Below are 1,153,433 nucleotides of genomic sequence, written 5' to 3'. Positions count from 1 at the left end.
TCAAGAGGGTTCTCTGCTTTCTCTTACATATATAAACGTGTCTATGCAGTTGTCACAGCCTGTTCATGGAGGTTTTAGATTTGATACTGAGTTGGTACAGCTTTCTTTCTCAATACCTTTATTTGATCCATTGCAAGACTTAATCATAAATCTCTTAAAACCTCTAGAATTCACCCACCTCAATCCCTCACACCATCATCCTAATCCAAGCTACCATCATCTCCTCAATACTCTGCCTTTCTGTCCCCATTCTTATCTGCATCCACTCATTAGTAGCCGGATGCCATTTTTGAAATGTAAATGCAATTATGTCGGTCTTCCTCCCCTCCTACCACATTCATTCACACTCAAATCATTCCATGGGCTCTACACAGTGCTTAGTCTTTCATGCTTTCAGCACCTGGTGCTCTCTATAATTTTTCACTCTGATAGCTCTTCTATTTACAATGCTTTCCCCCACTCTCCACTTGTAATTACCTTCTATTTATGTACAGGTCTCAGTCGATTGTCAAACACACAAGCAAGCCTTCTCTGCAGTGCCCACTCATGCTACCGTAGCTCTGTGGCTTTATTTATTTTATTTTATTTTATTTTTGTATGATTGTTTACCTCTCAGTTCTGTGTGCTTAAAGGCTAGGTTCAACATTGTATTGCCAGCACTTTCCACATTTATTCAACAAAATATTCCATATTTATTCAACAAAAGTTTCTTCAATACACTTTTGTTGAATAAATACATTGCCTACTAAATACTAAGTTCCATCTTGGAATGGCAGATATAAATATATACTCTTACTTCTATACTTCGCTTAAACTTTGAAAGCAAGATTGAGAATTTTTCTCCCTTTGTTTCCTCCACACTTATCAGGAAGTAGTAAGGTAGGTTTTCAGAGTATTGTAACCACAGGTCTCTGGAACTTGAAACAGGGCTCAAGTGGCTCTGGGTTTTAGAGGATGTGAGAGGCTAGAATAAGGATATTAAATCTGAAGAATAAAGGAATGTGATATCTCATAAGCAATCATCAATATGGTGGCCCATGGAGTTAATAAAAGAAAGTAATATGATGGTGTTTAGTCTCATTTTTTTTCTCTCCTTAATCTTACCACTCTTCTGCTACCAACAATTAGTTGTTAACTCCTCTCAGAGATTGTGAAAATCAGGCAGAAGTGATTGGTCTGCACTGAGGACCTGGATATTTCTTATAACATTGATTCTACAGGAGCATACATTTCAGACTTTAAATTGAATAAATTGACTAACCAAGAACTCCTGGTACACAATTCATTCACAACCTGAAGACTACGTATATCAAAGACAAGTTACTTGACAACAGTTTTCAGTATTATATCTCAAAAACATCTGTTTTTGAACGAGCAAAGAAAATATATTACTTCTGAAGAAGAGGCACTATAAAATAGTGCTTTATATACATTACTGAAAGTTGTTGGATTTATTCCATATAAATTATTCATCACTTTTCCTGGGCAATGTTAAAATTTTAAAATAATGGCTATGTTTTTGCTTCATCTCCATAATGTAACTTTTAAAATACTTCCAGTTATGCTTTTTAAAATTTATTTCAGCATTAATGAGTCAGCAATAACAGCAATTCAGATAGCTATTGGACTACCAAAATATATTTTGACAACAAGTCATCCATTCTTTTACAATTATAATTTTATTATCTAGTTGCAAAAAATATTATTTAAAAAAAGTTACCTACACATACCCTGAATTTGCCCAGATCTCAACTGCCTGCAGTTTCATTAGCAATTTTATCACAAAACCATGGGCATTTACTTACACCTTATCATGGAGGCCTTTAGAATCATATCTATTTTTGCCCAAATATTCTTTTATTATTCTTGCTCAAAAATTTTTTGGAGGCCCCAGGATCTGTCCTATTTGTCTTTTATAAGGGTGTTCATTCTGCTTGGTGCTATTGTTCCAGTTCCTTGGTAGTTTCACCATCTTCAGCAGGTACTACAGTGTTCTATCTGGCCAAAGTGGGCCCCTTTGAAGTATTTCCATCCTTCTCAGCATTCCCCCGTATTGCCAGCCACTACTATGCTCCTGTAGGAAGTGTGGACTCTTAACAGGTGATGCCACTGCTCCCCTGAATACTCTGGCCTCTCTGCAGCCATTGCTTCTTTTTTATGCTCCCAGAAATGCCTGGAATTAGTAGTGGTTCCAAAGCTGCTTCACTAACTGCTGGTAAAGTACAGAACAATGCATGGCTCTTTTTGGTGATACTTCTCTTAGACTTAGAGAGATACACATGCAGAACTCCTTGTGCCCCGTCTTGCACAGTTTTAGGCAAATATTGTTTTTCCTGTGTTTATTTTTTTCATAGTCATTCCTCGGTGTCCATGCGGGATTGGTTCCAGGACCCCCCATGAATACCAAAATTCACAGATGTTCTTACATAAAATGGAGGATGCCGTTGTATAAAATGGCAGAGTATTTACACATTACCTAGCACATCCTCTAGTATACTTTAAATCAACTCTAGATTCTCAAGATGACTTATAATACCTAATACAATGTAATTGTTATGTAAATAGTTGTTATACTATAATGTTTAGGAAATATTGACAAGAAAAAATGTCTATATTTGTTCAGTACAGACGCAATCATCCTTTTTTTTTCCTCAAGTATTTTAATCTGAAGTTGGTTGAATCCACAGATGTGGAATCCACAAATTTGGAGGAATGAATATACTTTATTTATCATCTACTTATTTTCTATAGTTCTCAGCCACAAATCCATTAGAAATTATGCTGTGACATAAATCTTGGCATTTCTGGAAAGCAATGCTTCCCTATGATTGTGCTTTTAATGCAAAAAGCTTTTGGTCTTAGCAGATCATAGCAAAGTTCAAATTCTACTTTGAGTCAATCATTGGATTCCTCTAACCCCAATTACTATTAGTTTGCAGCAAGAACAAATTTTAGAACATTCTCTTACTTCCAAATTCTGATGATAAGGGTACTGGACTGAAATGTCCTCTTCCAAAATATACCATATTGATTTTTAAAAAGGATATAATATAATATAAAATATCATTCAAAATAAATAGATAAAAATGAAATCAATAGCTCATATGTCTTATAATGCAATTTATTTTACATAAACAAGTCTTGAAAATCAAATGAAGACTGCTTTGTCTATTGTCCATTTGCCACCATTAAAAACCCTGGCTTACTTGAACACAGAAAAATAACATGTTATATAAATTACAGAATATAATAATTGCAACAATGCAACAAATGCAATTTATTCATTGATTGTTCTATTGACAATCAGCATTTTAAAGTCATATACATTTCCTTAAAAATATAAAAAGCACCACACTATAATGTAAAATAAATTTTAAAAATCTAATTACTAAAAGATCCTTCTGGACTTGCAGATAGTATGGAAAAAAATAACCTCAGGATTTATTTTAATAGCATTGACCAAAATAGCATCAACCAAAGCACTTTTAGAAATGCAATGACTTTGGATGCTGCCTACTTGGAGTTAGGCCAAACTTCACAAGTTAAGGGCACTTTCTTCTTCAAGACTCCTGTCACTTCAGACAATAGCTTCATGCTCAGGGATTCTGGGGTACTCACGCTGCTGATCTTCTGGCTACAAATTTCAGGGCTCCCACTACCGGTTTTAGTTTAATTATTTGCTAGAAAGACTCACAGAGGTCACTGAAAATATTATACTTATGAATGCAGTTTCATTATAACAAAAGGTTACAAATTAGAATAAGTCAAAAGAAGAGGCAGAGAGGGAGAGGTCTAGGAGGGTCCCAATATGAAACTTACATGTCTTCAAGAACCTGTCACCTTTCTTGCGCATCAATGTGCCAGAAAGGTGACATGTGCCAATACCCACAAAATATTATTTCCAGCAAAGCTCACCCAAGTTTCAGTGTCCAGAGATTTTGTTGGGGTTTCATCATGTAGACTTGATTGATTGAGTTATTGGCCACAAGATTTAACTCAGTCTGCAGCCTTCTTCACTCCCAGGAGGTCAGACTGATAATTTCATGTCTGAAAGCCCCAGCTGTCTAATCATTTGGTTGGTCTTTCTGACATGGTCAGCCCCAATCCTGAGTCTTATTAGCATAAACTACCTACGGGCCCACCAGGAGTCATTTTATTAGCATAAACTATAAGGTCACATTATGACTAACAAAGACAGTACTAATAATTTTAAAACCCCAAAGATTTAGAGGCTTTCTTCCCAAGAACCAGGGAGGATCACTAACCAACTTGTTTATTATAGGAGAGAAAAATCTGTCCATGCCATCTATTTCTTTTGTTTAGACCTTCCTTTTCACATTTCTCTTTTAGCCAGTAATTTTGAAGTGCCCCTTGCTCTGTGTTGAACTATTTTATTCATATAAAGTTTGTTACGGTTTTAATATATTAAATTGCCTCTTGAAGACCCTTTTTGATCTTTCTACTACCATTTTCGTTTACCTTTTCCTATCAAACCAATTGTGCTACCATATCAAATTAGTAGTTCCCTAGACAATAACATCTTCATCACTTATGCAACAAACAGGATAAGCCCCCAAAGTCCATGCCAAAATACATCATAATTACATTTTTGAAAACTAAAGACAAAAAATAAAATCTTGCAAGCAATTGAGGAGAAATGACAAATTACCTGCAGGGAAACACCAATTCAAATGAAATCTGATTTCTCATCTAAAACTATGGAGGTCAGAAGAAAGTGGTATGATACATTTTTTAAGTGTCAAAATAAAAGATTTGTCAACCATGAATTTTATATCTGGTGAGATTATCTTTAAGGAATGAAAAGTAAAGAACATTCACACACAAAGGAAAATTAAGATAATTTTGTAATTAATGAAACTACTCTTAAAAATTGACTAAAGGAAGTTCTTCAAACAGAAATGAAATTATAAAAGAATAAATCTTGGAGCATCAGGAAGAAAGAATGAACAATTGAAAGAGCAGAAATATGGATACATACAATACACTATTCTTTTCCATATGAGTTTTTACATGAGTATTTACATAATGTAATCCTGAGTTTATGTACAAGTGTGTAAATATATTGGCCAGGTGCTCACACCTATAATCCCAACATCTTATGAGGCCAAGGAAGAAGGATCGCTTGAGCCCAGGAGTTCGAGACCAGCCTGGGCAACACAGTGAAACCCCTTCTCTACAAAGAAAACAAAAATTAGCCAGGCATGGTGGCATGTGCCTGTGGTCTATGCTACTTGGGAGGCTGAGGCCAGAGGATCGTTTGAGCCCAGGAGGCAGAGGTTACAGTGAGTTGAGATTGCACCACTGCACTCCAGCCTCGGTGACAGAACAAGACCCTGTCTCAAAGAAAAAATAAATAAAAAATAAATATATTATTTATAAATAATATTTAATGGCTGAAATAAAAGTTAGATCATGTGATCCTCAAGCCAGCGATATTTAAAATTTGATAAAGTGTAGGCACCTAAATGGAGATCAGGTTTCCACACTTCACTTGAAGTGGTAAAATATTGGTACTAATAGACTGTTAAAAATCAGATATATACATTATAATATACTGAATGAGATGGAAAATAATTGGAGAGTTTTGTCAGAGAAGGGATATATTATGGCTTACATTAAAAAAATAAAACATTCATGCTACTGGATGGAGAACTATTTCCATGAGGATAAGGATGACTAGTTAGGAAGTTATTACATTAATTCAAGTGAAAGGCTTGGCATAGAGTAATAATGTTAAAGATAATGAAAATTGTTGATTCTGAATGTATTTTTTCTTATTAATTTATTTTTAATTGATATATAATAATTATACATATTATAGGATACATAGTAATGTTTGATACATACAATGCATAGTGATCAAATCAGAGTAATTAACATATCCATTAACTCAAATATTTATCAGTTCTCATAACAGAAACATTCAAAATTCTCCCTTCTAGCTACTTGATAATTTATAATAAATTATTGTTAACTATAGTTACCCTACAGTGCTATATAATGCTTGAACTAATACCTCCTACTTACCTGTAGTTTTGTATTCTTTAACCGGTTTCTCCCTATTTCTCCCCACTACTTTCCTAGTCTCTAGTAACCACTATTCTATTCTCTACTTCTCTATGGGATCAGCATTTTTAGCTTCTGCATATAAGTGAGAACATATGGTATTTGTCTTTCTGTAACATAATCTCCTTCAGGCTCATCCATGTTGCTATGAATGACAGCATTGCATTTTTTTATGGCTGAATAGCATTCTATTGTGTATACTGTCACATTTTCTTTAAATTCTGGATATATCTTGAAGGTAAAACTGTCAATGTTTGTTAACTTATTGGATGGTGGTGTGACTTTATAAAAAGGGATAAGGATGAACCAAAATATGCAATTGGCTTCATTCAAATAGAGCAACTCCATGAAAAAAATCAGGACAAAATTATTTTACATTGGAAATAACTACCAGATGTCTCTTTTGAATTAAACTCGTCAAGTCTTTTCAACTTAGCTGATAGCTACTTCCTTCAGCAGCCACTAGAAGCTGAAGGAAGCACCAGTGAGGCATCCACCTGCCTGGGTGCCCTCATGGTAGCCTCACCAGCTGGAGTCAAACTGGGGACAAGACTTCAATGACACCACCATAGTGTGAATGTTTAAGAGTTTTTAGTACATACAGACCATGGAGGGTGCATAGTGTTCCTGGAGGCCACAAATGAGGAGTTCATAGGGCCTTGCTTCTCAGAGAGAGAGAGAGAAGAGGCCACTCTCAGCATATGCTGTGAAATAAAGTATGAGTCATTTTAAATTTGTGGACAAATGCCTGAATGATCCTATTAAAGGCAGTGGTGAGAAAGCTAAACCTGCACTCAAAATGGATGCTGAAGCAAAATAAAGTTAAAAGCATTCAATGCAATGTTATTTAAAGCTTTTGTGTAGAAATGTATGTGTGTGTGTATATATATGTAACATATGTATATATAAAAGTAAGAGTTCAGAGTAGAAAATATGTATGTGTGTATATATATGCAACATATATATAATGTAAAGAGTTTAGGGTAGAAAATATGTATGTGTGTACATATATGAAACATATATATACACATATATATAAAGAATTTAGGATAGAAAATAGGACTAGAGCTATATACAGGGAGTTGTAAGTGTATGGATACTATTAAAGTCATTAGACAGGACAAAATCACATTAAGATTTAAGGTACAGAGAGAAGAGGAATGGCATGTGAACTAATCCTGGTGAAATTCAAAATTAAGAAGTCATGAATATGAGGGTAAACCAGCAAAACACACTGAGAAGGAACAACAAATTAGGCAGAAAAACTGAAAAACAGGTGTCTGGAATCTTAGCTTGGAAAAAAAAGCTCTAGAGGTAAGTGGTTAACTCACTGTGACAAACGCTGCTGAAAACTCAAATCAGATCATGACTGAGACTTGGCAATTATATTGGTCATGCATCTTTGTCAGGATCTAAGAGTAATTCCAGTGCCCATAAATCTCATGAGATGTCAGTAAAGATTAAATGTTAGTTTCTATCTTGATAAAGACATATGAAACACCACACACCTGAAAGGAGATAAAGGAGGTAAAGATATTTTCTATCCACATCCCCACATTCACTTCATACATACTCTGTTTCTAGGCTCTCAAATCTTGCGTGTAATCAATCAGAAAAGCACAAAACATCTCCTTAATTCATAGGTGTTGCATCTGAAGTAAATATAATCATGTCAGCTGTGCTATGTTAAGAAATTTGTGAAGATCAAACTTCACAAACCAATAGTGCAATAAACAAGAGCAAGGAGTATCAAGGGCACAGTGCTTTCCATTTGATATTCCACATTCCTTCCACCTAACTGAAATGTTGGAAGCAAGCTTTAAAGAAAAAAAAAACATAAATATCCATAAAACTCGGCGTTTTAAAATCCACATAAAATCTATCACTTCTCTCTGACAGAGATCCAAATATTGTGAAGATGCAAAGATCCCAGGAATGTCAGTAAAATCAGGCAGTGCTTGATAAATGGTGACTGGTTAATGAGAATTGTACTGAGAATTGTATCGATCAAACTTTAAGAAGTGAATTAAAACATCACTCAAGCAGATAGGTAATGAAGCCAAGGAAAGTCCACATTCCCTTTCAGTTGAAACACTGATTCTGGGTAGATTGCCTCCAAGCATGTGGTTTACGGGAAAAAATGCTGCAGAAATGGGATCAGCAAGTCATTCTGAAGGCACAATGGACTCAATGAGAAAAACGTAGTTCTGGAAATGGTCAACAGTAGGAATCAAAAAGAAAATGACTTAATCTTTGTTTTAAATAAAAGCAGAAAATTATAAGGATAGTGAAAGCTCAAGATTATATGTAAAGATAAAATGATAGCATGGTTACAAACAGAAGATTTGAATAAACAATACAAATGTAAATGGGAAATGTATATTAATAGTGCTAAAAGGAAAATGGGGTAAATAGCAAAAGAAGGTCAGCATGTTACAGAAAAAATAAATGGAAAGGTGGTTGCAATCAGAACTGTCCTATGAAGAAAACTTTCAAAATTAATAATAAATAACAAATTATATAATCACTAAGCTCTCAAAAGAACAGCTGCTAAATAGACATATAATAAAATTAGAGAAGTCTTTCTATGTTATCAAAATCATAACAGACTTTTAAAGGAAATAAATTTGAGTCAGAGAATTTTGTATAACTAAATAGTTTTCATAGAATGTAAATACAGACTCAGATGTTTAATGGCTCAGAAATTCTACCATACATGTCTTAATTATTATTTTAAAAAGCAGGCATATAAAGCAATTATATATATATATATATATGTGTGTGTGTGTGTGTAGACACACACACACATCCTAGGTGGCTGAGAGTTGGATTGAAATTTACACTTTAAGATTGGCGGGTTCACTGCAAAGAAAATAATAATAATAATAAATTGATAGTGAGCAATATAGCTCAGTTAATTCTCAATATGTTTTACAACTAAATACAAATATCAAAATAATCTTTGAAATAAAGCATAAAACATAAGTTATGAGAGTGTGATAACAATGACCTCTTCTCTAAACTTAGCACAGATATAGTTTTGGTACAATGATAATAATAAAAGATCTCAAGTGAGACAAAACTGTTTGAAATTCCAACTCTACCACCTACTATATATGTACTATAAAATATCATGTAAACTTAGTCATTCAATTCTTTTTTTTAACTTTTATTTTAAGTTCAGGGGTACATATGCAGATTTGTTGCATACATAAACTTGTGTCATGGGTATTTATTGTACCGATTATTTCATCATCCAGATATTAAGCCTAGTACCCATTCATTATTTTTCCTGATCCTTTCCCTTCTCCAACCCTCCATCCTCCGATAGGCCCCAGTGTGTGTTGTTCCCCTCTATGTGTCCATGTGTTCTCATCATTTAGCTCCCACTTATAAGTGAGACCATGAGTTACTTAGTTTCCTGTTCCCACATTAGTTTGCTAATGATAATGGCTTCCAACTGAATCCATGTCCCTGCAAAGGACATGATCTCATTCTGTTGTAGTAAATTATCACAAAATATCATAATCGCTACCACCAATATCAAAATCAAATATATGATTTTTTTTGGTCTAGGAGGCATCTCTTACCTGTTGAATCTCCTCTGTGTCACTTGGTCATGAAACACATTTATTTAGGACGTACTTGATGCCATTCTCATATATCTACATCAATTTAATAATGGTATGCTGTGATGTATGTCCAGATTTATGGCTTGGTAGGTAAGATATCACTCAATTAATGATGGCCAACTCAGGTTGCATAGTGGTCTGTTGTCACCTGGCCATGTCTTCAGTCTCTGCCAAGGTGTTAAGCCTTTTCAAAAGGCGAAGAGTTAACTGCAGAAGATAGAATCGCCTTATTCCAAAACCTTAAGAAGTTGTGCTGAGCTGTGATTCATTACAGTGTATTCTAAAGCCTCCACGGCATTCTTATTTGCTGTGTAAACTTTAGGCAGCATTGAATCTACTGGGTCACATGGTCCAAGTGGCCAAGCAGCTTTCATGGCAGTGTGGAACCAAAGCAAAACTCTCTTACTGTGTTCCTACTCAAAACTAGCTTCTCAGATTACTCAACAAAATGGTTATGGAAATTTGCCCAAATAAGTCGAGGCTTGGCCCCCAAAATTGCAAAGAGGCCATATGTCCTTGTACTTCTTTCTTAGATGTAGGAAGGACAAGATTTAGCAACTTTTCCTTTAATTTAGAAAGGCTATGACAACATGCCCTATACCAAGTCTCAGTAAACTATAGCCTGTGGGCCAAACCCACTTCACTGCCTATTTTATAGATAAAGTTTTACTGCAAAACAGCCACATGTATTTGTTTACATGTTGACTGTGCTTATTTCATGTTGCAATGACACAGTTGAGTAGTTGTGATAGAGATGTACGATACAACTTAAAATGTTTACTACCTATCTCTTTAAAAATTGTTTGCCAAACCCTGCCCTAGACCACTGGACAACTGGAAATTTCACCCAGTGACAAGCCATTGAATTTTGTGGGATTTATTTTATACCTTCTGACATCCACATGTCTTACCAATATATCTGTGTAGTTGCTACTTTTTGCTCACCAGATGAATAAGCATGTCATTAATTTAATGAAGAAATTTGATATCTTCTAGAACAGAGATATAATATTTATTCTTATGACTAAATTGCGTCAATGGCCTGGGCTGTTGACACAACCCTGAGACAGAATAGTGAAGGTGTATTGCTGATCACATCAGCTGAAAGAAAATTGTCTCATGACCTTTACTTACAGCTATAGGAAAAAATGTTTTTCTATTTAGCAGTTGTATATATTTGCAAAATAATGTATTTATTTGTTCCAGCAATGAAACTCTGTGTGGCACAACAACTGCGATTGAAGTCATCACCTATTTAAGTTTACAATAATTCACTCTCATTATGCAAGATACATCTCTCTTTTTCATTGTTCAAAAAGGTATGTTAAGTGTGAATGTAGTAGGAATCACTATCACCTGCTTCTTTTAAGTTTTCATAATAGCACCAATATCTACATTGTTTCCCAGAAGTGCAAGTGCTAAGATTTACTATTTTGGTAGATTAAGGAAGATCTTATGGTTTCCTTTTGTTTTTTGCTACAATATTAATCCTCATGCTATACATCGAGGCACAAATATAAGAATCTAGACAGTTAATGTGTATGTCTATTTCTATTGAGCATTTCATAACTGATAATCACAGGATAGATCAAGCGGTACAAGGGAGAGAAATCTTAACTAAAACTCAATTGATCTCTTAAATGTCATCTTCCCCTTTTCCGACAAGTACACCAAGGTAGTGTTTTGGTCTTCCAAAATTAGTGTAGATATACAGAAAATATACAACAACTCCCAAAAAGTCTAATTATTTTTCATTACTCAATTTTCAGTGCCATGGACCGAATTGTCTCACACCAAAATTCATATATTGAAGACCTAACCCCCAATGTGATGGTATTTGGAGATGGAGAATAATTATCTCAACAGGAGATAATTATGTTTAGCTGAGAATCCTACTCTCATAAAAGACATCAGTAGAGCTTGAGGGTGCTCTCTCTCTCTCTCTCTCTCTCTCTGTCTCTGTCAAATGAGGACACAGTGAGAAGGCCATTGTCTACAAGCCAGGAAGACAGCTCTTGCCAGAACCTTCCAGCCTGTGAGGAAATGAATGTATCTTGTTTAAGTCACCCAGTCTACGGTGTTTTGTTGTGGCAGTTTGAGCTGACTAAACAGAATTTGGTACTGAGAAATGGAGTGCCGCTCTAACAAATACCTAAAAATGCACAAGTGGCTTTGGAGCTTTTCTGAAAGGTAGAACAGTGAAATTGACTATTTAGCTGAGGAAATTTCTAAGCAAAGTGATAAAGGAGTATGTTAGTTCTGAGCATACATTTTGTATGATTGAATATACAGAAAAGTGGGAAAGAATGAATTAGTGCTATGTATAACAAATGGATAAATCTGAAACAATGCTTTTAAAGGAGCAAATTGTAACATAATATCACAGATACAATATATGTAAACTTTGAAAGCACACTAACAGTGACATATTCTCTTGGTGAGCCCACGCATATGTAATATAATCATAAAATACATAAATAGAAAAAAATGCACCATCTTCTGGGAAGTACTTGTTAATGGAAATAAAAATTAGCAAGAATAAGTTTGTTATGAATTATTACACAGGACTTCAACTATGTCAGTAAATTTTTTCGTGAAGGAGTTTTGATCAAATATGAGAAATTTTTAGTAAACTTGGATGTAGGTACCTGGGGCTTTGTTACTCTACCTTGTATTATGTATAGATCAAATATTTCTTTTAAAAGTATATCAGGACCAGGTGTGGTGGCCCACATCTGTAATGACAGCACTTTGGTTGGCTGAGGCAGGAGGATTACTTGAGCTCAGGAGTTTGAGATTAGCTTGGACAACACAGTGAGACTTCATCTCAGATATATATATATAAGCCAGGCATGATGCCATGTGCCTGTAGTCCCAGCTACTCAGGAGGCTGAGGCTGGAGGATCACTTGAGCAGGAAGGTGGAGGCTACAGTGATCTGTGATGATGCCACTGCACTCCAGTTTGGGTGATAGTGGGAGACACTGTCTCAAAAAGAAAAAAAAATTAGAAACAAACCACAACAAAAATTTTTAAATGCTACAACCCAATGAACATCCCATAACATTTTAATCTTCAATCTTGAATTACATTTAATGAGAAACTTGAGAATCAAATACATGCTTAGACCTTGGGCAAGCATAACAAGGACCAGAAGAACAGATACAGTCATGGGCAATAGAATGACGTTTCAGTCAATGGTGACCTACATGTAAGATGGTGATCCCGGAAGATTATAATGGAACTGAAAAATTCCTATCAGCTAGTGACATATTAGCACAACACATTACTCACATGTTTGTGGTGATGCTGGTGTAAACAAACCTACTGGGCTGCTAGTTCCATAAAAGAGTAACACATACAATTATGTACAGTACATAATACTTGATAATGAATGACTGTGTTACTGGTTTATGTATTTACTGTACTATACTTTCAAATTTTTATTTCAGGGTCTACTCCTACTACTTACAAAAACAGTTAATCATATAACAACCTCAGGCAGTTCCTTCAAGAGGTATTCCAGAAGAAGGCATTGTTATAATAAGAGATGACAGCTACATGCATGCCTTGCCCATAAAAACTTTCCAATACGACTAGACGTGGAGGTGAAAGACAGCGATATTGATAATGCTGATGCTCTATAGGCCTAGGTTAATGTGTGTGTTTGTGTCTTCATTTATAACAAAAAGTTTAAAAAGCAAAAAAATAAATTAAATAGAAAAAAGCTTATAGAATGAGGATATAAAGAAATAAAATCCTTTTGTAAAGCTGTTCAGTGTGTTTTTGTTTTAGGCTATGTGTTATTAGAGAGGAGTCGAAAAGTTTAAAAAAATAAAAATTTGTAAAGTCAAAAAGTTAGAGTAAGCTAAAGTTAACTTATTATTGAAGACAAATATTGCTTTATAAATTTAGTGTAGCCTACATGTAGAGTGTATATAAATTGTGCAGTAGTGAACAGTAATGCCCAAAGCCTTCACATTCGTTCACCGCTCACTGACTGACATCCTGAGCAACTTCCAGTCCCACAAGCTCCATTCATGGTAAGTTTTGTATACAGGTGTACCATGTTTAATCTTTTATACCATATTTTTACTGTAACTTTTCTACGTTTAGATGTGTTTAGATATGCAAATACCGTTGTGTTTCAATTGTCTGCAGTATTCAGTACAGTATAACCTGCTATACAGGTTTGTTGTCTCGAAGCAATAGGCTATGACATTTCTCCTGGGTATATAGTAGGCATCATCATCTAGGTTTGTGTAAGTGCACTCTATGATGTTTGAACAGTGATGAAATCACCTAAGTATGCATTTCTCAGAACACGTTTCCATCATTAAATAGTTGATCCAAATGGCAAAGAACATGTAGTCAATCTACATGGGCCTCCATATTTTCTTGGAGACTTCATTATAGAGGCTGGGGAAAAGAAAACTTTTAAGTTAAAAGGATATGCTTTTTTATTATTAGAACAAGATATTTTGTCTTCTTTAAATGTATCACCCTAGAATTGATAAAATTAAAGCATTATACATTTTAAAATAAAGCTTCTAAAATCATGGCAGAAAAGTTTTATAGATTTATATAATAAACCTTTTTTTTAAATAATATCACATCACATCTCATTAGGTTTTTGAATTTAACTTCATGCTTTAGATTAACTATTTCTTTTACTTTCGACATTTTAAATGAGTGAAATTTAATAAAACAGTAGCCAGTCAACACACACAATATTTTTCCCAGTCCTTACAAATGTGGTGTAATATGAGTATCAATATAAAAGTCAAATGGCATCACACTAAGTTTAAATCACATGCTTTTCTTTTGAAGATAAGACTTTCAGTGTACTTAAATTCAAGGCTGAAAATGTTGATAATTCTGAAAGTAAGATTAATAGATTAAGTGATAGCCAGACAAGAAGTCTATCAGACCACAAGTTAGGATATGATAATTACATGCCATTTTCCTTAGCAATTTCACTTTTAATGCTACTATGAAATGAATAAAATAGTGGGCTTCCATATTTAATATTATAGTTGGAAAATAATTTACAATAAATGGAAGCTATACCAGCAGTATCCACACTTGCCATTATTACTTCATAGAAGAGATTTTTCCCATCAAAATTTAAGCATGTTTTACCAAATATTTATTTTGTAATGAGTATGGAATGGTTGATGACAAAAAGATTTTGAAAATGTCTTATTCTTTCTATCATATAATACGATGTTCTACATAAAAAGGAAAGTTAAAAATTTGAGAAGGAGACAATGTGAAATACCTGACAGAGCTCAATCATCTGTTTAAGAGCATGTTTAGTGCATTTTGTGCAGCTGTAAACTAAGGAGGAGTCAATTGAGATGCGTGAGGAGCAGGTGGTCAGGAGAATGTGGTGAAACAAAACCAGGAGAACCACACATGGAAGATAGATATAATTGCCATTCTGCCACTTCTTAGCTGTTGTAATTGTGCATATTGTCTATCTTCTCTCAATTTATTTTATTTAATTAATAAATGCAACAAAATATTTTTGTCTCATCTCATGAGGTTTTGTACATGGTTGCTGTATGGATTCAATAAGAAATTATATAAAAATGTTAACAAATTTTGAAAGCTACACAGTGTTTTGCACAAATAAAAATTAACATTTTAATTTTAATCTTATATAATACTGGTGACATGACAAATACACAAAAGTAAATAATATGTTTCAGCACAAAGTGGCTGGGGTTAGTAGATTAGCCGTGTAATCTATTCAGGGAGAAATTTGTTTTAATAATATCAAGGAGATTTCATTAAGCATCAAAGCATCATTAACATGACTGTATATTTTGCTATGAGGGTGCTGAAGATCTGAGATGAATGTTTCTGGATGCTATCATTTTGAACATGTATGCAGAAAGTGGCAGATTTGGTTTGGTAACACTACTAAATAGAGCAAGAAACGAATTTCCTTTCAAATTCTTCCTCAGCCATTTACCATCTGTATGACCTTAGGGGAACTTAGTTTTTTCAGTACAATGTTCTTAAATCTCTAAAATAGAGATGCTAACTACATAGCATACTAGTAGTCAGAAAATTAACCTCTGTAAGCCTCAATTTTCCCATTTCCAAAAGATGAATAACAACAGCAACTAAACATGTGGAATGAGTCTTATAATATTGCTTTTCATATTATCATAAAGACTTAAAATAACTATTTGTATGTTATACAAATTGAGGTATTGTTTGGGCTCTACACTTTGAGACAATTTGGAAAAAATCAAAGATTAATCAGTGCTGTGCTGTTGTACTAAATTTTAAGCTTGATCTGGTCATGAAAAGTTATACAATATAATTTTTTAATGTGATAGATTGTTTAAGACGGATGAGCAGTTTCACTTGAAATCAATAATACTTTGTTTTCATTTCATTTTTGCATATTTGACAAATTAAAATGGATTTCTTATTTGTCAGTTTATTCTTCAGTGATGTATTGAATACATTTAAATCTTTAAGATCAGGAAAAAATTACTTGGAGGAAAAAATTTAGATAATTTTCATCTTAATATTAATTCATCTGTTTTCCAACCAAAATATTACTCTCAAAAATTAGTATAGGATTATTAAAAATAAAGTGCATGATATATATCAAGGTGGTGGTGTGCAACACTCAGTCATTTGAATATCTCTGCAGCCCAGATTCAAGTGTGACTGAGAGATAAGCCCAAGCCTACTCTTCTGGTTGCAGGTTCACAATTGGAAAGCCATCTGGAGTGCTCTGAGTCCTGAACAATGATTGCTGGCCCGTGTACCCAGGTGCACTGCGCAGAGAGAGGCAGATTGACCCAGTTGGCTAATAATAGAAAATCTAGTGAGGAGTGAAATCATGTTTATTTCATTTCCTAATTTTTAAAAAAGATTTAGAACATTTGAATGTATATAAGGTGCAGAATACTCTGCTATATGTTATAAAGAAAGAAGTATTGTGAGGTAAATCAAGTAAAGACCTGATGTTTACCCTTGAGAATTTTCCTTTGTAAGAAGATAACATTTGTGCAGACACCAAAAATAAAATACTTAGAAGATGAGGACGTGTAGGCAGTCAGGCAATCCTGGAAATAATTTCAAAGACGTTTCCTCTGGCCCAAAATGTGCACCAGAGTTTAGTGATATGTCACTATTGATGTAGTAGGTTATTAGTCAAAGTGAATTGACTGAAGCATGGATCAACAAAAAGACAATTTCTAGCGGGGGAAATGCACATTGAAGGATTATCTGTTCCTTCTTTTTTTCAGTGTTGGATAGTTATACACAATTTCGAAAGCTTTATTTCTATATTTCTTTCAGTTTCAAAGTATCCTAAATTTATTTCCTGTTTTGTATGCTGGTTGACTTTTTAAATTTATCAGATCAGGGGATTTCCTGCCAACGTGCCATTCATTCACAAAACAAGTACTTGTTATTTCTTTCTCTATGTGATGCTGGGCCAGAAATATAAAGATGGTAAAATACAGTCCTTGTCTTCTGGAAATCAGCCTAAGTATGTTTACTAAAGAGCATTCAGTAAAGTTCTAGAGAAAAGAGAGAAGTCTTCAGGGAGAAGAGCCTTTTTTATCCTGTTTTGACAATTAAGTAGGACTCATTAGGAAGAGAAGGAGAAGGTATCTCTAATTAAAAAAAAAAGAAAGAAATTTGAAAAATGTATTGAGTCTTAAAAGTGTGTGATCTCTGAGGCACCTGTAAGACTGCCAGTATGTTATATAGCTGGAGCACAAGACTTTTAAGGAAAGGCAGGAAATAAAGGCTGAAAGAAGTTCAAATCATATATTAGTTTGTTATTGCTGCTGTAAAATATTATTATAAACTTAATGAAACAATACAAACTTATTATCTTAGAATTTTGTAGTTCAGAAATCCAGCAGAGTTACTACGAGGCTAACTTCACGGTTTCGGCTGGGCTACTTTCTTCTGTGGAGGCTCTAGGGGAGCTTTGTTCGTTTGGATTGCTGGCAGATAGCAGTTTCTTGCAGTTGTGGGACTGTGTTCCCTGTTTCCTGGCTGCCTGTCAGTTCTAGAGGCTACTGACAGTCCCTGACTCATGATGTTTCTCCAGCTTCAAAGCTAGCAATGGTGGGTCAAGTCCCTGTTAAATTTAGAACCTTTTCTGCCTTTTCTTTCATTGTTGTTTCTCTCTAATTAAGTCCTATTCTTCCTCTTCCACTTCCATAGGCCCATTTTATTTCACTGGATCCACTGGATGATGGAGGATAATCCCATACCTGAAGGTCAGCTGATTATTAAACAATGCTCTTTTGCAATATAAAGTAACAAATTCACAGGTTCTGGTATTTCAGACTTGGACATCTTTGGGGGGCCATTATTCTGTCTACCATGAGTTGCATGTATCAAATTAGTTTGAAGAAAATAAAGAGGGGTCTTTTATTTCATTTTATATTCCTTAGTGTACATCTGCCTATTCAAGTTTCCTAATTTTCTTCATGCTGTTTTAGCATATTATATTTTTTCTAAAAATTCTTCCATTTTCTTTATATTACAAAACTAATTAGCATGTAGACATTTATACTGTTTTGTAATTATTATTTTGAACATTTATTGTTAGTAAATGTTTAGTTCTTTCATTCACGTATTTTCCCCTTCCTTATTCTCCGTCAACAACACTAGAAGTTTACCCTTCTCATTAATCTTTTAGAAAGAGCTGCTGTTGATTCTGTCTTATTTACATATTGTTGGTTTTTATATCATTAGTATTTATAATTTTCATTATTTTATTCCTTGTTTTAGCTTTCTCCATTTTTTTCATCTTAAATGATTGCTAGTTTATTATTTTATTTCTCTAATTTGTTTTCTTACGTGTCTAAGCTACAAAATTCTATGTACTTTTTTTAATGCAGATTTTGACAGCTCATGTTTTCATTGCCATTTAGCTGTATTTTTAATTTCCCTTATAATTTGCTTTTTTAACCAAATAGTAAATTGTATTTTATTTAGTTTGCAGAAATGTTATATTCTTTGCAATATTTTAAAAACTTGTTAACGTCTATATTTATTACATTGTAAATAAAGGGCATATGCTGTATGTTGTTGATTCTTTGAGAAAAATAAGACTTGTTTTGTAGATTATTTTGTGGTAAACATTAAAATTTTCATTGGAACTTAATGCAAATGTGCATTTTCTGCTTAGATATATATATATCTTAGCAGAACTATATATATGTAGAGAGGGAACTATATATATATAATACATATATAGTTCTCTTTTTTTTTGAGATGGGGCCTTGCTCTGTTGCCCAGGCTGGAGTGCAGAGGCATGATCTCAGCTCACTGCAAGCTCCACCCCCTGAGTTCAAGCCATTCTCCTGTCTCAGCCTCCCAAGTAGCTGGGACTACAGGCGCCCGTCACTACGCCTGGCTAATTTTTGTATTTTTAGTAGAGATGGGGTTTCACCATGTTAGCCAGAATGGTCTCGATCTCCTGACTTCATGATCCGCCCGCCTCGGCCTCCCAAAGTGCTGGGATTACAGGCGTGAGCCACCGCGCCTGGCCTGATATATATATAGTTCTCTATATACCTATTGCTTAAAGTTTTATACCTGGATTATTCATTTATTTATTTTGGTTTATTTATTGTGTTCTTTACATGTCTTTTAAGAAAAGTAGTAACAAGCTCAATTTAATGTTTATTCTTGCTTTAATATTTTGAAGCTATTTTATTTCTTGTACATGACGTTAGAAGTGAACTTTATCAAATTTATAATGAACAAGTAAAGAGTATCTCAATAAGAGCTTAAGTAACTATGGGGAAAAAATAAAAAGTGGAAAACTGTTCAACTAATTTCATTAACTTGTTAAATACAATGAAATAAAAAACTACTATTTAATTTATGAATACTAGGAATATGTGGTATATAATTTTGTGAAATGTACATTACTGATAGATACAGCAAATAATATACATAATGGAAAGACTTTGGGAACATTTTTATTAATATATTTAATTTAGTACATTGTCAGTGAAATTTTACTATTCCCTCTAATGTTTAACGGATTATTGAAGGGGAAAGATAAAGCTATAACAAAAATGCATAAGAATCATGAGGATAACAAAAAAAAGTTTTAAAACTCAATATAATAATCTAAGAAGAGAACTCGAGAGAATAAGAAGATGAGAAAGTTCATGAATGTCCCTAGGTGAAACACCAGCTTATGGCCATCAATAGCATTTCGCTATAGCAGCAACAGTCAACTCATAAATGTTATAAAAAACAAATATTACTCATATTAACATCAAAAATTAAAATACTTCGGAACCAAAATAAAGAGCTAGCATTGTTATAGAGAAAATTAAGATTAAAAAAAAGTAACAAAAAATAGATTTAAGTAAATGGAAAAGCATACCATGTACAGGACGGATAGCTACATTTTATAGCCAACCTTTTTACTTTCTCCAGAATAATGCATAGAAAGTATGTTTTCCAGCTGGGTATCCTGAGACATTTGACAATCTTATGCTAACTTGGATGTGAAAGTATTCTGATGCAGGTGCTGCAGTCTTGCCAATGCACCTTAATATAGCAGTTTCTTTCTTGAAACTATATATAAATCAACTTTCATAAAGCGGCTTAGGGTAATTTCACTGACGGATACTGAAAGTACTAAGAAACCATAGTACTTGCACAGTTTAGTACTGGTGCAAGAACAAAAAATTTGACTAAGATAATGAAATAGAAGGCACAAAAATGTATGTTGTGTGTGAGAGAGAGATAATAGAAAATGGTTTATAACAAATAGGGAAAGAATGTGCCACATAGAAAGTACTGTTGAGAAAAATAGCAACTCTCTACAGAGAAGAGTACAGCTATGTTACCAATTTATTCCAAATAATGTTGCATTTGACATGTATTAATGCCACAAAGATGCAAGAAATAATAAGCATAAGATGACAGAAAACAAGAGGGAATAATTTTTTTTTGTCAACAAGGGAGAAACTTCTTAAATGAGACCTATAAAGCACAAACAAGATAATAAAAAGGCAGATTTGACTACACACACAAAAATAAAAACTATCTTTATAAACAGTCATAATGAAAGTTTACAGATAAATAAATAACCATTGAAGGATATTTCTAAATATCTAAAACTAACAAAAGATTAATGGTATAAATTTTGACACTTCCTAGTTAATGAACAATGGAAAGAAACATATTGCAATAGTAAAACTGGCAAAGAGATGAACAGGAAGTTTACAAAAGTTATAACCCAAATAGCCCTGAAAACTTTCTAAGTTCTCAGACCAAAGTGTAAGTTAACATATCAAAGTAATGTGGATACAACCTACCGATGACAAGACTGTGAAGAAAAGGAACCTTTGACAATATTTAGGGAAGCTAAGCATGTGTATACTTTACAACTCTGGGATGCTACTCCTGAGTATTGTTTCTGTTGGGTGGTGATATGGTTTGGCTGTGTCCCCACCCAAATTTCGTCTTGAATTGTAGCTCCCATAAGTCCCACATGTAGTGGGAAGGACCCAGTGGGAGATAATTGAATCACAAGGGTGGCCTCTTCCATACTGTTCTTGTGGTAGTGAATAAGTCTCAGTTTTATAACGGGAAATGCCTTTCACTTTGGTTCTCATTCTCTTTTGTCTGCCACCATGTAAGATGTGCCTTGCGCCTTCCACCGTGATTGTGGGGCCTCCTCAGCCACATGGAACTGTGAATCCATTAAACCCCTTTTTCTTTATAAATTACCCAGTCTGGGGTATGTCTTTATCAGCAACCTGAGAACAGACTAATACAGGTGGGGGTGGGGGAGTTTTCAAAGGCCCTGAGAAGACTTGAGCAGGATTTACATAAAAACTTTGTCATGGCAGTGTCTATCTCTAGATACATAGATAACTGATGGGTAAATACTATTGAAAGCTAGAAGCAGTAAGAAGCAAGGGACTAAAGTACATGCAGCACCATGGGCAGATCTAAACTTCTAATGATGAATGACAATAGCAAATAGAAAAATGGAGTAAGAAGTTTTGTATTATAGAAAAAGTTCATAAACTTTTTGCTGCTTGGTTTGATTTCAGACCCCACTAATAGTTCCATAATCTTGATGTTCATCAAATCTTTCTGAGTCTCATTTTTTTCATCTGGAAATTAGGGGTAATTATGCAGATTGCTGTGACAAGTAAGTGAAATAATGTTTGTAAAATTATCCAGCAGTGTAGCACTTTTAGAATAAACAGATACAATCTTATTGTATAAGTGATATCTACTAGAAACCTTTCAGAAATATACTTACTGATAAAACATTGCAATTTTTCTCATTAAAGGAACAAACAAGATAACATGCCACTATATACTATATTTTACATATAAAGCCTTTTTTTCTTGGCCAATAAAATAGAACAAATAGAAAATAAAAAGTAATTAGATTATACTTCTAAATTAATTATTACATCAAGGGACTAAGAAAAGCTACTCTTCTCATAAATTCCAATGGGAGTGTATAGAAGACAGATATAATTCTAGTCCAGTCACAATTCACAGTGAGCCCTGTTAGTCCTCAAAGCCATCCTCCAATTATTTCCCCACTTGAATAAGTTAGGCTCAAGAATAGTTTTCTCTCCACAAGCTGATATCTCTAAATTATCCCTAAAACAACGTATAGCCTACTTTGATCATTGTTCTTAGAAGTCATCTATTACAGAATGCTAACACCTCCAAAGTGTCCCCAAGTATAGCAGCATTGACATTGTGAGTGCTGATAGACTTCACACAATGGTAGTTGAGAAGGTAAGAATGTATTTAAGGTTATCCACTCAAGAATATTGTTTATCAATGATCACTGGCAAGCATGAGTTCTTTATTAACCTCCTTCCCTCCCACTGATATTACGCTGCCCTCTTTCTACACACAAAACTAAATAAACATGTACACTTGGGAAATATATGTATATGACAAATGTCGCCTTTGTATATACAGTCATGCACCACATAATGATGTTTGGTCAGGGATGGGCTGCATGAATGACAGTAGTCCCTTAAGATTATAATACCATACTCTTACTGTATATTTGTATGCTTAGATAAACAAATGTTTAGCATTGTGTTCCAATTTCCTACAGTGTTAAATACAGTAATCTACTGTACAGGTTTGTAGCCTAGGAGCAATAGGCTATACCATATAGGCCCAGGTGTGTAGTAGGCTCTGCCATCTAGGTTTGTGTAAATACACTCTGTGATGTTTGTACAATGATGAAGTCACCTAGATGCATTTCTCAAAACATATCCTCAACCTTAAGCAATAAACCACTGTTTATATATAAATATAAATGTATATATACATGTATATGCATATAAAATGAGTATAATCAGACATCTACAAAACCAATAGAATTCTCAATAAAGAGTATATCCAGGTCATTAAAAGCAGGCCTATGTGAAATCATTCTCATCTACACAGTAATATTTTGGCAATTATGGCACAATCTTGAGGATGATAAAACCTGCAATAAGTCTATCATTTAATTTTCCTTGTTTTGGTTTATTGACTCAATGAGGCCAAAGTTTTGTCATTTTATAAGTGTTAATTAATAAAGAACAAAAACTGTACTGATTACTGTAAAACTAGTATGCATTCTTATTTTAACAAAGCATCAACAATTTCAATTATCATGAATAATTCAGCAACATTTTAAACTAAGCATTCTCATAACACCATAAGGACTTAAAATCTTAATTTTTTCAGAAAATCTCATAAATAAGAGTATAATTTTATTATTATAACATCTTTACATCAGGGTCTTCAGATAGCATGCTGAAACACATACTGATTTTTAAAATAATAGCTTGGTTTCTTCTTTTAAATCTCATTCTACAGAATTTAATAGAAAACCAAACAGACTTCTAATATGTATTGATCTCTGTCTCAACTTCCTAATATACATTAACCTACTGAATCCTCACCAAAACCTTTTGAGGTAGGGGCTATTATTTTTCCTACTTTACAGAAGAGAAGATTAAGCCTGGGAGGATAAATAACTTGCCTGAGCTAAAGAAGCTGGTTGGCAGTGGGGAGAGAATGAACCTCAGAAATTCTAGCTCCAAGGCTTGCTCACTTAACAACTAGACAATAGTATCATCTCTCAGAGATTTTCTTTATTCTCTGCTTGAATTGTGTTTATGTCTTGACCAAATGTAGCACTTGAATATGAGACTATTAGTATATGTGCCAGTGATTGAAACCTGTGTTTAGTTCCAGAGCTTACTGCACACCATGAGTGTAAGGGCAGAGTTATATGAAAGGAATAAAACAATTGTTCACTTAGGGCACAAATAGATTGCCTTCCTTCTAGGCCCTATATAAACCTATGGAAGGATTTTTCTTCATGAGTTTAAAGGTATCTGGCTTCTTATTTATATGTGATTTATGAAAATAGGCTGAATGAATTCTGAAAAACAAGTGATTTGAAAGCTTTTTATTTGCTTCTATGGGAACATAACACAGAAGCCAGAAGCAGGCAAAATAAGTTTATTCTGTTGCTTGTATGTTGGAAATGCCCCTGAGGTGCCTTATAATAATGCACTATGTATAATTCTGTCTTAACAACCCAAGTTTAATAAGAACAAATAATTCTTTTTTCATATTGAGAATTGAAAGAATGTTCTTTGGTCTAACATTCCAAAAATGTTTTTCTATATTGAACAAGAGAGAATGATGCTAAAACTGAGTAATGTATTGATGCACTTCTTTTTCTATGGTGGGTCACCTTTTCAAAAACAATTGTTCTCTGGTAATCTTATAAAACTACAATATTTCTATCAGGTAAAGTTGTACCTTTATTAACTGTCATAATCTAGCTCTTGTTTATATTGTACTTCCTGCTATAATGTCAAATATTTGAAAACATAGCTGAGATATAAGTAATATTTAATCTTTTTCTATTATAAATTATTTTAATTATGCAGATAAAGGCAAAAGTTTTAAAGTAACAGTATATTCACATACACCTTCAATAAAATTGTTAAAATTAGACATAATGGTTAATTTTTTTTTCAGTGAATTCCAAGATTAAAATAGCTGCTGGAATCATAAAAAGTAAATAAAGCTATGCATTTAATTGCCTCCAATCCACTGTATAACATCAACTCAATATATAAATTAACTATATTTAGCATTATTTCCATTAACAAATTTTGATGAAATGGTCACATCCATATTTTTATGAAAAGCCCCAATGGGAGTGAAGCTTAGTATTTAAAGTAATTTAGGTGCTTACAATTTCCAAACAAAGTAGACCATGAAATGGAACTAAATTTCCCACAGGAATTTACCTTTCTTCACTTTCCTTCAGGCCACCACTGAACTGGGGGTTATCCTTTCTGGTTGCTGACAACCATGTGTAGGGCTGCCTGTAAACCATCACCAATTTTACTCATTTTCAGTCAACAGATCTAAAGTAATTTCTTCTAGTGAAATGAGAAGTATAGTGGTGAGGTAGGAATAGACACACTGGGAATATATGCAATTTAAGTGTTCCTTTAGGACCCATGTAAAGATAATCCTTTACCACTTCTGTTTAATAATCAAATATGTTACTGTGAAAGCCCAGCTATGTTTTTATAGTATCCTCTCTGTAGTGACACATTCTGAAGTCCTGTGGAATTATGACAGTGAGTGTCTATCTAGACTGAATTACGGTATGCAAGAGTACTGATACTTGACAAATTTGCTATCTGAAATACCACTTTATTAAGTTTATGATAATCCACTTTTATCTTTTAAGACCTATCAATCTCTTTCAGAATACAAATAGGTAGATTAAATGATGGTATTATAGACATAACCACTCTAAAACTTTTAAATCTTGGATGTGATTCTAACACTATGATTGCCCCAGGGTAGGGCAGTATGCCTGCTTACTTGTTTGATATGGAAGATAATTTCTAAGCACATATTCTTGGCTCTTTATACCAAAAGTTTCTTTATGCCAAGGATCATGGAACCAACGAATGAATTTTACATTTTTGTAAATATCTATTCCAACTACATGCTCAGTTGAAAATTAACCGTTGTATGAATTTGGGGTCCCAATGTATTGATCAAGGGGCAGATTCACGCTAAAAATCCACTTACTAGCATACCAATATTTATACATTAAACTTGATAGCAGGATCCTTCTCAGAAGTATGCAAGCTCCAATTCCCTCAAAGAACAGTGTTTGTGTTTCACAAATGGCAAAGAGAGGGTGTGAGATATGGCAAGGGTTCTCTTCAAACAGCCTGATCAACTTCTTATTCTCTAATTCCAAGTACCCGCCCCCCTGCCCGCCACCTTTCTTCTCCTTTTCTTCGGATTTTACTACATGCCCAGACATGCCACAGACCCCTCACATTCCTTTCCTTATTTGAAAATAGACTGGCTCTCTAGTCCTCTGTAGATGACCCCTTCCTCCTCTCCCCTCTCTCCCATTACGCGCCCACCTTATCTAAAAAAGTTTAAATGTTTAGCCAATTGAGTCTGCTTTAGATTGTGCAGTCCAACCCCAGCCAATGAGAAAAGGACACCGGGTCAAAAGTCGCAGTAAAAATAGAAGCTTCAGGCTGGGCGCGGTGGCTCACACCTTTAGTAATCCCAGCACTTTGGGAGACCGAGGCAAGTGGACCACCTGAGGTCGGGAGTTCAAGACCAGCCTGACCAACATGAAGAAACCCTGTCTCTACTAAAAATACAAAATTAGTCATGCATGTTGGTGCATTCCTGTAATCCCAGCTACTCAGGAGGCTGAGGCAGGAGAATCGCTTGAACACAGGAGGCGGAGGTTGCGGAGAACCGAGATCACATCATTGCACTCCAGCCTTTGCAAAAAGAGCGAAACTCTCTCAAATAAATAAATAAAAAAAGAAAAGAAAAGCTTGTACTCTCCTTTATTCAGGGTGCCTTCGTGGCAGCCAGCCCTATGAGAGGCACCCTTCTGCACAAAATTAAATTTGCTTTGCTGAGAAATCGTTTATTTAAGTGCTGTTTTTCTTTACAACTCCGAACTTTGTTTCTAACAGAGGGGCTCTAACTATTTACCATCATAGCCTTAGTCGGGTATCCAGGCCTATGATTTAAAAATCTAGTAGTAAATGTCCTATGGATCCCATCAACACTCTCTTAAAAGGTTTTATAATTAGACAATTTTTATTGCCATTTTCCATTCTACATTGCCTCTGACAGACAACTGTCATGTTTTGCCTTTGCTACCTAAGAATCTTACCAACTTCGTTGAACTCAGGAAACGGGTTCAGTGGTCTAATCTTCTATCTACATCCTCAGGCTACACATAACAACCAGTAAAAGTATGTTTTGTCATATTGCTACTTGCCTCACCAATAGGATCCTTCAAGTGGTAGTTCATGAAAATACTCAGGGGACATGGTAGGCTATGGTTGAATAAAATATAATGATACAGGATACAGTTCCTCTAACATTTTTAACTTCTTTAATTAATTCACTTAAGTAATACAAATTCATTTTTAGCATCCAAGTTCCAATTTTACCAGAGGCCACAATGAAGCTCAAGTTCAGGTCAACCAAACAAATTAATACCAGACCACTTAAGAATTCACGGTTTATTTTACTGACTACTTTATCCACAAATATGTCCTGATGTATAATACTACTCTCAGAATACATACAAAAATATATCCTTCATATATATTGTCCATATGGACTATAAAATACTTGGGGTTATTTGATATGTGTTTGAGCATTTTGAGAGGTATCAAATAAATAGCATGCCTCTTTTCTTAAATTCTGAAACTCTTGTGAATTAAAATAATGAATAAGTTAGATGGAGCAAGATGTTTTCTTTAAAATCGTGGAAGCCAATTAAGATTCTAACTATTAACTCCCATCATTAGTCAGAAACACAATCAGTTTCCCCATATCAGATGCCTTAACTTGAGGAGCAAAGGGAACTTTTACTTAGTGAAAGTAACACTACACCCTTCTATAAGGAAAATTTATGAGAAGCTGATCTAAATGTGTAAAATTCATTGTTTTTAATTTACTAATTAGAAAAACGTACACTCTGGGGACAGAGTTTTTAAATTCAGCAAACTGTAGGAATGGACTATTTTAAATTTGGCCCTGTTGGCTATATTGACCCCGAACCTGTAGGAAAATAAATGAAAAAAGATGAAAAAAAAAATGAAAGAAGCTAAAGATGCTCTCTAGTTCTGGCATATGTGTACTGAGGTTATTTTTTCTATGTATGTTTCCAAATAAAGCAACCAGGCCAGCACTCAGGCTATGTATGAGACCCAGTAGAGATTTATTTATTTATTTTATGTTTTTTGTTTGTTTGTTTGTTTTTTTGAGATGGAGTGTCTGTCGCCTAGGCTGAAGTGCAGTGGTACAATCTTGGCTCACTGCAACTTGTGTCTCCTGGATCTAAACAATCCTCCTGCCTCAGCCTCCTGAGTAGCTCAGCTAAGAAATCCCTGCCAACATGCCCAACTAATTTTTGTAATTTTTGGTAGAGATGGGGTTTCACCATGTTGGCCAGCCTGGTATCGAACTGCTGACCTCAGGTGATCTGCCCTCCTTGGCCTACCAAAGTGCTGGGATTACAGGCTTGAGCCATCATGCCTGGCCCCAGTAAGGATTTATTAGTGGCTATTAGGTAACTCACAGAAACAAGTGGAGGATTAGGCAGTGACCAAACTACATAGGAAAATTAGCATGATTACGTAACTTACTCTGAGTAAAAAAACAATAAATCACCATTCTTACCTCTTAATCCAGGGTAAGCCCAGTCTTTTAAAAGCCTTTTTCTAAACTACAGCCTAGACAAGAATGTGGTTTAATAGAGATAGTTGCAGATTTCTTAGTAATTTTTGCCATTGCTAAAATAGATTGTAGCAGAAACCATTCATGCATTTACTTTTATTGTAGCTCATTTTTATCAAAATTTGTGCAGTTGTAAAATTTTAACAGGAGAATTTCCAAGTTGAGTGCTCAAAGTGACTATATATGTACACATATACACACTGTCTTTAAAATTAAGATAACATGTGGTCCTATATTTTCCTTGTTTATTAAAAAGTGTTTTTCTTGGGTAACTGTAAAAAAAAATGAACACATCTGGGCTTTAATGAATAGGTGTTGATTTTTGGAGAAAGAATCAGCATTTCATTGAATAGGCATGGTGGCTTACTACTGTAATCCCAGCACCTTAGGAGGCCCAGGCAGGTGGATCACTTGAGGCCGGGAGTTCAAGACCACTCTGGCCAACATGATGAATCCCCGTCTCTACTAAAAATACAAAAAACAATTAGCTGAGCATAGTGGCATAAGCCTGTAATCTCAGCTACTAGCAAGGTTGAGGCAGGAGAATTGCTTGAACCTGGTAAGCAGAGGCTTCAGTGAGCCAATATCATGCCACTGAACTCCAGCCTGGGCGATAGAGATTCTGTCTAAAAAAAAAGACAAAATATATACATTTTAATTGAAATTTTTACTAAGAAAATTGTAGATTCACATACAGTTGTAAGAAGTTCAAAGTACAACAGAATTCTGTGTATGCTTTATTCAGTTTCCACCAATGAAATACGTAAAACCATTGTATATAGATCTCAAAACTGAACTGTGACTATTTTAAGTCAATTTTAAATTGAAGAGTACTTATCATAGAGAATACATAACTTGTTCTAAATAACACAGTGAGCCATACTGTGCATTCAAAGCCAGATCTGTCTATTCAGAAAACCCATACTTTTTCTAATGGCACAATTAGAATTTACAAAGATAGTGTATGATAGCCTTGCAACGAGAACTTGATGCACCCCAACAATACATCAAGTATTATATGTCAATACTAACATGGTCAAAAAGGATTTCACACAGTCCTTATGAAATGAGTTAAACAATTCAGGAACAACTTGCCTTCAGATATCAGTTGCTAAAATACCTTAGTTTAGACATTAGAATGCACAAAAATTATCTGGAAAATTTGGAAAAATGCAAAATTGAAGTAATTCTTTGTTCACAACTACTAGTCTATCATAAGAGATGATAATTGTTGCTAACCCTTGACCTGTCCTAAACCTACAAATCCCTTAAAATCTTTGCATGTAGGAGTGCTTTTCCATCCACATTGCCAGCCATCTGTCCAGATTTGACTAAACTTGGGAGAAAGCAATGAGCTCAACAAACCGAAACAGAACTTCCGTCTTCACGGTCAGGGACGAATTGCAAAACCATTGTGGAAAAAAGACAAAATCTTTAATACAGTTTGTAGGGAGGCTGCTTCTGAAAAGCATTTATCTAGGGTATTTTATACAATTCACAAATGTTAATGAAGCTCATACTGGGAGTTAGTGCCAAGTCTTTCGTCCTGAGAATTTCATAACTATCAAGAAAAATACAGTCGATCATATGCTCTTGGGTCTTTTGACGTGGCAATGAAATTACTGACCATTCTTGAAAAGAATTCACAATCTGTTCAGTCATTGCTCAACTTTTCTTTATTTTCCATAGCTTCAGGATATGTGGGTAAATAGTTATAGACTTGTCTTTTTGTTAATTAAAGGGCTTTTTTCTGTTGATAATGGCAAGAAGAAGAAAAAGAAAAAAACAACTCTGGGAATAAAAGTCCCAAAATGACTAACTGAACAGGAGGAATGTATACCCAGATAAATTGACATAGAACAATCAACTCTGTGATGTATTCTAGAAATTCTTCAGAACTTAAAGATATTAAAAAATATCTAAGAAGCCCCTGTGCAAAACCAAACCAAACCAAAACAAAAACATAAGCTGCTTACCAAGGAAAAAAGATAACACTTGTTGGAATTAGGCATCTGAAAAGTAATGAGAAACAAAACAACAATGACAACAAAAACAGTGGAGCATCGTTCAAGAAACACCAGGAAAGGAAGTTCGAATCCATAATATTACAGCTAGGCAATAAGAAGCTGTAGACAAAATTCTATACATTCGAAAACACTTTCAGTGATGTAAGCATGGAATTTCCTTCAGCAATGTACTAGAGGATGAATTTCATCTAAGAAGTAATTAGGTAAGTACTAGACAAAGGATTGCCAGTAATTTTATCCTAAGACAAAAGCCTCGGAGCCTAGCTGCCATTCAGGTGATTTGAGATGCTGAGGCAGACTGCATTTGAGCCTGGGCAACAGAGTGAGACCCTGTGTTTGAAATAAATAAATAAAGACAAAAGCAAAGCTGTGACAAGGATGGAAAAAAGCAAAATAAAAATGCCATATACTATGTCAAAAAGTGAGAACAGAAGGAAAATATTAAGTGGGAAAATGGAAAAACTTATTGAATGTCAAATAAGCCAGTCAATGAGTAAGTAAAAGCTTAGCTACAGAGAACAAAAAGGAAATTAGTGAATAGATAAGAGTTAAATCATGTTTTAAAGCTGAAAACAAATTGAAAGGAAAAAATAAGGATATTATAAAGATGTCAATAAGAAAGTAACTGCTAAAAACAATGAAACTTTTCGTTGCTTCTAAAATAAATAGCAAAAAATAGCAAAAAAGATATACCACCTAAAGAAAAACCCACCTGTATCTCTTTGTCTAACACACACACACACACGCAATAAATATAAAATAACATGCATAGTATGTAGAAAATAACAAGGACCTCAGAAGACTCTCTTGTCTTCTTTTCACCATCCGAGGATACTAAAAGTCACTGCCTGCAACTTGGAAGAGACCCCTCATCAGAACCCAACCATGCACCGTGCTGGCACCTAGATCTTGCACTTCTAGCCTCCCAGATTGTAAAAAATAAATTATTGTTGTTAAACCACCCAGTCTATGGTAATTTGTTATAGCATCCAGAACTAAGACACATGAGAAACATCTATCTAAAAAAAAAGTGATTCAGAAATGAGAGAGAGGAAGGGAAGGAAAGTAAGAGGAAAGGAGAAAGAGAGAAAGAGGAGCAACAAGCTATCAGGCAAACGGAAATACTACTAAGCAGGCCAGTTTAAAATCTTTCATCAAACAAGGAAGCCCTAGGGACTCAATACATTAGACAATAAAGTTTATTTATGATGCAAAATGATACAATTAACAATCAAAATATATTAGACATAGATAGCTTCCTACTAAGTAACATACAAATCATCCTTATACTGTAGAACCTAGAGGACACAGAAAGATACATAGAAAAAAAACTAACAAAATTTATCACTCTTTGCAAGTTTGTGTGAAAATAGCTGAAGAGGACAAATAAGTAAGCAAGCATATAGAACACATAATCAATAGCAATAAGGTAGATAATATAGAGAAATATCAAATATTACATTCCGATAATAAAGAATATTCCTTTTCAAGAGCAAATGAAACATACATGAAATGTACTATATATTAAAATGCAGCAAGAAGGCAAATAAATTTAACAAGATGGAATTTTTATAAACAATAGTCTCCAATCAGAATGTAATAAAACTAGAAATCAATAACAACGTTGAAAAGATTCTTCTCACGGAATTTAATTATTTTTATTAGGTTAGGTTTATTGTGGTATAATTAAATATAGTAGAACTGACTTATTTTAGGTGTACATTTTCATGAAATTTTTAAATTTGAATTTTGATATAAGTTAAATTTGATAAAGTCCAGTTTATTAAGTTTATCTTCTGTGATTCATATGTTTTGCATCCTAACACCTTTTTGCCAAACCAAAAACTGCAAGAGTATTCTTTTTTTTAATACTTGCAGGTCTAACATTTAGATCTATGAATTCATGTTAATTTTTTAAAGTAATATAATGTATGGGTACAGTGCTATTATTTTTCATATTAACACCCTCATATTTCAGAACCATTCTTACAAAAGTCATCCCGTTATCCGTTGACTAACCAGGACACATTTGCCAAAAATTAAAGTAATTATACGTGTGGGTATATACCTGGTGTATCTCTTTGGTTCCTGTCCTTCTTGATCTCTCTTTGATCATGCTTTATAAGCATTAAGACAAAATAGAGTGACATTTTAACAGCTTGCTAAGAAATATTTTTAGCTAGATCACTCAGATAAGTTAGTTTTCTACTTTCCACCTTACCATAGGTGACAATGTTGCCAAACATTCTTAACTATATTTTAAAAATCCCATTTCCTACAGTTTCCAGTAAGATTTTTCATACTTTCTTTAAGCCCTCATCTGTGGTATTCTCAAAGCTTATAAAATTTTCACCTTCTTCAAGGATCTTGATGCTCTCACATATACTTTCTTCAAACTCTTTTTGATTTCTAAATCCACTCCAATATTGCAGGATTTGGATTGCTTTGTTTAGGTTTGTGTTTTGCTACCCTAACACCCACTCCCAGGGTAAAAATAGCTATTATCTAAAGCTTTGTAAACAAGTGCCTTAAAACATAGTGACTTAAAATAGAAAACATGATTTTTGCATATTGGCAAGTTGAGAGCGAAATCACAAATGAACTCCCATTCACAACTGCTGTAAAAAGAATAAAGTACCTAGGAAGAAAGCTAAATAGGGAGGTGAAAAATCTCTATAAGGAGACTACAAACCGCTGCTGCAAGATATCAGAAATGACAAAAACAAATGGAAAAACATTCAATACTCATGGATAGAAGAATCAATATCATTAAAATGGCCATACTGCTCAAAGCAATTTATAGATTCAATGCTATTCCTCTTAAACTATCATTGACATTCTTCACAGAACTAGAGAAAACTACTCTAAAATTCATATGGAACAAAAAAGAGCCCGAATGGCCAAGGCCATTTTATCTAAAATTTTTCTAAGCAAAAAGAACAAAGCTGGAGGAATCATGCTACCAGACTTCATGTAGTATGGTAGCTACTATACTACATGGCTACAGTAACCAAAAAATCAGGGTACTGGTACAAAAATAGACAAATAAACCAATAGAACAGAATAGATAACCCAGAAATAAGGCCACACACCTACATCTATCTGATCTTCGACAAAGCTGACAAAAACGAGCAGTGGGAAAAGACTCCCTATTCAATAAATGGTGCTGGGATAACTGGCTAGCCATATGTGGAAGACTGAAACCGAACCCCTTCCTTACACCGTATACAAAAATTAACTCAAGGTGGATTAAAGACTTAAATGTAAAACCCAAAACTATAAAAACCTTGGAAGACAACCTAGGCAATACCATTCAGAACATAGGCATGGGCAAAGATTTTATGAAAAAATGCCAAAAACCAATTACAACGAAAGCCAAAATTGGCAAATAGAGTCTAATTAAATGAAAGAGCTTCTGCACAGCAAATGAAACTATCATCAGAGTGAACAGACAAACTACAGAATGGGAGAAAATATTTGCTAATTATGCATCTGAGAAAGGCCTAATATCCAGCATCTATAAAACAAATTATTAAACAATTCTACAATAAAAAGCAACCCCATTAGAAAGTGGGCAAAGAACATGAACAGAATCTTTTCAAAAGTTGACATATATGTGGCCAACAGTCATATGAAAAAAAGCTCAATATTACTGATCATTAGAGAAATGCAAATGAAAACTACAATTAGATACTCTCTCACGCAAGTCAGGAAGGCTACTATTAAAAAATCAAAAAACCACAGATGTTGGTGAGGTTTTGGAGATAAAAGAATGCTTATACACTGTTGCTGGGGAGTGTAAATTAGTTCAACCATTGTGGAATACAATGTGGTGACTCCTCAAAGACCTAAAGACAAAAATACCAGTGAACTCAGCAATCCCGTTACTGGGTATATATCCAAAGGAATATAAATCATTCTACCATAAAGACACACACACGCTTATGTTCACTGCAGTACTATTCATGATAGCAAGGACATAGAATCAACCTAAATGGCCATCAATGATAGACTGGATAAAGAAAATGTATACGTATACACCACAGAATACTATGCAGCCATAAAAAAAGAGTGAGATCCTGTCCTTTGCAGGGACATGGATGGAGAGTCACAACATTATCCTTAGCAAACTAACAGGAATAGAAAACTACTGCATGTTCTCACTTATATGTGGGAGCTAAATGATAAGAACACATGGGCACATGGAATGAACTCATGTTGGGCCTTACTAGAGACTGCAAGGTGAAAGGACGGAGAGGATCAGGAAAAACAACTAATGGGTACTGGGTTTAACACCTGGGGCAGGAAATAATCTATAAAACAAACCCCCATGACACAAGTTTACCTATGTAACAAACCTATACTTGTACCCCTGAACTTAAAATAAAAGTTTAAAAAAAGAATACATGAATTATGTAAGATTTCTGTAGGCCAACAATTTAGAAGAAGCTTACCTGAGCAGTTTTGGCTCAGAGTCTCACATCTAGCTGCAGCTAAGCTGTTGATCAGGGCTGCAGTCATCTGAAGGGTAGACTAGGACTGGAGGATTATCTTCCAAGTATTCAACGGTACTTGGCAGGAAACCTTAGTTTCTTTCCAGCCATATAGGACTCTCCATAGGTCTGCCTGGTTGATCTCATGACCAGACAGCTGGCTTCCCACAAAGTGAGTGATCTGAGAGAAATAAACGTGGACGCCACAGTCCCTTTCATGACTTAGTTTTGGAAGTGATACTCTATGACTTCAACCATATTTATTCATTAAAAATAAATCATTGACGAGTTAATGGGTGCAGCACATTAACATGGCACATATATACATATGTAACAAACCTGCACATTGTGCACATGTACCCTAAAACTTAAAGTATAATGATAATAAAATTAAAAAAATAGGTCATTGAGTCAAGTCCACGCTGAAGGGGAAGAAGTAAAGCTCACTTATTGATAGGCAGCATCAAAGAATTTGTGGAAATATTTAAGATAACCACAAGGCAGAAGGAATTTTTTATATATACTGGATATATTGAATGCTATGGCAGAGATTTCAGGGGTATAACTGGTTATAGTTTCATGACCATATAAACAAGAGTTAATTAGTTTAGGAGGTGTCAATATTGATGTATAGGGGCTTGGAAATTAGGAGATTTTTGTGGTAAGAAATGTAAATGGACATTAAATAAATAAATAATAAACATTATTTATTTTAATTCAAGTTCTTAAAAAGATTTCAAATCCCTAAGATCATTTCAACTTGCTTGTGTCAGGGAACACTCAGTTTGTGGCCAAGAGGAATATACATTTTCTCTGTTTCTGTATTAGATTTTTCTTAAGTTTAAATGTATTATTGAATAAAAGAGTAAAACACATAGAAAATGATATTTAAGAAACAAAATCACTTGGTATATATAAGGTGTATTTTGATATAAACTGTCTTACACTTCTTCTGTAAGTTTCCTGTGAACAGTGAAATAAATAAAATTATTATGGTTTGAGCAAAGACTACAAAGATCATCCATACACAGGGAAAATAATAATGATGATAGCATTAAAGATAGCCTAATGTACTGAACTGAATACTTATTTGTTAAGCACTCTGATAAGCAATTTATAGCATTGCCTCATTTAGTTATCTCCAAAATCACATGAGATTGATGCAATAAGGAAGTAATTATTTTCCTTAGGAGAATTACATTCTGTATCAATATACATGGATATGAATCCAACTTCTCTGAAGTTTGTGGAAGCACTGGCTTTTCTTACTTACATTGCATCTCTCTATTGAAGTATTAATTGATTCAAGGTCTGCTGATCATGATGATGATGATGATTATTATTATTACACATTATCATGCTTTTGCATTCACCAAATCTCCCATGTTTTAAAAACAAACAAACAACATGTTTTCTACAATTTTGGGCAGTTAAAACTGAAACAATTTTGCAAAATTTTTATACAATAAGAGAACAAATTTACTTTTCTAGTGCTTGAACTATGAGGTTTATTCATCTCTCTTAATTCATATCTAGTTTTCCCAATATCAATTAATTTTATTGTTCTTATTATTTTTAATTCATTGACTAAAGCTTACTGATTTATCTCAAACAATTCCAGTGCAATTTTGAAAGTAATGATTTTTTTCAATTATAGAATATATAGCATATATGAAAAAGTTCATAAACTTTAAAACAGTTCAAATATAAAGCATTATCAAGGTATTATTCTAGTCTTGCATATTCCCCACAAGTGGGGAAATATGTTTTCAATATTATTTTTCTCATGAATGGAAAATACATATTAATTATAGACTTCAGAAAGTATTTTAAAAGGGTCTCAACCATAAAATATCTACAAATTAACATGGCTAATTTTCTCCAATAACTTTCTAGTTATATCCATATCTAAACACATATTTTCAAATATATACATATACACATTCACATTGATATATAACTATTTTAAAAATAAGATCATACAATGTAAAATTATTTCACTTAAGGTTTTTATCTAAAATATTCCCCTGTACCATTAAATATTTTTTCAAAACACAATTTAATAACCTGTATGGCATTCTTAAAAACATATACTGCATTTTATTTTATTATTTTTCTATGGTTGAAATTATAAGTGATGAAACTTGATCACTTTAAGCATATTGAAAATATATTTTAAAGGAATTCAAAGTGTCGATATATGAATGTGGTGGGATGTCTTCTTAATATATTCCTCAAGAGAATTCATCAGCCTTCTTTAAGATTGGCCTTCTATGTCCCCAAGGTTCTATTTCTCACTTGGAAATGTTTTAATATCTAGCTACCAATTATAACGGCACTATCACTGTACCTGAGGCATTTAATCATACATGATTCTCCCTTCTTTGCCCAACTATATCTGAATTATCTTGGAGAGAAAAAAATCGTTATTCTCCGCATGGTTGCAGTAAAACTGGTGGAAAAAAAAAAGTAATATAAAAGATCAAGTAGAAAGGCCCTGCAAAGTGCAATAGAAATTGCACCTAGATTTAGATTGGTTTCTGCTCCCTGTTGAGCACTCATATTTTTGTGCCCTTGAGAAAGTCACTTAAATTTTCTAGACCTTTGACTCCTCAGCTGATAATTTATCTTAAATAATAATTTTTGACTGCGAAATTTTTAAATTTTTCCTTAGAGGAAATAAATGTCTCAATAGATGCAATCTAATTTCCAGGTGATATATCTGAAGTCAGATAAAAATTATACAAATTAATTCTATATACTTGGCTAAGTTTACCACTGAGGCTTTTATAATTAGAGTCTGAGTTACTTGGGATGATTTATTGTCACATGTGGTTAGAGTTCAGAGCATTTTTCTAAATGCTGTTTTTCTACAATTAACTTTTTTACCCCTCCATTCACCTCAACATATTTGTTGTAAAGTCTACAATCTTAACATTAGTTTTCACATGAACATTCCATTTCTATTTTTATCTCTAAAACAGTCCATTTTATTGGTGAAAAGTGTATTTAAATTAGAAATTACGTTGGAAAAAATGTATGTTGTTGTAATATTCAGTTTCATAAGGATGAGATTTTAAAATTGCTTTGGAAAAAAGCATCTCCTAATATCTGATATTTTCCCTTCTCACAAGATATGCTAAGCATGAAGAGGTTCATTCTGCCCGTGTGTCTTGGAAAAATAAATGGATAAAACTAGCTCAGTTTATTGTGTATGAGCAGTGAAGTGAAAGGGAGCCTCTCCTAATAGATATTAAAATATATTAAAAGGCTATATTACTAAGACTGCTATTGGCCCTGGGAAAAAACTGAAACCAAAGAAACAGAAATCAAAATCTAACAACCAATAAAAGTCCAACATTAATAGAAAAAAATTAGATATTCAAAAGTGAGATTAGGGCACTCATTAGGCATTGCATCTAAAGGTTATGTGCTTTACTTCAAAATTTAACCAAAATGAATTTGATACGAATCAAAGTTAAAACAAGGCTATTTGTGTAATTTAAAATGGAACTCCATAATTAATACAATAAAGTTTAATGTATTTTTATCACTATTACTACCATATAATTTTTTTTTAGCAAAACATTAAAAATAAAAATCTGCATAGAAAAAACAGTAAATGTGACAACAAAAGCCACTCTAACCAAAATGCAAGAAAGAAACAAAAACAACAAAAACTGAATAAAGCAACTGCATCACAGTCAGTATCACAGGTAAAGCATTACTTAATATCCTTAACAAATAAGGAGATTTTATAAGTCAATTTAAAATTGTATGTGGGATAAGAGGGAAATGACATAGGAATTGGATTAGAAAAAAAAACATGCAAAAGGCAAATAAACACATGTAATATATTTGACCACACTTGTAGATATATTTGTCCACATTTGTAAACAAAATTAAGCAAAGAAAAAACAGTTTTGCCTGCAAAGTTTCTGTTATAAATAATGTAACACACTATCATAGATTATGGTGCAGAAGTATAAACTTCCTTTAGCCTCATTTATTGTCAAAAGCTTTCAAAGTTCATGTCTTTCATTCTAGTAATTTGTTTCCAGCAATTTATCTCAAGTTAAAAATGGACAAGTGTGTAAAGGTGTTGTTAAAAGGATATATTGGAATAACTTATATCAGCGAAAAACCAGAAGCAACTTAAATGTCTTTCAATAGGAGACTTACTAAATTAATCATGGTATATTTCTAAAAGGAAAGCTGTATTGGTGAAAATAATGGCAATTAATTTATATATTAATTAACAGGCAAAGATTTATATAATATGTATTTATAGTACTTTTATTTATTGTTTATTTAAAGTATTGTCTGCACTTTATTTGTGTATGTGTGTGTTATTAAAACATTTAAAAAAACCCTTTACTCAGAATGTTGGAAAAAAATTCAATATAAGTTCCAGCTCTTAAAAGTCTTTCGGGAAAATCAGTGGGGTACATCACTGAAAAACAGACAGGTGCTGACAACTCTTTGGTGGAAAAATAAGTTGCAGACTTATACAAGTTGCCCAAATGATTATCAAGCTGAGTTTGTTTTTCAGAACTAGGTTTCAAGAAATTTCAAAGAAGCTATACAAATACCTCCTAACAATACAAAAATTTAACAACAAAGTTTAAATACATAGCAAAAGCCAAATAGGATAATAAATATGAATAATTTATGAAACAAGACTTTTAATCCTAGAAAACTGAAATGGGGAGACCACACACTTAAGGGTAACATACCTAAAATGAGGACCAATAGCAAATAAAACAACTCTAAACGTTTCCCCAATGACTAAGCCACAAAAAGACAGCTTAGGAAAATTATCCACATTTTTTCAACTTGAATGTGTGGTTTAATGCATTTCGCTTTTTCCCTAGCCAATTTGGTTCTACTTGGATAAATCTGGATATATATATACTCATATATATATACTCATATATATATACTCATATATATATACTCATATATATATATACTCATATATATATATACTCATATATATATATATATATATGAGTAATGTTTTTTCTACTCAGTTACTACCATTTTTTTTTTCTTTACACCTTTTCCCTACTTTTCTCCAGCAACATTTTTCTTTCGGTTTGAGCAGTTGAACTAACAAGGTTTGGAAACTAGAATGAGTATTAGCTCTTATTGGAATAGCACTTGAGAAATGCAGTCCTAGAAAACTCCAGTTTTTAACTGAAGTGTCTTGACAAAGTTAAGCATCCATTCTCAATGTGACAGTGACTCCCATGTTACTAACTAGGTCAATGGCTGCTCTTGACTAGATCGCATAACCCTGCGTGATCCTAGAATGTTCCCTGGTGAGGTATTGCAGAGTTATGCGTGCAAACACCCAAGCACTTAAGGTTTCAATGAATACAAAGCATCATTTTAATCTATTTCAGTATAAAAGAAACAAAAAATACTGCTGACCTGCTTTGCTTCTTGAACTGGCTTGGAGTGCTGTTCATGACATAGAAGACACAATAGTTAATGAGTAGCTACTACAAGCTCTTTAGACTTCAGCACTTACTGCTCTCCAGGCCTCAGCAATATTTTGGCAGTAATAATCATATTCTTCATTAACATCACAACTGTCCTGGGACGAACACCCCAAGGAACTGGAATGATGTAATCAGCTTTTTCGTGATCCCTTCAAAATCCACATCTCCAACCAACTTGGGTTTAGCAATTATGGGATCTTGAACTCTATGTATTCTCATGTCAATGATTGCTTCTCCTCCCTTGATATCTGCTGTGATCAGATTTGGAATGCCTGAGGCAGATAATACAATATCTGCAAGAATTATATTTTTCTTCAACTGCTCTGTGGGAGAGTACTGACGAGATATTGTAACAGTGGCATCACCTCCAGGACTTTCATGCACCCCATCTGTGTTTAATAACATTAAAATGAGCATCCCAACATTTTTTTATTTCCCAGCTGCAATTACATTCTTCTCTAGGGCTGGAATGCCAGTTCATTTCATCATTTCCCACATACCCTATGGGGGACCTGGTAGCATGGAATACTGGTGAGAACACCTTCGCCCAACATTAAGTACATGAAAGCAATCGACATCCCTGTCTGAAGAAACAGTATTACACGTCTTTCTCTCATTGATGTGATCTGGAATAGGCCCCTGAACAAGGAGGCCATCTACATTATCATCATCCTTCAGTTTATTGATTAAATTCAACAATAGCTTCTCTGAAATTGAAGCTGATTTTACAACTGTCTCAACGTCAATTTTTACATCTTCAGCTGTCCTGGTTTTGTTGAGGACATAGGAATGGCTTGCAGGATTATTATCGACCAGAACCAGGCTCAGGTGTGGCCCTTTGTTCCCAGAAGCCACACACTCTTCCACCCGCTGCACTTCCTGCTTGATTGGCGGAGCCATTTTCCTTTAAGAAATGACAACAGCTTTCTTTTATTATTATTATTATACTTTAAGTTCTAGGAGACATGTGCACAACGTGCACGTTTGTTACGTATGTATACATGTGCCATGTTGGTGTGCTGCACCCGTTAACTCGTCATTTACATTAGGTATATCTCCTAATGATATCCCTCCCCCCGTTCCCGCACCCCACAACAGGCCCTGGTGTGTGATGTTCCCCGCACTTCTCTTGGGTTTATGCAAACATACACATACACACACATCCTTGATGCATAATAAATACATTTACACATAATCATCCTTGATATACAATAGATATATTTACACATATCCATAAGGAGCTATATATATATATCTCCTTACATATGTATATATACTGTATATATATATATAAATACTCAGAGAGGACTTAACTTGCACTTAAACGTTTCCTTTGAAAGCAATACACTTGGAGAAAATGGTAGCTGCACATTCAGATAAAAATGATACAGTAATATTAAGGCATCGGGTTCTGGGAGAAGCCAGTGTTCCAAGTCTTAGTCTTTGCTTCCAAACACATGTTCTGCGTGTTAGGCCAACTTGTGAATTCCTGTGAGGTGGAAGGGAAGATGGCGCAGGTGACAGCTCTGCACTGCGTGAGCACCAGAGTGGTAGAGGAGGCAGACGTTAGAGCAGTTGCTGGGAAACTATTGTCTGTACTTTTAAAAAACCCAGTTGTATATCCTTTTTCCCCTAAATGACATTGATAAAAATGCCACTGTCAGAAACACTCAATTTATACACACACACACGTATAAAATTATAAACATATCCTGTCATTATTTTTACAATTTAAATAGCTCACAACATTTTTCTGTGAACAAGTTTCTTTTCTTAAACTTTTATTTTAGATTTGGGGGTACATGTGACGGTTTGTTACCGAGGTAAACACGTATGTATGGTGGTGATTTGTCATACATAGTATTTCCTCACCCAGGTTTTAAGCCAGTGCTAAAATGATCGGCAAAGAAGCTAGAGAAGGTTATGTTAAAAGGAAGTAATATTAACAAATGTTGTAAATCATAACTTGATATAAAATAACATAAAGTATTTTGTTATAAACTAATAAAGTCATTTATATAATTTAATAAAAATATTTACAATTTTGGCTAAAAAGTAATAACCTTGAAATGTTGATCAATATATTCTATATTCCTTACATATTTAATATGTAGGCTTATAGATGTTAACTTTTACATACTCCAGTCTGTTAACATGTGGTTCTTGAACTTGAATTAACACAAGACTTTTCTGATGTTTTTGGAACTAAGTATCTCTTAATGTTCACAGTAAGCTACCTTTGTAGTGAATTTCACAGTGTAAATTAGTTAAGTGATTGTATATCCATTTTTATGCTTTGTGACATTTCATTAGATCCTGTATGGTGATGTAAAGTTTGTATCTTTAAAAATAGTGTTTCTGAAAGAGTTTGAAATTCATTACTGCTCAGGAAAGGGAAAAAAAGGTTTGAGTTGGAGTTACTCATTCTCACATTGTTTCACAGCCTTCCTTTCACTAATATTGATATTTAAAAATATATCCACACATATCGTTGGTTTGCATGTATGTTCCATTATTAAATAGATTCTGATTAGACTTTGTATATCTAGAAGTTTTTGATATATATTTAAAATATGTATGATTTATTAACAATTAACTTTGATCATCATAGCAGATTACTGAGTAAGCTTTATAAGATAATTTGATGACAAGAAAAGTGACAAGTGTATGAGTGCATGATTAGAGACATCCAACGTTGGTTTCTTTCAAGATGCAAAAAGCAAAGTGAGGAAAAAGCCCTAGGAAAACTACATAAAAGAGGCTTTATTTCATTATTATTACTTGTTTTAAAAGTTACCAAATATTATCTAAATCCGCTGTAATTTAAGGTATTTAAATTTTTCAGTGGGACTGCAATTACCATGTCCCTTATCTTTCAATATAGTCCTTGTAGATAAAATGGAGCATTAGTGACACTGTTGCCAAAGCCACTTTGGTGAATGTTTACAAAACATCGTAATTTATATAGCACAAAGGAGGTTTTCTGCACTTAATGTCTGTCTTTATCTTCTGGATAAACACTTGTTCTCAGATTTAGCTAGATCCCCTGGTAAGTTTCTGATGATCTCAGATATTTTCATTTTGTCTACATATCCAGATGAACTTTTTGGTTTTCTTATTTAACAAAATGCTGCCAGGGGTTGCTTTACAGTCATGCAACCTGTGTAGTCAATTTCACACAACTCTACCTTTGGAATGGTCCTACACTTGGTTAAGTGCTTGCTGTTGCTATCCTTAAAATATTAATTGTTTTGTACAAGGGCCTCTGAAGTTTCATTTTTCACTGGGCTCTCAAAATTAAGTAGCCAATCTGGCTTATTCTTATAAGATATCAAATATAATGAATGATACAGAAAACTGGAATTCTGTTTGTGACTTTTCTAGACTCTGTTTTTAATTTATTATTTTGAAAACATTATTTCAGTGATTTGAGTGAGTTCCCCCAAAGTTCATGTGTTGGAAACTCAATCTCCAGCACAATATTGGGTGGTGGGGACTAATGAGAGGTAATTGGTATATTACGGCCAAGTCCTTATGATTAGATTAATGCTGTTATTGCAAGAGCAGGTTAGCTATAGCAAGAGTGAGCTCCTGGTGTCTCTCTCTTTTGCATGTGCTCACTTGTCTTTCCATCTTTCTGCCATGAGATAACACAGCAAGAAGGCCCTCACTAGATGTGACTGCCCAATCTTGGACTTCCCAGTTTTTAGAACCACGAGCCAAGTATACCTCTAATCTTTAGAGGTTATCCAGCTTATGGCAGTCTGTTGTAGCAACAAAAAGTGGACTAAGACAAATATAGACTCACAGAGGTTTACAAAATTAGTATAGAGAGGTAATGTATACTATTCACCCAACTTTCCCCAATGATAAAATCACACAACTATAGTGCAATATCAAAACAAAGAAATGGACATTGATACAATCTGTAGACATTATCCACATTTTAACAGTTTTTATATACACTCAATTGTGTGTGTGTGTGTGTGTGTAGTTTTATACAATTTTATCACTCAAGATTTATGTGGCCACCACCACAATAAAAATGCAGAACTGTTTAAGCATCAAAAAAGAGCTTCCTAGTACCCTATAAAGGGGTACCTTTATAGGAAGAGGTATTATTTTAAAGACATGACTTCATTTACCAAATCAGAACAACACACTGTGCATTACATCTGACATTAAGTATGCACTATTTGCTAAAAACCATTTAGTGCTTTCCACACATTAACTTTTTTAATACATGTAAAAACCCTATGAAGTAAATATTATTACTCACATTTAACAGTCAGTATATCAATGAGTGAATTGTCAGAATATGTAAGGTCCTGATTCCTTAACAATTGTACTATGCTGACTCTCTAATAAATATATTTTAAAAACTCACTTTTGCTATATATTTATCTTTAAAGTTGTCCAGGTGTTCTGTTAATTTTAAATTATAAGCATTATTTTTCATTATTATTGGTAAAACATTTTCTTATTTATGACCCCTGCTTCCAATCCTACATCATTTAGTAAATTTTTTACCCTAAACTCTCTCAATTTTTAAAGTAACATATACTTTAAAATGAGCAATTGTTTTGAAAAATATTAATGTATATAATAATTTTATGAATCCTAAAGGTTTTTATAATATTTTAAATTTGTGAAATCAGTTTATGAGACACTAATTTCAGGTTTTGCAGTAAAAATTTAACCATCCATTTCCAGCAAGCCAAGATTTGTAGAAATAACTATAAATCAGGCAATTAAAATAAAGTTTTAAGTTATTAAATATGTTAATTACAGAAAGTATTTGTACCTTTATATAAGGACATTAACTTATAATTTAATGTGGAGAAATTAAAACATGTAATTTCAAATGTATTACTGCCATTTATTAGAAATACCATATCTAAGTGAATTTCTATTCTAAAAAAACTATAAAATAAATGATCTCTCAAGGGCTAAACTTTAAGTTTCATTATTAGAGATCGTTTATGTTATATCTGAGCATGTACAACTGATGTAGTGTACTATGTATTTGGGTTTAAATATTTCACAAGAACTTTTCAATTAGATGTGTTTTGTGTGACCGGGAGTGATCTTTTATTTTTATTGTTTCTTTTAGGAAATGATGTATGACAGAATGATCTGGGAGTGCTGGTTTCTAATATTGTTTGCTGTAAAGTAGGGTTATTTTGTTTGAAATTCTGATTATTACCTATCAATTTTATTCATAATAAAAATATATTTTTTGCTATAAATTTGATCTGCTATAAAAAACACTTTTGTTTCTGACTAGAAACTGACTAGAAGCAGTTAATGGGCACCTTTCTCCTGGAAATGAATCGAAACAGCAAGTAAATATTAGCACTTCAAGGAGATCATCTTAAAAAGTACACTGGAATCAACTGGAGAAATGACAAGAACATGGAAAGCAGAGGAAAGTGAAGCCCAGTAGCCTGCTGGGCTGGGATCAGCATGGAGCTGGGAGAGGCTTCCTAATGTGGAGAAGGGGTGAGTGAGGGAGAGACCTCTGGGATTCCACACTTCCTCCATGGACATTTACAATCCTAGACACAGAGTAGAACCCTTGGACCTCACAGGCCTCCAGACCAACAGATAGCTGCTTGGAGACTATTCAGAGGCACTGCTAGAGCCCTTGTTGAATCCCACAGTAATCTGATTCCTGAGCAGCCTGATGCCAGCTGCTACCACCCTGCCAGGGGTGGAGCAAGGAAGCCGGACATTTTCATGTGCCACACAAACAGATACTGCAGCCATGGTATGGAAGAGTAGGCAGACTACATACCACACAATGCTCTGCCTCCCCTGCTCCTCACTAAACAGTGTCTGCCCACTTCAGCATCAGGTCCCCAGCATAGCCCCCTTGCCACATGTGAGAAGTAGTGCTGTGGGCCAACATTATTCTGAGAGCCCTGCTCCCAGAGGTTGGTGATATGCCCTTAGGCTCCCACAGTACCTGCTGCCACTGCTTCTATTGTCCCTGCCAACCATGGGCCAAGGAGGGAGTTGGTAGGCCAGGTACCTAAGTGTAGCCCTAACAGCACAGTGCATTGCTACTTATGTGCGGGGGAGTGAGTGTGAGTAATCCATTTACCTTGCAGTTTCCAGACTCCATAGTTCCAGTTGAGGTGACCCTGGATTTCCCAGTGAAAGCCCTATAATGCAGCCACCTTGCTCCTACCTGACCATTTCAGCTGTGGCACAAAGCACTTCTGAGAGCTCAGCCCACATAGGCCTGTAATCACCTGAGCGTTCTGCCATTCTGCCACCAGCTGAGCATTCTGCCTACCCCTGCCTGAGAGTTCTGCTGGTGTCTTGAGGAATAGCCCAACCCTACCTATCAAGCCAGTACCTGAATTCTGGGGCCCTGAGAACAAGTCCAGTAAACTGATATTTGTCTAATCCCTTCAGGACTTGCACATGCTGTTCAGTTGGCCATCTAGGGGCCTGAGAATTGGAGTATTACTGAGCTCAGTCCAAGGTTGCTTGCACCTGGTCAGTCCCTTGGGGCCTGAGGATGGGCCAATCCAATCAGCTGAAATCACAACACCTGACACCCACCTGCACATGCCAAAGGGTAGAGCTTCTTCCCTTCTTTATACAAAGTAGCAGTGTTACTTCATTGGAGAACAGGAAGTCACAAATATGCCTGTACGGGGCTGAGTGAAGAGGTCCTTGTCCCAAAATCGTTTCTGCGGACTGCCTCAGGGCAGTCATTTCCTATGGCTCTCATCTACACTGTAGCCTGGAAGTAGACAACAGTGTGTGTCTGAACCAAGAGCCAAAAGCCCTGGGATAAGGGTGTGTTATGAAAACAGATCATGTTCCTGACAATCTAGGATGTGGAGCTGGTGCCACCTCAACCTCCACAGAGACCTTAGCACATTTTTTCAGTAGCTTTCCCAGCTGCCCTGTCAGGGTTGGTGGCTGTGCTCATCATTTGGGTATTCATATGCAAACCAGGTGGCCCAGCTCCACAAAACCATCCCCACAACCCCATCACTGAAAATGAAGCTCAGGGCACTAGTCATTCTACTGTCCAGCCTATTATCTGAAACAGAGAGCACCTCATGACTAACAAAGATCCACTATATATTAATCTGCTTTTTCTATAGCTGGCTGTTACCCACAAGCACCACCTACTAGTTTGTAGGCTGAATAGCACAACCCAACATAAAACTGGCCAACAGACATGCACAGGGCTATAGAAGCAAAGTCAAAAGACTCTAACCAATATACTCTACTCTACAGTCACAACTTCATGGAGGGTTGAAATAAAAGAAAATAAGAAGGGAGGAACAAAACCAACCACGTGAATGTAAATTCACCAACAAGAAGTGTAAGCCAGATAAAAAGGAACCAGTGTAAGAATTTTTAGCACCATGAAAAATCTGAAAGCTGTGACCCAAATAAAGGACCACAATAGCTCTCTAATAATGAACTTTAATCAAAAAGGAAATTCAGAAATAACAGATAAGGAATTCAGAGTGTGAAATGTAAGAAAGATCAATAGGGTTCAGGAGAAGTTTCAAAATCAACACAAAGAAACCACAAAAGCAATTCAGGAAATGAAGAGAGAGAGATATCTTAAAAACAAACAAACAAACAGAACTTTTGGAAATGAAGAATTCACTTGAGAAATTTCAAGGTACAGTTGAAAGCTTTAATGATAGACCAGACTGAGCAGGAGAAAGAATTTTAGAGCTTTAAGACTGATCTCTTAAATTAACCTAGTCAGGAAAACAATAAAGAAAAAAGAATTTTAAACAGGAAACAATGCCTTCAAGAAATATGGAATTATATAAAATAAATAAACCTACGATTTATAGGCATTTCTTGGGGATAAGAAAAAGTAAGACATTCTCAGAACATATGTAAGAGTGTAATGGATGAAGTTTCCTGATCTTGCTAGAGATGTAAACATCAGATATAAGAAATTCAGAAAAAACCTGAGAGATACCATGTAATATGAACATTACCAAGGATAATAGTCATCAGACTATCTGATATGGTTTGGCTGTGTCCCCATCTAAATCTCATCTTGAATTTCCACATGTTGTAGGAGGGTCCTGGTGGGAGGCAACTGAGTCATGGGGGCAGGTCTTTCCCCTGCTGTTTTCATATGAATAAGTCTTATGAGGTCTGATGGTAATATAAGGGTTTCCCTGCACAAGCTCTCTCTCTTTGCCAGCTACCATCCATGTAAGATGTGACTTGATCCTCCTTGCCTTCTGCCATGATTGTGAGTCCTCCCCAGCCATGTGAAACTGTAAGTCCAATAAACCTCTTTCTTTTGTAAATTGCCCAGTCTCAGATATGTCTTTGTTAGAAGAATGAAAACAACCTAATACACTATCCAAGGTCTACATGAAACAAGAAGTCTTAAAAGAAGCTAGAGAGAAGAATCAATTCATCTATAAAGAGATTTCCATCAGACTAACAGTGGACTTTTCAGAAGTATCACAAACCAGAAGAGTTTGAGGGCTTATGTTTAGCTTCCTTAAAGAAAACAAAAATGCCAGATAAGAATTTTATATCCTGCCAAACTAAGCTTCATAACTGAAGATAAGTAAAGTTTTCCCCAGACAAACCAATGCTAATGGAAGTTGTCATGACTAGACCCATCCTTACAAGAAATACTCAAAGGAGTTCTAAACATAGAAACAAAAGGATAATGCTTGCTATCACAAAAGAATACACAAGTACAAAATTAACAGATCCTATGAAGCGATAACATCACTGAGACTCCAAGGCAACTAGCTAGCCAAACTATCAAAGTAACAAAACCTCAAATATCATTATTAGTCTTGAATTTAATGGTCTAAATGCTCAATGTAGTAAATATAGAGTGCCAAATTGGATTTAAAAACAAGACCTAATGATCTGTTGCCTATAAGAGACCTATCTAGTGGCTAAAAAAACTTACAGATTCAAAGGGATGAATAAGGATGTATCATGCAAAAGGAAAACAAAAGTGAGCAGAAGTAGCTATTCTTTTATAAGATAAAACAGGCTTTAAACCAACAACAGTAAAAAAAAAAAGGACCATTATGTAATGATAAAGTGTTTAATACAATATGAAGATTTAACTATTCTAAATGTGTATGAACCCAACACCAGAGCACCCGGATTTATATACTACTAGACCTATGAAAACAAATTGATAGGAATGTAAGAGTGGGAGATTTAAGCACACCACTGACAACACTAAACAGGTCATTGAGGCACAAAATCAACAAAGAAAGCCTGGAATTAAAGTGTGCTATAAAACAAATGGACCTAATAGATATTTAAAGAACATTATACCTCCAAACTGAAGCAAATACATTTTTCTCATCTGTACATGGAACATTCTCAAAAATTGACCATATGTTTGGCCACAAAGCAAGTTTTAAGAAATTTAAGAAAAAAACTTAATCATGCAGTGTCTTCTTGGACCACAGTGGGATAAATTAGAAATCAACAGTGAGATTAACTGTCAAAACAACACAAGTACATGGAAACTAAACAACTTGCTCCTGAATGACTTTTTGTTAAAAAATAAAATTAAAGCAGAAATTTAAAAAAATTAAATGAATGAAAATAGAGACACAACATACTAAAATTTCTGAGATTCAACAAAAGCATCGCTAAGAGGAAAGTTTATAGCACTAAATACCTACATCAAAATGAAAGGAAGAACTCAAATTAACAACGTTGTGTCACACCTCAACAAACTAGAAAAGCAAACAATACCCAAATTTAGAAGCAAAAAATAACAAAGATCAGAGCATAACTAAACAAAGTTAAAACAAAAAATGATATAAAGGATCAACAAATGAAACAGAAAGTCAAATACTGCACATTCTCATATGTGGGGAATTAACAATGAGTACACGTGGACATAAAGATGGAAATAATAGATGTTAAGCATTCCAAAAGAGGGAAGGATGGGAATGGGATGGTTGAAAAATTACCTGTTGAGTACCATGTTCAGTATTTGGGTGATGGGTACACTTGAAGCCAAATCCCCAACAGTATGCAATATACTCACGTAAGAAACCTTGTACAAGTACCTCCTGAAACTAATATAGAAGCAAACAAACAAAAAATACTTTCAGAATTAGATAGTCTGTGCTTGTTCAGGTAGTAAGTAAATTTTATTTAATAGTATACCTTACGTGCTTTCTATTTATATGTACATAAAAATCTGAGACAGTAAAAGTATAGTCTTAAAACATAGCAAGACGAGTAGGACTAGAAAATGGTTAAATGATAAATTGTCATCAAGGAAATATAAAATTGATTCTGAATTTGGTTATGTACCCTAGGAATATGTGAAATTTATCGAATTTTTAGTGCAAAATAATGGGCTTGGGGAAAAAAATCCTAACTTCTAAAAATCAAAAACTCAGTGATAAATGGGAAAATGACCTTATGACTCTTCAATTCACCTACTAAGAGATGTCCTATTGAGGCCATAATACTCACAATGTGTGTACCCCATATACCTTCTATGTTTGTCAGTCTCACTCATTGACAACTCATATTTTAAAATGTGACATTTTAGATGTGTTCTGTAATTCACATGCTCTCTCCCATCACTACTCTAAACAAGAAAATCAGTAGCCAGAAAAATTATCCTAGATATTGTCCAGATCCAGTAGTCACTTCTGATACCTAGTAGTCTATAGTGAACCTAGGATGTTTGAAACTAAACATCTCTACCTAGGTTTCTTACCTTGTAATCTTTTGTCAGTTCCTAAAGGCAAAGACATTAGTTTCCTCCTTTTTCTAGTTTTCTGATATGTATATCGTCTGTTTGTTGCAACTCTGTATTTTCTAATACAAATCTATTCCTTTTCTATTTACCAGTGAAACAGTAAATATGTACTAAAAGTTATTTAATAATTAATTTTATTAAAGAGCAATTTGTAGAGGATTTATACAACTTTTTTATTTTATTAAGAAATTATGTAAAGTAAAAGGTGTAGATAATAATATAGTGAATACCTGCATATTTACCAACCAAGTTAATGTTAAAATATTACAATTATTAGTTGAAGTTTTCTGAATTTTTCTTTCTCTCTCGCAAAGGACATCACAAACATTTAGTTTTTATCATAATTATACACATTTTACACTTAGGATTCCCATGCATATGAACTATGTAATATGGAATATTGTTTTGAATGCTTTTGAGATATAAGCAAAGTATGTCATACTCCACTTATAAGTTTGCGATCTTTCCCACATGTATGTTAAGGAGAGTTCAATCAAATTAATTGTTTTTTATTGTATAAATATCTCTTTTATTTATTCTTGTTTTGATGAACATATAGGTCATTTTCAAATTTTACCTATTCTGAAATAATTTTTATAATAACAATTTTTGTTCTAGCCTTACATGTAAAAAGCTAGAAATCACCATAGTGTCCTAACAGCAAACAAAAACTTGAACAAACTGAAAACTCAACAACTCTTCTTCTGTTTGACAGGTAGGGTCACAGGGCAAATGATTCCTTCCAAAATTGGAGAAGCCAACAGGCAAATGCTATTTTGTGTTCTATTTCTTCCTTTGTCAGTTTGATAAAGAGCTTTTACAGTTTTACGAATTATTTTTAAAGAAAATTATCTACTAGACTGAATGATTTTATGACCGGGCAATAAGTTTATCTTGAACCCTAGTCATATTTCTACTCACCATGGTTTTACAGTAATGGCATCTTTCCTTAATTTCTATTTATGCTTTTCCTGCTTTTATGTTTTTTCTTGATTAATGACTTACAAAGCTTATTTTTTTCATTTGTTTCCATGAAACATCTTTTGCCTTTGTTGATATTCTGTATTCTATCTAGATCTTAGGATTTACTAATTCATATTCTCAAAAATATATTTTTATGTATTTTATTTATTGGAATTTATCACATTAGTGTTTTACAAATTGATTAAGCTGTATGCTTAGCTTAGTTCATTAAACATATATATATATTTTTTTGAGATGGAGTCTTGCTCTGTTGCCCAGGCTGGAGTGCAGTGGCACAATCTCGGCTCACTGCAAGCTCTGCCTCCCGGGTTCGCGCCATTCTCCTGCCTCAGCCTCCCTAGTAGCTGGGACTACAGGCACCCGCCACCATGCCTGGCTAATTGTTTTTTTTGTATTTTTAGTAGAGATGGGGTTTCACCGTGTTAGCCAGGATGGTCTCGATCTCCTGACCTCGTGATCTGCCCACCTCAGCCTCCCAAAGTGCTGGGATTACAGGCTTGAGCCACCACGCCCGGCTGAGCACTATGCATTTTACTTTCTGTACCAAACACTTTACTAATCTTACAAATGTTTTGACATTTCATATTCTAAATATCATTCACTTCTGATTATTTTATAAGCTACATCTTTGTTACTACTTTGACTCACAAAATATTTAGATGTTTCAAAGAAAATTATAGAATTTTCTTTTCACTTGTCCTATTTTTGTCCTCAAATTCTAATTTAAAGGCATAATTGTAACAAAAATCTCAGTCTAAAAACTCCAGTTTTAATATATTTGAGTCCTAGTACATAGTATTTACTAAAGTTGCATGTGCTTGAAAAGCTTGTGTATTTTCTAATTTTGTGATTTAAATTTTTATATTTGACTTTTGGGAGATCAAGTTTGTTTAATTTTTGTTTTTAAAAATATCTAAATTTAATTTATATTTTTGCTTATTTGATCTATCACTTAAAGAGAGCAGTGTACTAATACCTTTCATTATGAAGGGAAATTTGATTTTTAGTGGTATTCTTTCCTTTGTTACTTTACCTGTTTTGAAACACAAATATTAGTTAACAATATAATTATCATGTAAAGCTTGATATACCTAAAAAGTTCACTTTTCTTTAAATCTATTTTTGCCTAATGTATCAATTCATGCTTATTTTTGGATTTTGTTTGTTCCCCAGCTAAATCTTTATTCTTTTTATGTTTTTTTGTTTGTTTGTTTGTTTTTTGAGGTGGAGTCTCACTCTGTTGCCCAGGCTGGAGTGCAGTGGCATGATCTCGGCTCACTGCAACCTCTGACTCCCAAGTTCAAACAATTCTCCCGCCTCAGCCTCCTGAGTAGCTGGGACTAAAGACACCTGCCACCACACTCAGCTAATTTTTGTATTTCTAGTAGAGACGGGTTTTCACCATGTTGGCCAGGATAGTCTCGATCTCCTGACCTCGTGATCCACCCACCTCGGCCTCCCAAAGTGCTGGGATTACAGGCATGAGCCACCGTGCCTGACCAATCTTCTTTATATTGACTGAGTGCACCTAGTAAAATGCATTGCTATTTCTCTCTCTTTTTTAATTTATTCAATTGTAATAATTTTGATCATTAAGATAGACATTTAGACCATTTCTAATATAGTTTGTCTCTTGTTATACTTAGATTTCTTTTGTGCTTTCTGTTTACCTGATTTACCTTTCTGGAACATATTCATTATCTTTTTCTTAGATTTTACAACTTAAAATATATATAAGATTTCTATACTTAAAAGTTAATCACAATTTTTTTCTTCCATCTGAGTAACATATATACCTTAGAATCATTTAAATGATATCACTCATTGCCATTCAAATGTTAGGGTTTTCAAGTATTGAATTCCAATTTTTTGAGTAATTTAGTCATTATTATTATCTTACATATTATCTGTGTTCAGTTTTCTTCTTCTAGAACATTCTTTAGAAGTTATTTGAACAAAAATACTATTTGTCCAAGCATGTCTTCAGTCCATTTCTTGTAGCTGAATGACACTTTGGCCAATTCAAAATTCCAATTTGCCAAATTTGCTCAGAACTTTGAAAAACTTTATTTACTCAACTCTAGCTTCAATATTTTCTCTTTAAAAGTTTTCTACATTGTATAATAGCAATTATTTGTGTGCCTCTAATTTTATTTTAAATATTTTATTTCTTTTGGGTGTTTAGCAGTTTCATTTCAATTTATTTAGATGTGATTTTTTTTCTTTATCATATTTGGAATTTATAAAGGTTCCTAGTATCTGGTGACACGTGCCAGTTTTCTCTTGAATATTTCCTTCCCTACACATTTTGATCTTTTTTTCCCCTAAATTTTCTATTTATTTCATTTCATATAACTTTTGTTTAAAGCTCTCTTAAATTTTTCCAGTTCTTAATTCCTTTGTTTTCTATTTTGAAAAAAAAAGCTTTTATATCTATTTTCTAATTATAGGAATAATTAAAACTAATTTCCTTAATTATATCATCAGTTATATCTAAACAGGTGCTTAATCCCTGCATTCATTTTTTGAATTTCAATGATTGTATGTTTTATAGGTACAGATTATACGCCTTTTTAATATCTATCACTTTATATGGTATTTTACTTTATCATGTTTTTTATATTACTAATGTTTAAAAATTATTTTGCATATTTATCTTTTCCATTTATAGCCAATATTTTTATTTTCTGGACTTTGACATTTACAATTCAGCTACTTCATGTTTACTCTGACTCCCTTTCATGGTGGTATGTTTTATTGTTCATTTTGTAATTCAGAACTGTGATATTATATTTTGTTGCTTTAATCTGTGGAAATCCTGTGAGATCCAGTAGAGATGTTTGCTTGCTTCTACCAAGTGATCTAGGGATTAACTGGTTTCTTTTTTTTTTTTTTTTTTTTTTTTTTTTCTTTTCTTTTCTTTTTTTTTTTTTTAATTATACTTTAGGGTTTTAGGGTACATGTGCACAATGTGCAGGTTTGTTACATATGTATCCATGTGCCATGTTGATTTCATGCACCCATTAACTCGTCATTTAGCATTAGGTGTATCTCCTAATGCTGTCCCTCCCCCCTCCCCCCACCCCACAACAGTCCCCGGAGTGTAATGTTCCCCTTCCTGTGTCCATGAGTTCTCATTGTTCAATTCCCACCTATGAGAGAGAACATGCGGTGTTTGGTTTTTTGTCCTTGCGATAGTTTACTGAGAATGATGTTTTCCAGTTTCATCCATGTCCCTACAAAGGACACAAACTCATCATTTTTTATGGCTGCATAGTATTCCATGGTGTATATGTGCCACATTTTCTTAATCCAGTCTATCGTTGTTGGACATTTGGGTTGGTTCCAACTCTTTGCTATTGTGAATAGTGCTGCAATAAACATACGTGTGCATGTGTCTTTATAGCAGCATGATTTATAGTCCTTTGGGTATATACCCAGTAATGGGATGGCTGGGTCAAATGGTATTTCTAGTTCGAGATCCCTGAGGAATCGCCACACTGACTTCCACAATGGTTGAACTAGTTTACAGTCCCACCAACAGTGTAAAAGTGTTCCTATTTCTCCACATCTTCTCCAGCACCTGTTGTTTCCTGATTTTTTAATGATGGCCATTCTAACTGGTGTGAGATGGTATCTCACTGTGGTTTTGATTTGCATTTCTCTGATGGCCATTGATGATGAGCATTTCTTCATGTGTTTTCTGGCTGCATAAATGTCTTCTTTTGAGAAGTGTCTGTTCATGTCCTCTGCCCACTTTTTGATGGGGTTGTTTGTTTTTTTCTTGTAAATTTGTTTGAGTTCATTGTAGATTCTGGATATTAGCCCTTTGTCAGATGGGTAGGTTGCAAAAATTTTCTCCCATTCTGTAGGTTGCCTGTTTATTCTGATGATAGTTTCTTTTGCTGTGCAGAAGCTCTTTAGTTTAATGAGATCCCATTTGTCGATTTTGGCTTTTGTTGCCATTGCTTTTGGTGTTTTAGACATGAAGTCCTTGCCCACGCCTATGTCCTGAATGGTATTGCCTAGGTTTTCTTGTAGGATTTTAATGGTTTTAGGTCTAACATATAAGTCTTTAATCCATCTTCAATTAATTTTTGTATAAGATGTAAGGAAGGGATCCAGTTGCAGCTTTCTACATATGGCTAGCCAGTTTTCCCAGCACCATTTATTAAATAGGGAATCCTTTCCCCATTTCTTGTTTTTGTCAGGTTTGTCAAAGATCAGATAGTTGTAGCTATGCGGCATCTCAATGAAATAAAAGAGGATACAAACAAATGGAAGAACATTCCATGCTCATGGGTTGGAAGAATCAATATCGTGAAAATGGCCATACTGCCCAAGGTAATTTATAGATTCAATGCCATCCCCATCAAGCTACCAATGACTTTCTTCATAGAATTGGAAAAAACTACTTTAAAGTTCATATGGAACCAAAAAAGAGCCCGCATCGCCAAGTCAATCCTAAGCCAAAAGAACAAAGCTGGAGGCATCACGCTACCTGACTTTAAACTATACTACAAGGCTACAGTAACCAAAACAGCATGGTACTGGTACCACAACAGAGACATAGATCAATGGAAAAGAACAGAGCCCTCAGAACTGGTTTCTTACTACATTTTAATGTTAATTTTCTAGCTTTTTATTTGATTGATGACATAGATGATATAATTTGTAATCCAAAACCCATTTGATGATAGGCTCTGTGATTTTGAATTCTTACTGAGACTTTTTTTTTTTTTTTTCTCACTAAGATCTCAGGTCAAGATAGACTTGCTTTAATTCCACTTCCTTTTTTTTTTTTTTTTTTTTTTGTAAGCAGGTTTAATTCATATTCCCTCTTTCACTTACCCAGTAGCTGTTGAGGATCCTAGCTTTGGTTCAAGTGGTTCCAAAGCATTGTCTTCCATACCTGCGTGGCCATTACATTTTCCACACAATCCCCAAGAGCCAGTTAAAATATTGTCAAGGATTCACCTCTATAATTTTAGCAGGTTTTTTATTTTTGATCTCTGGAATTTCACTTCTTTAGATTTCCTACCATCTAAAATAGTGTTTGCCATATATTTTTAATCATTTCTGAAGTGTTTGGATACATTCCTAGCTGATACCTGGATCTCTCCTAATGAGTTCACTTGCCTGCCAGCTCGCTCTAGCAGAAAATTTTATTCATTTTAACATATCTTGATTTAGAGCCACAAGAAAAATTTTCATTCATTTTTCCTTTTTAACGTTCTTCCTAATCACTACTTTTACAACTTCCTATTAAAACCCTCTGCTTGGAACCCATCCAACCCTGACAACGTAGCACTATTATTATTAATAATAATATATTCAGTCCCTAATATGAACCTAGGTGAAATTAAGTACATTGCATATACTGAGTCACTTAATCCTAGGAAATAATTACTATCATGTTCATTATAATAATAAAAATTCTGAGCTATAGAGTAGGTGATAAAATGAGTAAATGATAAATTTAATATTTGAATCTAGGAGATCTGCCTTCAGAGACCAACCTCATGATCACTATCCTACGTGATTTACTACTTCACATTCTACATTTTTTGATCTCCAATATTAATTTGATATTTAGGTTTCCAGTTAATCACTTTCCTTTTAAAACCAACTTCTACCATAATAACATAAATTTCAAAATATACAGGACAACTCATCAAAAACACTAGGATAGCGTCCATTGATATTTTTTCAATAGCAGTAATTTTTACATCTAATTCAATCTATTACATACCTCAAAAATTCTACACTGGGCCTTAATTGTTTCCTACATTTCTGTTTCTGGAATCATAAACTCTAAACATATTCCACTATTCTTTTAGTGCTTTCAATATCTCATCCACAACAAACCTCACATTTAAGATCAGAGAAACTTTCACATGCAGAAGACTCATTACCTCTCCTTGCCTCAGTTTCCTCATCTGTAAAGTAATGCTCCTTCTCCAAATGTTTTATAACCTAAAAAGGTAGTATGTGTAAAGCTGTAACAATAAGCATAGAGAATGCATCTGATTCTGATTAAAGTCCTAAAATGTATTCCATTAAAGTCCTAAAATGCACTAACTTGTCTTTCTCACACTTTAGCTATGCTTCATATTTCTTCTTTCATTGACTAATTGTGACTGCCATAATTATTTAATTTATATAATTATTTAATTTATATAATTGTAATCATTTATATAATTTACTTGTTTATATTCTGACATTGCTGGCTCTCAGAGAAGTATCACAGTGTTACTGCCTAAAAAGCAATTGTACCAAATGGTTAATGAACAGAAAATGCTTATTTGTGAAAGCGTTTTTCATACTAGCATGATAGATTTTATATTTATATGTTCTGTGTTTTACTTACTCTAGTAAATTATTTGAGGCTTTGGGGTTAAAATATAACACATTATAATTTCCTCCACTTAAAATATGATAAATAACATCTGGTTTGTATTTTTTACAGTACATTTGTTTTCAGGAGCAGAGTATTGATTTTAAAGTATTTGCCTATATTTGAGAAAATACCAGTATGGTAAAGCAAGTCTAGATTAATAAAACAAATGCCTTTGTATCTGACTCTTTGTATAATATCAAAAAAAAGACAATCATGTTTTTTATAACAAACATTTGGAAATTTGACAAGTATGAAACATTTGCCTGGCATGACGACTGTTTTTTTTTCTTGTAATCAAGTCAAATATTTATAGCAAATATACCTTATAGTTAAAAATAGTTTTAAATTCTTTATGTTCTTAGCATGGAAATACTTGTGTAACTTTAGTCCTGTAGTTATTTAAATACTTTTAAGTATTTATAAAATTTATCAAATTATACTTTTTTCTTGATTTTTTGTGGCATATTACTGACCTATTTAAAAATTTTGACTCAGATAATCTGTCAGTTTATATTAATTTTGAAAATAAGGATTAGATTTTATAACTGTCAATTACATATAGTGGGAATTATTAGAGTGTTTTGGATAACAGAAGGAATGATCAGAGGATTTAAGTCTATAACATTGATTTATTCATTTATCATGGAATTTTATTCTCATTTTTATAAAAGGATATTAGCTGGAGTGTAGTAGCATGATCTCGGCATACTGTGGCCTTGATCTCCCAGGCTCAGGTGATTCTCCAACCTCAGCCTTCCAGTAGCTAAGATTACAGACACATGCCACAACATCCGGCTAATTTTTCTATTTTCAGTAGAGACAGAGTTTTGCTATATTGCCCAGACTGGTCTCGAACTTCTAGACTTAAGCAATCTGCCCGCCTCAGCCTCCCCAAGTTCTGGGATGACAGGCATGAGCCACTGTTAGCCGTCTTTAATCCAAAAGGGAATATTAACATAATGGAAGTTTTGTGCAACATGGAGAAATTGTTTTTATCAATTATCAGGATGCATTTAAATCTACTTGTACTCATACTCCAGTTTCACAGCCTACTGAATATAACAAGTCATAACAGAAATTCATCACTTCAACTCAAATATCCTTTAGACTACTCTACTGGGGCTAGTAACATCAGCATTCCATCTGTCTATCCATTTATTTATTTATCTGTGATTCTGGGAAAACATGATTCTTCACTTTCCAGGGAGATTTATTTTGTGATATGAGATATACTTAGTTGCATATTTTACTTTTCCCCAAGGAAGAAGCTAGACTGATTAAAATCTTGCCTACAGTATTCCCAAGAATGTCATTTTTGGTTTGCTCTTCTCACAGTATTGTGCACACACCTAAAGAAATACTTGGTGATTGATTTTTTTTTTATAAAGTGTGGCTTTTCCCCCATGATTTAAATGCAATAGTTTAATTCTGGTTTGTTTCTGTTGTAACTTAAAATTGGTCCCCAAGTAATATTTCATTATTGCTGATATTGGTAACAACGATGAGGGTAGGTTCCAAACTTTTTTGTGTTGTTTTTAATACATTAAACCCAAAGTACAGGGAAGTGTATATCCTGTTGCAATACAGTAAACTGTATACAGATCAGAGTTATATAAATCTGCTAAGACTGAGTTTACATATTTCCATACATTTTATCTATTTCCATCAAAGTTAGAACAATTTCAGGCTTCCACTGATTTTCTGATAATGTGATAAAGTGATATTTAGCCTAATCAGGTCTGTGGTCAGGCAGAGACCCATATTTATAATTACATGTTGTTGTTTGTGACTTATATCTTGTGAGACATCTAACTTGTTTGAAGTCGAATACAGTTGCATTCACCTAAAGCATTAATTTTGGATTTTTATCATTTGCAAACCTACATAGTGACCTAGGTGTGCGGATATTTCTGACAGCACAAAAGCTCACCTGCAACTTCTCTTAAGTGTGATGGATACAGGTAAAATGGCAAATGCAAAATGTAATGCGAAGTGTTTCTATCAGCCTCAATTCATGTGTAATTACATATGTATGTACTGTAAATTACTGGACTACAATGTTTTGAAGGGAAGAATTGTAACTAAGTTTTAGTTCCTAGCATCAACTTCTTCAGGGCCCTGCAGATACTTGTAAGAAAATAATGGTATTTGTTATGTATTACAGGACTCATTGCTCTTCACTGGTTCCTTTCTTTAAATTCCTCTCAAGGTTTGGCTTATTTTAGAAATTGAGACAGGGTGTTGTAGATTTTATTTATAGTCACGACTTCATTTACCACCTACACATGAATGACTTTTGTATTTATAACTCCACCCCAGATACCTCTTCTGAATACAATACCTATATAGCCAATGGCTCCATTAACTTATCTCTAGAATATCTCAATGATTCTAGCCAAATTCTATGGCTTCACCATAGCCAAAACTGTACCAATGAATCAGCAACACTGAGAGGGTGCTTCTCACCTCAGTGAAGGTTTGCTTCGCCAACTGTTTTTCAAGCTAGAAACCTTATAATCCTGATGATGGTCTGCTTATAAAATGAGCTGCCCACATCATGTCCACTCTATCACATTTATTAATATCTCTGAAATTAATCAACTTCGCTCTCCTTACAGCATCACTGTGCCAGTTCAAAGTATCATCAAGGCAGATCTCCTCTTAATGCTAATAACCTCCTACCTAGTTTAAGAGGTTACAAAACATATCTTTATGTAACCTCCTAACTAGTTAGGTTACTAAATATATCATTATCTGTTTTAACCAATACCATCATTACACTCAAGCCATAGAGATCAAATGAAAATGTGAATCTGAGCATGTCAATTTTCTTCTTTTAACTCTCAAAGCTTTCTCATGACTTACAGAATAAAAATGCAAACCTTTATCTTTATTCAGAATTCTGTATCAGGTGGCCAATTTGGGTTTATTTTCCATGTGCTCTCCTTTTTATTTTTTAATTTACAAAAACCTCTTAGAAATTTCTCAAGAATGCTGTGACCAGTGCAACTTCAAGTCTTTACAAATATATTCTTTACTTCCATGGCTGTAATCTATAATTTTTCCGTTTGGTGATTTTACCTGGCCTTCAGTTCACAGCTCAAGTGTAACATCCTCAAATGGGCCTTCATTAAGCTTAGGACTGAAGCAGGTGCTCTAGTCACATGGCTTCATAGTTTCCTATGGTTTTTCTTCATAGCTCTCATCACAGTTTGCAATTTAAACTTGGCATTTTTAAACAACTCTGTTTATTATATGTGGCTTTAAATTTCCTGTGGCCTGGGACTCTATCTGTTGTATCCACCATCGAATTTTTGGCTCCAATTAATTACCTGGAATCGACAAATATGTGTTCACTGGTAAATATTTTGCCTGAAAAAAATTCTTGGACTGTTATTGGCTTGGAACATGTTCACAGCTACCTACATGCCATATATCCGTAAAATTAATGACTGCGGTCCTGAAATTCGGCGTGTGGACTCTCAAATGACCTACAAAATGATGATTATTATATTGTGCCAGGTCAGAATGTAATAAAGTGATTTTCTCTTTTCTCTCGTATTGTTTCTTCCTAAAATCACTGCTTTATCTCTTTTTATATCAGCATAGAACCATATGTGCTTATATGGTTCTGTAAAAGTTATCATTTTATATCTGATCTATTTCTATTTAATTTTCAAAAGGGAAATATTTTGTTTAAAAAAGAAGAGGGAAAGAAGATGGGGAGTTGAGAAGGAATTTTTTAAATGCACGCTACAAGTTTTGTATGCTATTACTTGATTAATATTCTTGTGAGATATTCTCCTTGATAATCAGATCCCAAACCAATTTTCTACATGAACTACGCAGCAAAGGTCATAAATGTCCTCAAAGCTCTACTTCTATCTCACAGTAGTAAAAGAAGGGCAGTGCATTGTGATGCAGATTTGCTGCAATGTTCACCCTAGTTCTCTAGCAGACAGTTTCCAATGAATATCATTATCCTGCTCGTAAAAAGAAGCACACCTAGTAATGGGCGAAAAACTACCTACAGTAAGATGAAAAGCCCTCCCAGCTAGGAAACCCAACCACCTGACGTCTGAATGTTTGGAAATTACCAACAGGTGCAAGGAAGCAAGACAATAAGGATATTAAATTACAGTAAGGAATCAGGCAGAGAGAGAGTTTCGTATTACCACTGCGAGATGTTGAACTGAGCTTGGTATTTAACAAATATTATATATTTCAGAGCAATAATAAAATATGGAAGGCTATGGAAATGAGTATACTTTCTAGAAACATTATCAAGAAAAAATCTTCAGGGTAGCTCTCTAAAAAGAATACAGTAAATGAGGCAGTTTCATATTATTATGGGCTTTCAAAAAAAGTATTGAAGTGAAAATGTATGTATTTTATACCATTTGATGTATATTAGATATTTTGCTAATTATTTTACTTACTAAGACATTTTTCTGATATGAAGTCGAGAGTCTCAAAGATAGATTCAAGTTTAATTTATAAGTGATCCTCAATTAGATACATTTGTATAATCTAATGTGTACTAAATAATAAACCTCAAGGATTTTTAAGGAGTAACTTTTGACATCTCAAGGATAATACAATTTAGACTTAAAAATCTAGGATAATATAACGTTCTGAAGGATCTTGGTAATCTATTTGACTTTTGAATGAACAATAAACATACAAGAGGCAGACTTACCTTGTTTCCATATGATTTCAAGAGGTATATCAAGATGGGCAGTCCGTATGTAATATTTTGTTATTGCCAGCATTCATTAGGTTTCTATCGTTACATAAGAATATTAATTTTGAAGTCAATGTCCTTTATTGATTTTTAAGAAATCAGTGATCACTTATTACTTATTTTAAACTGAAACTCTATTCCTGTCTAAAATAATAGCGTATTATTCTGATATTTAAAATGTTACAATCGTTTTGGATGACGATACAAATTATAAACTCTGGACAAAATGTAAAATAAAACTACTTGAGGGCTCTGAAGAGGGAATAAACACAGATTCTGGAGAAGAGTTAAACCTTAAATAAAATGAATCACGTGAATATGTTTCCCGTTTTAGGACACCGGTGACTGGGTAGCCAAAATAACAATAGAATCAAGCTGTATTTCTGGCTGGAAGAACCAGAGAAAGGAGCCTGGAGAACCAAGGTCACTGAAACTATCAAGAAACCTTGGAAAGGAGAAAGCACCAAGGAAGAAACTCCAATAGTTTGCTCAGATTGTATGCATGTGTAGGGTAAACAGAAAGTCTGATTTGAGATCTGAGTTCCTACTTACCAAAGGTATGGCAGGATTTTTGCTCTACTGTAGATTTCGCTAGACAAAAACATCAACTTCCTTCAGAAAAACATAAAACAATTCAGAATACCCACAATGCAACATTTACAAAGTTGAGGATATAATCCCAAATTACCCAACATAAGAAAAGCCAAGTAAGTAGAATCATTATCAAGGAAAAAAAAAAATCAACAGACTTCGAAATGACCTATGTTGATATTATCCAGATGAGGAATTTAAAGGAGATCCTAGTATTTGTCATCAAGGAAAATGAATTAAATATTGAAAAATATTATCAAAGAAATAGAAACAATTTAAAATATTTTAAAATGGAAAATTTTAAATGGAAAAATGAAATTTCTGAAATAAAATATTTAGAGCCAGAGTGTAATGGGAGAAACATATGTCAGACAAAAGTTTCAGTAAGTTTGAACATAGATTATTTGTGATAATATCATCCAATCTAAAAACAAGGGAGAAAAATTAATAAAATCGTTGGAGCCCCTAGAACCTGTGAATATTTTGTCTCCTGTAGGTTTTGATTGTTTTATTCATTCATTTATCTATAAATAGGCCATTGAAGGGCCAAAAAAGAAAAATGAGAGAATTGAACAAATTAAATGTTTCTATAAACAATTGATGATATTCCAATATATGAACAAAAACAGACTTACAGCTTCAAGAATCTCAAGTCTAAACTGAAATAATTAGGAACACACACACACACCTACACACACATACACACCCCTACACACACACACACACACACACACACCCCAAGCACATAAGGTTAAACTACTAAAAACCAACAACTCTTGAAATCAATTGGAGAAAACAATACATGTTAAATATATAGAAGCAATGATTCTATTGATCTCTGAGTTACCTGAAGAAACTATGTAGGCCAAAAGAGAGGGGAAAAACATTTGATGTTTTTAAAAAAATAAATAAAATGGAGGCTGGGCACGGTGGCTCCACGCCTGTAATCCCAGCACTTTGGGAGGCAGAGATGGGCAGATCATGAGGTCAGGTGATTGAGACCATCCTGGTGAACACGGTGAAACCCCATCTCTACTGAAAATACAAAAAAGCCAGGTGTGACGGCGGGCACCTGTAGTCCCAGCTACTCAGGAGGCTGAGGTAGGAGAATGGCGTGAACCCAGGAGGCGGAGCTTGCAGTGAGCCGAGATGGCGCCACTGAACTCCAGCCTGGGCTACAGAGCTAGACTCCGTCTCAAAAAAAAAAAAAATATATATATATATATATATATAAAATAAATATAAATAAATAAAATAATAAATATAAATAAATAAAATAATAAATATAAATAAATAAAATGAAATAGGCAAATTTGAATAAAGAATGTCTAAGATAACTTCTTGCTACCATAAATACACTATGAGAAAAAAGGTTAAACTTCTTGACACTGAATTAATTATAAATAATTTCAGAGGAAAATTATTATCTTCAGGAATGACTAATGAACATGACTGGTTACATATACATATTATATATATAATCTTACGAAATGAAACTGTAATAAGACCTAAAGCACTCCAGATGAGATGGACTACCTGTCATTGGTGAAGCCACTGAAATTTATGGAACAGAACCAAGTGGACATGGGGGTGGTGTGTTGAGACAAGAGCAGTTGAGCAGTTGCATGACCTTTGTTCTCAGAAAGACAGCTCTGGACAAACTTTCTGCTTTATGCTCCTGGGCCAGAACAGTTCTTGTAACCAAAGCTAAGATAAACCAGCAAGAAATCCCCACTCCCCATAGCAAGTTGTTTGAAAGAAACATCTGACAGCGACTTCTGGTTTGGGACTTGGAAACCACCCAATCAGGGCTCAACTACTGTGACTAATTTGAATCTTTTATTTGCATAAACAGACCTGATTAAGAACAGTGGCAGAAACTTTCTCTATTTAGGCCAGACTCTTTGTTCTTTGGAGAGCACACTTTCACTTGTCCTCGCCCTCTTCAATCTGCAGATTTTTTTTTTTTTATAGAAAATATATCTCTTCCTTTTTCCTCCAAAAACCTCAGAATTTTTCTTAACAATCCCAATCAGAATAAAACACACTTTTTAAAAACTGATAGGTAAATTTGAAAATTGATATGGAAACACATAGACTTACAACTTAAAATCAAGAAAGTGAATTTAGAATAGAAGAACGAAGTTGGAGAAAAAAACACTACATATGAGTTTAAGATAGAAAGTTACAGTAATCAAAGCTCTAGGTTCACAGACGTTTTCTGAAAGGAAGCATATAATAAATACTTTAGATTTTGCATGTCATCTGTACTCTTCACAGTTACTCCACTCTGTCATTGTAGCAGGAAAGCAACATGGACAAATGCATAAACAAATAAGCTTATTTGATGATACAACCTTATTTACAAAAATTGGCAGCAGACCCAATTTGCTTATGGGCCATAGTTTGCTGCTATTGATTAAGACTGTGGAATTGACAAAAGAATAGACTACAGGTTGGTGAAAAATGTACAGACTCCAGAATAGACCCACTCATATATAGTCAGCTAATTTTCAACACAGATGCTAAAGCAATTTATTGGTAAACATTTGGTAGTAGTGTTTCTATGTAGTTACATTTGCTTTTCCTAAGTAATGGTGTTGAATATCACTTGTCTTTCAAGGACTTTATTGAAATATCTGGTCAGATCTACTTTTTGGTGAAAATTTAAAGAGACTGACAAGGCAAATATTTGATGTAGATATGGAGCAACTGGAACTCTACACATTGATGGTAGGAATGTAAACTATTCACTGTTTTAAAAAATGTTTAGGCAATTTCTTAAAATATTAAATAAACACCTACTGTATAAGCTAGCAATTCTACACCTAGCTACTTACCCAAGGGACATAGACAAGCTCTGAAACAAGCACAATAGGGATGAATGTCAAAACCATTACACTGACTGAAAGAAGCCAGATGCATATAAATTTCTAGAAAATGTGATGTGATCTATAGTGACAGAAGGACAAGCAGTTGCTTACGACTCAGGCTAGAAGGAGGGTGGTTTGTAATGAGAAATAAGGGATTTTTTAGGGGCACAGGACATGTTCTACATCTTGTGTGGTGGTGGTTTTATAGTAGTAAACAAAAATAAAATTCCTAACATTTTTCATTTTAAATGGATGTAGCTTCCATAATAAATATATTATTTCTATGCAAATATAGTTTAGGAAGATGGTAATAACGTAATTTGATGCAACATAGATAAACATTTTTGCAGTTATTTCTAAGGTAGTATTTGAAAGAACTCTTGAGTAGCAATCCAACAACTCATAGTGGAATAAAATTTGTTGTTCTAAAATTGTGAGTCTGGACTTTATTGATTTCATTGGTAATAAAGAAGGTCCATTTGTGTAACAGTATGTATCCAGGAAACAAATTCAGGAAACAAATCACGGTATAGTCTTTCCACGGTATTCACAGGGGATTGGTTCTAGGACACCTCATGAATACCAAAATCCATGGATCCTCAGTGCCTTATATAAAATAGTGTAGTATTCGCATATAATCTATGCACATTCTCCTATATATTTTAAATCACTTCTACATTACTTATACTACCTAATACAATGTATGTGCTATGTAAATAGTTGTTACACTATATTGTTTAGGAAATAATGGCAAGAGAAATAAAGTTTGTCCATGTTTAGTATATATACAACTATCCACATTTTTTCTGAATACTTTTGACACATAGTTGAATTTATAGATTCAGAACCTAGAAAGAGAGGTGGTTGACTATAATTTGGAAAAGGAACATTCAATGTAAAGAATATTTAGCTTGTAACAGGAAATTGGACTATTATTAACTAGTAATGTAATTGGTTACAAGGACAAAGAAACTCAAAGTAATACAGCAGAAGCAGTTATACAGAAAGAGCAGTGGGATCTTATAGAACAAGATCTTACAGAACAACAATCTGATGGCAAGAATTTTCTGACCTAGAATGGCAGATAAAGACAATAGAGTATTATGACAATTGTGTGATTAAAAAAAACACAGTTCAATTTTATCTTACATGAGAACTTTATCTTAATTGATTAACAGCCAGTCTTAGTTCTTGATATAGTTTGAATATTTATCCCTTTCATATCTCATGTTAAAGGAAAACAGACTGTTAATACAGTTATTTATTTATAGTACTGCCATAAGCAGAACAGATAGACATTTAATAGCACAACATCTGATTTACAAATTTATGTGCAAATGCCTTGCTTTCTAGTTGTCCTTACTTACAGCTGGTTCTATTCTTATAGGCAGCCTTATATTTCTAGTTTTTTATATTAGTTTACTCAGACCAAAAATATTTATCACTCTGTTACATGTTATTTTATGTACTGAAGTAGATAAATTGTTTGCTATTCTGGAGTAACAAAATCCTAACTGTCCTCAAGAAATCATCCAATGTAATCTGACATCTTTATGTTATACACCTGATTCTATGACATTTTTCACACACAACTCTAAACTTATTCTATAATAGTCAAGTCTCCTAAAAGGGCTCCCTATTTCCATTACTGTGTTTTATTTTAAACCTATCCTCTCCTTTTCTACCTTACGTATGTTTTAGAAATTGTCACTTCATGTGCATCGATATTAATATTTGTCTGAAACATTTGTTAGAGCAGTGAATCATTAACAATATTATGCCATATACTGTAAATATTGTTTTTAATTCAAACGTTAAAAGTTCAATCATTCAATAATCTTTTATATAGAGCTAATTTTCACTTAGATCTGGCCTTAATAATAGCTATTATTCTTCATCTTTAATTTATAAAGTACACCTCTGAAATGCCATCTATAATATCAAGGTGAGTTCTTTAAGAATGATTTAAAAAATAATACTAAAGTAACCTGATTAAACAAAATTGAATCATGTATTTCATTAGACAGATAGAGCACTTGTTCATGAGTATACTAGAGAATCACCTTGTATGACCTAGAGAATGTCAACAGTAAATATCAGTCAAATAGTAAATAGAGAATTAGTGGTAAATATGGGAATGTCTTTTGAGTTGAAATAGTTTTTGAGAGTTTCTAAGACTTTTCCAATTCCACTACACCATTAACTAAATTGACCACTTATACATTTAATGAATCTCTGAAAATATATACACTTATTAGATTAATGACCTAGAAAAAATCACTTTTTTTTTTAACAATCTTCAATGTTTTCTTCTCCAGGATAAAAAGGTATAGATAGATGTGATGAAAATGAAACAGGTTAGTGTAGGGATGAATCACTCACAAATATTAATTTAAATAATTGCTAACAATTACCTGTTTTTAATAACACACTAACGTGGTTTTTTGTTTTTTGTTTTGAGATGGAGTCTTGCTCTGTCGTCCAGGCTGGAGTGCAGTGGCGCGATCTGGGCTCACTGCAACATCTGCCCCCAGGGTTCAAGCAATTCTCCTGCCTCGGCCTCCCGAGTAGCTGGGATTACAGGCACGTGACACCATGCTCAGCTAATTTGTGTGTGTGTGTGTGTGTGTTTCTACTAATTAGTACAAACGGGGTTTCACCATGTTGGCCAGGCTGGTCTCGAACTCCTAACCTTGAGAGCCACCTGCCTCAGCCTCCCAAAGTGCTGGGATTACAGGCGTGAACCACCAGGCCCGGACAGGATTTTTTTTTTGGTGATTATTGCAGGTAAGGCAGAGAGATAAATGGTAAATGAGAGATAAATAAGGGCAATTGTAAACATATCCAAGATTGGTAGAGGTGCAAATAAGAGGAAGGGGGAAAACAATTGGTCTTTAAGAATATATTTTTGACAGTTCTGAGGGAACTGTGGGAGTCAGCTTGAATTGCTCTGGTATTTTGTTAGTTTGTTTTGTGTATTTTCTCTGATTTGGAAATAATTATGATTAAAGTCATAGGCATTGAGGAGTTAGAAAAATTCCCTAGATATATAAAATGAGAGCCTTATTAAGTTGAGCTAAGAAAACTTTACTTAAGTTTAACCAGGGTATGTCAAAACTTTCAAGTCATTGTGAGCTCCATTATCTTAAATATATAGAGTTAAATATCATAGACCTCTTTTTAGATACTTTTCTCTGGAAAACACCCTTCTCCCCTTTTAAAACACGTTATCAATATCATAAGTGATGTGGAAAAGATGAATAGTTAAAAATCCACGGATAAGTCATAATTGTGTTTTTAGAGAAAAGCATTTCCACATTTATTTCAGTTCGTGTCATATTAAATTGAATTGTTTTTATTTTCAAATTAATGCATTCATACTCCTTGCTAGAGCTAAATACCTTAACTCTTAGTCAGAAATTGCTCTTGGGTGATTTGTTTTATTTTCTTCACTTATTAGTTTGACAGTCAAAGTTTGGAAATTTTATTGTCTTTCATACTTCTTAAACTAATAGTCACCCCCTAGAAAATAATTTTCTCCCACTTTCTCCATATCAGATGGCATGGGACTACTAGGTGGGTCAGACCAAGTGTAATTGAGGCAAGAAAGAAATATTATTGGGTAAATCTTGCACATATCATGCTGGATAGGTATGTATTCATCTGTGGGCAGTAATTAAATCTAGAAAATGATTAATGCATTTACTAAACAACTATTTATAGACAGGCATCCATGTATCAGGTATCAGACATTGCTAAGTCTTCAAATCCACTGTGTTTTTAACACTTACAGAATATCTCAATTCAGAGCAGCATCATTTCAACTATTTAATAGCCACATGTGGTTTGAGACTACCATATTAGATAGCACAGCTGCAAAGGTATATGGATCTGAATTTCCTGTTATGATCAAATACTTATTTTTTGAATCAGATCACTAAAATGCTGTATCTTTTCAAATGACTCCTATCACCCTGAGGTGAAAGTGTAAGAATTATATCATTGCATTCAAAGTTTTACATTGACTAACTCCTGTTAATTTCTTGACTCTAATCATCTGTCACTTTCCTTTTTATCTGTATTTCTCCAGGCACACTGCCTTTCTTCCTTCTTTTCAAATACGTTACATTTTTACCATCTCATGACCTTAACCTGCTATTTCCTCTGTTTAGCATACTCTTTCTTCAGATTTTTCTTTACATAAGTTGCTATTCACATCATTCACATCTTTGCTAAAACGTCCAATCATTACAGAAGATTTTCACAAATTACTTCATCTGTATTACCAAACATCTCTCAATCCGTATCCAATATTCTGTCCTTTCCCACTACTCCCATTAACGTTACACTGCACCATTTTTCTTCTTTGTACTGTAATCATCACTGATTTCCATTTTTAAAAAATTATTTTTGTATTTCAGTAGGTTTTTGGGGAACAAGTGGTGTTTGATTGCATGAATAAGTTCCTCAGTGGTGATTTCTGAGATTTTGGTGCACTCATCACCCAAGAAGTGCACACTGTATCCAATGCAGTCTTTTATCCCTCACCACCCCCACCCTTTCCCCCAGTCCCCAAAGTTCAATGTATCATTCTTATACTTTTGCATCCTCATAGCTTAACTCTCACATATAAGTGAGAACATATAATGTTTGGCTTTCCTTTCCTGAGTTACTTCACTTAGAATAATAGCCTCCAATTCCATCCAGGTTGCTGAGAACGCCATTTTTTCATTCCTTTTAATGGTTGAGTCGTATTCCATGGCGTGTGTGTGTGTGTGTGTACATATACACACACACATATACAAAAATGTGTATATATGTATATACACGCATATACAAATATACCTGTATACACATATATACACATATACATATATGTGTATATATGTAATAATAATAAAAACATGTACATAAGTAGGTGAAATCCATTTAATGATCTATTTTTCCTAACTAAATACAGTATATGTGTATATACATGCGTATACACATGTATATATACATGCATAAACACGTACATATATGATGTGATATATATAATATATATGATATATATATCACATTTTCACACACACATATACATATCACATTTTCTTTATCCACTCATTGATGGGCATTTGGGCTGATTCCATATTTTTGCAATTCCAAATTGTCCTACTATAAACATGCATTTGCAAGTTTCTTTTTCATATAATGACTTCTTTCCCTCTGGGTAGATATCTAGTAGTGGGATTGTTGGATCAAATCATGGATATACTTTTAGTTCTTTAAGGAATCTCCACACTGCTTTCCATAGTGGTTGTACTAGTTTACATTCCCACCAGCAGTGTAGAAGTGTTCCCTGTTCACTGTATTCCCACCAACATCTATTACTTTTTGATTTTTTGATTATGGCCTTTCTTGCAGACATGAAATGTTATCACATTGTGGTTTTGATTTGTATTTCCCTGACAATTAGTGATGTTGGGCATTTTTCCATAAGCTTGTTGGCCATTTGCACATCTTCTTTTGAGAATTGTCTATTCCTGTCCTTAGACCACTCTTTGATGAGATTGTTTATTTCTTGCTGATTTGTTTGAGTTTTTTGTAGATTCTGGATATCAGTTCTTTTTCAGATGTACAGGTTGTGAAGATTTTCTCCCACCCTCTGGGTTGTCTGTTAACTCTGCTGATTATTTCTTTTGCTATGCAGAAGCTTTTTAGTTTAATTAAGTCCCATCTATTTATCATTGTTTTTGTTGCATTTGCTTTTGGGTTCTTGGTCATGATGTCTCTGCCTAAGCCAATGTCTAGAAGGGTTTTTCCAATGCTATCTTCCATAATCTTTATGGTTTCAGGCCTTAGATTTAAGTCCTTGATCCATCTTAAGTTGATTGTTGTATAAGGTAAGAGACGAGGATTCCCATTACATTTTTCTACATGTGGCTTGCCAATTATCACAGAACCATTTCTTGAATAGGGTATCCTTTCCCCACTTTATGTTTTTGTTTGCTTTGTCAAATATCAGTTGGCTATAAGTATTTGGCTTTAGTTCTGGGTTCTCTATTCTGTTCCATTGGCCTATGTGCCTATTTCTTATACCAGTACCATCCTATTTTGGTGACTATGGCCTTATAGTATAGTTTGAAGTTGGGTAATGTGATGTCTCCAGATTTGTTCTTTTTGTTTAGTCTTGCTTTGGCTATGTGGGTTCTTTTTTTGGTTCCATATTAATTTTAGGATTGTTGTTTCTAGTTCTGGGATGAAGAATGATGGTGATATTTTGATTGGAATTGCATTAAATTTGTATATTGCTTTTGGCAGTGTGGTCATTTTAACAATATTGAATCTATCCATCTATGAGCATAGGATTTGTCTCCATTTTTTCGTGTTGTCTATGATTTCTTTCAGCAGTGTTTAGTAGTTTTCCTTGTAGAGGCCTTTCATATCCATGGCTAGGTATATTCCTAAGTATTTTATTTCATTTTTTTGCAGCTATTTAAAAAGGGGTTGTGTTCTTTATTTGATTCTCTGTTTGGTAGCTGTTGGTGTAAAACAGAGCTACTGATTTGTGTATATTAATTTTGTGTCCTAAAACTGCAGAATTCATTTACCATTTCTAGCAGCTTTTTGATTGAGTCTTTAGGGTTTTCTTGGTGTACAATAATATCATCAGCAAACAGCAACAGTTTGACTTTCTCTTTACCAATGTAGATGCCTTTTATTTATTTCTCTTGTCTAATTGCTCTGGCTAGGACTTCCAGTATTATTAATATGTTGAATAGAAGTGATAAAAGTCATTCCTTGTCTTGTTCCCCTCTCAGGGGGAATGCTTTCAACTTTTCCCTATTCAGTATAATGTTGGCTGTATGTTTGTCATAGATAGGTTTTATTATCTTAAGGTATGTCCCTTCTATGCCGATTTTGCTGAGAGTTTTAATCATAAAGGAATGCTGGATTTTGCCAAATGCTTTTTCTGTGTCTTTTGAGATGATCATGTGATTTTTGTTTTTAGTTATGTTTATGTGGTGTATCACATTTATTGACTTGTGTATGTTTAACCATTCCTGCATCCCTGATATGAAACCCACTTGATCATGGTTGATTGTCTTTTTGATATGCTATTGGATTTGCTTTACTAGTATTTTGTTGAAGATTTTTGCATCTATGTTCATCAGGGATATTGGCCTGTAGTTTTCTTTTTTGTTATGTCCTTCCCTGGTTTTCATATTAGAGTGATACTGGCTTCATAGAATGATATAGGAAGAATTCTCTCTTTTTCTGTCTTCTGGAATGGTGTCAATAGGATTGGTACCAATTCTTCTTTGAATGTCAGACAGAATTCAGCAAGTCTGCCTGGTTTTGCACTTTTTTTTGGTATTTTTTTACCATTTCAGTCTCACTGCTTGGTACTGGTCTGTTCAGAGTTTCTATATTTTCCTGGTTTAATCTAAGAGGGTTGTGTATTTCCAGAAATTTATCCATCTCCTCTGTGTTTTCAAGTTTATGTCCATAAAGATGTTCATAGAAGCCTTGAATAATCTTTTGTATCATTGTGGTATCAGTTGTAATATCTCCCATTTGTTTCTAACTAAGCTTATTTGGATCTTCTCTCTTTTCTCGGTTAATCTCACTAATGGTCCATCAATTTTATTTGTCTTTTCAAAGTACTAGCTTTTTGTTTTATTTATCTTTTGTATTTTTTTGTTTCAATTCCATTTAGTTCTGCTCTGATCTTCATTATTTCTTTTCTTCTGCTGGGTTTGGGTTTGGATTGTTCTTGTTTTTCCAGTTCCATGAAATGTGGCCTTACATTTCTATTCGTGCTCTTTCAGACTTTTTGATGTAGGCATTTATTGCTATGAAGTTTCCTCTTAGTACTGCTTTTGCTCTATCCCAGGGGTTTCAGTAGGTTGTTTCACTATTATTGTTCAGTTCAAAGAATTTTTAAACTTTCATCTTGATTTCATTGTTTACCCAATGATCATAGGAGCAGTTATTTAGTTTCCATATATTTGCATGGTTTTGAGGGTTCCTTCTGGAGTTGATTTCCAATTGTTTTCCACTGTGGTCTGAGAGAGTACTTAATATCATTTCAGTCTACTTAAATTTACTGAGACTTATTTCATGGCCTATCATATGGTCTATCTTAGAGAATGTTCCATGTGCTGATAAATAGAAGGTATATTCTGCAGTTGTTGGGCAGAATGTTCTGTAAATATATGTTAAGTCCATTTGTTGTAGGATGTAGTTTAAGTTCATTGTTTCTTTGTTGGCTTTCTGTCTTGATGACCTGTTTAGTGCTGTCAGTGAAGTATTAAAGTCCCCCACTACTATTGTGTTGCCATCTCTCTCATTTCTTAGGTCTAGTAGTAATTGTTTTATAAATTTGGGGCTCCAGTGTTAGGTACATCTATATTCTGAATTGTGATATTTTGCTGTTGAACTAGTCCTTTTACTATTATATAATGTACCTCTTTGTCTTTTTTTTAACTGCTTTTGCTTTAAAGTTTGTTTTGTCTGATATAAGAATAGCTACTCATGTTCACTTTTGGTGTCTATTTGCAGGGAATATCTTTTTCCACCCATTTACCTTAAGTTTATGTGAGTCCTTAGGTGTTAAGTGAGTATCTTGAAGACAGCAGAAACTTGGTTGGAGAATTCTTATCCATTCTGCCGTTCTATATCATTTAAGTGGAGCATTTAGGACATTTGCATTCAATGTTAGCATTGAGATGTGAGGTAGGATTCTATTCGTTATGCTATTGTATGCCTGAATACCTTTTTTTATATTTGTGTTATTGCTATATAGGTCCTGTGACATTTATGCTTTAAAGAGGTTCTATTTTTGGTATATTTTGAGGATTTGTTTCAAGATTTAGAGCTCTTTTAGCAGTTCTTGTGGTGCTGATGGGTAGTGACAATTTATCTCAGCATTTGTTTGTCTGGAAAAGACTCTTTTTTTTCACTTATGAAGCTTAGTTTCACTGGATACAAAACTCTTGGCTGATAATTGTTTTGTTTAAGGAAGCTAAAAATATGACCCTGATCCCTTCTAGCTTGTAGAGTTTCTGCTGAGAAATCTGCACTTAATTTGATAGGTTTTCCTTTATAGGTTATCTGATGCTTTTGCCTCACAGTTCTTAAGATTCTTTCCTTCATCTTGACTTTAGATAACCTGATGACTATGTGCCTAAGTGATGATGTTCTTGCAATGAATTTCTCAGGTGTTCTTTGAACTTCTTTTATTTTGTTGTCTAGATGTCTAGCAAGGGCTGGAAAGTCTCCTTCAGTTATTTCCTTGAATACGTCTTCCAAACTTTTAGATTTCTCTTCTTCTTTGGGAACACAAATTATTCTTAGGTTTGGACATTTAACATAGTCCCAAACTTCTTGGAGGCTTTGTTCATTTTTTTAAATCTATTTTTTCCCCTGTCTTTGACACATTGAGTTAATTCAAAAACCTCGTCTTTGAGCTCTGAAGTTTTCTCTTCTGCTTGTTCAATTCTATTGCTGAGACTTTTCAGTGCATTTTGCATTTCTCTAAGTGTGTCCTTCATTTTCAGAAGTGAGTTTTTTATTTATGCTATCTATTTCACTGAAGAATTTTCCTTTCATATCCTGTATCATGTTTTTGATTCCTTTAAGTTGGAATGGAATGGAATTTAATGGAATTTCTTCACATTTCTCTGGTGCCTCCTTGATTAGCTTAATAATCGACCTTCTGAATTCTTTTTCTGGTAATTCAGAGCTTTTTATCTTGGCTTGCATCCATTGCTGGTGAGCTGGTATGATCTTTTGGGGTTGTTAAAGAACCTTGTTTTCTCACATCCCTAGAATTGTTTTTCTGGTTCCTTCTCATTTGGGTAGACGAGGTCAGAGGGAAGAGCTGGAATTCAAGGGCTGCTGTTCAGGTTCTTTCATCCCATGGGGTGCTCCCTTGATGTGGTGCTTTCCTGCTTCCCCTAGAAATGGAGCTTCCTGAGAGCCAAACTGTATGACTGTTTTTGCTCTTCTGAGTCTAGCCACCCAGCAGAGCTGCTGGACTCCTGGCTGGTACTGGGGAGTGTCTGCAAAGAGTCCTGCAATGTGATCTATCTTGTGATCTTGCAGCTGTGGATACCAGCATCTTCTCTGGTGGAGGAAGCAGAAGAATGAAGGGCACTCTGTGAGGGTCCTCAGTTGTGTGTTTGTTCAGTGTACTTGTTTTGTGTTGGTTGGCCTCCAATCAGGAGGTAGTGTTTTCAAGAACGTATAAGCTGTGGTCCTATAGGCAGGATGCAAACTTGCCCTAGGAATACTTGGTTAAGTATTCAGGTTTCTAAGGCAGTGAGCAAGGCCATAGATTTCCTAAGAGATTGTGGCCTTTGTCTTCAGCTACCAGAGCAGGTAGAGAAAGACCACCAGATGAGGGCAGGGATAGGTGTGTCTGAGCTCAGCCTCTCCTTGGGCAGGGCTTTCTGCAACTGCTATGGAGGTGTTGTTCCCAGTCCAATGGAGTTATATTCCCAGGAGGATTATGGCTGCCTCTGCTGAGTTATACAGGTGGCCAGGGAAGTGGGGGAAAGCTGGCAATCATAGGCCTCACACCACTTCCAGGCAGCCCACAGTCCTAACAGCCGAACTCACTCCCACCATGCCCTCCCAACAGCACTGAGTCTATTTCCAGGAGCCAGTGACCAGGGCTGAGAACTGGCTCCAGACCACGAGCCTCTCTGTTGAGAAAGCAAGGAAACTCACAGTTTTTTGGCATCTCAGGAAGCCTGCAGTGGTGATCCAGTTCCTTCGAAGGGTCTGTGGATTCTCTTGGCTTTCCTGGTATGTTCCTGTGGTAGTTCTTGGAGCAAAGATGCATGATGTGAGTCTCCACACACTGCTCTGTCCATCCAAGCGAGAGCTGCAAGCTAGTCTTGCTTCCTATCTGCCATCTTAATCCCTCATTCCACGTTTTTCAGATTAGAATTTACATTCCATAAATAAGATTATCTATTTTGTTTACTGGTGAATCTCCAGTAGCAGGCATAGCATCTGTCTCATGGTAGGTGCTCAATAATGTTTACAGAGTTGGTGAATGAATTACCCAAACACACACATACACACACACACTCTCACACAATACCTACATATATGTAGACACACATATACATCTTTAAGTAAAACTGTAACCTTTAATACGTGAGGTATTTATCTATAATGCAGGTGAATACACACATACACACACACACACAACCACACACACAAAAATTACGCATAAATCTGTGGGGTCTGGAAAACTGTCCCAAAAGCATAATGTCCAAAGGCTAAATAAAAAATGAAAATATGCAAAATGTGTAGCTAGATACAAACTAGCTAAGTATTAACCTTCTTTCATCACACAATATTATATAGTAGTTTTTAAAAATATGAGTAAGGTTCTCTATCATCTGTACAAAGTAGTAAACAATACTTTTTTCACAGATTATTATAAATATTAGAATTTCTGAATCTGAAATGCTAGAGCATGATCTAGTTTTTAAAGAATACATCTGACTGTATTACATATTAACAACTTTTGATACCGGTGTGCTGATGCAGAGCATTTATTTACTTCTTAGGATTTTGTGTTTTCATTTTCTATTTTTCTTTAAGTGCTGAGTTCATTTTTGAAAAGTTTTCTCCGAGTTTGCTGAAGAAATTGTATTTCATCCACATTTATTAAAATAAAACGCCCTCCTGTTGTGGTGTGGATGGTGAGCACTGGATGCCATTTATTTGCCGTGAGTTTGGTTGGCACCCCAGCTGGCATATAGTGACACTGTGGAGTTTTCCATTTCTTCATTGGTACAGTGTCCAGAGCCCCAAGAAAACAACAGAATTTGACTTTCTTTCATTCATTCTTTCTTTTTTCTTTTCTTTCTTTTTTTTGAAACAAGAGTCTCACTTTGTCGCCAGGGCTGGAGTGCAGTGGTATGTTCACAGCTCACTGCAACCTCCGCCTCCCGGCCTCAAGCAATTCTCCTGCATCAGCCTCCTGAGTAGCTGGGATTACAGGCACCCACCACCACACTCAGCTAATTTTTTTGTATTTTTAGTAGAGATGGGGTTTCACCATGTTAGTTGGGCTGGCCTCGAACTCCTAACTTCGTGATTCGCCCATTTTGGCTTCCCAAAGTGCTGGGATTACAGGTGTGAGCCACCGTGCCTGGCCAGAATTCGACTTTCTAAACAATAAACAACATCAACCCTATTGACTTTATTTTCCCTTAAATTATATTGACTGTTGTGATTCCATCAGATTTATACACTCTTTTCTTTCCCTATTTTGCAGCAACAAATTGCAAAGCGCTTTTGTTTTGTTCATTTTCATTTGGTTTGGTTAAAGCTTATTGCCACACTGGTGCAGCTATGGAGACTGTCTGGATGGCTTGGAATGGTTTATTGCTTATGGTAAAATTTGCCTGATTTCTTACAGACAGCTTTTGGAAACCTTTTGTTATATAGTTGTTTACATACCTATAAATCTATAATTTAAAGACATGTACTTGAAACTTGTATTTGTTTCATAAGCGTCTTCCTGTAATCCACTATAAAATTGAAATTAACTACAGAGAATGTTTTAATAATTTTTAACTCAAAATTTGTCAAACATTTTTAATAGGTTTTTTTTTAATAAAAATAAAAAAGGAATTTAAGACCAGGCAGTAGTCTACCTCTTTTAAAATTTATTCACAAAACCCTTTAGCTGCACTGTTGCTATTAGCTGCCTGTTCTAAAATGATAGTATTTTTATTGAAACACAAGTAAACTTTTCTGTAATATTTTATGGAATATGAAGAGACTTTGTCTGACTTGTTTAACTTGGCATTGTTAGTTTTTATTAATAAAATGCGCTTGGGCCTTTAAAAAAAACAAATAACTTTTGTGCTTGAAAGACCACCAATAAGGAAATAAAAATACAAGCCATAACTGGGAGAAATATTTGCAAGTTATATATTTGAGAAAATAAGTATATCTGGATATTAATAGTGAAAAGATTAATAATACAATTAAAAATTAACCAAATATTTGAACAGGAATTTTGCCACAGAAAACATATGTATGTTTGATAAACACTTAAAAAGATGTTCAACATTATTATTCATTAGGGAAAGGCACATTATAAGGAAAATCATACCACTCAAATGGCAGTAATAAAGAGGACGAGCAATAACAGGTGTGGTGAAGAGGGGGAAAAGCTGGAACTCATCCAGTTCTTAGGAATGCAACATGGTGCAGCCATTTTGGGAAAGTATTTGACAGTTTTATAAAAAGTAAAATATGTTTATCTTACCACCTTGTGATCTCACTCCTAGGTATTTGCTCAAGGGAAAAGAAAATATAGTCTGCACAGCCACATACATGTAAATATTTACAGCCACATTGTTGATAATAGCCAAAAGCTGGAAATAATCCACTTGTATGTCAACTGGTGAATGCATAAACAAAATGTATGTACTGGGTTGAATAATATCTCCTCAAAAAATCCATGTTCATTTGGAACCTTAGAATGTGATTTCCTTTGGAAATTGGGTCTTTGCATATGTAATTACTTAAAATGAAGTCATACTCGATTAAAGTAGGCCCTAATCTAATGACTGGTCTCTTCATAAGAAGAGCAAACACAAGAGACACAGAGACAAACAGGAAGAATACCATATGATGATGGAGACAGTGATTGGAATGATGCCTTTGCAAGCCAAGAGACGCCCAAGGATTAACAGGAGCTAGAAGAAACTAGGAAGGAGTGAGGAAGGATTTTCCCCTTGGACCATCAAAGAGAGTGTGGCTCTACTGATGCTTAGATTTCAAACATCTAGCTTTCAGAAACTGTGGAGAATAAAGTTCTGTTTTCTTAAGCCACCAAGTTTTTGTACATTTTTATGGCAGCCCTAGAAAACTAATAAAATGGAATACAATGGAACACTATTGAGCATAAGAAGGAATAAACTACTGATATATAATAAACCATGGATGAATTCCAAAATATAATGCTAATAGAAGCCAGACTCAAGAGATCATATATTCTATGATTCTATTTACATGAAACATCTGCTGCTAGAGGCAGAAAGCGTAAAGATTAGTGTTTTCCTAGGGTTGCCAGTGAGAAGGATTGTCTACAAATGGTCAGCAAAAAGCTCTTTGATGTAATGGAAATGCTATCCAACTAGATTGCTCTGATGATTGTACAACTCTGTAAATTTACTAATAATTGTTGAATAGTATACTTAAATGAGTAAATTTTATTGTATGTCTATTATACTTTAATAAAATTCTTTTTAATAAAAAGAGGAAAAAAATGATGTTGCAAAGAATGGTGATGGGAGCAATTAAAGTGAAATTCTTGTAGCCCTCAAGAATGCAAACATTAGCAATGGATTCAGAAAAAAAAAAGAATATGAACATCTACACTTTTTATCGTGGACATAGTTCCAGTTTTATTCTTTATCTTTAAAAATATATTTTGTTGGCCAGGCATGGTGGCTCACGCCTGTAATCCCAACACTTTGGGAGGCCGAGGCGGGCATATTGCAAGGTCAGGAGATCGAGACCATCCTGGCTAAGACGGTGAAACCCCGTCTCTACTAAAAATACAAAATATTAGCTGGGTGTGGTGGCAGGCACCTGTTCTCCAAGCTACTTGGAAGGCTGAGGCAGGAGAATCGCTTGAACCCAGGAGGTGGAGCTTGCAGTGAGCCGAGATTATGCCACTGCACTCAAGCCTGGGTGACAGCACAAGACTCCATCTAATATATATATATATATAGTTTTTTATATGCATCCTATAATAGGTGCAATAGATTGGAGAATTATTTAAAAGCAATTACATGTCTGAATCTGCTTATGTGAGCACATAACTCTAATTCCAATGATTTCTAGCCCAGAGGCTTCAGGTTCCCATAGTGCATTGAAAAGAATAATGGATATTCTCAAAGTACTTTCATTTCAATAAGCACAACAGAAATAACAAGGTACACTTTACACTTTACTTTTACATCTTTATTTACTTTTGTTTGCAATTATATTTACTTCATGCTGAGACACATTTTCTTGGTGATCAGAGTTTCCATATGATATATGCTACGATTCATAGAAAACTATTAAATTATTACTTGACACATGCTATTGTTCAAAGATATGCTTTAGTACCTAATATCTTGTATAAAAATAATGAAACAGAGCTTATGATGGTTAATAATTTGAAATTAGTTTGTTCTCACATTGCTATAAAGAACTACCTGAGACTGGGCAATTTATAAAGAAAAGAGGTTTAATTGACTAGCAGTTCTGCAGGCTATATAGAAAGCACGACTGGGTAGCCTCAGGAAACTTAAAATCACAGCAGAATGGAAAAGGGGAAGCAAGCACATTTTCACATGGTGGCAGGAGATAGAGAGAGAGTGAAGAGGAAAGTGCTACACACTTTTAAACAACCAGATCTCCTGAGAACTCTACCACAAAAAGAGCAAGGGGGAAGTCTGCCCCCATGAGTCAGTCGCCCTTCTGCCAGGCCCCTTCTGCAACACGTGGGGCTTACAATTCAACATGAGATTTGGGTGGGGACACAGAGCCAAACTAGATCAGTAACCATTGGCTCAACTTTTATTTACGTATTCTATTTTTCAAGATTTTTCTTATGGAGAAAGAATAAATTTTTTTCATGAGAAAGAAAGATCTCCCAGAGGTCAAGAGATCTCAGAAGTTATGTGTCATTTCTAGTGAATTTCAATGTAAGGTTTATAATTTTTCTTTAATATAAATATTTGAAGTTGCTTGTTTGCTTTATTTTGTTTCTTGTATTTGATGTCTTCTTAATTTAAACAATATTCTGTATTCTTCAGAGTGTCAGTTAATAGCCACAAAAGGAATGACGGTTATCTGTAGAGGTTTTGCTTACTCATGATAATACTAAATTCAGCAATGTCACTGAATCTTTGATACATATTCACACATTATTTAATATATCAAGTGTGTTGAACATATACAGAAAAAGAAAAGAATTGATGAGCAATAAATACAGTACTGGCAACATACTTGGACCAACAAAATTATAGAAACTGTTTATTAATATATTTTAACTAATAAACATAACTAACAGCATTTATATTTAGTATATATATTTTCAAATGTATGAATGCAAGTAAGGGCCCTAATTAATCTGTATAAATAAAACGATTTATAAGCAATCTAAGCAAGACTTACATAACACAATTTTTTGGATGAAAACTTGCAGGATACAAACTAAAAATTATATGTTTTCATGTTCAGTGTTTTATCTTAAAAATGAAAAGACATTATTTTCAGGTACTACCAAATTACTATTACATATGGTTTTGTGTAGGATTTACATAAAACATGCAAATATAAGGCAATAAGTTAAACAATATTTAAATATACTTGTGAAAAAATCGTGAAATGACTTTTACAGCTTTCAATACAAAGAGAAATCAAGAGTGTGTTTTAGCCATTTTTATTATTTTGGACAGAGGCCTTCCATTTATTATATGCTTATTTGCTGGAAAATCTGGAGCATAATAAAATCTGTGAAGTGTGAGGAGACTGCTCTGAGTGGTAAAAGTAATCACACATCAAGTCAGCTAGATAAACAGAATGGGTTTCCTTCAGGTTATCAGTGTTAAATATGAAGCATGATTTACATAAAATCTCAATGTCCTTTGTCTTTGGGTCTTGTCTATATGATATGTGGCTGTTCTTCAAAATAGCTACTTGATTCTTGCTTACTTTTACCAATCATCTTCTTCCAATGCAATCTATAAATTTGACCCAAATACAAACTTCACTCTATCAAGGCATGCCCTTCTTCAACTCTACATTTTAGGTATATTAATACACAGTACATATGCCTGTATTAGGCCAGTGCAGTAAAAACTCAATTCAGTTTTATAAAGATACATATTGGCCACATAATGTTAATGTGCTGGCACTGTATATAATAATTTTTAGGAAACTCAATTGTACAACAGCATTTTAAGCATTTCAATCAGAATTCATAATATTAAATAAAATAAACAAGCTTCTATTGTTAAAAAAAGTGGTTCCTTAAAAACATAAACACAGAATTACCATATTATTCAGCAATTCTACTTCTGGGCATACAGACAAAAGAATTGAAAATAAGGACTAAAACAGATATTTGTACAACAATGTACAGAGTAGCATTATGCACAATAACCATAAGGTGGAAACAATCCAAATGTCTATTCCCAAATAAAAAGATACACAAAATATGATATGTACCTACAATTGATTATTATTCAGCCTTAGGAAGCAATACATTTCTAATACATGCTACAACACAGATAAAACTTGAGGACATTGTGATAAGTGAAATAAACAAGACACAAAAAGATATTATGTGATTCCATTTATATGAGGTACCTAGAATAGTGAAATTCATAGAGACAGAGGGAACAGTGGTTACCAGTGGCTAGAGGGAGGGAGTATGAGGAGTTATTGTTTCATGGGTACAGAGTGTTAGTGTGCAATGATGAAAAATTTCTGGACATGTATAGTGGTAATGATTGCACACCATTGAGAATGTACTGCATATCAATGAACTGTGTACTTAAAATGGATAAAATGTTACACTGTAAGTTATGAATATTTTACAATAATAAAACTTAATTTGCCAACCTGAGTTTTACTTCCTTTTCACTTCCTGCTTCTTGGATCTTCCCTAGGCTAAAATAAGGGATTTTTAAAAATGGAACTCAAATAGCATGAAGGAGAGGTTGTTTTATTATAGTTAGATGTAGGAAAGATTTAAGCTGGAGGTTTCAAGGATTTTAGACAATCTGTACTGTAACCATGGCTTTGCCCCTTCATTTCCTCCACGTGTCTCACACTATCTAGTCTAAGTAGAACACAGAGTGATCCAAAGACTACGTTCCAAGCTGGGCATGATAGAAACTGGGATCTTAAAATAGAACCCAGTCTTGCCACAAAAATTTCATAAGAAAGGCCAAACATTCATTATAATATATACTAGATTACCAAACAATTTGTATAACATTAACAAAGTGACTTTTTAAATTTGTAACTCACATTCTATTATATTTAAACTCAGAGAATATATGTTGCCAGATATCATGTTTGTAGAATTTTCAATGATTTTTTTTAAATTTATGAATTATCTCATAATGCAATTTAATGCTGCAGTAGTGAGGGCTGTTCTGCACATAATAGCAACACAATTAGAGAACATTACATACAACAGTTTCTATACACATAGGAAGGCCGTTTTGTAAAAGCATTCTATTAATAAAGTAGAAACCAGCTGCTCAGGAGACTGTGGCAGGAGAATCGGTTGAACCCGGGAGGCAGAGGTTGCGATAAGCTGAGATCGCGCCACTGCACGCCAACCTGGGTGACAGAGCTAGACTCCATCTCAAAAATGAATAAATTAAATAAATAAATAAAATAAAGTAGAAATTAGAGGTCATGTTTTACTTAGTGTAGAAAAATTTAAGGACACTAATATCCATAGAGAAAGAAAAGTTGATAAAACAACTTGGCAATGTGATTATAGTCTATAAATCGCTGATTTGATGTGAAGACAGCATCAGTGTCACTTTACTGGGGAGGTCAAGGAGCTGGACTTGTTTTTATTCTAACTGGAGAAGAAGGAGGCAAATGACCAGCTGGCATCAAAGAATTTTAACAAGCACTCTGTGTGTGTGTGTGTGTGTGTGTGTGTGTGTGTGTGTGTACAGGAATTAGAAAGAAAGAGAGATGGCATATTTCTAATTTTATGAAGTTTGGTGTATTCTATTAAAAAATATCACTTTAAAACAGACTATGACTTAGAAAGTACTTCCAGAAAAGAAAGCAATCATCATTTCATAATGTCTAAGGTTTCTTCTGGCTCAAAAAGTCTATAACTTCATGTCTTTTAATTGAACAAGCTTTATTATTACATTCTTATTTATATAAATACATATATATAAATTACAATAAACTGGATTTGAGAACAGCTTTATTAATATAATTTTCTAGGTCACTAGGTTAAATCTCTTTTCAATTAAATTATATCCCCTTCCTCAAACATGGTCAAAAGTATAGCCACTATTTTGAGGAGTTTCTCTATAATAATGAAACAAACAAAATACCATAATGAAATGGTTTAAATAAGAAATTTCATTAGACACTGTCAAGGAGACAATGAACTGAGAAAGTTTAAGTAATTAAATAATCATAAATTGTAGTTCATACAAAATAATCATTTGTATACACTTAGATTATGAAAAGAAACTTGAATTTGCATACAATGAAATAATTCATTAAAGTTCGTTATATTTAACAAGAAATACCTCATTTTACAATGCTTACACAGTACCTTATGAAGGCATTCTCTTTCTCACTTATTTTACTACTGTGTGCCTTTGCATTTATTTCAATTTTTGGAAGCTGCAATTTAGAAAATGGTTGAGACGCAGTAACACAGGATCTAAGTAAATTAATTCTGAAGATTGAATTAGTTCTGTATAAAAATCTTACCATTATTCACTCTGTTATAAATCTAAATCCTCTGCATTTCACTTTCTTAATTTTTTTCTGTTTTTGCTTATTCATGCAATGGAATAAATAAGCAAAGTTTTTTAAAATAGAGGCAACATTTCATCTATTATTGCTTTATCTTGATCATTGTCCTCCTTCTCCCAATCTCTAGTAATTACAATATAGCATGTTATTTATGTTTTGGAACAAAACATAATAGTAATAAGCTTCATATATTTTAGTTTTATTGTTAAGAACCCGAATGTTACATAGCAAAAACAAGCACAGCACGTATTCTACAACTGTGTTGTGCAACGCGTTTTCATATGCTTTCTCTTTACACTTGCAAATTATATAAATGCAGCCATAGGTATTTTGACAGCTAACTTAATGTGAAGATGTGTGATTGCATCTCAGTTAACTATTACTATTTGATGAATAGTAGTAATATGCTCTATCATCTAAAATAAGATGAGATTGGTATAATTTGCATTGAAGTACTTTAAATTCTGCCACTTACATACCTGATTTTATGATGCTTACAAAAACATTCTAATTGAAATTTCATATATATATATATATATATATGCACACACACATCGGACCCAAATACAAATGGATATATGCATGTGTGTATGTATGTACCTATGTATTCATTACTGAATTGAAGGCATCTTTTTATATATTTCACAAAATGCTGGATCTGTGAAAAGTAAATAATGTTAGTTTGGAAATAAATTTGAAGGACCTGGATTTTTTATTATTTTAGCCTTTGTCTTTTGTGAAATTATTGTAGAAAAAACATATTGTCAGACTTTTAGAATGTCTAGAGTGATGAGAAAAATCTATCATTATTGCTCATTCAGTTCAATAATCTTGGGTTAGACACAGAGCCCTTGAGTAATAGTCTAGCCTTCTGAGCTACACTGGAAGGTGAGATGCATGTGACCCAGAGTGATAGAATATTAAAATATCCCCTAAAATTAGTCCAAATTCAATAGAACATCTTATATTTCTGACAGCCTATACTTTAACTTTGTTCTTGCATCTTGCATTCCCCTATAAGGTTGATCATAAAATATTTAAAGATACAGCTAACATAAGACAATCATACAAAGAAGAGGAGGTGTTTTAAAAAGTGGGGCATCAATCAGGACAGTAACAAATGCATAATATAAATTCAGTATATAAAATGGACCACAGATTTGCCTGTAGGTTTTAGAAATCACAGCAAAATGAGAAACTGAGCAGTGATAATGTCCAACGACTGCGAAGCATAAACCAACTGCTCATTTTAAGGTGAGAAATTATTTTTTTCTCAAAGTTACCTACTAAAAAAGATGCTTTTAATTAGCAATGCCTTTAACAGCAAGATTACAATGTTGCTTTTCTTCTAACTTCTCTCAATAAGATGTTACGGAGATTTATATTTTATTCAATAAAAACGTTTCCAAAGGGCAACCATACGTGACGAAATCTGAAACTCTCTGTTAGCCTGGCTAAGTCCTGATGTAGACTTCTAGTTTATGTCCATGAAGCATTTCTTCATAACCAGGGCTATTTTTCAAAAATTTCACATCCTTTAGCCTACTTTTCTTAGTTTTCTGACTTAACATTGGTGAAGTCACTCCCAAAAATGCCTTTGGAAAGCTGTCCATATGACGCGGTGGTGTCTTCCCACTCCGCCATTTCTCTGGAGAGCAGTGATTGGTCTTAAACAGTCAATGTTCACATTCCTTTAGCTAAGAAGGGAGGTGCGGGAACAGGCGTGTTTCCACAGCAAAGCCCATGAGACTCTATGGGCTCTGAGGCAGAAAGAGTATAGGTGTTTTTATTGGAATCTCTTAATGTTTCTTAACGCTAAACAATCTTAACACTAAGTAGTAATTTTAAAAGTATTTTACACATTTATTTTATGAGTCTGTATTTTTTTTTCCAACAGAAGGGTAGACTTTTCTCCTCTTAAAAATATTCTTTCTGTTCTACACAGTAGCATGTTAAAGACTCTTTATAATGCTATTACAAATGTTTTAAAGTTATTCTTAGAAATTTTAACATTTGTTCTTGTAAATAAGCATTGTGTTAAGCAGCATTCTAAGATGATCACGATTACCTTCTACTTTGTATAATCCCTTCTCACCTCCTGTGTGGAGCATGCGAATATGATGAGTCGTTACCATCATGATTTTATTACATTATATGGCAAAAGAGAGATTAACCTAGGAGAGAAGGCCTGACTGATCAGATGAGCCCTTGAAAAGCAGGGAGTTTTCTCTAGCTGTCACAAAAGGGGAAGTCAGACATTTGAAGTATCAGGATTTGGCACTGTGTTGCTGGTTTCAAGATGAAATGGCTCATCAGGTAATGATGAGGAACTGAAAGTGGTTTCTGGCCAAAAGCCAGCAGGAGCAGAGGGACTTTTATAAGGCAGGGAATTGAACTCTGCCAATAACAGGAATAAGCTTGCACAAGGATTCTGAGCTTTAAATGAGAATGGAGACAGCTGACCCCTTGATTTTAGCCTGAGCAGGGAAGCCAGCCATGTTATGCCGGACTAACAAACAGAAGTGTGAACTAATAAGTGGATGTCATCATTAGCCATAAAGTTTGTGTTAATTTGTTATGCAGCAGTAGAAAACTAACACAGGAATGTCCATCCATTTTATCTTTGAAGAGGCTGTTATTTGTTACTTATTTCCAGGGCCCATTTTTGTGCCCAATTATTTCTCTTAATCACCTCATAATGAGCAAAAACAATTAAATTTCTTTTTCTTTAGATTTTCAGGTACACAAACATATCATCTGCAGATAAGAATGAATTTGCCACATGTTCTCACTCACATATGGGAGCTAAAAATATTTGATCCTATGAAGATGAAGAGTAGAATGATGGTTACCAAAGACTCAGGGGAAAGGGCTGAAGAGAGATTGGTTTGTGTTAAATTAAACCTTATAGTTAGATTACACATTAATCTAATGTTAGATTAAAATATACAGTTAGAAGGAATAAGTTCTAGCGTTCAATATCACAGTAGGGTGACTATAGTTTAAAACATATTGTATATCTCAAAATAGCTAGAAAAGAAGATTCAAAATATTCCCAACACAAAGCAATAATAAATGTTCGAGGTGATGGATATGCTAAATAACAAAGGTTTGATCATTATACATTTTATGCCTATATAAAAATATAATATGTATTCCATAGATATATGCATAATTATTATGTAACAGTCAAAATAAAAACTAATGAGTTTGCCTTTTTCATTATTTCCTCCTGTTTAACCATTTTAACTGTTATTACAAAATAATGTTACCTCATAAAAATAATTACAGACATTCATATTATAGCAGATACTGTTGTCACCCTATCTATGATAAGCTTTTTTTCTGGAAGGACCTGAAACTCTGCGTGAGAGCTTTCTGTGGCTGCAGAAATCAGTACAGTCATCGTGCAGAGAAGAACGTAAGTATTGGGGATTGTATTATTTTCCTATTGTTTCTATATCAAAATACTTCAAATGTAGTGACTTAAACAATACAAATATATTATTTTACACTTATGCAGGTCAGAAGCCTGACACAGTCTAACTGTGCTAAAATCAATGTGCTGGCAGTATTATGCCCTTTCTGGAGACTATGGGGCTAATCTATTTCTTTGCCTTTCCAGCTTCTGTGGGTTGCCTACATTCCTCAGCTTATGTCCTCTGTGCCTCATCTTCAAATCTAGCAAGAGTGGATTATGTCCTTCTTACATCTCATAACTCTGACCTGACTGTCTTCTTCTGCCTGCCTCTACTACTTCTAAGAGTCCTGGTAATTGATTACACTGGACACATCTGCATAATCCAAAATGATCTTCCTAATTTAAAGTAATGTGATTTAATTTCATCTGCAATTTTAATTCTTTTTCGTGTAACTTAAAATATTCACAGATTATAGGGTTACGACTTGGGCTTTTCTGGGATTGGCTGTGGGGGGAATTATTGTGCCTAGAAGAGGAATATATCCCAGCCTCCTCACCATTTAGACACACAACTCTGAGGTGTAATTTGCTGTCTTCCATAGAGTACAAGTAGGACTGAGCCTCAGTTGCACTTATTCATGTACTCAGTGTTTTCAGATAAGTGTTTAAGATCTTTCTCTTTTTTCCCTTTATTGGGATTGAAGGATTTGCCCAAGACACTTAGGAAGAGAAGTGCCTTTAGAAGCTAGACTCTTACAAAGAAATTGTAGAACTAGATTACTTACTGATCAAATGATAATAAGGAACCCATTGCCTTTTATAACTGGGGTGATGATAATCCCTAATATACATAAGCATCACCATTTATTAAGACTTTTGCTTGAGGAGAAGATTAAATACAGAAGAGGATGCATCATTTTATGCAGTAGATTGAGAACTTGACAGTTATGGGGGACTGGTAATTATAAGCATTGAGAAATTGTTTGACAGATGTTAATGGCCAGGTTTTTAAACTTCAAAGGAAGAAAGTAACAGTCTGCAGTCAGCAAACTATCAATCCAGGATGCACTGTGAAAGCTAAAAGACCATGATTGCACTGTTTAAACTGACGCTCATCTCCTGGAGGCAGGTGGGAGACTATGATGGAAATCTGGCCCAGAATTTAATAGTGAAATTTGTGGAATTATAAAGGAAGCTAAAGTCAAATCTCTGGCAAGATTTTCATGCTAACATCTCGTAGAAAAAAGGAGAACTCAGAGACCTAGAATTGGTATTTTGTGGGAAGTGCTTGAGAATCTCAAAGTCACAAATTCTCTGAATCTTCTGAATTAGCAGAAATAGCTCTTTCCCCCTTGCTAGAGGAAGGCTCTCATGGCCTGAAGACTATGCAAAGTTTTCATCTGAGAAAGATGGCTTGCATGATTATATTTATCCTCTTCAAGATTTTCCACTGCCTTCCTTATTTCTTCATTCATGAAGAATGAAGCTTCAGCATCATCAGGCCCTAAAGTGCTGTTCCAGTTATAAGAAGAGAAAACATTTAACAAAGAGCTAAGGAGTGTGGTTGATAGGTATAGACAGGAACTGCAAGATAATGCCTGGGTAAGAATCTTAATGGGACTAGACCAGAGAAGGAATAATGTAAGACTGGAAGAGAGAAAGTTTGTCAATATGGGGCCACTCTCCCATGACTCAAAATTTAACTTATTGGAAAGGCCTGAAGTATCTGGAATATGTATCTGGAATAACTATTTGAACTTTGGGCAACATGATGGTTTACGGTAAATGGGTTGGAGCTGCCAGAACAAAATAGGTGGATAATTAGGGGTTCAAATGCATTTGAGGTGTGTGCATGTGGAGTGAATTTGTTATGTAAGACTAGAGAACCCAGTGGCTGAGAATGATGTTCAAGATGACCCAGAAGGCACTCCTTCACAACAAGACAAGAAATGCACTAGCAAAGGAGGTATTGATATATCTGAGGAACTTAGTGGGAGCTGTCCTCTTGGGCAAAGACTGATGGTAAGCTATACAGCCTGAAATGTGTCTACCTAATGTCTACAAAGATATTAGGATTCTGGGAAAGCAGAATTTAGGGGTCAGTATATAAGCTCACTAGGTGTAAGATGAACTTAATAAAATAATCAGCAGCAAGACCAGAATGACAATCATGCAGACTTTAACTATAGGCGTTACTGACACAAGCTAAGAGACTATGTTGTCTCTCCTAGTGGCAAAATAGATGAGAATTCAATGAAGTTATTGCTTGACATAAACAACCATAAAAGATGACAGGTGAATGAATGTGAAGAAAGTGAATGAAGGGTGAAGGCTGATGTTTAAACATCATAATAAAAAATCACAATTTATCAAACGTTTTCCAGACTTAAACCATTTTTCAGCCTAGAGTCCACTGATTGAACTGGAACCCAGGTACTTTTGAGGAAATATTAACACAAAAATGTCACAACAAGAATATATAATCACTATTCTTCTAAAATATCCCTCAAAGGGAGATAAGCCTATTTTTAAGAGTAGGAAAATATGGGAAAAGGAAAATACTCAGAACTTTCACGGATTATTAGATGCAGAATATGCCTTGACAATGTTAACTGAGGGACAAAACACAATGCCCCTTCCCTATAAAATCCAGGCAATAGAGTCAATACACACATCTATCTCACCATAGAGCCTATGGGTTTACTGAAACACCTGGTAATTATTTCTCCAGACCCTGATTTTATAATAGAAATATTTATACTTAACAACAGATTCCTTACATGAGCTCCCTGACCTGTGAACTAAAACCTATCACAATAAAAAAGGCCAAGTGGAATGGCAATAACTGCAATTACTTTCTCACCAACCTAATATTTGGCCATAGTAGAGACTCTGACCTTCACAGGTCATTTGACTATGTACCAGAGTTGGCCATCGTGAGCTGCATATTGTAAGACACACCATTTCATAAAATAGAGTACAAATGGCATCAATTTCTTGCAAAATGGAATTGGTGTATTCAGAGTAGAAATCAAGCAGGTTCAAAGACATAATTAAGCTTCAGAAATAAGAAGCCCAGATCCCATGATGCCTATCCCTGTTGAACAAATGCCTCTATTCTGGTAGTAACTGTTGCCTTTGTAGAATTTCCTACAACCAGAAAAGGAGAAGCCTGAGGTTGGTTCTCAATATACCAAAGTGAACTGAAAATGGATTGCTGTTCCTTTACACCTTTCACTCAGTGTTTGGCCCCAAAAAGCTAAGTATGAGGGAAAACTTCTCCAAATCTTTCAGCTACACAGTTGGTCATCATCTTTACAGGGAGACAGGAGTAGTCTACAAGAAGTGTATCTGTTAGCTACTGATTAGGGGGATGTTGCCTTATTAGATTGTCAGGAAACCAAAAGCAAAGAGGTCTGGGAGGAGTTTTGAGGATGGACCCATAGAAATTAGCACAAATATAGTAAACTCCTGTGTCACTTATCAGAGTCCATGAGGCATTGCTTTTTCAGCTGTGACAGTAGCTAAGTCAGTTTTCATGCTAGAGAGCCACAGCAAATCCATCACCTTCTGTCAGGACCAGAATCTACTTCTGAGTCTTTGATGTGGTACCATTTCTTAGGAGACCAATCAGCTCTTGGTGTGAAGTTAATTTTACTATACCTTGTCTATCATGGAGAAGGCAGGGTTTCATCTTTACTGGGATATTCTAGATTTAGCTTTTCCTTTTTATCTGGCTTTAGCATTCTATGAAACTCTTAGAGTGTCTTATTTAATGACATAAAATGTTACATAAAAACACTTTGAATAAAGGAAATAAGACAGAGGAAATGTGACAATTGGCTTATGTCATCTGGATTTCTATATATATATGTATATGTGTATGTATATGTATATGTATATAATTTCAACTTTTAGATTCAGTGGGTACATGTGCAGGATGGTTACCTGGGTATATTGCATGATGCTGAGGTTTGGGGTATGATTGATCCCATCACCAAGGTACTGAGTATAGTACCCAATAGTTTTTCAATGGTATCATTGCTGGCCCACAACCCCACTACCAGTTCCCAGTTTCTATTATTTCCATCTTTAAGTTCATGAGTACCCAGTGTTTAGCTCCCAATTATAAGTGAGAACATGCTGCATTTGGTTTTCTATTCCTGTGTCAGTTCACTTAGGATAATGGCCTCCAGAAGCATCCATGTTGATGGATTATTTCATTATTTTTTTTATGGCTGCATAGTGGTCCATGGTGTATATGTACCACATTTTCTTTATCCAGTCCTCCAGTGATGGGTGCCTACATTTATTCCATATCTTTGCTATTGTAAAGCTTTCTGCAATGAATATGCAAGTGCACATGTCTTTTTGGCAGAAAAATTTATTTTCTTTTGCATATATACCCAGAAATGGGATTGATATGATAGTTCTGTTTTAGGTCCTCTGAGAAATCTTCAAACTGCTTTCCACAGTGACTGAACTAATTTACATTTCCGCCAACAGTGTCTGGTCATTCCCTTTTCTCCACACACTCGCCAGCACCTGTTGTTTTTTTCCTTTTTATAACAGCCATTCTGACTGGTGTGAGATGACATCTCATTGTGGTTTTGATTTGCCTCTCTCTGATAATTAGAAATGCTGAGCATTTTTCTTATATGTTTACTGGCTACTTGTATGATTTTTTAAATTTAATTTAAGTTCTGGGGTACATGTGCAGGATGCGCAGATTTATTACATAGGTAAATGTGTGCCATGGTGGTTTGCTGCACCTATCAGCCAGTCACCTAGGTATTAAACTTGGCATGCATTGGCTATTTTTCCTGATGCTCTCTCCCCTGCCCCCATTCTCCTCCGACAGGCTCCAGTATGTGTTGTTCCCCTCCCTGTGTGTATGTGTTCTCATTGTTCAGCTTCTGCTTATAAGTGAGAACATGCCGGCCGGGCACGGTGGCTCACGCCTGTAATCCCAGCACTTTGGGAGGCCGAGACGAGCGGATCACGAGGTCAGGAGATTGAGACCATCCTGGCTAACACGGTGTAAACCTCATCTCTACTAAAAATACAAAAAAAATTAGCCCGGCATGGTGGTGGGCGCCTGTAGTCCCAGCTACTCCGGAGGCTGAGGTGGGAGAATGGTGTGAACCTGGAAGGTGGAGCTTGCAGTGAGCCGAGATCGTGCCACTGCACTCCAGCCTGGGCTACAGAGCAAGACTCTTTCTCAAAAAAAAAAAAAAAAAGAGAGAACATGCCGTGTTTGGTTTTCTGTTTTCATGTTAGCTTGCTGAGGATAATGGCTTCCAGCTTCATCCACGGACTTTTTAACGAGAATTGTTTGTTCATGTTTTTTCCCATTTATGAATGGGGTTATTTGTTTTTTCTTGTTTAATTGTTTAGGTTCCTTATAATTTCTAGATATTAAACCTTTTTTGGATGCATGCTTTGTGAATATTTTCTCCATTTTAGAAAAGTTTGTTCTAATTCTGTGAAAAATTACATTGGTATTTTGATAGGGATTGCACTAAATCTGTAGATTGGGCATTACGGACCTTTTAATGATATTGATTTTTCCAGTCCATGAGCAGGAAATATGTTTTTTCATTTGTTTGTGTCATCTCTTATTTCTTTCAGCAGTGTTTCATATTTCTCCTTTAAAGATCTTTCACATCCTTGGTTAGATATATTTCTAATATTTTATTTTTGTAACTATTGTGAATGGGATTGCATTCTTGATTTTATTCTCAGCTTGAATGTTATTGGTGTATAGAAAGGTAAACAAGATCAATAAATTAACAAAGAAAACAAAGAGAGAAAATCCAAATAAGCATAATCAGAAATGATAAATATGACATTACAACCAATTTCACAGACATACAAAAGGTCCTCAGAAATAACTATGAACTACACAAACTAGACAATCTAGAAGAATTGAATAAATTCCTGGAAACATACGATCTTCCAGGATTGAATAAGGAATAAAGTGAAACTGAACAGACCAATATCAAGTTCAAAAACTGAAACAGTAATAGAAAACCTAACAACCAAAGAGGGCCCTAGACCAGACTAGTTCACAGCCAAATTCTATAAGATGTACAATGAAGAGCTGGTACCAATTCTACTGAAACTATTCCAAAAATCAAGGAGGGACTCCTCCCTATCTTGTTGTAAGGAACCTGTACCACCCTGATATAAAACCTGGCAATGATACAATAAAGAAAGAAGACTATAGGCCAATATTCTTTATGAGCACATACAAAGATCATCAGCAAAATACTAGCAAACAAAATCCCATAATACATCAAAAAGATAATTTACTATAATTAAGTAAGTTTTATTCCTGGGATGCAAGGTTTATTCAACATACACAGATCAATAAATGTGATTCATCACATAAATAGAATTAATAACAAAACCATATGATCATCACAATATATAAAGAAAAAGCTTTCAATAAAATCCAACATCTCTTCATGATAAAAAAAATCAACAAACCAGGCATTGAAGGAGCATACCTCAGAATAATAAAAACCTTCTATAACAAACCCATAGCCAACATCATACTCAACAGGCAAAATCTGAAAACATTCTCCTTGAGAACTGGAACAAGACAAGAATGCTCACCCTCACCACTTCTATTCAATGTATTACTGGAAGTGCTACCCAGGGAAGGAAAAGAAATAAAAAGTAAACAAATAGGAATAAAAGAAGTCAAACAATCTCTCTTTACATACAATATAATTTTATATATAGGAAACCCTAAGGATTTCACCAAAAGGCAGCTGGAACTGAGAAACAACTTCGGCAAAGGTTAAGAATATAAAATCAATGTACAAAAATTATTTTTTCATTTAAGTAGACTATAGTTTGCTTCATCTGGAAGATGAAAGCCTGGAAAACATTCTAATGGACACTTAAAGGGGCAGGCAGCTGATGTACAAGCCTGGGGGTGACACTTTGCATGATTGAGAAGGTGTGTGTATATATATATATGTGTGTATATATATGTATATATATGTGTGTATATATAGTGTATATATGCATATATATACACACATATATATACATATATATGTATATATACATATATATACATATATATGTATATATGCATATATATACACACATATATATACATATATATGTATATATGCATATATATACACACATATATACACACATATATACGCATATATACGTATATACACATATATACGTATATATGTGTATATATGTATATACATATATACGTATATATGTGTATATATATATGTATATGTGTGTGTGTGTGTGTGTGTATATATATATATAGCAAGAAAGAGAGAGACAATGTCTAGTATATGGTGCTATGACTCCGCCAACTAAAATATACTTGTCCAGAAAAAATATTAAAAGGTAGAATTTTGTGTGGCTCTCTTAAACATTAATCTCAATAACCGACTTAGACAATTTGTACTAGAATCAAGTTTATTGAATTATATGTTCTGGATCTTGGAGGGGGGATTAGGAGCTGGGGTACAGAAACTTCAACCCTGCAACAGCAGTGGTTGTAGAAGGATGGGGTAGAATGTTGGGGGAGAGTGGTAGAAGCTTTCATTCCAAAAGAAAGGAGTATTTTATTACTGATATTGCTTAGAAATGCTGGTACATTTTGATAATAAAAGTAGACTAAATATAGATAGTTTATTATTGTTTCTTAATTCTATACAATGCACCCTCTTATTGCTTCAACCCAGAAATAAACAAGAGCACTCTACATCCTTCACCTTGGTGCACCATTGGTTGGCAGTAAAGTTTCCACCAAATCTAAAGCTAGGATTACCAACTGATTATTTTGCAGTTTTTATGCCTGTGGACCAGCAAGGATTGAAACCTGTCACTGTAGGGGCAGGAAAAACCAAATGTGAGTTTCATAACGAAATAGGTAGTGAGCTCATAATGGGAGCAGAAGAGTTAACTCTAAAATTCAGGGCATTCACTAAGTACATGCCTCCTGGTGTTTTGTGTTCAAGAATAATCATTAACAGGCAAATGCAGCAGCCACATCCTGACAAGCAAACAATAGCCACAGGCCAAATTCCTCAGGGATAGAATTCTGGGTTACTTACATGAGAAGACCAATCTATACTAGAAAAAGTAGTGGTGTGAGTAGAAATCTAAAATGTGTTGTAGAGAAGGGAGGATGTTTATAAATGCTGGTTTCTGGAAACAACTAGATCAATGGTGTCTGTAGCTGTACCTTTTGTCTCTAATTCTTCTTTTGTAAGTCTTCTTTTTTCTTTTTCAACTTTTATTTTAGATTCAGAATGTACTGGTGCATGTTTGTTACCTGGGTATATTGCACGATGCTGAGGTTTGGGGTATGAATGATCCCAGCACCCAGGCCCTGAGCATAGTGTCCAACAATTAGTTTTCAACCCTTGACCCCTCCTTTCCTCACCCCCGGTAGTCTCCAGTGCCTATTATTGCCATCTTTATGTTCACAAGTACACAATATTTAGCTCCCATTTATAAGTGAGAATTTGCAGTATTTAGCTTTCTGTTCTTGCATCAATTCACTTAGAATAATGGCCTCTAGCTGCATCCATGTTGCTGAATAGGGCATGATTTTGTTATTTCTTATGGCTGCATAGTGCTCTATGGTGTATATGTACCACATTTTCTTTATCTAATTCATCTTTGATGGGGAATTACGTTGATTCCATGTCTTTGCTACTGTGAATAGTGCTGCAATGAATATGCAGGTGCATATGTCTTTTCAGTAGAATGATTTATTTTCTTTTGGATATATACCCAAGAATAGGATTTCTAGGTCAATTGGTACTTCTGTTTTAGGTTCTTTGAGATATCTCCAAAGTTTTGGACTGAACTAATTTGCATTCTCACCAAAAATGTCTAAGTGTTCTCTTTTCTCTGCAGCCTTGCCAGCATCCATTGTTTTTTGACTTTTTAACAATAGCCATTACGACTGATATGAGATGATATCTCACTGTGATTTTGATTTGCCTTTCTCTGTAATTAGTGATGTTGAGCCTTTTTTTCATGTTTGCTGGCTGCTTGCATGTCTTTTTTTGAGAAGTGTCTGTTCATGTTTTTTGCCCATTTTTAATTTTTTTACTTGTTTAATTGTTTATGTTCCTTATAGATTCTGCATATTAAACATTTTTTGGATGCATGGTTTGTAAATATTTTCTCCCATTCTGTAGGTCATTTGTTTACTCTCTTGATAGTTTATTTTCCCGTGCAGAAGCTCGTTAGTTTAATTATGTCCTACTTGTCAGTTTTTGGTTTTGTTACAATTGCTTTTGAGACCATAGGCATAAATTCTAAGATTGATGTCCAGAATGCTATTTCCCAGGTTTTCTTCTAGAATTTTTATGGTTTGAGGTCTTAAATTTAAATCTTTAATTCATCTTGAGTTATCTGTACATTGTGAACAGTAAAGTTTCAGTTTTATTCTTCTGCATATGATTAGCCAGATATCCCAGAACAATTTATGGAATAAGAAGTCCCTTCTTTGTTGCTTATTGTGTTGAGTTTTTTGAAGTTTAGATGGCTTTAAGTGTGGAGTTTTATTTCTGGGTTCTCTATTCTGTTCCATTGGTCTATATGTCTATTTTTGTACCAGTACCATGCTGTTTTGGTTACTGTAGCTTTGTAGTATAGTTTGACATCAGGTAATGTGATGCCTTTAGCTTTGTTCTTTTTGTCATAGGATTGCTGATAAATTATTACTGGATACTGACAGATCAGTGATAGAATAGAATAAACATATTGTGGGGGCACAAGGGGATCTGAGATATGCAAAGAAAGGAATGTAATGGACAATATCAGAACTAAATAGTTTCTTTCTTGCCTTTTCTTTTTAATGCAGGCGTCTGAGACTTTACACAAAATATTCATCTTGCTACAGGGTACATTTAGATACAGATGGGCCAATATAAAATTGCCAATTAGTCATTATATTTAAGAGCAATCCCCAAATAATTAACCACCAACAGCCCAAAGATGTCCATATTCTAATCCTAGGAAACTGTGAATGTGTTAAGTACATGCAGGGGGAAATTCAGGGCATCAAATTAAGTTTGCTAATTAGCTGACCTTAAAATAAGGAGATTATTCCGGATTATCCAAGTAGGCCAAGGTAATCACAAAAGTACTTTAAGGAGGGTGGCAGAAGGGTGAGTGTCAGAGTGATTAGATGTAAACAAACCATTCCTTGCTGCCTTTGAGGGTAGAAGGGGGAGAAAACAAAGAAATGGGGGCAGCCTCAGAAGCTGAAAAAGGTAAGGAATCAATTATCCCCCATAGCATCCCTAATTGGGAATACAATATCTTGATTGTTGTCCATTGAAACCCATTTTGGACATGCAACCTCCAGAACTGTAAGAGAGTACATTTGTGTCTTCTTTAATCACTAAATTCATGGTAACACATTATGGCAGCAATAAGAAACTAAAACACTTGCCCCTTTTGTAGGATGTTGACATCCTTGGAGTCCCTGTTCTGGGGCGCCACTTGTTACCGTCCTCGATCCCTGGTGGACTGAACAAACGGGGGGTGAACATGGGAATAAAGACAAAGACAAAAGAGTGTATTTGGAAGAAGGGGTCGGGGGCACCTTGCCTCTGGTGGACAAGGGCCCAGACTTTCCACAGCCCTTTTTATCTATTGGTAAAAGAGATAGCTAGAAGAGGGAGTGGAAGAAGAAATCAGCTGCTGGGTCCAGAGTAGGCTTGCAAGACTGCATTAGTCTAACAATAGGCTCTAGAGGTCTCAGTAGATAACCTCAAGGAGCCCAGCACCAGGGACTGATCGCCCTCAGCAAACCTTCTGGTGGCAGGCACAGCGTGAGTTTGCCCACATCCTGCATTCATGATGCTTCCCATTTGATTTTTTCCTTCCCAAATGGGTCTTTTCACTGCAATCATTATCTTCTCTCTTCAATACAATGAGCAGAGTGTATATTCCAGAGTTAAGAGTGGGGTGTTGATTACACTTGCCATTGATTCATTGGTTGCTATATCTAGTTATTCATCAGCAAATCTATCTATATGTTATGGTAATCATTTTCTATCTGTCAGTCCATTTCTTTTTTCTGGAAAATCCCTAAGATAGACTATTTTTAAATTTTCTTTGCCTGAAGATGTAGGCTAATATGAATGTCATCCTGTTTATATTTATAATTTTAGTTATTTCCGTGGAAGTTTCTGTAATGAATAATGATTCAATAAGAAAAAAGAAAGGTTTGAAGAAGTGGAGGAAAAAGTATGAAATAAGCAAAACTAACCTTCCCTAACTGTAATTTCTGTACCATATTTAGTAACTGTAGGAACAATACAACATTAACTCTAGAATAAGATGTCATAGAAGGACAAGAGCTTTTTTGTCAATATTACTTTAATACATATTTTATTTTACAAAAAATTTGTACCACAGAGAGTAGTTGTTCAGTGTTATTCTTCTATTCCAATAGATTACAGGATTCTTTGCTCTAGGCAATAATTATCAAAATTTGTTTCCTTCATGTCTTGTAAACATGCTTTACTTTACAAGTCTCTTAGTAATAATGAAAACTTTTCTGTTAGAAAATTGAAAAACTATAACATAAACTTTTAAATCCTATTTTTAAAAGCCTGGAAGATACATGCAGTTTTCTATAACAGATACCATTGTTTAGAATATATTTCTGTGAATTACATATTAGATCTATATGAACATAATTAATTAGCGCTATATATTTTCACATTTTATGCATTAATTGAATACTACAGGTGGCATAAAAATTAGGTTTTGTAAATAACACCTTTGTTTATCAAGAATCTAATTGTTGTCATTTACTATTAGTTTTAAAACTTGCTTGTAAAAAGCTGTTTCATTTCACTATTACTCAATTAATTAGCTCCTTTAGCTAAAAACATTTCATGTACAAATAGAACATTACATAAAGTCTACACTCCTCTTTTCATTGTTGTTCATAACACTTTCACTTTCCAAACATTTCCTATTCATGAGCTATTATAGTAATGTCCATTTCTGAAACTTGGAGGCTATAACTTTCACAAAATGATAATATATGTAGTGGTGATATTTAGATATGTATTACTTTATTGTAATAGACATCGGCTATTTTCTAATTAAAATAAGAATCTTAATTACTGTTTCACTCTGAGAATGTGAATTTGTGAGTGAGATTACTGTCTCACTCTGAAAATTCTGGGTTCTTTAAAAATCTGTTGAGGTGATGTGAAGAGACTGAGACAACTATTATCTTAGAGAGTTTTGTAGGATAGTAGGAGCCACGGCAACCAGCTGAGTGAATTTCTTAAATTTTCTGTCTTAGTTGACAGGTAGAAGAGAAATAAGAAAAACCTACCTTATGGTGATATTATAAGTATTTTTTTAAAATAGTGTATTTAAAGCTCTGAGGCATAATGCCTGGCATGAAATAAGCAGACAAAATTTGTTTATTTCTTTAAAAAAGTTTTTAATTATTATGGATAGACAATAGTTGTACATATTTATGGAGTACATGTGCTATTTTGATAGACACATGCAATGTGTAATGATCAAATCAGGGTAATTGGGATATCCAACACTTTAAGATACATTACTATTATGATTATACTATTACATATTCTATATTTTATATAGAATATATATTTACATATTTTATGTAAGTATAATTTTCTACCACTATTTATATTATATATAAAATATAGTAATATAAATAAATGTTACAGAAAATGATATTGATAAAAACCTCTTATCTTTCTCTGACAATAAATTTCTATCATGTATTTATTGTTATATAGATTATATATTTATGTCTAATATTTTATATTATATTATAATATTAAATCAGATATAAATCTGATTATATTACATAAGATTTGAGGAAAGAAATGGGTTTGGTTTAATAATATTTAATAATGATATTCCCACTTAATAATGGTCCAAACTGCACATGAAATTAAATTTCTCATATATTTTTGTAGATACCCTAAGAAGTAATTACCTAACCACAGATTGCTATGAAAAGAAAAAAAAAATCATCGTACTTTTTAAAAGACTTTTCAAACTGAAAGCTAATATTAATTTCAAGGGCAAAGAATGATAAATACAAGGAAAAATATATTTTTGCATTTCCAAAAACAAGAAATCAGAGATCTTCAGATGTCCCTGAGTGGTAAAAAATATGGTGTGTGTGGTGATGGTGTGCGGTGGAGGGTTATCTTTTTTTCAAGATGCTGTTACTTGAAATGTAAGACAGATTTTGTTATTAAAAAAAGTAGGGGAGGACAGCTGTAAAACTTAGTAATATTTTTCTTAATTTTTAAGTTTATGAAACCTTTGTGTTAATTATCATACAAAAATCATAAACATAAAATTAGATAAACTTGAGACTATAATGATTTAAGGCGGGGTTAATGTGGTTAGGGAGGAAGCTCCTCTGTCATCTTCTCATCCTTTCTGTCTCCTCTTTTTCCAACCACACATGTCTATCTGCAAACACAAAAACTGGGACTTAACTGAAATTAGCTGTTCAGAAAGTAGAATGATTCTGAATTACAGTGAACCTCAGATTAAAAAATAAATAAATTAGTATAATTTTTGATCATTTTTTCCTAAAGTTCTCTTCCAAGTATTTTTACTGTAGTCCACAGGAGAGATTCTGGTCTCTATTATTGTAAGTCTTGAATGGCTATTTACGTCTTTTCAACTTTTCAAAAACAAACACACACACACACACACACACACAGAGGAACACAAATTTTCAGACTTATGCACTCTTCAATTTCTGTCTTGGATTTCTGAGATTATTCTGGTTTGCGTGAGTTAAGAATGCTTGTTAACTAGTAAGTTTTTCATATCATTATTCTGCCTTAAAGGACAAGGCAATAAATATTGGCTTCTCATCTCATATTCCTGAAAAACAAATTATTCTCTTCCTGCGTACACTGTAAATCTCTAAGCAGGGACAAATTTTCCTTGTTTCATCTGGATGTCTTTGTAGTTCCTTGTTTAGTTTTTAATTACTTGGCGAAATTCCCTCTGAGGATTCTGAAATAGGTTTATATTTTGCATTTCTAAGGCCTACACTTAAAAAGACTAGGTGGTCTTTAAAATCTATTCTAGTACTAACATTGTATAATTCTGATTTTTAATATTATTTTATTGGAATAGAAAACAATATGTATTACTGTAAACTATACCATATTTTTTAATGGTTAAATAAATGTCTTCTTGTGAAATTATACTGTTCATTAATGTGTTTTTAAGGGGACACTATTCATTTATCTAAGCTCCAAAAGTAGAAAAATATCGCTGCTTAACATCAATGTTGTTGTTCACTATTCATCAACACCTTTTTGCTCAATCTGATACCCCTATTATAGGATTGCCAGCCTACACAGGGCAAGGAAGAGAAACTCTTTTGCCTGCCTATATTTTTCTTCATTGCTGCAGCCACATTTGTATTCTAATGAGTGAAACATTTTGGAAATCCATATTCCACATTCCCATTTGTACATAAAGGAATTAATTAAAACCCAAGAAGTTAAAACCAGATTTATTTTTTGTGCCTTATAATGTGATATTCCTATTATGTTCACTGTCTAGAGGAATGAAGTAACAGACTGAACAGGAAAGTAGGCACTCAAGCTGTTCAAATTCAAACCTTAGCTTTGCTGTTTTGCCACTCAATAGCTATCTGTGTGGACAAGTTACTTATTTCCTTTTTGCTTCAATTTTGTTATCCACAAACAGTGATAATGACAAGATCGACTTCAAAGCTTGTGGATTTCTTCCCCCTATGAGGAGTAAATTAATTAATATAATGCACTTAGGCAGTTTCCAGGACATAGGAAGCATTCAGTAAATATGCAGCATTAATATCAACCCATTTGCCCTATGGGATTATAAATGTAGATTTCACATGAAAACTGTGCAAAAAAAATTACAGCTTGTTTATTTTCTAAACCTAATCTTATTTTTCTCATATATCACCCTCACAATCCCCTATTATAATTGTAACTGTAGGAAAAACACAAATAAATATGCGAATGTGTTGTTTTTTAATTAACTGTAGATATTAATATTTTCTTAGTCTTTTATGATCTCAGATGGACTTATTTAAGTAGCTAAATATCTTTAAAATATCAGTTTCCTTTTTCTCCACAGATTATTTTCTTCTTCTTCCCTCTTCTCTCCCCTTCCCTAAATAGAAGGTGAGTATATGAAGTATTTATTCTGGTAGCAAAGGAGAGAGAGAGAGAGAGAGACATCCATTCTGATTGTGCAGGATTTTGTACTATTATCTTTTGACAAGTGTCTTATCTGTGATCATCTCTCTGAATTGTTAGCTGCTAAGGTGCTAAGGTACAATTGTTTCCATCTGGTTTTAGAGTGCTGTGTTAACGCCCATGAGAAGAGACATTGTGTCTTTCTTAGCCCCAGTGTGCCCAGCCATTTACAAGTCTACAGGCATTCAGGACATCTGAAAGGCAATCTGGAACTCCAGATCCTCTGCACATCATACACAGACTATTTAGAACTTTAATCAGTCTTATGCTTATGCTTACCTGACACATAGAGATTATTAGCACAGCCAACACCAACACTCTTGGAGAGGCTTTGCAATCATTTCTCTCTATGAGTCAGAAAGCAGAACTGTATTCTCAATATATTTTTTCTCTATTTCCAAAATCACCATTTCCAATGTTTGCACCCTAGTGGAGTGACCAAGAAGTAGGTTGTTGCTCGTGAAGAAATTGACACCTTTTATCTCTGTAATACCTTTATTTCTTCTTCATGATGTAACTCATATTTATTTTCCCCTTTTTGGAAAGTACTTCTCTGTCATCTAGTCCTTTGTTCTTGGGTTGTTAAGACATAGTTTATATTTAGTGGCAGAATGGCTAATGAACATGTAAGGACATATCTAAACATAGCTTTAACTTGGTCATAGTTGTCTCTGATACTCAAGACACCTCTGAAATAGTCTTTACTGGGCAATCCTTTTTTATACAGCAGGCACAATATCCTATTTATTCTTTATCATATATGTCTTTGCACTCCATTTGCTTCATTCTGTTCACATTTTCATTGCTATGTCACAAACCGGAGTTGGATCTTAACTATAATATTGCATTCACTCTATTGCCACCAATCCACCTTACTTCCAATGTCTCTGCCTTACTGAACAATGTGTTTATTAACCAACTTAACAGCCTATCACGTACAGCAGGGAAAACTGACACAAATGCCAATAAGTGCCAGGCTAGTAACACAAATGAGTGATAAGATCCATGTAATAGAGAGTGAGGAATGCACACTTTACCTTACAGAGTAAACATCATACAGCTCCTGCTGAAATATTATGAGAAAACAGTGTTACTAGACTTTCTGATTTTTCAAGATTAAGATTGACATTCTGATTTTTTTGAAATAATTTCCAATGCTCAAATATTTGCAATAAATTCAAAAATTGTTGGACACCTTTGTTAAGTCAATGAAGTGTCTGTAGCTAAAATTCAGCTCAAGGATAAGCAGTTGTCAAAAATCCAATATACAGAAAAAAGATTTAATCATTTAACCTGCCATTTGAGGCATTATTCCTTCAACTTTGCTTCAATCTACATTTCCCAAACCTCTTCTATCTATTCCTAATGTATATTCTACACATCGTGGTTCAACTCAATCATTTCCTGTTCTCATAATTACTTGCAGATATATGATATTTATACATATTGATCTTTTTGTCTATAATATATTACTCACTAAAGAATTTCCTCTAATATATTAAGATTGACGTCAATGATTGTCTCCTGGTAGCTGTGTTAACTAGCTATTTATCTGTGTTCCTAAGATAATTTTCTAGAAACCTCTATTATATAACAGCATTTATTTGAAGAACAATTGAATGTTAACTTCGTTGGAGGATTAATACACTGTGAAACAGAAACCTGCTGTATTCATTCATCTTTATTTTCCAACTCTCAAATAACATCATATGGAGAAGAAATGCTCATCCTGATAAAAGGAAGCAGATTCCCTATGATGCTTGAGCATGGAATAAAGGCATAGAAATGCTACCATCCTTAAGTGTCTTAGAGTTAGCCTTAACTTGCCCCACATGCAAATGCTGAGCCTAGGCTCCCCGTGTCCCCTGTGGGATTAGGTTGCAAATTTTGGTAACTTTTCATAGCATGTATGCATCCCCTTGTTCGTTCCCAATGCCAGCACCCTAGTTTAGTCCCCAACTTATCTCCCTTATTCCAGTCCGCTTTAGTTTCTAACCTCCTCCACAGTATTGTTAGACTAATTAATACTATTTGTGTCAATCTTGACTCTAAAATCATCTCTAATGAGACTTGAACTCACTGCTTTGTGACGTTGACCTTGGTCCAAGACAGTAGTGTAAAAATCTGACAGATTATGCTCTGCACAAAAGCATCTGCCTAAAGTGGAATGGGTAAAAGTGCAGCTTAGAGCGGTCATCTGAGATTGACTTTTGCTAATTAGTCTGTGCAATGGGGGTACCTTTATCTAACAACTTAGGAAAGGGTGCTAATTATGATTTATCCATGGGGTAGGACACAATTAATTAAATTTGCATAATGGCATAGCTTGTGCCAACCAGGGGGATCTAGTTTGACAGAATTCCTAGCATTTTTTTTTTACAGGCTAGTATCTAACCTGTCCCTGCCCCCCATTCTCTTTTTTGAGTTATAATTTATATATAGTTTATACATAGTGAGTGAACAATTCAGTGAGCTTGTACTCATGGATAAACAACATTTCAAGATGTGCAACATATCTGTCAACTCAGAAAGTTCTCTTTTACTTCCTTCTGGTCAATTTCTATCTTCCACAGATAATTACTGTATAAATTAGGATTCTCTAGAGGGACAGAACTAACGGAATATATTTATTTAGTTTAGCACAGGAGAAAGATGTAGGCTGGGAGGCTAGGCCAGTCTCTCTTTTCAGATTTTTCTGCCTGCTTATATTCTAGCCTTGCTGGTAGCTGATTTGATTGGGTCTACCCAGATTAAGGGTGGGTCTGCCTTTCTCAGCCCACTGACTCAAATGTTAATCTCCTTTGGCAACACCCTCACAGACACACCCAAGATCAATACTTTGCATCTTTCAATCCAATCAAGTTGACACTCAGTATTAACCATCACAATCATTATTCTGATTTCCATAGAAAACCTTTACCTGTTCTTATTCTTAAAAATCATATAATATTTATCTTTAAGCTAGCTTCTTTCATTCAGCATATTTTTGAGATTGATCCATGTGGTTTCATTTATTAGAACTCCATTTATTTTGATTGTTGTGTTGTATTTATTGTATGAATATGCTTAAATTTGTTTATCTCTTCTTCTGTCGAGAAACATTTGGGTTGTTTTCTGATTGGGGCTCTTAAAAATAAAGCTGCTATAAACATTCGTATGTGAGTCTTTTGTGGACATATATTTTCATTTCTCTTGAGTAAAAACCTGCGAGTCTAATTGCTGGAGTACAGAGTAAGTGTGTGTTTGTGTTTTACTATATAAGAATCTGCCCAACTGTTGTTAAGAGTTATGGAACCATTTTATATTCCCACCTACATTGTATCAGAATTGAAGTTCTCCACATGTTTACCAACATTTGTCCCCAGTCTTTTCAATATTAGACACACCAATGGGAGTGCCCGTGCAATTATGTTTTAGCAGTCATTTGCCTGATGATTAAAGACATTATACGTCACAATACATTATACATCACAGTAGTGTTTTGTAAATTCCAAATTACAAATAATTTATCCCATAAATGGCATGCCTGTTTTTATGTAGTAACTTTTGATGGCGAGGAGTTTTTAATTAGAATGGATTTACAAATATAAATTTTTTAAATTTATATTTTATGATTAGTGCTTTTTATGTTCACTCTAAAATATCTTGCCTACACCAAGGTTGAAAAATATTTTCTTAGGTTTTCTACTATAATTTTTATAGTTCCAGTTTTGTGTTTAGCATGATGATCCATCTTGAATAAACTTGGTATACAGCACGAAGCAGAAGTTAAGGTACATGTTTTACATATTTTTATTCAACTTCTCCAACAGTTTTTTTGTTTCTTTGATTTCCACTTTGTAGTTGTTGTTGAATGACATCTTAACCTTTGACAAAAAACCTTGGCTTTGAATGTGTAAGGCTATTTTAGACATTCTGTTTTGTTCCATTGATCTATGCCTGTTTATGCCAATAATGCACTGTTTTATCGACTGTAGATTCATGATAAGTTCAAATTTGTTACTCCTTTATGAATATGTTAGGTGTTTTTATCTCTTCATAAATTGAAGTAACTGAGGAATGAAAAATCAAACATCGTTCTCACTCACAAAGAGAGCTAAGCTATGAGGATGCAAAGGCATAAGAATGATACAATAGACCTTGGGGACTCGGGGGAAGCCGGAAAGGGGGATAAGGACTACAAGACTACACATTGGGTGCAGTATACACTATTCAGATGATGGGTGCACAAAAATCTCAGAAATCACCACTAAAGAACTTTTCCATGCAACCAAATATCCCCAATAGTATTGGAATAAAAATTAAAATTACAAAAAAATTTAGAGTCAGCTTGTTAACTTTTACAAAAATAAAACAAAACCGTAGAGATATAATTGTTATTACATTGAATCTATGCATCAATTTGAGGAAAGCTGAACTCTTAATGATGGTTCATAGTCTTTTTCAAGAAAATGGAACATTTCTTAACTTATTTAGATTTTCTTTGATGTCTCTGAGTAGTGTTCAATGATCCGTAGTTTTCAATTTTTGAATCTAACATATTTTGATATACTTATTTATAATTATGTTTCAATTCTATGGTAAAGAGTATTATAACTATATAATACTGTATAAATAGTATTATAGAAAATAGTATTTTTAATTAAATTTCAATTGTTGCTTTTTTAATAGATATCTAATTATTATTGTTGTTGTTTTCTTATTTTTATTATGTTCGTATATTGATCTTATGTGCTGCTACCCAGATAAATGAACTTAGCAAGCCAGGCATGGTGGCTTATGCCTGTAATAATACAACTTTGGGAGGCCAGTGCAGGAGGACTGCTTGAGCCCAAGAGTTTGAGATTACAGAAAGCTGTGATTGCACTATTGCACTCCAGCTTGGATGACAGAACAAGACCTTGTGTCTAAACAAACAAACAAACAAACAACTTATTAGTTCAAGTAAGTTTTTCTTAATTTTTTCAGGAGGAGTTTTATATATACTCATTATCTGTGAATGAAGACAGTCAAAATCTTTCTTCGTCTGTGTTTTTAATATGCTTATTTTTACCATATTCTACTGGTTGAATTTCACTTCAATGTGGCATGGAAATGGTGGTAACAGACATCTTTGTCTTTTTCCCCTTACAGGGGAGAAAGCATTCTGAAAGTATTCTGTATTTTATAATTAAGTAAGGTGTTGGCATTAGTTTTTGTGTTTTTTCCTTTAAATGATGCTCTTTATCAGATTGAGGATGTACAGTTCCACCTTGAATGGGTAGCAAAGATTGCATTTTCTGCAGCTATTGAAAAGATCACTTGAATTTTCTCTTATAATGGTTAATGTGATAAATTACAGTGTTTTTCAATTTTAAAACAAACTTTCACTCCAAAGTAGACTCTACTTGGTCATGATATATATCCATTTTTATATATTGCTGAATTTTGTTTTGCTATGTAATTAAGGATTTTTGCCTCCTTGTTTATAAAAAATCTTGGCCTATAATTTGTTTTCTCTGGTGTCCTGGTCAGGTTCACAATGGTGTTATATTAGCTTCTTAAAATAAGCTTGAAATTTTTCCCTCCTCCTCTATTTTTCAGAGAGTGTGTGTAGAATTAGTATTAGTTTTTCCATAAATAGTTAAAATACCACCAACGAAGCCACTTGGGCCTGAAATTTTCTTCAAGATGAATCTTTCTTTTTCTTTTGTTTTTATTTGCTTGCTTGCTTCTTTTAATTTATAAATTGAATTTATTTTATAAAGCATATCAATTTCAGTCACTTCTTGCGTTCATTTTTATAATTTTGGTTTTTACAGAAATTGCATATTTCATCTAAGTTGTTAAATATATTGGCATAAGATTGTCCTTAAGGTTCTCTTCTTATTCTTGTGTCATATACAGTGTCTCTAGAAAGATTTCTTCTTTCATTCTTAATATTAGAAAGTGATTTTATTATATTTTTCTTGAGTAGCCTTTTTTTGGGAGTATATGGGTTTTATTCCTCTTTTTAAAGAATCATCTTTTTGCTTTATTAATTTTTTCTTTGTTTTTCAGTTTTATGTTTCATCGATTTCAACCCTTATCTTCATTTTCATCCTTCTAATTTCTCTCAGTTTAATTCATTCTTCTTTTTTTCAGAATCTTAAAGTTGAGACTTAGATAATTTTAGTCTTTTACATTTTTTCTAATATAAGAATTACATTTAAAACTAAACACTTTCCTTTAAGCTCTGCCTTACTACATTCTATAAATTTTGGTGTTTTTGTTTAAATATCTGTCCACTTTGAAATAATTTCTATTTTTCCTTGTGACATTCTCCTTTGACATTTTATTTATAGAAAAGTATGTGGTTAATTTCCAAATACTTGTGGGGATTTTTTTAGATTTTTTATTGTGATTGATTTTTAATTAATTCTGTTCTGCTCAGAGAATATGCCCTGTAAGATTTCGATCTTATAAAATTTATGGAGGGTTATTAAATAGTTTACCACATGGTGTATCTTAAGGAATGCTCAGAGTGCACTTGAAAAACATGTATATTCTGTAATTATTGCATGTTATTTTCCATAAATATTAATTGGATTACATTTCAGTAGTTAATGTTGTTCAATGTGTACATCTCTACTGATTTTTTTTTCTACTCGGCCTATCAATTAATGAGAGAAGGGTGTTAAAATCTGAAATTGTAATTGTGGATTTACTTATTTCAATCTTTAAGTCTTACAGATACAAGTCTCCATTTATTTAGATTTTCTGTTATTATTGACTTTTGTATTAAGGATTATCTCTGCCCAATGACTACATTTTAATGTTATAAAATTTTCCCCTTTTTTTTTTTTTTTTGAGACGAAGTTTGGCTCTGTTGCCCAGCCTGGAGTGCAGTGGCGCCATCTTGGTTCACTGCAACCTCCACTTCCAGGGTTCAAGCGATTCTCTTGCCTCAGCCTCCCAAGTAGCTGGGACTACAGGCACATGCTACCACACCTGGCTAATTTTTTTGTATTTTTTAGTAGAGACAGGGTTTCACTGTGTTAGCCAGGATGGTCTCAATCTCCTGACCTAATGATCCACCCACCTCAGCCTCCCAAAGTGCTTGGATTACAGGCGTGAGCCACCACCTGACCCCTCTTTTTAGTCTCAATAATATGTCTTGTCTTGAAGTCTATTTTATCTGACATTCACATTATCACACCAGCCTTCTCATGTTTATTGTTAAGGAATATATTTGTCTATAATTGGAAAGTGCTTACCAAAGTGCCTGGTGTGTGGTCAATGCTATATAAGTGGATAAATAAACAAATCCATAATTTCCAATGACAACATTGTTCCATATAAAGCAATCTACATATTAGCCTCTTTATATGCTGTTCTCCCTCATAAAAACTATTGCCCTTACATGAAGTGTCCTTTTACTTGTGTTTCTTCTATTACCTATTTTTCAATATATTTTTTTTTCTGCCTGAGAAGAGCACAAAAAGTAGGCTTGCTTTGCTCTAAGTTCCTATAGCCCCTGCCATCTCTTTCTCAGGACACTTGTAAAGTGCTTCCTTATAAAGCAAGTCAGGTTTTATGTTTCTTTATACTCACCATTAGGCCATATGTTAGGCTACACCCTTATTTTACTTGTGTCCTTCTTTCCTCATAACAACTTAGGTAAATGCGTTTTGTGCTTTGGATCACTTACATTTAGGGCTTCTCCTAAGAATTGCCATTGGCATATGGAGTGGGACAGAACAGCAAGAGGGAACAATATGGCAATGAGTAACTGGATTCAAAGAGGCACCACGGGAGGAAAGGAGCTCTGACAGGACCCGCTGCATGTTGCAGAAATTATCTTAGTCTGGCTGACTTAGAATAATTTTGATGGAGTAAACAGTAAAGAATCAAGTATATGCAGAATCAGCACATGGAAATTCTGGGGCTTTCTACAACGATTCTCCTGCTTATTACTACAGCCAATATTGATGATAATAATGATAATCTCCTATGCAACATATACCATGTACTAGGCCCTTTCTAAGTGGTTCCTATGCATATTAACACTTTAATCTTCATAATGATTCCACTGTTTAGTTTTTATTATTCACTTTTTAAAGAGGCAGAAACAGAGAGACTGCAATACCAAGTAACTTGCCCAAAAACTGTTAGCTATTAAAATCAAAGTGAGATTATGAACCAAAGTAGTTACACTGTGGAGTGAATATGCATGAGTAGGAGTTATCTTTCTTGATTTGTCACAAATATAGCAGCAGCATCTCTAATCCTCTAAACCTTCATGAGTAAGGTAGAGAGAAGTTAGTATAAGAGTTCTGATTTGTCTTGGGAGGCTGAGGCAGGTGGATCATTTCAAGTCAGGTGTTTGAGACCAGCCTGGCCAACATGGTGAAATCCCATCTCTACTAAAAATACAAAAAAATTAGCCGGCCATGGTGGTGGGCACCTGTAGTCTCAGTTACTTGGGAGGCTGAGGCAGAAGAACCACTTGACCCGGGAGGCAGATGTTGCAGTGAGCCGAGATTGCATCACTGCACTCCAGCCCAGCCTGGGCAACAGAGTGAGACTCCATCTCAAAAAAAAATTAAAAATAAGAGTTCTGATTTGTCCTATTAACCTGCCAATGCCTTCCCTGTGTCTGTATAGACGAGATACAGCATTAGCCTTTGATAACTGCTATAGGCACACTTTTTAAGATGAAAGATAAATAACCAATGTAAATGCCATTTATGCATTAAAATTCTACACAGCACAGTATCTACTCATTATTACAATGACTGATATACCTCAATGTCTTCATGTACATCATAAAACACAATAAAATAGATAATAGATATATCCCCCTTAATAATATTGCTGCAATTTAAATTCCTCTTTAATGACATAAAAAGGGGCACATTTCTGTAAAAGTCAGATTATAGCTCAATAAAGGACTGCATTATTATTTAAAGAAAAATTAATGAATCATCCAATATATTATGTAATAATTTTTCTCATATCTGTTTTTATTTGAATTATTTCTTTCTACTTCAAGAACAAAACCAGTATATCCTACATGCTCTCAGAGTAGATTTCCACTAGAATGGTAACAAGATATATTTTAAAAAATTGTTACTCATAGATAATTTTTCATGATTCTGATGTAGGACTCTCCATTACATTTTAAAATGAGCTATTAATAAGAGAAAAATGTAGTATGATAAAAGCGGGAGTTTTGTGTTATCTATTATTTAACAACAAAAGGTCTTATAGTTGTATAATATCAAAATCTACCACAAAACATCTCTCCTAAAATGACAACCTAGTACAATACAACTTAGAGTTACTGCACTTCAAAAGATAAAATCAAAGAAAATGCTCACAAATTCCAAGTGTGATATCCCAGGGCAGACTTCATTCTGTTTATGTCTTAAATGGAACATTAAATGAATATCTGCAAAAGAAATCCATAGCATTCAATCTAAGTAAAGACATTTTCTGGGAAGCATTATAAAATTGAGTGAAGCCTATTGCTATGAAGTCACCCAGAATGAAATAGCAACTTTAAAAATTTTTATGAAGTTTTCTGTTGTAAAACTTGACTAATGGTATATAAGAATGTTTTACTGGTATCTCTCTTTCCTCCCTATGTTCCTGCTTATTCCAAGAAATGTTCCTAGTGCCTCATGAATTGCAGAATAAAATAGTTCACTAAATCACTGACATTTCGTTTCTAAATTTTAAGAATAGCTAAATGTTTATAAATGCATTGGTATCCATAGAAACATAGGTAGTGTAAATGTTTCTGCTTTATTTCCAAGTTCTGAAACTGAATATTATCTTTCTTAGAACTATAAATTAAGCAAAATATACAGGTAGCAGCAAAATAATATACAACCTTGAAATTATTCTTTGGAGTGTAATTGCTTGTGATTTGAAAACAAAGTAGGATTAATCATTCTCAAGGTCAAAGGCAATTTTTAGACCTGACGACTTTGTGCATATTTAGAGTCATTAAAAGGTATTTAAGATCTACTTAACTGTCAGTTATGTTCTGTTTATTTTATATGAATACATATCTGTCAGACTCAGGCCTTCAGGATTAGTTTTTAAAGACTTTGGGTAAGTAACCTTTAACTTTTATTTTAACAGTGTCTAATACATACATTTCACTGAATTTTTTTCTCCAGTGTTTCATTTTATAAATCTGATTGCATCTGCTATTGCAAAGATCAAATAGATAGAGATACAAATGGGGAGGTGTGCCCTTTCTTCCTCACACTAACAAAAACTGAACTTAAAAGAATAGTAAATATAATTTCCTAATTTCAAGCTTAGTCAATGTGTCTGTACAGATAATTAAGAAAGTGGGTTTTATAGTGATCCTGAAAATTTCTTTGTAAAAGAAACCCAAAGATGCATGTAATAAAGACTTAAGCACAAGACCTAAAACCATAAAAACCCTAGAAGAAAACCTAGGCAAAGCAAGACACAGGCATGGGTAAAGACTTCATGACTAAAACACCAAAAGCAATGGTAACAAAAGCCAAAGTTGACAACTGGGATCTAATTAAACTAAAGAGCTTCTGAACAGCAAAATAAACTATCATTAGAGTGAACAGGCAACCTACAGAATGGGAGAAAATTTTTGCATTGTATTCATCTGACAAAAGGCTAATATCCAGAATCTACAAGGAACTTAAACAAATTTACAAGAAAAAAACAAACAACCCCATCAAAAAGTAGGCAAAGGATATGAACAGACACTTCTCAAAAGAAGACATTTATGTGGCCAACAAACATATGAAAAAAAGCTCATTATCACTGGTCATTAGAGAAATGAAAATCAAAACTGCTGTGAGACATCATCTCATGCCAGTTAGAATGGCAAACATTAAAAAGTCAGGAAACAACAGAAGCTGGAGAGGATATGGAGAGATAGGAATGCTTTCATGCTGTTAGTGGGAGTGTAAATTAGTCCAAACATTGTGGAAGACAGTGTGGAGATTCCTTAAGGATCTAGAACCTGAAATACCATTTGACCCAGCAATCTCATTAATGGGTATATACCCAAAGGATTATAAATTATTCTACTGTAAAGACACATGCACATGTATGTTTATTGCAGCACTATTCATAATAGCAAAGACTTGGAACCAACTCAAATGCCCATCAATGATAGACTTCATAAAGAAAATGTGGCATATATACACCATGAAATACTATGCAGCCATGAAAAAGGATGAGTTTGTGTCCTTTGCAGGGACATGGATGAAGCTGGAATCCATCATCCTCAGCAAGCTCACACAGAAACAGAAAACCTAACACTGCATTTTCTCACTCAAAAGTGGGAGTTGAACAATCAGAACACATGGACACAGGGAGGGGAACATCACACACCAGGGCCTGTCAGGGGGTGGGGGGCTAGGGGAGGGATAGCATTAGGAGAAATACCTAATGTAGATGATGGGTTGATGGGTGCAGCAAACCACCATGGCCTGTGTATACCTATGTAACAAACCTGCACGTTCTACACATGTATCACAGAACTTAAAGTATATTTTTTAAAAAAAAACTTTAACATTTAATTCAATAGATTGTTTATTTTCCCTATTTCTCAACCATACTGTATATGTTTTGCCTACTTTCCCCAAGTGGTAAACATATATTGAAAACTGTTAGGAAAAAACTCATTTTTAAATCCCACTTTCTGTCTTTATTTTCATTATGTTGAAATAAGTGTGGTTTGTATTTTATATCAAACTAATTCACTCTTTTTTAAAAAATGTATACAAAAAGCATAACCCCTAAAATGTCATTAGAAAACTCCACTTCAATGTTTTTTTGTAAGGAGATTGCTAGAAAAAAAGCTCATTTAAATTGTACAATTTTTCTGGTTTTGTATTGAGATCTCCACCCTCTGATAGCAATGCAATAATTTGATGATTTGTCATCATCTATTCTCAATATTTAGAGTGGGTACGATATCAGTGATATTATTTCATAACACTAGTTGTGTTTTATTAAGACATGGTTGAACAAGTAAATTATAAAAGTAATGGTAGTAAACAAATTCATACCAATGTCATCTAAAATCACCCTGTTTTCTCTTAAAAGCCGTTCAGTAGTTCTATCAACGTGAAACCAACATTTATTTCTCTAGACTCCAGATCTGTTTACCAGGTTTATGTACTTGATTCTTTCTACATCTACTATGTATACATCATTTTTTCTCCCCTTCTGCCTTTCTGACCCTTACATTTACAGTAAATGACCCCATTGCTTTAGAGTCGTTGAGTCCATAGAGGTCTGCAGCAACCTCAATACTTGCCTTCTCAATTCTTGCCTTCTTTGACTGAGGGCCATAAGGCAGAGTGGGAGATGGAGGCAAGTTTTAGAGCAGGAGTGAAAGGTTAGTAAAAAGCTCGAGAGCAGGAACCAAAGGAAGTGAAATACACTTGGAAGAGGGTTAAGTGGGCGCCTTGAGAGATCAAGCACGCTATTTGACCTTTGACTTGGGGTTTTATATGTTGGCATGTAACCCCCTTTCGTGGGGGTTGCCTCCCTTCTCCCGGATTCTTCCCTGGGGTGGACTGTCTGCAAGCACATTGGTCTGCCAGCACTTGGGGGTGGTGGGGAGCTGCGTTCACAGTGTGTTTACTGAAGTTGTGCGCATACTCACTGGAGGCCATTCTTCTCTTACCAGTTGAGTGTTCCTAGGGGAATGTCATATACAAGTTAAACTCTGCCATTTTGCCTCAGAGTATGCATGCTTGAGCCTACTCGCCCAATTCCTGAGATCTTACAGCTGATCACCATCATGAGGTGTTTCTATCTATTGGGAGACTGCCTTTCCCTGGTGCCAACTGTGACCAATAATTATTTTGGAGAGGCAGTTTAACAATCACCTGACCATCCCCTAATTGTTGCCTGACATTCTTGGTGGGTGAGAGGCCCTCTCTTGCCTTGCTCATGTCTGCCTGGTTACTTACTGTAACATCAGAATTTTTTATAGTATATCTTTACTGAATTAGGGGCACCATTTCCGTTTTGTTCTCTGGTCAAGACTCCACAATAAAAATATTAACCAATCAGAATCGCTCTAAGCAATAGTGCTGGGGTCCACTCTTTTGTCAGTGAGGCCTTCACAGGGAGATACTACACCAGTCTCCCAATGTGGGGAGACCATCCGGAGGGTTTTGTTTTGTTTTGTTTTTGATTTCAACCGACCTGATCCCGAACATATTCAGGAGACTTGTAGCCTGGTATTCCCCTGGAACGTGACATAAATGGAGCAGCACTTAACAAAACAAAACATAAATCTCATTTCTGAATCCCAGAAGCTGGAATTATTTCTGTCCGATAAAGTTCAAAATGACTTAAAACAAAACAAAAAAATAAAACAATAACTATCAGAGGATCTCTTGTCAGTAAATGAATGTTACCATACCACTTTTACAGATATGGTATTGGTATTTTTAACTAATTTCCTGAAAAGTCATAGAAAATTATGACTATTACAGGTACATAATGATTATACTCATGACTATATAAATTCTTATCTGAGATGAATAATAAAATATTATGTGTATGTACAGTTACATTAAACACCAAACTATTAGTTTTCATCCAATATTTAACTGTCTAGGTGTTATGATATTGGTCTTTGAATATTTTTCTACTGACAACTTAAAATAATTTTGTAAATCTATAATAATGCCTGTCACACATTTTTAAATTGACATCTACTATTTTTCATCATAAGTTTAAATAGTTGCAACGTTTTTTCTAGCATACGTTGTGTCATATATATGCATTGAATATATTTTCCTTTAAGTTGTGAAGCTGCAAATGTATCTTATTCACCTTATAGATAATGTCACAGTGTGATTTAATTGGCAAAGCCAGTGCTTATTGTCAAACAAATCAGCCAAATCAGACTTACTTTCTGTCATGAAAAAAAAAAATCTGAACTCATTTTCAATCCAAATAATCTTGCTAATAGGCTTCCCCTTAAACAATCATCTCATTTCTGGATTACATTTCTAATGTATGCCTCATCTTACATAACTAGATTGAATGAAGTAGGTCACATACCCAGCACAAATGCTTTCTAAAACCGCAAGTACTCTTTTGCCCTGAGTTGGCTTTTGGTTTTGTATTTGTGACTGGAATTATTTTATTTTATTTTATTTTATGTTTTGTTTTATTTTATTTTATTTATTTTATTTTTTTGAGACAGAGTCTCACTCTGTCGCCCAGGCTGGAGTGTAGCGGTGCCATCTGGGCTCACCGCAAGCTCCGCCCCCCCGGGCTCGTGCCGTTTTCCTGCCTCAGCCTCCCCAGTAGCCGGCCACCACGCCTGGCTAATTTTTTTTTTTTTTTTTGTATTTTTAGTACAGACGGGGTTTCACCGTGTTAGCCAGGATGTTCTCGGTCTCCTGACCCTGTGATCCGCCCGCCTCGGCCTCGCAAAGTGCTGGGACCACAGGCGTGAGCCACAGCACCCAGCCTGTGACTGGAACTTTTGACCCGCATAATGCATTTGAGCAAGCTTCTGGATGGCTAAAAGATAAACCTCTTCTTCTGAAAAGTAGGGGAATACCTATTGTAAAAAGTGGGAGAGCAAAGAAAACACAAATAGTGGGATGGGCATATTATCAGCCAGGCAACTTTGAAAGGCAGATTTAAAGTCCAGAATCTGGAAACTGATTATCTTAAGATATGCTGCATATGATCTGGCAAGTTTGTGTGTACCTTCATGCCTTTGCAAGCCAGAAAGCAAGGATCAGTGCATATAACATATCCAACGTATGTTTTAAACTTACACTACCATGAGCAATTTTAATTCTATTTAAACTGCTTCCTTCTAAAATTGTATTTTGTTTTCCCTCTGGACTATAATTATACCTCAAATTTAGCATATTAAAATGATAACTGAGCTTTTGCTTACTAAATGACAGAGTTACGTATTTACTTGTGTAATTGCTTCGAATTATCACACCAACTCTAAGATGTAAAATATGCTGCTTTTTAGACAAGGCGTTAGTTAGAGAAGTTATGCAACTTGGCAAGTTGCCTAAATTCACAAAGAGAGCAAGGATTGAAGCTAGGATTAAAATCCGCATTTGTCTTACCTTAGCAAATATGTACAGTCTGTCCTAGTCTTGAATTGATTAACAAATAAAATTAAAGTACACCAACAATTTAATTTGAATATAATTAAAAATCTTTATATATTTACACTACCTATTTTATCAAAACTAAATTTTAATACAAATGCATATGATGTTAAATAAATTTCTGTATAAAGGTTTCTAAATCCTCAGGATTTGAAGATGAGTCATATTTTAAAGTAAAACTAAATTTGAGTTTTATCTGGATTAGAAATGTTATCTGTTTATTATTAATAGAATAACTGATTATTTTGTAGTTTTTTAAGATAATTATTACATATCCTTAATTTTCCATCTAAACCTAGGCTACATTCAACCACAGTACTGTACAAAACAGGCTACATTCAACCACAGTACTGTACGAGCTTTCTAGTTGCTGAATGGATGCAAAATTATAATACCTTGTAAAATATCTCATACTCCATGCTGAATTAATTACATTAATATCTGTATGTTGAGTGAAAACAAGGTATACTAATGAGAAGAGTTCAAGTGATTCTGGCACCTCAATGGCAGATCATTGAAGTGGTGATTTATAAGGGCTGTGAGTCTAAGACACTATGTAATTCATGTGCTCTTGCCTATGATATATCAAAGATATGTCAGAAGAAAGTTTACAGAAGGCTGCTCTGAATATATCCTAGGCTGCAGTTAACTAAGAAACCAATACGGCATCAAACCTGACCCTATGTCAATTGGTTTACACAGAATATAGAATCTGATTTCACCTTGAAATTAAAGATAATTATAAGCAAGGTATAGAAGACAAAAAAGGGAAGTGATGTGCTAGTAAATTAAAGATAATGCTCACTCCTACAAAAGAACCTATTTTCAGTGCTTTACATGGTGTAAATACTCCTATTATAACAAATTTTAAGCCACTAAATGAGAAGTTGTTAAGAAATGTAAAGCAGTTCTCCATTATATAGCACTTCACTTTACAGATAATAATGGACTTAAATGACCTCAAGAGCCTCCCAGTGATATAGTGAAATGTTACATTAAAAAGGAAGTGATGTATTTTGAGTATTTAGTTTTTGCATTTAACATCACTTATTTAGTTATAATTTTAAAATTATTTCTATTAAATTTTTTAAAAATATTTTTAAATTGAGAAATAATAATTGTGCGTATTCACGGAGTAGATAGTGATGTTTTGATACATATAATATATAGTAATTAAAATAGGATAATTAGCATAGCTATCATCAATTTTAATAACTGCTATACTTAACAACCAGCTTGCAAAATTTCTGAAAAATTGACTATCTATTCTCATGACCTGTATAACTTCAACACATCACTGCTTGGTTCATATATTGCAGCATAAGTCAGTTTGCCTCCACTTATCTGCCTAAGAAACAGAAAACTATTTTATTTATTTATTTTTGTTAAGAATAGCTCACACATTTCAATGGGCAGCCTAAAATATGGGTGGGTGGATGAGATATATAGCTTTACTTGTGAGTTGAGGCTGACAAACATGAGTGATACTGAGAGGTTCACATTGAATTGATGTGACATCTTTACCGGTAAGCCCCTTTAATCACATAGCCTTTAAATAAGTTGTTGCCAATATAAGAATGATTAACTAGCATACATTGTAAATCAAATAACCTTTCAGCTGAGATAAACAAAATTAAAATCAGTGACAAAATAAAACTATAAGTTCTGTGTCTTTACAGGTACTTAAGTACAAATTATACGATTTTTAAAATTAAGATAATGAAATGCAAATGCAGCAGAAATTTCAGGCTCCGATTGAAGAACCACCATGAAACATTTATTCAGTCAGTGCAAAATACAACCAAATAATGAAGTGAGAGAGAAAACCCCGGAGAAGTTACAAAACAGGCACCTGAAAACATGTTATTTAGCACAAGCACAAAGAGGATGTATATGTATCAAGAGAAAGATTTTGTGAAGAGAGCTTCTCTGAAGAAACTTACGCCTAGAAGAGTTTCCTTCAATAGGGAGAAATTAGAACTGCTTCTTCTGGGCCTTCCAGTTAAAGAGAAGGATTTACTGGGACTTTTGGCGAATGTAATGTGAATCTCATGAAGTTCTCATCAAAACTCATCAGAGAAATAGAACCAACAGAGAAAGAAAGAAAGACTATAGAGCAGGCCTGTAGCCTGGAGACTCAGGGGAGAATTGATGCTTCGGCATCAATTTCCAAGGTAGGTTGGAGGCAGAATGCTTTCTTCAGAGGAACTCTGACCTCAGTATTTTTCTCTTTATTTTATTTTATTTTATTTTATTATTTTCCTTATTTTTATTTTACTTTAAGTTCTGTGTACTTTAAGTTCTGATACATTTTACTTTAAGTTCTAAGTACTTTAAGTTCTGATACATGTGCAGAACGTGCAGGTTTGTTACATAGTTATACATGTGCCATGGTGGCTTGCTGCACCTATCAACTGGTCATCTAGATTTTAAGCCCCTCATGCATTAGGTATTTGTCCTAATGCTCTCTCTCTCCTTGCCCCCCATCCCCCGACAGGCCCTGGTGTGTGATGTTCCACTACTTGTGTGCATGTGTTGTCACTGTTCAACTCCCACTTACGAGTGAGAACATGTGGTGTTTGGTTTTCTGTTTCTGTGTTAGCTTGCTAGGATGATGGATTCCAGCTTCATCCATGTCCCTGCAAAGGACATGAACTCATTCTTTTTTATGCTGCATAGTATTTCATGGTGTATATGTGCCACATTTTCTTTATCCAGTCTATCATTGATGGGCTTTTGAGTTGGTTCCAAGTCTTTGCTACTGTAAATAGTGCTGCAATAAACATACATGTGTATGTGTATTTATAGTAGAATAATTTATAATCCTTTGTGTACATACCCAGTAATGGGATTGCTGGGGTATTTCTGGTTCTAGATCCTTGAGGAATCGCCACACTGCCTTCCACAAAGGTTGAACTAATTTTCACTCTCTTTAGGCCTTCAACTGATTGGATGAGGCACCCCACATTATGAAAGGTAATGCTTTCTTCAAAGCCCACTAATTTAAGTGCTCCTCTTATTTAAAAAGCAATGTCTAGACTGATGGTTTATGAAACATCTGGGTCACCTAGCTGAGTTGACACATAACATTAAACATCACAGACCTCAATCAAGAAAATCTTAAAACCAAAGTCTACTTCTTTCAGCATGTTCAAAGGAGATTTGCATGTATTGGGAAGCCTGCACTTCCAGAGTTTATCCCTGGCAGGAATTTGGCTATTTTTAAAACAGCAACAACATATAGTCTCTCATGAGTGAAAGGCTGGCTGACATTACTTGAAATTGTACCGAAGAGTATCACCTGGACTGACCATAGGACTTTAACATAATTTCTCGGTAAAGTGAATTACCAAACGAGCAATAACTGAAAAGGGGCAGGAAGCCAGATGAAAACCTGGCTGATGTTAACCAGGAATAAGCGCCTTGAGGGGAAGTGTCAGTTTTACTATTCTGTCAGATCAAAGAATAACCAAATAACCATTCAGTATGGGAAATAACTGGTTAAGAACTTCCCTATTCCTCTTACCTGTCCTTTCTCCCTTTCTCCATCCCAGAATGGTCAGAGATCATGAGAAACCAAATGAGGGAAGAGGGATGGAAGCGAGACAGCAGGGAAACTAGACTGACCAAAGCAGTCTTGTAGATTTTTCTTACCTGAAGCAAGCTCCAGTTGGGTAAGGAGTAGCTACAGCATTGTATAAGGTTGAAAATTCTTGAATAGTAAGTGCAGCTGAACTCTAAGTGATAAATCAGTTCCATTTCTTTGTCTTAAGCAGTTACAGACCACTATGTATTAAACAAATGTGACCAGAGAAGGTATGAGACTTCATCCAAGGAAAGAGGAAGAACTTGCTGCATTGAAAGTTAGAGTAGGAGACCAAAAAATGCTTTCTGATTGTATACTATAAATTGTTTGTTCAAAAAAATAGAAATTTAAGTAAGGATGTTTTCTAAAGGGTGATGATGCCATATTATGCAATTTACAGTGGCATAAAATAACTGATACCAATAAGGAACGTGAGATTGGAAAACAAAGCTCTCACAAGAAAAGTTATAGAAAGCATTCATGAGCCTCCCTCACCCACAAATAATGCTGATTCGTGAAATAATGTGTAAAACAATTCTAATATTTAACCTTTTAAATGATTATTTCTGCTGACTTAATTATACCTTAATACTAAATGTTTACCTATTTCTCAAAATATTCATTTGCCCTTTGGTATATAAAAACATAATTATTTTAAATGAAATAGTTATGTGTTCTGTACCTTTAAATAAATGAGACCAAATAATTTGACTGTAAGAATGTTAAAAAAGAAATTTTTTGGAAACAACATGGTAAATTGTACTACCTAAAATTTTACCAATACGCTGTTCTTGTGACATTGCACATTTTGCAATGAGAATTGTAATAATTTATAGACAAAATAGCAAACGTTTTTAATGAAGAAAACATGAAATAAAACAAAAATAGTATAAACTTTTAGTATAAAATACTAGTGAAAACATGGAAATATGAAGAAAGAGACCCTATACCCCACATACCTTATCTTGGAAAAACATTATTGCTTATAATATTCAATACCTCATATTATAGTTAGTTACCTTTTGTGTAATACTCTATGCCCTAACATCATTGGACACAAAGGAATGTTATATATTTCCAAAGAGGGAACATCAACTATATAGAGAAAATACATACAAGTTTGAAAACATCCCTGAGTTTGAAAATTGTTAATCTTCCTGGACTTTGTCCTTAAAATCATCTTCCAGAATCTCATATGTCCTATCAGGATGTGATTATTCTATCATGCTGGTAGGATAAATGATTCCTATCAGCTTCAGTAAGTTCCTGCCTACCATTCATCTTCTTGATTTCCACCTCCAATGCCAATGAGTGATGTACTCAACAAGCTTAAAATCGGTCAAGGTCACTAAATAAATGGTCTTTGGAGATGAGTGCTGCGATGGACAATCGGATTTTGACAGTTGGCAAATAAAGTACCTCAGACTTCCGACAAGTGACCACTGTCCAAATAAAATTTTCAGGGTGGAAATTGCTAGAAGAGCATCATCAGCTGAAAATCTAATTTTGATCTTAAGGTCATTATTATTACCTTCAGTAGACACAGTTCCTGAGGTATTAGTATGTATCCACATCACAAGTTACACAACAATATTGAACTGGAATAGAAAACCTAGCATTGTTTTTATGTTATTTCTACCAACCACCTGCTGTAATGTGCCTTCTTTTATAATTATATATGTGCCTGTTTTTCTTAATAGAGTTGGAGGACCTATTAATAGTATATTTGTTCCACTTAGCTAACAAATATTGAGGACTCAATAATTGTACCTAGAGAAAAGGGATATTTTATGTCTCTTGCCATATTGCTCCTGCATACACAAAAAAAGAGGGTTTATCGTGGATTGATTAAAGGACATTCTGTCAGGCTAAACATTAGAGTATCAAAACTTTAAACGGGGTTAGACTATCAGTGTTAATGAAATTGGTTCCTTTCACTGTCTTGTTTCTGTATGAGCAAAATTGTGAGTACCAGCACTACTCACGTGGTAGACCAGGGTGATTTCTCAATATATACATATTTTATTCTCACTCTCAGCATCAAGACATGGACACAGAATTTCTGCTGTGACCTGAGAAGGTCTAAAGTCTACAGTGTGCAGCTTCAGCCTACTCATGGTAGGCATCAAGGACAAATTGTGCTATTGTTGTTGCTTGATTTTTTTTGCCAACTATTAGAGCATGTACATTTTCATGCCACTAGAGTGTTAATTTCTATTATATGAATTTATATATTGGTGGTGGCATATAAAAACGTAATTTAGTATTTTAAATGGAATAGTTATGTGTTCTCTGCCTTTAAATAAATGGGACCAAATAATTTGACTGTAAGAATGTTAAAAAAGAAATTTTTATTGGAAATAACATGGTAAATTGTACTAAAATTTTAACAGTACGCTGTTCTTATCACATTGCATATTTTGCATTGAAAATTGTAATACTTTATAGACAAAATTGCGTGGTGGTGGTGGTGGGTTATGGATGCACAAAGGAGAGCTGACTAAATGATATACATGGGCTATCTGTTTTGGTGTTTTGGTATTGAGGTTTGGGGCTGGATCCAAAACTAACAAACTACCACCTTTTCTGCTTTTCTGTAGTTTATTCATTTGGGAACAACATTGGGTTGGGAGGTAATTGGACCAACTTAGGTTTAGGGATTCCTGAATTTTCTGGCCCTTTAATACTTCATAATATGCTCTTAATTTTATACCTTAATAACACCCTAGTATTACTTGAACAACATCTATTTTTATATTGGGACCTCTTCCTTAGCTAGTAGGAGTTCTTTAACTTCCCTAGCTTCACTATAAAGTATATCTTTTTAAGATTTTTACTTAAATTCGAAAATAACTTATCCTGTTATTTTAATTGATAAACCTCAAAGGATTTAGCACCTTTTCATCACCATAACAACCAGGAGTCTAATCAGAGGGAAGGTTAACCATCTGAAAAACTTTCACCTTTACTTAGAGATATCTGTTGCAGAAGGTTTTCTTTCTTTTCTATTTTATTTTTTCTCTTTGTGAGCAACTCATAATTCCAGCTCAACATCTTAGCACTTGTTTTCCTCCCCTGAGTCCAAGATCAATAGCTCAGAAAAATTCTCACAAATACAAATCTTTGTAACACCTAAGAAAAAGTGAAAAAATTCAAAGATACTAAGGGTACAGGTTTTCTTGGAGTGGATGTATTTATTAATTTAAGAAATCCAGATTGACAAGTATGATGCAGGAAAACAATGGGAAAAATATTTTTTATCGGGTCTTGTGTAACTTCAGTTCACGAGTATTTTATGTCACTTGAGTCAAAATTGGGCCATTTCTATCTAAACTACATTGACATCTATTTTATGCCCACGATCATGCTAAACTTGAGGAGGGAAGAGGGGAAACAGATGAATAGCTCTAATTCCTGGTATTGGTGAGAAAGATATAAACACTGACAGGCCATTTCAGTATAACAGGACACTTGCTAAGAGAAAATAGCCAGACAACAGGGCAATTGATGCAGCATGAATTATCATGAAAGGCTTCCTGTAGAAGTCATCACCTTGAGTGAGTCTATAATCATAGGAAGTAATTACCCAGCCCAAGAAAGAGAGGGTTGGGAGTGAAGGTAAAGAAGGAGGCAAAGACTGTTCAAGACATCAGCTGGCTGCCAAGTGCCTTCTTTCCTGTTGCCTGGGTTACCACAGCTCTCTCATCTCATGATGATAAGAGTCAATTTCCCCAGAAAATTTGGTGACTCCTCTTGTTACACACTGACCTCTTGGCACAAGAATCCTGGAGTGAAAAGGTGGTAGTCACAGCTTAACATTCAACATGATATTTCTGTATCTCCAGGTATAAGTAAAGTGACTCCCCTCTGGAAACCATGATTTTTAGACATAGAGAGAGTAAGTGTGTAGGAGTAGAAAGCACATGTCGCCAAGATGGGTTACTGGAGTGATGGTAATTTTGACTACTTCTACTTCCAGATCTATGTATTCTATTTATTGGAGACAAAACACTAGGTAATTATGATTAAATTAGGATGCATACCACATCTTAAAGGATAAGAATCCCATCACTAAAGAATTATATCATCTGCAGACTGGTTCCTTGGATCCACATTTATTCTCTATCAGGCTGGCAAGTTATGATGCAGTGGTGCAGAATGTGATACAATTGCCAGATTCTATTGTCTTATACTCACTCCCCTCCTTTGTTGTAGAGTGAGTATTTTGTTTCAAGTTTAGGCTATCAATTTGACCTTTACAGTGTTTTATACATCCCTTAATGCTCAGATAATATTATTGAAGGACATACAGGCAGGAAAAGGAAACTCATTTCTGCCATATATATTGATTCCAGTCAAGACAAAATGTTGGCCCTATCATGGTGTAAAAGAATCAATGTCAGTACTTGTTACAAAGAGGAAGGTGGAACTTCTCAAGGTGTGGTGCTCTATCGACTACCTAGTGTTGAATCTTCTTGCTGGTAGACTTGATATTCAACAGTGACTGTAGTTAGAGTAATGTTGCTGTGTGGGAACACAGGCTATGCACGGGCCCACCTTGTTTTTAATACCTACACCCTGTTCCCTGGCCGCTATTATTTCAGGGTGCTATCATTCCCATTGTTATGATATAACCAGTTTTATAACGTTTCCTATCATCTACATAGAACAACCATCATTGAGTTTCTTAATGATATATTTGTCCCTCTCACTAACACATTCCCCCATTGCTTTATAAATGTGGTGTAGTTAAGGTTTGGCTGTGACTCCACCCAAAATCTCATCTTGAATTGTAATCCTCATTTGTCAAGGGCAGGACAAGGTGGAGGTAATTGGATCATGGGTGCATTTTTCTTCAATCCAATATCCTAAAAATTCAGTTGTATTTATGTTTCCCTGGCTCCCGTTCCTACACTGGCTAGGTCATACAGGTCCTTTGCATAGAGTCATTTGTCTCTTAACAGAGTCAACACTTCTGTGACCAGGTTAAATTGTAAGCTGCCTTTATTGGTCTGGCAGCCAGGAATAGGAGGTAAGGGCAGATACTGAGGGGGAGATCACATATTTTCTTACAATTCATTTTCTCACATAAGGGGATCCACTAACCTGTAATGAGAATGGGTAGTCTACTTATGTAGTTCCAGAATGTTTAGGATAGTCTAAGTATTCAAGAGTTGAAGTGCATATGTCCTCGTGCAAGTTTAGAGCCCTATGCCTTATCAAACAGGAGCTCAGCCTTGATGTAACAGACTGTTTGGATGCAGAATTAAAATTTCTCTGGTAAAATGCTACCCTAATAATTAAATCTTGGGCTTAATCCACAGTTCTTGTCTTTAACCCTGCAAGGCAATATATAAGAATCTCCTTATATATCACTTAAGCACTTAAGACATCTTCTGTTTTCACTCATATTAAATTAATATTTAATTACCCTAAGCATTTAATCGTCCTTCTCCAGTGCATCACTAACACCTACTAAAAGCCATTTAATTTCATAGTCATCATAATTGCTATTTCCCTCAATCCCCTGAAAGACATGAGATATTGTACTTCTTAGGAAACTTCCTCCTTATGGCATCCTGTATACCACTACAAGTATATGGTTTATTGTGTCAAGAGTACAGCATGCCATCAGCACACACCTCCCACCAGTAAAGGGATCTTGCTTGCTGCACGCGTGGTGGATGACACAGCTACAGATCCCATTTTAGAGGCCTTCTTAGGACCTGTTTTGATACCAAGTGTTTAAAATTGTTTCCAAGAAAATTATGTTTCCAAATTTATGAAACAGTAATTTGTGTGGAAGAGAGTTCTATAACGAATAAAACTCACATAAAAATGAGAGGAAAAGGACTGTTCAGAGTAAAAAGTGTGTCTGGAAGCCTTTCACAACACAAACCAGCCAATTCCACAGGGAGTTCTGGAGCTGGGCTGACTCTCCAGAGATTTTCTGAATCAGGGCAAGTCTTTTAACCTTTGTAATAGTGATGCATTTTGACTTCCCACAGAGAGAAGTATAATCTTTGATGAGGCAGGTCTGCTTCACAAAGATAAATTTCTAGAGAATGACTAGAATGTGAGTCATCAAAAGCCAACAGTCTCAAGAATTGCAAGAAGGAAGACCTAGGTACTGAGAGGTTATAAGGGTGGCACACCATGCCATCCCTACATTGAGGGGTATAGGAAGAATAGATTTGAGGAAAAATGAACTTCTATTTCAGAGGAACATATTGCTTTTCATACTTCCTTATACTTGGCAAGTCATTTTTGGAGTTAGGATGAAAAACATTATTATAATAAACTGCAATTCATTTGTTTGAAACGTAAAGAGAAAATGATGTCTGGTCCTGAGATTGTGTGAAAATGAGTAGAAAGCAAATTGATTTGCTTAAGAAAAAAATATGGCATGCTAAGGTAGAAAACCATCACTCTTTTATTAGTTTATATTTTTATATTTTCTACTTTATACTTATGGCATATTTGAATTAAACTTATAATAGTTTTGAAATATACCTAAGGAATACAGTCAAATATTAAAAATTACCTAACCCATGGGAAGATATTTTTTATAAGAGGTTGGTTATCTACACAATTTGCAAAAATATTTTATGCATGAAACTTATTTAAACCATACTATTTATAGCTGTAAGTTATTTCCTGAACTGTAAACCCCTTCAGGACAGGATACATTTTAAAATCATCTCTATAGCTCTGCTAGCACATTCTTCAAAGGCATGTACTAAGCCATCATTCACTCTTATATTTTGAGTGAGTGAATGAATAAAATGTATCATTTTTTCCCTAAATATCAAAGATCGACATCTGTCAAACATAAAAATAGAAAAATATGAAGAATACAATAACACAACATATATGCAGCCATTGAAAAATTATCTAGCAGTACATATTTTAAAATAAATTCAGAAAATCGGTGAAAAAACTAAACTTCACGTCATTTCAAACAAATTTAATTTTTAAAAATCATGAATATTTCTTAAACAAAATATTTAAGTTGAAATTATATGTCCAGGAAACTCTCAGTTATCTGAATGAATAGAATTATTTGCAGATCAATCAGCTAGTTTATTTTAAACTTGGAGATTGGACAGTGTGCAGTAATATTTTAAAGTTTGTTTTTAGGCACTACTGTTCAGTGAATCTTTTTTATGACAAAAATTATAATAAGCTAAGTGTGATACAATATATATTTCTTTTAACAAGGCTAGAACATAGCATTAAATGTTACCATCCTCATTACCGTCCTAAGTCAGTCACTTCACGTTACTTTTTGCTCAGGTTGATGTGAGCATTCACAGTCGTTGCCACACTCCCATTACCACCTTCCCTGTCATTTATCATTAGTGTAAGATAGAAAGCCAAGAAGAAACTTAATGTGACAAGGAATACATAAAAGAAATACAGCAAATAAAGTGAAGTGGTCCAAATAATATTCTTTGCATAATCTTGTATAGTGCAAGTTAGAGAAGTAATATTATTTTTGTATTTCTTCCCTTTCTAATATTGTTATATAACACATTTGGGAAATATGCTAATGATATATGATTAAACAAAAAGTATGCAGAAATTTATAAATTAGTGAAGTAAATTAACAGTTGTCTTCTCATACCAGTTTCCTTCTCATAATTAATGAAGAAGGTGAAAAGCACAGATTTGTGATTCAAGATTTTGGTAGATTACAATATGGGGAATTTGAGGTAGACCTATGTCACTGTCCACTGATGCTACCCATGATCCCAAGAGTGAATCCTTTCTGTTTATGAACTTCCTACCTGGGTCAAAACTAATTATTGAAAAATTGAAATGTAGAAATATTTTCTGAATATATAAATATATCAAGAGTCTAGTTAACACTGTAAGCTCTTAGGAGTGGTCTATCATCATCAGGCATGTTGAACCGATCTGTCCTCCCAATGAAATGCTCTATCTTTCCATACCTTTAGCTATCAATTCACAGAACCATGCAAACAATTGCTGCAAAACCAGCAAACCGGATTTGATAGAAAAACAGTAAAGGAAGGCAATGAATCACATAGATCCTCTCCTTAGAGTTGACAAAGAAAGTCCATTAGATTATCAGAAAAAATCAATTCTACATAAATAAGAGGGGCATATAATGAAAGTAAAAAAGATTGAATTGTCTCAATTATATTTAGACTCTCAGTCATTGGTTGCTTGCATGAAGATTGTAACAGTGCTGCAGTGCTGTGTATACATCAAAACGTAAGATTGATTACAAGCTCCTGACCTGAAAGGAGTACATAGTCAATGATATTGCAACATGGATATAGCTAGAATGTACCTGACAATTAGACCAAAAGATTGTTGCCAATGTCTTTATTAGTGATTAACAAAATAAAGAGGCCGGGCGCGGTGGCTCACGCTTGTAATCCCAGCACTTTGGGAGGCCGAGGCGGGCGGATCATGAGGTCAGGAGATCGAGACCATGGTGAAACCCCGTCTCTACTAAAAGTACAAAAAATTAGCTAGGCGTGGTGGCGGGCACCTGTAGTCCCAGCTACTCGGAGAGGCTGAGGCAGGAGAACCGCGTGAACCCGGGAGGTGGAGCTTGCAGTGAGCCGAGATTGCGCCACTGCACTCCAGCCTGGGTGACAGAGAGAGACTCCGTCTCCAAAAAAAAAAAAAAAAAAAAAAAAAAAAAAGAAATCATTCTAAGTATGTTTTTCCCTCTAAAATGGAGAAAAATACTAACATTTTGCTGTTAGACTTCCTTCAATAGGATTTGTGAAAGGGAAAGAATTTTCCATTAAATTAAAATTGAGACATTTTGATCATGTTAGATAGGGTTGCTTAGTTCTTAACATCCATTTATACCTCCTGCGTGCCTTGTATGCCTTGCTATTTTGCAGTAATGGCAAAGCTGAAAACTATATTTCCAAGAATCTCTTGGTAGATGTTCTAGATGCAAATTAAGTTTTATCGATTATAGGAACTTAAAAGGTTTACAAGATAAAAGAGAAGCCAATGTCAACTTACTAGTGCTTTTTTTCTTTATTTAACAAGAAAAGCCAAGCCTGTGAGGACCTAGGTGTCTCTCTATTTCGGTCAACAGCCTCATGGATGTGTAAGGCAATATCATGGATTCAGTTGCAGCTTCCTGATCCTGGTTTTCTTATCCTTAGATCAATAGCTTCAACTGTGGCCATGTGATTCTCACTCATCTAGCCTTTCCAATACTTTATAAAATTGTTGCAGCAACTGCCTTTCTGTTTAAAATAGCTAGAGGGGTTTCAGTTGTTGGGACAAAGTGTAACTGTTGTCAGCAATAGAAAGTAGAGATGAGGAATAAAGATTAGTTTGTTTCTTACGTCCAAAGCAATAATAAGGCAGAGGTATCAGACATGTAAACACAAACACGAGGTCAGGAGATCGAGACCATCTTGGCTAACACGGTGAAAACCTGTCTCTACTAAAAATACAAAAAATTAGCCATGTGTGGTGGCGGGCGCCTGTAATTCCAGCTACTCGGGAGGCTGAGGCAGGAGAATGGTGTGAACCCCTGGAGGTGGAGCTTACAGTGAGCCGAGATCACACCACTGCATTTCAGCCTGGGAGACAGAGCAAGACTCCGTCTCAGAAAAAAAAAAAAAATTGGAAAAAGCCTTTCTTCAATGTCGTGGTCTCATCATCTTCCAAAGTGACAACCTATGATTGATTAATTCCCTATGTAAACATTAAATCTGAAATGTCAATCATTGAGTAAACATTTGGAAAATGCCTTCAACGTCACATCCCACGAGATCCATTCTCTAAGGATCAGCCAAAGAAAGGAAGTGGTTATTTAAACATTTCAGAGAAAAAATGTATGATGTATGCACCAGTGAAAAATTATTTTTAAATTGTTTATTTCTAGTGATTACAGATACATAATAGTTGCACATATTGATGGGATATATGTGACATTTTGATAGAAGCATACAATGTATAATGATAAAATCAGAATAATTGGGGCATCCATCACCTCAAGATTTATCATTTCTTTGTGTTAGGAACATTCTAATTCCACTCTTTCTGTTATTTAAAAATATAGGATATATTATTTATATCATATATTTATATGTAAATATATAACAATATTAATTATATTAACTATAGTTACCATATTGTGCTATTAAATACTAGATCTTATTTAGTCTATCTAATTGTATTTCTGTATCCATTAACCATGCCCTGTTTATAACCTCCTCCCCAGTACCCTTTCCAGCCTCTGGTAAGCACCATTCTACTCTCTATATCCATGACTTCATTTTGTTTAGCTACCACATATGAATAAGAAGTTACAGTATTTGTCCTTCTGTACCCAGCTTATCTTAGTTACAATAACTTGTATCCAAAAACCAGGCAATGACAAATGCTGACACGGGTAAGGAGAAGGGTGAACCCTGAAACACTTTAAGGGGGAATGTAAATTAGTACAGACATTATGGAGAACAGCATGGAGGTTCATCAAAAAACTAAAAGTAGAACTACTATATAATTCAAACATCCTAATTCTGGGTATGTATCCAAAAGAAAGAAAGCATTATATTGAAGAGATATGTGTATTTTCTTGTTTATTACTGCACTCCCCACAGCAGTCAAGATATGAAATCAACCTAAGTGTCCATCAACAGATGAATGAATCAAGAAAATGTAATATATATATGCACAATGGAATGTTATTCAACCATAAAGAGTGAAATTCCTTCATTTGCAGCAACATGGATGGGACTGAGGAATATAATATTAAGTGAAAAATTTGATTTTTAATTAAAGAAACAGAAAACATAACATCACTGATTTTATTCCTTACTTTATTAACATAAGAACAAATCAGCACTTGCAGGGAAATACACAGAACTGTCAAAGATACTACCCTGATTTGATTATTACACAATTTATATATGTATCAAAACATCACATTGTACCTTATAAACGTATACAATTATGTGTCAATTAAAAACAAAATAAAACCTATTTTTAAGAAAACATCATCATAGAAAGTTGTCCTCACACAAATCATTCAAGTACAAGCTGATTGATCCTCCACCATTTCATTTATTTTAATAGCTTCTAAAAAATATTATAAAATGCCATACAGGGTGTTATTAGATATCAAATAAATGCTCTGTTCAGAAAGTGACATACTTTTTTTTTTTTTTTTGAGACAGAGTCTCGCTCTGTCGCCCAGGTTGGAGTGCAGTGGCGCTATCTCGGCTCACTGCAAGCTCCGCCTCCCGGGTTCACGCCATTCTCCTGCCTCAGCCTCTCTGAGTAGCTGGGACTACAGGCGCCCGCCACCACGCCCGGCTAATTTTTTATATTTTTAGTAGAGACGGGGTTTCACCGTGGTCTCGATCTCCTGACCTCGTGATCCGCCCGCCTCGGCCTCCCAAAGTGCTAGGATTACAAGCGTGAGCCACCGCGCCCGGCCAACATACATTATTTTTGTTCACAATCCTTTGACAAAACTAGAAAAGGGTGTTACCCAAAATATTAAGAAGCCCCAAGTCCTATCCTTCCATAGGATAGACACGGGCACAACAAGAAATATTTGGAAAACATGCAACATAGAATGCATCAGGCAGTCTGTGAGGCATAGGATTTTCTGCTACTTCAAGTACTCCTTCTAGAATTTACTTTAGTGTGGATCTATTGCTGATGAATTTTCTGCTTTTGTTTGTCTCAAGGATATTTTCATTGGAACTAGAGTTCTGAGATGATCCTTCTTTCAGCATTTTAAAAATGTTACACTTTGTTTTCTTTGGTTGAGAAATCAGATTCAAGCTAATTGTTTCCAAGGAATTTTATTCTTCCAAGTTTATTTACTCCACAAATTTCAAAGGATATAAAGCATATGGATACATCTTTGACTGCAATAGAATTAAACTGGAAGGCAGTGACAAAAAGATAGCTAGAAAATATTCAATGCTTAATAACTAAGTAATATACTCCGATGGGTCAATGAACACATCACAATGGGTATTAAATAATACTTTGAAGTAAATATTAATAAAAGCGTTTCATTTCAAAACTTGGCTGTTGCAGCTGAATAATACTTAATGGAAAGATAATCTCTTTAAATGCAGGTAATAGAAAGCAAGGCTGAAAATCAATGTACTAAGCTTTCTTCTTTAGAATTTGGAAGAAAAATAGCAAATTAAAGTGTGAAACATGAAATAATAAAGAAAATAGCAGAAATTAATAAAGAAACATACCACAGTTATTAAACCAAAAAATGGTTTTGAGACTAATAAAACTGATATATCTATAGAAACAAATCAAGAAATGTACAAAGTAGTTATGCATAAACTAATACATAAACAATATTGGTATTTAAAATGTTAGCACTAATTTAGAACCTACGTTTATTGCAATGTTAATAAAATAGTTCTAAAACCAACATTATGAAATAAATTTGAGCAATATAAATACAATGAACACGTTCTAAGAAAAACAATTATAAAACTGACACAAAAATAAAGGCTGAACACACACACACACACAATATATATATAATTTCTTGCAAAGAAAACTCAAGACTTAAATGGCATCATGGTGAATGCAACTTGGCGTCATTTTATGACTTGAGATAAAGGAAGCTCACAAAAATACTTCCCAATCCCTCCCACTCCCCAGACTTTAAGAAGAAAATTCAAATTCACATAAGGATGCTCTAGGTCTAAATTAAGAAGCACAGCATGCTAGGCCAGGCTCTAATACAAGCTGGGTGTTATATTTAAATATATGTTATTTGGGAGGTATAAACGTATTTTATTACTGGCTTCACATGGAGTGAATATCATTAATAAATATAAATACCCTCTCTGAATTCAAATCCATATTACTAGATAGCAATAACAGCATAATTATAATTATAGAACATTTACAACTTGACAGGAAATATACTAAGACAAGTATGAGGTAGATATTATTATCATTTTCACTATTTAAGTTAACCTTTTCCACATTTAATTATTTCATTGATTCTGAGATTGGTACTAGTAATATCCACATTTGATGAGAAAGCTGTGTCACTAGAAGAATGATTAACACACCCAAGATTGCAAAGTTCTTTTTTTTTTTGAGATGGAGCCTCACTCTGTTGCCCAGGCTGGAGTGCAGTGGCACGATCTTGGCTCACTGCAACCTCTGCCTCCCGGGTTCAAGCCATTCTCCTGCCTCAGCCTCCTGAGTAGCTGGGACTACAGGCAACCACCACCACGCCTGGCTAATTTTTTGTATTTTTAGTAGAGACGGGGTTTCACTGTGTTAGCCAGGATGGTCTCGATCTCCTGACCTCATGATCTGCCCGCCTCGGCCTCCCAAAATGCTGGGATTACAGGCGTGAGCCACCACGACCAGCCGATTGCAAAGTTCTTAAGCGCCAAAGATATTAATCCCAGATTTCTCGGCCTCCAAAATCAGTGGTCTTATTCACCACCGAAGCATGCTAGCTTACCCACTTACATTATTGCTTTTCTCAGTTCATGATAAGTAGGTACTAGCCTCAGGGATTTTGGTCTGGTCTCTTGGTAGCCTTCTTTCTAGAGATATACACATAGCCAGGTGTGGTGCCCCACTCCTGTAATCCTAGCAATTTGGGAGTCTGAGGCGGGTGGATCACCTGAGGTCTGGAGTTCAAGACCAGCCTGCCCAACATGGCGAAACCCCATCTCTACTAAAAATACAAAATTCAGCCAGGCATGGTGGCGCACGCTTGTAATCCCAGCTACTTAGGAAGCTGAGGCAGGAGAATGGCTTAAACCCAGGAGGCCGAGGTTGCATTGAGCTGAGATTGCACCACTGCACTCCAGCCTGGGTGAAAGAGCAAGACTCCATCTAAAAAATATATCTATAAAAAAAAAAAGATATATACATAAACACACACACACTTTTTTCTTTCATATATATTTATATATACATATTTTTCCTTTATATATACATATTTTTTCTTTTCCACCTACTGTGTTATGTAGTGATCTTTGAATATAATAAAGCATACCAAATTTTGAGTGATCTATTGCCCACAGGTGACCACATGCATCCCCGTGGTTTAGGTGTAGCCACAAAGGAATCTGATATTTTTGAGGGCAAGTAAAAAACCAAGCATGATACTGTCGTTTACAAATACTCTTCATTTAAGCTAATGCAGGTATGAGGCAGGGTCATATCACCCTTGATTTATAAATAAACACATTGTGTTTGACAAAATTAGAAGAATTGACTAGGGCCATAGCCATTTATTAATAGAATTCGTATTCAAATCCTGGTTTAATCCAAGTATTTTTTCTGCTACTACTTTATGTCATATATAGAAGGAATATGTATACAAGAGTAAAAAAAATTTGCAGATTTTTAAAAAAGAATTTCCCTTGGTTTGTCTAATATTATGAATGCCTTTGAGAGAAACAAAACTTTCCCCAAGTGTTTGCAGAAAGCTATTAGTGACTTTCACAAACCCCAGCTCCTTCACTAGATCATCAGAGTCCAACAGTCCAAATTGCTTTTCATTACAAGTTTTGTCACAGCATTGTCTTTATTGTACCAATGGAATCACCTTGTGGCATATTTTCCCTGATTTTTTTTTTTCTATTTGTAGTTTACTCGAATGAAAAGAACAGCCACACAGGAGAGTGCCAATTATTTTTTATTGGTCTTTTACTCATATATCTTACTTTTAGACTAGAGGGAAAACAACTGGATCTGTAAACATCAAACTCACATTAGAGTTCTGCGTTTTCTTCCAATTAGGGTTTATTTTCCTAAAATTCTGGTGATTCATATCCCTATTATGCACTGTTTACCAGCATCCCTCTTCTCATTCTAATTTATTATCTAACCATCACCCACTGATACCATTTAATACACTACTCCAGGTGTTGGAGATTGTTCCCTTCTTTGCTTTATTGGGCATCGAATAAAACAACAAACCTAAAGATATCTCCAAATTCTCAGCTTGTTCCTTCATGTGAGAGAGGGACTCGCACATGTCTGGACTACAGGGAGAGCTAATTTGTATTCTTTTCATGCTGAGCAATTCCCTGCAGAGTCCTGAACAATCAATTGTATATCACAGCAGTGAGACTAACAATACTCCTCCCATATCTGACATTCACTTGATTATCTCAAGAATGTCCTTGTATCACTTTCTATTCTTGTTGATAAAACATTAGACAAATTGTTTCCCTGTTCCATTTGTTTCATCCTTTTTCTTCTTATTATTTTGATTAGAAACAGGAGATAACTTAAATTTGTTATGTAATTTACTCCTCTCTTGATTTTCCTCTTTAATATCAATAGCAAATGATATTTTTCCTTTTGTTTGTGAGGTTTTTTATAGATATATTTAGACTCTGTCTAAACTTGTGATAATTGTTTAATGTGATATGGAAAAAAGCATACTTGTAAATAATTTCAGTTAGGCATTTGCACTATTAATACTTTGGGTAATTCTTTCATGGAATCATTTATTCCTCCTTTAATTAGGAAAGAAAATATTTTTAGATTGGCAACAACTGCAATTATCTTTCCATGGCCTCTCTTAACATCTGTTTACAGTTGTATGTTAATGTATCCTATTTAGATTGGAAAGCTTTTTACTTCTCTTGACAATTTGAATAAGAAGTTTAATATTATTTATGCAAACATATGTCAATTCATGTTTACAATGAGAAAAATATTCAAGATTTCACTATTCAAGAACCATTAATTTTAATGAGATAGATATAGCTAATGCTGTAAATATTAAAATCAAGATGTTTTCCTACTTAATTATTAAATTACAGATTATACTATTTCATATAATTAGCCTACGAACCTTTGAACATATGTTAAAATGAATGTTTTAAAAATTATACCATGACTATTAATTTCAAAATACTACAAGTCTGTTTATGTGGTAAGTTCAAATAATGAAAACACATGAGAATTGGGAAATGACATTCATTCTGTCATTTACTAGAACTTATTGCACAGTTGTCATAAGAATATTTTCTTGATAAGATAATTTAGCAGTGAAATGTGTAAACAACTTAATATTTTTCAATTGTTTTCATAAATGATTACATATGTTTTCAAAGAAACGCATGTATGAGCAAATAATACCACCTAAGAGAGTCATGGAAATTCGGCCAGGGTTAATAGTTGAGCTATGACATAGAGAATGTGAACAATGACATTTCAAGCAGGGGGCCAGAATAAAAGACATGTAAAGCACACGGCTGGCTTAGGAGTAGGAAAAAAATCTATACTAACTTTCTAGGGTTGCCATAACAAAGCACAACAAACTGAGTGGTTTAAAACCACAGAAATTTATTTTATTTTACAGTTCTGGAATCTAGAATTCTGAAATCCAGGCATGGTCATGCCTCTACAGAAGATTCTAGGGAAGAATCCTTCCTTGCCTCTTCTAGCTTCTGAAGGTTGCTGGCAATCCTTGGCTTTCCTTGACTTCCAGCTGCATCATTTTAGTTGTTACGTTACATGTGTAATTGTACGTATGATGCATATATATGATTAAAAGCCATATGTTAATGTTAATTAAATATTATTAATTTAAATATGTAACTCGATATACATGTATATAGTTATATATATTAAATATGGGCTTTAATAAATGTATTATATTAATTAATATATCATGTAACTATATACATGTATATATAGTTACTATATATAGCTACGACTATCCCCCATCAACTTACTTGGTAGTTCAATTTCAGTATACATGTATAATGGTTTCACAATTGATAACCAATATCCCAAATATATATATAGTTGTTACATGATATATTAATTAAAGCCCAAATGTTAAATATCATTTAAAGCCCATGTATTAAATATTAAATATGGGTTTTATTAAATATTAAAGCCCATATATTAAATATTAAATATGGGCTTTAATTAACAATCATGTAACTATACATAGTTACATATATAATCATATGTACATATGATTTCCTCAGCCTTCCTCTAATATATTTTTATTGTTCCAGGGTCCCATCCATAATATTAAATAATATTTGATGGTCATGTTTCCTTGAGCTGCTCTAACTCTAACACGTTCTCAGACTTTCATTATTTTTTATTATTTTGGCCATCTTGAAGAATACTGGTAAGATAATTTATAGAATACCATCAATTAGGATTTCTCTGATGTATTTCTCATGATTAGACTGCAGTTGCAGGTTTTGGGCAGGAAGCCCTCAGAGATAAGTTGCCATTTTCATTGCGTCATATCAAAGGTCCATGCTATCAAAACGATGTTCACTGTTGTCATTGACTTTGATCACCTGTCTGTGTAGTGTCTGCAGAGTTTCAACACTGTAAAGTTACTTTTTTCCCCTGTAAAAACTTTGGAAGAAAGTCATATACACAAGCTACATTTAAGGAGTATAGAGTTCTGCTCTCCCTCCTTGAGAGCAGAATATCTATGTGAAATTTATATGTACTTCTTCCACATGGGACATTTATCTCTTCTCCCTTATACTTATTTAATCATTATTTGTATCAATACGGACTCAATTGTGGGTATTTCTGAGAACGCTCATACCTTCTAGCAGTACAAGGTGGTGCAGGTTCATCGTGTATTTCCTTCCTTAGTCCTAAAATCAACTATTTCCTAAGGAGCCTTCATTCCTATTACTTAAGAATAGTATTAGAAACCAATTCTTGTAGCTAAGTATGCTCATCACTATGAAGTGTCATTGCTTTTGGGCCCTCTCAGATGACATAGCAACAAAATATATGTGTGTGTACTAACCTGTGTATACACACACCTATAAATGTGATTTATGTAAATATTGGAATCTATATTAAGCTAAGCATGAATTTATATCCATAACCAAATATATTATTTTAGCCACCTCCCCTTGTTTTTCTGTAATCTCCCAACCTAACAGTGAGAGACCTAGCTCCCACTCTTCACCATCCACTTACTTGGTAGTTCAATTTCAGTATATATGTATCATTGTTTCAGAATTGTTAACCAATATCTAATAGAAAAGCCATGAATCAACTAGAGTACTGACTTCAATCATATTTGAAGTTACTTAGGTTAGTACCTTTTCCCCATGCCCCTTCAGTGAAGTCATTTAATACACTTGTACAGACTTTAATATTTTAACAAAAATTATCTTAAAACAAGTATTAAATTCATATACAAACGTTTTGTATTTTTACAGAAACAAAGAATTTTTTACAGAAAAAAGAAACTCTGGCCACACTTATTAATTGTCAGTAAGTTAGAATGACTGCCATAATAAAATGATCCCTTTTTTTTTTGAAGGCAAAATATACTTTTTAACTGTTCCTATAAGATGCTTATTTAGTATTATTTTGAAGTTATCTTTGGCAGGGTAAGAAATAATGTTGCAAATACTTTACTAGGTAGGATTTATCCACATTATTTTTCAAAAATTTTAGGACTCCAATAGGGATTTAATATTTATGTTACCATTTTTATACAATTATATTTCTGAAGTTTTTTACAACTGAAAATGAAATGCCATCTATCTTGAGAAAAGCAAACCAATTTGTGATGTCTCCAGGCAAATTTTACATACCCCATTTGTTTAGATTACCAGTCAACATTTTGTACAAACTAAACCAACTCAGAATCTTCTGAGATTACACTAGCAAATTTAATTAAAGAATAGCTCTATGTGTACAAAGATCTCTCCTCCTAAACTGTTAGCATAGTCCTAAAGTTGAGAGGAGCAACAATTAAATATTGTACCGTTTTATATCTTTAACCTATCTTTTAAGACTACTTTGAAACCAAGTATAATAACAATCTAGGCACCTGAACGTATCATGATATTTGTTGCCTTCAGTAGCATAACGTTCTTCCTCATCAGTGGCCATCTTTGACAAATTACGCTTTTGAAATCCTACTCATTTCCTGAAAAACAATATCTATGGTATGATACTGAGGAATCAAACCAAACTGTAGGAAGAAACATAAAACCATTTCTCTTTAGCTGAGAAGATATGTGTCCCAGACCTAGAGTTTTCATAAAATTCCTTGCGATCTTGAACGCTCCCCTTTATCTCTTTTCTCTCTGTTTCTTCATTTAAAAGTTTATTTGCTTAGATGTACTTCAATGAATCCTCTAACTTTAATGTAATATGATTTTCTATAAAAAAATCACATTTGACATTCACTATCCCTCTAGCCACATCTACAAATGTATATAACCTATAGCATGGCTTCCCAGAAACAAATAATGTAGAAAGCAACTGAAAAAAAACCTAATAATCTGTTTCATTTTAAAATTATTGTTCCTGAAATTTTATCAAAACCTACAAAGGGACTAGTAGTAATTCTGAATATGGATCTAATCATTAATCAAAACCTTATCCATAGTTGGGGCAACCCCAACAACCCAAATATATCTTACTGGGATGAATCTTCTTTCACCAGCATACATACTACTTCATAAAAGTGTTTGGAAATAATAGGCAAGAGTTTCAGAACAATTTAGTGAGAAGCATCTCAATAAATCATTGAGGATTCTGCTCCCAACACATAGGATTTGCTTTCGAGTCAGCTTTTTACAAACTGTAGTTTGAAAATATAGCATATCTCACTCTTCAACACTTAATTACATAGAAAATATTTATACCCCCTTGCTTAGCATCCGGTCCATGTCTATATCTTGAAGCTCGTGGTCCACTCTTCCTTAGAGTCATCCATGCTACAGCCCTTGCCAACTACTTGTAGATGCCCAAATGGGAGCTTCCACCTAATGCATCTAATATGTCTTCATGCATGCTATCCTTCTGAATGTAATTTCCATTTCATTCTGTTTTCTATTTCCCATTTATTTCTGAACATTTAATAGACTCACGCATTTTCTAAATCTCCCTACTTCTTTGGTGTTTAACATAGTTGTTCATTTCCTGATTCCAAAGCCAAATTTTATGCGTAGTTGTATGCATTGCATTTTGTACTGCTGAGTTACTAGGTTTCTCCCTTTTGGATTGTACTTTTAAGACCAAGGACAATGTCTTATGTTATTTGATATTAGCAACATCTAACTAAATGGGGTAGTCACTCAGTATATGCCTCCTGACTGAATCAGTGAAGTCACTCTTAATTTTCTTAAAATACATTTAAAAAAATTCATAATAGGCCTACTGGGTTTATGAATATAGCCATTTGCACTTTACCTAATCTTTTAAAGTTAAAACAGACCCCAACAAGAAAAGTAAAGGAAATTAACTTCTGATTGAGCTGAATTTGATTAATCTTGGTTATGGCCATTTACGAGTAGATTGACCTTAAATTGCTTACATTTCACGAGACTTAGTTTTTTTTTTATTTTAAATAATTGAATAAAAATAGCTATATATCCTGTATTATTAAGAGGTTTTAGTAAAATAAGAAATGACAATAGTCCTTACTATACGCAAGAAAGATGGTGAATAATAATTATATTCTTCATATGATTAATTTGAAGTTTAATTACATTCTAAAAGATTTAAATAATGATTAGATCTGTATATAAGTCCCATAACCATGGAAAACTATCAGCCAAACAGATCCTTAGATATCAATTTGGTTTTTTATCTTAAAATTTGATACATCAATATTTCTGCAAGTTACAGAAACATTATTTTTTAAAAAACTTCATTTAACCTTAAATTAGTATAAAACTATTTAAGTAAATGACCAGAAAAAATCATCAGGCACGTTGGGCATATTTGACTATCAAGAACATAATAAAGATAGTCAGTACTTGTATCAAGGGTAAATTACTGGCATTCGAATTTCTACTAGGTTCCAATTCACTCTTGTCAAAATTGTATGCAATGTATGAGTCCAAATGGGACCTAATTGTATTAAAAAGTGAAAAACTAACAAAAAAGAGATTATTTTCACCACAGTCAATATCAATATAGTGTGACAGATATCTGCAGTTAGGAGTGATAAAATTATATCATATTATTATGCCATAAAATAACCATTTAAAAGTGGTTGATTATTTTGTTAACAAAGCATTAGATTAAAATATCGATTTAAAAACTAAATTTATTTTTCTTCTATCCTAGACTTTTAAAATTATAGTCCTAGTAATAGATGGCTGAACAGTTAATGTCACAATAATTCATGCAGTTAAATACTAAGAGAAAAATAAGTGACAATTATTCTGAAATTGAACTTTGTGTTGTTGACTTTTTAAAAATTCTAAACTAATACTTTGGACATGTAAAAGTTATTTCATGACATTAGTACAATTCTAGATACTCTCAGTAAGATATCTCTTACAGAGACCATAACATCTATAGTATACAGATACAATCTAACTACAGCTATAAAATCACAGCAAATGAAGTTGGAAAATACTGATACAAGAAAAATACAGTCACTGGCTCATTGACATCTGACAGTCTCATGGCTTTAAATACCATCTATACTAGGAGAATTCATAAATGTACCTCTCCAGCTCAAACTTTCTTTTGAATTCTATACTCACATACTATATTGTCCTTCTAGCAGTTTAGGCCCACTCTTTGGACTCATCTTTGACTCTTCTTTCTGTATGTTCATACGCAATCCATTAGGAAAGGCTGACAGCCCTGCCTTTAGATCTATCCGCTTTCCAACCATTTCCCAACCCTTTGGCACTAGCACTATAGTCAAAGCCATATTATCTTTCCTCCGAATTATTGCATTAGTTTTCTAATTGGTTTGCCTTCTTCTGCCTGTATTACTACAGTCAACTCTTAGCACAATAGCCTGGATTATCCTGTTAAATGTAAATTATAGTATAACTTCTCTATTCAATACTGCCTAATCCCACTAGTAACACATTTTTAGTCAGTATTGAGTTTATCTAGTTTGTTGCAGCAAGAGAAAGTTCACATCAGAGGAAACCTAGGGAATCTCAATAAGACAGGACTTAAAGGGAGGACCTTATTATAAGATTCTAAAGAAGAATTAGAAAAAGAAAAGTCTGTTTTGGAGATATGTTGTTAGTAAGCAGGGCAGTTAGCAATTAGGCAGCTTGATATAATTGTTCAGAAGGCAAGAACAATGTGAGGCTTTAAAGGAGCAGCAGTCACAAATAAGGAAAGCTATTAGTTATGTTGTAGCTGTGAGGTAGCCTTGGCTGTGTCCTTTCAGAAACTTTGTTGATGTTGTGATAAGTAAACACAGACTGATTACCAGTAGGACTCATTTTCACCTTCTCAGAGCTCATGGATGTACCATCTACTCATTTTAGGGAAAAAAAAGAAAGAAAGAAAGAACGAAAGAACGAAAGAAAGAAAGAAAGAAAGAAAGAAAGAAAGAGTATTATCCCAGTGAACTACAAGTCCCCATTAAATTTTATTACACCTCTCCGACCTTATTTATTCATACTACTTTACTCACTGTTTTCTGTACACACTTGTTTCTCTGTGTTTTGTTTCACTTTTTGTTTTTCAACAACCAGGTACATTTCATCCAGGTACTTTACACTTGATCCTCTTCTGCCTAGAATGATTTTCTTTAAGACACATGAATAGATTCACTTATTCTCCATCTTCAGATCCTCTCAAAGGTCACATTCTTTGGGCTGCTTTCATTTTTACATTGTTTTAACATTGCAAATCCCACCCTAAATATATTCTCTATCTCACTTTTTTGCCATATTTTTTTCTTGAGAACACTACACAATCTGGATTGCTGTGTATTTTATATATTTCCTCTGTTTATTGCCTGCTCAATTGTACTGTATGCTAATTTTTGTGAAGGCAGTGATTTTTGTCTGTCTTGCTTGTTGATGAACTTAACGCTTAGAACAGTGCTAAGCACAAAGTAGGTGTTTAATAAAGATGTGTTAAAAGAAAATAGTGAGTAGGACATTTTTTTCTCTGAGACTTAATCACAATTGTAAATTTCAGGAGGCTAAGATTGTTAATTTCCTACATCACTGCCTATGTCTGTGATCATTTGAACAATGATAGGCCTTTATCAGGATTATATTAATTTTGAAATTACAGTGTCAAAAAGCCCAAAGTAAATACAAGTTTTAGTAGGTTGTTATAAATTATGCTATAATTTAGTTTTTTATAGTTTTATAGAATTATTTTGGAGACATCTCTGAAAATTTAGAATGGAAAATAGTGCAGCATCTGTGGAGGTATGACAAAGCAAATTTACCCCATAAAAATCCTGACTTAAGACATTAGAAATAAATCGAGGCCGCTATCCTTTAGGTTTGGAAGTGTTAACATACAAAATTATCAATTTAATAATCATAACAATATTTACTGTGACAATAAATATAGCATTTTAAATATCCATATTTTTATATTATAAAATAAAACATTTGTCTTCCCTTTTTCAGCATCCCTAGAATGGAGCTTCTAAATTTTTTGCATTTCTCCAGTAATAAGAGTGACTTTGTTATTGATAGTGGATGCCTAGAAATATGATTCAGTTTACGCTACTACAATGAGTCAGGGGCCCCTCAGTAGTTTCAGGATGGGGGCTAGCTATGCTGGAAAGACAAAGTGTATGATTAGTGGGTTGGAGCTTTGAGCAAGATGATATGAGCTTGACATTTGGAGAGGAAGTGAGGGCTTGGTCAATTATTTCATCAATCAAGCCTACACCAAAAAAAAAAAAACAAAAACAAAAAAAAGCCAAGAAACACAATGGAAAGTGAAGCTCCCCTGACTTGTCTGGGTGGTGAAGGCATTGATGTACCAGCAGAGCAATGCATCCTGATTCCATGAGGAGAGGACACAAAAGCTCCGTATTTGGGGCTCTCTTAGATCTCATGCCATAGGTCTCTTCTTTCAAGTCGTTCTAATTTGTATCCTTTACAGTAAAAGTGTAATAAAAAATACAGCAGTTTTCTGAATTCTGTGACTTGCTCTTGTTAATTACTGAATCTGTGGGGTAGTGAGAACCCTGGATTTGTAGCCAGTTGGTCAGGAGTGCAGGTATTTAAAAATCTCTGGAGCTTGCAGTTTGTCTGAAGTGAGGAGAATCTTATTAAGGACTGTGCCCATATGAAGTCTGCACTAACTCCATGTAGTGTCAGAAGAGTATTGTGAATATTTATTCTTCATTCAATTTAGTATTTTATAACTGCCCTATACAGGAACTATGATAGGCATAGAGGATGAAACAAAGATAAAAATACACATGATCATTGTTCTTGAAGAATTTATTCTTCAATGATGAAAACAGACTGTAAATAAGTAATTGAATTGGCAGATGCAAATCCTTCCATTTCTTTGTAAACACACAAGGGCAAGTGACTTGTCTTTTTTGAGAGGAGAAGAGAGTGAGGGCAAAGAAGCAACCTGCGGAAAATGAGGAAGAGACATTTAAGAGAAGCGATGTTTGAACTTGTTTTTGAAAGGTGTTAAAAAATTATAATCTGAAATCGGGGAAAGATCTTTTAGGTAGAGGACATCATATATGCAAAATGACTTAAGGACCTCAATATGAACTTTGTAGAAGTGAAATTCTGGAGATTAATATGCATCTGGAGACTAAAAAAAATCTTGATATGTTTTTGGTCTTTACTTAGTAGATGTAACAATGACCAGCCATTGGAGGTTGTAAGTGCAGTGATATTGTCTGGTATGCACATTGAAACTTTAAATTGGTAGCAAAATGTAAAATGACTGGAAGAGAAAAGAATGAGATAGGAGGCAAGAAAATCAGGAGGTTATAAGAAGTCAGGATAATAAAAAGTTATGAGATAATGTAGACATGATTTCAACAGCAGTGAAATGGGAGGACTTAAGAGAATTTGGAGGTAGAATTTACTTTATTGGTTTATTAAATATTAGATATGAGCAACAAGAAAGGGGGAGAAGTTTGCCAGGTTAATAGGTCAGAGTTCTTAACCTAGGTCTACATAAGGGACAAACGGAGGCACCCGGGTACCTCTATATGGGCTTAGACATGTGTACATGAATGCAAAAACTTTCTATTTTTGGAGAAATATCTGTAAGTTCCATTATTTTTTTCAAGAGCAATGATGATCCAGAAAAGATTAGAAACCATTGCAGCAACATATGTGAAGTATTATTACATGAGGGAATGAATAAACAAATGATATCTTGTTTGGAATAGGAGAGAGGGGGAACAGATAGGCAGAGATGATCCCTGCTTGTGGAGAGAAGTGTTTTAAGCTTCCTACAGAGCAAATATTTTGAGGATCATGTATATTCATCAAGGGCAAATAGAAGCATTAATCATATTAAGTGCATAAAAAGGATTAAAACTTGGCAATCATTGATGTACATGAATTTATTTATTCCCTGATATGAATTTTGATATGAATTTTATACTATCAAGTAGATTCCAAACGTTAACTTTCCTGCTTTTAACTGAAGAAGATACCTCCATTCAAGCACTGCATCACCCATTACAGTATATTAAATTTCTTTTCTTTTTTTTTTTTTTTTTTTGAGACAGAGTATTGCTCTGTCACCCAGGCTGGAGTGCAGCGGCACAATCTTGGCTCACTGCAACCTCCGCCTCCCAGGTTCAAGCGATTCTTCTGCCTCAGCCTCCAGAGTAGCTGCGATTACAGGTGTGTGCCACCATACCTGTCTAATATTTGTATATTTAGTAGACACTGGGTTTCACTATATTAGTCAGGCTGGTCTCGAACTCCTGACCTCATGATCCGCCCACCTTGACCTCCCAAAGTGCTAGGATTACAGGCATGAGCCACCGCGCCCAGCCATTAAATTTGTGAATACTTCAACATTTTTTAAATGTAATCACAAGACTTAAATGACTGCTCATGCACTTTTACGCACTGATTTAATTCCTTCAGACTTACTGTGTCTGTGTTTTTAAAACTGAATGTGTGCATTTTTAAAATTCAACAACCTCATTTTTAAATCTTCGATAAATTTGAACATGCCAAAATTTGTAGCCTAAGAATGTATACAGGTAATTCGCTAAGAAGCCTAATTCACATTATATCAAAGAAAGGGGGCAAAAAAGAGACAGATAAAAGATGCCCTGGCTTCCAAGCTTTCATTACGACAACCCTGGGAGCATGAGGAGCTGAAATAAGGCCTTTAATATGTCAAATAAAATACCATCTCAGAAAGATCAATATGAGCAAAATACTCATTAGCAGGAACAAAATCCTAGTGTAAACAGCTTTAAATAAAACAGAAAGGGGCATCAAAAAGCAAAGAAAGAAAAGTTCAATCACTGTCTTATATGGATCACTATGATTCAAATTTCTTCCTGATCAAAATGAGTGAATTCATCTTTTTATTTTTTCCTCTCTTTGAAAAATGTATTCACATAAGCAGTTAAGATATGCTTCATTTTCCAAATCCTCTTCATTTCCCAGGGTCAGCAGTTATTTGATTATAACTTCTTTTTTTCTAACAACTTATATTGAGATACCATTTATATATTAGAAAACACACTCTTTAAAGTGTACAATTCACAGAGCTGTGCAACCATCATCACCATCTAATTTTAGACATTTTCTTTACTCCAAAAAGAAACCTTTTACATAAAAGCAGTCTCTCTCCATTTTTTCCCTCTCCCAACTGCTGGCAACCACTAATCTATTTTGTCTCTATAAATTTGCCTATTCTAGATTTACCATATAATTGCACAATATGTGTTGTACATGGCTGGTTTCTTTCACTTATAACGTTTTCCAGGTTCTTCCTCATTGTAGAATGTATTAGTCCTTAATTTAGTTTTATTGTCAAATATTATTCTATCATATGGATATATCATATTTTGTTTAACCATTCATAAGTTACAAACATTTGGCTTATTCCACTTTTCAGTTACTATAAATAATAAATATGCTGATTTGAACAATTGTGTCAAATATTTTCCTGGGCATACGTTTTCAACTCTCTTGGTTACGTTCTTAGAGGCAGAATTGCTGGGTCATATGGCAATGCTATATTTAGCTTTTTGAGTAACTGACAATGTATTTTCCAAAGCGGTTGTGCACTTGACATTTCCATCAGCCATGCATGAGGATTCAAATTTTTCCACAGCAGCAACAGCACTTGTTGCCTACTAAATTCATCCTAGTGGGTGTGAAGTGGTACCTCCTTGAAGTTTTGATTTACATTTCACTAATGACTAAATATATTGAGCATCTTTTCATGTGCTTAAAGATTACTTGTATATCTACTTTGGAGGAAAGTCTATTTAAACCTTTTGCCCATGTTTGAATTGGTTTGTCTTTTCATTGTTGTGTTGCCAGTGTTCTTTAAATAATCCAGGGCTGGGTGTGGTGGCTCATGTCTCCAGGACAATATTGTCACCACCAGGACAACATTGAATAGAAATGACCAAAGGAGATATCATTGTATGATTCCTTACTTTAATAGTAATGCGTTCAATCTTTCATATTAAGTAAGATGTTATCATTTTATAGATTACAATTATCAGGTTGAAAAACCTCCCTTACATTCCTAGTTTACTGAATGTTTCTATCATAAAAAGGGTGTTGGATTTTGCCAAATGATTGTTTCTGACTCTATTGAGATGACCATGTTGTGTTTGCCTTTTGTTCTATTCGTATGATGTATTACCTTGATTGAACTTTTATACATTAAACCTGTTGCATTACTGGGATAAATCCTTCTGGCTCATGTTATATAATCCTTTTTTATAATCCTTTTATATTATGCAATCCAGTTCATTAGTATTTGGTTGTGGATGCTTGTGTCTATATTTATATTGTCTACTTGTTTTTAGATGTTGTTTGTATTTCTTGTGAAGTCTTTGTCCAGTGTAAGGATTCAGGTGAAATTGGCATCATGGAACGAGTTGGAAAGTATTCCCTTCTGTTGTATTTCTCTGTTTTTGTGCATGAGTTTGTTAAGGATTTATATTAGTCTTTAAACATTTGGTAGAAGTCACCAGTGAAGTCTTCTGTGCCTGAACTTTTATTTGTGAGAAGTTTTATTTTTTTAATTAGTGCACTCTCTTTGCTTGTAGTTGCATTCAGATTCTTTATCTCTTCTTGAGTCAGTTTTGGACTGTGTCTTTCTAGGAATTTGTTTTGTTTGTCTAGGTTATTTACTATACTGGCATACAATTGTTTATAGCCTTATCTTATTTATAATCCCTTTAATTTCAGTAAAGTCAACAGTGATGTCCTCTCTTTCATTCTTGATTTTAATAATTTAAGTCTTCTTTCTTTTCTTGGTTAGTCCAGCTAAAAGTTGGCTATTTTTTTCGGTTCAAAAAACAAACTTTGAGTTTTGTCAATTGTCTTTATTATTTTTCTTTGCTCTGTTTCATTTTTTAACTTACTCCCTTCATTCTTCTTGTTTTGAGTTTAGTGTACTCTTCCTTTTCTAGTTTCTTAAGGTTGGTTGTTACAGCTGTAAATTCCTTTATAACCCCTTCCATAACTGCAGCCTATAGGTATATCATGTTGTACTTTTCACTCATAAAAAAGTATTTCATAATATCCTTTGTAATTTTTTAAAAATCTATTGATTAAATAGGAGTGTCATATCATTTTCATAGATTTTAAGTTTCCAAAATTTACTTCTATTACTGATTTTAATTTAATTCGATTATGGTCAGAAAATAACCTTTCTGTGATTTAATACTTTCCATTTAATATGGCTTTTTAAATGCCTAACAATCTAGTCTTTCTCTGAGAATGTTTCATGTGTATTTGGGAACAATTTCTAGTCTGCTGCTTCTAGGTTAATTATTCCATAGATTTCTGTTAAATCTAGTTTTTTTATAAAGTTCCTTATGTTTTCTATTTCCTTGTTACATTTCTGTCCAGTTGTTCTATCCATTATTGAAAGTGAGGTGCTATGGTTTGAATTTGTCCCCATCAAAACTCACTTTGAAACTTGATTTCCAATGTGGTGGTGTTGGGGTTATAGGCCAAGTTGGAGGTATTTTGGTCATAAGAACAGATCTCACAAAAATGGCTTGATGCTGTTCTCACAACAGTGAGTGAGTTCTTTCTCTGGTGAGACTGGATTCGTTCTTACAGGAAAGGATTAGTTCCCATGAGAGTGGATTGTTATAAAGTGAGGCTGCTCCTCAGGGTTTGCCCTTCACATGTGTCTGCTTCCCCTTTGACATTCTCCACCATGTTATGAAGCAGCATGAAAGCCCTTACTAAAGCTAGGGCCATGATCTTGAACTTCCTAGCTTGTAGAATGCTAAGCTAAATACTCAAAATATTTAGAATACTCTGTAGGTTTCTAAACCTCTTTTCTTTGTAAATTACCCAGCCACAGGTATTCTATTATAGCAACACAAAATGGACTAAGACATGAGGTATCTAAGTTTCTATTATTACTAAATCATGTATTTCTCTCTTCAAAAAAGATTAAAGCTGAAATGACATGATACTTCATAATGAATCAGAAAAATAAGCAATCATTGATATTGAGATATTACTATACTTCTTTTGTAGGACCAAGCAACTCTTTTCAGAATATTTTCTGTATGCATTTTAAAAAGTAATTCTCTAAATAACATTTGATACACTTTGTCATTTTAACCCTATATTCATCAGTTTAACAATACACTGATCATATAAATCTATAACTGTTGTGGCATAAACCTCATTTATAAAAATTACATATCTATTTTTAATAGGGCTAATAAAAGCATGCTATCTAAGAAAACAAACAAAACCCCCAAAACATGTAACCATGTTTTTTTATTCATTTAAAAATATATTTGTAATATTTGCTAGAACCTAATAATCACTCAACAGTCATTTTTCTTTCCCAAAACAGCAACATTTTTTTTGATTCTCACAGAAGTAATTATAAACTTTCAACTCGATTTTGAAATCCTTACATTTATAACAATGTCAATTGTTCTCATGTCCTTTTTAAGAAGTTGTATTATATTTGCCTGTCATAATTTTTCTTCTACCACTCCATATTGCCTCAAAATAACAAACATGCATTAAATGATAAATATCACTTGCAACTTCTTTTTAAGAATACTACAGTACGATTTTGCAAGTCTAGAGGCTTGATCTAATTTAGGAGAATTGATTCTCTTTTACAACCCCTTTTAAATTGTCAGCTTCAGGTCCTACTAATGTATATTAATTCTACAGTTTTTGAATCTTCATATCATTCGTTGTAATTGAGAATATGGTCACGAATTGGGGTTGAGAAGTAGAAATACTAGAGTAAATACGTAGTGAGAATATTGAAAATCTTGTTCCTTAGACTTTTTCATCTGGACAGTTTAGTGGAAATATTTTCAATGACAAATTTCAGAAAAAAAGATGAATAGCTTCACTATTCTACAAAGAAATAGAGTCAAATAAAAAAAAATATCTTGCCAAACATTGAGGTCATCACCTTTTTAACTCTTCATGGTTTTAACAAGGCATAAAACTATGAGAATCACACTTAGATTTAAAATAACTAAAAAACATTTGTTTCCACGTTATTTTTTAGAGTAGAATTTGCTTAGTTCACAATCAAAAGAACAAATCTATTTTATGATATCTGTTGCATCTATAAAAATAGCTGCATCACTGTTTGGTTGATGCTTTTGATAGACAGGATTTTGTGTTGAAAAATTATTATTATCATACTTGAGAAGCCTGTCCTGAAAGCTGTTTAGAAGAATTCTCCAAACAGAAATGGTATTATTTTTTAAAGAATTACATTAAACGTTTATTTGTCTCCAGTGGCTTACTTATTATCCAGAAAGAAACACCATATACAGAATACTTTAATAATGTTCAGTGACATTTTATTTATTTACCTTTGACCTATTAATCCCACTTCTGGCAATATATATTGAAGATATGCCTCTAAAATTACAAAAATGAAGATGAACATGATTATTCTTTGGCATACTGTTTGGAATTGCAAAATATGGGAAACATTCTAAATGCCCATTCATAGGAAAATGGTTGTGTAAACTATGCAACTTTTACACAATGGAGTATTAAGCAGCTGTAAAACAGAAAGAGGAAGATTTCTGTGAACTGATATCCAGTGATTCCTAGGATACACGATACACTGTTAAGTGAAAAAGAGCAGATCATAAGAAAAATCTATAATCTATTACTCTCCATATAACAACAAAAAAAAAGGATATGAAGAAAACATGTCCATGAACAGTTAGGTGGTTTCCACGGATTGGATATTGTGAATAATTCTGCAATAAACATGGGACTATATATAATTCTTCAAGATCCTGATTTCTATTTTTTTGATATAAAACCAAGTGTGAAATTGTTTGATCATATGGTAATTCTATTTTTAATTTTTTTAAAAAAATACTGTTTTCCATAGCAAATGCACCATTTTACATTCTCACCAGCAATGTATAAAGGTTCCAATTTCTCCACAGCCTTGCTAAAACTTATCTTTTTAGATTATGCAAATTAAAAGATGTGAGGCAGTATCTCACTTGTAGATTTAATTTGCTTTTCCCATAATTAGTGATGCTGAGCATTTTTTCATGTACCTATTGGCCATTGGTATGCCTTTTACAGAAATGTCTATTCAAGTCCTTTGCCCATTAATCAGTTATTTGGGTTTTTATGCTATTGACTTATAGGACTTCCTTATATATTTTGGATATTAACCCTTTATCAAATATATTGTTTGTAAATATTTTCTACCATTCCATAGTTTGCCTGTGGACAACAGAAAACCTGTTGATTATTTCTGTTGCTGTGCAGAAGCTATTTAGTTTGATGTAGTCCCATTTTCTAATTTTGCATTTATTAGCTGTGCTTTTGGTGTCATGTCCAAGAATCGATTTCACAGTTGACAAGATATAGGAGCAACCTAAATGTCTGACAGATGAATGAATAAAGAAAATGTAGTATAAACAATTCTGCATATGTGATAACATGGATAAACTTGGAGGATATTAGGCTAAGTGAGATAAGGCAGTGTAGAAACAGTGAGTGGAGTAGTGATTTCCAAGATCCCTTGGGGGGCGGTGGGGTAGGAGACTCAGGCATGGCAGGCTGCAGGTCCCGAGCCCTGCCCCGGGGGGAGGGGGGGCAGCTGAGGCCCGGCGAGAAGTCGAGTGCAGCGCCGGTGGGCCAGCACTGCTGGGGGACCCGGCACACCCTCAGCAGCTGCTGGCCCGGGTGCTAAGCCCCTTACTGTCCCGGGCCCGCAGGGCCGGCCGGCCGCTCCCAGGGTAGGGCCCGCCAAGCCACGCCCACCCGGAACTCTAGCTGGCAGGCAAGCGCCGTGCGCTGGCCCACAAGCGCCGTGCGCAGCCCCGGTTCCCGCCCATGCCTCTTCCTCCACACCTCCCCGCAAGCTGAGGGAGCTGGCCCGGCCTTGGCCAGTGAAGAAAGGGGCTCCCACAGTGCAGCGGCAGGCTGAAGGGCTCCTCAAGCGCGGCAAGAGTGGGTGCCCAGGCCTAGGAGGCACCGAGAGCAAGCGAGGGCTGCAAGGGCTGCCAGTACGCTGTCACCTCTCAACATCACTAGTAACAACAGGTACTGACACCTTAACCCTCCACATATGATGCACAGAGGTGGTACAACATACTTTCATGGCATTCCTATAAAAATGCATAACCTTCAATGAATCATGAGAAAGTGTCAGATAAACCCAAATCAAGGACTGTCCATTACCTGAACAAAAGCTTTGAAGTATGAAAGACAAGAAAAGACTGGGGGATGCTGTGGACTGCAAGAGGTAGTCTATAAGGAATGTGGGATCCTGAGAGAATCCTACAACAGAAAAAAAAAAAACAGTGAAAAAAATGGTGAAATTTAAATCATGCTTTTGTTGGGAAATTAGCATCATTTTAATTCCTGGGTTCTGATCATTGTACTACAGTTACTTTAGATGTGAATGCTAGGGGTCGGTCAGTAAAGGGGATATGAAAATTCTGCATGATTTTCCCAGTCTTCTGTAAGTCTAAAGTTAATTCATTCAAAATGTAAACCTAAAAAAAAATCATTAAGCTAAATGACATGGCTAAGCCCTTGGTAAAATAATGGAAATCTGTGGTGGCTGGAAAGGAGTCAAAACAAATCTAGGGAGGAAACTGCCATTTGCCATGGGTATTTGTTGCTGTCTCCAGGTGGCCTAAAGCCATGCTTTAATGAGGTTTTACTTAAAAGGCACAAAATAGCCAGGTAAACCTTCAAAACAGAGAACAGATCAGATATTATATAATTAATAAAGGTCTACACCTGAAATAAGAACACTAGATAATTTTCCACAGTGCATAGGAAGATGGTGACACTTGCCTGTCTCTCTTTTGTTTTGGGGTGGATGGAAAAACGAAACGAAACAAAACAAAACAAAGAAAAAACAAAACATAGAAAAAAGGAAAAAAAGATTTCTTATTTCATGGCCACTCTCCTACTAACAGAGAAATAACAAGGCAGAAATTTAAAATAGTCTCAAGTTGACATTATCCAAAGTTTATGGTACAACCAAGTATTTAAGAAAAATAAGTCTGAAAGATGTATTACAGATAAATGTATAGCGATCACACCAAACAAAACAAAATGAAGCAAAACTCACAGATGGACTTGGAAATGAACATTCTTTAACGAAAGCCGATACACAAGTAGAATATACCTTAAAATGTATATGTATATTTAATATGTTTAAAGACTGGAAAGATAGTATGAAAAGTATTATGAAGGAGGAAATAGATATCAAAAATGACAAGAGAATTTTAAAAATAACCAAATCGAACTATATTAAATTGTAGTAGGAATGAAAATAATTACTTGAAATTGGAAACTCAACAGACTAGATAAACAGGAAGAGAAAATTAGTGAGCTGGTAGAAATTGCACAGGAGGAAGGTGATGTAATTTATGCATGTTAAAAAATAAACATTTAAGTCAAAGCCACCAAAAATTTTTCACAGTATATGAAAAATAATGCTTAAGAAACTCCAGTGTAGCTGTCATATGCGGTTGTATCGGAGGGCAAAAATAGCAGATGGAGTCCTACTTCTTGTGGTCTACCACAATAATGCAAATGGGAGGTAATGAAGGCATGCATTAGTGTAGTGACCATGGAGATGGGATGAATAAAAAGAATGCAAAGCCATTTTGAAAAAGACACATTAGTACATGATGGTTTTTTGATAAGGTTTTCAGCATTTCCTTCAGATTAATCATCTATATTAATGAAAGTAGAAAAACTTGGTGGACATTTTTTGAAACTAAAAATATTATAAATCATATTAGATTGTATTTTAACAACCAGACTTTTAAGAATATAATTTGCCTAATTTGATATGATTGCCTTGTTAAAATGCAGATGCTATGCCATTTAATTCGGTCTCTGCAGCATTTCCAGGATGCATACATAATTTTGTTGACGTTTAGAGAAATAGGAAAATCACACATTCCAACAAGGGAAGTTTAAACAATTCAACATTAAAATACAAATACTCAAATAAACAGCGCTAATACATTTTAGCTGAACAATGTACTCTACGTGGTGTTTGGAATATGGTTTGGAAACAAGTTTATTTCTCCATTTGGGAGATAAAGCAAAGCCCTATTTATAATCAAAAGTAAAAACAAGAATCAGTTTTCCAAAATCTTTCAAGTATGTATTCAGTGTAGGTTAAACATTGGTTAACTTCTTTACTGTGGAATGGAATATAATAGTTGGAAGGTACCTTTGACACAGTCTGGGTTACAGACAGTGGTGTTATGATATGTATTGATTTTCATCCAGGGTTCCTAGTTCATAACTCCCATATCCCTTTACAGTATTTTGTTATCATGTTGGATGTGTTAGGCCTCAGGAGCAGGCTTCAGGAAACAGAATCTCTCTCCTGCCATCCTTTCACCTGACCCAAGGCAGGACTTTAATAATCTTTCTCCACCTTTATGGTTGTGAGTCTTAAGACCCTTCCCAGAGAGAGTCCCACCTTATGCTCCACGGGGTGGAAGTAAGGAATGCTAATGTCATGAAGCTTCCAAAAAACCCAAATGAGGCCAGGCGCAGTGGATCACGCCTGTAATCCTAGCACTTTGGGAGGCCGAGACAGGCAGCTCACCTGAGGTCAGGAGTTTGAGATCAGCCTGGCCAACATGGCGAAATCCCATCTCTACTAAAATTACAAAAATTAGCTAGGGGTGGTGGCACATGTCTGTAATCCCAGCTATTCGGGAGCCTGAGGCGGGAGAACCCCTTGAACCCAGGAGGCAGAAATTGCAGTGAAAGAAAGAAAAACCCAAACAAACTGGGTTTGAAGAGCTTCCAGATTGCTCCTGGAGTGGAGAGAACCCAGGGAGGGCAAGGAAGCTCCCTACCCTTTCCCCCATATTTTGCCCTACACATCTCTTCATCTGTATCCTTCGCAGTATCCTTTACAATAAGCCGGTAAACGTAAGTAAGTGTTTCCCTGGGCTCTGTGAGCTGCTCCAGCAAATTAATCGAACCCAAAGAGGGGGTTGTAGGAACCTCAACCTGAAGCCAGTTGGTCAGAAGTTCCAGAAGCCTTGATTTGAGACTGGGTTGTGGGTGGGGTGGGAGTCAGTCCTGGGGACTGAGTCCCCAACCTGTGAGATCTGATGCTATCTCCAGGTCGATAGTGCCAGCATTGAATAGGAGGACAACCAGCTGGCACGCACTGCTTGGTGGTGGGGAGAAACCCTCATGGATTTGGTCATAGAAGTCTTCTGTGTAGGTGATTGTCGTGGTGTTGGTGTGAGAATAGAGGAAAACCCGGGTTAGATGGTTATTCTGCAACCACAGACCTTATATAACTTTCTTAAGATCACAAAAATAGGAAGTGGTAAAACAAGGATTTTTAAAAAATCTTTAAATGGTGTAAAACTGTACTCTTGTCACTGGATAATATTGCCTCTCTGGCAATTTGACTAAATCACAGCTAAATTTACACTTAGAGGATAAATCTACATTTCATGTTTGTTCTCATTGTGTTCTGATAGGCTTGAAATGTCAAGCACAATTTCATTTAACTTGAATTTAATTTCAAATTTACAACATAAAAAATTATATAAGCTTCAGAATAACAAAGCCTCTTTTAACACTCTTCTATTCAAAGGGGAAGCAAACTAAATGGTTACGCTTTATCAGTGAATTAATATATAGCATCCAATATATGGCCATTCAAAATCAGTTCCCACGCCTGGCACGGTTACAGGCTCATGCCTGTAATCCCATCACTTTGGGAGGCCAAAGCAGGCAGATCACCTGAGGTCAGGAGTTCAAGACCAGCCTGGCCAATATGGTGAGACCCCATCTCTACAAAATATACAAAACCTAGCCAGGCATGTTGGCGCATGCCTGTAGCCCCAGCTACTCTGGAGACTGAGGCAGGAGAATCACTTGAACCTGGGAGGCAGTAATACTGCCCAGATCACGCCATTGCACCCCAAACTGGGTGACAGAGCAAGACTCTGTCTCAAAAAACAAAAACAAAAACAAAAACAAATCATTTCCCAAACTACCTTTTTCGTTTTATCCAGGGCCAGTGACGCTCATATATTTCACAGTGAGTTCATTTGGAATACTTGAACACATCATACACTTCAAGGTTGGAAAATACTTTCACCTATTTCAGTCCTTTTTATATTTCAACTATTTTTTCCTTTATCTATTAGGTCAATTTTCTAAATTTATTCTTTTTCATGTATTTCCATGGTATTTATTAAGAACCTATCAAAAAACTATATCCCAAATTATACACTTATGTCAAGATAACTCATGAACTCATGAAAAGTAAAAACTATAAGTAGCCATAAGCATAAATAATGTTCAGTCTTATTAGTAAACAAAGGAATGAAAATTATGGCACAAAAACACCAGTTTTTACCTACACAAGTGGAAGAAAATTTTAAGTTGTTATGTTGATAAGAATGCAGAGAAACCAGTGATGATACTCTTAAATAATACTGGTCAGTGTACACTGTCATCTCTTTTTTGGAAAGCAAATAAGTAATATATGTCAAAAGCTTTAAAATAATTTGCCGTCATTCATAATTATTTTTGGAAAAATAAATAATGGGAAACCAATCATGATATATTGAAAGGTTCCAAAAAGGTTTATAAAATAGCCAAAAACAAAAACAAAAACAAAACAAAACCCAGAGAAACATTATTATCCGCCATGTTTTTATATGGTTAAGTAGTTAGAAGACAAGCACTGGCCTAGGTGCTAGGGATAAAATATGAATGAGATAAAGTTCCCATGCTCAGAGAACTAAGAGAATTAAATAGCAAAATATTGCATACAGAAAAAATAAATCACAAAAAATAAGATGTAGTTTGAAAAATACTCACCCTGGCCGGGTGCGGTGGCTCACACCTATAATCCCAGCATTTTGGGAGGCCAAGGTGAGCGGATCACCTGAGGTTGGGAGTTCTAGAGTAGCTTGACCAACATGGAGAAACTCAGCCTCTACTAAAAATACAAAATTAGCCAGGCGTGGTAGTGCATGCCTGTATTCCCAGATACTCGGGAGGCTGAGGCAGGAGAATCGCTTGAACTCGGGAGGGGGAGGTTGCGGTGAGCCAAGATCATGCCATTGTACTCTAGGATGGGCAACAAGAGGAAAACTCCATCTCAAAAAAAAAAAAAAAAAAAAAATACTGACCATCACCCTACAATGGGTTTTGTGCATGTATCCCTTACCTATGTTCCTAACATTCAGCTCTGATCAGGCCACTGATCACAACATTTTATGTGTTTGGTATGAGTGTTTCAAACACATTCACTCAAGAAGTGAGCAATCTTTAATGTTTCCTTGAAATACAGAAAATTTGTTTTGAAACTTAGTATGAAATACCTAGACATGAAAAGGCCATTCTGATGCATTTCTTTGACAATTTACATGCACATGAGGATTCTTCTTTTTTTTTTTTGCTGAGATGGAGTCTTCCTCTGTCACCCAGGCTAGAGTGCTGTGATGCCATCTCAGCTCACTGCAACCTCCACCTCCTGGGTTCAAGAGATTCTCCTGCCTCAGCCTCCCGAGTAGCTGGGATTACAGGCTCCCACCACCATGCCCAGCTTATTTTTCTATTTTTAGTAGAGTCGGTGTTTCACCATGTTGTCCAGGGTGGTCTCCAACTCCTGACCTCATGATCCACCCGCCTCGGCCTCCCAAAGTGCTGGGATTACAGTCTTGAGCCACCGTGCCCAGCCGAGGATCCTTATATAAACTACTAAAACCTGTGTTTTATTTTATGTTGCTAAATAATACTAAAAATAAACATTTTTATTTCAAGCATTCCTGAAACTCACTTCATTGTTAGTTTTACTAAGGTGAAATAGCATAGATTTTATATTGTACATATATCATACAGGTGCTATATGGGCAAAAACAGACTTTTAGAGTCTAGCCCACTTTTTATAGATTTCTTTAAAAACTCGGATTTGTTTTTCAAATAAATGCAATTTTCAAAAAATACATTAATATGTAAGATATGTTCATTACAGGCAATCTCCATTTTGCACAGTAGTAATGGACTGTGAAAGTGACCATCAAATTAAACCCATACAAAGGAATCTAAATAAACAATGGGACAAAATATGACTCTTTAATGAATCAAAATCTTCAAAATTCTTATTTTCACTAATGATAAATTAAATAAAAATAAAAAAATTATTTAATATTCTTTAAAATATTACAAACATTGAGAATTAAAGCTTTTTTGTAAAATACTTATAAAGTATAGCATCAACAGTATTTGCCTTCTTTTCATTGCAAAATGCACCATGAAGCAAGTATCCTTCATATGCCTAACTTTTTATCAGTTTTCAACACTTTATCTTTTGTGCTTTCAAAATGGTGAAATATCTTCTGGAGTTCCCTTAATGTGAAGCTTTTGCCAGGGTCACTTCCTCTGGGACATACTCATCATTTTCATCACCATCGCTTTCCTCATAATGTCAACATGATCACCTTGACTAAGTTCCTCTGGCTGCATATCTAGATTTTCTTGAAAAGTGGCACTGCCAACATCGCCACACCCAGGTCTTTATCTTTTGTAACTCCATTTAGGTTTGATTCAAATATCACTACCACTATTATCACTCTTCCAGTTTTTTTAACTGTTATTTTAAGTTCAAAGGTACATGTGTAGGTTTGTTACATAGGTACACTTGTGTCATGGGCGTTTGTTGTACAGACTGTTTCATCACCCAGGTATTAAGCCTAGTACTCATTAGTTATTTTTCCTGATTTTTTTCTCCTCTCATCCTTTATCCTACCACAGGCTCCACTGTGTATTGTTCTCCTCTATATATCCATGTATTTCCATCATTTAGCTCCCACTTATAAGTGAAAACATGCAGTATTTGGGTTTCTGTTCCTACAGCAGTTTGTTAACGACAATGGCCTCCAGCTTCTTTTATAGGATGTGATCTCATTCTTTTTTATGGTTGCATAGTATTCCATGGTATATAGGTACCACATTTTCTTTATCCAGTCTGTCATTGACAGGTGTTTAGGTTGATTTTATGTTCTTGCTGTTGTGAATAATGCTGCAATGAACATTTGTGTGCATTTGTCTTCATACTAGAATGATTTATATACCTTTTGGTATATACTCAGTATGAGATTGCTGGGTTGAATTGTGTTTCTGTCTTTAGGTCTTTGAGGAATCACCACACTGTCTTACACAAGGGCTGAACTAATTTACACTCCCAACAGCTGTGTATTAGTGTTCCTGTTTTTCCATAATCTTGCCAGCATCTGTTATTTTTTGACTTTTTAGTAATAGCCACCCTGACTAGTGTGAGATGGTATATCATCATGGTTTTGATTTGCATTTCTGTAGTAATCAATGATGTTGAGCTTTTTTTCATATGATTTTTGGCTGCATGTATGTCTTCTTTTGAAAAGTGTCTGTTCAATAATCCACAGAGTCAGAAGAAATCTTCACAAGCTATACATCTGACAGAGGACTAATATTCAGAATCTACAAAGAACTCAAATAAATTAGTAAGAAAAAAACAAACAATCCCATTAAAAAATGGGCTAAGGATATGAATAGACAATTCTCAAAACAGGATATAGAAATGGCCAATGAACAAATGAAAAATTGCTCAACATCACTAATGATCAGGGAAATACAAATCAAAACCACAATGCCATACCACCTTACTCCTGCAAGAATGGCCATAATCATAAAATCAAAAACTAATAGATGTTGGTGGGGATGCGATGGAGAGGGAACATTTTTATGCTACTGGTGGGAATGTAGACTAGTCCAACCACTATGGAAAATAGTTTGGAAATTCCTCAAAGAACTAAAAGTAGAACTACCATTTGATCCAGCAATCCAACCTCTGGGTGTCTACCCGAGGAAAAGAAGTCATTATACAAAAAAGATACTTGCACATAAATGTTTATAGCAGCACCATTTGCAATTATAGCAATATGGAACCAGTCCAAATACCCATCAGTCAATGAGTGGATAAAGAAATTGTGAGATATATATACTACTTAGCCATAAAAGGAGTAGAATAATGGTATTTACAGCAACCTGGATGGAATCAGAGATCATTATTCTAAGTAACTCAGGAATGGAAAACCAAACATCATATGTTCACACTCATAAGTGGGAGCTAAGCTGTGAGGATGCAAAGGCATAAGAATGACACAATGGACTTTGGAGACTTGGGGAAAAGGGTGGGAGGGGGTGAGGGGTAAAAGACTACAAACTGGGTACAGTGTATAATGCTTGGGTGATGGGTGCACCATAATTTTACAAGTCACCACTGAAGGACTTACTCATGTGACCAAACACCACCTGATCCCCAAAAATCTGTGGAGATAATAAAAAGGGAGAAAATGTTTGTTCATATCTTTTTCCTACTTTTTAATGGGGTTGTTTGTTTTCTTGTAAATTTGTTTAAGTTCCTTATAGATGCTGGATGCAGAGCTCTTTAGTTTAATTAGATTCCATTTGTCAAGTTTTTGCTTTTGTTGCTATTGCAATTCATATGGAACCCAAAAAGAGCCAGTAGCAAAGGCAATCCTAAGCAAAAATAACAAAGATGAAGACATCACAGTACCCAACTTTAAACTATACTACAGGGCTACAGTAACCAAAACGGCATGATACTGGTATAACGACAGATACACAGACGAATGGAACAGAATAGAGAACCCAGAAATAAGACCACCCACCTACAACTATCTGACCTTTGACAAACCTGACAAAAGCAATGGGAAAAGGATTCCCTGTTCAATTAATGGAGCTGGGATAACTGGATAGCCATATGCAGAAGAGTGAAACTGGACCCCTTCCTTACACCATATACAAAAATTAACTTAAGATGAATTAAAGACTCAAATGTAAAACTGAAAGCTATAAAAACCCTAGAAGACAACCTAGGCAATACCATTCAGGACATAGGCATGGGCAAAGATTTCATGACAAAGATGCCAGTATTATCACTTTTTATTGTTTTGCTGCACTTTCCCTCTATTGGCCAATTCCCTTTTTTATTATTCATTTTGGAAAATGTTACACGGGCTTTTCATCGGGTGGGTCGGAGACAACCCAACTAAATGCTTTGCTGTCTGAGAACTGAATAACAGATGCACAGAGAACAGTCTCAGACTTTGAAAAAAAGTGACTCAACTGGTCACAGATCATTATATACATCTATTATTTGCTTGGTGATTGTGTACTGAGGAGCTAGCAGAAAATTTTGCACTTTACTTTCTTACTCACAGTAAATAGACCATAATAACTGAAGATTGAATTATCTTGTTAGGAACTAGTATTATTTAAACAAACCATGGTAACTAAAATTCCTGCAGATCAGAATCATTTAAAGTAAGTTCTGCCTGTAATTTTTACAACAGAAAAGTATATGAGATACAATAAAAATGTTATTTTTGATGAACATTTTCTAATAGGGATTAATAAATAATATATCTATAAGCCTTGGTGAGATAGCTTTAAACATGTGAAGTTGTGTGCCTGTAGAGCTCAGAATAGTGATTTCAAAGGCTCAATATAATCAATATTATGTCTTTTGTTTACTTGACTTTTGATGTAAAAAGATTACTATGATTCCTATCAGTGAAATATTATTACAAATAATATGGTTTTGACTCCTAAAAATTAAAATTCTTGTTTTTAAATGACTTGACAAAAATGTGTAATCTGCTGCTGTTGCATGGGTGTTGGGTCCATTTGGTCTAAAGTACAGTTCAAGTCCAATTGTAGTGGTTTGAAATCCTTATTGATTTTCTGTCTGGATGATCTATCTCTTGCTGAAAGTAGGGTATTAAAATTCCCTAAAATTATTGTGTTACAGTCTATCTCTCACTTTGGATTTCTTAATGTTTGCATTATATATTTTTGTGTTCTGATGTTGCATTCATATATATTTACAATTGTTAAATCCTTTGGATGAATTGACCACTTTATCATTATGATGACCTTAAGGGTTTTTGTTTGTTTGTTTTTTGAGACGGAGTCTTGCTCTGTCACCCAGGCTGCAGTGCAGTGGCACGATCTCAGGTCACTGCAACCTCTGCCTCCCAGGTTCAAGCTATTCTCATGTCTCAGCCTCCTGAGTAGGTGGGATTACAGGTGCCTACCACCACGCCCGTCTAATTTTTATATTTTTAGTAGACATGGGGTTTCACCATGTTGGTCAGGTTGGCCTTGAACTCCTGACCAGCGCGCCTGGCTCACCTTAAGTTTTTAACCTAAACTCCATTTTGTCTGAAATACATACAGTTACCCCTATTTTATTTTGGTTTTTATTTGCATGGAATATTATTTTCCATCCACTTACTCTCATTCTATGAGTGTCCTTTGGTAAAGTGAATCTCTTATAGAAAGCATATAGTTGGGTCTTTAGAAAAAATAATTCATTCAGCCACTGTATGCATTTTTATTGGAGAACTTACTTATATTCAAATAAATTATTGATAGATAAGTACTTACTAGTGCCATTTTATTAATTGTTTTCTGATTGTTTTGTAGATCCATTGTTACTCTCTTGCCTTCACTCTTCATAGTATAATGATTTTCTGTAGTGGTAAGTTTTGTATCTTTTAATCTTTTTTGTGTTTTCTATGGGCTTTTATTTGTTGATTAGCTTGAGAATTACATAAAACATCTTAGACTTATAACAGGATAGTATAAATTGATAACAAATTAATTTTGATCACATACACAAAATTTACATTTTTACTCATTCTCTTCCCACATTTTATGACTTGATATCACAATTTACAACATATTATTACTTGTATTTTTTAATTTACCATCCAACAGCAACAAAATACACATTCTCCTCAAGTGCATGTGCAATATTCCATAAGATGGATCATATGTTAGGCCAGAAAACAAGTCTTAATAAGTTAAAGAAGACGGTAATAATATCAAGTATCTTTTCTGACTATAATAATAATGAACTAGAAGTCAATAACAAGAAAAATTATGGAATGTTAACAAATATGTGGAAATGAAACAATATGCACCTTAACAACTATTAGGTCAAAGAAGAAATTAAAAGGAAAATTTAAAAAATATTTATCTTGAGCGAATTAATATGGAAACATAGTATACACAAATTTATGTGAATCAAATAAGCAGTTCTAAGAGGGAAATTCATAACATTAAATGCCTATGATAAAAATGAAGATACCTGAAGTAAACAACCAAATACTAGAGGTCATGGAATTAAAAAGGGAACAAACTAAGCCCAAAGTTAGCAGAAGGAAGAAAATACAAATCAGAGCACAAATAAATAAAATAATGATTAGAAAACAATAGAAAAGATCAACAAAACTAAGAGTTGGCTTTTTGAAAAATCTAAAAAAACAATTGTCACGCCTGTAATCCCAGCAATTTGGGAGGTCAAGGCAGGCAGATCACTTGATGTCAGGAGTTCGAGACCAGCCTGACCAACATGGTGAAACCCTGTCTCTACTAAAAATACAAAAATTAGCTGGATGTGGTGGCGTGTGCCTGTAGTCCCAGCTACTTGGGAGGCTGAGGCCGGAGAATCGCCTGAACCAGAGAGGCAGAGGCTGCAGTGAACTGAGATCACACCATTGCACTCCAGCCTGGGTGACAAAGTAAGACTGTCTCTCAAAAACAAAAAAAATTGTTAAACCCTTACTAGATTAATTAAGGAAAAAATGAGAGTAGACTTCAAAAATACAATCAGAAGTAAAGGAGGAAAAATTACAGCTGGTAACACAGAAATTAAAAAAAATAGAATACTGTGAACAATTATTTGACAACAAATTGAACAATCTTAAAGAAATGGATAAAATTATTGAAAGCATATAATGCACCAAGACTGAATCACGAAGATATTGGAAATCTGAATAGATCAATAATAAAGAGATTAAATCAGTAATTTAGATCACTCATCAAAGAAAAGCCCAGGGCCACATGGCTTCAAGACAGAATTCAATAAAATATTTTAAAAAAAACGAATATTCATTCTTCTCAAACTCTTCCAAAAGATTGAAGATGAGAAAATAATTTCAAACAGATTTTATGAATCCAGCATTAGCCTGATGCCAAAGCCAGACAAAAGCAGTATAAGAACATAAAACTACAGGTTAATATTACTGATAACTATATATGTGAAAATCCACACAAAATAATATCAAACCATATTCAACAGAACATTCAAAGGGTTATTCAACATAATTGAGATTTATCTCTGTAATAGAAGTCTGACAGTCACAAATCAATAAACATGATTCACCATATTAAAATAAGGAAGGTCAAAACCATATGATCATCTCAGTAGGCATAGGAAAAGCATTTGACAAAATCCAACATCCTTTTATGATAAAAACTCTCAACAAATTATGTATAAAATAATGCTCCTAACCACAATAAATAGCAGATATGACAGGCCCCTAGCTAACTTTATACTCAACCATGAAAAGTTAAAAGGCTTTTCCTCTAAGATCAGGAAAAAGACAAGGATGCCCACTCTTACCATATCTGTTCAACATACTACTATAAGTTGTAGACAGAGCAATTAGGAAAAAAAAAAAAGAAATTCAAGGCATTCAATTAGGAAAGAAAGAGAAGTGACAACACGATTTGATATGTATAAAATGCTGAAAACACCATCACAAACTGTTTGAATTAATAAATTCAGTAAAGTTGCCAGATACAAAATCAACTTACAGAAATAAGTATCATTACTACACATTAACAACAAACTATCATAAAAAGCAATAGGAAAACAATCCCATTTAAAATATCATTAAAATAAATAAAATACTTGGGAGAAAATTTAACCAAAGAGGTAAAACATCTATATACTGAAATCTGTAAAACCTTGCTGATAGACATTAAAGAAGACAAGTCAATACAAAGGTATCCTATTTTCATGGATTGAAAGGATTAATATTGTTAAAATGTTCCTACTACCCAAGATGATCTATAGATTCAATGCACTCCCTATCAAATTTCCAATGTCATTTTTTAAAGAAATATAAAAAATATCCTAAAATTTTTATGGAACCACAAAAGGTCTTGAATAGCCAAAACGATTATGACCAAATAGAACAAAGCTGGAGGATTCACACTATCAGATTTCAAAATATATTACAAAGCTATAGTAATCAAAACATCATGGTACTGGCATAAAAACAGATGCATCAAGCAATAGAATAAAATAGTAAGAACACAGAAATAAACTCACATGCTATGGTCAAGTCATGTTCGACAAAAGTGCAAAGAACACGCAATGAGAAAAGGAAAGTCTCTTCAAAAAATAGTGTTGGGAAAACTGGATATCCACATACAGAACAATGATAATAAGCCCTTATCTCACCCCTTTATAAGAATCAACTGAGAATGGATTAAATATTTAAACATAAAATGTAAACCTAGAAAATGACAAGAAGAAAACATAGGAGGAAAGTTCCATGGCATTGTTCTGGGCAGTGATCCCTTGATTATGATCCCAAAGGCACAGGCAACCTAAGCAAAAATAGACAAATGGAATTGCATCCAACTAAAAGATTTTTTCACAGCAAAGAAAACAATTAATGGTGTAAAGAGATAGCCCACAGATTGAGAGAAAATATTAATAAATTATACATTGGATAAGGGGTCAAAACCCAAAATATGCAGAGAACTCAAACTACTCAATAATAGGAAAACAAATAACCCCATTAAAAATAGGCAAAGGACCTGAATAGACATTTCAAAGTGAAGACATGCAAATGGCCAATATATGACAAAAAGTTCAACATCTCTAAACATCAGAGAAATGCAAATTAAAACCATAGTGATATATAATGTAGTACCTGTTAGCATGGCTAACAAAAAATGATGAATGATAACAAGTAGAAAATAATATATTAAAATATTGTTCAATAAAGACAGTGTTTCATTTTAAATATAGTAGAATCAAGCATGTGAAAACCATGTGTTATGGATTGGGGTTTGGGTTAAAAACATAATACAAGATCGCAAATAATATTTATAGAGAAAATAAGCAAGCTGAAAGTCAATACAATAATGCATTTTTTTTACTTTTAAATTATAACACAAAAGATGTGCAGTTGTCAAGAAATGCCACTGTACACTCAATGAATTTGCAGAAATTAACCCTTTTGTTCTACCTTCTTAGAGAAGAGGAACTTTGTCAGCAGGTTATACATACACTACTGGGGCTAGGCAGTCAGAGTTTAGAAGCCACCTGTTTAGAGCATTTTCCTGGAATCACAGCTTTCCAGCACCTTTCATGTCTGGGAGAAATTACAGCCTCCAAGGCGTGTGAGAGTGAACCAGTGGCCCTATGGGATGAGTTGCCTGCATCTTATTCTGGTGGAAAATGGGTGGAGCAGGGTAGTTCCAACTGTTTTTGTAAATGGAGGCACAAAGGAGACTGCAAGGCAGAAGCAATGGAGAAGTACCTTCCTTTCTTATATTTTTTGTTTTGTATCCCTGTTAGCATCACTCCAGCATCATCATTTTACCCAGCATCCAGCTTCATTTAGAATGCCAAGAACTAGGGTTCCAATATCTTTCAGAAGGACCATGATTGGTGCTCCCTTTTCAGATGTATAAACCCCTTCTCCAAGGGGTTATGTCTTTGAAATCCTACCTTACCTCAAGAGCATTTAATCACTGAATTTTAATCCAATCAATACTATAATTAAAATATATTGAAAGCATAGAAACTTGTGTGTGTGTATCTCTTTAGGTTATAGGGTGAGGAATAGTAAGCTAAATCTTCAATGTCCAAAGGAAAAGGTAAAATTTTAAAAAACTAAAACAGAAAGAAATTCAATAAATAACAATATAAACCTATATAGAGATGTAGAAATTAATAGCAAAACATCAGATCTTTAAAAAGGAAATAAAATGTCTCTGATAAATTATAAGTAGAAGGGACACAGTGGACATACCTTACTGAATTATGTAACAGTTTATAGTAAATACATGTTACAATTTAATAAAAATAAAAACAAAACTATCAATTCAGAAAACCAGTTCTATATAATAAAGCCCATTACTCCAAATAACAAGAAACGTTATATTAAATATTATAACCCTGAATTCATTTCCATTACATTCAAGAAAAAGATACTAATAACAGTTTTCATTAATCTTTTCAGCAGTATTTTGGAGGACTTAGCTAGAACTTTATTAAAATAGTTTTGAATGTGTATGCTGTGAAACAGTAGATAAAAATCTGATTGCATATTATAATAATAGACTTTTCTAATCAGTCAGCCAAACAGCAGTCATAATGCAATTGCAAGTGCTTGTGTATACATCATGTCCAGAGCTGTTAATATTATCTTTATCTAAGTGATGCTTTTGGAACCATGCATAGTGAGTCTAATTGTCGCTTAATATACCTTATAAAAAAGAATATACTAGGATTTGACATTGACACAGAAGTTAGCTTGTACACAAAATGGTTTGGAAAAAGTAGTGATGATAGACATTTAATATAGTAAAACAAATATTTGTTATTGGAGAAATGTTACAATTTCATGTTTTTGTAAAGGAAAAACACAACGGCCTAAGGGATCTGAGAAAAAAGACACAGAAGGCTGGGTGCAGTGGCTCATGCCTGTAATCCCAGCACTCTGGGAGGCTGAAGCGGGCGGATCACAAGGTCAGGAGATCGAGACCATCCTGGCTAACCTGGTGAAACCCCGTCTCTACTAAAAAATGCAAAAAATTAGCCGGGCATGGTGGCGGGCGCCTGTAGTCCCAGCTACTCAGGAGGCTGAGGCAGGAGAATGGCATAAACCTGGGAGGCAGAGGTTGCAGTGAGCCGAGATCATGCCACTGCACTCCAGCCTGGGCGACACAGTGAGACTCAGTCTCAAAAAAAAAACAAAAAAAAGACACAAAAATACTCAAAGCTATGTTATATTTTGTCATTTACCTGTGGACAAAACATTTTCTATTACAAACCATGTAATGCCACTATGGCAGAGAAATTGCTAACTCCTTGGAATAAATGAAAATAAGTTTGAAGCAATGAAAGGCTGATTTGACCAATTTATGATTTGTGCATGACTCATCAAGGAAACAAATATCATGTTGTTAGAAATATCCTGCTCATTTTGAACAGAGACTACTTAACTTCCAGCAATACATGATCCAAATGAAGAAAAAACAAAATTATAATTTAGTCAAAGAGGAAATGCAGATAAAACTCTAGTGCACTTCAACATGCTTAAAGAGTACACCTAAAGATGTCAAAGAGGTCAAGATCATCAGCATAGGTTGCAAAAACCGTTACTTCATTGTGATTATATTGTCACATTGAACCCTGGAAAACTAATACAAATATAAGTCAAGAAAAAATAAAAATATATGTCAACAAACCAACTTGAAGAAGAATATTTATATCAGCTTTATTCATGATAACTTTCAGAGGGGAAACAATATGCAAAGGTAATGAACAGAAGAATGGAAAACAAATTAAGATAATAATCCTGCAATGGAATACTTACCCATCAACAACAAAGAATGAATTATAAAAACAGTAATCAACATGGGCTAATCTCACAAAGATGGTGATAAAAAGAAGGCAGGCAAAAAGGATTAAATGTTTTATGATCTCATTGATATGCACTTCAATACCGGGCCTAAGGGAATTGTCTCATATGGTAAAAAAAGGGAGAGCATTAGCACAAATACCTAACGCACGTGGGGCGTAAAACCTAGATGACAGGTTCGTAGGTGCAGCAAACCACCATGGCACATGGATATCTATGTAACAAACCTGTACATTCTGCACTTGTACCCCAGAACTTAAAGTAAAATTTAAAAAACATGGTTTTTGTCTTGAGTGTTTCTGCTTCATCTCCCATCCTCCCACTTCCCAATGCATCTCAGTTTTTGTCTCCTTCACTATACTCATTTCCTATACTCCCATCATACCAGCCTCTTCTGTTTCTGAAACTTACTAAGCAGACTGTTCCTCAGACCCTCTGCACTCACCATTCTTTCTGCATGGAACCCTTGCCCTCAAGAAATCATGTGGCTTTCTCATTCACAACTTTCAGGTGTCTACTGAAATGTTTAATATTCAAGACATCTTCCCTCATTACTCTGTCAAAAATAATAATTCTTATAACTCTTTCTGTTTTTCTCTGCCTGTCACACAATAAGTTGTCAATATTTATTTGAGTGACTAAACAAATGAATAAGCTCAGCTGAGTGATTAACTTCTAGAGAAACAGAAAATACGTTTAGCTTTTAGATTCATTCACTTGCTGTAAGGTAATCAGCATTTATAACTTTATAGGTTATGGTGTTTATTTAGAAACCACAAGGAATCACATGAAAATGGAACAAATAATTTTGTTTTATTCTTTTTTAAACCCAAAGTAGCACTTTCTTGAATGTAGATACATAACTTAGCTCATCAAAATTAAAAGAGCACACTTCACATGAAAATTAAATTGAATTAAAATTCATTAAATAGAGGCCTGGAAAAAAGTTTATTTGATTCCCCATACCAAAAGGAAAAAAAAAATATATATATATATATTTTTTTAAAATCACAATCAAAAATAAGCAGGAGCAGACATACTAATTATGAATAATTAATTTGATAATTTTGATTGCTTTAATACACTTATTGATAACCTTTTGAAGAAAACTATTAATGGATTTCAAAACAGTAAAATTCTACCAAGCTAAAACTTTTCATTTAATATATGATTTTATACCTTTAAAAATCATTGCTTTGAACTTGCCTATGTCATGCAATTTTAATAACATTGTTTTCAAGAGGATAGCACATTAATACTATTTACCTTATATTCTTAGAGTGTTCCAACATTGCTAATAGAAAAATTAAAGAACATGTGATTTGACATATATATATATACACACATATATATGTATATAACTACAACATAAAAGGTGCAGAAGAAGAAAATAACTTATTCCTTAAAACACATGAGTTGTTTGATAAAGTGTAACCAGTACATTCAACCTAATTAGAAATAAAGAAAAAAAAATGACCATTAAGCACAGAGTAATGAGTGATTAAATTTAAAATATATACACCTCAGGATAATATTTTCATTTTTGGCAATTCAGATTTTAATGGCAATAATATCTGGAAGAATATAGTCCACATGCTTCTCATTTCCAGATTATGTGGAGGAAACATTGTGTGTGTGTGTGTGTGTGTGTGTGTGTGTGTGTGTAAATAGACAGGAGGCTCTTAGTCTCAGGCTGCTGAAACCTTACTTAGGAGTATATATATTTTTTATAATGAATATATGGGCTTCACACAATCACAAACAGCCAAGATTCATCCAATCATAGGCAGCCAGTTAATCAAACCATACCCAAATAAAACAAATGCTTAGCTATAGCCAATCTGATGATTTCTCTACTTTGCTTCTGTGTTCACCCTATACAGGTTAACTTCTCACCTTGCTGGGTGGAGCTCTCTGAACCTTTTCTGGTTTTAAGTGCTGTCTGACTCATGAGTAGTTCTTTGATCAAATTAACTTTGCTAAATTTAATTTGCCTCAAGTTTTCATATGTGTGTGTGTATCACACACATATATACATATGTATATATGTATACACAAACACACATAGACTCAGATTTGAAGAAGTACAGTTTCCTATTAACTTTATGGGTCAAAAAATCATTTAAAGTTTGCGTTTATTTGAGTTTAAATTAATTTAGGTTAAATTTACTACCATATATAAATGAGATTTTTTTCATTACCCATGAACATGAAATTTCTTATCTGTCATAACATTGTCTTTGCCGTCTGGTTAACTGTAAGTAGCATAGTACATGGAGCCATAGTCCATGGGCTCAAATCTCAGCTCCACACTGACTGACCTTGAACAAATTAAAGGTTATCTGACCTCAATTTCTTCATCTGTGTAATTAGAATATACCATTGACCACCAAAAAAGCATTAGTTCGTTTTAGGTTTAATTGTAAACCTTTATTATTTTATTAAAATATTGCATTATTGTTATTCTTTGTTCTTTTCTTTGACTGAGGGAAAAATTATACCGTCTTAGCTTAGCACAATGCTTAGAAAATGAAATGACTTTGTTTAATGTGTGTCTAATAAATGATTTATCAATTTTTCTGGGTATATTTGTTCTTAACACAAAGAAAAATGTCATAATTTGGGCTCTGAATATTAGATACTAAGGACAGTCATAACAGCTCTAAGAAAATTTTGAATTAACATAAAGTTAATGTTTAAACGCAAGGTGTGACCTTCCTATTCAGTACTACTCTCAAGTGTGGCAGGCTTGAAAGTGTGATTCCATGCACACACCAATGTATACCTAACGTGACACATTTCTACTGTAAGTAAACATTAGCTCAAAATAAGAATATGTTAACATCAGCAAAGTGCAGACAAAGGTCATTGCCTTCACAAGTCAAAACTTTTAATAATCACCTTGCTAGATAAATCACATGGATTTCTATACATTTCAATAAAACACCATGAGATCATCAAAATTAATTAAATCTCACACAATAGACATAAAAATGAGTTGAAATATCAATAATTCTTCACACTTGAATGAAAAATCAACATATATTAATCAAATCAGTAATAGAATGGACATACTGAAAGCAAAAAGAACACTAATTTTTCTTCAATGTTGTGGCCCATTTAAAGATCTTATTTTCTTTTCAGGTAAACAACATGTGTCGTGTATAATCCTTAACATCCTGAGTTATGATTCAATGGTCTATGTATGTTTTGTGTGATGAATGCTGTCTATTGTATAAAAATTGAGAATAAAGTTAAATATGTCTTTTTATTATTTTATAAGTGAAATCAATATATGCCCATGTTCTTTGACATTCTAAATAGTCAAGCCAGGTGTTACTTTTGAGCTCCAAGTCATTTCAGTTACTTTTTCTTGTTACTTAAATAATTACATTGAGAATTATCCAACATTAAACTACCTTGTGTGACCTTGCTCCTTGGCTGTTTAAGTAGAAGTTTGGATGGCCATACCTCAAGGATGTAGTAGGAAAACTTCTTCAACAAAGCATCTTTAAGGCACCTACTAAATCTGGAATTCTACAGTTTAATTAAAATAAATTTTTAGAATGAAACTTCACATTTATGTTTTGGCCAGAAACTACATTATTATGTACACATTTATTGTAATGTTGATAAAATTCTGGTTCAGAAAGTATAAGTGTCAATAATTCTTAGTCTGAAAAGATTTGGCCGGGCATGGTGGCTCATGCCTGTAATCCCAGCACTTTGGGAAGCCGACGTGGGCAGATCATGAGGTCAGGAAATCGAGACCATCCTGGCTAACATGGTGAAACCCCGTCTCTCTTAAAAATACAAAAATTTAGCCGGGCGTGGTGGCATGAGCATGTAGTCCCAGCTACTCGGGAGGCTGAGGCAGGGGAATGGCGTGAACCCGGGAGGTGGAGCTTGCAGTGAGCAGAGATCCTGCCACTGCACTGTCGCCTGGGCGACAGAGCGAGACGACTCCGTCTCAAAAAAAAAAAAAAAAAAAAAAGAAAGAAAATATGTAAGTACAGAAATCTCATATATAATTCTAACTAATAAATTTCCAAGAAGTAAATATTTGTATTACACTAATATAGTTTTTTGTACTAAATTAGACTATGACTTAGTGAAGGTGAGGTTTCAAGTATACAGTTTGACCCAAGGGATTTTAGACTTTTTAAAAATAAGATTACAAGGATCTAATCAATATTTAAAGCATCACTAATAAAAACTTGTGATACTGCAGACAGAAGTAGGTTAAGGTTACTTAGCCAGTAAAAGAAAATTCTAAACAAATTAATAGTATTCCAAAATTACTGTGTGCAGTATTCAAATCGTTCAACTATACATGGTTAAGAACATTTTAGATTTTAAAAATATCAATATAACATTTGACAAGAATTTATAACTGATTACACTTTTCTTTGGGAAGCAAAGCACATTGTGAGTGAATTATAAAAATTAGCATTATTTTAAACAATATATACAAAATATATCTTATTTATAATTCTGAATGTATATTTGAGGGAGAATATCCATCATGGAATTAATAATAATAACTCCTACTAAATTAAAAATATTGAATAATTGCAGTTGAACCACAAAAATAAAAGAATTTAAATAATTAATGAAACATAAGAAAATCCATAAAAATCTCTTTGTTGAAAATATATAGAATGTAATATCATTGGGGATTAACGCTCTGGTAATATGTACATCATATGGCAAAAATTAAAATACTGAAAATAAGATACTAGAAGTAAAGTTTATTCTGCTAGATTAAATATTTAAAGGAAGAAACAAACATGAAAAAACTCATCACTAGTATCACGAAATTTAATTTGATAAATCATAATATAGGAAACAGATTCTTGTTAATTTTATTTTAACCTATGGAGAATGATATCCTAATATAGGCCACATTCATAATACACTGACTCAAAGTGATCAAATTTATCTCATTAAAGACCATTTTACGTATATTTATTCATGAAATAATCAATTGCTTACAGTTTATATAGAAGAATATCCTTCTGACATATGCCTGAGACATTCTTGAAGGCAGAGCTTACTTTTTACATCCTAATCGAAATATAACTTAACATTCCTGAATTGTTCAATGAAGGGGACATCAAATGTCATTTCAAATTATACAGTAATCGTTCAAAAAACTAAAATTCTAAATTGTTACAGAAAACATGATATAAAAATTTAAATGAAAAATTAGTTTTACCTTATGCATGTCTGTGTGTGTGTGTGTGTGTGTGTGTGTGTTCATTCCAAAATATAACAAACAAATCAGAATGGTTTATAATGGGATTATGTGTGCATTAACCCAAACGTTACTGCTTTATCAATCCAAATTTATATTTATCATTGCTACAGGGGAAAAGTAAATAATAAAATTTTTTTGCAGAGACTTATCCAAAAAACTATAAGAAACATTTTGATTAATTAGTGTTTAACAATGTCAACAGATGTAAAACTACCAACCTGATATTTATTGCCAGTGTTCTATGTTAAGAGTGGATATTCTGCATATATTTTAGTGACATTGATTAAAAAAGATGGTCAGAAACATTGAGTGCCCAATGTGTTCCATGTATTTATATTATCTAATTTTATCCTCAAGAAATCTGAAAGCTATGAATCCACAACTAAATAATGGAAAAACTGAAGTGAGTAGTCAAGATATATAGTAATTCAGTTTGTCTGAATAGGATTAACAAAAATTTTGGAAGAAATCAAAGAAGGGCTGCAGGAATGGATAGAAGCCAGGAGAATCCTGGTTTACACCTGTTGACTGAGAGTGATTATTAATCATGCCTCTTTCACTCTCAAATGTCTTCCAGTTTGGATGACAAATTATATGGTCACTGGAGCAATGGAAAACCATAACAGGCTGTTTAGTGGATAATGACATGATGTGGGCAATCCTTTAGAAAGATTAATCTGGAAGAAATGTGTAGAAAGGAATGAAGATAAGAAAGACCTGAAGCAGAGAAACCAATTAAGTGTCTACTTCAATCATCCCAGGAAATGTACTGAAAATCTACACTAGGACAGGGACAATGGAAAGGAAAGAAATATATATTTGACAAGCTGATCAGAGCAATGTTACAGATATGTAATAAAAAGAGCTTGGATGTTAAAAACGTTTTATTAGGAAGATTGAAGAATTTGCGCTGATTGCACGGTTTGAATCCTGAATGACCGAGAATGTCACAACGCCACTAACGTGTGGAAAGTGTTGTGATTGCGTTCTTGGCCTGGATTTTTTTTTTTGAGAAAGCTGCTTCAATTATTATGGGTTCTGTGACTTAATGCTTTTTGGGAAATTATTCCACTTCGAACACTAAGATGCCAATATACATTTGTCTGCAGAATTTCTAGCTATGTAGGTCACTTATGTGTATAGTTGATTTTAAAAACTGTTAACATAAAAACCCATCTTTTCCAAATTTTTCACAATTGATCATGCTTTCCTGTTTGTGTATATTATCCTGTATAACAACACCTCACCCTAGCAAAAGCAATATGATAGTTTTTAAAACATTAATTATTATGGTGTCTATCATATTTTCCCATACAATCAACATTCCATATAATGAAAGTTATAAGCAATGATTGTCACTTTCCAGCACTTTTTGCCCACCTTCTATGCTTAATATCCTTTTAGATAAAAATATTTTGTGGAAATCCTTCTTAGAGAAACAGAATTTGACTAGACTCCAAAGATTTTTTTTAAAAAGTATCTTTTAATTCAGATTACTCCAACTTTAAATAAACCTGTATGATAGAAATTTAGTAATCAGTTAATAAATAAATAAACACTTTAAAGGCTACTGAGAGTGTGGTGAATATTTTTTTCTGCCCCTCCAGATGCATCTCTAGCCATCTCCATGGGACTGAAACATGAGAGGATAATATCACTGGCTTTTCAGTTGAATTCATCAAGTAGGTGAATTACAGATGTCATCAGAAAAGACATCTGTAAAGATATCTGTAAATGGGAACTGGCAAAGCCAACTTAAAGTATTTTCCCCCATTCGGCTTAAGCGATTTCCTGGACCGGCTGCATCCCTCTAAGTAAAGTGTCACCTCCCTACAGTCTTTCTTTTCTGTAGGGACCAGTAACTTTTCCTCATCCCTCTGACCCTTCAGATCCATGTGTTAACAGGTGCTGGGAATCCAGGCAGCAGTGTCTCTTGTGCTTTTCCTACATTGTTTGTCTTAGTTTGCTAGGGCTGTCATAACAAAAGAAGGCACATTGGGTGTCTTAAACAACGAACATGTGTTGTGTTCGAGTTCTAGGGCTAGAAGTCTGAGATCAAGGTGTTGGCAGGGTAGGTTTCTTCTGAGGCTGTGAGGGAGAATCTGGGCCATGCTTCTGATGATTTTCCAGCAATCCCTAGCATTTGTTACCTTGCAGACAAAGCATCCTACGTTTCAGTTCATGTTCACATGACTTTCTTCCTCTTCAAACATTTTTGAATATAAGAAATATCTATTTTTAAATCTAGGACTTTAAATGCTAAATTATTTACTTCTTATGTGCAACATGAATTTAGAACACAGATCATCATATTTTACAGAAGTCCAGATATAAAATAATTTCCCTTGGTTTAAATTCCAAATTGCTTAACCAAATTTTATGAATTCCCAAAACAAAATTTATGCAATGCAGGAGTAGACAAAAAATTGTGGTTTTAGCCACACTACTAAAAATTCTTATGTCTTAAAGATATTTATATTAAATAAATTCCATTCTTCAGTTATTTTTGCATAACCATACACTCATGGACTAATGGGAAGCATCCATGTAATATCAGTTTTATAATTCTTATCACCTTTCTCATTATTAAGACATTCCTTGCAAAATACATTAAACAGAGAATCAATCATTTAGCGAACATAAAACATATGCTAACAGTTGTATAATTCAATATTAACACTGCAGTAGTCTGACAAATATGAGAAGGAGGGCAATGCCAAGGGTAAGAAATTGTTCCAGTTAGGTTAAAAACAGGAGAACTTTATCAGAGAGTAGAAGAGGTGACTTATACTGACAGAAATGTGTGTGGAGTAGAAGTTGAAGTAAAAATCATCCTAATGCAAAAAAAAAAATAAGAAATTTAACAAGCTAGCACCCCAATGCATACTCTTTTCCATTTTTTGGTAATAACATTTCTTGGGGATTAAATGTATGATAATACATTTTATATGATGTTGTTCTTCCAAGACATTCATTATCTTAAAAATAAATACTTGCATTATAGGTGTACACTTAGGAGTAATAAAAAGAAGAAAGAGGGGTTTAGCTTCAGACTCTGTTTTGCCAAAAAAATGTTGATGCTACACATCGGCTTTTGGCATTATGAAAAAGGAAGGGTGTCTGCAGCCTAAATATTTGCAATAAGAAGGAGAATGTCCTAATTCTTAGAGGAGGCCCATCATTATTTTGCCATTTCCTCTGCTTGTTTTTTTCAATGTCATGCTCAGGGAAACAGGAGAATGAGCATGTGTGAATGCAGAGGAGGAAATCTCCAGATCACAAGGCTGTGTGAGCAATAGAGGGATGCTAAAATGAAGGTCAGGAGTCCATCAAAGTCATGGTTGAATCAGGACAGACAGAGAAAGTTACAATCTTGGAGAAAAAGGAAAATATAACTTTATAACTTTATGGAGCAAAAGGAAGAGAGAAGAAATGAAAATAGGTAAGTTGGAGAATCAGAGAAATTGTATGTTAGATTGAGAAAAATTTAATGAAAAGAATAAATGTTAAATTGACAAAACAGAGTCTGATATGAGGAAGATGATGCTAAACTTTGGATACATGACTTTTTATTGCCCAATAATTTAAATTAGGAGTTGCTTTAATCTTATAGTTGCTTCTATTGTTCTTAAGTCCTCATACACAGATCCATCAAAATCTTACATCTATTTGCCTGTATTTAGGAATCAGTCTTCACCAGAGCAGAGAACATACCAATGTTATCAGCTTCTTCCACTTATGAGGTTGAAAATTACTTGTGATCCTCAAATCTATGTGCAGGTGATTCATCACTAATAAGCACATATTTGCCATCTAGAAAAGTTTCTGCTACAATACAGGTACCTATAAACCTGGACTTTTTTCTTGGAGAAAAAAGATTGAAGTTACCAGTATGGAAGGTGGAAAAATCAAGGTTGTTAGATTGTGGTAGGCGGATGTGAATCCCAGTTTTGCCCCTTCCTAGTTACTATACTTTAAAATATCAGTTTGCATCTCTAAGATGGGGATAAACTTGAGAATGAACCTCTTTAAAATTATAGGTTAAAGAAAACTACACAAAAATTACTATTTGAATCATTTTAATTTGCGATACAGTAGTCTTAACTCTATGTACATTGTTGTGCAACAGATCTTTAGAACTTTTCCATCTTGAAAATCTGAAACTGTACTCATTGAATAGCAACTCTCCATTTTCCCTTCCCCCAGCCATTGGCAACCATCATTCTACCTTCTGTTTCTCTGAGTTTAAATAGTTTAGATACCTCATATAAATGGAATCATACAGTCTATGTCTGTGAGTGGCTTATTTAACTTAGTATAATGAATTTCACTTAGTATAATGAATGTCCTCACAGTTCATCCATGCTGTAATGTTTGACAGGATTTCCTTTATTTTAAAGGCTGAATAATATTCCACTGTATGTACATGCTACTTTTTAAAAATTGATTCATCCATTGATGGAGATTGGGTTTACTTCCACCTCTAGGCTATTGTGAATAGTGCTGTAATAAACATGAGTATGCAATTATTTCTTTGAGATCTGCTTTCAATTCTTTTTAGTATATACTTTAAAATAGAATTGCTGGATCACACGGTAATTCTATTTTTAATTTTTTGAGGAATCTCCATAGTGTTTTCCATAGCAGCTGCACCATTTTACATTTCTGCCAACAGTGCACAAGGGTTCCAATTTCTCCACATTCTAGCCATCACTTGCTTTCTTTTACCTTTGTCTACTGTATTCCCAGTAACTATTAAAACGTCCAACCCAAAGGAGATTCTCGATACACATTTCTTTAATGATTAAAGTGATAAATACATGATGAAATTTCTTCTATACATTTCATATCAACCTCTTCCACTAAAATCTACAATTTGCTTATTCAGCTTCACTTATATGACTATATTAGTTCATCTAATTTATGTGTATATATATCAGGAAGATACACACATTTAATTTAGAAGGAAATCCATTGGCAATGTCTTCTTTTTGTATTTAGAAAAATGGACTTGAAACACAGTGAAAGTTGAGTTACTATCCAGTAATCAATCTTTGTCAAAGAATTTTATGAAAGTGTTAAGTTGGAGCAAATGCAATGAACATTTGTAGGAAAAAATATGAACTTCTGTAATAGATGAGGTGGAGTATGTTGAGAATCTTCAGCTCTGGTTTAATTAGGATTGATTAAATGTTAAAATGATAATGAAACAAGGGAACTGCAACCATTAATTGAAGATGAAGATAGGTAATAAGGCAGGTTATCTGTGAAGTGAAACTGAGGAAGCAGCTTTGTGAAGTCGCCTGCGATTATTCTGGGACATCTATTGTGTAGCTAAGTGAACCTTGTCACTTGATCAGAGTCAGCATAAAACAGTGTGCCAGTAGCAGGGCTTGATTTGAAGTAAAAATACTTAAATAACCAAACAAAAATTGCATTATGTGTGTACTGAATTGTTGTAAGTCTAAGGCATCTGATTATTTTAATGTTTTTCATAAATTTTCTTTACTAGTTAGTCTTGATATTTTATGCTCAAATAGTAAACATAGCCAATAGAACACATTAATCTTCAAGATGCATTTTAAAATGTGTTATTTCTCTTTGTTTATAACTTTTAATTTCTTTCTTATATTTCACTGGCTAACAAAACACTTTTATTTATTCAGTATAAAATGTCCTCATAGAACTATTTTCAGTAATTTAAGCAGCATTCTGTAAAATAAGTGATGCTATAAAACTCTTTGGGCTAAGGTTTTAGAACAGTTTAGTAACACTGTATTGTTACTCATAATTGCTATGCACCATTGAGGATAATTTAGATATGATTGTTTTTAATGTATCCCACCTATATTACATTTGTCCCAAAATCTTTTTCTACAATAATTATATTACTTTAATCTCTATTTTTAGGTGAAATGAGTGGAATTTGTACTTATGAATTAGTGAAATAGTATTTAAATCCTATAATACAAAATATTTATCCTATTTGCCGCTGGTTTACTTAGGTAAAATACTAGGTAGAAATATTAGGCAAAAACCACAATTACTTTTGCACCAACCTATCCCTAAGTTACCCTTGTTTACATCTCTCTTCTACATTTAGGAACGATAAGTACAGACTAAGAATCTATAAAGTGCTTTACAGGATAAGCTGAGACACCTAAGTCACTGTTAGAAAGTTGAAACATATAAATCAGAACGTACATTGCTTACTCTCAGATAACAAATTTTCTATCCACACTATACCTAGAACTTGACATATATATTTTCGTAAATATTTATAAAATATTAAATTAACTATTTTCAGATAAAATTAGGCATAATGAAAGTTCTAGTAATGTTAAGACATTGCTTGATAAAATAGACATTTAAATGACTAGTGAAGATATAGCAAGCTTAAAATAAATTTAACAGATGATAATACTAAGATTCTCACTGAAAAGTTTTAAGACTATTTTACGGAATGTTATATTTAGTGAAACAATATTTAGATATTCTTTCTTTCAGCAGTTATTTATTAGGTTTCTCCTACTTGCCAGTTCCTGAGTAGGAGATGAGGAAATAGGGTTGAAAAAAAAATAAGTAAAAACTCTCATTCTGAGATAGACAACAAACATAAATAAGTAGATAGAGAGCAAAGACATAAATAAGTAAATATACATGCTTCTAGATTATGTATTTACTGTGAGCCAGAAATTCATATTACATTATGGATATCAAGCTCATAAATTTTAGCTGTTTCTCTGAAGTTATCACTGTCTAGTTATTAGACAGAGGAATTGAAAAAATATTTAAAATCAGAATTAACATAATGATATAATTCTACAGTGGTTAAAAGAAAGTGTCACAATCAGTTTGCAGATAGATAAAGTTCTGTAAGAGAAATAGCATTCAATATACTCTTTAAAAAAATGAATAGAATCTTAAAAGGCTAAAAGGAATAGTAAATTAATGCATTGCCAAGTTCATTAATGTATTTATTCATTAAATATATATTGATCACTTATATTATGGACAATTCTCTAAGTATTCAGAATACAGGTGTGAAGAAGTTGGGCCTTACACTCAATGACGTAAGATTTGGGTGAGAGAAGACATGATATTGACGAATGAATAAATAATATTAAGTTGGTGCAAAAGTAATTGCAGTTTTTGCCTTTGAAAGTAATGGCAAAAACCGCAATTACTTTTGCATCAACCACATATAATTTCAGACATGCATGTATCATTAGCTGAAGAAGCAGTACGAATATAATGGTTAAGAATTTGTGGCATGGTGTATTGTTAGTCAGGAAAAGCCACTTCAGAGAACTAAATGTTATGGTGTCATCCATGGGAAAGTCTGAGGAAAATAAGTCATTATAACAAAAGGACGCTTGCACATGTATGTTTATAGCAGCACAATTCACAATTGCAAAAATGTGCAACCAACACAAATGCCTAACAATCAACTAGTGAATAGACACTGCTGTATGTATGTGTGTGTGTGTGTGTATATATATATATAGTATTCCATCATATATATGTGTGTGTGTCTGTGTGTGTGTATATACACACAGACACACACACACACACACACATATATATGATGGAATACTACTCAGCCATAAAAAGGAATGAATTAATGGCATTTGCAGCAATCTGGATGAGATTGAAGACTATTATTCTAAGTGAAGTAACTCAGGAATGGAAAACCAAACATCGTATGTTCTCACTTATAAGTAGGAGCTAAGCTAAGAGGATGCAAAGGCATAAGAATGACACCATGGACTTTGGGGATTCAGGGGGAAATGGTGGGAAGGGGGTAAGGAATAAAAGACTACAAATAGGGGGCAGTGTATACTGCTTGAGTGATGGGTGCACCAAAATTTCACATATCACCGCTAAAGAACTTACTCATGTAACCAAACACCACCTGTTCTCCAATAATCTATGGAAATAAAAATTTTTGAAGAAAAGCGATGGAGGCTAATTGCTGAAATTCAGTCATCTGGATAATCACAATATTCAAAAGAGTAGGTAATTCGGTTGTTTTTAGGTAGATAGAATAGCATAATATGCATTTAACTAGCTGTTGCTCAATCTAGTGGATGGAGGATGGAGTCTGAAAATAGGCACAGGCAATACCCTAAAATCTGTAGTCAAGTATTTGATATCTAGGAGCAATATCCATAAATAGTTTTCGTCAGTGCTTCAGAATGACTTTTAAAGGCAAAACTTTTGTCCCTGGTAGAAACAACCTCAAGGCTTATCAGACTGGGATGATTTTAGGCATATCACATTAATTGAATACTTATTACATTGTATTGTAATGGTTTGGTTGGGTCTTATTTATGGTGCTATCTATTATTTACTCTTGAAACTCTTAATTCCCAGTATATCTCTGTCACAGCGGGCACCTGATTTCTATTTGTTGAATAGATAATTGAAGGCATACTTGAAAAGAACTAAGTCGGTTCCTATTCTGGACAAATGTGGGTAGGTGGAAATGAAATTCAGATAACTGAAGGGTAGAGAGCCATTACTAAAAGTATAGAGTGAAATTCACATAATTAGTTTTAGAGTAATGCATTTGGGCCAGAATGACACAAAAGCTAAGACGGTACGGCACAATACAGAGGGATCTAGCACCAACAACTAAATTTTTAGCTCCAAAGTGACTTGTGTCACTTCCACTCCTAATTCTTTGTACAGAAGTGGGCACATAGCTCCACTCAACCATTGGAGACCACAGAATGTGATTCAAACATGCACAGGAGGAAAGAGGGTAGTTAAAAGATGAGATTCATTTTATTTGATTCCAGCTAAATATGAAATGTATAGAATAAGTAAGACTTTATCTTAGGAGATCAGTGAGATCTATCATGTAAGAAGCTAGAGAACTCAGAAAATGTAAAACTAAGGTGTTGGTGAAGGATTAGTGCATACACAACTATTTCAAAATTAGTTCAGTTGCTGAAACATATCAATGTCTTTAATCTATTTATGCTGTGGCAACAGACCAACCAACTTCAAATCTCAATGGCCTAAAACAAATTTCAAATCTCAGTGACCTAACACAATCAAGATTTATTTCTTGCTCATGCTTTGTGTTCATAATGTGTCAGCAAAAGACTCTTGGTTCATAGTTGTCCTTCAGGAGCCCATTCTGTCTAAGCCGTCACTATTTCAATTGTTGCCAGTTACTTTGACAGAGAGAAAGGAGTTGCAGGATCTTGTATCAACAGCTAAATTCTCAACCCAAAAGTGATTTGTGTCACTTCCACTCACAATTCTTTGTACGGAAGTGGGCACATGACTTACTCAACCACTGGAGACCGCAGAGCATGATTCAAATATGTGCACAGGAGTAGAGTGGCCATGATGTGGTAAGCGGCCATGATGAATACAAAAGAAGTATATTGTGAAATGCTAATCTACTACATAGAATTGTTTTCATGTTTCTTTTTCAACAGTGTTTGCCTATTTAAGTTCAAGTAATTTCTACAGAATATCAACAAACAACAGCAATCAACATTTTAAAAGTGAGACTTTAAGAAAAGTAACATAAACATTTCTGTTGGGTCCCTTACCACACTTCCTCCCAAACAGTTTTAGTGCTATTCTTGGGTTCAAAAACTGGAACAATTACTTTGGGTCATATGGTTTGGAAGGCCTTTCTGTATAGGAAAGGTTAAAAAGCATAAGGGAAAATCGGTAGTAATTTCTCCTTTGCCAAACTCTTTTCTTTACTTTACTTTGAGGACGTATCACTTCGTACCTGAGATTTTACTAATTTTGACCTGCTATACTTTCTCTATATTTCTAATACTTTTCATTTATAATTTACTTATCTTATAATAGAATTTTACTTATAGAGTTATTAATTTACGTATTATTACATGCCTACAATATTTGTATATTTTTCACGTACAGATGCAAGAATTTAAATTTCAGATTTTTCTCCATCCTTTCTCATAGCTGTGCTTTTTTTTTTTTTTTCCTAGCAAGTACTTGTGATACTTGGGGAAAAATTACCTCTCAGTCTGGACAAATATGCAGATTATTTTCATCAGTAACATTATGTTTCCTTACACATTATGATATTTCTGAACTCAAGACTTAAAGTTATATTCTCTATGTCCTTTTACATTCTGCTGTAAAGGTTATAATGTAAAACATGTTACTGTGTGTACTTCTTTTGAAAGCTGAAAGAACAATTATTTGGCTCTCCTATAAACAGAAGTGTGGCCGGGTCCAGTGGCTCACGCCTGTAATCCCAGCACTTTGGGAGGCCAAGACGGGCGGACCACGAGGTCAGGAGATCGAGACCATCCTGGCTAACATGGTGAAACCCTGTCTCTGTTAAAAATAAAAAAAAATTTGGCCAGGTGTGGTGGCAGGCGCCTGTAGTCCCAGCTACTTGGGAGGTTGAGGCAGGAGAATGGCGTGAACCCGGGAGGCGGAGCTTCCAGTGAGCCAAGATCGCGCCACTGCACTCCAGCCTGGGCGACAGAGCGAGACTCCGTTTCAAAAAAACAAAACAAAACAAAACAGAAATTCAGAAGTGTAAGTAAAATGGTGACGGCAACTAATATGAACAGTGACATACTAGATTATAAAAAATAATTAACATACATTTTTTAAATGTTGAAATAGCTGATACCGAAATGCTTGTAAGACCAACTCCCATACCATATGTGTTTTATGCATTTGCTTAATACTTTAAATTCAACAATAGATATTACAGATTTCCAACATAAATTTATTCATCAGCAGCACGTATTTTAATCATTGTGGGCAAATATATAACTCAAGTTGTGAGAACTGAAATTCTCATATGCAATACCAACATAGGCCAATAGATGCCCTAAGAGCTCTCTTAAACACAAGAACTCTAAGAATGTAAGTTGTCTGTCTGAGCATCAGCAAGTCTCATGCTTTTTTTTATAGTTGAATTAAGAAATAGCACCATAGTTTTAGATTCCAAAGACTCTTAATATTACTGAACTTTAAACTGCCTCACGAAGTACTAATTTCTATTCTATTAAAGTAATAGAAAAAAGAAAGGAAAACTCAGTGAATTGATTTGAAAATCTTTTAATACAATGAAGGTAACAATATATCTGATTCACATAATTGATTATTTCTAATTTTATAAATGCAGCCAACAATATTATTTATTACTGTGGTACATAAATGTAATTCTAGGGTTAATTTAATCACAGAAGCAGATCAGATTGTGTTGTAAAGTATTTCTTGAATTAGCTGATACTTTTAGGGTTTCCCGCTTTTACTATAATTTCAATCTTTTTTCTACAATATTGCTATTAGTAGAGGGTACTTAAAGGCTTATTAATGGATGATATTTTAATTATGGTTACTACTTCCAGATTTTTTTTAACATTGAAGTTAATTCATAGAAAATAAAGGTTACTTAAATATGTTTGTTATATAAATCTAGCAAAATAAAACTATATTCTTATCTCGCCAAGTTTAGTTTATAAGAAATTACATTCAGATGCTTTTTCTTAAGCCAAGGAACAAATGATTTACTTATAGGTTTATGTCTACATTTAACATCCCTAAGGAGGATATCTCAAATTGTGAATATATATAGCTCTATAACAATTTTTAATTCTTATTTTATACTTATTAATTTTTTAAATCAATTCATCATTTCAATCTATACTTTTACAGAGCAATATTTTTTGAATCCATTCATATGAGCTTGAAAACTCTGTGCATGGGCACGTTGATAGATGCTCGCTGTTATTGAAAGTTAATTCCCATTGTTTACTAGTGTGGGAAAAGCAAACATTTTTACCAAGCCAAAACAGAAAGGCAAAATACAGCTTTAGGAGGAAACTCATAGTAGTATTACTTGGAAAGCAGGATGAGTGTGTCTGTGAAGTTGACAACTAAATAAAAAAATATGAAAATGCATAAAAACTAGAATAGTTAACACAAACCTGAGTCTGCTAAATCTGTATGTTAATGTTCATTCCCCACGATGTGGCTATATAAAGAGTGGGTTTTAATTCTCTTCAATTGAGAAGATGAAACTTATAACATTAAGAATCTATATTTATCATGGAGAATAAAATAGGTTTATTTGTCTTTGCACCCTCAGCATTCATGGTACATCCTTTGATTATGCAGTGGTTCTTTAAATGGCCAGTTACTATAATTCTGAATTCATTTTGACCCCAAATTATTGATGACAATGAGCAAATCTTTTATTTAAGGCCAAACCTAGGTTTCTGTATTAAATGTGGTAGGTTTCAGCTTTCCAGTTAAGCAGCATTTATTAAACCATGTTGTATCTTTCTCCAATTAATATTACCTCAATAAATATTGCTATCAAACAATTTCTGAAACCTATAACTTTCATTCATACTATACATTTGTCCAGGTTCTTGTAGAATTTGAGAAGCCTGTTTACACAGTGACAATTAAAGTTTATATGTGCATTAATCTGATAATTTGAGGGGTAGAATAGCAAAAAGTTATAGTCAACTTTTAGCCAGTATTTCTGAAAAAGTCCGCCACTCCTTTATGAAATGTGCCATTTTGATGGAGGATTTATAATTACAAATGATAAAAATTGTCTCTCTTAGTGTATCTTTCTGTGTGTTAATGTAAATACTAGCAAGAAAAGACCTTTCACAGTAGTCTTGATTAAATTTAACAATCTTATCCAAAGCCACCAAAATGCCTATGCTATGATATATAATGGAGAAAATGAAAAACAACACAATCGCAATTTTAACATATATTGAGATTTCAAATAATCCCAATGAAACTAATTGAGATTTAAAATTGAACTGATATAATCTCATGAAAATTGTAATTGCTGCTTAGATCAAATATGTGTGTGTGCATAATGAAATAGTGTTCTTTAATTTGCAGCTTTATTTATTAGCAGTGAGTTTTTAATTCATATATCTTAAATTTTATTTCCATAATTTTAAGAAAACATATTTGAAAATTCACTTTAGTATAGCCTACCTACATATACACATACACACACACACACACGCACACATATAAATTTGTTTAAGGTCACAGTTTGGAATTGGCTGAGAAATTTAATATAAATGTATTGTATCAACATTTCTTTCAATAACAAAATACTATATTTAAATGTCCTTTACCACAGTAGACATATACCTAATAGATATTTTAAATAGAACATTAAAATGAAATAAAACATATGTGGAGAGCACAAAAGGGCCCAAGGGAGCAAGAGATAGAAAGTAGGAAAGTAAGAAAGTAATGGAAGTAAAGAAACACTGTATATACATATATGTGTTTTTATATATATATGTGTTTTTATATATATATGTGTTTTTATATATATATGTGTTATTTTATATATATATATGGAATCACTATAAAAAGGTTAAAAAGAAAGAGCATAAATTAGTTTTTAGCCACAATTAAATGCAGCATCTACTCTTTAAAAAACTTTATGTACATATGCATTATCAGGAGAAAGCACAATCATGTATAAGCTCACATTTCAGGGATGTTGGGATCTCCATCTTAATCACGTTACTACTTATGTCGAATCATTTCACTCCCTTTTATTTAAAAAAAGGTTATTTATAGCTATCAGTTTTTTTCTGGCCCTGCTTTATTTTGATCCCCAAAAAGTAAGCATGAAAATTACCTAGAAAAAAGTGCATCTTTGCTTTTCAAAATAAGCATGTTCTCAATTACTAGCAAACCTTCTTATAATTGATTCAAAAAGAAATATTAACAAAACATACACTGTTCTTATCATTAGAGTATTTATAATTCTAATGTACTACAAATACATTAAAATAATTATAATTTGAAAAGGAGCTTGTAAAATTTGATACTACAGAAGCCCCAAAATATCCACAGTCGCAAGAAAACATTACAATGTGCTTTATAATTTCTGTGTATTACATTCCAATACGTTCATGTAAATTACCTAAATTAAAATCCTTCGGTAGATGTTGGTCATCCAGCTTTAAATAAATTTTCCTTAAGCACATTTGCTTAATTTTTAGTCATCTTTCCAGTGCCAGTTTGCAACTAAAAATCCATCTAACCTCTTCCGCATGCCTTAAATTTTATTGTTGCTTTACAATTACTTTAAATATCCTGAACAGTAATTACATTTGTGACTATATGAGAGATTATTGCAATATGCTTATATAATAAATGAATGCTTTAACAGGCCTATTTTGCCTTTTTTTAGTTTCAGCCTGGGTGGATAAAATTTATTTTTTTGACCTCTCTTAGCCTCATAGTTGATCTTAGCCTCTCCACACCTCCCAACCTAATTACATAAAGATACTCTTTTCACAGGCTTAGTAACCAGATGCCAATTTATTTCACTTAGAGAAAAGTTCTTAAGGTTTAAATTCTAACATAAAATTTTGAATTCTAATATAAAAATTTCTGAAGTTTTGAAGTCTAATATAAAATTACAGAATGACAAGCATGTAATGAGTTTTGGAGATAACAGGATAACCTACATATTTTACAAATGATGAGTGTGATGAAAAGGTTTAAATAACTTGCCCTCAGCCACATCACATTGCCATTTAGGACAGTACAAAACCAAGAATCTGCTAGGAGAATATTCTCAATGCTTTTCTGTATGTATTCATCTTTGTTCATGCTTGCCAAAATAGCTCTTTTCTTTTCATTTTCCTTTCTTTCTTTCTTTCTTTCTTTCTTTCTTTCTTTCTTTCTTTCTTTCTTTCTTTCTCTCTTTCTTTCTTTCTTTCTTTCTTTTTCTTTCTTTCTTCTTTCTTTCTCTTTCTTTCTCTCTCTCTCTCTCTCTTCTCTCTCTCTTTTTAAAGACCGTGAAAAAATGAGAAAATGATTTGGCTTTCTTTTCCATCTTCGAAAGGAAGGTTTGTTTTCCAGTTTTATTCCCTCAGGCTTTTCAATAATATTATGACTGCTTTAATTGAATTCATAGTCCAAAACATTATGAACACTGGAGTAAACTGAAAAATAGTGTCCATTATACAAACAACATAAGTCTTGGTGGAATTTTATACGCATATATCATGTACTCTCTATATTGCTAAAGTGAACTATCAAGATTTCTCTGACATTTCGGCACATTGGCATGAAGCAGACCAAAGTGTGCTATGCGATGTTTCCAAAAGAAGCATATCACGTGCGCCATAGCCAGCCTAAGTTCAAGTTATACAGTTGGCTCCATTGTAATTGTAATTGTGCAACACCCGTCTGCCCCCACAGATCATCTTTCCTGACATATCATGGTGTCTGCCACCTTTATTAAAATGACTTTGGGAATTGAAGAACTCATAATATATGCATGTATGGGTATATCTGCGCAAAAAGTCATGGCACTTGACACTTATAAACATAAAATCAGTAGTTGTCTGAGAAAACAAAAACATTGCAGATTACCCGAAATGCAAAACTTATAGTCAAGGTGTGTTGGAGAAATAGTACCGGGGATTGTACGTTCAGAAAAGAAACGGGCAATTTCTGGAATAAAGCCATAGAGAAAGGTTTGTGTGGTGTGAATCAGAATAAAAAAAAAGTTCCTTCCCTCAAGCAAAAACACCATAGTTTTTTCCTGTTATTTTTTCTTTTTTAAGTAACTAGAAAGAATGAGTTTGGGGGTATGGGCCCACAAAGTAAATAGACTTCCTCAAATAACTTCTTAATATTAGAGAAAATAAAATGTATTATTTTTCCTGATGGGGAAATAAACAAGTGTATTCATTTGATTAGAGTCCCTGAAAAATGCTTGTGAGTGGATCCAGTGCTAGATGATATCAGACTCCTGGCATATGATGACACATATCAGTATGTATGCATTCTGATGGAAAGCAATGTGTGAAATGCTACGACATTATTTGAATAAACAACCTTTTTTATTAAACATGCTTTATCCAACTTAAGAAAATTTAAGCTTAGTTTTAGATACCCACTTCTCTGTCCAAGTAAGTCATGATAGCTCTAGGTGGGACATGTGCATGGAATGTGAATAATCACCCTTCTGGATGATTGCTTTAGTTCACTGAAAGTGTTTGTTTACAAGTTTAAGCAGTCTGTGGAATTTGGCATGACAGGCCCCCTTTCTCTTGCCTTCAAGGCCGCTAGAGCTTCACTGGGACAAGAAATATCACAAATACTGAGAGAATTGCTAAAGGCTATGTAATGCTTCCAGCATACCCCATCTTTCATAGAACAATTGATATAGTAGACATAATAAATATTGCATAACCTTCAGAATTTTGGCAGTGGAAGTTGAAGCTGAGAACTTACACTTTTTATTATTTAATTTTTTTTCCCTCTGGAATCTCCAAGTCTATACAGTTTGAGGATATATTTAAATCATGAGAATGAATAAGGAAGGTTCTGTAGGTTTTATAGGAATGCATATAAAGTAAAATATATACTATTGAGCACTCGTATTTTTTTTTTTTTAAGATTCTGTTTAGAAATGATGGTTAGCGCTGCAAGCTTTCACGTTTTCTCTCAGTGCTCAAGATTTTTTTTTTTTCTTCCAGGCAAGTTTCTGCAGCAGCGACTCCCTCCAGCGGCTCCGTGAACCGAGGGAAGGGAGTAGGAACACCAAATACGGATCCGTTCAAATAACCGAATGGCAGGGAGAGGCAGCAAAGTTTGGCCAGGAAGATCAAAAGGATCAGAGATGTTTTCAAGAATGGTTGAACAGATTCATTCTATTTCTCCGTCTCCTCCCCACCCGCCTCCCACTCGGTCCTCTCCGTGCTCCACTGCCCCCTCTCTCCGCCCCGTCTTCCTTCCAGAGCTGTGCCCGCAGCGATCTTAGAGTGCACAGAAACGGCAGTCCCAGCGAAGGCAAAGGCTCCAGCACCGCCAAAGCGTTTAGTTTCTACTGGACTGGTTGAGAATACATCTTGAAGTCCAAGGATGCCCATGCTGACGTTAAGCCTGAATTTTGTCGCCTCGATTGCCGCAGCTGACTCTAGCAGAAGCCCAGTCAAGGGGGAGGCCCCTCACCTCTCAGCGAGTTGATATGCAAAATAGTTACGTCAGATCGTGGGGGCGGGGCACCCCCGGGTTGAGTGGCAGCAGCTCCTGTAGGGAGGAGGAGCGAGAATCAGCCTGGTTCAGTGACTGAGACAAACTGGAGGTGAGAGGAGCTGGTACTGTCCACTGTGCTGTCGGTGCTGAACCTGAGACGGGAGCGGACCAGTTGCTCCAGCACCTGGAGGCAACGCCCTCTTGCACCCTCTGTGCCCTGTGGGACCCGCTTCACCAACAGGACCCATATCAACTTGACAAAGGAGTGTGGTATCGGACGTGGGAGAGAGTCCTCTGTTTGCCACCTGGGCGCTCATTCAGGCGTGACTTTGGAGATTTCTATAGTTTTAGACCAAACTATTTTTTTTTTTTCCCAGCTAAGACGATCTTTTTAGAGTTTTTTTTTTAAATTGTGATTTATATTTCCACAGCGTTTAGGAATCTTTCTGGGGGACTTTTGTGACTGTTAAAATAAGGTAAGAAAAATAATATTGTTATAAATGATTACAAGTGGGGGAGAAATACGGACTGCCATACAAAAATTTAAAAACAAGTTATGCTTATTTTTATAATTTGAAACTGGACTTTTGGCAATGATTGCAAAAATATTTTAATAATTACTATTATTATTATTACAGGATCATCTGTTAGTGATTATGCACTAAATTCTAGAGGGGAAGTTGAGAGCTTTGCTTTTTGTGAAGTTAATGTCAGTATGTTATATCTTGCTTTGTAAATATAAACATTTTAGAGCAATACTTTCAGCAGGGTTCAAAGGATAGGAACCATTCCAGGAAACCCCCCAAATATATTAGCAAATGATATTAAATAAATCAACCAACAAGTTGTTTACAACAAATATAATCAAATAATTATTTGAATGGACTAGTCTCTGGTTAATCATCAATATTATTTCCTATATCCAAAGCATAGACTTCAAAGTGCAGAGCTCTCTTAACATTTTTTGGAAGGGAGGAGGTAGGTATAGAAACATTTACATCATGCTGGGTCCATTTAGATGTGTTGTTATGCAGTAGATCCAAATAAAACTTGTGAAACTCAGTCTCTGAGCATTCCACACCCCAAGGTCATGTGTATTTCCAAGTTGGGGGCTGTTTGTTCTGCTGTTGACTAGCAAATGTCATCCCCTTGCCACCCCCTCAGGTTAGAGGTGGATATAAATGGGAAGCTCTGATTTAATAATACAGTATTCGCTTGTATTATAGTCGCTTGTGCTGTTGGTAATTGAATGGAACCGGGAAGCGTGGGCTGAGAAAATGTCTCACTATTTCAGCAATGTTTAACCTCTTGCATGCTTAACAGAGAGCTTTTCTTTACTTAGAAGATTTTCTTTTGAAGCTATGTTCCTTTTGTCAATTGGCAGTGTGTTCTGAGTGTGTACAGAGAAAGAATTCAGTGTGGAAAACGACTGAACAGTACTTCTCATAGTGAGCAATTATTAAATGATAGAAGTTATCCTGTGCTTTTTGTATTTCGTATTACTATTCACGACTTTGACAGGTGTGATGGTTTGCCTGATAAATGGAATTGTGGTCTCTCATTTATGTCATTTAGTAACATTAGATTAAGTATAAATGATGCCTGGAAAAGCACGGCGGTGGGGGATATTTCCTTTACATTACAGAGAGAGAGAGAGTTTATGTTGTAAGTAGATGTCCAATATTAATAGGAATGAGTTAAATATAAAGCTGTTTCATACTTAATAAGTATTATTCAACTGAATAGAGCTATGCTTTTCAGCAGGCGTACACTAAGTTAGGTTTAAATATTTGTATATTTTAAAATATCATAAAATTTCTACTCTAGTTGCATTAGAGTTACTAGGATGAAGTTTAGCTTTAGAATTTTATGATTTAAACTAAATATTCTAAGTAGAGATTTTTCATTGTATTTACTACACAGCCCTACATGAGAGTGATTGCTACAAGAAATGCATATTGTTGCAAATACTAAAGGTCAAATGTAAATCTTTTGAAGTTGTTTACATGTTTTACCCTAAACAGATATTCTTTGTAGGATTCATGTCAGTCATGTGATCTTAAATTAAATTTTCATGCAAATTTTGAAAGCCTGGATTGGGTAGAGGGGCAAAAAAGAATATATAAAACACTGAGCTAGGAAGTTTATACAACATAATCTCCTTTAAATACACAGAGAATCATTCCTTCCACTACAAATTTTGAAACGTTATTGTTAAAACTAATTATATTGCTATAAATATTTAGGCTGCGAAATTTCTAACAGAATTATGGCTTATTTTATTTTCAATTTTATTTATTATCTTGAAACATTAATACATATCTTAATTTTATAACTCATTTGAAAGGCATACTATATATATACATTATATTTACTCAAAATGTACCTGAGTGTGTCATTGACTTCCGTGTGCACAAAGTTTTCCAAGATGTATATGTTTATTCAAGTATAAACATCTACCTTGAACTACCAATATCTGGAATTCTTTAAGATGAAATTTAGTGTTTCATCTAACAATAACATATTTAAACACTGAAGTCAAACTATGCTACTGGCAATAATAACCAAAGGTTGACTCAATGAGATTGCAAAGGTAAAACATTAGCTGCATTTTTTTCTGATTTTTCTACACTTTTAGCTTTTGCATCTTAGTCCTGAAATAAGGTAAAATTAGATTCCCATCATAAGCCCAAATTTAGCATATAGGGACACTATTTAAATGCAGAATAACATTTCCACTGAAACTAATAAAATTGCCAACTTTGAAGACACTTATGAAAGATATTCAAATATGATGGCCCCTGATTAAGTCTTTGATCCACAAAGAAATGACCATATTTTGGAGTTATAATGAATTCATGTAAAATGTAAACGATTATTCAGTAACACAACACTGGATGGCTTGTTAAGACATTAACTCATTTCATTACAGACACACTGCAAATATATGCAGCACTGTTTTCAGAAAAGTGATGAACTTCATAAAGTCTACAGAAAATTATTAAAATAATTTAATTCTATATTACACGACATGCTCAATTTGTCTTTTTAAATTGTTTCTCAACCTCTTAAGGGTTATCGATCAAACTAAAAATTGAGTCCAAAATGAAATTTATAGATAATTTCTCCTTACAAATAAAATGCATTCCTGTTTATGTTTTGTGAGATTTAAGATAAGGGTGAATCAATTTGGAATTTTTATTATCAAGGCTGTATACTGCTTTCTTTTTTTTTTGTTTTGGTTTCTAGTTACTAACATGGACGATAGAGAAATACATGTCATAATAAATCTGAAATACTCTAAAAAGTTTGAAAAAATAAAAATACCTCTTAAAATGATATTTAAGAAGTTATTTGCCTAATAATTTATTGATAGTTTTCTTTGAATAATGACCATTTAAAAAATAATATTTAAAGCTCATTTACCAATGAGACCCAAAGGCCTTGAATGACATCTATTAGTTCTTCATATTTGCCCAAAATTGACATAGTATCTCTCGTATTTTTTACTACTTAATATATTATGAAGCTCAAAAGACTCTTGTGAACTAATAAACTAGAAAAAATACTTCCTGTTGTTAGAATCGCTCTAAGAGTCAAGTGACCAATTATCCTTTACCAAACAGAGTTAACCACCTTCTGCTTCAACACTTCCAAAGTCTTTTGGGTATAGCCTACTTAAGGTTAGCTGTAGAATTGCTTGTGTAAATATCCTAATTTTCCCATTAAATTGGTAACCATACAGTAAAGCAATTGGTCCCTCTGTGTTTTAAATCACCTTAGTACTGATGAATTGATATTATTATAATGGATGGGACCATGTTTTGATAAACTCAGAGTTCCAATGGTTTTTCTGAAAGAGGATGAATTAAATAATAGTATAAGTAATTGAGACAATTAGAATGAGTGTACGTGTGTATGAATGTATGTGTGTACATATATATTTACACATATATGTATATACACATATATATGTAAATTCTACTCTACAATAAACATGCAAGGGGATGACCTAGAACATGCAAGTTAAAGACATGCTAGCTAGTACAAAATAATTTAGATAATAAGCTGTAATACAATATATAACTTTTAGTGGCAAATTTGTCTTCTAATTATTGTTATTTTTTATTTCGGCTAGAATGCTTGTGCACACACCAGTTTTTTGGCATTAAAATGACATTTAGAACCTCTCATGCTGATTGGCAAGGCAAGGAATAATTGAAAATGAATATTTGCCGGAATAAAAAACAAAATAGATGTATGCATAATGAAGAGGTTATAGCACCACATTAGTTATGAAAAAATGTGACTTCTGATAAAGGATTTGGAAATTACAGTCTATAAAAGTAAAACATCAAGTTTACTTCCTACAGATCTTCAGATAATAAGCCATGCACCTCTGTAGAACAGAGCCTGGATATCCCTGCACATAACATATTTTTATTCCTTATGTATTAATGTTTTCACATATAAATGTGGTGAAATAAGAGAACAGCTTCACTCTGAACTTTCTTGGTTTAAAATCAAGTAATTAATATTAATTTAATGTGGCTTTTGGTATCAAATTTTATAAATCTCTAAAGCAAAGTGGTTGCTTAGTGAGTTCATTTGTGTGTCAATACATAGAATATTATTTCAACTCATAACTAGTTCATTGCACAAGTAACAATTCCAAAGCAGAAGATTTAAAAATACTTCTTCATTGAGTTGTATTTAAATATATATTGTAATAGAGAAACTTACTTTACTGATGCATTTTCTCTGTGAATATAGCACCAAGATAGCAATTAAGACATACACACGGTAGCAATTAAAACATACACACCTGAACTATATTCCCCAAAGATGATGATGAAATGGAAATAATTTACCTTTTGTAGTTGGACCACTAGATATTGTTTTATTATCTCTTGAGTTATTATTATTTTTAAAATTCCAAAACCCTAAAAGTAAATGTCCTTACATGAAAACACAAATGCCTACCTGCCCTCTGTAGATACATGTCCTTTTTCTCAAAGCCCCAGCAATTGCCGTGACTCTACTGTCAATCAGACTCTGAGCTGCCTCACTTAGGATTATGGAATCTGGCTCTTCATATTTCTAAAGAAAAAGAACCAGTGAGTTGGCACTAGTAAAGCCATTTGTTGCTTCATAATGGAGTGCCTATTGATATCATTTGGTTTTTGATCCTGAATTTGCTTTTTCATCTGGGAAAAGGAATAAGATAGACATAGATACCATTCAAAGTATTAATAGGTATTCATATATATTTTATTGATATCAGGCCATAAACCCATATTAAGTAATGTAACATTTGCATGGCTTTGTAAAGACTGATATTATTCAATTCTTAATTATTCATATTAATATAAGAAAGCAGAAACTCACATCAAATCTCCATACTACCATATCCTATGGTCACACAGCTAGGAATAGGTGAATTAGGGAAGCAAACCAAGTTTACATGTCTAGTACCTCTGTTTAGGTCAAAAGTCCAACTAGCTATGTCATTTTCAAAACTAAGCATTTTTACTATGATAATCTCTTTACTATATGTAAATGTCTCTTATTATTTCCCCAAGACTATTCCTTAATTATTAAGTCATTGAAATTATTTTATACCATATATTCTTTAGTATACACACCTTAGAATGCATAATACCAAAGACCTTAAGGGGTTTTCCCTCTGTATTTAATGTTATAAAGATGCTACATTAATTGACCTCATAGAAAATTCAAAATATTAGCAGCAGCCAATGTCCCTTGGTGCCTCAAACAGCATAGGAAACAATAGAATAGAGTAGATAATGTTTCCTAGGAGTTCAAGTTGTTTTTCTTTTTCCCTTGAAAGTCCTACTGGAGATGAAATTCAAATACTTCGTGAAATTTAGACCATTTCAAGCAATCAGCATTTGTGGTATCAACTGCTACTCACACGTAATCCTTCAGATTAGTTAGCTACTAAAGTTTTGAACAGTCTGCGAGATTAAATCAAGATTAAATAAAATAATCAAAACAAATGACTAGCTTTGAGGCACAATACCAAGGAGGTAATCTAAGGCAGGCTCTTGAAGGCTTTGGAAACATTAAATACTTTATTCTATTGTTTCTATCTAATTGTATTTGACGTAAAGGGAAATATTGGCCACTAGCTGTTGCTCTTTGTTTTCATATAGCATTTAGGGTGCCTGAGAAAGAGAAGAGGTGACTGCTGTTAGCAGTAATTATAACACAGCTCCCAGGTGTGCCAGAAAGTTGCACCAGACTCCCTACTGAATCCCCATTATACAAGTTTTTGGTCGTCTTTATTAAGTAGATCCCAAAGGAGATAGAAAAGTTTGATTTTCTTAAGAATGTTTAACTTCAAAGTGGAAAGCGTATAGGGCCTTTTATTTTATATTTTACATATTGGTTAACAATAATCAGTGTTTCACTTTTGACATGAAGTCTGGCATAAATGTTTTTAATCTTGAAATTTTTACGAGATTGTGTATACCATTCGTGTAATTCATTGTTCCTCATTCTCTGTGGAGCCCTAGGAAGTCCATTCACTCCAGCAGCTACAATTATCATCTCTTCACAGATATCCTCCAAATCTGTGGCTCTGACCCAGATTTGAAGTCCATTAATGTATTTACAAAGGTCTGCTAGACATTTTAACTCTGATTTCACGGTGACAGCACAAACCCCATGAACTCATGATCTCATCCCTAACATGATCCCCTATTCTATTTTTTTCTGGCAGTCAGTTGATGACAAATTCTCCTTCAATTTACTTTGGTCTAAAAATTCATAAATATTTAAAAATTACATTGTTCTTCCTATACAATATGCATCAGGTACGCAAGTTTTACATCCCTCACTTTATCATGTAGCTTTGTCTGATTCCCAATTCTCTATTTGTCTCTTATCATTTTTACCTTGACCCAGACTGTCCAAACTGAGACAGAATTATTTTGACATTCTTTACACTAGTATCCTTATTCTTGTTTCTTCCTGCTGTAATAATAATGAGACAAAATTTCTGACGATTCATAATATCCCGTGCATAGTCTTAAGCATTTATAAACACAGTTTCATTTTATATGCATAACACTTTACAATGTAGATATAGGGAAACCATCTTTTTTTTTAAAAAAAAGTTAAATTATTTTCAACTGTTATTTTAGATTCAGGGGATATATGTGCATGCTTGTTACCTGGATATATTCCCTGATGCTGAGGTTTGGGGTATGAGTGATCCCAACACCCAGGTACTCAGCATAATACCCAATAATTGGTTTTTCAGCCTTTGCCTCCCTCCCACCTCTCTACTCTTGTAGACTCCAGTGTTTGTTATTGTCATCCTTATGTCCATGTGTATACAATATTTAGCTCCCACTTATAACTGAGAACATGGGATACTTGGTTTTCTGTTCCCGTGTTAATTTGCTTAGGATAATGGTCTCTAGCTGCATCCACATTGCTGCACAGGACATGATCTTACTCTTTTTTATGGCTGTGTAGTATTACATAGTGTATGTGTACCACATTTTCTTCATCCAATCTACCATTGATAAACACCTAGGCTGAATCCATGTCTTTGCTATAGTGAATGGTGCTGCAATGAGCGTGCAAGTGCATGTATTTTTTTTTTGTAGAATGATTAATTTTCTTGTGGCTATCTACCCAGTAATTGCATTATTGGGTCAAATGGTATTTCAGTTTTAAATTCTTTGAGAAATCTCCAAACTGCTTTCTTCACTGGCTGAAGTAATCTATATTCCCACCAATAACATATAAGACTTCCTTTTTCTCTTCAGCCTCACCAGTATCTGTTGTTTTTTGACTTTTTAATCATAACCATTCTGACTGGTGCAAGATGGTGACTTATTGTGGTTTGACTTGCACGTTTCTGATGATTTGTGATGTGGAGCATTTTTCCACGTTTGTATGTCTTCTGAAACCAAGTCTTAAGGTATTGCCCACAGAGCTGAGACTCAGACCAAGTTTTGTCTGAAGTCAACTGCATGATCAGATCCTACTCTTTATGTCCTGCTGTTACAGATTTCATATCTTCTCTGGATTTCTCTTGACTAAAATATGCTTTAAAATGCCACTGTGTTCAGAAATCATCATTAGATCTCTAATTTTTACATTAAGTTGACACTCTCTGCTGCTTTAAAGATTCTTCTAATTGGTTCTACACCCTGCAAGTAGTCAACCTGCTTTTCCATTTTCTGATATGTGAAATGCATGCATGCAAAACAAAGATAAGTTAAAATCTAAACCATCACATAGTTCCTTACCTCTGTATAAACACAATGTCCTGTCTGGACTGTTGTACTTTCAAGAATCCCTGTTTAGGTCCCACTTTTCTGCATTCAGTCAAATGTTCTTATAGTTTAAGAGCATATTGTGCTCCCGTGTGGTTTTCAGAGTTGTTACAGTTTTTGTTGCAGTAAATGTCATGTCAATGTCACTCTGGATCTCATCAAAATGTTCATGTTTTTAAAACATATGTATGTTTTCTGTTGTGACATACAAATTATCACAGACCTAGCCACATAAACATTTATTATCTCCCAATTTCCATGAACTATGAGTCTGGGTACAGGTGAGCTGGCTCCTCTGCTCAGGACCTCACCGTCAAGGTTTCTGCCAGCCCTGGGTTTTTGTTTGAGGCTTGAGCTTCTCCAAGATCACCTAACAGTTGGCTGGATTTGTTTCTTTGTGGCTCAGAACTCATGGAAACTTGCCTCTTCAAGGCCGGCAGAAGAATTAATCTAACTGCTTCTGTTTCTGACCTCTAACCCCGCTTTTAAAGGCTCACTCATCCAGTCAGGCTCATCTAGGGTAATCTCTCTTTTGATATACATTTAATTACATCTTTAAATCCCTTCCTTTTTGCCATAAAATGTGACCACAAGAGCAATAGCACATTACCTTTGCCATGGTCTATTGGTCAAAAGCAAGTTATACGTCCTGCCTACACACAAGGTGAGGTGATTATACAAGAGTGTGTGTCACTGGGATTCAGGTAGTGTTCTGCCTACTGTACCTGGTTGAAGTTTTACTTAAACCTTAGTCTTTATTGCTTGAATGCCACTGGGCTCTTCTTTCTAACCCTAAATTTATCACCTAAACTGTGTAGTAGACAGTCTGGAGTGGCTTTTGGATTTGTTAATGTGTCGTAGGCTGTTCTTCCTAATTAATTCTTTTATAGGAAGAAGCCCAGAAACTTCTTCTGTGTGTAAAAAAAAGCCTGCATAGTTTACAATTACTTCATATATATATATAAATTAATTGATCCTTATTGGATTTTATTCTCTTTTTATGCTTGCATTTATTACATAATGCTTTGTACATTTCGGACTATAATAGATTTATGATGATGGATTTGGTTAATGTTTTTTGATATTAGAGTTTGGTCATCTGCTGTGTTTTCCTATTTTTAACTTTGGTCTCTGACTGAGAACCACACAAAGGATATTTTATTATGACCTTATTGCATGCAACATGGACTATTTTCATGCAAATCAGAAACTTGTATTTAACATTATATTTATGCTCTTTTATAGATAACATGGTAATTACATAGAAGGTGAACATGACATTTTACACTTGCTATTTAGGAAAAGTGCAAGAAATATACTTTAGATTTACTTTAAAAGAAAAACTTCAACACTTGAAAAAATGTCATGTTCAAAAGATCTTCAACAAAAGATTTATGTGCTATGGATAATTTTTTTTTTGTTTATGTAGTCTAAAGATTAGTAAATGATTGGGCAATGATTTTTACTAACATTAATTACACAGAAAAAAGCCATTGCACTTATATCTTTTATATACAATTAAAACAATTTTATTTTGACAAAAGCTAAATAAAGATAACTAATAGATAAATTCAATTCTTCATTCTTTTATAAACAATACTTTAAAAAGTATTATTAAGATTATACCTATTTTGGCTGGGTGCAGTGGCTCGAGCCTGTAATCCCAGCACTTTGGGAGGCTGAAGCGGGTGGATCACCCAAGATCAGGAGTTCAAGACCAGCCTGGCCAACATAGTGAAACCCCATCTCTACTAAAAATACAAAAAATTAGCTGGGCATGGTGGCAGGCACCTGTAATCTCAGCTACTCAGGAGGGAGGATCAGACAGGAGAATCACTTGAACCCAGGGGGCGGAGGTTGTGGTGAGCCGAGATCATGCTATTACACTCCAGCCTGGACGACAAGAGTGAAAGTCCGTCTAAAATATATATATACATATATAAAAATATAAATATATATATATACACACACACGTATACACACTCACATATATATAGTTATTTTAAGATAAATAAATTAATTCAATAAATATATTAAATACCTGCTGTTTCAGGTACCCTTTCAGGTGCTGGGGATGAGTAGCAATGAGAGAGACAGAGTACCTGCCCTACCCTCTCTGTGGCAAGATAGACAATAAGCAAACTAATAAGGCCAAAGTATAATATAATATCTGGCATTGATAAGTGTTCAGGTAAAAAGTAAAACAGGTAAAGCATTACTAAGGGATAAGAGTGCTACCTAAGATTGGAGTTATCATAGGTTCCATCTTCATGCCATTCTGAGGAACACATTAAGTAATTTCTGATTAAAGTTAAGATTCCTTATCATTCTAAAAAGGGTGAATGTTTTTATCCATAATTATAACCAAGAAAACATGATATTAGTAAGCCCCAGGGACTTTAAGAAAGAGCTTATCATCCAGTAAGAAGTCAATATGTTTAGGGTGGAGGAATGTTGAATAGTGAACATCTACTCACAAAATAGAAGTTTATGATTATCAAGTATTGATGGGATATAATACCTTAAAATCCTCTTGAATGAACTTCAATTTGTAAAATTCTATTCAGTTTTAAATGACAAATTGTTGGCAAAAACCAGAAGGCACATATCATGAAAAAAGTAATTACTTTTTGTGGTTTTCTTGTTAATGAAAATTAGCTTTCATTTTTGTTTGGCACTACAATGTATTTGAAATACATTAATTCGGTTATTTTTTTTTCCTTCCGCTTTAAACATACTATACAGAGCATGTTGCAACTAAATTCTGGGACTTAAAGCTAATTTCTGAGTATAAATTTAGACACTTTTAGCATTGTGCAGTTTGTTTGTTCAGAACTTCACATTTTTTCATAGAAAATTTAAGTTCTCTAAAATGTATGTTCCTTTAAGGCAATGATTGAGTGAGCTGGTATTTATGTCAACGATTCATTATCCCAGACACTATGGCATTATTAGGGAAAGAGAAATGCTTACAATGCTTTTTGGGTTTGCGCACATGCTTGAGAAACTACAGTGATTGTTTGTTATTATGAAATTGCATTGTTTATTCAAATAGTGTGACATCATGGGACTATGTAGGAAAAAAAGCAAAAGAAAATAATAGTAATAAAAATACATCTATACCTTTAGAAAATAAATGCAAAAATTAAATGCACAATATCTCAATCCTTTGGCAGAATATCAAGAGTTAGTGCGCTTACAAAGAAAATAAGACTTGAAAGAAGTGCATGAATTGTGCCAAAGATTTTCCTGAATTATTTCCTTGGTGAGATTTCTCATAAAGCTATAATTAATTGGAGTAAAAATCATTAAAAACTGAAGAGAAAGTTTCTAGAAAATGCTTTGCATTTAAAGTCTACTTATTTACAATTCATGACAACAACGATTTCAAATTAATACCCTCTGCAACTGTTTATTTTCTTTTAGCCAGTGCCCTGTTTCTCTACATGTCCTGAGGCCTGAGAAAGTCGAAGGGCTTTCATTCTGTTTGTTTCCCTGTCTGTGCACAAATAGTACAACTTAATTGATAATGTCTGTAGTCGGAGTGTGTGCCCAGCTGTGAAAACTGCTCCGGATGCTACTCTACTGGACTTCTAGTTAATTATACATGTTTTGCTGAACACCTCGGTTAAGTTAAAAACTGTCTAAAAATCAGTAGAGGGAGCTCAAGAAGGCATTAAGAATATTCTGATTCTGGCCTTCTAGTGCCACTTTGTTTTTCCTCAAAAATAGTCTTCGGGTAGAGCAAATAAAGGTATTTTTAAATGCAAAATAACTTTTTGAAGTTGCAAAATTCGGAATTGTTTAAACATTTGAAGAAGCCACACTGTTTGTCTTGAAATTGTTGTGTCCTATTTATTATTAGCCTTGAATGGATTTGATTTATAAATGGTTAGGACACTATGGAAACCCTGCTGTGTGACACTCAGGCTTTTACTGCCCCAGTTTTTAGATCTTAACACTGGGCTCTTGATCCAGAAAATAGAATGTGACAAGATGCCGAGTATACAAGAGACTTCTGTGAAGCACCAGCAGGCTTAAATTAATCTGTGATAGTCATTAGAATATGGCAGGTCATATCCTAAAATTTTGCTGTTAACTCAACTACAATGGATTTAAACATCATTTTTTGTTCTATTTCAGAACTTTTCAAACATTTAAAACTGGGACAAAGTTAGAGAATATCAGTCTTCAGAGACTGTTAAACACACAGTATGTTTTGAGTTAGCAACTTCATACCAAGGACCATGTCCCATATTTATACACCTTACAGATTTGAAAATAAAAACTATCTCAAGTTATTTTTGATTGGGATGTTGCTACATGATTTTTAAACATCCTGCTCAAAATGTAAAACCTGCTAATTTAAAAACTTTTTCCAATTAATTTTTTTTCTTTTTTCTTTTTATCAGAGAGAAAGAGTATCATATATGCCCTAATGATTCAGTTGAATACCTCCATTGGAGCATTCTGGAAAAAGAAAGAAAACTAATAATAATAATAATTTAACATAGCTTCATGTGATAGTGTTATTCATTCCTAATTTCATACTAAATTAATTGATTTCTGTATAATGGCATTTTTGTAATTAGTTGATTTTTCCTATATGAAATTTAAATTTAACCGCAGCACGTGTGATTTATTGAGATTACATTAATGCCAAATTTTAGTTAATATTTGCTACTATTTGGTATGCAGTTTTTATGTAAATGTCTAGTGATCTACAAACTTTTGAAACGTATATTTGAAATTCAATTATGCCTTTATTATTATAACATTTCCCCAGAAGTTGAATTACTTGGTAAAATCACATGATCACTTTTAAGTAATAGGAATAGGTATTGTCATATTATTTTCTATGATGATTACATCAATACATTCAGACTAGTAATGGTTGAGATATTATTTAACCACAGTGTTGGGTGCCATGATTTTGTTAAGAGTGAAAATGCACTCTGGATTTTTATTTACGTTTGCTTATTAGTGAATGTGATGTTTTAATGTTTTTTTCTGGTAGTAATTCTTCTGTTGTAACATTTCTTTGTCTTTGAACATTAACTTAAAAGAATCCTAATTTGATTGTACAGAATCAATGAAAATAGATGCCATAGAATAATAATAATTGTTTATTGAACAATTATTATACCTCAGACACATTTCTAGACACTATTAATTTATTTTGATAAAACTTTAGAAGAGCATTTAAGGTAGAACCGAGCTGACACCAAGGTTTCTGGGAGGTTACGGCCCATACTGCCTCAGAAAGGAAGCACACGTTTCTCTCTGGCTCAAAAGGCCCCAATGATCTCTGTCTTATATTAAGAACTCTGTGGCTTTACTGTTATATTTTCCATGTAAACTGATTTTTCTTCCATGTCTAAAAACATTAGGCCCAGTATGTCTTTCTAGGAAGCACTTGGCCTTCTCAAGTATGTAAATATTTATTCAAAATAACTTATCTCTTGAATATCTAGGATTCCAAATTCCAAACAAAATATATTATTCTGATATAATCCTGATTAGCCAGTATTCTTTAGGAAGTTCTAAACTGTTAGCAAAAACCAAAAGCACCACTAATTAAAAATTTCCTTAATTTGGAGGAAAAATAAAACGAATTTTATTAATGTGGTTATATATCTGTTTTTCATTCAAGTCTTACCACTAAATGGCGGAATAGTGAAACTTCTATTTCAGGCATACTCCACATGTTTTATCTTAGTAACAGATGTCAAACTTAACATAGTATTGAAACTGAGTTACAAATTACGTAAAATCATAAGGTAGCATTTCTACCACGAACAAAAACATTTTTCAGAAGCGTGTTATGTGTGTGTGTACACACACACATATATACATATACACACAGATACAAATATATAGACAAATTGAAACTACATTGACTTTTTTTATTTTTCATTTTTTGAGAGACAGGGTCTTGCTCTGTCATCCAGGCAGGAGTGCAGTGGCATGATCACAGCTCACTGCAGCCTCCACCTACTGGGCTCTAGCGATCCTTGGGGGGGATGATGCACATTAGCCCTTCAAGTAGCTGGAACCACAGAGATGCAACAGCACAAAGAGCTATTTTTTTTTTTAATTTTAGATTTCTTTGTAGAGATGGTGGTCTCTCTGTGTTGCCCAGGCTGTTCTTGAACTCTAGCTTGTGAGCCACCACCCCTGGCTAAATTTTTTAAAAAATATTTTTATATTTTGGAGAGATGGTTGGTGGGTGGGGTACAGTCTCTCTATGTTGCCCAGGCTGGTCTCGAACTCCTGACTCAGCCTGGATTACAGGCTTGAGCCATCAAAGTGCTGGGATTACAGGCACGAGCCACCGCACCCAGCATACATTGACTTCTAGTGGGAAGAATCTTTTGTATGGGTTTCATTTCAATTACTCAACACTTCCAGATTTGTTGATAATTCTAAACAGATAACATTCAGACACTTAGTTTTTGGGAGTGTTTTCAAAACAATTTTTGAATATTAGAACTCTGTGGGCCACAGAGCCATGATCACATGGTAAATGACACACACATACAAAAGATTTTGGTTTTGACCTTGCAGTATTTTTCCTCAAACAAGTTTGGCTAGAGTAATCTCACACTGTTTTGTTTGATTGATTGCTTGGCTTGTTTTACATATAGTCCTTTCAGGCTGCCTACTAAGTCTGGTGTTTCTGAAGAGTTTACCCACTGAAATGACTATGGCACTTAAAATTCATTTAGAATTATAGATGCTGCATTCATTGAAAAATGGTTGGATTGATCACTTCTTATTGAAATGCAGGTTAATAATGCCTGACTCAGAAAATACAAAGTACAGTAATAAATCACGTGCACTTTGGAACATTCCATATCATATTTAGAAGGCAATATAAAATAATGTTACATGTGTAAGATTAACACAATAATCTTTTTGGGGATATGAACTACAAAGATGATAATTTATTACTGACAGTGAACACACTAGTCATGTTTATTTTGAAAACCTATTTTTATAATGTATAAATGTATATATACATCATCTTTAAAACTTTTAATTAAATTAATAGGTGTTTTTAGACCTATTAATATGCAGATAAGTACATTTTCAATAAAGCATTATGTTGATATATTAAAATTTGAGGACCCACTGGAATCACAAATATATTAGATATAATGATTGAAAATGCATTAAAGGTCCAAATTCAAGACACAAAAGGAATTTAGGGTGACACAATAATTATCACACTAAAAAACACAAATAGTGCATTTTTTTCTCAGTGTATTTTGGATTGTGTTCAGCAATTTTTCAATGACAGACTAGTTGAGATATTCAGGGGAAGATTTGGTCAGCTAGCGTGGAATCGTCTAATTTATTCACCAACTCACCTAACATGGGAAGGTTCAAATAGCTTCAATATTAATGTATTTATTTATTAGTTGGAGATATCAAATTTCACTAAATATTGAATAGTGATCTGCCAGATTCAAGGTAACTCAGATTGTGGCTTAAGTAAAGGTGGGTTGGTTGGCTAGGTATAAATGTCTTTTATTTGCCTGAGTAATCTTCATATTTCAAACATTAATTGTTTTTTTGGAGGCAGAGTTTCGCTCTTGTTGCCCAGGCTGGAGTGCAATGGCGCAATCTCAGTTCACTGCAACCTCTGTCTCCTGGGTTCAAGTGATTCTCCTGCCTCACCCTCCCAAGTAGCTGGGATTACAGGCACCTGCCACCACGCCCAGCTAATTTTTTGTAGTTGTAGTAGAGATGGGGTTTCACCAACGTCTGGTTTCGAACTCCTGACCTCGTGATCTGCCCACCTCCGCCACCCAAAGCACTGGGATTACAGGCGTGAGCCACCGCTCCTGGCCCAAACATTAATTTTATAGATACAAATGAAGAAGAAGTAGAAAAACTAAGGAAACAATGCAAACAATAAAAACTGTTTCTGGAAAGCCACTTCAAAGAAAAGACAGTAAACTGATCTCAAGGAGAACTGTAACTTACAGGGTACACAAAAATGTGACTTTTATGAGGATTTATCACTTTATTCTGTATTATAGCAATAGAGCAATTGTATAATTCTGTACTACAAATAAATCTTAGTGCTTTTGCTATTGGCCATACTTTAAAAAATCAAGCATGAAAGAACAATTGTAGATTTAAAAACTACCTTTTGCCTGTTGTGAAGACAGCTTCTTGTGAAATGCTTCTTGATGTTGAACTTGTTCGACATGTTTTGAAAAGCAGTATTTTTATGTTAAGTTAGGGAATGTTAATTAAAGAGAAATAGGAGCTAAACTTAGAAACTAATTCCCAGATAAGAATATTTATAAAATTTTGAAGGAAATAAAAATAAGAAAACAAGCGAAATCATAGTTAAGAAGAGCCTACAGAAACAGGATAACTAAATTTCATGTTATGTCCTGAATGGGATCTTCAGAAAGAAAAGGATGTTAGGGCCAGGCGCGGTGGCTCACACTTGTAATCTCAGTGCTTTGGGAGGCCGAGGGGGGCAGATCACTTGAGGTCAGGAGTTCGAGACCAGCCTGGCCAACATGGTGAAACCTCATCTCTATTAAAATACAAAAATTAGCCCGGGCATGGTGGCGTGCGCCTGTAGTCCTAGCTACTTGGGAGGCTGAGGCAGGAGAATCACTCAAACCTGGGAGGTGGAGATTGCAGTGAGCCAAGATCCCACACTGCACACCTGGGCAACAGAGGAAGACTCTGTCTCATACACACACACACAAAGAAAAGAAAGAAAGAAAGAGAGAGAGAGAGAGAGAGAGGAAAGGAAGGAAGGAAGGAAGGAAGGAAGGAAGGAAGGAAGGAAGGAAGGAAAGGGAAGAGAAGGAAGGAAGGAAGGGAAGGGAAGGGAAGGGAGGAGAGGGGAGGGTAGGGGAGGGGAGAGAAGGGAAGGGAAGGGAGGGGAGGGAAGGGAAGGGAAGGGAAGGGATATTAGGTAAAAAACACAGAAACTCAGAATAAGGTGTGCCTTAGTTAATAATAAGGTATTAGCATTGGTTTATTAGTTGTGACAAATGTACCATACTAACATGAGATGTTGACAATAGGTGTTGGGTATATGATAACTGATATATAGTATATGTACCATCTTTGCAACTTTTCTATAAATCTAAAGCTATTATAAAATTTAAAAAATGAGTGAAACATAAAAATATGTTATAAAAAGGTTCTTTTATCTATAGATATAGTGATAAGTCAGTATGGTATTAAGGAATTTACTCTAGAAAGGAAATTCTATTTTTGATCCTTCTGTTGGAATAGATTCACAACAAAGTGACATGGATGTTTCAGTTACAAGGGAAATATTCTTCAGATGGATAGACAGATAGATGCATAGATTCATAGATAGATATATAAATACACAGATATTGACGTTATATTTACATAGATATCTCCATTCAAGTGTTAGAAAGAAAACAACATTGGGTGCTTAATTGGTTAAGCTTTAGGTTCCAAAAAAATCACTATTATTTCCTTATTATCATGCATATAAATAAGAAATTATCAAAACAGGAATCTTTTAGTTATAAAAAAAATCAAAATCTTAACTATTATTATGAAACTGTGAAATAGTTTTATTCTGTTTATCTCCTCCTAAGTAGAAGTATTGCATAAACTACTATTTCATGATCTGGTCACAGAGATTAAGTGAAAAACATTCCCACTTAAACAAATCACTTTTTAAAAAAAAGTTTAAGAAATTCAAAATAGTCTCTCCACTGGCCTTGGAGAATCATCATACACATCAGGACACTCTAAGCTTTACCACATTAAACTTCCTAAAGTTTGGTAGAAATTATTAATACTCACCAATGTTTTTGATTCTCTAAACTATCTGAGCATATGGAAATATTATCCTTTCTAATTCTTCCTATGTTAGGTATGGCCATGTGACTTGTTTGTTCAGTAAAATAATAGAAAAGACAGCATTATCTCCATCTGGGAGTATTTAAGAGCTGATGCATGATTCTCCGTTTTTTTCCCTTATTATGGCAAATCCTCATGTCCATGTTGAGATAGGGCTGTCATGAGATAGGCTACTCTTCATCAGTTTGTTTTTAATAACTTCATGAAAAGACTTTTCCTTGCCAAACTTCAGTGCATATGTAGGGAAAGTGAGAAATACACTTTTAGGTCCCTGAGATTTGGGAATTGCTTGTCATATAAAATAGACAATTATGACTATAAATATTGTATGGAAACTGCTTTAAACTTGCATTTTATAGATATTTTGAAAATAGAATTGTATTTCTATCATATCTATCAGTAACATCTCGCTTATGCTTTGTGTGTTTTTAGATATATATTTTGATTCTTATTTCTTAAAGCTCATCATGTTGAGATAATTTAGATATTTCCTTTTCACTACTTAAAAAATAAATCCTCATATTTTATATGTTTATGGCTATCTTTATAGGTAAAGGTAAATATGCATGCCTATAGAGATTTACATTTGTGTATGTGTGTGTGCACTGGTAATGAGTATGTGTGTATTCAGCATGCTATTGTATAATATGGAAACTTATTTTTTAAAATTTAGGGGGGAGTCTCACTTCTTAATTCACCACCTACAGGAATAATTTTGTGTGAATGTTTACCATTTAAAAGTAGTTTTACATTAGACAGCATATGTTTTTATACAAATTTTCATAAGAAAATTCCAAACAAAAAACAGATTAAAAAAATTTAATGAATCACATTATAATTATATGCATACACCATATTTCACCTAATTTTCTTTGCTTTTCTGTATTGGTATCTTACTGCAGTGTGTATTCACTTTTTTATGGATCATTATATTTGTCTACTCAATTTTTCAAAAGAACCATGATGTTCTTGATGTTTACAATCTCATCACCAAGAAGCACTGCTTTTGTATTTGGTGTCATCATGCAGAGCTGACAAGGTTGTTTAAAATATTAAGTTCAGTTTGATTCCATACTAATCACACACTTTGTATCTGAGTGATTGCATGCACCATAGCATACTCTGACATGTTTGATTGTAGTGAATGGAATGAAGCTCAAATAGTAACTTAGAAACAAATTTCCATTTGGAATAGTAGGAGAAGAGTTCAAATTAAATCCTCTTAGTGCATTAAAATGCAAATGTAAGAAGGCAATCCAATTGAGTTACATCGATAATAGAACATATAACACAAATGGAAATTCCTCCCAAATAATTAAGTTATAGCTATATAAATCACTGATGTGTGCATTTGAATTTTGTTCCTTGCGTGCATGCTTGAAAGTTCACTAACTTTGGATCACATTAGAATATGTTTTGTTTATCTCCCGCAGACCAGTCTCTAGGCAAGTTCTTTTCTCCACTGAGGCCAATGAAGGCTCGTCCCTGTTCTTCACTGCATTTGCTGTGCTATAACTAAAGCTTTCAGCTCTGCCAGCAGGTTTTGTTTTAGACATAATTATGGAAGCTCTTTAATTGGGCCATCACCCTGGGAGGTTCAATGTCTTGAGCTTTTTCAGTAAATAATTTTGACTCTAAAATATGCATTATCATGAGAATAATAATGTTTGTACTTCTGTTATATAATCTGGAAGGGAAAAAAACAAAAAGCTTGAGATAGTTCTGCTTGGAAACTCTGCAAAGGTATTTTTTTTTCCTGGTGTGTGTGTAAGTGTGTGTGTGTGTGTGTGTGTTTAAATTCAGACACAATGTAACCTTTTTTCCTGGTGTGTGTGTGTGTGTGTGTGTCTGTGTGTGTGTGTAAAGTCAGATACAATGTACCCTTAGCTTTTAGGATTTAGGATTCTAAGCCTTAGTGTTTTAAACAGTTGGTAATGATTTAAAGATCCAGATGCCCTAAAATATTCAACTTATAACAATTATGGAAGGCAATTAATATTGCAGTAAAAAGAGAAAAACAGAAAATAATATGCTTTGGACATTTAAATTGATAATGATGCTAATTTTATATGCAGTTAGCATGGAGCATTAACAATGGTGTTCACCTGTAAACGTATGAAGGATTGCTTTTGGTTTTGCAAAAAATCATTTGCTCTCAGCTTTAAATTATATAAGAAATACTTTTAAGTGATAGCATACATCCATAATTAAATATTAAAATAAAATAAAATTGAATTAAATCAAATGGAATTTATTTAAATTTAGAACACATATCCCAATGCCTAAATATAAATCAAGGTAAAGTCAATAATCTTTACAAGTTAGTTTTTATCATTGTAATTTAATATCTGTCCAAGAAACAAAATGACCTAAGTGAATAAAAATTACAGATGGCTAATTATGAAAAAAAGTAGAGGTATTGTTTGAGTTAATTTTTCTAATGTTACCTATAATCAGATATCAGCATTTTTTAGCAGGAAGTATCTCCCTTAAGATATTGCTACACAACTACAGACGTAAAATTTAAAGCTTTAAATGATGATGACAATCAGAAATATCCCAAGAACGAAGTAGTTGATTTTATCATTAAATAATAATGATAGTAACAGTTGTCATTACTTGAGAGCCTAGTGTGTGTCAAACAATGTATTAGGTACTATGCATACAAAATCTCATTTAATTGTTAAAACAGCTTCATATGAAGGAAGGATTACACAGATGAAAGCTGAAGTAGAAAGACTAAATAATTTGACTAAAGTCACATAGCTAATAACTGACAGTCAAAATAAAATTCATGCAGGTATGCCTGTTTATGACTGAAAATGCTTGTTCTTTCATCTTTTACCTTTCATAAAAATTGGAGTATATCAATAACTATATTACATCTTCTCTTAGCTACTCAAAGGCATTGCTCCAAGGGTCCCCCATTCTCTTTCTTCCTTATCAATTTGTATCACTGTCCTGGATTATTTTTATTAGCATGAAAGAATGGTGCTATTGTCACTGTCTTTAAATTCAACAAACCAGCAAAACTCTCTTGATCACAATTATTCTTCATCTGTCATTCTGTTTCTCTTCTTTACTTTATGCCAAAATTCATTGATGAGCTGTCTCTATCCACTGTCTCAAATTTCTCTCTATATATTCTTTCTCAAATCTATTAGACCATTTCTTTAATTCTATTTCCATCAAGGTCAGCAATAATTTACAGATTATTAAATACCTTGGGATAAATTATTAGCTCTCAATAATGCTTGAACTATTAGATGACTTGCCATAGCTGAGATAATATTCTCATCCTTCAAACATTTCCTTTACTTGCCTTTCAGGACACCACACTCTCACTTCCTACTGACCTTCAGGCCACATCAACTCAGTTTTCTTTGCAAGATCTTTGCCCCAACTCCAAAGCCAGGTTTCTTAACAAGGTTTCCTAAATTTGGCACCACTGAGATTCTGGGTAATTATTTATTATAGGGGTTGCCCTACACATTGTAGGATGTTAGGCAGAATTTCTGACCTCTACCCGTTAGATACAATAGCACCTTCATTTCCCATTGGAACAACCAAATATTCAGGACAAAATTACCTTTGGTGGAGAACCACTGCTCTCAATGGTGGAATACTCTCAAGCTCTTCTTTCTACCTGTGTACACTTCCTCGATACTCCCATTCATGACTTTCAATACCTGCTATTTGGGGCTTGACCTCTCTCTGCACTTCCATACTTGTATATGGAACTGCTTTCTCTACATATACATTTGAATATCTATGAAGCCCCTCAAACTTAAGTATCACAATCTGAACTGGTTATCTTCTCCTCTTCCCGCCACCGCCACCAAAAACATGCTTGTCCTGCAGAATTCTCTGCTTTTCTAAATACTTGTCTTAGTTCATTTGCATTGCTCTAAAGGAATACCCAAGTCTGGATAATAGGAAGGAATAAGGTTTATTTGGCTCACGGTTCTACAGGCTGTAAAAGAAGCATGGTGCTAGCATCTGCTTCTGGGAATTATCTAAGGAAGCTTACAATCATGGCAGAAGACAAAGACAGAGCAGATGTATCACATAGCAAAAGAGGGATCAAAAGAGAGAAGGGAGGGAAGTGCCACACTCTTAAGTAACCAACTCTTGAGTAAACTAATTAGCTAGAATTCACTCATTACTCCCATTGACTTCCAATTTGAATGGCCATTCTTAAGAGATCTACCCCCATGACCCAAACACCTCCCACCAGGCCCTACCTCCAACATTAGGGATCAAATTTCAATCTCAGATTTGAAGAGGACAAATATCGAAACTATATAAATACTTATGTTAACATCTTGGGGTCATATTAACCTCCTTTCTTTCTTTTACTCCTCATATCAGATTCTTCAGCAATTCTTTAAGGTTCACATCAGAAAACATGTCAAACCTGGACATTGTTTTATCACCTCCACTGCTGTTACCTTTGAACAAGTCAGTGCTATTTCTACATCGATTACGTTACTCTTAAGACTAATCTCCTTGCTTTCTATCTCTATCCTTAATGTATTATCAATACATCAGTCTGAATGATCTTATGAAACCTAAGTCAGGCAATTTCACTCATGTGTCAGATCCTCCAATGTCTTCCTGTTTTATTTAGAGTAAAAGCCAATGTTATTAAAATGAGCCACAATGACTTGCTCAAACTGGTCCTCACCCCTACTCTCTGACCTCACTGGATTCTTTCCTTATGATGACTCCTGTAGCTTTCATACATTAGTTTTTACTGTTGTAAAGATTCCATAGTTAAAAAAAAATCACAGTTTCCTTATCCACTAAATTAGTGATGGGCTCTTGGGTTGTTACTGGCAATTTACTATTAAAAACAATGTTACTATAAATATTTGTGCATCTATTTCCTTGAACGTATGTGAGAATTTCTCTAGGGTATTCCCACTGGAGTAGAATTGCAAAGTAGGTGAATGTTCAACCTTACTAGACATGGTAAATAGCATTTTAAAGTGATTGTGCCTATTTACATTCTCGTCAGCATTATGTAGTTTTTTGGTTGCTTCCTATTCTCACTAGTACTTGATATTATCATGCTTTTTGAAAAAAAATGCCAACTGGTTACAGTTTAACAATATATTCCTAATATTTATTGGCATTTACCTAAAAATGGTGAAAGTGAACATATTTTTAGATATCAATGAGTTTCTTTTACCATTTTCTTTTTTACAAAATTCCTACTTACGTCTGTTGTCCGTTTCTTCATGAAGCTTTTTGATCTCATGCTGTTGATACAAATTCTTTGCTGATGACAAAGATAAAACAAAGATTTTCCAGTTATACCATGTCTTTTTATTCTCTTCATGGCATCCTTTGATGTACTGACATTCTTATTTTTGTCACAATATAATTTGCAATCAATCTTTTATGATGTGTGACTTTTGTTCCTTGTTTGAGAATTCCCTCCTTACATACATTATAAGGAAATTTTGCTGCATTAAGTTTTAAAAGTTTCATAGTATAGCTTTTCATAGTTAATAGATGAAGACTAGATTTTATACCTTGTGTCAGAGAGAAATTAACTTTTTTCATATAGCTATTCAACATTCCTTGCACAATTTGTCAATCACACAATTCATCTTCTGACATTTATGTGCAAAGTCTGTTTAGGAAAAAGATAAAATTTTATGTATGCTGCCTCTAACTTTTGCCTAATGTAGTGTATATGTGTACGTGTATGTGTGTGTGTTTATGTGTGTGTGTGTGTGTGTATACTCTCATGATATTTCTTGAAATATGGTTTGAAAAATCCTCTCCCTATTCCTTCTTCAGGAATTTCTCAGATGTTCTTGGTCCTTCCAGTTGTCTTTGCAATTAAAATCTGCTTATCAAATTCTACAAATAACTCCATTAAGGTATATGTGGCCATAAAGATAGAGATAATAGATACTGGGGACTCCAAAATGGTTTCCAGGAGTTGGAAGGGAGGGGAGCGTTAAAAATTGTCACCTGGGTACAACGTTCATTCTTTTTCTGATGGGTACACTAGAAACCCAGACCTCACCATTACACAATATATTCATGTAATAAACCTGCACATGTACCCTGGAATCTAAAATTTAAAAAGCAAGTAACTGAAAAGATATGAGGAAAAAAGAAACCTATTAGGATTTTAATTGGAATTGCACTAATTCTATAACTCAGTTTGAGGAATATTGATAAATTTATTACAGAGAGTTATTTCCAAATGTCTCCATTTATTTAAGTATTATTTAATGTTTTCAATAAAATATTTAAGTTCTTACATAAAGGGCTTCTAAGTATTTTTATTGGCACTCTGCCAATTGAAAATACATGAAATACGTTTTCTGATGGAATGTGGTAGTCTAAAGATTTTAGATTTTGTGTTGCATGTCAGATTTCTCTTTCTTTTGTTTCATCAAACCTTATTTATTCTAATAACAAAAATACATTTGGGATTTTCTTTGTAAATAAGCACTTTATTAAATATAAACAGGGTTTTGTCTCAACTTTCCAGTTATTACATATTTTATTTTATTATTTTTTTAACTGCACTGATTAGGCCTTCAGTACAATCCTAAACAGTATGGGTAATATCAAGCATTTTCCTTTGCTGCTAGTCTTATTAAAATTTATGTCAGTAAGTATGAGAGTCTTGATATTTTTTCTTTTTACATTAATAAAAATAGATGTCTTTTTAAAAATTAAGCATTTTCCTTCTATTCTTAGTTTGCTAAGACTGTTTATCATACATTGACTTTAATTTCATTAAATGGGTAGTATCTGCATGCACTGAGATGTGCTCTAGTATCAGATTCACTGTACTTTAATCTGTAAATGTGGTAAATTACAATAACTACCAATCAAATTAATTAATTCTGTTAATTACCTAATAGAAGTTCTGTAACTCTGAAGAGTTTTCTCCATCACACTGTAATTTCTCCAAAACAGCTTCAAATTCAGAATAGAGCTGGATTATTGAACTTCACATAGTACTTAGTACATTGAAGAGCAAGAAGACTTCTGTAGATATAAATATAAGTAATATTACATGTATATATATTTTACGTTCTTATTTCTGCTTTCATAATGTTGCTTTTCAGCTATCAGTGACTTAAGCAAAATTTTTTAAAGCTTGCTGCAGCTCTTATCTTTTGCTTCTCTTTCTCATACCCCACTTTCCCACCAGCTCTCTGAGCATCCCTTGGAACACAGGAGTCCCCTAGCTTGCCAGGAGACTATAGTCACTGACATGTTTCACACTTCCATTACCCCTAAATGTACTTTTTATCCTCTCTAAAAGCTTAGGTTAATTGACCTTACTTCATTAACGAATGTATTAGTTTATGATATGCTAGCTATTATATTGCTTTTCGATAGAAATATAATAGTATCATACAGTTATAATTAGCAACACCTCTGGAAAACAAAAGCAATGTTTTTCTGTAAGTTGTGAACATGTTGGTAGACAGGATAAACCTTTCCCAAATGCTATTTGTTCCAACTTTTACTTTTTTGTAAATTTGTAAATAATGCAGATGTCTACTGCCAAAGAAGGACAGCTTATTCAATCCATCAGTTAATGAGCATTTGTTGTGACAAACTGAGCTAGTCATTCAGGCAAAAAAGGCAAAGAACACAGTCTCTTATAAAGAAATCCTGTAGTGAGGGGACAAATTTCAGATGTGGTTCCAAATGTTAAGACAGATTTTGGTATATATGTGTGTGTGTGTGGTATGTGGCCTCTAGCCACTTTGTTCATGTGTAGCTGAAATTCCTTGTTCCTAAAGCAAACATTACCTTCTAACTATAATCTCTGTAAATAATCCCCCAGGTCCTGGCATACTGGATGACTAGGCAGTCTTTAGACTTTTAATATGTAGACTTTGCTAAGATGTGACCTAGGAAATGGCTGATAGAGATATGACATTAATAAACTACTAAATGTGCATGTTGAGATATTTTGGTACACATTAAAAGTATTTATTTTGTGGAAAATATTTATCAGTTTTTGTTTATTTCTTGCTCAGAGAATTATGATGATGACTATTGATTTATAGCCAAGGTAGGAAAATAGCTGAGAAAAAGTTAAAGTATATTTTAAACACTTATTCTCTCTTGTTTAGTATGGTTCATTTTTTTTCAGTTTTGTTTTGCTTAATACCCATTATATGTAACTGGGTTGCCCGCATATATTTATAACAGTCTATTTCAAAGTTTATTCACAGGTCTATTTATCTCTTAAAATGTTCTTCTTTTAAAAAATAGAAATTTTTGTTAAATATGTTTAAGAAATTCTACATACTACAGCTTCCTTTTGGTGTTTCCAAAACATATTATCATACTAAAGTCTCTGAGAAATGTTTCAGCATTTTTTTTTTAATCTCAGCATTTCCAAACCTTATTTAACCATCTAAGTCTGTTTTCTTTCTATATAAATATCCAACTAATACATCACTAGTGTTCTGCAGAATACACTTTGGATAATATAGTTATGGGTAAGAGATGTATAATTTTGCAATAATACTTTAAATTGAATTACTTCCTTTTGGTATATGAATGGCTATATCTACAAGCTGGATTTTTGGCATGGATTTACAGCCTTTTTCTAAGGTTTTGGGCTCATTGATCCACTGTTGTAGAGTTCTGTCTAGGTTTCTTGGTTAATACTCCAACCAAGTCCCCATCTCTATTCCAATTAATTTTACAGGAACCCTTATATCTACAACTCCCCCCACTCTAAAGATGTAAAATCGAAATTTGACACACTCTCAGTAAGTAGTTTGGTTTTCTTGTGCATTTACCTCTAAAGTATTTATCATGACCCTGTGAATCCTTCAGATTGATCTTCAATTCATCTCCTTTTCCTCTGATAACCGGGTTCTCATCATCCCTTACAGTCTTGCCCACTTTGGTATGACTATTCCTAAAGATCTCACAGCAAGATGTTAAATATGCATGTTGAGATGTTTTGGCACATATTAAAAATTTTCATTATGTATAAAATTTTATCAATTTTTATTTATTTCTTGCTGGGGGAATTTTTGGGGTGTGGGAGAGAGTGTATTTTTTGACTTAAGACATGTTTCTGAGATATGGGTGTATCACAGTGGAAAACTACAGTACTCAGTCACATTTCTGAATCTGGAGGGAGAAGATCTGTAAAGGATTTTGATGTAGGAAAGATAATATATATGGCAAACAGAGTCACAAGAGTACATGGAAAGCCAGATAGAATGTGAAAGATGAAGATCTAAAACAGAAACTCATTAGCATAAAATGTGTACAGAGAACAAAAGAAAAATGAAAGAGATTTTTGAATATCCTTCTGAGAAGTAGTAAAAAATCCAAACATTTTAGTGCCATGAAATAAAATTCAGACATTGTTTTAAGATTAAAGGCTTGATCATTTATTCAACAAAATATCTAGAAAGCCATTTTATCTGCCAGATACTACACTGGTGCTAGACTACAAAGATAAACAATACAGTTACAATCTCTGACCTCATGGAGCTTAAAATACGTTATACCCAAATATTTGGGAAAAGCCAAGGCAGATGAGAAAGTAGTAAGAGGGGGCATTCATTAACCTTAACAACAATGAGGCTAAAAAGGACCCAGGGAGATAACTTTTTATGGAGCAGAGGTGGAATAAACCATATTGAAATTGATTGAGTGGTAAGGCATTTTTATTTTAGGTTATATGTATGAAGAAAAGACGTAAATATACCAAACTATGAGCTTTCATTGCCTCTAGGCTGTGAGATTGCAAGTTATTATAGTTTTTCTTATCTGTATTTTTCTCACATGTATTTTATAAATGCCTACAATGAAGGTATACCTTTTGTATAAAAAGAAAAATATATAATGTATTATATTAACACAAGAAAAAAGAAAAACCACTTTATTGAAATAAATTATTGTGTTTTGAGTATAAATAAAATTGAGGTATAACATCATAGACTAATAGTTTGATAAACATAATGAGTTTAACAAGAGTATTCAAACAAATGATAACAATGAGAATACTTGAGTAAACCCACTTTGAGGACCTCATTGTTCTGATTAGCTCCATAATGAGCTAATTAAGTGGATAACTGCAGAAACTCCACTTGTGCTATGCTGACAATTCACATCTACCAAACTAAGAGCTAGTAGTTTTTAAAAAGTAGTAATCAAAGCACTGATTTATGTAGTTTCCAAGTTAGCACATGCAAATGCTTTCAAAACGTAGAATAGCTTCAATTCCCACCAGTTTAGCAGCTGACATGATTATGTTCATGAATCCTCTAGGAAATTGAGGAAACAGTAATAACAACCCTAGTTAACAAGAGAAGAAAAGGACTGCCTGGCTGACTGTATAAGTTTCCTGTGTTAACACTGATTATAAACATCGGTGGTGGTAAACACAGCCATTGCATGAGATTGAGTTGTGAGCATTTATGGGAAAATGAGATCAGCAGCCATGATTCCATTCTATTAAAACAACTCCTCCGAGAACTACGTAAGATAATACCTTTGTTGTTCTCTCTTCCCTCTAGCAAGTGAATGGGACTGTGAAATTACAATCTCCATGAGCTAAATGAGAAAGGGTTAAATTGTTAATTTTTCTTCCAATGCTATTGTAGTGTTTAAAAAATATACCTTGGAAACCAATGAGTTATTAAGTTATTTTGTTTTGTTTTCCAGATATATTTCATGAACAAATGAAAATATTTTTGAAATATTCTCAGGTGGTCTCCCATGTCATTTAACAGAAAATAGTGTGTAATTGCTAGCCTGAAGCTCATCAACCAATTATACATTAATATGCAGCTTCTAATATATAAGACCGCAGGGGCAGTGAAATCACATATTTTAAAACTGATTACTTTGAGTTACTCAGTACACCTCTAGGTCCCTCTGACAAAATTTATTCTCCCCCAGTTCACTTCCACTAAGCCTCCATGGCCTGAGATACCACCGTGCTTAAAATATCCAGGATGATTCTTATTCCTCAACATTTTACAATGCAATAGCCAGAGATGGAGGTGAAAGAAAATAAACTGGATATAGTAAAAAGGAAGAATCATGGGAAGTATCAACTAGAAATTAGAGCTCTAAGAAACCATGGCGATCATCCATGTTTTAAAGTTGACAGACAAACACCAAAACAATTTCAGTGATTTACCCAGTGAGGCACAAAGTTGGGGCCAGATCACAAGTCCTTCAGTGCTAAGATTAATTGCCCTTCCAATGGGAGTATCATGACTCTAGTTGTCGAGAGAGGCAAGGTCGTCAGAGAATCTCAGAGAACAACTGGTTGGTATTGGCTATCCAGGTAAGAGAGAATTTTTACTGAGAAGAAAGGAAGTTGAATTTCTCTAAATGTATGCTAAGATCTCTATACTTTATCATTATAAAGCTGCTTTCTTAATGTTCTTTAAAAACAGAAACAGAAGAAATGAAGCATAATTTTATGGCTCCAACAATAACACATTTAGGAAGTTTTGTCATTTTATGGTAGACTTTCATTCGTTCACTTATTAAATGTATATCAAGAGTCTACCATATGACTGGCACCAGCTGAAACACTCACCTCATGTACAATAAGGGCTATATTTTAGGGTGTCTGAATGTTACCAGTATTTATATTAAACAAAAATCTTACATAGAATGCCAAAACTAAACAAAAACAAAACAAAATGAAAAACACGACTTACGTGAGAAGAGAAAGAAAGCATTGAAAGTTAAAGCCACCAATTAACAATGACTGCCTCTCCTACTTGGTGTGCTGTAAAAACATGAGTAGGAACCAAAAGAGCTGAGTTTTAGGGTGACCTTGTAACATACTGTCTGTGTGACCGTGGAGAAGGTACTCACCGACTTCAGCCTCACTCGTGCAATCATTTACTGCAGACTAGACTTTTTGTTCTTCCCTCACTTTCAATGCCATTTAGACTCAGGATACTGTTAGAAGTTTAAATGCATATGAAAATAATTGATTGCGTTCAACACTACAACCTTCTGAACAATATTAGAACCATCCTGGCTAACATGGTGAAACCCCGTCTCTACTAAAAAAATACAAAAATATTAGCCGGGCATGGCGGTGGGCGCCTGTAGTCCCAGCTACTCAGGAGGCTGAGTGAGGTAGGAGAACGGCGGGAACTCAGGAGGCTGAGTGAGGTAGGAGAACGGCGGGAACCCAGGAGGCGGAGCTTGCAGTGAGGCGAGATTGCGCCACAGCACTCCAGCCTGGGTGACAGAGCGAGACTCCGTCTCAAAAAAAAAAAGAAAAAATTACATTACTACCACTTTTTCTGCTAAACTTTGAAATTTCTAATAATTAACAAAGGTCAGACTTCTAAAAATTAGTTATAATCACCTAATACCATGTGAGAGTTTATAGTTTCCAGGCTGACAATCGGGGAGCCAACCTCTTCCTCTAGAAGATAAAATGGAGGTAGCTTCACCTGGAGAGCAGATGGTAAAAATTCAAAGAGAAATTCAAATTATCTGCAATTTTTTTGAGTGCAGCTTCTTCTTCGTGCTCTGAAGATTATTTCAAGAAGCATAGATAGTTTGCACATCTATGCAATAGGCATAGATGTCCTATTGCCAAACTCTGAGGAACAATGTGAAATGTAGGTATTTTTGTGTCCAGAATTGGTGAGTTCTTGGTCTCACTGACTTCAAGAATGAAGCCGCGGACTCTCGCGGTGAGTGTTACAGTTCTTTTTTTTTTTTTTCTTTTTTTGAGACAGAGTCTCGCCGTCGCCCAGGCCGGAGTGCAGTGGCGCGATCTCGGCTCACTGCAGGCTCCGCCCCCCGGGGTTCACGCCATTCTCCTGCCTCAGCCTCTCAAGTAGCTGGGACTACAGGCACCCGCCACCTCGCCCGGCTCTTTTTTGTTTTTTTTTTTGTATTTTTAGTAGAGACGGGATTTCACCGTGTTAGCCGGGATGGTCTCAATCTCCTGACCTCGTGATCTGCCTGCCTCGGCCTCCCAAAGTGCTGGGACTACACGCGTGAGCCACCGCGCCCGGCCGAGTGTTACAGTTCTTAAAGGCGGCGTGTCCGGAGTTTGTTCGTTCTGATATTCGGATGTGTTCGGAGTTTCTTCCTTCTGGTGGGTTCGTGGTCTCGCTGGCTCAGGAGTGAAGCTGCAGACCTTCGTGGTGAGTGTTACAGCTCACATTTTTAATGCCACTGACAATTGCATCTCAGTTTAGAAAGAATGGATTTTTAAAATTCTCAAGTGTGCAATATTTTGCCTCTGATGGAGCACTGTAGTGCCTACAATTGTTTTCTGGCCACAACCCTATAAATGAGGGTACTTATATAGGTAACAACTCTACCTGCTTCTGTTTAAGTAGAGAAGAAAACCTAAACTTAAATACTAAAATCACACTGTTTATTTCTTAATGTTCTAAGAATGCTGCATAGTCACCCACAGATAATCTGCTAGACTTTGGTTTAGAAGTTTTAATTCAAACGCTTTGAGGTTAATCTATTATTCACCTGAGTATAGCAGATATGATAGAGCAGTGTTTCACAAGTATGAGGCTTGCTCCACCTATATTGTAATCACCTGTGATCCCTGTTTAAATTGTAGATTCTTGGATCTCATCTAAGACCCCTAGAATTAGAGTATCTTTGGTCTGGCCTAGGAACTTTTATCAAACACTCTCTACCCATAATTTTCTTGCCCACCAAAATCTGATAACTGTAAGTATGGTAAAAGGTCTGCTGGTCTATGACTGCAGAAAAAGAGAAGGCAGGCTAGGGAAGTCAGTAAGGTGGAAACTAGCATCAAGCAGCGTCATTTCAGACACCAGTGGGCTCTCACTTTGTGGCTGAAGCTTCTGACTCATTCTCATGCTACTTGTCTTTCCAGCCCAGGGAATCTTCTCTCAGTGAGAAGCCCCTGCTGCAGTAGGTACGCTCCAATTGCATGGGGTAATTTTATATCATTGTGCCATTTGATTACTATAATCTCTGTAAATAGAGTTGAATCGTTTAGCCACATCCTCCAGAGATCCCAAGTATATCTTTTGGAACGTGAATGCAATTTGAAATGAAGCCACCAGATGGCCAATTTTAGAAATGATCAATGAACTTGTTCCTAAGTGGACAACAGGTCCACACATTTTAAAATTTGTTTTTTATATAAGCAACTTTGATATTTTTATACCCACAATCCATAGTTTGTCACCATGTGAGTATCAACAAATACATTCATTCATTTAATATAAAATGTGTATAGGGCTTTATTAGTGGCCCATAAGTGACAAGATATCCTCCAAGGAGAAATCAATCATGTCCTATGGGCACTCAAATTACTCAGATAATATCTGAGATTCTAATTCTATTCAATTTAACGGTGACTGTTTTAGTAAAGTATTTTTGCTTTAAATATATTCTTAAGTCTTCCAAAGGGATATTACAGCTTACAGAGCAATGATCTATAAACCCATTGGACCACCACATTTGCAATGAGCATAATTTAAGTTGTGTTCTAATTCAAATGACATGTTTACATAGGCTATAAGTATTTGGGCCAGAAAATGTGACTCTCTAAAATAATGTGATTAAAAGTAATTTTTATTTTCATTTAATATTATTCACATATCTAATATGTTCAATATGTTATTGGCCATATTTAATACCTATATTATAGAAATATTGATAAAGTTAACATTTAAAAACTATATAGCCAGTACCTATTCCATTGTGAATTGTAATTAATTAGAATCTCTTGATTTTTGGTCATCATGAATAACACTGATCCAAATCTTTTGTCAGTGTGTTCATCTTGGGCAAATCACTGCACATTCCTAAGCCTCAGCTTTTTTTGTTGCTGTTATAAGTTTAAGTTGAATTATTCATATAAGCTATGTAATATAGAGCCCCAAATAAGGTAATCACTCAGAAAATGTTTGCTATTGTCATTATTATATTTTTACTCTGTGGGGCTTGACATATCTGGAAAAGATTTTTCTAGTTTTCTTTGCCCTAATGCAGCTTGTATAAACACAAAAAAACTAGGAATAAAAAAATCACTTGTACTTGAAGTTTTTTCTTATTTAATATAGACTAATAGTCATTTGAAAAAATATGGTTGTAAGGATAATAAGCTTTTGTTCACATAGGGCATGGATATTTAGTTCTTACGCCTTTCTAATCACTTGCATAGGAAACACAACATTCTTGTTTGATTGAGCTTGTTTTAAAAGACTATATGCAATTTTCAAACTCATGAACCTCTTTATTATGCACATGATAAGGGTTAAATGTATCGTTATAATGAAACATTTAATACTGTATTACTAAACCTATGGGTTTAGGAATATTCCTCCCTCCTAAGAATGAACTCACATAGACAGTGAAAACAAAAAGAAACTTTTTCCACTTTCAGACACATGATTGTTTTCCTAAACTCTTCATCAAGTGCTCAGGGATGGCAGACTACAATCATTTTACAAGACCTTCACTTCGTTGCTTAAAATGGCAGGGTGATTTCAGAAAATGAAAAATGCTCAATATCTGTGTGGACTTCATCCCTCTAGGCTCTTTAGAATTCTATTGCTTTATATTTGTAATCTCACTGTGTTGTCTTCCTAGGATATATTTAAAGTGCTAGCATGTTGCTTCTTTAAAAAGGGCACATTTGAAATCTTGTGATGAGTAAATCTAAAAGAAATGATGCCTCTGGTTGATTAAATCTTTCCTATCCTTCCTTCATATTATAGATATTTTTGACTACTATCTCTAAAGCTATACAATTTGGAAATCTGTTTTGATTACTTATTTAAATTTAGCACCTGCATAAAATAGAACAAAATTGTTTAATTTACATTGAATTATTGTGTAAGACAAATTTGAGAGGATTATTTTTTCATTTTGTTTTGCTTTCAACATTGGAGCTGTGAGATGCCTTCTCTTGCTAATACTGCCATGATATATTTTGGTGACTATTTTGGAAAGTTTCACCATTACACAGCAAGGCTTAAGTCCCTTCTCTGGGGCAGATTGTAAACCATGTTCTCTTGATATTTTTGATTAGTATGTGTTTGTTGATTAATGTGCTTTACTTAAGAACTTCCTATGTAACATGAAGTATATTATCAAAGTTTTTTCTCACTTTATCTTTTTGTAAAGAATATCACAATTTGCAGAGATTTGTTTGGAGATATTAAATTCCAGATGAGTTTTCTGGGAGATACTGTTTTAAAAGCTTAAAATGCAAATGATATGCAGTAGGTTATCATAATATTTGAAGGATTACACTTTAGGTAAGGTGTGGATTTGAACAAAACTAATGAGTTAATTAATCATAAAAATAGAAAGTCTCGGCTGGGCGTGGTCGTTCACACCTGTAATCCCAGCACTTTGGAAGGCCGAGGCGGGTGGATCACCTGAGGTCAGGAGTTCAAGACCAGCCTGGTCAACATGGTGAAACCCCGTCTCTACTAAATATACAAAAATTAGCTGGGCGTGGTGGTGGGCACCTGTAATCCCAGCTACTTGGGAGGCTGAGGCAGGAGAACAGGAGAATCGCTTGAACCTGGGAGCCGGAGGTTGCAGTGAGCCCAGATCGCGCCACTGCGCTCCAGCCTGGGCAACAACAGCGAAACTTCGTCTCAAAAAAAAAAAAAAAGTCTCAAACAGTAAGGTATTATAGCTGAAATTAACTTGGGATAGCATACTGCCAATATGTGACCAATATTTTTTATATAAAGTCTTTTACAATGAGAGTCATTTTAAGAAAAATATTTAATTTGCAAACATCATTGTAGATATATGCATACTAAATAGTGAAATACATAGGAAGATCGGGAAAAAGAAAATACCAACAGCTTTTTTCTATTTTCTTAATCTTTCTTCTACATCTTCTATGATATTGGAATAATCAGGTGGAGTTATTCTATTAGAATCTGTCTCAGTCCATTTAAGCTGGTATAACAAAATATCATAAGCTGGGAAGGTTGTAAATGTCAAGAATTTATTTCTGGAGGTTGGGAAGCCTAATATTAATGCAGATCTGTTGTCTGGTGAGGGCCTTCTTTGTGGTTCAAAGAAGGTGCCTTCTCTCTATGTACTCACATGGTGGAAGGGGCAAGGGATCACTCTTCACCCTTTTTCATAAGGGTACTGTTCCCATTCTGAGAGCTCTGCTCTCAGGACCTAATCATCTCATCCCAAACCCACCTCCTAATATTATCACCTTGGTTGTTAGGATTTCAAAGTATGAATTTGCGTGAGACAGAAACATTCAGACCACAGCAAAACTTCTGGTGAAAACTTGAAAAGACTCTGGGCTTTAGAAAACTTTATATCTAGACATATTGCTCTACAAATATATAAAAATACTACAGACATATTACTAGAAGTAATTAGTTACGTACAATCAGAGTTTAGTTCATCATGCTGATTGCTTTTATTTATCTGTGAGAAAGGTCTTTGGACTCTATAAATTCTAAGGTGTCTTTCAAATACATATAAAATTCTAGTTTTACATGTTTCATGAATTGGATTTATGTTGACACCAAATTAAGTTTAGCATATTAATTATTTACACCATAGTTTTTGAAAATCCGTTCAACTGGTGGGATTTCTTTTAAAAAGAAATGTCTTCAATAATAATTCCCTTAGTGAATAATATGATTTATAGGCTCTGTATCCCATAAATTAATGATCTTCCAATGTTATCATCAATTTTATTCACCCAAGGGTTTCTGTTAGTGCATATATAAAATAATCACATGTCAACCCTTGTTTATAAAAGATCCCATTCAGATTGGCATTTTTTTCTTTTCTGTCTTCCAGATTTTCATAGTAATGTCTCAGTTCTATCCTTACACTGTATATATATTAGTATTTTCAGTTCAAATTTGCATGTAACAAAACTCATGAATGCACATAAAAAATTACCTACTTCACTTTTATCATAAGAAAAGTTTATGAAAATCCTATCATCTAAGTAACTTCAAAGAAACAAAGGTTGCAAGATATATGTTGTCATTAAATGCCTTACAAATGGTACTTCTGTGAAACTTAAAAAAATGCTTGAATGACTTTTAAGTTTATGTTTGGGCTCTACGCAATAAATAGTTAATATTTGATTCATCCTTGCAGGTCTAATAGATATAGATGAATTACAGTGTGAGCATGCCTCAGGTACACCAGCAATTTTAAAACAGAACAAAACATACTGGTTACCTTACTTAGACTTTGAGGCTATTACAAAGCATAAAATATAAAACAGTAATAAAATATAAAAGGGGAAATGAAAAAGGCATAGCTTCGCGGGGGTGTACGAGGCGTAACTGGCAAAAGTCAGGGGTTTCCAACTAAGTAGGAAAGGCAGCCTGGAGATTTAGCTCTTTGGGGAAAAGGGGAAAGAAAACTTTCCATTACAAGTTCTTGGAAGCTGCCACAATCAAACCAGTCCCTCAATCCAGGGACTGGGATAGTATTGATTTGAGGTGGGGTAAAAGGCTGGTCAATGGTGCGGCTTAGATAAAGCTGTGTGTTGAGAGAGGTGGATGCCTAAAATATACATGACAATCAGGCAAGCTGACCACTAGGCTGGTGACTGAATCTGCAATGCTGTCAGCATAGTCAGATGGTGTAAGACAAAAGTCGCCAGTATCAGCATGGGAGGTAGACTTAAAAACACAGACAAACACGTACCCTCTGTCAGGCACACATGCACACCCATAACCACCAAGTAAATACATAAGTGCGTAAGATTATATTCCAGAGGAAATAAAATTTTGTAAAAGCCTGAATTTTTAAAAATGCATAATGCCCAAAAATCACAATAAATTACAAAATGAAATCAGAATAAGTTAAATATAAGTTGTTACTTTTAAAAGACAAAATGATGTAAAATCTTGACAAAAAAATCTATAGACATTTAAGTAAAAGTTAATGGAGAGGCTACACATTAGATTATACACATTAGATTATAAAAGGAAAAAATGATGAATTATAAATATTACTGGAAATTTCATCGAAATAATATGCTAAACGCTGAAGAGAAAAAGTAAGTTTAATAAAAAGGGTGTTAAAAACTACCAAATAAAAGACACATTGCCTACAAAAGAATGATAATTAGATTAACAGGAGACATCTCATCATGTTGTAAATGCCACAAGACATTTGAAAGTGTTGGGAGAAAGTTCTTGAATTATTTACATAGTTAAGATTTTAATAAAGTTATTATTTCAATTAATAATTTTAATATTAAGGGCTAGTCAAAAATTTTAAGATACAAAGAACGGGACATGTTGCCTTTTATTGGCCCACATCGAAAAACTATAGAAAAGTTTATTTCAGCATAAAAGTAACCTATTAGAAATGTATGGAATACAAGGAAAAATGGCAAGCACAGCAGTTAAGTAACTGTTGACTTTAATTGTAATAAAAATTGATTTCTTATATTTTAAAGGTAGAATTATTATTCTTATTAATTTCATATGTTTGTAAAACATTTTTAAAGCTTAACATTTTGTCTTCTTCGAAAGAAAGATACATTGAATATTTTAGACTTTGTAGGCCTCTACAAAGAGAAAAAAGGAGATATACTGAAAATGTTAACAATCCAATATAAAGTATGTAAGAAAACAAAAGAATCAAAGATATACAACAGGAAACACACTCACACAGGCACAAAAGTACTTGTAGAAATATGTTCAAATATATTAGCAATCTTAATAAATGTAAATATATTAAATTTATCTCTTAAAGATAAATTTTTGTTATAGTAATAAAACTTTATACACTGCTTAAATAATAAACACCTAAAGTAAATTACGCAAAGGATTAAAAATAAATGCAAATCAAATATGAATTACAATGTCTGATGAAGACCTGTATGCCTTCATTCTAAAGTGAATATGGAAGAGAAAAGAACCAAGGATTTTCTTACTGAATATCAAGAATTATTATCAAACTCTATTAGTTAAAAGCTGTGATATCTGCATAAGAATAGATAATTTAATGGAAACAAATAAAGAACTTAAAAACATAACCACAGATACAGGTAAATCCCACATCTAACCAAAAGAGAATTATAAATCAAATAAACTTTTCAAAAACCATAGTTTACTTTCTACAAGAATAAAATAAAGTCTTGTCATTATACTGTGCCTCAAAATTAATATCAGATCAATTAAAAATTCAAATGAAAAAATTTAGTTACAAATATTCAATAACATTTTTTAAACTGCAAAGGTAGTTTTTCTCAAACATGACAGCTTTATCATAAACCATTAAATAAGTCAGTGAATTGATGCATTATAATTAAAAGTTGTATAAAGTAAAAATTAAAAATATAATTAAAATTTCATTTTTATAAGATAAAATGTTCAGAAACCAAAGTTGATAGAAAGCTGTGTCCCCTGGGCTAGCGTCCCTACTTGCTTTATATGTAATTTTACTCCTTAAGGGTTGGCCTTAGCTATTTTTGTGTTTGCTGTAGGACAATCAGTGGGCTGAATCAAACTTACAGCTTGCTTTTTAAAGAAAAGTAATGAAGGCCAGGTGTGGTGGCTCACGCCTGTAATCCCAGCACTTTGGGAGGCCAAGGCGGGCGGATCACGAGGTCAGGAGATCGAGACCATCCTGGCTAGCACGGTGAAAACCCATCTCTACTAAAAATACAAAAAACAAAATTAGCTGGACGTGGTGGCGGGCACCTGTAGTCCCAGCTACTCTGGAGACTGAGGCAGGAGAATGTCGTGAACCTGGAGGGCTGAGGTTGCAGTGAGCTGGGATTGCACCACTGCACTCCAGCCTGGGCGACAGAGCGAGACTCTGTCTCAAAAAAAAAAAAAAAAAAAGGAGTGACATAAAAGAAGCTTTTGAGTATGTTTTGATAGAGTCTCCAGCCAGCGTTCAGTATTATTTTGGCTGCTCTCTGGCTGTTCAAGGGCTCATTTTGCAATAGATTATCTCATTAAAGAGACATTTATCTCATCCTCTGCCCAGAAGAAGCCATTATGCTTTCCGGTTCTAGTTCTTTAAGAACAGAGGAAGGGAAGTACACTTCACTATCAATCTGGGCCCAACCAGTTATATTGGGAATTTTATATTCATTACCTAGAGAAGAGGAGAGAATGGAGAAAGAAAGTTGCTAAAAATTACTGGTGGTCAGGCTTACTGTGGATTTTACAGAATTACAAGGGTTCTGAAGCAGGCCATAAATAGGTTGGATGATGCTACTAAATTTTTTATACCTACCATCAGTCTAGAAACAGCATCTTGATGGAGTTGCATATAAATTCTAATTCTGTGTTTCTTAAATTCAATGTAATAGCTATCTCTAAATTTAATTAGAGGTGTCATTTCAAAAGTTCACTTGTGTAAGATTCTCAGATATCATACTAGTACCAATGTATTGTCTTTATTATCTGTTAAAAGCATTTATTTCAAAAGACAGAAGACATATAATTTTAAGTGTTGTTATGGATATATTTTCTGAACTCATCTGAGTACTCTACCTAGATTAGTGTATTTTGTGTTGACAGATTATGAAGAATTTGAAAGCTCATGGTGTAACTGCCTGGAATACATTATATATCCAATATGCACTTTTTATTGTTATATTATAAAACACCATGTTACTGCTTTCTTTTCACCTTTCTTCAGTTTTTTTTTCTTTCAAAATCTGATACGATTTAGTTAAAAAAAAAATCTTTTACCTGTTGCCTCTTTTTCAAACTTGAGACACTGGTCCAAAATAAAATGTAAGTTATATGTCTCTTGCTGAAAACAAACTCGATTTCTGCAGTGTTAATGCTCATGACTTGGGTTCTGACTACTGGCTATGATTGGCCACATAACCAGATGAAATAGTTCCAGTAGCTTTAGAGTTTTCTTGCAGGGTTTCAGCTCTTCTTGTCTGTTTTGGTTTAAACCACTAGGAATGTCCTCAAGTCTTCAGTTGAGTGAGCAAACGTTCATCTACAAGGATAGTTTACTCTCCACTTTCCATATTTTCTAAGAAAACATGGAGATTTTAATTCTGAGAAACTTTGTGAGAATCTTTATAGTGCAAGTGAGCATTAACCTATCTTCCCTCTTTCCCCTGCACACCAGGATGGCCACATCTCTCTTTCTGGGATCTCTCCGGAAAATATCTTGAGTCTCAATTACTTCTACTAACTGTGGACTATTCTCAGACTCTCCACAGTATTCTGAGAATGAACTAGAATTTCTCTGAAACTTAGCGGACCCCAATGAATGGGCAAGTTTTCCCCATGGCATTTCAGTTTTAAATACAGAGGAAATTAAGTTGTTCCCTGTGCAGCACTTCATTGTTAAACTGTGACAGATTTTTTTTCTTGTACAATAAATGTAGTTCCAGATTTAAAGAACATGGGCTGCTGGAGACCTTGGTATGGAATAGGTTGAATTTAAAATCTGTCTGACATTGACAAAATTGCAATGATTTTTTTTAATAGCAAATAAAATCTGTAACATAGTACCTCTGGGATTTTAAGCAAAGTCAGTCCTAAGAGCTGTATTCTTCCTTAATTTACATTTTAAGTGCTCATCAAGATAGAAGGCAATGAATTCAGAAGACAGAGCCTATAATAATTTTCCCTTCTCTTGAACCAGGGAGAGATCTTCAAGGTCATATAATGTATTATTATTTTCAAACTTTTAAAACATCACTTTTCCACATTACACTATGCAAACTTAGGTGTAGCTTACGTACAAAGTAGGGCAATAGGCCTTTCATGCCACACACATATGAAGTGTGCAATAAGGTACATAAAGAGTGTTTAGGAGAAAAAGTTTTAATTTGCATGATAACATCCAGTTGCTACCTACTTTGAGAAGTAATAAAATATGTTTTCTTAACTTTCAGCTTATATTACTATGACATACAGATGTTGTTCCTTAAATTTTTACTGAAGATAGTATTGAAAATAAATCTTAAAAAAAACCAAAAATTCAACATTATCCGTCTATTTCTGTTTTCAGAAATTTAACATAACAAACATGTAGTTTTAAGAGAGCAGGTGAGTAAAGGAAGGTGGAAAAAGAAACTACAAAACCATGGCTAGGAAATGAAATGAAATCATGAGAATGTTGTTTGTGTTTGAAGCTAAAGGGAGGAAAGATCAAGTACAGTAGTGACCTCCAAGCAAACAATTTAAGTGGATTAGTTAGTTGTAGAAGCAGGGAACAGTGGGTTGAGAATGTTAATGCAAGTGTTAAGAAAATCAGTTTATGAGCCCAGCCACAAGCAGAATGATGTCTTTTGACTTTTAACCTATTGTTCTTTCTACTATAGTATGTTGCTGCTGAGTATTAAAAGTACTTTTTCTGAATTGGCACAGTTTTGAGAAATAAAGTTAGCCCTTGAATGACACAGGGGATAGGGTGCCAACCCCATGCACAGTGTAAAATTCAAATATAATTTTTGACTCCCCCCAACTTAACTATTAATAGCCTACTACTGACCAGAAGCCTTACCTATAACATAAACAGTCAATTAGCATGTACTTTTTATGTTGTATTAATATATGTTATATTCTTAAAATGAAGTAAACTGGAGAAAAGAAATGTTAAGAAAACCATAAGGAAGAAAAATATATTTACTATTCATTAAGTGGAAGTCAGTCATTATAAAGGTCTTCATCTTCATCATCTTTATGTTGAGTAGGCTGAGGAGGAAGGAGAAGAAGAGAGGTTGGTTTTGCTTTCTCAAGGATAGCAGAGGTGGAAGAAAATTTGTGTATAAATGGAACCGTGCAGTTCACAACAGTTTTGTTCAAGGGTCAGTACTGAAGTCACTTTTTTTTAGATACTGTCATATATAAGCAAAGCTGATACACAGTAGAGAAGTAGCTAAGTGCAGCATACTGAGATATATCACATTATTTTGGCGATATTGGGACATCATTTTAACCAGTCTTTTTATACCATGATACAGACCTCAGCTTTCAGCAAGGTGGGAGACTGATGGTCCATTCTGTGTGTATACCAACATACGTAATCCACAGTTCTGAAGGCAGACAATTTTTTTTTAGTTTAAAAATGGACATGTAGAATTAGTTTCAATTCAGTCTATATGTAATGCACCTTTTCACTATTGAATCATGAATATATTACAATGAAGTCCAGGGACTTGATTTGAGAGGTAAAAAATGAGTCACTATATGTTGTATTGCTTTTTTGGACCTAAATTTGAGATACTAGTATATAAGATTTGAAGTCCCAGCCTACTCTAATATTATGCAACTTAAAGAAATTTCCTTGGCTAAGTTTTATTAAAGGTTTATTCTGTTTCAAAGTTGTCAAAAATGCTTTAAAGTATATATGTTATACTATATATAACCATCTCTGTATAGCTATAATTATAAACATCTATATGTTTATATATCTATATATCAATAACTAAATGTATATTTATATACAAATTCAAAGTTATATATATTTATATACAACCATAACTATAACCATCTCTATATATAACTAGAACCATAACTATATATAACCATACTCTCAGTGAACATCATTGTGAGAAACCAAATGTATGAACCAAAAACTCCAAAACTTCTACTCAAATAAATGATTCTATAAAGATGGTTACTATGATGTCCTTTCAGTTGACTTTAGAAATTCTAGTGAGTAGTAAAATCAATTTTACTATGCTTCACAGAGACATAGCTGTTAAAAAATTTCTTAGACACTAAGCACTTGTACATGTGTGTTTTTTCTTTCCATAGTGAAGAGGTTATAGTCAGGTATGCTGTAGTATTTTTTAAAATACTACGCTAGGAATAAGGACAGCTGTATTCTAGAACCACTTTTTATCATGAGCATACTGTTAACTTCACTTTTTGTGATAACTACAACTTAATTTTTTGACTCACTTCACAGTCAATTCAAATATTTTCGATTACATAAAGAATAATAAAAATCATTTAATGTATACCTACTATTTCAAATTAATTTCACTGGTTCTCATTTACTTCAAATATTAAAAGAAGGGGTTGGACTAGGTCTCTAGTATGGTTTTCAGTTCTGTTCTCTTGTGTTCTATGTTGTATTATGTTGTTCTTAAACATTTAGCTTTAAAATGTGTTTTTGTGTACCAAAGGAGTTAATATAACTACAATATAGTTTTTCAAGGCGTGGATGGTTTTGGACAACAAATATTTACCACATAACATGCTTCTAATAATGTGGGGCTTTCGTAAGTACCATTTGTTTAAAGCAGAGTATAAACATTTCTATTTGAAACAAAATAATGGAACTAAGAGTGAATACTTTCTCCTAATGCAAGCTCAAATTCCTATAAATTTTACATCTCAGTATCTCTAAAATAACAATGCAATTATTTTATCTACATTTAGCCTCAAATTAAGCTGGTGATTGAAAGGTATAATTGATTACAATTTGGTAAGTTTGTTCCTCAAATTAATGACTGAGATGTCACTGAAGAAAAGGTTTCTCCTTTTTTGAAAGGCTAAAATTAAATTAATGGTCATAATTCTTTTTATTTATGACTTAAAATTCTATTCTTATCCCACATGTTAAGAAAAAAAGTGTACTGAGTATGTTGTTATCTTTCAACATGGAGCACTGCCTTGAAAAATGTTGGATGTTTTCACAGTGTGGACCAATAAGACAAATAATTTAAAACTAAAGATGGAGGATACTAGAGCCTGGGAAGGGTAGGGATAAAGGGGGATAGGGAGAGATTTAGTAAAGCATATAAAATTAGAGCCAGATGGGAGGAATAAGTTCTAGTGTACTATAGCACTGTAAGATGATTACAGTTAACAGTAATATATTATGTAGTTTCAAACAGCTAGAAGGAAGTTATTGAATGTTCTCAACACAAGGAAATGAATGTTTAAGGTTATGGATATGCAACTTACCCTGATCTAATCATTATACATTGATATTAATATTATGAATTTAAAGCATAAAATCCTCTGTAAAAAAGAACTGAAAAAATTACCATGTTTGCTAGTGTTTTCATATAGATTTGGAAGGCCTTTCACATACAATCTGGACATAGCAGTCACATAGCTATTTGCATTCATTATTACAGCATTTGTTTAATGTGTATCTTCACTTACCTTGATCTAAAGCAAATGTAAGTGAAATGTTCCCTTTTCCAGAAGTATTCAGTATGAATAATTAGCTGTTTTTCTTTTCTGTGCAGATAGTTCTTGTACAGGAGTATCTTTTTATCTGAATCATTGTGTGCACCTTTTTTTTTTTTTAAGAGAGATAGGATCTCACTCTTGCCCTGGCTGGAGTGCAATGGTATGATCATGGCTCACTGCAGCCTCAAACTTCTGGGCTCACACAATCCACCCACCTAAGTCTCCCAAGTAGAGAGCCAGGACTATAGGTGCACACCTACATTTCTGGCCAATTTTAATGTATTTTTTTGAGAGGGAGTCTTGCTTTATTGCCCAGTCTGGTCTTTAACTTGAATTTCTGGCCTCAGGAGTTTCTCTCACCTTTTATGTGTGTCTTAAAAGTAGTATTAAATAACAATAATGAATCAGATTTTATTATAGTCAGCCTTGCTGCTAACTTTTTAAACTTGGACATTTCATCTCTATAAGCTTTTATTTTTCTTTATGGTAGTTATAGGTAATAATACCTATTGAAAATATTTTTGGAGAATTAAGTACCATCTGGTACTACCCTACTATATCTAGTAGGATGTATAGGATCTGTTTTTCCTTTCTTGCTCTTCTTTATGGATATACAACATGAAAGGCAGTAATTCCTTTTTTTTGTTGTAAATGGTGCTAGTTAGAAAAAGTATTTGCAGCTGGTACAATGACAGGGCGGCAGCCAATGCTCTGATGAGGAGAATGTGCTGCTGAATGGAGAAAATCCACTTCTCTGAAAGACGGAATCCATTGCTCTTATAAAACTGGACTCTTCTCACGCCTGTAATCCCAGCACTTTGGGAGGACGAGGGTGGCGGATCACGAGGTCAGGAGATCGAGACTATCCTGGCTAATATGGCGAAACGCTGTCTCTACTAAAAAATACAAAAAATTAGCCTGGCGTGGTGGCGGGTGCCTGTAGTCCCAGCTACTCAGGAGGCTGAGGCAGAAGAGTGGCGTGAACCCGGGAGGCGGAGCTTGTAGTGAGCCGAGATAGCGCCACTGCACCCCAGCCCGGGCGAGAGAGCGAGACTCCGTCAAAAAAAAAAAAAAAAAAAAAAAAAAAAAAACCAAAAAAAACAGAAAACAACAACAACAAAAAAAACTAGACTCTTTGGAGAATGCTTTTTCCTTAGAAAAATATTAAATTAGAATTCAGCCACAGAGTTCACAGTAGTAGGTGTGAAGTTAAAGTGTCTCAATAGGTGAAAATAACTGCTACAACAAACAAACTTGCCTGATGGATATTAGAGAAGCCCTCTGGTCCTTCCAATTCTGGTTAAGATAAGGAATAAAAAGTTTTTCTGTCCTTGACAAGGGAAGTTTTTTCCAAAAGAACTTCCCATTGAAAGCCTAGTTTTGATCCAAGTGTAAAAGAAAAGGCTTTTTGTAAAAACTGCAACTTAATTTTTTGACTCATTTCAGTCAATTCAAACAAATATTTTCAATTCCATAAAGAATAAAAATCACTTAATTTATATCTACTATTTCAAATTAATTTTTATCAATTTATTCATTATTTTATTTACCCAAAAATATTTATTGAGATTATACTGTGGGCCAAGTACCACTTTAATTTACAGAAATGATTAACACAGTTCTGTCTTTACTGAGTTAACTTTGTGGTTGGATACAGAGAATAAACAAGCCAATAGCCATGTAGCAATTCAGATGATGAGGAGAGCTGTGGCTTCCAGTCATTCCATTTGAATAAAATTTTCATCTATTATTTTTCCAAATTTACCATTTCAGTATTCTTATTTTCTAGAAATATATAATGTGTTTCAACTAAACCTGCCTGACAGCAGTCTTTGGACCTCTTCTCCTCTCTAATCACATCCTTCTCCTATCTCACACCTAGATTGGGTGATTTATAAATGTTAAGAACCCCAAACAGGTATCTCTAGCCCATATCTCTTTGCTAAACTCCGGGTTCCTATATCCCAATGCTTAGCTAATATCTCCATTTGGACTACCAAAAGGCATCTCCAAAAAGAAAATGCCATTTACTCTCTCAAACCTGTTCTTCCCCCTTTCTCTTCTCCAACTTGATAAACCTACTCAGATGGAATAATCTGGTACAGGTGCTACACTATATTGGATCATAAATCCCCTCTGACAGCTGGGGCCCACCAGGGTAATCGGTTTCGCTTAGGTTAAACAGTAAGACCCAAGGCAGTCTAGAAGTCAGTTTTCCTGTCTCACAGAATTCTAGGATACCAGAAAAGAAAAAAGGCACCAGTGAGCATTTACAGCTCTTTTCTGCTGCATAATAAAGCAAGAAGTCTGTGGAATGTAAGAAACTTGCTAGACTGTGGGTACTGGTTTAGTACATCTTAACTATTTTCTTCTACATCTTTGTAACAGTGATAGCTTTTCTAAAAGCAATAGCCACAGTGCGAGGTGAAGTCACATAAGGAAGATACAGAAAAATTGCAGCAGAGAACAGAAAGCCTGGGTAATGTTGTCAGGGAAGGTCTCACAAAGAATTGGGTTGGACTTACCTCTGGAAAGACCCATAGAACTTTTCTAGGACAGGGTGAGGAGTTTTCCATTATGGAGTTGTGGCAGGGTAAGAAAGGCTAGGAGGCCATACCGATGTCTCCCTTGTGTGAAGCCTCGCGGGCTCTTTTCCCTTGCACCTTCCTGCATCAGCCTCTAACTCTTTTACAAGGTAAGCGGTCCTACAGGATACCAGCAGACCCCCAGAAGACTACAGGTTCCCGATATCTAGCACCGCCTGGGAAAGAGAACAAAAGCCCCTTATTCCTGATTTAGCCTCCCCAACCTCCAGCTAATTAGCACCAAAAGCCCAAGAAGCTACTAGCTACAAATTCCTGCCTGGGGGTGGGAGGGTGGCAGGGGGCAGGGACTTCTCTGGGGTCTTGCATGCACAGCTAAGCTCAAGATTTAACTTATCGTAACCCTTTCCTCATTTTAGTAGTAAAAAGCCCACACCTACATGGAGATTTTATATGCTAATGGTACACGAGAAGTGTGTTAGAACATGTAGATACAGAGCGCATGAGCCAATTAGAGGTCGGCCTTGGCACACATTACTTCACTAGTATTTTATGAATATTCACATACAGCTCCCATAAAAGAAATTCCTCTTAAGGCACTAGCTGCAGCCTCACCCTTTGAGCAGCCTGCTCTGCGTCTCACAGTGCACTGCTCCTTTGCAATAAACTTCTTTGCATACTCTTACTTTGAACTTGCTCTCAAAGTCTTTTGTGCCATGAAGAACCTGAAATGGCCCACTCACAACAGAGTGAGAGGCAGGTGAGGATACTTAACCTCTCTGCAACGATTGATAATGTTGGAGATTTTGCTTCATCTTGACACTCTGTTCATTCAAAGGCATGCTACGACAGTTTTCTTCTCCATCTCAAATGCTGCATTTTATTCTTAAGGCAATGCTTCAGTGGTCTTAGTTTTCCCAAGTGATTAGAAGTGACATTCTGGAGAATATGTAAACATATCAAAATCCCTCAAATTTGAATCTACTAAATAACGTAATTACTATAAATCCTATCCCCGGCAAGCAGCATGGCATGTTTTGCCATGTGGAGAAAATAAAAATGGCTTGATTCATAGAAACATATTATCTTTTGAAGAGGGGAGATCTCTGCCCACCCCCTCACCATTTTAAAGTCTCACTTTGTTAGATCTGAAGTTAGGCAGTTACTTTTTAGATACACATGCATTTTATTTTCTTCAAGTTAATAATGAGGTTGTTTTCTGATGCTTTCCTATGAACATGGGGGTTACAAGGAAAAGTCACAGGATCATTATTGCACCATCTGTTCCAGCTGGTTTGTTTTAGTCACGTGCTTTTCAGTGTTCTCAGTGAGCTGTCAACAAACTGCCAATTAATTCTGAAAACCTAACAGGTTGTCAGAGGTTACTATACTGAGAAAGTGAGATTACGACACTGTTTATCATGGGATCGATTACTGCTGATTTACAAACAATTTCCAGAACACTTTCTGTGGATGAGTGAACTTTTAAAGATATAATAATGATATCTTCGGTTTCTGTATCTAAAGAGGAATAAGAAGATGATCATGATTCTCTGAGCATACATTGAGAAGAGCCATTTTTTTTTATTTAGGCTACTGTTTGATAAATATATAATTGGATTCAATTGTTTTTCTTAGTGATATTTCAATGAAGAAAAAAATTACAGGGTAGTTATTTACAAAAGAGGAGCGCAGAAACTAGGTTTTGTTCTTTCTCTGGTCTTTTTTGGCTATTACCTCTACACTGCTGAGCTCAAATGCCTATGTGTAACAGAAACCAGAGTTTTCCTAAGGAAAACTGACTTCTGACTATCTGACTTTTAATATTAGTTCTGTTTAGTTTTATTTGTGATACCAGTAAATCAATCCAGCCATGTCATAAATTTTGCTGAGGTAAAGTATATATGTATATTTATTTTTGTGTAACTTTGTATTACTGAGAGATTTGGGACTTAGAAATCTTAGGACTATCAATGAAAACAATTAATTATGGTTAATCATATAAGAGATGTAGATGAAAATAGCACAAATAGGTTGCCTATACGGCCTTGAAGATTTACACACTGACTTATTTTTATTGACTTTTAGTGAAATGTAAGGCAGATATTTCTAGCTTACTGCCTTTGGGTAGATAAAATATTTCAGGATAATGTTGATCTAAGTCTGAATGCATGGGATCTAACAGAAGCTTTAAAAGATTTTTAGTAACTTACTAAAATTAATTGTTAATTTGCTCTATATTTTATAATGCATGAAATGTTTGTAGTCATATAGAATGTGTGTGTGTGTGTGTGTGTGTGTGCGTCCACACACAAAGAGAAAGAGGAGAGGGAAGAAGAGAGAGAGAAAATGAGAGGGAGGGCGGAGAAAGAAAAAACTGAGCACTTTAAAGAAATTTCTGACCTCACTTGTACCCAGAGTCAGGATGGAAGGAAGTTGTTTTCATGCCTCTTTCTTGACTCTCCTGGTGGACAACAGAAGCAGCAGATGTATTCAGAACCTTGTGGAAAATATCTCTTAACTTGAGCTGGTCCTTTTTGCTTTATTTTTGGCTCTATCTTGTGTTTAATATCTTCCATCCAGATGTCTTATAAACAAATATTTACCTCTGAGAAAAGGATTAGGCTATACATCAAAATGACAAAAAAAGGTGGGGGGGATGGATTGCAAATGAAAATATTTAGTTTGCTCAGGTTAGTTTTCAGAAGCTTTGTAGCATCAGTAGAAATAGGAATTGCATTCAACATTATCAGACTGATAATGCAAGGAAACATGATCTTTATTTTATCCTTGAATACAGAATGACATTTATGCATTCATTTATTGTTCAGTAGGTGCCAGGCTATTTGCTAGGCCCAGGTGATGTAATGCTGAAGAAAACAAAAATAAAAGCAAACAATTTCCTGCATTAACAAAGTTTGGAGGAGAAAAAAGATATATAATCTAATGGAGAAGACCAACATTTTTCAAATAATCATGGTTATGATTTATAATTACATCCCTGAAATGAAGGAAAACTCATCTATGGGAATGAGTAACTAAAACAAGTAACTCATGGAAGGTATTCTTGAGAGAAATGTCTGATGTGTGAAAGTTTTTGAGTGATAAATGGGGCAGGGGGAAAGGGCCATATTTCAAGTGGAGAAAATACCTTACAAAAGTCGTATAGCAGAGACAGTCAAAATAAGTTCAAAAAACTGAATGAAGTTTAGTGTCACAGGAGGTGATATCCAGAGGGAGAGAGAAACACATAGAACCCAGACACTGGGAACTTGTCAGCTAGGTCAGGGATTTTGGTTTTTATCTTAAAAGTACATGAAAATATGCTAAAGTTATTAATGAGTGCAATAACATGATCACTCAGGCTCTCGTGTGGAGAGTTGACTTAAGATGCATATATAGAAATGTGGAAGACTAGCAAGGATGTGGTTGGGACAGTTTAGGTGAGAAGTGTCTTGACAGCTTGCAATAGAGTGGGGACCATCAATTTGGAGGGGAAGCAAAGTTTGGGAACGTATTTAGAAGGTAGATATAAAAGAATTTAGTGATGAGTTTAAAGGGTAAACAAGAGATATCAAAGATGTTTCCTTGGTTTCTGGTTTAGGTACACAGATGAATGAAAATCTGGAAAAGTGTGGTGTTATGTGAGGATGTGCATACTATGAAGGGCTGTTTTAGAAACATGAAGTTGGAACTGTTAAGTAAGCAAGCTATACCAATCTAGAGGATGGATGTGAAGCAATATATATAATTAAGATCAGAGATGATGTTGAGATAACCTGGGCTGAATGAATGAAGCAGGAATACAGGTGGCTAGCAATGAGATTTGATAAACCACAATATTTAATGGCAAAATAAAGCAGTAGGCTGAACCTACTAAAGGACTGAGGAGTTATCACAAAATCTACAGAAACAGGAGAGAGAAGTCTTATAAACACCAAAGAAAGTGACAGTTTCTTCCACAAAACAACAACAACAACAACAACAATGGAATGGCCAGCATATGTCTTGTAAGAATGGATTAGGAATGCCCACTGGGGTGTGTGTGTGTGTATGTGTGTGTGTGTGTGTCTGTGTGTGATTGTGCTGGTTAGCTTTGAGAAAGCTAAAAAGTCAGTTTAATGGCCTGATGAGGTCAGAAGCGTGACTGAGTGAACTAGGGTAAGAAAATGGAATGATATATATATAACTATTCCAGAAATTGAGAAAGTAGAGGAGAGAAGTTACCTTAAAACACAGGCCATTTCTGCCTGTCTAAAGATGGAAGAAAATAATTGAGAAAGGGTGTTTAAAATTCAGTCAAGAACCAGACTCAGTGGCTCATGCCTGTCACCCCAGTGCTTTGGGAGGCCACAGCAGGAGAAGCACTTGATACCAGGAGTTCAAGACTAGCCTGGACAAGATAGTGAGACCCTGTCTCTGAGAAGTAAAAATAAAACATTAACTCGGCCTGTTGGCACACGCTTGCCATTCTACATACTGGGGAGGCTGAGACAGGAGGGTCATTTATGGTGCCATTGCACTCCAGCCTGCATAACAAAGTGAGACCCTGTTGCTAAAACAAACCCAAAATACAGCATAGAGCAATGTTAATCAATTGATTAAGTTTCTCAATAAATCAGACATAACAGATTGGCTTTGACAGAAGAAAAAGCTCCTCTCTGTCACAGTAGGGAAGGAGGTGTGTTGGCGAAAGTGATAAAGCAGGATATACTTGAGCTCAAAGCTTAGATTTGTATGTTTGAAAAGGACTTAGTATTTATACAATAATGAGTTTATGCCATTTTACAACTTATTTATATCCAAAAACATGGAAAGGCTGAAGTAGACATAAAACTTTTAGTTTAAAGTGCTTATAAAGCAATTTTCTAGGAAATGCTTTTTAAATACTGAAAAAGTACCTTAATAACTAAATATAATCCACCTGCATAACTTCTGTTGTACTCAGTTGATTTATTAAGTACTACCTATCATAGACTATCTTATTAACTTCTCATCAATATTTACCAGTGAATTATAATAACAATAAGTCTATTAAGATTTGTTGATCAAACACACTCAAAGAGAAGTTCAATATTTATATATTAATAATTGTATTCTGTACAGATAATTAGAAAATTAAGTATAATGCAATATTTTCTCTATTTTCCCCTTTTCTTTCAACCTTTTTTATTCACTCTTTTCTTACCACATTTTTATCAGTCCCTATATTTCTTCTCATTTCATATTTTATATAGCCATCTGAATGAAAAAAAGTATTTGTTATGATCAAAGGAATAATCTGTATTTGGAGATACTTACTTCTCATTTCCCTTGGCAACTACCAGCAAGTTTTGAGTAGATTAATGGAGATTTATATGTGATATTAAATATTTCATGATACATGTTTTTCAATATGTAATTCATTTTATCTGATTCCTTGCAATTTTAATTTTGACAGGTGAAAAGCAATAAGGATGTTTAAGTGCTGGTCAGTTGTCTTGGTTCTTGGATTCATTTTTCTGGAGTTGGAAGGAAGGCCAACCAAAGAAGGAGGATATGGCCTTAAATCCTATCAGCCTCTAATGAGTTTGCGACATAAGGTACAGTCAATATTCTGAATCTGTTCATAGTGCCTGCCAATTATAAACTAAGCTATTAGTTTTCTGGTTTATTATTCACTTAGGAGCACTTATTTCAGAATATGCTTTCAGTAGTTTCCATATTATTTTTAAAACGCACATTTTAATACATGAGATAGCAGTAAATTTGGAAATATACAATTTCGAGAACTACTTCTTGGCAAAGAATAGAGATAACCCATTAAAAACATAATTATTAGAATTTACATATAGTAATACTAATAAATTTATAAAGAAGTAAATATGAAACCCAATCTACCAGATAATTTATATTACTCCCATATTAATTGTGATTTTAGAAGATTTTAAACTAAATAAGTGTTATGTCCTATGCTTAGCTTTGTTATAAAATAAACAAAAAATTATCTACACCATCAGCAGATATATAGGTTAGCAAAGGATTTGTTTCCATAGAAATTATTAGAAATTTTCACAATATGGGGTTTTCTAATGTTGGGCAAATACTCCACTTTTTATGTTAAATGTTTTGAAGTATAAAATAAAAACTGATATTTAGGCATATAATAAATTATAAACATTAAATACTTATAATAAATTAAGCTAATGTTTTATTTTAATAGCAGTCCGTGATACTGAAAATAATATTCTCAACTTTTTATTAAATCACAAAAAATTTTATAATACATTTTTTGAGTTTTAAGAAAGTAGGAAAAACATCAAAAATAACATACTAATTATGGGAGAAAACTTTATATATTTGTAAAATTTCTTATTCAACTTGTCTCTAAGAAAGACTTTTGAAATAAACAAATAGATATTTTTTTCCCTTGGAATTAATATATGCATTTACGCTGCATATATTTTTGCTGAAATTATTTTGTAAGTATCAAAGATTTTGATAAAATAGCCAATCTTGACTGGGACTTTTGTGTACCAGACATTAAGCTAAGCTCTTCAATGTATTATCTGATTTAATCTTCAAAACAATCTTATGAAGAAGTAACTATTTTCATTTTATAGACAATAAATTAAGTCATAGAAAGGTGAAGGAATTTTCTAAATGCACACATTTATTAAATATATTAATTGGGATAATATGAAGGATAGATTCAATAGCCAACAAAAAAGGAAGTAAGTAAAAATATACTTTAATGTCAAAATCATTGTAAAAATTCAGTTACATGCGAAAATAAGTAAGTTTTTAAAGTTTCTACTCTTGACATATGCAATTGGAGAATTGCCCTTGACCTACAACTTTTCAGTTATCATGCTTTCTCCTGCCTCATGGACTAGTAATCAGTTTTATCCCCAGCTGAAGTTTAGAAATAATAACTCTTAATGTTCTGAGAACACATTATTAATACAGCAATTTGGTACATATTGTTATGTACCCATTGAATATTTATTCTGTGCTGTTTGTCTGCCCTATGTGTCTTGAAATGAGGAATTATGCTTTTCTTTCACATCCTTTTATTTCTGGTGCCATGAACATAAGAGACACTGTTTAATTAAATCAATGGCAGAAAAATGACAGGTAGAAGGCATGATGATGCTTTTCTGATTGTTCCCTTGCTAAATATCATACCACCAGTTTTAACGTGTTAGTATATACCTTTATAAACAAACTATTTTCAATTAAGTTTGGATGCTAAAGAAAAACTTAGGTGTTGAGGTTTAATAAAGCTTTAAAGAAATAACACACTGAGTTAAAGTTGTTTGAGAAGCACTAATACCTACCAAAAATCATGTAAGTCACCTTCTCATCTTTTATATATCTGCATGTCTTTATGGCTAAATAGTTAGAAATAATATATGACTGTTGGTTTTAAAAGCAGAGACAGAGAATGCCTGGTCATATCTAACTTTCAAACAACTTTGAGCAGAGATGAGATTTGGTGAATGTGTGTGTGTGTGTGTTTGTGTGAGAAAGTGTATGTTTGACAGGAATGACTAGGAATCCTGGGTTGTACAAGTCCCTGTAAAAACCCCATCTTATACTTTGTACTCATTGTCAACCCTCATATTCAGCCCTCAGGAATTACCTTCTTTTCTCTGACACCTTGAAGATTGTATTAGAGCTTTTATTTCTGTTTGTGTCAGTCAAGATTAGGATCCCAGAAATTTCTGGCCTTCCTTTTCCCACTGATTCCCGTTATGAACCCATTGGGCCCATACATCACATTCTTGGTGAGACCTTACCAAACAATGATTGAAAATGGAAAGCCAAAAACATTCCCTGTCAATTTCTTTGATTTGTTTTCATCCACAAAACTCGACACCATTTGTCAAGACATATACTTATTTTTTAGTTTGTTGGATGTTTTCTTTCATTAGGATGTGAACTACTTTTCATCTTGCTCCAGATCAAGGATAGTATTGGGCACATGGTACACATTCAATAAATAATGGAGAATGAATGACTTTATCAGATGACTATAATAAGACTGAAAACAAGATAACATTTATCATATATACATATATATTTCTATTTATATAATTAGTTATTAATTAAAATAAGTAAAATTTCTTTTTATTTATCAAAATAAAGTCAACAGCACAATACTTCAAATTTTAAAAATAAATTATTTTAATAGCATCATATAAATTAATTTTCTCTTATTCATTATTTTTAACCTATATGATTTATTTAAATTGCAAAAATGTAAATATTTGTATTTTTAAGACAAATAATGCAAAATCCATTTGGATTAGATTTTGCTAATGTTAAATATTATTGACTAGAAAAGTGTAAAATAAATAATACACAAAATAGATCTTCAGGTCTGGTAAGTCACATTTTACATTTTTCCTAGAAGAATGTGAGTACTTTGAATCTGAACAAATATATAGAGCTCATTTTTACCAAATATTTGTGTGCCAGTCATATAATGAATCCAATTTTGGAATCAAAAAGGAAAATATGAGACCTGTTTGTCAGATTACATTGAAATGTTGTAGATACAAATATAAAAATATGCAGGCATATCATTTATAACTATATGTAAACATAAATGTAATTGAAAATTTGTCAGTATCTTGAGATAAAAATGAATGACACAACTATCTATCATGCTAATTATAGAAATCTTACTTATAGTCTACAGATAAGAGAGGAAGCCGATCATATGTTTTATCCCATGTGTTCACTCAACAAGCATGTATGGAACATCGTATGTAGGAATTCATTCACTCTCTAGATTTGTAAAATACAATGACCAAATCCAAATTCCAAAAGTGGATTTTATTTACCATTTTAACTTAAATATTGCATACTCATATCATGCCAGGTGGTTTCATATACATTAATTGTTGTAATTTATATAATAATCCTGGGATGTAGGGAATATTATTCCTATTTATTCACATGACATTATTAAAACCCAGAGAGGTAAAGTAACTTTCCCAAGGACGAGAGAGAATGACAGAACTAATGAGGTCCTTAAAGGCAGGTAAAAGCAAAGGTAGGGCAGACATAGGGAAGAAAAGGCCAGAAAATAAATAAAGACGATGATGATAATAAAGCAAAATGACACTGACCTCAGGAGAAATATCTTATGTTCTTTCAGTTTGTTTCTCTTGTTCCTCCACAAGCACAACCATAGAATCCCCATGTCCATTTCTGAAATGAATGTCTTCTCCTGATGGTTGTTGCAGTCCTCATTTAGGCCAACCTCCCCATGAAGACTCACTAGGAAGCAATACTTAACCATCCTAATTGCAGGTCTGTGACCCAAAATCTGTGTGTGAGCACAGTGTAGTAACTATTGACAGTCTTGTGCATTTGTGAGAAAGTTCCTTGGACACTCGCAAATTTTGAGCCGTCTTTAGAATTAGTGTACTCAGAACAGCCATGATGAACTTGACTTAACATATCACTGGGCATTGACTGTATAGCAGGTACTCTGTTAGCTATAATTCCATACATTAGGTTACTTAATTATATGAATATTCTCATGGCATAAGTGATTTTATTGCTAATTTGTAAATGGGGAAATTGGAGTTCATAGATATTTACTAATTACTTAATGTCACAGCTGGAAAGCCAGACAGCAGTATTTGGAGATACACAGTCTAAATAACTTAATAGAGGTTACAGAATGAGTACTTTTGTAGTAATTTGGCCTTTATGCAATGTATTTCCTGTTCTCCCCACATTCATGTGATAGTAACATAGGCTTACATGTCTTGGCATTTTTGTGCTTGGATAGGACCATGTGTCTAGTTCTGGCCAATGAGTTGGGAGCAGAAGTGCCATGCAATGCATCTGGGCTGAATTATATCATAATTCACATTGGATCACAATTGTAAAATCTTCTAGAACTCTCTTTTTTCTGAAGCATTGCAAACAGCATCTGTTCAAGGTGGCGGCTACTTAAGTATTCCAAACTGCCTAAATAACTATGATGAGTAAAATGTCCTGACAATTAGAGATTGTCGTGGAATAAGAACTGAAGGGTTTTAAATCACTTCATTTTGTACATCATTGAGATTTGGGAGTTGTTGGTTATTTCATTAAAACCTTAGCTTTATCTGCAATCAACACAGAAATAGAACTTAAACCCACATTACCTAATTACAAACCCCGTGATCCTTTTTCATTACCATTTTGGCTCCCTGTTTCATTTCTACTCTTGGCCTTTTCTTATTCTCATTTTCTCCATTATCCCTTTCTTCTCACTACTTGCTTGGTTGTAATTTTCTATCCCAATTTAACCCCTGGCTATATTTATACTGATGTAATATGTATGTATTAATAGTTGAGCATATTAACATGTATCTAATTGGTTGCTGGTAAATCCTTTTGGGGTCAGTTACATAGCTTACAACCTTTTTTCTTAACTACAGTGCTGATCACACTGCTACATTGTTTGCTGATGATTATAATCAAAGTCAGGCTTGAGGGAAGATCTTATGAGGACAGACAAGAATATTCTTTGAGTATACCTAGTGGGACCACTTAAAGTCCTTAAAATGCTTTTATCTCTATTTAACCAGATACTACTATGTCCAACTTTGTAGTGCAGCGCTACCTCTGCAAATCTAAATTGACTTATGGTTCTCTTACTTACTAAATCAAAATGTTTATCTGTAAGGGTAGTTACTGAGCAAATGGGGCAAAGGGGGTACATGATTTAATAATTCCTAAGAGGGTTGCTATTTTTGATAGTACAGTCTAATTCAAAGAATTCCTTTGTGGGATGTGATTTTTTCAACTTTCAATATTAAAGAGTGATAGATGTGGATTGGTGAAGAGTGGCAGTAGAGAACTCTAGGGAAAGAGACAAACATTAAAGAAAACATCAAAACTTTGACTGCTTAGAGGCTGTGAACCTTCAGGCAGACCCAGGAGCATTATTTCCTGACTGAGGAAGAAATTTGCTATCCCTTCTGAAATATGCGATTGCTGGCAGCATATTCAAGAAAGGTCCTTTAAAATGTTAATATATTTTGCAGAGGTCAGGAAGCAATTCGGACCACCATCTGAGAGCAAATATGTCCATGGTGAGAGGAGTTAAAAGAATATTAGTTAAAGAATTAATTAACTAAATAGTAAGGAATATACCAATTAATGTATTGATATGTTTATTCTGTATATGCCAAAAAGGCTGAATATCGTTGATAAATCTCATAATTTTTTCTAATAAAATAAATTATGTTTGAAAAATTTATTTTTTTCTGATAAATTGTATCTCATTATTAACTGACACCACCTTACCCCTGTTTTTGTGATTGTGCAAGAACTATTGAAGAATAATTAAAAAATCAGAGTCCTAGGTTAATAAGATCCAAGTGCACGTAATAGTTCTGTATATTTTATAAATGGGAAAAATGAATCTAAAAAATATTTGAGTTTTAGCAAAAATGCTTTCTTAGTCATTTAAGAGGCCTGGGCAAAAATCAAATCACGAAGATGTTTGTAAAAGTTTCAGTTATGCAAGATGAATAAGTTTTGGTAACTAATGTACAGTATGGAGGCTATAATTAACACTATTGTATACTCGAAATTTGTTAATAGGGTAGATCTTAAGTGTTCTCACCACACAAGCACACAGAAAGAAAATAAATGGTAAATATGTGAGGTAATGGATATGTTAATTGATGGTAATGATCATTTCAGAACGCACATGAAACATCAAGTTGTACATTTTAAATATATACAATTTTCTGTCAGTTTTACCTCAATAAATCTGGGGAGGGGAGAAAATATTAAAAGCAACTTGTTTTATTAGAAATGCTCTCTACCTGGATTACCCATACGCTAGATGCTTTTTTATTGTTAAAATTATCATGCTAATTGCCTGAAAGGAACTCTGTATTATAATGATGATTCTGTTGACAAGGGGTAGTACTGTTTTTTTCCTGAGGTCCTCTGTCCTCTTTTTACCTTCCAAGCTCTAGTCAGGCAGGGAAACATTTAAGCAAGCTTTACTTCAGTGAGTGACTCTGAATAATATCAAGAATTGTGAAATGTCAGATTTTATCCTCTTTGCAAGCTCTTAAGATAGCCTGTCACATATAGTTTCATGAGTAGTGATAGAAAACAAAAGATTCCTGGGTCGAGGACAAAGGACAGTTCATTCTTCACAGTAGTAGTGGTAGCCAGAGTGTCATCATTTGGGCTAGTTTTGTTAAGCCCAGTTTCCACAGGGCAATGCAGGTTACACTAGTGCACACCATAGAGTATGTTACACGAGAAGACCTGTGAGTTGAAGAACACTAGGTCTGTTGTATGAGCCTGTTTGTTCTTTGCTCCAGAGAAAAGCATTCTCTTTATTATAGTGTTACGAGGGTGGGGGGGTGGCTCCTTGCTCACAGAGCTCCCAAGATGGTGGCGGGCCGCTTCCAAGATGGTAGTGGGCTGCTTCCAAGATGGTGGCAAGCCTCGTGTTCTCTGACCTGGGGTTCTTGGCCTCACGGATTCCAAGGAATGGAATCTTGGGCCATGTGGTGAGTGTTATAGCTCTGTTGGAAGCCATTGGTCACGGAAGAGAACCGTAGAACCCAGTGACTAGTGTTCAGCTCGATTAGGACGAACCCAGGCACTTGGCAGTGCAGGAACAATGGCAAGCCTTTAGCCTGATTGGGAGTGGCAATAGGCGCCTCGCTGATCAGGAGCACAGCAGACACCCTGCTGGATCCGGAGGGATGGAAGTCAGTGGTGGGTCTGTGATGGTGGCAAACAGCAGTGGTGGACGGCGAGTGAAAGCTCAGCTGGAGTCATAACAAACACGGATCAGAAGAGTGCAGTTGTTAATAGAGTGAAAACAGAGCTCCCATACAAGGGGAGGGGACCCAAAGGGGGTTGCCCTTGCCAGCTCTAATGCCTGGGTTTATATCCCCATCCTTGTCTCTCCCGCTGTGCTCTCAGGCAATAGATGATTGGCTATTTCTTTACCTCCTGTTTTTGCCTAATTAGCATTTTAGTGAGCTCTCTGATTGGTCGGGTATGAGCTAAGTTGCAAGCCCCGTGTTTAAAGGTGGATGCTGTCACCTTCCCAGCTATGCTTAGGGATTCTTAGTCTGCCTAGGAAATCCAGCTAGTCCTGTCTCTCAACAGGGGACAGTAGGTGGTCATTTCCTTTGTTCCAAATGGAGATACAATTTCCATCTTACAAGCCTATGAATACAATAGCCTTTTGCTTCAGAGAGAGACATTTTCTGTATGTTCCAAGACTTTGCTATATAAGCATCCTTGAACAGAGAGATGGTTACTGTCTCTGCTCACAAGATGTGCAGAAACACTAGAGACCCATGGAGAACTGGCTACCAATACACATTGAGAGTACCATGTATTATATACCGGAGGTCACAATTGTCACTTAATACATTTGCTTAAGGCCAAAGCTAAATGCTGTGTGCAAAGAGTTAATCTGAAAACCAGGTATTTGTTTATAGCTTTATTCTGCCTTTCACCTAGTTTTGTCCTTTTAAGAGTTTTAAGAAAATACAAAGTTTTGTTGACCTTTGAATGTGTTGTTTGTATGTTTATTCCTTCAAAACAACTTTATTTCCTATTCTAGAGAAAACTGGCATTCACTGGACTGAATTGCTTTGCTTAACTGAAGCAAGAAAATAAAGGGATAGATCTGACTTCTAAAATTCTCAAGATAAAGACCTACTACAGAAAATGGTCTTTTGATCTTTGACAATGAGTTCCCAAAACAATATTATTATTATAGATCTGTAGGTGGTATGCAAAAACAGTTGCTCTTTTACACCTTTATGACCCTATGTTAAAATATTTTTCTTAAAGCTTTAAAAGTAACCATAACTTGACAAAATAGAGCCGCTTTCCTTTGCAAGTTTGAAGTTTTGAAATGCTAAAAAAGGGTTGCATCAGCATTCTGTTTACATCTATTCAACACAAATAAGACAAAGTAGGCAAATAAAGTCAAATGTGTATAGTATATTAAAGCCAAGCTTGTCAGGAGTCCAGATCACTCCATATATAAATATATATATAAATATGTTACACATATTTATATATATAATATGTTATATATATTATATATATAATAATATATGAAATATAGATCATTTTATATATATAAATATATATAATATAGATAGAGGGAGTGGTGTAAGAGAAAGTACTGTGTTTCAGGTCACTTGAAAATGTATATTTGGGTGGTAGAAAACATCATATGTGCCAAAGGCTGGCACGTAATTGGAGTGATCTGGACTCCTGACAAGCTTGGCTTTAATATACTATACACATTTGACTTTATTTGCCTACTTCGTCTTATTTGTGTTGAATAGATGTAAATAGAATGCTGATGCATATTTATATATATAATTGTTTCAATAGTTGAAAAACTACATGGATTTAACCTTGTTTCCAGGAAACCACTGATCCTTTTACAGATAAAGAAGCATCAGAATATTAGGACATAGGTGAGTTAAGCAGGCTACTGTTTATTTTTTATTTTTTTCTGTTGGACTTCCAAAGTCTTTTTACCATTAGATCTCTGTCTTTTCTCACAATTTCTGTGGAAACAGCAGTGCTAGATCATGATTAGCTAAAGAAAAACAATCAACACACCCAAATCTGCATTAATTAAGCACTTTGTGCTTCCACCTATTCGAAAAATAAAATATAGGTGTGGTTGTTTTCAAGAGGCCTCTATGTGGATGCTCCAAATATGTATATGTAGGAAAAAGGGTTATGAGTTAAAAATAGGTGAATGACTAAAGATATGTTTTCTAATCATTGATATTGATCCATTGGCAAGTTGGCATTCGCTGTCACTACTTCAATTTGTGAATTAATTACAAGTTATTTTCTGCATGTTTTATTATTAAAAATTCCATTGTGACTTCAATTAGCAAAGCTCTGTGTTACAAATGAAAAGAAATATTCTGGTTTATGAGCTTGACATTCAGCATGTTTAAGAGATTAAAAACCCTACAGTATACAAGCCTCAACTGGAAGGGTTTTATTTGTAACCAGTATTACTTATTCCATTATTTCTTGCCATAGTTCCTTCGCATATGAACTGAGTTTTATAAAATAGTAGAAATATTCTTCCATTTTTTAAATCTAATACAGATGGCAAAACCGAGAGCCTGAGAGGTAGAGATTTTTAAGTGGATGATGACACAGCCAGATACTTTTCAGCTGAGAATAGAACCCAGATTTTCCGTCTTCCAGAACAGTTGTTTTCCTTTAAAGCTCTCTCCTCAAATTAACGCTTTTCTTTAAGTTCAGCTTTTAACAATGAAAAATGCACATTCACTCATTATTTCAGCAAATATTTATTAAGTACCTACTACACATGAAGTACTGAATAAAACAGTTCAAATCAAGTTCTTAAATACACAGCTTGACTTGCCCTGACTGCTGCTGAAGCAAACATCTCCAATGAATTTACTGAAAACATACTTTAAAACCTTATTTAGATGTGCAACAGAGGGATAGTTCTTCAGGGAGAGCCAATGCAAAGTTTGCTTTATAGGAGGCAGTCTCCATGAAAATAAATGCAGGTGATAATGTATGTTTGCCGGAATAGGTACAAGAAAAGCATGCTTAGTCTAAGACGTTGAACTAGCCACCTGGCTGTCTGAAGGCGATTGTGTGTTTATCACCTGTGTGGATTAAAACCATGGCCCGTTTCAAAGGTGGGTCTGTCACTCATTATACAATCAGTAAGTAGAAACACCCAACAATAAATATCTATTTCCAACAGGCTGTCAAAATCGTGCTCTCGTATGTTATCAGAAATGCCAGCAGTGTGGTTTGTTTTCTCTTAAGGGCCTCTTTTCTCTTTCTCACTGCTTTTTTCTAAAACAAACATTATTTTTAGAGAATTTTAGGTTCACAGCTAAACTGAGCAGAGTACAGAGTCACTCTATACCCCCTCCCCCACACATGCACAGCCCTCCCTTTATTAACATCCTGTATCGGAGTGGTACATTTATAGTCAATGAATCTACATTGAATATACATTATCATCACCCAAAGTCCATAGTTTGTAATAGGCTCATTCTTTGTGTTGTATATTCTAGGGGTTTTGATAAATGTATAATGACATGTATCCACCACTATAGTATCATACAAAATAGTTTCATTGCCCTAAATATCTCTGCTTTGCCTCTTCACCTTTCATTTTCACCAAACGTCATATAGTTGGAATCATACAGTGTACACCCTTCTGAGATTGTCTTCTTTCATTTAGTAATATGCATTGAAGTTTCCTCTATGTATTTTCATAGTGCAATAAATAGCTCATTGATTTTTAGTGCTGACTAATACTCCATTTTCTGAATGTACCACAGTTTGTTTTTACATTCACTACTGAAGGACATCTTGGTTGCTTCCAAATTTTGGCAATTATGAATAAAGCTGCTATAAACATCCCCATGCAGATTTTTCTGTGGACATACGTTTTCAGCTCTTTTGGGTAAATACCAAGGAGCATGATCGCTGGATCACATGGTCAACATATGTTTAGTTTTGTAAGAAACTGCCAAACTGTATTCTACAGTGGCTGTACAATTTTTCGTTCCCACTAGCGATAAATGAGAGTTCCTATTGCTCCACTATCCTCACCAGCATTTGGTGTTGTCAGTATTTTGCATTCTGGCTGTCCAAATAGTGGATGCTGTAGTTTTAATTTGCAATTCCCTCATGACGTATGATGTTTAATATCTATGAAAACAGAAAATGTATTTTGTCAATTGTGTATCTTTGATGATAGTGTCTGTTCAGCTCTCTTGTCCATTTTATAATTGGGTTGTCAGTTTTCTTTTTGTTGTGTTTTTCATGTTCATTGTATATTTTGGATAACAGTCCTTTATCAGATATATCTTTTGTAAATATTTTTTCTCAGACTGTAGTTTGTCTTCTCATTCTTTTGACAGTGTTTATTTCTATAGCAGAAATTTTTAATTTGAATGAAGTCCAGCTTATCAATTATTTCTTTCATGGACTGTGCCTTTGTTGTTGTATTAAAAAGGTCATTACCATACCAAAGGTTATCTAGATTTGCTCCTACATTATCTTATATTTTTGTGGATCATAAATTTATTGTTAATACATTCTTGCCATGACAGGCATAACATTTTTATTGAAAAGTATTTGTATTCTTTTTTAACAATATAAACTATAAATAATTCATTTAAATTAATGCTTAGAATTTCAAATTTGATTCTGCTTGAAACAGTAGTTTTATGCAATAATTGGACATTTTATACACTTTAATATTTCAATTATTTTCCTTTTCTTAAATCCTTTGGATTTATGTTGACACTTAGTGTGCTATAGTTAACAATAACTTATTGTATGTTTCAAAATAGCTGAAAGAAAATATTTAGAATGCTACTACACAAAGAAATGATACATGTTTGAGGTGATGACTATCCCAGTTATCCTGATTTGATTATTAAGTGTTGTATGCATATATCAAACTATCACATGTACCTAAAAATTTATACAATCATGTCCTAATAAAAAAAGAGATAAAGAAGAAAAAGGTCTTCTGTTTTATCATCTTTAAGTTTTATAGTTTTGTGTTTTGCATTTAGTTCTATGATCCTTTTTGAGTTACTTTTTGTGAAGGATTTAAAGTCTGTGTGTGGATTCTTTTTGTTGCTGTTTTTGCATGTAGATGTGCAGTTGTTCCAGAAACATTTGTTGAAAATACTATCTTTGCTCGATTGTATTGCTTTTGCAACTTTTTCCAAGATAGGTTGGTTATATTTATGTGATTTTATTTCTGGACTCTGATTATGTTCTATTGATAAGTTCGTGTGTTCTTTCATCAATACCAGCCAGTCTTATTTACTATGACTTTATATAATAGTAAGTCTTGAAATTTAGTATTGCTAGTCCTCTGACCTTGTTCTTTTCCTTTAATATTGAGTTGACTATTCTGGGGGTTTTGCTTGTCTAACCTAAGAATCAGTTTATTGATATCCACAAAATAACTTTCTGGGGTTTTGACTGGGATTTCATTGAATCATTTGCATTAACTCATTGCATCCCAATCATTTTTCATACAATGGACAACCCAGATATTACATGCATATTCTCTGAGTCTTGAGCAAAAGTGTATATTTTTGCAAAATACATCAATGTATAGATGCATGAGGATATAGAATGTCATCATCCCCTCCAACGTTTCTCCCAGGCCTTTTCTCTGTCAATCTCTGCTTCCATTTCTTCTAGGGCAACCAATGTTCTGATTTTTTTTTAACCATGATATAGTTTTATCTGTTTTAAGATTTTGATGTAAATGGGATCGTACCATATAGCAGATTTATGTAATACGTTTTTCACTCAGAATAATATTGAGATTCATCTATGCTATTTTGATTATCAGTAGTGAATTCCTTTTTATATATCTAGTTAGAGGAATACTACCCAGTGTAGATAACGATGCTTTTTGTTTTTTGGTTATTGTTATCTTCAGTTCCTTTTACTATGATGGAAACCAGATTGGGATTCTTATAAATAAAGCTGCTATGGATATCCTTATGCAATCTTTTTGTGATTATTTCTGTTTCCCTTGGGTCACTACTAGGAGTGGATTGCCGGCTCATAGTGCAGGCATTTTTAAAAATTAGAAACTACCAGAACTTTTTCTATAGATGTACAATTTTACATTCCCAACAGCAGTGTATGAAATTTCCAGGTGGTCCACAGTTTTGACAGTATTTGCTGTTTTGGTCTTTTTAATTTCAGACATTCTGGAGAGTGTGTAGTGTTATCCATTGTAGTTTTAATTTAATTTTCTTGTTAACTAGTGACTTTGAGCTTTTTTCTTTTGCATTCTGGCTTTTTATGAAGTTTCTTTTGTGAAGTGTCTGCTCAAATCTTTTGCCATTGTTGTAAATTGCTTTTCTTTTTATTTTTAAGTTGTTGAAGTGCTTTTCATTTTATTGACACCACAAAGTGTATATAATTATTTTATAGGAATACTTATATCATTTATAGCTAATTAAAGCTACTGTTTTCCAGTTTAATATAATTTTAAAGAAAATGGTGTTGATTATGACAATAAAAGGTCCATACTTGGGCAGAGATTTTAAACATTTAATAATAAAATAATTGAAAGTTGTAACTTGCTACAAGTTACATATGATTAAAATAATTGTATGTTTTATTGAAATACACTTAAATATTACATATACACACAAATATATATATATACACACATATATATACACGCCATATTTATTTCACTAACATTTCATTGCTAAAAAAAATAGAAATTCCTCTCCTCTATTGCAGTCAATTTATCAGACACTAAGGATAATCAGTTACACCCAATTTAAGATTTAAAACAGTATTTCCCTGATATATTATGCCTATAACACATTTCTCTGAGAAGATTAAATATACACAAACTAGAAATGACAGAAATAACATCGAAAAGAGTAAATTAAATCTCTAGGAAAAGCAATTGTAAAAAAAGATTCAACTGTTGTAATGAGAAAGTATCTCTTGCTTTATCATCTTGTATTTTAGACTTTAACAAGTCTTAAAAACAAACTGCTATTTCATCTTAAAGAATAAAACAACAAAGGATAATCAATCCTACTGAGTTCTACATTTCTCTTAGTATGATGGGTGGCAAGTGTTAATATAGATTCAATCATGTATCACTCATTGTATCACTTTCATTTCATCAATTGAATATTGTTAACTTTAAAAATTTTTTGTATTAATCTTATAACTTTATTTTTGATTTATAGTTATATAGGAGATATATGTGAATACCTTTTATAACCTATAGTAAACTTGTTCATGCTTAAGCAATATTATTTTGGAAAAAATTAAAGCTACATTACTTGTCCACAAGAATTATTTCTTTCCTTTGAATGGAGAACACACATTAGTCGAGTTGTAGAGATACTAAGGGAAAGGGTGTGTAGGCATCTAGGAGTCACTGCACCAGATTTTTAGTTTTCATTCTGTTTTATGTTGAGCTTTAAGATTACTTGGGTATGGCCAAGAAATGATACAGCAAAATGCAAGACAAACCGAAGGTTGAGCGGCAAGCCCTTTTGATTGCCTACTCCCATTTCACTTAAAGCATTTCTGATTATATATCTATTATATAAGTAATAAATATATTATTTATATTTATATATTGTGACTCATAAATTTTGTTGGAAGAGAATGTTTTCATTGCTTAAGAAAAGTTAAATTATTGGATGATTGGTCTTAAGATTCTGCTGCAACAACCTAGTGATTTGTGAATTTTGATTTCAAATGGTTTTTAGCTAGTTCCATAAATGAGGTCTTTGAAGGATGAACACTTGCAACAAAGAAATATATATTTAAAAATTGAGGATGATTCAGAAATTTTTTTCAGGATAGCAAATTAAATATTTGGAAGCGTTATTGCATTAATTTATAAAATTACTACAAAAGCATCATTGAAAGTTAAAGTTGAAATGTAGCTTATCTGACCACAAGGGGTAATATCTTCATTTTACTAATGAAAAATTTAAGTCATTGTATGCATGTGTCTGGGTTGCTACAATCAGATAGTAGTAGACTTGGAAATAAAACTCTGGTCTTCTAACAAAGGGTAGATAGAGATTCCACACATTAAAGATATATTTTTCTAATGTATTTGTTTAAAATGCTTGATTGTTGTACTTACACATGTAACATACATTTGTATTTTAAGTACACACATTTCTACCACAAGCATATTTCTATCAATTCTACTAGAATTTCAGCTCCTATATAAACATTTTTTCAAAACTTGATGTTCTAAATAACTATGTATCCTTCAAAAGTAAGTACAATATCATTTAATTCTCCCCATGAAATTTCAGCCATTAAGTCCATCGTTATAATGAAAAACACCCTCTTTAAGAACATAAATAAAATTGGTTTATGTGCTACAGTTAAAAACCCATTTTTGTGCTCAGTGTTCCTCTCTTTGAAAAACTGTTCCTCAAAATTTCATTAATTTTTCTTTTGATTGATACAATAAAATCCCTTATTCACCTCCCAGGAGTCGACATTCATTGCTCCAGAGAACGTTATTTCTGTGAAATGTTCTACTGAAAAAGGATTCTAATGACTAAGTCATTTGGAGAAAACTGCATATTATGCTTCTGTGGAAATCCACAATGCACAAGAGCATATTAAAGTCTGAGAAACATTATAAACTTTGCTTAACCTAGAATTTGCCAACTAAATGGACTATATACATTTTTGAACACCTTCTTATATTCTGGGAAACACAATTTGGGAAAATCTGCTCTAGGCTTTAGAATTAACTGTTGCTATGCATGTCAGCAGATTTGGCCTCTCTTGAAACCCACAGTGTTAAAGATCTTATTCAATGTAATTTTTTAGTTATACATAATGAAGTATAATAAACTCATTTTTGCTTTTGTTATTAATCTATATTTTAAAATAATTTTTTCTAGTAAGAGAATGTTGATGCTGGCTTTTTTTAAGAATTGTAATAGAGAATTTAAATCACGTGCTGGCCATGTATATGAAATGCCATTTTTTAAAATATTGCCATCAGTACCCAGACTGTATGACTAAAGAAAAATGTTAAAACATACCAATTTTTAAGTTTTAATTGAATTTATTTATTTCCTGCTCCTTCCTCTGAGGCAAAATTGAAGCAATATAAAGTGCTTCATTGTATACTTCAATCCATATTTAGATTTGTGTATACTTACAGTGCTACCACTCAGATTATGACACAAAATATCTCCTGTAATTCAGAAGTTTAATCTTGCCACTTCTGACTAATTACTATATACTGTTGAAATACCATCTTCTGACGGCAACTACTCTTTTGTATATTTCACTATGAATTAGTTTTGCCTTTGAAATTTATATAAATAGAATAAATAGAATCCTACAGTAGGTATTCTTTCATGTCTGTTGGTTTTATTTTTATTTTATTTTTTGCTTAATACTATGTCTGAATGTTGCAGAAGCCTGTTGTACTTATTACTCTGCAGTGGCCCATTATACAAAATTCATTATGCAATTTATTATCCACTCTACTATTGATGGAAATTTGGGTTGTTTCTGGTTTGGCACTATTATGACATTCTCGTGTATACCTTCTGTTGGGTATTTTGTACTCATTTCTCTTGGAATATAATTTTTTGTCATAAAATTTAGGTCAAAGCTGACATGTTTAGCTTTAGCTTGCTGCAACCTCTGCCTCCCAGGTTCAAGCGATTCTCCTGCCTCAGCCTCCCAAGTAGCTGAGATTACAGGCACCTGCCACCACGCCCAGCTAATTTTTTTATTTTTAGTAGAGACAGGGTTCACCGTGTTAGCCAGGATGGTCTCGATCTCTTGACCTTGTGATCTGCCTCCCTTGGCCTCCCAAAATGCTGGAGTTACAAGCATGAGTTACCGTGCCCGGCCTTTAGCAGATAATTCTTGAGAGTTTAACAAAGTGTTTGTGCCAGCATATTTGTTTTTACAAAATATATCAAAATGGTTCTTAATAATTATTTTAATTTTAGCTTTATTTTGTCTACCTAGAAAAGATGAGATGTGAACAGATGATATATTATTGCTGCTGCGACCAAATTTTGAACAAGACACAGAATGATTCATGACTGAATGCTTATAATCCAAGTGAAAAAATACTAATACTGACTCTCTAAAATTTCCTATAAAGTTCTTTATTGAATGGTTTATAAAATGCAAATTAGTATGCAATATCTAATCTAGAACAAGAGTCATTCAATTGTGAATTTGCCTAAAATGATAAGAATGATAAAATGACAGATAAAATGATAAAATGACAGAAATTTTTGGTTTAAACTTTTCTTAAAGACATTCCCCTCTTTTGATATATGAGGAAACATAGTGATTATCAGTTTAAACTTTTTATAGCTTTTGTATAAAAATATACACACCAAAGTTCCTAACATCTAATTATTTTATATAAAAATAGTCTCTTGGGTATGGCATTTCATATTTGTATATTTTTTTTTTTTTTTTTTTTTTTTTTTTTTTTTTTTGAGACGGAGTCTCGCTCTGTCGCCCAGGCTGGAGTGCAGTGGCGCGATCTCGGCTCACTGCAAGCTCCGCCTCCCGGGTTCACGCCATTCTCCTGCCTCAGCCTCTCCGAGTAGCTGGGACTACAGGCGCCCGCCACTACGCCCGGCTAATTTTTTGTATTTTTAGTAGAGACGGGGTTTCACCGTGGTCTCGATCTCCTGACCTCGTGATCCGCCCGCCTCGGCCTCCCAAAGTGCTGGGATTACAAGCGTGAGCCACCGCGCCCGGCCTTGTATATTTTTTTAAAGACGGAATGTGAACCAGCTGTTATCTCTCCTTAATCCCAGCAGGATTGGCTCCAATACTGTGTTTTTGCAATATTTTCTGGTAATTGATAAAATGATATTTTACTGTGGAAACATTCATTCCTTCTGGTAGAGATTATGCCACTGGAAAACATAGTAACTTCATCTCAGAGAAGTGTTGGGATTTCCCAACAAACATTTGACCTATTATCTGGTATTGCTTAAGTTAGTTAAAATTTTCCAGAGGTGAAAAATTCCGAAAATTTGAGATTAGTGTAGCATTTAAGAAATAAAGAAAGCAAAACACACAAAAAATGAGCACTGCTGTACTTCAGTGGTTTTTCTTTGTATCTATTGGAACACCGAAGTCTTATGCTATCACCACGCTTCTCATTTGCCATTCTAGTTTATCTCAGTGTTTAATGACATTTGATATTCGCTTGGTCCTGTACTTTTCTTGTAATTTCATCATTATTAATTGCAGACATTTGCTGAATCTAGGAGTTTATTTCAATTACCTATGCTTATCAGGTATAAGCCCCTATACTACTGGAAGACATAGCCTCAGCTATCTTTTTTTTTTTTTTTTTTTTTTTGAGACAGAGTCTCGCTCTGTCACCCAGGCTGGAGTGCAGTGGCGTGATCTCGGCTCACTGCAACCTCTGCCTCCCAGGTACAAGTGATTCTCCTGCCTCAGCCTCCTGAGTAGCTGGGATAACAGGTGTGCACCACCATGCCTGGCTAATTTTTGCATTTTTAGTGGAGATGGGGTTTCACCATGTTGGTCAGGCTGATCTCGAACTCCTGACCTGGTAATCCACCTGCCTCAGCCACCCCAAGTGCTGGGATTACAGGCATGAGCCACCGTGCCCGGCCTCAGCTATCTTTTGAATTATGTGCCAGCTGTTAGAATTTTTGAGTTTCTAGATAAAGCTAATGTAGCTTACTTCTTCTACTTATCAAACTTTAGGAAAAGGATCTCAAAATGAGTTACTTTCAGTGTTGTATTATTGCTATTCTGAAGAATGTAAGTCAGGTGAAATAATTTCTAGCAGCAAAATGATCATCTGTTGGGAAATTTATCTCTTACCAGTTATAAATAATAACAAATACTACTGGCTCCCAACAGAAAACTTATATTTAGTATCCTCATAGTTAAACATTATGTAAACTTGTAGAAAAATATTTTTTCTGAAACTTGTTTCTTTTTAATGATTTAAGAATATTTCAAGGAAGGAATTCCAGGTGTAAAATGACTCTAAGGGCTTCTAACACAGTGGTTATCAATCTTGGCTAGACGTTAGCATCACCTGGAAACATATAAACATGCAGATACCTGGTACATTTCAATAAAAAATTATATAAGCACTTCTAAAACTGGAATCCAGCATGGATATTTATAAAAGTTCCTAGATTATTCTAAAGAGCTGTCAGAATAGACAACCATTGTATTAATGTACCTTAGGATTGAATATTAAAAAGTGATGAAAATATTGATTTGTGTTTAAGTGTTTTAAATTTGGAAATAATACAAATTTTATATGTAATATGGAATTCTGTATTTCTCTATATAGAAATTATATATATTCTGTAAGGTAATCTACATATAAATATACATATATAGTCTAAAATATAATATAAAATATACATATATTCTATAGATTACCTTATAGAGGAATAGATATAATTTCTCTCTCTATATAAATATAACTAATAAAAGTAGTTCCATATAAAAGGAAATCCACTTTGATGAGAACTTTGTGTTGATTATAATTTTTTTTATGGATGCCGTTGTTGGAAGACCAAAGAAAATAATAGTGCAACAACATTGATTAGAGAGAGAATCAACTTGTAGTGCATGAGACAGGGGTGACAACAATATGTACTTACATTTGCAGTGGACAAACAAACTTAAAACTCATCAGGCCACAAATGAAGCCTTGGAGGATGAACTCCAATAAGTAATAAGAACAGAACTTCCAGAGAGAATGTTTGGATCATGTTTCATTAGCATAACTGTTTGCCAGGTTAACTGGGGAAGGCGGGTTGGAAATTTTTAATGAAAACTTGAAGTAACCCCCCCACCCCAAAACTCCAGACACTTGTTCAGATTAAGTTGGGTATACTCCTAAGAGAATATATTAGTTTAAGTCACAACTGATAGTAGTTGAAGATTATGAAGTGAGATGCCTATCCGAGGTTTAGATATTTAAAATCTCCCAATACTAATATCATTTATTTAAGTGTGTAGTAGTACAGAGATTTCAACAGTATACAGTAATTAGTCAGGAAAATGGGTAAGCTATCAAGCAAGAATCTTGAGGTAATTGCAGAGTGCAATGGAGTGTATAGGATGATCCTCAATCTGGTCTTAGGGGGCAGGGTGGCTGAAGTGACAATTTAGCTGAACCTGAAAGAAATAATTTTGGAGTTACTAAGAAGAAGGAGTAAATGTATTCTAAGTGGAAGACAAGATTTACATTCACAAACTGGATAATCACTTCAATATCGTCAATGATTAAAAGTATTTAACATATAGAAGAAGAAGGCAGAGGCGGTGACTCAGTTTAAAAACATGAGGAGCAGAAAGGTGATGGAGGGCTCTGTAAACAAGAGTACAACTTTTAGATCTTAATCTACGATTGACAAGGAATCTATGGAAAGGTCTTAAGAAAAAGGAATGTAAAGATGTTGGTAAATGTTTTTAATACTGGTGTGAGATGGTACTTCGTGTGTGTGTGTGTGTGTGTGTGTGTGTGTGTGTTTCTGGCTCTGTTGCTCTGGTTGGAGTGCAGTGGCTCAATCTCGACTCACTGGAAACTCCACCTCCCAGGTTCAAGGAATCCGTGCCTCAGCCACCGGAGTAGTTGGGATTATAGACGTGCACCACCATGCCCAGCTAATTTTTGTATTTTCAGCAGAGATGGGATTTCACGCTGTTGGCCAGGCTAGTCTCGAACTCCTGGCCTCAAGTGATCCACCTGCCTCAACCTCCAAAAGTAATGGGATTACAGACATGAGTCACCGCGCCCAGCCTTCATTGTGGTTTTGATGGACATTCCTCTAATGCTTAGTGATTTTGAGCTTTTATTTCAGATGCTTGTTGGGTGCATCCACGTCTTTTTTTGAGAAATGTCTATTAATGTCCTTTTCCTGCTTTTTAATGGGGTTGTTTTTCTTTTGTAAATTTAAGTTCCTTATAGATGCTGTATATCAGAACTTTGTCAGATGCATAGTTTGCAGAAGTTTCCTCCCATTTTGTAGGTTGTCTATTTACTCTGTTGACAGTCTCTTTTGCTGTGCAGAAAAACAACCCCATTTTAATTGGATCCCACTTGTTAATTTTTGCTTTTGTTCTGATTGCTTTTGATATCAGTCATGAAATTTTTGCCTGTTCCTATGTGCAGGATGTTATTGCCTAGGCTATCTCCTAAGGTTTTCATAGGTTTTACATTTAAGTATTTAATCCATCTTGAGTTGACTTTTGTATATGGTGTAAGGAAGGGGTCCAGCTTTAATAATTTGCAGATGGCTAGCCAGTTATCCCAGCACCATTGACTGAAAAGAGAGTCTTTCCCCATTGCTTGTTTTTGCCAGCTTTATTGAAGATCAGATGGAAAAAAATATATAATAATAAAAATAAAATATGTATCCACAAACAAGTAACTTTAACTTAATAACTTTTGCTGATTTTTAATGAAATGTAATTTTATAAAGAAGCAAATTTTTATCAAGCATTGGTTAATAATACTTTGGAAAGACTAGCCATTTTGCACAGTAATCTGGAGTTCAAATTGTACTGTTCTGTAGGCAGAAGTTTAACTTGATTTTTAAGTATAGCAACGATACTACAAACCCAATTAACCCAATTTCTTTTTTTTCCTTTCTTTTTTTTTTTTTTTTTTTTTTTTGAGACAGAGTCTTGCTCTGTCACCCAGGCTGGAGTTCAGTGGCTTAATCTCGGCTCACTGCAACCTCCACCTCTGGGGTTCAAGTGATTCTCCTGCCTTACCCTCTTGAGTAGCTGGGATTACAGGTGCACACCACCACATCTGGCTATTTTTTATTTTTAGTAGAGATGGGGTTTCACCATGTTGGCCAGGCTAGTCTCGAATTCCTGACCTCAAGAGATCCACCCGCCTTGGCATCCCAAAGTGCTGAGATTACAGCCGTGAGCCACCGCACTCAGCCTACAAACTCAATTTCTTAAGGCAGTGGCTCAGAAAATGTGGTCACGGAAAAAACTCCATCAGCATCCCTTGGTGTCTTAGTCAGTGTTTTGCTATAACAGATTAGCAGAGACTAAGTAACTTGAAACAAATTTCTCACATTTCTAGATACTGGGAAGTACACTATTAAGGTGCCAGCAACTAGCAAGCGCCTTCTTGCTGCATCATCCCATGGAAGGCAAGAGAGCATGAGAGGGTGAGAGAGAGAGAGAGAGAGGGAAAGAGATATTCAACTATTCCCTTAATAAGAAACACAGTCTCATAATAGTGAAACTGCTCCTGTGATAACATTGATCTATTCATGAGGGCAGAGCTCTCAACGGCCTAATCATCTTTCTTAGATCCCACCTCCCAATACTGATGCATTGGGGATCAAGTGTCCTACACATGCTTTTGCAGGGATACATTCAGACCATAGCACTTGGGAAGTTGTTGGAAATGCATGTTGTGACACCCCACTTATACCTATTAAAATCAGTCTTCCTAGTAATTCTAAGTAAATCTGAGAATCACTTAAACATTTGAGAACTACTGCCTTACTGGAGAAAGCATAAGACAAAATGTTTCAGTTTTCCCTACTTAAAGATTTTAACATAACAAGTAGTTACTTTTTTTCTACAAAATTAAATCTGTTTCTAATAAATATCTAAGTGTCTAAATCATAATTCTTCCTTCTCTCTTAATTAGCTAACTTACAGTTATGTATTTTGAGTGTTAAAAATCATCTAGTCTATGAGATGATTGTTTCTATTTCGACTAAATACTCTCAAATATTCATGGAAAATAGTCAGCTTATAGTAAATTACTTTGAGTAACTTACTGAGGATGAAGTAAAAATGTGGCAGTTATGCGTCATTTTTCTGATCCTAAGTCAATGGCTCTTTTTTGAGAAATATTTAGATATATATAGATACAAAATGACATTTGAAAGAAAATTTATAATTTTCTAAGCAACTTCAAAAATCTTGAAAATTGAATACTTGAGTTATAATTCTATACATTTCTTTATAAAAAAGATGAGTGGGGCACACAAGTAACCTAATATTCTATTAGGCACCAAAAAATCTAGATTTAAAAAATTATATATTATTAATAATTCACAATTTGCCACATTTGATATATCTTGTGATTAGAATCTTATTGCTAAATTTTAACTTGCTTGTAATGGCACAAATTTTATTTAAATATCATAATTTGGGCAATTCACAGAAAATGGGGGTGGGAGAAAAAAATAATCTAGAAGTTAACCAAAAGTGCTACTCATGTCTTGAAGGCTTTTTAAAAACCAAGTATTATTTTTTGAATATTTCCCTAATCCATTCACAATAAAGAAACTGATCATTACAGTGATAAAATCTATCATAATCCATAATCCAAGAATGACTACAACAACTATGACAAAGCAATTTATTTTTTGTACTTGAAATGGCTGTAACCTCAACTGAATGTATCTCATTGATTCATACATTTAAATAGTGATTCTGTCAAGTACACAATTGATTCATAGGTAATGTGAGCTCTGGGATTGTGAGTTTGAACTGTGCAATGATATTTTGTCACCTCCAAAGCAGCACTGTGGTGGGAAGGTCCATAGTAACTCCGAAAGCTTTAGTTAGAGTATGTCAACAACTGTTTATATTTCGACTGTGGAATATTTAACTTGTGCTTATTACAGAAATACCCCAGAATTCCAGTGACTCTCATGATTTCTACAATAAGTGAGGGCAGAGGGTTAGAAGATTAATTAACTTTGTAATAAGAGTGTTAGAGAACCTCTATTGGTACTTTTCTTTCTTTTTCCGTTAAATACACTGTATTTTTGAAAATCATTTTTAAGTATAAGATATATTCACCCCTGTACATTTTCTCCTCTTTCCTCTTTATTCTCTGTCATTATACGAATTGAGAATATTTATATAACACTTCGTAACCAAAATTAAGTTTCCTGTGCTTTATAGTTTGATGCAGAAAAGTATAAACCCATAAATACTTAAACATTTCTTTGCTCAAACTAACTTTCATTAATTGAAGTAACCTATGTAAGCCCCACTCAAATAAATTGCAGTGTTTCATTTGGGTGGAATTTGAATTACTTTTTTTCATTCTCGTATTCAAAAATAATTAAAGTTTGGTTTATTTCCTTTTGGCAGAGATAAAGTGGTTGTGTTGGTGAAAAACACTGAAAATCTAGAGAAGAGTTCTGGCATCTCTCTCAGTAGCTGCATTTTATAAGAATGCTTGCATTTCTTTATAGATTTTCTCAAATTTGACTCATCAGTAAATTAAGATTTATGGCTATAAATAAAAGAAAATGTTTATCTTCAGATGAAGGTTATCTCTTTTAAATATTCAGTTAGTCATATTGATATTCACAAGATCATATGTAATTGTAAAATATTATTTACACACTTGGATTTAACCAAACTATCAGATATACTTGATTACATTTTCCTTAACTATTGAACGTTATTGAAGCATTAACTTCTTTCTAAATCTAAGATTTTGTTATTATTTTCCTAAATAGAAGTTCAATAGAAGTTTGTTGAGTATCTAGAAATGAAGTTTCAAGCTCTTTTTAAAAATATACAAATCTATAGCTCTCAGATCAATAAAGAGTATGAAAGACATGGAGAAACCAGAAGAGGAAAAATAAATTCCCCTGGCAAAGTACATTTGAAATAAACTATAAATTCGGCATTAAAAGAGTGATAAAAAAAAGGAAAAACATTTTAGATGGCATAAATTTTCCAGTGCATCCCACAGAGATGTAAGCCTTGATGATTAAAAAGTAATGGTAGCGCATCACATATTCATTATGCAAGAACTGAAGGTTTTATAAATGTCCTATATATTGTTAATGTTGCCATGGCATACTAGGTCAAGACATATTTGAGAAAATAAATTTATTATCAAAATTGAAGTTTGAGAAAGAATAGCAAAAATAAAGGAGGAAGGAAGAGAATGAAATAAAGAAAGAAAGAAAGAGGGAGAAAGGAGGAGGGGGGAATGAGCATGAGAGAGAATATAAATGCAATGGCAATAATATGTGGGGTGGAAATTACATAAATAAAGACATTCAGAGAGTGTATTTTTTCTAATCTAGGTTACAGAAATTTTGGATTTAGCCTGGTGCCTGGAGAAATTAGATACTTCAAGAATGCATTCTGATAATGGCTGATTAAAAAACACATTAAATATATAAAATAATAAGGAAGAGAGGGAAAAGAATATTAAATATTACATCTAGCTTCCACATTGACAATGCCCTGTGGCCACCAACAAATTCAACTTCAGAGACTACCTGCTTCATGTGCTGTAAATTTTTAAAACACTGACTGTATTTACATTTGTTTTACCTTGCTCAGGAGTCCCTACTTAATGTAACTGTGACAGTTTGTGATGTAAATTAAATTGTGAAATTGGTTTAGAATAAAATCACATAGCATAATAGTTGGATAACTCAAAGGTATCAGATCCAAAGCTCTGTATTTTAGTATCCGAGAGACTGAATCCTTGTAGGTATAGTGAACCACCATGCAAGTGACAGAGCTATTCAATGGCAGGGCTACCATGATGAGGAAATAAATTCTGGGTGTCCCAGTCCATACTTTGTCAAGTGTCATTATCTTTATTTTTCACATCCGTCTCAATAACATTTCTTGTTAATGAAACTGGTGATTTAACACCTGGCTAATGATTAGATATGTGTGCACCAGATACATATTGGATGCTGGAGATGTCTCCATACATATGTGTGTGTGTATATAAATATTTATATACACACACGTATATACACAGATATATTTGAAATACTGGATAATTGTAAGCAACTGATAGATATTATATATTTGATTTTTTTGAAAAATTATTATAATTAAAATTTATTTCACTCAAACTTTCTTATACTGAAATTGAAAAAAAAATCTCCTGATTGTTAAGTACTTTTTTAGTGATTTAAAGAATTTATATTTGTTGGATAATTGAATTTTCTTTGTGATTTTTCACTGTGGGAATATTATCTTTTATAAGTATATAACAGTACTTGATAATATATTGAACATATTAACATTTTAGTCTTAGTTATTAGAAAATTTGTACCAGTCTATTCAATAGCCTCAAAAGATTTTAGTAAACAGAATATTCAGGATGAAAATGTAAAATATTTGTTGGGACAGAATAAATTATTTTATGTCTTTAAAAATATTTTGTCTTATTTTTATGGGAAAGTTTCCCAATTTTTTAAACAGCTTGTAACAGCTGTTATTTAGTATATATTTTTTCCCCTCCCTATACTGGCAATGTGCTAAGTACAAAATTCCATTCTAGAATATTTATCCTAGAAGTGATATGGTTTAGTAATTTACCTTTACATTTAAAAGTTTAAATATGCATTCTATTATACTTTAAGTTCTGGGGTACATATGCAGAATGTGCAGGTTTGTTACATAGGTATACACCTGCCATGGTGGTTTGCTTCACCCATCAACACATCATCTACATTAGGTATTTCTCCTAATGCGATCCCTCCCCTAGCCACCTGCCCCCTGACAGGTGCCAGTGTGTGATGTTCCCTTCCCTGTGTCCATGTGTTCTCATTGTTCAACTCTCACTTATGAGTGACAACATGTGGTGTTTGGTTACCTGTTCTTGTGTTACTCTGCTAAGAATGATGGCTTCCTGTTTCATCCATGTCCCTGCAAAAGACATGAACTAATTCTTTTTTATGGCTGCATAGTACTCCATGGTATATGTGTGCCATATTTTCTTTATCTAGTCTATCATTGATGGGCATTTGGGTTGGTTTCAAATCTTTACTATTGTGAATAGTGCCACAATAAACATACATGTGCAGAAGTTTGTAATACATTTTGTTATTGTATTTTTATACTGATATTTGGGTCATGAATCTTTATTTCTTTTTTCCAAATGATTGACTGGTTTTCAAATGTTATTTATAAATGAGTTGTGATTTTTTTCAACCTTTTAAATCCTATTTAATCATAAATTAAATTGCAATATAAACCTGACTTCAGGTGATGATACTCTGAATATTTAACAATAAGTATAGTATAGACATTGACCAATCAGGATTATTTTGTGTTTATATCAGGTAACAATCAGCTCTGCAAAACTCTGATTCTATAATTTATAATTTACGCCACTGATGCATCTGTTCATTCTAGCATAAGGGCTACAATTTTATTTATTATAATTTTATGATATATTTTAATATTCGAATGGGCATATATCATCCCTGTTAATTATGTTCTCTAAATTCATTCTGCCTATTTGATATTCTTTTTTTCCCCACAAATACACATTAAGATAATGTCTAAATTATAGAATGATTTATTGTTGCATTGCATTAAAATTATTAATTAACTTGATCTTACATCAAATATTCATTGACAGTCATACCAGTCAATTTTACATTAAGAAGAATCATCTCATAATAATGAATTTAATTTTTCCCTTAAAAAAGTAAAATGTCTTTCAATTAATGTTTTCTTTATGTTTTTCAGTAATGTTTCATAGCTCTCCTAATATTGATCCTGCCTATTTTGTTAGGTTGATTTCTTTAAGTTTTACATGTTCTGCTATTATAAATTGATGTTTTGATAATATTTGAAATTATTCCTTGCAAGTATATTAAAAGTCCCTAGATTTTGTAACCAGCTAGTGACATGGATTTTCCTATTGAAAAATTATATATTTTCATTTGAAAATCTTGTTTTCCAGGGAGAAGATCTCTTCCAAAAGAAGTGATTTTTCTAAATTATTTCATTTTCTTTTAATAAAGCTGTGTAATTTTGCAAAAACTTTTTGAATGAAAACATATATTTATCTAACCCTAAACTCTATGTTCTTAAAGAGAGTCAGTATTTTACACCCTAAAGTTGAACTATCTAATTTTTTCATACTTTAATAAAGCCATGTACATATCATTCATCCCTGTGAGAATTAGAGCATAGCATGTGGTAACGATCATTCGTTAGTTTTTATGAATTTAACCTTGTGAATCCTTTCATTACATTTTCTTAGCCATTAAATACAAAACAATCACAAAGCGTTAGTACTTGTATGTTCTCTTCATGTTTCCAATAAAACTATGTTAAATCAATATTGTAAATGATCGTTTTCAGCCATTTTGTTCAAAGTGTAACAATGGATAAAATAGTATATTGTCTCTGGCATGAATATTCTTGTTATAAACTATTTTCCAAACAAATGTCTTTCAAAGCACTTGCCATTGAGTAAGCGCTAAATACTGGCAGCTGGTTTTGCTGATATCATTCATTTAGCAAGCTTATAAAATCTCAGTATGACGTGGCTTCAAAATTACCATTCAAATTTGTATTTGATATTGATTTACTTTACAGTGTGTATGGAAGCATTTCTTCCGTGATTAGTTTCTGAATGTGTTTGGATGCCACTTGAGATTGAACAGGTGAGAGTATTTATTTTATACCTTGTCTCCAAAAAAATAAAAGAGAGAGAAAAGAAAAAGTTTTATGTCCTTGCTTAAGTATCTGTGGGTTAAATTTAATATGATTCTGACTTCAGAAGATGTATATGTTTATAATAAATATACTGTGACCTGAGAGTTTCCACAGGTTGATGTGTTGATATTTAGAGGTTATAAATGCAATAACTTTAAGAACCAAGTAAGTAACATAAACAAATGAATTGGGCCTAGTGAATGCTGTGAGAAACTAGAAAACATAGAGAAAGAGACATACCCTTAAATATCTTCATCATCAAATGATTTGAAAAAAAAATAAGAATTTGTTTATCCTCAAATTGAACAAAGAATAAATCAAATAAAATCAGGAATAAGGAACCAATAAAGTAAAAGCAGACAATAAACATTAATTGAACAGGTAAATAAATCCCAAAACTCTTTTGTTAAATTACCAATAAAATATATAATCTTCTTTTAAGCCTAAACAATAACATACCTGAACAGCAACAGGAAATACCAGCAAAGAGGAAAATAATCATAAGCAATTCTTATAGCAATTCAATTGCAGCAATTTGAAAATTTAGACTCAATGAGTAATTTCCTAGAAAAATGCAAACTCTCAAAATCAAACCAAATGAAAGTGGGAATGTTATTCTCCAACTACTATAAAAGGGATTAGAAAGGAGATTAGAGATCAACACTGATAAAGGCACAAGAATCAGATGGCTCCACAGCTGAGTGTTATCTGTCTAAATCCTAAAAATCAGATAATGCCAATGGTCTTAAAATAATTCTATTTTTAAAAGAGAAGCCAACATTTTCATATTGGTATGAAATACCTTAATTTTTAAACGTTGGAATCAATGCACATTTAAAATCCTATGTGTTCTATATGTTTTTGAAGAATCCATTGGTCACTTGTTTAAGATGTTTTATTAGGATTAAGGGCTGATTTTTGGTTACTGAGCTCTGTTTAGAAATCATTGAAGTAAATATTCTTATAAATTTTGTCAGCTTAAGAAGGTGTGTGTGTGTGTGAGAGAGAGAGAGAGAGAGAAGTAGTTTTCTAATTTTCTTTCTGGTTCTATTTTCATATTATATATATTCTTTATTTCACAATATCTATGGACAGGGTGTCATATTATAGATGAGCCCTTGTTTGCCAAATTATTATATTAACTCTATGGTGCTGTTAAATAGTAACTGGAATACTTTTTGCAATGCCGTCTTTGGAAATAAAGGAATACACTAACCATTTTTCTATGGCTTGATTCCAATGGTAAAAGCATGAACTCTTTCTTTCTTACCTATGTCTATTTGGCCTTTGGAGGGTGAAGACAAAAGTTTGACTGTGCTTATTATTTTATGTATATATTGTTTAATTTATCAGGGCTTTGCTCACTAACAGAATCACTTTGCAAATTGGCCTTTGAGTAACCAAATGCCAGGCCAGAAATAAATGAGAATTAAATCATTCTGACGAAATTTTTGTCTTTGATCTGCTTCATTAGCAAAGGGCCCTCCCCTAGTGCCCGTTGAACTCCTAGTTTCACTGTGATCCATTATATTGTGTCAGTTCTGATCAACTCTAATGAGGACTGCTTGTTAAGAGCATTTTGGTGCTACTGACTCTGGAAAACTCTGATTTTGTATAAATCTCCATATTGCTAGCTTTTGAGAGATTGGTATTACATGAAGAGTGATTAAATATTCATCATTAAATAATTAGAATACTTCCTAGAGTTTATTTAGAGGGCGTGGATAAAAATATGCCCTAAAATAAACTTTTCTGCTTAGTTAACTGAATGGTCTATTTCAAACTTGGAAATTTCAATTATTATTTTGGAAAAAATAAATCCTTAGAGAATAATTTGCATAGAATAATACTTTTTAAACCAACACAGCTTATTAATGCTTAGTTCACAGCAATAATTTTAAACTTTAGCAATTTAAATACACTAGGATCCTTTCAGTCCATTTATTTAGGATTTGTCTGTTATGAAATTGTGCTTTGGAAGCACATGTATTTAATCTACTGCATAGTTTGTTTCTCAAACTCACATCAATAACTTCAATAAGAAAAAGAACACATGAGCAAATTTGAGGGTGTGGGGGCTTTTGTCCAGATTCAGTTTCAAAATATTGATACTCAAACTGAAAAGCAACATTTTAGAGACAAGATAATGAAATTAGAAATACATCATACAAGGAAATAGTGAAGCTTTAAAAATGGATTGCTTTATAACTAATTTTAAGGAAGATACCAATCTATGGTACATTTATAAATGGCACAGTTTATAAAACTTTACAAGTATATCTAGGACTAACCTCTCACTTAGAAATTTCCAGAGAAGATTTTATGTAAGTACCTACTGAGTAATGGACATCAGATTCATTCTTTCTTTCTCTGTGTGGGTTTTAATTTGTCATTACACAGTTTTGTGCACAGAAGGAACACACCTCCTCAAAACCCTCTAGCAATCAGCTTACGCCCTGCAGCATGAGGCTTAATTATTCATATCAGTGTTAGGGCACACATTAAATACATTAAGCCAGAATAAATCCTTACACAATTTGTCATAGAAAAGTAAATGTTATAAAAATATAAGTGAAATTATTTCCAAAGCTGATTGAAATAAATTATATTGAAAGAGGCACTAGGCATCCATCAAACATACAATAATCTCAGTACTATGTTGTTTCAAGAGACGTTGCTCAGTATGTGATAGACCAGGCAGAGTAGTTAAAGGCTCACGTGAAGTAGCACAAAAAATATCATTCTGGGGAGGCAGATACACTTTTCTTGATTGAAGTAGGTATCATATTATTTTGGAAAAATTTGTAGTACCTTCAGGCAAATACACAATTGCCTTTTCTGCCAACTAACATTAGCTTTGGCTTGCTATAATCCCTTCATTATTGTTTTCCTAAAGTGTATACTATATTCATATATATATATATATATATATATATATATATATATATATATATACAAGAAACAATAGTTTCTTGCTCCTCATCCCACATTCTAGCATTACCTTGAATCCAAATTCCACTTTATTATCCCAAAAGCTCTTTCCAGTTTGATGTGATTGAATATTCTAATTATGTAGTTTTTTTTTTTCTATTTCATTTTTCTTGAGTGAATTGAGCTTTCCTAAATCCTTCTCCTATTCTCATTATATGACTTTTTTCACTTTGGAAACTAAAGTACTTTGAAGTTGCTCTGATCCTACCCTAAAGAATTGTGTCATATTTTATCAAATTCAAGGGATTTTTACCATAATCAAATATTCACATATGCGAGTTTAAGGACAATATATAAAAATCCATCCTTATGTATTTGTTATTGAGTTTTTAAAACTTTTAACACATAAAAAATACAGAAAAATCTAATAGAAACCCACATGCTCATAACCATTTTATAGATATTAACATTTTCCCATGTCTTTCTTTTTGTAAAACATGAAAAAGAAAGAGATACAGCAAAAACCTTCCATACTTTCCTCTTCCCTTCTCTGCCCTATCTCCAGAAGTCATGTTTCCATAATGATATGCCCAGAAATAGACATGTAGACATGCTGAGCTATATTACTTACGGGATGCGTCTTGAGAGGATATTCATTGCACTAATTTTGTTATATAAATTCTACCTGATATGCTCTAACCTGAAAACTAAATTAGAAAGCGAACCACCACCCACACATCTTATGTAAACCCATAGGAGAAAAGTAGATTGATATTTTTCAAATGGTTGATATTTGCAACAGGTATAGTGTAGAGAAAAGTGGAAATCCAGGTGGTCTCCATAATTTATAACTCTCATCTGGATCATAAAACACCCTTCCTCCACTAACCATTACATATTAGACAATACCTCAACCATTGGAGTTTTCTTATTGTTGTTACTGATGTTTTCTGCAGTAGAGCATGCCCAAATTTCTTTCCTGAAATTTGTCCTGAGAGTTTAGTGATTTTGCTTATATTAAGTTTCTCTAACCTTCCATCAATATTTACCAACACATGTAAAAATATCATGAGTTAGTCCGGAGAATCTCTTCAGTTTCAGACAGATGTTTTGTGCCTGTGACTTGGTTCCCTTGACACTCATAGTCAGTTTCCTTATTTACTTCTTCTTTCAATTGCTTAAAGGTGTAAAATTGTCAAATGGCTATTTAAACATCCAGGTCAATGAAAAGTTTCTTTGATCCTTAAGTGGGAGCATTCCTCCTTTGGATACTAAAGTAACAAAACTTGAACCTGAAGGAAAAGTGAGCAAAATTTGAGAATAGTTTATTAATGTAGTAATGAGAAATACTTCCACCACTTCTACCACTTCTCTCTGTTTCCTGGCACTCTGGGAGATGGGAGAACAGCATCATGTATTGGTTACCAATTTATAATATCTATCTCATCTTGTACCATGAACTTACAAGCAATTATTTCCTTCCAAATGGCAACATAACTGAATACTAAATAAATTAAACCATTACACTTATTTGTAAAGTCAGCCACTTCTAGGTATTGGGATTCATGGTAAGACCAGTGAATTTCATTGTCATATAAACCACTTATCTTACCTAAAAATGAGTTATTTGTTCCAGAAGCAGTATTTTATGGTATGTATAGCAGTACATGAGGCACTTGGTAAATCCCAAAAAGGAGACAGCTTCAGAAATATTGCTGACAGGAAAGGTATATCCGCATCCAGATTACTGCCTATTCCAATGTGGAAAATTTCTACCAACTGCATGATGGAATGTGACCCATGTAATCAACTTGCCCTAGGAATTGGCTGGTCCATCTATATACAGGTGCTAAATCAAACATTTAGAGTTAATTCGTGCTGTTAACATAACCACCATAGTTTTCAGGGATGCTGGTGATCAACTCACCAATGCCTTTATAAAGATTTTACAGTCTAGTATTTCAAAGGACATTGTTAAAGAACTTGAGTATGTAGCTAAAGGTGAATCTATTCTAACTTGACTATCAACTTGAGTGGTTTGTTTAATATATTGCAATATATTAAGAAAGTTTAGAACTCTCAATATTAATTAATTTAGGACACTTTTGAGTTTTATTTTGGTTAATAAATCCAGTGAAAGAATTCTGAAACTAGCCTTATAAATCCAGAATGCTCATAATTACACCTATATTGATAACTATGGTCTAATCTAAAGTTATTTTTCTTCCTCTCTAGTTATTTTTTTAATTATCACCACATATGTTCTTCTGGGTTTTAATGATACAAATTATCAAAATCTTCCAAGTATTTTGGTGTGTTAGCTACCTCCTCCTTAGCCAGGATTTGTATTTTCCCCACAGGCCATGCTGGATCTGAGACTGAGGAGTAAGAATGGGGCAGAACACATATCAGCATATGGTTGGAAGATAGCTACATTAAGTGAGGTTATTACAGTGTCTTTAAGCACTAACTACAGAAGTAGTTAGTTTGATTAGACATATTACTATGGTTTGAATGTGGTCCCCAAAGTTTATGTATTGGAAACGTGATACACAATGCAGTTTTCTGAGGAGGCATTTGGGTAATGGGCGCACCACCCTCGTGAATGGATTAATACCAACATCCTGGGAGTAGGAGTGGGCTCATTGTAACAGGACCTGTTGGGCTCCCTCTTTCTTTTCCTCTCCCTCACTCTCTTGGCCTCTCGTGCTTTTCTGCCAGGGAAGACCACAGCAAGAAGGCCCTTGAAAGCTGCCAGGCCCTTGATATTGGACTTCTTTGCCTTCAGAACCATAAGCCAACAGATATATTTTGTTATAAATTACCTAGTGACAGGTATTCAGTTTTTAACAGCACAAAATGGATTAAGACACTTGTATATGCAGCTTATTCTACTGGCAGTGGAGGTTCTGTATGCTATATCTCAAGGTATCCAATTAGATCCATTCTAATATTCAGAGCTCATTTTTCCCCAAGTGGTACACTAACTCATATTTAAGAGAAATACCAATAAGTTTAATTTATATTCAATTTCAGTAACCTATATGGTTCAATTTTACAAGTGATTTTTTTGATACATCAGCCCTGTGTCTGTAGAATATAAGACATAATTTTAGGGCTGTTATAGAACCTGTTTGGGCCTCTCACCTGAGCATCTGAAGCCCTTAGCCTATAATTTTCTGTGTTACAGTGCTGATTGAAGCAGCCATTGCCCCACCCTCATATTTGTATTCTTTCTCATCACAATGTTGGATCCCAGCATCCACTTTATCCACCAAAGTCTTGCCTTCACCGGCACATTATCCCAAATAACCTCAGATGATAATCTATGTAATGATATTTCATTGAATAATTGTGGGTTTGTCTCACAGCTGAATTACCCAGAGCTTAGAAATCCCAAATCAAATTTTGAAATAAGCTGCAGCAAACCCATTGAAGCTTTACCTAAATAAATGTAATGCACAGTATCTTTATTATACAGAAAATCAAACAAACCTGCACTCTACCCCAGATGTAAATAATATCTTTATCTTCCACAACTGTGCACTATACAAAGATTCTTGACAAGATAGTTTTGGGAAAAGAAGGCAATTAATGCTTTGCTCACAAAAATGTGCAGAAACGTCAGAGACACTTGGAGAATTGTGTCCCAACAACAGACTCTGAAATTTTAGCCATAGCTATAGCGATATGATGGTTCTGAACTGGTAGTTCAGTTGTGGCCTCAGACTTTTACTCCTTTAGCCACCTCAAAGATTTTATAAGCATTGGATACCAGTATTCAAGCATTTGTGCTTGAGATTCCAAGAATCGTTTCTATTTTCTTCCATCTATAGTATATGCCTTAAATTGGTTTCCCAGAAACAGAAGCTGAGAAAGAAATTTGGATTCAGATGTCTAATTGGGAATACTCTGAGGAAATCACTTTTATATAATGAGAGAAGCAGGAGTATGCAGAGGAAGGAATTAAGTTACAATGCAGTTGAAACAGAGATTCCAGCCACCCCCACAGGGAGTTCTGAAGCTGGGATGATCTTTCCAGAATGACTCAACTGACACAATTTTGACAGCTTTTGTAACTCAGTTTTTAACTGATCACCACTTGTGGCTGTCCCTAAGGAAAGTGTGCAGCATCTATATGGGTGTCTCTTCACTGCCTTGGTGTGATAATGGGACATTATCTCAAATGAGAAAATTAAGCTTTCTGCTCCACTGTTAGTAATAAAGTCATTTGCCTATCATCCAAGAGACTGGTGTCCTGTATCAGTATCCATGAAACTGTGCAGGCTAATTTTCTAGTGTGCAAGTAGTGTAAATCCTCAGATCCTCCACTTAACATCAGGAAGCTATTGGTACTCCATCGCAGCTGACTGTCATACTCATGAACATGATGACCAGACACTGGAACATAGCGTCTGTCTTTACCCCTGCCTCAGATCCTCATGGAGCTGACACCTGGACACTGGAATGCTAATTCAAGCCACAACTATCTCTAACACTCATTTTTACTACGTAGTTTTCTGACAGCAGTAGCATCAGGAAGATGGCCTCTGTCTCAGTGACTCTAAATCTTATGCAAATTCATCTAATTGGAGAAACCCAGCTCACATCCAAACCCTTGAGGAAAAGGAAGTTTTGGAAACGTGAATTTTACCCTCTGTCTATCCAAACAACAGAATGGACAAGGGGTTGAGAAATCAGGAGGTTGAGAGATGCCGTCGATGGGACACATCCTAGGGAAAGCTCTGGCTTCGAGTCTACATGGGGCTTCAGCAGTATATCCAGTTGGCCAATTGTATATTAATAACTTCCTCTGGGTTTTCCTATGGCACAGATACTGCATATTTCACACTACCCTTGTGGGCTTGGGGTTGTGGTTATAAGTTATGTTTTTTACTTTCAGTAAAAAACAGTATTCAATAAATGACATGAGATATTTAACACTTTATTATAAAATGGGCTTTGTGTTAGATGATTTGGACCAGTTGTAGGCTAATGACAGTGTTCTTAGCACATCTAAGGTGGGCTAGGCTAAGCTGTGATGTTTAGTCGGCTAAGTGTTCGGTATTAAATACATTTTAAATTATGATATTTTCAGCATATATTTATCAGTATATAACCTCATCGTAAGGTAAGGAGCATCTGTATGTGAGGTAATGCATATGTTAATTAGCTTGATTCAACCATCCCACAGTGTATACATATATCAAAACATCATATTGTATACCCTAAATATGTATAATTTTTATTTGTAAATTGAAGTAATAGAAAAAGAAAGATCTGAGACTTGCTTACACAAAGTTCATATGATGGTGGAACACTTCCACAGTGAGTGCATAGTGGGCAGTAGGCGGAACAATTAAGTCTGTTATATTCTTGAAATTTAATATGTTAATAAGTTTGATAATGACTTATTAATGTCAATTCAAGATGATTATTAAATCCTTGATACATAGTACCACTGGTATCCCATTTTGAAACATAGTCTTCAGTGAAAAAATCCATTGATCAAAGTTATAAATTTAAAACTGATAAATTTCAGAAGAAACAAAAGACTCAATAAAAACCTGGCAAACATTACTAAGAATGTCATAATTTAAACAATAATAAATGTTCAAATAAAAATGCATATCCATGATTATACAAAAATAATAAATGTAGCTAACAGTAAAAATTTTAAGACTTTCTTTCAGAAAAGGGGAAATGATAAATCTGTAAGTTACTAAGTGGTGAGCAAAATACTTCTGTCTTGGGAATTACTAGGTCACTAAAAGCATAATTCAAAATAACCTAAAATTGGGAAGTGACTATGTATAATCCAGCTGACTTTGCGAAGGGCTAATTGTGCTGAACTAATTTAATTTCTTTTTATAGTAGAATAAGAGTTTTCATGAACCGTGGAACAACTGAGAGATGTGAAAATACAAGGAAAAAATTTCTGTTTTTACATGTATTACTTCCTCATTGCCAAGCTGAAAAGTATAAAATGCACCATATTTAATTTACTTTTAAAATATATTAGCCTGAGGATGTTAATGACAGCACTGGATTGCTGTGGGAATCAGTTGTGAATAATACAAACATTTTCTTATCAATGCTACCTTATTTCTGAAAAGGAAGAGTACTATAAGAATATGCAATTTTATATGCAATTATACCAGAATAAGTAGATATTCTGATTTAGAACTATTAATTTCCCTACAAATTAAATATTACCCTGACAAAAATTAGCCCACTGAAATGAACTATAATCATTGTACAATAGATATTTTTTATACTTTCTGTTATAGTTAAACATTATCTATGTTCTTTTTAGTCAGAAGCATATTTTCAAAATATAGCTGCTTAGAGCCTACAATTTTCTGCTTCTTGAGACATTTCTTAAAGTTTTCCTGTTTTTTGCAAAGATTAAAGGTATATCACAAAATATGTGATATTTTATGATACCTGTTTCTTATTGATTTGTGTTTGACTTTATTTAAAAAACTTAACTGTGGTGTTTGCACTTTATCAATCAGATAATTTATTGTAAGACACATATCAATAAGAAACAGATGTTTCCTAAACTGGTCAATTTAAAAGTGGTTATTTTTTAAATCAAAATAGTATTATATTGAGTTCATACCCATAAAAATATACAAACACACACACACATACATGATAGTATTAAAAACATATGGTTCTACAGTGAAACAGATATAATAAGATAATGGGATGTTAATATGTATGTATATATGTGTCTATATATATGTAGATATAAAAAAATATTTATTATAATAATTGGCTCATGCAGATTAGAGGCCAACCATCCCAAGTGCAATAAGATGAATCACCAAACTGGACACCCAGGGTTGCTGATGGTGTAGGTTTATTCTGAAGGCTGGCTTGCTTGAGACCTAAGAAGAGTCAGTGCCTCAGTTCAAGGTCAAAGGCAATAGTCAATTTCCTAGTTGAAAGGCAGTTAGGCAGGAGAAATTCTCTCACTCAGGGGAAGATCAGCCTTTTTTGTTCTATTGAGGATTTAGTGTTTGCTTGAGGTCCACCCCCATTAGGGAGAGTAATCTGCTTTACTTGGTCTACTGATTTATATGTCAATTTCATTCAAATACATCCTTACAGAAACACTACCCAGACTGATCTTTAACTAAATATTTTGGCACCATGTGACCCAGTCAGTTAGACACATAAAATTAACCATCACACATTTTAAATTTTAAAATAGTAAGTAGGCTATAATTAAATATATCTTAGATTTTAAGTGTTTGCTATTGTATTAGAATGCAACTATTTGTTAATAATGTTTTCACTGAGGGGTGCCTGTATTTGTTATCTAACTATAAAACTTTGTTCAAATAACTATTCTCATACTTAGAAACAAATTAATGTAGTATATGTATTCATTAAAGTAGTAGATAATTACTTGTGAATTCATTTGTTGATATGTTTTCCCTTATAGTATTCCTAATAGATTTCAGAACCTTGTTATCTTCCTTTAAAATTACTTTGTTTTATATTTCATTTCACCTTTATAGTTTGGAAGAATAACAAAATGTGAATTCTCTTGATATAATTTTATCTTTGTTCCGTGTGTTGGTGGTGGAAAGGAAAGATATACTTTAGTAAATAAACACATTTTGGCTTTGCAGATGTGAAGGAAAATAGTGAACTCTCATTAGATGTTCGTTTATTAACTGTGTATTATTTTGTACATTGAACTAATGTCAATTAAACTGACATTTATCAATGGATAACAGATAATTATATATGCCTGCCATTTGATTTAAAACTCCTGCATATTATCTATTAGTATCCCTTTGCATCAAACTTTCAGTGATCACTTACTGTAGATATTTATGTTATATCTCAATGACACATCTAATATATAAGCAATGATACCATTTTATCATAACTGATGCCAATTAGCACCTAACGTTTGTGTTAAAAATCTAATATTAAGGAATTTTTTATTTTCCTATTAATTTCTTCAATGACCCATTCATCATTAAGGAGCACGTTGTTTAATTTTCATGTATTTCTATATGTATTGTACAGTTTTCAAATTTTTTACTATTGATTTCTAGTTTTATTCCATTGTGGTCTGAAGATGCTTGATATAATTTTGATCTTTTAAAATGCATTGAAACTTCTGTTGTGGCCTAACATATGATCTATACTGGAGAATATTCCATGTGCTGATGAGAAGAATGTGTATTCATCAGCTGTTGGATGAAATGTTTTCTAAATGTCTGTGAGGTCTGTATGGTCTATAGTACAGTTAAGTTCAAGGTTTCTATGCTGATTATCTGGCTAGATGACCTGCCCAATGCTGAATGTAGAGTGTTGAAGTCCTAAACTCTTATTGTACTGGAGTCTATTGCTTCCTTTAGCTCTAATAACATTTGTTTTATATATCTGGGTGTTTTGGTATTGAGTGCATATATATTTGAAATTGTTATATACTCTTGCTGAATTGATTCCTATATTATTATAGAATACTTTTTTGCTCCATTTGTATTTTTTTACTTAAAGCCTATTTTTTTTTCTTATTATACTTTAGGTTTTAGGGTACATGTGCACAATGTGCAGGTTTGTTACATATGTATCCATGTACCACGTTGATTTCCTGTACCCATTAACTCGTCATTTAGCATTAGGTATATCTCCTAATGCTGTCCCTCTCCCCTCCCCCAACCCCACAACAGTCCCCGGAGTGTGATGTTCCCCTTCCTGTGTCCATGAGTTCTCATTGTTCAATTCCCACCTATGAGTGAGAACATGCGGTGTTTGGTTTTTTGTCCTTGCGATAGTTTACTGAGAATGATGTTTTCCAGTTTCATCCATGTCCCTACAAAGGATATGAACTCATCCTTTTTTATGGCTGCATAGTATTCCATGGTGTATATGTGCCACATTTTCTTAATCCAGTCTATCGTTGTTGGACATTTGGGTTGGTTCCAAGTCTTTGCTATTGTGAATAGTGCTGCAATAAACATACGTGTGCATGTGTCTTTATAGCAGCATGATTTATAGTCCTTTGGGTATATACCCAGTAATGGGATGGCTGGGTCAAATGGTATTTCTAGTTCTATATCCCTGAGGAATCGCCACACTGACTTCCACAATGGTTGAACTAGTTTACAGTCCCACCAACAGTGTAAAAGTGTTCCTATTTCTCCACATCCTCTCCAGCACCTGTTGTTTCCTGATTTTTTAATGATGGCCATTCTAACTGGTGTGAGATGGTATCTCACTGTGGTTTTGATTTGCATTTCTCTGATGGCCAGTGATGATGAGCATTTCTTCATGTGTTTTTTGGCTGCATAAATGTCTTCTTTTGAGAAGTGTCTGTTCATGTCCTTCGCCTACTTTTTGATGGGGTTGTTTGTTTTTTTCTTGTAAATATGTTTGAGTTCATTGTAGATTCTGGATATTAGCCCTTTGTCAGATGAGTAGGTTGCAAAAATTTTCTCCCATTCTGTAGGTTGCCTGTTCACTCTGATGGTAGTTTCTTTTGCTGTGCAGAAGCTCTTTAGTTTAATGAGATCCCATTTGTCAATTTTGGCTTTTGTTGCCATTGCTTTTGGTGTTTTAGACATGAAGTCCTTGCCCACGCCTATGTCCTGAATGGTACTTAAAGCCTGTTTTATGTGATATGAATATAGCTACTCCTGTTTGCTTTTGATTTTCATTTGCATGGTATGTCTTTTTTACTCTCTTTACTTTTAGTCTATGAGTGTCTTTTTGGGAAAAGAATTTCTTACAGGCAGCATACAGTTGGATCTTGTTGTATTTTATTTCAATTTTATTAATTCAGCAAGTCTACATTTTTTAATTGGAAGAATTTAAACTATTTGAATTCAAAATTTTTATTGATGGTTGAAGAGCTACATGTTTCATTCTGTTAATTGTTTTCTGGTTTTTTCATACAGCCTTTGTTTCTCTCTTTTAATTTATTTTCGTGGGTTGGTGGATTTCTGTAGTTATCAGATTCGATTCCTTTCTCTTTCTCATTTGTGTAACAGCTCTATTAGTGAGTATTATATTTTTGTATGTTTTCATGACAGTATATATTATCCTTTTTCTTCTAGATGTAAAACTCACTTAAAATTTTTTGTAGGGTTAGTCTAGGGATGTTGAATTTCCTCAGGTTTGCATGCCTGAGAAAGACTTTGTTTATTTTTTATTTCTAATGGATAGCCTTGATGGGTATAGAATTCTTGGCTAGCAGGTTCTTTTCTTTTTCTTTCAGAACATGAATACATTATCGCATTCTTTTTTGGCCTGTAAGGTTTCTGCTGAGAATCTAATATTAATCTTTCAGAGATTCCCTTATATTTGTATTTTCAGGCAGCTGATTTTCCACAAAGATGCCAAGAATATACACTGGAGAAAGAACAGCCTCTTCAGTAAATGGTCCTAGGAAAACTGGACATATATAGGTCAAAGAATAAAACTAGACTCCTATATCCCACAATATACAAAAATCAACTCAAAACGAATTAAACACTTATATGTAAAGCTCAAAACTATGTAACTTGTAGAAGAAAACAGAGAAAATTCTTCAGGACATTGGTCTGTGTGAAGATTTTATGAGTAAGACTTCAGATGAACAGGCAAAAATAGACAAAAGATATTATATCAAACTAAAAAGCTTTTACACAGAAACTATGAATTGATTAAGGAGATAACATGTAAATAGGAGAAAACACTTGCAAAGGGTTTATCTACTAACAAATTAATATCCAAAAAATCCAAGGAACTCAATGCAGCAGCAAGCAGAAACAACAAACAAACAAACAAAAATCCCATTAAAAAGTGGACAAACGATCTGCATAGTTATTTCTTAAAAGGAAACATACGAATTCCCAATGTCACTTATCATCAGGAAAACGCAAACCAAAACCACGTGAGATATTACCTCACCCAAGACGGAATGGCTATTATAAAAAAGACCAAAAATAAGAAATGCTGGTAAGGATGTGCCGAAAAGAAACTCGGTCATTGGAAATGTAAGCTAGTACAGCCATTATGGAAAATATTATGGAGTCTCCTTTAAAAATTAGTATAGGAATATGATATGATTCATCAATTCCCTATCAATCAAAGAAAAAAAATTAGTATATCAGAAGAGATATCTGCATTCCCATGTTTATTACAGCACCATCGACAAAAGCTAAGATATAGTCAACGGAAGTTGATCCAGATGAATGGATAATGAAAATGTGACATATATGCATATTGGAATACTATTTAGCCACAAACATGAGTGAAATCTTGTCATTTGTGACAACATGGTTGAGCGTGGAGGACGTTGGAGTAAGTGAAATGGGTCAGACACAGAAAGATAAATACCACTTGCTTTAACTCACGTACAGGAGCTTAAAATGTTGAGCTCATGGAAATAGCAGAATTGTGGTTATCAGAGGCTGGAAAAGGTCAGGGGAAGGGGTGGATAAAGAGAAGTTAGTTAACAAAACAAAAATTACAGCTAGATAGGAGGAATAAGTTCCAGTGTTCTTCAAAACTGTGGGTTGACTATAGTTAACAATAACTTATTGTATATTTTAAAATACCTAAAAGAGAAGATTTTAATGTTAATAATACAAAGAAATAATAAATGTTTAAAGGGAAAGATATGCTAATTACATTGGTTTGGTTATTACATGTTGTATACATATATTAAACTATCAGTGTATACTCAATAAATATGTACAATTATTATGCCAATTTAAAAATAATTAAAAGGAAATTTAAAAATAGAATATCAAGAGATGATGCTTTAATGAGTACAGTTCAGTTTAGATGTGTTATAGAAAATCAAAAGACTAATGATTCTAGGTCTTTGAGGAATTACCACACTGTCTTCCACAATGGTTAAACTAATTTGCATTCCCACCAACAGTGTAAAAGCACTCCTAGTATTCCACAGCATCACCAGCATCTGTTGTTTCTTGACCTTTTAATAATCACCATTCTGACTGGTGTGAGATGATATCTCATTGTGGTTTTGATTTCCATTTCTCTGATGATCAGTGATGTTGAGCTTTTTTTCAAATGCTTGTTGGTCACATAAATGTCTTCTTTTGAAAAGGGTATGTTCATGACTTCTGCCCACTTTTTAATGGGGTTGTTTGTTTTCCTGTAAATTTAATTAAGTTCCTTTTAGATTCTGGGTATTAGACCTTTGTCCGATGGATAGTTTGCAAAAATTTTCTCCCACTCTGTAGGTTGCCCTGATGAGGGTTTCTTTTGCTGTGCATAAGCTCTTTAGTTTAATTAAATCCCATTCGCCAATTTTTGCTTTTGTTGCAATTGCTTTTGGTGGTTTTATCATGATATCTTTGCCTGTGCCTATGTCCTGAAATGTATTGCCTAGGTTTTCATCTGGATTTTTATAGTTTTTGATTTTACATTTAAGTCTTTAATCCAGCTTGAGTTAATTTTTGTATATAATGTAAGAAAGGGGTTCAGTTTCAATTTTCTGCATATGGCTAGCCAGTTCTCACAGCAACATTTATTAAATAGGAAGCCATTCCCCCGTTGCTTGCTTTTGTTAGGTTTGTCGAAGATCAGATGGTTGTAGATGTGTGATCTTATTTCTGGGTTCTCTATTCTGTTCCATTGGTCTATGTGTCTGTTTTTGTACCAGTACCATGCTGTTTTGGTTCCTGTAGCTTGTAGTATAGTTTGAAGTCTGGTACCATAGTGTCCCCAGCTTTGTTCTTTTTGCTTAGGATTACCTTGGCTATATGGGCTCTCTTTTGGTTCCACGTAAAATTTAAAATAGTTTTTCTAATTCTGTGAAGAACATCAATGGTAGTTTAATGGGAATAGCATTGAATCTATAAACTACTTTGAGCAGTATGGTCATTTTCATGATATTGATTCTTCTTATTCATGAGCATGGAATGTTTTTCCATTTGTTTGTGTCCTTTTTTATTATTTCCTTGAGCTCTGGTTCATAGTTCTCCTTGAAGAAGTCCTTCACTTCCCTTGTTAACTGTATTCTCAGGTATTTTATTCTCTTTTAGGAATTGTGAATGGGAGTTCTTTCATGATTCAGCTCTCTGCTTGTCTGTTGTTGGTGTATAGGAATGCTTGCAATTTCCCCACATTGATTTTTTTATCCTGAGACTTTGCTGAAGTCACTTATCAGCTTAAATGCTTTTGGGCTAAGACAATGGGGTTTTCTAGATATGGGATCATGTCATCTGCAAACAGAAGCAATTTGACTTCCTCTCTTCCTATTTGAATACCCTTTATTTCTTTCTTTTGCCTGATTGCCCTGGCCAGAACTTCCGATATTATGTTGAATAGAAGTGGTAAGAGAGGTCATCTTTGTCTTGTGCTGGTTTTTAAGGGGAATGCTTCCAGCTTTTGCCATTCAGTATGATACTGGCTGTGGGTTTGTCATAAATGGCTCTTACTATTTTGAGGTATTTTCCTTAAATACTGAGTTGATTGAGAGTTGACCCAGCAATCCTATTACTGGGTATATACCCAAAGGAATATAAATCACTCTATTATAAAGATACATGCATGCATGTGTTTATTGCAGCATTATTCACAATAGCAAAATATGGAATCAACCCAAATGCCCATCTTTTAAAACTCAACAATAAGAAAACAAAGAATAGGCCAAGTGTGGTGGCTCATGCCTGTAATCCCAGCACTTTGGGAGGCCAACGCAGAAAGATCAGTTGAGCCCAGGACTCTGAGACCAGCCTCCTGAGCAACATGGTGCAACCCTCTCTACAAAAGAATACAAAAATTTGTTGGGTGTGGGGGGCGTGGCCTTGTAGTCACCTATAGGCCCAGCTATTTGGGCGGGTGAGATGAAAGGATAGCTTGAGTCTTTAGGGCAGAAAGGTGGAGGCTGCAGTGAGCCATGATCACAACAGTGTACTCTAGCCTGGGTGACAGAACAAGATCTTGTCACAAACAAACAAAAAAAGGAATTAGTTCAACCATTGTGGAAGACAGTGTGGTGATTCCTCAAGGATCTAGAACTAGAAATACCATTTGCCCCAGCAATCCCATTACTGGGTATATAACCAAAGGATTATAATTCATTCTACTATAAAGACACATGCACGTGTATGTTTATTGGAGCACGATTTACAATAGCAAAGACTTGGAACCAACCCAAATGCCCATCAATGATGGACTGGATAAAGAAAATGTGGCACATATACACCATGGAATACTCTGCAGCCATAAAATAGAATTAGTTCATGTCCTTTGCAGGGACATGGATGAAACAGGAAGCCATCATTCTTAGCAGAGTAACACAGGAAAAGAAAACCAAACACCACATGTTCTCACTCTTATGTGGGAGTTGAACACTGAGAACACATGGACACAGGGAGGGAAATATCACACATCGTGGCCTGTTGGGGGGTGGGGGGCAAGGGGAGGGAGAGCATTAGGACAAATACCTAATGCATGTGGGGCGTGAAAGCTAGATCATGGATTGATAGGTGCAGCAAACCACCATGGCACATGTATATCTATGTAGCAAACATGCTAGTTCTGCACATGTATCCCAGAACTTAAAGTAAAATTAAAAAAAAAAAGTAAAAAGGTGAAAAACTGAAAAAAAAAAGGAAAAAGAAGAAGTAGTAGTAGCAGTGGAGGAAGAAAGAAGAAGAGGAGGAGGAGGAGGAGGAGGAACCCAATTAAAAATAGGCAAAATTCTTAATAGATAGTAACCAGAGAAAGTAAACAGATGACAAATAAGCATACAAAAATATATTCAATAAATTCAGGGATAAAAAGAGTGGAAAGGAATCAAATAACAGAAAACACAAATGCAAAAAGATATCAGGTTACTACATTCAAAATAAATATGTTCATAATCACATTAATATAAATGTTCTAAATCTTGTAATTAAAAGGCAAAGATTTTGTGATTTTATAAGAATCCAAGAATAATATGCTGCCTATAAAAATGTACTTTATATGTACATATTCAAATACAAGAAAAGTTAAAGCATGGAAAAGATATAAGATGGTAACCCTAATTTTTTTATAAGTTGGATTAGCGATGTCACTATCAGACAAAGCTAATTTTAGGGTAAAGCATATTATGAAGGATAAAGACAGTCATTTCATAATGATAACATAATCAATTTTGGGTTATTTTTATACTTTGGCTGTTGTGAATAATGCTACAATGAACATAGAGTTGAAGATATCTCTTTTAGATATTGGTTTCATTTATTTTAGCTATGTACCCAGAAGTAGAGTTGCTGGATTGTATGGTAGTTCTATTTTTAATTTATTGAGGAATCTTCACATCGTTTCCTATAATGGCTATACCAACTTACATTCACATCAACAGTGTATACCTTTTCTTTACATCCTTTTCTCCATACCCTTGTAAATGTGTTACCTCTTGTCTTTTTTGTAATAGCCATGCTCGCATGTACTAGGTGATATCTCATTTTGGTTTTGAATTGTATTTATCTGATGATTAGTGATGTTGAGTACCTTTTCATATATCTATTGGCTATTTGTATGTTTTTATTGGAAAACATGTCTATTCAGGTCATTTTCCCATATTTATTTAGGTTTTGGGGGTTCTTTTTTGCTATTGAGTTTTGTGAGTTACATATACATTTCGGTTGTTCACTGTCAGATATATGGTTTATACATATTTTCACCCATTATATAGGTTGAATTTGAATGTCATTGTTTCCTTTGCTGTGCAGAAGATTTTTATGATACCGTAAAAAAATCATTGCCAAGATTAATGTCAAAGAGATTTTTTCTAAGCTTTTATTTTTCCAGGAGTTTTATAGTTTCAGATCTTACATGTAGGTCATTATTCCATGTTAAGTTAATTTTTGTATATAGTGTAAGACATGGGCCTAATTTCATTCTTTTGCATGTGGATATTCAATTTTTTCATCATCATTTATTGAAGAGATGTTCCTTTCCCAATCGTGTATTCATGGCACTCTTCCCAAAGATTAGTTGGCAATATATGCATGGGCTTATTTCTGGGATCTCTATTGTGTTTATTTAGCCTACAGCTCTGTTTTTTTATGCCATTTTATTCCATACTATTTTGATTACTATAATAACAGAGTAGAATGGTGGTTTTCAGGAGGTAGGCGGTGGGAGGTGAAGGAAATTGGAAGTGTTGGTCAAAGAGTACGTAATTTCAGTTATACGATGAACAAGTTCTTGGGATCTAAGGTACGGCATGGATGGTGTACCCATAGATACTTGTATATATATGAAATTGGCTCACACAATTATAAAGGCTGAGATTCCTTAAGATCTGTTGTTGGCAAGCTGAAAACCAGAATTGCTGGTCTGTAGTTCCAGTCTGAAAGTTGGCAGGTTCAAGACCCGAGATAAGCCAATGTTTCAGTACGAGTTTGAAGGCAGGAAAAGATCAATATCCTCATTCAAATAGTAAGGCAAAAGAAACAACTTTTTAGCTTTTTTCTTCCATTCATGTCTTCAATTATTTGGATGAGATCCATCTATGCTAGAGAGAACTATCTGCTTTGTTCAGTCTACCTGTTCTCACAGACACACAGAAAATGTTTGACTAAATATTTGGGTACTACATGGCCCAATCAAGCGGATGCATAAAATGAATCATTGCATGTATCATTTTTATAAAAAATTTCACATCCCTTCTAGCAAGTAGCCACAGATGCAATTAGCAAAATATCATGCAGGTACCAAAGGTTATTTTTGGTAAAAATTCTTATCAGTAAATATTAACACTATTCTAATAAGGTAACAAATGGTTTTGAGGATGAGCAGAAATGCATATAAGCATAGTAGAAACTGTTGAAGAAATTTAATCGGGGAGACCAAGAGAAGGTAGATGAATACACCAAATGAGAAACAGCTAAATAATTAATGGAGAGAAGATAGGAAAAAATATAATTAAGGCAACTTATGGCCAAGAGAAGAAACAGGAGTAAAGTGTATTTCTTCATATGTTTGGCTATTTTTTTAATCATCTATACCAAATAAAAGATGGATTTAGAAAATTTACATGAGCCTCTGATAGAATTACTACAGGAGAGAATGAAACACTTTTAAGGAGAGCTTACCTGTAAAAATTTGCTTTATAAATAGCAAGAACATCTTGCTAGAAAAATATTAGGAGATGGAGACCATTATTAATTCAAGGAAAATGACCTCAAGAAGCATTATTGTCATAATTCAGATCGCTCAAAATAAGGAGTTTGTTGTATGTTTTAGGGAAGCACAAAAATCGACTTTCTAAGGTAGCTTTGATCAAACAATAATAAATCAACAGGAATTCATGAAAAACAAATCAATGATTTAACTGTCCAGGTCAAATTTAAGATAGCATATTCTCATATATAATAATGTATGCTGTTTTTCTTTTAGAAATAATCACATGAATTTAGGAATTTTCACTATACAATGTAAGATTTGAAAGAATGGATTTTACCATGATCTTTCATTTCAGTACAAAGAATTTTAGTTGATACAGCATATTGATCAATAGAAGCTATCAGTAAAACTTAGGAAGTAATTAAAATAGGCCTTTTGAAATTGAAATCGAATCACTGTTTTGTATGTGGAAAATGAATATGCACATTTCTCTCGTATAAGAGAAGTTTATAAAAACTTCATTGGAAAAGGGCTTTGTTATTTAAAACTATGTATATTTTTGAATAAAAACAGATGGAAAACAAGTACTTCAACAATAGTTTAGAATTTCACAGATGAGAAAAAAAGCGGGAAGAGGAAAAATCTAATGAAACGAGACAATAACAACAAATGATAATAAACACGCAATAATTAAAAGGCTAAACCCAGAAGGGCTAGGGACGTATGAATTGATTAAATAATGTTAAGATGTCACAATAGATTGAAGAAGTGAACAGGATATTGAGATAAGGTATTCAGAAAATATCTTGAAGGACAAAGGAAAAGAGCACAATTTAAAATGGTAGCATATAATACAAATAATAAATAAATGAATTATTTGAACCTAAGGCAAGAAACCATGAATATTATTTATAAACCCTGGATATATTTCAAAAAACACAATATTTTGTTTATATAGAAATTTGATTTCAAGGCTCTTTGCAATGTCTTTGAGATTCATATGATTTATTCTGGGTTTTTTTTTTTTATAAAACATAATGAAAAAACTTGAAAGTATTTCTTAGAGTGAGCAAAAAGGTGTGTGTATATACATATATATATTTTTAACATTCTTTAAGTAAATTTTATTTTATCTTACTCTTTAATTTCAACTGGAAATATGAGAAAGATATTTAAAATATTATTAAATAATTAATTATAATAATTAAATCAATCCTAAATTGGATTCTTATCTAGAAGATGTTCTATATGGATATAAAATAAGGATGGGAAATGTCAGGCCTGTGAATGTAAATTGTTCCAAGAAGAAATGTAAGAGGGAAGAGAAGTAAAGGGTTCATTTGTTACCTTTTCTAACGCAGGAAGGCCGGTACTGTATTGGATAGGAAAGACTAGACTTATTTTAATTTATTTTCAGGAAATTCCAATAGGAATTGAACTAAGCAAAAAGCAGCATAAGTATCCTGAATCTCCCGACAAGTACACGATGTTAGGAATTTCTCTCTCTGTATATACAGATGGCCTGGCTGGTATATATTCGTATTGAAAATAACACTATTCAAATACTATTTAGAAATCTATCCCATGGAAAAGAGTAAACTCATAATAAGGTACAAACCTGGTTTTTATTTTATTAATCTATAATAGAACATCACCAACTTTGTATTAATGTTGCTAATCAGAAATATTTGTAATATATAAATTATTGTCATATAATATATGTTATATATAAATTTTGACATCATGGATACAATTCAGATCGTATGGAAAACATTTCTTGAATAAGTAGTCTTTTTGATAATGAAACTAAAGAATAAGCTCTTAAAATTATGAGTCACTTATTTAACACTTTAAAACATATATTAAGAGATGCTCTTGGTACATGCACTATTTACATTTTTTAAATAAAAGGAAGTTAAAAACAGAAAATTTAAAAAATAAACTTTCAAAAAGCTACCATACTTAATAAATATAGGAGTTACAGAAAATTGATTACATATTTAACCACAATTTCATCATGCTAGTAGTACTATATCATGTATGTCCCTGTGTGCTTAAGCATGAATCATCTTCAGGTAGGGCTGCCTTTATGCATATGTAACTCATGCGTTTGCATGGGACCCTGTGTTTAGAAGGGCTGCATGCTTTGGTTTGAAACCCTGCTGTCATCATCTTAAAATTCTTAATTTTTGAACAGAATGTGTTGCATTTTCATGCTGCACTAGGCCTTGCATATTATGTAGCTGGCCCTGTTTCCAAGCCACAAATACTGCCTTCAGTTATTTCTGAGAGTCATCAGAGTAGGAATGGTGTCTGCTGCTTTTGCTTTTGCATGAAAGCAGAAATGAAGATACTAAAAGTACTGTCACTTGATACTCCTAACACCATTTCCAACACTCTGGGTGTCTGAGGCATCTACTGACCTGGAATGGAGAGAATGAGTCATTGTACGTGCCACTTATATTCCAAAGGACATCACAGAGTCTCAGAGAGTTGCTCCTCAAAGCAGCTTCTTTAGATTCAACATTCCCTTTGTCTTCATCATTCCCTATGTCTCCACTGGCAAGGCTTGGTAGGGAAGTGACCGTCTTTACAACTCCTCCATTGTCTTAGTGACTCCTTGTTTGTCTCTCAACCTATCTCCTGTTAATGTCACATTCTGAGGTACTGGCTTAGCACTATAACTCATCTCTTTTGGGGGGCACACAATTCAATGAATAACACAGCCAACATACATAACGAAGGAAGAAAGTAAAAAAAAAAAAAGTTAAAAATACATTTTAATACCTTGTGATGATGTGGACTTGCCCTTATTTTAAAATAAATTGTGGGTAAAAAGAAGTAGAGATTTACAAATACAGCATCAAATGCTTTGTCTTTCTGGTATCTGATTCATAATTTTGATTTTAAGAAATTGAATTTGGTTATATTGAAGGAAGAATATCTCTTTCAGAAATTTTCCTATATTAAGACTGTTGTCAATAGAAGAACCTTTGGTTTTTTTCATGATGTCAAAGTGTGGTGCAATATGTTGAAAATATTTTTAAATAAATTTTTCTCAAAAATTATGTCAAAGGTTTTAAACAGGATACATGATGTATCACTTGGTAGAGTATCTCATAAATTACAAAACCAAGCAGTAAAGTGAAATAATAAAAGTTTCTGAAAATAATAAAAATCAAATAACAGTCTAGAGAAGTTCAACAATGTAGTAAGAGGAAAGCTAGATCAAAAAAGAACAAAAGTAACTGGTATCAGAATGTAATATGTAGAATATACTATATAGGAACAATATTAGAATATGAAAACTGAAGTAAATAGTAGTTTTTAAAAAGATTTAATTTTTAATTTTGAAGCTTAGACTCATACATTATTAAACTAACTTTATTCTAATCATATAAACTAAGCAAAATGCTCTAAAATTATATTAGAGAAATAGAATCACCATTTCACAACTCGAAGGAAATACTGTGATTTATAGAAGCTCTATTATGCTATGTTGGCTTTAGTTTCACCCAATGAGTCACTGATTTGAGTATAAACCTGAGACTGCTATTATTTCTAAAATTTTACAATAATATATCTCAACTATAATTTTTAAGAGAGCTACTGTATCAGATTATGGAAGATAGAAGTGTAGAGATAAGAGAAATGGCAGAACTGAAAAGATGGAACTAATTTACCCTCAAATAAACACAAACCAACTGATTATAAACTTCAATTGTGATGTGTGTTTTTGATTCCTTATTTTCTATATAATTTTGAGATCAATTGTAAGAAAGGACTCCCATGACGTGTTTATTTTTAAGATATTTCAGACAGAACATATTGAATCAATTCGTTTCTCTTCAAGTAGAATCCAAGTCAGCAGTTTAACAAGTTCCCTGGTGATTCTTATGCACACTAACATTTGAGAAATTCTCAAAGATTTTTTCCAGACCTATGACCTTTATCCAAAAGTCAGACATCTGTGTGTCAGTTTCTGATCTCATAACATTGATCTCTTTGCAGTCCATCTTTTCCCACAGAGTCCACTTAAATTTTGAGCATGATCCTGCCCTATCTCCTTCATGCTTATAAACATAACTGTTTCTCATTTGTATGAGTTATAGATTATGCTATTTATAGACTATTATTAACATTTCTATTCCAATGTGCCTTTGGACTTTTCCTGACCTTTGTGACTGTGCACTGGCTTAGCAGACTACTGTGATATTACCGTGTTCTGAAAGGAATGAAGTGGAATGTGGCTTTCATATCATCCTTGAAAATACTAATGATATTACATAGTTTTGATAAATAAACACAAATAGATATTATATTTATTTCAATTTTCTTCTCAATTCCCAATAGAATGGTGTAATTTAGAGCCTCAGACCTAACTTCTACTGCAATCTAATTTTTATTTGACTCTAAAATAAGTTTAAAATTTGAGTGCTTTAACATAACCACAATATTAACACTTAAAGAATGTATGCTTTCTACCATGCATGATGTCCTATGGCTATTATTTCAGTTTCAAGAACTGAAAATTTTTTACTATCAATAGGTATGAGAAATTAGTACATGATTGCTGTGTTTTTCTCTTGTATTGTATCAAAAATATCAGCCACTTAACACTTGTTGGAATATAAATATCACATAATTTTAGGTTATCTCAAACTTATTTTTATACATACTCAGACTTTTAGAAATTTGTATTATTGTTTAAAATATATGCCTGTGGCCCTTTAACTGTTAGTCATTTTAAATGTTGTGGGATTTCTGCCTTATTTATTAAAGTTTCTTCCATTATTTTGAAATGGTATTTCTTTTCTAAAATTTGAAATTAATTGAATTACACTAGTCCAAGGGTAAAGAATTAGTGAATTCGCATTTTCAATACAATTATGCCATTGTTTTAGCTGCAATAATGAATTATATAATTGAAAGTCTTTATTTTAGTTCATTGATTTTTTTCCTAATTGTGTGAATAATTTTAATACAGTTCAACTTTGATTCAGAACAAGTACTATATCCTCCTTGTTATAATTTTGAAATCTAACTCAATTTTAATTGCATGTCAACCATAAAAATTTCTAATTGAAGAGATCAGTTGCTGCCAGGCACAATGGCTCATGCCTGTAATCCTAACACTTTGGAAGGCTGAGGCAGACATATCACTTGAGGTCAGAAGTTTGAAACCAGCTTGGCCAACATGGTGAAACCCCGTCTCTACTAAAAATATACAAATATTAGCCAGGTGTGGTGGTGCGTGCCTGTAATCCCAGCTACTCGGGAGGCTAAGGCAGGAGAATTGCTTGAACCTGGGAGGCGGAGGTTGCAGTGAGCTGAGATCATGCCACTGCACTCTAGCCTGGGGGACAGAGCGATACCCTGTCTGAAAAAAAAAAAAAAAAAAAAAAGAGGAATTGATTAGTTGAAAGTGTAACATTGATCAGAATTATTCTCTGTTTAAAAAAATTAACATTACAGGCTAATCTATTTCTTATCATTTGATATCCTTGCTTTCCTATATGGCCAGAATACAGTGGTTTCTAGTTGAAACCTTCTATTCCCATTCTAGCCTTGTCCCTAACTCTTGGAAATTGCTTCCTCATCACTGATGTCAAAGTACAGATCATTTGGATTCCTCCTCTAATATCATATTCATCTTCAAGCATTTCATTACCCACACTCACCCTCATAACCATGTACATATATCTTACTAGCCCATAATTATAAATGGAATCATTAAATATGCACACACACGTGTAATTAGATACTAACATTTCCTTTTAACGTATTACACTATCCTTCAGAATATGTGTGTGGCATACCATCTTGCCATTGTCCAGTACCCCAGAATAATAATAATAATAATATAATTATATTATAATAATAATTATTATTATTATTTTGAGATGGAGTCTCACTCTCTCACCCAGGCTGGAGTGCAATGATGTGATCTCGGCTCAATGCAACCTCCGTCTCCCAGATTCAAGCGGTTCTCCTGCCTCAGCCTCCCAAATAGCTGGGACTACAGGCGTGTGCCACCACACCTGACTAATTTTTGTATTTTTAATAGAGATGGGGTTTCACCATGTTGGCCAGGCTGGTCTCGAACTCCTGACTTTAAGCCATCCACTCACCTCGGCCTCCCAAAGTGCTGGGATTACAGGCGTTAGCCACCATACCCGGCCGAAATATGTCTTTCAGATATAAACATACATTAAATATGTAGTAAAATTAAAACTAACTTTTAAAGAGCAATGATAGGAATGCTTGATAAATTCACAGGTGCATTTTTATTGTCTCTAAGAAAAGTAGTGAAAGCAATTGTAAATATACTAATCTTTGCATACTGTACTGCATTATGCCCAATGCAAAAACTATATAAAAACAGGAAATATTAATTCTTAAATCTGTTAAAATACCTTTAGCAGTATGAGTAATTGCTAAGTTATCCTTAGACACTGTTTTGTTTTACTTTTAGCTCAGGGGATTTTCATTTCAATGTTGTAATGGCAGGGGAGATGGAGAGTTTATCAGAATAGAGCCTTCCATGAGTAGAGCTCTTGAGGGAAACCTACATTAAAAAGGAATGAGCAGAGGGAAAGCTTTTACAATCCTACTCGAAAGCTATGATTTAGTGAAATGAGGCTCCTGGAATTTTAAGATTAGATAAAAATAGAAGCTGCTTGTCAGCTCCTTTCAGCCACGGTGCTAATCGGGCAGATGGGCCACACACTCCAGCTGGGATGTGCCGTCCCCTCAGGAACTGTTTGCAACCTGCTGCACGCAGGCCTTTCTGTGTGAAACAGCAGTTTCAATCACACTCCTGTGAAGACACACAAAATCAAATGACTCCATGTAGCAACACATTCTCCTCTGTGATAATGAAATTCACAATAGATGCCTGAAGTTAAATAATAGTATTTTTATTAGTTTAAGGTTGCAATTTGGCATTTGTATATACTTCCTTTTCCTTCCATTTACTATAAAACATTTCAGATATGCAATAATATGTATAAATAATTTAATAAAGCTTTGTGAATCCAATAGAAAAGTAAGAAATAAAATGTTGACAGTGTTGTTTAAGTCTCTACCTCTCCCCAGTTATATTCCTTACTAGACCGCTGTTTAAAAATAAAGCTTTTAAAAAAATTTTTGTTAAGGATTCCTATTATATTCTTTGTATGTTTGATATGTATGCAAATGCTGATAAACAATAAATAGTGATTTTGCATGATATAAAATGTTATATAATTGGAATGTATTTATGCGTATTGATTCCAATAGCTTTAATTCATGTATTTCCTCTATAATATCCCATTTACAAATATACCACATTCATCATATAAAGGACAGAATGTTCATACAATGCTGCTAGGAACATTCTTATACATTTTTTCAAGTGTACAGAAATTACCCTAGGACACACCCTCAAAAGTGGATTTGCTATCTCCAAGAATACCTGCATGCTAAAATATAATTAGTGCTTACAAATTACTCTAGAAATGGGTTACTGATTTTCTCCAACAAAAATATTACTCACCGTCTGATGAAAATCATCAATTGATTCTAGTTTCTTTCTTGGACCTATTCATATATGTAACTCATTTTTGTTACCATTGGATTCTTTGTTTCTAAATTGACTTTTAGTGCTTTATATATTCTGAGAATTAAAACTTTATAGTGACATTCATTGCAAATGTTTTTTTTCCAATGTATGCTTGTCTTTCACATCATTAATTCACACATATTTTTAAATTTGGTAACTATCAATATTTCTACATGGTTTCATTTTTAGTATTTGTTTACTAAATTATTTCTTACTGTTTGGTCATATAGAAGCATATATTATCTTTCAAAAAATTTAAGAGTTTTATTTTTTATATTTGGATCTTTGACCTAAATATAATTATTATTCTGTATTGTATGATGCAGAAACCTGTTTTATTTTTATCTATATGAATATATAAAAGTTCAAGTGCCATTTATTATATAATTTATCCTTCCCCGGTGACTTGCAGTGCCACATTTGTAACTTGCATATGCCATATTGTATTTCTTGTGTCTCCATTTTAGCAATCTGTCTATCTGCCTATTCATAGTAGTAAAATCTATAAGAAGTTTTGATACACAGTGAAGTAAATCTCTCCACCTTTTTTTCTTCAAAATTGTTTTATCAGTTCTTAGTCATCATACTTCCAAATGTTTCCGTGAAAAAATTAACATTCTGTTTGAAATACAGGTGGATTTAAGGAGAATTAAGATGCTTAATATATTGATTGCCTTACAATTTGTCTATCTGTCTATCTATCTATCATCCTCTATCTATCATCTGTCTATTTATATATATGGGTCAATAGACATTTTTAAATGTCTTTCATTACCATTTATTATACTTTCCGTAAGGAATATTTTCACAGAGATATTACAGATAATTTGCTAAATGTATTCCTGTATATAGTATTACTATTATAAGTGGTATTATATTTAGAGTTGTATTAAATATATACTTTGTATATAAGCATGTAATTTATTTGTGTATATTGATCAAATTGCTCTTCGAATTATAGTACTAATTATGATAATTGTTAAGGAAATATATATATTTTTAAATCTCACGACCAGGCAAAACTGTATACAAAGTAGACGAAAAAGAAGTGGTTTTATTATTAAATAAGCATTAAACAACAATTTGATGCATATCATAGGCAATCCACTAAGACATGAAAAAGCAGAAATAAAATTTACCCTTTTCTATAACCAAGTAAATACAGCCCATCTCACACATGCTCTCCACAAAAACAATAACTAGTTATCAAGTAATTGGATTTGACAGCACCATTAGTCACAGAGTTACTCCACAATTCAGTTGGTGACTACCTGTGTTAACTAATTCGCTTTATTAAAAGGAAAAATTAATTTCTTATGTCTTTATGACAAAAGGTAGTTTTACAACTTGGAGGTAGTTTTGCAACTTGTAATGAAGTTACAAGCTCCTCCTCTCCCAAAGAAACTGGGATACAGGTACACTCTCTGCCCTGACCATTAAATTTCAGACACATGTTACCCAGGTCCTTGAAAAAGATACTCTTTTGTCTTCAAGCTGGCAAATGGCTTATTTAGCTTTTAAAAAGAGTTGTATACACTTCAAAAAGCCACAAAAAGAACTTATGATTACAAATTTCTTTAAAGTAAATGCTCTAAGAAAAGAGAGTGATGGGAAATCTGTTCCCTTATTTTCAACAGGGAGAATTAAGCCTCTTGTTTTCATTTTTTTACTTGCTCTTACATTTAAAGTTTAAAGTTTAACTCTGTTTTCTATATTAACAAGTATATACTTTATCAAATAATGGTAATGTCATTCATTTTTTCTCTGTCCTTATACAATTTATTTATTAATTATCATTGTAATGTTTGAAATTGCCAGCGAGTTGTTTAGTGGAAATATGGATTGTGAATATCATGGCCAGATTCTTGATTTTAAGTGGAATGCATCTAATGTTTCATCACAAAGTGAAGTGTTTTCTGCAGGATTCTATTCACTGGTTGACAAATGTTCTCAATAGAGTGTTACTAGTTTGCTAATTTATTCATATTTTTCAGTGAGTAGATATTTACTTGTGCATATTTGGGCATATATTAATATGATCAATTTCTTTTTTACATGGTGAATAATAATACTAAATTTTTCTAATATAAATGCATCCTGAATACTTACAGTTAACCTAAGATTGGTGTAGGTGTATATGCATATTGTGCTCAAATGTGTATATTAGTGCATTCATTTTGCTAAATATTTTATCAATTTTGCATCTATTTTATAAGTAAATTGATCCATAATATTTTACCTTGGGTTTTATTACCTTAATACTAAATACTAGATTCATCAAATCAGATGAGGAAAATTTGCCCTTCTTGTTTTTTTCCTCTGGAAAAAAATTACACAGAACAGGAACTATTTTTTCAATGATTTATTGAATTATCTTGGGTATATCTTAGGTATTTTTGAATTTTTGGACAGAATTTTATAAGAATGTTCACTTTTAAAAAATAAAGGTAAAGTTATTTTGATAATCTATATCTTCTAAAGTTGGATTTGATGTTATATATATTTTTCTAGAATATATCTTTTAAAATGAATTTAAAAATTATTTTCAAACTATCCTAATCATTTATATAAAAGGATCTTATACCTTACATGTGTTAGTAATTCTCTGTATCTCCTTAAACATTTTTCATCTTGTCTATTTATATTCTATATTCAGGAATTTCAGTGTTTGAAATTTGGGAGATCATAGTCTGTTATTGAGTCCATTGCCATTCATTCTACTAACTTGTTATGCACACATGTTTTATACATTTGGACTCTGAAAATGTGTTTTGTCTATTTCTCTTTGAGAATTTTGTGAGGCATGAGTCTAGGACAGATTCTCAAAGATGAAGTGCTTCTCTGCTTATGTAAAGGACCTTCAGGCGCTACTAAAAAAAAGACCATTTTAACTTATTTCTTGAGTTTTTACGACTATATCAGCAGTATAAATTTGTACTGCAACCCTTAAGAGGACATACTGTGGTTACAGATACTCTGAAAAACACTCAGAAAATACTCAGGAAAGTATTTTTCCTTTACCTAGAGCACAAGTTGAAAATATACATTCCCATGTTGTTTCCATTGGCCAAAAAGTTATTTTTAAACAATTTTATAAATGTGTATATATATATATATATCCTGTTTGAATCCCAGACACAGACAAGTGCCTATAATTAGCCTTTCAAAATTAATTTTTTACTTTATTTGTAACTATTTATCAACCATTCCACCCATCTACTTATTACTTTTTATCACAGTTCCCTATGTAACTCTTTTTCCCCTTGTCAACTATATCAATTTGTTTCATGACTTATTTTCATTAATTTATTATAAAACATATTTTCTTGTTCTGTGTGTTGCTTTTTAACAACAATTAGGGTGAATAAATTCAAGAGATCTGTTATACAACACAATGACTGTAGTTAGAAACAATATGTTGTTTACTTGAAAACTAAGAGAGTAGATTTTAAGTGTACTCACCACAAAAAAGTGTGTGCGTTTATGCTGTTAATTCATATAATATCATGGTTTTTGTCACATGCATTTGCTTAATTTTTCACTCAGCACTGTATTCTTGGAGATCTTTCTGTGTCGTTTGATTTGTGCTTCTAATTGTTGAATTCTCCATTGTTACAAATCAATGACTACATGAATTGCCACAGAAAACTCTGATGGTCATCCTCTCTCTTGATCCCTTACGGAACTTACAAGAATTTCTAAGCTTCCATAATAATGGGTTGCAGGGGATTATTCCTACTCAAATGCTCTAGTCTCACACAAACAGCAGCATATATTTTGCTATTTTATATTTTCTTGAAATATGATATAGAAACTATTTATCTTCTGACTTTCTGGCTATATGTTATAGTATAGAAACCCTTTTGTTTTCTGAAATCATCTACAAAAGCCTTCAAAGGTAGCCATTTAAGGCATTTTTTTTTGTTATCATTGATTTTTTGTTGTTGTTTGTTTTATTTCAAATTTTACTCATTAATGTAAGTTTTATTTTTCTTCTTGTCCTATTTTGGCATTTTGTGTTTTTTCAGAAATGTATCATTTTACATGTAGAATTAGTAGACTAGACTTACTAGAATGTAATAACTACTCTTTACATCAAGTCTCTGTTGTTTGTATTTCCAGTTATATTCATTCTACATTTTGTTTATTTTAAAATTCTACTTTTATTTTTTTAATTCAGACTTGTGAAAGGTTTGGCTACGAGATTTTATTAATGTTAATGACAACAAATTCTAATTCAAATTTTGTTTATATTTTTTATTTCTTTTTCTTCACTATTTCCTTCTTGTTTTTCTTTGCTAATGTTGTTACTATCTTGCAACCTCTTACGCCAGATGAATAGTTTCTATTCTATAACCTTTCTTGTTTCGTGATAATTAAAGCTATAAGTTTCCCACAAATACTGTTTTTTTAGCACTCCATGAATTTCATCATGTGGTGCTTTCCTTTGGTTCAGTCTAAATATTTCATAATCACATTATGATTTTCTTTTAGGGTTATTGAGTAATATTATTTAGTTTCTATTTATAGTGTACTACTCTCAGCAGCCTATTGATATTTATTCTAATATTACTGAATGATATCTGATAAAATTATATGTATAATTTCTCCAAAGGTTTTTTATGAATCTCTCTTTATGGCCTAGTGGACTCATTTTTTGTTAATGTGTGTTTAAAAGAATGCTATTTTTCTGGTTATTCTTTATATGTCTAGTAGGGTTTTCTATATGATTTTTTTATATTTCAAATAGTTTGAGCTGCTTCCTTTTCATATTATTTATATCTCACGTGATTCTTCTGTTGAAGTTTTTGTTTTTTGTGAGATATCTTAGATTACAACACCATTTGTTGATCTATTTGTTTATCTACCTATTTCTCCATTAATCAATTTAATTTATATAATTAACTTATATATTAATTCAGTGTTAAATCTCTTATTAGATGATTATATGATGATGATACTTATAACTTCCTGTTCTACGATACCTGTTACAGATATATTTCCCCCATAATTCTCTACAATATTTTTAATCAACATTTTATCTGAGATTTTAGTATTGCTACACCAAATTTATTTTGTTTCCTATTTGAACCAAATACACATACACACCCTCTCCTTTAAACACATACATTTTTGTCCTTTTGTTTTAAGTGTTTCTTGAAGACAACACATTACTAGACCATATTTTTGACACATAGAAGAGGTTTAAATGGTAAATTTAAGACATTTACAATGATTATTATTACTGTTACATTAGGTTTTATTGCTCTCCTCTACCATGTATATTTTTACTGTGCTCTTATTTTTCCTATTTCCTGCTTTCATTTTATAGACCTAATTTCTTCTAGTTAATCTACAAATACAGTTTTTCTCTTTATTAATTTATTAACTTCATTAACATTTATATCTTCCCATCAAAGGACAAAGTTTTAGATAAAATTCAAATTCCTTTGTTTTCTACTCCCCCAACCCCAAACATGTCTTTCCAGTTCCCTTCTTATGGAACTAGTTTCTCTCTCTGTCTCTCTTTTTTGTTTTTATGCTTTCTATTTAAGTAAAATATATCTGAAGTCATAAAATTATTTTATTGTCAAATTCTCCTGGAGTTTTGTTTTAATAAAGTCTTTTTTTCCAAGAGTGATTTTCAAGGTGGAAAGGAAAAATGGTTATGTAATGATTAAATACTAAGTTATTTAATTTATTAATTAAATTGTTATTAAATTATTTAAATAGAAATACTTCAGAACTATCCTGAATTATTGACAATCCATAATATTGAAGCTATTTTTGTTCCTTTTATTCCTAAGAATATTTATATTATAAAATGACCTCTAAATGTTGTAACATTTAATTACTAATTTTAAAATATTCAATTGTCATTATAAGCATTTTGCTATTGAGAATCTGATGTCAATAAAATTATTTTTCCTGTATGAGTATTATTTTTTCCAGAATTAAATATACATATATATTTGTAATTAGTCTCTTTAAATTTTGTTCTATGCAAGTATTTGTGAATTTATTCTTCTACCCTAATTGCCATTTTAAAAAATCGTTCAATTCTAGATTGTGTATTCACTTGTGGAAAATTTATTTTACAACTTATTTAACTCTTTTCTACTTTCTGTTTTTATGTTTCTATTTTTCTGGAATTCTCATGAACTGTTAATGGATCTGCTACTTAAAAACCTGTATCACTTAACTTTTTTAATATATGTTCTTTCTTTCCAGAATTATTTGCCTTAATTCAATCTTCTTCTTTACTAATAATTCAGCTTCATTTATCCTGCTATTTAACTCCTATCTCATATTCATTATGTCAACTATCGTTTTCTCATGCCTGATATTTTCACTTGGGTTTTCTTTAGTCTTTCTTGTTCTTATTTCATTTTGCTAAACTCTTTTCTGAAGTATAGTCATCATGCTTATTTTAAAATTATAATTGTTTTAGATGCTTTAAGTTGTTCATGTTGCCTTTGATTTCTCTTGTATGGAAATTATACTTCTGATTGGTCTAGTTATTTTCATCTGCAAGGTCAAGTTTCACAGAAAGATTAGCTATTCTTCCTTTTTAGCGGCATGGCAGATAGTCAACCAGTGTTCCCTGTTAATCCTAACTTAATTCAAGAGAAAGGAAGAGAAGAGACTACAGGGTCGAGACCCAAAGGCACCCAAGAACCACCTCTGATCTCCCACATGATGCAACTCTCCTACTGAGAAGTTTACCTTTGAATTCTTTCAAACAAACAATATTGTGAAGATGTAATGCTTTTAGTTTGTAATCCATACGCTTTTGTTGTTTTGAAATAGAGTAGGTGGAAGAATACGTGAGCAAGTATATGTAATCAGTCAGTTCACTCCAGCTAGGGATTTGGGTTACACTAAAATTATCTTGCTAATAGTGGGCTTTCTTTTGCAAACATGTGTGTTACATTCCTGATGTAAAGAGCATCCATTGATAAAGCATTTAGAGTTAGGTAGAAGTTGAGTCAAAAGCAAATCTTCAAAGCTTTCTCACACTCTGGTGTTCAACCACTTCCCACTGGCTACCTACACTACTTGTAAAGATCTTTTATCTCCCCACAGGTTTATCACTGAATTTATGATAATCCCTTTACTTGCATGGAAACCCATGTCTATATTCTCTTTATTGATTTATTAACCTCATTAATATATATATATATTCCCCAGAGATATAAATTTGTAGATTTTCAAGGAATTACCATATGATCCAAATATACCACTTCAAGAGTTTTAGCATTATGCCAATATCTCAGTTCCAAAACTTCAATTTGCACTGTCCTAAGACCCTTTGTCTACCCTCACCTTATAGGATATACTGAGTGAAAAATGTCTACAGTTTCAGCATCAGCTGACTGCTTCAATTTTCAGCTACCTCTTTTAATTTGGAACCCCATAACTCCAAGAGGATATCTTCTTCAGAATATCTAATTTACAATATTACCATAAGCCAACAGCTCCAACACTTTCCATCATTTATTATTATTATTGGCATCTATGCATCCACTTTCTTGATGACTTTATTTTACTTGAAATCAACAAAAGCTCTGGAATAATAATATACTTATAAATTCAATCATATTTGCTCATTCGTGTGTGTGTGTGTATAATGGTATTAAATGTACATGTGCAGTAAGTCAACATTTTCCTAAAGAGGAAGAAAATAATACTGATAATAGTGAAGATCTTAGATGACTGATTTACCACCATAATTATATCTTTGTTTATCACATGTTCTTGAGTGTTACCAATTTAAATTATTCTAAGGTTTTCTTTTTTCTAAATCTTGCATATGTTTTAGTCCTTAGAGCAGAGTGTATGTTTTTCAAGGGAATAGGTGTTTTTTTGTTTGTTTGTTTCTGTTTTTGATACTGAGTCTTGCTTTGTCGCCCAGGCTGGAGGCTAGAGTGCAGTGGCACCATTGCCGCTCACTGCAACCTCCGCCTCCCAGGTTCAAGCAATTCTCCTGCCTCAGCCTCCCTAGCAGCTGAGAATACAAGCATGTGCCACCACACACAGCTAATTTTTGTATTTTTAGTAGAGATGGGTTTTCACCATGTCCACACTGGTCTCAATCTCCTGACCCCAAGTGATAGTCCTGCTTCAGCCTCCTAAACTGCTGGTATTACAGGCGTGAGCCACTGCGCCTGGCTGGGAATAGGCTTTAACATGAACAATTGTAAACATGATGCTCCAGGCTCACTCAACTTTTAGTTAAAATTGGGCTGATTTATATGATAACCTTTACTATGTACCTGCCAAAACAGGAATGAAAATCCTGTCAAATATTCTTTTACTTATTTTAAGGACATACTATATGGCGAATTCATAGTTTTTGGTTGTTGTTGTTTGCTTTTGTTTTTGTTTTTGAGACGGAGTTTCTCTCTTGTTGCCTGGGCTGGAGTGCAGTGGTGCGATCTCAGCTCACTGCAACCTCCACCTCCCAGGTTCAAGCAATTCTTCTGCCTCAGCCTCCCAAAAAGCTGGGATTACAGGCCCCCGCTACCACCTCTGGCTAATTTTTGTGCTTTTAGTAGAGATGGGGCTTCACCATGTTGGCCAGACTGGTTTCAAACTCCTGACCTTAGGTGATCCACCCGCCTCAGGCTCCCAAAGTGTTGGGATTACAGGCATGAGCCATCGCACCTTGCGGAACTCATAGTTTTTAATGGAAATTTGGCTCGTGTTTGGCTCTACTCACATGAACTCACACTTGCTTAGAAATGCTGCTCTGCATAGCACAATCGTCATCCCCTGGAGAGCTCCATGAACCCTCCAGTTGTGAAGGTGAAAGCAGGGAAAACTAGACCATGATTTTTGGGCACCTTAAAGGAGATATAGGTAAAGAACTTAAAAATTGCATGCTACATATTAAGAATGATATGTGTTTTCATCTTATCATTATTATTTTTATTATTTCCCACCCAATAAAACTAGTCCCAACACTATTTTCATAGATCTACAACCAATTCTGTGTCTCCCAGGGTGAGCACATGTTGTGTGTCTATACTGAGACTCCATGCTATTGACCTACTTCGTGTTTATCTCCTTATGAAGAAGCTTAGTTGCCTGTGCCCAGAGTGTCTTGTGTTAGTTTGGGCTTACCTGGGGGTATCTGGAAATAAGTCTTTATATTTTCTATATCACAGAGTACCGTTATTTTTGTACAAAGCATATGTTCAATAATCTTATTTGTTGTCTGTCTAAAATTTATATTACTAGATAAGGCATACTCTACTCTCAGTCACTGGGAATTCACAAACCAAATAATTAGATTCCTATGACAACTCTTACTTATGGGATATTTGCAGACTTAATAAATTAGAAACCCAAAACTATTAAGGGATAAAAATATTATAGAAGGAATTCTTACATATGTGTACATGTCTACATTTTAAATCATACAAATTCACTAATTTTCATAACCAAAGCATTAATTCATGATTTATATTTCCATTAATTACAAATCTTTTCATTAGTAAGTTATGTTTTTAAAAATCATCATTATTTATCACTCTAAAAATACACTGAAAATAATGTTATAATAATTGGCATGTTTGTTTAATTTATGTGGCTTTTTACCAACTAGCTTCAGCTGTAATATTTAGCCAGGCATAAATTTTCTCCTGGAACTAGGAGAAAACTTTCTTGAATGTATTTTTATATAATCCTCATGTCCAAAGAAGTATGCAGTTGGTTATGCTTAACTGTTCACAGTTTCTCCCAAAAGATTAAAGAGTTTACAACTCTGTGCCTTTGTGCAGCTTAATGCTCTTTTCCCCCAGTAAATTACTTTGCCATCCTTTAATTCTTAGCTCAAGTAACAGTTTCACTTGGAGACTCTCCCTTTGCCCCATAACTCAGCAAATGCAGCTGCTCCTCACATCCTTGTTTCCACATCACTCTATAAATTCTTTAACATTGTGTTGTAAGTAATAGCTATTTGTCTTTCCAGATAGAATATGAACTTCAGAGGTCAGACACCTATGTTATTTATAGTTAACCCCTATTTAATAGCACAGTGCCAGACATGTACATTCCAAATAAAAAGACCCATATTCCAATAGTGAGTGGTTATTTAGTGTGTCAATAGCCTACTAAAATGGCAAGATTATAATAAGAAACTTAATGCATTCCAATGATATTTCAAATTTCTTCAGAAAAAAATGAGATAGATAGGATATCTAAAAATGAGTTCGTTAGAATGTGTCTCATACATATGAAAAATGCTGTCTTCCTAATTATCCTCTTAAAAAACTCATAAAATACTGTAAAATTAAATAGGTACACCCTTTAAATGTTTCCAAGTTAATTCTTTCACTAGGGAATGTTGCCTAAGAATACTAACAAAAATTGTCCAGTCGTTTAAAAAATTATTTGTTTTATTTCCATTTCAGTTAATAACTGGAAAAGTGGCCTATTAGCAACAAGCACACCTCTTTATACTGTACCTTATCTGATTGCACTTTGCAGATACTGCATTTTTTACAAATGGAAGGTTCGTGGTAGCCCGGTGTTAAGCAAGTCTGTCGGTGTTATTTTTTAAAAACAGCATGTGCTTATTTTATATCACTGTGTCACATTTTGATAATTCCCACAATATTTTGAACTTTTTCATGATTATCGTATCTGTTCTAGTGATCTGTGATCAGCGATCTTTTTAAAAATTTTTAATTATTACAGGTACATAATATTTGTATATATTTATAGGGTACATGTGATATTTTGATAGAAGCATAAAATTGTGATGATCAAATCAGGAAGAGAGCTTGACGTTACCATTGTTACTGTTTTGGAGCACCATGAACTGCACCTTTATAATATATTGAAATTAATCCGTAAATGTGTGTGTTCTGACTGCTCCGCCAGACCGGCTGTTACCATATCTGTCTCCCTCTCCTCAGGCCTCCCTATTCCCTGAGACGCAATAATACTGAAATTAGACCAATTAATAACCCTACAATGGCCTCTAAGTGTTCAAATGAAAGGAAGAATTGCATGTCTCTCACTTTAAATCAAAGGCTAGAAATGATTAAGCTTACTGAGAAAGTTACAACAAAAGCCGAGGCAGGCTGAAAGCTAAGCCTCTTGCACCAAATATTTAGCCAAGTTGTGAGTACAAAGGAAACGTTCTTGAAGGAAATTAAAAGTGCTACTTTGGTGAATGTATGAATAATGAGAAAGTGAAACAGCTTTATTTCTGATATGAAGAAAGTTTCAATGGTCTGGCTAAAAAATCAAAACAAGCACAATCTCCCCCCCAAGCCAAAGCATAATTTGGAGCAAAATTCTCACTTTTCAATTCTGTGAAGGTTGAGAGAGGTGAGAAAGCTGCAGAAGAAAAGTTGGAAGCTAGCAGACGTTGGTTCACGTGGCTTAAGGAAAGAAGCTGTCTCTATAACATAAGAGTGCCAGGCGAAGCACCAAATGCTGATGCAGAAATTGCAGAAAGTTATTAAGAAAACCTAAGATAGTTACTGAAGGTGGCTACACTGAACAAGAGATTTTAATGTGGATGAAACAACCTCCTGTGAAAACAAATATGCCATTCACCACTTTCTTAGCGAGAAAGAAGTCAATATCTGACTTCAAACCTTGAAAGGACAGGTTCACTCTCTTGTTAGGGGCTATTGCTGCTGGGGAAGCAGCATTTAAGTTGAAACAAATGCTCATTTACCATTCTGAAAACCCTGAGGTCCTTAAGAATTATGCTAAATCACTCTGTGCTCTATAAATGAAAGAAGAAAGCCTGTATGATAGCACACCTGTTTACCGCATGGTTTACTGAATATTTTAAGCTCGTTACTGAGAACGATTGCTCAGAAAAAAAGGTTCCTTTTAAAATATTACTCTTCTTTCACAATGTACCTGGTCATCCCTTAAGCGCTGATATAGATTTACAAGGAGACTAATGTGCTTTCATGCCTGCTAACAAAACATTCATTCTGTAGCACATGAAGCAAGGAATAATTTTGACATTCAATTCTTATTATTTAAGAAATGTATTTTGTAAAACTTTAGCTGTCATAGACAGTGATTCCTCTGATGGATCTGGATCTGGGCAAAGTAAATTAAAAACCGTCTGGAAAGGATTCACCGTTCCAGATCTCATTAAGAACATTCATGATTCATGGAAGGAGGTAAAAATATCAACTTTAACAGGAGTTTTGGAGAAGGTGATTCCAGCCTCATAGATTACTTCCCATGATTCCACCCTTCAGTGAAGGAAGTAACTGCAGATGTTGTGGAAATAGCAAAAGAACTAGAATTAGAAGTGAAGCTGAAAATGTGACTAAATTGCCACAATCTTACCGTAAAATTTGAATAGATAAAGAGTTGCTTCTTACGAATGAGCAAAGAAAGTGGTTTCTTGAAATGGAATCTACTCCTTGTGAAGATGCTGTCAACGTTGTTGAAATGACAACAAAGTGTTTAGAATATTACATAAACTTAGTTGATAAAGCAGTGGCAGGCTTTGAGAGAACTGACTCTAATTTTGAAAGAAGTTCTACTGTAGATGAAATCCATGAAATGCATTACATGCTACAGAAAAATCTTTCATGAAAGAATTAATCAATGCAGCAAACGTCATTTTTTTTTTTAATTTTAAGAAATTGCCACATCCACCCTAACCTTCAACAACCACCACTCTGATCAGTTGACAGCTATCAACACTGAAGCAAGACCTTCCAACGGCAAAAACCTGTGACTCACTGAAGGCTGATATGATCATTAGCATTTTTTAGCAATAAAGTACTTTTGATTAAAGTATGCACATTGATTTTTACACATAATGCTCCTACACACTTAATAGACTACAGTATAGTGTAAACATAACATGCACTGGGAAACCGCAAAATTCAGGTGACTCACTTTATTGCAATATTTACTTCACGGCAGTGGTCTGGAGCTGAACCTGCAATATGTTTGAGGTATGGTTGTATATTAATTTTAGATTTTCCCCATAGTTCATCTCAAAGCTTAGTAGTACAAAACAATGATGCTGTAAGAAGGATGTATCTAACTTTTAAAATCTTATATCACACATTAGATAAAAGAACATTTTCTTTTCCATAGTATTTTTCAAATCCTCAAATTAATATACATTGAGAAATAAATGTTTCTAATTTATTATGGAGAGGAGTGCCTATATGTGTGGGTACCATGGATAGGTTTTTTTAAAAGTATGTTATATAATTTCCCTTTTCACTATTTCAATTATCTGTTATGCTTAATATGAGACTTTGTGTTATTTTCTAACATATCTCACTACCTGATCCATCCCTTATCCATGCTATATTTTCTGCCCTAAATGACCGTAATTCCTTAACCCAGTCCGTGCTTCTCACTGTGTAAAAGTCAGTGTGTTTATGTCTTTCATGAGCCCATGAACCAAAGATGTCCATTGTGACACTGGGAAAATTCTTAAAGACTGTATTTGACACCGCATGTTTTGATTGAGTGTATATGTCATATCCATTGGATTTGAACATACATGATCTTGGTGAAAAGCAAACAACAACAACAACAACAACAAACTTTCTGATGTTTACAACTACTTCTAAACCATTAGTAATATTTCCTGTAATGGGAAATATATTTTCCCATTATTTTCAATTTAGACACACATGAATGTGCTTCATATAACATCTTTTTTTTTTTTTTTTTTTTTTTTTTTTTTTTTTTTTTGAGACAGAGTTTTGCTCTTGTTGCCCAGGCTGGAGTGCAATGGCATGATCTCGGCTCACCACAACTGCCGTGTCCTGGGTTCAAGTGATTCTCCTGGCTCAGCCTCCAGAGTAGCTGGGATTACAGGCATGCGCCACCATACCAGGCTAATTTTGTATTTTTAGTAGAGATGGGGTTTCTCCATGTTGGTCAGGCTGGTCTCAAATTCCTGACTTCAGGTGATGCATCCTCCTCAGCCTCCCAAAGTGCTGGGATTACAGGCATGAGCCACCATGCCAGGCCTGCTTCATATAACTTCTAAATGTAATATGTAACATCAGAATTTGTATGCAATAAAATAACAATACAATTTTTTTTTAATTCTGGTGGTAAATTCTGTCCTAGTTCGATTTTTTTGTGTCAAGTGCATGTCATTGATATCTTGTTTATGGTCTTTATAATTTGGGGCAATACTGAGAATATCTCAACCCAGTCACAAGTTCTCTCTAGATTTTCTTACTGAAAATTACATAAACACAGCAAATACAATAATATACAATATATACAAAATCATATACAAAATATACAATAAGAAGCAACTACAATTTTAGCATTGGAATGAATAACTTCACATCAAAATATTAAACCAAAGGAGAAGTTGGTTGACTGTTGACTGACACTCTATAACTTTTCCAGGTTGTGTTTAAATATATATTCATTAGGCTACTAATAAATCTAATGACATTTCTTACCAGCATAAGAAAATTACTTTCATTTCTCCATGAATCATTGAAACATACTACTTGCCCAACCTTATTTAGTAACTTAACCATTCCAACTCTGCACTACTGCAACACTATTTGCTGTTTTGCAGTCTTATCATGCACTCTTTTGAATCTATAACTTTGTCTATGCTATGTCCCCTAGATAGAATGCACTTTTACACTTTGCTGTGGAGATAAACTACCTTTTTTTTTTTTTTTACAATCTCATCTCTCTCTGTAAATTCTTCAGTTCCCCACCTTCTCACAGCCCACCTTCAGCTGCCCAAGTTAAGAAAGACCACATTCCTCTCTGGACTGTACTACCTAGATTTGATACGTAATTCCACTATTGAATATCACATTTTATGGCATGTATCTGTGTGTGTCTCTGCCTATCCCTCCACCTGACTATTGAGTTCTGGAATTTGAAGACTCTGTTGGAAAAGTGTCCACTCTTGCAGGGGCTAAGACATTAAGGATATGTCAGTTGAGACTGCAGAATAGCTTTCGTCATGGAAGATACAATCCAGTTGGAGGAACAGACAAGGGACAAACATATATTATTCTTAGAAGTAGTGACTTTTGTGAAAAATGAAAAAAAAAAGTTAAGATAAATAATAATGGGGGTGCTGATTTAGATAGAATATTCAGCGAAGCCCTTGTTGAGGAGGTAAGACTGGATCAGGGACATGACTCAAATTCTAAGAAAAAGCATTTTAAATAAAAGATGATAAGATTTTGATTAAACAAAGTAGAACTGAAAATTTAGCTTTATAGTTTACTGATAATATATGTATGACTCCAAGTTTGAGTACACTTGATGTAGTGGATTATGAGTGACAATATCTCGATTTTTCAGGCATTTTTTTTCTATGCCCACAGTCTCCCCGCTATTTTCCAGGCATTTTTATAATTTAATTGCCACCACCAAAATAGGTGTTTTTGATAAAGTGTGTGCATGTGTGTGTGCACCTATATGTGTGTATGTATGTGGCTTTGGGGAGGGAAGCTCACATGTTCATGAGTATTCATGTGTCAGAAGAATAGCACAGAATAAATTTGTTGTGAGATTATTGGAGACTGGATCTACTGAGACATTCTCCTATTCTCAACTTCCATGAATTTCCAATCCACATTATTTAGTGGGTCTAATATATTTTAAAACACCCTAATATTTTATACTTCTCCTTTATAGCACGTGAGAACAAATATATGATGAATATGAGTATTCATGCAAATTATGAATATGAGTATTCATGCAAATTATCACTTTTAAAACCATTTTTAATTGGTAGCATTTGCCTGGGAAGTAATAATTACAATCAGAGAGAAGGGAAGAGTTCTGAGAAGGAAATTCAACTAGGCAGCCTGCTAAAATTAGTAAGATTTACCTCTATGTATATTTCCCACAAAATTTATATTTTTATATACTTTATTTTTATCCATTGACTATTTTCAGTGTTAGGATCTGTTGACTATTATTCATAAGTTTAAAACCACCTACTCACAACTGAGCACTGAAGTATATATACATAAGGACACTTTGGTGAATTATATCATCAGTTTACTGTAGGAAGAACTATGGATAATATGGATTGATAGAAAGATTACTTTAGCTAGAACACATCACTTTTGACTACTGCAGAATTTATTTCTATCTTTTGCTAATTTGTAAATTTTATGTTTATTGAATTATTTTGGGCTTTATTCGATATACCAGTGAAAGTCTCCTGTACATTTGAGTTTTCTCAAATCCCATGAGAGAAATTAACTTATTTTCAGCATTTAGCCAAGCTAAACACAGCTTGAATGTGCTTTATTGCACAAATTAGTCAAAGAAAAATCATAAGTAGTGCATTTTTTCTCCTGGACTTTATAGTTTCTCAACTTATGCCACCTATTCAACAGAGATTTTCCTTTTAATTTTGACTTATTTTTAAAAATAGTCATGTTAATTCTGTTAATTATCTAGAATAACATAGTCTTACTATATGTTTTTTATTAATGACCGAATGCAAACAAGTCACATGGGGATAAGGAAAAACAATAGCAAACTAGATTTTTTTCCTCATTACTCCCATATTAAAAGGGGAAAGAACCTTGCCTTATATCCACTTGATATCTTCTACTTCTTTTTTTATATAAACAAGTTATTTTTATGTATAGTGAAAAGGACTATGTATACTCTCTCAGAGTCAGAGAGCATCAGTTTAACTCTTTATGGGACCAACTCAATTCTATCTGCATGTGCTTCACTCTTATGTCTCTCCATGTGAAAGGAAGTCTGTAGTATTCTTGGTATTGACCAGAAAGCACATGACTAGTCTCATTCATGTAACATCATATGTATATATATTAGAGTATTTGTGGGTATTATCTGTGTGAACTTTATGTCTCTCCCTTAAAAATAGTTTAAACTTATAGTATGGAAAGGGAGGACAATTCATTGATAGTCTAATGTTTACTACCTCAATGCTGTTACTGTGGAGATGATGCACTTAGCATTTAGCATTTAGATAATTTCTTCACTTTCCAGAGAGCATTTGCTTCTCAGTGAGAAGGAAGGAAATAGGTAAATTATGTTTGAAGATATTGTAGCCAGAAATTTTTAGGGTTTCATCAGGAGAAATCCATTTTCATGTTATAACATAGCCATCATCAAATGTTAATAATCATTATGTCATAAATCCAGATACTGGATAAGAAATATCCTTAATATCTCCTAGTGTGGTCACATTCAGCCCAGTTAAAAGATTAGCAACATGGTACTTTGGTGTTATTTGCTAAACTCCAGTTTGTTTAGATGCTTTAGAACCACTTGTAGATCATTTGTACAACTACTGTGTATCCCAATTTGACTGAATTTTACATTGGTTTAGTTACGTTACATTTACTTTATTTCTGTTTAAAAATATTTAAGATACCATATTGTTGACTCTTGTATTTTTTGTAAAGCCATACTTCTTCCCAGATTGTCTTTGCTAATCTTTATCATACTGTCTGCTAGAGCTTTTAGCCGTCTTACATTACTGGACTGGATTTCATGAAGTATGCTGATGTAATTAATATACAGCACTTTGGAATTCTTCCAAGAAATAGAATAGTACAATGTAAAACATGTATAGTTTGCTATTATTTAGCTTCGACACATAACCAAATATATTTCTTATTTTAAGTCAAGTTCACTTTATTTGAAAATCTTTTGAAAGAATATTAAAATTAAGTTATACCTAGAAATATAAACATTCTGATATTATGGACAAGACTTAAGTCTTCCTAACGTAAGTATGTTTTTCAAATGAATCATGTGGACAGAATAACAAAAGTTTCTGATCACTCATGAGTTCTCACATAATTAAATAATCACAATTTTCTTTATAATGTTTTCTCATTTAAAGTAAATATTTTGAACATGAAGTTATAGTTTGTAAAATAAAATTGTGATAAATCTATATTGCCATTGTGAATAATGTAACATTAAAGTAATAAAAGCAAATTGGAACAGTTATTATTTGCAAATCCTAAATCAGTCTCTAGTGAAAGAGTTTTATACAACTTTGACAGTAATGCAGGAGTTTACCCTTAAGTTTCCTCTCACTTTGCAAATCTATTGTCATTCTTTCCAGTCCACTAATTAATTACTAGTTTCCCTTCTCCAAATTCATGCTTCTTAAATATTTCTTGTTTATAGAATATTTAGGCACATTTGCATTGGTAATTTATAATTATATAAAACTGTATGGATAGAGAACTTGATTTTAGAAAACAAATACAATGAAATATAATAACAATAAAAAGCCTAATCAACTATAGGTAAACTAAGCCTAAGATTGTTACAAATTTATGACGACAAAGCTCAACTAGGATTGGCTCAATCATACCAAGCTGTATGTGTGATTCTTCTCACCTACTCTTGCAAAAAGCCATGCACTTAAAATCTTCTCTATCTTCTCAAACTTCAGACAAAACACTCAACTTGCACAGTTAGCCAACCACCTTTCCTTCTGTTACATAAAGAGAATACATCATCAGAGACTGAATATGTTTAATTCGTCATATCAAACCTAGACACCTCCTGCATCTATGACTAAGGCTTCCTGTTCCCACCTGTTCTATTACAGAGACTGGTCTTCTATCTAAATTTTGTCCCCAGTTATATTCTATCACACCCACCCTGTCAATAACCTTATACAATCAGTCATGCTATCTCTTCTTTTTATCCCAATCCTCTCAATTGCTACTATGTATCTTCCATCATTTATATATTCTCAAATCTCAGTGATATAAATAATACTGTAATATTATAAAACTAAACAAAATAAAGCAAAAAGCCAATAAACAACAAACATAATACCTCTATGGACTTTAGTTTCCAGCTACACACCATAACAGGCTTTTTATTCCTAGTCATGTTTCCATCATGTAATTTTTCCACTTCGTACGTATCTCCATCACCCTCTTCTCCTTCCTTAGATAATTTGAATTGGACTTTTAATCCCATATGAGCACCAAAAAACGTTTTATCTAAAGTCAGTGATTCTGTCTATGTCAATATAATGAATGGGCATTTTCTTAGACATAATTGTACTTGATCTCTCAGAATAATTCTATACTATTGAAAATTTCCTTCCAAATAATATGTTCCTTGGGATTTCATAATACCTTGATCTCTTGATTTTTCTCCTATAATTTTTTTATGCTTCCATCCTCTTTTGTTGGTTAATTAAACTTTATATTTTTCTTATATGTTTTGCAATACTCAGTTATAGATCAGTGAGCTCTACTCTATGTTCTAATTTATAGAGTGATAATTTATGCATATGCTAGTGGCTTCAAACTTTATGTATCTGGTTGAAATATGTCCTATGAGTTTTATCTACCTACTTTGAATCCTTGGAATTATAGTCAAAGTAATTTCAAAGTCAACATGTTTAAAAATCATACTAATGAAAATTTGAGGTTTATTATCTCTTAAGAGGCAGAGTAACACAGGGTGACACTAAGGGTATGCACAACTAGAAGAATGGAGTTACCTGTAACTAAGATGAAAAAGATGGTCAAGGAAGTAAGGGAAGGTCAGAAATTTAGTTTGAAACATTACAGGTAGGCCATGTTATTAGAAAGCCAAGTAGGGATGTCAAAAGACAGTGAATATGTGAGTCTGAAGTTCAATGATGAGGTTGGTTTAGATATACAAATCCTTAGCAACAGAACGAGACTTAAGGCTAGGAGATTAGAAAAGATTGCTAAAAGAGTGAGCTATATGGAAGAAAGATAAGACTTTAATGCCTAGTGCACTAGTGCTTAGGAAAAGAGGAAGCAGTAAAGGAGACTCAATAGGGGTAGCCAGGGAACTAGAAGAAAATCTCAAGAGAGTGTGGCAGTGCTGCAAGACAGGTGAAGAAGGAATAAGTACATATTTCTATCCTTCTAGCAGCTCAGACCCTTGGAGTCATCCTTGTTGACTCTTTCACAGCAAAACTCTTAATCTATCAGCAAACCTTGCTCTAAGTAGATATTCTAAATACACTGCTACCACATGGTTCTATGTTTTTGTCACAGCCCACCTGAATTACTGCAATACCTTCTTTAATGGCCTCCCTGACTTTGCCCTTGCCCTTTCAACCTATTCTCAATAGACAGCGAAAATGATTCTATTTAAATGTAATCCAGATAATATTACCCCCTGAGAAGAAATGTATATGTTTTCTCAGCTATGTCAGAGTAAAAACCAAAGTCCTACTAAATGTCCCAAGTGCTAGTCTGTCTGGCTCCTATTACCGCCCAGATTGTATTTCCTACTAAATTTCCTTCCTTCAATCTCCTTAATATTTTTGACAATGCTAAGAACTCTTGTATGTAACTCAGGACATTTGAAATTTTGTTTTCCCCTAGGACATGTTTTTTCACATATATATGCTTGGATCATGCTCACCTCATTCAGAATTTTATTCAAAAATCAGTTTATCCCTGTGGCTATATGTATAATTTCAGTGACTCCACTCCAACACTGTCACCTTCTGTAGCATATCTTTTCTGAATAAAATTTGTAAAGCCTGCTCCATGAGGACACAATTTTTTTCTGTTTTGTTCATCCCGTATAGTCTCATCACTGGGAATAGTGTCTGGCACATAAAAAGTGATCCATACGTATTTGGTGAAATAATGAATGAATAAAAGACTGACTGACTGAATGAATGAATGTTAATAGAGGAGAGGGAGGGAGAAAGAGATTCTCATTAACGAATGTCCTTTCGGAAAACTTAACCCTACTAGTTATAGAATTATGAAAAACTAATGTATTTTTAATACAAGTAATGTACATTTAAATTTTAGTTCAAGTGACCAACAGATACTCTAAATTAAACAATTAATAAAGAGCAGAACAGAATTCAAACACAGAGGTTGGGCGAGTTCGGATGAGAGAATTAGAACACCAAGTTTTAAACTCTAACAGAATTATATCATTAGGTTAGCTGATTCAATAAATACACATTTGCCATTATGCATTTTATTCTCAAATTCTAAATCATGGATTAATTTTTGCAGCAAAATCAGTTCTTTACATTTTCCTACTCTTTTGCCAAAATATATTGGCATTCATACAATTCTGCAGTTTAGTTTATGTCATTGTCATTTTTTTCTTAGGAACATATTTCAAAGTTATTTTCAGTGTGAGACCCTGAAACTTTTAGACAGAGTAAACTGTGCTTGCATATTAATTGAGAAGTTAGTGCACAATATCCACTTTAAAACTTGAAAGCAAGCTAATTCTTTTGGGGTTGCCTGGTAACTAATAAGGAGAATGTCAAACTGAAAGACAAGTCTGACTGGAGCAGCCTTTGAATAAATCATAGAATTGTTGTCAACTTTAGCCTTAAAGAAGTTAGATGGGGTCCAATTCTAAGTTAAACTAAAGCAAAGACAGTTGAAAAGTCTTTTGTGTTTTCTTAGTAAAATTCTCCCCTATGTTTGTGCCTAAACTTATTCCTTCACCAACAATTTATGATTAATGTAGAGCCATTGAAAGCAAATTCCGAAGGCATTATTTAATATCTGTTAGAATTAAATGGAATGGCCTAAGGCATTTGAGAAGCATGATTATTTATTATTCATTAACCATTGGTTTATTTATTTATAAATCCATATTCATACAATTTAGTGATTCTTAGAGAATTATATGCCCACCAAGAGTTATTACTACTCCAATAAAATATTTTACATAAGGCGGGGATGGGGGCTCACTCCTCTAATCTTAGCACTTTGAGAGGCCGAAGCAGGAGGATTGCTTGAGCCCAGGAGTTCAAGACCAACCTGGGCAAAATAAAAAAGCCTCGTCTCTACAAAAAATAAAAAAGATATTAGCCTGGTATAATGTTATGTGCCTGTAGTTCCAGCTACTTGAGAGGCTGAGGCGGGAGGATCACTTGAGTCTGAGAGGTTGAGGCTGCTGTGAGCCATGTTCATGCCATTGCACTCCAGCCTGGGCAACAGGGCAAAATGCTCTCTCAAAAAAAAATTATATGTAAATATTTTTTAAAGGTGAGAATCATGTTCCTGGAAATACTTATAAAAATCATTTTGATCTTTCTATAGTGAAACTTTATATGAACAGTTGATCACATATTTACTTACATATTTTGACCTATTTTCTGTTTTATTTCCAGCAGGAAAAAAATCAAGAAAGTTCAAGAGTCAAAGGTAAGAAGTGATTGCTTTAAGATAACAATTATATAAACTCATAAAAGAAAGAAAAAGGAGATGTGATGCTACTTTGAATAAACAGTCAAAAATGAGAAAATAATGATAATTAAAAATATTCGCTGTGATTTTACAGCCATTTTGCGCCCTTTGAGGATTCTCCAGGGCCAAAGGGTATTCTCTGTTGATGTTTTCCATTTTCATACTGTGCTCTTGAAAACGTCAAGTTTGTTGTTGTTGTTGTTTTTTCCCTATATTGTGGTGGTTGAATTCCTCCACCAACCATTGTCCCTACGAGTTGGTGTGTGTCACTTCTACGTATTGGCAAATGGACTTCCTCAAAATGTGTCTCATGGAGACCCAACTATTTAGTCATTACCATCTAGTTAATTTTCTACAAAAAGGCTAGAACATATTTATGCATTAAAAGTTGGAGATAGCTCCTAGTATGGCATAGGCCACATCATTCTAATGTTAGAAGACTCTTTTCTCTATAGTCATATTCTTAAATTTTGAAGTTTACTCATTGAGATAATAAATTACTCTGTGTAGATTGTCATCCTTCAATAAAAGGCTTCCATTAACTTGTGCTTCTGCTGATCATAATGACAGCATATCACAAACTTCTCTTTGGTTGATCCCTCTGGTGTCTCCATTCATGTGTTGGCTCTTCTTAGTCTACATTTTGGGCTTCCTTGCTCACCTTTCCCTTCCCAAAGGCATCCCAGCCCCAAGCCTGTCTATGGAGTGAAGCACAATTGTCCAGTTTTTTTCCCCTCCTTTTTGAATAGAAAGATAAGTGTCCTGTTTTTACTTTTTTCAATGTTCTAAAAAAATTAAAAAATAAATATGAAGTAGTTATTAAGCTTACATGGTCTTCTGAAATGCTGAAAGGGTAGTTACACTTCAGAGGCTCTCTAGATTGTCGATACAATCTTGCTTATTTATAACAAGTCCAAATAAAATCCTCTCTGCACATTTCCCCACAACTGACTGACTTCTACAATATATTTTTTTCCATGTTGGGTCATCTGTGTGTCTATATTGCTGAAGAATAAAAAACATGCATTTGTGTTTTTAAATGATTTTGCTAGATATATTTTGTTCAAATGAATTATGTAAGACTGTTCTTCCAGGGATTCCCAAACCATTTGTGTGCATTTTCAGCAAACTGAAGTATTGCTTGTTATTTTATATGTGAAATTATTATACTTATTTATCCTCAAAGCACTCATATTAACTCCAAGTTTTATACTATTGTGTTGAAAAGGGGAATTTTTACTTCAAGATGTGCTGTATGATGTGCATTTAAGTGATATATGCATTTTAAGCTTACTGAGTATGCATCTTCCTTCTCATGAAGGGTTCCAGGGTTTCAGGTTTATCTTAAATCGTATTTGTATTCTGTTATAGTAAAAATAAGTGTAGTGTAGCTTTCTACTTGATACTTTATTGCCTTGGGGTATATAAATCATATCATCTGGAGTAGTAGAAATTATGTTTTTCCACTACTATCTAGGAATATGTTTTCTTTTATAATGCAATAACAATTTCAAGAAGATGCTTGTCACTCCTTTCACTATTATTAGGTAGCACATAGTTCAGAACTTTCACACACATTGTGGCTTTTAGACTTCTAACTTTTTTTTTTTTTTGAGACGGAATCTCGTTCTGTTGCCCAGGCTGGAGTGCAGTGGTGCTATCTCGTCTCACTGCAACCTCTGCCTCCTGGGTTCAAGCGATTCTCCTGCTTCAACCTCCCAAGTAGCTGGGATTACAGGCACTTGACACCACGACCAGCTAATTTTTTTGTATTTTTAGTAGAGACAGACTTTCACCGTGTTGGCCAGGATGGTCTTGATCTCTTGACCTCGTAATCCTCCCTCCTCGGCCTCCTAAAGTGCTGGGATTACAGGCGTGAGCCACGGCACCTGGCCCTAGACTCCTGGCTTTTAAGTAAATTAGAGATACATGTTTACATGAGGACTTGTTGCTTATCTCTACTTAGAAAAGCACTACATTTTTCTTGACTATTTATGGGAATCATCTTGAAATGTTATTTTACTAGAAATTAGGAATGACCTCTTTAAAATGTTTTCAGATGTTAATATTAAAAGATTAAAAACCCATTTTGAACCATGAAAGCTATAGCTTACTCATTGGCAGATGACAAAAATTCTGAAAATCAAATATTTTATATTCATTGATTACTAATTATTGAAATGTGAGCTATGTCCTCATTTGATATTAGTAATCAATTATCAGCTAGTAATTCTTTGAAGTTCCTGGCTATTTGTTAACTTCATTTATTCAAACACATTTATTACATTGTCAGGAGTATGTCTAGAAGTCTTATTTTCTGCATTCTGTGCCTATTTCTGCTAATGACAGCAACCCCAACGTAATGATACCAGTGCCCTGAACTTTTATTAACACATAAAACATTTGTTAAAGATAACCTTCCATAAAATTACACTGAAGATTACAACAGAAAAATGAGATAGTCCTACAGATTTGAAAGTAAGGGTCAACTACCAGGCAGCCATATTTAGTAAAGTGTTCTTCAGTAACACAACAGATAAAACATGTTAAAATATTGTACATTAAGTGCTTAAAATGCATTGAGAATTTTGTAACTATTATTAGACAATGTTTTCCTTTGAGGAACATATCTAAAATAAGAAACACAATTAGTTCACCCCTAATATTTTTTACAGAAGTATTTAAATTTATGATTTCTTTATTCACTTATATTTGAGAGCAGCTCTCTAGAGTTCTCAGAGAAAACTGTAGTAGAGTTTGAGATTTCAGTAATTATTGGTTTACAAATAACTTGCAGAGTCTGTCAACTTAATAAAGTTTTTAGTTTTTGAAATAATTTAAAAGATTTATGACAACCATAATGATAATATCCTTTGTGGAAAGTACCTGTAGTATTGCACTCTTGCATGCTCCTCAGTATCAGCCTTACCCTTGCTCTGTAAATAAAAGGATGTTGGACTGTCCATCGACCGAAAAAGTTTAGTTGCTTTTATTGCAAAATTTTCTCCTCCTGTTTTTTCAAGTGGACACTCTTGCCTTTATGCATTCAGAAGTGATAAAAATAAAGTATGTTTTTTTCATTTCCAGTTATATTTTGGTTAAGACTCTGCAATTAAGAGACACTGAGCTCTAAAGTTATTTCCCTAATGACCACTTCCATATAATGTATTTTAATACTTATGTTTTCGTAAATATCTGTTAGGTTTCAGGCATTGTATTGAGTTTTCTACATATATCATCTCATTTTAATCTTCAAATACATATTATTCAATAAGACTTAGCATTCATACATGCCAGCATTTTGAGAAATCATATCCAAAGTATGTAATTCAGACCAGGCATGGTGGTTCACACCTGTAATCTCAGCACTTTGGGAGACCAAGGTGGTTGGATCACTTGAGCTCAGGAGTTCAAGACCAGAAGACCAGCCTGGCCAACATGGTGAAATCCAATCTCTACTAAAATAAATAAAAAATCAGCCAGGTATGGTAGCGCATGCCTGTAATCAGGAGGCTAGCACAGGAGAATAGCTTGAAGCCAGAAGGAGGTTGCAGTGAGCTGAGATCATGCCCCTGCACTCCAGCCTGGGTGACAGAGCAAGAATCTGTCTCTTAAAAAAAAAAAACGAAAAAACAAAAAAGGAAATAATTTAGATCAATATTGCCATTTTTGTTCTTTCCTAAAATAGATCATGTTTTATTTAACAAGTTACCAATTGTACATTAGGTACATTTAGCATACTGTTATTAGTGATACTTTTTGTTATCATAAATTTTATAGATATGAATTTTATTATTTATCTGTTAGTTTCCTTTAATCATGTGGTTACAAATATTGACTCTCTTGCAAATTTACATAAATACTGTTCAGTGCTTCATAACTTTAAGAAAAAAAATCGATGATGATAAACACATCACGATAGTGTTCTAAGAAAGTATCTAGGACTTTTGCCAGGTTGTTTACTAATTACTTATCTTTGAGAAGTGACTCAACCTCCCTTGATATGATTAATCTTTTTTGGTAAAAATTAGCACAGCATATCCATCGTATTAAAAGTCCTTTACATATAAGATATTCTAAGGCTTATGATTTTACAAGGACATTAAACAATGGTATTATTATAAACATTTATCAGTCAAAACTCTATAATCCTCTATAAGCTCAATGAGACAAGTATTATGTCATATATATTGGTGTACATGAAAAGGGGAAGCCACACAGTTGTTCTTCCTATAAAGCAAATGTTCTTATGTATATGTAACCATAGGAAAATATTATGTTAAGACTATATCTAATCAAATTAAAAGTGTGCATTTGGGACAATAAATGTATTATGGCGCCTGCAGTCTACACTCTCTCTCTCTCTTCCTCTCTCATGTACATATTTTTATGCAACCATGTGTTCAGATTCTTCTTTATTTTCTTTATTATATATTGGCACCTCAGAGCACTGAAAATCGCCTAATGTATCCAGGGACATATATTTATATCAATCAAGTCAGAGGGGTGTTGCTGTGAGAATAGAAATAGTGCACTCCAAATCTAGAATGCCTGAATATTCAGAGCTCTTTCTAGTAGATTAATCTCACAGTTTCTGAGGTTGGCTCACTACTTCAAGGTCAGGTAGCCAGTCAGAAATGGTGAATAGATAGAAATGGGCCTTCAGATTCTTAGTACTGAAAGCCATTAGCTATATTACATTGACTGATTAAAATGTCTTGTAAAACTGAAAGATGGCAATTCATGTATTTTAGCCCTATGTGAGACTTTCCAAATTATTGCATGTCTTTATATTTACAAAATACAGTATAGCCAGTAGCATAAGTAATACCTGAAATGGAGTTTATTACAATTTCATGAAATGCATAGTCACTATATTTTTAGTGAACTGCAATACATGCTTTATTTATTTATTTATTTATTTAGACAGAGTCTCACTCTGTTGCCCACGCTAGAGTGCAGTGGCAAGATATCGGCTCACTGCAACTTCCGCCTCCTGGGTTCAAGCGATTCTCTTGCCTCAGTTTCCTGAGTAGCTGGGATTACAAATGCCATGCCAGCACCCCTGGCTAATTTTTGTATTTTTAGTAGAGACGGGGTTTTGCCATGTTGGCCAGGATGGTCTCGAACTCCTGACCTCAGGTGATCTGCTCTCCTCGCCTTCCCAAAGTGCTGGGATTACAAGCATTAGCCACTGCACCTGGCCAATACATGAATTATTATGAATGTTATGTTTGTTAATTTTGAGTCCCAAAAGTTATTTTTGAAGTTAATCACTGTTTGTAAGATTTATGAAAATTAAGTATTTTTGTCTATTATAGTCAATACTTATAATCCTCAAGTACCTAGAAGACAAGAAAACTTACTCCTTGAAAATATCAATCAAGAGATTCATGATTTATTTTCTTGGTTGTTTTTAGCAAGCAGTAGTGCTGAATAAACATCAGACAAGTTTATTTATGGTAGACTTGTAATAATAATTCTTAAAAAATAATTAACTGTTGTAAAAGAATGTGAGAGGACAACAAATGGTTTATACTATAATTTTTATGTCATAGCAATTGCATTATATGAGAACAATTCTATTTTCTTGGATTTATTTTATTAAAAATCAATTTTCAAAATTAAATAAGGGCAGAATGCATTCTCATGAGTAAGTATTGCTTACCTCACAGCAAAATATCAGTGTCACATATGCATAACTTGATAGTAGATGATTAACTGGCAACTCTTTAATTACCAATAAGAGAATCTAAAATATTTCAAAACACTTAACTTTATACTTAATGATACAAATGCAAATTGTTGACTAATAAATCAATTAAAAATGTAATTCTCAATTATAATGAGCTCATTGAAAGATTTTCTGATTTCATTAGCTGACATCTGTTCCATTTATGATCTTTACTATTTAAAAAATATGTCATGTCTTTATGTGAGTGAGATTTATGTTTTTGTGATAATGCAAGTTTTTGAAATAAAAATAGTAAAATTGAGTACAAATTCTGAAAGCCATTACATACATAAGATAATAATTGGTACTTTGACAAACATTCAAAATTATAATTTCAGTTCCAATAAACAATTCTATAAAACCATGAATAATTAACAGTTGTTCAAAATTAATAATTCTATAAAACAATAACCAATTCTATAAAAGAAAATTAAGTAAATTTTAACCTATTCACTATAATCTAAATGATGCTATCAAATACCTCTCTAAGTTGCTTTCAAGTAGTATAGATCTCAATGTAAGTAATAACTTTTTCTAGGTATAAGGGTAGTATTTAGTCTCCATCCTTTATCAGACTCATTGAAATAAGTTGTTACAATTTAAAATGATCTTGATGGATGTTCTTCTGTCACAGGAAGCAGGGAGAAGAACATCCTTCTCTATCTAATAATCCCATTTTCATCAACCAGAAGAGTTTTCAAAAAGTAACTGGTCATGTTTCTTATTTATTCTAAGAAGGGCTCAATTCATGTTATGCCAAACACATAATCTTTCTCTCCCCATTTTGCGTATATCCTCTAGTTTTCAAAAGGTTACCACCAATAAAAATTTTCTTATCCAATGGACCATTTGTCTGGGTTTCAGGGTGATTTATTTTGCAGCTCATTTTGCCCACCAGGAGACAGTGCTATTAAAAAGATATCAACACATTAGCGATGTTGGGGGAAACAACACAGAATAAATTGATTTAGGCTTTTTTCTATTAATAATAAATAATGAATTTGTTGAAATCTGCATTGGATATAAAATGAATGGTATTCAGACGCTTAAGTAGGCTTTTATTTGCATAAACCAATATTGTCTTAACTTACACATTAACATCTCAATATTGTTCTTTCTTTCAATCACCAAAACAAGATTTCTTGATTCTAGACTTAACAGAGAGCTAAATGCTTTCTAGTGGAAGTTTTGTAAAAAATACATATAAGCTCACGCCTATAATCCCAGCACTTTGGGAAGCCAAGGCAGGTGGATCACTTGAGGTCAGGAGTTTCCAAACAGCCTGGCCAACATGGTGAAACTCCGTCTCTACTAAAAATACAAAAATTAGCCAAGCGTGGTAGTGGGCGCCTGTAATTCCAGCTACTCAGAAGGCTGAGACAGTAGAATCGCTTGAACCCAGGAGAAGTAGGTTGCAGTGGCCGAGATCGCGCCACTGCACTCCAGCTTGGGCGACAAGAGGAAAACTCCGTCTCAAAAAAACAAAAACAAAAACAAAAAATAGAAAATAAGTAAGCTGTCTCCTGAAATAATTTAATGTCATGTTTGAAGAAATATCAAGTAATATTAACCAAAATGTGTTTGATGGCTTCATTTCTTTAGTTTAAAGGAATAACTTCACTTACCTAGAATGGCTGGCCTTTATGAAAGAGCAGCTTTTGAAATGTTCATATGAATATTGCATTTTTTTCTTACAAAAATCCCCGTTTTATTTGCCAATAAAAATTATACATTCTATCACATTTCCTTTTTTTTTTTTGCTTTGTCTGTCCAGACACTATAAACATGAAATTTGGCTTTATTAAAGAGTGTATTTGCTTGGATATTTTAGAATATCCTTCTTGTCTAAGAACTTAGCATTTAGCTAAGTGCATTTTAAGTATTTTTATGTTATTTGAAATATTTTTTAGAATTATTAATGTAAAAATTTCATATAAAAAGGTTTGCAATTCTGTAAGTGGTATTATACCCAATGACTTCTATGATACTAAGTAGATAGATGGGTTTTTTGTTGTTTAAATATGATACACTAGAGTTTTATCTATTATGCCAAAAAACAAATAATATCCCTTTTAAATAATTATAAGATATATTTCACAGTTGCAGCTCATTATATGGGTAATAACTTTTTTGAATTACTTAGATAATAAGTAATAATATCATTCTACTAAAATTTATGTCATTGTTTCTTAAATTATTGGTGCATGGAATCATTATCCACAGGACACTTGAAATGAGTGGAAATTCTGCTCAAATGTGCTCTGTGCTATTGAAAAATTTTTACATAATCCTTTATCCCAGAATTTAGACTCTGAACACTAGACTCAACTATTTATCCCCCACTTAAGATTTCTTAATCTCCCTTTCTAACCTGTAATATAAATATAATATGCCACAAAGTGCTGTTTGAAGTATTAAATGAAGTTAACTATATAACCCTTTTGAGTAAAATGCAAAAAATCATATTTTAAGTATATCCATGGTAGAAACATATTTATCAAAAAGCCTCAATTTCATATAATGTTAAAATTAGAGTTCAAGAAGTGTTGACTTCTATGTCGAATCATTATTTTACAAAGTTATAAGTTGCAATTCACATATTTTCCAAACTTGAAGATACCTGAGCTACTGATATTAAGTATCCTCTACTTGTCCTGTCATATTTATTTTCAGACTAACACTATTCTTATCTTGTTTTTACCATGATGCATGGAGCACCATAATGAAAAAAAATACAGTAGACAGTACTTTGACCATAAATATATATAAAAGACATTTTCCTTATTTGGGGGGAAATAAAGCATTATTCTCTCAGAGTATGAATTTGATGTTATAATAATGGCATATATTTAAATTTAGGGCCAAGTTGCAGTGGCTCATGCTTATAATCCCAGTTGTTTTGGGAGGCTGGAGGATTGTTTGAGGTCAGGAGTTCAACACCAGCCTAAAAAGCATAGTGAGACCCTGCCTGTACAAAAAAAAAAAAAAAAAAAAAAAAAAAAAAAAAAAAAAAAAAAAAAAATAGCCTAGCATGGTGGCAGGTGTGTAATTTAGTCCCTCCAGAGGCTGAGGTTGGAGGATCACTTGAGTTAAAGGCTGCAGTAACTATGATCATGCCACTGCATTCTAGCCTGGGTAATAGAATGCGACCCTGTCTCTAAAATAAATAAATGATAAATAAATAAAGGAATTTATCTGAAATTCTTAAAAAAAACAAGAAACAAACTTAATTACTGAAACTATTGATTGTAGTTAACTACTGCTACATTTAGAAACAACTGCTGTGTGCCCAAAATTTTGTGGTAATGTTAGTTTGCCAGAAGAATTCAGAAAAAGAAAAGATAATGATAAGCTCAGCTGCATCAGATAATGAAGGTTACTTAAACAAATATATATTAATTTAAATATTAGAAACAGTGTTAGGTGCCAGGGAAATAAAAAGTAAAGACAAAATATCTGTCAGGTCCTCTCCAAGTGCTTTCCAAGTTCTGTGTTATTTTATAAAACTCTCAGAAGAATTGCATATATTCACAAGAAGGTAAATATTGATCATCTATGTATCATCTAAAAATGACAATTGTACCATTTTGGTATATGTGAATTCAGAATATTTTTACATATGCAAGTATATTTGTGAAAAACTTCCAGTATTGCTTCAGAAGTGTTAGTGAATATCCTTTTTAAAATAAAGTTTGCATATGCTCTGTGGTGGATTCTGTGAAATGGTTCATTTAAAAACCATTTCAAACACAAAATGGCATGCTTTCCTTTTTATAGACTTTTGTACAGGGCCTAGCAAATCAAAAGCTACATTTCCTAGATCCCTTTGCAGTTAGCCTTCTAGATTTGCTTGATGTTTCTCCTATCAGATTCGTGCAAGCAGGGCCTTTTATGGAATGACTTACTGAAATGCCAGCCCATTTTTGTGGGATACCCATTTTCCTTTCACAGATAATGGCAAAGGCAGTGTGGCTCTGAAGCCCGAAGCCAGAAGGTAGGGGAAAGTCTTCCTCTATGGCTAATTCCGATAATGCAGAGGCAGCAAATCCTTTGATGTCCCAGTTTTATGATGGACCTTTAAAAGCTGTTTCTAACAGCTCACTACACAAACCTTTTCTTGAATCCTATCAGCTATTTTCTACATCCCTTAATCTCTTTTACTTAAATTAAGTACTGCAGATTCTATAGTCTGGGACAAAGATCTTTGATCAATGTGTCAGTTCATTCTAGAACTAAGAACAATTAGGGATCTGGTATGGAAATGTAAAGTACCAAGCTATGATCAGAGATTGATAAGACTGATAATTTGTTCTTTCAGGAAGATTCTGGGAAGCAAACTCATCTGCAAGACTGATGCAGGCAATGACAATCAGGAGGTACAAGATGTTAAGCCCAAAGGGTAGAGAAAACATGTGTATGGTTTAGGCACATAGAAAAACCAGAGGGTGCAATCTAGCTTGCAGACATAACTCTAAGTAAGAAGCTTTTAACTTAGATGTAGTAATGCTTCATACAGTCACTTTTTCAGACTTATGTGTTGAACATCAACTACATGCCATTGTTTTCAGCACTGGAGATACACTACTGAACAAAATTAAAAAATAATTTCTTCCTGAGTCTTAGATTGCAGGTCCTCGGAAATCTTACCATACCACACAGTAGTCCATGTTTTCCAGAAAGCAACTAAAATCGCCTAAAAAGATCAGGTAGCTTTTCCTGTAAATCCTGAGACCGTGAGAGGTCTCTTTAAAAAAAAAAATTGTACAAATGTATGGGATACACATGTAGTTTTGTTACAGGCACAGATTTCATAGTAGCCAAGTTGGGGCTTTTAGGGTACCCATCACTCAAATCATGTAAATTGTGCCCATTAACTAATTTCTCATCATCCTCCTGCTCCCATCTTCTAACCCTTTTGAGTCTTCATTACCTGTCAATCATTCCATTCTCTACATTCATGTGTACACATTTTTTAGCCCCTACTTAGGAGTGAGAATATGTGATATTTGACTTTCTTTGCTTGGCTTGTTTCGTTTAAGATATGATCTCCAGTTCCATCCGCCTCTTAATCTTGTGCCTAAAACTCTTTCCAGTGGTTTAGAATCATGGGGATTAAGTCATAATTGTCAAGATGTAATTTGCATGAATTCATAAAGGGAAAGGGCTCTATGTCACCTGTTGTCCTTATTTGGGGTTCATAAACATTTAATTCTCTCAGAGATATGAAGCAGCAATGACTTTAATAGGATGACTTAGAACACAAAGGAGCCTAACTTATGGTTTACCCTAGGAGGTACCATTACGTTTTATTTTTTTCTTTATATGGCAATCTTTCTAATTTGCCATACAAATTGCTATCCTTTCATGGACAGGGTAAAACATTATTATCTATTATAATTTTTAATAAATTGTGTTTTAAGTTTCTTTAAAACTCTTGGTATGGAGAATATAGGTAAATTATATACAGTGTTAAAGTAAAATATTAATATATGAAATGCAATATTATAGATTATATGATATATTATGTTTAATATATTATGTAAATAATATGTAATTAATACAATTATAATATGAAGTTATGGATGTGGTTTTTTAATTACTTGTTTAAATATAAAAGGTAGAAATGCTGTTTTGTTAGATGAATATATTGCATAGTGATGAAATCTGGGCTTTTGGTGTAACCATTATCCAATAGTCCAAATAGTCTACATTGTACCCATTAAGTAACTTTTTTTTTTTTCCCCTGAGACAGAGTCTTGCTCTGTCACCCAGGCTGGAGTGCAGTGGTGCAATCTCGGCCCACTGCAATCTCTGCCTCCCAGGTTCCAACAATTCTTCTGCCTCAGCTTCCCAAGTAGCTGGGATTACAGGCGCCCGCCACCACACCAGCTAATTTTTGTGTTTTTTAGGAGAAACAGGGGTTTCACCATATTGGCCAGGCTGATCTCGAACTCATGACCTCGTGATCCACCTGCCTTGGCCTCCCAAAGTGCTGGGATTACAGGTGTGAGCCATCGTGCCCAGCCATAACTTATCTCCTACCCAGCAAACTCCTACCTTTCAAAATCTCCAATGTCTATTATTTCACACTCTATGTCCATTATTTAGCTCCCACTTTAAGTGAGAACATGCTGCATTTGACTTTCTGTTTCTAAGTTGTTTCCCTTGAGATAATGGCCTCCCATTCCATCCATGTTGCTGTAGAAGACATGATTTCATTCTTTCATACTAAGGCTGGGTAGTATTCCATTGGTTATGATTTATTTGTGTGTGTATTTATGTTTTTGTTGTGTGTGTTATAAAGGATTTAAAGGAGTGCTAATATTTATAAATCTCTTACCATATTTCATAAGCCTATTGTTTATTTCTTCAGCTTATTAAATCTTGAAAAATATCTTTGGGAAGGAGGGATAATTTTACATATAAGGCAAATGAGTCTTGGAGATGAAATACTTGGCCAAGATTGTGCTGTTAATAAATGCTTGAAGCTAAATGTAACTAATTATAGTGCTTTTACTTGAGATTGTCATTCTTGAAATTATCCCTATGAATCCTATTCAATGCAATACAGTTAAATCTTTCTATTTTGGGATAGACCTATATGTAAAAAAATGCTTATTTGCAGTTGCCTAGTAATAGCCAATATAGACTATACTGTATCCATTGCAAGATGGGAAGTTCTGTCTTCTCAACATTTGAATAAATGGGTTAATAATTTAGATGCCAGGATTCAATTGAAAAATGTATTCATCACAGCAAATAAAAATATAAACAGCTTGAACAGTATAAAATGGGAGACAGACAAACTTTTTCTAAAATACAAGCAATAAAAATTTTCTAAAATACAAGCAATACAAGCAATAAAAAAACAAGCAAAAAAATAAAATACCAGCAATACAAGCAAAAAATTTTCTAAAATACAAGCAATAAAATAAAGCAATAAAAATAAAATTTCTAAAATACAAGCTATTTGATTTAAACAAAATATTAATTTTACTCACTTTTATAGCAATTTAAAAAATTTAAAAAGTAAAATTAAAACATGAAAGGACCTTTCATGAGGTGACTAATGATGCAATAATTATTTGGTTCACTCAACCCAAGGCACATGATATTTGCTGAAAAATCATAAATATTTGAAATACTTTTATCTTTGCTTGTTTTTGTTGTTTTCTGTTTTTTCTTTTAATTAAATAATAAGTAACTTTTTTCTGTTTTTTTTCTTTTAGTTAAATAAGAAGTAACTTAATTTTCATCTGCCTGGTAAAATAGAGTCAGATAATTCTGCCATGTGATGAACAGTCAAATGGCCTACCTTAAAGCTTGGCCTTGACATTGGCTAGCCATGTGACTACAGGCAAGATACCTAATTAGTGTAAGACTCCATTTTCTCTTCTCTAATTGAGAGTCAAACAATAGTCCCCATCTATTGAGGCTATGGTGAGGGTTAACTATGATTATCTACAGAAGTATTTGAAGCAGTTTTAATTTCATAGTTAATACTTAATAATTGCTAACTTAAATACTATTGTAATTTACTGAGTGCCTTAATATGTGAACTAAGACAGAGGGACTCGTTAAATAACTATTAGGGAATCAGTAATAACTGTGAGTTCCCATAGATGGTAGCAGACAGGTATATGTAGCAAGGAGATGAATACCTTTCAGCATGGATATCATTTGTAGCATTAAACCTAATTATCTATTTTTTTAATACTGAATTTAACTTTCACCAAACAGACTTACCTTGAATCCCTTTTGTTCAACAACTTAAGTATTTAAATTTTGTCCATAGCATAAATTTATCCATGGGGCCTGTGTCCCATGACCCTGGTTAATCAAGGAATGAAAGTGCAGTGCCATTTATTCAAATGGATAATCATGTATTTTTTCATTTGCTATAAACTTTCTCATTTATAATTTGAAGATATTTTTGGAAATTTTTTTGTGAACCTCAAATAAGATAATGAATGTAATAATATATGAGACATTATTTAGCATATTACTTGGAATCTTGTAGGTACTCAATAGATGCTCGTTAAGTCTAAATCAAATTGCAGTTTGTGAATATCTATCTTATATATATAAATTTATATGTATATATTAATATTAAATTCACAACAATGTCTCTAAAGTTTTGTAAAAATAAAATATTATAAAAATAAATGCATATATATTTATATATACTTCCATATGTAAATATATAAAATTAATTCACTTTCCATCTTTTGAAAAGCATATCATAACACATACATACACACACACACACACACACACACACAGACAGAAAGAGAGAGAGAGAAAGAGAGAGAGAGAGAGAGAACCAGTTTATTTTATGGCTAAAACCAAGAAATCCACTTTCGTATCTTTATAAACGCTCTGACAAGTGTCTGCTTCATAAAAGATATTGAGAATATATTTGTGAGTAGGTGCTGAGTGAAGGAGTAAGATGTGTTTAGGTACAAAATGCCATTATACAATCATATGAAAGTATTTAATATAATCCACCATGAATTATATAGGATATTTCTAAGTAGAAATGTGATACATTTTTAATCGAAATTAATTACATTCCACCATGTTCTATGTATAAATAATAGGAAACATATTCTCTTTCAGTCATTTTTATAAGGTATAATCCAGAAAAATAATGTAGCATAGACTAATGTTAACTTTTTACATTTATTGTCATCTATAACATTTCAAGAATTGAGGTTGCAAATCTGGAAGTACACGTTTTCATAATGAATTGAAAAATGAGTTGGTATCTAGATCATATGTTATGATTAGCTAGAGTTTTAATAGATAGCAGACATATATCGTGATTAGTGCAAATTATTTTTATTTCTTAAGCAGCTTTAGGAATTACACATGTATTACCCAAATTTCATTTCTCTCAATTGAGGAAAAAATGTGTGCCATATCAAACAAACAACCAAATTTCAGATATGGGGAGAAAAAATCTTTAGAGGTGACTGACAAAGTCAAATGTATAGTCCCAAATAACATGAATAGTATTATCAAAGGGCTACAGATCCTGCAACATGACATTAAGTATTTTATTAGGATAATATATTTAGTTATCAGTGGATTAGTTACTGCAGTGATACTACAAATAATATATGGACAATTTAGACTTCTAATATTGTTTCCAAAGTTTGTAATTAAAATGTATTCAGCATGTAATTGATGGAGACAGTGAGTGAAGAAGACAGATCTGTCTAGATTGAAATGCAAGATAGAAAAATATGTAACTCCTTTAATATAGAACTATTAACTGTGGAGTCCCAGAAGAGCAGGAACTGACTTGGGTCTTATTTAGGGCACAGTGTTTTCTCAAGTTTTCTGGAACGTGAGAAAAAATACTGAGTTAGCAGATGGCACTGATTTTTTTTTAATTAAAGAAATGTAAAGCTATTGGACACAAAACACAAATATTATGTAGGCAGACAAAAAAGTTATGACAAGTAGGCTTTACTGCCAACAATGGTGAAGGAAGAAAGAATCTAAACTAATATTACCGGTAAGCATCTGACAATTATTAAATCGTTACTCTTACACAATATGCTGCAAAATAAGGAAATAATTATTCACAAATTCAAAGTATTATCACCAATTAACTACAGTATTAGGTATCAGTAGGGTTATTGACAATTTAATGGAAAACAATATTCTAACACTGTAAAACTTATGCTGTTTGGGTGAAGTATGCTAACTTACATAATCTTGCTTAATGCATTTTTAACCAGACCCAACTCTAAAAGTGGTGAGGCCTGAACCAACAGTACAAATAAAGCACTCCACCTGCCCACACAGCTTGGTTTGCCCTACTTCTCTTCTCTTGCTCCTAACCGCATGCCCTTTCTACCATTTACCCCCTAGGAAAATTAAAAACAAGCATTATCTGAGAAGGGGCCTGTGTAGGACCTGGAAGCAGGCACAGGGCTATTGTTAGGGAATTCTGGGGTCTGATTACATTGAGCAAGACCCAGAGGAGGGCAACTGACAGAACTGGACTTAGCCCCAGGAACTGCTTGCCTTGCAAGGAGGGGAACAGACAAAGTTGGAACGGAGGGGTTCTAGCAAAGCAAGGGGCTCAAGACAGGAACCCACAGTATAATCCCGGGCAGCAATGTATTAGAAGGTATAATGAGTTGGACAATATGATCTAAGAAAGGTAAAAGGAGTAGGAAAATTTGCATTTAGGGAAGTTTAAATAAGGGACTCTGGAAGAACCATGGCTTACATGAGATAAAATTACATTTTGAAAATCTTGAGTGTGATGAACTTGTTATCAAACCTTTATATAATAGGAGAAAGTGCCGTCCATTTTGTTGTCTCACTCTCAAACATACTTTAAAGTTCTGCTGATCCCATTCTTCTCTGATTTTAATATGCTTAGTGGTCTGCTGGAAGTATGAAAATAAACGAACAACATGAAAGCCAGAAAATGATATGCCTTCCAGTTGAATATTCTGCATTGTTGTTTGAAAATTAGCCTGCTTTAAACTACTCTTCAAAATGGCAATAGAAACCCAGTACTGAAACATAGTACTTTCTGTTGTAAAATTAACACATCTGCCTCCTTATATGGTCATCTCATAGGTACCAGATAACATTTATAATAATTTTAGTGTGATGTAATAGAAATATCAAGAATCAGTTTATCAGAGAACAATGCATTTACTTTTATTTTAGGGCTCGTATTAGTCAAATAATTTATCTGAAAAAACAAAAACAACTTAGGTAGAGATGTTGTAAAGAATTTGGCTTTTCCCTGCTTATTCTGAGAACATGCTGGCAGATAATCTACATGATGATAGCATTCAGCCCATCTGTTATGTGGTCTGCACACCACAGGTCCAATGAACATAATTACAGCAGGACAAACCTGCACGGAGTAACCACAGGGGTACTTGCAAAGACTGACTCTAAGGGAAAATTGTAGAGAATAAGTGCAGAGGGAATGTCTACCACCTTTATCCATATTTTTTAAAACTTTACTTTTAAACCATTTAACTAAATTATTAGGCCTATGTTTAATCTTCAGCGTGATCAACCTCCTTGGAATTTATGAGGACAGTTGTAGGACTTCGTAAATTTACAAATCCTGTTTCAATCAAGACTACAGATATCCTGATGGTTAGTGTAGATATCTGTCTTTGAAAGATGCTGAAATAGATCAGAAAAAAAATAGCTTTAACTCTAAGACTACTGCCTCCAAATTTGACAATCTATTCTAATTCTCTTTGACTTCCCAAATTGTGTCCAGTCATGTTGTGAACTGTAATTCATCCAAAGTTCTATACTGATGTAGCATAACATTATAAAGATGCTCAAAAATGCCAGGAACATGGAGATACTCCAAATATAATTAGAAAACTCATTCTTACTTGAAGCCTGGGGAAGCCATTAGAGAAATTTAATAAGAAGACTAAATCCCCATGTAAGTTAAAATCTAGAGACACTAAAGTCCAAAGGAATTAAAACTAAAAAAGAAAATCCATTATCATGCTCCTTTAAAGAAAATCAAATTTTCTCCATTTCTTATCCTGCTCAGAATGAGCCCTAGGGAATGTCAGAGCCTGGTTGTAATGTTGCTTCCTTCAGCAGCTGCAGCCCTGCCAGCTGTTTTCCGTAGGGTTGATGTGATTCTCTTACAACCTTACAATTTGAATTACTTCAATACCAAATTTTGTGTGCCTCTTTTTTAGAGAGTCCAAAGATTATCACAGTCTATTTTTATCAAGCAAGTTCTGAAAAGAAGCTTATTTCCAAAACCTAGACAAAGTTATTCCACTCCAAAATATGCTTTTAGAACCCAGAATTTAGTTTTGGCCAAAACCATAACAGAAGCTCAGTGCTATCTGAGCAAATAAGGCTACAGAATGAGAATATACTTTATTTCAGACACTTTAGGATGCCCCTAGGTGGATGCCAGTTGCCCAAATTCATGAACTTTGAGAGTAAGTCAATCAGAAGACTCCCAACAAGAGGTTAATTATGGCAGGGTATTTACTGTATCTGTGAGAAAAGTAGTATCTAATGAACATTCCCTCCTTTCTCAGAGAATGGCTAGTGAAACATGACCACTTTTTTGAAATTGAAGAAAGTAGAGTAAAAACATCCTTGCCAAGTCTTAATTTGTATAGTTTGTCTTCTCATCCAGCATATGAAACTCCTTTTAAGCTCCTGTCTCAACTGAAGTTTCCTTAAAACCAGAGACTTTGGGAAAGCTTACGTGCTATTTTATGGCAAGTACAAACACGGAGATTGAAGAGTAAAGAAAAAAGTAGAAAGGAGGAGAATGTTGAAGAGCCATAGAGGCAGTGCTTTACCAACCTGGCCCTCACAGTTTATGACTAGTTAGTTATTTGTTTTCACAGGACATTTTTAACAAAACTGTATGAAGCTACTTGGTCAGCGAATAGTTCATCCATCATAAGAAAGGGAGAAGAATTAATCTGAAATTATCCATCACCCCCCATATCCCATTACACTGCAAGGTTGTGTCTGGGTTCAGGCTAAGTTATATCTATGCTTTAGTGGGCAGCGTGTGGTGTGGCATGACATGTTACTGGGGCATACCCATAAATATCAGAGAAGAAGTGCATATTCCAGAAACTATTTTGAAAACGATGGAAACTTTTTGATTTGGCTCCACAACTGAAGGAACAGCTAAGCTGTGATTTGAGTCAGACAGTCAGGAATCAAACCAAGTAAGCAGATCTGGAATGATAAACGAAACTAAACCCATCACACTTCCCTTTTTTCTTGAGTTTTGTGTTTCTGCTACACTAATGTTGTGACCCAGCCTCCCTTCCTTCAGTGGACTAACATTTATAGCCCCTTGCCAGAGTAGCTCATTATACTGCCTTATTGTGGTGCACTTGTTCATATCTGTAAGTTCTACCTCTGTGGGAAAGTTTTATCCCATGTTTGATTGTAAAATCACTCTAAGATTTCTAAATTTATCGAGACATTGATGCTTCTGAAAGTTTGCACTAGGAACATAGTGAGGGCAATCTATCTGCGATGGGTTCTTCAAGCCACTATCTCTCCTCAGATTTTGAATTTTTCAACCTTGATTAGCATTTCTAGCTGCTCTTTTTAATGCAGTAATGGAAAAGAACTTATCTTTTTTTCCTACTTTTAGTAACCTGTTTATAAAGTTAGTCTCTTCTCTTCTATATAAAAAGATAGCTATTTTCTGGATCTAAATGCCTTGCTTCCTTTAACCATCTTATATTTTTATCTAGACTTTAAAAAAAAGATTTTAGAGTCAATATGTTATGAGCCTATCAAATACATTCATTCAAACAAATCATGTTCACCTTCACTTTCTTGATGTGGATAATCTCACCCAGGAGAATCACAGCATGGACTCAGTCTACCATCAGCCCATCTGCCTTTCTGTCATATCTGTTTTTTGTATGCTTTCTTTTATGGTCTCAGTTCCACAAATTTATCCAACATATTCTCTCAAGGTACAGGAAATTCTTGAATAGCCAACTAACTGTAACATCATCATCTAAATTAATTTATTATTTTTCAAATCTCTGAATACAAGCTAAGTTCTTTCACCATTTCCTTTTTAGCCCTGAATGCAAAGTGGAATTTGAAACATCAGATTTAAGCTTGACAATAATAAATTTTAAGCCAGAACCTCAGTAGTATTATGAAGCATGCTTGGACTCCAGCTGCCTTGCAGTATAAAAGTCATTCCTTGTAGACAAGGCTGAAAAGCACACTGCAAATAGCAAATAACTGTTCTGTTCTTTAAAATCTAAGTGGTAGGTATATATGAAGATGCTCTTTTCCATACAAATGAATTCTTGATTCAGATAAACTTGATGACTCCAGCCTCTGCAGCTCACTGGTGGTATCTCCTGAGCCTCCCACTTGCCTCCACAGATACAGGGTGGAGCAAGTCGAGCTGCCACAGACTGCAGTGGAGAGCCAGCACACCCCAGACTTCCAGGCCTGCCCCTTTCCTCGTCTGTGAAGGCTCTGCGAGTGATGTGGCATTGGCTGCCCTTATACAGTGCATTTTGGCTTCTGAGATCCATGAGGCTCTTAGTTTGCTTAAATCCAGGATGTTCAGCACCTTTATCAAGCTCAATGCAGTTTTGCTTAAGGCTTGAGGTTTGTAGGCATTTTTTTTTTTTAATGCCTGTGGATAAGTTTTTCAAATGTCACCATTACCAACAGAAGTAAAAAGAAAGTCACCATACATGTTTGATTTCGGCTGTTGACAGCCTCAAATTTATTCACATAATTTAATCTAAACCCTTAAAAAACAAACAAAAGGACTACGTTACTAGTATTGCTTACTAATGCCTGAAGTCAAGCCATGTGCCATGATCCCAACCTGTAAAACCTAAGTCATCAAGGCAGAGAAGAATAATGTTAGAACAACAACAAAGGACCTATGGAAAATAAGCCTAGCTCCTATTTTTCCTGCCCAAATTCTACTCTCAGAGAACTCCTGCTTTTTCCTTTAGAAAGAATGTGCTCTGCCTTCCCAGGGTCATCTATAAACTATTCTAGTGTTCCTGGATTTTATTTTGCTACGTAACATTCCTCAAAAACTTTCTGTAAGGAAACAGAAAGAAACCAGGAGCGTTATATGTTACACTAATGTTGTTCCTCCATGTAGAAGGAAACATCAGGAGAGGAAGAAGGTTCCTCCATCTAATCTCCACTTCCTGATCTTCAACACTGTCATTCCCAAAGACCTGGGTGAATGGACTGAATATTGAAGTGATCTTGAGAAATGAGTTAATTGTAATTGACATTTGTGAAGGTATACTGAAAAAGGTTTTTTTTTTTTTTAAGGCGGAGTCTTGCTCTGTCGCCCAGGCTGGAATGTGCAGTACAAGATCTCGGCTGATTACAACCTTCACCTCCTGGGTTCAAGCAATTCTCCTGCCTCAGCCTCTCAAGTAGTTGGGATTACAGGTGCATGCCACCACACCTGGCTAATTTTTGTATTTTCAATTGAGATGGGGTTTCACCATATTGTGCAGACTGGTCTTGAACTCCTGACCTCATGTGATCTGCCCACCTCAGCCTCCCAAAGTGCTAGAACTACAGGAGTGAGCCACGATGCCCGGCTAAGAAGTTGTATTTTAATAAGTAAATTTCATAATGCTATAAGTTTCAAAAATTCTAATTAAATATAATGTCATATAGAGGAAGGGATGAAAAACATAATTTTGCAAAAAGAAATTTCGAATACTCCTTCAATATTATATTATTAAGCACTCAGATATTTGATTTTCTCTCAACATGTATTTCATATGTCTAAATTTCTTCCTTACATAATTTAACTAAAAGCTATAGAATAAATTAAAGCTTTCTATGAGAATTTCAAGTATTGGCAAAGGGGGATATTTTTCTACCGAGAATCATTTGGCAAGGTGGAATTAAAATTCATATGCTTAGGATTATTTACTTTTACTTAAAATTTTTCCATAGATTTTATTAATTGAAGAAATACTAGGAATGTTTTGAAATACGGTTGAATTGAGATTTGGGTTATATTATTTCATTTTCACTGTAATTTTCTGTTCAGTAATAATCCATGTTTACTTGAATAGTTTACATATTCTCTTCAGATATCTAAGGTTATATCAATGCAAAAGAATAAAATTCTAATAACCTGAACCGTTGGAATAATGATTTTTAAAATTCAGCATTTTTACTGCTGAAAAAGTATCAAGATTTCTGTGGTAGCATGTTCCTCAAAATAAGCTATATTTTTTCCTTGTCCTCACCTGAAAGGTGACATTTGACTTTATGTCTCATCTCTGTCTGTTGCCCTGTAGGGATACACACACAAAGGGTTTGCAAAAGTTGTGTTTCATTTTCAGATATAAACTAGACAGTATATTCCTGGATATTACCCTTGGAACATAGTGCATCACATGGAGATTTAGAGCTGTACGCACTTACTGAACATCAAGGCAAGTGCAAAGTACTCGCCTAGGTATAATAAGAATATACAATTATAAAATACATCACCTGCCCTCTAGAAGCTTGTGAATTGCTAGATAAGTCAAAAACACACACAGAGAGAGATGTAATGACAGAATAAACAAGACTCTAGAGAAGAATAATAAATAGCAGGTTTTAGGAGGACTTTCAAATGAATGAGATTTGATGTGGCACTTGAAAACAAATGAAACAACTGAAACCAAGTGTAAGGGTTAACACAGTAAACTGATGGCTGCGCACAGTGGCTAACACCTATAATCCCATCACTTTGGAAGGCCGAGGCAGGCAGATCACCTGCTGACAGGAGTTCAAGACCAGCCTGGCCGACATGGTGAAACCCCGTCTCTACTAAAAATACAAAAATAATTAGCTGGGCATGGTGGCAGTCGCCTGTAATTCCAGCTACTTGGGAGACTGAGGCAGGAGAGTCACTTGAACCTGGGAGGCAGAGTTTTCAGTGAGCCAAAATCGTACCACTGCATTCCATCCTGGGCGACAAGAGCAAAATTCTGTCTCAAAAAAAAAAAAAAAATGTAAAATAATGAGCACAGGTTCCTTGAGAGGGCTGGACAGAGAAGAGTCAGGAAACACAGGAAAAGTATGTCTTCCAATTTTAAGAAAAATATGATTTTTGTTACTGTTAGCCCATATGTTAAACCATATGCTCTGGTTTTTGCTTTGGGAAATCTGATCTTGGGAGTGGGGGCCAATTTGATTTCCAAGAATTCAAGTAATATCTTTTGGCATATAACTCAATATGAGCCTGGGAATGGAAATTTTAATAGTTTGATGATAAAAGGAACAATGACTCAGCAGAAAAATGCCACTGGATATTTGAGTGTTCCCCTAACTCCAAACCCCTAACCTTCCAGGCATCCTTGCACTCTAGTTTCACTGCCATGCACACTTCTCCTAACAATTAGAGGCAAATAAAAAAATCAGATGTGTTCTGCCTTCGTGGGGCATCTGTAAACTGTTCTGATGTTCCTGGATTTTATTTTGATACACAGAATTCTTCAAAAACTAATGATCCTTAACACAGAATTACCATATAGCCCAGCAATTCAACTTTTATATATATATGAGAGAAATAAAAACATACACCCACACAAAAAATTGTACATAAATGTTCATAACAGCATTTGTAATAAGAAAAAAATGAAAACAATGAAAATGTTTTTCAACTGGTGAATAGTTAAGCATATATGGCATATTAATGCAATGATATAATATTCAGTAATAAAAAATGAGGTACTGACACAGGTTACAACACAGATGAACCTTTGAAATGTACAAAGTGAAAGAAGCCAAAAGCAAGAGGCCACATTTTCTATGGTTTTGTTTATATGAAATGACCAGAATAGACAAATCTGTAAATACAGAAAATATAACAGTGGTTACTAGGCCTGGGAGTGGTGATATGAGGTGGAAGAGAGAGAGAGACTGCTAATGGGTGTAGGGTTGCTTTTGGGATTATGAAAATGTTCGAAAATCAGATTGTGGTGATGGTTGTGCAATCCTGTGAGAGTCACTGTACGCTGTAAAAGAGTGAACTACATGGTGTGTGAATTATTTCTTACATGTTCCTCCATCATTTTTTTCTTTTTAGCATGATTATTAAATTATTATTTAGGACAATATGTCCTATTAATATTTAACTTCTCTGTGATCTTTAAGAATCAAATCTATCTCTGAATTACTTTTTAGTAATTTTCTTAAGTGAGCGTGCTTTTTATTTTTATTTTCTCTGCATTTTTAAAATATTATCATCTCAGAGTGCTTTAAGAAATTTCTAATTTGGTAGGTATACCAATGCACTAGAAAATGGAAAGAAAATAGTTTGTAATATATTGCCTGATACAACCTTGTTATTTTGAAATAGTGTTGTCTCCTGAACTCCTAAGTTCAGTATGTTGAACTCTATAAAAAGCAAGTTAACCTACAAGTAGAAACAAAGCATCAAGAAATCATTCAGAATCTCTACTTATGTTCATAGTGTGTACAAGGGGATAAGGAAATTCTGTAAAGATTAATAGGTTCTTTTTTTTTTTTTTTTACAAAACAAACAAAACAAAAGCAAACAAAAAATAAACCAAGAGACTTTAGTTCAAATTGCATGCCACAACCAAACAGCAACAATTGCATGCTATATTTCATCTTTATAGCTTGGTGCTACTACACGTAATTTGTAGAAAATTGATTAGAAGTTTATTGAGTTGAAAGATTATTTACATTATGTAGGAAGAAACACAAAATACTAAATGTTGAAATCTTTATGCATTCATAGAATAATGTAGGAATGAAAAATAATAATCCTTATTTTATTTGTATAGCAGTTTTATTATTTTCATTTTATGCCACCTATTAGCTTCGAGTCTATGAGTTAATGCATTTAAGTGTTATTAATTATATATTAAGATGTATTATTTTCTCTTATATTGTCCGCTGGTAATTTAAAGGGCAATCAGAGCTCATATAACCTTGAAATATGAATCCAAGGAGTGCTTTTTGGGGTGGCATATTTTATAATTGTAGCCTTTTGCATTATGCAGGTTCCTACTGAAACAATTATTGTATTCATTTTGTGCTTTTGCCTTTTCATGGAACTTCCATGTTTCATTAACAATTAAGGTCATGTTCTGATTCTCTGTAAGACCACTCCTTTGCCCCTGCCCCAGATCCTAGCTTGCTGTTAATAGTGCCAGCTCTTGTTAACATTTATATCAAAGTTGAGAAGAGATATTACAATGAAGTGCAAATTAACACCTGCTAAAATGCTGCTGCTAACAATTATACTGGGGCACTAGTACATTTTCCATTTATTTCAATGGGTCAGATTAACAAGGCTGCATGCCACTTTATCCTAAAAGGTGGACAAGGCTGTCGGTTCTGATTATTGTTGAAAAAATGGCATTTCTAAGAAGGCTTTGCTAAAAGGAAACACAACTATTACTAACTGGTAGTTTAAACATATGTAATTATTGGACACTTTTTGTAGGACGTTAGGAACTTATGTCAATCAAAGGTTAATTTTTAAATTTCTTTTTCTGTTTTATTTATTTTTAATTTTCAACTTAATTTGTCTACACAATTAAGTATCTGTATGTAAGCGAAATAGTAAGAAGAGAAACATTCTTACATTTTAATAGCTTCTTGAGTAACTAAGCCTGTTTAATTTAAAATACCATAAAGCAAATTGCTATCCTAGAGGAGTACTATGTAAATCAAGGCCAAGTTTAGGCAATCATCCTTCATATTAAATATTTAAAAAGAATGACCTAAAGTCATTTATGCTAAAGGAGATCAGAGCCCAGCAGTTTTTTATCTAGTTCATTGTGTTTTTGATAATGGTGTCTATTTCCCATAACACAGATAAAAACTCTAGGTAGTAACTAATTCTTTATTCCTAAATAATATGAGCTCAGTGATTATGTCATTGTTTCTACAGAAAAAGAACATCAAATCAGATTTTGTCAGCTGCCTCAGGAGAATGGTGCATGAGTTATAGACCATCTCCAGATTAAAAATTAAAATAAGGTGATTTCCCTATTGCATCCTCCTTAATCAAATAAACATCCTTTATTAAATAGCAGTATTTCTTATCAACATTAGATGGGCCTAAGCAATCTGAAGTATGAAAAGGTGCTTTTGGAAATAAGTATAGTAGTAGATCTCAGCATTAGCTCCTAACATCTTCTACTATGCCTAAGTCTATGGTTCTTTGGCTTACATTGAACTATTATTATAACTATGTAGAACACCTGTATTTTCTTTATTTTATACATTATGTTTCAGTTTTTTAAAGATCAAGATGAAGACTTGTTGGCAAGACTTGTTCGCTCATTCATAGTCATTACATTAATCTGGGCAAACGGTTTAAATTTCATAATGTCTAGCAATATACATACGGCAACTTTCCGTTCATACACAATTTTCATTATTCCTTTAAAAACAAATACTTTATCATAGTATATTTTACATAACAAATTATAAGTACATATTTTGATATATCCATATCAATAAATAGAAATTTCCACACTGTCCAAAGTTCCTCTTATACTTACTAATATTATCCATTCTCCCCATCACTGGAAACTTCAAAAGTTAACTACTATCATGACTTCTGACAACTAGTTTAGTTTGACCAGTTTTCACTGTATATATATGAATAATGTAATATAGATTGTTTCATGCTCAGCTCATCATTTCATAATATTTATGCACATGTTACTTTGAGCTGTAGTTTGTTCTTTATGTTTTGCCAGACAGCACTGCATTGTATGAATGTGCCATAATACATTTACCCATTGTATGGTTGTGCAGCATTTGCCTATTATACGGCAGAGAGTCACATCAAATTTGCTAATCTTCTGACACTACTATTTCTACTATGCTTTTTTTTAATAAGTTGGATATGATGAAATATTGTGTTCTGGGTGCTGCAAAGTTAACATAATGAAAGATATGTAAACACAATACGAAATTTACCAAATGACATAAAATGTATTAGGCCTAATATTTTCTCTAAAATCCAAGTATGTAAAAAGCTGCTGTTTATACATATTTTATCATACTTTTCTCTATTACATTTTTAGTTGAAAAATACACTTACTTGATTTTAAAATATTTTTCTGTTATGCTTATCAAACCTGTAATTACTTATAGCTCCTTTATGTTAGTAACTCAACATAGAATGTTAATTACAACTCAACATCTACCTAAATAAATGCTGGACTTTGATCTCCTTTAGCATAAATAACTTTAGGTCATTCTTTAAAAATATTTAATATGAAGGATGAATTGCCTAAATTTGGGCTTGCTTAACATAGCACTCCTCTAGGACAGCAATTTGCTTTACGGTATTTTAAATTAAACAACCATCTTTTTAAAATTTTTTTTATAACAACTTATATTTTATCAACCACTGATAAATTCCTGGTAATTGTGGATCTGGCAATAAGTCACAGATTAATAGAAGCACCTTCTTAAATCTCTTAGGGCCCAACCATCTAATAAGATTTTGATTATCAGAAAGTCACAATATCTCAAGGACTAACATGGAATGTTAGCAGATGGCTTATGCATCTATTTTTTAACTTAACAAAATAATATTTTCTGATCTACCAATTTAATGACTTGAGCAATTCTTGTCCAAAACCATATGACTATTTCATTGTTTTTGCAAATATTCATTATTTGAAAATATCTACCACAAAATTAGTAAATTTGGAACTGGTTTATATTTTCTTTGTGATGTTGAATAGAGTCCATTGTAACTGATAATTGTCAAAGCAGGAGATACTACTTGGAAAACAATGCAAATAAGGCAAAATAAAAGAAATTGTGTTGCTTAATTAAATATTTAGCTATTTAGAGCAATGAGTAATACCAGAGATGTAGAAAAATTGAATTTTTTCTTGTTACTAACTGGATAATAATGCTAATTATTGAGTACTCGTTCGAATGTAGAAATGTAGGAAAGTTTTCATTAATGACAAATTTGTTTTACCTGTATAACAACATATAAAATTTCTTTACAAGAAACACGGAACACATGTATTGCCTATATTTTCAATATCACTCATTTATTTATCATTTCCCTAGTATCACAAGGCATACATATTTACCAGTTCAATTTTCAAAATGAAAGGAAGGTGATTATTTTTAAAAGCTCTAGTTTTACTCATTTTTTCTTGAATTCACAAACGATCTAGGTCACTAGGTTTAGAATTAAACAGGGAAAGTCCTTTTATACACTTACTAAAGATATAAATGTGATTAACAATAAAGTTGAATGTGTAATAAAAGGGTAAGAATCTACCCAAACAAGTATAAAGCATAAGCAAATTAAATTTTTGCTTTCATATCGAGACACTCAAGCATCTCATTATCTTTTGTACTTCTTATTTATAATATTTAAAAATAAAAGCCTATGTTATCATTTGATTTATGCAATGAAAGTTGATAACATTTAAGATGTGTGTATAGCTGTCACTAGTTAATTATAGGGTGAGGGGAGAAGGGAGGTAGTATAATGTGTGTGCATACACACAATTTGAGACCAAAACATGAAAACAGCACAACTGGTGGATTAGAATTTTGTAAATATGTGGTAGCAGAAGAGGCAGTAAACAAAGGAGTTAGAAAGTGGATTTCTGTGTTAATCAGCCACTTACTAGAGTTATTCCCTTGGAAATTTACTGAGTCTGTTTATGCCTTCGTCAAGTTGCAAAGAGTGCTTATCCCACAGTGTCCATACTGAGGATGAAGTGGAATGGTGTATAGAAAGGGGTCAGAATTCTGCTTGACACATCACCAGTATCAATGTACCTTAATTTACCAAAACAGATGGAATAAAGGAAACAAAAGAGAAAGGAGCATGGGACTTGCAGTATTCTCTTCCCATAATACCTTTGTTTTCTCCCCTTCCCCTTGATCTCTTTCAGTGGTTTTACATTCCTCTCCAACTCTGAATTTTCTTGGGAACCCATTCCCATCTCACTGGTTTTCCCATTTAACTCACATTCTCTGGCATTCTTATTCAACCACATGGTTTTCTTTACCACCATCTATTCAATAATGCATAAAATAATGCAATAATATAGGTGGGGGGCTACCAAAGACACGAGAGTAGAGAGGACATAACTCATTGAAAGTATAGTTTAGCAAGAAAGAGAGAAAATAAACATGTAAGCAGATGGTGCTATGGGAACATTAAACCTAGGGGCATAATCTAGTCAGAGAACGAAATGCTTCCAAGTGAAATTTGTATTTCAAGTTGTGTCCTAAATAATGAGCAAACAATTGCCTACAGGAACCAGAGCTGGGAGCTGGGAATAATTTTTTAGGCAGAGAGAACAACACAGGTGAAAACACAGAGGAAGGAAAAATGGGACACAATGGAGCGAGAGAAATAGGCCAAGGCAGCTAGAGCAGAGATTTCTAGCAGGGATACATTACATTATCTTAGAGAGCCAGACACAGCATCTGGCAGGCTATTTTAAGGAGTTTACAAATTTTATAATAATAATACAAAACACATAACTGACATTTCAATGGAGTGTGGAGCGTGGTTTGAAAAACTTCCCTTAGTGTGTGAATTGGAAGGGGCAGGAACAAAATCATGGGGACCAGTTGGGAGGTTGGTATGGAAATCAGTAAATATTTACCAATGTCCACTGTGTGCCAGGCACTGTTGTAGGCACTGAAGTTAGTTACATAGTGATCATTACTACTTTTATAGAGGTTATTTTATAGTGTAATGAAGCTGAAATCAATAACTAAATACCCAAATAAACAAGTTTACTTCAAGTAGTAATGTATTCAGCACAGAAAATAAAAATAATTTTATTAAAAAAAAAGTCTGGGAAAGAAAGCAAAGATGTGTGGTAATCTAAGGAATGTGGTCTGATGGTACCTACTTGACATGATAATATTTGAGTAGTTCTAAATGATAAGCATGTAGAAGGAGGTGTGGCCAGTTATAATGGCAAGAGCAAAAACCCTGAGGCAGGATGAACTTAATGTGTTCAAAAGATGAAAAGAAGACGCATGTGATTGGATCATTTTGAGTGAAGTGGAGGTTGGTATGAGGTCCAAGAAGTAAGCACAGATGATTATGCTTGAGTTGTGGCAGCAGCTATAATAGTAAATTGCAGTGGCCAGATTTGAATTTTGGAAGCAGAGCCAATGGGAGTTAGTAATGGATTGGTTATAATAAGTGAAAGAAGGTAGTTAAGAATAGCTATTATACTTTTGACTAGACAATTTTGGAGGACATTTCTACATTGGCCACACAAAAGGAGGAAAATGTTTAAAGAGAAGAGCACGAGTACAGTTTGGGGTGTTTGAAGTTGTGCTGCATGATATCCATATGAATAGGGAAATTTAATACCTGGATCTAGAGTTTAGAAAACAATAGAAATACTTATTTCTATAAAGAAAAGAACACAATATGGAGAGGTTGGTTAACTTGCCATATTATGAAGCTATTAAGTGGTAGAAAATGATGAAAACAACATTTTTCTGACTTATTAGGTCTAATGCTAGTAGTCTTGATTCTGCTACCCAGATGCTTTTGGAAGACTCCCTTCATCTACTCAGGATTATCCTCATTTGCCAGATGAGCACAATCATGCACAAACTACCTATATCTATATAATTTGTGAGGAAGTTAAAAATGAAGCAATATGGGAAAGAGCCCTGTATTCACATAAAATGTTAAGTGAATAAAATACATAACTTGCACATATATCATTGCATTCAATAGTTTATTATTTTTGTCCTTAAAGATATTACATTTATGCCACCTATTATATATACATACATATTTACAATATATATTTACACACAAAAATTACACTACATTGGCCATTCCTATGGATGATAATTATACTGTTTTTTTTTCTATTTTCATCATGTCATTCATTGTGAGTAAAACACTAACGTTTCCTCTTTACCTTCCTTTCTGCCTGGCTGCCTTGCTGTGTTCTTTCTTTCCTTCATTTCTTATTTTATTTCTTCCTTTCTGTGCTATCGTCCATTATTTATTTAAGCATTTATTTATTATTACAAACTCTGTTGAGATACCAAAATATAATGATTGAGAGTCCCAGCTTGAAAGCCAGGAGCCTAGGATACATTATGAATTGCTTTTGTTGCTATGACTTGGTTACCCATTTCTTCAATGGGAATGACACAACTAACCTCATAGCACCACTGGGTAATGGAATGAGCAAAGCGCATAGAACAGCATCTGGCACACAAAAAATGTAATGGAAATGTAAGGGTAATGCATTATTATTCTAGTCAGAAACTATGATAGGTATGAATTAAGTTGAGATAAATAAAATAATAAGTGGCCTCTGCTACTTTCTTTTTTTTTTTTTTTTTTTTTTTGAGACAGAGTCTTGCTCTGTCGCCCAGGCTGCAGTGCTGTGGTGCAATCTTGGCTCACTGCAAGCTCCGCCTCCCGGGTTCATACCATTCTCCTGCCTCAGCCTCCCGAGTAGCTGGGACTACCAGCGCCCACCACCACGCCCGGCTAATTTTTTGCATTTTTAGTAAAGCGGGGGTTTCACTGTGTTAGCCAATCCGGATGGTCTCTATCTCTTGACCTTGTGATCTGCCAGCCTCGGCCTCCCAAAGTGCTGGGATTACAGGCATGAGCCACTGCACCCGGCCACCTCTGCTAATTTCTAATAACCCAAGGTCTATGGAAGCAAAATCAGAGTCACACATGAAAACAAACAATAATAATAAATGTGGTATTTGATTACCAATGTAGCTAAAAAATGCAGTAACATAGAAGAGAGGCTGTTTAATATAATAGGAAAAAAGTTTCACAAAAATAAATATATTTGGGTCTATGTAGTAGATTGGAGCTATTGTTTTATCTGACTCTACTGGAATCTCTTTGTAAGTAGAGAACTAGAAACTAGTATTCCCCTATGTGACTACCATGAAACATAGCCTGAAGCAAACTAGTAATACATTCAATTTTGCATTGTTAGCCAATTGTTTGGTCATTAGGACTGCCAACAAGATATATATAATCGCACAGTTAAACTAAAACTAAGGACTGTAAACAAATAATAGGATAAGACAAGATATTATGGACAGCCTAAGAGGAGCTCCTATCCTATGGAGCCCCAGTGCGGTGATTAGATTTGGTTCAGAGGGAGCTTAGAAAAAGCAAGGTTAATCAGAGACCTGAAATATAAATGGAAGTTAATCATAAGATTTACAGCTGGATTTAGGGGAAGACATTTACAGATTTTAAAGTAAATCCCTTTCTCTGAATTTTTTTGGAAACTGAGTATTTTTGTGTTAGTGTGCTAATCGTAGCTATGAAACAAAGCATATACTCGCATTAGTTACAAAGGTTGTATATGAAATTATAAAATATAAATCTCTTTCAGTTTATAGTAGAGTCCATATTTATATAGTAGGTCTATATTTGAAGGTTTTTTATATAATCAATTAGGTACAATATTCCTGTGTAAAATGCTAAACTTTTAACTAAACTAACCAAACAAAATAATGATACTTAAAAAAATAAAATAAAAGTAGACAGGTTCAATCCTACCTTGCAACCTTATATCATTTAGGACTAGGTTTTCTCTGTATAACTCTTTGAACCATCATGATGCCTGAAATGAAATCCCTGATTACAAACAGAATTTTAAAGAAAAAGAAAAGAAAAGAAAAGAAAAAGGAGAAAAAATCATTTTTGTGCTCTGTGTCAAAGCAGTAAGAGAATGAGAAGCTTGTGACTTTGGCCCTAATATGGTGAGAGCACTGACTTTGGCATAAACAAAATCCTGGGCTTGAAGAGTGTCACTAACACTTAGTAATAACATTATCATTTGTTAGTGTACTAAACATGTATACCATCACTAGTTGAATGTTACACATGTATATACACTCTTACACAGACACACACACACACACACACACAATGCATGTATCCGTAGCAGAAGGCTACATATACATATACTTTATGTATATTATCCAACTGACAACCCACAACATATAAATCTGCTCACTATCAGACCCTTCATGTACAATGAGGAGAACTAGATCTCATAGAAACCATGTTATTTGTCTAACATCTAATGGCCAGAAAGTGATTGTTATTCAAATTCATGACTTTGAGACTAACTACTACTCAATGATGCTTCCTTTTCACAGTTTTTACTAGTTGCTAAATATCTCCTCAATTTTACTCTCTAGATAGACAGATATGAGGATAGATAGACAGATAGATATAGATAAATGATGTTTCTCTATCTCTACAACAGGAAATAATATCAATTACCTTATGAGAATGTCATAAAAATGGAATGTGATAAAGAGATAAAAGACAATATTCAGTTACTGGCACATAGCTGGTAGCTGCTAATTCTCATTTGTGATTATGAAACTAAATGGTATCAAAATGACAAAAACTACAGGGCTTCTTGTTGTCATTGTGCTTGTTTTTTTGAAACCGAATTAAAAACTGTTTGTGCTGGTCCACTTAGTTTAAGATGCATAGTTTTTAATAGATCTGGATCAGTGAGATATCCAATTCCATTTCATATACATAATTAGATGCTACTTTTAGTAATCCATTTCCAACACTTACAGTTTTAATACCTTGGCAGATTTTCCAGGCATTCCTTCCCTCCCTCTTTCCCTGCATCCCTTCTTCTCTCTCCCATTTGGTGCTTCCTTATTTTGTGCCAAGGGCTGTAATTCTTATTTTAAGTCTACTTCCCCAATCCATGTAAGATAGTTTATAATTATGACCTTGTTGCAGAAGATACTAGCATTTCTTTTAGTAATACAACTTCTCAATCCTCCCTTTAGTTTAAAGGTCATTGTACAGAGGTGATTTTGCACAATTATCTGAGTTTTAACCTTTTAACGTTACTTTTATCATTTTATATATATATTTTGTTGTTGTTGTTGTTGTTGTTGTTGTTTTAGACTGAGTCTCGCTCTGTCGCCCAGGCTGGAGTATCGTGGGGCAATCTCGGCTCACTGCAAACTCCACCTCCCTGGTTCAAGCGATTCCCCTGCCTCAGCTTCCCAAGTAGCTGGGATTACAGGTGCCTGCCACCACGCCCGGCTAATTTTGTTTTTTTTTGTATTTTTAGTAGAGATGGGGTTTCATCATGTTGGCCAGACTGGTCTCGAACTCCTGACCTCAGGCAATCCGCCCACCTCGGCCTCCCAAAGTGCTGGGATTACAGGTGTGAGCCACCACACCTGGCCCATTATATTTCTTAGAAGTTTAAATAAATATATTTATGTAGGAAGTCTAGCATTTTCAATTTTTAAAGAGTGTAAGTGGTTTAATAAAAAAGAAAAATATTCAACCTGCAATTTTAGAGCATAGACTATTCAACCTTATGGACACCTATGTCTTTGTGCCTAGCAGGCATGAGTGTAAGCACAGAGTTTTTGGCTGATTTTGCCAGAAGCCAAACCTCTTGACATCTTTTCTCCTGATAGCCCTTAAGCAAAATAACCTCAAATCCAATATATCAGATTAGGCCATCAAAATCAATTTCAATCTTCAATCATGTAGTACAGGCTGACCTTATGATACTTGTACAATTCACCAAAAACTTTTACTTGTGCTTAAAAATCTACTTGTATTTTACTTGGGAAATCGGAGGTGAATTTGACCTCTGAAGTCTTTTCTAACTTTTGAAGAGACTAGAGATGACTTTGATGGTTTTCATGTGAATTGTCCAAGGAAGCATGGCGGGGAGTGTGCATTATGTATCATGATTTCATGTAGTGTATTCAATTTATAAAATGTATAGATTGTACTTGAATTTTTCATTTCTAAAATTAAGAGATAATTGAAGTATAAATGAAATTTTTTGGCTATCATGGTGACAATTTAGCCACATCAAACTATCTTATTTAAATGATCATTTACATATATATAAGGTATTGCGATTTTCCAGAAGACTTTTTTTGACATTGTATTTGCTGATGAGTACAAATATGTTAGTGACACCATGAAGTGTTTATTATACATAGTTAATTAAAAAGAGATTTACTATACACGAAAGGATATTTCAAGATCAATTAATATGAATTTTTCTTATCAATATAAATGTATATTATTGGTTTGAAGTAATATTCCAGTTTCAATTTACAATACAAATTTACAAATTACGATTTACAAATTACAATACTAATTTAAAGTTTAACTTTAATTTCAGGATATTGTTGTTTATTTTCCATCAGTATTTTAAGTAGACCAGATACTTTATAACTTTTAGTTCACGTGTCATAGCATTTATCCACATAATTAGAGAATATCTATAATATATTTTTATAGTAGCATATAATATTTCTCTTAAGTAGCTAATTTCATATTTCTTTCAATGCGGAAATAAAATAAATTAATGTATTTTTTAAACTAAAAATAAAATTCTATGCTCCTCATCTGACTGAATGGATCCTACCCTTGGCCCTTGGCCTAGTTTCCCTTAGAAACCTGAAAAACTAGTTTAGAGCATGACTGGAAAGTGGGAAGGTTAGACAAGCCTTATTAGACCCTGCTTCCTTTGGAGTTTAGGCACAACTAACCAGCATTACATTGAAACAGAGATCTTGAGACTGACAAAACCGACTTTGTAGCAATAAGATACCAAATTCCAACCTGACTCGTGTGTGTTTGTGTGTGTGTGTGTGTGTGTGTGTGTATGTTGTGTGTGTGTTTAATTGCTTCACCATGCAAAGGCAAATAGATGATCAAATCTGTCTATGCAATTCCTTTTGTATAGCAGGAGACATCAATGACCTAACTAAGTTTCCATTTGCATGGTGAATATCTTAATTGAATTGATTGATTATTGAACCGAAAGCAATTCAATCAAATTCTCTTTCAGCTATGTATGTTGAATACCTATTGTAAAAGAAAAATTGTACTAGACATTTGTTAAAAATGTCAAGGAAGACTTCATTCAATATTGTTGGAATAGGAGTGATGAATATTGAAATAAGAGAGAGACTGAACTGAAGTCAAGCTGAAACAAAGGTAAAGGATTTTAAATGCTGAGATCAGTTAAAGAAAAATTACAGGAGAGTCTTCCTAAAGGAGGACATTGGTCAATATGATCAGGTCCCAGTGTTTGTTAATTGCTGTTTTTTGAAGGTAGGCTCTTACCTTCCCACAGAGACTGAGAGATAGGGGTACTATCTTTTTTGATGGTTGTATTTCAAAGGGATAGTTCCCAGCTCCTTGAGAAAACATCCCTGGCTTGTGGTGGGATTACAACTCAAAGAAAAAGAGACAGTATTTACAATAAAAGAGGAAAGAAAGAAAGAAAGTCAGGGGGTATACAATCAGGTGAAAAAACTGTTTAAAGTTTAGTCAAGCTGAGGGAGACCTTAAGGCATTCTTGGTCACTAAGATGCATAGATAGAACCTTGTAGAAATTCTAAAGCAAAGAGTAGACAGAATCTTTTCCTCCGTGTAGCTTTAGATGAAGTATTGTTACAGGCATACAATTCTATTTATTGTATTCTCCTAACTGGTGGCATCTGAGGCTATTGTGGCTTTAGTCTTGACTGTCAGAAGCTGGTACAGACATTATAATCCATCCTCACATTCACACACCTCTATATATTCATATAGATAACATGTACACACTTGGCCGGGCACAGTGGCTCACGCCTGTAATCCCAGAACTTTGGAGAGGCCGAGGTGGGTGGATCACGAGGTCAGGAGATCGAGACCCTCCTGGCTAACACAGTGAAGCCCCGTCTCTACTAAAAATATGAAAAATTAGCCAGGCGTGGTGGCGGGCGCCTGTAGTCCCAGCTACTCGGGAGGCTGAGGTAGGAGAATGGCGTGAACCCGGGAGGCGGAGCTTGCAGTGAGCAGAGATCGCGCCACTGCACTCCAGCCTGGGCAACAGAGCAAGACTCCATCTCAAAAAAAAAAAAAAACATGTACACACTTATGCACATGCATATTTCATATAAAGACTTAAAACTTGTCATCTGTAGTAAGGTATATTTGATTTGTATTCAATTGAAAGGAATGTGCACTGTAAGGTGCATATATAGAGTAAATTTATTTTAGATAGTACTGGTACATATGGAGAAGATAGTCAAGCATTATGCGTAAATTACTTAGGTTCTTTAAGGAGTGATGTTAGTTATGTGTGCATCCCATGTTTCCTCCTCAATTCTTGATGTAAGTCATTCTTTTGTCAATTATGCCCATTTTGCTATACATCTTAAGATATATTGGAAAAACAATAAAGAAAAATCTGCTAAAACATAAAATTTCTATAAGAAAAATTAAATTGTGTTTAAGTTCTGTGATGAAAATTATGTGTCTAGATGTATTTATTTGTCTAACTTTTGAGGAACTTATTAGTTCAAAATGTTGCTAAACATGTAATTTAGCTACTTCATTTGCTCCTCACCAAGGTAATAATAAAAAGTTAAATAAAATATTGTAAAACAATAAAATAAAAACAATATACATCTGTCTGACTCATTCCATGGAAGATCTAATTAGCATATGTTTTGACTATATTCACATAAATTTCATTGGAGTGGTGATTTCACGCTTCAAATATAATTGCCCACTAAAATGCAGTACATATTTTCAACTAGAAAAAAAGATTTCCCTGTCATAACATCTATCCCAAGAGAATGAATTTTGCAGCTTTAAAAATATTTTCTAATTAGCAATAGATATTATACTTAAAGTACAGATGGATTCCTTATTTGTAACCAAATATTCAAGACATGCAAAAATACAGTTACATAGAGCAATAACTGTTGGAAACAAATAAAGTTGGAAGACTTATCAAACAGTCCACTGGGCCAAGGGTTCCAAAATGGGAAAAGTGCACACCAGGTGGTGCAAAACGTGACACAACTGAAGGCAGGAAAAGTATTAGGCTGTAGGCAAAGGCTATTGAATGGTGTTAAATATGATCAGTTTTATATTTCAGAAAGAATGCATTAACTGCAATATAGAGCATGGATTGAATGAAGGAGACAAGACAGGCAAGGGGATCTTGTGAGAAATATGGATGCCTAAAATTATAGCAATGACAATGAAGTTTGAGTGCTGGGGGAGGTTTGGGATAGGTGAAGGAGTTAGAATTGATGGTGAACATTTGGTTATGAGAGGAAAGGAAGAGATGTAGATGACTCACAAGTGCCTGGATATTTGTTAAGTGTTGCTTAGAAGAATCCAGAAAGAAAAGCAAGTTCTGCCAGAGCAGAGTATTTCACTGGTGAGCAACCTTTGTTTTAGGTGCCTGCAGCCACCCACTGGAGTCAGATAGCTTATGGTTAAAATGGGGCTTTGCCATGTGCAGAGTAGACTACTTTGGGCAATTTACTTAATGTCTTTGAATTTCAGTTCTTGTTGTAGAATGGAGATTGTAATAGCTAATTCATACAATTATTCTCCAGATTGAATCCATTAACAAAAGCTATCTTTTCCTGGGAACCAGGCTTTACCTCTCTGATTTGTCTGGGCCTTAGTAAATAGTTCTGTAACTGCATTAACTCCATTGTTCTTTTATCTTGCTAATAAAGTGCTTTGTATCCTTTTAGGTGATGGCTGTTTAAGAGTATGGCCTTTTTAGGACACTGATGGTACTTTCAGGAGAGTAACAAGATTTAAGTTTCCAATGGGTGATCTGAAGAGTGTGTAGGCCCCCTGAGGGTTCTCTTAGTTAACTCAGAGAAGCAGTGTGTTTTCATTAGACATTGAAGAGAATATAAATCCAATCATTAAAAAAAAAAACAAACAACTCATTACATGTTAATAGATACTTTAGGGAAATGTTAATTTATTCAGGGGCATGTTTGGAGAACAGAAATTAATTATTTATTAACAACTGAGTGACCCATATCCTAATATATGCTTCTGATGTGATACGGTACCTATCCTAGGAAAGCACTGATGCTGAGTGCTAATTATTGCATTCCTAGGTACTGACAAATGAATAACCCTGGTCCATCTGCTTAAGGCCGATAAGAACAATCAAAATTTTTCGTTTGTGTACCTAAAGGGCATTTCTTCAGAGGAGGTCAGTCACCCAAAGGATATAGGTAATACACAGAGATTTGACATATTAATATCAAGCCAAGCACAGGCTCTTACATCAGACTGTCTGGTTTGGAATTCTGATTCCATTGCATCTTCACTGTGCAAAGTTTGGCAAGTTACTGCACTTCTCAGTTTTCTTATTTGTAAAAAGGTATAATTTCAGATTATCCAATAGCGTAGTTCTAACTAACTAATGCTATGGATGTAAAAATCTAATACAATTTGCCTAATATGTGGCATAAACACCATTATTATATTAACATTATCATTTTTTAACTACAAAATAAGTATTTCATTCCCCTCCATAAACTTGCATTCTATCAGAGTAAACCTCTATTAATAACCTGAAATCTGGCTAGCCATATGCAGAAGATTGGAGCTGGACCCTTCCTTACACCATATGCAAAAATCAACTCAAGACAGATTAAAGACTTAATGTAAAACCTAAAACTATAAAAACCCTGGAAGACAACCTAGGCAATACAATCCTGGACATGGGAATGGACAAATATTTCAAATGACAAAGTCACCGAAAGCAATCGCAACAAAAGCAAAAATTGACAAATGGGATCTAATTAAACTTAAGAGCTTCTGCAAAGCAAAAGAAACTATCAAGAGAATAAAATAGACAACCTACAGAATGGGAGAAAAACTTTTGCAAACTATGCATCTGACAAAGGTCTAATATCCAGCTTGTAGAATGAACTTAAACACATTTGGAAGAAAAAAACAAAACACCTCATTAAAAAGTAGGAAAAGCACATAACAGACACTTTTCAAAAGAAGACACACTTGCTGCCAACAAGCATGTGAACAAAAGCTCAATATCACTGATTGTTAGAGAAATGCAAACAAAACCACAGTGAGATGTCATCTCATATCAGTCAGTATGGCTATTATTAAAAAGTCAAAAAATAACAGATGCTGGCAAGGATGTGGAGAAAAAGGAACACTTATACATTGTTGGTGGGAGTGTAAATTAGTTCAACCATGTGGAAAGCAGTATGGCGATTTCTCAAAAAGCTAACAGCAGAACTGCCATTCGACCCAGCAATCCCAATATGGGGTGCATACCCAGAGGAATATAAATCATTCTACTACACATGCATGAATGTTTATTGGAGCACTATTCACGATAGCAAAGACATGGAATCAACCTAAATGCCCATCAATGACAGATTAGTTAAATAAAATTTGGTACATATACACCATGGAATACTATGCAGCCATAGAAAATGAGACCATGTCTTTGGCAGGAACATGGATGGAGTTGGAGGCCATTATCATTAGCAAACTAACATAGGAACAGAAAACCAAATACCGCATGTTCTCACTTATAAGTGGTAGCTAAATGATGAAAACTCATTCACACAAAGAAAGGAACAACAGACACTGTGGTCTACATGAGGCTGAAAGCGAGGAGGAGGGAGAGGAGCAGAAAAGATAACTATTAGGTACTAGGCTTAATACCTGGGTGATGAAAAAATCTGTACAACAAACCCCCATGACACGTTTATCTATGTAACAAACCTCCATGTGTACCCTCAAGCTCAAGATAAAAGTTAAAGAAACAAATTGAAATGTTTCTGTGAAAATTGTCAATATTTTTAGTCAATCATATATTCCACATTAGACAACTATTTTTACACACAGACACAAACACATTGACAAAAACTAAAAATCAAATAAAAATAACTTTGATGTTGCTTTCATTGTATTAACCTTCACTTCCCTCTCCCCCAAATCTACACAACAAGCATGCTAGAAACATATCTTTAATTCAAAATCAAGGTTTTTAAAAGTCTTTCTTTGTGAGCCTGTAACAAGGGATAAGTCCTACATTTACAGTTTTAAAACTTTTGATTTCAATATACACCCAAAGCACAAAAGTGTGTTATATGCATATATCAAAATATAACATGTACCCTATAAATATGTACAATTATCACATATCCACTAAAAATATATTGTTTTCCATTTACTGTTGAGTAATTTATATTATAGTTAAAAATCATACAAAAGTAAAAATCATACTTTCCAAAAGGATATGAATTTCCAGTAAACTATTAAATTCTAATTTTTCAATGGTTATACGCCCTTATTATATTTCTCATACATATTGCAAATATTTTACCTTTTTCTTTCTTAGTTAATCTTGTCATTATTCAATTACAATTCTAATTTATAAGCCTTGTCATTTTTAAAATGGAGCACAATCTATGAATAGCCTTTGAAAATGAGTTTAGTTACATGACAGTATTGTGATGTTTTTGATTTGTATATAACCATATCCCTGAATTATTAAAAAGATAAATAAATATTGACAAATAAATATATTTTTAAAAATCCTTGTTTACATTTGATATTCAGAGCCATGGAGTGACCATTCAATATCAAATAAGGCATCATGTGTTAATAAAACAAAAGGAAACAACATGTCCCTCCACACCCCTCCCCCTTGTGCAACCTATTGAAACATATCACTACTTGCATATCTTTTCTTTTTTTTTGAGATGGAGTTTCGCTCTTGTTGCCCAGGCTGAAGTTCAATGGCAGGGAGGTCTCAGCTCGCTGCAACCTCTAACTCCCGGGTTCAAGTGATTCTCGTGCCTCAGGCTCCTGAGTAGCTGGGATTGCAGGCGCGCACCACCACGCCCAGCTAATTTTTTGTATTCTTAGTAGAGATGGGGTTTCACCATGTTGATTAGGCTGGTCTCAAACTCCTGACCTCAGGTGATCCGCCTGCCTTGGCTTTCCAAAGTGCTGGGATTACAGGCATGAGCCACCGTGCCCTGCTTCCACTACTTGCATATCTAAAGACCTCTCACACCTTCCAAAACAGAAAACTTGCTCCTCCCACTGTCTTTCCCTTCTCAATTAATGGTTACTCCTTCCTTCTCTGTGCTCAGTTAATTCTTGTAATCAGCTTTGACTCCTCTCTTTCACTCATCACATTTCCAGAAAATCTTAGTCTCTACCTTCAAAATATATTCAAAGCTCTAGGTTGTCCCACAGTTGCTGCTTCTACTGCTTTAGTTCATGCTGCTTTTACCTCTGCCTAGAAGAATATCCCATGTAGTTTCCTTGTTCCTGCACTTTTCTCCCTGGAGACTCTTCTCTACCAAGCAGCCAGAGCCGTTCAGATAAAGTCACTCCTCTGCTCAAACCACTCTCTTTCATGACTCCTACTTTATCTTGCATGAAATTTGAAGATGTTAAAATCACTGGCAAGATTCTGCAGGATATGTTCCTGCCTTTTAATCTCTCTGACCTCAATCAGTACCACTTTCTTTTCATTCACTTTTTTCCTGCCACACCGCCTCCTTGATGCTTCTTGAACAGGAACACCGCAGGTGGCCTCTTCCTGGGATTTTTGCACTTGAGGCTCCTTCTGCCTGAAAGTCTCTTTGCCCAGTTGTCAGCATGGTTTATTCTCTTATATCCTTCATATCCATTCTGAAAGGCCATCTTCTTTGTAAGGTCTACCCAACTATTTAAAATGGAAATCTCTCATTCTCCTAGGACTTCCTATCCTCTACCCCTGCTTTTTCCTTCGTCATAGCCTTATCAACTTCTAACAAACTATAGGCAGTCATCCCTCCGCATTTGCAGGGGATTGGCTCCGGGACCCCTGCATGTACCAAAATCCACGCATACTCAAGTCCCACAGTTGGCCCTATGGAAATTGCATGAATGAAAACTGGCCCTCTGCATACACGGGCTTTGCATCCCACCAATACAGTATTCTTGATCTATCTTTGATTGAAAGGAATCCCTGTATAAGTCAATACAGGCAGTTGAAACTCATGAGTTTTACACCCTGTCCCTAGAATATTTTTTGGCACATAATAGATCTTTAATGCACATTTTCAAATGAGTTAGTAATATGGAGGCTTGACTTGTATTTACATCTTAAAATGTTAGATAGACTACATGAGTAAGTTCTTCCAAATCACTTCCAGCAGAAGTATTGACCTAACTGAATGAAAGGAAGAAAAAGACTAGAAAATAATTGATGCTGCAATGACCAAACAACTTTATGATTTTGATTATTTCCTAAGTCTCTAGAAGCTCAGTTATTTTTGCTTTCAAGTTCAGTCATTTCAGATATAAAATTGTGTGCATCGTATGAAATGACACCAATTATTCAGTAGGTGCTAGACAAACCAATGAGTTATGCAAATTAATTTACATTAAAATGAAATGCAAAGTTATATGAAATTAAAACATGATATTTCGAGTTTGACTATCTTAATAGTCCTTTCATTTTTATGTCGATGATATTTGGTGAATCAATGGTAGTATAATAAGTGTTAGGAAATTAGTGTTGGGATTTGGTTCATATCTAGAGAATTTTTTTTAATCCAAGTCTATTACTATTTGCTTACTTCTGGGACTCCATTGCTAACATCCTGTTAGTAGCTGCTGTGTTTTAATCTTCAGGTGAGTGGAGACAGCAAGTTTGGACATGCACACCCAACACCTAACTAGAGAGAGTCATGATTAGGTCTCCACAATTCAATTTAAAATTGTGCGTGTTGTAGCTCACATATTTCATTTAATAGAAAGAGTTCAGGAGCGAGCTGTTTCAATCTATTTCTAGCTAAGTTATTATGCTTCATAGAGAATTAAGCTGAAAATGTTTACCCCAAAACCACCAAGATTATACCTGAAGATAAATGCCAAATATCTTTATACTGTAGAGTCTCTGTTCTTATCAAACTATAAATTTTCGTATCTAATTGCACAGCTGCTTGTATCTTCTTAATGCCTTTCAATGAAAATAAATTTATATAATGGTAACATAATTTATGTGCATATAAGTTAACATTAAGTTTATAAGAGAATAATTGATATATTTTATATTTTCAGTTATGTATTACCATAATTTTATCATTAGACATATTATCTAAAAGGTAGTATTCTTTAATAATTTATTCATATTTAAAAATGCTTTAAATCTCTTTTAACTTTTTATAAGATTATAAAATTTGTCACTTTATTTGAAGAGGCAACAAACTACTTTTAAAAAGCTATCAAAATTGAGTAGCTTTTGTTTCAAGGGTGTTTAGATAAAGAAGGCATTTTGTTAGAGTCTAATATATTTTTCCAGTGTATTTGATTGTCTCATTGTGATATGAGGGAAATCACATAGAAACTGCTTTAATATTGGTTGTATAGCCTAATTTTCTAAAACAGAGTGGGCTATTCAAAAACCTAGCACCACTAGTTTAGATAGAATTCACTAACTGTGTAGTACCTCAATTTGATCTTGTTGAGTGTTTAAATTTACATTTAATTTAAAATGCTGGAAATAGATTTTACAAAGTTATTTCCTATGCATGTAAATTTATTTAACACAAGTCAAAATACAACTTTATTGAGGTATACTTAAATTGTAAATGTCCTAGGCGTTTGGACAATGTATTCACACATGCAACCACCACCACCAACCTAATCAAGAGAGGTGTAAACAGATATTTATATTGATCTATACACATGCACACATGTATTCAATTTCATATTTTTGTATATACTGTGAGTTTTAAGACCTATTTAGTATCCTGTAATCACCACTACAAGAAGGTTACTAAAGATCCATCACTGAAAAATATTCCCTAATTCCTGTCCTTTTTGGTCAAAGCTTCCCAATGCAACCTCTGCCAGCCACTCATCATTCTCTGTCCCTATACTTTTGCTGAGTATCATACGAGTGGACTCACGTAGTATGTAACATTTTGAGACTGAACTGGCTTCTTTCACTCGACCTAGTACATTTGATATTTCAATAAAGTCGCATTTGTTTTTATTAGGATGCATGTATAAAATTCAATTGATAGTCAGTCATCTTTTTATTTAGGTTTGATTCCATAGCTATGCTTTGTCTAGTATTTGAAGCATGATAAGTCTACATTCATCAAATATAAAACATGCTGTAATATTTTTTGATATCTTGATTGAAAGTACTAAGATATTTTCATTTTTAAAATATTAAATAATTAAATCTAAATTGGGTGTTATATTTCCAAAGCATATTGATTACTGGGCATACAATGGGCTGACCTTTCCTATTCTCCTCTCAGCTTACTCAGAAGGAGGAAGTTTTTCATGTGCGAGTTTGTCTTTTTGAGAAGTCAATTGCAACCTGAGGCTTTCTTGCTTTGGATCTCCTGAGAAACATTATGAGACACAAGGCCTGTTTATTTCTTCCAAGCTTTTATTGTACTGGCAGAGACTGCCCTTTTCCAGATGTCTATTTTATTTCTCAAGTTGTGGAAACTGTTTAAAGGTTAGCAGAATCAAAGATTTAAGTAGAATACATCCTTGGCATAGGGGGCATGAAGGTCATTGTCACATTCCACAAAATGATTACTGTTTCCCATCAGACACTTTTTCAATCTGCCCCACTTGCTATCAGAAAAGTCAATATTTGCATTCTGTTGAATATGCATGACCACTAGTGTTTGAAGAAAGGGCTACTTGATATATGCACTTCTATGATTATCTTGTTTGCATTCACAAGAAATTATCTGAAAATCCTCTAATGATTCAAAGACTTGCTGTAAGGGATTATTTCATTATTAGAATTAGTTCTACTGAAACTTTAAATTAGACTGACTTAGCATCTTATATTTCTTAATTTAAAATAAATCACCAGAAAAGGGAAAAAATTAAAATATGTGAGAAGTAACTTCTTTGCTCATAAAACATTGGATTATATGTGTAAATACATTTTCAATTTTTATCATATTTCTGATTTATTTAATCTCTGAAGTGTATGCATTCAAGGATTTTATCTTCCCTGGGGGTTTCTGATATTTTAATCACATCCAACTAGCTTCAATTGAAATTTGTTTAATGTGGAAGTTTTTAACTGATTAACAACTTCCTATCTTTGCTTTGTACAGAAATGTCTTCTCTTTAAACTTTTAGCATCTCTTTGAGAAGTATTGACTAATACTGTAATTCTTTTACATGTATTCTCCTTTGCTGTAGTTGTCTTTCCCGTATCAACTTTTATTTAATGACCCATTTTCTGTTTTCAGTTATTCTGTTACCTTACATACAAACGAAGATGCTTTCATCACCTTGCCTATCTGTGATTTTCCCATTTGAACTCGCATGTTTTGTGATTTCCAGGCTATGAAAACAAATAAATCTTGCTGAATACGATGGGACAAAAAAACTCCTGCACTTCTTCTAAATCCCATTTACCTTGCCAATTTTGCAAAATCAAAGAAAATGCTATAGTTTATCTAGTATTAGAGATATCTTTCCTCTCCCATTACTTTTCTCTGTTTTTTTTAGTGATTTTTTAGTCCAATCATTTATTCTCACAATAAAATTTGTATTTTTTTGTATTTTCAATTAGAAATTTTAAGCTGAAATAAAGTAAGTTTCTTTACCTCTCTGAGACTCACTTTCTAAGTCTGTAAAATAAAGAAGTTGGACTAAGATAAAACCTAAGTTTTATTATTTGGTAGACACTGTCTTAGTGGTCTCTTCAAGTCAAATAAGATGGCAGATCTCTAACTCCAGTGACATTTTAGTTGAAGTTGTTCTCAGGCATGCTGTTGTCCTGCATTCCTGCATTGAGAAACTTCAGCCTGCAAGTCAGCATTTGTTAGTGTCATTCGGTAAAGAATATTCCTCATGATTCTGGCTTCCACTTTTAGTTTGGTAAGGTCACTGGATTTCATTTTATATATATATATATATTTCAATAAAGTATATATATACTTTCATTATATACATTATATTTCATTATATATTTTATTATATATTTATATATTTCCATAAAGTATATATACCTTCATTATATATATATATATATTTCAATAAAGTAGCATTTGTTTTAAATTTATTTTATATATATATGTAAAGTGAGCTGTTAATTAGGAGTTGTTATGAGCCCATGCTTGTAGTTGTAGTCGAAGAGTCTTTTCTCCTTCCCTGCCATTCTAAAATATCTTCCCTCACTTCCTTATTAACTATTTTTGAAAGCCCACTAAAAGAGATACATTTGTTTGGGTTATAGAAGTGTTTGTGCTGAAAACAAACAAATAAAAACAGCCACCAACAGAACAAAACTCTATAAGCCATAAGAAAGTAAGGCATCTTAAATAACAAAATAGAAAGGGAGCAGTATTCTTTTAAAATGTGATATCCTCCCCATGAAAGTAAGTGGATTAGGTTTGATAAGACAACTAGACATCAAGAAAGGGTTAGACTGGGACAGGAAGGGGAAATGCAGGGAATGTGTGACTGTCTTGGAGCTACTATAGATTTAGGGGAAAGTATGGCTTTGGTTCAGAGTACAGTGAGAAAAGTATGAATCTGACCAATAGGCCTCTCCTTCTACAGTGGGCAATTTCACAACTTCTAGTTTTGAATATCATACTTTTAGGATTTAGTTTTCAAGGTTTGTGATCAATCTGCGGTAGTTTTCCCTAAACCTCAAGTGCTAATTAAGCCTAATCCTTGTCTTCAGCAGTTATCTGAGCAGGAATTCCTAACAGCAAGGACTAGAGCCATCAACATCAAACATGGTCATCTGTGCCACCCGCTCTCCTAGCTTCTCTGACTCTAACACCTCCTGCCTCCTGCTTTTCAGAAAGCTGTTAATTCACAAGGTGAAAAAATTGGCCTCCACTCTCCATTCAGTTATTCTATTCTAGAAACTAATATTTAAATAATAATGTGCATATATTTGAACTAATTATAAAATCTCTCTTTCAAAATGCATTTAATCCATATACTTATTCCTCTATTTTATTATTTATTTTTTGAGACACAGTTTTGCTTTGTAGTGCAGGCTAGAGTACAGTGGCACAATCTCGGCTCACTGCAACCTCTGGCCCCAGGGTTCAAGCGATTCTTCTGCTTCTGCCTCCTAAGTAAATGGGATTACAGGCACGTGCCACCAGGCTCAGCTATTTATTTTATATTTTTAGTAGAGACAGAGTTTCACCATGTTGGTCAGGCTGGTCTCGAACTCCTGACCTCAAACGATCTGCCTGCCTCGTCCTCCCAAAGTGCTGGGATTACAGGCATGAGCCACTGTGCCTGGCCTGTATTTTATTTTTTAAAGAAATATATATTATTTACTATATACCATGTTCTTCAGTGAATACTGAAATTACAATTGTCAGTTGTCAAGTGTCCCTTTCCCTACCCTCAAAACCATTACATTCTAAGAGAATGAGGTATGCAGATATAACAATGTGATTTAATTACTTTAGGTATAAGGGTCTGTGGGAGCATAGGAGGAATATAGTCACATTTCCCATGGAAAATGCCTCATTCCATGTATGTCTACATGGAATTTTTATATAGTGTATAAAAGCTTTATAAAAAGTGCAGATTAAATAAATTGTGACAGTTACACATGATTATGCCAGGTAGTCAGGAAAAGTAGTTCCATAGAGGACTCCACATTTCAAGGAATGCAATCAAAACAATGTCTGTTTCATATGAATAAATACGTACTATTCAGATTATTAGATATATGTGGAATGTAGGTATTTGAGTAATGATAAATATATATGTATGTAAATGTTCAACTTTCCCTTCTGTAATTTTAATATTATTTAATTTATAAAAAGGAAAGTATAATGTGTCATCAAAAACTAGTATTACGTGTTTACATATAAGTATATGGATATTTAAAGTATAAATATATATACAAAGTATATTAAAGTATAAGTATGCATATAAGTGCATGGATATTTAAATAGGCAAATTCAAAATTAAATTCCACTGTATGCATTGAGCTTGTCCTTATTTTAGTGAAACTTGCAGACATTGTATTTTTAAGAAATTTATCTTGTTCAAAAACAGATTTATTTATGTCAAGATTTGTGGTGAAACCATGTAATATTAATAGATGGAATAATTGGGTAAATCACAAATTTGTCTTATGAATAATATAAACTTTTCAAAAAAACAAATTCTACTTCATATACAACTATGTGATGTAACATATAACAATATGATATAACTAACATATTTTAATAGAGTTTTTTATGAAGTTTCATGAAGAATGTTAATGTCCTCAATAGTGAGACTGAAGAATCTTACATTTTTTTTTTATTTTATAATGAGATATAAAACAACCAAATCAACCCTGATGGCATTTTGGCTTGCAAGTAATCTTGGGTAAATATAAGAATTACTTAGAGAGGTGAAACCCCACCTTCACTACAAATATGAAAATTAGCCGGGCATAGTGGCACACACCTGTAATCTCAGCTACTCCGGAGGCTGAAGCATGAAAATTGCCTGAACCCAGGAGGCAGAGGTTGCAGTGAGCCATGATCATGCCACTGCACTCCAGCCTGGGCAACAGAATGAGACTATGTCTCCAAAAAAAAAAAAAAAAAAAGTATTCAGATAATATGTTCGAGAGAGAGCAAGACATAAGACAAAGATATTCTAAAGCCCATTTCTAGAGATTTTGATTTAGTGGTTCTGACTAGGGCCAAGGAATCTGAATTTTTAAAAACTATCCTGGTCATTCTGATATATAGCCAAATTTGTACCACTGCTATACTAGTAAAATCAGTACAAATATTTTTACCTTAATTTTAGATATTAAAATAAGCACACATTATTGTTAACATCATTGTAATCTTTTGGAAGTGACTGATGATTTGTAAGCTAAAGTAAATTAAAAATAATGGAACTCTAATGGGGAGGCTAAGGGGGAAAGATTGCTTGAGTCCAGGAGTTAGAGAGACTAGCCTGGGCAAGAAAGTGGAATCTAAGTTTCAAAAAAATAATAAATAATGAAACGGCGTTATAGAAACCTGATCTTAAAGTGAATGGAGTTATTTCTAATATATTTTTTATACCTTCTTATCGAGATTTACTTGCACCATTTGGGAGAATAAAATAAATACATGTATAACATTCATGCAGTAGGTGCTGATAAAGTATTTTTTAACATGAATACAACATATATATTGTATATATACAAAAATAAACTTAAAGCTACTGCAGAAAAACTTATAGCAAAAAAAGCAAAGATCTATAGCAGATAAACTTGAAAGCTAATCAATTTCTAATTGATTTCACTTTACACATTACTCTGTTAGAAAAAAAATCTTAGTAATTTTGACAATAGAAATAAAAAAGTATAGAGAAACCCATATTTCAAATAGCATGACATGAAATATAAAATGAAAGTTAAAGCCACTTTGCAACCATTAGAATATTGTATTTTGTAATATTTTAACTTAATTATGAAAGTGTCAGGAGAAATATGTTTATCAGATTAAGTATTTAAAAGATTTAGGACTTAGATATTGTCTTCAATAAAAGTAAAAAATAATAGAAGAGAGCAATTTTGTATAAAATTTTTTTTCAGGAAAGTTTTTTACCGATATTGTATATTTCATGAAATCCTATGAGCAGACATGGAATATTTTTCAGGATCTAAAAATTCAACATAGAAATTCAACATTGGAAACCAAGAAGTATAATATCATGTTTATAGGACCCAAAATCATGACAGTTTAATTTAATATGAATCACATAATTTTGTGCTATTTGGTTTTAAGAAGTTTTATTTGCATGCCCTAAGATTGTTTTGGTGAGAGACATATTGAAAAACATATATTCATAAGATATGTCTCTAATTTTTTGATGTATAAATGAGTGTCCTGGGCTTTATTTTAATCCTTCCTTTGTCATTTTCATGAAATGCATGATCTTTAAAACTCTCTTAAGGGAAGACATGTATTTCATATTAATGATAAAATTGCAAGTATAAATCTCAAACCACAGACGTAAGCTTTAAAAAATTATTCCTCTAATTTATACTTCAAAGTAACCATTACATTGGGTTAGCAGGAAATACAAGTTGTTCTTGCTGTCTGCCAGCAGTCTGTATTTCTGCTTTTGTCCTTAGAGGAGTCTAAACTAACTACATAACTTGACTGGTTTACCTTTGTAAACAAAAGCCAGGAAGGGAAGAATATTACATGCAAATTTTGCTCTCTTGGCTGCCTCAAAAGTCCATTGGAACAAATAGGCACAGCTTGCTACCTGCTTGAGTGGAAGTCATAAAAGATGGAAAGGAAACATTTCACACAGACACACCCCTGACTTGGCAGAAAATTATTCTATCACTTTCTAATGTACCACTTATAATTGATGTGAATGACATGGTTTCCTTAGGAGTTCCTATTTCTTCATGCCGTAAAAACCTTCTCGACGGTGTTTTTTCTCCTGGTTTGTCAGTGCAATGCATACAAAAACTGGAACTTTCCTCGATTTCTCTGATTAACATCACTTGCTCTAATGATAACTTCATTTTTTGAAGATTTAAATACCAAAGTATAGTATGTGGGTTGGATTTGAATATGATAATATTGTAGAAGTTTCCAAAACCTAGGAAATGCATAGTATATTTTGATGGTAATTAAGTTCAATTGTATCAAGTGTCGTGATATAACTAAGACATTGTAGGCATTATCAAAATCTTAAGTTCAAAAGAATAATACATAGACCTAACAAGGAGTCCATGAATATTTTTAGTAAATCAGTGAGTCAAAACACTGGTAGTTTCTTTTGTAACTTTTCTTAATTTATTATTAAAATAAACCATAGTCAAAAGGACATAATTGCTGTGCATATACATGAACACCATACTTCAATGTACATATGTTAAGTCAAATATTCAAATATTATTCATGTATTCAAAACTACTTAAGAGAGAAATTCTTTTATATGTATTAGATCGTTTTTTGTTTACCCCAAACAAGGAAATATGTAACACAAGTGTGGCCAGGAATATACGAAGAAATTAATAGAATTCATCAAAAACACAAGAGTGGGAAAATATTTATGTTTCTAAACATAACTTTGTTTCCCTTACCTGTAACTATATGTTTAAGAAAAATGTCACTTACACATAGAGAACCATTCTATTTTCTAATTGCTAAGTGCCTCTTTATCCTTACAACAGACATTTTTACAAGTTTGGTTTCAATTTCCTATGAATACTGTTGGCAAGAGGAGGGTCCACAGCAGTTCCTCGAAACAAGTCTTGACCCCAAATAAACAATCAGTGGGGAGTATCTCTTGTGCAGCTCATTCTCACAAGGTGACCTCCTAACACAGACCGTCATAACACAAACCAGGTCTCAACAAGTTGCTATTTCTGTTGTTACTTATGAAGCCATGGGTCATACTTGAAAATCATAGCCTAACCCTCAAGTAAGTTGCTGTAGCTCAAATTTGGTCTTTAGGACCCACTAGAGCCAGAAGCATAACAAATTGGGCTCTAAGATTCCGTGAATCAAGGCGAAATGAGAATTAATGAAGTAGATTTTTTGAGAATTTTTTAATAAACTTTTCCCCAAATATTATCTATTCCTAACAGAAGAGAACTTGGATTAATCTGAGGTAACTAAAGTTATTTTTATAAAAATCAATTATGTTAACCATTATTGTATAAATGTACAGTTTAAACATGTAAAGGTAGTTTACTAATTTTAGGAGTTTTAATGTCAATATTTACAATACATATGCTGGAATAAATACTAAAATGGAAGAAATGTGCTTAAACGCTAAAATATTAAATTGAAGACAAAGTCCAAGAACCAAAAAGGCAAAATCCAAACTTACATTTCAAAGTACATTTAAAAAGTACCTACATTTGCAAAGTATCTGAACTAGCGATGTGCTGTGTGTTGAGAATATAATCATATGTCATTATGGAAACACAAGAAAGTATAATGCCCTTATCACTAGGGTAAAAGAGGAAAATATGGGAGAAATATGGTCAATATACATGTCAATTTCAAAAGTACAAGTGGTATTTTACACCAGTTACCGACACCTCCAGAATTAAGGTCATGAAATGGTGAAAATTTTACATTTCTGGTTGCAGCATATCAAAAAACACAGAGCTTTGCTAGATAATCCCTGGAAGTCTTTTCATTACTCTGCTTTCTTATTGGAAAGTTAGTATAAAATACATGATTATCATTATAATAGCAAAGCATTTTCGTTATCTTTTAATGGATCTAACTTCTGGTAGAGACCGTGTGCTATGCATGCTAGTGAATTTCAATTAAGAAAGCTAGGATTTTGTACCTGTGTTTCAGCAAGGAAGGAGCACATGAAATTTAGTTGTTCGTCTCATCAAATCTTTTCCTATACTGACTTTTCAGCAATAGGTATCTTAGAACTATGAAGTGTTCTTTTGCATTTGGCAGACAATGAAGGTTACATATACGCTGTTTTGCAAAAATTACTTGAAGAGCAGCTGGGTGCAGTGGCTCAGGCCTGTAATCCCAGCACTTTGGGAGGCCAAGGCGGGCAGATCATCTGAGGTCAGGAGTTCAAGACCAGCCTGGCCAACATGTGAAACCCCATCTCTACTAAAAATACAAAAATTAGCCGGGCGTGACCCCAGCTACTTAAGAGGCTGAGGCAGGAAAATCGCTTGAACCCAGGAGATGGAGGTTGCAGTGTGCCGAGATCGCGCCATTGCACTATAGCCTGGGTGACAGAGTGAGACTCTGTCTCAAAAAAAAAAAAAAAAAAAAAGTTACTTGAAGTAAGTACAACTGAGTTACATTTATTTATGTTTCCCTATGTTTAGGAGAAGAGACTGGTCTCTCTTGTAGATGAATTTTTAGATCAAGTTAGAAGGTAAAAATATTACTCACTTTCCCTTAATTTCTATATGATATAGATTACAAATGAGAGGTAAAAGACTAAATTGAGGATTATATGAATAAAACAAGGAAGAAAGAGAATATGAAAATGTAGAGAGAGAATTGCAATAAGGAAAGAGAGACAACTGGGAAGGAAAAAAAGTAAACTGCTATGTTTATGAATAAGGGAAACAAAAGAACATGTGCCAGGGTATCATTGATAGACCTTGCCATTTGTTCTTTGGTCTTAAGCAGCTGCTACTTCTTTCTCAATTTTACTTTTCGAATCCTTCCATCTCTTGATAATTTATTCAGTTCCGTAAACTATCTTCTTTCCTTCCTTCCTTCCTTCCTTCCTTCCTTCCTTCCTTCCTTCCTTCCTTCCTTCCTCTCTCTCTTCTTTCGTTCTCTTTCTTTTTCTTTCTTTCTTTCTCTTTCCTTTCTTTCTTTCTCTTTTTCTTTTTCTCTCCTCTTTCTCTCTTTCTTCTTTCTTCCTTTCTTCTTTCCTTTCCTTTCCTTTTTCTCTCTCTCCTTATCTCTCTCCTTCTCTGTCTCCTCCTCTCTCTCTTTTTCTTTCTCTTTCTTTCTTCTTTCTTTCCTTTTTTCTTTCTTTTTCTTTCTTTTTTCCACCTCTTTCTCCTTCCTTCCTTTCTCTCTCTTTCTTTCTTTTCCTCCTCTCTTTCTCTCTCCTTCCTCTTTCTTTTTCTTTTTTCTTTCTTTCCTTCTTTTTTCTTTCTATCTTTCCCTCTTTCTCTTTTTCTTTCCTTCCATTTTGTATTTTTATTTTTTTAATTTTTTGGTGGGAAATGATTTGACAATTTTAGGTCTTTAGACAGAAGAAGATACATAATGTTGAATCTGCATTGGAGGCGTCTGTATTAAATCATTATATATATTCCTTAAATCTGTCCAGTCTGTCCCCCAATAAGACCAAGAAGCAGTCACTCATTATGGAATTGAACATGCATAGAACACATACCTTGGTTTTTAAGTACCAATTCCCACCAAAATATATCAGACATAATTGAAAGAATGGTTGATTCCAGATTTGGGCAGCAATAGATATGTTGTTATCATAGAAAATAAATAAAGACTGAGAGAAAAATAACATCATGCCAAGGGAACATAATAACCAGTGTTATGGGTACCCTTTGTACAATTTGATATTATTTACATTTCAAAAAGAATAATGATGGAAATATACTGTAAGATATTGAATAAACTCAAGTATCCTCATAAAAATGAGGAAATGAAAGAGGGAGAGAAGACAGAGAGAGAGAGAGAGAGACAGAAAGGAAAGGGGGGAGGAAGATTTTGTTTTTAAGACAAGCTAATAAATGGAAAGAGGACAATATCAGAAAATCATTAGTTTGCAAACCACACGATAATAACTGAATCAAGTAAATATCAGTATATTTTATATCCAGTCTTATACATTCTTATGTTGTGGCATATACAAAGCACATTTATTTTTCTCTCATATATCTGTGGGTAAACTGAGATTGTGATTTACTCCAGGCTGCAAATTGTGTTCAAATCTATGCCACATGTTTCTCATTCTTCTTGAACCAGTGTATATCACATCAAGTCATATTATTCTTATGGCGAAAGGAAAGAGTTCAAAAGAATAAGCCAATATGGGCTAGGACATTTGAAGCCTCTGACATCCCATAGACCAAAGTAAGCCACATAGCCAAGACCAGATTCAAGAAGCAGGGATAAATACTTCTCTCATGATTTAATGCGTTAGCTTGATCTAATCTGTATAACAGTCTGATAATGATTTGGACATTAGGATATTCACATCTAAATTACACCCTATGGATGAGGTATTTGGTTCAGAGAGAAAAATAATGTGTTTATTCCATGAATAAATCTTGTAGTTACTGTTTAAACTAAGTGATAAAACTTAGAATAATCAGTGATTAAAAACCTGATATTATATGTCCCCTGATATGAGACAGTAATATCACTTCTATAGTAATCTTGCCCAAAAATAATTAACTTTAAATTTAATTATAAGAGAACAATAGGCAAATCTAGACTTTAGAAAATTCTATAAGACAAGTAGCTTTATAATCTCCAAAACACACACTGAAACACAAAGGGATTATACTACAGAAACTAAGGAGCCATAATGGTGAAATTTAAAGTGTATTGTTAAATCAATATGAATTTTCTGTAATGTTATAATAATACTGTATGTGGAAGACCATCATTATTCTTAGAAGATAAATGCTGAAATATTTAAGGGTAAGGTTCATGACATCTGCAGCTTATTTTCAAATACATTGATAAAATGTGGTAAAATTTAAAACTATTCTTATGTTGTAAAATAATTAATAAAACAGCATGAGTGACATATTTTTCATAAAAATAAAGCATATTAATCAGTTTAATGTAAATATTTAAACAACAAAAAAAAGTTATGTCTGAATAACCTTAAGTGACCAGTAAAAGGGTTTTTTGTTTTGTTTTCTTTTGTTTTGTTTTTCCAATTGAAGTTATTTTAACATTTTAGAAAACATCAATACCTTATAATCAATTAGTTCACAAGATACATAAAGCACATATACGTGTAAATATACATTTGGATATTTCATATTGTACTTTACTTAAATGGGACATAAATAATGTTAGGTCTAGAAAATTATGATGATTTGTGTATAAATAATAGAAACTCTTATAAGCCATTACTTTGGCTGTTATATACAAACTGTACTCTACAGGCATAGTAAGTTGCGTCTGGATGTTTGCAATTTGAATGAAGGCGGAAAGGCCAATACTATTAGTATCATTTTGATATTATCAGTACAATGACATGAGTAAGAAATGGATTTTGCATCGCTATGACAGCATTAAGATAAATTGCAGATTTTATATGGTAATTTCTTGTCGTAATATAAACAGCTGCATAAGCATTATGAATTACCAGTCCCTGGATTGACATATAGATTAATATAGAATATTGCATCAATGGAACCTTTTGGTCAGTCCACTTCTGCTTTGGTGAATTGTGGCTGATTATAAAGGGATAGTGGGTTCACTTATAATTGGATTTGAATTCCAATTTCTTGTTGCCAATCCCATGATGGGCTCAAAATAACTTGATAAAACAAATTATTTTTAGCCAAATTTTTAAAAAAATAATTGATTATTATTATTACTATTATTATTTTTTGACACGGAGTCTCGCTCTGTCACCCAGGCTGGAGTGCAGTGGCGCCATCTCGGCTCACTGCAAGCTCTGCCTCCCGGGTTCATGCCGTTCTCCTGCCTCAGCCTCCCGAATAGCTGGGACTACTGGCGTCCGCCACCATGCCTGGCTAATTTTTTCTATTTTTCAGTAGAGACGGGGTTTCATCCTGTTAGCCAGGATGGTCTCGATCTCCTAACCTCATGATCCACCTGCCTGGCCTCCCAAAGTGCTGGGATTAAAAGGCGTGAGCCACCGTGTCCGGCCAATAATTTATTATTTTTAAATTGTGGTAAAGTATACATAACATAAAATTAACCATTTAAATGAATTTTGAATGTAGAGTTCCAAAGTGTCACATATATTCATTTTTTTTCTTTATAAAGTTTGTAGCCATGGTAGATGACATTTGCAGTTACAAACTTGCAGCAGTTATAAAATTTTGATCTATCATGTGCCATTTCTTCTCAGGGATTGTAATTTCTTCTCAAGGAATGTAATTTCTTCTCAGTTTTTAACAATAACATGTCATGAAATATTTGTACAGTATCAGTGATTTTTCTTCCCATTACTTTATAACTGTCCTTATCTGAATGGATAAAATGAAGATAGCCATTATAGTCACCATGGAAAATAGAAAAGATGCCGTACAGTTCCAAAGAAAATTGGTTTTTTTGATATCAACAAAGTTTCATTCACAGAAACTTAGTCTTGAGAGAATTTGTAATTCTCGTTTATATAGAATACTTTCCTTCTCTTTTCCATAGGTCCTGTGGGGTTGGCTGGGCTCCTAGACTTATAAAACCTAACTGCACCTGGCCGGGTGCGATGACTCATGCCTGTAATCCCAGCACTTTGGGAGGCTGAGGCGGGCGGATCACGACGTCAGGAGATCGAGACCATCCTGGTTAACAGGGTGAAAACCCGTCTCTACTAAAAATACAAAAAATTAGCTGGGCATGGTGGTGGACGCCTGTAGTCCCAGCTACTCAGGAGGCTGAGGCAGGAGAATGTCGTGAACCCGGGAGGCGGAGCTTGCAGTGAGCCGAGATCACGCCACTGCACTCCAGCCGGGGTGACAGAGCGAGACTCCGTCTCACCACCACCACCACCACCAACAACAACAAACAAAAACAAACAAAAAAAACAACTGCACCTTAAAATCACCTGATAAATATTTAAAAACGACTAATGCCTGGGTCCCACGCTGAGAAATTTTGATGAAGATTAATTGGGAGAAAATATATCTTTTTTTTTTTTTTTTTTTTTTTTTTTTTTGAGACGGAGTCTCTCTCTGTCACCCAGGCTGGAGTGCAGTGGCGCAATCTCAGCTCACTGCAAGCCCCGCCTCCCGGGTTCACGCCATTCTCCTGCCTCAGCCTCTCCGAGTAGCTGGGACTACAGGTGCCGCCACCACGCCCGGCTAATTTTTTTGTATTTTTAGTAGAGACGGGGTTTCACCGTGGTCTCGATCTCCTGACCTCGTGATCCGCCCGCCTCGGCCTCCCAAAGTGCTGGGATTACAAGCGTGAGCCACCGCACCCGGCTGAAAATATATCTTAATTTTCCTTTACCAGCCCTTATGCATATCTTGAATTAATCACTCTCAATACAAGGATCGTCAAAGAGAGATCTTCATGATTTGATGTAGTGAAGAAAGCCAGATGTAGCAGCACTAATTCCCCATCTCTGTAATCTACTGTCTTTCTGCCAAAGGAGAGCAGGCTTACGCTCTTAAGTTTCCCACTTGAGATGAAACGTGAGTGGAGATGAAATGCTTGGAGGGAAGTGTTTTTTTTTTTTTTTTTTGAGGCAGAGTCTCACTCTGTCACCCAGGTTGGAGTGCAGTGACGCGATCCCGGCTCACTGCAAGCTCCGCCTCCCGGGTTCAGGCGATTCTCCTGCCTCAGCCTCCCGAGTAGCTGGGACTACAGGCATCTGCCACCATGCCGGGCTAATTTTTTTTTTGTATTTTTAGTAGAGATGGGGTTTCACCGTGTTAGCCAGGATGGTCTCGATTTCCTGACCTCGTGATCCACCCGCCTCGGCCTCCCAAAGTGCTGGGATTACAGGCTTGAGCCACCGCGCCCGGCCCGCTCAGAGGTAATCTTTTAAGTGACTCTGACTTGGCCCCTGCCTTTATTTGATTGTTCAATAGTAGAAGCTGGGTCTCATTACAGCACACACAGTTAAGATTTTTCCACGCTCTTGTCATCAAAATTGACTGTCTCTTCAGTGATGTAACTTTCCTAACATCACCGCAAGTGGGAGGATTTCTCATGAGACTGAATTACATTTTGAACATTTAAAAAAACACTCTGTAACAGGCATAAAACTGTTTTTCATGCTTTAACTCACTTAATCTTTCTTATAATCTTATGGCATTATACATAAATACAGTTATTTAGCACTGTTTCTATTGCTAGCGAAGAATTATTCACTGCTAATGAAGAAACTGAAGCACGGTTTTGTTGATTTCAATTGTCCAATCATTTGAAATACTTAATTATTCCATATAATAACTACCCTTAATGTTGTGCTTTCTGCAACTGAAATGTGTATTACTTTTCGTTTCTCTTACACTTGTGATCAAAATATTTAACAGAATGGAGCTATCATAGAGCTCAGCAATATTTACAGATCTCACAGCTTAATTTGATGCTATTTAAATATACCCATGTCACCTTTCTTTGTTGGGTTAAATCTGTGCAATTAAAACTGTCATGCTATACCTTTCACTGAGTAATACAAAAAAACATGAAACATTTCACCAAACACTGATTTCATCACCAAATGGTGATTTCATAAGTAATAAGGGAATCTGAAGAAAAACACTCCCTAAGGAGAATGATGGGAGACTGGAGAGTTAAGGGCCATGCATGTAAGTTTTTTAGGTCATAGTAAGAAAATATCAATTCCTGAGAATCAATGAGAAGCCGTTCAAGGAAATATTTTAAGCAGTATATGCGGTTGAAAAATAGAGGCAGCGATAGGATTATTTGCATTTTGTATAAACAACTGTGTAAATTGTGGTGAATGTTTTAGATGGTTGTCAGAGGAGATGCTATTAAAACAGTAGTAGTCCATGTGAAAGTGATGGCACTCTATTTTCTATTTCTGGTAATAAATTACCACAAACTTAGATACTTAAAACACATTTATACGTAACAGTTTCTGTGAATCAAAAGATGTGGCAAAGTTTAACTGGGCTCTTTGCTTTGGATCTCTCACATCCAAGGTGTTAATCATGGCTGGGGTTTTATCGGAAACTGTAACTGGGGAAGAAGGATCCACTTACCGGCTCAGTTGGTTTTTGACAGAATTCAGTTTCCTGAGGGCTCTGGGGCCTGTTCCACTAGGGGCCTTGGTTCCTTGCTGGCTGTTGGCCAAAGGCATCCTCAGTTCCTTGCCACATGGGTCACTCCATGCAACAGCTCACAACATGGGAGCTTGCTCCAGCAAAGCAAGCAAGACAAAGTCTGCTAGAAGACAGATGACAGAATGTTATGGTGTCCTATTTTCTTTTCTAAATTGCATTATTAAAGAATCATGTTGGGGTGGTGTGATGGCCCACGCCTGTAATCCCAGCACTTTAGGAGGCTGAGGCAGGTGGATCACCTGAGGTCAGGAGTTCGAGACCAGCCTGACCATCACAAAAAATACAAAAAATTAGCTGGGCGTGGTGGCAGACACCTGTAATCCCAGCTATTCATGAGGCTGAGGCAGGAGAATCGCTTGAATGGGGAAGCGGAGGTTGCATTGAGCCCAGATCCCACCACTGCACTCCAGCCTGGGTGACAAGAGCGAAACTCCCTCAAAAAAAAAAAAAAAAAAAAAAAAAAGGAAGCACATCGCACATCACATCACAGTTTCTTCCCAAAGTTAATCAGAGAAGTGGAGCAGTGGCCAGAAGGAATTATATAAGTGAGTGAATACCAGCAGGTAGCAATCATTAAAGACCATCTTAGTGTCTGCACACCACAGTAACTTTGACTTGGTATGGTTATTGGTGGTAGAAAGTTGGTGGACATTTGAGATAATTAGAAAGCGTCATCAACTGGGAAACAGACTGGATAAGGTAAGAATGAGAGAATAATTTCAATACCCTACAATCAACTAGAGAAAACATGTTAGTATTTACTAACATAAAATCAGTATTTATTTATATTATTGTTTGTTTGGATTTGGGGGATATGTTGAAATTAATATGTCCACATGGTCTATAACTAGTGTCTGTGGCATTATGTCAGTTGATAGACCATGACTGATGTCCTTGTGTGCTGACATTTAAGCTCAGGAAATTTATAGTTTTTAAATAATTAACCCATATTACGTATTTAAATATTTTCCCCAGGAATGTTTAGGTAATTACAATTCATATTTCATGTTCCTGGTTACCTCCTAGTAGTAATGCCTTGTAATAGATCTACTTCTTCAGAGGGGAGAACTTCAAGTATGAGGATGTATTCTCTGGGATTGTTGGAGAGAGGAAACGTGAATATAATTAATAGATGTGAATATAAGCAATTCATCTTATATTAGTCTAGGATTAAATGAAATGTGTTTGAATTTTTAAAACATCTTCCGGGAATACTTTAATATGGGATTTGTAACGTAAATTTCTGATATTTTAAAGTAGAACATATAAAAATTCTAATATATCAATGTTTGTGACATAATGAAAAGGGCAGTTTTATAGGGTTCAGTGTGATAACACGTTATCAGAGATGACTGACAATCTGCTATAAAAAGTCTGAGAACTCTCCTCCATTGATCTCATGAAATCTTAAATCTGTCATTTTATATGAATGAAATATACAAAAATAAGCATTGAATATTTACTATATAATATTATGATATGGCAGTAACTGACATCTACATTAAGTAGGAAATCATTATTGTTCCTAATAAAATAATTTATATACCCAGATGAAAAAGTAATTTCTTAATTATGAGCCCAGTCTCCTTTTATGTAGTTATATCACATAAAGAGAGTGCACAAATGAAGTAGAATACATACCAGGTATGAACTCTAATTTCTGCATGATTCACTTGGAATTCATTGTTCAAATATAACTGATACAGTTACAATTGCTTAGAATACAAATTAATTTTCAATCATCTATTGAAATTTTTTTTTTGCAGTTCAGAGACTATATTCTGAATACGTGTGTACTTTCCCATGGGGATTTTATTTCTAATCTTCTGTTTTTAATGGCCTTTTTCTTGAACAAGGATTACATTTTTATACCTTTTAGAAAACATTCTGTGTAATATTCTAACCTCAGAGAGTTTTTGTGCAGAATGGGAAATCTCTGTTTTCCACTGCACAGATGCCTTCTCCATAAGGCAACATTTTACTTTTTTCTCTTAGTTCAATCTGGACACCAGATTCTTGAAATTTGTAATATAATTTTAAGTGAAGTAAGGCTTTTTAAAAATTTTATTATTCAATAAGATGTAGTATGCCCTAATGACACTTTTCAGTATTGCATTTCAAAGCATTACATATAGTTCACAAATCTGTATTCCTCCCCATAACTCTTTTCATCCTAGACCTGAACTCTTACTGATATTCAGAATCAAAGTGTTTCCATATTGCAATGGGTCCCTTATAGTCCTGGAAAATATTATTACTAATATATCAAGATAAACTTGCTAAATGTAGAATAAGTCCTGTGATTTTAAATCTTTAGCGTTTTAAAATCTGTCTCTACCTTTTCATTCCTACTTCAATAATCTTACCTTAGGTCTTCATTACCTTCATCTGGACTATTTTAGTAGTGGAAACAAGGCTTTAATTTCACTCTTTCTTCCTGAAAGACACCTTCTACATTATTATAAGTGTTCTTAAATCAATCAAAACATTACATAATTTTCCTTAATGAGAAACTTAGTGACTCCCCATCAAATCCAGTTCAATTTTTTAAGCCCAGAACACAAGGGTCTGGTCCTCACCAACCTCTTTAGCTCATACACTTTCACCCTCTGCATCGAATCCCACACTACAGTAATACTAAAGTAACTGCATTTTTCAAACACACACCATATTTTTTATCTTCTCAAATCCTCATTTCCTCTGCCTGTATTATTATCATCCCTCATTTCTTATTCACCTTTTTAAATTCATATTTTTTAAAGATTGGGGTCCCAAACTGGTTCCTCCAAAAAAAGGTTCTTATTCATCCTAACTTCTGTTTCTTCTGTTTCCCTGCAGCATACCACAATACATCTATATTAGCAGGTTTGATCGTTCTCATTTGCACAGGAAGTAAGTGTGGATTATACAACTGGTTGCATTTCATATCCAGTGGAATACAGGATGAGTTCATTTTTGTTTTAGTATTTTGAGATATATTTTGTATCACTGTATTTTTTTTCTTTGGAACTAACTTCCCAGGCAGGTGGAAATGTGATAACTTGATTTTTTTTCCAAAACCAAATACCTAAATTGGTATTTTGATCTCTCTATCTTTTCTAACAAATTCTGCTATTTTTTTTTGCACATCTAATTCTTTTACATGGTTCTATAGACAGATCACTGCTCTCGCCTAATATTGTCTTAATTTTCACTTTTCATTTCCCGAAAATGCTGAAAATCAGATAAACCAGATAAAATATGTTATTTTCAACACTTGGGTGGATAAAATAACTTGAGAGATGTAGGGAAAGGAAATAGTAAAGTAATGGAGACAGTATGAATTAAACGTACTTGTCTATACTTAGTAGATCATATGACAGAAGAGATAAATCAACTAATAACTGTACTGTCTACCAAAACTAAATATGGGGTGCGTTTTTCTTTTTCACATCTACATAGGGTATATAATTCCAAAAAATAAAGCCCCTCCAACCTGTACAGTGGAATCCAGTCGATGCAGTAAAAACTTTCATGGCCAGGTCATAAGTTCATGGCCCTTGGAAATTTCTTTGAATAAGGACAAGGCCTTGTGCGTGTGTGTGCGTGTGTGTGTGTGTGCGTGTTTATGTGTGTGTGTGTGTGTGTGTGTGTGTATGTGTGTGTCTTGGGTGGTAGTAGCAGGCATAATAATTATCTTTGTTTTTTAAGGTCTTTTATGACAAGAGGTATTTTCCTGTCTTTTAATGTCCAAAAGGATGAATAAGTTGAGGCTAAAGTGACCATATTTGGCTCAATATAAACCAAATATTAGCTTTGAATAATCAAGATGCTTGAGACAATCTTGGCTGGCAATATGTGGTATTGCTTGTCACAACAGGTGGTCAAACATACATGGAATGATTGCTTGGCTAGGATACTGTTTAGGAGATTAAAATATATCAAAGGAATGGTTGTTTTAGAACATCTCTGGGATCCCTTCTAAACTCCAGGTTACCAAATTTTTAAAATATCTTCTTCCAAATGTCTAGTTTAAATATTAAATGGTGGAGTTCTGTCCTATTTTTCTTCTATGAGAAAAATAACATTTTATATTTCTCCATATAAGAATGTGCTGCACTGCATATAAAAGTAATGCAGTTATTTGATTTATAAATTTACTGCTTTTCAACTCTGTGTGTTTTTATCTCTTTTATAGACATACTTATCACAAAGATAAGGATGACTTTTTTTTAAAGACATTGAATTTATATTGTCTATGTGTATTTAATTTTATCCACTTAACTAATAATGACGACATATTTCTCTTTCAACCAATATTTTTTTCTAACATTCTTCTGCCAAACACTGAATTTTGCTTGTATTATATCATTCAGAACAAATTTGCTTGTATTTCGCATTCAGAACAATACATTTTACAGATGAGGAAATTGATGTGTGGCAAATAAACTGATTACCAATAGTTGCAAAGTTAATAAGTGAAGGACCAGAGTATTTAACGAAGTCAGAAATACACCGAAGCTCTTGTTCTCAACAACTATAATATATTTAAAATAAACAAATTTTAAAAAAAGAAAATACACAAGTATTTAGTTTCTTTTGAAATATCTTTAAGCACAGAAGATGTTAAAGGCAAACTCTTGGGGGAAATTATCTAGTTTATTTTCAACACAAAATATTATCACTTTCAAGATGTGTTTGTAAGTTATATTGAGACATTTCTTTATATATGATATTTGAGATTTCTCAGTCAGCATTTTTAATCACTTTTATTAGCTTGAAAACATAAAAAATGTGAACTTTTATTTTAAATAAATAATACAAAAGGCTCTTTAAACCTGGTAATATCAATGATAAATGACTTTAGAAAGAAAAGCCAATTTATTCTACAGAAACTATCACTCCAAATTAATAGTTTCAGAGAATGTTTTTGTCGGCACCTAATTTTCAGAATACTTTCAATATAATACAAAAGATAGGTTTTAGGTTATCTTTACATCATTTAAGAAATCAACAACTTACAAAGTTATTTCATATTATTGAATATTTTTCTCTTTTCCTTAAATCTAGGCACTATCCTTTTTTAAACTTTCCTCTTCATAAAGTGTTGTTTTGTTTTGCTTATTATTATTTTTTAATTTTCATTATTTCCTTTTTTTTAATTTTTCTTCTTTTTTTCTATTTTTATGGTTTTCTTTTGTCATCTGTTTTTTGTTGAGTAAAATATTGGTTCTTTTGAGGGTTTAGGAAGGTAGACGATTTTCTTGTTTCTTGCTCAATAAACCTTACAGATGAGTCAAAGAAAATTTTGTAACGTGGTGTTTCTCAACAATACTCGACAGAGATATGTCAAACCCTTCACCAGCTGTGCCTTTAACCTGGACAATTTTAAGATGATGTAACAAGGTGACTATCTCAGCTAAACTAAACTAAAATTAAAATTTTCATCTAATTGTGATATCTGAGTAACGTAAAATTTTATTTTTATGAGATAGTTTTTTTTTGTGAAACATAAATCCCAAATCATTTAATTAGTTAACTTTATGGTGAGAGGTTTACCAGACTTGTTATGTCTAAGTTGTGACTAAGTCTATCTCGCGTAAAATATGTTCACTGTAAATGATTGAGGTCTTTTTTTTGTATTTAAAGCGAAGTTGGTCTTAATTCGAGTTAACTAAAGCATGATTTTAGAAAGATGGAATAGATATACCCAAGTAGAATCATGAGGGCAAGATTAAGGAAGTGCCTCCATGTTTGTTTGCTAGGGCTACCATAACAAAATACCACAGATGGGGTGACTTAAACAACAGAAATTTGTTTTCTCACAGTTCTGGATGTTTGAAGTCCAAGACGGACGTGTCAGCAGGGCTGGTTCCTTCTGAGGACAGCGAGAGAAGGGTCTGTTTCAGACCTCTCCTTGCCTAACAGATGGCCATGTTCTCTCTGCATCTTCACATCAGGATGATGTGTACATTATTTCTTATGTACATTATTGTGTTCAAATATCTTCTCATAAGAACACCAATCATATAGGATTAGCATCTATTCTAGACCTCAAATTAACTTTATCATCTCTGTAAAGACCCTATCTCCAAATACAATCACCTTCTCAATCCTGGGGTTTTGTATACTTCACATTTGAGGGATGCAATTCAGCCAATAATAGGCTTTTTAATAGAAATTTCCTTAAGAGTCCATGAAAATGTCTCACAGAAGGTTTCCTGAGTAATGCGTTTAGTGTTTTTTTAATAGTTAGCTGTACTAAGTAGGAATTTAGTGAAACTGAAAATAGACAGCTAGAAATCAAGAAAATCAGGATGGGTGGTCTACAATTGTAGAGTCCCAAGCCAAACTTCAGCATGAACTGAAATTTAGGTTCCACAACCTCTCATACTTGCTCTTGCCTTAGCAAGAAACTAACAATGAATTAAACAAAATACATTGTTTTCTTACTATAACTCTGTGTTTCTTACCATACGACTTCATTGCAGCCAAGTTGTCTTTGTGGCAATAAGAAACTTGTATATATAAACAAACTCACATATTCTCACACAAAATTAGAAATTTATACACATATTCATGCATACTATGATGTACTAAGTCCCAGCTATTTTAAATATCATCTAATCTATTTTACCTGGGTAGTCAATGGTCCTTAAGTTTATAAGCTAAGTATGTAGGAACTTTATAAACCATGACAGATTACCCATACTCTACTGATAAATGGTGAAAAGAGAAAACTTCCAAGGAATCTAGGTTGAATTTCTAAAACACTTACAATGGGACACTAGCAGAAAATGACAATCCCTGCCGTCTTCTCACCTATTAAGTGCCTCAGCCCAGCACAGCATGAACAAGGGCCCAGTGAGCACTATGCCCAGCAGTAAACAAGTTGTGATTTATCACATTTTTATACATTTAAATATCCTGTCTAAGGATAACAGGAAGAAAATAAACCAAAATATGATAGCTTCCACTGTAGATTTGTAGGTCACAGTCCTTCTAGGTTCATTTCTACTAGGCATGAAAACCCATGTGTTAAGTCAAATTCTATCAGCTCTTCCTGGAAACTCTCTGCCACCACATAGTTTACTAACAATAAATACTTAAATGAATAAATAATTACATCAAAAGTAAAAGATAGGAGACACAGATCAATTGTCACCCTTTCTCTAGTCCAGACAAAAATTCCACTTAGTTCTCCAAGGTGAAGACACCAAAACTCTTTGAGCCTGTCTTGGGCTTCTTCCAAAGTGGGGTTGCTGGATGATGATACATGTCCATAAGATGTAGAAGGGGTATAAACATTCTCTAGTCCTATGAATTTGGAGTAAAAGTGTCCAGAGGTGGTCATGTGCTGGAGATTTTGAAAATAATTTTAAAACAGGTCATGGATATTGAAAGGAAGTTTAGGTCAAACATTGGAGATATAAAGGCTATATAGATATAAAGGTATAATAAAACTTTAATATTCACATGAATAAATATATGCTTTAGGAAAAATATTGAAAACAATTAATGAATGCTTACGAATTATCAGTTCCCTTTTAGCTGTAATGATGCTTTAGGGAAATCTTTTTTTTTTTTTTTTTTTTTGAGACGGAGTCTCGCTCTGTCGCCCAGGCTGGAGTGCAGTGGCGCAATCTCGGCTCACTGCAAGCTCCGCCTCCTGAGTTCTCGCCATTCTCCAGCCTCAGCCTCTCCGAGTAGCTGGGACTACAGGCGCCCGCCACCACGCCCGGCTAATTTTTTGTATTTTTAATAGAGACGGGGTTTCACCGTGGTCTCGATTTCCTGGCCTCGTGATCCGCCCGCCTCGGCCTCCCAAAGTGCTGGGATTACAAGCGTGAGCCACCGCGCCTGGCGCTTTAGGGAAATCTTAATAGTTTTATATCAACTCTAGATGCTTTCTTGATAATTAGGTAAGCATTATCTTGCTCTAGAATAAAATAAAGTAATGGAATGATAAACCAACAATTAAGGAGAGTCTAATGTGTCATAAAGAAATTATTATACTTTTCAAGAAGCTCAGGAAAAAGAAAATAAGGAATTGTGACCATGTGTGTTGTAAAATTAGGAAATGTTTTATTCCAAAATGTAACGGTTACATATAGAAGCCAAAAATCATGTTTCATAAATTTCTATTACTATCATGCTGCGTCCTAGAAGGCAAACACAGGAAACTATTAATATTTATAGACTGAGAATGAAGCAAACATTATAAATTAAATATGACCCGTTTTCATGAAAGAACAGCATAAACCGACCAAAAATCTGATAGTTGATTTCCTATGGTAACAGGAAAAGAAAAGGCGTGGTCTTTAAAATAGTTAACTTTTGATATTAAATCTCCCACTCAGCTGTATTAAAAAAGCTTGAGATTTTCTGAGGTATATAATAAACAACTAATCCCTAGTATTTCTGCTAAAACTCTCTATTCTTCAACATAATGTAGCCTCATTGTACTATGTGATTTTGAAAGGAAAATTTTTAAGATTCTACATGGTAATTTGTAAACCATGTTTAAGGAGCTGCTGCACCGCTCTGTGGAGTCTAATAGATAATTTGACAAATTGATTGTTAATTAAATAATCTAAAACCAGTATCAGCGAGCTGAAGTGTGCAGATGTCATTTTCTGCTAGAGGTTAAATCTGAGCAGAAATTTTCCACCTCAGGCAGATGACTGCCAATCCAGAACATACTCTCAGAGACATTCTTAATATTACAATAAAAGCCACCTCAATTTAGTGTCTTTATTTATTATCCGTCATATTTCAGGGTCACATCAGAATTCAGTAGAGGCTCAAATCATCACAAGTATGAATAGCTAGTATTTAGCATTCATAAAGCCTGAATAAATCTAGGGAAAAAAAGATATTATTCAAAATTACTTTTTATTATATTATCTGAAATCCTTTGTTCCAGTAATTCAATTCTGTATATAACCTCAGAATTCATGGAGATATATTCCTAAATGTAAGCACTCTTATAAGATTACTGTTACAATCAGTTTCTGAAGTATATTCATAGATTCAGAAATTACTCATGTCACTTCTCAGTGTATTTTACAATTACACATGTATCAAGCATGAGCGGGAAAGATGCCTTCTTAATTTGTTTGGCACAGCATAGTGTCATATTTATACTTATCCAAGGCCATTAATTGGTAATTATAATGATGTACATTATGTTGCAAGCAATACTAGTTGGGCAAACTTTTGTAAAAGAGAAATATTTAATAACTCTTTGAACTGAATTGCATCAATCACTTAGAAAAGATCAGAGTTATTAAAAGTGAAGAGTACATAGAAGCATATAGGTTAAAGAAATCCCATATTTGTTGTTATGATTTTCTTTGTTTATATGAGTGTTCAGGCACAGTCTTGAGTCTCTTGAAATCTGGGATATATTAGAGGAAAATCACATTATCTGTGATACAGGAACCAAGGTTACTGTAGTATTTCAGTTGCAGCAACCATTATGCACAATAGATAACCTTGCAATTGAAGAAACTAGCTAAGAATGCTTTAATTGCTTTGATTTATATTTTTGAAACTTCAAAACCAACTTCTTAAAAATACTCATCTTGTAACTATATACAACATATGAGGGATTTAAAAATGTATTATTTTAATAAAGAACATTTTTGTGTCTTAAGAACAAATCTACATAAACTTGCTAGAACAAAGAAATTATTTCATAGATATTTTGAATCAAATTACAAGAAAGTGAAAAAAAAGCAATAACTATTATCCATGGTATTCTTATTTTGCCAGGTGTTTTGCATAGTATTTAACTAAATAGTTTATTTAAACATATATCAAATCTGTGAACTATTGTATACTTTCTATGTTACTGGTAAATTTGAGCTAAACAAAATACAGCTAGCAAGTGGCATAGCTGGAATACGAAGTTAGTTCTGACCCCAAAGCCTGTGCTTAGAGGGCTGGGTGGAAGAAAGGAAGCATGGATTCTGCTCTGAAAATCATGAATCTAGCATATAAAAATTTTATATGAATTTTCCGCATCTACAAAATGAACGTATTTAAATTAGTCCTTACAGTGTCTTCAGAAATAAAAGTTCTTTAGTTCTATGAACATGCCTGAAACTTCAATTAGTAATTATCTAGTGGCTTAAAGAGTATTAAGAGCTAAGTTAATAAGCTTTCTCAGTGGCAAAATTATACTTAATTCATGGTGCCTGCCCTAAAGGAACTTAAAAGACAGGGCATCAACTTATGAAAATTAAATGACAGATCAACACTAAAGATAGTAATAGAAGATGCTATCATACAGTGCCTATAATTCAATTTTCAAATGAGCAATGTGGGCTCATTAATACTCCGAGGAATTAAAAAAAAAGAATCGCAGATATATTAGCAGTAACTACAAAAAAATACTCTGAGGAAGTATTATTGCTCAAATTCATAGGAAGGTATAAATTAGAGGGTTCCAGATGGTTACGATAGAAGAAAAGTGATTTGTAGATGTCACAACAAGAACTGTCTTGGCTAAAGTAGCAGAGATGATTTTCCAATTCGTATCAAAATAATTATACATTGAGAGCTATGCAAGTTTCTGAGACAAAATAATTGAAAAGATAACCAGAACGATACTCTTATACCACTGACAATCTTACTAATGTTTATATAAATAGTCAAAATGTAAATCTGGACCTTTCTTAATACTAATGTGTTAAATAATACTAGGAATAGTTATTAAATGTGATAATAGAGTAGAAAAATACTTAATACTTTATTAGATTGTACTCATATTTAATATTTCTGCAAGTGCTTGGGAGTCAATTTTTATGAAATAAAAATTATTTTTAACAAATTATAATTATTCAACATTATGTGATATTAATATATCTATAATAACATGGTCAACACATAATATATTTGCGTATGTCAAAATAATTGATAGATAACTAATCTGCTTAAATTTACATAGATTTATCCATTTGAGTCAATAAAACACATTTCATAATTTCAATATCTTCTTTCTAATTTTTTGTTATCATAGCTTTAGGTCATGTAATACATATAAGGACAATGATACAATTCAAATTAACTCAAGTTGGTAGAAGTTAGAACATTTAAATGATTATTCAGGCATTAACTAGGATTTATAATTTTTAAAAAGCTAACTAACACCAAATTTTCAACTTCAGAGAAATTGATATTATTCTTTTTCTTTTTTTCTATGGAGAAGTCTATTGCTAACAGTAAGTTTTTGTATTAAATGGAGAATGTCTAATTTTAAAGAATTCCAGTTTATTATGAAGCGATGTTTAATATAAAGAAAGGATGCTCTTCAGAGCTCAATTATTTATATATCTATGCATATATATGTATATGTATATATATTTTTTCTTTCTAGAGTAATGTGATGTATATAACATTATTTGATTACACATTACTTCTTTGGGACCAAGTATACCAGTTCAGTTAGTCATAATGCAGTGATATTTAAAATTTTAAGATAAACTGGGCATGGGGGCCCTTGCCTGCAATCCCAGCAACGTAAGCGCCAGAGGTGGGAGGATCAGTAGAGACCAGAAGTTGGAGACCAGCCTGGGCAACGTAAGGAGACATCATCTCTACAAAAACAAACAAAACTTAGCAAGGTGCAGTGGGCACACCTGTAGTCCCATCTACTAGGGAGACTGGGGTGAGAGGATCAGTTGAGCCCCGTAGTTCAAGGGTGCAGAGACAGTGTCATTGCACTCCAGTACGGGTGACAGAGAAGCCCTCATCTCTTTAAAAAGAAAGATATAATTGAAGTTATCTATTCTCAGATTTGCTCTTCTTTTGAGAATAAATATCTAAATAAAACAAATTTAAAGCATATGTAATTAAAATAGTATAAATTAAAATTCTTAAATAGTTATATTTAATGAGATATATATTTAGGACCAGAATTTAAGTTTTAAAGTTTTCACATTCACTTACAAGGAACTCATTGCATTTCCTGATTTATTTTCGTTATGGCTCTTGACTCTTCTAAATCCTGACTTGTTAATTTATTTTTCCCATTTCTATCTGATCCTTTTGAGGTAGTTATTATTTTAAAGTATCTTCTTTGGGTCTCCTTACTGTTTTAATGCTATCAGATTTGTATTGGTGGAAAACAGTTTAAAAGGAGTTTTCACTTCTGTTATGAAATAAATAGTAAGTATTGACATAAGTAAATCAAAACTATAGTTAAGAGATTTGAAATAAATTATTATAAAACTGTAATGAAATATATCAAATTTAACATAAGTTGTCTTTAGCCAGTTATATAATATAAATGTTTCTACATAACGAGCAAACATATTGCATATCAACTAGACACATCTTAGTACTCTTTAATTTGGTAAGATTTATACATATAATTTGATTGGTTACAATCATATTAAAATGGCCAGGTGCGGTGGCTCACACGTGTAATCCCAGCACCCAGCACTTTGGGAGGCCGAGGCAGGTGGATCATCTGAGGTCAGGAGTTCGAGACCAGCCTGACCAACATGGTGAAACCTCATCTCTACTAAAAATATTAAAAAAAAAAAAAAAAAAAAAACAACTAGCCAGGCATGGTGCCACATGCCTATAATCCTAGCTACTTGGAAGGCTGAGGCAAGAGACTCTCTTGAACCCGGGAGGTGGAGGTTGCAGTGAGTCGAGATTGCACCATTGTACTCCAGCCTGGGCAACAAGAGCGAAACTCCGTCTCAAAAAACAAACAAACAAAAAAGAATTATATTAAAATTCTGGTTTTCTTAATCTGTTTATTGATTTTCAGCATAGAAGTAAATACTGAAAAAGCAAACAAGCTAATTAAACAGTTAAGTTCTGAACTTATTTTTATTTAATAACATTGTATAGATAATAAGCATGTATCTACCTTATTTTGCTCAAATTGGTGTTTCAGCATGATTTTAGTTTGAGGTCTGAAAATACTTTGAAATACTTGCTATGTCTTGATAGGAACAGGAGAAACCAGAATTGGTCTTCTGTGCAAACTGTTCCCAGAACGTAAATTTGAAGCATAGTTCATTCTTCTAGGCAACCAAGACATCACTTAGTAAATTACTGTTTGTGTTAAAGGCTAATTCAATAGCACACCTCTGAATTAGCTTTCTCAGACGTCCAATTCTCACCCAATAAATTGTAAAGCACAGAACTCTAGAGGGCAGAAACATTATTAACACAACAATGTCTAAAAAAATCTGTATACCAAGAAACATCTCTAGTCTAAATATATAATACTTCCCACACATATGTTACGTTACTTTTCATTCATGTAAGATTGCTTATATTCATTAAAAATTAAATTCATTAAAATTGCTTATATTATTAAAATATATTAATTTAAAAGCATGACTAAATGTCCTGCTATCATTACCATATCTCAATTAGCTGCTATTAGAACTTCTGTTATGTAAGAGCTCTACAGTTTTAACATGAAAATGTAGTCATTATGCATTAATTCATTAGAAACTATTTACTTAAAGCACATGTAACTATCTGAGGTAACAAATTACACTGAATGTAGAGTGATGTTAGCTGTAAGACTTTATTTTGGTACTATAAAATAAAAAATAACATCCTAAAATTAGCATGTTACACCTATGTTAAGACATGGGAAATATGTATCTTAAATCAATAAAATAAATATATGTCTTTGAAAGTTATAAAATTTTGCTCATCATAACAAAATAAATGTTCTTGTCACCTTTTATGTAATAATGGTTTTACAATAAGAAAATGTCAAACTCTATTAAACATGGAATATATTCTTTCTCCTAATCGAAACAACTAAAATATCAGGATAAAGTACTTAAAACATAGTTTAGGGGGGTGGAGGCAAGATGGCTGAATAGGAACAGCTCTGGTCTACAGCTCCCAGCATGAGTGATGCAGAAGACTGGTGATTTCTGCATTTCCATCTGAGGTACCGGGTTCATCTCACTAGGGAGTGCCAAACAGTGGGTGCAGGACAGTGGGTGCAGCACACTGCACGCGAGCCAAAGCAGGGTGAGGCATTGCCTCACTTGGGAAGCACAAGGGGTCAGGGAGTTCCCTTTCCTAGTCAAAGAAAGGGGTAACAGATGGCACTGGAAAATCGGGTCACTCCCACCCTAATACTGCACTTTTCCAAAGGGCTTGGAAAACGGCACACCAGGAGATTGTGTCCCGCACCTGGCTCGGAGGGTCCTACGCCCACGGAGTCTCGCTGATTGCTAGCACAGCAGTCTGAGATCAAACTGCAAGGCAGCAGCCAGGCTGGGGGAGGGGCGCCCACCATTGCCCAGGCTTGCTTAGGTAAACAAAGCAGCCAGGAAGCTCAAACTGGGTGGAGCCCACCACAGTTCAAGGAGGCCTGCCTGCCTCTGAAGGCTCCACCTCTGGGGGCGGGGCACAGACAAACAAAAAGACAGCAGGAACCTCTGCAGTCTTAAATGTCCCTGTCTGACAGCTTTGAAGGGAGTAGTGGTTCTCCCAGCATGCGGCTGGAGATCTGAGAATGGGCAGACTGCCTCCTAAAGTGGGTCCCTGACCCCCCAAGCAGCCTAACTGGGAGGCACCCCCCAGTAGGGACAGACTGACACCTCACTCAGCCAGGTACTCCTCTGAGACAAAACTTCCAGAGGAACAACCAGACAGCTGAATTTGTGGTCCACGAAAATCCGCTGTTCTACAGCCACCGCTGCTGACACCCAGCCAGACAGGGTCTGGAGTGGACCTCTAGCAAACTCCAACAGACCTGCAGCTGAGGGTCCTGTCTGGTAGAAGGAAAACTAATAAACAGAAAGGGCACCCACACCAAAAACCCATCTGTACCTCACCATCATCAAAGACCAAAAGTAGATAAAACCACAAAGATGGGGAAAAAACAGAGGAGAAAAACTGGAAATTCTAAAAAGCAGAGCACCTCTCCTTCAAAGGAGCATAGTTCCTCACCAGCAATGGAACAAAGCTGGATGGAGAATGACTTTGATGAGTTGAGGGAAGAAGGCTTCAGACAATCAAGCTACTCCGAGCTACAGGAGGAAATTCAAACCAATGGCAAAGAAGTTAAAAACTTTGAAAAAAAATAGATGAATATATAACTAAGATAACCAATGCAGAGAAGGGCTTAAAGGAGCTGATGGAGCTGAAAGCCAAGTTTCGAGAACTACGTGAAGATTGCAGAAGCCTCGGTAGCCGATGCGATCAACTGGAAGAAAGGGTATCAGCGATGGAAGATGAAATGAATGAAATGCAGTGAGAAGAGAAGTTTAGAGAAAAAAGAATAAAAAGAAACGAACAAAGCCTCCAAGAAATATGGGACTATGTGAAAAGACCAAACCTACGTCTGATTGGTGTACCTGACAGTGATGGGGAGGATGGAACCAAGTTGGAAAACACTCTGCAAGATATTATCCAGGAGAACTTCCCCAATCTAGCAAGGCAGGCCAACATTCAGATTCAGGAAATACAGAGAACACCACAAAGATACTCCTCAAGAAGAGCAACTCCAAGACACATAATTGTCAGATTCACCAAAGTTGAAATGAAGGAAAAAATGTTAAGGGTGGCCAGAGAGAAAGGTCGGGTTACCCACAAAGGGAAGCCCATCAGACTAACAGCTAATCTCTCGGCAGAAACTCTACAAGCAGAAGAGAGTGGGGGCCAATATTCAACATTCTTAAAGAAAAGAATTTTCAACCCAGAATCTCACATCCAGCCAAACTAAGCTTCATAAGTGAAGGAGAAATAAAGTACTTTACAGACAAGCAAATGCTGAGTGATTTTGTCACCACCAGGCCTGCCCTAAAAGAGCTCCTGAAGGAAGCACTAAACATGGAAAGGAACAATCGGTACCAGCCACTGCAAAAACATGCCAAATTGTAAAGACCATCGAAGCTAGGAAGAAACTGCATCAACTAATGGGCAACATAACCAACTAACATCATAATGACAGGATCAAATTCACACATAACAATATTAACCTTAAATGTAAATGGGCTAAATGCTCCAATTAAAAGACACAGACTGGCAAATTGGATAAGGAGTCAAGACCCATCAGTGTGCTGTATTCAGGAAACCCATCTCACATGCAGAGACCCACATAGACTCAAAATAAAGGGATGGAGGAAGACCCACCAAGCAAATGGAAAACAAAAAAAGGCAGGGGTTACAATCCTAGTCGCTGATAAAATAGACTTTAAACCAACAAAGATCAAAAGAGACAAGGCCATTACATAATGGTAAAGGGATCAATTCAACAAGAAGAGCTAACTATCCTAAATATATATGCACCCAATACAGGAGCACCCAGATTCATAAAGCAAGTCCTGAGTGACCTACAAAGAGACTTAAACTCCCACACAATAATAATGGGAGATTTTAACACCCCACTGTCAACATTAGACAGATCAACGAGACAGAAAGTTAACAAGGATACCCAGGAATTGAACTCAGCTCTGCACCAAGCAGACCTAATAGACATCTACAGAACTCTCCACCCCAAATCAACACAATCTACATTGTTTTCAGCACCACACCACACCTATTCCCAAATAGACTGCATAGTTGGAAGTAAAGTTCTCCTCAGCAAATGTAAAAGAACAGAAATTATAACAAACTGTCTCTCAGACCACAGCGCAATCAAACTAGAACTCAGGATCAAGAAACTCACTCAAAACTGCTCAACTACATGGAAAATGAACAACCTGCTCCTGAATGACTACTGGGTACATAAAGAAATGAAGGCAGAAATAAAGATGTTCTTTGAAACCAATGAGAACAAAGACACAACACACCAGAATCTGTGGGACACATTCAAAGCGGTATGTAGAGGGAAATTTATAGCACTAACTGCCCACAAGAGAAAGCAGGAAAGATCCAAAATTGACACCCTAACATCACAATTAAAAGAACTAGAAAAGCAAGAGCAAACACATTCAAAAGCTAGCAGAAGGCAAGACATAACTAAGATCAGAGCAGAACTGAAGGAAACAGAGACAGAAAAAAAAATTAATGAATCCAGGAGCTGTTTTTTTGAAAAGATCAACAAAATGGATAGACTGCTAGCAAGACTAATAAAGAAGAAAAGAGAGAAGAATCAAATAGATGCAATAAAAAATGATAACGGGGATATCACCACCGATCCCACAGAAATACAATCTACCATCAGAGAATACTACAAACACCTGTACGCAAATAAACTAGAAAATCTAGAAGAAATGGATAAATTCCTCGACAAATACACCCTCCCAAGACTAAACCAGGAAGAAGTTGAATCTCTGAATAGACCAATAACAGGCTCTGAAATTGTGGCAATAATCAATAGCTTACCAACCAAAAAGAGTCCAGGACCTGATGGCTTCACAGCCGAATTCTACTAGAGGTACAAGGAGGAACTGGTACCATTCCTTCTGAAACTATTCCAATTGATAGAAAAAGAGGGAATCCTCCCTAACACATTTTATGGGGCCAGCATCATCCTGATACCAAAGCCTGGCAGAGACACACCGAAAAAGAGAATTTCAGACCAATATCCTTGATGAAAAGTGATGTAAAAATCCTCAATAAAATACTGGCAAACCAAATCCAGCAGCACATCTAAAAGCTTATCCACCATGATCAAGTGTGCTTCATCCCTGGGATGCAAGGCTGGTTCAACATACCCAAATCAATAAATGTAATCCAGCATATAAACAGAACCAAAGACAAAAACCACATGATTATCTCAAAAGATGCAGAAAAGGCCTTTGACAAAATTCAACAACGCTTCATGCTAAAAGCTCTCAATAAATTAGGTATTGATGGGACGTATCTCAAAATCATAAGAGCTATCTATGACAAACCCACAGCCAATATCATACTGAATGGGCAAAAACTGGAAGCATTCCCTTTGAAAACTGGCACAAGACAGGGATGCCCTCTCTCGCCACTCCTATTTAACATAGTGCTGGAAGTTCTGTCCAGGGCAATCAGGCAGGAGAAGGAAATAAAGGGTATTCAATTAGGAAAAGAGGAAGTCAAATTGTCCCTGTTTGCAGATGACATGATTGTAAATCTAGAAAACCCCATTGTCCCAGCCCAAAATCTCCTTAAGCTGATAAGCAACTTCAGCAAAATCTCAGGATACAAAATCAATGTAGAAAAATCACAAGCATTCTTGTACAACAATAAGAGACAAACAGAGAGCCAAATCATGAGTGAACTCCCATTCACAATTGCTTCAAAGAGAATAAAATACAGGAATCCAACTTACAATGGATGTGAAGCACCTCTTCAAGGAGAACTACAAAATACTGCTCAATGAAATAAAAGAGGATACAAACAAATGGAAGAACATTCCATGCTCATGGGTTGGAAGAATCAATATCATGAAAATGGCCATACTGCCCAAGGTAATTTATAGATTCAATGCCATCCCCATCAAGCTACCAATGACTTCCTTCACAGAATTGGAAAAAACTACTTTAAAGTTCATATGGAACCAAAAAAGAGCCCACATCGCCAAGTCAATCCTAAGCCAAAAGAAGAAAGCTGGAGGCATCATGCTATCTGACTTCAAACTATACTACAAGGCTACAGTAACCAAAACAGCATGGTACTGGTACCACAACAGAGACATAGATCAATGGATCAGAATAGAGCCCTCAGAAATAATGCTGCATATCTACAACTATCTGATCTTTGACAAACCTGACAAAAACAAGCAATGGGAAAAGGATTCCCTATTTAATAAATGGTGCTGGGAAAACTGGCTAGCCATATGTAGAAAGCTGAAATTGGATCCCTTCCTTACACCTTATACAAAAATTAATTCAAGATGGATTAAAGACTTCCATGTTAAACCTAAAACCATAAAAACCCTAGAAGAAACCCTAGGCAATACCATTCAGGACAGAGGCATGGGCAAGGACTTCATGTCTAAAACACCAAAAGCAATGGCAACAAAAGTCAAAATTGACAAATGAGATCTAATTAAACTAAAGAGCTTCTGCACAGCAAAAGAAACTACCATCAGAGTGAACAGGCAACCTACAGAATGGGAGAATATTTTCGCAACCTACTCATCTGACAAAGGGCTAATATCCAGAATCTACAATGAACTCAAACAAATTTACGAGAAAAAAACAACCCCATCAAAAAGTGGGCGAAGGACAAGAACAGACACTTCTCAAAAGAAGACATTTATGCAGCCAAAAAACACATGAAAAAATGCTCATGATCACTGGCCATCAGAGAAATGCAAATCAAAACCACAATGAGATACCATCTCACACCAGTTAGAAGGGCCATCATTAAAAAGTCAGGAAACAACAGGTGCTGGAGAGGATGTGGAGAAATAGGAACACTTCTACACTGTTGGTGGGACTGTAAACTAGTTCAACCATTGTGGAAATCAGTGTGGTGATTCCTCAGGGATCTAGAACTAGAAATAGCACTTGACCCAGCCATCCCATTACTGGGTATATACCCAAAGGACTGTAAATCATGCTGCTATAAAGACACATGCACACATATGTTTATTGCAGCACTATTCACAATAGCAAAGACTTGGAACCAACCCAAATGTCCAACAACAATAGACTGGATTAAGAAAATGTGGCACATATAGACCATGGAATACTATGCAGCCATAAAAAAGGATGAATTCATGTCCTTTGTAGGGACATGGCTGAAACTGGAAACCATCATTCTCAGTAAACTATCGCAAGGACAAAAAACCAAACACCACATGTTTTCACTCATAGGTGGGAATTGAACAATGAGAACACGTGGACACAGGAAGGAGAACATCACACTCCGGGGACTGTTGTGGGGTGGGGGAGGGGGGAGGGACTGCATTAGGAGATATACCTAATGCTAAATGACGAGTTAATGGGTGCAGCCCACCAACATGGCAAATGGATACATATGTAACAAACCTGCACATTGTGCACATGTACCCTAAAACTTAAAGTATAATAATAATAAAAATAAATAAATAAATAAAACATAGTTTAAGACATTAGGTATCAAGGAACAATGGACAGTGATCCCTGAGAAACATGCAATCAGCAATATGGGACCTATGCTTGCCCCAGGTCATTGACGAGGAAATTTCAGACTATAACATAGGAAGAAGAATCCTAGAAAGAGCGCAACAGTCTCCCTGAATTGAAGAGATAGAACTGAGAATCTAGGAAGGCTAAGGCTACGGTTCAAGGACAAAATAGTGGAAAGGAAAGTACTACACAGCAAAAAATACTAGACCATCTACGGAAATTACTTCTCAAGTCTTCAGCTGAGTCTTCAATGGCTTCAAAGTTAGCAATCTTTTCCTCTGCAGGATTTGATCTACTGTCAACCCCTCCATTGCGATGCCCTCAATAATATTTATAGAAGTACACCAATATGGAATACCTAAGAAAGTAAAATTTTCAATTCATTCTATCAAATCAAAATTCAGCAGACATGGAAAGAATCAGGAAAGTATACCACAAAACGTGAAGAGATATCAGTAGTTACAATGAACATAGACATGACAGCAATGATAGAATTAGTAGATATGGACATTAAAGAAATATTATAACTTATTTTACATGTTTAAGAAACTACACAAAGAATTTAATGTATTGATTAGAAATATAGAAGATATAACTAAAACCACAAATGAACTTCTGCCACTGAAAACCACAACATCTGATAGGATAGATAAAATGGAAGAATAAACAGCAGATCAGACACTGTAGAAGAAAAAATTGGTAACATTGAAGACATGCTAATAGAAACTATCTAAAATAAAGCAAGGATCAAGATAGCGAAGAAAATAGTATCAGTGAGTTGTGGGACAACTTCAGGCAGCTAATATATATGTAATAGGAACCTTGGAAATTGAAGTTGAGGTTGCCAGCAAAAATTATTTTTTAAATTTGAAAAAACTATAAATCAACGTGTTCATGAAACTCAACAATCCCCCAAAGCAAGAAAAATCAAGCTAGCTGTGTATGGATCTCAACAACTACGCTTTAAATTGTAACTTTACCATTTTTAAAAGGCTGCAAAAGCTTTAAATTGTATACTTTAAGTATGTGTAGTTAGGTATGTCAATTATGCCCAAATAAAGCTAATAAAATTAAAAAAAGAAGAATGAGGATTCTGCATAATGTTTATCTTAAATACAATATTTAATGGAGAAGGACTCGTTTTGGCTGGTCTGGGATGGCTCTGGCTCTTTCTGCATGTCTGCCTCCCCCCTTCAGCAAGATGTTGTGGGCGTATTTCCATTTATTAAGAAGCAAGAGTAGCAGGAGAATAAGAATTTTTAAAGTTTCTTCTTCTATCCTGATTTCTAACATTCTATTAGCTACAGAAAATAACAGACGAAAGACAACACCCCACTTCCAAAGAGAGAAGCAAAGAAAAGAATGAACAAAACATATTACCTACTTATTTTGTGACTGACAGGGTATAATTATTATAACTGTGATTTATAAAATGAGAGAATAATAAAACTTTGTGCAGGAGTGTAATATTTAATTTAAATTAATTCAAAAATTATGGTGCTATAACTTTGAATTGATACATACTTTTATGTAGAAGATATAAATTATATTTGCCCAAATAACTAAACATTGAAAAAAAATCACTCTAACCATTAAATCACCACCATGTATTTTCAGGGTTTTAAATAAATAGCATCATTTTATAGCCCAAGGATCTTTATATCTTTGCACACTGGTATATAAAAATTAATTTATTTTTGTTAGCATCTGCATATTTTACCTAACTACTCACTTTTCCATAGTTTTCAGTATTAAAAACCATACTGCAATAAATAGCCTATGCTATGCTAATGTAGCTGAACTATTTTTTCTTTCAATAGCTTTTTTTTAAAAGTATGCTTATAAATTTTATGTATTTAAAATTTTGCAAGGTAGTACCACATCACTGTATTAAATAATACCAACTTAAATGTGCATTATCAATATCTGAGATATTTTAAATAAATATATTTTCTTCAACAGTTACTGTTAAAACTTTTGAAGTTTTAGCCAATCTGTTAGGTGAAACATCAGTTTGCATTATTTTGTATATATCTTTAATAGAGAGTTTCAGCTTTTTTTACATTAACCCGTATCTCTTCCTCTATCGAGTATTTTTCCAGAGACATTTGCATCATTTTCCCCAAGTTATATGCTGTCATTTGTTTGTAGAAATCATTTATATACTGTTTTAGGTCAGTGCCAAAGTATTGTGGTTTTTGCCTTTACCAACCTAATAGATACTAATCTTTTGTGTCTTTAGTGTGTTGCAAATATTTTCTGTTTCTACAATTTTTGAAGTACAGAAATAACAAAATTATTTGTAGTCAAATCAGTATTGCTCTTTTTAATTGTGGGGCTTTGGATAAGACTTTCATACCTTTACAAAATTTGCTTTTTATTATTTTTATGTAATAGGTGTAAAGCCATTTTATGTGTCGTACATGCATTTTTCTGTAACTTATTTGTATATATTTTCTTTTATTTATTCTTATTTCTTAATTGGGCAATCTACTTACATTTCTAAAGAACTAACTTGGTTGTAATAATTCTGTTTACTTTTGAAATTCATTTATTGCTATTTCAGCACTTATCCCTTCCTTAGTTCTACTGTATTTAATTGGCAACTTGTAGTAGAAATCTTGCACAGGTTTAAAGAAAAATTAGATTTTTAATTTGATTTTTTTTCATCATAACAAGCAAATTGGGTAACTGGTACAACAGCTTCACTATGACAGTCAATATCCTATGCCCTTAATTTCTTTCTCTGCCATCAGTAGCATGTGATTCTCATTCTTACAATCTCAGAACTATTGCATGTTTAGGCATGTCTTAGTGTTCCAAGAATGTAGAAGGGTAAAGAACAAGTGTCAAAAAAGCAAAAATTAAAAAAAAAAAACCACCTCTCTCCTTGAAAAAATGTTCTCTTCTATTTTATTGGTTAAAACTTCTAATTGTCTTATTTTTACATTAGTTATTATTAATCAAACCCATGTCACATGGTCACTGAAACTGCAAGGGTTACAGATGCTGAATATACTAGGCTAGACTCACTTGCACATTCCAAAGGAAGGCTCTGTTTGCAAAGAACAGGACAATACTTTTTAACTAGGCTGCTAGTCATGTATCATACTGCTATTACCTTTTGATGTATTTTGTTCCTTAGTTTTTGATTTGTTATGCTAAATGCTAAGGTTAATATATTTCAAGAGTTCTGCTTAGTATCGAAACATATGAGAAGATGATTAATGTTTTTTCTTCTGTTGAGTTTCTGCATCTATAAGTATTGGATATATTGATACTGCTTTGGACTGATTTCTCAAACATTCTTATTTTAGTTTTTATTTTTATTTAGCACAAGATTTATTTCAAACATTTTTGTTTGTTCACATTATACACTTTGGAGTTATTCTTTTGTTATTTATTTGCTTTTTTGTTACCTTAAGGTCAAAGAATGTGGTATGGAAGAGTACTATCCTCTGGCTTCATTGAGATTTCCTCTGTGTTTAGGTACATAATCTATTTTTGTTACTGTTCCTTAAAAGGAAAAGAAGGATGTCCATTATCTGTAGGGGACATTGTTTTTCCATCAGTTACTCTGTCTCTATCTATACAAGTATAGAAATAAATATTACCTATAGAAAATTATACATTTCATAATTTTTCTCATAAATTATATAACAAGTCATTTTTATATCAACATGGCACAAAAGTCTTATAAGAGTAAAATCTGCGAGTACAATTTATTGTTTTAAATGTTTGCATTTCTCAGTAAATTTCCCTCATGCATTTTATTGTGTTTTTCAATGCAGAAACATGTTGTCATTATTACTTTATTCTATATTACAACTTTTATCATTGAATTTTGCTTGTTTTCCCATTTAGTATCTGGCCTTAAATTCCACATTATTTTTCACATTATATGAATTTATTATGACCATCTTCAATTTAGTTTATTATGTGATTATTTTTAATTTGCTAAAGACATTTGAAACACATTTTAATGTTCTGTGTTTAGTGATTTTGGTTCTGACAGATGCATGCAATGTGTTTGGTATAGGTGAATAAAAATGTGATAAAAGAAGGAAGGAACAAAAGACAAACTTGCCTTACTAGAATGTGAAACTAAGTATAGCATGATGATAGATGATAGACAGATAGGTGATAGATAGATGGACATATACACATGTAAATACATACATACAAACATACATACTTAGAATGTAAAGATATATTTTACAAACATACACACATGCACACATACTTTACAGGTATATCCCAATATGCAATGGGTGGTCTGAAGGGATGAAGAGAAATAAAAGTCTGCAGGCACTAATTTCCAACTAGTTCATAAAATTATCTGTGCTAATTATACATAGCAAAATACTGGAGGCATTTTTGTCCATGATTTTTTGCGGAAATTTTGAAATAGCCTCTTAAAAAAATTTTAATAGCTTTATATGTATTTTGATTCATAGGGTGTGAATATCTTTACTCTCATTTGAAAAAGTTATTTGCTAACATTAAGAAAAATGCCACTTGTTTTTCACTTTTAGAATTTGAGATGACACTCTAATTATTAATGTATATTGTGGATCTGTCCATTAGTGATTCAAATCCTTTAAAAAAATTTGATACATCTTCATTTTTTGTTTTACATGTTATTCTAGGGTTTATCTATAATAATAGCTGGATTTTGTAATATATTGCAATATTTGGCAACATTATCCTCTAATACATAATACTTTGTTGAATAATGAATGCTTATTCTGTGGTCCATTTAGCATATAATATCTCAGTATATTATGTTGTGTAGCCAATCAAAAATTGTTTCATTTGCATTTGTGTCTTTACACAATGGATATAAATTACTCTTTGGCAAAACCAATTTCAAATTTAAATGCATTTTTTGGAAGCTGTTACCAGAATTTACCAAGTTATCTAACTTATAATTATACAGAAACATTTTAAAGTCATTGAAAAGAAAATTCTCCGTGGGATAATTGCAGGGTCTGAGATACACAAACTGAAGCTATTTTGTGCTTTTTGTTCCCTCTGGGTTTAAAATATTTGTTCTCATTGAAAACAATATGTGCTTGCTTATTCTTTGGCTAACTAAAATTGTGTAATCTTATTTAAAATAATATAAAATGATTATTTGCCTTTACCAAGGCAAAGATAGCTTATCTACTTAAAAGAAGTATGCAAATTCTATGAAATGTGTGACTAATCAGTGAAATGAGTTTATATTTGGTTGCATACAACTTATAAAGTAGCAATCTCTATTATGTATCTTCTATATTCATGAAACAAATATCTTGCCCATAAAGCAAGTTGCCCTATATTTTATAGTATTTTTTTCCTGGTTATTTCACCATAACTCATTACAACTTAATGGACTATATAATTAAAATTTAAAGGTATACATTTAAAAGTTTTATAATATTTATAATATTTTATAGTTATCTAGTCTTACTAAGTTTTACATGGGCTAATTGTAAAGTTAAGCAAACATACAGTACTATTCTTGAAGTTGTGTATGCCACTTGAATTCACAGACTTGTATAGTATATTGCAGAATACAAATCTTGTAATACAGAGAGCAAACAGACATATTTTGAAAATATGCTCTGAAGGACCTAGTTAGATTGCCTGAGATAACTGTTAAGGGGAGAAAAAGAACTAAAATAATCCTTTGATCCAGCCGTCTATCTTCAGGGCCTTCAGGAACATAAATGTCTAAAACATTTCTAAGAATTGTATCTTGTCTTCATGAAGATAAGGAACCATGCCTTCAGCCAATAGTAAATGATCATATAATTTAATGTATGCCTAGTTCTCTACACACCCATCATATTTTTGTACCTTCTGAATGTTTGTAATGATAAATTTTATGTTTTTAAGAATAAAATGATATTTCTTAAAGTTATGACTATAATGACTAAAGTTGAGTTACATAATGATAATTTCAGAAGCAATTAATGGTGAGATTTCACTTACCTGGCCTGATAGAAATTAAAAGGTCTCAATTAATACCCTAATCGTTAGTTTATTCTCCAGTCTAGCACCATGCTTTGGCATCCTTTACCTATTTGTTAAATAAAATAATACATTTAATTAATGTATTGAATTTAAATATTAAGGTAAAATACTAACCATGTTTATTTTCAAAGCCAGGTGGCGTGCCTTCACTACATAACAATTTTGTGAATCCAAATAAGACATGATTTCTTACACTTTTTAACAAGCTATCTGATACCTAAATTAAAGCTTAACTATAAGTTTCAGACATATTTTGAAGCTTTGGCTAAAGGTACCATGCAGTATTATTTTTCTTACTATTATATGATGAGTTAAACTATTTTCTGCTGAACTCAAATTAGTCTATAATGATTACCTGAAAACCATTGCATCATATTCCACCTTCTTTATTTCCCCTGTCCTGATTTTTATCTTCTCTCTCACTTTTCATCCCTAGTTCCCTTGAGGCATATTTTTCCAATAAGGTAAAAAATAGAGCTATTGATTGTGTCTGACAAGTGTCAAAAGTTTTTTCTATCAAAAAGGGAGAGAACACCTAACAGTCTGATCAAAGCTGATGAAACATATGGTGTCACATTAAAAGAAAGTTCCATTATTTAACCACTTATAACTATTAAACTCCCTTAGTTATTTGTCGAGTTATATTTCTGGAAAGCTGTCTTCTTTCAGAGATTATTTTTAATCATATTATATCTAGATACTTATATTTTCATTACCATCACTGAGTAAAGACACAATACCTGGAAGAATATTTCAAGTGAGTTAAGGAATCAGTGAATTTGTTTATAGTACATCTAATTCTTTCTCATAAAATGTGAAGGTATTTTTATCTATATACTTGAGAATTATGCAAAGACAGTCATACAAAAATTTGTTTATATAATGATATAATAATATATGGAAATTCATAGGTACAAAGTAGGTAACTTTAAAATCTCAAAGTACATTTTAACAATTTTGCAGCAAAGTATCATACAAAGCTTTTTAGTCAAAAGTAATAGATCTTAATATATTGTGATATTTGACATTTAAAATTTAGTTATACAATTATGTATAATATATGTAATCGCTCAAATAATTTAAATATTAATAACTAGGTTAATTTCAAAGCTATCTCTTTAGTTCAGGATTAGTTAGTACACATTTAGTATCAAGCATTACATACTTTTGCTTCTAAGATGTAGAATGTTGCAAATAATAGTACTTTTTACTCTAATAATGATAAAAAGACAGAGAAGTGACTATATCATTGTTAAGAAAACCCAGCAGAGGTTTGGGGATGTAAAACACCTTAATGAACTAAAATCCTCAAAGAGACAAACCCTTTTTAGTAGAGAAGAGATTTCTGACTGCTTTTAACCTTGGTGGAATACTTGAAGGAGAAATTGACCAGAGAATAGGGTTAAGAGAAATGAGTTAAAATTAAAACAGAAGCAGTAGTCATAGTAGTAGTGTATTAGTCTGTTCTTACACGCTAATAAAGACATACCCAAGACTGGGTAATTTATAAAGAAAAAGAGGTTTAATGGACTCACAGTTCCACATGGCTGGGGAGGCCTCACAATCATGGTGGAAGATGAAGGAAGAGCAAAGGCACATCTTACATGGCAGCAGGCAAGAGAGCATGTGCAGAGGATCTCCCCTTTATAAAACCATCAGATGTGGTGAGACTTATTCGCTGTCATGAGAACAGCACCGAAAACACTGGCGCCATGACTCGATTACCTCCCACTGGGTCCCTCCCTCAACACATGGGAATTACAGGAGCTACAATTCAAGATGAGATTTGGGTGGGGACACAGCCAAACCATATCAAGTAGTAATAATAATAATGACAACAACAACAATAATAATGCCAAGTATTTTCTGGCATGATTGTTTAGAATCCTGAAGGGCCCCCATCTCCAAGCAGATGTGTATCTACCTGACAACTCTTTCCAAATTCTTCACCGAATAACCTGGGCTGTAGCCAGCAGGCTAAAAGACAGAGTAGAAGAGGATAAAGAGAGCTTCCTTGAGGCACTTAGAGCCCATCGTAGGCTGAGAACAGGTCAGGATATTTGAGAGGAACCAAAGTGAGGCATTCTGTGCCTTCAGTAAGCTGTGGTTTCAGAACACTGAAGGGAGAGCAGAACTCATGGGAGGTAAACTTCCTGATCCCTGGGAAATAGGAGGCCTGGCTGCTACAGGCTGTGCCACAGCAGATGAACTGGGAAAGATGCCTGGAGGCACCTGGTACTTTCCAGAGTACAAAGCACTGCAGCACCAAGGATAGGGGCAGGATGGGAAGGTCGAGAGGAATTTTCCCAAGTCTTTTTAAGCTTTTATTGAATCTTGAACTGCAGTCCTTCAAAGGTATAATTGCTCAGGACAGCAGGACAGAAAAAGACAGCACCTAAATGCCATCAATTGAGGAATAAGAGTGGACAGCAAATAGAATTCCTCAGGAATTAAAATAGATAAGAGTTAAGTCTCCCACGTTAAAACATTCTAAAGAATGTTGGCAGCTGTGCTGTAAAGCAAAAATAAATTCTTTGAGTATCCTTAGTACTAAGATCCCAGGTCCTGCTGAAGAGAATGTGCCTCATCAGCACTGAATTCATTCTAACTGAATCAGTAGTCCAGCTCAGAACTATTTCAAAACAGATGTATTGACTCAGAAACTCACATTATTGCCCCCCCAAAAATGAATGTGCCATCACTGAAGATATTATTTATCTCATTAATTTTTAAAAATTTTGAGACATACAAATGAGTCATAAACTGTAACTAATCATCAAGAGACAAAACAATTAATAGAAGCAAATGTAGAAATATCTTAGATTTACCAGATGGAGAATTTTAAATATCTGCAATAAATATGTTAAAAGATGTAGTAGAAATGAAACAACTTGAGTGGGCAGATGAGGAATTAAAGCAGAGAATTCCAATTATTTGTTAAAAATCCAAATGTAAATGTTATTTTTTTTTAAAAAAAAACCCTTTTAGCTTGGACTTATCAGAAACATGAACACAAGAGAGAAAAGAATCCCTGAAATTAAATACTGATAAATAACAATGGTGCAAACAAACATATAGAAAAAATACATTATAATAATTACTATAAACAATACGTTTGAAATCTGTGGAACAATAAGAAATGTTCTACCATATGTAAACTGAAGTTCAAAAAGGAGGAAAGAAAGGGATTGGACCAGGAAAAAAATTGAAGACATAATTGCCAAGATTTTTAAAATCTGGTAAAATGCAGTAAACCATTGAATCAAGAAGTTCAGAAAACCCTATATAGAAAATAAAAAAGAAAGCCACACTCAGGTATGTTAAAGTAAAACTAAAGAAAATCAAAGATAAAGAGAAGATTTTTAAAAAGCGCGTGGTAGACTTAATAGTAGCTCCCCAAAGATATTCCTCTCCGAATTCTTACATGAGTGAAGGAACTTTGCAGATGTGATTAAGTGAAGGATATGGAAATGGGGAGATTTTTCTGGATTATCCAAGTGGGCCCCATGTAATTACAAAGGCCCTTAAAAGGAAAAGAGGGAGACAAGAGAATGACAGCCAAAGAAGGAGAAAATGAAAGCGGGGGAAGAACAGAGAGTATTTGAAGGTGCTATGCTGCTGCCTTTGAAGGCAGAGAAAGAACCACACGCTAAGGAATGCAGGCAGCGTGTGGAAGCTGAAAAAAGGCAAGGAAACAGATTCTCCCCTAGAACCTCCCACAAGGAACACAGCCCTGCCAATGCCTTGATTTCAATCTAATGAGACCATTTCAGACTTCTAACCTCCAGAGCTGTAGGAGAGTAAACATGTGCTGTTTTAAGCCATTGCATTTGTGGTAATTTGTCACAGCATCAATGGGAAATTAATACAAGCTGCGAGAGAAAATAGCCACAGGGCATACTGGAAATAATTTTAAAAATCACTAAATTCTTGTCAGAAAGAATGGAAGTCAATATGATGGAATAAGATTTTTTCAAGAATAAATACATTATACATGAATACAAATTCAATAATTAAATTCTGTTCATCAGGCCAGGCACAGTAGCTCACACCTGCAATCCTAGCAGTTTGGGAGGCCAAGGGGGGCGGATCACCTGAGGTCAGGAGTTCAAAACCAACCTGGACAACATGGTGAAACCCCATCTCTACTAATAATAGAAAAATCAGCTGGGCGTGGTGGCGGGTGCCTATAATCCCAGTTACTGGGGAGGCTGAGGCAGGAGAATGGCTTGAACTGCACTCCAGCCTGGGCGACAAAGCGAGACTCTGTCTCCAAAAAAAAAAAAAAGAAAAAAAATCTGTTCATGTAGAATTCAAAGTGTAGCAAATGTCCGTCAGAAATTGGAAACGAGCTGAAAAAATTTCTCTCCATCTGACTTGCACTGTAAGTATTATTAAAATAACAATAATTTAAAAAGCTGTACAGAGCCAGGATTCATCACTCTTTTTCAATTTTTTTTTTTTCATTTCTTTAGGTACAGGATCTTGTTCTGTTGCTCATGCTGGCATGCACTGATATGATCACATTTCACTGCAGCCTCAAACTCCCAGGCTCAAGCAATCCTCCAGCTTCAGCTTGTCAAGTATCTGGGACTATAAGTGCACACAACTACACCCAGCTGCTTTTTTTTTTTTAAATTTTCTGTAGAGACAGGGTCTTGCTATGTTGTCCAGGCTGGCCTCGAAATCCTGGACTCAAGCGATTCTGCCACCTTGGCTTCCCAAAGCTCTGGGATTACAAGTGTGAGCCACCATACTCAGCATTCTATTTCTTTCTTGATTAGATTAGAAAATAAAATAAGGTAAAATAACATTTAAAATGGCTTTAACATCAAATACCTAAATATAAGTATAAGAAAAGCTGTTAAAAGATCTCTCTATGGAAAGCCTAAATAAATAGAAAGGCACACCAAATCATGGATTTGAAAACTGAATATTGTTAGGTTGCCCTTTTGTCACAAATTGATTATAAATTTAACTGAATTCCAGTCAAAATTCTAGAAGACTTTGTTTGGTAGAGCTTTCAATATGATTCTAAAAAACGTGGAAATTCAACAGATCTAGACTAGCCCAAAGTATTCTGAAAAAACATATAATGAAGAAATAAAAGAAAATGATTTAAACCTCATATTATCTGACTCCAAAACTTATAACAAAGCTACAGCAATAAAAAAATAGATATTTATGTGGGAAACAGTATGAGGAATCTGAAAATAAATCTACACATTCATAACTTTGGGCCAATGCACCAATTAATCACATGGGAAAAGGAAAGTATTTAAAACACATATGTCTGGGGAAGATGATTATAGGGTGAAAAAAGAATTTCAACCTTTCAACTCATTCCATGAATAAAAATTAACTCAAGATGTATCATAGTCTTAAAACATAAAGTGTGGAATCTTAAAGCCTCTAGAAAAAGCATATAAAATTAGCTTCACAATTTTGAAATAGGCAGAGAAATCTTACACAGCACACAAAAAGCAACATCAATAAAAAAATAAAAGATAGAACTTTAAAAAATAAAAATTCTACTCATCAGAAGGTTCTTTTGAGGAATTTAATAGGCATAGGCAAACCACAAGCAGTAACAGAATAAGATACACACACACACACACGCATACACACACACACACTACATATATCTGCCAAATGTCTACATAACAAACTTCTAAAATTCAGTATAAAATGGTATCAGATCCAATAAATCTGGACAAAAAAAGACTTGAACTAAAACTTTGAAAAATGAAAATTTCATTATCAATTATTACATTAAAAGGTATTCAATATAATTTTTCATTGGGAAAATTAAAATTAACACAACAGTAAGATACCATGCCACATCCACTACAGTGGCTAAAATCAAAAGAGATGGCAAGTCTAAGATTTAACAGGTGGCACTCACATGTGGGAGTGTAATATAATAAGCCACTTTAAATAAAAGTTTCAGTTTGACAGTGTATTACAAAATTAACTGTCTTATGACCCAGAAATTCCACTTCGAAGTGTTTACACAAGAATAATGAGAACATACTTCCACAAAAATATGTGTCCATGAATGTTCCTAGCAGCTTTATTCATATTATCCCCATGTAGTAAACAACTGAAGTAACAGGAGAATAGGTAAGCAAATATTGATGTTGTCATACAATGGAATAATGCTCACCATGAAAAACAAAAGAGCAACATGAATGATTGCTAGTCATATGATGTTGAATGAAAGGTGACAGGCACAAAAAAATACATATTGTGTGATTGATTTCATTTACATGAAGTTCAAAACAGACAAAAGTTCTCAATCAGGGCTGGATTATGACTTTGTGGTCCCTAGGCACCATTGCCTTGATGGCATCCTTCCCCCAAAGGCAAAACAATAAGAATAAGAATAATTTATGACTTTCAGCATAATGGCAAACATAATTATACATTATAGATGATACGGATTTGCTCACTGTTTAACATAACTGAGTAACTTTAAAGCTTTATGTCTTCTGAAGCCATAATAACAGAAGTAGGTGGGAGAAGGACAGCAATTAATGGATACAAAATTAATCACTGTGACTCAAAGTTCACAAGTCACCAGACAAGACTGGAGAATGTACAGTTTAGAATCATCACTTTTTAAAATGTTAATGAATGAACATATGAGACCGGCTTATAACTACTCTGACAAAGAAATTTGAAATATGGTTTACTTTATAGTGTATAGGAAAAAATATGTGGTGAGTCAATAAAGAAATCATAGACAAACTTCTTTTTTATTTTTTGTGGAAATATATACCATGTCATTTTATGCAAATGAATATGCAATACTGTTGGTCAGAACCAGAAAAAAATCATTAGGAAAATTTAAATTATAATTATAATAAGACAGTTTTCTAAAGAATTCTCATTTTTTATTTGTGCAAATGTATGGGGTACATGATAAATTTTTACACATACATATAAATGTGTAGTGATCAAGTTGGATATTTAAGGTGTGCACCACCTGAGTACATTTTTTAAGTATAGTTACCTTACTCTGCTACAACATATTGAATGTATTCCTTCCTTCTTTATTTTTTGAGACAGAATCTTGCTCTGTTGCCCAGGCTGGAGTGCAATGGTGCCATCTTGGCTCACTGCAACCTCCACCTTCCAGGTTCAAGCAATTCTCCTGTCTCAACCTCCCCGGTAGCTGGGACTACAAGTGCATGCCACCACGCCCGGCTAATTTTTGTATTTTTAGTAGAGACGGGGTTTTACCATATTGACCAGGCTGGTCTCGAACTCCTGACCTCGTGATCCGACTGCCTCGGCCTCCCAAAGTGCTGGGATTACAGGCGTGAGCCACTGCTCCTGGCCTAGTAATTAATTTTATGTGATCACATTTATTGTAAACCTACATATTCTTTCATGCTAGCTCAATAAAAGGATCTAGAGAAAATCTATGATAACATATCAAATCCTTATGTGCAGTCAATCCCTGAATTATTTATAGAGTTCTCAACTATAGCATGCAACATATAACACATGTTTTCACAAAACAACTTTACAAGTTGCAATTAGATCCATGTGGAGCTTAATTCACACACAAAAAAATGATTAGCCTGAAATTTAGTATAAATAGTATTTGTCTGGGCAGTGGAAGAAAAGAGCAGGAGGAAGAAGTTTTCCTTTTTTGTGGCTGATAGCCAGTGCAAATAACACTTACATAGAATTATTATAAGTAGACTGAGATGCTTACCTTTTACCTTTAATTCATCCAGTGTATACTACCTGAGATAATAAAACACTTACTGTATGAATCTTCTGCTGTCATGTATTTTCTGAGATTATGCAATCCTAAAAATTTTCTAGGTAGATTTTCCCAAAATGAATATAAAATATAAATATTACTTTACATATTAAAGTTATTAAGGGGCCTTTGAATATTATAAATGTTCACCTAAATTATTATATTTTAATACAAATCTATAGTTAATTATAAACTTCATATATGAATAACTATTCTAAATGCATAAAAAACAAACAAAATTATAAATTAAATACTAACCAAACTATAAAGCTAGTAATATCAAAAATTACACCATTGTCTTACCTTAAGAGGTGTTGTTTTACTAAAACCAAACAATTACTTTAAATGCATGTATGATACATGTTACTATGATAAAGATATTGAGTTTAAAATATACATATACATATATATATAGCAACTTTTTATAACGTGATTTTCTATCCAGTTTCTCTGTACAACTCTATGATGAATAATATCATAGCATAGTCTGACATCATTTGACCTTGCTTGGCTAAAGTATATAGTATATTGTTTATGTCTGCTTGTATTCTTTTCTAATTAACCAACAGTTACTCAATTACACTTCACCATTATATTATTTTTATAATGTGAACCATGTTTCACTTTATGAAATAAATTTAAAAATAAAGTTTTAGTCTTTTAAGTTTTTTTAAGTTTTTTTCTAATTTTTAATTATAAATGTAAAATAGATTTTTTTTATACTGGCAATATATGTTAACATGAATCCGGAGCCAACACAGAAGACCATTGGGAGTTCACATTAGGATTTACCAGTAAGATGATAACTATATTTAAATGCTAGAATCTTCTTGCAAAATAGTAGCATATGTTGTTATCAACAAGCAACTTCTAGCTATAAATACATCCAATTTCATAATTAAATGCAAGCTGAAGCTAGATAACTCAGCAGAGTTTCGTATCCAGATAGAACTTGAAGGCTGAGCATTGGCATTGCAGAGAAAGGGGTAATTAATTTACACATTAAAAGGTTGGAAATTATGTTAGAACCCTGCAGAAACACGAGCCTTAAATTGCTGCTCTACCTATCAACAGAGAACTAGGAAAACTTTATCCAGCAACTCAAGGCAGTGGAAAAAGGAAGCCAACAATTTGTCTGAGAACTTAATGGAAAAGAAAATAATATATTAACAGAGCAGGTAAAGATACAGCGGTTATGGGCCGAGCGCAGTGGCTCACGCCTGTAATCCTAGCACTTTGGGAGGCCGAGACGGGCAGATCACGAGGTCAGGAGATCGAGACCATCCTGGCTAACACGGTGAAACCCCGTCTCTACTAAAAATACAAAAAATTAGCCGGGTGTGGTGGTGGGTGCCTGTAGTCCCAGCTACTCGGGAGGCTGAGGCAGGAGAATGGCATGAACCTTGGAGGTGGGGCTTGCAGTGAGCTGAGATTGCACCACTGCACTCCAGCCTGAGCAACAGCAAGACTCCATCTAAAAAAAAAAAAAAAAAGAAAAAAGATACAGTGGTTCTGATGTAAAAGTCCAATAAGAAACTTATAGGAGTTCTGAAACACGAGTCAATAATTTATCAGAATTAAATACCAGTCACTTGAGTAATCATTAAAATAACATGAGCAGAATAAATGGAAACAAATTCATAATTAATCATATTATGTTAAAACTACAAAAATAGCCAGAAGATCTTAAAACTAATGACAAGTATACTGTTTGTAAGCAAACTTCTTAACATCAAAACTATCAAAATATAATAATATATTACTATTAGAAAGCTATAATGAAAATTTGGGGTAGTATCGCAGTCTTAATATTTAGTCTTCAAATCCATGAGCATAGGATTTTCTTTCATTTTGATAGGTAATTTGATTTTTTTATACAGTGTTATAATTTTCGATGTACAAGACTTGTACCTTCTCATTTAAATTTATTCCTAGATGTTTTATTCTTTTCCATGCTACTGTAAATGGGATGGTTTTCTTAATTCCATTTCCATTTTGTATTATGTATCACTAATTTGTAGAAACACAATAGACTTCTCAGTGTTGATAATGTGTTCTGCAGCTTTGCCAAATTGGCTTGTTAACACTAATTGATTTTTATGGTTTATTTAGCATTTTGACATATAAGATCATGTCATATGTGAATAATGACAGTTTTACTTCTTCCTTTCCAATTTAAGTGCCTTTTATGCCTTCCCTCTCCCAATTGCTTTGTCTAGGTCTTTTAGTGCAGTGTTTACTAGAAATGGTGAAAAATGGACACCAATGTCTTAGGTAAAAACATTGAGATCAAGAACAAGGATTAAGATTTTGCATCTATATTCATAAAGAATATTGGTCTGTAGGGTTTGGCTTCATAGTATGAGTTAGGGCATGTTCTCCTTTTTTCCATTTTTGGAATAGTTTAAGAATTGAGTAATTCTTCCTCATAATTGGTAGATGTAACAGGAGCAATCATGAGCTCCTGGGCTATATTTGATTGGGAGGTCTTTGATTACTGATTTAGTCTCTTTATCCGTTATTTCAGTAATCCTTTTTATTTCAGTAAGATTATACTAATGATCCCCCTTTAACTTTTGAATTTAATAATTTGATTCTTCTGTTTAATTTTTTCCCTTAGTGAGTCAAGCTAAATTTTTGTCAATTATGTTGATCTTTCCAAGGAACCAACTTGGGTTTAATTGATTTTCTCTATTTTTTTTCTATTCTCTGATTTATTACTGTCCTAATCTTTATTATTTCTTTCCATCTACTGGATTTGGTTTTGTTTTGCTTTTTCTAGTTTCTTAAGATGTATAGTTAGTTATTGATTTGAGATCTTCCTTCTTTTTAATGTAGGCATTTACAGCTATGAGTTCTTAGTTTTCCCTCTCTTCATCTCATAAAATTCAGCATGTTATGCTTTTATTTTCTTTGTCTCTAAGTATTTCCTAAAATCTCTTTTGATTTCTTCTTTGAGCCATGATTGTTTAAGAATATGTTGTTAAATTCCTACATTTCTGAATAGTCCAGGTTTTTCTCTTATTTATTTCTATTTTATTTCATTGGTGCTGAGGAAGTTACCTTGTACCATTTAATTTTTTAATTGAATATTTTAAAATACAAGTATTGAGATTTGTCTTGTGGCCTAACATATCCTGGGAAATGTTTTCTGTGCACTTGAGAAAAATGCATACTCTACTGTTTGAGGTGAAGTTTTTCTTACATGTCTATTAGGTCTATTAGGTTGACAGTGTTTGGAAAGTTCTTTATTTCATTATTTTTTATATAGTTGCTTATTCCAGTATTCTAAGTGAGTTATTGAAGTCTGCAACTAGAACTGCAAATTTCTGTCTTCAGTGCTGCCAAGGTCCCTTCATCACTTTAGGGCTCTGAGATTTGGTGCATATATGTTTGTAAGTATTATATCTTCTTGGTGAATTCATCCTTTTACCAATATATAATGTTCTTATTTGTCTTTTGTAACAATTTTAGATTTATTGTATTTTGTCTAATAATCATATAACCCTCTCTTTTGGTTATTGCTTACTTACAGAGAATATTTTCTCATATTCTCACTTTCAGCTGATTTTTTACTTCAACCTAAGGCAAACTACTTGTAGACAGCATATAAAATTGAATCACCATTTTTATCCATTCTGCCAATCCCTTCCTTTTGAATGAGACTTTAATCCATTTAGATTTAAAATAATTAATGGTAAGGAAGATATGCTTCTCTATTTTTCGTACATCTTATATATTTTTGTTCTTCAGTTTTCTCCATTATTGCCTTATTTTGTGTTAAATTAATGTTTATAGTATACTGTTTTCATTTACTTCTCATTTCCTTTTATGTATATTTTTAGATATTTTCTTAGTGCTTCCCCCAATTTTAAAAATTAAACTCTTACATTTATAACAATTTAGTTCAATTTGTATCATCATAGCCTTAATAGTATATACTAAAACACTTTTTTGTACAGCTTCGTTGCTCTCCCTTTATGTTGTTTTCACAAATTACATCTTTATATATTGAATGCACATTAATATATATTTAAAATTATTGGGTTTTGCTTTTCCTTAAGACATAATTAAAAACAAAAAAAGGAACTACTACTCTCAGTCCAATAATACTGGTTTTGTATTTACCTATGTAGTTGCCTTTACCAGTGTTTTTTGTTTTTTTGTTTTGTTTTTTTCATGTTGCGTTGAGTAATTGTCTAGAGTCCTTTCATTTCTGACACAAAATCTCCCTTTAGCACTTCTTGGAGTGAAGGTCTACTAGCATCAAACTCCCACAGCCTTTATCTGAAAATGTTTCCTTTCCAATTTCATTTTCAAAAGGTAGTTTTATCTGATACAGAATTATTTGTGGACATGATTTTTATAGCAGCACGTTAAACTTATCTTCCAACTACCTCTGGCCTCCATGTTTTCTGCTTAAAAATCAGCTGTTATTTGCATTGAATTTTTTTTTTGAATAGAGCAAGTTTTTTCTTTCTGTTTTCAAGATTCTTGCTTTGTAAAAAGTTTCTTTATAATTGGGCTCAGTGCAGATGTTTTTGTGTCCTTCAGAAAGTTCATTGGATATGTAAATTAATGTATTTTATCAAATTTGGGGAGATTTTGCTTATTATTTTTCAAATATTTTCCTTCTTTTTTTCTCTCTCCTCTTCTGGGACTACCATTGTGCAGATAGTGTATTTTGATGGCATTCCACAGATCTCATAAGGCTTGTTCATTTTTGTCAATTTTTTAAAATTTTTACTCAACAACTTGGATAATTTCAATTGACTTACCTTCAAATTTTCTAATTATGTTTTCTGCTTGCTAAAATCTGCTTTTAAAATCCTGAAAATAATTCTCAGTTATTGAAAACTTTATTAGAGGATAGAATTTTTTAGAAATTCTGGCTCTTACAATAACTGGTAATAATTTTCAGCTATTGTTAGAGCCAGAATTTCTGAAATCATGGGCTTATATCTTCAGCACCACTGCTGAGCTGGGAAAGGGGGAGTCCTAAGGTAAGTAAAAATGTAGCAAAACTTTTGTACCATTTTTAATTTGCCTTTTTCTTGACTTAGCATTCTCTTAGTTTGTTAGCAGTTTTGATTATTTTTTGGAGCTATCTAAAGATTATTCTGACAGTTTATGCTTGACTTTTTGGTGTTTCTGTGGTAAGATGGGCTCATGGAGCTACATCCTTTACTAATATCACTGATGACATTTTGGACATTTCTTTTTTGTTTGTTTGTTTTGTTTTTATTTTATTATTATTATACTTTAAGTTTTAGGGCACATGTGCACAATGTGCAGGTTTGTTACATGTGCCATGTTGGTGTGCTGCACCCATTAACTCATCATTTAGCATTAGGTATATCTCCTAATGCTATCCCTCCCCCATCCCCCCACACCACAACAGTCCCTGGAGTGTGATGTTCCCCTTCCTGTGTCCATGTGTTCTCATTGTTCAATTCCCACCTGTGAGTGAGAACATGTGGTGTTTGGTTTTTTGTCCTTGCGATAGTTTACTGAGAATGATGATTTCCAGTTTCATCCACGTCCCTACAAAGGACATGAACTCATCATTTTTTATGGCTGCACAGTATTCCATGGTGTATATGTGCCACATTTTCTTAATCCAGTCTATCATTGTTGGACATTTGGGTTGGTTCCAAGTCTTTGCTATTGTGAATAGTGCCGCAATAAACATATGTATGCATGTGTCTTTATAGCAGCATGATTTATAGTCCTTTGGGTATATACCCAGTAATGGGATGGCTGGGTCAAATGGTATTTCTAGTTCTAGATCCCTGAGGAATCACCACACTGACTTCCACAATGGTTGAACTAGTTTACAGTCCCACCAACAGTGTAGAAGTGTTCCTATTTCTCCACATCCTCTCCAGCACCTGTTGTTTCCTGACTTTTTAATGATCACCATTCTAACTGGTGTGAGATGGTATCTCATTGTAGTTTTGATTGCATTTCTCTGCTGGCCAGTGATGATGAGCATTTTTTCATGTGTTTTTTGGCTGCATAAATGTCTTCTTTTGAGAAGTGTCTGTTCATATCCTTCACCTACTTTTTGATGGGGTTGTTTGTTTTTTTCTTGTAAATTTGTTTGAGTTATTGTAGATTCTGGATATTAGCCCTTTGTCAGATGAATAGGTTGCAAAAATTTTCTCCCATTCTGTAGGTTGCCTGTTCACTCTGATGGTAGTTTCTTTTGCTGTGCAAAAGCTCTTTAGTTTAATTAGATCCCATTTGTCAATTTTGGCTTTTGTTGCCATTGCTTTTGGTATTTTAGACATGAAGTCCTTGCCCATGCCTATGTCCTGAATGGTAATGCCTAGGTTTTCTTGTAGGGTTTTTATGGTTTTAGGTCTAACATGTAAGTCTTTAATCCATCTTGAATTAATTTTTGTATAAGGTGTAATGAAGGGATCCAGTTTCAGCTTTCTACATATGGCTAGCCAGTTTTCCCAGCACCATTTATTAAATAGGGAATCCTTTCCCCATTTCTTGTTTTTGTCAGGTTTGTCAAAGATCAGATAGTTGTAGATATGTGGCGTTATTTCTGAGGGCTCTGTTCTGATCCATTGATCTATATCTCTGTTGTGGTACCAGTACCATGCTGTTTTGGTTACTGTAGCCTTGTAGTATAGTTTGAAGTCAGGTAGCATGATGCCGGACATAGCTTTAAAATAAACATTTTTGATTCACTGTTATCCTCATGTTAGTGCTTGTTCAGTAATTCAGAATGACACCTTATTTCCTGTCAAATGAAACTAAACTGTCTGAACTGGTAATAAGAATTGCTATACTTTTCCCTTTTGTAACAAAAATAAATTTCTCCTCTATAGTCCTTCTCATTATTTGATCATTTTCAAGCCAGAGTTATGAAGTGTGTCAGCCAGTTTAATGAGCCTGATTGCAAAGTGCATGAGAATCAGCTACAGGTTATCAAGAAGAAAACACTAAAACCACTGCTTAGATAACCTTAAAACAGAAATAAATCTGATTTTAATTATTTGGGACTTAAATAAAGAAAAATATTCTAAAGAATGTAATATACAGAGAGTAAAAGAAAGCTGTTATATTTACAAATATTTCAATATGATTTCAAGTCATAATTACCATAATATAAGCAAAAATATGCCTTTTAATCATTATATTTTTTGCTCACTGTTCCAACTTAATACGTGGAGAGATTTTAAAATTATTCTAAGAAAATCAGAGAAACTTATTTTTTAAATGAGTCTTCCTTATTATTGAATGTTTTTATAATTTGCTTGCCAATATAGAAAATAGTGGCACGTAGTACAATATGGTAATTAAATTATTTTATTAACATCCTTTGCATTTCTTGGATAATGTAACTAATGGTGTTAGTTAAAACCAGAAAAGTGATATACTATACTCAATGTCATTCTTTCTCTGTGACTACATTTTCCTCTAAATATATTTTTATGCTAATTGCCCTTTTAACTGAGGACTAAAGCAACAAATACGATTTTTAAATTATTGATTAATAAGCTAATTAACATTAGATGCTGGAAAACTGTTCCGTGCCTTATGTCACCAATTTAAAAAAATACTTAAATTTAAGGATAAGTTAAGGATAACCAGTTCCCTATACAGAAAAGTTTAAAATAAAGATAATGCTTATTCATAAGAATACAGCTAATAAATTATTAAAAGGATCTTATAACCAAGTGCTCTGACAAAGTAGAAATCAAAGGCAATTATTTCGATATGTAATATACATTCCAATATTTCTTTAGGATGCCAAATTTTATAAACTATACATTATTTGACCAATTTATTATTTTTCAGCATTGGAAATTTTACTATTCCAACCTCCCAATTGTATCTATTTTAATTAACCATCATACAAAAAAGATGAAGATGTACACCAGTGTTTCTTATGACATATTTTTTACATAATATTTCTCATAGAAACAATTCTCTGCCCAATTTATCGTATTTTAAAAGAATCATTTTTGCTGGATATCCGTATCTACCTATATGTTTATATATAACTTTTAAATGGCATACATCTATAAAACTGTAAAATATTTTAAATTTTAGTGAAATTTGATAATAAATTTTCTATTGTTTTTGCATAAAATAAATAAATTAATGTATGAAGCATTTACTTATGCCCTTATCAAGATCACCAGAGACTCTGCTAGTTACTGATGATACAGTTTTTGAACAAAAAGATGGACCTTTGGCTCTCTTGGAACACAGATTTATTGAGTGTCAATAGTAAACAAATATTTAAACTAGTTGCTCTCTAATCACAATTTTTTAGGTGTTATGCAGAGAAAACACAGAGTTCTACAAAAGTACATTGATTTTGATGAATAGTGGTGGTGAAAGGGATCCACTTTAATATTAAAGTGATGTAAGGAAGAGTATAAAGGAAAAGTGTAAAGGAAGGTCTCTTAAATGAGAAGTCATGTAAGATGAGACCTATATGATGAATGGTAGTTAGACAAAGAAACTGGACATGTTGGTAGAAAGGTGAGATGATGTCAGAGGAAAACCTCATTGGAATATCTGAAAGTTCAGGAATAGTTCAATAAGCAGGGCAACTGGCAGGGCTGAATTGTGGGCCAGACACCAAAAAGTACAGCACATGTATATGAGGAGAAGGAGAGATGCTGATCTTTGGCTTCTAAATTTGCCATTGCTTACCTCCAGTGCTGAGGAGCATGCTAAAGCAGAAATACATCTTGGGGGAGAAAAACATATTGGTAGCTGACTCAGAATCAGGGCATGAAAAGGAGAGCAAGGCTAGGGCCATAATCAGCACAGATTTCTTTCCCTCAGAATTGTATACTGCTTTATGGCCTTCTAGATTTCCCTGTTGCTGCTGAGAAGTCAGAATCAAATTTAATTCCTAATCCATTTTGTATGATAGAGCATTTTATTTTTCTTTCTGGAGGCTTGTAGCAAATTGTTTTTGTCTTCAATATTTTTAAATGTTACAGTGTGTCATGGTATGTGTCTATTCTAATTCATTTTACTGGGCACTGGGTGAACTCTCTCAAGTTGGCAATTCATGTCCTTCAGTTCTGGGAAATATTTTAATAATTTTATTAATTATTTCCTACCATCTGTTTTCCTTCCCTCTCCATCTGGACCTTCTATTATTTGGACTTTGGAATTCTGGAAGTGATGTCTATGTTGTTTTACATTTTTTTCTCCTATCTGTTATATCATTGATTTTTATAAAGTTTCCTTTTGTTTTAATTTCATATATTGGCTATTATCTCATTTCTCTGAGGATATAAATTACAGGTTTTGTTCTGTTGTGTTTTTACAGTATTTTTTAACTGCATTGACTCATTTCACATTGTTTTAATCTGTTTGTTTATTTTGGTCTTATCTTTCATGTTAGAGGGTTTACTCACATGCCCAGTTAATGCTGGCTTTTTGTTCTTGGTTAAGAAAAGGACATTGAAAATCTGACTTAGAATTTCTGAGCACTGAGTAAGGTTTTTTAACCATCACCTTTCCTGTGAGTGACCTGAGTGAATCATTTTTAGGGAACTCCTAAAAATTGGGAACTCCCAATTTTACATAAAAAGTTCTTCAAAGAAGAATCTGAATAATCTGCCTGATGGCTAAGATTATGGCTTTCAACATTCCAGCCACAGGCTGGGGTGGAATGCACTGCGGTAGAGGGCTGCTTTTTATGGCATTCAGCTTCCAGTACTCTCCAGATTCCATATGGTTTAGCTGTGTCCTGAAAGAATAAATCTGCAGGTTTCTACCAGGGTTGCATAAGAGAAGGGATCTGGCAATTTATTGACTTTGCACATAATTTTCAACAGGCCTCCATATTTTAGTAATCGCTGTTATTTTCATTTTCATTTCCTGAGGTACTTGGTATTGCTAATTTATCTGAGGAAACTGTGTACAAATAAGGTTTGCAGCTTTACCAACCACAAAGTTGGGATTCAGCTTGCTTAGTGCCATTAAGTCAGTTCCCACCTATCTATATTCTTACAAGATTCCAATATTTTGTTTGTTTCTTCCAGTTCTCTTCATCCTTGCAGATCTATTTTAAAGTATTTTTAGTTGTCTGAAAGGGTTTAAGAAGATAAGCAAAATAATGTTTATATCTTCAATATACCATAGTAAATTAGGAGTTCACTTAAGAGGAAAACATATGTATAGTAGCATATACACATACATACACACACTTAGATTATATAAATTATGTATATGTGTAGATATATGCAAAAGAACTTTCATTGCTTTCTTAATTCCTACAATTCCCTAAATTCACAGCTATTAACAAACTAATCTCTATTCCATTGAAGGAAACTTTGTATTGGGTAAAATAGTTGATCTCAGCTCGTTGCAATCTCTGCCTCCCAGGTTCAAGCGAATCTCATGCCTCAGCCTTTTGAGTAGCTGGGATTACATGCATGAGCCAGGCCCAGATAATTTTTGTATTTGTAGTAGAGACAGGGTTTCACCATGTTGGCCAGGCTGGTCTCAAACTCTTGACCTCAGGTGATACTCCTGCCTCGGCCTCCCAAAGCGCTGGGATTACAGGCATGGGCCACCTCACCTGGCTTGTTTTTGTTTTTAATAAAAGGAATAGGAGAAGGTCTTCAACTCTAGGCTTTCTCATTCTATGCATTTCTCATAAAATGATTTGTGAAGGATATGTAGATTCCTCCTACCACTGAAACTATAGAGAGGCCAGGGAAGAAAATCTGTTATTTGGGCAGAATGGATAAAAGTTGAATATGAGGACCATGATAAAGAACAAAAAAGACTCTCAGAAGCAATGGAGACGTGCAAAGGAGGAGGAAAAATTTGATATCCACCAGCTTTAAAAAAATCTTCATATTCTCTAGAAGAGTTCCATGAACAGTCCTGCCAAGATGTCCAATTTTTCATTACCTCTGTATGGTGTTTAAAGAGATCTTTGCCTAGGTAGCACTAAATGTCAATCAAATTTTTTCTGATGGAATTGCATTCAGTTAACACTAACTTCCTAAGATCTATGAGGATAGTAATCAGTAAGAAGATGGAGCTGAATCAGTATAAATCTGTCTTTTCTGAAAGACATCACAGGTGTTTGACCTTTTTGGACACTCATTGTTGAGGAAAGGCAAAGATTCTGCAGCATTGATGTTGTGTACCTAACACAGAGAATAAGTTGGTAATAAATATCCTCTTGAAAGCAAAAATGATAGGAATTACTAGTGTCCAAAGGTTTCTCTCCCTACTGCCTTGGAATCTCATCCTTCTCTTTACTGACCCCTTACAACTGCCCTGCAACACAAGAGCTCTTGTGCTAAATAGAATCATTAACTAGGAACTGGAGCAGTTCTAATTTCCATTACTATACAAGTTTACAGTAAGCACAGGAAATTGCCTAAAATATATGAAATATAGTTATGAGATTTAAAAGTAAATTGCTGGTCATATTTTGTTAAAGTTACATTATTATCATCAATATGCACCATAATTGAACCATCTAGGTTTAAGTAGAGTTTGTGGGCTAACCTGAGAATTTATCATTTTAAGTATTGTTTCAATAATTATTAAATAGCACACAAACTTTGGATTATAACTTCTTTGCAGATTGCCTACTTCTTTGGTAGTTTCCTAGAATGAAATAAAATGACAATAACAGGAGCATGATATTGATGTTAATAATAGCAGACATTAAGGTGCTGACAGACACTATTTTATAGTCTGTCATAATGTCTAACATAGCAGTCATAATGTCTGGCAGACACTATTTTAAGAGATTTGCATACATTGATTTATATCTATGAAATCAGTTCTATTAATATCTCCATTTTACAGATGAGAAAATTAAAACAAAAAGAAAGAAAAAGAAACCACAAAATGCTAAGATTACACAGCTAGTTACTGATGGAAACAGGTTTCAAACTCAGGCAAAAGAAGGTCAGATCCAGTGCTTCTGAACACTACTGATCATATGAGGTTTTTAAAAAGTTACATATGAGTTATTTCGTGACTGAGGGCAGTCCAATTTTTCTTGATAAACTATTTGAAAGTCCAGTTGCTGTACTTCCCAACCTTCTTTCTATAAATGCTTTCTTTTCTTCTATCATATTAACTCATGTCTTCACCTATGATTTTTTATATACAGCGAAGTCAAATTAAGATCCCCTGATTTTCTACTGTGCTCAAGTTTTATATTTCCAATTGTCTATAATAAATGTCTTCCATATTGTTTGCCAGAACTATAAACATTGATAGGAGCAAAGTACAGGCAGAATAATGTGATGGTTAATAGTTCAAGAAAGCATAAGTTTGAAGCCTGGCTCCATCACTTACTATGCTTAAGCTAGGACACGATAAGTAACTATTTGGAGCTAGTTTCTTCTTTATTTGTAAAACAAGAAACAAGTAGCATTTAAGATTGTTACAAAGATCAAATGAGGTAAAATGCTTAGGTCAGTATAGAAAAATGGTAGTTATTCGTATTAGAAGACAGACTTGTTTGGGAGATATGTTTTCTTAACTCTTCCTACTTCAGTGCTACCACTTAAGGAGCCAACAGAAAAAGTGATTTCAGTGCTGTTTTCAATGTAAGCAAACATATATGGTAAATAATAATTTAAAAATCAGCTAAAAAGAGACATAGTAAGTTTTGCTAGGTTTCCTTTATTGGGATAACTACAGATTGGCTTATTGATTTAGGGAATTATCACTCTGAAACCACTTGTAACAGTAATATAAAAATAGACAAGTTGAGGTTTAGGGGACAAAGATTATTGGTTTTCTGTATTTCTGTGCTCTTCTTTTCTAACCGATTTCCATCTTGAAAATCCTAATCATTAAAAAAAAATCCATGATCAAATCTGAGTTCTATTAGGAAGCTTTATTTTTTTCTTGCAAAGTCGATGTTTTTCTCCTACAAAAATTTATATAATTCTGTATCTCTCCTGTGACAACTTTTTTAACTTATGAAATATTTATGTTTTAACTATCTCATATCATTACTAAAATATAAGACTCTTCAGGGCCTAAGCACATGACATGTATCTTAGTATCCTTTTCAGTGCTTAGGTGATTATTTTTCTGTAGAGACTTTTATAACACAACCTCAACATGAGCCAGAAAGGAGAAGGTGGGCAGAGGAAAGAAACAAGGACAGTCACCAAGGCTGACACACCATGAAATAGCAATCCAGTGGGATCCTGTGGCTCTGCTGTCTGAAAGGCATAACCAGAGAAAACCGGCAAAGACCAGCAATGTCCAATACATTGGCAGGGAAGGGAGAGTGAGGTGCCAGACCATGTCATGCTTTCCTCTAAATATACACCTAACCCGCCATGCGTGTCGGCCAACAACGTAAAATGGACAGTAAAATGGCAATGTTATTATCTAAGCAATTTACACAAGATATAAAAGCAAGTGTAGAGAAGATTATCATATACAAACTAAAATGTTTATGAAACGATAATTTCTTGATGTATTGTATTGTTTAGCTTTGTTTTATTTTATAACTTGTAGAGAATTTATCAATAGCTTGAATGTGACCAAAAGCTAGTGATGGGAAGAACAATCAAACATTTAGAAGCCTAGGAATTTCAGCTAACCAATAACATTAATAAAATCATATTTAAAAATAACTGGGAAACTTTTCCTTTGGATAAGCAATGAGTTTAAAAATATTAATTTTATTTTATGAATGAGTGAAGATTTCAAATATGCAAAAGACATAAATATAGAACAACTTGAAAAATCATATTGGCTCATCAGAAAAGTATGAAATAATAAGCCAAGCGGTATAGTTCAAAAACAAAAGTTGTAGAGCTATAGGATATAAATAAATCAATAAGACACAAAGATGGAAAAATCACAGTGGTCCATGGGCTACATGGGATTTAAAATACAAATATACATGTATTTACATATATATGTGTGTGTATATATTTATATATACACATTTTTATAGGATAGCCATTGTTATTGTTAGGATAATTAGTTTTAAGACCATTAACTTATATATATGCAATGTGGAGCTTAATTTTCAGACATATGAGGAAGGCAGATAAGTATCAAAGCTTATGAATAAAAAGATGATAAACAGTATCTAACAAAAATCTAAAGATCTTGGCAATTTTAGATTTAAAAATAGTCTCTTGTTATGGGTGGAGAGAAGAATTTCTTATTTTTATACATTAGAGAACCATCACAACAGATCATTGCTTCAATTCAAGAGAATATGTTGGACTTTATTATTTTACTGTAAGTGGCATTAATATACTAAAGCAAATTGACAGGCAAGAATTTGAAAAACTATGCTTTGTTTACCCAACTTGAACGCTATTTTTTGTATCCAGTCTGCAATACATTTTTTCTTAATTACTTCTGCTTTTTATCCATTCAAATACTGCCACTACACCTGACAATTAGAACCATTACTCTAAATAGTCCCATAACCTTACTTCTCTACCATCATACTTGAAATGACTGAGTTTTGCTGAAAAATAGCATTGTAACTTGGCACACCGGTACAATTGAATATGTTTGGACTATACCATTGGGAGTGATGGCATCTTAGTCCATAGCCCATTATTTATCTTCTTTATACTAAAAATGACTATTTTAGAATGTTGTTGCTCTTAACAAATGACTTGTCTTCCACAGGAGAGAGAAACTTACCACCTACTGCAAAGAAAGCATACAACATTGAGACTGAAAACATGCACTTTCAATCAGTCAGACCTGTCTGACTTTAAGGCTCAAATCTGGCACCCACTTTCTTTGCAGTCCAAAAACTTAAAATTTGTGACCACCAGTTTATTCATTTGAAAATGTGAAAATAAAATTTTCATATTGGTATATTATTAAATTAAATAATGAATGTAGACCACATAAAACGCTCATTAAGCAATAATATTATCACATGGTTATTATTGTACAAGAATATTGAGTCTACTGCTCAAGAATTTCCTCCACTTCTCATAATGCTGCTTACAAAAATTGTCTTTATTTCTAATCACTCTTAACTCCTTTCCTTTTGTTCAAAACTACCCTCTTTTTCTCTTCTCTTTCCAACTCATACTATATTGCTCCATAAATTGATTTCTTATAGCTGTTCTTGTTTGACTCACACTATATTCACCTAGACCAACGTAGTGGCTTCCTGACTCCTGTTTTTTTCTTTTCTCTCCTCCACAGACTCCTTAACGCTATTAAAGATCAGCTTCTACTGTCCCAATGACACATCCTAAACATATTGTGCAAGGCTGTCTATAATCATCTTCTCCCTAATTCTCTAACGTCTTCTAACAATCAAAATCATAATCTCTCCCCTTTGGCAGCATTAGATCAACCTCCTCATATATTCATACCTTTGCTTAAAATATCCTTTTATGCATCTATTGTCCACATCCATAATTTCTATGTAGTGCCAGACTTTTCTTCTTTGGAATGCTTTCTGGTACCCCTACTAGACAGAGTTAAGTTTCCTTCTTTTATCATGGTGGTGTAATCCTTTTGAGGTAGTATTTATTACTTCCCCCTTAGCCTTTGTCTAATTCATGCAGCAGATTGACTCTGTGTCTTTTGCTTCAGGAAAGAAATATAAGCACTTGGAAATCTGAAAAGGCTTGCAATTATTCCAAACACCTAAGCTAGGGGAAATGAAATAATGCAAGGGATAAACAAAGTTTTTGGAGAAATTAGTTATGAAATGGATTTAAAACACATCTGTTGGAGCAGAGAGGTAGAAAGTTGAAGCAAATGAGTTTACGAGCATAGATAGAGTGCTTTGCATCCTAATTTTTTTTTAACTATCCAAGGAATTTGAGTGATCATGTGACTAGCAACCAGAATTGTATCAGTGGTGAACCCTGTGTTCTGAACCTGAAGACACCGTATTTACTTCTTGTGTTTTGCTATTAGAAAACGCTACTAACATTGGTGTAAGTCCTCAAAAGAGAAAAAATAAAGCTTTAAAAATGGCTGATGTAATATTTTTAAACTTTCTCATGGAAGAATAGTGCTTCATATATGGTAATAAGTTGATTCTTAGAAAATAAGGTTCTCTTTTATTTCTAATGCAACAGTTTGTTGAAGAAATTAATGAACTAATCAGTATTTTAATTCAACCATAGAGAGGTTTTGGGAAGAAAACATTGTTAATCATTGACTCTGTTTAGATTTATGCCAAAGGTAAGAATTTAGTTTTGCTGGTTTATACTGGTTTATAAGAGCTGGTTGCCCACATCTCTTCTTAAATTCAGATGTGATGTCTTGTTTGTAGCTTCAGATCAGACACTGTGGGAGTATTTTACAACACAGAAACCAGAGAATGCTAGAAACAGTGCCTTTTGTTACGCACTAATCACTACATCACTGATTATGACTCAAGGCCAGAAAAACTCAGGAATTTAAAGGAACTTTCCCCAAAACTGATGTTAAGGCAACTATTATAAATATGGCTCTTAAAAAAATCTGACATTGTTTCTAATGCATTAGGTATGAAGAAAATGTGGAGTAAAAATAACCAGCCACACATCAAAAATTATAAATTTGAGGGAAAAATGAGACATCATTTAGTCCAGTGCTCTGTAGAAATCCTGAATTTTTCACTTTTTCCTTACTTGATGTCAGAGAGACTGAGGGAAGCCATACCTGGGACTCACTCTCACCCCTGCTTTAATCAGAATGGTGACACTTTTGATTATTTTATGTATTGGGCTTTTACACTAGATTTTTTTCTAAGCTATAATTTCCAAGTTAAAACTATGTATACACACACACACACGCACACACACACGTGCCTACCTACATCTGCTAGAGTGGTATTTAAGATTGTGATTGAGTGTATTGTTCCAGTAATTACGTTCACTGGCAACATTTAAAGCCACTTCCAGTTATGTACATTCTACAAAAAAATTCATAAAAATAAATATTACTCAATTGAAAATCCCAGCTTACTTTTTAGATATAGACAAACTGATTCTAAAGTTTATATGGCAGAGCAAAAGATTTAGATGATCTGACAGAATATTGAAGAAGAAGACAGTCAGGCATATTGAGCTATCTGACTTCAATATGCACTTTAAAGCTGCAGTAGTCAGGACAGTATGGTGCTGGAGAAAGGAAAGACAAAAAAAGAGTGATGGAACAGAGTAGAGAGCCCAGAAACACACCCACACCATTAGAGTTAACTGATCTCTGACAAAGAAAGCAAAGCTAATTAAATGAAGAAAGGATATTCTTGTCAACAAATGGTGCTGAAGCACTGGATATCCATATTTAAAAAAGAGAAAGAAAGGAAAGAGAGAGAGAGCAAGAGAGGGAGGGAAGGAGGAAGGAAGGAAGGAAGACAAATCTAGTCACAGACCTTATGTAATTAAAAAAAAATTCAGCTTGAATCACAAATTTAAATGCAATATGCACAACTATAAAACTCCTAGATGATCTCTTTGGAGGACATCTAGGAGGCTGAGTTTGGTGAAGACATTTTAGTTACAATAACAAAGGATAATAAGTGAAAGGAAAAATTGATGAGTTGGACTTAATTATAATTAAAAATTTCTCTGCAAAAATCACTGTCATGAGATTGAGAAGACATGCTACAGATTGGGAGAAAATATTTGCAAAGACACGTCTGATAACAGAATGGTACACAAAATATACAAATTCGTAAACCTTCGCAATAAAAATGGGTAAATACTAAAATCAACATCTCACTGAAGATGATTTGCAAGTGGTAAACAAACATATGAAAATACACTCAATCAATCTTATGTTATGATTATGGAATTGCAAATTAAAACTTCAAGATACCACAACTACCTAATTGAATGGTAAAAATCCAAAACATTGCAGACACTAACTACTGATGAGGATATAGAGCAACAAAAAACTCTCATTCATTGCTGGTGGGAATGCCAAATGGAACAGTCACTTTGAAAGATAGTTTGGCAGTTTCTTATAAAACTAAATATGACCTTGCCATCCAATCTATAGTAACAATCGTACATTTTGATATTTACCCAAATGAACAGAAACTCTATGTCTTACACAAAAACCAGTACATAAATATTTATAGCAACTCACTTTATTTACAATGCCAAACCTGAGAAGCAACTAAGATGCCCTTCAGTAGGTGAATGGATAAATAAACCATGGTAATCCATACAATGGGATATTTTCCAGCAGTTAAGAGAAATGAGCTATGAAGCCAAACATAGACAAGGAGGAATCTTAAATCCATATCATTAAATGAAATAAGTCCATGATAAAAGCCTACATATTGTATAATTCCAACTTTATAATATTCTAGAAAAGGCAAAACTATTATAGAGCCATTAAATATATCAGCGATTGCCGAGGGTTCAGGGTAAAAGATGGAGGGATTGACTTGAGCTCATAATGATCTGGAAAAATTGATTCGTGGATATTAACGATGTACCACACTAGGTACTAGTGTGTTAATGGTGTTAATGGTGGGGAAGGTTGTGTGTTTATGTGGGAAGGGAATATATGGGAACTCTGTACTTTCCATTCAGTTTGGCTGTGAACATTATATTGCTCTAAAAAACAGTCTCTTAATTTAAAAAAGTAAATATCAATGTATTACACTTTATCATAAAGAAAAAATACATTTCTTCTGAAGAAATTAAATGCATTTTTGCATTTTAATGCTTAATATATTTGGAAAATCTAATTCTTCATAAAAATAATAGTTTTAATGACTAATATTTACTTTTTGAATTAGTAGACTATTTGGTTTCAATTTTACTCTAATAAAGGAAAAAATTAAGTATACTGTAAAATAATTTACTAGCGTTGATTTTAAAGTTAAAATTAAAAAAATACAATATTCATTTTCTAGAAGCCATTTATTTTTATAATTATAACAGAAATTACTATATCCTCATTAAAAAAATATATTAACCATATTGCTGGACTGACTTTAACAATCAACATTATAGTCTGAAGTTTGGCTGCACAAATCTACCCTTCTATTACAATGCTTGACCTTCACTTAAAAATTTTTAATATGCTGTTTAATTTTTTAAATCATTGCATAAAATGCCTTTCTCATTTGAGGATATCTATCTGCTATTTTAAATTTTAATAAGAAATAAGATATTTTTTAAGTGTTGGGTTTATTCCAAAGCCTGAAATATTTTAAGTCTCCCAGATGATTTAGCATATGCCTTTTCTCTCATTGCATAGATTTATATAAAATAAAATACTATTTTTATTTATGTTAATTGATTTATTTTCTTATTTATGGTCTAGATCAACATGGTTTATAGAGGACAGTGGCAGCTGTTTAGCAAAAACAATTTTTTCTGAATGTCACTCAAATAATTTACTGAATTAAAACACTTTAGAACAAATATTTTGTTTCTAATATTCACAAGTCTTAGTTATCTAAAAGAAGACCTTAAATATCATAAATTCACATATGGTCTACGTGTCTTTCTGTCTCTGTATCTACCAATCTATTTATAATGTTAAAGTAGTTCTAAGGGAAACAGTGAAATTTCTTTGGCTTCTAACCAACTTATCATCTAAATAAGTCCTTTCGCTTTTAGCCAAAGTATATAATGATAAGTAATTTTTCAATGGGATGGAGATATTAAGATAATAAGAGAAATCACCGCTTTAGATAGAACGTAGAAAGGAAAAAATTAATAATTAGAAAAACCTTTGTGGAATTTGTTATCAAGTTTACACACTGAGGTTGGAAAGAGTGTTGAGATTGTATCACACTCTGTTCTGCTTTCAGAATTATCACACTTCAGTTGAGAACATCAAATAAGAAATAACTGTTGCCATATTAGGTACTGATCTCAAATCACTTAACTTCTTGAAATGACACATCAAAAATTATATCTCCTAGCAAACATTCATTAACATGAAACAGAAACTGCAATTTGGATGGATGCAAATTACCTGGATCTCTGGCTTTTTCCTACTTATTATTTTCATACTGGTCTCTTGTAAAAAAAAAAAAAAAAAACCTTCTTCTGTTGCAGAATTACATGAAGAAGCTTGCAGAACCAATGGATTGTCTAAAATAAGGGAGAAAAGAAGGGTTCAAACTCACTGAACTACAGATTATGTGACCATTCAAAAGGATTGTCGTTCAATAGTGGCACACTGGGCAAACGTTTAGTCAGGCAGCCTTTTTTGACCGACTTTGCAAAGTAGCAGCAGGAAACACACATCCCAATTATTACAGGTCATGAAAAGATTATACTGTGCTCAATCTTCTGTGGGCATTCCAGTATTTACTTGAACTGCCCTTTGCCATGAAGTTTGTGAGGTTCAAATGCATTTTGTTAGAATTTACAGTGTGCAACAGGAAATTGTATTTTTTATGTAATAGACAGTTTCACAATTTTTCCATTTGTGGGAAGCAAAACATCACCAAAATATTATACTTAATTCTAAATCAAAATATTTAATTGTGTAATGTAATTTTGAATTTTCCTTCTTCCTTTTTTACTTTTTGCAGCTGAAATGAATTCTTATACAGTGAATGTCCGTGAAAATTTTAAGAGTATGTTTTGAGAACACATATGCTGCAACACTCCCCTAAATGCATTTCCAATGCTTATAATAATAACAAGAGCTGTAGAGGGCGGTTATATATTTAATTCAATGATTCTAAGTCAATATGTTCTATGTACCAAATCTGTAATAAATGATAATTCTTAATAACAGTGATGAATACATTTGTTAAGCAGATACTCTACGCCAGGAATTTTCAGTGCATTATTCGACTTAATATTCTTAACAAACACAAGATATTATTATTACTGTAATTATTATTATCTTCATTTTATATATTCATGGAAGTAACAGTTACTGAGTTCCTACTATGTTCTAGTTAAATGAGAAAACTGAAGCTCAGTGATTTTAAGTAACTTGCCTAAAAATCATACTTGTAGTCAAAATACAAATAGAGGATTCTGATTTTAAAACCCAAATTGTAAAAACCTATTGAAAATAATGGCAAAAACCACAATTACTGTTGCACCATATTAGCATGAAACAAAAAGTAAATCAAAGTCTTAGAAAAGTAATTTAGAAAGTCGAAGTCAAAATTCTTTTGCATTTTGTATAGCTGAGGCTATTTCTAGAGTATGTAAATATGATTTAAATTAAGAAGTATATGATTGTTCAAGGCAGATGAACCATAAATAATAGATATTATAGAGAAAACTTACTAAATATACTCACCATACATTAGCTTTCATTAGAACTGCATTTTGCTGAGCATTATTACATTAAAGGATTTTTTGGATGAGAGCAAATCCAAAGATAAATTGCTGGTTACTTCTCATTTTACAACCAGAAGCCAATAAGGCCCAAAGGGATTGCAGCCTGGTTGAGGTCACACCAGAGTGCAACGGAAAAGCAAAGACTCAAATTCTGTTCTATGACGAAAATCTGTTGTTCTTTTTAACTGTTAATTGTGAACATAATACTTACATTTTGTACTTTAACATGAAACAGTTTTATGAGATAATGAACACCTCAAATAACTTGATGCTTTAAATGCAACAATATATTAATATTCCACAATAATAGTTAAAGGCAGCTAACTTCAAATTCTGGTTCTTCCCTCCCTCTTTTATTATTGTTTTAAATCCTGTTTCTGTCTCTATTCCATGTCCTGTATATCCTTTTATCAGCCATTAGACTCTTAACTCATTCTTTAAACACAACCTCAGTTATTTGTATTACATGCTACATTGCTTGTGAGGTCTTACATTATCTCAATCTCCTTTGTGCCCTTAAATGTCCCCCTAAATCTTAGCCTCTCTACTTAAACATGTTCAAGTCCTATCTTATGCTCTTTGTAAGCCACTTGAAGAGTCAAGTGTCAATGATTGTTCTTTTTATGTATCCTATACCAACCAACATACCACCTTGGGAATTATTTTGCTTTATTGCTTGGTATGTTTAATCTTTTAATATTTTTATCTCTTTTTAAATTTGTGGAATTTTTCTAATATTCTGAAGGAATAAAATTATAAAATATGAATTTGTTAAATATAAAATCCTTTTTTTTAGGAGCAAATGCTATTTGATAAAGCTATAAGCTACCAGGATATAAGTTCTTGATTAAAATTCATTTAGTGTGTTATCTGACTGAGTGTACTTAGAAGAAATGTTTGACACGTTGATCAGATTAAATTGATCTAATCTCAGCTGAAACTTAAGTTCGGCATTAGTCATGGATAATTACTGTCAGAAAGGGTATGTTCTAGCTATTCATTTACATAATATGAGCTTTCTTTGGATTGCATATGAATTAATTAAATTTCGTTTAATTGTAGCAGCTACATGCAACACACAGCTTCTAGCTAGTGTAAAATAGTTCATTAACTTCTACAAAATGGAAAATATCCTAATACAAATCTCTGAACTAGAGTACAGGCTTTAAGAGAAAGGATTTAAGAGAAAATATGGAAAATATTGTGACCAACCTCTATATACTAGATATGACATGTTATAGTAGAGCATTCCCCTAAAAATTGGAAAATTGCACTGATTCATAAAGCTACCTCAATTTGTGACTAAAATGTAAAATGAACAGACTCTTAAAACATTAGCTCATTCTTCAATACTAAAATAAACAAAACACTCTCTTGAAAAATCTTAACTCATTATTTGATGGAAAAAACATAAGACATAAAATTATATGAAATATAAATATGTGAGTCAAATTTCTCTATTATAATGGCAGCCGCATATAGACTCTATAAACATTGAATTAACAATTTGCTTAATTAAATACTGGCATAAGGATGGGGAAATATTTTTCTGTTTTGAAATCAGTATTTTTATACTTTACATTAAAGCATTTTTCTACTTTATTTTATAGTAATAATTGATATAATTTTGTACTTTCTTTTAGCACATTAATTTTTTTAAAAAGTTTAGATAAACTAAATTTAACAGAGTTTATCTGCACAAAGAACAATTCAGGAGTCTGGCAGCACTCAGGACCAAAAGAGATTCGGAAAGCTCCATCTAGCAATGAGCTATTATAGGCCAAACATAGAAGCAAAGTAAATAAATGACCTGCTTGGCTACCACTAGGCATCTATGTTATTTGGGCATGGTTGGAAGAAGCATTTGCCTTTTTGAAACTGATCTGATAAATTGGTTTCCTGTAATTGGCTGAAACCTGGTTATTTGTTATAACAATATATTCCTAAAATCAGTTTTGGCTTGTTTACATACTAAGAAGTTAGGGTACAGTTTCTTACTTAGGAACTCAAAATACAGAGACAGCTTCAAGCTAATGGACTCCTGCTTATTTAATTTACCATATTGAACATTAAAAAGCAATCATGTAAAAATAGCAAAACTTGCCCAGTACCATATCAACCTTGCTAATCAACTATGTTCATTTTAAAATTTGTTTTCCTAGTATCTTCCAAATAATTGCATTATTTTATAATGTTTTGATGATAGCATTAACTTCTCATCTTTTTCCACTTAAGAGCATTTTAAAATTATTCACCTAGCCTTTCTCTTAGTATTATATATTTTAATTATAAGTTAGGATTACGTCAGTGCCCTAAAGTTTGATTCTGGAAGCAGAAATATCACCATCACCTGGGAGCTTGTTAGAAATATAAGTCTTGGATTAGACTCAAGATCCACTGAATCAGAAACTCTGGGGTGAGATGGAGAAAAAATTTGTATATTAACAACTTCTCTGGGCGATTGTAAGCATGCCAAAATTCAAGAACTACTGCATTACATAAATTTTCCAAAATTGATTTTTTACTAAGTTTTTTAAATTTTAATTTCAGGGGTACATGTACAGGTTTGTTACATAAGTAAACATGTGTCATGAGAGTTTATTATACAGATTATTTCATCACTCAGGTATTAAAATATTTCAGTGAGTTATTAATATTTAAAATAACATTGGAGATACATCGGGAATATCTTTTCAACAAATTATTTTTCCACCTATTTGTTTTAAATTTCATGGAATGCTTCATCAATAATTATAATATTTTATCAAAGAGTCAAAGAGTTTGAAATTTTTTACATGTAGATTTGTTCTAATTTTCACTGCTATCAGAAATATAAATTAGTTTTTAAAAAATATGCCATTGGTAGTGTTGATCTTTCTGTGTAGTTTTAATTTTGCTAATTTAAATTCCGTTTGAGAACTCATGCATAAATATGAAAATAAAATTAATGTATGAGCTTCTTTTAAAAAAGAACAAAATTGATTACTTAAATACATTTCCATTCACATATGTCCTTTTGACAACCAATTTTTGAAGAGCTGTTAATAATAAATAACACAAGAAGTCTTATATGTGCCAATTGCAACCCTTTAATCTTGATAAAACTACGAGGATACACTATTGTTATCCCTATTTTACAGATGAGGAAACTGAGTTACATGTGAGTTACAGATGTGTTAGGTAGCCACTTAGGGCCCGAAAGCTTGCAACTAGGGATTTAAACTCTGGATCAGAATCCATGTTCTTAATTATTATGATGCAGTTATGTAGAGATGGTTTAAACAAACAGCTGAGAATATTAATATATACTAACTACTCAAAAAATTACTGTAACTTATGCTTGTAACCTTTCAAATATTTACTTTCTTTTTTGCAATACATAAGTGTCATTGATGCTAAATATATATACACATGTGTATACATATGTGTATACATATCTGTGTGTATGTATGTGCATATGTATATTCAACTTACTGCCATTTTTCATTTTCTAAAATTCTCAAAGCTAAATCTGCCTAGAAAAGCATAAGGAATTGAAATTGCTAATTTCAGCCTTAGTACAAGACTGGTGGATTCAGTTAAACTTTTCTGATGCAAATTGAGTTTATTAGACTAAATAAGTAACAAGAAAATATAATTCTTCATGATTTGTTGATTTAGTCGTGATATGCATCAGTGATTGTCAGGTGGCAAAGGTCAAAACAAGAAAGGATCATATATCAAAAAGTTTTCAAGAGACGGTTATTTTCCACTCCTGTCTCCTTACATTTTCTGCCTTGTATGCATACATTACTTTCTCCTATCTACAATTCTGTTACTGTAAAAGCTAACATTTATGAAACATCTCTCATGTGCCAAGGATGTGCTTTCTGTGGATTATCACATGTAATAGTTTGAACAACTCTAGAGATGGTCCATACTATTATTCCCATATTACATATGGGACAACTTGGCACAAGGAAGGAATTTATCCAAAACATAAAGCTAGTAAATGGTCAAGCCAGGATTTGGTCTCAGGCAGTTTAGCTTTACAGACCTTGTCATTAAGCACTACACTCCTCTGGGGAGGGAGAAGAGAGCTCAAGTAGAGGAGAGGAAGAAGGGAAGGATACTGAAAGCATTTTGTGAAAGTTCATGTGCAGTTATTTATATAAGCATCTCCACCACTGAAAATTGAGCCCTGAATACACTATACTATACTTTTCTTAGAACACTTGTTTTCCGCTTGATACTCTGAAATATATATATTATTTGGACAAATGAACCAAATGATTTTCAATTTTTTTTAATTCTTCAGGATTTATGATTCAGGATGGCCCTTTTGGATCTTGTGAAAATAAGTACTGTGGTTTGGGAAGACACTGTGTTACCAACAGAGAGACAAGGCAAGCAGAATGTGCCTGTATGGACCTTTGCAAACGTCACTACAAACCTGTGTGTGGATCTGATGGAGAATTCTATGAAAACCACTGTGAAGTGCACAGAGCTGCTTGCCTGAAAAAACAAAAGATTACCATTGTTCACAATGAAGACTGCTTCTTTAAAGGTAAATGAAGGGTGAACCTTAAGTGTCACCCCACTCTATTTCTTTTCTTTCTCAACTAGTGCCTTTAAACTCTAGCAATTATATATCAGCAAGGGTCTAAAAAGGAAAAGAAAAACAAAATAGCGTAAGTACTCCACTAAGTAGCATTGTGTGGAAATTTACATGGAAACAATTCTGATATTCAGTTATGAGAATAAAGTTGGCCAAAATATGACTCAAAATTTAATATAGCTTTCAGCATTGTACCATATGGCTTCTCAATCATGGATTATCTTAGGGACACAGGGTGGCCAATTCAGTCTACAGGCCAAATTCACCCAGTAAAAAGCACCTGGAGTGGAATTGAGGGACTAGTGAGTGCCAAGCCATGCTGTGATAACATTTCATTCCTTCCTGATTAAAAACGATGGTTTTTACATGGTTCAGTTTGCACCATGTAATTCAAATTATAAGGAACCAGTAGTTGCCCACTGAAATAACTAGAAGAACTCATGCTAAATCTCATTAGTGAATCAGATATAACCATAGTTAAAATTTTTTTAAAGTACTGGTATTCACTTTCATGCATTTAAAAATCACTGGTTTATGGAAAAGTACTGAATTTGTAATTCAATACAGTATTTTTACATGCCATATAAATAAATCATTGAACAGTTTTAACATCATTCAGTTTTTATACATTTATTTGTTGTTTACTTGTTCATGCTGTCGGAAATATTTTCTTGTTTATAGTCATGACTCAGTCTGAAATTCTAGAGTTAAATGTGTAGAACTTCCATCAATAATTAATCTGATTTCTAATCTTTGGTCAGTGCCAAGTCCCAGTTTCTCAGAATATTTCTGAAATGTATTTACACTTAAAAACCTGTTTAATATTTTTACTCCTAGCTTAAATTTATGGCTGAAAAATAATTTTATTACACGCCACTCATTCACCTATTAAGGTAAATTGAATAATTAAAAATTATCCTTTTTCAAACTGTCTCTAACACAATATTATTTCCAACGTGATTTAAAAATGACATGTAGAGCTTTTCAGATGATGCAAGATGCAATGCTCTGTTATTGTTGCTGCTAGAAATCCTTTAACACATTTGAAGTAAAACTAGGATAATTTACTTACCATAGTGTACTGTGTGCCTCTTACATACATGTGCAGAGAATTTTATGACAGTAAATTCCCTTCTTTTACCAAAAGGATAACAAATACTTAGATTTCAAGTTCAGTTTAGTTCCCTTTTCTATCAAATCTATTTTACAAATACTTAATATTCTTAAAATATTAGGGAATTTTTTTTCTGTCATTTTGACACAAGATGGTATGGTAGAAATTATACTATTGCACTGATACTTGACACTGTGAAATTATGTACATAATGTATAATATGTAACTATTAAAATATTTTAATTTAGCATCATGTTCTCAAATTGAGGGTTTGTTCACCTGACATCCATATAGAAACACATAATATTAAATATCATGTGGGGGCCTGGCATGGTGGCTCACGCTGGTAATCCCAGCACTTTCGGAGGCCGAGGTGGGCAGATCACCTGAGGTCAGGAGTTCAAAACCAGCCTGGCCAATATGATGAAACTCCATCTCTACAAAAATACAAAAATTAGCCGGGCATGATGGCGGGTGCCTGTATCCCACCAACTCGGGAGGCTGAGGTGGGAGAATCTCTTGAACCCAGGAGGCGGAGGTTGCAGTGAGCCGAGATCGCACCACTGCACTCCAGCCTAGGCAACAGAACGAGACTCCGTCTCAAAAAAACAAATAAATAAATATAAATAAATATTGTGGGAAAATAGTTTGGTGTATTTAATGTTCTGTTTTGTAGCTGTATGCTTAGGAATAATACCATTCAATGTCAGGATAGGATGCATGAACAATAGATTGATTTTATTATAAAGTAAACGTATAAAATAATGGTTTAAAGAACTTTTGTTCTTCGAGCTTATACTACACATATTTATTAGATCTATTGTTACTTAAAAATACTTTCTCATCATGTGTAGTGTTAAAATTTCATTTATACTGTCTGGGTTATTTACCAAAGGTTAGCATATTTTCCAGGTCTCAGAAATTATGGGTCTTTTGTTTGCTTATGTACTTGGTGTTTTGCCTAAAATACAACTAACTCATAAAATGACTTTATTTCATCAGAAGGGAGTAAATAATATAAACCAAAACAATAAATTGCCTGTCTTATTAGTGTGCATTGGGCCAAGTTTTGATTGTAAAAGAAGATTCTGTAAAGCTGAGGCCTGATATTATTGTGATAGCTAAAATTAATTTTATAATTGTGAATTATATTTTTTGTGGAGTTTCAGCAAGTTATATTACTTGCTATAGTGACCCAATGGAAGAAGCAAATCGAAATATTAGGTTAAAGAACTGCAAAACCTTATATTCACTTAGGGATTTTTTAAAGAAAAAATGAAAAGTTAAATAAAAAAATGGAAAATATATTTGCTACTTTTAGATTTTTAAAAGGTGATTGTGAAAACCTTAGAATGGGAGTTAAAAAACTATTGGCCAAATCCAGGTCACAATCTGTATTTTTCCATAATGTTTTATTGAAACACAGCTACACCCATTGGGAAAGGAGAGTTGAGTACTTGCAATAGAAATTTTATGGCCTCTAATACTAAACATCTTGTTATGTAGATCTTTTCAGAAAAGTTTGTTAACCCCTGCTTTAAAAGATTATTATTTAAAATTTATTTTAAAGATTAGTAGCAGATCTTTACTATTCTGTATCTTCTTGACTATCTTGATGAATACAGAGACTTACATATGTGGTAAAATTAAGTAGAACTAAATATATATGCAAATGGTGGAAATAAAACAGGAAATCTTAGTAAGACCCGGGGATAGTATTAAAGTCAATATCCTGGTTAGGATATTGTACTATAATAATACAAAATATTATCTTTAAGAGAAACTAGGTAAAGATATATGGGATATGTCTGTATTATTTCTGACAAATGCATCTCACAAAGAAAATTTTAATTAAAAAGTCCTGGGAAAATACGTGAAAGTTTTTAAAGAAAGCAAGATTTGCATTATTGCTTACTGATTTGCACTTTAAGGTAAGTCCTATTTGTTTATATCAGATTTATATTTGGCATTTATGTTTAAACTTATTAAAGGCTGGGCTCAGTGGCTCATGCCTGCAATCCCAGGACTTTGGGAGGCCGAGGTGAGTGGATCACGAGGCCAGGAGTTCAAGACCAGCCTGGCCAACTTGGTGAAACCCCATCTCTACTAAAAAAAATACAAAAAAAATTAGTCAGGTGTGGTGGCAGACGCCTGTTATCCCAGGTACTCGGGAGGCTGAGGCATATAATTGGTTGAACCCAGGAGGCAGAAGTTGCAGTTGCAGTGAGCGGAGATCACATCACTGCACTCTGGCCTGGGTGGCAGAGCAAGACTCTGTCTCAAAAGAAAAAAAGAAAAACATTAAAATAATTTATATTTGTAGAATCAGGTGTATTGATGCATTGTTTTAAAGTTAAAATCCATGTTAAATCATCTACATTTCTACATAAAATATTTTTTATATACCTATATCTGTATATCCTCTTTCTATTACTTGTGTTACATATTGAAATGCCTCTGTGGTAATCTTAGCATATTTTATTGTTATCGACTTTTAAATATACACATAAATTTACCAATAATTTTTTTAGTGATTTATGATTTGTAGAACTATAGATAAAATAAACAATATACCTATGAATATAATATTTTTCTAATTTATTCCTATTCACATTTATTTGATTATGAAATAAAAGGCTATAATTGGATATAGAATATTGTAGTATTTGTTTACTGGCATCAGATACTTTGTGATGATGCTGAACATAACATAAAATATTGTATTTTTATAAAATGCCTAGCTGTTCATTTTTGTGATGAGACAGTTCTGCCTTAAAGTCATTTCTCTCACAAAGGGCTTTCTAACTGCAGCAATTCACAACATCCCTTAAAGCAAGTACAATTTACTTTCATCCGGGCATCAGGTCGTTCCCTCATACAAAACATCTATACTACTCAAAGTACAGATGTAAACTAGAGTAAGAAACTCAAGATAGAACCTATGCCAAAATGAACAGGGATTTAAACCTTTTATGAGAGTCAATTGAAGGCAGAAACCCTTCTGCTATTTACTGTGCTGAGAATAACTCAGAGAACAGCTGCCATAAAGGCAAATGTTCTGTGCACTTAAATGTGCATCACAAACAATAACAACTTGAGAAATATGGTTGTCACAGTGATCTGTGCACTATTAGCATGAGATCGGACATTGTTTCCATTTTTGAGGCATAATCTGAACAGACTTTTGTATTACATATTTAAATTAGTTATTTTACCTGACTTTTTTCTTTTCTTCTTTCTTTCTTTTTTTTTTTAAGAAGGAATTTGTAGAATTTAGGCTAAAAAACTGGCTGCCAGATATATTTTAAAATATATTAGTAAATGTCATGTGCTAATCCACATGTATTTTTTAAATAAGGGCACCTTTGTAAAGCTTCTGTTTTATGTTAATACAGACTTTTATACCATTTAAACAAAAATAGCAGCCTGAATAAATCTATATACATTGAAAAATGATATCCAGAGTTTTGTTTGTTTGTTCTGTTTTGTTTTTGTTGTCAGTATTAGCCAATTGAAACTGCATGTTGATGGTGAAATACATAATTTGGACAATAAGAAATGTAGATAAACTTTTTCGAGGCCAGAATACTGGCACACAGTGTTTCCAGTTCCTTTGAATTCACTTAGTACTCAGAACATCAAAAGCAATTTTATTAATCCCTTATGTTTGGTACATCTATGTTAACATTTTTTAATTCGGTGATGTGAAACCTTACATATTTTATATGTTTACCTGCCATTTATGAATACATAGTAGACATGATAGATGTTTTATATATGTATAATAAAATATAATAAAATCTAAAACGGTGATTAATACTTAGGCAGACTTATCACTCATTTTGGGATTTTGGGATATTAGACATTAGGACTGTTCAATAAATGTTACCAGAGAGTGGGAAGGTGGGAGAAAGGAGACAAATGGAGAGGAAGAGAAGAGAGACAGGTAGGGAGAGGCGGAGGGAGATGATGGGGGGAAGAGATACAGAGAATGCCAGCAGGACTAGTGATAATAATAATAACAAATTGAGTATTATTTATTTCAAAACACTTTCACAAATGTTAAATTATTAATTAATCATTCTAAAAAGCCAATATACTATAGTGAAGGCAACAAACTTACAGTTTTAAAAATGGCCCGTCAACATTCCCACAGGAAGTTAACCTGAACTGGGACAGGAACCAAGGGCAGAGGCTTCCCATTTAGCGCATGTTTGTTCCAAATATGTCTGCCTAAGGCTACAATATTGTAATATCTCACTTGCCTGTGTTTCTTAAGACATTGTACTTTGAATAGTGATTTCTATATGAATACTTGACATCATTTAGAAACAATCTGCCAGCTATGGTTTTGGTGAAGATTAAATCATGCATTTAATGTAATTCTTGGCCAACAGCAGAACACAATAAGAAATTATTATTGGGTTTAAGACTAGAACTTTAGTAAATGTACACAATTGATTATAATAAATTTTCAGATGAGTCTGTGAAGTCATACATATTTTCTTTTGAGTTTATATTGGGTTATAGTCTTGTATATGGTCAAATTAACATAGAAAGGAGTTTACAAGATTATAATAGGCTAGTTGGTGGTGGTCAATTTTCTGATTTTAGATAATTATATTTAAAGAAAAAATAACTATAATGAGTTTGGAAATATATTTGTTATTGGTTGACATTTGTAAAACTTTAACTCATTGTCATCTTACTTACTTATGATTTATTGCAGGTTAATTTTGTTTATCTTTTATGACAAATAGAATATCTATTAGATCTATAACTTAATATTATTTTACCATCCCACTACATTTCTCCCCCAAAAAATATTTTAGTGATTATGAAGTGAGTTTGTTATTGCATTTAATTTCTGTCAAATTTTCCCCTGTGATGTATATATAAGAATTAACTTTAACATTCAAATACTTAGTCTTATCTTGTTTTTATACATTTTCATGCGATTTCTTTTTCCTAGTTTCAAGGTGTGAAATACGTGTTTGAGCTTACTATTTTATTTTGTGTTTTTTGATAGATGTATGGATAGTCCACTTCTAGTCATGGGCACAATAGTCAAAATAACATAGAAAAACAAGAACATTTCGTCAGTTGAAATATTTTTTCTTCTACTTTGTCTCTCCCATAGCACGTGGAAGTCTGGGAGATACAATTCAAATTGAGATTTGGGTGGGGACGCAGCTAAACCATATAATTCCACCCCGGTCCCTCTAAATCTCATGTTCTCACATTTACAAAACCAATCATGACTTCCCAACAGTCCCCTGAAGTTTTAACTAATTTTGGCATTAATCCAAAAGTCCACATTCCAAACTCTCATCTGAAACAAGGGAAATCCCTTCCGCCTATGAGCCTATAAAATCAAAAGCAAGCTAGTTACTTCCTAGATACAATGCGGGTACAGGTATTGGGGTAAATACAGCCATTCCAATTGAGAGAAATTGGCCAAAACCAAGGGGTTACAGGGCCCAAGCAAGTCCAAAATCCAGCAGGGCAGTCAAATTTTAAATATCCAAAATGATCTCCTTTGACTCCCAGTCTCACATCCAGGTCACGCTGGTTCCCATGGTCTTGGGTAGCTCTGCCACTGTGGCTTTGCAGGGTACAGACTCCCTCCTGGCTGCTTTCATGGCTGGCATTGAGTATCTGTGGCTTTTCCAGGTGCACAGTGCAAGCTGTCAGTGGATCTACCATCCGAGGGTCTGGAAGACAGTGGCCCTCTTCTCACAGCTCCACTGGGTAGTATCCCAGTAGGGACTCTGTGTCGGGGCTCTGACCCCACAGTTTCCTTCCACACTGCACTAGCAGAAGTTCTCCATGAGGGCTCCGCCCCTGCAGCAAACTTTTGCTTGGGCATCCAGGCATTTCCATACATCTTCTGAAATCTAGGTGGAGGTTCCCAAACCTCAATTCTTGACTTCTATGCACATGCAGGCTCAATACCACATGGAAGCTGCCAGGGCTTGGGGCTTCTACCTTCTGAAACCACAGACCAAGCTATATCTTGTTCCCTTTCTGCCATGGCTGGAGTGACTAGGACACAGGGCACCACGTCCCTAGGCTGCACACAACATAGTGACCCTGGACCCAGCCCACCAAACCACTTTTTCTTCCTGGGCCTGCAGGCCTGTGATGGGAGGGGCTTCCATGAAGGTCTCTGGCATGGCCTGGAGACATTTTCCCCATGGTCTTGGAGATTAACATTAGGCTCCTTGCTTGTTATGCAAATTTCTGTAGCCAGTTTGAATTTCTCCTCAAAAATGCATTTTTCTTTTCTACTGCATTGTCAGGCTGAAAATTTTCTGAACTTTTATGCTCTGTTTCCCTTTTAAAATGGAATGCTTTTTATGGCACCCAAGTCAGCTCTTGAATGCTTTGTTGCTTAGAAATTTTTTCCACCAGATACCCTATATCATATCTTTCAAGTTCAGAGTTCCACAAATTTCTGGGGCAGGGGCAAAGTGCCACCGGTCTCTTTGCTAAAACATAAAAAGAGTCACCTTTGCTTCAACTCCCAAGAATTTTCTTATCTGCATCTGAGACCACCTCAGTCTGGATCTTATTGTTCATATCATTATCAGCATTTTTGTCCAAGCCATTCAAGAAGTCTCTATGAGGTTCCAAACTTTCCCACATTTTCCTGTCTTCTTCCGAACCCTCCAAACTGTTCCAACCTCTGCCTCTTACCCAGTTCCAAAGTCATTTCCACATTTTTGGGTATCTTTTCAGCCATGCACTACTCTACTGGTACCAATTTACTGTATTAGTTCATTTTCACACTGTTGATGAAGACATACCTGAGACTGGGAAGAAAAAGAGGTTTAGTTGGACTTACAGTTCCACATGGTTGGGGAGGCCTCAGAATCATGGCAGGAGGTGAAAGGCACTTCTTACATGGCAGCGGCAAGAGAAAAATGAGGAAGAAGCAAAAGTGTAATCCCTGATAAACCCATCAGATCTTGTGGGACTTATTCACTATCATGACAATAGCACAGGAAAGACTAGCCCCCATGATTCAATTACCTCCTGCTGGGTCCCTCCAACAACATGTGGGAATTCTGGGAGTTACAATTCAAGTTGAGATTTGGGTGGGGACACAGCCAAACCATATCACCTCCCATAGACATTTCACTTACCATATTCATTTTCTCAGTATCCTCTTGTCAGATGCTGAATGCAATATTTCTATAACTTACAAAATATTGAAAAGCAAACAATGCCTTTTACAACTATTTTTTCAATATAATTGATTTTTCTTCTATATTTCTGTGCAAAAACACAGTGATAAAAAAACCTTTTCATTGATTACATTCAGAATATGTAATTGAGGATAAAATGTTCTAGAAAATGCAGTTGAAAATTGTTTTCTATTAGTCTGATTTATATTTCACTTCTGAAATTCTTTCTGAAGAGCACCCACAGATATTTCAGAGAGCATAGGAAAATTTATTATTGATAAAAATTTTAAAACCAAATGAGAAAAGTGGAAAGCTTTGTATCTTATCATCCAGATAGTTACGTGAAAAAAGTGTTTGGATGGAATTACATTAAATAAAGGAAATTCTGCACTTTCCAAAATGATGAAAAAAGCACAAATAATTAGCAATATTGCTCTTTTCACACAGGTAAAGCAAAGTTTAAAAAAGTCTTCAAATCAATTTTTTTAAAATTAATTTAATGCAGTAATATGCTAATTGTTTTAGTTTAAAACATCATATCATCTAGCGAGAAATTATTTATCAGCCCTCTGGTTTCGATAAAGCATTCGTCTATTGACTGCTATGTGTTACAGCAGAAGCTCCACCTGTCATGTCTTTCTTTATGTGACAGTCACTTTAAGAACTTGTTTCTTTAAGTGCCTTTAGTCAATATGTGAATTTCTAGTAGTTTGTATAATATCTTTCCAAAAGCCCCCCTGAAATCTGAACATGCATTGTAATCACATTTTTTTCAATGCTTTTTGCTCTTCGCCATACCTAAAGAGCACACAAATGATTGCCAAAGTTCTTGAATAGATTTACTCTCCAGACCAAGAGGAAATAAAGTCTTCAATATGTAGAAACAATATTGAACCAGAATCAGGTTATAATTTGAATATGTACCCTGAATAAGATGTTTGGCTCCAAATTTCCTCAGAATTATACATATATAGAATAATAATTTGAAGAGAAAAGACAATTACAGATTGTTCTAGCATAAAGCTTTGTGGTAAGGGTGGAGATACTGAATGGAAATTTTCACTTTGCTTATTTCTAACATAAAATAATAATGACTTTCAAAAATCCATAAAAACTTTACATAGAGATGTAATATATAAAGTGGTCATGGTCGATTCAAACAGCTGATACTTATTTCCAAAGATTCTTTTCCAATTACTGTGATTTGAAGTTCACAGGCAAAAGTGTGGAAATACATCTGTAAGTAACATTTAAAGTATGAGGATAACAACTTAGTTGCTATCAGGTGACAGATCATGAAAAAGATCAAAACGTACCAGTGAATTCATAATTTATATTTGAATTCAGAATAATACATTAAGAATTGTGGCAGATTTATAGAAAAATAAATAAAATGTTTTCACTTGTAGTCCAGTTAAGTGGAAAAAATCTGCCCAGGCTGGACAGAAATTATTTATATGTTTAGATTATATTAGAATTCATTAGTATGAAGAAGCAAGCTGGAAGAGGGAAGGTTGATTTGGGCCTTTTTGTAGTTGTCCAAAAGAGATATAGAGATGATGATAATTTCAATTAAGGTGACGGGAGTGCCACTGATAAAATGGTCTCAGACTATCTGACCTAATTTGCCACAGATTGAGTATGGAGTTCATGGTAATTAAAGAAACTAGCTAAGCAAACGGAAGATTGGGGAGCTGTTCACTGAAATGCAAAACACTGGAGTCTCCTTGTTAATGTATGCAAGGAGAGTATATATACAGGTATATGGTATATATTGGTTTTTTAGACAAGCAAAAGAAAGTGTCATTTGTGCATTTGGATATTCATGTAGAAGTCAATACAGTTTGGATCAGGAAGGCATATATTTATGAGCTATAAGTATGACAATAAAGAGAAAATGCCAAGGGACTGTATAGTTAAGATGAAGTGAAGAATGAGTGCAGATTGAGAAGAATGAAGAGTTGAGGATCGAACTCTGGTGTATTTCAACCTTCGGAGGTCATGAAGAAGAGCAGAAGCAAGCACAGGAGACAAATACATAGCCAAAAGTGTTACAGAAGGAGAACCAAGCCAAGGAAAAAAGTCATAAGGAGGACAGAAGATTGGGCTGAATTAATCGCTGCTGAAATAAAGTATGATGAGGATTTGAGAAATGAACATTGATTTGGAAAGTTTAAGGCTATGGTTAACTTTTGGTAAAACAGAAAATAAGAACTGAGGAAATGAGATACCAAGCTCATTAGAGATTTTTTATTTTAAAAAAATTATTCCCATTCACCTCTTCCTCCTGATAACTACACACATATATTCAATATTCAGTATTCAGTATTCAATATATGTGTGTAATTGTCAGGAGGGAGAGGTGGATGGGAATAAGGAAACACAGAAGGAAAAATTATCTGGCAAGAGGAACAGGGCAAGTGCAGGAGTGGAGCCTCTGGATGTGGTAGAGAGGATGAGACCCAATACACAAGTGGCAGATTTAGCTTTAGATGAGAGCATGGCTTCTTCCTTCATTAAACAGAAAGAAAGGAAAAACAAGATTGGATTCAGGTAGCTGAGTATATTTTATGGCATAAATGTGTTATTCTCATCAGATTGCTTATATTTTTCTCAGGGAAATAAGAAATGAAGCATCAGTTGCAAGCAACAGAGAAGGTTTGGGAAATTTTAGGAGAGAAAAAAACATGCGATAACAGAGAAGAAGAAAAGACTGCTGGTGTAGTGTAGGAATTCTAGTGGTGCTGAGGGAGTATGATATTGCTGTTCACAAATTTAAAATGACAATAGACTTCCATGGTGGTGTTCTCGTCTCCAAATAGAGTTAGCTGCTTAGATTAATGCACTGAGTAATTGAAGAATTAGTTTTAACCAGGAGTTTTATTTTTTCAGGAAGAAAATCTAATTAAAGAAAGGATCCAAAGCCCTATTTTTCATCTCTCATAGGGGCAGTATTATTATGTTATGTCTGCTTTATTGTAGAGACTCTAGTATCCAGAAAGCTCCTGGTGGGGATCTTCAGCCTCAGCTTGTGTATGGACCAAAATGGACTCCCCAGCCAACTCTACATCCTGGAAATTTTATGACATATTTTTGAGATAACTTCTTAATGCTGGAATTCAGTTTACATCTGTGCCTCTTAGTTAAACCATTAGTAATGCACTCTGCTTAGGCTGGTAAGCCAGGACACACCTTTCCTGGGCATTTGGGAAGCATATAGGCCTATTGTTGAATTTCAGTGAGTTTTCCATTTCCGGTCAATGAGCAGTCACTAAAGTAGGCATAGGACAAATGATACAAAATTTGTTTATTTATGACAAAAAAAGGAGATTGACAACTCTTCAAAACATGTTATGGATGGACAGTTACCTTGAAACATATCTAATACTATATCACTTTATTACTAATCCTGTAGGCAAGCTATAAGTAAACATTACTGAGACTAGCCATAGTGCTGTGGTTAAACTTTGGCAAGTGAAACTGCTTTGAGTTAAACAAAGTGTATAAAGTTTTGGGTAGCTAAAACATTTTTGACTTAATTTTTCTAAGTTATGCATATTTTAATTTTGTGTGTGCTTTAATCCATCAGGCTTCCAATCATGGAATATAGATTGACTTAGTCAATATGATATTTGTAGGGTCGTTGGTGTTTACTTTATATTTTTAATGAATTTTTTCCTGAAAATAAAAGAAAGTGCTATTTAAAAAATTGAGAAACATAGATGAACATTGAAATAATTTAATTGAGCATCAGTATAATTAATTGAAAACAATTTATATCTTAATTTTATAAATTGGTTAATTTTATAAATGCTCAAAGTGCTACATGCTTGTCAAAAAGATTTTAGGTAGTAATTCATGTAATATATCTAGAAAGATAAAATATGTTCGTATGTGTGTCATGGACAGATATGTATGAACAAATATGATTTTTTTTTAGTTAATACATGATAATCATGTATTGGAACCTAATCAGGTGGCAGATCTATTCTTAAGGTTCTCTGTAAAGATGGAAATAGAACACAGTCTTAGTTTTCCCAAATTGGTAGAGGTGAGTGGTGAGATAAATCAATTCATGGCCAATGATATATATTTTTTTCCATTGCAGGAGACTCTCATTCTTTTAGGTTAGATTAACGTCAGTCCCTGATATTCAGGGACATTGAAATCATTCTATGTCAAAACAAACCTATCTGCCTTTTGTAAATGAAACATGTTTCTCACAGTATATATGTGCCATATTATATCTAATCATTATTCATGGACATCCAATTTTTTCTCTTGCCAGTTTATTATTACTGAATCTGAGGTGCAAATTAAAAGATGGAGCAGTGATCCATGAGAACCATATATAGCAGCAAATGAGGTAGTTAAGAAAACAACAGCATAGATGTTAGAACTCAAAAGGAATGTGTGGAGAATTAATTACACCTTTTGTCATGCACGCTAACCTCCTGCAGCTTTGAAAGATACTGCATATTGTTTTAATAAGTAGGCAGTGCTCCATAAAAAGTCCTCATCATCAACCTAAGTTTACTCTGAAAACCTAGAGAGATGCTGTTCATTCACCCTGACTTTCAGATAGTAAGTGATAGTATCAGCACCCATGTATGCAGAAGTTTATGCACACATTTAATAATTTAGAAAACCATGTCTGGTGAACAGCAGATTTTGACTACAGTGAATAATATAAGGAGAAAAACTTTTGGAACTTCTCATTTGCATCATATCTGTCTGGTCATTGTGCATGTATCTACTCCCAAAGGCAGAATATTAACCATACAGCTGTAGCCTTGAGGTGGAGTTTTTATGCCCCATCAAAACCCATAATGTCTTTTGCATATCTTCACATCTACATATTTTCAAAATAAAATCGCTTGTGTTAAGTCCCTGTATAAAGCCATAGAACTGATTCTTGCTTAACTTTTACTTGAAAAAGGCATATAGACCCATATCAATTGCACTTTTAGTGAAACATAAAAGAGCATGTAAGTTTGTATAGAGTGTGTTTTCCATATTCGGAATAATAACTATGGCATTTAGCTGTGATGACAGTCTGTAAAACATTAGAGTGGGATTTGGGGATTTAATTAAATTTATGTCAAAATTACTTTAAAATCCTAGGGAAAAATATGCCTGAGTAACATAGCACATGTTTTGGCCTTTAAAGATTTTAACAAGTGGAAACATTTACACGACACATTGGCACAATCTCTGTAGCTCAAAAATAACTAGTGTATCACACAGCAACAGCTTTGTTCATTAATTCCATAGTAAGTATGCATACTAACCTCCGTATAAATTTGTTACTGCTGTGTCTACATCTACTGGAAGCAGCAGGCATGGAAGCAAATTCCATTTAAATATATCTATAAATTTATAAAATAAAGAGTATGTCATTCCCTTCCCATGTAATTCTAATTATTTCAGCAACAGAAACAAAAAATAAATAAATGAAGAAAGAAATACAAATCTTATCTAGACATCTAGACATTATCGTATAAGCAATATTTGCTGTATTTGACTCCAGGTCATCATAAATATTTATAAAATTTTCTTCCAGATACTTGCCTTTGTTATTCATAGGCAAATCCCTCCCTCACTTCAGTTCCCCCCTCACCAAAGAGGAACCATTTCATCTGTCTTTGAGACTTAAAAGCAAACCCTGACAGAAGTACATCCTTACAGAGTGGTTTTTTGAAGAGGCTGGGCAGGGATGCCATTTATAGCCAAATCTACTGACTCCTTTTTTTAAAGACAAATTCAAGACTCAACTGTTAAGCGCATAAAAAGCAGCCATTTTCCAACCTCATTTCCAATCAAATTAGAGCAACTGGAACAATTTTAGCGAGCCTCTAACTATTTCAAAGCCATATCTTTTCACCAAACTACTTGCCCTGAATCTTGTTGTTCTGGTCATTCCAATGGTGCCATTGTTCCTACCTCTGGAGACTGGTGAATTTCTTTACTTTAACCATTGATAACTAGTACTAAAGAAAGAAAGTATGTTTATTATTCATATCAGTGAAGATTTGATTCCAACTGGTTTCTTATAATTTTCCTGGGAGACTTAGGTGTGATACCCCTGGAGACTGGTGAATTTCTTTACTTTAGCCGCCGATAACTAGAACTAAAGAAAGAAAGTATGGTTATTATTCCTGCTATCAGTGAAGATTTGATTCCAACTGGTTTCTTATAATTTTCCTGGGAGACTTAGATATGTCTTTTCTTCAGGGCACTCAAGTCTCTTTTCCACACTTCTATGCTAAAATTTATGTCTTTTATAGTCACTTGGCAGTTTAGAAGTTTTGATTCTGAGAACTACCACAGATTGAAACATATTGGACATTAACTTCAGAATTCATATGTCAAAATCATAGATTAAAACATTGCTGTTTCAAGGTGGGGACCAGAGAAGCTTCCAGGCTCAGCCACATACTGAATCAGAAGCCCCATACTGGTCAAAAGAAATTGTTCTCACAAATTTGTCCTCTCTTCCGCTTAGTTGCACTTGGAAGGTTCAGTGTCTTCTGTCAAGCAGTCTCAGTGAGGTCCCCACTGGTATAATTCGCAGAGTTTCCTTAGCCTTGAACATCAGTGGCAAAGGTTATGCTCTTCATTCTTACCTACTTGGGAGTCCCCAGAGTCTTCACATCAACAGAAAAACACCAGTATTTTGTTTGTTTCTTGAATTTTTTTTTCTAAGCAAATAAATAAATGAGCACATATTCACAAAATCTGGTCATAATCGTTTTCCAAAATAAAAAGTGGCTCGTCATCTGCTTTATAGTGATATTTTTTAAAGGGGCCATTCAAGGAACTCTTCCTTGAACACAGAACATCTGCAGTGTTGTAATGACATCTCTAGGTAAGCACAGAAGTTCAGTTCCTTCTAACTAAGCACCAACTATAACATATGAAGTGCCTTGCAGATATAGTCTATGTTTAAGCAAAGACAATACTGTCCAACATTGTCTATGAAATTGTATATAAATTAAATCTTTTTTTAATTTTAAAGAAGCTATAATGTGAAAGAACATCTATAAAATAAAATTATTTAACAAAATGATAATTTTTCCTAATTTACTTTCGTATAAAGTGTTTTTATATTTTAGGTTTGTTAAAGCATAGTATGTTCCAACTGCCCATTTATATGATAGTTGTACAAGGATAAATTCATGATATTAGGCTTGTTAAAACATAATGTCTCCAACTGCCCATTTATATGATAGGTGGATAATAATAAATTCATGATATTAGGCATGATTTAGGTAATTCATAAATATACATTTAAAAATATACACATCCGTATACATAGATTTACGTGAAACTTAATAGTAATATTATTTTCATTTTCCCAAATATTATAACAAAAGACCAATTACTTTTTTAAAAGCCTGGCATTCATGTTACACTAATATATCTTCATATTTGACTGGCCGAGGAATCAATGATTTTAATATTAAATAACAAATTAAATAAGAAGACACATTTATATTGGTGTTAATTCTCAAATCATTATTAATTTTAATATTTTTTTCTTTACTAAGTAAAGATGTGTACATATTTTGGGGGGTTATTGTGATTTTTTTTCTGTTTTTGTTTTCTAAAAATATGAATATCTTTATAATCTGACTTCCTGCTGAATGTGTCTTAAAAAATACATAAAGAATTTTTGGAAATTGTACACTACCAGTGTGGTTTTCATAAACAATTTGGAATAAATTTCAATAGTACATATTCTTATTCTGAGACAAATAAATTAATTGGATAATTTATATATTAGTTCTTAGCACTAATCAATATTGGGTTGCATTTTGAGATAATAGAACATTCCATTTCTAATTACAAACTCCTAAAATAGTAGAATAAGTGAAATTAGGAGCCATTTTAAGAAATGATCCTCTTGAGTCCTTAGCTGTTTCAAGATACAAAATCATCATATTCATGTTTTGCACCTGCAATTTCATGCTAAGACTTATATTTAAGGGCCAAGTCCTGTGAGCTTAAAAGTAAGTGCTAGAATCCATGTTATTTTTTTTTTGTTTTTTGCTTGTGAATCTCTGTTATTAAATCTGAGAATTCTAAGAAAAACTGAGAAAAACTATTCTTTAAAATTTTAGAATTTGATTCCATAGGGAAAAATAAGAAAAGATTTTCCTCCATGTATGGCTATTATAATATATTTTAGGATATTCAAGGAAATTTTTCTTCTTACTAATTTTTTTTTCTCACTAGATAGGCTTGAGTTTTTCTAGTAGTGTAGTTTATGTCACTTTTATAAGTTTAGGTTTCATTTTCTGCTACAGTTATATAATGGAAACAAGGACTGAAGACTTGAAAAATTAGCAGGGGCCTCAGAGGAACAGAGTAAGGGTGGCCAAGGACATTCAATCTTTGCCTTTCAGTTCTAATTGATCTAGGCATCTTATGCTTTTAGAGAAAAAAAAAACACTAAATGTACTTTGGAAAATTCATATTATATCCCCCCAAGTGGCTTACTGTCTATAACTAAATACCAAAAAATGCTCCATGGGCCTCAATTAAAAAACCTATCAATGTCTGATTTGGGGGAAAATCTGATGGAGCTCCCCTAGTTGACTTGTCTGGCTTTTGTTAAGAATTTTTTAACAAAGCCTAGGGCTTTAAACATAAAATTTATGTTGTGAGACTATAATAGTTTTAAAAAACACTTTTTATCAAAATTACAATATAATTATAATAATGATATTTTATTAAACTATATTTAAATTGGAGCAGAGGTAGAGAAGAAAATCAAGAAGTGGTTTTATGCAATAATAATTGAAGAAATAAATGAAAAAACTGTTTTTTATTTTCTTTTTATTTTCATGGGAGAGAAGAGTAATAGTTTTTGATAGTGACTAAAGAAAGAAGACTTTTAAAGTATTCTTTGTGCCAGAAAGAAATGAAGATTATATTTGAATACAACACTAAGGGACGGTCACATCGATAGTGTCTTTTAAAATGTGCTAAAAGAGTTGGCACATAAAATGAGACTGATTTATAAAGGACTTAATCACCTAGCTAAAAAAAAAAAAATGAATGGATGACATGAAAAAAATGTTAAAGCTTAGATTTTGACATCCTGTAAGGATAGCACCTATTAAAGGGATACCATTTCAAAAGTCTTGAAAAGATGTTTAATATAGTCTACCTTCAACTCTGTCTCTAGTATGAGTAGCCTTACTGTGCCAATTAATTAGACCTTACCATTCAAACATCTAAAAGCAGTTATGAAAATCTTAATATTGGTGGGTAAGTTAACAACGTAAGATAGTAGATATGAGGGTAGGCAAGAGTTAAGTATACCCACAAAAGTTTTTTTTTTTTTTTTTTTTTTTGAGACGGAGTCTCGCTCTGTCGCCCAGGCTGGAGTGCAGTGGCGCAATCTAGGCTCACTGCAAGCTCCGCCTCCCGGGTTCACGCCATTCTCCTGCCTCAGCCTCTCCGAGTAGCTGGGACTACAGGCGCCCGCCACCACGCCAGGCGAATTTTTTGTATTTTTAGTAGAGACGGGGTTTCACCGTGGTCTCGATCTCCTGACCTCGTGATCCGCCCGCCTCGGCCTCCCAAAGTGCTGGGATTACAAGCGTGAGCCACCGCGCTCGGCCTCCCACAAAAGTTTTTATTTTGGAAATTATTATTATTGTTATTATTTTGAGATGGAGTCTTGCTCTGTCGCCCAGGCTGGAGTGCAGTGGCGCAGTCTCATCTCACTGCAAGCTCTGCCTCCTGGGTTCACTCCATTCTCCTGCTTCAGCTTCCCAAGTAGCTGGGATTACAGCGGCCTACCACCACGCCTGGCTAATTTTTTGTATTTTTAGTAGAGACAGCATTTCGCTGTGTTAGCCAGGATGGTCTTGATCTCCTGACCTCATGATCCTCCCGCCTCGGCCTCCCAAAGTGCTGGGATTACAGGCATGAGCTATTTTTAAAAAGAAAAGTATTACGTTTTAATGCATTCATTCTCACTTTAAAAAGACACACATTCAATGAAGAATTTTTAAAAAGTAGAATCACTGATTTATTCAAGGTTAGCCCTATTTCTTTTATTATTAAATGTGTGCATATGCCCTTTCCTGATAATTTTAAACATTATGTATTTTACAAAACTAAACACCTCTCCTTACTACTACAGCAGAAAAAGAAAGATACTTTGGATAAGGCTTATTACAACTTAAAATCATGTCAGTGGGATTCTCTATTTTCAACTCAGTGAATTAATATAAATAAATGCTTATTTGATAGATTAGATATAATATAAATTTACATATTGACCTGATTTTACAAACTGCCTTTTGGGTAGGTACAGTCTTCATTAAAGTAATCCAAAACTAGGCAAAGTACCATTATAGATAATTTATAATATAACGTTGGTAAGTACTTTAAGGAACCAAGAACAATGAAATATCAGAATACATGTAACAAAGGATATCTAGGTGAAGAAACTAAAGAAATAGAAGAAAATTAAAATGTTCCACATGTATGCTAATCTTTATTTGGCTTTAATTTTTATAAACCCATTTTTTTGTATTATTTATTTCTTTATTTTATGGAGATGGAGACTCGCTCTGTCACCCAGGCTGGAATGCAAGGGTGCGATCTCGGCTCACTGCAACCTCTGCCTCCCAGGTTCAAGCAGTTCTCCTACCTCAGCCACCCGAGTAGCTGGGACTACAGGTGCACGCCACCATGCTCAGCTAATTTTTGTATTTTAGTAGAGATGGGGTTTCACCATGTTGCCAAGACTGGTCTCAAACTCCTGAGCTCAGGCAATCCGCCGTGCCTCGGCCTCCTGAAGTGCTAGGATTACAGGCGTGAGCCACCCTGCCCGGCCTAAACCCAGTCTTACCCTTGTTTTTTTCTAACCACACCAACATTTCAAGGATTTGAATACCATTTATAAAAGACATATGTGATTATCTAACTCTCCTTCTCAAAACACCAAAAATAAATTTAATACCCAAAGAGAAATTCATTTTGTTAATCACAGCTTGGAAGGTTTCATATGATCTGGCCAAATCTGTATCTTACATCACTCTCTTATCACTCCCCCTATCTGCTCTCTGTTAGGACTCAGCTCATCTTCCTTTACGTCAGTACTAAAACAACCTCGCTCCTACCTGAGGCCCTGTGTGCTGTCTGCAGATGGTCCATGTTCTCACTTCACTCTGGACTCAAATGTCTCCTCTTCACAGGCTACCCTACTTGAAATATTTTTCTATATGTTCTTTCAAAATTCTTATCAAAAATGTTACTAGTAATTTAGGTGTTCTTTTTTTTTTTATTTGGTCTGGATTTCCCATTAAAATGTAAATTCAGACAGGGCAAGGTCATTTTTGTTATAGCTCAGCATCTAGAATTGCAGTGGCAGCTCACTAAATATGTGATGAATGAATGGATAAACAAAAGTTGAAAAGTCTATTAAAATATCTTAAAATATGACAATAAAAGTGGTTTAGAAAAACAGCCACAGATTACAAATAAATGACTGAGTTTACTTGAGTTAAATAGCATCTCCAGGTGGATAGTGTAAATAAAAAATAAGAAGAAAAAAGTTAAACAGTACTGATATTTACAAACACATTATTAAACATGTTTAACTATTGTAATAATCTTGGTAATCAGAGTAATAATCTTGTAATAAGAGTTGGTAAGTGTTTTCTAACCAAATATGACCAAACAAGTACCACACTTCTACTATTCTGATGTGTTTTAATCTTCTCATGTTTTGAGGTATATTCAGGCACCTTGGCAATGACTTTAGGTCTGCCATTCTTTTTTATTTTTTTCTTTTCTTTCTTTCTTTCTTCTTCTTCTTTTTTTTTTGGGAGATGGAGTCTCGCTCTGTCGGCCTGGCTGGAGTGCAATGGCTCCATCTGGACTTACTGCAACCTCCGCCTCCCGGGTTCAAGCGATTCTCCTGCCTCAGTCTCCTGAGTAGCTGGGATTACACGAGCCTGCCACCACGCCCAGCTAACTTTTGTGTTTTTAGTAGAGACAGTCTTTCACCATATTGGTCAGGCTTGTCTCGAACTCTTGATCTCAGGTGATCCACCCACCTCTGCCTCCCATGTCTGCCATTCTTATTAACAAGTTTCTGTTCTTGCTGAGAACCTGAGTTAGTAACCACTTCCTTGGTTGTTCTGTTGCTCTTTATGCTTCATTCACTGTATTAGTTTTTCTGCTCCGGTGGTGTCTTTTGTCTCCAACATTACATGCTTGTTTAGCTACTGTGTAAAGCTAAGGTTTTCTTTTCTTTTCTTTTTGAGACGGAGCCTCGCTCTGTCATGCAGGCTGGAGTGCAATGGCACAATCTTGGGCTCACTGCAACCACTGCCTCCCAGGTTCAAGTCATTCTTCTGCCTCAGCCTTCTGTGTAGCTGGGACTACAGGTGCGTGCCACCACACCTGGCTAATTTTTGTATTTTTAGTAGAGACAGTTTTCTCCATGTTGTCCAGGCTGTTCTCGAACTCCTGACCTCAGGTGATCCATCCGCCTTGGCCTCCCATTTTGCTGGTATTACAGGAGTGAGCCACCACGCTCGGCCAAAGCTAAGATTTTCTAAGTTCACTCTACACCCTCAGTTTTCCAGTAATGGGCTCAGAACTTCAGAGATACTGCTGGTTACATGTTCACTAAATACAACCTGTTAGGTGTAGTTTGCTTTGGTGTTTTCTTCACAAATGTCTGGCTATACTAGAAGGAGTTGACTTTGTCTTTGGTTTACTTACTTGTCAACATATATTGTCTGCCTTTCTCTGTCTCCCCCCTCCCCAGAATGACATTTCAGGGGATCAGGGCCATTATTTTATTTTTCATTGCTATATTTTCAAATCCTAGAACAATATCTGACACATAGTAGATATTCAATAAATAAGCACTAGCTCAATATACTATTGAATGAATAGGCATAGAGCAGCTCCCTGGCAGCTCACTAAGACTGGCAGAAGAACTGTAGGCCTTTTGATGACACTTGTGTGTAAATGTATTAGTCAGCAGATTGAGATCGTAGGTGACATGAAGTCCAATAGATTGAATTAAACAAAAAGTAGGATAGCTACTGGTACCTATAATTAAAATGACAAGGTTAGAATACAGCTGGGCACTGGGGCCTGTATAATGTCCTATGAATGTGTCCTTTATCCACATTTCTCCTTCTTTCCTTCTTTTCTCCTCTGCATCAGCTCTACCATCGGGATGATATTTTTCTCATGTAACCACAGCACCTTGTGCCTTACTTTTTTCCATGTCTCTGTCTAGTGGAAAAACTTCTTTTTCACACAAATTCTGATTAGAATCCTATGGTTGACACAGCTGGGTAGCATATCCATTCCTATTCCTTTGCCTATTGACCCCACGGCCCCATCCCAGATCTCCTTCAAATATTGATGATGGAGTTACTCTATTCCAGAGGATATGGTATGAGGGAGAAGCATCTTCCCAAAAGAAAACTGTAGTGCCCTTACCTATAGGAAGGAGATGGAGACAGAGGAGTGATGAGCATCTCACCAAAGAATATATACAGATGCCAGGCTGGGTGCGGTGGCTCAGGTTTGTAATCCCAGCACTTTGGGAGGCCAAGGCGGGCGGATCACTAGTTCAGGAGATCGAGACCATCCTGGCTAACACAGTGAAACCCCGCCTCTACTAAAAATACAAAAAAATTAGCTGGGCATGGTGGCAGGCACCTGTAGTCAGTCCCAGCTACTCAGGAGGCTGAGGCAGGAGAATGACGTGAACCCGGGAGGCGGAGCTTGCAGTGAGCTGAGATCACGCCACTGCACTCCAGCCTGAGCGACAGAGCGAGACTCTGTCTCAAAAAAAAAAGAATATAATACAGATGCCAAATATATGTCCGAAAGAGACTGAAAATTTTTCATTATGAAATTGCAAATATATAAATCACAATTAGATACCAAAACACACCTAGTAGAATGGCTAAAATAATAATAATAAATGGACAATACTAAATGCTGGTGAGGACACAACAGTTTGGCACTTTCCTATGAAGCTAAGCATAATCTTACCATATCATTTTTCCTTCCAGTTTTCACACAACTGAGTTGAAAATTTATGTGCACAAAGCAAAAAACCTGCACTCAAGTGTTTATAGCAGTTTTATTCAAAATTATCCTAAATTGAATGCGACAAAGGTATTTTTCCATAGGTGAATGGGTAAACAGTGATATATTCTTATTATAAATACATACATGTACAATATGAATATTAAAATAAAATATAAATATACTCTGTGATAAATTAATATTTTAAAATATAATTATAATATACACATCAATATACCTAAGGTATATTGAATATATTTAACCTTATGTTTATATGTTTATATTAATATATTCATAAAACCTTATGTTTATATAAAACCTTATGTTTATATGTTTATATGAATATATTCATCAAATATATATAAATATAAATAAATACAATAAAAAATGAGCTGTCAATTCACAAATAGACATGGAGAGACCTTACATTCATATTGGTAAGTGAAATAAGCCATTCTGAAAAGGCTATAGACTGATTCCAATTATATGACATTTTAGAAAAGGCAAAAGTATTCAGACAGTAAGGAGATCACTGGGTCTCAAGGTTTTAGGTAAAGGGGTGAATGAACAGCTGAAACATAGAGTAGTGTTAGGGACCTGAAACTATTCTGTATGATACTGTGATGATATATATATAACATTATACATTTACAAAAATCCACAAAACTAAATGTACAACACAAAGAATGGACCTTAACATAAACTACAGACTTTAGTTAATAATGTACCATTATCAGCTCATTACTTGTAACAAATTTGCCACATTAATTCAAGATGTTAATAATAGGGGAAACTGGGATTTTGTGTGTAAATGAAACTCTCTGAATTATCTGCATATATATATATATATATATATATATTTTTTTTTTTTTTTGAGACAGAGTTTCGCTCTTGTTGCCCATGCTGGAGTGCAATGGCACGATCTTGGCTCACTGCAACCTCCGCCTCTCAGGTTCAAGCAATTCTCCTGCCTCAGTCTCCCGAGTTATCTGCTCATATTTTACTATAAACGTATTCTAGGAATTAAATTTTATCAAACAAAAACTCCCCTTTTGTGAAATATAACAAGTTGTAGGTATCATATCACAGAGAACTCAGGAATTTTAGTGACCTAAAAGATAGATATAAAAATAGTGATGACTTACTTTCAAAAATATACGTACCATTAGACTATATAAATCTCTTAGTATTCCTCCAATTACCTATTATAAATATGTAAATTAAATTGAATAAAATATATAATTTATTTTCTCAATAATATTTTTTATTTCATGAACAGTATGATCTAGTTTAATTTTGTATATTAGGTTTCTTCTTTTTAAAGATATCTAATATTATTATATATTTTTTATTTTGCATGGCGGGCACCTGTAATCCCAACTACTTGGGAGGCTGAGACAGGAGAATCACTTGATTCTCCGCCCAGGAGGCAGAGGTTGCAGTGAGCCAAGATTGTGCCACTGCATTCCAGCCTGGGTGACAGAGCAAGACTTCATCTCATAAAACAAACAAACAAAAGCTTTGTTTATTATATATGCCAGTGGTATCTTTAGTCACCTAAGGAAAGAAAACTCTGCACTTTACGCTATATAAGATAGATTTATTTATCTATGCTTTCAAAAGGGAATTAAAAATGTAGGATATAAGTGTACAAAATAAAATGATGTATTTTCCATAAGGTCTTAAGGGAATAGAAACACCATCTTTTGAATTTGTAAAATAATTTTTTCCTATGTAATTATGTAGATGTCTGATTACCTTATTAGAAAAATATAATAGTTCTTCACAGGTTTAAGATATTAAAGATTTCTTATGTTATCAGCTTCCACAGCTGTAGCACTTTTAGATGTATACTGCATTTTATATATTATAATCATTGTTATTTATGGAGGAATAGTATATAAAACAAAATTGAAGACATGAATTTTTCTCAGTTCCGTTAAGCTACTTTAATACTATCTAATGTAGGTGTAGGGGTGTGTGTGTATGTGGAAGTGGGGGCATCTCTCTAGCATTAAATTTAAAATGTTCATCTAAAGTATTAATACTTTGATGTAGGTAAATTAAGGAAAGTATGACCTGATAAGCAAGGATAGCATGATCATTTCTATAAATATGACTATTAGTTCAAAGCATAAGAAATTGCTAACATTTAACCATATTCATGTGTAGCACAACTATTTCATGTGTTTCATTTAACATGCAATCCATCATTTTTACCATTAATTAAGGAATGAAATATTTCAGATAGCAAAACAATGAAGATACAATAAATGTTTATGTAGTTATTGGCAGTCGTTTTGAGAGTTTAGAAACATAATTCAGGAATAATGACAACATATCAAAAGTATGAAGGCTAAACTGATATTTGATAGATTATCTACCTAGACATATACTGATTCCATATAGCAAACATCTATTTCCATGATCACATTGGTGGAAGAGGAAACTTACTCTTTTGTCCTGTGACTTTGGTAAAGCCCAATATTTTCAAATTGAAAATAATATAGAAGTAAAGCAGTAGATATACCCCCCTATATTTTTGTCTGTGGTGAAACAGAAAGTGTAAGCTCTGGAATCCCGAATACTGATTTTGAATCCCACCACTGCCACCTAGAAACCAGTGGTCCGCTAGTCACTCACTAACACATGCAAAAATACTTTGTGATATGCAAAAAACAATCCTAATAGTTTTTTGTGAGGATGAGATGCCACATGTATAAATGTTTTTTATCACAGTGGTTGGCAGAGTTAAGTGCACTCTGAAATAAATTATGATCATTGACATTATTATTTTATTTTCCACTGCCTGCCACGCTATTTCTGCCATGACATATCATTCATAGCATCAAAGCTACAACTGCTGTGGACAGAGTCATAGCAGACAATTCCAAAAACTCTGAACCTAACTCCAAAAAATCTGAGTACACAGTCAGCTTCATTTTTCTCCTATTGAAATAGTTCTGGGCTTCAAATCAGAACACTGGCCTCAATATCTGTTCCTATTATTTACTAACGGCGTGACAAGTCTTGCAATGTAATTGAGCACATCAGTTAAATGTGAATCCTAAATATGATTTCAAAAGTCGTTTTGATTAAAAAAAGGACATTTGCATTTTTAAATTAATGTTTTCTGTAAGGTAGAAAGAACTGTAAATATACATTATTTTTTCTTTATACAGAAGAAAGGGCATTTCTCATATTATTTGGAAATGTAATAATTAAAAGCGGTGTAGTTTAGTGGTGAAAACAAGGGGCACTAGAGTAAGTTTAAATCTGGTTATTGTGTTCCAGCTACTTATTAGCTGTGAGACTTTGGGCAAGTTATCTAAACATTCAGTTCTGAATTTTCTTATCTAGAAAATGAATAACAATAATAGCTACCTCACAAGGTTGTTGTGTTGATTGAATGTGCTAAAGAATGTAACTCCCAAAGCGCAGTACCTGCGACATAGTAAGTAGCATGTGTATGTTAGCTATTATAATGATTGCTTTTTCAAAGCATTGATTTGCTTTTGACAAGTATGATATAGCTGAGAGAGCTTTACTAAGTAATGTGCACATTCTTGAAGAAAATAATTTCCTGTCTTATAGAAGCTTCATGTACAATAAGGGATCTGGTATAAATATACATCAAACATAACATGTGTATATGTGTGTCCATAAAAACATTTTGATTGGGCCGGGCATGGCGGCTCACGCCTGTAATCCCAGCACTTTGGGAGACCAAGGCTGGTGGTTCACTTGAGGTCAGCCTGGCCAACATGGAGAACTCTCATCGCTACTAAAAATACAAAAATTTCCCAGGCATGGCAGCACATGCCTGTATTCCCAGCTACTGGAGAGGCTGAAGCAGAATTGCTTGGACCTGGGAGGTGGAAGTTGCAGTGAGCCAAGATTGCACCACTGTATTCCAGCCTGGGCAACAAGAGTGAGACTCTATCTCAAAAGAAAAAAGAAAAAAAAAATATATATATATAGAAAGAAACATCTGTATATTTTTTGACAGGTCAACCCATAGAAATGACCAACAGAGGTTTTTTTGTTTGTTTTGCTCTTAGGTTTTCAAATACAACACAGAGATGGACATTGGTGGTGATCCTGTAGGTTATGTGAGCATGAACTAAAATTACATAGTATTGAATTTACAAATTTTGTCCTTGCTTTTTTCATGCCAGGACTAATACCATTATCACGTAATAGAAAGGAAATGAAACTCTGGAGTCAAAGAGGCCTGGCATTAACCTGTGGTCCACCTCTTACTGTATGACTTCATCCAAACACTCATCTAAGACTTATATTTCCTCATCTGTGGACATAATGTTAAATTAGATAAATTGATAATACTCATTACATTTAAAATTCTAAAATGAGAACTGTATACTAGCCCCTAACTTCGATCATTTTATAAAACAACCTATAGAAATTGGATAAAAACCATACCTATGTTTCTACAATGGGCAAAATTCCAGGTCTTCAGGCATTCCTTCGGAAATCCTTACAATAAAGTTGCAGGAGTAAAAATTTGGTTTTACCTGCCAGTCTGAAATGCAATGAAAATATTTAGGCACCAGGATTATTGAATCTTTAGGGAAAGGAAAGAAAAAGTCAGTTAATAAAAACTGCTGATGTCAATTTAGAGAACTGAAAATTCTTAAGGGTGATTTTTAAGGGATTGCTGCTGATACTGCAAATCAGTCAGCAATGTGCTATGCTCATTTGTTCTGTTTTAATAGACCTTATATAGCTATTTAGGAATTTCTCTATTAACAGAGACTGCAATAAATATCCAATGTTCAAAAACCATTTTGAATTACCTGATGAGAAAACAATAAAGTACGTCCGTTCATTTTTCCTAGGCAAATAACATTTAGTGAGTTTTTTCTATTGTTCTGTTTGATTGGAAATAGTATGAAGCATTCTGATAATGCCAGTGGTTTAGCTGTTAAGGATAATGTGATGGCATTAGTTTATATTGATGAGAACATTAGAAAAATGAAGCAAAACCACAACCAAAAATTATGGTAAGATGACAAGTTTAAAATATTAGAATGGAATATAGAACTTGAAAACAATCTTTCTAGTGTTAAAAGCTAATTATGACTTTGAAGTTCCATTATCTGTCTTAAATTTAAAACAACTGCTAAATGGATCATTTCTTTGTTATTTAGCCATTTGAGCTTCTCTTTGATAAAGGTCCTTGCCATCCAAATGGAACATAAAGTTTTTATTGGTCCCTAATGATGCCAACTACAGCTGTACAATCATCATTTTAGAGTCCCAGCTCTGTCTGCTCTTAGATCTGTTGTCACTTGATCACAAAAGCAGAAGTATCTTTAAGTATATTTGCTTAGCCAGATGGTAAATGGCTGCACAGGAAATGCATCCATCTTTTTTACTGTATGACTAAGTGTTAAAACAGAAATTTTAGCTCTGGTGGGAAAACACTCACTTGTATCATTCTAAAAGTAGCATTTTTCCTTTATTGCAAGAAAAAGATATGGACATACAAACTAAGAAAATACAAAATTATGGCAAATATTTTTGAAGTGTGCATGTAATTATTTGAATAATAGTTGTAATTAAAAGTTAAGGAAAGCATTGACTAATGTGTAAAATATTCAAGTTCTGAAATTTCTTTCAAAAGACAACCTGAAAAACATTCACTTGCTATATTTTTAAACTACTAATTAAAATAATGATATTCAGAGGTATTTTAATTTTCTATATATAAAATTAATGATATTTTACATTTGTAAAAGTTAACAAATCAGATTAAACTGTGATGTGGGAATTACTGAATTTTTATGGAGTACTTTGAGTTAGTTTGGGAGTTGATTCTTCAAGTTTGAAAACCTGCGAAGAATATTTACAGAGATACAGTCAACATATATTTGAACCTATAGACTTCTACAAGGTTTACACATTTAGAGAAAGTTGGGATCAAAATGTCTTTTGCAAAGGACTTTGATGGTGTTCCTATAGTAGTGAGTGTGAACTGAGAAGAATTATAAAATATAAAATTAACTAACTTTTTCTCTGTTTTATTGAAACTACAACTAATAGAAATATAGTGTATTTGGTAAAAATGACTTCATCTTAGATTATTTTAATCCCTAAAACAATTTAACCTTAAATAACAAAATAAGCATTTAGATTATATGGGACTGTCACTAAGAAGGGAAGCCAATTAAAGCAGGCTTAAGTTGAAAAGTTAGTAGAAAAAAGTAAGTTATTGATTGTCGTATGGAGGTTGAAGCTGATAGTTGTTCAAAGGATGATATTATTGAAATGAGATCACAGTGATTTATATCAGAGAATACTGGATTATAAGATGTTTGAAATAAGTACATCAGGAAAACATAATTCTAGATGCATGCATAAACATGAATAGCTAATATTAATTGGAAATAAAACTTTCCGTATATAAGAAAGTAAAAAAAAAAAATTGAATCAGAACTGTCAAAGCTAGTCATTCATATGGACTTCCATGATGGCAAAAACTTATTTTGAAGAGAAAGACTAATATAAGCCTCAATAGTTGTGAAGAAAATGAGTAGGATGTTCACAGAACAATAGAAGAGTCATATCTCTGTTTGCTTATTGATAAGCATTATAAGATCTGTAATAGTCCAGGCCATCTCATTCGCTTTTCTCTAACATTACCTAAAGTTTTGCTTTAAAATTTGGACATAATGAGATTCCAAGCTGGATAAATTATGTGACATGAGTGTACTATGCAATCTTAATCCGCTGCTAATTCAATCATAATTATAACTGGTATAAAGATGAAATATTTATTTCAAAATTTTCTCTGAAGTAAATAATATTACATTTGTCACTTACTGATTCCTAACTTTACACTAGTAAATGTGATTTAGCCAGAAATTCAAAACATTGTAATAGACTAGGTATTAATATGCACATTTTACTTATGAGACGTTATTTTATTTAAATTAGATAAGAACATCAGCTAGTAACTAGTTAAATATATATTTGAAACCAGATGGGTAAACTATCTTTGTTTATTCTACCAGACTATGTTTTTTACCAACTAAATTGTCTTTCTGATTGTCCAAATATTCCTGCAAATAGAGTAACATTTGTCTTAAAGGAGAACAAAGGACAGAGCCTTCTTTTGATCCTATTCTGGGTATGAAAAAGAACAATAGCAAAAGTATGGAAATAAAATTCTGAAATAAGGAGTAAATTTCCTCAGGAATGACATGAAGAAACAATGAGTTAAAACAGGAGATTTTTAACCAAATGTGACAAATTAGGATCAAAATAGGAAAACATAAGAAAAAAATAAATACTTCAGAAGCAGCAAGATACATAGTTGACAACTGGAAATACAAATAATAACATGACAATAGTTAATGAATATAAAAAGTCAAATTGATTAAAAGAATTAGAGAACTATAGAATTTTTGACTGACAAGAACATAGGGTTCTAGGGAAAAGAAATCAGGCAGAACCAGCTAATTTTTTTATGAACTCAGTAATATCAATGCCTTTATTTAAAACTAGTTGCCTTTGAGTTAGAGACAGCATATAATTTTAACGTTCAATCAAAAGAGGCACATGGGGAGAAAGAGACAAATGGACACAGAAGGTGAATAGTAACACTTTTTTATAACTTTGATTTTCTTATGATTTTCATTAACTGAATTTTATGAATATTTTTACTGGTTCCAAAGTATTTCCACATTTTTCCCCATTTTACACAAAATAACACTAGAGATAAGAGAATAGACACTGTTTTTTTTCTTTTTTTTTTAAGACAGACTCTTGCTCTGTTGCCCAGGCTGGAGTGCAATGGCACAATCTCGGCTCACTGTAACCTCTGCCACCTGGGTTCAAGCGATTCTCCTGCCTCAGCCTCCTGAGTAGCTGGGGTTATAGGCACACAACACCATGCCTGGCTAATTTTTGTATTTTTAGTAGAGACGGGTTTCACCATGTTGGCCAGGCTGGTCTTAAACTCCTGACCTCGTGATGTGCCCACCTTGGCCTCCCAAAGTGTTGGGATTACAGGTGTGAGCCACTGCGCCCGAGAAGAGATACATTATCTTTAAGTTGTTTTCTTTTACACTATAATTAACAGAGGAAAAAGGGAGTTGCACTATTGTCCATCCAAATTTGGATTTGTGCTAATTTAACATGGATAATTTGACATCATCCTGCATCTAAAATTCAATGTACCATCAACCCAACATTTAATCATGTGTACCCATTAGGTGCCAACCAAGCAAATTATGGCATATGAACTTCCTTTCTTTTATATCTATTGCAGTTTATTGAAACTGATTTTAAAGATGCTATATAGACTGACTCATTTACATTCACTGACACAGATAGAAAAGAAGAATAAAAATAAAGATGTACTAATTTTGTAAATCTTACATGATTCAGAACCATATCAGACAGATGGAATCTCCTCCCAATGTCTGCATTATTGGCATTGATTTTTCCAATCTTCTAGTGTTTTTCAAAATTATGATACCATATTTCAAAATATTATAACATTAATTAAAATGGAAATAACTCAACTTTTGTATTCTTGTAAATAAATTATACGGTTTTAGGAGAAAAGCAGTATAAAACACAGAATGTTTATTAGAGAAAAATTTTTGTAGGAAAGTGGATAAAGATGGCCTGTATTCTTTGGCCATTTAATTCACAAGTTTCTATCATGTTTCAATTAGCTGGACTACAGTCATGCACATCAGAAACTGGAGAAGAAGCAGTTTATTTACATGCAAGTAAATTTACTTACATTTCCAATAAAGTTATAATAACTCATGCTATTTATTTATTTATTTATTTATTCGACAGAGTTTCACTCTTGTCGCTCAGGCTGGAGTACAATGGCACGATCTCGGCTCACTGCAACCTCCGCATCCTGGGTTCAAGTGATTCTCCTGCCTCAGCCTCCTGAGTAGCTAGGATTACAGACATGCACTGCCATACCTAGCAAATTTTTGTGTTTTTAGTAGAGATGGGATTTCACTATGTTGGCCAGGCTGCTCTCGAACTCCTGACCTCAGGTGATTCGCCCAACCACAGCCTCCAAAAGTTCTGGGATTACAGGTGTGAGCCACCACACCCGACCTATTTTATGCATTTATAAGCTGTTCGAGGATAAACATGGATTTCCATTACCCTGCACTTCTTGCCAATCAAACCATATCCAAGTATCCCATAGTATTATAATAAAATAGGATCTTCTATCATTAAACAAAACTAAATATTGTTTAAAGCAGAATATTCAGGCCTTCTCTATTTTGTGGATGATCATAAATTGCTACTCAAAGCTTGGTTGGCTCTAGGATATTTAGACTGCTATTCTAATTGTGGAGTAAAAAATAATACATTTTAAAAATAATTCATTTTTCTCAGTTATACACATAAAGTAACTTATATATTTTGTATGTATGTCAATAAATGAATTCCTAATTCCTAACACACCTAATATCAGATATCCAAGTAATAATTTATAACACAAGAATGTCCATCCTCCTGCCATGTTTTGTGAAATGCTTAAAAAATAAAAATATAATATGTTGTATAGATAGCTGACTCATGAAGAAATCCTGAATTAATTCTTTAATACAGAAAATATGAATCATAGAATTTTAAAATTAATATTTATTTTAAATTTAATAATTGAAATTAATCACTGTCATGATATTTTGGGTATTATTATTTGGTTAAAGTAATTAAATGAGGAAGAGACAGAATCAAATCATGACTTCCTAAAGTATAAAAGTTGATTAATGAAATCTAATATATATTAAATATAATTTCAAGTTCTTATCACCCATTACCACTAGAATATTCATTATGTTTGAATAAAGATAGCATTTGCATTAATGAAAATGTCAGTGAAATTTCTGATAAAACCCTCTCTTGAAAATACCAAGAGTAGAATTGCAAAATAACATATGCATGATACCAATGCAAGTTTATTAGTCAAGCATGCTACTTGCTGTAACAAACAATTCCTAATTCAGTCGTGATGTAACTTATCTAAAATGCTATTTCTTGCAATCCAGCATGTGTTTTCCAGGTTTGGGTGGGCTCTATGTTGTAGTCAGAAACCCAGGCTTCCTTGGTCTTGGGCCTCTGCTTCATATTGAGAACTATGGGTCTTCTCCATTCACCAAGTGAATGGACAAGGGGAATGAAGGTCACTCCTACAAGGCTTTTATGAACCAAGCTGGAAGTGGCACACATTACTCTATCAATTTTCACCGGCCAAAACTCAGTCACATGGTATACCTAACTTCAAGGGAGGCTGGGAAATGCAGTCTAGTTTTGTGCACAGGAGGAAAAGAAATGAGTTTGGGAAATGTATTAGTCTCTTTTCACACTGCTATAAAAACATACCCAAGACTGGTTTTATAAAGGGAAAATCCCTTTATAAAACCATCAGATCTCATGAGAACTCACTCACTAACATGAGAACAGCATGGGGGAAACTGACAACTTCCAGTTGGATTTTGGTGAAATGAATGCATTAATGGGAGAAAAAAGGATAAAGAAAAAATAAACTTGAATGATATTGCACATGGGGACTAGATGAATCCTGATTTGCTTGGCAAGATGTTATTCTTTCTAGACTTCAGTGTCCTTACTGTAAAATGAATGAATTATATTAGGTGTGAGCATTTTCCTATGGAGGATTAACTGTAGTTCCTTAGACTTAAGAAGACTAGTCTTAAGGAGAAAATGAATTAAATTGTAAGACCGGCGGTTGAATAAGAGAAAATATTTGATCAACAAAAGGTATTGCTTATCTATGATTATACTTACATATTTAAGGTAGAAAAATCACGGGAATAAATCCTAAAAAATATGAAGAGAGATGAATTTAAGAAAAATTAAAAGATGCTAAAGGTACCATTAAGGATATTGTAGCAAAAGATAAAATGTCCAAGAAACATTGAAAATTTAGAAAGTATAGAGACTCAGTGGTATAAATGAGAGATGATAGTAGATAGAAAGACAGATAGACTGATAGATTATAGATGATAGGTAGATGGATGATGATAGATAGATAGATAGGTAGATAGATAGATAGATAGATAGATAGATGATAGATAGAGATAATACAAAACAGATATTCAGAAACAATAGAGAATTATTTTGCTTTCTAAGTGTTCCTAGAGATATGACTGAATTTTGATGAAACAAACTTAACAGTAGTGGATATAGCAACATTTTTTTTGTCATGGTGTCTGCTATTGTTATTTTTTGTTCTTTTCTGGGCAGAGGTCTCAAAGTTTAATTTAATTTATTTGTGCTTAAGTCACTGGCTGATACCCTTGAAAACATGTAACATTAATTTAGTTTAAAATCCTATTGGTCTTCCCTTCTAATGCTATTATGTGATTTGAGATTTGAGAATTTGTTACACTTTCTTCAGAACCATTAAATATTGCATTTTTTGGGAACTACCAAAGCAATAAAATGTTAACAGTCATAAATGTAGCTATTTTAAAGCTTAAGTTGACCCAGCTTTAAAATATATTTAAACAGTAAAGTTTTTAATCAAGGTTTACAATCATTTTGTAGAGGATCACTTATGTCAGAATTGTGTTGACGTTGCAGGGATTCTTGAATTGCTATAGAAATATTTGTGATGTATTTCAATATCGTATTTAGCCTGTGCATTTTCTAAAGTGAGTGTGCTATTTGTTTTTCTGTATTAGGAATACAACACTAGAATATATTATAAACCTGGTGGACCTTTCAGAATATACTAAGCTTTCCGATAAATGAATTATTAATGTTGACTTTCTAATACAGATAAAGGTAATGATGATATGGAAATGAAATCCTTTGCTGTTGTCTACTCTGTGGTCTATTCAACACTTTGAAAGTACTGACTCCTTTTGTATCCAAATATGATTGAAGAAATATGGCAGATGTTTATCTACTGCCTTTTATTTATTGAAATCAAGTACATTTCTTCTAATGTAGAGCTCTTTCCATCAACTCCTCATGAATATGAATTTGTATGGAGAGTGCTGGTCATCTAGCTTCTGAAAATTCCAGTAGTTCACTGAAGAAGACTCTAGTTTATATCACCTTTTAGAGAATGATGTTATGTAAAAGTTTATTCTAAATTCCACACATACGGCAATTTGCTTTCTGTCTACTAGCAGCTTCTCCTATGCAACTGCTATTCATTTCACTTGAAATGTCCACACTTTGAGAAAGGCTTCACTGACCTCCCAGGTTTGAGTTAACTGATTTTTCTGTGAATTGTAATGACACAGGAAGCTGTTCCTTAGGACAATTTCAAATTGTGTTGTATTTGCTTGTCTCTCTCCCAAATCAGATAGTGATCTCTTCGTAGGGAGGAATTCAATAGTATTGCTAATTGCTTCAGTAGTGTCTGGCTCAAGATGTGGTATGCAATGTGTTTTCCTTCTTTTTATTTTTTTTAACAAATAATTGTTGATTTGTTGATTAAAGTAAAGAAAAATAAGATCTAGTTAAGTCTGCTATTGGTTAAGTCTACATCAATTACATTATTTTTAATTCCTTTCAGTAACTCTTCATGTCATTCCTCTAACACAGTTTTGCCAGTTGTCTATCTAACCAACCCAAATCTAAGGATTTCTGCCAAAGGAAAAAAACATACACACACAATACTGTCTCCCAAACCACACATTCAAACCCTAAAACAAGGAAAGAAGCAAAGAAAAATGAAATCACTGTGCAGGGTCTGCTCACAGTGGCTCTCGCCTGTAATCCCAGCACTTTGGGAGGCTGAGGCAGGTGACTGCTTGAATACAGGACTTCCAGACCATCATGGGCAACATGATGAAACCCTGTCTCTACTAAAAAAATACAAAAAATTAGCTGGGCCTGGTGGCACATGTCTGTAGTCTCAGCTACTCAGGAGGCTGAGGTGGGACAGTTACCTGAGTCTGGGAGGTTGAGGCTGTAGTGAGCCAAGATTATACCACTGCACTCCAGCCTGGGTAACTGGCTCAGCCCTGTCTCAAAATAAATAAATAAATTAATTAATTAATTAATTTAAGAAACATGAATATAGTAAGGCTTTTTTTGCCATTATATGTATATACTTCTTTGTATACACGCATTCATTCTTAGAATTTAAAATGCAAAGTTAGATTTCCAAAACAGAGTATACCGTCAAGAATGCATTGAGGAAAGCAATGTCTCAGTATCTTCCCTTCACTTGATTACTTTTACTCATACTCCAGTTTATGTAAATATGAATCAAATACGATTTTGTGTTTATTTAACTTTTAAAATTTCTGGCACAGGACAATGTAAGTGGCAAATTTTGCAAAGAGTTATTTTGTGTGTATTTAAATATGTTGCTTTTAGACTACTCTACACCCTTCAAGTTCTAACACCAAATAACTTTTGATAATATCTATCTTTTTACGTTGATCATTTTGGGGATTAGCTGTCCACCAAGAAATGTCTCCCTAATGGTGATTTAAACTCTTCGCTCTGGTGGTTTTCTATCAATAATAGGAACTATTCAAATATCTAAAATTGAGATGAAGAGCAATGACTACCACCAGAATAATTCATCTAAATTTTCCTGATATTTCTCCGTTTTCAGTTGCAGAAATTGAGTTTGGTCTATGAGATTTCAAAGCAAGACGAACATCAGTTTCAGATTTTTAAAAAGCTGGATAGTCTCCTATTCATGTAACTGAGCTAAAGACCTCTCTGTCTTTATCACTATCGTTGACAAATATAACTGCCATCATATTAAATTACTAGTTATAAATTAAAGCTGTATAGATTCACATCAACTGTCTGTTTTGTTTAGCACAGCAGCTCTCAAGCATAAAGGTAATTAAAAAACAAAAGGAAATATAAACCCAAATTTTAGTTTCAATTTCTACCTGAAACTTTGTAAATAACTACAGAAAGTCTGTATCTTTTCATTGTTATTTTGCAGATTTTTTTGTGTGAGTAGTTTTCATAACATACTACTTCTCTTTAAAAAATAGTGCTTAGAAACCTAATGAGAGATAGGGAGGAAGACCTTTGTTGTCCTTTTAATACTTGCAGTATTTTGTTGTCATAGATCTATTAATTCCTTACATTTGTATAGTGCAGGATATGAAATTGATAAGCAGTAATGTAGTGAGCACTCCTGAGATTTTTAATTTAAATGGGAAACACAAGTTTGAAAAATGCCGAGGCAGGCAGATCACGAGGTCAGGAGTTCGAGACCAGTCTGGCCAATATCTCTACTAAAAATACAAAAAATTAGCCAGGTGTGGTGGTGCATCCCTGTAGTCCCAGCTACTCGGGATGCTAGGCAGGAGAATCACTTGAACCCGGGAGGCTGAGGTTGCAGTGAGCTGAGATTGTGCCACTGACTCCAGCCTGGGCAACAGAGCAAGACTCCATCTCGAAAAAAAAATAAATTAAATTAAAAGAACAACTAAAAAGATTTAAAAATCATAAATTCAAAAGAATGTATAAAATTCTGACCCCTAAGTATAACTTCACAGAAAAAAACATATTGAATACATTCTAAAATATGTAAAATTTTCTTTTAAAAGCATTAAACAAATCTCACAGAAAATATTCAAAGAGTTGAGGAAATGACTTTTTGTAAAGAACATAGAATAATGTATCCTTGCCTGTCAGAAAACTGTCAACTTTTGAGTCTTCTGCTCTGCCGGTAACATCATTAGATGAATTAAGGGAGAATCTCAGACGTGTGAAGCTCTGGTCTCTGATCTCAGAGAGCTTTATATTTTCCTTTACTTACTGGCACTTTGTTTAACCTACACATTAATTTTTATGTCAGTTTACTTTAGTTATTAGAAATAGGTACCCGATAAAATTTTATTTAAATAAAATGGTAACATAGCCCAGGATTATTAAATCTGAGATTAACCATATTGAAACACTTTTATTATCCCAGAGGGCTCATTTTGCTTTCCCTACTTATTGGAGTACATATCAGGGGAGATTTCATTATATTTGAATTTTAAATTACTTAGTAAAGAACTGCATGAGACTAATATAAGATTGACAATAATGACAGTTAATGTGACATTGAGAAATGTGATGAATAAAAGACATAATTTATACATCGTTATTCTAACAACATACATTATTGATAAGTTAGGCATGTAGAGAATGTTTTGTTAAAGAATGTTTTTGAGTGAATAGGGCTTGTTCAGCTGAATGTTCTTCACTCTGCTCAGATCAAAACAAACCCTTCCTGACAGTCTCAGCAGGAGTTGAAGAGTTTATGGATTAGAGATTACAGTATTACAGGTGTGTACACTTACGCTGTTTTAGAGTTTATTTTTTATCTCCTATTTTCAGACTTTTATCTTCTGGTTTATGAAGGAAAACAAAATCACATCCCAGAATACTATATGGTTTCCAAACATGCTAAACATATCTTTAACTAACTCAACACAGAATTAGATGAGATATACATTTTTCAGCAATGATCACTGAAAATCAAGAATTCACTATTGATCCCAATGAGATAATATATGAACATGTTGGAGAAATGTCTTTTTTGGGGTAAAATAAATCCAAAATATTCATATATTTCAATGAATCATTTAGTAATTATCTTCCTACATATATCACCAGAGAATGCTACTGTTAATGCTGCTTGCTCTACTATGTAAGGGGTCTGTGGCTCTTTCCTCAGCTGGAAAGATGACTCGAGTTCTGTAAAATAATTATTCCACTGTAAATAGAAATGGAAATGTGGTGTAAAAGAAAAAAATGCAGATAAAATATGTTTCAAAAATCATTTTTATTGTTAGTTTTTAAAATCCACTTAAATGGAACATACTCTAGATGTATTATTCTTAGTCATCCTTTGAAGTTTTTATTTTTCCTTAATAAAGGACTTGTCATGGTTATTTTGAATTTATGGATAATACATTGTTCCTAAATGTTTATTCTGGATTCAAAAATAATACCATTAGAATAACCATGTGTAAAATAACAAACAGATAAGAACAGAAAATCTTTCAGTTAAGAGAGGTGGCAAAAGCTCTTTGAATGTTTCAGTTTTCCAAGTGTTACAATTTTGCTGTGGTACAACAGATGAAGTTTCCCAGTAATCCTCTGTGTCGGGAATTAATTGAGGATTTGTGGTTTTCAAGTAGGTCAGCAATGATTTGAGAAAATCCTGAATTAAAGAGAAACAATTTAAGATTAGACGGGTGATCAGCTTAAAGTCCATTACTGCTGGCTTAGGTCTTAGAGAAGAAAAAAAAATGTTACACTGTAGTGCTCACAGAATCTGGAAAAGAGTTGACCAGACGCTAGGAGGAAAGAGAAAATAAAAAAGAAGGGCTTTAATATATTAGATTGAGTATTATTTAATCAAATACTAAAAGAATGTTTTGATCATTTGCAAAGTTATTGTATATTTTTGTCTTAAACTGCCTCATCAAATAGAAATCTTAAGTAATCGGAAGGAAACAGTCTGACCTCTTTGGAACTAACCTCAAATTACAGTTTCAGGTCATTTTATAAAATCCACTGAATGCCTGCTGACATGGTTAATAAATATCTTTGAGGGTTAATCCTAATTAATATTTAAGAAAGAGAATCAGGGTATCAGGCAAGAGAAACAATTCAAATAGAGAAAAAAGTCTTTTAAGGCCCAAATTGTAAATGATCACAAAGTATTATGCTGCACATGTAACTCCTCTTGAGACTGGAATGGAGCCAGAAGGCTTCAAATAAGCCTGTGTTAGGGAAAGTAGATTTGTTTGTGTGTGTGAGTGTGTGTGTGTGTGTTTGTTTTTCCATAAAAGCAAAACAAAACAAAAGTGCACTGACCTAAGTCCTTCTTGTTATTAGTAGAATGCACTTTCTTCACTGGAGTTTGTAGAGCATCAGGACAATGCTGACTGTTAGAAGAAAAATAACAATCAGCAAGAAATGTGCTAGAGTTGAAATCTCAAGAAAGAAAAATCAGCGTTAGTTTAAACCGTGATTTCGAGAATTTAAATATGAATAAGGGATAGTTGTTTGTATGGCTATTTTATTTCCATTTGTTTTTTATTGTATTACTTGGTGACAGAGGTAATTAGTTAGGCATGTTCTTAAAACTCTAAGGAATATTTCCCAAATACCCTTGCATCCTTAAGTCCTGAAGTTCATTGATGCAACTCTAGTATCTAATTTAAATCCACTGCAAAAAAGAAAAAGGAAAAAAGTGTGTGTGTCTTCAAAGAATAAAATGTTGAATTGAAATACAATTATCAAATGATCAACTAGATTTATTAAAATATTAAATATATTAATATTAAAAATATGAAAAAATTTAACCAAAATAATTTGCTTTCACCAATCAAATTTCTTGGAATAAAGTTTTATTAATCAAAATATCACAAATTGGCCGGGCGTGGTGGCTCACGCTTGTAATCCCAGCACTTTGGGAGGCCGAGGCGGGCGAATCACGAGGTCAGGAGATCGAGACCACAGTGAAACCCCGTCTCTACTAAAAATACAAAAAAAATTAGCCGGGCGTGGTGGCGGGCGCCTGTAGTCCCAGCTACTCGGAGAGGCTGAGGCAGGAGAAAGGCGTGAACCCGGGAGGCGGAGCTTGCAGTGAGCGGAGATCGCGCCACTGCACTCCAGCCTGGGCGACAGAGCGAGACTCCGCCTCAAAAAAAAAAAAAAAAAATCACAAATTATTATATCATGTAATACCTAGAGATGATTTTTTTACATTTATATACAGTAAAATTTACCTTTATCACCCTTCCAGTGTACAGCTCTATTGTGCTTTCTTATATATATATAGATTTGTGTAACAACCATCATATTTAGGATACAGAGCAGTTCCCTCACTCAAAAAAATTTCCTTTGCTGAGGCTTTATGGTCACATCTCTTTATTCCTACCTCATGGCAACTAGTGATCTAATTTCTGTCCCTATAGTTTTGCCTTCTCCACAAGTCATATGCATAGAGTCCTACAGTATGGGGCCATTTGAAAGTGGCTTCTTTCACTAAGCATAATGCATTTAAAATTAACTTACAGTGTGTGTCTACCAATAATTTGTTTCTTTGCATTGTTGAGTGGTATTTCACTGTGTGAATGTTGTACAGTTTATCCATTCTTTTGTTGAAGGACAGTTAGGCTGCTTCTCTATTTTGTCAATTAGGAGTAAAACAGCTATAAACATTCATGTACATGGTTTTGTGTGGACATAAATTTTTATTTGTCCAAGGTGAATGTCTTGGAATGTTTATGCTAGATCAAGAAAGTATATGTTAAGGTCATAGTAAGTTTAATTTATTAAGGAACTGCCAAACTGTTTTCCAGGGTGTCTGTACCAGTTTCCAGTTCAACGATATATGACAGTTTGTTTTTTTATAAATGACAAATATTATGTAGACAGAACTCCAAGTTCTGTTATATTTAATAATTATGGTTTCTGTTTAATGAGTGTGGTAAACGGAATAATGTTAGATTTATTAAAATATTAAACATTAATATTAACATCAAAATATTGAAATGATTTAAAAGCTGAATCATTTTATTTCAAAATCAAATTTTATGAAGTTTCATTCATCAGAATGTCACAAATTACTATACCGTGGAACACCCAAGGATTAAATATTTAAAATTTGCATGCAGTAAAATTTACCTTTACCATTACCACCACTCCAGTGCCTCCTTTTTCTCCCCCACACCCAGCCAAATACATCTAGGACTTAATCATGGAAAGTGTGAATGTATGGAAAACATGGAATATCTCAAAAAAGGGTCTTGGCTGATGTGACTAAGCATCTTGAGAAAGATGCCCACTGACATGATTAACAAGTCACCTTTAAATAGTTGTTCAAATTAACATTTAAGAGATTAACATCAGAGAATCAGGTGAGAGAAAAAATTCTGTTGCTCCCATGGAGCTATCAATCTACTGAGAGAGAATAGATTTAAGGAAATATTATAGATAACTATAAAATATGTTGGATAGTGGTAAGTGTAAGCAAGGGGAAGTGATAGGGAAGTGTCCTAGGGTTGGAGGAAGAAGATAATGTTTGTAGTTCTCAGACGGTCCTTCACATAAGATGACACTGGAGCAGACTGAAGTGAGGGATGCTAGTCAAGTCACATACAGGAAAATAAAGTTCAAGACATAAGGCAGAGAGCTTGAAAATGTTCCGAGGTGGTGGCATATTGGATGTATTTGAAGAATAACTATGTGTCTGTGTGGGACAAGAGTGAGGAAGGAGAGACTGAATGGAGATGATGTTCCAGAACTGACAGAGACAGGCTCTTGCAGAAATTTACATACTTTGGTATGAAGTCTAGATTTTATTTCTTTACATGAAAGAAAGTCACTGGAATGCTTTGCCTGGGGAAGTATCCTAATGCTTTGCCTGGGAAAGCATCCTGAAGAAATTTAGGCTTTAAAACAATTGTTTGGCTCCTGTGTCATGAATAATTTGCGGATTGAGGAAAATGAGTGAAATGGCCCAGGTAGGAAGCTATGACAGGGGTTGGTGTAGACACTAGGTGAGAGATGGGGCTTGTTTAAAGCAATTTTATAGCAATGGAGGTGTGAAGAAATTCTTGGGTTATGGGTATAATTTGAAAGTAAATCCAACAGGATTTGCTACAGGTCTAATGAGGCAACAGATGAGACAGAGAGATGTTGGTAATATCACCAAGGTTCCAGATCTCAGAAACTGGCCATTTATTCACCTAAGTAAGAAAATGAGAAAACTCAGTAGAGGGAGAAAGACATAGTTTACTTTTGGGAGTGAGTATTAAATAGTTAAGTGGAGATTTTGTGTGAGAAATAAAATATGTAAATTTTACATTTAGGAGACAGGTCATAATTGCAGACAAAAATTGAGAATCATCAGAATATAGAAATTTCTGAGCCCAGTAGCATCATATGTAAGCTTGGAATGATAACATTCATATTAAACAATGGATGGAAAAATTAGTTGTGATTTTATATAGACAGAAAATTTCTAGAATTTGCTATCTTTATCATTAATTGTATTTAAATATAATAACCATAGAAATGGGCATTTAATTTCATTAAAATGTGATCTTTTCAGGAACACTAATATATAGTAAACCTGGTGCTTCACTTTTGGTGTTGGCTACTAGGGATATTCTATTTAATTTTACAATTCATAATCAGACTTTATTACCCTTATTTTTTCTTACTCTTAAATTTCACAATTCTAACATTGTATTTTTTTCTTATTATATTTTAAAATATAACTTTTAGGATATGAAATGTAAATAAACAAAGAAGATGGTTTCCTTTATACAGTTTAGGTTATTATCTGTTTATCAGAATCAATAGGTCCTATAATCATCTGATCTGCGGTATTATATGAACTAGCAAATAAAGAATTGATGAAATTACATAGACTATTAGAGTAAAAATAATTCCCAACAATATTTGCAAAGTTCTCGGATTTGAGCTTCTCAAATCATCAAACCATAATACATATGCATATTCATTATTATTCTCATAATTGGAATCCAAGTAGAAAAGAGAAGAGAGGAAATAACTTATAATATTATTTGTGATTACGGAAGTACAAATAAACTATGACTCATAATTTTAAAAGGCAATTTAGGAAATATAACACTTCTCATTTAAATGGATAATATTCAAATAATATCTAAGTAATATTCCAGATGTTACTTAGTTCCGTATTTTGAATCTATCTCTGTTTATTTTCTTTCAAGAGCAGAAAATTTTTTATGTGAGATTCAAACTTTTTGCTGTACTTTAATTTGTGCTTTAAGACACACATAAATACATTTGTAAATCTATATAAGTAAAAAAAGATTTTTAATATAAATATATGCACCTAAAAAACAGAATACTGCTGCTGGGATTACAGGCGTGAGCCACAGTGCCCGGCCTATCACAGTAATTTTTAATACAAATATAAATACAATATTACATATGATTCTTGTTTATAACAACATTGTGCACTTTCTGTAGTAATATATAATAGGAAATAATGAAGCTACTATTAAAAAATTAAATAAAATAAAACCTCTATATTTTTCTCTTTTTTAAAAGAGACAGAACCTTTCTTTTTCACCCAGGCTGGAGTGCAGTGGTGTGATCATAGCTCACTGCAGCCTTGAATCCCTGGGCTCCAGCTGTTCTTCCATTTCAGCCTCCCAAGTATCTGGCACTATAGGCATAAGCCACCACATGTAGCCAATACTCTTGTTTTTTAAAACACAAGTCACTGTAATATGAAGGTTTTATTAGCCATCTTTAAAAACAAATTTTAAAACTGCATTGTAAAAAAACAACTTTTTGTGAGGAGTTATTTTAAGATGAATAGCTGTCCAAAAGTGCCATTGGCCCAACATATTTAAGTATGTTACAAAGGTATACAGTGCTAATCTAATAATCACTTGAAATTTTCTTCTTTACTTAATGTTTCTTCATTGATAAAACATAATTTAATGTTTCCTCTTGATTATAATGTAGAAAATGCAGTAAAACATTCATTTGAATGGTGTATGCATATTCTACAAAATATTCAAAATAGAGCAATAAAGGTTTCCTAAAAAATGTCATTGGGGCATTTTTGAAAATTTATTTAATAAATTGTAATCCACTTTTCACATTTTAATATAGCACTCAAGGAATGAGAAGGATATTTTTGCTTGGATTTATGTCCGATAAATATGTTTTTTATCAACATATTTAATTTGCAACAAAAGTATAACAAATTTTATATCTTTACAGCTTTATGAGTGTTGTTATACTAGAAATGAGAAAATATGCATGGGTTAAAAAATTTCTAAGGTTTAGAAAGAATGACTTTCATTTGTGGCTATATGCTGTAGTTGGTGAGAAACAATAGTCCAGATAAAAACCTAATGCCACCTAAAACCCAAACCACTTTTGTAGATCAATCAGATTGCATAAAAAAAGCATCAACCAAAAGCAAACTAATAGTGAGAATTCAAAATTGTAAAAAAATCTCTGATGCCCCTAGTATTGGCCAAAGCCTGGTGACATTGAGCCAATGAAGTTAGGGGAAAAGGTCATGTAAAAAGGAAAGCCAGATAAAATCAAGGGTCATACCGTTAAGAATTGGTCAAAACATCCAGCAAAGCAAAGAAAGAATGAAGCAACAGAAGAATGAAAGCAGGGATTTATTGAAAACGAAAAGTACACTCCACAGTGTGGGAGCGGACCCGACCAGCAGCTTAAGGGCCCGGACACAGAATCTTGTTGGGTTCAAATACTCCCTAGAGGTTTCCCATTGGCCGCTTCACGTTCACCTCATGAAACTGAAGTGTAGCCCGCAATCAGTCTGATTGGTTGCAGAAAGCAGCCAACCAGAAGCTGAAGTGAAGTTACAAAGGTCACACTCCTGTGCAAGCATCTGATAGGTTGCAAAAAGCAACCAACCAGAGGCTAGGGTGAAGTTACAAATTTGCAAGGAAGACTGTACCTGCAATCGGTCTGATTTGTTGGGGACAGCCAATTTCCTATCTGCCCTGCATAAAAAGTCAAAGGGAGTATCTTCTGGCCCTTTTGTTACTTAGGCATGGAAAGTTAGAGTTTTCCTTTCAATTTAGTTCTAGGAAGTTGGCCTGAAACAGCCTTAGGTTCCCTGCCTCCAAATAAAAAAATATATTCCAAATACTAAAACAAGAGAACCTGAATGGGAACAAACAAAACAAGGGGAAAAGTAATATCTGCAGATATACAATATCATCAAATGTGTACTTTTCATATATTTAAAAGGTTTTTAAAAATGTGATGAAAGAACAAAAGTCTGTAGAAATAAGCAGTTTTAAATTAAATAGAAACTCTAGAATTTATAGATGGTGTGTGTGTGTAATATATGTGTGTGTATATATATATATCACTCATAGCAAGAAAATAATATAAAAGTAATAGACAAATATTCAACACTTTCTGGCTTGAATAATGAATATGTTCATGAGTTAGCTTCACCAATTATGAATTCATGCCTGGGAATTTATGCCTAAAATACATTAATTTGTTTACATGATTTATGGGATGCATGCTACAATTAAAATTACAAAAAAGTTAATGAAAAGGTTAAATGGCAGGTTAAATGCAGCTGAAAAGAAGATTCATCAACTCAAACATATACCCCAAGGTACTACCCTGAATGTAGCACAGACAAAGAGATGGAAATCGTCAAAGATTCTGATAGAAGAAAAATAGATTAAGAAAGTTAAAAAAAAAAAATCTAAAATATATTCTGGAAGGAAGCTGTGGAGAGCGTGAGGGAGATATAATATTCAGAAATAAAATGGCTAATTTTTTTCCAGAATTTAGGAAAAGCAAGAATTATCAGATTCCAGTAGTACAATATCCTCCAAAAGAATTAATAAATGAGATCCACCCCAAAATACATGATTGTGAAAATAATATAAAAGTTCTAAAGCAGACAGAAATATAAAACATATTAACTGAAACAGAACAGCAATTATTATTAATACGTAGACTAATGTCTCAAGAGTAAAAGTAAACCTAATTTTAAAAAAGGCTTAAGAGAGCTGAGAATGTCAAATTAGAACTTCTACCTGGCAGAATTCTCTTTTAAATGGTAAATTTACTTGAAAGGTACAATGTAAAATTTCCAGCTGTTGGATACCCTAAAAGTTCTGGCTTTACCACTATGCAATCTGTGCATGTAACAAAATTGCACTTGTATTCCAAAAATTTATACAAAAAAAGTAAATTTATTGTTGGTAAATTAGTTTAGCTGGGCGACTGAGAATGCATTATTAGGTGTCAATAAAATCTATAATTTATATTTCCCTGAAATAGATATACTGCTATTACAAAGAGTAATGTTGCATATAGACAAAGCATTCAATTATCTATAACATTAAAAATAGCAAAAGTTTGAGACAATATAGATTAATGATAAATTATATTCACTGCTGTTAGGAGACTAAATTAAACAACACCTTTAGAACATGTTTGTATCATCTAATATATTTAAATATATTCGTGCTCAATAACACAACAGTACCATATCAAAGCATACAGTAGAGAATAATACCTTCCATATACTAAGAGAAATATGCAAGAATGCTTATTCTAAAATTGCATATCATAGCAACAACAATCTAGAAAGCATCCAAATGTGATTTCACAACACGAAAGACAAACTACAATATAGTCACACAACTAAAACTCTATACTGAAGTGAAAATGAATGCACTATAGCCACATTCAATAAATGAATGAGCAAAAAAGTGGTGAACAGCAAAAATATTGTGTGGTATTTCTTTTCCATAAAGTTAAAAATGCAAAATTAAAACATATCTAGTGTATTTTTGTGCGAGAAAGTATAAATAGAAGCAAATGAATTAAAAATAATTGATAATGCAGGCATTGAGGTGCTTCAAAATATAGGAAATGTTTTAAAATTCTGTTGTTTAAAATAAGTAGTGGACATATGGCAACTAGATTATACAGTATATATATATTTAAATATCTGTTAGGGAAAAATGGAGGAAGAGAGGAAGGGAAGGAAAGAGTGTGGGATGGAGGGAGGGTGGAAGGAAGGAAGGAAAGAAGGAAGGAAGGCAGGCAGGCAGGAAGGAAGGAAGGAAGGAACTAAGGAAATAATTTTATTATTGTAACAAAATTATTACAATAATTTTATATTTGAGTTGATAATTTTATATGTCACTCTTGTATGTCTATTTCTTTTCTTTTTGACTGTTAACCTTAAAAGACATAATGATAGTAGGTTCTTTGGAGTTTTCTGCATAATGTTTACCACTGTTATTCATCATTGTGGAATCTGCTTACAGACATTTATAAATGCACCAAGCAACTATTCTATCCTTTTCCCAAAGAGGCCATATTAGGTGTGTAGGGTCTAGGGCCCCAGCTGATTGGGCCAGGGCAGGGCACCTGACCCAAGGTTAAATAGGCTACACTCCTTGCTTCTAAGGATGAGTGTGGCTATCTTTTGCCTCTTAACAATTAGACTCTCAGAAAAATTTAGAAACCTGAAAAAATACTCTGGTGAAGCACACATTTTGTCTCTAGCCCCAACTATTTTCTATAGTTCCAGAATATTTTTGTCTTTAACATTCCTATATGTATTTCTAACACATGTTTCAAGCACAGTGTGTTCAAAATAGAGTCCCTTTTTCCCTCTCATTCCAATCTATCCCATCTTCAGTCTTTCCTTTCAGTCAATAAAACAGAATCATCAAAATTCATACATGTATATACAATTATTGTTTGTCAAATAAAAAACATAATCCTTATAGTTTTTGTTCCTCGGTTTCTCTCAAACTTCAATTCTTTTATAAAACTTTACATGCAAACAGTAGCAGACATCTATATGTTCTCTCTGTTTAATGGCTACTAAGCTGGTCTCAGCCCTTTATCTCTCACCTAACTTCAGTCTGAACTAGTCTTTGTCTGTCACTCTTGATACTCAATACGTTTTGTCTTTCTCAATCGCCACTCTTATCATAAGTGCCAAAAATAGTGCCTGGCATGCAGTAAATGTTCCATCGTATTTGCTGAGTTATGAATGAACCAGGAAGTTGAATAGTATTAATATAGCCTTGGCCAGTACTTCCTGAATCAAAAACTTTTGAAAAGGAGTCCAGAAATGTGAAAATTTTTGAAGGTCTCTAGAAGACCATTAGGCATTTTTAAAGCCACTGCATTAGGGTGTGAAAGACACTTCTAAAACTCAATACATTTTATTTTTCAACTAAGCAATATATTCTGGTAAAAACAAAACATGTGGTTGTGAAATTTACAAACAAAATCAGTTTAGCAGTTGAAAAGTTAACTTTAGGCTGGGCACAATGGTTCATGCATATAATCCCAGTACTTTTGGGATGCCAAGGCAGGTACAGACCAGGAGTTGGAGACCAGCCTGGACAACATGATGAATCCTTGTCTCTACAAAAAAAAAAAAAAAAAAAATACAAAGCCTAGCTGGATGTGGTGGTGTGTGCCTGTAGTCCCAGCTACTGAGCAGGCTGAGCCAAGATCACACCACTGCACTCAGGCCTGGGTGACACAGCAAGACTCTGTCTAAAAAAAAAAAAAAAAAAATTATTTTATTATGTTTTTGAATTAATAATAATAACTTTCATGACTGTGCATTTATGATGTGTCAAATGTGTTTCTGTGCTTTCCAAGAATGCAGTGATAGATTTCATGCAAACACCTTGTGAGATAGACACTATAATTATCTACCTTGAGGTATGGTAAAATTTATTCCCTGCCCAAAGTCACACACAGTTAACAAACAGATGCAGGAGCTGTGATTCAAATCTGTTGCTTACTCATAGCTTCAATACACATATGCTCATTATATTAACAAATAAATCAGTTTGGAAAAGGAATAATCTGTCTGCAGATGGCCAAATAAGTCTTTCATCAAAGAAGCATTTGTTCAACATTAAATAGCTGGTTTCTTTCCTTGAAAATGAAGAACATTAATTCCTATGTACCTCATAATGTATTGTGAAATATCATGAATATTATATGAGGTAATATATGTAGGTTTATGTTATCCATGAAACGAAACTAGGTACCTATTTGGTTTGCTGGGTTGCTTTTTGAAAATTCAGAGAAATTAACAATTTTGGTTGCAACAATTATTCTGATAAAATATGTGACATATAAAAATGTGAAATACTGAAATTTCCACAAATTAATAATTTATCTACAAAACAGACTCAAAAACTATCTCTAATCTTGAAAATTTTAAGTATGTAAATAAGTCTATGAAACAGTTTTTTACTAAGTGCAAATATGTACAGACTGATTGGCTAACATCTATGTTATGTTCTATATTAACTATGTAAGGTAAAACTATATTAACTTCAGTAATCAGTGCTAGTAAAGCATGTTATACAAATTCTGTATAAAACAAATAAACTGAAATAGAGTCATAAAGTATTTGGTTTTATGAATTAAACAATTGTGCATTACTTCTTTAATAGACTGATCAGATATGCATATAATACATATTCAATTGTTCTTGACCTGGAAAAAAAAATATTGTGAAAGTAGCATGTGTTTGCTGGGCCTCTGGTTTTCAAAGAAGTGGCTATATTTTTAAAGATATAAATAAAATTACTGATTTAGATGTATCTACATATATTAAGGAATCTTTTTGCCTCAACAAGCTTTATTCTCTTCCCCACCTGTCATTCCTTTTGGAATTGTTTTCATTGTGCAGAGAATTTGACCCATTTAGTACACTTGATTAGTATCCAGCTGTCTGAGATGTTTCCTAGCAGAAAATTATTTGGGAAAAAAAAGAAAGAAAATAAATTAATATGTATTGAACATTTGTAATGCATCCAATACTTAGCTTACTTTATTTAATTGAATCCTAATACAGCTTTAAGTTATATAAGTATTATTAACAATTGTAGCTCCGAAAAGGTAACTGATATTTACTCATTCATTAAGAATTTATTGAGTGTCATTAAGAATTTATTGAGTGCTAAGTATATGCCAGACTTTCCTTATTCTGGAACTTGGAAAACACTGCCAAATAGAAAAAAAATCCTGCATTCATGGATGACACTATGATGTGATATAAAATAGACAGGGTCAAGATTAGAAGCCAAGGTTAAATTAGGGTATTATTCAGATATTTTGAACTTCCACTATACCATGATACTCGTTTGTCTTTTTTTATTGTCTCTTTCTCCTCTCGCTCTCTCTTTGTGTGTGTGTGTGTGTGTGTGTGTATGATTGAACAAATAATATTTAATCTTTGTGATGAAAAAAGGAAAATTCTTAAGTAACTTACTCTTGTGAAAAGACAGACACAAAGCAAACCAGAAGAACAATTATTTATCATTTCTACATCACTTATATATGCCATATACTGTGTTATGCACCACGTGGTGAACAAATTATAACATGTTTTATCTTATGGGGTTTGTAGTCTAGCAAGGGAGATAGTTCACAAAGAAGCCAACACAGTAATCAAATTCCAACACTCATTCTATCATTTTCTCTGTTGTCTCTATTACAACAGATTTACCTTGCAGTCTTAAGATGACTATTGATATTAATCAGAGCTGCAGTCTTTTTTCTCCAGTTTCAGTGGGAGAGTAGAAAATGGGGAAAGTGAGATAGGAGGAGGAAAGGAGAGGTAAAGAGATTGAAGGTGGGAGAAGAGTGGTGAAGACAAGGAGAGAGAGATTTTAATCTTGAATATGATTTCTGCATTTAAGTCCAATTATATCAATGTAAGACACATACACCCTGGACAAATACCTATCTGTAGGAGAATGCCATATGCTAATGTATTAACACTGGCACAGTGCCTGGGACTTTCATGGTTTGTTATTAGGCCAAGGTTTCTCAACACTGACACAATTGATATTTCAGCCAGATAATTCTTTGTTCTGGAGGGCTTTCCTATGCACTGTGGAATGTGCATCTGACAGTGACCTCTACCTATTAGATGCCAGTAACACTCACAGTTGTGACAATTAGGAAGGTCTTCAGACATAGCTGAATTTTCTCTACAGGGCAAAACTCACCTTTGCTTGATAACCACTGAAATTAGCATAATCTCTACCTAGAGCTGGGGAAGGTGGAATGGGTGGTGGGAGTCAACCATAATGTCAACAACAGTGGTATTATTCTCATTTTGCTGCTAAAGGATCTCATATAGATTAAGAACCTTATTTGTGGTCACGCAACTAGTAATCTGGATCTGCCTGAATGTGAAGCTAATATTCTAACAGCTTTATTATACTTTCCCTCCTTAATAGTTATTATCACTCACTGAGTATCTTATGTTTAAAAGAATTTGCATACATCACTACATTTTTTCTTATAGATGTTCCCTGAGATATGCATTTTTTATCTTTTTTTTTTTTTTTTTTGAGACGGAGGCTTGCTCTGTTGCCCAGGCTGAGTGCAGTGGCAATCTTGGCTCACTGCAACCTCCACCTCCTGGGTTCAAGCCATTCTCCTGCTTCAGCCTCCCAAGTAGCTGGGACTACAGGTGCCCGCCACCACACTTGGCTAATTTTTGTATTTTTGTAGAGACAAGGTTTCACCATCTTGGCCAGGTTGGTCTTGGACTCCTGACCTCAGGTGATCTGCCTGTCTCGGTCTCCCAAATTGCTGGGATTACTGGTGTGAGCCACGGAGCCTGGCCTTTTGTTATCTCTTCACAGTAACAATATTGCTGCATTAGATGACTTAGTATGTAAGGATACGGCTTTCTAAATATGCCCAAGAAGCATAAAGAAGATGGTTAAAGGAAATGTTAGTTTATGAGACTGGAGGAATAAGAATGGGCTGGAACATATCTAAGGAGGGCACATCAAATAAGTAGTCTAACTTTTACAAATAAACAAAGCTGTGAGATAATGTAACATTAATAAACTATAATGGTTTAAGTGTTATTGTGGATAAAGTGGCTGGAAGTGACAGAAGCTACAACCACTTATGCTAATGGGTGTATATACATTCGATGATAAGTAGCCATTGAAAAACTGTGGCCAGAAAAATTAATAGTGGTACAAATTTGTGAGAAAGATAACTCTGACAAAATTGTGGAGATCAAACTGACAAAGTGGGAGGAGATTACTTGAGACAGAGAGATGAGGTCATTCGGGCAAGGCTGGGTGAAAGACGCACACCTAAACTAAACAGCTTGAAAGGGAAACTCAAGTTGCAGAGAGATTCAGAAAATGAGATCTACCAGAGATATTAGCTGATTTGAAACGGTAAAAGGGAAGGTGACAACTGTATTTTTGTCTTGGCCATTTGATTAGTACAATACTGATAAATGGAAAGCCAGGAAAAAAATAAAACAAAGAAAGGCTCAAGAGAGTGAAGGGATTGTAGATGATGAATAGAATGAAGAAATGGTAGACTAAATTCAACAACTATTTCTATTTCGTTTCAAAGCTGTGTTTATTTATTTCCCTAATTTTAAAAAAATTCTGTTTTAGTTAAAATTATGCTATTGCTATTCCTCAAACATTTACATATTTAATTAAATTCCAAATTGGTTATCTTTATATTTCTGATGCAGCTTTTATCTATATAATGTGGTTGAGAGCATACTGTAGATACATTTGTATCATGTTTCTCTCGTTTTTAATTTTTTATGTGTTCACCTATGTTCTTTATACACAGACATAACTGAATGTGTCCATCATATTCTATTAAATTGACCTAATTGAATTAAACCCTAATTACTCAATAATCAATCATCTATAATTTTTTATTATAGATGATTGATGACCATCTTAGATGTCTGAAATGATGACTGAAATGACTGAAATGAAGTCTGAAAAGATGACTGAAATGACCCTCTTAGAATGTGATTTTTTTCTCTATATTTAATTATTTGGTAAGAATAAGGTCTTGTTAGTTTGTTTATGGAATCAAAGTTTATGAATATTTAATGCCCCCTTAGGTGTTTCTTTCTTTCTTCCATAATGGACATTACTAGATTGTTTTTACACAAGTAATATTTAAGTATGCTAGTTTACTTGGATCTTGTCAAACATTAACACAATTATTTTTCATTGCCCATATAATACGCAAATAATTATATATGTAACCTTCATATAATTTTGATGTATTTTATTAGGTCTAAAGTTAACCATAATATTCATACACATTTAAAATATTTGCATTTCTTTGTCTTTATATTGTCTATTTATGCCTTGTCTCAAATATCAACTTCCATCATGCAGAAAGTGTTTATTAAATTGATTAGTAATTAGTAATTTGAGATACTGATGAATATATTAATACCTTGTACTACTTAAGGCATTAACTAAGAGAGCATATAGTTTATTTAGAGAAGTAATTTTAGTTAAAAAACAATTTCAAGATAGTAGGTAAACATGCAAATATAATAATATTGTGTAACCTGCAATACATATGTGTATGAATATAAAATGTATATGTATGAAACTGAACCCATTTGATAAAAGCCCTCAATAGATGAAGCAGGGAGTTGGAATTTGAACTGAGGCTTCTAATATATCATTCCATTTTCCTTTACCTTTGAATTAACAATAAACCTAAATATTTCCATAGGCAAGTATGTGAGAAAGAGAAGTCATTTTACTAGCCAATTACAAATTACACTTGATGCTGTCTTTCCTGCTTTTCTCTTGTGGAAAAACTTAAGGATAGAGTAAAAAAGTTACCACTTAATTGCTGCATACAAATTAATAAATGATAAAAATCATCATTTATTTCTTTATTTCCTCAAGGGTATGTACTTCCAAATGGGTTCATCTCTCATTAGTCTTATAGGGCAGAAAATAACAATTATATTTTAGAAAGCTACAGAAAAAAAGTTTAATATGCAGAAAAATGTGTATGTAATACATATATTTTATATTTTAATTTGATAGGTAAATTTAATCAGAATAAAGTATAATTTTATAAAAATTATAATTGTTGTTAAGGCTACACTGAATAATTCACTCAGTATTCAGGTAATATGTGAGGGGTAAAATATTGAAAAGATTCAGTCCCCATCTTAAGGAGTTGATACTGTAGTAAAAACCTGAGGCAAGAGTTTTGGAGAATTGAGTGAAGATTGAAACCACACACACACACACACACACAAACACACACTACAGCTTAGAACACTATGAAATATCCAAATGAAAAATTTAACACCTAATGAAGCATCAAATCAAAAGACCTGTGAAATGTCTCAGCAGGCATACAAGTTCTACAGACATCTAGGTCTGGAGAGAGAACAAAGGAAAATTAGGAAAGAGATGTGTCACAGAAACCAAGAGAAGAAAGAGTTTTTCTGAAGAGACAAAAAAAATTATTGGGTTTCATAAAAATAAATGAATATTTCTGGTAAAGTTCCAGAAAGTAATTTCATAAAAGCTGCCTAAATCTTGGGGAATATTGTATGGACAATGTTGGGTCTGGAGTGTAATTTTTAAAAGGGAACCATCATTCTGGAGATAAACTAATAACAACTCCTAAAATACCTTCCAGGTAAGATGTGAGCTAGAAGTAAATCCTTACTCCAGTAGCCAGGAAGAATTTCTGGAAGCACTTAGAATACTTAAAAGAATTTACACCCGTGAGCAGTTCTGCTCCCTCTTTTCTAACTAGAATATTTTCTGTGACCTGTACATTTTGTGTAGGATAATTTCTTTGACATAGCTGGCTAGGAAAAAGATATGCAGCAGCTGGAAAGAAAAGTCCACTAAATATTCTTGTAAAATAATTCCTGTTTGCACTTCCCACATGTTTCAAGCAATAGCAGCAAAGAAAATTAAAGTTTTTTTATTGCTATTCTAGAGATAGTAAATTTCAATATGATATAGCAATCTAAGGAGAATATGCAGCCTGATAGGTCAAACCAGCCTATTTTTTTTTCACTGTAATTAAAATCAAGGCAGAAGGCTTTTAAGACTTTTGAAAGGTTATGGAAATATCTTGTAAAGAAAGCAAATCTAGATATTGTAACGTTATAGTAACAAGGTAATATTTCACTGCTTCTATGTCTTATCATGATTTTTCTGACATCCCAGTGTATTATAAGTAGGAGCTTTCAAAATTATACTGTGGTTAGAATATAAGATTAATAAGTGAGAAGAAATAGTATGTGCTTTCATGCACATCACTGATTGTGTGTTTTTATTTTATATGTACTTCATGGTGATATTCTTTAACCTATGATTTGCTTCAAATTATTCTGCAACTGACATACATTGAATAATGATCTTTGCAGCAATTAATTTTAAACTGGATAAGGGATATGTAGACTTTTCCCCATAGTTTTTACAATTATTTCTCTGTGGAAGTACTTACAACTCTTAGTCGCTTTTTATCTCTTGATAATCTCTGATTGTTTTCTGCGATTTTGTGGTTGTCTTCTGAGCATTGTGTATTTTATTAGTGTCTCTTCTCTTTTCACTTGGTACATACAAGTACCCTCCAGGGGAAAAAATAAAAACTGACCCTGTTTTCATGTTGTGCTCTATCCTTTGGTCCATTTATATAAATGCACAGGTTTTGTTTTATCACTCTGCTTTTCTATGTAACTCTGTGTATCTCTGATTATTACAACATTTCTTACACTATGTCCCATAGCTAGGTATCTATTCCAAGATAGTTCACCAACATTATAAACATAATCCAATCAAAATTGCACTCATTATTCACTACCATTAATGCTTTTTTTTTTTTTTTGAGACAAAGTCTCGCTCTGTCACCAGCACGGAGGGCAGTGGCACAATCTCGGCTCACTGCAACCTCTGCCTCCTGGGTTCAAGTGATTCTCCTGCCTCAGCCTCCCGAGTAGCTGGGAATACAGGTGCACACCACCACGCCTAGCTAATTTTTTTGTCTTTTTACTAGAGATGGGGTTTCATCATGTTGGCCAGGATGGTCTCAATCTCTTGACCTCGTGATCCGTCCACCTCGGTCTCCCAAAGTGCTGGGATTATAGGCATGAGCCACCACACCCACCCTCATTAATGCTTTTAAAATAATTTCACTCTAATATTGCACCAGCTTCCCAACTTTCCCACTACATTTAGCTTGGCTCCTCACATTAATTAAAACTGCCTTTAATTTAATCTATTTTCCCAGCTCTAGAATAAGTGCTACATTTATTTTTATGTTATTTAATCCTCACAGCAACCAGTGAGCTTAGTCATAATATCCCCTTTGTACAGATTTATAAACTGAGCTTCACACGACTTAGATACATTGTCTCTAACCATACAGCTTTTAAGAATCAGGGATACGATTCCAGCCCTGATCCACCTGATTCCAAAGCCAGTGAATAAATTATAAACTTGGCCACCACTACACATTGCTGTGACAATGAACCTGAAATGTGTTATGTTACTTCCTTCATAACATCCTTTTGTGGCTCCTCTCAGGATGCTAGTATAACTCCTGGGATTACAAAGTATTTCAGGATGGAGCTTGATGTAATCTGTTTCTGAAGGATAAGTTTAAAATAACGTGTCCAATACCAAACTAATCCACAGGTCTGAAGAAGAAGCAAAAGTTGACACTACTCCTGGAGCTTTTTGGGGGTTCCAACTAAATAGAACACCTTGAGTTATAACAAATGTCAACGAAAACAATAGACAACGACAAGAACAAACAAGCACCATTTTTTTCACTGATAAAATCAAGGTTGGAATACATGGCTCTAAATTTGTTAGCCTATTAGCCTCAAAAACTCTGACTCCAGAAGTGGCCAGACCCCTCCCAGCAGTGCTGAAGCCCTTCTCTAGAAGAAACAAGGCTCCTGGAGAAATGGCTGTTGGCTCACTGGTGGCAGGTCTGCAGCCATCAAGGGAAAGTTAGGTAGAATTGTGGCAAGGTTATCAAATTATACTTTGCAAATTTTCAAACAAGATAAATAACTATTAAGTGCGGAACCAATACAAGTGAGGGAGGGTGAGGAAAATCACTTCTTGTGGAAACCAGGAATTGGAAAAGGCAAACTCTTTTATGCTATTTACACAGGTTGAGTTTATGATGCAGATATTCTCTTTTCTTTGCACACATCATATCCAGTCTGTCAATTCTGCTACCATCATGCCTCACAATTTTCTCTATTTCTGTTGTTGTAACTATTGAAACAAACTGATTCTCCTGCTGCTTTATTTCCCTTTTTGTGTTGACTTTCCCCAAGACCTGAATAAAAGCATTCACCCTCCTGCACATCTTTGATGATAAAACCTCCCTTGCCTGAAACTAAACAAAACGAATATTTTACTGTATATAGTAAAAAGTAGTTGGCAACCCAAGGTCTTCTGTCTTCTTAATTAAACCTACCTTGTTCATCATGATTATACACTGTTTGCATCTAACGAGATCGTTTGCCTATCCCTAAGCACAACCATCAGTTTCCTAACACTACACTCTTATTGTTCTTCCTTTATACCTGTAACAAAGATAGCTATAATTAGAATGCATTTGTTCATTGAAATGTGAATGCTTAAATGTTATAACTGATAGTAAAATGAAAGACTATTTTGTTACTGATGAGTAGAAATTTCTGCCAAAAAATGGCCTTTCCATATATTTAAGTATCATTTTATATTATTTGTAGCCAATTTGATCAAATCAGACTGCAATGTTATCACTGATACTTGATGAGGAGAATATTTTTTTATACTTAATGGAGAACTAGCAATGCATATATTTTTTACTCACCCATACATTTACAGCTTATATTTTTCAGATAGTTTGCATTATAACAAAAGTACATTTGTAAATTCTTCACCTTCTTTCAGAAAAGAGAGAAGGGACAACTGTTGAGGATTTCCAGGGTCTTTATCATTTCTTTCTCTTTTTTTTTTTTTTATTTTTGACACGGAGTCTCGCTCGGTCATCAGGCTGGAGTGCAGTGGCTGGGTCTTGGCTCACTGCAGCCTCCACCTCCCGGGTTCAAGTGATTATCCTGCCTCAGCCTACCGAGTAGCTGGGACTACAGGTGTGCACCACCACACCCAGCTAATTTTGTATTTTTAGTAGAGACAGGGTTTCACCATGTTGGCTGGGATGGTCTGTATCTCTTGACCTGGTTATCCCCCCACCTCAGCCTCCCAAAGTGCTAGGATTATAGGCGTGAGGCACTGCGCCCAGCCTTCTTTCTCTTTTATGGTGACTTCTTGTAGATCATTCCAGCCTACACTGAATATGGCATCATCTCCAATATCAAGATTTTGCCTGCCTGATTTTGGTAGTGATGTTATTACTGCTTTAAAATTGAAATTGTAAAAGCAGCTCAATCTTGTATATTTTACTATAGGAAAACCATTAATTGCTGACTAATTATAGGCTTACAGTCTATGTTTCATATTTACTCATAAATACAATAATCATTTATGTTGGTGCTTATTACATCTTATTTTAACAACTAAAAAGCAATGGTGGAGTACCACAAGTTAGTAAAAAAATTTGTTAAAAGATTATCAAAGACACTTTATCTATAAATATAGAGTTTTAAAAATGTTTTTCTACAGTTTATTAAATTGCAAGTATTTGCATAAAGAATTCATTCCCATTGAGGGTTAATTTGATCTCAATATTACAGTTTCTCCCAAAGAGGGAAACTGAAGTCTCTTGAGTATGCTGTGTCAGTTTTACAAGGTGAGGAAAGAGTAATGATATTACATTACTTTTCAGTGAGATGGAATGAACTAAATTTGCATCAAGGGAAAAATGATTTCTTAGCCACAGACACATGCATTGATCAGATTGTCTGTGAGTAGTTTATTCTATGTATTTATATATTTTCTTTCCATCTTGCTGTCAACTATTATTATACCACATTTATCATCAGAAAATTAAAGTGAAAAAGCGACTTCCAAAGATTGCTTGAAATAAGTTGAATCTTGCCCAGTAAATTCTTTAGCTGCTCCTCTAGCAAGAGGCTAAAAGGGAGTCAGCCTCTACCTATCAAAAAATATAATGCTACCTGGATTTTTTATTTTACCCAAAATTGGCCTGCTGGATTTTTGTGTCATATTTGAATGAGGATCAATATCAGAATAATTCCTGTAATTTGAGTGATATTACTCAATTAGCATTTAGGATTCCTTCCTTCCTTCCTTCCTTCCTTCCTTCCTTCCTTCCTTCCTTTCTTCCTTCTTTCTTTCTTTTTTTGAAGATGGAGTCTCACTCCCAGGCTGGAGTACAGTGGATCTATTTTGGCTCACTGCAATCTCTGCCTCCCAGGTTCAAACGATACGCCTGCCTCAGCCTCCCGAGTAGCTGGGATTGCAGGCACTTACCACCATGGCCAGCTATTTTTTGTATTTTTAGTAGAGATGGGGTTTCACCATGTTGGCCAGGCTGGTCTCAAACTCCTGACCTCCGGTGATCCGCCTGCCTCAGCCTCCCAGAGTGCTGGGATTACAGACATGAGCCATCACGATTGGCTGCATTTAGGATTTATGACAAGAAAAAAGGATATAATACCCTCTAGTAGGATAATATCAATACAAATATTTACAATATGTAGCACACAATTCACTGAATAAAGATATGTAAATTATGTTTTAACATGTTTTCTTGTAAGGAAACACAACGTATTTTCTTGTAAATGTATTATCTTTTTGTGAAATATATGCTGTGCATTTTGTATGTGTGTGCGTGTGTGTGTGAGAGAGAGAGAAAGAGGGACAGAGAGAGAGAAAGGTGAAGAGAGAGAGAGGGAGAGAAGTAATACTTGTCCAACATCCTTTTAAGATTTCTTGGGCTATGAGGTGAGTACTTGTATTACAGGGTACACCTAGGCATTTACCCATAACTAATGAACACTTGGTTCAGCATTTCTTGCAATGTGGACCATGTAAGTATAGTGTTATGAGATGGTCTATAAAAAATAAAGGCTTTACTCCCTTCTCAGAGAATCACCAAATAGAATATAAATGTAAAAAACTAGCTAAAGGGTTAATTTTTATATATCCATAGGATAGACAATTGTAGAGCTCCAGTGTCTATACCTAGATGTGTGTTACCATCATGTGTAGGTAGATTCCTCCTAATTCAGCAACTTGCTTTCAGTTTTAAGCCGCTGGAAACTTTCTCTACCCTGGAAGCAGATTGATATGAAAAGTTTAAGCCTGACCTATTACGTTTGAATTCTTCAAAGCTTTCCACGCTTTTGTTATAACACCCAACCTCCTTAATATGGCATATGATAACATTATTACCAATTCAACTTAATCTCTGACCCATCTTCATCATTAGCTCTACATTTCAGCCAAACAAGATTTTAAATTCCATGCTCTCTTTTACTTCTGAGAAAAGCATTGCATACATTGTTGTTTTCTCCCTACCATGTCCTTTTCCATTTAATACATTCATTTCATTTTGTAGTCCTTAATTTAATTGTTATCTGATCTTCAAAGCCTTCCTTGAAACCCCACCTTAACACTTCCCTCTGAGTCCCACTTCCTTCCAACACACTCCAGCATGTGAACATAATAGCACTTAATCCGTGGTATTCAAGCCTCTGCTATCTCACATAGGTTGTTATACCTCCCTTCTATTCCTCTAAGATAGAAATAAAGGCAGTAGGGATGTAGTGATGGTAAGGAACAGGCCTGCTTTATTCATTATTTTTTTCCAGCAGTTAGTGCTATACCTTTTACATAGCTGACCAGTTTGAATTCATTTTCCAAAATTTTGGAAATTGCCCAAGTACAATTTTTTTAAAATAATGAAAGATGCAGAATGTTGGGAAAAATAATCTATAAAGTAGTTCATATTTTAAAGTAACAGCTAGTACCATTGAATTATGTTTCAGGGAGCTTTTAGTAACCAAATGAAGAAATTGGAAAATACACTAAAGGCTGAAAGAAATGTTTGGAAGTCTTTGGAAGTGGGTATAACCCAATAAAATGTGGTTTTCTAAGGCTAACCTGGTGGTGAAATGTATAATGAACCTAACAGAAAAGATTAAGTGCTGAGAAAGGTTTGTAAAATAGCATTGGTTTAAACCACAGGAGGGTGATAGGATGTGAGACAGAGTAGAAGTTCCCATCTATTCCTCTAAGATAGAAATTAAATAAATAGGGAAGTTTGTGACTATAGGTAACTTTCCAGGCACCACAGTACTAAGCCAAGGGTTTCATTTTTGATAGAATAAATGTTTTTAAAAGCGGAAGCACTATGATCTGCTAAGGAACTAGGAAACAGTACTAAGAGAGCTGCCTGGAGAAAATGGAAATGGGAGAGAGACCTGACCAGGACCACATAAGAAGTCTGCTGAGACGTTTTCCCAGTGAAGATGTGAAACCATAAATTGCAAAGCCACTGATTAAAACTTATATGAGATTTTTTTTTCCCGGCAATATTGAACTATTCCAACAGGCACAGAGAATGCAAGATACATAAATGTGTTACAGAATGGGGTTTAACAAAAGTTTGTGACTGAAAGGAATTGTTAAGGGAGATAAAGCTCTAAGCAAGAGAGAGGCTCCATGGAATGCCAAGGAAAGAGACAGGAAGGAGTAAAGGCAGAAGCAAGACACACATCTAGAAGTAAAAGACATGTTCATGTATTGGAGTCTCTTTATTCACAATGCAGAGCTAATATAATGAGAATGGAGCAAGAGTCAGATTTGTTGTCTGAGAAAAAGAATTAGAATTACCATTTCAAAGGTGGAGAATTTCAAAATAGTATATTTAGAAGAGGTTAGCTAAATTAGACTGAAGTTAAGTGTATTTTATGGGATTGTAGGATTGATATCTGTCTCTTTCATTGGATTTTGATTTGCATAATGGAGAGATCATGCCTGCTTTTGCTCACTATGTTATCATCAGTGTCTATCATAGTGCCTAGGTATAGAAAGAGCTCTCTAAGTATACCTTTCATAATTTAATGATACAAGTAAGTCAAGGACCTTCAAGGTGGATGTCTTAATCTATTCAGGCTTCTATAACAAAATACCATAGCCTGGGTGGCTTATAAACAGCAGAAATGTATTTCTCACAGTTCTGGAGGTTGAAAAGCTCAAGATCAGTTGCCAACATGGTCCAGTTCTGATGAGGGCTCTATTCTGGGTTCCAGACTGCCAACTTCCCATTTTATCCTCACATGGTAGAAGGGGATAGGGATCTCTCTGAGGCCTCTTTTATTAATATAAGGGCCCTCATCCTGTCCGTGAGGGTTCTTTTCTCATGACCTAATCACTTCCCAAAGGCCCCACCTCCTAATGCTATCACCTTTATGGTTAGGATTTCAACGTATGAATTTAGGGTGGGAGACGTTGACATTCAGATTTTAACAGTAGGGAACTTAAATTGTTGCCCAGAACAACTTTGAATTTGGTAGTTTGCCAAAAGTTAGGCTAAAAGCCTCTTCCCCTCAACAGTTAACTGACTAGTAGTTAACCAAAATAGGGAAAAGCATAAGGTGATGAAAGAAGATTATATAACCCCCCAAATTAAGGACTGGGGAAAAAAGAGACAAGGAAGAAAAAAAGAATTAGCTACTCAGTAAAAATTTACTCTTTCCATAGTCTTCCAGGTCCTAGTAGTGCGAATTATCTGTGAATAAAACAGACATAATCTTTGCCCTTCTGGAGTTTTCATAGTGGGGATGCAATAATTAAATTAATAAACTTAATATTAAATAATTAAAATAGAGATAAATTTGTTAAAATCTACTCATGTAGGCTTGCAGAGATATATTTGATGGAAAGATGTGTTTATAATGAGTAATGAAGAATGAGTAGCAGTTAGCTCCATTGGAAAGACTGAGTGATGAGCTGGAAGGGGTAGCATTTCAGCCAGATAAGTATAATGTAGCAGTTAAGAATACGACAAATAATTGATCCCCAAGAACTGTACTTTGGTGTTAGAAAAACTTATTCCAAATGGATTTAAATACACTTTCACTTGGTTACTCAGACCAAATCACAGAAAATACTGATTTCTCTTTTCTTTCCCTCCTATTTCACATGCAATCTGTTGGCAGATACTGTAGTCAACACCTTTAAAATATATATCTGATTTGAGAATCTGATCAATTCTCAGCATTTTCACCATGATCACCTAGTCCAAGTCACTTCCACCTCTCACCTTTACTGTAGCAGTGTCTTTTAACACCTTCTGCTTCCAACTTTACCATCACAATGACCTTGTGAAAAGGCAAGCCAAATGCCCCTGCCACCTTTGAATATCCCAATGTATGGCTTTCCAGTTGCTCTTAGAGTAAATTCCAAGCTTCATACAATAATCAACCAAGACTGTAGGTCTGGCTTCTGTATCTATCTTGCCTCTCATCTCATTATTCCACATTTACTCTGCATTACTCAAACTAGCCTGTTTTTTCTTCCCTTCAGCATGCTAACCACAATCTGGCTTCATAGCCTTGAGTACTCTGCCTAACCCTCTTGCCCCATGCCTTTGCAATTCTCATTTCTTTAATCATTCGGCTTTCTCAACTCATCCATGATTTCCTCTTTACCCTCTACCCGGATCTACTGTCTGACTTCTTGGTTTGATTTCCTTATGATGTTTATTACTATATGTATTTACATTATTTGTTTGCTTGCTTGCCATATACGTATACATACATACATATTTATATATATATACACACACACACATAAGTTTGCAAATAAATGAGTCACAGATGTAAATAGAAATACATTTTCTTCTCTGTTAAAATATAAATTCTATAAAGAGAGACAGGCATTTGGCTTTTTCACTTTTGTATCTGTAGCTTGAGAAGAGTACCTAGCAAAATATGCCCAATAAATGTTTGATGGTTGCATATAAGTAAACCATAGTGTTGCTTCAAAATGGCTTTTTAAATATGACCACATTATGATGCTATGCAGATGCTCTTAGAAATCATTATTTATTTAATTTTATAATTAAATCATTAATATTTCCCTTGAAAAATATCATAGAAAACTATAAACTACTTGTTTGTGATATTTTCTACCTTTTTATACAAACACATCTGCCCACCTCTATGCCTTTTCTCATGCTGTTTCTTCTATGTTCAATATCAACAAATTAAGCCCAAGTGATCTTTCAAGAAAAATTTATATTGCTTTGGGTACACAAGAATTGTCTAATTTTCAAAATTGAACTAAGATCACTGTTTCCTCAACTTCAAAAGATTACATTCTTGCTTCCATTAGTAATTGGTACTTGGTATTATTGATATATTGCTAATTATGGTTTATATTTTATCCCTATAAGACTATAAGCTCCTGTATGGCTTGATGCATATAAACCCTTAAAAATAAAAGAAATGCAACTAAAGGGCAAAGTTTTAAATATCTTGGTTTTATTCCTTTTCCTTACTGCTTTTTCAAATTTAGATGATGCTTCTTCAGTGATTTTTCCTCCCTGTCTTTGAACCATTTTTTCCAACTCAGCCCAAATAGTATATACACTTTTGTAATACAGGTTGGAAAAAATGTCCAGTAACTGGAATTGCATTTAATTTTGAGGTATGGTATTTTACCAGCCGAAGTGAGAAAGCTAAATGTTATAAAATTAACCTTAGTGCAACATGATTTGTTTCTCTAATAGCACTGTATTACACTCTATATAAGATGACTTAATTACCATATGAAGAGGAAAAAAGCCTACAATTATACAAGATTCAGAGAAGGTGGATTTTCTTACCTTTTCTGTACATTTCAAGTATAGTCCTAGGACCAAATATGGTCCTTATCTATTTCCTGCACTTCCTATATTTTTGGCATTGATATAATGAATACTTAATAGCAAATTTCTATCTTTATCTGAATTTTCAATTTAATGATAAATTCTATAACAAATTATTATTTAGTATTCTGACTGCAAACAAGAACACTGACATTATATTGAAATAAATTGTGTCTGTTTTATGCTCAAAGGAGAAGTTTGTTTTGTTTCCATGTATTCCTATGGACCTGAATATATAATTTTCTTCTCTTGTGAAATTTCAAGGGAATACAGAGTAGCTCTGAATGTACCAGATAGAAAGCTCTCCAAGGACACCTTATGGCAGTATTGCCCTATCTTTACACAGCCCAGAGCATAAAACTTTGCTAATCTTAATTTTTATATTTATTGTAATATAATTAATTTACCCCTAATACCACAATTAGAGCTTAACCAGACTCTCTTCTGTTTAATATTAGCACCTGGAGCCACATTTCTGAGAATATTCTCAATCTTTGTTTCCAAACTGTGGAACTTAATAGTAACAAGGCTAGAAAGCAAAAAAAAAAAAAAAAACCTCTCAACCATATTTCTCAAAAGAAATGTGAAGATTGACTTAACCAACATTGTTGTACACATGCTAATTATGATTAGGTTTACATTTAGGAAAAAATAATTTTTTAACATTATTAAAATCTTTTGAATTTGGGTAATATATTTGTATGAATGTCTATATGGTAAGTATAAGTTTAACCTTAAAAAGTAAAGGTATATATATATAATATAGCACATACTGAATTTTGTATATTATAGTTTATAGAGTTCATCCCTTATTATATATTTTGTACATTTCTCATGACTCCTCAGTTTTCATGAAGCCAGCTACTATTTTGCACAGCAGTTTAACCTACCTTATTTATTCCTGATATTTCTTATTTGTGTCACACTCTCTGACTAAAGAATCTACAAAATTATTTTGTTGTTGTTGTTGGATTAACAGCAGTAATCCCTACGGATTATCAAAACCCCATCACCCAGTATGTAATAACGTATCTTTTGTTCTCTTAGGCTGGTGAAGATATATGTAATTGTTCCAATGAATGTGAATGCTTAACATCAAAACCTCTATCAAGGGGCATTATCATGTAGGGACTTCACAGTAGTTCACAATACTCATTGAGATAATTGATATTATTCTTTCCTGTGTAAGCAGCCTCTATGCCAAGTGCTCAGTTTACCTCCTGGAGGACCCATTGCATGGCAGAAGCCGTTTCTAAGGACAGAATATACTTTATTGAGCAATGGTTCTCAGTTGGGAAGTGAATGTCAGTCATCTTTTTTTCTTTCCTCAGTGAAAAATATACCTGATCAATTCATCACCAGAAGTCCTTCCTAAGATTCCAGTAGAAAGTTTTCCCTGTTCCTCCTGGCCAGTCCTATACTCTTCCAACTTTGAGTTCCAGAGTAAACTTGCCTTTAAAGTTATTACTACAAAGCAATATATATAGGTTATGATCTACATATATAAATAGATGCTGTTATGATAGCTTTTATTATTTACTATGGTGGTAGATGAATTCTTTTATTCAAACCTGAACCTGAGCGTATGAAACAGAGATTATCATCTTTGTTGTATTGGTAAGCAAAGTGAGTCTAAAAGCCATAACTTATCTAATTTTGCATAACCAGTGAGTGGTAGACTCTAGATAGTCTTATCTAATTCTGGAATGCTAATGTCCCCCCAGTCTGTTTTCTGTCAGAACCTAGGTAAACCATGTTTAATGAATAAGAACATCTGAAATCAGTTGTGCTGTATTTTTTCTGATGAGGATAAAGAGGAGTAAATACCTACCCAAGAAAGGTTAACGTTTTTCCCTTGGTTATGCCAATAATATCAAACTATTATAGTGTGAAAATGCTAGCAGAAGCAAACATATATCCAAACAAAAAGCAACAAATAAATGATTAACTTTTAGGAAAGTTTAACACTTTCCTGTTTAAAAGTGAAATGTTCATTTAAAAAAAAAAAGCCACTTGGGAGGCCGAGGCAGGTGTATCACCTGAGGTCAGGAGTTTGAGACAAGCCTGGCCAACATGATGAAACCCTGTCCCTACTAAAAATACAAAAATTAGATGGGTGTGGTGGCGGGTGCCTGTAATTCTAGCTACTCAGGAGGCTGAGGCACAAGAATCGCTTGAACCCAGGAAGCGGAGGTTGCAAGTGAGCCGAGATCGTGCCACTGCATGCCAGCCTGGGCAACAGAGCGAGACTTCATCTCAAAACAACAACAACAACAACAAAGTCACTTAACATTTATTAATCTACATGCTCTATATGATTACAGCTTTCATTACAAACTTCCTGTTGGAGAATTATATTATACTGATATTATTTTTAGAAAACAGATAAGCTCAACAAAATAAGACTGAAGTATTTCTATGTAATTCTTAAGGGAGGCTATTAGGAAACCATTTTTGCTCAAGTAAATTATAAAATAATACATAAATGAAAAATGTGAGAGAAGAACAAGGCAAGAAATTCTTTTTTTCCCTTCAACTTTTATTTGAAATTCAGGGGTACATGTGCAGGATGTGCAGGTTTTTTACATAGGTAAATGTGTGCCATGGTGGTTTACTGCACAGATCAGCCCATCACCTTGGTATTAAGCCTGGTATCCATTAGCTATTCTTCCTGATGCTCTCCCTCCTCCCATGCACCCCGACAGACCCCAGCTCCATCCATGTCCCTGCAAAGGACATGATCTCATTCCTTTTTATGGCTGCGTAGTATTCCATGGTGTATATGTATGACATTTGCTTTATCTAGTCTATCATCGATGGCCATTCGGGTTGATTACATGTCTTTACTATTGTGAATAGTGCTGTAATAAACATACACATTCACTTATCTTTATAATAGAATGATTTATATTCTTTTGAGTATATGTGCAGTAATGGGATTGCTGTGTCAAATGGTATTTCTTTCTTTAGATATTTGAGGAATCACCACACTGTCTTCCACAATGGTTGAACTAATTTACACTCCCACCAACAGTGTAAAACCATTCCTTAGTCTTCACCACTTCACCAGCATCAGTTGTTTCTATACTTTTTAATAATTACCATTCTGACTGGTGTGAGATGGTATCTCAATGTGGTTTTGATTAAGGCAAGAAATTCTTAATTTCACCTTGTTTATTCTAAAGAGTAGGATGCATGCAATGGTTTGTTTACTTTTTGTATTTTTGTTATTTATTTGTTAGTTTTTCAGTAAATTCCATTATCTTTAAATATGCTATTTTAGGTCCTTTAATAGTTGGCAGTCATTTTCCTTTAGAACTTAAATATATGATTTCAAATAAGTATATATATATATATTTTATATCTACCTATGTTGAAAGAGTGTATTCAGTTAGTACTTCGAAAGGGTGAGGGTCAGTGTCACTAACCTCATTTAACAAGATGAACTGTGGTGATCCTAAAACAATAGTCTTCTGGAAGATGGCATAAATAAACTAATTTACAATGCATTTTCTGATAATGTTATGACTTACAAAAGTAACCAAACTATTATGAAGATAATTACTAATTAAATCAAAATGCAATTAAATTAAATGTGATAAAATGTGTTTACGTGTGTGTGTGTGTGTGTGTGTGTGTGTGTAGGGATGAGATCAATTGGGTTTTCCTTTACTGTATTTTACTTTAACATTTAAGATGGTTGTAGAATAAACTGAAATTATTCTTAACTTACATAACTTTAAGAGAAGCCAAAGTTATAAGTAATATATTATGCAAAGAAAAATATATTCTCTGAATAATCGAGGAAATATCTATGACCCTAACATTTATTTTCAGAGTTATTATAAAATTTCCTGTTAACAACAAAATATTCTAATAGTGTTTAAACCAACATCCAGAATTAAACTATTTCAGATGTGGCAAAATATAACAATGTTATAAATTATATATACACATATTTCATGCATATATATTAAATGTATGTATATATGTATGTGCATATATTTAGTGTATATAGACACACACTTTTTGTTTCATTTTGGCAGTTTATCACTACGAAAGATACCTGAAATGATTTCCAAAATCAGTTGTATGATTATGTGCACCTGTGTTTGTGTCATCAGGTAGTTAACCAGACACAACTGAGAATAAACAACTAAACAGATTATTCTAGTAGTGGCACTATAATAACAACACAAACTCTGAAAGAAACCCACATTTGGATTTGTGTTGTAAAAATTTTCCAAGAAAGTAGCTTCTATCTTTATATATTTCAATTAAAAGAGAATGATGGTGTCAGGATAATCAACTTCCAAATCTTGGCTCTGATTAGGCATTAGCTAATTATCATGGCCAAAGGATTTAAGTTTCCTAAACTTTGTCATGTGTAATTAATAGGAATAATAATTACTAGAGAAGACCAGATTTTGCTTAAATCATTGTTTATCTTTAGAGATATGGGGAAACTTAAATCAAACCTCAAAATTTGTATCCTTGTTTCTGACCTTATTTGCTTACAGTCATCTTTGTCTACTTTTACATTAGTAGATAGATGCCATGGTGGTTTGTTGCACAGATCAACCCATTACCTTAGTATTAAGCCCATTGGCTATTCTTCCAGATATTCTCCATTCTCCCACCTACCCCGACAGACCTCAGCTCCATCCATGTCCCTGCAAAAGACATTATCTCATTCCTTTTCATGGCTGCATGGTATTCCATGGTGTATATGTACTACATTTTCTTTATCTAGTCTATCATTGATGGGCATTTGGGTTGATTCCGTGTAATTGTTGATTCCAAACAAAAATATTTTTTCTTTTATAACTTAATCCTTGAAGATCTGCAGGTTAATGGAGAGAAATGTCACTTTATAGGATGCACAATCAGCTCCCATCAGGCTTAGACAACAATTCCTTTTTGTTATCTGGTGATAGTTGCCAGATGCCCCACAACCTTGCAAATGTGTCTGGGCCAGAAACATGATTCTTCTCCACTGGGAAGAATATTGCTAACTCACCCTCTTTGCCTTCACCCAGCATACGCACACCTGCACATGCACAAGCACACACGTATTTTTGCATGAGACAGTTCAAGTATGCTAAAAAACAATTTTCAGTACCTTGTCTTATCATGCTGAATGACCACTCCAATAATTAAATGGCTGAATGTTTTAAAAATCCATGACAGTACACAGTAATACAATCAATGAATTTTAGTTTCCTTTCCTTTCGACATTACAACTTTCATGCAACAGTGTTGATTCTAAAAACCCACGGTTATTATTCCGTATAAATAGTAACTTCTACCATTTTCTGGATAAAATCCCTCTAAACCATAGCATCCTTTCCCTAAGTTATAGACTACTTTTTAACTCTGTGTTTGCTAAAACTAAGAGATTACATGCTTCAAAATAATGATAATTACAGCCTTAATTTCTATTATACATATTTTCCCCAGGCCTCAAAGGGTATAAATACTGTACCATCTTTCATGCAAAATTAACATTTCCTTTGAGATCTTGGTAATATCAAGCAATTCCATTTTAATGGAACAAAAAAGTACTTATTTATGAAGACATAAATGGATTTCCTTGATTTTGTCGTGTTAAGACCCGGAAGACCTGATGTTGCCTAGGGATTATCTGTGACAGCAATGGTGATATCAAAGAAAACAGCAATACCAATTTCATAATCATTAAACAAGAAAAGCCCTAGAAGTTTATAGGTTATATAAGTTAAATGTAAGTAGATTGACAGTATCACTAAAGACATTAGGACTTCATATTTTTCATTATTAGTGGATAGTATTTGTTTGTCTCATACTCAGTCTCTACTTGGAACATTTTTATTCCTATCATTTATGTAAAAGAGGTTATCTAATCTATTCACACGTCGAGTCATTAAATATTGCCATTCATTTTTAAGCAAAGAAGATGAACAAAAAAGACAGGGAAAATATCCAATAGAATTTGAGAATTCTATGTGTGTGTGTGTGTGTGTGTGTGTGTGTGTGTGTAGGTCAAGGGCAATGATGAAACATTTAAAGTAGTTTTGAGCCATTAATAACCATATGTAGTGTAGTAGCAGATACTGCTAACATCGAAGATATGCCGAAGCTTTAGAGGCTTTTTTTTTTTCTGATAGTTTTAACCAGTGTGATTAGCTTCCATGCTGTTGTTATGGCTAGCTAAACATTCAGTGTATTGATAAGGACTCAAATAGACCAGACCTTGTACCAACTGATACCATATGATGTGCAAGGAGGCAGAAAACCAAAAAACACAATCATGCCATTGGTGGTTATTGGTGCTTCTTTCTGAAGAAATATTCTGGTTTCTTCTTAGTTTCAGATTTAAAAGTGAGTAGGCACTCTTTTTAAAGATCTGCCCAATAAAATGTATTTAATTTTGAAGTAATTTTACTTTATTTAAAATTCATGTAAAAATATTTATGTAGCAACTACTATGTTCAGTAAAGTAAATGATTGGCACTAATCCCTTTATAGAGACCTTGATAGATCATAATACTTTTCCCATTTTCTCATTACTAACCCAAGGGAGCCATATTCGCCCCTGCCTCACTTATGGCAGTTTTCACCACATGAATTGTAAGACCCCTCAAGTGTAGATGGCTGTTTCCCCACCCTAATGAACGCAGAGTGCCTTATGACTTACTTTGGTGAATTGAATGCAAGCAAAAGTGAGATGTGCATCCCTTTTAAATTGATTAAGAACCAGTTTATGGTTTGTCAAGACTCTTTTCCCTCTTTCATGAGGATCAGAACATTTCCAAGTAGAGGCAGCGACAACAGGTTGACTCCCCAAATGACGATGATATGGAGTAGAGTTTGAACCAACACATTGTAAAAGTGAACCAACACATTGTAAAAGTGTAGCTAGGGCTTTTCTAATTATTCGCATTGCAAAAAAATATTATGCTTTACTGATTAATCCATGAAAAAATAATGCTACATAGAATATGCAAATATGCAGCATAATATATTAATTTCCTGAAACTTTACATGTTATCATATTAAATATTAAGAATTCTTTAAGCACTGTTTTTCAACATCTTTTAAAAAACATTATGGAACATTATTTCCTTTTGGTAATTCTCATGACAAAAAATGAATTTAGGAGACTATTAGTTTAGAAGAGTGATAAAAGACTTAAATAGTGAGAATATAATTTCAAAAATAGTAACCATCTCTCTCCTAAATCAAAGCTAAAATAATAAAGAAATCAGCCTCCTGAAAGTTATAAGCCTGATGATCCTTTCACTGTAGCTATTATATTTATGAAAAGCCTAATTATGTCTGAGATCATTTTTATGGATTATTTGTGGAAAATCATACATTTCTGATAAACAGTAAGTCATTTTTGTATTCTGAAATTACTATAAGTTTGCAATGCTGCAGACAATTACCTTTTCTTAAAACAAGACATCAAGAAAAAAATTCATGTGCTGTTTGATATGTCTTGGATTTTTTTTTTTTTTTGAGACGGAGTCTTGTTCTTGTCGCCCAGGCTGGAGTGCAGTGACACGATGTCGGCTCATTGCAACCTCTGCCTTCCGGGTTCAAGAGATTATCCTTCCTCAGTCTCCTAAGTAGCTGTGATTACAGGCACACACCACCACACCCAGATAATTTTTGTATTTTTAGTAGAGACCGGTCTCACCATGTTGTCCAGGTTGGTCTCAAACTCCTGACCTCAGGTGATCTTCCCACCCTGGCCTCCTAAAGTCCTCGGATTTCAGGAGTGACACCTGGCAGTGTCTTGGATTTTTTTTTAACTAGGGAGTGATTTTAATATTATGTTGAAATTAAAATGTTAAGATTATAATTACAAATGCTGAAGTAAACTTGGAAGTTATTTTATTGTTTACTAGAACTCCACTCAAACAAAGGGAGAAAAAAGACAAAAACAGAAACAAAAAACTGGAAACTTGCCCTTTGAAAAAACAACTACAAGTGATTCTAAAGGTGCCTTCGCTCTAAAGATTCAGTAAATTGTGCTTCGGAGAGCCAGCTCCGGAGCCTTGTTAACTGGCATTAAATCTCAGCTCTTCCACTTTTACATATATGTGACCTTGAGCAAATTACTTAACCAACCCATGTATGCTTTCTCATCTGTAAAATAGGGATAGTAATGGTTTCTCTCTAATAAAATTATTGCATTTTATTCATTAAAATGCTTAGATAATGCTTTTATATTGAAAACACTCAACAAAAGTTATTTAGTGTAATTATAAGAATAACAAATTTATCTTTTTCTTTCTGTAATGATCCTTTATAAAACTTTGGATCAAACTTTGCATGGGACATTTGGGTTTATTTTACCCTGATATTGATGTTTTCTAAAAATTACATTAATACATTTAACATGTAACTTGAATGCAAATAAAAGTAATATAACTATTCTGACATTAAATATTATTTATTTTTCTCAGTTTTAAATACTATCATTTTAAGGGACAATTCTATAATACTATCATGTAACTCCAAACACTTACTTGAAATAACAGCAAAGTCAAATATAGATTATTAGAACATCACATGTGGTCTAGACTTAAGGATTAAATATGTGTTTTGAATTATATTCAAATTACATAGTTGCATGCATATGCATATTTATCAAAAATATTTTTTTTCCTAATCAGCTACAAAAAAGTCATAGTAAATGCCTAACTCAGTAATACAAGACTGCATGGTTGCATAGAGAAGTGGTAATGGTCCTGTAGCGGATAATATGTTGGTTCTAATCCTCCATTCAACTTTGACAAACCTTTCGACCTAAGTAAATGCACAAACTCCCAGTGCCTCAATTTTCTTATCTGTAAAATGTCAATGACATAAAAATTACTTGATATTGTGGTTTTAAGAAAAAAAATGAAACAATGAGAATAAAATCATTAGTGGAGTGGATTGTGATTGGTTAATGAATGTGCATTCTCTTCATAAAAATTTATGGAGTAAGTTACTATTCATATAGTATTTTCTCATGTAAACAGACAGCATTTTAAATAGTCATTCCTAACATTTAGGTACCTGTAAAACTGTATAAATGCCTTAAGAAGTTATCTTAACTAGTAACTCTAAAAAATACGTTCAAGAGTTATTAAGTCATTAATATATTGTTAATTATTTTATTAATGAGAAGAATTTGTAACACAAATCTAAGTACTAAATTGTTGATTATATGATTATAGAATTTTAATATATGGCAAAATTACATAATTTTGAACAAAGAAGACACTTTGAGAATGCAAATATGTATACAAATACACACATTTGCATTCTTATTTCACTTCATTATAGCAAATAATTTAAAGATTACCCAAACAATAATAACATTATAAACCAGAAATGTCTCATCCTTTGGTTCAGTACAAGCATGCATAATTGTGCATGCACGCACACACACAAACACACACACACAAATACACACACAATTCACAATTCTTTTTTTTTTTTTTTTTTTTTGAGACGGAGTGTTGCTCTGTTGCCCAGGCTGGAGTACAGTGGCATCATCTCAGCTCACTGCAACCTCTGCCTCCCAAGTTCAAGCAACTCTCCTGCCTCAGCCTCCTGTGTAGCTGGGATTACAGGCACCTGCCACCATGCCCAGCTAATTTTTGTATTTTTAGTAGCGATGGGGTTTCACCATGTTGGCCAGGCTGGTCTCGAACTCCTGACCTCTAGGGACCTGCCTGCCTTGGCCTCCCTGGCCAAGGGATTACAGATGTGCTGTAATTACAGATGTGCTGGGATTACAGATGTGCGCCTGGCCACAATTCACAATTCTTGACATCAGATAAAACACTTAAAGATACCAGCTAAGAATAACATGTCAAATTTGTGAAGCAATTAAGTAATAAGTTACATTATAAACTAATATCAAATATCAAATGAAAATCTAAAGATGTTGGCATTTCTGAAAACATGTCTTGAGCTTCTTTATAATTACATTTGTATTCTTAGGCAAAAGTTTCCAACTTATTCAGAGGTTATAAATATGCTGCCTTTGAAGGTGGAACTCTTTCATGTCTAGTGAATAAAATGAGTAATCAACCTTGATAATATCACTTGCAGTAAGAAATCCAATTGTTTATTAAACAGTGAGATGGATTTTCCAGTGTGATTGTAAACTGGTTCTGAAGGCAGCTCCCAAGTACTCTGAAGCCTGAAAAACAATATCCATACCTGTTTTAAGAGCCTGTTATATTTCTGCAACAGGAGAGACAACATAAGTAGAGAGAAGCAACAGTACTAGTTAAAACAAAACTCAAACGAAAAAACAACAATGTTTTATTTGGTTTTTAAGATATTTAGCAATCAGTTATCAAAACTGAGAAGAGTGCATTAATCTAATGGCCAGTAATACTAAAGTACATTTTAAAAGTTTCTTGGGTATGCAATTTGAAGATCTGGACACTTCAACTCAGGAAAGAAATAGTGTAGTATAGTGGAATTCATAGAACATTGTTGTTTTCTGTTCTATTTCTTTTTAATTATTTTTAATACCAAATCAAGCAATAACTTCCCAAGTACACTATTATCACCTAACTTTTTTACTCTTTGTTATTTTTATTATTTTTGGTGTAGTTTTTTAAAATTATTATTATACTGTAAGTTCTGGGATACATGTGCAGAACCTGCAGGTTTGTTACATAGGTATACACATGCCATGGTTGTTTGCTGCACCCAAGAACCCGTCATCTACATTAGGTATTTCTTCTAATGCTATCCTTCCCCAAGCCCCCAACAGGCCCCAGTGTGTGATGTTCCCCTCCCTGTGTCCATGTGTTCTCTTTTGCTCAACTCCCACTTAAGAGCGAGAACATGCAGTGTTTGGTTTTCTGTTCCTGTGTTAGTTTGCTGAGAATGATGGTTTCCAGCTTCATCCATGTCCCTGCAAAAGGACATGAACTCATCCTTTTTTATGGTTGCATGGTATTCCATGGTGTATATGTACCACCTTTTGTTTATCTAGTCTATCATTGATTGGCATTTGGGTTGGTTCCAAGTTGGTTCTTTGCTTTTGTGAACAGTGCTGCAATAAACATACGTGTTCATGTGCCTTTATAGTAGAATGATTTATAAACCTTTGGGTATATACCCAGTAATGGGATTGCTGGATCAAATGGTATTTCTGGTTCTAGATCCTTGAGGAGTCGCCACGTGGTCTTCCACAATGGTTGAACTAATTTACATTCCCACCAACAATGTAAAAGCATTCTTATTTCTCCACATTTTCTCCAGCATCTGTTGTTTCCTGACTTTTTAATGATTGCCATTCTAACTGGCATGAGATGGTATGACATTTTGATTTGCATTTCTCTAATGACCAGTGATGATGAGCTTTTTTCGTATGTTTATTGGCTGCATATATGTCTTCTTTTGAAAAGTGTCTGTTCATATCCTTTGCCCACTTTTTGATGGGGTTGCTTTTTTCTTGTAAATTTGTTTAAGTTCCTTGTAGATTCTGGATATTAGCCCTTTGTCAGATGGATAGATTGCAAAAATTTTCTCCCATTCTATAGGTTGCCTGTTCACTCTGATGATAGTTGCTTTTGCTATGCAGAAGCTCCTTAGTTTAATTAGATTCCATTTGTCAATTTTGGCTTTTGTCGTAATTGCTTTTGGTGTTTTAGTCATGAAGTCTTTGCCAGTGCCTGTGTACTGAATAGTACTGCCTAGGTTTTCTTCTAGGGTTTTTTTTATGGTTTTAGGACTTACGTTTAAGTCTTTAACCCATCTTGAGTTAATTTTTGTAAAAGGTGTAAGGAGGGGGCCCAGTTTCAGTTTTCTGCATATGGCTAGCCAGTTTTCCCAACACCATTTATTAAATAGGGAATCCTTTCCCCATTTCTTGTTTTTGTTAGGTTTGTCAAAGATCAGATAGTTGTAGATGTGTGGCAGTATTTCTGAGGACTCTTTTTCTGTTTCGTTGGTCTATATATCTGTTTGGGTAGCAGTACCATGCTGTTTTGGTTACTGTAGCCTTGTAGTGTAGTTTGAACTCCCATTCACAATTGCTACAAAGAGAATAAAATACCTAGGAATACAACTTACAAGGGATATGAAGGACTTCTTCAAGGAGAACTACAAACTACTGCTCAAGGAAATAAGAGGACACAAATGGAAAAACATTCCAAGCTCATGGATAGGAGGAATCAATACTGTGAAAATGGCCATACTGCCCGAAGTAATTTATAGATTCAGTGCTATCCCCATCAAGCTACCATTGTCTTTCTTCAAAGAGTTAGAAAAACTACTTTAAATTTCATATGGAACTAAAAAAGAGCCCATATAGCCAAGACAATCCTAAGCAAAAAGAACAAAGCTGGAGGCATCATGCTATCACCTAACTTTTTAGAACCTGTGACAAGGAATAAGTAGCATAACAATTTTTATGAATAATGTGATGGTTATTCAATCATGTATTCACAAAATGTGTAAATAAAGTCTCTGGAAAAATGATACTGCTCAGCAAACAATAAAGAACAGGTCTTATATTGCAATAGCTTAACAATTTAAGAAAGAAATACTAAATCACATGAAATAATTTACAAATGTTAAAAAATATAGTGGGGCAAACACAATCAAGTTAGCAAATAGGTATTCTAATTTTTCTCATTTCCTTAAGGTAATAAAAATTATTTATTACCTTAGAGCACCAGTAATTCTTTTGGATAATTCATGATGAAGATGGCAAAGGATTGTCATGTCTTATAAAATATGTCGATGTTTTATACTAATAATACTTGAACTTCAGAGCAAAGTATTAGAATAAATAAAATGACTACTTATTGCTTACAGAAATATGATATAATATTAAGAAGCCACTTATATTTGCCAAAAATCAATAATAGCATATTGCATATTGTTTCTTTTTGACAGGATGATATTTTGATAGAGAAGATAGACCATTTTTTAAATATTTTGGGACATAGGAAATTATTACAGTAACATATAATCATTCAATTTAGTGACATTAATTGGGGTAAGTTTAGAGTTATACTTAAAACAGATGACAGACTTGAAATAAAATGCATGGTAATTATTAAGTGGTGTAATATTCAGTAGCATATTTATCACATATAAAGAGATACCAATTTTATTTTAGGTGAAAGTGTTTGTGCTTTGTTATTGGATGATTTGTAATTTGAAAAATAATCCAAAAGAATGATTATACTGGTGTTCATTTTTAGAAGATCACTCTTAGTCTCATAGTTAGTTTGCTATAACTGTAAAAATGTACTGTATAGAAGAACAGATGTTTGAAATTATATAAGCAAGCATGGGGGCCAACTTGGTACAATCATAGATATGGGCTGGAATGAGCCTATAGCATTTATATTGCAAACAGCCTTCTTAATTACACACAGAAAGGTTCACAGACTGTACCTTCAAAATACAATAATCACCATCACATTTCAGTTCAAATTTAGCCACCTGTTTTTGATTATGCGATACCAGCTGTCAATTTGCAGCTATTTATATTGATGTCACAAGGTGTCCTCGCTCTGTTGGAGTCCTTCAGCCAATACCCTGCAGAAGCTCCACTAGTGTTTTCCCTGAAGCTCACTGTAAAGACAGCCTCACATCCTTCAATGCCAACACACACTCAAATCTGAACAGACTGGCAGCCCAGCTGGGAGCCGATCTTAAGGCCCATAGAGAGGATGCCAAAGCCTCATCAACATCAAAACCAGTTGATAAAGAGCCAACTAGTGGAATAAACAATAAAATATTAATTATGCTCTGATTCACCATGCAACTACTACACAGGCCACCTTTCTACTCCTAAAATAACTTCTTTAAAGAATTAGGATCAGCAATTAATACTGCCTAATTAGACACTTAATACTACCAACAATTTTTATATATTTATTTTTATCTATTTGTTGCCTGTCTTCCTTTGCCTAAATATAAGCTCTGTGAGAGCAGTGGCTTTGTCTGTTCTGTTTAACAATATATTTTTATCTCCTAGAAAGCTACTCAATAAATATTTGTCAAGTAAATGAATAGCATCCCACATGTCCATCTATGGGATTTTGATTCCAAATATAATATAAGGAGCCTTAAAGCACGTTTTGCACCTACCTAATGAGACTGAAGAGATATTTTAATATAATCAGATGAAGGTGCATACATTCTACTGTATTTCCTGTGGCTCTACAAATATGTATTATCAATATATTTTGTACAATACTTTTTATGAGACATGGCTAAGAAATTGCAACAATAACATATGGTTTTCCTTTTCTATTTCATTTAGAATGTTTTTAATCAATGAAAGAGGTGAATCAATCAGATTCTGGCAGGAAAAATAAATGGTGCATGCACTTTGAGCAATTTCATGAGAGTTTAAATAAGGAACTGTTTATAGAAGTGTGAACAGAGCCTACTAACAGTAAGGTTCCATTCTCAATTTTAGGCCTGAAAAAGCTAAAGAAAGCAGCTGTTATAAGAACACTGAGAAACAGAGACATGAGAAGAGCACCCTTGACAGAAAATGTGATGTTAGTTCAAGGGATGCAGCCAACATTCAGTAATGCTTCCAGGTGTTGGGGGAGGAATAGCGCTATCTCTATCTAATTCATATTCTATCTGTATCTCTCTCTATTATTTACCCCATCTCACTCTGCCTCCTCCTTTGATTTCTTGCTTATTTCCTTGCATGCTGAACTCTACCAGAAATCAAACAAAAAGGCAGCTTCTCCAAGTCATTTCATTCATACAAGTTAATAAAAGATCTGGAAAAGGCCCCAACTTGGGGGATAAACACATCAATTGCCCAGTTTATCCTGTACAGTAACTTTAGGAATACATTGAAAGAAATTTACAACATTTGGTTTATCAGATATCACAGATTAGGCGAGAGTGAGATTAGTTGAGGAGAAATATCCCGGAAGAGATAGAGCAGCTAAAATTAAATTTGAGGGTTGCCCAAACAGTTCTCACTTTTATTACTGTTCACGTCTGTAGATATCAACAGAGTTTGAGACTACTACCTGAGGATTAGTCTTGAGAATAAAAATCTTGATATTCATGCTTTTCAGTTTTTATGCAAATAAAATTATATTATACATTGAGAAATACGGATTATAATATAACCCTCTAAACAGAGTATAAAGGTTGTTTTAGATATGTAGATAAAGCATTGAATCCAATTTCTTCTAAATTTTTCTCAAGTCTGAGTTTCTTTTTAAAGTTTCTCTCTTCTTCCCATTTTAATGAAGTCATTTGAAAACATAAATTCCACTTTTATCTTCACCCTTGTCACTCTTTATTTCCCAGTCACACCTCAATGCTGTGTTATTTGACTTGTGCTCCTGAGAGTACATGGAATCACTTTCCTTTAGATCAGCCGTATCTGCCAAACACGGTGACACTCTTCACTCATTCCCTAACAAGGCTTCTACAAATAACAGGTAACACTGGTGAACAATCGTAACTACCAACATTATCAACAGTATTAAAAATCTATAATCTCCTGGCTTTTGTAACGTCATACTTTTCCTGCTAAGTATATTTTGTACTCTAAAACATTTTTAACAGTCTATCTGTCACTCAAAATTCCAGCGTTTGCTCAATGCTTTTCTTTCTACATGCTCTCCTGAAGAAAACTCATTCACACTTATGTTTTCCTTTAAAAATTTCTTTTAATCTTTATGAACTTAAATAACAATGACACATACACTAGGTTTAAGTGTTTAGTACTTTGAATTTTAGCAAATGCATACACTATGTAATCACCACTCCAATCAAGATATAGAGTATGACTATCACTCCAGAAAAGTCTTTCATTCCCTTTTTTAGTGAAGCCTCCATTCTCAGCCAAAAATACCATCACTTTTTAAATGTTGACCACTTAAAATAGATTATGTTTTTCTGTACTGGAATTTCACATAAACTGAACCAACAGTATATACACAGTTTTTGTCAGAATTATTTTATTTAATATATAGTTTGTGAGATTCACGTATGTTTGTGAGATTCACATATGTTTTGAGTGCTTCCGTAGGTTTTACTCCCTTTTATTGTTGAGCATTAGTATATTGTATGATTATACCACAATTTGTTTATTCATTCACACATTTGTAGACATTGGGTTGTTTCCCATTTTAAAGAATTAGAAATTAGATCTTTGGAAAAAAAAGTGGTTCATAATAATACCTTATCTGAAATGTCTATACAGTCTGTAGAGTGTCTTCTTTCATTTAATTACTAAATATTATTAAGTTGTGGTCTCTTTCTCTCTTTCATTCATCCCGTAACAGAATAGATCATTGTATTAATGTTTTCAAATAACTTTTGACTTTTAAATTATACTGCTTTTGTCTATTTTTTGATGTTTGCTTTTATCCTTATTATATCCATTCTTTTTTCATTTTTATTTCTAGCATTGGAAAATAAAATTATATCATTTACATTAAATCTCTCACTTATTCTCGTATAAATATTTAAATATCCAGTTTCCTCCTATAAATCACTGCTTTAGCTGCATCCTACAAATTTTGTTTTATCTCCATTATAATTTGGTTTGAAGATTTCTCATTTTGCTTTTTTGACCTGTGTTTTATATTAAAAAGTGTTTAATTTATAATTATTTAAGTCTTTCTATATATTTTATGTTTAATATTTTCCACTATAATTCCATTGCGTTCAGAGTAAATACTTGCTATGATTTCTGGCTTTTAAATTGATTGAGATTTGTTTTACAGCTCAACATGGTTTATTTTGATGAGTATTCCATGTGCTCTTAGATGTGTGTGTTACATATAGCATTTTTAAAATGTTTAATTTGGTCAGACTGTCTCTCTCTCTCTCTCCATATATATATTTATATTTTGGCACCTAATATTTGATATAGGTAACACTAGTTTCAAAGAAGGATCATAATGTTGATACATGTCAACCTTTGATACTCTTTTCTTATATGGATAAAATTTAGGAATAAGAAAACATTCCAGGCCGGGCACGGTGGCTCACGCCTGTAATCCCAGCACTTTGGGAGGCTGAGGCAGGCGGATCACAAGGTCAGGAGATCGAGACCAACCTGGCTAACACAGTGAAATCCCGTCTCTATTAAAAATACAAAAAGAATTAGCGGGGCGTGGTGACGGGTGCCTGTAGTCCCAGTTACTCGGGAGAGTTACTGAGGCAAGAGAATGGCGTGAACCCGGGAGGCGGAGGTTGCAGTGATCTGAGATCACGCCTCTGCACTCCAGTCTGGGCAACAGAAAACATTTTAATATGTTAAACATTAACAGAAAACATTAACTTTTAATACATAAAGGTAAAGAGGTACAACACCGAAACATATACAATTTCTTAACCTTTGCCCTTATTTTTTAACAACAGTGTGTCAGTATTATTTTAGTGTTTCTGTTTGCTGTCTCATTTTGCTTTAGTTTTATTTTGATTTTTTGCATCAATAATTATCTATCACTATTATTTATTCATATGTGTGTGAAAATTCTGGATATATCTTGTTGAATCCACTTTTACTTGTCAAAATAGAAGAAATACATAGAACCGTAAAATAATACAGTAAAGTCAGCTCTTTAAGCATGGAAACCCATTTAGTCAAATGGTGATCATTACATGATTTCCTTAATGATTTACTAACATTTGTATTATTGATCCTGAAAGTCAAGTATATATATTTTATAAATAGAGGTATTCAAAATTTCAAGTGAGTCAGCATTCCTTTTATAAGTAAAGGGTATTAAATGCATAATAGAGAAGATGCATCCACTTCATAGGCCATAAATTTTATTTTTGAATTTATTCCAAGCCTTAGCAAAAGCTAACCTTTATAAAGCATTTTGTTTTTATTTAAGTATATCAAATATTAAGATTTGTTCTGTAATTGGATTTCCTTTTTTATGAATCATGAACATGCTATGATAGAAGACACCTCATAGATTAAGTAGTATATTACTTTTATTTTATTAATGATTTTAATTTTTTATTTTAATTTTTTTATTTTATTTTAAATTTTTATTAATGATTTTATTTAATTAATGATTTTACCTAGTTGAAAGGCCTTGTTTAATTTCATTATTTTAAATTTCTTGCTGTTTTTTCACCTCAAACTAGTGGAATGCCCTCTCTTCAGAAAAATTCACTGAGACACTTTCCCCTAATTTCAATGGCATCCTATTTATTTACCAAATATAATAGGCATATTTTCAGAATTTATTTCATTTAACTTTTATAGTATTTGAGATTTTCATGCTTTCATATATCTTTAAATTGTCGATAGGTTTTTTCTAAATTTCTAACACTTGTTAGTCAATTTCATGGACTCCTCTTTCTTGTTAGTCAATTTCATGGACTCTTCTTTCTCTTTAATTGTTTTTAAGAAAGCATCTTTCAAATCTCACACTTAGTGCTCTTTTCTAAAATATACTCTCTCTTTTGATGACCTCAACATCACTTCTGTTGATGTTCTAAAGAATTTTCCACCCTTTTTAAACCCTGTTTTCAATATAAATACTTTTCTCTATGGCTTCAACTATCACTACATTTTAACAAACTCTTCAATTAAAAACCTGTTCTGAGCTTTTAGATTCATAGGTCCAACTACATATTTAGTGCCTTCAATTGGATGGCACATAGATGTCTCAAACTCAGTACACCCAGGCCTAACTCATTACCATTTCACAAAACTATTCTTCCTCTTTTTGCTCCTATCTCAAAGAATAAAGTCAACATCCACTCAATTATTCAAATCATAAAATAAGGAAATAGTCCAGATTTAAAAAAATTATTTTCTGCCCTCTTAAATATCTCTTCATATATCTCCTTTTTTGCATCTCCATTCTTGCTCTATTTTTAATATTTAAAAAATTTATTTTTAATCCAAAATTTCGCAATGTCTTTAATTGTGCTCTTCAACAACCTATCCTTAACATTGTTTCCAAAGTGTTCTTTCTAATATCCAAATTTGGATTTATAATAGCTGTCCTTAAAGTAGCTTCCCTAATGCACTCCAAACTCCTTAAAAGAGCATGCAAAGCCTCCATGACCAGCTCATCACCACTGGGCCCCTTTAGCAGCCTCTCCCTGGGGGATGCCACACTGTGTGCTGGTGCAGGAACATTTCTTATGTATAATGAACTCCACGATTTCTTGCAGTTCTTGCTATCCGGAAGGATCGTCTCACCTCCCAAAAAATATCACTGCACTGGTCCTATTGTACAGCTCATTCATTTGGTTCAGATTTCATATCATCTGTGAATTCTTCACCTGTCCTTTCCCTGGGAGCTTCATTAGTCATTGTTCATTTGAAGGGTCCTTAAGTCTTGTAAGTGTACACCACACATAAAACTATCATAACATTTACCATGCTGTGGGAAAGTGGTTTGTTTATAGGTAAGAATTTTCCATAACCTTCTTTTAAGCATCCCTCATTTCTGTATTACCTGTCTCTAGCACATAGCAAGAATCTGTTCAGTGAATTCATGGTTTTAACTGGTCGATGTCTCTTATTAGTATCTGAATCACTTAATAAGGTTAAAAAGCCACGTTATTATTTTCATTGATCTTGTGAAATACAGTTTTCAGCAAATTTTCTCTAAAATCCTAAGAATGAAATTTAAAAATTAAAAGTCTTAAAATTTTTCAGAATGGCATATATATGTATATATATGCTGTTATATATTATTATGCTGTTCAGAAATATGATATATTACAAATACAACAGAAGTTATTTAATGAGTGACATTATTTTAAGGTGTTCCTAAAAGTTCTTACCTTTTAAAACTAAAATCTTGTGGAAAAATATATTAGAATAAAGATTCTATTTAATTTTGATAGCAAGAAATTGAAATTTATTTAATCTCAAATATATATAATGTAACACTTTGAAACTGGGAATTAAAATTGATTAGCACGATATGTTTTTATATTTTATATGCTTTTTCTGTAACAAAGCAGCAAGTAACCTTGGATATTTAAAGCTTTCAATTTTATTTCTAAGTTTTGTATTACTGCCTCCTCAAAAATGCCACAAAAATGCATTCAGGTGATGAAAATGTCAATTTAACAGCCAGGCAAATGGTGCTTGCTTGTCCTATCAGATCCATAATTAGAGGTATGTTTCATATGAGAAAAAAATTAAAATTTAAATATCCAAAGAAAATTTTACATTATATCTATTAATTGGATTTTTAGAATGACTAAAAAGAGTTAAAAATTGTTTTAAATAAAATTTATTGCATATATTTAAGGTATACAACATGATGTTATAAAATATATATACATGATAAAATGGTTACTATAGTGAAAGAATTAACATAGCCATCGTTTCGCATAGTTACCAGTTTCCCCCACTCTCACTGCAAGAGCAGCTATGATTTACTCATTTACTAAAAATCTTGAATACAAAAATATTTTTTTAATGTGAGGACATGAAAGTTTCATTTAAGCTTCCAGGAGAACATTTGAGTTGTGATTTTCAAGTATTCTAAGTATCATAGCTAAATATCACTAATAGGGACCCACACATCATTTAATACCACTATTAAAATAACAATGCAGAATCCTATGGAGTCAGGGAGATGGCAATACGTTCTAACTGTACCACCCTCCAACCCCAATTTTTTTTTTAGTATACTCTGAACAAACAATTTGAAGAAATGCTGGTTTACTTATCTTTTTTTATATTTTTTGTTTTGCTGCAAAATTCTTTGACATGTTTAATATTCTGGGGTTCGTGATGTCTCTTTGTTGAGAGGCAATAGAATAACTTTCACAAGCATTTCATCAAGGGACACTTTTCATTTAATTGTACGTTCTGTTAAACAGAGAAAAGCATGTTCAGTTTGCAATAGTAGTAATACTTACGGTAGACAGAGAATCTGAAGTCCGAAGATGCTAAGTATCTTTCCTAGGCCACAACATAAATGAACAGAGAAACTAGGATTTTTCTTACTCATTAAAAAATTCAATAAAAAGTATTCCTGCAAACATAATTTCATTTTTAATCAAAATCTTTAAGCAAGGCAGTGCAAATTTGATCAACTTAAATGTTAAAAAAAAGAAAAATAAGCACTCATTAAAAAATCCAATTATAAGTATGTTTACTGTTAATCCTTACTATCCACATAAGAACTTGGAAATTACATCATAACAGGAAGCAAAATCTCTGGAATTAGTTGGCAGCCTGTTCATTGACTGTTGAAATGTACCCTCTTTAAAACATGCCAGGTGTTCCAGTAGTGCAAAGAAAAAAAGGTATCTGATAGTGGTTGGCCAATTGTTTTGTATACCATAAGTGAAGACCTTAAGTAACTATAAAATCTTTTATTTGCACAATATCAAATATATTTACCTAACAAAAATCCCTTTGAATGTTATTACATCAGCCAGGAAGTCCATATTTTTTTGTTTCTTTAATCATTTATTTTAAAGACAGTAAGATGATTCTGAGATTCTATTGGATCTTTGCATTCTAGTATATACATCTCAAAAAATGGTTCTGATTCTAGTCTTTCCTTGTTATAAACTTAAGGGTTGCTCTTTCCTTGCAAACAAAATTTCAAAATGTGTTTGTTCCTTGTCATTGATGCATACAGTCATTTAAGGAAAATTGGCAAGATGTGTCTGAGATTTTGGCTCTGTGATTTGAAGACATTCTGTGTATGCTTGTGTAAAGGCAGGTGGCAAAATGTGAATCCAAAACTATATCCATTATGTTCATTTACTTTACCATTTAGAAAGCACAGATGTTAACTATATAACAAGGTGGTTTTTATTGTAATCACCTGCTGTTAGGGTCCCTCTTGGCATAGTAGCCAAATAGATTCTTGTTTCCTTCTCATTTACAAAGTGTTTGCTATTTGACAGCTCAAAGCAAAACTGGAAATTATTTTTCATTCCTAAGAAATACTTAAAACAAGACAATTTTGAAGTGAAATGGTTATAAATTTGAATTGTGTACTATTATAGGTAATTATATACATTAATTATATGATATGTATAGATTTTTAGTTTAAAAATCTGGTTTTCCAGTGGTTTATTTTTTGATTTGCTATTGTTAAAGCAGAACTCCTTCTATTCACTGACAATCTTGAAAAAAAATTACTTCATTTTCTTTTAGCTTTTATCCATAAAAGGAAATAGTTTAATATTTTTCTATTTTTGCTACTTAAAATTAAAACTTTAAGAGCTTTTCCTCTCGAATACCAGATCATATATTTAAATATACACTCAGATGAATGTATTTATATAACATAGACTATATTTAATATATATACAGTGTGTCTGTGTACATATATATGTGTGTGTATATATATATATAAAATGTGACTGAAGCCCTTTTAACTTTGTCCAATTTTTCCTTTTTGGAAAAATTACATTTATCAAGTATCACCTAAATTCACCACCATTGACACATATAAAGCCCCCAATCTTAAAAGTTAATTCCTTGAATAACTTAATTCTTAATCTGAGACTTGGTCAAAGACAAAACTCCATGTTTTGCTCTACTACCACAGCCTTGGAAAAAAACTTCTTTAGTGGTTTTATACCTGTCTATAGCAGAACAAATCAAAATATTTACCTCTATCTCTCTGTTCTTTCTTTGTATGCAGGTTGCATTTATAAAACACTGTAAAACTAATAAGCATGTGTTGTACTAATAATATGTAATAAATATAACTGTTAAATTGAGAGACAAAGTACATACATTTATTCAATTAAAGTGTTTAGACCATCTATTATTTATTAAATATCACTAAATCTTAGCCTAAGTTAATGATATATGACTCAATCCCCAGAGGAAAATAATATAATCTAGTAGAAGAATTCACAGATTCTAAAATTTTCAGATACTGTTCTAAAACATCAATGACATTTTCCTATAATTAAATAATAGCTTTTCCCAAGTATAACACTTTAAAAAATATGAATCTTAATATGATCCAAAATAACTTATCAGACTACTGAGAGAGGAAAATGGCGGATGGAAGGCAGGACTAAATTGCAGCTCCCACTGGGACAGATAGAGCAACATGTGGAAACACATATATGTAGAACTTTTACTCCAGGAACTGCAGGAACACACCAGGAAGGCTGAGAGAATCCACAGACTCTTTGAAGGAAGTGGATTGCTCTTGCAGGCCCCAGGAGACAGCCCCAAAACTGTGAATGCTCAAAGAGTGAAAGTGAAAGCGGGATTGTCCACCCCCAAACACACACCCTCACTGCAGAACCTGAAGGTCCAGATCATGGAAAAAGTATTTGACCTTACCAGGAGCTGAGACAATTTTAGAGAGCCAAGCAAAATATAGTGATAGAAGACCCAACGGGAAGCGCCCCTGTGGGCTCTCTCAGTCCCCAGGGAAGCCATTTCTGACTTTATCTCACAGAGGTCCTTGGGGAGGGCTACCAGAGGAACTGGGAAAAGTCCACAGGAAAAAGGAAACTTTCAGCTAAACTTTGTAACAATTTCGACTGAACTCAAAGATTCCTGGACAGAACTCAGGGGAGGGTGTGAATCCAGAGTGTAGACATAGCTCAGAAGCTGCAGCAGGCAGGGGGGTGCGAAATCTGAAAACCCTGCTTGCTTCACAGCTGGGAGGCTGGTAGCATGGGGCAAGTTCTCAGCATGCCCAGAAACAAACTCTGTGCTGTTGTGGGGAGAATGATGGGAGTGAGACCAGCCTTTTGGGCTGCGTGGGAGCTGGATGAGGCCTGTAACTGCCAACTTTCCCCCACTTTCCTAGTAATCTGCATAGCACAGCAGAAACAACCAAAATCCCCCTGGGAACACAACTCCATTGGTCTGAGAACCACGCCCCCATCTTCCACAGCAGCCACAGCAAGCCCCACCCAAGGAGAGTCTGAGCTCAGACACACCTAACCCTTCTAGAACCCGACGGTCTTTCTCTACCAGCCCTGGTAGTCGAAGACAAAAGCGTGTTCTCTTGGGAGCTCTAAGCCCCCACTCACCGCCTGATCCTCCCAATGCTACCACAGCTGATGCACTCTTGAAATTGCCATCTCCTGGCAGGAGGCCAACCAGCACAAAACTAGTGCAATAAACAAAACTACAGCTAAGGACCCTCACAGAATTTACTTCACTGCCCTGCCACCTCCACCAGAGCAGATGCTGTTATCCATGGCTGAGAGACCTGAAGACGGTTCACATCACAGAACTGTGCAGGCACCCCCTAGAACCACCCCCGAGCCTGCTAGCTGGGTAGCTAGATCCAGAAGAGAAATAATCACTATAGTTCGGCTCTCAGGAAGCCACATTCCTAGGGAATGGAGGAGAACACCACATCAAGGGAGCACCCTGTGGGACAAAAGAATCTTAAGAGCGGCCCTTGAATCCCAGATCTTCCCTCTGACATAGTCCACCCAGCACTAAAAGAACTGCTAAAAGGAGCTCTAAATCTTGAAACAAATCCTTTAAATATACCAAAATAGAACATCCTTAAAGCATAAATCTCACAGGACCTATAAAACAAAAACACAATAAATAAATTTTAAAAAATGTTATTCAGGAAACAGAATGATGAATAGAATAGTACCTCACATCTCAACGTTGAATATAAATGACCTAAATGATCTACTTAAAAGACAAAGAATGGCAGCATGGATAAGAATTTACCAACCAAGTACCTACTGTCTTTGAGACTCACCTGACACATAAGGACTCACATAAACTTAAGGTTAAGTGGTATAAAAGGATATTCTATGCAAATGGACATCAAAAGTGAGCAAGAGTAGCTATTCTTATATCAGACTAAGCAAACCTCAAAGCAACAGCCGTAAAAAAGACAAAGAAAGACATTATATAATGATAAAAGGACTTGTCCAACAACAACAACAAAATGACAATGCTAAATATGTATGCACCTAAACACTGGAACTCCCAAATTTATAAAACAACTACTACTAGACATAAGAAATGAGATAGATGGCAACACAGTATTAGTGGGGGGCTTCAGTACTTCACTGACAGCACTAAACAGGTCATCAAGACAGAAAGTCAACAACAATAGCAAAAAAAAACAATGGATTTAAACTATACCCTAGAATAAATGGACTTAATAGGTATTTATAGAACATTCTACCAAACAACTGCAGAATCTACATTCTATTCATCAACACATGGGACTTTCTCCAAGAGAGACCATATGATAGGTCACAAAATAAGCCTCAAAAAATTTAAGAAAATTGAAATTATATTACTCTCTCAGACCACAGGAGAATAAAATTGGAAATCAACCCCCAAAAAAACCCTCAAAACAATCCGAATATATGGAAATTAAATAACCCGCTCCTGAATGATAGTTGTGTCAATAATGAAATCAAGATGAAAATTAAAAAATTCTTTGAATTGAACAATAATAGTGACACAGCCTATCAAAACCTCTGGGATATAGCAAAGGTGGTGCTAAGATGAAAGTTCACAGCTTTAAATGCATACATCAAAATGTCTGAAACAGCACAAATAGACAATCTAAAGCCACACATCAAGGAACTAGAGAAATAAAAACAAACCAAAGACAAACCCAGCAGAAGAAAAGAAATAATGAAGATCAAAGCAGAACTAAATGAAATAAAAAAATACAAAAGAAAAATGAAACAAAAAGCTGGTTCTTTTAAAAGATAAATAAAATTGACAGACCGTTAGTGAGATTAACCAGGTAAAGAAGAGAGAAGATCCAAATAAGCTCAAAGAGAAATGAAACAAGGGATATTAAAACAGATACCACAGAATACAAAGTATCATTCAAGGCTACTAAGAACACCTTTATGAGAATAAACTGGAAAACCTAGAAGAGATAGATAAATTCCTGGAAATATACAACCCTCCTAGATTAAACCAGGAAGATATAGAAACTCTGAACAGACCAATAACAATCAGCAAGATTAAAATGGTAATAAAAAATGCCAACCAAAAAGAGTCTAGGAGCAGACGGATTCACAGCTGAATTCTATCAGATACTCAAAGAAGAATTGGTACCAATCGTATTGACACTATCCCACAAGATATAAAAAGAGGGAATCCTTCCTAAATCATTCTATGAAACCAGTATCACCCTAATACCAAAACCAGGAAAGGACATAACACAAAAAGAAAGCTACAGACCAATATGCCTGATGAATATAGATGCAAAAATCCTTAACAATGTGCTAGGTAGCCAAATCCAGGAGAATATCAAAAAGATAATCCACCATGATCAAGTCGGTTTCATACCAGGGATGCAGGGATGGTTTCACGTACACAAGTCAGTAAATGTGATACACCAGAATTAAGAGCAAAAATCACATGTTTATCTCAATGGATGCAGAAAAAGCATTTAACAAAATCCAGCTTCCCTTTATGATTAAAACCCTTAGCAAAATTGGCATAGAAGGGACATACTTTAATGTAATAAAAGCCATCTATGACAAACCCACAGCCAACATTATACTGAACGGAGAAAAGTTGAAAGCATTCCTTCTGAAAATTTGAACCAGACAAGAATGCCCACTCTCCGCAGTTCTATTAAACATAGTACTGGAAGTCCTAGCCAGAGCAATCAGACAAGAGAAAGAAATAAAGGGCATCCAAATAGTATACCTAGAAAACCCTAAAGACTCATTCAAAAAGCTCCTAGGACTGATAAATGAATTCAGCGAAGTTTCAGGATACAAAATTAATGTGCACAAATCAGTAGCTCTGCTATACACCAATGGTGACCAAGCTGAGAATCAAATCAAGAACTCAACCCCTTTTACAATAGCTGCAAAAATCACAAAATAATTAGGAATATACCTAACCAAGGAGGTTAAAAGCCTCTAAAAAGAAAACTACAAAATACTGCTGAAAGAAATCATAGATGACACAAACAAATAGAAACATCTCCCATGCTCATGTATGGGTAGAATCAATATCATGAAAATAACCAAACAATCCTAAAATTTATATGAAACCAAAAAAGAACCCACCTAGCCAAAGCAAGACAAAGCAAAAAGAACAAACCTGAAGGCATCACATTATCTGACTTCAAACTATATTATGAGGCCATAGTCACCAAAACCATATGGTACTGCTATAAAAATAGGCAAATAGGCCAATGGAACAGAATACAGAACCTAAAAATAAAGCCAACTACTTATAGCTAACTGACCTTCAACAAAGCAAACAAAAGCATAAAGTGGGGAAAGGAAACCCTATTCAACAAATGGTGCTGGGATCATTGGCAAGCTACATGTAGAAGAATGAAACTGGATCCTCATCTCTCACCTTATACAAAAATCAACTCAAGATGGATCCAGAACTTACATCTAAAACCTGAAACCATAAAAATTCTATGCAATAACATCAGAAAAACCCTTCCAGACATTGGCTTAGGCAAAGACTTCATGACCAAGAACCCAAAAGCTAATGCAACAAAACAAAGATAAATAGATGGGACTTAATTAAAGTAAAAACCTTCTGCCCAGCAAAAGAAACAATCAGCAGAGTAAATAGACAACCCATAGAGTGGGAAAAAATCTTTGCAATCTATATATCTGACGAAGGACTAGTATCCAGAATCTACAAGGAATTAAAACAAATTAGAAAGAAAACAAACAATCCCATGAAAAAGTGGGCTAAGGATGTGGATTCTCACAATAGGATCTACAAATGGCCAACAAACATATTGATGGCAGCGGTGGCCCATCTGGAGCAGCTGATGCGAAGACACCAGCTGCAGCAGTGGAGTCACGGCTGGAGTTTCATGCTCTGCAATGCCGGTGGGAGCCCTGCTGTTACCAAGTTTGCAGCGCGGAAACCCCATGATCCTGGGCACAGTTGCAGCCACCCAGCCATGGATCCAGACTTGGGCATCCCTGCACTCTTGCGGGCCTGTGATGCCCCTTCCCCTGCAGACTCAGAAGTCCCTGCTCCCAAGATCTGGTGTCTCCCCGTTGCCGGCACCTGCTCTGGTGTGGAGCAAAGTTGCAGCTAAGTCTGGATGTTGTTGCAACCTGGTTGAGTGTACATGAACTCGGGGCTATGCTGACATGCCAGCCTCACAGCTCTCTCAGTCCCCTCTGAAACTTTTGGCATTGACGAGCTGAGGGAGGGAGGCCAGTGGGCTCTGAGGGCAACTTGGCAAGAGCCTGCAGACGCCCCTTGGCATTAACAGTTTGGGCTCTGTGGATGGCATGTTGATGTTGTCAGGAAGCCGACAAGCTCTTGGGTGAAAATGGGTGCGTCCCTGGTGAAACAGTACCTTCAAGCGAGGGACAGCCTAAAGCCTGGGGGCTGGGCTGCCATTTCTGGATGGAGTCAGTGACCCAGTGTGAGAACTTATGGTGCCTTTTTTTCAGGCCTGCCAATGGCCAGCCATGGGTCAGTCAGCATGCACTTCCTCCCTTCTGAGACCGTAAAAACCCCAGACTCAGACAGACGTCAGGACAACCAGTTGCAGAAAGGAGCTACCTGCAGCAGTTCTCTTCTCTGCTGAGAGCTGGACACTCATCAGGATAGCCTGCCTGTGGTAAGGAGCTACCCACTACAGGTCTCCTTTCAGCTGAGAGCTGGACACTCATTAGGACAACCTGCCTGCAGAAAGGAGCTAACCACTTTGGGACTCCTGAGAGCTGTTCTGTCATTCGGTGAAACTTCTCTCTGCCTTATTCACCCTCCAGCTGTCCATATACATCATTCTTCCTGGACATGAGACAAGAACTCAGGACCTGCTGAATGTGGGCCTGAAAGAGCAGTAATACAAACAGGGCTGAAACATGCCCCCCTCCCCACCCCCGCTCACCACACTGTGGGTGACAATGAGAGAAGAGAAGGAGAGAAGAGCTATGGCCCTCTGGGAACCCAGACCTAGGGCTGGGCCAGGGCTATGACACCCACTTCGCGGCTCTGCAGTTCATGGTATCTCTAAGATTTTAGGAGGCACTGCATTCTCTGGTGCCCACAGTGGAAGCTGTTTGCAGTACACTTGGTCTAGCTGCAGCCTCACATTTAGCCAGCGCCTGTACCAGTGCCTGGAGCTGCCTGCCCTGCTGCAGCCAGCACACCTGGCTGTGCACAGTGGCCAGACCCCATGCTCACTCACACACCTCTCGTCACTCTGCGCCTGGCTCACCCTTGGCAGGTATGGGATCTGAGCTGGTAGTGCGAGCCAAGTGCAGCCTACCAGGCTGAGTGGGCGGAAGAAGCCCAACATGCCTGTGCAAAACTCAGGCAAAGGCACCACCATCCACAGAGATTTCTGGCTCGAAAACAGACACCCCTAAGGATCCTGTGTCATGAAAAAATGCTCAACATCACTAATGATCAGGAAAATGCAAATCAAAACCATAATGCAATACCACCTTACTCCTGCAAGAGTGGCCATAATGAAAAAAAAAATAGTAGATGTTGGCAGGGATGTGGTGAAAAAGGAATACTTTTACATTGCTGGTGGGAATGTAAACTAGTACAACCACTATGAAAAACAGTGTGGAGATTCCTTAGATAACTGAAAGCAGAACTACCATTTGATCCAGCAATCCCACTGCTGGGTACCTACCCAGAAGAAAAAAGTCATTACATGAAAAGATAGTTGCACTCGCATGTTTATAGCAGCACAATTTGCAATTGCAAAAATATGAAACCAACCCAAATGTCCATCAATCAACAAGTGGGTAAAGAAATTGTGGTATTCATATATATATATATACACACACACACACCGTGGAATACCACTCAGCCATGAAAAAAATGAAATAATGGCATTCGAAGTGACCTCGATGGAATTGGAAACCATTATTCTAATTGTAGTAACTCAGGAATAAAAACTAAATATCATATGTTCTCACTCATAAGTGGGAACTAAGCTATGAGGATGCAAAGGCATAAGAATGATACAATGGACTTTGCGGATTTGGGGGCAAGTGTGGGAGGAGGGTGAGGGATAAAAGACTACAAATTAGTTACAGCGTATACTGCTTGGGTGATGGGTGCACCAAAATCTCACTAAAGAATTTATTCATGTAACAAAACACCATGTGTCCCTCAAAAACCTATGGAAATTAAAAAAAAAGAACTTTTTTTTATCAAATAAGAACTTAGTATGGAATCTTCTCCATGTAACTTGTCATTGTCCTTCAAGAAAACCTGTTTTTGACCATGTGCAGTGGTTCACACTGGTCATCTCAGCAATTTGGGAGGTCAAGACAGGAAGATTGCTTGATCCCAGGAGTTCAAGACCAGTCTGGGTCACATGGTGAAACCCCTTGTCTACAAAAAATACAAAAATTAGCCAGACGTGGTGCAGTGTGCCTGTAGTCCCAGCTACTCGGGAGCCTAAGGTGGGAGGATCACCTGAGCTAAGGAGTTCAAGGATGTAATGAGCCATGATTGTGCCACTGCACTCTAGCCTGGGTGACAGAATGAGATTCTGTGTCAAAACAAACAAACAAACAAAGAAAACTTGTTTTTAATTAAATAATATTTTAAAAAATGTACAAATATATACATTTTTTATTTGTAAAGAGTTTGGTCTTTTTTTTTTTTGGACAACCAATCTTTGAGATCTGATTAAGAATTTTTGAAATATTATTGTATTAATTAAAGAATGCTCAGTGTTGTAACAAACATACAAAATCATCTTTATGGCTCAAATTATCATTGACATCTTTTTAATGCTCATATAAAAACCAAGACATATTTCTGTAAAGCTGGTGGTTCTCAAATAGTAATACAGGGACTCAGATTCCTTCCATCTTCTGGCTCCTTTGTTCTCAACACATGACTTTAAAGTTTCCCCTGCTCATCTATGCCAAGTCCGTGAAGGAAATGAGCATTGAGAATCACCTCTGGAAGGCTCTCATGGTCCAGGCCTTCAATTTTCACGCATCACTAGTGCTCATTTTCCATGTGCTAAATATCTGTGATTTGACCATATCCTACTATAAGAAACATTGACAAATACACATTCACATTGATCTAGGAAGAAAAAGAAATGGATTTTGTGAGCAGCTATTCATTATATGTTTCAATGATATATTTTTCAATTAAAATTAGTATATGTGTATATATGTGCATGTTCACATACATGTAATATTAGAGTGTCTCTATATTGGAATTAATCCTTAATATATGCCTATTTGAATTCAGGAATTCCCTGGAAGTTCTTAATGGTATTTTTGAATTCTTACATTTTTCTCCCCTCATTGTTTCCATTTGTATTTAACTTGAATATAAGTGGAAAACATGGAATACATGACTTCCTGTAATCTTTATCTTCCAATAATACATTCGAGCTTATTTTTATTTCAATTAGAAAATATTTCTATCAATTGCTATTTCTTGAAATAGTAGACAATGCAAAAATAAAATTCTGGTGAATTTTTGTGAATGGGTTACACTTCTGTTATATTGCAAACAAATTTTGGAAGACATCATTGGACAAATGTTTTCCACTTAAAAACTTTGCATAATAAAGTAAAAGTTTAAAGAAACTAAAAAGAGTCTTCAATATATTTTAGAGAAAATTACTGAACAAGTTAAAAAAAACTTATTTTTTTTTTTACTTTTTCCCATTATGTTGTGGCAAACCCCAAATAACAGTTTTTGATACAGGCATAATATTTTGAATAAAAATACTTGATGCCGAAGATGTGAACAAAATTTTCCTTGGAATTACTATTACTAAAGATGAGTTAATCATATATTTTTTACCCCAGTTTTATTAGAATATGCTATTTATGCTTAAATTTCAAAGGAGCTTGCAAAGGAGATTATTTTAAAATAATCAAGCTGATGTTAGGTTTCATTCATGAATTTTGAGGTGGATTTTTTTTCTAGCCTGAAATTTTCTTCATTAAACTAAAGAACCATATGCTGCAATAGCTTGAAAATTAGTTATAGTATATTGGATTGATGCATTTCTGTGAAAACGGCCACACTCTATGTCTGTTTCAAAATGCAGACACTGCATTTTGGTAATGTTTTAAATCCATGGAGAGACAGAGGATGAAAACTGGAAACTGAAGAATAATTTTAAGAATGCTAAGCTCTTTGCTTTATTTATGTAAGTTACATGACATAAAATCTCAGGGAAGTGTTTTGACTATTACTGTACAAAATAGGAAGAACCAACTCAGTGAACAAATTGGCTTTTGTTTGCTGAGTCAGTTATTTTACAAAGAAAACAATTGCTTATTTTCAGTAGACATTTTTAGCTTTCCATGAATACTGAAAAATTAAAGACTTTAAGTTCTGATCATGAAAAACAAATTTATTTCACCAAAAATATTTTCAACTTAGTTGTTATTATTAGATAAACATATAACTTCATATATTAAAATAGTAGAAAAGTAAGGTTAATAGTATATTTTATTACATTAAGCAAATTAATGCATATATGCCATAGGCATGAATATTTAGAATGTTTAAATAGCACTACTTTTAATCATTTTATTTCAGCTTATGAATTTTCTTTTACTTACTATCAGAAATTAAGCATTTATTAAGCCTCAAGAGAGTGAGGCTTAAGTTATTACTTAAGACGGTTTTAAAAGGAAAATAAAATTGCAGCATTTAAAAAAGTCACATCACAATTTATCTAGTAAACCAAATACATTCAGAAACATATAATGCAAAAGCACTTTTAAAAGGCACCTATCTGTAGATACAGAAATCATACTGTGAAGGTTGTTATAATTACGGAGGAGAGGTTTTTTTCAGTATGGAAGTTTCCCAATAGTTCAAAATACATTAAGTTATAGAAGCCTCTTAAAAGAAAAGGAATCGTTCCTTGAATAGTAATCAAAATTATTATTGAAACGGGAAAAGCTCCCTTGTCCCCCTCGCAGTGCGTGCAATGGGGGTGTGGTTCACTTCTTCAGTGCCCCACTGCTCAAACCTCTAGGCGAGCATGTAGACAGGTAGGCTGTGGGGCTCCCAACCCTTGGTGATGTCTAGAAGTGGATGTTCACAGCTCCCGAAGCCCCACTGGGCATGTGTTACAGGGTGCTCTTTTAGTTTTTTTTTTAAATTTTATTATTTATTATTATTATACTTTAAGTTTTAGGGTACATGTGCACAATGTGCAGGTTTGTTACATATGTATACATGTGCCATGTTGGTGTGCTGCACCCATTAACTCGTCATTTAGCATTAGGTACATCTCCCAATGCTATCCCTCCCCCCTCCCCCCACCCCCCAACAGTCCCTGGACGGTCTATAAGTGGCTTGTGTTGGCCAGCTGAATTAGACCCTCTACCTTGTCTCAAGGACAGAGGACTTTCTGTATCCCCGGGTTCTTGCCTTGATGTCTGGAAAGAATCAGATCATATGTGGGCTTGGAGAATGAGTGCAAGGTTTTATTGAGTGGAAGTAGCTCTCAGCAGGTGGGGGAGCCGGAAGGAAGATGGTTTTCCTCTGGAGTCGGGCTGCTCAGTGGCCTGGGCTCTCCTCTGACTGTCCTAGCCAAACTCCATATCTTCTGCTTCTACTAGTCGGGTGGCCTGCCGGTGTGCTGGTGCCTGTCGTGGCATTCCTCTTGATGTCCAGCTGCCTGTGTGTTCCTCCGCTGATGTGCTCCTCTCGACATCCAGATGCCTCTGTCTCTGCCTTGCTAGGGTTTCAGGTTTCTATAGGCACAGGATGGGGGCATGGCAGGCCTGGGTGGTCTAGGGAAATGCTACATTTGGGCAAGACATGCCTGTCCTCACTTAGGTCCGTGGGGGTGGACCCCTAGCCAGGGACTACACCCTCCTCTACCCAGCACTTCCCTTTCCATCCCCACTTCAGTGTCATTTAAAGGGACCACGCTCTTCCCTTCCCAGTACTTCTATATCAATATTACTCTAAGATTTACAATACAAATTAAGATCCAATTGTTTGAGAGAATTGCAATAACTAAAGAATGCTTATGATCCCACATATTTTAATCTGAAAATAAACACACACATGTGTACACACAGGCACACGCACACATACATGACTTCAAAATAAATTCTCAGGCATACTATATGACTATCAAAATTGAAATCTCTGTAAAACTTGAAAATTGTGCTGTAAACATAGTATTAAATACTCAAGAAAAAATAAAACTGCTAAGAATTGCTGAGGGTAGTTTGGCAAAAATGAGAATACAAACCATGTGAATACAGAGTGATTTTTCTTTTTTATTTACCCTGAGGAGCCATTAATTTATTTTTCTGTAACTGAACAACACATTTTAACTTTGTGCTGCCTCTCCACCAGTATATTGAAACTTTTGAAAGAACAGCTTAAGGACTGACTTTTCTAATTAGCTTTTGGATTCCAAATTTGTTCTCGGTTTTGTACTTCATCTTCCACGTTTTCCAACTTCATCATTGACCCTGAATGTATCTTACCTTCCTTGTTATGATCTAGGCCTTTGACTTAATTATTCAACTTGTTGCATGTGTTTGACTTGTGAACTCTTGGTTATAACAATGACACATTCATGTTTCAGCCATGAGTTCTCCACTAATATCATTATAATTTTGGCCTGTCTTCTTAAATGACTAATCATATTTGGATAGCCACAAAGTTATAGCATCATCCTGGATAGTTTAGAAGCTTTAAACTTAATCATTGTTAGTATATATGTGATATGTCAATTTGCTTACTTGATCCTGCAATGTGCTTGATAATTGAAATTTTTTTTTTGTTCAACTCTATGAAAAGTCAGTCAAAAGGTATTTAGAGTGTTCAGCACTCTAAAAGGCCCTCTGAGGGGAAGAAAAGTAGGGAGATAGACACAGATTAATTACATGAAATATAAGAAATCACAAATAACATTGGACAATATTGTTGCTAGCAATTCTCCCTTTTCATCAGCCTTTCATAACTGTAGCTCAAGGAATAGTTTAGGGTCCCTTGAAATCTGGAGACCGGTTATTGCCCTTTGACTCTTGTCCCAGGCTTTATCTCTCTCTGTCCTGTTTGGAAAGGGTGATTCATTTTCACTTTGTTTGTCTTTTTAATTTCTAAAATTGTATTTTCAGTTGATGTCTTTTAGTTTGGGCCGAAAATTTTTTATGTCTTATTCACATTTAATTTCTCAGAAAGAGTTCCTCAAGCTTTTACCCCTTTGTAAAGTGGAACCAAGTAAGGCGAATGATATCAATTTTAGGTTGTACTAGCAAATTTATAAGTCACAAAATAAGTTTTAAAGAAGTCTCTATATGATTATGTATAAATGTTACATTGTGTGGTAGGGAATACCAGATGACTACTTCAACAGCCACATGAATTTTTATACACGAAGATATAAAACTGAAAATTAAATTTTAAACATTAACATCAGTGACATATTTAAACTTGTTTTTCACCCAATGAAGAAATAAATATGTAATTAACTACATAGTACTTAATAAAATTAAACATTCTATAAAACCCAAATATGAAACATTTCAAATAAGTACCCATCTTCACCTGCACATTAACTAATATCTGCACCTGTGTAGAAGTGAGTGACAGCCTCGTGGTATGGTATTACCTCAGTTTATTTGCCAGGGTCCAGAGTCAGAGCCCACCCTGAAAGTTCATCCGCCTGATTTAGCTCTGCATTCCAGTGGATTCATGTATATTCATATATAAAATAATTCACATTAATCTAGCCCCCAGGACTGACGCCAATTTTCTAATGTTCTGTGTAGTTAACTGTGTGTTCCGTATAAGCCGCTGCTTCAGGTAAAGCATCTGCTTTCAAGACACTATTTTTTTTTATTTTTAAATTTTGGTGAGGCAGAGGGAGAGAAGACTTTCATTTGACTTACTTATTCTTATTCAAATTAATACATTTAACAAACTGTCCTTCAATAGCATATGAAATAATTGTAGCAAAGTCAATAAATAATGAAATTTAGTAATATATTTAAACTATTATACATATAGAAAATATATTACCAAGGATTATGCTAAATTATTTGCTGAATATACTTTATCTACCTTTTAGTAATGTGTAAACTACAAAATGACTCCTGGTCAGGAAATTATTTTTTAGTAATACTGATTGTATAACTACTGACTTAACTTATGTGGGTAGCTGAATAAAAGGGTCACTTAAATTAGGATGAAAATAGGTGATAAATATATCTATCTTTGGCAAAATCAAGTTACCAGGATTACAAAATTTTTAAAGTGAAAAGAAAATTAAGGCTGTCTGTATTTGCAGAGTGAAAACTCTAGACAAATATTTTGCTATACATAAAATAATGTATCATTGAAATGGCTATTTTCATTTTTAGGATACAAATAGTTTCCTAATTAAATATTGTCCCTCTCTCTCCAAGAGGATGTATCTCATCAATGAAAAGAGGCAACACACTATTTTCCAGATATTTGAAAATAAATATCAGCTGAAATTATTATTTATCACATAATATTGTGAACAATATGCTGTTTATACTATTCTATTTATGGTATCCAGTATTTATAATACCATAATATGTGTGATCATTTAATAAATTCTATACAGTAATACATTTGAATTTAAATTTAAAAAAATATATTTAAGAGCTTAGAAATGATACGGACTTGTTAACCTTGAATTTTAATATAAAGATTTTTAAAATATAAGCTATTAGATATAGTCTAAAACTTCTTCAGACAAATAATTTTTAAGATGCTTTTTTAACATATTGCATGATGGCAATGAGTATCTGCAACAGCAGTCTTTAAATTTAAAAAATAAAATTCAATCAGAATTGTATGATCCTATAGGTGTATAGTTTGCATCTATGCACTTAGATGCTAGTTATATATATTACAAACCCACCAAAATCAGGGCTATATCTTCTTTTTGCATTGAGACATCCTACAGTGTTAAGAACATACTATCTCATCATGGAGAATTAATAAAGGCCTGTCTTATGAAATGGATATAGAGTATATATTTGGCTCAAACCTACACATTTTTTTGGCAGCAGGGTATGAGATATTATGCTACATATAAGAAGACAAAAGCTATTAAGGTGGGAAATGTTTCAACATTTTAATCCAGAGATTGAAGCATTTTAGCTTTAGAAAACCAATGCCATATGTACCAAAAATTCCATTATATAATGTAAATGTTTCTATTGCACAGGAGTCCATCACAGCCTAAAGTTCATTGTGAGGTTTTATCTAAGTTTCCAGTTGTTTTGTAGAAATAAAACCTGAAGCTGAGGTTAACTAGCATCTTATATACATTTAAAATAAATAATGTGAATGTAATCAGTTCAAACATTGAAATGTTAATGAACACAATAATGTATCAAGAACTGAGCTCAAGAACTTCCTTTGCAGGGCAGTTTGAGCCCTTCCCTGTATTGTTCCATGAATTGTAGGAGAATAATCTTGGCTGTAATTTAGTTGAAGAAATTTATTTATACTAACTTGACCTGAGACCCAAGGCTTCAGGATTAATTGTTTAATCAGACTTTCATAGAGCAGCAAATGTCCTGATGTTTTATGTACTTGCTAATTTTCTCTCTACTTTCATTTTCTTATCTTTCTCTGTGTAATTTCTTCCCCTTCTTCTTTCTGTTCATCTTCCTGCATATTTATGTCTTCCATCTTTCTCTTCTCCTAACTTTTTACTCTCTTTCTCTCTCACACTTTCATTTTTTAATGGCATTTGCATTTTCTCTTTTCCTCTCTTCTTTTTCCTTACTGATTCACTTGCTGATTTGTTTTTCATCTTTGAATTCCTGTATTAACTCTTCATTACACAGAAACACATTTCCTTATTGATTATGTTTATAAAATAAAATTTCCCTTTTCTATTTAAATAAAATTTGAAAGAGACACAGAACTGTTATATTTTATATATATATTTCTTTTCATTTCCAGTTTTTGTTGGAGTTAGAGAATTTTGCCAAGAACATGTTCTTTAATTCCCAGTTTATCATATAGAATAATGAAATAAACATAATTAAGAATATGCTACCTTCTCTGTACTCTGCTAGCAGTAATTTTCAAGGAGGTCATTTAGATAAAATAACTAAGGCAAAGAAGTCAATTTCTAGAGATGCTCTGTTTTTGAAAAGTAAGCCTGTGGCCGTACAACACACCAGTACACAGCCCACAGAATGCTGACTGTGTGTAAACAAGAAATGTCAAGTAGCATTCTCACAACAGCCTGAAATTGCAAGTTAGAATTCAAAGAAATTAAACAGCTTTTCCATGATCTCTTCATAATTAAGTGGCTGATTCAGAATTCTACATTATCTTTCCACTACAACATGCTGTCCCCCCCCAAATTTTTTTTATTGTTACGTTTTTAAATTATTACCAGGTTAGTATGTTGATTAAATGTGGCAATAGAGTTGGCCTATGTGATTCTAAAGAATCTTTCAGCCAGGCGCAGTGGCTCACACTAGTAATCCCAGCACTTTGGGAGGCCAAGGCGGGCAAATCACGAGGTCAGGAGATAGAGACCATCCTGGCTAACACGGTGAAACCCCGTCTGTACTAAAAATACAAAACAAAAATTGCCGCGTGTGGTAGCACGTGCTGGTAGTCCCAGCTGCTTGGGAGGCTGAGGCAGGAGAATCATTTGAACCTAGGAGACAGAGGTTGCGGTTAGCCGAGACTGCGTCACTGCAATCCAGCCTGGGCAACAGAGCAAAACTCTGTCTCAAAAAAAAAAAAAAAAAAAAGAAAGGGATCTTTCATAGTCTCATGTTCCCATTCCCTTAACTGCCAGAATCTCCATGATTTATGTACGTGTTATCAGTGATCTGAGAAGAGATTTCTTACTGGCTCTTATTCTTCTAAAACATAATCATTTTTTTTTTTTGGTGGGATTTAGTATCTTGTTTGGATAAAATTGTTCCCTTATACCTTAAAGATTTACCTCCACTGTCAGTCAATAAATACCTAATCAAGGTCTCAGAATGGGCGGCATAAGGAATAACAAACACTGAGCTAACATTGTTGAAAATGTAGACTAGGATAGTGATGAAATATCCTAAACTGGCATTTACCTTTGGAAGCCTGCTCAGGAGAGATTATCTGAGGAGTCAGTGACAACAGCCAACAATTGATGGGGAATTCCTATTTGCCAAGTACTACTTTAAAGCCTCAAAATACTATTTTTTAGTCTTAATTAGAACCACATGTGGTAGTTTTGTTTGTTTCATTTTTTTGTGTGTGTGTTTTTTTTCTTAACTACAGATGGGCTATTGAGACACAGAGAGGTTGAGCAATTTGTACAAAGTCGCACAGCTGAACAATGGCAGAGATGGGATTTCTCCCCAGTCAGTGTGGCTCCAGAGTTCATTTCTCAGCCACTTCTCTGCAGTGTATGCACAGGGGACTACTGTACTTGCACAGGAACTGTGATCCTGTGCATAAAATGGGAAAGGCTTCAACTATGTGATTCTCTCTTGAAAATTCACAGTGCTTTCTTAAAAGGCCTAAATATCTCTAAGAATGTTTGCTTCAGTATTTCCAATACATTTGTCCCACAAACTATTTTTTAAATGAAACATCTGTTAATATTTTATAGAACTAATGTTGCCTAAAATGCAATTCGGGGACCAATGTCTATAACCTCTATTGAATTTTCAGCTACATTGCCATTTTATGTACTTTAATATAAAAACAGAGGTTCTAGGATTCTGGGAGAAAAATATCTCTCATTAATATTTATATTATATTCACATATTTCCCAGCCATTATTGTCAAATATTACTTCAACACTTAACCCATTGGTTAGAAATATTTTTTGAGTAGTGGTTAAAGTCATTTTGGGAATAGCGATCCTCGGAACATTCTATGCGTATTCAGTCATGCAGACCTGAGATCCAATTGGAAATGGCTGCTTATTTGAGATAAATTCTAGTTTGTATTTAATTCCTAAGATAAATATTTGATGCTAAGGCACACTGAATATAATATTAAATATTTAGATGATTATTGTGCATAAAATTTTCTGATTTCACACAGAAGAATGGCATCTCAGTACAGTATTGTGTTTTTAATGGTTTGATTGATTTGGCCATGATTAATTACACATTTTTTATTTTTTTGAAGCCCTGTTGATATAATCAACAAGTAGGCTTTTGGGTAAACTATTCACTTGTGATTTCATTTCTATGCTTTCAGACATATTGTACGCTGTGCAAAATCCACTCACTCCCTACTCAGTAGAGTCGTTTTAATATTAACTCTAGCTTTTTTCAGTGAAAGGTGAGTGAGGGAAATTTAGATTCAATTTTGATGTGTGTAGCAAGTCCATTAAAGTGCTGTCACAAGGTACAAGTCACTCAATAATTCAAATGCTTGGCATCTACATGAAAGGAAAACGTTTTAAAATATCATTATAAAATAATCTTATAATTTGATTATCCAGCAAAGAAAAGTCATATGATTTGTATATTTTTAACTCTCTCTTGCTTTGGCTTCCATGAAATTGTACTTCTCCATTCCTTCTGTGGCATTCTGATTGTTTCTTCCTTGATTTTTTTGTTTTGTTTTGTTTTTTGCTCCTCTCACTTTTCCTTTCAATCAACAAAAAGGTGTTCTCCAATGTAATGCCACATTTCTCATCTCTTAATTTGGTCAGTTTGTTTATATTTGTATTTATTTATGTTTTCTATTTATATAGTCACTATCTATAATAATGGTAGGGGGCTGGGAGCAGAGGGATCTCCCAGAAGTTTTGGGAAGATTAAAGGAGAAAATTCATGTGAAGCATTTAAGGCAAGGCTGACATATAGTTACTTTGTGAGTGCTCCTTGCCTTAAAAACAATAGATCTTATTGGTGGTGTTACTCTTTTGTTTGTTGCTGTGGGTGCTTTTATTATTGGATGCTTAGGTGTAATATCTATGTCACCTGACGTTAATAATAATGACTATTTTTGTTACAGCTACAATGCCTGGGTATCTTCTATATGTTGAGTTTATACAAATTCTATCAATTATTTAATGATTAACATTATTATAGTTAATTATATAAACAAACTTCAGAACAAAGCTATGAAGTAAGTGTTGTCTTTCTCACTGAGACTTTAAGTAACATGCCCAAGGTCACATTGGTATTAGAGTTGAGTTAAAGTCATAATCTGTTTCTTCCAGCTGCATAGCCTAGCTTTGTAGGAAATGAAAACTTTTTACTGCACCAACTACCAAATTAATGTCTCTTGTCAGGAACTTTCTCTCACAAGGTGGTCGTTAATTCTCAATTTCCTGTTAAACATTTCTACAGCCTTCTCGGCTGCTTAAAGTGAATATACACATTATTGTGGCCATCTTTTATAACATTCATTTTTCCCCTTTTGCATTCTCTAATTATGTTAGTATTTATTATAATCTTATTCATCACTGACCTTAAAACTTGAAATATTCGTAATATTACACTAATCATTAAATTTTGATGATGATTTTCTGTGTGCCACAACTTAGGCTATATACTTCATAGATATTATCTCATTATATCTAACAATACTGTCATGATTTAAGTTTTCATATTGTTCTTACTTTAAAATGCAGTAACTGAGTCTTTTTTTGCAACTACTCATATTTTTAATGTTTTTAATATACTTGTGATGACATTTCATCACAACTACAGGTTCATATAACCATCATTATAATTAACATCTAAAATTGTTCCTGTCTTAATGAGACTATTTAATTTATCTAGGCTCACCAATTTGTAAGCAATGAAATTTTTATTCAAACATTGATATCCTGACTCCAGAGCCTATTACTCAATGATCAAAATATTCTGTGGTATAAGTACCTTTACATTGTTGTGTGACTATCATCAGGCCTCATCTTCAGAACTTTTTCATCTTACTCAACTGAAACTCTATACCTATTAAATATTAATTTATCATTTTCTTCCCCCCACCTATCCTAGCTGCAACCATTGTACTTTGTCTTTATGAATGTGAACTATTCTTGGTAGCTTATATAATTGTAATCATACAGTATTTATTCTTTTGTGAATGGATATTTCACTTGGAATAGTGTCATCAAGATTCTTCCACGCTGTAGCATATGTCGGAATGTTCTTCTATCTAAGGCTGAATAATATACCATTGTATGCATATACCACATTTTGTTTATCCATCGACCCACTTCCATTGATTGCTTTCATCCTCTGGCTGTTGTGAATAATGCTACTATAACTGTGAGTGTACAACTATCTCTTTGAAACCTACTTTCAATTTTTTTGGAAATACTGTATGAGTGGAAGTGAAATTGCTGGATCAAATGGTAGTTCTGTTTTTAATTTTTAGAGAAACCACCATAGTGTTTTCCATAGCAGCTTCGTCATTTTACATTCTAATAGGCGTGTACAATGACTCCAAGGATTCCAATTTCTTCACATCCTAGACAACACTTATTATTTCACTCCCCTTGAAAAATAGTGGTCATCCTCATAGAATTCTAATGGGTGTGATGTTACAGCTCATTGTATTTTGGATTTGCATTTTTTTTGTTTTTTGAGACGGAGTCTCGCTCTGCTGCCCAGGCTAGAGTGAAGTGGCGTGATCATGGCTCACTGCAAGCTCCCCCTCCCAGGTTCACGCCATTCTCCTGCCTCAGCCTCCCGAGTAGCTGGGACTACAGGCACCCGCCACCACGCCTGGCTAATTTTTTTGTATTTTTAGTAGAGATGGGGTTTCGCTGTGTTAGCCAGGATGGTCTTGATCTCCTGACCTCGTGATCTGCCCGCCTCGGCCTCCCTAAGTGCTGAGATTACAGGCGTGAGCCACCATGCCTGGTCTTGATTTGCATTTATTTAATGATTAATTTGTTGAATACCTTTTTATAAGCTTGCTGGCCATTTATGTGTCTTTTCTAGGGAAATGTCTATTCAAGGCTTTTGCTCACTTTTTAAATCAGGTGATTTAATTTTGTTTTTGTTCTTGAGTTGTAAGACATCCATATATATTTTGGATATTAACCCCTCATCAGAGAAATGATTTGCAAATATTTTCTCCCATTCTGTACATTATGTTTTCACTCTATTGATTGTATCTTTTGATGAACAGTTTTCAATTTTGATGAGTTTCATTTTATCTGTTTTTTTTTTTGCCTGTTTTTGGTGTCATATGCAAGAAATAATTGCCAAGTCCAATGTCCTGCAGGTTTTCTCCTATGTTTTCTTGTAAGAGTTTTACAGTTTTAGCTCTTATGTTTACATCTTTAATTCATTTTAAGTTAATTTTTGTTTATGGTATAGGTAAAGTCAAACTTTTTGTTTATTAATCCATCTTTCATGTTTTTTTGGAGGGCAGTATATGCCTAGAATTGGAGTTGCTGGATCTTACGGTAATTCTGTTTGATTTTTTTTTAGAAATCCCTGTCTAATTATTTTTACTTTGCAATCATACATTGGCCATCTATCACTCAATCATCTATGTATCCTATTATTATTTTCTGCCAACAGTATTTTAGTTTTCTCACAATCTTTTCTCTAAAAGCTGTATCACTTGTTTTCTTTTTTTCTACATTGCCCCCAAAATATTTTATCCTTACATTTGTTAAAAATTGCTGTAACCTTGTCTCGGTATATTACATTTCAGACAGTTATTTTTTCTTCCTTTTCTACTACTCAGTAACTACCATACCACAAATGTTATTCATGCTCTTTGCCTTTTGATTTCTCTGATTTCTCTCTGTTCATTAGCTTCCTGACTTAACTACCTATCATTGCCAGGATAGTTTATCCAAAATTGTTTAGGACTTCAAGCACTATTTTTCCTGTATTTTCAACCACCATGTCTTCTTACCCAACCTGTCCACTCACTGGGAAATTCAACCCAGGGACAATACACGTATCTGTCTTCTTTATTGCAACCAAATGAATATACATTCTTGCAGTCCAGTATCTGTAAACTTTGGCTTATGGGCCAAATCCAATCAATCATTTGTATTTCTAAATAAACATTTTTGAAACATAGCCATGTTCGTTTTTTCATTCATTTATGTATTGTCCATGGCTGCTATCATGTTAAAGTAACAGTTGAGTACTTGCTACAGAGAACTATGACCCACCAAGCCTAAAATATTTACTGTCTAAAATTTATAGAAAATATTTGCTAAACTCTTCATGCACAGTATTACAAATACTGCAAAAAAAATCATAATTTCAGCCACAGCTTGAATCTCAATTCTGTCCAGCAATGATTCTACATTTTCCAGGTCAACTCCATCTCCCATACTTCACAATGACTATTTAAAATGATCTCCTGGGCTAGGAACCATGGCTCATGCTTGTAATCCCAGGAGTTTGAGAGGTTGAGGTGGAAGGATTGCTTGAGCTGAGGAGTTTGAGACCAGGCTGGGCAACATAGTGAGACCCCATCTTTACAGCTCTACAAATACATATATATGTGTGTGTATGTCTGTGTGTGTGTGTGTGTGTATTTTCATGTGTTCTTCAAATAGTCTTAGTAGATGGCCTTGATTTATCATTCAAATTAATCAACTTTATGTCTCTGAAGAAATGACCAACCTGTATCCAGACCCATTTTTTTTAGAGTACCTCTTATTGTAATAAAAGATATTCCTCTAGCTCACACCCCTTTCTGGTTGTTTATATACTTTACTCATTACTGTATTCATTCATTAACTTTAACTTCTTCCATTTTTCTTCCCATTAATAACCAAACATGCTAATAGGTCTATTGTGGTTTTAATCTATCTATCTATCTATCTATCTATCTATCCATCTATCTATCTAATCTATATGTGTATGTACATATGAGAACTTTCATGAACCTAACTCTGTTTTGCCTGTCAAACTCTCTTTATCTTTTACTTTGCAGTCATACACTGATTTTATCTATCTTTCTATCTCTATTATTATTATTCTGTCCACAATATTTTAATTTCTTAACAATTCATTCTGTGAAAGCCATATTACTTGATTTCTTTTTTCTCTTCTATGTTGCAAAAAGCATAATTTATTTCCTAATTTTATAGCCACTATCTTGTGTTTCTACTGACTATCTAACTCAGGGCTAACTTGAATTTAGCTTTAGTTAGACTATTCTGAGGCATTTTTATTGTCAATAGTGACTTGCTTATTGCTATATCTGACAGCCATTTTCAGCCTTTTTCTACTTATACTCATAACATTTGCCCTTCATTGTTGGATACTTTTCTTTTACACTCATCCCATGAATTTTCATTTAACATGCATCTCATTTTTCCTCCAATCCCTCTTGATCCTTCTTAGAGTGCTTGAGGCACTATATGCCCAACAATGGTATATTGGTGGGAGAAATGGACACACTCCAACACACTCTGCAGAAAGATTCTATATAACTTAATGGGAAGGGTGTTTATCCAGGTGCTACCATAACTTACTGTCTAACTCAAAGAACTCTCTCAACTTCTCTTTGACTCAGTTTTGTCATTTATAAAATATTGTTTAATAATTTAACCTATCTCCTTTTTTTAAGAGTAAGTTAATTAATGTGCATAAAGTGCTACAACATTGCTGTGCGTGTAGAAAGGTAGTCCTTTCTTACCTATGGGGCATATGTTCCAAGACCCCCAGTGGATGCCAGAAACTCTATGTGTACTGTTTTTCCCTATATGAACATACCTATGACAAAGTTTAATTTATAATTAGGTATGGTGAGAGATTAACAATAACTAAAATAAGATAGAATTATAACAATATACTATAAAAAAGTTATGTGAATGTAATCTGTCTCTCTCTGAGAATATCTTATTGTATGTAATATTTTTGGACAAGGGTTTAACATGGGTAACCAAAACCATGGAAAGTGAAATCCTAGATAAGAGAGGACTACAGTAATAAATGTATACTGCAAATGGTAGGAATTGTCTCCAAAGCCTCCCTCTGAGCCCCTCCAGGTCAATAGATCTTAAAGTTTCCATATGTTATGGTGATAATTCTTTCATCAATTTTTTTAGTTCAGTGACATGTATTGCCTCTAATGGTATTGTGAAAATACTTGTCCTGATGCCCCAAACACAACAAAGCCAAGCTTGAATTCATCGTATGCTGCTACAAGGTTGCCTCATTGTTCTATCATTCTCTCAATTGTCTGAGGAAGGAATCTGGATGTCATTCTTGTCTTGTTTCTCTATATCAATGCAGTTACCAAACTCTGCAACATTTACATGCTACATATCTCTAAGATGCGTCTCTTTTAATCTATTACCATAGCCATTCTCCTCTCTGTGACAAACATTTCTCTTACCTGAAATGCTCCAGTGGTTTTCTAACTGCATCTGATTTTATAATCTTACTTTCTTGGAATAATTTTCTCAGCAAATAAATCTAATCAGAACACATTTTTCTATAGAATATCTTGAAGTATTACTATTTATTTCTTAGTTATTGTTTCTTGCAAAGTTTTCTTGCAAACTCATGTGAAAATTATATCAGGAATGCCCTTGGTATAAAGAAAGAACTCATGCAAAAATTATATCAGGAATGCCCTCGGTATAAAGAAAGTAGCTATTGACATTGGAAAGTATTGAAGGGTGAGTCAAAGATGTTAGGTGAAACAATGGTGAGCTGCTGAAATGGGATGGTCCTACAGAATCGTCCAGTTTTGAGGCACAGGGCATAGGACTTTATTTTTCCATGCTGTATTCACTAGTCGTTAAATGCAGATTGCCTTAAAAGAGCATGTATTCTGGGATGACCTATCTGTCTTTGGCACCAGATAATTCTTAAAAGGGTAGTTAACCGAAAACTCAGTAACAGCATTTCCAGGGGGCTGACAAATTGTTGTTTCAGATCTTAAGGATCTTATTGGCCAACTATATCATCCACAACAATTGCAATTTAGATAATGTTCAAAATATTTTAAAGGTCTTAAGAGTCCCTTCATAATTACCTACATTCTCTTCCCCAGTCTCATCTTGTAGTTAACTGAATACATAATTAATCTTTTTATCTCAAGAAGTTGAATTTGATTTTTAAAATTTTCATTAGGCACCTCTCCTCAAAACTGTCCTTATTAAATTTCTATTAATTTTAATTTAAAAGATAATATAAATTCATCCATATTTTAATAATTATATAATAAATAGGGAAAGTATGATTTTTTTTAACTTTGAAAAAAACAATGGTAGTACAGAACATATTTGATCATATAGGAAATTGTTTAACATATTTTGCACACAATTTTTTCAAGGAACATCAGTGTTTAACTGGAATTTGAAAGTAAAATGGAATTGAAATAACTCAATACTAAGAAAAATAAGATATGAAAATAACTTAGAACACATCTGTGGTAGGCAGGACCTGTCTCTCACTCCCAAGGATGTCCTTATCACAATTCTTGGCATCTGTTAATACATTATATTACATGGCAAACATGCATTGAAGGTAAAGTTATAGGTAGGGACCTTAAGATAGAGTGATTACCCTGTATTATCTGAGTGGCATTAATCTAATCACAAGAGCTCTTAAAAACAGAGCTTACTCTTGTTGAAATCAGAGAGATGTGACAGAAGGGAAAATCACAAATATTTGAAGGATGAGGAGGATTTGATGTGCAGATGCTGCTTCTGAGATGTGCCACGTGTAAGAACCACAGAGCAGCTAAGGGTGGTCCCCAGCTGAGAGCAATAAAAAGAGACTCGAGAGCAAAACAAAGGGACTTCGGTCCACAATCTCAAAGACTGAATTTGGCTAACAACCTGAATGAGCTAAGAAGATTTAACCTTAAAACCTCTAGAAAAAGAAAAATGCATCTCAGCATATAGCTTTATTTTAACTTTGTGAAGCTCAAAGCAGAGGCCCTGGCTGTGACACAGTGCACCAGACTTCTGATCTTGAGAAACTATCAGATAATAGAGTTGAGTTGTCTAAGATCAAGTTAGCAATAATTTGTAGGGCAGTAATTGGAAACTAGTAAACATCTAGTTATTACAATTTTTACAAAAATTTTTGGTCAATATCTTTACATATAGAAAAACATCTACGCAAACTTACTTGGTATAGTAAAAGTGATATTTATCATTATGAGTATTTTGGGTAATCAGATAATACCGTTGAGTTGTCTTAGACCAAGCTAGCAATAATTTGTAGGGCAGCAATTGGAAACTAATAAACATCTAATTATTACAATTTTTACATAAATTTTTGGTCACTGTCTTTACATATAGAAAAACATCTGTTTGTGCAAACTTACTTGATGTAGTAAAAGTGATACTTATCACTATGAGTATTTTTAATATTTCAAAATGGGAAACTTTGAAATTTGACAATTATGCTGAGTCAGTACAGATTATCTTCAAAGTTTTGTAGATTTATAGATATTAAAGACAATATAGATTGTATATTATTTGTCTACAAGAACTTGTAAATGCTTAAATGCCAATTTTTAAATACAGAATCTTTTAGATATAGTCGTAGCATGAACCTGAACCTATTATGCTAGAGAATGAATTTTACCCAACTGATAAATCACAAAGCCAGTGATACCCACTGAGTTAGTACCACGCATAGAAACAGAATAAAAGTTTAAGTAAGTTTTGGCCTTATGCAGAAATCATGTAGTAGTTTTTTGTTTGTTTGTTTGTTTGTTTTTTAACACAGCAGCAAATTAATTCACTCTTAAATTTTTAAACCAAGAACACTAAATACCAGAATCCCAAAAAGCTCAATATGTGTGTTTTATATCTTAATTATTTCTGTAGTTTCTTGTCATAATAATTAGAGAAAATTACTTTTCAAAGACAGTAGGTTGCTGTTTTGGAAATTATTTTCAAGTGATTGCATGAAATATATCCAGCTCAACTATCTTCTAGTGCAAAGTTTCAGGAGACATTCTTTTATTCTACAGCATAGCAAATGCTGTCATTGATGCAACAGAATAATTTTTTTCAATCTTGTCATCCACATATAAATGGAGCTCCTCTGTTCAATAGCAGCATAAATATTCTTTGTCTCTTATTTTTAGCAGCAATGATAAATAAATTGAAGATATTCCGAGACATAACACCTGCCAACCATTAAATTGTATTCAAAATGCAGAAAAGCATCCTAGGTATTAACCTAATACTAAATACAATTAATGCTATGGGATTGGGAAGGATGAAATATACCAACTTAGGAAGGCTGTTCCTATAGTAATGTGTATTATCCTTCTTTCCTTAACTAGATGAATGTACATGCGAGTAGAACAGAGTTTTACATTACTTTCCCTGAGTGCGTTGCCTATCTCATCATTTGCCAGTGTCCTCTGTATTGGATAATTATAAGGGCACTCACTGTGTTAGATTCAGACAAATATACATGCACACACATATACCCCCATATATATTACCTTTACATTGACTGGTTAGACAAATGCTTACAGTGGTTATAATCAAAGTCCCAGAACTAACTATTACAGGAGATAGTTAATTTTCTTTCATTCCATGACCAATGACTGCACCTATTTTAGACATAACTGAAGCAACATAAGTATGATATGGTTTCATCTTCAGGTACATGTGAAGGAAAATTCAGATAATCCATTGTTTTTCAATGGAGAAAATGGTAAAAGAGATCAAAATAGGCTTCTTTTCATGAACAGAATAGCATATTACTTAACTATTTTTAAAAGAATACAAAGACATGAGACTTGTCAATGACCGAATAATTCTATCCACTGTCATGGCTTGAGTAGCATCATAAAGTTAGATTCTATTCTTAAATACTGTGAAGACCAGGAGAAAGACATTTTCAAATAATTCCATATTCTGCAGTTTATTTGCTAAGAGAAAGGAAGCATAGTAGTGATAGAGACACAACTGGAATCTCTTTTTAATTTGTCTTTCATACGTTTCAATCACAACTCATCGGGTGTTCCAGAAACTTGATAGAATGCCTACTATGTAGAGACAATTTTCTCAAAAAGCTTTATTATTATTATTATTATTATTATTATTATATGTATTAGCTAGATGAGATGCTTATAAATATTTATATATAATACAGAAATAAAATAAAATATTCACCTACAGTTTTACAAGAATGTATCAGTCATCTTGAAAATTCTGAGTGTTAATAGTATGTTTAGGGCTACATAAGAGATAAGAGATTTTAAATGTAAGACATAGAACTTCTGAAAAAGAGGGTTTTGCTTTCCCATTAGGAACACAGAATGATAAAATAGAAGGCTCTCTTGAAATTGCCAAGATGATTCTTTCTCATATTTCTCTAAGGAGGTTTTTCTTTAAAGAAAATCCCAGACCACATGAAGGCATTAAGCTGAGAATGACTTTGTCAGGCCCCATTCGTTCTTCTACAAAATAAATATGCATTGAATGAATAAATAAGCCTAAATACAACCCCTACTGTTTGCCAATTATGCTAGATACTAGCCACAAAAAGATTAAAGAGAAGAAATAATATAGTTCATACAGGAAATATGCAGTTTTGTACTATTCTTGTCCTCCCAGAACTACTTGCCCCCTTACAATAAATGCATGAACAACAAAAATGCAAACATGAAGATGTTTGCAACAGTATTTTTTAAGACTGAGATTGCAAAATGCTGCTTCATTAATTTTTTTATCTTCATAATATGACAAGTGTAGCACTTTTCACCATCTAATACTAACCTCTAAGCTGCTTAGTGAAACATATTCACTATCATTTATCATTATTTTGTAATGGTTCCTAGTACTTCCAAACTCCCATTGAAAGAAACGGATGTTAATCTAGCCACATAGACTATGATAAACTTGTCAACTACTTAAAATATGACCAAAATATATTTCATAATATTCACCAATTTTATTGTAAGGGATTGTGTGGGCTCTTATAAGAATTCATAAAAATATTTGTTTATATTAAAGATATTTATACTTCCTGAAGAACACTCTATTATAACGACTTACACAATTTTTAGTTCACATTTTTTAAGGTAACAAGTTTCCTCATACTTTCTGAATTAAAGCATCACTCAACCTTAATAGAGATGAAATTTCTACATTTCCAATTACTGTTTCAGTCATAGAAGGGGTAATTTATGAAAACTGCAACCTAACAAAATCTAAATTAAAAGTTAACTTCACTTAAGAGGTAGAGAAATCAGGGCAGTTCTGTCTCAATTGAGAACAAAAGGATGTCTTTGTATATTCATTTCCATCTGCCAGCTTGAGGAAGATTCTCTCTTTTTAAAGATTCTTTAAAAAATTAAATTTAGACTATATGAAGACTCTGAAATGTCCTTTGACATAAATATTGAAAGGTGAAAATTGGCCAGGCCATGTGGGGAAAGCTGCTGACAGTGACGGTTGTTGTAGTTCTTATATTCTAAAGGAGGCATTAACTTGTCATATCAAAATTTTTCTCTTGGTCTTTTCTAGACATGCTTCTCTTCGGTTTGAACGGGTTTTGTGTGACTATATTTATCCCATTATGTGAAATTAATCATTAGAGGCACGGTTTTGTAACTTAGGTTCTTTCTAACCACTTATGGAAAAATAAGAGATCACCTGTTTTCAGATCCTCAGAGACTACATATGGAAATTAAACTTCGAACTAAACAGTCAGGACGAAGATGAGAAAGGAGTCTTACCACAGTGTTAAAAAGAAAATGTAAAATTAGTGCCTTAAGAGAGGACAACACTATTTGAATAATCAGCTAAATGTAATCTTAGCATCTATGACATTCTGTACTACATCTGTGTGATGTGGTAATCTAAATTTGAACAGATGCCCCGCATGTTATGTCAATATTTGAATTGCTATTATGGCTATGAATCAATATTTCTTTGTAAACATCCTTATTTCAAGTGGCTTGAATCACAGCCCTATGGTTAAATACACAGACTCTAGTTTAACTGCCTGATTTCATAACCCAACTCCAGCGTTCACGAACTTATCTTCGGTTACTTACTCAACAACCTATTGTCATAGTTTTTACCCCTTCGTGAAAGAAAATGTAGCCATTGTCTTATAAAATGGTAATGAGGAATAAATATATGAATGCTCTGCTTGAATATTAATTTTAATTGGCTGTTGTTATTTTCTTGTATACATTAGATCTTGCTTTCCCATTTCTTTTTTGGAGTCAGTTGTGATTGAAATGTATTATTAATGTATTATTTAATAATACATTAAAATATAGACTAGGTGAATAAGATGTCAAGTGAAAAATAGAGATAAAAAGTAAAGTAATTTGAGTCAAAAATCTCTTTGCTTCTAGCATCAAAACAGTTCAGGAAAAAATCTTTTATTTTTTTCATGTATTTTTTCCTTTGCAAACATCAGAACATAAAGGGATTATCTTCAAACTGAATTGACACCACTTAATATTAAACTCAAAACAGTTGTAAGTAAAATATTAATATTTTGTTGGATCTCTCATAACTCACTCATCACTATGGTGGTGTGCTATGTTTACATTACAAGGAGAATCTAACACTCGGGGGCAGGGAGTGGGCAAACTAGCTATGTGCTATAAACTGCCGAAAGCTCTTCACGTATAATTTAATCATTTCAAAAATGCATGAACCAGGTTTTAATATCACTGTATTAAAACACCAAGTCATGGAAGATCAAATGGAAAGATCACCACACTTTCACTGCTAGTATGTATTACAGTTAGTTTCTAAATCTAGGCACCTTGCTTTTCAGTAAATGTGAGCAATCATTTAATAATAAGTATCTTAATATCAAACCTAATCTAGGGTTTACCTTTTGATCTTTCAGTAGGGCTTTACTGTAACGACTTCTTAGCCCCTCATAATTTCCTCTGGGCCTCAAATTTGTCTAAATTCCCCCTCACCTTCCACTTTTCTTTCCATTTCACCCAGTTTAGAATTTCTAATGTTTTAGGTTTTTTTCTTTATTAAAACAGATTATTAAAACAAAACACTTTGCATTTGGCATGAAATGCTAAAAATTAGGCTTGGCTCATCTTTAAAAGAGTTAATTTTTTTTTTAGATTTCCAAATGGGTCCTATCACCAGATTATAATGTTGGAAGTGAAAATCAGTTGTTGTCAAATTTGAGTGTTCACCTGAAGAGCTTGTTAAATCAGTTTGTTGGACCAAATACCAGGAGTTTGTGATTGATTAAGTCTTGACTGGGGCTAAGAATTTGCATTTTAACTGTAACATGAGAACCACAGATGTAGACCAATATTGTAGATTTTGAAGATACTCTCAATTGCTGTTTTCCCATGAATACTAAATACTTTAAGAAAAAAGGTATTACAATGAGCATTTCTTTATTTTTTCACCCTGCAGAAAAATCCTAAACTAACAAAAAGTCTATAAAGATAGGGGTTGATAAACTTTCCATATTAAGTCAAGTGTGTATTCTTCCTACATTTTTTAGTTATGTTTCTGTATTTTATAGACTAGAAAGTATGTTTTTATGGAGCAGGAGGCTGTAATAGAATTTGTAAGTTACAATGATTAATATTGTTCACTCTCCCTTGGCAAGCTGGAAAGTAGCATAGATTTCTTAGCCAAACTACCTAAATTCAAATTCTAGCTCTACCATTTCTTAAATCTATCAACCAATGATTAAATTACTTAACCTGTATGCCATGATTTTTTTCATCTGAAATATAGAAATAAGAATAGAACTATTCCATTAAGTCATTTTAGTATGATATAGGTTAATATATTGAAGACACTCAGAGAAATAACTCAAACACAGCAAGGGATAAATGAGGTCTAACTTTTAGTTTGATGAGAGCATTACACTTTCCATGATGTAAATGTTTTGCTTGGTGGGTTTATTAACTGATAAGATGTGATGGACATAACATTCATGGGCCAAAGTGAAATTCAAATTTTGGCTAAAGATATTTTGCATTTCTTTCATATATTTTAATTCAGTTATAATATTCCTGGCAGCTTTATAATTGAAATATTTCTAATAGAAAAGCTTCAAAAATATCATATTAATGAAGCATCAAATAGACTGCTATTTATGAGAAAAATGATGTCTCATTCTTACTAGAAATATATTTGAGTCCTTTAATAAACAGAGGACTTGTAAAATAGCTTACAGAATCCACCTTTGTTTTTAAATCCATTTTTTAATAGTGGTTCATGTACATTATAATTGAAATATAATCATCAGAATAAATCAATTGTTTGCATATATATTTCAATTACTAATTTTGGAGAATACTTGTCATTTTTCTGCAAGAATGGCTAAGACTGCAAGTGTAGTAAAGAGTAATGTTTTAAGTGATTAAAACAAAACTAATATAACAAACTAGGAAGATTAAATGCTGTACTGAATATCAATAAGTGGTTTTCAGAATGTTAGAGTTCCTAATTTATTGTAATTGTATTATGTGTATGGGCATTTAACCCAATTGAGAAAAACATGCTTAATATGAATCTTCAATATTCTTTCTGTATCATTATCCTGCTGAATAGATAGCAGAACATCTTTGCTAAAATAGCCAGTAAACAAAGTCAACCCTCAGAAATCTCAAAGCATCTGAAATAAATACATTAGAAATAAAGAGATAGGCAGTATTACATCCTGTGTTTATGTTCAGACTTAATATAGAAAGGCATAGTGACCCATTCAAAGGTTTAAAATGGAAAAGAAATATTATTCTAAAGATGAATTAACAATAATATAGAAATTAGATTGAAGTTGGCAAGATGGAAAACAAAAGGAGTTAAGAGTTTCCCTATTCAAAAAGTAAAGTTTGAATCAGATGAGGTATAAAAGAGTCCTGAGTTAACTTATTTAGTAGCAGTATGGATGGAGAAGAAATACAATAGATATTAAGAAAGCAAGATAGAAGACCATCAACTGAAATTAAGGATTTACTTCCTCACCTTATGACTTTGAAAAATGAGAGTAAAATAATAATTTCATAAAATACTTGGCTATTAATGAATAGGATTTTAAGTAAATTCCTTAAAGCAACAAAAGAATAATATGTATTTCTGTAATAAATATGTATAATATTCAAGATATGCATTAAAGTAAGCAAAAAAGAGCACATACATTTCAAACTGGTTAATAGAAAAATGATGGTTTTTTAAAATAAATGAAAAACAAAAAATCTCTTTCTGGAGAAAGAACATAAAAAAGACAACAGCAAACAAAAGTACACAAGTAAAAATAATTCCAAAGATTTCAATAATCAAAATGAATATAAATGGACTAATTTCATCAATTACAAGACAGAGAAGCTCAGATGTTAAAAATCTGTTTATGTAGGATTAAGATAACACAATTTACATGATAGAAATATATTCATCATGTTTTCTCACCTTACACAATATCCTTCATATTATACACACCTTCTTTCACATTTAGACCTCAAACTATAGTCAACCAACTGAGAAGACTTCCTAAGGAATCTTGGGATTTCTTCCATTCTTCAATAAAATTATTCGTCTTTCTGTTTGAGAACTAGAATTTGTGCTGATCAAGGAGTTCAGGTGAGGGAAACTTTCGACTAAGTTAAAAGGGGATTTAGAAAATATATGCTTTATCATTTTATGGAAGTACATAGAGTTCTACAGCATATTCTACTTATAATTAAATCCAAACTTGAATAGTACTTTAAACAAAACATTGTTGAGTTTGGTGTTAAAATAAGGTAGAAGGCTACACATTTTAAACTATTTCCTCAAGAAAATGACCTATGAGACAAAATTAATTTTCGAATGAAAAAAAATCTGATATTGTATTTTTTTGCTGTGGTTATGTAGATTTTCAAAGAAGGTTTACAACCCAAGGATTTCTAAAATTTTTATGGAGCCAAAAAAGACCCCCAAAAGCCAAATCAATGATGAGAAAGAAAAACGAAGCTGGAGGCATTACACTTCCTAATTTCAAACTATAGTATAAAGCTTTAGTAATCAAAACAATATGGTACTGGCATAGAACCAGATACATAGACCAACTGAACAGAATAGAGAGCTTAGAAATAAATTCAAATACATATGGTCAAATAATTTTTGGCAAGAGTACCAACATGACACAAAGGAGAAAGAATAATCTCTTCAATAAATAGGGCTGGGTAAACCGAATTTCCTCATGCAAAAGAATGAAATTAGGCCCTTATCTTACATCATACACAAAAATAAACTCCTATTTGTGTGGGATGATGGGTTGTTTATTTGCTTGGCTATAGTACCAATTTCACTATGTGTATATCAAAACATCATGTTGTACACATTAAATATATACAATCATTTTTTCAAAAGGAAGGAAGGAACTGGTCCACTGACAGGAAATAAAGTCTCATTTTATTTCATTCAGCTCAAGAAGACAGTGGGGTTCTTCTGGGCCTTCCTCTCATGAAGTGCTCAGCCTGTTGGTGTCTGTTTTCTTGGTATTCTTTCTGGTCTTCCAATTACTTAGCCCTTTGGAATACAGATAATTTAGTGCCATTTTAAATAAATTTAGACAATTTAGGGGAGATAAAACAAGAATTGTCACATGAAATACAATGTAATTTTGTGAAAACTTTATACTAAAAAATAATTCATTGTTTATATGAAATTTTAAAATGTCTTCCATTTTTATTTTCTAAATCTGACACCATAGTAATAATTGAAATGCTCATTTTTCTGCACTCCTTTAGTCATTTGTATTCTTCTCTTTTAAAACTAGATGTTAAGGTATTCAATAAATATTTAAGAAGAAAATAGGTGCCTGGCACTTAGATAAGCACTAAAAATACAAGTATATTGTGTATATATATGTAAATAAAATATATATTCATGGTTATATACATAGATGATTGATAGGTAGATACAGACATAGGTATAGTTTCTTCAATAAGCTAGTTATTATGTTTATGTGAGTATAATAATATAAATAGATGATATATGATGAGAGATTAGAGAAAGTTGTAATGGTTTTTTATCTTGGTATTTAATTTGTGACTATGTATTAAAACTTGAGTGCAAAATCCAATTCAAGAAACTGCAGATAATATATAAATGAATCATAAATGGGTCTTACCATTAACATGACATGGTTTAAAAGAAGTGGAGCACACGTTCTAAAACTTAAAAGGTAAAGACAGAGAGAGAGAGATAAAATGTGATTTAGGAAAAGGATGTTAAAGGGAAAAACAAAGCATTGCCCTCTGAGCCCAAATAGAGGGGGACACTGACTAGTTTTTCCCTGTATGTATACAGGGCATTAAAAGTGAATGATACCTGTGAGGCAATTCATTGATAAAAGCATATTTTTCTTTAGCTCCTCTAATTTAACTCAAATTTACAATTACCTTAATATGCACAAACAATAAGCCCTAAATGCTCAAGGAATGTTTTTCTACATAATCTACTAGGCCAATGTGAGTGAAGAAGCAACTAGGAAATTGTGGTCTAGATTTAACACCTGAACTAATGTCAAGTCTCAGCTTTTCCTCTTATAGGGAAATGACCTGAATCAACATATTTAAACTCTGAAAAAGTGGGTCTCCATCTTGACTGTACATATAAATCATGTGGAATGCTTTGAAAAAATACTGATGCCCAGGCCCCACCCACAGATTAATTAAATCAGCATTGCTGGGAATGCAGCCCAGGCATCACTTGTTTCAAAGCTCCTCAGGTGACTATAATGTGAAACACAGGCTAAGAACCACTGCTTCTGAGAGACCTATTTTCTCATTCAGTATGCCTTTAAAGCAACTTCAAGCTGTGCCCCAAATACTCTTTGTGGTCTGAATTAACCTGTTTGTCTTACTTTCCTGACCACTCTCACTAGGTAACTGATAGGCCTTTCTTATCTATACTAAGTAATGTAATATCTGTATTATATCCATATTATAAATGGTTTCTCGGCCAGGCACAGTGGCTCACACCTATAATCCCAGCACTTTGGGAAGCCAAGGCAGGAGGGTCACCTGTGGTCAGGAGTTGGAGACCAGCTTGGCCAACATGGTGAAACCCTGTCTCTACTAAAAATACAAAAATTAGCCAGGCACAGTGGCATGCACCTGTAGTCCCAGCTACTCTGGGAGCTGAGGCAGGAGAATTGCTTGAACCCAGGAAGTGGAAGTTGCAGTGAGCTGAGATAGCACCACAGCACTCTAGCCTGGGCAACAGAGTGAGACTCCATCTCAGAAAAAAAAAAAACAACAACAACATGGTTTCCCCAAAAGCAACCATGACAAAATGTTATTTCAATAAAAGAAAAAAATTCCAATCCATTCTTTCATTACATTAGAGAAAAATCAGTGACTTTCACAGGATATCGGTGTTACATCAGCCCTCCTTTGTTCTGACACTAATATATCCTGAATTTACATAAAATATTAATTTCTCACAGTATATATGAAATGCATTTATATGAAAAAATTTAAAGTGTTACAGGATCATTAGAGCGTTACTTCACCAGCTGGAAACCTCTGTTGCCATGGTTTGTTCGGGCTTGCTAGGCTTGTTCTGCCCACTAGGCCTGGCACACTACCAGCTTGTATCCCATACCTGCCAAGGGTGAGCCAGGTGTGGAGTGGTGAGGGGTGTGTGGGTGAAGGAGCACAGGGTCTGGCCACTGAGCACAGTCAGGCACATTGGCTGCTTCAGCAGGGCAGGCAGCTCTAGGCGCTGGTCCAGTTGCTGGCTCCATGCAAGGCTGCATCTGGACCAGATGTACTGCACACGGCTTCCACTGAGGGCAACTGCATCTGGATGAGGGAAATGCCATAGTGCTCAGAAGCTTGGAGATGACAGGAACTGCAGAAACCCAAAGAGAGTGTCATAGCCCTGGCTTGGGGAGCCCCTAGGTCTGGGCTCCATGAAGGGCCACAGCTCTTCTCTCCTTCTTGTCACCAGCAATGTGGCAAGTGGGGGAGGGGATGTTTCAGCCCTGTTTGTGTTACAGCTCTTTTAAGTCCCTCCATTTGGTGGGTCCCAAATTCTTGTCCTGCATCCAGGAAGAATAAAATACGTGGACAACTGGAGGGTAAGCAAGGCAGAGAGGAGTTTCATTGAGCAGCAGCAGAATTCTCAGGGGATGAGAACAGGAGTGGGTAGCTGCTATTCACAAGCAGGACATCCCATCGAGCCTGTGGCCCTCAGGGGAGAGGAGACCCACAGTGGGTAGCTTCTATATTTAGGCCAGCCTCCCTTCATCTTCTCACATTTGGCTGAGTCTGGGGTTTTTATGGGCTTCACAGGGGAGAAAGTGTATGCTGATTTGTCCATTGGCAGCCATGGGCAGACCAGGAAAAAGCACCATAAGTTCTCATTCTGGTCCATGAGACTGGCAGCCCAGTCCCCAGGCTTCAGGCCATTCCTGGGTTGAAGGTGGGGTTTCACCAGAGACCTCCCTCTTTCCACCCAGAAGCCTGCCTTTTGCTGTCATCAGCCTGCCATCCATGGTGTCCATGCACCCAGGCTATTCATGCTGAGGGGCACCTACAGTCACATGCCAAGTTGCCCTCAACCCCCCATCCCTCCCAGCCTCTTCCCCTGCTCGTTGTTGTCCAAAGCACTGCCTTGGACACACACACACCCAGCTGGGTTATGACAGTGCCTGGGCTCAGCCTCAACATTGCTCCAAAACCAGAGCAGACACCAGGAGTTGGGAGAGCCCAGGCAGCAGGACCTGGCATTTCCAAGCCTGTGGGGGATGGAGGAACTTCTTGGGCCACCAAGGGTGCAGGGATGCCTGGGTCCACAGTTGCAGCTCGGTGGCTGTAGCTGTGCCTGGCAGTGCGGGGCATCCAACCGGCCATCTTGGAAGGGCCCTGGTTCCTGCCTGTTCCCAGTTCCCACTGGCTCTGCAGAGCATGCAGCCCTGGCCTCACCTTCTCCACTGCAGCAAATGTCTTTGCAGCTGCTGCTCCAGATGGGCTGTTGCTGCCATCAAAAGAATCTTTTCAGTTGAGATAATAATGAAAGCAATGCTGTCTTGGAATTCAGCATTGAATGTATCTATAGCTACATGATTTTCACTCATTCTCAGAAACTGTACTTAACATGTCAGCAAATCAGATCAGACTGCTCCCACCAAAGAATAACCCAGGAATAATGTTAATGAATTTTATACTGATACCCACCACTGTCCTACCATTATTATATAAATCTGAGGTCCAAAGACTGTGACCCACAGTGTGCTATTGTAAATAACATATTATTGGAACACAGCCATGCCTATTGGTTTATGTATGGCTGATAGCTGTTTTTGCCCTACAATAGCACATTTGAGTAGTGGTAACAAAGATTATGTGGGCCAGAAAGCCTAAAATATTTACCCTGTGATCCTTTACAAAAAGTATTTACCAAAACCGGCTATAGATTAATTTTGTTTCAATCTGTAATTTAAGATACTTGAAATTACTAATTGTCTCAAATTGTTCTTTACCAACATGTCTAATAAACAAAGGGAGAAAAACAAGTATTTTGTGAAACAAGTTTATTCCTTAGTGTGTAACTGATCTCTTTTGCTCACTTTCTTTTCTCTCCATCATTTTTCACTTCCCATTTTTTTTCTTCTGTGGTACAATTTTCCTATCTCCCTAATTCTTTGGACTTCTCAAATGCTTGCCATCTTTATACATAATTAAGTGTTAAATTTTTCTTTGCTTCTCTGGGACCAAGTCTGGGAAAGATCATTTAAGGATGATTTGAAGGGTCATTAAAATATGATAGAAATGCAGATCATGCCTCATGTATCTTGCTGTTTTGTCTCTAGATCTGGCAAACTTTCAAAAAGATGGACTCATGCTAGGGACATGGTCATGAGCCACATACTGAGTATGAGCCCAAATACTGTCAATTTTTTAGGGTGCCATGATCAGATAATAGCAAGAATTAGTCCATGGGATCAGGTGCTCCTGTCTTTAGAATGTTAGTACAAAATGCATTCTATGAATAAGAAAAAAGTGAAATATAAAAAGAGCACCTTCATAAGTGGGCATGATATTGACTACATCTGACACCATTTCCATTTAAACTGTGTCTCTGGTTTACTTGTCTAGAAATTTTTTTCTTTAATAACTGTTTTAAAGCAGGATGTTCACAATATTTTCATTACTTTTTAAATGTTATTAGCTGACCTCTTTACATTAGTTATGCAGCACTATGGTACAGTAATATATATGGCAGTATAAAATATTAGATGCATCCTCATGAAAAATCCCCTCATTAGAATTCATGACAAAAAGCTTTCTTCCCAGTATGAAAATGATGAAGGAGAGTTACTGTAACACTGTATACACTGTGCAAAGACACCTGGACAAGGCAGCACATAAGTGAGGCTGCAATCCAGGCTGCCCTGCATTTGACAAGCTAGACACCCTAGGGTAGGTTTGTATTCACTGGAGGGTAGCAATGCTTTCTTCTTTCCTCAAAGGCTGTACTTGCTCTCATAGCTTTGTACCCATGTTGTGTGGACTCGGGTGGACACCTTTCTTAATTCACAGTAAGATGCTGTAAGGTCTTAACTACCATGTTAGAAGTGCATGGCAATTTGAAAAAGATATTTCGAATCTAAACAATCAAAACATTGTGTCTTCAGGAAATAACAGAAGCCAGATCCTGATATTTTTGTTTACTCTATGGCCTTATAAAAATTCCTACTTATTATTTCTCCATCATAACACAAAGTGACAGTATTTTCTCCTTGAGAGGATGTTGCAATAATAAAAATAATAACATCCTATTTAATGTAAACTGGTAGTATAAATATGCATGTTTAGAAAGGTGAAAATTAATTCAGTTACTGAGCTGCACTTTTTTGAAGCTGATTTTGTGTAGCAATAAAGAATGGAAAAATTACAACAAAATTGTCTTTATATGCTTTCTATCTGGATTACCTTTTCATTTTACATACTTTGCTGAACTTATTGAAAGTATATTCAGATTGACCTTTGTGAATTCACTTCTGTACATTTACTTATATATCATATAATAAGAGCAGTTTGACTCTCTATTAGGCCTTTGTTCTTTTCTTAAACAAAAGAATGATGTATTTAGAGTGGTAAAGAATAATTTTTAAGTGGTAAAGAATCATGACTATCATATGGATACAAATGAACACACGTTAAATATTAAATTAACTCATTATTTATAAAGCAATGAGGCAGATGTTATAATCAGCTCAAAGAAGGCAAACAGCCACAAATGTATATGGAAAAAATAATTGTGGTAATGAACTTCCAAATAGATATGAACCTGGCTTTTTCACGGAGTGAGGGAGAGAAAAGTCAATTGAATTTCTTCCCATCAGAATTCGTTCGCACATCTATAGACAATAATTTTTTTATTTCTATCTGTTATTTGAAATTTATAGGGTAATAAAATACCTCAAAGGCAACAAAAGGCTAGAATGGAAAAACCCAGAAAGCCATGCTATAAATAATGAATTTTTTTTTATTGGCAACAGCTAGTCGTCCCTTTGCTTGCTCCAAACTTATTTACCGAATACTAAGAATGAGTATATGATCTAAATAACGTTCAACTAACACAAAATGACAATCATAAGCTACCATATTTTATTTTAATTAGAGTCTAAGAAGAAAAAAGTAATTTAAGAAAATAAAATATTACTAAACTATATATTTTTGTATTAGTATATAGATACAAATATATAAAAAATAGGTATATGAATATTAATCTGTCATCTTCAAAGAGAAGATATTTTTGTTTCCACTGTTCATAAACAGGTAACTAAATCAGTAAATGAAATAAGAAACAATTCTGGTGTATATGTGAAGGGAAAATCTTAGTTTTTCTGTTTGCTCAGAAACTTTTGAAATCCAGGCATTGTTTTGTTTTTGTTTTTATTTTTGTTTCTTTTAGAGACAGGGTCTTGAACTGTCACTCAGGGTGGAGTGCAGTAGCACAATCGTGGCTCACTGTAACCTCAAACTTCTGGGCTCAAGCGATCCTCCCACCTCAGCCTCTTGAGTAGCTAAGACTACAGGTAGACATCACCACATTCAGCTAATTTTTTAAAATTTTATTTTTGGAGAGACAGGGGCGGGGTCTCACATTATTGCCCAGGTTGGTCTTGAACTCTTGGTCTCAAGAGATCCTCCTGCCTCTACCTCCCAAAGTGTTGGGTTTATAGGCATGAGCTGTGATGCCCTGCAGGGTGTTGTTTCAAAGTGTTTTTATTAAATAATTCTTCAACTCACCTGTGAAACTGAATTACTAACAAAGGCTTTGTCACAGAAGACAAAATACTGCATGTTCCCACTTACGTTATCCTTTAAAAGTTGAGCTCGTAGAAGTAGAGAGTAGAATAGTGGAATAGCTATCAGAGGCTGGGGAGCACCAGGCTTGGAAGGGAGGGAGATGGGAAGATTGGTTAATGGGTATAAGTTACAGATAGAAGGAATAAATTCTGGTGTTCTATTGCACAATAAGGTGACCATAGTCAGCAATAATGTATAGTATACTTCAAAATAGCAAGAAGAAAGGATTTTGAATGTTCACATCATAAAGAAATGACATGTTTTTAAAGTGATGGATATACTAATTACCCTAATTTGATCATTACACAATGTATATATGTATTGAAACATACCCATAAAGATGTACAATTATTCCGTGTCAATTAAAAACCAATAAAACTTTAAAAAGAGGTTCTGCAATTCATTTCCTGTGACAACATACATGAAAAGGGCAAATACTTAAGTAATTATCCTCTGCTGTTTATGCACAAGGTGAAAATTAGAAATTTTACACCCCCCTACTGACATTAGAAATTTCACACATTTTAAATGAATTCTTTTTCTTAAATATATTCATAAGTTGTATGCTTTTCAGTTGCAACAAAAGTGACTTGAGAATAGGCAAATTAATGAAAAAGCAACTATTCATAGTACAAGTTATCTTGAACCCTATCTTTGTTAATGTAGCTTTTAAACGATTTCTGAACATGTCAATACCATATCAAAGGAATATATCTCTACATGAACTGTTGCTACTATTATTAACATAACCACAGATTTTGTTCTATGTATGTATGCACACACAGACACTCAAACACACATCCTTGCATATGGTAAAAATCAAAATGTCAGCTAGATTTTACAGAAAACTTTTTTTATTTCAAAGAAGAGCAACATCTCTTTTTCATCATATTTTTCCATCTAATTTGCAAAAGTTATATGATATTTTCCCTTATCAAGAAGTAGACTTTAGCATCTAAAGTTGAATGACTAAACCTTCTTCATTTCTTCTTCCACCAAACTAATCAATGTTTTAGCAGCCTCTTTTTAAATAGTCTGTGGAATATTACTCCTTATAAAATGTGCATGGTCATAATTCAACCATAATGACCTTCACTTCACACTTTACAAATGTTCTCTTTTATCAATCTCATTTACAATGATGGCCTCAACTGTCAAGCACTCACCAATCACTCACAAATCCAATTCATCAAGCACTTCCTTTCTTCTAAACTGCAGAGCTTCAAAGCTACCAAATTATATTTTCTGTTCTCTTATCAAGGCCTCTACCAGGATATTCCACAGTTACCTTAAACATCTCATTTATAAATTAATTTGTCATTTTTGTTATATTTATCCACTGAAGATTTATTGAATAACAACATTAGAAACTGAAATTCTATTGATGGCATCACAGTCACTTAAAGTAGAAAATGTCAAGTATCAATTTACTCTATCTCCTATTATTCACCTCTACCTTTTCTACTTCCTTAATATCTTTGGTCAAGGTCATAATAAGCTATTGTTAAAACATGATGCATATTCATAAGAAAGTGCACAATTAAACATTTATTTGTTTATCTTGCAAGTGTGTGAATAAAAAATGTCAAATATGCAATGTGTAATACTGAGAAATTAATGTTGGCATTTATAATCTTCTAGAAAAAAAGTGATGGACATTGGCAGATAGGTTATACATACCAGAGGTTCTTAATACATAGTATTTGTATAGGAGGTGTTTGAAATTTCATGGGAAAATAGAAGTTACATTATTTGGAAATATTGCAAAGAATCATCATATAGTAGAGAATGGTAGATACATATCTAGCTGAAGAAATCTTCTCTTGACAATTAACTATATACCAGAACCAAGTCTTACTTGAGAACACTGAGTAATCCTCTTTTCTGGAGGGACACAGATTCATAGAATTACTTGTATTTATTTGGTCAGTTTGGGGACCATTAGGAAGAATTAAGCCTAGCATCCAGGCTATGACTGATTGAAATAAGAACTTTCATAGGACTCTTACAGAACAATGTCTCTCAAAGGTTGACTGTGCTTAAAAGAAGTAATCGCAATTAACAAATAGTTGTGATAACCAAGGGACATGGCTTTCTGCAGGTTACATCTATTCAGATTACTCATTTATATGTTATTATTGAGTTGGTATAATGTCTAATAAGGCAACTTTGCCCACTTACATACAAGATATTTCTTCCCAGTGTAACATGCTGTGAATTGTTTTATATATTAATCCACTACAACGATTGAGCCTACATAAAAGCATCTAACATAAAATAATGAGGATGCTATGAATGTTGATATTATGTTTAATATATGCTAGTATTTTAATATTTACAATTATATAGAATAAATTAGATATATTTTGGAAATAATTGTTTTGGTGTTAAATCTGATAGAATAAAGACAAGGTCAGAGGTCAATAAACATTCATAAATGTATTATCTCTTGTTTGGTCAAAGAGAATGAATGTATAAGGAATATAGATGTATAAACTGTAGAAGAAATCCTGTATTTCATTCCCACTTTTGCATTTTTCTTGTGATAAATGAGACAAAGCGTGACTGAGATATTGAGGCAAGGCATATGTAAACTCTTGACAGATACATTCATTGACAAGAAAAAAAATATATAATTATGTTCATAAACAGGGACTTTTAACACCAAACTGGCCAAAAGTCCCAGAGCTTGGGAATATGCTTTAGAAAAAATTAACCTGAACCTCAATCTTTAACTATATGTAAGGTCAGCATTAAACTTCATACTTAAGGAAGATTACTATATTCCTATAAAAGTACATTTCTGGGTTTAGTCTAAACCAAGGCATTATGCCTTATGGCTGCTTGATATACATTTCTCATATAGCTGCATTGCAGTTTTTCTCTATGACTGTCGTTTCTCAAACTTGCCTTGTAATTGTATCATCATTTGATTTACAACTTTTGAAGCTATAAGTTATATTGTTAGATGAATACCATGAGATTCAGACAGTCTTGAGTCATCCCTTTCATTATTATTTAGTTGCTGTAATAATTTTTGGAGAAATTAAAAAACCTTATCAACCAAAGGTTCTTTCTGTTCCAGTGTAGACAATAGAGGAAATATGATTTATTATTGAAGATGCATATCAGATTACATGTAGGCAGCTGTCCTCCTGAGACTGAATCCTGGATAGAATTTCATGTAAATTTGCAGAAAAAACAACAGTAAAGCTGTACCTTCACACAAGACAAATGGATGCACCTTGTAGCTTCTGTACCTCATAAGAAACTTTTGAATTTATTTTTGAGATATGTGCTTACCATTCTATGGTGTAAAGTTCCTCAGATCTTCACGTACAGTCGAATATTGAGTCTATTATTAGGTCTATTGTGTTTTCAAAGATATGCTATGGCAAATGACATTTACTTCTTAGTGTCATTATAAAGATTAAATGAGTTAAAATCTGTAAAACACCTACAACAGTGCCAGCAATGTGATTACTGTGTAAGTATTGGGTTAAAAATTTGTTATATGCCTATGATTTCATAGATGTGGATAGCATATCTTCTTTTTTTTTTTTTTTTTTTTTGTTTTGTTTTGTTTTGTTTTTGAGACGGAGTCTTGCTCTATTACCCAGGCTGGAGTGCAGTGGTGCGATCTCAGCTCACTGCAAGCTCCGCCTCCCGTGTTCATGCTATTCTCCTGCCTCAGCTTCCTGAGTAGCTGGGACTACAGGTGCCCACCACCATGCCAGGCTAATTTTTTGTATTTTTAGTAGAGATGGGGTTTCACCATGTTAGCCAGGATGGTCTTGATCTCCTGACCTCGTGATCCACCCGCCTCAGCCTCCCAAAGTGCTGGGATTACAGGTGTGAGCCATCGCGCCTGGCCAGTGGATAGCATATCTTCTATAACATGAATAGAAATAATAACTTTCTCATTGGCAGTCACATATTTGAATGATGTGACAAATTAGTGGAGAAGATATTTAGTGTTAAAGAGCACTAAGAGACTTGTTCTTAACAGAATCACATGCATCTTTTGACTATATTTGATGCAGTCATAGATTTACTTTTTTGTAATCTGGTAATTTTTTTCAAAAAGGTCAAATTTATAAAAAAATAAAAATATGTATTTCATATATTTTTACTCCCAAAAGTCATATAAATTCACAGAATTACAAATCAAAATTAACAATGTCTATAAAGCACAGGCTGCTACAATCAAAACTGTTAAGGCCTATGTAGCATAATATATAAGACATAATTAGCAAGGCATGGTGGCTAACACCTGTAATCCAAGCACTTTGGGAGGCCGAGTGGGGTGGATCACTTGAGGCCAGGAGTTTGAGACCAGCCTGGCCAACATGGCAAAACCCCATCTATACTAAAAAGACAAAAATTAGCCTGGCATGGTGGCACATGCCTGTAATCCCAGCTACCTAACAGGCTGATGCAGGAGAATAGCTAGAATCTGGGAGATGGAGGCTGCAGTGAGCCAAGATCATGCCACTGCACTGCAGCCTGGGTGACAGAGTGAGACATCATCTCAAAAAAATAATAATAATAATAATAATAATTAGCCAGGCATGGTGGTACACACCTGTAATCCCAGCTACTCAGGAGGCTGAGGCATGAGAGTCCCTTGAACCCAAGGGGCAGAGGTTGCAGTGAGCCAAGATCATGCCACTATGCCACTGCCCTCCAGCCTGGGTGACAATAGTGAGAATCTGTGAAGAAAGAGAAAGAAGAAAGAAAGAAAGAAAGAAAGAAAGAGAGAGAGAGAGAGAGAGAAAGAAAGAAAGAAGAAAGAAAGAAAGAAAGAAAGAAAGAAAGAAAGAAAGAAAGAAAGAAAGAAAGAAAGAAAGAAAGGAAAGAAAAAGAAAGGAAGAAAGAAAGGAAGAAAGAAAGGGAAAGAAAGAAAGAAAGAAAAGAAAGAAAGAAAAGCAAGGAAAGAAAAGAAAGAAAAGAAAGCAAGCAGACATAATGCACTGAAAGAAAGAAGACATAATGCACTGAAAGAAAGAAAGAAAGAAAGAAAGAAAGAAAGAAAGAAAGAAAGAAAGAAAAGACATAATGCACTTACATTTTACCAGCAATTGTAGTATTGTGAGAAGACGGAAGGCCTTGCATGTCATGTGCAAATTATTTATAGATAGGTTACCCAGAAAAAATAATTAATTAGGGAAATCACTTAATTTACAAACTGCTTAAGAGCATTAGCTCTCATATATTCTATAAAAGGCAGGTCTTTTCATATGAAGTGTATTATATTTTCCTGAGTTTTACTCTAAGGATAATGATTTAAAAGACTGTTAAATTCACTAAACATTAAAATAATGCATATGACCAGCTATGATAGCTAATATGTTAAATTGTGTTTTTTGGGGGTAAAATAAATTTGCGTTTTTTATTTAGGTTGCTACACATTCCAGATTATCAATGTCACCATTGTATCGTGCTTTGTTTTATTTTGTTGTGTTTTCTGCTAATGTTCTCTGCATCTTTATGATTTGCTTTTGTGTTTGTGACAGTGGTGGAAGGGGATGAAGAAAGGAAGTAATAGCTAAGCTGCATATATGATCCAAGTGTGTTGTATTTGATGAATATAATTGCAACCCTCAGAAATATTTTAATTAACATTCTCTCAGGGTTAAAAGAGCAAAGTTACCTGGATACTAGAACATCTTTATTGAAATTCTAATACATAATCACATTTGCTGAACTAGAATATCAAACTATTTTTTTACTACTGCTTAGATAGATTGGGAGACAGTTGCCAATTACAATGAGGCATATAATTGACAAGTTATATCCTAAGTAGCAAAGTGTTTGGGGAATGAATTTTTAACTCACAATACTTCCCTTTTATTTCCAGTAAGATTAATTCCCAAAATTAATCAGTAAGCATGTCAATCAACTTAATTATGTTTTCACTCACTTTTTATTTAACTATTCAACAATGCTTAGGGCAATAATAAATTAAGCCAATTCAAATTTTCTGTGTGTAGAAAGTGAGGGTAGGATAAAGGAACTAAGGTCTTGTAAAATATAATCACTTATGAACTAAAATAATCCCCTCTAAAACACAAGGAACTACCACTGCACACTTATTAGACTGATGAAAACCCAAAACACTGACAACACCAAATCCTGGCAAGGATATGGAGCAATAGCAAGTTTCACCCACTGCTTGCTGGAATACAAAATGGTATGGCCACTTTGGAAGAGACTTTGACAGCTTCTTACAAAACTAAATATATTCTTACCATATCATGCAGCAATCATGCTTTTTGGTGTTTATTCAAATGAGTTGAATACTTAAATCCATACACAGAAACCTTCACACAGATGTTTATAGCAGCTTTATCCACAATTGCCAAAACTTAGAAGCAGCCAAGTTGCCCTTCAGCAGGTGAATGGATAAACTGTGGTACATCCATACAATGGAATATTATTCAGTTCTAAAGAGAAGTGAGCTATCAAGTCGTGAAAAGACATGCTGGAAACATACATTCATATTACAAAGTGGAAGAAGCCAATTTGAAAAAAATCTACATACTGTATGATTCCAACTATATGACATTCTAGAAAAGATAAAACTATGGAAAGCATAGAAAAAATCAGTGGTTGCCAAGGGTTACGGGAGAAGGAGTCATGAATAGATGGAGCACAGAGGATTTTTAGGGCAGTAAAACTATTCTGTAAATGATAGTATAATGGTAGATAAATGTCATTATACAATTGTCAGAACCCATAGAATGTACAACATCAAGAACTTTAATGTACCTAAGGTAGCATAAGTTGAACTATGGATCTGGGGTGATAATGGTATTCAATATTTGTTCATCGATTGTAACTATGATGTGGGATGTTGATAGTTGGGGAAGATCTGCATGTGTTGGGGAAAAGGGTATATGGGAACTCTATAATTTCTGCTCAATTTTCTGTAAGCCTAAAACACTAAAAACCAAAGTCTTTTAAAAAATGCCCCTGTGTTTATGATAATCATGGCTCTTTAAATGTACTATGTTCTAATCGTGGTGTGTGTAAGTGTATTTACACTAGTGAATCTCTAGAACTAGACTAGTACCTGAAATATAGTAAGCTTACATTATTATATATACCTGTAGTACACTTAAGTAAAGTTCAAAAAACACAATACAATTGACACTTTTAATCTTTTTGCAATTTAGGTAGATATTACAGTTTAAGTTTAAAGTTTTTTTGTTTTTTTTAAATTATGTTCAGGCTATCTTTAACGAAGATAATTTTGGTTCCTTCGTATACATAGTTTCACTACTTATAATTAATATAAATATGATAGCTTTCCACATTGAATTTGATTCATACATGCATATTAAATACATCAGCTGAAGTTTTGACATCTTTTTTATGCTTTAAATACACAATATTTGTCTAAAATATTTGTGTTTTATTAGCAATTATTGAATAGTTTGAGGAAAAACAGTTTTTACATACATTATAATATATAAATAGAATTTATTCTAAATAAAAACATTTTTATCCTTTGAATTTCTAAGATTTCAGCTTATATTGGAATCAAACTAATCAAATTCTAACAATAAATGTCAAAAAGATAAAACATGGTTTCCTTTATGCTTTTGATTGTATCTTTTGTGTTGAAGGGAACTGGTACTTTTTACTGGAGGATAGGAGGAAAGGATAAAAGTGTAATTTCAAAGAGATAAGAACAAATTGCAGCCTTTACAAAAACATATTATACCAAGTATAATTAATATAATCTATAATTTTTAGCACTTATCATGTACTCAAAACTGATGGCTGTACTCTCAGATGTGTAAGGTGTCATTGTCCTCAGTTCTGTGTGACTTGGAGAGGCACTGCCAGCTATACAGGTGCAGGCATTTGGATGTCAGTGATTCTGCATCCTTGCAGGCCCCACAAGGCCAAATGGATTTTCCCTGCCCTTAGAATGACTCTGAGTCAAAGGTCAGCACAGCCCTAGTGACACTGCATCCATGGGAATAAAGATAATGTACAGTTACCAGTAAATAAGGATTTTTTTCATGTTCACTAGTATATTCTTTGTGTCTAGAACAGGAACAGCAGAGGAGATTTCGCACTTGTCTCCCAGAGCAGGAAGTGAATCCAGGAAATCGTTTCTTTTCTTTAGCTATGCCAATCTCACACTGCCTGTCAATTAACTTGAGAAAATGATTCTATCAAAGTAACCATATAGCAAACAAAAACTTATTTCCTTCCTGCTTGGTGCTATTTTTGGACTTGGGGATGGGGCACAATTTCTAAATGTCTCTTCTTCTGTATTAACCGTGCTAGTTGTTTTTCTTTCCTAGCGATAATTATTAAAAGAGTAATACGTATTTAATATTTAAATTAGAAATAAATATTAAATACGTATTACCCTATACAACCAATTGCAATGTAAAATTTGCACCATTTAGTCACTAGCATTTTTCTTTAAAGTTACTAATTACCTCCAGTTGAAGGACTCCAATGGACATATTTTGTTTACCTTACTTTTACTCTCAAATGTTTTACATTTCATCACACTCTGTTTCTTGAAAAGTTCTCTCCCTTTGGCTTTCTGTTCAATACATTCTAATAGTTTACCTGTTGCCTCTTAGATACTACATTTGTGTATGTATGTGTGTGTGTTCTTTCACTTTCTGTGATATAAACAGTGATATTGCCTAGGGTTTATTATATATATATATATATATATATATATATATATATATATATAACTTTACAAATAATCCTTGGACAAATTACAGAATTCATGAAATATTTAATTTTAGCTTTTAAATAAAATAGTTAAAAAGAAAAACTCAGTTCAGAAAATGAGAGAAATATAGTTAGTGGATAAAAGGGAGATACCGCACATATGTAAAAATAATTCCGCCCTTCCTAGTTCTGTAAACTTGAACAAGTTATTTCACATCTCTGTGCCTTAGTTCCTCATCTGCAAAATGGTAGTAATCATATTGATTTTCTTTTTGGGTGGTTGGGAAGATTCAATATGTATAAAATGGTTTAATATGTGTAAAGTTTCTGACACATGGGAAGCCTTCTTTACATATTATCTATTAATAACATACACATATTTATAACTAAAAATTCTATATGACAGAAATTTTTAAACTAATAAATTCACAAAAATTTATATAATTGCATACATATTGTACATATTTATAGAATATGAATGCCTTAACTGCAATATTTTTATGGTTATTTTATTTGGATTTCCAGCAACTACCCCAATTTCCGGACTGGAGAAGAAATTTACAACAATTTGGGGAATGAAAGCATTAATGAGAGTGTTATGATGATCGCACTGATTAGATTAGATCAAAATTAGAGTGGGCAACCCAAACTCTATCCCTCTCCCCAGTTTTAAATATTAGTTAAAGGTTTTCAGTGTTTAACTCCTATTTCCCATCCATCTCTCGCCAACATTCAGATCTCCTCACTGCCATTGGTCTAAGGTCAGCCCCCAATTCCATATGGCATCCACTGGCAGTTGATAGAAATGAAGGCAATACAGACCCAGAGTCATGTACAGAAATCCAAGGAAAGGCTATTGGAATTGTGTATAATCCTTTTCAGTATTTTTTTCATCACACATTTCTCTCCTTCCTGATGCACACCTGTGCACACAGATAAACACACGTTTGCTATTTGAAGGCTCCCTTTGTGCTGCTTTCCCCGATACCAAAATTGCTAGCAATGGCTACGGATTTGATGACTTCTCTCGTTTGTCAATGAGTTTCTTGCTGTTATGAAAACATATTCTTATTATTATTCTTTAGTGAGAACAGAATGATACAAAATTGACTTAATCTGCAGCACAAAGTTTACATTTTTTGTGAAAAAGAACTTGTTGACAGGATTGCTGAAAACCAAAGTGCTGAACAATAGTAATTTCACTGTCTTTGAAAAATAAAGACAGTCTATCATCTCTTTGGAAGAGATTGTTTTCCATTTTGTCTCAAAAGAGAATGAGATTCAAATATTGTTTTGCAGCCCCATGCTTCTCAGACACATATTTAAATATCTTTACACATTTTCTTTTAAAATTGTAGATGCTCTTAAGCCTAATTGTCAAAATTGATCATAAAGTTAGGATTTTTTTCCTAAAAATATGTTATAAAAAATCTCAACTAATATAAAACCTATTATTTAATTTTCAAATTATTTATGCACTGCATTTTTGTATAATATATTTCATATCACATTTGCTATAAGCAGTATACATGCCATTTCAATATGCCATTTATAAGGACCTCATCATGAGGCCATTGTAGGTAAAATTATTTTCCTTCACATAAAATAATTATGTGAAAATATTAGAGAATTTTTTCTTTTTTTTTTTTTTTGATACAGAGTCTCACTCTGTCATCCAGGTTGCAGTGCAGTGGTGCAATCTTGGCTGACTGCAACCTCCACCTCCAGGGTTGCAGTGATTCTCCTGCCTCAGCCTCCTGAGTAGCTGGGATTAGAGGCACGTGCCACCACGCCTGGCCAATTTTTTTATTTTTAGTAAAGACGTGGTTTCACCAGGTTGGCCAGGCTGGCCTCGAACTCCTGACCTCAGGTGATTCCCCCACCTCAGCCTCCCAAAGTGCTGGGATTACAGACCTGAGTCACTGCGCCTGGCCGTTATTTACTTTTGAGAGACAGTAATCCAAGAAATTATTTTCACGAACTGTGATGTTCCCAGTATTGTGCTGGTTATTACATGGCAGGTACTAAATATCTGTAATGCGGTCTTGCTTCAGTAAGCTTATGATTTAGCTGTGGAGAGGCAAACTGAATACTTAAAAAGTGCAAATATATATCACATTATATATTTGGGGCCCTAAAAAAAGAGATGAATGAATATCAGAACAGTAAGAAAACACTATTAGAAGAATACTAGTATGATCTTAGTGTTATTAAGAAGTCAAAATTAAGAAAATACATTTATTTTTAGTTTTTTGAGATGCTTCATACTGTTCTTCATAGTGTTTGTACTAATTTACATTCCCACCAGCAGTGTACAGGCAATCCCACTGCTGGATATATAGCCAAAAGATAGGAGATTAGAATATCAAAGAGATATCTGCACTCATGTTTATCACAACACTAGTCACAACAGTCAAGATATGGAATCAACCTAAGTGTTCATCACCTGATAAATGGATAAGGAAAATGTGGTATATACACACAATGAAATATTATTCGGTCATAAAAATGAATGAAATTCTGGTATTTACAACAACATGCTGGAACTGGTGGATATTATGTTAAGTGAAATAAACCAGGCATAGAAAGACAAACATCACATGTTCTCACTCATATGTGGAAGCTGAAAAAAATAATTGAAGTCATGGCTGTAGAGTAAAGTGATGGTTGCCAGAGGCTGGGAAAGATAGTGGCGGGGGTGATGGCGGGAGAATAAAGATGGGTTAGTTGGTTGGCTACATAATACGGTTAGAAGGAATAAGATCTAATGTTTGGTAACAAAACAGGTGAATTGTAGTTAACAATAATTTACTGCATATTTCAAAATAATTAATTGGGTTTGGAAAGACCCTAACCTAAAGAAATTATAAATGTTTGAGGTGATTCATATCCCAATTACCCTGATTTTAATCATTGCACATTGTATGCTTGTCTCAAAATACCATATGTAACCCATAAATACGTACAGTCATTAAGTACATATTTATGTACATAATGTATTTGTAACATTATTTATTTGTAACAACTAAAAAATTTTTTAAATAATAATATAAATGTAAATATATATGTGTAAATGTCATCAGTGCAAATCCAAATGTCTAAAACACATTTCAGATTTAAAATGTGGTATCATTTTTTGGAATCATATATATATATATATATATATATAGTCTTAGTTTTTATCCTTACTCTATATTTCTGCATTGATAGCTTTATAGGTGCAGAAAACGAGGTACAAAGAGGTGAAATCAATTGCCGAAGGCAAAGGATTAGATTGTGCTGGATTTTGTATTGAAATATATATATTTATATATGATTTTATATTATTATAGATTATTATATTAGTATACATATCATATTATGTATAATATATTGTACATTAATAATTAATAATATTAATATGTTATTAATTACTTATTAATATATTTAATAATTATATATCATTAAATATATAATATATATTTATATAAATTATATATTTATATACAAAATCCAGCACAATCTAATCCTTTGCCTTCAGCAATTGATTTCACCTCCTTGTACCTCATTTTCTGCACTTAAAAATCTATCAATACAGAATATAGAGTAAGGATAAAAACTAAGACAATAAATTTGAATGTTGAAATAAATTTCCAGCTGGAGCTATCATGTTTTTCTATGTCTGTCATAGCATCTATGCCTTCCTCATAAACCACATAGAAATATATCGTTATCAGATTTGATAGAGATAAAAGTTTTCTATCCTACCATGGAAATAGCCCATTTCATTTTTCTTGTACAAGTTGTAAATCACGCAACACTAGAAAAGTAAAAATTATGTACATAGTATGTTATTCATAAAATAGCTTCTAAACATTAATTAAATAAACTATTTCTTTTCAATAATATTGCTTTGAAAATAACTAGTTCTTTTGTTACAGGAGATAAGTGCAAGACTACTGAATACAGCAAGATGAAAAATATGCTATTAGATTTACAAAATCAAAAATATATTATGCAAGAAAATGAAAATCCTAATGGCGACGACATATCTCGGAAGAAGCTATTGGTGGATCAAATGTTTAAATATTTTGATACAGACAGTAATGGACTTGTAGATATTAATGAACTAACTCAGGTATGATTAGTGACTATATTAACAAACTTACTGAAATATAGCATGCACAGTATATTTACTTTTTCCGAATTTACTCTATAATGAAAAAATGTATATTTGATCCATATTATTGAAAAATATATGAATAACAACATTTTGGTAGCAAATTTGACTATATCATCAGCAATATTAATTTCAAGTAACATTTATATGGTGTTTGACAGTTTAAAAAGAGATATCTACTTCTGATAGATATCTATATCTTAAATACCTAAAGGAATTACAAGGTCTTGTAGAATTTATAACATCTTTCCTAATATATTCTGGAGATCATGCAATACATATACACCATGGAATACTATGCAGCCATAAAAAATAATGAGTTCATGTCCTTTGTAGGGACATGGATGAAGCTGGAAACCATCATTCTCAGCAAACTATCACGAGGATGAAAAACCAAACACCACATGTTCTCACTCATAGGTGGGAATTGAACAATGAGAACACTTGGACACAGGAAGGGGAACATCACACACCGGGGCCTGTTGTGGGGTGGGGAGAGTGGGGAGGGATAGCATTAGGAGACATACCTAATGTAAATGACGAGTTAATGGGTGCAGCACACCAACATAAACAAGTATTTCTAAGCTTTGCAATAGTGTAACTTAATTTAAAAACTTTATCTCAAAGTAACATTGTAAGCAAATTGATTATAGGTATCATCATTCAAACTAATTAAAATTCGCATCATTTTTATTGTCTTTTCTAATGCAGCCTCACATTTATTTTGTAGTTACCAAATCCTAGGCATTGGAATTTAAGGAATTCATAGTAAAATTGGAAGATATTTTTATTAGGATATCTATGCTGTCGTACACCTCATGATTTATTTTTTAAGAATAAAATTTATACTTTATAGTAATAAGAATAACTAGTTAATTAAATTAAAATAAATTTCTAATTTAAGCACTTTCATCTATGTGTACCTAACATATATATTGTTATTTTGAGGGGTTTTTTTACTTTTTATACTTTTAATTTTTATCAATTATTTTGTTGTTTTTGTTATTTTAGTTTTTATTAACATATCTGCACCACTATAGCCACCGATTGGATTTTAAAAAAGACATCAGATCAAGTCGATCTGGTCTGGATTTGGACATCTAAATCCAAAGAAAAGATGACTAGTCACTGGAGAATGGCAGTGAACAGCACTTTACTCATACATGTTTCAAGCTTCTGCCATGTTCAAGTTTGTATTAGTTTCCTAAGAAAATACCACAAACTGTGTGGCTAAAACAACAGAAATTTATTCTCTCAATCCTGGAAGTTGGAATTTCAGAATTGTGGTGTTGACAGGGCCATGCTTCCTCTCAACTTGGAGGTGGGGGTGAGAGAAGGGTCCTTTCTTGCTTCTTTCAGCCTCAGGTAGCCCTAAGCCTTCCCTTGCATTTGTGGTGTTGCAGGAAAATCACACCAATCTGCTTCTATAGTCACATGTTGTCCCCTCTGTGTGTTTATCTTTACCTAGTCTTGCCTCTTTTTATAAGAACATCAGTATCATTGGATTAAGCGTTTACCCTAATCCATTAGGACCTCATCTTAAATTATCTAGTTACGTCTGCAATGATTCAATTTCCAAATAAGATCAAATTCTGAGGTACTGGGGCTAAGGACTTTAAAAACCCTTTGGGAGACGCAATTCAACTACAAAGCTTGGTTTTGTTTCCTCAGCTATCTCTAATTTGACTTGCATTATGTCTGAAAAGTGTCCTTTCAATTCATGTGAAAGTTATGTTGTTGTGAGAGCAGAAAATATCGCCATCATCTCATTTATGTTTTCGCCAACCAAGAAGTAGATGAAAGTAACAGTCTGGGAAGGTTACGTTTACTGACTTCCTTCTGCATACATCCCATTCACCTACAGAGGGCCATCCGGATTACTTCTAAGTTTTGGCAATTATGAGTAAGGTTTTTATAAATGTCCATATGCAGATTTTTGTGTAGAGATAAGCTTTTAACTCCTTGGGATAAATACCAAGGACCATGACTATTTAGTCATATGGTAAGAGTATGTTTAGTTTGGGAGGAAACCACCAAAATGTCTTCTGATGTGGAAATACCATTTTGCACTCCCACCAGCAGTGGATGAGAGAGTTCCTGTTACTCCACATCCTCATCAGCATTGATGTTGTCAGTGTTCTGGATTTCGGCCATTCTATTAGATGTGTAATGATATCTCATTGCTGTTTTAATTCTCATTTACCTGATGAGATGACGTAGAACATCTTTTCATATGCTTATTTTCCATCTATGTATCTTCTTTGATGAGGTATCTGTTAAGGTCATTGACTTATTTATTAATTGGGTTATTATTATTATTATTATTACACTTTAAAAGTTCTCTGTATATTCCAGATATAGTCCTTTATTAGACGTGGCTTTGCAAATATTTTCTCCCAGTCTGTAACTTCTCTTCTTGTTCGTTTGATATTATCTTTTATGCAGCAGAAGGTTATTAAAATGTAAATGAAGTCCAGCTTATCAATTATGTTCATGTTATCAAGTTCATGCACTTGCTATTTTCTCTAAAAAGTTATTGCCACACACAAAGTAATCTAGGTTTTCTCTTACATTATATTCTAGGAGTTTTATAGTTTTGCATTTTGAAATTAGGCCCATGATGCATTTTAAATTATTTTTTGTGAAGGATTCAAGGTGTATGTCTATATTTATTTATTTTTACATGTGAATATCCAATTGTTCCATCACCATTTGTCAAAATAACTGTCTTTGCTTTATTTTATTGCCTTTGTGCTTTTGTCAAAGATCAGTTGACTGAGTTCATGGGGTTCTATTTCTATTTCTAGGCTTCCTATTTTGTCCTGTTCACCTGTTTGTTTATTATTTCACCAGTAGGAAAGGGTCTTGATTACTGTAGCCTTATAGTAAGTTTTAAAGTTAGGGAGTGTTCATCCTTCAACTATGTTTTTCTTTAATATTGTATTGGTCATTCTGTGTCTTTTGTGCCTCCATATAAACTTTATAATCAGTATGTTGAGATCCACAAAATAACTTGCTGAGATTTTAATTGAAGTTGCATTGAATCTGTAAAGTTGTGAAGAACTGACATCATGACAATATTTAGCCTACCTATCCATGAACATGGAATTTCTCTCCAATTGTTTAGTTCTTTGATTGCATCCATCACAGTTTTGTAGTTTTCCTCATGTAGATTATATACATGCGTTATTAGGTGTATTCTTATCACATTTTGGGGGCACTAATGTTAATGGTATTGTGATTTTAATTTCAAATTCCACGTTCATTTATGGTACACAGAAAAGCAATTGACTTTGTATATTAACATTTTATACTGCAAACATGCTATAATTGCATATTAGTTCCAGAAGGATTTTTGTCAATTAATTTATATGTTCTATGTAGACAATCATATCATTTGTGAGCAAAGCAATTTTAGTTCTTCCTTGATAATCTGTCTTCCTTTTCTTTCCTTGCTTCGTCTTATGACATTAGCCAAGACTTTAGTACAATGTTGAAGAGGAGTGGTTGGAGGGGTTACCCTTGTCATATTCCTGATTTTTGTAAAAGTTTCAAGTTTCTCACTATTAATTATGATGTTAGCTAAAGGTTTTTTGTAGATGTACATATTCTTTATCAAAATGAGGAAATTCCCTTCTACTCCTAGTTTACTGAGAGTTTTTGTCATGATTGGTTGTTGAATTTTGTCAAGAGTTTATTCAGCATTCGTTGATATGATCATGGGATTTTTCTACTTTAGGCTGTTGGTCTGATGGGTTCACTAATTGATTTTTAAATGCTGAAACAACCTTGCAACTCAGGAGAAATACCACTTGCCCATGGTGTAAAATTATTTTTATACATTGTTAGATTCAATTTGCTAATATTTAGTGAGAATTTTTGCATCTATGTTGATGAGAGATGTTGGTCTGAAGTTTACTGCTCTTGTAATCTTTTTGTCTGTTTTTGAAATTAGTGTAATGGTGGCTTTATAGAATAAGTTAGGAAGGATTCCCTCTGCTTGTATCTTCTGAAAGAGATTGTAGAAAATTGATACTAAATATTTCATAAATGTTTGATAAAATTCACCTATAATCCCATCTGTGCCTGGTGCTTTCAGTTTTGGAAAGTTATTAACCAGTGATTCAATTTCTTTAAGAGACATAAGTCTATTCTGATTATCTGTTTCTTCTTATATGAGTTTTGGAAAAAATGTGTCTTTCAATAAATTGATCCATTTTATCTAGAATATTAAATTTGTGGCATAAAGGTGCTCATAGTATTCCTTTATTTTTCTTTCAAGGTTCATAGGACTTTTAGTGACATTATTCTTATAGCAGTATATAAGAGAAATGTCAGTATCTCATCCATCAGTAAGAATTATGGAAAGAGCAGAAGGCTTTAATAGACACCCTGTGAAACACATAAAAACTTTTCGGATATTTATAGCAGAAATATTTTTTGACTGGTGTGTTTTTATGTTGCAGGTGCTTTAAAAAAACCATGTGTTAGATATTATAAGCATTAATACATATTTTATTTATAAACTTGGAAACATATATCATAATTTAATATTGCATTTTTTATTTCAATAGGTTTTGTGGGACCAGATGGTGTTTGGTTACATGAGTATGTTATTTAGTGGTGATTTTTGAGATTTTGATGCACCCATCACGCAAGTAGTGTACACTGAACCCAATGTGTGGTTTTTTTATCTCTTGACACCCCCCACCCTTACCCCTGAGGCTCCAAAGTCCATTGTATCATTCGTATGCCTTTGCATCCTCATAACCTAGCTCCCCACTTATGAGTGAGAACACATAATGTTTGGTTTTCCATTTGTGAGGAGTTACTTCAGTTAGAATAATGGCCTCCAATTCCATCCAGGTCTCTATGAATACTGTTATTTTATTCCTTTTTATGGCTGAGTAATATATTTCACAATTTATATATATATATATATATATATATATATATATATATGTAATACTTGTGTGTGTGTGTGTGTGTGTGTGTGTGTGTGTATATATATATATATATATATATATATCTATATCACAATTTCTTTTTCTTTTTTTTTTTTTTGAGACGGAGTCTCACTCTGTTGCCCAGGCTGGAGTGCAGTGGCATGATCTTGGCTCACTGAAAGCTCCGCCTCCCGGGTTCACGCCATTCTCCTGCCTCAGCCTCCCAAGTAGCTGAGACTACAGGCACCCACCACCACGCCTGGCTAATTTTTTTGTATTTTTAGTAGAGACGGGGTTTCACCATGTTAGCCAGGATGGTCTCGATCTCCTGACCTCGTGATCTGCCTGTCTCAGCCTCCCAAAGTGCTGGGATTACATGCGTGAGCCACCACACCCGGCCATATCACAATTTCTTTACCCACTCATTGATTGATGGACATTTGGGCTTATTCCATAGTTTTGCAATTGACAATTGTGCTATTATAAACATATGAGTGCAAGTATATTTTTCATATAATGACTTTTTTTCTTCTTGGTAGATACCCAGTAGTGGGATTGCTAGATCAGATGGTAGTTCTATTTTTAGTTCTTTAAGGAATCTCCACACCATTTTCCATTGTGGTTGTACTAGTTTACATTTCCCACCAGCGGTGTACAAGTATTCCCTTTCACCACATCCACATCAACATTTTTTTTAATGTTTAGATTATGGCCATTTTTGCAGGAGTAAGGTGGTATCACATGGTCGTTTTGATTTGCATTTCCCTGACCATTAGTGATGCTGAGCATTTTTTCATGTTTGTTGGCCATTTGTATATCTTCGTCTGAGAATTGTCTATTAATGTCCTTAGCCCACTTTTTGATAAAATTTTTTGTTTTTTTCTTGCTGATTTGTTTGAGTTCCTTGCAGATTCTGGATATTAGTCATTTGTCAGATATATAGATTGCAAAGATTTTCTCCTACTCTGTGGGTTGTCTGTTTACTCTGCTGATTGTTTCTTTTGCTGGACAGGGGCTTTATAGTTTAATTAAGTCTCATCTATTTATCTTTGTTTTCCTTGCATTTGCTTTTGGGTTCTTTGTCATGAAGTCTTTGCCTAAGCCAATGTCTAGAAGAGTTTTTCTCATGTTATCTTCCAGAATTTTTATGGTTACGGGACTTTGATTTATGTCCTTGATCCACCTTGAGTTGATTTCTGTATGGGTGCAACATGAGGATCCAGTTTCATTCTTCTCCATGTGGCTTGCCAATTATCCCAGCACCGTCTGTTGAATAGAGTGTGCTTCCCTCACTTTATGTTTTTGTTTGCTTTGTCAAAGATCATTGGCTATAAGTATTTGGCTTTATTTCTGAGTTCTCTATTCTGTTTCATTGGTCTTTGTGCCTATTTTTATACCAGTACCATGCTGGTATAAAATGCTGGTTTTGTGACTATGGCCTTATAGTATAGTATGAGATCAGGTAGTGTGATTCCTCCAGACTTGTTCTTTTTGCTTAGCCTTGCTTTGGCTATGCAGGCTCTTTTTTGGTTCCATATGAATTTTTGGATTGTTTTTTCCAGTTCTGTGAGGAATGATGGAGGTATTTTAATGGGAATTGCATTGGATTTATAGATTGCTTTTTGGAAGTATGGTCATTTTCACAAAATTGATTTTACCTATCCATGAGCATGAGATGTGTTTCCATTTGCTTTTGTCTTCTATGATGTTTTTCAGTAGTGATTTGTAGTTTTCCTTGTAGAGGTCTTTCACCTCCTTGGTTAGGTATATTCCTAAGTATTTTATTTTTTGTAGCTATTGTAAAAGGCGTTGAGTTCTTGATTTGATTCTCAGCTTGGTTGCTGGTGGTGTATAGCAGAGCTACTGATTTGTGTACATTAATTTTGTATCCTGAAATTTTGCCGAATTCATTTATCAGTTCTAGGAGCTTTTTGGATGAGTCATTAAGAGTTTTGTAGGTATACAGTCATATTATCAGCAAACAGCGACAGTTTGACTTCCTCTTTATCATTTTGCATACCCTTTAATATTGAATTTTAAAATAATTTAAATTAGAATAAAAAGAGAAAGGATCTTAACAGTGTCTGTTAATAATTTACAAACTATTCTTAGCAAAGAATGTAATATATAACTCTAAGTTACAGCCTGTCGTAAGTAAAAGTTAAAGAATATAATCTGTCCCTGGGTTTTATAAATGCAGCAGGAAAGCTGGCTGCACACATTCTATAGTTAGTTCACATAATGAAGATATATTCTTGAGTTTCTCTTCAAGATTTTCAAGTAAATTAGAACCTAGAGGCCTGTCTATTTGAGAAAAAAAGACATAAAAAATCAGTAGATAAAAGAGGTAGGCTTTTTAGAATCTCAGCTAGCAGGTTGTCATAGCAAAAAGGTCTGCTAAAATGAACTGACCAGCTATAGAAATAGATCTCATTCAATCCACCTCTTCATCATTCTAACTTAACAGAATTGTCCATAGTTGCACAGTTAGTCTTTCAGTCTGAGACCTATTTTTGTGTTTGGAGAATATCTAACATAAAATGCAAATATATATCAAAGTGAAATTTTAAACTCGCAAAGTGCTAGGATAACAGGCGTAAGCCACAGTGCCCAGGTGAAATTTTAAACTTTTACTAGAACTGTGTTTTATGAAGTTGACAATATTGATTTTAAAACACTTAGTATCAATCAAACATATGGAGGAGTTAAAACAGGTTATAACTGAAGAAGAGACATCAACAAAGATTAAGATGGAATATACATTTCATTTTCAAGACCAAAAGATAATGTTTCAAGTAGCAAAGGAGTAGTGGCCCTAAATTGATGAAATCCTAGGATTTTTTTAAAAAGTTATCTTTGTGATGATCATAGCATAGTGGTTAAGAACTTTCATTATAAAGTCTGGGTTCAAATCACATCTCTACTACTTTTCAAGTAGGATGGCTATTTACTTAAAGCTTCTGTGTCTTAGTTTCTCTATATATAAACTGGCAATGATAATAGTACCCAGCATGTAAATTTCATGTGACACTGTTATTATTTAGAACATGAAAGCTTATTGGAAACATTGCTAGCACATAGAAAGCATGATGTACTTGTTAGTTATACTTTCATATCATTTGTGAAGATGTAGATTATAATAGAGATAAAGGGAAGGCATATTCTTGAAATAGTGGATGAGTGATTGATAAATATTTTGTAATGCTTACAGTTGGATAGTGCAAAAGAACAAAACAAATACTGTAAGCAGCCATTATAACCCAGAAATTTATGTGCACAACTTTATGCTAGTAAAAACTTTAACATTGATTTTTATAATAAGATAATTGTCCTGCCATAGAAGAGGAATACTTTTTCTTATTTCAAGAAATTAGAAAAATAAACGATAGCATGATATTCGTTTTGCTCATCTCATTTAAGGAGCTTATCTACCTATCTCATATAACTAGCATGAGTGTTCCTAATCCTAAGAATTCTCTCCTAGAGACAACTAAACATTGACATTCTGCGACCACTGTAATATTGGGCTGTATCCCCCCAGATAACATAGTGTCTATGCCTTTATAGATAAAATGTTAAATTGAACTGAACTTAAAATAAATATTATATATTGTGTTTTAAAATGCTAATAAATATTACATTACAATATGTCTACATATATTGAAGTGTTACATACTTAAATTCATGCAGTTTTTATTCTTGCCCATAAAATTAAGTTTTAAAAATAATGAAAACATTGTCTTGAACAAGAGGACATACATATGTGATGAAAGAAACAATACATTTTCATTAATTATATTTTGCAATTTAAACACTTAAACATCTGTAAGTTCTCAGATATGCATGACTATAATCAAGATTCTGTCGCTTCTTTTTATTTATTAATTTTTAATTTTTGTGGGTACATAGTAGGTATATATACATAAGGGTTACGTGAGACACTTTGATATAGGGATGCAATATACAGTAATCACATCATGGAAAATGGGGTATCCATCACCTCAAGCATCTATCCTTTTAGCTACAAACAATTCAATTAAACTCTTCTAGTTGTGGAAAATGTACAATATCAGCATTGTCTATAGTCACTCTGTTGTGCTATAAAATACTAGATCTTATTCATTACACATTGACCATCTCCACTTCCCACCAACCTACACCCACTATCCTTCCCAGCCTCTGGTAATCATCATTCTATGCTCTATCGCTGTAAGTTCAGTTGTTTCTATTTGTAGCTCCCACAAACAAGTAAGAATATATGAAGTTTGTCTTTCTGTGCCTGGCTTATTTCATGCAACATAATGATCTCCAGTTCCGTCCATGATGTTGCAAATGACAGGATTTCATTCTTTTTTTATGGCTGAATGCTACTCCATCATGTATACAGGCCACATTTTCTTTATCCATTCATCTGTTGATAAACACTTATGTTGCTTCCAAATCTTGGCTATTGTGAATAGTTTTCTTGGTGGAGTCTTTAGTTTTTTTTTCAAATACAAGATTATATCACCTGCAAACAACAGTAATTTGACTTCTTTCTTTCCAAATTTTATTTCTTTCTCTTTTCTGATTGCTCTAGCTAGGACTTCCAGAACTATTTTGAAAAGCAGTGTTGAAAGTGAGCATCCTTGTCATATTCTAGATCTTAGAGGAAATGCTTTCAGTTTTTCTCCATTCAGTATGATGCTAGCTGTGGATTTGTTGTATATTTCTTCTATCCCCAGTTTTTTTAAGCTTTTTATCATGAAGGGTGTTGAATATTATCAAATGCTTTTTCAGCATCAAATTGACGTGATTATTTGTTTTTTGCTCTTCTTTCTGTTGATATAATGTATCACATTGATTTATTTGAGTAAGTTGAACCATTTTTCCATCACTGGGACAAATCCCACTTGATCATGATGAATGATCTTTTGAAGTTATTGTTGAATTCAGTGTGTCAGTATTTTGCTGAGGATTTTTGCATCAATGTTTATCAGGAATATTGGTCTATAGTTTTCCTTTTTTGATATACCATTTTCTGGTTTTGGAATCAGGGTAATACTGGTCTCATGGAATGAGTTTGAAAGTTTTTCTTCCTCCTCTAATTTTCAGAATAGTTTGAGTAAGATTAGTATTAGTTCTTTAAATGTTTAGTAAAATCCAGCAGAGGAGCTTGGGTCCCAGTCTTATTTTTGCTGGAGGAATTTTTATTATAGCTTCAATCTCATTACTTGTTATTAGCCTGTTCAGATATTGGATTTCTTCCTGGTTCAATATTGATAGGTTATATGTGTCTAGAAAGTTATCCATTTCGTCTAGGTTTTCCAATTTATTGGCATATAGTTGCTCATAGGAGCATCTAATGATCCTTTGAATTTCTGTAGTATCAGTTTTAATGTCTAGTTTTTCATCTCTGATTTTATTTATTTTGGTTTTCTTTCCTTTTACCTTAATCTGGCTATTTGTCAATTTTATTTATCTTTTTAAAAGACCAACTTTTCATTTTGCTTATCTTTTGTATTGTTTTCTTTCTTCAATTTCATTTATTTCTGTTCTAATTTTTATTTATTTTTTATTCTATTGACTTTTGGTTTGGTTGGCTTTTACTTTTCTTTGAGATTCATTAAGTTCTTTAAGATGCTTAATTAGGTTGTTTATTTAAAGTTTTTCCACTCTTTTGATGTAGGCACTGTTGTTTCTTTTGTACTTCCCTTTTAGCACTGAAAAAAAATCCATTTGCAAAATAGTATGAATATTTGATTGAAAATGTATAAGAGAGATAGAGGGTGGATTTACATTACATATTACACAAATCACACATTGAAATACAGTTTAGATTGAGTACTTCCTTTATGTTTTATTTCCTTGTATTCTGTATAGAATATGAGAGCCTTGCATTCCTTACACCCTAGATATAATGGATAAGTCTGTCTTTCAACTGGAATTTCTGTGCTTTTCCTGGGGCTCTAAATTCCTTATTATGGAAAACAATGTGATTGTATTTTAGATCCTCCTCCTAAATTTGTATAACCAATATATCACATTTCACAGTTACCAACAACTACCTTCCTTGAAAACGAATGGCAAGGTATATATTCTGTAAGTTGCCATTCATTTTTAAGGAAGGTAGAGTTGATAACAATATCAAGATTAAAAGCAGTATCTATCATAGACTTCCCTCAGGGGCACAGATATCTGCAGTTCTAGAGGCTATTGGAAATTCCTGGTCTCTGTCTTGTGCCATATATTTTACATCTTCAGAGCCAGATAAAATCCTCATATTTTTCAATTTCCTCAAGTATGTATCGCACCCACTTTTAGCCCTCTCTTGAGGGTTTCTACCTCTCCAAAAAATACAGGCTTACATGATAAGATAGGATGGGGTACTTATCAAATGTGTTTCTTGCAGGAATAGCACAGAACTGTTCTCTCTCATATGTGTGCCTTAATTACCATCTGAAAATGTTAAAGTTTTACACACACAGATTTTTTTTTGATGGTGTGTCTTTGTTTTTCATTGCTTATTTTCTCTTTATTGAAAATGCATAGATGATAATTTGATTCTTTAATTCTGAGTGGCTCTCTTTTTTGTTATTGTTGAATAAATCTGTGTTATATTGTCTGAATCCTGTTCAGAATGAGGATGTGGAACTCTGAATCGTCCTATTTCATCTACCAGAAACTGATTCTGGTACTAAAAGAAGAACCAAAAGTACTTGCTATTCCATTTGCATAAGGTGTGAAATCTCTACCTTAGCTTTTCCCTTTAAAATATAAACAGGTGTCTGAGGTTCATCTTTGTTATCTAGATCTTTGTATTCCTTCTCTTAAGCTATCTTCTCCAACAGTAAGAATTCATCATTCTCTTTGGGGCTGTTGTAAAATCTGAGTTTCAATAAAGCTTGCTTAAGTGAAAATTGTGGTTGAAAAGCTACAGTCTAAATTGACTTAATTTTATGATATATGTCTCAGAGAATAAATCCCTGAAAAGCCTCAACAAATGTGTAAAGAAATTTCTTTCTTGAAAGAATGTCACAAACTTGACCAAGGCATCTTAGTCTTTCCCATAAGTATTGTAAGTACGTCTACTCTCTTGAGCCACTCAGCCACGCAACACATTTGTGGTTTTTAGAACATACATTATGACTAAAACAGACCTGGGTGTGCAATTCTTGAAAGCAAAATTCCGAATAAAATAACCTAAGTTATGGGCATATTCTTTCTGACAGGCCGACATGTAGAAAAAAAGTCACTGCAAGAAAGAAGGTTAGTGATAATTTCTTATGAAAAGGAGCGTAGAGCTCTTCTGGGTGGTTTATTCACATTGTTATTTAAGTCACTGGGAATATTGAAAGACTATGAGTAGACAGAAATATTGAGAAACAGGAGCTAAACTTTGGGGAGAGGATAGGAGAGTCATGTAACCGAATGGCCTGAGATTCAATGGAGTGAGATCTATCTATCTATCTATCTATCTATCTATCTATCTATCTATCTATCATCTATCTATCTATCTATCATCTATCTATCTATCTATCTATCTATCATCTATCTATCTATCTATCATCTATCCTGTATCTATATATCCATCTATCTTTTATATCTGTATATTTCTAATTATCTATCTGGAAAATGACTTGCTTGGGAAACACAGATAATCCAGAAGTGCCTATACAGCAGTTATCTACACCTTTCTTACACTGAAATAGATATGAGAAAAATTAGCCTCTGATTAAATTCATTAAAACTACTGAACGAATAATTTTAAGGGGAAGCCAGATTTTTCTAAAGTCAGTATGGTGAAGAATATATTTGTATAAATAATTGAGGAAAAAGGGGAGTTTTCTGATTGAGCAGGATTTCCCGAGGACACAATGATGGGTTTAGGTTGGAGAAGCATGGGTTTGGGGCCAAACTGGAAACTGTGCAGAGCAATATGGGGAACCATCGATTTCACTGGGTCACAGAAATAAACCACGGTATGAAATACAAACGCATTTGTCCAGAGTGTTCCTTAGAGGAGCATAGGCAACTATTTATGGCATTGTGGTCCTGCATATTTGGTTCACAGTGTCAGATGAGGGGAGGCACCGGAGGCTTCACTTGGTAGAATGGCGGCCTCAGTTTGTCAGCAGCAAACAGAGGACTTGAAGTAAAATGGTGCTAACAACATGAAAAATCTGCTTCTTAGCCCTTTCCCCATTTGATAAAATAACACTCATAGAATTTAAGTGAGCAAAGTCAGTCCCTTGTGATTCTGAATTTAGATAAAAGCAGCTGTATTGAGTATATTGATTTAGGTTTTTCTCCACTTAGATTCTGTCATCTTAATAAACTGATTTACATTAAAAATGCATATTAGGAGCTGGCGCGGTGGCTCACGCCTGCTATCTCACATTGGGAGGCGGAGGTGGGTGGATCACGACATCAGGATTTCGGGACCGTCCTGGCCAAGATGGTGAAACCTCGTCTCTACTAAAAATACAAAAATTAGCTGGGCACAGTGCCAGCCACCTGTAATCCCAGCGACTGGGGAGGCTGAGGCAGGAGAATCGCCTGAACCCAGGAGGCAAGGTTGCAGTGAGCCGAGATTGTGCCACAGTACTCTAGCCTGGGTGACAGAGCAAGACTCTGTCTAAAAAAAAAAAAAAAAAAAAAAAAAGCATATTAGAATAAAATACTTCCCTTATATACACATATGTCAATTCTTTATTAAAGTAATGAAAAGAACTACTTATTCACAGGATTTAGATTATTATGTTATACATATTTGACTTAAAATGCCATTTGCTCAATTACTGCCATATGTGAATATACTTACAGAATTAAATTAAAAGTGAGCATGAATAAGAGTGTATATTTTCAAGCTTACAAGATGGGACTGCCAATAGGTTTTTGCAGCATTTGTACAAATTAGGTATTTTTCTTTAAAAATCATTAGAAACGTTACATGGAGAAATGAACAGTTAATCTTTACATTGAGTTCATAAAGTCTTTCACAATTATAAGTATTTGTAAAAAGGTTCTGATTTAGTCAACATATTTATTTGCTATGAGATTTATAATAGCCATTTTATCTCACAGATAAAATGCTGTTTCAGTAGGACAAAGTAAATACAAGTAAATAAGCACTTGTATGGATAGAAGAGTGAGATTAAGTGAGAATTTCCAGGGAATGCCATGGTAATTAATCCTATTTAACATCACAGAGTGTAAAGCTCAACGATATTTGTCCAGATCATCCCTTAGAGCAGAATGGACAACTATTTCATGCATTTAAATGCCCATAATTCCATCAGTAATACAAAATAAGGCAGCAGAAACCAGGTGTTTGACTTAGAATGACATTGTCAATGCCAGTGGTTGGATCTTAATAGTGTTGGCAATTTCCCTGCCATTAGCTAAAGATTTGAGAATAATAAGAGCAACAATGATCACTTAACAGAGAAAGATAAAGCCTGTAACTGTTGTTATATGCCCAGCTCAAAGCTACAATTACAAAATTAGTGCTTTCAATTGTACCTGGAAATGTTAGTAACTAGTTTCAGTTATTTTTTAAGTACTGTTCACAACACACACAAGATAACTATAGTATTAACATTTAGGCTTTAAAATATTAAACATACTATTTTTAGTATCTTTAGATGGTCAAGATGCATTTAAAAACTTGATATTCATGTTCAGAAAATCCTTGTGAGCCATGTAGGATATCTTAAAAATAAAATACTTTTCTTTCCACCAGTGGTTTAATAAAAATAATGATCTCTCTTCAACTGGTCTTTCAAAAGAATTAAAGTTGGCTATATTGATTTTTTAAAAATGTTATATTAGGCACTTTAGAAAACCTAAAAGAAAATGTAATTATTTCCATTCAATCTTTTTAAAAATACATCTCCAGGCCGGATGCAGTGACTCACACCTGTAATCCCAGCACTGTGGGAAGCTGAGGCAGGTGGACCACCTGAAGTCAGGAGTTCAAGAACAGCCTGGCCAACATGGTGAAACCCCGTCTCTACTAAAAATACAAAAATTAGCTGGGCGTGGTGGCGGGCGCCTGTAGTCCCAGCTACTCAGGTGGCTGAGGCAGGAGAATTGCTTGAACCCAGGAGGCAAAGGTTGCAGTGAGCCGAGATCACGCCACTGCATTCCAGCCTGGACAACAAGAATGAAACTCCCTCTCAAAAACAACAACAACAAAAATACACCTCTTGTAGGATAGCATTTGTTATACATAATTAAACACATAAAATGTGCAATATTAGTTATTAACTCTGTCCTTTCACATGATCTATTTTTTAGAGTACTGCTGATAATATGTAATTATCTCACTTAATAATTAGATTGCCGTTTCCAGTCATCGTCTCTAGAATAAAAACTTCATGAGAGCAGGGACTGTGACATTCTTATTAACTCACCTCCAGCACTTAGTATAGTTTTGGACACATATTGGTTGAAAATAAGGGAAAGGAAAGAGAGAAGGAAGAAAGGAAAAAGAAGAAAGGAAGAAAGGGGGGAGACAAGAAGCTGTTCAGACCAAGTAGCCCAAAAACCAACTTATATTGACTGTATGGGAGAAGCATACATCTAATACCTGGAAATGTACATTCTTCTTACCAAAGGGGTACACTTATTTTCTTACCTTTAGTCTTTGAAGTAATGTACATGTTTGCCAAGTAAAGAAACAATATATCTTCCTCTCCTCAACTTGAATAAGACTCAAATGGGCTTTCTTTTAATTAGAGGAGCACTGGGCACTGAGCATATGACTTCAATATGATCATGATTAGTTTGGGAAAAATATTTTTGCAAAGGATGGAGAAGAACTCAAATAACTTAAACATATGAATGGTACATTACTCTATGAGTTCACAATTGCTATTTCTTGCCTGTCCCCACCAAAGAGAGTAAATAAGTGGACATAGAACAAGAAGATCCTACTTTTCTGTCCTTCTCTCCCCTACACCCATAGCTTCATAGCCATGGCTTGCCTTCACATGTCTTGTATATCAATCCCATGTCTTGTATATCTTCCATGAAAGTCAGCATAACAATCTTGTACTTCCAAATCATCCCCTAATCCCAGAAATCTAATACCCATACCTCTGTATACGAGGGAGACAGTAACTTTACATCCACTTCTGGCACATTCCATTTTTCTTCTCACTTTTATTTTTATATCACTTTTCATTCTATGGCAAAAATATATATATATATATATATATATATATTTACTACTATATTTCTTTGCTCTCCCTTCACCAGAATATGAGTTTCATATGGGAAAGATTTTTGTCTATCTTGTTGTCGGCTGTGTTTTCAGAGTTTTGGACAATGCCTGACACACAGTAGGCAGTCTAAAAGGATTTGTTGAATAGATGATTGAGTTAGTGAGTGAAGGCGAAGAATAAAAACAGTAAAGACAATACTTCATTTTGAGGACGGTCAAGTTTTTTTATTGTTTATTTTGGAACAAAAGAGAATACGGTACCAAGACAGTGAGTCATTCCTGATTTGTTACAGTCCTTTTGCAACTTTGACAATTCTATTATGTTGAAGTTTGAAATGTACTCCCTATTCCATGCTGTGTGTCTGAACTCCCCTGATGCCATCCATTCTGCTAATACTTCTATTTTTTTCACACTGAATCAAACCACTGGAGGGCCCAAGATTCATATAACTTGACCTCTGATCAGTGAAAAAAAAAGTGTAAAATATTTTATTTTGATAGCCTTTAGGCTATCAAACTCCTTAAGGAGTTTACCAACTTTGATAGGTTTGAGAAACATCCTCACCATTTTATCAGAGGTCACAAGTGAAAATATGATTGGTCTTTTTGACCAGTCAAGATCATAAGATGGTATCTTGTTATCTCTTATACCACTTATACCACTTATTACCTCTTATATCATTTTATAAGAGGTAAAATGGTGTGAGATAACAAATAGCATGAGATAATGAAGTATCATCACAACGTATTTGAATACGATGTATTCAAATATATTTAGTGAATCGGGCAGTGTCATGAATTGCTAGTTAAGAACTAACATGTGCCTTTTGAGAAGTCTACAGTGAGTTTTTGGAATCAGTGTAAAACACTAAGTGAAAGAAGTGCAAGGAACTATCAGAGCCCTACAAGTTTGGATCCCCTGTGACAAGGAGTGGTTACTGTGGACTGAGGAAGGAAGTCTACTTGTATAGTTTTCTTACTTTCTTTTTGACCATCAAATACTCATGACTGTAAAGCTATAAAAATTCTGCCTATCTGCGAGGCGGAGGTTGCAGTGAGCCGAGATGCGCCACTGCACTCTAGCCTGGGCGACAGAGCAAGACTCCGTCTCAAAACAAACAAACAAACAAACAAAAACAAACAAACAAAAATTCTCGGTACCTAAACCAATTTTTCAATGCTGATTGAAATGTCCTATAAACACATAAAATATTATACCTTAAATATGTGCCATTTTTATATCAATCATACCTCAATAAAGATGTGAAAAAACAGAAAAGAAAAGTCATAGGAAAGTACCTCCCTCATTAGTAAACACCAGAAAGTGACAAAGCTTCCCCTCAGGACACATGAAGGAGAGAAATAATTACTAAAAATCATGTTTTAAGTGGGGTATTTCATTGACCACTTAAATGAGATAAAAGAGCAGACACATATTTGAAATATTTAGAATAAGAAAATGAATCTACTTTGTCCTATGTATCGATACGCTTCAGTATAGATGATAAGGGCTTAAAAAATAAAAAGTTTATTAGCCAGGACTGGCTTCTCAAGGTCACACGCATTAAAATGGCCTGCCCAGCTTAAGTTGTATCATCATGACCAAGTCAAGGCCAAGATCAAATCAAGATCAAACTAGTCTTATGCAAGAGCCAGTGATAAGTATAAAGTGAGAAGTCCAATATCTTCGTCTAATACATTAAGTTTGTAAAATATTAAAACAGAAATAAACATGAGACAGAAAATGACAAAAGCTTTGCCCCCATCTTTGTGCTCATCTCTACTTAAAAATAAATGAGAGACTAAAAGTCATTAAAATGTCTGAACAAAGCCTGGTGTCACTGCATCCTAAATATTACCACAATGCTAACCTTGTACATATTTAGTGCATAGAGTGGTAGAATTGCGCACACTCCTTTCTCCCAGCCCCAAGAAAAGTCAAAAGTCATTTTCTATGATCTAACCAATAACAAATGGAGAATGACTGAGAGCTCTGTTGCTTTCTAAATAGAAAACTGGTAATATATATATTTTTATTAGGCTTATAGAAGAGATGGCTTCAGCGTTAGGTAGTTTTGTTAAACCATCCAGCTGGATTGTGCAAAAGTTTAGGGCTTGCCATCTACAATTTCTATTTATATGGGTCAGTTAAACCAGATAAGATTTTGCCTTTTTTCTTGCTCAAGGTAACAAATAATCAGTGTAACCAATATAATTTTAACACTGGTACCTACACAAAAAGAACTCACTGAGTTGCAAAAGTTCTATTTAGCACTGCATGAGCTAACATTACATATCACTGCTTAGCTGGCTAGAGAGGGTGCTGGAGGCTCCAGTGACCCAGATGCTGAGCTCCATTTTCAGAGTTATCTGCTCTGCCCATCTACACTCAGACATCATGAAACGTTCAACACAGGAGTGTTCCAAAAAAGGTGAAAAAATAGCTCAAAAGCATCTGAGGATCTTTAGAAAGTAGCATCACCAATCTGCCTTTGCTGTACTGAAGAAAGTCCAAGACATTCTGCTCCACCAAAAGAAACGATAATTCGTTGTGAATGGGCAACCATAACATGCACAAGCCGATGTCTGGAAGTCTGCAGTGAATTATTTAAAGAAGAAATGCATTATGTAAAAATTACTATTTTTAATGTTAAATGATCACTTTTGTGTGTATGCTGTATGTTATGTCTTACACCTGACTCTGTGTGTGTGTGTGTTTGTGTGTGTGTAAATCTTCACATTCATCTTCCAATTGAGGAAAGTGTAAATGATTTGCCAGAAATTATTGAGGTATTAAATGGCATTGTCAGGTCCCGAACCCAGAGCCACCTGATTTTGAAGCCTTTGTTTTCTGATTATACTGCGCCACCTTTAAAACAAACAAACAAACAAACAAACCACTGTGATGCACGGCTTCAAGCAATATAAATCCCTGCCTTTGTATGTGAAAGAGTATGAAAAACCATGGACACAGCTATGCAGCTACCACAATAGAAATGTCTGAAAAATCTTGGGAAACTCTGTTATATGACAAGAAATAGTCAAAATCAGTAGAGTACCAAAAAGCTGCAGCCGCAGTCCATAGATTAGAGCACAGACTAGAAAAGAAGTTTGATGATTTTCTTCACTCACGCCTGGATAGATTTTCATCATCAATCGGTGCATTAATTCTATCTAGCTCCTGGAAACAGTCATTTGCTTAATAGCTCTTTTGTGACCAAGGGAATTCATGCACAATCCCAAATGACTTAACTTCCAGCTGGGGAGGAGTTTAGGCAGAGGAGAAAAAATAACCTAACTTCATTATTTTACAAATCATATGAGGAAGAAAGTTGGGACAAACTGTCTCACTATTTTTGTTGGGAAAGACCACTGTTTTATTTTGACATAGGTCACCGAGACACAGGAGGCAATTTTCATGCAGAAGTATTTCCTTGAGTCGGTATAAATGGAGCAAAGAAAATGCATGAAATACAAAATGTTCTTTAAATGTTCAGATTTGTTGAGTTCCACTGTGAAACTTTTATATTAGAACGTTTGAACAAAATTGTAATTACCTATCTTAACATCATAACTTTATATCTTTGAAAAGGTTAAAAATAATTGTTCAGTAACTAAAAACCTGGATTTTTCCAAAATTGAGTTCTTTGCCCTGCTGCAGGCATGAAATGATCTATTATGTGATTATTACATATAATAAGTTATATTATAGAAATTTTAAGACACAAATCTAAAGGTATGGTTATAATTTTCTTGTTAGGTGATAAAACAGGAAGAACTTGGCAAGGATCTCTTTGATTGTACTTTGTATGATCTATTGAAATACGATGATTTTAATGCTGACAAGCACCTGGCTCTTGAAGAATTTTATAGAGCATTCCGTGAGTACAAGATTCATTCTCCAATTTCCCTTTGTTCTTTTTCCTGTTGCTTTACACAATATGGTCTATTTGCTTGCTCTCATAGTACAAGCTGTTTCTTAAGAAAAGTTATATAATTTAGTGAATTTAAGTTTCAAGTTGTATTGAAACATACGAAAAAGCTAAGGGATTTAGTAGTTCTGAAATGAATAGTTAGAAATTTTTGATAACCATGAATATCATCAATTCTCACTGATTATAGTTTAAGACATTAGTTCCTCAATGCTGCTTTCAAGGTTATTTTAAGCAGGAGGAGCTTTTGACCAGTTGTCACCATGTATCAAAAACAATTATTTACACAGTCAAGTATTTTAACTTCATTGGGAAACCAAAATGGATTAACAGATGTAGTTTGCATGTATTTGAAGGGCAATGATTGGCATTAGAATGAAGAGTTATATTTTTATTAAGGTACTTTGGAAAAATTGATACATGTTTGAATTGCCAAAGTGTGTCTTCAGAGTGACTAAATGTGTTTTTTAGAACAGGGTCATAAAGATGACTTGATTAACCAAAATTACTTATCAGGTTATTCTTTAAAAATAATTCAAAGAGGCCACTAATGGGTGACTTACGCCTGTAATCCCAGCACTTTGGGGGGCTGAGGTGGGTGGATCACCTGAGGTCAGGAGTTCAAGACCAGCCTGGCTAACATGGTGAAACCTCGTCTCTACTAAAAATACAAAAATTTGCTGGGTGTGGTGCTGCATACCTGTAATCCCAGCTATTCAGGAGGCTGAGGCAGGAGAATCACTTGAACCCGGGGGCGGAGGTTGCAGTGAGCCAAGATGGCGCCATTGCACACCAGCCTGGGTGACAGAGCAAGACTCCATCGCAATAATAATAATAATAATAATAATAATAGTAAAGTAATTGAAAGAGAAAGGACTAAGAAACAATAAACAGAAAACAAGAATTTAGGAGCTATGCGTAAAAGAAAGAAAGACAAGGTAAATTTACTAGTTGGTATTAGAAAATCACCAAAGAAGGAAAACTAAACAGGATTCAGTTTAATTCAGAACTTGAAACCAAAATTTCTATTTTTTTTTCAGAAAAGATAGAAAGTAGAATATGTACTTGTGTAAAAAGTTCTTTTTTGAATTGTGCCCCTGACTTTTAGCCATTTATCAGCTGTCTGATGTTGGAGAAGTTATTTAAATGTATTTTTCTTCTTAAAAATTCACATAAATAAAGATAATTTTCTTACTGCATAATAATTTTTATTAAAACACTGTATTATATTTTATGTGATAATTTAAGCAAAATCATATATGAAAAATAGTTGTAGCTTATAAATTTTTAAATCACGATAAAAATATGCTCTTTGGATATGGTTAAGTTGTATTTTCACTCTAAGTTACTACACAGAATACAACACAGGATGATCCAGTAAACTGTTAGTTCTTTAGAAGGGTGTTGTTAGGTTAGGTACTTTTCAAAAATGATAAAATGAAAGCAGCATTGGCAGGGCGCGGTGGCTCATGCCTGTAAGCCCTGCACTTTGGGAGGCTGAGGCGGGCAGATCACCTAAGGTCAAGAGTTTGAGACTAGCCTGGCCAACATGGAGAAACCCCATCTCTACTAAAAATACAAAATTTAGCCGGGCGTGGTGGCGGGCACCTGTAATCCTAGCTACTCAGGAGGCTGAGGCAGGAGAATCGCTTGAACCCAGGAGGCAAAGGTTGAAGTGAGCCAAGATCACACAATTGCGCTCCAGCCTGAACAACAGAGTGAGACTCTCTCTCCAAAAAAATAAAAAAAATAAAAAGAACACAGCATTATTATTCTACTTTATATGAAGGAGGTGAAATACGCAGAAATTAACAAATAGGTGGCTGAGTTTCTAATCAAACTCATGTTGACCTAATTATGAAGTCTATGTGTTTTTCCCTATGCTTCCTGCTGTGGTGGGTATTCTTTTGTGTGCTCATGGTGGCAGGGTAACAGGGAGAAAATGTGGTTTGTCAGGGAAAAACTTATGTTTACATATAATAATGAGTGTGTGTGTGCATATGTCTGTATGAACGATACTATCATATAAGATAGAAGGGAATAGGTGTTACTTACAAAGCCTACAAAATATTAAGTAAGTTGAAAATACGATATTTAGTTTTGGAAATCAGGGATACCTTATGAAGGTGGTGGAAATTAAATAACTAAATTAATCTTAAGGACAAGTGAATTTAAACTTTTGGAGATGAGCAAAGGGTAGTGGACAGAAAGAATAACATAAATAAAAAGTCAGATACTTGACATATCAGGGCATTTAGAAAAACCTGGCCCAACTGCATTATCTGTTGCAACCTGAAATTTTATGAAAATGTAGAAATTATTTTGGGCATTTTACTAAATAGTTTTAATAAATAAGCAGTCTGATCTCCTAACCACTACCTCCATCTCTCAACAGAAAGATACATAGACTTGACTAATAAAAGTAGGCAAATTCTACAGCCATGCTTGCAAATAATTTCTTTTTTTTATTATTATACTTTAGGTTTTAGGGTACATGTGCACAATGTGCAGGTTTGTTACATATGTATCCATGTGCCATGTTGGTTTGCTGCATCCATTAACTCGTCATTTAGCATTAGGTATATCTCCTAATGCTGTCCCTCCCCGCTCCCCCCAACCCAAAACAGTCCCCAGAGTGTGATGTTCCCCTTCCTGTGTCCATGAGTTCTCATTGTTCAATTCCCACCTATGAGTGAGAACATGCGGTGTTTGGTTTTTTGTCCTTGCGATAGTTTACTGAGAATGATGTTTTCCAGTTTCATCCATGTCCCTACAAAGGACATGAACTCATCATTTTTTATGGCTGCATAGTATTCCATGGTGTATATGTGCCACATTTTCTTAATCCAGTCTATCGTTGTTGGACATTTGGGTTGGTTCCAAGTCTTTGCTATTGTGAATAGTGCCGCAACAAACATACGTGTGCATGTGTCTTTACAGCAGCATGATTTATAGTCCTTTGGGTATATACCCAGTAATGGGATGGCTGGGTCAAATGGTATTTCTAGTTCGAGATCCCTGAGGAATCGCCACACTGACTTCCACAATGGTTGAACTAGTTTACAGTCCCACCAACAGTGTAAAAGTGTTCCTATTTCTCCACATCGTCTCCAGCACCTGTTGTTTCCTGACTTTTTAATGATCGCCATTCTAACTGGTGTGAGATGGTATCTCATTGTGGTTTTGATTTGCATTTCTCGCTTGCAAATAATTTCAATAGTATATAGTTTACCAAGCATCAACAAGAGTGTTAAATGGATATGTTTGTGTAAGATATTTATTCAAAATAGAGTTATTGTTGGTGGTGCAATAGTGAAAGAGAAATAATAGAAATACGTAAATGAGTAATACGTTATTTTTATGATAGCCAGCAAAGACACTGAAAAGCAATCCTTGGCCCTATCAGTAAAAATGATTTTGCCTAAAGTACTACTGCTTGCACCTGTCAAGGGGAAAAATAGTACTGCGTTTTGGGATGTAATTTGATGTTGCTAAAGAAAACAAGGTACATCAGTGCATCGTCCTTATAAATAACATTTTACAAGTCAGAAATCTAAATAATCAATAAAAAGTTTTAATAAAGATATAGTAAAACTGATTACATATAAAAGTACTAGGGAATATTGAATTTGGATAGAAGGAAATATATGTGAGTTTCATTAGCTATTAGAAAGTAATATGTTAAAAATTTTATGGAACTTGTTTGTAGTAAATACAATGAATTTAGTGAATATAGTAATGATTCTGCCATTAGGTCAAATTTATGTATAATACAAAAGGTTTGCATTTTTAATAGTCATAAAGAGATGTTAGTTGGGTAATGAAATTGCTTGGCAATCAGCAATCATGAGATTATTTTTTCTTTTTAGATAATCAAAACTATTCCATAACAATGATAAAATGTTGTTCACAACATCATTTAGTGGAAATAATGTTTTTTCTATGTAATGCTGCAATTACAGGAAATATTTTAATACTCTTTTTGGTGTCACCGAGCAAACTTATTTTAGGTATTACATTTTCAGTGCTTCACCCTTATTTAAACTAGGCATCAAACTATATAATGATCCCTCAGAGATACAGAACTGACCTGTGTGGATTTTATCTGCATTCGTGGGAAGATATTTATACTTTAATGAGAATTATAAACACATCGATTTCTTTATCTGCCTCCATAAAATTACCTGATAATTAAATCCACTTGGGTTTTGTGAAGTTTAGTGACAGGCTTTGTATAATGACATGATTTTAGAAAGTTGTAAAATACTAAGGTATCATGAATAAAAAATGTATAGCACTAATGGGAAAAGGAATCTATTAAAAAATCATGTATTATGTACCTTTGTGTATAGGGTGTTGTGATAGTCAAAGCTACTTCCAAAGATAGGTTTCCTTTCCCCTAGGAATGTATAATCTCAGACAGACAGTGATCAAAAGGACAGATGTATTAAGACTAAAAAGGAAACATTTTTCCACATCCAGGATGCATTCCTCCACATACTTTATAAAAAGAAGCTCAGAAAGCTAGAAAAGCCTTAAGTGAATATCCAGAGGCATAAACCAAGGCAGAAGAAGTTAGAAACCTATCATGATTCATTAACTGTTTTCTGGTCGATACAAAGGTAGACAGATTTCTTGAGTTCCAGGTTCTTACTCTCTGCCATGGTATAAAATGGAAGATAGTAAAGGGCAATCTGCAAACAGGAAAAAGTTAATGGTAAAAAAATAGCACATTATCAAGTGTCCTTATATTATTGCAGTGTTATTACAGAAGATATAAGGTGTTTTTCAAAAATATCTTTTTTCTTTGTGGATTAGATAAATTATTTTAATATTTTACCATAGGTATTGAATGGTCAATTATTTAATTTTTCTTCATCATTTTTAGTATTGTTAATAATTTGATTTTTACTAACGTATTTAAAATAAATCCTTATTGTGTGCTTCAGGTACTTCATATCATGCCTTGTTTGATTAACAGACTTGGAAAGCTATTTAATAGGATCCAATAAATAGTAAGTTTAGTGACATACTTTTGAATATAGAGAGGAAATATCAAATTCTCTGGTAAGGTGGTGTACATCCTTCACCCTGGATTTTGTTGTCATGAGTATACTCAGTAAAGTGTGTTCATTTTCCAGGGCAAAAGTTTGTTGTAGAATTAAAAATGAGTTAATAGTGCTATTATTCTATACCAAGTGCTAAATATTTCAGTGTCTTCCAATACAAATTTAATCAAATTATAACATTAAGTATGATTTACATGGAATGCTATACTTCTGATTTAAATCTGTCAGTAAATATAAATGATTTGCCATCAGACAAGATGACCATACACTAATTGAGGCATTTAACTTCAGAAGTGATGCTCAAATAAATGTCTTTATTTGCTTAGGTTATGAAACTCAGTTGAAATGATGAAGTGATGTTATATGCTTGTTGATTTTAGAAATGAGTTACTTCATTTAGAGTTTCTAGATAACCAAGAATGGTATAATTGACTACCCAGAGAAAGAATTTTTGTTCTGAAACTGCTTCCTATGTACTTCATTTCCTGAGTTAAATAATAAATTACTTTGACTGTAGTACTAAACCTTAAAATTGTGTGAAATTTTATAAGAAGTATAAACTTTTAAAACTGTATGAGATGTTCTGGTAAATGTAATAGATTTTTGAAGTGTTATTAAACTGTTCTAAGTTGTAGCTCCCAAAACCATATACATATATATGTACTTTAAGATGTGTATGCATTTTTGTGTGTTCAACTTCTAATGTTACACTATTAAAAATTTCTATTAATTCAACATGATCTTTGTGTGTACAAATATCCAAAAGAAGGTATGTTTCTAGCAGGCATAAAAATAATTAAGTTTTTGTCAGTAAAACACATCAACTGTGAACATCATATTAACACTAATTGTGTAATAGCTCTATTCTTTAAAAGAGGTAACTATGATTCTAAAATTCTAAAATATTAAAAAAATTTAAAATCACCTAATTATTAATGTTTATATTCAAAATATCATCACCCTATATGAAACAGTTCTTTTTTTTTTTTTTTTTTTTTTTTTTTTATTGAGACGGAGTCTTGCTCTGTCGCCCAGGCTGGAGTGCAGTGGCATGATCTCAGCTCACTGCAACTTCTGCCTCCCAGGTTCACGCCTTTCTCCTGCCTCAGCCTCCCGAGTAGCTGGGACTACAGGCGCCCACCACCACGCCTGGCTAATTTTTTGCATTTTTAGTAGAGACGGGGTTTCACCGTGCTAGCCAGGATGGTCTCGATCTCCCGACCTCGTGATCCGCCCGCCTCGGCCTCCCAAAGTGCTGGGATTACAGGCGTGAGCCACTGCGCCTGGCTGAAACAGTTCTTAATGCAATATAGATTTGATAATGACATTATGAGGGAAATAAAACTCATTTTCCAGGGAAAGCAGAACTGCTACACTAAAATATTACTTATTGAAAGCTTCTAATAATTAGAACAATAAAAATGAATATTACATTAGCATTCATAGATATTAGATCATTAGTATATAAAAACCTTTGTTTGAGAAAAATAGCAGAGTTTAGTGAGCAAAATTAAGAATGTTGCACTAATATAGGCTAAAAATGATGATGGGGCCAGAACCAAAGAAGCAACAGTAAAAATGCAGGAATGTGGCCATATCTGTGAAATAACTTATAAACAGAATTAACTTGAATTGGTGAGTGATTAGATATACTTGACAGGGAGAGGACTTGAGTCAAGGATAATGCCCAAATTTCTAGCTTGCCTGCTGAGGTGAATGGTGTTTCTGTTTATTAAAGCAGGGGTCTCAGGAAGAGATGCAAGTTTAGGGAAAGACATTGAGTTAAATTTTGGAAATGTTGGTATATTTTTAAAAAATACACAAACTTCTGTTTGGAGAATATTGTGGTTCAAGTAGGTGGCCTCAGCCAGAAATAAAGATAGGGAATATACAGGTAGAAACTGAAGATCTGTCAGGAGGTTGGGTCATTCAAGATGAGCACGTAAAGAGAGAAAGAATGAGCAAAAGTGGAGGACTTGAGAACCATCTTAGTGGATATCATAACAAAATATGGTAGACAGGTGGCTTAAACAATAGAAATTTATTTCTCATAGTTCTTGAGATGGGGAAGTCTAACATCAAGGTACCAGCCAATGCAGTGTCTGGTGACGGCTGTCTTCCTGGCCTGTAAACAAATGCCCGCCTTCTTGCTGCATTGTCACCAAAGAGAGAGAACGCTCTCTGGTGTCTCATTTTGTAAGGACAAAAAAACCTATCAGATTAGGACCCACCCTAAAGACCTCATTAAACCTTAACGTTATTTTAGGACCTATCTCCAAATATAGTCACACTGAGGGTTAGGGAATTAACATATGAAGTTGGAGGAGACACAATTCAGTCCCTACCAGAATTAAAACTGAAATGCATTTTAACAGGTGGTGTCCAAAGCAGGGCACCACCATGACATTTTACTAAGGAAGAATTGATGAACATTTTTCAAAGCTGAATCCAAGGGAAAAAAAAGTGAATTCTTCTTGGCCACTAGGTTTGGCAGAAAGGAACTTACTAGTAACTCTGGTCATGAGACTTTCAATATAGATGTAAGGGCAGAAGCAAAAGTGCTGATGGTTGAGTGGTTGGATGTAAGAAAACTGAAAAACAATAATGCTGGATAAAGAAGCAGAACATATAAGCTTCCATCAATTATGAATATATTTAGATAAAATACAAAACAGCTAAAACTCCTCTATGGTTTTAGAATGATGGTAGCCTTTGTGAGAAAGGAAAAGGAATGGGATGGAAACATCAGGTCATCTATGGTGCTGGAAATGTTCTATCTATCTATCTATCTATCTATCTATCTATCTATCTATCTATCTAATCTATCTATTTATCTATCTATCTATCATCTATCTATCCATCTATCATCTATCTATGTTTAACATCTATAGTGGTTTCACAGGCATCCTTACTTTGTTCAAATGTACTGGTTTATACATCATAATGTGTCACTATTTTGTATCTCTGCTATTTAAAAATAAAACAACAAAGTTTACCAGGGCAACTGAATTCACCTCTGGCCTAGAGCTCACGAATTATCTCTGAAAGACTAAACCTTGCATTCAAACACAAAGGCATTGATAATTCTAAGGTTTACCTTGATTTGGGAATCATTGTGTTAGATAATGTTATAGCTACTATAAAATAACCCCGTATATACAGATCATTATAATATGAAACCTTGCAGCAACTTAATTACCTGACATATTTGGAGAATAATTCTTCTATTACATACTAGCATTACAAAATTAATAATGTGCATTTTAGTTTGTATGATCATCCTTTTTTTTTCTTTTTTTTTTGAGACAAGTTCTCCCTCTGTCACCCTGGCTGGAGTGCAGTGACACTATCATAGCTCACTGCAGCCTTGAGCTCCTGGTCTCAAGCAATCCTCCCACTTCAGCCTCCCAAGTAGTTAAGACTACAAGAGTATGCCACCTCATTTGGCTAATTTATTTATTTATTTTTTTTAGTAGAGATGGGACTTTGCTATGTTGCCCAGCCTGGTCTCAAACTCTTACCTTCAAGTGAGTCTCCCAAAGTGCTGGTATTACAAGTGTGAGTCCCTGTGCCAGGGCTGATTATAAAACATTTTATGTTAGAGTTCATAGCTATCCCCTGGCTATTTTGGGAAATACCACTCAGCACCATTTCCTTGCTTTCTAGTCTGTGTTGCTGTTGCTATACAGGTTCTTAGGGAAAGGATTTTCCAAAATGATTGCTGAGACCCAGCCTATAGACATGTATTCCAAAAGGACAGTTTTTTGCTCCTAAACATAGTAAATTACTTTTATACACCAACTGTAATGGAAAGAGAGAAAGAGAAGCAATACCAATTTAAATTGTATTTTTTTTTTAAGTCTTAGGTTTTTCCCATGGTAAAATAACCCCGTCCTTCATTTTGTCCTTTAATCTCCCATTTTTAAGATTACCTTAATGGGATGCCACTATTGTGCTTTTAGGGTTCTTTTTTTTACCTATAGTATCTGGCATTCTTCACACTCTGATCTCTAACTGGTACATTTTGCTTGCTAACATAATGATTTATAATCCTAAAAGTGACACAATTAGACAGTTCAAGTGAAACATTCATCGTACTTATTTCTTAAAGTATTTGCTTTTTTTGTCATACAAATATTAACAGAGTAAGGTCTTTTCTGACTAAGTGTAATTGCAGTACAATAAAATGAGAATTGACCAATCATTCTTATTTTCCACACTGTATCATATATTGTCGGTAACAACTTAGCACATCTAACCTAAAATTTCTTTCCACTGATTACAGTATAGTAATCTTAGGTAGGATTTGCCTAAGGATTACGTTTTTCAGACCTTTTTAGATTCCACATATAAGTGAGACCATACACTAATTTTTTAAAATGCAAATGAATATCATCTTTTAATGGCTGCCATTGTTTGAAAATCATAATTTTTAAAATTATGAAGGTAATACTCTATTATCATACTCAAACTATCACTGTTATACTTAGAGAAGCGATGTCTATTGAAACATAATACAAACAAAAAATGCTGGCCATCCTAATAATTTGAAATTTTCTAGCAGTCACGTTAAAAAAAGAAAAATCAAGCAAAATTGATTTTAATAACATTTTATTAAACACGTCCAAAATATTATCATATCAATATGAGCATTAAGTGTATATTATTCATTCTTTTTCTTACCAAGTCTTTGGAACCTGGTGTATATTTTACATTATTACAGTACAGCATATCTCAATTGGATAAGCTAAATGTTCAATAGCCACAGGTAGTTAATTACTAGCTACCCTCTTGGACAGTGTAACATTAGAGTGTCAGATGATAACAACTTCTCTATCTAAAATTTTATTCCAATTATTTTAAATATGAATTTAAGTGCAAATTCCATTTGTACATAAATAACATGGTGTGAACTTTGTATTAATATTTATTTTTCAGAAATTCAGAAAAACGTATACTAAAATGAATGTAATTTCATCTAAGGGACAAACATACTTGTATATATTCTCCACATAAATAGAATATTTACTTTAGAAAGAGTTACATCAAATGTATTTATCGTATTTTTTTTTTGGATTCAGAGATGTTTGTCACATGGGTATATGCTGTAATGGTGGGGACTGGGCTTCTAATGTACCCATTACTCAAAGGGAAGATTTTACCAAATAAGTAATTTGAAATTACATTCCCTCACACCCTCCCTTTTTTGGAGTCCCCAGAGCCTATTATCTTTTTTTTTTTTTTTTTTTTTTTTTTTTTTTTTTGAGAGAGTCTCACTCTGTCTCCCAGGCTGGAGTGAAATGGCGCCACCTCGGCTCACTGCAAGCTCCGCCTCCTGGGTTCACGTCATTCTCCTGCGTCAGCCTCCGGAGTAGCTGGGACTACAGGCGCCTGCCACTACGCCCACGCCTGGCTATTGTATGTTTAGTAGAGACGGGGTTTCACTGTGTTAGCCAGGATGGTCTCGATCTCCTGACCTCGTGATCCGCCTGCCTTGGCCTCCCAAAGTGCTGGGATTACAGGTGTGAGCCACCACGCAGGGCCTATTATCTTTCTCTTTTTGTCCATGTGTATCCATTGTTTAGCTCTCACTTATAAATGAGAACATGTGATACATGATTTTCTGCTTCTGTGTTAGTTTGCTTAGGATAATGGCATCCAACTCCATCCATGTTGCTGCAGAGGACTTGATTTCATTCATTTTTTATGAAATACTGCATAGTATTTCACGGTATATATGTACCACATTTTTTTAAATCCAGTCAACCATTGGAGGACACTTAGGTTGACTCCATGACTTTGTTATTGTGAATATTGCTGCAATAAACATAGGAATGCAGGTGTCTTTTCAGTATAATGATTTCCTTTCTTTTGGGTAGATAGATACCCAGTAGCGGGGTTGATGGGTCAAATGGTAGTTCTACTTTCAGTTCTTTGAAGTATCTCCATACTTCTTTCCATAGTGGTTGAACTAATTTACATCCCCACCAACACTGTATAAGTGTTCCCTTTTCTCTGCATCCATGCCAACATCTGTTGTTTTTTGACTTTTTTTTTTTTTTTTCTGAGATGGAGTCTCGCTCTGTCGCCAGGGCTGGAGTGCAGTGGCGCAATCTCGGCTCACTGCAAGCTCCGCCTCCGGGGGTCACGCCATTCTCCTGCGTCAGCCTCCGCAGTAGCTGGGACTACAGGCGCCCGCCACCACGCCCGGCTAATTTTTTGTATTTTTAGTAGAGACGGGTTTTCAACGTGTTCTTGATCTCCTGACCTCGTGATCCACCCGCCTCGGCCTCCCAAAGTGCTGGGATTACAAGCATGAGCCGCCGCGCCCAGCCGTTTTTTGACTTTTTAGTAATAGCCATTCTGACTGGTGTAAGATGGTATTTTATTGTGGTTTTAATTTGCATTTATCTGATGCTTAGTGATGTTAAACATTTTTTCATGTATTTATTTTTTTGCCACTTGTATGTCTCCTTTTGAGAAACATTTTTCGTGTCCTTGGCCGAGTTCTATAAAATATATTTAATGCCACCATGCATAGGTGTTTTTCAAATGCGCTTACTGATGGTCATTTAAATCATATATCTTCTGTCCATAGTTAGTACCTTAAAAGTAGCTTTTCTAATTTTTAAGATAATCTTATCTTAGTAACTAATGACTCATGTCTTTCCCTTCCTTAAAAGAAATTCACCAATCATGTAAGTCTTTTGATGTGAGACACTGTTCAGTCTGAGAAAAAAAAAAAAAAAAACGTGTTTCCCCTCTGCATTATTTCAGTCCAGCAATGAACAGTGAAACAGCTTTAGGGAGCATGTACAACCTTATATACCACATGGAATAATGTTTTACATTCCACGTTTTGAAGTTTTACAAATAGCTCTAGAATATTGTTACCTCTGAGAACTCTAGGGAAATTACTATGAGACATGGAACATAATAATTATTTAAAGGTTTGAAAAATGCTAAAAGACTTTTTCAGGGTCATCACAGTAAAAATAAATATATGTGCATATGTACATATTTATGTTTAAAAAGGTATGTGCAAAATACTTTAACATCTCATAGTAATTCAGCGCATGATACTTTTTGTGGCAATTTCTTTTATAGGTATTTCAAAAACAGTAACAAATTTGTTTTTAACATTTTTACAAGGAACAGAATAAATTGTTAATGCATGTCCATCTTTATGCTTTTATACAAGTAATTAGTTTGATGATTATTAGCTATTTATGCATGTATGCCTGATACTACTCATTAGTACTCATCAATGTTTTGATTGTTTTATTTGATTTTGTTAATAACAAAGTTGAATTTCTTAAGGATATATTATACGTTCTCTTTTTAATTTATAATCTACCTCTGTCCATGTAGTGTTATTGGGTGAGTAAATTTTTAGCACCATCTACCATTGCTATCATCCTTAGTAAATTTGGAAATAATTTTTATATGATAAAAAGTATATTTATGTTAAATTTCCAATATATATTTGTTATATCCTTAGGTGACAATTAAAAATAGATTGAAGTTAAATAAACATCAACAAATACAGAAACAAAGTGTGTACACTAAGTGCTGTGTACTGCCTGAGTGAAGATTTTGTTAGGGCCTGAGTGCTGTATGTCATCTGCAATGCACTCATTGTAAAATGTGTTCTTCCTAGTGGAAACTGTTGCTATAACAAGGAAGGAAACTGCAGTAAACTTGTTACTAATCATTCAAGTAAAGTTAACAGACCCTAGTTGTTGCCCCTGACCATATGGGACAAACAGAAAACATCTATGATGTTTAAAGCTTTACAGAAGTTGCAGATTACAAATCACATTGAGAGGATATGCACATTTGTAGATACCGTCTACAGAACATTGCAAGATTACCCTCTTTCTTTTCAGTGTTGCTTAATTAACATTAGTGATAATAACACTTTATTGAATAAACAAGTAAATCAGACACTATAGTATATGGCATATTGAACTTGTCTACTCCAAAAGAACGAAACTTTTCAAATAAAAAATACACAAAGTATGTTGGAAAGGTGGGGAGAGACAGAGAGAAGAGTGATTGAAGAGAGAAGAAAGCCAGACAAAGAAGAATAAATGTGGTATATTTTATGTAAGTATTTTGTAGTTTAAAATTTATCAGCTGTGCAATGATCCGCTTATGTAATTTTACCCATTTAGATTAATATTTCAAGTCATTTAATTTCATAGTCAACAATCAACATTTGTTATGTTCTTATTACATGACATTATTAAGGCTAGTTACTACAAATACAAAAATGGATAAGAAATCTTTTCTGTTATTTAGGAAATTAAACAGTAAAAGGCAACTACAATATAGTATCTCAAGGGGCAATGGAAAAGGACCACCCACAGGGATGAATTCTAAGCGGAGATAACTTTTGAATTACATATGCCCCTGGGTAAGAGTCCTTGGGGACAAAATCCAAGAGGGCAGGTGCTTTTCTGCTATGGGGAGCCCATCAGCAAAGCCAAAAGTGTGGGAAGTTGCAAGCATTTGGGGGACTGAGGGAGACAAAAGTGCAAACTAGAAATTAGTGAATAAAGAGGCTTAGGAGGAAGGGGTTAGAGTTTGAGACTTAGTGAACACGATAATGAGAAATTGGATAATTCATGTAGGTATAGGCAAGACACCAACAGTGATACAGGGATTGTCATTTACATTTGAGAGATCATTTATGAAACTGAGTGCAAAATGCCTTAAGACATAAGGTGAGAAGCAGAAAGAAATGTAGATAGTGCAATCAGTGGTATTTTGGGGTCAATGATTTCATTTTCAAGAACTGTGCTATCATGTTGATGTCACATTGGTAACTTGAAATTGGCCCATGGTGGGAACCTTTATAGCACAGATACTGTCAAATGCTACAGTCAAACCCCTTACCCCAACCCATTACCACCACAGCTTAGAGAGCTGGCTTGTAAACATTCACCAGGGCACTACTAACTCAGGCTGCCATTCTCTAAGTGATAAGTTTTGAGGGCTTGAACAAAGGCAATTGGGTAAATCAGAAGTTATGGATTTAAGGAATATTAGGAGAAAAGATCCAACAAAATTGGCGATGGATAAGGCTAACAATTTCTAGAAAAGATTCTTAGAATACTTACATTGTGCAATCCAAAATAAATTCAAAGTTAGTAATAATCCTGTCAACAAATTTGTTGTGACTTTTGAGGAGGCACCTAAATAAATTGGTGACAACTTCAAATCTCAAATTAAAAAAAAAAAATTCACACTATCTCCAGAATTTTATTTAACAATGTATTGTAGCAAAAATATAATTTATATATGTGATGGGATAGATTTTGGTAAATAAAATAATTTCTGATGAATTTGTTAAAAACTTTCTGAGCTACTCGAGGATAAAAAATTGAACTTGTCTAAAGTTTTAAATTTAAAATTTAATATTTCATTTTACTGATGAAAAACTTAGATTAAAAGAATATCAAAGTTAGTTGAGCAAACTAAATATTCGAGCCTGTAGTCATGTTTAATGGTGTATGTACAACTCATATTTCCATTGACCATAATTCATTTTATTATAATGATATTTTATAAGAACTATCTATATTAGCATTCTGAAAATGACATAGGTGACAGCTCAACATGTTTTTGTGACTACATCTTTGCTAGGATATATAAAATAGTAACACTTCTGAGATCAGGAATTTATCTTATTGCTACGATGAGTGAGTTTTTCTTTTTTACTTATAGTTTGACACATTTCATTTAGAAAGAATATAATGTTTGTGGAGCCCCATCAAAAGTGTAGGTCCTTTCCCTGCTCTTTGTAGACATTTTACACTCAACTAAAACTGTTTAATTAAATATTTTAACATCTTTTAAATATGTTTAAACAACAGGTGAAAATGCTATATACACCACTGCCTATATATTGCACTGTTGTTATCATTCCATATTAAACAAATTTATCCTAATATGATGTTAGAAAAAGATTTTGTATTAGCACTATGTTTCTGGTATTTATATCTAAGAAAGTAGCACATTTTTCTATATAGTTACAGATGTACAAAACAAACAATGCCAGTAAAAGATTTTTATGTGAGATCACACTGCCTCTTTCATCTATGTTTTCTAATCCTTTGGGGTGTATGAGTATTTTTAAATGTTGATTTCAAACTGAACTCATCAAGTTATTACTTGCTGAAATATTAGAATATTTAAGGGCATTTTTTATAGTTTGTGGAGACAGTGGGACTTATCAGCTTCAATCAAGATTGTTTCCCCAAAGCCAGGCTATATTATCACGGTGTTTTTTTGTTGTTGTTGTTTTATTTTATTTATTTATTTATTTTGCTTTTTTAAGGAAAGTATTTCTTTTTTTTTCCTCTGGAAACTACTCACTTTTTCTTCTGGATCCAATAAAGCAAAATAAATTGATCTGAGATTTCCTATCCCTAAAACTCATTTTATAATTTGCATTCCACGGCCTTTTACCATTTTTCAATGCATAGACAGCCACTGAAAAACTACTAATACCTGAAAGCATTAAAATTTGGTTCTATATTATGTGTCACCAGAGAAATAAAATATCAGTTAGGAAAGTGTCTTCACATTTGCATGATAATATAATTCTAAAAGTGTTAGTTTGAACCAAAAAAAAAAAAACAATTTTATCAGACTTTCCCTCTGACTTTAACTGAGACATGATTTCAGGGTGTTGAGAACTGATCTATGCCAGTTTGGTCATTAAGAGCCATTAAGTTCCTTTTAGTGACTATTAGAGACTTTAGATAATTAGCAGTGGATGAATTCCTTGTCACATCCCCAACAGAAACTGCTTCTGCTGCCAGGTGGTATTATATGAATATTTATATATGGTAGAATTAGGTGTAAGACTTGCCTTTCTCATTTACCACACCTTCGTAAATGTATAGACATAAAATTAGGGAAAGATGTATACCACTATTGGTGCTAAGCCATCTTATAGTAAGTGATAGAAAATATAATTCAACATTATAACAATGTGGGATGGTACAACTCATCTCAGCTTTGGCTTTACCAGTTCACTGGGCCCTGAAATCCATGTATAAATGTTGAACGAATAATTATATCATATTCATACATTTGTGGTGCAGATAGATTTCTTAAGTTAGCTGGTTGGGAGCCTCAGAGAATGTTACTGTCCAAAAAAGTCGTCATAGTGATGTGCTCATTCCTTATGCATCCCTGACCATACATACGTTCAGTATTCTTGCCTGTAGTGTGCACAAAGCATCTATCTTTGAAAAAAACAGGATGATTAAAAAAAAAAAACACCTTCTGTTGTTCATGTTCTTGTAATAGTGTTAGAATTTGCAACTGGTTGAGCATAACTGATTAAATGTTTCTGAACTTGTCAGCAATCTAGCAAGTAAACTCACATTGAATTCTACTAGAAGGAAGAGTGCAAGCATATTTGAATCTAAAAATTCTGCTACATTTTGTTTAAAATAGGTTTCAGCTAAAACACGATTGCAGATGCGACTGCATAATTCTTCCTGTTGAAAACTTGTGAAGCTTATTATACTCATCTCTCAGCTTAAAATGATCTGTGAATACATAATTTTATAACCAAAGTATATTTATATTATTTTTAAATTTGTAAGCATTTCTGATCTATGCCAATTTTTTATTTGTAAGCATTTTATGGAGAAAGAAGCTGCAAATGTGGCAGATTTAAAATATATCTGCAAGACTTAATATTGTTAAAATGACAATACTATTCAATGTAATCTACAGATTAAATGCAATCTCTATCAATATCCTAATAGTGTTTTTTCAGAAATAGAAAAAAAATCTAAAGTTCATATGGAATCGCATGGAGTCCTACGTAGCCAAAACAATCTTGATAAAAGAAAAACAAAGGTGGAGGGGATCTCATTCTTTCTTATTTTAAAGCTTAGTACAAAGCCACTAAAATCAAAACAGTATGGTACTGGCACTAAAACGTATGTAGACCAATGGAATGGAATAGAAGATAAAAGAGATTCTAGAAATAAACCTTCCTATACATTGTCTAACAATTTTCAACAGGAGTCCCAAAACCATTCAATGGAGAAATAACAGTCTTTTCAACAACTAGTGCTGGGAAAACCGAATATCCATTTGCCTCCAAAACCAAAAACAAAACCCTTAAAAATAGATCAATGACCAAAAAGTAAGAGCTGAATCTATAAAAGTCAGAAGAAAACATAGGAGGAACTCTTCATAACATTGGCTTTGGTAATGTTTTATGGGCTGTAACAACAAAAACACAGGTAACAAAATAAAATATAGATACATTAGACTTAATCAAAATTTAGAACTTTCATGCATCAAAGAACACTATCAACAGAGTGAAAAGACCACCCAAGGCATGGTAGGAAACTGCAAATCATCTACATAACAGATTAATATAAAAATTGGCAAGGTAGTTGGATAGATGTTTTTTTCAAAGATATATGAATATCTTCATTTTATGTATTTAAAGATACATCAATATATTCTTTGAAGGTACTTTTTGGTCATCTACCAAAGAAGATGGCCATCGGCTTTTATTTTTATTTTTTATATTTCTGCAAAAACACTATTAGGATATTTTAGGATATTTGAAATAGGTTTCCGCTAAAATACAATGGCAGATGCAACTGCATAATTTTTCATGTTGAAAAGTTGTGAAGCTTGTCATACTCATCCACTAGTCTCTTCAACCCATCCTTGGCCTACTGGACACTCTCACGTGGATTCTCTTCTGGCGCTTCACTGCCATTTGTTCAAACCTAAACTCACTGTTTGCCACATGTCAAAGGCTACTCATATTTCTGTTTTTCTAACTGAGAGTATTACATTACCCTTTTTATACCCAGTTGCTACAGCAGTAATAATATTTTTAAAAATTCTCTCCCTTGCCTTCATTTCTGTAAGAATGAAAAGTACATCTTGAATCTTTCCCCTAAACAATTTAAAAACTGGTCCCTCTCTCTGTCCTCAATATGAGTCTTCATAGTTCAGCCCAGCATCATTTCTAGATAATAATGCAGCTTTGTACATGATCCCGCTGTATTCATTGTTGTTGATTCTTAATCCAGTCCCTTTACAGGGCATCAAGCATATCCTTCCTAAAATGCAAAGCTCAACCTGAAATCATTTTAATGGTCCTTCAGTCCCCTCAGGATATCAAATGGACCCTCCTTAAGAAGTTTGTGCCTCAAATAACTAGTAGTTTATTTCCTCCGTTGTTTTGTTTGCATTGTTTTTTCTTTTTTTTTACTCACAAACTACAAGCTTGCTATACCAAAGTATTATCCAAAAATGCCACATTCCTTCTTGCTTTTTGATCTTTGTACCAGCAGTTTACTCACCTTAAGTTATAACACTTAACTCACACTTACCATAAGACACATTCTTCCTTCTGGTTTTGTGTCCTTTCCAGTCTCTAGGCTGCGTTTAATGGACTTCTCTAGATACTCTTATTAAAAAATCATACTTCTTGAGCAACGCGGTGAAATCCCGTCTCTACTAAAATACAAAAAATTAGCCTGGCATGGCAGTGTGTGCCTGTAGTCCCAGCTACTCAGGAGGCTGAGGCAGGAGAATTGCTTGAACCCGGGAGGCGAAGGTTGCAGTGAGCCAAGATCGTGCCACTGCATTCCAGCCTGGGTGACAGAGTGAGACTCCATCTCAAAAAAAAAAAAAAAAAAAAAAAATACTTCTCCACTCCAACACTTACCACAGTCTTTTGTAATTTCCTGTGTATTTTGCTGCATTCTTCATTAGGTCGGAGGATTCCTTAGATCTGGAATGCAATCTGTATTCACTCTCAGTTGCTCCCATAATAAATTTCTACCTTAGCTTAAAACAACACTAAGTTATTAACTTAGAGGCCTTTAGGTCAGAGATCAGGTAAAAAATCAAGGAGTCAGTACTAGGGCTGTGTTCAGCTTCTAGAGGCCACAGAATTACTTGGCTCAACCCTCTACCTTTAAAACCAGTAACATTGTGCCAAGTCTTCCTAAAACCACTGTCTTTCCAGTTCTCTTCCTTCTGCTGCCCTCTTTCACTTGTAAGGACACTTATGATTACATTTGACCCACCTAATTAATCCAGAATAATCTCTCCATCTGAAAGTCAGTTAATTAGATGTCTTAATTCTAACTGGTAAGTTTAATTCACCTTTGCCCTGTAACTGCCGTTTACAAAGATTCTGTGGACATATTTTGGTGGGGGTCATTATTCTTCCTACCACACTGCTATGGTCTGAATGTGTTTGTTTCCACCAGATTCATATGTTGAAACTTGATTATCAGTGTGATGACAATAGGAGACAGGTCTTTTGGAAGGTGATTAGATCATGTGGCAGAACTCTCATGAATGGGATTAGTGCCCTCATTAAGGAAGTCCCAGAGAGCTGCTTTGCCGCTGTCATGTGAGAAGACATTGAGAAGGAGCATCTGTGAACCAGGAAGTGGGCCCTCGCCAGATGTTGAATATGTCAGAAACTTGATCTTGGAATTTGCAGCCTCCAGAGCTTTGGGAAATAAATTTCTGTTGTTTATAAGCTTCCCCATTTATGGTGTGTTGTTACCGCAGCCCAACAGACTAAGACATACATTATTTGAGTACATAATATGATCCAAATACTTATTTTATGAATGAAACAATAATCAATCACTGAATTCCAAAATATGTCAAATTTATAAGTGTAAAACTTAATGTGTGTTCCATATCTATGAAAATTATTACACAGACATAGCTTGACCATGTGTCAGTACAATGTGATATAGCATAAATAACATGGAAGTTCAAAGCAAGAGATGCATTTTTGTCTCAACTATGCTTCTCACTATTCTTTCTTTGAAGGGTTTAGTTCTTGAAGAATCATATTTTTGTTTGGACTTGCTTTGTTTTTTTCTTTTATAACATGGGGGTTGAAATAGGGTCAGATATACTTATCTCATAAAAATATACTACTCAAATTAGATAGTATATAAAAATTCTTCTTAAACCTCCATAAACAATTAGAATATTGTCAATCAAATACTAAGAGCGATACTATACTATTTTAGGCCGGGCCTGGTGGCTCATACCTGTAATCCCAGCACTTTGGGAGGCCAAGGTGGGCAAATCACTTGAGGTCAGGAGTTCAAGACCTGCTTGGCCAACATGGTGAAACCCTGTCTCTACTAATATATAAAAATTAGCCGGGCGTGGTGGCACAAGTCTGTAATCTCAGCTGTTTGGGAGGCTGAGGCAGGAAAATCGCTTGAACCCGGGAGGCGGAGGTTGCAGTGAGCTGAGATTGCGCCATTGCGCTCCAGCCTGGGCGACAAGAGCAAAACTCCATCTCAATAAATAAATAAATAAATAGATACTATCCTATTTTGAACACATTAATTACTATCTGGGATTATTTATCCTCAAATTACATTTTGAACTTAAATATAAGGATGCTTTAAGTTTTAGAATAGTCTACAAAAGAAACCAGATATTATCTTAACAATATTTTTTTTTACTTCTGTGGAGTCCAATTATGCCCAATTTTAAAAACAAGTGTATTCATCTAGCTACTCATGTTTTAAACTTGCTAGATACCACGAAACAGAGATAACTTTTACATATTTCGTTCTACTGCCATTCCTCCCCTCCTTTCACATTTCACTGGACATCTTACTAGGGTATTTACCTTTGTCTTTGGGTTCTCATCCATGTGTGTTCCTAGAGTCACACTGGGCACCAAGGAGTCCCCAGTTTTTGCCCTCTGCTGTAGACGACTAATCCCCATATAAGACAGCTTTGTCCAAATATTTGATTCAGTGTGTAGAAAATGTGCAGTTCTACAAATGTTCTAAATTTGTGGAACATTTTACTGATAAAGAGATATAAGCAAATTGTATTAATTTGCTAGAGTTGTACCATAACAATGTATCGCAGATTGGGTGGCTTAAACAACAGAAATTTGTTATCTCACAATCCCAGAGGCTAGAAATTCAAAATAAAGGTGGGTTCCTTCTGAGGCATGAGTGAAGGATCTGTTCCAGGCATCTCTCCTTGGCTTGTAGGTTGCCATCTTCATGTCCACATGGCATTCTCCTGATATGTGTGGCAAGTTTCTGTGTCCAAATTTCCCCTTTTTATAAGGAAATCATTCATATTGAATTTAGGCCCACCTTAATGACTTCCTCTTAACTAATTACTTCTGCAACAACACTGTTCTAAATAAGGTCACATTCTAAAATACTGGGGATGAGAATTTCAACATATGAATTTGGGGAGGAATACGTTAAGCACATAACACAAGTAGTCACATCAAACATATTTTTAATAACTGAAACAGGAATTATGTGTACAAAAATAAGATGAAACATTTGGAGTTTTCCTTTACAACTACTGTCTTATAAAAACTTGGACAAGAATATTTTTCTTTGTAAATTTTAGAAATAATAAAGCACTTAAAAAAGAGCTTGTGATTGCAATCAGTGTAATTAAGAAATTGTGCAAGTGATTTAACCAAAATATGTAAATATGTGAGAATAGCCAGAAGAAACAATGAAAATGCTTTTAAGGATTATAAAAAATATGTGAATAAGCAAAGGTTTATTTTGTAGTTTAATATTTTGTTAAGCCAAACAGTTTTGATTTCCCATGCAATTTTCCAAGTATGTGAAGCATTATTATTTGAGTTTGATCAACACCAATTAATGTGGTTACCTTTCAGCTAGGTGTCTCCTTTTTATCTTTATTTAATTTGAAAAGCTTTGACATAATTCAAGCTACAGTTTGATCACAGTTTATTATATTAATTATCCTGGTACCTGTGTCATTTTCAATCCAGCTTTTCTGATTTTTATTTTACTCTTATTTATATAGTACATTTTTTCAATTGCTTTTTTGAATGTTTTATCTGGAAGAGTGATTGAACATCATTGCTCTATAACCATTCTTGACCTTCTTATTTTGTCACTGAGAAAATTATTACTAATTATAGGATGAGCTATTATTTTACAATTATTGAGCTAAATCATATATATTGTAAAGGCTTTCTAGGCTTCTTAAGCCAGCACCATAAGATGATGCATTGTTAGGATTGTTTATAAGTTAATGGCTACTTCTGAGCACAAGAACTTTGTTTAATGAGCCATCTCCATTTTATTTTCTTTACGTAAAATTGACACTGTGAAGAAAATTAAGTGTTGCCCAGAAAATGTAGTTTATTAATCATTAAAGAATATACATTTCTACTCAGTGCAAGATGAGAAAATGTGTAACATAATTACTATCAGGCAATAGTCATCCTCTTTAAGATGTACATATAATCACTTGGAAAAAACAGTAACAGATGAACATCCCCATTTTTATTCATGGTCTTAATTTATATGATCATCCTGCTCATTCTATCTTCAAAAGCCCTAAAACTCTGAAAAGTGTTGGTCTTGAATTTTTGATTCTCAAAATGAGTAAGAATGGTTACATTGAAATACATATTTGACCATTTAAAAAATTTAAGTTATAAATCTTATTATAAAGTAGTTGATTCTGAAAGGTCTGAAAACTGCTCCCCTAACCTTTTTTTCTTTACTCTAAAATCTACACAATAGATGGGGGTCAACAGTGGAAGTTATCCAACATAAGGAACTGAAGGTTAATGGTGTTTCTCAGTTTGGAAATGATTTACATACATAGGTTTTGCTTATTTGTGAAGTTACATTGTGTTTGACTGTTGATTTTCCTTTCACTCTCTTAATTTAATATGAAATATGTCAAAAATAATGCATGAGAGCTACTTCATACTTGTGCTCAACTGGTGAGAAATGGGCACTAAAAGTAGTGAATTAAGATTAATATATATTTTGAAATGCACGTTATTGTTGCAGAATAAAGTTATAAAGTAGCATAGTTGATCTAAAGAAGATAGTTGATCTTTAGATCAACTATGTGATCTTCTTCCCCACATTACGTGATCCTTCCTACTATTTCTGCTCGATTTTATAGTATCAAATTTCCTTTTCAGCTCATCATTACAATTGCATGTATATTCCTCAGTACAGGACAACAATGATTGACTGTGGGCCAGGTTTTATTTCCCTTTCCTCTCCATTTTCCTCATTTTCCATAAAGCTAAACCACACTGCTTTATGGACATGTCATATATTGATAAAGCATTAGGTTTACTAAAGAGAACTATACACTGGAATAGAAAAAGCAAAAATCTGAACTTTAAATTCGACATTTCTCCTAAACCAAAGTTAAAGTACCCGGAGTAGATTCTTTCATGGCTTTCCCTGGTCTCTACCCTTCCTTGCTCTTCCTGTTTTCTAACTGATGTCTCTCTGGGAAGTTTCCTTATTCTTCTGAGATCCATTTTATTAATCCTCACTCAACATGTGGCAATCTACATTTCAAATATCATCCCGGGTATATACGGACATTGCAAATCCAAGTTACTTAGAGTATTGCTCACTAATTTGAGGTACAGATATGATTCTTTATTATTTACAATTTCTAGGAGTAGTAGTTTAATTCAACACATACCCACACACCCTAGATAGACATACAGGATCACATATCCACAGACATCTTCTGCAAGTACAATTTAACCCCATACAGAGGAATCTGTTTTTAACTGCCTCTAATCTGCAGGACAGTTTTTCTTATTATCCTTCTTCAGATTATGCAGCTCCTCACCTGGCTCTCTAGAAATATTAAAGGAGCTCTCATAATGACAGTTCCCAAGCTACATACCAGAGAAAAATGGAAAATTCATTTGCATGATCATAATTCAGTTTTCTCCTGGAGGGCAATGTGAAGTCACTTTTTCAGTTACATTTGATTATCCAATACTAAAATGTCATTTACAGGGTTTAGAAAGACAATAAAATATTTGTATTTTATGTAGCGCAAAATATATTAGATGGCATTAATAGAGCCAAAACTGCTTCTTAAGTGGTAGGTTCACTTCATTAAATAGCTGTTTTGAGAGCTTCATTTTATTACTCCAAATTCAAATTTAGAGTAAATATATGTAATAATACACTACACTTTCTTAAGCAAGAAAACTTAATAATATGTGTTTTTATTAATACAAAATGATGATAAAAAATGAGCTAGATGACACAGTAAACTATCTTCTAAAGAGTCATATAGCGTTAAACATTAATTTTGGTAATTGTAAGAAAATAACATTCTGTAATCAAATGTGCAGTTACAAATATGGGGATAGGATTCATTTTTAAACTTTAAAATATGTTAAATTTCATAAAGTCACACATACTCATCTAATGAGCTTACTGAGAGAACCCTACTTTAACAATTGTAGAAATTTGACCTCTATGATTCCTGAACATGAAATAAATCAGCCCATAAACAGTTTATCTCTCACTTTACACTGATTTTCTTCTCTTCTCTTTTTTCTCTTACCTTTTCTTTTTTCTCTCTTTTTTTCATAAAGTTGTTTTGATTAATCCATTCTATTCAAAAATAAAATAGTTTTAGGGAAAAAAGTAAGATTTATAACCTGCACTGTTTATAAGAATCAATATACATTACCGTGTAAATCTCACTTCATTACAAAGTATCCTGGGGAGTCTGTACGTTTAGTTAAAGGTAAGCACAAACAAAATACAATCTCTTAAGTGTTCATAAACCAGTAGTTTAAAAATATCCTCTGATTTTTTTATGGAAATTATATATGCATTAATAACAAATGAAAGTATTTATACTACACGAATGATAAATTCTGAATAAAATGTAAAATTTTCTTAATTAAAACGTGTCTGGCATTAAGTGATCCAATTAGATCTTAGCTAACTGATCTCAGAAGAATCAGATGATAATGGAAAACAGGATAACCTCCTGGTTTTTTAAAATTATGTATTTAACTTCATTTATCTAGGTTTAATTTGATAGACTACCTGTCAATCAAAAGCCTCTGGGGAGGAGAAGAGGGGCTAAAGCTCAAGTTGATCACCAATGGTCAATGTTTAATTAATCATGCCTCAGTAATGAAGTATCCATAAAAACTCAAAGGCACAGGGTTTAGGGAGCTCATGGATAGTCAGACACTGAATGTTCCTGGGGAATGGTGTGCTTGGGAAGGCATAGAAGCTTCTCGCGCCTTCCCCATGCCTCACCCTATGCATCTCTTCACCTGCATCTTTGTAATATCGTCTATAATAAACTGATAAGCATTAAATAAGTTTTTCCCTGAGTTATGTGAGCTGTTCGAGCAAATTAATTGAATCCTAGAAGAAGGTTATGGGAACCGTGATTTATAGCCCGTAGGTTAGAAGCCCAGGTAAAACAACGTGGAGCTTATGATTGGCACTGGAAAGTGGGGGGCCAGTCTTGGGGAACGAGCCTTCACCCTGTGAGCTCTGCCACTGTCTCCAGGTAGGAACTGTGGAAATGAATTGAGTTGGAGGATACCTGGCTGGGGTTCACAGAGTTGCTTGCTCTCTTGGTGCATGGGGAAAAGCCCCTAGATACTGGTCACAAATGTCTCCTGTGTTGATTGCTTTGGTATGACAGCAGGGGAAACACAGTTCATTGAAGTTTTTTTGTTTTGTTTTTATTTTTTGTTTATTTTTTCCCATTTAGACTCAAAGAATCAAAAGGAATTTAGCTAATGGGTAATAAAACAACCAAATTGATTTGAGGTACACATTAACGTATATTCTTAAGCTGTCTAATCAGAGATTACAAAAATTTTGAACCAAAACATCACTTACATTGACATCTCTATTAAAATATTTTTAAAAAATTAAGGCCCAGAGATAAGAGACATGTTGTCCAAGGCTTCAGAAGGCATTAGTGTCAGCCAGTGAAACTTGATTACAGCTGTCTGGACACTAAGCTCATCCTTTACTTTGATACTACAATATTGCTTCAATGTGGTGTATATTTTACCTGTCTCAATTGTAAATTATATAAGCTAGAGCTGCTTTGAAAACATTTTATTTCCATTTGTAAAGGAATTTTAAGTCTTGGAGTTACATTTTTGGCATCTAAATTTTACTTATTTTTTATTTAAAATCCCATTAATACTCACAAAATTAACATTTATGAAAGTACTCATGTGCAGTGTGTTTAAGATAAAAATTATTTCCCACCTATTAAAATGCTTTTGTATTAGCATTATTTACTTCTCAAAGATCTTCTCACACTTTCTCATTGAATATGAAATGTAGCTTAGTAAACGGATTAAATATGTAATTCAAAAATATTATTCATGTATTTTAATGAAGAGAGGAAATGAAGAAAGAAAAAAATTCGTATATCTACTTTTTAACTTTGAGTGACCTTAAGACAGTCATTTAAACAAACTGGAAATCACAATCCTACTCTCTAAATATATGGTTTAGTCTAGATAACTCCTACAACTCCCTACATTTCAAAAAGATGTACCAAGTTTATATACAAGAAAATATAATCAAATATTTTAATAAGTTTTGATTATAAAAGTAAGCAAATACAGTAAAATATTTTATAATTGTACTAAAGCAATAAATATAAAAATAATTTTAATGTATCAATATCCATTACTGATATAAAATGTCAGCAAACTTAAAAAAGGAGGAAACTTCTTAACTTATTAGAAGACATCAATGAAAGTCTTTAGCAATCAATATACTTGAAATTGACAAATTCGATACTTTCTTTCTATGACTGAGAAGTAAGCATCTGCTCTCACCCATGTATTCAACACTACAAAAATTTCTACAGTACAAAAGCTTTGATAGTGCAATAATAAGGCAATAAAAAAGGACATGAAAAACATACAGATATGAAATTAAGCAAAAATGTTTTTATTTGAAAATAACACTCTTATCCCAACCAATCTACAAAAGAAAAGAAAAATAAAAAGCTACTAGGACTTATCAGTTCTGCAGGAGCACAGAATATAATGTCAATACAAACATCAATTGATTTTTATAAACTGTCAACAAACAACTGGAAATTAAAATTTTAAAAATTACAAACAAGAGCACAAAAAATGTTTACAATAGCAACAAAAATATAAACTATATTAGGACAAATCTGACCAATGATGGGTAAAACCAGTGCAATACAAAGGCCAATTTTCATGACAGAAATTAAAGAAGAAATAAATGGAGAAGTAAATCATGTTAAGGAAACAGAAGACTCAGTATTATTAAGATATCAATTCTACAAAAATTAATCTATGGATAGACACAATTTTAAATAAAACACCAGGAGGCTTTTCAGCAAAAATCAATGCCCTGACTATAAAATTACATGGAAATAAAGAGTATATAAAATAACCAAAGCTATCTAAAAAAAAAGAAAACAAAAGCTGAAGAATTAATATCTAATTTTAAAATATTATAAAACTACAGTAATAAAAACAGTGGTATGTACACAATGATAGACATATAGAATAATAGAAGAGACTAAAGAGTCATTAAAAAAACAAATAAGGTCAGTTGATTTTGACAAAAGTGTGAAGGCCATGTAATGAGGAAGGAGCAATCTTTTCAACAAAAGATACTAGAACAAATGAATATGCATAGACAAAATAAACAAACACCTTTTAATCCTTACCTCACATCATAAACTAAAAGTAACTTGAAGGAAATTATAAAACTAAATTTAAGAACTAAAACAATCAAACTTTTCAAAGAAAGCATAGAATACAATTTTGCATGCCTTGTTTTGGCTAACCTTTCTTAATTGTATATAAAAATTACTATAGACAACAAAAATTATTCAAATATATTTTATCAAAATTAAAACTTGTTTATTGAAAAGCATCATTATGAAAGTGAAAATGTCCCCTATAGAATGAGAACACATTTTTTAAAACCATATATCCAACAAAATACTTTATTTAAAAAAGAATAAAGAATTCTTCCACCTAATAACAGGGGAAAAAAAACACTTAATTTTAGAAATGAGCAAAAAAATTAAAATTTTTATAAATAAGCTATTCATAAAAACTGTGCATATGACAAATTTCTCAACACCCATATGTGTTAAATAATTGAAAATTAAAACCACAATGAGCTATACAATCCTACTAAATTACATATTGGCTATACCTTTTGTTGGCAAAGATATGGAGCAACTGAAATTATTATGCACTGCTGAAGGGTGTAAAATGGAATAACTGCTTTGGAAAACAGGTAGTTTCTCAAAAGTTCAGTATAGAACTGCCCCATGACACAGCCAATCCACTCCTAGGATAATGAAAGAAAAATGAAGATGAAAAATGAAAGTAAATGTCACACAAAACATATATTTATAGCAGTTTTATTTGTTTTCGTCAAAAACTGGAAATAGCTCAAATGTTCCCCAGCTATTAAATGGATAAACAAATTGTGGTATATCTTTACAACAAAATGCCACTTGGCAATAAAAAGAAATCAACTACCAATGCACACAACAAAATGGATTAATCAAAATTATTACACTGAGTAAAAGAGGCCAGACAAAAATTAGCACATACTAGATTCTATTCATAAAAATTCTTTAAAAATGCAAAGTAATCTATAGAATCGAGAAAGAGTCAGTGTTTTCATTAGTCTATTCTCATAGTGCTATATAGAACTACCTGAGACTGGGTCATTTATGAAGAAAAGAGGTTTTAATTGACTTATGGTTCTGCAGGCTGTACAGGAAGAATAGCTAGGAGGCCTCAGGAAACTTACAATCACAGTAAAGGTGAAGGGAAGCTAGTACATCTTACCATGGCAGAGCAGGAGAGAGAGTGAAGGGGGAGTTGCCAAACATTTCTAAACCATCAGATCTTGTGAGAGCTCACCCACTATCACGAGAACAGCAAGGGGGAAATCTGCCCCCATGGTCCAATCCCCTCCCATTAGGCCCCTCGCCCAACGCATGGGGATTACAATTCAAGATGAGATTTAGGTGGAGACACAGAGCCAAGCCATATCAGTGTTTGTCTGGGAGGGTGTGAGGTTGGGGATAAATAGTGCAAGGAAAGGATACCTAGGAGCACAAAAAGCTTTGGTGTGACAGATTCATCATCTTGAGTGTGTGACATTTCGTGGATATGTATACACACCAAGATTCATCAACTCATGCATTTAAATATATGCAGTTTAGCCTACATCACTTTTGCAACTTAAAGGTGCAAAATAGATACATTGATTAAAAATAAACAGAAAACCTCATTTGATAGTGACTGGTAACTATAAGTGTTTTAAAGATCTATAATAAAAGATACATAATCTTAAATATTAATTTATAGATTTCTATTTACTGACTTTGCATGGGCACTATCAATCTGTTTTTGTTTGTTTTGGGGATAGATACATCCCAATGAATTCTCAATTTACACTATTGATAAAAGAATATTTGTGTTTTTATTAACAATTTCCACTTAGCATGCATGAGATACTTGGTGTTTCAATGTTCATCTGTAAATCTAAACTACTTTAAAATATCTATGCTTTAAATATTCAGCTGCAAGCAAGGACATGTAGATTAGCGTTGAATCAAGCTATATGGTCAGTAGACCATGCATTCTGGGTAATGGACACTGTATCATTTCAGAGAAAGGACTAAGTCTGTGAGAATCTGGCTAAAAAGGGAAGTGAAAAGTCAACAGTTGAACATAGATTGTAACAGCAGCAAATGTTCTGTACTAGCTTTTCATATGAAGAGTAGAGGCCATTTACTATAGATACTATTGCAGGAAAATCTTGATATGTTCAATGCATTTTTATGCAGCATTAAAGTATATAGTAAACAAATAAAATTAAAAATAATTTTAAATACATAATTCTATGTTAAATAAAATAAAAAACAAAATAAGAAATACCTTCTTATATAACATATTTTTCGATTAAATAATAATACTTCCTATTTCATATTTGTTGTAAATGGGTTCAGAAGAGTACTATATAACTGAACAGTGGCTGAAAACAACTCATATTTGTAATTTCTTTGACACTATATTTTATTACCAGAGTTTCCAAGATAATAGATGCTCACCAATCCTCAAAGGAAAATTGATTTCATTCAAAGCTCTTCTGTCATATACTGTGCAAACAAGCTTAAATACACACAGAGAAGAGTTGAAGCCACAAAACTCAGAAACTTAGACATGAATAATGCTGTCATAAAATAAAAGCATTCATCTTTGAAAAATTAATAAAACACACACACATACAAACTTCCAATAAATGCTATTTAGAAAATTCTAGGCTGACATCACCTATGCTTTCATGAAAAGTACGCATATATGCTAGTATGTTTATAATAATAAACTGCTAAAACTTTATATTTACACATAGATGGAAGTAGTGATCAGCATTGCCTGGCATGTAGTATACTGATGGAGTCTAGCTGCAATTTTTCTCTTTGAATCCTCTGTGAAGTACAGAAGAACATACAATACCCCTCCATCTTTGCCATCTTCCTGTACCTGAATTGAGTTCAGCTTTAATCGTAACTGACTGTTGTTGCCCACCTTTGTCGTAAACACCTGTGGAAGTCAATGAATAGTTGTATACCGAAGGGTCAAATTTTGCTTGCTTTATTTCAAAGCTGAGGGAGGTAGTGTCTTTCATATTTTTCAAGAGATTTTCATAATTCAGAATAGTTTTTGCTTAAAATATCTACTTTTGTTCATCCTTCCAAATCTTTAACCACTGAAAAGAATAAAAAGGAGACAGAAATCATATATCACTGAACATGATGAAGTGGTAATCACCATCTTTTTTAAGACTGCTGGACTAGAAAGGTCAGGTATGAGGGCAGAGTCATTCAGAAGTGTGTGTTTAAAAACCCATAAAGCTTAAAACTGGACATGATTAGCATCATAAAATGTTCTCATCTACGTATGCATCTTGGTCCTACACACTTCCAAACTCACAGAAAAATTGATGGGAAGAAGACAGTATGACATTGATTTTATGGGAATTATTGAGGGGGTTCTAATAATGAAGGTTGTGGGCTAGATTATGCTCTAAAACTTTCTTAAACATAAATTTAAAAAATCATTTGTTATTCTGGCCACACTCTCTAAAAAGATATCTTGAATTGTAGGGGAGGCGGCAAGGGCTCAGTGTTACTGAAAGTAAAACCACAGGAAATAACAAGTGAATACATACGCTGCCCTTTGAGTTGAGAGCCAAGAGGTAAGAGTCAGGCTCAGCTGGCCTCAGGAAAAGTTGGTCTCTCTGGCAGTGCTTCCAAAAAGTAATCATGGGTGCACTCTGCTTTCGTGATGGATTTCCAGGGCTTTTGAGGCCATTCTCAGATTAGTGATAGGGTAGCTACATATGGCAGCCATTAGTAAGTTGTAGCAGTGGCAACGTTAACTGCAGGTGGTAGCAGCATCTTTCATCATCTCACAATGTGAAAGAAGACTTCTAAAATAATACCTATTAATTTGAAAATTTTCACTGGGAGATCTGAAAGGACATGATGTACCATCGCATACCCCTCATATTCCACTCACTCACAGAGAGGTTCCTCAAGTCTTTATTACATTGTCACATCTTAATTACTCCTAAAATTTTAATTTTATTATATAGTTTTCCTAGGAAATAACTTTTGCCTGGTATATATTACTATATTATGTATTCAGTATTAGGGTTGAATATTGATTATCTTCTTTGTCATCATATATATATGTGTATATATATATGATTAGATGAATTCTCATGTATGTTCCCTCGAATGGTCCTATAAACATTTTAGCTCAAAATAAATCAACATTATCATCATCACTCAATGCTGTCATTGTTTCCTTAGTTCCTTTATTAGGTAAGCAACAATTTTCCAGGCCCAAATCTTTGCACAGCCCTTAATATCTTTTTCTCCTTACCTTTTACAATTGGTTATCAACAGTAAAATTCTACTTAGCTAAATGTCACTCCAAATGCCCCCGTTTCCATCTACATTTTTACCAGCTGGCTAGATTTTGAGTGTTTTTGTCTTTATCATTAAAAACACCCCATGTTAACATTTCTGTGTCAAGAATTCTCAACTTAATTTCTGTTCTTTAAGCTGCTAACCCGGATATATTTTTAAACTTCAAAACTGTTAAGTTACTACTCTTTATAAATATCTCCATGGATCCCTGTGACTCTGGGAATCAAGCTCAGACTTCTTATCATCTGAATTCTGCTTACCTTTGGAGCATCACTTTGTTTTTCTTTCTTATTTATGACATTTTCCATCCTCATAAATATGTGTTGATTCAACACATTTGGACCTTTCCATGTTTTGTTTGTTTGTTTGTTTGTTTGAGACAGAGTCTAGCTCTGTCGCCCGGGCTGGAGTGCAATGGTGCGACCTTGGCTCATTGCATCCTCCATGTTTTGTTTGAATCCATGGTTTTAAGAAAGCCACTCTTGAACACCCTTTCCTCTCCTTTCTCTAGTTCCAGTTAGTGCAAAACTAAGAATTCACCTTTCCACAAAGTCTTCTCTTATATTTACACTTTTTATTTGTTGCCACTTTCCTACTGCTGCTTTAAGGGCAAATAGAGGCATTTCATTCAGAAGTGGGCAATGATAGCGGTGTAATTGTACAAAGGCCTATGTTTTCAATACAGTAGAAAATATAGCTTATATTAGGAAAAAATGGCACCAAATTCCATGCAAAAATGCAGGGTTAGGGTCAGGGATTAGAACTGGTCAGGGAATACATGAAAACTTAGAGAAGCCTCTTCAGCAATTTTGCAGGTTGGATATTCAGTAAAATGACTAAGGCGAAATGGTGTTTGGCAAATTGACCAGCTTCACTCTATTCAATTATTTGCCTCCCTTTTAAAACTACTGAAGCAGAATCATATCTGTCTGCCTGGGAATATAGAAATACATCTGATTCTTGTTGAATCTAAATTAGGAGTAGGTTAACACATAATGTCCTTGCTCTCTCATTTTGGCTCCCTACTTGTGAAGGACTAACAACAATTCAAATCATTTTAGAATATATTCAGACAAAGAATAATGAAAGGCAACTATTATCACAAAGAACTTAGTCTAGTGATAAAAATAAGGAAGTCAGTTGTCAAAAAATGTGTATAAGGTCAAGCAACAGCAGGATTCTTCACCTGGGTAAATGTTCAGCCATTGCAATTTTCACATTTGATGCAGCACAAAAGAAATATATTTCTTTCCCAGTTCAACATCATCAGCAGCAGATGCTGCTGCTGACCATCAGAATATCTCTTTAAAATGCCTCATTTTTCTGAAAGTTTTAAACTAATATTTGCACATGCAATTTTAGAAATTATACTTTTTTATTATATTTTAATGCTTTATCAGTAGACAATGTAAATTACATTCTTGTTTTTTTTGCTCTTTGGAATATCTTGCTAGAGCATTGAGTGACTCTTGATAGGTTAGAATCCCTTAATCAGTACTCTACCTTAATCTGAAAAATTATGAGGTTATCCGCTTTCAGAGGAAATATATATATGTATACAGTTAGTAAAGTTGTTGCTAATTATTTATTTTCAAATAATGTACTTTTAACATTTCTTATAGTGAAAGGGATTACTATACGTTTTAGTCTTTGTAACAAAATGGTGTTTTACGTAATAGTCCTATGTGATGCAAATACAGTTAAAACCCCTGTAAATATTTTCTTCCAGTTAATTTTGTGTGCATAATGCACACGTGATCTTTTTTCAGAACTAGGTTTACAGTATTGAGAGTTGCATCCTGTCCAGGCACGGCAACGTATGCCTGTAATCCCAGCACTTTGGGAGGCCAAGGTGGGAGGATCACTGGAGGTCAGGAGTTCCAGACCAGCCTGACCAATATAGTGAAACCCCATCTCTACTAAAAATGCAAAAATTAGCCGGGTGTGGTTGCATGCTCCTGTAGTCCCAGCTACTTGGGAGGCTGACACAAGAGAATTGCTTGAACCTGTGAGGCGGAGGTAGCAGTGAGCTGAGATCTTGCCACTGCACTCCAGCCTGGGTAACAGAGTGAGATTCCGTCTCAAAAAAAAAGAAAGAAAAAAGAAAAAAAAAGAGTTGCATCCTAATTTTTTTCGAAAGATCCTCACATGAACACGTTTCATGTTATAATATGGTTTTATGTTTTGAATTCATTGTAGAAGCAGGATAGCTTAGTGCACTGTGGAACCAGATAGCTTGTGTTTACATTTTAATTCTGCTCCTCACCAGCTTTTTTACCATAGGTTAAGTTCCTTAGCCAATTAGCATTCCTCTTTCCTTAGCTGTGATATGGGGATTTTTATATTAGGTTGATGAAAAAGTAACTGTGGTTTTTGGCATTAAAAGTAGTGGCAAAAACCTTTCATCATTAAAAGTAATAGCAAAAACCTTTTGTTGTTGAAAGTAATGGCAAAAACCGCAATTACTTTTGCACCAATCTAATAATACCTCCTACCTCATAATATTGTAATGGAAAATAAGTGAACTAATATATAGGATTTTTAGGCCTTTGCCTAGTGCACTCAGCAAGCATTATCATTATTTCTATAATTGAGGTGGTCTTTCTCCTTGAATATCCAGATGATGCCTAGGATTAAAGAATTGACTCTTTTATGATTTTTAGACAAAAATGATGACTTGTCTTTTTACAAATGCACTGAATGACAATACTAAAAATGGTTGCTGTCACTGAAGCTTATGAAGAAAATATATTTTTTCAAAAATATGTTTATGTTAACTATATATAATGTTTTTATATATTTCATAATATTTTATTTATCTGTTCAATTTTCCCTTGCAAGTAACTTTTAATATAGTAAATGTTTTAAATTCTATATTTGGATTTAACTATTTTAAAAAATTGACAGTATTTAAAGACAGTCAAGTAATTATAATATTCTCAAACTTGATTTTCATTTATTTTTAAAAACAACGATATGCACATTGTACAAAATCAATAATACTGAAGAATTTGTACAGTGAATGGTATTGAAGAGTTTTGCCCTTATCCCTTTTTCTCAAATCATAATTCACCTTCCTGGAGGCATCCACTTCCAAGCCACTTAAGTAAATATTCAGAGTTTTTTTTTTTTTATTTTTATTTTTTGAGACGGACAGGCTGGAGTGCAGTGGTGTGATCTCGGCTCACTGCAACCTCCGCCTCCCCAGTTCAAGTGATTCTCCTGCCTCAGCCTCCTGAGTAGCTTGGGACTACAGGCACGTGCCACCACGCCCAGCTAATTTTTGTATTTTTAGTAGAGACGAGGTTTCACCATGTTGGCCAGGCTGGCCTCGATCTCTTAACTTTGTTATCCACCCACCCCTTGGACTCCCAAAGTGCTGAGATTACAGACATGAGCCACTGCACCTGGCCAATTTTCAGGGTTATTCTAAACACACCATGAGCAGTTATGAATTATGAGCATATGAAGTATATGGATTTATATCTTGATTTTTGCATTGAGTATATTGTTTAGATGTTTTATATTAAATCTTGTGTTTCTTCCTCACTTAAAAAATGCTCAATATTCCTTTGCCCAAATGACTAAGCATTTAATTTTGATTTATGCCATTTAGCAAGGGTATATCTTTAAAAAGGTTTTATAGCTAGGACATGTGATTGATATCTTTACTGAATAATTGTATATGTGTGATTGTCTTTCTATTGCATTCAGACATACAAACTAAGGCAATCAAAGAAATGTGAAGATATAAAATCATACATCACAGGCATAGTATGTACATCCTTCAAAGCAGTCCAGAAGAAGTCTTTAGAATGGTTCATAATTTTATTTCTTCATATTATATATTCCTTCATATACATGTACAACTATTTTGTATACATACATGTACATATATGAGTGAATGTTTCGTTTATATGTCTTTTTAGTCACTTTTCCACTTATTTTGACTAGAACATGATGCATTTTCTTGATCTATGTACATTGGCCTGTTAGTTCCAGGAGATCTTTTTTGCTATTAATAATTGCATTAATTGCTAACAATGCTAATTTTATTATTCTGGCGTAGGTTCAGGAGCAGGAGTAATATTTAAGACCTGTTAGCATTATGTATCACCTCTCTTCATTTGCATTTTCTTTTAGTTTTTGTAAATATTCAGAAACATTTTTGTAATTTTTCATCAACATTATTTATTTGATTTTTGTGTTATCAAATCTATTTGTATGCCTTGCATACAGTTTTTAATCTACTAATACGATTTAGCTTTTTCTGTGATCCTTTCTTTCTAAGACCTTATTCATTTTTATCTCATCTGGTTGTACTGTCATTTTACCTTTTTATTCTTTCAAAAAGACTTTATGCTCCTTATGGCTTTCAACATTTAATAGCTTTAATATTAATTTAAATTTGATTGACTATCCCAAACAGCAAATTTTTTGTGTAGAATTATTTTCAAATATATGTTTCTTCTTGGGTATCTTTTCCCACTTATTAAATACCTTTTCTCAAATCTGGTGTTGGTTTGTTTTCTTTTAGTTTTCGTTCTTCAATTTACTCTTCTTAATGAAAACATCTGTGTAGATATCAGTCCTATGCAATGACACTGGATAGTGTTGGTTTCCATTTTCAAATCAGTTGGTGTATACACTGATCTTCACAGCTTTAAGCATACTTCTCAGTTTGCTGGCATTGTTCTAGTTCTGAAGCCATTCCATCTCCCAGGATACAATGCACATTTAATATTCCCGTCTCCAAATTCTTATTTAATGCATTTTAATGTACCTTTCATAAAGGGATATAGAAATATGAATGGGGAGCAAATGAAAATAAAGTCTAAATATTCAGGTTGCCCTAAAGACGTTGTGCCCTGCCTAATATTCTGTTCAGTGCAGATTGTTGATGTCCTTGAGGACAGAAAGTCGGAGAGGAAACAATAGTCATTTTTTAAAAAGCCTAAGTTGTCCACTGATTTTTTTTTAATTTTTTTAATCAAGGGTAATACATTTGTAGTTAGTGAAAAATTCCTCCATACTCTGACAACAAATTTCTTATTAGTGTAAGTTTTTATTTAGATAATTTTACCTTTACAAATATTTTAGTGGATGGAGAAAGTGTCTAATCAAATCAATTCATAAAGCCTGACTTTTAGCTAAAACTCTTTATAGATATCCATACATTCCCTCATTTCCTTACAAGTAGCATTTTAGCAGGCAAAAAAATTCCTTAAATGTGTACATTAATTATAAAGATGCATTCTTATTTCAGAAATGTACTTTCTGGCTGGCCCCTTAGATGACTTGGCCTTGCCGATTTCTGCTCTTTTAAAATTGTATATCCTCCAGAAAGAAATGTAGCTGGTCCCCTATAAATGTAAGGGTGACATTATAAAAAGCCACATATTGCTTTTACTGAGTACTTTTAATAAAGACATATTTCAACAATAGTTACTCAAGGCCCAGAAGTCTCAGTGGCATTCTTAGTGGCCCAAAAGTATTAGCATGCCTCCATGAACCTTCTAGTGACATTTAGCATATTTAGTTTTAAAAGGTAATCAATCATGCCCTATGAGATATGCCATTTAAAAATAGTTTGGCTAAGAATATAATTCAATGTATTTAAGGGAATAAAAGCTGTGAGAATGATTCAAATGGAAATTGTCTAGATTAAGGAAATAGCTAGTTAAGTGCCACAGGGTTAGTTCTGCATATAGATAGATCAGCAGTGCCATTATAAGGAAATACATCATTGCAATTTACATACATCAGAATATTCAAAGGTGCTAGAAATTCACAGGTAGGGTAAATCACCTAAAATAAGTGAACCGAAAGAAGATATAGGAAATGTGAGCTGAACATCAAATGAGATTTATCTGTAAAGTAGGAGAAAAAAATATTTGAAATTAAGTAATATGATAGACAAAGAGAATTTGAAAATAATCATTCTGAAAAGACTTAGATGACCTAACTCTTTATTTTGAATCAGATCCATGTTGTGAATTAATTAAAACTTAATGACAAATTTTGAATAGTATTCAACATTAAAACTAATAGATGCAAGAGGTTTTTTACAAGAGTAGAAAGAATTTTGCTAAGGAAAATGTTTACATTTGCATTTAATTCCCCAGCTGTGTTTTCACATCATTGAGAGGATGAAAATAAAGTAATATTAACATTTCTGGGAACTAATCCCAGACAGACACATAATCCTTAAGGCAAGGATATAGAAGGTAGGCATATCATTCCAGAGAGAAATGAAAGGAAACGACATCTTCAAAGTCTTTTTTTTCCATTTGTATTTGCATTCATATTATGTATAAGAAGATGTTATCACTCTCCAATTATAATTTAATTCACTAGATATCCTTTGTGTCATTTTACAATTTCAATTACTTTGACCTCTGGCTCACCACTACAATGATACCTGGTTATGCTTCTTTAAACTATCCCTTTGCAAACTATTTTAAAATTCACTCACTAATTTCTTGTATAATCTTTACCAAAGGAAGCGTTTGAAGAATTTCTAATAAGTTAAGTAGTTTTATTCCAAAGAAAAGCTTGCCTATATGGGACGGTGCCTTTAATTTTTTCTCTCACTTCATTTTTCTGACGCAGTGTGACTTATATCCTAGCCCATGAGGTCAAGGTTTTCAAAATTTGATCCCTGGATGCCTTGCATTACAAGGAAAGAATGAAGAAGCTGACATAGGAAGTGGGGGAGCCTGGCTTGTGGGGTTTGGGCCCCTACTTTCTGCCTCAATCTGAGCAGTCTGGCATTTTTGAAACCCCTTTTTCATGTATGATTGACATTCAAAAAACTGTATGTATGTAATATACACAACTTCATGAGTTTGGAGATAAGTATATATGTGTGTAACCCTCACCATAACCAATTTTATTAATATATTAATCAATTCTAAAAATTTTTTCCAGGACCTTTTATTTATATATTTGTATTTATTTAAGTATTTTTAAAACCTTTTGTGATAGGAACACTTAACATAAGATCTACCTTCTTAGAAAAATTTTAAGTATACAGTGTAGCGTTGGTAACTACGGGTGCTATGCTCTACAGTACATCTCCAGGACTTACTCATCTTGTACAACTTAAATGCTGTACCCTTTGACCAATACCTCCCTGTTTCTTCCTCCCCACAACCCCTGGCAATCACTATTCTACTTTCGGCTTCTATGGGTTTGACTACTTTGGGTTTGTCTTATAAGTGGAATTATGTAGTATTTGCCCTTGTGTGTCTGGCATATTCAATGTAGCATAATGGCCTCTGGGATCATCCATTTTGTGGCAAATGGTGGGATTTATTTATATATTAGGGCTGAATAATATTCCATTATAAGAATATACCCTATTTATTTACTCATCTGTAAATGATGGACATTTATGTTGTCTCCATATCTTGGCTATAGTGAATAATACCATAATGAACATAGGAGTATAGATATCTTTCCAAGATCCTGATTTCAATTCCTTTGGATATATACTGAGAAGTGGGATTGCTAGATCATATAGTAGAGCTATTTTTAATTTTTTGTCTGATCTCCATGCTTTTTCCTAGTGACTACACTGATTTACATTCCTATCAATAGTGTACAAATGTTTCCTGTTCTCCATATCCTTGCCAACACTCATTATCTTTTTAAAAAATATAATGCTATCATAACAGGTATAAGGTGATATCTCATTGTAGTTTTGATTTGCATTTCCCTGATGATTAGTGACCACAGCATTTTATTCATATATCTGTAGGCTATTTGTATGTCTTTTAATTGGAGTTTTTTTGCTATTGTGTTGTAGGGCTTCATTGTATATTTTGGATATTAACATTTTATCAACTATGGGTTTGCAAATATTTTATTCCATTATTTAGGTTGCCTTTTTCTATTGTTGATTCTTTCCCTTGCTGAGGAGAGCTTTTTAGTTTTATGCAATTCCACTTGTCTATTGTTGCTTTGTTGCCTATGGTTTTGGTGTAATAGCCAATAAAGTTTTGCCAAGGCCAATGTCAATAAGGTTTTTTCCTATGTTTTATTCTAGGAGTTTTAAAGTTTCAAGTCTTATGTTTAAGTCTTTGAATCCATTTTGGGTTGATTTTTGTGTATTGTGTAAGATAAAGTTCTAAGGAGTCCCAAAAACATTGTTAGAATTACTAAATAAATTTAGTAAAGTTACAGGCAACAAAATCAACATACAAAAATAGTTTGCATTATAATACACTGACAACAAACTATGTGAAAGGGAACTAAAACGGTCCCCTTTACAATGGCATAAAAAAAAATTAACCAAGGAGGTGAAGGACTTGTACACCAAAAACCATAAAATACTGATGAAAGAGATCAAAGTGGACACACATAAATGGAAAGGAATCTTATGTTCATGGATTGGAAGAATCAATATTGTTAAAATAGCCATATACCCAAAGTGATCTTACAGATTGAGTGAAATTTCTATCAAAATTCTAATGGCATTTTTTACAGAAATAGAAAACATAATTCTAAAAAGTTCCTAAACAGCCAAAGCAACTTTAATCAAGAGCAAAGCTGGAGGTATCATAAGTCCTAATTTAAAATCCATTTCAAAGCTACAGTAATCAAAACAGTATGGTCTTGGAATAAGCCCAAGCATATAGACCAATTAAATAAAATAGAGATCTCAGAAATAAAACCATAAAGTTGTGGTTAACTTCAACAAGGCTGCCAAGAATACACAAGGAAGAAAGGATGTTGTCATCAATAAATGTTGAGAAAACGGGATATCTGCATGCAAATGAATGAAATTGGATTCATCTCATGCATTTGTGTAAATTAACTCAGGTTTTAATGATTTAAAATTTCAGAATTTTGTTAGATGAAACTACAGATGAAAGTTTGTATATTAATTATTTCTATCAATATATCCCAACTGTTACCAATGGGTTTCTAGTGGTTTCCAAAGAATTTTGAAGAGTTTTGGCTTCTTCTTCCCATTTAAAGCAAAAATTGTGAATTTTAATTTATCAAGTAAATATCTGTGTTAGTTAAAATAGAATAAGTATACAATGATTCAGATCCCCCTTGACATTTTTGGTTTGTTCAGTATAGTTGCTGTGGTGTTAATGCATTACCGTGTTTTGGCTTATAGATATATATATATATATATATATATAGCAAAACTTATACTTTAGTGAAGCTCCATAGTTTATATTAAAATGTGCATTTCAGGCAGGACATGGTGGCTCACACCTGTAATCCCAGCACTTTGGGAGGCTGAGGTGGGTGGGCCATGAGGTCAGGTGATGGAGACCATCCTGGCTAACATGGTGAAACCCCATCTCTACTAAAAATACAAAAAAGTAGCCAGGCATGGTGGTACATGCCTGTAGTCACAGCTACTTGGGAGGCTGAGGCAGGAGAATTGCTTGAACCTGGGAGGCGGAGGTTGCAGTGAGCTGAGATCTCGTCATTGCACTCCAGGCTGGGTGACAGAGTGAGACTCCGTCTCAAAAAAAAAAAAAAATGTATTATCATATTCTCCATCTCTACACACTCCATGATCTAAAGTAAAATTAATATAAAACAATTTAATGAATAATATAAAAATGCTAACGATTCTTCCAAATTGCCCCACAATGCTGTTCATAAATTAGTAAAAATCATCAAGCAAAATTAATTCTTTACTTCGTATATAAAGCTATCTCTTAGGCTTCAAACATTACTGATAATAAACTGAGAGTATAGTGAAGATCATTTCTAATTTCTCTTTTCAGTTATTGAGTTATAAACTAGTCAAATCAACTATATGTAAAGAAAAGTACTTTAAAATTGTAGTGAGAATTTTCAAAATTTATATTATTATTTACGAATAAAACATGAACATTATTATAAAAGTATACCAGTTGAATTTTATAGACACAAGATGCAGTCTTTTCAAATATTAGGTGATAAACATAAATTACTTTTTCTTTTTGACTCCATAACATACAATAAGTAACTGCACATATTACAGAATGAATATTTCCAGGACCTAGTTGTGTTGCATTATCAAATATGTGATTTTAATAACTATAAACTATTGTATAGGAAAAAATGATGTATCTTTAAACATGTAAATATTATGTCATTGATTAAATAATCTTTATACAAAAACTAAATTTTTCTTACAATTACATCTTTATCAAAAAATGAAATGATTTTTTTACATAAAAGTTTACTTAACCCACATCTAGCTGATCACAAGAAATGTATCCTTCCATCAAGTGGACTCTTTTGCACAATTCAGACTCCAAAGATTCAGCCCTCTCAAGAGGTCAGTCTTGTTTATTTGACCCTACTGGAGTTTGGATGTGAGGACGACAAAAATGTCTTCATTTATGCAAGGGATATGATTTTTAATGTTATGGCAGTTGACTTCCAGGCCCTACCTACTGTGGCATACCCCAGAGTTGCTAAAGCCCACTGCCACTGGAAACTCTAAATTAACATAGACTTGCTACTGACACTGAACCCAGCTGCAGTTTCACCTAATGAAAAAGAGATGACCTTTCCTGTTGATCTACTCAGATGTGGGAGCTCCACAGTCTAAGTATTTCACCCAGTCTAAATATTTGCTCAGGAAATAAAATCTCTAAAGAAAATAGAATCTGCATACCTGTATATTTACCAATTTCCCTTAATAAAAAGACCGTTTATCTTTTCAGTTTGAATTAAGGGCATTTGGGTCTTGTCATGTCAGTACATTTGTGTCTTAACCAAGAATCACCACCTACCAAAAACAATTATCTAAAACAAAGGGAAAGTCTGTCTCCCTCAAATATGAATTGAAATCCCAGATAAAAACCAACAATATTTGTATATCTAACCTAGGAGTTTTTCTCTTTTCTAACCATAAAAATTTTCAAGCCATTTTTAAGTCTATATTGAATCTACTACACAGATATTTTTATCTAACCACTTCTCTCTATCCCCATTGCCCTGACCTGGATAAAATTAATGTTATCTCCTTTCTAGACTTCAGCAATCATCTCATTCATTCATGTTGTGAACAAATACACCTTAGTCACTGTCCAGGTTTGTACTTGGCACTGAGGATAAAAGAGTCAATGAAATACATAAAGTCTCACATTCTACTGGAGGGTGGAGAGAGTGAAAGAAACAATCACGTAAAATATCATGTGGAAATAATATGAAGAGAGATAAAGTAAGGCATTTGAGAGTGACGGAAGGTGCTATTTTATTTTTTATTTTATTTTATTTATTTATTTTTTGAGACAGGGTCTCGCTCTGTTGCCCAGGCTGGAGTGCAGTGGCGTGATCTTGGATCACTGCAAACTCTGCCTCCTGGGTTCAAGCGATTCTCCTGCCTTAGCCTCTCTAGTAGCTGAGACTACAGGCACACACCACCAAACCTGGCTCACTTTTGTATTTTTGGTAGAGACAGGGTTTTGCCATGCTGGCCAGGCTGTTCTCGAACTCCTGAACTCAAGTGATCAGCCCACTTTAGCCTCCCAGAGTGCTTTGATTAGGGTGTGAGCCACTGCGCCTGGCTGGAAGTGCTATTTTATATAGGGGAATTGGGAAAGGCCTGTCGGAGGTGGAGACAAACAAGAGAGTTGAATGCTGTGAAAGAAGCCATGCACACATCTAGGATGTTGAGGAGGAGACAGCATTATCAGATAAAGAGAAGAACAAGTATGAAATCCCTATGGCAGGGTCTATTTCCTGTATTCAAGGATCTGCATGGTGATGGAGACCCGTGCACCAAGGAGGGTGGTGGGGGAATTTTGTCAGAGAGGTGGCCAAGGCATAATGTTATGTAAGACTATTGCAAGGGTTTTGGATTTGATGCTGAGTGTAATGAGCCGATTATTTACTTTTTATTGTGGAATTTATTTGGCTGTAATATGAAGAATGCAGGCCATGGAATAAGGAGAGAGCAAGATTGGCAGTGGCCAAGCAAATGCTGGTTTTCGGCACTACTCCAGGCTAGAGAGATTATTCAGATTTTTATTTCAAAGGCAAAACATATCTTTTGATTGGATGTAGAATAAGTAAGAAAGGAAAATCAAGGATGACTTAGAATTTTGCTCTAAACACTTGAATGAACATAGCTTCTGTACATCATGGGAGGCTAAGGAAGGAGCAAGTTTTCTATCTATTATGTTCAGATGCCTATCAGCATCTAAGTGGAGCTATTGAGATAGAACTTGGTTGTAGGAGTTAGGGGTTTAGAAGACGAATTGGCTTTGGAATTAAAAGTTCGAAACTTATAATTCCTTTACGGTTGATAAACCATGGAACAGGAGATCGTGGAGGGTGGAGAGCTCACATGCTTATTCTCAGATGTGAGTGCTGCTTCTCTCCACTGTCTAAAAGTCAGGAAGATGGAAAGCACCCAGCAAAGGATATAGGCTAAATGACCACAGAGACTGGAAACAAAACGACAGGGTTTGTCATTTAAGAAGCCAAATAGAGTATGTTATTAAAGAGAGAATGATCCACTATTATCAAATATTTGGGCAGTAGACAAATCTGCTTTGATTTCTGAACTATGTGAAATTGCCTTTTTTTGTATATGAAATATATAGGCATACATCAACCGTATTGCATGGTTCACTTTAATATGCTTTCTGCACTTTGGTTTCTATGTTCAAATGGAGTGTAAAACTTACATATATGGTAAATGCTTCACAAGTAGTGGTTTTTCAGTATTTTTTTCCTTGTTTTCCCTCACCACCCTCCTCTTTAAAACGTGTTTCTCATCATAGCAATTTTGGCTTGATTCATAATGTAGCTCCTATTATTATTTTAAATAATCAAAAATTATTAGTTGTTCAAATATTTTACATGGTTTGTTTTATAAAAAATAGTCCTGCTCTAAATTGAGTAAAACTTCAAAAGTTACCATTTATTAAATTAACTTCAAACTTTGAAAGAAAACATGTATATTAAGATTGATATTGAAATGCTTACTTTTTATACCTAGTACGTATTGGATAGAGAAGATAACCCCAGGCTTTTATGAAAAAAATCTCAATCTACTAAAAACAAGCTGCGCCTCTTTGCTTCTATAATCAAACTAGTGCAAAGTAAAGTTTATTTCTTTCTGTGCAAAAACTATGGCTTGTATGTAAAGAAAATACTTTAAAATAAACTGGTATCTTTCTGTTTGCTTCTTTCTAGAAGAGATTGGTTAGTATGTAAAGGTGACATTGGGATAACCATAAATCTAAGCGGATGACAATGTCAGACTGAAAGTAGGAAGCAAGGATCCAGTTAGCAGCACAGCAAATCCAGCTTACAGAGTGAACATTCATTATGAGAGAGGCTAATGGATTAGATTTGTTAAAGGATTAGGAGATTTGAAACCCATTTTTAAAATTATTTTTCTATTACTCACAATAGCTCTCACTGTGTATATTATTTCTGGAATGTTTTATGTCTGAATATGAAGTAGAAAATAGAAGCAGAATTAAGTAAAATGGAGTTCACTTTTAACTGAAACACACAAAACTCATAATACAATACTCTGATGTCCATACTGGTTCTGAGTAAATGGAATATGAAATTCAGGTTTTGATTTACATTCTCCTTGTGTGAGAAAGCATGTCATGAAGTGACCTCAGATCATTCTACAAATTTTAATGAGTTTCTGCATGTCCTCTGAGTCATCTAGCCAGATGGAAGGCTCCTGAAACAGCTCTTCACAAAGAGTGTTTTGAGAAAGGAAACAATTCAAAAAATAAGAATATGAGTGACCAACAAACAGAAAAAGGTATTAGCTTACTAGTAAACAGTGAAAGAAAATTTAAAACAATGAGATTGTTTCAAATATCTACAAATATAATAGGTTTTAAAAAGTGGAAGCACAGGTTTCACACAGTTATGGGTAAAGATATTAATTGAGAGTGTAAAGGGCATATTTTTGAGGAACAATGTGTCAATAGATGTCAAAGAATTAGAATGCAAACACTTTAATAAGCAATTAAAAGTCTAAGTGGAAAAATGTAAAACAAGCCAGTAGTTAAAATATATTACAGAAACCTATGAGGCTACAAAAAATGAAAATATGGTCACAGAAAAATATGCCTATTTTGTAATGTTAAGAAAAAAATTAATTATAAAACACCATATAGAGAATAATGTAACTAATACAAAACCCTAAATATATGTAGAGTTACCTGTAGGGATGTGTGTGTGTGCGTGTGTGTGTGTGTGTGATTTTGAATGGATAATAACTTTTTTGTCATTATTGTGTGATTTCAGGTAATACTTTTTTCATTCCTTCTGTAGGGCATGTACTGTTTTTGCACCCTGAAAATAGTTAAAGTATGTTCTGTGAAAGACAATTTTATGATTTTATGTTGTACAACACTACCGTCTTAGAAAGTTATGGTGAACATTAGCTTTTCAAAGTAAAATCACACAGTACGAAAACACATTGGACCTTGTGTTACCCAACTTTTTCCTACACTACTTAACCAGGAAACTCCTTGTAACTTACAGCTGCCTCCACTGAGCATGGACTGGGAAACACTCTTCTAGACACCTCCATTGTTTATGCAGTACCCAGCACATTTCCAGGCAGAATTATTAACAGCATGTATATGTGTAAAATATGTTTTAGTATTTTGTTTGTCTGTCATGCTGTTAACTGTTATTATTGACAATTCTTTTTGTAGCAAGACTAGAAAGGAGACATTCATTTAAATCACAAAGTTATTTAGGAAGAGCTCGGATTTACTACCTGTACCTGGATTGATTAACTATGCCCTATACCTCTGAACACTTTAACTGGACATGGCAACTGTGTTAGTCTGTTTGTGTTGCTATAAAGGAATACCTGAGACTGGTTAATTTATAAAGAAAGGAGGTTTATTTGGCTCACAGTTCTGCAGGTGGTATAATAAGCGTGACACCAGCATCTATGCTAGTCTTCTGGAGAGGGCTTAGAAAGCTTACAATCATGGTGGATGGCGAAGGAGGAAACAGCGTATCACATGCGAGAAAGGGAACGAGAGAGAGAGGGGTAAGGGGTCAAGCACTTTTAAGCAATGGGATCTCCAGTGAACTCAGAGAGAGAGAGAGAGAGGTGAGGAGTCAAGCTCCTTTAAGCAATGAGATCTCCAGTGAACTCATGGAGTGAGAACATACTCTCTAATGTGAGGACAGCACCAAGCCATTCATAAGGGACCTGCCCCGTGAGCCAAATCCCTCATGCTAGGCCCACCTCCAATGTTGAAGGAGAAAACATCAAAACCATCTCAGCAATTGTGTATCATTTGAAAACAACATTTTCCAAGTGTTTAAATATCAATATAGGCAACTACTTTGCACTGATTACCTGATTTTGTCATTCAAACACCCTTAGTCTTGATTTACTTCTGTAGATAAGACCTTCCTTATTTTGTGAAACTGGTACTTGCTTTTAACAGAGTCACTACTGGGAGGGATAATCCAATGGTCAAATTTGACCTAGGTGAATTTAACAATGTTTACTAGCATTAATTTTTTTCTACATAATAGCGGGTCTTATCTCTATGTTATTTATTCTTTTTATTATTTATTATTTTTAAACACTTTTATTAATATTTAATTTACATAAAATTGAATTCACCCATATAAAGTGTACAAATTCAATGATTTTTAGTATATTTAGGGTTGTGCATCCATTCCTACAACCAATTTTAGAACACTTCTACCCCCAAAAAGGAAATGCCTTATGCATTGACAGTCACTCCCCATCCAACTCAACCTTTGGTATAATATGGAAGAGAGGCAGTAACAAACACGTTTTTTCTTATTCTCGATCTTTGGAGGAATGCACTCAGCCTTTCAAAGTAAGCATGCTGCTAGCTGTTGGTTGTTCATAGATGACCTTTGTTGGGTTTAGGAAATTCCCCTCTATTCCTAGTTGTTGATTATATTTATCACCAAGGTTTTGGATTATGACAGATGCTTATTTGGCATCTACAGAGATAGTCATGTACTTTTATTTTTCATTTTATTGATATGATACACTATATACTAATTGCTTTTAAGATGTTGACCCAACCTCAGATTCATGGGATGACTCCCACTTTTTCATAACATATAATCATCTTTATGTATTTCTGATTTCAGTTTGTTTGTATTTTGTTGAGGATTTTTATATTAATATTCGTAAGGGATACTGTTGTTAAATTTTCTTTTTCTTGTGTTATCTTTGCATAGTTTTGCTATCAGGGTAATACGGACTTTATAGAATGAGTTAAAAATAGCTTCTAAAGAATTGGTGTTAATTCTTAAAAATGTTTGGTAGAAATTTTTAGTAAAAACATCTGATCCTGGCTTTTTATTGTATGGAGTTTTTATATTACTAATTTAATCCCTTTACTTTTGATGTATCCATTGAGTTTTTTGTTTCTTAATTGATCAGTTTCTGTAGTTCAAGTATTTCTAAGCAATTGTCTATTTCACTTATTTATCTAATTTATTAGCATACAGTTGTTCATAGTACTCTCCAGCAATTCTTTTTGTTTTCTTTAAGGTTGATAGTGGTGTCACTTCCTTCTATTAGTAGCTTGAGCCTTTTCTCTTTTTTTCTTGGTAAGTCCAAACCAAAATTTATAAACTGTATTGATCTTATTAAAACATTTTTGGTGGCTGGGCGCGGTGGCTCACGCTTGTAATCCCAGCACTTTGGGAGGCCGAGGCGGGCGGATCACGAGGTCAGGAGATCGAGACCAAGGTAAAACCCCGTCTCTACTAAAAATACAAAAAAAAATTAGCCGGGCGTGGTGGCGGGCGCCTGTAGTCCCAGCTACTCAGAGAGGTTGAGGCAGGAGAATGGCGTGAACCCAGGAGGCGGAGCTTGCAGTGAGCCGAGATCGCGCCACTGCACTGCAGCCTGGGCGACAGAGCGAGACTCCGTCTCAAAAAAAAAAAAAAAAAAAAAAAAAAAAATTTTGGTTTTCTGAATTTTTTCTATTTTTTCCACAGCTGTATTATTTATATCCTCTTCATTCTAATTTCCTTGCGTCTGTCCCCTTGCTCCCCAGGACCTTTAGGCAGAAGATTAGGTTATTAATTAAAAATATTACATATATGATATGTATTTCATAGGCATTTACAAATATAAATTTCTCTCTAAGCACTGCTTATCTACATCTTATAAGTTTGATATGCTGTGTTTTTGTTTTCATTCATCTGCAATTGTTTTCTAGAAATGTTTTTTGATTTCTTCTCGAATGCATTATTTAGGACTGTGCTAATTTATACATATTCATGAATTTCTCAAAATCCCTTATGTTGTAGAGTTGTAATTTAATCCACTTGTGTTCCGAAGCCATATTTTGATAGTTATTGATTGTTCTAAGGCTTATCATATACATATTAATTAATCAGATTATGCTTCAGATTTATAACTAAATTCCAGTAAGATAGAAGCATTGCATTCTTCCTCCACAATGATGGGAATATGACTCAATAAAAGCCAGAGGAACAATGGGATATTTTTTTCTTTTGCACAGTTGGAAGAAAGGCAAGTGTTCCTTTGATGCTGTGTCTTCTGACACTAAGAATACTATTAACCTGGAATGGCTGACACTGCCTAGTTCTAGGCTGACACTGCTTAATGATGCCAGATAATGCAGATAATACAACAAAAAAGGAAGCCATTAAAAGGAAGAACTCAGATTAAATACCATGGTTTAGAACATTTGAACATGCAAAATCTAAAGCCAAACCAGATCTCGTCCTGACCTGCCTTGTAAAAAGCAATTCTTCCTATTTTTGTATGCCATTTTGAGTTAATTCCGCTATAGAATCAAAACTGATATGCTGATGTTCTTAACCTAACTAATCATCTTTTACTTGTAATATTCTAAAAAGCATATTATTTAGACTATCAAAAGTCTGTGTTTGGCCAGGTGCAGTAGCTCATACCTGTAATCCCAGCACTTTCCAAGGCCAAGAAAGGCAGATGGCTTAAGCCCAGGAGTTTGAGACTAGCCTGGGCAACATAGTGGAACACTGTCTCTTCAAAAATGTAAAAATTAGCTGGGCATGATGGTATATTTCTGTGGTCCCAGCTACTGGGGAGGCTGAGGTGGAAGGATTTCTTGACTCTAGGAAGTAAAGGCCTCAATGAGCCATGATCATGCCACTACACTCCACCCTGGGTGACAGAGGGAGATCCTGTCTCAAAAAACAACTACCACCAGAAAAATGTAAGTTTTTCAAACATGGAATACTAAAATGGTCTTTGCTGTTACTGCCACCAAAATTCCCATTTAAATATTAATATTCTTTTTTATTTTTGTTCCACTCTAGAGGTTCAAAAAAGTAAATCAATAAAATACTAATTTTTAAACTTTTTTATTTTTTTATTTAATTCATTTTTTTAATCAGGGTCTTGCTGTGTTCATGCTGGAGTGCACTGATGTGATCATGGCTCACTGAAGCCTCAACCTCCTGGGCTCAAGTGATCCTCCCACTTCACTCTCCTGAGTAGCTGGGACCATGGGTGTGTGCCACCATGACTAGCTAATTTTTTGTTTTTGTAGAGATGAGGTGTCACTGTGTTGCCCAAGGTAGTCTTGAACTCCTGCATTTAAGCAATCATCCTGCCTCGGCTTCCCAAAATGCTGAGATTATAGTTGTGAGCCACTGCGCCAGCCAACTTTTAAACTTCTTATTCAAGATAATCATCATTTCAATCATATCTATTTGGGAATTTATTGTATCTCTCACTTGATTTTTTACCTCTTCTGAATGAATACTCCATGAGAAGACCTTTAAACAAATGAAAGCTTATATAGCTTTAATAATTCATTTTATAAATCAATAAGATTATATTAGAAAAAGAATATATCCAATACAATTCTCCAAATTTATATTCATTTATGCCTTTGAAATTGTGAATCAAACTTTTGGAAAATAGTTTTTTATTTACAAAATAAAAGTTGCCTCCAGTCCACTAAAACTTTGAAATTATGAATCCAACTTTTGGAAAACAGTTTTTTATTTACAAAATAAAAGTTGCCTCCAGTCCACTAAAACTGTTCCAGCTATGTAATAAAAATAGCACCACTAATATAAGTCCGCTATATTAGGTCCATTTAGGACCACTAAAATTATTCAAGCTATGTTAGAGGCAAAATAATCACAACTTTTGTGTTACTTTAGATTTTAAACAATCGGTATCTATTAGATTTTGCATAAATTTAAATGGTATTATAACAGTTATGATATAAAACACTAAAGCAGAAAAGTATCAAATTAGTGACATTTTATTTGACATTTCCCAAATATTTTGTATATTATTGGACTGTTTTGTAAATGCCTCATATGAAAAATGTTTTTAGAATAAATACCCCAAACATATATTTTCATAGATCTAGAACTGGCATCACATTTGTGCCTGGCAGGCAAACAGTAAGATAAACCATTGTTTTCTAATACATAATTCATCTTTGTAGCTTGAATTACTAAAACAATGTATATTCACTAGAAGTGGGTAAAAACATCATGCAACAAAGTCGCAGTCATGGAAAGGAGGGAAAGATAAAATGAAAGTATTTTTTTAATTTGGAAAATTTTTAAAATAATTTATATAAACGACTTTAATTTAGCGTAAGTAAAGACTGAAGGCACTAAACATGCTTTAAGGGGAACATCTAAAAATAGAACTGTTTTCCCCTGACTCACAGTGCAGGTTTCACACTTGTTCAAGTTTTTGTGGATTTTTATTTTTGATTTTTTTATTGATTAAAGTATTTGATTAAAGTATAGCTATGCATTACAGAAAATATACTGATGTTATCTTAGAAAATATTGAGTGTAAAAATGTAAACTGTAAGTGCCTCTCATTTTAGGTAAAATGTAAGTAAAGAAGTGAGACAGGGCAGCGGAATAATTTATTTTATAAAAGCTTAAAAGTAAAGAGATCCGTGGTTTTCAGCCTGAAACAAACGAAGGTGAAAAAAGCATAATAGAGAAGAGTTCTTGGACATCCTACAAGGAGACAAGATTTACAATGTTTTATTTGCCTCTTATTTAGGGACAGGCCACCGGGTACCTTCTGTGCCTAAATTTTAGTAGAGTAAAGAAACATCCAGCTTTCCACATTGCATATAAAATTCCATATTGTAATGCATGCACTCACTAGAATGTTCTACAATCTGTAACTTTGCGGGCAGTCATTCATTTTCTATTAACTGATAAGCAATGCCTTTATAAAATGTGGGAGGTATTTTGTGGGGGAAAATGAGTATCTGTTAATTTCTAATGCTTTGCTCCTTTTTTGGTTGGTTTGTCTGTTTTAATATTATCAGATTTAAATCCTAAATATGAATGAAATGAACACATTATCCAGAGACCAAATTCTGTTAGTTTTGTTGTCTTCTCTATTCATTATATATCCTGTATTGTGTATCACCATTAAAAGATGATTAGTTATGATTGTTTACCATTATGTAACAAAAATTAAATTACAAAATAAGAGGCAAATGTCCTAGCAAATTAAGTATTTGTGTATATCAATACATTTGGCAGAATAATACTAAAATAGCAAGATTTTGTGGTAAAAATTAGAAGAAAAATGTTAGAATAGACATGTTAAATGCCTTCATTTTCATTAGTAAGCTTTGTTAATTTATATAGAAGTACTATATACAGTGCATCCTCTGTCTTTATGCCATAACAAATTTTATGGCATAAAGACATTTGTAGCATAATAAATGATGTATGAGTTCAAAGTTTTATCATACTTTCTCTTTTCAACATATTTGTTTTCTAATAAAAGCATCATGCTAATTTTTACATTTTTTAAATAACAAAATAGGCATTAATTGCATCAACATAGTTTCTCAATAGTGCATGTCTTGTTTCTATAATAGGAATTTGTCCAAGAAACTATATTTAAATTGCATTTCAAACAATGTTCTCCTGATCCGTGAAAATTAAATATTTTGTTTTAAAAGTGAATGCTACCATGTAACTCTTAATGCAATTGTTTATACAAATTATAAACAATTTGTATTTCTAGAAAGATGTTTTTCTCTGAAAACATTAATTTATAGAAAAAAATTTATGTTTGGTTTAGATATTTTTTCTGAAATAAGTGCATTACAACAGGTACACAGTAAAATAAATTATATTGTAACACTAACTACAGTCTGAATAAAAGTAATGGTAATTTAAGAAGAGTTAGCAAATAGTTCTACATATGTAAATATTTTGCTGTTATTTCATGGCACTTTTCAATGAAATATTGTCCTATTAGTTGGGTTATGTTGTTAATGAAATGATCCCAATCAACAAAGACTACTTTTGAGAGCATAATTTAGAATCTAGAACTGGATTACTCTGAAATATGATATTAACTAATCAATTTCAACAATCTAGTTCATTCAGATTTCTCTTTTAAGTAGTAATAACTGTGATCTTCTAAAAGGTCGCTGTGTACGTTTTCTTATTTAACTCTAAAAATCAATTTTGTTAGAAAATAATAAATATTTATAAACTGCTTTTGATCTACAAACATATTCAAATGACATACATTTAAAGGAAGAATAAAAGAAGACGACACCTCAGTATTAACAAATACCCTGTAACAGCTTTCACTAATTTTCCTTTCCGGATTGTTGAGAGTTATCCTAATGAAAAAAGCATTCGATAGGCAATTGGGCATTTAGTTTCCAGTCTTCTTTCTAGCACTTATTAATTCTGTATGAGTGGATAATTCAATAACATTTTTGTATATAAAATCTATTCTCAATAAGAATTAAAATATTGAGGATAAATTATTTCTACATCTAAAGTTAAATAATTTGTTAAATAATAAATGACTTAAAAATCATGACATTTCCCTCCTTTCTACCTATAAAAGGAAATTATTATCAACTGCTTTCCTGTTTAAAGCATACAGACAGTGGCTTCCTCCTACTTACTACAAGCTAATAGATAAGTTCTAACACTAACATATTTGCCAAATGATTTGATAGATAATGCAGTTAAGTCTCAAAAGGCACCAGTGACATGAGATATATTTTTTTTACTTGTTCTTCATTGTTTCCTTGTTTGAATCCAAATTAAACTCAACTTTACTGGCATAAAGTCAGTGGTGTATGCTAGATACCTCTGTAAACTTACTATTAAAAAGTAAAAAGGTATAGTCTGTGTGTGTGTGTGTGTATGTGTGGGTGTGTGTATATATATATACATATATATACGTATATATATGTATATATATATACGTATGTATATATATGTATATATACATATATATATATACACATATATATTTTTCTTTTGGAGATAAGATCTCACTTTGTCACCCAGGCTGGAGTGCATTGGCATACAGTCTTGACCTTCCCGGGCTCAAGTGATCCTCCCAAGTTTACCTATATTACAATAAAATTATCATTATAGTAACTATTTTAAAATATTTTATAATGATGAACTCTTTTCTGTACCTTTTAACTTTTGGCATTCACAATAACTCTGTAGGGAAGATTGGTGAACCAGGTCTTATCTTAATAATTTTTAGGTGAGCAAACTGAAATTGAAAAAGGAGAATTTGATCAAATCACAAAGTACAGAGTAGCACAGACAGTAGGCAGTTGACCCGGAATTCAGACCAAGATCCTTTGTATTTAAGCAAAAAAGAAAAAAAGAAATTTCCTTAATGGTTTTCTAATATTGTGCTTATTCTCCTTTCCAATTTGAACTGAGGCCACTTTAAAACACAGATATTTCTTAGAAAGCACTAAGGACATATTTTTCCTTTGATTTCCTAAGAGACTTCTCATTTCTTTTAAATTCAAAAATCAATGCTACTGTTAGCTTTTGTTGACTTTTTTTTTGGGAAAAATATTTCCCAAATCTCCTCACTAAAATAAATATGTCATCTTCTCTAATCAGTTGTCATAACAGGTTTAGTCCATTTTAACGTTTATTTAATGTCTACTTAAAATAGACTACTTTGTGTTGATGTAGTTGCCAATATAAATATAAATACATAAATGTATATGTACATTTATAAACATAGTATTGCAAATATGAATAAGATGTTATTCTTGTATTTGAGTATATAAACTATTTGGAAAATTATTTCAAAATAATATAATTTTAGAACAAAACACAATATTTTAATTATTATAAATAGAGACATAAATATAATGCTATTAAAGAATACAGATGTATATACCCAATTTGGAATCCACAGGAGGCTTTTTTAAGTAACAGATGTCAGGGTTTGAAAAATAAATCGTATCTGAATTTTAGGAATAACAACGAGTAAGGCAGAGAAGAAAAGTGCCAGAGGGAATAATGTGAGCAAAACACAGAGGAATGCACCTGTAGTAGCTCATAATGAGAAAGAAGATGGTCTCAAACCTGAGAAAGATAATGTGGAGTGGACCTCTGTTGTCTCAGTATTAACAGTCCCTTCTAGGAAGTAGGTAGCATTTCTGAAAATAGAGTGAATGGACTTAATCTTTAAACTGCTTAGGTAACCGTCAATCTGTAATGAGCTTAATACTCTTAACTAGGTGCTATTTTTCGTGTGTGCTACTTTGCCAGTGATAAAGAATTATGAAAAATTCTTTACCAGAAAAAATTTGACCTTTCTTGGAAGGTGGTCCCTTGTTGCAAGTTTGTGATCAAACTTTGACAAGAACTAGTAATTAATTCCTCTAAGAATTTAACATTCTCATAGTGTGTTTTAAGAGTGAGAACCTTGAACATCTGAGCCAGGTCTCAGTTAATTTAGAAAGTGTATTTTCAAGGTTGTGAACACAAACCTGTGATACAGCCTCAGGAGGTCCTGCGGATATGTGCCCAAGGTGGTCGGAGCACAGTTTGCTTTTACACATTTTAAGGAGACATGAGAAATCAACCAACATATGCAAGATGAACATTGGTTCTATCTGGAAAGGCAGGACAACTCGAAACAAAGGCAGGAAGACTCGAAGCAGGGAGGGGGTTTCTGGGTCATAGGAAGATAAGAGACAAATGTTGGCCTTTTTGTGAGTTTCTGATTAGCCTCTCCAAAGAAGGCAATTAGATATGCATTTATCTCAGTGAGCAGAGGGGTGACTTTGAATAGAATGGGAGACAGGTTGGCCCTAGCAGTTCTCAGGCTGACTTTTCCCTTTAGCTTAGTGGTTTGGGGGACCCAAGATTTATTTTTATTTCACAAGAGGTTGTTAATAAGTAATATGTAGAGAAGGGGTCTTTATGGTTGAATATGCTTAAAAATTATATGTTGGATAAAACAAAGTTTATTTTCTATGACACTTTATTTGTGTTTTTAATGTACAAAGCTAATACTACATTTCCATGTTCAAAGAAAAAGATGAAATACAAATGGAATAAAGGTAGAGTTAGATTATGGTATATATCATAAGTCCCAATATTATAGCAGGTAACTGAAAAATAAAGAAATTTTATGACTGTCTATTCTATAGACTCTTCAATGAAATATTAAAAGTTGTGTATCACTTCTCCTATATGTTGTTCAGCCACATTGGGTCTGAGATTTTCAGAATCAATTTCATGGTTGGAAAACAGAGTAATTGCCAAAGTGAGTCATTGTCCCATAAGGCAATTCATAGAAACGCTGTTATTGTAAAGGTCTACACATATGGAGGAAACAAAACTACATCAATGGAAAGGGAGAGAGAGTGTAAGCTTTTTGCTTCAAGAGGATTTACCTGAGTTCAAGGGTAATTTTGAATCTCAGGAATTGGATGAGAAAGCTCATCACTTAAAGACCACCAGGAACAAATCTTGGGTCAAACAAATTTAAGTTTATTAACTTAGTGCAACAAGGAAGAACATAGAAGGAGAACTACGTAGCATCTAAGTTAAAGGGAGAGAGGCATGAGTGATGAAGTTGGGACTTAGGTTGAAAGATTCTGAGAACAGGCTTGGGAGAGGCAGGGATCAAGTATTGCAAGTTTGCTAGTGCTGTTGTAACAAAATGCCACAGACTGGGTGGTTAAAATAAGAGATATGTATTTTTCTCACAGCTCTGGAGGCTAGAAGTCCAAGATCAAGGTGTCAGTAGGTTTGGTTTCTCCTGAGGCCTCTCTCCTTTGCTTGTAGATGGCCCTCTCTCTCTGCGTCGTCAAACAGTCTTTTCTTTACGTGTGCATGTCTCTGTTGTCTTTTGTTATGTCATAATCTCCTCCTTTTACAAGGATATCAACTAGATGGATTAGAGCCCACCCCAATGTCTCATTTCTACTTAATTACCCTCTTTCAAAGCCTTTGTCCAAATACAGCCTCATTCATGGGTAGTGGGGATTAGGACCTTAACATATAAATTTTGTAGGGGACACAATTCAATCCATAGCACTCACTATCAGTTGTTTTTTGAGTGGGGAGAGGGGAAGTGGAGCTCAGCTTTGTACTAGTTGCTGTCATAAAGGAAGGGAGGCTCAGCAATGAGTGAAGTCAATAATCTTTTAAGGAAAACCAGAACACTAAAGTGCATCTGGGGATATGAGTGCTATGACACGAGAAATCACTCAATAGAAGGTAGACGCTTATAAAAGCATTCTATAGCTGTGGCAACCTGGGGGAAAAGTGTGTATATGTTAGCTTTGGAGTTAGCCATCTCTGTTTTTATCACAATAATCACAGTCTGATGAAGGGCAGGTGGTAAAAACATTCTGCGTTTACTCTAAAGTGATACCCTGGTATGGCACCCCCTTTTGGAGGATGACTGTATGGCTGCTAATAGATAAATGGCTATTAATGTGCCATTATCTATGGAAACCTCCTAAAAGTCTCCGTAGATATGCTTAAGGCAGAGAAATTAGAGTTATAAGACATATCTTCAAAGAGATTTCGAATGAACTAAATTGACCTGGTAATAATTTTAAAACGTCGTTATCAAAATGCAATGTTCCATTGACCCTTCTCATCATCTTCATGCAGACCTTAACTTTCATTTGATTTAAAAGATTTTTTAAATTTTAATGTGGTTTTACTTACAACTTGAGTTTCCCTAAACAATCAGTTTCAATAACATAAAGTAGCTTGTATTTCATGTTGTAAATCAAGTAAAAAACCTTAATAGTTTTAAGTAGGAGAATGCTATGGTTAGATTTTTAAGGTCCCATTAATGGTGCCCATGTCAGAACATATTTATATCCCTTTGAAATGGGTTTAAATGTGTACTAAATAAGTACATAATAAGATATAATATGAATAAACCACATAATTTTATAAAAAGTATATCATTGTAATGAAGTAAATTAACATATTTGTATGTAGGTAATACATGGAACAATATAAATCTAATAACACACCATTGCAACGGACTATATCTAGAATCAAAACATAAGTAAAACCATTTTTGAACTGTTTCATGACCTTTTGTTTTTGAATACACAATCAAACCTAGTTTGAATGTAACATCTGAATAAACCACTTAACAAATATGTAAGTCAAATCAGTAGTCCTCTAACTACATGTACTTTTGACAAAATCTTCAACATATTTTGAATAATAAGGAGCATTTGCTTAGGACATTACATTACCATTGGTCAGGATGAATGGTCACTACATAAATACAGATATTATTTAATAAATTGGTCATAAAAGTCACACTTCATTTTATCTAAAACTTGTTCTGACTTTATACTAGATTATAAAAATGTAATTAACTAGTTTCTTTTCAATTCTTATAACCAGATATTAAGATAGTTCTGTTTCTTTTTAGGGAAAAACAGCCTCCTTAGTTTTACTTGTGAAAGTTACTTTGGGAAGATGTTTTAACCTATATCTACTATTTTTTTCTAAGTGAGAATAACATTTTAGAGAATGCAAAATATTAATTTCAGTCAGTATCAAGTATCTTTGTCACCCACATGAATGAAAGTGAAGCCATTGAGAACAAATATTATCCCTTAAAGTACATACTATTATTTTTTTCTTTCTTGATACTTGAATGCATCCAAATGCATCAAATTATGCATAGGCATAGGATGAAACACTCATTAAATGTGAAACATAGGCTGTAGACTGAAGGATGTTTTGTGTGGGTTTAAATGCTGATTGCTTTAAAATTATATTCAAAAGAGACAAAAAGAATAAAAGCTTAATTCAGTTTTAATTTCTATTCTAAAGAGACAAAAAGAATGAAAGCTTAATTCAGTTTTAATTTCAGATATAAAGAATATGCCTCCATAGTTATTATTAGTTTAGACTCATTAGTTTAGAATTTTAGCATCATTTTTTGGAAAACCATGAGGCAGAATTTGAAGAAAAATGAGAAGCTCCAAACTACATTATTGTTATGAAAATATGTAATTGAAACATATTTTGAGTAAAAATCTTTCTGTCTTAATGATTTTGTAATTTGTAAATGCTGTATGCATTATAAAAATACAGACATATAAATGTACCAATTAAAATAAATGTATATTATTTTTCTCTACTGAAATTCAGTATAATTTTTGGAGTTAATCGTTCCGAATTCTTAGTAGATTGTCTTAGTTTCTGCTGCAGATAAGAAAATTTTACTCTCGGCCCAGGCACAGTGGCTCATGCCTGTAATCCCAGCACTTTGGGAGGCCCAGGCGGGTGGATTGCTTGAACCTAGGAATTCGAGACCACTCTGGGCAAACATAGCAAAACCTCATGTCTACCAAATATACAAAAATTAGCCAGTTTCATAACCCTATCTCAAAATAAATAAATCGATAATAATTTTTTTTTTAATTAAAAAAAGAAAAAAGAAAAAATACTCTCATTCTCCCCCCAGAAAAATGAAGATATTTGACAAGTAGGCATATAATTCTTTTTTAACACTTCATTTTATGTTATTCTTATCATTTATAGGAAGAGAGGAATTATAGCATAGTGATGATGAGCACAGACTCAGGAATTGGACTACCTGGAATTGAATTATGGCTTCAGCATATATTAGATGTGTGTGACTCTAGGCAAGATACTTTACCTCTCTGTGCCATAGTTGCTTTATGGTAGAATGAGTATAAGTATAGACCACCTTGTCAGCATCATTTTAAGCATTAGATATATTGATTTTTATACATATTAAAATAGTAAGCATATGGTAAGCAATATGTACTCATGAGCTATTAATACTTTTTGCTCCATGCAACAAGAACTATGTTGTCAATGTTTATGAAAAATTCCATAAAGTGCCATAAAGATAATGACTCTGCTGTTGGAAACAAGAAAAATAATTTAAGAACTGGAACACTTAAACAGATAACAGAAATCCAGCGGTAATGATTCTACTAAGCATTGTGAATGTTGGTAGATTTTGACATTTTAAAAACAACATGGAACATAAAAAAGAGTAATAGAGGATCTTGGTTACTGTTTCATTTCCTATTCCAGGTTCTAAATCATTCTTTGCCCCCATCAACTCTGGCATCAGATACAGGCCCCAAGTCCCACAAAAACAATATGTGGTAACACCATGGCAATGCTCTCAGGATACGTAGTCTGGGGTGAATAATGCAAAACTAATATTGTCCTAACATTTAAAAATTTGTATTTTATGCCCAATTAGAAAATGGCAAAAATTACATTCTCATTGTAATTCTTAAATGAAAGTTAATTAATGTGTGTCTTATAGTTTAATTTTCTATGAAATAATGAAAAGCTATTCCTGAAAATAGCCTGCAATTCATACAATTTCCAAGGTATTGTACAGGCTGCTACTTCTTAAACACAGTGGTCTCTAGAAAATGCAAGGAATGGAAGTCGCTGGAATCTGAACACAGGCTGAGTTTGTCTTGTCTTTGGGCTGAGAAGACTATGAACCCATGTGACTAGTGAAAAATAACACATGTTCAATGTTCAGCAAATGTTGAATATTATATAATTGATAGTGAAAATATTTCTATAGCCATTTGCATGAAATCTTTTGATGTATACATCATAGGTTTACAAAAAGGCATGATTTAATATGAAAAGTTTTAAAAAATAATACTTTTGGTTTTATGACCATAAATTTCAAAATTTTAGAGGTAAAAAGAATCATAGAAATCATAATTCCCTTATTCTAAAAATAAGGAAACAACGTTTTCAAATATTAAATGATAAGTCGAAGTCACCCAGCTGGTTAATTGCAGGCCCAGGAATTGAAATTATGTTTCCCTTTCATTTTTCTATGCCTCATGCTTTTCACATTTTTATTGCTGGTAATTAATTAAATTATTCATCAAATTATTTCTCCTATTTTGTTTTGTTTTGTTTTGTTTTGAAAGTCTTACTCTGTCGCCCAGGCTGGAGTGCAGTGGCATGATCTCAGCTCACAGCAACCTCCGCCTCCCGGGTTCAAGCAATTCTCCTGCCTCAGCCTCCTGAGTAGCTGGAATTACAGGCACATACCACCAGGCCCTGCTAAGTTTTATTTGTTCGTTTGTTTGTTTGTTTTTGTATTTTTAGTAGAGACAGGTTTCACCATGTTGGCCACGCTGGTCTTGAATTCCTGACATCAGGTGATCACCCGCCTCGGCTTCCCAAACTGCTGGCATTACAGGCGTGAGCCACTGCACCTGGCCTTCTCCTCTTCTTTGGATTCACTCTCTCTTACCCTCCACCTTCTCCAAAACTTTCATTAATGCTGTGAATTTCAATTTTTAGGTTTAGCTATCAGCTGTTGTTTCTCCACGCTAATTTCAAAACAGCCCCGTCACATCAACTCACTCAGCGTTTTTCAAGAATACAATACCTCATCATTGACTACAGTCACAAGTCTATGTAATAGCTCTCTTGAACTTATTCCTCCTATCTAACTGTAATTTTGCATCATTTAATCAACATCTCCCCAACCCACCTGCCAGCCACTTCAGTCTCTAATAATCACCATTCTGCTCTGAATTTCTATGAGATCAACTTTTTGTTTGTTTGTTTTTGGCTTAAACAACAAACATTTATTTCTCACATTTCTGGAGGATGGAAGTCCTAGATTGAGGTGCCAGCAGATTCAGTGTCTGGTGAGGGCCCACTTGTTTCACAAATGGCCATCTTCTTGCTGTGTCCTCACATGGCAGAAGGCAGAAGGGATGAGGGAGCTCTCCAGGGTGTCTTTTATAAGGGCACTAATCTCATTCATGAGGGCTCTGTCCTTACGACCTAATCACTTACCAAAGCCCTCATCTCCTAATGCCATCACATTGGGGGTTAGGATTTCAACATATGAATTTTGGGAGAACACAATCACTCCATAACACACACAACACACACACACCTTCCTATATTTTGTAACTGAATGGACAGTGTCCTCATTCTTGATAAATTATGGCAGCAGGGGTTGGGGGGGCAATAATAAACTTCAAACCAAGGGAACTCTAAATAGGCTCTAGAGATTTGTTTCATCAGAAGAGATCAACTTTTTTGACTTCCACATATGAGTGAGAACATGTGGTATTTGTCTTTCTGAGTCTGGCTTATTTTACTTAACATGATGCCCTCTAAGTTCATATACATTACAGCGAATGACAGGATTTCATTCTTTTTATGGATGTATAGTATTCCATTGTATTGATACCACAATTTCTTTATTAATTCATCCATTGGCAGGCACTTATGTGGATTCTATAACTTACCTATTGTGATTAGTGCTACAGTAAACATGGGAATGCAGACATCTCTTTGATATGTTATTCCACAATGCATATATACTTCAAAACTTTATGTTGCACACAATAAATATACACAATTGTGTTTGTCAATTTAAAAATAAATAAATAAGTTTGGAAAAATAAATGCCCACTAAAATGTCACAGAAGATGGTGAAGTACAAATCTCCAGGAAATATTTTTTTCCCAGAAACAGATATTGAGCTGACAAGAATTGTCAGAATCATCTATCTCACAACTCCAGAGTCTAGTCAGACAATTGTAGAGATCAGGACAGGGCTTGACAAAAAACGTCTGGTAAATTTGAGGAATTTTGGTATTTCCTATAGCAGTTCCCATCCCCATTCCTCAGTCCCATGGCAGGCAACCTTGAGGATGGCATTGCATATTCCTGGTGTGACTCACAGGTGCCTAGGTGGGCAACAGCACTTTGTGTTATGGAGATCTGAGTTGTGTGTTGACAGGGATGTTTGTTTGCTCTTGCAGAGGCTGACTTAATGGCTTCCTAGGCAGCATTTGTAAGAAAGAATTTAGGATATCCACTCTCACCACTCCTCTTCAACATAGTACTGGAAGTCCTAGCCAGAAAAATCAGACAAGAGAAAGAAACAAAGGGCATCCTAATCGTTAAATAAAAAGTCAAACGGTTGTTGTTTGCTGATGAGAGGATCGTTTACCTAAAAACCCTAAAGACTCCTCCAGAAAGCTCCTACAATTAATAAAAGAATTCAGCAATGTTTCAGGATACAAAATTAATGTACACAAATCAGTAGTGCTTCTATACACCAACAGCAACCAAGCCGAGAATCAAATCAAGAGCTCAACCCCCTTTTACAATAGCTGCAAAAAATATAAAATACTTAGGAATATACCTAACCAAGGAGGAGAAAGACCTCTACAAGGGAAATTACAAAACACTGCTGAGAGAAATCATAGATGACACAAACAAATGGAATCACATTCCATGCACATGGATGGGTAGAATCAATATTGTGAAAATGACCATACTGTCAATAGCAATCTACAAATTAATGCAATTCCCATCAAAATACCCCATCATTCTTCACAGAATTGGAAAAAACAATCCTAAAATTCATATGGAACCGAAAAGCACCTGCATAAACAAAGCAAGACTAAGCAAAAAGAACAAATATGGAAGCACCACATTACCTGATTTCAAACTATACTATAAGGCCATAGTCACCAAAACAGCAGGTTACTGTTATAAAAATAGTCATAAAGACCGATGGAACAGAATAGAGAACCCAGTAATGAACTCAAATACTTACAGCCAACTGATCTTCAATAAAGCAAACAAAAATATAAAGTGAGGAAACTACACCCTATTCAACAAATGGTGTTGAGTTAATTGGCAGGCCACATGTGGGAGAATGAAACTGGATCCTCGTCATTCACCTTATACAAAAATCAACTCAAGATGAATTAGTGACTTAAACCTAAGACCTGAAACTATAAAAATTCTACAAGATAACATTGGAAAAACCCTTCTAGACATTGGCTCAGGCAATATTTTCATGATGAAGAATCCAAAAGCAAATACAATAAAACAAAGATAAATTGCTTGGACTTAATTAAACCAAAGAGTTTTTGCATGGCAAAAGGAACAGTTGGCAGAGTAAACAGACAATTCACAGGATGGAAAAAGTCTTCTCAATATATACATCAAACAAAGGACTAATATTCAGAATCTATAAGGAACTCAAACAAATCAACAAGAAAAAAAAATCCCATCGAAAAGTGGGCTAAGGACGTGAAGAGACAATTCTCAAAAGAAGACCTGCAAATGGCCAACAAACATATGAAAAAATGCTCAACATCACTAATGATCAGGGAAATGCAAATAAATCAAAACTACCTTGCAATACCACCTAACTCCTGCAAGAATGGCCATAATAAAAAAATCAAAAAACAAGGGATGTTGGCAAAGTCATTATACGAAAAAGATACTTGCACATGCATATTTATAGCAGCACAATTTGCAGTTGCAAAAACATGGAACCAACCCAAATGCCCATCAATCAACAAGTGGATAAAGAAACTGTGAGAGAGAGAGATATATATATCTATATGTGAGATATATATATATATATATATACATATACACCATGGAATACTACTCAGCCATAAAAATGAATGAATTAATGGCATTCACAGCTACCTGGATGAGATTGAAGACTATTATTCTAAGTGAAGTAACTCAGGAATAGAAAACCAAACATTGTATGTTCTTACTCATAAGTGGGAGCTAAGCTATGAGGATGCAAAGGCATAAGAATGACACAATGGACTTCTGAGACTCGGGGGAAAGGCTGGGAAGGGAGTGTGGGATAAAAGACAACAAATACGGTGTAGTGTATGCTGCTTGGGTGATGGGCACACCAAAATCTCACAGATTACTACTAAAGAACTTACTCATGTAACCAAACACCATCTATTCCCCGATAGCCTACGGAAATACAAAAAAAGAAAAATAAAATAAAAATAAAAATAAAAATAGATGATTAAATTTAAAAAAAGAATTTAAAGGGAGAAAACACATTTCTTTTCTATTTTTTAATAGGAGCCATGCATTTAAGAAAATCTTTGTCAGGTTCACCCATTGACTGGAGTGATAATTGAATAAAGACTTCAGTGATTACATGTGACAAGGAATACTACACCTTTTTGCAAAAAAAAAAAAAAAAAGCATTTAGAAAACAAACACTAAGCAAATGAACAACTGCACCCATTAACAATAACACCAGCAATCCCTGGGAAAAGAGAAAAATCTGATTTCCAGAGATACCACATTGCAAAATTAAAGATGTTCTGTTGTTTAAAAAATTGTAAAACATAAAAGAAACATAAAATTAATGCCCATTCACAGGGAAAAAATAACAAAAATCATCTTTGAGAAAGCCTAGGTATTGAATTTATTAGATGAAGACTTTAACATTCTTAACTATTCTAAAGGTAACCATGAATAAATATTTTCAAAGAGCTTAAGAAAATTATGGATATATAAATAATGAAAAGCAGTGTATGATGTAAGAATAAGTAGAGAATATCAATAACAAACAGAAATTATAAAAAAAAACAAATTCTGGCCGGGCGCGGTGGCTCACGCTTGTAATCCCAGCACTTTGGGAGGCCGAGGCGGGTGGATCACGAGGTCAGGAGATCGAGACCACGGTGAAACCCCGTCTCTACTAAAAATACAAAAAATTAGCCGGGCGTGGTGGCGGGCGCCTGTAGTCCCAGCTACTCGGAGAGGCTGAGGCAGGAGAATGGCGTGAACCCGGGAGGCGGAGCTTGCAGTGAGCCGAGATCGCGCCACTGCACTCCAGCCTGGGTGAGAGAGCGAGACTCTGTCTCAAAAAAAAAAAAAAAAAAAAAAAAAAAAAAAAAAAAAAAAAAAAATTCTATAGTTCAAAATACAATGCCTGAAAAGAAAAATTTATGAGTGCTTTAATAGCAGATTTGAGCAGGCAGAAAAAAAATACAACATTCACTGGGAAACAGAAAATAACCAAGCCTAAGGTACCTACCATCAGATATATTAAAGTAAGATTTATAGGAATTGCAGAAAGAGAAGAAAAGATAAAGGGGCAGAAAACATTATTTCTTTCTCTGTATAGTTCTAAATACCTACATTTAAAAAGAAAATTCTCAATTACTTAACTTTACACCTTAAGCAAGTGGAAAAGAAGCAAGAGAATAATTAAGATTAGAGAACAGATAAATGAAATAGAGAACAGCAAAGCAATAGAGAGAACAGATAAACGTAAAAGTTGATTCTTTGTAAAGATTAATAAATCTGATAAACTTTTAGTTAGATTAAGAAGAAAAAGAAAGAAGCAAATAACTAAAATAAATAAAAATGGAGATATTACCACCAAACCTTTACACAGATTAAAAGAATTACAAGACTTATATGTTAGACCTAAAACCATTAAAATCCTACAAGAAAACCTAGGCAATACCATTCAGGACATAGGCGTGGGCAAGGACTTCATGTCTAAAACACCAAAAGCAATGGCAACAAAAGCCAAAATCGACAAATGGGATCTCATTAAACTAAAGAGCTTCTGCACAGCAAAAGAAACTATCATCAGAATGAACAGGCAACCTACAGAATGGGAGAAAATTTTTGCAACCTACTCATCTGACAAAGGGCTAATATCCAGAATCTACAATGAACTCAAACAAATTTACAAGAAAAAAACAAACAACCCCATCAAAAAGTGGGCAGAGGACATGAACAAACACTTCTCAAAAGAAGACATTTATGCAGCCAGAAAACACATGAAGAAATGCTCATCATCACTGGCCATCAGAGAAATGCAAATCAAAACCACAGTGAGATACCATCTCACACCAGTTAGAATGGCCATCATTAAAAAATCAGGAAACAACAGGTGCTGGAGAGGATGTGGAGAAATAGGAACACTTTTACACTGTTGGTGGGACTGTAAACTAGTTCAACCATTGTGGAAGTCAGTGTGGCGATTCCTCAGGGATCTCGAACTAGAAATACCATTTGACCCAGCCATCCCATTACTGGGTATATACCCAAAGGACTATAAATCATGTTGCTATAAAGACACATGCACACGTATGTTTATTGCGGCACTATTCACAATAGCAAAGAGTTGGAACCAACCCAAATGTCCAACAACGATAGACTGGATAAAAGAATTACAAGAAGGCTGGGCACGGTGGCTCACGCCCGTAATCCCAGCACTTTGGGAGCCCGAGGCGGGCGGATCACGAGGTCAGGAGACCATCCTGGCTAACACGGTGAAAACCCGTCTCTACTAAAAATACAGAAAAGTAGCCGGGCGTGGTGGCGGGCGCCTGTAGTCCCAGCTACTCCGGAGACTGAGGCAGGAGAATGGCGTGAAGCCGGCAGGCGGAGCTTGCAGTGAGCTGAGATCGCGACACTGCACTCCGGCCTGGGCGAAAGAGTAAGACTCTGTCTCACAAAAAAAATAAAAAAAAAAAAAAAAGAAGATTTACAAGAAAATACTATCAACATTTCTTTATCAACAAAATAGACGATCTAGATGAAATGAACAAATTTCTAGAAACACACAAATTACTAAAACTGACTCAAGAGGAGACAAAATTGTAATAGATCTGTAACAAGAAAATATATTGAGTCAGTTATCATAAATCTACCAACAAAGAAATGCCAACACCAGATGCTTTCATTGTTGGATTCTCCCAAACTTTAAAAGAAAAATTCTCCCCAATCTTAAAAGAAAAATTATCACCAAAGCTACTCAAAATCTTACAAAAATATAAGAGGAAACACATCACAATATTTTCTATAAGACTAGAATTATTCTGATAAAAAAGCCAGATAAAGATATAAAAGAAAAGACAACTACAATTTAATATTCCTTATGAATGTAGGCACGGAAGTCTTTAAGAAAATGGTAGCTAACCAAATTCAACAGCATGTTTGTACACCATGAACAAGTGAGATTTATTACATGAATCCAGAGGTGGTCAAGGCTTGTTAGAGCTGCCATGACAAAATACCATACACTGGATGATAAAAAAAATAAACAAAAATTGTGTCACAATTCTGGAGGCCAGATGTCTAATATTAAGATACAAGTGGCTGGGCGTAGTGGCTCACACCTGTAATCCCAGCACTTTGGGAGGACAAGGCAGGCAGATCACAAGGTCAGGAGATCGAGACCTTCCTGGCCAACATGGTGAAACCCCTTCTCTACCAAAACTACAAAAATTAGCCAGGTGCGGTGGTGCATGTCTGTAATCCTAGCTACTTGTAAGGCTGAGGCAGGAGAATCACTTGAACTAGGGAGTTGGAGGTTGCAGTGAGCCGAGATAGCACCACTGCACTCCACCCTGGAGACAGAGCAAGACTCTGTCACAAAAATAAATAAATAAATAAATAATAAAAAGAAACAAACAGTGTTGATTTCCCCTGAGGTCCCTGTACTTCATGTACAGGTGACTGCCCTCTTGATACCTCCTCATAGAGTTGTCCCCCTGGAAACATCCACCCAGAGTATCTTTTTGTGTGTCCTAGTATCCTCTTTTATAAGGACACCAATCAGATTAGATTAGGGCACATTCTAATAACTTAATTTTAACTTACTTTTGTAAAAACACCTTTTGTAAAGGCACTAAGGGTTAGGGCCCAAACCTATGAATTTTGAGGGGAGATAATTTAACCCATGAAAGGCAATACAAGTAAAAGAATAAATCAATGTCACACATTACACTAGTAGAATTAAGGGAAAACACACACACACACACACACACACACACACACACACACGATCTCCATATCTCAGTAGACTTGGAAAAACATTTGATAAAATTCAACACACTTTTATGAGAAAAATACCCAGCAAAATAAGAATGAATGATAGCTTCCTTAATGTGATAAAGAATATTTATGAAAATCCCACAGTTAACATCATACTCAATTGTAAAAGATTGAAAGCTTTTTTCCTAACATCAGAAAAGAGACAATTATGCCTACTTTCACCACTGCTAGTCAACATTATACTGCAAGTCATACATGAAAACAGTTAGTCAAGAAAAAAAAAACACACCAAAGGAAATAACTGTTTCTCTAATTTTTAGTGTTTTCATTATATATATGTATTTTTGTATGTACATGTATATATTTATTTTGAGTATACATATTGTGTATATACATATATGTGTACATATATATAGTTTAAAGAATGCACACTCACACACACACACACACACAACTGCTAGAGATACTAAAAAAATCAGCATAGATGCAGGATAAAAGATCAACACACAAAAATTAGTGGTGCTTCTATACACCACCAGTGAGCAGTCCTCAAAGGAAATAAGAGAATTCCATTTATGATAGTATCTAAAAGAATAAAATATCTAGGAAATAATTTTATACAAGGAGCTAAAAGGCTTGTATGCTTAGAACTACAAAACACTGCCAAAATAAATTAAAGATGTAAGTAAATGGAAACGACATCCGCTGTTTATAAATTGGAAGACTTCAATATTGTTAAGATGGCAATAGTGCCCAAACTAATCTGCAGAAGGTGGAATTCCTATCAAAATCTCAATGCCCTTTTTTCTAGAAAATTATTCAAATTCATATGGAATGTCAACATTCCAGCAATAACCAAAATAATGTTGAAAAGAAAAACAAATTGGGAAGATTCACATGCCTCAATTTCAAAACTGCAAAAATATAACAATCGAGTGTGGCGCAGGTAGAAAGATAGGCATGTAGAACAATGCAATAGAACTAAAAGTTTAGAATGAACTGAAATATCTATGGCCAATTGATTTTGAACATGTAAGCCAAGAGTATTCAATAAGAGAAATAATGGTCTCAATAAATATTTCTGGGACAACTGGATAGGCACATGTGGAAGAATGAAGTTGAATACCCTACCTATTCAAAATTTGACTCAAAATGAGTGAAAGAACTGAATAATAAAGTTAAATCTATAGAATTTTTAGAAGAAAACATAGGGGAAAATATTCCTGACCTTAAATTTCACAATGTACTATATGATTTTACATAAAAAGCATGAGCGATAAAATAAAAAAATAGATAAATTGGAATTTGATAGACTGGGTAAAGAAAATGTGGTACATAAACACCACGGAATACTATGCAGCCATATAAAAGAATGAAATCATGTGCTTTGCAGGGACATGGATGTAGCTAGAGGCCACTATTCTTAGCAAACTGATGCAGGAACAGAAAACCAAATACTCCATGTTCTCATTTATAAGTGGGAGCTAATAATTAGAATACACGGAAACATAGAAGGAATAACACACTGGGGCTTTTCATAGGGTGGAGGGTGAGAGGAGGGAGATGGTCAGGAAAAATAACTAATGGGTACTAGGTTAAACACGAGGGCAATGAAATAATCTGTACGACAACCCCCAATGACACAACTTTACTTATGTAACAAACCTGCACTTGTACCCCTGAACTTAAAATAAAAGTTATAAAAACCTAAAAATCCTTTAATGATCCAATGTTATTAAGACAACCTACAGAAAGGGAAAAAATATTTACAAATCATATGTCTGATAAGAGTTTTGTGTCTAGAGTATACAAAGAATTCTTGCAGCTCAACAACAGAAAGACAACCAATTCAGTGAAAACATGGGCAAGTGACTTGAATAGTTGAATAGAAATTTACCTAAAGAAGACATGCAAATAGTCAACAAGCATATAAAAATATGCTGAGCATTATTTGCTATTAAAGTTCAACTCAAAACCAAAATAATGCACAACTTCACAAGATGGTCAATTTTATATGTATATTTTACCTCAATAAAAATAAAATAAAATATTATCTAACAAGTTAAATACAAGAAGAAAACAGAACATAACAGGTACAGACAAGGAAGTAGAAAATTGGAACCCTACTGCTGTTGGTAGAGTAAAATGTTGCAGCCACTGTAGAAAGAAGTTTGGTAGTTTGTTAAACAGAGATTTACCATATGCCCCAGCATTTGGCTTCTACTCCAAAGAATTAAAAACAGGAACTCAAGTAAATACTTGTTTATGTATGTTCCAGCCAAATCTGGATGTAACCCAAATTTCCACCCATCAATAAATGGAAAAAGGAATTGTCTTATATACACAGAGTGGAATATTATCCAGCCATGAAAACAAATGAAATACGAATACATATTACAACTTGGATGAATCTTGAAAGTATGATAAGTGAAACAACAAGGACAAAAAGGTCATATATTGGATGATTTCTTTTATATGGAATATCCATAATAGGTAAATCAATAGTGACGTAAAGCTGATTAGTAGTTGTCAGTTGATGAGGGAATTGGAAAATAGCAAGTAGTTGCTTAATGGATACAAGGTGTTCTTCTAAAGTTATACAGAATTTTTGAAACCAGAGTAAGGTGGTGGTTTCACAGCGTTGTGAATATACTTAATGCACTAAGTTGTACATGTTAAGGTCATAAATTGTATGTTATCTGAATTTAATCTCAGTAAAAAAAGGTCCTCTAAAATAGTGCTGTCAAATAAAACTATACTGAAATCCGCAAGTGTAATTTTTGATTTTCTAATAGCCATATTAAAAAGGTAAAACAGAATGTATGAGATTAAATTTAAAATGCATTTTACGAATCCCACATATCAAAAATGACTTAGTATATGATTAGTATAATAATTTAAATAAGATTTTTATATTGTCTATAAAGTTAAGTATTTATTATATGCTCACAGCACATCACAATTCAAACCAACCACATTTCAAGTGCTCAATGACCACATATGACTATTGCCTACTGTCCTGGATTACGCAGCAATAGAAACTAAAAGCCCTTTCTATAGAACTGAGCAAAAGTCATCTCCTTATAAAGAAAAAAATGCTTTCTCTTATAGAGTTTGTTCTGTATAGAGTTTATTAAACATGGAAAAAGAATAATCTGTCCTTCTATCCCAGGAAAGTGAAGAGGGCTTTCTTAAGCAAACATTTCTTTTTCCTACATAAAATAGTACCTCCCTCTTTCCATAGTCTTCACTTACAAAATACCAAAAAGGATGTTGTATGAGCAGAATATGTACAGCTGTGTATAGCAACATAAATGCTTCCCAACAAAACTTAGTGCTGCATGAAATGAAGTAATTCATGACTTCAAGTAATTTGTTTATTTTGAAATTAACTAACCATAATAGGGCTAATAAAATCAGGAAAAAACAAGGGCAGAAAAAGTCAATTATTATTTGCAAATGATGTAATTGCATATTTTGAGAACCTAAAATTCCAATTAAAAAGGATTATTATTGAGAAGGCTGTTGGTTTCAAGGGAATAAACAAGCAGTAGTAGTCCTGATTCTGGCAATAAACATTAAAAAACATAATGAAAGATGCCATTCATTATATAAAGAATATAATTAAATATTTTCTATTAACTTATCCATAAAAACATATTAACTATAATAGGAAATTTAAAATTCTGTGGAATTGTAAGCATGTAGTAATATTTCTATAAATGAGAAACCATAACACACTTTTTAAAGATATGGTGAAATATAAATGGCCCTAATCTCTTTGCCAACCTTCCTTTCCAGAGGTGTAGTTTATTTCTTTTTCCATTGAATAAGGGCTGGCTCTGTGACTGGCTCTGACCCACAAAATGTGGTAGAAATGATTCTGTATAGCTACTAATGCCAAGCCTTTAGAGAACTGCAATTTTGTTTTTATCTATTTTGTGCTGTTATAACAGAGTATCATGGACTGGGCCAGGAGGCAAGGTGGCTCATGCCTGTAATACCAGCACTTTGAAAGGCCAAGGCAGGAGGATCACTTAAAGACAGGAGCCTGAGACCAGCCTGGGCAACAAGGCAAGATTCCATCTCTATAAAAATTAAATGTAGTAGCTGAGTGTGGTGGCGCTCACCTGTAGTCCCAGCTACCACAGAGGCTGAGGTGGCAGGATCACTTGAGCACAGGAGCTATAGGTTGCAGTGAGGAGTGATCACTCCTCTGCATTCCACCCTGAGTGACAGAGGGAGACTCTGTCTCTTAAAACAAAACAAAACAAAAACAAAAGTCACAGATTGGGTGATTTATAAAGAACAGTAATTTATTTCTCACAGTTTAGGACGCTGCAAAAGATCAAGGTGCCAGTCTCTCTTTACGGCATTTTACTGTGTCTACATGTGGCAGAAGAGCAGAAAAGAAGGAACTCACTTCCGTAAGCCATTTTATACCAGCATTAATTCATTCATGAGGTCTCTGCCCTCATGACTGAGCCACCTCCCATTAGGCCCCACCTTCCAGCACTGTTGCATCGTGGATTAGGTTTCCAACATGTGAGTTTTGGGGAACACATTCTAACCATAACATTTTCCCTCTGTTGATATTCATCTTGCACAATAAGCAAGGTGTAAGAAGTCCAAATACTGAAAGATCACTCTGTTGTGAGGAGGCCCAAGGTAGAGAGAGAATAGCTCATTGGAAGAGCACTGAGGTGACACATGGGCCCCCATTAAGATGTGAGTGAGGCTTTCCTAGACCTTCCAGCCTAGTGCATTTACCAACAAAATGCTACAAAGTGAAAAAGTTTAAAGTGAAATAATTGTCTAGTTGAAGTGAGGCTGAAATACTGACCTAGACATTCATGAGTGGATATATCTGTCTCCATAAGTCACAAGTTTTAAGGTAGTTTGTTATGCAAAAAACATAATAAATTTAAAAAGATACATTTTTTGTCAATTAAAAAATAAAGGTATGAAAATATACACATATGGATAATAAAAATATTGAACAGGAGAATAAAGTAATTAAAGAAATATTATAAAGATGGGCCTTATATGAGAAGAGCACCAATGGACTGTATCCTGAAACACATATGTTAAGTGAATTGCATTTTATTAAATATGGCTGCATAGTATAAATGAATGACAAAATTATTTGTGACTTTTAGGGCACATAAATAAATGTCACTAGACATCGTTCTTAAATCATCATGAATGTAACATAAATTATTTAACCATTATTATATCATTGTATATTTAGTTTGTTTCAAATCTTTTATTTTAAATAGTAATGAAAATGCAATTTAAAACAATAAGGCACAATTTTTCACTTATTTAATTGTCAAAATTGTGTGTGTGTGTGTGTGTGTGTGTGTGGTGTGTTTGTTGTTTCATGATAATACACAATGTTGGCAGGAGCCAGAGAAACATAGGATCATTGTCCAGTTTGTTAAATTAAAATTTTAAATTCATTTTAACAGGTCACATTTCAAATATAAATTAAATTATTAAATTTGACACAAAATTTGTTTCACATATTCTATTTTTAGGAATTTAATCTATAAAATAATTTTATTTTAAAAGTGTGCCTATTGCACATAAGTTACAATTTAGTTAGAATAAAATCTAATAGAGATGGAAATGAGAAAAATACCAAAAATATGATACTGACTAAATAAATTATAAATATTTCACCTCTACAGAAGGTAATACAATGCAGTTATCAAAAGAGGACAAAGAACTATTGACAATGATACAAATATATGTCAAAGGAGAAAGAGGGAACCCCTTCTAAATCATTCTATGAAGCCAGTATCACCCTAATACCAAAACCAGGAGAAGACAACCAAAAAGAAAACTACAGACCAATATCCCTGATGAACATAGATGCTAAAATTTTTAACAAAATATAGCTAACCAAATCCAAAAACATATCAAAAAGTTAATCCATCATGATCAAGTGGGTTTCATACCAGGGATACAGGAATGGTTTCACATACACAAGTCAATAAATGTGATAAAACACATAAACAGATTAAAAACAAAAATTACATGACCATCTCAATAGCTGCAGAAAAACCATTTGACAAAATCTAGCATTTCTTTATGATTAAAACTGTCAGCAAAATGGGCATACAAGGGACACACCTCAATGTAATAAAAGCCAACTATGACAAACCCACAGCCAAATGGGGAAAGGTTGAAAGCATTCTGAGTACTGGAACAACACAAGGATGCCCACTCTCACCACTCCTCTTCAACATAGTACTAGAATTCCAAGGCAAAGCAATCAGATAAGAGAAAGAAATAAAAGGGATCCAAATTGGTAAAGAGGAAGTCAAACAGTCATTGTTTGCTAATGATATGATTGTTTACCTAGAAAACTCTAAAGGCTCCTCCAAAAAGCTTCTAGAACTGACAAAAGAATTCAGCCAAGTGTCCGGATACAAAATTAATGTATGCTAATCAGTATCTCTTCTATATACCAATAGCGACCAAGCTGAGAATCAAAACAAGAACTCAACACCTTTTACAATAGCTGCATAAAATAAAAAATAAAATAAATAAAACACTCAGGAATATACCTAACCGAGAAAGTGAAAGACATCTTCAAGGAAAACTACAAAACACCACTGAAAGAAATCACGGATGACACAAACAAATCAAAACACATCCCATGCTCATGGATGGGTAGAATCAATATTGTGAAAATGACCATACTGCCAATAGCAATCTACAAATTCAATGCAATTCACATCAAAATACCACCATCATTCTTCACAGAACTAGAAAAAACAATCCTAACATTCATATGGAACCAAAAAAGTGCCTGCATAAACAAAGCAAGACTAAACAAAAAGAACATATCTGGAGACACCACATTACCTGATTTCAGACTATACTGTTAGGCCATAGTCATCAAAACAGCATGTTACTGGTATAAAAATAGGCATAAAGACCAATGGAACAGAATAAATAACCCAGTAATCAACCCAAATACTTACAGCCAACTGATCTTTGACAAAGCAAACAAAAAAATAAAAAAGGGAAAAGACCTATTCAACAAATGGTGCTGGGATAATTGTCCAGCCACATGTAGGAGAATGAAACTGGATCTTCATCTCTCACCTTATACAAAAATCAACTCAAGATGGATCAAGGACTTAAATCTAAGACCTGAAACTATAAAAATTCTACAAGATAACATTGGAAAAACCCTTCTAGACATTGGCTTAGGCAAGGATTTCATGACCAAGCAAATGCAATAAAAACAAATATGATTGCTGGGACCTAATTATACGAAAGAGCTTTTGCAAGGCAAAAGGAACAGCCAACAGAGTAAACAGACAACCCACAGAGTGGGAGAAAATCTTTGCAAACTATGCATCCGACAAAGGTCTAATATCCAGAATCTACAAGGAACTCAAACAAATCAACACAAAAAAATAATCACATCAAAAAGTGGGCTAAGGACATGAATAGGGGTTCTCAAAAGAAGTTATGCAAATGGACAACAAACATATGAAAAAATGCTCAACATCACTAATGATCAGGGAAATGCAAATTAAAACCACAATGCTATTCAACCTAACTCCGGCAAGAATGACCTGACCGTAATCAAAAAATAATAGATGTTGGCATGAATGTAGTGAACACGGAATACTTCTAAACTGCTGGGGGGGGAATGTAAATTAGTACAATCACTATGGAAAACAGTGTGGAAATTCCTTAAAGATATAAAAGTAGAACTACCATTTGATCCAGCAATCCCACTACTGGGTATCTACCCAGATCAAAAGAAGTCATTATACAAAAAGATACTTGCACACACATGTTTATAGCAGAACAATTTGCAATTGCAAAAACATGGAACCAACCTAAATGCCCATCAATCAATGAGTGGATAAAGAAATTGTAGTATACCATGCAATACTACTGTATACCACGTGTACATGTATACTACTCAGCCACAGTAAGGAATGAATTAATGGCATTCACAGCAACCTGGATGAGATTGGAGACTATTATTGCAAGTGAAGTAACTCCGGAATGAAAAGCCAAACATCGTATGTTTTCACTCATAAGTGGGAGCTAAGCTATGAGGATGCAAAGGCATAAGAAAGACACAATGGACTTTAGGGACTCAGGGGGAAAGGCTGGGAAGGAGGTGAGGGATAAAAGACCACAAATTGGGTGCAGTGTACTCTGCTTGTGTGATGGCTGCACAAAAATCTCACAAATCACCGCTAAAGAACTTACTCATGTAACCAAACACCACCTGTTCCCCAATAACCTATGGAAAAAATATAATTAATTTTAAAAAGTTACTAACCTGTAGATAAAATTTTACTCATGTAAGTTTTATATTATATGCATGCATGTAATGATACAATGATTTATACTCACGCACATACATTTAGCAAAATTTAGATTCTTTCATATAATTATTATACATATATATCAAAATATTTTGGTAGAGGGTTGTGGACTTTTACATAGAGGATTTTTAAATATAGTTCTGTTTTTTTCTCAAGTATTATAAAAGTTATATACAGTAATTTATAAAATTATTAAAATGCTAATGTGAAAAAAGTAATAAATTTGATTAATACTGTCCTTCCTAGGGAAAAATAAATAATACCAACTCCAAAATCACATATATAATGATATATTATGTATTATGTATTTTATATATGTTAATATCCAATCATGCACCACATAACAGTGTTTTGGTAAATGATGGACTGCATGGACACAGGTGGTTCCTTAAGATTACCATGGAGCCAAAAAATTTCTAGCCCCTTGTTGTGCATCACAACACATTACTCATGTGTTTGTGGTGACATTGATGTAAATAAATCTACTGTGCTGACCATCATAGAAAAATATAGCACATATAGTTATGTACAGTACATAACCCTTGATAAAGATAATAAATAACTATATTACTGATTTGTGTATTTACTATACTTTTCATTTTTATTTTAGAGTGTACTTCTTCTACTTATTAAAAAAGAAAAGTTGGCCGGGCACGGTGGCTCACGCCTGTAATCCCAGCACACTGGGAGGCGGAGGTGGGTGGATCACGAGGTCATGAGTTTGAGAACAGCCTGGCCAATATGGTGAATCCCCATCTCTACTAAAAATACAAAAATTAGCCAAGCATGGTGGCCCATGCCTGTAATCCTAGCTACTTGGGAAGCTAAAGCAGAAGAATCACTTGAACCCGGGAGGAGGAGGTTGCAGTGAGCTGAGATCATGCAATTGCACCCCAGCCTGGGCAACAAAGCGATACTCCATCTAAAAAAACAAAAAACAAAAAACAAAAAAAAAAGAAAAAGAAAAGTTAATGTAAAACAGCCTCATCCAGGTCTTTTAGGTCAAAGAAGGCATTGTTCTCATAGGAGATGACAGCTGTATACGAGTTTTTGCCCTTGAAGAGCTTCCAGTGGGACAACATGTGAACATGGAAGGTGGGAAGATGGTGATAATGTTCCTGTTCCTATGTAGACCAAGGCTAATGTGTGTGTTTGTTTCTTCTTTTTTAACAAAAATTTTTCTGAATTTAAAAAATAATAATAAAACATTTTAAAATTAGAAAAATGCTTATAGGTAAAAGACATAAAGAAAGAAGATATGGTTGTGCGGCTGTACAATGTGTTTGTCTTTTAAGTTGTGTTATTACAAAAGAGGCAAAAAGTTTTAAAAAATTTAAAAGTTCACAAAGTAAAAAGTTACAGTGAGATAAGCTTAATTTATTATTGAAGAAAGAAAGTTTTAATTAACTTTGTGTAACCTAAGTGTATGGTGGTTATAAAATCTACGGTAGCATACAGGAATGTCCTAGGCCTTCACCTACACTCACCACTCACTAACTTACCCAGAGCAACTTTCTATCGGGCAAGCTCCTTTCATGGTAATTTTCCCATACAAGTGAACCATTTTTTAATATTTTAAGCCATATTTGTATCACACCTTTTCTGTGTTTAGAAATATTTAGATACACAAATGCTGTCCATTGTGTTACAATTGCCCACAATACTACTCATTACTGTAACATGCTATACCGGTTTGTAGCTTAGTAGCAATTGACTATACCATCTACTGTAGGTGTATAGTAGTCTGTACCATCTAGGTTGTATACTCTGTGATGTTCACACAAAGATGAAATTACCTAATGTTGCATTTCTAAGAAAGTATCGCTGTCATTAAGTGATACATGACTAAACATAACACCTTCCCGCAATGATTTTTCTTTTGTAAAGCAACTTGACAACATATACGAAGTCTTAAAATATTCTAAAATTTAACCTTTCAATTTATCTATTTTATTAAATTAAATTTAGGTGAGATAATATGAGGGGAAAATATAGTGATAAGCATATACCCTATTGGATTATATTTATTACTCTTAAAGATAAATATTTAAATAAACTATATATATTCCTTACAATATGTTACAGATATTTTTTAATGATGATTATGAATAGGATTTCAAAGTTTATGTAAATCCTGGTTATTGCCAGGGCTATTAGGAAACTGGCATGGGCAGACCTTGGAATATCCCTTGTACTGCCTCTTGTTATTGGTCAGTGTCAATGCCATATATATGTTTAGTATACCCCTAATTACAATCATGGAAAATAATCACAAACATATTTGAGACCTACAAACATCCATCCCGTTAAAAAATAGCTAGAAAAAAATTGACAAAATGCTAGTTATGCCTGCTAACTTGTTTCCTAATTAGATTTTATATTTCTCAATTTTTCAGTGATGTAGTTTTTTGTTTTGATTTCCCTTTTATAACAGAGAAAACAAAGCAAAACAAAAACCAATGGTGATCTAAGATGTCTGTTTTCAGTCACAGTATTTAAACATATTTAGTTTAATAATTTCTGTTTTATAAGATTATATTCAAATCACACACTCACATGCACACTCAGAGGCTATTTTTCTGAATTCACATGACCCAGGATTAAATTTATCTGCTTCATTAATTGATTTCCATACCTACCCTCTCATGTAATGGAACTTTTGCTTTGACTCTGTAATTCAGTTTGATTTCTAGACTGCATCTTCCCATCATTACCATTTGCAGTGTTACACTTCACTGAACTGAATGATTTATTATGTTTTCCTTTAATGCCAAAAAGGAACCTACAAACAGTAAAGAATAGAAAACATGGAATTCATTTAAATCTTGCTAGTTTCAGTCTTTTAATGTGCCATATATTTTTAAGCCTCCATAATGCTACTGTTATTGTGTGTTCTGAAATGTTTACTTAATCTTTCATAAATTTGTTACTTGACAAAATGTTTTCCAGATATTTTCTCACAGGGAAAATTTAGAAGGGCATATGAAAAAATATATTTTACTATAATTATTTCCCTAAATTATTCCTTATGTAATAGAAATTTAAAAAAACCACAACATAAGAGCAAACTCTAATCTCTTAAGAAAGGTGGCATAAATCATATCATTCGGGAAATGAAAGTGTATACCACATCCTTGTTCTTCCAAAGAAAACTAGCAGTGGGAGAAAGACAAAAACGAACAAAAAAGAGAAAAGTTAAAGTTGTTGTCACTTTATCTCAAGTGCTTTGGGATAACCCTTTATTAAACATATTAAATAATAAGTCAATCTAACGTTAGTGGACCTAAAGCTGAACAGGGAGATGGAAAGGTTGTAGGAGTGAGGAAATGCATAAGGGAAGCAATAAAGAATAGCTTAGATTGAGACAAGATGATTAGGTGAACCCAACACTGATCTCCGTAAGTAGATTCAGAGCTCAGGATGCAATGTAACAAGCAAAATATATGACATAGCACTTTGTGTCCTGTTAAGTCAAATTAATTTCAATTTAAAAGCACTAGGTACTTAAAATGAGGCTTGGGTTATATTCATTTTTAGCATATGATTTTCTTCTATAAACAAATAATTATGTAAACAAACTCATTTAAAGATAAAATTGCATCTTTTAATTATCTTTGGCATAATAATGGCTTTGACTTTACATCATGAAATTATGTTTTGATTTAAAAATAAGTGGAAGAATACAATTAAGAATAAAGGTGCAAATGTTCGAGACTCAATTTAATATTGTTTTGTACTTTTTGGAATATAAGCTCTGTGAGGGCATGACCCTTCATTGTTTCAAAAATTGATTACACACGTCAGAAGAGTACCTAGCACATAGTATGTGATCAATTAATATTGTCAACTGAATGAAGAAAGAGATCATACTGGCTATTAGTTTTAGTCTCTCAATGAGATGTTTATCTCAAATTTTACCTAATTCACATAAGTTATTTTCTATGTATTCAATAAATGCCTATTAACAATTATACTGTGTACCAAGCACATATTTTCAATAATTCTATTTTTGTATTATTTCTATACTTGTATTCTGCCATATTTCTTCCTTTTTTCCAATACAAGAGCCAACATAGTATAGGAATAACTAGCACATATTCATACGGCTGGAGTGGCAAGTGTGGAATTTGAATCCCAGCTTTACCACTTAATAGTTATGTGACCTTAGGTAAGTTACGTACTTTTTTTTCCTGCTTCAGATTCCCTAATATTAAAGTAGAATAATAATCTTAATTCATATCATTTTTGATTATCAAATAAGTCAAAACCTGCAAAGCATGAAAAAACAGTATGTAGCTTATAGTAGATACTCAATGCATGTTAGCTATCATTGTCACTTGTGAACATTATGTTTCAATGAAACTATTTATTCCTGTGTATTAATTTCCAATGCTTTTGCAATATTTATTTTATATTTTTTCTTTAAGTTTTACCCTATAAGTTTTCCAATTTTGCATCATCCATGATCCCCTCTTTATAATTATACAACCTTGAAAAATTACTTAAGATCTTTAAAATCTAATTCTCCATCAATAAAATAGGGATAATAAGACTACTTGCTTCAATATTTACTAAAGTGTTCAATACTAAGATAAAAAATTTAATATATCTAGCACATACATAGTGTTTAATACATTTTTGCTATTATAATTACTATTGTTTGTTTTTAATGATATTGTCGTTTGATAAAAATGGACCATAGGTATATAGATAAAAAGATATTAATACCCCTTCATGTGCTAGAACTAATGTTTTATTTAGCATTTACTTCATTCTCAGGTATCAAAATTCTCTCCCAAAATAATCTACAGTAAATCGCCAAATGATGTTCTCTTAAGAATACTCTTCAACTTGTTTCTTTCTTTTGGCATTCCTTCTGTGTATTGCCCTACATTTATCTAAATTAAATCTCATCCTGTATTGCTGCTTTCCCATTTCTCACTTTTCATCATGCTGAAACTTTTTCCACCTTCACTGAGTTTGCAGTTTATTTTGAAAATATATCTGCAGCTGCGATAAATGCATGCTCTTCTTTCTGTTGATCAAAAGTGATGATAGAGCTGCATCTGAAATCCAACTTGACTCTTTTAATTGTAATATTCACTTTCTATATTTTCAGTAATTTATTTGTGTAGGTTCTGTTATCAACAGCAGTAGTAATGCTGAAAACAAAACTTGAAAGAATGTGGGCCTTAAAAACCAAAAAGATTATTTCACTCTTCTTTTGTCTCATTTCTCTAAGCAAAAATGTCAAAAAAAAATTTGACACTATTCTGTTTTTCCTGATGAGGGAAAAAGCACACCCTTAATTAATTTAATTGTTTTCTATAAGTGTGGACTCTGTGAGCTTGATCACTGGGGTTTATTTCCAAGTGTGTGGGCTGTATATATACACATACACACATATGTGTTTGTACATTTATATATTATATAAATATCATAGATGCTACATAAAATATATCATAGAATATACATATTTATATGTATAATATATTATTGCATTCATCACAGATATTTATATTTACCAACCTGCTTATGAAAAATGAAGTTTTGGTTTATTATTTTTTCATCATTCCATTGCAGTTTTCTTTTGAGGGGTTAATATTTTTAATTAATTCATATGTTATAATTGACAAATAAAATATGTATATATCTATGGTGTGTGGCATAATATTTAGACTATGTATACAGTGTGGAATGGCAAAATGAAGCTAATAGATATATGCATTAATTCACATTTTTTGTGGTGAGACTGGAGAGGTGTTGGTCAAAAAATACACAATTTTAGTTAGTGAAATAAGTTTGATCTATTTATTTTACAACATAATTGTAGTTAATAACAATAGATTATATACCTGAAAATTCCTAAAGAGTACATTTTAATTGCAGTCTTCTTAGTGTTGAGAAAACTAAAGTGCAAATTGTAATGTCAGCTCTTTAGAGAAGGGGAACACCCTTTCAGTTCTCACACAGAAGCAACATGGGCCAGAGTTTAGTATTGATATCCTTGAAACTTTGTAGTTAAATTTTTGTGTGTGCTGTGATTTTCCAATACTACTAATACGATCATGAAGAGAAGGAGTAAGATTTCCAAATGTGTGACACACACAAACAGGCAGACACTCAATACTTGTTAATTAAATTATGGCCATTAAAAAGGAATAAAAACAACATATTATAAAGCAGTACCTATTGATTTCAATCTTAGATTATGCATTTTTCCCTGAGATGCCATGCTTTATTTATTCTTGTTTTGTTTTACTCTTCTAACTTCTTTCTCTTTGTTTCTATCTGCCTCTCTCTGATTCATACCCTCTCTCTCTCTCTCGGGCACTCTTTCTGTCTCATTGTATTCTTTCTTTATTTGGAAATATATGCAAATTAAATGCTATAAATGACCAAACATTTCTCAGAAAAAAAATTCTGTAGTTTCAAAAGAGCATTTTGTAATTTTATGATCAAAATGCAATGTCAGTTACATATAAATTCCCTAAATTGGGGTCAATCGTTTATTTTAATTTAAGGGATGTTTTAACATTTATAAAATTGCATTGTACATGAAGAAAGGGGAATTGTACATATAGATTCATTCACTAAAAATATATTGTTATTTTTAACAGTTTATTTTAAATGTTTTAAAATATGGCTAACTTAATATAGTTTAAATATTAAAAAGTATTTTAAATGTTTAATGTTGAAATTAATATGTGGAATAAAAGGTGAATGCATTGATGTATGGTTATTGATATTCTTGGAAAACCTGAAAATAACCTTAAAAACTATATTGATCTCAAGGAAAGCAATTATTTTTGTATATTACTCTGTGTTTATGTGTGTGTGCGTATGTGTATGTATTTCCCAAATAGTGAAGTGAATAACTGTAAGTTTGTTTTTTTAGGAGACTTATTTATTTATTTATTTTATTATTTTTAAAAATTTTATTATACTTTAAGTTCTGGGATACATATGCAGAACGTGCAGGTCTGTTACACAGGTATACACGTGCCATGGTGGTTTGCTGCACCCATCAACCCATCATCCACATTAGGTATTTCTCCTAATGCTATCCCTCCCCTAGCCCCTCACCTCCCGACAGGCCCTGGTGTGTGATGTTCCCCTCCCTGTGTCCATGTGTTCTCATTGTTCAACTCTCACTTATGAGTGAGAACATGTGGTGTTTGATTTTCTGCTCTTTTGTCAGTTTGCTGAGAATGATGGCTTCTGGCTTCATCCATGTCCCTGCAAAGAACATGAACTCATCCTTTTTGATGACTGCATAGTATTTCATGGTGTATATGTGCCACGTTTTCTCTATCCAGTCTATCATTGATGGGCATTTAAGTTTGTTTTAAGCAAATAAGATATCATACCATAAGATTGGAATTACTTGGATTGGTAATGTTCAGTAGTTTAATCATATTCATAACTTTCATTTGTGGAATACTTACTAAACATTTTATGTTACTTAATCAAGGTTTCTATGATATAGCTATTACCATTACCTTTACTTTCCAGATGATGAAACTAACATTCTGTAGCTAGCAAGTGATAGAATACAAATTCAGAATTATACTAGAAGCCAGCTTGCACTTATCTGATGTGATTAGTTTCCTACAATTCTATCATTCAAATTAGTTTATATTGGGTAATATGCCACATTGCAAGGTAATATCTCATTTATAATAATAATTCATGCAGTTAAAATCTAGTACATCATTTGTAATATTTCTTTTTCTACAAAAATATGACTTTTATTATGCATATAAGATATACATTAACAATTTTTAGAAAATTACTATCAGATAGCATTCATTAGCATAAATTATATTATGGTTCCAGGTTTAAGTAAAATAAAAATTTTCCTTTAAAGCACATTACAGAAGTATTTCTTAGTAATGTATTAAAATCTAATTATAAAGCATGCCTTCAGGAGAAAAATATAGTTTCTTGTCTAACTAGAGTTTTAAAATTTGAACTCCTGAGGAAATTAATGCATCCAAATTTATGATTTCATGATAATACAGTAATTCTCTGTTTTTTAAAACTACTAAATGAGAATTTTGATAAATAAAAAAATGAATTATATAAAGATAATTTCTCTGAACTCAGTATGTTCTTAGGTTTTTATATTAACAAAATGGTGAACTTAATATATGAGTTATATAATATTAAATTGATAATTAAGCAATTTTAGATAAATATTGTGTTAGGTGTGTTCATTTGTATTATGACTTTGAAAATAAATAGAATATAAGCTGATATACATTTATTAGTAGAAAATATGATGTTACACTTTTTATAGCCCAAATTCAAAGATAAAATAACAAATGTATGTGTTTATCTTTTTTTTTAAGGCTGAATAATATTCCTTTTTTTTATTTGTTATTATTACACTTTAGGTTTTAGGGTACATGTGCACAATGTGCAGGTTTGTTACATATGTGTATCCATGTGCCATGTTGGTTTGCTGCACCCATTAACTCGTCATTTAGCATTAGGTTTATCTCCTAATGCTGTCCCTCCCCGCTCCTCCCACCCCACAACAGTCCCTGGAGTGTGATGTTCCCCTTCTTGTGTCCATGAGTTCTCATTGTTCAATTCCCACCTATGAGTGAGAACATGCGGTGTTTGGTTTTTTGTCCTTGCGATACTTTACTGAGAATGATGTTTTCCAGTTTCATCCATGTCCCTACAAAGGACATGTATTTATCATTTTTATAGAAAGAATAACACTAGTGAAATATGTTCTCACATAATTTTGTGTGATATTTCTTAATGAGAATGAGTAGTTAAATAATCACTGATCATTGTTATGTTTTTTAGTTTTTATTGACGTGATTCAAAGGATTCCTATTAGAGTCATACCTATCTGGTGAATTGAAATGCTTATGAAGTATCCTGCTTTATCTATATTCTTGTTTTTTGCCTTTATGTCTATTGGTATGCTATTAGTTTTGTAACTGATATCTCAACTGAGTCAATCCAGATTATAAAGCCAATCTCAGATACTGATCCATAAGACCTCTGTGTGGAAGAGAGGGTCTCCATCCCCAGTGGAGCCCCAGAAGTGTGGCAACACTGCACATGAAAGCCCAGGAGAGTTCTTCAGGGTACAGAATTTAGATGCAACTCTCTGCTAAACAGAGTAGGGTATGTCTTGACTGAAAAGCATCTTCTTCATTTCTCTTTGTGCCTACTGCACATTGACAGCCTTTGTTACATTTTTCCTGATAAAATGTTAAGTTACAGACCTTAACTCCTAGCATAGTCACTATGTACCTCTTAAATGTGCAATGTCCCAATCAAACAAGCCCATGAGGGAGACACTTTGCAGTGTGACATAGCCATATGACTGCAGCGTCATGCCCCAGTGGGACTGCAGAACATCCAAAATATGTTGATAGACTCTGCAGTTCTGACTGTTGAGTCTTGGAGTGTTTTTCTTCTTTTCTGCCAAGAAGGGATGTAAATGTAAAAGTGATGCAGACAATGTATTATTTTTAGTATGTTTTACATCAAAGACCAGGGCAGCAATGGGGAAAAGAAACCAATGGGTGATGTGATTCTCCACAAGACATTTTTCTGTCTTTTATTCTGTACATAACTTGCATTGAATCTGCTGTATCAAATCTTCCCTTTTTTTCCCCCTCATTTCTATTCTTTCCCACTTAGGCTTTCTTGGCAAATATTTTCTTTTCATTACAATGTAAATGCTTTAAAACATTAAATTTTAGCTTCTTACACATATGTGTATATATTTGTGCTTTTAATATGTTTATACATCTATATATCTGTGCTTTTAAAGCTTCTTACTAAAATACTTTTTTAAGTATATTATCAAAATGTTTTTAAAAACACCTCTATTAATAGTGAAAATCTGTATTGTTTTTATTTTGCAGTAACCCCTCTGTTTCCTTTAATGGTATACTGAATAGTACCTAGCCCAAATAAAGTCACTCTTATTAACAATTTTATATGTAATACAGTGTTTGATTGTGTCTTAAAATGGCCTTAATTTTAAACGAGACAGATTACAAAGTTTTGAAGGCTTTTTTATTGACATTTTATGAATTTATATTGAAATATCCTGTTAATTCTACATGCACTGTAACATTTAAAACAAATTTTAAGCATTTGTAATACTAATAATTTAATATGAATATAAAAATGTATCCTTAAAAATAATCATTTAAAAATGTAAACAAATTCTGTCTGGTAAAATAAATTATGTACTTCATATCACAAAATTAATAATACAAACTCAGGCTTAAATATACAAATAGTGACATTTGACACTAGAACTATACTTTGTTAACATTTATTTATTACAAAAAGAAATTAATATACTGTCAGAGGCTAGAATGGATCTGCATGTGAGTTGTACTCATTCTTTTGCCTACTTAACCGAAAATAACTGTTTGATATGTTTTTTACAAGATGCTATAATTAGTTTAGATTTTTGTTACTCAAGGATTACTAAAATCATTTTGGATTTGTCTCAGTAGCTTATTTAAGGAAGAAAGGTATTTAATTTTTCTAATAAATACAGTTCACAAAATTACTTCAAATGAGCAGGATAGATTACCATAGGAAAATACTTACAAAATTGAGTAACTTACTACAGCTATTGAATTAACATAAAAGTCTGAAAACTTTTACATGTGAAAAAAAGCCACAAAATGGCGATGCCCAAATTTATTGTACTGAACTCCTCTTCTAAATAATCAAATGTCCCATAGAAAATCTGAAATAGGTACAGGCAGAATCATGTGCATTATAGTTTATATAAATATATTTTCAATCCATGTAATTTAAATCAGTACATTATTTTTAGCAATAAACGTACAGAGCATTTTTCCCACTGAGTTAACTGTATAACTGTTCACATGTCTTCCTTGTTTTAATGATAAAGATAAATTGCCCAAAACCTGAGTTCTCAGGCATTTGTATAGCATTTAATTTCATGGAAATCTTCCAACTGTACTGTATTACATAGGATTTTTAAAGACCTGCAGTTTCAAGGCAGTGATATTTTTTAAAAATTATGTCTAGATGATGGTAAGAGAAGTACATATTTAGAGTAATTAAAAGTCTATTCATTTGCAGAAAAGATGCATTCCTGGCCTTATAAGTGATATAAAATGATCACTGTATGGCAACAATTGTAGGCTTAAGAAATGTTCAGTTTTTAATTAAAAAATTACATTAAATCAATCAACACCTTACTTTTTCTTTTTTTAGCTTTTTGGGTTTTTTTAATTTCTTAGATAAAATCGAGAGAAAATTTTATGTTTATGGCTTTTTACTTTGGGACAGGTGAAAATAAAGAGAGGATAATTTGTATTTTTCTTCAATTCTACGTATCTCTAGAATTATAAATCATAAGTAAATGTTACCGGTCGTCTCATTAATACTTTGTAAACTCTTTCTTAAGCATGAATTAAATGAATGTTGGAGAAATGCAAAATTTGGCCATTCTTCCTGCAAAAAAACAAAAGCAAAAAGCTCATTTCTAATTGTGTTTGTTAACTGGCACTTACTGAAGTTAGGCTCCTGTGCTCTCACAGAGGCTGAGATGGGGCGTTGTTTTCTTTGCTGACTCCCAGCACTTTGAGAAAGATATTCTTGGGTCGTAAACTGTCAAGAGGCTGGGTGAAGATTTATATGTTAAAGGGGCACAGAAAGTTTTTATAATTACAAATTTTGTAAACTAAATACTCTGGGAGGTCAGAGGAGCAAACCTCTCTGAAGTTGAGTCAGGCAGAGGGAGACATTTAGGCAGTCTTGGTCAGATCTAGGTCCCTCTGGTTTCTTGGAGAGAAAGTAGTGGCAAAGAGTTGACAATAATTACTTGGTAGGTTTCCTTCTCAAAAGCATTTCTGTGTAAGCAGTTTACTGGTTAAAGATACATTTGAATTAAAATGTTCCCTATTAAAATGTAAATACTCTCTTGGAGAATCAAACTTGTTCACAGATTAGTACTGTGAATGATTTACATGGGATAATCAGATTGCTTTCCTTCTGGCTGAGAATGTGCCCTGGGAATTCATATTTTGATTGGATGTTAAGAAGAGAGAAGGAATGATAATTCTTCTACATGCCAGACTTAGGAAGTCAGACCTGGTAGGAGGCTACTGTCACGGACTAGAAATTCCACTTAGACGAGACAAACAGGACTTACTTTTACGTGTTGTTTTGGATTCTGGGTATAGCAACTGTTATAGTTGTAGAAATTCATCCTGTGTCATTATTTGCAGACGGCTCAAAGATTTTTTTTTTTTTTTTTAAGTGGTGGAGTAGTTTATGAACTCACTCATGTCTAAATGAGAGCGATTTTCATGCACTCTCTATGTAATTATCTTAGGTTTAATGTTCTGAACCAAGAGAATGAGCAGAAATAAGCAGATCATATGTTTAAAACTTGCATGTGTCTAAGGAACGTAAAAGCAGCAAAGTAATGTTTCAGTGAATAGGCAACTTTTCGTAAAAACTCAGAGAGTAAATATTTTAGGCTTTGCATACCATAGGTCTTAGCAGCAACTGCTCAGCTCCGCATATGTAGAGCTGAACGTAGTTGTAGACAGCAACAGAGGCAATACAGTAAGAAGTGGGTATGGCTGTGTTCCAATACAACTTTATTTTCAAAAACAGGTGGCAGAACAGATTTGGTCCACGGGCATAGTTTGTCAAGCCTAGGTCCATGGGAACATTTACTGATGTAAAGAAGGTTCTAATATACTTAACTCTTCTCCAATCTACCTGAGTTAGTGCTCTAGTTGCACACATACGGTGATACGCACAATGTAGAAAAAGGAGCTAAGAATTTGTCAATAAACTTGAAAGTGACAAGAAAAGAAAGGCTCTCTAGGCAGAAATGTCTTTAGAGTTGAAAAGGGCAATTCATTAGCTGATTAGAGCTTGACTGCCTTGAGAATAGCCGACTCTCTTTTTTGTAATTTTCTGTTCATCTATCTTGTGAAGCTTTTGACCTGTGCATTAGAAAGAAGATTCCCAGGCTCACAGCTGACATTCGTTACTAAACCTGATGCTTTTCCCATTGTAAATGAATAAATTGATATTCCATTATAAACAAAGATATCCTGTGATTTTGATTAGCTGAGTTAATCCCCAGTAGCCTAATTAATTCTGGATGAATTGTTAAATTTGTTTCTAGATTTGCATAGCTAAGGCCCAGTCTTTGGACCCTGTGAAGAATTGCCAAAATGAACAGCCAGTGTTCAGTTCCCTATATTTTACATCTGTTTGCTGTAACCTGCTAAAGGGACACTCACTGTAAAACTTCATAGTGAAGGCAAATTCTCTGGATCCTAGTTTCAGTTTTATCAGTAGTAGCAGTGTGTTATTAGGCAAATAGCAGTCTCTTTTAGCTGAATTGTTTTAATTAGGCAAACAATATTAAAGTCTTTTTTAGTCTATAAGGCCCAAATTCTATTACACCACAGGGAGAGATTAGTTCATTAATTTAGCTCTGACTGACTGTAATCTAAAACATCATGAAAAATGTTCAGTTTATTAAAGACAGAGCAAATAATGTGTCATTTGATTGACTCCAACATTAATGTCCTGGAGTTTCCTTGAGATAAGTTGAAGAAATGCACACAGGTTAATATTCTTCTCTTATATCTGTAATAGCTTTTCAACATGGCACTGAACACATTTGTTAACATATAGGAAATGGGTATTGATTAACTAATTGCTTTATCCTGACTGACAAATGAAAATTCACTGTGAACTCTTCTGATTAGATACCTTCCTTCATATGTATATGCAATTTCTCTTCCCAATCTACCACATTGAATTTCATTAGTAGGTGAAAATACCAAAACTTTAAAAATGTATTAAAGATGGTAAGTTAATTCTGTATTTCATGCATTCAATATTTCACAAATTTAGAATATAATGTTTTTTTTTCAAGTCAAACATAGTATTTACACCAATAAATCATAGAGGAAAAAATACCTGACTTTTTTAACATTTAGTTGATATTTTTGTAAGTAAAAGAGTGCTCATCATTATGTTTGATGTCTTTTTTTCTTGTGTACATGTATTTATACACAACCTTAAGGACACTTAATTTACATGTAATAATATAACCAAAGTATAAACACCTTATGATTTATCTTACCTAAGGTTTATAAATGGTCTTGGTTTTCCTCTTGTTATTGTATCTATGTATTGTATCTATGAAAAATAAACCAATATTATTTTGTGTATGTAAAATATGGTCATCACCAAACCTAAGGTCATTTAGTTTTCTCCAGTTATCATCTAGGATTTTTATAGTTTTTTGTTTTATATTTAAGTCTGTGATGTAGTTTTAGTTAGTTTCTCTGAATGTGTAGGGCTTTTGTCTAGTGTCATTTTTTTTTTTAAATGTGAATGTCCATTTGTTTCAGAACAATTTGTTTAAAATTTTACTTTTCTACCTTGCATTGTCATTTCTCTTTGTCAGAGATCAGTTCACTACATTTATTTGGGTCTATTTCTGGCCTCTCTGTTCTGCCCCATTGATCTATTTGTCTATTCTTTCACCAGTGACACACTGTCTTGATTATTGTAGCTTTATAGCAACTCTTGAAGTCAGGTAGTATCAGTCTTCTACTACTGTTTTTCTCCTTCAACATTGGTTCATCTTGATCTTTCGCCTCTCTAGACACCTCAGGATTCGTTTGTTGATATCCACAAAATGACTTGCTGGAATTTTGACTGGGATTGCATTAAATTTATAGATGAAGCGGAGAAAAACTGACATCTTGATAATACTTAGTTTTTGTTTTCATGAGCATGGATTGTCTCTTCATTTGTTTCTTTTTTCTTTTTTTTTGTTTTGAGACAGAGTCTCGCTCTGTCACCTAGGCTGGAGTGCCATGGCATAATCTCAGCTCACTGAAACCTCTGCCTCCCAGATTCAAGCAATTCTTCTGCCTCAGCCTCCTGAGTAGCTGGGATTACAGGCGCGCACCACCACACCTGGCTAACTTTTGTATTTTTAGTAGAGACGGGGTTTCACCATGTTGGTCAGGCTGGTCTCGAACTCCTGACCTCAGGTGATCCACCCACCTCAGCCTCCCAAAGTGCTGGGATTACAGGCGTGAGCCACTGCACTCAGCCTCTTTATTTACTTCTTTAATAAATTCATCCAAGCTTTAAAATTTTTTATATAAATCTTGTACATGTTTTGTTTTCCTCTTTAGCTTGTTGATGTGATGAGTACATTTAATTGATTTTTAAATGTTGACCCATTCTTGCATACCTGAGACAAACACCAATGTCTCATAGTGTATAATCATTTTCGTATGTTGTTGGATTCTATTAGCTAATATTTTGTTGAGAATTTTTGCATCTATGCCTAGAAGAGATATTTTTATGCAGCTTTCTTTTCTTGTAATGCTATTGTCTGGTTTTGGTATTAGGGTAATAATGGTCTCAGAGAATGAGTTAGAAAGTATTTCTTCTGCTGTCTTGTGAAAGAGATTGTAGAGGACTGATACAATTTCTCCCTTAAATGTGTGGTAGAATTCATCAGTGAATCCATCTGGGCCTGATACGTTCTGCTTGGGAAGGTGATTAATAAGTAATGTGATTTCTTTCATAGGTATAAACCTATTCAGATTGCCTGTTTCTACTTAAACGAGTTTTAGCAGATTGTAACTTACAAAGAATTGGTCTGTTTAATCTAGGTTATCAAATTTGTGGGCACAGAATTTTTTGTGTAACTTTTATTATCCTTTAAATGTCTATGGGATCTGTAATAATACTGTATTTTATTTCTGATGTTGGTAATTTTGCCTAGTTTCTTTTTTCTGAGTTACTCTGGTTTGAGGCTTATTGGTTTTACCTTTCAAATAACCAACTTTTGTTTTCATTGATTTTCTGTATTGATTTTTCGTTTTCAATTTTATTTTTTTCATGTTCTAATTTTCATTCTTTCTTTTACCCTGCATACTTTGGATTTAATTTCCTCTTTTTATTTAATTTCCTAAAGTGAAAGATTAGATGATTGATTTCCAAATCTTTCATCTTTGTTAATATATGTATTCAGTGCCTGAATCTTTTTAAAATGATTGTTTTCTTCCTTCTCACCTATTGTAATGAAGGACTTGAAGTCCCTCCATCTTTGCATTTTTCATCTCTAATGTGTTGAGAATGTTCCCATTCATGATCACAAGATGGCTAATAAAGCTTTAATTATCTCTTCCTCACATGAGAGAAATAAACAGGTAGAAAAATAAAAATAAAAATCAGAATCAGTATGTACTTCACAGGGCAGGTAGGAAAATTAAATGAATCAAATACTTTGAAAAATGCTTAGCAAATGATATGTATTCAGTTAATACTCACAATTATTTTCTTTTACATATGTCCTACAAGGAGTAACTCACTTGTAATGAGATTTTAAACTTAATATAACAAATCTTGCAATGTCAATACTTTACTATTCCAACCTTATAATGTTACCTACAGTGTACTTAGAATGTACTTAGAATGTTAAAGTCATTCTGTTATCTGCATCCTTGAATTTTTCAAAGTCATAAAGTTAAAATTAACTTGACTACTTTGAGTGGCCACCCAATTCTTTCTGTTAGTACAGTTTTTGTTAGGTCAGGCTTCACATGGAAACTATTCTGCATAAAAAAGAATTGTTTTCCAAGTTGTGTATGTCACACATATCACTGAATAAATAGACTCAACCTTTATTATTTTAGTTTAAAATTCAACTTTATATAATTCATTTGAAGGAGAGAAATTAAAGTTAATAGAACCCTTGAAAGATAATTGTACATTTATAAGACCACTAAAAGAATGTCAAAGTCATGAATTAAAAAAGAAAATGAGATTCACTATTGTCAATATGTAACACTGCTTGAATTAATATCAAAATATAGTTTTGTCTGTAGTATTGTACTGTCCTTATTATAGAAAAAGAATATGAGAATAAAAAACAAAATTTGAATTCTGCACAAGAATTTTTTCTGCGTTGTTTTACAGAAAAGCTTTCATTGAAAAGTCTTTTATTCATATATTTCTATAATTTCTCAATCTCACTAATAGCATAGGAAGAAACTACCATTTTGCCCTAGTAGCTAAATGCTTTGCTTTTATTTATATTTGTGATTATAAGTTCCCCCAATTACTTTCAGAACTTTTGGCAGAAATAATTATATTCTCAATTTTATATTCAGAACTTTTCTTTCTACTGGCCCCTTTTCCTTAGAATAAACTCCAGATTCTTTTATCCTATTTGTTATCATACTGTTCTCTCCCCATATAAAGGTCTTCTCTTTTCTTCTCTGTCCTGTATATTAAAGGTGTCTTAAAAAATTATGTGTTCATACTTCTGTTATCTCTTTATAACAGCTAAACTCTCTGCCTTTTCTATGTCATAACTCTAAGCTTCTGCATGGGATATGGCTAACTTGGTCCTTGGAAATGGGTCGGCCAGAAAAGTTTGCTAGATGAGGCTTCCTTTACTACAGGAGCAAGTTTATGTATACATTTATGCTCTTGTTTATGGTATATAAGAATTTATGTTGCTTTGTATTTTTCTCAACAGTTATTCTCATTAGACTTTTAAATTCAAGCCAATCTGAAGGGTTTAGGCTTAAATTTTCATCTTCCTAATTGCATAGATAGTTCAGCAATTTTCAGATTTTTCTTAGCCATATAGACTAATTCATAAAGCACTTTTTCAAGTCTTTTATTGATTTCTTGATTGTTTTGTTAATGAGTTGTTTAAATTTTTCTTAGTGATGTGTAGAATAATTTATTTGAAATATAAGATTTTTGTCAGTTTTGTGGGTGGCAATTATCTTCCACTTGGTGACTTGTGTTTTTGGTCTTTTAATAATATCTTTTGAGGAATAGATATTTTAAATTATAATGTAGTCAAAGTTATAAGTCATTTTCTTTATGGTGAATTCTTTTGTGTCTTGTTAACAAAATCTTTCTCTACCCAATGTTATGGAAATATTATTTTATATTATCTGGCTTTCTTGAACTATCAAAGTTTACTGTTAAACTTTAACATTCATATTTAAATGCTTTTTCTTCTTCTTCATCTTCTTTTTTATTTTATTTTATTTTTTTGCTGTCCACTCCTTGCATCTATGAGTGTTCATCTAGAATCATTTTTCTTCTGTCTGAAAAACATATTTAGAATTTACTTTAAGGCAAGTTTCCTAGACATGCATGTTCATTCTTCTATTTTTTGTAAATATGTTAATTTTATTATAATATTTGTATATTTCTATAAAATTCTAAGATCAGTTTTTATTTTGTTGCATAATTTCCAATATATCATCCTACTGCTTTCTTGTTTCTACTTTTGCTGATGAAATCAGTTATGTGTCTAACTCTCCTTACCATATAGGCAGGCCGTATCTTTTAATTCACAAAATTTCAAGATTTCTCTCTGGGCCGGGCGCAGTGGTTCACGCCTGTAATCCCAGCACTTTGGGAGGCCGAGGCTGGCGGATCACAAGGTCAGGAGATTGAGACCATCCTGGCTAACACGGTGAAACCCCATCTTTACTAAAAATACAAAAAATTAGCCAGGCGTGGTAGCAGGCGCCTGTAGTCCCAGCTACTCCGGAGGCTGAGGGAAGAGAATGGCGTGAACCTGGGAGGCAGAGCTTGCAGTGAGTGGAGGTCATGCCACTGCACTCCAGCCTGGGTGAAGGAGTGAGACTATCTCAGAGCAAAACAACAACAGAAAAGATTTCTCTCTGTCTTTGATAGTCTTAAAAAAAAAAAAAAAAAAAAACTTTTACTTTAGGTTCAGGTTCAGGGGTACGTGTGCAGGTTTGTTACATTGGTAAATTGAGTGTTCCTAATCTCCTTTAATTTCATTGTTAAGTGACTGACATGGTTTAGCTGTGTCTGCACCCAAATCTCAACTTTAATTGTATCTCCCAGAATTCCCATGTGTTGTGGGAGGGACCCAGGGGGAGGTAATTGAATCATGGGGGCCGGTCTTACCCCTGTTATTCTTGTGATAATGAATAAGTCTCATTAGATCTGATGGGTTTATCAGGAGTTTCCGCTTTTGCTTCTTCCTCTTTTTCTCTTGCGCTGCCATGTAAGAAGTGCCTTTCACCTCCCACAATGATTCTGAGACCTCCCCAGGCATCTGGAATTGTAAGTCCAATTAAACTTCTTTTTATTCCCAGTCTTAGTTCCGTCTTTATCAACAGCATGAAAACTAACTAATAAGGTAAATTGGTACCAGTAGAATGGGGCATTGCTGAAAAGATACCTGAAAATGTGGAAGTGACTGGCACTGGGTATCAGGCAGACGTTAGAACAGTTTGGAGGGCTCAGAAAAAGACAGGAAAATGTGAGAAAGTTCGGAACCTCCTAGAGACTTGTTGAATAGCTTTGACAAAAATGCTGATGGTGATATGAACAATAATATCCAGGCTGAGGTGGTCTCAGATGGAGATGAGGAACTTGCTGGGAGCTGGAAAAAAGGTGACTCTTGTTATGTTTTAGCAAAGAGACTGGCAGCATTTTGACCCTGCCCTAGAGATTTGTGAAACTTTGAACTTGGGAGAGATGATTTAGACAATCTGGCAGAAGAAATTTCTAAGCAGCAAAACGTTCAAAAGGTGTCTTGGGTGCTATTAAAATATTCCATTTTAAAAGGGAAACAGAGCATACAGTTTGGAAAATTTGCAGCCTGACTATGCGATAGAAAAGAAAAATACATTTTCTGGGGAGAAATTCAAGCCAGCTGCAGAAATTTGCATAAGTAGCAAGGAGCATGATGTTTTTCCCCAAGAAAATTGGGAAAATGTCTCCAGGCCATGCCAGAGACCTTCACTGCAGCCCCTCCCGTAACAGAGCCAGAGGCCCAGGAGGAACATGTGGTTTCCTGGGCCAAGCCCTGGGACTCTGTGCTTTGAGCAGCCTAGGGACTTGATGCCCTGCGTCTCACCCCCTCCAGCCGTGGCTGAAAGGGGCCAAGGTACAGCTTGGGCTGTGGATTCAGAGAGTGGAAGCCACAAGCCTTGGCAGTTTCCACATGGTGTTGAGCCTGCGGGTGCACAGAAGTCAGGAATTTGGGATTGGGGAACCTCTGCCTAGATTTTAAAGGCTGTGTGGAAATGCCCGGATGCCCAGGCATAAGTTTGCTGCAGGGGCAGGGCCCTCATGGAGAACTTCTGCTAGAGCAGTGTGGAAGGAAAAATGTGGGGTTGGAGCCCCCACACAGAGTCCCTACTGGGCCACTGCCTAGTGGAGCTGTAGGAGGAGAGTCACTGTCTTCCAGACCTCAGAATGGTAGCTCCACTGACAGCTTGCAACATGCACCTAGAAAAGCCACAGACATTCAATGCCAGCCTGTGAAAGCAGCTGGGAGGGAGGCTGTACCCTGCAAAGCCACAGGGGCTGAGCTGACCAAGACCATGGGAACCCACTTCTTGCATCAGATGACCTGGAAGTGAGACCTGGAGTCAAAGGAGATCATTTTGGAGCTTTAAAATGTGACTGCCCCCCTGGATTTTGGACTTGTATGGGCCATGTAACCCCTTTGTTTTGGCCAATATCTCCCATTTGGAATGGCTCCATTTACCCAGTACCTGCGTCCACATTGTATCTAGGAAGTAACTAGCTTGTTTTGATTTTAAAGGCTCATAGGAGAAAGGGACTTGCCTTGTCTCAGATGAGACTTTGGACTGTGGACTTTTGGTTAATACTGAAATAAGACTTTGGGGGACTGTTGGGAAGGCATGATTGGTTTTGAAATGTGAGGACATGAGATTGGAGGGTCCAGAGGAGGAATGATATGATTTGGCTGTGTCCCTACCCAAATCTCATCTTGAATTCTATTTCCCAGAATTCTCATGTGTTGTAGGAGGGACCCAGGGGAAGGTAACTGAATCATGGGGGCCGATCTTTCCTGTGCTATTCTCTTGATAGTGAGTAAGTCTCAAGAGATCTAATGGGTTTATCAGGAGCGGCCGCTTTGCTTCTTCCTCATTTTTCTCCTTCCGCTGCCATGTAAGAAGTGCCCTTCACCTCCTGCCATGTTTCTGAGGCCTCCCTAGCCTCAGAATCTGTGGAACTGTAAGTCCAGTTAAGCCTCTTTTTCTTCCCAGTCTCAGGTATGTCTTTATCATCAGCGTGAAAATGGACTAATACAGTGACTCAGTGTGAATTAGCCTAGTATTTTGTTCGCTTTGCTTGAAATTTGATGTGCTTCTTCCATCTATTGATTGGTGTCTTTTACATTTATGGAAAACTGTCAGCTGCTATTTGTTCAAATATTACTTCTCCTCCATTTTTTTCTATTTTCTCATTCTGGGATTCAAAAGAACCCTGGTTTCATTAACCTTATCTGGTTTTTGCTTTTTATTCAGTAAAGTTTCATTTAATCTCTTTTCTAGCTTACTATTTCTCTTTTTTGCTGTGTCTAATCTGACCTTAAGTACATACATTTAATTATTAATTTCAGATAGGATAGCTTTTACTTTTATAATTTCTACTTGATTTTTCACAAACTTGTAATGTTTATAGTTCTATTTTTAATGGTAAAAATTTCTAACCTGGAATTTTATTTTCATAAACATAATACATCTTACAATCTTATTGGATTATTTTTAGTGTTATGTATTGTTTCTGCTCCTTCTCATCATGCTGTCTTCTCTTTTGGTGGGCCATATTATAGTTATAGTTTTCTGGGTATTGTAAATACAAAATTGTTTATAACAAGGATTGGATGACTATAATGATATTAACTTACTCCAGAGAGATTTTGTGTAAGATGTCTAGGTAACAGCATGCTGCAGTCCATATATTCAGTTTCAGATGGTGGCACCTTAAAGTCTTAGCACAGAGATGGACACTCTCCATTATTTTCCCTATCCGTTATGCCTGGAAGACAATAAGCCACATAAGAACATCTAAGTATTGCTGTTATCTCTTCAAAATGAAAAAAATCCTCAACAGAATGTGCAATTCCAGGTGTAATCTCATCTCTGAGTTACAGTTCTCTTCAGAATATAGACTGAGCAGTTCCTCACTATTCTGATATTTCTCTAATGCTTTTAAGAATAAATTATTTGTATTTAGTTCATGCTGTTTATGTGTTTGTTTGCTGTGGTGTAACTTCTGTGAATGTATTAGTCTAATTTATCCAGTCCGTTGTTACCAAAACGAAGTTTCTAGATCTTTTAAATTTTGTTTTGTTTTAATTTTATAAGACCAATTATAATAAAAGCATATAATATTTAACAGGTAGACATTTAGTCTCGAAGATTCTAAGCATTTCATCATAATAAATGTGTGAATATCTTGGCATGTCTAAATTATGTAAGCATTACCATTTATTTTGAAATCACCTATTTCCTGACAAAATATGCCATCAGAATTTCCTTGTTGTTAAAAACCTTGTTATTAAGTAATTGTGGTTATCTTATTATGAGAATAACTAATTTATTCCATTTACAGTTTCTAAGTGATTTTCTTTTTTGATCTATTTCCAGCTTAATATTGTATTACTATCTGCATTTAATTAGCAATTTCTTTACTGACATAGAGAGAGGTAAAGTACCCGTTATTAGGAAACATTACTGACAAAATTTATTCCAGGCTTCATTCCTATAATAGAAATTATAGGCATGATGAGGATAATAAGATTTTGAGTCTAGTGTTTAAACAGATTTAGTGAAATATTTAACCTAAGTCTATAGTTAGGGAAATCAAAGATGTCGATATTTAGAAAAGCAGAATCTTGGTTATGGAAAGCTTGCTCTTCTTACGACTTTAAAAGATATCTTTAGTCAAGGTTCCTAAAATCATCCTTTTTAAACTAGTGTTTCACAAATATTCATAATATTTCATTTTTTTCTATATGTGTTAAAATCACATAATATTAGGTCTTTGAGGAATTGCCGTACTGTCTTCCACAATGATTCAACTAATTTACACTCCCACTGACCCAGCAATCCCATTACAATATTAATTATCCTATTACAATACAATATTAATTATCCTATTACAAAGACACATGCACACGAATTGAAGTTCATTGCAGCACTATTCATAATAGCAAAGACATGGAATCAGCCTAAATCCCCATTAATGATACACTGGATAAAGAAAATGTGGTACATATACAGTATGGGATACTATGAAGCCATAAAAAAAGAACAAGATCATGTTCTTTGCCAGGACATGAATGGAGCTGGAGACCATAATCCTTAGTGAATTAATGCAGGAACAGAAAACCAAATACCACATATTCTCACTTATAAGTGGGAGCTAAATGATGAGAACACATGGACACATAGATGGGAACAACACACACTGGGGCCTATTAGAGCATGGAGGGTGGGAGGAAGGAGAGGTTCAGGAAAAATAACTAATGAGTACTTAGCTTAATACCTAGGTAATGAAATAATCTGTACAACAATTCCCCATGACACACACTGACCTATGTAACAAACCCATACATGTATCCCTGAACTTAAAATAAAACTTAAAAAATATGACATATTTTTACCCAAATTTATATTATTACTGGTAGGACCTAGTTGCTATTGAAATCAATGCCTCATAAATACCCACTAATCATGCTGCAAGTTGTGCTAAACTATACTTGTGTCTTTGGCTTCAGATTCTTCTAGCAGACACTTCAAATATTTCATTCCTTTAAAACAAGCTCTTAGTTTTTCTCTAAGCCAAGTTGTAAAAATGAGAAAGCATAGAGAAGGATTCACAGTGTGAAAGTATTTTACTTGCCTCTTAACTTCCCTAAGTAATCAAAAACAAAAGCTGAATTAAAAAAGTAGTAATAGTCCTCATAATGTGAGAGCAGAAAAAAAATCATTAAAATTTTGCCTTAAATACTTGAGAGGGCTTCCAAGAGGAGGCAGAGTTTATAGATGAAAGAAGTGCTGAAGTGTGTCAAAACACTCAGTACCATATGTTATACTTAGCCTATATGTTTTTACCTTTTGCTAGGGCACCAGGTGACTCTGGACACATGATACATGTTGAGGTTATTAGAGCAGAAAGGATGCAGAGGGGTAAAAAATGATTGGTGCCATTTGTTGCAAAGATAGTTTCTGTACATAACCAGCATAAGCTGTTTGCATATAGAATGCTATAAAATGAAACAAGTCATTATTAATGTATATCCAAGAAAACATGAATTAACCATAGTTAATAAAAGATTGTTTTCAAATTTTGTTTCAAAATTCTTGTTTTTGAAGTAGCAACTGTAGTCACTAAAATGTACACACACACTCAGAGGCAATTTACAATAATAGATATAAAAATCGTTTTTAAATTGGATTACAGCTTGATTCATAGCTGTTGTTTTACATAGTAATGCATTTCTAGAAATAATGATCATGTATCTACAAAACTTATAATTTTGGCATTTTATAAGCATTTCACTCAACATTGAAACATTCTTGATATAATTTAAGAATAAAAATGTTTAACATTTTTAACTCACAATATTAAATCTGTGCTAATCTGTGCTTCTTAATAACTATCACAAGACAAATAAAGATGGGCATGGCAATTCTGTAGCTAAAATAAATTGTGCTGCTAAATTTATTTCAGGAAAAGGCCATTTGATTTTGAGATGTAACCAGTGAACATAATTGTCTTGGTGTATTTTTTCTATACAACATAGTAGGGAAGAGCTGAAACATACAGCATGAAATATGCAGAAAACAAATCTAAGAAATTATCAAATATATAGTTATTTAATAATAAGTATTACCAAGAAATATATTTGAAGTTATTTTAAAATGTAGGCATAAAATTAAAAAGTAAGTTTTTCTGTGCATGTTAATATTCCTAGTGAATAGTAATTCTTTATTCTAATTACACATCTTCTAAAAAAATACATTTTAGAAAGATTGCCCACATAATGTTATGCCAAATCTCAGCATTTATTCTAAGATGATTATATTATCTAATTACCATTGTAATATATAACTATAAAAAGCACAACTAATTCAAATGGCCTGGGACCTAATAACAGATGCAGAAGGGTTAGTGAAGAGATTCCAGGGTAACTTAGTAGCAATTGTATTTCTAAGTGGCAGAATAGCCAATGTTTACATGCTGTTTTTAGAACCAGATGTCCCATTATCTCCTCTGTAATTTAATGAGGAACCAGAAGCTGAAATTCAGGAATGTAAACGGGAAATTATTAATAATTCTTACAGGATACTGTACATGATGCCATTACTTTTATAATGTTCTCACTTTCTGTAAGTTTGTAACATTAAACAAAGACATAAACACTGTGTCTGCAGATTTCAACTTTTAGTGTTTCGAATTAATTGAATAATTTTAAACTTATTTATGCATATATATGTCTCCTTATGAGTGTATGTGTGTGTTTATGTTTCTGTGTGTGTAGGTGTGGTTTTATATGTGTACACATATGTGATATATAACAGACATGTCATATGTATATGACAGAATATATATTAATCTAAAACAGACTGAAAATATTCCCTTTTTTTTTTTTGAGACTAATTCTCACTGCGACGCACAGGCTGGAGTACAGTGGCATGATCTTGGCTTACTGCAACCTCTGCCTCCCGGGTTCAAGAGATTCTCCTGCCTCAGCCTCCCAAGTAGCTGGGACTACAGGCGTGAGCCACAATGCCTGGCTTTTTTTTCTATTTTTAGTAGAGACGGGGTTTCATCATGTTGGCCAGGCTCGAACTCCTCACTTCAAGTGATCCGCCTGCCTCTGCCTCCCAAGATGCTGAAATTATAGTCGTGAGCCACCGTGCCTGGCCTTCCCTATGTTCTTATTATTCAGGAAGCATTGAAATAAATGGGAATATGGATAAATCTGATTCAAGGCTAGACTCTTCACACAAAGAAATGGACAAGATGTTTGCTATCCATTTCTATCGGGTTATTGTCTCTATTTTGGGTGATGTAACAAACCAAACAATGAGTTTGGGCTGAGGCTTTCTCTACTAGGATTTTCCAATTTCAAGAGCATTCCTGTTCACTTTGACAACACAAAACAATGATAACTTAAATAAGAGTGACTTTAGGTTTAGAGATTAGATGCTATATAACAGAATAGGAGTGTGAGTATATTTCTGTTTCATTTTATCAGATAATTAGGTGTCAGCCAGTGGTGAAAACACCACAGATCACTCAACATTTAACGTGTGTGTGTGTTGAGCGGGTGGTGGATTATATGTTTAATCCAGGCCTTAATCCAAACACATATGCCATGTTTGACATTGCAATTTGTGATGATACCAAAAACCAAATAACTCTTTATTGGATATTTGCGTTCTATAAAACTCACTTGTTTAGCATCTCAAGGGGAAGACAGGATTAAGAAATAAAGACAAAGTGGTAGAATGCTGAGAGGGAGGTGGGGGACTTTCTCAAGAAGAATGCAGCCATTGCACATGATCATATTTATTACAAGTTAGGACACCACTTTCCTCACTCAATCCCAGTGACAAATATCACAACTTTAACAAGGGAACAAAGGACAATTATTTCACTCCTCTACATTGACATTTAAGTCAGAATTTGTGGTGTTTCATTTGTGGTATTTCTAACGTGGTCAAGACTGTGAGCAAAGTCAAAATACAAGACTCAAATCATAATGTAGAAAACTTCATGTCTGTGAATGTCAGCAGGAAACAAAAGGGCAGTTTTTACGTGGATGCAGAATTGGCAGACATTATCTTAGTCATCTCTCATGAAAATTGACAATGATACAGTTGACAATTCTCCTAATTGGTAAGGATTATCTGAAAACCAAAAAGGACAGCCGGATCCAGATTTCAAATAATGTTGTCCAGCAATAGACAGAAATGTGCACTTTGGAAGAAATTATCAGCAGAAATGTGCACACTGGTTAGTTAAAATATGATATTTATCTTTAAGAATCATGAAATAACTAGCAATACCAATGCGACCTGGTAAAGACAGCTGATGGAATTTTACTTAATTGCTGTTTGGTCAGTGAACTTCAGATTTTTACTTCTTCAACTTCCCAAACAAATCTTACACCTTCAGAGTCAATAGGTTTCCCAGCAAAAGGATGCATTTTACTGTCTACTGCAGCCAGCAGTGATCTCACCTAACCTACAATATAAATCTATCAGTGAATAAACAGCAGCATTTTTATTCAATGCTGATGACACACTACATGTCGATTTGGCAGTTAAATAATTTATCTCTCTTTTGGGTGCAATCTGCCAGGCTTATTATAACTCTACTTCTGATATTCATTTCATGCTTAATAGTTCTGTGCCTCATGAGGATGCTTGCCAATCAATTAAATTGAAATGTCATTCTGACCTTTTATTGGAAACAATTTTCTCTTTTTTCATTTCATCACAAGCTTTTTTCCCTTTTATTCAAATTAAAAACCTTAATTACTAGTATTCAGAAACTTTATACTATTAACCTTACAAAACTACATGCTCATCAACATTACTGACACTTCGTCTTTACAGAAGTGATCCAGTTGAGTCTGCCAGAAGATCAGAAACTAAGCATCACTGCAGCAACTGTGGGACAAAGTGCTGTTCTGAGCTGTGCCATTCAAGGAACCCTGAGACCTCCCATTATCTGGAAAAGGAACAATATTATTCTAAATAATTTAGATTTGGAAGACATCAATGTGAGTACATAAATAGAGTTGCTTTATAATATATATATTTCATGCGATATACTCTAGACTTCGTGATGTCAGGGGAGCTTAATGAATATTGGATGTAGAGTAAAAGAGAATTATTGGAACATTGCTATATCTAATCTACTGGATGAGAGGTGCACTATAGGTCCTTTGGAATTATCCAAATCATTTGTATTGGTATAGTAAAATGGTTTTGTGGCAATGTATTGGTGAGAAAATAAATTGGTACAAAATCTTTACAGGAAATATCTATTAAGTTTTAATATGTAAATATTTTTATTCTATAAATCCACATATAGGATTTATTCCTATTAATATACCTGTATGTGTGTTCAAGTACATATGTATGAAATTGTTCACCTTCACAATTTTGTAAAAGGAAAAACTAAAATGCCATCAATAGGAAATGTGATTGTATGGATGTGTGTATGTTTGTTTGTATGTAATAGGAATCTACGGCCATTAGAAATCAGTGAGGGGGATTTATATGTGCTAACATGAAAATATAATATTTATGTGTTTATGTTAAAATATCCTATTATCTTACAGAACACTTCTATGCATCTAAAAATGTATGTTGTTAATTTATAGAAAATTTCTAAAACTATATGAAATAATTCACAGTGTTGGTTCTAAGGATAAGGATAGGATCAGGATAGAATTAGACTTATTCTAATAGATATTCTTTTTTACTTTTTGCATTTCTATCATGTGCATATATTAATTTTCAATAAGAAAGGATTTTAAAAACTAATACTTCACATGGTTACTTACTAATAATGTTCCAATACCTATGAAACACATTCTAGAAAGATCACAGATTTGTATGACTGGCATCACGTGGCTTTCACTGAAATAATTACGGTAAGTACAGGAATGTAATACTCTGATTGGTCAATCTGGGGTCGTGTGTTCACTGGGCCAGTAGGGACTATACCAACTCCCATGAAGTCATCTATGCTATTATTGAGTAAGAGCTGGATAGTTTCTCAATAAATGAGTAGGCCAAGAAAAAAAAAAGCTCTCAGAAGCCTTTGTACTCTACTACTCTTAGTTATTCATCTCTGAAAATAATATTTGCATGTCAAAATCTGACTGTCAGAATATCTATAATTATCAATATATCTATTTAATGTTCTCATGGTTGAGAAGCAGCCTATAGCTTGTGAAAAATCAAAAGACAATAAAGACACTTTCTGCTTTCAACATGTCATAATGTATTTGAAAGAAGAAATATTAATCAAAGCAAAAAAATATTTTCCTAACATGAAAGAACATGTTTTTCTACTCAGGTTCATTTTTAGAAATTCAGAATTTAAACTTAATTCAAGAAAGTACAGCTTCAAAAGTGCAACCAAAACAGAAACAAACTCAAGGGCAATCACCTGTTCCTTCCATGCTATCTGTTTAGAGTGAGCATCAAAAAGTGAACATTATCCTACAAGATGAAAAGTAAAAATTGTGTGCTTATGGGGTATCTGTGGAAATGAGATGGGGCAATCCCTTGCTTTAGTGATTTTGAAGTTTTGTGTTCTCTTTCATATTTTTTATCCTCATTCAAGAAAGCCATCACCTTTCCTCTTATTCTTGGCTACTTCATAAAGAACCTCTAAAACACAGGCCTGAGATGCAAGCCCAAACTCCTATTGGTTACATTTTCCTAATGTTTTTGTTTAATGTCCTAGAATATATCAAAAACACAGAGTTTCTTCAATTTTTATCATTTTTTATTTTGATGGAGCTTTTCTAAGTTTGCATATATGTGTAAACTTTTCTTAAAGACTATCTGGAGAATAATGCTTAATTCTCTAAGATGCCAAGAACATTGAGCACGTATCTCAGGTGCATTTAAGATACTTTGAGAGACAAAGCCCTTGACAGCATCATTGTGGATTTGCTTTATGGGTTGTCATTTCTACCCTTTATCTTTTCTTTTTTTTACTGCCATCCATACTCTTAAGCTTTCCACTATTGTTTTTAATAGGCCCAGTGTATTTGAGGGTGCTGTGGTCTGAAAACCATAATTTTAAACTCATTTAAATTATTTCAAGAATAATTTGAAAGTATATGCTATGATTGATATTCTCTGGACAACTTGCAAAAGTGGACACATTCTTGTACATGGATCTGAGAAATTCTTTTGTTTCCATCCTAATACTTCACTCTGTTTCAGAAATTCAAAATTTTTGGAAAAATGATCACTGGAAATGTCAGGTCTCTAAAATATACATAAATATTAGATAAGTTCTTGCACAAATACATTTTATTGGATAAAGTTATTTTGTATAAATTTTATAGAACAGATACATTTTGAGAATTTTAAAAATGTTTTCAATATTTAGAAAGTTTCAGTTTCATTTTGAGCCATATTTAGTTAAGCTGAACAAACATTCCTAATCTATAGTGTACATAGAACTATCAGCTTCTCAAAATTAAAACAGCAGCGTGCAAAGATATCTTTCAAAGAGGAATATTTATTCAAATTTCCAATATATTCTTGGTGTTTTTGTTTAAGTACTATAGTTTCAACAGTCAAATTATGAAAATACATTTTGATGCATTTATCAATATAACCAGTAATGTGACAAATGTAAAATATCCGTTAAACTGTCTTTCATTTGATACTTATTTATGCTTAAAATTTGCTAATAAGAACTTCACTGTGTAAATAAACAACATATATGTATTTATTTATTCATTTTTCAGCACTGTCTAATGGATATCTGATGTGTTTTCTGGTTACCCAACACCTTTTGAATAGCCCTTCAATGTTTTGGCAATTCTTACCCTATTATTTTTGCTGGCTAAGTTGGAAATAAAAAATCTTATTTGTTTAGCCCTCCTTGTAGTTAGGGAGCAGATATGTAAATAAGGCTGTAACACAGAAACCAATGAACAAGATTCCATTTCATGAATAAGAACAGGAAAATGCAGGTGTTCTACAAAATTTATTCTCTCCACCATTCTTCCTGTGACAGAGGACACTATTTTCAAGGACAATGGTGACAAAAGCTCTGGAGTTTTTCAGTGTTCAGCTACGATGGGGTCTAAAATAGGCCTATTTCAGTATGTGCCTTGGGCATCTTTGCTGGCATTTTAGACCCCAAGCGTGATACTCTGCTCTCTTAAATGTTCTACAAGCTTCCTAATAGTCTTTATTAAATTTTTTGCCTGCTTAAAACTACCTGGAATGGGTTCTGTTGTTTGCCACTAAGAATGTTGTCTAATTCATTTTGGGGTTTAATTACATTTAGAAATATCTATAATTCTATTTGCATAAGATGAGTTCTTCATTGTTAAATATGGATTTCTGATGTGTTGAAAGACTTTCAAAAAGGTCATATGTGAGTCAGTGTATATACCCTATAAGTACATTATCTATTTTTACAAAAATGAATTTAATTCCCATCAAATTATATAAAGTTAAATTAATAAGTGCCTTTCATGTCAAAGGAAAGCAGTGACAATTTGCAATATCCTCTCTGACTTTTGAATATGTATATTAGGTAGGATTAAATGTATAGTCACCTAGACAACACATAAATGCATTTTAATTGCAAACAATTAAAATAATATAGATGTATTTTAAAAACATAACTGCCCTTCATTTCTTATATCCCCTCATTTTTATATTCGCTGTATTTAATTAAAATATATTTTTATTTAATTCTTGAGTGCAGAAGAAATCCCGTGTGTATACATGTACTCTTTTCATGCATTGCATATATAATTTTATTTCTTTAATAGGATGGGTTAATATTACCTCATGATCTCATTAACTCATTATCTCACTAGCCCTAAGAACAACAACTCTATGAAGGAGAGAATCTTATGCCCATTTACGTGGGTGAATTTTTGTTTGCTTGTTTGTTTGTCCTATAGATGGTCTGGCTCGTTGTCCAGGCTGGTGTGCAGTAGTAGAATCACAGCTCACTGTAGCCTTGAACTCCTGGGCTCAAGTGATCCTCCCACCTCAACCTCCCAAGTAGCTAGGACTACAGATGTGAGCCACTGCACCTAACTATTTTTTAAATTTTTTGTAGAGATGGGGTTTCTGGGCTGGCCAGGCTGGTCTCAGAATCCTAGCCTCAAGTGATCCTCCTGCTTTGGCCTCAAAGCTCTGGGTTTACAGGCATGACCCACTGAAAACTGATAATAAAAGAGATACTTAACTGTTTACCCACGGTCACTGAACTAAGTGGTATCAAGTGCTGGGATTTTTACATAGCCTGATCGCCTCAAGAGCAGGAGTTTAACCACTGTGTGCAAGTGAGGTAATCCAGTTTTCCGGTGCTCTTTGGAAAATACGTCCCAAATAATTCTAACCCTTATATGTTACACCTAGATTTGCTATACTGTGCTAATATGTGTGGGACTAATTGATATTCAATTGATGTTTGAAGATTTTCGTTTTGTCTGTTTTATATTTTGCATCAAATGAGTAAAAGCATACCACCAAACTACAGGAGCCATTATGACACTGGTTTGCAACATGGGCTGTGGATTCAAACTGTCTGGATTCCAGTTAATCTTCAGTCACATAAGAACGATGTGATATCAAGAAAATTATTTAAACCCTCTGTGCCTCAGCACCTTATCTGTAAAATGAAGATAACAGTAACATTAACTCATATTTTTTGGTGAGAATTAATGAGAAAAAACACTTTAAATCTGTTAACACCTTATGAGGCACATTGCTAGTTTTCTATGAAACGACATCTGCATTTTCTCTTCTCTTTCTTTCCCTTTCTTCCCCTCCCTTCCCCTTTCTTCTCTTCATCCTTATATATGTTTCAAGGAGTACATATACCCTGAACCTACCTAAAAAAATAGGAATTTACTATTAGGTTACATATAGTACCAAGAAAGATTGGGAATTCACAGGAAACGCTGGAAACAAATTTTATCTAGTTATAATAGCCACTGTAAATGGAGAAATGGAAGAATTTCTTTTTTTTTTTTCATTTCAAGGAAGGTTTAGGAATCATGCTATCTTTTCTCTTGATTAGCAATCTTTTATTAATCCCTGTTCTAAAAAATCTGCCATTATATTCACTCAGCTGGATGAATCTGCCTGTATCTGTGTCCTGGATCCTCTGTATGCCCACATTTCTGAAAAAGCTAAATGCCTTATTTTGATTTGGTTCCTGGTTTGTGAGTTCCTTTGGTAAAGGAAACTGAATTAAGCAAGCTGAGGCGGGCATAAAGACAAATATAGAGTATTGAGAGAAACCTGGAGAGGAAATAAAATAGAATTGGTTGTCAGGATTAGCAGTCAGAGGTGAAAGAAAAAGAGAAGTTGAAATGTGGAACTGTTTTGGATGTGTTAACGTGACCGAGAAAGTTGTCAGGAAGGAGTTGCACAGCAGAATTGGTTTTGCTTTGTTTGTTTTTACTTGAGAGAAACTAGGTCGAAACATTTTAGACATTATTGTCCACATTATATTTATAATATCTAGAGTTGCTCACCATTCAGTAACTTATATATAGTCCAGTCTAAATTCAACACCTAAGTCAAATTATGTCATATTAAACTAGATTTCAATATTAGTTTTGCCACTTCTTAGCTACATGCCTACAATGGATTTATAAAATAAATTTAAACTTTAGTTTCTTCATTTGTAATAAGGAGGTTGTCATAAAATTCAGTGGTATACCGTGTGTTCAATGAAATACATGTCATTTATTCTATTCAATATGGCATTGTTGATCATGTTTGATACCAAATGTAAAGCTCCCCAAAATATTATTTCTTTGAAGAAAGCATTGTGTAATTTATATTATTATAACTCAACCACTTTACAGGTAGGGTTGCTAGACAAAATACAGAACTCCCAGGTAAATTTGAATTTCAGATATACTATAAATATTTTTATTGTATTATACACTTTTACAAAAATCACTTTGTTGATCTGAAATTCAACATTAATTGAATTTTTCTAATGCTATATTTGGTAAGTTTGGCACTTTATTTACATGAAACTCAATGGTTTGAATACTGTGTATTTTAAGTGACTTTCCTACAGATGATAATGTGGCTTATACTACTGGGATCAAATGTTTGAACTGTGAAGATACCATGTGAATTTTATCTATTATGTTTGTACATTTCTATTGTTTTCTCACTGTTCCACTTAGTATTTTCTTCTCTCCATCTATCTAAACTGTGTTACTATTAGCTTCCAGCACAGAGTAGAATAGATTGGGAGAAAATAAGTAAAAGTTCTAAGACTTTACTGTTTTGTAAAATATACTGTATACAGCTTTCATTATTTTTGCTCCATAAAGCACATGGATCTCAATCGCTTATGTTTTTCTCTAGCATTCCAAGACCATGGCTTCCATACACAAGGTAATCTCAGGGTTCAAGCAGGCTGCTGGAGCTCCAGCCATCAAACTATATTCCATAAATCTGTATTCCAGTTCCATAGCAGTATAAAGCAGGTGAAAGATACACGACATTTATTGCTGCTCTTGTAAAGAGTCTTCCTGGATATCCCACAACCATTTGTAGATCTCTGGCATGCAATAACTACAAAAATCATAGCAGGGAGGCTAGTAAATATAATCATTTAGGTAGGCACACTACTCAGCATTCTGTTACAAAGGAAGAACAGAAGAATGACTATTTGGTGACAACAAGCAATGTTTACTACTCTATATAAGGTCATCTAAGAGAGTATAAAATTTCTTTTTTATTGTTTTGCTGAATTGATTAGATATGATTATCTATTGTATTTCAAATTTAACTAACTCTGCTTATCATTTTTATACCTGTGGTAAACTGAAGCAGCCTTCAGTTTGTCTGTTGTTTGTTTTGCTTTTATAGGCCTTTTCTTAATTATGCTTTATTTATTTGTTTATTGACATTCAGATTGATGTGTTTTTATGCTGAACATTTCTTTTTGTAAGGATTGAGTTTAATTCTGCTGTCAAGGAAGAAAAATAAAACAGGTTTCATAAGAACTTCAACCGTCTTAAAAAGAAGTATAAACATCAGTTTCATAAACAGTTTGAGAAAAGGAAATTTGCAGGCATACTAATTTAAAATTGAAATGCTGGGTCCACACGTAAATTACAAGATCCTGAATTATCTTTCTCATTATATAGGTTTTAAGGGTTTGAATTAGACCAAATTTTTGCCTCTAGTAATCTGAACATCTGGTTCAGGTGTTCAGTTGCGTAGTTCTCTGCTGTTAACAGGTCAATATAGTTTGCATTAGAAATTTTGTTATTTGCATATCTGACACTAGTAGCTATATTTTACCTGTGCTCACCAGCCTGCACCTGTTGATTTCTCTGTGCTTATTGAAATTTTCCATAAGTTATAGAAGATCTGAACCATTGCCCGAAGAACATGTTCTTCTTAGTTTTTGTCCATAAAATGTACTGTTATGTACACATTAAGGAGCCAATTAGTATCTGAAAAAGATGTGGCATGTGTGAATTTAGACCCTCACTTTCCAAGAAATCATGTCTCTAATACCATAAGACAGGCAGCTTTTTAATATTGCTAATAGAACCTAGATTTAGGGCCCTTCAGTGCATAGATTGTACATGTCACAGGAGGGGCACTAGCAATTTTGTATTCATAGTTTTGCATTATTTTTCTTAAAGAGGACCAAACCCAAATTGTGTAAACAGTAGACCTGACAAATCTTGGATTTATTCCTGTCTTACAGAAAGTTATTGTGTACTAGGTGCCATTTTTAGAACCATGAGAATCAGTAAATTCATGAAAGAAGTGCTGAAGAGATATTTGTCTCCCCGATTCACTTCTTCTTTCTTTTTTAAAAATTGAGATAAGAATACTTAACATAATTTCTGTCCTCTCATGAAACGGGAGAAATTCCCTTGTCCACTTAACAGGGTGTGCGACGGGGCTGTGGCTCACTTCTTCATGCCCCGCTGCTCAAACCTCTACGGGAGCATACAGATGGGCAGGCTGTGGGGCTCCAATCCCCTGGCAGTGTCTAGGGGTGAATGTTTACAGCTGAATCCCCAGTAGGCATGTGTTACAGGGTGCTCTTTTAGTTTTGCTCTTTCATTTTGCAGTCTATAGGCGGCTTGTGTTAACCAGCTTAATTAGACCCTTTACCTTGTTGCAAGGACAGAGAGCTTTCTGTATCCTGAGATTCTTGCCTTGGTGTACCGGAAGAATAGGCTCACACATGGGCTTGGAGAATGAGTGCAAAGTTTTATTGAGTGGAAGCAGCTCTCAGCAGATGGGGGAGCCAGAAGGGAGATGGTTTTCCCCTGGAGTCGGTCATTTGGCGGCCCGGGCTCTCCTCCAATTGCCTCAGCCAAACTCCGTGTCCTTCTGCCAGTCGGTGGCTGCTAGCATGCTGGTGCCTGTCAGCGTGTTCCTCTCTGCGTCCAGCTGCCTGTGTGTCTGCCTGCTGGAATCTAGGGGGTTTTTATAGGTACAGGATGGGGGCGTAGCAAGCCAGGTGGTTTTGGGAAATACTACATTCGGGCAGGAAAACAAAAATGCCTGTCCTCATCTAGGTCCATAGGAGTGGAGCCCTAGCCAGGGACCATACCTTCCTCTACCCAGCGCTTCCCTTCCCCCTTTCCGCATCATTTAAAGGGACCATGCTTTTCCCTTCCCATCACTCCCGTATCTTTAACACATTTTGAAGTGCACAATACAATATGTCAACTATCAGCATGATGTTTTATAGCAGATCTCTAAAACTTATTTATCTTGCATCACTGAAACTTTATACCCGTTAAGAACAACTCCCCGTTTTCCCTTCCCGCAGCCCCTGGAAACCACCATTCTACTCTCTATGACTTTAATTTTTTTAGATTTCTCGTATAAATGGAATTTATATTCTATAACTGGCTGATTACCCTCAGCATTATATCCTCTATGTTCATCCATATTGTCAATTATGGCAAGATATTCTCTTATTTTTTCAGACTGAATTATTTTATTACATATAATATATTTTATATATATATATATATCCATTCATCTGTTGATGGACATTTATGTTATCTCCTTTGTTGACTATGGTGAATAATGCTACAATAACACGTGTGTGCAGGTATCTCTTTGAGATAATGATTTCAATTATTTTAGATATGCTGGAAGTGGGATTGTTGGATCATATTGTAGTTCCACTTTTAATTTTTTGTGGAACCACCATACTGTTTTCTATAGTGGATGCACAATTTTACATTCCCAACAGTGTGCATATCCTTGAAAACACACATACATGCACACACACACGCACGTGATAACAAGTGTGATAGATAGATAGATAGATAGATAGATAGATAGATAGATAGGCAGATAGATATCCATTCTAACATGTGAGGTGATATCGCACTGTGCCTGGAACTTGAGTTCTGCTGATGATTAGTGATGTTGAACATTTTTTCATACACCTGTTGGACATTTGTATGTCTTTTTTAGAGAAATGTCTATTCAATTATTTTACTCCTTTTTAATTGTTTTTGTGTGTGTGTGTTTGTGGCTGTTGTTGACATACAGAAAAGGCACTTGACAGAATGCAGTGCTCTTTCACCATAAAAACTCTCAACAAACTAGGTATAGAGGGAATTAACACAATGAAGTCACATATAAAAATCCCACCCCTAACATCATACTCAGTATTGAAAAGTAAAGCTATTTTTCTATGAGTAGGAACAGGGTAAGAATGCAACTCTCAACATTTCTATTCCACATAGTACTGGAAGTCTTAGCCAGATCAATTAGGCAAGTAAAAGAATTAAAAGGCATCCAAATTATAAAGGAAAAAGTAAAATATGTGTGTTTGCAGAAGACGTGATCATATGTGTAGAAAACCCTAAAAACTACACCCGCATCACATCCCCCAACACATTAGAGGTAACAAATGAATTCAGTCTAGTTGAAAGATACCAAATCAACATATATCAGTTGCTGATTTGAGCGAATCTATTCATTATCAATTATCTAAAAAGAAATTAATCCACATTATCCAAAGCAATGTACAGAACCAGTTTAATCCTTACCAAAATCTTGGCATTTTTTTTTACAGAAATAAAAACAACAATCCTGAAATTTATATGGAACCACAAGAACCCTGAATAGCCAAAGTAACACTGAAAAAGAAGAAACAAAACTAAAGTATTTCATTTCCTTATTTCAAAACTTACTACTAAGCTACATTAATTAAAACAGCATGGCACCAGCATAAAGACAGATATATTGACCTATGGAACAATATACAGGGTCTGTGCATAGATGTTCAATTGATCTTCTAGAAAGGTACCAAAAATACACAGTGGAGAAAGTATCATCTCTTCAACAAATCTTGTTGAGAGGACTGGATATTCACATGCAAAAGAATCAGGTTGGACTTTTGTCTTACACCTGATACAAAAGTCAACTCAAAATGAAATAAATACTAAATAAAGACCTGTCACTGTAAAATTCCTAAATGAAAACATAGGGGAAAAGCCTCATGGCATTGGTCTTGGCAGTGATTTCTTGAATATGACACCAAAAGCACAGGCAACAAAAGCAAAAATAGGTAAATGGGAATACATCAAACTAGTTTCTGCATAACAAAGGAAACAATCAATAAAGTAGAAAGGCAATGTATGGAAGTAGAGAAAATATTTGCAAACTCTATATCTAATAAAAGGTTACTATTAAAATAAAGAACTTATACAACTCAATTGCAAAAATAAATAAAAATAGTAATAATAAAAACAATACTAACCTGATTAAAAGATCATCATTTGTATGGTAATTCTCTTTCTGCAACTTACGTGGAGTGGCTCATAGCATATACAGTTGATCTCTATTTAAAGGAAAGTATTCTCTTGAAAAGAAAAACACAGACAGATAATAAACAAATGAAATTATAATTTTAATTCAACCAGAATTCAATTGCAGGTGTGGCATCTTGCCATATTATTTTTTTGTTTGTTTGTAAAAAGATTTTCTGCAGTGCCTAGCTAGCAAAATTAGCAATGGGAGAAAATATATCAAAACATAATACAATTTTCATAATATGTCTGGATTTTAGATATCATTACATTCTTACTAGAGAATATTATAACTTATAAAAAAGGTTTCAGAATATGTACTATACTTCAAAAGTATAAGTAATATACTCAAATCGTGTCTAGATTTCAGAGACTGAGAGATTTTAATAGTTGAGGCTTCTAACTAAACTGCTGAATTTTTAATATTTAAAGCAGTGAGAAAATACAACTTTTCTACTTAAAAGTATAAAGTGTATACACATGCATAAATATATATAGTATATGAGATATAGAGAGTGCTAGAAAAAATATATATAATATATGAGATATATATTATACATGATATATATTATATATGATATACATTATATATGATATATTTTATATCTATATTTTATATATATATATGAGAAAGGGTTTTTGCCCTTTAGGCTATTCATTGCTAACAGAACCCAAATTTTATATCATTGATAAAAATAATTTAATCTGCAAAATTGTTTTTTAACATTTTAGAAAGCTAAAGTGTTATTTTTTAATATAGTGTGCATTAGAGGATACCATCAAACTCAGATATTTAAAAATACAGCTATTGACTTTTTTCTTCTCCAGACTATTAATAATGCACTTCTTATTCCACTTCAACTAAAAACTTAGAAATTTAATATTTTTAATAGAATACATCATTCACTGCATAATTTTTATCACTGATTCATTTTTCATATAGGCCTGAGGACATTGTGGCTCTTAAAATCCAAGTGGAATCAGAGAATATTTATGATTCAAAAGCTTCTAAGCCAAATAAAGCAGGGAGCATTGGCATAGCTGAGGAAGTTGGATTTCTTTCACAAATATAAAACATGGAACGTGCATTAATTTTCTGCCTAAATACAAAAAATTAACGCAGGTCATGTAGGTTCAATAGTAATTATTAAATTAGAGACATGGCATGTAATCATAAGTATTGTCGAACAGTGCACTGTTTTAAAATGAATATTCTTTCTAAATAACTTTTTACTGCTGATTTATTAGAGTACTGCATATTGCAATTCACTTCACAAACAAGTCTTAAAATCAGTAATTTAAAACGTATTTTTAAAGGTCTTATTCATATTATTTTGGAACTTATTGGTGAAGATAACAACATATAAAAATACAATGTCCACGTGTGAGTGAGTGGCAGAAATATTTACAAAGAAGCCTGTGTAACTGGTAATTTTAAGTTTAGTTTCTAAAATTATTTTTTAAATATTATTTACATGTTCATAAGGAATATTAACATAGAAACATAATTTTACCATGACTTTCTTTAAATAATGGCTAAACTTCTATTCATATTTATTTTTAAATGTATAAAGCATGCATTTTTAATTTTTTTTTGGCATTATCTTTCTAAGCTCATGGCTGCAACTGCTATGTTTACCCTGAGAAATTCCAAAGTTAAGTTTTTCTACTTGCAATTTGCCTTTTGAGTCTCAAATTTTTTTATTTGAATATGCAAAATTACTAGAAATATTTTTATCTTAAAACCTATGTACTTGCAGTGTTTCTTAGTTAACGTAGGTAGAAAACCAAGTCTGGCTAAGTTTTAACCGTCATTTTTTCCTCAAATCTAATCTGTCACAAAACCTTGTGAATTTAACTTTTTCATTTATCTCAAATTCATTATGTCCTCTTATTTCCACTGTAGCTGCCTTAGTTTAAGGCCTGTCATTTCTCACCTTCAAACTTTATCCTTGCCCATTGAGACTGCTCCTTCACTTTCAACCTGCACTTCATATTATAACCAGAGAGGTCTTCATAAAATTTACATGTAACCGTTTCACTTTCCCTTTAAAATCCCTTAATGGCTTCTTCTAGCTTTCTGAGAAAAAAATAAAGTCTTTAGCTTATTCTAGAAAACTTATTTCTCTATTAATTCTTCCTACTGTTCTCCCATGTTCACACTTTACTACAAGTTCTCCATAACACAAGCTGTTCTCTGATTCCATTGTTTTATTACTACTGTTCTTTTTTTCTTTTTCTTTTTTATTTATTTATTTTTTTTGTGACAGAGTTTCATTCTTGTTGCCCTGGCCGGAGTGCAATGGTACAGCCTCGGCTCACTACAACTTCCACCTCCCGAGTTCAAGCGATTCTCCTGCCTCAGCCTCCAGAGTAGCTAGGATTACAGACATGGGCCACCACACTCAGCTAATTTTGTATTTTTAGTAGAGATAGAGTTTCACCACATTGGCCAGGCTGGCCTTGAACTCCTGACCTCATCTGATCTGCCCTCCTTGGCCTCCCAAAGTGCTGGGATTACAGGTTTGAGCCACCGTACCCAGCCATTACTACTGTTCTTGAATACATTCTTCTCTCCTTCTCTACTGAAAAACCTTCTCTTGTCATTTTTATCTACCTAAATCCAGTGTGTCCTTCAAAAGTAAACAAACGCCTCTTGTGCCTGAAGTTGCTCGTTTTCTTTTTAAAGTTCTTCATCTAAAAACTAGAGTACTTGTTGCATCCGAATAAAACTATTACTGTTCTCACTTTTCTTCTCTGGACTACAAACTCTGTGCAAAGGACCTTTACCAATTCAACTTTGTGTTATGATGTTTGCACTGTACTGACACATAGTAGGTACTCAATATTTTTTAAATGTGCAAATAACAAGTCACGTAATGGTGGTTCTTATATTTGCAATTATGCATTGTTGAATTTTTGTGGACTATCTTATTTAAAATTTTGCTGAAGAATTTATTTTCTTACAGTAGCCACATGCAGAATTATCAATCAACTGATGTTTATTGGCAATCAATCACTTAAACCTAGCACAGCTCAAAAATTTCTAGATTCAATTTCTTTAATAACAGTTTTCATTAAGCGTATTGATTTTTTACTACACTTTCAATTTAATCTCCCATCATATGCAACAGAGTAGGCAAGAAAAAGATGAGGGGAAGTACATACATGATCATTGTTTAATCTTCATGCATTTAACAAATATTGATTTAACTGCTATGTTTTTCTGGGCATTCAGCTAAATACTAAAGATACAACTGTAAGAGATAATATTCCAGTCTTTAAAATCTTACTGACTGAAAAGCGAAAAAAAAAAAACTCCGTTACATTTAATAATGCAATATAAAATAATTTCAGAAACATATACACTATGAAATAATCAGAAAGGGAAGTCAAATATAAATGCTGAAGGCCACAGGACACTTCTAAGAACACACTGGTCTTTCAGTTTAGGTGACAGCCAGGTGAAAGAGTGTTCCCGGTAAAGGGAACCACAGACTTGAGAGAGAAAGGTACATTCAGTGAAGTTCAAAGTCCCTTCTTATGTCTAAGAATAAGCTAAGATAGTGGAACAAGAATGGGCTTGAATATGAGAAATAAACTCATTTTTGCATCTGAGTATTAAACTATACATTTATATTTAAAACTTATAACACAATAATAGCACTTAATGAATACTTAATGCTTTTCAAACATTGTAAATTGCCATTTAAAAAAATATTAACTCATGTACTTAGCAAAACAAGACTTACATAAACCAACATGTTTATACCCATACACAAGATGAGCTTTAAATTGATTTTTTCCAATTTTTAAATTGTGGTTGAATACACATAGCATAAAATCTACCACTTCATCATTTTAACTATAGAGGACAGTGTTGTTAAATACATTCATAATGTTACACAACCATCTCCAGCATTCATCTCCATAATTCTTTCCATCTTGTAAAACTGAAGCTTTATACCCATGAAACACGAATGCCCCATTCTATCTTCCTCTCCACTCCTGTCAACCACCATGCTGCTTTCTGTCTGATTTTGCATACTCTGAGTAGTTCATATGAGTAAAATTATACAGTATTTCTCTTTGGGTACTTATTTCACTTAGCATAATATCCTCAAGATTCATCCCTGTCTTATAAAAATGTAAGTATTTAATTATATCTCCTTATTGTATTGAAACTTTTACTAAAATATAATTTTCTTCCTTAGATATCATAACCTTTATAAATTTAATGTCTGTTTTGTCTAACATTAGCATATCCATCTTGCTGTATTTTGGTTACTATTAGCATATCTTCTTTCATATTTTCATTTCAATGTATTTGTGTCTTTCTAAAGTGAGTCTCTTATAGAAGGCATATAGTTATCATGATTTTGTACTTTTGCCAATATTTGTCTTTTGATTGGAAATTTAATTCATTTCCGTTTAAAGTAATACTTACATAGTAAAGGGGTACAAAATTTTACTTACGCAAGATAAGTTCTGGAAATCATTTTTGTATATTGCCAGAACAATATTCTTATAGTTAACAATATTGTATTGTATACTTAAAATTTGCTAAGAGTGTCTTGGCAAAATTTAAGAGGCTTTATGTGATCTCACTACAGACACACAAAAAAATAGTAACCATGTGAGGTAATGGATATGTTAGTTAACTTGATTGTGGCAATATTTCACAATGTATACATATATCAAATCATCAAGCTGCATCTCTTAAATATATAAATTTTTTTTATTTTTAACTATATCTTTGTAAAGTTGAAAAAAATTACTAGTAAGGAGAAACTATATTTCTTTCATTTTGCTATTTGTTTTCTATATGCCTTAGAGCTTTTTTGTCTGTCATTTCTTGCATTACCATCTTTTTTGTGGGTAGTTGATATTTTGTAGTGAAAAGTTTAAATTATTTTTTCATTTTCTTATATATATATTCAATAGTATTTCCTTGTCGATACCGTAGGAATTCCATTTAACATCTTCAACTTAAAAGTCTCTAATTTGGGCCAGGCGCAGTGGCTCACGCCTGTAATCCCAGCACTTTGGGAGACCAAGGCGGGCAGATCACGAGGTCAGGAGATCGAGACCATCCTGGCTAACACGGTGAAGCCATGTCTCTACTAAAATCACAAAAATTAACTGGGCGTGGGGGCATATGCCTGTATTCCCAGCTACTTGGGAGGCTGAGGCAGGAGAACCGCTTGAACCTGGGAGGCGGAGGTTACAGTCAGCCGAGATTGTACCACTGCACTCCAGGCTGGCAACAGAGTGAGACTCCGTCTCAAAACACACACATACACACACACACTCACACACACACACACACACACAAAACAAAAAAACCCCTCTAATTTGGATATCTACCAACTTCAATAACATACAAAATTCTGCTCCTTTGACAGCTCCACCTACACTTTTGGTTGTTGATGTCATAAAATTGCATCGTTTTACATTCCGTACCCCAAAATACAAACTCATATTTAGTTCACATGAAGTAGTCTCGGTAAGTTGTATGGAAAACGAAATGTGGAGTTATGATAATTTAGCTTTTATCATGTAGAATGTCCTTGCATTTACCTTTATTGAGATTCTTATTTCTTTATATAGCTTTCAGTTAGTGTCTAGTAACCTTTTTTCACCCTGCAGAGCTCCCTTAGGTATTTCTAGTAGGGCAGGTGGACAGGTGTCAAATTCCCACAGATTTTGTTTATGCGAGAATGCCTTAATTCTCCCTTAGTTTGAAGGAGCTAAGCCAGATATAGGATTACTGGTTGGCAGCTTATTTCTTTTAGCACTTTGAATATATTAGCCTACCACTTTCTGGCCTCCAATGTTCCTGATAAAAATCGCTGAAAACAATTGTACTAAGGATCTCTTGTATGTGATTCATTGCTGCTCTCTTGCTGTTTTCAAAATTCTCTCTTTCTTTGGCTCTTAAAGGTTTGATTGTAATGTGTCTAGGTATGTGTCTCTTTGAGCTCATCTTACTTGGAGTTTGTGGAGACTCTTGCATGTTCAGATTCATGTCTTTTATTAGATTGGGAGAGTTTTCAGCCATTATTTTTTCAAATATTTTCTCTGCTTCTTCTTCTCCTTCTGGAGATCCCACAATGCATATGTTGGAACTCTTGATGGTATTCTACAAATCACGTAGACTCGGTTCAATTTTGTTCAATCATGTTTCTTTGTGTTCCTGAGGCTTCATGATTTACTACTATCTTAGGTTCAAGTTCACTGATTCTTTTTTCTTCCTGTTAAAATCTGCATTTGAATCCCACTAGTGAACTTTTCATTTTAGTTGCTGTATTTTCAGCTCCAGAATTTTTTTCTGGTTTCTATTTAGGCTTCCTAATTCTTTATGGATGTTTGTTTCTTCACGTTCTTCACATCTTTCTTAGTTCTTTGAGAAATTAGAAAACAATCGTCTAAAATCTTTGTTGAATAGATCTTATATCAGGTCTTCTTCAGGGACAGTTTCTGTTGATTTACTCTTTTCCTTTGAATGAACCAGGCTTTCCCATTTCTTCATATACACGTTAAATTTTTATAGGAAACTAGATAGTTAAATCTAATACTGTAACTCAAAATCAGATTCTCTTTCTTCCCCAGAATTTTCTTCTTTTTGATGTATTTATTGTTTTAGATTTATTTATTGTTGTAGGCTATCTGTGTGCCAAAGATCTGTCTGAAATATAAATTTAAGATTTTCTAAGAATTTTTCTGAGCTTGTGCATTCTCCTAGGCACATCCAGTCACTTTCTAGTTTTCTCTGTATGTAAATTTCCTTTGAAAATTCTTTAAAGTCTTGTTCCACAAAGGTAAAAAAGAAAAAAATGAAGGAAGCAGGGAGGGAAAGGGCACTGACCCTTTAAATTCTCTGCAAGTCACTTTAGCTGAGGAAGGAGGAGCTTGCAACATGGAGGGAGCAGTGGCCATCTACTTCTTCATCTGAACCTGTGGGATCAGAAGCACCAATCAGAGTACAAATCCCCAATATTTCAATGACAGGATCCCCTTTCCCAGCCATGGCTCCTGCAAGCTGTGTGCAAGCTGCTGCTAGTAGAAATGTTCAGCTGCCTGCCAGGGAATGGGTGGCTGCTATGACAATAATAGCTGAAATTGACTGAAATTCATCTCAAATTGCTTTCCAAGCCTTCTATAGACTCTAGAATTTAAAAACAGTTACATCAGACAGAGGCTGCCAGTGCAATTATTGTCTAGGTGTAGAGACAGGTTCCTGGTGCTTTGTACTCCACTGTCTTCTCAAAATCCATTTAAATTGATTTTTAACTGTATAATTGCAATAATAATTTATGTTTTTATAGCTTATCTTCCTCTAGACACTTGGGTCATATATTTAGATGAAAATGTAATTATTTATTTAAATAATATACCTATAACGTTTTAAGCAACTTTTCGGTTCCATAGCACAGAACAGCAAGCACCATGGGAAGGATAGGTAGCTTATGCAAAGTGATCTTGCCAATCCCATCAAGTTCATAATAACCATTTCACAATAGACTTTTCATTACCCTTTAATTACAGTTAGCTTTCTGCCTCACATTTTTAATAGTATCTAGATTGGAAGAGATGTATCTGCTCCAAATTTTTTTTTTTTCAGGACTAAGAGGAAAATTATAGTGGTTTAATTGCTTAACAACTGCCAGAATTCAAAAAGTCAAAATCTTCTTACATGATCGAAAGGGCAAGAGATTATGGATAATATTTAATATAGAAAGACACCTAATTACTAACAGTTATATTTGATTCTTATTTGCCTTATGTTGCTCCTTTGGGTATGGTTTGACAAAGAAACAGTTTCATAGATTTTTGTGTTCTTTAATAGTATCCATATACACCATTAATAGGATAATTCTGAGTGTTTTGATGCTTTGAGACAGAAATTTAAAACTATTAGAAGTGATTAATCAGAAGAAAAAATAAGTTATATAATGACATCCAATTTTACCTTTCCTTCAAGGATTTTGTTTTTTTGTGGGTTTTTTTTTTGCTGTCAATTACCAGACTTTTGGAAGACATTGGATACTATCATATCTTTTCTCCCTAACTACATATGCTACTAAAATTACACAAGGGAACAAAAACACAATTAACAGAAAAAAGGATTGTTTTTCCCAGTTAAGGAATTTGTTGATGCAGAGGTATGTGAAATCAAAGTTGTATTAGAAACATGTTTGTTGGCAACTGTTTACAAATTACTGCTTTTCACTCCTGAATATGAATTGTATTTACAGTGGATATATCTAGTAAATGTTCCCAAATTATAGCCAATATTCAAGCATCTTTATACTGATATTTTCATGATGCATAACATTTCTTTCAATGGAGAAAATGCAATATGATTTTGTTACAACTTTTGTCTAAACATAATGAATCATTAGTTGTTCATAAGAAAGATAGCCATCCCTCTTTTACTTATTTCTATTCTACCATGCTGTAGTTAATTCCAATGAGTTAACTTGAATGGATGTTTTAAACAACTTTATCAATGAGTATTTACAAAGAGTCAACAGATATGTATAAGTTTATGGTGTGGGAAATATTTTGTATTATATGATGTTAGATTTGCTAGATGGATTTTCTGTTAAATTTATAACAAGAAACAACTCCAACAACAAAAATGAAGCTAATTTTCAGTGGATTGACATTTTGTGTAGCAGGCAGATAAAATTTTGTTTGTTTGTTTGCTTTGAGACAGAGTCTCACTCTATCGCCCAGGCTGGAGTGCAGTGATGCCATCTTGGCTCACTGCAACCTCCGCCTCCCAGGTTAAAGCAATTCTCTGCCTCAGCCTCCTGAGTAGCTGGGATTACAGGCGCCTGCCACCATGCCTGGATAATTTTTTTTGTATTTTTAATAGAGATAGGGTTTCACCATCTTGGCCAGGCTGGTCTTGAACTCCTGACCTTGTGATCCGCCTGCCTCGGCCTCCCAAATTGCTGGAATTACAGGGGTGAGCCGCTGCACCCGGCCGGTAGATACGATTTTTAGGAGAAAAACAAACTGAGACAAACATAGTTTCAATGACAAGATTTTTTTTTCAGCTTTATTGAGGTATAATTGACAAATAAAAATTGTAGTATACATTTATGACATACAATGTGATATTTTGATACACATATGTATTGTGAAAGAATTACCACAATCAAGCTAATTAACATATCCATTACCTCACAGAGTTACCATTTTGTGTGTGTGATGATGATAATTAGCATATTCTCTTAACAATTTCAAGTATACAATAAAACATTACCTATAGTCACCAATCTGTTCATTGGATCTCAATAATTCAATCATCCTGTGTAATAGAAACTTTATACCCTTTGAACAATGTCTTCCCATTTTTCTCATCCCCAGTTCCTGACAACCACCATTCTACTCTCTCTCATTATTGGTTCAGCTTTTTTACATTCCACATATACGTAAAATCATGGCGCACTTGTCTTTTTGTATCTGACGTATTTCTCTTAGCATAATGTCTTCCAGGTTCATGGATATTGTCACAAACAGGAGGTGTTCCTGTTTTTTAAGATTGGATAACCTATCATTTAATATTTATACTATATTTTCTTTATCCATTTGTCGGTTGATGGATATTTTGTTGGTTTCCATACCTTGGCTATTGTGACTAATGCTGTAATAAACATTGAGGGTGCAGATATCTTGTCAAGATACTGATTTCACTTCCTTTGGATACAAATTCAGTACTGAGGTTGCTGGATGATTGATTTATAGCTTAGGTTAGAGCAAATAGAGGGCTGTCTTTTGGCTAATGCCTTAAAGTCAACAACTCTAAATAATGTCTCTCCCTTTCTTTAGGAAAGGAGGTCTTGATACTTGAAGGTTTTGTATTATTATCTCTCCTGTTCACCTGCAAATGTTACTAAGAAAACATCACCACTTGGAAATGAACAAATGGGTGACAAAGCTTTCAAAGTCATATTGGAGCATGGTCTAACATTCCCATCCAGAAATTATTTAGTTGTCCAGGGATATAGCTTTGTTTGGAAATTAACTTTTGATTAGGGAACAGATTCTGTGAATAAGAATGTTGATTTGTGTATACGTTGTCCAACGGAGATTTAAATGATCCTATTCTATAGAAAGGTAACTCCAAAATAATTGTTACATTGCCCTGTAGGACCTTAACCAACTTTGTGTTTAACATAACAAACTTATTTTAGCATATCTTTTTCAAATTACATACATCTCTGCTCCTCAGAAAGACTTTGAACTAGCTTTATTATCTTGCTAGTGTTCTGATTAATGAATTAAATAAACTGTTGTCTCATGCTCATTTAATATTTGCTTTGCGTTTGTGTTTTTACTGTTTTAAAATTTAATTTCAACAATGTTTTCAGCTCCATACATCTAGTTACTAAACACTCTAGCATGATATTTTAGAAAGATATACTTTATGCTTCCTGTAATTTAACTGAATAAAAGGGGAAGCTAGGCTGGGCACGGTGGCTCACATCTGTAATCCCAGCACTTTGGGAGGCCAAGGCAGGCAGATCACGAGGTCAAGAGATCGAGACCATCCTGGCCAACACGGTGAAACCCTGTCTCTACTAAAAATACAAAAATTAGCTGGGGGTGGTGGTGTGTGCCTGTAGTCTCAGCTACTCGGGAGGCTGAGGCAGGAGAATCACTTGAACCCGGGAGGCAGAGGTTGCCGTGAGCCGAGATCGCGCCACCGCACTCCAAGCTGGTGACAGAGGACAGAGTGTGACTCGGTCTTGTTGCGCACATGTACCCTAAAATGTAAAGTATAATAATAATAATGATAATGATAATAATAATAATAATAATAAAAAGCATTAAAGACACAGGAAAAACAAAAACAAATAAAGTGGGGGAGAAGCTATATAATTTAGTAATAAAATTAAGTATTGGGAATAGTTTTGAGGGATGCTAAATATTTTTGCTATTTTAATAAATTTAGAGACTTCAAGGTGATCCCAGGCCTAAAAGAGATATGCACCTATGAAATACCTATTTTAGAAACATTGTGCTATCATTTGTTAGGTAACAGGATGTTGGCAAAAGAAACAATCATTCTAAATAACAACCTTCTTACTTATAAGGAAAACAAAATTCATTCTAGCCACTTGCCTTAGAGATTTGTGAACAAAAAATATATTAAATGAAGCATACATCTTTAGAATAAAACTAGGTAGATAGTGAAAATTTAATAAGATTTAGTTTTCTGTCCCTCATAAGAACTTTTACTCTATTTCTTTGGTCCTCGTTTAAATTCCCTTGTTTATTTTCTAAGAGTTTAACCTATTTTATTTGAATATTTTATTAATGAAAATACTAACAAATCAACTTGTAAGCAAATTAGAAATAGTGTATATAACTCCAATACATGTTTCATAGGAATATGTAATATTCACCTTCTAAAAAACACAGAAGTCAATAAAAAACTCTTTCTTTTAACTCAGACTATTAGTTTTAGAGAATATATGTTTTCTTGACATAAATTCACAGAGTTAAATGCACAAGCTATAATTGTAGAATAGTCAATAGAATATAATTGCAATTACAGAAAGTTGTATGTGGCCAGGTTATTTACTTAGCCATGTTATTGGCCATTAAATGATACATATTTTTAGGACTTTAAAAAACTACACACCAATGTCTAAAAGTATTATTGCCCCCATGTTAACTTGAATCTATTTTTCTCTTTTTGTTTTGTTTTGTTTTGATTTTTGGGGCAGAGTCTCAGTCTGTCGCCAGGGCTGGAACACAGTGGCGTGATCTCTGCTCATTGTAACCTCTGCCACCAGGGTTCAAGAGATTCTCCTGCCTCAGCCTCCCAAGTAGATGGGATTAGAGGTACCCGCCACCACGCCCAACTAATTTTTTGTATTTATAGTAGAGACGGGGTTTCACCGTGTTGGTCAGGCTGGTCTTGAACTCCTGACCTCGTGATTCGCCTGCCTCAGCGTCCCAAAGTGCTGGGATTACAGGTATAAGCCACCGTGCCTGGCTGAATCTATTTTTCTCTTAAAAAATTACTTCTGTGCAGTGGAAAAGTCACTCAATTGAAAATAATTGTTAAATTTGGAGTTGATCTTTCTATATGCTAAGATAAATTTTACATGAACCAAATATAGCTTCAGTGTACTTCTAAATTGAAGGAACTTTAAATGAGAAATGGTAGGAAAATGCTTTACCTGAGTTCCCACATAAATAATATACTAGAATTTCTTGTAAAATGTCCTTAATTACCAACTCTATTTAAGTACTTGTGCAAATTTGAAACTATTTTTCTTAAATGAATAATAAAAATGTAGTTTAAACCTTTTCGTTTATTAGTGTTGTCCAGTCAAAATTTTGTAGTAATTTGTGTGTCAAAAGAAGTTCCATGGCACCCTGAATACTAGTCATATAAATGAATTTAATAATATAGCATCAAGTGCCAAATTAGTGTTATGTGACATCTGAATTATTTATTTATTTATTTAGAGACAGAGTCTATCTCTCCTAGTCTGGAGTGAAATGGTGCGATCTAGGCTCACTGCAACCTCTGCCCCCTGGGTTCAAGTGACTCTCTTGCCTCACCCTCCTAAGTAGCTGGAATTACAGGTGCCTGCCACCATTCCTGGCTAATTTTTGTATTTTTAGTAGAAACGGGTTTTTGCCATGTTGGCCAGGCCGCTCTCGAACTTGTGACCCCAGGTGATCCATGTGCCTTGGCCTCCCAAAATGCTAGGATTACAGGCATGATCGTGCCCGGCCACATGAATTATTAATAGAAGAACAGATTATGAACTGGGGACTAAACAATTTTTTTTATTATTATTATACTTTTAAGTTTTAGGGTACATGCGCACAATGTGCAGGTTTGTTATATATGTATCCATGTGCCATGTTGGTGTGCTGCATCCATTAACTCGTCATTTAGCATTAGGTATATCTCCTCATGCTGTCCCTCCCCCCTCCCCCACCCCACAACAGTCCCCAGAGTGTGATGTTCCCCTTCCTGTGCCCATGTGTTCTCATTGTTCAATTCCCACCTGTGAGTGAGAACATGCGGTGTTTGGTTTTTTGTCCTTGCGATAGTTTACTGAAAATGATGTTTTCCAGTTTCATCCATGTCCCTACAAAGGACATGAACTCATCATTTTTTATGGCTGCATAATATTCCATGGTGTATATGTGCCACATTTTGTTAATTTATTGAAGAAATTCAAACTTTATTCTTGAAAGACAAGAAGAGGTAGAATAATTCTAAAGGAATATGAGAAAACTCTAATTTTAGGGACTTTGTTATGAAGGTGGAAATGGGCAAATATTATTCTCAGGGCATAGAATCAACAATTACATTGCTGTAGTGGATCTTGGTATAAGGCACCAGTGAAGAATAAATTTTCTTGAACCTAAATCAATACAAAAAAATGCCAGGTACATTGAATCAATTAACATGGCATATAATGAATTAATTTGCTTATATTTTGCTTGATTATTTATTATTGAACAATTACATTATGAGAATATTGGAAAAACGCAGAAGAGCATTTGTGTCAGATTCCTGTTAAGAAAACAGATAAAAGTTATAAGAAAGAATTTGTTTCTATGACAAGTTCATATAAAGCAAAGTTCTGTCAACAGATGAGGACAAAAGCAGGCACAAAATACAAGTAAATATTTTGGGGCCATGTGACTTAAAGAATGATAGCACCATTGGTAGAAATAGAATAATTTTGTTAATTTGTTTTCTGTTGGAATCGTAATATAGTTTTCCTACACATATGTTGACTTTGAGGCAATTGAGTTTGAAGTCATAATATTTATTATTCATCTTTGTGGAGACATACTTAACCAATATTTAAAGTTATTGATATAGCCAATCACTGTCATTAACTCTTTTTCTGATCCTTCAAATTTCCAGTTACAATTGTGGTTTTGAAATTACAGTGCCAGTTTTATCTTAGGAAATCCACGTATATCATTTGTTATAATGAGAAAGTTATTGCTGTCTCTGCTTCACAAACAAGAAAGGCTCATAAAAGCACATAATTTCAAGGGCTTGAGCTGACCTGGAGAGAGCTGTACTGCCAGGTGCCATAGTAGCTGATAGAAAACACAAACCAAAACGAAAGCAACAGTCAAGACTGTGATCACTTAGTACGAAAATATGAGCCAGAGGCTAAATGAGAGCTGGCAGTAACTCACCCCACTGTTTTGCCACATGAAACAGCACCAGTAAAGGGTGAGCTGGATTAGCACAAACATGGTTAGTCACCTCACTGCACAGTGAAGTTGACCAGAAAGGCCAGAAAGGCCCCGCAGTTTTATGGACCTGGAGCGGAGGGGCGGGAAGGGGAGAGGAAGAAGGAGTAAGGGCTAGGAAAGAAAAACTACTGAAACCTAGTGGAGGAAAGTGTCTCCTAGTTCTCCCTGATTCCCCCATTAAGACACCTCGGCTGCGGTGTCTGAGGAAAGACTCCACCATAGGCCCCTGGGCTAGGAATGAAGTATGCATAAGAGAATGGCCGGCCAGGAGGTCTTGAGCCTCTGACTGCAAGTCCCATCATAGACGGCTTCGCACTGGCTGTGCACCAACTCTGTTGTTCAAGGATAGTTTTCCCCTCTGAGACCTGCCAGGTAAAGCCTTTGTAATTTCCCACAGTCAGGCCTAAAGATTCACACATGAGTATTTGGCCAGGTGCCCAATAATTTTGGGCTGAACTGACTGGGCCAAAAACATATATAGATATGGCTTGGGGAGAAAAAAATCCCATTTTCTTCCCTTCAAGATGCTTCTTTCATTAAAAACATTTTATGGGCCAGGCGCGGTGGCTCACACTTGTAATCCCAGCACTTTCAGAGGCCGAGGCGGGTGGATTACCTGAGGTCAGGAGTTCAGGACCAGCTTGGCCAACATGGTGAAACTCTGTCTGTACTAAAAAATGCAAAAACTTAGCTAGGTATGGTGGCAGGCGCCTGTAATCCCAGCTACTAGGGAGGCTGAGACAGGAGAATTGCTTGAACCCAGGAGGCAGAGGTTGCAGTGAACCAAGATCACACCATCACACTCCAGCCAGGGTGACAAGAGCAAAACTCCTTCTCAAAAAAAAAATATATATATTTAATTTACTATAACTTCATTGATTTTCATTTTGTCTCTTGTGTTTTTACTCTTCCTTACTAGTAAAATTATGTTTGGAAATGTTCATTGTAACTTGGAACAGAAAACAGAGCTGGAGTTAGAGTGGTATGTAGTAGTAGGTCAGTCAAAACATGAAGGAAGCAGAAACAGCTTGTGATGAGACTTATGTTGGACAGCCACAGGGTTCTGCTGCCTGTGTGTACCATGAAAATCACTGCTCTTCAGGGACAAAGCAAACTTAGTTTTAAGTAATAATTGATGTCATTTCTTTCTACTTTGTCTAATACATACCTATAGATGTGCTGTTTTAGCTCCTCCACTAAATCTCAGGCTCTTTGAGAAATTATAACCCTATAATAAATACCAAAATTATAAGTGTATAGAAAGTTTTTAATAAATATTATTGAGTTTAATATGCTAGCCAGTTAATAAAATATACAGACCTTTATTATTCCTGGAGATCAGTGACTTTCAAAGTACAGCAGGCAGCAGAATTTCATGGCTGTCCATTAGTAGTCTGAATCTTGACGTTAGAAATGAGCAAGTGAAAAATTGTGATCAAGGGAATAAGATTGGCAGGGCCAAGCTGATAGGAAGTTAAAAGGAATAAATTACCAATTAGTAATGGAGGTTTCAGATTGAGATGCATTGTAAAATTCAAACCTAAATTTCATTGGGATTTAATGTTACACTTAACGGGCTAAAGTGATCTCAGATGTCCTTTTTGGCATCTCTCTGCACATTAAAAGTAATATGACTATCATTCATCTTTGGTTAATCTGAGAAAGTAAAATAATTATACTCCGATATTATGTTTTATATATTAATTTTTATATTAAATTTTAGACATAATTTTAAAAGTGGAGCTGCAATTTGTGTGTTTCCTTTAAGCAGTTTTTATCAAGGCTGTCATATTTCTGGTTGGAGTGTAACATATCCATCTAAGACCTTTAGACTAATCAGGACCCCACTGACACTTTAATTTCAATTTTTTCTTGCTTTTTAGAATAATTTTCTAGAATTATTCTAGAATAATTAACTAGAATAATTAACTAGAATAATCTACACAAGTAAAAATATAGAGATTATAGATTTTTCAATTAAGTCTGTATAAAAATATTAGAAACTTATAGGGAAGAGAATTAACATTTTTGAGTGCCTATCACATGCCAGACACAGTGTGAATGTGTGCTATATTAATTTGTTCATTTAATTATCATACAAATATTGTATGGAAAGGGGCATCTTTCCCCATTTGTATCTGAGAAAACTGAGGCTCAGGGACTTATTTAACCAAAAGGAAAGCAAGAGGTAAAGCAAGAATTAAAAGCTAGATTTTTTGGTTCCGAAATTGTACTATTTTGTCTGTGTGGGAATGTTTCCATTCATGGCTAATTCTTTTATGTGTATTGGATTTAAACGAAAAATGAGTTATATTGGCATATGTTACTATCATAAAATTATTCCAAAGTCTATGTCTGTATGACCGTGACAGTATAAATCAAAATTCTTCTTAATAATTTTATATCAGATGTAAAATTATATGATTTTTTAATATATAGACTAAAATGCTTTTATTTTAGTCAACTTTCACTTTAATATTCCAGAAAAATATTTCATGATATTCAAAATTATCATATGGAAAATTATCTGGTTGTACACTACTTTTGACTTATGCAATGTAGTAATGGGTATAAATATATGGTGAATTATTAGAAGTTAATATTCTGTAATAAACCGTTAAGATTTTTGAACTTCTGTACTTTTGCAAAAAGGTATCTAACAAAAACACATTTTCTGGACTTTCAGGCATACCTTGGAGATCTTGAAGGTTTGGTTATAGACCATCACATTAAAGCAAATATTGCAATAAAGAGAGTCACACAAATTATTTTGGTGTCCCAGTGCATATAAAAGTTATATTTATACTATAATGTATTCTATTAAGTGTATTAAGTATGATGGCGTTATGTATAAAATATAAATGTAAATGCCTGAATTAAAAGTCTGTGATTTCTAAAGTGGCTGACAATCATCCGAGCTCCACAAATCACACTCTTTATGCTAGTGGAGGCTCTTGCCTCAGTGTTGAAGGCTGCTGACTGAGCAGAGTGGTAGAAGCTGAAAATGGGGGCGGCTGTGGCAATTTCGTAAAATAAGACGACAATGAAGTTTGCTGCAGCAATCGACTCTTTTTGAAAGATTTCTCTGCAGCATATGATATTGTTTCATAGTATTTTACACACAGTAGAATTTCTTTCACAATTGAAGTCAATTATCTTAAACCCTTTATCAACTAAGTTTACATAATCTTCTAAATCATTTTTTGTCATTTAAACAATTTTCATGCATCTTCCCCAGTAGGTTGCATCTCAGGAAACCTCTTTGTTTGCTCATCCGTAAAAAGCAATTAATCTGTTCAACTTTTATAGTGCAACTGTAGCAACTCATTCACATCTTCAGGCTCCACTTCTCATTCTAGTTTTGCTATTTGCATCACATCTGTAAGTCCTGAACCCTTTGAAGCCATCCATGAGGATTGGATTCAACTTCTTCCAAACTCCTGTTAATATAAATATTTGACCTCCTGGCATAACTCATGAATGTTCTTAACAGCATCAAGAATGGTGAATCCTTTCCAAGAGATTTTCAATTTATCATGCCCAGATGTTCCTGTGGCAGCTGTAGCCATACAAAATTTGTTTCTTAAATAATAAGACTAGAAATGAAAAATTATTGTTGATCCATGTGTTGCAGAATGAATGTGGTGATCATAATCATAAAAGCAAGATTCATATCCTTGCACATCCCCATCAGAGCTCCTGGATGACTAGGAGCATTGTCAATGAGCAGTAATATTTTGGAAGGAATAGTTTGTTTGTTTGTTTGTTTTTATGAGCAGTATGTCTCAATAGTGGGCTTAAAATATTCAGTAAGCCATGCTTTAAACAGATGTGCTATGATCCAGGCTGTTGCTCCATTTAAGAAGCACAGGCAGAGTAAATTTAGAATAATTCTTAGGGCCTTAGGATTTTCAGAATGATAAATAAGCATTGGCTTCAATTCAAAGTCACTGAGTGCATTAGCCCTTAACAAGAGAATCGGCATGTTTTTTAAAGCTTTAAAGACAGACATTGTCTTCTCTCTAACTACAAGTCCTAAATGGTATTTTCGTCCAACATAAGACTGTTTTGTCTACATTAAAAATATTTTGTGTAGTGTAGCCAACTTCATCAATGATCTTAGCTAGCTCTTCTGGATAACTTGCTGCAGCTTCTACATCAGCATTTGCGTCACCATGCACTTTTACATTATGGAGGTGGCTTTTTTCCTTAAACTGCATGAACTAACCTCTTTCTTACAGAAGAAAAGCGTCCAAATTTTCTCTGTGCTTTCTTATGTCTCAGCCTCCATAAAATTGAAGAGATTTAGAGCCTTTCTCTGGATTAGTCTTGTCTTAAGGGAATGTTGTGGGTGGTTTGATCTTCTATCCAGACCACTCAAACTTTCTCTATATCATCAATAAACCTGTTTCGCTTTGTTATTTTTGGTGTGTTTATTGAAATTGCACTTTTAATTTCCTTCAAGAACTTTTCCTTTGCATTTAAAACTTGGATGTTTTGGGCACAAGAACCCTAGCTTTTGACCTGTTTCGCCTTTCAACATGCCTCTCCCACTTACCTTCATCATTTCTAGTTTTTGATTTAAAATGAGAGGTGTGTGACTCTTCCTTTCACTTAAACACTTAGAGGCCATTGTAAGGCTATTGTTGGCCTAGTTTTAAAATTGTTGTGTCTTAGGGAATAGGGAGGCCTGAGGATAGTGAGAGAGATGAAGTATTGGCCGGTCGGTGAAGCACACATTTATCAATTAAGAACACACACACACAATTTTTATCAATTGTTTGCCACCTTTTAGGCGTGTAGTTCGTGGCAACCAAAAACAATGACAATATTAACATCAAAGATAACTGATCACAATCACCATAATATAATAATAACAAAAAAGTTTGAAATATCGTGAGACTTACCAAAATGTGACACACACTGTAGGAAAAATGGTGCCTATAAACTTGCTCAAGGCTGAGTTACCAGAACCTTTTTGTTTGTAAAAATTGCAATATCTGTAAAGTATAATAAAGCAAAGTAAGCTTTTACAGTGAAATACTGATATTAAACTAGTACCTATAGAAACATCGTTAGTTTATTGACTATAAATTTGCATGTGATTAAAACGAACTTTTTGAGTGCTATTGTTCCATATGTTAGATATTTTGTTCTGTTATCCTATTAGTGACAAATACTGTATGCTATTAACCATTATAGAATCCTAGAATGGCAAACTGGTATTTCCTAATACAACATCTAGTTCAGTTGCTGTTGATGCTGGACAAAATGGTCCCCCAAAAAGGGTTTACATATTGTTCACCGTAACACTGGCTTCTCTGCTGCTTCCGGTAGGACTTCTGCATAGAATCTGAAACTAAATTCAACAGTATCTACAAAACATATACTGATTGATAAAGATCAAAATATATGCACTAAAATGCAAAAATATATTAGTAAATATAATACTTATTTTAATCTTGGAATAGTATCGTTCTTCCTCATTCTAGATGCTTAACTTATTGCAGAGTGGTAGATAATATTTTTTTTTCTCAAACAGTATAAGGTTTTCTATTTTGAAATGGAGTATTTTAAGGTTTTTAATATAAGGAGCATACAAACATAATAAATTTACAATGATGTATAATAGTTTTTAGTATCATAATTAAAAAATACACCTATAATGTGTAGCTCTATAATAGAAAGGAACTTTTAATAAATTTATATTATGAATGATAAATATACATTTAATCGAAATTGTCAAATTTTAAGTTTACGTAATTTTGTGTGTTCTCAAATTATTCCCTGAATTATTATTCAGAAGATATCCTAAACTCTAATTCTTAAAATCAAATTAAATTATTATCTATGGTTACATACATAAAGGGAAAAATTAAAATGTCAAGAAAAAGTCATCCTGTTTGGTCTTTGGAATCAGAAGTCACTTAGGTTTTCAAATTTGGCATGTATTTCTATGATATAAGAAATCGTAATAATAAAGGAATGTTAGGGCAGAACAGTGTAGAGGTCCACACTTCAATTTGGTAGGCAAGAAAAATTCAGACTAAAAATAAAGTGGCTGCTGTTATTCTTTACTAATTGCTTCAAATGTAATTTCTTAATTGGTTATAGCTATCTTTTCTCTTATGTGGAGGCATTTTTCTCCATTGTCTTTGTCTTATGAAAAACAGTATATAAACAGTATTGGAAATTTTTACTTTCATACATTCATTAATGTGGTGTTCTAAAGTTTGCCTTGTAAATTTAACTGCTAAGAACTATATACATTTCTTTAAAAAGAATTAATAAATTATCAAATTTATAAGCAAGTCCTGGAAGTTTTACTATGTCAAATATTTCAAGTATGTTAAATTAAAATATTTTGAATAAAAAATGCAAGATATTTCGCACAACTCTTCTCTAAAGTATGGATGCTACTTAATGAAAAAGTGGTAGGCTTTTTAAGTAGAAATAAATAGATATTTATCACTGATTTGAAGTATCATATCATGCCAGAAATAGTTTTAGATAGTAAATACAACACCATAATTTAATTTTTTCTTTCATAAGCAATGTGTCACAGGAAAAAAAATCACTGATAAAATCTAAACCTAAAATTAATCTAGAGTAAAATGTTATCAAAAATTACATAGGGACTGACTCCATTGAAAATACATCACTTCATTGTATAATAAAATTCTAACAAATAGGAAAATTGTTTAACCAATATGAAAATTATAAATAATATTGGCAATAATCATAAAATATTTTATAGTACAAATATTCCATTTAAAAAATTAAAATATAGGAAAATGTATTTAATCTAATTCAACATAAATTTTGAAATAAAAATTGCAGTGAACATGTGTTTTTAACTAGTGATAACATCTGCCAATACTAATATGGTTGTTTCTTGCCTGTCTCCATACTTTTATTTATTTTCCTTGAGTTATTGTACCACCTGGAAAATCCAGTACAATATTGAATGAAAGTGATGTTAATGGAAACTTTTCTTTTCTTACATATCTCAAAAGTAAGCTTTCAGAGTTTGTCCCTGAAGTATGATGTATGCTTTAGATGTTTTGAATATACTTGTTGGCAGATAAAAGATGTTTATTTTATTCCGGGTGTGCTAGAATGTTATCATCAATGATTCTTTTCTATCAAAAGTGTAATTTTTTCAGCAGTTATTGAGATAGTTTATGACTTTTCTTGTCTTTCACTGTAGTTGATTATTTTTATAATACAAGGCAACCTTGGTTTCCTGGATAAAAATAAGAAAGGCTCACGTCTCTTCCCAGCTTTGTATTTATAGATTATTCTGATGTCCTTCACAGAAATGTCAAGCATCACAATGTGAGGGGTGGGGAGTACCAATTATACTACTTGAATACACACATGTATACTCAGGTTTAAGTAATGTGGAGTATACCTGGAACTGATTCTTAAATAAAAATTTTCTAAACTTTTTGGCCAGCTTTTTGTTTTTATAATATATTGAATTACACAACAGATTATATCAATGAAACACCATTATCAAATTGTTTGCCTTCATCTGCTAGTGTAGTTAAATCATTCTCTTAACTTAGAAGGTTAAATTGTACAATTTTCAAGGATTAAACTAACTTTCCACCCCAACGGTAACTCCACTTGGTCATTATATATATATATAAAATATGTAAATAAATAAATATATTTATTTACTTTCATCTTTTGGTGCTTTCAATTGTTAGTATTATATTAATGACTTTTTTTCTGTATTCAGGAGAGTTATTCATGAAGAATAGAATAATTTTCTATTGTAGTAATGTGTTTGTTATGTTTTTATATCAAGGTTTCACTGGCTTCATAACATACGTTCGGAGGTGGCCCTTCTTCCTCTGTTTTGCAAAAAAAAGTTGTGTAACACTGGTATGAATTAATTTCTTAACCTTTCCAGGATTCACCAGTGTAAACCTCTGAAATTTTTGTGGGGAAATATTTTGATAAAAATACAATTTATTTAAGAGATAAAAGGCTGTTAAGATTTTGTATTTAATCTCATGTTTATTGGTTTAACTTGAACTTTTCAAACAATTTGTCCATTTTTCTAAATTCCTGTTTACAAATGTATTGTTGTGAGTGTTTATACCATGAATTCATTATCAACTTCTAATGTTTTTAGCATATGTAGTAATCACACCTATCTCAATTCTAATACTAGTATTTTTATTTTATTTTATTTTTTTGAGAGGGAGCTTCGTGCTTGTCACCAGGCTGGAGTGCAGTGGTGTGATCTTGGCTCACTGAAACCTCCACCTCCTGGGTTCAAGGATTCTCCTGACTCAGCCTCCTGAGTAGCTGGGAATACTGACATGCACCACCACAACCAGCATTTTTTTTTTTTTTTTTTAGAAGAGACAGGGTCTCACCATGTTGGTCAGGCTGTTCTCTAACTCCTGACCTCAGGTGATCCACCTGCCTTGGCCTCCCAAAGTGCTGGGATTACAGGTGTGAGCCATTGCGCCTCGCTTGATATTGATAATTCCAATTGTCTTAATGTTTCCTTTATGAATCTTAGGGGAGTTTATCAATTTTAACAACCTTTTCAAGTAAATAAATTTTGCTTTGTTAATTTTTCTGTCTTTATTCTATTTTGTTGGTTTCTTCTATTGTCATTGTTATTTCTTCTTCTATTTATCATGGGTTTAACTTGCTGATTTGTTCTAAAACTTTGTTGAGAGGAGATCTTAGCTAGTTTAGGTTAAATTTCTCTTGCTTTCCCGTAACCTTTTAAATTTGTATGTACCGTATTAGCTGCTGCTTAAATATTTTGAAATCTTATATTTCAGTGATTATTTAGTTTGACATATTTTCTAACTTCACTTGTAATTGATTTCTTCTTTGGGCAAATTTTGTGTTTGTGTGTGTGTGTGTGTGTGTGTGTGTGTTGTCTTTACATCCCCATATCCCTAATATTTAGAGACTTTTCAGATAGTTTTCTGGAAATAACTTTTCATTGAATTCTTCAGTGATCAGAAAATACCCTTTGCAAGATTTAATTTCATTAATGCACTGGAATTATTTTATGGCCTTCACATGGTACATCTTGTGAATGTCCCATGTGACCTTGGAAGAGTATGTTTTCTCCAGTTTTGGGGTATACTGGTCAAACTGGTTGAGAGTGTCATTCTGATATGTTATATTCCTACTGTGTTTCTTTTATCTTTTCCTCTATTACTTGTGTTATTCTAGAGGGAGGAGTGATACCAATTATTGATTATGGTTATGAATCTATTTCTCCCTGAGGTTCTGTCAGTTTTTGCTTCATATATCTTGAATCTCTATTATTAAAGGTTTTCATATATTTGTAATTTTAAATCATTAGATCTTTCTGTTATATTCATCATTTTAATATTTATAATTTATATTTACCTACATATTTATCATTTTGAGTGTCTTTATTCATTTCTGTATATCTAAATTATCACTTGGTGCCATTTGCTTTCATCCTGAAGAACTCTGTTAGCACTTTTTTTTTTTTTTTTTTTTGAGACGGAGTTTCACTCTTGTTGCCTAGGCTGGAGTGCAATGGCGTGATCTCTGCTCATCTCAACCTCCACCCACCGCGTTCAAGCGATTGTCCTACCTCAGCTTCACGAGTAGTTGGGATTACAGGCGCCCGCCACCGCGCCCGGCTAATTTTTTGCATTTTTAGTAGAAATGAGGTTTCTCCATAGTGGTCAGGTTGGTTTCGAAATCCCGACCTCAGGTGACCTGCCCATCTTGGCCTCCCACAGTGCTGGGATTACAGATGTAAGCCACTGCGCCTGGCCTCTGGTAGCATTTCTTAAAGTGCAGGCCAGCTGACAGTAAATTCTGTTTTATCTAAACATGTCTTTATTTTACCTTCATCTGCAACAAATATTTTCACTGGATATATAATTCTATAATTGCAGTTTTTCTTTCCTTTCTATGCATGACTTAAAGATGTCATTTCATCATTCTTGGCTCTTTTTTGTTTCTCCCTAATGGGAATGTGGTGGTCAATCTCATTATTGTTCACTATATGCAATGTGTCATTTTTATTTCCTTCTGGCTGTTTTAAATATTTTCTCCTCATCCTTTAATTTCAGTAGTTTGATTATGATGTGCCTAGGTATGATTTTCTTACTGTTTATCCAGTTTCAATTTCCTTCAGCTTCTTGGGTCTATAAGTTGATGTCTTCCTTCAAACTTGAGACCAAGAATGATTTTTCTATCTCTATTTTATCTTTTTCTCCTTTGGTATTATAACTGCATAAGTTTTGTCACTTTATATTTTTCCTCTGGTCTCCAGCACCCCATTAACTTTTCTTTAGTACTTTTTCTCTTTGTAAGAATAATTTATTTGTGGCATAATTTCTATTTATCTACCTTGATGTTTACTGACATATCTTGGTGACATCATCAATCACGCTAAATACGTCCAAGGATATTTAAGTTCCCTAATTGACTTTTAAGCTCCAGAATTTATCTAGCTATATATGAGTTTATATATATGAATTTATATAAATGTGAGTTTATATTTATTTATTTATTATTTATTTTTCAGCTGAATCATCCATCTGTTCTTTATGACTATATTTCCTTTAAGTCCTTGAACCTATTTGTAATACTTTATTTAAAGTCTTTTGGTACTTATTGCAATAGCTAAATCATCAAAAGTTAAGTTTTTATTGACAGATATTTTGTTCTTTTTCTCCTGAGTTTGCACACATTTTCCTGTTTGCATGTCTGATTGATTTGTAATTGGATACTAGACAATAAGAACTATACATTAAAGTTACTCTGGTTTCTTTTTTTTTTAAATTTAATTTAATGTTAAGTTCCGGGGTACCTGTGCAGGATGTGCAGGTTTGTTACATAGGTAAACATGTGTCAGGGTGGTTTGCTGCACCTATCCACTCGTCATCGATGTATTAAGCTCTGCATGCTACCTATTTATCCTGGTCCTCTTCACCCCACTCCACCCCACCCCCACCCCCAATAGGCCGCAATCTGTGTTATTCCCTTCTGTATTAGTCAGGATTCTCTAGAGGGACAGGGATAATAGGATTGATGCATATACAAAGAGGAGTTTATTCAGAAGTATTGACTCACACAATCACAAGGTGAAGTCCCATAATGGGCTGTCTGCTAGCTGAGGAGCAAGGAAGCCAGTCCGAGTCCCAAAACCTCAAAAGCAGAGAAGCTGACAGTGCAGCCGAAGGTGCAAGAATCCAAAAGCTGAAGAACCTGGAGTCTGGTGTTCAAAGGCAGGAAGCATCCAAAACGAGAGAAAGATGTAGGCTGGAAGACTAAGCCAATCCAGTGTTTCCACGTTCCTCAGCACTTTGGGAGGCCAAGGCGGGTGGATCACCTGAGGTGAGGAGTTTGAGACCAGCCTGGCCAACATGGTGAAACCCCATCTCTAAAAATACAAAAAGATTAGCTGGGCGTGTTGGCGAGGGCCTGAATTCCCAGCTACTTGGGAGGCTGAGGCAGGAGAATCGCTTGAACCCAGGAGGCAGAGATTGCAGTGAGTGGAGATCGTGCCATCGCACTACAACCTGGGTGACAAGAGCAAAACTCCATCTCAAAAAAAGAAAAAAAAAGAAAGAAAAAGAAAAAAAAACACTCAGAAAAGAAAGAGCAAGTGTTGCTCTTTTGTAAATCATTTTGCTAGGAAAAATTAAAGAATGTGTTGCTGAGTAGCAAGTGGAATCCAAGTAATTTTAAAGGGTGTGACATAATAAAATAACTTTTGGCAGAAGAAAAATGAATTGTGTTACACTTTAAAAATAGATTGTTACATTAGCCTATTAGGGTTTTATATTTTATAGAAAATATTGATAGTGTCAGAAATATAATAATAGTGTAAATATAACAACCCTGTGAATAATGAAGAATACTTGTGCATAGGTTCTAATGTTTATTTTATCTAGTGAGGAGAATTCAATCTCATTGTCATTTTAGCATTTAACATTTAACTTTCACATTTCATACCATGCTGCAGAGGGTGATACGCCCACAATTAAACAATTCATGTTTTTGTGGGAAATAAAACTCTTTAAATATTTTTCATGTTTAAACATTTTAATATTTAAGGAGAAAAAAGTTATAATTTTTTCACCCTAGATACAGTTATACCATTTGATAAATGCAGTTTGTGTGTGTGTGCGTACACGCATGTGTGTGTATTTGTAGAGTTGTACATAAATCTGGAGGAAGAAGGTACATACTTATTTAGAAGGCCTGTATTTCTTTTTCTTTCTTTTTTTTTTTTTTTTTTTTTGAGACAGAGTCTCCCTCTGTCGCCCAGGCTGGAGTGCAGTGGGGCAATCTCTGCTCACTGCAAGCTCTGCCTCCTGGGTTCACGCCATTCTTCTGCCTTGTACTCCCGAGTAGCTGGGACTACAGGTGCCTGCCACCACGCCCTGCTAAGTTTTTGTATTTTTAGTAGAGACTGGGTTTCACCGTGTTAGCCAGGATGGTCTGGATCTCCTAACCTCGTGATCTGCCCGCTTTGGCCTCCCAAAGTGCTGGGATTACAGGCATGAGCCACCGCGCCCAGCCAAAGGCTTTTATTTCTTTACATGTTCTGCCTGATCACTTCATCTTTGTTGCTTGATTACAGTTTCTATCATCTCAATGAATTTTTCTATTTGAGGTTCCATAAGAGATAGCAATAGATAATTAAGCATTCATATATTAAATTGAAATTCTCCTTTTCAAAAAGTTGTTTATTATTTTTTAATTGTGAACACTTAATCCTTGAGAATAAAATTATTTTAATTACAATGCTTTGTATAGTGTTTGGAATATAGTAATAAGTTGCTGTAAGAGTATAGATAGAAAATATATTAATGAGCATAGATAGTTGGAATATAATTGTAAATTATGTAATTGCAAATTGTAAATTATAGTGATTACTTGCAATGTACTGGAGACCTCATGTGCATGTATCATGCAACATAAGCATTTTTCCTCTTAATAATCAATGAAGTCAATTAATTTTTGAAACATACACAGTAAGTACATGTATATGAATTCCAGTTCTTTCTAAGGTTGTTCTGATTTCAGAATCGTTGCTTCTTTTGCCACTCTGCTAAATTACTTTTCATACTTCTGATCTAATGAAGGCCTGTTTTGTGACAGGCAGTATATTAGAAGATTTACTGACTGCAACTTATTTATTTAAAATGAAGGAAGTTTTATTAACCTTATTTTGAAAATAAGGAAACAGATTCAAGGAGCTCAACTTATCTTCTCAGAATCATTCAATTGTTAAACATCAGGTATTTGGTTCATACTAGAACAACATTGAAAATTTTATCCGAATTCATACAGAAACATAAGCTTTAGCATTCATACCAATTATATCAGTTTGTTTTTTGTAATTCTGAAATACAATAATTATTAAACAAGAGTTTCAAAATATGACAGAAGAGTTTAGAACTGTCCAAGATAAAACTGCACTATGAACCCCCTACTTTAGGGAGATTAAATAAATTGTAAAAGAAAGTATTTTAAATAGAAATAATCTATTCTAAGCTTATTGTTTTTGTTATTTAAACCCTCAGAAATTGTATATCTTCAAACGTAAAAAGTATTTGGAAATGTAATATATAGTGATTCAAAATAAAATAAACATAACATGATTTCATCAATGATGTATATAATTAAACCATATTAGAAATTCATTTTGCATAGTTTGTTTCAAAGTGTTTAGCAGAAAATAAATGTCAAACATGACTTTTAGATTTAGGTACTTTTTTTTGCTTTCATATAATTATAAATTTAGTCAGTCACAAACCAAATTTGTTACATTAATTTTACACAATGTGTAATTCATAATTTAAAAGATGCTGAGGGAAAGTGGTCCTTAAGGAAAAGATCAGGTGAATAGATTTGAAATGAAACGAGACTTTTTTGTTTGGGTTCACTCAAGTATTTTCTTATGGTGGATGATATTTGAAGAAGTCATTGGAGATTTTTTTCTTCTGTCTCCCTGTCTCCTGGTCCTGCACTCCCATCCTACACTATCTGATCGCCCTCTTCCTGCCTTTCTCTAACCATCATCAGCCTTACCAACTATTGAGTACTTATTAAATGATTAGACAATTATTATTATTTTTTTTTGAAATGGAGACTCGCTCTGTCGCCAGGCTGGAGTGCAGTGGCACCATCTTGGCTCCCTGCAACCTCCGCCTCCTGGGTTCAAGCAATTCTGCATCAGCCTCCCGAGAGCTGTGACTACAGGCGCACGCCACCATGCCCAGCTAATTTTTGTATTTTTAGTGGAGATAAGGCTTCACCATGTTGGCCAGGATGGTCTCGATCTCTTGACCTCGTGATTCACCCGCCTCAGCCTCTCAAATTGCTGGGATTACAGGCGTGAACCACTGCGCCTAGCCGCTATCATTGTTAAATGTTGGAAGCATTATGTGAGGTGCCGCATTCGTGAATTATCATGTATTAGTCCTAGATTCCAAGAAATGCTGTGATTATCTTTGGGGTTCATTACATATTAGCCACCCTCTGAGGTGGCTAAAAGATCTGTTACTATCTAATTTAGTTCCAAGCTTGTTTGAATTCCAGTATTCGACCTACCTTAAGATACAACTGTTAAACTAGTAAAAAAAGAGCACTGTTTCTATTGTGTATCCCACTTCAATACTGTTCCCTACAACTCCCAATCCCTAAACTTCATGTTAACCACCTTCTCAGTCCACAAAAGAAATTTCTTCTGATGTTTTATAGCGTCACATGGCCTCACTGAAGTAATACACTAATGAAGGAACTTGGTCCTTAATACTTCTCATCCCCAAGTGAATTACGTGACTTTTTGTCTCTGTTAAAATAATTTAGAAAATTATATCACAAGTCTATTTTAACGTGTTAATGGAGGCTAACGAATGTCAGAGCACAATAGTTGAATTTAATAGTGTGGATTTGAAGCACCAAATTAACTTATTCTTGTCACAGAATAGTTGTAATAGTTGTGTTGAAATGCCAGAACACAGAAATCTGACTTTTCTAGACCTCTAAACTGCCACTAACTTTATTTTCCTTGAGTGAACAACACAACAATGGATAATCTGTTTGAAATAAACCTTTGTTATTTTATTACTTTGCTATTAAACTACATTAGTAGGAATAAATTTTTATTTATTCATATGAGTACAATACTTCCATTCATTAATGCAAAATTCATTTCCTCTATGTTTTATCTTATTGCTTTCTCTTTATTCTAAAGTAATGTTAAAATTCAACTTTGTTCTTTGAATGACTATTTTCTTCACTTGTTTTGCAATTAGTTGAAATTCTGCAATATAAGTTGTTAATTATTATAAAGAACACAATGTAAAGAAACTCTTTTCTCTCTTGGCTTCCCACACATGGCTGCTGTAATTTCTGCTCTCTGGCTTTTGCCAGTAGATCCTCCAGTAACAACCACTGGGTTTTGGAGGCTTTGGCCTTACTCCTCTTCACTTCCTCAGATGAACTCATCCAGCCCTGAATTAAGTGCACATGACATCTGCAGTTTTAACTACAGCAGCTCTGACCTTTTCATTTGCTCCTTTTGGGGCTTAGAATTTGGAGGGCCTTCCCCAGGTCTTTGCTTTCTGACTCCTCCCATGGCTGTTTTCTTTTCAACATTTATATTTCTGTTAGAAAGTTACCTCCTGATAGAGAGACCTTTTATCACCATTGCATCTAAGGTAACATTCCTACCCTATTTTTTCCTACCATAATTGTTACACTACAAAATTAGCATTTCTATGTGTTCACTGTATGATGCTCCTCCCTGGAATATGCTTCCTGATGGAGGCAACTCATTGGTTAGTTGGTTCACTTCTATATACAGTGCCTTGAATAGTGTTTATTCCCAAATAGGTATTATATATTATATAAATATTTAGGAATTGATGTTAAAACTTCATGCATAAATGAAAACATATAACACATTGCTAAATTTTAGCTATTTAGTGATAAGGCTTTACTATAAGAGTGCATGTAGAAGTTTATAAATTAATATTTGTTAGGTGTGTACATAATAGATGAATGAAGACATGAAAAAAAATAAAAATATCTCGATTTTCTTGATAAATTAATGTAAAATTGCAGGTAAAAAGAGTCCTTTATGTAATAAATGACATAATCTACTGATTCGGGAAGTTACATATATATATATGTATGTATCTTTTCTTTTCTTGTCCTCACTTCCTCTGAGACCTTGGGCAAATTATGCAGATCATCTGTGTCTCAGTTTATTCTCTGATAAAATGAAGAATGCTGAATTGAGTAACGTTGCCATTAATTATATATCCATCTTCTATAAGCTTAAGATTTAATTGTGGTGGCCATTTTGCCTAATGAGTGAGAAAAGGGTCTGTGAAAATTAGATATAATAGCTTTGGGAATCTAGATCTAGCATAGTTGATTTTTTGTTGTATCTGCACCTGAAATTACCAGATATAAATTACAGCACATAAAATCTCCACAGAAAAACTTCATCTACAACCAAAATATAAAAAAAAATTACAGAGGAAATCGATTTAAGTATGTTAACAATTTCATATCAATGTGTCAGCAGGCTCCCTTTATCATTTGAAGAAAGAAATTTGCAGCAGAGTCCTAGTTTTCAATTTCAACATCTCTCCATTTGATTTCTAATTTAGGTTTCCACAAGAGAAGGAAAGTGTTGCCTGTGCTGAAATGATGCTCCCCACTTTCTTGTTCAGCTCAGTCTTGCATTAGGTCTTAGAAACCTGGGTTTTATATATTGGCCTTGGTCATGCAATCACCACAGGTTTCTCAAATTTAAAGCGAAGTTAAGCTATAACTTTGCTATAGCAAAGGGATAGAGTCAGTTTCCTTCTTAGGCCGTCAACACCTGCTGGGAATGAAAAAGCGATGTAATTGATTTTCATTGCTGTACATGGTGTGCCATTTTTGACTAAGTCATCTTTATCACTGTTGCTAGCTTAAAGATTCTATAATAAAGACTACAGTTTTGTGATTTACAGGATGCTTAATTTTTACACATACAACAGGGCACTTTACAAATGTGTGCAACATGATTGTAGAAATATAATCTGAAAGAAGTAAAGCCAACATTCAATTTTTTTAAACCTCATATTGTTATCCTTTTTTTTAGTAGCAAGAAGAGTTTCAATAATCCAGTATAAAATTTCTGTAGTACAGTATTTAGCAGGTTCAAATTTACTCTATTGAAATTAAAAAATTTTAATTGACACATACACTTACTACTCAGATAAAATGAATAAAGTGATTATTCCAAAGTATAAACTACAAAATTTACATTAATGTCAGAAGAGTACATTAGGAGACAAATTTCCCTGAGTCCCTCATGTTTCTGCATGTCTCTTGAGCAGAGCAGTGACAGTTTTAGTTCTGAACCATATTTATGAGAATATGTGTAGCAAACAGTCTCTGAAAACAGAAATAGTATCTCCCTGTGGAACAGAGGACAGGTTTGTTTACTGTTGGCAGCATTCACCTGAGCTGCTTTGCGTTGCCCTAAAGGGACTTAGGGGACAAAAAGAATGATACAAGTATGAAGCTCATGCTGCTTGCTATACCTTGTCTCTGATCCATGAATCTCATGTCTTCTTCCAGTATTCATGAAACTGTGTCAGGATAAATTATTAGCTTAAAAGTAAAAAAAAAAAAAAAAAAAAATTAGACCATTCATAGTTCTTGACAATTTGAACTGATTTAATCTGAAAATTAACAGTGTGAGATATTAAAATCAAATTTAATTTGATAATCATCTCTAAATAAAATTTTTGCTACATAATCCAATGAAATAAATAATTTAAGTGTTTACATGTATTTGTTGGTTTGGAAATTGGAATGCTACAGCATAATATTACATAATAATACAAATAATCACACACATCTATGGAGGTGTTATCCAAGGAAGTCTGATAAATTTAAATTGTAAAACTTATCGATATATCACTTAGTAATAAATCTAGTCAAAGATAAAAATAGGCTTGTTTTCAGCATTATGTATTTTTAAATGTTTTTAAAGAATGCTTTTTCCAAATAAATCCCTGTGAGCTAAAACAATAAGACATTATAATTAATGTATTCATTAATTCATTCAAATGCCCACTGAACACTGTGTATGTTCCAGGCATTGTGCTGCATGCTGAGAATAACACAGTGAACTAAACAGCACCTACCTTCATGTATAAGGCCTTCGAGACAATTAACAAATAATCACACAAAATGTAAAAGTTAATATTATTATATTAAAAATAGAATAAAATTATAGGTTAATATGATAAAATACACAAAAGGGACCTAATTTATGTTATGCAACAGGAGATTTAATGTAATATCACAAGGACATAGAAGATATTCTGGAATGTATATACCAGGCAACGGGTATGAAAACTCCAATTTGGAAAAGATTGTGGCGAGTTGAGAGATTTGACAGAGACCACTTTGGGTGGATTCTACTTGCAGGAGAGAAGTCTAGGGAGTCATCGGATAGGTTTTTTAATGTGAAATTAAAAATTCTTATATGACATTTCTGTTATTACACCATATATCCTCTTTTCTCCTTCAAATGTTAAGCTGAGGTGTAAAATATTTTTATAGATATTTACATTATTGTAAATTATACTGCATTTACTCTAGAAACCTATTATATTATTTTGTAAAGATTTATAGTCATAATTTTTCTTTATCATTTTTTGTAATTTTAGAAATGTGTAGAAAATTTCCAAATTATGAAATATAACTTATTTGCAATTACTCTTTTTACACATTTTTCTTAACAAAGAAGGTTTCTGAGCCCATTTCCCCCAAAAAAAGACAATTAAAGAAATAGTCCTTTCATGTGCAAGCAAGAATATCAACTTTCACTTATAAAAGAACTCCAGAACGTCTTAAATTTACCAGTCACATTAAAGAAAACATGTTGATCATTGGTACTAAGGTGAACTGTTAGAAGCAATCATAAAACGGTACCCCTTGTTACTTTAAAAAGTTTATTCGCATTTAAAAATTTTTAATATATGTAAAATTAGATGTGCTGATATACAAGTTATATATTGCTTATGATTAAGAGTCTTCTGCTTCACATTTTATTGTAATTTACAAAGCATTTTCCAAAATATCATTTAATTTGCTCCTGATATCTACTTGTGAGGTAGAGTGAGCAGATGTTTTAATTCCCATTGGGCATATTTGGAAATTGAAGCTTAGAAAAAGAGAACAAATTTCTCCAATTTCTTAAAATAAGTCAGTATCAAAGCTGAGTTTCAGATCCAAGTATTTATTTTCAAATACTTGATAACTTAAGTACTTGCATTTAAATTGTTATAAAGGTAACAAAAGCAACAACAACACTTCTTTAAGAAGCACAGTATTGATGGAAAAAACGTTATGCACATGTGGTTATAGAATTTCATCCACTATAGCTTAAGGAAACATAAAGAAAGAATAGGAAAATAAACATTTAACGATGACAAATATTCTGCATCCAGTGAATACTATAGATAACTTTTGTTTGACATAAGCATAGATTGAACTGGTGAGTTGACTGATTTAAGATCAGAAGCGGCACAAGAACCAGCTGGCTTTATTCAGGTTCTCGAAACCAATTCTATCTTTCTGTCTGTGATTAGTTAAAAGAAAATTATCCGTTCCCATAGGATATCTGAAAATACAGCCATGCAGTCTTTATTAGTGACCAGTAAAGAACAGGTGCTCAATAAATGTTTTCTGACAAAAAGCAAATTGTCTTAGAGAAAGTTTTTAATACTCTACATTTTTTTAACTTTTAGCTATTTTTATATCAGAAACAGGCAGATAACATAAATATGAAAAGAAGTCATGGTTTTATAGTATGATATATATTTCAGCTGTCATGTGTTGCAATTAGCACAGCAAAACTCCCAATTCTCTCTTGACTTAAAAAAGGCAGCTGGGTCAACAACAGCAGTGTCATCTAGCTGCACACAGAAAAAAAGAATTATAAAATTTAGCAATATATTCCTTATATATAACACATTTATGGACTAATCATCAAGTCTTAAGATTTTTTTCTCTACATTTTCATAATAATGGAGAACATGGACAGTAGTTTTTTGCAGCTGTTTATCATTATTACCTAATTGACAGTCTTCAGACTCATTATATTACTAATAACTTGTGGGTCAGCGCACTGTTTGTGAAATCAACTGTCAGTATGTATACATTATTGAGTTATCACCTTTTTTTGTTGTAAAACATTTCTGAATAATCTTCAAATCATTTCATTTAACCCTTGCTACCTCTCCTAATGAGGAGATTGAATAACTAGTAGTACTTCCTTAACTCTTATTTTTTAACCAATTATGTCATTTGGTGGACTCAACATTTATAAAGTTTTAAATTTAAATTTTTATCTCTTCCCATATAATCCTAAGAGTTTATGGTACATCATGTTCTGTATTTTGCTTGTAATGCAATTTAGATTCACAGTCTCCCATTGCTGGTATGAAGAAAAATGGTCTCCAGATATTCAGAAATCCAATTGACCATCTCAGAATCTTAGGTTTTGGTTCTTAATTCCATTTTCCAATGAAATGACTCCTGTGAATTGCTCTGAACATTATTTCTCAAGAAAACAAAACAAAATTTAATACAAAATTAACTTTTAAAAAGTGATCAAGTGAGAAAGAAAACTCAGCTCAAGGTAAAAAATGTACGCTAGTTTTTGCTACATACATGACACATTACTTCAAAATTTAGTGACTTAAAATCACAGATAATCGGGCCCGGCGCGGTGACTCATGCCTGAAATCCCAGCCCTTTGGGAGGCTGAGGCGGGCTGATCACGAGGTCAGGGGACTGAGACCATCCTGGCCAACATGGTGAAACCCCATCCGTACTAAAATACAAAAAAAAAATTATGCCTGTAGTCCCAGCTACTCGGGAGGCTGAAGCAGGGGAATCACCTAAACCGGCAGGCGGAGGTTGCAGTGAGCCGGGATCGCGCCACTGCACTCCAGCCTGGCAACAGAGTGAGACTCTATCAAAAAAAAAAAAAAAAAAAAAAAAAAAATCACAGATAATCATTACTTCTGGAAAATTTGGGGGTCAGCTTAGAGGTTCTGCTGATCTGGATTGAACTTCACTGATCTTGGCCGGGTTTACTCATTTACTCATTCCTAAACTGATGGGTAATCTATGAGCCAGCTAGTCTTGGATGACCTCAGCCGAGATACCTTCGCTGTACTCCACGTGGTGTCTCATCTCCCAGTAAGCTAGTCTGAATTGATCTTCATGTTGATGGCAATCATCCAAGAGAGAGCAGGCCATGTCATGCAACAATAGAACAAGGAGAAATGCACACTTTTCTTTTTCCAAGTCTCTGCTTGCATTAAATTTGCTAATACCTCTTTAGCCAGATAAATTAACACAGTGCAGCACATCGTCAAAAAAAAAGAAGACCAGAAAGTTACAGAACAAATGACATGGTTTAGAAAAGCAATTAAAAGCATCAATGAAATCAGTCTACCACAAAAGGTAATTCATTTGTTCACAACGCTGTTGAAAAGACTTATCTTCGAAGACAGAAAACGATTCTCCACCGAAGGGTGAACACATTTCAATTTTCAGTCATTTGGGGAAGAGTTGGATCTCCAACGAGTAACTTTCATGCAAGGACAAGAACTTAGTAGTGAAATAGAGGTTATTTGTTTTTACCATAAAATAATTAATAATCATGGAGGCAGTTTCCTCATAGCAGTTATTATGGCAATTGTGTTCATTTACAGGCAAACTGAGAAACTCTAAGATGTTTTTGGGAAAAAAAAGGTATTTTGAAAGCTTGCAAGTGTTAACTTCCACAATAGATATGCTCTTCAATTTTTTTTTAACAAACATGTATTTAAGATCTACATATCTTTAGGGCCTATAAATAAAATTATATGTAATTAAATCATTGCAATTAAATAGGCAATTACACTATAAAGAAATAAGTGTATCAATATGGCTCAGTTCATGGATACTGTGGAAGGCTATGTGCTATGGCATGTTGTACTTTACAAGTTTTTATTTAAGTATAAAAATAATACAGTCATGTGAATAAATACATTTTCACAAATCGACAACACTCCTGTAACCAGCTCTGGCATACTTCTGAATTTATTGTCTGTATGCTAATCCCTTTTCTGTCCCCTTCTTATTGGTGGGTCAGTAAGATATAAAATGAGTACAGAGCAAAACGTGTGGCCTGCAGTAAACCACATAGTTGACCATTTGTTTTCTTAGCTTGGCATTTTCCCTGCCATATATTGAAAATTTAGGTACTGGTTATAATGCATTGCCTCTATCCTCTAAATCACCTTGAAATAACTCCTATACAATAATATGTAAGCATAGATTCTGTAAATATTTCACCTATTTAACCATGGATGAGGAAAGGAGTTTCTTTTTCGGGTTCTGCTGTGTTCTTTTAGGCAGGCTCCCACACTGTGTGCAACTTCCTCAATGCTCAGGCTCTAGCAGAACATGAAACCTAGGCAGTCCCTAGACTCCAACAGTGCTTGATAAGAAGGAGCTCACAGCAGTCCCCATGGGCAGATTTTCCCAGTAACACGATGAGTGGCTTCTCATTGAAGGGTTTCCAACAGGGCATCTCCCGTTAAAAATGTCCTCCTGTACCACCTTGGGTGGTTTTGTAACCCCAGTGACTTTCTCTTCTACCCAGTGAGTCATAGATATGCCCACTCTCATCAAAGAAGTCTGGATCTCAATAGTGCTAGAGAAGAGCCTGTTCCTTGGGAGTACTATGTCATTCCAAGGGATGGTGGTTTGCTGTATATCTGTTATTTTTATATTTTTTAGAGTATCCTTCACTCTTTAGTAGATAGTTTTCCATCATTCCAACTCTTTGTTATAGTTAATAATTTATTTTTATTTAAAATGTTTATGTTCAAGTTACTGTGTGGTTTTTATCTTCTGGTTGATTGGTTCCTAAATAATGTGCTTGCTTTATTCAGGACCCCAGAGTTCTTCTGATTCAAAACTGATGATCCATGATAACAGTGCTAAGAGTAGTTTTTTGCATAATAATGTATTTATAATTTATTCCATGACCCTTAAAATATCTATTAAGAGAACTGAGTATTAAAATCAACTCAATAACATGTTGAAAAGATGATTATCAAAATGAACATTGAAAGTAAGAAGCAAATACTATAGAGAAAATAATGAGAAATTAAATTATTGGAGCACAAATATCACCAGTTGGTTAGTTTTATGATTTGAAGGTATAATGACATCAGAATCTGATTATTTTTAAAATTGAATTTATTTGTTATTGATCTATTTCTGTACAATTGATTAATTGATTGATTAGTTTTTACAAAGGCTGTAGATGACCGAGTGATCCAATTTCCCTTAGCCAGGTAAAAAATGCATTGTACTGGGGAACTGACATTGTTGCCCCACATCCTGATTTTTCTTAATCTTTGGGGCATATCATTGCTTCTTCTAAATTATAAGCAATATTTTTCAGTTATGTTGACACCTTTTCAGGTATGTTGACACTTTGGTTATTTTTCAGGTATGTTGACACTTTGGTTATTGTCTCGGAGATGTTCTATCTCTTGAATATGATTCTGGATTCTCCGCTGTTATCCATGTTGTGTGTATTACCCAATTTAAGTGCAATTCTCTCATTCTTCCCTACACTGAAACATATTTTAAAAAACAAATGTATTATCTTAGCTTGAGCTGCATAACAAAATAACACAGACTTGGTGGCTTTAATAACAGAACTTTATTTTCTCTCAGTTCTGTAGGCTGGAAATCTCAGATTAGGGTGCTATCATATCAAGATTCTGGGGAGGGTTCTTTTCCTGGATGGCAGAAAGCCACGTTTTCTTTGTGTTTGCACATGGCCTTTCCTTGCTGTTTGCAAGTAGAGAAAAATACAGAAAGAGAGAACTCTTCCTCTTGTTATAAAGCCACTACCAATCCTATCCAATTGGGACTCCATCCTTATTTTTAAACGTAATGCTATTGCACACTTAATAAACTATAATATAGTGCAAACGTAACTTTTTATATGCACTGGGAAACCAAAAAAAAAGTTGTGTGGGTCTCTTTATTGCCATATTCACTTGATTGCAATGGTCTGAAACTGCACCTGCAATAACTCCAAGGTACGCCAATGTGTGTGTGTATAATTACTATTTATTTTCATATACTGTTGCACATGAAGTGACATGTCAGCTCCTTAGAGCTCTGTACCCTCAAATACTTCCTCTCATCTTTTTTCCTGTTGTTGTTATGCATTTTACTTTCACATTGATGTAGGTACACAATTACCTTTTTTGTTTAATATAGTAAATTATAAATATACCAAAAAGTGAAGTCGTTATTTATTTGTACACATCCAACTTTCTTTCTGGTATTACATTCCTTCTTCCTGAAGAGTTTCCTGTAGGATTTCTTACAATGCAGATTTGCTGTTAATGAATTCTCAGTTTTTGGCTGAACAAAATTTGATTTTCTCTCATACTACAAAGGTACTTTTGCTGTATATGACATTCTGGGCTGACAGTTCCTTAATTCTCCCCACCCCCTGCTTCATCCATACCCTAGCAGTTTAAAGATGTCAGTTTTTATTGTCTTATGACTTTCAAAACTTCTGATAAGAAGCCTGTTGTAATTTTTACACTTGCCCTTCTGTGTGTAATGTGTGTCTTTTTTCTGGAAATCAAACATTTCTCTTTATCTTTGGTCCCCTGTAGTATAAATACATTTCTGGCTTTTAAAAATATTAATTATTTTTTAAGAATTTAAGAATTTCTAATCTCTAATCTCAAATATTCTAGTCTCTATTTTCCCTCTTCTGGTGATTCCCATTGTACATATTTTAGACTGATACTGACTGATTTCTTTTGGATACCCTGTTCTATTTTTTTCCTACTAATTTGCCCTTTGTGTTTCAGTTTCAATAATGTCCATTCACCTATATTCAGGTTCACTGAGTCTTTTCTTCAATGTGTAAGGACTACTGATAAGTCTTCCAAGGGCATTAATGCATTAATCCTCTCTCTCTCTCTCTCTTTCACTCTCTCTCTCTTTCTGTGTTTGTGTGCATGCACACGCACACGCTTTTTGTTTTCGTTTTTTTCTGTGTGTGTCTTATTTATTTATAGCATGTCCTTCAACACTTTTTTGCGTTTTCCATTTCTCTGCTAACATTACTCATCCATTCATGGATTTCTTCAGGTCTTTCCACTAGAAATATTAACATATTAATCTTAGTTATTTTAAATCCACTTTCTAATTTTTTCAACAATAGGATTATATTTGAGATTAGTTCCATTGATGGTTTTGTCTCTTAACAGCCTATGATTTTTTCTTTCTATTTTGTGTGTCTCATAATTTTTAGTTGAAATGTACATATTCTGTGCAAGGTAGTGGAGACGAAGTTTAAAGTGTTTACGCCTGGAAGTAGGCATACCTCTTTTTCTGGGAGATCTTTATGGAGAAGTTAAGCTTGTTTTGGTTTTCTTAGCCACTATGATTACAATGTACATATTCCTTTAGTGTTACTTTGTGCTTGTGGTGGGAGCTGTATTAATTGATAAAATTCTTGATTGTGCCTGGTCTATCCTCAGTTTTAAGGGTTCCCTGTGAGCCTGCACCCAAGAGAAGTTGTTTTTCATGCTCTTGTCCCTCTACCACGGGTAGTTTGCTGTTGCTTGTTTGTTGGTTCTTTGCAAGAATGGGTGGTGCGGGACAAGGGGGTATTATACATTTTTTCACTCAGTATCAACCTTAGGTAGTTATATGCCTCTAAACCTGTTGAACAGAATTTTCTCAGTGTTCCTACCTTGTTCACATTGGTAAGGGTTTTTTAAATTTTCTGGAACAAGGAGGGTCTTTCTCTTTTTTAAAAACTCAGTGGGTTTTCACCTGTGTTTTGAAAGGGACAGGATTGGCTGCCTATTTTTTTTTTCAGCAATTTAAGACTTTATGTCACTGGGGGAAAGGATGCAGGTAAGAATTGTTTTTTTGTTTTGTTTTCTTTTGTTTCTCACCTCAGCATCAGCTGTTACTCAACACCAGGCCTGCATCATGAGGAATGCCTCTCCTGCCCCCAGTCTTTCTGAAGAGCAAATTGTGAAGTCCATTAAGAAGAGGCTGCAAAAGTGACTGTTCTCTATGTCTGTGCTCCCAGGGTTTTATACTCTCACAACTTGTGCAAGTTCAGCTTTTAAGCTATTTTTTAAAAATTAGTTGATTTTTTTTTGTACCTACTTGTATGGTGCCTTGTTTTCTTCCAATGCCCTAGTGTAGGTGAATAATTGCCAGTGTCTTGTCTCTTTCTAGAGGCTCCAGGGTTCCTGGGATTTGAGGATAGTCAGTTGATCTGCAAAGTTAGCACTCAGATGGATTCCAGAAAGAAATTATTGTGTAGATTATTTAGCTTCATCTCATTGTTTGGATAGAAACTCTTTCCATTTATATCCCAAGATAAGGCCAGAAGTCTGGAATGTGTATTCCTTTACTAATGATACAAGAGTTATCAGGATTTTAGGATTTTTGGGCCATTCGATTATGAATATTTTTGATGAAACCAAAATAAAATTGTATTCACTTTCAAAACATGACTAATATAGTTTAAAATCTAAATGAGATTTTTTTTGCATTAATTTTTAAGAAGTACAATCCGAGTTGATTTAGGAAACAAGAAACTGGGATATTCTGCATATACATAGGGGAAGCTATTTACTTTGAGATACTTATGTAAAGCTTACTTTGATTTTTTTACTAACTCAGTTTTTATTGCATTTCAGTATTGTACAAACCCAACGGTTTATGTAGGTCACTTACAATAAAAGAAAAAAAGATACATATAGACTTTGCAACCATTTAGAAAATATGCCCTTACCAATGAATCTGAAGCCTCCTGTAGGCTTCCCTTCATTACACTCTCCTTCTTCTCCTGTGCATGACTCCTACTGTGAATTATATGTTAACCCTTTTTTTGCTGCTCTTCATATTTTTACCATAAATGTATACATCCCTAAGACATACAGCTTATTTTTGACCGTTTTTGGATGCTACATAAATGGAGGCATACTGTTTGTGTCTGTGTCTGTGTGTGTGTGTGTGTTTATTGACATTGTGCTTGGGGATTCATTCATGTTGATGTCTGTAGCTATGTAAATATGGAATTTCAGAGCGTCAAATGTAGAGCTAGATGACCTAGTTTTGAATTTTGTACTGTGAACTTAATAACCTTCATAGGGAAGTTACTTAAACTTTCTGAAATTTGTTTCTTTATGTGTAAAATATGGCATTGTCAATTTGTAAATAATATAGATAGGAATGATTCAAGGTTATATGGGTCATCTTGAATTTTATTTTTATTTTATTTTTATATTATTATACTTTAAGTTCTGGAGTACATGTGCACAATGTCACTTACATTTTGGAGAAAGAATACAAATTATAAATAACAGTTAGCTATGTAAATGGATATTTATTTCCAAAGAGAAAAGAAATTACAGCAAATCTTAAATATATTTGCAAATTTTACAGAAATATATGGCCATATACACACATTGCAAAGCTGCTATCAGATCTTTGCAAAGGGCTTGTCCAAATGAGGAGCTCTTAATAAACCTGGATGTTATTAGCTTCATGGCAAATCTGACTCTGCATATATTTAAAACACTTGGAATAGTGGTTTTCTGCATGTATTTAAAACACTTGGAATAGTGGTTTTATAAAAGCAGTGTTTTTATTATTCACCATGATTGTGTTGTGTGATTAATCTGTTGTACTTGGTGTTATTTCCAGATTTTTATTATTAAAAATGATGTTATAAACATTACTATAGCAAATTTATGTGTGTACACGCATATGTCTGAGTTGTAGAATATGCTCATATTTGAGTTTATATTTTACAGATTGGTTTTGCCAATTTACAATTTCACTGAGTTTATGAGACTTTTCATTGCTCTGCATGTCAGTCAGCACTGGGGATTAGGCATTTTAGTTTTGTAAATCTAATAGATGTTTAAATGGTGTCTTCGTTGTTGCAGTAAATTTAATTTTAATGATTAGTAGTGATATTGAACATCTTTTTACAAACATAAGTGATATTTCTGATTTCATTTTCAGGACATGACTTTTCACATCTCCATTTTTCTATTGAATTGTTAGTCTTTTGTTTTCCCATTTATCAGTTACAGATAATGGGTTGCTTTGTCCAATTATGGCTTGTAGTTTCATTGTTTTGATAATGTATTTTTACAAATAAGAATTCTTAATTTTGACATAGTTTAATTTGTAAATTACTTTTAAAATGATTTCTTCATTTTGTCCCTCAATTTAAAATGTCATCCAATATCCAAATAATCTGAGATTATAAAGATATTTTCTTACATTTTATACGAAAATATTTAAAGTTCTGTCTTTACATATATGTACTGTTTCCTTTGCTCTTGATTTTTGTGTATTCTGTGAGGTAGAAGTCCAGTTTAGAATTTTCTATATGGCTAAACTTACCTGGTTGCTTCAGCCCTGTATACTTAATAGACCAATCTTTCTCTACTAATTTGCCATGCTATGTCTGTCACATATCATAAATGTGACATGGCTATCATATATATACTTGTCATTTATCTATTTCTTGGGACAGAGAAAGAAGGGAGAGCTGAGAATATTGGTTGTTTCCAGAGACACTTTATCTTAGTACACCACTTCATCTTAGTTTTAATCTTGTAGATGAGTCTTGATATATGGTAGAGGGAAATCATCTTTGTTTTCTCTATTTCAGGATTGTCTTGGCTTTTCATGCTCTATTACACTGTCTTACAAATCTAAATCAACTTTCAATTTCCTCAAAAATGTGTTTTTTTTTGGTTTGTTTGTTTGTTTGTTTTCAGACAGCGTCTCACTCTGTCACTGAGGCTGGAGTGTAGTGGAGCAATTTTGGCTCACTGCAACCTCTGCCTTCTGGGTTCAAGCTATTCTCCTGTCTCAGCCTCCCAAATAGCTGTGATTACAGGTGCACGCCACCACACCCAGCTAATTTTTGTATGTTTAGTAGAGATGGAGTTCTGCCATGTTGGCCAGGCTGGTCTCAAACTCCTGACCTCAGTTGGTCTACCCGCCTCGACCTCCCAAAGTGCTGGGATTACAGCCATGAGCTATTGTGCCCAGCCAACAAGTTGATTTTTATTAATTTAAATTGTGTTGAGATTTTGGATTAATTTAGGAATAATTGATACCTTTAAAATATTGAGTTCTATTCATGTTTTTCCACTGAGTAAGATACTCTTTAATACCTTTCAATAAACTGTTATCATGTTCTCAATGAATATTGTTCATGTTGTATGTTGTATTTGTGATCTTTTTGTGATCTCTTATAGCTATTGTTACAAATGCTACTACTCTCATTTTGCCTAATCTACTTTCCTTTACCTTCTCCACACTAGAATTTGAGGGACACCTCTTACCCCTTTTGTGTAGCTTTTCATAACCTATAAACACTCCATAACCTATTGCACTGGGTCTACATATTGTGCAAGTATCTACTCAGGCAACTGCCATGGGCTTCTTCTGTTTGTCTTCTTTTTATTCTTTTTTTTGTATTTATTTATTTATTATTTTCTATATATATATTTTTTATTATACTTTAAGTTCTAGGGTACATGTGCACAACGTGCAGGTTTGTTACATATGTATACATGTGCCATGTTGGTCTGCTGCACCCATTAACTCATCATTTACATTAGGTATATCTCCTAATGCTATCCCTCCCCACTCCTCCCACCCCACAACAGGCCCAGGTGTGTGATGTTCCCCTTCCTGTGTCCAAGTGTTGTCATTGTTCAGTTCCCACCTATGAGTGAGAACATGCGGTGTTTAGTTTTTTGTCCTTGCGATAGTTTGCTGAGAATGATGGTTTCCAGCTTACAACTATCTGATCTTTGACAAACCTGACAAAAACAAGAAATGGGGAAAGGATTCCCTATTTAACAAATGGTTCTGGAGAAAACTGGCTAGCCATATGTAGAAAGGTGAAACTGGATCCCTTCCTTACACCTTATACAAAGATTAATTTAAGATGGATTAAAGACTTACATGTTAGACCTAAAACCATAAAAACCCTACAAGAAAACCTAGGCAATACCATTCAGGACATAGGCATGGGCAAGGACTTCATGTCTAAAACATCAAAAGCAATGGCAACAAAAGCCAAAATTGACAAATGGGATCTAATTAAACTAAAGAGCTTCTGCACAGCAAAAGAAACTCCCGTCAGAGTGAACAGGCAACCTACAGAATGGGAGAAAATTTTTGCAACCTACTCATCTGACAAAGGGCTAATATCCAGAATCTACAAAGAACTCAAACAAATTTACAAGAAAAAAACAAACAACCCCATCAAAAAGTGGGCAAAGGATATGTCTTCTTTTTATTCTAACAGGAGAAATACCTGCAGTTCATTTTACTCCATTCAAAACTTTTTCAAGAGTGACTGTAGAAACTTCCATATTTCTAAGACCCTTTTACTTTTAACGAATTACATTGTATTCCAAACCACATTTATAAAACTTCGTGAACCTCAACAACCATTTAGAACTTGTAGGGATTTTCATTAATGTTCCCCTTTTCCCTGATTATTCTGAGATGTAGTTATTCCTAAATTATTAAGCTAACAATAAGGAATTCTGAGAAGTGTGGTCAAGAAGAGACCATATCAATTAATTTGAAGATATTAGAACCTTTTTGCAGGATTATTTTCTAAAGTTTAATAAAATATAATTAATTTAATTATTTTACATTTATTATCTAATAATATTTTTACACAAAGTTCTCATCATTTTGGTTTTGCTTTCATACCAGAGAATGCAGCTGTTTTATTTTTGTTTGCTTAATAATTTTAAACAATGGTTTCAATCTATGTTAGTTGACATTTCTTTTCTATTGCATATTTAAATCAATTTTAAATTGATTCATAAAACGATTTACTTTAGGGAAAGCAGTTTTTAAAATGATGTATTTACCAAATTAAACATATTATTTAATTTATTATTTTCACAGTGTTATTTACTGATTCTATATTAAGTTTGTTAGTAAATAGGCTACTGAGAAAAATCCATCGTTTCTAGAAAATCTTGTCTACTGTGAGATAATATTGCTTTAGTCAATCTCAATATGTAGAAGTTTGCTTAAATTTATTTTATTGTTATTTTATGAAAATATATTTGTATACATAAAAAGCTAGGAAAATAGCTTTTACAGTATTGCAAAGTAAATGCATATACTGGAAAACTCAGAATTTGAAAATAAGTTACTTTAATGTCAGTGTATATCAAAACATATTTTATACAGAAAACTATATTTAAAGTGCAAATAATATTGGTACCATACAATTTAGGAGGAACATAATATGAAAAAGAAAGTGGGCTAACATTTAAAATTTACTACTTTATAACAGATGAAACATCTTGTGTATTGAAGCAATCTAAACAATATGGTTAAAAACCTGTGGTTAAATACAGGCCAGAAATTCAGCTGTTATGTGCTGATATAATCAATACCTGGTTTTTACTGCCTTGTACATTCTGATTAATCAGTGCTCGTCATCTATAGGTGGTTAAATGTTATGTTACTCTTACGTAATTGATTATAATCAATTGGTAGTTGCCAGAAACATTTTCGCAATTTTACATATGTGCTACAGATGTTCTTTTTTCCAAAGTTCCCATTTGCACTACTTTGAAAAATATATAAGCAATCAACTCAACAAAATAAATGATTTTGTGGTTTTTTCCTATCAACTCTTTCCAGACATCAATGCCTTAAGGCAACTCTGTAATGGTGTAGAGACTCATAAAGATGTAATCTCTGCGGAAATATTTATGGAGTGTCCATTGGCAGTAAGATTATAAAGGTGTAACAGGGGTTCAGAATAAGTGCAAGATTTTGTCCCTGAATTCAGAGTGTCTGTTCTAGGGCCATAACTCTCAACCATGGCTGAGCCTCAACATCATACATTTGTTTTGATCTATTTAAGATTAGAAAACTGCTGAGAAAATAAAAGATCAGAAATGCTGTATCAGGATGAAGGTAAAGAGTAGGTTTGATATGTCTTTATACATATAACAAAACTCAAAACATAATTTTGAGGCTTGGTTAAGATTAATGGAGAACCCTAAAAAAACAGAATATGTTAAGAATTATATAACAAGAACAGCTGAATTCTGCAGTCTATTTGGATGCTAATCTGAGACCCCTCACCTTGTTTGGTGACCTCAACCAAGTTACTCAACATTGGTATATTTTAGTTTTCTTATCTGCAAAATGGGATTAATGATGGGACCTTTTTTACAAAGTTGTTTAAATGATAAAATGTCATGTTTCATTTAAATTGTTCAGCATAGCACTCGACATATTTACATGCTCAATAAACATTTATTATTTATTTTAAATATACTGAAATATGCTGTTTTATTTTAAATATATTGAAAACATCTATGCTTTGTTCAAAATGATAAGAGGATATTAGTTAAAGTCTAGCTCATTCAAAAAGCTGCCTGAAAAGGTGTTTATAAAATTGTTTATTAAAGAAAATTTTGGCTGGAATATTTTAATTCCATTTAGAGGAAAGAGATAAAAACATGAACCAACAAATATACCTTAGAAATGGTAATGGTAATTTAGATATGGTAATTTAGAAGGAAGGGCATTCTAACTAAAAGAGATTTGGTGTTATGGAATAACACACATTTCAATAAAACACTTCAAAAGTTGTAGTCTTGGATAATTTTTACATCATTGGGTGAAGGAATCTTGATTATACTAGAAAGGGAAAGATTATATTCTCTAGGTAGCTACATAGAACATATGGAAAAGGTTTATTTCAGGTTTTAAAGAAATTTTAAAAGAATTATCTGAAAATATACATTAAAATATGAATATACAGTTTTGCATATTTGAATATAAACAATCACAAATGCCATTCACATATATTCAGAATTTTCACTATTGTTTTTAATTATTCTTGTCCAGTGAAAGAATTCTTTGTTGTGATCTGATCTCCATGATGTTTTCTGGCCGTAATGAGTTTTACCCGTTCTTGCCCTGCGTTTATGTCTATGTTAAGCAGACTAGATATCTTGCTGTTATTTTTCTGGCCATCAGTAATTACTTTTTGCTCAAAATCTTTCTAAAAATACTCTTAACTCTAATCTTTCTCAACGAATTTCTACAAAAGTTTGGCTTTCCCCCCATTATACTCTACAACATGTCAAATATCTGCTTACTGTTCACGTGGGGTACAGCCTTTTGTCTTTTTATTTAGCATTTCAGTTCCTTAACAGTGTTCTGTCTGTATGAGCCCTGTTTTTAATGGTAGCCTGTGGTGAAGGCTGAAGTTATATTATGGAGTTTGTATGAATAGTTACTTTTTGTGGAGGTTCAAGCTCCAAATCCTCTCCTATTGTGTAGCTCATAAGGCTTTCTCTCATTAAATCAGTGAGAGTGGCACCATGACAGTTTCCTCTGGGAGCTGTAGAAATGTGGTATGATTGATCTTATATAATGATATTGAGGATTTCTATTTTATTGAGAGTTATTAAGGAAATGTTCAGTTAAACCATATGACAGCCAGAGTGTACAGTACGTTTCCCCTTCCCTCCCTTTCCTCCCCTTCTCCCTCCCCTCTCCTCATCCCTTCTTCCTTGACTCCTCCTCCTCCTTCTCCTCTTCCCCCATTTATCTCTTTCTCTCTTTCTCTTCTCTGATCTTTTTTTCTCTGTCAGAAGATTTTTATCATTTTCAAGGTCAGATTCAATAGCTCCATAATCACGTTCTTGTTTTCAATAAATCCGTACTGGATATCAGTTTGAGGGAAGCTATTTTTAACAGAAATTCACCTAGCGTAAATATAGGTAAAGCCAGAAATATATAAGATACGCTTTTGGAGTACTATTATGTGAATGTTGGTAAGTCAGTGGAAACTATCATATTTTAAAGATATAAATATTTTTTAAAAATCACAATTCAGAGGGAAAACAGTTTCTTTACCAAAAGATGCTGACACAATTATTTACATTTTTCAAAAATGAAGTGAAGATAAATGCTTGCTTTTTATTGATAAATATTGTATATAAAATTAAAAACTGAGCAACACTTTAAAAATTTAGAAATAAACATGAAAAATTCTAAACCCAAAATTAAAATTGGGAAGAGGCAATGAACAAAAAACTCTTAGAAGGTAAATCCTCAGAGTAAATATATGGGAAAAAATCTTTAAGACTATTTATAGTAAAGTATATGCAAAATTTGCCAATTACAACTTAAAAAGCTGGAGAGGATATGGAGAAATAGGAATGCTTTTACACTGTTGGTGGGAGTGTAAATTAGTTCAACCATTGTGGAAGACAGTGTGGCGATTCCTCAAGGATCTAGAACCAGAAATAGCATTTGACCCAGCAATCCCATTACTGGGTTATACCCAAAGGATTATAAATCATTCTACCATAAACACACATGCTCACGTATGTTTATTGCAGCAGTATTCACAATAGCAAAGGCTTGGAACCAACCCAAATGCCCATCAATGATAGACTGGATAAAGAAAATGTGGCACATATACACCATGGAATACTTTGCAGCCATAAAAAAGGATGAGTTCATGTCCTTTGCAGGGACATGGATGAAGCTGGAAACCATCATTCTCAGCAAACTAACACAAGAACAGAAAACTAAACACTGCATGTTCTCACTCATAAGTGGGAGTTGAACAATAGAACACATGGACACAGGGCGGGGAACGTCACACATTGGGGTCTGTCAGGGGGTAGGGGGCTAGGGGAGGGATAGCATTAGGAGAAATACCTAATGTAGATGACGAGTTGATGGGTGCAGCAAACCGCCATGGCACGTGTATACCTTTGTAACAAATCTGTACATTCTGCATACGTACCCCAGAACTTAAAGTATAACAATGATAATAATATTAATGGTAATAAAAAGATTTTTCTGTACCAGCACCTCATATCCTCATTCTCTGCAGCTGAGAAAAGGAAGAAATACAGGGGTTGACATGTTTTACAATGTTTTCTTTTGACTCAAACTTCAGTGGATCTACCCAGCATTTCTTCTATGGCACATGCACTCTCACTGTTGTGGGGTGGGGGGAGCAGGGAGGGACAGCATTAGGAGATATACCTAATGCTAAATGACGAGTTAATGGGTGCAGCAAAACAACATGGCACATGGATACATATGTAACAAACCTGCACATTGTGCACATGTACCCTAAAACCTAAAGTATAATAATAAAAAATAAATAATAAATAAAGTGAGAGAATATTAATAGATCTTGTTTTTTAGGTTTAATATACAGATGAAACGTGTCCATTTTTGTGAAGTGTTTACAGTAGTGTCTGGCATACAGATAATTGCTTTATAAATAAAGATTAAATGCATTGAGTTTTGTCTTGATAATCTGGTTAGTTAGCTTTCTGTTACTGATTGCAATGGTATGGAACGCAAGAGTGTTTCTTCTTCATATAAATATGTCAATTATTCTTTCTTTTTTGATTTCTAATTTCTAATTTTTTTCATACTCAGTGAAGATTTCATTAACGAAGAATATATATAGTTTTATTATGGCTTTTTTTTGAATTTAAGTATTCCATATGGATTTTAACAACAGCTTTACTCTGATAATCTCCACAAACCATAAAATTAACCCATTCAAAGTGTGCAACTCAGTGCTTTCTAGTATATTAGCAAAATTGTGCAGCCATCATGGCTGTCGAAGTTTAGAATATTTTCATCCCTCCAAAAAGGACTTCAGACTTATTAGCAGTTATTTCCCACTCCCGCATCCCCTCAGTCCCTGGTTACCACAAATCTGTCTTCTATGTCTATGGATATGGTCATTCTGGACATGTCGTATAATTAGACTCGTACAATTTGTGGCTTTTTGTGTCTGGCTTCTTTCACTTAGCATATTAATTTCAAGATTCATGCAAAGGCCCTAAGGCTGAAAAGAAAGTTTTATTCATGTTGCAGTGTATATCAGTACTTTATTCCTTTTTATTGTCAAATAATACTCCATTGTATATATATACTACATTTTATTTATCCATTCATCCATTGATAGACATTTGGGTTGTTTTCAATTTTTGCCTTTTATGAGTAATAAATAAAGCGATGCATATTTGCATACATTTGCATACAATAGTATATAGCTATGCACATTTGCATACAGTTCGTATTAGACATGTTTTCAGTTCTTTGGGGTATGTACATAAGAATGAATTGCTAGTCCTAAGTAACTTAGTTTAGCTTTTTGAGGAGTGGCCAAACTGTTATCCAAAGCAGAGGCACCATTTAATATTCTCACTAGCAATGTGTGAAGGTTCCAAATTTTCCACATCCTCTCCAACACTTGCAATTGTCTCTTTTTTATTTTAACCAATGTAGAGCATATGAAGTAATATCTCACTGAGGTTTTTATTTGCATATCCTTAGTGACTAGTAATGCTGAATGTGCTTTTATGTGCTTGTTGTTCATTTGTAAATCTTTTGAGAAATGCTCGTTTGAATCCTCTACCCATTACTTTAATCAGACTATTTGTTTTGTTTTGTTTTGAGATGGAGTCTCACTCTGTCACCCAGGCTGGAGTGCAGTGGCACGATTTCGGCTCACTGCAACCTCCACCTCTTGGGTTCAAGCAATTCTCATGCCTCAGCCTGCTGAGTAGCTGGGATTACACGCATGTGCTACCATGCCCAGCTAATTTTTGTATTTTTAGTAGAGACGGGGTTTCCGCATGTTGGCCGGGCTGGTCTCGAACTCTTGATCTGCCCACCTTGGCCCCCAAAGTGTTGGGATTACAGGTGTGAGCTACCATGCCCAGCCTATTTGCTTTTTGATTGTTGAATTGTAATTACTCTTTATATATTCTGAATAGAAGATCCTTATCAGATAAATTTTCTTCAGATATTTCCTCTCTTCTATAGGGTATCTCTTTACTTTCTTGATGTCTTTTGAGCAGCAAAAGATTTTAATTTTTATGAAGTTGAATTTACCTATTTTTCTTTGGTATGTTGTACATGGCTGTTGGGATTCACTCTTAGTGGTGAGCTAATGATTGAACAGGGATTTAATTAAGTGCCTTGCATCAGTAAGTCTCCCAGGCTTTGTTGAGGTTTTCTATCTCTGTTTTGTGTTACAGTATGAGTGTTCCTATATAGTTCACAACTCTGTCTTAGCCTTCAATTTCTGCTTGTGTAGAGTCTTATGTGCAGCTAGAGATGAGAGAACAGGGATTCACACATCTCTGCTGAGCATGCACACAGTCCTGCACATTTGTGTGGCCTTCTAGACTCCTAGGAATATGTGAAACTCTTCAAACTCCTCTACGGAGAGCCCATTCCTCAGGTTTATCTTGTAATGTTTTTTAGTCAAACTATTGTTATCTACAACTAGTATCTCTGTTGCAGAAAGTTGTAATGTTAAACAACTGCTGTTTTTTCCTTTCAATAAAGACTTTAGGGGGCAGGTGTGGTGGCTGATTCCTATAATCAGCACTTCGGGTGGCTGAGGCAAGAGGGTCACCTGAGGCCAGGAGTTTGAGACCAGCCCGGCCAACATAGTGAAAACCTGTCTCTGCTAAAAATACAAAAATTATCTAGGCACAGTGGCTCACGCCTGTAATCTCAGCACTTTGGGAGGGAGGCTGAGGCGGCCGGATCACCTGAGGTCAGGAGTTCGAGACCAGCCTGGCTAACATGGTAAAACCCTGTTTCTACTAAAAATACAAAAAAATTGGCTGCATTTGGTGGTACAAGCCTGTAGCACCTGTAATCCCAGCTACTTAGGAGGCTGAGGCAGGAGAATCGCTGGAACCCGGGAAGCAGAGGTTGCAGTGAGATGAGATTGTGCCATTGCACTCCAGCTTGGGCAACAAGAGTGAAACTCCATCTCAAAACACAAACAAACAAACAAAAACCAGCAATTAACCGTGTGTGATGGAGTGCTCCTGTGGTCTCAGGTGGCTGAGGCAGGAGAATTGATTGAACCTGGGAGGCAGAGATTGCAGTGAGCCAAGATCATGCCACTGCACTCCAGAGCCTGGGAACGCTGTCTCAAAAAAAAAAAAGAAAAAAAAAGACATTAGGGATAGGGCTCTTTACACAGAGTGAGCTTTAAGTGTTGCTGAAAGCTCAAATAAAAAGAAGTCATGAAAATGTACATTTTCGAGGAGCTGCTAATCTATCCAACGGGTACAATTCTCTCAGGATAAGGTCTTAGAGGAGCTTCAGACCTGCTCTTTCCCTTCCAGTGTCTTTTAGGATGATGATTTTCATAGCTGGCATAGTTTTAAAGAGGCTGGTTCAAGGCCACCATGCAGCTGTGGAGAGGTGTTGAGGAAGTAAAGTTAAAATGCCACATAAATTTTGCCGTTCTTACTAAGAGTCAGCCACTTTTTGAATAAATACTCTGTGGGCTATTGTGAACCTTTCTTTATTTCCAGAATTCTGAAAAAAATTGATTTTGGCAATTTTTGCCAGAATTTTCGTTACCATAATGGAAGAGAAAATTTTCTGGTCTTTGCTGTTCTGGAGGTGCTTCATGGATTTGATTTTAATGGTGCAAGTTTTTTTTCCCTTTCTTTTTTTTCAAAATGGTTATGCATTTATCTCCACTATTTTGAAGTGGTATGGTTATTTTATTCAAATGTGTTGATGGTATCTGGGCTTGGAAAATAAATGCTATTCTATGTTATGGCTATAAATGTTATCACTGAGATCACACTGCTTTAATAATTATTTTTATTGGTAAATATATAATTAAATAATATACAAGTAGTAGATAACTACCAGTGTGAAGAATGCAGTTATTTGTTTTAGCCATAAATAAGAAGAAAACACATTATAGCTGTGCTAATCTTTTTTTATTTTTTAATTTGTAATTATTTATTTATTTAGAGACAGAGTCTCACTCTGTCACCCAGGCTGGAGTGCAGTGGCACGTTCTCAAGTCACTGCAACCCCTGCCTCCCAGGTTCAAGCAATTTTCCTACCTCAGCCTCCCGAGTAACTGGGACTACAGGTGTGTGCCACCACACACAGCTAATTTACATATTTTTAGTAGAGACATGACTTCACCGTGTTGGCCAGGCTGGTCTTGAACTCCTGACATCAAGTGATCCACCTGCCTTGGCCTCTCAAAGTGCTGGGATTACAGGCGTGAGCCACCGTGCCTGGCCTGTTCTAATCTTAAAAATGGGAACTAAATTAGAACACGTATGTGGAAATTAAGTTACTTTATATATTAAACATGCATTTCAAATAAATATTTAAAAGCTATGTTTATGAGTGAGATGATGCTTTTTAAACAAAACATATTGTTAGAAAATTATAATTACAGATCCTTTACACTTATACACCCAACAATGCTCATTTTGATAATTTTAAGACAATATTTGAGTCTGTTTGTTTTGTACCTGAATACACCTTTTAAAAATTGAAATTGTTACAATTAATTCAAAATGCAAATACCTTGTTTCATTTTATTTTTAATAGGACTTTGGAGATGATGGGTCCTTGTATATTACTAAGGTTACCACAACTCACATGGGCAATTACACCTGCTGTGCAGATGGCTATGAACAAGTCTATCAGACTCACATCTTCCAAGTGAATGGTAAGAAGTGATTTTTGTTACCCTAACTATTCAAAGAACACCATAGTTTGCTAGGAAGGGAAGCCTTCAATTTTTTGAGTTTATACAAGGTACTAATAATATTTCAAGTTTTGAGGCTCAACTGATAATGTAAAAGTTAAGTAAAAAAAAAACACACAAAATTTCCAAGTGAATAAGCACTATAAATTCGTACTATTTTTGTCATAAAGTATTAGAGTAAATCATTTTAACTGGAAAATTAAAACACAAGACATTTACATTATTTTTTAGTTTAGAATATTAACAATTAGGCAAGCATAAATTTTAGAAACAAAAATTTTAAGCAGATCATCTATTTAATTGATTGTTTTAATGATATAGACTACTGTTATTCATGTATGGCAAGTTTTATACTCTTGATGGTTAATTTAATGTCTATCTATGAATGTTGACCAGGTGGGCTGATATCACTCCTACAATCAGAGCTTTTCTTTATTCCTGATTTAATGCAAATTTTAGTTATTTACTAGCATTAACACAGGATTGCACATATGACTTATTAGTAAATATTTCATTTCCATAATTTATTGTAATATATATGTTAATATACTCTGATTTATAAAAAGGAGGCAGAAACTTACATGGCTTTCTGTAGGAACAGCAAGATGGCTAGTGTGATGGGCATGAATTTAGAGGAGAATGGCAGATAATGAGCTTGCAGAGGTAGCCTTGGGGCAGATCACATGGAGCCCTGTGGACTTAGGTAAATATTTGGATTTCCATTCTAAGTGTAAGGGGAAGCTATCGAAGTGTTTAGTATATAGAGTAGCACATTCTGATTTGTTTTAAAATAAATAAATAGTTTAAAGACTATTTTAGTGTCCAAGTAAGAGATAGTGGTAGCTTAAAATATAGTCTTAATGGTGGAGTTATAAAGAAGTGGTCACATTTGGAATATATTTTAAAAGTACTTCTGTCAGTATCACTGACGAACAGCATGTGAGTGTGAGAGAGAGTTAAAAAATGATGCTAAGAAATTTGAAGGAAACAGTCTATGGGTGTGCCGTTTACCACTTTGAAGAAGGAACACATTTTGAGATTGGGTGAGATTAAATTTTAGCATGTTAACTTAAATATAATTATATTATCGATGAAAATGTCAAGTATTCAATTGAGGAACATGAAAGCCCAAAGTTGTATGTTCAGATAATATCAATATGTATAAATTGCATTGAAAGTCATAAATCTGAGCTTAATTAGGTCACTTTAGAAATAAGTATAAATGGATATGAAGTCAGAGGATTGAGCCTTGGATCTGAGGTTAACAAGTGAAGACTGAGAAGGAGGACCCTGTGATGAGAAGTATGTGTACTGGCAATCAATTAATAAAATGTGCCAAAAAGTTTGAAAATATTGGGTAATCTGATTTGACTATTGTTGACACTCCAGAGGAGCAGATCTAGTTCTTGGTTTCTGGTGAAAATACAGTTTGTATCTAGACATAATCAAGTCTTTGAACCCAACTTTCAATGAAACCAGAGAAGAAAGCAGGCAAGATGCAAAGTTGATTCATGGTGTTTCCAGTGGCCTCAGATGTTTGGAGATGGGCTTTCATATAAAAAGTAATTGTACCTGATGATACACAATCTTGAGAGGGTAGGACAAGTCTGTGCTGAGGATGCTCCTCCCTCTATGTAAATGCTACATACATGAGGAAATTGTTCTTGCACGTCTGGTCCTCACCTTCTATTTTGTGGTTATTGCTTACTGACTGTTTGCCTGTTCAACAAGATGAATGCCCTGCCTTTCTTTTTTTTTTTTTTTTTTTTTTTTTTTTTAGCATCAGGGAGAGAGAGTCTCCAATTTCATTTTTGGCTAGCAATTAATTCTGTCTTTTATCTCTTATCCTCACTCCCAGTCCTAGATCTTCCATGTAAGAGTTCTTAGTAGTTTTTAGAGTGTATGGTGCATGTTCCCCACCTGCATCAGAATCACATAAAAGAAAAGATCACAGGTGCAGAACCCTGGACTTCACCAGCACTGTCAGGAAGTCTGACTTGAAATTTGCATTTTGAAAAGCTTCTCAGGAAATTGTGATACGTGGTAAAGTGTGTCAACTATTCTAAACGGCTGCTCTTCAGGAGCTGCTGCTCTTCATTCATGTCTGATGTAGGTTTCTTACGTAACTTATTCATTTGCCATGCTCCAGCTGGGAAACCCACGACGGAGACTTTGAGCCAAACTGTGTGCTTTATGTTGCAAGGTTGCATTGAGCAGCACTGGTGAAAGGCGGCTTCCCTGTTTCATCCCCTCCCATGAATGAACTGCTTACTCTCTGATCTCGGGTTTTTCTAAAGATGGAATATGGAAATAAAGAAATAATGAGGTCTCAGAAACAGAGTGCTCCCCATCAGCCTTGGCATTATGAATTAATCAAGGGGAATTCAATATTAGCAGTGATTGCTTGTGCTGAACTCCAATGCTTTTCCTTTTTGAGGTACAGGGGTCCCTGAACCAATATCTCCCAGAGAGCAAAACCAGTTTCTTTCCATTACGTCCCATAACATTTAAATTGCTCTGACTTTCTTGGTATAAAGATTTTCAGAAAGGGATGGGGTTTGGAGAGAAAACCAATGATATGATCATTGCTGAGAAGGCAAACAAGATGAGGAGTATAATTTAAGCGCTAGATTTCGGTACTTGTGTGCAATTAATAACCTTTCCAAGAGCGGGTTTTGCCAAGTATTGGTGATAAAACTATGATTATAGTCAATTCAAGAGAGAAAGAAAGTGAAAAAATCAAGAACACTTCTATCATTAGCTCTTTTAAAGGAGAACATTTGCTGAAAGTAAAGAGAGAACTTTGCAGTAGCTGCAAAGCGCCTGCATTCAAGGGAGTGAATTTTATAAAAGTTATAGATATGATCATCTTTTATGCTGATGGGAATAATCTAGTAAAGATTAAAAGCAGATAGTTTATAAGACCAAAAGGATAATTATAGTAACAAATCAATTAAATTTAAAATTGATGTGATCTAATTCACAGAAGGACAGACTGATCTTTGGAAGATGAATAGTTCCTCTGTTGAAACAGGGAGAAAGACAGACTGGGAAAAGATTCACAGTGTAGGAGCATGATGACGTCCTTTTTGCATCACCTAAAGTTTCTTCAGGGAAATGAATAATACCATTGGTTGAAAGTGAAGAGTTTGTAATAGCTTTAGTGGTTTGAGGAGGGGAAGACATGTGGAATAAATTGTCTTGCAATGCAGGAGGGTGATTGAAATAATAATATGTAGTTGGTATGTTGGGGAGAGCTTGGAGTATTCATGAAGTATGTTTTCTTTCTGTTGTGGTTGACTGTAAAGTGGCCATGAGAGAAAAAAAGATTCTGATTTAGCGAGTGTTTTGTTTGTCAGGTGAGTAAGTGGGGGAATAGTTAGGAGAGAAGAAGTTAAATAAGTTTAACACAAGAAAGGACATGATAAATGTGACATGAAAATTGACTGGTGTTCCCAAGGATCAAATATTACTAGAATGAGGTACTAGAGAGGAAGATATGCAATACCTCAAAGCATTTTCTCAAAGCAGCTGGCAATTTCAGTTTCTAAAAAAATGTTTCTAGTTAGGTCAAGTCTATATAAAGGACTGTGTGGACCACTAAGGTTTGCTAGGGTTTTAAGCAGCCCAAATGCCCTAATCTAATTTGCCAGTTCTAGTCTTAACCACAAGGAGAAATAAGGTATAAAATAACACTGATTTATCAAATTCAACTATCATTGGTCAAAAATTTGTTCTGCTGCATTTATATCAACATGGGAAGGCAAAAAGTGTGTTTCAAAGTTCATTTTATATTTAACAGTGAGGGATTAACTTTTAACTGCTATAACATAGACCCAAAAGGACAGGGACTCAAAGGAGATACAAGTGTATTCTTCTAACACATAAAATAAGACAAGATAGGGCGGTTTGGGGATGGCAGATCTATAATGTCATCAATATCATAAGCGTCCTCTATTATGATTAGCACACAGGTTCCACCCTCAGTCTCATCCTGTGACTTCAAAATGGCTGTGGAAATTCTGTAGACCTTTCAACAGGGAAACAGGAAGAGGGGGGAAGGGGAAAATGACACCTGACACATGAGAAATAATTTTTATTTATTTATTTATTTTTAGATGGAGTCTTTCTCTGTTGCCCAGGCTGGAGTGCAGTGGTGCCATCTTGGCTCCCTGCAACCTCCGCCCCCCGGGTTCAAGCAACTCTCTGCCTCAGCCTCCCCAATAGCTGGGATTACAGGTGCCCACCACCATGCCTGGCTATTTTTTTTAATTAATTTTTATTTCTTATTTTTAGTAGAGACAGGTTTCACCATCTTAGCCAGGCTAGTCTTGAACTCCTGACCTCGTGATTCACCCGCTTCAGCCTCCCAAAGTGCTGGGATTACAGGCATGAGCCACCACACCCGGCTGAGACAGAACTTTTTAAAAAAGTTTTAGTGAAAGCACCAGTGATAACTTCCACTGATCCTCCATTAATGCAAAGACATGGAACAATATATTTCTCTGACTGTGATGTATTGCCCCCCACAACAATGTAAAGATTATGTTAACTAGAAGAAAGGGGAAAATAAATATCGAGTAGGTAACTAGCCACCTTATTTACAAAGTTTCTGATATATCAAAATATTTTGCCAAACAAAAAATAGAATAATGACACTTTATAATAACATATCTAGAAATGGTGGGATCAGTTACAAAACCACAGCCCTAAAATTGGTACTGTCTCTTTTTTGGTATGTTCCTCTCCTTTGGTTTTATGGTGTTTTGTATTTGGCATAAGAACTTTAAATGCATGTTTTTTATGTCAAGAAGTATAACAAACTTGGGATTACTCAAGTGTTGTAAGTCAACAACAACAAACAGTAGTTGTTGTTGGAAACAGGAATAATACTGGATAAAAATACAACAAAAATGCAAGAAAATGCAAATTATCTACCAAATAGCACATTTATGGAATTCAACAAATCTCTAAAACTGGTTTAACTCATCTTATATTTTTCATTCACTTTTAGAAACGGTTAAAAAGACCTTTAGAAAATCAGGCTTTCAGAATTTAAAATATTTATCTTAACAATTTGTCAATTCGTAATAAAAACAAAATATGTCATTGATTACCATAACAAGCCCAGAAAATACCACAAGTTATTGGAATTTGTAAAAGAGTCTTTTTGAAGTTCAAAGTCTATTTAAATATCCTAGAGCGTAAGCCAAATAAAAGTCTATCTATAGCCCTGTTCCTTTTCAAACAATGCAAAATTAGATTATTGATATATGAAAGTGCTTCTGTGCCATTGTCTGAAGAAACATTATGTATAAATCAAAGTAGCTTGACTCTACCAGTGGATTTCATTTCACGTTTTTCTTTCTCTTTTTACATAAAGCAAATCGTCTTTAGATCTTAAGCTTATGATACAGAATATTTGAAATTTTTAAAAGTCATCATTGTTTACACTCCCTTCTGGGCAGAAAGCTTGTCCATATTCACAGTAAAACTGTATGTACACTGTTACTTCTCTCCCATTCAAATTATTTAAGCCCTCATACATAATATTGTGCGGATGTGTTTTCTATTGAAATAAGAAAACTTCTGCATAAAATGGTTGTTGTTTGTTGGTTTTACAAGATGTCTACATAGAACACCCCAATTTTTGTCCTTCAAAGTTTGGAAACATCTGTAAGAAAGACACAAGAGCCAGACATACAGATACAAAGCATGACCTTCATTACTGACAAAGCTATTATTTAGAAAACCCATCTTAAGTCTGGGACAACAATAGCTTTCTTTCTTGCATCATATAATTCAGCTTCCTCATTTGGTCATAGGGAACACTGGGATCTCTGCACTGGGTGTGGTAAACCTTCCTAGCTAAACTTGGCCAGACTGCAGAGAGATCTAGAAAGTGAGACAGTGAGATCTACAAAGCAGGAAGAGGTCTCCTTCACCCTCTCTTCTCCTCCCACTGTGAGTTAATAAATGAGAGAGAGAGTGAGAAGCTAGAGGGTTACCCTAGCTCAGTGATTGTCAAACTATGGTTCATGCACAAGGAGCAACAGCAACATGTTTTAAAGGCAAATTGTCAGGTCTCATCTGTGGCTACAAATCGGAAGCTCTAAGTAGGGCATAGAACAACGTGTGTTCTAACAAACCTTCCTGGTAACTCTGAAGATAAACTTTGAGAACTACAGTTTCTCTCCTAAAAAGATGACAGGTGGGAATATGTTTCCCTTCTTCATATTCTTCAGCTCTTTATTCTTTTAATTTCGATTTAAAACTTTCAGTTGATTGTCATCTAGGAGATTGGCTCTTGCTTGGGGGGTGATATTGGCCATGCATCATTTCAGGCTTTTGCCTCATGAGGCCCCACAGCAGACCGTATTCCTGTCTTGCACCATAGCCCACACAGACCTCCTCGTCTATGGTGAATATCCCTTGATAGCTACTTACTGCCAAAGCTTGTCTCTCTGCCACTGTTCCTTAAGATTTTACTTATTCGTTAGGTTAGTGCAAAATAATTGCTTTTTTTTTGCACTTACTTTTAATGGCAAAACTGCAATTACTTTTGCCCCAACCTAGCTGCACAAGAATCTTTATCAACTACACTTAAGGCAGCCCTAATATGCCAGGGAGTTGATGTCCTTGGGAATCATCATTAACCAATAAGGGACACAGATCAGTGGTTAAGAAGCACAGCTACCCACTCACTCGATGGGAAGCTCCTGAGGGGCATTCAAATTGTTCAAGGGGTCCACACTAGAATCCAGTCCTTTTTTTCCATAGTTATGAATCTCATGAATGCGTCCCCCTTCTTCTCCTACCTTTTATTGTAGTTTTCCTTTCCATTGTCTAACTTTTCCCATTTTCACACTTGTGCCTCCTGAGATCACTTCTCAAATCAAAACTTGTTGAATCTAGGGTCTTTTCTCAGAGCTGCTTTTGGAGATATTCATATTTTAAATAAATTTAAAGTTCTTAACAATAAAAATTGCTGCTCTATCGTAGCTTCCCCTAAGATCTACTAGTGGGTACTATGTTTGTTTACAGAAGTCTTTGAACTATAATAAAACAGTACATTAATTCATTAACTTCAAAGCCTCAAAATTCCCTCTATATACTGTTTCTCATGTTAAATTATGTTCAGTTACACTGTTCAATAGAGTTCTTCAGAGGCTCTGTGATTAAATTAAATCATGACGTCAAGATACTTCAATTATTGAATAGCAAGAATATAGACATGTTCAAAAATTAATATATAAATGTTCGAATTATTAAATTCCCAGAGAGAAATAAAACTGAAGAGATTGAAGTTCCAAAAAATTAGTCCAAAGTAATTAATATCCAAAATTAAATTATTCTGCCCTTATAATTTAAAGTCCAAAGAAAGTCCAAAAGTTTAAACTACATGCAAAGTCCAAAGAACCAAGTTTTTCCCTGATTCTTTATTATGGTCACTTTGAGGGAAAGAAGTCCTTGAAAATGTATGACTTTGGGGTAACATAAACATTTGTATCCTGGGCTTATTCTCACTGAGTTTTACAATTCATTTCAAATGATCACATCCATGTTTTTTTTTTCTTTCTTTCTTTCTTTCTTTTCTTTCTTTCTTTCTTTCTTTCTTTCTTTTCTTTCTTTCTTTCTTTCTTTCTTTCTTTCTTTCTTTCTTTCTTTCTTCTTTCTTTCTTTTTTCTTTCTTTCTTTCTTTCTTTCCTTCTTTCCTCCTTCCTTCCTTCCTTCCTTCCTTTCTTTTCTTTTCTTTTCTTTTTTGACACAGTCTTGCGCCATCACTCAGGCTGGAGTGCAGGGGCACAATCTTGGCTCACTGCAATCTCTGCCTCCCATGTTCAAGCAATTCTCCTGTTTCAGCCTCCCAAGTAGCTGCGATCACAGGTGCCTGCCACCATGCCCAGCTAATTTTTGTATTTTAATGGAGAGGGGGTTTCACCATGTTGGCCAGGTTGGTCTCAAACTCCTGACCTCAGGTGATCTGCCCACTTCGGCTTCCCAAAGTGCTGGGATTACGAGTGTGAGCCACCGTGCCCAGCCTCATTGATTCTTTCCTTTTATACTGACTTCTTGTGTATTCCATAATATTTAGAATTCCATTTTATCTCTACTACTGACTTATTAGTTATATCTTTTTAAAAAATTTTGTTAGATATTGCTATAAGCCACACATACAATATGAAACTTAACATATTGTCATGTATTTTTAAATAGTGTTTTACCACTTCATGTATAAAGAACCTTAAAACAGCACGCCTTGATCTCTGCCATTTTCATCCTTTGTAATAATATTATCAAACATTTAACTTCTACATATGTTCTAAAACACACAGTATATTGTTCCATTTTTGCTTTAAAAGTTAAATATCTTTCAAAGAGGTTTTTAAAATTAGGCAAGAGAACAAAACCTTTGCATTTCTGATCCTCCTCATTCTTTCATGTAAAACTGAATTTCTGAATTTTCATTTACCCTAATAAACATGCTTTAATAATCTGAAGTTCAAGTCTGCTCCTGATACATTTTCTTGGCCATTGTTTGTGTGAAGGTATTTTTACTTTTTTTAAATTAAATAATATTTCTGTTGGATATTAGATTCTAAGTAGACAGTCTTTGTTTTTTTCTTTCAGCAATTTATAGATGTTCTATTGTCTTCTGGCTTGCACTTGCGTGGTTTCTAACAGGACATCTGCTATATTTCTAGTATTTCTAGGCTTTTTTTTTATTTATCTGACTGCTTTTAAGAGTTTCTCTTTATCATTGGGTATCAGCAATTTATATATGGTAAGCCTTGGTTAGCTTTTCTTTACTTGGATTTTTTTCTGCTAGAGATAGCTACTTGGACTTTGGGATATATATTTTTAAAACCTTTGAATAAATATTTGACCATTATTTTTTCAAATAGATTTCTGTTTTCTCCATCCATTTGGACTCAAAATATAGGTATGTGTGTCTGCTTGATATTTTCCCATAAATCACCGAGTTCTGTTCCTTTTTTTCTCTATGTCTCTTCAACATTTGTACTTACTGTACTTCACTTTCAATAGTTTTTATGCTCTGGCTTTAAGGTCACATTTTTTTTTCTTTTATCTGTATGTCTAATCAGCTGTTATTCTCTACCAGAGTTCTTTTTCTTAAATTTATTTTAGATATTATATTTTTCAATGACATAAATTCTATTTAAAAAATAATTTTTACTTATTCTTTCATTGTATTTGTGTTTTCCTTTAAATCTTTAAACCTATTTATACTGGCTACTTAAAGTCTCTGCTTGCAAATTTTATCATGTCTGAAATATATTGTCTCTTCCTATTCACCGACATTTTTCCTGCATGAGTCATATTTTCCACTCCTCACATCTGTTAATTTTTTATTGAATGCTGAACATTATTGAGAGGATAGATTTGCCAAAGCGTTGAGTTTTGTTTAGGCATCAATTTAATCTTTTTGAGACTTTAAAAAAGAAAAAAAAAACTATATTTGTGTCTGTCTAGAGTAGCCTTTACAGTGGGATTTATTTCACTGTCCTTCTGATGTGCCGTATGGGGTGTTTTATGAAGTCTCCCCAATCTGCTTTATTCAGTTAAGTCTCTCCACTCTGGTTAATCTAACTCATATGACACCTATCTTTGTGTAAGCTCTTGTAGATTTTAAGTGTAAGCTCCCTGATAGTAGTTGTTTCCTTAGTCATAAAATTTTCCCTGATTTTGAATAGCTTCATCCTTCGCATTAAGCCAAAGCCTCAGCATATCTGTATTTAGATTCCCATAGCTATCTCTGCAGAGTTCTCTACTTTATGCTGTTCTTCTCTACAAATTCCAGCTGGCAACTTTTTGTGAATTCCACCTTCTCTTATCCTTAGTTCAGTGAGACCCTTCAGTTCTCTCTTTCTGCATCAATGTCAATGGATGCCCCAAGAAGAAAGCCAAAACAATTATACACCTCATCTTTTTTATTTTTTTTTGTCTTTTTTCTTCTCTTCTTTCAAGGATTGCCATCCTTTGCTGCTGGTTTTCCAATGTTTCATAACACTCATTTCATATTTGTTCTGTTTATCTACAGCAGATGGCTTACAAGTTTTAAGTTATAAGTTTTCCACCATAACCTTCTCTATCATGTCATTTTTCTTAAAGGCCTTGAAGTTGTATGGGTTTGAGGAAAGTTTTCTTAAGACCCTCATTTGTAAAAAGTTCTGAAAGTTAGTACACATGACTAATATTGACAGCATCAGCTCTACATACAATAAATTTAGAAATTTTAAGTAATACCTATTTTGTTCTCTGAGTCTGGTACATAATTCTGCCAAAAAACCATAGCAAATACTCACTAGAACAAGAAAGGAGAATGAATCCCTGTTCTAAAAAGAAGCATTATTTTTGGCTGTCCTAAGATATAGATTTCCTATAACAATTGCACAAATTTAAAGAACTTATACGACTGGATCATAACTTCTCATAAAAATGTTAATTTTGTCACTATGTATGGAGAGAAGACTATTTGTGGTTTACCACATAAATTTTGATAGTTTTCCTCAGTAATTGAAGCTCAATATTAGCCAGCCTATGGACACCTACCTAAAGATTACCTTCCTCAGTCCTCCTTGAAACTTTTTTCTGTGACAAATTTTTGGCCAATGGAGTGAGAAGGTAACTATTATTTTTCATATCTCAATTATGATAATAGAAAAGATATATGTCATCTATTTCTCTTTTTGTTTGTTGAAAACTGAGTGTGATGGTGATAGTTGGAGGAGCTATTTTAAATTTGAAAAAGGAGAGTCTAATGTGTTAAGAAAGGGATCCAGTTTCTATTTTCTGCATATGGCTAGCCAGTTTTCCCAGCACCATTTATTAAATAGGGAATCACTTCCCGATTGCTTGTTTTTGTCAGGTTTGTCGAAGATCAGATGGTTGTAGATGTGTGGTGTTATTTCTGAGGTCTCTGTTCTGTTCCATTGGTCTATATATTTGTTTTGGTACCAGTACCATGCTGTTTTGGTTACTGTAGCCTTGTAGTGTAGTTTGAAGTCAGATAGCATGATGCCTCCAGCTTTGTTCTTTTTGCTTAAGATTGTCTTGGCTATATGGGCTCTTTTTTGGTTCCATATGAAATTTAAAGTAGTTTTTTCTAATTCTGTGAAGAAAGTCAATGGTAACTTGATGGGAATAGCATTGAATCTATCAATTACTTTGGGCAGTATGGCCATTTTCGTGATATTGATTCTTCCTATCTATGAGCATGGAATGTTTTTCCATTTGTTTGTGTCCTCATTTCCTTGAGGAGTGGTTTGTAGTTCTCCTTGAGGAGGTCGTTCACGTCCCTTATATGTTGTATTCCTAGGTATTTTATTCTCTTTGTAGTAATTGTGAATGGGATTTCACTCATGATTTGGCTCTCTATTTGTCCGTTGTTGGTATATAGGAATGGTTGTGATTTTTGCACATTGATTTTGTATTCTGAGACTTTGCTGAAGTTTCTTATCAGCTTAAGGAGTTTTGGGGCTGAGTCAATGGGGTTTTCAAAATATACAATCATATCATCTCCAAACAGAGACAATTTGACTTCCTTTCTTCCTATTTGAATACCCTTTATTTATTTCTCTTGCCTGATTAACTCAAGATGGATTAAAGATTTAAATGTGAAATCCAAAACCATAAAAACACTGGAAGAAAACCTCGGCGGCCGGGTGCAGTGGCTCATGCCTGTAATCCCAGCACTTCGGGAGACCAAGGTGGGTTGATCACAAGGTCAGGAGTTCATGACCAGCCTGGCCAAGGTGGTGAAACCCTGTCTCTACTAAAAATACAAAAATTAGCCAGGCGCAGTGGCAGGTGCCTGTAATCCCAGCTACTTGGGAGGCTGAGGCAGGAGATTCGTTTGAATCCAGGTGGGGCAGAGGTTTCAGTGAACCAAGATGCACCACTGCACTCCAGCCTGGGCAACAGAGTGAGACTCTGCCTCACAAAAAAAAAAAAAAAAAGAAAAAAAAGAAAACCTGGACAATACCATTCAAGACATAGGCATGGGCAAAGACTTCATAACTAAAACACCAAAAGTAATTGCAAAAAAAGCCAAAATTGACATAGGGGTCTAATTAAACTGAAGAGTTTATGTACAGCAAAATAAACTCATCAAAGTGAACAGGCAACCTACAGAATGGGAGAACATTTTTGCAATCTTCTTACCTGACAAAAGTCTCATACCCAGAATCTACAAGGAATTTAAAAAAATTTACAAGAAAAAAAAAACCCCATCAAAAAGTGGGCAAAGTATATTAACAGACACTTCACAAAACAAAGCATTTATGTGGCCAAAAAACTTTTGAAAAAAGCTCATCATCACTGGTCATTAGAGAAATACAAATCAAAACCACAACAAGACACCATCTCATGCCAGTCAGAATGGCAATTATTAAAAAGTCAGGAGACAGCAGATGCTGGCAAGGCTGTGGAGAAATAGAAATGCTTTTACATGTTGGTAGGAGTGTAAATTAGTTGTTCAACCATTGTGGAAGACAGTGTGGCAATTCCTCAAAGATCGAGAACTGGAAATACCGTTTGACCCAGTGATCCCATTACTGCATATACCAAAAGGATTATAAATCATTTTACTATAAAGGCACATGCACATGTCTGTGTATTGGAGCAGTATTTACAATAGCAAAGACTTCAACCAACCCAAATGCCCATCAATGAAAAACGTGGCACATACACACCATGGAATACTATGCAGCCGTATAAAAGGATGAGTTCATGTCTTTTGCAGGAACATGGATGATGCTGGAAGCCATCATTCTTAGCAAACTAACACAGGAACAGAAAACCAAACACCGTATATTCTCACTCATAACTGGGAGTTGAATAATGAGAACACATGGACACAGGGAGGGGAATATTACACACTGGGACCTGTCAGGGCTTGGGGGCAAGGGGAGGAAGAGCATTATGACAAATACCTAATGCATATGCAGCTTAAAATCTAGATTACAGGTTGATAGGTGCAGCAAACCACGCTGGCACGTGTATACCGATGTAACAAACCTGCATGTCCTGCACATGTATCCCAGAACTTAAAATAAAATTAAAAAGAAATAAATTTAAAAAAAAAATAAAAAGGAAAGTCATGTTTTGTAGTAGAAGAAAAAGATAGAAGGTGCCTGGGTGTGGTCAGGTGAATAGTCTCTCCAAAAGATATCCACACCCTAATTTCTGGAATATGTGAATATTACCTTACATGGCAAAGGAGGGGCTTGCACATGTATATCATTTAAGGATCTTGAGATAGGAAAGTTATCCAGGTTGGTGCTAGATATAATTATAAGGGTCCTCATCAGATAAAGGCAAGAAGGTAAAAGAAGGAAGCAGGATATGTGATAACAGAGCAAAAGTTTGGAGTGACTTGATGAATGAGTCATCAGCCAATAAATGCAGACATCTTCAAGAAGCCAGAAAATGCATGAACATGGATTATCCCTTGGACTCTCCAAACCCAACTGACTCTACCCACACCTTGACTTTAGTTCAGTGAAACTGATTTTGGTCTTCTGGCCTCCAGAATGTAAGAGAATAAGTCTGTGTTGCCTTAAGCCACTAAATTTGTGGTCTTTTATTCCTTTCTTTTCTGTCTTTTCTTTTTTTCCTTTTGTTTTCTTTCTTTCCTTTTCTTCTTTTCTATGTGTCTTTCTTTCATTTTCTTTCTTTCTTTTTTTTTTTTTTTTTGAGATGGAGTTTTGCTCTTGTTGCCCAGGCTGGAGTGCAATGGCACGATCTCGGCTCACTGCAACCTCCTCCTCCCAGGTTCAAGTGATTCTCCTGCTTCCTCCCCTGGAGTAGCTGGGATTACAGGCATGCGCCACCATGCCTGGCTGATTTTGTACTTTTAATAGAGACAGGGTTTCTCCATGTTGGTCAGGCTGGTCATGAACTCCCGACCTCAGGTGATCCACCCTCCTTGGCCTCCCAAAGTGCTGGGATTATAGGTGTGAGCCACCGTGCCTGGCTTTATTTTCTTTTCTCTCTTTCTCTCTTTTTTTTTTGACACGGTTTTAGTCTGTCACCTAGGCTGGAATCAAGGACAGTTGTGCAATCAAGGCTCACTGCAAGCTCCACCTTCTGAGCTCAAGCAATCCTCCCACCTCAGTCTCCCAGGTAGCAGGGACTACAGGCATGTGCTAGCACACTTGGCTAATTTTTGTATTTTTAGTAGAGATGGGTTTTTGCCATGTTCACCAGGCTGGCCTGAAACTCTTTGACTCAAGCAATTCGCTTGACTCAGCTTCCCAAAATGCTGGGATTACAGGCGTGGGCCACCACGCCTGACCAAATTTGTGATATTTCTTAAGGCAGCATTAGGAAACAAATACACTAAGTTATGCAATAAGATCTAATTACTAAACTGTCCTTTGACCGTCTATAAGGGCTGGTTTACTTACATCTTGTTTAGGCCACCCTTCTAAGGGTCTCTTTGTTATAATAGCTTATCCCAGAACCGCATCATCAAGCCACTGTATCACTTTTTGATTAAATATCAGGATTTATGTCTTTTTAATGCTGTATGTTTTTTCTTACTTTATTGTAGCAGTTTAAACCATATCCTACCTTTATTTGTTAAGTTTATTTCTCACTTCTCTTACAGTCTGATTGTGGGTTGGTAGAGTTCTGTTTCATTCAGTCACCCAGTGATGCAGACATCTTCTCTCTTGAGGTCACAGTATCACATAAGACAATGCTATTCCATGTTCTTGCTCCAGTCTGTGCACTACTTGTTACCTGTACATGAGATAAAGTATAGAAATTATAAGCTTTAAAAATTTCTAGAAAGTTTATATTGCTATGATATCTATGTATGTAATCTTATTTTCTGGTAACTATAAAAATTAGAGGGAAAAAGATTCCCACCACAAATCATTTTAGCCTCACTTCCCTAAAGCCTTGGAGCCCTTCAGTGAGTCTTCTGTGTCTGTTTGGAAGACACCAGAACATGTGAAGGAAGGTGTGCGAGGTTTTATAAGGAAGGCCTTGTGGCAGCCAACAGCACTTTTGCCTACTTGTCAGGGGTCATAATCAGTGCATTCTTCTTCTTTTTCTTTTTCTCTCTCTCTCTTTTCTTTTCTTTTTTCTTTTTTTTTTTTTTTTTTTTTTTTTTTTTTTTTGAGATGGAGTCTCACTCTATCACCCAGGCTGGAGTGCAGTAGCACAATCTCAGGCTCACTGCAACCTCCGACTCCCAGGTTCAAACGATTCTCCTGCCTCAGCCTCCCAAGTAGCTGGGATTACAGGTGCCTGCCAACATGCCTGGATAATTTTTGTATTTTTAGTAGAGGCGAGGTTTCACCATATTGGCCAGGCTAGTCTCGATGGTCTTGAACTCCTGACCCCGGGTGATCCACCCGCCTCGTCCTCACAAAGTGCTGGGATTACAGGTGCGAGCCACCATGGCTGGCCCATAGTCAGTGCATTCTACTGCAAGAGAGCTAGTTGTGTATTTAAAAAAGAAGAGGAGATATGCTTATCGTGTCTCTAGCCTAATTTTGTCACAAGATCACAATGCTCAGAAGCCTTTTGGAGGAAGGAAAAATTATGCACAGAGTCACTTCTCTGAGAAAACATAAAAGACACTCATGATGCCTCTTGGGAACAGGCAATTTTGGACCCAGCACCACAACAGAATTACCTGTGTTTACGAAATGCACTCCACAGAGATCTCACCAAGGCTCCACATTGCTTCAGTTGCCATATATTCTTTAGCTGACTCTGAATCTAAAATTGAGATTAATGTTTCTGAAGACTGTATCCTCCAGGGGATCCTGCTGACATATACCTCACCAAGAGGTCGATAATGTATTATTTCCTCTATTTATAAAGGTTCTCAATCTTGCACAGTATTCAGTTTTTTTGTTACATTTTCCCCCTCCTTCTAATGCTCTATTTTTCTTAATTGTTCCATTCTTTGTTTTGTGAGAATTCAGTCACTTTGTAACAGTTTAGCCTTCTTTTTGATGTGGACTTTTTTCTTTTTTTTCCTTTGGGAGGGCGGTCTGCTAGAAATTTGTCTTCCTTCCTTTTTATTTCTCTCTCCTTTCTGGCCCGAACATTTTTGTTCTCATGTATTCTCCTCTATATTTTTCTGTGGGGTTTGTCACAGTGAGAGATATGAAAACATGATCTCTGTCTGCCAAAACCATCCACTATTCAAATATTTTCCACCTTTTCCTTAGTGATTTGGCAAATCCCACCTAGGGGCTTTTCTCCCATTAGAGCAACATCTAACCTGTGCCTTGACATAATCCATTACTTTCTTCCCCAGATCCTTTCTACTATGTTTCGTCTTGGCTGTGTCTCCCCTTGGAGTCTATTTTTTTTTGAAACGGAGTCTTGCTCTGTCGCACAGGCTAGAGTGCAGTGGCGCGATTTCCGCTCACTGAAACCTCCGCCTCAAGCGATTCTCCTGCCTCAGCCTCCCGAGTGGTAGCTGGGACTACAGGCGCCCACCACCACGCCTGGCTAATTTTCGTATTTTTAGTAGAGACGGTGTTGCACCATGTTGGCCAGGATGGTCTCAATCTCTTGATCTCGTGATCCGTCCGCCTCAGCCTCCCAAAGTGCTGGGATTACAGGCATGAATCACCGCACCCGGCTCCCTTGGAGTCTTAACTCCGTAGATTTCCTGGTCATATGCCTTTAGGTCCAGAGCATAGCTGCAGGCTCACCTGCAATAACTGCTGCTTTGAAATACATTCAGAGATGCCATGAGAATTTTAGTGTTCTTTGTCTTTCTTACACAATTTTATCCACGATGTTTGTAAACACTTGATAAAGATCTCTGAACTATTAGGAATTTTTCTTAATTATTTTTATTTTTATGTGTCCCCAACTTCATGCTTATGAAGTCAAGTCACATCCCTCCTCTACTTAAAATCCCATTGGCTCCCAATATCTCTCAGATTAAAAGCCAGACTTTGAATCCCCTAAATAACCGTAAATGTTCTGATTTCTCAGTTTTTGTGGTATCTTCCTACCCTATTTCTCTTTCCTTTTCAGAAAAGAAAGTATAATCCAGCTGCATTCAATGTACACTTCCTTTTGGACCTTATACATAACAAGCATTTACACTTGGCTATTTCCCCTGCCCAGAAGATTCTTCGCCAGATCTCCCTAAGTCTCAGTTTCAAACTCTTTCAACTCTGCTTAAATGTCACGTTTTCAATGAAGCTTACCCAGACTACACCATTTAAAATTTTAACTATGCCCCCACCCGGCTCTTCACTCACTCACTGTCCTGCCCAGTCTTTTCCACAGCACAGTTTATTCACCTTCTACAAAACTGCACATAGCCTAACATACTCTTTACACACTATTTTTCTTCCTGTATTAATGTCTTTGAAATAAGGATACATTCCACTGTATTGTTACAAAAAAACAAGGGTATATATTAAAGAGGCAGCATTTCTAAATGCACATGAGTAGGTGAATAGATATTTCTCATTAGCTCCTGGTTCTGGAAAGCTTTGATGTATCCATTCTTTCTACTCCCTGAGGTTTTTCACGTTCTTCTGTTATTAGATTGCTAGGCCCCAGCTAAGGTTTATTCACTAGACAACTAAAACATTTCCTCATTGTCTAAGGATACTGTCCTTAAAATAATTTAGTCCTTGGAGCCACTCTGTGGTGTGTGTGTGTGTGTGTGTATATGTGTGTGTGTGTTTGTGTGTTGGACTTAAAGATCTCATTTTCCTTTTCATATCTGGCTGCTATGTCCTCCAAGATGTCCTCTTAAATAAACTTCATGCAGCGTAATCAGTCTTTCTTTCTGTATTTTCCTTTCATTTTCTACTATTTATGTTGTGATGGAAAATCAAAGGTATATGTTTTCAAATCACTTCAGTTGCTACTTGGTATCTTGAGCAAACCCAATTCTCAGAGACAGAGACAGTGGAGGAACAGAAATGTAATTGCTGTCTTAGGCTTTAAATTGGCAACACCTCCTTTGAGTTGTTTTTCTACCCCACCCTTGAAATTGATTTCTCTAAAATAAGACACTTTTTTCTTGGTGTAATGGTTTGAGACATTCCTTGGCTTAATGGTGGCCTTCACAACTTCCATGATGTAATTCTGGTATTTGAAACAGATAACCCTTGGGCCCAGATCTTGGATTCCAAGAAATGTTTATGGCAGCCATGGCTTTTTACTTTGTATTTGTTCATTAATTGCTCATGCTTGTAATCCTAGCACTTTGGGAGGCCGAGGAGGGAACATTGAGGCTAGTTTGATACCAGCCTAAGTGACATAGTGAAGTCTCATCTCTACCAAAAATTATCCAGGCATGGTAATGCACACACATATGTTTCTGTAGTCCCAGATACTAAGGAGGCTTGAGCCCAGGAGGTTGAGAGTGTAATGAAATATAATACAATATATAATCTTTCTTTGGGTGAAGACACATTGTAGAATGCCATGATAAGAAAATACATAAATGACAGAACTGGGGTACTTGCTACCTTTGAACAAGCCTCTCTTTATAGAAAGTTAACCCTGCAAGATTCCTTCTATATAAGTAAAGACAGTACGTGTAATTTTGTTAGTCAGTTTAGTACTGCTTAACTATAGCTGCTATTAATAATTTAGAGTAATAACCTATATTTGTGCTTTGTATTACTAATGGAAATTAGCTGCCTATGCATTAGGTAAACAACAACAAAACTGCTTACAGACCTAGTTAAGAAACATAGCAAAAGCCATTTACTGATACATAAAATAACTTATCTCTGCCTTAGCCTTGATTTTTAAACCAGACCAAACTTGATCTGTGCAATTCAAAGCTGAATAACGACAGCTCCCACATAGGGTGACCTGCTTCCTAATGTGTGTATTTGTTAGACATAACTCTGCCTGCCTAAACACAGCTATTCATTTATGGGGAAAAGTTACCCAATAGGATAACACTAGATTATGCCATATTTAATAAAGCTTAAGACCCAAAGCCACCTGCGGAGGCTGCAGCATATAAAAGCTAACTTCCCTACTATCAAAAAGATCAGCTCTAAGGCATATACCATCAGGGCTAAGTTACCCGCTGAAGCCATTTCAAAAGCTTTGATTCCTTCTGGTGTTACTGTGTCAACTGCGCTTTATTCTTTGTAAGTTTCTAGAGAGTTCTCAAAGCATCAGATGTTGCACATATAGGAGATGGTAAAGAACACCACTCTCTTCTTCCTCCTGTTCCTTGTCTTCAGCACCAATTAAGAGAAAGATGCAATACTGATGACATAAAGGACAAAATATTACCTGCATTGTGGGCAAAGCTGCCTAGAGAAGGTGGTTGAGATATATGTCAAATATGGACTCCAAAATTTACCAAGTCATGGGCGTTGCTGGGCAACCCTAGACTTCAGCACACGGGGACAGAGCCAACCTGCTGATCTCGTATTACCAAGAGAGCAGAATAGAATGCATCCTCTTTTCAGGCAGATCCAACACGTGAGAAAGGATGAGTTCCATGTGCTCAATCTTTCTAAAAACACACCAAGCTGATGATTCTTTCCTCTTCCTACTTTGACCAAATGGGAAGATCATTTTAGAAATTAAGTTAGCAATAAAACAGAACATCATTTGTAAGGGTTGAAGGGAAAAACAGTCCTCTACATGAATCAAAGACATGTATAGATTCACTTGTTTGTAGGAGCAAATCTCAGATAGGTGACTCATTCTCAGATACTATTATTTTGTATTCACCTATGATTGACTTAGACTTAAATTCATTCAGCTAGAATTCTTTTACATAGGTAGTTGAATGTACTGCATCTTGTTTTTGATATTACAAAGTTGTTTTCTTCATAAAATTATAATCTGGTTATATCTACACATAGATATTTAAATTAGCATGGTATGGTTTACTGGACTAGGAGTGATATATCATAGATTACTTCTGTGTATACAAGTACTGGGTAATGTTACAAAACGCTCATGAGGTGGCCAGCACTTAAAAAAACGGTATAATGACTAATTAATGTAATGACACTTGTATAACAAGAGAGTGGAAAGAAGGTTAATGTGAAAATGAGGCTTATTTGAGCTTAAAGATTTAACATGAGGACACTCTCCAGATAGCTTAATTAGATTTTAAGCACCTTTTGCAATTTGCATGTGTACTTGTTAATCCATATGTTTTAAAAATAAATTTTACTTTATTTAAATTAATGAATTTAATCTCTTTCTCTGTGTTGTTTTTCTGCTAGATGCTTTCTCAGATCTTTATTATGTATAATTTATGATTATTTCTTCCATATTATGTTTAAATTGTAGTTCTATTTAAAATAGTACAATGACATTTCTAAAGCTCAAAACAATAGCTTCAGATGATTCAGGCAGTGATCACAAGTTATGACTGGAATTATCTAATTAATCTTTATGTAATTTAGCATACTTTATTGTATCATGTAATATATAGTAAATCTGATTTCATTCATTGACATCTGTGTCATTTTTAAACTTGACCAAATGGGAAGAATGTTTTATAAATTAACAGTAAAACAGATCATCTTATGTAATAGTAATTCAGAAAATAATTTTCTGCCTCAGGTGCGCTGGGAATATATTGAATACATTTCCACATGCTATACCTAGGCTTTTATGAGTTCTCCAGATTAATACCTTTTAATGCTTTCTTATACTTATGAGTAATTATTGTAATTCATTTCCTTGATTTTTGCTACTCCCTCCTTCCCTCCATGAGATACGAAAATATGTTCGTCATCACTAATCATCAGAGAAATGCAAATCAGAACCACAATGAGATACCATCTCATACTAGTTAGAATGGCCTTTGTTAAAAAGTCTAAAAACAACAGATGCTGGCAAGGCTGCAGAGACAGGAATACTTAACACACTGCTGGTGGGAATGTCAATTAGTACAGCCACTGTGGAGACCAGTTTGGCGATTTCTCAAAGAACTAAAACTTGAACTACCATTCAATCCAGAGATTCCATTACTGGGTATACACCCAAGAGAAAATAAATTGTTCTGTCAAACGATATATGCAGCCCGAAGTTCATTACAGCACTATTCACAATAGTAAAGACGTGGAATCAATCTAGGTGCCCATCAACTGTGTATTGGATAAAGAAGATGTGGTACATATATGCCATAGAATGCTATGCTTAGCTTCCACTTATAAGTAAAAACATGTGGCATTTGTTTTCCATTTCTGAGTTACTTCACTTAGGATAACTGCTTACAGTTTCATCCAAATTGCTGCAAAAGACATTATTATGTGTTTTTTTTAATCGCTGAGGAGCATTCCACAGTGTGTATGTGTATATTTTTTTATATATATATATATAACACAATTCACAATTGCAAAGATATGGAACCAATCTAAGTGTCCATCAACCAATAAAGAGATAAAGAAAATATAATATATAATTATATATAATATATATCATATTAATATATTATATATAATATATATTATTTTATATATATTATGATATTTTCTTTATCTCGTCATTGGTTGATGGACACTTAGATTGGTTCCATATCTTTGCAATTGTGAATTGTCTTATGATGAACATATGTGTGTGGATGTCTTTTTTATAGGATGACCTGTTTTTCTTTGGGTATATATCTAGGAGTAGGATCGCTGGGTTGAATGACAGATCTACATTTAGTTCTTTGAGAAATCGCCACAGTTTTCCATAGAGGTTGTACTAATGTACATTCCTACCAACAGTGTATAAGTGTTCACTTTTCACTGCATTTGTGCCAACATCTACTGGTTTTTTTTTTTTTGGGGGACTTTTTAATAATGGCCATTTTGACTGGGGTTAGTGTCTCATTGTGGTCTTAATTCCCATTTCCCTGATGATGAACATTTTAAAGTGTATGTTTGTTGGCCATTTGTATGTCTTTTAAAAAAATGTCTGTTTATGTAATTTGTCCACTTTTTAATGGATGATTTTTTTTTCTAGCCAATTGGTTTGAGTTTCTTGTAAATTCTGAATATTAGTCTTCCGTCAGTTGTCTAGTTTGTGAATACTTTCTCCCATTTTGTAAGTTGTCTATGTGCCACATTAATTATTTCTTTTGCTATTATAGCACACTAGTTCTTAAAGTTATCAGGGAACAAGTATTGGCATGTGTGTTTCACTTTCTCTGGCCTAAGTCAGGTCATTTTTGAAGGCCCAATTTATGTTCCATGTTTTACCTCAAGATACCAATGAACATTGCAGTTCACAGTAATCTATTCCACCTCAGACATCTTGCATTACTAGATACTTTTCCATTAGTAGAATTAATTTGATAATCATGTCACCTTTATCAGGTTTTTAATGTATATGTAGTCTTAATAATTAGATTTCCAATGAATAATAGCCATATCTCAGAAATTTTTGTTTTATTTCATAGGTTTGATTTTGTGAATAGTAGACAGTAAACAAATTTTTAATGATCTCCTTTGTTTATTAAACTGGAATTTAAAAAATATAAATACTGAAATGATTAATTAGATGGTTTGTGGATAGGTGGAATTTGGCCATTCTACATGAAACCATTGCATTTATGTCTCAAGTTATGTTACCCTCACAAGAAGGAAATCAGCACTCAAGCTAATCTTAGAATAGGTTAACAATTAAGCGTTTTCATGCCATAGCGAAGATATTATTCTGACCCACATGGGATTTTTGAAATTTAAGTGGCGGGCAAACAGCAAGCTGTGTGCATATTGCAAAAGGAAAACAGCTCGAAAAGGTACCAAGATTTCATTTCTGGCCTGCTTAAATTTTCTTTTAATAATCAAGACTGCCACTCATGTAAGATAAATAATTATATATGAGGATCACAGAGAAAAATGTGTTAATGCAACTAGCATTTTTTCCCTCAAAAACAGATATATGTATTTATTTCAATATATTTATTGAGATTACAGTGTTTATTTGGATTTCCATTTACTTGACATTTACTAAGCAAACCTACTTCTAAGAATTTAAGGCCAGTCAAAAATTTCATATTAATCAAATGCAAAAATATGTTCTTATGGCTAATTATAATAAGTATAATGATGATGACGCAAGATATGTCAAATGAATCCCAGAAATCTGTATAGATTGGAGGGTTTTGATTAGTTTGCTGTTAATAAGGAGGTCTGAGGGGCACTTATGAATTCTTTGCTTTCGGCCCCACATTTTCAGCTAACACAAATCATTTTAAGTAAACTTTGCCAGAGGATAAGTAGAAGGTTCCCTGTTCTGTGGCTTCTGTGATAGCGATTTGGGAGTGTATTTTATAACAAAATACATATAATTTTGTGCATCATATAGTTTTATAAAATATTATCAATAGAAAAATATATCATTTGTGACTGTCAGTGTTCTGTCACTATTATAGATAATTTATGCTATTGAATTGGAAGTTTCCTCCAGCTCATTTTTTGATTTAACACCAGTGAATTTTTAGAATAAAAACAAATAATATGCAAGCAGAACACCTAGTGATAACACCACTCCTGACACCCGCAATAGGCATCTCCCCTACAAATGCTACTCTGAGTTAGACGGCATTAAATAATAATAATAATATGTCTTAGGAAGTATCTAAAAGTTTATAAATAATAAAAATGCATTTAACAGTAATTATCATGTATTAATAAAAGATTAAAGATTATAAGTATCATTTCAAAAGTGAATATTTACAGGTGATACATTACTATGTCAAGGAAATAGTAAATTGTTTATTGAAAGCAAATTTTTAGGAATAAAAATTAATAAATTATGAGTTAATTAAATAAATTATATTAGTTATCAATTAATATATTTCAGCAAATATTGTTATATTTTAGCAAAAGATATGGTAAATAGTAGTGCCATCTATTGATAAAACTAAAAACTGCAGTTTCTCCTTAAGAAAACTTAACACTTTTATATGTATAGGAATACAATTCCAAAGCTACTGATTCCTTATTGTTATGATTATTATTATGTTATTATAGGATCAGGTCATATACTGGAACTGTGTTAAAAATGTTTGTGTGTGCACATGCATGTGTACATATATATGTACATGCATATATACACATATATAATTTATAATGTGATGGTTCTGATAATACACATCAAGTATTGTTGTAGAATTAATTAGGCTGGCTGCGATTTATCTGAGTAATGTAAATTTGAATACAAATATATTTTTCACTCTGAAGAAAATTAATATCAAATGTTTATAAAATGTCTAGACAATAAATATCACTGTGGTGGATGAGGGACATAGTTTTATTTTTGTTCCTTTTATTATAATATGCAGATAATTTTTAACGCTTAAGCATTTGCATATCTTCTTTTTAGCACCCTACTATGACAATTTTTGTGTTGTTTTTTCTTTTCATTTTGGCTTAATTACATATAGTAATGTGCTACTACTTAGAAAACTTTTGAAACAGGTTGGCACTTCTAACCAATTTAGATTATAGTAATGTTATTCCCAATAATTCTAAATCATACCATAACTTTTCCAAATTTGCCTTAGTATAACTGACAAGAACAATCTGTGCACTTTCTGGCCAAATTGTTGGGGAGAAATAAGACTACAGAAAAGATAGGAGTAGAGAGCAGTGGTAATATCCATTGACTTCTACGGTGTGATTAGATTATTTGTTGCAGGGACGTATATGCCACAGCATTAATAGGTACCATGGAGGATGCAGTAAGATTGACAAAAGCAGAAATAATGATAAAGAAGCACAGCCTAAATAGTGAGGCACAAAAATGGAGGCTGACATGAATTAGAGCCAACTTTGAAGTACAATGACCACTATCAAACAAACAAAGCCTGGGAAAATAACAAATGGTCAGAATGTGGAGAATTTGGAGCCCTTATTCACTGTAAGTGGGAATGTAAAGTATAAGCACTTCTGTAGAAAACAGTATGTTCATTTCTAAAAAAAAATAGCAATAGAATTGCCATACGATAAAGCAGTTCCACTTCTGGATATATAGCCAGAAGTTTTCAAAAAAAGATCTCAAAGTAATATGTCTACACACATATTCGTAAGAGTATTATTTACAATAGCTAAAATATGGAAGCAACCCAAGTGTTTGTTGATAGATAAACGGAGAAGTAAAATGTGGTATGTCCATAAAATATGTTTCCAGTTAGGGTGAGTCATATGTAATATTGTTCACGGTTTGGAGGGCAGAAAGAAATCAAAAGCCACTTTTGAATGTGGGGACACAGCCACCATGTGACCTTGTAGCCCACACATATTGCTGCTAATCTAGGGCTCATGTTGTTGTTACATCCTTCAGACTTAAAAAGGAAGACCATTATGCAATATGCTACAACATGTATGAACCTGGAGGACATTATGCTAAGTGAAATAAGCCAACTACAAAATGATAAATATTGTATAATTCTATGTATATGAGGTACTTTCAGGAGTCTAAAATCATAGAGGCAAAAAGTAGTTATTGTGTAGTACTTATGGAATTTCAATAGCAAGAGTTGTGGAGATGGGTGATAGTGATGGTTGCACATTACGAATGTGTTTAATACCACTGCACTGTATACTTAAAAGCAGTAACAGGGTACATTTTATATTATGGGTACTTTGCCACAATAAACAAGGTTAAAAAAAATCAAATAGATTTGCATACACTAGCAATGACCAATCCAAAAACAATATTAAGAAAAAAAATCCATTTATATTAGTATCAAAAAATAGGTAATTAAGAGTAAACTTAACCAAATAAGCAGAAGACTTTTATACTGAAAGCCATACAAATTATAAATTATAGAAGAATTATAGAAATAAATTATAGAAGGCCTAAATCAATGAAAAAACATACTATGTTGATAAATTTCAATACTTAGTTTTATTAAGATGGCAATATTCCCCAAATTGATGGGCACATTCCGTGCAGTTTCTATGAAAATTGCAGCTGTCAGAAATTGACAGGCTAATCCTAAAATTTATGAGGAAATTCAAAGGATCTGGAATGGTCAAAATCATCCTGCATGTGAAGAACAAACGTGGGGAACTCACACTTCCCAATTTCAAAACTTCCTACAAAGTGACAGTAATGATAGTGGTGTGATACTGACACAGCATAGACATAGATCAATAGAACAAAACTGAAAGAATTAGAGGAGGGAAAATGAACATCCAGTGGGGAAGAGCAAGAAAAATTGCAAACCCATGAGCATGAACTGGAGTCCATGAGATTGGCTTAGTACCCAAGTCCATTCTCATCGCCTCCACTCTCAGTAAGGTGGGTGTCCTGAGATTCTGGCTCCCATTGGACAGAACCAGATGCATGCCATGCCCAGGAATTGGCCAAGCTGAGGGCAAGTGGAACAATTGCAGACTATTGTTCCACACCTACAACACATGCCTTAGCTTTGCAACAATGTGTGTGGGCTACCAGGTTACAGAGTGACTGTGCCCCAGCACTCAAAGTGGCTTTAATTTTTCTTCTGCCCTCCAATCTTTGAACAAAATTAAATATGACCCACCCTAACTGGAAATGTAGAAGAAAAATAATTCTGGGGAATATAGTTCAGCCTAGCCAAGTTGAGACATTTACAAGCTACTATGATTTTTTGCTTTTTCTTCACACTAATGAAAACATACTGTATACACTTTTCTTCCTTCTTTTTTGCCTTGTTATTATTGTTCAGTTTTTTGAGCTACAATTTTTACCCCATTAAATTCCCTGTTAAAGTGCACAATTTAGTCTTTTTTGGAATATCCTCAGAGTTTTACAATCCTCACCACTATCTTAACTCGATAACATTTTCACCAACCCAAAAAATAACGCTGAGCCAATTAACAGCCACGGGGCATTCATCTCAAACCATGCAGTTCCTGGAAATCACAAATCTACTCTCTCTTTCTGTGGATTTACCTATTCTCTCACTTTCCATTTATCTTCCCATTTTGACTGCCAGTTCTGTGAACTTCAAGCTCCAAAATCAGACAGGAAGATAAGAGTCTCAATGAGATACTTTTTCCAGCTCCTGCAGTTGAATTCTGTAAGGTCAAATTCCTGTAACAAATATCTATCTGTCTATCATCTATCTATCTATCTATCTATCTATCTATCTATCTATCTATCATCTATCTATCTATCTATCATCTATCTATCATCTATCTATCTATCTATCATCTAAAATACAGTCATGCACTGCAAAACAACATTTCTGTCAATGATGAACCACATGTAAGATAGTGGTCTTATAAGTTTATAATGGAGCTGAAATATTCCTATTCCCTAGGGATGTCATAGCTATTGTAATGTCACGATACAATGCATTACTCACATCTGTGTTGATGCTGGTGTAAAAATTCTACTGCGCTACCAGTAATACAAATGTATAGCATATACAATTATGTATACTACATAATACTTGATAATAATAATAATAAATGACTATGTTACTGGCTTATATGTTTACTACACATTTTAGTGTCATTTTAGAGTGTACTTCCTCTATTAATTAAAAAAATGTTAACGGTGAAACAGCCTTAGGCAGGTCGTTCAGTAGGTATTCTAGAAGAAGGCATTGTTGTCACAGCAGATGACAACTCCATGTGTGTTATTGCCCCTGAAAGACCTTCCAGTGAGACAAGATGTGGAGGCGGAAGACAGTGATATAGATAAAGACAGGACCTACACAGGTTCCCTGACCCTGTGTAGGGCTAGACTAATGTGTGGGTTTGTGTCTTAATTTTTAACAAAAAATGTTTAAAAGGGAAAAATTAAAATAAAAAAATTCTATAAACAGAAAAAATCTTATAAAATAAAAATATAAAAAATTCGTACAGTTGTACAATGTATATTTGAAGCTAAGTGTTATTAGAGTCAAAAAGTTGAAAAAATTAAAAAGTTTAAAAAGTAACGAAGTTACAGTAAGCTAAGGATAATTTATTATTGAAGAAAGAAAATATATTTTTTTTTTTTTTGAGACAGAGTCTTGCTCTGTCGCCCAGGCTGGAGTGAAGTGGCGCAATCTCGACTCACTGCAAGCTCCGCCTCCCGGGTTCACGCCATTCTCCTGCCTCAGCCTCTCCGAGGTAGCTGGACTACAGGCACCCACCACTACGCCCGGCTAATTTTTTTGTATTTTTAGTAGAGACGGAGTTTCACCGTGGTCTCGATCTCCTGACCTCGTGATCCGCCCGCCTCGGCCTCCCAAAGTGCTGGGATTACAAGCGTGAGCCACCGCGCCCGGCCCAGAAAATTTTTTTATAAATCTAATATAGCCTGAGTGTTCAGTGTTTATAGTGTACAGTGGTGTATAATAATGTCTTAGGCCTCTATATTCACTCACCACATACTCATTGACTCAGCAACATCTAATCTGATAAGCTTCATTCATGGTAAGTGCGCTATACAGGAGTACCATCTTTTATATTAGATCTTAATTTTACTTCACCTTTTATATGTTTAGATATATAAATACCATCATGTTACAATTGCCTACAGCAGGGGTGTCCAATCTTTTGGCTTCCTTGGGCCACAATGGAAGAAGAATTGTCTTGGGCTACATGTAAACTACATTAACACTAATGATGGCTGATGAGCTAAAAGAAAAAAAAAATCACAGAAAAAAACTCATAATGTTTTAAGAAAGTTTACAAATCTGTGTTGGGCTGCATTGAAAGCTGTCTTGGGTCGCATGTGGCCTGGGGGCTGCAGATTGGACAAGCTTGGCCTACAGTATTCAGTACAGTAAGATACTGTACAGGTTTGTAGCCTGGGAGCAATAGGCTATACCATATAGCTTAGGTGTGTAAATAGGCTATAGCATCTAGGTTTGTGTAAGTACAGTATGAGCTTCCCATGGTGACGACATCACCTACCAATACATTTCTCAGAACGTATCACCTTCATTAAGTAAGGCATGACTACATTATACATGCATATTATATATTTATTATGCATAATTGTATTTATAAGTTTATACATAAAATCTCCTTCAAAATGCATGAGAAACCATTAACAGTTGTTAATTTGCTTACAGGAAGAGAGAGAAGTAGAAAACAGGAAGATGGAAATGAAAGGGAGACTTTTCACAGTGTACTTTTTGTATGTTTTAGCTTTTCAACCATGTGAATGCATTGTCTGTTCAAAAATAATGAAATTAGAAGTGACAATTTTAAAACTAAAATGTACATTTAAAAAGTGGAAAGAGTAGAGGATGAATAAAGGGATAAAGGACAATGAAGGAAAGTAAGAAAAAAAGAAGAAAAGGAAAGAGAGAAGAAATAGAAGGAGAAAGCAAAGGAGAAGAAAGAACAGGGAGGAGGATGGAAGGAAATAGAAGGAAACAGGAGTTATTTTAGGAGTCATCAGAAAGTTAAGAGTTATTAGAAAGTGGAGTCTAATTAGGAAGAGAAAAAAGGAGAAGATATAGATTAGAAACATCAATGCAGGTTTTTATGAGGAGATTCACCATATGTAAATCTTGAGAGGCTAATACAGACCAGGTAATGAAGGATATTTTAGGTTGAGTAGTTTGCATATTAATCTGAAAAATGGGAAATGCAGTAAAGGATTTTAATTAGATTAGTTGCAACATCATACATTCAATTTTAAAATAACTTTGTCAGCAGTATGAAGAATGAAGAATGGATTTGTGCAGGGCTGTTGAGAAGAAGAGCAGTTCACAAGTTTTGCACAGAGGCTAGAAATAGTGAAGGCCTAAACTGAAGGAAGAAAAAGGTGAAAAAACTGAAATAAATTGATAATAAATATGTTGCCATAAATAACTGGATTGGGGTTCGTTGGGAGAGTTACTAATGAGTTAGAGTGAAAAGTCACAGAGGGCTACCAGTTTTCTAATTGGGCTAGATAGTGACTTCATTGCTTTCAAATAAACTTAAAGGAAGCATGCTATTTTTAACTAGAAGGTGGCATATTGAGAAATGACCTCTATGAATTGTTGGTGCCAGCAGCCACTTTTCCACTAATAGTGTGGAAAAGCAGTGAACTATATTAAATACAATCAGAGGGAACCAGAGCGGTGTGGACGCAGAGAATATCTAGGGACCAGGAGCAGAGGATTGAGTGAGAAAGTTAGAGTAACATTTTGAGAGTTCCAGTGGGGTGGCATTTTTCTTTGAGCTACTCAGTGTGGACTTCTCATTACTACTGATATAAATTATGTTTCTTTAAAGTAGACCAAAAATACTTAATTACACTTTTTAATTTTGAGATAACTGTAAATTCTTATATAATTTTAAGTAACAGTGCAGAAAGATCCTGTAAAACTGTAGCACATTAGATCGACATATTGACATTGATACAGTCAAGTTGCAGAAGAGTTTCATCACCACAAAGGCCCTAGTGACACCCTTTTGGAGCCACACTGAGCCCTCTCCTACTCCCACCAACTCATTAACTGCTGACAACCACTAATCTGTTCTTCCTTTCGATAGTTTATTATTTCAAGAATATTATATAAATGGAGTCATACACTGTATATCCTTCTGGGATTGTTTTATAAAACGTTTTTCACTCAGCATAATTATCTGGATATCCATCTGCATTGTTGCAAATATCCACAGTTCATAGCTTTTATTACTGTATAGTATTCTATGGTATGTATGTAAAAGAGTTTGTTTATTTGCAGAGGAACATATGGGCTTATCTCCTAAGGACACATTCTCAGAAAACATCACCATCTTTAAGCAACACATGACTGAACCTTAAGGTTCAGTCTATATAACTTATATGCGCACATATAACACATATGCACGTGTTAGTTTCTCAAATATGGGCTTATTCTCTATAAGTTCCTCAGGATTTTTCTCATTTAAGATATCTTAGATTTATTTTTGGGCAATATATGCAATATATGTAACTTAGCTCATTTTTTGTTTAATAAAATTTCACAGTATGATAGTATGATATAATCTGATAATCAGTTTTAATATTGATCACTCAGATTTCACCAGTTACTCTTTTTTTTATTGTTTGCATTTATTTATTTTTAAAATTATACTTTATGTTCTAGGGTACATGTTCACAACATGCAGGTTTGTTACATATGTATACATGTGCCATGTTGGTGTGCTGCACCCATTAACCCGTCATTTACATTAGGTATATCTCCTAATGCTATCCCTCCCCCCTCCCCCAACCCCATGACAGGCCCCAGTGTGTGATATTCCCCATCCTGTGTCCATGTGTTCTCATTGTTCAGTTCCCACTTATGAGTGAGAACATGCGGTGTTTGGTTATATGCAAGTGTGTACATAATCATCCTTGTACTTACATACTGGTGCTTTAATTTTTTTAGATTAGCTTAATCAAAGAAGAATCATTACTTTAAAAATCACATGAATTTAAAAATGGGTAGATAATGCTATATTGCTATGCTAAAATTTTGTAGCAATTTATTCTCCCAAAATTATCTATGCTAATGCCTGTCAAATTAGGGAATATTCTAAACATTTTTAATTTTACTAAGTGTAAAATAACAGCATAACTCTCCTGTCTTTGGAGTTAGACAGTTTAGTATGTTTGTCATGAAATTTTTTATAGATTTGAAGACTGAAGATTAAAAATTCTAGCATACTTACTAATAAAAAATGAGAAAAAATTACATAATAAATTGTGTAAATAAGGTGCAGAAATATTTTATCTTTGTTTAGTAAGTTTTAGGCTTATGATTTATACATAATTTTTAAGGCTGCTCTTTTATTTGTAGTTTTGTAATTTAGAGATTTCTTTTGAAAGTTGTTGGTTAAAGTATAAAGTGATGATACTCAAAAAAGGGTACTATTGCTTTAGTTAAGAATGCTTTTTCAAAAATTAATTATCCACATGACTTTATCAAATTAATTTTGTAGCTCAGTATTACATGAGAACTTCCAAATACAAGTAGAGTTCATTTACAATTCCCATTAAGAAGCTCATTCTGAAATTAGGAAACTATATTTATAACTCTCAGTTTATCAGTTTATATAAAAATTGTTCTAAGACAAATTAGGTAGTTTCTAAAGAAATTACTTCATTTTGATAAAATGAACTTAATCCAGGATAATATATATATATATATATATATACACATATGTATATATAATCTCTTACAGAGAAATACGAACTAAGTTTGTATAAATATGGATGAATATAACCCGCTAAATCTTAGTGGGTTTTTTTTTGCTTTTTTACATATATTAGTTTGCAATAAAACTTCCTGAGCAAAATTATCTAATATTAGTAATTTTTATCATCTACTCTGTTGAAAAGATCTTCAACAATATTGTCATGAATTCATTTCTATCTGCATAGTGTTTTATATTTTAAAGTGTTGTCTTATTCTTTCCTCATAATGTTCATTTTACAAATGAATAAACAAGCACTCATAGATTTGGAGTGAGTATCCCAAAATCACATAGCTAGTCAGTTATAGCTTGTAATCAAAATCTTCCTCTTGAGTAATCCTGTCTGATGCAAGGCATATTATATTTTATAGTCTTACATGTTGTTAAAATTCTTCTGTTTCTTACACAAATGGTGGTAGAAGATAAGGCTAGCTAGAGAACTAGCTGTAAGAAAAGTTATAAACAAAAGCTCCCAGAATAATATATATTTTGCAACACATTTTAATATAATATTGAAAGACAAATGTTTTCTTTATGTTTAAGTCCTAATGCAATGCTTTCATTACCTTCTAGTTGCAAAAATTGCCTATTTACAGGGTATATATATATATACACACACACGCTATTGAGGTGCAAATGTGAGTAAAAAAGAGCTGAGAAGGTGTTCGATCTGTTTAAAATATGTTTAGATACAGCTTTGAATAAATCTATTCCTACATTGTATTTAGATAGGGTTTACATTTACATCTGGAACATTAACCCAGTTTGGAATACGTCATGCTTCCACTTCCCTCCCTCTAGTCTTGACAGACATTGCTGATCAATTATAGTTTTCTTGCGTGTTGAACCAGTTCATGGGCTTAGGCAGGTTCGATTCCCATCTCTAAGAAGTTCATTTCTACTAATCAGTTGGTATTGACAAGTGAAATTAAACACATTTTCTGTTCCTCTTATTAAAAGTCTTAGACATTCTCTGTGTAGCCAGCAAAAAAAACCCTCATATTTTCAAAAACAACAAAACGTGAATGTGAGTGGACAAAAACCTTTGCTTGCTGACTCGTGCCTAGCAATGGGCTGGGAATTTACCAGAGAGTGTTTCCTTTAATCCATTTAATCCTCAGAAGAGTTTCAAATTTTACAGATGGAGAAATCAAGACTCAGAAATGGGATATTTTATCCCTTACAGCATAGCAGAAAGTATTAGAGATGCATTCAAATTTTCTGCTTAGGAGGAGGTTACTGTAACGTATCAGCTACACAACTCCTGCCTCAAATAATCACTTTGAGAACTCCTGATCTCTAAATTAGATATACATTAAATAAAATTAAATAAAATCTGTCAAAAAGAAACCAGCCTCCAGCATGTGCCAGGCTATGATTTTTTCTCATTTATTCTTTCTTTTCTTTAGGTTTAGAGAAACAACATCTTATGTATTATCATCTTAAACGCTTTTGTTATATTTTCTTTTGTGTTTCAGAGAGCATTTCTTAAAATGGTGACTTTCGAGACTTTGAAATTGAGGATTAAAAAGGCCACTAACTTTAAAGATTAGTAGGCTACATCTAAGTTGATTAAACTAGGGTGAACTGTCTCTTTCAAAATAGGTTAAAGCATTGTAATTTCTTACAATGTCATATGATAAATAGGAAGACCCAATAAAAAAAACTCACCGAAGTTTATGACCCTAAGAATGTTGCTCTTTATTTATATTTTGCCTCCAACATTTGTTGCATCCTCTACACTTTCATGAAGACTGCAGTAATGTGATCAGAGAGTTCTGTAATATTGACAAGAGGCACTGTGAAAGTCATGAATATAAAAAGACTGCTTTGGGACAAAGTTAAAGAGAAATTGATGGCTTTAATAATGTCAGAGACAAAAGGTATTGGACAAGCTCAGTAGCATTTAAAATATTTATTAAACCGAGTCTGTAATTTTTCATAGGAAAGTTGCTTTAATGACAAAGGAAGTCATAATACAAACAGAACAATCCAGCTGCCGCTGTGAGTCAGCACTACTTCAAAGACATTTATATTCTTACCCTCAAGCTTTCTTAGAACCTTTTCTAACAGTTGCAGCTGTGTGAATAATTTGTGGAAGAGCCATGATAGAATTCTTCAAAAGAATACAAGATAATAGCATCAAGAAAAAGGAAAAAATAGTCAGTGCTTAGTTGTTTACTTACCACTGACCTGACGATTCACCTTAAATTCATTTTTGCTTTCAGTTAGAATGAAGTCACTGTATTGGGTCAGTGATCTCTGCCTCTTGACTAAATTCAGGCTTCTAAAGCAGCCAGGTTATGCTGTCTCCATACTCTGCGGCAATAATGCAGAAACTTCTAAAGAAAGATCAGTGTATGAAAGTATGAAGAATGAGAAAAAAGTAAGACTTAGCCTTACAGAGATTTTTTTTTCACATTAGAATCTTTCTAATATTGGATTAGAAGCATCATTACATTAAATGAATTCTATTAGATCCTTCCTATTGTAGAGAGAAGTACTGGTCTAGTCTAATGCAGTTAAGTTGCTATGGGCCTTTGAGAAATATATCTATCTACCCTTCCTTTTTTTTTCCTACTATCATCATAAAACACATCATGGTTTTCGGATGATAAATGTTTAGAAGGATTCCATATAAACACCAAAGTTTCCAGAAAGAAAAACCTGTGTAAATGTAAATATACTTTATTTTATTTAGTTTCCTCCATTTTTCATTTCTATTTTTTTAAGTATCAGAACTTCACCTTCATTTCTAAATTTGTGTAACATTAAAATGTACCAGTCTTACATATTCTTAGAGCAATTGGTCATGTGTATATAGTATCTGATTATTTACATTTGATACTTTATGAACCATCAGATGAACTAAATAAAATTTTATTAGTTTGATTTATTTAAATGGTGATGTCATTTTTAAACTGAGCAATAGTTCAGTTTCCTTGAAAAGTTACATATATTTGAGATGCATTATTAATACTGCTCTGAAATACTATAAATGCACTAATTTATTTGACCTTTACTTTTAAAATAAAATTTTTTCCAGGATCTCTAATATGCCTTATATGTTATAGCTAACAATCTAATTCATAATTTAATGTGGATGCCAAGTAGTCAAATTCCAGTAGATACTTTTATAAAGACATATTATTAAGACCATATGAGACAATTTAAGCTAAGAATGTATTCTTTTTTCGATGCTGCACTTGGCTAATTTCAACTTGAACCTATCACTCATTGGATGTGTAATATAGAAAAGAGAGCAAGTGAGTGATGGAGAAAGTTGCCAGCACAATGTACTGTGCTCAGGAGTTGCTCAGTGAATAGCTATATATTATTATCTTAAAACTCAAAAATAAACAAATCAAATTTTATACTTTACCTAATTTTTAAATAAAATATATATATTTACATCCATTTGTATCTCCTTCTATTTTAGGTAATAGAAGTTTATTTGATTATATTTTTGTAGAATAAATTGTAAAATGTAATGTCAACTTTTTATGATGTTTCTGTATTTATACATAATATTATATTATTTGATGTTTATATTATATGATTGTATTGGATATTATTATATAAAGTAACCCAATTAGTTTAAACTATTTAAGTTGAAGGCATTTCCTGAGCTATATTAGCAAGACATCAAATATCATATGGAATTATTTAGTGTATACAAGCTTATCTTTAAATATCACCTTTTTCATAAAATATTAGGAGCCTATTTAAAGCTTTTCATGGTAGTCCATGCAAATTGGATCCTAAATCCAATGTGACAATACTTTGGTAGTCTTTATCAGTTTCTTTTTTTCATGTGTTGCCAATAGAAAGAAAAAGACAAGTTTATAGACTGCACTTCCTAACTAAAAATGACTGTAACAAATGGTTTGAAATGTTCTCTGGAGGATTATTGACTTTTTAATTCAGGCTGCCATCAATCCTCATTTATATTTCATAATATGTATCCTGGGAAAAGTAAGCTACTTTTAAATGTGTAGCTTGTCACTGAGGTTAAATAGTTGTTATGACAATCACTTATCCTTCAATTCTATGTGAGTTAAGAGACACTTTTCAGAAAATCACTAATAAACTAAGTGAGACACATGCCAATTACATGAAAGTATTATTTTTTCATGTATATAAACTATATGAGAATTAACATTTCATGTGACCAAAATTATTATTCACTAGTTTTCTTTCTGTCCCTTCATAAGTACATCAATAAAGTAGAAGTAGCTTGGAATGCAGGAGGAAATTGAACATCTCATCTAAAAAGGTTTCCTTTGGGGAGTATCAGTGACAATATAAATGGCCCATATAATATGTATATTTTCCAGTATGAATAATGTGTCATCTATTGCTCTTATTGAGGTGATTGATGTGCTTCCTTCCAAACTAATTCTCAGATTTAGGCTCTCTCAATTTTTTGCTACTCCAAAGACTGTTGCAAGAATTGATCCTTCCAAATCCTGTGGCAAGATAAACTTTGTCTTATTAAATATTTATTGAGAGTTGTTATTAATATCTATTCTGATTCCCTGTATGTCTTTTTTAAAAAGCTCATCTCCTAACTCTAGTTGTTAAGAGATTAGAGATTAGTCAGATTAGTCTAAATATTTTAAAGAGTGTTTTTACTCCACCCCTTACAGTGATGTGGGTTTGCCGTAAGTACATTAACATATCTCTTTAAAAAGCTATTTGTTTTAACCTTCAATAAAATAAAATGCTGCAATAACTACTCTGTTCTAGATACATCAGGAGAGCCTAAACATCTGCTTTATGTCACCAGGAAAGCAGGAGATATACTAGGAGAATCATTTTTGAAAGTGTATTTAGTATTTCAAAAAAATTCATTTAAGTAGTCCTCAAGGAAAAGGATAAAATCAGAACTTGGTTTTACTCCTTGTCACTGTGCAAGCTTGTGTATGTTGTAATACTTTTGAATGAGGAATGGCAGGAAGGGTGCAGCAGATTTCTTTTTGTACTTAGAGCTTTGAAAGTCTATTATTTTTCTGCTTCTAAAAATATTAAAGGCGATGTACAGGATACAGTCTCAACTATGGACACTAAGGGTTACTGGGCCTTTCTGAAGACACCCTCCCCTGCCTCATTTTGCTCTGTGTAGTTAATATGAAGCTAGTTTAATATTCCCAGAGTATAGCTGGGAAAGGGAAGTAAAAGGCCAGTAGGGTGGTTGGCTGTAGTCCTGATGTGGTGGCTTTAACTAGTCTTGGTTTGCATTACTTTTATAGTTTTAGTAAATCTGGAGGATTGACACTTATTCAATAGTCAATGAAATTTATATATACAATGGATCCTCCAGACACTAAAAAATAAGAGTGGTGAAATTAACTTTGCACGTATTTTAATCACCAAATAGAGTCTCAGATTGGTTTTGGACCTTAAAGTTTTTTATTGGCATTCTGATGGCTGAAAGAAAAGGATATCAGGTAGTTCAAAATACATGCATTAACCAGAGAGCAAATGGTCCAGGTGAACAAAACTTTTATTTCCTGTTCTTGTCTTTTGATATCTCCTGCAGAAACTTCTTTGACAGAGAACTGGAGTCCTCTTGTTTATTTACCAAGTCATATTCTTATTAAGGACAACGTATGTTACATATACTCTCATGGCCATTTTAAGTAGCAAATGCTAAATTGTAAATGTGAGATAAGAATTAGTGTGATAAGCCTGTAACATACATCCTGTGGAACTCTTCCACATGGTCTTCACTACACCAGTCACTCAGCTACATCAGGGAATTTAATGATTACATAAGGCAAAACCTCTTCTCTCAAAGAGCCTATTATAAATCACATATATCATATTATATATTGCTGTATGATATACATTGTTTTACAATATATATTGCTTTGCAATATACAACTCTTTATTTTTATAATTCTTTTGATTTTAAGGTTCTTACATATAAGAAAACAAAGACTCAAAAATGTTTGAAAACGAACTCAAGATCACAGCACTATTAAGTAGCAAAATGAAGACCCAAAATCATCATTTGTCTCAGTCAGAATGTCTAAATGACAACAAATAAACATATTTTCATTTTCAGGGAATTTTCCAAATCTGAGGTCTAGAATTCACTTGAGAAACACTTTCATAAAAACAATATGATTCTCAATAGTAAGTATGGAAATGTACCACTCTCTACAATTAAGAAAATTCAGCTGTCCAGAGCTATTTGCTTTCAGTGTGAGTAGATTTAATATTTATATTAAAGATAGCATGTTAATTTTTCTTGGAAAGGACAGTATGCTTTTTGATATTGGAATTAAAATGTCTATATCATTTGTTCTAATATAGTCAAATTCTCATCTAACCTCAAAAATTTACATAGCATGATCACTTGAAAATTATACAATTAATAGTCCATCATTGCGTAATTCCTGAATCATTTCCCACAAAGCTTAGTACATTATAATGGCAATTATAATGTTCTTGGAATGCCTGGAACTTGTAGATAATTGATACATGTATATTTACTGAATGAATGCAGGATTTCTCTCACAGCATTTTCGGTGGTAAACTGGATAATTGTCCATACAATTGCATGTGACATATATCTAACTACCTATGACATAACTCAAGTTCAAGAAGTATACACTCATTGGAAAAATACAAAAAAATTCAGCATTGTGCATATGCTGAAACACTTCAAAATTCAGGTCATTTTCCTTTAAAGAACTTTGTGTTGATAACTCCCATTTTTCTGTAGCTACCACACCTCTTTCAACTCTATTACAGGACATAAAGTGTTCTGTTACAATTATTGTTTCCTGGTTTTCATTATTGAAAAGCACATACTTTGAGAGTACAAGACATGTTGCCCATCTGTGTCAACCTAACAGTTTACAGTTTATCACAGATATTAAGTAATCAATATATGACTAATTAAATGAACAAAAGTGAGCATTTTGGTAAGTGGTACCATATTTAGATTGTTTCTACAAAGATGGGTTTTACCAATTTTGTGGAATGGGCATGCAAATGAAAAAAGATTTGATGGCTAAAATTAATATAATTGTAACTAGAGGCAATAATAACTAAATGTACCATGAACATGGTTTATTACTCCATTGATTTTAGTCTTATTTCATTTTTATCAATAACATTTTAAATAATGTTTCAGAATGTTTCACGAAGGGTTTGAGCATATGTTAAATATATTTATAGATAAATATATTTGTTGCTTTATTAATCTTAAAATATTTGAAATATTTTGTTACTGGTATTTACAAATATGCAAACTTGTATCATGCAAACATACCAAATTCACTTATTATCACAATTCATCTAAAGAATGTTTTGTATTTTAATTTACTCTATGTTATCTACAAGTGCTTAAGATAACCCTTATCATACTAAAGAAAATATTTTCTTTTTTTGTTTTCTAAAGGTAAATGACTTTTCTGCAGTTTTGGAAAATATCATACAATTTTACTTCTTTAAACTGTTAATATGATGAATTACATTCAGTGATTTTTTTGAATGTCTATAATTAACTCAATATATTATGGTATATTACCATTTTAGTATTCTGATAAATTTTGTTTGATAATATTTTATATGGGAATTTTTCATCTATTTTCATGAGTGACACTGACCACTAATTATTCTTTCTTCTAATGCCTTGTTACATTTTGGTATTAAGTTTATGCTGACTTCATAAAAAGAAGCTAGGGATTTTATTAGTTATCTATGCTGCATAATAAATTATCTAAAATATTAGTGGCCTAAAACAAGAAACATTTATGCTCTTTGAGATAATAGGAAAATCGAGATATGCAATAATAAACAGAGAAATGAAATAATCAAATAATTTGAGAACAGCTTAGCTAGGTGATCCTGGCACAATCTCTTTTCTGAGATTTTCTCTTTTCTGAGATTTCAATCAACATATTGGTCGGAGCTGTAGTCATCTGAAAGCTTGATTGGGGCTGGCATAGCTATTGCCAAGATTACCCACTCACATGGCTATTGGTAGGAGGCCTTAGTTTTTTGCTGGCTGTTGTCATGGGGCATCTGCCCCCTTGGCATATAGGCATCCCCATAAGACTGATTGAGTATCGTATGACATGGCAGCTGAATTCTGCAAGAGCAAGAGAACAATGAAAATATTGCAATACCTTTTATGACCAAATGCTGGATATTATGCACCATTACTTTGCCACAGCTCTGTTCATTAACAGCACATCATTAAATCCAGCCCACAGGTCCCATGTGTAAAGTGAGAATAATTAGTCTCTACCTTTTGAAGACAGGAGTGTCAACATTGATAGAGATATTTTAACACTACCAAAGAGATGCCTCCAGCCCCATTTTATTTTCTAGAAAAGCTTGTATAAAATTGGTGTTATTTTTACTTTATTTTGGAAAAGTTCTAAAGTTTTCTTTGATTTAAAATTTTTAAATAAATTAAATGTATTTAAATGTTATAAGACTTTATAGATTTTGTACTACTTTTTGTGTAGGTTCTGCTAGATGCTTGCGTTTCCAGAAATCTGTTCATTTTATTTAAAGTTACGTGTTGGCATAAGCTGTCTATAATTTGTCCTCTTTAGTTTTTACCATTTCTGTAAGAATTTAGCTCTCATTCTGACTTTCTTGGTATGCCATTTTGTTTCTTGGGGTTGCTTTTTATGATTTGTCTTTTTTTCTTTGGTATTCTATAGTTTTACTGTAGTGTCTATGTATCACCTTTTTTAAGAAAGTTCATCATATTGGAATCACTGATTTGATGTCTTACACAGAACTGAGAATATCACAATGGTTACCTCTTCAAATATTGCTCTCTTACTTCAGTTTTATATATATACATATATATAGTATATGTATATTTATAGTATTCTTAATCTATTCTATATTCACTTACTCTCTCATCTGTATTTTCTATATTTTATACCTCTGTGCTTTATTGTGGTTATGATTTTTTTCTGACAACTTTCTATTATCTCCTTTCTTCTTCAGCTGTATCTAATCTGGAGTTACATACAAAGATTGAGTTTATAATTTCAATTTTTGTCATTTAAAAATATTATAGCATTTCTAGTTGATTTATTTTAATTACAACATTATGTTTTATAGCTTCCTAAATTTTTATGTTTAGCTATCAACTCTTTAAACACAGGAAGCATAGACGAGTAATAACTCCAGTTACCAGAATTTTGTGGCTTTTTAAAACTTGACTGTTGTTTTTATTTTCATTGGTTAAGTTTGTATTTTCTTGAGGAAAACCTTGAGATATTTTGTTGCATTCAGCAAATTTGATTTCATAAACCATTTTCAAAATTATTTTAATTATAAAGATAATAGGTTCTTTAAGAGAGGTATTCCATCTATGACTGTCAGGCACTGGGGGGTACCAGAGATTCTGCAATAAATCTTTGGACATTTTGTGGCCACTTAAATGCAATACAACTAGTAACCCAGTACAGAGAAAGAGTTACTGTGCCAGAATCTCCAGCCACAATTATTGTGGGACCACAATATTAAGCCCATTTACTTTAGTTGAGGCTGCCTACCAGAATCAGCTGATTCCCTGATATTGGCATGTATTTGTAAACCAAAAATAAGTACATAATCCTGGCTTCCCAGAAGTTTTGGAGTCTGGTAAGGTAGAAGAGATAAATTACTATATTTGATTCAATGTAGCAACAGCGCTAGATCTTAAAGAAATACACACTGAATTAATTAATGGCTAAAAGAAAAAAATACAAAACCTCTCAAGTTGTCTTATTATTTTTTAAATTACGTGTGCACACACATGCATATGTGTATATACATGGGAGAGAGAGACAGAAAATACCTTTGATTAGTAATCAACTCTGACTTCAGAATCTTCACCTGGTTTGAGAACTATTCTTGAGGGAGAAACAGCTGTAGCTCACTTCCATGAGCCTTAAAGTTTCTTCTGTACTGATTCTGCCATTCCTCATTATATCCCTAAGTTACTTATGATTTCTGAAAATGCTTTCTGTAAATTTTCCAGGATTTTAAGTTCTAGTCAGGAAGATAATCAGAATCAATCTATCATTTTTTCAACATTACTAGAAACAGAAAGTTATCAATTAATCCACATCTCACTTTTAATTATTGAGTCTTTCTATAATTATGCCCAATGTTGTATTTAAGACATCTTATTTTAATATCAATGATTATATATATATAAAATTGAAAAAATTCTGAGATTGTATTCATCACTAGTTAATTCAGTGAGTGACTTTTATAAAGAAAATTATTTTACCTAATCAAAGTGCAATTATCAAATCAGGAAATGTAACATTAGTAGTATCTCAATATCTAATACAGGGACCATATTTAAATTTTGTCAATTCTGTTAGTAATATACTTTATAACTTATTTTTCTGAGTCCAGGACCCAATCTTGATTTGCATGTTTTATTTATTTCTTATAACTCATCTTTTTTAGTCTAGAGTGCTTCATTAGCCTCCTTTGCCTTTCCTTTCTTTTTTATTCAGGTAAAATCCACATGCCATTTAACTGTGTCAAAATGTACCACACAGCAGCTCATAACAGATTTACAATGTTGTGTAACCATCACCACTATCTAAGCCTAGAACATTTTTGTCACCCTCAAATAAACCTCATATCCATTAAGCAGTCATTTCTCATTCCTCCCTTTCCTCAGTCCCTAGCAACAACCAGTCTGCTTTCTGTCACCATGGATTTGCCCATTGTGAACGTTTTATAAATGGATTAATATAATGTGTAAACATTTGTGTCAGATTCCTCTAACTTACCATAATACCTCCAATATTCATGTTGTAGAATGCATTAGTATTTTCCCCCACATATTGCATGGCTGCATCATTTTATATTCCCACCAGCAATGCGCAAGAGTTACAGTTTCTCCATGTACTCAATCAACAACATGTGATTTTTTGATTTTTGTTTATCTGTTTAAATAGCCATTCTAGAGGGTGTGAAGTGGTATCATGTAGTGGTTTTGATTTGCATTTCCCTCTTTTTGATTTTTTTTAATTTTTTAATCTTTTCATGTGCTTCATTAGCCATTTATACATCTTCAGTAGATAAATGACTATTCAGTTTTTTTGTCCAAAATTTTAATTGCATTGTTGGCTTTTTAGCTGCTGATTTGTAACAGTTCTTTATATATTCTGGATACTATCAGAATTTTCAAATATCTTTTCCTATTTTGTGAGTTGTATTTAGACTTTTTTTATAGTGTCATTTGATGCACTACAAAATCTAACGTATGTATTTTGTTTTTGTTGTTGCTTGTGCTTTGGGGTCATATCTAGAAGAAACCATTGTCCATTTCTAGATCAGAAACATTTACTCAATGTTTTCTTCTGATAGTTTATTGTTTCAACTCCTACATTTAAGTCTTTGATTTATTTTGAATTCAATTTTGTTTATGGTATGAGGTAGGAGTTCAGGCTTATTTTCTTGCATGTGGTTTTCCAATTGTTGCAGAATGATTGAAAAAAAAATAACCATAAATGTAGGTTTATTTCTGCACTCTCAAGTCTGTTCCATCTTTGTGTCCATTGCTTTGATTACTGTAGCTTCATCGTATGTTTTGAAATAAGCAGGTATGAGCCCTCCAGCTTTGTACTTTTTCAAGATTTTTTTTTCACCACTTGGGGGTCTCCTGTAATTTCACATTTATCTGAGGATAAGTTTTTTAATTTCTCAAAAATTGCAGTTAGAACTTTGATAAGGATTACACTGTATCTTTGTTTTTCTTTTACTTGTCTTTGTCAACTTGGGAGTATGATCACCTTACCAATAGCCTTTACCAGTTTGTACCATGTTACCAATCAATTCTTTCAATCCAGGAATACAAGGTGTCTTCAGATTTATTTAGGTCTTCTTTAAATTCTTTCAACAAAATTTCATAGTATTTAGTATGAAAGTTTTGCATCTCTTTGGTGAACTTTATTTCTAAATATTTTATTTTTTGATACTATTGTAAATAGAATTATTAATTTTCTAACAGGCTATAATAAAAAGATTTTATTTTCCTTCCATTATATACTCATTCATTTATTTATGTAACTGAATTCATAGTTTTATTTAAATCCTTATATTCTCTTGTAATTACTAATTATTTCAGTGCTCAAATTGTCCCATATTTAGCAAATCAGAGTCTCTTTTAGCTGGTTTCTGTATGTTTTTGGTATGCCTCATCATTCTTTGAGGACTTCTTTAATTTCTGAAACCAGATATTCCAGGCTCATCTTATGTTTTCCCTAGCAAAATCCCAGAATAGTTTTTATACAGGTAACACTGGTACATTTCAGTGGATAATGCTATTTGGAAACTACAATCTGTAGAAATGTATAGCATCATTAAAATCTATAATTTATTATTTATCTTATTGCAATTTTTGTTTCGTTAGGAAAATTAAATAGAAAATGTGAATCACTAATTCACTTTCTCTTTCATTTTTTCCTTTAGTTCCTCCAGTCATCCGGGTGTATCCAGAGAGTCAGGCTAGAGAGCCTGGGGTAACTGCCAGTCTTAGGTGCCATGCAGAGGGCATACCACAGCCTCAGCTTGGCTGGTTGAAGAATGGAATTGATATTACACCAAAGCTGTCCAAACAACTCACGCTTCAAGGTGCTTTTTACTTGCATTTTTTTATCTTAAATGACCATGTTGAAAATTTATACTAAAATTTATAATGTTATTTGGAAAATAAAAGAAAAATGAATGTTAGTGGCAACAGAATGTCATGAATATGAAAAAAAGCTTATATCTAAGGAATTATATGGGAAAGATTCTTTTAACATTTTAATGTTTTTAATAATAGTCTTGTCATAATGATTAATTATGTCATTATTTTGGTGATAAGTAAAATATTAAATTATGTATCTTTAAAATACTTGTCCTGTGAATTATAGCAGTTATGCTGAGCAGAATAATTAGATTCTTTTATATAAATTCATTTCTGAAGTTACTTTTTAAATGTTTAAATAATACCTTGAATATGTATTATGGAGGATTTCAATACAGAATTTTTAGTGGATTTTTTAGCATATTTTGTAAATGAAGGGAGAAAAATATCAAAAAGTTACTAAATGTTTTCCATTTACATTTTTTAAAGTTTGCATTACATTCTAATATATAAAATATTGTACATATTCTAATATTCTAATACGTAGACATGAATAAATTACTATATATTAGATAATAATAATCCCAAATATGTGGAAAATAAACAAAACCAGGCAAGATTTGTAAGGTCAAATAATTTAAATAGTCCAAAAGCAGTTGCATATAATATATTAATTATGCTAGCATTAAAAATAAACCACAAACCTTTTTTTCATTGTTAGGGGTAACACACAACACTCATTTTACGGGAGTATCTTCTTCATGGGCATTATAGTTCTTATTTTATGACTTTAATTTTTTTTTTTTTTTCTCGCTCTGTTGCCCAGGCTGGTGTGCAGTGGTGCAACCTTGGCTCACTGCAAGCTCCATCTCCTGGGTTCACGCCATTCTCCTGCCTCAGCCTCTCCGAGTAGCTGGGACTACAGGCGCCCGCCACCACGCCCAGCTAATTTTTTGTATTTTTAGTAGAGATGGGGTTTCACCGTGGTCTCGATCTCCTGACCTCGTGATCCACCCGCCTCGGCCTCCCAAAGTGCTGGGATTACAAGCGTGAGCCACCGCGCCTGGCCATTTAATTTTCTTTATACTATTAAACATGAACATATGTTGTCACTTTATTACATAGAGTTCTATTATTATTCCACTTTAACAGTGGATATATATATAATCACTGTACATTTTTAAATAAAACTTTTTAAAACTTCTACTTATTCTTACAAGTCAATAGAGACATGTCTGTGAACGTGTCCTTAAACTTTAAAAACTTTAATCCTAGAAATCACTAATGTGCATACATAGGTCAGACACATTTGCACACATATCTAGTGATTACCTCAAGGGGTCTATAATCTGAGAGGAGAAGACTTATTAACAGAAATGAAATGAATAAAAGTCTAAATAGGTTCTGACTTTGTCTCTTGCCCATTTAATAGCAATAAACCATATTATAAAAGTATATCGAAATTTTGCTTTCAGGAATATACACGACAACAAATTTTTGAAGTTGTTACACTCCAGATTCAACATTTAAAAAGAGGAGGTGCTTGCAAAGAAATTACTGTAAATTTTTACAACAGGGAAAAATAGTTGAAGTTTTAAGAGAATATGACAAAAAATAAAAGGAGAGAAGAGATAATTCTACACACATAGGGGTATAAAACTCCATGTGGCTTAATAACTATTTAATTATCTCCTTATTCATGAGGTGCTTGTTTAGTGTTTGTGTGTGAAGTCCAAGTCCAGACAGTAATTTAATATCTATGGCAATGGCTGGGATAATATGTGAATTAGAGAGAGTAAAATCCCAAGAAAGCACAAATATTTTATTAACAGGCAAGTGAAGAAAATAATAGAAAGAGACTAAAATTCATCAAGAGACAGGAGACTAGGTGATAGTATGGAAGAAGAGAAAGTTAAAAATAAAGAGTTCAACAATGGCAAATGCATAGAAAGTTCAATAAAAGGCATTGATAAGTGTTTACTTCAGGTGATGAGCATGTTCTTGCGACATTTAGAAAAACAGTATCAGTAACAATCAGTTTTCAGGGTGTTTAGAAACGAAAAGGAGACAAGAAATACAAAAATCTCTTTTGACCAGATTCTGAAAGGAAAAAAAAAATAGAAGGTAGTAGCTCCTGGTGGGGAGGCTTAGAACTGATGGAGATATTTCTTGGATAATTCATCAATCTGAGAAAGTATCAGCAGGGAGAAATGAGAAGGATGAAGGCTGCAGGAAGAGTCATAGAAATCAATAAGAAATAAGGGGAGATTTGCCTTTGAACGAAACAGAAAATTTCCTGTGAGAAGTAAATCGAGGTGAAACTAGGAACAGAAAGTTTTGAGGTTGCTTTCTGATCACTTCTATTTACCGCAGGATTGAAAGAGCAAGATCACTTGCTGAGAGTGAAGTTAGTATTATGATGGGAAACATCAAACAAAGTATATAAAGATTTGAGGTAAAAGTAGAGGCGGATATGAAAGGCATCTAACTGGAAAGGTCAAGTGAAATGAATAGCAAGTAGTTCTGAATGTCCTAGGAATTGAAAACTGTGAATCTGAAAATTATAAACTCACTTATGCAATAGTCTCATAACTTACTCAAAGAACTAGGTGCAGGGACACCAGATACAGAGATGGGTTAGCTTATTCTAGTTCTAGAGGTTAGGAAGGCAGATGTGTCAGGATGCTAAATAGATAAAGGCATTGGTAGTTCTGGCAATAGAGTGGTAACGTCTAAGAATGCTAGATTACATAGGAAGAGAAGGAAAGACAATGGATCATATAGGTTAGGAGAACATGTAAAAATATTGGGAGACAGCATTTAAAGAAGGAAGAAATTTATTTGGTATTTCAAAACAAAACCCAGAGAATTTAGGCTGTTACGTGTGTGGATCCTGAAAAAAAAAAAAAAAGGTATGATTTTGGAGGAGGCCATATCTTATATAAAACAAGGTGAAGCAAATGTAAATACATTGTTTACTACCTATATTTAGAGCAGGTTCCTATAAACTAAGACCCACAGACCATATCTAGATAGCTGTCTGTTTTTTTAAATAAAGGTGGGGTTTTTTGTTTTTGTTTTTGCTTTTTTTTTTTCGTTGTTGTTGGTTTGTGCTTAGAATAGAGTTGCACTCATTTTTCAAAACATATTGCCTGGCTGCTTTAATGCTGCTATGGCAGAGGTGAGTAGTTGCCACAGAAATTGTGTGGCCCACAAAACCTAAATTATTTACACCTGGCCTGTTGCAACAAAATAAAAACCTGTCAACCCCTTTTTTGGAATAGTGATTCTCAATGCATGATGCAGGGAATGAGGGTGTGTAGTAAGCATTTGCAAATAAAGAAACAAGTTCAAGTTATTCAAATGATTATGTCTCTCAAACATCCACATCCACTGCCTCTCCATATCTCACATCCCTTGAGAGCTACTGGCTCCTAGCGATGGCAATCAAGCTGTTTTCTTATTGGCTTTCTACCCTTGTTTTCCCAAACCACACTGATTACGTTGCCTTCTACCTGTCACAGATAGTCATGTCCCATTCTACTGCATGTGTGGTTCTTATAACTGAACAACATGGAACACACAGACACAAATATGTACACAAACACACACACAGCACACACACAGGCATGCACACACACAAACACACAGAAAGAAAACAAAAGGAAAACAAAGAAAAAGAAAAGAAAGAGAAACTTAAACAAATGACTGTAACAAACACTCAACTGCCGGGTGCGGTGGCTCACACCTGTAATGCCAGCCCTTTGGTAGGCCGAGGCAGGCAGATAACCTGAGGTCAGGAGTTCAAGACCAGCCTGGCAAGCATGGTGAAACCCCATCTCTACTAAAGATACAAAAAATTAGCCAGGGGTGGCAGCGTGGGCCTGTAGTCCCAGCTACTCGGGAAGCTGAGGCAGGAGAATTGCTTGAACCTGAGAGGTAGAGGTTGCAGTGAGCTGAGATCGTGCCACTGTACTCCAGCATGGGTGACAGAGTGAGACTCTATCTCACAATAATAATAATAATGTTTGATGAATGGCAATAGTATACCTGCATGATTTAGCTCAATTAATTACTCTATGGAAACGTCTTTCATATATATTTTCCTGCAAACTAATCATATTGCTATTATTAGATTTCTGAAAAAAGCTTAGGGGAATGTAGGTTCTGAATATTATAAGTAAATATATAAATGAAATTATACTTATCAATATGAAATACCTCATATACAATGTAGAATATAGGAAATGATACAAAACGTAAAATATGCATTTGATATAGAGTCTTGGGCTCTCTTATAGAATGACAGCACAGTTTATGAACACTTGAATGCTTCTGGAATAATTTGGCATGCCTTCAAAGTATGAAAGTAGGAAGAGAGACAGTTTAATTAGGACAAGCCAAGAGAACTGTTTGACTGCGTAATCAGAAAGCACTGTTCCAAAACTGAAATTGTAGTTTACAAGTTGCATTTCCCTTCTTTTTTCAGCAAATGGCAGTGAGGTTCACATAAGCAATGTGCGCTATGAAGATACTGGAGCATACACTTGTATCGCAAAGAATGAAGCAGGAGTGGATGAAGACATCTCTTCTCTTTTTGTGGAAGACTCTGCTAGAAAGACCCGTATGTATTGAACCACCCCACAGCACACACACACCATATTCAACATACATTTTTACAGCTTTTTTTTAAAAGTAAAGGCACCAGAAAACTGTGAATTGCACAATGCATTATAACAAATAGATTTTATATGTAGGAAGGATAGAAATCTTGAAATACTAAAAGCAGATTTAAAGATAAAAAAAGTTGTGAAATTTTCATTACAACACTAGATTTTATTTTTTTGCAACTGTACATATGGTGTTTCAGGTCCTGTCTTCTCATTTGCTCTTGGAGGAATTTATATCTCTTGCAAAATCCCTCTCCTCAATTAAATGTGGGGAATTCAAGGCCCCCAAATGTATCCATCGTGTATCTTCTAGGTAGAATAAATTACTATATTTGTTTTCCTGTCAGTTACATTGCAGTCACTGGATTAAGACCTGTACAGCATCCTTCTCTACAGAAGGTTCCAGTGGTAACTGCCACTCTAAGGCACTCACTGCCCCTGACACAAAAACTACACTGTTGCTGTTCTTGGTTTAGTGCTAAAAATTCTTTTCCGTCATGGTTCATGTTGTCTGATTGTCTCCTGGTGTTATACCCAAAATGTCTTGTTCTCTTTTATTTTGTTTCATTACTTGGCAAAAGGGATAGAGATAGGGTGGGGATGCTGAGGATGGATTGCTTTTTATGATAGCTGAATTGTTTGGAACTCAAACTACTATTATAGCATTTATCAAGTGCATTCTTTGCAAGCAAACAAACAGCCGTTTCTTCCCTTGGTCCACACATGCCACAGTATGGCTGTTTTGGGATAGGGTCTGGATGTTCTTGAAATGACTGCTCCCCTTGTTCTCTGCTCTTCAATCTGACTTGTTAACGCTGTTATTAATATATGTTTTGCAAGAGTCTGATATTATTGGACCCTCCAACTTAACAGGCCTATTTTTCTGAATGCGGTGTTTGAACAAGGTTAAAGCATTGACCCAGCCAGGATTCTTCCTATTCCTTCTTAAGTCACTTAGTGCATATTGACGTGAGCGGATCCATTGAGAAAGAAGGACCTTACCCAGGTCCCAACTACTAGTATATCATTATCTTCATTTTGTCTGGTTAGAACAACCATCATTACAAAGAAATATTTAAAAAGGAAAGTCTTTAGGTAGAAAAAAGAGAAAAAAAGCTGGACTTAATGGCCTGCATAAGGTCCACCATAATTCCTTTACTCTACTCCTTTTATGTGGTACAGCCAATACTAACTTGTAATTCACTTTCTGTTAAAAATTAATTTGAAGTGACAAGTAATTAAAAATGTTTGTTTTCTTTGTCCTTATGATGATGTTTGTGAAACAGATTTTAATATCGACTCCATATTCTTACTTTATTTTAATGTTTGTCATGTACTTTTTAATATATTTCCCCAGTTACAACAGTAAAACACCTAGCCAAAGCTCCCTTAGTCAACAAATCATACATCCTTTTAGCGTGTGAATTCTAGGAAAATTTTAGGAGAAGATTTAACAGGATTAAATTTTCAACAATGTTTAATCTTGTTGAAGTAAAAGTGCCCATTTAAAAAATAATAATGCACGTAATTAAAATCAGGACAATACTAAATAAGTAAACCATGTAGAATATTAGCAACTACAGAAAAGTATAAACAGAAAACGTAATAATGTCTACTTGATAGAAGACAATTTCCCTTGGGATGCTTCCTAATAGTTAAATGCCAGAATTCTGTATAACAAAAGGAAACCAAAATCAGGTGGATTTCATATTAGTGAAAATTACCACCTTTTGTAACCCCCATCTTAAGGATTGTGGATCTGGGTTCTTTTCTAGTAACTTCATGGAAAAAGACCAATATTAGATATACATGGCACATTTGTATTTTGGAATGCTAGATATTTTCTTTATTTATGATTTTTATTTTTTCAATAATTTCAAATTTTATTATGAAGAGTGCATGTGCAGGTGTGTTACATGGGTATATTGCTTGATGCTGGGGTTTGGGGTACAAGTGATCACATCATCCAGGTAGTGAGCATAGTAGCCAATAGATTGTCTTTCAGCCCATGCCTCCTTTCAGACTTCGCTCCTTTAGTAGTCCCCAGTGTCTGTTTTTCCCGTCTTTATGTCTATGTGTATTCAATGTTTAGCTCCTACTTATAAGTGAGAACATGTGGTATTTGGTTTTCTGTTCTTGCATTAATTCACTTAGGATAATGGCCTCCAGCTCCATTCATTTTGTTTCAAAGACTATGATTTCATTCTTCTTTATGGCCGCATAGTATTCCATGATGTATATGTACCACATTTTCTTTAACCAGCCCACCATTGATAGGCACCTAGATTGATTCCATGTCTTTACTATTGTGAATAGTGCTGCAACAAACATGCAAGTGCATGTGTCTTTTCCGTAGAATGATATATTTTATTTTGAATCTAAACCCAGTAATGGGATTGCTGGGTCAAATAGTATGTCTGTTTTAAGTTCTTTGAGAAATCTCCAAACTGCTAACCACAGTGGCTAAACAAGTTTACCCTCCCACCAACAGGATATAGGCATTCGCTTTTCTCCATAGCCTTGCCAGCATCTACTGTTTTTTGACTTTTTAGTAATAGCCATTCTGAGTGGTGTGCGATGATATCTCATAGCAGTTTTGATTTGCATTTCTCTGATGCAAATCAGAGTGGTGACGTGGAGCATTTTTCATATGTTTGCTTACCGTTTGCATGGCTTCTTTTGATAAGTGTCTGTTCTTATGCTTTGCCCATTTTTAAACTGGATTATTTGATTTTTGCTTGTTGATTTAAGGTCCTTGTAGATTCTGGATATTAGACTTACTGCTTGCGTAGTTTACATATATTTTCTCCCATTCTGTAGGCTGTCTGTTTACTTTGTTAGTAATTTCTTTTGCTGTACAGAAGCTCTTTGGTTTAATCAGGCACTCATGTCAATTATTATTCTGTTGCGATTGCTTTTGGGGACTTAGCCATAAATTTTCTGCCAAAACCAATGTCGAGAAGGGTATTTCCCACGTTTAGTTTTAGGATTTTTATAATTTAAGGTCTTACACCGAAATCTTCAACCTATCTTGAGTTAATTTGTATGTATGGTAAGAGGTAGTGGTATAGTTTCATTCTTCTGCATGTGGCTAGCCAGTTATCCCAGGGCCATTTATTGAATAGATAGTCCTTTCCCTGTTGCTTTTTTTGTCTATTTTGTCAAAGATAAGATGGTTGTAAGCGTATGAGTTTATTTCTGAGGTATCTGTTTCATTCCATTGCTCTATGTGTCTGTTTTTATACCAGTGCCGTGCTGTTTTGGTTACTGTCTCCCTGTAGAATAGTGTGAAGTATAGTATGATGCCTATGGATTTGTTCTTTTTGCTTAGGATTGCTTTGGCTACTCATACTCTCTTTTGGTTCCAAATGAATTTGAGGATAGATTTTTCTAGTACTGTGAGATATGACATTGGTATTTTGGTAGGGACATCTTTTAATCTGTAAATTGCTTTGGATACTATGGCCATTTTAACAATATTGATTCTTCCAGTACATGAGCGTGAAATACTTTTCCATTCATTTGTGTCATCTCTGATTTCTTTCAGCAGTGTTTTGTAGTTATCCTTGTAGAGATCTTTCACATCATTGGTTAAATAAATTCCTATGTATTACATATATTTTTAGCTATTATAAATGGAATTGTGTTTTCAATTTGGTTCTCAACTACAATGGTATTGGTATATAGAAATGTTGCTAGTTTTTGTACATTGATTTTGTATCCTGAAACTTTACGGAATTTGTCAGTTTCATGAAGCTTTTTTGCAGCATTAGTAGGGTTTTTTATATATAGGATCATATTCCCAGCAAAGAGAGATATTTTGACTTCTTCTTTTCCTATTTAGATGTCTTTAATTCTTTCTATTGCCTGGTTGCTCTGGGTAGGACTTCCAGTACTATGTCGAATAGGAGTAGCGAGAGTGGGCATTCTTTTCTTGTCCCAGTTCTCAAGAGAAATGCTTCCAGCTTGTGCCCATTCAGTATGATGTTGGCTGTGGGTTTGTCAGAAGGTGATTCTTATTATTTTAAGGTATGTTCCTTTGATGCCTATTCTGTTGAGGTTTTACCATGAATGAATATTGGATTTTATCAAAGGCTTTTTCTGCATCTATGAGGGATCATATGGTCTTTGTTTTTAATTATATTTATGTGGTGAATTACATTTGTTGATTTGCATATGTTGAACCACCCTTGAATCCAGGAATAAAGCATACTTGATCATGATGAATTAACTTTTTGATGTTCTACTGGATTCAATTTTCTAGTACTTTATTGAGGATTTTTGGGTTTGTGTTCATCAGGGATATTATCCTGAAGTTTTCTTTTTTGTTGTTGTTGTTGTTGTTGTGTCTGTGTGAGATTTTGGTATCAGGATGATGGTGGCTACATAGAATAAGTTAGAGAGAAACCCTCCTCCTCAATTTTTTTGAATAGTTTCAGTAGAATTGGTATCAGCGCTTTTTTGTATGTCTGGTAGAATTTGGCTGTTCATTCTTCTGGTCCGGGGCTCTTTTTGGTTGGTACATTTTGTATTACTTACTTATTCAATTTCCAAACTTACTGCTCTAGTCAGGTTTTCACTTTCCTTCTTGTTCAGTCTTAAAGGGTTATGTGTTTCCAGGAATTTATACATTTCATCTTGATTTTCTAATTCGTGTGCATAGAGGTGTTCATAATAGTCTCTGCGGATCTTTTGCATTTCTGAGGGATCATTTGTAATGTCGTCTCTGTCATTTCTGATTGCACTCACTTGGATCTTCTCTTTTTTTTTTCCTTCATTAACCTAGCTAGTGGTCAACCTTTTTTATTCTTTTAAAAAACAAACTCTTGCTTTCATTAATCTTTTGTAAGGACTTTTAGTTCTCAATTTTGTTCAGTTCTTCTCTCATTCTAGTTATTTTCTTCTATTAGGTTTGGAATTGGATTGCTTTTTTTTTTTTCCTAGTTCTAGATCTGATGTTGGATTGCTAACCTGAGGTCTTTCTAACCTCTTGATGCAGGTATTTACCACTATGAACTTTTCTCTTAACACTGCTTAAGCAGCATCCCAAAGATTTTAAATTGTGTCTCTATTTTCATTAATTTCAAAGATTTTTTTTATTTCTGCGTTAATTTTATTGTTCACTCAAGAGTTGTTCAGAAGCAAGTTTTTTAATTTCTCTGTATTTCTGTTGTTTTGAGAGATCTTCTTGGTATTGATTTCTATTTTCTTTGCAATGTGGTTTGAGAGAGTGCTTGATATTATTTTGATTTTTTTGCATTTATTAAGACTTGTGTTATGGCAAAGCATGTGGGCAATCCATGGGCAAAAGAGAAGAATGTATATTCTGTGGTGATTTGGTGGAGTATTCTGTAGCTGTGTATTAGGTCCCATTGGTCAGCTGTCAATTTTAAGTCCATAATTTCTTTTTCAGTTTTCTGCTGCAATGGTCTTTCTAATGTTGTCAGTGGAGTGTTGAAGTCCCCCGCTATTATTTTGTGTCTGGAAAAATATTTTCAAAAATGCCAAAAGAACCAATCAAAGACCCATTAGTAATAAATATACTTTTCTTATTTGCACATATTAGGAAATTATTGACTTGTATAAATCTACCAAAAATAATTTCAGGAATTGTTTTCAGTAGTGATAGGATATAATTTTTAAATGAAAAAGCAAATTGTTGTAACAGAAGAGTATAAATTTTGCAAAATGTGGGTTGGAATCACACAACACCTCTCTGATGTGGGGGTACTACATGACCTCTCTGGGTTTTAGTTTTCTTATCTTTAATATGAAATAAATACTAATACATCGAGAGATTTCTGTTTCGATATTACATATAAAGCACTTGTCAGAGCGCAAGACATAAAGTAGCTCTTCCTCTGACTCACATTTGTTTTCTAAAAATAACTTCTTATTGCCAGAAACATTGACAAAAATCTATTTCTCAAAAGCCTAGAAAACCCAATAATTGCTAGAAATCAGAGTTTTATAATAATGCATATAAATATTGATAGCATAGCTATAGGCAGATATGAGTATGTAGGGGCATCCATTTTTATGCATTCAAATATTAAATATTATCTCTCTTAACATTTAAAAAATGGACTCCACTGATTGAATATACATTTTATTATTTAGTGTATATATTAAGATACTTTAAATAAATTTCAAAATCTTTTTCTAGAGTTCACTTTTGTCACAATCAAAGAAGCTACACTTCAGTCTCCCTTTACATTGAGTCAATTTATACTTCTATTATATATTTGAGAATTATTCTGTAATGCACTTTTCTTCTGTTTTTGAAAGATGCAGAGAAGAGAGGTATTGAATCCCATGTAGACAGCAATAAACATGGGGAAAGATTTGTAACTTTGGGGGTAAGTAACACAACAAAGACTTACTTTGTCTGGATACAGCTTTGGAGTAATCATCCAGCTATTTTCTACATAATAGAGAGCTCATAGTAGTATCAATCACATTTTTTCCTACACTACATTTGCCGGAAATATGATACTATTGAGAGAACAATTCATGCAAAGCATCATATGGCCAAGGAGTTTGTGTTTTGCTTCTACCCTAATCTTTGAAGTGGGAAACTTTGATTTACAGTGTCTAACTTTGTCAACAAATATCACTGGAAGTTTTCTCATGTGAGAAATTGAACTACAAAAAAATTGTGCTTCAAAATAATATACTCTACAGTTACATTAGAGATAGGTTTTCATAACTAAGATTTAATAGAGTGATATACAGGGAGGATTTAAATGCAAAGAACAGTAGAAGTGGACCATAGGGGATTGTGTGGTTGCTCACAACAGGGAGTAGGAGAAGATATAAATTATGTGAAGGGATTTAGATAGAGGTAACACATTATTTATTTGAAAACGTCTTGTACATAGCATAAGCACTTGACACATTTTCATTCCCAAGGGAAGTCAATTCCCAGGTAATAAAGATTCATCCTCAATATGAAGTTAAATAAAAAGTGATGTGAACATAAGCTTCTATAGGAAGCTTTTAAGCTACAGGCTGCATTAAGTGCTAAGAACAGATTGACTCACATCTTGCTATGATTTTGGTAAGGAATATGATTAATCCAGCTATTTGAGAGTATCAGAGTATGTCTAAATATACTATAATAGAATTTTATAGTCTAAATATAATACATATACTATAAGGCTAGATACAACATTTTCAAATTATTGTCACAAGCAGTTGGAAATATTACCTTATTACAATAATTCTTACTTTAGAATTAGCTCCAATAAATTAACATTAATTGGCTGTATGTCTAAAAAATTAATATTTTGATGGTTCATAATTTATGATAAAATAAAACAATTTGAAGATTTTTTAAAAACACATTTCAAATGGCTAAAGTCTACAAGATTATTTGAATAAATAAAATATAAACATATACTATTTATGTAAGTTAATTATTATTAAAATGAAATAAGCATAATTGCTAATACTAAGATTTAGCAATATTGTAAAATCCAGCCATTTGTTTCCAACTATCTTGAAAAAAAATTGAAAAACATATGAATAGTTATGAGGTATCTTCCTATTTTAGAAGTAGAAGAAAGGGTCTTAAAATAGATTAAAACGTGGTCTTTTTACCTATAAAGATAGTATGAATGTGACTATCACAAACTTTAGAAATAGAATAGATTCTGATAACATAAACAAATTAATTAACCTCTTTAGTCTTCATTTACTTTCTATTTCTATAGAATGAGGAAATACCTCAAAAGGCAGGTTGCATAGATTTAATGAGATCACTTATGTAGGATCTTCTTAATCTCTACGGAGTCTAGGAAGACAGTATAAACAGTTGAATAATATAGTCTACAAAGAGCTATAAATGAAGCCAAATGCAAAAGTCATCAATTAGTAATTATTTCTAGACTCAACCGATATTAGGTGCAGCAGTAATCAGATTAATAATTGCTTTGTTTTTACACTCAGTAACTGTGAGATAGATAGAATAATAACGTACAGGGAAAATTCATAAAGATAAAGTGCAGACATCACAGCGGGTAGGATTTTATCCTGATAGTGATGAGCTAAGAGCTAGAGTCAAATAGAACCAAATAAAAACAAATATTTATGGAAAAAATAAAGCAATGAATAAAAAATATTAATTTTCATATATTTTATTAAATATAATTCAATAGAGGATATATACTAATTATAACTTAAAGCAGAAATTAACAATTTGTATTTCTTTTTGAAAAGCCCCAAATTACTTGTTTAATATTTGATATAACATTTATATAGCAATAAAGTTATTATGAAATAAAATGTCTTAAGATGAAGAGTCATGTCGAAGTTAGCCATGCTTGATAAGCATTTATTATTTTATAAGCTTTCATTATTTATAGTAAATTCCAATATTCATGCTTCTCAATTTGGCCAATGTCATTGTCACACCCTGTGAGGTAACTTGTTCTATAAGTCTTTTCATCTTTTGACCCAGAACATACTGAAAATACCTGTCTTGTGACTTCTATATCTGAAGACTATATTTTTAAAATAATACTCTTCAATATCATTAAATAGATCTGTTTCTAACACGTTGCCACTTTTTGCACAAAAGCAGACCTTTGTTATCTAACAAGATACTATGTGATCTGAATGTCACTAAAATTGACAGGTTTTCAGCAACCATAAACTACTGGGCATCTTTATTGTCTACACAACAAAATAAGAAGTAATGCTTTCTTGTTTTGATCTATTGCCTAAATTTTCTCTGCAAGGCATTATATACCTTCAATGGACCTCCTATCTCATATTACACAATGCCAATGTGACTAATTTATTTTAGGATAAGTTGACAATGATGATGAAATTTTATTTATATGACTTTAGGCATGTGGACTGAATACACCTACATATAGTGACAGTGCTGAGTATACAATCTCTATTGAACTTAAAAATATGTACATACTAACGTTGTATTGCTTGTGTTTAAGAGAAAATGTTAGGACTCTCTTTGAGGTTTTATAATTCCTAAGGCTTCAAATATAGTTAATCCTTTACCAAATAACTGTGTTCTTAAGTTTAACAAAAGTAGAATTATCATCACTTTATGATTCTCTTAGTGTTCTCTGTTGCAGGAATTCGGTCAGATAATGGCATAAATGTGCAAAGAGTTAGCAAAACAAATATATCTTTGAAATGCCCAGACTCTGGGGTAAGGTGGGGTGTTTTCTCAAAGTTTTGTGAAGTCTAATTTATGCCATATATTTGTATTAACTGTGTGCCAACAGCCCAGATTATACAACTGTGTTTCCTATTGTCCTCTGTTTACTCAAGTACCTGATTTCTGGTAAAGGCTGACTGTGTCTGAATAAGTCAGATAGAGTAAATCAGACAGTTTGATTATTGTTCTTCCTCCTTTTTTGCTTTATATCCCAACTATATGTGCATTTTATATTTGTTAAACATGAAATGTTGTTAAATATGAGATTTATTAAAAGATACTTTTCTATCTCATGCAGTAAAATGGTATGCCCATTTGAATATCTTTCCCCTAAATTGATGTACTGTCTGTTTAATACATATGGTCATACTCAACTCTGGTATAAAGAATAATACATCCTTTGGAAACATTCTACAATAGTGTAATTTTAATAGAATCAGATTATTAATGAATAAAATATTTCTACTTTTATCTCAAATATGCCCTAATAAGTCAAAATGTGTTTATAAATATAATTTCTTGCTATAAAGTAAGGATTCTGTGTGTGTATAATATACATAGTTCAGCCATTATCATACAAATTATAATTATACTAATATTAATGTCAAAATGTAATTTCAGAGTTATGTTTCACAAAGCAGAATAAAACACCAGAGGACCCTGTATGATTAAGATTAAGAAGTTGTAATCCTAAAAATTTGCCTAAAGTTATTGTCAACACAAATAATTGACAGAAACTCATTATCATAAATAAATAAAGTCAACCCCCGCAAAACTAGCCTATAGGTTTAAGAAGGCATTTCAAAGACAAGGAAAAATGAAGTATCACTATGAATTATGTAAAGATGCTAATTCTCATTAATTATAAAGAAAACATACCTTGAAATAGTAGAGAAATACCTAAAATAATAGAGAATGCTATTTCACATCCACTATAATACCAAAAGTTAAAAAGTTGCATATTACCAAGACTTGGTGAGATATGAAAAAATAGGAATTGTCATACATTACCAGCAGTAGTGTTCGTTTTACTGCCCTTTGGAAAGCATTTTGGCATTATCTGTTAGAGTTAATTTTTCCTATGCCTTGAGAGCCAGCCATTAGAGTCACATTGAATTCCCATACATCCAGAAACTGTTTAGGAAGAACCTCCCATGGATGGAATATTTTTTTAATTTTTTCGTATTTGAATTGAATGTTTGTATTGAACCAAACTGATTTAATTTCACGCATACACTTTGAAATGGCTATAATTTGACTTCTGTAATTCAAATGTGTGTGAAGCTAGTTACCGTACAAAGTATGTGAACACCAAAGGAGTATTACCCCTAACTTAACTATTTCTTAATTGTACATTAGAAAAAAGACATTTACATAGTTTAGAAGGTGACAAGAACTTTTATTGTTAGGAGAAGAAAAGTTCTTCAGAGAACAATGGGTTTGTTCATTCATGCTTTCACCTTTTAAGTGTTTCTTGAGGAACAAAGAAACATGTTGCTAGCATGTGGTCAACACTGAATATATCAATTCTCTATTTTTAGAAAGTGTTGAAGTCCTTCTTTCAGAAAGAAAGTTGAGTGCAGGTAGGAATGAAGGGTAACAATAATATATAGGAATAAAATAATTGCTGTTAATATGCACATAAGTGAAGCGTGATGAGACTGCAGACACAGGAACAAGTAGTCTCTATTGAGGTAATGAACATAGAGCTGATCTTTGATGGTTGTAGTGACACTTCCATAGCTGGAGATTTAAGAGAATATCAAACCTAGGAAAGATCCAGGTCATTTTTTTTTTTTTTTTTGAGACGGAGTCTCTTTCTGTTGCCCAGGCTAGAGTGCAGTGGCACGATCTCAGCTTACTGCAACCTCCCTCTCCCAGGTTCAAGAGGTTGAACCTGCCTCAGCCTGCCTCTCCCTGCCTCAGCCTACTGAGTAGCTGGTATTACAGGCATCTGCCACCACCTCCGGCTAATTTTTGTATTTTTAGTAGAGATGGGGTTTCACCATGTTAGCCAGGATGGTCTCGATCTCCTGACCTTGTGATCCGCCCGTCTCGGCCTCCCAAAGTGCTGGGATTACAGGCGTGAGCCACCGTGCCCGGGCCAGGGAATATTAATACCTGCTAGGTCTGGTTAACTTTGTGTAATATATCATCACAAAAAATATTTACTATACTAGACAAGAATGTATTGTGACATAGAATTTGATTAAGAAAGACATTGAAGTGTATGTATGAAAAAAAGACAAATTAGAAAAGACATACAAGCTATATTTCTTCTGTCAACGAAAAGAGTCAAACTCTAAAATATTTGTAGATATTTATTCTAATCTAAATATAAGTGACCATGGCTGTGACACAACCCTCAGGAGGTCATGAGAAGATGTGCCCTGAGTGGCCAGGATACAGCTTGGTTTTTTACCTTCTAGGGAGGCATGAGACATCAATCGAACACATTCAAGAAATACATTGATTTGGTCCAGAAAAGCAGGACAATTCAAAGTTGTGGTGATGAGGGTGGGCTTCCAGGATATATAGGTAAATTTAAACATTTTCTGCTTGAGTTTGTCTGAAGACTTGGGATAAATAGAAAGGACTGTTTCTATTCTGAAGCTAGGAAGCTTCAGAAATAATAGGATGTAAAATGTTTCTTACCAGACTTAAAGTCTGTGTTGACATTAATGCCAGAGAGGTATAATGAGGCATGTTCCATCCCCACTTCCCATCATGGCCTGAAACAGCCTCTCAGGTTAAACTTTAAGAGTCCTGGCTGAGGAGGAAGTCTATTCAGATGATTGAGGACCTTAGAATTTTATTTTTGGTTTACCCTTCAAAGGTAAAAGTTATTTTCTACATATTCATTATTTAGTTTTTATCCTGGAGACACCACAATAATCATTTTATGCTGGATTTTATTTTTTACATATAGTAGGCATTTGAGTATTTTATTTATTACCAAGGTAGGTTTAATTCAAATTCCAATTCCCAGCCAAGTTTATAAGACAAATTGTCTTGCAGTTTACTATTTAATCTTAAGGGGAAATATGTATTGTGGAAATTCATTACACCATGCTGCTGGAACTCAGTTAACATAGGTTTTCAATTATCCTCCTTTATCCATCTATTGAATATTATTTCGCATAATAGAATTTCCTAAAAGATAGTGTTACTTGGCTTATCAGCCTATGTGAACTTCCAGGAATAAAACCAGTGCATTCACAAAATCTTATTTTTCATAGTACATAATTATATCAAAATAAAGACTAAATTATGCCTTAGGCCTCTTATGCCTATTAAATTATAAGCATTAAATTGGAGCAAAACTGACACTGGAAATAACTTATTATAATAGACAGATGACAATCTGCTGTCCATTTTTCATGCCTTTGTGGTTCACAGAACATCATTTCCTTCCTGCCTATATATACATAAGATTGGTACAGGTTTGGCCAGAAAGACAATTTTGGCTGAAAATACTTTGTGTAGTACTTAAAAGAAGTAGATGTTCTGCTTGTCAATTTACTTATAGAACATTATTATCTTACTATACCCTATTTGATTACTCTCTTATATTTTTTAACACATGCTTGCTTTATTTTGCTTTTGTATATTAAGCTATTATAGAAATTAACTCCATTAGAGACGTTTATAAAAGTGAAATTTTAGTGGATCCAATGTTCTAAAACACTTGGCAATGTCTAACACATAATGAGGGCTCCATAAATGTTTCTTCTAGTTATCATTATTGTTATTATTCCAGGTTGATGATTATTAGCTTTAAAATTTTCTCAAGTGTATTAAATAGTGGATAAAAGTTATTCAAATGGGCAAAAATAATAGCACAATATTATAGATATAGGACTCTTTTATAAAATATAATAAATGAGATATTTTTTATTTATATTTAATGTTAAAATATTTTAAACTTCAAATATTTTAGGAATCACTTATATTTTTATTAGCAGTATGGCAATCGACTATTTGACTGTTTATTCTTGTATCTAGGTATTATTTTACAATGTCAAATTCACATGAAACATTTCATCCTCCAGTTTGAAAAAGATTCTCCAAGAACATAATATCTATAATTTTATAAAAATCTGCTAATTTTTCTTTGCTGACTGCCTTGTAGGGTAAGTGTGGGAAAGATAAATTTTCAGGAAATGTTAGTAAAAGAATTATATATGTATGTAATATATATTTTATTAGTTATATATAAGCAAAATATATTTTTATTAGTAAAATGTATATTTTATTAGTAAATATGTATGTATTTTATCAACATTATATAATATAGGAGGAAAAGCCTTTCTATATCCTATTCTCAAAGTCTTGCTTGACCACATTTTATTTTCAAGAGTGAGCAGTAATTAAAGTTTACATGTGTGTGGAGTCTATGTGATATCAGAAGGTGTCAGCTGGAAATGCTCTAACATTTCAGTGCCTACGTTCATTCTTACCACAGCCACAGTTGGCTACACTGCTGCTACTTGGCCTAATTTTCTTGCTATCTCTGTCACTTCTCTGCTGAGCATCTTTGACCCCATTCTCTTTTTCTCTGTGCCAATAACTGCAGCTGCTATCTATTGTTTGTTCTGCCCTTGTTTCAGTGTTGACAATGGAAGGAAGAACAGCTGGCATCGCTCTGTCTTATTAATATAGTAACCTTCTTGTATGGGGGTGGGGACTGAAACGAAGGGGAGAGAGAGAGAATGTAGGACTAGGGGAGAACAGGCAAATTTGTCATATTCCAGCATGTGTTTCTCCATTGTAACAATTTGAGTTAGTGAGATAGCCCCTAGTAGGAGCAATAATGTTTCAAAGAAAGAAGACAAGAAGTGATAAAATAATGTGGGTAGTAACTCCAAATTCATAACCTGTTTTTCTTTTCTTTTTTCTTTTTCTTTTTTTTTTTTTTTTGAAATGGAGTCTCGCTCTGTCACCCAGGCTGGAGTGCAGTGGCGCGATCTTGGCTCACTGCAATCTCCGCCTTCCAGGTTCACGCCATTCTCCTGCCTCAGCCTCCCAAGTAGCTGGGACTACAGGCACCCGCCACCAAGCCTGGCTAATTTTTTTGTATTTTTAGTAGAGACGGAGTTTCACCATGTTAGCCAGGATGGTCTTGATCTCCTGACCTTGTGATCTGCCCGCCTCGGCTTCTCAAAGTGCTGGGATTACAGGCATGAGCCACTGCGCCCGGCCACCTGTTTTTCTTTAACCAGGCTTAGATATTGATGTTACTTGTCTATGCTTTAATTTTTCCTTCTAAACTAAGGAGAAAAATTGTGGTTCTCAAACTGATTTACAGGCACTTAAACATATAAAGAAGACTTAACGCTTCTCACAGAATAGAGATTTAAAATCAGGGAGCATTATGACCAGATGATTTAATGTATTAATATTAATGTAAGATGCATGTGAGTAATTACAGGAAAAAAAAACACTGTGGACGACTTGAGACATTTTTATAATTTCAATATTTTCCTCTCTCTTTAAATATATTGAACTGATTTGTAACATTCAAATCACCATGAGTTTCACTTAATTCATCTAGCAAGATAGGTAAATTATACTAACTAGAAGCCTATCCATCAAATGTTTTAGGAGAACAGATACTGTAAGTGGTAACACTGAAGAGTTGGGATGAAAACATCTAGAGCTTATTATGTCATTTTAAGCAGAAGCTGCCATCCCTCCCTATTAATGCAAGTAAAGCAAGGAGATTAATGTTTTTTGAGTAAGTGCTACATTCAAAATTAAATCACAGAGAAGGAAAAAATATCCAAGGATAAAAGATTCAGAGACACCCCGGGCTAAAGATGAGTTGGCCAGTGCCAAATATTCCAATTCAACAGGATGACTTAACAAATAAATAAAATAGCAAATTAACTCTACAATTAATCCATCTTCTTGGGACCACCAGGATACATTTTAATTCAAGATCCTAAATTCTGCCATGCTTAAACTTTGTTTATGAAAGAAATTATTGTTTTGTAATTCTTCAATTTTTGATATCAAAATTCTTACTGCGTAACTCAGATTTCTGGGTGCTCTATCACAAACCTGTTCAAGAACTAAGATATATTTAAAGTACTTTAAATGATTATAATATATATTAAGTGCCTGGCACATAATCAGTTGTTCAATAGATGTTGGTTTCGCAGCCATATATATCCTAGGTGGAACTCAAGATGATCATACACATAAAGTTAAATTAATAGAAAAGTATCCAAAATAAAACATTGCAAAAAAGTATACCTTAACCTTTAGTTAGGGCTGTATGAGAACTCTCCTTATCATTGCAGAGAACAGAATCATTAGAGAAGTAGAAGACTACTTAGATAGTTTTAAAGAAAACTTCAGTTCTAGGGTTAGTTTTTCCTTTGTTCCAACCACATCTAATTAGTTGCTATGGTAGAGTATAGGATATCTTTGCTCCTATATGTCTTTAAAGATAAGACAATTTAGTTGATTTATAAACTATGTATTTACCCAGAATGCCTATATACAGCAGCATATACGATGTCTTTGATGTTTTTTGTTATAATTTATAATTTCCCTCACAAAATATCTAGCAATTTTTATCCTGATAATAAATATTGTTTTAAAGTAGTCAATTTCCTTCAAATATGGGCTATTTTATTTTATATTATAAATACAATTATATTTATATATTAACCTTATATATATTATATATTTCAAATACACTTAAATAAATATTAAACAGTGAGGATCTCAGAATATGTAGTAGGAATACAATTATTAGAAATAATGCCCTTTAAAAAATGTTGTGGTATATTACAGCAACTTTAAAGAAAGCTTTAAAGCTTTACCATCTTTTTTTCTTGAACATATGCTAATTAATATCTAAGTAGTCTTCTACTTCTCTAATGATTCTGTTCTCTGCAATGATAAGGAGAGTTCTCATACAGCCCTAACTAAAGGTTAAGGTATACTTTTTTTGCAATGTTTTATTTTGGATACTTTTCTGTTAATTTAACTTTATGTGTATGATCATCTTGAGTTCCACCTAGGATATATATGGCTGCAAAACCAACATCTATTGAACAACTGATTATGTGCCAGGCACTTAATATATATTATAATCATTTTATTTTTGTCTTCTCCGTATGGTATATTTTCTAAATCGGGAAGTTAAACCAAAAGAAGAAGTAACTTTGCTTGCCACATACTTAAAATGATACAGTGTGAGTGATCAGAAGGCAATGTTTCTTCCCTATTTATCTGTAGCTAATTACTCACAATTATTATGTCATTGTTTATCATTTATTGTGTAAAAAATCACACTCATTTGTGTGAAGAATTGTCAAAATCAAGTCACTTTCTGACAGTGGTGGGCTTAGTATGTATATACAATTAGAAGCTTACATGTTGCCAATCTGGCTAGGAGGATGTTAGCTAGAAAAGTTTTTATGTTTTCTTATTAGAAATTTCGGGTTTTGTTTTTGTTTTTGTTTTTTTTTGAGATGGAGTCTCGCTCTGTCGCCCAGGCTGGAGTGCAGTGGAGCGATCTCGGCTGACTGCAAGCTCCACCTCCTGGGTTCAGGCCATTCTCCTGCCTCAGCCTCCCAAGTAGCTGGGACTACAGGTGCCCACCACCACGCCTGGCTAATTTTTTGTATTTTTAGTAGAGATGGGGTTTCACCAGGTTAGCCAGGATGGTCTCGATCTCCTGACCTCGTGATCTGTTCGCCTCGGCCTCCCAAAGTGCTGGGATTACAAGCGTGAGCCACCACGCCACTCTAAGACTATGGTGTCCAAGATTAACTAGTTACCGTCATCTCCTGCAATACACACCCTTGCAATCTCTTCCCACATTGAAACAGTAAATGTCTCTATCACACATAAAGCAGGGTGGAGGTGAAGGTGACTGTCATCCAATGCCAGGTCATAAAGGGCATTATGGCCTCTGCCTTGATTTTTTGGATCACACATTCTGGGAGAAACCCATTGACACAATGTGAGGACACTTAGGCAGCCTTGGGCAGAAGCCCAGGGAATAAAAAAACAGGCCTCCTGCTAACAAGCAGCACCAAATTGCCAGCCATATAAATGAGCCCCTTAAGAAGTGGATCTTCCAGCACAGGACAAGCCTTCAGATGAATGTAACCTCATGAAATACCCTGAGCAAGAACCCTCCCAGCCAAGCTACATTCGCAAAGACCATAAATGTTTATTGTTTTAAGCCACTAAGTTTGAGACAATTTGTTACACACTATGACATAACCACTGCATACTTTGTTTACTTGGTTTGAAGGAAAGATGGATGTTGTTTTTACTTTTTTTTATTTTTGCGGTGGCTTTAATCTTTGACTTAGCAACAATTCTTACGTTGTCGTGGATTCAATGAGACTAATTTGATTGTCAGGAGTAGACTTATATTGTTTGATTAAGTAATAGATTATTTGAAAACTAAGGTGAACTTTAAACTGGCAGTGTGAAGCAGTCAGAGATGCATCCACATTCAGAACCCAGAAATCTGCATTACATAGTTAGACAACTTCTGACTTTTCTTGCCTGTCTCCTGGGTGGCGTGGACTCTTCTTCCATGTCATACCTTCTTAAGTCACAAGTTATCATAGTCCTGACTATACCACCCTATCGTGCCTTTTGCTATGCATTCTTAAAACTCCTGTTCTCTCTGATCTCTGCTTTTCAAGTGTCATTTTTTGATTCCAGTTACCTCCCAAAAGAATCTGATTATCCCATCTCATCACTTTTTCAAAATTAAGGTCACAGTTTTCTGGCTAATTTCTGTATTACATGCCCTAATGTAAGCTGGGCACTGCAGCCTAATCAGCTTATGTTAGACATTAGGTTAAAACCCTGTGTGGTCACAGGAGGAAACAATCTTCAATTAATTTCCAAAGAATGACAGGTTCATTTGAAAGTGGCTTTAAATTTGGCATATGGCCAGCAATGTACTTGACATATCAAATGTTGTTTCTAGCCTAAAAATAGCATAGGTTAAATGTCTTAGTTCATTCTCCATATGTATATTCAAAGAAATTTCAACTACCATAGAACTAACCATACGTTTTTACAGATTACACTTTATCCACATTTTTTATTTTAAGGTTGCCCTTTTTTATTTACCTGCTGAAGTTAAGTCAGTTTCTTAAATCCAAAAAGAAAGCAGTCAATAAGACTTCTAATTTAAATGTCATCATTATATAAATTCACTTTATGAAAAAATGATTTGCAATGGTGAAAACCTGAAACTTTCAGACAAGGAGAAGGATGAGCAAAAAAAATTATTCAATATAAAATTCAGGCAATGTACACATGAATAGCCAAGAAAAGTAGCTCTGCAATAGTACAGAATGATGTTATGTAGGTAACTACCTTATTGCTATTGCTTATATAACATCATTCAACTCTCCACATACGTTTCTTTATAGAGGTAGCATATTTAATATGAGATCTATCACTCTGAAAATAAGTGTAAGATCCTAACATAGGAAATAAGGCAATTTACTAAAAAGCACTAATAAAGGTTTCAGTCACTCCTGTCGGGCATCTATTCCACTGAGCACATTTTCATTATAAGGTGTATATTATCTTCGAAAAAAACTTTACATTTCAGTTATGTAGTGAATACATATTAAATTAAGTGGTTTATAACTTTGAGGGTTTTATTGTTCAATTATGAATAAAAGATATCAAGGCAGATAATTTGTATTGTATATTGAGTACATTAGTTGTTTCACAGGGCTCCATGTGTGAAAGGAAAAGTTATTTAGTCCATAGTCTTGGCTCCAGACAGACTAACTATAGTTTAAAAACTAAGCTGGGTTGGCCAGGCTCGGTGGCTCATGCCTGTAATACCAACATTTTGGGAAGCCGAGGCAGGCAGATTACCTGAGATCAAGAGTTCGAGACCAGTCTGGCCAACACAGTGAAACCCTATCTCTATGAAAAATATAAAAATTAGCCAGGTGTGATGGCGCACACCTGTAATCCCAGCTACTCAGGAGGCTGAGGCACAAGAATCGCTTGAACTTGGAAGGTGGAGGTTGCATTGAGCAGAGATCACACCACTGCACTCCAGCCTGGGCGACAGAGCGTGGGTCTTACTAGAGAGAAAGCTAGGTGGAGATTTCTGGGAAGGATATCCCTTAAAATAAAGAGATTCAAAAAGTCTTGATGGTTGGAATGTGAGTTGAGGATGACAAGGGACATATCATGGAAGCCCCTATGTGGTGTACTAAGGACATGAGGAATAAAAATTGTGTGTGTGTGTGTGTGTCTGTGTATGTGTGTATATATATATATATATATATGTAAAAACACAATAAATTCGCTATACATATATACTTAGTGTATATATATATAATTTATTATATAAAATATATAATTTATTATATGAAAAATATATATAATGTATTATATGTAAATATATTTGTATATATGTAAATATATAATAAATTACGTATAAATTCACTATACATGTATACTTAGTGTGTGTATATATACACACACATACTAAGGACATTGATAAAAATATGTAAAAAATATATATTTATTTATGTATAATAAATTCACGCACATGTATATATCTCAGTAGTGGCATATTTAAGCCTGAATTTATTATATATAGCTGTTTATATTGCCTGAAGGATAAATTAATGTGGTGAGACAAAACCATTCCAATATATAAGCAGCTGTTAAAAATGTAAAATATATATATGGCAATACCCTAATAGAAATAACGAGCTGAGGACATAAGCAGAAGGTAAAAGTTTTCTCCAAATATTTCCAAATATATTCAATATCACTGGTAACCAAACTAATATATATATATGAGAATATAATATATAATACATTATGTTTTTAATTTTTATATATTATATATATATTCACATTTAGAAAGCTTGTTCACACGGTCATGCACACACACACATGCATACAATAATAGTTCACCTGAAGTGTTTGAAATGAATAATTTCACAGATTGCTGGTGGTGCTGGCAACAATCTTTTGGAAATCAACCTGGCATATATCAAATGTTTTAAAGGCTCTCATACCTCTTGCAGGAACATACACTACTGGAAATAACTACTTAGCGGGATGGTCATCACAGTAATCACATACACACACACACACACACACACACACACACACACACACACACACACACCTGTATGACTGATAAAGGTCAATGATATTTTTTGAGCTTATATTACTTATGCTAGCCTCTGATATTGGTACTAGGTTAGAATTAGTAAAGAAGTAAATCATAATATTTTTAAAGGGCAGAAATTCATATGATGAAACTGTATTTGAAACCATGTATAAAGACTGGATTAGGCATGTTATAACAAATGAATAAAACGAATGCAAAATTATATTTATATATTATATATTTATATATTTTATCAGACACATTTCCATTATGTAAGCATTTATATGAAAATCAGAAAAATAGTGAAAAGACATGAAAAACTGTATTCTATGCTTGTAATCCCAGCACTCTGGGAGGCCAAGGTGGGTGGATCACCTGAGGTCAGGAGTTCGAGACCAGCCTGAGCAACATGATGAAACCCCGTCTCTACTAAAAATATAACAACAACAACAAAATAGCTGGGTGTGGTGGTGGGAGCCTGTAATCCCAGCTCCTCGGGAGGCTGAGGCAGGAGACTCTCTTGAACCCAGTACATGGAGGTTGCAGTGAGCTGAGATCTCACCATTCCACTCCAGCCTGGGCAACAGACAAACAAAACAACCCCCAAACAAACAAAGAAACAAACAAAAAGAGAATGTATTATTATACAAGGGCAATTAAATTTGAGGGTTTTTTTAATTTAATATACATTCTAACTTTGTATATAAAATCGAATATATTTTAAACAGATAATAACAATATATGTAATTTTTAAGTTAAGTAATTGTGCAATACATTTTATCTACATAGTATTCATTACCTTCATCTAGGAATAGTTTATATTCCCATCTAGTTTATTTTTAGTGGCTGTTACATTTAATTTGCTACACTTTTCTATATTCTAGTAAACCATCAATATATTATGCTTTGAAGCTATTGCAAACAAAATTTTATTTTGCATCTTATTCTTACAGAAGAAAAATATAGAGATTGGATATTTATCTTGTAGCTTGCTAAATAATTGATCTTATAACTTAATTTGTACTTTTACTTTAATCTTTTGTGACTGATTTTACCTTCAAATTTTGATTGTCTTCTATTTATACTATTTATACAATTTATATTTGTTTCTTAGATTAATGAATTGATAACCTATCAAAAATTAATTTTAAATAGCAATCACAATTCAATATTTTGATTCTCCATTTATTAATTTATCTATTTAAAGAATTCACTTTTATAGATTTAGGGAGTACAAGTGCAGTTTGGTTACATGGATCTATTGCCTAGTGGTGAAGTCTAGGCTTTTAGTGTAACCATCACCTGAATAGTAAACATTGAACCCAATATGTCATTTTTCATTCCTCACCCACTTCCAACCCTCCCACTAATGTCTATTATTTCTTTTTTATGTCCATGTGTACCCATTTTCTAGCTCTCACTTGTAAGTGAGAACATTCAATATTTAAATTTCTCTTTCTGGGTTATTTCATTTAGGATACTGGCCTATGGTTCCGTCCATGTTACTGCAAAAGACAAGATTTCATTTCTTTTTATGGCTGAGTAGTATTCCATGGTGTGTGTGTCTGTGTATGTGTGTGTGTGTGTGTGTGTGTGTGTAATACTTTATTTATCCAATCATCTGTTGATGGTCACTTATTTATTATTCTGGTATATGTTAGTTTTTTATTAATTTAAATAACCCTCTATTCCTAGTTTATTAGTTTACTAAGATAATTTATATTATACCTAGTAATATGCTATGTATTTTATCTGATTGCATTTTTGTTTGGTTAAATTATATTGACGGTCCTTAATTGACAAACTAATATCATGTATTAAATTAATTTCTTTTTGTTAAAATTTTAAGTTCGGGGTACATGTTGAGATTTGTTACACGGGTAAATGTGTGTCATGAGGGTACAGATTACTTCATTATGCAAGTACTAACCTAGTGCCCATTACTTATTTTTCTTGATATTCTCCCTCCTCCTATCCACCACACTCCAACAGGCCTCAGTGTATTCTCTTATGTTTCCATGTGTTCTCACCATTTAGCTCCCACTTATAAGTGAGAACATATGGTGTTTCTTTTTCTGTTCCTGCATTAGTTTGCTAAGGATAATGGCCTCTAGCTCCTTTCAAGTTCCTGCAAAGGACATGATCCCATTCTTTTTTATGGCTGCATAATATTCCATGGTGTATATATTCCACATTTTCTTTACCCAATCTACCATTGATGGGCATTTAGGTTGATTCCTTATCTTTGCTATTGTGAATAGTGCTGCAGTGAATATATGTGTGCATGTGTCTTTATAATGGAATGATTTATATACATTTATATACATTTGGGTATATACCCAGTAATGGGATTGCTGTGTCAAATGGTATTTCTTTTTTTTTAGGTCTTTGAGGAATCACCCTGGTATTAAGCCAAGTACCCATTAGTTATTTTTCCTGATCCTCTCCCTACTCCCTTCCACCCATCAAAAGGCCCTCTTTCTCCTCCTTCTCCTCTTCCTCTGTCTCTCTCTGTCTCTCCTCTCCCTCTCTTTCTGTCTTGTTTGGTTCAGTAGTGCTTCAGTTCAGTCCGTGCATTATCGTTTGTCTAAAACTCTTTGGGCCCACATGGTTAATTTTTTTTTGATACGTTTTATATAAATTGTGGTTATATTTGGTTTTTAAAAATATTCAATTTATTGGTGAATTTTGGGGTGTGAAGATTTGTATATTTGCATGTTTACTTGTCTGAAAATGCAGAAACAATCTCTGCTTATTGGAACAGACTTACAGAGTAGAGCGAGGCTTTTTGTTTTGTAGTTTACTTTGTGGCCACCCTTGAAGATCTGTCAATAAAATTGGAAAATGCTTTCTGTTTGTGTAGTAAAACAATCATTATAAACACAGTAATTCAATCTTGATAATTGTATTGTTAAAACTTTGTCTTTATTTTTCTTCATTTTTCAAATATTGAGGGTGAGATGTTAAAGAAACAGACCGAGATTGTGGATTTATTTATTTTACATCCAACCTTAACAGTTTCTGTCTCCTATTTTAATACTATGTTTTATCTTATATAATTTTAAATTCAGTATGTAGTGCCTTGAATTTTATCTTATCTGATATTAGTATTACAAAGTCTGTATTTTTTGGTATTTATTCCTAAATGACTGCCAATCTTAAAAATGTCTCTGTCCTTAGTTCTAATGTCCTTACTCCTTTAAAATAATGGTGTTTTGATATGCCACTAGAATTTTTCACATGCTTTTTTTCTATCTGGAAATTGAATCATACCCTTCACTTCATTTATTCTTACTCATTTCTCAGACTTCACCTTGATCATAATCAGAGAAGTTCTCCCTGTTTAACAATGTCTAATCCACCCAACAAATGCATTCACATTGCTATGTTTTTCTCTTCTATAACACACTAAATTCATAACTTTGAATTTTTTTCTGTCATCATTTGATTACCTTTTGTCTCCCCAATTAGAATATAGGCTCTATGGGCACAGAGATTGCCTGTTCTAACCTGTGTATGTGAGTGCTGAATACATCTAACACATGCTAGGTACTCAATTGGTACTCACCAAGTGAGTGGGTGGAGATATAAGGAAACACATGCTTTGTGATTTTTTTATAGGCCAGAGAAAGAATTATAAGTCTAATCATAGTTCAACCTTTCTTAAAACTACGAAATATCCACTTCTTTTGCATTGTGTGTGCAGACTTACTTGATTTTATCATGAATAAGTTCTCCAGCTTTATTTTTTTAAACCAGTCTTACCCGCCGAATATACCAAATTACTTGACACATTCTTTCAGTATGTTCTGATGCTTCCAGTTGGTATACCTTGAATATATTTTCTTTTTTCCTCATGTGTGGAATAACCTCTCTAGCCCCCTACACCACACAGCACTCTTCTAAGTTTTGGTAATATTACATTTCTTGTTCAGCACCATCTCAATGAAGCTGTCCCTCCAGTACCCAACCTCTTCTCATAGATGATCATTCTGCCTTGTCCACATTTGCTGAATTTGAAATTTGCTTCTTCCCTCTCATTTATTACATGTTTGTATTTAATTTGTTTTCAAGGTTCTCTTTTCTCCTATGTCTATAACCTCTCCTTGAGAATAAGATTTGTCTTTTTATCATTTTATAACATATTTAGTTGACAAAGATTGAATATGTTTAAGATGAAAAGATGATGTATATATTATGTAATGATTATCACAATCATTAACAAATCCATCACCACCCACATTGTACATTACATGTTCAGAACTTATTCATCTCATAATGGAAAGTTATACTTTTTTTGTATTTGTTCGAAGTGCACTGCAGGCATAAGAACAGCAGCACAAAATGTGCTACAGGAATGCACGTATCATGTATTTATGTTTGAATAAATGTCATTAAGGAATTAAAAAACTAAAAATTGCAAATGTTTACCACTAATAATTAATTTTTTAAAGAAATACAGCAGATGCTGAAAACTGCATGACTTGGGCCTTAAGCCGTAAGTGAGAAGTGCTAGACTTCATTCTTGGCTCTAAAACATACACATGTGGGTTCAGTTGAAAAAAAAAGTCATTAAGTTTTAATATGGTCAAAATACTGGAAGTAACTGCTGTGTATGAGATTTTCTATTAGTTACACTTTTATGATTTTGCTTTAAGAACATATAGTGTTATTGTAACTTTGAATTATTAAAGAGGCAGGCATTTCCTTCGGAATAGTTTCAACTGGATTTTTTTCTTAATTTCTATCTTAATATATTAGCTCTTTACTGATTAACTCGCTATATAATATTTTTAAAACCTGTGGTTCAAGAACAATTCAGTATGTACTAAAAGAAGCAAAGTATACTTAGATCTATTTTCTGTCTGTTTTAAAACAGTAAAAACGTATACTCCTTCAAAATAGGCCAATTTGTTGTTCAAGATCTTGGATTTACAAGCACTCTTCTTGTTCAGGAATATTTCATATTATGTAAAAATATTATATATTGTGATTATTGCAAAATTTAAGAATATAACTTTTTCTATTAGTAACTTAAACTGTCAATCTAATAGTTTTAACTACTAATGCTTGCTCTAAAAATACATTTCAATTAAACTAACTTAAACTTCCTATTCTTTTCAATGCAGAGTAAAATGTTCTTTGTTTAATAACAAAATCTGTATTCCAAATAAGAATTGGCTATATCAAAAAATGTACAAAGCATTATTAGCTAATTCCAACATGCTATTGTTTTGTTAATTTAAAGTAGCTCACTGAATTGACTTCACTACGTTTATATACACATTCTATCACAGATATTTGACATCTTTAATAATATTTATATTACCGTATAGCAAAAGCTCTTTTTACTCATTTTTCTTTTTCTTTTCTTTCAACATGCTGCAGTAGCTAACATATTATGGAGAGAAGAAGGTACTAAGTTGAATTATTTTTATGTTGTGACAATTTTGCTTGATTATTATTAGATTTGTTGATTATCTTTTGTATCATTAATTACCTTCTTTTTCATTTTGATTCAATATTTTAATTGATGGTATTTCAATATTTTTGTGTAAGCCTGCTACCATTACACATATTTATCACTTCTCATCAGCTTGATTAAATATTGATACATAGCCAGAAAGTGTCATTGTGATATATTGAAATACTTTAAGAGTATAAAATTACATCAAAGAAATAAAAGCAATCTCAGTTCAACATAATTTACATAATAAACTCTGATTAATGCAGAGTAAGAATATTTATAAAAACTGTGCCTTATCAAGGGGATATAATAAATTATATTAAAACCTGAGTTACATACTTGAAGGGCCTGGATTCAAATGTAGTCTTCAAGTTTACAAACAAACAATAGGGCAAGTTACCCTGCACGATCTTCTTGTCTCAAAAAGGAGTATAGTAGTTGTTAATACTCAGTAGGGTTGTTTTCAGTTCTTTAGTTATTAACAGCACTCAATAAACAGTATCCATTTTCATATATTATTGCAATTGTTACTGGTTTTCCTCATTTAGTCACAAAGGCTGGGAAGAATGAGTTTGCCCAGGTACTGAAATAGTCCATCAATTGTGGTTAAATGAAATTCCTAAGAGAAAAATATCTAAAAGCCATCATTACACTCCTGGTGATCAATGGCCAAAAATTGTCTTCACAACCCACCTTAGACAAAATTTCTCTTCCCTGATTATAGCTTCCTGTAGGAACCCAAGTCACTGTACCCTGTGAAAGCCAGTCTCAAAGCCTCAAGTAATTCTGGAATTTAGCCATCTCAGTTCTGCGCTCAAGGATGAAGCAGTCCACTTATTTTTTTTTTCTCTCTCTCTTAGATCCCGTTGCTCCTTAAATCTTTTGTATGAGCTCCATTAAAACCCTGGGTTTATTAAAGAAGTTCTGGTATAACTATACCCTCTATTTTTATTCCATTTCAAATATTTCACCTTTAAATGTACATAATTGACTCATTAATGAAAGTAGCCTTGACGTATCAGGACTTACTTATTTATATATTTGTTTATTTGAGATGGAGTTTCACTTTTGTTGCCGAGGCTGGAGTTCAAAGGCGCAATCTCGGTGCACTGCAACCTCTGCCTCCCGGGTTCAAGCAATTCTCCTGCCTTAGCCTCCCAATTAGCTGCAGTTACAGGAGTGGGCCACCACGCCTGGCTAATTTTTGTATTTTTAGTAGATACAGGGTTTCGCCATGTTGGCCAGGCTGGTCACGAACTCCTGACCTCAGGTGATCTGCCTGCCTCAGCCTCCCAAAGTAATGGGATTACAAGTGTGATAGTATCTATTAAACAACATTTCGTTATATTGTCTTCTTTCTGGGCAAGATTTCTCTGAGCATTTGAAAAAATTGATTTTATTTTATCATTGTAATGGAAGGAATAACACTTAACGAGTCTGAACCAAGTACTACAGATCTGGCTCTGATGGTTAATTCCTGGGAAAATTTGGATGAGTTATTTTACCTTGCTAAGCCAGATGCTTCCAATACAATATTTGAAATAGAGTTGGCACTCACCTCACAAATTTGTGCTATGTAAATCAACTTAAAGTATGTGGAACAACTCTTTCTTGTGTATTAACTTTGGTAACCACCATGAACATTATTAACATTATTAGTTTGTAGTAATTTTTAAATACATAATAATAACAATACTCCAGGCTACCCTCAAAAGTATAGAATAGAAGCTTTCAGATTAATTAAAATCATCGTGAAATTCATTATATAAAACCAGATTATTTTCTATTTAAAAATGTATTCTGTTAGTTTTTGGAAATTTATACCCTCAGTAATTATTCTCCATCAAGAATAATGTTCTTATGCGTCACGATTTCATTTGACACATAAAATGTGCTTGACAAAAATAGATATATGGTACATTTTACAGGTACTTTAAGTCACATAAAACAAGTGTGTGTCTTTGGGTAAATTATTAGAGTCTTTTTTTCTCCATACAGTTATCATAAGAGTACTTGTTGTTTCTTGTAATAGGAAACATTTTAAAAATAGATTAAAGACAGCACATTTGATTTTGATTCTTAGACATCTGTAAGTTATTTTCATAATGCCACAATTATTGGCAAGGCATTGCAATAAAAATGATTGCATGTACTAATAGTAATAATGGTGACCAGAGAAAATAGACTGGCTTGAGGAATCACTGAACCCCATCATTGGGTATAAGTATTTCATACAAATAATTAAAATTATAGGTAACTAAATTTTCTAAGGAAATTGTCTCTCCATTTTTACAATTTAGAATAAAACAAATATGAGCTACATATTTCTGAGATACACTTTTGTTTTCATTCTAGCAGTGTTTTATATTTATATATTTACCTCTTTACCATAGCCAAGAAAAATCTATCTCAGAGAGAACCAATTATAAAACCTTAGAATGTAGGTCATTTAAGGCCAATAATGGAAAGAGTTGAAATGATAATTTCTCTCATAATGCCATTTAACTCATCTATAAATGTTAAACCTATGTTATTTTTATATTAATAATTATAAAATTATTTTTTAAAACATGAGCATCAGAATCTAGTGAAGAGTTTATAATCTAAATAAATTTAACTGAATTTAATATGTATTATCTTACCAATCTCATCAATATATAAACTTGGAATGCAATGTCCTCTGCTTCTCTGGGCTCCACTTTCAGCTTTTCTACTCATCTTTATATTTTACAGGAGTATAAAATGACAATATTAATAGAGGAAATATCTCACTTATTTGTTGACAAATATTTTAAAGAGCCTATTAAAACACATTGAAAACATTGGGAATTCATAGATGAATAACATCTAATATCTGCTCTAAAGAAACTTTTAATCTAGAAGGTTCAAGCCTGAACCATTCTTACCAAAAAGTAGTTTTACTATATATTAAATAATAGATATAATACATTTAAATATACATGCATTAATATATTTTCACATACACATTAAAATATTCAGTATGATTGGTTTTCATTTTCAGTATATTTATGATATCTATAATTAAATATAATTTAATAAAGTATTTTCTAATGTTTATTTCATAGGCAATTAGATTATGTTATGAGGTCAAAGTTTATAATATATGTTTTGGATTATATAGGCAATGAATTATACTAATTTAAATTGTTTGATTCACTGAAGGATTTATATAAATTTTACATATGCTAGTTTTAATTTCCAAGGAGAGATTTAGGATGAGTCAGTACATAACATGGGATTTTTAAAATTTGTTAGCACATGAATTATTTTGATGAATATCTCCAGGATCAGTATTGAGTAGAGCATAACATACTTTGGGAAACACCAGCTTCATATGATATTTGAATAATTTAAAAGCAGAAAAAAGTTTCATATTCAGGAAAATTGCCTTTTTTATTCTTTCTAAATATTTATGTATCTATTCACACAAAAATATGTTATAGAAACATTTAAAATAAATCACTATTTAGTTGGGCTAACTAACACCAAACCAAAAAAAATACAAATAGAAATGTAGTGAAATTATACAACAAAGTTAATACTACATTACACTTCATGATTTCATAATCTGTAATACAAGGTTTCCAATGTCATCCAGTTGGGGGAAAACAGATTTAAAAACAGCCCAGCTTAGCTTCTTCAGCCTAAAATTATTTAAAATTTCATTATCCACAAAAAATGTACACTGCCAGGGAGGTTGGGAAATACAGAAGAATATACAGCTACTAAGTGTGGTTCAAAAACCTCTGGTATAACTATTTTTTTACAGAAAAGAATAAAAGACTACAAACTGGGTTTAGTGTATACTGCTCGGGAGATGGGTTCACCAAAATCTTACAAATCGCCACTAAAGAACTTACTCATAACCAAATACCACCTGTTCCCAAAAAACCTATGGAAACAAAAAAAAATAAATTAATTACTACCTTAAAATAATACTGAAATAATATTTAAAATGAAAAAGGTCAGGATGTGGTGGCTGATACCTTTAATCCTAGCAATTTGGGGGTCCGAAGAGGGAGGATTGCTTGAGGCCAGGAGTTTGAGAACAGCCGAGGAAACATAGTAAAAACCTGTCTCTACAAAAAATTTTTAAAAAAAATTAACCAGGCGTGATGGCTCATGCCTGTAATCCCAGCTACTCAGAAGACTGAGGTGGGAGGATCGCCTGAGCTCTGGAGCGCAAGGCTGCAGTGATCACTCCACTGCCCTCTATGCCACCCACACCACTGTCCAAACCGAGTGACAGAGCAATATCCTGTCTCAGAAATAACAGGGCCTATAAAAGTAATAATATAAAATAAACAAAAGGAAAAAGACTTTTCACAGAATAAGTCTTCTGAATACATGAGATTTAGTCATAGCATTGGCGGGAGGGAAAGACTATGCTTTCTAATGGCTAGTACATGATGCAATTAAATTAAATCACGATCAATCTGTTGTTATTTCTACTGGCCAGTTCACTAACAGGTCTGCTAAAAACTTACGTCAATCTAAGCTTTTTAAATTATTTTACAATTTTTTAATCAAAAATGTGATCTTGCAAGAGATATCCATTTGTAGCGATATCTATATATGTGCACATGTACATACAAGTATATAATGACATTGGCTTAAATTATATATATGCATGTGTGATACACATGTGTGTGCATAGATATAATTATGTATGATTTCAACCAATGCCATTTATAATGCAAACAAGTATTCTACTACATTATAACATTTGCCCTGCTAATTAGTGTGTGAAGTTAATAATGAAGATTTCCATTAGGTGTTTTTCAGTACACCTTTGGAAGTTAAGGAGATTGTATACTTACTCAAAACGACTGGTTTTAGGTAAGATCACTCCGGCCAATATACATAGTGGTCAGATGGTACCCATTTCCTGGATTAACAGGGCCCAAAAAAGAGCTTGACACACTCACTCCCAAAAAACTTTCTAGCAAGAATGAAAGGACAAGCAAGTCTTGTTCTAGTTGAACGTAATATAAAGACTTTATTGAGGTGCAGTGGTATGATTTTGCTCTGTGTACAAAGACAGTTTTATCTCCAAAGTCAGGATATAGTGAATGAGAACATTCATGAACCAAAAATCTATCCGTGCTGAGTTATTCAGTGAGAAATGCAATGCAGACAATCTATTCTTGCCTATATTATTCTTTATCTAAAGATGGGAGATTTCTTCTATATTTCAAAAATATGCATACCTTTAGGGTCACTTGAAAGTAAAAAGGATAATATTAACAAATGAAGGATTTTGTATAACACCATCATTTATTGAAACACCTTTGGCTACCAAATCACTACATCATACACTTATTACTTCTCATGGACTATAATATGAATGCAAAACTAACGACAATTAAGTCAGAGGAAGAAAAACATCACAAAATCTTTTTTATGATGCACATAAACATGCATCCAATAATCAGAAATTAATCAAATTGTATTGCTAGTGTAAATTACATAGTATATATCCACTGTATATAATAAGTAGTATAACTATATTTCACAATACACTACTGTTCTTGAGTGGTTCCCATTCCCAAAGGATTGAGATAAGAATGTGCATTATATCCATTTTTTTCTCAGTCCATTTCATGTATTTAAGGGTACAATATTGATTAGAAAATCCTCTGGGAAATATTTCTGTCTTGTAAGACTGCAGGAGTAATTCTTGCTTATGTCTTTTCTGTGTATAGAAAGAAAAAGCAGAAAGAAAGCTCTCAAGGAACAAACAAATTACGGATAACTTCTAGAGTCACTATACTCTGTTAGATTAACAATCAACCCAAAAAAAGACTAAGCGCTTGTGCCTGCCTTCACCAGAGCTTGAAAAAGGAAAAAAAAAAAAAACAACAATCTGCACATGTTCCCGATCTTTACCGTGTCTAGAGTAGTGTAGAATCTTTCACTGAGTCAATAATGTTTGTAATATACTTCACCACAATGCATTCATGAAGAGAGAAGTAATGATCACCACTGCTCAAACTTTTTGAGACTCAGGACCCCTTTACAAACTTAAATATTGAGAACTTAAAGAACTTTGTGTTTGGTGGGGGAGAGGGGTATCTCTATCTATTAATATTTAGTATTAGAAATGGAAATCAAAATTTTTAAAATATGCATTTATTAACTTGTTAAAATAGCCCTAATAAACCCATTACATGGAGCCATAAATAGCATATTATCTTTTTAAAGCTATGTTTTCAAACAGATAAAAGGTAAAACATTGTTTACGTTTTGCAAATCCTTTAATTTTTAGGCTTAATAGAAGATGCTGGATTCTTACATCTGCTTCTGCATTGAATTGTTGTATATCTCACATAACATTCTACATCATGCAGCCTGTTGAAAACTAAACCCTACATTAAAAATAATAATAATAAAAGAAAAAATGTGAATGACATCTTAGTAGTATTAGGAAAGCAGTTTGGGCTTGGCCCAAAATCATACCATTGCACCTCAATAAGGTCTTTATATTACGTTCAACTAGAACAAGACTTGCTTATCCTTTCATTCTTGCTAGAAAGCTTTTTGGCAGTGAGTGTGTCAAGCTCTTTTTTGGGTCCTGTTAATCCAGGAAGTGGTTACCATCTGACCACTATGTATATTGGCCAGTGTGATATTATCTAAAACCAGTCCTTTTGAGTAAGTATACAATCTCCTTAACTTCCAAAGGTGTACTGAAAAACACTGAATGGAAATCTTCGTTATTAACTTCACACACTAATTAGTAGGGCAAATGTTATAATGTAATAGAATATTTGTTTGCATTATAAATGGCATTGGTTGAAATCATACATAATTATATCTATGCACACACATGTGTATCACACATGCATATATGCCAAATTTAAGAAATGCTTTACTAGAAAATAAAGTTGATTTTTTAGCTGGCTCAAGGATTCTGGGAAAACAGAACTTAATATTTTATATCATAGAAAATTAAAATTTAGCACTATATTCCACAGCATGAGTTTGAGGAGAAATGAGAATAGTTACCAAATTCTGGTTATACACCATGTCACCATTTGCTTTTTTCAGTAGTGTTATAAGGAATAGAAATCTGCAAAAAATAAATAAATAAATAAGTTACCATTTCTTTGAAATCTTGCTGTATGCAAGTTACTCTGCTAAATATTTTACATTCTCTACCTAATTGAAATCTTACAACAGCTGCATGACGTAGTATAATTATTATCTTTAAATTCAATATAGGGAAATTATCACACTGTCTAACATTCTCACAGTGAAAGAGTAAGTGCTATAGCTATTATTTGCCTCTGATCTGTCTGAATGCGGAGAATGAAATTTATCATCCCTCTTTGTCATATTTTCTTATCTCTACACTTGTCAAAAAATATAATATATATAAATTTAGTAGTTACTAAAAATCTATACAAATATATTATTTTCTTTTTACACATAAAGCTAATGAATATCCCAAATGAAAATGTGCCTTGTGTCTTCAGTTTCCAACATCTCCCTCATCAGGTCGTTTATATTCCTCTTTGCTGAGGATAATCTTAATAAATTTATATGTGCACAATATCAAAGCAGCAAATTGAAAGAGAAACACATCAGGTCATATGTTCAGGTCATAAATTCTGCTGCAAAAATTCTAATTAAAACTTTTGAGGAAGAAAAAAATGCCTTGCAAAAATGTAAATGGCAAAATATCTAGTCTTATGAATGAGGGGGACTCGCAGACAGCATTAAAGGTAGTGGACAAGTTTTATTTCATAAGCTGAGTTACCAATATATAGGCATTTATTTTATAATTGCTATTTTAGTTAATCTAGTTGTATTTAGTAATTTGTTGGCATTACTGTTTCATAAGCACTAAGAAGTTATAGTCTCATTGAAAAGAGTCAAAAAAACTAAATCTTGACTAATAATATCTGTATTTCTTCAGTAACATGCAACCTGGAAAGTAGTTTATGCTTTGTAAAAATGTCCATGTGTAATTCATATTTTAAAAAGCAAGAAAAGGCCAGGCACGGTGGCTCAGGCCTATAATCCCAGCACTTTGGGAGGCCGAGGCGGGTGGATCACGAGGTCAGGAGATCGAGACCATCCTGGCTAACGCAGTGGAACCCAGTATCTACCAAAAATACAAAAAATTGGTCGGGCGTGGTGGCAGGCGCCTGTAGTCCCAGCTACTCGGGAGGCTGAGGCAGGAGAATGGCACGAACCCGGGGGACAGAGCTTGCAGTGAGCCAAGATCATGCCACTGCCCTCCAGCCTGGGCAACAGAGCGAGACACCCTTCTCAAAAAAAAAAAAAAAAAAAAAGCAGGAAAATAGGCTCTAGAACCTGAAAGAGTGATTTGGATGGATTAAGTGGTATTTAGTGGAAAATATAGCTCACAACTTCCACCAGTGCAACAAATCATAGTGGAATCTCACTGACTCTTTTCTGTGTAGAATAGTATGCATAGTGGTAAGGGAAGGAAATATTTCAAGAAACATGACCAACAATCTGGACTTAAAGTAGTTGTCAGGCCCAAACACGTTCAAATTCATAATCGTCGAACAGTATTTTGGCGAAGTTAAAGAAGGGTAGTCACATTCACTGAAAAATGTTAAGAGCTTAGTAATAAAAATCAAACATAGTATGTAACAGACACAAATGAAAATCAGACACCACATACGGCTTTGTTATGTTCATAAGTTTCAACAACAGTATTCAGAAACCAATAATGTTAAATTGATAGTTATTGATATGTTAATGTTTACATGGAGGCTTTGCTGATACAAATCAAAAAGCTTTTGCATAAATATGTGCTTTGTTTTGGCTTTCTCTTTTGTGCATGTAATACTTATATTCCTTTAAACACAACTATGATTATAAATAATAGCTGACAACTACTAAATTTTATTTTATAAAAAACGTGACTTGAGTTTAGTTCTTGCCACTTCTGCTACTGTTCAGGAATATTCCATCTTTATATATTGCTCTCTGGAATTATAATGGATAATTAACTATTAAAGATTACATCTATTAAAATAGAAGTACTGAGAATTAGTTATAAAATAATAAGATGTATCAAACAACCTGGAGTCATTTAAAGTAGATATGTATTATTATAAATAATTTCATGTGCTAAAAGAAAAATTGTATGCACACTATATATAAACATGAATGAAGTAATAGTTTAGTTTGTGTGCATTTTCATCTAAATCTTAGGAATATATGGATACATAGTTATATGGGAAAAATTGTTGACTTTTTATTCCCTAGAAACGTATAAGATGTAAGATTAAATATGACTTAAGTTCAATAAACACGTATTTTTTGCAAACCAACAAACTGTTTTTGTGATTCTCAATAGATGGAAAGCCCAGGCTAAACCTTGCAGGAGATCACAATTGAAAAAAAGTAATAATGCTTAGAAAATTATTTTTTATTTAAATAAATCATCTTTCTCTTTACAGATGTTTTTAGAATGTAAACATTGTAAGCAACAATGGTTTGATTTTCCAATCAAGATTTCAATATTATTGCTATCTTTTAAAGAGAGAATGTTGTCACTGAATTATGTAAGATATATAATATAATATAATATAATTATATAATATAATATAATTATATAATATAATTATATTATATTATATTATATTGAATAAATTTGACTGTTTAAACCAATACAACAGGTCAAAAGAGCTATATAGGCGAGGACCAGAAAAGGAAGGATTACAAGAGCTCAGGGCTGGCCACATTGGAACAGGGGAGAAGCAGAGGAAACAAAGAGAACAGGTGCTCATGAGAATGTGGAAGTTCCAAAGCTCAGGCTTTGGTTAACCTACACAGGTTTCAAACTAGCCTCCTGCACCCATTTACACATGGATTTAGAAAGTGGGGGAGATGAATTTCTGAGATACCACACATCCAGATCTGTGGTGTGAAAAAGAAAAGTATAATTTGAACATTAAATTAAGATTTTTCAAAGACCTTAATTTGTTTTAAGGTATAGAAATAGACCTCCCAAATTGCCAATATTAAAACTAATATGTAAGACCTCTATTTAGAATTATTTTGACAAAAATTAGTTTAAGAAAATTTATATTCTACAAAATCTAGGGCATTTGGTCTTTTTCTTCCTAAAAATCTTTATATAAACCAAACTCCTGCAAAGAAATTAAATTTTTCCTAGTGAACTCTAATAAAAGTAGGAAAATAAATTTGATTCTTCAGAAAGTACTTTTACTCCTTAATCAACATGTACATTAAGTGGGGAAGGTATCCAACATAATCTCTGTATCAAGAGTTTATATCCCTATTTATAATTGTTTTAAACTATGAAACATTTATTTAATTATATTAAAGAAACCACTAAATTGCAGCTCAGGAAGAATGAAGTGTAATGTCTGCATAATATCACAAAGTGGTCTGAGTATACAGTAAGGGTCCCATATGGTTTGCTTTATTAACATTACACAACTTCGAAAATTGGTCTCCTGCTAAAGATATGAGAGGCACTGAATTTTGGTTGTAAAGGTTTATGATAATTATATTGTGAACATTTAAATGTGTTTTTATTCCTAAGGTCTGGGAATTGGGAACATGTTCTATGTTTTTTATGAAGATGGAATCAAAGTGATACAACCCATAGAATGTGAATTTCAGAGGCACATTAAGCCTAGTGAAAAGCTCCTTGGATTTCAGGCAAGTATCTAAAAAGTTCCTTTGACGCTTCAAGCAGAAATTTTGTTAAGTAGAATTACATTTTGGAAATATAACAAAACCTATACATATATGAGACTCGTGTTGGAAGAAAATTATGAAACCCATGATATTCGGTGTTATTCTTTTTAGGTTTTATATCTGAGGAGGAAAATAATATATTATGTATTCCTAAGAATTTGCTTGTAATTAAAATGAAGGTAAGAAAAGTGAAATACCAGGGATGAACACGACCTGCAATAGCTTTGCCTGCTCTCCAATTTAGAATACCTCCTGTATTTGTAGGTAATATTTAAGAAAAGAAAATAAAATATCCTGTAAATAATCTGGTGGGAAGCTGGTGTATATTAGGTGCTTTATAAATGTAAAACCGTTTTTATTCTTCATCTCATTCTTCATGAGGTCTCATTGGAATGGAAAATTCAGATAAATAAGGGAAAATATCAAATTTTTTTCAAATCTTGATTTCAGCCTACCAATAGGCAGTGTTGCTGTCATATACTAATACATGGAGACAATAATTTATACCTTAAATCTATGCCCTAGAATGAAAAGAAGGAAAAACATTATGAGAGGAGATAATATAGGTCAGTTTCCTCCTGGATATTATGTAGGACAAAGAAATATAATGTCCTTTTATTTAAAAATATTTCAGCCATAGGCTAAATTATTAAGTAAAATTCTTACCATTTTGGTTAAGTTATAACTTAATTATACATGCAAAAAATCTTAAATTGCACATGGAATTTTTATTTTATTTTATTTTATTTTATTTTATTTTATTTTATTTTATTTTAAGACAGAGTCTTGCTCTGTCACCCAGACTGGAGTGCAATGGCGCAATCTCGGCTCACTGCAACCTCCACCTCCTGGGTTCAAGCAATTCTCCTGCCTCAGCCTCCCAAGTAGCTGGGACTACAGGCATGTGCCTCCAAGCCCGGCTAATTTCTGTATTTTTCGTAGAGACGTGGTTTCACCATATTGGCCAGGCTGATCTCGAACTCCTGACCTCGTGATCCACCCTCCTCAGCCTCCCAAAGTTCTGGGATTAGAGGCAAGAGCCACTTCACCCCGCCCTATATTCTTTTATAATCTTACATTATCATTATTAAGTGAGTCTTTGAATAAGTTGTGTTTATGTGCATATATGTGTGTAATACATAAGCACATGAATAAAAACAAATTATTGCTGATAAAAGAAATAATTTAGGCCACACTCATATTTTTACAAAAATATTCTGAATAAGAAATATGGGCGAATATGCAGATATAGGTAGTGTGGTGTTCAATATAAATATTATTATTTAAATCAGAGCAAAATAATTTTGTAAGAGAGTTTCTCTCTGATTTTTACAGGACTAGCAGTTTTGCAGCTAATGACACACATTTCTTGGCTATATCACAGAATTTGAAACTTCAATTACTAATACTAATAAGATAGGCTGTGAAATCCATACTCTTCATCACAAAACTATCACTTCAGGAATTTGATTTGCAAATTTAGAGACAAAGAATGTTCTTCCTGCACCACATGTGTGCTATTTCAGGGTATCAGTAAATGCTTCATTACTATGTGACTCAAGTCTTAAAGAGCATGCTTTCCCAGAACATTTCTTGACAGCTCTGGGTGAGTTAATTTAATCACTTGGAATCTCAAGTTAAAAAACAAGCGAAAATTTGATGTGACAGTTTTGCAACATGTCAGGGCAACAAGGATATGAGCATTATTTACCTGCATTTCTCTCTCTTTAAAGCTTTATAATACTCAGATGTCCTCCTAAAACAACTAAAGAAAAACAATGTAGAATTGTGTATATTTATTTCTCTATGTATCCAATTAAATATGTATATTTATCTATGTATACATATATATGTATATGTATATATACATACATAGAGACAGAGATGTAGGACAAAGCAATGTGATGTATACAGCTCTATATGTATACATATATGTTTATGTATGCATACATAGAGAAATAAATATACATAATATATTAATAGAGAAAAATTATATATACAAACTGTGTATAATTTTCTGATAAGAAATTAAATATTAAAGAGGAAATAGAAACCAAATATCAGTGATGACAACTTTAACTTATTTTCTTCAAACAATGAACCTTTATCCACAAACATACACCAAGAGTGACAAAGCAGAGATAACTAGTTACTAATAACTAATCTGCTATATCAGATTTTTAAATCACAGCCCCTGGAAATCTACAGTCATATTGCATGTGAGATAAATGTTATAGAATATGAAGTTATTCTAGAAACATATACTTCAACATAAAAATACATGCAAGGATAGAAAGTTTGCATTCCTATACTACATTAAAAAGTTTATAAAGGCTTCTGTACTCTTAGGGAAGAGTAATGAAAGGATTAAAAAGAAAAGCATGTTTGCATTTTTAAGAGAGGAGAAAACTATCAAATAGTATTTTGGTTTTGAAAATATTTATGACATTTTTACTGCATTGGATGTTGAAATTAAAATACAGCTCAAAATTTAAGGCGACCAACATTTTGTCAAGAACCAAGAATAATATTTAAAAAGGGAATTGTTATAACTAATTTCTGCTTATGATTTTTAAATACAGAACATATGGAGAAACACTCATGACATAAAAGAAAGATATTTCTTATGTAATTATTATATGCCACATATATGAAAAAAGGCTAGAGTAAATTAAACTCATTTTATATTACTCTGTCATTTTTCATTCCTTAATGTAAAATAAGCTTAAATAATTGGAATATATATACACAAATACTGTCATGTACACACAAGTATACAGCAATAGAATGAGAAGTGCATTGATCATGTTATGCTTTGAGAATAAGTGTTGAACTATAATTTTTACATGAAGGTAATATTTTCTACATTTAAAAACAAAATAGATGGCAATTCAGGGGTGGAAGCTATTTGGTGCTACATTCCCTGAAGAATATATTTCTAATTACAAAGTAATTTCATGAGAAATTTGTTGAATATTATGCAATCAGAAAATATTTATCCAGAAAAACAGAATCAATAAGCTCTCCATTTCTATCTCTATCTGTCTGTACCTCTACTGCTACCACTACCTCTATTGCTACGTTTCCCTCTATTTCTTTCTTTTGATCTATCTCTATCTCTATCTCTATCTTTTTCTCTATCTATTTCCTATATAGAGAGTTTTATTTTAAGTAATTGGCTCACACAACTGCAAGTGGGATATGTCAAGTCCAAAATGGGTAGGGTTTGCCAGACAGCAGGAAATTCAGGTAAGAGTTGATGTTGCAGTCTTAAGTCCAAAATCTACTGGTGAGGCCATCAGTCTGGAAACTTACACAGGAGTTGAAGTCGTAGTCTTGAATCTTAAATTCATAGAGCAGGCTGGAAACTCAAGCAGGATTTCTATGTTGAAGTCTTAAGGTAGAATTCCTTCTTTTTGAAAAAACCTTAGTCTTTGCTCTTAATTCCTTCAGCTGATTAGAGGAGGCCCATAAACATTATGGAGGGTAATCTGTTTACTTAAAGTCAACTAATTATAAATGCTAATCACCTCACAAGCATCTTCACAGCAAAATCTAGATGAGTGTTTGACCAAACAACTGGGCACCATAGGCTAGCCATGCTGACATATAAATCAACCATCACATCTTCCTATCTCTTGTAGTCAAGGGTTAAGTTTGATTAGTGTTTGTATTCTCAACATGCTCGGTACAACGTCTTACATATGACAGGCCAAGAAACATTTGTTAAATGAATTTAACAAAAATTCCATTGCTTTGAGCCTTAGCTATTCATTGTTTTATGCATTCTCTAAGTTTAAAAATGTATACATCTGCTTCTCTCTCCACCTTAACATTTCTCCTTAATTTACAATTGCCATGAAACAATATTCTTCTTTGAATGTGTTTGTGAAAAATGTTTCATAGAGTACTTTATCATTGAATTGTTTCAGAGTAACTCTAACCTCATGGATCTATTAATTCAGGATCACACAGTGAAAAGTTCCTGTGTAAATGCACTGTATATGAGTTTTTAGTACAGAAAAAACACTAATGTGTTTCATTTTAGAAGGCAGATTTCTTGAGTACCAGTGGTGGAAATGAGTCTTTTGGAATCATTTTTCCCATGAAAAGGGATTAAATATGAATATAATATTTTTCAAATTCATGGTTGACATTAAGAGAGAGTAGCAGTGTACTTCCCAATATAACTCATTGATCAATAAAGTTTAGATAAGACCTGATATATTTAGAGTATAGAATCAAATCTCTCAGAAAATGGTATTTGCTTGCTGTAAATAAAAACTCAATTTTGGCGCAATGTCAGATTACATTAAGTTTCAGCTTTTGATAGTGAGTTGGTGAGGATATATACAACAAACTTTTAGCTATTTTTCATCTTTTATTCCATCTTGTTATGTAGCTTTACTAGATACGATTATTTCTATATTTATCCTAGTTGTACACATGGTTTCATCTTGTGTATGAACTTCAAGCAAATAGCATTCTATTTCAGACTTATGGATTCAGAAGTCAAACTGAAAAGGAGTTTGGAAAAATGTTTAAAATTACAGGCTCAAAAACAAGCTTTCCCAAGATTACCAACTTTGTTACTCTTCTGGTTTTCTACTACTGTTCCATCCTTATCTATCATTCTTTTATTCTTTTTGATACTTTTGATACTTTTTCATTCAGTCACCTTCTTTGCTTGTTACAGATCTAGCTGCTGCTCTTCACATATGCCATAGTATTACTTATTATTTAATGGGTCCTAAAATAACTTTAAAGAAAACCACGTGTCTTATTATGCATATGTCTTATATTGTGGAACCTGAAAGATCTATTACTGATCTGTTGTTGTTGTTGTTGTTTTGTTTTCTTGAAACAGGATCTCACTCTTTCACCCAGGTTGGAGTGCAGTGATGCATTCATAGCTCACTGCAGTCTTGAGTTCCTGGACTCAAGTGATCCTTCTACCTTAGCCTTGTGGGTAGCTGAAATTACAAGTGCATGCCACTGAATCTGATTGATTTTTTTCAATTATTTGTAGAGACGTGGCCTCGCAAGGTTGCCCAGGCTTGTCTCTAATTCCTGGGCTCAAGAGATTCTCCTGACTTAACCTCTGAAGCTCTAGGATTATAGCCATGAGACACCTCAGCCAGCCAGCCTATTCCTGGTTTTAATGCTAACTTAAATGATACTGAACTGTATAACTGAACTCATTATACTTTATACAGGGAGTCTGATGTAAGTCTCCTCTAAAATGTCTGTTATCCAGGTTTGGCGTTTCCACAAACCAAAATTATTTTACCTTTATAAACTACTGTTACCAGTCTGTTAGAAAAGAATTCTTGCTTAGGAACAGGTTGTTTGTAATGTCCAGAATACTTATGTTTCAAGAAATTGAAACTGAGATTAGAAATTGGGAAACTCAATGGTCCACATTTCTTTCTCTGCTGTTGTTGCCCTTTATCTCAAACAAAGCAGCCTTCAGGGTGTTCATCAGTTCCCTTGTTCTGGTTCTAGTCCAGTTGTACTTCTGCAAACCTGGTCCTCAAAAATAGTCATTTGAAATACCAGCCTCTTTACATGATGCAAACAATTCATTTCCCCATGAAGCCAGTGAGTAACCTTTTGAATACAACACCACTGTCTTTCAGAAAGGGAATCAAAATGTTTCCCCACTTATTTTTTTTTTCTCAGGGTGTCTCTTTTCAGACATGGCTTAACTTACAGAGAGTTATACAGTGATAAAAACGTGAGCTTTAGTCCCTTTGTGGTTACAATGATATCCTGCAAAGAGCTTCCTGAAGAGAGGAATGTAAACTACTTCTAACTATTCCTTAGAAGATTATTCTGTAGATTTAAAAAGAAATGAATTTAAGAAATCGGTGCTTGACATCGTAGATGTAAAGAAGTCTTATAAAGCTTCCTTAGTAATCACACTGTTTTATAATTCTCACTTTGTGTTTCTGTTAAGCTTTAATATGTAAGCCTAGAATTGGGGGTAACAACAGTGGAAAGCTTATAAATGTAATGGAGTTTTATAGCATTATTAAGTGGGCCAAGCAGCATATGAAGTCCTTTCAAGAGATTATCGATAACAAGTAGCCAAGGTATTTGGATGAATGAGATCAGAATGTTGTGTGTCTCAGACAATCCATCGACAACATTTTTATATGACTAATAAGGACTCACTTATACACATGTAAAAGTGCATTCCACACACTTTACAAATAAACGTGTTTAAGATTATTTAGATTTTTCAATAGAAATTTCTTAAAGGTAAAATTGAAGATTTTGATGGAAAAAATATTGATACAAATATATTTAAACATCAAAACCTTTTACTTGAGATTTACAAAATCACACAAATCTATCATATTAGATGTGTCTTAAAGAATACTTAGTCTTTTCATCTGAGATTTATTTTAACACAGAAAAGTACCTATTTTTTCAAGATAATATATTTTCATAGCAAATATAAAACAAAAGATTTTATTATAAAATCTAGATTATTCCTTCATGTCCCCCTATGTCTAGTTCCAGCTCATACAATTAATTGCTACATTTAATCACTAAAAAAGGGTAGTGATGATATTTCTTGAATTATCAATATTAAATATCTGTTGGTGTTCTTCTGTGAGAGAATAATTTTGCTTATACAATTCTAATAACTTTTTCTTTCTAAATATATTGAAATATATATAATTATTTTGCATACTCATAGATTAGATTTACAATTTTAATGATTAAATCTTTATCTTTTATTTTTCTCAACATTTCTAAAACTTTTCACTTAACTGTAAGTTTCTGAACACTGGCCTCATTTCTCATTGTTTACTTTTGATATTTCAAGAACAGTTGTCACAATTTCAATTTAACAGTGAAGACATCCATTTCTTTAAATTTTTTTTTTCATATTTTAAAAAAGTCACAAATACCAGTTTAGAGGTGGTGAGGGAAGGAGAACATACTACAGGAAATTGTGTTTCAATTTTATTTTACTAAATGTTTGTATTGGTAAATATTAAAAATTAACTCTTCAGTATTTAAAAATATATTTACGTTTCTCCATGTACTATATAATTATTTTATATACCATGTTGTCTACATGGAAATTAAGAAAGAATTATATAATAAGAATTACAATGAAAATAGCTTAAACTTCAAAATTATCATTCATATTTTAAGTACTTAAGCTGCCAACTTATTGCCCATATAACTCGTTTTTTCTATGTTAGTCATTTATTTTCAAAATGTTGTTGATCCAATTTTAGAGGACATATGATGGGTTGTTTGGCAAATTAATGGCACAGTCAATATTTCATCTAGAACTTGCCAAACAACAACGTAGTTGTACCATGAGCTATGCTATCTATTTTTTAATTTTAGAAAACAACAGAATTAAAGCAGCTGCTATTTTCATGTAAATACATATTACATATATATGCATATATACATGTTAACAGAAAGTTATACTAGAAGTTAATAATAGATATACATAACATTTATGTTTCTGGCTATATTTTAAAATAAACATTTCATAGTACCTCTACAGTACTTTACAGATGAGATCTAAATTTGACCCATTTAATATTGACTTCCAAATTATCACTCATGCACTGAGGTTTGTTTACTTGTTTATCCATATTTGGAATTTGCTTTGTGTCAAGCATTGTGATAGGCAGGGGAGAGAAAATAATAACATAACAGATACATAAATTTTAAGCACACTCAAGTGTAATGCTTGCTCTTACAGACAGATGTACACTGAGGACACAAAAAGGGAAATAATACTCCTGAATTTCTCCTAATTTAAATATTTTTCAAAAGATCAGGAAACTAGGCTGTCTTAAAGATATAGAAGGGTAAAAGCAAGATGAAATTGGCATGTGGCTGCATATTGTATAATCCTATTATAAATCTCATTTGTACAGCTTTAAAGAAAATGTAACATAAAACACATTTGAAGGGTGCAACTACTGGCAGCATAACTATATTGCCTGAAAACTCTACCAAAGTGTTTCTGCTGGAATGGGGAATGGGATCTATTTGTTGGCTCTCTCTTTCTCTTTTTTTTCTTTTTTTTTTTGAGACAGAGTCTCGCTCTGTTGTCCAGGCTGGAGTGCAGTGGCATGTTCTCGACTCACTGCAACCTCTGCCTCCCGGGTTCAAGCCAGTCTCCTGCCTCAGCCTCCACAGTAGCTGTAATTACAGTGCATTGTAATTACAAGTGCATCCCACCATGCCCAGTTAATTTTTGTATTTTTAGTAGAGACGGGGTTTCACCATGTTGACCAGGCGGATCTTGAACTCCTGACCTCAGGTGATTTGCCCACCTCAGTTTCCCAAAGTGCTGGGATTACAGGCATGAGCCACCATGCCCAGCCTGTTGGCTCTCTCCTAAGTTTTACTGCTTCCATCCTGAAAAAGAACCGATCAGTTCTATCCCACCTCTATTTTAAAGTGAAAAATTAACTCCTTATGATAGGAGCAAAGCAGAATGAGATTACATGTTTAAAAATCTATATATCTAGTATCATTTACATTCAAAACTTAACTCTGTAATCTGTGATTTTTCACTAAACAGTAGCTAATATAATTTCACAAAAGATATCTAATAGCCTTTTGAACTTACTTGAAAAATTAAAAGATAGAATTAAATAATAGCATACTGATTATATAATCTGTATATATTTCTAAGGATTGACCTTCAACTAAATCACCAGCTCAGGTTTTGTGAATTCTCAATATTGTTTTCAAGTTCTTACTCTGAAAAATTTTCCTAAAATGGATAATGTGGCCTGGAACCCTATTTAAATTTTCAGTAAAAAAAAGAGCCCAGATAAAATGTAATATTTTATAAAATATGATAATAAATATATAATTATAAATGTAATGGACAAAGATAACGTGGCTTTTATTTCTGTTTTCATATAAAATGAAGGTAGGTACAGAGCCAAAGTCTTTAAGTAACAGTTATTTCTAAAGATTTAAAAAGATGCTTTTCAAAAAACAAATCTTTTTTATGCTTTTCCTTTAATTGATAAAACATAGCAATAGTATACATATATAACAATTCTTTGTCCAATATTATTTTACCACATAACTGTAAGAAATCAAATGCAAAGCTCTTTGTAGTCATTCTTATGTGGAACAAATTTATGTGTGAATTACAGTAATGCTTAAAAATTAAACACATATAATTATCTCTGTAAAACATTTATAGTTTTTAAAGATAAATTGATTGCATTTCAGAGTAATTTTTTCAGTCAATAGTAGTCTTGCAAACCTATTAACCCTTTGTTCCATATAAGGCACTTCTGTGCTAGACAGTATGGAAAGATGGAAGAACTAAACACCATCTGTATTGTGAGATAATGTGTCAGAGGAAAAAAAAGTTTAATTCCTAAGTGATATACTGTACTGAATCAAATGTGGATAATCCAGCAGTCGCAAAATCCACCTGATTTATCCTTCCATGTCAACATTTTTTAGTTAGTAGACAGAGTGAGATAATCACAAGGAAAGCCTAAATATGCATATCTAGAAAAGTAATTAATAAAACTTGTCTCACTCTTCAACTAAGGTTCCCAAAAATAGAAATTGTACAACATGTGTTATCAGAACTCATGTGTCATTACTAAAAGGAGAAAGAAACATTTAAGGGGGAGAAAGGAGAACTTGTATTATATCGGATGTTCCATCTTCAAACTGTACGATGCTTTTCCTTAAAAGTTTGTTTTCGATTTTTTTATGGATTTGTAATGACAAGAAATAATGAAATTTATTCCACAATAATATTAGAAATTCAGAGGATCGGAGTGAATTATATCCAACTAGAATTCATATAAAATGTCTTTTAAAAACTAGAATGTTTATTTCAACAGAATTCACGTCTCTGTTTTCTACTTATATGAATAAACCAAATATAATGCAGATTTTGAAATAAAAAATACCCACTAAATGAAAAATCAGGCTGCGAAAATGAATTCTACAAGATAGGACACTGAAGTACAAAAAAAATTCTGCATTTTAATTCCTGTGGCCATGTTTTAAAAGCTGCATTAACAAAGTATCCCAAACTCCCTCTTTTAAAGTTTAATAAAAAGGCTGAATATCTATTATCAGAAAAATTGTACAGAAAGATATGTACTTTTGGCATTTAAAACAAATATTTTATTGATTTTTCAATGATAAGAATTTATTAATCAACAGTTGGGGGTCAGTTAACTTCATGTGTTATGTGGTAATTATTTTCTTTAGTTTTAATTTTTTTCCCTCACTAACCAACCTACTAATTGTGCTGTGTGCCACAAGTTAAAGAAAGAATATCACTGCTCCTATACAACTCTAATATTCATCATATTGAGGAAAGTTTAAACACATCTAATTCTTTGATTCCAACTTATCCATACTGGGTTTAAATTAGTTTCATCCATAAACCCTCATTGTTCATACAATTTGCAATTACTGATATCCATCTAGTAGTTGTCCTATTTCTTTAATGCTTTAATATTGGCTTTCAATTCCAACACCTTTTTGTCAAGCTCTATTTTCTATTTTTTGGACCTAACTCTAGACCTTTTCTTGATATTTAATTTGCTTTCCCTACTATTCAAATGTAAGCCTTTCCCAACAGACATTAAGTTGGGTGTCTCTCCTGTTCTCAGTGTCTAATGGCCCCTGGACCTTCCCCCTAGCTAGGATTTCAGCTCCTTTACAGTAACTATAAAAGCCAGAAAAGCAATCGTCTAGTCCTGCATTCAAGAAGCATCTAGAATTTGGTTTTTATATTCGGTAAGTGTTTGAAATTTAACACCCTACAGTTGTGTCTTTTTAAACCAGCTTTTCTTATCTAATTCAATATTTTTATAAACCACTATAACATTTTACATTTAAGCAGAGTTGAAATAATTCAAATAATTTTTTTTGTGAAAAAAATTGAGAAACTTCTGATTTAATCCTCTCGATTTTCAGGTAAAGAAATGAGAAAGATCAAGTGATTTGCTCAGTCACGGAACTGCCAAACGCCAGATAGAGAGAATAAAATTTTCCTTGCCCTATATGCAATAATCATGCCACATTTAAAGTAGCTCTCTGAATCTCTTGAACATGCACAGCAAACTTCCTTCCAAAACATTTGGTAGAATTTTAAAAAAAGTTTGCATCAAAAACATGTAGACTGTTACAGTTTTTGTTAAATGTAGCACATCGATAATTTCCTAGATGAAAATAAGTGGTAACTTTTATTGATCACTTGACCTTTTCAAATATGATTTTATTTACTTCTCACAATAACTCCATGTGATAGGTAATATTATTATACCCAATTTACCAATGAGTTAACAAGCCTCAACAGGTCTACTTGCACAGATAGTATAAGTGCACCCTTGGACACTACATTGAGTTCTCTTTGTCCTCAAAGCCTGTTTTTTTTACCCTCTCTAATACACTATCTATAAAGAGAAAACAATGCTCAGCTTTTGATAGCATAGTGTCATCAGCTTTGTTTTTATTGTATTGCTGAAAGACATAATGTATTAAAAGAAAGAATAAAAATTTCTGTAATGTAGCCTTTGGACCTTTGATATCCTAAAGCAAAATCATGCTACATAACAGTGTGTCAATGTAGCACAAATTAGGCAAATAGAGCCCCCAAGTTACCATGACTACCTATGTTCTGACTAATATGAGAAAGACTACTTATGATATTTATAAATGAAATCAGAAATTGAATGGGATAAATTTAATATATCTCATTTTAGAAAAAAAGTATTGCTTTGGTTATAAGCAGTAATCTCAATTAAAAATTATGAAAGTATTTTATCCTCAGTGCTTTAAAAAATGGTCAAATTAGGAGGCTATTCAATGCTAACAAATCGTTTAATGTATTTTTGTAAGATTTTTTCCAATATTGCAAAGCAATATTGAAAGGAACTTTTTATCTAGCGTATTCACAAATAGTTCAACCTTGATCATGTGTGTATAGAGATAAATATTTCTACATGACTGTAAATATATCTTAGGAATCTAAACCTGAATATTCTAATTCAGTACAAAAATAACTGTGTTGTATTTGCCTTGATTTATGACAAACTGAATAAATCCTCATTCAGAATAATTATTTATATTCCTTGCATTTGATAAACTGAACATTATTTCTCCAAGTATTTTATTATTCACTTTTAAAATTTACAGCAATAGACTCAGATTGTGACAGCTTCAGTTAAAAATATATACTTAAAGAAATACTGAAAGAGAGAGAGCGCTAGAATAAAAAAGCATTAAATCAGTGCTTCTTAAACTCTGTGGGAGAAAAAAAATCACTGATTTTTGCTCATTCTGTTTTTCTCTTGTAAAACCAGTAGGTAGTTTTCACTACATGAAATCCTCCAGGCAAATTTGACAATACCCAAACTGGTTTAAATACTGTTAAAGTAGATAGGTCTACTGATCACATACAGGGATATTATGGCAATGTCAAATTGCTATAAAAGGTTCTAAATGGTTATTTTCAATTTCTATGCAATCCTCAGCTTGGTAGCAAATTGTATGCCAACTGGCAGCAGTTTACAGACCACATTTTGATTAGTACTACTCTAGAATTCAGTTTCTCAATGATTCTGCCTGACATTGCATAGTGTTTAACATCGTGATTGAGTAACATACACCACTTCTTGACTATTTTTTCTTTTTGGCTATCATAAGTGATATTTAAACACGTATTTACTAAGCAAATATTGTACCTTCAGCATTATGTTTGGGAAATGTAGAAATACAGGAATAGCAAAGGCTAACATTTTAATTGGAAATATATGATTCATTGCCAAATTATATGTCACAAAATAAAAATTCTGTGAAAATTCAGACAAGAAAAAAATCAGTGAAACACCTCAAAGTTAGGAATGAATTATGTAGGTGTTGGAAATCTGGCTGCCAAATATAGATTGAAAATAATTTGACAAAGTATTTTAGGGTGCTTTTCAATAGCTGTGGAAAATCTTTGCTTTTCATGAAATATTAAGTAGAGTGCTCTAGCTAATGGACAGGACATTTGTTGATGAACAATGGATATAAAAGTTATACATTTGTAATTAATTAATTAAAATTCATACCAAAATGTATTAATTATTTTTTTTACAAAAGAGGGGGCACTAGGAAAGAGTAATTAAAAGAAACTCTGTAGAAAACAGAAGATTGTGTTGACGGCTCTTTCTATTTCCTATGATGCAATCTTATACATTGTTTGTGGCAGGAAGGAGCAGAGAGAGTGGTTAATTTACACACATTGGCAACCCAGAGAATATCCCAATTCAATTTTCAGTTACAACAAGTGGGTAGGGACTCTCTGCCTGTATTAGGAACCTGATTGGTAGAGAAGCATAAAAGTAAAACAATGCAAAACTACTAAAATATGTTTATTTTTCATAACTACTAACTAGATCAGTGAGAGACCCAGGCCTGCGGTGTTTCCACAAGTTTTCAGACTTAAATGCCTTTATTTAATGACATATTAAGATACCAAACCCTCTCTCGCCTCCTTTGTCTCAACATCTGTTTTCTTTCAGTACTTGTCTAGCAGTGTCTACATAACAAACATGGGTGGATCTCCAAGGCTCCCTAATTTGGAACCCAAGTTGGATGTATACATGTTAGGCCACCTTATTTATCACATTTGTATTTCTGCGTTCTTCATAATACCAGCGACAGTTTGTTTTTATTCACATAAATTACAGAATGCATTGGTAATCCAAATTATGCAGAGAATCAGATATTTACTTTTTTTTTTTTTTTGAGATGGAGTCTTATTCTGTCGCCGAGGCTGGAGTGCGGTGCTGCGATCTCGGCTCACTGCAACCTCTGCCTCCTGGGTTCAAGCCATTCTCCTGCCTCAGCCTCCTGAGTGCCTGGGATTACAGGCGTGCACCATCATGCCCGGCTAATTTTTGTATTTCCATTTTTGGTAGAGATGGGGTTTCACCACGTTGGCTAGGCTGGTCTTGAACTCCTGAACTCAAGTGATCCGCCTGCCTTGGCCTCCCAAAGTGCTGTGATTACAGGCATGAGCTGCTGCTGCCGGCCTCATTAGCATTTAATTAATGGCTCTTTCAGTGCTTTAGTTTCGCATCTTCCAAAGTCCATACTTATTTTTTTCTAAAAGACAAGATATTTGACATATAAACTATACGTATGTTCAATATGTTTGGAATATTTTTATTGTGAATTTTACTTTGTTATGTTACTATTCAATAGTCTCCTATTTTATAGAACTACTCAGTTTTTTAAAACTTTTGTAATACAAATCACTTTCTTCGTGTTCACGTATGCAAGTATTTCATTCTTTCTTTGGTTTATTTATTTCATTAAGTTTTAGATCAACTTTAATGCTTCCTTTAAGATAGTATGCTTTTTGTTCTATATTATCTCTCTCTTTGAAACTGCCTGTTCAACAATTTTCCTAGAAGGTGACAGCGGAGGAAAGCCTGGTGAATGACAAAGCCATAGATTAGTGTCTGGTTGTTACCTGACCGTGATAGTAATTAGGCAATCAGAATGGATGAGTTTTCAGAGGAATTTAATGTGAAGGAATTACAGCAGAAAACTAAAGTCTGAGCCTTGGCTTTTCTGAAGCTACATCTAGGGAACTGAAGATAAAGGAGCTGCCACAGGCAGAAAGAATTCAAATAATAGGATAAAAACGATAACTAAGGTCAGAATGTATACTAAAATGGGATCAGCAACATTTTTTTTTTCTGCAAATGGCCAGATAGTAAGTAAATACCTTAGACTTTTCAGGACATATGTCTGTCATTATAACATGAAAGATGCCATAATATTTAAATGAATAGGTGTAGTTGAGTTAAAATACACCGTCATTTCTGTAAATTTGAATCTCATATAATGTTTACTTGTCATGAAATTGTACTCTTTTTTCTTATTTTTTTTCAACCATTAAAAGATAAAGAAAACATTCCTAGTTTCTGGATCATATCAAATTAGGCAGTGGGCCAAATTTGGCCTGGGGGACCATTATTTGCCAATCTCTGCCTTGCAAGAATGAAAGAACCTTTTATGACAAATCAAGTGTCTGAAACAGCTAAATGCGGCAGAAATTACAGGCAACTTGAAAGCGAGCATTCTCTCCTATTCATGTTTTTAATTTTCAAATAGCTTTGCACAATATTCTTCACCTAGTAAGCTCTCAATAAATGCTTTCCAATGAGGAATAAAGGATAATAATTGGAAATTCTGAGGCCACTGGTGACTTTGAAAATATATCTTTTAAAAGGGATGATGTCATGAAAGCCAGTGTGAAGCATGGTTAGTTTAGAGCGAAAGGTTGGAAAATGGAAGTAATGTTCCAGAAAGCTTGCTCAAAAGTCTAAAGATAATTAGATGGATGATTGAAATGGAAATATTAATTCAATTGAAGCTGTTTTATGAAGTATTTCTTAAATTTATGGGGCAATGTGAATGTTTGAATACTTGAATAGTTAAAATTATAAGAGAAATTGAGGGCAGATCTTTCTGAAAGTAAGGAGTAATGGACACATCTTTTAAGATTAGATAGAAGGATGAGAGGAGGTAGTTCTGACAGCAACTTATTGAGCTGAAAGCAAGGAAAATAGACGCGTTTGCGAGAAATATTTGTCTTTAGGAATGATGCAGGATGACCTGAGAAGGAGAATAGGAAGAAGAATGAAGGAAAGATTGGAATTTAAAGATTTTAGGGCAAAGTATTTTTAATAGGTAATTAGTCTAATAAATAAAAATGGCAACATCCTAGTAGAAGACAAGTGTTTATATGATTTTGTTTGATTTACTTTGGCTTAGCAAATCAGATATTGGTAACATTATTTAAATTGCTAATTAAAATTTATACCATCAGTAGTGATATAACTTGTACTCCTTAACATTTTGGGAAAGTATAATACATATGTAGGAAATATGTGATTAAATATGGAAAAGATCCAAAAGAAATAAATTCTAATTATAAATTAGAATGGTCTTTTCCCGGACTCTCATCTCCATTAGTTTAATATCTTATTAATTCTATTCACTCTAAATGTTAGTATACACTTCTGTAAAAGTGATTTAATAATACTGTTTGATATAATCCCTGGCAGCTTTCCTCATCAGTATGTATTATCTTAATCTTATTTTTCATCTCTGGATTCTGTGTCTCCTTTTTGTCCCATTAAATCTCTAATTCATGTTTAAAAACATTCCTCTACTATTTTTCTTCCATAGAAATAAATATTAATCTGAGAAAATAAAAGAGTGCTATTGTAAAGTGAGAAATAATATAATATAATCAGAAATAATAGCATAAAGCAAAGCAAAGAAAATCCAGGATGACTGTCAGTAAACTTTTAATGGCTTTGTAAAAATGATTGTAAGTCTGGTCAAGGATGTCTTATAGGGACAGCATCCAAATAGAAAATAATTCCCAGCAGAGCAGTTTATTTTACTGTTGAATAGTTCTGTAGCAAACAAAGGGATGGAAATCTTTCGTGTTTCAGCAGTTGTTTGGCTGACAGCTATGTGTCAGGTCACTCACACTTTTCATTACTTTGGCAGGTTTTACACAATGGCGAAGAATTTGTAAACAATTTCCCTGTATTCAGAGCCTTTCACCAACCTTAGTTCCCACTTTTTTCCCACTTCTTCATGCCTCTCAAGTAACATATTTTATCTAGTGTTTGTTTCTCGCAAAATAGATTCTTGTCCTTGACATTCAGTATATTTCTGAAGAAAAGGTTGACTTAGAAAACAGTGTGTCAGTAGGAATTGGTGAATGAAAGTGTAATACTGCATTCTAAGCATGTAGTGAAGACAGACTTCTGCCTTTGGGCTACCTCCTTAAGAGTGCCAAGGACTTTACTCAGGTTGACCTCCCGAGTAGTCATCTGTAATGGCCATGGTACATAGAATTAATTTCATAATTCCAAGACTACCTGAAACACCATACACGTGCTTTATTTTCAGTCTTTCCGCTTATGCCTTAGAAGCTTAGAACAATCTGTGCTGTTTAGAAGAGAACACTATTGTTTTATGTTTCTAAACCATGCAATACTGAACCAGATCTTAAAAATTAATGGACACTCCAGAGCCTTCCTGAATTAGATCTGACATTTGGAGAACATAAACAGCAGGCCACACACTGGATGTCTCATTGCAAAGTGCTTTGGTATTTACATTAATTTCCAAATTTTATCAAAAAGGAAAACCACCTATAATGGTTATGCAGCCTGACAAAGGTTACATTTTTAGTTGTTCAATGTGGTTACTCAATGTCAAATGTGGTATATCTGCCATCAGTATTATCTTTAAAAATAAACGCTTAGTGATTCTGATAATGAAAGTGTGGTTGATTTTTGTCTTATGATTATTAAATACATATGAATGGTATCTCTGCTGAAAAACTAATGGTTTTATATAAATTACAAAAATAATGTTCTTCTAAATTAGCTTAGAGATAACAACTGGAGTATACAAATAAATGAAATTAGACGTTGTTAATTGTCAGACAAAAAATCAAATGAAATACTGGAATAATTGTTTATCATTACATTATTATTATGTAAATAACTCTTTTTTACTGCACTTTTTTTTTTTTTTTTTTTTTTTGAGATGGAGTCTTGCTCTTCACCCAGGCTGGAGTGCAGTGGCGCGATGTTGGCTCACTGCAAGATCTGCCTCCTGGGTTCACGCCATTCTCCTGCCTCGGCCTCCCAAGTTACTGAGACTACAGGCGCCCACCACCACACCCAACTAATTTTTTTGTATTTTTAGTAGAGATGGGGTTTCACCGTGTTAGCCAGGATCGATATCCTGACCTCGTGATCCACCCGCCTCAGCCTCCCAAAGTGCTGGGATTACAGGTGTGAGCCACCATGCCCCGCCTGCACATACATTTTATGTACACTTTAACCAGTCTCTCTTATTAGTGGTTTTTCTAACTGTAATAGAACAGTGAATAAAAGAAAACCTGAAAACATTTCATATGCTTCTACTTATGCTGTGACTCCCAGGATAAATCACAAGGGCTTGTGTATCTCCTCCACGATCATTTTTTGACAATATGAAGGAAAAGAGGAAATAGAGGGGCTTTTTTGGCCTCATTTATGGTCATCTAACACAAAGTATGCAATCTTCAACCAGAAGGCAGTTCTAGGGTAAGGAAGCAGAATAAGAAGCTTTGGGAATATTGAAAGATTTTATACAATTTGACCTTGATTGAAAAATAAAATAACCACTGTGAATAACTACCTTATTATAATTTATCTAAGCCTCTGATTTACTACAAATTAAAGAACGCTGCAATCTTTTCCAGAAGATTATATGACTCTTAACAAAACTATGAATTTGCCATGAGGACAGCCACCAATGTTGTGTAAAACTCGGAATATACTTTAGTGTGACATTAATTCTGTTAAAGAAACTTGAGACTGGGAAAATTTGGGGAAAGATGTTGGACTTCTTGAAGTTGCTGAGTTATAACCAAGTACCAAAAAAAAATGAAAGAACTACATTTTACTAGAAAAATAAGTAACTAAGAACATAAAATTTATTTTAAAGGAATCTCATTTACATTGCTTTCTATATATATTTAATGAACTGAAATATGTTCTATTAATTAAACTTTATATATATATTTAACATTTGATGCTGAAAGTAGTAAAGTATGAAACATTAATTTTACCCATGATATTGTCAGGCATGTGTTATAATTTAAGATATAAATTTCATTTTCTCTTTCCTAAATTACAGGATGAAGTCTGTCCCAAAGCTGAGGGAGATGAAGTTCAGAGATGTGTGTGGGCATCAGCTGTTAATGTCAAAGACAAGTTCATTTATGTTGCACAGCCAACTTTGGACAGAGTCCTTATTGTTGATGTGCAGTCCCAAAAAGTTGTTCAGGTATGAATAATTACTACTTTTGAAAAAGTAAATCTTTAAAAAATATTTATAGCATTGTAGTAATCTTTACCAGGTAACTTGTCACTGATAATGTGTTTCCTTACCTGGATAACCAGAAAATTTATGTATTTTCTGCAAACTCTTCTCTCATTCTGTTCCTTAAGCCTAATGAATTCAGGAGATAATTTTTTTTTTTTGTTTTCAAAAATTAGATCCATGAACACTTCGTAATATTAACCTGCCTAGCTCCACACAAATCTCCCTCCCAGCTGCTTATTCTGTCTAGAGCAAGGAAGGCACAGTCAGAGCAGGCAGAGGCCAATTAAGACATTCCTGTTTATCATTACAGAACCGGAATTGAGGCCTCCTTATTTTATTCCTAACAAAGACGAAGACAATTGTAGGCTTCATTAGATGATAGTAACCTAGTAGAATTTGCTAGGTAGTAGTACAATAAATAATATGTAAGTAGGTTAGAGACAGAGAAAGCAATCTCTAATAAACATTGTCATGGTCATGCTTTCACAATTCTCTGAATTCATACTCAAGTTTGAGCCACTGACTGTTGCAGCCCATGCTCTACTTGAAATCAGTTGCACAACAACCAAGGTGAAGTGCAGGGTTGGTGTCCAGTCAATCTGACTTTAGAGTCTAGTCCCTTAATTATTTTCATCTTTTCCTTCTCAGCTCAGAGGAAATTAAGTTAACTAACTTTATGAGATATGTATAATCTGTCAAATGGGAATAATAAATATATGTATCTTACAAAGTTATTTTAAGAATTAGATGAATAATGCATGTAAAGCATTTATAGTAGACCCTGGCATGTGGAAGTGCTATATGCCTGTTTCCAGTCAAAATTTCTAGGGAAACTGGACCCAAAACATTCTTTTCATTTACAGAGAATGTTTTCAGTCAATATTGGTTTGAAATTAACCCTCTAATTTTGATTTCTGTCTAGCACTACAAAAAGTGTTAACATGTTCAAAGTAGGACTACACATTCTAAAAGTCATTAACAACTTCACAGGAATCCATTCATCCATCCATCCATCCAACCATCCATCCATCCATCCATTGATCCATGGATCCATTTACTCGCCCATGTAGCATTTCATCCATATATTCTGTATTTATTTAACAAATGCTTATTTTGTGTTTCTTATTTCACAAATACAAACATGAAAAATATTTCTTCAATGAAGAGCTGGCACTTCCAGGTTTATAAACTGACAGTGAATAACTGGCCTAATGGTTCAATTTCTAATATGAGAATGAGCAGTACAACCATGAGTAAAAGGATGAATAGTTATTCTAACAGAAAACCCTAAGGCCCTGAGGTTACACATTTATTATGAATATACAATCTAATGGTCTGATATTTATTGTGAGAAAAAATTTTGCTATATATTTCACTTCTTTTGTTTCTGGTTTTTGAGACTGTTGGATTTTGACTAGATTGGCTTTTTATTTCAACTTCAACATAGGCCAACACAAATTACAAGCATTCAGTTTGCAATTATCAAAACTCCTTGCTGGTGGATTAAAATTGGAAATACATTTTAGAAATAACCAGGCTGGTTTTTAAATTGAGTTTTCAAACTAGAGAACTATACTCACTGAATATAAATTATCTAAGTGATGTTCAAAAGTGGAAAGAGCTAACATCGCTTATTATTCATATAATTTCACCTTCAAATAATGGTGAAACATTTAAAATTAATAGAAAATATTAATAATAAAATGTTCAAGTGATATGGTAATAATTACATAAACTGTATTACTTTTCAAAATGCCTATTATTACTATGAAATACTAAGGGAACTTAAAAGACTTCACAAAATGCTAAAGCAGATAATAATATGATACAATCATGATTGTGGAGATTTTTCAACTTAGTATCTAAACACATTTTTATAGGTTGATAAATTGGGGCACAGTCCAAATGTGTTCTCCTTATGACCATGTTATTATAATAATAATTATTTATATTACTCCTTCTGAAGGAAATTATTATGTAGATTTCTATTACTGCATGTAACTATTGGCTGATTTTGAGCATAAATGGATATATATGATATTCATGATCTGAATCTGGCTATTTGTGCTTTACATTATGATTGCAAGATCATTTTGTTTGTAGCTGTTGCTAGGGTAATTCTTTCTTTTATTGCTGTGGAGAAACTGATTACAGTTGATTCTCATTGTGGATTCTGTATTTGTAGTTACCTACTTGCTTAAATTTATTTATAACCATGACATTTTATGGTCATTTGTGGGCATACCTAGATGTGAAAACTTTTTTATTACTAAATATACACATGCCTCTCTGTATTTGAACAAGAAGATATTCTGCCTTCTTGTTTTAACTTTCATACTATAAATGAATATTCTTTCCATGCTCAATTTAACACCTTTAAAAAAAATTGGTGCTTTTGACGATTTTGCTGTTTAAAATGGCCTCCACACATAGTGTTGAAGTGCTGTCCAGAGTTCCCAAGTACAGGAAGGTTGTGATGCACCTAACAGTAAGTTTTGTTAAGGCATGAGTTGTAATGCTGTTGGCCATGAGTTCCATCTTCATCAGTTAACAATGTATATTAAATAAGGTGTCTTTAAACATATACATACATAAAGCAAGGTGATGTATTGATTGGTTGATTAAAATAATATGAACAAAAGCTCAACAGATCCTAACTTTTCACTTCCTTCATGAAATCAGTATTCAGTACTTTGGTGTTAGTGATGATTTATAGAGGAACTATCATAAATAATTATAATTTACTATATTTGAGTATCAGAATTGTATTTATACATTCTACTGCTAACAGACATTTAAGGTGTATTTAAATTTGTACTATGGTGAATAATACTACTTGCTACAATTTTGTACACCTTAATTTTGTGTGCAAAATATGCAATTCTTTTGGTATATACATATATGAGTTGAAATGTGAGACCAAATATTACCTGTGAGTTTATGTGTGTGTATGCATATGAAGCTATCCAAGGTGCATCATTTTCCAAATGATTATACTATATTTAACTTCCAAAAACAGCATATGTGACTATCAGTAGTGAATTTCTATACATTCCTGCTAAGTTTTTAACTAATATTACATTTAATCTACTGATGAAATTAGAGAGAGGCAAAATGTTTACACTACTGAGACTTTTTCTGTATTTCTACATTGATGATCATTTTGTTATTATTTTACTTTCAAGTTTTATACTAACCCTGTATTTCTTTAATAAATTCCTAAAATTGAAAAAGCCAAAATATATCTTCTAAAAATTAAAAGTGAATTATTAAAATTAAAATTGATACATATATGTTAAACAATAGTTTAAAAGAGGAGGATGATTAAATAAGTTCAGAGATAGACCTGAATTACAAATAATGCAGTCAATCAAATAATGCAGTGTATTTAGGAAAAGAGAAGGAAAATATAAATGAGAAATTAAGATATAAAGTCAGGACTAACATATGTGCAATAATATTTCCTAAAGTAGGTAATGGAAAGAAAAGGGAGAAGTTAATATTTTGGTCAAAATGAATAATAATTGCATAAAGTGTAATAAACTATAATAATTAATAATTTATATAATATAAAACAATATAGAATCACTTATGTAAACCCTCAGATTTAGGACAACAATGAAACTCAAATGGAAAAAAAAACTATACTTTAAAAAGGCAGTAATTTATCTGCCTTTTTAAGATCTTCCTTTTGCCTTTCGGTTGTGTCACTTCAAAGAGGAAGATCTTAAAAAGGCAGATAAATTACTATGAGATGGTAGCAAATTTCTCAGTAGAAATGATGAATACCAAAATAAAGTAAAATATTACAAAAGGACTAAGTGGAAATTTAAAAAATAATTATAAAACTAGGGCACGATTTGTTTATTGTGTCAGACACACAAAACATATACTTTATCACCAATGTAAATGGAAACAACATGGAAAAAAATTGTTTACTTCAGGAATCAGGAAAATTAGCTGTAAATTTGATGTGATAGTGAGCAAGGGAATTGATAAACATATGACCTATTAAAATATTAACTGTCAAAAACAACAAAAACAGGAGAAGCTTGCATGCAGAATGCAGGAGCCAGGGTAAGCAAAAAGGATGCTGTCCTTTACATTTGGGGTATCTGTTCTTTGATTGTTGATTGACACTTCTGATTTCAGAGCTACAGACAGAGGTGGGTGAACATTGCTGTCACACGTTGCCCATTGTTGCAAGCTCCTCTTCCTTTGGCAAAAGTGACTTCTAGGACATCTAAAGGCCTAGTGTCTGTTTATACTCCTCTTTCATTTTTCTCTAGTTCTTCATTTTAGAACCAGATATTAAATACTAGTTTATTCAAAAACAAGTGAATATAGGAGAAAAATTAGAAAGTGACCAGTTGGTGCCCAGAGAAAGGCTCAGAAAAATACCTTAGGAGACTTTAAGTTTGCATTAGGCTGAACCTTGGAACAGAGATAGCCTACAATAATAAACAAAAGCAAAAATTGCAATTAAAAACACAGCAGTGGCTGGGCATGTATATATGGCTCACGCCTGTAATCCTAACACTTTGGGAGGCCAAGGTGGGTGGGTCACCTGAGGTCGGGAGTTTGAGACCAACCTAACCAACATGGAGAAACCCTGTCTCTACTAAAAATACAAAATTAGCCAGGCGTGGTGGTGCATGCCTTTAATCCTGGCTACTCGGGAGGCTGAGGCAGGAGAATCACTTGAACTCAGGAGGTGGAGGCTGCGGTGAACCAATATCGCACCATTGCACTCCAGCCTGGGCAACAAGAACAAAACTCTGTCTCAAAAAAAAAAAAAAAAAAAAAAACAGCAAACATGAGGAAGGGGAAGAATCTGATCTCTAGAATTATCACAATTATTAGATTTGAATGCTTAGTCTTCAAAAAAAAGAAGTCACAAAGTGTACGAAGAAACAGGAAAGTATGGTCATTTAAAGAAAACAGAATTGCCTGTAATCTCAGCACTTTGGGAGGCCGAGGTGGGCGGATCACGAGGTCAGGAGATCGAGACCATCCTGGCTAACATGGTGGAACCCTGTCTCTACTAAAAATACAAAAAAAAAAAAAAATTAGCTGGGCGTGGTGGCAGGCAACTGTAGTCCTATCTACTTGGGAAGCTGAGGTAGGAGAATGGCGTGAACCCAGGAGGCGGAGCTTGCTGTGAACAGAGACTGCGCCACTGCACTCCAGCCTGGGCAACAGAGCGAGACTCCCTCTCAAAAAAAAAAAGAAAAAGAAAACAGAATCAACAGAATGTATTCCTGAACAAGACCTGAGGCAAATTTACTAGATAAAAACATTAAAACAACTATCTTAAAGGTGCTCAAAGTACTAAAGATGAAAAAGAGTTGAGGAAATAATGTAAAAACAAAATGGAAATATTAGAAAAGAATAAAAAATATTTAAAAATTTGAAGGATGAAAAGTACAATAATTGAAATGAAAAATGTACTAGAGGTATTCCAAAGCAGATTTCAGCAGACAGAAAAATAACTAACTTGAAGATAGGACAATTGAATTATTGAGTCTGAGGACTAGAAAGAAAAACAACTGAAGAGGAGTGAACCAAGTCTAACGGACCTGTGAGACTCAGTCAAGTGTACCAACATATGCACTGTGGCACTCCCAGAAGGAGAAGAGAGAGAGAAATGGCCAACAGAATATTCGGAGAAATAATGGCTAAAAACTTTCCAGATTTGAAGAAAAACATGAATATAAACATCCATGAAGATCAACAAAGTCCAAGTAAGATAAACAAAAGTGACCAACATCAAGACACATTGGAATTATACTTTCAAAAGCCAAAGCCAAAGAAAGAATTATGAAAGCAGCAAGAGGGAAACAACTCTACACATATTGTGTATCCTCAATAAGATTGCTATCAGATTTATCACTAGAAACTATGGAGGCCAGAAGGCAGTGGATCCATATATTCTGAGTACTACAAGACAAAAAAAAAAAAAAAGTCAATCAAGGATCCTATATCCCACAAAAATTTTCCTTCAAAAGTGAAGTAGAAATTAAGACATTCCCAGATACACAATAGTTGAGTTTGCTTGCCATAATTAGACTTGTCCTGTAAGAAATGTTCAAGGTAGCCCAGCAAAGTAAACGAAACAAACATATGAATAAACCAAAACACTACACAGGCCGGGCATGGTGACTCATGCCTGTAATCCCAGCACTTTGGGAGGCTGAGGTGGGTGGATCATGAGGTCAGGAGATTGAGGCCATCCTGGCCAACATGGTGAAACCCCATCTCTACCAAAAATACAAACAATTAGCCAGGCATGGTGGCGGGCATCTGTAGTCCCAGCTACTTAGGTGGCTGAGGCAGGAGAATCACTTGAACCCGGGAGGCAGAGGTTACAGTGAGCCAAGATGGTGCCACTGCACTCCAGCCTGAGTGAGAGAGCGAGTCTCCATCCATCTCAAAAAAAAAAAAAAAAAAAACCACTACACAATAATTTGAAGTCATATGAAGAAATAAAGATTTTTATAAAAGCAAATACATGGACAATCACAAAATCTAATGTGATTATAATAAAATTTGGTAACTTCACTTTTTGTTTCTTACCTGATATGAGAGTAATGCATAAATATTATTAGTCTAAAAGTTATTATTATTGTAACTTTGATTTGCAAAAACCCTTTTTGTTTTCTACGTAATTTAAGAAAATAATGCATTTGAAAGAATTATTTGTTTATTTTTTTGGCACATGGTGTACAAAAATGTAATTTGTGACATAAACCACTGAAAGAGATCAGAATGGAGCTGTTAAAGGAGCAGAGTTTTGTATGTTATTGAAGTTTAGCTATTATAGAACTGCTATAACTTTAGGATATTAAGTGTAATCCCCATGCTATCCACAAAGAAAATAGCTGCAGAATATAGACAAAAGAAAATGAGAAATTTAAACATTTCATTACAAAAATATAACTAAATATGAATGAAGACAATAATGCAGGGAATGAGAGGGGAAATCTGTTAAGGCATACAGAAGACATATAGCAAAATAACAAAAGGAAGTGCCTTCTTATCACTAAGTACTTTAAATATAAATGGCTTACATTATTCAGTCAAAAGACAGAGATTGACAGCATGGATTAAAAACAGGATCAAACTATATGCCGTCTATAAGAGGCTCACTTTAGGTATAATCACACTAAAAGTTTGAAAGATCAGGGATTGAAAAAGATAGTCCATGCACTGAGTAACCAAAAGGGAGAGGTAACTATACTAATATATGTCTCCATAGACTTAAAAAGTCACAAGGGCCTGGTGTGGTGGCTCACACTTCTAATACCAGCACTTTGAGAGGCCAGGACAGGGGCAGTGTGTGGCCCCAGGAGTTCAAGACCTACCTGGACAGCATAGTGAGATGGTGTCTCTCTATATACATATTTTTTAATTTGCTGGGTGTGGTGGCACACACCTGTAGTCCCACATACTTGGGAAGCTGAGTGATGTGGGAGCATCACTTGAGCCTGGAAGTCAAAGCAGCACTGAGCTTTGGTTGTGCCACTGCACTCCAGCCTGGGAGACAGAATAGGACTCTGTCCCAGAAAAAAAAAAATTACAAGAGACAAAGAGGGAGATAATTTATTAATAAAAAAATCAATACAGCAATACAGCAAGCAGATTTAAAAATTATAAACATGCACATAGTTAATACTAAATCATCAAAACATATGAAGCAAAAGCTGACAGAATTGAGAAATAGACAGTTCTACAATGATAATTGAAAGCATCAATTCCTCACTGTCAGTAATTGATAGAAATACCAGACAGAAGATAATAAAGGGAGTAGAGGACTTATCACAATAAACCAACAGATTTAACAGACAAATACAGAATACCCTATCCAATGACAATAGCATATATATTTTTTTCTTTCAGGAGCTCATGGAACATTTTCCAGGATAAATGATATGTTAGGCCAGAAATTAAGTCTCGATAGATTTTAAAAGTTAGACATGGCCAGGCACGGTGGCTCATGGCTATAATCCCAGCACTTTGGGAGGCCAAGGCAGGTGGATCACTAGATCAAGAGATCGAGATGATCCTGGCCAACATGGTGAAACCCTGTCTCTACTAAAAATACAAAAATTAGCCAGGCATGGTGGTACACTCCTGTAATCCCAGCTACTTGGGAGGCTGAGGCAGGAGAGTTGCTTGAACCCAGGAGGCGGAGGTTGCAGTGAGCCGAGATCATGCCACTGCACTGCAGCCTGGCGAGAGTGAGACTCCATCTCAAAAAAATAAAATAAATTAAATATAATAAAAATTACCTAAGCATAATGGTGTGGAAGTAGAAATCCACAATAGAAGTAAAATTGGAATTTTTTTTTTTAATTGTGGAAACTAAAACAACCTTAAACAATCAATCAAAAAAATCATGAGGAAAATTAGAAAATACTTAGAGGCAAATGAAAATAAAAGTACAACAGAACAAAACTTATGGGACATAGCAAAACCAGTGCTGAAGGATGCGGGGGGAGTGGAATTTAGAATGATAAATACTTACATTTAAAAAAATCAAGAAATATCTCAAATCAACAACCTATCTTTACAACTTAAAAAACTGAAAGAAAAAGAACAAAAGTCAGAGCTAGCAGAAAGAAGGAACTGATAAAAATTAGAAAAAAGATAAAATAGAGAATAGAGAATACTATTGAAACCAAAAGTTAGTTCTTTAAAAACATCAAGAAAATGGCCAGGTGCGGTGGCTCACACCTGTAATCCCAGCACTTTGGGAGGCCGACAAGGGCAGATCGCAAGGTCAGGAGATTGAGACCATCCTGGCTAACATGGTGAAACCCTGTCTCTATTAAAAATACAAAAAAATTAGCCTGGTGTGGTGGCGGGCACCTGTAGTCCCAGCTACTTGGGAGGCTGAGGCAGGGGAATGGCATGAACCCAGGAGGCAGAGCTGGCAGTGAGCCAAGATCACACCACTGCACTCCAGCCTGGGCAACAGAGCGAGACTCCATCTCAAAAAAAAAAAAAAAAGATCAAGAAAATTGACAAGCTATTGGCTAGATGGGATAAGAAAAAGAGATATTAATTAATAAAATCAAAAGTGAATGTGGGGCCATTACTATTATACCAATGCTATAGATAATGCAAAGGATTATAAGAGAGTACCATGAACAATTAAATTGTATGTTGTCAAATTAGATAACCTACATAAAATGGACAAATTTATGGAAACATAAAATGCAGCAAAACTAAATTATAATAAAATAGAAAAAATAAATATACTTACAAATTTTAAGAAAATTGAATCAGTAATCAAAAATAGCTCAACGAATAACACTAAACCTGATGATGTCACTGCCGAATTTTACCAAACATTCAAGCAGAAATAACAGAAATAACAAGCAGAAATAACACCCATATTTCTCAAACCGTAAGGTTTTACTTCTCTATTGAAGAGAAGTAAATTCTGCTTAACCCATTCTATGAAGCAAGCATTGCCGTGATACTAAAGCCAGACAAAAACACTACAAGAAAACACATCCACAGCTCAAGATGCCTTATGAACACTGATGTAAAAATACACAACTAAATATTAGCGAACCAAGTTCAGCAGCACATAACTACATCATACCCCTGACCAAGTAGGATTTATTCCTGGAATGCAATGATGATTCAACATATAAAAATAGATCATTGTAATAAACAACCTTAACAAAATGAAAGAGAAAAATTAAATGACATTCTTAATTGATACAAAAAAGCATGTGATAAAATTTAACACTCTTTCATAATAAAAATACTCAAAAAATGAGGAATGGGAAGAAACTATTGCAACATATAAAACCCATGTGGGAAAAACTCAGCGATGAAAGACTGAGCTTCTCCTCTAAGTTCAGGAAAAAGACAAGGATGCCCACTTTTGCCACTGTTACTTAACATTGTATTGGGCCTCTAGCCAGAACAATTAGGCTAGAAAGATTAATAAAAGCCTTCCAAGTTAAAAAGGAATAAGCAAAATTATTTGCAGATGGCATGATCTTACATGTAGGAAACCCTAAAAATTACACAAAAACACTATTAGAACTAATGAATGAATTGAATAAAGTATCAGGATAGAAAGGAACATGCATAAATCTGTTGCATTTCTATACACTAATAATAAACAAATTGCAAATAGAATTGTAGAAACAGTTCAACTTGTCATAGTGAGAGGTGACAGCATGCTGGCAGCCCTCATGGCCCTCGCTCACTCTCGGCACCTCCTCAGCCTTGGCGCCCACTCTGGCCATGCTTGAGGAGCCCTTCAGCCCGCTGCTGCACTGTGGAAGCCAAGGCCGGAGCCGGCTCCCTCAGCTTGCAGGAAGGTGTGGAGAGAGAGGCGCGGGAGGGAACCGGGGCTGTGCGCGGAGCTTGCGGGCCAGCGCGAGTTCCAGGTGGGTGTGGGCTCTGCAGGCCCCACCCTCGGAGCAGCCAGCCGGCTCCGCCAGCCCCGGGCAATGAGGGGCTTAGCACCTGGGCCAGCAGCTGCTGTGCTCGACTTCTCGCGGGGCCTTAGCTGCCTCCCTCGCGGGACCTGCAGCCCGCCATGCCTGAGCATCCGCTGCCCACCGTGGGCTCCTGTACAGCCCAAGCCTCCCAGACGAGTGCCGCCCCCTGCTCCACGGTGTCCAGTCCCATCGACCACCCAAGGGTTGAGAAGTGCGAGTGCACGGCGCAGGACTAGCAGGCAGCTCCACCAGCAGCCCCAGTGCAGCATCCACTGAGTGAAGCCAGCTGGGCTTCTGAGTCTGGTGGGGACCTGGAGAACCTTTATGTCTAGCTAAGGGATTGTAAATACACCAATCGGCACTCTGTATCTAGGTCAAGGTTTGTAAACCCACCAATCAGCACCCTGTGTCTCGCTCAGGGTTTGTGAATGCACCAATTGACACTGTATGTAGCTACTCTGGTCGGGACTTGGAGAACCTTTGTGTCCAGCTAAGGGTCCGCGGCTTCATTCTTGAAGTCAGTGAGACCAAGAACCCACCAATTCCAGACACAATAGCATAATAAATAATAAAATACATAGAGATTAATAAAAAAGGTGAAAGGCATACAAGGGAAATTACAAAATATTGCTGAAAGAAATTAAAGGAGGTATATAAATGGGAAAACATCACATGTTCATGAATTGAAAGACTCAGTATTGTTAAGATGTCAGTACTACTCAAAGCAATCTAGAGATTCAGTGAAATTCTTATCAAAATCCTAAGACTTTTTTTTTTTTCAGAAATAGAGAAGCCCATCCTAAAATTCATATGGAATCTTAAGGGACCCTAAATAGCAAACATAATCTTGAAAAAAAGAACAAAGCTGGAGTACTCGCATTTTCTTATGTCAAAACTTAATGCAAAGGCTACAATAATCAGAATTGTGTAGTACTAGCATAAAGACAGGCATACAGAATAATGGAATGGAATAGAAAGTTCATAAATAAACATATGTAGTCAAATGTTTTTTTATAAGAGTGCCAAGACCATTCAGTGGGGCAATGGCAGTCTCTCTACAAGTGATGCTGGGAAAACTGGATGTCCACATGCAAAAGAATGAAGTTGGAACCTTACATAACACCATAAATAAAAACTAACACGAAATTAATGAAAGACCTAAATTTTGGGTGCAAAATTTAAACTGTTAGAAGAGAGAGCAAAAGCTTTATGATATTGGATTTGGCAAGGATGTCTAAGATGTGACAACAAAGGCACAAGCAACCAAAGAAAAATTGCATAAATTGGACTTAATAAAGTTTTTTAAAAATTATTCATTCAAAGATAATATCAACAGAGTGAAAAGTAAAAGGACAACCCACAGAATAGCAGAAGATATATGCAAATCATATATCTGTTAAGGAATTACTATCCAATGTATATAGAGAATTCCTAAAACTCAACCACAAAAATAACTAAAACTGGATTCAAAAGTGGGCAAATGTAATCCCAGCACTTTGGGAGGCTGAGGCTGGTGGATCACAGAGTCAGGAGATGGAGACCATCCTGGCTAACACGGTGAACCTCTGTCTCTGCTAAAAATAAACAAAAACAGTAGCCGGGCATGGTGGTTGGTGCCTGTAGTCACAGCCACTCAGGAGGCTGAGGCTGGAGAATGGCATGAACCCGGGAGGCGGAGCTTCCAGTGAGCCGAGATCGCACCACTGCACTCCAGCCTGGGCGACTGAGCGAGACTCTGCTTCAAAAAAAAAAAAAAAAGTGGGCAAAGAACTTCAATAGACATTTTTCAAAGACGTTATACATATAGCCAATATACATATAAAAAGATGACCAATATCAGTAATCATTAGGGAAATGTAAGTCAAAACTGCAATGAGATGTCACCTCATACCCATTAGGATGGCTACTATCAAACAAAAAATAAGTTTTGGCAAGGGATTGGAGAGATTGAAACCCTTGTGCATTATTGTTGGAAATATAAAATGGTGGAGCTGCTTTGAAAGACAGTTTAGTGGTTATTTAAAAAGTTAAAAATAGAATTATCATGTGGAAGTAACTCAAGTGTCTGTTGACAGATGAATAGATAAAATGTGCTTTATACATGCAATGGAATATTATACAGCCTTACAAGAGAAAGAAATTCTGAAATATGCTACAACATGAGTGTAATCTGAGGACATTATGCTAAGTGAAATAAGTCCGCCATAATAAGACAAAAACTGTGTGATTCCATTTACAAGAGGTAATTAGAGTAGTGAAAATAATGGACACTGAAAGTAGAGTAGTAGTTTCCAGGGCTAGGAAGAGGCAGAATTGGGGAATTATTGTTTAATGACTATAATGTTTCCATTTTACAAGGTAAAAAGAATTATGGAGATTCATAGGGATGATGATTACACAGAATTATGAACATATTTCAGTACACTTAAAATGGTTAAGATGGTAAACTTCATGTTAAATTTATCTACCAAAGTTTTAAAAAATGAAAAAAATACTAATGAAATAGATAAATCTGGGAATTTTGGCAAAGAACAAGAACAAAAGTCATAATTAATACTATCAGAATTGAATGAAAGAAGAGATATACACACACTCTTATAGATAATAAAAGCAACTAAGAAAATATTAAGTTAAAATCATGCTAGTAAAATTTAAAAAGAGCATGAGAGGCCAAATTAAAGAGAAAATATAAGTTAATGACATGAAACACAAGAAGAAATCAAGAAAAAATGATTTTATGACTGACCAAATGAACTGACTTAGGAATACTGAAACAAAAAACAATTATCTTGTTAATCTAAAAATGTGTATCTTCATTAACTAAGCAGTTGATTTCCCATTTTTTCTCTCCACATGCTCTAGGAATAACAGTACATTCTCAACTATCCTGAGGAATATGCTTGCTGGCAGCAATCTAAAAAGCCAGTGTAGACCTGCTGCTATAATTCAGGTTTTTCTAATAGTCACTGTATGTTCTCAGATATTCTACTATCAAAGACAAATCCTAATCTTCTCTTGAGACATTCTGTTCCATGCCATCCTTTATCAGCCTTATTGCCTCACTTTATATAGCTGCCCTCCATCAGGAGAACAGAACCAAAAGCAGCATATCAGATATGTTCCTATTGTAAAAAAAAAAAAAATGTAGGCACTTAATCCTTGGAGCAAAGCACAGAGGCAGTAGTATGTAGTGGGGGTCACTCACTCAGCTCTGGAGAGGTGTATGATGGGGTTGATTAGTACCTGTCAATTATAAAAAAGTGTTTTCAATTATGAGAGCTATTAAATACCTTGCTAGAAAGAAGGAGAGTGAAATAACAACTGCAATTATGTGGGCCATTCTGGACAAACTATTCTATAGAAATTTAGTGATCACCTGAGTATATGGAATGAAAATTTCCATACTGGGTACATCTATGTAGTATTCTTTCTGAGAGGGAAACTACTTTTTGAGGCATGTTGTTGACTGTAGATATCTACCTCAAGTTTTATATATATGCTACCAAAATACATACATTTATCTTTTAAAAAATGTAAATTTTGCTATTTTTGAATTTACCTAAGCTCTCTTTTTTGCAGCCATGTATAATTTCAGCCTGTGCGCCTCTGTAGATAATGAGTTCCATAACTCTCCTACCTGCTGGGTGAAATAACACATCCTTATATTTGTCTTAACATTACCTTAGGAGTATGTGAATTTTAGTCCTCAGAGTACATGCTTAAAGTTGAATTATGAATATGCTAATGACTCCATTTTTATACTTGAAAATAATTCATCTTTTAGAATTTTAAATTCTCTTGAGGTTTTTTCTAATTTGAAACAACATGTAAAATGGTCAGTTTTACCGACAAAGATATTGACTTCTGTTTTATAAATTAATCATCCTAGTAACCTAAGTGTATAAAGACATCACACATTTACATTTATAGTGAACTGAAAAATACAAAGTTAATTTTGTAAAAAGTAAAGCATTGATTCAAAATTTGACCACTTTTGTCAACTGAGCCCAGATTCACAGTTAGACTTTTTTGTATCCAAATGATGTTTTACTTCCTTACTGTATGATGTGCTTTTATTTACCTATTTTTTTCTAATCTGAGTATATTATACAGAGGCAACTAAGAATACTAATTGTAATCAAAATTTAGTTAATTATTTCCCAAACATTATAAAAAATGGTACACATTATACATAGTATGGATATAGAAGTGAAGCAGTGAAGTCCAAAAATCAAAATGCCTTCTTGAAAAAGATAACGGTAAAGAAAATAATGTTACACTTATTGAAATTGAAACTTTGAAGTTTTCTTTTTCAGTCCAGTCCAACAGATCCCCTAGTATTTCATGCTATCCTCATCCATGAAATGATATTTCTGATTTTTGCATGTATTTGATTGTGTGGACTGGTATTAAATGTGTATTTTGGACCTAAACATTCTTTAAAATTTAAACTGAATATTGCATATTATTATTAAAATGAGAAATATTTTATGACAATATAAGATTTTTAAAACTATAATAAATTATTAGCATTAGGAGATCATTGGTGTATTTGTTTTCAGCGAATACATCAATATCATTTTTATCTGCAGCTAAAAAGTAAACGTCACTTTTTTTAATGGAATCTATAAACTTGATGTTGCTTTAAATGTCAAATTGTTTCAATTATTGCTTTTCTCACCATCAAAGTTTTTGTAAGAATGTCATACAGGTGATGTTGTGTAGCATAAAAGATTAGCTAGTAAACAACTGACCTCATTTTGTGGTCTATGGAGTACCATCAAGTTCTGCTTGGATGCAGAAGGGGTTTATTGTAACACCTCGGGAGTACTCTTAAGTATCATCAGCAGTCTCCTCCAGCCATTAGCGTATTATCTTGAGAACTGCATCATTATTTTAAATTAGGTTCACTTAATTAGCCAGCTGGTACTTTCCTTGTCAGACTGATAAACAAGCTGTGCTTCACTGTTCCTTCATGTCAAGACCAAAACGCAAGTTCTGTGTATCTTTGCTGCTATTATCAGTATTTCATATTTAGAAGTTGATACAACTGGTCCATGACTAGGGTATCATGTGTTTTAACTTTGTTGTATATGCACCCCCTCAAGAAACACTGATGAATTTTTTAATACTATGTATGTTGGGATTGTGAGGGAATTAAATTTAGATAGCAACAAAAGAAATAAAAAATCTCACAATGTAAGTAAATTGAGAATCTTTCAACAATGTTTTAAAAATGATAAACAAAAATTGCTTGTATAAATATGTGTATAAAGCTACAACAAATAACTTTTTTATTATTTCACTATATATTTTATGTTAACATACAAAGCAATAAGGTAAAAAGTTCATTCATCATGACAATATAACACTGAAAACAGTACTTGTATGAGAAACTAAGAAATGTAGATTCTAGAACTTCAATATATAAATCACTACTATTAATTGAGTAAAATTTTAAAAATTATTACTGGAAACTTTTTTTGAAAGTGTTTAGTAATTCAATAAAACTGCAGAAGAGGGATTGTAAATTAGTAATCTCCATATCACCAGGCTAAGCAAAGGATACTGGGTGAACAACATTTCTTTTAGTGATTATTATGTAGGAGAGAAATTTCCAATATATAATTGGAAGCTATCACTTAAAATCTTACAGAATCATTCAATAGATGCAAACTGATCCCCTTTGTTCTATTATGATGGGGGTTCGAATTGCCAGCTACAAGTAAGTCTCATTCCCATAGGCTTCTCAAGACAGTTTGAAAACAACTTTTCTAGCAAAATAAATTTGAGTAGTCAAGTGTAAATTATACTGCCGGTTGTGGTGGCACTTGTCTGTAGCTACTTGGGAAACTGAGGTGGGAGGATTGCTTGTGACCAGAAGTTGGAGGCCAGCCTGGGCAACTAGGAAGATCCCATCTTTATTTTTTAATGTAAATTACAGTAAGCAATAAATGAGCATTATGGTTAATTTTGAAATAAAATATGAGCACATAACTAATGCTTTTTTGTAATTGCATATTCCTGAATAATGCATTTACTTCATGTCATTCTTCCTAAATTAAATGAATGATGACTGCATAAACAAAAAATGTGCACACCAGTGGTCTCCAAAGTGGAGCATGTGAAACCCAGAGAACTTACAGGTGACTAGTTACAGGAAGAAAATCCTATGACATCTGTTCACAATTTTTTAATCTTAAAAAAAATCTTATTTTATTTAATAAAAAGCTACTATAAGGACCAATATTGAAGGCCTGAATTTATCTGTATGTTGGATGGTCAGGTAACATAGAGTGAACTCTAGTGTCTTGAGAAGAAAGTGGGAATTTTACAATATGAAGGGATCAACAATGGTACTCTTAGTCTTCTGTTTATTTTTATCCGTATAAAAGGAATAACAATAGTGCATATTTCAACAAAAAGATTGTTATGAAAGTTAAGTTTTTAAAATTTGTGTCTCGTACAAATAAGGCATCTGTAAAACACCTCATTAAAAGAGCCAGGTTGTATAAGCCGAGTGCAGGAGTACAATTATTTTTGTTAAATAAAATAATAATCTCAATTTCAACATCAGAGGAGAAATTTTTTAAGAAAATAATAATAATGATCATGATCTTAATAATAATAATTAGTTGCCATGCTACAAAATTTTGCAACTTACTTTTTACAATTAAGTAGACTTAGAAGTTTATTAATTTTAAATTGAGAATACTATTTCACTAAGTATTATTCTAAGTGCATGGTTTATATCATTGACCTAAACAAACACCAAAAGCTTAACTTTTGGGAGCATAGAATCTATTAGATGGAGGCAGACAATAAGAAATAAACACACTAAAATACAAATTATGCCGTATGTAAGGTGGTAAGTGCTTTTGGAAAATGTAAAACTGCGGAGCAAGGACAGGAGGGCTTGGGAAAGCTGAGGAGAAGAGGTATGCACACAGGGAAGGAGGGTTTGATTATTAAATAGGGTGATCAAGATGGCCGTGCTGAGAAAGTGAATTATGAGCAAAGATGTTGAGGAAGCAGGCATTGGGATTCTAGGGAAGAACTTTTCAAGGAAAGACCCTCCAAAAGGCAGAAGCATGGCTGACATGTTGGATGAACAGCAAAGGAGGCCAGGAGATTCTGTATCAGAGACATCAAGGAAAGTGTAGTTGGTGACAAGGCTAGAGAAGACTGGGGAGGTGTCAGTTCAGGTAAGGCCAGCTGGTCATCATAATGACTTTCAGCTGTCACTCTAAAAGAAATTAGAAGGGCCTGTAAATTTCAAGAGTATCCTAGCAGGTGTTTTGTAAAATCCACACACAATTTGTCTCTTCCAAAAACTGATAGTTTGGAGCTGATTACTGTCATGACTTGTCTGATGCTTAAAGAATGAAAAAAAAAATCACTCAGACAAATTTATGAGAAAGACTGATGAGTATAAGGTAAGAAGTCAGCACCATGTGATAATGATAATGGTGACTGTGTTCATGGGGATAGTAGAGATATTGCAAAGGGATCATCATTTAGAAGGTAGATTCAATTGCATTTCCTGAGGATGTGAAGTATGGGAGGAAGACAGCAGTCAAGGATGACAGAATCTTTGCAATCCTTTGCATAACATGTGGAGAACTATTTCAACTCTTGTGACAAAGAAGTTCAGAAGTTGTCTTGTGGCAAAAACAAAATTTTGTAAGTGTCAAAAATATTGCCCTTCTGTTCTATAAAAACCAACTGGTCTAAATTTACTGATTCTTTAAAGTCAATTTCAAGAGCATACGAGCAGGTATTTTGTAAAATCCAGCACATTATTTATTCCCTTGCCAAAGCTGATGGTATTAATAGTAACATACCTGCTTTTCTGACTGAAAATTGGGTCATGGAAGTATTATCCTGAAGATAGTCATTTGGAAATATTTTTATCATTAATATATGATTCTGTTGATGAAAATCATATAAATGTTTACTATATAAAATGTGTTATTTTACACTTGAAAACTTATAAATAAATTTTCTTAAAAATTACAATTTTTCCAAATAAAGTATGTTATATTACTTTTTTATTTTGATCTGCATATCGTTTTCAGTTCTGGTGAACTTTTATAACCAGACAGCAAAATAACTGAATTTAGTGCAAAACTTTTGAAATACTGAAACAAAATGTTCAAAACTTTTGGAAATCGTTGAGCAGACATTTTTCAAAGTCCAAAGTTATTTTGAAAATTGGCTAATATTTTTTTCCTCCAAATACGTATATCCTAATTTATTTGAAGGCAGTTCATCATGAACTGCATTCTGACACTTCCTGTAAAATATTTCCATAAGTTAACTTTTAAAAATATTATCTTCCCATTCATGAAAATATTCATTCTTTAAGGCCCAATGAAAGCCTTACCTCTTTTCCTTATATTTTATCCTGCATTGTACTTCTTCCTCTGAGCTTTTGTAGTGCATGGTCCTTATTTTTTTATTTATTTTTTATTTTTTTTTGTGACACACATCAAGTTATTTTAAGTGCTCTTTTCACTCTCTAGTCTGTAAATTCTTCAAGGACAGAAACGGGTTTATTTTCTCTTCTAGGTCTCAGTTCTTTCACTTACTAAATAAAGATATTGCACATCTAACCTTGAAACATTATGATGCTAACAGTCACTAAAACATCTAGCTCAATTACTGTTTCTAATGGTAGTAGTAGTAGTATGAGTGGTATTCCCATGGTACTTAATATTCACCAGGCACACCCTGAGTACTTTACTATCTCACCTAATACTCACAATAACCCTTTGAAGTAGGTATTATTACAGTCTCCATTTTATTGTAGAAAAATCCTGAGCCACAGAAAAATTTAGTAACTTCCCAAGGTACTATTATTATTGTTGTTGTCATTATTATTTTAATGTAAGTGAAAGAGTTAAAGTTTGAAACTGGCTTCAGAATAAATGCTCATAAACATGATCTATACTGACTTTCAGTGATTCTCCATTAGGATTGTATTACTTGCAGAGATGACGACACGTATTTGAGCCCCTGAGGTTTCTTGTTAACCTCCAATAGAGGAAAAAGACCCAAAGCAATGATTTTTATACATGAGGCATAAATAAGACAGCAACATATGCACACATTCCCAGGAATAAACAATCAACTAAGAGGGAGTGTCTTTCATATGCAGAGAGGTTCCCATATTGGAAAGGAACACAGACAATCAGATCCCAGCTGTCCTTGTTATTGGCTAGACGACCACCAACAAGACTGATTCTGTTTCCTTATCCCATTAAATGTGGGTGTTAGCCTAACCTATGGTTTGTAGAATGTCTTAAGATAATACTTATGAAAGGCCTGGTTAAAAGAAAAGCAATTTGTGGGAGCTGGCAAACTGGAAATTTTCATTGAAATTGTTCCCAGATCCTTGCAGTTACTTACAGACCTTTGATATAGTCTTACAATTAAATAACAATGAGATTTTTTTTTACTGTTGCTTTTGTCATTTGTGTTGAGCTATCTTATCTTTAACATTTTAAAGATCTAAAGATTATTCCATTTAAAGCTGCATGCAGAATAGGCTATTGCATTCACACACAGATTAAGTTTAACATAGAAAGGGAAAAATATGAAAAATCAAAGGAATCTTATGGCTTTGTCATTAGTGTTGATTAATGATGAATTTTAGGGCTATATATGCACTGAAATTATTGATTAGTACATGAAAAAATTTAAATGAAACATCTGACATTCTAACACAATTAACAGAATCCAGATTAACTGTTCCTTAAGCAATAAAGCTAATTACCTAAATAACATCAAGTCTGGGAATAGCTGTTCTATGTTTGTGTAGCAACTCAAGGTTATAAAGAATTCAGTTTCCTTTTATTTTTCTCCTCTGCACCCTCAAAGTATTGGGTTTTCCTCTTTTTTTTTTTTTTTTTTTTTTTTTTTTGAGACGGAGTCTTGCTCTGTCGCCCAGGCTGGAGTGAAATGGCGTGATCTCGGCTCACTGCAAGCTCCGCCTCTCAGGTTCACGCCATTCTCCTGCCTCAGCTCCCGAGTAGCTGGGACTACAGGCGCCCGCCACAGCTCCTGACTGATTTTTTTTTTTTTTTTTTTTTTTTGTATTTTTAGTAGAGACGCGGTTTCACCGTGGTCTCGATCTCCTGACCTCCTGATCCGCCCTCCTCAGCCTCTTGAAGTGCTGGGATTACAGGCGTGAGCCACCGTGCCCGGCCTTTTCCTCTTAACCTAATAGCTTCATGGCCTCAAAATGACTTTTGTAAAAGTAACCTCTAGAAACTAGAGGCTTAATATCCTCATACGACAGCATTGAAAGTGGGAAATAAGAGAACGTGTGGTGGAAGGAAGCCTTCTGTTATCTCTGTTGATGGAACGGAGTATTATTCTCAGAAATCATGCATCATATTAATCTTTGCAATACAGAAACTAGAATATGCAATGCAATGTGACCACTCTTAGCCTCTGAAGAGGCTGGGAAACTCAATATCAGTCAAAAGGAAATAGAATCAGTCATTTCCTTGGATCTGTGGTGCTTGCCAAGTGAGCTACCTTCCCTGAGGATATTGCTGCCCATCTGATCCCAAAACAGTATACTGACTCTCTTAGGAAAAAAGGGGTAAAGACACTAATATAAAAAATGTTTGAGTTTCCTCCGAAATCCAATAATTATTCCAGTAACCCAAGAATACTGAGAATTTTAAATAGGCAAAATGAAGGGCATTATTTTAGAAAAGAGATGCCTTAGTGAGACTTAATTGTTAACATTTAATTTAAAATACGCATTTCCATATTTCCAACCACAACTGTAGTTTCCCTGTTACTAATGCGCTGAGAAGAACATTGCATTATGGATAAGTACTTAGAAAATTATCTAAGGATGATGGTTTCTAGCTTCATCCCTCACTCATGGGTGGGAATTGAACAATGAGAACACTTGGACACAGGGTGGGGAATATTACACACCTGAGCCTGTCGTGAGGTGGGGGAAAGGGGGGAGGGATAGCGTTAGGAGATATACCTAATGTAAATGATGAGTTAATGGGTGCAGCACACCAACATGGCGCATATATACATATGTAACAAACCCGCACATTGTGCACATGTAACCTAGAACTTAAAGTATAATAATAATAAGAGCAATAAAAAGAAAAAATTAAAAAAAAGAAAATTCTCTAAGGATATTTAATAGAGCTTTGGGAAGAAATGCTTTCACTATTGGATAAAGTTTGCTTTACTGGATACAATTTGTTTTATGTTACATAGTTAGAAAATATATAAGTACCTACTCCTGGAAATTAATTTTAAATGGTGTTAGCTTGTAATATGAATAGCATAAAATTAAGGTGAGTGAAATAACTTCGTGGCATCAATTTGTTTTCTGAGAATGTTGTTTTAAATAAATGCTAAATATTATAAATATTAGCAGAAAAACACATTTTCATACCAAGCATGGTGCATAAAAAAAAGAATTCTTTTTTCTCCTGTGGTTTTGAATTTCTCATTAAGGAAACTTAATTAGCTGATCATTCGTTAGAATTACAGCCATATATCAGATTGTTGGAATTTTAACATTACAGATAGTAAAATCTCGTAACCAGAATTAGGATAAAATAGATCTAATAGTATAAACATAGTTCTCACCTGTATTCAATACTTAATTAAAATGAGTATATTAATCTTTTATGTCTTGAGTTTCTAAATAGCTTCTCCCCACCTCACAATTTGCATAGGTAATGAATGAACTGAAAGCTGTGTACAGTTGTTCAAATGATAAACAAAATGTTTATCATGTATATGATAATTGTGATCGTAATTGTATATGATAAAAAATTAGAAAGATAACACTTTATTAATGTATATGAATGTATATGAATAAAGTATGATATTTTCAAATATCAAATAAGGGCTTAGGAAATTATATATTTGGCAAATTAAATTTTTAATCTGACATCTAAATTAGAATCTTCATAATTTCTGGCCTAGCTTTAAACTAATAGTTTAGTCTAAAACATTTTATTCAATTCTTCTTTATTGTAGGCAGTGAGCACAGACCCTGTCCCAGTTAAATTACACTATGACAAATCACATGATCAGGTCTGGGTGCTAAGCTGGGGTACCTTGGAGAAGACATCACCAACACTACAGGTAAGTACATCTCAGTATATTAGAGAAAATAGCAATCTTTAAAGCTTTCAACATTTTATTGGATATTTGTGATCATTTAACAATGATATTTTTCCATCTGAGGACTACAGCTTTAATCATAACTAGATAGGCACAGAAAAGGGCAAAAAATGTTGGCACTCATGTACTTTTGGACTGGGAAAAATCGTAGGTAATATGTATTAAAGGTTATATTTATATGCGAAAAGAATACCTATAGTGACAAAGCTGATGCCATTAGGAGGAAAAGAAAGTCATAATTTACTTTTCAACAATTTTGTTAAGGCATGTACAATAAATAGAGACAAAGATAATTCGACAGCAAAAGCTTCAAGGCCATCTCCATTTTTCTCTAATCAGATAATATTCTGTTATCTGAGGAGAGACTTATTTCTAAAGGAAGAATGGTGTTATTCTTATGGCTTTTGCTGCTGCCTTGAAGTTGTTTATGTGAGAACTTCACAGATACAGAAAAAATAATCTGCATTTTGGTCGTGACCCTTTGGAGCAGTCCTTAGACTTTTATAATTATAAGTTTAAGCAGAAACAGAAAGGGAATGGGAAGGAGTTTTTAGCCCTGGAAATGCGCTTTATATTACAGTATTTTTCAAAATGCTTTGTGATTTTGCTACTGCCTTGAATATCCCTCACTTAACAAGACCCCAAATTATTAACTTTTGGACATTTTAAAATAAATTCTTTTATTTTATTTTATTTATTTATTTATTTTTTTTAGAGATGGAGTCTTGCTCTGTTGCCCAGGCTGGAATGCAGTGAAGCAATCTCGGCTCACTGCAAGCTCCACCTCCCGGGTTCACGCCATTCTCCTGACTCAGCCTCCTGAGTAGCTGGGACTACAGGCACCCGCCACCATGCCCGGCTAATTTTTGTATTTTTAGTAGAGACGGGGTTTCACCATGTTAGCCAGGATGGTCTCAATCTCCTGACCTCGTGATCTGCCTGCCTCGGCCTCCCAAAGTGCTGGGATTACAGGCGTGAGCCACCGTGCCCAGCCAATACATTCTTTTAAATGAAATAATTTTATTTTAATCAGTTGTCACTACCAAGACGTTTAATGTTTCTGAGTTATTTTCAGTATTGCAATATTTAACTTAAAAATGACAGTTTTATGTAAATAGAATATTTTAATATAGCCAGCATAATGATGGATCATTTTATATTCACTAGAAATATGTGTCATTTGAAACATTGAAAAAATATTACAGTATTTCAGTTATTTATTTTGCAAATCAATCCACTCGCAGAATGTGAGGTCTTAAAATTAAAGGATGACTCACAATTCTGTGAGTTGGCTACCTGGGCAGCTCTGCTGATGTGATCTGGGAGCACTCATGGGCTCCAGTTACCTGATAACTTGGCTAGAGGTGGAAGGTTCAGAATGGCCTCACCCTCATGTCTATCGCATGGTGGTAGTGCTTAGCTGGGTGCCTTGTGTCCCCTGCATGTGACGCTCACACTGCATCTTCACAGCATAATGGTTTTAGGTTACAAAAGTGGAAGCTACAAGACCAGCTGAGGTATGGGCTTCAAAAATGCATGTAAAGCCAATTTTGCTACATCATATTCATCAAAGCAAGTCACATTGCCTGCCCACATTCAAGAGGATGGAGTGATAGAGCCAATCTCTTGATTGAAAAAGCACAATCTTCTCAGTGGGCAAATTTTAGAATCATCTATCACAATATGGTAATAGGTGCTTGTTAATTGAGATTTTGTATTTAAGTATACTCTTTGCAAGACAAATAAAACAGGTCAATATATATGCTTTTTTAGAAAATATTCTTATAAATTATTTTAATACACTATTAGCTTTAAGATTAGTATAACATAAAAGTTTAATTTTTTCATGTCTTTCTTTTAAAAAACTAAAGCTGCATATATTTTTATTATACAATTTTCTTCAGAATTGATCCCTTCCTCTCCCCTTTGATTCATGCTACTTGGATAGATTAACAACTTTCCCAGTGTTGCAATTCCGCCACAAAATAGTTTAGACAAATTCTTTTGACATTGTACACAGAAAAAAGCCTTCTGGAGGTATTGTTCCCACACATTATTCAACCATCTAAAAATGGGTTCTTTATTTTTCTCTAGATGCCTAATAAAACATATTTTGTGCTGATAGAATATGGTAAATTATAAAAATATTTGCCAGGTGGGAGTGGAAGGTAAATGTCACAACTGAAAATATAAAATAAAGTGTAGGAATTGAGAAGTATGCTTTAAAAAGGTATACACAAGAAGATTTATTTACATAAGGTTTATATGTGTGCGTGTTATATGAATATAGATATAAGCTTGATTAGATAGATAGGTAGATTGATTGATTCATTGATTGGCAAACAATATGATAGGAAACACAAGATCTCTGGATCAGAGAATAAGCCATTTCTCACTCATGGATCATGTTAGTGTTAATGCCCCAGCCCTAATCAACTTTGGGTCACGTGGAGAGCCTAATGCTACCCTGAATGTTCAGCACAGTTGCACGAAAGAAGTGGGACCCTAGAATTATAAGTCTGTACGTTTTCTTAGGCTGCTAGCATATCAGCCTATCCTCTGTCTGGAGAGATAATCATCATTACTCTAGAATGTATGAAAATCTTCCCCTGGAAGAAGAAGAGTAGATCAATTCCCTTGAATGTCAGTAAATGGTTCAAAGGAGATAATTCTCTAAATCTCTCATGAGCAAGACACTATCACTAGTCTCCAAGGCATTTTTGCTGTGCCATTAGACTTAAACCAAGTTTGCCAAGGCTCTTTGCTATGAAAGACCTGACTCTGCAAAAATGTCAACATATTCATGGATAATTGTCTCCCAAAAGATTATCAGGAAACATTCACAAAGGAAGTGGAAGTTAAGATACGCTTCCTTTGGAGAAACTGAATTCACAAAACCAAAAACATGGGCAAGCCCTCATTGTGGCTGTAGTGTTTCCCATGCCATCATGTTAAAAGATTAGGCTGGAAGAGAAATCGATGCTGAAGTGTGTTCTCAAGGATCAGAAAATTCTACTTATCTTTTTCTTTGTGTTTTAATTTTTATTATAATTTTATCCATACATCTTTGTCAAATACGAAAGCAAAATATGTATTTTCTGAGATATTTATAATTAATAGAGACTAGGTGTCATAATTTTAGATATATGACAATATTTTCCAATTAGTGTCCTCAGGTGGATTCTCAAAGATTTATCATAATTTATTTATTTTACTTTTAAAAGTCATATGTGTCTTACAAAAATGTCAAAATACTGCTTTAAAAATTATAATGAGTCTGTAATCCACAAATTTCACAATTGGAATATAATTAATGTCTTATCAAATGCACAATAATTAGAGAAGAAAATATTCCCAGGAAATAACTTGAAATAGAGGCCTTCCATTTTGCTATAGTTCAGGAAGTGGGCCCCAGCCAGGAGGGATTCCGATGGAACTCAATGAAAGTATATTCATTTAAATGAAGAAAAATTACCCTTTAGGAAAAACAAACTAACTCTAAAAGTAAAAACGATAAAATAAAATCTTGTCATAAAAACCAAAGGAGAAGTTTTAGTCTTGAGGGAGAATCACTTTAACTTAGTCAGTAGTAATAATATATTAATTTTGAGGATGGCATAAAGTCTATGCGAACAACTACCAGAAACATTTATTTCATCTCTAAATAAAATTAAAGCTTATACTATTAAGTGACTGCATTGTTGAGGTCTAACCAATGTGTGTTCTCTTTAGGTAATTACCCTGGCCAGTGGGAATGTGCCTCACCACACGATCCACACCCAACCAGTGGGAAAGCAATTTGACAGAGTGGATGATTTTTTCATTCCCACCACAACACTCATTATCACCCATATGAGGTAAGTGCTAAGTTGAGTGATCAACTTTTTAAAGATTTCTCTCCTGTTATAATAGAAAGCCATGTGAAATCATAAAGAAACTTCGATATAAAACAAATACACATGTACAATTGCACTTGCTTTAGCTTTGTCATACCGGCTTACTGAAACTTTATCAACATCAGTGATGAATTTCCCATAAAATGTTTCTCTTTATGCCTAACAGAGGTGTGAATTTGTGAAAATACAGTTTTATTTTTAAAAATCACTTTAACGATGTTTTTGCAAATTGTCATTAAGATTTTTCTTACTGGGCTCTTACAAAATGCTGGCATTTCCCCCAAAGATAAATAATTTAAAAGATAAAATCACTTCTCAAATGGAGAGAATGTTAACTGAAACTTGGTATGGAGAAGCAGCCACAGTCATAGAAATATATTCAATATAAATATTTTGTTCACTCTCATCATTTTTTGATCATATTGTAATTAATATAAAATTGTATTAGGAAATACAAGAAGTTGAAATGAAATGTTTGAGGTCTGCACTTTGAGAAAAGATATTAGTGTGTTTTATCTCTTGATGTATTTACAAGAGGCGAAAAAGTAGCATTAACTTCTAGTTATAAAACTGCAAAGCTTTATAGAAGAGGTTTAAATGCTAAAATGAGGAGAAGGTTGGCATATCATGATATTTAGTATTATGTATCTTTAAAATCTATTGAAACAATTTAAAAATATTTGCTTAGCAATGTTAAAAATGAATCTGAAGCAAACATTTTGTCCTTTTACTCTAGTGAATTCTGATGTGTGGGAACTGCTATGTTATATGAGCCATTATTGGATTATTGTGCATATTTGTTTCCTTATTTAAGTTAAAAATTATATCATCTAAAAATTGCAGTTGTGAGAATTACGAAAGACTGCATAATTCAACTTTGCAAAAATAAAAAGGGGGATTAATAAATCAGAATTATAACTCACAGTCAAAGATAGAATAAACTATTCCTTGCAAAGGCAAGTATATTTTCAAAGTTTGATGTATTTGTCAATCAATTAGCCATTATTTTCAGAATGCCTATTATGTGCTCAGCAAAAAAGTGATTAAATAACATAAGGTGCAGGCCGGGCATGGTGGCTCTCCCCTGTAATCCCAGCATTGTGGAAGGCTAAGGCGGGGGTGTAGCTTGAGTACAGGAGTTTGAAACCAGCCTGGGCAACATGGCAAAGCCCTGTCTCTATTAAAATTACAAAAATTAGCTGACATGGTGGCGCATGTCTGTAGCCCCAGCTGCTCGTGAGGGTGAGGCTGGAGGACTGCTCGATCCTGAGAGGTGGAGATTGCAGTGAGCTGAGGTCACACTGTGCTCCAACCTCGGCAACAGAGCCAGACCGTGTCAAAAAATAATAATAGTAATTATTATTATTACTCATTTTTGTGGAAAACAAATTGTTGAAACTACAGAATATCTGATAAAATTAACAGTTTTTTAGGTTCTGATTGTAATAGCTCAGGGACTTAAAAATCAGAGTTGAACTGAAATGGTACCACTTAAGATGCTATCTGAAAAATATATGAAGTTTTTATACATATTTGATGAGGATAAAATTTAATTTAATTGGCATTGGGTGTTATGACTAATAAATATTCTTTCGTAGTTTTCAAGTTATTGACAAAGTATTAATAACCAATAATTAGATATGTAACTTTTGTTTTTATCTCACTTGCCTATTCCCTATTACTGTATTTAATATGCTATTATCAACCTTGCTTATTTTTTAAAAATGTACTATTAATACAATTTCTTTGAGAAAAATTTTAGTGTGTATGACACTACTAGGTGTAATTGTGTATAGTTGGGAGTGTCTTCACCCTATAATATGTAAAGTTATCATTATGTTAAAATACCTACCGGGGTCAAGAGTATAGACTTTGGTGGCATGCAGTAAGTGCTATTTGTAATTCTGTGTTTGTAGATATAATTTATATGTTGTCAGACCATAGCATCTCTTTGGGTTCTAAATGATTACCTCAGAGCTAGAGTTGGAGCTAATATTAATTCGAAAAACATCTAAATATTGTGAAGATCTATAAGGCACACATTTATTTTAGTTCTATATATTATGAAAAAGAGTGAAAAGTATAATTGAAGATATTTTTAAGCATCTTTATATTCCTTTGAGGAATATGCAGTGAAATGCATGGGTATTTTGTCACTACTTTATTTATATGTATTTAATTTAGTAAGAGTAATTTAGTAAGAATAAAAATTAAATTAAAGCAATTCTACCTGCATGTAGAATCCCATTTTAATGAACATGAATGATCATCAAATTTCTTGGTGCAGTTCGAAGTAATTACTCATTTTACTACAGTGAATGTGAGAAGTAAAAATTAACATGCGTTTCCAAAAATAAACTGTTAACTACGTAAGGTAGTTTTAACATAATGAGGATTTATTCCACATCAGGAACACCTGAGCAATGAATATGGTCTTTTCTCCTATCAATTTCATATAGTATATTTCTTTTTCTTTTTTTTTTTTTTGAGACAGAGTCTCCCTCTGTCACCCAGGCTGGAGTGCATTGGCACGATCTCAGCTCACAGCAATCTCTGCCTCCCAGGTTCAAGAAATTCTCCTGTCTCAGCCTCCATAGTAGCTGGGATTACAGGCGCCCTCCACCATATCCAGCTAATTTTTGTATTTTTAGTAGAGACGGGGTTTCACCATCTTGGTCAGGCTGGTCTTGAACTCCTGACCTCAGGTGATCCACCCACCTTGGCCTCCCAAAGTGCTGGGATGACAGGTGTGAGCCACCGTACCCGGCCCATATAGTATATTTCTAAGCAAATTCAGCACGTAGTTAAATATGTGCTGCTGAGATTGAATCGTTATAAATTGTGTTTTTCAGAATTTGACACTGCTTTCTAACTGTTGGGCTCCGTAGATGTTTCCATGCCAGGCAAAGGGTCTGAAACATGTGTTGAATTAATATTAGTTTTCTTTCTCTGACTCTACATCACGTTAATCTGCTTTTCTCTCATGCTGGTACACTTATTTCAAATAATTTATATCTTCAGTGTCTGAAAAGCTTCTTGACAAGTGTCAGGCTTTTATATTCTTAGTGCCTAAAAACCATGGACACTTAATTTATGTTTCTCATAGGAATGGAAGTAAAGAAGGAAGAAAGTGCTACACTATTTCCTAAACCAGACTATCTGGTACTGAGGGAAGAACTGTGTTTCCTATATATGGATTTCTCAGCCTCCAACACATTATCACCATTAAGCAAATGCTGTGTTCAGAGTACACAAATTTGTGGAAACAGTAACTACAGTAATAAGAATTTACATCTGCTGTCAGACAGATCTAAGCCTGAATATCCCAGCAGCACCATTCACCATTGACTCTGGTGACCTTAACCAACTTACTTCATTTCATTCTAAGGACTGGAATAAAATAATGTTTGAGTATTCAGTTGCTCACTAGTTGTTGTCCAGACTTCGTAATCTCCACTGGGAGACTGGCTCCCCGTTCATTATTTACAATTTTCCTAAAAGTCTGTACTTTTGCCTGCCTGGCTTCGTCTCATTTTTCCTCCAGTTTTTCTGTTTCTGCCCCTGTAATTTTCCGGCTTCTTTAGTCTTTAAGTATATCAGATAAGCATGCAATGTCATAAAGTAAATCATGACTGAAGAATTTAAGAATACCATTTAAGACACATTCTCAGACTTGTAGTAAAAATTTTTCTTTAAAAAATTTAAACTTAAGCAAGAAACTAATAAATTATGGAAACCATAGTTTAAAAGTTGAAGAGATTATGTAGTGCAAAAGTAGTATATTTTGGAATGACATAAGAAATATAAATTTGTTATAGGATGAATTTCAATTTAGATTTTTATTTTTATAAATAAAAATATACAGATAGGTAAAATTAAAAGTGATTGTTAAAAATGAAGATGAATGGGCCGGGCGCAGTGGCTCATGCCTGTAATCCCACCACTTTGGTAGGCCAAGGCGGGCAGATCACGAGGTCAGGAGATCAAGACCATCCTGGCTAACACAGTGAAACCTCGTATCTACTGAAAATACAAAAAAATTAGCCGGGCGTGGTGGCGGGCGCCTGTAGGTAGTCCCAGCTACTCAGGAGGCAGAGGCAGGAGAATGGCATGAACCCAGGAAGGTGGAGCTTGCAGTAAGCCAAGATTCTGCCACTGCACTCTAGCCTGGGCAACAGAGTGAGACTCCGTCTCAAAAAAAAAAAAAAAGAAAGAAAATGAATGTAATTCTCATAATAGTCAATTATGTCTAATAAAATTTGAAATAATACATTACCTTCTAAAATCAATTATAAACAAATATAAAGCAACGTTTCATTATTCTACGTGTAATTTGTATCCAAAAAAATAAGTTATACAACTCAGTTGTCATATTAAATTGAAATTACAATATCATTACATGTAAATAGATACACTTGAATATTTGAATAATATTGTAATTCTACTATTGTTAACTTTTTAAAAATTACATGGCTAATGCATAGGAGATTTGGTGAAACAGTTTTCAAAATGCTTGTGTTAAACTTCAAAACAAGTAATTCTCATAAAGCATGAGGATTTACATAATCAATTGTTTTATTTTTGCTGCCATTGTGAAGAGAGAAAAATTTAAATACCAGTTTCTTATGTGTGAACATTGTAGCTTGCTGTGCAGGTGCTACTAGAATTTGCATAATAAATTAAGATCAATAGGTCTGGCAGTTACATGTTATATTTTCTTTTATATGTAAAGATTCTAGAAAGGTAAGGAGAATTGAGAAAAGAAGAGGAGAAGCTAAGAAGGTAGCAGACATTAGGCAATGAGTAATTTCCATGGAATTTTTCCATGAAACCTCCCTCAAAAAATCTTCATTAATCCTTCCTGAGAATTATTTGTTTGGGGCAGAAGGGGGATGAAAGTGAGAACTACATGGAGACCAACGTGGTGCAGAGCAGGGAAATGTGAGAAATCTGAGTGCAGGATACCAGGAAGGCCAGAAAGTGTAATCTACCACAAATGCAAGAATTAGCAGAAGTCTTTCCTAGAGCTTTTGACGTCGCACAAGTAAGATGTGTTGGCAAGAGAATAACTAACAGCAAGATATCTTCACTTAGATTGCAAGGGAACAACTAACATTTGGGTTATTTGGTGTTATAAGTAGAAATCCTTTAAAGTTCTCACTGACTAAAATAATACCTTTGATACAATTTAAAACAAGTGCCATTTGATGAAAAAAAAAGATGTATTATAACCTGCACTTTGTAGCACCTGCAAATCATTCCTTTCCCATTTCTTCTCCTATCTCTCCCAGTTAGAGTTCAAGTACAAACAGATTTAATCCAATCTAGCTGAAACATGCTGATGTCAATTGGCACACAGGGCACTTAGAGTAAATTCAAGGAGATGACTTATGATTTATATATCCACTCCAGGACTAGTCCTGTGAGTAATAAGAGAAGGCATAAACTTCGGTGATGTTATTTGAGATGTCTTGAAAGGCTTACCTACTCTTGAAACTATCCCCCCCGCAACCCAAACTACCATTTGATTATATTCTTTGGAATTTCAAACCACTTTTCTCATTTTTTGGGTTATATTTTTATAGAAATCAATCTTAAAATTGCTCTAATTTCTTGAGAGGAAAATGCAGCAGTTATGAAATTGATATACTTGTTATTGCCATTTTTGTCTAGGGGTTGATTGGTTGATTATGTAGTGTCTTAAAATGAATGTTTGTACTTGGAAGGATGTGTGTGTATGTGTGCATGCAGGTGTATTTATTTCAGTCAGTGATTACATGATAAGCAATAAGATGAATAGAGATAGAGGGAGACTTTAAGCAACAGGCATTTATATAAAATCCTGAAAATGCCAGTTCCCACAACTTTTTCCTCCTCTGTTAGCTTGCTTCATTTGGCACGACCTGACCTGCTAAATGAAACAAGTAAACAAACAACTAGTGTTCAAAAAGTTTCTTTATAACATGCCTCCCCTCCCCAGCACCACACCCCAAGATGATATTGGTTTGGACTTGAATTTCATAGGGTAAATCAGGAATTCAATGAAGTGAACCTCCGTGTTACTCTTCAATTTGAATGGACTGGAAAGGACAAGGGTAGCTGGAAGGCACTCCTTTAGGATCCTCAACAGTGAAATAAGTGCTAAGAGTGTAAGAGTACTTGGAGCCAAATGGGGGTAGTAAGGGGCTAAGGATTTATCTTGTTTCCGATCAGTAGTAATCCCTGCACAGCCAATGGCTGTGGCTCTGCTACAGGGATGAAGTAAGATGAGAGAATAAGTATCAGACACCGCTCCGACAGTCTGGAGAGTGGTCTATAGCACTCATTTTGGCATGAATTACAGCAAGGAAATGATTAAGAAGGGGTTGAGTTTGATATATGTTTCCTTAAAGCTCCTCCAAGGGAAAAATAAACATTCTGTGAAAGTGAAAGTTAAAGTATATCATTCTCCCCCATATTTTATCAAATCCGTTAAAGCAAAAATTATATATATGGCTAACCATATATCATGACAACTCATCTTATGACTTGATTCATGGACAGGCCAGGTGTATGGAGACACAATTTTAGCACTAAAATGCTGTGGTTACATTGAAATCCTAGCACAGCAGAAATTGAAAATACCTGTTGTTCCATGGCATTTAGAGAAAAGTAAAATCTTGGGATGATGAACTGCAATTAAAATTGTTTCAAAAAATGTATTGTAGATGAAAATCTCACAGAAGTCACAATTCAGTGAGGTGCATTTTAACTCCTTTCATCCTCACATGCTAATTCCTCCCACAAAGAGAAATAAACTAACAAAGAATTCCAAATATCCCAGGAGCCAACTCTGTCTACACTCTTTCAAAATGTGAATATTGAAATATGCATAAGTTCTGAAACTGTGACCTTCCCTTTCCACGGTTTCTCTTACCTTTTTTACTCCCCCTCTCCACTCCAAACAAACACAAACTCTATATTTTCAGAACCTATTATCTCATGGGATCCTTAGATCCCAGAGCTACTTCACTATCTGAAAACAGAAGATATTCATAAATTGTTTGTCAAACAAAGTATATGCATATACTTTTATATATACTTGTGTGTATACATGTGCAAACCATTTTTAGCAAACCAGCCAGCATTCTTACATGGGTGCAAAGCTTCATCTCCATAAACACTGGATAATTTTCTTAATCTTATTTCTAATGAAGTAAACACATTATACCTGTCAAGCTTTGATCTATAATGCCACTTTTTTTTTTTCATTGTGGTTGCCTGATTGGCTTTTATTTTAAGCAATACTTTCAATCCTCTTTAGCATATTAATACAGGACACACATTGAGTGTAAAATGCTTAGATAGAAAAAACAGTGCTACTCAGTGTGTTACCTTTATGTTCTTGAGTTAGAGAACCCTGTCTGCTTCCCTTCTTGGTCTTTGTTCTGTGTTAACTATGCTCTGCTCTGACACTTGTTAATAAAGGAGTCTTGTGTCCAAAGTGGATGAACAAAATAGACCTGCACCTCTTTTCACAGAATGTTTTATTAGTCATGTTGCTAGCCGACATTTGCTATGTGATGTTTTTGATGTATGGGTGAATGAGATTTGGATTTAAAGAACACGTTATTTTTAATATGTGTATATGTAATTATTTTAAAAAGGAAGAGTTTTTACAGGTATTATTGGTAGACTCTAAGCTCTAGAATTTAATAAAGACCCTAAACAGACTTATTCTATGACAAATTTTTACTGAAGAAATCAATGGAGCACTAATAACACATAATTTAGAAACACTCCACATTGCAGATTTGACTCTTGAATTTTATTATGCAAAGTAAAATAGCTCTTGCTTCTTCTCTCAGTGGTCCTTATGCTAACTCATCAAAGTGTTCAGTAAAACAGGATTGTCCATCTCACAGGATCCAGTATTCTCTTAAGAGACAGCTATGGTATACAAATATAAGCGAATATATATGCATATATAGGTACTTTTTTTTCTTTCTTTCATATGATTTTCAGCTTGCTAATAATGGTAAATCACACTTACTTTACCCTAAACAAGTCAATTATGTGGTTGCAGAGATTACTCTGTTTGCTCATTAGTAAAAACACTCCCAAATATGAATTAAAATGCATAAAGAAATATGTCAGAAGTTAAGATACGACATAATGAATACACCACAAGAGAGGGGCAGAGCTCATTGTGAGAATTTAAGCATTTTCTTCCATGAATTGAAAGTGTGCATTGCATGGCCTATTAATACATATATTTAATACAGTAGACTGCAATATTTTGAATCAATCATATATAGCATTAGCTGGTTCTCATAAAATTTTGGTGAAGAAAAAGATAATGTACATTGACGTTTTTAATTCTTTGTATCATTAAGTGGATATATTATTTTTCTGTCAAAAGAAAGGCACATTATATATTTTATTATAGCATTTTATGAATTTATGAAATTTTTCTTAATGCAACTGTTATTAAAATGATAAAACTTCAAATACAGGAGTATATAACTTAACAGAAACTCTTAAAGCATTCTACTGTGGCTTAACAAAGCAATACAATTAAATAAATAACTTTGTCTTTGAGAATATATGCATCAAATAATGGTAAAACATTTTGGAAATTTTCTGAGAATGTGGCTAAATGCTTATTTTATATACACATCACTTTTTTATTTTGTTTGACCATAAAAGCAAGATTAATTTAAATGTAAAATTAGTGGTGGTGGCTGTGCAGGCAGTTTTGGGTGGGCATCAGTATTGGCACTGATATGCTCTATCTTCACAATGATCAGAGGCTGTAAAAAATATTCATTGTGAATCCAACTGAGTTAATATTTTGTAGCATTTTAGTTGAGTTGTAAATCTGCTGATATATCTATACTGTAGCTATCCATGTACAATAAAGAAATTACTGGTTATTTTGAGTCAAACAGATAATATTCAGACAATCACATTCCTCTTTTCATTTAAATTAAATTAAATTTTTATTTTATTTAATTCAGGTATGATTACTCTTTCACATTTACTTTTTCTCGTACAATGTTTTATTTCTTGCTTTTCCTTTTGAACAAGAAATAATGCCGTAAAATGTCAGGTTTTAGAGTTCTTTAAGATATGGTTCAAACAAAAATGAAGTACATGAAAAGGATGATATTGAGCCTTTAAAATGAACCATAACAGGGAAATCCAGCAAATTAGTAGATATGTGGAGAAACTGTATTATATCTAAATTGTCATCTGTCATGGATGAAAATGATGTGTTGGTAATCCTTTTGATGTTTCTACCACTAACAGATCAATTTTAACAGATAAATGTGAAATTATCTGTTTTAACATATTTTAATATTTTAAAATACTTGAAAACAGTTTTTGGACTACCATAATATTTGGTTTATAGAAGGAGAATAAACAATATTTGTTCTTATTAATAAATTCATTGTTAAAATTTCAAATTCATTGGGGAAACAATTTTTCTAACTATATGCAAGTAAAAGATTAAAAAAATCATTTTTTATTTTAAGTCTATAATGTAAATAATTCAAAGAGATTCACTTTTTTATTATGGTAAACAGTGATTTTAAAAGTCAAGAATATGAATTGTAGTAAGAAATAAATGAATGACAATTTTAAAGAAAAGTGAACTAGAAATATGAGAAACTGACTAAAAGTAGAGGCACTATACTACCATTTATTCGTATGGTCCAACACAGAGTTTCAGTAATAATCTCTAACTTTCCTTTTGCCCTGTGCACAATAATCATTTAAAGTGTTTCTAATTTCCTTACTTTAATATAGATTTTAAAGTCTGAATTTATAAGTCAAGTTCAAGTTTACCATACCACTTCCATGCTTTCAGCTTGTATCGCTCAATTGTAGATTTTGTACTTATTGCTAAGGTTATTATATATGTTGATAGTGATTAACAAACATTGAGTACTTACTCTACACCAGATACTCAGCTAAGCAATTTTTATGCTCTGTCTCATTTAAAACTAGCAGCAACATAAATTTTTATTCCTATTCTACAAATGGTGAATCATTTCGTATGTATTGGAACCAGCTATAAACTCAGTTCAGTCCAAATTTAGACTTACCACTCAATACATTCTAGAATTCAAGTTATTTCCTCATTGTTGGGGTAAAACCTAATGACTGATGTACTCTACAAGTTATCCCAAGCCAACCTTTGCAACACTCCCTTTTCTCCCGTTTACGTGCTATTATTACAACAAAACTCAACTCCTCATAACAGATCTACACCACATTTTTGTGCCTATCTGTATTTACTTGCAGAAAACTTTGTTTCTTTATCCTCTCCCCAATATTAATAAATCCTTCAAAGTCTACCTTAAAGACACTGTTCATAAAATTTGCTGAAATTTCCCTAATTGAGGTTCTCTTGGCATTTTGAATTTTTGTTATTTTTCATTTGTATGAGATGCAAGCAGAAGTGAGAATTTGAGACCACACAGACCTAGGCTGGAAACTAGATTTCCACCTCCTTTGAGACCTTCAACGCAGTATTTAATATCTCTTAGATCAGTTTGACTTTCCCCTTCCAAAGATAAATGATTTCAGAAGGGAGAGAGAAAAAAATATAGTGTTGCGTCAGTAGTCCCTGCAGACCCTGCAGTAATTTTTTCTGTCTGCTCATGTCTAACTTCATAAAGTCTGTTCATTAATCTGTTCCTCCCCAGTCTCACAGACACAGCCCTAAGCTGAGGCCCCTTGCCTCTCAACTTCTAAACACAATTTACTCTTTCCTGTTTTCCATATTTATCATTTTCTCCATACAGTTCTCTACTCTGTTCACCAAACAGAGAACCACTAGATTCCTCTTTCTATGTTATATCTAGAATGATATAATACTCCAAAGGAAAGAAAAAAAAACTCAGATTTTTGTCTTATTTTGCTACAGTGCTATATAAATTATATTATAGTTTTTTGAAAGTTTAAAAATAAAAGATTTTTTTCTTGTTGCTTATAGATCATGTCCAAACTACATTGAAGCTCCCTCCTCCAGCAGCCTTATATCCTAATGTTGATATGCACACATCATATGGTCCAGCCAAGAACCTGAGTAGTCCCTACACTTTCCTGCTTTCACATAATTACTCATTTTGTCTACAGTGCCCTTTCCAATTCTGATTTAGATCCTCTTAATTGTTATCAGTCTCCTAGCCAAACTCAATATCACTCTTAATTCATGCAACTTTTCCTGCTCCTCTAGTCATTTAAGACAGCACCGCCCTCAGAATTTACTTTCTGTTGAAGGCATTCAACCTCATGTCAGTTGTAAATACACTTCATTTATTCAAAAAGATTGCATTAAATACCAACTTTTCAAATACCAGACACAATTCCAGGCTCCAATGGCAAATGACATACAGATTTTGTCTAATTTTGCTACAGTGCTATATAAATATTATTACAGTTTAATAAAAGTTTAAAAATAAAAGATTTTTCTTAAACTCATACTTTGGAGTAATAAGGATATAGATCCAAATTCATGTTCTGCCACTTACTGCAGTGTGATTCCAAGTAAATGAAACTGTGGAATAAGCTTTAAAAAAATCAGTATGCTAAGGATTCACCCTCCCTCTTTGCAGGTCTGTGTCTTTTGCATACGTTTTTTCACTTATCAAATGAAGAAGGAGAGCGCTTGACATAATCCTAGGCAAATTTGCCCTTGAGTTCTCTCTGGACACAATGTGTAGTTCAGCCATGGGCACGTACTCCATTCAGAGACCGTATGTTGCAGTGAGACTTTTACTGGGACTTTTGGAAAGAGACTTGCTTTTTGTGTTTACTGCCCTAAATCCTCAAAAGATGGCAATCTAGAGCTGAATAGCTATTTTCACAGCACATGAAGCCTGACTTTGAAGCTAACATTGAAAATGCAGGAGCCATTATTTTTTCCTCCAGATTAAGAAAAAAATAAGTTATAATTACATTACTGTAGACGAAAATTCAGCTATGATTTAGCTAGTCCTAACTCCAGAATGTCCACCGGTGAGCCCTAAATTCCTTCTGGCTTTAAGAAGTTTGGAATGGATTTCCTATTATTTACAACAGAAAGAGTCTAAGATTAGTTTTTCATATTTCTAAAGCATGCATATTATCCACATTACACTTGTTTGGTTTGATTGCATCCTCTTGTACAGTTCCTGGCACACAATGAGTGATTACAAATGCTGTTTTCCTCTTCCCTTGGGTTGATGAATTGTCATCATAGTATTTTTCCTATAGTGGTTATAATAATTAGCCCTCAGTGAATTTTCATTGAAAAATAATGCACTTAGGAAAGTTTCTCTGAATATCTGGCTAGTATGGTAATTCTTCATAAAAGAAAAACTTACACTGAGCCAGTCCCAATTTTTATCTTACTGAAAACTTCGCCATGACCTTAGGTGTTGTGGACACAGAGAATTGCCAGTTATCAGCCACCTGAATAACGTCATATGATGGTAGTTCATTTTGAAGATATTTGTGGAACTTGAGTTACCTCAAAAGTAACAAACTAAGATTGCAGTTTTAGAAGTTTTTTCAGTGTCTTTTAAATTGTAACAGTTGTTGATGGGGCCACTGGCTTACTTAATCTGGGCATCCATCTCTATGGCACATACAAATTCACATTTTCTATAAATGCTTTTAAAAGGTAAACTAGGCACAATGAAATCTTTAAAGAGTGTATTTGAGCAAACGATGAGTTAGGAGGCACCAAACTGAAGGTGGTTTTTGGCCTCTGCTGAGGGAATCAAAAACAAAAAAACCGTTTATAGAGTGAACTGGAAGCAAAGCAAAGCAAATACTTGATTGGTTACAATTATTTAGTTACCTTTTTGGTCTATTCCATTGAAAGTCCCTAGTTGTATAACTATAAATTAGTTAGTAACTATAAATTAGTTGGTTAAGCTGAAGTTTCACTTTTCTTTAATATAAGAAAGCATTTGCAAGAACTAGCTCAAGTTAAGTTTCACTTATGTTAGCGAATAGCCCTCATTAAGTTGTGCTTATGTTTGCAAAAGGTCAAGGTTGCGTCCATGGCTTAACTGGCCATAGTCGGCTCAGGGGATTCACCGTTTTATTGTAACAGTGCTACCAAGAAGAGAAAGTTTACTAAGACTTTCCTCAAAGGGAAACATTTTATTTCACTTAGGGTTTGATGGAAACTTATGATTCAAAAAACCTTGAACCCTGGGAGTAATAAAATTCTTCTAGGGTTTAGAGAACCTATTTTTTCCTCAAGTAGATTCTATTTTAAATCTCCTAAATTGCTTGTTCAAAATTTGTCTTTCACACAATTCTGAAGATGCCCTAGAGACTTAACTCAGTGAAATTTTCCCTGGTTCAAAGCCATGTATATTGAAGGAAATGTTTCATTAGTCTTCTCAGTTTTTATTTAGCTTTAACCTGTTTACAGAAATATTTGTTAATTGGTGAAGTTTGTAAGTTGGAATATCAACCACCTCATAGCTGATATTTCTGCACAAATTATAATGCTTTTTTGTAAACTGAATTTTATTAAATTGTAACAATGAAGGGCAAAATCATCTCCAGTTGACATTGAATATACTTATTAAGTAATTTATAAAGCTCAGGAAGTCTTGTCCATTCAGTTTAATTTGGAGTTTTAATATTGGTGTTGTAGAGAAAGCAAATCACAGTCTTCAGCAAACAAAACGTGGAAGAGATTCAAAATGTAGGATAGTTTTTGTTTGTCTGTTTGTCGATCATGAGCACTGATGATTCACACTACTCCTGGGATGTGCCTTAGTGCCACTGAGTGCCTTATATCTTACCAGAAATATTTAGAGAAAAAACATCCTGTAACAAAGATGCTATGGAAGGTTTCTAAATAAATGACTATTAAATGGAATGCTGGAGGATTTTTTCTGAATGTCAGTAATCAAATAATAAACTTGTATGCTTATTACCTTATAAGTATCAGGTAGGTAAATGTTTAGACACTCAAAATTTATTAGGCAATTTAATAGGAATATCAATATGCATGCAAAATAAATTAGTAATGGACTTCACAATGATTTCTATCATGCTCAATGGGTGCCACTGGTCTAAAATGTAAACATCAATCCTATAATGTAATTTATCTCAGCACTTTGAGGAAAAACAGCATCGGGGGTTGAAATCATAGCTGTGATGGAGACTTTTATTTCCTCAAGGCCAAAAGGAAAATGTAGTAAAAACAAAAATATCTCAAATAAGAAGTCATTGAGGTGTGTGATTATCTAGCAAATCCAGAAGCAGGTCAGTATTACCAACAGAACGACCAAGTCAGAATCATGGTAGGTGTTCATTAGGAAAGTCAGGAAAGCATGAGGAGAGTAAGACAGAACCACATTCTTCTGGAAAATGGAGTTGTCAGAGACGTTCTGTAGGTGTCTAACCCTTTGAATGCGGGACTTTTTTGCTTATCTGTTTTGGTAGATATCACAAAAATTATGCACAGACATTTTTCTTTTTTCTTTTTTGGCTCATCGGCTGTCATTAGCGTTAGTGTATTTTATGTGTGCCCCCGGACAATGCTTCTTCTTCCATTGTGGCCCAGGGAAGCCAAAACTTTGGACACAGTGGTGTAGGAGGAAAAAATACTCCATCAAGTCCGGATATGTGATATTGGTCTCATTATGTTCTGTACAAAAATTAATGAAACTAAGCCCTGTATGTTGGTGAATCTCTTACATGTTTAATGATGATATGTTCACTTTTAGTGCCTTTTGTAGAGGATTAAGGTTATTCTTTTTTCTGCTCAAAAGGGAAAAAGAAATAGTAGAATTTCATTGCGAGGTGACCTGTAAAGTCACCTTATTCTTCTCTATGACTCTAGTAATATTATCAGATGTCGTATTGTTTGGCATTATCTGCTTCTGTCAGACCCTGCAACTTCTAGATATGGCAATACTCTGTTCTCAATTACTTATAGAAAATGTGCCTGACCAGGGGATGGGAAAATGCTTAACTCAGACCCCACTCACTTTGGCCATTCACTTGGGGAACTACCTGAAATAATTCTTAGATGCACAAAAATGTACCTCTGTAACTTGATGTCTATATAACTTAAGTTTGCATAAAAAAATCTGAAAGTATCAGTTGATTTCAAATCACTCTGTATATACATATATTTGTAGAAAGGCACACGTGTGCGTGTGGTGTGTGTGTGTGTGTATTAAATAATCAGGGCTCATCTTAAGCAAATGTATACCAAATTGTCAAAGATTCTAATTCTTGATGCTTGTTACCTATCAATGGTCAGATACTTTTAATATCACTTCACAAATAACTAGTCATAATTAAGTGTTTTATCTGTGTTTGTAATGATGATGATGCTTATTCTTTGCATATTTTAGTCTGTTTTTAATCATAACAACCATATTAATCATAGCAGTCTATTTTATGAATTAGAAAACAGACTCAGATAAATTAAAATGGTTCACACAAGAATACGTGGTTATTGAATTGCGGAGCTGAGAAACAAACTGTAGTCTGGTTGGAGTGCTACATGTAAGTCTTTTAAGGCACTTTGCTCTGCTGTGGGTACTACATGCCTCCAATTCACTCATCCACAAACACCAAACATACACACTCACCACCACTTAAAATTTGCCTTCCCTTCGTTTACATAGCCACCATTTGTTTGTTTGTTCTGTGGAGGCATGTTGAAACTATTATTTGGTAAGACATATTTCTGAAATACTGGACAGGCTTTTGAGATCTGTCTGTTATTAGTGTGCAACTAATATTACGTCATTTTACAAGACACCAACTGAATAAAATTATATTGATTATGTGTTTCATAATAATTCAGTAGTTACTATGTTCTGATATTTTCAATGCTTATATTATTTCCAAGAGAAAATAAGCACGCTCATTCATTATTTTCAGTATCATCTAAGAATGTCCCTTACAGTTGTCAATGTGTTAAAAAAAAAAAGCTATAATCATCAATATTTGTACTCACTTTCATATACCAGCATAGACTTTAGAAGGGATATAACCTATACTTACATTTTTACTATAAGGGAAAATAATAACTATAAAATATGTTTTCATTTCTAATCTATTATATCAGATTATATTGCTTATCTCTTTCAAAATGTTACTTCATATATAGTAGTTTGTAAAAAAATTAATCATTCGCAATGTCATAGTTACTTCATTACATTTGATTCATCAATTTAATTTTAATTTTGAATCCTTGTACAGTATTGATATACTTTAGTTCAATTCAATTATATTTTGTTCATTTAGTTTTATGAGTTGTAGAACTGAAAATAATTTCAGGTGTTCTTTAGAATTTTATAAATACTTTTATCATGAGAAATTGTAAAAACAGAATTCTGTAGCTGTATGAGAAGCTAATTGGGCAGCTTTTTAAAACATCAGCAAGAGATAAAAGGGAAAATTAAAAGGCAACAGATTTTAGATAAAATACTTTTGTTGAGTGGGATATTCGTTTTCACTATGAGTGCATCTAGTACAATGAGCTGCTCACTTATTTCTAAGTAGCAGTTTTTATTTTCTCTCTAGTACATGAAGCACATAAAAGAAAAAAATAGTAAGAACAGGCTTTGGCCCACTTACAGATAAATAGGAAAACCTCAAATGGCCAGATGGGCTCATAGGCAGAGAATCACTTCAGATGGCTCAACATTATCTCACTTTTATAGACAGCTATTTAAATTTCTTTACAACCATAGCCTTTTCCCAGTGTATTTCTTCACCCTTCCTGCCTTTAATGAAATTCATTCTTCTTATCGAAGGCTTCTTTTTGCACATATGCTTGGTAGTCTTTTCTAAACAGCTTTGACTTGTGCGGGAATGAGGGGAGGAATTGTTTGCCTTGCCCATCTTTGCCTACACTGTCATTTATAGACCATTAATCCTCCACCAACATGAGAAAAAGACAAAAGCATCCTCTTCAAAGGAGTAAGTCTTCCGCCTCAATTGTATCACTCCCGAGTCTTCTTACTTCTTGTTATCTCACAGCATCCAAGCCACCCCTTTTAAGGAAATCCTCTTGACGACTTCAGGAACTTCCTTTTTCTCTATGCCAAGCTACCAAAGTGACTTCTGCTTCCATGGGGAAAACCCATCCACCATCTCACTTCTCACATTCAGACAATTCCCAAATGCTAACAATTCTATCACCAACACCAACATGTACATTTTAATTTGTTGAATTGCCTTATTGCTCATAATGCATTTGTAATTAAGTCATTGCTTCAAATATGATGAAGTGTCCATTCTCTTTAAAAGAAATAACAAAATACTTTCATGGAATTAAGACCTTTCCTGACCTCGTTTTTTTTTTTGTTTGTTTTGTTTTGTTTTTTGAGACGGAGTCTCGTTCTGTCACCAGGCTGGAGTGCAGTGGTGCCATCTCTGCTCACTGCAAGCTCTGCCTCCCAGGTTCACGCCATTCTCCTGCCTCAGCCTCCCGAGTAGCTGGGACTACAGGTGCCCACCACCACGCCCGGCTAATTTTTTGTATTTTTCAGTAGAGACGGGGTTTCACCACATTAGCCAGCATGGTCTCGATCTCCTGACCTCGTGATTCGCTGGCCTCGGCCTCCCAAAGTGCTGGGATTACAGGTGTGAGCCACCACGCCCTGCCCGTTGTTTTATTTTCCTTCTTTTTTTCCCACCCTCGCTAGCTGTTACCTCCTACTGTCAAACTCGCAGTGATCTCTCCTTCCACCAAACTGCTCACAGTGCCTCTACCATGCCAGGCTCTCTTAATGCTTCAATGTCTCTTCTCCTAGCCTCGCCTCCTCTGTTGAACCTATTTCAATGCCTCCAATTTCTATTTTAATGTCATTATATGCAAGTTTTTATGATAGCAGAACTCATTTTTTCAAACACTTGGAGTTGACATATTTGTCTTCATTATGAGAATAAATCCCTTAATAACAAAATTACAATCATTGTATTGTTATTCCCAATACATAGTTTATTGCCTGGTATATGGTTCAAATTCAGAATGTTAAGTGAAGGAATTATTGAATATACTCAGTAGAAGTTACTTGCTAACTTCTTTGAAAACTTTCCCCTGCAATCTTAAAACTACCAAAAATTTTCTTTTGTTTTCTCTATTGCAAGCAAGAGCTGATAATCATAATTATTCTGAATGATATAGATGTTCCAAAGTTGTGACAGGCTCAATCTGACCATCTGCAGGCATAGATGGGACATAGGCATAGATGAAGGGTTTTGATACAGATATTACAAATACCTACATTTTAATGAATACTGTCCCTCACTATTAAAATGGCTTAATACATAAACAGAGTTTGATACCTTATGTTGTGTTATAATACATGTGTCAATGGGACACTTCATACTGAAGTGAAGGTGAACCTATTCTGGAGAAGTCAGAAGAAATGCAGCCGAAGCAATGATGCACAAAATGGATGTTGGAGAAATGGAAGAAAGTAAAACTTGGCACATGAAAATGTCAAGGGATGGTTTCCCAAGAAAATTGAACATTAATTCGCCAATAAATACTCGGGAATAATTACGGTTTTCACACATTGCACAGGCAAGCAAGCAACAGCCAAAACCTCCCTAAAAGTTAGAAGAAACTAGGAAAGTATGTAAATCTCCTGAGAAGGGGAGGAAGAAAAATGTGTTTAGATTTTTATCCTATTTAAAGGCTATCATGAGTAGTTGGGTGCTTTTACGGGGACTTGAGGGCTAGTAAAATCACCCCTCCAACTGGAAGTATTCTGCTGTGTCCCCTGCCTGAATTGGTGACCACACAGCAATCTCTTAAATATTTGGCCTCCTTTAAAAGAATAAGTATCTTTTGCTTGGTTCTCTTGGAAAATTTTTACTCTATGACAACCACAAAAATTTGCACAGTAATAGATTGTCAGCAAATCAAGGCAAGAAATGTGAGGAAACTTACAAGTAGAGAAAATAACACATATAAAGGCTGGTTTAAATGAAAACGCATGGTGTACTTACTTTATAATAAAATAAAATAAACTTTAAAAAAAGTTTTGGTTCTTTGGGGGAAGTCCAGTTGTTTCTTTGTGGTAGAATTATAAGTGCTACGTTTATTGACAAATCTTGTAGAGTTGCCAAGGGACCATCTGGTTTTAATTGCTTACTAAGAAGACTCAACTCCTTTTACAAAAATATTTTAAATTTTTGTGAATATGTTTTTTATATATGTAATTACGTATATAATATATACATATATATGGATTACAGGAGATGCATTCATACACCGCATAATAATCACATCAGGGTAAATGAAGTATCCAACACCTCAAGCATTTGTCCTTTTTTGTGTTACAAACAATCCAGTTATACTCTTTTAGTTAAATGTGCAAGAAATGATTGTTGACTGTAGTCACCCTGTTGTGCTATCAAATACTAGATTTTATTCATTCTAACTATATTTGTGTATCCACTAACCATCCCCACTTATCCCTCTTCCCCTCCCCAGTTACACTTTTCAGCCTCTGTTAACCATTATTCTAGTCTCTATCTGCATTAGTTTAATTGTTTGAAATTTTAGCTCCCACAAATAAATGAGAACATGTGATGTTTGTCTTTCTGTGCCTGTCTTATTTCACTTAACGTAATGACCTCCAGTTACAACCATGTTATTGCAAATCACAATATCTCATTTTTTTATAACTGATTAGTACTTCATTGTGTATATGTACATTTTCTTTATCCATTTGTCTGGTGATGAGCACTTAGCTTGCTTCCAAATCTTGGTTATTGTGAACAGTGTTGCAAAAAACATAGGAGTGTAGGTATCTCTTCAAAATACTGATTTCCTTTTTGGGGGGTTATATACCTAGCAATGGGATTTCTGGATAATATGGTAACTCTACTTTTAGTTTTCTTGAGGGACTTCCAAACTATTCCCCACAGTGGATTTTCAAATTGGCATTGCTACTACCTGTCTACAAGGGTTCCCTTTTCTTCCCATACTTATCAGCATTAGTTATTGCCTGTCTTTTGAATAAAAGCCATTTTGACTGGAGCGAGATGATATCTCATTGCAGTGTTGATTTGCATTTCTCTGATGGTCATTATTAGCACCTGTTATACTCCTATTTGCCATTTGTATGTCTTCTTTTGAGAAATGCATATTCACATCTTTTGCCCAGTTAGTTTTAACTGGATTATTAGATTTTTTTTCTTATAGAGTTTTTTGAGCTTCTTATATGTCCTAGTTATTAACCGCTTGTCAGATGGGTAGTTTGCAAATATTTCTCCCATTCAATACATTGTCTCTTCACTTTGTTGATTGTTTCCTTTGCTGTGCAGAAGCTTTTTAATTTGATGTGATCCCATTTGTTCATTTTTCCTTTGGTTGCCTGTGCTTATCAGATATAAAAAATCTTTGCCTAGTCCAATTTGCCTAGTCCAAACTCAACCCCATTGAGTTTCCTCAATGTTTTATTGTAGTAGTTTTATATTTTGAGGTCTCACATTTAAGCCTCTAATCCATTTTGATTTGATTTTTGTTTATGGCAAGAGATGGGGGTCTAATTTTATTCTTCTGCATATGGATATCCAGTTTTCCAAGCACCATTTATTGAAGAAACTGTTCTTTCCTGAATGTATGTTCTTGGCACCTTTGTTGAAAATGACTTTACTATATATATGTGTATGGATTTGTTCCTGGATTCTCTATTCTGTTCCATTGGTCTGTGTGTCTGTTTTATGCCAGTACCATGCTGTTTTGGTTACTACAGCACTGTAGTATAATTTGAAGCCCGTTAATGTGACTCCTCCAGTTTTGTTCTCTTTGCTCAGGATTGCTTTGGCTATTCTGGGATATTTGTGGTTCCATATACATTTTAGGGGTTTCTTTTTCTATTTCTGAGAAGAATGTCATTGGTATTTTAATAGTGATTGCACTGAATTTGTAGATTGCTTTAGGTAGTTTGGAGATTTAAAAACTATTGATTCTCTCAATCCATGAACATGGACTATCTTTTTATTTTTTCTGTCCTCTTCAATTTCTTTCATCAGTGCTTTACAGTTTTCATTGTTGAGATCTTTCATTTCTTTCATTAATTCCTAGATATTTAATTTTATTTGTAGCTATTATATATGGGATAATTTTCTTGATTTCTTTTTCAGATTGTTTGCTGTTGGCACATAAAAATGCTACTGACTTTGTATGTTGATTTTTTTATCCTGCAACTTTACTGAATTTGTTTATCAGTTCTAATAGTTTGCTGTGGAATCTTTAGGTTTACCAAATATAAGATTATATAATCTGCATACAAGGATAATTTGACTTTTTCCTTTGTAATTTGAATGTCCTTTATTTCTTTCTCTTGTTTGATTGCTTTAGCTAGAAAATCTAGTACTGTATTGAATAACAGTGGTGAAAGTGGGCATTCCTGTTGTGTTTCAGCTCTTAGAGGAAAGGCTTTAAGTGTTTCCCCACTCAGTATGATGCTAGCTGTGGGTCTGTTGTATGTGGCTTTTATTATGTTGAAGTATGTTCCCTCTAAAACCAGTTTTTTGAAGGTTTTTATCATAAAGGGATATTGAATTTTATCAAAAACCTTTTCAGCATCAATTACATGATCATATAATTTTTGTCCTTCATTCCACTGACATGATGTATCACACTGATTGATTTACATATTTCTGGGATAAATCACACTTGGTCATGTTAAATACCTTTTAAATTTATTACTGAACTTAGTTTGCTCATATTTCATTGAGGATTTTTACATCAATGTTCATCAGGGATATTTGCCTATAGTTTTTTTTTAATGTTTCTTTGTCTGGTTTTGGTAACAGGATGATGCCGGCCTTATAGAATGAGTTTAGAATTATTTTCTCATCTATTGATTGGAAAAGTTTGAGTACAGTTGGTATTATTTCTTTCAATGTTTGGTAAAATTTAACAGTGAAGCCACTGGGTCCTGGGCTTTTCTTTGCTCAAAGAGTATTTATTACAGCTTTGGTCTTATTGCTTGTTATTAGTATATTCAGGTTTGAATTTATTCATTGTTCAGTCTTGGTAGATTGTAAGTATCCAGGAATGTATCCGTTTCTTTTAAGTTTTCTAGTATATTGGCATATAGTTGCTCACAGTAGCCCCCAGTGATCCTTTGGATTTCTGTGCTATCAATTCTAATGTCTGCTGTTTTTTAAATCTCTGATCATATTTATTTGAGTCTTATCTTTTTTGTCCCTAATATGGCTAAAGATTTGTTACTTTTATTTATATTTCAAAAAAAATTGCCATTTCATTGATCTTTTCTATTTTTTGTTTCAATTTATTTCTGCTCTGATCTTTGTTATTTCTATTCTACTAATTTTGGATTAAGTTTGTTCCTGCTTTTCTAGTTCTTTAAGATGCATCATTAGTTTATTTGAAGTTTTTCTACCTTTTTTGATATAGGCGCTTATAACTATATACTTCCCTCTTAGTACGGTTCACATTGTGGATTTGAGTATGTTGTGTTTTCATTATCATTTGATCCAAAAATGTTTTTAATTTCATTCTTAATTTCTTCATTGACTCGCTATATTGTTCAATTTTTCTGTGTTTATTTAGTTTTCAGAATTCCTCTTGTTACTGATTTTGAATTTTATTCGATTGTGGTCATAGAAGATGTTTGATATAATATCAGTTTTTTTAACGTTTTAAGACTCATTTGTGACTTAACATATAGTCTCTCTATATTTTGAATTTTATTCCATTGTGGTCAGAGAAGATGTTTGATATTATATCAGTTTTTTTAACGTTTTAAGACTCATTTGTGACTTAACATATAGTCTCTCCTTAAGAATGATCCATGTGCTGAGGAGAAAAATGTGTATTCTGAAGCCATTGGATAAAATGTTCTATAAATATTTATATGGTGCTTTGGCCTATATTACAGATAAGGCCAGTGTATTTTTGTTGACTTTCTGTCTGGATGATCTGTCCAATGCTGAAAGCATAGTGTTGAAGTCTCCAGCTATTATTAGGGTCTATTTCTTTTTTTAGATCTAATAATATTTGCTTTATATATCTGGGTGCTTAACTATTGGATACATATATATTTACAATTATTAAATGCTCTTGCTGAATTGCCCCCTTTATTATTATATAATAATCTTCTTTGTCTTTTATAGTTTTTGTTTTGAAATCTATTCTATCTGTCATAAGTTTAGCTACTACTGTTCTTTTATTGGTTTCCATTGGCATAAAATACCTTTTTTCATCCCTTTATTTTCAGTCTATGTGTGTCTTTATAGGTGAAATGTGTCTGTTGTAGGTTGACTCTTGTTTTCTTTATCCATTCAACCACTCTATGTCTTTTGATTGAAGAGTTTAGTCTATTTACATTCAATGTTACTGTTGACAAGTAAGAACTTACTTCTGCCATTTTATTGTTGTTTTCTGGTGATTTTGTGGTCTTCTCTTTCTTCTTTCTCCCTTTCTGTCTTCTTTTAAGTGAAGGTGATTTTTTTCTAGTAGTATGTTTTCGTTTCTTGATTTTTACTTTCTGTTTATCTGTTGTATTTTTTTTATTTGAGGTTACCATGAGGCTTACAAATAATATCTTTTAACTCATTATTTTAAACTGATATCTATTTAATACTGACTACATAAATAATCAAACTAACAATCATAGAGAAAGCTAGTAAAGCCTTACATTTTAACTTTGCTTTCCTTTTTTAAAAAACTTTTTGATTTTTCTATTTATATCTCATTGTACTATGTCTTGAAAAGTTGTTGTGCTTATTATTTTGATAGGTTCATTTTTTAGTCTTTCTAGTCAAGATATGAGTAGTTTATACACAAAATTACTCTGTTACCAAATTTTGTGTTTCTCTGTGTACTTACTGTTACAGTATAGCTTGTTCCTTCAGATGATTTCTTATTAACATCCTTCTATTTCAGATCAGATAACTGTCTTTAACATTTTTTGTAGGGCAGGTCTGATGTTGATTAAATCCTTCAGCTTTTTATTATCTGGGAAATTCTATTTCTCCATGTTTGAAGGGTATTTCTACTACATATACTATTCTAGGATAAAGCATTTTTTTTCTTCAGCACTATTAAATATATCATGCCACTCTCTCTTAGCCTATAAGGTTTCCACTGAAAAGTCTGCTGCCACTGTATTGGAGCTCCATTGTACACTATTTGTTTCTTTTCTCTTGCTCCTTTTAGAATCTTTTATTTATCCTTTTCCTTTGGGAGTTGGATTTTTTTTTTTTTTTTTTTTTTTTTTTTTTCTGATGGAGTCTCGCTCTGTCACCTAGGCTGGAATGCAGTAGCCCCATCTTGGCTCACTGCAAGCTCCACCTCCTGGGTTCACGCCATTCTCCTGCCTCAGCTTCCCAAATAGCTGGGACTACAGGCGCCCACTACCATGCCCAGCTAATTTTTTGTATTTTTAGTAGAGACGGGGTTTCACCATGTTAGCCAGGATGGTCTCGATCTCCTGACCTTGTGATCCACTTGCTTCGGCCTCCTAAAGTGCTGGGATTACAGGCATGAGCCACCACACCTGGCCAGGAGTTGGATTATTAAATGTCTAGAGATAGTCTTATTTGGGTTAAATCTGCTTGGTGTTCTATAACCTTTTTGACTTGAATATGGATATCTCTTTCTAGATTTGGAAAGTTCTCTGTTATGATGGCTTTGAATAAACTTTCTAACTGTATCTCTCTCTCTCTCCCTACTCTTTAATGCCAATAACTCTTAGATTTGCCCTTTGAGGATATTTTCTAGATCTCGTAGATGTGCTTCATCCTTTTCATTTTTTTTTCTTTTTGCTCCTCTGTGTATTTTTAAATAGCCTGTCTTCAAGCTCACTAATTCTTTCTTCTGCTTGGTGACTTCTGCTATTAAGAGACTTTGATGCCTTCTTCAGTATGTCATTTGCATTTTTAAGCTCCAGAATTCCTGCTTGATTTATTTTAATTATTTCAATCTCTTTGTTAAATTTACCTGATAGGATTCTGAATTCCTTCTCTGTGATATCCTGAGTTTCACTCAGTTTCCTCAAAAGAGCTATTTTGAATGATGTGTCTGAAAGGTCGCATCTCTGTCACTTCAGGAGTGGTCCCAGGTGACTTATTTAGTTTGTTGGATTAGAACATTTTTTTCCTGTGTGGTATTGATGCTTGCTGATGTTCTGGGCATTGAACATTCAATGCAGTGTCTGGCCATTAAAGAGTTTTGTATTTATTGTAGTTTTCACAGTCTGGGATCTTCGTACTATCCTTCTTGGGAAGGCTTTCCAGATGTTAAAAGGGACTCCTGTGTTGTAATCTAAGATTTTGTTCTCTGCAGCCATATCTGCATTAGAGAGAACTCTAAGCTCAGTAACACTGTGGCTCCTGCAGACTCAGAAAGTTACTGCCTTGATGGTCTTAGATAAGGTCCTGAAGAATTGTCTGATTACCAGGCAGACACTCTTTCTTTCTTCCTTACATTCTTCCAAACAAAGTCTTTCTGTGCTGAACTCAATGGAGCAGGGGAGGGGTGATACAAACACCCCTGTGGCCAACACCACTGAGACAGTGCTAGGTTAGAGCTGAAGCCAGCACATTAGTGGATCTTGCCCAAGGCCTGTGGTAAGCACTGCCTAGTTAGCACCTATGTTTGCTCAAGGCCCTTGGGCTCTACAATCAGCAGGTGGGAAAGCCAACAAGGCTTATATCCTTCCTTCAGGGCAGTGAGTTTCCCCCAGCCCTGGGCAGGTCCAGAGATACCATCTGAGAGCCAGGGTCTAGAGTGGAAAACTTTAGGAATCTGCTTGGTGCCCTATTCTACTGCGACTAAGCTGCCACCCAAGCCACACACACACACAAAAAGCCCTTCCCAGTCTTCCCTCCCATTTTCACTGTTCTCCCTGTGGTCCCCACTGCCCCAGGCCTGCAGTGAGCACTGCCTGGCTACACTCAATCCCAAGAGTGCTTCAGTAAGCTTGTGGTAAGTGCTGCTAGGCCTGGGACTCTTACTTCACAGCAGTGGGCTCCTCCCTGGCCCAGGGTAGGTCCTAAATGTCATCCAAGGGCCAAAACCTAGAATCCAAACCTCAAGAGCCTGCTTGGTGCTCTGCTCCACTGTGGCGGAGCTGGTCCCCAAGCAGCAAAACTAAGTCCCGTTTACTTTTTCCTCTCCTTTTCTCAAGCATAAGGAGTCTCTCCCTTTGGGCACCACAGCTGGGAATGTGCTTGGTCACACTTGAAGCCAGCACATCTGTGAGTGTCACTCTGAGCCCATGGTGAGTACTGTGCGGGTATCACTGCTGATTATTCGGGACTCAATGGCTCTTTAGTCAGCAGGTGATGAGTCTTGCCCAGACTGGATTCTTCCATTTAAAGCAGTGGTTTCCCTTCTGGCCCAGGGTGTGTCTAGAAATGTCATCCAGGAACTAGGGCCTGGAATGGGGGCCTGAGAGCTCTGCCCATTGCCCTATCCTACTCTGGCTGAGGTGGTATCCAAGTTACAAGACAAAGTCCTTTTTAATTTTCTTTCTCCTCGCCTTAATTAGAGGGAAGGAGTCTGTCCCAAAGCTGCAAGCTGCACTATCTGGGGTTGGGGGAGGGGTGGTGCAGTCACTCCCTAGGCCGCCTAGGCCAGTGTCTCACTAGGTCACCAGCCACCCTATTCTGCTGGCTCTGAGCCCAACGCAGCACCCAGACTTGCCCAAGAATTGCAGTCCTTGTGACCTAGACTGCCTTTCAATTTATTTAGGACCCCAGAGCCCTTTAGCCCATGGGGGTGAGATTTGTGGAAACTCAAGTTCTGACCCCTGGAATGGATGAAACCTCATAGGTAGCATGTGAGTTCTGCTTGATGTTGCTTTCTGCTCTGACAGAACAGCACTGAGTTCCACTGCAAAGTCCTAAAACCACTGCACTCTCCTTTTCCAAGAACACTGATTCTCTCTCTGTGCCATGTGGCTGCTGCTATGGGATAAGGGAGGAGCTGCATTGGATTTCAAGACTGTCTTTTCTATCCTCTTCAGTGCCTCTTTTAGTGATAAGAAGTTAAAAATAGGTAGAGTGATTACTCATCTGATTTTTGACTTTTATAAGGGTGGTATTTTGTATTGATAGTTGTTCAGTTTGGTGTTCCTGTAGGAAAGACAACTGGTGAAGGCTTCTATTCAGCCACCTCGCTCTGCCTCCTCAACTTCTTGATTAAAAATAATTTGTTGTTTCTGTGTCCCATTTGTCACATTCATAATATGGCTAATTGTTATCAGACATTGTCTTTACGTATCATTTATATATGTGTGTTTTATTCTGAGTCCATTAAGAAGCAGACACCAAGCTGATTTCAAGCAGTTTATTTAGGGGCACACCTTTTTGAGAAAAAAAATGGAGAGGGAGCTGAAGAATTCTCAGGAATTTGTCTGACCATGGTGCCGGTCTGACCCTGAGTGAAAAAGATGGTAACAAAGGAAGTTAGTTTGGATGAAGGCATCTTAGACTGACATAGAGTCTAAGGAATACTTAGCAATGCTGTTGGAAGCTCCAGAGCCAAAATCCTTATGCAGTGAATCCTCACATCATCTCTGCTTTAGTATCAGCGCTAGATTCAGCCACTGGCTCAGAGCAGCTTGTGAAAAACAAGGTCATTTCACAAATGCAGCTATAGGTTTCAAAGCAAAGGTGTGGGACCCTTGTCAAATTAAGCTCCCCAGAGGAGAAGTTCTGTTGAGTTCATTCCCATGGCTGACATAGCATATAATATGGCTGCTACAGAAGTTAACATTCAGCAAAAGTTTAATAAAATAAATTTAATTATACTAAATTAAAAGTAAGAATAAAAAGGGAGAGCCTTTTCTAAGGAAATTTATTAACACCTGGATGAAACTGTAAAGTTAACTTCTATTATGAAACATTAGTGTCTAATGTAGAACTTCTCTAACCCTAGCTAAATTCTATTTTGTACACTTCTAATATCTGCATATTAGTAAAACTTGGTTTTCTATATTAGATAATGTATTATTTACATTTTAAGCTCAACAATTGATTTAGACCATTAAAATCTGTTGTCATAGTGTTGATATAATTTATATTTAAATGATCTTTGGTAAAAAATATGTGTATTTTAGAAAACCATATTTTGTTGTTTTCTCTGAGATAGTTGGCAAACTTTTTAAGTGTGGCTAGAGACCATTAGGTAAACAAATAAATATTACATAAAATTATTTTAAAGTCACTCATAGCAAGAGATCAGACAAAGTAAGGTAGTTTTACTTTTCTTCACAGTTACTCGGGAGGCTGAGGCAGGAGAATCACTTGAACCCGAGAGGCGGAGGTTGCAGTCAGCCAGATTGTGCCACTGCACTCGAGCCTGGGCAACAGAGTGAGACTCCATCTCAAAAAAAAAATTGTCTTCTATTAGATGATTTGTTCCCTCGAGCTTTGAGAGGAGGAGGGGCAAGTGGCAGAAGTGGACTCTGAATAATTTCTGTACCAAAACACTCATCTTCCTATCTGCTATCTGCTTACAAGCTCTGTCTTTTGTTTAAAATTCACACTGAATCATGTCTGTTAGTTCTGAGAATCTTTCCAGATTTCTCCTGTACCGTTGCCTAGCGGCATGTATATTACCCTGACTCTTTCTTATATTCTCAAGACTTATTATGATTACAGCTATTGAAGCATTTATCATACTGTTTATCTTTGCACTTGTTTAGATATTGAGATTCTAGAGGTTAGGTATTAGAATTTGTTCAACTGTTCACACAGTGCAATAACTAGCAAACAATTATTGTTAAATAAGTTTTATTTGAATAGAATTGCTACATATAATTAATTCAAAAATTTAATCATTATATATAATGAATAATATGCAGATACAAAAATGTTTATGAATTACACAGTATAAATAATATTAAGCAAGTAGTATGGATTGAGATATCAACTAGAAGATGTTCATTTTTTTCATTAAGCATTTTTTCCAATGCTTTTTGAAGTTTAAAACCTTTGATAAACTCCCAAATAATCTGTCCTTTTTTTCTATGTGCCAATTTAAAATTTATAAAGAAATCCTTACAGCACCTTTAAGCTCTACCCTCACTCCTGAGAGAGAAGTGGTTGCCTCACTCCTGATAGAGAAAAAGAGAGAACAGAATTTGGGAACATGGGATCTAATCCAAACTCTTCAATAAGTGAGCTGTGTGATTTCAGGTATATCCTTTAATCTCACTGGGTTTCAAGGTTTTCATCTGTAAAGTGAGGGGATTGAACCAGATCATCTCCAAAGTCACTCCAGCTCCAAAGCAAACTCCAGGGTCTTAAGACTGCCTCAGACCAGAACATCCAGCTTTCTGTGCTGTTCTTCTCTCTAATGACTTGTGGTAGTGCACAAGAACTACTAAGTGTTAATCATTCTCTTAAAGGAGGCAACAATTCTTCAGAATAGGAATTTCCTGGGCAAAAAATAGCTATGAAAATGTGATACACGAATCATTCAAAAATCTACTATATCTAAAATATAGCTCTATTCACCATACTGCCAAGTGTACCCTTAAGTATAAATAAATCCTAGGCTCTATAAACCTGTTCTGTTGACATTCTGCCAGAGACAGACACACCCATATTCTTTGGATCTGGCATCTAACATACCTCGATATGGCTAATATCTAAATATGGAAAACTTGGACATTAAATCAAGATGGTAGATTTTCTGGATAGAGAGAGATATATATATGGGATATATATATATATATGGGATATATATGGGATATATATATGGGATATATATATGGGATATATATATGGGATATATATATGGGATATATATGGGATATATATATGGGATATATATGTGGGATATATATATGGGATATATATGTGGGATATATATATGGGATATATATGTGGGATATATATATGGGATCTATATGTGGGATATATATATGGGATCTATATGTGGGATCTATATGTGGGATATATATATGGGATCTATATATGGGATCTATATATGGGATCTATATATATGGGATATATATGGGATATATATATGGGATATATATGGGATATATATGGGATATACATATATGGGATATATATGGGATATACATATATGGGATATATATGGGATATACATATATGTGGAATATATATATGGAATATATATATGTGGAATATATCTATATATATATGGAATATATATATATATATTCTTTCCTAGCTCTCAGTTTATCCCTAACTTTAGTGTCAGCCTCTGAAAACTTTTAACAGCATATAATCTTTTTTAAAAAAATTCTTAAAATTGAAGCTCATTTGCAGTGTGTTATTTGCAAAGATCCAAAGTAGTATTCTACCACATTCTGACAATTTCTGCAAAAGACAAAATTACAACCAATTTATTTATAGATCTAATGGCTTTTATTTGCCATTCATGAATTGAGGCTGGCTCCTTCCAACAAAATGTAATAAAGAGTTCACACTGGGCAATGGCAAAACAGTGAATTTTGTAAGGTGGGAACAAGAAAACAGAACAATGGGAAAAAAGCCAATTGGTTAACATTCAGTTATTTGAGTTTGCTTTTCTTTGTAAGGGTTAAAGCAGAGAGGACTCCCTTATGCTGACTCTGATTTCAAAACAACTAGTTTGTTTTTAAATCAATCTACTTCCATAAAGTTTTAGTTTGATTATCTGACATTTAGTATAAGTGACTTCATTTTCATTGGGACTGGTCTGCTAGGACCTAGTACAGCATCTCAGTCCAAAATAATGGCCTCCCAGAATTCTTTAACATTTCCAATGTCTACATTTTGAGTCTGGTTATTTGCAAAATCTTACCAGCATAATGAATTTTGGAGAAAAATAAGAAAGGAGCAATATTCCCTTTCTTTAGAAAAAAATATAAAAAGAGATAGATGAGGGAATATTACAAAAGATAACCAATTTTTTTTATTTAAAGGAGGAAAAGGAGATGTAAGCTTTTATTTAAATAAACAAAAATGCAAGTCTTCTACAGGAAGCATTTAAGAAATTCTTTTCCTGTTCTTCAAAAAATAAAACCTTAAAAAAAAAACTAGTTGCCTTAAAAACATTATATCATTTAACACTATGCTCTATGTTCCCACTAAACAGTAAATGATTATTTTAATGAAATGAACAATATATATGCAAAGACAAAATAATTATATTAAAACCACTTCAAGAGTTACTCTTATTACATGGATAATCTGAGCAATCTTTCAAGGTCAGCACAAATGTATTTCCCCTCCCACTGTGATGATAAGCAATATAAAATACTAGGAAAGTGCCAGGCATGGTGGCTCAGGCCTGTAATCTCAGCACTTTGGGAGGCCGAGGCAGGCAGATCACGAGGCCAGGAGATCGAGACCATCCTGGCCAACACAGTGAAACCCCATCTCTACTAAAAATAAAAAAAATTAAAAATGCTGGGCGTGGTGGCGGGCACCTGTAGTCCCAACTACTTGGGGGGCTGAGGCAGGAGAATAGCTTGAACCCAGGAGGCAGAGCTTGCAGTGAGCCCAGACTGCGCCACTGCACTCCAGCCTGGGCGACAGAGTGAGACTCCATCTCAAAAAATAAAATAAAATAAATAAAATAAAATAAAATAAAAATATTAGGAAAGATCAAGCCTTGTCCACTGCCTCAAGCCACTTTCAAGTTGGCTTTGGATGAACTGCTGTTATTTCATTTGCAGGACTAATACATCACCCTGGAAGAAGGTATTTTCATTGTGGTCTGTATCTATCCAATTATCTCAATGATGAAATGCACAGTGCTTTGTTTCACTAATATCTCAGTCTCCGGAAATTCAAGTTAATACTGAATGAAAAATATAGTAGGCCTAAACAAAGTCCATAATTAACTTTAAAAAAAGAAAAATAGTGAGCTATCATGCCAAAAAAAAGATATGAAGAAAACTGAAATGCATAAGAGAATTATCAGAGAATTATCCCATTTCAAAAAACATAAAGAAAAATTTTAAAACATCTAAAATTCAAGCACATATAGTCAATGAAAGCAATTGAGAAGATTTTTCTCATTAAAGACTCAGTCAGTTGTTACTTTTGATAGCCAGCATTTCTGAGATAAATCACAATGTGTTTTACTAAAAATTACTCTTCACAGAATATTTTAGAAGACTATTTCCAGGAAACCTTTAAAGAAGGATCATAATATTTTATACTAAACTCAACACTAACTGTTTTTATTTATTTATTTTTACTAGTCAAGTCATGAACTCGGAAAGAACTTTCCATATGAAGGAAATGGTGATTGTCCCATATGCTTTTGAAATCTGTTTCCTGTAAAGAAATGGAGTTTTAAGTCTCATCAATTTTTAAACATAAAGGAAGTACTTGACATAGTGTAGTGAAAAAAAGTTATAGTCTCTCATTATTAATTCACAGATCAGCTGTTCAAGCAAAATTGTTTCTGAATTTATAGCAAACTAAAAGAAGCATAAAAATTATTTCTTTCTTGTGGTCTCCATAAACAGCTTTAACAGATACTAGGTAATAAGTGCAATTCCAAATAGATAAGTGAAGCTGTGATCGGGTTGTACTATGCTGTAATGTGTTTTCAGTCCATAGGCCCATTCCAGAGCAACGCTGACTTCTTTTGTATTCTCTTCCTAAGGAAGAAATGTGATGCATTGAGGTATGATTTATCTCAGAAAAATAAAGCAAACTCCCTAGGGTACTTTGAAGAGTAGTATTTAGGTGTCCTGCAGGGAATGCTTAAAGCACTTGCTGTTTTTGTTGTTGCTGCACACAGTCTGCTAGAAGAAACCAAGCGTTAGCAGTACAGACAGCCCTAAGGTCCAGCATAGATGCTCAGGTTCTCTGAGATATGCTAGCACTTCCATGCTTTTAGATGTCTTGGCACCATCATCACCTTCTCTATGATCATTCCAAAACTTCCTAGTTTCCGAGATATTCAAAGGTAATCAAAATAAGAAAATTGATTCTGGACTTTTAAAAAGATTCTCACTAGCTCAAGAGAAACAACTGTTTATCTGTTCAGAAATATAATGACTTTCATTAAAATATCAATAGCAGTAATAGTAGACGCTCTTCACATCGAAAGACATTTTTTTAACACACAGACACCCACATTATTTTGTGCTAGGCAATCTACTGTGTACTTAATTTATAACATTTACAGTGTTCTAAACAATCCTTTACAACAGAAATTTATAGATATTAATAAAAAATGAAATATGGAAATTATGTAATGCCAACTATGTTAGTCTGGCTTCTCTAAAGAAACAGAACCAATACCATATATACAATACCATATATATATTATGACCTATATAATATACATAATAAATCTCTTCATATATTCGTATATTCAATACATGAAAATATATATGCCGTATATAATATACATAGCACATATAAGGTATTGAATATATGAATATATAAAGAGATTTATTATAAGGTATTGGCTCATGCAATTATGAAGGCTGAAAAGTCCCACAATCTGCTGTCTGCAAGCTGGAGACTGAGAGAAGTTGGTGGTATAGTTTGAAAGCCTGTAAGCTAGAAAGCTGATGGTGTAGGTTCCAGCCATTTTCTAAAGATTTGAGAATTAAGAGCGTTTACGGCAGTAGAAAACCAATACCCCAGCTCATGCAGTCAGGCTGAAAGCAAATTTAAGCTCCCTCCTCCTTTTTGTTCTATTCAAGCCCTCAACAGATTGGACGATGCCCACCCACATTAGGGAGAGCCATCTGCCTCATCCAGTCCACTAATTCAAATGTGAATCTTTCAGAAACACTCTCACAGACATACCCAGAAATAATATTCAATCAGCTATCTGGGGGTCCTGTGCTCCAGTCAAGTCAACACATAAAATTAACCATCACAGGTCCACTCTTTTTGCACTTGGAACCCATGCACATCTCCTTAAATCCTAATCTCCAAATAAAGGCAATAACAAAGTTCCAACTCACCTGATACAACTATCTTGTGTAGAACTGAAAATGTAGTAACCTTGCCTTAGAAGAAGAGATAATGTCCTTGATACACGCACATTATTTTGTGCTAGGCTAGCTACTGAGTACTTTCTTTTTCTTTTTTTTTTCGAGATGGAGTCTTGCTCTGTTGCCCAGGCTGGAGTGCAGTGGCAGGGTCTTGGCTCACTGCAAGCTCCACCTCCCCGGTTCACACCATTCTCTTGCCTCAGCCTCCCGAGTAGCTGGGACTACAGGCACATGCCACCACGCCTGGCTAATGTTTTTGTATTTTTAGTAGAGATAGTGTTTCACAGTGTTAGCCAGGATGGTCTGGATCTCCTGACCTAATGATCCGCCCACCTCAGCCTCCCAAAGTCCTGGGATTACAGGTGTGAGCCACTGTGCCCAGCCTCTACTGAGTACTTTATAACATATACACTTTCTGTAATAATCCTTTACAATAGAAATTTATAGATATTAACAGAGAATGAAATAGGAAATTAGGTAATGCCAACTATATTAATCTTGTTTCTCTAGAGAAACAGAACCAATACCATATATATAAATATATTTATTTATATTTAATACCATACACATAATATATATGTTATGGCCTATATAATAGATATAATAAATCTCTTCACATATTTATATATTCAATATTCATATATTCAATACATGAAATACATATGCCATCTATATAATATTATGTATAAGGCATATATATGGTATTGAATATATTCAATATGAATGGTATTGATATACTCAATACATGAAAATATATATGCCATATATATATAAAATATTGCATATACAGCATATATATGGTATTGAATATATGACTATATGAAGAGATTTATTATCAGGTATTGGCTTTTACTCTTCCCCTTGATATTCCTTAACTCAAATACTGTGATATAAAATTGACAACACTTAAATACTTAATATTATAATAAAGTCAATATATCTTATGTTGCATGATAAGGAAATAAGAGAGGAAAGAAAACAACCCTCTCTTTAAATCAAAAGATATTTAAAGATATTTGCTTAACATACACACACACACTCACACACACGCACACCTTACATACACACACATTTTCTTAACAAACTAAGGGGCAGATACTTATGACAATTGCTAGTCCTGGTTGTTGTAACTGGTCACATGGCCGTAGCTAGTATTTATAACTACCTTCTACCACTACTCATTCTGTATCCCCTTTTCCTTCAGTAAGCACCTTAGCTGGTTGTGGTTCTTTACCTGGTGGGGTTACCCAAACTTTGATTCCTGGAGAGTCTGTATCGTTAGTAGTCGTATCGGGAATAAATTGTAGTTTTCTGTTGACCTTAATCATAGGCTACTGTAATACTAAGAGATGCCCCAAGAGGCCCTCTTTGTTCCAGACATACTCTTTCTTACCTCCATTGCAGAGTAGCAGTTTCCTGTTGGTGATCAAACTCAATTACCCCAGCCAGCACCATAACTCTCTTCTTTGCCTGTTGATACAGCGGCATGAGGAACTCAAACTGGCCTCATGACAGTTTTAACTTCCTCTTCAGCTGAATGATTGTTGTGTCTTCTGGTGGAAGCATTCCTCCCTCAGCAATGAAGACCTCTAGGCCAGCAGAACATAAAGTTGCAGAAATAGGAAATTCTGCTAATGGGTCACTGGTATAATAGTGACTGGGGCCGCTCCTATTTCCACCCCGCTATTCCTGAACCTATGAATCTCATCTTTAAAGTTAGGAGATGAGTTTGGAGAGACAGGGCCAGTTGCAATTTATTCTGAGTGAGGTGAATGCCATTAGAAGTTTTGACCAGAGATGTGATAGAATCTAATTTTCATTAGGAAAGTGTCATTACTGGTTGTGGAGATTAGATTCTCAGAACAAGGGGGGTTGGCAAACTGTAAGGTAATGTGGAAATCAAAATCTAAGGACAAGACCTCAGGACAGAGATTCCTTAAGGACATGGTAGTCAGAAACAGTATTCAGAAACTTCTCTCTTTTCCTTAGGAGTATTTTCTTCCTTTTTTCTTTCTGTTTTAGCTGGTGCTTTGCCTGCTTATCCCACTACATTTTTTTAATGTCCTTATTTTTAAAATGCTATGCAAAAATACATATGTAATTGTTAGGAAAATCATGTTTGTTGCAACTATTTGGCAAATATGTATGATTTAGACAGAAGAAAAATGACTTAAATGATTACAAAGGCTGGGCAAATAATAAAGAGGACATAAACTACGAAAAAATATGACTAGTGCCAGAAGAGAGACGATGACTTCAATGCCATTGGTAAAAAACAACAACTGAAGTTCTTCAGTCTGTCCTTCTTTTGAGGGATTATGTGTGTATTATAGGTTATCCTGGAAGCTCTACATGAAATAGATTGAAATGTGATTGAGAAGTGTGTTTAAGATGTTTAGGAAGCTGTTTTAGGAATAATGCATGAGATGATGAGTGACTCTTATATTAAAGCTCTGTGTTAGAGACTACAAGTACTGCAGATGGGCTAGCCGAAGACTTATATCTCAAGGAGCTTAAAAACAAGAATGAAATACATCTTTGCTACACACATTTCACTTGTATAATGTAAGGGAACTTGTATTTGATATTACAGACCACGTTGCCTATTTTGTTCCCAACATTTGGATGGGTTTTGTCCTGCCTTTGTCTAATATTTTTCAATAATGAGTCCTTACCATCATGAGTAGGTTCTTGGAAATTGTGACTTTAAACTAAATAACATATAAACTAATGACGTAAACCCAGCTTTACCATAGACAAAGTAATGTGAACATCACCAGTCTTCTAAATAAAAACCCAAGACACTTTTAATAATAAATATTTTGTATTAAATGTGAGCTATACATAAAGATTAATAGAAAAGAGCAATATAATTATTTATCAAACTTTTGGTGAATTAGTGAGTGATCACTGTCGTAATGGTGGTGGTTTAAATCAAGAAATAAATATTTGCAGAGCAAAAATTATAAGGAGCACCACTTCCCACCTTGCAGTCAAAAACAAGCAGTAACAAATATGGTGGGCTCGCTGAGTGCTTTTGTACTGTATCATTTATTGTCGTGCATTTGTATGATTATCATCTGTTTGCAAATTTTTGTTTGTCAGTAATTTATATTCATTCATTTATTTATTTTCTAACCCACTAATTCAAGTTCAGGGTCATGGTGGACAGAGATTATCCTTGCAGCTTGGAGTGCAAGGGAGGAACCAGCCATGGACAGGATGCCATCCCATGGCAGGGCACACTCATACACATTCACCCACACTCACACTTAAACTGGTGCCATGTAAACACACCAATGAACCTAATGTATGCATCATTGGGCTGCAGGAGGAAAATAGATGAACTGAGCTAAACCCACCCAGACAATGGGAGCACTTGTAAGCTTCACATAGTAGTCCCGGCTGGGAATTGATTTTTTTTCTCATCAATTTTATAATGAAACGATGTTGAACTAAACAACCTTATTGAAGGACCTGCTGTACTTAATTTCCTCCAGAAAGACTTTCATAATCTCCGTCAGTCTGTGTAAATTGTTCATTTTCCAATGGAACTTCATGACTAATCCTAACACCAAGTACATGGTGCTAAAGTAATTTACGCATCCATTAGCATCCTTTTTAAGTGTTTATTTAACAAACAAATGTGGAAGTATGTGCAAGATGCTGTTTTATTTGTGTTATGTGATTTAACTAATTTCATTTGCACAAGACCCCCATGAGTAAGTGTTATTTATATTCTTATCTTACAGATGAGGAGACTAGATCCCTGAGGGATACATAGTTAGTATTTTGTAGGATTTGAAGGCAGGTAACCTGGCCCCCGGGCCCAAATCTTAATTCTTAATCAACTGTAAATTCCTCAAGCATAATGACATTTCACATTCAATGACCTATTTCTAGTATCTAGGCTGGTTTTTAAACAGGACACTATGAAAAGAGAAATTGTAAATGCCAGGAAATTATAAAACATATTAAATAAAATAGCAACTTTATAAACTTAGCTGAAATGTAAGGTGACATTACTGCAAATTAGTATGAAATAATACATATAAATCATTTTATGGATGGCATGATTACAAGAGGGAGTAGTGCACTCAGGTTGCATTAACAGGAAGAGTTATTGGTTGTTGTGCAAAATTAGCTAGAGTTAAAGCAAACAAACAAAAACAGTTAAATATCTATTTCATATGCTACTTCAGAATTAGGCTACTGTCGAAGTATAAAATAGCGTTATTTCTGCTTGTTAAATAAGCAACATAAAAAGCGGCTGTTGAATGCAGAGATTTTAGCATAGCATACTGCATATGTGACTTTAAACTAAATAACATATAAACTAATGACATAAACCCAGTTTTACCATAGACAAATTAATATAAATATCACCAGTCTTCTAAATAAAAACCCAAGACACTTTTAATAATAAACATTGTATTAAATGTGAGCTATACACAAAGATTAATAGAAAAGAGATAGGTAGAGATGAGGTTCTTTTGGAATATGGTCAATTTATTTATGCAGAGTAGAAATTGCACCAATAATGGGTAATGGTTTCATGAAGAATCTTTTTTTTTTGAGAGGGAGTCTCGCTCTGTCACCCAGGCTGGAGTGTGGTGGCACAATCTTGGCTCACTGCAAGCTCCGCCTCCCGGGTTCATGCCATTCTCCTGCCTCAGCCTCCTGAGTAGCTGGGACTACAGGCGCCTGCCACCACACCCGGCTAATTTTTTGTATTTTTAGTAGAGACAGGGTTTCACCATGTTAGACAGGATGGTCTCCATCTCTTGACCTTGTGATCCGCCCGCCTGGGCCTCCCAAAGTGCTGGGATCACAGGCATGAGCCACCATGCCTGGCCCATGCAGAGTATTTTTAAAACTTACAGAAATTAATTCAGAAAAATGTGCTGGTGGATTAATATATTGTACGTATCTGAAGCTCTCATGATAACAGAGCAAGTAATGATTTTATTCATATTTAAAATAAAATAGCCAAATAATAGGGAAAGAAAATCTTGCATAGATATAAACACAACAAACAGAAAAAGCTTGTGAAAGATATATTATGACTATTTTAAAGTTGTTAATGGCACAAATAAATTAAAGAAGTTGAATGAAAGGTCATTGGCTCTGTCAATTGTCTAAACTAAATTGTTTATTCTGATGAGCCATGGCAATCTGACAATACATTTAACCTTTCATACTCATCAGAGAAAAAGAACAGCATTTGGTGACCCTTCTATCACATGGAGCTTTTTAATTTTTCTCTTGGGATAATACTGATAAAATTATGTGTTGCAGTAGATCATTGTGCTTTAGGGAAAACATTTGCCATTCCATCTATATAGGTTGATGAATTGGCCTCAAAAAGTTCATCAATGAATAAAGATGTGGAATTAGACTTAGAGTAAACATTGTCTTATATATTGACTATGCTGAAATATTTCTCCATATGGCATTTTAAAAAATCTGAATGCTGTGAATAAAGAAATGATCTGCGCAGGCTATCATCACTCACTTACCCGTTGTAGACATAAATTAAAGAACAATGTCAAATAGCAGTTGGTGCTTTGAAATGCTATATATATATATATATATATATATGTCCCCTATATGTATGATATATATACACATATATATGTATATATATCATGCATATATATATCTCCCCTATATATATGTTTTTTTTTTTTTTTTTTTTTTTTTATTTATATATATGTTCTCTCTCTCTCTCTCTCTCTATATATATATATATATGTATCCCCTATAATAGAACATATCTCTTTTTGAGTAGATAAAAGATGAGAAATTATTTTAAAGCCAAAGCAGCTAAGTGAGGCTCAAAAGTGAAGAGACGGCCGAGCATGGTGACTCACGCCTGAAATCTCAGCACTTTGGAAGGTTGACGCAGGTGGATCACCTGGGATTAGGAGTTCGAGACCAGCCTAGCCAACATGGTGAAACACCATCTTTACAAATCTACAGAAATTATCCAGGCATGATGGTGGGTGCCTGTAACCCAAGCCACTCAGGAAGCTGAGGCAAGAGAATTGCTTGAACCCGGGAGGCGGAGGTTGCAGTGAGCCGAGATTGCACCATTGCACTCCAGCCTGGGCGACAGAGCGAAGCTCCATCTCAAAAAAAGAGAAAGAGAAAAGAAAGTGAAGAGACAAACAATGCTGGCCCAAGCGGGGGGAGGGAGGGGCAGCATTGTATATTGTAACTCTTAAATATATTTATTTATCTTATTTTCTCAGTGAAATGATATAAAGTTTTGAAAAGAATAAGCTGGTGAGTGATATTTGTATTTTTGTTTTTTTTTTTTTTTTTTTGAACGATCTGCTTTTACAGCTGGATGAGTGGCGATCTCTCACTGCAGCTCTCCCCTCCCGGTCACCCATTCTCCTGCTCAGCTCTCCGAGTAGCTGGACTCAGGCCCCCCCCCCCGCTATTTTTTTTTTTTTTGTAGAGGTTTACGTGTTGATCTCTGATCGTATCCCCCCTCCTCCAATGCTGGTTACTACCCCGCCCCTTTTTTTTTTAATGTATTTTCTTGACATCATACCATTCCTCTTAATGATAATAGCTATAATTTACTAAGCACCTACAATATATCAGATTTCAAACATATCTTTCCCTAATTTTCACTGGTTATGCATTAGTAGAAAGGATCAAAGAAACATTATTAAGAAAGAAACAAAGAAAAGCACTAAAGTTCAGATAAAGTCACTTATTCAATACGTCACAAACTAAGACATAGGAGACCAGGACTCAAAGTCGGACCTAACTCCAGAACATGTTTTCACCATACAAAGAATCATTAGAAACCTGAATCAGAATATTCTCTTTTGATGTTAGAATTCATATCATTGTTTTAAAAAAGAAAATAAGTCTGTTAATTTTTTTTCCAAATGCAGAAGGAAATGAACTGCCAGTTAATTTGCTTTTGGGATTGCTGGTTTGTTGTTGTTATTCTCATCTTTTATGTTTTTCTGAATCCTTTCTTGCTTTTGTTGATTCTCTACCTGTAATTTTTTAACCTTTTTAATGGGCTTAAATGATAAATACATTCATCTAGTTGGACCTACATTGATTTTCCTATGTAAATTGTTAAGGATAAAAAGATTCACGACACCAGACTGATATTCTAATGCTAAATAAGTAGCCCCTTTGAATTCAATACTAAAATTACACCAAAGATTCTAGAGACATGACCCTCTGACGCTGGTAGACTCAGAGGATCTCTGATGGCACACATTTTAATTTATTTTAACTTATTTCAGGTGAACGATCTAAATTGTATGAATAATATTTTGTCTCGTTTTTTTTCTCCTTCTAATGACTATTATGGTCTTCTACGGATGATGGTTTTTTAATCTATTAATTAAAATTAAGGGTGGATTGAAGATGTGGTAAAACTACTATTCAAATGTGCCACAAGACAGAGACAGGATTCTACATCATCAGTGTTATCTTGAGTTAGAATTGAACGTTGATTTCTACTTGTTTTTGCTGTGAATTAGTTTTAGCTCAATCATTGATTAATATTTAAAATTAAATTATTTACTTTAATTTTTTATATTGAAGTGAAATTCACCTAACAAAATTAAACATTTTATTTATTTTTATTTTGACGTTTTATTTTAGATACAAGGGGTATATCTGCAGCAGATATTTTACATGGGAATATTGAGTAATACAGAGGTTTGGAGAGTGGGATCCTGTCACCTGTAGCTAGCATGGTACCCAGTAGGTAGTTTTTCTAACCCACTCTCCTGCCCTCCACCCTTTAGTGTTCATCAGTGCCTATTGCTCCTGTATTTATGTCCACGTGAAATGCTTAGTTACCACTTACAGATGAGAACATGCAGTATTTGGTTTTCTGTTTCTGGATTAATTTGTTTAGGATTATGGCCTCCAGCTACATCTATGTTGCTGCAAAGGACATGATTTCATTGTATTTTATGCCTGCATAGTATTCCATGGTTCGTATTTACCACGTTTACTTTATCCAATCTGTCATTGATGAACACCTGGGTAGCTTTCAAGTCTTAGCTATTATAAATAGCACAGTAATAAACATATGAGTTCATGTCTTTTTGGTATGACTGATTTATTTTCTTTTGAGTATATGCTCGGTAATGGGATTGCTGGATAAAATGGTAGCTCTGTTTTAAGTCTTTTGAGAAATTGCCATACTGCTTTCCACAGTGGCTGGACTAATTTACATTCCCATAAAAAGTGTATAAGCATGCCTTTTTCTCCACAACGTTGCCGACATCTGTTGTTTCTTGGCTTTTTAATAATAGCCATTCTGACTGGTAGATGATATCTCATTATGGTTTTGATTTGCATTTCTGTGATGATTAACGATGTTGCACTTTTTTTCATATGCTTCTTGGCCACTTGTGTGTCTTTTTTTTTTTTTTTTGAATAGTATCTATTCATATCCTTTGCCCATTTTTTAATGTTTTTTTTCCTGTCGATTTGTTTAAGTTCCCTATAGATTCTGAATATTAGGCCTTTGTCAGATGCATAGGTTGAGTGATCTTCTCCCATTCTGTAGGTTTTCTATTTATTCTGTTGATAGTTTATTTTGCTCTACAGAAGCTCTTTAGTTTAAAAAGGTCCCACTTGTTTCTTTTTGTTTTTATCGCAATTGCCTTTGGGGACTTAGCCAAAAATTGTTTGTCAAGGCCAATGTTGAGAAGAGTATTTCCTAGGTTGTTGTCCAGGATTTTTATAATTTGAGGCCTTACATTTAAATCTTCGATCCATTTTGAATTAATTTTTGCATATGGTGAAAGTTAGGGATCCAGCTTCAATCTTCTGCAGATGGCTAGCAGTTATCCCAGCACTGTATATTGAATAGCAAGTCCTTTCCACGTTGCTTTTTTGTTTTCTTGGCCTTGTTGAAGATCAAGTGGTTGTAGGAGTGTGGGTTTATTTCTGAATTGTCTGTTGTCTTCCATTGATCTATGTGTCTGTTTTAGTGCCAGTACCAAACTATTTTGTCTACTGTGTTTTTGTTTTCTTTTAAATTATAAAGTTCTAGGGTACATGTGCACAACCTGCAGGTGTGTTACATATGTATACATGTGCCATGTTGGTTTGCTGCACCCATTAACTCATCATTTACATTAGATATTTCTCCTAATGCTATCCCTCCCCCATCCCCTACCCCACGACAGGCCCTGGTGTGTGAAGTTCCCCGCCCTGTGTCCAAGTGTTCTCTTGTTCAGTTCCCAGTGTGAAGTCAGGTAGTGTGATGCCTCCAGCTTTGGTCTTTTGCTTGAGATTGCTTTGGCTCTTTGGGCTCTTTTTGGTTCTATGTGAATTTTAGATTAGTTTATTTCTAATTCTGTGAAGACTGATACTGGTAGTTTGATTGGAATAGCATTGCATTTGTAAATTGCTTTGGGTAGTAAGCCCATTTTTATGACATTGATTCTTCCCATCCACAAGCATGTAATGTATTTCTATTAATTTGTGCCATCTCTGATTTCTTTCAGCAGTGTTTTCTAGTTCTTTTTGTAGAGGTCTTTCACCCTTCTTGTGTAGCTGTATTACTAGATTTCATTTTCCTTTTGGCTATTGTAAGTGAAACTGTGCTCTTGATTTCACTCTCAGCCTGGATGTTGTTAGTGTATGGAAATGCTACTGATTTTTGTACATTGATTTTGTATCATGAAACCTTAATAAAGTTGTTTATCAATTCTAGGAGCCTTTTAGCAGAGATATTAGAATTTTCTATCTGTAGAATCACATCATCAGTGAAGAGAGTTAATTTGAATTATTTTCCTATTTGGATGCCTTTTATTCCTTTCTTTTCTTTCTCTTGCCTGATTGCTCTGGCTAGGACTTCTAGTACTATGTTAAATGCCAGTGCTGAGAGTGGGCATTCTTGTCTTGTTCCACTTCTCAAAGGGGATGGTTTGAGCTTTTGCCCATTCAGTATGATATTGGCTATGCTTTGTCATAAATGGCACTTGTTATTTCTAGGTATGTTCCTTTGATGCCTAGTCTGTTGAGGGTTTTTAATCATGAAGGGATGTTAGATCTTATTGAAAGCTTCCTCTGCCTCTGTTGAGCTGATCATATGGTTTCTAGTTAAACATATTCCTGGCTGCGTGCGGTGGCTCACCCCTGTAATCCTAGCACTTTGGGAGGCCAAGGTGGGTGGATCATGAGGTGATGTGGGAGGCAGAGGTTGTAGTGGGCCAAGATCATGCCACTGGACTCCACCTAGTGACAGAGCAAGAACTCCATCTCAAAAAAAAAAAAAAAAATTCCCTCAGCCTTTGCTGTCAGGGAAAGGTTTTATTTCTCCTCCATTTAAGAAGCTTAGATTGGCAGGATATGAAATTCTTGATTGAAATTTCTTTTCTTTAAGAATACTGAAAACAGGCCCCAGTCTCTTCTAGCTTATAAGGATTCTGCTGTGTGGTCTGCTGCTAGCCTGATAAAGTTCTCTCTGTAGGTCTCCTGGCCTTTCTCTCTAGCTGCCTTTAAGAGTTTTTTCTTTTGCATTGACCTTGGTGAATCTCATGGCTATGTGCGTTGAAAATAGTCATCTTGTGTAGTATCTGTTTGGGATTCTCTGTATTCCTTAGGTTTGCATATTGACCTCTCTAGTAAGATTAGGGAAATTTTCATGAACCATATCCTCAAATATAAGTTATTTATTCTTTCTCCTATTCTCTCAAGAATGCTGATGTGTCATGGATATGGTCTTTTCACATAATCCCATATTTCTCAGAGGTTTTGTTCAACTTTGTTAATTCTTTTTTATTTTTATCTGACCAAGTTGATTTGACAAACTGGTCTTCACGCTCTGAGATTCTTTCCTCAACTTCTGCTGCTAATACTTCTGATTGCATTATACAATTCTTGTAGTGAATTTTTTAGCTCAAGAAGCTCAGTTTGGGTACTTCTTAGAAGAGAAATTTTCTCTTTTAGCTCTTGAGTTATTTTACTGTATTGATTGGCTTCCTTGGACAGAGTTTTAACTTTCTCCTTGATCTCAATGAGCTTTCTTGCCATCTGTATTCTGAATTCCATATATGTCATTTTAGGCAATTCAGAATAGTTCAGAATTATTGCTAGGGAGCTAGTGAGCTCATTTGGAGATAAGGGGATACTATGACTGTGAATTGCCAGCATTCTTGAGCTTATTCTTTCTCATTTGGGAGGGCTGGTATTTCTTTAATTGTGGTTTAAATTGAGTATCATCTTTTGACATCATTTCTGAATGTTTTCAGAGGACTAAAGGTCTATATTGGGTCTTCATTGATTGTAGAATTCTTGTTCTTGGTTTTGCAGGAGTGGGAATTAGTAAAGTGATTTTTGGTGTTGAAGTTTAGGCTGTGATCCAATAAATGCTGGTTGAGAGCAATGGGCAGTAGATAGGTTCTTACTCAGTTACATGGTTCCTTTGTATGTCTTTGCATTTGAAGTTGTGTTCTGTGGTGTGAGGAGAAGAGAGGTGACCCTCTCACCAGGTCTGTTCATGGGCCTTGGGAAAGCTACCTGCAATGCCAAACTGTTACCAAACAACCATGTGGAGGGAGGGACAGTTAGGTCCCACACCAGCCCACAAACCTGTGTGACTCAGTCCTCTCAGTTTTCTGAGAGTGTGGGCTCTTCTTCCATTCAAGTGTCAAGCAGAGCTCTGAGTGAGGCCCTTCTGAGCCACAGGCCACAGCTCTGTGGTACTAGGACCTCCTCATGGTTACCCCCTCTGGTTGCTCGGGACTGGGTTCTTTGTGTGGTGTGAAATCTGAAGGTTTCCCAAGCTGTTGGAACACATTCAGGTGGAGCAAAGCACTCAGGCTGGGCAGTGGAGGCTGCACTACATGCATGTTCCTATGAGGCAGCCAGGACCCAGGGAGGGCTGGAGGGTAGGTGGGCCTGTAGGATAGATGTGTCCCAGTCCCATGGGGAAGCAGGTCCTACTTTCTCCCTGGAGGTTAGCTGGGGCCAAAGCCTCTCAGAGATAGATGGTCAGCCCTGGCAGTTGACCACTTATGGCCAGGCTCTGCTAGAGCTGACCTATGCCAAAAGGTTCCTGGCTGTACGCCTGCTGCAACTGTCTCCCCGTCTAATCTCCAGGGAGATCCCCTTGCCAGCTCATAGGTCTGTGGGGGTGTGGGGTCCCTGCAGCTAGGATTCCAGAGGTCCACAGTGAGAGTAGGCAATCCTCCATTTCCTTCACTGACCCCTTTTCCAGGCATTGTTGGGGAGGGGAACTAGCCATAGTATTCAGGCATCTCATGCTAGGTTTCTAGCCTCCTCCCTCTTCAGGATCGGCAATTGCATCTCTTCCCCATCCTCATTCAGTGTTCTCTCTGTAAAGATCTGTTCAAATTATGTTGGTGTAGTTGAAATCTCTCTTTTTGTGGGAGCAGCACTTCCTGTATGCATCTACTTGGCCATCTTGCTAAATAATATAGTGTATCTGCTAGACCATCATGTGGCCTCCTTCTCCAAGGAGATTCTTTCTGGAGGGCATTGTTGCTAAGCCTGAAATCCGAAATCAAAAATTTTAAAGTGTACAATTCGTAACAATAGTACATTCACAGTATTAGACAACCATCATCTCTATCTAGTTTCAAAATGCTTTGCTTACCTCCAAAGGAGAACCTGTATCAGATTAGCAATTACTTCCCATTCCCCTTTGCCCCAATTCCAGGAATTTACTACAAAAAAGACAGTACTGGAGGAGAAAGGAGAAACAAAAATGGCATTAGACGTATAAAAAACAATGACTATAAACAAATTGAACACTGTAATAGGCAGTTATGTACTTGTTCTGGAACCTTAAAAAACGCAGGTATGCACAAAATTGGTTAAAATTAAACACACTATCCACCCGATTCTATGTACGGGAGACTGACATTAGATGTAAAGACATAAATAGGTTGAGAAGGAAAAGATGGAAAAAGATATTCCATGCAAATAGTAACCATAAAAGAGATGGTATGGCTGTGCTAATACCAGACAAAACACATTTTAAGTCAAAACTGTTAAAGGGTACTAAAATATGTGAAGCAAATATTGACAGCATTGAAAGGTGAAATAGCTCAGCAGGAATAGAGACTTCAATACTCTTATTTTTGATAACAGATCAAAACTCCAGACTGTTTTTTAATAAAGAAATAGGAGACTTGAATGACACTATAAACTAACCAGACCTAACAGACAAATTTAGAAAATTTCATCCCCAAAACAGCAGAATATACATTTTTCTCAAGAAAATATGGAACATTCTCCAGGATAGAACACTTATTACACTATAGTGCAAGTCTCTATAAATTTTAACAGATTGTAATTACACAAAGTATCTTCTTCATAAACAATGGAATGAAAATAGAAATCACTAACAGAAGGAAAGCTGGACGATTCACAAATAAGTAGAAATTAATACACTCAAGTAAAAAATGAGTCAAAGAAAAAATCAAAAGGAAGTTTGAAAGTACTTTGAGGCAAATGAAAGCAAAACACAACATAATAAAACTAAAACACAGTAACATTGACTTCATTTTTTACCCAGATAATTACATTTACATGTGTTTTTAAATATTCTTATTGCTTTACATGAATTACATACGTTTGGGAGTTTCTGTTTTTATAGGATTTTGTCCGAATTCTATCTAGTGTCTTTTCACTTCAGTCTTCAGGACAGCTTTAAGAATTTCTTATGTGGTAAGTCTAGTAATGTGAATTCTCTCAGATTTTTAAAATCTGAGAATGTCTTGATTTCACCTTAATTTTTGAAGGTTGGTTTTGTGAGATATGGAATTCTTGGTTGACAGATCTTTTCTTTCAGCACTTTGAAACTATCATCCCATTGCTCTCTGGCCTTTGATGATAAATGTGTTGTTAATCTTATTTAGGATCCTTTGTTCATGATGAGTCACTTCTTTTGTGGTGCTTTGGTGATTCTTTGTCTTTAACAGTTTGGTTATAAAATGTTATCATGTGGCTCTCTTTGCATTTATTCTTCTTGGAATGTTTAAAGTTCTTAGATGAATAGATTCATGTACATTAGTAAATTTGGAAAGTGTTGGCCATTATTTCTTCAAATACATTTTCTGTGATCTCTCCTCTCTTTTTGGAAAACTGCATAACTGGTATTTTAGTACACTTGTTAGTGTTTCATAGGTCTTTTAGGCTCCATTTATTTTTCTTCTTCCTGGTCTTCAGAGTAATTTCATTTACCTCTGCAAATTTGCTGATTATTTCTTCTGCCTGCTCATATCTGCTACTGAAACCTTTCAGTAAATATTTCATTCCAATTATAATTTTCAACTCCAGAATTTTTGTTTTACTCATTTTTATATTTATAATTCTTTGTTAATTTTTATTTGTTTATATATCATTCTCCTAGTTTCCTTTAGCTTTTTATTGTTGTTGTTGTTGTTCTTTGATCCATATTTTTCTTTAGCTCTATGAGCAATATTTTCTCTTTTTTTTTGAGACAAAGTTTCACTCTTGTTGTCCAGGCTGGAGTGCAGTGGCATGATCTCGGCTCACTGCAACTTCTGCCTCCCAGGTTCAAGCAATTCTCCTGCCACAGCCTCCCAAGTAGTTGAGATTACAGGTGCCCGCCACCACACCTAGCTAATTTTTTTGTATTTTTAGTAGAGACAGGGTTTCCCCATGTCGGTCAGGTTGGTCTTGAACTCCTGACCACAGGTGATCTACCCACCTTGGCCTCCTAAAGTTCTGGGATTACAGGCATGAGCCACTGCCCCCAGCTATGAGCAAATTTTTAAAAAGCTGAGTCAGTTTTTGTCTTGTAATTCCAATGTTTGTTCTTCCTCAGAAAGTTTTTGTTAATTTCTTTTTTTTCCTGGGTGTAGTCCAGACTTTCCTAGTTTTTTTTTTATATATTGCATAACTTTTTGTTTTAAACTCAACATATTTAATATATAATGTAGAAACACTAGAAATAATTTTCCCCTTCTTAAAGTTTATTGTTATTTTCTGTGAGTTATCATTGTTTCTTGGGGGTTTTTTGTTGTTTTTTAGTCACTTTTCTCAAACACTTCTGTAAATTTTTTTTTATTGTTACATACTGTCACTTAAATCTTAGTTTCTTTAGCTTTTGACCAGCTTGTGGTTTAACAAAGATTTTCTAAATGCCTGAAAGCCAACAAATAAGTAAAACAAAAAAGTCATCTGCTCTGCTGGCCAACACAGGATTGGCCCTATGTTGAGGCATTCTTTCCACTGTTAGTGGAAAACTTAGAACACTTCCTTAGCCTTTACTTCCTGTTTACATGAGTCTACAGGATATTGGGAGATAAAAGCTTAGGATCTTCTAGGTCTCATTGAACATGTGTCCTGCCTCGTTTATCTGGGATCCCCACTATACATTAAGAATTCTCAAAGCTTTCATTTTTCAGAATAATCCTCTCCTGAGAATTTTTCGTCAGGGCTTCCAATGTGTCTACTGATTGGCCCAATTGTAATCAATTGACCAAGGCTTCAATCGCTTTTTCATTTGCCTCTTGATATTTTTTCAGTAACACCCTCTGCTTAGCTGTTTCTCCTCATTAAGAGAGTTCTATTTTGATGAGCAAAATAGAGGCAAGCACCTTGCATTATTACTTCAGGGAACTTCAAGACTAGTAAAAATGCACAAACACAATCACTTGGGAACAAGTTCCACTCTGCGAACTCTGAAATCAGGTAACCATGCTGGGAATGTGGGCTTCTATTTTCAAGACTGCTAGTACTCAGGAAACGGGATGAGGCAAGGCTAGGCTAAATTGAAATGGCACAGAGTTCACTTAACGTGCTTAATTAGCCTTTTTCTTGACTCAGTATAGGCTTCTTTGCTGTCAACCTTTGACTATTTTCCCAGATTCCAACAAAATTGACTCTGGCAGTCTTTGTTCCATTTGTGTGCAGAGATAGACCCTTGACGTTCACTACCGGATTGTTTTTGCTGGTGTCATTTAGTGAAATCTGTAGATTTTTAAAAAATGGAATGAGTAGTGATGTGCTTTTGCTTTAACCATATTTTTGGCATATGATTTTTCCAATAACTAGACCATTGAAAAATGCTTTGGCTCCTATATAGGTTATACATATCCCTCTTGCTGGAGAAGACATATGTGCAATTTTCTATTATAAAACCTGAATTATTTTTCTTATAAGAGAACAAAAGGTAGAATAAATTCTATTCTCAAACACAGATCAACAATAGAATAAAAGCAGAAAAAATTCTGGTGAACACTGTAGGAAGGAAATGCAAGAAACTAGCTTCCTTTGGATATATTTCCATAGTGATAAAGTAGGTCATATCTACTAGATTAATTGGTAGTTCTTTAAATTTTTAAAAGTCTTTTCAGACTTTTTAATTTTTTAAAAGGCTCCTCTTGTTTTTTCATTAGAAAACAAACACACACACAAAAAACAGCATTAGTCTTGTGAAGGCGGCAAGAAATTCTAGTGCCTAAGAAGCTTGTAAATCAGGAAATCCTATAGGAAGAATTAAGAAAAATGGTAGTGATTTTTATGGTGTTCAAGTATTTAAAGCTTTGAGTCAATATTTTGACTGTTAGTAATCATATTAATAGTTCTGGGGGCCAGGTGCAGTGGCTCACGCCTGTAATCCCAGCACTTTGGGAGGCCGAGGCAGGCGAATCACGAGGTCAGAAGATTGAGACCATCCTGGCTAACACGGTGAAACCCCGTCTCTACGAAAAATACAAAAAAAAAAAAATTAGCAGGGTGTGGTGGCAGGTGCCTGTAGTCCCAGCTACTCGGGAGGCTGAGGCAGGAGAATGGCGTGAACCTGGGAGGCAGAGGTTGCAGTGAGCTGAGATCGCACCACTGCACTACAGCCTGGGCAACAGAGCAAAACTCCGTTTCAAAAAAAAATAAATAGTTCTGGGAAGTAACTAATTACTATTTTGATGTTATCAGAAAAAGAAGTGGGGTTCAAAGAAGAGCTAAATCACTTGCCTATGATTGCATAGTAGATGGCATAGGTGGGATTTTAAGCTACATCTTCAAAGCTCTATAAAAGGTGGTGCAATTGCTAGAAAAGTGATAGCAGATCAGACCAAGTCCAAGGACCTAACAGTGCACAGGGAGTGTGTAGTGTATGTATAGCCAACACAAGGAAGAACACTAGATTGAGAATATAAGCAAAGAGAACCTGAGTAATTTCCTTACAGAAACAAACCTTACTGCATCCCATCACTCAAAGCAAAAGGAGTTACATAATCTATAGATGCTACAAATATATTCTGAAAAAAAAACAATGGGGCATTGTTTCAAAAATGCACTGCTCAGCTCCTAATATTTTGAGTATTATCCAGTAGAGCTCAGCTATGTAGATCCTTCAAGGGAGGAATTAGTCTAAAGTGATGAATAATTTATATTATTAATAATTCAGATTATTAGTAATAATTAACATTCATTTTTATTTGAAATAACTCTAAAAATGTTTTACACATAATTTATTAAATGATTGCTTTTTGTTGCAAATGATGCATCTGAAGTGTGTGCGTTTGTGTTTCATTTTCTTTTCTGCCAGGCTTCCATCAAAAGTGTTAGCTAGATCCCTCTAGCTAGATCCTTCTAGTAACAGTTCCTTTGTGCTTTTCATCTACATTTAATTGACTGATGGTCATATAGAGATATGAAAAGCACTTTACAAATCCTTTGGCTAAATGAAAAGATCAAATCTAATAATTATAAGAAATTTAAAATCAATTAGCAAAATAAGAAAAATCTTTCATTATTGTTAAATTAATTAGCATTAATTACATATTTTAAACATGTAACAGCAATATAATTTCCATCCAAGTGAACTGCAACCAATTTTCAGTTTGCTATTATAAACAGTCTAGGTATAGGCCGGGCGCGATGGCTCATGCCTGTAATCCCAGCACTTTGGGAGGCCGAGGTGGGCGGATCACGAGGTCAGGAGATTGAGACCATCCTGGCTAACACGGTGAAACCCCGTCTCTACTAAAAAATACAAAAAAAATTAGCCGGGCGTGTTGGCAGTTGCCTGTAGTCCCAGCTACTACGGAGGCTGAAACAGGAGAATAGCGTGAACCCGGGAGGCGGAGCTTGCAGTGAGCCGAGATCGGCCCACTGCAGTCCATCCTGGGTGATAGAGCAAGACTCCCTCTCAAATAAATAAATAAAAAATAAACAATTAGGTATATGTGCTTTTCCATTTGTAGAAATGTTATGATTTAAAACACTGAGATTCTTAAAACTAATTTATTCTCTGAGTATTCTTGGATTTAGCATAATCACCATTATACACACAGAAACCAAACCAATGAAATTACAGTATTGAGGTAGACTTACAATATAAGTATCATCAACATACTTTGGCTTTTCTATTTCTACTTTCTTCCTCATAAAATTTCTCAACATGTTTCTGTATAGCATCATTGTGTTAATTTAAAAAGTAGTCATCAGAGAAAGGCTACTAAATTTAGTAAGATTAAGTTTTCAAGAAGAATCGAAGTAGCTATAAAATTCAACTACTTCAACCTGGTTTGTCCTCACCTTTGTATTTTGTGTGCTTAGTTCAATCTCTAAAATAACTATACCTTTTCATAACTTTGCAATAAAACCACATTCAATGTTAAATTCTAAAGTTCAGTCACTAAATTGCACATGATAAAATTCAAAATGGAAATCATCAAATATTGTTGAAAATGAGAGTCAAGACAATTGTCAAAGGTGTCGTTCTGAGTACAGAAGTTGTGAAAAATAATTAGTTAATGCTGGGTTGGAATTCAAAACAGATTTTCAAAGACAGGACAGTTTAGGGAAGTATAAAAAATTATCTCCGATTAACATAATAACATAATGTCCTAAGAGGAGAAATAATTTATTCCAATTTTACCATAGAATTATTTTCTCATGTACACTTCTATTTACTAAAATAATAGCTGCAAGCATTTTATCCTGGCAAACATTTAGTGTCATTGTACTACAAAAATTTTTTGATGATATTATACAATAGATTATAACACTGTCAATGGTTCTGTATGTAATATTTAGTAACCATGCCCTTTCTTATACTATTTACTTATAGTTCTATCATTACCTCATTGATTCATTTATACTATAAGGAATCTTTTTATTTACAAATATTTTTATTAAGTTTTATATCTGAACATATCCTGGTATTTTTTAAATGATTCATCATGTCTATCTTGGTCCTGTACTTCCTTGAAGATGGGTCTTCATATGGATGAATCTTTTTACTGAAGCATCAAGTACAGTCTGTACATATATCTGGATTCTTAGAAATGTATATTTAAGATTAAAATGATGATAAGCAATTCTTATGAGAACTATCTGAAATTTTATCTAGAACTCATATATATTTTTATATTTCTATCTACTCATCTATTTATGTACCTATCTATATGTTTTTTCTCAGTACAAAAGTAATTTATATCCACTGAACAAAGACTGCAAATGTAAACCAAACAAGACAAAATGCAGTTGACCTGAATAATATAGGTTTGAACTCCACGGGTTCACTGATTTTTTTCATAAATATATTGACGTTTATTTTGGAGATTTGGACAATTTGAAAATATTCTGAGAACAACTGTGTAGTCTATAAGTATGAAGAAATGAAATAAAAGTTGTGTATATTATGAAGCATATATTTAGATACTAGTCTATTTTATTATTTACTATTATTAAATATAAACAAATCTATTATAAGAGGTTAACATTTATCCAAACTTATTCACACAATCGCTTACATACTGTACATAGTGCCATTCACAGTCCAGAGAAATGTAAACAAACCAAGATGCAATATTAAATTATAACTGCATTAAATTAACTGTAGTACATACTGTACTACGTAATAGCCACCTCCTATTGCTCTTGTAGTGAGCTAAAGTGTTGCAGGTATCCTCATAAAACGCAATTATCTCCACTCCACGTGAGCAGTTCGTCTCTCCAGTAAATTTTGTATCACCGTAGAAAGTGATCACTCACGGTGCTCAAGTATTTTTGACCATGTTCGATGCAATGCCATAAACTTTGAATAACATTATTAGACACAAACAAAGTTCCACACTAAGTGATGTGGAAATGCTCCCAAGGATCAGAATTAAGTCATGATATTAAAAGAAAAAGTTGGTTTGCTTGATATGTACCGTAAATGGAAGTCTACAGATGTGGTTGCCTGCCATTTTAGACAGAGTATTCATCTTGTAAACAGATGATGCAAACTCATGGCAATGAAAAATATAGTACAGTACTGTAAGTGTATTTTCTCTTCATTATGATTTTCTAAATAACATTTTCTTTCCTCTAGCTTGCTTTATTGTAAGAATAAATTATACAATTTATATAACATACAAAATATGTGTTAATTGTTTGTGTTACAGTAAGGCTTCAGGTCAGCAGTAGGCTCTTAGTAATTACATTTCTGGGGAGTGAAAAGTTATGAGCAGGTTTTTGACCATTCATGACATCAGTGCCACTATCCCCTATGTTGTTCAGGGGTCCGCTGTAAAACATAACAAAACAAGTTTAATGCAGTTTTCCATAACCACAGTTAACCTCTGAGCATGTATCTCTTCAGTCCATGCACAGACTTTGCTTATTTTATTTTTAACGGCTTAATTATACCATTCATACAATATTGTGCTATGTTTATATAATTTATTGAATCTTAAATTAGTGTTTTATAAACATTTTTTAACATGTGTATTCTATTGCACCAAGTGGCTATATCATTTGTCATTTACATAAATATTCATTTATGTCTGGGCTTTTAAATTGCTTAAAATGTTTCCTACAACATAATAATGTTAAAATGTATTCATGCATAAAGCTTTATTCATATTTATTGTTATTTCCTCAGAATAGTTGACCAGAAGTGAGTTAGTATCACAAGGGGCAGACATATGTGGAAGACTCTTCATGCTAATTACTAATTATTTTGTACATGCAAGTTACACTGCCATTAGGAATATAAGAAAGTGCCAATTCCATTGAGCAGTCTTTAAAATTATGTACTTCTAATTTGTGAAATTAAAATGAGACTAACTGATACAATTTCATTTAGTTAAAACATAATGAAGTTGAAAAGTTGAGTATTTTCTTTATATATTTTGATGCATAGAAGCAATATCCAAACAATGCAGAAGTATATATGGTAATAAGTAAAGTCTCCTTTTATAAGGGCTCATAGCTGTTTCTCTTTAGGACGATGCAGCAGGTTGTTGAGTAATCTCTCAGATTATTTACTGAAGCAATTACATAAAAGAGCATTAAAATATGCAGTATTTTTTATATCTGGAATATATTCCATTTAAAATGAGTAATTTTGGAGACATCTCTGTGTCAGTACTAATACACTATCATTTTTACAACTGCAGCGTGGAATTTCATTTGGTGGAAGGTTCATAGTTTAAGCATTTCTCTATTGTTTTACATTTGAATATTTCTACATTTTCTTGTTGCAACCAGTGCTGCCATAAATATCCTTGTGCATGCTACTTTGTGGCCATTTATGAGCATTTATTAAGGGGAAATACTGAGGGACATTATTGCTTTATTGAAGAAGAGTCACAACTTAACTTTTATGAAAGAATGCCAAATCGTTATCCAGAAAACCTAAAACAATTACGTTTCTACCAATACTATATGAGAGATTATATTTGTTCACATCCTTAGCAGTCTCAGATCTTAACACACTTTATCGTTGTTGCCAATTAAATGGTGAAATACATATATCTTTTTAGGGATTTAATTTACATTCATCTAATTATTTATAAGATTGTGAATCTTCTGATGTTTATAGCTCATTAATTCCTCCCTTATATGAGTAGTAGCTATTTGTTACATATTCTTTTCAGTTTCTTGTTTTGACTATTAACAATTCATTTTATAGTCAGAATATTGATCTTTTCTGTCATATTTTCTCTCATTTGTTAGATTACCTTAACCATTGTTTATTTTTAATATAGTCACCTTTGTCAAGCTTTATGCTTTTAACTTATATGACTTTCATCTTGCTTTAAAAAGTCTCTTCTTCAATATGTATGTTTTTTGTTTCTAATAGCATTATAATACTATTAATACCAATCGTCAAATACTATATATAATTTTATTCTTCACTTCAATTTTTCATCTATATAGATACCATTTTATGTTAAAAATTACATATACATGTTTTAATATTAAATTGCCTCAGTACTGTAGATTATACAGTGTTTAGCTCAACCCACTATATTATATAGCCTATATTTCCCTACTGATATAAAATGCTACCTTTATTCTATTATTAATTTTATACATATGGTATGTTTGCTTCTAAAATCTTTATTCTATTCCACCAATATTTTCTGTCTTGTTAAGACACTACTACATTGTTTAAATTTATAACAGTGGAGTGTAGTATGTATGTACATGTATATGTGTGTATATAGAGGTTTTTATGTGCATTTATATATACATATACAAGGACTATATAAAATCAGGAAATTTATATTATATTTAGGAAAATATCATTGAATAGTTTTCTTTGTGTTTTTGACCTAGAACAAAATTTGTTGAATGGGTAAGACATTCACATTGTTAAAGGCATACAAACAGAAGTTACGTATTTTGAAAAATCTCCCTTTTATCCCCTGCCTTTCACCTGCACAGTTTCTACACTTGTAAAGTGCTACTCCCATCCTCAAGATAAGTAACTGATCTTTTGATTTGGGGTAGAAGAGAGTAAAGAGAGTTGAATTAATTCATTATACTCCCTAGTTCACAGAATACCACAATTATTTATATGGACAAGATCCTTCTTTTATTAGTTTATCAATTGTCTTTATTTCTATTCCACACTTTAATTTTCCTTCTCCAAACTGTGTAGTCAACAACTCTCATGTTTAAAGTATCCTTTGCTTTGTGTTTTTCTTATAAAATAGGTATAGCTTTTTGGCTTGTTTGTGTTTGCTGTGCTTTTTTTTACAGTTTTCATTTATATAAATGATAATATGGCCTATATCCCATATTGCATCTTACTTCTTTTCTTTTTTTTTTTTTTAAGACAGAGTCTTGCTCTGTCACCCAGGCTGGAGTGCAGTGGTGTGATCTCGGCTCACTGCAACCTCTGCCTCCCAGGTTCAAGCCATTCTCCTGCCTCTGCTTCCTGAGTAGCTGGGATTACAGGCACATGCCACCACGTCCAGCTAATTTTTTTTTTTTTTGTATTTTTAGTAGAGATGGAGTTTCACCATGTTGGCTAGGCTGGTCTTGAACTCTTGACCTCAGGTCATCTGAGTTCCTCGGCTTCCCAAAGTGCTGGGATTGCAGGCATGAGCCACTGCACCTAGTTGTGTCTTACTTATTTTCTTTCAATCCTACATTTTAAAGAAATATTCTTGTTGCTCTGTTTATATTTAGTCTACTGCTTTATAATCATCCACAGAAATCTATAGTGTGGCCCGCCATATTTTACTTAATCAATCATGTGTGCGTTCATGTAACTTCAGTCACTTTTGGATTGGTTGATGGCTGAGCTCAGCTAGGATATCTGGGATGGGTGGGCTTCTCTCTCAGTGTTTTTTTTTTTATGATCAATGATCCTATACAACATTCTTCAAAAAGTGACTGCAGTACTCTAAGAGGGAAAGCCCTAACTAGTCAAGTCTCTGCTTCCTCCTGTTTGCTGATGTCCCGTGGGCATAAACAAGTCACATGGCCAAGTCTAGGGTCAGTGTGGGAGAGGACTACCCAAGGGCATTGATACTGGCAGGTAGGATTAATTGGAGGCCATTATTACAACAATCTAGTATTTAAGGTATTAGTTCAACTGTTTGTCTCTCTCTTGAGGTAGCTTTGTATTTGTCCTGATTTTATGAATAGTCCATTACTTTCCACTTGTAGCCCATATACATGTAGTATATTTCTGAAGTCTATTTATTTCATTGGTCTTTCTCTTTCTTAATAAATAAATTCTTCACTGATTTCCTTCTAGCACCTGTATAATACGTATAAATATACAGGAGAAAAAATCTCCCACAGTTTTTTTTTTTCAAAACCTATCGGCTGTCTTTTATGGTAGGGTTTCCATAAAATTTACAGTCAGTTTACCAAGTTAAACAGCATTAGTATTTTAATTTTAGATTTTAGAATCAGCCAATCTAATTATAAAATGTTAATATTTTGAAAGAGTATATTAAATTTATAGATTGACTTTGAACATATTTTAAAGGAATGTGATAGATTTCTATTTATTTCAGTCATTTTTAATTGCAATAGAAAGAAAAATTTATTTCTGCTTCTGTGTGTTCATAGATATTTTACCTTTTTAGTTGCTAATATTAATCAGTCATTTTTCCAATTCTCTCTCTTGATTAGTTTTTGTTAGTATGTATAAAATATATTAATTTTATATTATTTTGTGCCCCTTGACATTTCAAATTATTTAGTTTAACAGTAGGTTTACAGTTAATTTTCTAGTGTTACCTATATTCTATTATATCTTCTTTGCCCCTATGTTTGCAATTTCTAATCTGCTAAATATCTTCATCTTTTATTGTTATATTGGTTGGTATTGTATTTTTAGTTCTGAAATATAATTTCGATGATAGGCCTTGACCTGGAGAATTTGTTCACTGTCAGGTTTTTAGAATACCTGCTTCTAGAATCTGTTTGCTATTTAAATCCCTTCAGGATTTATCTCTTGTCTTTGATTTAAAATTTGGTATCTACAAAAAGGCTATTTCTTCTTAAATCAATAATAGCTAAATAAATCCAACCATTAATTGAATAGATCAAGGAAAACATAGGAGTCAAAGGCTAAAATGCTTCCAAATGTTTATTTAGACATAATTTGAAGACCCTAAAAGCAAAACACAACTTTGACTTTATTTTCCCTAATTTGCACATACCCCAAAACAGGCAAACCAAAATATAAACTTTTTTAAAAATAGCAAATCCAGATAAATTTCTAAACATATATTACAATCTATTTTATGTATATTACATAGTCTGGTAAGCAATAATTACTCATGCAGTTTTAATGTGTCTGGAGAAATTGTAAAGGGTAATTGGAAAATAATAATAAATTAACTAGTATTGATCATGTGTGTAACCTTTACTACATGGTTATTAAAATTACGTGTATTGGCCAGGTGTGGTGGCTCACGCCTGTAATCCCTGCACTTTGGGAGGCTGAGGCATGCAGATCAGCAGGTCAGGGGATCTAGACCATCCTGGCTAACATGGTGAAACCCCGTCTCTACTAAAAATGCAAAAAATTAGTTGGGCACGGTGGCACGCGTCTGTGATCCCAGCTACTTGGGAGGCTGAGGCAGGAGAATCACTTGAACCCAGAAGGTGGAGGTTGTAGTGAGCTGAGATTGCGCCACTGCACTCCAGCCTGGGCGACAGAGTGAGACTCTGTCTCAAAAAAAAAAAAAAAAAGGGTACTTTATCTATAATTAAATGTTAAGAAGCATTTTCTAAAATTTTACCAGAAGTAAGAAAATGTTACCTAAATATTCATTTCGGGTAAAAACAAAAGTTAAAACAATTTATGTTCCCCACTTGCAAAGTTGATACAATTTTTCTTTTTCAGCTGTCAAATGAACCCTATTAGAAATTAAATATACATGTCACGTCTTCACTCCATGTAGCTCTATACATTCACTAGACTTGAGTTTTTCACACTCTTTGGCTAAGGAACTCTGGGACTGCTGTTTTGCATTTCCATCCCCAGGTACATTTGCCACTCCTCTGCACCTTGCCCTCCATCCCAAAAGGCTCGCTAATATGGTTTCTTGTTGGTTTGGAAAATGAGAGGCCTGACTGGAGATTGCAAGGAGTGGGACTAGAGTACTAGCCCCCACCATCGGCTCCTTGTCGGCTCATTTATAGGAGAGCAGTGGTTTCCTCAGATCAGAATTCACAGCTCCTCAGGAAGCACACATTTGCAAATAGCTCCTTTCTTCCCGGACCAGCAGTGGTAACAGCTTCATTGTTACTCTCCTCATATTACTGCATTATCCCTTGTGGTCAGTTGACACTTCTCTGAAAATAGTCACTTTATTGTGCCCCTCTTGATCTATTCCAATTAGAATTTGCCCTTTCCTTCTGGCATCTAGACCAATATAAACTCTCTCTTCAAATGAAAGCCTAACATAACAAAAATGTAATTTACTAGCTGAAGCTGGGATGTAGCTACATCCATCCCTTCTCCCATCTTTGAAGAGGTTCTGGAAACACCCTTTGAAAGTCAGGGCATAGGAATATAAGCACCCTTCTGCTTGACTGTAGTTTACCTTAAGGATAAAGACCATTTATTTTCTCTCCATTTCCTTCATAGTGTTTTTCACAGTGTACATACATAGTAGATTGTGAATAACTATTGAATTTGGTCATATGGTATTTAGAATCCAACTCATGCAAAACCTGTTTCTTCATAAAATTTTTTTTCAGTTACTATTTCTCTCTTGCATGTATAAAATGAACACGTTGGTAATATTTTTTGATTAATTAATAGATTTTAAAACTGCTTTTCCTTTTCTTTTTTTGAGACAGATTCTCACTCTTTTGCCCAGGCTGGAGTGCAGTGGCTTGATCTTCACTCACTGCAGCCTCTGCCTCCTGGGTTCAAGTGATTCTCCCACTGCAGCCTCCCAAGTAGCTGGGACTACAGGTGCACGCCACCATACCTGGCTAATTTTTGTATTTTTAGTAGAGTCAGGTTTTTGCTATGTTGGCCAGGCTGGTTTTGAATGCCTGGCCTCAAGTGATCCATCCACCTCAGCATCCCAATGTGCTAGGATTACAGGTGTGAGCCACTGCACCCGGCCTTGCTTTTCCCTTTGTTTCATCTTACTTTTCTATTTCTACCTCTGTACTTCATAAACATTTTCTTGTTCTTCTAATTGCTTACTGTTTCTTTTATGCCACCTCTGACCCACTTATCAACGCCTGCATAAAACACACATTAATCTAAAAAATGAGTGACTTTAGGGAAGCTACTCTTTTCAGATTTTCAGGTTATTTTTTCAATCCCAAATTAGGAAGAACAACCAATTTTATAAAATGCCACCTTAAGACATAGTTGTCAGTTTTGTGTCCTAAGCTCTTAATCTCCTGAAAAAGAGTTAGAGGGCTTTAATATTTGAAATACAATCTACAATATATATGATGTATATAGATTTTAGCTGGGTACAGTGGTTTATTTCTATAATCTCAGCGCACTGGGAGGCCAAGGTGGGAGGATCCTTTGAATCCAGGAGTTCAAGGCTAGCCTTGGCAACACAGCAAGACCCACCTTTACAAAAAATACGAAAACTAGCAAGGCATGTGGTATATGCCTGTAGTCCCAGCTACTCAGGAGTCTGAGGCAGGGATTCCCTTGAGCCCAGGAGTCAGAGGCTGCAGTTACCTAAGATCAGGCCACTGAACTCCAGCCTGGGCAACAGAGTGAAACCCTGTCTCAAAAAAAAATAAATTAAAATTTAAAAATCTGATTTTGCCATATGTCCCAATTACTCACTAAAAGTAATAGACCTTTATACTGCAATACTAATCCTGTTAAGCAATTGGACACTTTGAATGTACTAAAATTAAATTATGGATTTAGGTTTTGATTTTGCCTAGAACAATTAGACTCCCTGCATATCAGAATAAATAGAATACTGAAAGAAAATAAGGACTTCTATGTTCAGAAGCACATTCTAGTTTTTTAAGGAAAAAAGTCTATAAGTGAAATTTAGGGAAGAAGTAATATAGCTAAAATGTTTAATTTAGAATTTCTATAATGTACTTATTCAGGTGGGGGAACAGCCTGTGGTTTATTTTAGCTTTTAACCTATGCTTTGGAAACAGAAAACTTCAAAGTGCTATCATTTCTGAAACACATCTAAGCATTAGGACCATTCAGAAACTGTCCTTGCTCTTGTAATAAATCTTTACTAAATGTGGCAATTCTAGTTCTCTCTGCTTCCCCTCTCACAAACATGAATGTGACCACCCTTTATAAACAGGTATGTTTTACTGAACTATTTATGTGATGATGTTCAGATAAAAACTGAATCCTCTGGTACTTGAGTAGGAAGGGCATTCAATCTTTTCTTACAAGGGTTGGTGTGGGATAATAGAAAAAACTAAATATAAATTCCCTTATATTCATTTATTCATAAATGAATGATAGCTCATGTCAGATTTATGGTTTATGTCCATGAAAATACTGTGTCAGCTATAACATAATGGAAGATGTCATTGAAACAGCATATTTTGAGTGGGTTTACTTATTAATTATGTGTAGGGGAAGAAATATGATTGTAGCATCTTATATGTTCAGCATTTCTTACCTTTCAGTTAGAAAACATGGCGTTTATAATCCAATTAGAAAAGCTAGATATTAATAATATGACCCACACTTATTTATAAAACACTAACCACCTAATTATGTGTTTTGGATTTAAGTCTTCACAAGTAAAATTCCCATAATACAAATTCCTATGGCTGTTCAAATTCTGTGGTTCTGGAATTTTTTTTCAAAGAATATGACTTTAATAATTGGGACATCGGAACAGCTTTCAAAATGCTTTTGTTTTAGATGTGAATTGCAGCACAGTTGGTTTTTATAACAGGATAGAGTGTTTGGGTAACCCATTCCTCAAATACACCCAATCACCCCTCACTACTTTTCATTTGCAACAATTAATGCACGTGCGAAGGCTTGTTTTGAAATCTGAGGCGGTGTAGATGATGGGGTTTGAGGAAGAAGATCATGTAGGAATGGGGAGGAAGCATTTGGTCCTTTCCCAGCTATTTGTATGGAGATTGAGCCTCAGTGGTTAAACATTGAAAGTCGGTAGTAAGAAGAACTGTTGAGATGAGAAGTTCTAAGGACTCTGGAGACAGCCAGTGCTATGTTAAGCCAGGAGATAGAATGATTGTTATTCTGCAAATCTTACAGTGTTCTTTACTTACGAGCTTTAATGTATCTGGGACCATATGGGGACATTGCTCTTGGTGGTGACCATGACAAATTTACACAGGGAGTTGCTTGCAATCATGAGATTTCTTCAGTAGCATCTCAGGCGACTAATTTGAAAAGAGAATAGGAGCATCGTAACATGGCAAGTGCTCAGGTGACAATGCCTGGAACCTTGTTTTATGAGACTGTGTGACCAGGGATTGAGTAAAGGACATGGGAAATCATCCATTACTCAAGTGCAAGAATTGCTGCCTGGCTTTGGGGGATATGGAGACCTTCAAGCACTGACTCTATCAGGCTTTGTGGTTTTCAACCATGCATCCCTAAATACTGTTCTCTTCCTTCCTCGGCCAAATAACTTCTCTTACAAGTCTCCTGAATTGCTGTGACATAAACGCTGACTGCAGCCTCTCCACGTCCTTTGATATCCAGGTCCTAAAGTAAGCCACAAAATTTTCTGTGACTTTTAGCAAAAATTCTTGGGTAAGCCGAGGATCTATTTTAAATCCCATCATCTGTGCAGAGCTCAGGTTCACCTAGTATGCTGTAGCCTACTGCTCCATGTTCTCAGTAAGAACTGAAGCAGTGCCTCTAGTGAAGGTGGAGGTAGAGTGAGCTAGGCTGTCTTTATTTTTAACAATGTGAGATATTTGGTGATAAACCAATATGTGGACTGGACATAGACACTGTTGGTACGAGTGAGAGCAAGAATAAAAACATGTATTTTATTGTCAATGTGATCTCTCTAATACACATTAATGGAAAATTATAGCCACACTTGGGTAACACTATTTATTTTTAACATTGTGAGAATATTACCTGCACAGAAAAATTGATATTAAGTTTGTGTTGTTTTTCTCATCCTTGGGTTATAATAATCTGTTATCCCACAGAAAATGTTTTATGTGATTAATAATTGGAAAATAATGCTACTCACGGTGTAAAGGACTGGCAATTTCTATTTATTGAGAATCTACTGCATGCCTGGTAGTATACATACATTTACTGTCATCCTCAGAGCAAGGTAGTACTTTTATCCTCTTCCTGCTGATGAAGGAATTGGAACTCGTGGAAGTCAAGGACTTTACATAAGGTCACATTTACGTAAGGTCTATTATTTTGAAAATCTGGATCATGAAAATAAGTTAGCTTGGAAGGAAAGCCCTTACTTCATCCAAAACAAGTCTCTTCAAATGAATCATTTCAGGATCTTAGCTTAAATCATGAAAGCAGTAATTAAAGTTGAACCTTTTTATGAACTTTATAGTAAACTACATTGATTAGACATTCAGAAAGAGAAAATGATTTGGAAAAAAGAAATAACTATAACTCTTTTCACCAAATTTGACAATCCATACCATGCTATGCTGAGAGCCCACGCTTTTCTATTGGCATTAATTTCCTAAAAAAAAACAGTAATTTTGAGAGTCAATTTTAACTCATTTCTCAGTCTGCAACTTTCTGTACACATTCTGACAAATACTAGACAAACTATGTTAGGCCTAATACTGTGCAGGATTTTATTATACTAAGCAGGCATGAAAGTTGAGAGCCTCGTAAATATTAATCAGAGACTAATGAACAGTGGGAGACTTCTGAATATCAATCTGTACGGGGGAAATTTTGAATTAGAGACACCACTTCCTAATCAATAAATCAGTGGTGAAAAATTGCAGGCATTCTCATGCATCTGCTTATGTAGCTACATCTCCAGCCCTAAAGGAGCATACAGTGCAGATGCCAAAATAGATGTAATTTTATCATCCCACAAAGATCTTCTGCATTTTTAACTGGACCATTTTTTTTTTATTTTTAATTACTTCCAAAAGTAGCTAGATTGTATCACAGAAAACTTGAGTACATTTGGTAGTATCAAAGTTAAAATTGTTCAGGAGTAAAGAGAGCTCGTCTCATTCTTCCTCATTAGCATTTGAAAATCTAGCCCAAAGGGACTAGAAGACTCAAGGTTAAGAGGACAGCTGAAATGCCAAAGCTTGATTGGCTTATTGCTTTTATTCAGTGAGCCTAGTACTGCTTTTCCTCTGAGCTCATGTACAATTTATAACAGAAAGATATTTTTCAACATAATTCATAATTTTGCAAATAATACCAATATATTTACACACCTATACATCCTTAATGGTTGTCCATTAATAGAAAAATATTATCTGTTTATAGTAAATGGAGTTATTTTTTCAGACAAATCTGAGATTACATAGTGATACTTATGATGTTTATGATTTTTTGATGCAGAGACACAGAAATATGGGACTCAGTTGACAGTTTGAAGCTTTTTTATTCCTTATTATTCAGATAGGATTTTAAAACTACACTATGTTTATACACAAGGCATTAATATTTTAATGAAAATATTTATAAGTAATTATCAACAGTATGAATATTTCTTCATACCATCATAATCAAGACTGAAATTTATCCTGAATGGGTATGGTATGAGCTGGGTTTCCTGAAAGGACACAAACACATTTATTAAGGACACAGAAAAGATAAACAGCAAATAAGCTACAAGTGGTGGGCATCATTCAGAAATACACTCAAAATATTATTTTCAAATATATTGCTTTATGCCATTTCAAATACATGGAACAAGAAATAGTTACAAAATTAGGTAATAGTATAGCAGAATGCTATAATCAAGCTTTATTCACTAGCCCTGTTTCACTTTTTTATCACTCAAAATGTCTAGACTCATTGGAGACAGGGAGAGTTATGTTGATCTGCAATATATTCCCAGTGTCTTGCATTTAGTAGTTGTTGAACAAATATTTAAGAAAGCTTTATAAAGGAGTAGCTATACATTGCGAATTTTCATTCATATAGAAGAATTTGTACTCTCTCCAATGACAGCAAATAGTCTCCTCATAAATTTTAAATGTAGCTAAAATTATAATATGGTTTGCCAACTATATTTAATGTAAGAAGAATGGCAGCAATTACAATTTTATGTCTATTTTCATAAAACACCTGTGTGTAGGCACTCCCTTTCTTCTGCAATTGCAAAACAGGACTGATTTTGAGAATATTTTATTTTTCTATGATATTTAATATGTAAGTTTATTTATATTTTTGAGCTTGCTAAATGCTTACATTTAAAATTTTAAAGAGATATTACTCTGATTGTACCATATTTTGTACTATGTGTGGAAATGGTCATTTTTTTTACATAAATAAAACTACGTGTGATAATTATTTGTGATAATTAGCATAAAGATAATTACACAGGTGATGATAACATAATTGGCTCTCTTTAGAGTTTTTGTTTTGCTTTATCTTAATACTTATAATAAAGTAATTTCATTGTATTACTTATGAACACAGTGAATGGAAAAATATTTCTCTTATTTTTATTATGAGCTTTTAGAACTATTAGAAGGTGACAATCAATATTGTTAATGCAAACATAAATAAAAGTCCTTTACAATTCTATTGGCCAATATCTACTTTGGATATAATTTTGTTTAATAGTTTCTATCTCATTGTATCTTGCTTAACTTATTTTTGCTAGAAAGTTGCTTGTGTTCTAGGTGAGTTTAAAAATATATTTATACTTGCCACAGGTATCTCTGATAATTCTCAAGCAATATTTAGAAAATATGCTTCGAAAAGTTCTGAACTAATTTAAGGTCAACAAAACAAACAAAAATTGTTTAATTGGCTTTAATATAAAAATAAAGTTCTTCATTATTCAGTATAGGATAACAAATAAAATGCAGGCATATCATTAAAAATAGCAATATAAACATCGAAGGTTGAAAAATGTTATACTTAAATTTATCTAAATAATGATGAATGTCAGATTTATTTAATGTCCAAAAAACAATATAAGAAGTAAATGAAATGAGTGAAACCAATATATATTCAAGCCTTTTACCATTGCTGGGTTTGACAATAGTTAACCAAGCTTATTTAATATCACATGGTCTAGAAACTTACAGAATAATGTATACTTCTTCTTTCCACTATGTTAAAAGCAAAATTTGTTGCTGCAATTAACTAGATGTATGCTTTTAATTATTTTTCTTTCTACAGCATGAGTTATGATGATTTGGATGTAATGAAAGAATGACCTAGAGAAAGAAGGAGAGTGGCACAATCTACAGATTATTTCTAGACAATTGTAACACAAATTGCTGCCTCGCCTGACAATTAGAGCCTGGGCTTGTGATGGACCTTTCCACCTGTATCTAGTTTTTTTTCTTATGGCTAAAAACTCCATTGTTTCCTGTTTAACTCTGATTTTCATTTTTTTCAGGTTTGGATTTATTCTTCATAAAGATGAAGCTGCACTACAAAAAATTGATCTTGAAACCATGTCATACATCAAGACAATTAACTTGAAGGACTATAAATGTGTTCCTCAGTCATTGGCATATACACACTTGGGAGGCTACTACTTCATTGGCTGCAAACCTGACAGCACCGGAGCAGTTTCCCCACAGGTCATGGTGGACGGTGTAACTGACTCAGTCATTGGGTTCAATAGTGATGTGACAGGCACTCCATATGTCTCTCCAGATGGCCACTACCTTGTCAGCATTAATGATGTGAAAGGTCTTGTAAGGGTTCAGTACATTACCATCAGAGGAGAAATACAGGAGGCTTTTGATATTCACACAAATCTGCACATATCTGATCTGGCATTTCAACCATCCTTTACTGAAGCCCACCAATATAACATCTACGGTAGTTCAAGCACACAAACTGATGTGCTCTTTGTGGAGCTCTCTTCTGGGAAGGTCAAGATGATAAAGAGTCTCAAGGAACCACTCAAGGCAGAAGAATGGCCTTGGAACCGGAAAAACAGGCAAATCCAGGACAGTGGCTTGTTTGGTCAATACCTGATGACACCTTCCAAGGACTCTCTCTTCATCCTAGATGGACGGCTCAATAAATTAAACTGTGAGATCACTGAAGTTGAGAAAGGAAATACAGTCATTTGGGTTGGAGATGCCTAAAAACCCTATGATACAATTACTGAATGAAGCGTTTTACAATACATTGCACTTAATCCATTGTTTAAATTTACAACTTAACTTTTCAAGTTTATATCCTAGTCAAACAAAATTTACTTGGTTGGCCCAAATAAAATAAATTGTTTTTGACTAAGACATACACAATTAATTATATTGGTTAATTAGAAATACTCAGCACAATATTTAATGAGAAATCACATCAGTCACAAGAATCAAATGTGTAAATTATGCTTTAAACAATAAAGTAGGATTTAAATCATTTAAAAAACCAAACTGCAGGGAATTTCAGATGACATAAAGCATTATTTCATTTTGAGGGTAGTTTATTTTTTTCTCTGTCATTTTGGTATGATTAAACAAGAAATAAAAGATGTTGTGGAATCTTAAAATTCTTAATTCAAAATATTCGGTCCTGTCCACTGTTTATAATATTTTGTGCCTTGAAGGGAATGTCACAGGAGGAAAAGGAAGACTAAAACCTGCGTACTAAATGCCCTCATAACTATAAATCTCTTGTTGTTAAAAAACATCTCTTGAGCCAAATCCTGCCTTCAGTCTTTTGTTTAACCCTCAATGAACTATCAGTTGAAGGCATAAGTTGGCCTTAGGTTGTATACAGGTGTCAAACTCTACTTGACATTTACTGTATAATCTGCAGCATGCTATAGAAAGTGGGGAGGAAGGGAGGAAAAATAATTACAGTCAAAATATTTGCAATCTACTCATTTTGCTTTCAATCACTAGAGTGCATTATATTTTTAATGCAAGTTTGTCTGGGATGTCAACTGCCTACAGATGTTTATTACTAGCAGAATCGATTATTTATTAATAGATTGTTTCTTTTCATATAGTCCAATGTTTCATCATCAGGAACTTTCGGTTCTAAAAAAGAAACATTACTTTTGTCTGCTAGAGTAAACCATATATAGGGAAATTAACACCTAGGAAAAGAAAACTGGCAAGAGAATTGATGCGGTATTAGTGGCTTAGAAGAATTAGTAATATAAGTTGGGAATAAAGGGGTAGCCTGACAGTGGTAAGTAAAAATGTAGTTCTCCATTGTTTTTGCTATTTAAATATAACGTATCAAAAACCTTTATTCTAAATAATTTCCGCAAATGATTTCTTTTATTCATCTCCTTGTAATCCTACAAGCACCTTCTCACTATGTGCTGTAGTTTGAAACCTAACTAATCCTCCTACTTGAGACACTGTAGAGAAGTAAAAATTGTTGCTTCTGTTTTGTTTTAAGAGGAAACGAGAAGGCCAGCAGAAGTAGATTAAAACTAGAGAGCTGGTTTATTAAAATAAGCAGATAATTATCCAGGCTTAAAGTAATAGCTTACATGTTTTGAAAATCTTTGTACTTATTTTTGTTTTTATTGTTGCAAAAAAATGTTAATGGGCTGTTGAAATGACCTCCATTTACTTAAGGTAATCCAATAAGGTCTTTTTTAAATATACAAATTTTACTCAAGTTTAAATTGTGTAAAACTGCTTAGAAACCTGAAATTTTATAGTGTGTAATATGTGTATATAGCATCCTGAGCTGTGTGATACAGTAGATTTCTTCTTAGCAGAAACATTATGCGAGGTAGATTTAATAAGCAACAAAAATCAGCTTATGTTTCTACTTATTGAATCTGCTTTACTTTTTAGCAATTTTCTTCCTTGTGAACATGAACCATATAAAGTGTCTGTGACTTAATGATTTCAGTAAGTCTGTCGCATACATCCTTCTTTTGTAGCTTACACCATGTGGATGCTCTGTCTGTAGACGTTGCTTGATAAAAGGAGAATAAACCTCTTACATTTTAACCCTTGAGAGTTCAGTCAATGATTTACTATGCATACCGTTTTTAAAAACTTTCTCCCAGTGCTTCAGATATAGTGTGGTGCTCTGCATTATTCTGAAAGTGATGAGATCAGGTGAAGGTAAAGTAAACTGAGATCAAGGAAAGAGAAGTTAGTTTGTCTTTTAATATAAAATCTAAATTGGATATCCTTTGATTATTCAATGTTTACAGCAAGGCATATATTCTTTACATGATGTCTATTTCTATAGAATCCCTTCTTTTCTTGTGTATTCAATGAAAATATACGACTGGAATATCAAAATTATACTCAAAAGAGTAGGCTTTTCTTTCCATGACCTTATAGCCTTAATCATACAAATATTGAGTCACTTTTTAAAAACATTCGGATTGTTAAAATACTGATATTTGTGAGCTTTAAAAAATCAGATGAATATTTATGTTACAATTATATCTGAAGTAGATATTTCTTCAAAGACAGGGTAAAAGGTTGAGTAAGAAATAGCATACAGGGAATCAGTATGATCTTATGCACACCCGTGATTGAAGTGTAAATACTCATATTAGCAATAATGTGAGTGTGTGTAAAAAGTGAAAGTGAAGAAAAACTAGGGTAAAATGATGAGTAAACTGCTTTAAAAAGAAGCTATAACCCCAAAGAGTAGATTTTTTTTGTTCGTTTGTTTTTGTTTTTTCTTTTTTTTTGAGACAGAGTCTCGCTCTGTTGACAGGCTGGAGTGCAGTGGCGCAATCTCGGCTCACTGCAACCTCCACCTCCCGGGTTCAAGTGATTCTCCTGCCCCAGCCTCCCGAGTAGCTAGGATTATAGGCGCTCGCCACCACGCCTAATTTTTGAATTTTTCGTAGAGACAGGGTTTCACCATGTTGGCCAGGATAGTCTCGGTCTCTTGACCTCGTGATCCAACAGCCTCGGCCTCCCAAAGTGCTGGGATTGCAGGCATGAGCCACTGCGCCTGGCCCCAAAGAGTAGATTGTTAACAGCCAAAAAAAAAAAACAAATGAAATTATAGCAATGACAGGCATGGAATGAGTAAAGGTATGAAAGCAAGTATGGAAATACCATATGGGGAGGTCACTGAGCAAAACTGAAAGAAAGAAGTAAATGATTTAATTTAAAATTGTTGATATAGGTAAGACAAGAAAGTAGGTCATAAACAGTTTTTAAGGGAGAGAGGTGAAAATTGAAACTAGTTTAAAAACTTGGAATTAATTTAGGCAATAGAGGCCTAACTATAATCTTTCACTGCTTCTGTAGATACTGAATAACAAACTTCCAAAAAGAGAAATGATAGTGAAAACAGTATTTTTAAAATTTATGATCTTTTTAGTGGAATGAAAATTTAACTGAAGAATAGGGAAATTGGGGGAAATGGAATTACTTAGATAACTTTTGCAAAAATGTGAGTTTATGACCTTTATTGCACGACAATTAAATTGAAAGCATATTTTAAAAAATAAGACTTGTTAAGGAACCATACCTGAAGTGGCAACTGAATAAACATGGATCATAAAAGGGACACAAATGATAAGACTAAAATATGACACCATTGATAGAAATAAGAAAGCCTTAAAGGAGAACTAAATTGGGGTGACAGAATGAAGATCTGGATAAGGAACAAACTAAATGAAAATATAAGGCAATGGATATACTCCCAGGGAAGTGCCATCATATATAGCAAATAATGTAATTTTTAGGGGTCATTCTACCTTCTGGCTAATTATGTCCATGTAAAGTTGAAGCACGTAAAATATTTGTGATTTAGGACCTAATAACCTTTCTGATTCCCACTCAGAAGGTATTCACAGAATTTTATTTTATGAAATAAATTAATTCAGTTGAATTTTACTAATCAAGATATTTACATGATAAAACAATATGTTTGATACTATCAGACAAATTATTATATTGTGTAAATATTTGAAGACAGAAAAAATTAAGAACCATATTGATATTCAGGAAAACATCTTTGTATGATGTTTTCACTATTTATGGAAACCAATAAAATGAAATAAAAATGTACAACCCAATGTTGCAATTTTAAGAACTCTTAAGGGTCCCTTCTAGTTTCACTTGCTACATTTAGCATGTTCTTTTATGAATGGGCAAAGAGAACAAAGGCAGCACCTGCCAAATATCTATGTTTACTTTTCTTTCAATCACAGTCTAATATCATTTACTTCTGAGAAACTTCGGAGGGAGAAATGTATTCTGAAATTCGTGCTATAGAAATTCTCATCTGCTGTCTTAAGTCATGGTAAATTTTCCCATCTTTCTAGAAGACTGAATCTTCACCATAGGAGCATAGCTTTTTGTTTGTTTGCCTTTGTAAATTGCATAGTCCTGTTAGTAAATGGAAAAGCACTTAGCTTTTCAGTAAAATTCAGCAGCAAAATGAACCTGTCTCTGTGGTATTTAGTGGATACTGCACAGCTATTTTACAGTAATTTACAGCTACAGTTGGTGAAGTGGAAAAGTTTTAACAGTTGTTCTTTTATACTAGAGTTTACCAATAATAAAATTCTCTATTTTGGGACTTGTTTTCAGGGCTGTAATTAAGTTTGGCTGAAATTGACAAAGAACACACCAAAATACCAAACATATTCTGTTTTGATGTTTTGTAAATTTATGGAAAGACTGTCTCTAAATACACGTTTTCCTCCTTTTTAGAAGAAGAATCAAAATCACCTCAGTGTCAAAAGAATATTGATATTTCAATTGGAAAAATGTCCACATTATTTAAGTGGACAATTACTCAGTTATTCAAATATTCAATAATTATTCAAATATTCATTATTCAAGATACTTTTTGTATTTCTATTAAAACTAACAGTGTTATTTTACACCTGGACCCATAAACTTCCTCAAAGTTACATAGTCCAAATAAAATATCTCATGATAATCAAGGCAGATAGGTGAGAAAATACAGCTCTTTAAAAATGGTTAAATATGGCCAGGCGCAGTGGCTCACGCCTATATTTCCAGCACTTTGGGAGGCCGAAGCAGGCAGATCACGAGGTCAACAGATCAAGACCATCCTGCCCAACATGGTGAAACCTCCGTCTCTACTAAAAATACAAAAATTAGCTGATCACGGTGGTGCATGCCTGTAATCCCAGCTACTTGGGAAGCTGAGGCAGGAGAATCGTTTGAACCTGGAAGGCGGAGGTTGCAGTGAGCAGAGATTGTGCCACTGCACTCCAGCCTAGTGGCAGAGCGAGACTCTCTCTCAAAAGAAAAAAAAAAAAAAGGTTAAATACTGACATGCTCTGGTATGACTCTGCTCATCCACCTGCTTTTAAACTACTTCTGCTCTTCAGTTTCTGTCCTTTCAGAACTATTAACAAAGACTAGCCAAAAAATCAACATTTGACCTTATAAAGTATAATTTATCATTTTCTCTTTATTAATAAACATTGTCTTCAAACAACTATTATTCTGTAGGATAATTAAGTTGAGCAAGAGTGAATATTTTGATAAGTTACTAACACATAGCATGTTAATTTTATAGCATTTTTAAAAGTTGCTTGCTGATAGAAATATCATTTTTAATTCATCCATTTCGGTGCAAATCTGCTATATGCCATGCAGTTTTCCAATTTAAAGCAAGTAAATACCTCATTGAGTGTGTGTGTGTGTGTTTTAATTTGAGCATACAAAAGTGAAAATACATCTAGGGACATTGGAGGATGAAGTTTGAATATTCAAACATATCCCATTAGTATTTTGGAATGTCTATTAAATCTAGAACCATGATAGTGAGTTACATAAAAATTATTATAATATAGGATTCCTGTGTATATTTGCCGAATATGCCTATGGATCACAGAATCTCACATCTCTCGTAGCATCCAAATAGATAAAAATACAGACTACCAAGATGTAAGGAGAAATCAAAGAAACACAAAGTCAGTGGACCTTCACTCTGGAGACGCTATAAGATCAAGTAAATTAGGATGTTTACTTATATACAAACTCTCAATAATGTAATACTAAGCTCTAATAAATACATATACACATACATACACATGTATATGCATTAAAATTGCTTCCCTGATATATTTCACAATTACTAAAATATATTTTAAATCAATTACAAACACAAATTCAATAAAGAGAAACTGTAGAAATCAGTCTCAATTCATTAGAATAAACAGAAAAATTTCAATTACTTAACAAGTAATATATATGTGAACAAATATATAAGCATGTATATGTAAAAAATATTCACAAATAGCCCTTTCAAGATGAAACCAAACTGAGATCTGTACAATCTGCAGATTCTCTAAATAACAAAAGTGCTAACACTATTCCGCAAAAATAATATGAAAATCCTTACATTGCTTAGAAAGAACAAAGCTGCAAAGAAAGCCATCCCCTCCCCCATACACACACACTGTAGCAGAAAAAGCTGGAAAATCCACAAAATCATATTATTACTTGAGCCTCATAGACAGCTGGGGTTAGAAGTTCACCAAGTAAACTAATTTCCAATGAGGGACAAGGAATAATTTCACCGTTGGCATAGCACAGGAGAAAGAAGTGGGCTACATAATTGTATGTAAATTAAAATCAGCCAACATTTTAAAAACTTCCTCAAGGTCATGTCTAGGCTAGCTTATCAGTTTGGAAAGACTAGGGGCCTCAGACACAAGAGGAGTTTATACTCACAAAATGTTTTCCACAGATCTTCACCATGTCCTCAGAAAAGGCAGGGTGGGAGACCAGAAATGGCTAGCTTCGTTGGTAGTGTGGTGTGCAAGTGGGGATCAGCTGCTTTGGGGAGATGGGTCTTGTCCCCTTGCCCTTAATCTTCTATCCTGAGAAGCAAAAATGTTAGGTAGCTAATGTAGGGGCAGTCATCTGTCTCACCCCCAGGGAACAGGCAAGGTTCCATTGCTTCTAGGAGGAGTAAAAGCAAAACCTGTTGCCTCTGAGGAGGTGATGGCAAATACTCCACTCTTCATCAGGAAAACACACGTCAATATATTGCTGCCAAACGAGAGTAAGACTCTCACTGCTGCGGGAGGGGCAGTGAACCATTTCACTGTGAAAATGTACAGCACTTAACTTTTAAAGAGATACACTTTAGTAACACTTTTTTTTTATTAAGTCTAATTTGTCTGACATTACCAGAGCTACTCCAGCTTTCTTACAGAAGCTTTTTGCATAATTTTTTTCTTCCTTTATTATCTATTTGAATTTTCAATCTGAAATTTGTCTCCTTTAAACACCATATATTTGGATCTCTCTATACTCTCATCAGACTATATCTGTATTTTGATTGGATTGTTTACCCCATTCACAGTAAATGTATTATTGCTATAGTTGGATTTAAATCTTCTATGCTATTTTTTATAGGTCTCATGTGTATCCTGTTTCTCTACCCCTCATTTACTGCTTTCTTTGGAATTAAGTGAATATTTCCTGGGGTAATATTTCAATTCTTTTAATGATATTTTCACTTTTTAAAAATTGTTTTTGTAGTTGTTGCTCTGGGGCTTACCATATAAATCTTAACTGATTAGAATGAACTTCAGATTTATACTAACTAAATTCTAGGGAGATACAGAATTGTCAGTCCTATGTAACTTTCACTACTGTTTCCTTATTTTGTGCTATTTTTGTTATATTCAAAAAATGCCTAATCCTAATTATTACTTCATATAATGTTTTGTTTTTTAAAAATAAGAGAAAAAAGGAGAAGTACATATATTTATTGTTACAAAAATGTTCTTATTTACTATTTCTCTTTGTCTTTATAGGTTTCTGTGAATTTAATGCTTTTTCTCATTGCAATACAGGGACCTCCATTTGCTTTCATTGTCAAATATATAATTTTGTGGTAGGTCTGCAATAAAATACACATTTTAAAACAAATTATTTTATTTCAGTTAAAAGAGGAAAAGAGAAGATATAAGCATTTATAATGTCTTCTTAATTGCATAATTATCATTGTTGGTACTTTGTGTGCACCTGTGTGTGTGTGTGTGTGTGTATTCACATTTTTCCTGTGGTCACTAAAGAAATTTGTTTAGCATTCTTATAAGGTAGATTTGCTACCAAGAAATTGTCTCAATTTTTGTTTTTCTGGTAAGGTCTTCATTTCACCTTCATTTATAAAAGATGAATTTTCCAGACATTAGATTGTTGATTGAATTTTTTTGTTTTACCAATTAGAATATGTCATCCTGTTACCTATTAGACTTCATTGTTTTTGATGATAATATGCTAGAATTCTTACTGAGATTCCCATAAATGTGACGTGTGAATATCTTGCTACTTTCAAAATTGTCTATTTGACAGGGCGTGGTACCTCACGCCTGTAAACCCAGCATTTTGGGAGCCCAAGGTGGGTGGATCATTTGAAGTCAGGAGTTGGAGACCAGCCCGGCCAACATAGAGAAACCCTGTCTCTATTACAAATAAAAAAAAAAATAGCCAGGTGGTGGTGACATGTGCCTGTAATCCCAGCTACTTGGAAGCTGAGGTAGGAGAATTGCTTGAGCCTGAGAGGTGGAGGTTGCCAGTGAGCCAAGATTGTGCCACTGCACTCCAGCCTGGGCAACTGAATGAGATCCTATCTCAAAAAAAAAAAAAAAGTCTATTTTTTTTTGTCTTTTAATATTTTTACTATGACATGTCTGGGTTTTGATCTCTTCTAGTTTATGTAACTGGGGATCATTGAGCGTTTTCAATGTTTAGAATATTATTTTTTATTAAGTTTGGGGAGTGGTCAGCCATTATAATTTTTAATACATTTTCCGTTCCTTTCCCTTTCATTTCTTCCTCTTCTATGGTAATTAATTACATGTATGGTAGTATAATTAGCAGTATCTCACATTTCTCTGAAGCTTATTGCATTTTTAAAATAATTATTTCTTTTGGATTTTAGATTTTTTATCCAGCTACCTTCAAGGGCATTGATTCTGTCTTCTAGCAGTTCAAATCTTCTGTTGAACAACTCCAGGAAAAATTTCTTCTTTTTTATTATGACTTTAAAACCCAGAATTATATTTGTTTCTTTATATCAATTCAACCTTTTTACAGATATTATATTTTTGATAAGCCATTGGCCTCTCATCTTCCTTTAGTCTTTACACGATTTCAATTAATTCTTTGAACACATTTATAATGGTTTCTTTGAAGGCTTTGCCTATTAAATGTAACAACGGGACCCTCTAATAGGTCGTTTGGGGTGCATGATTTTTTTACCTTCTATGGGACATATTTTTTTGTTTCTTTGCATATATCATATTTTTTGTTAAAATCAGGTCATTTTCAATAAGACATTGTGGCAACTCTGAATATTCTCTCTTCCTATTCCTTTTGTTATTATTGCATTCCTGTTTATTTGTTTAGTGACTTAGCTGGACTACTGTAGTGAAATATAAATCCCACACCTTGTGAAACCTTGATATCACACCTCAATGAGTACAGCACTGGGCATGTGTATAATAATCCTGGGATGACATTAGTTTTAGAAGGGTTTTCTTTGACTATTAGTTTGCCTGATCTTTCTGTTAATCTGTCTGCCTCTTTCACGTTACACCCACCTGTTTGTCTAATTGCTGACTGAATTTGTTATTGGTTTCAAGAATTTTACTGTTATCCCAGATGTTATTATTATCTGGGAAACTAGTTTTTCCACAGTATGCTCCAGTTAAATTCAGACTCCTTTGCAGATATCATTTGGGTCTCTGCCTTACAGATTTGTTTTGACCTTGCTTTATTTCGCTGTCTCTTTTTCTGCTCATCTCTGGCAAATTGGCTGCCCTAAGATTAAACTTCTTGCCCACATAGAGCTACCAGCTTCTTTTCACTTGACTACCACCAAAATATCTACTGTTTTAAAGAGATCATCGTAGGCTTGAATTTCTTCACCTTCTGTTTCAAATAAAAGTTGTTATAAGAATAATCTGAGTTAACTCAAGGTTTTTATAAAAATAATCTCTTGATTTTTCTTTTCTTATGACTTACTTCCCCCTTTGTTATTATTATCTGCAAAATATCTTGGCCACAGCTCTTGAGCTGGTAGTGAAGATCGTTGCCCTCTACTCTTGAAGTGACGCTCTAGTTTTACGAGTAGGACAAGGTAGGAGATGGGGAGTCTCCATTTTTCTGGGCCTACTTCTCTGATTATAAAACCCTCTTAACATTGTCTAGGCTGGGCGCGGTGGCTCACGCCTGTAATCCCAACACTTTGGCAGTCCGAGGTGAGCGGATCACCTGAGGCCAGGAGTGGATCACCTGAGGCCAGGAGTGGATCACCTGAGGCCAGGAGTGGATCGCGAGACCAGCCTGACCAACGTGGTGAAATCCTGTCTCTACTAAAAATAAAAAAAATTAAAATTAAAAAAAAAAAAACAAAAAACAGCTGGGCTTGGTTGCAGGCGCCTGTAATCCCAGCTACTACAGAGGCTGAGGCAGGATAACCGCTTGAACCCAGGAAGCGGTGGTTGTAGTGGGTCGAGATCGCACCACTGCACTCCATCATGGGCGACAGAGCAGGACTCCATCTCAAAACAAAACAAAACGAAAAACTCTACATGGAACTATATAGTGTAGCATCCCGTTAGCTCTCCAAACACCTGATCACCTTTCTTGCACCTTTCTCCCTCACTCATTTCTTTGCAGTCATATAACTTCCCTTCTCTTCTCTTACAGGAACATACATACTCCTGACTTGGGCTTTTACATTTGCTGTTTCTTCCAGTGCAAATACACATTCCCCAGATATCCTCATGAATGGTCTGTTTACCTTCTTCAAGTGTCTGCTTCCCAGTGAGAGTTCCTATTACCTTATGCAAAATTGGAAACCACCTTCCACAATATCCAAAATGTGCCTATTCAACCGGTGCTGCTTATTCATTTCCATATTTTATAGACACTTAACATGTTATAGGTTTAATTTTGTTTATTACCTACATCACCCCATTCAACACATACAAATAATGCAATTTAATAAGAAGGGATGTTTGTCTGTTTCATTTATACCACATCTAGAACAACGCTCTGTATGTAGGAGGTACACATTAGGCAGTCACTAAATATATGAGAGATGATTGAATTACTATTTTTTCAACTCTTGCCCTCTTTTTTTTGTCCTCTATGTTTAATTTTTTGAGATTCTCAAATCATGGCAAATTACATGCCTTGAATGTTATTAAACTGTGATAATTAAAAGTAGAAACATTCAGGCAGGTGTTTTCTATTTAATATTCCCTAATTCTCTAATGTATTAGAGCTAATAGACACATAATGAATATTTGAATACATAATGTCTTTTTAAAATATTTGTCATTTCAATGTAAATGTAATTGCTTATGTAAACATGATGTTTGTTATGTTAAAAATTAATCTCTTTCATATATTATTAAACTCTAAATTAATATACATAGTCTTTTAGTTATTTATAGAGGCAGCATGTTCTTTACATATTAGTAACACAAGAAGCATGCTTATATGAAAAAAGAATTTTGTATTTATGATAACCTACAGCAATATAGGATGATAATTCATATTTCTGTCTTGAGATTAATTCATCAAATAAGAAGTATATTATTCAATGCTGAAAATAACTACAATTTTATTGAAACTGTTTTTAATTGTTTGATGAATTTCTGCTTCCCACACTATCTGGCATGACATCTTTATCTTTGAATTATCTTACTCTAATGTATTATGCATAAATTGTACATTGCGTTATCCAATTCTATCTAATCTCGCCATCCATTATTGGCCAATTTTCTATTTTTGCTAATATTATTAGTTATAGTTATTTGGACTGAGAATCACCAACCACAAAAATCATACTGCTTTAAAGACAATTATAATGGAAAAATAAATGTATTTATTACGGTTTTAGTTCTGATGTATGTCACTTAGAATTTTTTTAATTATCTCAGAAACTTTCTTAATTGAATTTCTGCTCTTTAAAACATTTATTATTTTAAAATCCTCCTAAGATTTTTGTTTATAAACCTGTTATTTTTATCTATTCTTTTAATTTGTAAAAATCAAGTATAGCTAAGTTTATTAGTCAAAGTCTAGGAGAATTATACATAAAACAGAAGAGTGTGGGAGAAGTGAGTAAAGTATGAAGGAAGGTCACTTACAGAAATTAAGGTAAGGAAATTTAAAGTTCAGAGCATACTGTTATAAAATTTTAAAATAAGCATTGTTAACAGAATATTTCATTTTTAATAGAATGAGGTAATAATTTGATTGATAAAAAGGTCCAACTGACAATATCAGGTGCCCAGCTACTACACTATTAAACAAATACTCCTAGTGCTACTGGAAGAGCTTCTAGCAAGTTCTTCTGTGCTTTGGAGTATATTCACATCATCTTCTGCCAGAAAGATTTATTTAAATAAAAAGTACCTTCTTCTTTGCTACTGGGTGCAAGTAGAGACTAAATGCTTGGCCATTTTGGACAAACTTACTATTTTACTTAAATTGTATGTCGTGAAACCAGTAGTACCTGATATGTTGAACCATAAAACTCCAAGTTCATAGCAGCCCACTTGAAGAGCAGAGCATTTATGTGATTCAAGACAAATGGAAAATACTGAGACCTTGATTAGCCATGCTATAGCTTACTTGAAAGCTAGAGGTTAATGAAAGGAGAGGAAATTCAAGAATACCAGTGTCTACAATCCAAGTTCTGTGTCCTGCTCTTCAAACATGAGTGTCACCCAGAGAAAAGTGGATCACTTTCCCCACCTTTACTTCCAGAACAGTAGCCAGGTATTTTTCCCAGGAGGACAAGCAGAATATAAGAGCAGAGATCTGCAAAATTAGCCTCAAAAGAACAGAGTGTTTGAAACAAAGTATGAGGAAATTCAAGCCTAATGGCATTCCTGAAAAATATGAAGATTTTGATTGTAAGCAATTAAGTAAAGGCTAACAGCTCCATGACAGCAACAAGGTAAGTTGTAAGCTAACTAGTTTACCAGAGAGAATCAGGGAAAGAGACAGTTAGGAAGAGCCCTCCTGGTGTCACAATAAACCACAAACATAGGCATCAAACACTATACTTGCAGAGGGGCAAGCATTTAATTTGACAAGACTGCGGAGTAATTTGTACTCCAAGGCATTGTTAAAAATAATAGCAAATTCAGTAAACTGTCAGTGGAGCCTAACAACTGGATGCTAGGTCAACAGAGAGAGACAACTTAACAGAGAATTCATGCAAAGAAATAGCCAAAGAGAGCCCTGCTAGAACCAATCTCATTTTATAATGATTATAAAAATACTAAAGGCCACACCAAGTAAGTAGTGACATTAAAGGCTTAATGGTATGGGAGGATTATATTTCACTACAATAATCTAGCTAAATCACTAAACAAGTAAACAAGCCAGCAACAATAAGCTCTATTTAGGGGTATTCAGATTTTCCAAACTAAGTTATCTAACACACACTACTTTTAACAAAATAAATAAATACATTGGAAATGCAAAAAAAGCAAACAGCAGAACAGCTTGTGAGAGAGCTCAGCTGTTGCACTGAACAGAAAGGACTTCAAAGCAGTCATTATAAATATGTTCAGGAAACTAAAGGAAAAAATGCTTAATGAAATAAAGGAAGGTATAATGACAATGTCTTATCAAAGGAGAATATGAATAAAGAGATGGAAATTAAAAAGGAAAAAAGTGAAATTGTGAAGATTATTAAGTTGAAAAATATAGAAACTGGAACGAAAAATTCATTAGAGAGGCTCAACAGTAGATTAACATTGACAGAAGATAGAATCAATGAACTTGAAAATTGATGCATAATGATTATTTGATGTAAAGACAAGACAGAAGAGAATAAAGGCCTAAGAACAGAGCCTAATATAAATGTAGAACATCATTAAGCACACCAAAATGTATAAAGGGAATACAGAAAGAGAAGACAGAAGATTTTAAGAAATAACAGCAGAAAATTTCACAAATCTTATAAAAAATATTAACATATACAGCCAAGAAGCTCAATAAAAATAAATGCCAAGATATCCACATCCAGACATGTCACGGTAAAAATGTTAAAATCGAATGATAAAGAGAAAATCATCCTAACAGCAAGAAAGAAATGATTGCTAGTTATACATACAGCAGCAACATTAACAGTGGAAGCATGATCATACACAGTGGAGTCCATAAGGTGGTGGAATCACATACTGAAAGAAAATAACTATTAACCCATAATTTTATATCCAGCAAAATTGTCTTTTTAAAGGAAAGCAAAAGAAGATATTCTCAGAGAAACAAAACAGAATGTATTGATTTCAGGCTTGACAGAAAATAAATTCTAAAGGCTCTTTAGTCTAAAAGTATAGGACCTCAGAGAGTAATTTGAACATATATTTTTAAAAAGGCTGGTAATGGTTATTCTGCAATTATAAAAGACAGTATAAATATATATGCATTCTCCTTTCTCACATTTAAAAAGCAATTTCACATATAATATGCTTTCAATTTTATTTTTAGTTCTATAATATAAAGAGGTGTAATATACAATAGAAAAAATAAGTTGTGTAAGCTGTGTTTGGATAAAGAACTGATAACAGCTCATAATTGCAAATTAACCTTTCATGACAAAAATATTTGAATTCTTCAATACGATAAACAGCATGTATGAATAACTCATGGCTAACATAATATTTAGTAGTGAATTATTTCATGCTTGAAAACTAAGATAAGGAATAACACAAGAATGTTCACATTTGCCACTTCTATTCAACACTGTAATGAATGTTCTAGCCAAGGTAATTAGGTAGAAAAATGAAAATACATTAAACTGTACACATCAATATTTGAACACATCAATATTTAAATTTATTTTGTATTTTCATTTTTATTTTTTAAGACAGAGTCTCACTGTGTCATCCATGCTGAGTGTGGTGGTCCAATCACAGCTAACTGCAGCCTTCACTTCCTGCTTCCTGGACTCAAGCAATCCTCCCAGCTCAGCCTCTTGAGTAGCTGGGACCAAAGGCATGCACCACCATGCCCCGCTAATTTTTTTAAAAATTTTTGTATAACCAGCCTTGCATCTCGGGGATGAAGCTGACTTGACCATGGGGGATAAGCTTTTTGATGTGCTGCTGAATCCAGTTTGCCAGTATTTTACTGAGGATTTTTTTTTTAATGGAGTCTCGCTCTGTCACCCAGGCTGGAGTATAGTGGAGGGATCTCAGCTCATTGCAACCTCCGCCTCCCAGGTTCAAGCGATTATCCCACCTCAGCCTCCCGAGTAGCTGAGATTACAGGCACGTACCACCAGGCCCAGCTAACTTTTGTATTTTTAGTAGAGACAGGGTTTCACCATGTTGGCCAGGATGGTCTCGAACTCCTGACCTCATGTTCTGCCCGCCTTGGCCTCCAAAGTGCTAGGATTACAGGCCACCACCCCTGGCCTTACTCAGGATTTGTGCATTGATGTTTATCAGGGATATTCACCATCATTCTTAGTAAACTAACACTGGAACCGAAAACCAAATACCACATGTTCTCACTTATAAGAGGGAGCTAAATGATGAGAACTCATGAACACAAAGAAGTGAACAACAGACACTGGGTCCTACTTGAGGGTGGAGGGTGGAAGGAAAGAGAAGTAGAAACAATAACTATTAGGTACTAGGCTTAGTACCTGGGTGACAAAATAATCTGTACAACAAGCTCTTGCATGACATAAGTTTTCCTATGTAACAAACCTGCACGTGTACCCCTGAACCTAAAATAAATGTTTTTAAAAAGAAAAAAGTGAATTCATAATTTAAAAAATCCTGTAAAAGCCATCTCCAATCTCCAGGCCAAAATGTTTTCAATGGAGAATTTTACCAAATAATCAAAGGGTTAACAACAATTTCGCATAATGTCTTTCACTATGCAGTAATGCATAATGCCTTCCACTGGCCCCATTTTATGAGAAATCGGAATTATACTTGGGCCAAAATCAAAGGCAAAGAGAAACAAAATGAAGCAACAATGAAAACATTCAGAACAAAATCTGGCATGAATTTAAATCTCAACTTTTTATTTTATTTATTTAGTTAGTTATTTTTTGCCTTTTCAACCCAGCAATGTACACAAGGAATAATACACCATGATTTAGTGGACTTTATTCCATAGGCATGGCAGGTTCAGAGTGTGAAAGTCAATCAAGAGTCATTGTGCAAATAATCATATTAACTTACATAGACAAAAATGGACAAAATTTCTCATAACTCTCAGTACAGGCTCTGAACACAATTTAATAAAGACAATCTACAAAATTCTATACCTAACAACATACAGATGGTAAAAGGCTAAATGCCTTATCTCTAAAACAGTGAAGAAAGCAAGGATGTCTGCCCTTACCATCAGTCAACATATTATTGGAAGATGTATAGAAAGCAATTAGGTAAGAAAAATAAATGAAAGGCATACAGATTGAAACAGAATAAAACTCTTCCTATTTGCAGATGTCATGATGTTCTATTAAACACTTCCAAGGAATCTACAAAGAAAGTTTCTGGAACTAATAAGTTAATTCAATATGGTCATGAGATACAAGATCAACACACATAAATCAAATACATTCTTACGTAAAAGTGCAAATAAATTTCAAATGCAAACCATTTATAAGTGTTCCGAAGAAGATTAAATATTAGGTATAAATTTAACTGAAAATATATACAGGATCTCTGTGATGAAAATCGCACAATATTTAAGAAAGAAATCAAAGAATCCCTAAATACTTGGAGAAGCATACTGCGTTGACTGACTGGAAGGCAAAACATAGTAAAGATATCAATTCTTACATCGGTTTGTGGGCTTAATGCAATTCTTAAATCTCAGCAAGATTTTTGTAGGCACAGACAAACCTACTCTAAAATTTCTATAGAAATTCTCTAGGATAGACAAAACACTTGAAAACTAAAAGAATAAAGGGGGAGGAACTATTCTACACAATATGATGGCTTATTTTAGAGCCAGAGTAATCAAACCAGTGTAGTAGTGCTGGAAGAATAACCACATAGATCAATGAAACAGAACAGAGAAACTAGAATTATTTGTTGACAGAGGGTAAAAAAACAACTCAATTTAGGGGGATAGTATTTTCAAAAATTGGTGTTGAAGCAATTGTACAATTATTGGCAAAAAATAAACCTGAATCCAAATCTGACACCTTATAAAAACTAACTCAAAATGAATAATGTATTAAATACAAAACTTCTAAAAAGATAGGAAAAATATTTAGGGCCTGGGACAAGGTAGAGATTTCTTAGACTTAGCACCAAAAGTATGACCCGTAAACAGAAATTTGATAAATTAAACCTATTAAAGTAAATAATTTTGCTCAGTAAAAGACCCTAAGATGAAAATACAAATTATAGACTAGGAGAAAATATTTTCGAATCCCACATCTGACAAAGGACTCATGTAGAAGTCGTAAAAAGCTCTTAAAATTCAATATTAATAAATCACTCAATACAATTAGAAAATAAGCAAAATACATGAAGAGACAAAGCAGGAGGATCTCGAGCCCAGGAGTTCAAGACCAGTTTGGGCAGCATAGTAAGACACTGTTTCTACAAGCAATAATTTTTAAAAAGTTAGCTGGGCATGGTTACACATGCATGTACTCCCAGTGACATGGGAGGCTGAGGCAACAGGATTGCTTGAACCCAAGAGTTCAAGGCCATAGTAAGCCCTGATTGCGACCCTGCACTCCAGCCTGGGTGACAGAGCAAAACCCCGTCTCAAAAAAAAAAAAAAAAAGAAAGAAAAAGAAAATAAGATATCAGTACACACCTCACACCTATCAGAATAACTAAATTTAAAGATGGTGATAGCACCACAAATGCTGTCAACAATGTGTCAAAACTAGGTGACTCAAAACATTATTAGTTTGGATGTAAAACGGTACAGCAACTTCAGAAAAGAGTTTGACAGTTTCTCTTAAGACTAAAAATAGTCTTAACATATGACCCAGGAATTGCACTGTTGGCAAATATCCCAGAGAACTGAAAGTTTTTGTTTGTTTGTTTGTTTGTTTGTTTGTTTGTTTGTTTTTTGAGACTGCATCTCACACTGTTGCCTAGGCTGGTGTGTAATGGTGCGATCTCGGCTCACTGCAACCTCCGCCTCCCGGGTTCAAGCAATTCTCCTGCCTCAGCCTCCCGAGTAGCTGGCACTACAGGCACACACTACCATGCCCGGCTAAATTTTTTGTATTTTTAGTAAAGTCAGGGTTTCACTATGTTGGCCAGGCTGGTCTTGAACTTCTGACCTCGTGATCGGCCTGCCTCAGCCTCCCAAAGTGCTGAGAATACAGGTGTGAGCCACTGCACCCAGCCTGAAAGTTTTTTACATACAGTCACTTATACATAAATGTTCATAGCAGCCTTATTCATAATTGCCAAAAACAGGAAACTCTTAAAATGTTCATCAATGGGTGAATGGTTATACAAACAGTGGAACATCCAAATCATGGAATCCTCCTCAGCAATAGAAAGGAACAAACTATTGACACACACAACTTGGATGAACTTCAGGAAAATTAAGATGAATGAGGAAAGCCAATTACAAAGTGATACATATTGCATGAATCCATTTATATAACATTTGTTAAGTCACAGAACTATAGAGACAGGGACAGAATGGTGGTTGCTGGGTTGGGGGCAGGGTGGAGAGGACATGGCTATAAAGGAAGAAGCATGTGGAAGTCCTGTGGCAGTACCATTAAGTATCCTGATTAATGGAGAGCACATGTAATAAAATTGCACAGAGCTCCATGAGCATGCACACACACATACACACGAGCTCATGGATAACTGCTGAAATCCGAATAAACTCTATATTTTGAATTTCTAGTAATTTCTGGGTTTTGATATTGTGCTATCCTATGCAAGATGTTAACATTGATGGAGGTTGGGTGAAAAGTACACAGGTCATTACCACATATATTTTATAATTCCCTGAGTCTATATTTATTTTAAAATATTTTTAACATTTGTATTTATATGGAAACAGAGTACTATATTTATATTCACGTCAGGTTTTGTTTGTTTGTTTGTTTTGAGACTGAGTCTGGCTCTGTTGCCCAGACTGGAGTGCAGTGGCGCAATCTCGGCTCACTGCCGCCTCTGCCTCCTGGGTTCAAGAGATTCTCCTACCTCAGCCTCCCGAGTAGCTGGGATTAAAGGTGCCAGCCACCACATCTGGTTAATTTCTGTATTTTTAGTAGAGACAATATTTCACCGTGTTGGCCAGGCTGGTCTCAAAATCCTGACCTCAAGTGATCTGCCCACCTCGGCCTCCTAAAGTGCTGGGATTACAGGTATGAGCTACAGCGCCCGAACTAATGTCAGTTTTTATGAGTAATATGGATAAATAATACACTTGCTAATTATGGCAAATCTGTTTTATGATCAAGTTCTACAGATTCTTATTTTGTGATTTAACTCTGGATGTGTGTCACTATGTGGAAATATATATATATATGTATATTTATTATATTTTCATATACACACACATATGTGTACACATACCCATATATATATAAATATATATATATATAAAAGTCTATAAGAAATTTTGTAAGTAACTCTTGTGGGTTGAATTTTGTCCTCTCAAAAAGGTATGTAAAGTTCTAATCCCCAGTACCTCAGAATGTCATCTTATTTGAAAATAGGGTCATTGAAGGTATGGTTCGTTAAGTTGAGGTCATACTAGTGGGGTGGGCCCTTAATCCAATATGACTGGTGTCCTTATAAACAAGAGATGAAGAGGTACAGACAAAAGAGAAAAGAAGACCATATGATAAGGGAGGCGGGGGTGCGATTAAAGTGTTACAGCTACCAGCCAAAGAATGCCAAGGATTGCTGAGAACTACTGGAAACTAGGAGGAGGCATAAATAAATTATCCCCCTACAGGTTTCAGAGGCAGCATGGCCCTGTTAACACCTTCCTTTCAGATTTCCATCCTCCAGAACTTTGAGACTGTATTTCTGTTGTTTTAAACTACTCAGTTTGTGTTATTTTGTTATAGCTGCCCTAGAAAACCAATGTAACAACATACCATAAATAATCAACTAATGCAGAATAGATCATTTATAAGCAGGATTATGGGAACATCTGGGAAGAAAAAGAAACAAAGTCAAACAGTTGCTGTGATATTACATTATTTTAAAATCATTTTTATGTGAAATTCTATGTGGAAATCAAATACATGAGGTTCAAGGAACGTGCAGAATTACTTAATACTTTGAGATGAGCGTGAAATCGAAAGCGGCAGTCACTGGCAAACAAAATCTTAGAGTTGTGATGCTCAAAATTGCCTTCGGCACTGATGGGAAAGTTCTGTGCCTTCCCTATCCTGTATTTAGCCAATATCTAGTAAGGTTATTGGAAATTTGAAATGTGGTTAAGGTGACTGAGGAATGGAATTTAAAATTTTATTTAATTAATTTAAAATTTAGTTTCAATTACATGACACTAGTGTCTACCATACTGAACAGCACCAGACTTCTCAAGGTTCTAGTTTGAAAGCCTTTAATTTAGAGGAAACTATTCTTTTAATCTAACACATAGGATATATGACTTCTAATTCACAGTCTTATTCTTACCACTACTTATCTGCGTAAAGCTGATTAGACCATAATCCCCTCAGAATTATTTACTTATTGTTGAAATATAATAGAGCACTTTAAGATCCCATGTTTCTATATATTATCTTACCTCCCACTGTTACTGTTTTGTTTAAAATATGTATGTCTGCTGTGTTGCCTAATGTACTAGTCTCCCCAGTCTCAGTTGGATCATATTGATAATACTTTTCAACACAAATCAAATTGTAGCCCAAGGGACTGGAGTACAAGGTTTTCTTATTGTCTGGAAGCTGTGCTCTTTTAGAAGTGCTGCTTTCCTAAATCAATTGATTGAATCATCAGAGGTATAAATGCTTTTTCCCTGACAAAGCCACCATCCTCTGAGAAGCTGACAGGCAGTGGGTGGCAACAGTTGTCTGACAAGACAGATTTGCAGTGTAAGCCTCAAGTGATGGGATTATATAAAGCAAAACATTAAAAAAATCAAATTAGTGTCAGTGCAACTGTTCTTTAAAACCAGAGGAAGAATTTCCTGATGTTACCTGTTTTACAGAAGATGTAACAACGTAACAGCGCTATCTTCCTTTGTTTTCACAGATTAGGATAGGCCTTATTTGATCTTCCAGGATGTATGTTTTGCTGAGAATGTTTCTTGGGATTCAGTTCAATTAAATTAATAAATGCATGGCTACTCTGAATCAGATAATGCCAACTACCAGGGAACAAAGATGAATGAGATACTGCTGTCCATAAGAAGTTACTCATCCAGCAAGGAATAAACAACCAAATTAAACAAATATTTTTACAATGTTGTTTGATGATGTTTTAACTTTATCACTTCAATCATTTACATTTGTGTTTTGCAGCACTGTTAGTTTGGGAAGTTGATAAGAAGGTATTATATGAGTGTGATTTTATTGTGCTTTATAGAGTGAAGCTTTCCCCAAATTAATACATATTTACTAAAGGAATGATGGACATTGCCTGTATTAGCAACTGGACAATTCTAGCAGAAGAGTTCTCAATTTACTTAGCTACATCGATACTCTAATCTTCAAATTCTGCTTTTTCTGTGCTACTTTTGTTGTTTTGTTCTTTCACTTATGAAATATTTACTAAGTAGCTATTGTTAGGCTCTGCTCTAGGTGCTGGTTGTATAGGAACAAAATCCATATGGCTGCTTGTATGGGAACAAAAGATCTCCCTTAACAGAGCTTGCTTTCTAGTGGGAGAGAGGCAAGGAGACAGGAAGAGAAACTTCTGTTATTCTTGTCTCTTAACTCTTTCACTTTGACTCCCTGCCCCACCCCCATTGTATTCATAGTGGTTTCAAAAGCTGTGCTTCAGCCAATTCCCATTTCTACTTTCTGTGCTTTGTTATTTACCCCTTACCAGGTGATTCTGTCATCCTTCTTCGGTCAACCAGTGCACAGGGCTCCCCAAGGAAAGGGATAGAAGAAGGGAGACACATATACACACAAATGTACTGCTGCTAAGTTAAAAACGTAGAGAAGGCATGACATTTCACAAAGCTAGCCTTGGCACTTTTTTCCAGTCACTAATAATCTCTTTATCAAGATTGTCATACCACTGTCAATTCAACTTAGAGTCACTGAATGTCTTCTAAATGCAAATGTCATAGTCATAGTTCATTAAAATCATTACGCACTAATATGACTTTCCATCTTTTACTGAATTTTTAGAAATCACAGCACAAACATGTCATTACAAAATAATTTGATAAATATATGGCTGAGTCTGGATGGTTTACTTGAGCATCCTGGAGATCTGATGTAATTCTCATGTTATTACTTCCTCAAGGAGATGAGAATTTTTAAGTTTTAAAACATTGTACCATGATTTCTTCTTTTTTTTTTTCTATTTTGTAAAGACAGGGTCTCTCACTATGTTGACCAAGCTGGTCTCAAACTCCTGGCCTCAGGGATCTTCCTGCCTCAACCTCTCAAAGTACTGGGATCACAGGATGAGCCACCATGCCTGGCCCAACATTATATTTAATAATTCTCAACATTCCTTATTTTTACAAGACCAAGTACCACCATTTCTTATGAAGAATAATGATTGTCTCTGTCACATATCTTGACTGCACTAACTTATGTGTGTATAGTTTAGATGAATTGCTATGGAAACTATAGACCATTTAGGGCGAATCTCAGTAGAAAAATTCCAGGGTGATAAAAGGAATGGAGGTGGTGAAGAAGAATGTAATGCTTGGTTGGACTGATGATCTCCTTTGATTCAGATATTAAGATATATCATGAGAAGTAGGATTCCCAGTGGAGTATGACAATTACACTCATCTCTTACGGGTCTGGCTCATTAGATTACATTACAATTTATAAAAGAAAGAATTATTGCATTCCCCTGGTTACTGGTAACTTCTCCGGAAAAGATTGAGACAACATAGTTTGCACAAATACCATGGATGAAACTTCTGGTTCTGTGGTTTATGCCATTATTTCTAAATTGTGAGACAAGGCACTTGTTGTAACATTTGACAGATGTAGGGCTGTAGTAGTTAAAGGTCAAAGATAATCACGGGAAAGTTACAAATGTTTAGCATGATATCTGTTCTGAGTGGCATGGCGATGATTATAATACAGTCATGTGGAAATTACGGCTAAATGCTAAAATCTCGCTGATGTATAGGGTGCTTGCCCCTCTCTCAGGTTTAAGTGGTAAGGTTAATAGGCACCCCGATCTTTTTTACCTAAGCTAAAAGCAATGGAAAATCTTAAACTGTATTGACTTTCAGATTGATCTCAGGAAATATGACTTCCAATTAAAGGAATAGTATATACCAAAGTTTTGGGTATAAGAATAATAGCAAACACTTATTCTTTTATGTTTCCAGGCTCCCTATTACATGTTTTAACTTTTTATGCTCACAAAAACCCTATGAAGTACATACTATTAAAGCTCACTTTACTGATTAAAAAAAAATAAAGCACAGAGAGATTAAAGAATTTGGCCAAAGTCACACAGCTAATAAGAGGTGAAGCTGGATTTTGAATCTACAATGTCGGTTCCAGAGTCCATCCTTTTAATCATGAGAGTAGAAGTTCAGCAAACTAGAGGAGTAGAATATACTGTCATTAATCCTGCTAATGCTTGCTTTTCCACTCTACTACAAAAGTTAATTAGAAAGTTTACATTTATTTGGAAAAAAAGCAAAATACCTTAGTATGTCATTCTAGCGATAGGTGAATTCTACTTCAATGGTAATAATCATTATCATTAATGAAAATGATAGTGATTTAATGATAATACTGTATGAAGAGGAGTACTCTGTCAGGAAAGATCATGGCAGTCACCACCTGTACTCTGACAAATTGTATTGATGACTTAATGTACAAAGAGAAATGATTTTTCAATTTGAAAAGACACATGACCTACTAAGATAGACTATTAAAGATAAAAGAAAAAAAGGTTATTTTAAAATCTGTCCTCATTTTTATCAAGAAATAAAATTATTTGGACTTTGGTAAAATTATGTGCTTAAACTGGATATAATTTGAGGACTTATGTGTCAAGCAACATATAAAAAGGATGTTCTGAAGATATTAATAAAAATTCATATTTGTTCTGTGACATTTTAAGTGTCAACCATAAAGAGTTACACAGAGACAGAAGCCTCTGGAAAAACTTTCAGAAGTTTCTCTGCAGTATCCATAATTTTTGGACACAGTGATTGTACTTGTCATTTATTCCCTTTTTGAAAGATAATTATTAGCCAGCTGCTTGGCACTGGGTGAGACTCATTACTGAAGAATATCAAATAACTCTATGAAAAGAGGTCCCAAGACTGTACTTGGTGATGTCTCAAATGCATTTAAACAAGAAGGTTAGCACTCAATAGAGCCAATTGTTTACATGTAAAGAGTACATGAAATAATGTGATAAAAAGGGCAGAGGAAAGATTCAAAAATTCTAAGAAAGTGTAGGTGGATACCTGCTCTTGGCACCCATCACTCCTTATCTTCCCAGATGCTGTGCCCTTCAGAGATGACCCACATGGAATACATCAGTGAGCACTCAGCCCTCTGGTATCCACTGTGAGGAACCAGAATACGATAGCGAAGGCAGAAAGAAAGTCAAGTCAGCATTATTTCCCTGGCTCCCTGTCTACTGCAGCGTTGTGACATGGTTCAATAACTCCATCAAAGTACATAACTTAAGCCAGAAAGGCTTCTCCATTCAGCTGCCTCTTAAATTCCAGTAAATGCACCTTGCCTTCCTCCTATAGGCCCAGTATTAGTGACAGCGCCCTAATGTTGCTACAGCTAGAGAACTGTCCATCTCTTCAAGCTGTTTTAAACCCTGCCCACACTTTGTTAAATGGTGCAATTTTTTTTTCAAATTATACTAAGAAATATTTGTTTCTTACCAGTATCCTGGCTAATATTGCAAATGGATTAGGAAATGGCTCAAGGAAAATAGAAAGTCAAGATGAGATTCTGGCTTGGGCTTCCTCATCTCAATACAAATAATAGAATTCTTGAATGGCAACTACAAATAAATATCCTCAAAACATTAGTTAATTTTATTATCAGCAAATGATTTTACTCAATTTACCAAATAAAATAGTTGCCTCAAGAAAAGACATTGTATTCATTCCATGGTGTTAATCGTCTTACCTATATTATTAAAGTACTTATATATCAAATTGAAAAGCATAATTTTAACGCATCTATTTATCACTATTGTTTTATTGTGTGATATTATGCAGATTTTTTTCTCACCGTTTTTTGATTTTTTCTTTTCTAATGTGGCTCATCCTTTCTTCATTTATCATTGAGAATGCATGCTAGTCCTGAGCCTGGCTCCTTGAGACTTCCTTCTTTGCCCTAGATCTTTTTCTCCCTTAGAATCTAGTGCTGAATTCCCTATGGGGACTATACTCATAAATAACAGTGATAAATTTAGTCATAAAATGAGAGCTTCCAAATATCTAGAAGGTACACACACAGCAATAGTTAAAGCCCTTACATAGTAGGTTGAATAGTGGCAACCAATAATCTTCAAGTCCTAATTGCTGGAATTTGTTAATGTTTCCTTATTTGAAAAAAACAAAGTGGCTTTGCAGATGTGATTAAGAATCTTGACATGAAGAGATAACCCTATTAACTGGATAAGCCCTAAATGCACTCACAAGTGTCCCAATAATACAGAGTCAGATGAAGATTTCACACAGAGCAACACAAAGGAGGAGGTGATGTGAGGATGGAGGCAGAGATTGGAGTGATGTGGCTGCAAGCCCAGGAACACTGGGCAGCACCAGAAGATGGAGGAGACAAGGAACAGACTTTCCCTTAGAGCTTCCTGAGAGAAGGCAGTTCTATCATATTTCAGACTTCTAGACTCTGCAACTGTGAGAATAAATTTCTGTTTTAAGCCACCGTGTTTGAGGTTCTTTGGTACAGCAGCCACAGGAAACTCATCTGTCCTTATTATGTATTAACTACAGTTCTGTGCACTGTTTATGCATTAAATAAGCTACCAGTAAAAACCCTATGAGGTGTGTGGTATTGTTAGGTCCATCCCTTTTACAGGTAAGGAAACAAAACTGCAGAGAAGGTTAGTAAGTTGTCAAAGTGTCAGTACTGATAAGGAGCTGAGATGGGGTTCAGGGAGTCTTGCTCCGGAGCCTGCACTCCTGACCCCTGCATCACACTGTGTTTCATAACAAAAGCAGTTGGACAAGCTCAGCCTTTCTAACTATCACAGTCAAACAGTGCAGCAATCCTTGCTTTAAGTATCCAGAAACTTTAGTTTTTATGTCATGTTGATGATCCTGGTGAATCACTTAACTTTAGGTTATAAAGTGAGGACATGAACTGCTCTGTTTACCGTAGCCTAAATATTCCTCAACTCTTCAATCTTGTGACATTTTCTTCCCTCCTTACATATAATGGGATTCTACCCGTCAGTACTCTCTCATATATTTTTAGATATCAGTCTAAAGTGTTTATTTTCTTCATTACTGGCATTTATATTTGTGTTTACTTTGTCTGTTCAAGGCTTTTCTAATAAATAGTATTTCACCTCCTCCTCTCCCATACTGAAGAATCAGAACTTTTTCCCCAATGACTATACAAAACCCATTCCTGATGAACATACAAGCTTCTTAATTTTCATCAAAAAGCAATATTATATATCTCTGCAACTATTTTAACAAGAAAATATCACTGTGGTTTTAAAATGGCATAACATTTTCCATTTAAAAAAACCTAAAGGAGGAGAAAATTGCACAAAATTTGTTGACTTTATGCCCCCTGAAAAATCATGTTGAGTAAAAGGCGTGAATTGTCAAAGAGTAAACAGTCATCCCTACATAAGTGAACCTTTTTCCTTTTTATTCATTTCCTTTTCTTTAAAATTAGCACCATTTTAGCCAATTGGGATTATCAGTCCCAGAACTTCAAGAGACTCAGACAAGTATGTGATGAGAATTGAAATGCTCTTTTGTATTTTTATTTTTGTTCTATTTTGGCCTTTTGATAGGATGGCATAAACCACATGTTAAATTACAAATGGGTAGTTACGAAAGATATTCTTGGTAGTATATTTTTCTTCTTTCTAGTTACAATGACATCATATATTAATTGTGATATCATCTTTCAGAATGTTAATGTAGACCCAGTAAACGAGAGGCAAATTATTCTGATTTAAATATTTTGCAATCTCAATAATTTCAACAAAACTCTAAGAACTTTATTTCAGGTGAAAAGTCTCACTTCTTTGTGAATAGACTATGCTCTATATTTGTTAGTAGCTTTTCTTTCTCTGTACTATACCACAATTTTGTCAGCATCTTCATATCTCCATTCCTCAAGCTTTCTCAAGATGGCCTTTTTTCTTTTCTTAAAGTAATATTGACATAAATATGTCTCCCAGATATAGTGATAACTAAGGACTTGTTCAAATATTTTAGGTGGTCCTTGATGTTTTTATATTAGTATTAGCTGTACCAGACCCTAAGTTGTTGCATTTGTTGAATTATCTACTTCTAATGACCTAAACTACCACCGATTTGAACAGGCTTGACAAAAGCTTTTGTATTAGTTCATTCTCATACCGCTATAAAGAACTACCTGAGACTGGAAAGAGGTTTACTTGGCTCATGGTTCTGCAGGTTGTACAGGAAGCATGGCTGGGGAGGCATCAGGAAACTTACAATCCTGGCAGAGGGCAAAGTGGAAGCAGGAATCCCTCACATGGCTGCAGTAGAAGCAAGAGAGAGAAGGGAGAGGTGCTACAGACTTTTAAATAACCAGAACTCATGCTAACTCACACACTAACACCAGAACAGCACCAAAGGGGAAATCTTCCCCCATGATCTAATCACCTCCCACCAGGCTCCACTTGCAACACTGGGGATTACAATTTGACATGAGATTTGGGTGGGGACACATGACCTTAGCACAGAGGCTTGAAACATGAAATGAAATGGTTACAAAACGGGGCAATAATTCATAATACTTAAAATTAAGTAGTAGACATCTCTGTCCTTTATGAACCATAAATGTCACAACTTCCCAAGATCACATGTAATAGGACTATATGACAGAACTAGTATTTACACAGGCATTCCATCCCTCCTTAGAGCATAGTACACTGGACTTTGGTACAAGAAGCAGACATAGTTAGAAATGATAATATTAGAACTTTAATTTTAGGAATTTTATGAGTTATCTCTTTCCATGGATATTCTCTTCAAAATTTGTGTTGGCAATATTTGTGGTACCAATTTACATTACATATGTTTTTTAAAAATTATTAATGTTTATGAATACATAGTAGGTATATATATTTATGAGGTACATGAGACATTTTGATACAGACATACAATGTGTAATAATCATGTCAGGGTAAATGGTGTATCTGTCACATCAATCATTTATCATTTCTTTTTGTTATGAATGTTCTATTATGTTAGTTATTTTAAAATATACAATAAGTTATTGTTGATTATAGTCGCCCTTTTGTGCTCTCATACATTAGATCTTATTCATTCTATCTAATGATATTTTTGTACCAATTAACCATCCCCATTTTTCCGCTCTTTCCCTTCTACCCTTCCCGGTCTCTGGTAAGCATCATTCTACTCTTTATCTCCATATGTTCAATGGAAAATTATTCAACTATAAAAAAGAATGAGATCCTGTCATTTACAACAACGTGGATGGAACTGGAAAATGTTATGTTAAGTGAGATAAGCCAAGCACAGAAAGACAGTCTTCACAAATTCTCACTGATTTGTGGGAGCTAAAAATTAAAACAAATATATTACATAACTTTTTATCCTTGAAATCTGGCAATTTACAACTAGAGTATTTTTATTATATCTTTGTTTTCTGTTTCTAACATAGCATAGTTACTCATATTAATTTTGCAAATCATCAACAATGAAATCTACATATTTAATTTACTGATTAATTGCATACTTATACATTGGCTATTATATCTATAGCATGTTATTTTTAACAATCAGGGAATATAACAATAAAGCAGATCCTCTGCTTTCTGATAGTTTACGATCTTGGTGGTGAGAAAACTGAAGAGGGACATTTAATACTAAGAAATGATGTCCCGAGTGCTCTAATAGCTATGTAATATTAGATATTAGAAAATCTGTCCTGGATAGTTTCAACATGTGCCTGCCTGAAGGCAAGGAACTAGAGCAGATGATCTCTGATATGGTTTGGCTGTGTACCCACCAAAATCTTATCTTGAACCATAGTTCCCATAATCCCCACGTGTCATGGAAAGGACCAAGTGGGAGGTAATTGAATAATGGGTGTGGTTACCTCCATGATGTTCTTGTGATAGTGAGTGGGTTCTCATGAGATCTGATAATCTTATAAGGAGTTATCCCCCCATTTCACTCTGCGCTTCTCTTTGCTGCCACTATGTGAAAAGGTCACGTTTGCTTCCCTTTCCACCGTGATTGGAAGTCTCCTGAGGCCTCCACAACCCTGTGGAACTGTGAGTCAATTAAACCTCTTTTATTCATAAATTACCCAGTCTTGGGTATGTCCTTATAGCAGTGTGAGAATGAACTAATACGATCTCCCTGGATTCTTTCTAACTCATTCTGTTTTTCCTTTTCTCTGGTACCTTAGTCAGGCCCTGTAAGTATTTTTGGCATCAGGTACATAAATTTTTTTAGTCACCCGGGTTCTGTTTTGAACGTTATTCATGCACTGTAGGTGCTAATGTTCTTCTCTAAGTGCCTAATTCACTCTCAGACAGGGACTTGAATCCATAGAAGAATAAGCTTGTGGCTAAAACCTTTTAGATTCATTCTGGTAATGGAGTGACAGTAAGTTATTTTTTTTAAAACAACTAAAATAATCTATACAAAATAATAAGAAGGAAAGGAGTAAACTATACTAACAAAAAGTTTATAATTTTTATTAGAGTCTAGAATTTTTCAAAGTGGTGTTAAACAGAATACAGTTACATTTTATATAAAATAAAAAAGGAGGAATGAATATTAAAAACTTACATCTACTTTTAAAGTTATTGAACATACATTTACTTATTAAAGAGAAATTCACAACCCACCAAAACAAAGAAAAAGCTTTTAAAAATACCACAAATGGAGGTTTTAGAGAAACATCTTAACATAAAGAATAAAAATTAGAGGTCAAAGTGTATAAATTTGAAAGGACCTTGTGGGTAGAATAGAAATGGTTTGAACAGTGACTTTGAGAAAGTTTCAATACAAGCCTTGTGATATAAAAGGGACTTTTGAACAAGAAAATTGTCAAAAGATAATAATAGTATTTGTAACTCAAAACAGCTGGATTTGTAGCCACAAGATATGGGAGATATAATCATGAAAATATAAGATTGAGGATAGACATGTTTTTATTTTGATCACAGATATTTACCAAATACTTTGGATTATATTCTATTACAAAGGGTTTCACAATAAGAACTCTAGATCTTTAAAATAAATACTTTGTGCTAGACAAGGCACATTAGGAAAGTGAAAATTTAGTACTCCAAATGGAAATAACCTAAGGAGGTTATGGTTTTTGTATTAACAAAATGAAAGTTTAAAAACAATAAGGTATTTACATACAAAGGTTTTAATGTTCACAGTGAAGATTACAAATAAATGTTTATTGCATACATTTTAAGAGAAAAAAGGTTAGAAATCTGTTCCATAATAATTAACCTAAGACATTAATATTCTGAGTTATCAGGCAAAAACTAATCTAGATCGTATAAAACACCTTAAAGTTTCACCTTTAGATGTTAGGATCACCACAGCATCAATCTTAGGGTTAGAATATGGTATGTTCTATGAGAAAAAAAATTTAGAGCAGAGTGAGGAGTCAGAGTCTTGAGAAGAGCTGTAGATGTGATGGCTGGTGCAGTATAAAATAGGGCTTGACTGAGAAAATGTGATTTTAATGATGCCTTGAATGAGGTAAAATCTTTTGGCAAGCGAAAGTCTTCCAAAAGATTATTCTGGGCAGAGCGAAGAGTTAGAACTAGATCTGAGGGGCAGGGTTTTGCCTGGTGGTTTTATGAAGTTAAAAAAAAAAAAAAAAAAAAAGGCTGTGGTTGGAGTAAAGGAGATAATAGAAGGATATTTCAGAAAGTTAATAAAGGTCTTTATCAGTCAGCATTTGCTGCCGTAATAAAATACCATAGACTAGGTGCATTTAACAAGAGAAATATATATTCTCAAAGGTCTGGAGGCTGGGAGTCTGAGATCAGGGTGACAGTATGCCCCAGTTCTGTTAAGGGCCCTCTTGTTGAATTGTAGTCAGCCGCCTTCTCATTGTGTTGTCACATGACAGAAAAGTGAGAGAGCAAGATCTCTGGTGACTTTTCTTATAAGCTCACTAATCCCATCATGAGGGCCACACCCTCATGATGTCATCTAGACCTAATTGTCAACCAAAGGCCCCTTCTCCAATTACCATCACATTGGGGTTTGGGCTTCAACATATGTATTTGCAGCTGGGGCACAGTTCAGTCCACAGCATGGGTAGACCTTGCAAGGCACTTATGTTGAGGTTTTTGGTTTTCACTCTAAGAGAAATGGAAAGTCATTGCTTGATTTCGATGAGAGAAGAGACCAGATTTGCATCGCATTTTGTAGGATCCCTGCAGCATCAGTCTTAAAAACAGACTACAGGGACAAGAGCAGAACCCCTAGTGGTTACTGCAGCAATGAAGACTTGATAGGACAATGAATTAGACCAGGGTTAAGAGATTAAAAGGTTAAGAGACAGAGAGAAATTATTGAAATATGAAATCTAGATGACAACAATATTTCCTGATGGATGTGGTAGGTGAGAGTAGCATCAGGAAGGACTATGATTTTTCTAACAAGTAAATAGGAAGGTTGGCATTACCATCAGCAAAGAATGGGAAGGCTAGGCCAGGGCAGGCTTGGAGGAAAATAATTAGGGGTTAAATAGTGGATTCATTGAGTGTTAGATGCGTATTTGATATAGAAGTTAGAATATAAATGTGCAAATTGTCACTATCATATTTAAATTCATGGAACTAAATGAGATCACCAAGAGAATGTTTATAAATAGAGAAAGAATGAGGACTAGAAACTAACATAAGGAGGTCTTGAGAAAAATAGAAAGAACCAGAGCAAGAGAAGTGAGGTAGATGAGAAATAATTCAATATAATATTACAAATGCTATTTTAAGAATGACTCTCAATGGCAATAAATATGCTCAACATGCCTAATGTGTGATAGAAGATACTTATGAAGAGCTGACAGCATGATTTATCAACGTGGATATTGTTGGTGACCTGGAGTAGAACAGTTTTGGTGCAGAGTTGAGTTTGAAAGCCTGATTATATTATGTTTAAGAGGGAATGAGAAGAGAACTGGAGTCAGCAAGTTGATCATGAATAGCCAAGTAGTGAAATGGGGTATTGGCTAGTGCTAGCAAATTTTTAATTTTTTCCTAAACATGGAGAAATAATATTATGTAAATTAGCTGATTAGGAAGATATTAGAATTTTTTTTAATTGCAATTAGAACAGACAAAGGAAAATTGCTAGAGGCATATCCTTGAGAACATGAGTGCAGATGGGATAAAGAACACAGTGGAAGAAGCCAAATATTGAAAGGAAGATAGAGTATGTGTATAGGTGCTGAAAGTGTGGCAGAAGTCTGAAATTTATCTTCTTAAAATTTCAGTTTTCTAGAGAAAGTAACAATTGAAATAATTAACAAAATGTGAAGATCAGGAAGAGGATCTTGGTTTCACCTATATAAATAAGCCGTATGCATAGAAAAGGTAATTTTGAATAAGATCTTAATGATATTTTGAATAAGTATAAAATAAAAATTAATTAGCCACATACAAATATTCCACATAGGATACATTGACACAATGAATAGAATGTAACCTAGAAGGTAAAGTTGGCCATTGATATATGAAATAATGTTTAAAAAACAGTATGGAATGATTACAATAAACAAATCAACTCAAAACTAACTCCACTTCCCAACTAGGAGTCATTTATTTATAGAATACAGAAAGTAATTTTTTGTTTTGTTTTGTTTTTTGAGATGGAGTCTTGCCCTGTCGCCCAGGCTGGAGTGCAATGGTGTGATCTTGGCTCACTGCAGCCTCCGCCTCCCAAGTTCAAGTGATTCTCTTGCCTCAGGCTCCCAAGTAGCTGGGATGACAGGTGTGCTCCACCATGCCCGATTAATTTTTGTATTTTTAGTAGAGATGGGGCTTCACCATGTTGGCCAGGCTGGTCCCAAACTCCTGACCTCGTGAGCTGCCAGCCTCGGCCTCCCAAAGTGCTGGGATTACAGGCGTGAGCCACCGTGCCTGGCCTGAAAGCAATTTTGTTTCTGAAACATTGTTTGAGATGTGGGGTGAACCTGAGTGTAGACAAAGATTTCTTTATACTTTTTAAACTAAGCTTGCAGCTGAATGACCAGAGAGGCAATATAGTGGATAGAAATGGGAATGTTGAAAAATCTTGTTCCAGTTAGTTTCCTCTATCCACCAATAAGGTTATGAAAGTCTGTTGTGTTGAATTAAAATTTCTTTCTTTGTTAAAATAATTTGATTGGAGAAATATTTTTCTAGAGCCTGATCTTTCAGTCTTTAAGATTTATAATGATATTAACTTATGCTTTACATTATTAATCATTAATATTATAACCATGAAGTTAGGCATAAAAATCATAAAAGTATTTTGTAAGTGTTGCAATCGCCTGTATACACATGCAGGATGCTACGTGTTTTAGAACTGTCTACTTAGGAGTGAAACAGCACAGACACAATAAAGACTATACCTTACCTTCTGGGGTTTTCGTCTGTTATTTCCTAAAGCACTCTTTTTTTTTGAGGATGTCAGCCTAGGGAAACTGCAAGTGTCTATCCTCCCACAATTTCTATTATAAGTATTTCAAACGACAGTCTCTAAACCTCCTATTTCTGAAAATTGAAGCTTCTGAAACTTTTAAACTCCATCCTCTCTCAAAAATTCAACATGATTTATCTCTAACAATAGCAGCAACATTTTACTGAGCACCAATTGTTGCTCAACCACTGCCTTTGATATTTGAATCACCGGGATGACTAAGACCACACTTGTATGTCCCACATAATAGCCTGTGAAGTGCAGGGATAGAGAATACTTGGCGATTCCTGAATGCCAAGAAAAGGAGATGGAAACTAGATTGAGAACAGAAATATCTCGTGACAGTTTCAAGTAGAAGACAACCCTTGAGCATTGAAGCTAGCAATTAAGAGGAAAATGGAAAGAATCCCAGGCACAGAGAGGAGTAGAGGTGAAGAGATTGATGAGAAAGATCAGGTTATATTTTTAAAACTGCAAGAAATTTGAGCTAGGTTCAGATTAGAGTGTCTGTGAGGACAGCAGTAGAAAAGTTGGATGAAACACAGCTAATTGCTTGAAGTGTATTCTATGTGAAATGTGAGAATTATTGTAGAAATATATTTCAGATAGTAATTACACACGCACACACACACACCAATATACACATACTTTCTAAGACTCAGGGACAGGTAAATAATATATTCATTATTTAGCATTGATTCACTGTTAAAAAAACCACCTAAAAATGCATATGAGTAATTTTGCACATAAGGACTTCCTCAATATTCGTGATATTCTTTACTATCACTTTACCACTTTGAGCACATAAAAACAGAAAAGTAGATTGGAAAGCAGAAAAAAGACAGGCATCAGAGGCAGAGTGATCAGAATCTGAATCTCACTTCATTTCACATTTTCTACTCAGGATATACCTAGGAAAATTGACTATTTCCTTTGGATGTTATAAAAATGCTACTCATATCTATAACAACACCGGCTATAGTAGTATAATTACTTCAGTAAATCTTTCATTAACCTATATTGTATTATTTACTGAGTAATATTACTGAATTTTTTTTTTTTTTTTAGATAGAGTCTTGCTCTGTCACGCAGGCTGGAGTGCTGTGGTGCAATCTCAGCTCACTGCAACCTCCACCTCCCAGGTTTGAGCGATTCTCCTGCCTCAGCCTTCTGAGTAGCTGGAATTACAGGAGCACGCCACCATGCCAGGCTACTTTTTGTATTGTTAGTAGAGATGGGGTTTCCCCATGATGGTCAGGATGGTCTCGAAATCCTGACTTTGTGATCCGCCCTCCTCAGCCTCCCAAAGTGCTGGGATTACAGGCGTGACGTGCTGCGCCTGGCAAATATTACTGAATTTAAGCCAAAACCAAAGCAAATATTACCTGAAATAATTTAAGCTCATAGGAAATAAATATGATTGTGTGGCCAAGATAGCCAACTAGAAGCAGCTAGTGTGCACCACCATCACAGAGAGGAATGAACGGGACAAGTAAATCCAGCACCTTCAACTGGAACATCCAGGTACGCGCATTGGGACTAATCAAGAAAACAACTCGATTCATGGAGAATGGAGAAAAGTAAGGCAGGACAACAGCCCACTGGGGAGTGACATGGAGCTGGGGAACCTCCCCCAACAAGGGAAGCAGTGAGTGAATGTGTGACCTATGAATACACCTAACCAGGGAAGTAAAAGTTCTCTACAAGGAGAACTGCAAAGCACTGCTTAGAGAAAACAGAGAAGACACAAACAAATGGAAAAACATCCCATTGTCATAGATAGGAAGAATCAATGTTGTTAAAAGGGCTATACTGCCCAAAGCAATTTATAGATTCAATGCTATTCCTATCAAACTACCAACGACATTCTTCACAGAACTAAACAAACATACAAACAAAAATTTTTAAATTTATACAGAACCCAAAAACAACTCAAATAGCCAAGGCAATCCCAAACAAAAATAACAAAACTGACTTCAAACTATACTACATTCTTCACAGAACTGAACAAGCAAACAAACAAATAAAACTATTTTAAAATTCATATGGAACCCAAAAATAACAAATAGCCAAGGCAATCCTAAACAAAAATAACAAAACTGACTTAGAACTATCCTACAGGGCTACAGTAACAGAAACAGCATGGTACTGGTACAAAAACAGGCATATAGACAAATGGAACACAATAAAGAGGCCAGAAATAAGGCTGCACACCTGTCACCATCAGATCCTCAACAAAAATGACAAAACAATGGGCAAAGGACTCCTTATTCAATAAATGGTGCAGGGATAACTGGGTAGCCCTAAGCAGAAGATTGAAGCTGGATCCGTCCTTACACCATATGCAAAAGTCAACTCAAGATGGATTAAAGACAAAAATGTAAAACTCAAAACCATAAAAATCTTGAAAGACAACCTAGGAAATACTATCCTGTAAATAGAAATGGGCAAAGATTTAATAACAAAGTCACCAAAAGCAATTGCAACAAAAGCAAAAATTGACAAATGGGGTCTAATTAAACTTAAGAGCTTCTGTGAAGCAAAAGAAACTATCAACAGGGTAAGGAGACAACCTACAGAATTGGGAAACATATTTACAAACTATGCATCTGACAAAGGTCTAATATCCAGCGTATTTAAGGAACTTAAGCAAATTTACAAAAGAAAAACAACTCCATTAAAAAGTGATAAAAAGACATAAACAGACACTTTTCAAAAGAAGACATGTGCAGCCAATACGAATATGAAAAAAGCTCAATATCACTGAACACTAGAGAAATGTAAATCAAAACCACAATGAGATAATATCTCACACCAGTCAGAATGGCTATTACTAAAAAGTCAAAAAATAACAGGTGTTGGCAAAGTTATGAAGAAATGGGAACATTTATACACTGTTGATGGGAGTGTAAATTAGTTCAAGCATTGTGGAAAGCAATCTGGCAATTCTTCAAAGAGCTGAAAGCAGAACTACCATTTTACCCAGCAATCCCATCACTGGGTATATAATCAGAGGAATATAAATCATTCCACCATAAAGACACGTGCACATGAGTGTTCACTGCAGCACATGCCTATCAATGACAGGTCAGATAAAGAAAATATGGCACATATACACCGTGAAATGGTATACAGCCATGAAAAAAGAATAAAATCTTTTCTTGTGGGAACATGGATGGAGCTGGAGGCCATTATCCTTAGCAAACTAACACAGGAACAGAAAGTCAAGTACCACATGTTCTCACTTATAAGTGGGAGCTGAATGATGAGAACTCACGAATACAAAGAAGGGAACAAAAGACACTGGGATGTACTTGAAGGTGGAGGATGGGAGGAGGGAGAGGATCAGGAAAAGTAACTATCAAGTAATAGGCTTAATACCTGGGTGACAAAATAATCTCTGCAACAATCCCTGTGACGTGAGTTTACCTAAATTACAAACCTTCACACGTACCCACGAACCTAAAATGAAAGCTAAAAAAAAAGAAAAGAAATATGATTATGTGCCTGCATATCCTACATGTAAGAGTTATTTATGAAGAAAAACGTTTGACGAGCATGATAAAATGGTGTGCTAGTTATAATGCAGTGTGGCCCATTAATAATTAAAATATGTTAGCTGAATTCAATATATGTGTGTATATCTGTGTATATTCAAGAGACTACACACTATTCTCACTTGTATTATGTCAACCCGAAATTATAACAGAAAATCTTTCCTTCCCTTCACATTAATTAGGATGGAACTGCATGGAAGAAAATTAGGAAAAAAAATATCATTATGGAAACATGTCTAAGAGTCCCATGTTATATTCCAAACACTTTTTCTAAGAATAAACATTAATAGTTTAAAGTGCATAAATTCACATTTCCCTTAACTCGTCATTTATATTTGTATACTTATTAATGAAGAAATTGTCTAAGAAACATAGTCATGTTCATTTCTAATTAGCTCCCACAGGAATGGCTTTGAGTGGATAGCACAGCTTTCTATTCAGGGCATTTTGAGGGACATGGGCGTATTACATCACAGATTTTCTCAAGCAGCTCATTCTCTAGTTGAGGGAGAAGCACAAAGAGTAACTGGCGATCTACAAGGCAAACCTTTGTGTAATTTAGTAATCAGGAGCTATAAAATAGCGAAGTATTAGAATGGTGGAGGTGGTGAATGTGAACCTGGACTTTAGTGACATTGGGATTTGAACAGGTAGAGCACAGAAAGCTTAGCACTTCAATCAAGCAGTGGGTCACAAGGAATCTGGTCTGAATAATAACTAGGAAGGGTGGACCTATTAGGAAAGTGGGTCCACAGCATGGAGAACTTTAAAAGACTAGCTGACAAAGTTAGATTAAATGTAATAGAAAACAGTGGCACAGATCACAGTGTGTGAGCAAATGCCTTAAGAAATTTGGTGTGTTTTCCTGGCAATGCTATTCAGTATGGATTGAGGCAGGAATCAGTCCAGACAAAAAGCTATCTAAAAAAACAAAAACAAAAACAAAAACCCCCCCAAAAATCTAAGCACATTATGATTGTTAGTAGTCATCTAGGAGCATAAGTCTGAGAGATTGGCAGTTCTTATATAAACACAATTTTTTGTCTCTACTTCCAAGTTTACAGGATATTGTTTTTCCTTCTTATTGTTTACCTCTAACAATGTTTACTTCACTTTGCTACAGCTTTGCTATTTGGATTCTGCCTGTCTCAAGTTTTTATTCTCAGACTGTAAGCTTCAGGGCAAAGACTATCAACTTTTTCTTTTCCACAACGTTCAGTGCACTATATTCCAGTGATGAAGAAAAAAAAAAAGAAAGAGAGAGAGAGAAAGAAATGGAAGAGGTAAACTAAATGAAAACGGAATTTCACCTTCCAAGGCATCACAAATCATTACTTTTTACACATACTAAAAATAAAAAGTTTATTTTAATTCATTAATGTAAAAATAACTATATTTTGTTTACTGCTATCAATAAAGTAAAAGGTTATTGTTATCGGGAGATCGAATGCATGCCCCAAAAAGAAAGCAGAGACACGGTGAGAGAAGGATCTCCAGCGATAGATTTTCTAAGTGAATTTGGAGAGTATGTTTAACCAAAACAGATGGATGATAAGCTAAAAATAAAGAAAGGAAATAAAGATTTTCTTGCAAAGTGACTAGGTCTGTGTAGGTTTATAATTTGTCATTCTTCCCCCCTTAATAAATTGTACATATGCATTAGCAGCTCATTGCAGTAGGACAGATTTAAACAACAGTATGTTTTGCCACGCAGAATGTGTTGCTACTTTTATGATTCCAAATGTACTGTGCCCTCAGAACTGCAAATGTTGTCATATTAAAGCAGTTGTCATTTGGATTTGCTGAAACAATAGCTTTTGCCAGAATTTGCTCTTTCTGGAAATGATTGCCTTTTAGGAGTTCTCACAAATAGATTTATTAGCTTTCACACTGAATAAACAACCAAGAGTTTGCTATGCAGATCAGCCCCAGAAGCTGTTATAGAGGATATATTTCCAACTTTTATGGCAACATCCTTTACTTTTATGTTCTACCCTCTCTTGAATTGATAAATTGAGTTTTGTTTAAAAAATACAAGAAAATGTAACAATGAAGCAGGACAATTTCTTTTGTTTTTTTACAAACCTAACTCTTGGAGCTCTTTGATTTTAATGCATACAAAATTTTGCAGGAGCAGAAGTTTTTGTTATAATATTTCTAGAAATGGAGATTCAACAGGGATGGATTGAGGCAAATGTAGAAATTAGTAACAAACAACAATTTAAACATCATTTAGGAATGTAGCTTCCCTGTAACTTCCTCTTCCCACTGGTTTTTGTTTGTTTTTCTTTTGAGGGTGTTGGTTACTGTTCTTAAAAAATAAGTAAGCATATAAAAATTTTATATTTTGGGAGAGCATGCTGTTTTGTCAATTAAAATATTATTACATTTCACGTGGAATAAAAATGCATTTAAAATACAGAGAAAATGTTAGATACATAGAGAAGAGAAGAGGGAATCAGTGAGAGAAAGAATGAAGTCTAGAGACAGAGGAAAAGAGAGATTTCTAGGATCACGGTGACTGATTTTCACTGTGAAAAGGAAAGGGATATTAACTCCAGTGATGATTAGATTTCACACCAGATAAAAATGCAGGTATTAATGAGTCACATTGTGATATTATATGTAAGTAGGCTCCACACCTACACCTCTTCACACTTTCTTTTTTAATAACTAGGAGTCAGATTAACTCCATGTGGGAACTCATGTGATATTTCCCCTTCATGTACTGTGTTGTCATAGCTGCCTGCTCCAGGGCATAGCTCTGTTCTGAATTAGAAAGGCTTTTCATGACTAAATATTGGTGAACCTACTGCTGCACGTTTTATATTTCTCTGCAATATTTTTCCTCAAAGGATAATGTAACACACTCAAATAACTATTTTCCATATTTTTGGTTGAAAAAGTTTCCATTAAAACAACAAAAAAAGCAGTATTCTATGATTAGAATCAGATTGGCAAAGTTGATTTCTTTAATGTATTTTCTCTGATCTCTGTTTTTCCACACTCAAACATCATAACAATAGTTATTCTGAACTAAATGTTCATCATCAGAGAAGTCTCTGACAGGACAATCTGCAGAGAAAATGGAGAAATATGAAAAGCCTTTTTTAACCTGAATTATTTGGATCCAATCTTACAGGATTAATAAAATTGTCTAAATAAAACAAATATAGCATTTGTAGTTAATCTGCAGTCATTTTCTACAAGTAGTATGAAAACGATCCATGCCGTTGGTATCTGCCTTCATATTTCTTCTGAAAACATATGGGACCGATGAGATGAGGGATAGAAAGTTGAAGGAAGTGTTTTCACACTTCCTTTGACCTGAGGCACTCTATTCCCCGGAAGTGTGAAATAGTAATGCATGGGTTAGTTCTACCCATTAGTAAACCAAGCATAAGGCAGACATTTGATACATTTATACTTTCTATATTTTTGAGCAAACTCCTTATAGTTTACAGACATTTTCTGCATGTGTTTTAGAATATGCTTTTTTTGTAGTTCGTATTTCTTCAGGCTATGTAAGTCTAAGGTACAGTATAAATAATAATAATAAAAATCAGTTGACACTCATTTAGTAATTGTCATATGATAAATCCACTCTAAGCATTTTACGTTTATTAACACACAATTTTACAATAATCCTTGATTTGGATACTTTCAAAATCTCCATTTTAGAAATGAAGAAACTGAGGCACAGGGAGTTTGAGTAATTTATTCAAAATCCAAGGACTAGCAAATGACAAAGTCAATTCTGTCCACCTGTCCAGTGTGGTTAAGTCAGATGGTTCAGCCAGGATGGACTTAAAATTGGAGATTACCAGGCATGTAGGATCACCATCAACAACCTCTATCCCCCAACACACACAAACATGCACACAGACACATTCCCTCTCGCTCTCTTCTCTCGTCTATCTCTCTGCTATATCATAATAATTTGCTATCTTAATGTCTCAAAATGGAGTCACTCATGTCCAGTAGCATTTTAAGCCCACAGTGAAGTTGTTCTCCTCTTCCATAAAACAATAAACTGAGCTGATAACACCTGCAGCTGCCTGGTACCATCCTAGACCTGAAATGAACCCATAGCCAGTGCAAGGTGGCTGAAATCATAACAGACCCATCTGGGAGGATCATAAAAGCAGCCAGGACCTGGCTGTATTCGTGATGCCTTCAGAGGGTCTGCCCGTGAGAACTCCTGAGCTTTGGTGTGTTACCCCCCTTTTATAACTGCCGGTGTGTGTTGAATACCAGTTGCATGATTGCTGGTGTGTAAAGGCCTCTCAGTAAACTGTAAATTCACACATTGCTAATTGGCTACTGAGTCGTTCTGAAACCTCCAGTGTTTGGAGTTGGCATATCAAGCCCTCAGGAACTCATTAACATAACACACAATCTCTCTATATTTGTATGAGTTAATATGCTTGGTAATGCTTAACTTCTTTTAAATCTTAGACATGGGTTCAGATTTTTAAAATGAAATGTCATGGGAAGGTAAGGAGTTGATGCAGGGACGGCAGATATTGGCATAATTTTGACTGATGGAGAATTGCACTTTTGAAATATATTGGCAGGTTCTGAGTACAAGTAATATTGGTCAGAACCCAGGAGGCCAAAGACCACACAGAAATGAGCATGTGGGCATGCTACATACCCTTTCTAGCTGGCATGGGCCTTGGCACTGTGAGCTGTCAGGTCATTCCCATTACTTAGTTGACTGTTATTCTCAGCCAGGTTGCCAGAAGCATTTGCGTTTGTTTATACCAATAATTATTCAAAATAGCATAAAACATACAATTTACTTTTCACCACACAAGGTACTTAAATTAGGAGTTCTAACATTAAAAAGAAAGAAGGATGTCACATGCCTGTAATTCCAGCTACTTAGGAGGTTGAGGGAGGGGGATCTCTTGAATTCAGGAGTTCGAGGCTTTAGTGAACTATGATCGGGCCACTGAACTGCATGACACAACAAGAGTGTCTCTAAAAGTAACATAACATAGCATAGCATAGCATAGCATAGCATATAACATAGCATAACATAACATAGCATAGCATAGCATAGCATAGCATAGCATAACAAGAAATGAACCAAGAGTTTATCAACCAGGAGGCTGGTAGGGAAGACAGAAACCCTACTATATTTGAAATGAAGGAATTTTACAGAGAATTGGTTATATAGGTGCTGAATAAACTAAGTGAGTAACAGAAAACACTAAGGTGAGTCAGAGATAATAACTTCAAGGAGAATCTATCACCCTTAAATCTGGGGGAGTAAAGAGAAAAAGTTTGGATTATCATAATGCAGACTGTCAAAAGAGGGGTCCTGCAGAGCTGGAGATCAGACCTCTAAGGAGGGAGCATGAACCAATTGCTACTCATTCCGGAAAGGTTTCCAGGACGCTGGTGCTGGAGAGCAAAAGGGATCTGGAGGCTAGAACTAACTGCTGGTGCTGGGGTGGACTGCTTCCGTTCAGGTGATGGTGACAAGAATAGAAAGCACACAGGAAAAAGAAAAAAATCTTTCTTTCTTTTGTTTGCCTTATAGTTTATTTCTTGTTTTACCATCTATTGTCAGAATGTAATAAGAAGTCACTTGCAATGAGAAATGTTTGCAAAGCTTCAAACTCAGGATCGATCGTAAAATAGATTAGCAGGGTAGACTTGATGTAATGAGACACTAGCTTAATAACCAGGAAAATAGGCCAGTAGGTGTTAAATTTCATTATAACTCAGTTTTCTTATTCATGAGCTTTGGAATTTAATAGCATCCACCTGAAAGTGATCTTATAAATATTTAATAAACATCTATATCCTTACAGCAATAATGGTATATAGTAAGTGCCCAATAAATGTTAACTATTAAAGTAATTTTTATTGAGTTATCTAAAATACATGAAGATATGAGAGAGTTAAGAAAGAAAAAAAATTTTAACTCACACTGTAGAGAAGGAATAGATCAGTATTAAAATTCTAAGCGAACTCACATAGAGACTTTCATCTGACAATGCCTATAGCGAGGTAATTAACCATCTTGCTACATGTGAGTATTCAGCCAAGACTTCAGAAAAATCAAACATATGAAATTTGTTGAGCAGACGTTTCTCAGGTATTATTAATTCCTGAAGATTCTGTTAAACTCCAGGACGAATATTTACATGACATTCCTATTCAAGAGACAACCCACCAATTGTACCTCTGATTATTTCTGTTAATTAAAGTTCGAATGTGGAACTGACATTACATTTAATAAATATTATATAATAGATAAGAATGTCATACATAATATAAACCTGTTTTCAAATACTTCCAAGTTCTTATTAGAGAAAAATAATATTTCTTAATAGTTTTCACTGATGGTCGACTCCAGGATCATGAAGAAAAATACAACAAAACAGAACATTCCTGTTCACTATCACGTATATTTGGAATGAACATATGGCTTACAAATATGATAAGCCACAGCTATAACAAATTAGTCAAGTGGTTTTACTAGACACATTAAGCCATATTTAAAATAAGTACTTTAAAATAAAGTACTTATTTAGTGTCTCTAGTAAGCAGGAAGGCAACTGATGTTCATTATGTCTTACATTTTATATAAATTATTGCATTTAATAAGCATAACCACCTTAGAAAATAAGTGTTATTCCAATTTATAGATTAAAAAAGAATTTGAGAAGGAAATTTTCCAGGGTAATTATTATTATTATTACTGAGACGGAGTCTTGCTCTGTCGCCAGGCTGGAGTGCAGTTGGGCAATCTCGGCTCATTGCAACCTCCACCTCCTGGGTTCAAGCAATTCTCGTGCCTCAGCTTCCTGAGTAGCTGGGATTACAGGTGCCTGCCACCACGCCCAGCTAATTTTTGTATTTTTAGTAGAAACGGGGTTTCACCATGTTGGCCAGGATGGTCTTGATCTCCTGACCTCGTGATCTGTCTGCCTTGGCCTCCCAAAGTTCTGGTATTACAGGTGTGAGCCACCTCGCTCGGCCCAGGGTAATTATTTTTAAGTGACAAAAACATTTACAACCAAAATTAGTTATCCTCTAGTTTATCCTGTTGTTGATGTTAGATCATACTTTAATATATTTTATATCCCCAATCAATAAATGTTATGTTATGAAAGTAAGTAACTGAAAGTTTTGACTATTGAAACTCTAAATTTTTTGAGCCTTAAAGTCTCATGATAGACAGCTATAACCAAGGAAGCTGTAAACTTTGTCTGATTACAGATTAATCTTTCTCCCTTATTTGTATCATCTTGTAAGATGTAAATGACTGAAGGAGTACCAGGGAAGGCCCCCTTCCTTCTACATTTTTTACCTTCATAACAGATTAATCTGCCTCTTACGTTTCTCACAGGAAGACTTCATGGCTGTCACATTGTCTTAAGGTGAACTGTTAAATACACTCTTTAAACTGGAAAGAGAATGACAACCAGCTGTAAAGAAAGGAAAACAAGTGGTAGAGAAAAGAAAATGAACTGTAACTAATTTCTTGCAACTTTTAAACCAGCCATGTCTAGGAAATCATGTAATCCTGTTAAACTTCTTTGTTTTCTGCCTATATAAGCAATAACTTAACTTTTAACTTTGGGGCACCAACCCCATTTTACTGGAGTTTTTATCTCCCGGGTAGCCATTCCCAGGTTTTGCTTGAATTAACTCTTTAAAACTGGATTCTGACCCTTTTTTATTATTTCAGGTTGACAACTTGAACGTGTATTCATTTTCTATGAATTAATATGCTGAGAAATTTTAAAAATTTAGGCTTCATTGTATTAGTCCATTTTATGTTGTTATAAAGGAATTACCTGAGACTGGGTAATATATCAAGAAAAGAGATTTAGTTGGTCTATGGTTCCACAGACTGTACAGGAAGCAGGATACCACCATCTGCTTCTGCTAAGGCCTCAGAAAGCTTCCAATCATGGCAGAAGACAAAGGGGGAGCAAGCATGTCACATGGTGAGAGGGAACAGGAAGTAGAGGGAGAAGGGCCATGCTCTTTTAAACAACCAGCTCTCATGTGAATTAATAGAGTGAGAACACCCTCATCACCAAGGGGATGGCAGCAAGCCATTCATGAGAGATCCACCTGGATGACCCGCAGACCTCCCAGTAGGCCCCTTTCCCAGAATTGAGGGGTCACATTTCAGCATGAGATCTGGAGGGGACACACATTCGAATCATATCATTCATTCTTTGGAAGATGCATTTCTCTTTTTGGGAAGCTATGCCATCTATCATAAAGCTAAGTAAACATTTAATAAAACCATTTAATTTTTAATACAGATACAGTGTATTGTCAGATAGTCTATAGATTAGTGTTTACCAAAATCTCTTAGTAAGTAGTCTGCTTATGAGGAAGAATTTGAATTAAATATAAAATATAGATTGCATCTGATATACAGTAAAGAGGGGAGCTCTCAATGAGCTCTTGTTAATTTGTTTGCAACTAAACCTTTTGAAGTATAGAGATCCTTGCCTTAAGTCTGAAAAATTTTTATAGTGTTTTTCATACATACTGTTCAGACACGTGGAGGCTAGTGAATGACACTCATATTTCTTGGCTATATCCTGGACCAACTGAGATACAGTGCCTAAGACATGCGGACTCACATATAACATCAGTTTGATTACAGAGAAAAAAAAATGGCAGAATTTTCTGGGCTTTATGAGGTCTGCAGGCAGGCCCAGAGAGACATCAGTATGAGACGATAATCATGCTCCTGGTACCCATGCCATGGGCAATTGTTTAAAGCCATTTTGTTCCTGACTAGCTGCCTCACCCATTATCTTCACGGTCCTGGAATTTGTGATACAAAGAATGTAGAGTCAATCAATAGCTTATGTTATTTTACCATAAATTATTGGTAAACAACTCAGGAACTGCCTTGTCTCTGCCTTTAAAAATCTGCTTGTAACTGCAACTAATTAGAATGTATATTCAGGCAATTTGAATCTAGGATCCCTGGTTGCAATTCTCAAGATTGGCCCATATAAACTCTCTACTTGCCAGGTGTGGTGGCTCACGCCTGTAATCCCACCTCTTTGGGAGGCCAAGATGGGCGGATCACAAGGTCAGGAGTTCGAGACCAGCCTGGCCAACATGGTGAAACCCCATCTCTTCTAAAAATACAAAAATTAGCTAAGCATGGTGGCGGACACCTGTAATCCCAGCTACTCGGGAGGCTGAGGCAGGAGAATCATCTGAACCCAGGAGGTGGAGGTTGCAGTGAGCCGAGATTGCACCATTGCACTCGAGCCTGGGTGACAGGGCGAGACTCCATCTCAAACAGAACAAAACAAAACAAAAAAACAAACTCTCCACTTATGTTAATTTTGCCTCAGCCTCCCCAATTTAGGTCAACAGGATTATCTGGCATAAGTCAACAGGATTCACAGAGACTCCTCCTGAAAACCTTGTGTTTCTCTGGAGTTGGGGCTTGGTACTAGCAGGAATTCTCTGTCCTCAGAAGTCTCATGGGTTGTTTTGGGTGAGTTATCCCGAATTTGGACCTCCCACTCTTTGGTTGAAGGTCTAGACTTTATTTGGACTGTTTTTCAAACCCTATATTTCCTTTAAGAGGAGGGCTTCAGTCTCTGTCTTTGAACAGGAGAATGAGGTAAAGATCTCCGCAGAGAACTGCCTCTGTTTCCACCTTGGTCTCACAGCAGAGGTTCAAGTCAAAGGACTGGCAATTAGGCACTGTTGGTTTTATTTTATATAACTTTTTTTATGACTACAGCTGTTTTCTATCACTGGAAAATTCAGACTTACTCTTTAATTTGTGATCCATTCCTGTTAGTTCGTAACTGAAATGTGTACCCTGTTTTTTGCTCTTCTAGACACGTATAATATTGGGGTCTTACGCCCCGTACTTTGAGCACTCTGCTACCACTTGGCAGTTAGAGACAGTCTGAGACATGTCACACTTCAACCCAAAATATGTTCCCAGCCTTGACTACTTTCCCTAAATTATGGAAAAATCGAGCCTTAAAAACTGAACAGTCTGTAGAAACATCAGATGGATTTATGTATACCACTTATAAGGCAATCTCTTGTAAATATCTAGGAAAGTGGCCCTACTTAACCTGGACAGTCACAATCAGTAGTAGCCAAACTAGGGATTCTTTGAAATATTTAAAATAATTCATTTGCATGCATAATTGAAAAAAAAAAGCTGTTTTAGAACCAGGATAACTAAATGACAGACCTACTTCCTGTTTGTCCTGGCTGAAATCCAGTAAGTTGAGATTTAAAATGATTTCTTTTTAGAGCACTATGACCAGAGGTCAGCTTAATTAAAAGTTGACATTTAGAAGATATATATCTATATATATATATATCAATATGTAGTATGTAGATATATATAGATAAATATCTTCCGAATATCAACTTTAAATACATATATTTATTTAAGTAATGAGATAAATGCCAGGATCCCAAAGAAGGCCTTAAATATATTAAAGGCCTTCTTAAATATATTCTTGGTAAACAACTCAGGAACTGCCTTTTATTTCTTCAAAATTATACTTGTAACTGCCACTGATCAGAGTGTATATTCATGGCAACTTGAATCTATGATCCCTGACTGCAATCCTCAAGCTTGGCCCAAAGCTTTATTTTATTTGATTTATTTTTTGAGACAGAGTCTCACTTAGTCACCCAAGCTGGAGTGCAGTGGCGCCATCACAGCTCACTGCAGCCTTGACCTCAGGTGATCCTCCCACCTCAGCCTCCTGAGTAGCTGGAATTACAGACGTGCACCATCATGCCCAGCTAATTTTTGTATTTTTTTGTAGAGAAGGGGTTTTACCATCTTGCTCAGGCTGTTCTCGAACTCCTGGACGCAAGTGATTTACCCAACTCAGCCTCCCAAAATTTTGGGATAACAAGCCTGAGCCACTATGCCAGGCATGATATTTTCTTATCCATAAAAACAACAAGGACACTGGCCAAAAAAAAAAAAAAATCAAAATCAATTCTTTCATATCTCTGGAAATTTGCCAAAAACTTTCAGCAATCTGGTGAGCATTTATTCAATTAAAAAAAGCTGAATTAAAAAAAGAACAACTAGCTTTGTGATGTTTTAACTTTTCCTCTTCCCAACTTCCCCTTCTCATCTCTGGTTACTTTGAAAATATCAATGGATCACAAGCACAGTAAAAGCCAGTAGCCTGGCATCCACTAGAGGTTATAAAATTGGATTAGAGCCCCTTCAAAACCACATTTTAAGAGATTTTTAAAACTATTTTATGTGTCTAGTGTTCTCTGGAAACTCAATTCACAAAGCTGGCTTTATTTAAACTGTCTGAGACTTTTCTATCGCTAACAAGCTGGCGGAAATATGGCAGCTGCCCAAGGTGGTGAATAACAAGAGGGGAAACAATAGGCTAACCAACATGTTTAAAAGAAATAAATAGGGAATTGAGTGTAAGAATCACTGACTGCTCTGGGACTCAACCAACTGGAAGTCTCTCCTGGTGGACAGAGTCCATGAATGTAATTGAACAGTCTATGCAGAGTTGGGGATGAGTATGGCAGAGGAGAAGAACCTTGCTTTCATGGACAAAATAGGCCCATTGTTGCATCCCATGCCCCCTCCTCCAGATGTTCCAGTTGACCCCATTGCCACCATTTTTGATAGGAGATCATTGACATTTAGGAAGGTGTTTTATTTCTTCAGTGACAGAGTCCAGTTGCAGTAATTCATCAGGTCTAAATTAGTAAGGTTAGGACACCTGGGATAGTAGAAATTTCTATGGCTAGGGAGATGTCCATTTGTGATATACAGTGACATAGTTATCAGATGTTTACCTGCAGGATTAGGCAAAGGTGGCATCCAATAGTTCATCAAATTCAGTGTGGTGGTAACTGTCTAGAATAGGCAGACCAAGAAACTTGGCAAAACACAAGTCACCTGGGCTACCTGTCCTGTGGGAGAGAGAGAAGAAATGTTTGATTTATTCTTTTCCCTCAGAGGTGAGCTCTTCGGTATGAATGTTCTCGTACCCTATCAGCTGGTTGGGGTGGGGATTTTCCCCACTGACTGTGACGTGGGCAGTCTGTCTTGTACCATTTGTAATGAGAGAACACTTGACCTAACCTCCAGGGCGGCAAATTCATGTAATTAGGCTTACATTCTCTTACGTATTGCACAGTAAAACTTTCTGTTTTATATATTTTCCCCACGGGGCTATACTGGGTAAAGTGGGAGGGCCACATTAAGGAAAATGCTTAACTAGGGCTTTTCAATATACTTACAGTAGTTTAAATTTTTGATTACACAGCTATTCTAAATAGCAAGGGGCCTCAAATTGATGGTCTTTATTTTTGTGGTCCTTGACAAAAACCTTTGCCATGCACCTGGGGGTAAATGAAGAAGGAGTTCATTGTCTCCCACCTTGTAGAGAAAAACCTATGCCTTGCAACTGGGAGATAAATAAAGGAGTTCATTGTGTACCACCTATTGCTTTTTAATGTCCATCTTGATCTCCCTTTGATTTGAGTCTTCAGCAAGGGGCCAAGGGTGATAGAAAGTCCTTACACAGTACCCAGTGGAGACTGAGATGTCAATAATTGTAAAAGAATGATGTACAAAATGAGGAACAGGGACGACAGCCTGATCAAACAAGGGGCACAAATGAGAATAACCTTTTCAGGGAAACCCTGCATTGCGATACAAGGATGCTAGCTTGAGATGCGTAATTCAGGCCATGGTTATCTCATTCCCTCTTATCAGCAGCTTGAAGCCTGCCCTTCAATTTTTCATTAAAATGTTTAACTGTACCTTTTGCTTGAGGATAATATGGAGCATGTAGAATTCATGGTATGGCCCATGATTAGGTCCAATGTTGTGTAGCTTGAGCTGCAAATCTAGGGCCATTATCAGATCATCATATGCTCAGGGAACCTGAATAGGAAATAAATTTGACCTTGTAGGACCTGGGTAATTTGGCCCCAGTCAGAGGACTATAAAGGACTGACTATGTCAATTCTGGAAAATTTGTCAGCTGCAGTCAAGATGCAGTGAAATCCTCTGGATGGGATTCAGGGCCCAACAAGATCTATCTGTGAAGAATGCCCTGGCCCACTGGCTGAAGTCATTTTTTCCTTGGACTGTACTTTTAGCTTTAGCTAGGTTTGCCAGGTGGGACTGGTTTTTCATGCTAGTTCAGCATGTTCTGATGACAGTATCAAGTCTGTGCATGTATGCTTAGCCTAGAACATTGTCAGAATATCCATGGCCACTCTCTCACAGATCTAGCAGGTGTGGCTCTAAAAGTGTACTGCAACCCATTACACATACAGCCAAATTGATCCTAATCATTTAAGTGCAGAGAGATGGCAAAAGGGTGCATTTGCAATGTCAGTGGCTGCATACCAAGTTCTCGCAGTTTGGGCAAAACCTCTATAGAGTCAAAATATCAAGTGCTGCCAGTGCTAAGGGTAGGAGAATAAGACTGAACTGCTAAAATCAGTGGTGGGTCTCCAGATACTCTAGGCAATGCACTGAGGCCAGACAGGACTATGGAATGGAGAATAAAGTAGATAAAAGGTAATTTCATATCTGAAGCACTTGAGTAAATTATTATTATAATTTGTATTACATTAATTGTGTATGACTATGTTTTATCCCAATTTAATCATTCATATCTTATTGTTATTTTAAATCAATGAAAACCCCTCTGATGTTAATGATAAGCTTTCAGTTTGAACTTTAAGAGTAAGTTATTTCTCTTTCTGGGAATAAAGTGATGGACATTTGAGTTGGGTTAATTTAATCCGTAATGAATATGCTCATCCTGGAAGATACAGAGATATTTATACAGCACAGCAGCAAACTAAGGAGCTGAGAAAGAGGATGTGCTTCTATAAGGTCATAGTGCACAACCAAGTAAAATAAAGAGTGAGGATTATTATTAAAATTTCCCTAGTGAAAGTGACACTTTTCTCGGATTGGCAAAAGTAAGTATTTTTTAAATATATGAGAATTTTTGGTGACGTATTGTTAAATTGAAATCTATTTGTCTATATAAACCAACCTACTAGCCAACCAAACCACAAATTTAGATATTTACTCCTTGCTAATTAAAGGGATATATAGACATATATAGATATATATATGTATCTGTAGATACATATATAGATATACATGTATATGAGACATATATGTATACATGTATACATATGTGTGTATATATATCACTCTCATATACATATACATTCACATTCACACTCTAACATATTCATAATCACACAACTCACACCCATGAAAACATAATCATAAATACAAACTTAATAGTCAAATATTCACACAGATACACACATGCCTATGTCTCGTGTGGAAGTAATCTGAATAAGAATTACTGAAAAGTTAGATTATTGAAAATATGCTTATTTACAGAATACTGATTTTTTTCTATAAAAAGCTACAATATAGAATTTCATATATGGAATGAAGTTAAGGAAGATTTCTTACAGGATTTTTTCAATATACTTACAGTGGTTTAAATTTTTGATTACACAGCCTATTCTAAATAGCAGGAGGTCAAATATACAAAGAATGAAATAGAAAAAAAGTATCTTGAGAGATAAATGATAATACTTCTAACTGCAGGTATTTATTTTTCAGAGGATTTTTGGCCTAATGTACAACTAGGTAAGAGGCATACTGATTTGCTCAATGACACAATCTTTTATGTAAAGTAAACTCTAATAGTCAAATTTTACTATGCAACATTTAAAATCAATAAATATTATAGTAATCCTTTCAGACACCTCATTCAATTTCTTTCATAGGAACATATTTGCTTCTAAGAGGGTTTTTATTTGAAGCATACCTTAAAGAAGGTATATAAACAATACATAAAGTACAAAAGTTAGAAAAATATACAGACCATTTAGATAATAAAAGCATGATAAAGTAGTAAGCTCTGTGTTATAGCTACATCAGAAAATATTGATTAGGATGAAAAAACATTTACTCTGATTTAAAACAAGAACAGAAGTGACAGACATGTTGTTACTGGAACAACTGTTACTAAACACAAAACTATTTGCTTTGGCAATTTTTAATGTATGAGGGGAAAAGTACTGGTTATAAAGAAATAACATATTTGAATCTCTGAATAGACCAATAACAGGCTCTGAAATTGTGGCAATAATCAATACCTTACCAACCAAAAAGAGTCCAGGGCCAGATGGATTCACAGCCGAATTCTACCAGAGGTACAAGGAGGAACTGGTACCATTTCTTCTGAAACTATTCCAATCAATAGAAAAAGAGGGAATCCTCCCTAACTCATTTTATGAGGCCAGCATCATCCTGATACCAAAGCCGGGCAAAGACACAACCAAAAAAGAGAATTTTAGACCAATATCCTTGATGAACGTTGATGCAAAAATCCTCAATAAAATACTGGCAAACTGAATCCAGCAGCACATCAAAGAGCTTATCCACCATGACGAAGTGGGCTTCATCCCTGGGATGCAAGGCTGGTTCAACATACGCAAATCAATAAATGTAATCCAGCATATAAACAGAACCAAAGACAAAAACCACATGATTATCTCAATAGATGCAGAAAAGGCCTTTGACAAAATTCTACAACCTTCATGCTAAAAACTCTCAATAAATTAGGTATTGATGGGACGTATCTCAAAATAATAAGAGCTATCTATGACAAACCCACAGCCAATATCATACTGAATGGGTAAAAACTGGAAGCATTCCCTTTGAAAACTGGCACAAGACAGGGATGCCCTCTCTCACCACTCCTATTCAACACAGTGTTGGAAGTTCCGGCCAGGGCAATTAGTCAGGAGAAGGAAATAAAGGGTATTCAGTTAGGAAAAGAGGAAGTCAAATTGTCCCTGTTTGCAGATGACATGATTGTATATCTAGAAAACCCCATTGTCTCAGCCCAAAACCTCCATAAGCTGATAAGTAACTTCAACAAATTCTCAGGATACAAAATCAATGTACAAAAATCACAAGCATTCTTGTACAACAATAACAGACAAACAGAGAGCCAAATCATGAGTGAACTCCCATTCACAATTGCTTCAAAGAGAATAAAATACCTAGGAATCCAACTTACAAGGGATGTGAAGGACCTCTTCAAGGAGAACTACAAACCACTGCTCAATGAAATAAAACAGCTTACAAACAAATGGAAGAACATTCCATGCTCATGGGTTGGAAGAATCATTATTGTGAAAATGGCCATACTGCCCAAAGTAATTTATAGATTCAATGCCATCCCCATCAAGCTACCAATGAGTTTCTTCACAGAATTGGAAAAAACTACTTTAAAGTTCATATGGAACCAAAAAAGAGCCCACATTGCCAAGTCCATCCTAAGCCAAAAGAACAAAGCTGGAGGCATCACGCTACCTGACTTCAAACTATATTACAAGGCTACAGTAACCAAAACAGCATGGTACTGGTACCAAAACAGAGACATAGATCAATGGAACAGAACAGAGCCCTCAGAAATGATGCCACATATCTACAACTATCTGATCTTTGACAAACCTGACAAAAACAAGAAATGGGGAAAGGATTCCCTATTTAATAAATGGTGCTGGGAAAACTGGCTAGCCATATGTAGAAAGCTGAAACTGGATCCCTTCCTTACACCTTATACAAAAATTAATTCAAGATGGATTAAAGACTTACATGTTAGACCTAAAACCATAAAAACCCTACAAGAAAACCTAGGCATTACCATTCAGGACATAGGCATGGGCAAGGACTTCATGTCTAAAACACCAAAAGCAATGGCAACAAAAGCCAAAATTGACAAATGGGATCTAATTAAACTAAAGAGCTTCTGCACAGCAAAAGAAACTACCGTCAGAGTGAACAGGCAACCTACAGAATGGGAGAAAATTTTTTCAATCTACTCATCTCACAAAGGGCTAATATCCAGAATCTACAATGAACTCAAACAAATTTACAAGAAAAAAAAACAACCCCATCAAAAAGTGAGCAAAGGACATGAAGAGACACTTCTCAAGACATTTATGCACCCAAAAAACACATGAAAAAATGCTCATCATCACTGGCCATCAGAGAAATGCAAATCAAAACCACAATGAGATACCATCTCACACCAGTTAGAATGGCCTTCATTAAAAAGTCAGGAAACAACAGGTGCTGGAGAGGATGTGGAGAAATAGGAACACTTTTACACTGTTGGTGGGACTGTAAACTAGTTCAACCATTGTGGAAGTCATTGTGGCGATTCCTCAGGGATCTAGAACTAGAAATACCATTTGACCCAGCCATCCCATTACTGGGCATATACTCAAAGGATTATAAATGATGCTGCTATAAAGACATATGCACACGTATGTTTATTGTGGCACTATTCACAATAGCAAAGACTTGGAACCAACCCAAATGTCCAACAACGACAGACTGGATTAAGAAAATGTGGCACATATACACCATGGAATACTATGCAGCCATAAAAAATGATGAGTTCATGTCCTTTGTAGGGACATGGATGAAACTGGAAATCATCATTCTCAGTAAACTATCACAAGGACAAAAAACCAAACACCCCACGTTCTCACTCATAGGTGGGAATTGAACAATGAGAACACATGGACACAGGAAAGGGAACATCACACTCCAGGGACTGTTGTGGGGTGGGGGAGGGGAGAGGTATAGCATCAGGAGATATACCTAATGCTAAATGATGAGTTAATGCGTGCACACACCAACATGGCACATGGATACATATGTAACAAACCTGCACATTGTGCATATGTACCCTAAAACTTAAAGTATAATAATAAAAAAAATAAGAAAAAGAAAAAGAAAAAAGAAATAACATATTGAAACAATCAAACACAAAGACAAGTAAAAAGGAAGTAAATATCAAAGTGGAAGAAAATTTCAGAATGTTTAAAAACATTTTCAGGCCAGGCATGGTGGCTCACGCCTGTAATCCCAGCACTTTGGGAGGCTGAGGCAGGAGGATCACCTGAGGTCAAGAGTACAAGACCAGCGTGGCAACATGGCAAAACCCTGTCTCTACTGGAAATACAAAAATTAGCTGGTCGTGGTGATGCATGCCTATAATCCCAGCTACTCGTAGGCTGAGGCAGGAGAATCACTTGAACTTGGGGACGGACGTTGCAGTGACTGAGATTGTGCCACTTCACTCCAGCCTGGGTGGAAAAGCAAAACCACATCTCAAAAAAAAAAAAATCAAATCTAGTTTACTTTAATAAAACTCAGTATTTGTTGATGTAAGAAAAATGACACAGTGAAGACTGCTTCTAGGGACTCTAAGTAGAACATCACACCCAAATGGCCCAAGCCAGTGGTCAATGATAAGAGCTTAGAGACATCTCTCCCACCTGGCAGACTGGACTTTCCCATCACTTCCTTTTTATGGACCATCCAGGCATTTGCCTGTGAATTTCGAGTGACCTGCACCCTGTCATATACTGCTAGTTGCCATGGGCATTTTCTCTCCTTTCGTTCTCTGCCTGACTTTTCATGCCTGCCTCATGTGACCTGTGGATAGAGGGCTATCTTTCTTATAATTATGCCCTCTCTGCCCAAGATCTGTAAGTAAAAATCTTTGAACTTGCTTCCTATTGTGGCGGTGTATGGAATTTGTGCCTTCTATCTGAACAACCTGGGGATACCCCAAGGTGAATTTTCCCTGGACTTACAGATTGAGGAGACAAGATAAGGCTCCTCATGCCAGAGCCATGGTCGGGCAGGCATAAATTGGTTATGGGTAGACAAAAGCTATAAACGTATCTGCCAATATAAACAAGTTACCTGGTCAAGGACCCACTGGTCACTAGTTACACTACTAGGCATTAGACTGTCCACTTGATAAAAAAAAAATTATCCCACGCAAGGCACACAGTAAAACACTCATATCTAGTTCTTTTATTTTCTGTCAGGGCAGGTTGCTAGCCACTCTGGTACTGGAACCCCAACTTGGCTGGGTGCTCTCAAAACAACTGAGTACTGAGATAATTTGTGAGAGGCAAATGAAATCACCATCATTATAATCCTGAATTCAAGTAGCTTGCTGTTGGGAAAGAAGTTCCATGTGAGTTTCCTAATGATAATAACAAGAGAGCAATTAGAGAATTTGAGAGAGACAGAATCCTAGAGGGCTTCCTCCATAGCTAAAGACCACATTTTAAAGGATCTGGAAGACCTCCAGAAGGGAGTAGAAAACTACGGAGGGTCTGAGATCTTATGCTACTTGGCAAGTTAACAAGTGGGCCTGTCACAGTTTTATATACATATACTGAGAAAAACTAAGAAATCTGGGTCACAGACAAAGACCAGTTATAACTCATGATAAAAGCATCAAACAGAGCTATATCTTCTTGCATTTGTTTCCTATGTCCAAATTTCCACACAGTGACCCAGTGAAGAACAAATGACATCCACATATGCAGTGAGGTGCATAAGAGAAGAGGAACTCAGAAATTAGAAAAGCTGGCAATCTGTTCATTTTCCTCTAATGAGAGAGTGAGTCTTTGTATTTACTCTGAGAGGTAAACGAGGATATTTTACTGTCTTGGAAAGGTTGCTGGTAGATATTGTCTATCTTTGTTCTGCTGATCATGAAGCAAATGTCCTCTAATCTGGAAGAAGACACTATATCTAGCTTCCAAGAAAGATTTTCCATACCCTTTGCTCACTGGAGCCAGGCCATGTACAAACATGAAATATTCATAAAGTATTGTCTCCCAAAATAGATAGAAGTTGAATTGGCTAAAAAAATTGGAAAGCATCTTCAGATGGAAGATATCCTTTGAATTAAAATATTCAGTAATGCAAGACAGAAATGCATCTATTCAATCATATAATGTTGGTTTACTCAACTGGGTTAGCTAATAGAAGAAAACAAGAGGTAGCTGGAACGTGCAGAGGTAAGAATAGAAGGATTTATGCTTGTACTAACGATTCTGTCTTGGACTGATGGCTCTTCTATTTCGTATGGTTTCAGATATGATTACATTGAATATGGGCTGCTGGTAGACATCAGGTACAAATGTCTAAATGTCTGGTATGTATCGAAAACGTCAGTCTGCAGATTGAATAAAAATTAAGATTAGGAGATACAATTAAAATCTTTCATGTAGGAGCTATAATTTGGTATCTGGTAGTTGATCATGAGGTTCTTGAGGCAAAAGTTATATACATATATATATATCAAGGCCTACTAGATAACATGACATTAAATGGAGACTGGATTGACAATAAAGTTGCTGCCTCTGAGTGATGAAAATGTGTTATTATCAGTGGAATCCATGAGCACAGTGTCATTGCCAGATTCTTTTGCAACACAACATGCTTCCTGAATATAAAGGACACTGTGTCGCACAACAAAGGAAAGGATGAGAGATTATGATGCTGGCAGAAGCCCTGTGGAAAGGGGAGGCATATTCTTATCTGGAATATTTTACCATCTCTGCAGGAGGACAGTAATGTTCATCCATGATAAGAGGGTCAGTATAATGCAATTGATACCAGGTAGCCCTCTGGCACCCTATCAGAAGCTCAGTGGTGGGTTGTGTTCTTAGAAAATTGTGCATTCATTCAATAGCGTTGGTAGACCAAACAGTCTCCTTCAAGAGAAAAGTTTGTCACTGGTCTCTGATAAAACCTCCATTCCTGCCACAAAGGTCATGTTTTTTTTTTTTTTTTTTTTTTTTTTTTTTTTTTTTTGAGACGGAGTCTTGCTCTGTCACCCAGGCTGGAGTGCAGTGGCGCAATCTTGGCTCACTGCAAGCTCCGCCTCCCGGGTTCACGCCATTCTCCTGCCTCAGCCTCTCTGAGTAGCTGGGACTACAGGTGCCCGCCACCACGCCCGGCTAATCTTTTGTACTTTTGGTAGAGACAGGGTTTCACCATGGTCTCGATCTCCTGACCTCGTGATCCGCCCGCCTCGGCCTCCCAAAGTGCTGGGATTACAAGCGTGAGCCACCGCGCCCAGTCAAAGTCATGTTATTTATGATGAGTCATCTTGTCTGTAATTAAAGCCAAGAGAGTCTTCTCCACAGGGGATATCTTCTGATGGGCAATTATTATGTGACACAAATATCTACACAATCTGCCTCATCCAAGAGGTCCATCAATATACCTTTTCTCAGACATATTTGTCACCAACTTTTCAGTTTTGTTCTTTCAAATTTCTGTCCAATTAATTATTGGATCTACACTAACTAATAGACAATGGCTATTTGGTGGTAGATATTGAAATTAATATTTGGCAAGTTTTTTTTAACTCAGTCACTACATTAAAACTTTTCCTATAAGACAATAGTTTATTTTCATAAGTATTCAAAAGGATACAAAAGAAATGATTTTTCATTTTATAGAAGAGAAAATTGAGGCTCAATATAATCAAATATTTTACTAAGGCCACACGTTGAATAGATCGTAGAAAAAGAATTTAAATCAACTTCTGACTCCAAGTCTCATCTTTTCTTCTATAACCAATTCCCTTTGAGTGTGTTGAAAACTAACCTATTAAAATTCTTATTGAGTGGGCATGTGTATATGTGCATGTGTTCTGGCATACACAGAAGCAGGCTTATACATATTAAATGCATTAATAACATGTCCTTTTGTTGTAGTATCTTTCTGCTGACATTGTTTTTTGGTTCAAATTTTATCTTAGGGAATAAAAAGCAATCTAATTGTTCTAATCCTTCTTTTTTATTTTAGAATCTGACTGGCTTACATGAGAGTCAACAATAGAAACAATGATAAATAAAAAGAAATAAAAATAAGGAATTATAAGTGCAGAGCCAGGGCTAAATGCAACTGTCTAGGTCTAAATTTGAATGAGTACAAGTCTGTTTTGATCTACAGTTAATCTGTGTACTATTAACTCTAGATTTATTTTCTTTAATTTACCATTGCATGACTGTTACTACTTCCCCAAGTACGGTGAGACAGAACACTCAAACACACAAGTTACAAGTGGGTCTATTACTTACAGATTGTCAGCAACAGACAACAGAAGGATTCTGGGCAAGCTGGTCATCCACAGCTCAGGAAAACTCCCCAGGCAGATGGAGTCTTGTCTACAAATTCCTCACTTGCACCACAGCTGAGGAACCCTGGAGAGCAGCCTCCGTGGCTTTTATACTGTATTAGCCCATTCTTGTCTTGCTGTGAAGAAATACCTGAGACTGGGTAATTTATAAAGAAAAGTGGTTTAATTGGCTCACAGCTCCACAGGCTGTACAGGAAGGGATGTGGAAGAGGAGAGGCCTCAGGAAACTTACAATCATGTTGGAAGGTGAAGCTGGAGCAGGCATTTCTTACATGGCAGGAACAGAAGCAAGAGAGAGAGAAAGAGGAAAACGGGAGGTGCTACACACCACTCTGGTGCTAAACAACTTGATCTCATGAGAACTCACTCACTATCATGAGAACAGCACCAAAGGCATGGTGTCAAACCATTCATGAGAAACAACTCCTTGATCCAATCACCTCCCAGGAGGCCCCACTTCCAACATTGGGAATTACAATTCGACATGAAATTTGGCTGATGACACAGATCCAAACTATATCATATACCAAGGGGCAAGATGATACACTGGGCTGAAGCACTGAAAAACATCCTGTTTTGGGAGGGATGGAAACAGCACATGAACTGTTCTAACCACTCCCTATCTCAAGATGTTCCCAGCACATTCTATAGTTATTCTTAAGAACTTTAAGTGAGAAAGAGATAAGCACCAGATTGGTCCAAGGCCATCTGGAGAAATGTCCTGTAATAACCACGTTTTAATTAACTAAACAAATATATATTAATATAGGTGTTCATAATATGTACCATATTTATGCCAGGCCAGGAGCAAACATCTGTACACACTCTGAGTTTGTGCCCTCAGTGAACTTACAATCATATGTAAAAAGCTTTTAGTAGTAACAAAATACTCTGTGGCTTTTCTGAGCTGTTAATATATCTACAGTAATCAGCAGTAGAAAACTACATGAATTTATGTTTTGGAGGCTCTTAGTCTTTCTGCAAAATACTAATTTTAGTACTACTTCAAAAATAAAATTAGCATACATGCTCTTCCAGCCAAAATCATATTTAGATCTTCAAAGATGTACTGCTAGGTTGTATTAAGATCTGTTCATCTTCTTGGGACATTTTATCTTTTGGTTATATGGTACTCCACGTAATTCCAGAAGAAAAATCAAGAATTCTGTTTTCTCTAGTTTCCTCCCTGGAAACTTCTCTGTACCACTTGCTCTTACCTTCTTTACTTGAAAAACCTCTACTCAGTGTTAAAGTGGCAAGTTAAAAACTCCTCGGCACAGCACAGTAGTCAAGCCCTTAACACTTCAGCCTTATATTCTTCCTCTTCTCACCTTGCCTATTTTAAGTTCTAGTAGATGAAATTCATTTGAGGTCACCATTCAGTGTTCTGAAAATTTCATGCTGAAGCCATCTCTTTAATAGGCAAAAATATACTAACTCCTTCCGATATATAAGTGACATGGAGGCAAAAGCTCTCTAGTTAAATTAACGAAAATGTGTTGGCCATATAGTGATCATATACCCATAAATGTCACCCAATAGAGCAAATTTGTCACAGAAAGTGATGTTGTCTTCTCCAGTTTCCTCCTAATTGCTCTTATCACCCATAATGGCAAACCTCTATGAAAGGTGGAGAAAAATTTATTTTGCTTATTGCACGGGGTTTTCTTTCTTTGCCATCTCATGTTTTGTAACACCAAATATGGTCAATGGGCAACCTTCTAATTACTCCATGCCATACATCAAAACTTTAAAATTACCTGGATATGTTATACCTAAATTGCATAATACTCTAATTCAACTCCCTTCAAAAAATATTTTCTTACCTTAGCAAAAGTGTTCATACAATATTTTTACTATACTTTTCTAAAACAATAATAAAAAGGAAAAAAATCACAGCAAAGCCATTTACCATATGATATAATACATTAAGCAAATGGTATTAAACACTTTGAGAATGGAGACAGAAAAAGATTCTGACGTTTTCTGTTAGGGTAACTTTATTCCAGTACTGCCTGAATATTAGCTATCTTTATGATCACTATTACGTTTCTGACAGATCATACCTCTTCACACTTAAGTTGTTAATACTCCTTTTAGACACTGTTCTTTCATATACAATTTTTCTTCAGCACAGACTGAAATTCTCCTATATTTTGCTCCTTTCCCTTCAAGCTATGTGTCTGTCATCTTTTAGATTCAGATTCAATCACATCCTCATAAAACCTTATTTTCTCGTAGGTTAATTTGGTCTTACAACTAATATTTCTGGGTTATCAAATATGTGACAGGCATTGTACTGCATCTTGAGGATATAAATACAAATAATGCAGACTGTGTACTAAAGGAGCAAAGACATAGTAATCATAATGCCACATGCTAAATTCAGTGGCAGGCTCAATATGAGACAGACACAGAAAAAAGTAAAAAAAAATCTTACTCTTTCTCTATCAAACAATATTTTAATAACTTGTTTAAATCTCTATGTTGTCTTATGGCACAAGTAATATCTTACTCATATTTATGTGCCCAGCTTTACACAACTATTAATGAATAAAGATGTGCTTAATAAAAAAGGAAATGAAAACTGTTATCAGTGGAGGTCCTGAAAGAGCATCAGGATTACTTATGAAAGATACTGCAGTGAAGACCTTGTAAAGAATAGATTTAAAATTAGGTGATCTCTTGATTTTTACAATTATAACAATATACGGTCTCATTTCAGAATAAAACTTTTCCAGGTAAGTTCATTTTAATTGGCTACATTGAAAATTGTCTGACAACTTTTGTGCATGAAGGTGCAGTTTAACAGATCTCCAAAAATATTCTCAAAGCTTATAATTGCCTTAAGAGTAGTAAAAAATACAAAAGTCATTAGAAATGTTGCCTTTATAAGGTTTGTCACTATATGTTTGGAACTAGAAGACTAAACAAAGGTAGACTGTAGTGAATGCCAGCTGTGGTTTGAATGTGTCCCCCAAGAGCATGTGTGGGAAACTTAATCTCAAATGCAACAGTGTTGGAAGGTGTGGCCTAATGAGAGGTGATTAGGCATGAGGGTATAGTGAATGGATTCAGGCTCTTATTAAGACAGTAGCTTCCTTAAAAAGGAAAAGGTTGCCTTCCTTTTTTGCCTCTCCCTCTCTTTCACACTCTTTTGCTCTTCTGCCCTCTACTATGAAACAATGAGGCAAGAACGCCTTTGCCAGGTGGCAGCCCCTTTAGCTGGGAATTCCAAATCTCCAAAATGTCAGCTAATATATTTCTATTCATTGTAATTTACTTAGTTTCAGGTATTCTGTTATGGCAGCACAAAATGGACTAAAAACATTGCCTCTCACTGAAACCCTCTCTCAAAAATCCTTGCATGGTAGAAGTTAATCTATTGTCAAGTAGCCCAAAAGTTATCTCTTTCATAATATATTTTCAGAGATTTCAATCTTATTTGATCTGAGTTTTCTGTGTTATCAGTACAAATTATAGAAGATGCTATAGCTTATAAACACGTTCAATATAAATATATTTTACTAAGTGTGCTGTTCCCATATCTATCTTCTGCTACAATGGAAGCTTCTTGAGTACAGGTCTAATTTGGTTGGGTTTCCCTCTCTCCAATAATTTCTCATCTAGGTATATATATTTGGGAGTAAAACAGTAATATAATTTATTCAGTATACAATAATATGTATCCTCATTTAAAGTGATATTCATACCATCTCAGGAAAGACAACACTAAATATGAAAATAAAAACAACAACTATAATAATGAAAATGCTGAATGTTATTAATAAAGTCACAGATTCAAGAAACAAATGTATGGAGGGTGTCCATCAGCAAAAAAGGAGACTTTAGGATGGGAAGAAATTGTCGTGATGATATTATTTCACTCAACTCCACTAGCTCTCACTGTCACTTGAAAAATGAGATTCAGCAAAGAAGAAAGTCCTCAACAAAATCACTCAACGTGGTTAGCACTTGGGCCTATGTCTTTTCATTCTACACTGATTTTTTTTTTCTGTTATACAAAATCAAGTTTGAGAGAAGACATAGAAGAACTATTACTCTATAGTTGAGGTAATAAATAATAGCTGGTGCCCAAATGAAAAATGAATGCTTGTAACATTGGTAAGGAAAACATTAGTGGATGAATATTTAATAGTAGTTTATTAATTTATAATAGGGCTATTTGGGCATCATTTTCACTTCAGAATTTAGCAACATCTTATAAATACAAAATTTATAATTGTAACACAAAAATTGATGTATTATTATTCTAAATGTAATACAGTCATCTTTAAAATTTGTGGTATATTTCAGAATATAATTCAAAGACAGAAAGAATTGGAAACAAATTTTGTATTGAAAAATAAGAAAACCATATTGATGATTGTAGTTCTCAAAGCAATAAGTTTCAATTACTATGCCTTGAAGTTAAATATGACCAAAGTACAAAGTGTGACATACAGCTTTCTAACTTTCATGTTTTATTTTAAAATATAGTAAACATTCATAATATTCATACTTTATACCAGTTTTTAAAGCTACAATAGTTATTTGCTGAATCTCATATAATCCTGCAGTCTTATATAATCAGACACAGTGTGTTTATATACTATTATTTCTAAAAATTGAACTTACGAAAAATGTGCAAATTATAGGTAACTCTACTGATGAGATATAAATAGTTATATACATTCCTTATAGAGATCTCTTGTCATTCATGAGAAATAGAGATTATAGAAATTTCCACAAAAGATAGAACTGACAAATGTCATTATTTAAGTACGTATTATAGATGGAGGATCCCCAAACACATAAATACAGTACTTGAAAAAGCATATTTTGGTAATAACATATATATAATGATGACTACTAAATAAATAAGTAAGTCGGGAAATATTGTAGGACCACATAAAATAAATAAACATTAATAGTAAAACCTTTCTCCAGTATTTGGAAAGAGAGCATTCAGACAATGACAGAGTCATTACAGTTCTGCCTAAACTATCTGAAAACATTAGTATAGCCACATTACATAGGATATATTGTATTTAAACTCTTAAATGTTTTCACAGTGATATTAAATAGATCTGTGTATAAGACAAAATTAATTTATGTACTAAGCATAATTTCAGTGCTGTGTGTGGATAGTTTATTTCATGACATATAATTCAAATATGTATAAGACTATTTTTACTTTCCTTTAATTACTAGATTTCAAATCAAAATACTTGTTAGCATTTGCTGCAATGGAAAGTTCACTATTTTTCTCCATTCCCTTAATGTCTTTTAATATGAGGATTTAATAAACATATATACTGTACCACCACGACATTTACCAAGTGTCTTAACCTGTTCCTGATGCTATAACAGAATACCACAGAATTTATAATTTATAAATAGTAGAAATTTATTTATCCAGCTCTGGAGGCTACAAAGTACAAGATCAAGGCACCAGGAGATTCTATGTCTGGCGAGGGCTACTCTTTACTTCCAAGATTGTACATTCCTGCTGCTTCTTCACATGGCAGAAGAGACGGGAGGTCCAGAAGTTCTCCAAACCCTCTTTATAATGGCATTAATCCCATTTTTGAGGTCAGATCCAAGAGACCACACTTGCCAAGAGACCCCACCTCTTAAAACTATCACCTTGAAGTTTAAGTTCCAGCATGTGAATTTTGGAGAAACACATTCAAACCATAACACCAAGTATATCTAATCAGTAGCCTGGTTCATTTTAATTCTCATCTCACAGGATAGAAAGAAAAAAAAACTACACTTCCATTGATTTGCCCTGGAAGCTATTATATGTAAAAATAAACAAATCTGCATCACAGTCATAGTAGATCATCCTGAACTAGAGTTTAAGAGATAACATGGATGCTGGTTGGAATGGTACATTGTGGATGGTAAAGCTAGAATATTTCAGGGCTGATAGTAGTAAATAACATTCGCTGGTGATATTTAATGTCTCCAGCAGTACAACTGCAAATAGTTAGAAATAATTTTATACTGCTACATTTTAAAAGCTGTATTTTGGTAATCTTTGATATTTTCAATGATTTAAGGCAGAGAAATGAGTAATACAGTATTAAATTTAGACACAAACTATTTCAGTTACATGCATTTAAAATGTTGATTTTGAGCATGTCAAAAATATTGCTTTACAATAAAACATCTTGTGTTAAGTTTTTACATTGTTCTCTATGCCCTTGGTGTACCCATTTCTGGTGCATATTTATTTTCAGTCAAGATCAATTTCTGAGTTCCAGAGAAGCTATAAAATAATTCGGTTTAGCACTTCCACAGTACTAATATGTAATTCTTCTTAATACATCCAAAACTTAATTCCAACTTCTGTTTTCTCTAATTCAATAAGTAACATCATGCCAGAAGCCAGAAGATCTTAATTAATTACATCCCACTGTGAGCATATTTATCCATCAACCATGAAATGAATAACCTCATCCTATTGATATTTCCTCCAACTCTTGAATATGGCTGCTTTTCTTTTTATCAAATTTTCTTATCTTACTTCAGACACAAATTCTCCTGCATACAATTTTTTCACTTTTTTTTGTATCCCGAATTCAGACTCAATTCATTATGTTTGTTTATTCAGGCTGCAGTAACAGAATATCATTGTCTGAGTCAATTATAAACCAAAGAAACTTATTTCTCAAAGTTCTGGGAGGGTGGGAAGTCCAAGATCAAGGTGCTAGCAGATTGATTATCTGCTGAAGGCCAGCTTCCTGGTCCCTAAAGGCCATCTTTTTTTCGCCGTGTCCTCACAGAGTGGGAGAAGCAGGGAAACTCTCTGGAGTTTCTTTTATAAGGGCACTAAACTGATCTAATCACATTCCAAAAGGCCTGCCTCCAAATACATCCCATTGAGTGTTAGGATTTCAACATAGGAATTTGGGAGAGACCTAAGCATTCAGTCTATAACACCCATTTTGATCCACTGCAAAATAGGTTTACTATGTCCTGGTTTCTGGCTTGTCTGAGTTCAGTGAGACAGACACACTCACTTGAGACAAGTTATATGAAGCCTGTTTATTTCTTACAGATAGGGCTGTAAGGGACAAAATCATCTTAGGATCCATCGTGAGCTGGTCCCCCAAGGCTCCAGAAACATTCCCAGTGTAAACAGAGTTTGTCACACAGATTACATATGACACTCCAACCATAGATGCTCAGTATCCACTAGTGTCCAGCAGTGAGCAAGGAGTTAACTTTCAAAAGGGGTATATCTTCCGGCTGCCTCAGGCAATTTACGTGTTTAAGTTCAAGAGGCTTGTGCACCCCACTGGAAGTTTTGTGTTGCCACAGACTCTAATCTGCAGGGATGGAGATTGCAGACATCTGTAATTTTACTGGGCTAGCAGCCTCTAAAAGTTTTGAAGGTAGTACCGGGACCACAACTTGTTGAATGCTTTCAAGACATGCTGCTGCAAAGAGCCCCATCCAAAGTTGGTCCTGACAAAAGGGACAAAAGGAACACTCAAGTGAAGTATATGCTGGGGCCAGTACCCAAAGGGGCTTTCCAGCTGTTGGATCTCCCTTTTATTAGTGAATGCTGCCAGAGTTAGCCATAGTTAAACATTTTATTTGACTGTATCTGGAAGATTTTTGGCTTCCCATCCACATAGCCTTGGCATTCAGTCTGAAACAATCCATTGTCAGTCTCCATGGCCTGAAGACCTTTTTGACTAGCCAAACTGTGCTGTTATGCTATGAAAGAGTAATTTGTATCGAGTCCTGAGTTAACAAAGTAATGCCTTTTTCTCCACTTAATATGCAGTACTACTTTTGTTGAATAACCCTTTGAGTAACTTAGATAGAAGACACGAGTGGATTTTTTACCTGCTGTTACGACTCAAATTCTTACTTGTTAGGGGGCATTCAGGCAGCAGTGATGTTCTGTGCCACCAGTAGCCAAAATGTCAATGCCTATAATGCACTCAGCAGTGGGAACACATGGTCATTGTCACCTGAAATGGCCTAAAGGGCTCCACCTACTGGCAGATAAGGACCACAAGGCAGTAAGTATGGGTCGCATGTTCGTCCCAAAACCTCCAGATGTCATCATTTAATTTTTTCTCAAAGGGGACCTAGATACAGTGTCATATAGATTCCCATGTATAAGAACCACAGAAAAGTCTCAATTTCTCTCCTTTTCCCTTTTCCCTTGACAAGAATATATGGTCCCCACCAGGGATGGGGTTCACGGAAGACAATTTTTCTATAGACTGGGGCGGGGGAGATTGTTTTGGGATAATTAAACACATTGCATTTATTATGCACTTTATTTTTATTATTATTACCTTATTGATTGGCTGTGTCCACACCCAAATCTCATCTTGAATTGTAGCTACCATAATTCTCTCGTGTTGTGGGAGGGACCCAGTGGGAGATAATTGAATTATGGGAAAAGTTCCCCCCATACCATTCTCATAATAGTGAATAGGTATCATAAGATCTGATGGTTTTACAAGGGTAAACCTCTTTCTTTTGGCTCTCATTCTCTCCTCTCGTCTGCCACCGCGTGAGATGTGTCTTTCGCCTTCTGCCATGATTGTGAGGCCTCCCTAACCACATAGAAACGTGAGTCCGTTAAACCTCTTTCTTTTGTAAATTTCCCAGTCTTGGGTATATCTTTATTAGCAGCTTGAAGACAGAGGAATATACTTGCAATATATAATGAGATAATTATGTAACTCACCATAATGTAGGTTCAGTGGAAGCCCTGAGCTTGTTTTCCCACAAGTAGATGGTCCCATCTGGGGATGATGGGAGACAGTGACAGATCTGCAGGCATGAGATCCTTAATGAGGAATCTGCAATCTCCCTCACACACACAATTCACAACAGGGTTCACACTCCTATGAGAACCTAATTCTGCTGCTGATCTGATAGGAGACAGACTTTAAGGCAGTAATGCAAGCAATGGTGAGCAGGTATAGAGTTGAAGTTTTGCTCACTGATCCGCCGCTCTCTCACTTCCTGCTGTGTGGCCCAGTTTCTAACAGGCCAGGGACCAGTTCCTGGCCCAGGGATTGGGGCCCCTGGTATAGCCTATTGCTCCTAGGCTGCAAATCAGTACAGCATGTTACTGTAATCAATACTGTAGGCAATTGTAACACAGAGGGAAGTATTTGTGCATCCAAACATATCTAAACAGAGAAAAGGTACAGTAAAAATATGGTATAAAAGATTGAAAATGGTACACTTATGTAGGGCACTTTCTGTGAATAGAGCTTGTAGGACTGGAAGTTGCTGTGGATATGTCAGGAGTGAGTGGCGAGTGAGCGTGAAGGCCTAGGACATCACTGTGCACTACTGCAGACTTTAAAACACTGGACACTTAGTTTGTATTAAATTAATGAACAATAGTTTTTCCTTTCTTCAATAATAAATTAACCTTCACTGACTGTAACATTAATTTTACTTTATACACTTTTTAAGTTTGTTAAATTTTTGACTCTTCTTGTAATACTTAGCTTAAAACATAATCACATTGTGTATTGTACAGCTATACAAAAAGATTTTCTCCTTTTATATCCTTATTCTGTAAGTTTTTTTCTATTTTTAATCTTGTTTTTTACTTTTTTGTTAAAACTAAGACACATTAGCTTAGGCCTCCACAAGATCAGGATCATCAATATCACTGTCTTCACCTCCACATCTCATTCCACTGGAAGGTCTACTTGCCCCACTGGCAGTAACACCCACGGAGCTGTCTTCTCCTATGAGAACAATGCCTTCTTTTGGAATGCCTCCTGAATGACCTGCCTGAGGCTCTATTACTATAATATTTTCTTAAAAAAAATTCAAAGGAGTATACTAAAAAAAAATTAAAAACATCACAAATAAGTATACCAGCGACATAGTCATTTATTATCAATACCAAGTATTATACACAGTACATAATTTTATGTGCTGTACTTTTTTTTTTTTTTTTTTTGAGATGGAGTTTTGCTCTTGTCGCCTAGGCTGGAGTGCAATGGTGCACTCACTGCAACCTTTGCCTCCCAGGTTCAAGTGATTCTCCTGCCTCAGCCTCCTGTATAGCTGGGATTACAGACGCCCGCCACCTTGCCTGACTAATTTTGTTTGTTTGTTTGTATTTTTAGTAGAGACCAGGTTTTACCACATTGGCCAGATTGTTTCAAACTCCTGACCTCAGGTGATCCACCCTTCTCGGCCTCCCAAAGTGCTGGGATTACAGGTGTGAGCCACCACGCCCGACTATGTGCTATACTTTTATACAACTGGCAGCACCGTAGCTTTGTTTACACCAGCATCATTACAAATGTGTGATAATGTATTGCACTATGATGATATTATGATGGCTATGATGTCATCACTAGGGGACAGAAATTTTTCATCTGTCTCACAATCTTATGGGACCACCATCATTTATATGGTCTGTTAATCATCAAAACATCATTATGTGGTGCATGACTGCATTTACCTAAGTTCTTCTGGACCATAAGTTTCTTCGAGACAAGATTATTGTCTTATTCACTGGTTTATCTGCAGTAGGAGCTCAGCATCACACATAAATGGTTACTCAGAGCAATTTGTTTAACTGAGTGAATTAAATTGAGATGATCTGTGAAATAACAAACTGATTAAACCTATAAGAGGCAGATGTACAAATTATGTGATATATACATAAATTATATCATATTGTTATGTGACCTATGTCTACTTGATAAAATAAAGCTGGAAGATTGCAAATAAACTCAAACATTTATAAAGGTTTATTTTAAACAAGAATTGCATTTTGTTATGGATTAATTTATTTTTTGAATCCTATAAAGACTAATATGGGTGTTTCTCTGAGTGATGATTCAAAGAGCAAGAAAATACCATCTTTTAGGTCCATCATCTTCAACTTGTGTTTTTTAAAGTTGCTATGCTTATCTAATTCAGCTGGCAGGGAAGAAAAATCATGAAGAGTATACATAGGAAGTTTTTAAAAGCCAGTCCTAGGAGCGGTTCACATCAATTCTGCTTATAGTTTATTATCTATAATATAATTACATCCAAATGCTAAGGAGGCCAGCATATATACAGTAGCCGGATCTCCAAGAAGAGGAGGTAGTTTTAGTAAACACATATCTTATCTCAGCAACAGTCAACCAATCTAGTATTTTCAGAGATGATAAACGAAAGTCCTGTCCAATTACTGTACTGAACTAAGCGTTCAATATCTCTAGGTCATTCACTTGATGTCAATGGATCCCTTATTGTCTGATAACCTATAATCCAAAAGACATTTTTTCTATATCCTTATATGTCTCATTTTATATCTGTACACTTCTACAGAGTAGAAGCGGGTGAATAACCTTGATAAAAAGTCCCATTTGGCAAAGTGGAGAAGGAGAAACACACCAAAATCACTTTTCCACAATAATAATAAAATGTTGGAGTCCAGACATTATAGGAACTCCTACTTCGCTGGAGAAACACCTTAATCAGACTGTCCTAATTTTCCCTCTTCATGCATTGTTCTTTGACTTTTTGTTTTGTCTTCTCAGATATTCCTTTTTGTTTGTTACCCTCTATTGGCATAACTGAAGTGAGTGTACTTTGGAAGGAAAACGATCAGTTTGGTGGAGTAGAGTCTTTATCGTGCTCTTCTTACTTGTGCAACTCTAAACACAAAGGATTGAAGTGTTTCAGTTGGATTGAAGTGTCCAAGTGTTTCTCATACTTGATTTGTTGCTTCTTTAACAAAATAATTCCCTCAAAAAAATGTAGCAGGTTTCTGATCTGTTTGCTGCAGGCATTTCAAAGGGTCAGTAAAATCCTACAAAGTTTTCTTCATGGATAATTCTCAGGTCAGCTTTATTCATTTGATTCTTAAAGCTTATGCTTTTCTTCCGACTTAATTGTGGCTAATTTGTAGTAGACTGAAGAAAAATATTCTGGTGGAACAGTATTAGCTTCAAAGGTGTTTATCTGAGGATTAAGGCACTTCTTCAACTAAAGAGTCTTATTATTATTATTATTTTTATGTATTTTATTTTGGGGAGGGGACAGAGTTTCACTCTTTTTGCCCAGGCTGGAGTGCAATGGTGCCATCTTGGCTCACTGCAACCTCTGCCTCCCACGTTCAAGCGATTCTCCTGCCTCAGCCTCCCAAGTAGCTGGGATTACAGGCGTGTGCCACCATGCCCAGTTAATTTTTTGTATTTTTAGTAGAGACGGGGTTTCACCATGTTGGCCAGGATGGTCTCGAACTCCTCACCTCAGGTGATCAGCCCGATGTGGCCTTCCAAACTGCTGGGATTATAGGTGTGAGTCACTGCACCCAGCCTATGTTTTTATCATTAAGTCTTTTTCTGTCTCCCATCTTCTTGCTTGGATCCAGAAGTGGCTGGTGGCTTTCCCAACCCCATAACTTTATTTATTTCCATACTCTCTCTATTTGTATCTATGTTTGAAAACCAATCAATTCTTGCATGATCTCATCGCTTTTCATATTTTGGCTAAAAGCTGCCAGTCATAGCTAATATACAGCATATTTGTTTTAAATCCCTCTTTCTGAAATCAGGCTCAGTAGACATATAGTCTGTTTTCAGAATTTTCAAAATCTTTATGCGTGACAGTTTTACTGAATATTTTGGTCATTGTTTAACAGAGATCTTAAGTTTTACAATGTATAAGATCTATTTTCTCGCCACCTATCCTCCAACCACTGGGACAATGCCACATGCTTTAGGTGCTATAAAGGTAGCAAGCCATTTCCAGTTACCAATTCTATTATAAGGTATGTAGTGCTAGTTGCTATACTCAGTAAATATACAAAGGACTCAAACATGAGAGAAGTTCATTTATCACACAGGTAAATTCCAAATCTGGTGTTCCTAACTAGCTTGTGGCTCATGGTGGATTTACAGATCTGGGTTTCTTCCATTTTAAGCTCTACATATTTCAGCATGTGGGCTTTCATGAATATTGGCTTATGTCCAAAGAAAAGGAAAATAAAACATGAAGAATTTTGCAGAGGAAATTTCACAAGTCAAGCCTAGAGGTAGCGTCCAACACTTGACATTCTGTTGCTCAATCACAGTGCAAAATTATGTGCAAAATCAGTGTAATAATCTAGCCATGGATAGAGGAAGAAGAATAAACAGTTTCTATCCATTTTCACAGCAGTCTCTTATTTAATAACATAGTTTTAATATCCAGAGACAGAGGGATTCTATCTTTCTAATAACACTTTTTTTATGTGTGTGATACTGGGGGCAAAAGCCTGAAAGTTTGGAAAGACATTTTTATGTTATAGAATTGATGCCATTTTATATAGCTGCTCTCTGACAAGGAAACTAATAACTGGGAATATTTGGATAAGTGCTGATAGACATTTAAATTACATCCTTCAGCAAGAAAGTGTTCCAGGAGAATCAACATACTTTTCTAATATGGCTTTACATTAAACATGTCAATTCATCTGGATATTTTATTCTATAAAAAATTTAAAGCATTAATTGAGGGAAAAAGGGGCATATTTTTGGATAAAGCATACTCAATTTTGTTTAACAACTACTTCTGTCTTATACATGGAGGTGGTTTGCTAAGTTGGAGATGGAATGAGTAGTTCTAGACTTTGACTGAAATAAGTGAGTGATGGAAAAATATGTGTTGAATATTGTAACATAAATCATGCAAAACTTTAAACTTTTATTGATTATATATTTCTCAAAACTGTAAGGTGGGCATGGCATGGGAAGGATTAATTTAGAAGAATATTTTCCAGACAAACACATTTAATTAAATCTTTTTAGGTATGAAATGCATCCTTCTTCCAACTCTACATCTAGGTAATGTCATGACTATGCACATTTAACATTTACATAAATATGTTCATGCTTCAGAGGTTTTCATTTGCTTTTATTATTACTCATTTAATTTTCAAATCATATCATCTAGCAAACCATTTTAAATTAAAAAATAATAAATGGCAAGAGATTGTGTTTTCTGGTTCTCAAAATAATATACAAAGGAGAGTAGTTTTAACTATAATTAACTTTGGGTAGCCCAAGAGAGTAAGAGATAATTAGTTTGTATTGTTTATATTCCTTTTCATATATGCTATATTTTAAATTCTGTTTTATAGGCACTTTCCATTAGAATAAATATGGTTAGTATGCAACCACAGTTTTTAAAGTTTAAATTTCCTTTAGATACATTTAGAATTAAAATATAGTTTGAATTTAATTAGGAGATAAAATAAACACCTTGCCACTATAACAGTTTCTATTATTATTTTCAAGTTGGAAAATGAGCAATTATTAGAAACTTGCTTGTTTATAGGCCAAATAAGGTTACATAGTCAACTGCTTCCTGCTTTTATGTTTTTAAAGTTAGTTTTTATTGGCACTTGGAAAGAACATGACAATGAAAATTAAAGTCATAAATGTTAAGCCCTGTAGAATTCAGAACACTTGAAAATAACACGGTAGATCACAACCAGCTGAGAACAGGGGAAGCAAACTCTTCCTTAGAGTGTCTTTAAATTGAAGGGAAACAAATACATAAACAAGATAACGATAATGTGTTCCAGGTTACATAAAGGATTCTAATGTTTTGATATTTTAGAACTATTTGAGGAACTATAATATTTTTTAAAAGGGTCTGTCATTTTGCAACCTGAAGACAAACCATCTTAGAGCTTAATTTTGTCTGATAGCCATCTTCCCTAAAATTTATCCTTTTTCTTTTCCAAAAAAAAAAATAAGTAGAACAATCTCATGGTTAGAAATTTGCAATAATGGTACCAATTTTGCCAGCCTAGATGCTAAAAGTTACTTTATTCTACCCCTTAGTGGTTTTACCATCCTTTTTAAATCATTTTGTTTTTGCTATTTGCAGGCGTACGGGCTTTTAGAAGCTCAGTATAACTGGCGTTTTGTGACATTCTTCAGAGTCTACAGCAACGTATCTTCATCTCTTCTATTGGAAGTTTACACAGCTGAAATTGTTAATTTTCTTTAGCAAAGTCCCTCTGTCAGCAGATTTGTCCTTGGATTGTTTAGAATGTCATACCAATAAATAATTTTTAGTCAGTTGTCCTTTCAGCATTTAAGAGTTAAATGACACAATTGATGTCATATTAAATCTAATAGTTAGCATGCCGAAATGTAAAATATCTAAATGAGTGTGGAAAAGGAGGCTTTTGTAATATACAATCTTGATCACTGTCAAATGATGCCCAGAGTTCAACCATCAAGTCGTGATTTTCGTATTAACTGATCTCCCAGCATTTCTTAACAACTTCTTCCCCGTAATACATTTCCAAAAAGAAGAATAAGAGATTGAAAGAAATAAGATTATGTTTTGCATTAAGGCTTTTTCCTTGATTCTTTGTCTATTGATTGATAGCAAATCATATCTATAAAGATAATTGTATCATGCTATTGTATTACATTTAACTAATTGTATCACATTTAACTAATTGTATCATACTAAATTGCATCATATTTAACTATGTCCTAAACATAAATTACAAAGTATTTCATGTCTTGCTTTATAAAATAAGAGTTTTCTCCAGAATTTAGGAGGAAAAGCTGAAGCAATGTGAGAACACAAACTTTGCTAATTTTAGGAAAATACAAAGAATAAAAATTTGGGTTCATGATAGATTTCACATTTAAATTGAAGTACATATGTGTTACTACTCTAAATGCCACAATTAGACAAAACTTATTCTATGGAATTTTACCTTGTTTCATATAAAAGAGTTCTTTATTACTGCACTGTGTCATAGATAATATTAGCGTATGAGAGTAAAAAATGATTAATTAAAAATAAGATGTGCATAATAGAACAGCCATGATAAAGAATAGATGTGTACTGATTTTTTTAAATTCTTATACAATTTTAAAACACCTCTGTTGTTGAGAATGGTTTCTAAATAGTAGATATACACACAATAGATAATGTAATATAATGTATACAATATAATATGTGTTATTTTAAGTAGGTGCGTATTTGCATACTGACATATTCCCATGCACAGTCAAACATAATACGTATGAAAATATCTAAAGTTCCTTAGTGAAGATTGACATAGATAGCAACACTCGAAAATTTTATATTGTGGCATGATGGATTTTTACTGTAATAGAACTGGCAATATATTTTATCCTCCGGAATGGAGTATTTGTGGTAGGCAGAATAATTACACTCTTTTTCCACAGATGTTTATATCTACTCTCTAGATATAAACCTGTGTAATGTTCTAGAGGCAAACGGGAATTATGGTTGCATGTGCAATTAAGTTTGCTCATCAGTTTATCGCAAAATACAGAAGTTATTCTAGATTATCTCAATGTAATCACAGGGGCCTTTAAAGTGAAAGACAGTATTGGAATTAAAAACAAGAGCTGTCAGTTTGCTGTCTTTGAAGATGGAAGAATGAGTCCACAAGCCAAGGAATACATGCCATCTCTAAATGATGGAATAGGCAAGGGATCAAATTCTCTTCTAGAGCCTCCAGAAGGAACTCAACTCTACGAATACCTTGGTTTTAGTCCAGTGAGACTCATTTCAGACTTCTGACATATAGACTTTCAGATAACAAATTATATTGGTTAAGCTATTAAACTCATGGCAACTTATTACAGCAGCAATAAGAAACTAATACAGATCTAGACACTTTTCCACTGGAAATTTTGAAGTCCTGCTCTATTGAAATATTTGTGGCCATGCTATTTAATTTTCTCAATAATATATTGTAAGATCAAAAAATATCAAAATGTATTAATTTTTTTTGAGCCATTGCAGATGAATCAATTACTTATCAGCTACATCTAGGATTTATACACACACACACACACACACACACACACACACTTATTATCTATGAACTTTCAGTTAGCCTTGTTATTTATGTCCAGACACTGAGTTAGTAATCCTTTTTTTTAAATAAAGACCATCATTCTAAGTGAAATTATATAGAATTTTAGGCTGTATTAACTATTGAAACTTATTTCCATTTCAGATGCTTATATTCCAGGTTTATCCTAAACACATTACGTATCTCAGTTTATCTAATTTAACAATGATGTTTTAAGTGTATTTATATCTCCTTTGCTTAAAAGAAGATCCTGCAAGCCAGGTGCCATGGCTCACGCCTGTAATCCCAACACTTTGGGAGGCCGAGGTGAGCAGATTACGACGTCAGGAGTTGGAGACCAGCCTGCCCAAAATGGTGAAAGCCTGTCTCTACTAAAAATACAAAAAATCAACTGGGCATGGTGGATGCCTGTAATCTCAGCAACTGGGGAGGCTGAGGCAGAAGAATCCCTTGAACCCAGGAGGCAGAGGTTGCGGTGAGCCAAGATAGAGCCACTGCACTCCAGCCTGGGCAAAAGAGTGGGAATCCATCTCAAAAAAAAAAAAAAAATCCTGATAACTTAACCAATGTTATTCAATTAAAAAATAGTGGTGTTAAGAATTAAAACACAGGCAGTCTGGATCCAGAGTCTGAATGACTCCCCAAAGCCTTACAAACTGTATTATCAAGGAATTACTGTGATGATGTTATGACAATCTTTAAGCTCAATAGCATACAACAACAAATATGTATTTTTCTTGCTTATCAATCTGTCGGTTGGCTACCGCTTGACTGATCTCTGCTGGACTTATTTGATCCTAGCTAGACTCAAAGTATTCTTCATTCCAGGGACCAAAAGTTAGCTAGAGCGTATTCTTTTCACAGAAGGTGGGGGAAGCCCAAGTGACCGAGTCGAACAACACCCATTTTGAAACCTCCGTTTATATCACATCTGTTAATCTTTTATTTTACAAGCAAGTTACTTGGTCAGTGGGGTGGTCATATATACTATGCCTGCTCTACTGAGGTCTACTGTAAAGCCAAGTGGCAAAACAATGTGTATGTATCATACATTATGGAGAGGTAGTGAAGGATTGAAAACAATTACTAAATTTATTATAAAGTCTCCCATTAATTCTATTTTTACTTCTGACATTTTAACTTTCTGTTATTCTCTAAGGTTCCTTTTTTTAAAAATAAGATTTCATTTTACTCACAAAGGAAAGAGTTTTAAGCTGAACACTTGAAAACTACCAATCTGAGGTTGCCCTTACTCAATTCTCAAGGGAGTATAAAAACTCAAAAGTGTTTTATTGTTAGACTCTTCACAGGAGCGATTGATCCTTCTATTACATATTTGCAATGAGCCAGAAGAAAAGTATCCTTTCTATTCATATCCATTATCAGTTTTGCAATAAAAGTTGACAGCTGTTAAAAATGTACTTATTTATATTCAATTTCCTTACATACTGAGGTTTATATATGTTATTCATTTTATACTTGGTTCATTTAAACAAGTAATTTTCACCATAAGTGCTATTTTGATAAACCAACACAGAAGAGAGTAAACTATTTTTGGAAAGAACATTAGTTATACTAACAATCTAATTTTAGCCTGACTGTTTGAAACTTAGCTCTTCTCTTAGTCATAGAAAAATAAAACAATAGGCCATACACGGTGGTTCATGCCTGTAATCCCAGCACTCTGGGAGGCCGAAGCAGGCAGATCAGGAGATCAAGAAATCGGAACCATCCCAGCCAACGTGGTGAAACCCCGTCTCTACTAAAAATGCAATTAGCTGGGCATGGTGGTACGCGCCTGTAGTCCTAGCTACTCGGGAGGCGGAGGCAGGAGAATCGTTTGAACCCAGGAGACAGAGGTTGCAGTAGCTGAGGTCACACCACTGCACTCCAGTCTGATGACAGAACAAGACTCTGTCTCAAATAAATAAATAGAAATTTGTATGTGAAAATGTTTTGAGAATTTTTTCTAGGTTGTATGTTAACAGAAATTTATTTTTTATTTATGTATTTATAATTCATGTAATTTTTCCAAATGTTTACATCAATTTATGTGTGTCATTTTCTCATAAAATGTTTTAAAAATCTCTAAATGCAATTATTAAATCATGTGGTTAGCACTTCTTACTTATTTTACCATATGAAATATAGTAAATAAGTTTGCTGTTTAATTTTGCAGGCTTACTTAATGTTTCCTTACATGTTAAATAGAATTTTGCCTTTTTTCGTGAAGTGGAAAGACTTAGTGAAAAGTAGCTTTCCAACTCTGTTTCAATGTCTGTTATATCAGAGTGCTCAAGGGTAATCCCAACTAGAGGTAAGAAAATGTCTTTCAAACCATAACTTAGAAGCAGAAGTGGAAAGATACAATTCTCAATGAGAAATAAATATTCATGCTAGAATGTTTTCTAGTGTATGCTTTCTAAGGATATTTTTAGTACGTGGTTACAAGAACAACATATGTTTCCATGAGAATGTATTATAATAATTGTACAGAAAAGACTTTTCTTCCTACATGTTCCTCAGAGACAGAAAGAATAGCAAGGTATCTGCTTAGTAAATGTTCATAATTGATTATTTGATTTAAATGTTTATTTATATTAATATTATATATGAGATCCTGCTAAGCATGCAGACTTCGAAGTCTCAGGAAAGTACCTGAGTGTTCTTTTAGTTGTCTTATATTGCAAATTAAGCACAATACCCTCTATTTTTTATTTAGTTCACTGTCTAGGTTTCTCATAGGAAGAGTGATATTAAATTTGACATCGTATGTGCAGAAAAAAAGGTGTTTCAGACAGTTAGGCCCTGAGCAAAAATAAAGTCCCTTCAGGAAAACATTCAGCATGACAATTTGAGTCTCTGCTTCTTGTTTATCCTAAAAACTATCTGAGAGATTTTCTTTCCCTAGTCATGTTTAACTCGTATAGGTGTTATGATAGACATTCTTAAATACTCAGTGGAGCAAGCTGTTCGAGTTTATTTCATCCCAGTAATCCTTTCTTAGACACTAGAATTATGATAGGCAGAGCTCTTTTGGTTTTATATGAAAGCTCTTAAAAATACCATGTGTTGGCTGCTTCTGTGTATTATGAAAACAAATGTTAACTTTTACAAATTGTGGTAGACAAGACACGTAGTGCTACAGTATTGTAAAGATTAAACATTAGTTTTCCTAAGTGAATTTTAATTTTTATTCCAAAATAGCATTGGTATTTGTAATAATCAAGACTTACAAATCTTATAGGTATGAATGTAATGGTAACAATAGCAGGAGCAATAGAAAATAATATTTTATATGTAGATAATCCTAGAAAATCTGACACAATTGATCATGAAAATAATATTTAGTCTATTACATTTAGGTTGTTAATAAAATAAAGTTATCCTAAATAAGATCAAAATTACAAAAGTTCAAAGGAGTTTGGAAATATATGTATTCACACACACATACATACACACGCGCACATTTTATAGTGATACCAGTCTCAATTCTGAGTATGTTGTGTAGGGTTATATAAACAACACTTCAGGTAGACCCCATGATAAGTTTTTGTTTGTTGTTTGTTTCTTACCAAGGAAAATGAAGGCACAGAGAAGTTAAAATAAGATTACCCAAGGTCAAAATTTATCAGTGTTGAAGTTGGTCTTAAACTGAGGTTGCTGGTCCTCTTTAAATTTTATATACTACACAATGTTGTTTCTCATTAAAAGAAAACCCAAAATTAGTATTTAAAATAATTTTCATTCTTGTCCAACATTTTGTCTCTATTAAAAAAAAAAGAGGTCAAATGATAAGTACCAGTTTTGTTTTGTTTTTTTTATGTAGGAGAAAAGGCATATACATTTATTTAACTTTTATACATGAGAGCTTCAGAATGAAGACCCAAATTCTCAGTGAGTTATAGAACCTTATCTAGCAACTTGAAGTTACAGAAATAATGAGTGGCTTGAATTATGGTAAAACAGGTTGTGAGAGTGGTGGAAAAAAAGGAATTCTCTTGAGGGGCAATAGATTATTGCTATGAGGAATGATTGAGTCAGGAAACTGAGACTAACTTGTAAATAGTTGATATGATTAGGCTTTGTATCTCCACCCAAATCTCATCTTGAATTGTAATCCCATAGTTCTCATCATCCTCATGTTAAGGGAGAGACCAAATGGAAGTAATTGAGTTACGGGGATGGTTTCCCCCTGCTGTTCTCCTGATATTGAGTGAGTTCTCACGAGATCTGATGGTTTTAAAAGGGGCTCTTCCCCTCTTCACTCAGCACTTCTCCTTCCTGCCACCTTGTGAAAAAGGTGCCTTGTTTCCCTTTTGCCTTCGGCCCTTTTGATTTTTCCTTACAAATTACCCAGTCTCTGGCAGTTCTTTACAACAATGTGAAAATGGACTAAGACAACAGTATTAAAAAAAAAAACAGTACTTATCATATGACCTGTTTTTCTTTTTTTTTAAAAAAAAATAGACAAAATGTTGGACAAGAATGAAAATTATTTTTAATACTACTTTTGGTTTCTCTTTTAATGAGAGGCAACACTGTGTAGTAGATGAAATTTAAAGAGGACCAGCAGCCTCAGTTTAAGACCAAATTCAACACTGTTTTCTTGGAATTTAAATGATCCTTGGAAACAGTCATTCTACCCATAAAAAGATCCGCTTAGGTGTGGTCACATCTTGGTCTTCTCTGCAACACATAATGAGATAACAAGGAGGGTAAATGAACAATTGTTCTCCTCAGTGAGTGTATTAGTCTGTTTCATGCTACTGATAAAGACATACACAAGACCAGGCAATTTACAAAATAAACAGGTTTAATGGACTTACAGTTCCACATGGCTGGGGAGGCCTCACAATCATGGCGGAAGGCAAGGAGGCACAAGTCACATCTTATGTGGATGGCAGCAGGCAAAAGGAGAGAGCTTGTGCCAGTCAACTCCTCTTTATAAAACCATTAGATCTTGTGAGACTTGTTCACTATCAGGAGAACAGCATGGGAAAGACCTGCCTCCATGATTCAATTACCTCCCATCGGATCCCTGCCACAACACATGGGAATTCAAGATGAGATTTGGGTGGGGACACAGCCAAACCGTATCATTCTACCCCCGGCCCCTCCCAAATCTCATGTCCCACATTTCAAAACCTGTCATGCCTTCCCAACAGTCCTCCAAAGTCTTAACTAATTTCGGGATTAACTCAGAAGTCCACAGTCCGATGTCTCATCTGAGACAAGGCAAGTCACTTCTACCTATGAGCCAGTAAAATCAAAGCAAGTTAATTACTTCTGAGATACAGTGAGGGTACAGGCATTGGGTAAATACAGCCATTCGAAATGGGAGAAATTGTCCCAAAACAAAGAAATTGGCCAAAACAAAGGGGCTACAGGCCCCATGCAAGTCTGAAATCCAGCAAGGCAGTCAAATCTTAAAGCTCCAAAATGATGTTCTTTGACTCTCACATCCAGGTCACACTGATGCAAGAGGTGGGTTCCCAGGGTCTTGGGCAGCTCCACCTTTTGGCTTTGCAGGGTATAACCTCCCTTCTGGCTGCTTTCATGGGCTGGCATTGAGTGCCTGCAGCTTTTTCAGGTGTACAATGCAAGCTGTTAGTGGATATAACATTCTGGGTTCTGGAGGATGGTGGCCCTCTTCTCACAGCTGCACTAGGCAGTGCCCATAGAGATTCTTTGTGGGGGCTCTGGCCCCCCATTTCCCTTCAGCACTGCCCTAGAAGAGGTTCTCCATGACAGCCCCGCCCCTGCAGCAACCTTCTGCCTGGACATCCAGGCATTTCCATACATCCTCTGAAATCTAGGCACAGGTTTCTAACCTCAATTCTTGACTTCTGTGCATCCACGGGCTCAACACCATGTGGAAGCTGCCAAGGCTTGGGGCTTGCAACCTCTGAAGCCATGGGCCGAGCTGTACTGTGGCCCTTTACATCATGGCTGGAGCAGCCGGGATGCAGGGCACCACGTCCCTAGGCTGCATACAACACAGGGACCTTGGAGGGCTGGAGGACAGTACTTGAAGTGTCCAGGTGTTAGACTCAAACCGGCTTTAGGAGTTATAATAATTTTCCAAACTAAAGGCTTTAAACACCTTTTCTGGTTTGGGACATGTGATAAGGTAAGAAGCAGTCTCTCTTTTTTTTTTAACCTGGTAAGGTTCTATAAGTAATATTGATGAATCAGACAATATTGTTTCTTGATATCATTAATATTGGCAGAGTCAAGTTAACAAGTTTTACTGTCCTACCAATAATAAAACAACTAGGTCACCTATATATATTTTTAAATTTTATATTAAATTTAAATTTTCCTTTAAGTTATTAATTTATATAGAAGCTTTTCATGAGTTTTAACATGCATAACTTATTTAGCATCACAGGACAACCCTAAATGAAAGAATATTGCTATGACATGCCAACCTCTGAAATGAAAATGGAAAATCCTAATAAGCCTGGGATCTGGGAGCACTGTGGAAGACTGGGGTCTATTTCACCCCTACAGCCTAGATCATAAGAGACAGCCACTCCCAGGGGGGCCAGATCAGAGACCCACCCTCAGGTGTGCACTCTCTTTCTCAGGGATGTTCCTTGCTGAGAAAAAGAATTCAGGGATAGTTCTCGCATTTGCTTTTGAAAGAAGAGAAATATGGCTCTGTTCCACCCAGCTCACCGGCGGTCAGAGTTTAAGGTTATCTCTCTTATTCCCTGGACAATTGCTGTTATCCTGTTCTTTTTTCAAGGTGCCCAAATTTCATATTTGTTCAAACACACATGCTCTACAATTTGTGCAGTTAATGCAATTATCACATGGTCCTGAGGCGACATACATCCTCCTCAGCTGACAGGATTAAGAGATTAAAGTAAAGACAGGCATAGGAAATCACAAGGGTATTGATTGGGGAAGTGATAAGTGTCCATGAAATCTTCACAATTTATGTTTAGAGACTGCAGTAAAGACAAGCATAAGAAATTATAAAAGTATTAATTTGGGGAACTAATAAATGTCCATGAAATCTTCACAATCCATGTTCTTCTGCCATGGCTTCAGCCGGTCCCTCCGTTTGGGGTCCCTGACTTCCCACAACAGTAGAGATTACAATGGCACTTACCAGAGTTTGGCAAGGTGGGGAAGAATGAAAAGATGTTGGTCAAAGGGTTTCAGCTAGACAGGAGGAATAAATTCTGCATATCCATCACACAGCATGATGGCTATAATTAATAAAAATGTGAAATTGAAAATTGCTAACAGGCTAGATTTTATTTTATTTATTTATGTATTTATTTATTTATTTATTTTGAGATGGAATCTCACTCTGTTGTCCAGGCTGGATTGCAGTGGTACCATCTCGACTCAATGCAGCCTCCATCTCCCAGATTCAAGCAATTCTCCTGCGTCAGCCTCCCAAGTAGCTGGGATTACAAGTGTGCACCACCATGTCCAGCTAATTTTTGTGTTTTTAGTAGAGACAAGGTTTCACCACGCTGGCCAGGCTGGTCTTGTACTCCTGACCTCAAGTGATCCATCCACCCTGGCCTCCCAAAGCACTGAGAGTACAGGCGTGAGCTAACAGACTAGATTTTAAATAGTATCATCGCACACACACACACACAAAAGGTTAGCATGTTGGGCAATGGATATGTTAATTAGTTTAATTCAATCATTTCACAAGGTACAGCTACATCAAAACATCATATTGTACCCCATAAACATATATAATAAAAAAGTAAAAATGAATAAATATAACACTGCTTTGTAAAGAAAACACAAAAAGAAATAAGCATCCCACATTGTTCTTATCCACAAGCAGAGACTCTTTTTATGTTAAATTTATGATATGCTAAAAAAAAGTGAAAATTATAAATCATTGACTTCAAGTTATTATTAAGATTTTTTCAGGATACTTCTAGTTGATATATAACGATTGGAAAGTATAGTCTTTCAAGTTTGTTCTACCAAGTTTACTTTCAACTCTAGGATTCAACTTAGTAGCTCTCACTATTATGTGAGCTGGAATGATTTGCCAGTGATTGATGTGGATCCTCACTGAGTGTCCTGCTGTAAAAGTCTCTTGAAGAAGACCATTCAAAATAGCTGCCTAAACTACAGAAACACTGCCTGTAAAAGAGTCCACATATTGATTGTTGAAACTCTGAAGAATTTGATTCATCACATCAGTTTTGTTCTTGAAATGCTTGTTTGCTTATAGATTTTTATTTAGAATCCATGAGGCCTGTCTTTAAAAAGTAACAAACCGGCAACAGACTGATCAATGAGCAACTTTATTTTTATTGAAATCTTTAATTTGAAAGTGCTTGCCTTATTTATTTATTCATTTACTTCTTGGTTTTTGGTATGGCGTTTGAAAGTTAGTTTTATTTATATAACTCACCTATCTACATTGTTTCCATTTTGTGTAAGATATTTGCAAGTAATCGAATATGCCTTATGTTCTTGCCATCTAAGTTGCTTAAGGACAGCACTGATGGGGGAAGATGCAATTACAGCTTTATGAGAATCAGGTGAGGGAAGACCAAGGCAACTACAGAAAGCAACCCTGTAAGTAATACATAGTTTGCATTTAAGACTTTCTACTTCCCACCCAAACTTCATACCACCAAGGCAAATCTGACATCTTTAAGTAGCTCTAAGATTCCAAGTTTTCAATAAGAACTGCTCATAACTTTCTTTTAAATGTGTTAACCTTGTTTCTTAAACACTGATGGTGTCAAAGATAGCTTATCATATAAAAGTAGTTTAAAATATAAATCTAGTTCTGAATAACTGTTTTTCAAAAGGATTATCACTGGTTTTCTTTTCCTAGATGTCTTCAATGTGGCATTTTAAAAAGTTTTAGTACTGCTTATATCAAGCAACGCATACATGTAAACAATTTTATAGCTGGGGTCAGGCACCACTCCTCAAGCTATATGTGACAATTATTCTCTTCTGCCTAATTCTTTATAAATTAATATGTATTTCATAGCTCAGTTGAAATGCAAGGCTTCAGTGGTTTATAAGGTGATCCAATGTGGACTTTTAGATCTATCTGCTGAAAACTTCTGCTAACAAAATCACCATTATATTTGACAACATACTTTGTGAAATAACAACTCTTTGCTCATCAAAAAAAGAGGAGCATACATTTGGATAATGGAAAGAAAAAATAATCAGGCAATTTATTCAACCATTTATTTAATAAATATCTATTAGCACCTACTTAGTTCTAGGCACATTTCTTAGTGATGAAGATACAGTGTACAACAAGATTAAATTGCTCCAGACCCCAAACATTTAAATAACTGTGTGTTGGAAGAAAAGAAACAATAAACAAGGAATTATATGAATTCTGGTGAAAGGTGCTATAAAGGGAACATAAATGCAGTTATAAAGATTGACTTTTTGGATAAAGATCTTGTGCAGACCTATCTTAGGAAGGGACACATGTGAACAGAATTAACCTATGAAAGTGGGCCAAATATGTAAAGAGTTAACTATAAAGGATTCTAGATACATGACAGAGCACATAAAAATGACAGGGACAATTTGTCTGACACCAGCAGGAGGCAACTGATTTTGAAGAGTGAAGAGAGGTTGGCAGGACCCAGAGCATTCAGGCCATTTATAAACTGTATGTGTGGATGTGTATATGTGTGTGTGTTTCTGTATGTAGAGAGAATTTTTTTTTTTTTAGATGGAGTTTTGCTCTTGTTGCCCAGGCTGGAGTGCCGTGGCGCAATCTCAGCTCACTGCAAACCCTGCCTCCTGGGTTGAAGCATTCTCCTGCCTCAGCCTCCCGAGTAGCTGGGATTACAGGCATGCACCACCACATCGGGCTAATTTTGTATTTTTAGTAGAGATTGAGTTTCTCCATATTAGTCAGGCTGGTCTTGAACTCCTGACCCCATGTGATCCACCCACCTTGGCCTCCCAAAATGCTGGGAATACAGGCATGAGCCACCAAGCACGGCCAAGAATTTGTGTTGTATTATTTTGGCAATTAATAGTTTTATTAAAATCCAACAAATATTTATAATGTTAATGTTAATACCATGTTCAAGTTACTTACCGTTTCCTCTACATCAATGGTATAATGTACGAAGGTGAGATTTTTTTCCTCCTGAAATAATGAAAATGAGCATTTATTTAGTATGTACTAGTTGCTAGTGTTGTAAATTGTTTTACATGTTTTATTTAACTTACTACTCATGAAAACTGTAATATAGCCATTATCATTACTCATTTTACACATAGGAAAAAATACACAGAAGAGTTCAGTAACTCACCTAGTTACTACTGGAAGTACCAAAGACGGAATGTGAACCCAGCCTGTCTGGCTCCAGTGTTCCTGCTCACTCTCCTTTTTCTTCTCTTTCTTCCTCTCTTGCCCCATTTTTTTGTAAATATACATAAAAAAGAATGCATAAAAAGCCTATGAATATTTTGAGAACTAATAATAAAACAAATACCCATAGCAGCCAACAACCTTGATTGCAATATTACTATTACAATCAAGTTTTTCTTTGTCTGTGTTCTAAAAGAATTCTTCCTCTTGAGAAAGACAATTGCCATCCAGAAATTCATTTACCATCTATTATTTCATAGTATTACAGTATATGTATGTATCTTTACTAACTTCAAAATTTTATACAGTTGATCATTATTTCAATGTAATTATGCATACTGACTTTGTGACTTGAGGTTTTCATTAAATAACTTTTAAAGTTCATATATGCTGATGAATATGATGGCAGTTCATTACTTTTAACTGCTGAATATATCATTGTATGAATTTGTAAAAACCGAATTGTACATTCAAATACCAATAGACATTTCATCTTTTCTGGTGTTTTATTTCTAGAAATAAAGCTATTACGTGCATTCTTATACATATCTACTGGTACAGATGTGTAAGAATATTTCTAGGAATGAAATTGCATATATTGAACCTCACAGGGTAATCCATAATTGTTTTCCAAAGTGTTTGTTTCCATTTATATTCCACTGAGAGTATTGTTCTAGCCATTATTAGTGCTTGGTGTTTCTCCAAGTTATTAGTTTCGGGTGCTTATTGTTCCGTTTTTCAACCTGGTAAGTATGAAATGGCATTTAATTGTGTATTTAGTTTCTATTTTTCATGTTAATAAAGATGCTGAAATTTCATAAAATATTTATCAACTAGTTTTATTTTTTCTTCTGTGAAATATTTGAACATGATTTTACCCCAGTATTTTGTTGTAGTGCTTGTGTCTCTTACTAATAGATAGACAATCTTTACATATTCTGAACACTAAAACATTTCTGGCTGTATGGGAAGCAGATGTTTCCTGCCAGTTTTTCCCTTTCTGTTTATCCCTTCTGTTGTTATTTTTAGTTGTATAAAGATATTCTTGATTTGAATGCAGTCAAATTTATCAGCATTTATTTTTATGATTTGAACATTATGTTTTCTTAAGATGTTTTTAGAGAAGTTTTAGGTTCAGAGTAAAAGGGCAAGGTGTAGAGATTTCCCTTATACCCTTTAGCTTATCATTATCAATGTGCCCCACCAGAGTGGTACATTCTTACAATTGTGAGCCTATACTAACACATCATAATTACCCAAAGCCCATAGTTTTCATTAGGATTCACTCTTGATATTGTACATTCTATGAGTTTGGACATATGTAAAATGTCCATTTTACATTAGCATAATGTAAAATCCAACATTATACTACCAAACAGAGCACTTTCACTGCCCTATAAATCCTCTGTGCTCTGCCTATTCAGCATTCTCTCCTCCCTAACCCCTTGGAAAGACTGATCTTTGTCCTCTCTGTGGTTTTGGCTTTATCATAATGCCATGTAGTGGGAATCATACAGCATGTAGTCTTTTCAGATTGGCTTCTCTTGGTAATATGGATTTATGATTCCTCCATGACTTTTTATGGTTTGATATCTTCATTTTAGTACTGAATAATGTTTTATTTTTTGATGCACCACATTTTGTTTATTCATTCACCAATGGAAGGAATCTTAGTTGCTTCCAAGCTTTGATAATTATAAATAAAGATTATATAAACATCTGTGTGTGGATCTTTGTGTGGACATAACTTTTTAACTTCTTTAGGTAAAAATCAAGCAGTGTGATTGCTGGATTATATTGCCAGAGTATGTTTAATTTTGTAAGAAATTGACAAATGGTCTTCCAAAGGGGCTATATCGTTTTGAATTTCCTCTACCAACGAATGAGAGTTTCTTCACATCCTTGTCAGCATTTGGTGTTATTAATGTTTCAGATTTTGGCCATTCTAATAGGGGTGTATTCGTATCCAGTTGGGTTAATTTGCATTTTCCTGATGATATATAATGTGGGACATCTTTCCATATGCTTATTTGTCATCTGTGTATCCTTAGTTGTCTGTAAAGGTCTTTGGCCCATTTAAAAAAAATAGATTATTTGATTTCTTATTGGTGAGTTTCAAGAGTCCCTTATATAATTTTAAAAAGCCTTTATTACATGTGTCTTTTGCAAATATTTCCTCCCATTCTATTATTTTTTATTCTCCTAACAGTATGTTTCACTGGATATATTTTTAACTTTAATGAAATCCAACCTATTAACTTTTTCTTTAATAGATTATGTTCTTGATGTTATATCTCAATTGTCATCACTAAACCCAGGGAAGATTATCTAAATTTTCTACTATATTCTAGGAAATTTGTAGTTTTTTCTTTTACATTTAAATATATCACCCATTTAAGTTAATTTTTTGAAAGGTTTAAGATCTGTTTCTAGATTCTTTTTTCGCATGTGGATGTCTTCTTTTTCCAGACCATTTGTTGAAGGAAAAACAAAAAACAAAGTGAAATAACCTGTCCTTTTTCTATTGAATTGCATTTGCCCCACTGCCAAAGATCAATTGGCCATATTTCTATGGGTCTATTTCTGGGCTCTATTCAACTTTATTAATTGATTTAGAGCTTCTGAAATTTTCTTGTGTGAGATCTGGCAAATTGCGTCTTTCAAGAAATTGATCAATTTTATCTTGGTTTTCATGTTGGTGGACATAGAAATATTCATAGTATTCTTTGACTTTCCTTTTAAAGTCCATAGAATCTGTAGTGATGTCTTCTCTTGATTTCCAGTAATAGTAATTTATGTCCTCTCTTTTTTTAACTAGCTTCAATTACAGTTTATCAATTCTATTGGTCTTTTCAAATAAGCAGTTTTTACTTTTATTGATTTTTTTCTACTGATTTATTTTCAACTTCATCGACTTCTGCCCTAATTCTATTTTTTTCTGCTTACTTTGAATTAATTTTTTTCTTCTAGTTTTCTCAGAGGAAACTTATTTTTCTTATTTTCTAATATATTTATTCAAAGCTATAAATTTTCATTTAAGAATCGTCTTTTGCTGCATCCCCCAAATCTTGATGTTGTGTTTTTATTTTTATTTAGTTCAAATTTTTTTTATATTTCCTTTGAGATTTCTTCTTCTTTGGCTTGTGTTATTAAAAAGTGTGTTGCTCAATTGCTACATATTTTGCGATTTTTCTGTTATCCTTCTAACACTGATTTCTAGTTTAATTCCATTACAGTCTTAGAGCAGACATTGAATGATTTCTATCTTTTAAATTTGTTAAGGTTTGTTTTATGGCCCGGAATGTGGAATACATTGGTGAACATTCTTTATGAGCTTGAGAAGAATATGTATAATGTTGTGCAGTGAAGTAGTCAATTGATGTCAATTATATCCATTTGTATAGTGGCAGGTTGAATTTAGCTATGACCATTCTGATTTTCTGCCTGCTAATTTTGTTCATTTCTGATAGTGGAGTGTTGAATATGGTAGGGTATTTATCTATTTCTCTTTGAAGTTTTGTCAGTTTAATGTTCTGTTTTTACACAAATACATATTAAGGATTATTATGTCTTCTTGGAGAATTGACTCTTTTATCATTATTTAATGCCCTTCTTTTTCTGTGAGATATATATATATATATATGTATTTTGCTTTAAACTATGCTCTGTCTGAAATTAATATAACTACTCCTGTTTCCTTTTCATTAGTATTATTATGGTATATGTTTCTCCATCCATTTAGTTTTAATGGATGAGTGTCTTTACATTTGAAATGGTTTTTTAGCAGCGAATCAAATGGGTCTGTGCAAACTTGATTCTTGCCTCCTCAGAGAAAAGAATTCAGCTGCGACGTAGAAGGCAGAGTAAGAAACCGAGGTGAACTTTAGAGCAGAAGTGAAAATTTATTAAAATGTTTTAAAGCAGGAATAATAGGCAGCAAAGTACACTTGGAATAAGGCCAAGTGGGTAACTTGACAAATCCAAATGCCCCATCCAAACCTTGACTTGGGGTTTTAAACATTGGCACTGTCCCAGGGTTTGCATTTCTTTCCCCCGATTCCTCTCTTGGAGCAGGCTATCTGTATGCATAGGGGCCTGGCAGCACTTGGAAAAGGCTGCATGCCCAGTGTGTTTACTGAAGTTGTGCACATGCTCATTTGAGGCATTTTTTTTTGAACCCAGGAGGTCAAAGGGCTGAAGTGAGCTATGATTGCACCACTGCACTCCAACATGGGCAACAGAGCAAGACCCTGTCTCAAAAATGAAAAGACAAAAAAAGAAAATGATTGTTGATATACTTGGATTAATATCCACATTATCTAACATAGTTACTATTTTCTATTTCTTGCCTCCTTGTTCTTTGTTCCTATTTTTTGTTTTCACATTTTTTTCACCTTTTGTAGTTTGAATGGAATATTTTACATAATTTTATTTTCTCTTCTTTCCTTCATTGGTATATCAGTTATTTTTTTCTTTCTTTTTTTTTTTTTTTTGAGACAGTATCTTGCTGTGTTGCCTAGTCTAGAGTGCAGTGTGATCATAGCTCACTACAGCTTCTAACTCCTGGGTTCAATCAATTCTCCTGCCTCAGCCTCCTGAGTAGTTAGGAATATAGTGTGCACCACCATACCCAGCTAGGAATTTTTCATTTTGTAAGTGGTTGCCCTAGAGGTTGCCATATACATTTATAATTAATCCAAGACACTTTCAAATAACAATATACCACTTCATGGATAATTTGAGTAACATAATAATAGAATAATCTTAGATTTAATGACAAGAAATTCCCGGCCGGGCGCGGTGGCTCACGCTTGTAATCCCAGCACTTTGGGAGGCCGAGGCGGGCGGATCACGAGGTCAGGAGATCGAGACCATGCTGAAACCCCGTCTCTACTAAAAATACAAAAAATTAGCCGGGCGTGGTGGCGGGCGCCTGTAGTCCCAGCTACTCGGAGAGGCTGAGGCAGGAGAATGGCGTGAACCCAGGAGGCGCAGCTTGCAGTGAGCCGAGATTGCGCCACTGCACTCCAGCCTGGGCGACACAGCGAGACTCCGTCTCAAAAAAAAAAAAAAAAAAAAAAAAAAGAAATTCCCTCAATTTTTTTTGTCTGAGATAGTTTTCATTTATCCTTCAGTTTTTGAAAGATAATTTCAAAGGATATATAATTTTAGATTGATGGTTTTTATTTTTTCACTCAATGCTTTAAATATTAAATATTTCACTCCACTCTTACTGCTTGCGTGGTTTCTGAAAAGAAGTTGGATGTAATTATTATCTTTAGTTCTCTGCAGAAAAAGTGTTTTTATTCTCTGTCTTCCTTTAATTTTTCTTCATCATTAATTTTCTGTATTTTGAAATAATACATCTTGGTGTAGCTTATACTAGTGTTTATTCTTCTTAGTGTTCTCTGAGCTTCCCAGATTTGTGTTGTGCTGTCTGACATTAATGTGGTGAAATTTATAATCATTATTGTTTCAAATATTTCTTGTGTTCCTTTTTCTCACACTTCTTCTGGTGTTCACATTGTGTGTATATTACATCTTTTGTAGTTGTTTCTTGGATATTGTTTTTCTTTCTCAGTCTATTCTTACTTTTCGCCTTTGAAGTTTCTGTTGATAAGTTCTCAAACTCAGAGAATCTTTACTCAACTATTCTCAGGCTACTAGTAAGTCCATCAAAGGCATTTTTTATTTCTGTCACAGTGCTTTTGATCTCTAGCATCTCTTTTTGATTTTTCTTAGGATTTCCAACTCTGATCATATTGCTCATCTGTTCTCTCACACTATCTGTTATAGATAGTCTTAGCATATTAATTATAATTATTTTGAATTTCCAGTATCATAACTTCAACATCACTATCATGTCTGGTTCTGATGCTTGCTCTGTCTCTTTAATTTTTTTTTTTCCTTTGGGTATGTTCTTGTAATTTTTTCTTGTTAGCCAGACATGCTGTACCACATAAAAGGAACGAATGCAAATAGGCCTGTAGTAATGTGGTGGTAAGGTGTAGGGTAGGGAAAACATTTTATAGTCCTATGATCAGGTCTCACTGAGGCTTTTAGTGAGTTTATGCCTTTGGACTGTGAACTTCACAAATGTTTCTGTTTTTTTTTTTTTTTTTTTTTTTTTTTCTCTCTCCCTGTAGGTGGGCCAGTATAGCTTGAATGGCTGGGGTTGGGTATTTCTCTTATGCAGAAAGTTATAGCTGAGTGGAAGCAAGAATAAAAAAGAATTAATCGTTGGTATAACCACATCTAGGTAGGGTATAAAATATGAAGGACACAATTGATCAGTGATTAGCTATTGTTGTGAGAGAGAAGGTGAATGTAGAAATAAAAGTAAATCTAGACTTAGATAAGTAGAGCCTTCATTTTTTTTCGAAAAAGTGTACCAAATAAGTAGGATGCCCTGATCTCAAAAATTTGCAAACATTTCTTTTACATAAATGGATAAGTAGGACTAGCAGGAGCTTTGTGAGAGAAGAGGGCAAGTGTCGGTGGTGACCAGGTGGTAAATCAGAATGCATCAAAAGGAATTGTTTCTCTGTGTGATTGGGTGATGGTCAGAATGAGCTACTAAGAGTAGTATTTTACCCCATAGTGTTTTGCTGCTTGCACAATCCTGGGAACAAGACAAAGTGTGAGAACATATGGATCATAGAGAAGGCTGATTGCAGTCTGGTCAAGCCCAAGTTCAGTGGGTAAGTAAGGGCAGCTGTGAGCACTGGGGTAGCAGGTGATAGAGACTAGTGACAAAGATTGTATTTAGGGAGGATATGTGCCTAGTCTGAGGTCTTGAAAGTGAAATAAAATAATGAAGCCTATGGAGGGTATGACTTTGAGCGAGGAAGACAAAAAGCTTCTGTTTCCTAGTACAAATGATCAGAATATAAAATCCTTATTTATAGAATGAGTGGCAGTATCCACTTATGAATTTCAATTTCTTGCTTACTATTTAATTCTTGAGGTTTCTATCATGCTGAATTGATCTCGGAAAGTTTCTCACATAGATCCAGAGAACTTTCAGCCATAATTGAAATAAGTTAATGTAAAATAATTATACTAAAAGTTATTACATATATATACTTATATATTTATAGTTTATATGTATAATATAAATTAACTCAGGAAAATGCAAAGTATGTGATTTTTATAGAACTAAAAGAAATTATAACACAATTTATAAACATGAAGAGATTATCCCCATATTAAAGAATGATTGTTAAGGAATTGTTGATTTTAAAGTTAGTAATCTATTGTTTGAAAATTTTAGAATTAAAAAATATAGAAATACATGAACCATATGCATTATTTACTGTATTAGACTTTAGATTTGGTAGTTATTTGAATTTATTTTGGATAAATTTTTTAAAAAATTCTCTGTAGATTTGGACATGAATATTCTAGCTTTTGAAATTATGAAACTGTGATACTAGAAATATTATTGTCTATACACTGAACTAAAATGCTGTGTATAACCTCACTGTGGTATTTACACTTCAAACTTCCTTCTCTGTTCAGCCTCTTTAACTTTATTTACATTCAAAATGTAGTGAAGATGCATGTTATAGTAACCTTCAATTCAGTAAAAACTCAATTCAAACTGTAGACTGTTCTATTAATTCTCATTGACCTTATCTCTTTGCTAACGTGCTATTTTAATCTTACCAATGTCCTGTAATACAAAATTTGTAATTTACACATCTGTGAGAGTTTCACGCAGTCATATACTTATTTGATCCAAGAAATCTCAGTTCAAATAAATACAATCAGATAGTCAAACAAGGTAACCAAACAAGCTATACGGGGTCAAGTTCTCTCAAAAAGAAAAAAAAAAAATCAAAGAAGATCTGACTGACAAAAAGAAAATGGTCATGTTTATTTCAAGAGAAATTATCATTCTAATGGGAATACCTTATCTCAAATGAGTAGAACAGAATTTACCAGAGTGTCACTTTTACTCATTGTATAATGAATCGAAATTACAATGTACAAATCTGAACATAACAAGCCTTTATTCTGGAGTGAGAATAAGTGGTCAGATTGAAATACAAAGAGCCTTCCATTTGGAGAAAACCAGCATCTGAGGAGGGGTTTCAGTAATGTCATGTAAGACCTTCCTGAAATGGCAATTAAAAAAAATGTGTAACTGTGTATGAATAGTGAAATAAGAAGAGTTTGAGTAGACGCTGTATTGTGAAATATCATAATTATTTTATTTTGAGCTCAATAGGTGAGAGTGGGTAAATATTGACTATATTTTTTAACAGGATAGGCATGTAAACAGAGCTAGAATTTGGAATTATTTACTGGATCAAAAGGAACAGCTGTTTTATATAGACCTGAAAATAAATTTTTAAAGTGTAGACACATAATAAAGAATTGACCTGAACAAAAGTTTTTTGGGAATAATTTAAGGAATAATTTAAATGAATGTTTACAGAAAAATATACATATACAGAAAGTACAGAATAATTTAAGGAATAATTTAAATGAATGTTTACAGAAAAATATACATATACAGAAAGAGGGCAATGTTTATTTAGCAATACTATATGCTTATTGTTTTACTAATAACTTTTTATACCTTATCATATCAAATTTTCATAAAAAATTCATCTTGCTAGATATTATGTCCATTTTAAATATTCGGAAATTGAGATAGAATACATATATGGGTACCAAGTTGACAAGGAGTAGACTCTGATACTTGGTTTAATGTGTCAATTTGGCTAGGCCATAGTGCCCAGAGATTTGGTCAAACACTAACGTGTGTTGCTGTTAAGGTATTTTGTAGATGTAGTTAACGTCTACAGTCAGGTGACTTTCAGTAAAAAATATTCTCTATAATATAGGTGAGCCTCATACAACCAGTTGAAAGCACTTAAGAGCAAAATTGGGGATTTTTAAAGAAGAACAAATTCTTCCTGTAACATAGCTCTTGCTAGAGAATTTTCAGCCACCTGGTCTGCATGTGTATTTCTGATTCACCCACTTCCAAAATTATATAAGCCAATTCATTGTAATAAATCTTTTCACATACACACACACACAAACACACACACACACTTTGTTTTTTTTTAACTGGTTCTATATCTTTGAATAACCAGATAATCCTGACTTTCTAGCCAAGGAAATTAAGAAAGAAAAAATAAATAAAAGACGTTCACATTTAAAAGAAAGTAAACTCTATCTCTGCTTGCAGATAACATGGTGCTATATAGAGAAAATTCTAAGGAATCCACTAAAAGAATTAGAATTACTAAACAAATTCAGCAAGATGGGAGAATACAGGATCAATATATGAAAATCAATGATATTTCTATGCACTTGCAATAAATATTCCAAAAAGGAAATTAAGAAAAAATTTAATTTACAGTAACATCTAATGGAATAAAACACTTAGGTTTAAATTTAACAAAAGAAGTGCAATGCTTATTCTTTGAAAACTAAAAAACTTTGTTGAAAAAAATAAAGGAGTTCTAAATAAATGGAATAAAATTCCATATTTTCGGATCAGAGGACTTAATATGGTAAAGATAGTGATACTAGCAAATTGATCTATAGATTCAATGAAATCTCTTAACAGTCTCAGATGATTTCATTATCTTTGCATTATAATATCAATTTTCTGTAAGATAAAGTCTGTTTTATAAACTAAAGTCTATTTTTAAAAATATACCTCTTTTAAAATAATATTTTTTATACGGCTACTAGAATTTAAAATCCGTATGTAGCTCACATTACATTGGATCAAAAATAGATTAAGAACAAGATGAGAGACCTAAACATTTGTGGCTTTCTGCATAAGCTGTGAACTTGAAAGCCCTGTTGTTTAGGTTAAGCCAGGGGATGAGTGATAGTCTATACTGCGAGTAACTGATTAACCGGAAACAATCTGGCGAACAATTAAGAAAAATTTTTTTTTGCTTACATTGCTTAAGCCTTCCAAAGTTAGGAAAGAAAAACAAACAAAAGTATTGATAATGGATTCTAAAATATGCAAAAGCCCAGAGTTTGGAATTTACTTCAGGAATAATTTAATTGCTTAATACAGTATAGTCTCTTTTTTAAAATAATTGTGATTAAAATGTATTGTCCAATAACCAACTCTGTACAAATAGTAGACATACTAGAAATTAGAATGTTATTTATTTTAGGATTCACTGTTAATATCTGGTTACCTAGTAAATTAAAAAAAAATACACAGACAAAAAAATCCCCTGAGATTAGCAGTTTTCAGGATTCTAATTTAGAATTTCTTTTCTGTCAGTAAATTACTAATCAGTTCTGACTTACGAAGGGCATAAATATGACAATATATTTTTTCTGTCAGATAATTTTTGGTTCATATGTTGAACAACTTGAGATACTTTGCCCTGTATGGTATCTTCCCTTTAAAGGATTTAATTTCCTTCTATTTGTGGTCCAAGAGCTTTAGAGGCCAGAAATATTAATCATAACACTTTTATTATGTATATATTTTATTCATCCATTCTGCAAACATGAGTGGGTAAAAATTCATGGTGTTTGGTAAATGATTTATCTGCTTAATTTTGACAACAAATGAGACTCATTAATGCTAATAAGTCTGGTAGTATGACCCTTGAATTCTGAATTAAACTTCCTCCCATTTACTACAGAGCCTTGCTTCTTTTTTATTTTGTACTGCTGACATTTCTTTCTACTCACTCTTTTCTAAAATGTCTTTCATTGTCATCTGTATCATCAAAATTTTTCCTTCAAATTACATCTATATCTTCAAAGTATCATACCTTTTGTCTTATTTTCTCAGCCAAGCGTCCTTAAATATTAGAATAAATTTGTCTCTGAGTAAATTCAAAAAGCAATGAAGTTAATTAAGTAATTTGAAATAACTCTTTGCTCTTATCAGTACCCCGACATTGGCCTTAGTTTTAGACATGTGTAACAATAGATTGCTATATACGTCTACCTCAGGTACCTTGAATGCTGCATTCCCAAATTCATCCAGTTAGAAAAATGGGACTATAAAAAAAAAAGACAGTTACTTCATTCAACTTTCAGTGCTACCTCATTAGTAAATGCATCAAAATAAAAAATTATGTAGTATCTACATTTATGATATATGTTTGGAAAGATGATACATTGTGAGAAGGAGAAGAGGTACATTAAACTAACTGCTTCTTTGGTATAATCAAGAAATGCAGCAGTATGCTACATTTTCAACCATTTATGCTGCCAATTATTCTCACTCGAAGGTTACATCATATTCTCACCATTACTGAAAGCTCTAATAGCAGTAATTTTCAAAAGAGACAGGGCAAGATCTTGCAGTGTATCACATAACACTCACCAGAGAGTACAAAAAGCGCCTCTGAGTTTGAGAAATTTCCACAGGTTATTCTGATATGCAGCTAGTGTGTTTTTGCTGAGGGTCACTTTTCAGAAATGACCGCACAAAATTTGGCCAGAAGAAGTTTCAGGAGTTTATATGTGCTCAGGTGACTTGTTTCTATTTTAAAAAGTCTTTTCTGTCAGCCAGGTCAAATTGATATTACTTAAGATGCTTGCCAGTGAAGCAATCTTCTGCTGTCTTTGGTGCAAGACTGTACTTAGGGAGAATTGCATGTACAAGTTTAAAAAAATAAATAACGGGCATAGACCACGCTTAGACTAGGACACAGAGATGTGAGATGGGATCAGGGACCGTAGGCCAGTTACAACATAGGGACAAGTTTGCATGCATATTCCTCTCTCACAATGTCTTCTCTTTAGAATCCACCCTGACATTTCCCCCTTCATCAAAATTTACTGTTGGGAAATCATCCTAGCCACAGTGTGGGAAGGATAGAGAGTGGGAAGCAGGGAAGCTAATATTTGCTGAGTGCTTATGATGCTCTAGGTACTGTGACACCACTCTTTCACATGTATCATTTTGGCATCTCAACCACATCTAAACTGCTTCTCACAAATGGAAAGAATACTGAATTTCATCAGGAGATCACATGCCCTGATTTGTGGTTCAGAAAGTAATTCCAAAGGGAACGTCTGTACTTAGACTCATAGGAATACAGGATTTTAGAGCTGAAGTGGGCTATGTAGCTTTTTCAGTTTATCCCACCCATTTCATGGAAGAATTGAGGTCAGACTTCTTAAAATAATAATCAAGGTCATACAGACAATTAGGGATGGAACCCAAACTAGATTTTTGTCTACTTTTCCTACACTTTATATTCCCCAACTATACCTGACTCCTCCTCAAGTAAAACTTATTATTAGATTATCCCAGAGTCCAAGTTACAGATAATTACATTGTATTAACACTTTATTTCCTTATATGACATTCATGGCGATTACATTATGGTAAAAAAAAAAAGTAGATTAAAGAAAAACATGTCTTCTGAATTTTAACATCAAGCTTAAACTAAGTTAAATTTAGATTTAAGGACTCACATTGAGGAGTATCTATTTCTCATTATACATCACAATAGGGCAATTATTTTAACACATTTTTCATTTGTTTTTCTATAATATATTCAAAATATACAGCTTTTTAAAAGGAGGCTAAATGTTTTACTTTCATTAAAGATAATTTGATGCTTTAAAATTTTAAAATGAGAGTTTATTATATTGACTTTCAAATAAAAGTTTTAAACTTGAATATAATAGTAAGAAAACTATTATTTCAGAAGGCATTATCTTTTGAAGCATCTTTTCTCAATTAGGTTTATGAGATCTGGGCTTATCTTGGACTTATAGAACTATAGAATTTCAGTACTTTAATCAAACATAATTTTTCTAATTTATTGAATTTTATTTATTTGTTCATTTATTCATCCTGCTCTTTGTAGAGCAGGGCTGTCATAGAACGTGCACCCATAGTTACCCAACGTATTGAATTTTTAAAAACAAGAAAGGAGCACCAAGAAAATAGAATTAACAAAGATTATTTTTAATTGTGCAAAATATTTAAGTGGTAATTGAACATTCATGTGGAACTAATAAGCATTTATTTATTTTGTCTATTTTTTAAAATAAATGTACTTTGTTTTCACGTTTTTACTTATTATTCATATGTCAGCAAAATCAATTCTCAGCATGCCAAATATAGCTTTAACTTAAACACAAGTGCACTCATTACGATTTACTTCAGTTAATACATCATAAGGGGATTTTCCTCTCAAAAGAAAAAACATGTACAAAGAAAGCAGGTATTACACACGAGGACATCTAACACTTCTTTATCCTGTGTTTTTGATCTATGTAAAACTCCTGGAAAAGCTATTTATATTGAAATAACAGGTCAGGAAAATTTGTTGAGAAATCGAAAACAATAAAGAGTGTGTGTTGCAGAACAGCTTGGAAGTCCTTTTAATCAATATTTCTTTTACTCCTAGAATGTGGAATACTCTGATACTATTTGTTGATAATTATTTAGCTTCCGTATAAACTTCCAACTCTTCAGAATAAAAAGCTACACATCCAGAAAAACATCTAAATAAGTTTTTAAACACTTGAAAGCTGCTTATCTTGCTCTCAAAGAGTAAGATTTATGAGATCTGCAGAGTGTGACAGAAAAGAAAAGTGAAATGCTTTCATCATGTGTAGCATAGAAAAGCTGAGCTTTCAGACTATTGTGTTACCAGAAGGGGAGAGAGAGGCGCTAAAGCAGACAAGATGGAATGGCAAAAAAGACTGATCACTGTAACCTGACTAAGGAGACCATGTTCAGCAGAAATGTAGGGCACTTCAGAGCTGCACTGCATCCAAGAGGTCATGCTTAACTCTGCCTGGGTTTGGAAAGCCCTGGAGAGGTGAAGGGGCCCTTTAAGTTGGTTGAGAAACAATAAAATGAGAACACAGATGACACGCAATTTTTGGAAGAATACAGGTGTGTCCAGAATTGGTGGGTTCTTGGTCTCACTGACTTCAAGAATGAAGCCGCGGACCCTTACGGTGAGAACAGTTCTTAAAGGCGGTGTGTCTGGAGTTTGTTCCTTCTGATGTTTGGATGTGTTCAGTTTCTTCCTTCTGGTGGGTTCGTGGTCTCGCTGGCTCAGGAGTGAAGCTGCGGACCTTCCGGTGAGTGTTACAGCTCTTAAGGCAGCGCATCTGGAGTTTCTTCCTCCCGGTGGGTTCGTGGTCTCATTGGCTTCAGGAGTGAAGCTGCAGACCTTCACGGTGAGTGTTACAGCTCATAAAGGCAGCGTGGACCCAAAGAGTGAGCAGCAGCAAGATTTACTGCAAAGAGTGAAAGAACAAAGCTTCCGCAGTGTGGAAGGCGACACGAGCGGGTTGCCACTGCTGGCTCTGGCACCCTGCTTTTATTCTCTTATCTGGCACCACCCACATCCTGTTAATTGGTCCATTTTACAGAGAGCCGATTGGTTTCTTTTACAGAGAGCTGATTGGTGCGTTTACAACCTCTGAGCTAGACACAAAGGTTCTCCACATCCCCACTAGATTAGCTAGATACGGTGTGGCCACAAAAGTTCTCCAAGTCCCCACCAGATACAGAGTGTCGATTGCTGCATTCACAAACCCTGAGCTGGACACAGGGTGTTGATTGGTGTGTTTACAAACCTTGAGCTAGATACAGAGTGCCAATTGGTGTATTTACAATCCCCTAGTTAGACATAAAGGTTCTCCAAGTCCCCACCAGACTCAGGAGCCCAGCTGGCTTCACCCAGTGGATCCGGCACCCGGGCTGCAGGTGGAGCTGCCTGCCAGTCCTGCGCCGTGCGCCCGCACTTCTCAGTGCGGTGGTCGGTGGTCAATGGGACTGGGCGCCGTGGAGCAGGGGGCGGCGCTTGTCGGGGAGGCTCGGCCGCACAGGAGCCCACCGAGGAGGGTGAGGCTCAGGCATGGCGGGCTGCAGGTCCGGAGCCCTGCCCCGCGGGGAGGCAGCTAAGGCCCGGTGAGAAATCGAGTGCAGCGCCGGTGGGCGGGCACTGCTGGGGGACCCAGCACACCCTCCGCAGCCGCTGGCCCGGGTGCTAAGCCCCTCATTGCCCAGCCGGCAGGGCCCGCCGGCGGCCCGCTCCGAGTGCGTGGCCCGCCAAGCCACGCCCACCCGGAACTCCAGCTGGTCCGCAAGCGCCGGGCGCAGCCCCGGTGCCGGCTCGCGTCTCTGTCTCCACACCTCCCTGGAAGCTGAAGGAACCGGCTCCAGCGTTGGCCGGTTCAGAAAGCGGTTCCCACAGTGCAGCGGTGGGCTGAAGGGCTCCTCAAGCGCGGCCAGAGTGGGCGCCAAGGCCGAGGAGGCGCCGAGAGCGAGCGAGGGCGCACGCTGTCACCTCTCACAGGTAATAGTGGACCAGTCTGCTTAGAATAGGGCCACTGCTGAAGAAACACAATTTTGGGGAAGGGGCTGGCAAAAGGAAGATTGAGGGTTAGAACTTCAACCAGCTTGCCTTTGATTGGTGAAGTGTCAGAATTTGAGCATACAAGTGCTGAGTAGAGAAATCCAAGCTGGTAGAAATCCAGTTACAAAGATGTAGCAACATGATAGTGAGAGGGGTAGTGGTGGAAGAGATGAGGAAAAGGTGGTAGACCAGGGAGGGCTTTTCTTTTTTCTTTTTTTTTTTCCTTTTGTTTTTGGTGACAGAGTCTTGCTCTGTCCCTTGGGTTGGAGTGCAGTGCAGTGCAGTCGCGAGATCTCAGCACACTGGAACTTCCACCGCCTGGGTGTAAGTGATTCTCCTGCCTCAGCCTCCCTAGTAGCTGAGACTACAGGCCTATGCCACCACGCCCAGCTAATTTTTGTAATTTTAGTAGAGATGTGGTTTCACTATGTTGGTCAGGCTGGTTTGGAACTCCTGCCCTCGTGATCCGCCCCCCTCAGCCACACAAAGTGCTGGGATTATAGGTGTGAGCCACCGCGCCCGGCCCATGGAGGGCTTTTCAATGCATCAAATACCAGGGCTTCAGCGAGACTAACTGCATAGCCTATCAGCGACTATGTAAGAGATATCAGTGTGTTGAGTACCTTGCTCAGGATGTGGTCAGATGAAGTGTTTACTTGATAAACATTATTAATTTAAACTGAGGGAAGCCAGAGAGTAAGGCAAGTGGGGACATTGTATGCTGTGTAGAAATAAGCTTATCAACAATATCAAATGAGTTATTAATACTAAACCTAAGTAAAGCACAATAGTAAAACATAGTTAATTGACAAATAATTGGTTTATTTTAAATATGTTTTACCAATTTCTTTCCATATTTACAATTGCAGGGTTAAACATATATACACATTTTTTGGGGGGTGGTAAGAGGTACTATCACATGACCTTTATATATCTGCAAGTATAATTGTTGAAATTCACTCATAATTATTGCTTAGGAGTGTTCCAATGGGCTTGCACATATCTTATCTTGTTTATAAGGAAGGCACAGGTGATTTGGGGAAATTGAGGAAAAGTAACATAAAGTTTAAGGCAAGCCTTGTTGTTTACCTTCTTAGGATACTTTGATGTTTGAAACGTACTACTGTATAGTCACTATAGTCACGATCCTACAGTCCAGCGGGACCCTTTTCCTCTCAATGAAGCAAATAATTGTGTTAAAATATTTATAATTTAGTTTCTCCTGTGGTAGTTGATTAGGATTCCAGTTGATATATATGTGACCTAGTAGTGGTTCAAAGACACTCATGTGTACCTGTCAAAGATTAATGTACGAAACTAGTGTAAGAATGCCCTTCAGGTATTTCAATCAGGAACAAGTCAATAGAGGAAGTATTTGGTTACAATATTGGTTGAAAGATGGGGAGCCCACATGGTAAGAAATATTCAGGTATAGCTATCACCATTGCGTCTTCTATGTTTGGCTCACAACTATGAAACTTGTGGCTAAATACAAAAATATGCAATCAGCTACAAATATTCATATATGCCAGATCTTACTTGCTGGGCTGTTCTAAGCTTTACTTTCTTTCAAATCTCATGAGAGTATTTTTTATTTATAAAATTTCAATAGATATTGAACTCTATCTGCAAAGGAGAATGACAATGTAGCATTAGTCTTCCAACTTCTGTGATAAAGGAGGGGAGATAGAACAGTTGGAAATGTTTAAGGAAACTGCTAATAATTTTCTAACAGTATGCAGCAACACATATAAAATTATATTCTCAAAGAGACACCCATTATGAGCAGTTCATGTTTGACTCAGCTAAATGTCAATGAACCAGGTGGTTAGCAATTACCAATAAGTACATCAAGATTATTTTGAAATGGTTAATTATTTCCACTTGGATAAGGGGTTTTGTATTTTAACCACAAATGGATTACTTCAAATTGTACTTCATAATTAAATGCAAATTCTAAAATAATCTGTAATAACACAGTAAGTAAAATATCATAAATTAACTAAAAGGTTAATATAGAGGGATATTTATTGTAATTTTTTTTCAAATAATAGTCTTCTTGTTTAGTGGCTCATTTCTCTTTATCAAGAACTATTCCGATGTTGTATCAAAAGATCGCTAACTAGATGCCCTATGCTCTACCAGTTGTCTGTTTTGTCATTGTTCAGTCCGTGGAATCTGTTTTGTCCTCCCATGCTAGTAATTTTCTCCTCAGACAATGATATTTAAAAGTGTGTCATTCCAGGCTGAGCGCAGTGGCTCAGCCTGTAATCCCAGCACTCTAGGAGGCCGAGGCAGGCAGATCACCTGAGGTTAGGAGTTCAAGACCAGCCTGGCCAACATGGTGAAACCTGGTATATACTAAAAAAATACAAAAATTAGCTGGGCGTGGTGGCGTGCCTGTAATCCCAGCTACTCAGGAGGCTGAGGCTGGAGAATCGCTTGAGCCCGGGAGGTGGAGGTTTCAGTGAGCAGAGATCGTGCCACTGCACTCCAGCCTGGGTGACAGGGCGAGACTCCATCTCAAAAAAAAAAAAAAAAAAAAGGTGTCATTGCAGTCCCTCTTGAATCCTCTATGCAATAATTTCTTTAAACCGTAATAGCTACTACTTTTCTTTAGTTTTTCTGTGACTACTCTGTATCTTTCATCTATCTCACACTTTTTGCATTTGTTCATTCATTCTTTATGTTTTACTGCTAAATACAAGCAGCTTTTCTTTGTCTAGTCAGGAAAAGTGCTCTTCTCTAATCATATGTACTTTGTTTTTGTGTGTGACATTTCCTTTACTGGAGTCAGTTTTTATGAACAACACTTTCATAGTCACAGTCAATAGCTATACATATATAAACACCAAAATTTTGGTCAAAATGAATTGTCTTTAGTCAAGTTAAAGTGTTGTATATATCCTCTACTCGGTATGTGCTTTTCTGCCTGCATTGTTCAAGGTTATACACTCCCTTTGGTTGATTTTCTTCTCTAAAGGTCAGTTTTAGACAACTTGATATTCAAACCTTGGTCATATTTTGGGCTCTGTTGATGTTATTAAGCTGGAACTATGTTTTTCAGAATCCCTTTCCCTGTATGGTTCTAGGTTAGAGTTGGCTAAAAGCAATGTGTACATAAGATTTGGAAAATGGGAGAGAAGCAGGGATCCTTACTCCCTGAAGATTGTCACACACCGATGGGTTCCAACTTCTCCTTGCTCTTCTCAGTTCTTCTTTCTAATTGCATCGACCAACATGGCTCCAGGCCCATACCACATGCTTAGCCATGGACCCACAGAGATGACAGCAACACAGAGCAGCTGCTTCTTGTAGATCTCATCATGAGGTTTTCTTTCTCAGTCCCACATTTGTGCCTGGACATGCTTATCTTTTCAGATTGATTGATTAGCAATTTCTCTGTTTCTCTAATTTCTCTCCCAGCCTTTTGCTGCCCCAGCTACTTCCATAAAGGTAAAAGGTCAAATTTATATAGTGAGTCTCTCATCCATAATACTCATAGTGATTCTGTTTCCTTGACTGAATCCTCACTGAAAAATACGGCTGTAGAAATATTGTATTAAGATCTTAGCATATCTCATTTTCTCCCCAAACCATATACCTGAATTACTATCCTTACCAGTTTAGGTACAATTACTAAAAGCATATTTCTAATGATCTCGTATTTCCACTGTGCCATAAGCTTTCTTGAAAAATTAGTCTTTAAGTCCAATTGACTTATTTCATCTTTTCTCTCAACATTTTTCGAAAGTCAGTTCATTCTAATGCCATAGTCAGGGATAGAAAGGAAATATCTGAGGAGACTGGCCTCCCTGGAAACATTATATTACTTTCTTTGTGATTCCTTTTCTTTCTTTCCTTTTCCCCCCATCTAATCAATTTTCTTGAATCCATCTCCCATTACCAGAATTGCAGAATAAGATATAAGAATTCTATGCAAAAGCACCTAGGTAGAACAGAAACTGGCACATAGGAAACCCTCATTGAAAGTTTTTGTTTCTAAATATATTTACCTTAACTTCCCATTGCTGTTGACACAGTTTATTTTTAGTCAACAAAAGCACTTAATTTTTTACAGCCTATTGCCTGAAAAATTTCCACACAGATACATAAAGGAAACAATAAAATATTATTATCTACATGTTCATTGTAACAATGTCTATATTTAACAATATCAATATGCCATGGCTGCATTTGCTAGCTGAAATTAGCAAGAAATATTCTAAAATTGGCAACAAATATTCTAAGTACATTTGATCCAGAGATTGTGCTCTTTTCTTTTTTCCTTTTCTTTCTTTCTTTTTTTTTTTGAGACAAAGTCTTGCTCTGTCTCCCAGAAGGGAATGCAATGGCAACAGAGATTATGCTCTTTTCAAAGTGAGTAGAAGCAGTACAAACATAGAGATCTCAAAGTGTAGTAATAAAGTATATCACTGAGCTCATGTTGGTACTCAGTAAATGTTAAACAGTCAATAAAGGACTTTTTTTTTTATAGGAAAATACCACAAACACCATAAAAATGAAATGTCTAATTGTCATTTCCATTCCTTTACTCATACGCTGTAAACCTGCCATATCTCACATGCAAATCCACTGAAAGGAGGTTAAAGACAGATGTGGTTACCAACTACTTTTATCACCATCTGAGAAGAGTGCGTTGGAAAATTCTTGATCAGAGAGATCAAATAAATAAATATAAAGTTTATATTTTATATGCTACATTTTTTAAAAGAGTGCATTTACACACCTTTCCTCAAGATGTTCAAGGAGAGTAATTTATCTCTTTAGGCCAAAAGTGTTGTGTTTCTCCATAATTTGCAAGCTGTTCTTACCAAAATGTATGAAATACAGTGGTATTCTTCAGGAGGAAATACAGTTGATGCCCAACAAGAGTGATAATTTGGTAACTACATGTTTAAAAATCTGTATTTGACATAGGGATGATCTAACAATTACAGCTTGGGAGCACCATCTTTAGAATCAAAACAAAGCAAAAAACTATCTTTTCTCACTTCTTGGCTCATGTTCCTGGAATTCCACATATAAGTTTAATTCCTCTTTCATTACACAGTGATTTTTCTTTATAAGTGCCAAAATCCTGAATGCTTGTTGCTTACACAAATAGAGTATATATTGTGCTACATAAACTGAAACCTCTAGGAGACTTCTGCCTTCAAGGATAGCTAAATTTTAGTTGGAATCTTGGGATCAAGTCTAGATTTCTCTTTTTGTTCATATATTTGACTAAAAAAAAAAAAAAAAGGACTTCACTACAAAATAGCCAAGGAAGAAATAATTATTTTGTGTCTTGACCCAATTTTATTCCTACCCTGGAGAAAATTACTGTGACAAGGTATACTAGATGGCTCATTCTGGGTCATGTACTTACCACTGGTGCATGAGGGGGAGGAGAAGGATCAGCTCAGATGAATATTATTTCTTATAAATAGTATAGACTTAGAATTCATGCTATTAGACAAATTAGAACATAATCACTTTTAAGATGTTTTATTTTCCATAAAGCCTAAATGTTAAGTATCTCTATAATTGTGAGCAATGCAGTATTTAAAATATATAAAAGGGAAATGTTTCAAGGAGGAGATATATAACAAGGAATGGATATTATAGAAAGTAATTCAGATAATGTAATATGAGTTTAATTTATAATTATACTGCCAAGTTGTTTCTGAGAAATATGCAGCTCAGAGTTTGAGATTCGGAAATATATATTGCATTTTTCACCTCTGAACCATTTCAAAACAATGAATTTCTCTACTTCTTACATATTGTTGTGAAGACAATCTTAAAATATTATTTTAAAATTTACTTAAAATTATTCAGATATCACTTGAACCCATTTGTTCTATTTAGTTTTCTAAGAAATATGGGCCTGTTAACTCTCCAATGCTAAGCATCACTACTCTTCCTTTAACAACCATCATATTTCATCCAAAGACCGAAAATATTAACCCCGTAGTTGGAGTTAAGGTTTATTATTCAACAGTTCTCTCAAAGCATCATATGAAGGAGAAATTCTTAGTTGTTTTTTTTCCTCAAAATGGAAATAAAGAAAACATTTATTGGAATATTTACAAAATTAAATTATCTGGTTCAAATATTATCTGGTTCCAGCTTCACTTTGTGCTGCTTGAATGAAAGAAAGTAACTTCCTGATTTGGCTTGGGAAAAAAATGAGTTTATTATCTGAATGCTCATTAATTTTTCAGCAAGGAGTTAGCGAAAAATCCTATGCTTATCTCTACTCTGAACATGCAGGAAAAGGAATTCTTGTATGATAATCTTTCACAGGGCTTCTGTGAGCATGAAGTTAGCTACAAAGTGATTTACTGTCTACTGACTTCAGATTCTGAATCTTTGTATTTTGTTAATGGAATTGATAAGAAAAATGGTTCTCCACTGGCTTTTCCTTCCTATTTCCTTCCCACTTCACCTTGGCAGAGATTTATCTGTAGGCAGGAAGAGGAGTCAGGTATACAAACTGCAGTGGTGTTTATCTCCCTCTAAGGTCACTGTAGTGTATGCCTTTTCTTCTATAACAAGAACACAGTAGATTGATCATAGATGCATGATAGTGAATGGGTGTTGGTGGTGAAAAGCTATTGTTTTTTCACAAGCTATATGAAGCCTGTGGAGAAAAATTACAATGATCTCTGATAGATACTAAAAACCAAAGAGTTTTTTATTTGAAAACATACGTAAACTTAGTTAACTGAATACAGTAAATATGTGCTATTTATTGAAATATGCAAAACTATCTTTTAGTTAACTAAGTCAGTGAAAATAAGGTTTAAAAGAAAGTGTGATCTTAAAATAAATATACTGATAAATCACATTTGCCTTAAAATATTTATTTTTATTGTGAATGAGGACACTTTTGGATTAGCTAGTAGAATATGAAAAGAAACAAAAAAGGATGAAGCTTCCAGAAATTACCTCAAAATTCTTCTCATTTTGCGACCTCCATTATTACTTTCTCAATACATTTATTCCTTATCAACCGCCAGATGTAAAATATACAGTCTCCTGAATTTTCGAAGTATTTTGCTTCCTTTCTACACTGTTAGTAAATAAATTATACTTTTCTCTACATATAAAATGAATTAGGCCTCTTTTATGCTATCATATTTAAAAATTTATTCCCTTTTCTTTGGAATTCAAGAAAAACTAAGAACAGCTCTCAGGTAATAATAATAATGTGTAAATGACTGTCATAAAATTAAGCATCTCTGTTTTTATCTCACTCAGTGTTTTATATTTAAAATACCATTGATAGAAATGTTTAATTGGAAACACAAATATTATTCATTCTTGGAATATTTAAAAATATTATGGTATAGCCATAGGTTGGAATCACACAGATTCATGGTTATTGAAGTTAATGTTATTAAATGCCTTGCAAAATATATACTGTTAAATGCTACATAAAATATAAATATGCAATGTAAACTATATTATATGTATGTACATGAATCTAAAAGATACATGTACTTAGAATAAAGCCTTGGAAGAAAATAAATGAGAATAGGCTGTAAAATTAAAATAACCTTTAATTTTCCTTTTTATAAGTATTTCACTGATATTTTATAGTAAGGATATGTGACTTTTAGAATAAAATATAACAATTTTTAAACATTCTTGCAACAAGTGCATTAAAACAACAACAAAAAAAGTTATTTTACTTTTTCCTCTGTTTCCATGTTTTCTTTGTTATATACCTTATATCAGTCAATAAAATGCAGTGTGTTGATGTTGAGAGTAAAAAGAAAATAAAAAGTTTAAATCAGCAAAAATGTTGACTCACTTGTCTGAAACAATTTCTATATACCAAATTTGGTGAAAATATATTTTTAGTTTTGACATTATTATATGAATATTTCCTGATATTTTCTCACAATAGTGTTTCTTTTACTTTATTTTCTCAAGGCAGGGTATGATATCTACATTACATTGATTTTTCGAAGTATTTATTTTTAAAAAGTTTATTGATACATAGTATTTGTAAATATTTATGCAGTCCATGTGATACTGTGTTACATGGGCCTGTTAACTTGATATGTAATGATCAAGTCAGGTGCTATGTTCATTTATCATTTCTTTTTTTTAAATTTTGTTATTATTATACTTTAAGTTTTAGGGTACATGTGCACAATGTGCACATTTGTTACATATGTATACATGTGCCATGTTGGTGTGCTGCACCCATTAACGCGTCATTGTCATTTAGCATTAGGTATATCTCCTAATGCTATCCCTCCCCCCTCCCCCCACCCCACAACAGTCCCCGGAGTGTGACGTTCCCCTTCCTGTGTCCCTGTGTTCTCATAGTTCAATTCCCACCAGTGAGTGAGAACATATGGTGTTCGTTCATTTGTCCTTGTGATAGTTTGCTGAGAATGATGGTTTCCAGTTTCATCCATGTCCCTGCAAAGGACATGAACTCGTCATTTTTTATAGCTGCATAGTATTCCTTGGTGTATATGTGCCACATTTTCTTAATCCAGTCTATCGTTGTTGGACATTTGGGTTGGTTCTAAGTCTTTGCTATTGTGAATAGTGCCACAATAAACATACGTGTGCATGTGTCTTTATAGCAGCATGATTTATAATCCTTTGGGTATATACCCAGTAATGGGATGGCTGGGTCAAATGGTATTTCTAGTTCTAGATCCCTGAGGAATCGTCACACTGACTTCCACAATGGTTGAACTAGTTTACATCTCACCAACAGTGTGAAAGTGTTCCTATTTCTCCACATCCTCTCCAGCACCTGTTGTTTCCTGACTTTTTAATGATGGCCATTCTAACTGGTGTGAGATGGTATCTCATTGGGGTTTTGATTTGCATTTCTCTGATGGCCAGTGATGATGAGCATTTTTTCATGTGTCTGTTGGCTGCATAAATGTCTTCTTTTGAGAAGTGTCTGTTCATATCCTATGCCCACTTTTTGATGGGGTTGTTTGTTTTTTTCTTGTAAATTTGTTTGAGTTCGTTGTAGATTCTGGATATTAGCCCTTTGTCAGATGAGTAGGTTGCAAAAATTTTCTCCCATTTTGTAGGTTGCCTGTTCACTCTGATGGTAGTTTCTTTTGCTGTGCAGAAGCTCTTTAGTTTAATTAGATCCCATTTGTCAATTTTGGCTTTTGTTGCCATTGCTTAATGGGCGAGAACTGAAAGCATTCCCTTTGAAAACTGGCACAAGACAGGGATACCCTCTCTCACTACTCCTATTCAACATAGTGTTGGAAGTTCTGGCCAGGGCAATTAGGCAGGAGAAGGAAATAAAAGGTATTCAATTAGGAAAAGAGGAAGTCAAATTGTCCCTGTTTGCAGATGACATGATTGTATATCTAGAAAACCCCATTGTCTCAGCCCAAAATCTCCTCAAGCTGATAAGCAACTTCAGCAAAGTCTCAGGATACAAAATCAATGTACAAAAATCACAAGCATTCTTATACACCAATAACAGACAAACAGAGAGCCAAATCATGAGTGAACTCCCATTCACAATTGCTTCAAAGAGAATAAAATACCTAGGAATCCAACTTACAAGGGATGTGAAGGACCTCTTCAAGGAGAACTACAAACCACTGCTCAGTGAAATAAGAGGATACAAACAAATGGAAGGACATTCCATGCTCATGGGTAAGAAGAATCAATATCATGAAAATGGCCATACTGCCCAAGGTAATTTATAGATTCAATGCCATCCCCATCAAGCTACCAAAGACTTTCTTCACAGAATTGGAAAAAACTACTTTAAAGTTCCTATGGAACCAAAAAAGAGCCCGCATCACCAAGTCAATCCTAAGGCAAAAGAACAAAGCCGGAGGCATCACGCTACCTGACTTCAAACTATACTACAAGGCTACAGTAACCAAAACAGCATGGTACTGGTACCAAAACAGAGATATAGATCAATGGAACAGAACAGAGCCCTCAGAAATAATGTCACATATCTACAACTGTCTGATCTTTGACAAACCCGACAAAAACAAGCAATGGGGAAAGGATTCCCTATTTAATAAATGGTGCTGGGAAAATTGGCTAGCCATATGTAGAAAGCTGAAACTGGATCTCTTCCTTACACCTTATACAAAAATTAATTCAAGATGGATTAAAGACTTACATGTTAGATCTAAAACCATAAAAACCCTAGAAGAAAACCTAGGCAATACCATTCAGGACATTGGCATGGGCAAGGACTTCATGTCTGAAATACATATATCATTTCTATGTGTGGAGACCTTCTGAAGTCCTCACTTCGCTGTTTTGAAATGTATAATACATTGTTGTTAACTATAGTCAGCCTACTCTACTATTCAACATTAGAATTTCTTCTTTCTACCTAACTGAATGTTTCCACCCATTCAGTATCTAAACTGATTATTGGGGACATTTTAGTTTAAATCTTATTTTACAAAAGATTTAATAATAGATAGTAAAGATTAGGTAAATTTTCCAAAGCCATGTTGCTAGCTGATGCCATAAGTAGGACTAGAAACTTGTTTTCAGTACTGCTTGTGCAGTTTTCCATATACTATATTCAATTTAATTTGAATAAGGTGAGGTAAGTTGCAGCCTAGAGAATAATCCTTCACAGTTAAGTGAGTTGCTGAATCTGTATTAATAATGATAGATTTCTGAAGCTTAATAAGGTATCTAATTACTTAATTATGAGAATTATACTTTTGTACTGGTGATGTAGCAAAATGTAGTGGAAAGTTAATGGGTTTGAAACCTAGCAAACTGTAATAGGAAACTTGATGATACTACTGAATATCAATGTGACCTTGAGTGAGTTACTAAGAGTCCCTGAACTTCAGTTTAGTCTGAAAATAGGCAGGGTAATTCCTATCAAACAAGATAGTTATGCATATTAAATGGCACACGAGAGAGATGTTTAATACATCTTGCCAGGCATTCCATAAATGTCTGTTTTCCTCCCACTTTTCTTACATTCCTTTATATTCAGTGCTTCATTCAGGCATTTGTTTATTCATATACGTCAAGCATTTCAATAGATTTTATGGCTATGAACACATGTAAAATGTAGCTTCTGTCTTCCTGGAAACTATATTCTGTGTTTTGATTCTTATTATATGTTTTCTCCAATGATTGAATCAAACTATATAGAGATTCTCTGGGTTTTCTTTTTTTTCCACTGCTGATAATAATTACAAACATGACCTTTACTGTAAGTTCAGACAATTATGGAATAGGCAGTATAAATAAATTAATACAACTGAATTTAAAAAATTGGCCAGTTAGGTATAATTTGACCTTCTTAAGAATATACATTTTAATGTTTTTTTCTTGTAAAAGTAGATATTTAAAATACTAAATATTGTTTTATATAATTGAATTATATAAATATAAAAATGAATTGAAGAAGGCTGTAATAACATTCATAAATAATTGAAAATACTTTAGAAATAACCTGAATTCAAAGAAATTTTATAATCAGTGATATTTACTTTTTTTGAAACCCAGTGACTTAAGTATAAATATTTACAAATATAATTCAACTCAGTATCTACAGAGTCTCTCACTGCCTCCTTATTTTTCTCTTAATTTGTTTCTCTGTAATTCAGTTTTCCTTATTTGTATCTGCTCTATTCTGTCTGAACCAAAAGACCTCTTTTTTGCTATATCTTATTTCAAGAGCCTTTATGCTTGTTTATGTTTCCTTTTATCTCTCTCTTTCAGTTTCCTGCTCTCTTTGTATCTTACACCACATACAACTGCATTTTTGTTCCTGATCAACTTTCTTGCTGTTCTGGTATTCTCCCTGTTCTTTCCTTTTCTTATCTCTGCATTTTCTAACAAGTAATGATAATAGTGACAAATAATGGCTGCCCCATATTGAGCATTTACTAGGTGGAACAGAACTGAGAACAAATATAAAATAATATCAGTTGTGTATGATTAGTTTCCCCATTTCAGAGTTCTAAAACCAAAGCTTACAGAGGAAAGTCAATTTTAGAGAGAGAGTAACCAAGGAAGTAATGATCTCACAGTGTCATTTTGTAACATTCAACACTACTCCTGAATTTTATACTGGGCTAATAACAAATTTCATTTGTTAATTATTTCTTCTACCCTCATTTATATAAAAGTCAATATCTAAGGTTTATTATGCTTTGCCTTAAAAATAGTTTTGAAGTAACATTTAAAATAGATGTTCTTAATAGTCATTTACACTGCAAAAACATAATTTTCATTCTATTCCATTGGTAACAAGAAATAAATATCAAAGGAGAGAAAGAGTGGAGATGAAAAATGAAATTGGAGAAGTGATGGCATCTGAGAAGAGAGGAAATGTACTAAAAATAGATTTCCCTGAAAAAACAAGTGTGTATGTCAGTATTTCAGCAATGAAACGAAGTATTTGGCTAGTGGATAAGGCAGACGAGCCGTATCTGAAATCCTTAGATTAAGCCAAGGCAGATGCAAAGGAGATAATGTGGTCCTGGCTTAGTAGTTACTTTTGACTTCTAAAAGAAACAAATGCAAATTCCATTTAGAGGACAGAATCTGAAATTGAGACCCTGAATTTCCACTTATAAGATCAGCCTATTAAGAGTTCCTAACCAAAGGTCAACAAAGAGTGAAGGATGGATCATTAGGGAGAATTAGTAGAACACAAATAGTATAATTAGTCCTTCAAAGATTTCAGACATCAGAATTATCAGAGAGCATAAAATTAGCATTTAGAATGAATGTTTTTAAAGAATAATGTAAAAGAAGACATTATTATAAAATGAAATTATTAAGAACAAACAATGAGAAAGAATAGAAAACACAAGAAATATTTGGCAAAAAGCCTGATAGATACTACTTTAAAATTTGGAAAATGAATTGAATGAGTTAAAGAACAGATTTCAGAGAGCGAGGAGAAGTTTAGGAAATGAGAAGAAAATGTGAAGAAGTTATATAGAAGGTACTCCAGAAACACCAGAAAACTGAAAATATTAAAAAATGGTAAAGAGTATTTAGAAAGCCTCACATTCTCTACTCTGAGTTCCAGAAGGAGAAAAGAGGAAGATGACAAGATAAAGCATTAATGTTTGAGGAATTTCCAGACTCAATAAAAAGCATTAATAACTAACACAAAAATCACAGTTTGTACCAAGTAGGATGAATGAAAATAAGTTTGTATCTAGTAAAACTGTAGAATACCAAAAAAATATAGAATTATGAAAGCACTTAGAAAAAAGACAGATAATCTACAATGGGATAACAGATTACAGATTAGTGGATGAAGATTTGTGAAGTGTGACAAAGGAAGACAGAAGATAATTTTTAGTCAAAGGGAAATGAAAATACTAGAATTTTCTATAGAGCAAGCTATCTTTCAATTACATGAGAAAAATAAAGACACATAAAAAGAGGAAAATAAACTATAAGCAATTACCAGTAATAGATCTATGTTAAAGGGAAGTTTTCTTAGTAATAAAACATACCATAAAGGAGGCTAATATACTGGAAGGGAAGGGTAAACAGAGAAATTGGTTAACATGTAGGTAAATTTAAACAAACAAGCAGAATACTAGTAATAACAATTACAATGTTTAAATTATGGTATTAAAGACTAAGTCAAAATACTGAATGTGGTAGCATTCAGGTCGGGTGATGGATACAGAAACTTTTACTATTCTGAAGGGCATTAAGTTATTGTTATGCCTTAGAGACTATTCAGTTCTAAATTATTAGGTAACGATCAAAATTATAGAAATAGTATATTGTTTCTGTATCATAGTTAGAACAAAAGATTTTAAAAAGCACACACTCAATTCGCAATAAGACTAGAGAGAGAAAGGAAGAGAGGAATTGTGGGCGAGAGAAAGAGAGAATAGAGCATGTGGAAAATAGCAAATAATAATCCAATAGATATCAAATAATATTCTAAGACATACTTCCAATAGAAATATATATATATAATATAAAAACTCCAGTCAACTAGATACCATTGTAACGTGCATATCTTAAACACAAGACCATGAAAATGTGTAACATTGAAGTGATAAAAAAAGAGAAACCATGAAAATGCCAGCTACATAAAAGTGATATATCTATGTGAATATTTGGCAATATAAACTAAAACCAAAAAGCATTATTCTCAATGTAGAAAATCTTTTATAATGATAAAAGTTCAATTAGCTAGAATCAAATCAATGGCAAAATTATTTTCTCATTTCTGGTAAAGTAGCTTTGAATCATTAATTTCCCCCATCCCAAGAATTATTGATACGGGAAATATTGCCATGATCCATGCACATGAATGAGAAAAATATACACTGTATTTTCACTGACTTTCTTCAGTTATGAATATGGGCAACAAACAGCATTATTGGCAGTGCTTGTGACTTTATCAACTGGAAAATCAGATATTAGTATCATAATAAAATTATCAAATATATCGCTACTTCAAAAGGAAGCAGAAACTAGATTGTATTGTGTCTGGAATTGGTGGGTTCTTGGTCTCGCTGACTTCAAGAATGAAGCCGCGGACCCTTGCTGTGAGTGTTACAGCTCTTAAGGTGGCGCGTCTGGAGTTTGTTCCTTCTGATGTTCAGATGTGTTCGGAGTTTCTTCCTTCTGGAGGGTTCGTGGTCTCACTGGCTCAGCAGTGAAGCTGCAGACCTTTGTGGTGAGTGTTACAGCTCATAAAAGCAGTGTGGACCCAAAGAGTGAGCAGTAGCAAGATTTATTGCAAAGAGCGAAAGAACAAAGCTTCCACAGTGTGGAAGGGGACCCGAGCAGGTTGCCACTGCTGGCTTGGGCAGCCTGCTTTTATTCTCTTATCTGGCCCCACCCATGTCCTGCTGATTGGTAGAGCCGAGTGGTCTGTTTTGACAGGGCTCTGATTGGTGCATTTACAATTCCTGAGCTAGACATAAGGGTTCTCCACATCCCCATCCGATCAGTTAGATACAGAGTATCCACACAAAGGTTCTCCAAGGCCCTACCAGAGCAGCTAGATACAGAGTGTCGATTGGTGCACTCATAAACCTCGAGCTAGACACAGGGTGCTGATTGGTGTGTTTACAAACCTTGAGCTAGATACAGAGTGCCGATTGGTGTATTTATAATCCCTGAGCTAGACATAAAGGTTTTCCAAGGCCCCACCAGAGTAGCTAGGTACAGAGTGTTGATTGGTGCATTCACAGACCCTGAGCTAGATGCAGGGTGCTGATTGGTGTGTTTACAAACCCTGAGCTAGATACAGAGTGCCAATTGGTGCATTTACAATCCTTGAGCTGGACATAAAGGTTCTTCAAGGCCCCACCAGAGCAGCTAGATACAGAGTGTCAAATGGTGCATTCACAAACCTCGAGCTAGACACAGGGTGCTGATTGGTATGTTTACAATCCTTGAGCTAGACATAAAGGTTCTCCACATCTCCACCAGACTCAGGAGCCCAGCTGGCTTCACCCAGTGGATCCTGCACCGGGCCTGCAGGTGGAGCTGCCTGCCAGTCCTGTGCCGTGCGCTCGCACTCCTCAGCCCTTGGGTGGTCGACGGGACTGGGCACCGTGGAGCAGGGGGTGGCGCTCGTCGGGGAGGCTCAGGCCACACAGGAGCCCATAGAGGGGGTGGGAGGCTCAGGCATGGCGGGCTGCAGGTCCCGAGCCCTGCCCTGTGGGAAGGCAGCTAAGGCCCAGTGAGAAATCGAGTGCAGCGCTGGTGGGCTGGCACTGCTGGGGGACCCAGTACACCCTCCATAGCCGCTGGCCTGGGTGCTAAGTCCCTTATTGCCCAGGGCCAGCAGGGCCGGCCGGCTGCTCTGAGTGCAGGGTGTGCCAAGCCCACGCCCACCCGGAACTCCAGCTGGCCTGCAGGCACCACACATAGCCCTGGTTCCCGCTCGTGCCTCTCCCTCCACATCTCCCTGCAAGCTAAGGGAGCCGGCTCCCGCCTTGGCCAGCACAGAAAGGGGCTCCCACAGTGCAGCGGTGGGCTGAAGGGCTCCTCAAATGCTGCCAAAGTGGGAGCCCAGGCAGAGGAGGCGCCGAGAGCGAGCGAGGGCTGTGAGGACTGCCAGCACGCTGTCACCTCTCAGTATTACTTAATGTATTACAAATGAAGCATATACCTTACATATAAAATAAATTTTTAAAATATACATTTTAATAATGCGCTTATTTCAGCCTCATGCATTTTATTTTATGAATCTAAGAATATTATTCTGAAGTAGTCCATGGGATTATCCAGACTCTAAAATTTGAAAGACAGTTCTTTACCTAAAACAAAAGCGACAAACTAAGAACCTGGCCTTATTACTATTTTAGACAGTGAATTTGAGCAAAATCAGCAAAACTGATTATAAACCACCAGAAAGAAAGGAAGAAAACATATCAGATAAAAGGGATCTGATGGAAAAATTACCAAAATAATTGAAAGAGGTAGGTAAATATTATCAGTTTAACAATAAATATATGAAACACCAGTGGTTTTTAACATGTAATATTTGGAGTCCTGATATAACGTGGCAAAGCCTCAGAGACTAATAGGGCTCTAATGACCTCTATCCTGCTCCCCCACTTCATCAGCTTTGTCTGTTCTGAATTATCTACTATGATGATGCTTATAATTCTATTTGAAAAAACATAATACAGTTCTGCTGCCAAAAATAACTAAACTAATGGTGGAGTTAACAAATATCTCAAGAAAGCCACATAGTTGAGAGAGAGAGAATTGAATGCTTTCTTTTGCTGACATTTGCCTAGTTTTTCAAATTTAGACTTGTATATTCGGCAGCTAAGAACTGTAGATATTGCCATCTATTTTACATGTTTTAGTTATTGTTAGAATATGCTGAATAAAACAGTGTCAACAACAACAACAACAACAAAAAAACTATAGGTGTATAGGTTGTACGTACGGGAGATCCTTTACCCATTCACACATAGGCACTGTTCCACACATTGGGAATATAGCAGTGAACCACATGGACAATTACTCCTGGTTAAAAGGAGCTTACATTCTGCTGGGGGAAAATACAGCATAAGAAAATAAATGAGTATGATGTGTTTATGTGCTATGGAGAAAAATAAAAGGAGAGAATTGAAGTGGGGTTGCCATTTTTAATAAGTGGACAAAGACCATATTGAAAAACAGATATTGAATAACCCTGAGAAAGTTGACAGGAATTGGCATTTGGATTTCTATATGGGGAGTGGGAGATAATTACAGAAAACAAAAAGGAGAAAGACCCTAAAGAGGGAATGTGGCTGCATTTTTAAGGAGGCCACTGGAGTGGGAGACCACCAAGCAAGGCAAAGAGGAGTAGAAGATGATGTCAGATATAAGTGAATTAAGGGTCAGGTCATGTAGATTTTTTTAGGTGCTTGTAAGAACTTTGAAGTTATTTGGGATGAGATGAAAAGCCTTTGGAAATTTCTGAACAAAAGCCTTAACTAATCTGGTATGTTTTATGGGTCAATATTAACTCTTATGTTGAGAATGAAAGCTTAGGCATTGTTAACTAAAATACAATATTTTCTTAATGGCATTGACATTCAAATAATTTTTTAAATAAAATAACAGTAGAATTAAATGATTTTATTAAAATGCTATTTTAAGATGGTATTTTTGGCTTTAAAGGACTCTTAACATCATTCATAACACCAAAATCTTCCAAATCACTTATTCTCTGTTCATTAGTAGTAACTATGTAACATACCTCTAGCATTATTTATAAACTTTCTTCTGATTGTAGGAGGTTTGAGTCTTGTATTGCAAAGTCAGTTGTGCAAAATGTGTGACATTTATTTCATTTCCTTTTAGTCAACATAATCTCCCTTTTAGTTCTCATCCCACCAAAGATGTGAAACATTTGATTACATTCATTTTATAGGATTTTTTCTGTCTTCCAAATGGACACATTTAGTCTCTCTAGCATATATCAATCTCTGTTCCAGGTGAGAAATCTCTGTCTCTCTCTCTCTCTCTCTTATCTCTGTCTCCCTCTTCCTCCCCTCATTCACTTTTTTTTCTTTTGCACACTCATACTACTGACTGCAGAAAGAATAAATTTTTGCTTTAGACATAAAGCCATTTACAAAGCAAAGGGAAGACATGTGATAATAAATTATAATTTAAACATAAATTAATCTGAAATTTTTATATATTAATTAATCATTTAATTATTTGAATATATTTATTTAACTACTTATTTTATTGATCATATATGGGAATAATTTTATCCTTGATTTTTGACACATTATTAATTTAAGAGATAATGACTGTTCATTCATTGAGTTTAGTTGAACAAAGTAATAAAATCCAACATTTTGTTGTATTCAGTGGTTCCCAATCAATGTGGCTTAAACAAAGGGGAGATATTGCAGCACTTTTTAATATCCATGTCTACATCAAAGGATGTCTCTGGGCTTAACTGATACTCTTACATCTGTAATTTAATATACACTATTTTTAATGTGCTTACTGTTGTATGTATTAATAAAAGAAAGTATTGATACTGTGATTGTTAAAATTCACTTAAAATCAATTTTTGGAAAGCTACTACTCTCAGGTGTGACATTTCAATGTTCTTTGGTGCTACAGGGTGGGTTTTATAGTTTCACCCTGGTTTAATTATACTAGCTCTTCCTACCTTAGCTTGAGTTCTTAGGATACAAAACCTCTAGGCATGGTTTGCATTTGACACTGAGGCAAATTGCTTCTAGGCTCTCCTTCTAGCAACTCTACATAGCTTACTTCTGTTAGAAGCTATTAGCCTAATTAAGGAAACAGACTTAATCTTCCTTTCAACTTCTGAATCAATAGAAGATCCAGGTGTTATTATTACTAAATGTCTTTTCCTATTACTGAATAAGAAAGAAAAAAAAGGAATAGATTCATAACTGACATCTTTAGATGTAAGCATATTATATACAAATGACCAAATTTTACCATTTGGAAGAAGGTAATATTAACTTCTTCCTTGTTAAAGGGAAATAAATATCCTGGCATTTATTTCTTGTTAAGATTTTTTAATAATATAGATGTGGTTTATAAATCTGTCATACCTATAGAAATCTGTCTTTGACACCAACTGATTTGAAGGAATCTGTAGCTGTCAACATAGATCATTATTTTTTGAGAAACATTTAAAACTAGAAACTTTTCAGTGATTTTATAATACATTGTTTTCATTAGAGACAAATATATTACTATGTAGATGAATGGCTCTGTGATGTTCTGAATACCTTATCTTCTTTGCTATAGAAAGAAGGCTACTGTGTAAAATCAAGGTAATGAAATAGGAAATTGAACTTCTGTTCTGTTCCTGGAGTCCAAGTTTGAACACTGAAATAATGTTACAAGACATTTATAGAGATATGACAATATTTTAATATTAAAAAGTGGTAGATCTGAAATTGACTTATTGGACAGGGTAAGGAATAGGTGTAAAATCTTCCAGAAGATAACTCCATCTGGATTTTTATTATTATTATTGAATAAGGATTTCATTGAATCTTAGATCAATTTGGGGCATTTGCCATAATAACATGGCAGTTTTCTGATTCATGAAAATATAATATCTTTTCATTATTTTGATATTTTTAGAACCACATTAAAATTATAAATTTAAAAAATATAATTAATATTTGGTAGTTTTCATTGTGCAAAATTTTCACTTCCTTTGATAAGCATATTTCAAAGAAGTGTAGTGCTTTTGATGCTAATAATACAGAAGTTATTAAGAAATAATTTTAGGAAGCTTGACAGGGTAAAAGTTCTTGGTGGAAACTAACAGAAAGATGGCTTAAAGAGCCAGACCGGCAAGCTTTGATATGCAAACACCGGAAAATAGAAACTGGGTCTACCCAACATGGTGATTCTCTCTGTTTTCTCCTTGTCACCAGGTGTGCCAAGTGTCATGGCTGCCCCCACATAATACCATGTGTTCAAAACATGATGACCCATATTTGCATATTAAAGGGCTAAGGTGGGAGGGCCAGGTTTTTTGTGGGCTATGTGAATGACACACCTGGTCAAACCAATCCCCCATGCAAACCAGACGCCATCTCCTCCAGCCTCCCAATATAACGGACTGCCTTTCCACTGCACATACTGTTCCTCTTTGTTCTGAGCCCCCTCCCTTTGTACAGGGGAGCTGTTTACTTCTATCTTTCTTCTTTCTTGCCTATTAAATTTTTTGCTCCTTGAAACCACTCCACATATGTCTGTGTAGTTAATCCTATGGGCGCAAGACCAAGGACCCTGGTGTTCTCCAGTCATTGGAGCCGTATCATTTTGGTGTGTTGACTGGGAAATCATTCACTGAAGGGCTAGGTATGGAGCAAACCTCAACTTTGAATATGCCCTTTAATCTCAAGGCTCTCATCCAGCTATCCTGTCACCAAACTTTCTATCTGCGGCCTCTTACTCTCTCTGTGTGTATAGAATGTGCGGGAATGAGTTACAGCCTGGGGAAGTAATCCTGTTAGGCAAGATCAGGAAGTGGTGTAGTGCCTGGGAAACAAACTCAGGAAAATGCCATTGCAATCTTCTAGGAACAGAGTTCTCCCCTTTCCCCCCAAGGTAAGGTTATTTGCTACTGATTCTCTGGTGAGCATGTGATATTTCTAATCCAACTGCCCCACCTAGGGGAAATAGAAATCCTCTTCATGAGACACAGTGCTGGCTCTCTGAGGTACACTGCAGCTTTCCAACTTTTCCTTTTTGAGCCATTCTACTGGAAAGTAGGATCTATGCTACTTCTGTGAATGGGAAGGTTTTACTTTCAACAGATTAGAAGTTAGATGTCTTACATAGCCAGAATTTAGTCTCAATATTGTCCCATCAGCGGGAAAATGGCCATTCGGTTCCTACATTCTTTTAATGCACCTAACCTGTCTCCAATTAAAACAGTACTTAATTAATAAGGGGATTTTAAGTTTGGAAGTTATCCAAAAGCATTTGGTTTAAGGATAAATGCTTTAGCATGGGCCATAATAGCAGGCAATCTAGCACATTGTCTGTGTTAAAGGAGTCTTTCCCAAAGGTGACACAGTCTCTCTGGAGATCCATTTTTTGGGGAGCCAGGCAAATCCACAGGTTTAGGAAGTCAAAGGGGAATCACACAAGGCGGATGTGCTAAGGTCGTGTGAGTAAGCGTGGTTAGTCCCATCACCTAGTTCATCCAGTTCCATGGCTTGCAGGACCACGCCTTCAACCACGGACAGCACATTTAACATGGTGTTGGGATCCAGAAACCAGGGAGGGGAAGCAGTCAGAGAACGTTCCCTGTCTTCTTCTCTGCTCTGGGTTACACGGAAAGAAAGGAGACTAAGAGGACACTTTTATTCTCACTTCTTTTTCTAGATGAGTAACAGATTACCTCAGCTTGCAACTCTCTGAAGTGCAGTCTAAAACACTGGCACTTCCTTAACCTCAGGACTGTGAAGAAGAAAGAGACTAATTTGCTTTTGCAGAAGGGCATGGCATTTTTACTAAACCTTTGCAAGTGTTGTAAGATCAATCCAGCTCTTTTAGCAATCATATTGGGTAGGCCCAGAGGGAATGGCTCCCCATAATTAAAAAAGCAACTTCCAGTGGAATCATCTAAGAATCCCTCTCATTTGGGGCCCCCTCAAGTTCCATTCTCATTACAGAACCTTAAGCAAATAAAAGGAAACTTAGGCCAATTTCCTAAAGGCCATAATAGGTATACAGAAGTTTTCCAAAATTGATGTCAGGTATTTAACCTCACATAAAGGGATGTTATGTTGCTCCTAAACTAGACCCTAATGGCAGCTAAAAAGCAGGCAGCTCTGCAAGCAGCAAAGAATTTTGGAGATACGCAATATATCTCCTATAATACACCAAAAGAGAAAAAAGCAGATAGGAAAAGCAAAAAAAAAAAAAAAAAAAGGCAGAAAAAAGCAGAAACACCATTCCCAATAAGGAGGGTAGCAGGTCTGGTAAACAACCCTGATTGAAACCCCAATAGCCCAGAAAATAAACGGAAAAGGAAGCACTTTTAATTATCCATTTTAAAGGGCCTAGGAAGGCCAAACCTTTCAATTATTCTAAACTGTGTATAATAGACCAAGAGCCAAATAAGAATCCTGTAGCCTTTATGGAAAGGCTAAGAAAGGCGCTAATGGAGCACACCTCCTTATCCCCTGATTCAGTCAAGGAGCAGCTCATCCTGAAGGACAAGTTTATTACACAGGCAGCTCCCAATATTAGAAGGAAGCTACAGAAGCAAGCTGCAGGACCAGATAGCACCTTAAAGGACATCCTGAAGGTGGCCACTTTGGTCTTTTATAATAGGGACCAGGAGGAGACCCAAAGGAAAGACAGAGCACTCGGGATAAGAACAAAGCATCTGGTAGCAGCTTTGCAGGCTTGCAAAGTCCAGGATCCCCAAGGTGCATTTGCTAGTTGCTATCAGTGTGGCAGACGGGGGCATTTTGAAAAGGAATGCCCAGGCAGCAAGACAAAGCCACCTCAACCCTGCCCAGCCTGTGGTGGAGACCTCTGGAAACTGAACTGCCCCCAGAGACAGAGGTCATTGGGTTCAGAACCAGTCTCCCAGGTGGTTCAGCAGGACTGATGGGTCCCAGGGCTCAAGCCCCGGTTCCAGTGGCTCAAACTGCCATTATAGCACAGAAGCCCCGGGTGATTCTGGAAATTAAAGGAAGGAAAGTAAACCTCCTTCTAAACACTAAAGCTGGTCTCTCTCTTTTCTCCTCTCTAATCCAGGCCTCCCCTCTTCCCATAGCATGACTGTAAGGGTCATCTCAGGAAAAACTCTAATCCAATATTTTTCTCAACCTTAGTTGCAATTATTTACACATGTTTCCAGGCCATAGTCATGATAGCACTACTAGTCAGAAAAGCCTCCAAGTTAGCCCTAGGATATAATTTAACTGTTTACACTCCACATAATGTGGCTGTATTACTGTCCTCTAGGGGGAGCTCTTAGCTAACAAACAGTTAGTAAAGCAAGAATTCGTAAGGTGGGATAAGCAGTAATCACTCTAAATAACATCTCTCCCCAGCCAGAAGTACTCAATTAGCTGGACTAATTGCTCTTTAAAAAAAGCACTTAAATTAAGCAAGGGAAAGGTAGCTAACAGTTACCCTAACTCCAAGTATGCTTTCCTAATTTTCTATGCTCATGCTGCCATTTAAAGGGAAGGGCATTTTCTTATCACTCATAAATTCCTATAAAATATCACCAGGAAATTAACCGTTTATTATCCTCAGTTTTTCTTCCATGAGAAATAGCAGGGGTGTGTTGTAAGGAACATCAAAAGGAAACAAATAAGGTAGCCGAAGGAAATAGATTAGCTAATCAGGCAGATGAGTCAGAGGCAAAAAGCCTCAAAACGTTAGTACAGTTCAAGCCCCTTCTAATATAGGAAGGCGCCATAAGAAAAATTAAACCTCGGTATCCCTTGCAAAAATAAAATAGGCCACTTGTCAAAGGCATTCTTTTAAGCCCTCAGGATGGCTACAGTCAGGATGACAAACACTATTTGCCAGCCTCCAGCCAATGGAAAGTCCTTAAAATCCTTCACCTAGCTTTTCACTTGGGAAAGGACAAAACTTCAATGTGCTCAGAGATTGTTTTCAGGCAGGAAACCTCTAAATTGGTTAAGCATGTAACCTTTCTAGCTCACGACTTGCAACAGAAACCACCTCTATTTAACCTAGGAAATTTGGTATTAGTGTAAACTCTCATCTCTGTCTCCTCCCCTAACCCAACCTGGAAAGAGCCTTACACTGTTTTTCTTTCAACCACCTCAGTAAAAGTTACAGGAATCGACTCCTGGATACATCACACTCAAGTCAAGCCTGAAGAGCTTGGGAGCAACCTCTGACAGCCCAGAGGAATGTCTTGAATATCAATGTAAGAAAATAGAAGATCTTAAGCTGAAAATCATAAAAAATAAGTAACTGAGTAAGGGCTACTCATCTTACTCAGTCCCACCCCTACCTCACCAAATACTTTTTATTGTTTCTACCCTTTCCTCTCAAATTCACCACCAAATATTACAACTTCTTTTTAACACATATTTATAGGGAGATTTTCAGATATACATAGGATTATATTTGTAACTTTTTAAATCCCCAAAGGAAAATGTTATATCTTGGTAAGTAAAGTTTTAGAGAAAAATTATTTACTACGCCACTCTTGTGGGAATGATTATAGTCACAGTATTATTTGCAATAGAACTATACACTGTGGCAACTACAATGTGAAATTCTCATTATAAAATTCTAATTGCTGTAATATTTTGCCTGATTATCATCCTTATAACAGGATTAATAATTGCAGAAAAAATTTAATCCAGATTGTTTTGGTTATAGCAGAAGTAATAGTTACTAATAAGAAATAAGCGTAAAAGTTTTACCATCATTAAGTTTAATAAGATTTTTTACGAATTTATCTCTTCTCACCTAGAAGTAATCAAACTCTAAACGGTGCTGTGAGCAGAGCCACACATGGACACAGCATTATTCTGAGAAGCCTTAGATAAAACTCAGAAGGCCCAACTGCTGAACCCCTACACGACGCCCCTTTTCAGCAGGAAGTAGCCAGAAAGAATCATCCTCCAACACCGCCTAACAATAATTAGACTTACTTCTCTTTGAGGGGGGAATAATAATTCTTAATAACAGGAGTTATTAAGAAATTATTTTAGGCCGCTAGATGGGGTAAAGGTTCTCGGTGGAAACTAAAAAAAAGTTGGCTTAAAGAGCTAGACCGGCAAGCTTTGATACACAAATGCCAGAAAATAGAAACTGGGTCTACCCAACATGGTGATTCCCACCATCTTCTCCTTTCACCAGGTGTACCAAGTGTCATGGTTGCCCCCACATAACGCCATGTGTTCAAAACATCATGTTGACCCGCATTTGCATATTAAAGGCTAAGGTGGGAGGGCCAGGATTTTTCGGCTATGTGAATGACACTTCTGGTCAAACCAATCCCCTGAGCACTGTGCAAACCAGACACCGCCTCCTCCAGCCTCCGGATATAATGGACTGCCTTTCTGCTGCACACAGGGTTCCCCTTTGTTCTGAGCCCCTGTCCCTCTGTCTCTGTTTTCTTCTATCTTTCTTCTTTCTTGCCTGTTAAACTTTTTACTTCTTAAGACCACTCCACATGTGTCTGTGTCATTACTCCTATTGGCACAAAACCAAGGACTCTGGTGTTCCTGCAGTCATAGAAGCCGCATCACTATTGTGAGTGGAATGATTTTTTTTTTTTTGGATTGTTAACTGTTGGTGTAAGGATATAATGTCTATTAAGAATATATTGTTTACAGTTTTATTCCAGTCTTTTATTATCTTTTCTGTCTTCTGCCTATTTGTTCTACCCTTTATTCAAAGGTGGATATTTGAGTCTCCAGCTATTACTGTTAAGCTGTCTATATTTTCCTTCAGTTCTCTCAGTTATTACTTCATGCATTTTAAAGCTTTGTTATTAGATGCTATAGGTTTGTAATTGTTGTCTCTCCCTAATATTTTGACCCCTTTATCACTTAAAATGTCTTTCCTTCTCTCTAATAACATTTTTTTCTTAAATTGTATATTTTGTTATTAATAGAACCATTCTAGGTGTCTTTTGGTTACTATTTGAATGATATATTAATTTCTACCCTTTGACTTTTAACTTGTGCCTTTTAATATAAAGTATGTCCTCAGACATAACATATGATTGGATATTTTTTTCTCTTTCTTTCAATACATATCTTTTGATTGGAACGTTCAACAAATCTACATTTAATAAGATTACTGATACATTAAGATGTTATAATACTTTATAAATGTTTACATATGTGTGTGTATATATATATCTCACGTTTATTTTAAATGTTCTATTTCTATTTCTGCCTTCTTTTATGTAAAATAAACACTTTTTAGTTCTCCATTTTATTTTCCTTGTTTTTCCTTTTAATATATATTGTGAGATATTTTCTGCATGACTGCTCTGGGGTTACAATATTTATATCTACACAAAACTATATTTTTTGAGGGATTTTCTTTTTTGCTGAGTGTAATTATTTTAGGTGATGATCTCCCTCTCCTCCTCTTCTCTCCTCTTCTCTCCTCTCCTCTCCTCTCCTCTCCTCTCCTTTCTCACTCTTTCACCCAAGATAGAGTGCAGTGGCACCATAATAACTCTGGGCAGCCTTGAACACCTAGGCTCAAGCAAAATTCCCACCTCTGATTCTCAACTGGCTGTGACTACAGCCAACATGTGCCACCATGCCTGGTTATTTTTCATTTTTTATTTTTTTGGTAGAGATGAGGTATTGCTATGTTGTCCAGGCTGGTCTCAAATCCCTATGCTTCAAGAAATCCTCCTGTCATGGCCTCCCGTAGTGCTGAGATTATAGGCATGAGCTTCTGCTCCCAACCTGATGATGGTCTTCTTCTTTTTCAACAATTTGAATATGTCATTCAAAAACAACAGCTTTCTAGTCTCTGTAGTTCTTGTGAGAATGCTGCTGTTAGTGTTATTGTGAATCCTTTGTATGTCATGAGTTTCTATCTTATGATGCTTTCAAAGGTCTCTGTTTTTGGCTTTTGAAAGTTTGACTAAAATGTGTCAATGTGTAAATATGATGGCAGCAGTTTCCTGTCTGGGGTGGCTGCTGCCATGATGCCAGCTGCAGTAAGGGAGGTGCAGTAGGGGCTACGAGTTCCATGAGCCCACAGGAACTGGGTACAGGTGGAAGCCCTGCTCACTTCCAAGTTGGAGGGGCAGCAGCCCCACCCTCCCACGCGGAGCTGCAGCTGCCCAGTGACAGCTAGGAACCCAGGCATCTCTGCAGTCTCAGAGGCCTGAGAAGCCCCATTTCCCCAACAGGTTCAGAAGTGTCTGCTCCTGCTGCCTGGCCTCTTCCCACCCCCAGCACCTGATCCAATTTTAGAGCAAAGTTGTGGCCAAGCATGAGCATTGTTGTGACCTGGCCAGGTTTGCACGTGCTTGGGGCAGTGCTGACACACCAGCCCCCTGCTGCCTCAGCTTCCTCTGGACTTTCAGCACCAATGAGCATGGGGAGGCTGAGGGAGAGCTAATGGCGGCTCAGCGTGGGCCTGCAGGCACCCCTCGGCAGGAATAGCCTGGGCACTGTGGCACTGTAGATGGCAGGCTAATGGCAGCAGGAAACAGGCTCCTGGCTGGAAAGGGGCAGGTCTCCGGTGAAGCCCCACCTTCAAGGCATGGATGGCCTGAAGCCTGGGGCTGAGCTGTCAGTTCGTGGACTTGAGTTGGAACTTATGGTGCTTTTTCTGGGCCTGCCCATGACTGCCCATGGACCAATCAGCACACACTTCCTCCACTCTGAAGCCCATAAAAACCCTGGACTCAGCCAGACTTGAGCAGACAAATGGACGACCTGCCTATGGAGAGGAGCTTCTCACTGTTGGTGTCCTCTGAGCTGTTCTGTGGCTCAATAAAGCACCTCTTCACCTTGCTCAGCCCTCACTTGTCTGCATACCTCATTCTTTCTGGAGGCAGGAAAAGAACTTGGGACCCACTGAATGGCAGGGCTGAAAGAGATGTAATACAAACAGGGCTGAAACACCTTGCTCACCATTTTGCAGGCAATGAGAAGGAGAGAAGGAGAGAAGAGCTGCAACCTTTTGGGGATCCCCGACCTAGGAGCTCTCCAACCCAGGGCTGTGACACCCTCTTTGGGGCTCTGTGGCTCCTGGCGTCCCCAAGTTTCTGGGTGCCATTTGTTCTTCAGTGCTAGCCATGGAAGCTGATTGCAGTACTCCTTGTCCAGCTGTAGCCTCACAAGGAGCTGGCACCTGTGCTGGTGCCTGGAGCTTCCTGCCCCACTGAAGCCAGCGTGCCTGGCTGTGCACAGTGGCTGGACCCCATGCTTACTCACTCAGACACCACTTGCCATTGCTCGCCTGCCTCACCTTTGGCAGGTTTGGGATCCAGGTGGGTAGTGTGGGCCAAGCACATCCTGCCAGGCTGAGTCTGCAGAATGAGCCTAGAGGGCCTGAGCAAAAACTTGAGCAAAGGTGCTATTGGCCACAGAGGTTTCTGGCCAGAAAAGTGACACCCAAGGATCCTGTGACAAATATAATTGAATTTATATTACTTGGAATCTTTGAATTGCTTGGATGTATAAATCATGTTTTCATCATATATGGAGCTTTCTGATTATTTCTTACTCTTCTGTCTCTCTCTCTCTCTCTCTGCTCTTCTTATGTCACAATTACTTTGTATGTTGGTATGGTGTTGTGGTGCTCCTCAGACCTCTGAGGCTCTGCCCGCTTTTTTCATTTTTGTTTCTCTTTGCTCCACAGACTGGATAAACTCTATTGGCTTATTTTTTCATTGTTCTAGTTCTTTTTTTTAAGTAAATTTAAATCTGCTGTTGAGTCATTCTTATGATTACGTTAAACTTCAATTAATATAGTTCCTAAATCCAGAATTTTTGGAGGGTTCTTTTTTGGAATTTGTCTTTTTTTATTGATATCTTGTGTTTGATGAAATGTCTGTCTCATACTTTTGTCTTTTAGACATAATTATCTTTAGTTCTTTAAATGTATTTAAAGTTGCTAATTTAAAATCTTTGTCTAGTGAGTCCAATACCTGTTATTCCTTAGTGTTAGCTTCTATTGACTGCTTTGTTTTATTGGTATGGGACATAATTTAATGCTTTTTAAAAAACATTTCTTAAAAACATTTGTATTGAAAACTGCATCTTTTAGATAATATGAATTGAATTGTAAGCCTGGGTTTCAGACTCCCCTTTCTTTCCTAGGTTTTATTGGTGGAGGTGATTTTCTTATTATTTCTGTGGTTGGTTTGTTTAGTAACATCCCTGAAAAGAATCTATAAAATCTGTATTCCTTGACATTTATGGCCACTAAAGTCTCTGCTTATTTAGCTTAGTAATTAAGTAATGTTTAAACAGAGATTTCCCTAAATGCCTTGAATCAACAAGTCTCCGAGACTTTGCCAAGGTCCTGTCTTTCTGGTATTGGTCATGTGTTCAATGCACTTATGAGTAGTTTTTCACTCTGCTTTAGCCTTCATTTCCTGTTTGCATTGAGTCTCAAAATCAGATAGTAGTGAGGTATTATGGCATTCTTTGGGCTTTTCTTAGCAGATACACTGTCACACAGACTTTTTAGGTCCCTAGGAAAATGAAGAGGTTTCAAAGCCACTCTGAACGACTTATTTCTCACATAATTTGAATTCTTCTTGTTTGTCCCAACTGGTATCATTGCATTTGTCAACTGCAATGTTAAATATTTGTAAGCAATTTTTCAGCAACTTCTTGGGCAATAGAACATTTTTTTATTGACCAAGCTCAGAATAGAATCTAATAACAATCAGCTGTAGAAGTGAGACTTTGACGGGGTTTTCCCATCCATGCCAAACAGTAAACAATTTCTAGGTATGGACTTTTGAATGAACTGCATAGTAAGTCTTCCCCCATCCAATGGCTACTAGATTGCTAGATTTTACAGCTTCATGGTTCTGAGGCTGCTGTTTTAAAGTCTACTATGCACTTGGGGAGAGGTGGATGGGAAAAGGGCAAGTTAGTATCTCCCAAAATCACTGTTGTTACAAAATTTGGCTGTTTTTGAATAGCATGTCTCAAATAATTACAAGCTTTTGTTTAATTTCAGAGTTCTGAAAAAAAGTATGATTTTCATACTGTTGTCAGTTGTGTAATGCCTTTTTGATTATGTGAATTTTTGAAGGACCTTCTTTTGCCACTCTTTAAGTTCTACCTTTCTACTTTATCTTATATAAGGGCTTGGAGGCTGGGTAATTTCCATTAGTGGAAAAGTAATGCCTTAAGGCATTCTCTCCGTATTAATGTGCCTTAAGACATCCTCTCTATATTAAAATTTAGACAGATTTTTTTTTTACCAAAAATATTAATGCTTTAATTCTAACACTAACTTCTCAGGTCTCTACCAAAATAATTATTTATCAAAATGTACTTCTTATAGAAGAAAAACAATACATTTATTTACAATATGAGATAATCTGCCATTCATCTATGTATGTATTCATTCACAAATTTATTGTAAACAGATGCTTATTGAACAAACAAAATTTTCTAGACACTGGAAAAACCATGGTGAATAAATTATTACATCATTACTCTAATTAATTTTACATTATATACTTTCATGGAGATCATTAATAATATTGGAAAACTCTTCCTTTACTTAACTTCTGTCTTCATATAATAGAAAGACCTAGATAGGTCCTTTTTCATTTTTATTTTTGAAATTTAAACAGTTTAAAGTGTAAAATTCACACACACTTTCCATAGCTAAATGTACAGTATGCAGCAAGTAGATGTCATATAGTCTTTGTCAAGAAAATTTTTTATGACAATCTCTCTTAAAGCTGAATAAAGTATGGCCTCTTTTTAAGAAAATAATTAAATTATTGTGAACTCCCAGTCTTACACATATTTTATTAAAATATTAATATAATACTTTCAAAATCTAGATATGAACTCATGCTTATATTTTCTATGAAGCTATAAAATTAAATCAAATTTATAAATTAAATATTAACAGATCTATACAAACAATTTTAATTAGCTAATTAATATTCTGAATGTTGTGTTAAAGCTTAGTTCCTGAGAGAGGCTTAATTATGATATTAATGTCAACAGAATGAGAAGTTCTTTTGAATTGTCATTTCTAGATTTATGAATGACATGTCAGGCTTAAATTATCCTGCCGTTTACAAAATTTGGAACTATTGTGGAAACTTAATGTGTACAAGATGATGACATCACTGAGATTTCACTTGATATGAAAACATTTTTTATGTAACATTTTCAATGTTCAATCTGCATTCACCCTTTCAGTTTAAAGTAGGACTACTTGTCACCAAAGCATTAATAAGTAGCACAGCAAACATCAACTCCAAATTATATGGTGATGCTCAGTTATAAGGGAAATACCCAATTGATCCAAAATATAACAAATATTCGAAAAGAAATTGTGTTCTACTCCATGCTTCATGAAACACTATGAAGCTTTTAAAAAGAATAAACTAGATTTTTATTCATGGACCTGGAATGAGACACAAGAAATATTATGAAGTTGAAACCTAACATTGAATAACATTAAGTTTTATTTAATATATTGTATAATAATATAATACTCTATGGAATAATATACTAAATATTACATACTATGTGTAAATATTTTATGTTATAAATATATATGATATTTATAAAACAAATTTTCTATATAAGCAAATATATTACAAATATCTGAAAGAATAAACTCCTAACTGGTTAACTATTTTTACTATTAATAAATGAGAATGAGTGGGGGAGCTGAAAAATTGCTGTTACTTATTATTTTGCACATTTTTATATAAAAATATATAATCTGTATTATAAAAATATATACCATACAGAAAAAACATATAATTTAATTCTTTGGGACTGGGAAATTTAGGATAGTAATTAGATAAAACTTTTATAAATGTAAATTGATAAATAAAATTAAGCCTCCAGTGATTATTGTTAGACAATAGCAGTAATGAGGTTTGTGTCAAATTAATCTGAATACATAATGAAAACCAGTATTTTCAATTCCTTTAACAGTTAGGCTAAATAAAAACAATTGAAATTTATTTTAGATTTCTAGTATAGCACTTTTTTTTTTTTTTTTGAGATGGAGTCTCTCTCTGTTGCCCAGGCTGGAGTGCAGTGGTGTGATCTCAGCTCACTGTAACCTCTGCCTCCCAGGTTCAAGCAATTCTCTGCCTCAGCCTCCCAAGTAGCTGTGATTGCAGGCACCCACCACCACACCCAGCAAATTTTGTATTTTTAGTAGAGATGGGGTTTCCCCATCTTGGCCAGGCTTGTCTTGAAGTCTTGGCCTCATGATCCACCCACCTCAGCCTTCCAAAGTGCTGGGATTACAGGCATGAGCCACTGTGCCTGGCCTAGTATGGTACTATTGATACAGACAAGAGGCAGAAAGATACTCGGTAGAAGAGGGCAGTTCCTCTGCAAAGGCCCTACCCTCAAGCCTGGAAACCATAGCCCTAAATGGGAACAGACATTCGTGTATTTGTGCACAAATGTTGCCTTTTGGCCTGCCACACCTCCCTATCCTGTACTCATATAAACCCCAAACCCCAGCCTCCATGAAGAGAAGAGCAGAAGACTAGAAGAGCAGAAGAATGGCAGAGCAGCAGTGTGGTGCAGCAGCGAAGGGGACAAGAGAAGGAGTGTCAGAGTGTCAAGAGGAATTTGGCTGGGGATGGTTGGAGTGGAGATTGGCCGCAGGATGAACGAACTCCGGTGGAAGATCATCTTCCCACTCCATCCCCTTTCCAGCTCCCCATGAATCTTTCTGAGAGCCACATCCATCTGGCAATAAAATTCCCCACATTTACCATCCTTCAATTTGTCTGTGTGATCTGATTCTTCCTGTGTATCGGACAAGAACCTGGTACCAAGAGGGCACTGAGCTGGTTAACACTTAAGCCATCTGCGGATGGCAGAGCTAAAAGATCACTGTAATACACCCACTGGGGCTTTGGGAGTCATAGGCACTCACCCCTAGACACTACGTGGCTTGCCCTGGCTCCTACACCTGCCTGTCTATGTACCTCCCCTTCTATAACGGGTTTGAGTGTGCAGTGGCCTAACAGACAAGCCACATCCCTGTTGCACATCCTGCAAGGGGGTTCAGGGAACTCTCTCATTTCACTATAGAACACTCTAAGTATGTGGTTTAGAAATTTGGGCATTTAACCAATTTCAGGTAAAATAAACATCATTCCATACAAATAGATTTATTCAAAACCCTCAACTTCTAACACCACAATACACCATTTTATGTCTTACATCATAACAAAAGCCAATTGCTTTACCAAAAACAGGTAAACTCATCTCTCAATTTAGTATTTTCTTCTTGAAGTACTGGTTCATTCTATTACCAACCAGATTCTTTTGTCACAGAGAGAAGTCATAACTTAAGCCAACAACTATTTTTCATAATGTTCATGAAGGTATGGAGTATCTTAGTATAATATAACTTAATTGTAGGTATCTTCTCACCTCTGCCTCTTCTCTCAGCAACATTAAATTTTGCATGTTTGTTGTTTCTTGAAAAAGTACGGTGTATTTTATCTTGAAAAAATAATTTACATTTGTACAATATAAATACTAAATATATCTATGTGCATATAGAAGAGCTACATAATTTGTATGTTATTTGTACCTAAAAGTTGATACAAACAGGAATTCAACAATGATTTTATCATGTATCATATATCACTAAGGGATATAGCTAACATTTAGAATTAAACAAATTATCTTACCAAAATGATTATCAATGTTTATATGGTAATACTTTTCAGGGAAAAAACACTTAATAATCACACTTTGGGAAAATAATTATAAATATTAATTGATCTTGTTTACAGATATGTTCAAAACAATAGTGACAGTTTTTAAATATTTTCCAGCACATTTACCATATTTCTTTGCTTTCGATAGCTATGTAATTCTTTACTTAGGTTTAAGAATATACCCTTTTCCTAAAAGGATATAATTAGATAAATCAAATATGTAACTAAACTATGATAGAAATCTCTTGAGTTAGGTATGATAAATATAATATAGGACCTCTTTTCACATTTAAAAATGATACCTGGAAGCAAGCCTGTTATCTTTCTACAATTTATAAAATTACAGACAAAGGCAGTAAAGAACATTACCTTCTGGCAGGAAAGGAATATTAACAACCTTGGGATCTCAGAAAAGACAGAATATACCTTTATAGTTATAGGTACCACAGGTGAAACATGGATGAGTTAGATTCAAAAGTTCTTGTTTCTGATCTTTTCAGAGAAGCTGATATTGGAAATGAAATACCTCTGACTCCTTGAAATAAATTACAACCCTAGAGACTTGAGAAGACTGTCTAGGTTCCAGTTTTGTTAACCAGAAAATAAGAATGGCTTTGCCCACTAATCAACATCTCTTGACAAGTAAGTGTTGGTATATTATTTAACATATTTTGTTATATCTATGCAAATAAACCTGGGCAATGAAAAAATTAATGGTATTGAATTCCAAACGTTTCAACATCACCTCCTGTGTTTAAACTATGCCTTAGGAGCAGAGGTTTGATCACAAGGAGGAACTGGGGAACCAAAATTGACATTTTATTTAACTGCCATCAGGAATAAATATAAATTGAATTTCCTAGAGTTGATAAAGTGTGGGGTACTTTGTACCCTGAGATAAACAAACAGTGTAATAGTTTAAGCATTTTCTTTTTGTTGCTGACTAGGAAATGAGAAAACAAACTCAGAAGCAAATTCCTTTATCCCTGGGCTGTGCAATGCTGATTTTGGAAGACATGTTACATTCTATGTGGATATAGAAATTATTTGAGAAAAAGTCTATTTTTCATAACTGGTATTAACATGCTAACCCTGGTAATTTTGCAGTTTCTTTTGTCCTGAAATACTTTGTGTGAGTGTATTTGTGTGTGTGTGTGTGTGTGTGTGTGTATTTGATGAGCAAATCTTTCTGAGGTCTGACTTCCTTGCAAAGTAACCCTTTAGCAAGTGCATTTTGTCTTGTTCTAGTGCTTTTGTCATTGAATCTTGCTTTCATATGGGTGAGTTTAGATATAGGTATTTTGATATTAAACATGAGGTCTTGGGATCGGAAGACGGTCTGTTTTTTACTTACAGCACATCTTAGCACTGGTTCTCCTAGCTCCATTTCCCACAGGGCAATAAGGTAAAAACATGATGTTATCTCATGCATGCAGTGGGATTGTGCTGCAGGAGAATGATGATGGAATTATGAGACTTGGAGCATAAGCAGGGTGGTTGGCACGTTGATCCATCCTCTCCTCTAGGGAGAGAGAAACACTGGCATATAAACAAATCTCTGTGGAGGGGAGAAGGCTCTCTGGCTTCGTTACCTTGTGTTGTAAACAGACGAGTGGGAAAAAGTCTGTAACTCTCTTCAGAAAAACAAAAAACAAAAAACACTATTGTTCCTGAACCAAACTGTATTTGGGCTGCTTATTCTCTTGGCCCAATAACAACATGCAGATGAACTGAGAAAGAATAGAGTTTTTATTTCTGTAACCAGGTACAAGGAGAAGGCCTGGAAAATAACGCCAGACAAACTCAAAGTTACTAAGTTTTCCAGAGCTTATATACCTTCTAAGCTATGTGTTTACGTGTAAGTGTGCATTTATCTAAAGACATAAGTGATTAACTTCTTTTAATCTATAACTAAGATCTGAGTCCTCAAGACCTTCCTCTGAATCCTCAGTAAATTTACTTAATTTAAATGGATACAGGTGCTGGGGTGATTACTTTTATCTTGTCTCCTACTAAATCATGGAGGTTTGAGGAGTTCCTTCAGACCCCCAATAAACTTGTTTGTGGAGGTCTGAGTTTCTTCAGACCCCCAATAAAACTTGTTGAATCCTAAGCGGGTCCTATTAAGAACTTCTTCATTATCTTGTCATGATTTAAGGCCCAGGAAAGGCCTAGGCAAAACTCTTGGTAGGCTTTTGTCATATTCCAGTCCTTGTATAATTGCACTGGCTTTGTCAGCTTTTAATATTTAACTTAACCGCTTAGTCAGTGCTGAAACAGTTGTTACAGAGGCCTGCCTGTTCGGCCATTAGGGAGACCTGGACTGCCACACTATCTCTAGCCTTCAAAGCATTTTTCCTATTGAATCAGGTTTCAACAATGTTTGCTAGTTTTCTTTAATAAAAAGCCTGCATGATCCTAGTGTTTTACGTTTTGTAAGCATGAAAATATTAATGAACAATTATCTTCATTAGTTTGAAAACTAAAGAAGTCTGTATGTACAAAACTATGAAGAAAAAGTCATGAAAATGGGAGATAAATATTTGGGTTTTGTCTTAGATACAGGAAAAAAATTTCAAGCATGTCATTGTCAATTAAAGTTGATTTTTCTACAAGTCCTCTGTTTATGTTTGTACCTAATTAATAACTGTTACTGAATAGGTCAAACTGGATATACCATTTGGCATCATAACATAGTAAAGATGTATATCTGAGTGTTTCTGTGATTTGAATCCAAAGAAAAATAACAATAACTTTTGGCTTATTCTTAATTTTGCAACATCTTAGTTCTCTTAAGAAAGATCCTGTGAAGTCTACCATATCTAAAAAGTATACATAAATATTTGATAATATATTTTATACCTGAATTTACTTTTATGATTTCATAGTAAACTTATCACTTATGGGAAACAATTTGCCTTTTTATATGAATTACTTTTCTATGTTAATTATGTATTGTGATGGCAGTAATATATGATCGTGCTCCTAATACTTGACTGTGGTCAAATTCATGATGAAAATTCCTGTTGTACCTTTGCATGAACAATTGGTAAACACAATTTTATATTATTAGCACAGAGCAACGTATAGTTCTAGCGTCTTACTTAAGATACTACCCTACTGTGGTCTGGCTGTTTGTGTCCCCTTCTAAATTCAGGTGTTGAAATCATAACCCTCTAGATGATGTTATTAGAAGGTAGGGCCTTTGGGATGTGATTAGGTCATGAGAATGGAGTCCTCATGAATGTAGAGTTCTCATAAAAGAGGCTCCAGGTGGGCCCTGCCCTTCTTCCTTTATGTGAGTACTTAGCTAGGGGATGGCCACTTATGAACCAGGAAGCAGACTTTCACCAGACACTGAATCTACCTGTCCCTCAATCTGGGAATGCCCCACCTCTAAAATTGTAAGAAATCAATTTTTATATTGATAAGCCATGTGATCTGTAGTGTTTTGTGGTAGCAGCCCAAGGAGACCAATACCGTCTTCTGCCCTACTAAAAAATTATTTTTAAGGACATTGTTTCCCTTATTTAGCAATTTGAATAAGATCATTTTTCAGAATATGCATGGGAGTGTGAATTTAAGCGAAATTCCTGGAAGTCTGACAAGGGATAATCAACGTAATTGTGAATAAATTGCTTATGTGAGGCAAGTTGCTGAGGGATAATTCAGTTCTCTTAGGATTTTTAAAAGTAATCTCAAATAAAACTTGCACCTTTCTTTCAATGTTAGATACATAAAAATCTTGCTGAGTGATGAATATGATGGCTGTTTAGGTTTTTGCACCTGCTTTGAAAGGATAGTTAAGGCTCAAGTAAAATTATTGTAGGCACTTGAAGTTTCTCACCTGTGAAAGACAAAAAGCTTCAGTAAGTGAGAGTCCTTTGAGACCACTATAAAAGATTTATTTGCAAATAATCTCAAGTGCTTAAGAGATAACTTGTAGAGAAAAGTGTTTGATATTTGGATTTTTTTGTATTACTATAGCAATTGTGAGAACAAATGATTTTTGCTTCTTAAGTATGTTTTTGGGAAATCGCACTTATAATGACTGTCCTTTAAAAGTCTTACATCTCAACAAAAGCTATAGGCGAGTTAAAATGAAGAAACATTTAGTTAGAAAACATTTAGATGGAAAGAAATTTATTGTATAAGGTCATTATTTTGAGTGCTAAGTAGAATTCTGAGCTTCCTGACAATTTACACTCTCTCTTAATGCCAAACATCTCGGTTTTATATTTATTCTTTATTCTTTTAATCTCAAACTTATATTTTTCAGACTAGTTTTCTCACACTAACTCTAATTTCCATGTATGTGCTGTTTAGCACCCCTTATTATTTGTAGGACTTATTAACACTAAATACTTAAATACATAGCTATCTGCTTAATGTCTGTTTCTCCCCCCGAAAAACTAGTTCCATGATATTATAAACCTTTATTTTCCACTGCTTTCTTTGAAGTGCCAATGACATTCCTTTAGATAGAACTCTCAAGAAATCTCACATTGAGAATAGGTAGTTATATCATCACACATAAATTATCCTATAAGGAAAGAGATCCAGCAAGGTCATTAGAAATAAAGAAAGTGATAGCCCTAAAAAACTGTCTTCTTTTACAGTGATGGTGGGTGACTAGACTTCTATCACCTTGAGTAAGAAGAATAAAATGCTTCATTTTTCTTTGTGCTTTCAACATATTTTAAATAAGTGCATGCTCTGAACACAAAGTACTTAATTAGTATTAACAAGACTAATGAATAAATAGACTTATGTTAGTTATCTTCCTTATCCAGGCCATGGAGATGCTGATAGCACAAGGAAGGGTCAAAAATATCTTATCCATAATTCTGACTTTTTGATATTGAGGAAAAAGAGTAATAGTCATGGGATAAGCCCTGACTCCTCTTTACATTAGTGTACTTTTACCTTGATAATGTACAGTTGTAAGTGGGTACTTACTAAGTTGTATTTGTTATGGATCAATAATTACTGGAAAAATATTTATTTTAAATCACACAATTATAGGATCTGAATTACTTGCACAAGCCAGTAAGATATATTTTTCTATAGATATATTGTTATATTTACAGAAAAAAGTTTGAAAATAATAAATGTTTTAAAAATTATATCAGTTCAAGACCCATATAGATAATATATTTGACTAAGTTTGACTTACTGAAATGATCATGTAAAACAGACTATACTCTAGACACCTTGATTGGATTAAAGCTACTCAATCAAGATCCATTTTAGTCAATGATTACAGATTATGCTTTATTTTTAGTTCCTTTATTAGAAGGCTAATCTCATTTACTCTAAATCAGTTTTTCCAATTTGCATTATTGGAAGGCAGTCTTTACCCCAGTTATTGGTTCCCTTATGTCATCCCCTGTATACTGATTAAAATCTCTACAGCTTTAAGTTAGGAAGCATGAATATGTGTATGTGCCCGTACACATGCGTGCACACACACACAAACTGCAGAAATCTACAAAGTTGACACATCAAGTGCTTCATCCTAATGTTTTGACTGGACCTATGTTTCTTTATTGTGCTTTATTTGTGTTGCTGTGGAGTTGTGTGAAAATCTGTTAATTCAATCTGTCAGTCATCAATTGCACACCTGTTAATGTATGTTCTTATCGTAGTGACTACATTTCAGACTTTGCAAGCACGACTGAATTTTGCTTTTCTTCATAATGCTTTCTACTTTGCATTTACAATTGGTTCAGCAGTGGTATTATTTCTTAGGCAAACAAGAGGCTATTGTGAATGTAAAGGTAGGTTTTTCACTTCCACTATTCCAACCAAAGTATCAAAATCAAGTTTGCTTTTAGAAGAATATGAATGAAGCATTGCTTCATTGCTTTGTGTTTCATGTCCTGAAAGTGCTACTTACCAGCTCACAAATGCTGTTATTACTAACATCGTAGGTATTATATATATCTGCTCCTATCATGTATTCAGTAGCACTGCACAAACGCTTTCCACATAAGAATGTATTTCCACAATGTGTGAACATGTTTTGAATGAAATAATTAAGCCAGCAAAATCTAAACATTCCCTACTGACCATTAACACTCAGTTCTAAATTCTATTCAACTTTCAGTTACCTCTAATAATGGAAAAACAAAAACGTTAAATAACAAAGAGTCTATAGGTTATTATATTTCATTTTGAAATGGGGCAACTAGTGCGTAAATACTAGTGATCTAAACAGTTTTGGAATCAAACACAATGAGTTAAATATTTTTATTTGGGTTATGTGAATAAGTAAGTGGCTTATAGAATTTTTCACTTCACTCAAGGATTATTTCCTATAATTCAGCCAACATCTGAGAAATATATTTCTCCAGAGCTGCTGCCACCTATACATCTATGACCTATTTTAAATGCATGTGACTTTCAAGTTTAAGGAATTATATTCATTGCCTATCCTTATTTTCTGTTTATAATATTAACTGGACTTATGTAAGTATAATAATAATAGTAATAAACATTTATCTAGAAAGAAATAATACTGTTTCCAGTAATTATTTTATTAATTTTCACCACACTACTCAGTGGAAGGAGAACAATAGTGCTAAATTCAGGAGGATGCCTTAGTAATATGCTGAAATACATAGTGGTCTTGCTCTTGCTACTACCTTCTGAAAAACAAGCACACAAGCAAAGCAGATACTAACTACCTAATGTTAGAGCAGTCATACAGGCAGTTTGTTTTTTTTAATTAAGTAATTTTATCTGTTAAATAATATATAAATGCAGGAAAATTCTAAATGCTAGAAAAGTTTACTAAATGAAGAGTTTCTAAGCATAAGGAAAATTCCCTTCAGTTTCAGTAAAGTTATTTATGACACGGTATATTTGTGATTTTGTGTTAGTTTTTATTATTTCCTGCTGTCAGGTATCCGTAGATACAGGGCTGCTCATAATTTGTTTTTTAACCATACTTTCTCACCAACAGGCAGCTTCCTACAAATATGGCATGTCTAAAGGATTTCTCATTTATTCTAACTTTTCCAGCTCTTTCTTCATGGTAAACATGTCCAAGAAATCTCATGTTAATCCCTGGACCATGTTACCCTTGCTTTAAAAAAGGGGTGATTATTTTTCTTTTCAGGATGTGTTGCCTCCTTTAGAAAATAATTTTTAGCTACACATCCCTGAAATCTGAACCTGTAGGGGTTCTCTTTAGCCTCCTTGCAACCCTCTGTCATCTTGTTTTTTAAAGATGGATTTTGTATGTCACTCTCTCACATTCCCTGTGGTATTTGACGATTTATGAGAGAAGCAGGCATTTCCCATTTATACTCTACAATGTAACTACCATAAATAAGGTGGTGTGGTGTTGTTATTTTGTACTGAGTCAAAATAACTAGGTCAGTGCATTGAAATGGAACCTAAAGATAAAGATAAAATAAATGTGTATGCATAGTGCAGAAAATATTCATAAATATTTAGATTTTTCTTACAGCAACTTTAACTTCAAATATGTATACTAGGACTATCTAATCAGATAAATAGGAGGTTAAGAAGGCTTGCTGTGTTTTAGAACAGATATGGCCCAGAGATGATCCACGGGGGTCCAAATTAGGTGTAACTATGTTATTTTTATTAATGTATTGGGTATAATTTTGTCTGTATTTTGAACAAATAATTATTGTCTAGACATTTTTGTATGGTACTGTCAAGGTAACATAGGGGATATCAAAGTGAAAATATGCAGTCTTTTATCTTTATGAGCTTGCAATTAGTAGGAAAGGTGAGCTAGTTTTTAAGGCACAAATTCCTAGTCTTTCAAACAGTAAAAGGAAACATTGTTGCATGAATTTGAGTACAGAGAGAATGCTTTTATTAAAGAGCTGGTTCATGAAGATAGGACTTATTCAAAACAAGAAAGAATGAAAATATTCCAGAAGAAGAAAGAGCATGGGTGATGAGAAAATACGTGGTGCCCATATAAAAAGAAAGTAAATACATTTGGCTGAAGCCTTGAAAATACAAAAGATTTTAGTTGAATAGAGGTTTTAATAGTTTTTTAGAAACCCTTGAATACCAGGCAAAGAGGTGTTATCCTTTTTCCTTAGGCAATGCAAAAACAATACTATAAAATACAGAGATAGGTTTTATTAATGAGGATATTTGAATGGATGTCTTTTTTGAACAATTTTAAGTTTCCAAAATATTTGTGTTTCTTTTTCAAAACTTTTGAAACAAAACAGACATGAAAATATCTCAAGTGTATGGTTTTTCTGCTCACAAAATAACTTCTACATAGGCATAATTTTAGAAAATAGAGTTTGCTCTGCTTTTCATGTATCAGTGAGGAAAATATTATGTATTTTGCCCCTCTTGCCAAATTGCTGTCCATTATGGAAAGATAAGTGTGAAAACATGTAAGGTTTTCTTCTGTTTGTACCTTCATTAGGAATTTCAACTAGTAATTAGCAAAATTGGCAATACTGCAATGAAGTTAGCAAAGCTTAAACTCTGGAGCTTCCACTTTCATGAGATTTTTCCAGAGCCTAGGCAAGGGCTCAGGATGTTTGTTCTTCAAGTTCTATATTTTTGTAAGATTTTCAAAGTAAGATTTTAAATACAATTACTAAAAACTACTACCTCTTAATTGTTTATCTTACTGTGTGTCACTTTTTCTCTCATACTGGCTGATACTGGACAAAAGCATGGGCCCTTTCGAGTCCAGCTAAGGATTCCAAAGCCCTTATTGAGTCCTTCTTGAGTTGGGGAATCTTCTACTTTCGGTTTAGTGGAATGTATTTCTAAGACTTGCAGAGTATGGCTGGCCATTCCCATTTTAGGAATTACTCTACACTCTACTGAATTACCTAGCATTGTGGCACAGGACCAAAGGAAAAAAAATTACACCATGCAAATTTAATCTATAGCTGAAGCATCTGAAATTATGTGGATAGCACAGAAGGAACAAAAATTAGACATATGGATACAGAAATTATTTTGTGAAAAAATGCTCTAATCGTGAAATCTATAAATTGTAAGGGTAGTAGTCAGTTCATTGACCCTTAGTCAGAATGGATATTCTCTCCTGTCTGAGTATTTCTATAATTCAGTTTTTGCTGTTGTGCCAGATGGATGGGTGAATGGTTGAATGGGTGGATGGATGGATGGATGGATGCATGGATGCATGCATGAATGCATGGGTAAAAAATGAGGTAAATAATTTAGAGGAGTGGTCAGGAATTGTTTAAAATAGAAATCATCAATGTTCATGTTTTTGCAGCACAAACTGGTTTCAATACTTCACACAGTGAATGTTTTCGTGTGTGAAGTTGCATATTATATAAATCTGTGTGCATTAGGTTCTATTTAAGGGTGCTTCATGGTTCTTTGTTTTTTTCTGATAAAGTTTGGCATTCCCAAAAGAAATGACATGCAAAATTGCCTCTGGTGTGGCAAGATGGCTTGAAAAAGCAAATATTATAGTGACAGAACTGCTACACATATGAAGAAATAAAGCAATGTAAGTAATATTACAGTAATTTAAATGTATGTTTTTGTAGCTTCATACATAGTAGAAAATTACAAATGCTTTTGAACTATTTCATGTATGCCTTTATTTCAAAATAATTTTAAATAGTTTTTTACAATCATTCATTCTATAAAAATTAAGTATAACTAAAAGGGAGTATCCCAGCTGAAGCCGTAAGTGTTAAAAGTAAGACCACTGGAAGCATCAAAATGTCAAATATTTGCTCAATTTGTTTTTGTGTTTTATTAGGCAATTAACTTGGTTGACTCAAACAACACAGTGTCTTATGTAGAAGCTCAATCCTAAATTCGATTCTTTAGTTCTTAGCTTTAGCTGTTTGGTGTCTGTCCCATGTTTGTATGGTTCAAGGGTAACCTAGATATTTAGGCAGTGGTTATACACAGATTTCGGAGCATTCTTTCTCTGGTTCTCTCCTTCCTCAGGTTTCTCTCCCAATGTCCAGCCCTATGGTTGTCTAAAACTCAGTACTTTTCTTCCTCATGCCAGAAAGATTTCACATTTTCTTTCAAAGATTCAGCTATCCAAGTAGCACTGCCAGCAGCCTGCCTCAGGCCAAAAGTCGTAAAATCCACTCTGGAGCATTCCCTTCCTTCAAGTGTCATCCAGCTGAGTTGCTTTGTTCACCTTCAGTATCTTTAAGGTTTTAGTATTTACTCTAGAGTTTATTTTTAATCTGCAAAACATTTGTTTCTGTAGAAGCTTAGTAGGCCAAAACCTAAATGGTGGTTCTCTACCAGTCATTGATTGAGAATGTGGCAAGTTTCTGATTCCTCAGAGCTAACAAATGTGAAAGACCACATTCTATCTCTTAGAGGTTTTTAGTTGAGCTCCTTAGCCTCATCCTATACACTCTGAGAGTCTGACCTATGCTATGAGGGAGAGACTGTGTTTGTGTTGTCAGCACTCCCTTGTATTTCAAGCAGTGTGACACTGTATGTTGTATGATTTTACTTTGTGTTTATGACCCAGATATCCAGACTCCCATGTCACTCCAGGATTCAGAATACATCAAATGTGCCAGGGGTAAATCCAGCCTTGTTTTTTCTGCTGGTGAATGGTCAGGCCAGTTCAAGTAACCTTGATGATTTTCATCCCCCCTCACCCCCAGAGAGAATGTTCTGTTGGGCTAATCCTGATTATCATGTCCCATGGAGAGTTGGCAAATTCCCCTACAAGAAAAATTGCTGCTCATCATCAGGTTAATTAAGAAGAGTTTTTTAATGGAATTTTAATCTAATTTTAGTTTATTTTAGTACTCATTATTTCCATAGTCTTCTGATGTTTTCAAAAATTGATTTCTGCCAGCATCCATTAATGATGATAACTCTTAGAAAACTGGGAACAGACAAGAACTTCCTCAACTTGATAAAGAATATATAGAAAGCTTACAACTAACATAACATCATCCTTAATGGAGAGACACTAGAGGTTCTTCCCCTAAAATCAGAAACAAGAAAAGTATATCTCCTTTCTCATTCCTTTTCAACATCGTACTAGAAGTCCTCCTGGATACTGCATTAAGGCAAGAAAAAGAAATGAAAGGCTTAGAGATTGGAAAAGAAGACATAAAACTGTCTTAGCTCAAAATCAGATTATTATCTATGTAGAAAATCCAAATGAAACAATTTAAAAAATTATAAACCTAAGAATACATTATGGTAACATTATAGGACACAATGTAAATATGCAAAGTTAATTGTGCTCCTATGTATCAGCAATGAGCAATCAGAATTTGAAATTAAAATACAACACTATTTAACATGAAATAAATAAAAATGTTAGATGTAAATCTAAGAAAGTATATACATAACTTATATAATGAAAACTACAAAATGCTGATGAGAGAAATTGAAGAAGTTCTAAATAAATGAAGATATATTCCATGTTCATGGGTAAAAAGACTTAATATTGTTAAGATGTCAGTTCTTCCCAACTTTATCTATAGATTCAACTCAATCCCAACATCCTAATGTTATTTTTGCATATCAAAAGACTGATAAAGTTATATAGAAATAAAAAAACCAGAATAGCCAACACAATACTTAAGAAGAACAAAGTTGAAGAACAGACACTAATCAGCTTCAAGACTTACTATACACTCTTATAAATCAAGAAAGTGTGATATTGTTGAAAGAACAGACGTATCAGTGGTTCAGAATAGGGAGCTCAGAAATAGAACTGCATCAACATAGTCAGCTGATCTCTGATGGAGGAGCAAAGGCAACCAAATGGAAAAAAATGGTACTGTAACACCTGGACATACTCATGCAAAAACTTAAATCTAGACACTGAATTTATACCTTTAACAGAAATTAATTAAAATGGATTATATACTAAATGCAAAACAAAACCATAAAATATCTAGAAGATAACAGAGAGGTAAATCTACCTTTGGTTTTAATGGGTTTTTAGATACTACAAAAAATTATTATCATGGAAGGAATACAGTATGAGCTGAACCTCATTAAAATTGTGGTTTGTGAATAACATTGTTAAGAGAATAAAAAAACAAGCAACAAATTGGGAAAAATATTTTCAAAACACATTTATAATAAAGGAATTTTATCCAAATTATACAAAAAATTCTTAAAATTCAACAGACAACAAACAATCCTATTTAAATTTGGCAAAAGATATGCATCAACACTTTACTAAAAAGATATAAAAAGAAACATGAAATGATCTTCAACATCAGCTATTATTAGTGGTTTACAAGTTAAAGCAACAGTGAGATACCACTACATGCCTATTAGAATGCTGTATTAGTCATAGTTCTCTAGAGGAACAGAATAGGGTAGATATATATATAAAGGAGAGTTTATTAAGGAGTGTTAACTCACATGATCTCAAGGTCCCACAACAGGCTGTCTGTAAGCTGAGAAGCAAGGAAGCCAGTTCGAGTCCCAAAGCTGAAGAACTTGGATTCTGATGTTCAAGGGCAGGAAGCATCCTGCATGGGAGAAAGATGTAGGCTGGGAGGCTAGGCCAATCTAGTCTGTCCATGTTCTTCTGCCTGTTTCTTATTGTGGCCATGCTGGCAGCTGATTAGTTGGTACCCACCCAGATTGAGTGTGGGTCTGCCTCTCCCAGTCCACTGAGTCAAATGTTAATCTCCTTTGGCAACACCCTTGCAGACATACCCAGGAACAATACTTTGCACCTTTCAATCCAATCTAGTTGACATTTGATATTAACCATTACAAATGGTTAAAATTCAGAACACTGACAACATCAAATGCTGGTGAAATTGTAGAGCAATAGGAACTCTTATTCATTGCTGGTGGGGATGCAAAAAGATACAGCCACTTTGGAAGACAGTTTGGCGATTTCTTATAAAGACTAAACACACTCCATAAAATCCAGCAATGGCACTTCTTGATATTTACCCAAAGGATTTGAAAACTTATGTCCACATAAATACCTGCTCATAGATATTTGGGAGCTTTATTCATCATTCTCAAAACTTGAAAACCACCGAGATACCGGTCAACAGGTGAATGAATAATTGAACTGTGATACATCCACATAATAAAATACTATTCAGCAATAAAAAGGAATTAAATTTCAAGCCAATGAAAGCCATGGTTAAACTTTAAATGCATATATTGCTAAGTGAAAAACAGTCTAAAAAGTGTACATACTGTGTAATTGCAACCATGTGATATACTGAAAAAGCCAAACAGACTATAGTGATAGCAAAAACATCAATGGTTGCCAGTGTCTAGAGTAGGGCTAGGGGAATGGTTAAGAGAAGAGTAGGTGAAGCACAGATAATTTTTAGGGCTGTGGATATAATTCTGTAATGATGGATACATGGCACTATGCATTTGGCAAAACCCATGGAGCTCCACAACAGAAAAAGTGAACCCTAATGCCAACTATGAACTTTCATAATAATGTATCAATATTTGTGAATTGAAACAAATGCTCAACATTAATAAAAGCTGTTAATAATGAGAGAAATTGGGCAGGCAGAAAAAGAGTATATGGAAACACTATGTCTGTCTAATTATTCTGCAAATCTAACACTGCTCCAAGAAATAAAATCTATTAATCAAAAAAATAGTAAATGCGAAAAATATGATTTCCTCTATCTATGTTTTTTCTATTTTCAGCAGGAGTCACAACTGGTCATAGTCTACTGCATCCTGTTCATAAGTAGGATGAAAGAAGTCTCAAATAAGTGGAATTTTAAAGTAATACTTGAATAAGTTATCCTATGGAACTTTCAGGGCTTGCCCTGTGCGAACTAAATGGCGCATGGACAAGTACTGTGTAAGCACTGTTTACAAAATGAGAATAGACATCCGGAGCACCTGAGTGTTTCACTATTAAAACTCTTACTGCTTGATATAGCTGGAAAATGACTTCCGCTAATCTTACTCAGTGAATGGAGCATTAGGCCATGAGTCTAGTTGTGTGTTGAATATTTGAATTCTGTTGTGGCTACAGAATATGTACCATAGGGAAAATGTTGAACAGTAGTAAGCCATAGTATTTGTAATATACCTTAGTTTTTAGAACCGTTTTAGATGTACAGAAAAAATTGAGAAGAAAATAGTCTGTTCTCATATACCCTGTACAAAGTTGTCTCTCTTATTAACTTCTTATACTAATGTAGTACATTTATTAAAATTATTTAACCAATATTGATACATTATTATCAATTAAAGTCCATAGTTTATTCATGTATCCGTAGCTCTTACTTAAGGCTGTTTTATTGCTCAACAGTTGCATCCAGAATACATTGCTTTTAATTGTCCTGGCTTCTTGACTTCCTCTTGGCTGTGACAGATTCTCAAACTTTCCTAGTAATTTTTGATCTTAACAGTTTTGAGGAACACTGGTCAGATATTTTGTAGGAGTGCCCTTTATTGGAGTTTCTCTGATGTTTTTCTCATGATTATACTGAGATTAGGGGTTTTGTGAGGAAGTTAGCAGAGGTAAAGTGTCATTTACATCAAATATCCAGGGTGTGCTTTACCAACATTATTTGTTGATATTGAGCTTGATCACCTGGCTGAAATAGTGTTTCTTAAGTTTCCTCACCGTCAAGTTATGTGTTCTTCCACCCTCATTTCCGTATTTACTCTTCAGAAGAAAGTCAGTATGTACAGTGTGCAGTTAAGGAGTGGAGAATTATGCTTTACCTTCTTGAGAGCGAATATCTACATAAACTATTTGGAATTCTTTCTTAAGAGATTTGCCTTTTCTCCCTCATGTATTTCTTTTTCAGTCATTTGTTTACATTAGTATGGATTCATAGATATGTACTTTATAATTTGGGTTATAATCCTATTCAACTACTTTATTTTTTCATCAAATTGTTACAGCATTTACTATTGGAAGCTCTTCGGTTTTCTCCTGTGCCACTTTTGACACACTCCAATCAATGCATTTTATTTTTTAATTATTTTTTGAGCATTTTCTTACTTTCTGGCACTACCAGATTCTCTAGGCTCATTTTGAATGTTTCCAGCTCTAGTTCAAAAATCAGCCATTTCTCCAAGGAGACCTAGTGCCTTTCATTGAAGAATGTTATTGTAAACAAAGATCTGGGTGCTCAGTTTGCTGTTACTCCTGCGGTGTCATTTCTTTTAAGTCATCCATAGCATTTTTATGTCAGTAACAAAAAGATATCCTGAATTATATTACTACAAAAATGATATAGCAGTCAAAGAAAAAACCAATATTTAAATCCAAGGAGAAAACAAAATGAAAATGTATGAAAAACACAGTTTATAGACAGTCCAGTGTTTAATGAATGAGTAGCTGGTGAGTTGATTTATATATTCAATACTTAGATGGTTTTGCTTATCCTAAATGTAGAAAACTGCAGCAATCCTTGGATACTGTGACATAAAGATAATGCTCACCTGGTATTAGAGAATCTTTTTTTCATAAACAGGATTTCTAAGATGACCGATTTTACTGATAATTCTGTTTTTAGATAGCCAAGAACAGAATTACATATAACTTGGAATTCTAAAAGTCTATCAAATTGTTCTAATTATTCCATTTTTAATGCTTATTTTTGACCTACAATATCTGCTTTAAAATTAGAATGCCTCACTTCTCTGAAATTATTGTAACTTTTCTAATCACTTTTTTTTTTTTTTTGAGACAGAGTCTCACTCTGTCACCAGCTGGAGTATAGTGGTGCTATCTTGGCTCACTGCAACCTCCACCTCCCAGGTTCAAGTGATTCTCCTGCCTCAGCCTCCTGAGTAGCTGGGACTACAGGCATGCGGCACCATACCCAGCTAATTTTTGTATTTTTAGTAGAGACTGGGTTTCACCATGTTGGCCAGGATGGTCTCAGTCTCCTGACCTCGTGATCTGCCCACCTCGGCCTCCCAAAGTGCTGAGATTACAGGTGTGAGCCACCGCGCCTGGCCTCTAGTCACATATAAGGCATAGATATTATCATAAATGTACTTAAGAAATGTGTAACTCACACACTAATTTAGAAAATAAAGCAATATGGAGTGACTTCTTATGAATTACATACCACATAAGAATTATTTTCAATTCCTGACTATAAGTAATTTTAGAAAGAAAGAAGAGATTTTTAAAGCTTCATTCAATATAATTTGGTATAAATAAGAAATTGTTTATATCCTCATTATAATTTCTAAATCTGAAAACCACAAAAATTGATTAAGAAAAATAAAAATCCACAATTGGATAAAAATGCAATAGAAAATCAAATTAAAGATGTCTAAAAGTACATATTCTAAAATTAGTAATTGTTTTAACTGCAGAATTAACACTTTAAGAATGAATTAACAGAAGAATAACACTTCAAATAAAACATACCAGGAAAATGGGACTCAGAAATAATAGACTTATTTGGAAAACTTGACCAAAAATATTATTTACAATGGTACAACCCATAATTCATCAAAATTGGCATTAACCCTAACTTCTTATTGAATATGCGCTTAAAAGTTAACATGGCAAAAAAATAATTTTTGCGTAAAATTATATTTTAAAAGTGCTGTTATGCTTTTAAGGAAAAAAGTAATTAATTTCACTTAATCAATTTTGCTGCACAAATTGTTTTCCAAATATTAAAAATGTTTGCATTATTTTGATAAAACACTTGTTTTCATATGACTCAACTTAAATATTTTGGGTCAACAAAACAGAAATATGTCAATAGGTCCACTAAAGATTAAGATAGCAAATTTTGAATCATCCTCTATATAGGTCAACACAAAATCTATTTGAGTTCAGATTATCTGAAGTGATTGTTCTCATTTGGAATAATTTCTTTACTTTCGTAGAGTTTTTGGGTACTATTGGTTTCATCTGATTATTTTGTTAAGGTACTCTAGAAACAAGATATTCAGATGAATACCTTAGATACTGGTGTTCTAGAAACAAAATATTCAGTTGAAGCCAATGTATTAAAATAAGAAGAAAGTTGAATTGCATTTCTCTTAAGGATTTTAATATGAGACCTCTGTGAGTCAGTGCTAGAATATAACTAAATAAGGATTGTGGTGAAATGATATGGTTTGGCTCTGTGTCCCTACCCAAATCTCATCTCAAATTATAATCCCCATGCGTGGGAAGAAGGGCCTGGTGGGAGGTTATTGAATCATGGAGGGAGACTTCCTCCTTGCTGTTCTCATCCTAATGAGTGAGTTCTCACAAGATCTGATGTTTTAAAAGTGTGTGGCAGTTCTCCCTTCTCTATATATATCCTGCCACCATGCAAGATGTGCCTTGCTTCCCCTTTACCTTCTGCTATGATTGTAAGTTACCTGAGGCCTCCCCACCCATGCAGAACTGTGAGTCAATTAATCCTCTTTTTTCTAAGTATAAACTACCCAGTTTCAGGTAGTTCTTTATAGCAGTGTGAAAATAGACCAACACAGAAAATTGGTACCAGGAGGGTTTGGCACTGCCATAAAGAGACGTTAAAATTTGGAAGCAACTTTGGAACTGGGTAATGGGCAGAAGTTGGAGCAGTTTGGAGGGCTCAGAAGAAGAGAGGAAGATGTGGGAAAGTTTGGAATTTCCTAGGGACTTGTTGAATGGTTTTGACCAAAATGCTAATAGTGATATGGACACTGAAGTCCAGGCTGAGGTGTTCCCAGATGGAAATTAGGAACTTATTGGGAACTGGAATCAAGGTCACCCTTGCTATGTTTTAGTCATGATACTGGTGGCATTTTGCCCCTGCTCGAGAAATCTGTGAAACTCAGAACTTGAGAGGGATGATTTAGGGTATCTGGCGAAAGAAATTTCTAACCAGCAAAGTGTTCAGGATGTGTCGTGGCTGTTTCTAAAAGCACACAGTCACATGCCTTCACTAATGGATGGTCTGAAACTGGAACTTATATTTGAAAGGGAAACAGAGCATAAAAGTTTGGAAAATTTGCAGCCTGGCCATGTGGTAGGAAAAAAAATCTGAGGACGAATTGAAGGCTGCAGAAATTTGCATAAGTAATGAGGAGCTGAACATTAATCACTAAGATAATGGGGAATATGTCTTAATGCCATTTCGGAGTCCTTTATGGCAGCCCCTCCCATCACAGTCCTGGAGGCATAGGAGAAAAAAAATGGTTTTATGGGCTAGGCCCAGGGCCCCACTGTTCTTTGCTGCCTCAGGACATGACACCCTGTGTCCCAGCCACTCCAGCTCCAGTTGTGGCTATAAAGGGACAATGTACAGCTTAGGCCATTTCTTCAGAGGGTTCAAGCCCCAAACCTTGGCAGCTTCAATGTGGTGTTGGGCTCATGGGTTTTCTGTGCAGAAGACAAGAGTTGAGAGTTGACTCCCAAACCTCAACTCTTCCTAGATTTCAGAGGATGTATAGAAATGCCTGGATGTGCAGGCAGAAGTCTGCTGCAGGGGCAGAGCCCTCATAAAGAATGTCTACTAGGGAACTGTAGAGGGGAAATATGGGGTTGGAGCCCCCCACACAGAGTTCCCACTGGGGAACTGCATAGTGGACCTGTGAGAAGAGAGCCACCATACTCCAGACCCCAGAATGGTAGATCGACTGACAGCTTGCATTGTGCACCTGGAAAAAGTGCAGGCACTCAACAACAATCCATGAAAACTGCCATGGGAGCTGTACCCTGCAGTGCCACAGGAGTAGAGCTGTCCAAGGCCTTGGGAGCCTACCCCTTGCATCAGCATGCCCTGGATGTGAGACATGGAATCAAACGATATTAATCTGGAGCTTTTAGATTTAGTGACTGCCCTGCTGTTTCAGACTTTGATGGGTCTTGTAGCCCCTTTGTTTTGGACAATTTCTCCCTTTTGGAATGGGAGCATTTACCCCATGGCTCTCCCCCAATTGTATCTTGGAAGTAACTAACTTGTTTTTGATTTTATAGGCTCAGAGGCAGGAGGAACTTGCCTTGTTTCACATGAGACTGTGGACATGGCCTTTTCAGTTAATGGTGGGATGAATTAAGACTTTGGGGACTGTTGGGAAGGCGTATTTGGTTTTGAAACATGAGAAGGATGTAAGATTTGGGAGGCAGTAGAGGTGGAATAATATGGTTTGGATTTGTGTACCCACCCAAATGTCATCTCAAATTGTAATCCCATGTTGGGGCAGGGACGTGGCTGGAGGTGATTTAAGCATGGGGGCAGACCTCCCCTTGGCTGTTCTCATGATAGTGAGTTCTCATTAGATCTAATGGTTTAAAATTGTGTGGCATTTCCCCTTCTCTATCTCCTGCCACCACGTGAGATGTGCCTTGCTTCCCCTTCGCCTTCTACCATGATTGTAAGTTTCCTGAGGCCTCCCCAGCCATGCAGAACTGTGAGTCAATTAAACCCCCTGTTTTTATTTTTATGTATTTATTTTTTTATAAATTATCCAGTTACTGGTAGTTCTTTATAGCAGTGTGAAAGCAGGCTAATACACGAATCTATCTATTTTGTATATTTTTAAGAATAAAATGAAAATGTGGAATGATAGTGGAACAAATAATTAAGAAAAGATGCAACAGTTTCAGATTTGCGTGAATTGAACCCAGGTTCATCAATTAAACTTATAGGCAGAGCCATCATCAGTTAAACTTATAGGCAGAGCCAGTTTCATCCAAAAATATTACATGGTATTTTTAAAATAATATTTTTCTAGAATCCATGAAATTGTTAGGTATTTGCATTATGCAAATGTTAAAGTGCAAATATGGAAACTCTTTTATGATTTTGATTCTTAAACACTGAAAAGTAAGAAGAAATAATTTCTGAAGCAATTTACTTTATAAATTTCTCAAAGGTAATCTCAGCTGTTGCTTGCAACTGCTACTAATTCAAGTTTTCATTTAAAAAAATGTCCTCTATTAATCTCTGGTTGCACTGTATAACCAATTTTGTTACTGATTTAAGAATGTTTTTCTTGTAGCATACAGAATTTAAATGCAAAATGTGTGAAATTATCATTTCTCCTCCCATTTTTCAAAGACTATAGGCATTTAAGTATATATTTAGTCATTTTTGTCATCAGTTCACTCAAACATGCTTCTTTTTCTTCAGATCTTATCACTACATATGATACATAAGGTCTATGGGTGTGGGCTTAATATTAGACCAGGGAAAGAGTAGTGTTTTCTTAGACTACTTCTAGACAAAGGAGAATTGTTTTCATAGTACTTAGAATTATAGTCAACCCCTATAATAAAGGCAGTTATATTTGCTGAGAATATATTTTACTGGCAGTAGTTTCATAGAGCCATATGGGTAGCTCTATTTTCTTCTTGTCTTCAGCTACATTTGTTTCCCTTTTCCCCATAAGATTGCCTTAGATGTCTTACTTATAATATTTTAAGCAGTCTCAAGTCCAGTGAGCTATTGCAACACTATGGCCTTGACAATAAGTAAAAGTTTTCTCACCTTGGAATGGCAGGTAAGTGTGAATATATATTCGTGATCTAATGAATCTATAATCATGTTTATGTACCAGCTGTTTGCTTTTTCTCAGCTGCGGTGAATTTTCTTTTGCTTTTTATTAACTCTCTTGGAAGAAGAAGAAAAAAAAAACCACAGGCTATGAAGAGTCTTTTGATAAATATAAAGTTCTGACATTATGACTTTTCAAATATATATGCACCATGATGAAACTCAATATTCTATGTACACAAAATATATTTATGATATTTATTTTAATATTCTAGCATTTTAGTTGGAGAATTTAGTAAATATACAATATGTGACTACAAATAAAACTGATTAGCATAAGGTGCATTAATCATCCTGTTTTTTCTGTCACATCTCACAATCAAAGCTTTCCTAGATCAATCCTGCTTAAACAGGTTCTGTATTTTCTTTGTTCTATTTTCCACTGAGTCTACTTCTCTAATTTTCTGATCTCAACATAATAGTTTCATAAAATTGCTAATGTCTTAGTAGAATATGCCAAAAATGCTGAATAAATACATTAACTGTGTTCAGAATTTGAATGGCTTAGAAAATAAAATGAAGATGTTAATTTCTCAGAAAGCTATTCTGAAGATTAGGAAAATGTTTATGACCTTTAAACTAAGACCAATATGACATTTCTATGCTAGTTATAGCTACATGTAGATATATGTAAAATTTGGCTCATATTCCCATCCAGCCCAGGGATTTTGGAAATGTCATCTACTTAACCCAGGTTTCAGTAAATTCTTGGATCCTAACATTTTCATGGCTGCCTCAGCCTGTAAAACTACAGTGACTTAATCAAGAAATCCAGCCACACAAAGAATATTGTGAATACAATAGATGGCCCTTATGATTTCACAGGTGTGGTACAGTGTACATCGAATGACCATATCTTTGTTTCCCTGGTCAGTAAAATACTCTTCTAAACCCAACAGCAAAAATAAGAAGTGGTTCTAAGTTCTTCATTAATTAATTTGTTTATTTAAGAAGTGCTCATGAACACCTGATAAGAGAGTTACTTTACTGGATCCTGAGAATTTAGCTGTGAGAACAGAATAGTCAATTATTTTTCCTTATGAGATTATATAGTCTACTGCATAGTTGCAATGAGTAGATTAATAACAATTTCCTATGGCTTGAGCACATGCTGGAAACTCATCATCTACCCAAATAACTTCCTTTACACAAAACAAATATAATTAGCCTATGATCACATAATTTTATTTATTTTGTTACAAATATTATGAAGAGGGAAGGGTTGATAATTTTGAATATTTGGCAAATTGTTCATAGATTTGGTTTTTCTTATTTTAAACTAATTTATTAATGCAGTTCACTTTCTAAATGCATAATCTAAATTTCTTGATTGTGTAATATATTTATATAATTCTCATTTTCAAATCAAGACAGGCATTTTAAAATTGCAAGTGTAATATATAATTAATATTCAATTATTAATATTGGCATTCTAATTTAGTCTAATTTTATCTAAATTTCTGATTATTTACTTAAAACAGATTTCCACAAAGAGGGAATTTAAAAATATTTAACATTTAGTGCTAATTTGCTATAAAATGTAAATTTTTTAAATTATAGTTCCACTAGCATTGTATGCCCATCTTATCACTTGTAGCCTCTTATTTATACCTTAATTTAAAGTTTTTGTCTAACTTGAAAGAAAATAAGAATCCCATGTAATTTTTAAAATTTAGTAATTATTTGATTGCTAGTATGGATAAACATGTTTTTGTATGCTATGAAATGTATTTATCATTTAATATATTACCTTTACTGTTATTATTAACGCAATATAGTAACATTTTTAAAAAGAAAAATAAAATAGTGTTAAGAAAAAGGCTCCATTTCCTCCCACTATCATCATCTACCAGTTCCTACTACTGTTTCCCAGGCGAGCTCCCTTGACTCTTTTAGGTCATTCTTCTGTCACTTACCACTACATAAATACTTAATATGCTTTCTCATATATCTTTAATTTATGAATTTCAGATAATAGCTATTACTTTGCTCTCACAATAGATAAGAACTTTGCTCATTTATTTGACCTTACACCCAAACATCTTCCCACCATATGTATATCCCTGTTTTAATTACTCTATCTGCTGCATTAATTTTCTTAGTTTGGCAAACATATTTATTCCATTAATTATCACTTGACTTATTATGAAGGCACTGTAAACATTACTCCTCTCTTAAGTCGCTTCCACCTCTAGATAGCTGCAATCTCTATTGTAATGCTGTATTTTCCAGGTTAATGATTTACATTCTGTTCTTTGAACACTGCATAGCAATATCTTTAGTTTTTAATGATAACGTAGTCAAGCGTTTACTTTATTATATTTATGCAAAAGTTTTCAGTGTGAAACATAGCAATATATTTCAGAAATAAGTCTTATATACTGTTTTAATGTAATAATTTAGATTATTTTTTCATGAAATACATGGCTTTATAATAGCCAATTATTTTCACAAACTGTCCAACTAATGAAGTCCTATTGAGTCTTCTTTATTGGCTATAACTTCTCTCTCTTCACCTTCAATTTTTCTGTTCCACTGTGGTTTTGTATTCTTAGCCAATCACCTGCCTTTCTGTGGTGCATTTCTACCATGGAACTGCTCTTTTTGGGACCCCAGTCTTCCCTTTTCTTAATTTATTCCTTCCATTGCTGCAACATATCCTTACTACTTCCCTGCAGCAGGTTTGTAGGTTGTAAATGTTTGGGTCCATTTAAGTCTTGAAAAATGCACTTTTCTTACCCATACCATGTGATTGATCAATTTGTTATGTATAACATTTTAAGTTATAATAGTGATGATAATTAACATTTATTGAGCAGTTGCTATTTTCTAGGCACATTCTAATTGTTTTACATCTGTTCACTCACTTACCCTTCAAACCACCTTATGGATTTGATGCTGTTATTGATACATGTATAAGAACTATAAACATAAAGTTTCAGTAACTCAGTAAAGTCACACAGCTAATAAATGCCACATTTGAACACTGGCAGTGTCCTTCCAGAAACACATCTGCTAAGCATTATACTCAACTGGCTTTGTTTTTAGGAGTCTTAGTACCCATCCCAGGCAGAGATGGGTAAGGGAAAGCTGAAAAGAGAACTTCACTTGAAAGAGTCGTACCCTGACAATGGCCATACAAATGTGTTCACATGACCAAGAATTTCTGCATGATTTGAAAAAGTAATATATATATTTAAGACCTATATTTAAAATAAATGTTCAAGATCATATGTTTAAGACTTATATGTCTTTCTACTCTCTTAATTTTATTGATATATTTTAAACTTCATTGTAAATCTGACAAAAACAAAAAATGCAGTTTCCAGTAAAAATCACAATAAGGAAATCTAATGCTCTAGAGAACAATGAACAAGCTCCAAAATGGGAGAAACCAAACCCCAGTATATCAGTAATTAAAGCAATTTAAACATAAGTGAATATGATCAAATATAATACAAATTTTAATTATATTTTGCACATAGTATAAGGCCATAAAATATTTTATGTGGGTGAGTTAAATGGTCATATTTTCATTCAGAAAACTCATTTTGAAAGTACAATAAAGATTTAATATGGTAAAAATTAAGTTATAAATTAATATTTATTGCTAAGTGAAATAGGCCAAAATGTCAAATAAAGCAATGTAAATGGGAATGGAGAGGAAAAACAAAGAAAAAACAGTTTGAGCCCCATTACACAGGTAGATACAGCAGCAATTAACAGATTTAATAAAGGCAGATGAGGGGTCAGAAAAAATTAGTAAGTTTCATAATCTTCTTGCTTGATTAAATGAACAGTTGTGTTCTTTTGAAAAATATATCACTCAAGGGAGAAGCAAGTTTGAGAGGAAAAGCAATGTATTCATTTTTGTCATGGATTAGCTGAGGTTTGTACTGGCAGAGATATACAACCCCATTTTTCTAAATACTCTGTAACTCTCTGCATTCTTCGATAGAGCCAGAGGAGTTGATTTGGCAGGGTATACCAAGTTATTTTCCATCAACATAGTTATTCGTACATATGTTTTCTGACCCGAGATGTAAAGTTTTTTTTAAAACTCTACTCTGCAATCTTGCCAGAGCTGATTCAATTTGGGAAAAGAACATGTTTCCTTTATTTAAATTTAGCTTTCTTCTCTCTGTTTGTCTATTTTTATTAATACTTCCAAGCCTGAAATGTACTTCCTTGAGGTTTAGAATTTATATTATAATAAAGGAAATAAAATGCCAAAATATTCATTGTTGCTGTTAAGATGGTGCTGAGAATAATTTCTATCATGTTTTTCACTGTTTTCTTATTTTTTTACCGGAAGGTTCTCTCTTTTTCTCCATTGATATTTTTAAGATATTCTGTTAGTCTCTGACATTCTACAGATTTTTTCAATATTCGAGTATACTTTAGATTTACATCTTGTTTGAAATGTGTTCTTCTTGTGTCTAAGGGTTTATATCTTCCATCGATTTTTAGTCATTAACGCTTCAGAGATTTAATAGCCCATATGTGTTTTTTCCAATTTCTTTTCCTGGAAGTTTTTTTACCTTTGTTCTTATCATTGTCTTAATATAATTTTTTCCTTTTTATACATATTTCTGCATTCTCGACACTTTTCAAATCTATTTTACAACTTACTTTTTTCCTTTAAATTGAGTGTAATCTGATATTTAAACTTAATACTCATTTTAAAAAATAATGTGGTGGAAAATAAAATGACAAAATAAAATTGTTTTAACAAATATATACACTTTTGTAAATACAACCACAATTAAGATATAAAATAGTTATCATCTCAAATTTCCCTTGCTCCCATCTGCAGTGACCTTCATACCTCACTTAAGGCCAACACTATTCTGCTTGGCTTGTCTTCTCTTGAGTTTAATATAAATGGGTCATAGCTATATGTTCATTTGTGTCTGGATTGTTTTTATTCAGCATGATGATTTTCAAGTCTGTCTATGTTGTTGCAAGTATCAGTAATAGGTTTCTTTGTATCTCAGAGTAGTATTCCATTTCAGGAATATTTGTTTGACCATTCATTAGTTAATGGACATGTACATTCTTGCTAACTGCTATAAAAGCTGTTGTAGATCTTTGAGTTAATATATGTTTTCATTTTTCTTGGGCAAATATGTGGGAATGGACCTGTTGGGTGATGAAATAAGTACATTTTAAAATTTCCTGAGAAACTTCCAGAATGCTTTTCAAACTGACAATGTCATTTTACATTACAGTTATCAAAGTATCACAGTCCCAGTTACTCTGGATCCCTGCCATCATTGAGTATTTTTGGTCTTTTTAATTGTGCCTACTCTAGTGGATATGTAGTGACATCACATAGTGATTTTAATTTGCATTTATTTGATAAATAATGATATTGTACATCTTTTAAGGTATATTAGCTGCATGAATAGTCTTTTTTGAACGGTCACTTCAGATATTTTACACTTTTAAAAATTGAACTATTTTTGTCTTATTGAGTTGTAATAGTTATTTATATATTCCAGATACCAGTCCTTGTCAATACAATGTGTTAAGAATATTTTCTTCCTGTGGCTTGCCTTTTAATTTTCTTGTGGTGCATTTTGAAGAGCTCCTTTAAGCATTGAAGTTGATTTATCTCTCAATAATTTGTACTTTTTTTGCCCAATCCCCAAATTCTTGCTTTATATAAGGTCACAAAAATTTTACCCTACCTTTTATTGTAGACATTTTACAGTTTAAGATTTTAAGTTTTGGTCTAGGATCCATTTGGAGTTTATTACCATATATGCTTCAAAGTAACGGTCAAGGATTGATTTTCTATTTTTAGTTGTGTATGTAAGCATCTGTTCCACCCCTCTTAGTTGAAAATGCTGTCCTTTACCCACTGTATCACCTTGGTTCTGTCCTTTTTATCGTATCAAACATATGGGTTTTTCTCTTTTATTTTGCATGGATTGGTGTTGTGTGAATCTGCATCAAAGGCATCTTTAAGGCCTGGATGTAATTAACTTTAAAGAGGAATTTCTTGCGTATCTCTTAGTTGCTTGGGGATACTGTCAAATCATAAACACTTTTAATAAAATTCATTAACTTCCCAGACCGCCTATGTTTTGTTAATTCAAACCCAAACATGTCTAAAGATAGAATTGTGTTTGCAAATTCCAGTGCCTATGCTAAGACAGAAATACGTTATTTGGCATTGCCTTTTGCAGGCAGTGATACTTCTGATAGTGCATACTTTAATTGGGAGTGTATCCCTGTATTAGCCTGGGTTCTCTGGAGACTCAGAATATATATACTGTGTGTGTGAATGAGAATATTTATATTATGAGTGTCTGTGTGTGTGCGTGTATAGTATGTGTGTGTGTATATGTGTATATAAATACAAAGTATAACTTATATATTTAACAAACTGTATATATAATTTTAAAACACGACACATGCACACACATACACACACACACACAAACTGTTCCAGAGAAAAGTAAAAGACAATTCAATCTAAAACATAATTTAGTGAGTCTATGTAATTTTTAATTCCATACCAAGCCATCACGATTTACAATATAATAAACAAAAAACATTGTTAATTGTACTTTTCAATGCATGCAAGCATACTAAATAAATATAACATTTTTACTCATTATTTTGTATCTTAAATTAGGTATTGGTGATATTCTTTCATGATTATTATACTTAATTTGTATGCTTGAATATTTTTATAGTAAGTTTTGTTTTGTTTTGTTGAGATGGAGTCTCCTCTGTTGCCCAGGCTGGAGTACAGTGGCGCAGTCTCGGCTCACTGCAACCTCCTCCTCTCAGGCTCAAATGATTCTCCTGTCTCAGCCTCCCAAGTAGCTGGGATTGCAGGCACATGCCACCGTGCCCAGTTTATTTTCGTATTTTTAGTGGAGATGGAGTTTCACCATGTTGCCCAGACTGGTCTTGAACTCCTGACTTCAGGTGATCCACCTGCTTTGGTCTCCCAAAGTTCTGGGATTACAGGCATGAGCCACCACACCTGGCCTACAGTAAGTTTTTAAAAGAAAAAAATGGTGAAGCAATTTGAGTTTTTGACAAGGACTTGCCATTGCCGTCTTATATCTCTTACATATATACTTGATAATATATCTCTGTGGCTACCTTTGATAGAACATGATGAGTCATTCAACTCAGAGAAAGCGAATTCATTTATTGAATTCAGAAAATCTGTTTTCTTTTTCTTTCCTTTTTTCTGAGAAACTTTTGTTAAGAAGGTGTTATCAGTGGAAAGGTGTACTTCGTTGTGCTGGGTCACATTGAGTGTAAAAAACTAAAAAAATCTGTGTCTTCTAAGTTGTTGTGACTCATCAAACATTCCATTATGGCCATATCACCTGTGACATACGTTAGCTTTTAATATTTGACCAGTGATTAAAGTAAACTGAGGGTCAACTAAAGCATTAGTCAAATATTAAAAGCTTATGTGTATATAGATCAACTAAGAACCTTATTAAAATACAGATTGTGATACAGGTCTGACATGAGGCGTGAGATTCAGTATTTCTAATAAGCTCCCAGTTGAAGTCATATTGATATTCTGAGGACCACCTTCTCAACAAAAATGTCCTAGACATGCTTTTGACAAAGAAGTAAATGTAGAAGAAATAATTGTCAAAGCTCACTAAGTGGTGGAAGAAAATCTAAGTCATCCTTCTTTAGTGTGAACTGTAATTCAAAAATATTCTTGAAGTTTACTCACAATCAATGAGGGTATGGGAAGCATAGTTTATTGATTATACTTCTCTTTTAAACTTGATTTAACATAAATTCTCCTTCTAATTACAATATTTTTTTCAGAAATAAAGTACTTGAAATCTGTCTCTTTATAGTACCCAAACCTGTCAACTATTTTTAGTCATAACAATATTTCTACAATACTATATAATTATAGATGATTTTGAAATTTACACTGGCCTTAGATTCTGTCTTTTTTAGTAAAGTTTGACCTGTAGTCTGAGAATTTGGTGATTTAAAATTAAACTTATAATATTTATTGTTAGTGATTCTTCTGTCTCAGCCTCCCAAGTAACTGAGATTACAGGGGCTTGCCACCACGCCTGGCTAATTTTTTGTATTTTTAGTAGAGACGGGGTTTCACTATGTTGGCCAGGCTGGTCTTGAACTCCTGAATTCATGATCTGCCTGCCTTGGCCTCCCAAAGTGCTGGGATTACAGGTGTGAGCCAGCACGCCCAGCCTTATTATTGTCTTAATGGCTATTATAAAAAACATACTATTTGCAAAATATCTTTTGACTTTTTTTTAGTGTATAGAAAACTCTAGAGAACATTGCCACGCATCCTGTGTCATCACACTAACAAGACAATTCTAGATATTATACAAAATCATAGTTTTTATTGAACTTACCAGGGAGCTAAAGTCACAGATATGCAATTAGCCTAAAATTTCAGAAAGGATAGATACAACATAAGCAGAGGCCCAGTTTACTTAACTGGAAGCAGGATGAAGATAGGATTGTGGTAGTTCTGTTTTTTTTTTAATTGGGGAACCTCCATACCATTTTCCGTAATGGTTGTACTAATTTTCATTCCCACACACAATGTATAAGAGCTCCGTTTTCCCTACCTCCTCGCCAACATTTGTTAACTTTCATCTTTTCAAAAAATGCTGTTCTAACAGGTGTGAGGCAATATCTCATTGTGGTTTTAGCTTGCATTTCCTTCATGATTAGTAATCCTGAGCACTTTTTAAATTGTACCTGTTTTCCATTTATATATCTTTTGAGAACTGTCAGTTTAGCTCCTCTGCCCATTTTTAAATTGGGTTGTTTATTTTCGTGCTATTGTTATGGTTGCTTTTGTATTTTGAATATTAATACCTTATCAGATTTATGGAGTACAAATATTTTCTATTATTCTGTGGATTGTCTTTTTCTTTGTTGTTTCCTTCGCTGCACTGAAGCTCTTTAGTTTGATGGCATCTCATTTGTCTATTTTTGCTATTGTTGCCTATGTATTTGGAGTCATATCGAAAAACTTGTTGCCCAGACCAATGTTGTGAAGCTTAGCAGTTTTAAGTCTTAATCTATATTGAGTAGATTTTTTGATGTGGTAAGAGACAAGAGTACTTTTTCATTTTTCTGCATGTGGATATCCAGTTTTTCTCACACCAGTTATCGAAGACACTACCATTTCGCTGCTGTATGTTCTTGGTAACTCTGTCAAAAACCGATTAACCGTAAATGTGTGGGTTTATTTCTGGGCTTTCTATTTTGTTCCATTTTGTGTGTCTGTTTTTACTGCTGTACCTTGTTGTTTTGATGACAGTTGCTTTATGTTTTGAAATCATTTAAAGAACTAATTCTAGTTCTTCTAAACTCATCCAAAAAATTGAGCTGGAGAGAATACTTCCAAACTGATTTGACAAGACCAACATTACCTTAATACCAGAGCCAGACAAGAACACTAAAAAAAAAGAAAATGAAACATCAACATCCTTGATAAACATAGATGCAAAAATCCTCAACAAAATGTTAGGGTAAACCAAATTCAACAACCAATTTACATAATCATTCATCATGCTCAAGTGGGATTTATCCCTTGGATGCAAGGATGATTCAACATATGCAAATCAAGAAACGCCATACACCCTATTTATTAAAGGAAGGATACAAATCAAATAATTATCTCAAAAGATGCAGAAAATACATTTCAAAACATTTAATGTCCTTTCATGAAAAAAAATATCTCAACAGTTTAGATATAGAGGCAATATACCTCAACACAATGAAGGTCATGTATGACAAACCCATAGCTAACATCATTCTCAGTGGTGAAAGGTTGAAAAGTTTTCCCTTAAGATCAGGAATAAGACAAGGATGCCCACTCTCACCACTTCTTTTCAACATAGTGTTGAATGTCCTAGCCAGAAAAATTAGTTAAGAGAAAGAAAAGGAATCCTAATAAGAAAGGAAGAAGTGAAATTGTCTCTACTTGTTGACAGCATGGTTTTACATATAGAAAATCCCAAGGAGTATATCAAAAACTGGTAGAACTCATGAACGAATTCAGTAAATTTGCAGGATACAAAATTAACATACAAAAATCAGTAGTATTTCCAATACTAATAATGAACCATCTGAAAAAATAATAAAATAATCTTATTTATAATAGCAACAAAAAATTGAATATTTAGGTATAAATTTAACCAAGGAGATGTAAGTCCTGCATATTGAAAAATATAAAACAGTGATGAAAGAAATTGAAGAAGATACAAAAAAATGGAAAAGTATCCAGTGTTCACAGACGGAAAAAATTAATATTGTGAAAATATACGTACTACCCAAAGTTATCTACAGATCATTATAATCCCTATTAATATTCCAATGTCATTTTTAACAGGAATTTTAAAAAATCCTTAAATTAGTATAGAACCACAAAAGGCCCTAAATAGCCTAGCCAAAACAATCTTGAACAAAAAGAACAAAGCTAGAGTCATCCCCTAATTTCCCAAATAGATTATTAGAGGCTGAATGCCTGAGCCTGAGAATATTAGACAGAAGGGAAGTTCACCTTCAATTGCAGGCTATTCTTGAATTTCACTGGGTGCTCTCAAGAAAGGTAGTGAGAGAGAAAGCGTTCCAGTGGTACAGGCCTGTGGAGGGGAAGAGTTCCTGCTAGGGGAAACAAAACCCTGTACAGACTTCACTTTCTTAAGGAATAAAAGCTTTGGTGTTGGGTTGAAAAGGGGGAGTCTTATCCCACTGAGGAAAGGGAAGCAAACCTTGTCATGTACCTTCGCAGAACACTAATGAAGATTTATCATATTGGAGAGAGGGAAGAGAAAAAGCCTGCTACCTTTGGGGAAGGCACAGGAAATTGCATTTAATCTAGAACATTAGATGTCTTCTATGCTGGAGGAAGGACAAGATCACTGAGGAAACCAGACTCTAAAAACCTTAAACACAGGTCTTGCCTAAGATTGAGATTGAAATAGGACAATAGACTGTGTACACCTACACTTCACCCTCCAAAGAGGTTAGCAGAGATCTAGTAATAGAGGACAGCAGTCTAACACTAATGGGATAACCAAAACATGGCAAGAGACCCTCTCAAATGCACAGGCTCAGAGAGAAAGCCAAAAGTAGAAGATAGAAAAAGAACATTGAAGAAAAAATCTTTGTTGATCTAACCCCAAACCCTAAGCAAAAGGTAAATGCTAATGGAATTTGAAGCTTATGATAGACCAATGGTAACCATAGCAACAATAAAACCCTTACCCAGCTTAACACTAGTTTAGATTAACTCCACTAAATGCCTGCAGAGAAAAAAAATGCCCATCTCAATGCATAAATATTATTTACCTTCTTATCTACTTCCCTACACACAGTGTAGTTTTCATCCTAAAAGAAAAGACATGAGAAAACTTCAGAACATTATTTCACTAGCAAGAGACAAAGCAACCAACAGAACCAGAAGTAGGTATGATCCAGATTTTGGAACTACCAAACAGTAAATTTGAAGTAAGTATGATTATTTTTTAAAAGCATTAGTGAAAAAAAATCAAAAACATGCAAAAACAGATGAAGAATTTCAGCACAGAGAGTAAAACAATGACAGAAAGTAAAATGAAAATGTAAAAAAGAAAAATCGTGGTAAGAAAGATGACGATATTTCAGTAGGTTCAGCAAATACTCAATGCAGCTGAGGAAAAAATCAGTGAACTTGAAGAAAGTTTGATGAAGTTTGAAAAATATGTGACACTGAGGAAATGCCAGTAGACATTATTCGAACTAAAACATAAAGAGAAAGTAAAGCTTAAAAGAAAATAATAGAATATATTGGCATTGGTCTATACCAGATGGTCCAACATACATGTAAATAAATCCCACAAGGAATAGAAAGATAATGAGGTAGAAGAAGTATCTGAATAAATAATAATTGAGATTCATATGAAAATAATGAGAGACACATGAAACCATAATTTAACAAAAATCAGAGAACCATCAAGCAAAATATTTTTTAAATAGCAAAGGAGTAAATTAAAAACTCGTAGACACAACATATTCAAAGTGTTTAAAGCCAAAAGACAGAGGGAGAAAGAAAACCTTAAAGGTAGCCAGAGACAAAAGGCACATTACACATGGAGGAAAAGAGATAAAAAGAAGACATATATGCAGACAACAAGAACGTGAAAAAAAGCTCAACATCACTGCTCATTAGAGAAATGCAAATCAAAACCACAATGAGGTATCATCTAACATCAGTCAGGATTATTAAAATGCCAAAAAAAAAAAAACAAAAACACCAAAACAGTTGCTGGTGAGGCTGTGGAGAAAAGGGAACACTTGGGCCGGGCGTGGTGGCTCACGCCTGTAATCCCAGCACTCTGGGAGGCTGAGGCGGGCGGATCACAAGATCAGGAGATCATGACCATCCTGGCTAACACGGTGAAACTCCCTCTCTACTAAAAATATAAAAAATTAGCCAGGTGTGGTGGTGGGCCCCTGTGGTCCCAGCTACTTGGGAGACTGAGGCAGGAGAATGGCTTGAACCCAGGAGGCGGAGGTTGCAGTGAGCCGAGATCGCGCCACTGCACTCCAGCCTGGGTGACACAGCGAGACTCCATCTCCAAAAAAAAAAAAAAAAAGAAGGAACACATACACTATTGGTAGTATTGTAAATAAGTTCAACCTTTGTGCAAAGCAGTGTGGCGATTCTTCAAAGAATTAAAAACAGGTCTACCCTTCTAACCAGCAATCCCACTACGGGATACATATCCAAAGGAATATAAATTGTTCTATCATAAGGACACCAGAATGCATATGTTTATTGTGGCAATATTCACAATAGCAGAGACACGTAATCAACCTAAATGCCCATTAATTAGGTAGATTGGATAAAGAAAGTGTGATAGACACATGTTATCACTTACAAGTGGGAGCTAAATGATGAGAAACCATGGACACATAGAGGGAAACAATGGACACTGGGGCCTACCTCAGGGTGGAAGATAGGCGAATGGAGAGGATCAGGAAAAATAACTATTGAGTACTAGGCTTAACTCCTAGGTGAAGAAGTATTCTGTACAACAAACCCTGTGACACGAGTTTATCTATATAACAAACCTGCATACGAACCCCTGAACTTAATATAAAAGTCAAAACAAATACAACAGCCTTCTTGGCAAGAGGACAGTGGACTGAAACATTTAATGTTGAAAGAAAAAAATGACCCACCCAGATTCTGTATTTAGTTTTTCTAATTTTTTTCTTGCTATCTTCAAAGATTGAAGGAGAAAAACAGACTTTTCCAAGAAGAAAAACAAGGAGACCAGCAGACCTGCATTACAAAAAAAAAAAAATTAATGAAACTTCTTTAGGCAGAAGGAATATGACACTAGAAAAAAAACGTGAATTGCCAGGCTCAGTGGCTCACACCTATAATCCCAGCACTTTGGGAGGCCCACGGTGGGCAGATCACCTGAGGTCAGGAGTTCAAGACCAGCCTGACCAACATGGAGAAACCCCATCTCTACTACAAATACAAAAATTAGCCGAGCATGGTGGCACATTTCTGTAATCCCAGCTACTCAGGAGGCTGAGGCAGGAGAATCGCTTGAACCCGGAAGCAAAGGTTGCAGTGAGCCGTGATCGCTCTATTGCACTCCAGCCTGGGTAACAAGAGTGAAACTCCGTCTTGAAACAAACAAACAAACCACGCACACAAAAAAACTTGAATCTTTCTACACAAGTACTGGAACTGAAAATGATAAATACTAAAGTAGAGATGGATTTGTTTTTTAAAATTTTAACATTTCTAAAAGCTAATTGTCTGTTAAAGCAAAATTAGTAGCAATGCATTATGTGTCTATAACATATGTAAAAGTAAAACTTATATCAATAATACCAAAAAGATGGAAGGTAGAAATTGTAGGGTGGTAGAAATGTGTTGTTGTATGGTATAATACATTACATGTAAAAAGGTATTATATTGTTTAAGGCAGACTGTGATTAAAGATTGTACATTCTTTAAACATTTCAAAAGTGTAAATAAGAAAATAGTGGAGAAGAATTTTGGAATATAAAATTGATAAGACTCAATATATTGCTTTTTTATATGAAACACATGATGCTCACAGTAACTGTGAAATTTCTTCAAATTTCTACTTAATCAAAGGAATTAATGAGTATTAATGAGTCATTTAGCAGAAATAGAAGAAATAGCTTAAAATTTGTGTGGAACCACAAAAGACCCCAAATAGTTAGTGCAATCTTGAGCTAGAAGACTAATGGTGGAGGCATTATGCTTCCTGATTTTAAATTATATTACAAAGCTGTAGCAATCAAAATAGCATGGCACTGGCATAAAAACAGACACATAGACCAATGGAACAGAATAGAGTTCATAAATCAACCAACACATATACAGTCAACTCGTTTTCTACAAAGGTGACAAGAATACACAATGGGGAAAGAATAATCTCTTCAATAAATGGTGTTGGGAAAACTGGAAATCCACATGCAAAAGAATGAAATTGGATCCTTTTCTTACACCAAACACAAAGATCAACACAAAATGGATGAAATACTTGAACACAAGACTGGAAACCGTGAAACTCCTAGAAGAAAATATAGGAGGAAAGGTCCTTGAAATTGATCTTAGCAATGATTTTTGGGGCACATTACCAAAAGTACCAGCAGCAAATACAAAAATAAACAAGAGGGACTACATCAAACTAAAAAATTCTGCACAGCCAAAGAAACTATTAAGAAAATGAAAAAGCAACCTATGGAATGGGAGAAAAATATAAGCAATTATCCATGTGATAAGAGGCTAATATTGAAAATATATAAGCCAGTTATACAACTCAATAGCAAAAAAAAACAAATAACCTGATTTTTAAAATGGGCAAATGACCCGAATTGACAGTTCCCCAAAGAAGACATAAAAAGTTCCAACAGGCATATAACATCACTAATCACCTGTTATTATGGCTATTCTCAAAAAGTCAAAAAATAACAAAGTAATCAAGGATGTGATCAAAAGGCAACTCTGATGCACTGTTGGTATTGTAAATAGGGAATGTAAATAGGTAAAGCCATTGTAGAAAAAATATGGAAGTTTGTCAAAAAATTAATAGAATAGAATATGTCCAGTAAACCTACTTTTGGGTGTATATGCAAAGATAATTAAATAATTATCCCCAAAAGCTATCTGTATACCCATGTTCATTGCAGCATTATTCACAGTAGCCGCAATATGGAAACAACTTAAGTTTCTGTTTATGGATGAGTGGATAAAGAGATTGCACTATGTATATACAATGAAATATTATTCAGCCTTAAAAAAGGAAGAAAATCCTGCCATTTGCGATAACATGGATGAACCTAGAAGACATTATGCTAAGTGAAATAAGCCAGACACAGCCAAATACAGCATGATTTTACTTATATGTAGAATTGAGAAAAGTTGAGCTCATAGAAACAAAGTAAAATGATAGTTACCAGTGGATAGGGGGGTGGGGAAAAAGGGAGATATTGGTCAAAAGGTACAATCTTTGTGTTATAAGATAAATAAGTGTGGAGACCTTATGTACAGCAGTACATATGTATATAGTTAACAATAACGTATTATGTACTTGAAATTTTCAGAGATAGTAAAAAACTCTTCTCACCCCACATATAACTGATAAATAGGTGATGTAACGGATATGTTAGTTAGCTTGATTGTGGTAATCATTTCACAAATGTATACATATAACAAAACATCTCATTGTGAACCTTACATATACACAGTTTTAATTTGTGAATAAATATGGGAAAAATGTTTTAAAGTTTTGATTTTTTTTTTTCTTTTTTGAGACGGAGTCTCGCTCTGTCACCTAGGCTGGAGTGCAGTGGTATGATCTGGGCTCACTGCAACCTCTGCCTCCCGGGTTCAAGTGCTTCTTCTGCCTCAGCCTTGTGAGTACCTTGGACTACAGGCGTGTGCCACCATGACTGGCTAATCTTTGTATTTTTAATAGAGACGGGGTTTCACCACATTGGCTAGACTGGTCTTCGAACTTCTGACCTGTTGATCCACCCTCCTCGGCCTCCCAAAGTGCTGGGATTACAGGCATGAGCCACCGTGCTTGGCCACAGTTTTGATTTTTTTAAGTGAGAATGAAACTATAAGCAGCCTGGAATGTTCCCCTAAACCTGCCACACTTAGTTTTGGTTTAGCCACCCCACCCAGCACACACACCTAGACTGTGTTTAATCTTTCTGGTTATCGTCTTCAGTGTATTTTCTTGGCACTGACTGATGATAAATTGCTATCATTGTCCCTTTTGTTATTTATAAATGAAATTAGATTGAGCTATTTCTCCCAGTGGAAACCTTAATTGCAATGCAGTTTTCTATTCTCCCCAAATGACCTGAAGGCTGTGTTTTTTTCCTTAATTGAAGACTTCAGGCGGCCTAGCTTCATCACACATTTATTGAAGCTGTGTGCTCAGATGTCTATGGCTATTAGATCATAAAACAATCACCTGTTGTTTATCATGCAGTAAATCTTCATTCAGTACACATAAAAGGCACTTATATAATAATACAATTTCTTTTATTCTATTCATTCTGCAAATATAATGAAAAGTCATCACAGTATATTATAGAACCTGGGAAACACTTTATTTCAATTTTTTTAAATAAGCCAAATACAAAGTATTATAAGAATATAATATTAACTTCTATTTATGCCAGATATTTCTTTTATCTTCTACAAAATGAGCTCAGATCTAGCCTGACACTTGTTCTGATCAATTGAATTTTTATGCCAATACATGTTTCAAAGATGTCTGACATGGATGAAATGCAGTGGAGAAAGGGAAGATTCCACTTGAGAGAAAAATGAGTCAAAACAATTTGGAGACTACAGTAGTAAAGGTAGAAAAAAACTGAAAGTTAGCTAATGGAATGAAATGGCATATTTTAGATTTGCTATTAAATTATTTTTCTTCATTTTATCATGAAAATTGAAACATTTAAAAAATCTATATATATATATATTATTTATTTACTAACTACTCAAGAAAGCTTTTTTTTTTTCTTTTTTCAAACAGAGTTTTGCTCTTGTCACCCAGGCTGGAGTGCAATGGTGCAATCTCGGCTCACTGCAACCTCTGCCTCCTGGGTTCAAGTGAATCTCCTGCCTCAGCCTCTCTAGTAGCTGGGATTACAGATGCTCACCACCATGCCTGGCTAATATTTGTATTTTTAGTAGAGATGGGGTTTCACCATGTTGGCCAGGCTGGCCTCGAACTCCTGACCTTAGGTAATCCCCCTGCCTCTGCCTCCCAAAGTGCTGAGATTATAGACATGAGCCACAGTGCCTGGCCAGGCTGTTTCTTTTAGCATTACCTTATACTCTAGATCTGTAGGAATCTAGTAATTATTTATATGTATATATAATTCTAGATATACATACATGTACACACATGTGTGAGTACACATACCTTATATATACTTAAATATTGAACACCAATTTTCATATATTGCATTACATGTTTATGTTATATATTTTATTATATATAATTACATATGCCAAATTACACATGACAAATAGTCAACATTTTTAGCATTGACTACCATATAAATCAAGGTTTTTAAAATTAATTATCACATAAAATCTGTGCCACATTTCTGTTTGTCTTTTATCCATCATTGCTCCCAGAGCTCTGCTTTCTCTGATAATCATTTGAGACTATACATGTAATTTTTAAATCAGTATTCTTATTTTTTAACAAGTATATAAATATATCTTTATTCATTTAGAAATGTTTAAAAACTATACTCTGGCTGACTTATATGTTCTTTCTGGATAACTCCATCTGAATAATTTTTTGATTAATACATTCCAAAACTCCCAGTAATTCCAAATCTAATTCTGGTCTATCCTTTGAGCCAGTGTAGATACCTTCTGGGATTTACCTTCTGGTATCTACACTGAGTTTTCTCAGTCAAAACTTAAACTAAGTGTGTACAGACCTGAAGATGATCTGCTTCCGAAATGTCCTCTCTCCCTGTTTTGCCATGTTCATGAATTTCCCCACTTTTGCAGTTGGCCAGCCCAGAGATTTAGAATTTCTTTCCCCTCCCCCGCAGTCGTACACCTGATCATCCATCAGTTCCTGTTCATTTCCCTTCTTGTTAAAGTTTGCAGTTTCATCTTCTCTGCTTTTCCACTGCCTCTATTTGTTTTATTCCATTCGCTATTTCTGTCTGAGTATCCAGACTTGACTCTCAATTGCACTTCTTGTTCTTGTTCTTGTTTTCAGAAACATTCACCCATCCTCCATACATAACCAAAATAAATTTTCTAAAATGCAAATGCGCGTTAAATATTTCAACAGCAGTACATTGTTATCATTTTAAAATGCTTAGCTTAGAACATAAAACCTTTATAATTGGCTGGTGCCTGCTGCTTTGCCTCATTTATCAACAATCCCTATCTGTCATCTTATGCCTCTGCAGCATTGCATGTGCTCTTTCCTGAAACACACATGTCCCTTCATCCAACTAACTCCAGTCCATCTTTCAAAGCACAATGTAAGCCTCATTTCCTACAATGAGCCCCCTTGGACTAGTCTAATGGCAGATCTTCGCTCTCCCTTCCTAAACACATAGAATGGTGTGGACTTTTAACACCTGCACACATCATACTTTCTTGCAGTCATTGACATATTTGTCCATCTCTCTCACTGGGATATAATATTATTTAATGAAGATTCGTCTTTGTTAACTTTTTATCTCCCTAACATAGCATAGTGCTCAGCAGATAATAAGGGTTTTAAATGAATGCTGTAAGTTATAGATTGTTTTCCATACTTTTTACATTAAAAATGAAAACAAACAGCTGAGTCTCACAGAAGCTAATAATGTGGCCAAGTTCCCATAGCAAATGCATCAAAGAGCTAGTTTGAGCCCAATTTTCTCCATGACGATTTCATAAAATTCTTACCTGTGGCCTCTTACGAACAACGTATTAAAATAACATATTTAAGAAAAATTGAAATTTTCCATGTATTTATAGATGTGACTATAGAAAAAGTCATAATATTTATCTATTTTTTATATTAAGAAAATTTACATTCATCTTTAATAAAGCCACAGGTGAGGCCTGTTGGTTCTTTCACTGCTATACTTATTTAATAAAAAGTCTGTGAAATCCAGATATCCTTTTAAAACTTCTTTGCTTTTAATTTGTTTCTGTTAATGGATATAATGCTAAAAAGAAATAGGAAATTTTTTGTATGTTTTAGTCAGACACATGATGATGTAGTTGATCCAGGTATATGTTGCTTATCTAGAACTGTTATGTTGCAAGAAATCAACTATTTGTTTAAAATGTAATAATACTGAATGTTACAGCTTTCTTTGAAGTTATTATATCAGTAATTCTTTAGTAACTTCATTAGTAGTTTATTTCCATTATGAATATAAATGTTTTGAGACATAAAAGTATTTTCATTTTTTGATTCATGATATTCTGCAATTAAAATATCCTATTTTAAGTCCTGTTTTCATTTATAATTGTTAGTCAGTTTTCTTTCTGTCAACTGAAAAACTGGCCATACAAACCCTTTTTTATATGTGATTCTAATAATCATTTGAGACTATACAGGTTATTTTTAAAACAGCATTCTTTTTTTAACAAGCATATGAATATTATATCTTTACTCATTTAGAAATGTTCTAAAATTATACTCTGATTGATTTATTATGTGGTGCTGCTGGCTTAAATATATTCATTTATGTAAAATTTTTTTTCAGAAAAGATACAGTGTTGCTATGTGTTAGCATTAAATATTCTATAATTTCATTAACTTTTTTATTATACTTTAAGTTCTGGGATATGTGTGCAGAACGTACAGGTTTGTCACATAGTTACACATGTGCCATGGTGGTTTGCTGTACCCATCAATCCGTCATCTAGTTTTTAAGGCCCACAGGCATTAGGTGTTTATCCTAATACTCTCCCTGCCCTTGCCCCTGACCACCTGATAGGTTCCAGTGTGTGATGTTCCCCTCCCTGTGTCCATGTGTTCTCATTGCTCAGCTCTCACTTATGAATGAGAACATGCAGTGTTTGGTTTTCTGTTCCTGTGTTCGTTTGCTGAGAATGATGGTTTCCAGCTTCATCCATGTCCCTTCAAAGTATATGATCTCATTCTTTTTTATGGCTGCATAGTATTCCATGGTGTATATGTGAGGCATTTTCATTATCCAGTCTGTCATTGATGGGCATTTGGGTTGGTTCCAAGTCTTTGCTATTGTAAGTAGTGCTGCAATAAACATACGTGTGCATGTGTCTTTATAATAGAATGATTTATAATCCTTTGGGTGTATACCCAGTAATGGGATTGCTGGGGCAAATGGTATTTCTGGTTCCAGATCCTTGAGGAATCGCCACACTGTCTTCCACAAAGGTTGAACTAATTTACACTTCCACCAACAGTGTAAAAGCGTTCCTATTTCTCCACATCCTCTCCAGCATCTGCTGTTTCCTGACTTTTTAATGATTGCCATTCTAACTGGCGTGAGATGGTATCTCATTGTGGTTTTGATTTGTGTTTCTCTAGTGATGAGCTTTTTTTCATGTTTTTTGGCCGCATAAATATCTTCTTTTGAGAAGTGTCTGTTCATATCCTTCGCCCACTTTTTGATGGGGTTGTTTTTTTTTTCTTGTAAATTTGTTTAAATTCCTTGTAGATTCTGGATATTAGACCTTTGTCAGATGGATAGATTGCAAAAATTTTCTCCCGTTCTGTAGGTTGCCTGTTCATTCTGATCACAGTTTCTTTTGCTGTGCAGAAGCTCTTTAGTTTAATTAAATCCCAATTGTCAATTTTGGCTTTTGTTACAATTGTTTTTGGTGTTTTAGACATGAAGTCTTTGCCTATGCCTATGTCCTGAATAGTAATGGCAGATGCCCCTTCCCCCATCAAGCTCGATTGTCCCAGGTAGACTTCAGACTGCTGTGCTATCAGCAAGAATTTCAAGCCAATGGTTCTTAGTTTGCTAGGCTCCATGGGAGTGGGACCTGCTGAGTGAGACCACTTGGCTCCCTGGTTTCAGCCCCCTTTCCAGGATAGTGAATTATTCTGTCTCACTGGGGTTCCAGGCACCACTGGGGTATGAACAAAACTCCTGCAGCTAGCTCAGTGTCTGCACAAACAGCCACACACTTTTGTGCTTGAAACCCAGGGCCCTGGTGGTGTAGGCATATGAGGGAATCTCCTGGTCTGTGGATTGCAAAAACCGTGGGCAAAACATAGTAGCTGGGCTGGATGGCACAGTCCCTCATGGCTTCCCTTGGCTAGGAAAGGGAGTTCCTCAGCCCCTTGCACTTCCCGGGTGAGGCAACGCCCCACCCTGCTTCTGCTCACCCTCCGTGGGCTGCACCCACTGTCTAACCAGTCCCAATGAGATGAACTGGGTATCTCAGTTGGAAATGCAGAAATCACCCACCTCCTGCATTGGTCTCGCTGGGTGTGGTGGTGTGTGCCTGTAATCCCAGCTACTTGGGAGGCTGAGGCAGGAAAATTTCTTGAACTTGGGAGATGGAGGTCACACCACTGCACTCCATCCTGGGTGGCAGAGTAAGACTCTGTCTCCAAAATAAATAAATAAGTAAAACATATCTATCCTATACAATAGCAGAGCAAAAATATAATAAGCCTCATAAAAATTTTCACTTGGAAAAAGGAAGAATGCTATAATAGTTACTGATTATTAATTTGCTCTAATAAAAGGTCACAAAATATAAAGGGTGAACACGACACAGATTTTAATTTTGCCCAGGTTTAGATGTTGCCCATATGCTTCAGCTCATTGTTCACTGGAGAGAAGTTTGTCACAGGTAAACACAAATGAAAAAGAGGCTGGGAAATGTGGCTAGGCTGGACATCCATATTCTTATCTAACACAGATGAGCAGGAATATAAATCTTATTAAACAGCCAGCATTCTCTACCTGAATAAAAAGCACGCACCAGTCAACTGTCCATAGTAGTCTAAACATTTTGCTAGTCAGATAATTTCAAAAACCCCAACCCTGAGAGAGGAGTAAATGCCTTGATAAGCCATTTGGCTGCCACTGGTTTTGCTCTTGGGGAATAATTTTCTTTTCCATCCTCCTTTGGAGGTTATGTTGTTTCATTGCCTATTTCCTGCTAGTGAAACTTGTGGGGTCTCCAAAAGAGAACCTCAAGATGAGCACTTGGGTCCAAAGTGTTGAGAAAGGAGTAATCCAGCAGAGACAAATCAGGAAAGTAAGAGAATGAATGAAGAAAGTAAAAAAGGCTGCATAATTGACGAGGGTAGCTCTTTGAGCAACTTTAGTTCAATTCCTCCATGAATTCCTGAGAAACCACACAGGATATATCAAAGTTGCCTCACCAGAGGAATTATCCCATCTGAGGCATTTATCCATTCAGACCCATATGTGCTCAGTGTTGCATCTGGAATCTTCTAGATTTTAACTCCAACCCCAGCCCCCATTCTCTGGTCAGTTCTTAGTCTGTGGAGGGACACAAGTGCATGAAGAGGGAGATTCTGATGGAAATTGACTTGCATACCTGCAGGTGAACTCAAATATGGGGTAGGATCAACACCATCTGCTGCAACTGGCTTTTGGAATCCAGACTTGTGGTTTCTTTGACAGTAAATTTTTTAAAAAACTTGTT

The 1,153,433-nt window shown here is 34.2% G+C and overlaps 1 protein-coding gene, 1 long non-coding RNA gene and 1 pseudogene across 7 annotated transcripts; 1 reads left to right on the top strand and 2 right to left on the bottom strand.

Moving 5' to 3' along the window:
• Window positions 1–40,568: 40,568 nt before the first annotated feature.
• On the bottom strand, window positions 40,569–45,041 carry LOC100583337 (annotated as a pseudogene).
• A 150,209-nt stretch (window positions 45,042–195,250) lies between these two features.
• Window positions 195,251–976,664, top strand: FSTL5 (follistatin like 5). Of its 6 annotated transcripts, none has more exons than XM_012507957.2 (16): window positions 195,251–195,664; window positions 247,492–247,633; window positions 325,886–325,916; window positions 444,897–445,145; window positions 585,504–585,700; window positions 605,658–605,778; window positions 710,527–710,693; window positions 775,347–775,467; window positions 820,068–820,229; window positions 824,717–824,851; window positions 850,619–850,645; window positions 861,274–861,392; window positions 880,191–880,340; window positions 902,882–902,989; window positions 906,761–906,885; window positions 974,126–976,664. In XM_012507957.2, exons 2-16 carry the CDS (start codon window positions 247,508–247,510, stop codon window positions 974,826–974,828), a joined length of 2,541 nt encoding a protein of 846 aa, XP_012363411.1. In that variant the 5' UTR covers window positions 195,251–195,664; window positions 247,492–247,507; the 3' UTR covers window positions 974,829–976,664. The 6 variants fall into 6 exon arrangements, with proteins under 6 accessions (XP_012363411.1, XP_003257962.1, XP_003257963.1 ...); XM_003257914.4 differs by having other exon boundaries at window positions 325,883–325,916; XM_003257915.4 differs by lacking the exon at window positions 850,619–850,645.
• LOC105740073 lies at window positions 312,431–337,060 on the bottom strand. The gene is made up of 6 exons (XR_001116069.2): window positions 336,623–337,060; window positions 326,788–326,963; window positions 324,151–324,340; window positions 317,532–317,769; window positions 316,657–316,786; window positions 312,431–312,608 (listed from the first exon to the last, which is right to left on the bottom strand). It is a non-coding gene; the product is annotated as an uncharacterized LOC105740073 (long non-coding RNA).
• Window positions 976,665–1,153,433: the final 176,769 nt, after the last annotated feature.

Source organism: Nomascus leucogenys, chromosome 7b, assembly GCF_006542625.1.
Source record: "Nomascus leucogenys isolate Asia chromosome 7b, Asia_NLE_v1, whole genome shotgun sequence".
Taxonomy (NCBI): domain Eukaryota; kingdom Metazoa; phylum Chordata; class Mammalia; order Primates; family Hylobatidae; genus Nomascus; species Nomascus leucogenys.
Note: the sequence above shows the minus strand (reverse complement) of the source record. Positions and strands in the feature narration are given on the sequence as shown.

Bases quoted from the DNA above. Each gene is read 5' to 3' on its own strand.
- FSTL5 (XM_003257914.4), top strand. From the start codon at position 247,508: ATGTTTAAGTGCTGGTCAGTTGTCTTGGTTCTTGGATTCATTTTTCTG. The intron at 247,634-325,882 runs GTACAGTCAATA...TTTTATTTCCAG, and splicing joins TAATGAGTTTGCGACATAAG to CAGGAAAAAAATCAAGAAAG. The intron at 820,230-824,716 runs GTGCTTTTTACT...TTCTTTTTTCAG, and splicing joins CAAACAACTCACGCTTCAAG to CAAATGGCAGTGAGGTTCAC.